The sequence below is a fragment of the Cavia porcellus genome, unplaced genomic scaffold (assembly GCF_034190915.1).
Source record: "Cavia porcellus strain 051 isolate PalLab524CR breed Dunkin Hartley unplaced genomic scaffold, mCavPor4.1 scaffold_16, whole genome shotgun sequence".
NCBI lineage: Eukaryota > Metazoa > Chordata > Mammalia > Rodentia > Caviidae > Cavia > Cavia porcellus.
This window is the reverse complement of record NW_026947499.1, coordinates 67,576,348-68,729,780: the sequence shown is the minus strand read 5'-3', so window position 1 is coordinate 68,729,780 and position 1,153,433 is coordinate 67,576,348. Positions and strand designations below refer to the sequence as shown.

At 36.3% G+C, this 1,153,433-nt stretch overlaps 3 protein-coding genes and 1 non-coding gene across 10 annotated transcripts; 1 reads left to right on the top strand and 3 right to left on the bottom strand.

Moving 5' to 3' along the window:
• Positions 1-230,836: 230,836 nt before the first annotated feature.
• Positions 230,837-239,007, bottom strand: LOC134470812 (uncharacterized). The gene is made up of 3 exons (XM_063227073.1): positions 238,460-239,007; positions 235,254-235,323; positions 230,837-233,055 (listed from the first exon to the last, which is right to left on the bottom strand). Exons 2-3 carry the CDS (start codon positions 235,254-235,256, stop codon positions 231,661-231,663), a joined length of 1,398 nt encoding a protein of 465 aa, XP_063083143.1. The 5' UTR covers positions 235,257-235,323; positions 238,460-239,007; the 3' UTR covers positions 230,837-231,660.
• A 33,184-nt stretch (positions 239,008-272,191) lies between these two features.
• Positions 272,192-992,889, top strand: Adgrb3 (adhesion G protein-coupled receptor B3). Of its 7 annotated transcripts, XM_063227044.1 has the most exons (32): positions 272,192-272,372; positions 274,979-275,750; positions 533,487-533,552; positions 548,429-548,539; positions 554,405-554,566; positions 560,434-560,598; positions 581,057-581,221; positions 582,146-582,310; positions 599,144-599,245; positions 599,729-599,835; positions 613,523-613,717; positions 630,390-630,458; positions 634,887-634,995; positions 662,885-663,034; positions 663,868-663,943; positions 675,333-675,435; positions 697,897-697,940; positions 840,245-840,371; positions 841,938-842,041; positions 845,792-845,894; positions 938,524-938,674; positions 941,029-941,098; positions 943,599-943,665; positions 945,955-946,040; positions 950,672-950,770; positions 951,073-951,244; positions 961,741-961,836; positions 963,227-963,266; positions 964,348-964,991; positions 974,492-974,527; positions 983,981-984,085; positions 989,979-992,889. In XM_063227044.1, the coding sequence occupies exons 2-32, from the start codon at positions 274,994-274,996 to the stop codon at positions 990,165-990,167; spliced, it is 4,635 nt and encodes a 1,544-aa protein (XP_063083114.1). In that variant the 5' UTR covers positions 272,192-272,372; positions 274,979-274,993; the 3' UTR covers positions 990,168-992,889. The 7 variants fall into 7 exon arrangements, with proteins under 7 accessions (XP_063083114.1, XP_063083116.1, XP_063083117.1 ...); XM_063227046.1 differs by lacking the exon at positions 533,487-533,552; XM_063227047.1 differs by lacking the exon at positions 950,672-950,770.
• On the bottom strand, positions 287,780-287,882 carry LOC111754043 (small nucleolar RNA U13). The gene has a single exon (XR_002788775.1). It is a non-coding gene; the product is annotated as a small nucleolar RNA U13 (small nucleolar RNA).
• On the bottom strand, positions 865,724-871,308 carry LOC134470769 (uncharacterized). The gene is given in 1 exon segment (XM_063227043.1): positions 865,724-871,308. A coding segment is annotated over 1 exon segment (5,148 nt). The 5' UTR covers positions 871,300-871,308; the 3' UTR covers positions 865,724-866,151.
• Positions 992,890-1,153,433: the final 160,544 nt, after the last annotated feature.

Genomic DNA, 1,153,433 nt, shown 5'->3' with positions numbered 1-1,153,433 from the left:
TTTTACATAGAGAATTCTGTTCTGAGGTCTCTGTGGAACAATTAATCTTTTAGATTTAAAAGAGAATTGTTAAGGGTGTTGTATGTTTCATGATTAGGCACTCCAACTGCGGTCATTTTATCTTGTCTTAGCAGTAATTTGTTACTTATGGATATATGAAAAAAACATTTTGATGGAAAGTTATTATCTCAAAAAGGTCAGCTGGCTTGCACTGCACGGTCACAAACCACGTAGAAAAGTGTCACCCTGATCCTCTGCTCCTCCTGTACGCTTTTTGGAAATAACATAGAATTACAATCTCCTGGGAAAGTCAGATGATTTAAAACAACTTTGAAAACGAATTAACTTCAGGTTTCTATCGTGAAAATGAAGAAAAACAAAAGTTTAATGTAAACAATGACTTGGTAGGTGTGCGGGTGTTAGCCATGGTACGGCGGGGTTAGGAACAGGGCAGTCACAGAGGCTGGCTCTGTGGAAGGAAGAGGCCAGCCAATACCAACAGAGAATCTACTTGTATTACTCTTCTGTGCTGCCTAGAAAAATCCTCTGATGTAGGATATTGAGAAGCACAAGTTCTTTACTTCATGGTTTCTGTGTGTCACAAGTTCTAGAAGCCCTTACCTGGGCTCTCTATGACGCTAAAATAAAAGTTTTAAGCAGGGATGAATTCTCATCTGGAAGTTCACATAGTGAAGAACCCACTTAAGTGCTTGCTCAGGTTGTTGGCAGGGCTTATTTTCTTATGGAAATATAACAAATTGCATCTCCCTCCTTCAAAGCCAATGCAAAGAAAATATTTTACACTGAGTGTCATAACCTGATAGTAACTATTTCTTGCAGAGTAATTAAAGGAATGATACACTGTTAGTTTGTAATATTCTATGGTTAGAAGAAAGTAACTGGTCTTGATAAAGTTCTGGGATTACTTTGGGGGGGGAGGCATGCAGAGTCTCTCTGCACCTGCGAAGTTGCAAAACAAGTGGATTTTACAAAGAAATGATTGTAGGATGGATAATACTGAGCTGAGATACAACAGCAAAATGTTTCACCTGTACACATTTTACAGGTTGCGGTGTTTTTGATAAGAGATTGTCACGGTATGATTCGCCTTTTAAAAAATAACTTTTGAGTACATAAAAGTGACCTTTGGACAACTCGTTTGACTTCCTCCACATTGTGTGCTGAGGAAACAAATTCCTCATTAAACTATAGGAACACTAACACAACGTGAAGTGTGAGGAAAAGGGACGATCCATGAGTGTGAAACACAAGACGGGTGTGAGAGGTGTGTTTTTCATTTAGACCCTACAGTACCCCACAACTAAATATTAATATTGTCCATTTAATGAAAGAGAATAGGGAACAAAACACAGTGCTTTGCATTTTATCATAAGCCTAGTAACTCCATTGTGTGTGTATCAGTCATTAGCCGACAGACACGTAGTCTACTTTCCCATTAAGGGTAAACTTGACATATTTGTAGATAAATAGATACACTTAAAGACCCACAATGTTAAGTGAAATGAATTAGACACACAAGTTTAAATATCATGTGGTTTCTCTTATATGATAAACCCAAAGTATAAACAAAAGATCATTAATAGGAAGTTGGTCAATTTTTTTCAGATGCAGAGAGAAACAAGATTTAGAGGGGAGGAAGGGAGAACTGATGTTAAAAAGAGAGTCAAAAAAAAAAAAAACTAAATTTCTCAAATGAGAAATGGATTAAGAGTCCAAGGAACTGGACATGGTCGCACAGGCCCATAACCTCATTACTTAGGAAGTTGAGGCAGGAGGATCATTGCAAGTTTGAGGCCAGCCTGGGTTACAAAGCAAATTCAAGGCTAGCCTGAACTACATAGTGAAGTTGTGTCTCAAACAGAAAGAAAAAAAAAATAGAATGGGAGGGAGCAGAGAGAGGTGAGAGGGGAAACAAATAAATGTGTTATGTACATGCATGAATTCACCATAAAAAATGTAATCTTTATGTACTACAAATATGCACTAATGAAATAAATCAATAAAAAAGTTTCAACATCTAAACAATGTTTAATAACTAGCCATGTTCCAACATGAATACAAATTTTTTTTGGGGGGGTTGTAAATATTTTCGTTTGATTTTTTGGATTTTTTTGTGGTACATACGTTCAGTACATAATGACTATATTTAGTGTAGGGACTTGTACATGTACATAATGCATCTTAATTCTTTTTATATCTACCCTTTACATCCCTCCCTGATCATTCCAACCCTTCCAATTCTTCCCATTTGCAAAATCTTGATTTCCATTTGTGGTGGATTAAAAACTGGTGATGATTTAATACCAGCTGAATTGAATCACCGTGGTGCTGGGTGTAGAAAGTCCACCAGAGGACCATTACCAGCATCAAAAGGAGACCTGGAAAGCAATCATTTAGTGTTGTGGTTTCTCCTAAGTTTTGTTGTTTGGAGCTGTCAGTTATTTCGGAGCCTCACGATCTCCTAGAGGAGCTTGTCATGATGGCTTCCCTGATATGAACTCAACTGTTAACATCAGAGGAGCTTGGGACCTTGTTGCTGAGAATGGCTGTGGTTCACCTTGGGAGAGCTCTGGTCCTTAAGTATTGCTTCCTGGCTCCAGAGAAGAAGATGGTGTGTTGTTCAGTCTGCAAGAAAATCTTGTCACGCTGGCTTCCTGATATGAATTCGACTGTTCTCATGGTCAGAAGAGCTCGGGTCCTTGTTGTCATTGAAGATGGCTGTGGTACTTTCCAGGGGACCCTTAGTTCTTATTTTGAGCATAGCTTCTTGGTTCCAGTGCAGAACTCTAAGCCTACTGGCACAAATCCTTCATCCCTAGCACAGACTTTCTATTCCACTACTGACCTTTGGACCTTCCCAACACAGGTCCATGAAACAGACTTGCATGAGTCATTGTCATGGGCGGTAGGCCTCCAGCTGGACTTGTGGAAGGGCATTGCCATGGGCTTTAGGTCTTCAGCTGGATTTTCTAGATTTTAGCGTGTGGACAGTTTTCCTGTGCTTTCTTTGTATTTAACTCTTTGGGTAACCATTATAAATAATATTCTAAATTTTGTGTCCTGTGTGTAATCATTTTTCTTTAAACCCCTGACCACATCATCTTTTCTTTATTTTTCTTTGTCCTCCCTCCATCTCTTGCCCACCTTTCCATTTGAAGAACATCTCCCTACTTCCTGTTAACTATAGACTTAAATCTTTATATTTTTCCCTTATGAACAACACTATTTCTGGTGAATCAAATTTTAAAAACAATTAACTTTCTACAGTTTTATAATGCAATGTTTCTATATCCTTCCTACTTTTTTTGTTGCTGAAACAATATACCTTATACCAAAGGTAAAAGGAGGAAAAGCTTATTTGGCTCACAGTTTGCAGGGGTTTCAGTCCACAGTCAGCTGCTCCAAGGCAGGGTAACACAGTAGAGGGGTATTAGAGAAGAGAAGCAGTCCATGGCAGGGCCAAAGGTAACAAGCTACAAGCAGCAACCCTCTTGCTGTCCCTTATATTTTATCTGGTCTACCTGTCCTTAGGGTGGAGAGCACTTACACCAGAGTGGGACACCAGTGAGGATCCCCAGAACTGTGCCAAACCAGTCAGTGGACTAATTTATTAATCACAGCCTCACACCAGTCTGCATCCAGCCACCTCTGAAAAGCCCCACCGAGGACAGCATGAGGCTTTGAGGAGACATCTAGACACAAGCCATACACTAAGAAAAAGTGGTTTTGGAGGAATCTTCAGTCTTCAGTGCGTAACTGTATAAATATTCAAACTTGTTTCAAAGTGTCCTGGAATAAAAAAATGTTAATCAGTTGTAAACATCTATGATCCTCTGTCTGTTCCAGCCACAGCATTTTGCTGAGATCTATACAGCATAATTGGATTCCAAAAGCATCTGTAATAGGATGAAGAGCTGATGATTTCCATAATCTTCCTTTGGAGTTAGACTTTTATTCTGTCAGGAGAATGTATACTTAGGAATTCTGGTTGGTCTGCGTGGAGCAAGCCAAAGAAAGACTTTCTGTCTATCACTACTCTTCTATTTCCAGGCTACCCAAACTGTTGAAGACACTGGAACTTCAGTCTCTATATTAAATCTGACTTGGCAAACACAACTGTCCATTCATGGACTACACTATAACATAGGACTGTACTGAAACATTTTCTCTCAAACTATTCATACATTTCCCCCACCATTATAGGGCATTGAAATCAGAGAAAATGATAAGACTTAAAGCAATAAATGAAATCTGTAAAGTGGTAGATCTCAGTGAAAGAGGCAGATCCTGAGTCTGCTCTGAACGTCTTTAGTTTTGTCTCATCGACATGGAAAGAATGAGATACAGGAGAGACAGGTGTTGGAAATGAATCTGATTTGTTGTCAGCTATTGTTCCAAAGCAAATGGCTTAAATATTTTTGGAAGAGAGTATAAAACAGTTCTCTAAGCAATTTAATCTGCAGGTTTTACCCAGGGGGAAAGTGATATTTGAAATGTTAAATTCATAATTGAGCTCCTAATGTATTGCATAAGGAATCATTTTTGTAAGCCTATATCTTTTTATGATTTTATGATCTATTTTGAAATACATGCTATCAGACATTTTCCAAAATAGCGACAAAGCCTACATTTTATAACTTGAGTATCTCTTTCCATTTATAGTTATAGGAACTGGATCTTATATTTTAAGATTTAAAAACTTAAACGCCAAATGATATTTTTAATTGTTTTTCATTTAACAAAGATTTGTTGAATATTTACTGAATGCAAACTTTCTGAAACTAACCAGTTTGAAATGAAAGAATAAAAGTCCTTTTAGTATGTCATACAATTCTACTTCTGATGTGAATTTAACAATTAAATGTTTTTTTCTAACTTCAAATAGGCAATGTTAGGAAGTTATAGGATTTCTCTGTAGTAAAAAGTTATACCAATTAGAAAGTAAACGGGATTTAGAGATAGAGAGGTATAGATGATATATAGATATATGGATGAAAACTGAAATTTTTTTTCTATCCAACTCAGGTGAGCCCAAATGCCAGTAAGCTTTAATGAACAGAGCAGATTAGGTTCTTTTGGATTGTAACTGTTATCTAAAAGAATCATTTGCATTTCCAATATTTTATGTAATTTTTACCTTGGAGCTCATGAAATCTTTCTAGTCAAGTATTTGCTGCAAAAGCAATGCTGTTGCTTAGTGACTTGTGCTTGGCTTGTAAAATGTGTGACTTGAAAACATGCAACCAGGTGCATGGCGTGAGCTTGCATGCTAATATAAAATGGTGAAATCGCAATGCACCAAGGTTCCTGGTGTTCAGGCGTGCATGTGTAGCTATGGGAGTGAGTGTGTCTGGGTGTGTGTCACTGGATTCTGTTTCCATTGATCTGCTGAACATTATACTAACCCTAGCATGAATGCTTTATTAAAAGCTTCCTTTTCTGCAAAATCTTGGTTTTAATAATACAGTCTTATTTGTTTTATTTCAAACAATTAATAGAGCTCGAAAATAAATTATAGAGATCATTGTAAATTGACTAGTCGTTGAACATGGCTGTAAATACAAATATATGACAATATTCCTTTTTCCCCAGGTAATAGGAATTTGTTCAGGAGAATGACCATATAGAGACTTTCATCATCTGTCTCACATTTGCATTTTATGTAAGAAATGATGCCAGGCTTAGTGGCAAATACCGGTATTCCCAGCACTTGGGAGGGTGAGACAGGAGAGCCAATCTGGCCAAAGCCAATCTGGGTCACATAGTGAGCTCAAGGCCAGCCTGAACTGTGTAGCAAAACCCTGTCTCAGAAAGAAATGATGCAACAGTGAATTTGTACCTTCAATTTAGCTACTTATAATGGCAATGATGAGCCTGTTGATCTTAAGCCTGTATTGCAGTACTAAGCATATCTGAAAACTATCTCCTGAAAGGATACTCAGTAATGAAGATAATGTCAATGATACTGATAATGACTACGGTGCTTGTGGTTATGATTAAAGGAGTAGCTACAGTGTTTCAGACCGTACTATACATTTGTCATTTTATAAACCATTCCCCAAGTGTTAGTTCACTAAATATTCATGTCGGTAAAGTGTGTAGATACTATTATCCCCACTTTAAAGTTGAAAAATATATTTGCAAGAGGTTAAAATAAGATTTTTTAAATGAAATCATGCTGACAGTAATATTTCTTTTTTTTTTTTTTTTTTTTTTTTTTTTTTTTGTCTTTTTCCTTTTTATCAGTACTGGGATAGAACTCACGACTGCCTGCTTGCAAGGCGGGTGCTTATGCTGCTGAGCTAAATCCCCAGCCCCAGTAATATTTCAATTTTAACTCGAGAAGTTTAAAATGACTCTAATTTTATTTATTTACTTTAATTAATTAAATGTATTGGTACATTTCAGGTATATATAATGATCACACTTATCACGGGGGATTTGTGGCTGTACATGATATATTTTATTGTATTTCTCTATCTCCTCTTTAACCCCTTTTCCCTTCCTTATTTACAAAAGCTTCGTTTCCATTTTTTCCTTCTTTTCTCACATTTCCCTTCCTTCGTTTCCCCTACCCCACCCTAGTCCCCCTTCCTATTTGAACTTTTTAAGTGGGATTTTTATCAAAAGCTGTGTGTCACATCTTGTGAAAGAGACAATGACTGTTATAGCAGAAGCCTCTTACCACTGAAATCTTTATGCAATGAAACTATTCACGATCCATTTGCATGTATGCAGGCCAGAGCTTGATTCCTTTATGCAGATCCCATTAAGTGAAAAAAATATGTACACGGTGTGTTTATTTCTTTAAAACTCAAGGCCTTCTCGCTGAATGATATTCCCAACCCATATTTATTTATTTATCCATTTACTGATTTGTTTTTATTTTGATGCAGTTTCCCACTAATTTGCTACAACACTCAGGCTGGGCTCCAACTGTGATGTTCCTGGCCTTTGTTTCCCATGGTCTTGGGATGACAAGCTTGTGCCACCACACCTGGCTCTATAGTTTCTAGCTGCTTTGGACTTAGGCATATTTCTTTTAACAGTATGGAGTCAGTTAAATTATCCTTTCTGATGTTCAATACCTATCAGAAAACTGAAGCTGCTCATAAAATTTGGCCTAAAGAATATTTTACTTACAGGATGTAAAATATAAAGTATAACACTGGACAAATGTAACTGCTGTTAGCTGCTATTGCTGTTTTGTTTTTAGATTTTTTTCCTATGTATAGATGTCAATTGGACTTTTATTTGCAATCACTTTGTTGACTTTCTTTTCTATGTCTTAAGACCATGCAGACATCAAGCAGTAGCTAGAGGTTAGCCTTAGAGTAATGAAATAAAGCAATATTACTTTATATCAAAAAGAAAAATAAAAGACCCAGTTGATTGTCATCAGTGGTACATACAGGAAGAGAATAGTATAAAATGGGCCTTCGACCAACACCTAGACCAGTTGGAGCTTCTACACTGTGCGTTCTTACCTATGACATTTGGTAAGTTTTAGGAAAGTGATGAAAATAGTTATTAGCTAACACCACTGTTTAGAAAACACAGGCCGTCAGCCATTCCTATTAAAAAATGCCAAACAGAGAAGCTGAATCAAAGATGAGTCATATGAATTACTTGTAATTAAAACTAATTACACTTCCCAAGAGTCATCTATTCTTTAATCAACTAAACTGCAGTTTTCAATAAAAATGAGGTATTTGCTCATAAAATAATGAACAAAACAACATCCTGCCCTGAAAATCTGAGGGACTATTTACACTCAAATTAGCAAAAACAATTTCATTTCGCAATAACAGTTCTGATCTATGTCCTAATACAACCCTCTCACACTGCTCTACAAGTCTCACTTCACCTCTCTAGACACTTTTTTTTTTCGATCTTTTTGAGACAGGCTTTTGCTATGCAGTTGAGGCTGGCCTTGAGGTCACTGTGTAACTCACGCTGGTGTCAAACTCGCAATGATCCTCTTGCCTCAGCCTCCTAAGTGCTAGGATTTAAAGGCTTGTGTCAACATCCCCGGCTGATACTCACTTTGTCTCTCTTAATTCACAGAGATTATTATCCAAATTTAGCTAAAGAATGTAAGCCAGTCCATTTGTTCTCTCAGAAAATTGTAAGAGCCTTCAGTCACTTCACTGGGAGAAAAAAATCTTTATGGTCTTCAAAACTATTTGAGATTGTTATTTCCACAAAATAATTTCAAATGACTATTGTATTCCTACTAATCAGTGCATGACTCAAAATATTCTATTTCTGTCCTTTGAAAGTTTGTCTTTTATTTTAGTACATGTTTACACTGCGTGGATAGAGTTGGTTCATGTATATAACATATTTAAAAAGAAAATAATGAATAAGGTTACTCATGTAGTGCCTACTGAGTGTCAGAACAAAACGTGTTTATCTAACACCTCACAATGAGCCCAACAGTTCTGTGTTCACGGCCCATCAGGGAGTTGATATAAAGTAATTACAATCTCAACCAACCTCAAGATAGCCAGGAAGAGAGAGACATATTTTACTCAGCATCCAGCATATCTGCTATCATATATAATGACAGACTGTGAAAAGTTTAAATTTACTTCAACAAATGTTTACTGGATATTATATGATCGAGTCACAGTGCTTTTGTTCATTCTTTTCTTTCTATTGTTGTTTGTCCTCCTTGTTTGTTTTGGTTGACTATTATACAGTGTGAGTAAGACGTCATAATCTGAGTCCTTACAGAGTTTTCAATTGGGTGGAAAGAAAACCCCAAATATTATGATCACGGTACAGTCTAATAAAGTTAGAAAATGAGAAATAAGGATATTGACAGAATATAGAGACACAACACCTGACCATGACTTGAGAGAAGGCGACAGTTGATGGTTCCTGTGAAAAAGAGTGTGGAAAAAGATTCATCTCAAATTATCCTTACCTCTTGTAGCTCCAGGGACTTTGAGCTCAGCCAGTCCTCATGATTGTTTGTTGGGGGGGGGGTCTTGTTAAATCACAGTGAAGAAGAAAATCAAAGAAGGACCTCAGTCCCTGTGGAACGAGATGCTTTGTTAAGATATGTCCAAAAGAATGGTAAGTTTAAGGCCAGAGATAGCCAAAGATGGTTCCTGGAATAGTTAAACAATTAAGTTCTAACTCATCTGTACTTTATCCCTCCTATTTCCCTCTTCTGGTCTTTGTAAGGAAAATTCTTTCATAAATTGCCAGAGAACACCATGATCCCAGCCTTAGTCCTGGAGACCGCGGTCTCCCAATTCCATAACTTAATTTCGCTCTTGCTGTGTTTTCATCTGCCACACCTTGTTTTTGGGAGCTGAAATCTCATGGAAATCAACAGAAAAGAACCGGGAATAGAAGCTGTCAGAGAGGCGAGGCAGAGTGTGGCACGGGGAGAAGACACACATCTGCTGAGGTCAACAGCTTCCACACTGGCTGGCTGTGAGGACCCAGTCGGAGTAAACACTGCTTTGCAACATAAAGAGTCAGACATCTCTGTAAGAGTTAATGTGAGGATTCAGAGATGAGAAAATGTAAGCTGAGAGGCCTTGTGTTACCTTGCTTGTGTTGATCACTTCACAGGCTTGTAAACGTATAAACATGAAAGAGCCTATCAGATTTTACATTTTTCAAGTGTACTGTTTGTTTTATGTACACTTTGCATCAAGCAAATTGTTTGAAACTGGTAGTGAGTTATCAGTGGCAGGATATATGCAGAGAATATGCTTTGGAAACGTGACCAAAAGAAACTTCAAGTAATTAGGGAATGCAACACTTTCTTGAATGCTTACCCTCCACACACACACAAATGATACTTAAGTATGAAAACTATGCAAAAATAACTCACAGGAGGAAAGCAAGGAACTGAGATTATCAAGAGGAAACACAGCAAGGAAAGCATAGAAGTGCAGGTCTGAGGCAGACAGGAGTTGGTTTCTTGCTAACGAGTTACAGAGTTTTTTTTAAAAATGTCAGAAACACTATAGGAAGCACTGAGACTGAAAAACAGCAGAATTTTGTTCCAAAATTGGGAGTTTGTTCTAAGAGCAAGTCAAAGTCTATAAGAGTAAACTCTTCCATTCAGTGAAATTGCTAGGATTTTTTTTTTCTTCAATGAAATAAAAAAAAAAAACATTCAATTTAAAGAAAAATCTGTGAATTTTCTGCATCTCAAGGTATGAGCAAATCTGTAAATGGAAAAGGTCCTAAGGCTACTTTATCCGCTCTATTATTTCCCTCTTCTTCTTGGTCACTTTTCACTCTTGTTTTGTGTTCTTTTCCAAGCTACTCTCCGTATCTTGATTTGAAATAGATGAATCCAGGATTTGACACTGAAGAACACTAAATAGAAGAAACGGAGAGGAGCCAGGAGAAAGGAGCTAGGAGTGCAAATCCAGAGGTATTATTTGCAAATGTTTTGGAAAACAACACAGGTTTCTCATTCCCAGACTCATGTTATCTGCTCATGCAATTCCGTTAGAGCAGGCCAAACAGGTGATCTTGTTTAGCTTACTTTGCCACTGTAGTAGACACCCCTTTGCTGTCCAACATTCTTTCCTTTTCATGGGAACAGTATCCCAGATTTGTTTTACAGAGCCGACACACCTGCAGTCCTAAGTATGTGATTAGGATACAGTTTAAATTTTGTCAGTACCAGAAACAATCCTGCATAGCTTGGAATCTGCAAAGAATTTTCTTCGAGATACAGAAATTAGCTGAGAGATGGGCTTACACACACTTTGACCCCAGGGATATGCCTAACACTGGTAGAGGAATTTCAGGCAATGGCTAAGAAGGATATAGGAGAGACCTTCGTGTACTTACATTGTACCCAGAGATGGAGGACATTAGGAAACACATTTAGATCAGACTTTTAGTGTAGCAGAAATGTAGTGGACAAGCAAGACTTCCTCATATGCAACTAAATTTGCAATTTATACTTATATACTTATATATACTTACTATATAGTATGAATTTTTAAATGATATCCCAGAAACCAAACTTCCTTTTCAAGTTTCCATTCTTCTAGAGATGATAGTGAAAGAAATGTTAAGTTTCAGTAAAGATCCATGACGAAAAAATTAATCTACAGTGCTTCTCCTGTGAGTTATTTTGTTTATTACCTGTTCCTATATGTGAAAGGGACTGTCTGAAGTTTCGACTTACTGTGAATCCTTATGTTTTATATATCCTCTCCACTGGCAAAATACAAATTCCTCACCTGAGTTAGGAAGCCAAGTCACCTAATGTCAAGAGTTATGATCCCATAGAAGTAAGAATTTAAAATATATAGCCAAGTACAAGATAATCAGCAGGTAGAAGAAATGGAATGCAATGTAGGTACTTTATGGCTAATAGAAACCTCCAAAATTATAAGCAATGACTACTAAAACTAAGAAAAGTATGTAAGTATGAGTGTGAGTATATGTACTTACTATTATTAAATATTTTCCAAAAACTACAAGTCTATATTTATGTGTCAGAAAAGAGCCTCCCTGGTGAGGCAGTGGCTAAGGTCAGATCAAGGCAAATAAACACAAAAACCCTAATAGATTTGTGAGTAATTGGTGTTAACTCTCACTATTTGTCCCTCAAGTCTGAGTTTGGACTATGAAGAACTGAACAACAGGAATCAGTAATGGGCATACGTCCACGGTAAAGAAGGAGTTTCCTGAGGTGTATCAAAACCTCAGGTGGTGGTTCAGTTGGAGAATGTACCCCAAACTCTCTTGCCTTCACAGGCAGGGTCACTGGAAGGTGACTGAGTCACAGAGATAAAACAGCAGACTTCTTGTTAGGAGGCGGCATCTGGTTAGAAGAGGCAGGTCACTGCTGGCACAGCTAGAAACGTGCATCTCTCTCCCCAGTGCTGCCCTTCAGTTCTGCTTCCTGACTTCCATGAGGTAAGCAGCTCTCCTGCGCTAGGCCTTCCGACCACATCTTCCTGCCTTGGAGTCGTACCACCACCTTGCAAGCACCAAGACTTCTGGACTGTGTGAGTCAAAATAAACTTCTCTCCTTTAAATTGCAGGTGTCAAATATTTTGTACCCAACAGGAAAGTGACGAAGATGGGTGGTCAGTATGAATGATGCCACACTGAAGGTTTCATCAGGAAAGTGTGTGTAAGTTTGGGTGGTACTTTATTTGTTTTACACTTTTTTGTCTCTTTTTTTTCTCTTTATTGGTACCGGGGATCGAACTCACGACCGCCTGCTTGGAAGGCAGGCGCTTATGCCGCTGAGCTAAATCCCCAGCCCCCTGGGGGTACTTTAACCAAGAGTTTGGTGATTTAATTAATTATTAATTAATTAGTTATCCAGTCAGTATCGCAGATTGAAGAGATAATTCTAGGTAGAAAGATTAGTTCATATAAAACATTTAAGTGAGAAATTATCCTAGCTTGTTGAATTGCATGAAGGTGGTCAGTATATATTGGATATAATGAACTAGGATGTTAATTAATACAATGTTATTTTGGAAATATTGATAAAACCTGATCATAAAGTGTGTTCTATGGAAACACTTTAGATTTCTCTGTAAGTGCAACTGAAAACTACTGTAAGGTGTAAGTAGAAACTGTGTGTGTGCATATACTCTTCTTATTACTTCAGACTTTTACTTGAGAAAGGGCTGAGATGAGTAGCGAGTTGTTTGGTAGGCAAATGTGAGATTACCTGGAGTTTAAATATCAGAACTAGAGACAGTTTAATGTAATGCAACTTTGTAATACACTGAATTTTTAAAAGGAGCCTCATTGTGTTCCTTATGCTGCTGCATTTTGACTCCAGCTAATGTGTTCCTCCTGTCCCGGTCTCTGGAATGCTGGAAGTTGATGCCACCACATCTGGCCTTGCATATACAGTACAGTGAGAGGAGAACCAACAGGTTATTCCAATGGATTTAGTGTGTGGAAAATGTAGGGCAACCTCCAGCATTGGAGCTGGCATCTTGACACACAGCATTGCCACTAGCTAAAATGAGAAAGATAGACAGTTAAATTCTGAACATGCTCAGATGGAGACCCTCAAAACTGAGCGTCAACTGCATTTATGAATCTGAACATCGAGGGACAGAGTAGCACTAAAGGTGAGACTCCAATATTGAGAGTTTCAAGAAAGAAATCCTGCAAGTCAGAGGTTAGTCAGAAACATAGGGACCAGTAATAAATGTAAGCCTGAAGAGCCCCTGAAGAAACATAAAAGTCACAAAAATAAAGTTCTTTAATAAAACATACATTCATAAAAGTGAAAACTGTTCAAGAAAAAGTGAACACTAAGCTAGTAAGTAATATATTAGAGTCAGACAAGACAAGACAACATGAAAGCATGCGTTGATATAAAAAGATTTTAATAGGATTTAGTGAAATTTCCATTCCCAAACTGTATAGCTGAGGAAGTCACTGGCATAAATTAACTGAAAATTATTGGAAATTTTGAGAAGAGCTTTAAATATGGAAATATTATGCAATCTTATATATGTCCTCTGAGAAGCAACTCTAAGAAATAATCAGAAATGCAGCAAATTCTCTATGAGTACCAAACTTATTGTCAATCATTACAAGATTAGTAAGCAAAGTGGTGTATCTACTTAAGTGACCATTGTGTTATTGAAGAACTTATGATGCTATGAAAATACACAAATTTGGAAGTCATATGATAGCCAATATAATTATTGAAATAATGCATGTAATTAATAGATTTGGTAAGGAGAAAAATGAGTAGATAGATGCATATTTTATTCAGGTAAAATATATCAAAATGTAAAAAGTGAGTCTCTACACAACAAGATTATGGCTATGTATTAAAGGCTGAAGAGTTGCTTAAATGAGGCTCTGTGTTCCATCACCAGTACCAAAAGATAAAGAAATAAAAATCAACCGAATAGTATAATTTCATTGAAAATCACCATTATTTCTGTTTCATAAGTAAAAAAGATTTTTTTAGGTTATGACATAAATAAAACTGCTGCATTTTCAATAGTGCAGTGACTATTGAATATCTGATTATAAATAATTTTAAGAAATGAAGATGAACTTATTCTTTTTACCTATACTTCCACTTCAAAAAAGATACCTGAAACAAGTAAGTACACATGTATATAGAGTCATGTATGCCAGGCTTCTCTTTCTCAGTATTTTATAGTAGTAAATGATCTAGAAACAAATGAATTTCCACCAAAACACAAAAAAGTTGTATTCAAATGGAATGTGATCCATCCATTAAACACAAGTAGAATCAACATAGTCAGAGAGGACAGCTACCCATACTGTACTGTTGATTTGAATAATGGTGGCTCATGTGTTGGGCTTTCTTTTTCACTGAGTATTACAAGACATGAATTTCCCAGCTAATCACAACTTTCAAAAATATATTGATATTGGGCTGGGGATTTAACTCAGCAGCATAAGCACCTGCCTTGCAAGCAGGCAGTCGTGAGTTTGATCCCCAGTACCAATAAAAAAAAAAAAAAAAAAGACAAAAAATTTTTTAAAAATAGATATTGATATCAATTAATGAAATATTTCCTAGTGTATCAATGCACTGCAGACTTTTAGCCATTCTCTAGTTGTTGGCCAGTTAGAAGAAAATGCACCCACACAAAACTTGCTATGTACATAGTCTCCACTAACCTCTGAGCAGAGTTACATGGTTGGAAAGACAAATTAGAGAATTTTTTCATTACTCTCCCACCGAAAAAGCAACCTCATTAGCCAGAGGAAAAAGGAAACACATAATGTTCATATGATTGCAACACCATACGAAAAATCTTCTTGCCTCCACAAAAGCTCCTTCTTATAGTCTGAAACAGCAAAATAGCATAGAGTAGGTAATTTAAACAAGAGAAATGTGTTCTCTCAGGTTTCCCAAGTCAGAGAGCCTCAGAACGTCATGCCAGTCTGGTGGAGTTCAGGCTGACAGGTGGCTACCATCTTGCTGTGCTCATTTGACTTCTGCTTTGTGAAAGGTCATGCAGGGAGACAGAGACAACCAGATGGTGTAAGTGCTTCTTACTTCTAATCCCAGCTTTAGGTCCCCACCTTCCTGACTATATCTAAACCTAAGTCCCTCTCCCCAAACTGCACCTTCCTGTGCTATCAATTGAACAGTGTATGGGGCAGAGTGTGATTCAGTCCATGGCAGTAATGGTAATGTCCACAATAATTTTCTCATGTCTTCAGTTATCTTCAATAACAGCCCTTCATTGAGTATTAGCAGAATGTTTTAATATTGAAAATATAAAGGAAAACAGAGTTACTATTTTCCCAGTCATTTACAATATTATTTGTTCATTATTCATAAGACAATACATCCAAAAAGTGATATTTGAAATCTGTAAATTTTCTGATGAATAGATAGTCAAATGCCAGGTATGGAATAATTAGGGAATAACCATAATTATATTTAATGATGTAATTTTGATATCCATGTAAATATATGCTTTTAACTCATGATTATGTAATATAAGGTATTTAAAAGTTTTACTTTCTTAGTATGAAATATGTTTTATTATCACAAACTTTATATCAAAAATCTAGAAACTGATAGCTTTTACTTAATCTGAATACTATAAACCAGTTTTTTCTGAATTATAAATTATACAATGTTTTAATTGTGTAATCAGTTTTTTGCATGTGAAGCATTACTCATGGTACCTGAAAATATGACTTAGCCATGAATCTTTAAGAAGAGGACAATGTAGCAATGTACCTTCTGAATACTTCTGTGAAGACAACACACTATGCATTAATTATTGTAACTCTCCTACTAACCTGTTTTGAACCTCTATTTTATTATTAATTTTTTCTTCTCTTTAAAATAATTTTTTTAATGTTGCTAGCATTTTAAGACTTCAAGTTATATTTTCTTATCACTTGCCTACCAATTTTCTAATCTAATATGAGATTTAAGTATTTGTATAAATCAAAATGCAAATGAAAAAGCTTGAATATTAAGGAGAAAAACAGTATTTTCAAATGCATGATAAAACTTACAAACATGAGATTAAAACTACTGATAGAAAAATTCTAAACTTTATTGGTTTTGTGAACACATGTAGAAAAAATGTTGTTTGATTTTCTCTCAGAGTTTGTCTTTCCTTACTCTTAAATGTTATTTTTAATTAAATAAAATTTAGGATCAGAGAGTTAATAATAAACAAAGAAGGAAAATCCTGTATACATACTTTATGCCTAAAATCAACTGGAAATATATTGACTGGATTACCTCTAAGCATGTGAAGAGGTCTATTTCCCACCAGAAATGTTGCAGATTTATAACTTTCCATAATCTCTCATTTTGGGCCATCTTTGACTTCCCAGCAGTCTTCAGAGTTTGAAGCCTTGCTCTGCATGACCTCAGTGAGCATCTGCTCTTTTTTGCAGCTCTTCAAGGTTCTTTTCAAGAAGTCCAGCTAGGACATCAGATGGCAGCCTAAAGATTCTAATGCTAAAACTGCTCCAGGTGAAGGTGATCCAGCACTTGCTGCTAAAGTGGAAAGACTCACAGGAAACTGCTTAAAACAAACTTCCTGTGAAGATTTCTTTGGGTTAGTCACTGGCAGACCCCAAGAAAACTCCATGGAGTGGCGGCAAAACAAAAGCCCATTCCTTACGCTGTTCACAGCTCCAACTTGCAGTACACATCAGTGCACCATTTCAGGCAGATGTTGTACTCCTAAAAAAACAAGGCCCCAAGATGCTATTCAAAAAGAAAAAAACGGGGCAGCAAGGCTTCTTTTAAAAAGAAGTGCTTTTATTTAAGCTGGCACCAATGGCACAGTGCAGATGGAGTTTGCAAAGCTGTGCAACTGGGCTAGAATTTTGACACATTTTTATAGCGATTAAACCGCAAAGTAAGGAATGATGTGAAGCGAGCAAGAATGCCGAAGGCCATTGTTCCCCTTTGCCTGGGATCAGAGACGTTTCGCAGTTGGTGGTTACCTCTTTCTTTCCTTAATTTACTGCCCTTGGTCTGCTAATTCTAGGAACATTTGTTTCTCATAAAGGGAACAAAGGTTGACAGAGCATCATTTATATCTCACAAAGGGAACAAAGGTTGACACAGCAAACAGGTTACTAGGGTGACCACATATACATAACAGTATGATGAGGCGTCAGTTAATCTATAACTGTGTGGTTGGTGCTCCAGTCAGTCTTTTTAACTTTGCATTTTAGTTGTTTAGCATTTTAGTACAACAGCAGACAGTGCCTGAAAAACAGCCACAATGCTGGCAGAATTAATAAAGTAAAACTCTTATGAAAAAGAAAATTGCCACATTTCAATAATGCTATTTTCAAGCCAGGCATGGTTGCTCATGCCTGTAATCCCAGCACTTGGGAGGCTTAGGCAGGAGGATCATTGCGAGTTTGAGACCAGCCTGGGCCACAAAGTGTGCTCAATGCCAGCCTGAATTGCATAGCGAGACTGTCTCGAAAAGACAAAAAAAAAAAAAAAAAAAATCCTAAATTCAGGGCTGGGGGTTTAGCTCAGAGGCAGAAGCACCTGCCTCGCAAGTGTGTGGTCATGAGTTTGGTCCCCGGTACTGATAAAAAAAAAAAAAAAAAAAAAAAAAAAATATATATATATATATATATAGTGCTGTTTTCGTGTTGAGGAAAAGCACAGAAACGCGTATCCTAACACGTGGGGACGCCAGACAGGCCGTAGGACGTGAGCAAAGTAAGTAGTACACCAGTTAGAAAGATTTTTAAAGAAATGGGCTCATGAATGAGACTTGGATGTCTTTTAAACCATGTATTTTGTCTCCAAGTACAATCTGAATGCATTAAATACTACTGACATCATAGCACACCCAGTCACTCACTATACTTCTATTAAAATGGGAGGCAGCTTTGGAATTTAAGGTGGTTAAGCTATAAAATTTTGCAAAATTTAACCTCCGCAAGCCATAGTCTCACTGTAAAAGAAAATAGCAATGACTCCTCGGTCATGAAATTAACAAGAGATTTTGCTGCTGCTACATTCGTGTTTATTGTTAGGAAGACATAAAATAGACTAAATATTCAAATTAATCCCTTTAAATTAAATATATTGATTGCTGTATTCTTGCCTTAAAATACTTTAAAAGGGTCAAATGAATAAATTAATGTAAGTTAATTAAGGATAAATTAATAAAATTCAACAGTGCAATATAAGGCGATCTTCTCTATTGGAGGGCAAACTTTAATGTTTCCTAGGGTCCTTAAAATTTGTAAATACCTTATCAAAGCTGAATGTTGGCTTTTACAAGGGATATTGTAGTGTAATAACATTTTAAAAATTATGATTGTGTTATCTTGTGTTATTTATATAATAATGCAGAATGTTTTGTTTTCAATCATCACCATCATGAAATAAGTTTTCTTAATTTTAATTGTGTGGATAACTAGAGAATAACCTAATAGCTATCAACCAAATTTGCACTATATTAGCATCTTCCTAACTTCAGCTTGATCTCAAAGGTGGAAAACCAATGTACCATCAGTAAACTAGGGGATAGTAACCAAATAGTTTGCTGTGGCTTTCTGTATTTCTCATCCCAGACCTTAAGAAACGCCATCTAATTGACATTCTTCTAAGCCCAGAAGAAACACATTCTGTCCTCCCCAAATTTAAGAAATGATTGTCTGGCAGGGCTATTACAGCTACTGAAAACCCTGCTGCATCTGACTGCCTCCTTCATCATAGCCTGATCATTCAAGTGCTCTGTGAATACTGGACAGACATGATCTCTTTCGTTATCAAATTACCCTCTTCTAGAAGCTGCCTTTCAGCATTCTCACCACCAGTAGAAGCAATAGCTTCACGCATGCCAAAGTATCAAATGAGAGATTACCTTGCACAGATTGCTAACAGAGACTTCTCCCTCCAAGCTTTGCATCACTTAATGGTAATAATCAAGAAATACCACATTACAAAAATTCCAAATCTCACTTATCCTTTATAAAGTATCTGGCAAATTTGCAGCTTTATAGACCTAATTAAGTGTAAATATCAAAGAAAGGTAAAGCAATATATTTTAAAACATGCAACTATGATATTATGACTATACTTGCCATGTCTATGAAGCACTGGGATTTACTAAATTACCCATTGAGGCATAAAAATTTACTGAAAATAAATTGTGAGTTTAAAATATCATTGGGTATAAATACTTTTTTCTGTTTTGGAAATTACTGGTCATATAATGTCAAGGGATGATAGTATATCTAAATGGTAGAGTACTTACCTAGCATGCATGAGGACCAAGATGGGTGAAGTAGATACATGATAGATAGATAGATAGATAGATAGATAGATAGATAGATAATAGATAGGTAGATAGATAGTTAACTGCCTCATAACACCATCAGATTAATTTTCTTTAGCAATTATTTAGACATTACCAGGTCATAACAACAGGAAATATTCTTGGGATGTATCTGCATTGAACAATTATTTATAATGTATTTGTAATATGTTCTTTGTAATTTGTACTATCACCTCAGGTTTAATATGTTATTTTCTTTTGCATTTCATGAGTAGAAACACGGGTATAAATATTTGATCTTACATTCAACAGAAAAATCAAATTTATAAAGCTAAGTTTTTTGTGGGTATATTTAGTTTTGCAGGATGTTCAAATGTCAACAAGCTTAAATCTTACGAAACAAAAAACTTCATCATTCTTCCACTGATTAAGATGCCAGAAAGCGTAAATTGGAGGCGGTTTCATGATTACCAGACAGGGATTACCACTTACCATCTGCAGTCTCTCTGAATATAGAGCAGGAGCATCCTGTTCTCTCTAGCATCCTGCACAATTTTGTCAAAAACTGCACACTGGTTTGCACAATATTTCACTAAAACAAACATAAGACTGACCCTGTTCTAGTGTAGATAATGTCTCAAATATAAAGCCTTAGACATCAAAAGAAAAAAAACAGCAGGAGCAGTATCAGCAGTGAATAGCAGCTTGGAAATGGGCCGTTTGGATTAGTACATTCCTAACACGGTTCTCTGCACTATTATCGTGGGATTGTTGAGAAATCAAATACTATCATACGCCATTCTGCTGATGGACAGATCACTCTCACACATCTGTGTGTGGTGAGATTCACTGTGGAGGGGACCTCATCTAACTGTTTCTTACTTTTTCTGCTATGGTTAAGAGGAACCATAAGTCATATAGTAAGGTCTATCGAGCCTGATGTATGTAGTTGCAACATTTTGGTATTTCTAGGTTATTCATAAAATGTTGTCCACTCACACTTTGGATTTATCTTTCTAGAATCTATGCTACCAATCTTGAATATCTTAATTTTAGATTTTTTGCAGTCTGATAAACTGAGAATTTCTCAAATCATCTTGTTGCGATTTATTTTATTTAACAACTTGCCCTTAACTTACCCCATTTATCTTGCCATTTAAGCAACAAAATCAAACAAAGCTATACCTTCAAATCTTTGCTTAGAAATCTCCTTTGCTAAATGTTCGTTTTTACCACTTGCACTATTCACATAACTGCAGGACACAATTGTACTTACGATTCTGTCACTTTATAACAATGGCTAGTGTTTCAATGACCTGTCCCTCATTTTCTCCTGAGCCTTCACCAGTAGCACCTTTAATACCCGCTTGCCAACAATCTATAAGTGAGGATTTAAGTTTTCTCTAATGCAGTACATGTTTTCTCTGGTGTGCTCTTCTTTTGCTTCTGAGTCTGCACTAAAATAGTCCTCAATAAGCATGGTTCTTTTGAATGTCCCTTAAGCTTTTTAAAATCATGTTCTATTGTAATCCAAATAGTGTAATCCCTTTTCTTGTCCTCCTGGAAGTCCAGAATGTTTATGTTTGTAATCCCATTGAAATCTTACTGGAATCCATGCAAGTTAATTCCAATCTACCACCTCCAGTGCAACCCATGGAGAGAAAAAAAAATCATAGTTAGGGGCAGCCAAGAGATTCTAAGTCTGATCCAGGTAAGGATTCATAGGACAAAGGCCATGCCCCAGAGCCTAACCCAGGATTTATTAACACATGAAGGAAGGAGTGACTGGAGGATGAGTGACAGTGATAATGGCAGGAATTACATGAAGAATGTGAGCTGGGCTAGGTAGGAGGCTTGAAAGCACCTCTGCAATATGCAAGGAGAAAGGTATGCAGAAAGACCAATCTGCATAACTCAATTGGGGGAGCATTTAAATATTAGGAGGATGTTGCTTTGGTCTCTGAGTAAACTTTTGTGCCCTGGGAAGTCAGATTCTCATTTTGAGACTTAAACTCAGTAGATATTCCTGCAGCTATGTGGCTCTGCCATCCTGCTGTACTTAACAATTTATACAAAGACATAAAGCCAAGAAACAGGAAACTATTGTCTGGCTTTGAAGATTACACATCAGTACCTCCACTAGCCCAGTTACATTGCTTAGAGCCAATGGAAAAGAGAAGAAAGTAGCTTATCCATCTCTTTACATATCATTACATGGAGACAGGACCTAGTTTAACTAATTCAGAGGTAATTCTGCCTGCAAGGAGAGCCATCCAAGTGGTCTTCTACAATTCTCACCTGCTATTTTCCCAGTCTCTGCCCATTGGAAAATTCCAAAGCCATCTAAATGTCTGTGGATAAGGATAAAGAGCAGCACCTCACTTCCAGGTATCAAAATCTGTAATACTGTTATATTGTTTCAAAACAAACACTAATTATATACATTAACACAAATTTATTATTCTACACTCTGAAGGTCAGAGGTCTAACAGGATCCTCACTGAGCTAAATAAAGATTTCTGTAAAATCTCATTAGGAAATCTTTTCTTAGATTTTCCTGCTTCTAAAGCCACCTGCTTTCTGTAGATGGCTCAGGGTCCCCTTTCTCCATCCTCAGAGTCAACAAAATTAAGCCAAGCAACTCTTGTGCTACCATCCCTCTGGATTCTCTTCTAATGATTCCCTCTACTTTTAAGCATTCTCATAATTATCTTAAGTCCACCCAAATCTCGCAAATAATTTTCCTCTGTTGAGTTAAAATAAACAACTTTGGTTCCTACTACCACTTTAATTCATTACCATATTTTTGTATTTCCCCTTTTGTCACCTAACTAATATGTTAGAATGCAAACATCTGTGTGTGTATACAGAAGAAATCCAGGGCATCACTCTGCTTACTCCATTTAGTGTCATTATTCCAATAGCAAGCAGACTACAGACACTGGGGATTCCATCAAAGCCTTGTTAGATATACTACAAATTATGTTCCCAGCACTAGGAAATGGGCAGGCAGCTAAGATGTTTGGGACCACAGACAAATGAGTTGTAAATTCTAGCTGCATATTTATCATGGCTCCTTAACAGCACCAAATTAGAACAGCATTTTAAGAGGTCACTCAGATCTTTCTCTTGCTGCAGAGAAAGTGTTCAACCCATCCTACTCAAGTTCTCATCATCGTAGAGTGCACCAGAACAAGATATCAATCAAATAAGTAAGCCATGTTTATAATTTCCTTTTATATAATAAGTGTTTGGGGGTCTTTAGATATTCTTTGAAACACAGAATTCTATGAAAAATAATTATTTATGGCCAAATGGCTGGTCTTAAGGGGCTACAAATGACACAGATCCTTTTATTAAGCAATTTTGTTGACGTTGTCCAACAGGGAAACAAACATTTAGATATTAATAGCCTGCATGCTTGACAAAGCTCTGCTTTGGAACATATCGACATATTATATATGTAACAACACAATTATAACACATTATGACACAATCTCACAATCATTTTAACTGATTTTTTAGTTAAGCGTGCTTATATATTTTTCCCATTTTTTGAACTTCTTGGAATATCTGAAAATCAAGACAAACATGTTTATTACTTTAACTACCAGGAAATGTAGCTCTTTCACATAACATTAGAAATGTAGAACACGGAGGCTGTCTGATAGTATACATCTCTTCACACCTCATTTATGGAAAAGCTGTGGGAATCTTGTTCCTGCCATGCAGGATTTGGCTTCTTTCACTCTTATGCAACTCCAATGATCTCAGATTTATTTCCTCTTCACAACTCTCACCGACACATACTGTCATTTCTCACATAATTCCCCAATATATAGGATTAACCATAGCATGAGGATTGGCAATAAACATCCTCCAAAAATTATTGGTAATAGTGGCCAATGTCCATGGGTATTCACTTTAAAGCACATGGGTACACGCAGTTCCTGATGCTATGAGTCATGGAATAGTTTTTTTTGTTTTTTTTTTTTTAATTTTTGTTCAGTTTTACTTATAAACCAGTAGGTTTTTTTATTCATTTGGACAAGTTAAGAAAATCCACTCTGTTTGTACTATTAATTTCCACTTCTCTTTTGTAGAACTAAACAGAGAAATATTAAGATCCCATATTTACAGTTGTTCTCCAAAGTCTCCTATATAATCCTGTGACTCCCAAATAAAAGTAATGCATCAAACTCTGTAAACAAAGACCAGGCATAGCCAAACTGTTTATATTTCTTGAATATCACTTGTAACTGTCTATTTTGACACATTTAACCAAATATCTTAAATATTTATTAAATTAATGTGATGATCTTCACTTTTTGACACCAAATCCCTTATCATAAAAAATTGTTACTCTTCTTTAGTAGTAGACACTTTTCTTTTAAATGACCAGTCAGTAAAGGCAAAGTAAAAGTGATATGTTTAGCGATACGAGGAATTCAATTATAGAAGACACGGATGTTTATTTGGTGCAAAATGAGATTTACACAGTCACTAAAGAATCTATATAGGCAGAAGCAACTTAACAGCACATTGATATGTTAACTAGAATTTAGTAACTTTTTCAGTTGCTATTTTCTATTATATTTATCATGAAAGCTTAACTAGTATTAAGTTCAGCTGGAAGAGTGATGATGTAACAGATACTTCTACAAAAATGAATAGGTTGGGATCAGAATTTTTAACTGTCTCCTTTAGTGCTTAATTTAAAAATCAAAGTTGATTTAGATCAGCTTTAAAATTGTCTGAGGATCAGTTCAAAATTTCAGGAATAAAAAGAAGAACATAAGAAGCAGATGGAACTGTATTTCTTCAGAGGAATGTTTCTCTTAATGAGAAACAGAAAAGCAAGAAAAGAAAATGAAACAGAATGAGCACACTCATTGGTACATATTGCCATGTATTTACCAGGTCACCAATTTATTCACATCAGAACACTCATTCTTATGCAATATGTTCATACTGTCCTGTTTGAGGGCTTGTTTTTCATATTGGATTGAAGCTGCATAGCTTGTATTTCAATTGATCAGCGTAGGCATTAATTTAGGTTTTGTTTGCAGTCTAACATTCATGATATTCATTATTTTTAGAGTAGAAATCTTGACTTACATGATTTCAACTATAAAATCCAAGAACTTCAGAAGTCTGAGCAGTAATACACACAAGAATTACTTGAAGGCATGCTACCCACATACTCAATGATTAGCGTAACTCTATTGTGTCCCTTATCAATATTACAAAACACTATTTTTACTAGTAATCACTCATCTCCAAAATCCAAAAAGTTCATTATTATGATAATGAGCTAACTGTCTTCAATAAATGATTCAATAATGAAATTCAGAGTAAGAGTACACAATTTTCACAAAATCCAAAATAAAAGGAATGTGAAAGTAACCAAGAATAAAATTGTATGGCTTATAAATAAATTATTTGTTCAATCGATTTTGAAGTGTTGGACTAAATATAGTCCATTAGGATGGTAAAAACAGATTTGCTTTTTATCCTCTATCACACTCACATATGTTGCAGAAATACAGCAAGTTATCATTTTCGACTTCTTAGTTCACCATTGGCATATTATTTTTCATCATTTCTTTTTTAGGTCACAGTTCTTGTTCAGGATGATGGTTTATTAATTTTCTCAATATCATTCTAGTATACTGTTCTGCTGACAAAATACATATGTTCGGGAGACATTTATAAAACACACTTATGTCCAAAATCATGCATTTTTTTATTGAAGTACATTAAAGTGAAATGTTTTTATAAGAGAAGTAATGTTATTTAAGGTAAAATGTTTGCTTGTGTTTTCACTATTTCATAGCAGGAGACTTTCATTACTACTATTAAGTGTCAGCCTTTCTCCATTTCAAAACAAAGCATCTTTCACAAAACTATAATTATCTCATTTGATATGTAAGTATTCCCTTGTAAGGATAATCTATCCTCTTTTGCAGTAAACTAGACTTTATTACCTGTTTATGAGTTACTTTTTTATTTTATTATCCATAAATATTCTTATACTGTCTGTTTAAAGGATCTCAAATCTATTGTCTTCCCTTTCTTGTATTTATTCCACTTTGCTGAGAAATTCAAAATCTCCTTTTAAGACAGACATAATAGCCTGTAAGCAGATTTTTCAGCCTCTAATCTTAATAATTTCCCAATGTACTGTGGCTACTAAAGTAGATTTTTGAAGCACACACACAAAAACATTGATTTGATGTCCTATTCAAAGTTTTCTACAGAGAGCTCTTGACAGCGCCATCTATATTGTGTTCAATATAATAACACTTGAAACCAGAATGGAATGGGGGGAGAGAAACAATATTTCTCTACAAAAATAAACACAGGAAATTGTGAATACGACTTTTTTTTATTATTGTAAGCATTGCACTTATATTTTGAAATCATAAGCATATTAATATATAAGCAGATAGAATAGTATGCAGCATTTCTCAAATGTATCTGCTCATAAATTCTGAGGCATAACCAGGGAGGACCATAAATGCCTATGTGCACAATTTGAGACATGCTGGTCTGTGGAACAATCTCAAATACTGATGTGTGTCACTGTAAGAGCAGCTCTGCTCCTGACCACTGTGAAAGCCTGCCTCACATAGACTCTGCTTCCTGCTACACTGAAATGCTTGCAATGCCTCCACTGCGATCCTGTCTTTTATTTGCTTTACCTAAGAAGCTCTCTAGGGCGGAAACTCCTGCCCCATTCCTAAGGATAATTTCCTTAATCCACTCTTTCCCGCATATGTTCATTGGAATTATTTGAGAAATCTCTAGCCTCTACTAGTGAGGTCTCACCATCTATCTCTGTTTTCATCTCTGAATGTCTGTCATTGATTTGAGCATTGATAACTGTTAATCTGATTCTTTCAGAGATCAAAGACCATGCTAATACTGGGCCTCTGTCTCACACTGCTCCTATTACAGCACTCATCACATCCCATCATGTTTTTATTTTGAGTTTTTTAATATGTTTGATATTCTATCAGAGATAAATTTACTAAAGTTTGTATTTTTGTATAGTATTACAGTTCTGATACAGCATAAGCATTCTGCGTTTGTTAAATGAGAAAAATTAGGCTGATGCTAAATTTTAAGACCCATGGACAAGGATAGTTAATTGTCTTTTTATTAATATGTTTGTTATCTTTGTGTCATAAAAATTACCATAAAATCACATTCTCTAATATTGCTATCATCATGAATACAAGACCATTTTAAAAAGCAAGATTGGAGGAAAAGCTTCATTAAAGTTTAAGAATCTTATTAGTAGAAATGTTATCCTTTTGTGTTTGAAAAAAAGATTGTCAAGAAAACAAATCTGGGAAAGCTGAATTAATAATTATAACTGTTGAAACACTAGATTATTTGAGCTTTGGAAAGATAAATTACGAAAAACATTCCCAAACTTGTGTAATAGTGTTTAGCATAATGAGAAGAAAATCATTGAATGGAAGACTATCTACAAAATAAATGATTTATTTTGCCACAAGCACAGTGTAAATTCAGGGGGAAAGCTATTAGCAGGATAAGCCAGGAAAAATAATTGTCAGAGCAATAAAGGGAAAATTGACTCCAAATGTAAACAATCAGTCTGTGGATAACCCATCAATACCTGCAGCAAAAGTCTTAAAAATCTAGTTAAATAAAGCAATAGCAGAAACCATTCAGAAACATTTAAGTAAAAATAAAATCTCCGGAATAACATTGAGATAAAATTAAGATATCAGTGCACAGATCATTAGACATCTAAAAATTAATTCCCCAAAGTGCAGATAATTCATCCCAACGGTGGTTTTAAAAAGGTTTAAGGCTTAATGCCCACCCAGAATCTATTCTTTTCTTCCTCCTCAGAGGCAAAGCCCTGTTTTTGTTGGGGTAGCATTCTGTGTACCTATAAAAATCTGTTTCAGGGTGATTTTTTTGAAGAATCAAGTTTCAGCTAATGATAGGAGTAGAAATTTGGGGTAAGGCTTCTGCAAAACTCTTTTGGGTGCTGAACTCAGCTGGCAGGACTACGTGGCCCTTCCACCTTTCATAGAGTCATCACCAGTTACTTAGGGGTCAGGAATAAAAATGGCACTTGAAAGGTTAACTGAGCAGAGGTGAGACAGCACAGGTACCAAGGGCTCATTTACCCTATGCTATCTACTTTCAGATATCTTTACTTTAGTTCTCTAAGCCTATTTTTTTGGCATCTGTGGTCATTAATAAAACACAGTACCAAACTGATGGACGACATCCTCTGCTGGAGACCTGTGCTCTGACAGGTGTGATTGCTTCCCAGGAGTGTGTGCCTACACTTCCACTCTACGCATGTGAAACTGGAGCTTAGAGAGATGGGATTCATTAGTTTCTGGTTTTTCTAAGGTCCTTTGTGCCCTTTGAATGAACATATTATTAATTTAGCCTAATAAGTACTCTTGTGTTATACCGAGTTATACATAAATTTCCTTTAATATCAAAGTAAATGTGACTCTGTGAAGAGTTAATGAGGAAGCATCAAAATGTAAAGTAAACTTGATTATCAGCACATTTGCCTAAATCATTTCACTTAAGAAGTATCCTTGGTGCATTTGTAATTTATTCTAGGTAACCTAAGAATACATATAGGAAGGTATGACTTGGTTTGACTGTAACTAAGCAAACATATATTAAAATATTACTTGGGCCTGTGATTTAGCTCAGAGGCATAAGCACCTGCCTGGTGAGCATGAGGTCATGAGTTCAATACCTGCTACCAAATAATAATAATAATAATAATAATAATAATAATAATAACAGTTAAATGTGTTCAGGCTTGAAGGAAGTGGGAGATAGATTAAGAAAACTAAGAATGAACTGAAGGATAAAGTAGACAATGTTCACAGCTTTAGTCAGAGGAGAATCACCCAATGTCAGTAAATGAATTTGCAGTTTCTGTGAATTTCTCTGTCATGAGTCCAGTCTTGACATTAGGCTGTAATGAGTTCCAGGAAACAGTACCACTGTGTTGAGATGAGTTTGATTGACCGGCTGGCAATCTTCACATGATTTCTATCAGGTTCACTAACATTCGCTTTTCCTAGTCACGCTTAAACATACCACCCCAACAGGAACGGTAGCTTGTCCAATGCACTACACAGAGCATTCAAGGTAGTATTCAAGCAATATTCAAAGACAGACGCACTTAAATGTAGCATATGTAAGAAAGAAAGAAGTGTTTTTACCATTGCCATTCTCGAGTTGCATATAAAACTCTGGTCTGGCCGCTCCTTTTCTTACATACCTTTATTTCCTCAATCTCCTATAAAATGTAGCCATTTCTCTAAGGCCCAATATGCTCCTCAGTTTTCACTTTAATGAATGATTCCCTGCATCATACAAACATCTTTCTCTTATATTGAAACATTCGTCTGTCAGCTACCACCACATTCTCCCACTCCCACTTGAAATAAAACTCCTTCAGAATTGTTTTATCTGTCACGTTCAATCTTCTCTCACTCTGCACTCAATCTACTTCGATACCATTTTCATTTCTCCCTGAAACTGCTATGCAAAAGGTCACCAGTGTCCTTATTGATATTGAATACATGTCAATGATTTGTGTTCCTCTTGCTTCACGTATCCTTAGATTTCTACACAGTTGATTGCTCCCTTCTCCTCCTCAGTATAACTATGTTACTTATTTTCCAGAACCTACAGGTTTCTCCTTCTGCTTTCTCTACTTCTCTCCAAATTTTACCCTTGGTGTACTCAGTTCTTAGTCTTCACCATCTTTTGTTCTCCATTAATACTCGCTCCTTCATAACCCCTATAGTCAAATGTTTCAAAATTTTGCATCTCAAACCTACCCAAACTGTACATCAAACTTTGATGTATTTGATGTGCCTACTTTTGTTTCTAGTCTTAACCTCAACGTTTATCTACAGTACCTGAACCAATATTTCCCCTATACCTGGGCCACTAGAGTTGTTTCTGTCTCAGCCGATGAAAAATGAATTCTCTCAAGTCCTAAAACAAATGATAAACTAAAGATAACAGATATGTAATTGATTCTTTCTATTCTCTTCGGTCAGGTAACAAAGTTTTTAGACATCCTGCATCTCCAAAAATGTTTTTGCTTTAGCCAAGGAAATGGTATATTCAGCAATGCAGAGCCAACAGCCAAAGCATTTCTCAAAAACAATCAAAGCCATGATGATTTGTAAGAATACATGATACAGGCCACCGCCAGACTGGAACAGCCAGACCCCAGCCTCTCCCTGTGAGTCGGTGCCATTCACAGACCAGGAGTAGACAGAACAAAGCTGCACCAGCAAGCAAGCCCAGACAGACCCCCAGCCCCTTCAAGCACATGGGCAGGCAAACAAAGAAGAACCAACCAACCCACCCCACACTACCCTCGCTGGCCTTAAGTGAGGGGCTTAGCCAGAAAAACGCAGGCTGTGATGATAGCTATGAGGTGAAATGCAATCAGATGTCTATGGTGCTTTGGTGCTCCAGTAACACTGCAGGTAGGGCCAGTGGTCTGACCAGAGGTTCAGAGGATAGCAGTACGTAGTGTGACATCTAGAGGGGACTCTCAGTCCAAATGTAGTAGCCATTGTTTATCTCCTATGGTCTTGTTTTTCAGGTCCTATTCTGTTTCCATTGTTTTGTTGGGTTGGGTTTTATTCTGTTTTGTTTTGTTTGGTTATGTTAAATCCAATGGCAGGAGCAGCTATTTCAAAGGTAGCAAGATATATTATGGTAGCCATTTTGGATTTATTATCGGCTTGTTTTGAAGTCCTTTATTGTATTCATTGTTTCTGTTGTTTCTATTCCATTCTGTTCTGTTTGATTTTTGCTATGTCTGAAGCTATGTGCAGCTATTTTGAAGACATCAAAGGCATTATGGTAAATATTGATCTCATAATGGTTTGATGTGCTGTATCTTTTACACTGGTTTGTTTTGCTGGGGTTTATTCTGCTTTATTCTCTTTAAAATTAAAAAAAGAATACTTGATATAAGTCTATGGGAAAGAGAACAGCAGTTAAAAACTCAAATGTATAAGCTAGACCGCTAGAAGTATCATCTCAGTTCTGCATTTCATACCTATGAACACATGCATGAGTTTATCAGCCTCTCTATAATCTCCTTTATCTGCAAAATAAAACAATATTACCACTTAATGTATCTAAAATGAACTTAGTCTGGCACAGTAGGATTACTACATATGTGCACAAGAAATAAAAGTAACTTGTTATGGATAAAGGTCAGAAAGATAATGCTCTTCAGGTGTAGACAAAGTTTTCTCATCTTCCTCCCTGAAATTTTCATTCTTCATTTTTCCTGCACAGGCCCTGAGAACCTGAGTAATTTACCAGTGCACTCAGATTTTAGTTCATTTACCACTCAGAAGAAAGGATGGATCTAAATGACTTCTCAGATTCTGCAAAGCACGAAAAATTCATCCTGTCTTGAATTCTCAGAACAAGGCCCAATGGTTTCACCACAAAATCAGTCTTTGATCAGCGAGCATGACACCTCTGGGATGCTTCTTTTCACATTGATATTAATTACCACATTCAGGAAGAAGGGTAGAACATGTAGCTCTACATTGCTTAGGAAGCAGAAAGGTAGTTGTTCTCCATCCCCTGGCACTGCATCTTCTACATTTCTGGATAGTGATAATTCTTAAAAAGAAGTCAGTAAAATACCAATGAGAATGTCACATAAATAGAGGAGCTGTCCAGTGCAATTAATGAAGCAACGGCTTGGATGCTGACAAAGAGTGCATCTGTCAGGTGCGTTGCCACAGAATAGGACTGTCTGTAAAAGGCAATCGAGAAAAAGTAGACAAAGGAAATATAAAAAGATATTAATGTGCTCAGAGAGCGATGGCAAATTTAGTGTCTTTTAGCTTGTTAGTTTTTCAAAAATAATGTTGTCTCACACAAAACAGCCCCTCTTAGATTCTGCCCCCTTGAACTACCATGAGTGTGATCCACAAACGTCCCTTCACAGAACACAGGGGAGGCAATTCAGGAGCAGGGTACTTTTTTTTCATCACTCAGTGTTAGGAAACCTTTTTGGATGTCAGTAAAAATAAATTTATTTGGCAACCTTATTACGCTCTGCACATTATTTTTCAGGTACTGTAACTGGGGAAATGCAGAGGGATCTTAGATCTCCAGTCTACTTCCGGTCCTCATTTCTGCTCCCTCGCACTGTGGAGTAGTAGCAGCTTGAATACATCTGAGTCCCACAACATCTGATGCTCCTGCACTCTGCCACTTGGCTCCTAGCAGCTCCTTTGGCACACATAGCACCTACTGTTTCCAGGCTCAGAGAAGCAGAAGCAGCGTATTCCAAAGCTGCTAAGAGCCTAGCTGCTCAGGACAGACTGCTGGGATTCAGAGCTGTACTCTGACACTTTCAAGGTATGTATGATTTTGAGAGAGACTCATCTTCCAGCTTGTTTCTTCACCTGCAAAATTAGAATAATAACAGTATCCTATTGGAACCTAAGGTTCCACTAAGTCTATGGCACAAAAGTATTCAGCAAGTACATATCGTGATTTTCAGTTAATTCTGTTGAGTTTCAGTTAATTTACCACATGTTAAACTACTTCAAAGAAATTGGAGGTTGCTTTTCAACTCTTGTTTATTCTAGAAAAAAAATTTAATACAACTTGCTAATATCTATGAACAATGATGAACCAGCATTCAAAAAAACACATATTATGGAATGTCTTATTATGTAATACACCATGCTTTAATAGGTAGCCCCAACAGTTTCAGTGATCCTTACAATTTTAAGTGATTTTGATTGTAAATACACAACTGAAATTTCACCCATGTTACCTTTTTAAGATGGTAAAACACCTTAGAACACAATGATACTGTGTTGTGTATTTTTCCATATGAAGTTTTTTTAAACCTGCTTTTCAATTATTGACATTAATAATATTCAACTGTAGATATATGCTTTTACTTAAGAAATACTTTGATATGATTTTTAAGCTTGCATTGCTATCACAGAAATATGCCAAGTAGCTCTGCTGGCTTTTGGTAATGGTAAGGCAGTTGCTGACCCTATGAGGAAACACAAAAGAAGACAGAGCACATTTGACAATTTTGGGGACATTCATTATCATTTCATTGAAGGAAGAAAGACGAGGTGATCACCTCAGAAGCTCATTAGCATCTTCTAGTCTTATGCCTATAACTCTAGTAGCTGCCAATCTTAAGCCAGGTTATTTTTTCCCCCAGTTTTAGGATACAGATGCTATTTCCTCAAATTCTATGCTTAATAAGCCACTCTTTCGAGCTGGGAAAAAAAGTAAAGTACTGAGACATTTCTATGGTCAGAAGAGTGTTATTCGTTTCTCTCCTTGAAACTGTAAGTGAAGTTTACAAGCCGCCTGTGAATATGTTTAGCCCAAAACGTGTTATGAATCTGAGCTTTCTTTATACTGGTCAGCAAAATAAAAAGCCAGGAATGTGTTCTAATCTGATAGGTACAGTTCCCTAAGCAACTTAAAGTAGTTTCAGTGAAAGTAGTTCTATCAATATTAATTAACCCTCCCCCACTCCGCGCACATTTCTCGGCAGAAGTTTAAAAAGAAAGAGAGCAGTGAAATGTAGGCTCCTCTTTGATACCATTGCCTTTGCGGGGGTGAATGATGAAAGTGGACCCTACTGTGATTAGTAATTAAAAGCCAGTCTCTGGCTTTCTTTGGCTTTTGCCAAATTAGTGGGATTCTCAAATGTGATACCACCCAGTGACACCGTGGCCACCAGAGGACACAGTCTTCCGGAGTGCAAGGAGCTAGGAGAAGGAACTCCCAAGACCCAGTGACCTAAGAAAGGAGCTAAGAAGTACACACCCGAGCCACCACCATCTTTTCCCCTTTCTGTTCATGCACTCAATAAACAAGTTCTACCCTTTAGGTGCCTGTTGTTAATATGTGCTTAACGTGTTCAGCTGGCCATGAACAGATCTGTCAGACTTGAAACTCATTATTATCAACTGAGATAGTACAAAAGTGTTCTCCAAAACAATTATCTAGACCCAGTTTATAGACCTATTCAAGATATAAACAATTGATTTAATATTGACAAAAACGTGTATCCACTTACTTTTTCCTTACATGATATGATGTTTATCAAAGTAACTTCAAGAATGTTGACTGTCAATACTGTAGCATGGGTCTAATGACTTCTCACTAGATTATTTGACTACTATTGTAATTAGTATGTTTTCTTTAGTAGTTCTGTAGTTTTAATGTGTGTTCAGAGTGCCAATCATTATGATTCTTCTGGGTTATCTCTAGAAATCTGACACAGAGGAAATATTCCACAAAACACTTATTGAAGCAATAAATGAACCTTAATTTAGAGCTCTGGAAATGCCAGTCTTCTGAAAAATTCTGAGTGGGTTCTCATGACCTACAACATGGGTTTTATTTTGAAGCAAATTAGTCACATCTTTAAACCTAGCCCTATGTTTCCTTCCATATATATCTAATGCAATACCTTAAAAAACTGTGTATTTCTCCAAGACTAAACTCTCACCCAAATTAATATAGGTTATCTTACAGTATACCTGAACTTTGAATATCTGGATACAATACTCTTGTCTCAGGCTACAATCCCTTTTCCTTTATCTCTGTCTTTTCAAATCATATTCATACTTCAAGAAACAGCTAAAGTCCCACCTAATTCACAGTTTTCCAAGTAGAAGAAATGTCTGTGAGTTTACAAGCCTCTGGTTATAATTATTTTCTTCGGTTTGTAAAATATTCATTAGGAACTCATATGAACAAGGAAGCCAGGTAAAAAGGATCAGTGAGTGAAAGGTGCCTTCTGCCCAGTAGACTCAGAAATGAGTAGGTTATCTGAACAATCAAGAGAATCACTGAGATTCAGAAACTTTATGAGATCTAAACACCGCATCCTACCTAAAATATACAAGAGATGTTTAACCCAGGCTCTATGATGTCAAGAAATACTATCTGTAAGATGGAAGGCTCAGTGGGCCTAGGATTTAATAAATGTCTCCTTAATTAATGATCTCTAAATTAGAAGTCTGATTATGCTAGCTCTCTGCTCACAAATGTGTAATATCTCTCCTATTGTCTACAGAGCAAAATGTGTGTGCCTAGGCACTTACCTGGTGCATAGGCATTAGTCAAGTGAAAGAAGGGCCACAACACAAACAACCAGAAAGGAGAGCCCGGCCCACTAAGAACAGCCACACTTTCTTAGCTCCCTGATCCCCACATTTCTCTTCAACTGCGAAACAAGCTTTCTTTAACTTTGTGTAAAAATAATGGAACATATTTTGAAATCTTTTCCACCAGATGGTAAGTCCTCCACTTGAGAAAGCCTGTCCTGTGTTCCCTAGGATGTCACACACACAGTCTAGACAGTGATCAATTAACTGTGCTGAATGCAATTCCATCTATGGTAGCAATAGTCGAAGGAGGAAAGATCAATGCTGTAAAAACAAGATGTTTTCTCTTTATACACTGTCAACTGCAATTAAGTATTAATTAATATTGAGTTTACTGTCTGCATTGATGGAAATCGGTTTAACTTCCTCTGGACTCTGATATTTGCAGTTTATCCACCAACAGCCACAATTGTTTTTCTGCTATCAGTTAGGGCTCATGGTTTCAGATGTCAAACATCCATGTGAAGGTTCATGCTTCCGTTATCAAAAATCTTTCATCTTTCTTAACTACATTGAGCTTTATCATTTCTTTTTTACTGTCAGGTCTCATTTGTTTATCTGTCAGGACTTTTTCACACTCAGAGAAAGAATGTGATTCTATACATATTCATTTTTCTTGTTGTTAAGGCAAGAGAAAAATCTAAGAAAATAACTGATCACCTAATATAGGTCACCTTTATTCACAGAATGGAAGTGATGCCACTCCCATAATTGTGTACACATCTTACTCTTTTGTATGAACTCTACCTTCATTCTTTTTAAAGAAAAACAGTAGCACAGATAACTTTTTGCCCTAGTCATTAACAAATAGTTGAAGACTTGATATTCCATGAATTCCAAATCATTGGAATTCCAAATTCATTCCTGAAAATAAGAATGTTGCCTAAGATAACTAAAATACACCATGAGAGTCACGAAATTAATACTTATAGAGTAATATTTTTTGTCATGGACTGAACTGTATTGCTCCCACATCCACCCACTGAAGCCTAGCCCTCAATACTTCAGAAAGTGAGTCTCTTGGCATATGAGGAGTTGAGAAAAGTGATTTGGGTGAGGCTGATGTAGCGCAATTGGAAAAACATCTACAGAAGAAAATGACAGTTGGACACAGCAAGATACAGCAAGACTGTAGGTTCACAGGTGGATGACTGGCCAAGGGGCAGCAGGAAGACAGCCATCTCCAGGGCACGGATGACTCAGAAGAATCCAGTACAGCCAGCAACTGGATCTTGGACATGGAGCATGTAGCATTATGTCACAATGAACTTCTGTTAAGCTACAACTCTATGTTATTTTGCTCTGCAAGTCCTAGAAGTTTTGATATTTTGTTCTGGAAGCACATTCAAGTTTCTCAGTTGCTCAGTAATAGAAAGTGTGGAATAATATTGAGAAAGAGATCACCAGCTGTTTCAGATTGTCACGCCTCTCTCTTGCCCATAGGGCTGGCTTGGTTTCTCATCTTGTATTGACTTTGGTGACCTTCAGAGCTGATTTAGAGGGAGATCTTGAGCTGGACTCCTGTTTGGAACAGACAACAAGCTTTACTTTGCATAATCTTCCAATGTTGATGATATGAATTTGACCCCTTGATTAAGGTTGGGCCTGCTGTGATTTTTTTAAATTAGTGATAATTTGTTTCGTTGCCATTATTTAAGTTTGATGTTGTTGGTTCCTTGGAAGATAATTTAAGCTCATGTAGCTATCTTGATTCCTAGCAACATCTCCTCCACTTTGTTCAGCATTCATAGATGATTTTTGCTAGAGTCAGTTATTATTATATTTACCAGAAAGTAAGTCCTTAATTTCTTCTATGCATTATATGTAGCTTTTTGCTATGAGGAAAGATTAGACTTCTCTCCATTTAATGTATTTTTAATGTACTCATGTGTTTATATAATTTTTGTATTCATGTAGTTTGATACTTAAATCATCATCGAACAATCAGAATCACTGTCAGCTTCCTTCCTTGTCCTCTCGTCATGCCCTCAGCATCCTGTAATGACTGGAACATTAAAACACAATATTCCAGGCTCATGGCTGAAATCAGTAACTTGTTGCATAAGATTTGCTTCCTTTCAGTGACAACGGTGCTTCAAAGCCAAGCCACTGAGGACATGGCTATCCCAGACTCTTCCACTGTTGCTTTGAGTGTGTATGTGTTTTTGTGAGTGTATGAATATGCACATACGTGTGTGCAAGACTGTTTCACATTTCTGACTTCAATTAAAAATCAAGCATCACAAAATTTATATTTATATTTATATTTATATTTATATTTATAACTCACTTGTCCAGCAGTGAGATGAGTTCTTCAGCATTGTTGCCAGTGTAAATATGCTAAGTCCCCAGGTATAGTTATCCACTGCTGAAATCACCCTGGTACCGAACCGTCCCCCTTGATTTGATGCTGACACCACCCATTCACACACCCATATGTCAAACATAGGGAAGCAGTGTATCCTGCAGTGCATGACAGAATTACTGCCTTCCTAGCTGAATTCTCAAAAAGGAAGCATGAAGGCAAGAAATTCATTTGTTTGTTTGTTTGTTTAATTTAAACGTTTTAAGTAACATGGGAATTAAAACCCAGGTGTTTCAACACTCACCCATAGATAAGTAAAGTGATTCTCAAATTGTAGTTGCCCTTCTGCCACTGCTGAGTTAGGCAATTTTCTTTATTCCTTTTGATGGCCAAAGAGTTGTGCCTTTGGACCAAATCCTTTATCTCTTCTATTATGTATTCTGATTCTTGAAAGCGGTCATAACCATTCTAGAGAACATTTACATGGAGCCTTGCATTTTAAACACATTTCATCTGTCTCTTATTCTTCAGTTAGGTTAGAGAAAAGAATATGATAGAATCATAATCATGGATGCATCTGCAAATTTCCCACACATTTCCACCTTAACAGCCACTGAATGAAAGTGTTTTCCTTTCTACTTAAATAAGACTTCTGACCACTAAAACAACACATGGCCTAAACTTACTGTGATGGCAAATAGTAAGTTCTCTACTCTCTGGGTTCTGGCCCTATATACTGTCCTCCACTTGAACACAGGTCTATAGAAAACCTGCAAAGATACAGTGACTTTGCAGATAAAATACATTCTAAATCAGTTAATTCTGAGTCAATCAAAAAGGTTATCTTAGGTGTGTGTTTCCTAATTGCTTGAAATTCCTTAAAAAGGGAACTGGATCTTTCTTAATGACAAAGCTGTTCTATCTCTTCAGTGATAGAGTAAGGATTTATAAGCAAATTCTATGACAGAGGCCAGAAAAGCCAGAAAGTCACAAAAGCCAGAAAGACCAAATTCTGCTAACAGCCCAAGAGAGAATGTAAAAGAAAATCTTTCTCCAGTTATTCTTCCAGATGAGAATATAGCCTGGTAAGCGTCTAAACTGCAGCTTGTGACACCCTGAACAAAGAACCATATGGATATTTAATTCACGAAATTGTGAGACAGTGACTTGTGCTGGGTTGATAAATGTGAGATAATGTTATGCTTCCCAATAACAAGTGAATACAGTTTCCACAATCTTTTTGGCTATCTGGAAATATTCTTACTCTTTGGAAATGACTGGTCATATTTGGATGGAAAGATGGAAAAAATAGACCATTGAGCATGGGATTTATGATTATTTTATTGATTTTAAATATTCAACAAAATCTGTGGAATAATGAGAAAGCTAGTTTTTCAAAGAGTATACTTTCCAGGAGCACTTTTTTATTTTTTTTTCAGTATTAAGTATTGAACTCAAGGCATGTATACTAAGGAAGTTCTTTCAAAATGGGGACATCCCCAGATCTGTGTAAATTTTATTTTGAGGTAGGGTCTTGCTAAATTGTCTATGTTGATCTCAAACTTATAATTCTCCTGCCACAGGCTTCCAAGTAGCTAGATTTACAGGCTTTCATTAACACACCCAGCTTTAGGGAACACTAATGTCACTTACTTTCTTCTTTCTGGCTGTAAGGGAAGCCCGGAGCATAGTACCCTTTTCCTAAAGAGTCTGCTCTGAATTACATATTTGTGTCTCTCCAAATTTCATGTGTTGAAACAATAACCCTAGTAAGATTCTATATGGAAGTGGAGTCCTTTAAGAATACTCAAGTCGTGAGGGACTAAGTGATCAGGACCTTTTCTTTTTTTCCTCCTTCTTCCTTCTTTCTCAATCTGAGGAAAGAGTAAGAAGACATCAATCTCTAAAATAGGAAGAAAGACCCTCATCAGGAATCAAACGGACCAGTGAGCCAACTCGTTTATCCTCAGCTTCCCAACGTCCAGAACTGTGAGAAATAGATTTCTCTTGTGTAAACCTCATAGTCTGTAGCACCTTACAATATTGCCAAAACTGAAAAAGGCAGGTGCATATCCCTCTGCCTTGGTACATTTTTCTGTAGTGTTTCAGTATTTCTAAAAGACACAGCATTGCGAGTATTGCATGGATTGAATTAAACCAGACTTTACTCACATTTATTCAAAACCTCAAAACAGGAATTTCTCTGTCAGAAAGTCATAGTAGCTCCTTTTCTTCCCTCTCAACCAGGCTATTATTTCTTTTACAGTGTCTATATAAAGTACTTACAAATGCATTCCTTAGATAAAATAATTATGTTCTCCTAGAGTAAATTGACCTGGGGGAGGAAATGGGCTAGAGGTGAGCAGGGATGGAGATGATAACAGCTTGTAAGTAGCTTTTGAACTCCCCTGAAAGGAAGGAAATGGCCTGTGAGGAGTGATGACCACCACTGGGTTCGGCAGCCTGCCCTCCCATGACATCATCTCGTGCCTGGCCTACGTAACCCCACAGCTGAGCCCAGTTTGTGCTCTCTGTCCCCAAGGCTGGGATTCTAGTAGAAATGGCCTGTGTGACTTCACTCCTGTTTCTCACTACTCCTCAGCTAAAAGATTGAACCAAAGTGCAACCTTCTTGATGAGGAAGATCAGTAATCCCCCGAATTTTCAGTCCATTTTGTAGTAAAACATCTTTTTGGCAAAGGAAGGGAGGAGAGGAATAGAGCACAACCATGGCATCATATCATAGGGTTTTATTCTCTAACTTCTCAGGTATTTTTTTAATTTTTGGTTTCTGTTTTCTGACACGAAAGATGTTATGTTGAGACACCTCCACAGGCCCATCACTATCACCCCCAAGTCATTAGGTTGCATTAGGATTTTCAGCGAATATTGCACATTCTACAATTTAGATAAATAGTAATAAGTCTCTTCACGATAACATCTGAAGTATTTTTCATAGCTCTAAAAATCTTCTGGGATCTACTCTTTCATTCTGAAAACTATTGTTGCTTTGATTTTCTCCAGTTTTGCTTTTCTGAGAAAGTCTTATTGGAATCATATAGTACATAATTTTTCAAACTGGATCCTTTCACTTATTAATATCCATTAAATTTTTTCATGTGTTTTCATTGTTTGCTATTTCAATTTTTAGTGCTGAACAATATTTCACTTTCTCGATGTGCTATGGTTTATTAATCTCTTCGCCTACCATAGGACACCTTGGTGACTTCCAAATTTTAACAATTATAGATAAAACTACTATAAACAGCTATGTTTAGACTCTGCGGGAACATAATTTTTAAGTTCTTAGGTTAAATACTGAGGAGGACTAGGCCCTCCACCCCTTCCTCTTCACTCCACACTCTCTCCTGTCATCCTTCCCAGCATCTTCATCCCCTTTGTCCTTATCTACTCCTCCCACCGTCCCACACCCATCAAATCCCTCCTAAACTGCTGTCTAGCCAGTCTCTCCTCTTCCTCTAGGAGGGGCAGGGGAAGAAAGCATTATCAATGTTTACATTTCTTTCTCTGAGCTTTCCCTTTTCTCGGTGATCAATGGTCTCTCTGGATTATCCCAGTGTCCCCAATTTCCAAGAGTATGCGAAATGTAATTTAAGTAAAACAAAATCTGTAGAAGAGCACAGTGACCATGAGGTCCCCCCCCCCAACTATTCTTCTGCATGCCCCACGGCAGGAACAGCAGAGACTAAACTCCAAACTCAATTCTCCAATTCTCTTACTTTTGTAAAGATTTGTTAGAGTCTAATCTTGAAGTGTGAGTTCAAGCTGGAATCTGAGCTCAAGACGGCATAGAGAATAGGTCAGTTTACATGGCTGAATATCAAGAAGAGTGGCCCTCAGGTTACACACAGCATATATACACTGTGCCCTGGCAAGAACAAGATAGGATAGACTCCTATCTCAGGACTGCGGAAGGGAAAACACAGCTTTCTGAATAGCCCATACAGAGGTAATGACAGCCCATTTAGAAAACTTCTTAACTGATCTGTAAAATCTGAAGTGATTGGTAAAATTTCTTTAAATTCTGTGGTTTAAGCTGTGCCTATAAAGTTACTTATAAACAGCTTTTGGATGGTTCTTAAACTACCACTGAAATGTTGTCATGCTCTTTTATTGACTTTTGAATTTACTAAGATAATTTGTCCCTCAAGGACATATAAAGTCTTAAAAGGTTGTCAGCCTTCACTAAAAGGTAACATCTTTACTCTTCGAGTTTCTGCTGGTACTAAGACAGACAGTTTACTGCTCGAGGTTACTTAAAAATTTGTTATTCTAATGAAAATGTATCAGAAAAGTTTTAAAATCCAAGTGGCTACTAAGCTTGTTACTAAAGAAAGTCAGTAAAGAAAAAAAAAGATTACATAAAGAAAGCTATAGATATAAAAATGTATTTTTGGTATCAAAAGTAGGAGATCCAGATATGTCATAAGATTTCCAAAGGATGAGGCTTATAAAAGTAAATGCATTTTTGGTGACTCTGTTCTTCCTCTTCTTGGTTTGGTTATAGCTGTGATCTGTTTCTTTTAAACTTATTTCTTGCTCAAAAGTGATTAAAATGGGCTATGGTGCTAACTCTGAATCATCAATTCCCCTGAAATGTGGGACCAGACAAGACCAATGACAGAAACATCATCCCAAGCACAAGGGATGATAATAAATGTATTCCTAATTAATAATGCCTTCAGGACAAGAGGAGATATAAAGAAAATCATGAAAGCTGTCAAAATCAAAGTGGAGTCACCAAGATAAATAGAACTTAGAGGTTACAGGAAAGGGTTCTTACCCATATGGGCCTAACTGTAATTGCCACAAAGGATACAGTATTATTTGGTCTGGCTTTCAAAGTGTTATGGGTAAAAATCGCTATTGATGATTATTCTTAAATAATTATCTTTAGTTCATGTTTGTACAACTATCTTCTCCAGTTTATTTCTTCCAGAATCCTACAGTTGTCAATAGTGAGCTACAAACTAATGCCTAATCCTATTACAAAAACTCATTTGGATCTCATCCTCCAGTCTACAACTCAGCTTGAGCTCAAAGTTCTCTATCTCTGATTGATACAGGGGAATGAAACTCCAAACCTACTATGTCCAGTAAGAGTTCATGTTCTCTAAAATCAAAGAATGAATTTTAGGAACAACAGAATTTAAGAGCAGAAATATTTATTGAAAGAAAATTTCTCTGTCTGAGAAAGAGCAGGTTGCCAGGGATTTTTATAGAACAAAACCATAAGATAAGGTGGGTCTAAAGTTGAGGAAAACTGGGAACTCACAAGTCAGATGGCCATGAGGTGGGACAGAGCTATGGTCAACAAGTAAGTTTAATTATTTGGATAAAATTGAGCAAATCAGGGACAAATGAAGAAGTGAATCAGAAGCAAAGAGCATTCTTGGATCAGTGACTTCCTATAGGGTGTTGAGATGGTGACTCCTAGCTTCTCAAGGTAATCCATATAAATTCTAAAGTTTATACTTTATGGTAGTACTTTCTTTGCCTTGTATCGTGAGATCTCACCCACAGCAAGAGAGGTGTGTCTCCTTCAAGGTCACCAGACATCTGATCCTTTGTTGTGGCTTCTTCAAGGGCCTAGCCCTGTCTTGACTACCTATAATATTTCTGACTAGCTCAGCTGCCTGTAACGTGATGAGCAGCAAACTCAAAAAAGACTTCCCCATGCAACTCAAAGCAGTGACAGGTGTGATCACTTCATTTCTTGTCAATGATATGACTTCGCTGATTCATCAGGAAAATTATGGTGAGGAAGGGTTAAAACTCTCAGCACCCAAACTTCTTTGATAACACACGTCTTACCCAGCACCCACTGGACAGTCACCAAAGACTACCTTAGAGGAGACTAAAGGCAGCACAAGGCAAACGTGAGTATAAAAGCCATTCTTTCCTCTCCTGAGAAAAGGGGACAGACGGATTATCCCTAACCTCTGGAAATGGGGCTAAGTCCAACTCCTATCCTTCCGTACTCTACTGAGCATTCCTGCTCACAACTGAGCGGGCTCTAGCTCTAAAGGTCTGGGAAACTTTACCCCAAAACAGAACCCAGAGTTTGTCTAAAGTTAGGAGGCAAGCCTATATCTTTTCTTTTGGATATGGGAACAATGCATTTAGTTTTCAGAAATCTGTGGGACTTTCTGTTCCTTCCTCTGTGTCTATTACAGAAGTTGATGGCCTCATTTCCAAGCCACTCTTTACCAAGCCTCTGCCTTGCACTTTAGAAACAATTTTCACACATTCCTTTCTAGCACTCCAAACCTGTTTCAGTCCATTAGTGGGATGAGATGTATTTTCCAAAGTACATTCTACCACTACTGTCCAGAGGTTCCAAATGGAGCTACTCTTCTCCTCGGTCCACTGCATCCCTCAACCCAGCTTCCACAAACTGTACCTCACAATTTACTCCAAAAAGACAACCCCGTTGTGTGGCTGAACACTCCTCAGTTGCTTTTCATCACACTGCTATCAAAGTTATGCACAAGACCCCACCTCCTTTCCCAGCAAGACATAAGTCCCCCTTCACCTACGGGGTCTTTTAACTACTCTCTTCAAACTCCTCTAACCCCAGACTTGTTAAACACACCAGGTCTCCTTGGACTACTCCTATCCTAGCCATTAACAAGATCGAATGCTCCTATTGCCTACTCCAGCACCCCACACTGTCAGTGAAGCCTCCCTATCATCATCCCCCTGGTTCCTAACCCATACAGCACTCTTTCCCCAAGACTGCCAGATGTCTCTCATCCCTCTGGAACTTCAAAATCCTTGTATTTCTACCTGAACACATCTTGAAAGTTATAAGCCCCAACAATTCACTTAAACAGCCCTTCCTCCAGGATTCTGCAACAACCCACACCTTTTAGACAAACTAGCAAAGACCTCCTGTCTCCTTCCCTAAAACCCTACCTGTATTATCCAATATACTGTTGACTTTTGAGTGTACCACACTTGTTCTAAATCTGCGAATAACAGACACTGTTCAGTTATCTAACCTCCTAACAATAAGATATCTGAGTGTCTCTAGATAAGGGACAGTTCTTCAAGACTGAGGTCACCTGCCTTGGACTTTATATCACCTCTACTCATAAGTGATCACATAAGACTTCAAAAGCTTCATCCCTTTATAACAATCAACAGCTAATCTTCTTTCTTTTCGGTGGCCTATGCTAATATGCTAATTTTAGTCTCATAGCTAAACTTCTGTATAAGGCCCTTCAGGAGTCCTCAGGCATCCTTTACTCTCCCTCCTCTCTATCTTCTGTTTTCAATCAACTCAAATCATTCCTCACTTCTATGCTAGTTCTTAATCTCACCAACCCCAGCAAACCTTTCAACCTGTATATAAATGGAAAAAATTTATTTTTGGGGCTCGTAGATCAACCCCGTGGCACAAAAATACACCTATTTCTCCTTTTCAAATAGTTAAATAAGATAGTTCTGGGGTGGCCAAGCTATCTCCTCATTTTGATTATGTGTAGCCCTTATTATAATAGTTCCAGTCTTGTCTTATTCCAATCTTTCTACCACTCAATCCTTACACTCATTCTAACTCACCAGACATGTGCTACACACCCAAACACATGGGTGGATCTCCAGCCCACTGCCCTCCTACACATCTAGGCTACCCCCTAGGCACCCCATCTCCTGAGTCCCTTTAAACTGATGCATGAACTTCCCTTTGTACTTGACACCACTTCCCCTAATGCATCCTCTTCAAAGACTCCCTACCATCACTTCCCCTAACACATACTCTTCTTCCTAATTTACCAACCTCTGCAAAACTTGTGAAAACTTCACTCCCAAAACCTGGTGATAACATTACTTCCCTTCCAGGAGATAGGGTCTGCTGCAAAACCCTTAACCCCAAACCCAAAACCCAAAACAGCAGGGAGGTAAACAGTTATCTTTACTACATCTATACCTACAAAACTAAAACCTTCCCTCTTCAATCTATTTCTCCAGATTAAAGCATGTCTAGAAAATATCCAGCCCAACACATTCTTTGAAGGTATAAATCCCAACTCCTGACTCCTCTCTCTTCCTCACAACCATCCTAAAAGAAAACCTGATCAACACAATCAAATTGTCAATCCATGAGCCAACTCATTACTAGTCCTCCACTATTGTAGGACCTCATTTTGCTATTCCTCAAAGACTATCAACTAGAGATTTCATGATTTTCTTTCCTCCTGATAACCTATTGGTCTAACTGGAGCCCCTCCACACCACTGTCTCTCAGTTCATCCACCTCTAAACGTACCATGATATACCCAATATTCTTAACCCTCTCTTCTCAATGACACTACTTCCCATAAAGCACTTACTTCTAGTCCAACATTTGGAACACTGCCTCAATCTCATCTTCAACTTTTAAGTAAGATAAATCCCTCTCCGGCCCAAGATTTCTGGGTGTGCCTATCTATCATCTTCAGTTTATTTGTAGTCCCCACCCCCACATCAGCCTGGGTAAACAACTTGATTCAACTCACTCTACCAAAGGACTTGGGCCTGGCCTTCAAGATCCAGTTAGTACACTCCTTAAATTATACCCAACAACCTTGGAGTGAAGGTCACCAAATTCTTTCAGACATATTTCATTAACTTCTCTAAATTCCCTACAATGACCAGACCAATTATTGGTTTCTTGACCCTTGGCAGTTCCCTGTTAGATCAAGTCTCCCTTTACATTTATTATGAGCCAATCTTTAACAATTCATTCATAGAAAATGCTTCTCAAATAAACCCCAAGTCTGTCAGTTTCATCAGGTCAATTATGACATCTCACCTGAGACAAATGCAAAGCCCGCTCAACCCATGCTTTTTCTCTGCACCAATCACAACCTCCATCTCTTCTCCAAGCCTAACTACTCATAAGACTGCTAAACTCTTCCCGTGGGATGTCATTAATATCTCACCTTCCAATAATCCTTTATGAACCCAACCCAAAAAGGAGGCTTCCTTGACAGGCTCCATCTCATTCTGAGAAAGTGAGCCAAACCCTGCAATTGCAGGTACATATACTTCTCACCATGTCTTATGACTTGTCTTTCAAATCAGGAATCCTTTTCCACTGTTGTCATCAACTCTACCTGTGCCTACCCACAGATGAGACAGGGACAATTACTGTAGCTATTTGTCTCCCAACATCAGTGTGTCCTCACAACCAGTCCTATCCCCATCACCACCACTGACCACATTGGCCAATAAAGGACAGCAACCCCAACCCACCTTCTAATAATGTTAGAGATATCCACAGAAGCAGTCATCAAGGTGGGAGAACTGACCTTCTACCAAAGCTCATCACGGGAACCAAAGCAGAATATTCATGAAATCCCACAAGGGATAATCAAGACCCAGGACTGGTGGAACTGTTCCTGCTACACATCATAATGCACTACATCCAAAGAACAGTCCTAAACTTCACTCAGCACTAAAGGACAACACCCTTATAGTGAAATCAAGTAGATAGCAACAAACACCTTATCAGAGGAAAATATATATATATATATATATATATATATATATATATATATAAAACTCTAAGCCATGTACCATCTAGTAGATACAAGCCAAAAGAATATGGCAGTCCATTTCCAGTCTTTCCTTCCTTATTCCCAAGGATATCCCAATATTTGGATTTTTTTGAAGAGAATAAAACAAAATGAAAGAAAACAAAATGGGGTCAATCAAAACAAAAGGATGGACATAGTACAAGACTTAAAACCAAAATACAAGGTGATTTACAGTGGTTACCATGATGTCTCGTTATCTTCAACAGTATTGCCATATCATCAGGCATAACAAAATTGAACATAGCAGTACTGCACAAAATCAATAAAAATAAAACACTGGTGACATTATAGGACTTCATTGTAGGACATTATACAACTTCAAAAGAGGGTAATAGTCAAACCAGAATGGGTATCGTAATGAACCTTATTGTCTTCAGAGTAGTAGCCTATATCCTCAGACTTGATACTATCAAACACAACAGATTGAAATAAAATCAGTCAAAACAAGGCAGTGAAAGCAATACAGGGCTTCAAATTCAGTTAATGGGAAAACAAAACTGTTTACCATAGTATATCCTACTATCTTTGGAATAACTGTCCATGCCATCAAATTTAGTACAAGTAGACAAACTGGAACAGAATATAACTGAACTAAACACAGCAATGAAAACAATATGGGTTTCAAATCATGATACATTGTTAGCAATATCCTCTGCCTTCCCTTTTTAGACAGCTCCTCCCCTTTCACTTTTACAGGGTGCATTGTACATTTTATATCCCACTAATTTCTTTAATTTTTAGATTAGGTGGGCCACCCACTATTCACCTAAGTGGTTCTGAACCTTTTTACATCTAAGCTTGATCTCAAGTTGTATCCACTTACCTACAAGAGCCTCAAAGTTTTCCTTCCTTATAGCTGGGTACTTTTCCATTGTATAAAAGTTTTGTGTCGTTCCAAACAATCTTCAGCTGAAGGATGAGCTACCCCCACTTTTTTCTGGTTCCCTGTCACATAGAGCATTTTTTTTCTCATTGTTGACTTTTCAGTCCATAAACCTTCTTTCAGGTTAATTATATTTCTTATGTAGAGCATCTTAATGGACCCTACTTCCTGATCCACTGTCTGCGTTTCTTTTTATGAATGTATAGAGGCTATCCATGTTAGCAATTATAATCAACCTTCTCTGCCTCATCTCTGCCATGTTATTTTTCTGCTACTGGTTGTCTACTTTTCCCCTTCATTCCAATGTCTGCCCTGTTCCTTGAGCCCCCTCTGTCACTGTTCCTGAAACCATGGTTTTTTTTCTTTCTCTCTAGAATGTCCTTTAGTATTTTTTGTAGGGTTGAATTGGTGGTCGTGAACTCCCCCAGTTTCTCTTTGTCATGGAAGCATCTTGTTTCTCCATTAATTTTGAAAGATACTTTTTCAGGGTACATCAATCTGGGTTGGAGGTTATTTTCTTTCAGGGCTTGGAATACTTCACTTTAAGCTCTTTTTTATTTGATGGTTTGTGTTGTTGAGAAGTTTGCCATGATTTTGATGGATTTTCCTTTATAGGTGATCTGTTTCTTTTCTCCGAAAGCTTTTAGTATTCTATTCTTGAATTGAATTTCTGGAATCTTGATTATTATATGTTTGGGTATAGATCTGTTTTGGTTATAACTAGCTGGAGTTCTGTATACCTCATATATCTGAATATCATTCCCTTTTCCTATGCTTGGGAAATTTTCTTTAATTATTTCTGTAAATAGCCTTTGTATTTCATTTGTGTTTACTCCTGCTTCTTCACTCACATTTTTTATTCTTAAGTTATAAACCCTTTGCCATCTTCTAGCCTTTATATTGTTATTTCCTGATTCCTTGTTATTTATAAGAGATCTTTCCTTTCACGATCACAAGTTGCAAACTTGTCTTCAAGTTTTGGTAGTCTACATTTAGTTTCTTTCAAACAGTTTTGCCAGCTTTCAATGGAGTTTTTTTAATTTCTTAATAATCTCTTTGAATCTGTTTCACATATTCTAGATTTTTTTTTTATTTTCATCAAAGGTTTCCCTCCTTTTTCTATGCTCCTCCATTCTTCCATCTGTGTCTTCTTGAGAGGTGCTTAGCATTTCTTTTATTGTTTTATCTTGCTTTACTTGTATTAGTATTTCTGTTTTAAGTTCTATTATAATTTCATGAAGATATTTCTTTATGTCAGATGCTGTTGCCCCTGAAACTTCAGGTGTGCAATACCTGATCTCTTCTGTGTTTACCTCTCCTGGGCCACTACTGCTTGGGTTAGAGGCTGGAGACTGCCTTTTGTTTCTTCCTCTTGTCATGTTTCTTGTTTTTTCCAGACAACTGGATAATGGCATCCGTGGCACTTCCTATATTTGTTATAATTACTCTGAAGCATACCAGCTAGGGATTTCTGCCCTCCCCAATCTGCTGGTGACCACTGGAGTACAAGTATGGATGGGGCAGGCTGGCCCCTCTCTTCTGAGCTGGTCAACCACTGGGGGTCTACACAACATTAATGTGTGACTTGAGGTTGGAGCTGGCTAGGGATAGCTTTAGGGAAACGTCAGCTTTGGCTATTTAATTTTGCAAATAAATGGTACCCAGTCCAAGCAATTCTCACCAATCTCTGTGCTAGGAGTGGCTGAATGAAGCCAGCTGCATTTCTGGCTCTAGGCTTATCCCGCCCAACTCCAAAATGGTGTCCAGCCAATCACCCACTCCCATGGAAGTACTGAGTCCCCCAGACTCATTGCATGCCAGTGCAGTTCTCTGGTCCACCACTCCCCTCAGTGACCATGTTCTCCTGCCAAGGCCCTTGGGCTTGCCAAACTTCAACTTCACCATGACAATGTATCTCTGAGTTCCAGGTGCTTCACACACAGTGGGACCAGCTACAGTGAGAGCGTGTCTGGCTACTGCCTTCTGTTCAAGTTTTACTTTTGATTTTTCTTTCTTTTTTATTTTCACTTTAGTGTCTTCCTGGGTCAAGAGGATCCATATCCTTCCATCTGGTCTTGTCTAGAATGCTATACTCCAGCATCTGAGCTGTTTCTCTCAGAGAGGTTTTTTACCTTGCTGCTTATTAACCTGCCATTTTCTCAGCTTTTCTGAATATCTGTTACTTAACTTATTCTTTATTACTAACCCCCTTTTTTCTACTCCTCTACAGCAAAATGCTGAAATGTTAGCTTAAAGCCTTCCCTAGGAGTCTAACTACTATTGTAGGTTTAAAGCCAGCTTAAAACCAACTTCATCATTCCTTTATGACTTGTTCATCATGGACATTTGATTATTTAACATATTGTTTGATTCTTTCATATTTTACATTTGTATGTCCCTTTTCTAATGAGATTTATTGTTTATTATTTGTGATAGTGTTAATGTTTCTTCCCTTTCTAAGTAAAGGATCCCCTTAAGTATTTCCTGTGAAGCTGATCTAAGTCTTCAGTTCCTTTAGGTTGAACTTATCTTGGAAGGTGTTTATTTTTTGCACAATTTTTAATAGGCTTGCTGCCTGCTAGAATAATTTGATTGGGGTTTGTTTTCCTCACAATTTGAAATACATAATTTCCTGCTTTCCCAGTTTTTAAAGTTTCCGTTGAAAAATCTGCCTTATTTTGATGGATTTGTGTTTAAACATGAGTTGGCACATCTTTGTTGCTGCTTTTAATATTCTTCATTAAAGGAATTTAATTATAATCCAATAGCACTGTATTTTCCTGTTTCTTTTTGTTGCTAACAGTTAAATATGTGTTGGAATTTATATCTCATCCACTATTATGTGTCTTAGCAAACAACCTGATGAAGCATCCTGGAATATTGATTTGTTCTAGTGGAATTGGTCATGATGGGAGCAAGGTCTGACTCTCTCAGCTGGGGCTGGAATAGAATCAGAACATGTGTCTACTCCACTCTCTGAGTTATCACTAAGTGCTCCAGAGAAAGTTTACACCTCTGTATTCTGCCCTAGCTCCTTCAGGCTGTGTTTCTCAGGCTGCTGAGTGCTCTGCTAGTGGTGCTCAGTAAACTCTGCCTCTTTCTCATCTGGACTTCCATACTAGGTACATTGGTGGTGTAGTGCTCTATTTCAGCCTCTAATCCAGCATTTAATGACTGGGTCCATCTCCTGCTGAACTCCAGTGTTCTGCCATGGTCCCCACTCCAATGTGCATCTACATTTCTATTGTTTTAATTTTATGTTATCATGCTGGTGACTCTAATCCTCTCCCTTTGGAAAGAACTCATCTTTATGTCCATTAGTTTTCTAGTGCCAAATGCTTTACTCTCTGCAATTTTATATTGTCTTAGTACCAATCCTGTGCCTTTGTTCTTCTCTTCCAATATTATCTTGGCTATTCTGAGGCTTTTTCTTTTACAAGTCAATTTTGTAAGTTTTCGAATGTTCAAAGTGTAATATGATGGGATTTTAATTAATATTGCATTGAATCTGTAATCAAACTAGGGAAGACTGAGCCCATGACATGATTGCATCTTCTTATTTATAAACATGGAACCCCTGTCATTTAATTAGTTCATTGATTTTGGTCATTGAAGTTCAACAATTTATCAAATTTTGTGGTCATGAAGGTGCTATCATATTCACTGTTCCTTTACTATTTGTAGGATCTGTAATGATACTCCCTGTTACACCTATAATTACTGGAATGCTTGTGTTAATATTACATTTATTAATATGCTTAATTCATTGCATTTTTTCTTATTCATGTCTTTACTTATGTCTTTTGTCTTTATTCATGTCATTCTGTCTTCCAATCTTATTTTCCTTTTTGATCAAATAACTTGAAAAGTATGAATATGAGGATAATTATACTTTTTAAAATTTAGAGCCTTAATAATACTTGTTATAAAACTTTAGGATTACAATTCAGTGGTTTTAACTTAGCATTTTATATGATTCTATTTTCTCTTCTTATTAGTTATGTTTCTTATTGTTTCTCTTTTCATCTTTTGCCCCCTAGAGTTTGCAGTACACATTTAAAAATCCAACTCCATTTTTCAAATAACATTATACTGTTCATGGTTCTTGTGACTATTTATAATGGTAAAAAAAAATCCTACATTCCCCTTTTCCATCTGATCTCATTGCTGTTATTCTTTTAATTTATATATCAACATACATAAGCATATATATATATATATATATATATACAAAAACACACATGTAACGTGTACATAAGCACACCTAATTAAATATGTTGTTTCAATTGTTATTGTGAATAGAAACTGCTTGAACAGAATCAAATTTTTTAAATGTTTTGATTTTACCTTTACTTATTCATTTTCTGATAGTCTTGTCTTTATGTGATCAGAATTTTCCGCCTTCATTATTTTCTTTCTCTTTATATAAGTTCTCTTTATTATTTCTTGTAGTATCTACTAACAATAACTTTTAACAAAATCATTACTTCTCCTTCACTTTGGAATGAGATAATTCCAGGTTAGTGTTTTTATCACTGTCTCTATCTCTATCTCTATCTCTATCTCTGTCTCTGTCTCTGTCTCTGTGTACTTGTCTGTATCTCTCTCTCTCTCAAAAATAAATTGCTGAGGATGCTCTCTGTCTCTGTCTCTGTGTACTTGTCTGTATCTCTCTCTCTCTCAAAAATAATACATATATATATTTCTCTATTTTGATTTCCTTCAAATTTTGAATTTCACTTTCTTCTTGCTTATATGACTTTTAAACAGAAGTCACATGATTGTTAGTTTTTTTATTCATTGCTAATTTTTATTCATTGCTAATTATGATGCTTTTTCTCATGGCTTCTTTCAGAACAATGTCCTTGTCTTTGACTTTCTTCTTTTGAGAATGATGCACTGAAGTTTGGTTTTTCAAAACATATCCTCCTAGGTACTCTAAGCATCTAATTCTATGATTTCTTTTTCCTTAAAGTTTGCAGACCTTTAAAGAAATTTTAATTTGCTTTTGTTTCAAATATTTATTTGGTTTCTGGCTCTTTTTCTTCTAGTATATCACTTACACATATGCTGCATCTTTTAGCATTGTCCTACTGTCCTTAAACATTCTGTTGTTGACCTTTTTTCTTTTCAGTTTTCAAAGTTTCTATTGGTATCACCTTAAATTCAGTTTCTTTCCTGTCATGGCTACGCTAATAATAGGCATATCAAAGGTATCTTGCTTTCTCTTCCAGTACTTGGCACTTTTTGGTTCTTTTTTGGAGATTCCCGCTTTTCTGGTTCCATTTTCCATCTCTACTTGCATACTGTTTACCTTATCCATTTAAGTTAATCATTTTAAATTAACCAGATGGAATTCCTGTCCAATAATTTCATTAAGCCCCAGCATATATTATCTGGTACTCGTTCATTCTCTGCAGATGGTTTTGGATTTCTGTTTGCCTTTTGATGCCTTTTTTTCTCAAATTTTGAGCATGGTACACCAGTTAAACATCCCTGCTGTCCAAGTGCCTTTAACAATGAGGTGAAGAGGGTGGGGGACTAGAACTCACATTATAGTCCTGTGGGTTGGCCTCAATCTTTTAGTGACCCTATGTGTCTGGACTATGAACTGCATATAAATATTTCTCAGGTTGTTATGCTCTTTTGTAAGAGAGAGTTGATGCAGTTGGGCACTGATAACACACCAGCAGATCATTGTGTAAGGCAAGCCACTGTGTGAAGCAGGCCTTGTTAGGGAGAGTAGTGTATTTTGGCTTATTTCAAAGCTGTCCCTCCTCCCTGTCCCTTGCCAGCAGTGTGAAGAGGCTTTTATCTAGTGTTGACTCCTGGAATCTGGTTGAGCTCCTGAAGGTAGATCTCACATCCTTACTTCTCCCTCATTCCCAGGCTGTCCAGAATTAGCTCTCAGAGCAGTCCCCACTCCTCCTTCACAATGTATAGGGACAGTCTAACTTTCCTGTTTGTGGTATTTTAGCTCATGAAATTTTGCTCTGGTAAGGGTGGCAGTGTAGCTGCCTGTTTCTCCAACCCTAGGGAGAGGTCTGTCCTCTGTCTCCTCTCTGATATGGATCTAAAGCAAAGATGCTGACTGTTTAACATCCTCAGCAGTTTATTTTTGTTAAGACAGATTGATGACTTTCAAGCCCTCACGTATGGACCCAGAAGCTGAAACTCCCTTGCTGTGAAGCTTTCATCCAAAAGTCCCAAGAGATGCATGTTCCACATTCTATTTCAAGAGGATTCAAAGAGACAGTAATTACTTACCCACGGTGAACAGTATTTTTTATTAATATTTTTGATAAGAAGAATTAAATTGTATTTAACTTTGGTGCTTCTTAAAATATTTCTTATGAATCTTCAAGATTACAAGTTAGTCTACAGTATTTCCAATTTTCAATTATCGGGCACATTTTAGCTGAGGAAGACAATTGGGAATATTAATATTCAATACCAGTAGTCCTTAAAGTGTAACAGCCAAAGTAGCCATTCCAGCATCATTATCTCCTGGGAAAACGTGAGAAATACCATGCTCAGTCTCTACACCACATCTGCTAATTTAGAAATGCTACGGATGAGGCCCTATAGCCTATGTTACCACGCACATTGGGTGACTGTGACATGTGCTAAACTCTAGGATTCACTAAATTACCAGTTAGGTCAGTATTCTGAACTCATTTTTCTTTCAAAAACAGTTGTATACTTAAGATATTTTTAAAGAATAAGAAACAATAACTTTGGGAAATGTGCAACCACTGACACTGGAAACACGATTTCTCCTAGTGGGGACTTAAACACTTTGAACTCACCGAAGAACCATCAGCAATGTATAACAGCCCTCAAAGTCTTCACTAAGGATATTGACTCTAAATTCAAAGGTATTTAAATAATAGGAAAAATATACATATTTCAGTCACCCCCAGTCTGTCAGTCTTATAATGTACAGCCTTACAGTGTTCTTTCCAAGTGAACATCAAAGATGTAAATGTGTTAAATGTTAACATCTGTTCTGAAGTAAATCGTCAGAGTTGCCATACACAAAAGAGGTGAGACTTTCTTAAGTGCCCATTTAAGGCACTTAAATTTGCATGTGTTAGTACTGAATGTTAGAGACTTGACAACTTGTGTTACTTACAGGAAGATTAAATTCTCAGTAAATATGGTAGTATATCACAGCTTTATAGTTAATAACAAAATACTCAGTCTAGCACTAAGGGTTTATGTGGGAGGCATATTTGTTTCTACAAGAAATACACAGAATCAGTGTGAAAGTTTGGGTTAAATGACTGTGGCAGATTTTGATAACCCAACGACCACATAACCTATTTGCCGACTTTACACTTTTATGTCAAAAATAGTAGTTCTATTGAAATAATCTATTCTACTTTTTAGTTACAGGTAATTTTGTTGCAGTTAAAGAAAACATGCTGGTCAGTCCAATGTTCATACCTAAGAATTTAAACCAGAGTTAAACCAAGATGAGCTCTTCATGAATAGATTACATGGTTAGTGGGGTATTTGCTAATTCATCTGTAATTAAACTGAGATATATTCTAGAGTGGAAGAAGTTCTGTGACAAGACATAGTAGTCCTCTATTCTAGTAGTCTTTTACCAAGGCTGCACAGTTCAGCCAGGTGAGGTCCATAAAAACAATGGACTTACAAAGGCAAGTACCGTGTAAGTACTGGAACTGGAAAAAAAAAAAAAAAAGACTGTCAGTTAAAACCTGGCAATTGTCTCTTAAATAAACTATTTTTGTTTTATTATGAAAAGTCAAGCTAAACTTTTACTAAACATATAAGTTTGTAGCAATAAACTGTCCACATGTATTGCTAATGAGTTTCTCAACAAAAATTACTCACTAAATTATGCTCTTCCAGCTTACTTTTCAGTTCTACTTTTGAGTTTTAGACTAGGTAAATACAAAACTTGTAGTTTTATTAGTTGTTTGTTTGCTCCCAGAATATCTAAGTCTTTCGCCAATTGCTGGATGATAAATGTGATTAAAAACTTTCCAACTCTCATAAATGACCAACCAACATTTTTCTTCTCAGTACTAGTGATATAGTGGAACCTCCCAACCTACTATCAGACCCCCAAATTTCAAAGACCCAATCTAGAAATTGGCATCTGAGATGAATACACAGTTTTCAGATGAAGAAATACAAACGGAAAATAAATACATGTAAAAATGTTCATCATCATTGGTCATTAGAGAAATGCAATTTCAAACAACACTGAGATTCCATCTTACTCCAGAAAGAATGGCTAGGATCAAGAGAACTACTAACAACAAATGCTGGAGAGGCTGTGGGGAAAAAGAGCTCTCCTGCACTGTTGGTGGGAGTGTAGACTGGTGCAATCACTGTGGAGGTCAGTCTGGTTATTTCTCAAAAAACTGGGTTGGAAGTCCCATTTGATCAACCTATTCCACTTCTAGGCATATTCACACAAGAACTAAAAACATCATATCACAGTGATATATGTGCACCCATGTTTATAGCAGCACAATTTGTAATAGCCAGATCTTGGAAACAACCTAAGTGTCCATCAACTGGGGAATGGATAAAAAAGTTGTGGTATTTTTATACAATGGAGTACTACCCAGCTATAAAGAAGGATCACATTGAGATATTTATAAATAAATGGGTGCAACTTGAGACCATACTCATTAGCAAAATAAATCAAACTCACATGTATAAATATCATATAGTCTCCCTAGTGTATGTAATGGTAAGAGTACATAATATTTTATGGTAATCATGAGTCCCCATTACATTGCTTTGAAGTCTATACTGAATGGTTTTATTCTGTTCAAACTGGAAGAGCAGAATTTAGTGAATAATTTCTGTTTTGTTTGATTTTATTATGTGTGATTATATGAACAGCTATTTTGAAGAAAACAAGACATTATAATAGCCATTACTGATTTAATGTCATCTTGCTTTGAAGCCCTACTATGTGTCTGTTCTTCTGTTTCCGTTGATTCTATCATGTTGTATCTTATTGGATTTTAATATGGGTGATAGTATAAACAAATTTTATATGGAAAATGCGATAATAGAGTAGTCATTGTTCATTTTCTGTTATTTGGTTCTGAATGCTCTGTAATATTTTCATTCTCTTGAATGGTTTTATACTATTTTGTTATGTTTGATATTATTGTATGTGATATTATTGTGTGTCAACTATTTCAAAGAAAAAGATATTATGGTAGCTACTGTTAATATCCAGTTGTCTTGTTGTGAAGTTTGGTGTTGCTTACATTGTCCTGTTCTAATCTGCTTTTTTCTTTCCTTTATTGTCTTAATCACTTTAAAATAAAATTTTAAAAAAGAGAAAGAAAATTTCTGTCTGAGAGACAGAAGGGGGCCTAAGTGGGCTGCCAAAAACTGTCTTTTCTAGGGAATTTAAAGTGAAACTACAAGGTGAGATGTGTCCAAGGTGTGGGAACTCACAAGGCAGGCATAAGGTGGGACGGAACTGTGGTCACCCAGTAAGATAAACTGCTCAGGTAAAATGGATTAAATTGGGGACAAATGTGGAAGCGAGTCACATAGCAAGTGGGCATGTGTACAAAGCAGTGACACTTCCTATAGGGCGTTGGAATGGTGACTCCTGAGTTTCTCAGTGTGATAGAAAACTATTTTAAAATATCAACCCTTATGATGTGGGTTTATTTGCTTGATCTTTTGTCATGAGGCCTGGCCCACAGCAGGAGCTGTCTGTCTCCCCCACAGTTGCAAAATATCTGGTCTTCTGGTCTGGTTCCTTCCAGGACCTAGTCATTTCTGCCTGCCTATAGTATTTCTATCTAACTCAGCTGCCTGTAACAGCAGGACTGATACATCATTTCCAGCATCAGAATATGCTGCTCCATAGAAACCTTAAGATCTGAGCGTGCTGACTACTCTAGCAAAAGTGGGACAAATTTATTCACTATGCTGTACATATGAATGAAGCATTATCTTTATCACACAAACTTTTGATAGCTAAACTGAAGTAAACCATTGAAAACTATGGCTTCAACTGCAATTCACTTCTGAAATTATAAACATTATCACTAGCATGAAAATTAAATAAGGATAAATTATTAATAAATTCACATTTTCATGGCTGATAACATAGCACACAAAAATGTATTAGGAGCTACTTAAATTTGAGTTTAAATTTTCTATCAACATTTATCCTTTGTATTAACTTGTAAACTTTTTAAACCCACACTGTACTTCCTTCCCTAAGAAAGTGAAGACAATGCTTTAAACTTGAAAAGGGTGTAGCTCAGGATATAAATCAACTGTACACAAAGTATTTAAATAAATCTCTGGCACATATCTTTGTACCGCTATTATTTAGCTGGTAGATTAAGATATAGTATCATTTATTTCAGTTGTGCAAGATTTGGGGATTATCTTGTCAGGTTATTTTCTCAACACAATGAAGAACTGAGTAATACTTGTTTTTTTATATAGGAATAAGCATTCTTTTGGCAGAGAAAAGATGGTCTAATGATGAAAGTCAAGAGGGAAGGGGGTAATATTTGTGATGGCAAACATGGAAAATGGTTTTTCCCTTGAGGACAAAGGAAACAGTTCTCAGCTTTCTCTGTGCCCTCTTACTCTGTCCATAGATTTCTTCTTTTATGCATTTTGACCAAACCCCTATACATGAGCACATCTTTAAAATTTCTACAATAGATAGCATTTTCCAATCCAGTCTTGTATATCTTGATAACTAGCATATGTATTTATGTATTACTTCATAAATGATTCACAGGAAACACACACAAGCTAGAGCTCCTCTTATTCAAGTGATAAATATTTCATACTTCACATTACCAATCAAGAAAAGGAGCAGGTTTAAAGTTGGAAATTGTCCTTCACTCCTCCATTTATGAAAACCATCGGATCCATTCATCAGAAGACACCATGCCCTTGGCTTGTTCCCTGCAACCTCACCTCCAAGTGTCACAGCTGCCAGAGCAAAGCAGCTGGTCTTCTCCTCCTCTTTCTCTTTTTTTCTGTCTCCAATCCTCTCTCCAGCTTCTTATTCCCTTGTCTGGCCAGATTCTCTTCACTTTCTTTGGAACTTAGACAATCTACATGCACTACGGATTATGATTTATTTGCTTATTGGTTTTTGCTTAAAATAGGATAGTTTTCAAAGCTGTTTCATGGAATGGTATTTTTCCTCACTTCTGAAGACAGTTTTTGGTCTGCTATCTCATGGAATTCTTTTCAGTTCTCATTTCAAAGCCATTTGTCTAGGATATGAGGTGAGGTAGATGAATCAGTGATAACTGAAGATCTCATAAGCTTTGAAAAAAACTAATGGAATGAAAGCAGAATTTACAAATTTCAGTGTCATGGGGAAAGATGAGTTGAGAAAACAAAAGAACCAATTGTGAAGGTTGCACTTCCTCTGGATGGTGGTCTCAGGACATTCTCTGGGAAAATGGGAGACAAAGTCCCAATACTAGGGTTATCCATGATAAGCAGTGAAGAATGTACACAACACTTTCCAGACTAGCAAAAAGGATAAAAGGTCCCATGCACAGACCTGTGAGGAGTGTAGAATGACTGATACCTGAGGTAGGCGTTGGTGCAGCTGGCCAAATATATCTAGTTCTCTCCCTGGGTCTGTGGTAGGTTTTTCTAATGCAGTTCTTTCATTGTGCATGTATGATTTGTTTGGCCAGTGTTTAACACAAATGGAAGTTACAAGTCAATTTCTGAAACTTAAACTTACTTCATGCCTTAGTGAGGCACACAGAATGTTTCAAAGATGTGAGTCCTGGAGTGTGCACCATGCAGAACAGAGCTCTGTAGCTGACCCAAATGGATGAGCATGTAGACTGAGCAAGGAAAAAAATCACACACACACACACACACACACACACACACACACACACGAGTTTTATATACAAATTATAGATAGATGATAGATAGATAGATAGATAGATAGATAGATAGAAGATAGACAGATATGGTTAATTTTCCAACTACATCATAATATAACTAATAACTGAAAATATCATGAGCAGCTTTTTAAGGTCATATCTTGTTGTAGTATTAAACAGCAGAAGACTCCATTGAAATAATGGTATAACTACGGATTAAGAACCTGAACCTTTCATTAGATGTTTTGTAACAAGGAACACTATAGATGCAGGAGGCTGCAACAGTATGTAAAGTTGACACACTAACCTGAGGAGAAGAGTTGGTATAGTCTAACTCTTATATATGACTTTGTTTTATTCACTAAGATTCCCATTTGATATATAGGCTTTGTGCAAATAGACTTGTGTTTCTATAGCTTTCAGTATTTACTCTGCTCCATCAACTACACCATGTATGCTGACTCTAAAGACATTATCAATTATATCATGTATGCTGATTTTTAAGACAAAAACCTGTGCTAATTATCCATATCCTGCTCCCTATGAGGGTTACTGCATTGACTTGGAAATAAGCATAATAACATTAGCATTAACAGCATCACTAATTTTTGAGTACTTAAAAATGTGCCTGTCATATATGAGGCCATTTACAGAAGTTATGACATTATCCCTTACAATATTGTCATTAAGGGTTGCTACTCACATGTGCATTTGAGGAGCTTAGTAATTTTGAAGGTTAAAAACAAGCCCCAAGTCTCACAGGTAGATAGCAGAGCTTGAGTGCCAACCCAGGCCTGCTTGGTGCCAACACCTCTGCTCCAGAGGACCCTCATCAATCAGCTCTCGCCCAGATTATTGGAACAATTGCATAACTTGTTTCCCTGTTCATTTCATTTCTAGGTAGAATGATGAATGCACAATACAAATATGACTTTGTACATTCCTTTACTTTAATGACATTTGTCCCCAGCTGCTTTTTTTTTTTAATGAAATCTAAACTCTTTGTTGTGCCACAGGAAGGCCTTCAGAATAAGGTTCAGCCTTCTTTTCAGCGTACACTTCCACTACTCTTATTGTGGACTTTACATTCTGCCTGTGCTACACTAATTTTGTTTGAGTAGTGCCACTGATTGTCACTTCCATAGGCACTGCAGGGAAGACCTTCCAGGGGAGAAACAAGTGGCAGGCCATCAAACTCCAGCTACCATTCATGAAGGTGCATAGCATAACTGCTTCATGAAGTCTTTTGCTACATTCCACGATGAATAGGACACTGCTGAATCTTATGCCATGCTTTATCCAAGACTGAACACAGTAATTTAAGCATATGGACCTTAAAATCAGAAAGTTAAGGGTCTGAGTATGAGTTCTACTCCTCTCTACTTGGACAGACTAGTTAACCTCTCAAAATCTCAGTTTCATAGTTGATTAAAAACACCAACATAGAGTTTCCTGCACATGTTATTTCATTATGTTTCTCTATAGAACTTTATTAAGTAATTTAATGTAATAACTGCTTATCATCAGAGTCTGATGAAATGTTTGCTCATATTCATATTTCACTCACATAGCACAATTATCTAAATATAAGCCTGTGAGCTGTGTAACTTGAAGTACTTATAGTTTCTTCTTTATGGACAATAATGCAATATACTCTGAGTAAATATTTGCTAGTTGAGTGAATAGATCACAATAATTAGGAGAATGACATTAAAGGTGGTTATACTCCAAGTGCTTAAATTCAAAGGAAGGACCAAGCATTCAGATTCCTTCCGGTGCCAGGAAATGAATAAGAAATGCAGTCTATTTGTCGGCAAGAGAGTAGATTTTTATTCTGAGACTATAAAAGAATGGATAGAAGAAAAATGCAAGGAATCATGAGATAATAAAAGTCCTTCTGAATTGTTCAATATGGACCATGAAGTGAGTGATCTATTCTGAGATTGAAGAAGAAAAATTGGAAGCTCGTGGTTAGGAATTTGGAGTGTTTTTGAGAGCCATAAGCCAAGGAGTCAATGAAGGAGAAACATCAGACATGCTGAACAGTGGTTAGGGCCAGGTTGCAGCTGGTCGGTATAAACTCTAGGAAGACTAGTTCTATTTGGCTGTAGGGCTTTTCCCAACATTGACACAAACATAAAAACATGGCCCTCAGAATGAATCCCATGGAGAAAATCATCAAGCACAACATAAAATGAAACCAATGATTAAATATTCAGTGTATGGATTTTGCTGTCATCTGATTCAGTGGACCAAATTCATTCCAAACAGATTAACACAGAGATTTTTATAAAAATTTGTTAAAATCTTTTAATGTGACAGCTAGTAGCTATACCATTTATAGGACACATATGTCATGGATACAGCCCATTGCTAACAGGACATTACATTCAGTACAATAACACACATGGAGAGACAGTATTTTATGAGTGTTAGAAAATTCTAAGATTCTGTTTTCCAGAATACCTCAGAAGCCAATTAATAAAAATGAGTCAATGAATACAATAGTGTCCACATGCCTTCTTATGCTTGACTATGTTTAGACAGTTTTGTATTTATAGGAAAGAAAATGATTCATAATGAAGTGAATCATTGCTTGTGTTTTTCTTTAGAATCAAAATAATCGTGACAGAGATAATGAATTCAAGTCAATTTAGACAATTAACCTATATAAAATAATCTATTTAGGTAAGAGCGTAACTGACAGGCTCTGCAATAATTCAACATAAATGTATGTTGGGTTTGGTTTTTCTCTGACGTATCTTTTACTTTCACATATCTTTAATACTGGGAGGAAGAAAGATGAAAAGCAGATGTGAAAGCAAGGAAACAAACTAAGGACGGGGGGCAGTGTAAGCCACACCAGAACCCTGAGGCACTTCTTTTTCAAGGAAGAAGGTGAAAAAGAACAGCTTCTTTGGAGCAATTTGTATTAATCCTTCTAAATTCATCACTGCCTCTTACCATTAGTGATGCTGTAGGATAATAAGACAGAAATGTATAATAAGAAGCAGCAACAAGAACAAATGGTCAGGCAGGGCCACTAGGTAGCTGCAGTTCATATACTTAACACTAGTTAATTTGTCTTCTGCTTGAACACACACACACGTGCGCATAGTAAATTTAATTCCCATATTGCTCTAGACACTGTGTGTGTGTTTTTTTTTTATCAGACACTGTATTTTTCTTTTATCAGTATACGTTTGCACTGCACAGTGATTCCTTGTTGGAAGTCGGTGAACATACGGAACGCATCTCAATTCCTTTTTTTCATCCCTTCTCCCTTCCTTCTCCCCTTTTAAAAATTAAGAAGCTTATTAGTTTCAATAACAGAGATAAAAAGACAGTATTAATGAGAACATTAATACTTTCCTGATACTCATAAAATACATACCTTGACATTTATGTCCAAAATATGTAAAATAATACATAATTCCTTTTTCATAAAAAGAAAGCTCCCCAGAGCAAAGCAATCGGCCCTTCATGACACTACTGTGTGTTCAGATTGGATAAGAAAGCTAGTGCGTGGACCCTCCTGCATACTATTTTAAATGTTCTCCTTGCTTACACCAGAAAAAGAATCTATGGGAAATATCGTTGGCTGTCACACTAGTTCTTTTAATCAGAATGCCAGCTGTCCTTCCAGAGAAGTCTAATGTAAGAAAACAGATCACCTCACCTAACCCATTCACTTAAGGAATGGAAAGTAAGAGAAAGCAGTGGACCAAGCTGCTTACTGCAGCCCCCGCCCCTCTCCCCCCATCTTCCCAGGTCTCCTTGGACAAGGCTCTCCTCTCCTCCACAGCCGCCCTCCAAGGGCACCTTCTGGCCCTGGGAGAGAAGGTGCACCTCTGATGCACCCTCTCTGCGTTCCACTGGAAATGTGCTCTCTGCCCTCAGCACGGAAGTCACCTGTTTGGCAAAACATGCTGCCCAGAAACTCGGTTTCAACGGAGATTTGGGAGCTTTTGTTTTTGTTTTTCCTCTAGGAAAAGGACTGAAGTAGACTCCAGGATAAGGAAATATATATATATATATAAAACATTTTTGACAGCTTCAGTGAAATTATACATGAGTTTTTAGCCTCAGGTACCAAGGATTATTTACTGAAACTTTAAAAATAATTTTGTGAGTTGGTCTACGAGAACAATGCTGTATCTGCAGTACAGAATGGGGGCAAAGAAATAGTGAAAAGAGAGAACATGAGCACATTACAATGTTTCTTTTATGACCCTGCTTATGCACCAGATCTCTTTCAGATATATAGGAAATATTATCACTTCCTGGACTTTAATGCCCAATGGTGGAAAAAGCGGAAATAAATTATAAGAATTCCTTTCATTATTACTATTTTTCAACAAATATTCCACATGTTACTTTATATTTTATAATAAAACTTGACTAGCAATTTGAGATCAGGAAATAGGTACTATATATATATATATATATATATATATATATATAGAGAGAGAGAGAGAGAGAGAGAGAGAGAATATTTATGATCATTGAATTATAATGTATTGCCTGTCATATTTATTACAGTAGTTCTTACATTTTTTCTGTAGTAATATTTGTACTGGAGAAGAGACAGTAGAGAAGATATTTTCTAAATTTTGGGATTGGGGAAATGTGGAGAGAAAGATAATAGAGGGATCCTTCCCTAGAAATGGGTTGGCCAACAAGTAAGTCCTTTTTTTTTACTTTTACTGTTATTTCCAGTCTGTGTATCTCCTTTAGGTTAACAGGGACTACCCTAAAGAGAAACTCAAGACTCACATAACAAGATACATTGTGAGGACAGCCATTTTCAAACCGTCTGAAAGCTGCATGCATATTGCAGAATGTCCTTATAGTACTGTCTATGCCAAGTCATTAGCAAATGATCATCTGGAGCTCTTACCACATGAAATTGACATAGCCTTGAAACATAACTAAGCAAACAAACCAGGTGGGGACAGAAGGACACTTACATAGGGCTTAGGTGCTTGTTTTATTTCAAACATTTTCTGTCTGCTTAATTCTTTTACTTGTCGGTTTTTTCAAAGCATCTGATCTCATTTTCTCCCCATGTATCTCCATTCCCACTGCCCAGAAATAGCAGAATCACCATTAGAAGTAACCATTCAAACTGTTTCTTAGCAGTTTCTAATAAAAACCAATATATAATAAGCTTCATATGGCCAATAATATTAGTAATTGTGTTTCTTTGTAAATGAAAACTTTGCAAGTGATGCACATGAGTAGAATGGAGAAATTGGGCTTTTTATGGTATTGCTACCATAATGTGTTAATATCTATAATAAAAATACTCAGCTATGGCTTTTGTGTAAGTCAATTTTTACAACTCTGGAGGAGGAGGAGTACGCTGTAGACATTCAAATAGGGAAGACAAGTATGTTAATCATTGGCAAGGGCTTGGGGTACATTATAACAAAGTAGCAAAGCTCATTGTTACTTAAGAGGATAGAAATTCTACCCAAAGGAGCACAGCATTGATATACAATAAGCAAAGTTTGAAAAACAATGATGGAGTGTTCTTTTTGTTTTCCCCTGTACCTGGTATTTGACTTGTTCCATTATAGATATCCATTAGCAGGAGTTAGATTAATGTCTGATGGGATACAAGATGAATAACTGGTCAGGTTTTCCATGCTAAACTCTCTTCCTAGGATATTGCCCAAATATATTTCCAACTGAATCCAGTTGTATAAATTGAATAGTTCACTTAGGCAATAAGCTATGACTTTTTTGATTTAAAATATTTAGTTTGCAGCTGAGTTTCTACCGTCTGGTTCGTGCATAGCATAAGATGAACATTTATTAATTCCTTTTTTATAATTGAATGCAGGGAATACATTCCGTGAAAAAAGAACATCAAATCAGAGATTCTAATAGCTGGCAAAGCCAGTGTGGATGTAGTCGGCTCATTTCAAAGAAAATGGAAGCGAATGAGTGTAAGGAGTTAGCCAGTGTTCAGATCATGAAGGCTTTTGCAAAATCATAAAAATTTTGAATTTGTTCTACAGCAATAGAAATTTTTTGTCAGGTTTTTCAGAATGATCCATCCGTGTGTGGCCTAATTTAACTGTTTTTTGTTTGTTTGTTTGGGTTTTTTTTTTTCTTTTGTCTTTTTTTTTTTTTTTTTTTTTTTTTTTTTGTCTTTTTCATTTTTATCGGTACCAGGGATCGAACTCACGACCTCACACTTGCAAGGAAGGCGCTTATGCCGCTGAGCTAAATCCCCAGCCCCCTAATTTAACTATTTTAAGTCATTCTTCCTGTTGGTCACAGATTACACCTTGAGATGTGAGAGAACAGAGGCAAGGATAGTAATTGGAGGGTTCTTTAATATCCTAGTTTAGCTGAAGAAAATAAAGGTAGAGGTCGTAAGGAGTGAGTACATTTTTTTTTTTTTTTACAGTGCTGCACCTCTTCTGCATTTGAAGGTGAGTCAAACAGGAATTTAGAGAATGAACTGGTTTGCATGCTGAAGGGAAGAAGAATCAAGAGTGACTCTTAAGTAACAAGATACGCTGTACTCCGCAGCTGACAACACACACTTATGATCTGCCAGCTTCCATGAATCAGGAGTTTGGACACAGCTGAATGGGCCTCTGCCTGAGGTCTCCAAAGGCTACAATAAAGAAATCACAGTATATGTCCGTCAGAATGCTCTTCTGAGGGAGTTTATGCTGACAGACTTGGACAGGTTAAGCTATAAGCCTTTAGGCCGCGGAAAGAACTTTCTTGCTGCCTGTCATCTGGGATTGTCTTGTTTCCCGGGACTACCCTGAGCTCTTGCCTCAGGTGCGTACAAAACAAGGCCAATTATTTCTTCACATCACACAGAGTCTACAGAACGAGTCTAATAACCAGTTGTGAAAGTGATATTGTGTCGCTTTTGCTGTATCCTACTGGTTAGAAGCACGTTGTATGTCTGACTCCCACCCAGCAAAGGGCACAAGAAGGCACAAACACAGGAAGGCAGAGGACACTAGGGCTGCTTTTTGACTCAGTCCACTACGTGTGGGAAATGGGTCAGTCTCCAGTAACACTGTTGAACAGCTGAACTGACCCTAGCTTATCTACTTCGGAACTTTTTTACTGTACCACAACATGAGGGGTGAAATTTACAGTGCATATTAAATGAAAACTATTGAAGTGAACTACATCTCCATTATTGGCAGTCGGAACATCCCTTCTTCCTTATAGTAAGTACACTCATTGTTCTTGCCACTTTCTGAAGCAAGGTCTTTCTCATCAGTGTCTTTAGTTGCTGTGTCATGGCTGTCTCAATGGGCTGAAACAAATCGAAACTCTTACTTTCACGGTCATTTTGAGTTTGAAGAAAATCCCGAAGTCACACGCTGTCAGTTAGAGTGAGTAAGGTGGAGGGGGAGACACCATCATTCTCTCGGGAGCCTGCCTTTGCTTCGGCAGTCCTTAGCAGTACTCCCCGTGTGTTATTGTACCTGGTAAGGGCTCCCAGGAAGAAGGGCACTTAGACTGCTCTGAAAGTGGCACGGACACTACATAAGTGTGTTCCAAGCAGGGGCAATATTTTGAGGAAGATTAATGCAATGTGTCTTTTAGTAGAATACATTTTAAATAAACATTCAGGGTTTTTGGGCCCAAACAGTCCTTACTCTATAAAGACATTGTTGGTAAGAAATTTTGCAATTTCCAGATGAAAGTATCCTTTCTGACATATATACAGTAAAATCTTGTAACTGTAGTACCTGTATTTTCTCTTTGATGAGAGGGAGATGACAAATGTTATGCTGTTGGTGAATGAATGTTTAGCATTTCCCAAATGCTGTAGCATCTGGGAGCGAGAGATGAGTGGGGTGATATAGAAATGGTTTCAGGTAGTGTTTCGGGAGCAGGTGAAATGATAAAGTCTTACTACTTATTCACAACAGTCTGAAGCTGTGATTTTTATTCCTATTCTCCTCAATAGACTGGAGGCAGAAGTAGAGAAGCTGGCAGTTAATTGGCCAGGTGAGAGTTGCCAGAAGAGAGATGTGAGAGGTGAGATGTCTGGCAAAGAGTGGATGGACCGATGCAGAACACGTAGTCCAGCTCGATGGAACAAGAAGAAAGCGTATTTTCATAACAAGCTGGAAAAAATAGCATGGTCAAAGACAGGTCATCTATATGTGGTCTGAAAAACAGATATAAAGAACATAATGAGAGTGTGTAGCTTAAAGAAATTGCCGGAGAGCAAAGATATGACTGCAAAAATAAAAGTATCATCAGAAGACTTAGTCAAAACGTTCCACAGTTCTGGGAGTTACTCAAGTGAAATGGTAAAATGAGTTACAGAGATGTAGAGGCTGAAGACAAGCAAATGGGAGGGTCTGACTGTCTAAGACTGACTGGTGTGTCCCAGAATAATAGCAAGGCTGGATACTTAGCTTACAGCTATTGCCTAAGGTCTGACCAAGGAGAACAGATGGGGAGCTGGAAGACTGACGAATAGTGATTACATGATAGAGATGAAAAAGACCAAGGGTGACAAAGCCAAGTGTTACACGCACTGAAGTGACACTAAAGTGTGCCCATTTCCATGAGCTTTGTAATGGTTTCTAATGGTTTAGGAAGAGCAGCAATAAAATGTCCAAGTAGCTGCCCATGTCCCACATTGCAAAAAATTTGGAAAATTAAGAAAATTCCTTTTGACACAGTAAAGGTGCAGCAATCTTCTTTGGAAAACATCAGTGTCAGTAAATTCCAACAAAGCAGGGAACATTTATTTGATAACACGGTACACATTTTTATTTCCATGAAATTGGTGACTGTGGGAGCATGGCTCTGTGCAAGAGAACACTAACACATTCTTGAGGACAACATGTTTTGAATATTGTTGGACTTCTCCAATCTGTGCTTTAAGCAGAACATGACTGGAGCAGATGTCCATCCAGGGAAGTCCCATAGGGACACTGCCAGCTGCCCATGTGACAATTCTATGGTCTCTATCAGAGGAGCATGTGAGGCTGAGTGAATGGCCATCTTTGTTCATGGCAACATTCATTATGGTTTCCTTTATTTACTCTCCCCCAAATGCTCTTCCTGGGACCCACTTTTGGATTCAGGGATTCCCACTCAGTTGCAAACCTCCTCGGTATTTTTTTTTAAAGAAATCTGTGTACATGCTTTAGTCCTAGGACACTGTTATTTAAAAGTTTGCACCTTGCATATACATGATAGTCAATGATTCATTCTATGTTATTTTTCGTATTATATATTAGCTGTTCTATTTTTCATATTAACGTCTCTAGGCTTAGTATATTTTCTGATTAGATTTTTGTATCTGATTATCCAGTATACTGGAATTTAGCAATTTGACCATTGTTTTCTCTGTTCTCTTTCTATTTCTCATCTTTTCTTTTATACATTATTTTACTTTTCCAAATTTTTAAGAATAGTCAAAACATAATATTTGTACATCATAATATTTGTACAGCAGGGTCTATGTAATAATTTGATACATGCACACAATGTGTAGTGATTAAATGATGATAATATTTTCGTATATATTAATCATGTCAATATTTTGGGAACGTCTACTCTTTTAGTTATTTCAAAAATATATCATAGATTTTTGTAGCTAATAGTTAACCTAGAGAGTGATAAAAGAGCAGAAATGTTTCCTACTTTTTCAGCATGTTTTAGCACCTTTATCTCACTTCCTCCTTTCCCTTCCATCCCATTCTTTTCATATCTGGTGCAACTATGTTCAACTTTGTTCTTCTACAAGGTCAATACTTTTGTTTCCACAAATGACAAATAGTATCTGCCTTTCTGGGTTTCACTAATGACAAGTAACATAATGACCTCCTAACCATTCATGTTTCTGCAGATGACAAGATTTCATTCTATTTTTAATGATTTTTTTTAATTTTGGTGGCACTGGGTACTTAACCCATGGGCTCAAGTACGCTAGGCAAGCACTCTGTCAGTGAACTATACCCTAGGCTCTTCATTCTGTTTTATTAATAAAGAATAATATTGTAACATAATCAAAAGCCTTTTTAAGAGTGTCAGCCACTCAGAATTTTAAAGTTATTTGTTCAGTTTAACTCCTAGCAAATTTTTCTTAGTTCTCAAAAAATCTTTCATTTTATGTTTCCAACAGCATTTAGAATTTCCTGGTGTAATGCCTGTGTCTAGACATCCCCTAAAGGTTCACGTGGTCATAGGTGGGATTCTTCAGAGGTGGTCGGATCCAGAGTATGCAATGCTAAGATTAAGGATGCTGGCATTAAGGGTGCATCTAACCAGTCCACTGATTGGTGTGGTACCCCTCTAATCCCGCTATCCCAGATCCAATATATCTTGTCTCTTGCTTGCTTGCTTTTCCTACCTCCTGCCAGCCATGAACCATTTCTCCTCTTCCCTTTGACATGTGCCACTCTGCCATGGAGTCAGCTAATTATGGACTGAAACCTGTACAAACTGTGAGCTAAATAAACTTTCCTCACTTTAACTTTGAGTGTTGAGTATTTTGTCTCAGTAATGAGGAAAGTAACCAAGATACCTGAAAAAGAATATATATATATATATATATAGTCTTCTGTCTTAAGAATCTAATGGTTACCAGATGTGTTGAATGCTAAGCACCCAAATGACCTTCCTATTGTCAGCATACCAACAAGACCTGTGACCTGACCTCTGCGCATAACTGAGGCTAAGTATTAGAGGCTCGATCCAAAGTAGGCCAATCATGATCCCCTATGCCTGAGAACTGTGATCATATTCAAAGAGATATAGACTGGGATTTCATGTATATGAAGGCAAACTGACGATGACACCTTTGTTTGTTTGTTTGTTTGTTTGTTTCTGGTGGAATTTTTTTTTTTTTTTTAGAGAAAATACTGGCAAAGAAATAGACCTAAGGCTCAATGTAACAGATTAGATGATACAAACATAACTACAAAGACATCTTATATTTGACAAAGAGGCTAAACATGTTCACCTTATTTAATAAATGGTGTTGGAAAAATTGGTTCTCCACATGCCAAAGACTGAAACTAGACTCATGTCTATCACCATGCACTACACTAAAGTCAAAATGTATCAAAGATCTTAATATTAAAACAGAAACACTAAATCTACTGGAAATCAAGGTAGGCAGAAATTCTGGAGACATAGGGGTAGGCAGAGAATTCATGAACAAAATGCAAACCGCATGGGAAATACTTCAGAGAATCAACAACTGGGATCTCATCTTATTAAAAAATGTTTGCACTTCACAAGTAATCACCTTAGTTTTGATATGTGTGGATACTTTTTCTCTGGAGTTACTCTGATACTGTCCCTGCACAGCTTTCCGCCCCGGGTATGGCTTTGCCTTGCCATTTACAAGTCTCCTCAGTACAGAAGTAGACAGGGACCCACTGATTTCCATTGTACATTTGAAAATCATCTCAAAGGAAACAGTAAACTCCCTGGGGCAACACAGAGAACTACCCCACACCCAAGAATAACATATTTGAAATAAGTTAATTTTTTAAAATAAGTAAAATTTGAATGTATATTGAAAATATAGGGAAATAGTAGAAGCGTGTTATATCTTCTTGAAAAGCAGATCATATACAAATCATTCTCAACAGAATTTTTTCAACATAGAAAGTGACTAAAAGATGGATGAAAAGTAGGAAGGGGAGAAAAGTGTGTACAAAAAGTTAGAGTGTGGAACATACATGTACCAACTTCACATAAGGAATATAAACATACTGAAAACATGGAGTACTAACAAAAAATTTAAAAGTGGAAAAAACAAAATTGAATTGTAACATAAAAGCATAACTTCAGATCTATGTATAGATAGGTAGTTGTCTTCATTTCTTAACTGCACCATAGAAGTGATTTTATTGTTATATGTTTATCATTAATGAATAAAATTTCTATGTGCTATGTTTCTGTGACAATTCTTTTTATGTGTGAGAGGTATTGAGGAAAGAAAATAAAGAAGGATAAGACTAATCCAGCTCTTATATTTGTTCCAGTTCACTGTGTAAAACAAAATGAAGGTGATTGAAGAAGGCAATTATAAGATTTAGCTTTCTCTCTAAGAAGCTCAAAGTACTTATCTGTCCTTATTCAATTGATTTTATAGGCTCCCCTTGAGAATTGTGAAAAACAGTTATTTTGTAACCAGAGAAATTAATGCAGAAACACTACACACTGTGATAACTGCAAGAGCAGGATTAAGAATCACAAACTCCGAGTTTATGAAATGTTTTCAGCCCATCAAATTATTCCGGATCTGCCCAGCACTCACACAGGGTTCTCCTCACCACTGCGTATTCAGCACTTCTGTGAATGAAATAGCTGAGCATATTATGAACCTTCCTCTCTGAGGTGACAAAAAAATCCATCAAATGTCAATATCCTTCATGAATCATCCCCTGTCTTTAGGATTTTCTGGGAAAGCATATTGATCGCTATTCAAATGTCACATGCATCATGATTGGACAGCCATTGTACAAGCCTTGGTCATGTTTTAAAAGACTTAAGTGTCTTAGCAGCTATTTATTGTCTTTCAATGTCACCTGCCTTTGATTTTCTATATTTATCACTCACATCCGACAAAGTTTTAGGCCTCATAAAATTAAAACCTGTGTGATTCCCCACTTACTTAATTTACCTCTCTCCTCCTGCTTCTCTTCCTTCAACTCTTTTTTGCCTGCTGCTCCTCCTCCTTCTCCTCTTTCTCTGCTTCCTGCTCTTCCTTGTCATGCTTCTTTGAGTCACACTTTGCCTTCTGACATGTCATCATCACTTTCATCTACCTTACTGAAATTCTGCTTATTCTACCTTCTCCATAAAGTCTTTCCTGGAAATTCAAATTAAATTATCATTTTTCACTTAAATTTAATTTGCAAATTAAATTATCATTTTTCACTTAAATTTAATTTGCAATTTCATCTTTTTTATTAGGAATACCAATGCTGTTTATTGAACTGATTTTTTTTGCCAAAAATATTTATTCACCCCTCATTCTGTTACTTCTTGTAATTATATGTCTTCTTCCCCCACAGATTAAAATCTCCCAAGGATAGCAACACTGACTTAACCTTATTGTAGTCAGATTACAACTTGTAGAGTATTTTTTTTTCACCATGTGTAGAAGTCTTGAATAATTTATTAGCAAATATAAATGAATTTGAGAGTCTTCTGATGCTTTGGAAAACAGAAAATGTTTAAATTCATGATTTGTACCTATCAATAATATAAAATGAGGAAAATTAAATAATCCTTTATTTTAAATGAAAAAGTGGTTCCATGACATTTTGTATTTTTTAAAAATGATGCCTTTAGATAGCAGTTTAGTTTTCATATATGACAGTATGTAAAGTAGAACAAATATTAAAAATCCTTATACATTAATATTGGTTACTGAAAAATCTAAAGTGAGATACTATATTCATTGACCATTTTATTCTGCTTTTTCTCCAGTCAGTGACTGGTTTAGTACTACCCATAGGCTTTGAGTCATGTTTTTCTCTGCCTGCTGTCTCTACCATGCTTATTCATAGTTGTCGTTCCTGATTGTCCCATTTATTGTGAAGCTGACATTTATGCAGTTCATGATTTTAATGGCTGATGTTCAAGTGCTTACCACAGTATGGCCTGGACCACCTCACTTCTCCAAATTTCCTCTATGTATCTCATTCATTTCTTTATTTTAAAATCTAAATTTTAAAAAAATATATACATTCCATTAAACAAATAACTCACGAATTGTTTGCAGCAAATGCTGGGCTAGATGCTTCTAAAAATCTAGTGTGTGTCAAAATATTTAAGAAGTCATGAAATGTAAATCATTTAATCAAGTTATGCTACTTGAAGATTTCATCCTAAGGAAGCAAGAAAATCAGGCAGCAACATTCATACAGATGTTCATGCAACATTATTTTAAGTGTCAAAATATCCTAATTCAAAACACAGAAATTATTTTGTATTCATAAACATGAGGCAACATATAGACATTAACAAATATTGTAAAGGATATTTCATGACAACCACAAATTAAAACTACATATTATTACATGAAATAATTTATTTGTTCTCATGCCATATGTCACACATGTGAAACACTATTTGTGTAGTTATAAACCAAGGCACAAGCCCCAGCCTTTGCAAAGTTTATATTTCCGTGGTGAAAATAATTCATAAAAAGTCAAGAAAATATAAAATCACAGTGATAATGCCCACAATCAAGGGAAGCAGGTGCTATCTCTAAAGTCAATCAAAGAAGACAGCATCTATCAAGTGAGTATGTGGGGAAGCACCTTGTGAGAAGCAAATATTAAAGCCTTGATATTGAAAACTGCTTGGCACTAATGTAATTGACAATTGAATTTAAAAATGAAAAAATGAATTATTCAGTTCTCTTGACTGTGATGTTAGGACTGCATAAACTTTATTGAGTTGTTCAAGAAAGGCACATCAAATCAGCAGTCCCAGGCTTACACACAATTGAGTGCCTCCCTGTCAAGGCCTAGCCCTACTGCCACTGATCTCCTGCTCAGAGGCAGGACAACAGAGTAAAACACAGACTAAACATACATGTTAGTTATAAGAAGCACCAGTGTGATCAAAGCCCAACGACAGGCTAAGACCACGAGACATAACGTCTTCGGCTTTTGTTAGGTGTACAGCTGAACTGGGGAGTGCTGGTGGGCTGCAGGAAGCAATAGGGGTGAACTGCTGACATGGTCGAGGTTCAAGAATTGAGGAACGATGCATTCTTGGGAAATCACACAGGAACAGATCATGGTAAACTGCTCATTTGATTGTCTGCTACCTGGAGTGCTGAGCTAGACAGACTTCACACGAGTCAAGATCCTCAGCTGCCATGTTATCATGCTTAGAGGATCCAAAGCTTCACAGCCTTTACCGGCCTTGGCTCTGCCTGTTGGATTAAAGCCTAATCTGTCCTTAAGCCACCACAAGTCATATATATGGGGGGTCTCACCACAAGTCATATATATAGGTCTAGGACAGACTCTCAATGTATTTTATGCCCATTTATTAACCATTGCCTGATTGTACTGTGTCAAGTCAGTCTTCAGCACCTACCATTTGCCACATACCTTTAAAATTATGAATCTCCATGACACAAATTCAAACTTTCAGAGCTACCCTATTTCCCCTTTGATAGGAATTGAGAGACATGAAACTAATATATTTGCCTAATATAGAGCAAATATATAGCTGTGTAATCTAGGATTCAAACTCAGTCATAGATGTTCTGTATCCAAAACTTTCTCCTACATTCTATTGATTTTTAAGACCAATGAAGGTGTGAGAATAGGCAGGTTTCCATTAATAAAACAGATGTACTAGAAGTGGAACTGTATATATGCTCACTTCACATATGAAGTCTATATAATATACATACTTAAATAACCCCTACTAAGATTAACAATTTAATATAATATCTAACTTCTTTCTAATGCAAAATCAGTAACTTATCTCCTAGAAAATTATGGCACTAACTAATACCTTCTTATATTAAAATGGATATCTTTAGAAGGAAAACTAAGCAAGTTCTAGATTTAGGAACATACCACACTTCAGATTTAAATATAGTTTAGGACAATATTTTAGAAAGTTTACTTTAATAGCTAAATTTACCCAACCTTAATTCTGATTAGTCCAGGTGAATTCTAATCCATTTTCAAATGATATTTTGGGAGGCACTAAAGTCTTTTTATTTGATAGTGTGAACCATCTTTTATTTTCTCATAATACCCCCAAATCCTTCTTTTTCACTGTTTCATGGCAAGAAACCTCAGAAGCTTGACTTGTAAATGAGAGACTCATTCTATCCAGCACAGCCGTGCCTGAAAATGGACCGTGGGTGTCATCACTCAAGTCCTTCTCCAGTGTCACTGATCAGGTTGCACACTTTGCATGGAAATAATTGATTTATTCCAAAATGTTTGACAATAGCATAACTTTGCAATTAAGAAGGGTTTTTTTTTGTCTTTTCGTTTTTATCGGTACCAGGAATTGAACTCACGACTGCCTGCTTGCAAGGCAGGCACTTATGCTGCTGAGATAAATCTCCAGCCCCAAGAAGGGGTTTTTGATTCTGGGTTAGACATTATGAGAAATGCCATCCTCTGGACCAATAAGATGGGTACTTAACTGTTTTGGGATCCTCATTTGCTAAATAGGGATAATTATAGTTTGTAACACATACAGTCAGGCAAGCATGCAACTTTTTAAAAGAAAGAAAGTCCCTAAGAAAGTTTCTGGTATGTAGTTAAGATAGTGACATTGCCATGGATACCATCAGTAGCTTCAAGGTGTCTAATTCCAGCATGATTATTTGTAAAGATCCCAGCCCTTTTTTTTCTTGAAAATTTTTAAATACATGATGGCTTACAAGCACACTTGATAGTATTTCAGTGTTTAGCCGAACACCATACAGCCTTTCTTTCAAATTGCTTTGACATCATAAATTATAACACAGATTATTGATAAAAATATGTAGACACTTTGATTATAATCAAGTGGGCCCTATCCCAAAAAAGAGAGTTTAAATTTAAAGTCAAACAGTTTTACCTCAGCTGTGTACCCTTCATAAAATGTCAAATCTTTACAAAACTGCCTCCTTCTTTTGTATAAAATTAGAGTAACACATACACATGTTTATAATTAATTAATATATCTTATTTAAACAACAAGCCATACACTTTCCTATTTCTGTCTCACATACACATTTACAAAATGGAAGACATTAGTATAAAAGAAGACACAACCAAATTATTAAAAATGGAAGAAGAGAAGGAAAGTAGAACGGAATATAGATTCATGTAAAAAGAAAATACAAAACAGGATAGAATGCTGCAGATAACATTAAATAAATTTGAAATCCATAACAGATCACTTTGCTCAACAGTTATTTATGCAACTGGTATGGAATGGATGACGACGGTGTGCAGTATTGTCCAGGCTGAGGAGAAGCGGATATGCATCCATCAGTGCTGGAAGTATGTAGCCATACAACCGGATGGAGGACAATTTGCAATCCACTACATTTATCATCACATCCACTTTGACTTAATAAATCCCACCTCAGAATCCATCCTAGCTGTGTGAAATGTTCATAAGGGCAGAGAAAAACACCTAAACCCTAATAGGTCTCACGACATTCAGACCCCACAGTAGGATACTAAGCCACTGCTAGAACAATGACGGCACCCTGTATATTCTGAAATACTATACCGTAGGTGCATTTGGTAAAAATATAAATTTACGGAGCAAGAATGCAGTGTCCTTTTACTTGGGAAATACAGTAAAATTATATATGTGTGTGTGGACAAACAAGAACACTATCACATAGACTTTCTCTGGTAACATATCAAAACAAAGGAAAATTAATTTGGCACCTGGAAAGCAGGTTAAGGAGATAGAATTGTTTTTACTTTTCTTTGTGTTTTGAAATTTATGTAAGTTTTGCATTATGAATTTTAAAGCTTTAACATTTTGAAAACTCATCTGATAATTATTTTGGTAAGGAGAGACTTGAACAGGCACCTAAGACTCATCTAAAATATTCTATTTACCATCTACTTAGTACCAAACACTATAAAGTTCCTGGATTTATACTCACTCAACACTCTCAAAAAGCATATTATTCAACAGGGAAGGAAATGTGATGCAATCAATAAATAGAGCTTTGTCTTATGAGATACTTGTAAAAATCACCTAGCTGTGTAATTACCTTAATGTGTATCAGTTTGAATACTAGAAACACACTTCAAAAATCCTTTCATGAAGGAAAGATTGATGATGATGGTGGTGGTGATGAAGAGAAGGAGCAAGAGGAAGAGGAAAAGGTTTAATGTATGCTTAAACAAAATTTTAAAAGAGAGTATTTAACTTCTGATAACATGTTCAATCTAAGACCCATTTTTTCCTTGCTACTGTACAGAATGTTGATTATTAAATTATTACTCAAAATACTACTCTAGCATTGAATAAATACTGTACTAGTAAATATGATCTCATCGTGACTAAGGAAGCCGTAAATATAGAAAAATCTGAATGATATTCAGCACTGTATTTGTATCTAAGACCATAGAGATCTCAAGAAAATGTGGTGCAGATGTGTAGAGACCAAAGAGGAAAGACGTGTACTTTAAATAGATTACATGACTAACCAAAGCATTCACGACATGTTTTTGATTTTCTCTTCCTGTCATTTAGTGAGAGGATGGCCTTGGAAGAACTTCTAAGATGCCTTCTTAAAAAGTGAGAAGTTGGGCAGGCATGCCTCCTCTTTTGCAATTCTTCATTTCATGCCCACAATGTGTAAATAAATAAAGCTCTTTTGCCACTTGTAGGGGAAAAGTCACACCCTGGAATGGTGTGACAGAAATACTGAGAAGTACCCAATCCCTGATACCATCATTGGCCTTAAACACCACTCTGTTCTCAGTGCCTGACTTTCTATTAAGTGAGAAAAATAAACCGATGCTTTAGCTGGTTTTGTGTTATTTCCAAGGAAATGCATTTCTGAAAAAGAAGAATAGACTGCTGAGACACATTGTTATCACAGTGCGTGGAGTTAGAAAAGCAAGATTAATATAAATACAAGTAAATCTTAGCATAACCATGAAATAATAATACTGAAAAATGCTATACTAAAAATATATATGGAGATGATCTGTATATAATGTTCATACCACTGCTAAGCTTGTTCATGGAATATTCAATAATCTTAATGGAATACTGAAGAACAAGATTTTCAATATTTAATCCAAAAAGAGAATCTATTTATTTAGAAGTTAGGTTAAACAAAACAAGCAACTAACTTTTGTCTCCTTTTGTCATTGTTTTTTTAATTCTTTTTTTATAATAAAAAAAAATAAAACAGAGTTTCAAAACAGGCTAGTAGAAAGGTCATGTCACAGTGATATATGTGTACCAATGTTCATAGCAACACAACTGTAATAGCTAAATCTTGGAAACAACCAAAATGCCCATCAGCTGCAGAGTGGATGAAAAAGATGTGGTATTTTTATACAATGGAGTATTATTCAGCTATAAAAAGGGTGATCTTGAGGTCTTCATAGGTAAATGGAGGCAACTTCAGACTGTCCTCATAAGTGAAATAAATAGAATCATATTTATAAATATCACATTGTGTCTCTAGTGTAAAAAGTAATAAGAACTGTAGGACTAATAAAACCCAAAATGTGTAATTGCTATCGTAAAATGAGAGGAAAAGAAAGTGCTCTAAAGGATATAACTGCATGTATGTTTAAGTGCGTAAGATAGATGATCATATTACTAAGTTTTTGTTGGATTGAGCAGAACTGTTTGCACTCTCACTGTTTGAATGTCTACTTTGTATGTTTTAACTTTGTAACCTGAACAACTATTTGTAAGATGACAATATGTGATTTATCAGCTAGTGATTTCTTGGTGGGTTTTTGCTACCCTTTTTGCTGTTTTTGCTTTTTTTTCTCTTTAAATAAAAGTTTTGAAAAACAGACCAATAAGACAGTAACAATAATTATTACATTGCATATTGTTATCAGAGTAGTCATTATTCAGAGTATAAGACATGAGTTCAATTCCCAATACCAAAAAAAAAGACACATAGGCATGAAATACTGTCTAAATAATATTAGCACAAAGTTTTCTTTTCAATGAAACAAGATAAACTAGCTCTATAACTATCTTAACTATCTTGCATATATATTTTTTTCTTTTTTCCTTCATTCTTTTTCTCTTCCCTTCTCCCAGTTTCTTTTTCATTTTGAGAAGTTTCTTCTCAATTAACAGTATCTGATGTACATTTTGGATCTTGTTCACTCTTTTAGCTTCTCACACTAGAGAGAGAGTGTGATGTTTCTACTGGTGGGTCTAGTTTATTTCCCTTATGAGTGTGCTCTTGAGTTGCATCCATTGCTGTTTTATAATTGACTCCAAGAACAGATTCCTAGGCATGCTTTTGCCCTCTAGTTGGTGAAGGAACACAAAGATATTGTTTGAAGAATATCCCTCTGCCCCGAGCCTGCAGTTCCCTGAAATAAGTGACCATGGGAACTTGTTGATTAGGAAACAAACACTTATTGAATCGTTATTTTGTACAAGTTTTATTTTACATACTAGAAAGAAATATAGGGATGACTAATTGTTACTGTATATAAAGTAGGTGTCAGTTGTATAAGAAAGCCAGACGCTTATAGAATTTCCATAGAACTGTGGCCTATGGCGGGTAAAGGTACTGAATCCTGAATCAGGCATCATTTGGGAGTGACATTTGAGGGCTGTGTAACCTCTGGCCAGGTTGGCAGGGCTCCACACAGTCAAGTTGCTGGGACCAGGAAATACGTTTATCAGATACCTGTTCACACACACCCCCTTCACACTCTCCAGGGAGAGTTCAGGAGATGAGAAACAGGAATTGATTTTAAAGTCTCGGAATTCTTTTGTCCTTTGTCAAAAAGTTCCCTAAACTGAATGGTTGCAACGATTAATTCGACCTCATTGTGGAGGTGAAAGACCATATAGGAATAAGTTAGTCTACCACTTTCTCTGCTTGAGTAACAGTCATATCTGCCATCCCTATGGCTTTTTTCCAACACAATTACTGATACATGAAAGTGTAAGAAGAATATATCAATGGAGTCCTGTGCAATATTTTATTAGCACCCATGTATAGCACATAATGTTCAACTCTTTGTGTGGACTTGGTACATATATATAACATGTCACAATTCCTTTTCTCCTCTTTTTTCACTTTCCGCTCTCCTCTCTCCATCTCTTGATTCCCCATCCCATTTGAGAAAAACCTGTCTCCCTACTTCCTATTATCTTTTTTTTTTAATTTTATTTAAAAGGAAAAAGAGAAAAACACAAAACAAAACAAAGCGGTGTAAGGGTACAAGTAATACAGAACTACAAAAAAAAAAAAAAAAAAAAAAAAAAAAAAAACCAGTAAGAAATCACCAGTTAATAGATTACACATTATTGTCTTAGAGATAGTTGCTCAAATCACAGTATCAAAGCATACAAAGTGGACATTCAAACAGAGAGACTGCAAACAGTTGTGTTCAATGATCCAACCAAAAACATTAATATGGTCAGCTATTTAACACCCCTAAACACACTTGCTGTTGTATCCTTTAGAGCTTTTTTTCCCTCTCTTTTTTACAACAAAATTTAGACATTTTGGGTTTTATTACTCCTTAGTTCTTATTACTTTTTTGGATGGGAGAGAATAAAGTCAAATATGGCAAAACAGAGCTGTCAGTCAAAACCAAGGATAGACATAGCACATGATGTAAAACAGAGTACAAGGTTATCAACAATGGTTATCAACAATGTCTCTTGTTTCCTTAAAAAGAATTGTCTATCTCATTAGATATTATAAAGTTGCACAAAACAGTAGAGAACAAGACCAATAAAACTTAAGCATTGTAAACATTACAGGACTTCCAAAGGAGACAATAGTCAAACCAGAATGGGCATCTTAGTGAATCTTATTGCCTTCAAAGTAGTTGCCTATACCCTCAAACTTGATACTATCATACAGAATGGAACAGAGTCTAATCAGTCAAAACAAGATCGTGGGAGTATTACAGGACTTCAAAACAAGTTAATAGGAAATCAAAAAAAGTTACTATTATATATCCTGCTAGTTTTTAAAATTTTTCCCCTTAATTAAAACAAACATAAGAAACAACTAAATATTTTTTTTAAAGAATAAGGGAGAGATTGAGATAAAACAGGACATAACAATATAATAATACAGGTCACAGCGTGACTGTTTTAGCAACCTAGTGCTTCACCACCAAATAACCCGACTTAATAGTAGTTACCAGAGTGTCTGTGTTTTTCCTTGAAATATTTGGATCAAACGTCATATACTATAGCTTCAAATATTTCCATATCAAGAAGCCCAGAATATAGCCTTTCCAATTAATAAGTGAAAACTTTATAAGGCTTCAAGGCCACATAATGGGGGATCATGATTACCACATATTTTTATATATTTGAATCATTACTTACATTAGGGAAACTATTCGGTATTCACTCATGTGAGATTGGTTTATTTTACTTATGAGTATGGTCTCAAGCTGCACCCATTTATTGATAAATATCTCAATGTGATCCTTCTTTATAGCTGAATAATACTCCATTGTATAGAAATACCACAGCTTTTTTATCCATTCCTCAGTTGATGGACACTTGGGTTGTTTCCAAGATCTGGCGATTACAAATTGTGCTGCTATAAACATAGGTGCGCATATATCACTGTGTTATGATGCTTTCAATTCTTCTGGGAATATGCCTAGAAGTGGAATAGCTGGAATAAATGGGACTTCCAATCCCAGGTTTTGAGAAATCTCCAGACTGACCTCCACAAAGGCTGCACCAGTCTACACTCCCACCAACAGTGTAGGAGAGTTCCTCTTTCCCCACAGCCTCTCCAGCATTTGTTGTTGTTGGTTTTCTTGATCCTGGCCATTCTTTCAGGAGTGAGATGGTATCTCAGTGTGGTTTTAATTTGCATTTCTCCAATGACCAATGATGATGAACATTTTTTCATGTATTTATTTGCCGTTTGCATTTCTTCATCTGAGAAGTGTATATTCATCTCAGATGCCCATTTTTGGATTGGATCTTTGAATTTTGGGGGTCTGAGTTTTTTTAATTTTTTATATGTTTTAGACAAGAGTCCCTTGTCTGAGAGAGAGTTCACTAAAATCTTTTCCCAGTTTGTGGGTTTTCTTTTCACTATTCTGGAGATTTCTTTTGACATGCAGAAACTTTTTAATAAGAAGTGGTCCCAGTTATTGATTCTGGGAAGTATTTCCTGTGCGGTTTGAGTCCTGTTCATGAATTCTCTACCTACTCCTATGTCTTCAAGGTTTCTACCCAATTTGTCTTCCAATAGATTTAGTGTTTCTCTTTTAATATTCAGATCTTTGACCCATTTAGATTTTAATTTAATACATGGTGATAGACATGGGTCTAGCTTTAGTTTTCGGCAAATGGAGAGCCAGTTTTTCCAGCACCATTTATTAAAGAGACTGTCATTCTTCCAGTGAACCTGCTTGGCTCCTTTATCAAAGGTAAGGTGGTTGCGTGTGTTTGTAGTTGTGGTTGTATCTTCTAATCTATTCCATTGATCTTCAGCTCTGTTTTGATTCCAATACCATGTTGATTTTACTACTGTTGCTTTGTAGTATAACTTCAAGTCAGGGATTGTGATGCCTCCTGCTTTGTCTTTGCTGCTTAGAATTGCCTTTGCGATTCTAGGTCTCTTCTGGTTCCAGATGAAATTTAGGAGTGATTTCTCTAGATCTATAAGGTGTGTTGACGGTATTTCTATTGGGATTGCATTGAATCTGTATAACAGTTTTGGGAGAATGGCCATTTTTACAATGTTTGTTCTTCCTATTATCTTTTATTTTACTCATTTCTTTTTTGGGTTTCACATACCAGTAAAATCATGTGACATTTAAGCTTATTTAATAAGTGTCTAACTTATTTCACTTAGAATTATGATCTTACGGGGCAGCCATTGTCTTAAAAATAATTTGAGTTTATCTTTCTTAAGAGTAGTATAACATTCCATTATGTATAAATAACATATTTTCTTCATTCATTTGTTGATGGACATAAAGGTCACTTCCAAGATTTACCTATTATGAATCATGCCGCAATAAGTATGAATTTGCATGGATCACTGTTAAATGAAGTCTTGAACTCTTTTAGGAAGACATCTAAAAGGAGACTAGATGGGTAAAATCAAATTTATAGTTCTAGTGTATGAGGAATTTCTATACTGATTTCCATAGTGTTTGCACTAGTTTACATCCTCAGCAACAATAGAGAAGGGTTCCTTTTACCTCATAGACTCAACAGCATTAGTTATTGCTGGCATTCTTTCTGGAATGAGATAGAATCTCAATTTTTTATAATTTGCATATTTGCATTTCTTTCTTTTTTTAAAATTTTATTTTGAAAAGAACAAAACCAAATGAGAAAGGAAACAAAATGGGGTCATTTAAAACAAAAGGATGTACATAGCAAATGATTAAAACCACAATACAAAGTGATCTACAATGGTTACTGTGATGTCTCTTGTTAACTTCAATAGAATTGTCAATATCATCAGGCATAGTAAAATTGAACATAGCAGTACAGAACAACATCAATAAAAACAAAACATTGGAGACATTATGGGACTTCAAAAACAGTCAAGTAATAGTCAAGCCAGAATGGGTATCCTAGTGAATCTTATTGTCTTCAGAGTAGTTGCCTATATTCTCAGGCTTGATATTATCAAACATAACAGATTCAAATAAAATCAGTCAAGACAAGACAGTGAGCTAACAAACCAGATTCAAATAAGATCAGTCATAATAAGACAGTGATAGCTATACAGGGCTTCAGATTAAGTTAATAGGAAATTAAGGATGGTTACCATAGTATATTTTGCTATTTTTGGATTAGCTGTCTATGGCCTCAAATCTAGTATAAGTAGACAGACTGGAACAGAATATAACCAAACTAAACAGAGTGATGAGAATGATTCAATAACAATGTCCTCTGCCTTCCTTTTTTAGAAAATTCCTTCCCTTTCACTTTCACAGTATGTATTGTGCATTTTGGATCCCACTAACTCGTTTAGTTTTTAGATGAGGGAGATAACCCGCTATGTACCTAAGTGGTTCTGAACTTTTTACTCCTGAGCTTGATCTCAAGTTGTATTACTTTACCTAAAAAGCCTCAAGATTTTGCTTCCTTATAGCTGAATAGTTCTTCACTGCACAAAAATGTCATGACTTTCCAACCTATCTGTAGGTGCTGGGCAAGCAAGCCCTCTGATTCCCTCTGATTCCCTGTCACATACAGCAGTATTTTCTCATTTTTGACTTTCAATCCATAAACCCTCTTTCAAGTTGATTATATTTCCTATACAGAGCATCTCAATAAAACCTTATCTCTTGATCTACTCTGCCTATGTTTCTTTTTATTAGTGTATCAAGGCCCTCTATGTTAGAGATTATAGCCAACGTTCTCGGCCTCATCTCTGCTATGCTATTTTCTGACATTGGTTGTCTACTTTTCTTTTTCATTCTGCTATCTGCCCCATTCACTGGGCCTCTCTGCCACTGTTCCTGAAATCCTGTTTTTTTTTTTTTTCTTTCTCTCTCTCTCTAGAATATCCCTTCAGTATTTTTTGTAGGGTTGGATTGGTGGTCACGAACTCCCTTCATTCCTCTTTGTCATAGAAGCATCTTGCTTCTCCATTAGTTTTGAGAGATAGTTTTGCAGGGTACATCAATCTGGGTTGAAGGTCATTTTCTTTGAGGTATGGAATACTGCACTCCAAGCCATCTTGACTTGATGGTTTGTGTCAAGACGTCTGACATGATTTTGATGTTTTCTTTATAGATTATCTGTTTCTTTTCTCTGACAGCTTTTAATATTCTGTTCTTGTGTTGAATTTCTGAAATCTTGATTATTATATGTCTGGGTGTAGCTGTGGTTTTGTTATAGCTGGCTGGAGTTCTGTATGCCTCCTTTTCCTATGCTTGGGAAGTATTTCTTAATTATTTCTGTGAATAGCCTTTGTACTTCATTTGTGATTATCCCTGCATCTTCACTCACATTTTTATTAAGTTATAGACCTTCTTGTTGTCTTCTAGCCTTTGTATTGTTACTTCCTGCTTTCTTGTTATTTTTAAGAGATTTTTTCCTTTCATGATCACACACTGCAAACCTGTCTTCAAGTTTTGATAGTCTACCTTTAGTTTCTTTCAAGAAGTTTTGCCAGCTTTCAATGGAGTTTTTAATTCCTGGTAATCTCTTTGAATCTGTTTCATGCATTGTAGATTTTTTTTCATCCTTCATTGAAGGTTTCCCTCCTTTTTCAGTGCTCCTTCATTCTTCCATCTGTGACTTCTTTGGAGGTTCTTAATATGTATTCTATTAATCTTCATATATATTGCTTTACTTGTATTAGTATTTCTGTTTTGAGTTCTTGTATAATGTCACAATATTTCTTTATCTCAGCTGATGCTGCTTCTGAAACTGCTGGTTTGCTGCCCTCAGTCTCTTCTGTGTTTACCTCTCCTGGACCCATATTCCCTGGGTTGGTGGATGGAGACATTTTTTGTTTCTTTCTCTTGTTGTGTTTCTGATTTCTTCCAGACAGGTGTATAGTGGAGGTCCCAGGCCCTTTCCGTATTGTTTATGGTTACTTAGAAGCATGGTGACTAGGGATTGCTGCCTTCTCCAGTTTGCTGTTGATCACTGAGGTACAAGCTGGGATGGTACAGGCTGGCCCTCCCCCTCGAGCCAGTCAACTACTGGGGGTCTTCACTACGTTAGTGTATGCTGTGTGGACAGAACTGGTTGAAGACAACTTCAGGGGAAATTTTGTCCCTTTCTATTGGGTCCTGCACAAGGGCATTACCACCACTCTACTCCATGCCAGGTGTGGCCAATTGAAGCTGCTACAGTTCCAGGGTCAGGCCCATCCTGCCCAATTCCAAGATGTTGCCCCCTCTCATGGGAGGACTCACCATGCTTGGACTCAAATTATAAGCACTCACCATGGGCTAGTGCAGATCTCTATGCTGGCTCCATTCTCCACTGCAATGTGTTCTCCTACTGAGTTCCTCAGGCCCGCCAACCTCCGACTTCACTGCAACCATGAGTCGGACTGGCTCTGGTGAGAGCGTGTCTGACTCCAGCCTTCCTTCTATATTTTTCTTTTCTTTTTCTTTTTCCTTAGTTTCTTCCTGGGTTGTGAGAATCCTTCTCCTTTCATCTGGTCTTCTCCATGGTGTTAAATTCTAATTTCTGAGCTGTTTCTCTCAGAGAGGTTCTTTACCTTGCTACTTATCTATCCACCATCTTGCTGCTGTTCTCCTGAAGTTATTCTTATATGATCTGCAGTTCTTTAATGACAAGTGATGCTGAGCACTTCTTTATGTATTTATTGCCAATATGTACTTCTGAGAGATGTCTATTCATTTCACTTGCTCATTTTTTGAGTTCTTCATGTATTCTACATACTAATCTTCTGAAGAATACCTGGCTCCTTTTTTTTTTTTTTTTTTTTGCATTCTGTAGGTTCTTGTTTCACTATGTTGTTTGTTTCTTTTGCTGTGCAGAAGATATTTAATCTGAACCCATTTGTTGATGCTCAGTGCTATTTCCTATACAACTGGTGTTCTGTTCAACAAATCTTTGCCTATACCTACTCTTTCAAGAACTCTATCTATTTTATCTACCAGTCTACTAAGTGTTTCTATTTTAGCATCTTTAAACCATTTTCAGGTAGTTTACTACATGGTGAAAGATATAGATCTACACTCAATCTTCTACACAGGCACAGCCAGTTTTCCCAACATCATTTATTAAAGAGGCTATGTTTCCTACATTGTATGTTTTAATCTCTCTGCAGTAGATCAAATAGACAGCTATTTCTGGGGTTGTTTCTGCATCTGCTGTTCTGTTCCATTGATCCTCATGCCTGTTTTTGTGCCAATATTATGCTGTCTCTTTGTCTGTAGGTTTGTAATATAACTTCAAGTCCTGGACTGTCATACCTCCCACTTTGTTATTGTTATGCAAGATTGCTTTTGCTATTCTACATATATTTGGCTCAATATGAATTTTAGTGCTCTTTATTCTAGTTCTGTGAAGAAAGCTGCTATGTTTAATTGAGACTGCACGACTCTGTAAATCAATATTGGAAGTATAGCATTTGACTCTCTTGGTTCTGCCTATCTAGGAACAGCTGATAGCTTTCAATTTCCTGATGTCCTCTTTAGTGTCTTTTTGCAGACTACTATAGTTTTCATTTTAGAGGAACTTTCATTTCCTTAGTCAAATTAATTCCTAAGAATTTAATTTTTCTTGGTGCTATTATGAATGATATTTTTCTCCTAATTTCTTTCTTGGTGAGCTAGTTATTAGTGTACAAGATTTTTGTGTGTTTATTTTGCACCCTGATCATTACTGAATTTGGTTATTAATTGTAAGAGTATTTTGGTGAATTTTTGGTGTCTTCTGTAAGAAGAATCATGTCACTAGCAAATGATGATAATTTGAATTTTTCTTTTCCTGTATGTGTCACTTTTACTTATTTTTCATGCCAAATTAGTCTTGCTAATATTTCAAGCATCACATTGAACAAGAATGGTGGTAGTGAATGTGCTTGTCCAATTTCTGGTTCTTCAGAGGAAAAGTTTTCAGTTTTCTGCATTTAATATGATATTGGCAGCTTGTTTGCCTCAAAGAGCTTTTATCTGATTGAGCTAATGTCCCTCTATTCTGTTCTGTTCACTGTTGTTTTTTAATCATGAAAGGGTGTTGAATTTTGTCAAAGTCTTTTCTGCATCTGTTGAGATAATCATATGATATGTTGCATCTTTTTATGTGAGGTATTCCATTTACTGATTTGTGTATTTTGAACCATCAGCTTTGCATCTCTAGGATGAAGACTACTGAGCTTGGTGTGTGATCTTTTTGATGATTTGATGCATTCTCTTTGCTAGTGCTTTGTTAAGGATTTTTACACCTGTATTCATTAAGGACATTAATCTATAATTTTCCTTTTTGGGTTGGGTATTTGTCTCATTTGGAATCAGGGTAGTACTAGCTTCAAAGTATGCCATTGAGCATACTACTTGCTCTTCAATTTCACTAAAGATCTTGAGAAGCACTAGTGTTAGTTCTTCCCTGAAGATTTTTTAGAATCCAGTGAGTCCATCTGGATATGGGCATTTTTGTTGATAGCTTTATTATTATTATTATTACTGCTTCAATTTCATTGTCTGTCATTGAATTATTCATGAATTTTAAATTTCAGGTCACTTTTGGTAATTCATACATATCTACCTATTTTTTTTTTTAATTCTTTATTAGCACATGTGTTTGTGAAGTAGTTGTTAATAATCTTTTTCTTAAATTTTTATATCTTTTGTGAGTTCACCATTTTCATTTGTAATTGTACTGATTTTGTCTTTTCTTTTTTGGGGGGGTTAGATTGATCACAATTTTATCTATTCTTTTGAAGAACCAAAGCTTAGATACACTGACTTTTGTGTTTCTTTTGTCTCAATTTCCTTACTTTCTGCTCTCATCTTTAAATTCCTTGCTTTTACTAGATCTGGTTTTGGATTGTTCTTACTTTTGTAGAACTTTGCGGTGCATCATTAGGTTGTTTATTTGCACTCAGTCTGGTGGGGTTTTTGTTGTTGTTGTTGTTGTTTTGTTTTGTTTTGTTTTTTGGTGTGGGGATTGACAGATTTAAACTTCCCCTTAGGACCACTTTTGTTTTATCCCACAAGTTCTGGCATACTGTACCGACATTATCACTTAGTTCTAGAAACTGTCTTATTTCTACCTTGATTTCTTCTATAACCCTCCGTTTAGTTAAGAATGTATTATTCACTTTACATGCATTTGTATAACTTCTGTGTTTACATTTACTGTCAAACTCTAGCATTCTTGCACTGTGATCTGACAGTATGCATGATATAATTTCAATTTTTCACATTTACACAAGTTTGTTTAATGGCGACTCTGTGGTCCATTTTGTAGAAAGTTCAATGTGCTGCTAAAAGAATCTGCATCTGAAGCTGTTATGTAGACCATTCTGTAGCTATATTAAGTCTATTTATTTGAAAGTTTACAGAATGCTAACATTTCTTTGCAGCTACTTTGTCTAACTAATGTACTTGTGACATTGTGGTACTGAGGTTCTCTGCTATAATTGTGTTTTCTTATCTTTTACATCCAGTTGTACTTGTGTCATGAAGCTGGGTGTTTCTTGGCTCAGTGCATATATGCTCATAATTGTTATGCCTTCTATTCTATTGTCCTTTAGCCAATATGTAGTGAACTTCTTTACCTCTGTTTATCAGTTTTGGCTTGAAGTTCACTTTGTTTGATTATAGTGTAGCTATAGCTGCTACCTTTCAGAATCCTATTGCATGAAATATTGTTTTTTCGCCTTTGATTCTTACTCTATAAGTTTGTTTTGAATTCAGTGTATTTCTTGTATACAATATATCACTAGATTTTTTTTCTGATCCATTTTTAATCTATGTGATTTGACTGGGGAGTTTAAACCGTCACATGGAGAGTTATTACTGATAGGTGTTGACTTCTTACTGCCTTACCTGCCATCTTTTCCTCTTACTGATTCCCTATCCTTCTCTTCTACTTAACTGCTTACCCTACCCTGTGATTTCTTTCTACAGACACTTTGTTATTGGTAGTTTCATTGTCTCTAGGATATCATTCAGAGGATTTTAGAGTGCCTGGCTGGTGGTCATGAATTTCAATAGGTGTTCATTATCATGAAAAAGTCTTATTGTTCAACAATTAATTTTGAAATACAGAGATTTGCAAACTATATCAGCCTTGGATGGATTTGATTTATTTTTTTATTTTATTTTATTTTTTTGCCACTGAGCTAAATCCCCAGCCCATGTTTCTAGCATTTTTGATTATCCAGTTAAAACTGACAACTCTTTCTATGTGTTCAAAAGAACAGATAAATGCAATACAATTTGATATAAAAATAGATTATGCTATTTAGGATCAATTTAAATGCATGCAATACATGATTTTAAATGTGTGATATTAACTAATAGTACATTTTAATTTAAGAAATTATTTTATTCAAAATCTGAAAAGAAGAATGGGGCAGAGTACCACAGTTCCTTTCAAAGCATCCCCTCAATGACCTATCAAACCTTTCACTAGTCCCTAATTCTTAAAGTCCCACTACCTAATAGTGCCATGCTCAAAATAAATATTTAATGCATAGACTTTTGGAGACATGTAAGATCTACCCTTTAAAATATATAGTATAACATTAAAAAGGCAATCTTCAAACATATCACAAATGTGTTCCAAGTCAGATATATTTAGCTTGTGACTTTACTATATTTTAATTAGAATGGTTGATTCATTAAATCAAGAAGTAGTTACCCAATGTATACTATTACTTAATACTCTACTAAAGAGATGTACTTCAGAAAAAATAAAACAAGGAATTTTCAATTTAGCAGATCACACAGGAAATAATAAATATTGATAGATATTGATAAGTGAATGTTATGGACCAAATGTTTATATTCCCCAAATTTCATATATTGAAACTACAACTTTCAAGATGATTGCATTGAAAATAAGGCCTTTGTGGATGTAGTTTCTGTTCAGTAAAGTCCTATGCGTGTGGCTCTGACTCAATAAAATTCATGACTGTAAGAAGAGGCAGGAGAAACGGTGCCCTAACTCTCCCCAAGGGTGCACACACATCGAGAAGACAGCTGTCTGCACACCTGCAACCAGAAGCTACCTCACCCTGCTATGGCCAACTACCAGGACTGTGAGAAACTTTCCATTGTTACATCACCTTGTTGATGTAGTTTAAACAAAAATCTAACACAGTGAGATAAAGCACATGGAATCATTTTCAACAAGAAAGTCAAGAAATTAAATGGAAAATAAACAGTGCTAGGGTATTAACTATTCACATACAGAAGAGCAAAGATCCACATGTTTTCTCATACCAGATTCACAAAATTAACTCAAAATTAAATCAAATATCTAAGTCTAGATGACACAATATAAAACTCTCAGAAGAAAACATAGACACACAGTTATTTTACTTTAATCAGTAGTTTCCTAAATATGGCACCAAAACAAAATGAATCAAAGAAAAATGCAGATAAATTAAACTACAAAAAATAGTTTTAAGCTGGATGTGGTAGCACGTGCCTATAATCCCAGCACCTGAGAGGCTGAGGCAGGAGGATCCTTGCAGGTTTGAGGCCAATTTGGGCTACAAAATAAGTTCAAGTTCAGCCTGCCCTGCACAGTGAGACCCTGTCTCAAAAAAAAAAAAAAAAAAAATTTAAAACTATTTTTTAAAATTTTACTTCAAAGACCATCATCATGAAAGTGAATCCAAATATACATCATAAGAGACAACATACACAAATGAACTACCTAATAAGGACTTAGTTCCAGAATGTAAAAAATACGTACCTTTGTACAGTATGAAAAGAAATAACCCACCTGTAAAACAGACAAAAGATTTGAACATGTCAATTCAAAGAAGATAAGTGCAAAATGTAATAGTAAAAAATGAACAATATCGTTAGAATTCTGGGAAAATGCAAGTCCTAAGAGATACCTGTTTATCACACTTTCTCCTGTGATCCAGAAATGACAAAGGAAAGAAACAAAGGGTTATAGCTTGTGTCTAGACAAGTCTCATGTTACCATTGCTGGCACTTTTCAGAATGGCTGATCTGGAGTGTGTGATGCTAGTGTCAAGGGTGTGTGATTATTAAACTAGTGCATTGGTTGGCTTGGCATAGTTGTATGTAGGATCAAGGATGCCCCACCCTGGCGGGGATGCTATCCACCTAAGGGCTGGTAGCCTAGATAAGATATAAAGGACAGAAAGAAGATCATCAGTTGCAGTTTGCCGCTTACGGCTTTCCTTCCTGCGCCTGCCGTGTGCTGTTTCTCCTCTATGATTCCCTGTACCATACCACCCAGCCTTGGAGCTGGCCAGCTGTGGACTGCAAGGGCTACAAGCTGTAAGCCAAATAAACCTTCCCTCCTTTAACTCTGGTCTTGGGTACTTTGTCTCAGCAATGAAAAAAAAAAAAAATAGCCAGGAAATAGGGGAAAAAGTTAATATAGTAATTTTCTTTATGGATATAGTTTCAGAAAATTCTGAACAAAATGCTTGAAAAGGTGAAATCAACAACACATTGAAAACAACACTGAAATGAATCACTTAAATCACTTTTGATAATATGGATATTTTAACAATAACCATTTTTCCAGTCCTTGAACATAGTTTGTCATAGTTTCCATTTCCTGTGTATTTATGTAATTCAGTTTCTTTCATCAATGTTTTATATATTTAGTTACAGAGATCTTTGCATTTTTTGGTTAAAGTTACTGCAAGTTATTAATATCTCTGAAATTATTACAAATCTATTTTTCTTAATTACTATAGACATATAGCAATGATGTTGATATAGTATATTGTGATTTTGCTGAATTCTTTCATTAGTTCTAATAGTTTTTAAATGAAGTCTTAGAGATTTTCTATATATCAGGATATGTCATCAACAAACAGCAAAAATTTGAAGTCTGTGTCTCCAATTTGGATGCTTTCTATTTCTTATTCTTGCCTTACTGTTCTGGCTACTATTGTTAGTACGCTGTTCATTGGTAAAACAAACATCCTTGTAATGTTGTAGGTCTTAAAAAGCTTTCAGCTTTTTCCAGCTCAGATTACTATTAGCTATTCTCTTCTTACATGAGGTGTGAACAAATATATGCAGAATACTTAAAATTTAAAACTTTATTATAGTAAAAGACATATTGCAATTAATCTCCTTCAAAATGTTCCCTTTCTCTCTGAACTCTATTATCCTGTCATTTTTCACTTTCTAGTCAATTGTGAAGCTTTGGTTTTTTGATTGTCTTTACAAGGTGTGATGCTGAATATAGTCAATACTACTGCTGCATATCATCCAACAGAGAGGGGGATGCATGAAAACATCTGGTACCATCTGACTCTAACCAAAGTCAAAATGATCATGAAAGGATTCAGGACAGCAAGGCAGACAGGACAATGCTCATGAAAAAGGACTGCCAGAATTGTGTCATAAAGTTGCAAAATTGATGAGATGGGGTAAACACGTTTATATTTGTATTTGTGTATATTAATAGTGATGTGTCTTTTACTGTATGTCAACTACAGTTTTCAGTCATACCCCATATATGACCTTTAAAACATCAAAGAATGTTTCTTCTATATCTACTTTATTCACCATTTTCATCATGAAATGAGGTTGAATTTTACCTAATGCGGTTTTTGCATCCATTGAGAGAACCACGTGAGCTTTTTTCTTCATTCTCTTGATGTTCTGGGTCATACTCACTTATTGGCATCAGCTGAAACATTCTAGCATCTCTAAAATGAATCTCACTTCATCATGGTGAATGATCTTTTTTAATTTATTGTTGAAATACATTTTGTTTAATATTTTCTTGAGAAATTTTTATGTCTATATTCATAAAGGATTTTAGCTTATGGATTTGTCTTTTGTTGTGTTCTTGAATGTAAGGGTCTCAGGTTAATCTTAGTTTTGGAAAATGTGTTTGAAAAAATCCCTTCCTCTTTGATTTTTGGAATAATTTAAGAAAAATTTGGAAAAAAACAATTAGATCTTCTTTAAATGTTTGGTAGAAGTTGGATGTGGTAGTTGCCATGCCTGCAATCCTAGCACTCTGTGGAGGTGAGCAGGAAGATCACTATTTTGAGCCCACCCAGTCTGGGGAATTAAGAAACTTTAAGCCTTCGTATCAAAATTTATTTTAAAAATGTAAATGGCTATAAATGCAGTTCTGTTTGAAAACCCTAGGTTCATTATGTAGTACAGAAAGACAGAGAAGAGAGAAAGGGAAGGAAGGAAAGCAAGAAAGGAGGAGGTGAGGAAGGCAGGAAGGAAGGAAAGTTGGTTGATGTGCAGAATTATGCAGTGAATGTAGTGGGCCCTGGGCTGCTTTTATTTTTTTTTTTTCTTTTAATGGCAGACATTTTATCACTGGTTGACATTTTTCCTTATTATAGTGTAGTTCTGGTTTTATGTTTCTGCATGATTCAATCTCAGTAAAATGTACATATTCAGGAATCTGTCAGTTTTTTTTAGGTTATCAAAGCTGGTTGTATTTATTTTTTTCATAATAACCTGTGATGATCCTTTGTGATTCTGTGACATCAGTATTTTTTAATTCGTTGCGTGGTTTTTTTGTTTGTTTGTTATATATATATTTTTGCCTTTTGGCTGCTATGAGGCTTTAAAAAATCTTTTGATCATCACAAGTTACTTTGAAATCATAGCAACTTAACATGAACATAAAAATAAGAACAGAACAAACAAAAATTGAAACCAAATACATTGCTAAGAAAATATCTATATTCCAATCCTCTCTACATTTTCAATTTTTAACATTTCAATTTAAATCTTTCTGTATTGTATATCATTATTGTTATTATATTAATTGTTTTGCGTTTAGTCCTCATACTGAAAATCTAAATGGTTTATATGAATTTTGCAATATTACAACACTCTGAATGAATTACTACACTCTGTGTAGTTATTCTTATCCATGAGTTTTATATACTAATTTTCATCACTTAAGCATTTATCATTTCTTTCTTCTGAAACTTTTGAACTTTTTCCTCTACTTCGTAATAAAATACATTGTAAATTATTGTAGGATCTGTCATATGCAACCATAGCTTTGTTTTATATTGCTTAAATTTTCCAGTTTATTTTCTTTCTTTGATTTTTTTTTCTATGCTTACACTGTAGCATCCATTACCTCTTTAACTTATTCATACTTTATTGCCTTTTTTAAAAGTATAATCATTTATAAAGTGAAAATCTTTAAGAAAGCAATGGAGATCACCTTCAAAGAAATAATACATTGTTATTATAACTCATTAGTACATTCTTTATATGTTTAGGTTCTTTACTTTCTCAGTCTCCTTTCCAAAAATCATTATTTTTCCATTATTTTTGTGTGATAGATTAATAGGGAGTAGTATTCAGTGCTGAGAATCATTTTTTTCAGTACACTATGAGTAGTATTATAGGAGATCTATTTTCTGTTGGAGGTGGCGATGTCAATATAATATTTCTTCCAAGGTTATCTATTTCTAAAAATCTTCAGTGTGATTTTAAATCAGTTTAGCTTTATAGTCACAGCTTTAAATATTGATTTCCTTTCTGATTTCTTTAAATATTGATTTCCTTAATTTTATTTTGCTTAATATGTGTAATTTTTAGACATGAAAATTAATGTATTTTTTAAATTATAAAAAATTTAAAATGTTGTTTCCCCATATTCTCTTTATGATCTCTTTCTGTAACTCCTGTAAGCATGTTCTAGATTTGTCACCTGTTTTCTATTTTTCTTCATACATTCTTCATATTTTTATTTCCTATTTTTTGTTTTTTCACATAGAAAACAATTTTAGAATTTATTTATCTGTTAAAATTTCAATTTTTAGACTTTATACTCGATTTAAGATCATATTTGTGTCTTTTGACTTAGATTCTGTTATTCTGACTAGATAAATAGGTAGATAGATATCTAAAAATGTTATATGGAAGCCTTAGATTCAAATGATGTTATCTTTCCTGTTTGAAATTTTAGAATCCAAAATTCATTTTAGGAACACTTTGTGAAATATTTTGTGGTTTAGATTACACTCTTTTTCCGCTACAAAGGCTTTGCACTTCTTTCTTTCATTTATCACTTACATAGCACAATCTTGCCATCATTAGTAATTTCCTGTTCTAGAAACTCTTGGACTATGAATGTGTGTTTAAATTTGTAACACAAAATCAGATGTGCTAGACTTCCATTTTAAAAACATATATTCTTAAAATCATTTCATAGCTAAGAATAAAAGACAAAAAGAATTGATTTCTTAATCTGCTGGTGAGTTTTATTTTCCTAGATGGTATAATGGAATGAGAGTCAGTATAGCTTCTAGAAGGTTCTGTATTTGGGCAGCAGAATTATCTCCAGCCCTCTCCTATGCAAAGGGTGGGCTTAATCTTGCTTCCCCATGTGGGAAAGGCTTACCCAGAAAGCCAGTGCAAAAGCTCATGTGGTCAACACTCTGGTTTTCAGCGCCATCTTTGTTTTATTTATTTTTTTTTCTTTTCTTTTTTTTGTCTTTTTCATTTTTATTGGTACCGGGGATCGAACTCACGGCCGCCTGCTTGCAAGGCAGGTACTTATGCCGCTGAGCTAAATCCCCAGCCCTCCATCTTTGTTTTAGTTTGGTGAATATTTCCTACACATTTTTGTTAAGTTCAGCTACATAAAATTTCAAAGATAAGGTTTTTTTCATAATTTCTAGTGGTCTTAAAACAGAATGTTATTTAAATTGTCTAACTTACCATCCTATAGAAAGAGGAATGTCTCATGGGCTTTGATTTTACTGCAGTTCACTGTGAACAGTAGGGCTTTCTCCTTTGCCTAGAATGAGCTTCTAGCCCGCTGCCTTCAAAGACCCTGTATTTACTTGGTCTCATTGTAAGGTTACTGTTGTTTTATGCATTGGACAACACACTAGGTTCTTTGCTTTTCTTTGTATTTTTAATGTATACTTATTTTCACTTAGAGATCAAGTAGCATAACTGGAAAATGTTACAGCTATCTTTCCTTGAGAAAACATTTTAACATGGAGATTCTATTGTGAGGAATTGTGGATTTGCATACAGACATTTCAAGCTCACTCAGTGAAATCCTCTTGGGAAGAGGCCTGTCATCCTGGGGAGATCTGTCTAAGTAACAGGCGCTGTCACTTGGTAGTCCTTGCTGCATGTGGCCTGTCTCCCGGCTCTCTTCTCTGATTTAGTGCTTTCTGCTTGTCACAATCCTCTTACAGTTAACACTGAAAGGAAAATAGTAAAAATCTGGTGCCTGAGAGGATTGCAATTTACACAAGAAATAACAACATCATCGATAATATTTAACACTGTCCATTTATTAGAAAATGATTTCATAATCCCTAGACTACTTGTACAATAATTAAAGTGTCTGTGTAATTCCAGAAGAATTAAAAGCATCCTATCACAGTGACATATGCACTCACGTTTATAGTACAGATTGTAATAGTTAAAACATAGAAAAAACCAAATGCCCATCAATGGAGGAATAGATTAAAAAAAAAAAAATGTGTTTTTGTATACTCAGCCATAAAGAGGATAAACTTGAATCTTTGCTAGGTAAATGGAGGCACATTGAGATCATACTCTTAACACATATGTATAAATACCACATTGTTTCTCTGGTATGAAAAACTGAAAGAGAAAATGGATCAAAATGTCCAGTAGATACTGTAAGATAGGAAGAAATTGTTCAAAAGGGACTGCGAAGGGGAAAGGAAGGAAGGGACAAGAAAAATGACAGAAAAAGAATAAAATGGAAACAACGCCTTGTAAATAAGGAAAGGAGATTGGGTAAAAAGGAGGAAGCAAGATATCATATGCAGGTGCAAATTCCCTTTGAGGAATACGAACATTATGGACACCTAGATTGTACAAATAAACAATTAAAAAGAATTTTTAAAGAGAAATTCTGTATGTACTTATATAGCTAATGAGCCATACACATTCTAGTTATGGTAAAATCTTTTAGGAGTTTTACCACTAGGTTTTCTGTGTTGTACATTAAATCAGAAAAGCGTAAGAGTATACATTCTTTGAAAACGTTGTAACATTCCTATTCGTTTTCCACAGTCTGCAAAGGAAATGACCCTTCCCAAGGCAAAGGAGAGAAAAATACAGTTAAGAAGTCTTTAAACTTCTCTATTAATTTAATCTATCCAATTTCAAGACTAAACAACTGAGATGCTGAAAAAGAAAAATTACTTCAACACAGTTAAATAGGTCAAACTGTACCTGTAATACATTTGGTAGTTGACATTTTAAAATCGTGATATCTATCTATGTCAAGGAATGTAATGCAGCCCTAAGTTTCAAGAGAGAAAGTAAATTAATTTCCACTGGTACTGCACTCAACCCAGGTAAACTCACCTGGGAGCACAGATCAGCTCAAGAAAATTTAGAAACTGAGGACATTAGAGATTCCAGCTATTTATGTCAGGTTTCTGTTAAGTAATTCTTCATCTCTTCAGGGTAATGCTATTAATATAGTACAGTGTTAGGCAAAATTGAGGGAAAACACAGAGTTTTATTTATTTTATTATTTAAGTTCTAAAGTGAAGAGTAATGTACATTAAAAACACTTCCAGTAAATTTTCAACCTGAATTATTATCTCATAAATACATTATACATGTAATCTTTTATGTTTGTGATGATCCTATTCTATAAATTCATTTCCTAATCTATAAATTTCTGAATCAGTCATGCTAGCTGTGTTTGCTTTCTTTAACTGAAATAACATTTATGGAAAATGTTATTATCTTTAAACAGGCATTTACGTTAGTTACTTGTGAATACCATTTTAATTGTTTGACCTTTACTTTAATGAGTCCTTTTCTGTTTGTCACTGCATGCATTATATGTATATATTCATAAGTTGCACAGATATTAAGAATCAACAAGATGACATGCGTGGTGATTAGCAGCAGAGACACAACTACAACTGTGGTTATTTGTAAACTAGTAGAAATAAATCTTTCAATGTGTTTATATGTATGCCATAATTTTAAGCTGCTTACATCCCGTCAAATGAATTCCCATGGGAATAATAATGTTGTAAGTGTTAGAGAACTTGACAATATTGATAGTGTTTGAAATGTCTTTCATAATTTTACTATTTAATTAAAAATAAATAGCCATGAAGTAAATCTATATAGCAGAAGCATAAGAGCAATGGACCTGGGGTCCTATTCTTCTGAAACCAAGCAGCACAAGTTAGACCACTCGAGTTAAATACTACCAAACTTAGACGTGCTATTTGTGACCTGGCTTAAATGTTTGAGTAGATAGATATTGAAGATCCTTAAGAGTGTTTTTAGCATCTCACTTACAGAGCAGCAGTCATGTACCTGATTTTTAAAAGCAGTATTGGAACTTTTTTTTTGTATTAAATTTGTGTCCAGAGGAGAATTTCAAGCATATTGAAATGTAGAAGATTGATAAATTTACTACTGATTTAAATACTTACATATTTGACACAATTGCTTTAATTTCATGAATAGCAGTTAGATATGCTTTGCAAGCTTGGGGATTTCATCTTTGCATAATTCAGTAATCACATAGTTTTGCCAATGAAATACTGAGCTATAACTGTGGTTGTACCTTTATACATGAAGCACTGAAATGAATTCTATATCAAGAATTGCAATTAATTGATTGAAATTCAAGTGGTTTCTATGAATGTTAATGGTTTATGTATGTATGGACCATATATGTATATATAATATATGTCCATATATATATATAATAAAGGAAATAAAATTTTACATTTTCCCTCATAAAAAAAAAGTACTTGAAGACACAGTTTTTTATATTAAATTTTAGAGGAAAAAAGATATGAAAGAAACATTCATACACATACGTGCAGAACCAAAAGGATATACAAGGGTAAAAGAGTAAACATAGTACATTCAACACTATGATTTACAATAAATTGATAATAAATAAAATTATCACTTGGTTTATAAATTAGAGAGGAAAACCAAGACAGTTTATCACTTACATGTAATCATGAGTACGTGTTAAAGAACTGAGAATTTACCGTGAACTCTAGCCATTTAAGTAAAACAGCATAGGTTGATTCTCAGTTGTTAAAAAAATTGTTAATACAGAAGGGTATAGATTTAATTGTATGAAACAATTAACTCTGCATTAAAAAAAATCAACAGCAACAGCAACAAAGCTGTTCTACCAACACAAATCACACATTAAGTGCGGTCAACCATCTCAGGAAAGCAAGCCAATGGTCCCAGTGGGATGGGTGCAACATATTTTCTCTCCTGGAAAAACAGTTTAAATACACATTTCCAGCTGTTGGTAGTTCAGCAGTGGCATCTTAATTTAGGAAGACATTTTTGAACAAAAGTAGTTAAAGAAGAGTGTACCTGTGGTAGAGTAGACACAGAAATGAAAATGCACATAACTAAAGAGTACCAAGTTCAAACAGCCCACCATACGCACACATGGGCACACACACACACACACACACACACACTCACACAACCTAAAACCATGTGTCGTTGCTTTGAGTTTCCAACCACTCCTACAGCATTGTTGCCTCTTAGCAACCTTTTAAAATTCAGTTGGCTCCGTTCAGTCCTGTGTCAAGCATGTCAGTTAAGCAACCTGACACATGCACACACTTTCATTCATAATAAGTAGGTATGCTGAGACCATCATAAAGGAACACCTTTACAGGTAATTAACTTTTGTCTAACAGTATTTTATTTTTTCATTCAAATCTATTTTCTGCTCTTGATTTATGTCTTAATGTTGACTGCTATGAACCCATTACTCAGGCTCCCTTTCCACCAATTTTCTGGCTGGGAATAACAAATGGCTAAAGTACGGGAACTGAGAACAAAAGACAAGTCAAATTCTGGAATTTCTGCACCCATTCCTGTGCTCTGAACCCCAAAGCAAATTTGAATAACAAACTTGCTGCACCTTTAAGACCCTTCCTGTTCCAGCAGAGCTAAAGGAGCAGATGGAGAAGTTGTTTAATTTGCATTCTTCCCAGTGCATGAACCTGTGCGGGTCTCACTGCCCAGATCTTGTCTCCAGCTTTGTCCGTTCATGTCCTCTTCACCCTTTCTACCCTGACACAATCACAACTGTGAAATTATTTTAGTAAAGTTTGAGTTGAAGAATGACTTGCATATGAAATATTGCATGAATTGCAAGCATCCTCAAGTCAATTCTCAAAAATTAAACACATCAAAAAGTGGAAATCAGCATCTGCAACAAGAAACTAAAACATCATGTAGCCTTCTAGATGCCTCTGTATGGCTCCATGTGGCTATCTCCAAGTGTTAAAAAGTATCCTCACTTCTACCAGTGGATACTGCTTTTGTTCCTTTTAAATTCAAGTAAAAGGGAGTCAAACAGACTATCCACAAGTTGTAACTGACTCACTGCTTTTGTTTGACCTTGTGTTTGGAAGCTATCTTTTCTCCCTTTTCCTGCTGTATTATCCTTCTCACTCTTTCACCTACTCAGCATATTTTTCACGTTTTAAAAAGAAAAAAGTAGATCATTAAAAATCTAGAACTACTTTCTTCTTTCATAGTTAGACAGACAAGCCTAGAATATTCTTGGTTATTAAAGTTTTTCCCCAAAATGTGTCTACTTCAGTCTGTCTCTTTCACACACAGATAGCGGTTCTGCTTTCATGCAAGATACTATCTGGTAACAATTTTCTTTAAACTGATCCATTTCATCATTATGATGTTTTTGCAGTGTCTTAAAACTTTTTCTCTCTGGTACAGATTTACATCCCTCATCCAAAACCATCTCAAATACAGAGTGTTTTTATACCTGGCTAAACCATCAGAGACCTCACCATCTGCTCTATTCCTTGCCCTGTCTTAGCATCCGGAATCCCACCTGGTTACCTAACTGGGTCCTCTCCCCTTCCCCGGCGTACTATACTTCTTTACTCTTTTCAGAGTCAGCATTAACTTTTATAAAATTATGGTTTCTTCAGTATGTAAAGCACTTTCCACTGGCCCCTTTTCTGATAACTACTGTGGGGAAAAAGATCAGTGGCAATCAACATTTTAAAATGATATTAAAGTATCATTCTGTGCTTATTTTTTGCTACAAAATTAAAAAGTCACTTATGACGTATTTCAAGCTCTCTTCATATCAATTTTTAGAACTTCTATTATTTTTCTAATATCCTCTCCTTTTTCTTTTTTCCCTGAAAAATCTCTGTACTTCTTCCTATCTTCCTGGAGTCTATCACAGTCCTAGATCTAAAATGGTATTACAATCAGCTCCACCCACTTCAAATTTCTTCCAGTTTCTATCCTGGGAAACAATTATCAACTTCCATTTGAATGTGGAATAAGACTCTTGGGAATCTTCAAAAGCAGATAAAACAAAATTTTCTCCTCTGCTAATTTCAGCTGCTTCTCATTTCATAGTGCTATGAATTTATTGTGCAAAGATAGATTCTGCTTCTTCTTCTTCTGAAATAACATATTTCCTGTCGAATATGTAAACATGAAGTCAAACAAATGCTTTAATTTTTAAAATTTATTTGATAATCATATTTCCTTGCAAAACAAATGTAAGAATGGAAAATTTAAGACTATTTTTCTAAATAATTTATATGTGCCGATTTTCAGGACCAGTTATAAAGTAACAGATGGTAAAATCTGCTATCCTTTAAGTGCTGATATTCAGAAGATAAGTAGGCTTGAGAAAACCATTACAATCATGAATAATGATAAAATCATGAAAAAAAGGAGTTAAAATAATATACTCTTAGTATTCTCAACCATATATTTTCTCTGTTTTCCCTGGAAGCAAAGTTACAGAATTAAGAATATTATCATCTGAATAAATAAAAATGGTAAAAATAAAATCATGTAGGAAGCATATTATGCAATTTATAAAGGCATTGTTGTTTAATCTTAAGGAGTTGTGATTTGAAGCTTATAGTCAAATAATAGAATAAAAAAGTACTAACACAAAATGAATTGAAAAGATATACAGATAGAAGCAATAAAAACTAAGAGTAAATTTTGGACGATATCCCTGTTTAGTGCTTCATTCCTAACATATAAAGTGCTATAAGCAATAATTCCTAGTAACAACATGCAAATAGATAATACATATTGTAAGACATTTGCTCAAACCATTGCATTCAATAAGAATGAATACTAGGAAATATCTGGAAGTCCTTTCTTTTCTAAAGCATTTTTATCATTTTAAAATCTGTTTTCTAAAATAAACATACATATTAGAACTTCAAAAAGTTATATAAATACCATTTGTATTGTGAAAACCCAAGGAGAAACTGCTGGTTTTTAATTTGATTTTGTGATATTTGAAGTATGCCACAGAAATAACAAAAAAATATTGTTTTCTATTTCAATAGGTAGTTGGAAGACCTTCAGACAGCAAGATAAAGGAGCATATGAAATCTAGTTCTCAAGCACAAAATTAAGCTATGATAACTAAATGCATAAAAAATTATAAATTGAGTTAAAATTTGTTAGTTTAATACTTCAGTTGGCAAGAAACCCTCATTTGGACTCCCTTATTATCTTCACGCATATTCCCATAGGCAGAAGTGATCTAAACATCTGCATCCTTCATAGTCCCATTCAGGGATAATACTTATGAGCCCACGTGTGGGAAATTTGAAAATTTGATTTAACCTATAACCCTTAGTCTTTCCACTGTTGCTAAGTTACCTGCTGATGTCTCAGAACCCAACTCCCTCCTCCCCCAATACCCTATATATTTGTTACTTTTTCCTTGAATAAACGAGACTTGATCGGACTTCTGACTTGTCTCCATTCTTGGCGTCTCTTGTCCCCTTTTATCCCCACTCTCCATCTAGGGTCTCTGTGGACTTACCCGCAGGCTGGGACACAAGAGAATTCAATGGGAAAAGAGTATCCTTTGCAAAAATGATACCAAGAAAATTATATATCCACAAGCAAAATAATAAAATAAAATAAAGCTGATCACCTTCCCTATATCATACACAAAAAATTAACTGAAAATTGATGAGAGACCTAAAGTAAAGTACTACAACTATAAAACCTTTAAAAGAAACTGCAAGAGTGCTTTCATAGGCTGTTATTTAGAAAAGCCTTTATAGAGAAAACATCAAAAGCACAAGTGACATTAAAAGAAAGATTAAATAAATAAATTCAACCTTGGACTTTGAAATTCATTTTCAATATTCTTTCAAGTAAAAAGGTAACTTGTTAAATGGAGAAAACACTTGTACTCAACTATTTTGGTTAATAATTACTACCTATAATATATAAGAACTCTTAGAACTCAATAAAAATATGTAAACAACCAAATTTCATTTTCTTAGGAGTACTTCAAAAAGTAGGACTGCAGGACACAGAGAAAGTCAGATACAGGAATTGACTTTAGAAGTATTACAGTATTACGAGGTGTCTGGTATATCTAGTAAGGCAATGGGTAAGAAGTGCAAAATAAAGTATAAGACGGTTGATGGTCAGCAAGTAAAGAGCCAAGGTCCTGAGGGATTTGCATCATTCACATATTCAGGCTGAAAAATATGGGCTGAAAAGAAAGCAGTGAGCAAGGAGACGACATATTCAATGAATAAACAAAAGGCAATGAAAGGTTGCCTTCTGAGACCTGGGGGAAGAACTTCAAAGGAACCCAGGAAAACATGATGCTGTTGAAACAGTTCATAATCTAACACACAAAAAAATACAAAATTGAATTTAAATTACTGACTTTTCACTATTTGTGAGGTTATAAGAAGTATAGATTATGGCAAGCTACCAATGGCATTCAATTTTCATTTCCTCATCTACAAAATTAATTTTTAAAAAAAGCTTCATTGAATAGAGCTAATGTGGAAATTAAATGAAACAATGAATATGGAATATAAAGTATCTCATGCATACATGCTTCAGAAGTTATGTTAGTTACTGCTGCTTATTAATATGTGACTAATGTATTGGTCTAAAACATATTTACAACTGAAATTCCCAAAACTGGGTGAGGCAGAAAAGAAAGTTAACTGAGACATCCTGAGTACTGGCACTTACCCAACCAGCCTTTGATCTGATTTTCTTTTAATATATGGGAATCAGCTGCTGTATGGTTCTTGGTGGGAGAAAAGATTTAACACTGACATCAGAAATCTCAGAAGAAACACTTGCCCATCTCAAGTTTAGTTAGCAGGGCTAAATATGTCTTTCCTGTATTGGGCAAACAGACTTTGTTGATGCTGTCTGAAATCTGGAGAAAATGACCCAAAGAAATATTAGAAAATTTATTTCAGTGCCAAAAGAAATAACATTATTTAATGAAACTTTTAAAAATGGCATCCAATGTCTAATTCTGTTTCCTTCAGATTGTTCCTGTGTTTCTTTTGATATTCACCCCACACTCAACCCTTGTTTCCTGCAATAAGAATATGAATGCTACTAAGTCTCAAGGCATCAAAATATCTGTTTAATTCCCTTGGCTTCTTTCTCCAATGCAGTTGCTTGGAACGTGGTGGGAAATGTGACAATAATCAATGTTCAGTTCACAGATCTTCATGTTTGTCCCTAGGAAGGTTTTCAAATACCTCTTTACATGCATGAAATGGGAAAAATTAGAAATGTCCTACCTGATAGCCATGTCTATTCCTTGACTACTATCTGTGACCATAGAGGTGACAACTTACAACTGATGTAGTCCTAGGAGTGAAATCTCAGACCAACAGTGCAAAACTAAAGATGCACAATCCCTCTGAAAGAATGATAGTCACCCAGCACAAGCATGTTTGAGATAAGAAAGGAACCTTTTCAACTTCTGGGAGGACTTCTGGGAGAACATGGCAGATAGATAGCAGCAGCTATGGAGGCTCTCTGAGATAGCCAACTTAGAGTCTAGGAATGGTGCAGTGCATGGAGTCCTAAGCAGGGGGAAATGTACCCTGCCGACCCAGGAATGAACTAAGCTAAGAGAAACCAACTGGACATGCAATCCCAGTCCTATGACAGGAACAGATAAGATCTCAGTGCAGGAGCTGGAGCCTGTGCCACTGGAAGACCCGATTTGATTTTCCTGCTGCCACTGCTGCATCTGAATTGGCAGAGCAGGGAGAGACACGTGCAAAAACTCTGAGAGTGGGAACCGGTGAATGGAGTTGAGAGCGGGGCTGGCAGGGAGTCCTGCATCCACCTGCAGTGAGTGAGCGGAACGGGGACCATTCCATAGAGTAAGAGGCTTCAGCCAAGGACATACTGGGACCGGGCAGACTTGCTGGACTAGGATGCTGCACTGACTTTAGTCACATATCCCCTTCTCAAGCAGGATTGGTGTGGAGTGCCTGGCCTCGGTGAAGCTGTGGACTAAGACCCAGTAAGCTAGCCCAAACCAGGTCCCAGAACCTGGAGGTGTACCCTAGCAGTGAAGACTTCAGTAGGTTGACCTGGAGGGGCGGGCCCAGCAGAGGCTGCCCAGGTCGGTGTCTCCCTAGTACACTGCAGTGGGCAGGAACACCTAGCTGGTGCAATTCAAACAAATTGTAACAGACAAAGAGAAAAAAAACTGGGCCTCCTATACTCGCTTGTATGGAAGGAACGAAAACTATGGGAAGAGGAAGCAACAAGAAAGGGTCCTCAGTCCCCAATCCTGAGAACACTGATCCAGGAAAGGTGAATGCAAAGGAGAATGAGGAAAGAAAACATGCAATATTAGACACAGCACCAATAGGACATAAAGCAATATCTCCGGAGCCTCATAGACGAGTTCAAAAGTAAAGTTTTAATGAAATAAAGCAAGATATAAGCAGAATAGCTAGAGAAATGCTAAGCACCGCCCAAGAAAAAACAGGTGGTGGAATGGAAGAATAGAAAAAAAGGGGAGAATTGTCTGATGGAGAAAATAGAGAAAACATAGAATATGTGAAGCAGGTTCAAAGAGATTACCAGGAAACTAAAAACTCTAGCGAAAGCTGGTATAACAGCTTGAAAGAAACTAAGGATAGATTATCTGAACTGGAGGGCAGATTTGTAATGTGGGAGCATGAAATGAAAAACTTCTTAAAAATAACAAGAAAACAAACAGCAATAATACAAAGGATAGAAGATGATAATAATTAACTAACAAGAATTAAGAGCATAAAAGAACAAGTAGGGACACAAACAAATGGACTACAAAAGCTATTCACAGAAATAATCCAAGAGAATTTCCCTAATTTAGCAAAAGGTAAAGATACTCAGATGTATGAGGCATATAGGACTCCAGCCACCTACAACCCAAACAGAGCTACACCCAGGCATATAATAATCAAAATTCCAGAAATCCAATAGAAGAACAGAATATTAAAAGCCATCAGAGACAAGAAACAGATCACTTACAAGGGAACACCCATCAGAATTACAGCAGATTTCTCAGGACAAGCCATCAAACATGAAGAGTGTGGGGGGAAATACTTCAAGCTTTGAAAGATAATAATCTCCAGCCAAGATTAATATATCCTGCACAACTGTCCCTAGAAATTGATGGAAAAACAACATTCTTCCAGGATAAAGAGGAACTGGGGAATTTGCAACCACCAATTCAACTCTACAGAGAAAACTGCAGGATATTCTAAAAAAGGAAAATACCAAGATCCCAGAAACAGTGGCAGAAAGGCCACAATGAATGGAACAGAAAGTGAAATGAAGAAGACAAACTGACAACTAATGACAGAAAAAGAGCTCAACAGAAATGAGGCCGAGAGGATTGGATGGTAGGAACAGCTATTTTGGAGAAAACAAGACATCATAATAGCTAGTGCTGATTTAATGTCATCTTGTTTTGAAGTCCCATCAAGCTTTTATTCTTCTGTCTCCATTGGTCTTAACAGGTTGTATCTTATTGGATTTTATTATATGTGATAATACAAGCAAGAACTTTTATAGACAAGGAGATTATACAAAAACCATTGTTCATTTTCTGATAGTTGGCTCTAAATACCCTGTAATACTGTCATTCTCTTGAATGGTTTTACATTGTCTTGATATGTTTTGTGCTACAGTATACGAAGCTATACTCAAAGATTTCAAGGAAAGAGACACTATGGTAACTACTTTTATATCAGGATATCTTGTGGTGAAACACTATTTTGCTTAAATGGTTAGGCTCTGACCTGTGCTGTTTTGTTGTTATGCCCTCTTTTATCTCAATCTCCTTTTTTTAATTATTTACTTTTTTATTTTTATCTTTTAAATAAGGGAAAAATAAAAAATAGCAGGGTACATTATAGTAACCCACTTTGATTTCCTATTAACTTGATTTGAAACCCTGTGTTGCCCTCACCATCTTGTTTGGACTGATTTTCCCCTATTCTGCTTTGCTTGATAGTACCAAGTTCAAAAGTATAGGCAACAACTGTGAAGACAGTAAGATTCATTACAATGCCCATTCTGGTTGACTATTATCCTCTTTAAAGTCCTGTATTATCTCCAATGTTTTGGTTTTATTCTTTACTGTATTGTTCAATTTTATTATAACTAATGATATAAGCAATTCTTTTTAAGATAGCAAGAGGCAGTATGGTAACCATTGTTGATCACCCGGTATTTTGTTTTTACATTATCTATTATGTCCATCCTTTTGATTTGACTGACTCTGTTCTGTTATGTCACATTTGGTTTTACTCTCTTCAAAAAAAGTAATAACAACTGTGGGAGTAATAAACCCAAAATGTGTAATTGTCATTGTACAAAAGAGAGGAAAAGAAAGTGCTCTAAAGGATATAACTGCATATATATTTAAGTGTATAAGATAGATAACCATATTACTGAGTTTTGTTGGATCATTGAACAGAACTGTTTGCAGTCGCACTGTTTGAAAGTCCACTTTATGTGCTTTAATTTTGTAACTTGAACAACTATTTCTAAGATAACAATATGTAATCTATTAACTAGTGATTCCCTACTGTTTATTCTTTCTGAAATTCTGTATAACTTGTACCCTTTTTCTGGTTTTTTTTTTTTTCTTTTTCTCCTTAAATAAAATTTTTTAAAAAAGGAACCTTTTCCTACAGGGAGACAGGAAAGGTGTATTTCCAACCTTAAGTCCCAGACATCAAATAACCTAATCAATAAATCAGCCAATAATTTTAAAAAGTCACTTCTTAAAACAAGTTCATATGGCTTACAAAGATACGAAAAAATTTTAACATCTCTAGTCATCAAGGAATTGTAAATAAAAAAATTACATTGAGATGCTTCTTGCTCCATCCAAATGGATATCATCAAAAATACAGAGAAAAACAGACAAATAAATAAATTAAATGCTAATAAAAAAGGATTTACCCTTTGAACAAGAATGTAGACTACTACAATCACTAACATTGCAGAGATTGCTCCAAAACAACACAGAGCTACCAGTTGATCGAGCTGTACCATTCATCAGTATATTTTCAAAAGAGGTAAAGTCAGCATACTCTAAGGATACCTGAATGCTCTTGTGTACTGAAACACAATTCAAAAACAGCCATACTATGGAAAAAGCCTTGGTGGCCATCAATGGATGAATGGATAAAGAAAATGTTACATATAAGTACAATGAAATGTTATTCTGCTATAGAGAAAAACATAATCATGTCATTTGCAAGAAAATGGGTATAACAGGATATCATTATGCTAAGCAAAATAAGCAGAAGTCAAATAATGAAAGTTTTTATGACATATGGAATCTAAGCATTAAAACTGGGAAAGAAGACACAAATACATAAAAGTTGTTTTTCAAAATGAAAATGAGAACAAGACAGAACAGTAAGAAACATCCACTATAATTTATAAATGAGCCTAAAAACGAGACATTAGTATATCTCAGAACATTGTAAATAGAGGAGAACCATTAAATTTTTACCAGGTATTCGTAAATTCCATATAACATCTGTGAATATAATAGAGTCACAAGCAATCAAATAAATGATAGAAAAAGCAAGTCTGAGAAACAATATGAGGGAGGAAGTTATTGGGACGGTTCACCTGTGCAGATTTGAAGTAAGATAAAGTCAGTAGGAATATGAGGGCCAGGCATGATGGCACAATGCCTGTCATCTTAGCACTCTGAAAATATGAGGCGGAGGATCACAAGTTTAAACTCAGCCTGAGCAATCTAGCAAACTATTCAGACAGTGCCTCAATCAATCAATCAATCAATCAGATAAAATACAAAAGGGCTTGGAAATCAGCCCAGGGCAGAAACCCTGGATTTGATCCCTGATACAAAAAAGTATTAAAAAATAATAAATCAAATCATTATTTTGAAAGAAAAGCCAGAGCTAGTTGATTCTAGTTGGTGAGGATGATTTAAAATCTCACATGAAATTGAGATGTAGCATTGACAAAAATCCAGCAGGAAAGAGAATTTGTATGTATTTGGGAGGCCTACTGTGGTAGGAACTTTGTTGACAAATGAAAGATATATTTAATGGATTCCTCAAGAAGTCTTATTCTAATATGAGGATTTTCCTTCATGTTCTTTTGTATTCATTTGTACTTCTACAAATACACATAAATGAGAGTACCAGTCAAGAAGTATGTCAACATATGGCAATATTTTCAGTTTACTTTGACATTTTCCCATGATATATCAAGTACTTGTAACCCATAATTTTGGAAATGCTGGTTAATGCAACAAAAGTGTATTTGACATAGTACTCATTCTTTTAGTAAGCAATTTGCTACCTGAAAGCAAATTAGGCATATTTGGCCTGGCATCAAACAGAAATTTAAGGCCCTGGTAGTACAGTGCTTCCAATATGAATATGCTCTCACTTTCTCTGTGATTAATTCAACTTTCAAAGGTGACTGAATCTTTGAAAATCATTTACTTATTGCAAAAACCAAGTTCTGGGCATATCTCTATACTTTTCACCTTTTATGCAAGACTTCATATTAGCACTATTTAAAAATCACAGATAATATTGGAAAATTTTTACATTTTCCTATCAAAACAACATAGGTATGAGTAATACCTGATTTAGTTGTTACTTTTTAATTATATCTAAAATTACTAGGGGCTCAGTGGCATAAGCTTCTGCCTGGCAAGCTCAAGGTTCTGAGTTCTATCACCAGTATAAAAACAATTTTTAAAATAAAATAAAATTACCCCATATAGAAGCTCAAATAGAAGGATTTTTGGCTTAATACATAATGATTTTAAAATTATCTACTTTCAGAATTGTTTGACAAGAAGATTTGTATTGTGTTTGTCAGTAGTGTGTCCAGGAAACTAAATTCAAAAACTAACTTCCAAAACAAGTGTAAGTAGAGAAATATAAAAACAACACACATGAAAAAAAAAAAAAAAAAACCCTGAGGAACACTACTAGAACCAAGTTAAACATAGCTAGTTATGTTAGTATTTTGTACATCATTATATAATAATTAGATATTTTGAACTCAGGACCTTGTATTTGTACTGTGCTGCTGAGCTAAATTCTCAGCTAAGCAGACACTTCCTGTCTTAGTTACTTTATGCTTGTCACTGAGACCAAATACCTGAAGCCATACCACAGCCATACCACAGCCTCAACATTTGGTTGCCATACCACAGCCTCAACATTTGGTTGCTTTTTAATTTCTTTTTCAAGATTAATCAGTCCATTGCCCTTTGTCTCAGTCTCAGGCAAAGTCTCTGGGCAGGAGCAAAATGCAGACAAACTTTCTGCTAAGCCATAACACACATCATGTGGAGTCCAACCACCAATGCAGTCCTTCCCAGCAGAAACCTCCCAAGCCTGGTCTTTACCATCAGGCATTCTATCAGCTTTTGGTCTCCTGAGCTCTGACCAGAATCTCCTCTACAGAACAGACTAAGCTGCTCCAGCTCTATGCATCCAGGCGACATGTCCAAACCTTTCCAAACTCCGCCCACAAGCCATTTCCAAAGCCTCTTGAAAAACATGGCCAGGTATAGTCACAGCAAACAACCCCATTCCTCGTTACCAAATTTCTGTCTTAGTTACTTTTTACTCATCGCTGAGACCAAATACCTGAAGCCCAAGTTGGGAAAGGAAAGGTTTATTTCTTACAGCTTTTTGGAGGTTTCAGTCCACACTCAGTTGGCTCCAAGACAGGCAGGCATGGCTGGGCTGCAGTTCTTGGCGGCCGCCAACAGCAAACTCGAAACAGCAAAGAGAAAGACACACCTTCTTCCTGCCATTGCATCACATCCTGGCTCCACCCCTATGTGGGTGGAGCACTGACACCATCAATCCAAGCACTATACAATGAACCATCACAAATGAACAATGCAAACTCATGAGGCCTGGGGGACACAAACATAAACCATGACACTTCCCCAAATGCAGAATCTTAGTCTGCTATGAGAAGACACCCAATATTTTGAGACCCACATTACGAAACACTTAGCCAGTATCCTGTAAAGTTGTCAAGGTATGAGAAGCAGGATAAATTAAGAAAAAGTCACAGTTTGGAAAAAACTAAACAGATATTATGCAAAACACAGCATAAAAGTCCAGATTGGATGCTGGAATGCAAAAACAATATTAGTAGAAAAGTTGTGAAACATGAAAAAGGTCTAAATAGTAGTTAATTCTAGTGGAACACAGTTAATTTGTTAGTTCTGACAAACATGCAAGTTTCATATGATGATACCTGTGGGGAAATCAGGGCAGCAGGCACATAGGAATTGTTTGTACTATTTTGTGTTTTTTGGTATGTGGAAATTCATTTTAAATTAAAAGTTTTTAAATATTTTGTAATTTTATCATTTCTTATTTATGTAATTGTACTGGATGAAGACATAGAGGCAAAGGTAAGATAGAGGGGAGAGAAAGGGTCTGATAATAAATTATACATGTGTATCAATGCTCTATAATGAATGCAATCAGTATCTATGGCAAGCATATACCAGTAACAATAAAAATTTTAAATGATGATTCCATAGTGTAGACAACCTCTTCTGATCCATTTCCCATTTCTCTAAATAAATAAGTACTTCCTTGTAGACAGAATTCTATAAAATTAATCCACATATGAAGATATAACTGAACGCAGTTCTCCATGGCACAATTGTGGGTAAGAGTCATGACTTTCTCAAAATTACAGCTGACATGAGAAACTTTTTAGCATTGCTAGTATTTCAAAGACAACTCACTGGAGAAAAAGAGTTTTTTAGTAAGCAATGTGGAAAAAATAGACACATGTATTGTCAAATATATGGAAATCTCAATGGAGACTATATATATATATACTTTTTAGGAATAAAAATAGTTAATGTTGATTACTATTGCAAGACAGTATGAATAACATAAGTTTCCTATACTGATTAATCAGCAAGCATAACTGAGCATAATGCTAATTTATTGTTTAACACAGATACTTCCTGAAGGTGACTAAAGATGAATGAAAGAAGTAGTTTATGAATTCTGAAGAGGCAACGTTCTGTCAACCTCTAAGACACCGTAAGAAATCCACTAAAATGCTTAATGGAAATATTTTCTCCTGTGAAATTCCCTAAGAAGGGAGATCCTTTCCTTACTTGTGGGCAAGAGCATGTGTGGAAAGACAGAAAGCAGCAAGTCAAATTTCAACCAGGTTTACTGTTATTACAGCCTAAATCTTAACTAAAATATCTAACTAAATCAGACAAAAAGTAGCTCCTCAGCATGCTCATTGGCCTGTATTATTTATTTATATCAAAATAGCCTCATTTTATATGGTATAAAGACAGACAACTAAATCAAAAATTAGGAGATTGATTAGTCTTTTATTTTTAACAAATTGAAAGAATAAAGCTTTTACTGAGTTTTTTGATGAAATTATCTGACATTGCTTATATGGGTGATTTTGATCTAAAAGAGGGTATATGAGATGTTTTCTGCTTTTGCTGAGGTTATTCTCAAGATTAAATGTCACACAGCTTGGCATAAATTATTTTTATGGTAAGTATAATTCATCTTATTCTTTTCTAGTCTTTATATACTTACGCTATCACCCATTCCATTAATTTTACTCTTTATATTAAATATTCAGAAGTTAAAATACTTCAGCCTCCCAATGGAAAATTTTTAATTACATGATCCTTGATGCTGCTGCTCTTATAAATAAAAACAATTACATTATGTATTATAATATACATTCTAATGGTTGAAGGTTTAAGGTATTAATAAATGTCACAAATGAATATATTTGAATATGGTAGGTAATATTTAGAAAATAATGATATTTTTATGCTTTACCAGAGTTATTTACATAATCACTGTAATCATTAACACAATATTGCTTAGTGAATTATTTGTCCAGTGATCCAAAAACAATGTACTCTGAATCTGATACATGGATGATCCTGAGTATAATCTGTCTTGAAAAGTATCTCTTTGGATGGTAAGCAGTTGTAAATTGGGTGGAAGATGTAAACTGAGGATACACCTCTTTCTAACTCTATCAGTATATATCTGCATGTGTGCAAACACTAGCACATATAAAGGAGCTGTAAGTTATCTGAAGTCTGCCTAATTCTTGACAATTGCATATTCTTGTTTCTCTTGGAGAGAAAACATTGCTATGATAAGTCTAGTTCTTCAGCAAAGAACCCATAGGCTTCAAAACGTCTCATATATGGGTTGAGGTCATCCACTGGGTCACATTTTTCAACAAGCAGAAACTGTCACTAACTTAAAAGTAGTAGCAAGCCTATAAGGATTCTTAGAATCCACAAGAAATTTTGAGAAAGTCTTGGACACTGGCAGAAACAAACATTATTCAAAATACTTTTGAAAAAGAGACTATGAAAATATCTATCTGCAAGGATAATTTTGCCAGAGAATCAATACAGAGGCAAATATATTCCAATCTGTCTTGGGTTCATAATTCTTTATACAGCAAGCACCAGGACATATTTGAAGCTCACTCTATGTGCTGTGAAGCACACAGAGAATTATCATAAGACACAGCTGTTGCTTCCAGAAAGTTTAAAATCTAATGAACAAGACCATTTCTGACAGAGGAAATAACTAGTCAAGGGTTTACAGTCAACATTAGTAAAACAACAGTTAGAATAATGAAAATCATAACCTATATGCAGACTAGAATATTTAATCACTTTCCCTCACTCAAAATATACGAGCATGTTGAGTTTTCTTCTTTACTTACTTCTCCTAAGGTATCTCTTTAATTTTATTTTTTCAGCTGGAATCCTTTCTCTGTTCTCCACATTATTAAAGCTCTAGAACTATCCAGTTACACAAAGATCATGCCTCACAATTTCTACTGTAGTGTCTTGGTCAGTGTCATAAGTTCCTTCTACACAGACATTTCAAAGTCTATCTCAGAGGTGAAATACAAAGAGAATGTTAACATATTCTTATGAATTTAGGTTGTTTTATCTTCTTCATCTTCAGATTATCTTTTTATGTATGTTGTAGTCAGGGGTTTCAGGGAGAACTATTTGAATCAGGAAACAGAATTTATAATATTACTTTATGATGATCACCCAGAATTAAACACAAGAAAGTGCAGGAAATCTGACCACACCACTAAAGACCCAGAATATTCAGTCAAGGACCTGAATCCCACAGCAATGTCCTTCATGAGTCCAGTTGAATAACTAGAGCCCATGACAGCACCTCCCACAAGTCCAGTTGGTGGTCTAGAGTCCAACACAAGGACTTACATCAGTCCTTATTTTACAAATCTGCTAAGAAGGTCCAAAGGTCAGCAGTGAAAGCTAGAAATCTATGCCAACAGGATGAAGGAATTGTGCCAGAAGATGCTATACTGGAACCAAGAAGTCATACTCAAAATAAGGACCAGGCATGCCCTGAAAAGTACCACAACTATCCTCAGCAGCCAGAGGTCCCGAGCTGCTCTGACCGTAAGAACAGTCGAGCACATACCAGAAAGCCAGCTTCTCCTGGAGATTAAACAGCACAAATCTTCCCCTCTGGAGCCAGGAAACGATGCTCAATGTAAGGGCCAAAGCTCCCCCAAAGTGAACCTCAGCCACTCTCACCAACAGGGTCCCAATCTCCTCTAATGCTAATGGCCAAATTCTTATTGGGTAATCCAGCAGAACAAGCTCCTCCAGGAGAACCAACAGCTCAAAACAGCAATACTTAAGAGAACCCACAAGGCCTAGCTCTTCTTCTCCTTGTCTCTATGTTACAAACTTTCCTCATCTACACTCAGCACCACGTTGATTTGATTCAGCTGGTATTGACTACCAGTTTTTAATCCATACCAATATATAAATCACAGGTTAGAATTATGATTACCAATATGTACATTTCTTACTAACTGGATATTAACTTTCTTGTGCCTTATTTTAAAAAATATCAGTGTTACATGGAATACTATGTAAGTATGTAGAAAAATTTACATACATGATACACATGATTTTAGGTAGCAACTGCCTTTAAAATTTGTGTGATGTTGTGTTAATTTATACACACCTGCAAAACAACTGAATTGAAGTCTTTAAGCCTTTAAAAATTGAAGTTAAGAAACATCTTCCAAAGTCACCTTAGATTCCAAGACATATAACTGCAATTTCTTCTCATTGGATGCATTTTACATTACATCCATGAATTCCAAAGGAACATGATGAACTTATTGAAATTATTTAATTTTAATGCTACAAGATTCTGAACTGCTCCAGAAATAAATTGTAAACAGAAAAAATTATCAAGTATGTTGCTATTCAAGATGTAATGAAAAGAAGAAAAGCATAGAAACAGCATAAAATAGAAACTAGAGACTTCCAGTCCATGATTTGAAACTATAATTGAATATGCTCCTATAGTTTAGAATATGTGCTGCTGACGCAAGCATATGCTCCTATATTTTGCAGATATTTCACAAATCACTTTTCCTATAAAAAATGTATAACTATGACCAGAAAAAACATGTAAAAATAAAGTCACTTATAACACTTGATTCCAGGGCAAGTGCCCACCTGGCAAACATGAGGCCATGAGTTTGATTACCAGCACAAAAAAAGAAAGAGAGAGAGACAGAGAGAGAGAGAGAGAGAGAGAGAGAGAGAGAGAGAGAGACAGAGAGAGACAGAGACAGAGAGAGACAGACAGAGAGAGAGAGAGAGAGAGAGAGAGAGAGAGAGAGAGAGAGAACAAAGAAACAAAGAAAGAAAACAGAAGGATCACTGTTTGAGGCCAACCCCGGGGCTACAGGTGAGTTCAAAGCCAGCCTGAGCTACACAGTGAGTCCCTGTTTCAAAATAAAAGTGATTCCAGACCCAACATGGTGACCTCTCATCCTAGCACTAGGAAGATTGAGGCAGCCGGTTTGCAGAGAGTTTGAGACTAATCTGGGCTGTGTAATGAGTTCAATTCCAGGTTAACCTAAGTTGATTTTCTAAAGAATTTTTAAGTGATCTTGTTCAATGTATATGATTTACAAATTAAATTTACTTTTTTCTATTTACCAACTATTAACTAATTATAAATAGAATAATTTGAATATACAATTATAAATATAATTTAGCTGAATAGCTTATGAAATATAAAAATACTGTTATATAAAAATGATCAGATAGAAAACGGCACAAGGCCTTTGGAATAAAATTGATAAGTGACTGTATTTAGTGATTCTTCTTGCAATCATACTGAAAAAAAGATACAAAATATGAATAATCTCACATCTCTTTCAATAATGCCTCTCAAAATTTTTTGATTATCAGACAAAATTGTAAGAAAATTTTGATAGTTATGAAGTACATGAGATCCCAATCAGGATGGATGACTTAGCAGTAAACAATTCATAACCTTATTTATCAAAGAAGAGAAAATTCAAATTGAATATTCCTTGCAAACTTATTTATTAAGCCTATGGTTACTGGAAGTAGTGGATGGCAGAAGGAAAAGATCTAAGGTAGATGGCTAGGGAATTAGAATCTTATTTAAAAGTTAAAACACAGAAATGAGGTATCTGGCAATTGTCTCCACCACAACGCAACAAATAAAGTGCTTAATCTGTAAATATGAATGTTACATCACATGGAACTGATATTCCTAGGTGGCTACATCTGTCTCTCTCTCTGCCTCTCTTTCTCTCCCTCTCCATCTACCTCTCCTTCTCTCTCTCTCTCTCTCTGTCTCTCTCTCTCTGTCTCTCTCTCTCTCTCTCTGTCTCTCTCTCTCTCTCTCTCTCTCTCTCTCTCTCTCTCCCTTAAATTAGAGGTATCACAACCAGGAGGCAACTGAATAACGGTTACAGGATATAATGTTCCTGGCCAAAATCAAACAAAGGGAAGAAAATCAGCATTCTCTTTCACAAGCAAATTATAATGGGGGTAGAGGAAACCGTGAAATATAAGATTTAAAGCCAAGGAAACTAAATTAACTATAATATAAAATTAAACTACCACCACCACCGACAATAGCATCAACTATTTGGAACTAGAAAGATTGATTTGCCTTCCTCTTTCTATTTCCGCTTAGGAGAATTAGGAAGTTGCTCTACAGGGAAATACAGTCGTTGTGGGAAAATTAGACACTTTGCTGATGTTGCTGGTCCATCGCCCAGGAATCTTTATTTATCTTGTACAGCGGTGTCCCAGCTGCTCTGAGTGTTAACAGCTCATGGCTCTTCCTACTCCTGCCCTGCTTCTCTTCTATAAATCCTACAGACACACATCTCTCACTTGAATTCTGCATTAAAGAGCCCTATCTAAGATAATTCCTCAGGCTAGTTCAGCCAAATTTTCCCTCCCATTATTTTTGGCCAATGTTTTTAGAAGTTAGAGATAATGCACCTTGCATGAACATGCTATAAAGATGTATATTTCAATGCAATACATCGTGGCTTTGTGTCCAAGGATTCCAGTATGCAATCACAGAGTTGAAGTGATCTAAAATTACATGTAATAAAAAATTCCACAAGGACTTAGATGAAGAAGGAAATTATAACTTTACCTAGATACCCAGGTCTCTCTTAATTGTCTCTAATTTCCAACATAAACAATGCTCAATATTTGTATGAGTTAAGTTTTAAAATGAAGAAAATTATAACTAAAATACTTATGACCCTTTGTGAACTTCAAAATGGTCACTACCTGACATCGTACCAATTTTCTCTAAGAAAATGTCCCATAGAAAACTCTCTTTGTATATTCAAATTTAAAATTTTATGATTTTATATAGGAATCTAATCTCTCCTATTGAATGATGAAGACAAACAAGATACTTCCCTTCTAAGCTAGTAAGAAAATAATATTTCCCTGTATTGTAGCCTATAAGACAATAGAAACATTCTAGCTACAATTTTCTCTTGAATCTACACACAAAAATATATGCTACAAAAATATATATGATGTATATTATGCATATTACACATATATTTCTGTGCTCTATATCTATAGAATATCCATTAAAAATATTTAACAAGGGATGGTGGCACACACTTGTAATCCCAGCACTCACAGTGATGAGTCAGGAATGCCATGAGTTCAGGCCATCCTGGGTTACATAGCAAGATCCTGTTTCAAAAAACATATTCACAAGTGAATTTTTAAAGTGAAAAATATATTTTAAAATTCACATGTGATATTTAGCACCTTAAAAACAGATAAATCACATGTGTGAGTTTATTTGACCAATTTTAAAATTGGATGTTACAATGATTTTAAATATATAAAGCTAATAAAAAAAAACAAAAAAGGAAGATATATATTCTGTATACACCAAGGAAGACATAAATATGTATAAACAAAAGAAACTGCCATGGATTGAAGGTAATGAAACACACAGAGATGCCTAAGTATGCTGAAGTTGAAAATAATCAGATACTGAAAATAAGAAAGAGCCTATCGACATGAGAATGTTTTTGAAAGATCGATGTAAGAGTATATTTTTTAAATTTTATTTAAAAGGAAAAAAGAGAAAAAACAAAACAAAACAAAGCGGAGCAAGAGTACAAGTAATACAGAACTACAAAAAAAAAAAAAAAAAAAAAAAAACAGTAAGAAATCACCAGTTAATAGATTACACATTATCGTCTTAGAGCTAGTTGCTCAAGTCACAGTATCAAAGCATACAAAGTGAACGTTCAAACAGAGAGACTGCAAACAGTTGTGTTCAATGATCCAACCAAAAACATTAATATGGTCAGCTATTTAACACCCCTAAACACACTTGCAGTTGTATCCTTTAGAGCACTTTTTTTTCCCTCTCTTAGCAATAGGAGTAGTGTTAATCCATGAATGGAACTAAAGTTCCTTTTTTACATTTACAGTTTGTCTTTATTGCCATTTCCTCCTTTGGAGTATAATTTGTAGTATTGTAGTACACTTATTTTCTAAAATTAGGATCAATGCTGCCTTATGAAATACTGATTTGGAGATATGTCACTTGAGTTTACATTTTAAGTTAAGTATTTTAGACAGAATAGCATTAAGTTTGGCATTCTGATTCTGCATGGACTCAAAATTATGTATGCATGCATAGACAGACTGATCAAACATTGACCCTAAGTGATGACATTAATAGTACTTTATAATGTACTTCTCCCTCCTCTGAGCAGGAGCATTCGCTTTGTGACAGCATAGCAGAATCATGTGTGCAGTCTTTAGTAACATTAGAAAACAACTTATCAACGTGACAATTAGTTATACTGTTTTTGAAATCAATTATTTTTATAAAAGACAGTGTTTTATTTAAGGAATTATTGAAGAATTTCAGACTTCAAGAACCAAAAAAACAACCATTAAAAAACAGAAGAATGACAGATGGGCAGAGCATTAGAAATGAGAGTTTAAATACATCAGATTTTTATTAACAATAGGAAATAGAAATATTGAAATAAAAAATCAAAGTAATCATGAATTTTGAAAAGAAATACTAGTTTCTTCCATCTGAAAAAAATACCTGAAGTCAATTGTCTGTGCTGTCTGATCACGACAGGACAGCATGTGTGCTAATACAGCTGTCCTCCACTCCGTCCCTTTTCGGTGACAAGCTCTGGAAAGTGACACCTTTGGAACCAAACTATGATGCCATTGCACCAGTGTTGCCTATATAAACAAAAATAAATGTGAGACCTTCATTTTGAGAAAGAACTAAAATTTGATGGGAAAACATAGTAAATAGTGTTCCAGTGAAGTAAAACTGAGGTCACGAAACTCCATCTTTCAAAAACTAGCATTAAATGATCATTAAATGATGTAAGTTAGTTTCACTACAATAGTCCTCTTAGTTTCAAATTCTGGAAGAAGAAAGGAATCATGATTTCTGATTGATATTTTCAAGAACCTCATCAAGAAGCTTTCATCGTCAAACTGAATTTTTTTGTGTGTATCATAAAATTAATCTCATTTGATGCGACTTTTTCAAAGCTCTATGTTTACATTATAAAAACATAGTGGATTTGGCATTTATGTGTTTTATCCATCATGGGTAAATTTTATCTAATGTCTTCAATTTAAAAAGTTAATAGCTCCAATGTGTAATAAAATTGAATAATAGAAATGTGCAAACACTACTTTCAAAATTTTCTCCAAGTGTATTCCATTAAGTGAACCCAAGTATTCATGTAGCTGTTTCCACCACATATAATTATGTGCTAAATGTCACCATTAAAAATGGATGAATAGAGATGAGACAGTAAATGTATCAAGATATGCACATTTTACTTCAAGTTCTCGTGCTTCTATGGGCATAGGAAAAAAGTATACTTCTGAAGAGTTGTAGTAAAGTCATGAACTTTAGATTAGAGATAATATTATGTAAAACATTCAAAAATAGTTCAGAAATATGGGTCACAAAGGACTAAAACTTTTTATTCTACAAAGAAATCTGTAAATTTGGGAATAATGTCATGGTCACATACCCATAAGAATAAGTATTAGTGGAAATTCCTGTACCATATACAAGTTCTAACAGATTTAGTCTTCTAATTTGAGGGTTCCAGGAAACAGTGGAGACAGGCAGGCATCGCACACATCCTACAGATGAAGTGGTAGCCATGGTGATTATGCATAGCTTATAAATAGCTGATCCCTAAGATTTAGGTAACACAACCCAGCTAGAGGAGACATTCTGGGATGATAATGTGACAGATGTTTTTGTACTCTTGTTCCCACCACTAAAGTCTCTCACTGCACACTTTTTGCCACCTTTCCCTTAAGTTCAGAAAAACAGTAACTAGAGAGACCCACGGTCTGTATATTAGCTTTCAATCTGACAGCCAGCCAGCTCCAAGAAAGTCAGGCTGTTAACCAGAGGGAATGTTCACCAATTTACGCATAACTTTCTTTTAATAAATTAATTCATTTAACAAAGTGTTTATCAGTTAATTTATTTTCTTCATGCTTCAATATTATAAGAGTTGGGATTACCACATAAAATAAATCAAGATACCTACTAATAGTCTATGAGGAAGAAGTGCATTTTAACAAATAACCATAGAATTTCAAAGTGATAAATAATATAAAAAGCTCCATATCAGATAAGTACATGATACTCATTAAGGGTGACATAGTCTATTTAGGCTGCTATACCAAATACATATACAAACAAGCAAACAAACCAACCAAGTGACCCAAGTAAGCCTATTTCTTAGGCTTTAGGAGAATTCAAGTCATTCTGATCAAAGTACAAACCTTCACAGCTTGTGGATGAGCACCTTCCTGACTCATACTTGGCATCATGCTTACTGAATCCTTCCTTTTGGGACAAAGTCTTCTCTGGGGCCCTCTTAGTTTTCTTTAAGGCACTAACTAATGCCATTTTGTGTGCTTCACCCTCATGAATTACTTGTTAGCTAGAGTTCCAGCTCCAAAGACCGTCTCATTATGAACTAGAACCTCAAACTAGGAATGTGGAGGGAACATGCTCAGATCATAGCACAGGGAACAGAAGTGTAACACCAACTGAGTGAAGACACTATCCAAGTAAGTAGAATGATTAAAAGTTGTCATTTTTTAAACTAGTTTTCAAGGCTATATGAGTATGTCACTCAGAATTTTTAACACCTACTTTATATAAACTCAATAAATAGCCACATTAAATAGATATCTATGCAGATAGATATATATTTCATTTAAATATAACAAGCATAGCATCTTATTTATTGATATGTTAAAATCCATCAATTCAATTTTCAACAGATGTATTTATCCATAAATTGTGTAAGATAGGAGCTTTTGATTTTTTAAAATACTCTACAATAGTGTAAACCAATTTAAATACCTAATTTAGCGCTTTTAAGTTATGGTGCAAATAAAAGCACATTAACATATAATTCTGCCATTTTTGTAAACTAAGCGCTACATTTTAAGGATAGGCACACATCTTGATGTTGTGGAATTTTCAACAGATACTTACCAAACTCCAACTGACACAGTGATTATGAAAAAAAAAAATGAAGCTGCGTTGTTTACTTGATACTTGGAAAAAAAATTTTGGTTGCTTGTAGGGGAAGTGGAACGCTTAACACTTTTCAGAAGAAAAGAACAAGAATTGTTCAAAATCTTAGGAAACCTTACCCAGTGTCTTAGCGTCCTGGGAATTCATCAGAATTACATTACTCAACTACATAAACTCTACAAAGAATGGAAAGTGTGAAGTCCAGTCCAATAACCCACTAGGAAGCAACTAAGTATGTATTGTAGAAAAATACAGTCAAAGAGCACTAAATATACATGGGTAGATTTCTCTGATATCAGAAACAACTTTCATATATGTTTTTACCTTTTTGACATGGATTATTGATGAAATGTAAGAATATATGTAAATTCAATATGAATAGACATGTTTATGAAGAATATAAATATCAGGAAACATTATATGAGCAAGTTCAAGTAAATATTATTCATGAGATAATTTGAACTTTATAATACACATAGCTTTCATTCCTGTACATTAAAATGCCAATTGGGAAGAATTCCCATATGGAGCAAAAATGTTTTAAGAAAAAATCCCAGAAACAAATTCTAGAATGTTTTATTAATGCTGCATCTAACATAATTTAGAACAAAATCCAACAGGAACTAAATTCACACAGGAAATTCAAACATATTATAGATCATTATGTTCACCTAAAATTTACAAGTATACTTAATTTTTAAAAACACATGATCACAAACACTGTGTTCTGGGAGAGGTAAACACTGTTCTCTGAGGTGACATATTTTCTGGAAGAAGTATGAATTGTATCTTTTTAATGACCTTCACAATAGTCCTGTCTTGTTTACATACAGCAACAGTCTGTTTGCAAATCAACAGGACAGCAAACTTTTCTAAGTAGATGGAGATTGAGCTCTATATTAGATAAAACTCCTTGCTTACATTTTTCTTTCTAGATAATTTCATAAAGCCATGCCATCTTCGAATGCAATGTATAATCAGACCTAATATACATAGCAAATTTTCAATAGGATTTTTCTCTTGGCATCATTAAACAATGAAAAATGGATGCTACAGTAGAAAAAGCAATCTCATTTCTTATTGTAGTTCTGGTGGTATAATACTATTATCGTAACAGGAAACTTTTGTGTATATTATTCCTTTATGCATGAGGTCTAAGAATGAAGTAACATAATAAAAACTAGTCTTTAAGCAATCATTTTACCATTATGTTCAAGTTCCAAGTGCTAAAGTTCTTTTAAGTTTAGAGTTTTTTTCAATTTTATTACAATAAAACTCATCAATAAACAGTATTCTCACATACTAATATAGGAATTTTGAAAACAAAATGCTTTTGTCAGACTTGATGTTAATTTTTGAATAAAAATTAATAATAATTAGTGTTTAATACCTATCAATTGTTTTTCATCAATTTTAATTTTATTTTTGTAGAGAGCTAGTTTGAAAAAGAAGGCACTTTAACCTTGTCTACCCATGACTTAAAAGGTGACTTTTTTAATCTCTAGAGGCCCTGAAGATATATTTTCTCCTTCCTATATATTGCTGTAATTAATAATACTTGAAATCTATACAGGACATAACTTCATGGGAATTCAAAACACATTATTATTTTTTTCACATCTACTCCCAAAGCAGAAATATTTCCATAATAACTTTAAAAATTCACCTTATACAATCTTATCCTTTATCCAAGGACACCAGAATAAACTGGTGTTAAAAGTAGGATTATATCTACCATTTTCCATTGTCTATTCTTAATGCATAGAGTACACCCACCATCAAATCCTGAAAAATCCTTACACAAACAAACGAAAAAGCTGACCTTATAGTTTTGTGATACTGAAAACATCATTTTATCTTATTGGAAATCATAATCAAGTCCTTGTCACAATAACAGAATTAGTGTGAAATATAGTATAAATGGACTACAAGCCCCACATGTATTAATTAATAATGTTCGGCTTACTTCATCGGTACTTACTTCCAGTGACAGTCTTTAAACTGGACTCAAAATCCTGCAGAAAAGACTTCCGGCAGATATAAAACACTACTTTGTCTTCCTGTGTTCTGTTTTTTAATGTTAGGAAATTCTGGCAACACCAAAGGAACCAGAATCACCAACACAGAAAAAGTATCCTTTTACGTTTAGTAGTGGAATGAGTACTAACACTGAAAATACACTCGTGAAAAGGCAAAGAAAAGGTTGGTTTTAAAATTCATCATTCCCCGCTGAAAAATCAGCAAGAGGCTGATCCTAATCTTTAGGTTGCTAAATCTAGTTTTAAAAACACAGAACAGGTAAGTAGATCATCAGCCATTATCATCAGTATAGCATAATCACAAATGACAAATTCAGATATTTTTATATCATTTTCTGCCTTTAGCAATTTTCAACTGACCCATGTAAAATATTTCATTGAAATGTTTCAATATTAAACAAACTGGATTGTTTAAAAAAATAACATATATAGACAGCTGCAGTTAATTTATTATAGTGGTAATAGGTTGAAAACAATTTAGATGCTAGAAAAAGAAAGTTGAAACTGTTTTCAATAGAGTGACTATATATTAGCTAAAAGGAAACAACATAAAAGCAGTTAAATAAAAGTCAACAACCATTATGCCTGATAAAGAGGCTCCTGTCACAAGTGTGGGTAACGACTAATATAACATTTTATATTTACCTTAATTTACAGGTATTACTACAAATACGATTTGTAACAGAAGCATGTATGAAAATTAAGCATAATGAAATGTGAAGTATATCACTCAAATCAATGAAAAAGAAAGTAAATTTGAGTGATCCTCCAGTAGTTATAAAGTTTACAAAACACCCTATTTTGAAAGTGTTTTTGTTGGATAAGTAACATCTTAGCATATTCACTGTCAGACAAATAAACCATGATCCTCTTATCACATTATTACAATTTCAAAGATCAGAATCTTGTGTTTCCCATAATGATATCAAATTGAAATGGGCTTTGCTTTTTGAGTTTTTCCTCTTGAAGTTCAAGCAGTATTTAACAAAGCACATATCATTTCTTATTATTCCACCAGAAATCCAACAACAAGCAAACAAAGTACATAAGGCAATATTGACATCTAACCAAATATTATTTTTATAGAAAAAGTATATGTGCATTTTTACAAAACATATACTTTATGTGAAAGGTGCCTTAACAGTGAAATTTGCAATTCTCCCCCAACAAAAAAGTTATATTTCAAAGTAAATTCTATTCATAGCACAGAACTAAGGAAGGATGACTTTCTTTTTAAAATATAGGTGCCAAAAAATCATTATATGTTTGAGATTGAGTTTACTATTTTATCAATATTAACAATCACTCAAAGAATGTTACCTAGTTTTTTGAAACTAATAAACAAAAATACTGCATGTAGTATGCAAGCTTGTCTTTCTATAGATTTCAAATGATTGTCTAGGACCTGGTGGCTAATAAAGGTTAATAACTTTAATTAAACTCTACAATCATTCACTATTCTTAAGGTAATCCAATTGCAAATACCACTTACATTTTTAAAAGGAAAGCATATCCACTGCCTTCATTATACATATATATATATATATATATATATATATGTATAATGAAAAAAGTGACAAAATTATATTCATTGCTGTAAAGTTTGCAAAAGACCTGACAAAATGCCTGTGATGATATGCTTGAGGAAAATAACTTGAAAGAGGAAAGGTTTATTCTAGCTGGCTTACAATTTTGGGGACTCCAGTCAATGGTGAGCCATTCCATGTTTTACGCCTGTGGAGAGACAGAAATGCCTTGCAAAGGAAGGATGCATACCATATGGAAGCCAGGAAACAGAGAGAAAGGTCAAGGGACCAGAGATAAGTCACATTGTTCCAGATATGGCCCACATAACTTACTTCCTCCTACTAGACCACACCTCCTAACAGCCCATTCAGTTGTAACCTGGATTAATCTAGTGATGAGGTTCCTGCTGTTGTGATCCAGTCTTCTTTCAAAAGTCCCACTTCTGATCATATGAGCATGCTGGGGAACATTTTTGATCCAAAATATGGCATTTTCTATGACCTTTATATTGTAGTCTCTATTTTATAACCAAACTTCTAGTTGTTAGCATGATCCCATGTACTGGTCATTTATTTATTTATGGTTAATGTAATTAGTTAACATTTACAAATTATAACATACACATATGCTCAGATTAGACCAAGTATATGGTTAAAAGAAAACATATATAGAAAAATATTATCGTGTAATCTTAATACAAACAATGATCTATAGACTAATGCATTAAATTTATATACCTCAGGAGATTACATGCAGTTAGAAGGTGTTACAGCACATGGATTATAGGAAAATTAGACAGTCTTATCCCTGAAATGAGATTAAATACAAACAAAAGTTATTATAGATTCCTAATAAAAATTGGAATGGCCTTTTATAAAGTATTAATCTCATTCTTTCAGCACATTAATTCTCTTCTCTTGCTACTTTCAAAATGTTTTCTTCACCTTCATTTTCAGTTAATGAAATTTTCACTTAACTGCTATTTTAAGTTTGGATTTTAGAATTTATAAATTAAAATTTTTCACTAAATATATCTTAACCAATATTGCTAAAATATTGTTTTTATTCTAAATTTTTTATTTTTAAATTTTAATTAATTTTATTGGTACTATATATGTATATATATATATATATAATGATCATATTCATCAGAGAGAGTTTGTGAATGTGTATGATATTTCTTGATTGTTTTTTTCCAACTTCCTCTCCTCCTTTCAATCCCTCCTTACTTACAAAAGCTCCATTTTCATTTTCTTTCTTCTATTCTTTTTTCTTTTCTATTCTTTCCCTTCCTCCTCCTCATCCTTTCTTCCCCTTCTCATTTAAATATTTTCTTCCTATTTCCCAGTATATTTTTTCTCACACCAGAGAAACAATGTGATATTTATACACATGACTGATTTATTTCATTTAAGAGTATAGACACGTTTTTACATTTTTTTCCTTTTCTTTCTTACCTCCTCCACCCTCCTTAGTTCCCCTTTCTTTTTAACAATTGTTTTTGTATTTCACATTACCTTTTATACACATTGGTCCTTATTTACACATTTGGTGTAAATAAGGACAGAAATGATGTAATATTTATATATGTTTCCAATTTATTTAACTTAAGAGTATGTTCTCAAAGTGTCTAGAAATGTCTCAAATTTATCCTTCTTTATGGCTGAACAGTACTCTATTATATTAAAAACATATCATTTTATCCACTCCTCAGTGGATGCGCATTTGAGTTGCTTCCAAGATTTAGCTATTAGAAACTGCTGCTACAAATATAGGTTCACACATGGGTATCTCTGTGGTATGATGTTTTTAATTCTTCCAGGAAGATACTCAGATGGAAATATCACAGTCAACTGAGACCTCCAGGCCTAGTTTGTAGATGAATCTCCACACTGATTACCACAGTGGTTGCACCAGTCCACACGCCCACCAACAGTGGAGAAGAGTTCCTCTCCCTCCCCCCCCCCCCCCCCCCCCCCGCAACCCTGCCCGCATTTGTTTTTCATTGATTTCTTAATGATAGCCATTGTTTCTGGGGTGAGAGGAATCTCAGAGTTGTCTTAATTTGTATCTCTCGAATGACCAGTGATGCTGAACATTGTTTGATATATTCACTTGCTGTTTGATTTTTTTTTCCTGTAAGAAATCTCAGATTTCCATTTTTTGCATTGGGTCTCTAAAATTTGAAAGTTTGATGTTTTCAGTTCTTTATCTGTTCTAGATATTAGCCCATTAAGAGACAACTGGCTAAAACTTTTCCCACTCTTTGGAAATTTTTTCACTCTACTGGTAGTTTCTTTTCCTGTGCAGAAGATTTTTAATGAGATGAGATCCTAGTTGTTGATTTTTTGTAGTATTTCCTGTGAGATCAGGGTTTTTTCATGAAATCTTTGCCTACATTTATGTCTTCAAGAGTTCTACCTATTCTCTCTTGCAGCTGATTTAGTGTCTCTGTTTTAATAAATCTTCAATCCATTTTGATTTTAGTTTAGTGAATAAAGACAAAAATATCAATAGAGTCAGAGAAAAGCATTTGGGGAAGTCCAGTACCCTTTCATGATAAAAAAATAAAACTACAAAAAATCAGAATAAATGTTCTCTACCTCAATGTGATGAAAGCCATCTATGGAAAACTAATAGCCAACATCATCAGAAATGGACAAAAATTGAAAGTTTTGACTCTAAAATCAGGAACAAGACAAGGATGTCCAGTATCAACACTCCTATTCAATATAGTTATGAAAACATTGACCAGAGCAATTAGACAAGAGAAAGAAATAAAAAGAATCATAATAGGAAAGGAAGAGGTTAAATTATCATCATTTGTAGACGACATGATACTCTACACAGACGACCACAAAAGTTCTACCAACGGACTTGTAGATCTAACAAATGAATTGAATACTGTAGCTGGATACAGAGTCAAAACACTCAAAACTCAATAGCAGTCTTGACAAATAAAACACCTTTCACAATAGCATCCCTGAAAATGAGATACTTAGTAATCAATATAACAAGGAAGTAGATGATTTATACATTGAAACTTAAAGTATTCTGAAAAAGGAGTTTGTAGAAAATACCAGAAATTGGCAAGAGATCCTTTGCTCTTCGATAGGAAGAACCAACATAGTGAAAATGGCCATAGTGCCAAAATTGTTAAACAGATTTAATGAAATCTTGATCAGAATACCATTCACATACCTCATAGAACTAGAGAAATAAATCCTAAAATTCATTCATAGCCAGAAGAGACCTAGAATAGCAAAAACAATCCTATGTAACAAAGGCAAGGCAGGTGGCATCACAATCCCTGACTTGAAATTATACTACAAAGTTACTGTGTTCAAAAGAGCCTAATACTGGCAAACAAATCTGAGGATCAATGGAACAAATTAAAAGATACAGAAACAACCCCAAACATACTCAACCATCTTATCTTTGACAAAGAGGCCAAACACATTCACTGGAAGAAAGAGAGCCTCTCTAATAAATGGCACAGGAAACACTAGCTTTTCACAATCAATCACCTAATTTTTGAATTAAATTGCATATATTGTACTACCTACCATCATGCCATTTGTGACAAAGGATTTATTTACAATTTATAATTTTTCATGCTCTTTTTTAGTTTGAATAGTGTTTGTCTGTGTTAAATTCATTGATCCTTTCTTCTGGGGTTACATTATGCCATGATTTTCTAAAATTTTCTTTTGAGCAACTTAAAGAATGTTCTTAAAGTTCTATCTTATGCTTCCTATTTCTCTATTGAATACATCATCTTTTCAATAATTATGACTGTAATTTTTGCATCCTTAAGCAAATGCATTATAGTTCTCTTTTCATTCTATCATTTGCATCATTTTATGTTGTCGTTCCCAAAACTGTTTTTTTTTTCCTTGATAAGTTGTTCTATTTTTCTTTTTCTCTTTGTGGATAATGTTTTTAATTGGATATTGGACATTTTGGATTATATTCACATCTTGGAGTTCCTGAATTCTACAGGATACTGATTCATCTTTTCTCAGACAGCTAAATTGCTCTTTATTCAATTTTAGAATTTTTAAATTATGCTGTTTTTGTGATACCCTAAGGAAAGGACAGTGTTGATTAACTCTTCTGTCTTAGCTGAATCCAAATGCTAAACTCTTAATTCCACTGTAAAGGGAAGCAGCAGAAACCTCTCTCTGAGTTCTAAGCCTCTTACTTTTTGCCCCAGTGTAATTCTAAGTCTCTTCTCTCATGTGACATTCAGTGCCCCGTAAAGTATTTGGGTCTGTGTACACATAGCATTGGGCCTGACCTCACTGTCTTTCTCCTTTTAGTTTCTCTTTTCCTATCACTGTGAGCTATTTTGGTATCCCTGAACATCATCCCCTGCTACTCTGATCTAATAAACTGTGTTAATTTCTATTTCTGTTCTGCTACACTGACTTCCACAACTGAAGAACATCCTTCCGGGAAGGCTGATTACAATTAGATTTTAGCCACTATATGTGCGTCCCTTTTTTCAAGAGTTGTGGGCACTCCATTTTCAGCTTGATTTTGTCAACAGCTCCTTCAAATAGTTGATTTTGTTAACTCAACAATGCTTTTCAAACGCTTTGTACTGTATTTCTGAGTGTCATCTGCAATAAAGTCCAGTAAAAATGGTTTTGTCATTATAACTGGAGATTTTTTTCATATCTATTTTAATTTTATTTTCTATTTGATTTGGTTCACTTTAAAATCATTTTAGGTACATTTTGAAGAAAAAATTATAGTTAATAAATTCTTAAAATCCCCACCCATCAGTTCTTTAGTATACTATAGTCAAACCTCTAAATAATTGTTTCATTTACTTTGACATAGAGTAAGCTCTGTGCTTGGAATATATGGACTCAAATATATGGACTCATACAAATCATATTTATGGAGAATTCAACACAATTTTAACTTTTTTTTTGCAGTGCAGGGAAAGCTACATGACATTTTTTACTGCTGTATTTCACAAGATCTTGACAGTACATACTAAGAAGGAAAGACAAAATTATCTAAATTTGAAATTCAAGTGATGGTCTTGATATTAGTGTAACTATAGAAACAGCCTGTCTAACAAAATCAAGTCTTCGATTTTAAAGGAAGTAGAATACAGCATTATATTAATTAAGAAAAACTGTAGGTTGCATAATTTGAGATATGTGGCAACACTTATGCCTGTGATCAAAAACTACCCTTCCAAAAGATTAGCCTGGTAGACATCTGGCAGTATTGCATTCTTTACTTTTCAGTCGCTCAAAGGAGGTTAGCAGTATATAACTAAAGTATTCATAAATGGAAAAATGTGAGTTATTGTTCACTTACACACACAACACTAAGTTAACATTCTTGCTAAAAATGAGATGATAATATCAGTGAGTCTATCCTCATTTCTTGCTAAATAGTTACAGAATGTTACTCAAATATTTTAGAATTGAACAAAAAAATGATAAAACTTAGAAAATATTTTTGTTCCTCAAGGCATTCCATCTAAAGCAGAACGGCCTTATTTCTGAGAAGCAAAACAAGCCGGGTTTCCCACCTCATGTCTGGCAGACCAAACACATGGGCTTTTGAATCAGAGAAGTGTGAAGATCCTACATTCTAAGGACAAGCTCTGTAAGGCTGAATCCAGCCACTTTCTTGTAGTCTGATATTCGCTTACTCTGTGCCTCATGTTCCTAGGTACAAAGTGATGAGCCCTACAGTCACTACATCTTAGGGTATACCTGAGGGGTAAATGTATTAAAGACATCCAACATTCACCATGCTCGTTAGCACCCTAACATTATAACTTCTGGAGAAAATTTAGAGTAACTGACTTCAGCTGATTTCATTCTATCGTCTTCTGAAGTTTCAGTTTTAGTTAGTTATGAGACAATGGAATCACGACAGCTTTTTCTTCCATCTAGAGTTTTTAATCCTTTTTTTTTTTTTTTTCTCAAGAGAAGGGCATACTTTGTAGTTCATCCTGTACTGGAACTCACTGTATAGCCCTGGCTGGCCTCAAACTTGCAGTAACTTCCCTGCCTCAGCATCCGTGTGCCAGGATTACAGGTGTGTGCCACCATGCATGGCGTTTAGTCTCTTTTAAATAGTTAATAATAGTAAATATTTTTTCAAAGCTCCAAAACTCTGTCTTTATTGAGAAAAAGGATGGTTTATATGCTATTTCACTCAACTAATATTCATTAATAACATACTCTCAGTTATTTACAAAATAAAATTTAAAATTCTAGCAAAAATTAAGGAAAAGATCAGAGTAATAAACATATTATACAGTATTATATGCTCAGTAGGAAAAAATGAGAGCAGAGATGTAACAAATGAGGGAAGCTGCAACTCTAACTAAGCAGCCAGGTGAATGAAAAACAATGCCCATTCTACTAGTGACTTCAGGTCATTTAGCACACGTTGTTCTCTTTATAGTGAATCATAAAGTGAATTAATTTTACAGTACGGGCACAATCCTTAAGTTGTTATCAGTGATTACTTCAATTATTTTCTTGTCTGTGATATCCAATAGTCAGTGCCCACTTTAAAGGAGGAAAGGTTTTTTTTGGATCACAGTTTATGGGGGGCTCAGTCCACAGTGGCTGGCTATAAGATAGCGCAGTGCAGGAGGAAGACACGGTAGAGGAAGGCTGCTCATAGCATGGGACAGGAAACAGAAAGAATGTCCTGCCTCTCTGCCTGTTCTTCCCAGGGAAAAAGGTTGTTAGACTTCTGCTATCCCTCCGTGTTAGACAGGAGCTCACAGTGCTGTCTATGCATCTAAGCATTGTAAAGAAACTTTAAAGAATATTTTTGCAGGGCAAATATCAAACTATTAAAATTAGAAATTCAGGGAAAGAGGTCTGACTACAAAAACAAAGCCTCTGTACATGGGGGAAAGGAAGACGAGTCGAAAGGAGTGGAGAGGAATGGGGCAAAAAGAATTAAATCACATTATGTGGAGTGCAAATTCCCTACAATGCATATGAGACTATGTATGAGAAATATGTACTAATAAAAAATTTAATGCTGTTCAGATGACTTTATAGTTGCATCAAAACTACGGACCAATAATTGAACAAGTCAGATCTAAACTAGATCCTATTAAAGCAATGTCTCTGACCTGTGACCAGAAAGCTAAAAGAAATACAACTAATACTAACATATAAGTTGAAACATGCTCATTAGGGAGTAAAATATTGGGTGAAACCCTTTGAAAGTCTTTCCTGATGTTGTGAAATTTCCAGCTATTGTCACTTAAATAACCTAAGGGCCATCTAATCTAGCAAGGGGAACTGGCCTCTAATTTGCTTTAACGAAGTTGTTACTGCAATATCTGGCTCCCCATATGAATGTTTAGGGAATGCTAATGGTTATCACTAGATTTACAGAAATTTTCTGCAAAATGTGTGCACTATTCACTATTAAATAATAATAATTATGCAATCTCTTTATAATTTTTTGATAGTTTATTTGCAACTAAGTCAAGGAAAATTTTAGGAAGTTACTTGCACTTATAACCTGTTCATTGTAAAATGTTCTGGTACATATGTTTGTTTGCTTATAGCATGGTTAATTTTAAAATCAAGCTGCATGGCACACACAATGAATACATAAATAACTCCTTCAACTCATTGCATTAACATTTATTGAAGATAAAATCATGCAGGGCCAGTAACTAATCCAAAAAGAAATATATAATGTTTCCCTATGGATACAATTTTACCAGGAAGCTCATTGTTATAGTAAGAGTTCAGTTGTCTCTACTAATTTTTATGGTATTTTATAAAAAGTACATAATCCAAGTCGTAAGAGTTAAAGACCATATCTGATAGTTTGTAAGATAGCACTGATACTAGATCTCTATGGCCAAAATAAAAATATATTATGCTTAACTTCACATTTCATACTATGACCTAACGTGCAAAAATATAAATTTTATGAATGTTGCCATTATAGTGACATCTTGTAAATGTGCCATTATAGTGACATTTTTAAACAGATAATTCTAATAGATAATTATAATAATAATAAATATAAAACTTTGTATACTAAAAATAAGTATGTATGTTGGCCAATGTTTATTAAAAGGAATTACCTCCAGCTATTTTGGAGATATCAAGTCCCAAAATCTGCCAGATGAGCTAGAAATCTGGAGGAGGAGGAGCCTGGCAGTCCAGCTGCAGCCTGAGGACAAGGGTGTACCATGCGGTAGCTCTCGTTCTAAGGTCAGTGAGCTTGAAAGCCAATTGTGTCAGCTCAAATTCAAAAGCCAGAAAAAAAAATCCAGTTGAACTTTAAATTCTTACCTGGGGAAGTGTCATCATTTTTGTGCTATTCAGTTTTTTAATTGATTTGATGAGACCTGAGGACCTAAGGGAGGGCAATCAATTTTACACAGCATACCAATTTAAATGCTAATTTCACCCAAAAACTTCCACATAGATACTTTCGGAAAAATATTTGAACATGTGGCACAGGCAAGCTGACACATAGCTTTCACCATGACAACATGTTTATATAATATTCTAAGACACACTGGTAATCTGAGGCTGGTTTACACTTAGAGAAAAGGATGTGGCAACAGGCTGTGGATACAGCTGTAGACTTGGATGAGTTTCTTCATTAGCACTGCTCCTGCTCCTGTTACAGTCCTCCCCATCCTGACCGCACTCTCCTTCCAACTCCCAGGGCCTCTGCTAGCCTGCATCCAGGAGATGCACAAATCCTCTGATATAATCACAGCTTGCTGACGTTCCTACAAAATGACTTTTTAAAATGATCACCAAATTAGAAAATTAAAGTCCTGCATAAAGTTTTATCGACTTCTATCAAATATTATCTCTAGGTTTATAGACTTGCTGCCCCAATTTTATGATTTTAATTGTTTTACAGCTAGGGGGATGAAATGATGACTACATTTTTGTGATGTAAATTTTCATGCTCCTCACAATATCTAAACAAAGATCTTTATCTCATCTTTTTGATCAGGGGATGTGTTCCAGTATAAAAAAATCCACATGGAAAAGAAAATGGCCTTACTATTGTGTTGTTTATGATAATCTTACATGGTGAAGTTCCTTAATGTTTGTAATTCTCAGTTTTCACTTGTAGAAAATGTTAAAAAAAACCATACTACTTTAAAGTTAACATGTAGACTTAATGTATGTAAAATGTGTAACATATTATCTAGCATAATCCACAGTATTCATTGTGTTATTATTTTTGACTAGGAGACTCTAAGACAGGCTTTTAATTTTAACTCTAGCTCTATTTATTAAAAAATATTCCATTTCAACAAATCTGAAAATATCATAAAATGAGATTAAATTATATTTCCTGCAACTCATTTCCTCAAAGTTAGAACTTTATCTTAATGTAGCAAATGCACAAAAATTTCTTTTTCGTCTGACCTTTCTTTTAGAGGCATTTAACATCAGATAATCATCCTGCTCAAGAGTAGCAACTGGTGTCAAATTCAGAAAATAATAGCTAAGATTTCAGATTATAATATCTCAGATTTAGGGAACAGGCCAGACACTGAAAGAGTTTAAAATCTCTTATCTTCCTGAGAAAATAAATACTAAATATGTCACCAGACACAAAATCAAGTAGGCAGTTCTCTGGCTTTATTCCAGTATGCAAAGGAACATATTCCAGATCTCTCTTGGAGTAATTCTTATTTGAACTCCAGAGACATGAAGCCACTGCAGTTAGATGTTAATGAGAGATCTCAATGCCGTGAAGCAAAGTACACTAGAAGCAGGTTTTGATATATTAGCCAAATGAGCCAGTTCTCTGTCCTTTGCAAAAAGCTGGGAAGAGAAAGCAGAGAACAGAATCATAAAGCATGGATAAGCCTACACTTAAAGAAAATACTGGTAGGATTTTAGGATTTTTAAGAAAACTATGGAGTTAAGTATTGTTTCAAAGGTAAAGGGGAAGTTATGTAAACACGAAGAGAAAAACTGGAATTCAAAAACTGAGTGAAAACTCGGTTATCCCAATTTAATTAATCCAAAATGTTTCTTCTGTAATGAAATTGTAACTTCCATCCCTTATTATTTCCATTAAGAGAGGAGTCTGGTCAGGTTACTTCAACATGTAATTTACAATTTAAATCTCTAAATCAAATCCTTATATTCTGTGGTTACTCAAGCCAGGTGTACCCTGCAGTGGGCACAGCATGGAAAGGATAATGGGCATCATTACTCGGACTAATTTTTTTGGTGACCACACAGTTGAGGTAATGTTTGTGGTAAACTGAGATCTACTAAATTAGCCAAACGTGATTGTTTTCTAATTTGAACCATTTTGCTCAGACTTAAAATTCAAAAGTACTTATCTATATTAATTGATCAAGAAAACTTGTGTCATATGTTAACTTTTACTAAATAAAGAAGAAATATTAGCAAGAAAATCCTAAACTTTCATGAAATTCCTTAGGGGATACTGATCCTATCATTTTCTCATAAACACTTACATAGAAATGCGGTCCAATGTTTACACAAAGTAAAACGTGAACTTTCAATAAGCATTTCCTTCCAGTGGCATTAATGGTCACAAGATTGTACCAACGCCACACTCCTCAGTGTTTCAGGGTTTTTTGGTTACAAAAGTGATACTCGCGCATTTCCAACAGTGTAAAACATTTTAGAAGTGGATCAGACCACAGGCGCTACTGAATTTAAATTAAACCTCAATATCAATGAAAGGAAACAAAACAAGGAACTGATGAAGAAAGGAGGAAAGAGGTAAATAAAGCAACTCAATGTTTAAAAAAAGATGATATTCTGTGGATGGAAAAAACAAGATAGAAATACAACTGCATTTCTACTTGAGAACCAGAACTCAACATATATTGACTAGCATAAAACACCTAGAAATAAATAAGTATATGATAAGAATAATATTGCTGGGTGTCATATTATGGAAAACATCAGAGCAAGGCAATTAAACAACTGGTCTCCACTAAAGAATAAACCCTATCAGAAATGCATATCACCAAATCTCTTGAGCTGTGCAGACTAACCCAGGAGGCAGAGAAACACTTAGTGGAGAAAAAGGTGGCAGGTTTTAGAAATGTGTTGTGGCATTTTTGTCCACTTAGTGATCATTTCTCATTTTTCAGCATGATGGTAGTGATCAGGGATGGTAACCACACTTCTGGGACAGACATTGTTCATTTGAAATGTTTTATTTTATGTTCAATGATTTTGACTTCAATTTTTAAAAAATATTTCTAAAGATGCCATTTTCCTGCACCTGACCAATGGAATCTAAATTTAAGAAAAATACAGAATCTTGGATTGAAGAATTTTCAACAAAATGGTGGATCTATAAATTTCAAAAATGCCACTATCGTGAAAGTCAAGAGAAAAATTAAGGAATTCTTCATAGGTATAGACCATAAAAAGATATGCCAAATAAACAGAGTATAATTCATAGAGTGAGATGGGGTCTTGCTCTGTTGCCCAGGCTTATTTCAAACACCTGGGCTCAAACATTTCTTCTACTTTAGATTCTCAAGTGTTGCAACAATAGAGGCACATTTCTATGAAAGGTTAGCTTTCAACCTAGCCATAAATGACATGGCTGGAAGGAGAACGTATTTTGGAAATCAGCATCTTCATTTAATGGAGGTACTATGGTTAAATAGCCATGTCCTTTTAAATGAGAATTAAATTCTTCCAAGATAATGAAACATAATATCAGCACCAGAGAGACAGAGACAGAGACACAGAGAGAGAGAGAGACAGACGACAGAGAGAGAGGGAGGGAGAGAGAGATTCAGAGAGAGGGAGACTATAAATGCTATTAATCAAATTTAAATGCAGGTGAAAAAGCATGCTATTTTTACTGCTTTGTCCCCACCACGTTAATGCATGAACTCATGCATTCCATCTATGTGAGCCTACTGAACTCTAATAAACACACTTGCTTTTGCATTTCTGCTCACTTCCATCTCCATGTACTCCTTTGATTCCAGTGACTTCCAAATCCACACACAGTATTCACCCCAGGACATGTTCCCTAACTAATCTAACTAACTCCTCAGCATCACAATGGCTTCACATCTAAGACAATCCTTTCAGTCACTGATTAAACAAATGCTCACTGACTTCCTATTGGAAGGTGTTACATCAGGCACCGGAAATACATTATTGAACAGTGTACTAGATAGTTGGTGGGCTGAACTTTACAAAGCTAACGGTTGTCTCTTCATATTGCTGATAAGCTTTCTTTTGCTGAAATCTATGCCCTACAACTTCAGCCAGAAATCTAGGCATGATTCTAGCTTTATGCTTTTTCATCCTCTACCTGTATTTGTAGCAATGTTGTACCAATCTTAGTTACTGAATATTTCTAGCACCTCTCTTGCTTCCTGGTCAGTAGTCCTCCTCCATCATATGCTGGCCCTAAGTTGCCATTCACAATGTCCCTAGACTTTCCTAGTGACTTCTGAATCGATTCTGTCATGGAGAATTTTGGCAAGTTCAAATCTGTTTCACATATTGCAACCATGCTGATTCATTTTAACAAAAAGTTGAGATATATCCATCTGCTAAAATGATTCCTTAAGTCCATGTCTTTCAAACATGTTTAGAATATTAATGTTCATGAGAATACTTTAAAATAACTATTTTAATATTTAAGTGCAGCATCACATTCCTAGTTACATCTTTCCTGGCCACCCTTTCTAAATTTCTTCATTGAAATGTACTATCTTCTTTCTCTTGTTATTGTTCACCTTAGTTCTAAGCACCTCTTTAAATATGTTATAATATATGTATTTATCTTAACTAGTGAGTCTTCCTCCTCTAGAAGATGCTTCATGAGGGCAAAGTTTATTTCTTTTTGTTTTCTGGTTTTTGTTGCTAATTCTCCAATGCTTGAAATAATGGCTGACACAGGACAGTCACTCAAACATTTATTAAGTGGGTGAATGAATTGTAACAAGAGTCTAAATTATAAAGCATATAAAATAAAATTATTTTCAATAAAGAATGAATGAGAAACAATAGCACCCTGCTTCCCCCACCCCCACCTCCTCACACATCTCTAAGTTTATGATGGCATTTTGTCTCCTATAGGGATCTATAAAGCCTGAGACTCCAGGCTCTAATTTTCATAATTTCTTTTCTTTCATAATTTCTAATAATTAATAATATCTAATAATTTCTATCAAATTTTCCCCTTACCTTACTTTCCGACATGCCCTGCCCTTGCCAACACACCCTGTGCTCTGTGCATTAGCCCATGTTCAGCACGGTCTTGTTTTTCAAACACAACTTTCCTGCTATTTCACTTTTCTGAGTTCTTCCTTTGGCATCATCTCAAGCTATCTGGCCTCCTGTACTTGTCTGTTCAATCCTCTACTATAATAGTCATTAGTGGTTTTGTCTTGCTATCTTAGCCTTTAAACTATTATATTATGTTTTCTCAGTTCAGGGCATAGAATTATATTCACAATGATGACCTAATTCTTTGCTCACTACATGACAGATGTAAGTATCTTTTTTAACAAAAGTGAAACAATTCACTTTTACTGTATATAGAATAACCATGTTGGTTATAAGTTAGACATCATATCAGATTATAACTTCTCAGGACCGCAAAAGTTTGTACTACATTATATGTAAACATTTATAAACAGCTATTTAGTAGAAGGACTTAACCATTTTGTTTGATTTTCATTTTAAATCAGAGATCACAGCTCTCTTTTCCTGCAAAGACAAAGTAAAAGCAAACGTATTAAAAGCATACTACATATAATGTTAGACAAATGTGTTATATATGTTATCTTAGGATATTAAAAAATAAAATAATTTCTAAAATATTTACTAAATTCACAGCAATAAAGTGAAATTCTAAGACATGAGACATTTGGTCAAAGATTACCTAACTAGAAAATAACAGCACTGGAATTCTCATGCACACTTGTCACATTTCAAAGCAAGAAGTATTTAGTCTCCAGGGGCACTTTTCCAAAACCAAAACATCAGAGTAGCCTTAGGATGATTGTTATTTAAAAAACATTGTCCAGGCAGCTTCCGGGGCACTGGAACAGCTCAGCAGTTCCAGGGCACCGGCATCCACCTCCCCATTCCTGGCTGTGCTTGGTGGACTGTAGGGTTCTAAGCAAGTAGGTGGGTGCCACTGGTTCCAGAGGCCCGGCGGCCTGGGGTAAGTGCCCCGCTCACTTCCCCCCCAGTCCAGCTTGTTTGGGACTCTCACAGCTTCTGGATGCACTGAACAGCTCGGCGGGTCTGGGACACCTGCATCCGCCTCCCTGTTCCTGGCTGTGCTTGGAGAATTGTGGAGTTCTAAGCAAGCACGCAAGCACCTCCGGTTCCAGAGGCCCAGCGGCCTGGCATAAGTGCCCCACGCACTCCCCCCCCCCCCCGAGTCCAGCTAGTTTGGGACCCTCTCTTGGCCCAGCTAGGGAACCTCCTGGCTTCCGGTGCACTGAAACAGCGGGGCAGGTCCTGGGAGCAGGTATCAGCCACCCCTCTCCCAGCTGTGCTTGGCAGAATGGAGTGCTAAGCAAGCAGGTGGGTGCCAGAGGCTGGGCTTGAGCCGGCCTGCTCCACCCCCAGTGACCCTCTATCAATCCTGGGAGCTGGATGCCAGAGTCCCAGGAGCTGAGGGCACAGAAGAGGATTTGCAACAGACCCTGAGGAAGCCTTAGAATAACACTCGAAACACTTGAAACATAGAAATATAGAAAAGTGACAAAACACAAGAACAAATTACTGTCTCAAACTTCCAGTCCATCCAAAGAAACCTTAGGGGTGATGTCTATAGAAGAAAATGTATGCCATACACGTGAAATATCAGACATAATAGCAACTGAAATAAACAAGCAACTCCGGGAAGCTTTAAAGGAATTCAAACTAGAAATAATCTCCCAGGTAAAAGAAGAAATGATAAAAGAAATGAAAGAGATGCTGAATATATCTAAAGAAAAACGCAGTTTAAAAATTGGAGGAACTAAACAAAAAGATAGAATCCCTAGATGACCAATATAAGAAACAAACAGAATACATAAAGCAGATGCATGGAGATATACAGGAAATCAAAAACTCCACTGAAAGCTGTAAAAACCACATCAATGAAAGTGAAGAATCAAGAAATAACAATTCAACAATTGCAAGATGATGCAAAAAAAAAAAAAGAAACATAAGATTGATAGGGACTAATCAAAAAGAAGGGAACAACATAAAGGATGTCAAGAGGATATTTAGAGAAGAAATAGCTGAAAATTTCCCAAGCATGAGATTGTAAACCAACATCAGGATCAGTGAAGCATATAGAACTCCAAATAGTCATAACCAAAATAAAACTACACCCAGACATATAATAATCACCATCCCAGAAATCCAACCTAAGAACAGAATACTAAAAGCTGTCAGAGAGAAAAGACAGATCACATATAAAGGAAAATCTATCAGAATCATAGCAGACTTCTCAGCACAAACAATAAAGTCAAGCAGAGCATGGAGTGAAGTATTCCAGATCCTAAAGGAAAATGATTTCCAACCTAGACTGATGTACCCTGAAAAACTGTCCTTCAAAATCAATGGTGAAATAAGATACTTCCATGACAAAGAACATCTGAAGAACTTATGATCACCAAGCCAAGCCTGCAAAAAATATTCAAAGACAGTTTAGATACACTTAGAAAAAAAACCACTAAGCAAAGCAGATAATTAAACAGAACAGAAAGATAAACATGTAACAGTAGAGAGATAACATGTCAACAATAAAACAACATATAAGAGTTATAACCATTAATGTAAATGGTCTCAATGCACCAATTAATAGAAACAGACTGGCAGAATGGATCAAGAAACAAAATCCAACCATATGCTGTCTACAAGAAACCCATCTAACCTAAAAAGATACTCACAGACTGAAAGTCAAAGGATGGAAAACAATACTTCATGCAACAGGAACCCAAAAAAAAGCAGGAGTAGCCATTCTGTTTGCAGACAATGTGAACTTTAAACCAATAATGATCAGAAGAAATAAAGAAGGTCACTACATACTTGTTAGGGGAAAACTACAAGAGGAAGAGATGACTACCTTAAATATATTTGCATCAAATTCCAGAGGACCCAGTTATATAAAACAAGTATTAACAGAAATGAAAAATCAAATTATCAGTAACACAATTATAATAGGAGACCTTAACACACCATTGACACCAAGGGACAGATCAACCAGACAGAAAATCAGCAAAGAAATAACAGAACTGAATTACGCCTTTGAACAAATGAACTTGACAGACATATACAAAGGGTTCCATCCAACAACATCAGAACACACATTCTTCTCAGCAGTACATGGTATATTCTCTAAAATATACCATATATTAGCTCACAGAACATATTTAAATAAATGCAAAAGAGTTGAAATTATCCCTTGCATGTTATCAGATCAAAGCTCTTTGAAATTAGAAATTAATAATGAAAGATACTGCAAAAATCCCCCAAACACATGGAAACTGAATAAAACACTCTTGGGTAATCAGTGGGTCACAGGGGAAATTGAAGAAATTAAACAATAGCTACAAGAAAATGAAAATACAAATACAACTTACCAGAATCTGTGGGATGTAATGAAAGCTGTCCTCAGAGGAAAATTTATTGCACTGAGTTCCCACATAAGGAAAACAGAATGAATACAAATAAATAACCTGATGCTACACCTCAAACATCTAGCAAAAGAAGAGCAAGTCAAGCCCAAGGCCAAAAGAAGAGAGTGAATTATAAAAATCAGAGCAGAAATCAATGCAATAGAGACTAAGAAAACAGTCCAAAGAATCAATGAATCAAAGAGTTGGTTCTTTGAAAGAATAAATAAAATTGATAAGCCTCTTGCCAACTTTATTTTTAAAAGGGAAGAAAAAAGCTCAAATTCATGCAATAAGAAATGAAAAAGGTTAAATCACTACAGACTCTATAGAAATACAGAACATCATCAACACCTATTTTGAAAACCTCTACTCTCAAAGGTTTGATAACACAAAAGAAATAGACAGATTCCTAGAAACATATGAAGTACCAAAGGTAGGTCAAGAGGATGTAAAACTGCTGAATAACCCAATTTCTATTAATGAAATTTAAAATGTAATTAGGGCCTTACCTACAAAGAAGAGTCCAGGCCCAGATGGATTCACTGCAGAATTCTACAATTAATACAAAGAAGACCTAATGCCAATACTCCTCAAACTCTTCAATGAAATTGAAAGGGAACCAATCTTTCCCAAGTCATTCCTGGAAGCAAATATTACTCTAGTACCAAAACCTGAAAAAAAAACCCAACTAAAAAAGAGAACTATAGACCAATCTCCCTAAAGAACACAGATGCAAAAATCCTCAATAAAATATTGGCAAATAGGATGCAGCAAATCATCAAGAAGATTATACACCAAGTGGGATTCATCCCAGGCATGCAGGGATGATTCAACATATATAAACCAATAAATGTAATCCACCATATAAATAAAGCCAAAAGTAAGAACCACATGATCATTTCTATAGATGCAGAAAAATCTTTTGATAAGGTCCAACATTCATTCATGATAAGAACTTTACAGAAAATCAGAATAGATGGTCTTTACCTCAATATAATAAAGGCCATCTATGACAAACCAACAGCCAGTATCATACTAAATGGTCCATAATTGAAGGCCTTTACTATAAAATCAGCACAAGACAAGGATGTCTTTTATCACCACTCCTATTTAATATAGTACTGGAAATACTAGCTAGAGCAATTAGACAAGAGAGAGAATTAAAAGGGGTAAAGATAGGAAAAGAAGAAGTTAAATTATCATTGTTTGCAGATGACATGATACTCTACATAGAAGACCCCCTAAACTCCATTGAAAGACTCTTAGACATAATAAATAAATTCAGTAATGTAGCTGGATACAAAATCAATACTCAAAAATCAGTAACATTCCTATACACTAACAACAAAATCACTGACAGAGAAATGAGAAGCCACACCCTTCACACTAGCAACCAAAAAAATGAAATATTTAGGAATTAATTCACTTCTTACAAAAGAAGTGAAAAACCTATATAGGGAAAATTATAATACATGGAGATGATCTCAGAAAATGGAATGACATCCCTTGCTCATGGATAAGAAGAATAAATATTGTGAAAATGGCCATTCTCCTGAAACACTTATACAGGTTCAATGCAATGCCAATAAAATTACCATCAACATACCTCATAGATCTACAGAAATGAATTTTAGGATTCATCTGGAACCAGAAGAGACCTAGATTAGAAAAGACAGTTCTAAGCAACAAAGGCAAGGCAGGAGGCATCACAATCCCTGACTTGAAGTTATACTACAAAGCAACAGTAGTAAAATCAACATGGTACTGGAATCAAAACAAGCCGAAGATCAATGGAATAGATTAGAAGACACAACCACAACTACAAACACACTCAATCACCTTATCTTTGATAAAGGAGCCAGTTTCACTGGAAGAACAACAGTCTCTTTAACAAATGTGTTGAAAAAACTGGATCTCCATATACCAAAAACTAAAACTAGACCCGTGCCTATCACCATGTACTAAGTTAAAATCTAAATGGATCCAAGATCTCAATATTAAAACAGAAACACTAAATCTATTGGAAGACACATTGGGTAGAAACCTTGAAGACGTAGGGGTAGGTAGAGAATTCACGAACAGGACTCAAAACGCACAGGAAATATTTCCCAGAGCCAATAACTGGGATCACCTCTTATTAAAAAGTTTCTGCATGTCAAAAGAAATCTCCAGCCCAGTGAAAAGAAAACCCACAAACTGGGAAAAATCTTAGTGAACTCTCCCTCAGACAAGGGGCTTCTGCCTAAAACATATAAATAATTAAAAAAATCAGACCCCCAAAATTCAAAGATCTGACCAAAAATGGGCATCTGAGATGAATACACACTTCTCAGATTAAGAAATACAAATGGCAAATAAATACATGAAAAAATGTTCGTCATCATTAGTCATTAGAGAAATGCAAATTAAAACCACACTGAGATTCCATTCCACTCCTGAAAAAATGGCCAGGATCAAGAAAGCCAAAAATAATGAATGTTGGAGAGGCTGTGGGGAAAAAGGAACTCTCCTGCAATGTTGTTGGGAGTTTAGACTAGTGCAACCATTGTGGAGGTCAGTTTGGAGATTTCTCAAAAAGGTGGGTTTGGAAGTTTCATTTGTTCCAGCTATCCCATTTCTGGGCATATTCCCAGAAGAACTGAAAGCATCGTACCACAGTGATATATGTACACCCATGTTTATAGCAGCACAATTTGTAATTGCCAAATCTTGGAAACAACCCAAGTGTCCATCAACTGAGGAATGGATAAAAAATTTGTGGTATTTTTATACAATGGAGTACTACTCAGATATAAAGAAGGATCACATTGAGATATTTATAAATAAGTGGATGCAGCTTGAGACCATACTCATAAGTGAAATAAATCAAACTCACATGTATGAATAACTGAATAGTTTCCCTATTGTAAGAACTGATTCAAATATATAAAAGTATGTGGTAATCATGATTCCCCATTATGTGGCTTTTAAGACTTATAAAGTTTTCACTCATTAATTGGAATAGCTTTATTCTGGGCTGTTTGATATTATTGCCTGTGATGATATGAACAGCTATTTTGAAGAAAACAAAACATCACAATAGCTAGTGCTGATTTAATATCATCTTGTTTTGAAGTCCCACCAAACTATTGTTCTTCTGTCTCCATTGGTTTTATCATGTTGTATCTTACTGGATTTTATTATATGTGATAGTACAAACAAAAATTTTTTTAGGCAAAGAGATAATATGGAAAGCATTGTTCGTTTTCCATTAGCTGGTTCTAAATACCCTGGAATACTTTCATCCTGTTCAATGGTTCACACTGCCTTGATATGTTTGAAGCCATAGTATATGAAGTTATACTCAAATATTTCAAGGAAAGAGACACTATGGTAACTACTATTAAGTCAGGTTATCTTGTGGTGAAGCACTAGGTTGCTGAAATTGTCATGCTTTGACCTGTATTGTTATGTTGCTATGTCCTCCTTTATCTCAATCTCCCCCTTTTTTTAAAAAAAAAAATTATTTATTCATTTATTTATTTTTTTAATTAGGGGAAAAATTTTAAAAGTTAGGATATATTATAGTGACTTTTTTGATTTCCTATTAACTTTATTTGAAGCCCTGTATTGCTCCCACCATCTTGTTTTGACTGATTTTACTCTGTTCTGTTCTGCTTGATAGTATCAAGTTTGAGGGTATAGGCAACTACTTTGAAGGCAATAAGATTCACTATGATGCCCATTCTGGTTTGACTACTATCTTCTTTTGAAGTCCTGTGATGTCTCCTATGTTTAGGTTTTATTGGTCTTGTTCTATACTGTTTTGTTCAATTTTATTATACCTAATGATACAGGCAATTCTTTTTAAGGTAGCAAGAGGCATTATTGTATCCATTGTTGATTACCTTGTATTCTGTTTTTATATTATGTACTATGTCCATCCTTTGTTTTTACTTTCTGCTTTGTTTTGTCATATTTGATTTTATTCTCTTCCAAAAAAAAAAGTAGTAAGAACTATGGGAGTAATAAAACTGAAAATGTGTAAATGTTGTTGTAAAAAAGAGAGGAAAAAAGTGCTTTAAAGATACAACTGCAAGTGTGTTTAGGTGTGTTAAGGTAGATGACCATATTACTAAATTTTTGTTGGATCATTGAACACAACTGTTTGCAGTCTCACTGTTTGAATGTCCACTTTGTGTGCTTTCATCCTCTAACTTGAACAACTATTTCTAAGATGACAATGTGTAATCTATTAACTAGTGACTTCTTACTGTTTTTTTTTAAATTCTGTATTACTTGTACCCTTACACTGTTTTTTTTCTCTCCTTTAATGTAAAAAAAAAAACATTGTCCAATTTCCTTCTCATAACAATCATGTGACTGCTTGCTATAGTCTCAATATTAGTATCCACCCACAGATTTCTATAAAATGTGTATTCTATGAATACACATAATAAAGATCAACTTTTGGGATAATGATATTAATTACTGGAAAGTCTACTAAGGAAAGTAACTGTTTCTTGATAGAGATAATAAGGTAGATTTCAAGCAGAGAGAATGATGAGATTCATGTGAACTACATGTGACAAAGCATAATACCTTTGAGGTTGGAAAACTTTTACTATTCAAATTAGAGATATTATAATTCATTCATCAGAAACATGCAGAATATCATTCATGTAATACCGAACTTTTGTAACATAGTAGTGGAATAACACAGAAGTTCCTTGTTGGTATCCACTGCAAAGAATAGTGTATTAATATGAGTAGGAAGGAAGTAGTTAATTTGCCTAAAATTTCAAGTTGATAGTCTACTTTGTAACAAAATAAAATCAGTTTTTAAATGAACTCAGATCTTTCATTCAGAAAAACACAATACATCTGTATAGGAATTAATTTGACTGTTCTAAAATATCAAAAGCATCAAGCATTTACACCTCCACCGTATGCAGTAGACCCTTTTGTTAAAGAAAAGATCCACACCTGTCTCTCAAGATAACTCCCTGTTAGTTTTGGAGTTGGTCTGAAGCACTTGTTTTTCAGATACAGAAGTTGAGAAGACTCATCGTCTACTATGTAATTCTTTCTAAACTAACAGAAGCAAAAGTGTATGGCCTGTCATAAGACTTTTTATGATACAGTAAACCCTCGATTTACAAACAAATTCTATTTCAGAGTTATTCGTAAATTGGATTCTTCCATAAGCAGACCAACTGAGTCTTAAATGGTAGAGGATGCCAGTGACAACTGGCAACTTGAATATTGAATGTACGGTGTGAGCCAGACTCACCATACTGTGAAAATGATTTCAAATGCAACTGAAAATATAATCAAACACATGAGACTGAATTTTTGTAACAATTTGGATATAGCTGAAAATTATCCTGTCCAATAATATGGATAAGATCTTAATTGCTGACATTTCATAATCACAAAACAAATTTATTTTCAAAAGATTCTCTGCAACACTATAGCAGGCAAAGGAAATCCACCATTTACCGACAATCAGCTAAGCATTGAGATTCAAAGGTTCTAAGGAAAAGTAATTTATGAGGGTGTGGCCGTGGGGATTACATATGTCTCCAGTCCCTCCTTCTTGACTTTTGCCTCACTCTGTGCTCCCACCATGAAGCTCAGTATTTTTAGAGGCCCTCTCAAAGTGGAACCAGGTGACCATGGACCGAGATAAACTGTGAGCCAAAGCAAATCATTTCTTTCTACGAGCTGTATAAATCACTTATTTTATCAGTGACAGAAGGTAAGCTAGATCAGCAAGGAAAAAATGATCAAATGAGACCGAAAGATGCAAGAAAAGGCTGGAGACACTAAAGTTCACAGTTTATGTGACTTTGCTTTGAGGATAAGCTATGTCCAAAGAGAAGCAAGATCTTAATTGAAAAGCTCTTATTTTAGGTTATTCATGAAACACAAAAAGAAATATTTGGTATCCACTTATCTTTTAACAGTCAAATAAACAATTTAATGCCAATTATTTTAACAACTTCATTTTATTTATAAGTCCCTTTTCAAATGATAATGACCCCATAAAATAGTTCCAATTTCAATTTAAATGACCCCCCAAGATGATTTCTGATGAAAAACAAAAAATAGTGAAATGACATAAAAGTCAAAAATAATGGATGTTACTTATTTAGATCAAAGTAATTTTTTTTTTTTTTTTTTTTTTTTTTTTTTTTTTTTTTAACCCAGGGATTGAACTCACAACTTTGTGCTTGTCTGGCAGGCACTTGTGCTGCTGAGCTATATTCCCAGCAAGATCAAAGCAACTTTAAATGTTTTTCAATTTGATTTTTTTATTAGTACATGTTTATACTTAAATATGTTGACCACTGTATCATTACAACTAACATAAATATTCTTAGCTTTATATGGATCAGATTATATTTCCTACTTCTTTTCTCTCTCTATCAAAAAAACCAGATTATAAAAGCAAATGTATTCTGATCAGTGAAAATGTGAATCATTCAAAGATGAGCAAGTCACAGAGGCATTCATAGATCAATAATGGTTAGCTGGGGTGAGGAAGCTGTGGATAGACAAGTAAGTGTGACTTAACTAGCACGGAAAGTACACTTGAGGGTCAGTGTGAATGGTTTGCTACTAAACTGCGATCCAGTCAATTTTTTTCAGCCTGTTTCTTTTTCAGCCCATGTTTGCAGCACATGATTTCATTCCTCATAGAGAGTCATCGCAGGGACAAAGCACACTGCAGTTTCCCTCTCATCCCTTTGCCTTTCCTCCCCTCCCTCCCTACTCCCTTCATGTCTGGGTTCGCTTCCCTTCACATGTGCAAAATATCTGTCTTCCTTCCACTGAAAACCTTTCATAGCAGAGACTGCAGGTAACATGACTTGGACATCATTTCTGCTCCTAAAGCAGCTTTTTTTAAAAAAAAAAACCTTAGAATTGTTATCTTCTTAAAAAAGAAGAGTCTGAGTAAAACTTTTTGTGACCTACTAACTTCAAGGGTTGTTGAAATGGAAAGTCCAACGTGGTTTTAACAATATAAATGGAGTTTTCCAAGCAGTGAGTTAAAATCAAGTTGCAAAATACAAAATATGCCTGGTAGTATTTTAATGAACTTTTAAAAATGAAAAACATTTTAACAAAGTAAGTCAAAGAAACAGGATAACTAGATAAAACTCAAACTAGATAAAACCATGGGGAAGAATGTTCAGATCTTTCTTGTCATGCTGAATTTCCAGCCCCAGGATAATAATGTCTTTTGGCTGTCCTGACATCCAAGAAAAGATCCCTCTCGTGGTCCTGGGATATCTAAAGTTCTATCAAGGCTTTTTATCTATATGGATCAATAAACTGTGACTTTCTGCATGAACCTAAAGTGACATAGAATAATACTTTTTTATTTAATACTTTTTATCTGTTTGGATCCTTCAAATTAAACCACAAAGAAACCTGGATTAAATCATGACCTCCAGGGGCATCACAAGGGAAGGAGGACGACAGAGAAGACTAAGCAGAGGAACAGGAAAAGCAGTGAAGAGAAGATCCGGGGAAAGCCACAGGGCAGGACCTTCAGGATGGAGGTGACCCCAGCCGTGGGCTAGCGTTGCCATCTAGGCCCCTGGAGACCCGGGAGGCCTAGCCCTTTTGGGGCACCATCCTGGACCACAAAAGTGTAAGCTCCATCCTAAGGGTTTGAAAAACACCTCCACTGAGTCGGCCCATGTGTCTCCCCTGTTTGCCTCTAACAGCCCTGATGCCCCCAGCTCCCACCTCGGGCAGCCTGAGGCACAGATACTCCCGAGTCCCAGGCCACTTCCCACTGCAGGAGACTTCTCAGGAGCCAGTGCTGGAAGGAAACCACCGGCCCTGCCCTGTGAGCTCCAAAGAGCAGGGAAGGAGGTAGAGGGTGAAAAGTCCCTGGCCATGCCAGCATGCTGTGCTCCTCCAAGAGCTGAGGGCCGCAGGCCTGGAGGGGGAAAGCGCGTGTGCCAATGGGGCTGCCACAGCAGGGCCACAGTGTGGGACAAAGGGGAGCTCTCCCTGCCTTCTAAACTCCCTTTTGTTATTCAAAGGAATGCACAGCAAGCCAAGAAGGGAGGAGTATGCAGAACTGAGAAGAATAAGATTATTAGAAGAAAATAAAGAAGCTGTGTGGGAGAAATCAGAGGCTGTGACAGATGACACTGCCCCTCAGCCCACTCTGCCTCACCCACGACCTTTGCAGGGCCCACAGACAGCCTGCCCCATCTCACTGGTACTTGGTTGGTTCCCAGTGTTCCTATCACGTCTTCCTGGACACGCCCTCTTCCTCTCCCTCCGCCTACACCCATTACAGACAGGCAGATGCCACCCACAGTCCTCAGTTCTGTCACACTGCATCTTTCCCTTCACTCTCTTCCTCATTTTGGGCTCAGCACCAAAACACACTCAACCTCTGCGACTATCTTTTCCATCAGCACACTCAATGTGCCTGCAACACTGCCCTGGCTGCCAACTTCAGACCTGGGGCCAATGATATGGACAGAACTCCCCCTTCCATCCTTCAGCCCACAGTAGGGGCTCTTGATGGGTAACAGCAGCCAACCGCCTTCCCAAAGCCCCTCTTCCCACGGTCCTGCCTGTTGCATTCTCTATACTCATCACCATTCTAATAGAGCATATGGTAGAGTCTATTCCGGTCTCCTCCTGCCTCCAAGATCAGTACAGCACATCTGAGATGGCACCTCCTAGTCCTGGGAACTCACCACCAAGTGATAACACTGCCTGGGTCCAAGGCATTACCACTTCCCAAGCCCATTCAGTGCAAGGACTGAACAACTTCATGCCACCATATAATGCAGCAGACATACTTTGGCCTACATGGGAGTCCCCAAATGGACATTAGTCTGCCAGCTCCTCCTCTGTGAGGAACCCAACAACCCCCTCACCAGCAATCAGCAGGAGGTGGGGTATCTGCATGGGGAAGTTGGCTCTAGGCTTCTCCTCTGCCTTCCAAACCTGGATAGCATGGGTTGGGCAGTTAGACTTCACCAGGGAGCCAGATAAAGGTATGACCATCATGGGTAATTGGATCCTGAATTTGAGAACACACACAGACACAAAACAACTGTTTTAGGCACTTTTGTGCCACTGAATCAAAAACACACATCTGCAACTTAAAGGTGGAGAGTTTTGTTTTGCTCACTTCTCCAAAGAAATATAAAAGGCTAATCATGACACGAAAACATGTTCAACACCTCTGGCCATTGGAGATGCGAATTAAAGCAACATTAAGATCCATTACTCCAGAAAAAATGACTGTCATGAAGAAAGCAAATAATAAGAAATGCTGGTGAGGCTGCACAGGGTAACAAAGGCATGCTCCTCTTCTGTCAGCAGGACTGGTACAACCACTATGGAAACCAGCATGGAAATTCCTCAAAAAACTAACATCTAAAAATTTTATTCGACCCAGCTATTTCCCTTTCTAGGTATCTTCTTCAAAGAGTAACAGGTATCATGTTACAGTGATCCATGCATACATGTGCTCATAACAGCACAATTCACAAGAGCTAAGTCTTGTAATCAAAAAGTGTGCGTGTAAGTGAAGTCGTGCAGTATTTTTGTTTCTTGTTTGGTTTACTTTTCTTAGGAAAGAGAACCTGTATACTTACTGGGAGCATACATTAATTAGGAAAGCCATATGGAAAGCAACATGCAAGTGCCTCATTAAATATCTTCAGAGAATCATTCATTCTCATCCATCATATTTCCCATCCATCACATTTTCCATCCATCACATCTTTCTTTCTTTAGTCTTACTTACTTTGATCCCAACACTTAACTCATCCTTATAAGTCATGAGTTGAGCTACTATTGTTGTCAAATCTGAATATTCACTTGTGTTTTGAATCACTTCTCAATCACTACCAGGCAGTATAAAGCACGGGAAGCCATGAACAAATCATCATTTAAGGCTTCCCTGGTAGGCAGGCTTTCTTCTTCATTCCTCCCCCCTTTCCCCCGCTTTCTCTTACCATGTCTGGTACATTATCCTTTCCATTCTAATTTTTGATATAATGATTTTGCAAAAATTAGTCTTTGATCCTACGCTCCTTTTTTTTTTTTTTTTTTAATGTTGTAATTTCTTTGAAAATTTCTTGGCTGGTTTCACATGGTGAAAGGAACCAGCAGTTTCACATGCTGGCTTTTATGACAAGTCTTAAAACATACAGATAATTACCGAAGACACAGTAACAAATTACCATTAAACAAATGTACAAATACCTGCATGTAAGATGTCTCTACATTTAACCTTAACTTTTCTTTTTCATTAAAAACAGAAGTTCCATCTGCTTGTTTGATTTCTAAAATGATACTACAAAGATGTGCCCAACGAACTAATCAACATAACTCAGCACTGTCCCCAACCCCCTCTTTCTCAATTCTAAGTTGTTGAAATCACAACAACTTGGTTGTTGGTCAAATGAAAATCAGAACTCAGAATCTGACAGATATGGTAGAACTCAGGAGAGCTATCTGATAGTCTGCTTTAAATTAGAACCAGAATCAATTTACTAATTCCTCTAGTAGCCTATCTCTAGATTTGGTGACATGCAAGAATGCAAAAGAACATAGCTGGCATGAAAAGTTCTAAGCTTATTTGGCAAGAAATAACAACCATTTACCACTCTGGCATGTACACTTCCCACAAAAAACTTACAGGAATTTATGACTCATAATTCATCCTTAATATCGTGTTATTTAGCCTCATGGTCTTGTATAATTTTCAAATTAAAAAAATCAAGACAAGCACAATCCTTTTCAATGTAAATAAATAGTACCCCTTTTAAAAATCTATATATTTTAATAAAATAAGTGAAAAGTATTTTCAGTGTAACAATTTTAAAGATTTTATTTTCCTGTTATTTTTAGAATATTTTAATACTATAGAATCTAAAGCAGACTTTATAAGATAGAAATTATATAATTAATGGTTTGTTTTATCTTTAAGATAAAAGACCTGATTACTCCTATCTCTATTTAGGTGTCAGTTAATAATATTAGTAGAGACACATAATTTCTCATTTTATACAGTGAATTATAATACAATTATAGTTATCATTATTTATCTTTCTAATCAATTTTCTTAGATTTCAAATTTATAGGTATGAATATCTTGTTATATATATCTTGATATGAATCTCTTTATATGTACATCTTCATGTAAATATCTCCATATATATCTTTGAATATATATATATCTTTGAAAAAATATATATATAATTTATCTTTGAATAAGCCATTTTTCCAAAGACTCCTGGTTCCTTTAGACAAAAATAACACTTAGAGGCCAAGATCAGTACGCAAATACTGGTTTTTGTCTTTAAGAAATGTGTGCAGAGGTGTGTATGATGTGTGTTTCTCTGTATCTGTGTACATCTATAACTTTTTATTAGACCACTGATCAAAATACCTTGGCGCATCACAGGCGTGTAAGTACACTGATGTGAATCTTCAAAGAACGGGCTCGCACTGAAGCCTCTAATTCACATGTAATTAACAAAATACGATCTATCCTTTCTCCTTTCTGTATTTATAAATCCTTTTCCCTGGCATCAAGAAATTTATTTCTGTGAACCACAGTGCACTTATTTATTTGCTCAATTCCACGTATATAAAAACATCACTTCAGAACAGCTGAAGCATCTGTAGTACCCTGCGGCACAGGGAGTGACTGAGAGCTGCAGCTCCTGCACTTCAGCACGGCATGCGTGGTCAGATCGAGTCTTGCTTCAGGATCAGTAAAGGCTGCCTGCTGTCTGTGACTAGCAGGGTGGTGGTACGTAGCAGCATTCATTCCCTGGGACAGAGGACTCCTCGGGCAGGAATCTTCAATTCGGGCTCTCCCAACACCTTTGACGAACGTGGACCACAGAGCCGTAAAAATGATTACACCTCACTAACCCCTTGTCACTCACTAGTGGTCAACAAAGATTAACACAGTGGAAATCACAGCAATATCAATTATTCCAATAAAATAGAGAGAAAAAAGTATAGTAAGTCAAAAAATACTTTTAAAAATCACTGAACTGTAGGGTAACTAATGGGGTCCAACAGAAATGAGAGGAAAGACACAGAGACAGAACAGATACACAGATAATATCCAAAAATGACAAATATGATGAAAAGGTAAATACACAAATCTTGATAAAGAGCAACCAAGAAAGTTAGAGGTTAAATTATTTATGAAAACATCATATTGGTCTAAAGACTGACAAGTTGAACAAAACAATATCAAAGAGGGTCCAGAAAGAGACCCACATATTTATAAACAACTTATTTTAATAAGAGAAAAAGCAATTCAGTGGAGGATTCTCCTTAAAATAATTTTTTGCTGGAATAATATCATATCTATATCAAAAATGCATTCAATAACTGAAATATGATACAATTCTCTCACATTATACTAAAATTAACCCAAAGGAAATCACAGACTACATGTAAATTCTATAAAATCTATACACATTGCAGAAGAAAATACAGGAGTAAAAATTTGTTAAGATGAGTTTAAGGGTTGGAGATTTAATTCAGCGGCATAGGATTACGTGGCAAGTGGAAGGTCCTGAGTTTAATTCTTGGTACAAGAAAGAAAGAAAGAAAGAAAGAAAGAAAGAAAGAAAGAAAGAAAGAAAGAAAGAAAGAAAGAAAGAAAGAAAGAGAAAGAAAGAAAAAGGAAGGAAGGAAAGGAAAGGAAAAGAACGGAAAGGGAAGGGAAGGAAAGGAAAGGGAAGGGAAGGGAAGAAAATTTAAAAGATTTTTAAGATATGGCACCAAAATACAATCCACCAAACTGTGAGTTTATAAATGTAGTATATGTCGTCAAAATTGAAATTCCTTTTCTTCTGGTAGCACCATTAAAAAAATGAAATAGCAAACTACCGACTATGGGTACATAGATTAAAATCAGATCTCTATTTATAGAGGTTTTCTTTCTACAATATGAGAATATTCAAAACAATTCCAATATCAAGTAAATCAGTTTAAAAATGGATAAGATATTTGAACATATATCTTATCAAAAATATATGAACAGTAAATAATCACATGGAAAGAAATCAACATCATTATTAAAACAATTATAAGACACTATTACCTAATTAGAGGAAAACATCTTATAACTTTGACAAGGAAGTAAAAGAACGAAGATTCATGCACCTCTCTGGGAATACATTTTCAACCAGTTAGGGAACAAGTTTAGCTGTTTCTTTCATTATGCTCTTTTCATTTTTTATGTCATACTTTTTTGCTGGGTTATAATCTTTTTATATGTTTATGAACTACAATGCGATATTTTGATTCATAAGCATATTTGATTCATAAGCATATTCATAAGTATATATAATATGATACATTAACATACTCATCACCATAAAGAAATGAGTATATTCAGAATCCTCCATTCTAAAAACTAGAAATGTGTGATATCTCCATACTACATAATGTAATATTTTTAGTTATATTTATGCTCTGTTTCAAAGATCACCTCAAAATGTCCCTTCATTTCCTGACTCGTGCCACTTCCTTAAAATATAAAGCATTCATTAATTTCCAGACCAGGATCTTGGGGGTTTCTTTCCAGGTATTTGGTGCCCTGAACAAAGAACTAGACAAGATACACAGAACAGGCAGTGAGGATGTAGATTTATGGGAAGCGGAGGAAAGTACACTCCTACAGCACTGAGCAGGGATATAACAAAGGGTCACAGTGTCCCCAAAGGTAAATGGGAAAGGGTCCCTACAGGATCTAAAACACCTGGATGGGTCCCACCTCATGTAAATATGGCACCAGAATTGTCCTATCAAAAACTTTCTTGACCTCACACTGAATGTAGATGAAGGATCATAAACAGTGCCGTTTGGTTGGTCCTGCGCCCATGTAAATGAAACTTTACAAAGAGCATCTCTGGTTGTTTCCATAGTAACAAAAAGTTGATGCTTGGAGTCGTTTGTGTTTCATTTTCTGCTAGTCTTCTCTTGATAGAAAGCATCTTGTTTGACTGGTTTGTCTTTGTGCCTTTGGTTTTGTTTTTTGTTTTGATTTTATGACTTCTCACATTCTTTCTGATCAATTTTTCTGTTACCCCAGCCCTAAGGTCTTGCCTCACTTCTATTATCTAATATAATAGTTCTAATCACAAGCATTTACCCAAAAGAAACAAAACATATATCTGTACAAAAAGCCAAATGTGAATGGTCTAATAGTTTTATGTAATGAAAACAATTTAATTGTTTCAAAGTAGATTTTTCTTTCACACACAACTACTTTTTATACTTGAGTGATTGTAAAGCCAAAGGAATTAGGATGTCGTTTTATCATTTAACATCTGTACTGTCAGGTTTCTATTGCTATGCATCAATGTTAGCAGAGTCTAAATTTTGTGCCTTTTCTTTTAATTCCTATACCTGTAAAAAATACCTTTTTTCAAAATTTAGTGCAAATATGTTTATATATAACATCTTTTCATTTTGTCATTCTACTTAGACCCCTCTTATTTTCCTGTTCCCATTTCCCATATCTCAGGGAGATATTATTAGTTCAGATTTTAAAAGGAGGATTTCTCCACTGGTTTAAGTATTTTTAATGAAAATTAGCTTTTAAGTTTCTTTCTATAATTCTTACAGATTATTTTGTTTTTCCATCATTTTCAGTGTAGCACAGTTGCATACTGTAATGTTGAAGGATAGATGCTAAAATGGAATAACTGTCTGATAATTTAACTTTGAAAGAATAGCAGAATATTATCATACGTGCAATTCCTGTGCTCACTATTCAAGTGAACTGAAAGCAAAGAGAAAAGCATGAAAGTCTGTTTTGATGGCCAAGCCTTCTTCTGATAATGTCGTTTGGTTTTGCATAATATCGTATGTGTAGCAAGTAAGGTACCCAAATTCATAGGTTCAGGAAATAATGTTAACATACCTTGTATGCTTTGTTCTGATTTCCACTGATTATGAGTCTTAGAAATGTTATGATAGGAAACAAAAGCTAAAGAGCAGGCATTAGGTAAAGAATTAAGTTCAATGTTGTGTAGTTTTCTATTGGAATATATTTCAATAATATACATGCATGTGTATATTTATTTTAAAGAAAAAGTAAAGCATATTGAAAAGAGTAGTGGAAATATAAAAAATAAAGTAGGTTATTCTGGACATCTTTGGAAAGTACAAATCAAACTAACTTTCTAATTATTCCATCCTCTTTGCTATGTTTATGTTTGTTAGGCATACACACATATGCGCACACAAACTGCTCTTGACCATGTTCAGTAGATCAAGTGTCTTTGATCACAAACTGAATATCTATATATGTTTTTCTTTCTGAATTAAAACTAAATTATGATTGATCCAAGCAATGAAGTAGTTTCATGAAAGTCTCACTTAAGGCAGTATAAATTCCTCCAAGGTACGTTGTATTTTGTGTATTACCACTGATTATTGCAAACTCACATGCAGATATATTCCTGGAGAGACTGTTCAACTGCAAGGGTGTCGATTTCAGGGGAATTTTTTTTGTATCAGATATCGAACTCAGGACTTCGTGATTGCCAGGAGGGTGCCTTGCCACTGAGCTGTATCTCCAGCCTTCATGTGAATTTTAAAGCAGATTATCAAAAATTCTCTTCACTTCACAAGTCTCATATTTTTCAGGAGTCTATTTAATGCAAAACCAAGCTTATTAATCACTGTATTTTAAGTGTTGTGTGTTTTAGGCTCATCTTCACTTTTTCATTGATAGTATGTTATAGGTTGACACACATTGGTCATTAACTGCAGAATCCTGCAATGGAGGACATATTGGAGTTAAATTAACTGAAAATAAAGATTTTAAACACCATACCTACTCCAATCATGTCATTTTAATTTTCAATGACTTTAAAGAGAATTATCTTAAGTGATTTAATATTCATTACTTTCAATCATGGAATGTACATCATTTTTCCTTCATTCTCATTCATGAATATTTATCATACACAGTCTGATCTCTTAGTAGCTACACATACCAGAGTATGTGTATAGAAAGACTTGAATGGATATTTCCACTAATTCTTCATTCTGTTGTTTTACTTCAGCAAATTTCACTTTATTATCAGCTCACAAACATTATTAATACTACAATATAGGTTCAAACATATTATTCTTAGCATATTTTTCACTATTCTGATAGCTAAAATTTATCATAGATTAGTATTCTTACAGAGACTTATGGTTTATATCTAGTTGTCCCCACACAAGTCTTATACCCTCATAGCAGGGCTTTGCAGAGTTGAGTGGAGAATGGGGACATGATAATCACTAGTGGTCAAGTAGACTGATGAGTTTCTAACCACTTGCCACTAGGCGATAAAATCTGGTCAGAAGAGGTGGGTGACTGTGGATGTGACCTGAAAGTTTGTTTCTCCTTCTTCTCCTTGTCCTTATCTCTCTTTGTTTCATGCTAGAATTCCATTAAGGGTTTTTCCTCTGCTATTCACCTTGCTGTGAGGCCTGCCTAGAAGCCAGTCAATTGTGGACTGAAACATCTACAAACTGTGAACCAAAATAAACCTTTCCTTCTTTGACGTGTATATCAAGTATTGTGCCTCAATGATAAGAAAGTGACTAATATATAGTTAGCAAAAGAAATCTAGGTAAAAGGAGTCACAAAAGAGGAAGACATTATGATGCGTCTAATCTGTCAATACAAAAGGGAAAATACTAATTGGCCTCATCTATATGTGAAATATACATATATGTATATATATGTATGTGTGTATATATATATATATATATATATATATACATATATATGCATGGTGTGGAGAAGAAGGAGTTCAGAAAACAGAAAGTTGCAATTATGTAGGCTGAATAAATCAGGAGGTCAAGTCCAAAACATAAGGACTAGTGTTAATATCATTTTATTATCTACAGGTGATTTGAAGAGACAGTGGATTCTATGAACTCTTACAACAACAATGATGAAGGGAGGAAGGGAGGAAAGAAAAGAGAAGAAAGGAAGTATATGTGTGCAAGACATGGGTAGGTTAAATTTTCCTGTTCACTATATACAGTATACATCAGTCTATCAAAATATGCTGCCATATACCTTAACTGTATTCATGAAAAATACAATTAAGAAAATACCAAGAGATATACTATGGGCATGAATGGGAAGACTTTTCAATCTGAAAAATTAATTTCTTACCGTAATTATCCTATAGATTCAATGCAATCTCAATCATAATTTCAGAAGTTTTTTGGAGATAATGCAAAGCAGAATGCAAAATTAACATGGAATGGAATGCAAAGCATTGAAAATATACAAAAATTAATCTGAAAAGATACAAATTTCTAAAGTTATATATTACTAAATTGATAAAAATGAAAAGGATTCACAACACCAATTTTGGAAAGAAACAAAGTAACCAGACGTAACAATTTTGGCAGTAAAAACATGTAGCACTATGGAAAAATGTCAGTTTGTTATAAAGCTAAACATGTATCTACCCTATAGAGATGAAATTTCACCCTCACATGGTCATTTACGAAAAAAAAGATGCCCACAGAACATACCTACATAACTTTTATCATGGGCCAAACCTGGAAACAAGCCGTGTACTATCAATGAGAGAGTGGATTGAAGCTGTGGTGCACCCATACTGTGGAATCACACTGCGTCATTAAAAGGGATGAACGAATGACATGTACCACGGACAGGCATTAAAACTCCTGTACTAGAAAAAATCCTTGCATATTTCTATCATATGAATTCAATAATTTAGATTTCTTAAACTAGTAAAAGGGATCTATAATAGATCTATAATAGAAGGATCTGTAACAGAAAGGAGAAAAGTGGCTTCTTCTGAGTGGTAGAGAGATTAAGAAGAAATATAAGAGAACTGTCTGCTTGACGGTGATGTACCCAATATTGATAGGAAGTTGGGCTGCTCTATAACTCATCAAAGCATTTTAGAAGGTGCACATAAAACTTGTGCATTTTGTAATTCATAAATAAGACATGAAATCTATCTGGGACTATCTTGGACGTAAAGTATATGCAGCAAAATTTTATGGTAATTGTTGCTGTTATCTAGGTTACTTTGAAATACATGAAACTAATGAAATGGATTAATAGACAAAACAGAGATCACAGGAATATGTTAATAGAATCTTGCCACTGGTCGTACAAAGTGAGACGCAAAACTTATTGGCTTCTTGTGTTTAGAGTTTTCATAATTGAATACTGAAAAGAATCAAATTTCAGGGTCTGGGATTTAGCTCAGTGGCATAAGCGCCTGCCTGGCAAGCGTGAGGTTGTGAGTTTAATCCCTGGTATCGCCAAAAAAAAACCAAAAAACAAAAAATCAAATTTTAAAAACAGAAAACCTAATTTGTGAGAGAAAATACATAGAAGTTATATTTTAATACTCCCAGGTCACAAACAACCCTAATAACTATTAGCATTTGACTGGCAAACAAGCTGTGGTAACTTCAGAAAGTATGATTCCATATTATTTACACATTAGCAACAAAGATGAATCTGAAATAAATGTGCAAAAGTAACTGGACATAAGAACGTCTCCCTTATGACTCTATTATGGAAGATCTTAGAACAAGAAAGTGGATCTACAATGATACAAGGTAGATCAGCATTTTTTCTAGGACATGATATGGGGAAATTCACCTAAAAATAGAGAATTCAGGGTTTTAACAGAAACATTGTATATTTTGATCATAATGTTGATGCTTTCACCTATTAAAACTCATTGAAATACATAAAGTTGGAAAATCCATAAGGTATAAATTATTTCCCAATAAAGCTGATTTAAGAAAAAAACATAAATGTAGGGAGGTTGGTAAACCTGGCAGATGATACTTTACGTTGCTGTTGTATTGCTGAGGGCTCTAATGTGTTAGCATTTTCTCAAGCTTGTCATCTGTTAAAACTCAAGCCATGCACCGAATATCCTACTTAACCAGGTATTTTGTTCCTTTATCATAGAAACCTTTTCACTTTCAATTGCTTTGATGGTGTGCTCACTGCCTTTGCAAAACTCGGCATCACTTACTCAGATGCTTATTCCCAATATAGCTGCCAAACTATAATGGGAAAGCATTTGCTCATGAGATACCATGATTTAAATAACAAAGCTTGGTGACAGACGGATGAAAGTGTTACCTGGAAATACCTAGTAGCGGCAAACCTTGTAGTTTTTCTAGGACACTCTCACCATCCCCCTGTATTTTTGGTTTGACTTTTAAGTTTTATGTAATGGAGATTTGTTTCTATATTCTGGATTCGGTCTCTTCTCTACTGCAGATTGACTTTGTCCACTTTCAAGATACGTAACATGCTCCCTATTTGCCAATTTCTGAAATCTATTGATATAGAAAAAATATATAACTTCCAACCTGCTAGATGTCAGACATGCCAAATTCGTGTCCCCTGTAAATAGAAGAATGAATTTCAAAGGACAAAAGAGGTTAAGAGTAGAAAAGGTTTATTGAGAGAGAGTACCTATAAGTGAAGAGGGTTCCTAAAAGTGGGTTACCATCAAGCATTTATCAGCGGTAATTTACATAGCAAAGTCACAAAGTGGGTACAATTTGGGTCAAACTATAATCAACCAACAGAATTACAAGTATAGCCACTTAGCTAATATGATTCAATAGGGAAGTAGGTCATGTAGCAAGGGTATAAGGAAAGAATAAAGGCATTTTGGGAGCAGGGATGAGTCCAGATGTTCTGGTCACACACTCTGTGTGTCTGATGCATATCTGGATTGAATGCATTGGGTAATACTAATGACCAGGTGGTCTCAAGTCCTTGCAGAAGTATTCAACTCTGGTCATTGTGACTTTGAGGCCTGGTCTTCTTCAGATGCACCTTCAACCATATTTCTGACATTTTTATTTTTCACTGACTTCCTTGAGGGCCCAGTTGCTTTCTAACTGTGGATTAAGTTCTGCCTATCCTAGCTGCCTGTGATAGTATAACTTCACTAACTGGTGAGAGCTGGCATGGATGTTCTCTCTGATAATAATCGTGTAAGTCTCAGGAAACAATTCTTTGGTTTTGCTTAGTTACCACATGTGGTCCCCTTGACTACAGTCAAGGAACTGAGGATACAGGTAAATACTCCTGTCCTAACTCCGAGTAGGGTTGAAAACTTTGAAAGAGCATGTTACAAAACAAGCGAAAAGAATGGGAAAAATATTGGGAATTTCGATTAAAAACCATAATCTCCTATTTGATGCTGTGACACAAACCTACATGGAAAAACAGATCAGATAAAAGTGAAATGGGGAACTAGGATGATCAATGATCACTGCTGTGCAAAAAGCCCAAACTAGCCAGATCTATGATATTTATTGTTTGTATGATCTATGAAAGGGGATGAGGAGGCCATGAGAGCTCGCTGGGGATAAAACACTGGAGCAGCAGAGCTTAAAAGGAGGGAACAAAATATTCTTGTATCAAGAAGAGACCAGGAAAATGTCATTGTTAATGACTACCTGATTTTTCAAGTAAAATAAACTACAGTTTTGGTAAAGGAATTTGGGAAGAGTCACTTGACCTTAGCTGCCATGTTATCTCATATTGGAGCCCAAAGTTTTATGGACCATATCTCTGGTCTCTCCTGTGGTCATTGGTGAGGTGAAAACACTCATTTGAGCACCATTTCTAGTGCTCTTATGAGTCACATGATAGGCTTTCATCTGATTCACTACTTAAAACAAGCTGTGTGTGTGGTTATCTCCTTACAGCCTGATCTGCTTACAGCCTGCTCTGGATGTAACCAATGGGGCAGTCTCCCATAAGAAACAATCTTAGACTCTCTGAAAGAGGCACAGTATCCTGTATCAAGTATTTATTAGAGTAGAATTTAAGTTTTAAGACACAATGGTAATTTCAGAAAAGATCATTAAATATGATTAATATGATTCATACCAGAGAAAACATCCATGCCAGCTCTCACCAGTTAGTGAAGTTACAGTATCACAGGCAGCTAGGTTAGGCAGAACTTAATCCACAGTTAGCGAGCAACTGGGCCCTCAAGGAAGTCAGTGAAAAATAAAAAATGTCAGAAATATGGTTGAAGGTGCATCTGAAGAAGACCAGGCCTCAAAGTCACAATGATCAGAGTTGAATACTTCTGCAAGGAATAAGCAGAACTTGAGACCACCTGGTCATTAGTATTACCCAATGCATTCAATCCAGATATGCATCAGACACAGAGTATGCGACCAGAATGTCTGGACTCATTCCTGCTCCCAAAATGCCTTTGTTCTTTCCATATTCCCTTGCTACATGACCTGCTTCCCTACTGAATTGTACTAGCTAAGTGGCTATACTTGCAATTCTGTTGGTTGATTATAGCTTTGTCAGGTTTTTCCGGCAAAACAGTATGCAAGATACTTTGAAATAAATTCTGAGAATTGACAAGCTTAATGATGAAGTCATATCTAAATATATTTTACATACATATTTTATATGAAACAAACTTCTAAACATTTTGAAACAAGGAAATTGTTTCAATTAGATTTTAATCATGCTAGAAAAGAATGAACAGTTTAAGATAATATAAAATTAACATTATAGATAAGGACAAAGTGAGATAATCTGTAGAAAAATTTGAAGAAATGATCCAGTAAGAACACTGGATTAGGAAACTGTGGGAGCATGAAAGGCTAGTTAACAATTAAGTACTAGTTCTTCCATGTTAACCTCAGGAAATCAGTTCTGTATTCCGCAAGTTGAGGACTCAGTGGATGACCTCTAGCCTCCAGCATCCTAGTATCAGCATGCTCTGGGTGGTCCCACCCCCTGCCTCTCATCCTTCTTTTTCACAGTGAACTTTAGAAGACAGAATGTACTTCAGTTCTACTAGTGTGAAAAAAAGGAGCAAAACTTAGATGATGATTAAATGATTAGATGACAATGGTAGTGATTAATTTCCTCTTTTCTTTTCCATTCCTTCATTCATAACTCTGAAATTAGTGTTATTGAAAAATATTTTGTGGAGTAATATTCTCCACAACAAAAGCAATCAGAAAATATCAACTCAGTAAAGTTCTCAAAGGCAGCACTATTTGCATTATCATTTAGGTTAAATGGTTGTTGTTGGATTAATTAGTTACTCTTCCTAAAAACAGTGAATACCTTTCATAAGTATAATGGTGGATGATTTGAGGCTAGCAAAGACTTTTGCTAAAAATATGATATCACCGCAACTTTAAACATCATCCTTCTTGGCATAAAAAGTCATTAAAGATATATTTATGTCTTGTGCAGCTTCTTTTTGCTCTATGAAAACATAAAAAATCTGAAGAAAGAAAAAACAGGTATATTTTTGGTGGCAATGTACGTTTTGCTATAAAAGGTATCCTTGTTATTTCTAGAATGAAGAAATGCATTAATATATTTTAATGCTATGCAAACTAAAGATTTTTGTAAGAAATTTATTTTCCAATCCTATGCACACTGTAAATATTTTCTGACTTAATTTAAAGAAGGAAAATCTCATCATTTAAAATAATTATATAGGTCATTATCTCTATCATTCTTTTCAATTTTGTTCTTAAGTCAACATACTTTTGAAATAGCATTTTACAAACACATTATAGTTTAATGTTTTTAGAACTTGAAATTTTGAATCAATTCCATGAATGAAATTTTGATTTATATAAAGTTCTTTATTACATTCAGGTCAAGTAGATAGCAAAGTATCAATTTTAATATCCATTAACCTTTTCTCCATCATTCACAATTGGTGTTCGTCCTTCAGATATGTCTTTGCCCAATTACTCTTAAAGGAATTTCTTTAACTTCACAATGAAGTAGCCTTAAAGTACCCCATGTTCAAAATACAATTATAATCACTGTCAGATTTTAAACATGCATTCTCTCAAAGTTGTCTGTCATATCATACCTTTTGAATATCAATCAGACAATATCTTTTGCTCATGAACAATTCTCCATCCCCAGTAAATCTATAATCAGGAAAAGACAGCAACTTTTAATAAATAATTGAAAACAAAGCTTTTCATCTGCTCAGGTATTATTGGGAAGACGGATGTCTCCTGATGATTGAGGTCATAGTGTTGGCCCTCAGCTAATACAACTCATTTCCTCACAGATGGAAAAAAAATCTTTTGAATTACAAGGTAAATTTCCTTAGCTGTGTCATCAGTATTTGTGTATGGTACATTTAGCATTTTTTAAAGTATTCTATCTTCTCAGAAACAATATTATCTAGAAGAGATAGAGTGCATCATAATCCGTGGGAAGAATTAGAAGCTGGTATTGCTGTTTTACAAGGCAGGGGGATTTAGTGCACACCTCCCCAGTGATTAAGCTCCCGTGTTGTAATCAGTGAAAATTCATGGCTCTTTGATCTTCTAATAAGCATTAATTTGCATGGTAATTTACCTAGTTAAGTTGTGAAACTATTCCTTTGATCTTGAAAACAAAGCCTGGACAAAGTTTTATTCTTGTTTATTACACAGAGTTTTTCCAGGAAGATAATTTCACAACACAGCAAAAAAAAAAAAGGAAGTTAAAAAGGTAATTTACTTCTCTCTAACATCAAGGAACACTAGAAGTAGGTGGTCCAAACTACGTTCCCTTGTAGCATAATTTTGGGTCAGGGATTGGTGATGCCACCTGCCTTGCCTTAGCAACCCAGGATTGCCTTTGCCATTCTAAGTCTCTTCTGGTTCCAGATACATTTTAGGAATTTGTTTCTCTAGTTCTGTGATTTATGCTAATGGCATTTTGAGTGTGATTGCATTAAGTCTCTATAAGAATTTTGAGAATGTGGCCATTTTCACTATGTTGGTTCTTCCCACTCGAGCAAAGGATCTGTTTCCATTTTCTTATATCCTCTTCAATCTTTTTTTTCAGAGTAATGTAATTTTCAATATATAGATGCAAGACCTGATCAAAAAATGGGTATCTGAGACAAATGTACACTTCTCAGATGAAGAAATAAAAATGGAAAACAAATATATGAAAAAATGTTCTGTCACTGGTCATTTGAGAAATGAAAATTAAGACAGCACTGAGATTCTTCCTCACTCTAGAAAGAGTGGCTATCATAAAAAAATCAACCAATAACAAATGCTGGAGGGGCTGTGGGGAAGCAGAACCCTTCTCCTCTGTTGGTGTTAGTGCAGACTGATACAACCATTGTGAAAATCAGTGTAGAGATTCCTCAAAAAGCTGGGACTTGGAGGTGCCATTTGACCCAGCTATTCTCCTTCTGGTTATCTTACCACAAGAATTAAAAACTTCATATTGCAGGATATATGTGCACCCATGTTTACAGCAGCACAATCTTTAATAGCTAGATCTTGGAAACAACCTAAATGTCCATTAATGATGGAATGTGTAAAAAAGATGTGGTACTTTTATGTAATGGAGTACAACTCAACTATAAAGAAGGATGAACTCGAGACATTTATAGATAAACAGATGCAACATGAGACCATACTCATAAGTGAAATAAATCAGAACCACATGTGTAAACATCATATTGTTTCCATAGTATGAAAAGCTTAAAGAAATAATAAATGAATATATATTTAATATATGCATATGATAGTTAAAATAGTTATACTACCAATTTCTCTTAGTTCATTGAAAAGAAAGTGTTGTGCTGATATTGTTTGGACAATTAAATGAAGATATACACTCTGAGTAACTAATTTAAAGATAACAATGTGCAAAGTATTAACTTATTGTTATCCTTTAATTATCTTTCTTTAAATTTGGGAGTTTTTTCTCTTTAAAAAAAGTTGTGCAGTTCTCATTAGATATAATGGATAAATCTCTTTATACAGGGATTATATGGCATTCTCTAAATCGTACCTTTTGTAACAAAAAAAAAATTCTGTATTTGAAATAAAAAATGTTATGAATTGAATTTTCAGCCTATCAGACATTTTAAAAGCTTAGAGAATGCAATAACATCAACCATGTGAAAAGAGAACAAACTACTGAACTTGAATAGAAAAGAAGAATCCCACAGAACCACACTGAACAATGTAACATACAAGTAACTGTAAGCTGAGAAATACAGAAATAGAAGATAAAGTATTTGCACAAATATTGGTGGTGATATTTCCTCATATATTAGACAAATTATAAATTCACCAATGCAAGGAATTTTCTTCAAGCAGAAGATATAAGAAGAAAAACAAACCCAGATATCTATTAACCAAATTTGCAAAATATGCTGTTAAACACAAATAAGATAAAATACCAAGGAGAAAGAACTACAGCAGAGCATGAGAACAGTAGGTTTTCCACGTGAAAGAGTCAATGGAGTGCGGTGGTGGGTGTCAAAATCTATATCATCAAAAGATATGTTTTCAAAAATTGTAATCAAAAAATTATTTCATGGTGACAGGAGCCTAGAAAACTCAGCAGCAGCACCTGTAAAGTACAGATATTTAAATACAGTCTTTTGGTAGAAGAAAAATTCTATGAACTGAAAATCAATCTGTAAAAAGGCAGTGAAGACTGCTTAAAATGATAAATATGGAGGTAAACATAAAATCTTTTTTCTTGATTCACACATTGTTAAAATACAACCAACTACTTAAACCAAAATAGCAACAAGGCATTGTAAAGTTGTAACACAGCAGAAGAGTAAGAGGGAAGAGGAGGACTGAGTACACTGATGAAAGGTTCTACGGCATAATCAAGTGTGCAGGGCTAAGTGACCCTGGAATGAGGCAATGACAAGTGGGGAAAACTTTATAATGATACTAAAGTAACCACTAAAGTAGGGAAAAAGTCTTTCTTGGAGAAAATATATAACCCTAAAAAAAGAAAAAAAAAAAAAAGAAAGAAAATGATCTGAAAGAAGAAAATAGAAAACACAGAACAGAATGGTAGGTTTAAAACTAACATCCATTATACTATTAAGTGTAAATGGTCTAAATACTCCAATGAGTAGGTATTTTCCAGCAAATTATTCATATCAAATATGAAAGCATAAAGAAGTCTAAAAAGAGTGAAAAGTTTCCAAATGAGCACTAAAGCTAAGTACACTAGAATATCGGAAGTAAATTTCAATGCAGTAAACTTTACCAGTGATACGGAGTACTACTTCATTAATGATACAATGGTTAGTTATCCAGAAGACATAGAAGAGTGAATGTGTATAATAACAGAGCTTTCAAAATACAAGTCAGTAATATAATAGTACGGAAAACGTATCTAGAAATCCAAATAGTAGTAGGAAAGTTCAACACTCCTCTCTGAGTTACAGAGAAAAGTAGATTTTTAAATTACAGTATTAAGCACAGATACTTTATTTAAAATTCTCATCAAATAACTTGGCCTCTGTGACATTTTTAGGAGAAAACTTATTCCCCTAATATACATCCACCATTCACCAAAATAAAGCTTTCTGAGATGTAAATAACCTTCAGTTTCAAAAGAGTTAAATCTATCCACAGTGAAATTAAACAAAAAATCAATAAGAAATGCATACGTTATAAACATATAACTATTTGGAACTTAAACAATATCCCTCTAAATAATTCACATATCAAAAAAGAAATTTATTGGAAACTATTTTGATCTGAAGTAACATGAAAATACAACCTACAAAAACTGTGTGTCGACAAATAAAATAGTGCTTAGGGGAAAATATATAGCAGTCAGTATGTACAGTTTCCAAGGAGCTAAAAAAATCAATTATTTCAGCAACTACCTGGAGAATCTAGTAAAAGAAAAGCAAATTACTAAAAAAAAAAAAAAAAGGAAACAGGAGGGAGGAAATAAAAAATAGGAGCAGCAATCAGTGAAATAGAGAAAATCAATATGGAAAAATCAATGAAACCAAAAGCTTTTTGTTTGAAAAGATTAGTAAAATTGATAAACTTCTAAGGTGTCTTATCAAAAGCAGAAAGTTAGCTTCCCGGTCCTGTGACCGGGAGGCTGGAAAACTGACTGGAGTTCATCCATGACATTTGATTTTACTTATGTAGACAAAATAATCTTCAGAGGCCTACTTTAAATCATTGTATATTTGTGAAAGAAATGAAAAAACAAGCTTGATTAAATACAAGATCGTGCCATTACCAAAAAATGACTGATGGAGCCGACAATTTTAAGCATCAAAAAGAATATATATTGGTAAGAAAGTGCAGCTGCCTTCAAATATATTCAAGTTGTCTGAAAGTTGTAAAGGTATTAGTCTTGCTATATGACTACTGACAGCATGAAAAATATAAATGTAAGAAAAATAAAGCAAGAAAAATGAGTCCTCCCCACAAAGAGAATGTTTTCTGAATTCCCTGTAGCATAAGACAATATTTGACAGTCTTCCATGACATTATCATATCTTATAGTTACATACCATCTCCTGAAGGGAAGAACAGATGTATATTGATTTCTTTTCTCTCAGTATCTTAACATGCCACAAATCTTTACAACGCACATTCCTTACAGATTTTGAATAAAAATGTGTTGCATGATGCATCATTATTACAGGGTAAAACAGAAATAGAGGGAGGGAAAAAAAGAAAGAAACAGAGAAAATTGGCAATTACTCAGTTGTCCTCAACAGAAATGTTTAATCAAGGCCAGCGGACACTTCCTTTGCCTTGTAATTGAGGCTGAGGAAGGAGAAATGTTAAGTGGCACTGTAAGATAAGGGTTGCCCAAAATGTGTACTTGGAAGCATTGCTCTTTGCTGTCTGACCCCACACAGCTACAAGGTGCTCTAGGAACTTGAAGAAATGATGCCAGAAGGTGACCAGAAGCATATAGAAATGTTAATAGTGACTGCAGAGTCTAATTTAGTATCTAATTATAAAATTTAGTTTACCTTTTATATGGTTTTATTTAACTGTAATATTCCATTTTTATTCCACAAAATTATAAATCTACCACAAAGAAGTTTTTTAAAAAGGTCTTCACTCTATATACTTTAAAAGCATTACTATAGAATGAAACTTAATCATTCATCCCAGAAAGATCTTATCCTGTAATCATTCCAGGAGAAAATAAGCTTGCGTACCAGAGTTCTCTTACAACTGATGACTACACCTTAAACTGTAAAAGCTATTCATATCAAAGCTTCCTCTTCTTCATTTGTTTCCATATCCCATTATTTTTTCAGTTTTTCTGAACACCAAATTATTTCCAAATAATATTATTAAGATCCTGGGAATTAATGTTCCAAGGAATTCATTTAGATATGACATCAACGTTCTGAGAGTTATCTTAATTTGTGACATTTTAATGATTATATCAAAACACTAACTCATTTTGTAGAAAAATATATTTCAGCTCTGTTTTTTAAATAATGGTAACAAAATGAACATGAGAGCTGCCCGCGTCACACTCTTCAAGTGTAAAATATAGTGCTGGTAACTATAGGCACCATCTTGTACAGCAATCTCTGGAATTTATTTTGTAAGCCTCATTTCCTTGAATCAGGAACTGTTTATCCTTCAGTAGCCGGCCTATTTCACTTAGGAATGTCCTTTTGGGTCATGCCTTCATTTCCTATGGCAGGTTTTCTTTCCTGTTAAGCCTAACAATCCACTGCCTGCAACTGCTGTAACACCCAGACATTTAGTGTGTTCCTTAATCTTGGCTTCTGTGAATAACGCTTCAATGACTATGAGTATGCAGACACTGCCTCAGTATCCAGATTTTAATTATGGTAGATGTGTTCCCAGAAGCAGGATTTTCCTTGATGTGGTTGTTTTAGTTTTAATTTTTTATGACTCTGTGTTCTGTTTTCCACAGTAACTGTACCACTTCATATTCCTATCTCTTAAAAGGGCCCCAGTTTCTTCACATCCTTATCAACATTTCTTATCTTTTTTAACATGATAGCCACCTTAACAGGTGTGAGGTTTTTAAACCTAAACTATAAAAATTCTAAATGAAATCACAAGATGAAAGTTTTAAGGGTCTAAGCAGTGATTTGTTTCTTAGATATGACACCAAAAGCACAAGGAATAACAGAAAAGCAGGACCATATCAAACTAAAACAGTTTCTTGCAAAGCAAAGAAAGCAACAGAGTGAAAATGCAAGTTACAAAATGGGAGAAAATATTTGAGAACCATATTAGATATGAGGTAAATACCAATGACATGTAAAGAATTTCTACGATGCAACAGTAAAATAACACTTGTTTTTAAAATAAGCAAAAGACTTGAGGAGACATTTCTCCAAATCAAACAGAAAAATGGCCAAGAAGTATATTAAAATATGCTCAAAATCATTAATCAAAAGGAAATTGCATTTCTTTCAATTCCATATTGAAAAGATTTGCAGTCATGAGAACTTAGTGGTTGTTCAATAAACTAGTTTTATTATAATTTTTCTATTACCAAACATATATTGAGTCTCCTTTTAAAAATAGTTACATATCATATATTTTAATTATATAAAATACAAGGATGAAGTTAAAATTTATTTTACATAGAAAATTTGAAGTGAGATATCATGTTTAATGTTACTATAAAAAGTAGATATAGAAAATTATTTCTTGCTTCTTAAATGCACATTTGTTTGAGTAATAAATTTAATGCGCAAGACTTATATTAGGGAACCATAAAATGTATTTCTGTCATGTACATCTAAAATACTTTAACATTCAATTTTCAGATGACCTTTTAATGTTTTTAGGGCTCTGGAGCATATTTGGCAGGGGGGCTACCACTGAGTGATATAATCAGCCAGAAAGCATTTGTTTTATAACTCCCCTTAAATAAAATTCAATATCTTTGCTATCAAAAACTTCAGGACTTCTTTAAGAAGATGTCATATACTAAGCTTTTTTTAATCTGATAAATGTATTTTATTCTTCATATTTTGGGATTTATATCACTAAGAAATTATTTCAAAATGTTTATTTCAAACTTAGATATAAAGTTATGGAACAAGAAAAATACTCGTTGATATAGCAAAGCCTTCCATAATTTGAGAAATGTGAAAGATGTAAAGCTGTCAGAAACATTTTTCTCTCTTTAATTGTATCTTTGTTTTCCAAATTATATATTAATTACAAATTATATGTAAAAATTATATATAATATATAAATTATATTATATAAAAATTAATGAATTATATATAAATTGTATATAAATTTTATATGTATAAAATTATATATAAAAATTATTTAGCAATTGTGGGAATCAGATAATTAAAAACAATACTGATTCGCAAAATAAACCAAGTAAAACTTATTTCTCACTTCTCTTCTTTTAGTATTAAATCTCAGAATGCTATTAACTATAGAGAGAGTTTATCTCACTTTCATATTTACTTCAGTTGAAAAATGTTGCAAGAATACGAATGGGTCTCTCACACTGAGCATGAAATACAGTCTTTCCCAAAATATTCGATGAATTTTAAGGTTCACTACAATCAGTTCACTGATTGTGCGTACTATTCCAATTTCAGAAGTTCTGACCTATGTCTGCATGAATCAAACAACCCTCTAAAATTTTATTTTTCTCAGACATGTGAAATTTAACATCAACATTGATTAACTTGGTTAATGGCATTTTGTCATTTATTTTGGAGGCAAAATCTTTTTAATTCTTTTTTTTAAACTTAATATTATTGGGGCTGGGGGTTTAGCTCAGCGGCATAAGTGCCTGCCTTGCAAGCAGGCAGTCGTGAGTTCGATCCCTGGTACCGACAAAAACGAAAAAGACAAAATAATAATAATAATAATAATATTGATATATTTTGGATATACATAATAATACTCATCATATGGAATTTGTGCCTGTTAAGTGATATATTTTGATTCTTCATTTTTCCCCTTCCCCCTCCCTTTAATCCTCTTTCTCCTCCTTATCAACAAAAGATTTGTTTCCCCTTTTCCCTCCTATTCTGTTTTTCTCTTCTTTTCTTTCCTTCATTCCACTTCTCTTGTTCTCCTTCCCATTTGAACATTTTCTTCCTGTTTCACAGTATTTACTATACATTTTGGTCCTTACTTATGCTTTTGGTTTCTCACATCAGAAAATCAGTACGAAATTTGAACATGCAGGGCTGATTCATTTCACTTGAGTATAGTCTATAGGTGCATCCATTTATCGAGAAATGTCTCAAGTTTACCCTTCTTTATGGCAGACTAATACTCTACCGTATTATCCATTCATCGTCTTTATCCACTGATCCATTCATCAGTTGCTGGACATTTGGGCCATGTCCAGGAGTTAGCCATTACAAACTGTGTCACTATAAACACATATGTGCACATATCACTGTGGTGTGATGCTTTTAATTCTTCTGAGAAGACACTAAGAAGGGAAATAGCTTATTCAAATGGAACTTCTAGGTTTTGTTTTTTGAGAAATTGAGGTAAAGTCTTCAATATTCAAGTTCTTCATGGAAGCCAAAACTGAAAGACAGGGATATATAACTTGGGTATCTTTGAAAAAGTTAGTGTCACTTTATGGCTATGTATATAAGAAGCAAGTTTCTCAGAAGAAGCAAGACCAAAATATCACAGGTGTGATTTTCAATTATATGTAAGCGTAGGATACATGCTATATTGGTGATGAGTGCTCACTGATATATGAGACAGCCTGAATTTAGGAGGTAAGAATAGAAGGCAATGGAGGCTCTGTTCTGTGTTCCTTAAGCATCCATCCTCCTGTACTCATTTGTTTCCTTCCTTCACCTCCTGTGAATCCTCTCCACTCCATCTGCAGGTGAAGAAGGGCCAGGACCAGGGCTAGGGTCCCCTCTTAAGTCTGCCAATGAAATATCCTCATTTTCATATGAAGATCTAATTAGATAATGAATACAGAACATTGTACAAATCATACTGTATTATACATTATTTGTATTGCACAATTCTCTGTACTATTGTTGTCAGTATGCATCATTGCTGTGTTTAAAGGTTTAGATATGCTCATAATTTAAGCATTATCAGGGACCTGGGCAATATCCCCAGTCTCCCAAATGACTGGAAGGCAAAGCTTAAACAAATGAGACAAGTGTATGATTTTAGGGATCCAGGAGGATCAAAAGCCTCTAGCACAGTTCAAAATTCTGGGGGGTGAGGCAAAGAGCTTCTCTGGACATCTAATATTTTTAGATTTTCAAACAAAGAGGGGATACTGAGGAAAATGCTGGAACTGAGCATGACCCTGGGAGTCACTTCAAAAAATTCTCTAAGTGTAAATTATGCCAATTTAGGAGAACTGTCTTATCCACATGATCATATTTATGGTGGGAATGAGACAGCAGGAGTGACATTCTTGCACCTGCAGTCTGTATCTATTTAATTAGGATTGGATCCAGGTGTCCTCACCTGTGGCCTTACAATGCCCTTTGAGGAGGCCACTACAGGTCTCAGCCAGGATCAGTGATTCACAGAGGTTCACTTACTATGAATCAGCTCCCATCGACAGAGAAGGGGCCTATGCCTAAGACAGACTCACAGATAAACCTAGAAAGCCAATTAGTTAATTTTAAATCCTGCTCAGAGCCACTTTATAGTGGTTTCCATCAAAACATCCTACATTACAAAGTAAAAAATAGGATGTGAGTGCAGTCTGGTTGCAACATCTGTGAGTCCGCTGATTGCCAGTATTGATTCTAGTGATCTGGCTGGCTAGGAGAGTGTCCCCTTCATCCCTCGCCACTCCATATGTGTCTCCCCTAAAGTTGCACTGTCAGTCAAGAGGATGACCACCTCAAGAGAGGAAGACCAATTCCTTGGTCAGGGTTACACAAGAAGTGGTACTCCCCTGCTAGAACCTTCAAACAAGCTTTGAAGAATATTATATTATATTATATTATATTATATTATATTATATTATATTATATTATATAAATTATATTATATGTCATGTATATATTTACAAGTGTGTAGAATGTGTTTGCAGGCTGAGGGTCTTCAGTTTAATAAGCATTTTGTTTCATTTGTAATTTTCAGATTCATATACTGCTAGGCTTTGAACTTGATTTAACTCACTAGTAACTAATGTTGCAATATAAAACACTTTTAATTTATTTCTTCTATATGTCAATTATTGCTATTTTAAATAAAGCATAATAAAACCAAACATGAGGTTCAGATGTTTGCTTTGAGCCGAACATCTGAGTGAAAAAGACTGAGGGTACTGGTTGAAATATTTTCACAAGGACATCAAATGCACTAAAGCAACTATTTCTAGGACACACTGTTTTTGGACTATCAGAACATTCAACTTTCTGGGAAGAAAATCTTACAAAGTTATCCTGTGTCAGGATTCTGGGAGGTTTTCCAGTGTTCAATTTCCCATCAAAGAAGTTCTCCTGAGAATTGCTGCTCCTGAGCTTGGAATTATGACAGATAAAAGATAAAAGATAGCTGAATGGAGGATAATGATTAGCATTATGACCAAAAAGCAATATTGTATTGTATTAACAAATAAACTAGAGCCCCAAAGAATCATATTACAAGTAATATGCCCAACCCTGGGACTGAATCAAGTTTAAATTTAGAGCAGGAAATAAACATAAAGACAGTGATTTGAGTTTTACATTTATTTTCCTTTTTGTTTTCTTCAATTTAATAGCAGTATTTACCAAACTTTTAATATTTTTCATGAGGCTTAAAATATCGTTACAAGGAGAAATGTTTAAAATAGAAAAAGTGTAACATAAATTGCATAATTTATATCATCAAAATTTGGGAGGTTTTGAGTAAATGGAATCTTTGTGGAAAAAGATAGATCTTTTCCATCTGAATAAAATAATTTTTATAACAAAATTATTTTTCTTTTTCATTTAGCCTCTCATTTTACTCTTTTTGGTCTCATTAAAAAACTAGATTGCTTGTTATGAGCAGTTACATTTGCATAACTTTTAGCCCTAAAACTAAATTTGACAAGAGGAAAGTAGACAGTTTAACTTTGTGACTTTCACATCTTCATATTATGAGCAGGAAAATTGAGTTGCTTGGACGTGAACACATTAAAGTGAGTGTGTGCTTCCCTCAACAGCCCTGCCTGGGAAGTCTGGTTCTGCTGCTAAAACGGGAATGCCATTTAGATCAGGTGGGTTCTGCCATTGCTTCTACTCTTCCTTCCTCAGCACCTTGCATAAATAAGAAGTTAGGTGAGACCAATATGTGTTCCTTAGGTAGGTCCATCAATTCTTATTTGAAGACCGTTGACCAGGTTCAACAAAAAATCTCAGGATGGGATGATTTCTTAGACAAAAGCTTCCTTATTTATATCCATTTGTAAAGAAATGAAAAAACATCAAAATAATGAACCACTGCTGAAAGATATAAATGAGAAAGAAAGTCTTCAGAGTTACATCGTATCTTTCAGTGCCATGTTTACTTTTAGAGAAAACTTGCTTATTCTCCCTTAAGAAAACTATAGTGATTTAAGATAACTCGATAAATAAGGTATAGGCTCTGTGTAGTGTCTCAGAGTGGGCCCTTTAATTACATTATGGATCATCTAGTCACATGACCACACACCATCCTAATAACTGCAGGTGTTTTATGTCACAGGGATGCTCAACTCCACATAGAGCCTGGCATAGATCTTAAGTCTTTATTCATCCACCTTTTAAGACTGTCATTCCATTTTCATTCATTCCTGAAAGTCTTTCTATTGCTTTCCAATATAAGCCTTACACTTACAATTTTCCATAACTATCAGAAATTTTAAAAAAAAATCTTAACCAAGTCATAATCAATAAATGTATGATTCCAATCTCTTTCATAATATATTGATTGGCTAATTACAGAGTATAAATAAAATAAGATTGAAGTCTATTTCTTTCTAATTAATGCATAACAGAAACAATATTATGTTCCATCTAAGGAAACACTACTTAGTACAAAACTCTCAGTATGCAGAAACCTAAGCCAATTTATCATCTGAAGTTGAGCTTTTGTTTTAATTGCCTCTCTATATCTCCAAACAACATATTTAGAATTTTTTAAAATGCTAAAATACAGATGATATAATATTGTCTAAATGATAAACACCGAAGAGGTTTGTATTTTCATAGACAAATTATTTCCCTATAAAGGATAAGGAATTTATATTCTGTTAAGACAGATTTCACACCATGTGGGCTAGAAAGAGGACATTAGGGTGGCTCAGAGACTGACCAGGACAAGCAAATCCATGACTTGGTTTTAAAAGAATAGATGCTAAGAAAGTGAAATGCAGGATGTCATATGTTTCCAGAATATTCTAGAAGTCATTAGTAAAGTTTTGTACAACTGAAAAAGCTTTGTACAGGACCATTAGAACTATATGAAATAAAAAAAACATAATGTCCCTACCTTTGGATAATCTCAGTGTCAAGCAGAAACTTACACTAAAGCGAATATAGCTGAAGAAAAAGCTGGGTAGCTTGTATGGAATATAAGGGACAGAAGGCTGCTGCCATCCCTCACTAATTCTCTGCTTCACTGCCTTCACATAGAATAAAATATTTGAGTGGAATGGTAGCTAGTATTTGCATGTCTTCCCAAAGCCTCATGTTTATAGATGGGACTTTACAGAGGTGGCCAGATCTAAAGAGCGTGATGCTGGGATTATGGATGGGACTGATTATGCTGGGACTGATTCACATTTCAGTGGGAGGATTCAGACTTTCCCATCCTGGGTGGTGTGAGTGTTAACTGCTCTAATGGTGGGTAATCAGAATAGAAAGTAAGAGACCAAAAAGGCTGATGTTGATACTTGCTGCTTCTTCACTCCCATGATGCTTTGCTGCCTTCTGTCCACCATGAACTGTTTCTGCTTTGTCACGCCCCTCTACCATGTCACCTTACCTCAAAGCCAGCCATTTAGGAATTGAAATGTCCAAAGACTGTGAACTATAATAAACCTTTCCCCCTTTAATGATGGATGTTGGTACTTGGTCTCAGCAATGATAAAAGTAACTAAGGTAAGCAGAGTAATCATGGAAATGAAACACATAGCACTTTAATATGCAGGCAGTGGCAATCACAGACAAGCAGAGGGATAATTGGAAGGACAGTAAAATACTGAAAGAAATAGTTTCCAAAACTTTTTCAAAATATATAAAAACTGTGAGCCACAAATTCAAGGAGCTCAACTACATCCAAGTTTAAAAATCATGAAGAAAATTAGAGTAAGGCACATCAAATAAGGCACAGGTAGTAAGAAATTGACAAACTAAAAACCTCCATGGAAAAGTCATATGCAGCAGCACATAGGTAAAAAAGATAAACCAATTTCTCACTATAAAATATCCAACTTAGAACAATTTAGAACACAATGGAACAAAAGCTTTCTTTGACAAACCATATTCCTGGATTCCCTAAGCCTCTGGGGTCTCCAATCCACCTTAACTTCACACTAACAGATTCTCAACCTGCCATTTCAGAGACATGTTGTCTGGCCTTCTAGACCTTCTGCTGAAATATGAGTGGAAGCCTTCCCAACCACACAGCTCTTGCATTCTGCATGTACCTATAACCAGAATCTTGCAGTTGACAGTGGGGTCTACTGCCACTTGTAGTAACAGCCATGGTTCCTTGTCATTTTTGGCTGTAGAGTTTGAGTGTCTGGATTGGTAACCACTGTGAACCCAGTCCTGAGGAACAAATTCACTAGACTGTCAACACTGTGAAATATAATGGTCTGAGATTCTCTTCATGAAGCAGTCTTTCACCTTTGCAATTTTGAGACTGCAAAGCCTGAGATCCTACTGGTTGTTGTAATGTCCTCAAGCCATCTCTACTAGTGTCCTCTTCTGAAATATTTCTTTCTTCATAGTCATTTCAGCAACCAGTTTGTCTTTTGTTTCAAGTTTGTAAGCTGAAAATTTATTGGACTGGTCTTTCTGGCCAAAGTCAAAACATTTTAAAGCATTCTGTTGGGTTCTTTGTTCTTGATTATCAATGTAAGTTTGGCTAAAACCCCCAACAGTACCTTTGCCACTGCCTTGAAATTTCTCCTGTCAGATTAATTAGTTCACCACCTCAGGAAAGATATTTGGACATGAGCAAAATGCAGACAGATTTGCTGTCAAAGCAGAGCTCACAATATCTGGAGTACAATAGCTAAAGTAGTTTTTGTTCCTAACTGAAACTTCTTAAACTTGGTCTTTATTTACTGTGTTTCTATCAACATTCTGCTCTTCTAAGCTTTGACAAACATCTCCCATTGAGGGGCTAGGGGTTTAGCTCAGTGGCATAAGCACCTGCCTTGCAAGCAGGCAGTCATGAGTTCGATCCCCGGTACTGATAAAAATGAAAAAGACAAAAAAAAAAAAAATAAAAAAAATAAAAATCTCCCATTGAGCATAGCTTAAAGCATTCCAGGGCTGCTTCTTCAGCTGACATCACTAAAATTTTCCAAATTCTGCATAAACCAGTTCCAAAGGCTCCTGAACCACACAGTCCAGTCACTATAATGACCCTATCACTGGTACCAAAATTTGTCTTAGTTACTTTTCTCATTACTGAGCCAAATATCCAGCACCCAAAGATAAAAGAGGAAAGGTTCATTTGGCTCACAGTTTGTAAGAGGTTTCACTTTATAGTTAGCTTGCTCCAAGGGAAGCCAGCGTGGCAGAGGGGCATCAGAGAGAAGAAATGGTTTATGGCAGGAAGAAGGCAGTAAGGTACTAAAGACACAACAAGTGAAAACATCAGCCGTCCTTTTGTCTCCTATATTTTGTCTCCTATATCCCTGCCCATTCTCACACCACCAAGGGTGAGAAACGCTGAATCCTAGCACTGAAATGTGAATCAGTCCCAGCATCGTATCCATTGTCCCAGAATCACATACTTCAGATCCAGCTACTTCTGAAAAGCCCCATTAATGAACATGAGGTTTTGAGAAGACATCTAGATACAAGGTGTAACACTACACATATACTTTTCTAACTGTGTTTTACCTTTTAAGATTTTTTTGTGATGCTTTTACATTTCTTAATCTCTGTCTCTTTCTCTGTCTCCCTGACTCTCTGTCTGTGTCTGTCTGTCTGTCTGTCTGTCTCTCTCTCTCTCCCCTTCGTCCCTCTTTCCCTCTTGCTGAATTAGGTACTTTTTCCATTGCTGGGACACAAGACACAGCACCCACAATTTAAGAAGGAGAGATTAAAATTGGTTTCAAGGAATTCAGTCAATGGTTGGCTAGGAACATCCAAGGCAGGAACATCATAACAGGTCATGGCAGTAAAGCTGCTAGTTCATGCCAGCCAGGAAGCAGAAAAGGGACCGGCACCAGAGAGAAAGGGGCTAGGTATTGTTCCCAAAGTCATACTCATGTACCCCCCACACACAGCCAGAAGTGTGCTCCCCTAATCCCCTAGTACCTCCCAAGTCACCTATATTGACAAAAATCAAGTTTAATTACGATGATTGCCAATACCTTTTCCAGTATATTTTCCCTAAAAATACAATGTATTGGTCATGTTCAAAGTATGATTTTGGTCTTTGTTTCTTATTTCATATGTATTTATCGCACTCAATATTTCTCCATCTTCTTGAAAAAGGGCCATACTACTGATAAACAGTTAACATCCATGTTTAGTGTTTCTATTTTTTTGATATTTCTAGGTCTATGTACTATTTATTTTCTCTGCATTTTGTGTTATATGTTGTTCCTTCCTGGAATGGCTGGATTTTACTGAATGTCAGGCATTGTAAATTTGACACTTTCGTTTAATGAAATTTCTGCAATTCCTTTAAACATTTTGAGTTTGTTCTGTGGTGGGGTTATGCTACTTGAGAATGATTTGACTAATTTAATGCTTGATTTTTTTTTTTTTTTTTGAGGTACCAGGGATTGAACTCATGACTTCACGCTTGTCAGGCAGGTATTTATACCACTGAGCCAAATCCCTAGCCCTTAATGCTTGATTTTAAAAATTTGCTGGGTGAGTTCAGGAATTTGTTGAATTCAGAGTAAGTTTCAGCTAAGGAAATTTAGCATCCCTACGCTAGGAAATGTTTAAACTACTCACATGGAATAGAAACAGCTCCTAACTCTGTGAGAACTGAGGAAGATTTTCCAGCTCTCCTTTCTGATGATTATTCCCCTTTTCCAGGTCCACTAAGTTATCTGAAATACAACAGCATTGTAATCATAAAATGAGCAGAAGAAGACAATGATTAAGTAGAGAAGTCACTGAAAAATTAAACTGAAAAGCAACTGTGAAAACAAATAATAATTCATTCCTTGAGATTAAGACTAATAAAATTCTATTCAGACTTACAAGGAAAAAAGATACAGATTACCAATGTTAGAAATAAAAGGCGAACTTTGAACATGATTAGGAAACACTAAAAACTAACATAACAATAAATTTAAATTAAGCAAATTTTTAAAACACACACATTCCCAACATTATTTCAAGGAAAACAATGTGCATAAATCTACATTAAGTGAAAAAACAAGATTTATAGTTCTAAGTCCTTCTCACAAAGGAAACTCCAAGGCAAGACAGGATCATTATTGCATTCTATCACTATCGAAGTAAAATATAATAGCCATTAAAAACTTCTTTTCAATAATAAAAAGAAGAAACTTTTCCATTAAATTATATGAATGCTCTAATAACAGCCATAAAAAGATATTAGAAGAAAATTATAAATATCCTTCATAAATATGAATACAAAATCCTTATAAAATATCTGAAATTGAGTCTAACAGTACACAAAAGGAACAAGAATCAAGACTAGTTGAAGTAATCTCAAGAAGGCAAGGTTTTGATTTAATATTTGCAGGAAAATCAATATAATTTGTAATAGTAGCAAAAAGAAAAGTGTATGCTTCATTTAACATACAAAAACAGTATTTTATCAACCATTCATTCACTATGATAACAATCATAAAAGACAATAAACTGTCAATGTAATAAAGGCTATTAATAGCCTAGTAACCTATAATCAATATTGTATGTAATGAGACAAAGCTGGCTTCTTTACTACAGGATTAGAAACAAGAAATAATAGCCATTATTTCAAATATTCAAAGCTTTCATTTAAAATTTGTTTAGAGGTTTTATCCAGTATAATAAAGCACGAAAGAAGAAAATACATAATGCACACAGATAATTGGTCTTTTTGCCCTGAGGACAAGCTTTCCTTGGTACAAACACTCTAATGAATTTGCAACAATATTGCTATAAGTAACAAGTGACTTTTAGTAAGTATGAGGTCAGTATACATAAAATAAATTATATTAATTGTGAAAAATAAGATAGGATATTTGTAAAACCTGACTTAAGGACTGTGCTAGATTACTTAATGATCAGCTTGGGTGGGAACACTCAGCTGAAGTGAGTTAATATAGTTCTGGGTGTTACATTGACTTGTGGATCATTGCAAGAACGGTGTAAAGAATGGTGTAAAGAGAGAATGGAGGTGGGGCTGGGGATTTAGCTCAGCGGCATAAGCACCTGCCTTGCAAGCAGGCGGTCGTGAGTTCGATCCTTGGTACCGATAAAAATGAAAAAGACAAAAAAAAAAAAAAAAAAAAAAGATAATGGAGGGAAAGATCACATGCTGTTTATTTTCCTGGAAAAGCTTGCTGAGAGTGGTTTTCCTGATACAAACTCAGCCATTTTCTTCATCATCAGATCTCTGGCCCTTGCCATCACTAGAGATGGCTTCAGGGGAGCTCTGGTCTTTGCTTTGAGCATGGATTCTAGTGCAGATCCCTCAAACTCCTGCCAAAGAACCTGCTAGAGCAGACTTTTAGCTTACACCACTGGCCTTTGGGCCTTCCCACTATAAATCCTTGATATGGGCTTGTATAAGATATTGCCATGAGATTTCGGTTCCTGGCTGAGTTGTTTGGGTCTTTAGCACCAGGACAGATATTTTGCACTCCTTCACATCTGACTTTTTGGATGAATATTGTACAATCCTATAAACTATGTGTCTTGTATTAAATCTATTCACTTGCAAACACTGACTGTAACAAGGATTAAATATAAAAGTATTATAATAATAAAATTTAATTTAAAAATAATATAATATTATAACTTTGTATAAAAGCTGAAGATTGAGTTATGTTTGTATAAACATCAGCACATTAAGATAATGAAATGAATCAAGCATGGTGGCACATGTCTGTAATACCAGTACTGGTAAGGCTGAGGCAAAAACATCACCAGGGATTTAAGGCAAGTTTGGGCAACAAACATACAAGTGAGTTCAAGGCCAGCCTATATTATTAGCATGACTCTTTAAAAAAATAGAATCAAACCGATGTCCAAAGATATCCAACATTTCTGGTCAAATGATTTTTCCATAATGTTGATAAGACAATATTATAAGGAAGAGAGGAAATCTGCAAACATAATGTTCACATAAAATAAAACAAAACTTGCCTTTAACTCATATATTATTTATCACAGATTATTGAACTTCTAAAAGAAAACAGAAAAAATATCTTACTGACATTTACTTTCTAAGATATAAAAAGAGAAACACCCCAAAGAAAGATATTTGCAAATTTGCCTTATCAAAATTAATGATATTTTCTCTTAAGTGACAAATTTAAGAAACAATAACATGATATTTACAAATGTGAGTCTGACTTATTTCACTTATGAGTATCTTATTGTGTCCCTAGTGTAAAACAAAACCTGAAAGAGAAATAAGATACAAAATGTATTGTGATAATACAAGGGAAAGAAAATGCTCAAAAGGAAAGAATAACTGGGATAGGGGAAAGGAGAGAAGGAAAAAGGGAAAAGATTATATGTATATAGGTATACAGGTATATGTACGTATTTGATAGATAGCTATACTATACTACCAATCTCAGTTAGTTCATCCAGGAGAACAGGTGGTGCTTTCATTGTTTGATCATTTTTTTTTTTTGGCCTAAATCTTGTAACCTAAACAACTACTTCTAAAATAACAATATACATTATATTAATTCATGCTAATTTACTACTATTTTTGAAATTCTGTAAAATTTCTATCTCTTTTTGTATTTTGCTTCTTTAAAATAAAAAGAATTAAATAAAAGAAAAAAATCTAAGACACAGAAATGGAGAGCATAATAACAAAATGTATATTTGACAATGGATTCAGACCCAAAATATATGAAAGCTTACAATAAAACTATGAGACAAACAACCAAATTTTATAAAGAACAAAGATAAATTAAAAAATAATCCTCCAAAGAAGGCATTAAGATGGCAAATAGGTACACAGGTTGAGGATAAAGCCCATTCATCATTATAAAAGCACACACACAAAAAAAAACCCACAAGTGAAAAATTTAATGAGAAATCCTACATACCCTAGAATGGCAAATATGTAAAGTGGAATGTGTCAAATGTTGACAGCAATGTGAAGGAATTCCCAGTCAGGGAGTATAGTTATTTTAGAAAACAGTTTAGGGATTATTTCAAATTCTACATATGGGAAAAAATAGTAACTTAGTAATGAAGAATTCTGACAATCACTACTTAGCCAAACTAGCAAGTTAAACACCACTAGTGGTTGCATAATGAGACTACATAATATCAATATGATTGCGATATTGTTTTATTTATGTGGCATTGCTTTCAAGAATATATAGCCCAAAGGCAAACAGAAAGAAACAAACAAAATCTTACTGAAGGAAGTTTGTCTTAGTTGCATTCTTGTTGCTAAGACACAATAACACACACTCACAAGTTAAAAGAGAGGTTTACTTTAGCTCACAGTTGATAGTGGTTCCAATCTCTAATGGGCTGACTCCAAGGCATGAAAAAGGAGGTATGAAAAAGGAGGTCACAGAGAAATAGTTCATAGCAAGACATGCAGGATGCAGTAGTGAGCAGCAGCAAAAGCTTGTCTTTCCCTTCTTAACCCATCCAGGTTATATGCCTCTTGGTTGATACCCCCCACATCCAGGGTGAAGCATCTCATTAAGCATACCTAGAATTATGTTAAAGCAATAAGTGGACTAATTTAACTGTCACACACCCTACATTCAGCCACTCTGAAAAGCCCTACCTGTGTGTGGTCACATGGGGCTTGGGGAGAACAGCTAGATGAAGCCCATAACAACTGGTTAACTAATAAAGAACAGTAATTTGCTTCTGAGGGTTCTAGAAAGTGGAAAGTCCAAGATCAGAGTTCTAGCATCAGCTATTTGAGAAAAAACACAACTCACCTATCAAGGAAAGCCCATTAGAATCATAGCAGACTGTTCAGCACAAACCCTCAAGTTAAGATGAGCTTGGAGTGAAATATTTCAAGCTCTGAAAGAAAACAACTTTCAACCCATATTGATGTGCCCTGCAAAACTTTATTTGAAATCTAATGGAGAAATCAGATACTTCCATGATTAAAAACCTACCAACAACGAAAAGCCCAGGTCCTGATGCATTAATGGCTGAATAATACAAGAAATTTAGAGATTTAACACCAATATTTCTCAAACTCTTCATGATATTAAAAGGGAGGGAATCCTCCCTAACTCATTCCTGGAGGCAAATATGATTCTGACACCAAAACCAAAGAAAGACTCAACCAAAAAAGAGAACAATAGGCCAATCCCCCTAATGAACATTGATGCCAAGATTCTCAATAAAACGCTGGCAAATAGAATGCAGCAAATCATCAAGAAGATTATACGTCACAACCAAGTGGAATTTATTCCAGGAATGCAGGGATGGTTTAATATATGCAAATCAATAGATGTAATACACCACATCAACAGAGTCAAAAACAAAAATCACATGATCATCTCAATAGGTGCAGAAATAGCTTTTGATAAATTCCAACATTTGTCTGTGATAAAAATGCTGTAGAAACACTGCACAGATGGTATCTACCTCAATCTGATAAAGGCCATCTATAACAAACCAACAGCCAACATTATTCTAAACAGACAAAAACTAAAAGCCTTCACTCTAAAATCAGGAGCAAAACAAGGAGGTCCACTATCACCACTCCTATTCAATATAGTTCTGGAAATATTAGCCAGAACAATCAGACAAAAGAGAGAAATAAAGGAATAAAGATAGGAAAGGAAAAAGTTAAATTATTACTATTTGCAGATGACGTGATACTCCATTTAGAAAACCCCAAAAAGTCCATTAGAAGACTATTAAAGTTAATAAACAAATTCAGCAGTGTAGCTGGATACAAAGTCAACACTCAGAAATCTGTGGTATTCCTGTACACAAACAAAAACTCTCTGAGAAAGAAATTATGGAAATATCACCTTTCACAATAGCATCTTAAAAAATGAGATACTTAGAAATCAACTTACCAAAGAATGTAAAAGACCTATATGCTTAAAATTATACTACTCTAAAAAAGGAAATTGAAGAGGATGATAGAAAATTGAAGTATATTCCTTGTTCTTGGTTAGGAAGAACCAATATTGTGAAAATGGCCATCCTCCTAAAACTGTTATACAGATTTAATACAATACCAATCAAAATACCAGTAAAATTCCTTACAGGTCTAGAGAAAACATTCCTAAAATTCATTTGGAAACAGAAGAGACCTAGAATAGCAAAAGCAATTCTGGACAACAAAGACAAGATAGGAGACATCACAATTACTGCCTTGAAATTATACTACAAAGCTACAGTGATAAAATCAGAATGGTACTGGCAAAGACATAGCGCTGAGGATCAACGGAACAATTTAGAAGATACAAACACAACTACAAAGACACTCAGTCACATTATATTTGACAAAAGGGCTAAAACATGTTCAATAGTAGGATGGCTTCTTTAATAAATGGCACTGGAAAAACTGGCTTTCCACATGCAGAACACTGAAACTAGACCCATGTCTATCACCACGCACTAAAGTCAAAATAGATCAAAGATCCAAATATTAAAATAGAAACACTAAATCTACTAGAGGACAAGGTACATAAAAATCTAGGAGACATAGGCGTAGGCAAAGAATTCATGAACAAAATGCAAGCTGCACGGGAAATACTTAAAATAACCAATAACTGGAATCTAATCTTATTAAAAAGCTTTTGCTCTTCAAATTCACATTAACAAATTCACATTAACAAATTTCACATTAACAAAGTGAAATGAAAACCCACAAAATGAGAAAGAATTCTAGCCCGAAATTCCTCAGACAAAGAACTTATATCCAGAATATATAAAGAACTGAAAAACATCAAGCCCCCCAAATTCAAAGACCCTCTCCAAAAATGGGTATCTGAGATGAACACAGAGTTTTCAGATGAAGGTATACAAATGGCAATAAATACACAAAGAAATGCTCACCATCACTCGTCATTCAAGAAATGCAAATTAAAACAGCATTGAGATTTCATCTCACTCCAAAAGAATGGCTGTCATCAAGAAATCAACCAATAACAAGTGTTCGTGAGGCTGTGGGGAAAAAGAAATACTTCCTCACTGTTGGTAGGATTGTAGACTGGTGCAATGACTGGAAATCAGTGTGAAGATTCCTCAACAAACTAGGATTGGAAATTCCATTTAATCCAGCTATTCCCCTCCTGAATATTTTCCCAGAAAAATTGAAAAGGTCATGTCACAGTGATACATGTGCACCCATGTTCACAGCAGCACAATTTGTGATAGCTAAAACTTGGAAACAACCAACATGCCCATTAACCACAGAATGGATGAAAAAAGGTGATTTTTTTATACAATGGGATATTACTCACCTATAAAACGGATGATCTTGAATTGTTTTAGGTAAGTGGAGGCAACTTGAGACTATCCTCATAAGTGAAATAAATCAGACTCACATTTGTAAATATCCTATTGTCTCTATAGTATAAAAAATATTAAAAACTGAAACTAATAAGATCCAAAATATATAATAATATTGTAATAATGAAAGAGAAAGAAAGTGCTCTAAGATAGCCATACTACTAAGTTTTTGTTAGTTCATCAAACAGAATAGTTTGTACTATTATTGTTTGTCCACTTTTTATGTTTTGATTTTGTAACTTGAACAACTACTTCTAAGATGACAATATGTAATCTATCAACTAGTGATTTCTTGCTGGCTTTTTTCTGAAATTCTGTATTTTTTCTACCCTTTTTTTGTTTTGCTTTTTTCTCTAAAAAGAGAAAAGTTCTAGCATCTTGTGGGTGACTTCTTTCTGTTTATTCATTTGGTACAAGGGTGAAGGGCAAGTACACCAAATCTTACATGAAGCCTCGTTTATAAAGGCCTCTCTTCCTTTCCTTCATTTGGAATCCTAGGTAATAATTACCTCTTCATGATTCCAGCTCTTAGCACCATCATATGGACAATGCCTGAGTTTTAAAGGAGACACTCAAATTTTAACAAGCCTTAGTAATTTAGTACATATTGTAGGATTCCATTATTCAAAATTATTAAAATTCAAGGTATTATTTAGTTATGTAAAGCAAGACACTATTTAGGTTGGATGTGTTTTGAGAGATGGATTACACAAGGGTACGATGAAAACTTGTTAAGATGATGTTAATCATTTACCTTAATGGCAGAGGCTGTTTTATAAGTGTATACATATGTTAGCATTCATCCAACTATGTTCTTAATATGCAAGATTTCAATATACTCAAACCTCCATCAGATAAGCAATAAGCAGCAGAGGCATCCATAATCATTAATTGCTTGGTGATGGTAAGCTAAATAATGACCCCCAACGAGCGTAAAGTGGTGATTATTGGAACCTCAGAATGTTAATTTGTTTGATAATAAGCATTTTTAGATGTTATTAAATAGCTTGAAATCTTAGATTATCCTGTTTAAATGCAGTCCCTTGTATCCATGTGTCAAAGAGGCAAAGGCGGAGTGATACAGCAGAGAAAGAAGCAATCTGAACATGGGGTGGAGACTGCAGTATGCAGTCAAGGCTGGGAAGAACAGCAGCACCCTGCCTGCATAGCCTCTGGAGGGAGCGGGCCCTCGTGGCTTCTTGATTTGGGTTGAGAGAAACAAGTTTCACAATTCCAGTCCTCCAAAATGTGACACAATATTTTTATTTTCAAATTTATCAACTTTGTGGTAATTTGTGGCAGCCGCCATAAGAAACTTGTATAGCTATCTTGTCCTTTCCCTGGAACCTAAAAATACCTTGGATAAGGAAAGTGTGACTATTAATTGTGATATATCAGTTTGAATGGAGCAAGAGACACCTAGAAGATTCATAAAAACCAGTTCTGGGCGTGTCTGTGGATGACTGACGCGCAGGCCAGCAAGCTTCAGGGGGAAGAGCCGTCTCAGCTGTGGGTGTCACCAAGCAGACTTGTAGCCTGAATGGAGTAAAAATAGAAAGAAGAACGTGATGTCCCCGTTTTGAAGAGCTTCAGTTTCCCTCCTTAGCTCTGCCCTCTGCTCTTTCACACTGGGACGATGATTTGGAAGTCTCCACTTTCTTCAGCCATCTAATATACATTCTTTCCCATAGTCTCCAGTGAGTTTCTAGGTCTTTGATCTTGGTCTGGCGCTACATCTTTGATTCTTTTTGTTCTGCAGCTTCTGTCTTCGTGGGCCGAACTCTACCAAAGCTTCTCATGCTCCAGCATGCAAAGAGCCACTGTGGGTTCTCAAATCTCTGACCAGATAAGCTTGATTATACATACATTTATCACTGACTACATTAACTAGAGCAATCTAACTATACACGAATGAAGTTCCTTTTGTTTACTTCTACTGTATTGTTTTGTTCTGTTTGTCAGTCATTCATGTAGGACTATCTTCTGAATTTACATTATCAAAAATTTAGTGGATAACTTGATATCTTCTTTTGGAAAGATAACCATATTTTCAAAATTAAACAGATCCTCAAAACTGTTCCCCACACAGCTTTCCCATCTGAGTTAATATCATTGCTTCAATGGTTTAAACTAATATTCTAATTGGCATTTGAAACTCTTCACCTTACTGATACTCAGTGTGTAAGAGATTCCTAAAATCAGCCACCAAAGCACATACAGAATCTAATCATTTACCATCCATTGTCTCTCCCATGACTATAAATCTGTTTCACGTCACTATTTCTCCCCGCTATCACTGAAATGTCTAATAGCTTTCGGTGTTTGTGCCTGTTCTCTTAACTCAAGTAGCATAAAAGTTATCTTTTTAAAATATGAATAACATCAAGTCATTCACCTTCTCAATATCATGTAGGAGCTCAATATTTCATTCAAGAGTAAAGATTTGTGGTGGGGAGCTAGCAGACCCGCTTCGTCTGGATCTTCTATTACTTCTCTGACTCCTCTCTCACTATTCTCTCCATCACTCAGCTTTTTCGCTGACTTCAGACATCCTTCCTGTGGGTCTTTACTTTGACTGTTGTACATAGAATGCTTCTCTCCTGGATAGATTCCCCAAGTTTTTGCTCAAATCTCATGTTTCACATGTGATGCATCTAGACTGTTCTATTCAATAAAATGAACAGCTCACCTCTGTCACTCATAGTATTTTACCCTACTTCACTTTTTATCCGCCTACAACACTTAACAACATTTTAAAACAACTTTATTGCGTTACTTACCACATTTATTGTTTATTATGTTTCTAGGGTTGAAATGTAAGCTACTTATAGAAATTCTTTTTCCTTTTTACACTGATGTTTTCCAAGTATAGAATGATTGCCTCAAAATAGTCACTTGATAAATGCTGAATGAATGAGAAACTTGATCAATGTACTAGTCTTCCAAATATTTTCTGCTTAAGAAAATACTGTGTGCTTTATTCTTACCTCAATTAAATATCATGACAAATGCAGGATGAAGCATATTCTTAAGTTCGTATAAAATCAATGTTATCCCTGATTTAATACATTGTATTATTGTTCAATACAATGCCATTTGTACGGGACACATTATCAAATTGTTTAGAAAAGGGAAAATCACCATGTTGGTCAGTTCTTTGAGATCTAATTTTCTTCAAAACTTTTCAAAAGATAACAAATTGGGAAAATTCTTTCAAATCAATGAGCTGAAGTATGAAATTTGCTCAGCCTTAGTTCAAACTTCTAAATTAACCAAAATATTTCATTAACTAAAGCAAGCATCTTACAGTATAAGAAAAATCTGATGATATCTTAAATCATTATACATCACCTCAAATTCAGTAGTACTATCTATATTCATTCATTGAAAAATATCAGAAGCATTTCATGACAGCAATTATTCAGAATAATCTATTACATTCAGAAAAAACGACTCTAATTCAAAATATTATCATAATCTATAAGTATTACTCTCCATTTGAAATAACAGACACAAAAATTAATGATCGAATGATATACTACTTTCTACTCTTTCTTCTTTTATATTTTAATGCAATTCTTTGAAGTATTTTTTATTCATAAAAAAAAACTATGAAAGTTTCCTATTCTTTTCAAACTCAGTTTATCGCTGGAGATTCTAGTATACAAATATTCCCTGAACAATTTGTATCATAAATGTAACCTATAGTTGCTATTTCTTCTGTCCCACATAGTTTCTATATGTAGCTACACACATAGTTGTAGTCGATAAATATTCATACAGTAATGAGCAATGATAATTTCCTTAATGTATAACAAAATTTCTTAACATCCCTGTTACCACACATATATTTTTAAAGAAATGAGATTTTCAAGTAGTTGCCTCTAACTATTTTTTTCATTTAAGGTTTTTCTACCCATACTACATTATCCATCATCATACTAATTAAACCCACTAATATAATAGCCATACTTTTCCAAGGTGTATTTATTTTATAAAGCTTATAAAGGTAATTACACTAAATGGTTCCATCCATTTATATCAATGATCTTTACACACTATTTAACCTACAGAAAATAAAGTAACATCTCAATATCTAAGATTTAATAAACTTTTGGACACATAGGCTCACTGCAACTTAAAAGTATAAGCAAAGTCTCATGGCATTTAATCATATGACTATCAATTCAATTCTTTTTTCAATGACTAAGTTGTAAAACATGATAAACATTGATTAATAAACTGGCTGAATAAGAGTTATCGACACTTTATGTCTTTCCTGGAGTTCTACTGTGTGACTTGATATGGAAATAAGATGATTTCAGATGTAATTAATTCAATTAACTTGAGGTCATACAGGAGTAAAGTGGGCCCCTAGTTAAAAGCTATTAGTCTGTCACAAAAAAAAAAAGAAAAAAAAAAAAAAAGGAAAGGAGACACATAGAAGACAGGAGTGATTCAGCTATAAACCAAAGAAAGGAAAAGATTTTGTGCAACCACCAGAAAGTAGCATCTGTCTTAATTCTTCAGAGACATCATGGTTTTTCAACACCTGCATTTTCGCCTTTCAGTTTCCATTAACAAAGAAGGTTAAATTTCTGTTATTTTGCACCACTCAGTTTGAGATACTGCTAGCTCTTTAGTTTGTTGATGTGTTGTTGCTGTTGTCATTTTTCAGAATTCCAGAGGTCATAATTATTCATTAATAGACAAATTCACCTATGTTATGCTGTTAAGTTAATGGAAAACTAGTCTATTAAAATATAATATACTTTCTTGAGTTCTTTATCTGATTAACTCTCTTTATAAAGCTAGCTGGAAAATCTAAAATAATTTCTTCTACAGAAAAGTTTTTGCTTTTATTTTTAAACTATTCATTCTTGTGCAATAGAACTTGAGTCTGTAGGTATTAAGAAAAAAATTGCCATGGAAAATATTAGATACAGTATTTGTGTATTCAGATTATTTTGTTATCATTTGTGTTTGCTTTAAGTATTGCTTCCTTTCTGCTGGTATCTAAAAATAAATATCATAGGTTGTAGTCATATCGAGTAACAAATCACACATGATAGTTATTTTACACTGTGTATTTATACTTTAGTCTAAAAGTGTTTTTTGAAAAGCCACTTACTCAATGGCAGTACAAGAAAAAAATTTTTAAAAATATTTAGTCAATGGCAATACAAGGAAAGAATATACCTATTTTCAGCATCCTATAACTTTAAGATATAAAAGCATATAAAACTTTTGAAGAAATAGCCGATCATTTTATATTTAGGTGCTCCAAACACATTTTATGCTGTGTTTTAATACATGTGGCACACGTGCTTCAACCAGAGGCAGCCAGTATTTGAGTAGCCATAAAGAGTCTGCACCATTTTAATTAGTGTATGACTTAGGACGGTGGTAATGAACCAATGGCACACGTGTAACAGGGCCTGTTTGTATCACTGAAAGTTCTAAAAGATTCATCATCACTGATTAAGGAGATTAAATTCATCTGCTAAAATTTTAGCCATAAAAGGAGATGTGACTGTTGTTCCTAAAGGGGAACACGTACAGAGCTTTGTGTATAAAACAAAATAAATTTTATTTTCAACAAAATCACTCCCCTTTTGCCTCAAATAGCCTCTGGGTTAATTTTTCTAGAACAATTCTCATCCTTATTTAGCTAGGATGAGAATAGGTTTCATTTTTGGCAATAATAAAATATAGTAAGAACTTACTATAAACTAAAATTTTTAGATAAAGTTTTATAGTCTTGAAAGAAATATGCCCATGTAAATTTGCTTTCTAAAATTATTTTCTAATTACATTATGTTGTAGTCAGGGGTTGTACACAGAGAACAATTCAGGTCAGGACATGGAGTTTATAATATTTTTATAATGGTCACTGAAAGTTAACACAGGAGAATGCAGGAAATCTATCCGCAACACCAACGACATAGATTATTTAAGTCAAGAGCCTAAACCCCACGGCAATGTCCCACATGAGTCCAGATAAAAACCCAGAGCTCAGGACAATGCCTCCACAAGTCCAACTGGAAGTCCAGGGCCCACAAGGACTCACGCCAGTCTCTTTTACGGATTCATGCCAGGAAGACCCAAGGGTCAGCGGTGGAAGCCAGAAAGTCTATGCCAGCAGGATGAAGGAGCTGTGCTAGTGGAATGAGGGTTCTACACTGGAGCTGAGAAGTCACACTCACAACAAAGAGCGGGGCTGTCCTGAAGGCACCACAGCCGTCCTCAGCGACATGGAGGCCCCGAGCTCCTCCGGCGACAAGCACAGTCGGGAACGTGCCAGGAAGCAGTGTGACGAATTCACCCTGGAGACCAGGCAGCACATGTCTTCCCCTCCGGAGCCAGGAAGCAATGCTCGATGTGAAGACCAAAGCTTCTCCAGGAGAACCAACAGCTCAGACAGCAACTTGTAGGAGAACTAACAATGCCTCCATAACGCCTCAATCCCTCTTCCCACCTCTCTTCTTCTCCACCTATTTATCCTGGCAACCCTCCTCAGGTGGAGCATCTTCTCTCAATACATGCTGATGTAATCCAGCTGGCATTAAGTTGACCACTAGTTATCAAACCATAACACATTAGATATGTTTATTTCAATTCCATAGTATGGAAGACTTAGTACATCTTTGGATTGCCTTTGCTCTACGGCTGACATGATGATATCTCAGTGTTACAGACTTTTTATATTTCACAAACTAAAAGAGAATTGACTGTTTTTTAAGGAGCTGAGACTTCTCCAAGGGAAAAGTAGTGTCTAGAACAAGCACATTTTATACATGAGACTGTAGCCATTAGTCTCCTACAAAGCCAACTTTAGCAGTTCTCATTAGATTTCCTCCCTACCCCATGGACATAATGATTTGCAAAGGTTAAATTGAATCACAAGCTCTAGCCCACAGAGTTTCATCAGATTCTGCTCCTTCACTGTCATAACTGTATCTTTCCAACTAATTAGATCTCTGCTGTGCATCTTATTTTTAATTCATGGATAATATCCCGCTTTGCCTTGTCAAGTTATAGCTCTTTTCCATGATCAATGCCTTCCTTCTCTCTACAGCAGAATTATCATCTCTACTCACTCGGCCTCCTGGGTTCTCTGACCTCCACCTATCAACTCTGCATCTGAAACAGACCCTGATTTCTCTATATATGTTAAGTTTCAGAACGTGCCTATCGATTTGAACTTGCCAATGCCACTCTTCCCTAATACTTGTTTACCAGGTGACATCCCATGCAGATCTTCGATGAGAAGCTTTTCCTAGGATGACTACAATGTGCAATATATTTAAATTAACTAGTTAAATTGTTGCTAACATACCAACTATACGTATTGTATCAAAATTTGATCAGGGAAACAACATTGATAATATGATACTTTCAGAAAATATACAAATCCCTGCTGTAGGGATTACAAATCCCACATCAACAAAGCATAGAAAGAACTCCTGTGTATTAGCTGCCCAGCAGAGGTATCTTGGGGAGGGGAGACCTTTGAGTGGTGACTTGATCAAAATTGTAATATTCTTAACTTAATAAGCAATAGAGAATTACATAGTATGTAAGCAGATGAATAAAGTAGCAGAACTTACAATTTAGAGCTTTTATAGAGATACAGTGAAAATGTGGGTAGACTAGAAAGTTTTGGAAGGGAGACTTGAAAAATGTAAACTGCAGGTAAAAATGTGTGCCCCTTTCTATGATCGTGATCACAAAGATGGTTGAGGAGAAGCACAGTGAAATGACTTAGAATAATTAGAATAAATAAATTTTCAGTATATTGTGATTATATTGTAAAGTAAGATGTTTCACTAAGGAAATAAGTATAGAAAGATAAATGCTAAACAGTCTTTTTTATGTATGTACTCTGAGAACATTTCCATAGAAATAAGAAAATGTGGTTACCCAGGGCAGTGGGGGTAGTAAATACTGTGAGGAGTTGGTAAAAGGGTATAATTATTCTCAAAGGCAGAGTAAGTCAGTTCCTGTGACCTCAGCACGAACAGTAAATAGAATCAATATAACATATATTGCAAAATTACTAAGAGAATACATTTCGTGCATATACATCCACCATAAAAATAAGCATCTGTGGTAAAAGGTATGTTAATTAACTTGATTTAATCATTGCACAATTTTGTGTGTATATACATGCATACATATGCATATCATGCATACATATATATAGCAAAATATCACATTATACTAAACAAATGCATGCAATTATAATTTGTCAAGTAAAAATAAACATGTCTTTTGAAAAGCAGGATGCAAGTATTGCCAGAAGTTATAGCCACTATTTTATAAAATTGAAATTTTTAGGGCAATAATAGCTATACATATAATTTTAAAATGCAAAATGTTTGAAAAGTGATGTATTCAAGTTATTACACTTGATAAACCAATGAGTAGTAGCTGATTTTGATGTGAACACCATTTTGGATCCAGCAGACTTAGAGTATGCAGGGTTATAAAAGTACACATTAGGAAAACAGAAAAGAAGCTGTTAAGCAAGTATCAGAGGTTTATGACTCCAGGATTCTAACAGGAAAAAGTATAACCCCTCAAAATATTCAAAATTTAAGAGGATTTAATTGAATGGGTCTGTGTGAGATGAAGTTATTACCTAGAACTCAGAGCTGCTTCCTTTTAATAACAGAAGATCATTCAGCTAATAATGATTGCCATTGATCTACCCCCAAAATATTTTTATATCTCTTTTTTAAATATTAGGCATTGGGTTGAAATGGCTGCCATGCTCTCGGTGATTATACGATTTCGGGACATCATCTTTTCTACTTCTTTCTATATCTCTTTGACGTCCTATTGACGGCTATTTTCCAACAGATATTTCCATTATTACAGACATAGAGGACCTCTCTCTTTTTATTTTGTATACCACCCTTAAGTCAGTAACTTAAAGAGATTTTTTAAATGGCCTACAGTAAAAAAAAAATACATCCTATATTGCAGTCTGAATTTATGCATATATTTATAAATAATTGGAAATAGATTTGTGAGATAGCTTATCTTAACTATACACTTATGTTGTTATTTGGTTTCTTTTTTCAAAAATGAATTCTTAGTCTTCTAAATTTATTTACGACCTACAAAGAGGTCGAATGTGAAATCACAGTTGAAGTTGTCTTTGCCTGCTGCACTAACTTCAGTTTTATAAAAAAAAAAAAAAAAAAACAGAAAGTTGAATCTCCCCTCAAATCAGAACTCATAAGTTTTCCCATTCAATAACTCTTGTAGAAGAAATAACATGCTCTTGAAATTTGAAGTCATTGAAACTGAGCCTATGATGTTCCCCTCCAACTCCGTTCAGTTCCAGGGAGTGAAGCAAATCAGTGGTTCTGCATAACCCACACCCCAAAAAATGGGCGATGGAGACTGAATCTCATAACATCTTTCTTTTTCTTCTCCACAGCCAGGTTTTATCCACTGTATTATATCCAATGGTCACTGTTTCTTAAAGGTATATTTAGTTCTTAATTCCAATTAATAATATCTTTGAGCCCCATAACAATTTCACTACAAATGCTCTGTTGTCATCTAAATTTGGTGCATTTTTAACACACTGCATCTAGATGTATTTTGGGTTAAAAAAATGTATGGCGTCTTCAAAGTTTTGGATGTGTCTGTGATGTTAGTAGTGTAGAAATATTTAGAATGGTGGTGCCTTTCGCGTTCAATTCAGATTTGCTTTTCAACCAAAATAATTTGTTCCTCTGTCCTTGGATTCTTCTTCTACATAAGCAGATTTATAAGCATCAAGACTCTTGCTTGACCTGCAGTTCTTTCAAATTCTCCAGTGCTCTTTATTGAAATTAGGGTAAAATTAACTCCTTCAAAAAAAAAAAAAAATTCATACTCTCAGATGAGGAAACTTAACAGAAATAATTGCACTGTTTTAATTGCCTATGTACTTAATATGTCCTCATTTGTCCTTTTACTTCATACAGAACACTTTTCTTGTTCAGCACTGAAACTTCATTACATGGCAGAAGTCGACTGTTACAAAGAAGTGAAGAGTAAACAACGCGAGATCTGGCCATGATGGAACTTAGGCAGCTTATTCGTCTGCCCTCTTGGTAAGTGCCCCTGTCATGGGCCAGGAGGAGAATCAGTGGCTCCTGTGAGCCTACTGGTGTGGACTGAGAACGAAACACACATCTCCCTGTAGCAACTGGGGATAGATGTCTCAGCATCTCTTGGGAGGATGACCATATGCAATGTATCAAATATGGGATTTCCTTCTGTCTTCTGTTTGAAGGCAAAGATTGTTTTCACTGTTTTGTTTTGTTATGTTTGTTTTGCTCTATTCAATACTCTCAACTGGTTTTATAATGTACTGTTTTTGGTTTGATTTTGCTATATCTAATTGACTGGACAACTATTGTGAAGATAACGAGATATACTAAAGTACCTATTACTACTATCCCAGTATCCTGCTGTGAAGTTCTGTACCAGTGTCACTGCATTATCTTAATTGGCTTTGTTCTGTCTTGTTCTGTTGTATTTTTACTACCTTCAAAATAAAATTTAAAAAATAGTAAACAACATATAAAATGAGTTATCAGAAATATTTAAGTGGTGATAATCAAATTTAAGGTCAGAGGAAATCAACACCCACTTTTTCACCTTTTTATTAAAATATCTATGAAAATATAGCTGCAATTTAAAGTGCTTAGTGACAAAATCAAAGGATGGGAAACAGAAACATATGTATGATACATTTGGAAGCATATCAAAAATGATAAATGTGAAAAACATGCAAGGTGCAAATTATATCACTACAATTTTTAAAGTCTGAGTAAAAACCTGGTGTTGATGCATAAAATGTTACATGCATGAAAACAAAAACAGAATTCACTGTCATTCTAGAATATTTTCTAGTCAGAAAGGAAATCTGTTAAAAACAGGGTCAAGGATCTGCATTAAAGACATCTTGTCCTACTTATCAAATTAAATTACTATATATCTTCATTTTAGAATTTTAATGTGATGATTATACTTTCTAGTTGTCTGCTAAAATGTCATTTTGCTCATACTTCACTGTCCATACCAAGCCTGGTTAGTTTAATGTCTTTTTCTGCCAACCCCATTATCTAGATACTTTCTGCTTTTATTTCAAGCTTCTATTGCTTGTTAACTTTTAGAATCACATTTTATTGTATATTCATGTGTCAGGTTAGTTTTGACTGAGTGATGGCCATTCTACATTAACACTGAAGAAATAATGTCAAGCCCAGGAAAATGTCACTTTTATTACCATAAAAAATATGTTTTATATCTGCCAGTTTCCTGGGTAAGGAGAGGAATCATCCTGGAAGAACCACAACCCAACTGAGGTCACTGAGATAATCAAAAGCTGAGTGAAAAGTCATATTGTGTATCTCTCGGTCTCCGTGCATAGAAAGCACATTCTCAAATGTATCCCACTTGGTAGCACTTGATTTCACTATCTCATCATTAACAATGTAGAATTGTCATAATTTTTCAGCTTCTTAAACTATCAGCCTCCTTCCGATGAACAGGCACCTGCAGGATAAACACAGCCCCATGACACTCTTTTCCTGTCCCTTGATTCAGAACTTCTGCCCTATCTAGGTTCAAGCCTAGATTTACGTTTAGGTCATTTTCTTGTTTGTTCTGAGTCAGGGATTAAGTGGGTTGACACAACTCACCATTACTGGAGGCAGAATTTCTTAGGTAATGTTAAATACAATGATCTCTGAAAATTCTGCAAGAATTCTGCAATTAACTGACTTTATTTTTCATTAAACTACTTGTACAATCCACATTTTTCAGGTGCCTCCTGAATTGGGAGGTAACTTCATTTTATCTCCTCAGCTTGTTGCTTTCTGACTCACTTAGAAGGTATAAATTTGAAATTTAAATACATTTAGGGTTCAAGGGCTTTGCTACAAATTATCAGGTAAGGTTTCCTTTTTGTTCCCCATGAATTAGAATTTAGATAGTCATATAGTAAAACTTTGCTCAGCTGTCAGGGGAGCTGTGCTTAAGATTTTTGTTCCTCCATTACCTTCTATAGATTCGATCAAGTGCGGTCTCCCGGGAGTATGTTAGAAACCGAGGCCATTACTTATCAAACTGGAAACCATACAGAATGGGCTTCCCAGGAGGACAGGCATTCTGTCACTTAGGATCATCTTCTGATCCTAATCTCTTTTTACTCTAGTCTGAGAATTTCCTTTAGTTCCTTGAATGTTCAGATAGTCACTTCAAAAGACATTTAATAAGTTTTTTCCACAGTGTGTTCATTCTTTGTGACAGGAGCATTTACAAAATAATTTGTATAATACATTGTTGAAATTAGATAGTTAAGTGAAAATTTTATGAACACCATTGCTTCCAGTATAAAACAGCAGCTACCTATTCATATGAACAGCTATGAAAACACAAAAATTCACAGAAATCAGCAGAAATAAAATGGGAGGATATGAATTAACATACTTTCAAAAAGGAATCATGTTGGAACCTTGTCCATAATCAATAAATGCTTTGAGCTAGACTATATTAACAGTGTAAGCCATGAAGCACGTCAGAACTAGGTGAAACTCGACACAATATCCACAACTACAGAAACAGAGAGTTTTAAGAATTCAGAAGCATCACAGCCACACCCCAGCCTGTGGGAACACTTGACTGAGAGCTATTCCCTCTTCTACCCCAACTCTGACCAATCCTGCCACTGCTGGCAGAATTCAAGCATCACAGTCACCTTTATCCTCCATCTGTTTAGAGATACAGTGTTGAGAGTTATACTACATCGTCAGCTAACTGAGCCTAGGCAACGAGCAGAGTAATCTTTTTCTTCAGTATCTCAAAATTCAAAGTTTTTATTAGAGAAAAAGTCTGAGAAGATCCTGGATACAATTTATTTGTCAATTGTGTGTTTTTATGAGTTATTTTAGTCAAAGAAGAATTGTAAATTGCATCTTGTTGTATGGTAATAGATGTTTTTCCACAGAGATAAACAGTCAATAAAGGCAGAAAAATGTCCCTACCTGCCCAGTAAAGCCATTTTAGACAAATGCTGCAAGGTCATGAGAATTTGTTGAGGGTGTATACACATCTAAACTGTATCATTTAAATCTGAAAAGAATCCTGTCCATCTCCAATTTAACATTAGTGTGCATGAATGAGAATTTCCATTCGGTCTATAGACAAACATCAACCCTACCCAGAACTATCTTGCTTTAAAATGAATAAATCATTAACATCAGCAGAGAAAAAGATAGAAAATTCTTCATGTAACAGAAATGGAGAATTTCCCAAAAGGTTGGCTGAGAAATTATACCAAAAAAGTCTCTTTTTCTAGGAAACAATAAATATGTGCAAAACATCTAATTTATATAGGTATATGACAAATTCAAGATAAGTTTGTTTACTATAAAACATGAAGTTTAGTGGATAACTGTAATCCCAGAACCCTGGGATACTAAAGCCTTAGGATTATAATTTCAAGTCCTCCAGCAAAAAAACATAATATTAATAATAATAATAATAATAATAATAATAAAGTAAAGGACTAGGGATACTGGATCAATGCAAAGAACCTGATATCAAAATCCAGTTCCACCAAAAGTAAATAAATACAAATTTAAACAAGATTAATATGTCATGATATAAAAATAAAAAGATTCCAATAAATACAGAAAAAGAATGATGCAACTCAAATTGAATATCAGAATTAAGTACCCCAGTAGTTAGCCTGTCCAAAGGGAAACTAAGCAAGTGAACAAGAGATAAAAATGCTTCCCAAGGATCCAGTGAAAATAAAATATAAATACAAATGCAATCCATGACAAATAAGGAAGCCGAGAATGGACATGCAACCCATGAAGTATGGGTACCAATGAAGAAGAAATGAAAAAAAATTATGATTAGCATAAGTTGATCATTAGTATACCAAAAATGATAAGTATTCATGTTGTAATAAATTGTTTCTTTAGAAGAAAATTTATTTGCAGATGCCTCTGACCATGATGCTATGGGGAAATAGAATTACCCCATCCTAGGCTTTTATGATGATAGATTTGTGTTTCTAAGAACACAAATTCAAATGACAAGTGCATTGATTAAAATGTATAGAGAAATGGAAGGGTGTCCATTTCACAGAAGAGATGGAAAATTAAATAAAAGAAATTAAAAGGAAACAAAACCATCCTTAACCACTATGCATAGTTACTATGATGTACCTCACCATTTTCTAAGCACTTTACAGATCTTATCATTTAGCCATCATGAGAATTCTACAAAGTTGGTATTATCATTCCCTTTGTACTGACTGTCTACCTTCACATCACCAAGGAAGGATGAATTTTAAACTGAGCGTGATGTTTTCTGAAACTCTATATCACTACGGTATATTATCTGAATGTATTTCAAAATATCAGAAACAAAGATGTGATTAAAAGATATTTTGAAAGTTTGACTAAAAGAAAAATTAAAGCTAATTTTAATTTCCTAATAAACACAGTAGATTCTTGGGTTGAGATTAAAATTGATAACTGCATGTTACAATTTTGGTCATGAGTCATCTCATAACAGAAACCTAACTCAACATGTAAAACCTGCTAGGACATAGTACTAGCAAAGTAAAACTGATATGATGAATGTACAATGTGGTAATACTCAGTGATTCAAAAACGTTACCTGGGAATGTGATTCTCCATCTCTTATCTTTGTTGTCTACTGTCAACTTTATAAACTCAAAAGCTGTTTCCATGTGTGACCAAGATGTACACTAGTGACCTCTGTGGATTTAAATTTTCTTATAATAAATGATACAAAAAGAAAAGGATATGATTGCCTTGACTAGGGCCACAAATTCTTTTAGGAACAAATCACTGCAGTCAGGTGTGCGGAATCACAGGTGCATTCCTGTGGCAGGAGAGGGAGGGAGAGAAAGGGAAGGGGGAGAGAGAGGGGATACAATTAATGCGTGCCCTGGTAGGGACATAGGAGGGACAAAAGGAAGGGTTTCAGGACACAGAAGCAATAACGCGTGTCCACTGCCACTGTTCATAAGAGCATCAAAGCAATAGAGTTTTTAAACTGAAAAAGATGAGCAATATATGTATATAAAAGAGGCAAAAGCAAAGCAGTTAAAATATTAATATTAAATCATTTTAAAGCACTAATTTAGCACAAAAACTTTACAGTGATGAAAGTTGAATGTCAACACAATGTATATAGGTTTTTATGAATTGAATAACAGCAGGCAAATACAAATACAAAAACTGTTAAGAAAAATGAGAAATGGAGAAAGGCAGTGACAATATAAGAACTGATAGAGCACCAATCATTCTATAACAGATACTGTAAAAATATGGAGACAAGCTAGACTACAACACAATCACAGGAAAACCATGTTATGTTTTAAATAATGTCACATAACCAACCTAGCATAAATGAAATTCATTTTAATCTTCATAATATATTTCCTGAAATTGCTAATAATCTAGACAGACCAATAAAATAATTTCTAAATTTTCAGAACATAAATTGAATTGGTGGGAACTAGGTATTAAACGAAGTATTTACATTTTAAAAATCGAAACACAAAAAATTTTAAAGCCTTTTGAACAAGAGTTTTCTAGCAAAATACTAATAACTGTTCCTAGGGTTCTGTGAGAAGAAAAAATACTGAAATGATCAGGTTAATGACTCACTTTATCTTCAAAGTAAGTGAAAGCATTCTTTATTCCTGTTTAAAATTAATGACCAATTCAATAAATGAAAATGTCAAGTGTTTACTTTGAACTTAGTAAAATTTGCTTCGATCAAGCTAATTGTATGTTTTTATAGCCTGCACTCAAATTTTATTCTTTATCAGGTCTTCAACACAAAAAACTACATCAACTCTCTCAAAAATAGCAATGTTGATTACAAGGTAACACACTTACCAAACAGTATCAACCATAAAGTTTTCCTACAAGGCTGCATCCAGCATGACTATATTCTAACTGAATTTTATAGTAATAATTAGTATATAAAGTTGATAGAAAATTTCTTATCTAGCTTTTTCTTCAACTTTAACATATTTCAATTAATTTTACTTAGATCTGGATGCTATTTTTCTCACGTATTTCTAGGTTTTTAAACACAATTAATTTCCCAAATGAACTTGGCAAACTGTCACTACTAGAGGGCAGTAAAGTCTTGCTGTTTATTCAGAGAATCACCAGGAAAAGTAGCCCCTTGACAACCCACGAAGTGTACTGTATGATGCACCTTTCAGCTTTATTTTCTGTCAAGTGTAAAGCCAGTCTAAGAAATCAATTAGGTTCTAATATTTGCACTTTACACAAAACCATATCTTTTGATCTAGCTCAATGGATAAACACTAATTAACAAGTCAACCAGTGAAATTAGATTGTGAGTTTAAGTGGTATGTTTCTTTTTAAGGAACAGATATGAACATTTTTTAAAAATGTTTAAGAGGATTTTCCTTTAAATAGCTATTAGAAATTGCTTCATATGAGATATGACAAATGTTTACTATAAAAAATGCACCTATCTACCAAACTTTTCAATATTCAATTACTCATGGGGAAAAAAATAAAAAAATTAGAATTTTGCCGTTCCAAGGAATATATGTAAAAAGGATTTAGTTGCCTGGCAACCCTAGAAAAATAGATGAGAAACTTTGTATACTGACCAGCCATTTTTTTAAAACGTAATTCCTGGCCTGCAGCATACTACACCGGCATTCCTTGTGAACAGGATTTTAACAGTCAGGAGATGTGACTGTGTTTAAGATTCCTTTTTCCAGTCACTAGTTCATTGTCAGCAGCAGCTACAGAGCAGCTTTATGTGCATTCAGAGACCGCCAGGAAATTAGTTCTGCATGACTAAGTCAGCACTGTAGGCCAGGGAAGGAGGATCACCCACTTCCTTAAGCAATTGTTTATTTCTTGTTATGATAACAATATTAAATATGATAATCTCGGTGTAAAATAAAACACACACTATTTTATTTCATGTAAAACCTAACTTGTCCACAAAAGAGTAACCCATACAACGGAACTGACACTAAGTCTCAGTGTAATTTGCAGGGCATTTCTTCCCTTTTGTATCTCTGTCTAAAGTGCTTGACTGCCATTGATAGCTTAGTGTCTTCAAATCTTCTAAACTGCATGAAGCAGTAAAATCAATGTCAGAGAAAGTGAGCATTTGGCAGTAGTAACAGCTAAAACTAAACTGAAGGCAAATGTTTTGGTTTCTATGGTTCTCAAAGAAAGAAAACTAGCAAGGCATTAAGATTTTTCCATGTGGCTGAGTCAGTCACTATACCCCAAAGTCAATTAGCCCCAGTCTGCGGACTTCTCTGCTCCCCCAACTGTCCACACTCAGTTCTCACACTCCTTTGCTCAAATAATACTGTAATTTTATTATTTCTTTTTTAAAAATAGATGTGTTCTTCAGGTTCTTCAGAAGTGTGCATCTTCAGGTTCATATACTAGATATTGTTTCCTAATTAAATTCTAAATTTTGTATTTAAATAATGCTCTTCCATATTCTCTAAGATTGGCAGGAAAAATTGTTCAGGGCCACACACTATACAAAAGCAAGTATAAGCCCTCAAGGAGTCTCAGAGTTTTTAATATACTTCTTAATGACAAATCAAAATATGATGTCTGTTCCGTCCCAAATTATTTACATATCCATGAGCACACACACACACACACACACACACACATACATTTTACCTGAATGAAAAATTAAAGCCTAAGAGTTTGTGAGGTGAGAGGTTTTTAGATATTTGAAGAGCAAATTATCATTTTAAATTTTTTCAGTGTACACTATGTGTGTATATATGCGTGTATGTGTATATTTCTTTGTAGAATTCCAAAAAATCACTGTCACATTTTAGATCTCCAGAAACGATATGAAAGTACACATTATAAAATGACTAAACATTCAATTCATCAGAAATTTATGAAACATTTATCTACAGTTAGGATTTTATTTGCCATTGTGAATACAAAAGTAGATGCCAGTTCTAACCCCAAATGTTACAATGTTTTTAGTTGAAAAATATGAGAACATGACAGGAAAAAATACTGTAAGTTGGATATCATGAGGAATGGAAAAGAAATTGTGTAACACTATACTTTAAAAACTGATTAAATTTCAATTTGTGATGAAATAAAAAGCTTCAAATGCAAGACAAGAGATGTGATCTACTGACTTATGAAAAATCAAAAAATGAAACCAAATATGGAGAATTCTTGTTTGCTATGAACTGTTGCCTCTAGTGTCAGAAATGGAGCTGATAGAGAAGCAAATGGTACTGAATATATTGGCCACAGAAGAAGCAAATTATTCCAATTAAGAGCAATTGTTTAATTTGAGCTTGATAAAGTGATAGGCTGCACCAAGCTCTTCTTCAGCAGTTACAAACTAAGGACCTGGGAAAGATTAGTATGCAACAATTAAAACTGGGCAAGAAAATCAGGGTTCAAAAAAGAGGAAATTCAAAGCCAGAAAGGCTTTGCAACTTTTGAAGGAGCACAGCCCCAAGTCCTGATTCATGCTTGAGAGTATCTCAAAAGTACAAGCCCAGAAATCAGTCAAAAACAAGTGAAGCTAAATTTCAAAAATGTCAAGGATGTCACAATTCACTTGGGAAAATTTTTCAAAAATTTTGAGAGTACAAAGTTCTAACAGATATACAGTAATACCTTGGATGAGGAATTGAATTTGCTTTACGATTTGGGGGAACATGACTGCATTTGTGTCTGTGTGGGAAGGAGGCCTTGGTAATATTTGTCACCTGAGGTGGTGTTTGGGAACAGAAGCACAATTCCACTGAAGGCTTTTGCTTGTGAACTGAATTGTTCACAAGCAGAAACCAAGGCAATGTGGTAGAGAACCAAGGCAATACGGTAATTTGGAAAAAAGCCTGATGAAGATAAGGAAGTAATTCTGATTTTTGTAACTCTTAGCATGCACACAGTGACAATTACACATCATCAAGGGTGAGGAGAAAGTTGTGTCTTGCACAACAGCAGTGATCTAAACGCGTGATTTTGATATAAAATGCATCTGCCGTTCTCTTGAGTATGTGGCTGTGGGTTGGCAATGAAGGAATGGATACCTCTTATTTAGGTAAATTCATTTAAAATTCTGAAGTCACTGGAGAGCCCAGATTTAACCTGCTTATGAACTTTTTCTCTGTTCATTTGTGTTTTCTTTTGAACATTATATAATAGAGATATTACTATGATGTATCTTTACATGTATAGTTACCATTTAGAATGAGAGAAGGCATTGATACTTAATGTTTGTCTTTTCTTAATTTGTTCAAATATTTCATTATTCTCATTGAAATTTTTTTAAAGCTAAGGAATTTGTTTAACAAATCTACTTCTAACACAATCATTGATATTTTAATGAGAGACAATTTTCTCCTTCTAACAATAGTTGTTCTGTTGCAAATGCTTAAAAAACACAAAACATAAGTAATTTGGTCTTTGTTATTTTTTGAAGTTAAGAATTTCTACCTTACATAAAAAGTCAAATTGCAAAATCAGAGATTTCGGCATGAAACTTAAAACATGTTTTAAGAAAAGAAAGAAACAAAAGAAAAAAAAAGAAAGAAAAGAAAAAAAGATCAAGACAAGAGGATTTTCCAAAGAATACAGATGTTTATATTATGAATAGTAGAGTATTACAGAGGGAATAGCAAAGCACTTTAGTGGAAACACATGCCACAGTAAACTATGGGTGTATCCAAAAAGGCTGAGGTGAAGGGAAGATTGTAAAGACAAAAAGGAAGTGAAAAGTAGCAAATATTTTGAAACAATTATCTGTGGCCACGATGACTAATGACCAGAGCGGTCCCCTTGCCAGGGTTAGCAGACAGTTACTATTGATGAAGTTACAGTGGTCTGTGTTCAAGCTTGTGGCTCAAGCAACTTTTTGTGGCAGTTACTGTCAGCCAATTCTGTGCAAGACCCCTTCCTACATCATCTAGCTACATTTACATTGCTTTCATAGCATCTATATTTCCAAGTTATAAAGGAACCATAGGCTTTTGAAAGAAAAAAGCATCTTCCTAGGTCACTTGATTTGTGATTCTAGAAACAAGCAGCAGTCCAGCCAAAAACCGTCCAGTCTTCTGTCCCTCTACATATGCAGGTTATATTTGTAGATACAGAAAAGGAAAAGACATTCAGAAACAGGAGAGAAATAAAGAATGGAAAGAAAGGGAGAGACGGAAGAAGAGGGAGTAAAAGAGAAAGAAAGAATGGGAAGGGGGAGGAAGGAAGGAAAGAAGGAAGGAAGGAAAAAAGAAAGAAAGGTTAAAAGGAAAGGGGGAGGAAGGAAAGGCATTTCCCCAAATTGTTAAACAAAGTCCACTTTGCTACTTACCTTTCACCTCCGCTCACTTCCCGCAGCAGGGGAGGGCTTACAGTTCTGTCCTGATCCTGAGCTTTCTTTAGTTTGAGGCTCTCACACAAACACAGCCTACACTCAAGAACCCATTCATGTACCTCTTGTCTCTCTGGGAGCCAGAATGGTTACTAGGCAACTCCCTGCTAGGTATTACTTCTTGATTCTTGAGCTTTCCAAGCCCTTTTCTTACAGAATGAGACAAAGGAGTCTATGAAAACAATGAGAATTCGCAGAGACCAAATTTGTATGCACTAAGGTCTCAGGTTTAATTTGTGTTTGTCAGAGCCTCTTGTTTTGGCCAAGAATCATTTCTGTGGCCATTTGAGTTTCTTGTACAACCCAGGAGCCACTGCATACTAACATGATGTGTTCACTGCAGCGTGGTTTCTTCTTCTTCTTCTTCTTCTTTTTTTTTTTTTTTTTTTTTTTTTGACAATAGATGATTCATTGAGAGAACACACACAAACACAGCAGGTAGAAAATGAGTATATTTTTAAGAGTTCTGAATAAAGGAAGGTTCCTTTATCACCACAAACTTCAAGAAACGTAAGCAGAGTCGTATATCAGCGTTAACCATTCTTGTTCATAAAAAGAGTTTGCCAGACAGACAACCGTCATTTTAAACATGTTGAACGTATGTGGAAGCATTACTTGAGTAATAATAATTAGTGGGTTCGATTACAGAATTGAGATATCTATAGGATTTTCTCAGGTCTGTTATGGAATGAAGGGTTTTATAGATAGATATTTACTTGCATGATTTGCATTCATTTAAAACCTGTTATTTAGAATTACAAATTTGATTTTATAGACCTATGAAACAATGGAGACCAACATAATAACATTTAAGAATCAGATGAGACTTGCATTATATTGTCAAGTACATAAAATGTCAGAAAATTTTGTTACTGTCATTTTGACAGCCTAGGGCTCAGTTCTTTATTTCTATTCTGTAGAATTAGAGACTGTAACTGTATCATAAGCTACTCAATTATTTTTTCTTCCTTTAGTTTCTAAATGTTCAAAATTAAAACTTTTTTCTTCTCTCAGCAGAGTCTTGATACTCTACCTAGAAGCTGAGTTTTCATCCACTGTGGAAATAATGCCTTGTTTTGTCTTCAATAAGGGCACTAATGGACATGTGATTGATGCATCACCATTGCAGGGAAAAGTGTTACACTGTCTCAAAACTGGCTGGAAAAATAGAGATCCCAAATCACCTCTGGACGCTTACTGGTAGAAAAATCATATATACATATATATATATTTTTTTCTATTACAGAGTAAAACATTCCCCCAAAAGCTTTTCCTTAGCATTCATGCTAAAGAAGACAGCAATTTTGGAATGTTGTATTAAAAAATAACTCTCCAGCCAAATAAAACTTTGTATAAAAATTGTTTAAATCTAAATACTGGGTATTGTTTAGACCAAAACACGACCAAATCAAAGAAGCATTTATAACACTTACAGGTAATAATTATAACAGCCAAAGCTGCCCACAAGAAATCCCATTACAACAGCAAAAGCTGCCCACAAGAAATCCCATTTACTAAGCACTATATGAAGCGATTCTAACATACTTCAACCTCTTCAAATCAGAAAGCTTAGTGTCTCCTTGTCTCTTCATTTTAAATAATTATGTATCAGAAATACTAATGATGATTTTTTTTTATTTTTGAATTTTATAATGACTTCAATCACATTTCCAGTTTTTATCCCACTTGAAGCAAGTCTATCATTAGCATAGACTGAGACTTTATATAACAAAAATTTGGTATTTATTAACTCCTTGTTTATGTACATCTGAGTAATTTTCCATTTGTGAGAGACTAGCAGGAAAGTTCTTTCACTGTATACTTGGCAGTAATGTTTTCTATGTACTCTGAGACAAATATGATTTCTCTATCATTCTAGAAATTACAACTTATGAAATATGAGTTCTCTATCATCCTAGAATTATAATTTAATTATTCATTCTCAAATTTATGCATCAAATAATAGCCATATTTCTTCTTTCTTTCAAACATCCATATTTTTTAAAATAATTTTTTCTTAAGGGTCATTCAGGAAGCTATAATATCTATGAACTAGCTATTCTTTCCCTCTCCTCAGAAGGGTTGAAGAAACATGTAGCCATTTAAATATTGGAAACTAGCAGAAAAACATCTTCTACTGAGCCATAAAGACTGAAAATGAGTGGAAATATTAAGGTGCAGCCATTTTCATTTATCCTCGTAACACTAGGCTTCACAAAATTAGAAATATAAAGGTAATTAGAATAGAGGATAAAAAAGATCGTTGATTTAAAAAAGATACCCTTCAATAAAACTAATCTTACACTATGTGATAAGAAATAGGAGACAGAATAAATTGAAAGATTATAGGGATGGGAAAGAGTAGTAAACAAAACTACCAAATAATGAATGAAAGAAAAAAATTTAAACAGTGGGGAAGTTCATAAATTAGTAAGATTTTTATCAACTTGTTGGGCTGCCTAAGAAGCGTTTTGTAGGAAGGCTACGCTTATTATCTGTTAAATCCTACTATATCAGGAGAGTAGTAATTCCAATATTAGTAACAATATTTTGGTAATCAAAATGTAATAAAAATGTGTTACATATAATTGTTAAAAGGTATACTTGGGGTGAGGCTAATAAATGTTTAGATTTCTAGTTTAAGGTAAGATTTCTTATCTTAAAATGTAGATGATAATGCTCAAATTATAAATACTTTTTCACATTAAATGATTGAATACAAAATGCCTAGAATATTTCAGCACAGAGCACTAAGGAAGCAAAGCTAGTATGCCACGACACTTTGTTTCTTCAGGTTTGCCGGTTTGTCTCCTTGTCTATATTTTTTCCCTTAAAAAGCTTCTCTGGTAGACCAGCAAGAGTGACTCAATCCTTTTCCGAAGAATCCATGGGTGAGCACTACTGATAGAGATGACATAAAGAGGAAGACAGCGTCCAGTGTTCCCACGAGTAGACTCGACCTTGTGTCATTCGTAACCATTAAGAATCCACGGTGATGGGCAGATAGGACTAAACCCAGGCAAGAAAGGATGACCTGGCAGAGGCCAACAGTGATGTAAGCAAGCAGTAGATCAGACAAGATGGTCATGAGGCCCATGAGATTTTGGAAACAGAGTCACAGATGAATACTTTATTCTGTATTTTTACTTTTAAGGACATTATTTTTTTTAGAACAGTTTTAGGCTCACACCATAATTGGAGGAAAACTGTAGAGGCCCTCCCTAGCTTGCCGCATGTGCAGTTCCCACGTTATTGTTGTTTTCCACCACCACCATACATCTGTTACACTGACAAATCAGTCACCCAAAGTTCAGAGATTACAGCAGAATTTGCTCTCAGTGTTTTACAGCCTATGAGTTTTGACAAATGTGTAATGAATATGTATATCATTAAAGTGTCAACCAGAACTTTAACTGCCCTAAAAGTGTCATGTGTTCTGCGGATAATTCATCCCTCTTCTCTGAGTCCTGACAGATGCAGATCTAGTTTTTGCAATTATGTGTTTCTGCGCTTTCTCATTTTTTTTCATTTTTCAGAATACTGAAAACTTAGAACAATACAATATGCAGAATTTTATATTAGCTTCATTCACATAATTATATACTTTTAAAATTCCTCCAACTTTATAAATTGTACTTGATACACAAAAAAGCAAAAGGTATTACATATTAATAGGTTCCATATAATGTTCAGTACATACACACATTGCACAGTGATTAATTCAAGTTCAAAATTTTTCTCCCTGGATATGTAGCATTTCCTCCTGGTAAAAATGTCTTTCAAACTCATTTTTCTCAATGTTAGAAATGAACAGTACTTAATTGCTATCTATAGTCACTGTGCTGTGCAGTAGTAGACCAGAGTACTTCTTTGTAAGTACTCTTCGTCACTTCTAACAGAAACTTAGCACCTGTGGATCAGACTCAGCCCAATTCTTCCATGCCTGACACACTCCTGGCCTCTGGTAACCACCACTCTCTACTCAACTTCTATGACATCAATTCATTTAAATCCCACATGTAAGTAAGATCATGCTGCACTAATCTATGACCTAGATTTTGTTGAAGTACCTTCTTGCATGCCTACTTGTTTAGAATTTTTATTATGGAAGGGCACTGAATGTTTTGCATCCATTCTGATGACTATTTAGTTTTTAGTCCGTCAGTCTGTTCATATGGCATCTCACCTTTATTGATTTGCTTATATTGAACTATCCTTATGAATCTCATTTGCACATAGTAAATGTCTTTAAATATCTTAACTATCTTTAATTCTTTAAATATCTCATCAGATTTGGTTTGATAGTACTATGTTTATGTTTATTGATTACACTGGATTTGACTTTTCTTTTTGTGTTGTGTCTAAATCTTGCTTTATCGTCAAGGTCATGCTTGCCTCATAGCACACATTAGGAAGAATTATTTCCTCTACTATTTTTGGAATAATTTATGGAGATGCAGCTATTTGGTAGAATTCAGTAGTCAAGCCAATTAATTCAGGGCTTTTCTTTGATGGGAGGTCTTTTATTATTCATTGAATCTTATTGGTTATTATTCACCTGTTTGGCTTGTTTATTTCTTCATGATTCAGTCTTGGAAGTTGCATGCATCTGGGAATTTATCTTTTCTTCTAGATTATCAAATTGATTGGCATATAGCTGACCACAAAAATTGTTAATAAAATTTTGCATTTCTAGATTGTCTGTTGTAAGTTTTAGTTTTCATCTCTGATTTTAGTATTTTGAGTCTTCTCTCCTGTTTTATTAGCCTAGTTAGGACTTAATATACTTTGTTTACTTTTTAAACAAACCAGTTCATTTGTTTTTAACCTTTTGTATTTCTTTTAGTCTCCATTTTACTTATTTATGCTCTGATTTTTATTATTATTTTCCTTAATTAAATTTTTCTTTAGGTTTTTTGTTATTATCTAGTTTCTTGAGACACTGTGATAGGTCATTTTCTGCTTTTTTGATGTGATCATTAATCGCTATAACCTCACTTCTTAGTCTTGCTTCTGTATCTCATAGGCTTTAGTATGTTGTGTCTCCATTTTTATTTGTTTCAAGACATTTGTATATTTCTTTCTTGATTTTTCCCTTGATGAACCATTAATTGTTCAAAAATGCTTAATTTTTGTGGTTCTGCAAAATTTTTTTCTTGTTACTAATCTCTAACATTATTGTTTTGTGGTCAGAAAGATATTCAATATGATTTAAACTTTTTAATTAGTTGAGACTTGCTTTGTGGCCTATTAAATGATCTGCACTGAATAGTGTTCTCTGTGCTGATAAACAAACTGTGCAGTTAGATGGAATGCTCTGTAGATGTCTATTAAATATAGTTGTGCAAGGGAAAAATTTAACTGCCTTGTTATTTGTTAATTTTCTGCTTGGATGTCCATTTTTGAAAGTAATGTTTAAAAAGCCAATTGGGGGCACTGTCACCAGAAGGTCCTTTCCTCTGCACGCCCAGTGTGGGCCAAGAGAACCAGAAGACCTGCCTTTGTCTGCCAGAAGCCACCACCAGAAGGCCCTTTCCTCTGCATGCCCAGCATGGGCAGAGAGATCCACTGGAAGTCTCCTTCCTACCCGCAGCCATCAGGAGCAGGGACACACAGCCAAGTAAGAATCCATAGGCCACCATTTGAGGCTTTTGGTTCCCTCAGACACCCATGATCCACTAGCAGAATCAGACAAACACACCCCTGTGTGTCTGTGACCATCGTGGGAGCCCCAGTGTAGACACACAGGCTGAGAGAAACAGCCCCACACACATGCACCCCTTATTGTCAGCAAAGCCCCAGTATAGCTGCATAGTTCTGGAGATGTGCACTCCACACCCTGCTATCTCCCTGTAAATCTGGAATTAGAGGAACCCAGGTGCCTATCCTATCCCCCTACACTGCCTAGGGGCAGCCAATGTGGGAAGTGCCTGGGACCCCAAAACCAGCTTGTTGGGAAGAACTCAGGAGAATGTCAAGATGAAGGAGCAAAAGACAAACTCAGACCTCTAAGTCCACACAGAATAAGTCTGGGAGATACAGTCATGGGAGAAAACGGAAGTCACACATCTGAAATCTCTGAGAGGATAGCAACTGAAATAAGGAAACAACTCCATGACATTATAAAAGCAGTCAAATCAGAAATAATGTCTCAGGTAAAATAAGAAATCACAAACATACTGAAGGAATTGTTCAGCAGGTCTAAAGGAGACATAGATAATAAAGAGGAGCATAGGAAAATGAAGGAAACCTTGAATGAATGTAGAAAGGAATTACAGTGCATGAAACAGATTCAAAGAGAGATGCAGGCAATTAAAAATTCATTCAAAAGCTGGAAAAACCACTTGAAAGCGACTGAAGATAGACTTTCAAATCTTGAAGACAGGATTGCAATTAGTGATCATGAAAGGAAAGATCTCTAAAAAATAAAATGAAATCAGAAAATAACTCAATGGCTGCAAGATGAAGCAAAGAAGCATAATTTAAGAGTGATAGGCATCAATGAAAAAGCAGGGCTCAACACAAATGAAATTAAAAGGATACTCACAGAAGTAATAGAAGAAAACTTCCCAAACATGGGAAACAGATCTGGCCTGCAGATAAGTGAGACATATGGGACTCCAATTAGCCATAACCAAAGTAAATCTACACCCAGACATATAATAATCAAGATTCCAGAAATTCAGCACAAGAACAGAATATTGAAAGCTGTTAGAAAAAAGATACAGATCACCTATAAAGGAAAACCAATCAGAATCACAACAGACTTGTCAACACAAACCATCAACTCAAGGAAACTTTGGAGTAAAGTGTTTCAAACTCTGAAAGAAAACAACTTCCAACCCAGAGTAATCTACCCAGAAAAACTATCTTTCAAAAGTGATGGAAAAATAAGATACTTCCATGATAAAGAACAACTGAAGGAATTCATGACTGCAAAACCAACCCTACAGAGAGTGCTAAAGAATATTCTAGAGAGAGATAAAGATGACCGTGGTTTCAGGAACAGCAGCAGAGGAGGATCACTAAACAAGACAAGTAATTGAATGAAAGGGAAAAGTGGAGGACCAACATGAGGAGGCTAGCAGGACAAAGACAAGCCAATGTATGCTGGTTGTAACTATTAATGTAGATGGCCTCAGGTCACCAATTAAAAGAAACACAGGGAGAGTGGATCAAGAAAAAAGATCCGTCAATACATTGTATACTAGAAACATATCTAACTGCAAAGGAAATTCAAACACTGAAAATCAAAGGAGAGAAAACAATTGTTCCATGTGACAGGAGATTTTAAAAAAGCAAGAGTAACTTGCCCATCAACTGCAGAATGGATAAGAGATATGGTATTTTCATGCAGTAGAAAGCTACCCAGCTATAAAGTAGAATAATCTGAAGGCTCCTGTAGGTAAATGGACACAACTGGAGATCATGTTCATGGCTGAAACAATTTGAAGTCATTTGGGTGAATCCTGGCATAAGAAACAGAAGAAGTTATTTGGATCCAAAATCAAAATAGTTAATGTAAGAGCAAAGGGAAGGAAACACCTGGGAGGGAAAGGTGGAACCTACTGTCATTTTCCTATTATCTTATCTTGAACTCTTGCATTGTTTCCAAAATTTGGTTAGGTTGGCTTTGTTCTGTCTTGTTTTGTTAAATTTTATGCTGTCAGATGGTAGGGGCACGTATTTTGAATATAATTGGATATTTTATGGCTATCATGGTTTCCTGTTATGTTGCTTTGAAGCCTTATAATGCTTTCATTCATTGGTTTGATTGGTTTTATTCTGTTTTGTTTGGTTTTATTGTGTGCGATGGTATGAACAGCTATTTTGAAGAAAACAAGACATCATGGCAGCCATTGCTGATTTATCATCTTGTTTTGAAGTCCTACCATGCTTTTGTTCTTCTGTTTTGATTGGTTCTATTCTGTTGAATTTTATTGGATTTTATTACGTGTGATGGTACAGACAATTTTTTTTGGAAAATGAAATATTATAGCTACCATTGCTCACTTCCTGTTATTTAGTTTTGAAATCCTATGCTTTCATTCTTCTGAATAGTTTTATACTATTTTGTTATGTTTGATATTATTGTGTGTGAAGGTATGCTCAACTATTTCAAAGAAAAGAGACATTATGGTAGCTACTGTTAATATCCGGTTGTCTTGTTATGAAGTGCTGTGTTGCTTGCATTGTTCTGTTCTCTTTTGTTTTATTCTCTTTAAAATAATTTTTTTAGAAAAATAAGATAATAATTACTCATATTAGAGCTTATCACTGTACTTTTATTAATCTTTTATAAAGCTTTATACATTAGGGTTCTATATATACATATATGATGCTTTTAGTTAATTGTAATGCTCGTAGAAATATATATTTAATTCTTTACAAATTTGGATGTTCCCATATTATACACTTCTGCATTATAATTAAAATTATTCCTTCTTGCTGAATTAACATCTTTATCATTTTGTAATAACAATCCCTTTCTTGTTTTACTGTTTTTAATTTAATGTTTATTTTATTAGAAGTGATTATGACTCCTCTCACCTTCTTTTGGTTTCAATTTGTACAGAATATCTTATGATACCCCTTCATTTTTATTCCATCTGTGTCCTCGGCAGTGTGAGCTTTTGTAAGCCTCATGTAATTGAATTTTGGGTAGATTTGAGTCAGTTATGGATGACTAATAATCTTTATATTTTGTGTACCTGAAAATTGGTATTTTTCTCTAGGTTTGGGGAATTTTCTGTTTATATATTTTAATAATCTTAATACACATTTGGAATTCTTCAGTCCTTCTTGAATGCCAATATCCTAAATATTTGCTCTTTTCATCCATCCCAAATTTCCCATAAGTATTTGTCTTAGTTAATTTTACTCATTGTTTAGACAAAATACCTGATGCCCAAAGTTAGGGAAGGAAAGGTGTATTTTTTACAGGCTTTGGAGATTTTAGTCTATACTCAGTTGGCTCCAAAGCAGTATGGAATGACAGAGCAGCCTTTCATGGCTGCTGCAAACAGTAAGGCAGAAACCAGCAAGAGAGGGATGAGAGATACACTTCCTGCCACCCTTACATTATATTATAACAAGGATTTGCACAATCTCAGAGGCAGGCAGAGATGCATACTATAGTCAGAGTTGATGCAGGCTGAAACACAGGTCTGTCCCACTGGGACACAGATAGTGCTAGAGGCCTATATGCATTTTTTGGCTTGCCAAGTGTGATCATGCCTAAAGTTGAGTTCTAAGTGGTGGAAATAATCCCATGCCCACCAAAGCTGGTGCTAAGGTGAAACTCATCTGAATCTCACAGCCACAGAAAACTTCATTGTCTATGGAAGAGGGCAAGTGTGTCCTGGACCCACTCTTAGGCTGCAGTTGTGGCAATGATGTAACTGGTGTGGTGAGACTCCTGACTGTCTCACAGGGGCACAGTACCCTGATGCCAGAGGTGTTGTAGGTAGCGGGTCTACTCTGGGCTCTATATTATGTACATTGCCTTTAACTTGGTTCTACTTAGTTTCACTATGGTGAGTCTGGCACTGGAGTCTGTAATAAAACCTTATCCTGGCTTTAGAACTCTGCTCCCTGTAAATGATGCATTGCTTTCTGTTCTGCTATCTGAGTTTGGAAGAAGAGATGGAGGCAGTCTGTTTGTCATCTGGTCTCACGTAGTTTCCAGGGCTCTGTTCACAGCTGCTAGCCTGGTGGTAGAGACTGTGGGACTTTCCCCAACAAAATCTGTTTTAATTCTAAGTCTGAGCCTTAATTCTCTCTCAGTACCACATTTGTCTGCTTAGATTTGGGGGGATGATAATGCTAGCTACTCTTTCCTTCTTCCCTTTGTAATGCTTCCCTTTATTGTGCTATACTAAAAGCAGGCACTATGGTCTTTTATCTTATTTCCTTAGCTCTTTGCTGGCAGTTTGGTGATGTGAATAGCTCCTCAACTTAACATGCTTCAGGGAAGTTGCCAGAGTATCTTTCTCAGGTGTCCATATAACAGCCAGCATTTGGTGATGTAAGTGTTCTGAATTTGCATCATTTGATTTTCCTAGCGCTGAGATATATTTATCCCATGGCTCATGCCTCTGGTGTTGTATCTTAAAAGTCATTGCTATACCCAAGCTCATCCAGGGTTTCTCACATACTTTCCTCTATGAGGTTTATACTTTTTCATTTTACATCTAGGTATATTACATATGTCACCCAAGTGGTATTTGTTCTGGTGGAGAATGTCACATCTTTATCCAGAAAACAAATTTTTTGCATGTAAAAGTCCAATTTGGATTTTTATCTTGTTTTAGAATTAGGATAGCCATTGCTTCCCATAATGATTTTGGGAGTGCCCTTTCCCTTTTAATTTCATTAAAGAGAGTTACAGTTTGTGTTTGGTTGTCCCCCAGAGCCTCATGTGGTCATGGAGGGCAGGACTTTCAAAGGCAGCTGAATTAGCATTTGTGATTGGTTCAGCAGTGTGAGTACTGCACCCACACAGAGGCCAGTGGATACACAGTATAAGGAAGGGAAAAAGGCTTGCTCCTCACCTTTTCCTCTTTTCCTTTAGCCCCTTCTGGTATCTGCTGCAGAAACCATGAATCATTGATCCTTAGTCACACTACCCTGTCCTGGAGCCAGTTGAGTATGGACTGAAAGCTTCAAAAACTATAAGCAAAATAAACCTTTCCTCTCTTCATTCTATGTGTCAGGTGTTTTGTCTCAGCAATGAGAGAAAAGTCACCAAGGCAAAGAGTTTTTGGAGGGTGGAGTTAGATCTTCACTAAAGTTCTTGTAGAATTGATAGGTATTTTATTGCTTCTTTAGTTTAATTGCCTTGTATTGGAATATTCGGGGTTTTTGAGTCTTCTTGTTTTATTTTTGGTTGTTCATATACATCCAGGAATCTATATAGGTGTATAGTCTTGCGAAGTAGTTGCTAACAATCTTCTGGATTTCAGTGGTATCCAATGTGATACCGTTTTTATTTCTAATTGCATTTATGTGGGTCTTTTCTTTAATTTTTTGATATAATTGGCTAAATATTTGTCTATTTTTTTATTCTTTCCAAAAACCAGCTTTTCAATTTGTTGATTTTTTTATTGTTTTCATGAATTTCTGCTCTGATCTGATCCTTTTTTATGTTAGAATTGGATTTGTATCATTCTTGTTTTCTACAACCTTGAGGTACATCATTAGACTATTTGAGCTCATTCTGTTCTTCCAATGCAAGCATGCGTAGCTACAAATTTCTCTTAGAACTGCTTTCCTTTTGTCTCATAAATTCTGGTGTGTTGTACCAGCATCGGTTTGTTTGTTGTTTTAATTCATTGAGGTGTATTATCTCTTTCTTGATTTCTTCTGTGACTCATTGGTTACTGAGATGTATATTATTTAATTTCCATGCATTTGCATAATTTTTTTAATTTATTGTCACTGAATTCTAGTTTCATTGTACTAAGATGATAGTATGCATGGTGTAATTTTGTTTCCTTTGCATTTACATAAGCATGTTTTATTGTCTGACATGTAGATATTTTAGGAAAGTTCCATGTGCTACTAAGATTGTATATTCTGTTATTGAGTGTAACAATCTATAGATATCTATTAAGTTCATTCGTTCCAAAATTTGGTTCAACATATTGATTTTTTTCAATTTAATTTGTCTACTTGTCACAGTCAAGTATTGCAGTCTTCTACTATAATCCTGTTGTTTTTATGATATAATATGTCAAGTAGTGTTTGTTTTATGAAGTTGGGTGTGCCAGTGTTTGGTGAACATATGTTTATATTTCTTACCTCTTCCTATTGAATTGTTCTGTTAATCAATGTGTATTCACTTTCTTTGCCTCTTATAATCAGTTTTGGGCTCAAAGCAAATGGTCTGCAAACAGGATATCTAACACTGCTTTTGTGTGAATAGAGTACCATTTTCATGGAATATTGTTTTATAACCAATTATTTTTAATCTGCACATTTACTTTTCATTTAAATATGTTTCTTGTTTACAGTATATTATTTGGTTTGGTTTTGTAATTCATTCTGTCAATTTGTGTCTTAATTGAAGAAATGAAATCAGTCACATTGAGAGTTATTTCTGAGAGTGACTGACTTATTCTGCCATTGCATTCTTTTTCTTTTTCTTTTTTCTCATTTAAAAACTGCTCACCCTTCCTTATGTATTCATCCTATTTTACTTTTTGGCTTTTGGCTTTATTGTCTTTATTGTCTTAGAAAAGATATCCCTGAGAATTTTTTTTTTTTTTGCAATATTGGTTTTCTGGCCATAAATTTCTTTAGGTGTTAGTGGTGCTATTTATCATGAAAATACTTTATTTCTCCACCAATGTTTAAAGTTATCATTACAGGAAACGTGTCTTGGTTGGAAACTGTTTAACAGATTGAAGCACTTTACTCCATGCTCTATTGACCTTCTGGTTTTGTGCTGAGAAGTTGCTGTATTGCTATTGGGTTTACCTTTCTAAATGATTCATTACTTTTCTCTACCAGCTTTGAAGATTCCATCCCTGTATTGGACTTCTGAGATTATGCATATAATTTTTGTTTTGTGTCATTTTGTCTGATACATATGCCTCACTTATCAGTATATTTAAATTTTTTGTATATTTAGAAAGTTTTTCTGTTAATATTTCTATTATCAAGTTTGTATGCCATTTGTGCTATATTCTGATTTTTCAATAATGTTAATTTATCTTAGATTAGTCTTCTTTGTGTTTTCTGTTAGCTACTGAACTCAAGTTTTCAAGTATTTCTGAGTAAATGTTCTCCAACATCAGGCCTCTTTTATAGTTCTGACACTCTGTTCTTGTATTGGTCACTTCTGCTACCGATGCTTTCAGAAGAATTTTTAATCTCAGCTATATGGCTTACTACTTTATCGTACTCAATGCCTAATAGATCATCTTTGGGGGAACTGGGCATTTTTAGAGGCATTTTTCTCATAGTTTCGGTTTTGTTTATTCATTTTCTGTGCTGAGGATTGATAGCTGTTTATAGTTGAAGATTTCATTTAATACAGTACGTCTTCAGTGTCTGCTTTTCAGTGATGCACTCTGGGTGTGCATAACTATAGTCTTTTGCTTCTGTCCCAGAATCTCTTAGCCACGTTTATTCAGGAAGAGAGGTTTAGTGCATTTGGGTCAGTACCCATTTATCTGGAAATGGACCACAGTATTGTTAATGATACCAAAGCAATCCAAATACTGGCATACAGAGAAAACCAATTAATAGAATAGCTGGGTCACCTTGGGTATAGTAATAAAATTGACAACAATAATACTGTCAAAAATAAACTGAATACTGATATTCCATAAGAAGCAATAATGTACCACAGATAACCATAGAAAAATTGTAATTATAGTATAAACACTTAAATAAATCAAATATTGACCTACAGTAACTATGTTACTAAATGGAACAACTTTATCTGCACTAAAATTGTTAGTATTCAACAGTGATAACACAGAGATAACTATATATGCATAAAACTTCATGGTTATATTAATAAAGACAGAGGTTGTGGAGCATAAAAAAAGTAAAATTTGGAAAAACTGAGAAATGAAAGCTGAGAACAAGGTTAGAAAATTAAATAAATGATCCTATTAAGAAATAAAAAATTAATAGCATTAATTAAGTAACATAAAAGAACAAACAAGAAAGAGGAAAAAAAGAAAAGCAACAGAGAACAAACTAAGTTAAAAAAAGAAAAACATAATAATGGGAAAATTGGGGCTGGGGATTTAGCTCAGAGGCATAAGCGCCTGTCTTGCAAGCAGGCAGTCATGAGTTCGATCCCTGGTACTGATAAAAAGGAAAAAGACAAAAAAAAAAAAAAAAAAAAGGGAAAATTAAGAAACAATAGCAAAAAGAAACAATAAAAAGAAAAGAAAGCTCAAAATATCTCAATAAACCCCCTCAAAAACAGAAAAAAAAAAATAGTTTCAGAAGAAAAAAAAAAAGTCCTCTCTGTTTCCAAGGGAATAGTTTCCTTCCAGGACTTTTAGTCTTGGTACTCAGGAAGTTTAATCTTCTCTGTCCAGCTTTATGCTTCCCAAAATCACTCCAGAGAAGCTTTGGTCTGTAAACCTAGACTGTGGCAAATGTCCAAACCAAGCTGCATCCTTGCTCAAGTTGGTAAACAGAAAAACAATCAAACCCTGGTCACCACTGAATGTAGGAAGCAGGCTAAGACTCAAGCAGTCTGCTGACTTGATGCCATCACCTTCATATCCAGCCACCACTAAAACCACACAACCAGACATAGATGACATTATGAAATAGAGGCTTCTATAGTACTTCCTGGCCTGAGCTTGAACTCACAAGATCTATCTCTAGCCCTAATCCTATCCATGCCTGTCTCCAATGGCTCTCACTCAGTCACGGGGTAAACACTGAAAATCCTGGTGTGATTCTGTAATGTAGTTCAGTCCCACCCAATTAAGTCTTCTCCAAATGGTGCCTGTTTAATCTCTCTATGGCAATAAGGCACCACTGCTCTGGATTTGTTCTCCAACTTTATCCTGCAACAAAGAGGTAAAACCTTAGAGTTTTCAGTTTACAGCAGCCATAGGAATTTTGGGGGTCTAGCATTTTTGACTTACCTATTATTTCTCCTCCCTAAAGCCACAGATTCTTCAGGGTTTACCTTCTCTCCCAGGTTACTGAACTAGTCCACAATCAGGACCATCAGTTGATCATCATCTCTGCAGCACTTTGACAAAGAAAACCAAAATTCAGAGCCAGCTAGGAAGTTTGATAGGCCCCGTGCTGTGAGTTAACAAGCCACATTGGGCCCACTCTCCTGTCATGCTACTGCGGCACAGGTGCATTGCCATCACACAGCCATGTGTAAGTTCTTCTTTAATTTTTAATACTGTTTAATTTCTTCTTTATCTGTGATCCATTGGTTGCTCAGGAGGGTGTTTTTTAATTTCCAGATGTGCATGTAGTTGTTTAACATTTCTTTTGCCATTAATTTCCAATTTCTTTGTACTATCATCTGATAGTATGTGTGAAATGAATTCAATTCCTTTGAATTTACTTCAGCATGTTACATGGGTTACTCTATAGTCAATTTTGGAGAGTGTCCCATGTGCAGTTGAGAAGAATCTGCATTCTGATGTCGTAGAGTAGAATACTCTTAGATAGCTAATAAATCCATTTGTTCATAAGTTTGGTTTAGTTCTGATATTTCTTTGTTGATTTTTTTTTTTCCTGTTTGAGACAGTACAGTACTAAGGTCCTCCATTATAACTGCATTGGTGCTTATTTGGTTTTCCATGTCTGTTAATAGTTGGATGCAGTGATATTTAGCGCATGTATGTTTATGACTCTTATCTCTTCTTCTTAGATTTTCCCCTTAACAGGTATATAGTTACGTCCTTTTCTCTTTTGATCAGTCGTGTCTTGAAGTTCATATAGTCCACAATTAGAGTAGGTACTCATGCTTTTTTTCAAGGTTCCTTTCACTTTCAGCCTATGAGTTTCTTTTTAAGTTAAATGTGTTTCTTGTATGCAGCATATTGTTGGATCATGTTCTTTTATCCATTTTCCCAGTCTGTTTCTTTTGATTTACATTGATGGTCTGATATGTATTGGCTTATCCTTCTGTTATTATTTGCCCATTGTTGGTTCCCTGTTTTTACCCTCTGTTTAACTGATTGCCTGGCCTGGTGTCTTCTTTCTATTAGTATTCTTGAAATTGTGGTCTTCCTTAACTCTATTGTACCCTTCAGAGATTTTGAAGAGCTGGTTATGCAGTTATAAATTCTTCAGTTGTTCTTTATGATGGCTGTATCTTATTTCTCCATTGATTTTGAAAGATACTTTTGCAGAGTACAACAGTCTGGTTTAGGGCTGTTTTCTTTTAAGGCTTAAAATGTTTCATTCCAAGATCTCTCTCTCTCTCTCTCTCTCTCTCTCTCTTTTTTTTTTTTTTTTTTTTTTTTTTTGGTCTTTTTCCTTTTTATCAGTACCGGAGATCAAACTCACAACTGCCTGCTTGCAAGGCAGGTGCTTATGCCGCTGAGCTAAACCCTCAGCCCCTCCGAGCTCTGTTTTACTTGATGATTTGTGGTGAGAAGTCTGCTGTGATTATGATTGGTTTTCCTTCATAGGTGATTTGTTTCTTTCCTTTAATCACTTTTAATATTCTGTTATGGTGCTGAATTTCTGGAATCTTGATGTCTTGGTGTATATTTATTTCAATTCTATTTGGAGTTCTACATGTCTCACTTGGATGTTAAACTCTTTATCTATGTTTGGGAAATTTTCTGAATTACTTCTGTAAAGAGCTTTTTTATGTCATTTGGGCTGTCTCTGACTTTCTAATATACTTCAATCACTTTTATCTTGTTCTTCTTTGCTTCATTTACAGTTGCTAAATTAATATTTAATATTTGCTTGCTATTTTTAAGATGTCTTTTGTTTTTTTTATAGTCATTAACTGCAATCTTGTTTTCTAGATCTGATAGTCTGTCTTTGCCTTTATTCAATCTGCTGAGTATACCTTCAATGGAATTGTTAAACCCCTGGATATCTGTTTGGATCTGTTTTATAGCTTTTGTTTCTTTTCTATATTGTGTATTTATGTTTTCCATCATTTTCCTAAGCATTTGTGGTTTTCTTTTTTTTCTGCATCTATTCTAGGTTTGTTGGTCATGTCTTTCATCTTGATCATTATTTTTTTTTTACCTGAGGGTTTTTTTTTTGTAGCTACCTTCATTTTTTTTTTATCACTTCTGCTATCATTTCAGAAAGTTCCAGTATGTGACTTCCAATTCTATCTATCTCTTTGTGTTCTGGAGTTATCTTGGCTGGGGTGGTGGTCTGAGGCTGGATTTTGCTTCTGCATCACATAATTTTGTATATTCTATTTTTATTTTGTTTTATTTTCTGTGTTAGTAATTTTAGATTTCTCATGATAGACGTCACTAACATTGGGACTTCTCTAGGAAATGTCTATTCTTTAGAGATATCTTCTATATATAGGATTCTTGGCTTTGGGTCTATCCCAGTGTCCTGCCTTCCCAATTTATTAAAAATTCCAAGTTGCTATTTATTTGGCTCAGGACCCCATTCTCTGATACTGGATTATGGTGATGGTTATTATCCCAGACAATTACAGTGCTGTTATAGGGGGGAGAAAAACTGATTATAATATGCATGATATTCTGTATAAAGTAGTAAAGTTAACAATAACAAAAGCAAAACATAGTCTGATAACTATTAATTTGGTACCTTAAAATATAGGAGGAAGCTCTGAAGTTACATAGCAAAATCCAACATATACAAGGAACCTGTACTCAAGGAATTTCCCATTGTTAGATTAATATTATCTAGATTGGGGGATATTTAAGCAGGGTAGAGGGACAAACTCAGCAATGAATAAATAGAGCTATAATAGAAGCAAGGCTCTAAGGGAAATGATGATCACCTAAGTTTTGAGAAACTTGAATGGAGCACAGAAGAAAAAGAATGAAAGGGAAAGCAAAAGAATATTGAAGCAAACCAGAAAGATAGGAGACTATGTTCACTCACATGATACTATCATAAACTCAAGAGCAGTGAGGGAAGAGAGAAAGACGATGAGCAGAACAAAAAAAATTAAGGTAAGAAACCTAAATAGTAAATAATAATAATAAAGAAAACCAAACCAAACCAAAAAATACATACACACATACATACGTACACCCCAACCAGATTGAAAAAGAAAAACCACTTAAACAAGCAGAGAACTATAGACTCTCTGCATAATCCTTTCTATGTGGAATATTTTATTCAGGACCCTGCCTACAGATGTAGATATGATGTCTATAATAATATATCCATCCTGCATCTCCAAATAGTTCTGAAATGTAAATGCATCAAGTATTTACTATCTTAAATAAGCAAATCAACACTTAGAACACACATACATAAGACAACACTATTCACAGAATTCTAAACTAGTGCTTTCATAATCTGAACTCAATTTTTGTCTCCTAATTCAATGTTTTTTGATCGTTGCTACCTCCTCCATTAAAAGAATGTTTGAATTTCTCAAACCATGTTCTTTTAAAATATTCTGTTGTCTAAACATATCAAAAATGCATTCTTCTAGAAGCAACTTGATAATATAACTCTAGTGAAATAAAGAGAGAAAGCACTTAAAACTATGTGAGCAATATTTAAGATCTGCACTTATCGTTCATTATCTCTGTGGCCAGAGCTAACTCATGCTGAGCTTCAGTTTTCTCCACTGAAAAATGACAAGTAGAAATAACACCTTTGCACAATGTTGTCTTCTCTTTACTTGCAAGAGATAAAACTTTTGAACACTATAGAATAATAAAATGTTATAAGGTATTATCATCATTTGGAAAAGATGAAATGATAGTGTCAGACTACTACACCAAACTTAAATTTCAGTCATTCAGAAAGTTTGAAGATTACAAAATAACAAGAGGCAAGATCTGAATTTATAATTACACAATGTCTAATCTTAAGGGCAGCAAACATGCCTCTCCTTACACTGCTTAGAGCTTAGTTTCACTTTGATGCTAATCACTTTTGCATGTGCATACCTTCTAGATAAATTTTTCTCTTTTTCTGACATAAGTGTATCATTAGTTGCCTAAGAAACACAGTTTGGTAGTACTAACTAATATGGTTTTGGAGGGCAAACCTTTATATTCTACATACTCTGTGTCAATTTTCCTGTAACCTCAATAAAAATTTCAAATAGAATCCATAGCCATATATTATGCTTATAAACTATGGATGTTCTTTCAAAAGTAAAAAGTAAATTTTGAGGCTGTAAAATGAGAGCAATTATCATTTTTCATAATTCACACCTCATATACTTTTATTTCTTACCCTGAACAATGAGTTAAGATTAAAAAATGAGTAAAACTAGTCTAGAAAATAGAACACCTTCACTTTCGATCAGAAATTCTAGAGATGAGAAAATAATTATTCCAGCATTCTGAGCTCTACTAGTTGTTACCATAAGTCATCACTGGCTCTAAAGTTTCTTGGACAGTTTTATTACATTTAAAATACATTTTTTAAAGGTGACATAATGTAAGAGATTTGAATTCAAACAATATTCTATTTAAAATAATGTAATTTGGTCACAATTTAAATTACTTTATTAAAATAAGGGGTACATTTTAATTTAAAAGAAATAACTAAAATAAGTTAAATATCAGAGTATAACTTAGTTGGTAATAGAAAATATTTCTCCATACATTCAACAATCATATAAAAATATACATAGTCTTCCTTCTGTTGTTTCGTGTGGTTGAACTGAACTCAGCAGTGGGTGGTTGTGTGATAATGTAAAAGACTAAATATAACCTAAGTGCCTGGCATCTTACATTTTTGTGCTTGATGATTCAAACTCGAAATGAGAAAGAGAGAGGAAAAAGGAGGAGAAGGATAAGAAATAGGCAGGAGAAGGAAAGAGGAAGAGTTGGAGGAAGATAAAGAAAGAAGGGACAAAGGAGCAAAGGAATGAGAGAAGCAAGTAAAGGACTTCCAGTCATTTTAGCTGTTTCAAGCACTGTGATGGTGAATTACTATAGCAAAGATATTAATTTTGCAGAAAACAGTAATTCTAAAATTACTTGAAATATAATGAAGCTTTTGCTCTACTATGTTTTTCAAAGAAAAGGTTTTACATGTAATGTTTTATTTTGACAATGTGGTCCTAAAAAATACTCATAAGATGGAAGTCCTAGTTTTACTAATTCTACCTCTCAGAAATAAGCATTTTTCTGCTTTCAAATCCATGCTTGAGAAGCAGTTTTAAGAATTCACCTCTTATCAGTTTATTGTTACAACCCAAGGACAACAAGAAGATGCTCTGGGGATATCAGAGATTCACAGCCTGGCCCTGGTTTTTCAGGTCTCTGGTGCTTAACAGAGATTCAGGAAGAATCAATCATACATTCAACCTGACCCAAGTCATTTGGTTTAGCTTGAAACCAGTGAGCACAAAGTTGGAACTCTATGTGACAATAGACTTATATTTGAGTATTAGCATATTTCTGAAAGTGTCATATCAAACTATAAGACAAGAAAATCAATATATGAGGTTAACCGAAGGATTTCTCACCTCTATCCATTGACTGTATTTTTAGTATAGGCTTTATCTACAAAAATAAAATTAATTAATTAATTTTTGTTTTAACAACATATCATTGCCATGCAATTGAATGTATACTGGTCTTGATAAAGTACAAATAGGCTCTTAATCATGCCAGTATCTCCAATAATTACTTAATGTTGCCACTCATTCCTTCACCAAGACAAACTTTAAACCTATAAAATGCCTAATAGATACTTTTAATTGGCTTGCAGTTCTAAAATGAATATCATTATATGTTTTGATTACTTCAATGAATTATGGGTTAAAATCCTAAATGAGGTGACAACTATTAACTCCTTTAGATACCACAAATAAATATATACTATTGTTGTGTATACTTGCATTCTTAATTTCCACAAAGGCTGGTTTATTATGTAATCGATTCTATTTCTTGGCTTTCTCCCTAAGCACTAGATTTTAAGATCTGCCCAAGTGGCACGTGAATCTTGAAATCAGTTGTTTTTAATTGCAGTACTAGATGGCACATGCCAAGCATATTTTATTTCTTCCTTCCTTGCAAAGGCATCAGAATTGCTTTCAATTTCTCACCTCCACAAATAACTCACTTCAAGGAACACACATAATTTCCTATTGGCCTGTATAAAGATTACTATGAGAGTTATAGGAAGAAAGTAATTGATGACTAAGTAGTAACATATTTTTCTTCAAAAGAACTGTACCATGCAACCAAGAGACCTTTAGCATTCTTGAATTCCAAAAAGTCAACAATAATTTACAGTAGGAACCAGGGTAAGATGATGTCTGAAATCCCGTGAATGTTTGTTTTTATTTGCATTCCTATTACTATCATATGTTTGAAATCTCTACATAAAAAAAAAAATCTGTGCTCTCTTTTACTGAACAAAATTCTAAAATTTTTAATCCAATCCCAATAGTTGAATTGTTGCCCAATGATGGGGGCTTTTGAAAATTGTTTAGTATTTTCCTATACCTTTGTCACAAACAAATTCATTTTTCTTCAAGTTATAGCTTATAGTACCTGTAGATCTGTAAAGCATTTAGAGTTCTTTTTTATATGAACAGTTTTGCCTTCAATATAGATAACATTCAATTATCTCAAAACAGTAGATATATGTCAAAAACTGGAGTATGACAATGACAAAGAATAAGAGAAATTATAATAACTGAAAAAATACATTCATCAAAGGAAAAATGAATGAGAATTATTTTTAAGAATTTCAACTTCTAAATCTATTTTCAGATTTTTGCAGATGTATTCTAAAACAAACACAGTAAAAACATTTTATGAAGCACTATACATGAATTCAAACAGATTTCAACAAATATTGTGCTGGCAATAGTATATTGAAAATGGGCTCATTAGAAGAAATATATCTCTTTGTGACCCAGCCCATGGATCAATCCATGGGGTATATACCTGGAGGGGGAATGGGGATGAATAAAACAGGGCAGGAGACAAAGAGAGATGGAGACAAGTTGAGGAGTCCAATCAAGTCTCGTTTATTCAGGAAGTGGTCACATCCTTTATGGGCCGAGGGCAGGCTGGTGGGACAGGAAGAGGGTACGGGGTGGTTTCTGATGGGTCATCATGACCTCCGAGTATGTGACATAAACAGGAGAGGATTATGGTTAATATAGGCAGGCGCACTGGGGCTGTTGCGCTGCTCCCTACATCTCCTCCCTTTTTATATTATTTAATCAGGAGTATGGTAGGCCCTGTGAGGACAGCGCCTGTCTTAGGTCAAGGACTTCATTACATGAGTCCAACCAGGTCTTACCCATCATGGGCTTGCAGGACAGCAGTTGGTCCTGTGCCTGTCTTAGGCGGCTGGTGGTGTAACATGTATGTCCTAGTTACCCGTCTCTGGCTGCCTGTCCATTGCCCCAGGGCAGTTGTGCCATATCGTCTTATGGGCCACTTGTGGGAATTCTTTCCCAGCAGGTTTGTTGATCTGCCATCTCCAGCTGGTGATAGTGTACCTGAATGGGCTTTGCCATAAACGCGTCTATCCGGTTATTAATGAGTGTCATAATCCTCTGAAAAATACAAGCACCCACAGAGAGGAGAAGCAGCAGGGCAGCTAGGGGACTCAAAAGGGATGCTAAGTAAGGGAAAAGTCCCCCCCTCACATTGAGGAGAAGGAGTTAGCAGCCATTTGTTGTCACCGCTGTTGAAGTCATTCTTCTTCTATTTCTTGGAGCTTGCCTTACACAACACCAGACTGACTGACATAGAAGCAACATTTTTCCTGTAAGGCAAGACAGATTCCCCCCTGCTCTGTTGTGAGCAGTTCTAGCCCTCACCTGTTTTGTAAGACGACCTCTGCCAGTGAGTCTAATTGGTTTTGGAGACTTTTTAACGTAAAGGATAAAGCTTGAACATCTTCAGACAACTGGTTGGACAGGTCAGCATATTTATCTAAGGCAAAGGCGAGGCCAGCAGTACCCATGGCTACAGTGCCAGTGATGTCCATTCCCACTAAAAGTGGGATCAGTGTTACCACTCGTTTTTGGCGGCCAGCAATGTAATCAAGTGTTGGCACTGGGACAGGTTGGTCACCTGAGACAATATCTATGTCAGGCAGGAGGGAAGCAGTTATGCATGCACCTGTCCAGTTGGCTGGAATATAGGTATAGGCCCTATTATTACTGCAGACAAAAATGTGTTCTGTTGGGGGGAACAGGGGGCCTATATGATTGACAAATTGAACACAGGCAGTGGACAGGAGATGGCCCATATCTATAAGGGTAGAATCATTTTGGAGAGAGCCCTGTAGGGAGGTCATGGATATGTTGGGTGTTATTAATGGCTGGACTAGAAATGATTGGGAAGGTCTACAGGTAAAATTATGTGGATCACGAGAGGGGTCAATTGTTGAGTTGGAGGGGATGGCTAAGGGCATAGGAGTGCCTAAGGCCATGCACAACCAGCAGTCTTGCGCTAAAGCAGGGTTAATGAGGTTAAGTACATGGTGAGGGGCTAAAAGGATATGATAAGTTTGTGGGTCTAAGTCCATACCCCATGATTTGGGGAAAGCTAACGAGTGGTAATTGATCTTTGGGAATAGACTGTCTTCTATTTCTTTTAGTTTTTCCTCAACATAAAGTTCTCTCATTTTGTCTTGAGGACCTCCCCCATCTGAGACATGGATTGGAGCCCTCTTATACCAACAGACTGGCTTGTTGATTTCACCTTTGCAGGAGGCTTGGGTGTATATGGGGCTTCCTGATACAGAGGGGTTGAAGCCCCAATCACCTCTGGCTGCTGCCATTTTTATTTTTGTAAGTATGGCTTTAAAATGAGTGGCATTATCTAAGCCAGTACAATCTTGTACAGCATCATAACAGGAGCTATGCATCTCTATCTGACATGACTTATACTCCTGTGGGCAAGGCCCTGTTCGGTTATTTTGTTTGGGTATAACTTGGGGTTTAGTTTTGCATTCCCAATTTTGAGTATATCCCCCTGTAGGAGAGGGCCAGGCCCTGAGAACCGCTAGCTTATTACTGCAGTCTATTTGGCTGGTTTGTGTTCCTCCAGACTGAGAAGAGCCTCCTCTGCAGTCACAGGGGGTTCCGTACATGGCTGTCAGCAGTTGTAGTCTGTTTGGCAGGGGTCCAAATCCACCATGGGTGTGGTACAGTCTGAGGAGAAGGCTGAGTAGGCAGCACAGGGCTCTGGGGAATTGTGTCATCTATAAAAGAACACAGGGGGTTGTGCCTCAGGAAATGACATTATTCCTGGGCGTTGCATGGGGTCTTTGAAGAACTGTCTACTTGTTTTACAAGGCACTCGGGTAGCCATCTAGCCTCTCTGTCTTGTTAAGAGTAAACACATACTGAGCCTTATCCCCAGATAAGGACTGGGTTGGGGCCATTCCACGTATTGGTTTGTGGGTCCCTCCAGAAAACAGACGCAAATCGTGTTTGAGCTTGAGTATGCCAAAACTGAGATGCCGCGGAGCAGCCTAAAGCATCCAGGGTCAGAAAATTTAAAATGAAGAGAGCATGTGAAAGGATATTTCTAGGGGACCCCTGGATTGGGTACCATATCCCGCCTTTAATTTTGTCTATGGTGAGTTTAAGGGAACGGTGTGCATGTTCAACAATGCCTTGTCCCTGAGGATTATAAGGTATACCTGTGGTGTGGAGGATATTAAGGCACTTGCAAAATTGGGCAAAGGAGGTAGTGGTATAGCCAGGGCCATTATCAGTCTTGAGCTGTTGAGGACATCCCAGAACTGAGAAGGCTGACAGTATATGGGCTATAATGTGTCTGGCAGCTTCTCCAGTCTGAAGAGTGGCGAAAATGAAGCCACTGTATGTATCAATAATTACACGTATATATTTTAGGTTGCCGAACTCATGGATATGAGTAACATCCATTTGCCACAAGGCGTTAGGGATTAAAACTTTTGGGTTGACTTCCAGGTGTTGAGCAGGTAAGTGGATAGCACATGAAGGGCAATTTTTTACAATTTGTCTGTCTTGCTCACAGGTAATTTTGTGGAGGAGTCAGAGGGTTTGAGCATTGAGGTGGTGTAGCTAATGGGCCTGTTGGGCCTCAGACACCTTAAAGTCATCTGTAGGCTCAAAATGAGTCATAAAGACCTGTGCTCATGTGGCAACATCAGCCAAATGATTTCCTCGGGCAAGGGGCCCAGGGAGGTTGGAATGGGCCCACAGATGACCAATGAAGAACTTATGACAGCGAAGCCATATGAAGTCTTGTAGTTGTTTGAGCAAATTTGCAGCTGGGGAAGCATGACAGATGGTAGAAACAGTCTCTAATAATGGAACAGACTGAGTGAGGTAAGCACTGTCATTATACAGATTGAAGGGTTGGTCGGGGTACTGCAAGAATAGCCTGGAATTCTGCTTACTGGGCAGAAGAGGTGCCTGTCTGGAGGGTAAAAACATTGTCCTGGGATACATAAGCAGCCCTGCCGGAGGAGAGCCATCAGTGAATAACTCCGGAGCGCCAGGAAGAGGTTGTGGAGCTGTGATCTTAGGGAATATAAATGCGTGACAGTTGGCAAAGTCAACCAGCTTATTTGAAGGGTAATGATTGTTGATAGTCCCTGAAAAGGAAGCTAAGGCCATAGGCCACACTTCCGTAGTATCTGAAGTAGCCAGTCCAATTGGTCCTTTCTAAAAGGTTGAATAATAATGTCTGGTTCTTTGCCAAAATAACATTTTGCTTGCTTTCTACCCTGAATTATTTGGTCTGAGACAGCTTGGAAATAAGGCAGGAGTATTCTTTTTGGGGAGACCAATAAATGGACCCACATGAGAGGAGCTTGTTGCCAGAACACCACTGTGGGACAAAGCTTTGTACTGAAAATGAGAAATTGTAAAGGCTGACTGTAGTCCATAAAGGAAACAGTTTGTTGAGCAATAGCCTCTTCTACCTTACTGAGTGCTCTCCTGGCATCAGATGTAAGCTCTCGGGGGGAGGTTGGGTCTATGTCTCCCTGAAGCAGCTCATAAAGGGGCTGTAAGTCATGTTTAGTTAGTTTTAAAAACAGTATCAGTCAATTAATGTCTCCCAGTAGTTTTTGGAAGTCATTAAGCATCTTGAGGCCATCAAGCCTCAGTTGGGGTTTTGGAGAAAGTATTTGAGTGCCTCGTAATTGAAAACCCAAGTATGTATATGGATCAGTAAGCTGTACTTTTATCAGGGGCTATTTTAAGTCTAGCCTCTTGTAAGGCAACCTGTAGTTCCTGGTAGCATGTTAGGGTTTGTTTTTGGTCATCTCCTGCTAAGAGGATGTCATCCATATAATGGACAATATATATATTTGGCCAATGATCTCTGACCAGCTGTATCATGATGGTGACAAAAGACTGACATAGCATAGGGGAATTAGCCATCCCTTGTGGGAGGACTTACCATTGAAATCTGTGCATAGGTGCTCTGAAATTAATCGATGGAAGGCTAAAGGCAAAACGTTTTTGGCCATCTGGATGCAAGGGAATAGAAAAAAAGCAATCTTTAAGATATAACAATTTTAAAATAACCTAAAGGGATAGCACTGGGTGAAGGGAGGCCTGGCTGTAAGGGTCCCATTATGACCACAGTCTTGCTTATCACCCTGAGGTCTTGTAGTAGTCTCCATTTACCTGATTTCTTTTTAATGACAAAAATGGGAGTATTCCATGATGAATCACTAGTTATTTAACTGGTCTTGCACCAGCTGTTGAGCAGCCATAAGTTTTTCAGAGGTAAGGGGCCATTGATTGACCCATACAGGCTCTTCTGATAGCCAGGTAATTTGTTTTGCATGGATTGCAGGAGTGTCAATGGCCCCTATGGAAAATGGCCTAACCCAGCTTTGGCATTTTTAGGGGTGGGAATGATAGGATCTTTAATGCCCATGTTATTTTTTCCTAAGCCCTGTTTTGGCAGGTAGCCCTGGTTTAGCATTTGCGCTGTGACAACATTATTAAGGCTTCCCATAATTAGTCCCATTTGGGAGAGTAGGTCTCTCCCCCATAAATTAAGAGGCAGACTCTCTATGACATAAGGTTGTAAGTATCCCTGATTATCTTTTTGATCTCTCCAAACCAGTTGTTTGGAACTGCCTTGTGGATTTTTTGATTGTCCAATCCCTTGGAGGTGTGTTAAAGTTGTCTCTAAAGGCCAGACAGCAGGCCACTCCTCCTTTTTGATAATGGTAACATCTGTGCCCATATCAATGAGGCCTGAAAAACTTTTTCCATCTAAATGTAGGGTCATGAGGGGCTTTTCTTTGGAGATATGTTGGACCCAATATACATCTGAAGTCCCAGGAAGGGAGTCCCCCCTGTAGGGAGTTATGGACTTGTTAGACATTCAAGCCAATGGCAACAGCAGCAATTGAGCAAGGCGTTGCCCTGCCCTGACTGGTATGACACCAACAAGGGGAGAAGCCATGACTTTTATTTCCCCTATGTAATCACTGTCTACTATCCCAGGCAGAACTTGTAATCCTTTAAGCATAGTACTACTACATCCAACAATAAGTTCAAAAGTCTCTTGGGGAGGGGGTCCATAGAACCCGAGGGGATGACCTGGACACCCATGTCAGGGGTTAATACTGTGTTGAAGGTGGAACAGAGGTCCAATACTGCACTCCCTGGGTTTGCCCTGAAGAGGTCTGAAATGGATTGTTTTGTGCTGGGACAAATCTTGGAGCCCCAGGGGTTTGTGTGGAATTGGGGGCCTGAAGCTGGCCCCATGTCCCGTTTCCCTGTGGGAGAAGAGGGTTGCTGTGAACATCCCTTTTGGATTTGCATTCATTAGTCCAGTGGTCTCCTCATTTGCATCTGGGACATAGCCTTGGTTTTTTTGTAGAGGACTGGTTTTGACTTTTACTTTTGCAATCACGAGCCATGTGGCTACTTTAGCCACATTTGAAACAAGCGGCATCTTTTTTAGGATGAAAGAGGAGCTGTTTAACTGTGCAACCTTGTTGTGCCACAGCCATGGCTAGGCCTTGATGATAAGTAGGCCCAATATCTGCGCATAGGCAAATATAACCCAATAGGTCCTCCTTTTTGTTATGGGGTCGAATTGCAGCTTGACAAGCTGAGGTTGCATTTTCATAAGCCAATTGTTTGACCAGGGCAGAGTTTGTTTCTGTGGAGCTGAAAAGACACTCTGCTGCCTGTAGGAGGTAATCAACAAAGTCTGAAAAGGGCTCCTCAGGCTTTTATTTTATTTGGGTGAGAGACAAGGTAGGCTCACCTCCTGAAGGGAGCCGTTTCCACACTCTAGTGGCTGCCACGTTAATCTGCACAAAGAGGCCCAAATCAAACCACATTTGGGTCTCTTTTGTGGCAAAATCTCCTGTTCCTGTAAGCATAGCGAGGGTCCAGGGGTTTTGCTGTGCAGCGTTATTTCTGGCTATGCCCTCACATTGATAAAAAAAATTCAGATTTCCACAATAGATAATTGCCTCCGGAGAGGGTGGCTTTTGCTAGTCTTTCCACTCATTAGGAATAATACAGCCCTGAGTCAAAGAATCTAGAACCACAATGGTATAGGTGGTAGTTGGGCTGTATTGAGAGAATGCAGCCTTTAACTCTTTTAGGGCTGTCACGGTAAGAGGTATGTGTATCCTAACTGCTTGTGGTTCAATGCCTTCTTCAACATCCCACAGGGGAACAATGGCCTCCATGACTGGGAACACCATTTTGGGCTGGCTGCTGGATGCAGGCGCCATTTTAATAGCACCATGAGGCTTGCCGGAGGCAGGTGCCATCTTAGGGGCACTATAAGGCTGTGTAGCTCAGAGGGCCTGCAATTGAGTTGAAAGATTTTGGCATTCTTTTTCTAGCTGTATCTGTTTTAAAAGATCCCTTTTTCTTTGTTCTAATTCTGCTAGTGTGCTAGAAGGTTGAGGGCCAGCTCTACATACATCATCATAGTCAGGGGGCAGCTTAATGGCGGCCAGTGCCGCAACAGGGTCAGGGTGGTATGTAGAGGCTTGTTGTGCTAGTTGTTCCCAGTTGACCTCTTGAAAATCAGAGAGGTCAGGGTATAAAGACTTATATGAATCCCCATTTGGCCATGGAGGTATGGGGGGGGTGGCGGGCTGCCATCTTGGAACCTGTCAATCATGTCAACAGGAGGAAGTGGTGGCAGATTGCCATCTTGGAGGATCTCTAACAGGTCATCAGCCTCTGCATCTGAGGTCAGAGGCTTCAGATTTTTCTGAGGACAGTTTTGGGGTAGGATTAGCGGTGTCACGAGGGCAGCCTCACCTTGTACAACCATCTGTTCAATCTGAGGATCTGCATGCCTCTGGGTCAGCAGCTCAGAGATTAAATTCCAGTATGCAAAGGTGGTCACCAGAACCTTTTCAGGACCGAAGACCCTATAATAATCTTTTAGAGCATCTCCTACTCTTTTCCACCTCTTGGTATCTATAGAGACCTCTAGGGGGAACCAAGGGCAAACTTTATGGATAAACTGAAAATACTGTAATAATTCTTTTGTTCTAACCTTTACCCCTCTTGTCCTTAATGCCTTGCTAAGGCCTCCCACGAACAATTCATGTTCGCTCAATGCTTGACCCATGTCGGGGAAAGGGGATGGGGTTGTCTTTCACTCACCATGGCTTGGGCGGCAAGTCGGGCGGTCGTCCACACAGGCCTCGGTCCTTGATTCAATTTGCTTTCACTTTCAGCTGGGGTTCTCAAACAGCTCCCTTGTTGACTCCCCTGTGCCAGGAGCCCTCATGCTGGGCACCACTTGATCCGGCCCATGAATCAATCCATGGGGTATATACCTGGAGGGGGAACGGGGATGAATAAAACAGGGTGGGAGACAAAGAGAGATGGAGACAAGTTGAGGAGTTCAATCAAGTCTTGTTTATTCAGGAAGTGGTCGCATCCTTTGGGGCCAAGGGCGTGCTCCGAGTATGTGACATAAGCAGGAGAGGATTATGGTTAATGTAGACAGGCACATTATGTGCCCATAGGAGAGAGCCCCGGGGAGGCAGCACTGGGGATGTCACGCCACTCCCTACATCTTTGTAGGATCAAGAAATGAAATATGTTCCCTCTCTCCCAATGTATTTCCCATACCTATTTTTTCTATTTTGCTAATAAATGAGAAATTAATGATACTATATAATTTTTCTATGAAAATTTGCATTTTAAAAATTTCTTCTCAAACAAAAAATATTTTAAAGTAATGTTAAGCATCTCATCTAAGCCATTTTCTAAGTTTTTGAAATATCATGTGAATATATTTGGTTTTTAAGATAGAAGATTATATATTCTGTAAGGTCAAACATTCCAGAAGAATACTTATTTGATAAGGACAATTACAATTTTATAGAAATGATATGACAATGATATAAATACCTAGATTGATTGTGCATACAAAATGTTAATTGGAGGAATACTGTAAGATATAAGAAATGTGATGCTTATTATTTAGTGTATCTCCTACCTTAACAGATATTTATTAAGAATATTTCATTAAAAGCTACATTGTTCATGTTCTATCATGAAAATAAAATTTTCAGATTTTATTTCCTTTTAAACATAACAGTGATAAAAACTATGAATGTTGAAAACTACAAAATAAGTTAAATAATTTTAGAAGAACCTATTTAAAGATAAAAACAAAAATTAAACTTTAGGACAGCCACAGAATCATTGGCTGCCTCTCCTCTTCACCCAATGAGGTTATAGAAGAAATCAGATTAGAAATATGTCTCACACAAAGAAACAAATGACACCATAATAAAGGAGTTGCTCAGCATATTTAGAGAAGATATAGATTTTAAAAAATAGTACATTAACATAGGAAAGTGATGGAAACCTCAAATGAATAATATAAAAAAGATGTAGAATACATGAAGCAAATTCAAAGAGATGCCCAAGAAAAATTCTATTGAAAGCTGGCAAACCATTTGAATGAGGTGAAGATAGAATTTCAGACCCTGAGAACAGGATCGCAGCTAATAATCATGAAAGGAAAGAAGTTTTAAAAATAACAAGGCAGCATGAAATGACAATTCAACAGCTTCAAGATGATGCTGGGACAGCCACAGTATCATAGGTCACTCTTTGACCCACCCAAAGACAACAGCAGCCCACTGTCAATCAGCAACCCCTTCTATCACCTGCAGAGATGGTGGGTTGATGGGAGACTCAGCAAACTCTCACCCTCACAGAGGACCTCAGTAGGCTTGCAACAGTGTGGTGAATTTTCTCCTCAAATAGAGGATGTCAGTGGGTAAACAGGAGCAGTGGCAAACTGCCCCCAGCTGTAGTACCTTGGCAAGCCCAGCAAGAGTGTGGATGAGTCCTTCTTCCATACAGAGAACACCAGTGGGTTGAGGAGAGTGCAAATAAGGCCTCCCCCTCCCGGAGGAAATCAAAAAGGCTTACAAGACATTCTGTGATATATTAAGAGTCCCAGCTGAGGCAAACACTATAGCCAGGTAGATCTGGTAGCCTGGTACAGCCTGAAGCTGTAGTAACACTAAGAACTAAAGGTTGACTTAAATCAATACTTCTTGGCTAGTCAGCCTAGGAAGATTATAGGACTTATGTAACAGGCCCTTCATGAGGAATTCAGGTGACTGGCCCACTCCTTCATTGTGGGACCCAGCAATTGGGCAAACATCACCACACAGTAAGACCCTAAGACATACACTATAGGCAGTTGAGACTAGTGGGGTTGAAACACTAAATATTAGCTCAAGAGGTTAAAATGACAAAATGAAAGAGCAAAACCTTAGACATTCAGTCCATCAGGAACAAGTAAGTACAGGTGACATCAAAACAGAGGACATTAAAAGTCATACATTTGAAAGTTTTGGAAAGATAGCAGGTGAAATAAACAAATCTATGAGGTTATAGAGGAAATCAGATTAGAAATGTGTCTCACGCAAAGAAACAAATGACACTATAATAAAGCAGTTGCTCAGCATACTTAGAGAAGATATAGATTTTTTAAAAAATAGTACATGAACATAGGAAAGTGATAGAAACCTCAAATGAATAAAATAAAAAAGAAGTAGAATGCATGAAGCAAATTCAAAGAGATGCCCAAGAAAAATTCTATTGAAAGCTGGCAAACCATTTGAATGAGGTGAAGATAGAATTTTAGACCCTGAGAACAGGATCGCAGCTAATAATCATGAAAGGAAAGAAGTTTTAAAAATAACAAGGCAGCATGAAATGACAATTGAACAGCTTCAAGATGATGCAAACAGAAACAATATAAATTGATAAGCATCAATGAACATGCTGAGGTGAATGCAAATAACATAGGAAAGCTATTCACAGAAGTGATAGCAGAAAATTTCCCAAACATGCAAAAAGAAACTGATATATAGATGAGTGAGGCATATTGTATACTATGAGTCATAACCAAAATAAATCTACACCCAGACATAAAATAATTAAGATTACACACAAACAGCATAAAAACAGAACACTAAAAGGTGTTAGAGAAAAGACACAACTCACCTATCAAGGAAAGCCCATTAGAATCGTGGAAGACTTTTCAGCACAAACCATTAGGTTAAGATGAGCTTGGAGTGAAATCTTTCAAGCCCTAAAAGAAAATGACTTTCAACCCAGACTGATGGATCCTGCAGTTTTTGTTGAAATTTAATGAAGAGGGTCTGGGGATTTAGCTCAGCAGCATAAGCGCCTGCCTTGCAAGCAGGCAGTCCTGAGTTCAATCCCTGGTACCAATAAAAAGGAAAAAGACCAAAAAAAAAAAAAAAAAAGAAATTTAATGAAGAAACAAGATACTTCCATGACAAAGATTATAGGACTTATCCAACAGGCCCTTCACGAGGAATTCAGGTGACTGGCCCACTCCTTCACTGTGGGACCCAGCAATTGGACAAACATCACCACACATTAAGACCCTAAGACATACACTATAGGCAGTTGAGACTAGTGGGGCTGAAAAGAAAACTGGAAGAAATTCATGTCCACCAAACCAACCCTAGGAAGAGTACTGAAAGCTATCCTAGAGAGAAATAAAAGTGACTACAATTTCCAGAACAACAACAGAAAGAAACTACCAGGCAGGGAAGCAATTAAATAAAGGGGCAAAGCAGAAAACCAACAGGAAAGTAACATAACAAAATTGAGCAAGTACATATCAGTCATATCCATCAATGTAAATGTCTTCAAATCACTATTGAAAGAAATTGATTGACAGAATGGTTCAAGAAACAGGATCCAACAATATGCTGTATACAAGAAACACATCTGGCTCAAAAGGAAACTCACAGACTAAAAGTCAAAGGATGTAAAACAACATTCCATATGACAGGAACCCAGAAAAAAAGCAGGGGTAGCTATCCTGTTTGCAGACAGGATATGTGAGCTTCAAACTAAAAATGATCAAAAGAGATAAAGAAGGTCACTACATACTTGTCTGGGGAATAATTCAAGAGGAAGAGCTAACAATCATAAACATATGTGTACCAAATATAAGAGCACCAACTATATAAGACAAATACTAATAAATATTAAAACCAAATAATCAACAACACAGTTGTAACAGGGGACCTTAATATTCCATTGTCACAAGAGATAGATCAACTAGACAAAAAGTTGGAAAAGAAAAAATGGAATCAAACCTGTGACTTAAGTAGATGTTTACAGAGTGTTACACTCAACTATATCAAAATACGTATTCTTATCAGCTGCACATGGGACATTCTCCAAAATAGGCAGTGTATTAGCCCATAGGACATTCTTAAATGCAAAGGGATTGAAATTATCCCATGTACATTATCTGATTTTAGTGCACTGAAATTGGAAATTAGTGTCAAAACAAATTGCAAAACATGCATAAATACATGGAAATTAAATAACAACCTCTTGAACAATCAATGAGTTACAGGTGAAATTAAAGAAGAAATTAAGCAACACCTACAATTCAATGAAAATGCAGATACAACATACCGAAACATATGGCACACAATAAAAGCAGTCCTGAAAGGGAAATATATATCAATAAATTGTTACATCAAGGAAACAGAATGAGCACAAATAAACAACCTAATACTACACCTCAAGCTTCTAGAAAAAGAAGAGCCAATAAAACTCAAAGCTTATAGAATAGAGGAAATTATAAAGATCAGAGCAGAAATTAATGCAATTGAGACTAAGAAAACAATGCAAAGAATTAATGATTCTTTGAGAGAATAAACAAAATTGATAGATTTTTAGCCAGTCTTATCAAGAAAAAGAAAGGAAAAAACTGAAATTCATGCAATAAGGATTGAAAGACGAGAAATTTTACAGATCCCATGGAAATGCAGAAGATCATGAATATCTACTTTGAAAATCCTTACTCACGTAGGGTGGAAAACACAGGGGAAATGGACAGATTTCTAGACGTGTGAGTTACCAAATCTGAACCTAGAAGATATTACAATTTTGAATAACCCAGTATCAGGTACTGAAATTGAAAACATGAATAAAACCTTACCAACAAAGAAAAGCCCAGGTCCTAACACATTCATGGATGAATTTTTAAAAAATTTAGAGAAGATTTAATGTCAGTACTCCTCAAACCCTTTAATGAAATTCAAAGAGAAGCAATTCTCCCTCGTTCTTGGAGTATTATACTCTGGTAATACTCTGATAACAAGACCAGAGAAAGACCCAAGTAAAAAGAAGAACTATAGGCCAATATCCCTAATGAACTTTGATACAAAAATTCTCAATAAAATACTGGCAAATAGAATGCAGAAAATCATCAAGAAGTTTATAATCATGACCAAGTGGGATTTATCACAGGAATACAGGGATGGTTTAACATACACAAATCAACAAATGAAATATATCACAGCAACAGAGCCAAGACCAAAAATCATATGATCATCTCTACATATGCTTTTGACAAAGTCTAACAGTTGTTTATGATAAAAACCCAACAGAAATTTGAAACAGATGGTATCTACCTCAAACTGATAAAGGCCATCTATGACAAACCAAGAGCCAACATTATACTAAATGGACAAAAACAAAAATCTTTCACTCTAAAATCAGGAACAAGACAAGATGCCCACTATCACTCCTCCTATTCAATATAGCTCTGGAAACATAAGCCAGAGAAATTAGACAAGAGAGAGAAATAAAAGGAATAAGGATATAAAATGAAGAAATTAAATTATCACTATTTGCAGGTAACATGATACTCTAGATAGAAGATTTCAAAAATTTCATCAAAAGACTATTAGAGTTAATAAAAAAAATTCAGCAGTGTAGCTGAATACAAAGTTAACACTCAAAAATCAACAGCATTCCTATATACAAACAACTCAGAGAAATTATGGAAATGACACCTTTCATAATAGCATCATGGCTGGGGGTTTAGCTCAGCAGGGTAAGTACCTGCCTGGTAAGTGTGAGGCCACAAGTTCCATCCCTGGTACCAAAAAAAAAAAGCACGCAAAGTAATGAAATACTAAGTATCAACCTAACAGAGGATGTAAAAACCCTACTACATTGAAAACTATAGTATTCTAAAAAAAGAGAGAGATTAAAGAGGATGTCAGAAAATGAAAAGATATCCCTTGCTCTTTGTTAGGAAGAACTACCATTGTGAAAATGGCCATACTCCCTAAGGTGTTATACAGATTTAACACAATCCTTAGCAAAATACTATTTTATGCCTTACAGATCTAGAGAAAACAATCCTAAAATTTATTTGGAAACAAAAGAAACCTAGAATAGGAAAGGCAGTCCTGAACAACAAAAGCAGATGCAGGAGGCTTCATACTCCCTGATTTGAAATTACACTATAAAGCAACAGTGATAAAATCAGCATGCTACTGGCAAAAAAAAAAAAAAAAAAAAAAAAAAAAAAATGGTCTGAGGATCAATGGAACAGATTAGAAGATGCAGACACAACTACAAAGACTTTTAGCCACCTTATCTTTGACAAAGGGGCTAAACATGTCTGCTTGAAGAAAGCCTTTTTAATAAATGGTGCTGGAAAAAATGGGTTTTCACATGCCAAAGATTCAAACAAGATGCATGTTTATCATCCTATACTAAACTAAAGTCAAAATTGATCAAAGACCTAAAAAGTAACATAGAAACACTAAATCTACTGGGAGACAAGGTAGGTTGAAATCTTGAATTCACAGGGGTAGGCAAAGAGTTCATGAACAAAATGCAAACTACCTGGGAATTACTTCAAAGAATCAACAATTGGAATCCCATTGTATTAAAAAGTTTTTGTACTTCAGAAGAAATCACCAACAGAAGGAAGAGAAAAACCACAGAATGGGAAAGAATTTTAGACAGCAGCCCCTCATAGAAAGGACTTATATCCAGAACATATAAAGAACTGAATAATATCAGGCTGCCTATATTCAAAGACCCAGTCCAAAAATGGAATCAGAAATTGTTCAAAGCATACCAAATTCCTTTTAGACAAGAGTAACAACTTCTGGAGATTTATTAGCTAGGATGGTAATTATAATTAATTGTGGTGTCTATTTTATAGAAGGTAAAATAACAAACAGCATTATCAACCTGACTTCAGAGCTTGCTAGTCTGGATTACTGAAAAAGTAATCACACCTCATTAGAAATGCACATACGCCCTGTTCACACTTTGATTAGTGAGTACTGGCACCAAAAAGCAGGGTCTTACTGGATAAATGATGGGTTCCAAACGAGACATTTAAGGTCATCCTGGATTAGCGTGTTGCTTGTTGTTAAGCGACAGTAAGGAAGCACTGAGATCTTGCAGATGCTATGTCACACAACAAGACGGCTTGAAGAAGTTCACCTGTGGCCTAATTTGGGACACTTTATGGATAAAAATATAGTAATGGTAATGGAGCATTCCGTACTAACCATGTGCAAATGTGCATGCATGGGTGTGCACAAGCACGTCTGCATGTGTTGGACATGGTAGGAAAAGGTTGTTTTTTATAGAAGAGTCATGAATGATAAAGATAGGGATAATAAATTAGAGATCACTTTTAAAAAATCCTTTGAAATATCTGGAATAAAAAGAAAGCCTTTGTTGATGCAAAAGCCACTAACTAAATGATTGTTAGGGAATAGGATACTTGCAAAGTCTCAAATATGTATTATTAATATATTATTTATTAAGTAAAAATGTAAAAAAGGATACCTGAAAAATGGAAAACGTCAAAAAACCTCAACTAAGGTTTCAAATTTAAGCATTTAATAATGGAACACAATGATACTTTGTACCTCCTATCATAATACATTGAGAGGGACATCTCACCTATTTAATGACATTTCCAAAAATTAATCTGATATGATAATAAAATACCATAAGGATATGGTAATTGAAAAATTCAAAATGAAGGGCATTCTGTGTAATAACTGGTTTGAATTTTTGTAAAAATACAACATTAACATCATAAGAGGCAAACTTGGAAGAGTGCTTATTTGATAAAAATTTTTACAACTAAACTCGATGTTTTAAATTGTCCTGGTCTCTGGATGTCTTCTAAAAACTGTGCTATTAGAAAACTTGTAATTTTTCAATACAATGGCATGTCACTGTACACATCTTAAACATTTTCTTATGGTTATTGTGGTGGAGTTATATATCATTTCCCATTGTGAATAAATATTATGTATTAAATGTATGTATATGAATTATAAATTATCACTAATACAAAAAGTCAACATGTTCAATACTCCAAAACCAAACTTTTTGAGCACTGACAAGATGTTAAACATATGGAAATTTCTACACTGAAATGTTTTGTGCACAAAATCATTTAAAATATTGTGTAAAACTGCCATCAAGGTAACTGTATATAAAACACTAGTGCATTTTGTTTTTGTAATTGGGTCCCATCCTCAGGATAGCTCATCATTTATATTTCATTTTCCAAAATTTAAAATATCCCAAATTTGAAGCACTTCTTGTCTGAACCATTTTGAATAAAGGATCTCTAACCTGTATTAGAGTTCTGGAAGTGTCTGAAAGTGATTTATGAAAAGAATAAATGTAGAGTGATGGGGACTTTCAGAGGCCTGATAAATTCTGTGCTTGACAGGAGATTAATTTGTGGAGAAAATATAATACAGGAAAATATTATCTCTAAAATTTTTAATTCATATAATACCATATGGGTTAATGTACAAATAACTGCCAAATGGCACGCACCAGTGCTATGACTCCTGGAGACCCTACTGAAGGGCAGCCTCTGAAATGGAAGTGTGACAGGGGCCTCAGAACACACGTCACTGAGTAACAAAGTGTAGAAGTTACTAAGAAATAGAGTAGTAAAGGAAGGTTTCATCCAAAAAAAAAGTCTCTTACATTATCACTTTTTCAAAAAGTGATAGCAAAGGTATTTATGCTTTCATTCCAATGTGCATCTCAGGAGATAACATGGAAAACACATTGTATGCTGCAGTGAATGCTATGTGTGGTCCAGAGTCTGAGGTACAGGAGGAGATCAGTGAATATATGGACTAGGAAATTACCTGCGATTGGCAGGATAAATGATCAGAATACAACTGTGGGTTAGTAAATAAGTTTGACTCCAGAGAAGCAGAACTCTGCCAGGCAGGATGAGGAAAGAGAATAAGACATCTTGTAAAAAGATCATAAAAATACATGCTTTACGTCATTAAAATTGTCTTATTTGGACAACGGCATTCTAAAATAGTGTATGGAACAATTATTCTGGCTACAAAAAGGAGTCTTGATTGGAGAGGCCTAAAGTGAGGATAGTTCAAAGTTGTTGTGTAATCCAGAGAATGTAGCCCTCATAGGTTAGCAGTTTTGGTCCTTAACCATTCCCTTTACCATCCTTCCCTTTGTTTTTATCAGAGTTTGAGATTACATTTAGCCTAATTTCGGGACATTACTCATGGGTAAAGATGAGAAATTAGTCATCTTCTTCCTTTCCCATATCAAAGCTCTTTGTTACGTTAGCATTTGGGTTTTTAACATTTCACAAAGATTTCTTCTTAAGTTGACTCTATGGAACTTGCTATCAAAGCGAAGGCAACACGTTAATCTTTTTAATCAAGTTCTTCCTTTAAAACACTAATGAAGTTCAATTAGTTGGGCAATTATTGATGTTAGCTTGTTAGATGTAAACATTTAAAAGTATCTATTTGCTATCCTTCAAGCAATTAGCAAAGTACACATGCTTATTGTGAACACTTCATTTCTTCCTGTCCACCCCTGTTTTCCTTTTCTAAAAATTGTTGTTTTCATTCATATTTGCAGTACACAATAATTACATTCATTTCAGGGACTTGGTACACGTATAAAACACATCTCAGTTCTTCCTCCCCCTTCATGTCTACCCTCAGTTTTTTACTGACACTGGATTTATTTGTTTTATAAATCCTTATAAATTATCATATATTCAGATTAGCAACAAATTAATAGGCTGAAAACATATCATACACATAAGATAATTGTACTAAATAAAATTAAAGTTTTGGATACATTGTCTATGCTGGATTACAATAACCTGTTTTCTCTCTTTCATTGTTATCTGTCTTGTATTTTACTTTATTTATATATTGAGTTTGTCATGTAAGAGAAACTATGTGATAACATTATGGTCTCAAAGTGCAATTATTGTCCCACCAATGACTCAAATTTATTCTTTTATATGACATGCTATTGCTCCATTGTATATAAATACATTTTCTTTCTTCATCTGTTGATGGATATATATCAATTCTTCCAAGACTTAACTACTACGAATTATGCATCATGAGTATGCATACATCACTATCTTTAACTCTTTGTGAAAGATACATAAGAGGGAACTATCTAGGTCAAATGAAATTTCCAGCTTTGGTTTCATTTTAGGAATCTCCACACTGATTTTTGTAGTGGTCACACTAGTTTACATTCCCACCAACAACGTAGAAGTGTTCCTTTTTCCCTGAAGCATAGTCAGCATGTGATTTATTCCTTTTCTAATTGTTGCCATTTGAGAAACCAAATTTATTAATGTTTTACAAGTACTTTATGTGTTTTGAATCTATAGCAAATATGCTTAAATTGTCTAGAAACTTTTATAAACAAAGAAATGATATAATATTTGAATTGCTGTATTATGTCATAAGATTAAACAATTTAAGCACCTTAGTTCTTCAAGAATATATACGTATTTAAAAATGAAAGCGTAGCATGCCAGAAATTTGTTAGTAATCTGTGTATGGTACTAGAAATGAATGAGGACATTTTAATTATTTGAAAATAAGTATGATGGTTAAGGTGGATTGACATGAGAATTGCCCAGAAATTTAGTAAAACACACTCTTGGGTGTATCTGGATTGGTCATGGAGTCATGACCTTGGCCTCAATGTCTAGGCCCTCACCCCTTCCTCTCTGAAACTGTTCCCTTGTCTGATTCTGGTCACCATTAAATTTTTACTCCACAATGGCCTTTCTCAGGAAGTTCCTGCCTTAAAACCAGGCAACCATAGATTGTATCCCCTGAAACCATAAGCCAATTAAACCTCTCCTCCTTTAAATTATAGGCATTAAGTAGTATATCTCAGCAGTGAGAAAACTAACTAATGCATTATACAACAAATTCTCACAAACTAATGGTATAAAAAATGTAAATGCATTATTTCAGAATCAGAATTCTGGATACATACTATTTATTTCTTCTGTTCAAGGCCTCAGACCAAACTATAAGTGTAATCCTGGCTACCTTTTTATGTCATGTGCGTGATCCTCTTCTAAACTTGCTAATTGTTAAGGCAGAATTCAACGCTTTCCAGCTACAGGAATACAGGCCTTCCATAGAGTGTAGAGGACATATGCACCCTGCTCTTTGGCCATGTTCCTAATATGGCAGGTTGCTTCAAGGACAACAGCAGAAAATTTGCTTTTTTCAATCCTAATTTCTCTCATGTTTGACTTCTAGAACTATCTCAAAGGGTAAGGTTTGACTAGACCAGGATCACTGAGAATAATTTTTATTATCCTAAACTCAATTGATTAGCAATGCAAATCACATATGTAAAATTCTTTAATGTTGACTTATAACATTATAGATATAATCTTTGGTGAGATACTTCATCATAACTGTAGATATCAACTATAATCCAAGCTGACAACAGTATAGGACATATGCCTTAGAGATTATTAATTCAACCATTAAAATGATAGAAAGAATAAATAATGAACACATAGCTCATACTGTGAGGAACAATATTTCCTGCATGTAAAAAATTAGAGTGAGAATGATCATTAAAAGAGGGTAATAAATTAATTTAGGAAATATATATCAATATAAATTAAAATTGAGTGAAATAATATAAGAAACTTAGAGGGGCTGGGGATTTAGCTCAGTGGCATAAGCACCTGCCTTGCAAGCAGGCGGTCATGAGTTCAATCCCTGGTACCGATAAAAATGAAAAAGACAAAAAAAAAAAAGAAACTTAGAAAATACTTTTGCCTTTATACGTAAAACTGTTCATATGCAAATACCTCCTACACAATAAGAAAAATAACTTCAATTGAAAAATGAAACAATCATATGAACAAGAAGCTCAAAAGATCACACTAATGGCCTATATTAGTATTTTGCTGCATAATGTCGCATAGTTAAAGCTTCATAATGAAATCTGTGATGTGCTGTGGTTATTGTAGCCGTTGTAATTTGAATTTTGTTCCTTCCAAAATGTGTGTTGAAATCCTAACCCCCAATATCTCTGAAAGTGGTCTTATTTGGAAATGAGATCTTTATAAATGTAAAAACAACTTGCACAGAGGTCAGTGGAATGGCTACTGATATGAAATGTCATCTTTTAAAGATATGATTTGAAATGCGGTCTTTTAAGCACCAGGATGCAGATGTATAAACGAAGAAGTTAAGGTACACAAGCGATATCATCCCCAAACAAAGCAGAGTTCTGGCACAATCATTCCCTCTCAGTTCTCAGAATGAAAAATAAACCATCTAAGGATACCTGTGGACTCCAAGTGAAATCATAAGATATTGTGACTAAACGGAAGCCAAAAAAAAAAAAGGAAGAATAGATATGTCAATATCAGATAAAATCTCCTTCAATTCAATGCCAACATAGACAAGGGTGATCATAATATAATGATAAAAGAATCAGTGTAGCAAGAATAAAAAGGAATTATAAATTTATATGCAACAAAAAATAGAGTAACTAGATATATATAATTACTATTATTAAATATAAGTCATGACAAAGACTCTAATACCAAAAGATTGCGATTTAACACACTTTAGATCAACCAGAAAAAAGCAGAGCTAGATTATACGCTGGACCAAACAGATTTAACAAGTATCTATAGAACATGCCACATGAAGGCTGCAAATACTTGTTTTTCTCATCAACATATGGTACATTCTTCATCATGGGTCATAAAAGAGTGTACAAAATATGTCTTGAACAAATTTTTAAAATTGAATATGAAACATCTTTTTTAATCAGTGCATACAAACTAGAAATAATGAGATAAACTTCAGAAACTATAGAAATACTGGAAAGTAAACATTTGCTTTCAACAAACAGTGGGTAATGGAAGAAATCAAGAAGAAATTTAAGAGATTCTGGAAGTGAATGAAAATGGAGACACAACTCACCAAAACCCAAGGGTCCTGCAAAAAACATTTATAGGACTCAGTGCCTTCCTCAAAAAGTAGAAAGAGCTAAATAAACAATCATCCACTATGTCTCAATGAACTAGAAAGGTAAGAACAAACTAAATTCAACATCAATAATTGGAAAAGAAATAATAAGGACCAGTACAGAAATGAATGAAATGGAAATTTTTAAAAATACAAAAGATCAAAGAAATAGAAAACTGATTCTTTGAAAAGATGAAGAAAATAGACAAAACCCAATAGAGATTCCTCAAAAAATTAAGCATGAATCTAACATATAACCCAGCAATTCCATTCCTGGGTGTACATTTCATGAATAAAATCAGTACACTTAAGAGACATCCGAACTCCTTTGTCCCATGCAGCTACTATTCACAATAGCCAAGAGATAGAATAAGTTAAATGTTCATCAGCTAATGAATGAATAAAGAAAATGTGGCATTTATCCACGATGGAGTACCATTCATTCATTAACAATGAAATCCTGTTTATTTTGACAACGTGGAGCTGATCATTATGTTAAATGAAATAAGTCAGGCATAGAAAGAGTTGCATCATGTAGAATCTAAAACAGTGGATTTCCTAGAATTTGAGAGTACAGTGATGATTAGCAGAGGCTGAGGACACTAATGGTTTGGACAATCAGGACTAAATTATGGTTAGTAGTAAAATATCAGGGGCACTGTTACACACAAGGAGACTCTAGGTAACAATTATATACTGTGATTTAGTAAGAGTTAACAAATGTTACACATTACAACATGTTCCAGTTAGAATCTTTAAAATATTTTCAGCACTCTCTATTTTTACTTTCTCCCCTTTGCAAGGATAATCTCTGATAGTATGACATTTACTTCCTGGCAGTGTTGTACTCTGAGTACAGCATATACAGAACATGATTTTAAATTTCAAGTTTACAAAAATGTTCATTACATAGTACTATTTTTGTATGTAATTGCTTTTAAATTTGGAAAGAAGGTTTATCACTGACTTTACTATGGTCCTTAAAATTAAAATACATACATATGTATTATATGTATGTATATATGTATTGTAAATTAAAATATAAAATATCTTAATATTTATAAAATGTTTATAAAATATAAAATTATAATTTTAATATAATTAAAATACATATATATATCACAACATATACACAACAGGATTGTATTATATATTTATTTGCTTCTGTACATAGACAACAAAATTCATCTTAGCTTTGAATATGTCCATCTTCAAACTGTAAATAGGTTATCTTTTTAAAGAACACATATTCTTTGTGAAATCACATATATTCTTTCTGTAAACAACTGTTAAGGATCTGATCCGTAAATCAAAGAATGAATGCATGTAAATTGAAGGAATATCGACTAATTGGCATTCTGTAGGAAAGAGTACAGTCTAAAAAGTTTTGTCTCCAACAATAAGTATAAGAGATTTAAATATCCCTGAAATCTGTCTTTATGTATATTGTCATAATTCATTGGGGCCCAAATAATAGACTAGTAGCATATTAAATAATACAAAGAAAAAATTGAATAAATATAAAAAAGATATGGGCGAACTCAAAGTGTGATTTATGTTTAAGAAAAAAGATGACATTTTAAAACCTGACCTTTATTAATATGATAGTAAAATACTTTGGAAGTGCCAAGCCATGCACACACATATATTGGATTATGAAAGCAAAATGTATTTAACTATCAAGGTATTTGTCGAAATGAGATTACGAGTTCTGTGATTAAAAGCCCAGAGAGACCTATGATTACTGTGGTAAGTTCACTACAATGACTAGAGGGGAGTCTTCAAGGGTTCCAGGTGTCCAGACATCTGCTGTTAGAACAGCAAGCCCAGCAGTGTGTTTCCTTTGGAACCTCAGGGCTGAGCTTTAGTGTTCTCTCTGATTGCATCAGCTGTTGACTTCTATCAAGCTTTCTCATCCCAAGAACACAGTAAGTACATGTCTGCCTCATAGCTTGGCACTTGGTTTTCATACCATGAGAAACATCTCTGGCTTCAGACTAACTTACCTTGCTGCCTGTGAAGCAGGCTTACTGTACCAGGTACGAATTCCTGGTGAGAGCTGTAATTACCTCCCTAATGCCATGAATAGGAATCAATCAACTTGCATAAATAAAGGCCAACACCAATATTGTGAAGCCACATTTTTATGCACAGATATGTATTAAAGGAAAATAGATGCCTAAGATTCATGGCAAGGTGGTCCCCGAAGGTTCAGGACAGCTGACCAGGCTGAGGGCAGTTTCCTCTGCCTGTACTTCATACTGCATAGCAGCTGAAGGGTCCCACAACAATTACACTCTGGGTTTAACACCCCATGGAAAATCCTAATATATGGGCTCACATGTTGTAGGACAGTCTGTCCTTGAAGGGACAAAACTGTTTTATCCTTGGAGGGACTAGACTCTGAGCTACTTCTCCTTATCTCAGCTTGCTGCATTCCCAGCACATTCCAGGATGATTTTTGTGAATTAGAGCAGGAAATGAGGGAAGGTTTAAAAAAAAAAAAAAGAAAGAAACAGAAAAGTGGGTCCAGCAAAGGCAGCCCTGGAGGAGAGGCCACTTTGTTTAAGAGAGATCTTCTTAGACTACCTATATGAAACATCTGACTCCTCTAGCTTTGTCTCTCTTGACTCCTCTGTGCATGTTTATTCACGATGAAAGTACTTAAAACTCCTAGCATAAATGCCTAAGGATCAGGAAATTCTCTAGTCTTTTTATTATGGCATCCTCAGGATCTAGAGTCATGCTTGAAATACAACCAGAGTTCAGTAAGTACTGCTGGAGGAGTGAGTGAATGGAAAGAACATGGAGTTTTAAATTAGATTTCAGGTTATAATAATCTTAATTCCCATACTAATATTGTTTTTCAAAAAAAACACTTAGAATGTACTTTCTTCAGAAATATCACTTACTAGTACAAATTATAGTATATGTGAAAAGCCACTTACAGCATTCCTTAATTTTGTACCTACTTTCCAACTACCTAACACAAGAAAAATTAAAGTTTGTATTTTATATTTTGAAGATGTGTAAGTCAGACAAATCCCTCTAATGCTAAATTACAAATTTATGATGATAAATTAAGAATATAGTCAATGCAAAGGAATTAGAACCTGAACAAAGATAAGTGAAAATGAATAGTATCAACAAAATAAGATTAACAATCTGGTTTTTTTCAGCAAATGCGAATACTACTTCAAATTATATTATACCAGATGTTATCATCATGTGTATTTGGCAAACTACACCAAAAGCATTTGTTTGGACGGTGCAACGATGACAAATTTTCTTTGGGCCATGCTAAAATTAGCTTGAATGCCATTTTCTGTCTGTATCATATACACACAGGTTTTTAGAAGAGAAGTAGTAGAAAACAGAATCTCTGTGCAATGACTACCGCACTGTCCATGTCAGTAGTTGCCTACAAACCTGAATAGCTCAGGCATATCTCAAATGTACTGGGTGATAGAATAGGACTTCAGCTTCCCAACAGTGTGGGATGCAGTTTTCCAGCCTATGCTGCTCCTCCCCAAAACCCTTTCTCCACCACCTTTCCCCTTATTATCTTGTCCTTGAATCTTGGCTTCGAAAAGTTACACAGCTCTGTGGCCATACTGGCATAAATTTGTACTGCTGTGTCCTCAGGGGCTACTGCACAAATGGAACTTGATCCTTTCCGCCCCTCCCTTTTATATTCTTTCTTTTTCTTGTAGTTTTCAGATAATTATGTGGGCATACCCTCAAATGGCTTCTACACACTCATGTGAAATAAAAATATAAAACATGGCTTCCCATTATTGATACAGTTGTTGTCTGTTAATACTTATGTGGTACTAAACAGAACATAACCTTGGATTTGGGTTTAGACGACTGAGTTATCAAGTAAGTGATTTGACATGCACATCAGATTAGATTTGTAATTATGGAGTATTATTCACACTTTCAGAATTTAACTTCCATAATTCATAATCAGGATTCACACACTTTTGGCAAAGGGTCAAACAGTAAATATTTTAGGCTTTCTGGTGCACAGTGTCTGTCAGAATTAGTTCAATCTTCTTCCCCTGTAGCTCAGAGTAATCGTGAACCATATGTAAATGGTTATGGCTGCGACCCAATAAAATTTTACTTATACAAACAAATGCCTGGCTGTATTTGTCTTTTGGACTGTGGTTTGAAATTTCTGGCTTATAAAAGGGAAATTACAATATTCATATCATGGCTTTTTTATGGAGTTGACAGAATTGATCAAATACATGAAAAGGAACTCATCAACTGTAAATCATGATACTCTTACATGTTGTTATTAATAATATAGCTATGCTATATTATTATTTATTATATTATTTATTTATATTTATTTATTTATATTATTATTTATTATATTATTTAATAATAAATCCATGCTGAAAAATACTTTTAGGTTGAAATATAATAATGTGAACCTTCAATACCACAGAAAATGACTTTCTTCACTTCCTTAATCAGGCTGATGGCAGAATCTGCTCTCTAGTCTTGAAATACAGATTGATTTCTGGAAAATTATACCTATTTTAAGTATCAAGTATTTGGTATTTTTTCTATGAAGAGATACAATGCAAACACACCACTACATTTGATTTGGCTAATGAAAATCAATAAAAGTATAAGATTAAATTACAGAGATAAATAAAATTGATGGTATAAAATTAAGAATGTCAAGCATGACACACATTTTTATTGGGCTATCTTAAGGAGAAAGAATGTTCTAAAATGCATTTCTATCAAGAGTACTCAGAGATGATGCTATCCATTTAAATAGATTTTAATTCATTCTAAATTATAATTGAAATACAAAGCACATGAGATGACCACATTAAAGAGTCATTGTGGAGTGACATGAATTGTGATGGCAGATTTGCTGTCTGCTTGGGAATGCTGAGCAGGGACAATAGCACTTCTGCTAGGAAATCTGGGAGAGCACATTTTATACACATCTCTAAGGAGCAATTAAACTAACTGAATTCAATTAAAAACTGGCTTAAAGCCAAGAGGATATGAACTTAGCCTGGAGAATAGAGGCATGTATTTAAAAAAATTAAAAATCTGAGAGTTGGAAGCAAGAGGTAGGAGATTGCACCGATTCTTTTAGATGCTATCTTGAATGAGGTTGTGTTAGTGCTATAATAGCAAATCATTTTAATAAGCAAGGGCCTTCAGGAATTATTTCCAGGTCACTGCTTCAAAAGCTGAACTAAGAACTGAGTAGGATCTTAACCAAAGATTTAGTGAGAAGATGTTTTTACACCACTTATTCTATTATTTCTGATTAGGATGTGCTCATTGAACACTAAATATGCATTCATCTTCTTACATGATACATCAAAACCTATCTATGTACTTATAAGTTAAATATTTTATTTAGATTAAAATCATGTTTTTCTTTCTTGTGCTGATATTGGTGCTAGGGTTTGGGTACCTAGAGCCTTGCAAGCATTAGGCAAGCACCCTTCCACTGAAATACACAGTTGATACATTGTTGGTGTTTTTATCGTGGTATTGATCCTTGTATTAGCTTTTTTGAAATACACATCAAAGTTTATATAAGAAACAGTAATATATGAAGGTTTTCCCACAAACACTACATACTTGGATGAGTGGATAAAAGATCACAGATTATTTGCTTTACTTTATGATAAACTTTTTACTAAAGAGTAGTGTAAACATCCAGAACTGTGAAATGCAGTTCTCCTACACATGTTCATATTTACCTATTAAATAAAGACAATACTAATGGTTGGGCTTAAAACGTGAACTTAGCAGAAGAAAAGCTGGTTTGTAGAATAGTTAATAATGAACTATGTACTTTAAAATTATTTATAAAATAATTGAGGTAATATCATAAGCAATGACTGTTATAGTTAATTGCTACATTTATTAAATAAATATTCTAAACATAAAAGTTATCTGTAACTGTGGTAACCAACTATTTTGCTCACTACTGTATCCCATGAATTGTGATAATAATCATTTCAATTGCATTTTTTCACTTATGCCTCATAATAACTTTATAAGACAAAAACAAAGGAGTGATTGTGGTCTGGAGACAGTAATCAGAATGTAAAGTTCCACCATGAATCCCACAACTGTACAAGCTCAGCATTATTCTCCCAATTTTACTGGTGAATAAACAGAGGATAAGAAGTTAAGAAACTTACATAAGTGATAGTACTACAAATTAAACCTAATATTCTAATTCCAAATTCACTCCTCTCTACTGCAACAGACGAAATATAGTCAGCAGTATCTATACCCTTGTTCACACCAATTTCACAATGGAATAAATATTTACAGTAATCATCTTCATAAGTGGCTAACAGAATATTTCTCAGGGAAGACAGGTATTTGGAAAAGAAAGTAAGCAGAAGATAAATAATTTTTTGGTCATGTCTTGCAGAGAAGAAGAAACTGGAGAGGAGGTAAAAGAGGGATCTGGGTGTATTACTAAAGAAATTATTTTCAGAATGTCAGTGTCAAATATGTTGGATAGCCTGTGACATAGTTACTCCATACTGGAGTTTTGAAACATTTTATTAAGAATTTAGCAGATATTAGTAAGGTAGCATCTATTATCATCCACTTGCCTAGTAGAAAAAATGAAAACAAAATTCCAATTCATTCACTTACCAGATGAATTTAATTCAGTGGCTCAGTCTCATTACTAGGATTTTATTCCAATAGTTCATATATTCCTTCAGTTTTATCTGCTAACTACCTCTCATGTAAGGTTATAAGTAAACACATTGAGAAAAGATTGAAATGCAGTATAAGTATTTTTTAAAAAAAAAACATGTAAATTAAAATGTGGAAAGTTTAAAAAAATGGTATGGAATTTTAATAAAAAATTAGATTTATTTAACCTTAGATCTGGTTCCATTCCTCATGCCAACAGAGAGGAAAGAAATGTGCCAAGTCGGCTTAAGCTCCTTTGGACACATTGTACTAGATCTCAAGCACCATTCAGGGCTCTGCAGGGATCTAACTCTAAATCCCTATGGAATTTCAATGCAATCCCACAGTTTTATGAGCTTCATGAGCATTGATATGCAAATGTGATAACTTGGCTACACAGTAATTATGTATAAAGACTCTGAAGTATAAGAGTTTGCCAGGCAGAGTATATAATAGTCTCTTCAAAAGTTTCTATGAGTTCTTGCTCTCATTTTTGCACATATTCAACAATTTTCAGAAAATGAAAATGTTGGTTGCGATATCAGATTAACTCTTAGACTTAATTGTTTGGAAAGAACACAGCAATTTAGAAACACATAATAATGATCCTAAAACACCATTTAACACTTTTTTAAAGACTTCAATACCTGATTATAGATAGAGCTTAACCTTAAATTCTAATTCATATAATTAAGCTTTCAATTATTAATACAATCTGTTTTTTAAAGTCAGCACATGATATAAAAAATTTGCCAATTACTTGATTCTTCTTATGGAAGCACTCGATTATACTGCTAAAGTCATATTCTCTAGGTGTTTTTCAAAAGGATGCATGCGGTTGAACATTACCTGGAAATGCTCATCTCACAATAAAATTTTGCATTCACTGCTTTTTTTCAACAAACTTTTTAACCAGGCAAATAAAAACTAACCACAAAATTGTTATGGTTCACATATGTTCTGAAACCAGTCATATGCAACCCTTGTGAATTAAGAGATCACCATTAAAGTAATCTAGAATTAAAAGTACATTTAAATAAAAGTTTAAATATTCCAGTACTATTTCCTCACATGCAGAATTTAATATTTTCATAGATAATTTGATAAATGTTATTTCTGACATTCTTAAAGAAAAAAAAACCCTAAATTTAAATTAAAATGCTAGCATTCTTCCTAAATCAAGGTCTAATTATCTATTATTCAAGCCTTGTTAAATTATCCTACATAAAGAAGCTATCTCTCAGTGCAGGTTTTATGTCACTAATAACTACATTCACACGTAAGGACAGATTTATTTTGTAGAAATTTATAACTTAAAAAAAATCCATTACTGTCTCAGAAACAATATTTTTGAAACTAGTTTAACCATGGTCAGAATTTATTGATAACCAGATGCCAAAATCTATGACATATATGTTGCCACCACTAGAAAACTATTTAATTCAAGCATTTTTCTGTATTCAGACTTTATTTTGCGTGTCATAGAAACATACAGGGCCAAATAACCTTAGATAATTACTGTCTTAGCTACTTTTCACTCTCGTTGTTGAGACAACATTGAAGAAGGAAAGGTTTATTTCTTACAATTTGGAGGTTTCAGTCCTTACTCAGTTGGCTCCTAGGCAGGGTAACACGGTCGGTTGCAGTTTATAGCAGCTGCAAACAGTAAGGCAGAAACCTTCGAGAGAGACACCTTCTTCCCGCCATCATAGCATATTGTGGCTCCTTCCCTGGGCGGTTGAAGCGCTCACACCACCATCTGGGTGCTAGCAAGGAACCAATCACAAATGCTAAATTTGGTCACGTCTAGGAATGCATGAGGATTGGGGCGGGGCCACAGGAATACAAACCACAACAATTACATTTGAATGAGAGTAAACAATACCACAGAATGGATATATAGCTTTTTGTATAACATTACAGAGTGCTTATAATATTTGATAGCAAGTGGTCTTTAAGTAAAACTTAAGTGGGCCACACTTGCAGCGTTAGTTGTGGAATCAGTCTTCCTAGACGCTGCTCATTGTTAGTGCCAACATTTCAGATGAAATTTTTCCTTTGCCTTGAAAACAGGAATCTTTTATGTCCCTGGTGCCTCAAGACTTACCACCAAATCTTACAATATGCATCTAAAGAGAAGAGCTGCCATTTATTTAGGTTCTTCTCATTTCCTTCACTATTTTGGCATTTCCCGTATCATCCTTAATCTTTACAGTAACAATATGAAGCAAGTAATATTATCCCAATAATTGGTTTTTTAAATACTGAGAAGTGGCGTAAAGTGATTTTTGCAAATTGACATAGTAATTGAGAAGCTGATTCAGAATTCAAACTGTCTCACACTGCTTCACTAATGTGTTTCGGTTGTGTTTGCACACAACGCCATGATAATCTCTTTTGAATTATTTCAAATAGAATATATGTGTTGCTGGCATAAAGACACAACAGACACTTTTAAAAGGATACAGTAATGGTGTTTTATTAGTTCTATCAATACCTGTCTTATTTATATGACATCGATCCATCATTTTAATTAATCAATTACTTTCAAAGTAATTATTTTGCCTCTCGGTTTCCCCAACTCAACTGATAAAAGCTCTGAGAAGTTTCATGGCATTTGACCAACTTTTTGACTAAGTCTAGATAAGACAGGATCACCAAGATGCCATTCTCTGTAAGAGAAGGGCATCTATTCTGAGCTGCTCTGATGCGGACCTACAGAGGAAGACAAATCATGTATATATTTTATCATGTGACTAAGGATAATACAATGGGTTTTTATTGAAATAATCAAATGCAATTATTTTTAAAACCACTTCCTAGAAAGAATTCATTGTTTTAGAAATCAAACAACAATATCAAAATAGAAGTGGTCTGGGGAATAAGAAACAGCAATAGACCATCAAAGCTTGGCTTCTCACTTTAGCTCTGCCACCAGCTGGATGGGTAAAATAGGACAGTTAATAGCTGACCCCAGACTGAGTTTCCTGGTTTCTTAAATGGAGGACTCTGAAGTGAGGTGTACACACCTCAATTATTAGTTCCCAAATTTGTCACTCTTATGAGTCACTTAGAGATTTGACCTAGAAATCCTAGAGAATCAGAAGAATAAGACCAGGTGTGTATTTCATTTTGTACTAATGATGGAGTGATTTAAGGAAACACAGGAGTAATTTTTTCCAGTGTTGCTTATGCTTAAGAAAATTCATAATTATGTTTCATAATTCTGTGAGAAAGTATAAGATGGAAAGTGGATAATGGTATGACTATCATTGTCAATATTTGTGCTTCATCTATATTGTCTTACAGTCTAAATTGCTTTTTCTTAAAAACAAAATTCAGCCTTAGGGTATATATTCTGTTCTTACATGAGACCCTACATTAAGAACAGCATGAAAGATGAAACTTTGATTCCAGTGATGATAAAATTGCAAGTGTGAACACAAACTTCTTTCTGTTCTATGGCTTTTAGTTCCTCAGGAAGTAGCATTTGCCCAATGAAGACACTTTACTTTTAGTCTATAGGAAAACTGAATAAATTGATCCAAATCTGCATTTCCATAGCTTAATGGCAGGCTAAAGTGACATTTTTACTATTTCTAGTTCCGTTCAAGAAATGTGCAGAAGGAAACAGGATTAACAAAAATTTATGTTAAATCCCTTCCTCTTTCCTATAAAGAAAACCTGAAGATGCATTCAGATAACTGATATGAGACTTCCAGCTCGTTCATCCTAGTGGTCATTGAATAATACCTTTATACCTCATGTTCTAAATGTCACCTGGGTGCTGTGCCTGCAGCCCATGCAGTACCATCTTCACAGTAATGCTGAGCAGGCTCAGGGATGGAAAAAAAAACAATTTCAGATGTTGACATTGAAAGATTCAGGAAAGAAGAAAGTTATGTGACTTTTAAAAAGAGGATTTTTATAAGAAGTTACTTGCCAATTGCTCCTTTGGAAGAAGCAAGAAATGTTATAGAGATAGGAAATTGGGCTAAGATTCAATCCAATAAAGAAATCAACCTATGTAAGGAAATTACTTCTCTTTAAACCGGAAATGTGAAATTCTCTGTAATATTCAAATTCAGGATACACATAGGAATTTTGGTTGTTCAACTGCTCTCTAAATTCTTGAAATTCAGTAAAATATTTTATTTGCAAGGAATTATCTTGTTCATGTGGTTTGTCATTGGTGAGAAAGAGGGTTTTATGATCCTGCTGTTTCTGACTCCTGAGCAGTGGGATTGTAGCCAGCCATTCACCACCTCACACAGCTTCAGAAATACTTTCAGGTATTAATAAGTACAAAGGAAATGGCTAAAAGTAAATCATATATATATATATATATATATATATATATATAGAGAGAGAGAGAGAGAGAGAGAGAGAGCCAAAATATGTATACACACTTCAGAAAAAGAAAAATGATTGATAGTTTTTCAACTGTCATCTTCACATGAGGAACTCTAGAGAATGTTGTGTATCACAGAAAACCCACTGCACTGTGGACCTTTAGAGGAGAAATTGAAAACCCATGTGCAGCAATCTCCATCACCAAGGTTATTCAAGCAGCAGTTTGCTGTACTAATAAATGTCTGGAAGCTCATGGTTACCCGCTTTGATCATCTCTTGTAGTGGGCAAAGATATTCTGTATGAATTTCATGATGTCTCAATAAATTTAATATTAACATATTTATGCAAGTTTGTCTTTTCTTGAAGTATGTGTACAATTTTTGGTGGGCTCTCCTTATATAGCGTGCAATATACATAAATATGTATAAAATATATATGCATACACATATGTATAACTATATTATATATACTTTGTATGTAATAGATACATATATATTGCATATTGTATACTATACTATATATACTACATATACATGCACAATTCATTAAGATAAGTCAAGACAGCTTTATATCATTGGGAAATCTAATAATATTGACATAAGATTTTAAGAATATTAGAAACAATGAAAGAGAGCTATATGAGTTGGATAAAATTAATGAAGTTTTTCAAAGGAGTAATCATAATGAGAAGTCTGAAAATGACCCTCTTTTCATGGCACATAATGTTAAAAGATAACAGAAAACAGAAAGAAAGCAGTATTACTCAATTCCTACTTTGATTCTACCTTCCACCAAATTCTGAATGATTTTCCCCTTGAAAAGATGGACTGATGATGTGTAAGAGTGAAATGATATAGAAGAAATCACAAAAATAACAAGAGAATCCTTAGGTAATTTCTTAGATGGACTGTTTGGGTCTAGAAAACCTGCATCACAGTATACTTAAGGAAATATAAGTCTTCTTATGAATGTATTTCCAATAACATTTGAAAAACCTTCTGAAAGAAGCAAGCACAGACAAAAGACAGTAGGAAATTACACAGATAATAGCACTCTTTTAAAGGAGGGGAAAAAACTGATCCCTACAAGAAATAGCTTAATGAATTCATTATTGATCTCTACAAAATTTGGAGTAAGTTATTCAATAAGTGGCTTGTGAATTTGTAGAAAACAAATGGTTATAAACAACAATCAGCTTGGATATACTAAGGAACAATATTGTTAGTGTAACAGCTACAGCTGTTCCAAGAGGAGAATGTTACAGACCTAATGCATGTGCTGCTTTATTGCAAGGTATTTGGCACAATATATTACATTCCTGGAGAGAAGAAAGTAAAGGGTGGTGATTGGCTAAACAATATTCAGAACCTCAATTAGTAATCTAGGGAGAAAATGCTTATCAGTTGCTGTCCAAAGAAGGATACTGTGGCATAAAACAATAGCCCCACCTTCTAATACTTACATCTTAATGGAGAAAGGGTCCTTGTGTGTTACTGACCTGATATTAGAGTCCCATCTAAAACTGACCTCTGACAGGAAAAGCACTTCAGATAAGCAGATGCTATTGATTTTAGAATAATATCTATTTTTTAAGTAGACTCCACTAAGATGTCAATAAACAAAAGGTGGACCATACTCCACACATTCTTTAACATTGCTTTCATTGAGAAAAGTGGTTTTATAAAGATTGGGAGACATGGTTTCTCTTCTCTGCAGGTCTGCCGGGGTCTACCATCACCTTGGATTTGGGGCCTGCTTGACGAACAAGACAGCTTCAGGTGGGATGCTCTGCAAATTTCCACACCTAAGCCTATGACACTGACACACCAAATGTAGTCATAAGATGAGCCATCTTGGGGCTGGGGATTTAGCTCAGCGGCATAAGCAGGCAGTCGTGAGTTTGATCCCCGGTACCGATGAGAAGGAAAAAGACAAAAAAAAAAAAAAAAAAAAAAAAGATGAGCCATGTCAGACACGGAGCCTTCTGATGCCACCTCGTTGCCCCAGCTGACACTGCCAAGGAGCTGGCCAGGGACCAGCCATTCCATCTCATAATCTCATAGCCTTCCCAGGAATCTGCGCATGAGACAAAAACAAATGATTGCTGCTGTTTTAAACCCCATGATCTATCCAGGTTCTCTGTCTCTCTCTCTCTCTTGTCTCTCTCTCTCCTCTAAAATTCAATTGTGTAAATGCATAAATAAACTAAAGTATTTTAAATGACTGCTGTTTCAATATGAATCAACATTAGGCATGATTAAAGATTTAGATTTTATTTTATGTATTAAAGGATTAAATGAGATTAAATATGTTTTCTGTCTTTTTGGAAAAGGATACATATTTCTCCTGAGGATGACTGAGTAGAGTTAGATTAAGGAGAAACAACAAACAACAGGTCCAAAGAACACAGCCAAAATTATGCATGTTGGAAATAAAGATGGCAGTAAGGAGAGAAAGAATTTGATTTGGGACCTCTATAGATTGGAGTTGTTAGGGCTTAATTGTGCTCTCCCAGCTCCCACCGGCCACCTGCAAGCCAGATGTGTCTCAATAGACCCATCCCTCTGGGCCCAGTGATCTTTGAGTTCCAGCTCCGGGACTATGAAAAATTGTTTTCTCCTCATCTGTGAAATTTTATTTTGGCTGCTCTAGAAAACCAGTTCAAGGTAGATTAGGAAACACATATCAAGGAATTAGTTGTGAAATGATACATGCATTCTCTCACAAATAACTAGGTGGATGGGCATCTTTTCCTTTAAAACTAGTGAAGCACAATTTAGGGAGGAGGTAACCGGGAATTTCATTTTAGTTACCGTAAATCTGAGGTGTCTGGGAGACATCATTAGCAGAGATATTAGACAACTAAGCATCTAGAACACAGGGGTAAGTCTTGGATAAATAAATAGATGCTTTGATGCTTGTTTATAGGAATGTATGTATATAAAAACTCTAGCAGTGATATTTAATATTACAGAATGAATTAGGATTGCCAAGGAAATGGCATTAATGTAATGGGAGAAGATACCACTACTAAAGAAGTCAGGGATCCAAGATCATATGTAAGAAGGGTGAGGAAAAGAGACTGAGATGTGGGCAGTGAGGCAGAAGGAGAGGATGACGAAACCAAATGAGCAGAAGCAGGTCTGAGCCCATGGCATTCAAGCGGATGCTGAAACTCTGGGTGAGATCAGAAACTTGTTCAGCTTATTAGCAACATGAATTCTTTAGTGAGCTTGTTGCATATTTTTATAGTGGACTGAGGGAACCTGAATAGAGTTGAGAAACGAGAGAGGATGAAAGTAAAGTGAATGCCATAGACAGCTTTGTTTTCCTCCTACTGGCCATGGGGGTTAAACTTAGGACTCCATCAAGAACTATATCCCATAACCTATTTTGTCAACGAGGGCAGTAAGTTTAACAGTTATCATTGAAGTGCTGAGGGAAACCTTTAAGTTTTAATGATCAGGTAAAAGTTATAGAATAGCCATTAAGTACATGGGGAGGGTGAGCCAGTGAGTGTGCATGTGGAAGATAGTGTGGCGAGGCTGTGGAAACCCAGGGATTGTGAATGTATGTGGATAGCACATTGCTTGGGCTGTGAATTCCTTCAACAGTGTTTTGCAGCACTGGTTCAGATCGGGTAGTTGAACAGTGCACTCTGCATGGTGGTGCAGCCAGTGAAGTGTAGTAGATAACCCAAGGCTATTTGCAGTCAATTGTTAAAATGATGGGTGTACAATCCATCAGGTATGTTCTTATTATCTATTATTGTGGGACAAATTCTCCCTAAAGTTAGCAGTTAGAAACAATAAGCAGAATCCAGGAGGAGTTTAGCTGAGTGGTTCTGACTCACAAGCTCTCTCAAAGCTGCACCTAAGATGTTTGTCGACTAGAGTCATCTCTCAAGACTTGACCAAGCACTACTTCTGAGCTTTTTAGGTGGCTAGTGAGTCTTGGAGGATGTTCCTTCAAGCAAATTCAGGCATGCTGTCTACAGGACTCCTAACAGCACAGCGGCTACCTTATCTGACAGCAAATGATGAAGAGCATACATGATTAGACACAGCCCTTTTACACTTCAAACTTGATTTTGGGTATGAGGGATCTAGTCCAAGGCCTTACAAACACTAGACAATGGTATCTCATTGAGCTGCACCACTAACATTGTGTTTCACAAATGACATTTCATCACTCCTCTCATATTGAACAAAAGCAAGTGTCCGTATCTAGTCTGCTTATGGGGGAAAGACTACACAAGTAGGAGTTATTTAGATTCATGCTAAAGTCTTATGTCATAGAGCATAAGGCAAAAATTGAAGATAAGTGGAGAACATTGTGGCATCAATGGATTAATGATTTAAATGTCATGGAAAACTTGTTTCCAGGTGGATAGTTGTAATTCAAGTATTAAAGTTCTTCATATTGGAGGTAATACAGACAAGTTATGACTTCTTCAATCAAAAACCATAGGAAAATATGGTTCAGTTGGCATGAAGGAAAACAGAAATGGAACTGAGAAAGTTGTATGTTACATAAGCGATCTGTGTAGATGTTGAAGTCAGAAAGAAGACTAGAACCTGGGTACTGGCATTGCCAATGACCCTAACTAAACACGAGGCGGAAAAAGTTGGTGCAAAGAGGCTTTGCTTTGACATTGGTTGGAAGGGATGCCATGTCTCAGACAAAGAACAGGTTTTAGTCAATGGAGGGTTTAGAACACTCTGTGAAAAGGTCCTGTAGAAAGATTGAGATGGCCAAAAGAAGAGAATCTGGCCAAAAGAATAAGAAAACATTAGGAATGGTAAGGAAAACAACTGAACAGTTAGAAAAATTCACAAATCACGGGTGATCAATAGACTTTGGCCTCAGAGTCAAGCAGTTCCAAAGCTCGTCCTGGTAGCTTTAGCTCGTCGTTAATGGCAAGGTGGGAACGTCATCTAAGAAAATAATTTGTCAGAATAGAAGGAAGAGAGTAAGAATGAAAAAGACAGTCTTAAACTCAGCAAATGAAAATATGGAGGGAAAGAAGGGCTTTTTGAAACTGGAAGTTTGCATAATTACCAAAGAAAGTAATTTCCAGGATTTAAGTGAAACAATTATGATCCAGGCTAGGATTGTGTTGCACTTTCCTCACATTGCTTCTAATTCTCATGAGACACCTTTCTTTAGATGTTAGGAATATTAGCAATATTATAATTGAAAACCAGAGAGCCCACAGCTTTTTGTTTCCATTAGAACTAAGTTCACGGCTAAAAATAAAAACCTCTGATGTCTAGCACACTGAACTTGGAGGGATTAATAATAGCTTAAATAAAATAATGTATATGAAACAGATAAGCATGGGAAGAATTATGAGGTGAGTTTATATTTCATTGAAAATGTATATTTTAGGGCTGGAGGTTTAGCTCAGCGGCATAAGCGCCTGCCTTGCAAGCAGGCAGTCGTGAGTTCGATTCCCGGTACCGATAAAAAGGAAAAAGACAAAAAAAAGAAAATGTATATTTTAGTTTTTGAGCCCATATTTTCCAATATGCCTCTACAGTACATAAAAGTTTGTCTTATTCATGGCACTTGATCAGGGTCACAGACTGAAGGCAGAGGAATTGATAGTCAAATACCGATTTAAACGTTTTGTGTCTGTCACTGGATAGGAAATAATGATGAAAACCAAACACAGATGCAAGTGGGCTTTTCCAACTATATGATACTTGGGTTGCATCCAGCACTGGATCAGGTTTCACTTGCCCTCACCCAGGGGATCCATCCTGCTGCACGTCCTTCCACCCTACTTTAGCCTTCTTGTTTTTAGTATATGTAGTCATATAATTTTTATTCTGGGGTGTCCAAGTAGAAAACGAACAATTTTTAAAATACAGAGAATAGTTTCTGAGCAACTTCATTATCGATGATTTATGACAGTGGTAAAGGAGGAGAAGTGGATTTGTTTGGTTTATAGTAAATATGCTGTGGTTTAACCATAAGGTAAGTACTCAGATGATGTAGTTTGATAACATTTTGGTCATTTAATTAACAATGTATAACACACATGGTGATTATGTAAATAAATAGGGTAATTTCCATGTATCTGAAAATGTTACAGTAACTCTCTGAGTTAGTATTTTCTAGAAGCCCTTTCATAGTGCATAGTAAATATTGAAAAATTGAACAAAGAATACAGATCTGTCTGTGCTTCTTAAAGCTTCACTGAAATTTAGAATGTTACAAACTTTAGAATGTAGTAATTGTGGTAATAATTCCAAAAACCTGCGAAAGAAATCCCTGGAAAGAGAAAACACTTTTTAAAGTTTACTAAATATGCTCCAGAAAAATACTATTATTTGAGTAAAAGAGGTTTGCAAATTATAAATTTGAAGCAATAAATCTAAAGGATGAGGTTATTCTCAATTATAGAAGTAAGCTTAGTAATCACAAGTAATAGGTGAAATAAATTATGTTTAGAAACTTCATTTTCTTTAATCATAGTTAAAATGGATAAATAAGAATGGTACATTTGGTAATTTTATAGATCCAGACCAATTTAAAGCGAAATAACAGCAGATACTTTAATGTATTAACAAGTCTCTCAACCCTTTTGAAAGTCAACAAGGAAACACAAAAACTAGTTTATCCAATTAATTTAGCAGTTTGGGGCTAAAACACATTACTTTATCAGACAGCTATAAAAGCAATGTAGTGAAGTGTCCCCAATATGTATACCAACCAAAATACATACATGCATGTGATGCATGTACATTATCTGTGTAAGCATACTAGGAAATGAGGTATGCAGATATGCATGTGTATACAATGTGTTTGCACATACACAGACATGTATGTAGGTATGTTTAGGGATCAACCCAGCCTGACAATTCTACTCTGAAGTAGTTAGTAGTTTATAGATATAACAAGCATAAAATGGACCAACATCAATAAGGAGGAGAGGCCAGAGTCTACAGCAGGCACACTACTGTCCTCCCTTTGCTGTTGAGTTACAATGTTAGTGATGTTTCTTGCGCAGTGCTGCGTGGATATGGGATCCTCCTTGGTTCACCTCAGGATTCTGCTGCTGTGTGGATCCAGAGATCAGATCATCCGTATCTGACTCTTTTTGTGATTCTTGATTATGACTCCCAGAGGAAGTCAGAAGATCTTGGGGTTACTGTAGACCATGTCTCGCTTGGACTATTTATCACCTACAAATCATCTTCTATAAATACAGGTCAGCAGGCTTTTCATCAGTCGCCGACAAGTTATGAAGGTTATGGGAAACAGTGTGAAGGAGATGTGCTCTATGAGGGTGGCTCTCTATTCTGACCCACACTTGCTTTCATTCTTCCTGAATATCAATGATCCAGGGAAGGTGCTCCTTTCCATTTAGCATTCAATCTTTTTAATTGTCCCCTTCGGCTGCTATTCCTACGCCACTGCATCATGACTTTTAAGAATTTCTAAGAAATGTAAAGATCACACTTGAAGGATACGGTGAAAAAAATCACTAAAAGCAGAATAGAAACCTGTCTAAACCTTAATGACTTGTTTTCTTTCCCTTTTATGAGCAAATCATGCAAAACAATCTTTTTCTCTGTTTTTAAAATTTGCACATCTATTAATCCTCCTTTTTTGCTTTGGATAAAATACAGACTCCACCAAAATGTTTTACAAATACCATGACGACAGTCTCTGGAAGTTGAAATAAATCAAACGCTTTTCTCCTTTGCATTGCTGAAATTTGTTTGTTTTGAAAAGAAAATGTGTTTGTTCTATACACGGTTTTGGATTTTGCCCTGGACATATAAACCTTACACGTATTCCCCGAAATGCAAACAAAACAAAACAATATTGTAACAACCCTCCCCCCAAATTGACACAAAACAAAAAACACCACTTAGGCTGCTCTGACGGACGATTTGTTCCTGGGAACACAGTTGGAGGCCGCTGGAGGAATGATTAACCATTTCCCTTACAGTGTTCCTTTGAAAAGGCGTCCTGGAAGCCAGCTTCTCAAAGAGAAGAGAGTCATTCCATTAATATGCATTAAAAAGCAAAGACCCAATATATCCAACCACTCTGGTGAATCAGAGATCATCAGCACCTTTCTGTGTTCACTATAACCCTCTTTTTAAAAAATCGTGTTCTTGGCTACTTGATCGCCCCAGGAGCATGGAACAAGAAGAGAAATTTTTTAAAAATGCAGAAGAGTAAATGACGGAAAACTGCTTTATTCAAGTTCACACCTGCCACCCAAGCCACTCACCCTTTGGAAGACACCAACACTTTCAATAAATAACCCGTCTCCTCCCACTATACCACTGCACTATTTTAGCACTTGTTTTGCAAACCACCAACAGCGTGTGCAAGTACAGACACAATCAGGTGGCCAGCGACCTTTCGTGGAGTCGTGTATTTGCAGCCGATTCATCAAATACTAGAAATACTTCATCAGCCAACGGTCCAGGAGGCTAAACAAATAAATCATAAATAAATTGCTGGAAGGCCTGAGGGAATGTGTCCCCTCACCCCCTCGCTCTCGCCAGGTGCAGAGTCCGGTATCCTCTTCTCCCGCTTTCCCATCTTCCCCCAAACTTGTCTCAGACGACAAAAGTTCCGCCCCCCGCACCTCAATCCGCGGACCCGCCGACCTCCGCCGCAGCCGCCCCACCGCGCCGGACCCCGCGCCGTAGCCCGGCCCGGCCTCGCGCAGCCTGAACACACAGGCGAGACGCTAACTGCACCGCGGCGGCAAAGGACTGCGCCTGCCGCAGCCCGAGCGGGGCGCCCCTCCGCCGCGACGGACCGGTCTGAGCGCGCCGGCGGCCCCAGGCCCTGCGGCAGGTGGGCGCCGCGAGACGCGGAGAGCACCCGGAAGACCCGCTCGCCCGCCCGGCCGGCCTCGGGCGGCTGTTCCAGCGGCGGACGGCGAGCTTCCCGGACGCCGCACGCGGACGTGGCTGGCCGCTGCCAACGCTGCCACCGTCGCCTCCTCACACACCGCGCTCGCTCCCGCGCGCGCCCCAGCCGGGCGCAGGGCCGCCTCGGCACCTAGCTGGCAGCCAGGCGCGCGCGGCGGGCACGCGCGGCACGGACACGCGCCCCGGCTCGCCCCCTCCTCCTCCTTCCCGCGCGCGCCCGGCCTCGTTTTACAACCGCGCTCCCCGCCCGCTGCCGCCTCCAGCCTGTCCCGCGCCCTCTCCTCAGGCGCCGCGCGCCGGCTCCTACGGGACACCGGAGGCGAGGAGGAGCCGGAGCCCGAGGAGGAGGAGGAGCAGGAGGCCCACGAGCGGCGGCGAGAGGAGGCGGCGCGGAGAGCGGGCGCGCGCGAGCGAGTCCCCAGCGACGCCGGCGCCCCGACAGGAGCCCCGCGCCCCGCAGACCCGCGCAGCCGCCGCCGCCGCCGCCGCCGCGGCCACTTTCCTCCTCGGCGTATTCTTTGCTTCTTGGCTGGTCGCTGTGTCGGGGAAGCTTTAGTGGCACGAACCTCCGCTCCGTGCCTCTCGCGTTTTGGGGGCTGTCTCTTCAGAGTCCCCTTCGGGGGCTCCCCCGCCTGGAGGTGGACCCGCTGGGGAAGGCGCGAGGCTCTGTTCCCGGCTCCCCGCCTCGGGTGCGCGTCGCTGACCCCTCCCCCCTTTTAAATTATTTTTTATTTTTTATTTTGTGGACTGTGTGCATTTCCAAATAATAACTCCTGGTTTTCGAAGCTGAGGCGAGGAAAATGGGCACCGGCTATCGGGAGCGAAGGGGTGTCTCTCCGTCAGTGTCTCTGGATCGCGAGCCTGTGCTGGTGTAGACGAGATCCCCCCAGCTCTCGGAGTGCAAGGTAAGGGGCTCGGGTCACCTTCGCGCCGCCGGGGGTCGCCGCTGCCCGCTCGGGCCGGGATCCTTGGGGGGCCGGCGGCCGAGGCAGCGAGCAGACCCCGCCGCCTCCCTCTACTTCCCCGCCGCGGCTGAAAAGTTGAAGAAGTCTCCTTTTCCAGAGATGCGCTGGGTCGGAAGGAATACGGGGGAAGACTCGGAAAATCTGACAGCGGTGGGTGTACTGGGGTGATTTTAAGGGAAGGGGGCGAATTTTAGGCTAAAAGGAAGTTAGGATAAGAGTAGGCATTGGGGCTTTCACTGAGGGAAAAAGCAAAATCAGTGGAGTGATGGCGCCGTCTATGTTCGGCTAAAGTGTCACCCAGAAAATCAGTTTTGAAAATAGCTAAACTCAATACTGGTTTGCTTCTCAGCAAGAGACAGATGAAGGAATAAATACAACATCCTTGAGACCTCGGTGACCAGCCCTAAAATTCATCCCCCTACCCTTTCTGCAAGAGGCAAATACAGTTTAAACAGGCCCTGCAGTCCTAGTTGTGTGTGTGTGTGTGTGTGTGTCTTTTTTCTATTATTATTTAGAATGAACTAGACTGTACTCGAAGACTCTTTAAAAATAAGGAGCATTATACTGAGGGTGCTTTCTTGAGCAGGCGTGCTGGGGAAATCAGCTATTTCCTCACTCTAATCTGATGAACACAGCACTGCAGACATGGACTGTCAAATAAATGAAAGCAAAAGTACGGATTTCGTCAGGAAAAGCAATACGACCTCCTTTGAGTTTCTGATTATGAAATGAAGCCCCCTTGCATGGATAGAATTCCTAATTTAGACACTTATTGTCACATTGGCTCTCAACGCCTACACTTTACCCCAAAGAATGCTGCGCAGACCTGCATTGCCTACAAAGTGCTACAGCAGGAAGAAAAAGGGGGGGGGGGAGAAAAGAAAAACAGAAAAAAAATAAAATTACTTCCAGCATTTCCTATGACTTTCCCCCATTTTTTTAATGTGCCCACTGACTGTGTTTTCTCCATAACCAAAAGCATTACTCATTAAGTTATGTGCTTGTAACAGAGAATACTGTTTTGATAGACCCAGCAGTTCTAGTGTTATTTTAGACTGCTGCTCTGTAGAGATGTAGGATTGGAGAGTTTTTGTCTATGCCATTACAGAGAATTTGAGTTATAATCTGTAAAATGCAGATTTATGTTCAGGGACTTCAGTCAGTGGGTTGAGATTGCATGCGTGGATGTGTTATGCAATGGGAAGGAAGAGGGTTTTATCTTTCACTTCAGAGAGGACCCAGGGAGAGGAGGCATGAGAAGTCTTCACTGCCTGCATGTCTGTCTGTCTCTGCACACAACAGTGGAAGAGACCGAAGCCTAAAGTTTAATTTTAAAATTAACTTGGCATCACTTTTATCAGGCTCAAAGGCTAAACAAAAAAGCAGTGTCATTTTTCTAACAAAATACTCCATAAAGGTTAAAGCTGAAAACTATTCAAGTTATTTTTGGATAACAGCTTACAGAGGTAAGGGGCTACTTTATTATGCAAGGCCAGAGTACAAATAAATTTAACAGAAGAGCTTTGGAACTGTTTTTGGAAGGGAAAAATTCAATAATTGAAATCCACTAGGGAAGAAAATACTATGGCCCTGTGTAAATCTTAAATTATAGTAGAGAACTTTAGATAAAATAACCCTGATTTCAAAAATAAAAAAAGACCACAGGCAGGTCAGTTACTGCAGTTCTGGGATTTCCCCCTAACATTGCTTTTGGATATATAGATACTGATACAGCGATCTACTTTATGATCCCCAAGAGGGCATTACGCATTGAAATGACTACCTTCAAGCCTGGTTCTCAACAGGGATGCTGACCCCCATGAGGAGTCATCCCATCTCTCTGCCCACCTGTGTCCTTTCCAGGGCATGGTGTTAAAATTCTATCAGTCCACACAAACACCCATGGTTTTGCAAAGGAATTTCTCTTCAGTTCCTATGGTGGCCCCTGCAAAGGCAAGTAGGGGCATTTGGGAGACCATGTCCTCACCCCCACAAAAAATTAGCATTTGTGCTTTTAAAATTGTGGCTATGATTTATCATAATTACTTTTCCCATTTAAGAGACAGCAAATAATGTGATGACAGCTGCTCCCAGATTATCAGATTAGATTTTGTCCGGTGCTGTTTATTACAGGAAAAGGACTGAGGGAGGGAAATGACTATTTGGATTGATTAAACATGTTTCAACAGTTAACCTTTGGGTTATGATATTTCAAATCCCCATGTTTTCCCTCTTCATTTGATAAATTGATAATGGAAGTGAAAGATTCTGGTGAGTAATTTAGGGTATTCCTAGTAATCTATTAAACGTTATTTTTTGAGTTGAATGTTGAGAATTTGACCATTGTGAATGACCACTTGAGGGCGCTGTTCACATAGCAACAGATAATTTTCCTGCATTATAAAATAAAAATTACCTGTCCTTCTTTTAAAAGAGGGTTTTCTACTGAAATCTTGAAAACAGCTGACTGTAGTATGGGAAGCAGTTTAGGTTTTCAACGCGTGTAGCCTCTGGCTTGCATTTTATTTTTATTGCCATTTTTACAGGCCAAATGACATAGGATGAAGGCTGTTCGTAACCTGCTGATTTATATATTTTCCACCTATCTCCTGGTTATGTTTGGATTTAATGCTGCCCAAGACTTCTGGTGTTCAACTTTGGTGAAGGGAGTCATTTATGGATCATATTCTGTAAGTGAAATGTTTCCCAAAAACTTTACAAACTGCACTTGGACGCTGGAAAATCCAGATCCAACCAAATATAGCATTTACCTGAAATTTTCCAAAAAGGACCTTAGCTGCTCTAACTTTTCCCTGCTGGCTTATCAGTTTGACCATTTTTCCCATGAAAAAATAAAGGATCTTTTACGAAAGAACCATTCTATAATGCAACTCTGCGATTCCAAGAATGCTTTTGTTTTTCTACAGTATGATAAAAATTTTATTCAGATACGTCGGGTATTTCCAACTGATTTCCCGGGATTACAGAAAAAAGGGGAAGAAGATCAGAAATCTTTTTTTGAGTTTTTGGTATTGAACAAGGTGAGCCCGAGCCAGTTTGGTTGCCATGTATTATGCACTTGGTTGGAGAGCTGCTTAAAATCAGAAAACGGGAGAACAGAATCATGTGGGATCATGTATACAAAATGCACTTGCCCTCAGCATCTGGGAGAGTGGGGCATTGATGACCAGTCACTGGTTTTGTTAAGTAACGTCGTGTTACCCCTGAATGAGCAGACCGAGGGCTGCCTGACCCAGGAGCTGCAAACCACGCAAGTCTGCAACCTAACCAGGGAGGCCCGACGACCGCCCAAAGAAGGTAAGCACTGGTAGGAGAGGGGAGGAGGGAGCTGACTGCGGGGTGGTGGCTGCCTTGGGATGTGGTGGTGTTTCACTTCCCAGGCCTCTTGGTGGCTTCTGTAGTTTGGCATTTTTGGATTCATTGGATTTGTGATCTGCTAGCTTGGGGTTTGAGGGTCTTCAGGCTAGGGAGGAGAGCACAGGCTAGCTTTGCAGGGTGCCATGGAAGTGCCTGTAGAATACTCAGCAGAGGATAGCTGCAGAGATGAGACACCGGTTTGGTCTGGAGCTTGGGGAGAAGAGGGAGGGGCCCTTTATTCAGGCTGCAGCCCCTAGGAGCCCTGTGCATGTCATCTGTGGGGGGATTTGTAGACTTCGCGCTTCTTTTCCCACCAGAACAGCACAGGGACCCTTAGCTCCTTTCTCCTCAGGCCCCTAGCCTCTCATCCCCCTCTTAGACTGGAAGGGTGTTAGGCCAGAGGTAGCCATCAGTGTCAAGCCTGTTTGGACCAAGTGACTTCTTGACCCTTGAAGATGCTTCCCTTTTATGGGCTCCATTTCACTCTTCGGTGGGTCAGGAGAAGCACACTAGATGGCAAACTGGGGGTTTCAGGCCGTTAGGTCACCTTGACAGGGAGCCCCGAGGACAGGGAGTGGAATGAAAACACAGACTGACCCTGGGAGGCTGCACTGGCCCGGTCCCTGGTGTCCCGGGCACAGGGAGAGAGGGAACATCTCAGAAGTGAGCTAGCTGGAAGAAAGCACTGTGCCACGGAAATGCAGAGGAAACATAAAGTACTGGGGTGATTGTAGATTTCACCCAATCCCTGGTGGGAGAGAATCAGGAGATTTGAAATTGTGGATTGTTTTTAATAATGCAAGGAGGGGGTGACATATTTTAAAAAACGACTTTCCTGTTCAGAAGGTTAATGGCTGTGTTCCATTCATTTGTGGAAAGAGCTGATACATATTCGTTCTTGCTCCCCAGCCCTGCAACCAGCCAGTGTGTTGATTTCTTATGCAGGAAATGTTTTCTGATCGCCACAAAGATCCCAGTCTGTGGAAAGGGACAGCCAAGCTCCAGTCCCGCTTTCCTGCCCTTCCCCCAACAGAAGTTGTCTTTGTGGCCAATATAAAATTGACACGTTGTTGGAGGATTTTCTTTAAGGGGAGCCAAGGCTTTATAAGAGGAACGTGGGAGGGGGAAGAGGAGTCTTAACTGGTTTCATGCAGTTTCTCCCGCTGGGTGATTTGGGGGATGGGAATGATGGACTTGCAATGGCAGAGGGGAAAAGACTTGTTAGAAAAGAAATGCAGGCTGGTGGCAGAGAGAGAAACGTGAAAACCTTTTCAGATTTCTACAGTTCAGTGTTTCCCTAACAGCTGTGACTGAGGGAAAACAAAGTAGTTTTAAATTACAGGAGTTCTTTTCTGTAGTAAAAGTCCCAGAGAAGCACTTGCAACTGCAGGGATGGTATTTAACGCCATTTAAAACTAATTAGTGTCCCCTAGAATAGGAATCTACAGTACGCACAGAAAATGTGATGTTACAAGCAGGCTAATACAGTTGACATCAGAAACTAGAGTGGACTTTGTGGTTGTTGTTTGTTTAATTGATTCAATAAAGTTTAGACATATATTTTTCTAAGTTACAATTCTGTATATCAGATGGACTGCAGATGACTGCCCTTCCTTATGAAAGATAGCAGTGGACCAAAAAGATTTTCAGAGAATTTGCTGGCCATGATCATGAGTGGAGGTCTAGGATTTAGAGCAACTGTGGTGGATGGCCATGGTACTTGAATAAGAGTGGTATTTTCAGACATTAGATGTGTAAACTTTGGGAGAATGTATGTTTTTTGTGACTAATCAGCTGTCGAAATGTGAAGGAATATCTTCATGGACAAAAAAATATGATCACATTAAAATTATTATAATGGTGGTAGAGCTGAACTAGGGAGTTTATATAATAGGGAAATTGTGCTGTACCAATGAAATTGCATGGCCTATATTGTCTGAATTCTGATTTTGTGCTGCTTAATTATTTAGTTAATGTGAGTTACACAGGTAAGAATAAGTAATGCCTGGTGACATGATAGTATCTAATGCACTTATAGATAATATAATTATTGAATTAATTCTTTAACTTCTTCAAAGAATATTTCTTTGGCTATAATACATTGTAGGAAAGGAATGTGAGAAATCAAAACTTATTTAGTCAAATTTATGCCAAGTATATTAAATCTTAAATATTTGACATAAATGATGTATAAAATACTATGAAAGAATTACTTGATACCATTTCAAATAAACTACCGCATAAATGACTTCCCTAGGGCTTGAGGTTAATAATTGTATATAATTGTGCATCTCATGTATAATTTGATTCATAGTCTCATCTTTTTTATGATAACATGAAAATTTGGCTCCTAACATGAGGTTCAGAATTTTTCACCTATATTTATATTATGTGAGGATTGATGTTTTCTGGGAAAAAGTGTTCAGACTCTCCGGTACATATCAAGAGAATAAATGCAGCTTTTGATTTCCATTTTTTGCTTTTGATAAGTATTAACTAGGAAGTTCTTGAGTAGAAGCATTTTCCTCTAGTATTACATCATACAAGTGGCCCACATTTAGCAGGAGAGTTTTCATACTTCAGCTCCACATTATTTTGTGTGATCCCGAGGGGTGTAAATGTTGAATATTGTGAATATATCCAGTGGAATCACACAGTCAAATTCAGTGAAACCTCAGGAGATAGTGAACTCTCAAGAATAGAATGTCTACTTTGACAGAGGATTTCTACTACTGTGTTCCTTTAACAATACATAACAAGCCACCTAGTAGCAAGAAGAAAAGTGTTTTTTAATGAAACCGACAATTAAAAAATACAATATGTAGTGCTTCATAAAATTTTCAACATTACATTTAAGGATTTTCTAAAGATCATATTTAACATAATTGGGAGCTTATAGAATTTCAGTTATTAATCTTCCATTTTTTATGTGAAATTGTGAAAGCCACGTAAATTTGGAAAAAATGAAGAGTTTTTAAAAATAATGAGGCCAGGGTTCAGTTTTTGGAACACTGTGAATGTAAAATGGATGTAATAACTTTCTAAAGGAAATTTAAATAACATTTGTATTTACCTGGTTTTCAAATACGGGTGTGAGCACAGACTGGCATTTATTCATCAAATCATCTTCAGCTTGCCTAAAGGCTTTTATTAGTCTTCCGTGGCCTTTTCTGTGAAAGATGGTTTTGGACCATGGAACTACAATATGGTCTAGGAGCTTATTCCTTATCATTTCATTTAAAGTAAAAGAATTATAATTGCTTGAACAGAAAAATTCCACACCAGGATATCTAAATCACGTAAGAAGTCTTAATGGAATCTTTGTTTTCTACTAACATCAATGGCTCCACTTAGGTGCCAGGAAATTGGGATCCCTGTATAGATTCGGGAACACTGAGCATGCTCCTTTGTCTTACCATGCTGCCTCAGGTAATCCTTGATATTCTGCCGCCCAAGGGCAGTCTCATGATGTGGCTGTGAAAACTATAGTTCATATTTGTATATGTGTTTGCATTTTTAGGAACATATTTATAATCCTGAGGAATTTTCATCCCTCTAATGTTGTTCTGTTGTCTTTCTGCTTTTGGCCTCTGTACCTCTTCATTAATTTTGGTCTGCCTTTCTCTGGCCTCTCGCTCTTCTTTCTTTCTAGATGACTGGCATGGTCCTAATATTCCTCTTTAGAAAGTGAGAATACACTCAGTCTGTTTTTCCTTGAAGAAGCAGGGCCTGAGAGTTTGCCCTGGCTTTTTTCTGGCTTCACAGCGCTTGGCACACATCGCACTTCTGTCCTGGAATGTGTCACACTGCAGTGTGATTTTTCCTCTCTATTCTTATCTCTCTACTCTAGACTTTAATTTCCTAGAGTAAAACTATTGGGATTTTGGAAGCCAGTAGCATTCTAAACTAGAGCTTTGGTTGGAATGAAAGTTGAGTGAACAAAAACAGATCTCAGCAGGAAAGGTAGCAAATTGATTACAGTCAAATTAAAATACATAACTGAGAAAGTATGTACCTTTCACTTCCCTTTTATTTCATTTCCTACCACCATTAATGTATTATCAATGCCACTTCCTGATCTTAGAGTTTTCTTTAGTAATATTTTAAAAGAACAAAAAATAAAATCATTGAGAAATGGTCTTAATGTATGTTTAGTGAACTATTAATGAGAAATACAGTTTGCTGTAGAAGGCCATTTAAAAAAACTGACAGAAAATTTGCTAAACTCTGTCTTCATTTCTCTTTCTCTGCTGAACCTTACATTACTTGTGTAGTAATAACATTTCCCAAATCTTCTCTTCCATAGTTTGATAAACATAGTGTTTTTCTAAGAAAGGGAAAAAAGAGTGTTTGCATGTCAACTTGAGTGTTTCTGTTTTTAGTTCTTGAATTTGAATTATAAATATAGCATGTAGTAATGATTCCATGTCACTAAAATTGTAGACCTGGTCAAGTAATATGGCATTTTTTTTTTCCTTTTACCATCTTGGAATTTTGCCAGACAGTGTAGGAAAAGCTCATATATACAGTATTGGAAAAAAAGAAAAGTACATCAAGGGGCAACATATTTTCATTGGCAGTAGGTAAATAATATTCAGTAATGCATGAAAATTTCAGGGAAGTGTGTTTGCATGTGTGTGACACGTGGATACATACGCGAGTCACTATCTCCTGGATTTTAATCACAGCTAAGGATAAACAGACTGCCCATTCATTTTCTCCCAACATGGAGGTAGGCATTTTATTTCATTTGGAATGTAGCTTCATGGATACTTTTTATTTGCTTCATTTCCTAATAGAAGTAAATCATTTATTAAATTGATTTTTTTCTGATAGGTGTTTTTATCAAATTGAGCTTTCTTTAGAATCATTCTAGAATATATTACCTATGAAACTCATCCAACACTTGGGTTAGTAATTAGCATTCATTAAAAAATAAGATTTTCTTCCCATTTAGAAATGAATATGGGCTGGATTTTCAGAAAGAACTGTGTTTTACCTACCCTTTTACATACTGTGTTACTTTTTATAACTGATTTATTCTCAGATTTGTAATGCTTAACAGTGCTTCTTGTCAGGATATAGGTAAAAAAGGAAATGACAGCAAGTAAGAAAAGAAAGCAACTCATCAAAGTAATAGCTTGGGATATTTTAATTCCCTGCAGTGACTGGAAATTTCTTCTCCATTCAATTAAATAATAAGAAATCAGAGAAGTATTAAAATTTTCTAGGGGTGTCACATCACTGACCCATCTAGAAAAGTATAAAATGAAAGGAATAATTCGATCTGTGTTACACTCCAATGCCTAGAACAACTTAGCCAACTAATAGGACCTTTGACAGGCGACGCAGCCTGGCTGAGTGAAGCTGGCTGGAGTATTCTGTGGCATGATCTTGGGCACTATGCTGCTTGGCACATGACTCAGATAGTATCAAGGTCTTTGTCAGCGTCAGTTTTCTCTCAACCCTCTTCCTCCATCCTTTGATAGATCAAAATAACTTCTGGATAAAAACTCACATTATGTTTCAAATACTTTATCTTCTTACAGTTTCCTTATGATAGGTTTACCTTTATAAGTTGTACATCATAAAACAATCTAGGCATGATGACATATGTCTAAGGTGAAAAAATTAACGTGAAAAAATACTGAGCTGGTTCCCACCGAGTTTCATGTGTTTTTGTCATTACCGTTTTAGCCATTTAAGATCATTCTCCACATGCTTTTTTGCTTTTGGATGAGGAAGAGTATCAAAGGGAATAAGTGACTTTAGTCATTGTGTGATGCTACCTGATAGGCCTGCAAAGTTTTGACAAACCTTTTGCAGTCTTGCTTTGAATGTGCAAGAGTGTGTGTTTGTGTGTGTGTGTGTGTGTGTGTGTAGAAAAATTAATAATTTTTGTTTAAACGCTTTTCTTTCTTTGGTGTATTCATTGTTACACAGTCATTTCTTTACAGATTAAAGAGTATTTTGAGTACTGAGTCTGCTGAGTACTTCGTCTTGATGTGTTGCATATGAAATTCTTTCTTAATGAATGTAAAGCTGAGAACCAGAAAAGGGAATTTGTGTTGGAAATTTTGAGAGAATTTTCATGTATCATTGAGAATCTGAATAATAAAACAAAATTTAAAGAATGCTGTTCATAGTTAAGTAGTTTGGTATAGAAGGTATAGTAGTTTTCCAATATGATAAATGTAGGTTCACAATTCAGGGGGAAATTCTCATCTAGCATATGCATTGTCAGTGAACTAAGTATTCACTGAGACATTTCCATTGATTTTGAAACTGCTGATAATATTTCCTTGTGAAGTATTTATTTAAATGTACTTTTTACACTTGCAACAGTTGTATTTAGCATATCTGGTTGATTTTATCCAATCTTCTAGGTTTTATTATTCTATATAATGAAGAGGATTCTCTTCAAATCAATGTAGTTTTTGAAACATTGGTTTAGTTCTTACTCATTGCCTACAAACTATTGCCTTGATAATCATTGATGTAGATTGTCAGTTAATTATTTGAAATGGCCTATGAAGTGGGATAGTTAACAAAGAGCCTCGTGATTGTATATTTTGCAATTGATCTTAAGAGGGCAGCATTTCTAGATCTTCCTGTTGATAGAAGCATGTCTAATACATCAACTAGTGTGGTGGGAGAGTCATTCCATGCCTGGGAAGCTAAACTTTGCATATCATTACTGATAGGCAGTGATGCTATTTAAGCTGCACTGTTTTCAAGTATTTTAATCTTTGCTACATTACACAAAATGGAGATTATGTTTTGAGATTATTTTGAAAAAGAATTATCTTGAAATGTTAGTCCACAGTACTCCATTTTGTGAAAAAAAAAAAAAGACTTTGCTGTGATTTCTTTTACTGCATTGTGATCAATTATGACAGATCAACATGAACCAAGACCTACTCAAGGCTTATATATTCAAATATTCCTAGAAAACAAAATTGTTTATCAGTACTCATTTGAAGATTCTGATATTTTTCTTAAGCACAATTACAAATGCCATTTGCAAGACTCTATAAAATACTACTTGCACTGTGTTTATTTTCCTTTTCAGCCATGATCCAGAAATTGTACTGCCTTGCAGAGTCTGACCTGGTTACCTATCTCTTACAGTTGTGAATGTATTCATAGTTTGCACAGAAAGCACAGCAGGTAGCAAAGGCACAATAAATGCATTGATATGCAGCAGTTTCTTTCAAAATTGAGTGAATCGGTTCTTTCACCTCAGATCACAAATGTTTGTTGATGGGCATTTCCCCCAAAACCAACTCCCTATGGCAGATTCGTTGTGCTTGGAACATACTGTAGAATATGAACATAAAGTGTCTATTATTTTGTGCTCTACCATATTAAATGACAAAATTTACTTGCTAACCTAATCCTGCATTAATGTTTTAAAATTATTTCTTCAACACAGAAAGTTTCTTTGGGGACTGAGGGTTGTTTGGGGAAGTAGAACAAATACGTGCATGGGAATGGTATTAAAACACTGCTAGAACTAGGTTACAATGTTTAATATGCAACTTACATGCATACTGTAAAAGACATGAAGGAGATCATGACATTAGCCAGAGAATGCTGCCTCTGTGAAATTATTTTTCAATATGAGGTGTTTTAGGTGAGAGCTGTGTCAACAAAAGTATACTTTTTTGTGTAATGTAAACTCAGTGAATTTCTTATAGTGTTGTGCCCTTTTAAAGTGATTTTCAAAATATTGATGAACTTTAAAAATAATAATTTTACTCTGACATATCTAAAAAGTATGTGTTCCCAATGAAACACACTTTAAAAAGGTAATCTTCGTCTTCATATCCTTCAGAAAATAAAAAAAGTAAAGCATTTCAAAAATTAAAACTCTATAATAAAACCTAACACTGGGAAAATGTCTTCCAGTTTGCAAAGCTCTATTGCACGTATTGTTTTGTGCAGGCTGTAACTATATATGAGGAACATTTTATTTATCCCACTAACTCATGTTGATCAAGCAAGATGCCCTGAAGTCCATGCTGTTCATTTTTCTAAAAAAATAGTGTAATTATTTTCAAATGTAAACTGGAGATGTTGATAAGCATTGGTTTTCTCTTTCTATTTTTAGAGCACTTGAATCAGAATCATAATTTCTTAGATTTACAAGGATCTTTCAACATTATCTAACCCCTATTTTTAAATGATTCATAGAACATCAGTCTTCAAATATATATTTGGACATTATTCATCTGAATACAACTGTTTTTGGAAATTACATTCAAAGCTATTCATTAATGCAAAAGAGATGTAGACATTTGATAGACTTACTTGATAGTTTTAATTTTTTTAATTACCAGTCAGGATAATATGCAGAGTAAACTTTGTTATACTGTTCAATGTAGACTGTAGACTAGTCTACAAATCAGAGCTTTCATTCATTAGATTGTTGTTTTGTTGTATATTATTTAAATGAATGAGATGTAGGCCTCAAACAAATGTTGATTTTTTTGGTCTAAACTTACTTTATTTAAAGAATACCGTGCTCAGTTTCAGTCTGTGTAAATTGATTCTACATCTTGAATTTCTGTTATTACTGAGGGGAAATCTATTTTGAAAAAATGATGTCTTTCATGTCACACTTTCCTTGGTACCCCAGCGGTGGTTGTGGAGGGTGGAGGAACAGGCAGGTCAGGCTGGTTGTCCCTCTGGGCTTCTTGCTGTGGGTTGGTGCCTGCTGTGAATTTGCATAGTGCTCATTCCCAAGCCTCTGTCTAAGAAACTTCGCAGGCCCAGGGTGCCCTGTCCTTCAGAAGCCCTTGGAGTGCTGGCTGCCCACGGTTTCTAGCCTTGGTGCTGAAATAACTTGGCCTGTGCATACTTTCTGCTCACTACCACCATGGAGGACTCCACTTCTTTCTTCCTGCAACCTTGCCGGAAATAGAGATGTATGGGGATCGTAGTGAGATGATTTCTGACTATTGTGAGATTGACCTGAAACCAGTGTTCCAAAATTTTGTCCTATCACTGAACTTGCTAAATATCTTAGAGGATAATTAACTCTTTTAGAGATTGGCACATGGACCAGTCCAGTCAAATAGAGAAATGAATAATTATAGAAATAATAATTTAAAGAATTAGTGAAAAGTCATCAATTGATCACTTTTTTAGTTCAGTTGAAATGTGCTTTTACTTAATCTCAGCTTAGTATTTAAACTCTTGAGATTTAGCTCTCCAAATGACTTTTCTATATTTATCTGTTGTTTTATGTCTAGCATATACATCATATATAATTTTTAAAATGTTAATGTGCATTTCAAACATTGTACTTTCCGGAACACTTCAAGAAATATTTGTGTGATTGGCATGAAAAAGCAGATATATTCTGTGCTCCCAAATAAAACATAAAAATATCTGACAGATGATAATTTAGTTCTAATTTTGTATCATTATCAAAACAAAAATGTAAAATGAAAATAGAATTTCATTTTCTGTTTTAAATTTTGTTTTGCCTGTTGTTACTATCTCTTGGAAAGTAAAACACAAACACACATACACACAGAACTTTCATTCTTTGTATCATTCTGAAGAAGGATCAAGGTAGCTAAATTTCACTTATAGTTTCATAGGAAAATTACATTTTAAAAAAACCTTTTCATGTTTATCCATTTGTGCCCTTTCATAACCCCAAAAATGAGCTTGCGAGGAAAAGAGCCACCAGAAAAATTTTTAAAAGACTGACCTTTTTCTGAAATTAATTCTATGATGGTTTGGAATTGGCACTATATAACAAATGTTTAGAATATGCTAGGTGTTTTGAAACTATTTCTTTTTATATTTCCTATCCACTATAAATGTTCTTTAGAAAAGAGGGCACCTTAGGAAGGGACAAGTATCTGTTTACTTTATATAATATTTCCAACTCAAATCTGGCACCCTTTCAAAGATACGCTTCTTTACAGTAGACACAAAAATTCCAGTTTATTTTGGTTTCCCAGATGTTAGCTTGCTTTACAGATATGTCAGCCTATGGTCAGTTCTATTCAGCTGGCCTACGTTTTTATAACTTAAAAGACAAACAGTGTGTATTTTCAGTGATGACTAAGAAATTAAGGGATTATCTGGCGCTTTTCATTTTTCAGTAAGCTTTACGTTTGACTTTGATGACTTAAACAACCATAGAGTACTGTCTTGTGATTCGCTCAGAATAAGCACCTTTTAAGCTTTTAGTATCTTAAAAATCTACTCTTTTGAAATGTTGGCTTCTTTCCCTTTAGTGGCTTCCTCAGCATTTTCTGATGATCATATTTTGGTGTTAGTGGTTACAAAGAGTATAAATGGGTTCCAGGCATAATAAATATTAAATGTGCCTGTCTTTGGGCTCTGCAGTCTGAGACCACAGAAACCACAAAAATGGAGCGATGGGAATTCTGGAGCAGAGGTGAAGTTGATCTGTTACACAGTAAGAACAGATTTAGGCAAACAGAATAAATGAACAGAAAGATATGAAATAATGCAGTTGTTTGCCCTTGAACTGTGGAAACTTTATTTCCGTCTCTGCCAAAAAAGCCAGTATGTAAATTTTCACAACTTAAAATAAATTTTCAAAGACCTGTTCTGCTTGAAGTGGTCAGGATGCCTAGAGCCTAGCCCCATCAGTGTTTCCCGTGTTGGTTCGAGAAGAAACTGCTTCAAAAACCTACTGTAGAAATAGTCGCTATACGATGCCACATAAAAACTGCTGTTGTGCTCTTTGAGAAATTGCTTGCAGTGCTATGATCACCAAGTACATAGAAGAACTGTTGTTTTTACTATGTTTTACTCTGAGTAAATTTCATGGTTTGCCTAAGATGCCGGAGGCTCACCTGGATATGCTTACTTTTCCTCCATTCCCTGCTCCTCCTCACCTAACAGGATTGCAGGTTTATCTGTGGCTCTCAGCCTCCATGTGAAAATGTTCTCTTCCTGCTGGTGCTTCCAAATGTCTTTGCCTCTTCCTGAGCAGCGAGCAGTGTTACTCAGTCCTCTGGCCTTTCGGCAAGTTGCATCCTGCTGGTCGCCATTGTCATCTCCTTTCAGGCACCAGTGCATGTGTATTTGCTTGTAAAGATCTTCCTGGAATAAAGCCATGCAGGTTCTAAGCCAGACATGAACTTCTCTGCTCTGTCACATTTGTCAAAAAAAAAAAAAAAAAAAAAAAAAAAAAAAAAAGCCACGTTGTGATTCTCTTTCTGTGCCTGTCACGCAGACACTTTCTTCCCGGCTTGGCTTGCCATTGTGGGTGGGATGTGAGGGAATCCCCCCCACAGCTCTCTCTGTTTTCCTGGCTTTCTAACTCCACACCTCTTCCAACTTGTGCTCCTAGACAGCAACCCTCCTGCAAGCTAGCCTCCTCTAAGCAAATCTTTTCCAGCATAGGAATTTTCCTAAATCAACATGAATACTCATTTAGAATCATTTAACTCTTCAGTTGCTAGTCAAAGGCTTTATTTTTAAATCTTTATAATTGTATTCCATATGAGTTATATTCATTCCATCTGTTTCATTTATTGTTTTGTTAATCCTGAGTAGCTCATTTGCAAACACCAAGCTTCTTGCAATTAAAAAAAAAAATTAAGACAATGAAAGTTATTTTTAATTCTCCTAGAATTAAAATACCTACTGTGAATACTGACAAATGAATATCTGTTCCTAAAACAACAGAAAGCTTATTCCAGTTGGCATTCTATAGACATACATAGGTAATTGGTGTGTCATTCATGCTCTTTTCCAAATAGTCTTAAGGCTTGTATCATCCTGGGTACAGTATGTAGGAACTGTGTTCATGTGACCCAAAAAGAAGCCAACTCATGCTTCTTTTGGGTCATGTGAGTAACCCTCTCCAATAACTTGTGAATAAAAGGGACATTGCTTCCTTCTGAGCTATCTTATTTCTTTGCTAGAGTGGGACCGTGGAGCTTTCTTTATTCTTTTTTTTTTTTTTTTCATGTCAGACGGGTAATGTGCAGAGGTCGTAACAAGGTAGAAAGGAGGCACATGTCATGCATAGAGCATGAACACCCAAATCATCACGCTTATGAACCTGAAGATCACCTGTACCCAAGAGAAGGGGCTCCTCTGTCAACCTGAGTTGTTGAAAGGTTAAACTGCTAATGACCCTCTGGCTAAACCCTTTGTCAATCTGTGGCAGCTGTTGAGTTGTGAGGAAGAATAATTTTCCTGTTTTGAATTATCGGGATTATATCATACTTTAACTTATCCTGTTACATCCAGTCCCGTCAAAGAGAACTGAAGAGTAATGGTGACTGTACTAAGAGATTGTTAGATGTAGCTTTGGTGCATTCTGTAATCCCACTGTCCAGTGCACTGGCTGTGTTGTTATCATATTTGCTGGAAGAAAGGCTTATCCATATATATTCAGCATTGTACTTTGGGGATAGCTGTATTCAGACTTCTCCAAAACAACACTGTGCAATTCATTTTAGATGCTTATCAAATGTTCTCGTGTTAGTCTGGTGAAAGTTCATAATAAAATAGCCACAATATCTTGGGTTTGTAATAGAGCATTCTTTCAACATTTAAGAAGTTACTTCAAGCTTTCTGTATTTTAAACCCAAAATTAGTGAGTAGGTATTGTGGTCTTTCATTAAGTCGTGATTGCTACAAAAGTGAAAGATGCTCATCTTAGCAAGGTAATGCTTGCCTAAAGGTAAACTTTTCTGTTGTCTTCTTTCTGCCTGCCTTTTTCATTTCTACCTTTTTTCTTCTTCCTTCCCTTTTTGGTCCATTCCTTCATTGCTTTCCTTTTTTATATACATAGACTATGATTTACAAATATCTATAAATGAAACATTGAAATAATGTCCACAGAATCTGTTATCAATATACAGATATTCTTTTGTAAACAAATCTTTTTCTAGTAGTTCCTGGGGAGCTTGTAATCACTTAGTAAGCACTGCTTCACTAATCTTAACAATTTTCTTGTGAGGCTAATTATGCAGCAATAATTAACCTCCTCTTCCAGTAGGTGGGCTTATGTCAGAGAAGTATTCTTATCTCCCCTGAGAAGTAGGAGGGAAAAAACAGGCTGCTCTGCACTTCAAAAAGCCTCTGCCCTATTGACTGGGAAGGAAATTGCTCTTCTCAAAGCTAGTGATGTGCTGGCAGGCTTTGATCTTGAGAGGCGTGTCTTCTATTTATTTTCTTGCTTTTCCTCTTCTCAAGAAGTTTAGGTTATCATAAGCTCATTAATTATAAACGACACACTCCAGGAGTCAAGGAATGGTACAGAGCCATTGAGCAAATGAGAAATTAAAATAGAAAACAAATACTTTCTGTTTTTTCGTTTTTTTATGTGCTCTGAAGATTCAAGAGCAGAGTGAACTGTCTGTTAAGTTCCCACAGGTGTGTATGATAAGTAACATATGCACAGGCAAAGGCACACATGCACACATACACACGTTTGCAGCGACAAATTTTCATGGCTACGTTACATTGAATATGATACATATGTAGAGAATGTACAAAGGTAAACATTTTTCAATACTTTGAGAATATTATGTATTAAACTGCAATACTACCTAGTGAATGTATGTTAAGCAGGGAAGACTTTAAGAGAAGACTATAGGAATGCAAAAGTAAAAATAGTTTTTGCTATATAACACTTAAACTTTAAGTTGATTTCTTTGAAAAGTCATTTGAAGTCTTTTTAATAAATGTATCCAGAGTAGTCTTGTGTGTGTCTCCTTGGAAATAAGAAATAAAAGTTTTATGTAGGATTTAAGAGTAAATTATTTGCCAAATAGATTTCTAAAAGTAGAAACAAGTATCAGGTGTTTTGTAAAGGTCAGTTTGCTTTTACATTTTGAAAGAAATCGCATATATAATGGATAACAAATCAGTCCCAGATTTTCTTTGATCATGGACTGTTACTTAGAAACTTTTATCATATACTGGATTTAGCACACTCCACAGATAGAAATTCAGTTTTAGGTTTTAAGTATTTCCTTACAGGAGTTAATTTAATGTAAAACAGAAATTGTAGGATGCATGTCTTCAAGGTTATGTTAGAAATTCTAGGTTCAAATCCCAGTTTGTCCATGTTTGGTTCCATGGCCTTTAGAATATCACAGATCTCCCTGGACATCACTGGCTTTTTTAACTGTAAAGGGTGATGATTTTAGTGAGGAAACATGGAGATCTAGTGAGATAATTCACATAAGACACGTGGCCACATGGGACGTCAGTGCCTTTGCTGTGGAGATCAGGCTCAGTAAATGTTAACTAGCTCATCTTGGAATATTTTACTGCATTAGATCTTTTTAGTATAACGAATGAAGTTTTCACAGTAAAAAGTAAAAGTAATTATTTGATAGACCTCAGAGAAATTAAGGTATCTTCTGGCTTGTTTGGTGTACAGAAATGCTTTATTTTTCCCCCCTTTACCTGCCTCCAGGTAATTTTGTTCTTGAGAATAACAGTATCAGTTAAATTGCCACATCTGTAATCCTTACTTCTCCTTTAAGATATGAACCATTTTCATGTCACCTCTTTTTCCTTCCAAAATGAACTTGTCGGTGATATTTCATTGTATTTGGCCACCTGAGCAACTTTATTTTCCGGGTATGTGTGCCCTTTAGGTCTACACCATTGGTGGTGAACCTGTAGTGCACTTTTTTTGTTTTTGTTTTGTTTTGTTTTTTAAGACAAAAAGATTTTAATATATGAGTCGTGTTTTCTAAACTAAAACCTCAGTATTCAGATTTACTTTGTGGTTAATAGGTGGGTGTGGGGTTACCGTTCTGGGCATTCCTCTCTAAACAGTTCACCATCATTGGCTCTAGACCTTTCTTGATAATGTTAGTGTTTACATGGATTTACATTGTATTGCTAACGGTGTGACAAATCTGTATTTTGATGGTTTTTTCCCTAAGGATTGGTATACCTGTTAACCTGAAGCAAACTCATTTATGTCTCCATAGGTCAGGAGTTTCTTTTTCCCTTTTAAGCAGACTCACCTTCCTTTGAAAATATTTTGCCTACTGTCTCCTTTTTAACATTTGTTTTTAGGCTTAATGTAGGAAAATGGCAATACAATTTAAATCCGTTTTCCATTTTCTGAAAATGTGTTCTCTTTAATTTCAATGTTGTAAAACTTTGACTTTTGGGTATTACAAAAAAAGACAGTATATGTAACGTTTGAAAGTTCTATCTGTTTAGAAGAGTTCTTCAGTTAGAAGACTAATCAACTATCTTCGGGGTGAGATTTTGCCTTTGCTGCCTGAGCGACTTTGTCTCAAAAATAGATTTTACTTGTGCTTCTAAGATAAAAGTAATTGTCTACAACTCACAGGAAGAAAAATGAATAACACTCATGAAAAACTTGTAGAAAATATAAAGTGGTATCAAAGCTGTTGTTAGTATTATTATTGCCAACAAACATTGCACGGTTAAGGACAGTTGGTAGTGTGGTGCATTGGCATGTACATACATGGACGTTCTGCCCTATGATGATAAATCTCATGAATATTGAATGGTTTCCTGGGCTTGACATCGTTAATATTCTTATGTTTTATGGTTGGAAAAATGTTCACTTCTTTTACCTTTGTTTTCTGTGTTAATGGAAATAACAAGAATTTGGGCTTAGTAATGAGAAATTTCAGAATTTCATTTTCATCCCTTCCTTCCACTAGCATTGTGACGTATGCTAATGTTGAACCATGTTTTCTTAACCTATAGTGACCACATACATACAGTTTCTTCTTTAAAAATTTAGTTTAGATACAAAAATACCTCAAATTAATGCATGGATAATACAAATTGAATAGTTCTCTTAATTCTCTGAGGTTTTTTTTTTTTTGTCTTTTTCCTTTTTATCAGTACCAGGGATCCAGCTCATGACTTCCTGCTTGCAAGGCAGGTGCTTATGCTGCTGAGCTAAATCCCCAGCCCCGAGTTTTTTTTTTTTTTTTTTTTAAGGTAATCTAAACCTGTAAGTTTTGGGCTGCCCACAGGAAATGAGGTATAATGGCTGCCATTTTATTCACTTTCGGGGTCATCATCTATAAGATGAAGATTAGAAATTTAGTGAATCATTCATAGTAAGCTTGTTTTCTTACATCAGTCAGAAAAGCACCTTAAAAATAAACAGATCCTTTTTTTCTTTTGTTCCTTGAATCAGTCGTTAGTATTAGAGGACAATGAGTATAGATGGACTAACAGAAATTTATCTAAAGCATTCAGAGAAGACTGGGAGAAACCATTAATTTCACATAACCATTTATTTTCTTCAGAAGGAAAAGACTACATATAAGCAAGAATGAATCTCTTTGTTGTATTAATAAGTTAAAAATTATTAAAAATGTTAATCATTAAGGAATATAATTTGGGCAAACTACAAACAGGCTAAAATATGGAAAGATGTAGTCGGAGCTTCCTGATTTCATGGAATGTTTTGTATCTTTCCCAAGAAGACTACACATAGGAATCTGTATGCCTGTTCAGCTCATAAGTTAGTATTTTAGAGCTAGCTGTGCTGTTGTTCAAGTAGGATTACTCAGCAAATTTAGTACAGAAGGCAAAGAACACAATGGCCTGTAACTTATATTTAGAATACTCAACTTTTGAAATGTTGATAAGCATAGTCATTTGGAAGCATTTTCCAAAAAGTCACTCAATTTTGAGCCTTTGAAATATGAAAGATTATTAATAGACATATATTCAGAGTTTTGAAACAGATCTTTCCTAATTCAGGCACAGCAGACCCATATTAATATTAATTAAATATAGCTTACATATAGCTTACTATTACTGGTTTTGCACAATTTAAACCTTATGTTAAAAAAAAAATTCTGTTAAACTGACATCCATGAGGAATGTCTACTTTAACAATTTACCCACAGGAATTTTCTTTGTATGTTAGATCTTTTAAAGAGACGCCAAATGGAGACCAAAAAAAAAATAATGAAACCTATCATTTTTATTTGTATATTTTTGTTTTGTAGATTCACAATATCAGTGAATCTTTCCTGTGTGTCCGGTACAATTTTAGTTACCTGTTTTAGTCTGCCGGAAGAGCCCATCAGATAGCTATTATACCGTCCTTATTCCAGATGAAATACTGGGACACAGAGAGATTAAGTGCCTTTCCCAGTGTCATGTTAAGAAAGCTAAGTTGAATTCGAGAGCATGTTCTTAATGCCTACCCTGCGCCACCACTCTGTAAAGATAGATGAAATCTAATATTTTTTAATAATTCAGAAAATACTCAACCAGTGCAGTCTTTTACGTTTTAAAACATGGTAAAGCTGCCTCAATAACAGTGGTGTATCTTCTTTACCCAAGTCAGTTGTCTTCAGTTTCAGCTCTCCAAGGAAATCTTCAAGTGATTGAAATTAGGATATTGATTTGTACTCTGCTGTAAAACATACAAGCTTATGAAATACCTTATACTTACTAATATAAATTTTTAAAATTATTACATTTTCCATTAATGTAAATATTCATTTAGCTGTAAATGTAGTCTATTTTTAATATATTGTTATGGAAAATTATGAATGCCTTGGGTTACAAGGACATAGATGTTAAATGCTTTGCAGTCTAATTGCTTTGAACTTCACTTAGCACTACATTAATGCAACTAGGTGCTTAATCTTTTCTGTAATTATGATTATAGAAGATCAAAATAAAGCTAGAATTATAATTATCTTTGCTTGTGTAAGTTAATGATTTTAAGTTGATAAGGCATCATTTATAAGAGACAAAAATAGTACACAGTGAGATTAAGCATCTCTAATACCAGAAGATACAAGGTAAGTATAAAAAGAAAGAGAGGTGAAAAGTTCATTCCTTAGTTCAAGGGGTATTTTATTTAATTTTTGTCTTTAAAATAATTTGTCAAGTTTTATTTTAAATGCTCAACCTCTATTGGTTTGTCCATTGAAAATAGTTTTCTGTTTGAAAAAAAGCAAAATCCTCATCTCTTTTTAGTAAAATAATTATTTGTGGATTTCCTTTTTTGTAGTAACAATTATTGAGAGATAAGCTGATGCAAACATAATTTTTTAATAATAGTGATTCAGTATTTTATGATGTGTTTCCTGACAGGAAGTAATAGAAGTCTTTATTTTTCCTATTAAAAAGAACGTCTTCATTCATTCCGAGAAGAATTCAGAGACTTTATGTAGATCAGTATTAGTCAAACCCCCAAAAGAAAATAATATAATGTTAAAACTATATTTGACATTTACTAGGAAATTTATGATTTTGTGTCATTTTGCATTTATTGTATACTTTGTGAATGTTTTCTCTACTAATTCTTGCTAGCATGTGTATGTGCTGTTCTGTAATTTTTTATTGATTTTAATATAATGTACCTTATAAACTTGACATTTATACAACACACATATATATAACACATATTTATTATGTTCATATATATACTGTCAATATTAATGATTTTTATAGTTTATCATTGCAAAATTTATTGTATATGAATTACTAAAAATTTTTATATCCATGCTAATTATGTAGAAGAACTTAGATACCTGATTAAAAATATTATAAAATTTTCATAATTTAACAGATTAAGAAAAATACTTTAAAAAACCATTCCATGGCAGTTTACTTGTTTTGAATATCTGGTTAACATCTGGAGTAGTGCAAGTTAACACAGCAGTAACAGTCTTACACACTGATCCCCCTGTACGCACAAACACTAGGAAGGATTAACTACTATTAATTCTTGCTTTCTTTTGCCATAGAGATTTGCTTGTATAAAAAAAAGAAGATTTGAGAATACTTAACTGTAGAATATCCACTGAAATTTATATGCAAAATATGAATAACCTTAATACCAGATTTCAACTTAATTAATATAAATTCCAAAAGAAAGCTAGATCTAGACAGTTGTCACAGATGATTATGATAAAATCTCATTAGCAATAAACAGTTACAGTAAGAGGGATTAGCATATTAGACAGAATCTTAATGTTAAAAAGCTCATATTTTAAACATCTTTAATATATCTGATGGATTATAAACTTCATAACATGCAATGTATAAAAATATAGTATGCAGTATTAGAAGTTATATTTTATACATCAATTCTATCATTTTCATTTGTTATGTTCATAAATTTGGAATGGTTTCAATTTAAAATGGTAAATGAACTCATGCTTTGTACCCTATAAAAAATAATTTCCCAATTTAATTTAAAAATAAACATAATAAGCTCAATTAGTCTGTATAGGAAACACCACAGGTTGATGATGTGAATTGTCCTTTCAAGTTACAAATTATTTAGTCAGTTAAATTAATATTCTAATCTTTTAAAATTTTGTTCTAATCTAAATTTCTATGCATTTTGTAAGGCATATTTAGTAGAATAATATTTAAAGATAAGCTGGAAACTTTTATGAAGTAAACTATGATGAACTTCCTTTAACATGTCGAATAGCTAGCCAAGTGCTTGAGTAACATAGAAGAGAGATTGTCTTATAATTACTCTTTTATGCTAATTCTGATTTTTGAAGGACTTGTCAGAGAAAGCATTGCACTCTGCCATGAATATCTTCTCTTCAGCAGAAAGTTAATTTAGCTCATACTGTGTTACAATAGTTGTAGATAACATATGTATAAATAATTTATATAGGATAAAATGGATAAATGGCTGAAAAGAAATCAAAGGTCTTGGTGTTTTCTTTCTTTTAGTCTAAGATTATTTTATAAAAAATGTAGATGCTACCTATACATAGTAGTTCAAAAATAAATAATAGCTAAAATAGATACGGTCCAAAAACTCACGTCAGCATAACTGTAACCATCTTGAATCACAGTTGTTATGATTGCTCCTGAGTAACCCTGCTCAGATTTTCCTGTTTATAAGCAGTGATCGAAAACTTTGATGAATGTTTGAATTTTTAAAAAATATTTCAGTAAAATACAGATTGCTATTAATTCATTTCAGAGTACTCCCCCACTTGCACACACTTAACCCTTCGTCATTCTTGCCACTTTCTAATGCAGTTCTGGATGTCCTCTTTGTGCATATCTTCAGTTTTGCCAGCCTGGCTGTCTTGGTGCCCTCTATTAATTCAAAACACCTACCTTACATGGTTATTTTGACTTTGAGGCAGGATTCGAAGTTGCACGGTGCCAGATTTAGTGAATGAGATGGATGAGAACACCCATAACTTTTTTGCGATCTTGTCTCTGTTTTATGGCACTGGCGGCAGCATTTGCTATATTTTTGACCATGCCCTGAAAAAACACTGAGGAAAGACTTCCAGAACTACTTCTGAAAGTGACAAGAATGACAGAATAAGTGTATTCAATGATAAAGTGTCTTTTATGGTAATAAAATTAAATTGTAATTTTCACCATGTGTTTTGATCACCCCTTCTATTTTCTCAGCATAGTATAAATAGGTAGAAAAAAATCAGAGTAGGATGTAAAGCTTTGCCCCCAGGCTGTACATCTGTTTGAGTTTGGAATATGCTGACTTGTTTTGGTAGCTTGAGGTAAAGCAGTTATATTTTGGTTTGGAAGAGGTCATACTTTTGTCTTAATCCTTTTGTAAACCATCTATCTACCTGTACTCCAAATTGCTAACCAGTGCTATGCATCATCATTAAGACTATAGCAAATCCTGGATCTGGCTGTCTCTTTCTTGGTCCTGCAGCACGCTCTGGTTGTTTCTTACATACTAGGACTGAGTAGATTTAGAATGCAGGACTTTCAGGCTAATGTTATCACATGTTATGAGTTCAGCGATTTCATATACAAAAGGTTTTTTTTTTTTGTTACCTCATTTTCCAAGAAGTACCAGTAGATGCAGTATTACATGAGCTAGTTATGGAAAACAGGTGTTTATTCATATATTATCTTCTCAGCCTTGAAGCCAGAGCAGTGTACTATAAATAGTGAATACATTTTAATATGGACCTCAAATAAGAGTGTTTTAAGATTTTTTTTGTACATTTGTGGAAAGGAAAGAACACTATAGGTGATTTGAAAACCAAGAGCATTATGGCCATGGTCATTCAGATTTAGACTGGGATTTCAGAATTCCAAAGTACAATGTAAGCAAATGAAACACCTTTAATAGAGGTTGCAAAGGAGAATGGCTCTGGACTATTCTTGAGCGGTGTATACATTGGGTTAAAAGATGAATGGGCTTATGTAGACCCTGGTGGAAAAGATCCAAGAGATCTTCAACTAGATTAAATGCTTTGAATTTTAATCTAATGGTAGAGTTGAGTTTTAGGAGGAATTTCTTATGACATCATGAAAAGTCCAAATGAAGCTTAAATGAATCAAATTAAACTATTTGGAAAGGACAGCAGGAAACCAGTGAATGGATTTCTGTAGAAATCCACGATTAGGGGCCAGGGATTTAGCTCAGTGGCACAAGCACCTGCCTGGAAAGCATGAGGTCGTAAATTTGATCCTGGTACAAAAATCAATCAATAAATAAATCCAAAATTAATGAGACTGAAACAGCAGTATTGAAAAGCAATGATGGAAAAAAATCACTATGATCAGTTTGAGACACTTAAAATGGCAAGGTTAATACATTTTCAAATGAAATAGTGGAGAAAAGAAAATGCTTGACTTTTGATGACTCTGGCTTTGGCACAAATTAGGAACTTGAAAAAAGGAATTGGTTCAAGTTGAGTCAAGGACGATGGAGGCATGATGAGTCTGAGGTTTTGGCAGATAATTAAATTGGCAATGTCTTGTGTAAAAGCAAACTTACTTTCCCATTATGTCTCTATTACCTATTAGATATAGATTTACCACATAATTAAATAAATCTAAGGAGCTTTAAGACTTTCCTTTTATGTAATGAGTGCTTAATATTTTTGGAGGACATATGAAGCAATAAGATAAAGTGCCGTAATATAAATTAATATTCAGAGGAGTCATTTATTTTGAGTCATCCAAAATGATAACAGTCTGAGGTGAAGACTGATCAGATCTGAAGTGCATAGAGTAGACAGATCTTGGATGTACTCAATAGGAATCTTGAAGTGAGGGAAGAAGGATTGTCAGGCTTTGGGAAAGACTGTGATGAGGAATTTGAGGCACTGGTCACAGGGCATGCCTTTTAGTAGTTGTGTATTATTTCCCCAGAGCATTGTAAAATCTCATGTTCAAAATATAATTTAGTACTACATAAGATAAAAGGGAGCCAGGAATGGTTATAATACAAAGATGTTTGTTCTTTTAGTATTTTTGGACATTCATTTTTTAAGGCACTGACTTAAAGGTTTTTTTCTAGTGTTTGTACACATTGCAAATTACATATAAAACCCACCAATCATAGAAAACTTAGACTGGAATTTGTGATGTATAATATATCATTCCTTTATGCATATACATTAACATTGTTATAAGGGAATTAAGAAAATGTTTTGTCTTTAGTGACCCAGCTGTACAATTCTGTGACAGAATTACCACTCGGAAACTATTCAGTTATAACAGAAAATAGAAAGCTTAAAAACTTTAACTCAAGGTTTCTAGAAGTAATGATTTTTATATGCTGCAAAATATTGTAAGTTCTTTTTTAGATGTGCTATGAACCTACTGTCAAATGAACAATAACTTTCTAGTAAATCAGTCCATTTCATCAGCTTCAGTAATGCTATGGAAAATTATAAAAACTAAAATCAATAACTAAAATGTAAGCAGTTTCTATTGTCTTTTTATCTTACGTGCATTATTCCTACGGTTCTTCTGAAGTTTCATAGTTATGGAGACTAGACTTTGGTTTATTATTTTCACAAACAACTGCATAGTGCCAATTATAGTACTTTACAGTTTTTAAACATTTCAATAGGGGCTGGGGATTTAGCTCAGTGGCATAAGAACCTGCCTTGCAAGCAGGTAAGTTCGATCCCCAGTACCGATTAAAAAAATTTTTTTTGTTAAAAACATTTCAATAACAGGAGAAGTAAATTTGTTAACTGGTTGTGGCAGTTTTGAGTGTACAAAAAGACAGTATCTAACTTGTTAATTAGCATAGGGAAAGAGTTTTGATTGCATTTTGTAAACAAACTATACTTGGGGTGAATTACATAACTATTACTTCTGTAAGACCAATTGGTTCTCTTTTTCACACCTGCTGGAAAGTGTTCCTGATTTTTGAATCAAGTTTTTTTCTCTTTTTAGTTTTTGTAAAAACTGTTTACAAAACAGTTGTACAATAAGTTATGCATAATATGAGGAGATGCCTTATTACTTGAAAAAACCCTATTTTAGAAATTATTTTAGGAATTTTCAGTTTGAAATTGATAAAAATTATTGTATCCACTCAAGACTGGAATGTATACATGGGTAATGGACTTGATTTTAAACTACAGCAAATCAAAACCAAGAACAGTCTACTGAAGCCCATACAATCAGTTTAATGCCTTTTAAAATTGCCAGTGTTTGTTAATAAGATCTGTCTTTGGCATCCCTGTGTGTTCTGCCCATTGATTATAGTAGTACTGTTTCATCGAAATTCAGTGGTTTATCTATCAGACATTCTTTCTTTAAAGAAAATAGTGTTCAGAACTGTCTGCAAGAAGTTTTGCTTTGATTCTTTAGGAGCTATTAATAGCTTCAATAGCAATACTTTTAAAGGAACAGAAATTCTACAGCTATCACTGGATAAGTTGCCTCAATTTCAACACGAGTAAAATTCATAGACCTAGAGTACTTGGTATTCCCCTGTTTTTTCTTTGTCTAGAAACTTCATTGTTAAAAATAAGAGAACCGAAACAAGTTCAGGGTGGCTAAAGACAGATTGCTTACAGTTTATAAAGATCTGCCTAAAACATCTGCAGTGTTTTCTGTGCAATTTAATTTTAGCTAAAAGTATAAGAGTCAATAGCGAAACTACTGTGTCAGGAAAATTGAACTACGAAAATTCCATTCATTGAATAAAATGATTAATTTAAAATGGAACAAAAATGAATGCTGTTGTTCATTTTTTGAGGATAAGTGTTCTCGTTTGTCCTACTTTCATTTCTTCCAGTAAATGTAGAACATAGCAAGTATTTTTAAGTGTAATGTTTACAGTACCATCACTTTTTCAAAAACAGTATTTTTTGAATAATATGAAAATGGTAGAGATGTGTTTGGTATTTAGAATTTGGCAATGCTATTGTGGTATAAATGTTTGTGTCATTCCCAAAATTCATATATTGAAGTGCTGTTTGCAATGTTGTAATTGGTGATGGACCTTTGGGAAGTAATTTGGCCATAAGAATGGAGCTCTTGTGAATAGGTTCATTGCTCTTATCACAGGCCAGTGAACCAGTTAGCAAGGTCTTTCCATTATGGGGGTATATTCAACAATAAGCCAGTAATCTATCTACAGTCTGAAAGCTGGTGTTCCTCAGAACCTGAATCTTACTTAATCATAGTTCTGAAAGCTGGAAGTGTGTTTCTTTTGTTTAGAAGCCACCCAGTCTGAAGGACTTGATTTCTGCAGCCTGATCTGACCTAGACAAGTATTTCTGTCATGCTAGTGTTTTCCTGCTTTTCTGGCCAAAATAGCAAGTTTAAAGGAGAGCCAAGTGTGCCCAAGGATGCACAAAAGCAGGATGTTGATGTGAGCCTAGACAGTCTGTCCCATGAGTATATACCCTTGACCCAGCTCTCATTACTGCCTCAAAATAGTTGCTGAGAAACTACAAGAAGTAGGGAAGATGAGAAAGTATTGTTGGAGGGTGGAGGAATGTGAGAATAATGTGCTCACAAATGAGTAAGTTGCAGTAGCTGCTATTGGAGGATATGGTGTTCTTACATTCTTACTTGTTTTCCCTTCTGGTGATGGATGAAAAGCACATCTCTCAGTGTTATGTGTTCACATATATTCCAGTGTGCACACCAGACAGAACCTTGAAATCATTGGATATCTCTCCTCCCACCTTTAGCAGGTCCCACCTATATATCTGCAGATCTCTGGCCAGAGCCCCTAGTGGGACATTCAGAGAAGTCTCACCCTCTATTTTGTTTGAAGTCCAGGAATGAAATTATACTCTGTATGACCACTTGTGCATCGTGACATCTGGAGGTGCTTGGGGAGTTTGCATATTGTGGATTATGTGGTGATTTCCTTCCTTTGCTGTACAATGAGAAACTGTATCCTTTTACATTTCCTTTGTTGCTGCCTCTAGTTTCATGGGTGGGAAGGAAGGGTTTGAAGATTTTGGTTCCCTGAAGTCTTGAGGTGGAGTTCAAAATATTTTCCTCAAAAGCATTTTATATAAATTAGAGTTGTTGGACTTGAAAAACATTAGTGTAACTTCAGATCTCTAGAGGAGAAAAATTTCACAACAGTACTTACCAAATAGAAGCTGACCAATACTATATGAATACTATGGCACACAGGGTAGTTGGCCAACCATCTTGCATGTATTTGTCATCTATCAATATGGTCATCACAGTTACTTGGTACTTAATTTTGCTAATATTGAGTTCATTTATATTTCTCTTGGGAGAAAAGATTGCTTGTATTTTATTGTCACACAAGTTGAGCGTGAGTCTCAGAAAATAATATGGTGTTTATAAACAACCTTTATGTTATATCCAATAAAGATAATTCAAAGGAAGAAAATCGAGTATTCTTAATTCACTATGAGTGCAAAAACAAACTGAAATTCTAGTTTATGTTCTTGATTTTATCATTGGCTGACTTCATATTTTGGTTAGAATAATTTCTGAAGAATTAGGACTGTAAAAACTAGAATTTTTTTTGAACATTACAGATGTAGTTTAGATGTGTGAGTTCAATTTATAATAATAACCAAATAACTAAGAATTCTTTCATTACTTCCAGAGGGAGGCTTTGATAAGGTTTAAAAGTGATGCTAATATGACTAGAAAGTTAATATTACAAATTTAAGGAAAACACATCCAAACCACTTTCACTTTCATTAAACTGAACATTCATGAGAATGTGCTAATTCTCTGACAAAACCAAGAAACCACACATGAAACAAACTTAAGAAACTCTGCCAACATTGAAATTTACATCTGGAAATCTGAATGACAACCAGAATTAATGTATTCTGGATGAACATTTCAAAGAATACAATATTGTAGAAAGCCTAATGACAAGTAGTAGTCTTTCACAGCTAACTTGCTTCATAGCATAATTGTCTCAAGATGCCAGAGAGTAATTGTAGAAACTGTGAGGAAGTGTTATGCTTAGGAGCCCCAAATGCTCCTTATTTTGCCATGGCCTGTGTAAAAAACAAGGGCATTACAGTGTGTGAGAGAGAGAAAGAGGGCAGGGTGATGATCTTCATGGTGCCGTGGTCCATTGTCTTGGCTCTTGAATCCTCCTGAGATTTAAGAGGTTCATAATAAGGATTCATAGTCAGGAAATAGTAGGTTTATTGTAGTAAAATGAAGGTATACTTTATAAAGAGAGAATAGGCAGTGCCCAGAGATGGCAACAGAGAGGGCTGTGGTTGGGTTCTCTTGTTTTCATAGAATTTGGGTAGTGATTAGGCGCAGTGGCTATTGAGGCTTCTTCCAGTCAGCTGTGAAACTCCATGTTCATGTTTGGAGGGGAATTTTTTTGGAATTATTGAGTCTTTGTTAGAACAAGCTTGGTGGCCAGAGCTCATGGTGGTGGTAGGGTCAGAACCGTACCATAAAGTGCATTAGGGAGGCCCAAGAAGGTCAGTGTCAGAGTCATCTCGGTGTGCATGGCACATGCCAGAATCAGACCATGTGTGTGAGGTACCTGACAGGGATACAGAGGACTAACTTTAGGAAGCTTTGAGAGCAGAAGCTTAGGAAACTCATACCACTGTCTCGTTCATCTGACACTTAGCTGCCTTAATCAGTGTTTGTCTGTTAAGTGCAGCTCTTCCTGTTTAGCTCACCCACCAATCTTCAGGCTCCTCCTCACACTGAGCTAGCTACCTGCTCTGACAAGACTTGAAAAATATTATCATCATGTTTTCAATCATTTATGTTATGGAACTTGCTTCAGCCAATAGGACACTGAAAAAAGCTTGCAATTAGAGCTAGCCTTTGGAAAATAAATGGTCTCAAAAGATATACCCTGAAGATTCAGCTCCACCTAGTTATCTCAGTCCTACTAGCTGTGGATCCAGAGATGGGACCATGTAGCCTAGCAGAACTGTCTGAAGATCTGAAGAACTATAGATCTAGTCCATGTAATCTTGAGAAATGACAAAGGTTTATAGTTTTAAAGCACTAAATTCTGAAAAACTCCTTTCCTGAAACTCATAGCACAGAAATTTCCATGCTGAGTAGTAGCTCAAAACTACATAGCAAGTGCTAGAGTTGGAAACTGAAGCTCTGTGTTTAGTCTTTTGACCAAGTTTAAAAAAAAATAGAGCGATGCTTTGAAAGACAAAATGCTTTCATGGGCATCTTATTGTAGATAAAGCATTTCTCTTCCAAGACTTGCATAGTGTCTAGTTATACAAATAAGTCACATTAAGACTTTTACTTGCAGGGTCATATGAGAGATGGGGATTTCATTGCTCCAAAATCAACAGCACAGAATCTTCTCTTGGGAAGAGAATATGACAGTGACCTCCAATCCAGCATATATAATACAGCTGGGGTAGGTCCTTTTGATGTAACTGGGGTTGAGTCCAGACCCTTCACAATGAGTGATACCTATGCTAGGCTCCTTCTAATTATAATTTTCAGTTTGAAATAGAATCTTGCCGAGTTGCCCAGGCTGAGCTCAAACTTTCAATCTTGCTGTCTCAAGAGTGCTGGAATTATAAACAGATTACCACAGGTGGCTAGTGTAGATCCTTTTTTTCTTTTGGGAATTATTTACAACTTTATGAATTTTAAGAAAACAGTGTCTTCAATAGGCTAATATACAATGTGTCAATGCTTGTATTAGTAATATTAGTTATCCACCATATTAGATGCAGGAATGATAGATTCAGCCTTCAAATTGACAAGTAATTACCTTGTATGCCAAGAAACATAGTGGTCATTCTCTAAAATCAAAATTTCCTATAATTTTCTTATTTTTGGAATGCTGGGAGAGTCTTCTCAGCTGATACTGTATTCCGATCCGCTGCTAGCTCACTGTTTTGTTAATGTCCCTGGTGTCATAGTAAGCTGTTTCTTCTACTAGGACCTCTAGTTTCTCTTCTCCTCACCTCCAAAATATAAATAACCTATATTCACAGGCTACTTCCCCCTAAATACTGCTTTCTGAGGGAGATTTTCCCCTGACTTCCCAAACTTGATCAGATCATTCCTGTTATAAGCCCCCTGTATCAATGTTTATTTCCTCTTATGTTCTGGCCATGGATAAATTAATTTTAGGAGGGGAATATCTATCAACAGAGGTAACACTGAGAAAACATTTCATAAAATTTAGTTAAGTTAATGGATAAGCTTCATTAATTACCTGTGACTTTGAATTTTCCTTCCTAGTTTTGGGCAAAGGTACATACTTTCTGGCATATAGGGTATGGGATATCTGAACCATGGGATATCTAGCGATGAAATATGGTCACATCCTTCTGTGTTGGACTGTGATACTTAATACATTTCAAGCTTGGATTGGCCACGATACCTAACTTTTGATCAGACATCATTCAAGAGAATACTGTGAAGATATTTTTTAGATGTGACTAATATTTAAATATACTTTCAATAAAGAAATTACTCTCTGTAATGTGATTCAATCAGCTTGAAAACTTTATGAGAAAATATTGAGCTCTTCCAAGAAAGAAAGGCAGCTGAAGCTACAGTATCAGTCATCAGCTCTTCCCTGGGTCTCTAGTCTACAGGACAACCCAAAGACCTTAAAATAAATAACACCTCTCTCTGTCTCTGTCCCTCTTTCTCTCTCTTTGCTTTCCATCCCCCTTTTGATCTATTAATTCTGCTTTTCTGATGAACCCTGAATAATACTGAAAGCCAAGTGAGGGGAGTGAGGGAACCATTCCCAAGATAACCCTGGAGAGTGACTTTAATTATTAGTGTCATTTAATAGGCGAAAAGCTCAGTCCCAGAGAAGATGAAATGCACAGCAGTGTACAGCATGAAGCCTTGTTGAGAACCCAGTCTTACCATTCTTCATAGTTCAGCTTTTCTTTGATTGCCCTCTTAACTGGTATCCCTGAGGGTTGTTGTCTAGGGACCCTTGTTTCCCTCAGAGATTGCAGTGGGACTTTTTGGATTTTATTGCTAAAGTTAAACAGGTTAGAAAAGGCCAAAAGAAAAATCGCAGTGTTACTAGGGACTTAAGATGATTTTTGTTGGGGTTTTACTAACAGTATTTCGAGGTCACTGTCCTGGATTTCAGAGATGATGGTACAGTTCTTTTAGACATTTAGTAATTGTGGTTCATTAGTGTACTTAGAAAGGTTTTTAGTTTTTCTGTTTCTTTCAAACCTATTACCTGATTCTTTCGAATACTTCGCTGAGACTTTGTCCTCCAAATGAAGAGTGTGTAGGGATTTTTTACTTCGCAGTTGGTGCCCACTGGAGAAGGAACAATTACTGGAAGACTTGCCAAACTTTTAGTAGCCTTGTGGAAAAAAAAAAAATTAGAATAACTGGTGTAGTAGGTATTTTCCCATGGCTGAGACAAAATACTCAACACCTGCAACTTAAAGGAGGAGTGCTTTATTTGGCTTACAGTGGGTTCAGTCCATGATAAGATGCCTCCAAAGCAGAAATGGCAGAAAGAAGCTGTTCCTCATCGGGCAGGCAGGAAGCTGAGAGAGAGGAGAGGAACCTGAGACTAGAAAGCACCACTGTTACGCCACCACTGGCATGCCCCTTTCAACCAGGCCCCACCTCACAACGTGGTACTGTTGGGACACATTTTAATTAATTAATTAATTTATTTGTTTGCTACCAGGAATCAAACTCAGGACCTTGTGCTTGCCAATCAGACGCTATGCCACTGAGCTATATTTCCAGTAGACACTTTATAGACTTTAAATCACAAAAATTGGACTCTTCTTGCATTAAAATCAAGGGCAAACAATGACACTCAAAGCCAAAATTATTTCTAAAGTATTCTAATATTATATTAAATATCTCTGGAGAGCGCATCTCGTACCTAGTTGTAGAACTCTTGAATACAGTAATCATGTAGCACCTTTCTAACAATGCTTTCCTTTACGTGATGTGAGTGGTTGGCATCTTATTTAGATAGGACAAGGTTTTCCGATTTGAATAATGTGCTATCTTTAATTTTTGTTTGGAATTTTGTCAGAATATTTTAGATGGAAATACAATTTAGTTGCATCATAACATGATTATTTAAAAAGTTTAAAGAATTTTTTAAAAATATCTACCCAGACATCGCAAAATTTGGCAGAAGGGATTTCCTTCTACCTATACGACATATAAATAAAATCACATATGTTGGTCAATTTTAAATACAACTACTTTTTTAATAAAAATGTATAAATAATTATACTCTGTGCCTTATGGAAAATTCAAATCCTATCTTTGTATTTTTGAGACATTAACCACGTAGTAGGAGTGATAAAGCAAATGCAAAGAAAATGTTCAAAGAGTTAGAAGTTAAATGTGACTTGAAGTAGCTGTGAACATGTATCATCTTGGTTTACACTCAAAGGCAAAACCAGCTTTCCAGTCCAGGTGCTCTGGAAGTTGGACCTGGGGGTACATGTGGGATTTCAATGTGTTTAGGAGTGAGAGCACTGCGGCTGGGAATTTAGCTCAGCGGCATAAGCGCCTGCTTTCCAAGCAGGCAGTCGTGAGTTCGATCCCTGGTACCGATAAAAACAAAAAAGACCAAAAAAAAAAAAAAAAAAAAAAAAAAAAAAGAAGTGAGAGCACTCTTCTTCGCTGTGGTGTGGGCTGAGTTGGGGACAGATGAGTGAGTGAGCAGGAAGGAGCAGAAAACTGCCTTTATTTTACCTGACATGAGAATACAGTAGTAGCTTAGATGATTGGTTTGTTCAGAATGCCATATGCACTAAAATCAAATAGGCAAAATTAAAAGCCCAGTGTTTCTATTTCCAAATTATCCGTGTCTCCAAAAATTTGTGGGGAGAACAGAGTCATATTCTTGAAGTTTATCACTTGGGTAGCTTCTGCCAGGGTTTGGATTAGAATAAGAGATAAGGTGAGAAAGTCAGTTTAAAGTTTTGGGTTTGGCTTCAGGGATGTACTTACTGTGGCTAACTGATTCAGGTTAGGCTCTTTGTTTTTAAATTTGCTTGAAAATACTGAAACTTATGCAGCGGTCCTGAGTTTGGTGGAGTTTAGTTGCATGTATTTGATATTTTCGGGGAAATTAATATTTTCTTCTGAACTCAAGTTTAGGAAGGACAGGTGTAGCAGGAAGTAAGATAACCTCCATCCTTTTTAGTGTGATATACTAGCACCCCCTTTTCCTGCTAGCAATCATTACAAAGGAGAGAAGATAAATGAAATAAATAATAGACTGTCTAATTATTTGTACAAAATTTGAATTCATTATTAATGATCAGTTTCCAAATTAAGATACCATGGGGGAAAAACAGGTAAAAGATTTTAAGCAGGTGATACAGAAAATCAAAATAAAAAGGAGGAAAATCATAACTGGGCTTCAATCCAAAGCTAGTATTTAGAGATAAGAAATAAATTTGAGTGAAATAAATATTAAAATAATATTATAATCACAAGGAAGAGCCTAACACATGCATATGAACGGAGAGAGTAAAAACAGATGGGAAAAGCTACAAATTTGGCAGAAATGAGATTAGGGATAGAAAGAAGGAGCAGAGTGGATTGAAATAAAGAGAATGTCTGCAGAGACTCCCTTTGGGGAGTCCTCTTGTGCAGAGCAGAGCTTTCTCCAGTGTGCCTTTTCTTGCAGGTAGAGCTACACAGGCCCTTTGTGCTACAGAGCTGTAGTTAACTGGCTGGTATGCTGGAGTTTGCCCAAGTTGGGAAGCTTTTCACAAAGTCTTCATTTATTCTGTTGTTTCAGTCCTCTCCCAATCATCAGTACCCAAGTGTTGGAAAGTCAAGTGTTGTTTTGAGAGCAAATATTGCTGCTTGATGATTTTATTTCCACTTTTTAATCAGTTGTTTCATGATCTATTGCATTTGTTTTCCCCTTAGCATGTAGGGAAAAAAAATCCTTTGAATATGTTTATTCGAACTGTTTTGACCTAAGTAGCTCTCTTCTTTAGAAAGAGAATAATGTTACCGTCCAGTGTTTTGTTGCTTGTTTCCTAAATGAAGGTATGCCGTTTTAATGGATGATATTATCTTTCTAGAATGCTAATACAATAACGAAACTGTAATAAAGCTAATTCATAGCCACAGAACTGGTGCTTAAGTTCCTACACATGTTATGGATCTCTCTAAAACTACATTTTTATGCACTTGCTTTTGTTTTCTAATATTTCTAGGGTCTTGCATTCTGAGCTCAACTATAGAAATCCCCCAGGTGTAGGGACATTATTGTATTGCTTTGATGACCTGTATAGCTCTTTGTACAGTGCTGAATAAAATGTGGTTTTTAATGAATCTGTGTTCAATCTAGTTCTTGCGTGTGTATAAGTTGAGTCTTGTGGCATCTTTGAAATAATCAGGGTTTTCGAATTAAGCTGTATTTAAGTGATCAGCATTTGCTAAATGTTGATGATTCCAAATTCAGTTTTGAAAAAAAAATACAGTTGATCAAAAGCCAACCATTTCAGAATATTGCTTACACAGTTATACTTTTGCTATTTGATTATGGAAGTCTTAAATATATTTTATTTAGTGCACATCTTTTTTGTTGGCAGGGTATATAGATCATGAATAAGTACTACTTACATTAGTTGAGAGAAACATACTATATTGGTTATTTATTTTATTAAGATAATTGTTTTTCCTAAAAGCTTCACAACAAAACAAAACAATATGTGAATATATAAAATCATAGTCTGTCCTTTATGCCACATAAAGATTTCTTGCATAGTAAAAGATTTACTGCACTCAGTACATTTCTGCTAGCTGTGGTACAGTGCAAACCTTTTATAACTCCGTTTTCTTGAGCGTGATTTTGAAAGCTGTTTTCTTTTGTCACTACAAACTGTAGCTCAGAATCTTCTCTTGAAATGTCATTACTTTTCCTTTTTATGTATTTTCCTGAAGTGAATGTTTGAAGGGAACATTCAGAATTTATTGATAAAATGGGATCATAAGAATTTTTGGAAAAATATTCTAGTAATAACATAGAGGAACTAGATAAAAAAGATCAAGATTTCCTTTGTTTCCTTAATCATTTTTATACTGCAATGAGATATAGCCCTGAAAAATAAAGCCATACTGGTTACCTATTAATATATACAAGAAATGTTTTATTATTTCTCTAGGTCATGCCAAATTAAAAGATATGCCAAACTGTATGCATTTTCAAGTGATTTTTTATATTTGTTTTCTTCATCAATTTAAGATACCTTTTCAGTTGTTGATATATAGGTAGGATCTTTAGACCACAGCTATGTTCATTATGCACTTTTGTTTCCTCCCAGTGTTTCCTCTGGGATCCCCTGAAGTAGATTCCATCTGCCACTCTCTATCCTCTTCCACTTTTGAGTTTGTGTTTCTTACTTTAGAGCATGTAAGAGATATAGGAAATAGAAAATGAGAAAAATAGTTCAATTCGTTTGGAGTGCGATGTAATCAAAGGAAGTTTGAGTGAATTAAAAGATAAGAAATTGAGGGCAGTATCCACATTCAGATAATCATTTTCAGCCTTCCTTTCATTGGTGCCTAAGAGCCAGTTTTGAAGCTATTTTTTCTTGAATTGCTCAGCTTCATTAATTTATGATTTTTTGATGTAGAAGGTTGTTCGCATTGTTATTTTAAAAACTATAAATTCTCCTTTAATTCCAGGAGTCAGTTAAAATCTAGGTTTTGCAAATTAAAATAGTAACACTAATTTTAATATAACATCAGAGGAATATTATAATAGTAAAACATTTCAAAAGTATATTATTTCCTGTGGTCTAATGACTTAGATGTTTTGATGTTACATACAGGAATGCAAATGATGCTTTTCTTAACCCCACTTATTTAATCCTCTTCAATGACTTGCTTTAACTTTTGCAGTCTCTGTTATTTCTCTTTAAAATATTTATCCTGGAAGGAATGACTGAATTGCATAAAACCACATACTTGTTAATTAAGATGAAAGTAAGTCAGTTTGAATTTAAAAAAATAATTGAGATCCATAATACATAGGTTTGGGTGATGTTTGCTGGTATAACAGACTCCATAGTTTGGCTAAACGTAGTGAAACTTTATTTGTTGCTCATGTAATGGGTTCGGTGAAAGTGATCCGGTTTTGTGAGTGGCTTTCCTTCATGGACATATGGTGTCCCAGTGTCTTACCTTGTGGATCTGTACTTCTTAGGGATATGAATTATTATGTATCCAAGCAGACAAAGTGGAAAGTTCATTAAGATGGCATATTTGCCACTTCTGCCTATATTTTCATTGGAAAAACTTAGTCATCAATCTAAAACTAGCCACAAGACCTGTTGGAACATACAGTCTCTGGCTAGACAGCTATTTTACAAGGACAACCTAATTACATTGAAAGAAAGAGCATAAATGTTGGCGGACAACGTGCCGTCTCTCACTGGCAGCCATGTCTGCCACCATTAATGAATACTTCCACTTGGCACCTTAGTACTATATTCTAGCCACGGTGGTTGTGCCTGGCATACAGGTCAACACTGTTTTCAGTGGAGAAATAGGTAAACACAAATTGGTGAGTGTCACATCCAACAGAGAATCATCATTGAAAGTCATTTATTGTTATTTTTCCTATAGAGAAAAAAATTGAGAAGAGTAAATACAAACACTTTGAAAATAGTGAAAGATATTTTAAAGTATGTATTTCATGTTGTTATGGCTTGGATAATTATGTCCCCCTTAAATTCTTATTGAAATCCTAACCCTCCAAGTGGTGGTTATTGGAGGTTGATTAGGTTATGAAGGTGAGGTTCTCATGAATGAATTTAGTATCTCTACAGAAGAGGTCTGAGAGAAATCATGTGTCCTTTCCAGTATGTGAGGACACAGAGAAAAGGTGCTGCCTGTGGACCAGCAACCGCATCCTTGCCAAACAGGAAATTGTCTTGGACTTCGACTTCCTAGCTTCCAGAACAGCAATAAGCTAATTTCTCTTGTATATAAAGAATACAGTTTACCTTTCAGCATCTAGAAAAGGACTATGACATTGCTAACTTATCAAATAAGTGTAGAAGGAAAAAAGAATACAAGATGGGAAACCCAGAAAATTGAGGAGCAGAAAAGAATAAAACAAGGAAGTAGGAAGGTAGAGGCAGAAAAAACACCTATACAAACTAAGTGGGCAGTCAGAGGAGTGAGAGCATGCCACAGTGGATTGGGTGAGGGAAGGCAGGCTTTGAAGTGTGTGTGTGTTGGGTGTGATGGGTGGTAGAAGGTTGGTCCAGCTATGTTCTTTGCTCCTGAGGTCCAGAGCATTCTGAACTTTTGGTCTGTTTGAACTGTGGTAGAGCTGGTGAACCTTGCTAAGAGCGCATCGATTCCTTTAATCCTAAATGCTCTGAGACACTCTTCTGAGTGGCATGAGTAATACAGTCCAACGGGTGTAAATTAATTTCTAATCCTAGGAATCAGAAGAACGACGTGAAACTAGCTGTACTTGGACTCGTAGTTCACCCTTCCTCTGAGGCAGTTTCAGACAACTGTTAGTGCATACATATATGCAGATATGTGCATGCACCTGTGTGTGTGTGATGTCTATTTGATTTGGAAATTAAAGCAAATGTTGATAACTTTATTTCCTACCTCACAATTGAGGAGTTACATAGGGTCACTGTCTGTGGACTGACCTCCTGGCTTACACTTCACATGAAGCACTCTAGTTCAGTTGATGAGTAATAGGAGTTCACCGCACAGAGGACAGCAGTTGTTTCAGTGGAATATTTTGCAATAAATTCAAGGAAAAAGCTGTTCCAGGTTATGAGATATGTGTTCCTTTTCCTTTTTTTCAGTGAATCTTTGTAGTTTTTGCTCATCTCTAACAGTTAACATGAGATACCTATTCTCTGAAATCTCTAAATTGACTTAGCACTGTTTCAGAACTACTGCATAGTTTTTGTATTACCTGATAAAGCAGAAGATCTATTCAAGTTCTGTGATACTAGTATTTTACCTGACATCAAAGAAAAATGTCTTGGAAATGAAGTCAGAAACATATTGGCCAGGTTTAAAGCTATAGTTGTCTTCTTTCTTTTACTTTCAAAGACAAAAATCTTAGTGAACTTTGTCATTATTCTAAAACAGTAAAGATTCCCAAAATCTAGTAAATTGAATCCTTCTTTTTGAATAAATGAGTTTATAGTCATTTCAATCCTTTAAACCTCTGAATATTTGAATGAAGGAGGAAAGTTTCTGAATTGGTGTGATATTCATCATGTACTAAAGATTCTTCCATTTACCAGAGGTATTTTTGAATGGTTTTGAGCATTGATCAGTGTAAGTTATAAAAATATTAACAAACTATAAAGACTAAAATACTAAATAAAATAAAAAATAATCCTACAAATGTAAAAATACTAATAATCTTGTGACAAAATTTTAGTGAAGTGATAAAAATGTTCCTATATAACAATCCCATATGATATGTCATATATTATTTGTGTACTATCTGGAGTCTTCAGACTACCCTGTATTACACCTTTTATTTTTACTATTACTAAATACCTGTGGTGTGGTACTCTGTGGTGAAAAGAGATTTGTTTAGTTCACAATTTTGGAGGCTGCGAGTCTGAACAACATTGTACCAGCTCTGGGGAGGGCCGCTTGTCTCATGCGGCCAGAAAGGTTGAAGCATATGTGAAAGAGGTCACCTGTCTGGACAGGAAGCCAGAGAGAAGGGAGGGACCAGAGTCACCTTCTTTTAGCAACTCACAGAGACTTATAGGAATCCTGCAAGAGCTATGTTCTTGAGGTCAGTGCTGCCAGTGACTTAAACAACTCCCACTGTAGCCTACAGCTTCTCACATTGCCAAAGCTAGGACCAAACATCCAACATACAAAGCTTTGGAAACAAACTACATTTAAGCCTTAGCATACTGATATAATGCTATTTCTATATTGCTGAAAGGAGAAATCTTTACAGAAGTTAAGTGACTCCCCACATTACAGAGTAGATAATGGACTTAGTTCCAGGCTGTCTGTACCCAGAACCTCAACATTTCCCACAGCACCAGTCCCATAGGTAGTCTTAGCAGAATGCATCCGTGACTGTTAAGTTCATTGTTAAATGATGAAAATAGAGGTATTCCATAGAAAATGTCTTACATGTATGTATAATTTAAGTTGATAAATATCATACTGTTAAACTTGCTATAGGAAAATACGCACTTACCTTGTTCAATTGTCAGGTAGATTGAAGTGTTACTTTTCAGTGAGCCTGAAGTAGACATTTATCCCATTAAGAAAGGGCAAGGGAGGTAGGCAGGTCACACACAGGAAGTTACTGAGAAATTGAGTCATCCAAGACAAGGAAGTTCTATTGTCAAAGCCAACCATGAATTGAAGAATCCAAGAAAGAAATCACTGGGCAGTATGTTTGGGAGGTAGACACAGATGAGTGTCTGCTAACATAATAATGACATATGAGTACATTGTGGCTTGCATATGGCCTTGCTAGCTTTTATCCACTATGAGAATCAGTCAAGCCTGTTATTTCAAATGCCTTGATGAAAAGATTCATGCCAAGTGTGTAATTGGCACAGAATGTTTTACTTGTGATCGTTTTGTTTTATTTCATCATAAAGAAACTATATCCTGTTTGAAAACAAAAGATATTATGTGGAACAAGATAATAATCAGGGTGCCAAAAAGGTTGAAATCAATAGAAAATAAATTTAGAATACATGACTTTAATATTTATGTTTGATTTGATAATTTTTTTTCTTTCAATTATGTAATACATGGCACAAGTTAATTGATAGGAAAACAATGTTATTGTACAAATTCATGTTCCAGTTCGTAGCACATTAATTATCAGAAATATAAGTGAATTTTTAAAAAAAGTAACAACACTAGTTACAGAAATTTGTGAATTTTTTAGTTTTAATACCAGTGGATTTTTTAACCATAAAAGCAAATGAAGAAAAAATAATGAAATAGATCATATTTGAGCCAAGAAAGTTAAGCATTTTATACATCAAATATTGTAAATGGAGTAAATGACAAGAGACGTAACTAGTTCAATTACTTTTAAAAATTTAATGTTTTAAATTAAAATAGCTAATAATGTTTAGGTTAAGATATATACCATTAGAAACAAGTAAGTTAATTTACCAGTATATTTTTTAAAAAAATACTGTTGGTTCATAATTCTGTTTTGCATTGTGTCTTAGAAAATAAACTGAGCTGTTAATACAGGTTGATATGATGCTGGTGTTTATTATTCACTATTCTTGAATCCAAATATCCAAACATGTAATAATAAGTTACCATGTATTATAAAGTAATATAATATAGTCTTAAGACAGATGTATATAGCATTTTTATCAATGTGGGAGATTTGTATTATTACTGTCACTGTTTTAAAAAATAAATTTACAAAAAGACATGTATTGCAAAGAAAGTGCATAGCAATTGTCTTAAACTATAGATTTATGTACGGGTAATTTTCCCCTTGCATGTTTTATAATTTTCAAATTTCTGTAGTAAGCATAGATTGCTTTGTCTTAAAGACATGCTTATATTAATATTCACAGGTACATAGAGATCAAAGTGAGGTTGATGGCCTTACAGCTGGAATTTTGTCAGCAGTGCAAGGTCTTTGGTTTCCTTTGCTGAGGAAGTGAGGATATGGGACAAATGGAAGACTGTGAGCAGAGAAGTGACCTTACCTGAATTATGTTTATAAAAACCTGCAGCAATTGCTTGGATTACTCCTCTGTCAGAGTGTAGTACTCCCCTGTCAGAGCAAATGCCCCACACATGTATAGCAAATATAGTGGCATTGGTACCAGGAAAGTATGTAAACAGAAAGAAAATGCCAGGAGTAACTGCATAGAATATCTATACGGTGTGAGTCGGGACACCAGTGTTCTGCTTGAAGGGGACATCTGCTTCCCCACTGCTGTTATTTGGACATGGAGACAGGTGTTATCTGATTTGACATATTAAGAAAGTTTGTACAAATTTTAAAATTTGAGATGTGACAATAGACATGGAGTTGATTTACCTTTGTAAATGTTTGTGATTTTTGTTTTGTTATCATGTGTAGGGTCTTGGAATAATTTGTAATGTTTCTGTGTGACCATGATATCTCAGGTCTGCTCTTTGGTTTTCTCTGTCGCTGTGGACAAACGGAAGGCTGTGAGCAGAGAAGTGACCTTACCTGAATTACTTTTATAAAAACCAGCAGCAATTGCTTGGATTAAACCTTTAAGGCAGTACTCCCCTGTCACAGACAAATCCAAGATTTGTCTACCTTGTCTGTCTTATTTATTGATCTGTTTTGTTCCATGGCCTACATAATACTTTCCTGGTCATGTGCTTAATTTTCATTCCACTATATTGTTATAGTTTAGGATACTGTCAGTTAAAACAAATTCCCCAAAATCTCAACTGGAGCCTTGGATAATAATCTTAGCTCAGAGGCAAAAAAGATTCAAAAGATGTAATTTTTAGAGCCTTGACACTTAAGAAAACCATGACCATTTCTTGAAATTTAATCATATATTTTATAATAGGGTCATGGACATTTGAATTGAGATGTCTGGCCTACTTTTAATTAGGCCCTCTCTTTTAATATATTCTTTATAAAGAAGGACTTGATTTCCACTGGGAGAGAAATGAGAGCAAAGTGATATAAACTGCAATAATGAGAGTTTCTAATGTTAAGATAGGGAAAATTGTCTAGAGAAATATTGCGAATGTGTTTATGATGTACTAGTTACATACTCGTTATTTTTTTGCACTAAAACTAGAACCATATATGACAATCAACCATAATTTATTTTTGCAATTCTTACTAGTCGTTAAAACCACCAGAAATGTGGAATCAAGCAGTATTTAAACTTGGGGCCCCAGAGTAACAAGAAGGTGGAGAAACAGTCTACACAAAACTCAAAGGATGAGAATATTTGAAGAGAAAGGAGACCATCCTTTATTCTCTTATTCTACAGCTCCAAGTATTGGTACTGCTTACATTCAGGGATGACTGACCAGAAACTGAAGCAACCCAGACAAAATATCTAGAGGTATTTGAATGCTGAATATATCCAAACAAAAGCTACACTTGTGCTTTTGTGAAACCTACTGATTAGACACACCGTACATGCGCAGAGTTTCCAATAAACTTACTCAGTGCTTTATTCCTAAATAAGTTAAGAGAAATCGTTAATAGAGTCTAAATAAAAGAGATAAAAAGGAAGCCAGAGGAAATGAAGACTTTTGAGCAGCAAAAGGAAATTTCTGATTTAAAATAAATGATTAATTAGCATGCCAAAAGTTAGAAACAAGAATAAACAATCCTTTTTGCCTCTTTTTTTTTAGAAATGAAAAGTGAAGGATGCGAATCTCTAGATTTGAGTTCAATTACCTAGTAGGGAAAGAGTATTTGTAACAGGCATATAATCATTAAATTAAAAAATTAAAAAATTTGAGAATAAAGACAAATAGAAAGTTTTCAGCAAAAAGAAATGAACGGCAAAAACAAAAAAAGCAGTAGGAACCATGATGTTAGAATGCTACTCCATGGCAACACAACAAACTAGATTAAAATGCATTATTTCAAATTTCTTTTTAGAAAAAAGGATTTGTCACCCAGCATTCTAAATCCCAACTAAATAATTACTCGAGAAAAAAGGTTAACTACAGGCAATTTAACACACACACACACACACACACACACCCAAAACCACTTGTCTCCCAGTATTTCCTTTCTCAGAAAATTTCTCGGTAACATATATCGAAATGAAGTATAAACACACACAAAAAAGGAATGTTTAAAATCTAGAAATAAAGAGATCAGGGTCAGGTGAAGGGATTTTCTAGACCAGGGTGAGGGTTATGAGCAGGGTAATCTGTGCCACAGATGTAGCATGCAGTCTAAAACAAACAACCCTAGAAGGTGTGACTGAACAACCAGAGTGCCTCTGATACTGTCAGGTTTAGAGGCTCCATTTAAAATTTTAAAATCCAGCTCAAGTGTGATTTATTTCTGACTCTCTAATGTAAAAGTGAATTAATAAGTCCCTTGTATCTCTTGCCATGTATTTAATTTATGATTCATTATGCATTTCCATCAAAGAGCTTCATGGTCCTTTTCTGTGTATCTATTGCCTACTGAATTGTGAGACACTAGAGATTAGTGTCTATTTTATTAATCCATACATCCATAGTGCCTATTCCATGTGTCACATCATGATATGTCCTAAATTTGGCACATTTTATAGAGTGTGTGCTTTGGAAAGTCTGATCATCTTCAGAAAATAGTTCTGGAATGGTTAAATAGAGCTTATTTTTATATTCTTTACAGTATTATTAATCTTATTAACATGAGGTAAATTCTAAGTTATTGTTCAAAATTGAGAATGCTAGTAGCTTTCAGGTAGCATATATATGGGTATTTGTATGTGTATATATATGTCCATATATATAAACAAAAGAAAAATATGTGATGTGAAATTTAAATATGTTTATCCATGTCACTAATAATAATAGAATCTCATTTTTGTTTGAACTCAAAACTGATAATTTTAGGAATTTTTTATATTTTAGATATCATTAGAAATTTTGTCACATGCATATTGGTGTATTTCTTACAGAAAACAATGTTAGAAAAGAGATGAATAGATAAATAAATAGCATCTGTAGCAAGATGTATGCCTACACTACTAAAGACACCTAATGTTTCAGAAAACATGTTTTGAAGTCACTTCTCAGTTGATACAGCTTTTAAATTACTAGATAACACTTTGAGAAGTAGAACCTTTTTAAGGAGAATGATATAGTATTTGTAGTTCTGTAACTTACAGATGATTTTTGAAAGTTGGAATTGAATAAATAAACTTAGGATGTACATGCTTATTGGATACATAGAAAGTAGAGAATCCTGATGTAATTAGAGATTATGTTAGGGATTTATGAGGATAAGCCTTCAGCTGTTATTCAGATTGTGTATCATAATGTAAAAGATGGAAATATTTGAGTCCCAAATTACAAAGAGAACACAATTTTTCAAAGTTTTGTGGCAAAATTGATTATTATAGAATATGGTATACCTTTCTTTCTGGATGCCTTTGAATATAAAATGAATTTTGTGTCATTTATGTTTGCTAAAAAGTTTTGCCTAAAGACTGGATGAGAGTTGAGTGACTTCTTGTCAAAAAAGAAAATCATAGGGCCAGAGGTTAAGCTCAGTGGCATAAGTGCCTGCTTGGCAAATGCGAGGACTTAAGTTTTTTGTTTCTTCTTCTTTTTTGTATTTGGCATCTACATAAACAGCTCTCATTCATTCATTTACAAATAATCAACCAACACTTACTGTATTTATTCTATGCCATGCACCATAAACCTTACCTCTCAGAGAAGAGCTAAAATGCACAACTCGCAGAAATAAGCATACGACTAACGAGGGTGCTGTCAGAGTAAATATGTACTTTACTATACTTAAGTTTTTAAGTGTAAAACACCAGAAAATTCCCAACCTTAATTTCCTTGCAGTTCTAACAGTTACAAGTGGACTTTCCTGAGGTACATTAGTCACTAAAGTAAAATACTAAAGTGTAAGAGCAATGTAATTTTTCACCATTCCTGTCAAATGCATTCAAAAAGAGAAATACAGTATTATTTCTTTTTGGCCCTTGAGACAGTTGAGTCAGGGAGAGACTGAATAACTTGTCAAAAAAATGAAATCATGAATAGTGGATCCTGTTACATTTAGGCACTGTTCATAAGACCAAGTTGTCACAGTTGGCTTAGATGAAGTTTAGATGTACAGTAACAACCCTATCATTTGTGGATGATAGAGTTTCAGTCAAGGGATATTCTTACTGCCATGAAAATGCTGGAGCTGAGCTTGCCTGTGGGTGACTGGATTCTTAGCCTCTGTTACATCCACTTTATGACATAGACCATAATCATTCAGTAAAATAATTTTGCTTCAGAGTGAGGCTAATTTTTGAAGCTTTTCTCTATGAAATTGAATATTCTGCATTGTAGAGGAGTATGTCTTCTTTTCACCTACCTATGCTTAATTGGATCGAATACTTATCTGGTTTTTCACTCAGACATTTACACAGGATAAAATTCCTCCAATGTTTTGATTGATTAGAGATTTTATCCTTTTATTATTGTTGGAATTTCCAATTATGGCTTATCAGTAAAGATGGTGGATAGATAAGAGCAGGTTACAGAGGCACCCTGAGGCAGACAACTCAGATGCAGAAATAACACAGCATGGGGAGTCCCAGACACAGGGAGATGGATCCTCTCGACCCAGGAAGAAACTACAGCAAAAAGAACCAGTCAAACGTGCAATCCCGGGGCTACTATTGAGGCAGCTAAGATTCTGGGCTCTCCCATGCCCGAATTCCTACTGCTTTGACTTGCTGGAACTGCAGTCACACTGAAGTGCAGTTGCACTGAAGTCAGAGGTTGGCAAGCCTTATGGAGAACGGAGCCTGCAAGGGACCTGCATCAACTTGACCTGCGGTTGACTGACCTGGAGGGGAGGGGCCAGCATACGCTGCCCTGTTTGCACTTCAATAACACACTGGAATGGGCAGGATCACCTAGCCAGCACTCTTCAGAAGAACCATAACCAACAAGGAAAGGAACTGGGACCTCCTCTATACACCCGTATTGAAGAAACAAAAAATATGAGAAGAAGAAGCAACAAGGAAAAGTTCCCAGTCCCCAACCCTGAGAACATTGATCCAGGAGAGGTAAATACAAAAGAGATTGAGGACAGCAAACATGCAATATCAGCCATGGCATCAGTGGACATAAAGAGATCTCTTCGGTACCTCATAGATGAGTTCAAAGTGAAATATTTAATCAAGTAAAGCAAGATATAAGTAGATTAATAAAAGAAATGCTAAGCACCTCTCAAGAGACACAGACGGAAGAACGGAGGAGCACAAAAAATGGAGAGAAACATTTGATGAAGGATATAAAGAAAACATAGAACACATGAAGCAGGTTCAAAGAGATTCTCAGGAAATTAAAAACTCCATTGAAAGCTGGCAAAACTGCTTGAAAGAAACTAAGGATAGATAATCCAAACTGGAAGACAGGTTTGCAATGTGGGATCATGAAAGGAAAAATTTCTTAAAAATAACAAGAAAACAGGCAGTAACAATACAAAGGCTAGAAGATGACAAGAGGATCTATTACTTAAGAATAAAGAATGTGAATGAAGAAGCAGGGGTACAAACAAAGGAACTACAAAGGCTATTCACAGAAATAATGAAGGAAAACTTCCCAAGCATAGAAAAAGAAAATGATACTCAGATATATGAGGAATACAGAACTCCAGCCACCTAAAACCAAAAGAGAGCTACACCCAGGCATATAATAATCAAGATCGCAGAAATTCAGTATAAGAACAGAATATTAAAAGCCATCAGAGAAAAGAAATAGATTATCTATAAAGGAAAATCCCAAAATCATGGCAGACTTCTCAACACAGACCTTCAAATAAGAAAAAAGCTTGGAGTGAAGTATTCCAAGCCCTGAAAGAAAATAACTTCCAGCCCAGATTGATGTACCATACAAAACTGTCTTTAGAAATTAATGGAGAAACAAGATGCTTTCAACACGAAGAGGAACTGGGGGAATTTGCGACCACCAATCCAACTCTACAGAGAATACTAAAGGACATTCTAGAGAGAGAGAAAAGTACCAGGAATTCCAGGAACAGTAACAGAGAGGCCTCAATGAATGGAGTAGAAAATGGAATGAAGAAGAAAAGCAGAAAACTAATGGCAGAAAAAGAGCACAACAGAAATGTGGCTATAATCTCTTAATATAGATGGCCTTGATACACTAAAAGAAAAAAAAAAGAGAAACACAGGCAGAGTAGATCAGGAGGTAGGGTCCACTGAGATGCTCTTTATAGGAAATATAATTAACCTGAAAAAGGGTTTATGGACCAAAAGTCAAATATGAGAAAGCAATGCTGTATGTGACAGGGAACCAGAGAGTAATGGGGACAACTAGATGAGTATTTGTGGATAGGATGGAAGGACAGGCTTTAACAGATAAAGGAGCACAACTACAGATCAAGTCCAGGAGGGAGAAGGTTCAGAACCACTTAGGTAAATAGCAAGTTGCCCCCCTCGAATCTAAAAACTGAGGGTGTTGGTGAGACCCAAAAATGCACAGTGCACAACTTTAAAAAAATGGCAGAAGATATTGTTAATAGTGTATCAGGAATTAAAACCCATATTACTCGCACCGCTCTGCTTAGATAGATTTTATTCTGTCCCAGTTTGTCTACTTGCACTAGATCTGAGAGCACAGACAGCTATCCCAAAAATGACAGGATATAATACAGTAATCATCTTTAATTTCCTATTAACTTAATCTGGAGCCCTGTATAAGTTATACTATTTTATCATGACTGATCTTAGTTAAATCTGGTTTGTTTGATATCAACTGATTTTATTCAAAACTGTTATGATTGATAGTATCAAGTCTGAGAGTATAGGCAACTACACTGAAGATGACAAGATTTACTATAATACCCATTTTGGTTTGATTACTACCTGTTTTTGAAGTTTTACAATGTATACAAAGTTGTGTTTTTATTAATATTGTTATGTACTGCTATATTCAATTATACTATGTCTGATGATACAGACAATTCTATTGATGATAACAAGAGACAATGCAGTAACCATGGTAGAACTCCTTGTACAGTGGTTTTATTCTTTTTTGTTTCATGTGTTTATAAAAATGTTTTGTTTTGTTTTGTCTTGCTTTGTTTTGTTTCTCCCTCTAATATAGAAAGGATAGAAATACATGTTAAGACTCATGCATGTGTAGAACCTATAAACAGTTTATGAGAACTATTCTTATAACACATGATGAAATGAACAAATACTTTGAAGGAAAAGAGACAGTACCTAGTGCTGATCCTATAATGTCATAATGTGAAACCAGTAATACTATTATACTTTGTTCGGAATGATTTTAGCCTGCTTTGGTATGTTTAATCTCAACTTAAATGAAGATATGGATAACCGCATGTATGTTTAAGTGTATAGGCTTGATAACCATATTACTAAATTTTTGTCGGATAGTTGAACAGAACTGTTTGCAGTCTCGCTGTTTGAATCCCCATTTTGTATGTTGAACAACTATTTGTAAGAGGACAGTATATGATCATCAACTAGTGATTTCTTACTGTTTATTTTTTCTTTCAAAGTATGTATTATTTCTACCTGTTTTCTGTTTTGTTTAGTCTTTCTTTAAATAATATTTTTTTTTAAAAAGAGAAAAATAAAGAATTTTCTGTTAAGAAGGAGCTTAAAAGTCAGAGCAGCATCTGGTCCAGTTTATTGTTCCCAACAGAACAGCTTAATACTCTGATAATTTCAGTTGTTAAGTGACTAAGGTCTTAAAGCAATGTATAATTTTCATTGCTTCTTTTGAAATTGCCTTTTCATAAGACATTAATTTTATACATTGAAATAAAATAAAATTCAGTTTTCTTTTTAGAATGTATTTTATGATTGATTGCTAAGATGAATAAAGCATGTAATATTTTATAATTTTTTTTTATTATACATATTTGTAGTATGTAATGTTTACATTCCTTGGGGGGAATTGATGCAAGTACGTAATATATCCTAATTCTTTTTGCATCCTCTTTTTCTTCCCTCCCTCACCCCTCAACCCTCTTTTGATTCCTTTCTCCTTTTTGTTCATTTTTTCAGTGTGTAATTCTTACATTCCTAGGATAGAATTGGTACATGTACATAACATATCTTAATTCCTTTTTAAAATTCACTTCCTTCTTTTCCTTACATCACTGATCCCTTTCTATTTGAGAAAGATTTATTTCTCTACTTTCTACTATTTATCTTTTATTTTGTCCATTATTTATACTTAGGGTTTCTTATAATGGAAACCATGTGATATTTAAGTATCTGGTTTATTTTGCTTAACATTGTGGTCTAGGTACATGTAACTTTGCATTTAACTTTGGTATTTTTAGGACCTCTATACTTTTATCCCCTATGAGACCACAATTTGGTTGAATTGTGTTTCTTACAATTCCTATTCACAAGAATGAGTGGAAAATGCAAAATGTGTATTAGGGATAGTGCTGATATCAGTAAATGTTGACTATGAATACTTGTTGTTGAGAACTAAACTCTTAAACTTTTAGAGGCCTAAGGACTGTAACAATTTACCACAGAATTTACTTAGAGCAGTTTGTGTATTTCTAAATCTTTCTTTTCTTCCGCTGCCTGTCCACAACAGTTGTTGAGTATGGCAAGAGATGGTATTGTTGTAATAAAATCTCATGTCACTATGCCTGAAAAACAGCCGATGGAGAATGCTAGGATCCTATTCTGACCAAAGAAAACATTTATGACTGAGATTTCTGTACATATGGGGTGTTATGTGGACTAAGGGGCTTTATGAGACCCAGCTTCATGATACCTGGTTCTCAAATTACTCATGGCCATTGGTTTATCCCCCTTTACAGTACAGATGAGAAAGATTGGTTTGTAGTTAAAATATCTTACGTATACACATTTTACAAAAATAAGTTACCTAATAACATACCAGTAGGTCCCTTTCTAGGACCTTTGGAAGTTCCTGTGAGGGAAAGGCCCTGAAGCCTAAGCTTAATTGATTTACTGGAGAATCACATCTCTGGTCTGTGAGAACTTCAAGTCCAATTTGGAATCCAACTTTATACAGATCAAAGGACCTGATCGGAAGATATTTATGAAGTGTTCCTGTGATAGTTGATTGATAGTGTCAGTTTGAGTAGGTAACTCCTCACTAAATTGGCTCAGCATAATTCTGGGTGCAGAACACTTCCCTAGGGAGGATTATCTCCAGAATTCTTTAAAGGGGAAATGAAGAAGGAAGGCTCTTTTCTGTTTCTTTTAGAAGAGCTCCTATCTTCACCTTCACCTTGGACAGTGTCATGTGGCTTCCAGCATGGACTCTTCACCCTCCTCGTACAAACTGGCACAGGATGCCACAGGGAGCCCCAGACCTTCAACTGAATCCTTCAGACTCCAGTGCACAGACAGTCCTTTTGCATCCTTAAGTATCCAACTCTGTAGGTGGCTATCATAAGCCCATGTTGTATATTCTCATTACCTGTATAACTTTTTTTTCTTTCCCTCTCTTTATTACAACAAAATTTACACATTTTGGGCTTTATTGCTCCCTTAGATCTTACTACTTTTTTTTGTAAGAGAATAAAATTAAGCATGATAAAACAAAGCTGTCAGTCAAAACCAAGGATAGACATAGCACATGATGTAAAAACAGAGTACAAGATTACCAACAATGGTTACCATAATGCCTTTTGTATCCTTAAGACGAATTGTCTATCTCTTTGGGCATTATAGAGTTAAACATAACAGTAGAGAACAAGACCAACAAAACCTAAACTTTGTAAGTCTTACAGCACCTCAAAAGAGGATAATAGTCAAACCAGAATGGGCATCATAGTGAATCTTATTGCCTTTATAGTAGTTGCCTATACTCTGATACTTGATACTTTCATACAGAGTCTAATCAGTCAAAACAAGATAACAAGTGTATTACAGGACTTCAAGTTGATAGGAAATCAAAAAAGTTACTATAATATATCCTGCTAGATTTTTGATTTTTCCCCTTAGTTTAAAAAAGGGATTTAAAAGTGTAAATAATTTTTTAATGAATAAGGGAGAGGATGAGATAAAAGGGGGCATAACAACATAACAATACAGGTTAAAGCATGACACTTTCAGCAACCTAGTGCTTCACCATCAAATAACCTGTTTGATGCTATAGCATATGAAGTTATATTCAAATATTTCAAAGAAAAAGACCCTATGTATATCTTATATCTGTATCTCCGGCAAGCACTGATTGAAGCGGTAACCTTCAGAATGAAATGGTTTTAATTCTTACCAGTGATATCTTATTGTCTAAATTATTCTGTTACTGTGCATATATAAGTTTTTCTTTCTCCAAAATACAAAACAAAACAAAACCTTGAACAGAGGCCACCAAGATATAAAGGAAACTCTGAAGGGATTTACCCAAGGGAAGTTTAGGAAGGGCCTGTTTAGAGAGATGTGGTCAGAGTTGTGAAGCTATGGAATATCCAGGCTCAAGGATCAGTGGGAATCGTCACCTCTCCCATGATGAAGGAGCAGGGAGAGGACACACAGGTATTAGAGCTTGACATGAGTGTGCAGAGTCCTCAGGGAAGAGAGGGGAGCAGAGTTGCTGTAACTGCAATCAAAGCATTAGGGCAGGAAGACCCGAGCAGGCCCAGGGAGCTGTACACAGTATCCTCAGCCCTCAGTCTCTCAGGTCTCCTGGAATGTTTCCTAGCTGGCTGCTGCAGAGACAAACTGGAAGCCAAAAGGTGCTGAGGTTTGCAGGGTGCGAGGTAGAGCAGAGCATGGCAGGCTGAGGATATGGTGTGAAGTGGCAGGATTAACGAGTGCAGGGCCTGAGTCCCTTTTAAATAAGACTCAGCATAATGTAAATCAAAATGAAAAGCTGGGTGCATGTCTGAATTTCTAAGATATAAGAAATCTCATAAGTACTAATACTCCATTAAAAAGATAGCCAAAATTCTCTTGAGTTTTATTGGTTGGTTTGTTTTTTTGTTCCGTTTGATGTTCTGAAGGGTAGGGCTAAAAGAAAGAAAAACAGATTTTAAAAGTCTGTAAGGTGCTGTGAATGTTAGTGTCATAATACTTACGAATCTATTACAGTTTATATATTGTCAAGGGAGTGTGGACTGTAGTTTAAGCACCAAATATTTTGAAATACAGATTCAGAGTAGGTTCCTTTCCCTTAACATTCCCAAGCCCATCAGCCCAGGGCACCTGTCTCTCCCCTTGCTTTTTGCCATTCTTGATCATTAATAAACATTCCTACTTCCAGAACATCCTGGAAATGACTGTCTTTAGACTCGTGTAGTCCCTAGCCACTGCGTGAGTGAGGCTGGGCTCCAGCAGGAGGAGTGAAAGTGCCAGCATCTCCAGGGGTGAGTGGGAGGTGGCCTGTTCTTTCTTCCCTGCCTGTGCCTGTGTCTTGACCTGTATGTGGTGCTGGGGCAGGTTCTGGGACCAACTACCACTCTGCAGGGTGTGTGGGAGGTCCTTCCCTAGGACAGTTGGAAATATTTTAAGGTGCTTTGTTGGTTTGTGTGCTTTTGAGAATACAGCTGAAAATATACTGAAGGACTGAAAGTTTCCCCCTTTCAAAATGAAAGAAGTACTCCTTTGTGTATGACATAATAATGGGGTTGTTGTCGTAGTGACTGTTTCTGCCATTCTGCCGTGCTCCTCTAAAGAGGATTAAGTTCCTGTGTACTTTAAGCTTGCAGAAAAATGAAGAACTTTACATTTACGGCCCCAGGTAATTTTAACATATCAGTTCTCTTGAGATTTTGGAAGGAACATGGATTTTTAACTTAAACTTGGGTTTGGCTTTCTTTACAAATTTTATGTAACTGAGCATAACCTAAAAATCAAGCTGTCTTCATTCATACTATGAGCTTGGAAAACAGGTACCTATTATATAGATAAAGTTCAGTTATACACCATAAGCCTGTAGTTTGAGATGTAGCACACATATTTGGCATCATTATCATCATAGTTTTTTATAATGCTTTATAATTTTTATTTTCCTGTATAATTCATGGAAAAGCAACTGTGGACTGAAGTTTACTTAGAGAAGGGAAAAAACTATGTAACAAAAGCTTTTACTGACAGTCATTAAATTGTGAGCTTATTTTTTCCAGAAAACTAGATACTTGTCCTTAAAGCTGCACATTATTTTACGTGTTAACTATTTGATAAGTGTTTGCCAAAAGTCCCTGTTACTGATTCTGTTATTAATGTAGACTTCAGGAAGAAGTAAATTAAAGCACCTACAGGACTAAATATAATCATTTATCCATTTTAGACCTAGAGGCATCAGTTGAATATTTAAATTGATTGCACCAAATCTGAATGTGCTTTTACAGAGTACGTGGCTTGTTTTCTTAATTATTTGCCTGAATCCTGGTAGGCATTATAGTAGGTTTTGCATCATGTTTTTTTTTTTTTTTTTTAATTCTTTCCTCAAGTAGCTGCTAACTGTAAGAGTTTTAAATCACAGCTGCATGAGCATTCAGGACCAGCATTTGGTCAGTTGATAGACGAATGTGAAGTGTCTGAGTTTCATCCCTTTCAGGGAAATTTTGAAATTGATGTGGCTGTGGCCAGCAGCAGTTTACACCTGGGGTTTAAATCTTGTTTATTTTCAAGCATCTCAGTGGGTTGACTCCTCAGTTTTAGCTGCATTTAAATGCCTAATTCATTATGTAATTACCTATATGCATTGATTGTCTAGTTACTATTAGTTACCCTTTTATCTGACAGCTTTGGATATGAAAGAAGCCATAAGAAAGATGATAATATCTAATTCAGGTTTTATATCACTGAACAAATTTAATTATGGATGGCAGGTCACAGCTTAGTTCAGTATACAAGGCTAGGTACTCTAGTATTAACATCAACAATTAAGTGTTAATAGTAAACATTTTTAAAATGTCAATTTTTTCTACCTGAAACTGAATACCATTCTTTGTCTTAATTAGAAAAATCTATCATTCTATCTTCTGTCCACATATATGTATGTTAATTCAGTCTTCATTTCAAAAGTCAGTATTTGGATTGCTTATAAATTTCAAATGTATTATCTTTTTCTAAAGAAGTACTAGTGAATCCAAAAAAAGAAACGAATCATTTTTAAAAAGCCAAAGTTTTGTTGTGCTGCCCAGCATAGCCTTGAAGCCCTGAGTCTGAGTAATCCTCTTGCCTCAGCCTTCTTAGTAGCAGAGCCTATAAGTCCTGGCCACCTTGCTTTGCTGGATGCTGCATTAACAAAGAACATGTTAGAGTATGGAGGACTGACAAAAGAATGACCATATGTATGCAACTTTCACTGCTGTGTACACTCAAATTTACATATGTATGTGTATATACATATTCAGAAACTGAAAATTAATTGCAGTATTTATAGTATATTATAATTATGAAGGACTTTAATATTTAGTCCTACAAAATATTAAATATGGTTCCTAGAAAACTTAAAATGGTATAAACACTTTCTAACACTTGAAGTACCACATAGCTGTGCAAAATCTCTTGAAATCAGTTTTTAGATTCCATTAACTTTGATGTCATTTAAAATGTTGTTTACATATGGAACAACTACTTTATCTCCTAGGAAGTTAATTTTATGTTTGAAGCAATGAAATCTACTTTCTTCCACATTTAAAATTAAACTGAGAGAAAAGTATAGAACAGCAGTTTGATAAGCTACTGTACTAAACAGATATAAGCAGTTCTAACTAAAAATATGTTTACAGTTTGATCTTTAACTCTTGCAATTTTAATTGTTTCCATTCAATGTTAAGAATAGAGACGATACACTTAAATATTCCATATGTTACACTATTTCCACACCTTGGTTTTTTAAAAAATAAAATATACCAGGTGTTACTAAAACAGACTGTGAGTACCCAAAATGGCCATGTAATACATATTCACCAGCAATAGTCCTTAACTAATGGCTAAATCCAAGGGGCAAGGGAAGCTGTTTTGAAGTTAGGCTAATATATATTGAAGATGATAACATTTCTTTGTTGTGCTCTGTTACTGTAATTTAGAAATTGATAGAATTCTGAAACTCAGTATCATTGTTTGAAAACTTTGCTTTTGACCACCACTCTTACTTAGGTGGGAAAATGATTTTTTCCATAGCACAGAGGGTTGTAAAGAAAAATGAAAGTAATAGCTACTAGTGTAGAAAGAGTTGCCTCTTTTTAAAATGTCAGCAATGAAATAGTGTCTTCAGAAGGGCTCTTAAAATCACATACTTTAAAACAGAATTGTTATTGGGATTTCTATGACTTTACTTAGCTTTATAGAATCAATTTAAGGAAACTTAAAAGCTGCAGACAGTACGTTCAGTTTTAATGGTGACTGTGAGTTTAAGAAAGGAAGTAATAGTGGAAAAATGGTAAAAGTCAATTTTTTTTCTAATAAAAATGTCCACTTTTTGTGCATTTGATGGATGATATTTTCCCCCTGTGTCAATAACATTTCAACTGTGGATTTTTTTAAGTTTATGAAAATTAATTGTACAACAAAGTAGATGAAATGACCTGGAGTATTATCATACATTGAAACATAACTGTGCATAATGAAAAACTAGAGAAGTGAACATCACATTAATGTATTCAGAGATGGTCTTCCACATTTGCAAGACTTCAAATTTTTGAATAAATATTTGTATAAGTTTCCATGTGGTATAACAGTCACTTAAATGGAATAGGACATATAACTTTTCATATCATTAATCCCTTTCAGAGAGTTCTGGAGTTACTTAAATCTAAGTCATGCAACATATCTTACATTCTTTTATTTTTTCTGTGATGTATATTGGTCATTGATTTTCATACATATTTATGCCTGTGAGTTACCAAAACAGTTTTTTTTCATCCAAACTTATAATATCAGCAGAACTGGATGTTCTATACTAATTGACAAATTAGATGCACATTAATCACCAGGAACACATGGCATCTAGCCCCAAATTTGGAAAGCACTCAAAATCATCATTTGCAAATTTGGAACTGTTGACAAAATGGGCAGTTTTTCCCAGGATGCATAATGCCAGGGGCCTAGTGAATTGACATGTTGAGCCCTATTTACAAGAAACTGTAAAGAATATCATTCTTTATGTACATCATTCTGTATGTAGACATACAGATCTATCAAGAATCATCATTCCTTAGAAAGGCAGAACCCTAGTTTGGTGAACCCCTTACACTCCCCTCCCCCACTGACTTCCCTGAGATTTATCTGACTTCCAACCGGTAGCTGGGATCAAGGTATTGGCATGGAAGTGGGGCAGGGAGAGATGTGTGTGCGAGAGCTAATCCATCCTGTTTTTAAGTCCATTGCCTACACACGCAGATGTCTGCTGAGATTTCCATCATCCCATATGGCCTTCAATTATTTTTCCCATAGGTTACCTCAGAAACATGCTGTGTTCTCTCGGGCTGGCCCGGTAAAGCCTAATGCTGTCTCCTTTTGCTAGGTTGGTAGCCATTTTGTTGCCTTCAGGCTGGTAAGGAATAGGAGGTGGGTAATTTGAGCTTTACAAAATCCTTCCCCATTTCTGAATTCTATCTCTTAAACTTGTCTCCTTGTCCCCCAGGCCATGAGTTCTTGCCCTTGAAGAAAGCTTCAGTTTCCATAAATACTCATCACCTAAATAGTGAGATTATACCTATATTTCTTTCTGTGGTACTGTGAGTTTAGGTTTTTATTAATCAACATCAGGAATACTCATTATTTTCTGTATTAGGCTATTTTATATCTCCTGTTATGTGACAGTAGTTATTCTGTAATCTGTTGACAGTGCTGTCCAATAACACTTGTTGTAGTGGTGGAAATACTTAATATTTGAGATGTCCAATATACGGTGGATACTAATCACATTTGGTTATTGTATATTTGAAATGTAGCTATCATGACTAAGAAATAAGTCTTATTGATTTTTAGTTAAAATTAAGTTCCCACATATGGCAAGATTCTGCAATACTGCTGTCAAACAACAGAACAAAGAGCTGCTTGAATGTTGAGAAATGAGAAAGTGGAGAAACATGAGGATTTTTTTTTTTTTTTCTAAATGGCTATAATTGCAAAACATTCCTAGGAACTTTTATACATAATGTCAGGATTGACTTTGTTTCTGTTGCTCAGATTGCCTTGAAAATAAGGACCTTCCTGCAAAATGGAATTTCTTCTTTTGCTCTTGTGTCACTAGTGAGCAAAGGTGGGTAGCAGAAAGAGACATGGCAGGAACAAGTTGAACCTTTCAGTGGGAGGATCCTTCTGTCTGTACAAATTCTCAGTATCTCGTGAGAGACTTTCATTCTGGCCCATGAGGGTATCAGGAGGAAAAATGAATGTGACTTCTGAAATGTGGAAGGGCTTTTCCTGTCTCTTTTGGTGTTCTCTAGGTCTAGGATGACACCGCTCTAGTTCCTGGTTCTTCTCTGCTATTGAGTCCTCGGCAAAGCACACTCCCGGTCTGTTGTTATGACTCCTGCTGGTGTCTGCTTGCCAAGCCTGCTGTTCTTCTGATGTGATCAAGCTACTGGCTTCACCATACAGCATGTATTTGGCTATCTAAACACTCCCATACACATCTCGCGATGACTGGTCACCCTTTTATTGTATTTGAGTGTGGCCTGAAAGTATTGTCTCTTTTCACGTTCTGTTCATCTGAGTTTTCTCTTTCTGTCCTCCAAAGGTTATCTATTCTTCTTTTGGATTAGGATTTCTCTTGGTTTCCACTAACCTTTAACCTTTCATGACTTGAAAAATCAGAACTTAAAGTGATTTTTGGAAATTTTTCATTTTCTTTTGACGCAAAGCCCAGCTTTCAAAATTGTGTTCATTTTTGGAATCAAGTGCTGTGTTGGAAATTAAAAGTTGAATATATATTTTTATCTTTGCTTTCTTGCATTAAAAATATAAAAGCCATATATAATAATGTTAATGCCATATATGAGGTTTATATTTTAGTTTATTTTAGTTCCCCAAATTTTTAAAAATCGACATTTGTTGCTTAATTTTGAGATTTCATTTAAAAATAAAACAAAGCTGAAGTAACCCCTAAACTTAAAATGTTTTTATTCTGAAAAAAAGAAAAAAAATAAAAAAGCGCTTCTTACAAAAAAAATTTAAGATGACAAAAATATAAATTTCTCATTGAAAACATTATGAATCATAAACATTTTTTCTTGATGATTAGAAATAATTAAATGATAGTCCTTTAATGAAGAAAATCAGCTGTTTTTTGTATATTATAAAGCCAATATGAAATAAATCTAGGGAAATTGTATGTAGTTAACTTCATGGATGCACAGTTACTTTTCCAAAAAGAAGAATAGTTTTAGCTTTGATTAATAGACTGTCCATTCTCCTGCAAATTGATTGTTCTGTGAAATACCTTGCAATGTGATACTTCTTCTTCTTGGAGAATTTTTATCTGTGCTGTTGAGTCAGATGACTCAGTGGGGGAAACAAGACCTGGGGGAATTACAAAGAATCCTAAGAAGATTTTCTGAGGAGTCTGGTGTGGGATCCATCAAAAGTCGATCAAAATTTTCAGTCCTGATTCTATGTTTAGAGAAAGTTTTCCATAATTCTGTTTAGAAATATATTTCATATCATTCTCTTTTGATAAGATTTCATTGTTAGATTATTGTGACCAAGGCAAATTACATGAATTACTGTTTTGTTTCAATTCATCTATTTCTTTATAGTTCTTCTTAGTGTGAACCCCTTCTTAAAAGTTTTTTGATATTTTTGAAGTAGTAGAATTTCATGTATGGTCTTTAGACTACTGTTACTGCTACTCTTGTTTATATTTGACAGGGTTAGGGATAAGATCAAGTTCAGGATATTAATCTTTCTTTTGAAATATAAACTTGTTTGTATCATTTGTACACAGACACACACACACACACACACACACACACACACACACATATATGAAATGCATTTTTTGTGCTGGGTTTCTGTTTTCTCGCAATTTATCACAGGAGGTTTAACACTTCTATGATAACTTTCTTTAGTGTTGGCCCATACTGGCTAACTTATTTCCTGCAATCAGTGCAATTAGTCATCTACTTAATTGGTTCTGCACAATGACAATTTTTGTCCAAACAGCTTCCTCATCTTTTGTTCACAAAAACGAAGTGGACAGCAGTGCTATTTGTGCTGCTAGTGAGTAAAGTCTGCTGGCCACCTGTCATGTAATCTTTAGTGTTTGGTAAAACAGCTTTCAGCTATTGCCCTGATTATCAGATACATGACTAGTTCTTTGTGGTGGGAGGCTAAATGATGTGTAATCATCTGACATTAAGATTGAATTATCTGACTCTAACAGTATTCAAATAACTGGTTCTTTGTAATATGAAGTTGAGTTTCTCCATCTGTAAAATTGGATAATACTACTGTACTATTTGGATTTATTGTGAGGGTCAAATGGATTCATAGATTTACAGATGAGAGTCTGTCTCTATATATACTTAATTGATGACATATAAGAAAAATAATAGATACAAAGTTACGTGTTAAATATATATACAGACAAGAGTGCAAACTATTAACACTTAAATATTGCCATTTATGTTTAAGTTGTAGCTAAGGAACAGAATACTGTATTTTATTGTTACTGGATGGTCTTCAAAGTTGAAGTTTTTAATTGAATACTTTATGTAATTGGTGAGTGAGACTAGAAAAATTAGAAAAAACCAAAATTTAGAAAATTTTTGAAATGAAAAATTTAGGAAAGTCGAAACAGAATGTAAACTAGAAAAAATAGAGATAAGTGAGGAAATATCAGAAAATAAAGTGTTTAAGCCGCCTCATGAAGAAGTGGAGTTGCTTTTGCAATAAATAGAAACCCTTGATTTATAGGTAGTATTACCTATTAATTGCCCTGTATGCATTACAAGTCATTTATTTACTTCAACGTTTTTATTTATTTCAAGTGATATTGACTATCTATCACTGAATGGACATAGACGCTGTGGCTTACCTTTTTGAGAGTTAGCGATGGGCACAGAAGCATTTAAAAAAAGAATTTTGAAATTTTGAGAGAGTATCATAGTGAGATAAAAATATGAGAGAGGGTTACAAGAAAGGAAGTAGACGTGAGACTTAATCCACACTCTTGGTTTGAGGATGGTACTAAATCAATAGTGATGAGGTCTGCCTAAAACCTAGCAGAAAGACAAAGCTAGTAGTCACAGGTAGTGAGAGAATCAGTGATGCTATTCAGACCTGTTCAGTAAATCTGAAAGCTAAATATGGTGTATGTATTCATGCAGAGCTTCAGATCTGATTTTGATTTATAGTTAGAGCTTGCTCTTTTTGCCTCAACACAGAAGTCTGTAAATTTTCTGTGATTTTCCCCAGAGAAATATTAATAAAAGAACATTAAAATATTGTTTTAAAAACCATTTGTTTGGATGGAACACCTTTCCTTATGTTTTCCATATTTTGAATCTCAAATCCTAAAACATTGTGTCTTACACTATGAATGAACATAATCTCATCGTTTGCACCAACAATTTGGAAAACTTGTTCTTTGATAAATTTTACATTTTGCGGATAACCTCAGACCAATCAATCTATCTGGACTGGCACATCTATTTGTGTAAAGGGCTGCTATTGATAAAAGAAGAAGCCATACAGTTGATCCAATTACTTTGTAGAATTTTTCACAGATCAGTATTTCAATGAAACTTTATAAAACTAAGCATACAATTCTAGTAATTTATTTTGACTACTGGGAAAAGGAAAGGACTATAGTTCAGCTGACAGAGGTTTATACAGTTATATATCTGGGTATATATTTATGAGATTCTAACAATATTGTCTGCAGTAGCTGTTTAAAGAGAGCGCTTCCTGGTCCTAGTTGCAGTCTGGGATGTTTATATTTGTAATCCCATGGTGTTATGGGTTGAGAACTAGTGGTCAACTTAACGCCTGCTGGATTACATCAGCAAGGCATTGAGTGAAGATGCTCCACCTGAGGAAAGTTGCCAGAATAAATAGGTAGAGAAGAAGGGAGATGTTGAAGGGTTGAGGCATTAAGGAAGCATTGTGGGTTCTCCTATGTGTTGCTGTCTGAGCTCCTGGAAAAGCTTTGGTCCTCACATCGAGCATTGCTTCCTGGCTCCGGAGGGGAAGACACGTGCTGCTTGGTCACTAGGATGAGCTCGTCACGCTGCTTCCTGCACGTACCCGACTGTGCTTGTCGTTGGAAGAGCTCCGGCCTCTGTGTTGCAGAGGACGGCTGTGGTGCCTTTCAGGATAGTCCTGGTCTTTGTTGTGAGTGTGACTTCTGGCTCCAGTGTAGAACCCTCATAGCACAGCTCCTTCATCCTGCTGGCATAGACTTTCTGGCTTTCACCACTGACCCTTGGGTCTTCCCAGCACGAATCTATAAAAGAGACTGGTGTGAGTCTTTCTTGTGGGCTCTGGACCTCCAGTTGGTCTCGTGGGAGGCAATTGTCCTGAGCTCTGGGTTTTTATCTGGACTCATGTGGGACATTGCCCATGGAGTTTGGGCTCTTGACTAAATAATCTATGTCTTTGGTGTTGTGGATAGATTTCCTGCATTTTCCTGTGTTAACTTCCAGTGACGGTTATAAAAATATAAACTCCATGTCCTAATCCTAGTTGTTCGCTGTGTACAACCCCTGACTACAACTAGCATTCCAATAAATTAATTCCAGTCTACCACTTCCCGTTTATCATGTTTAGCATGGAGAGAATAAAGACACTACGGTGTATTTGTAGTTGTGGGGAGCCAAGAGGTCAAGTCCAGCTAAGATGATGGCTAACCAGAAAAAGGCCATGACCCAGGGCTAAACCCAAGTTTTATTAGTTTGTTGAGAGGGGAGTGGATAGATGTGTGACTAGTTTGGTGGGAAGTACATTAGTGCTGGGCTACACAAGAGGCCTGAAATCACCTCTGCAATATGCAGACAGAAGGATATGCAGAAAAAGTAATTTGCATAATACAATTCTAGGCAATAGCCAATGTTTTAAAGTCAGTGCTTCAGCTCTGATGTATAATCTTTTATGCCCTGGGAAGTCATAGCTTCTTAGCTAATGGAGCGTAGCTCCCCTCTTTCCCCAATACGTGCTTTTTCAGAGCTAAGGGGTGGACCACACTGACCTGTCCTTGCTTTAAAGACTATATACATCAGCACTTCTTGCATTGCTTAAAGCCAATTGCGGGGATAAGAAAAAGTCCTAGCCAGCTCTGTACACATCAGTACATGGAAATAGGGCCAGGCTTAGCCAAAATGGGGATAATTGCTCTTTTTTCAAGGAGAATCTCAGGTGGTCCTCCACAGCTACTGGTGCTAGATTGGTCACATTGGTTTTTATGCAGACCTCTTCCTTTAGCATTTCTTAAGTTCTTCCTTTACTGTTCCATGAAGTCATTTGCATTACAAGGAATTTCTCATTTTGAAATGCAAATGAAATCTGGAGACATGAGCACAATCATAAGGAGAATGCAAACTCCAAAGCTGTGAATCAAGATGAAAAAATAAGGGGAGAGGAAAGGATGATGGTCATTGTCACTCAGAGCAGGCCACTTTGCTGGGAATGCCATCATAAACAGTATCTCCGGGTCTTTCTGCCCTGTCCTGCTCTAAGCATCATCCCAAGCCTGGACACAACAGGAAGTCATGAAGTCGCTGGCTGCAGACAATGGGGTAGTGTTTCCAGCAGGGGGCAGTCTGCGATAGTGGCTTGTGTGGGCACCCTCCTGTTGCCAAGCACATTTCCATTCTTAAATATGGCTCAAATTGTGCCTTAAGTGTTGAGCAGTGAGGGTGTCTGCTAACCATTAGGGAATCCAGAAAATTTAGAATAAAGAAAGCAAAGGAAGGGCTCAGGTAGACAAGGAGGTCAAAGAAAAAGTAAATGAATAAGGTATGTTCTCCCCCTCATTGTAGAGTTAAGGTATTTATACTATAATGCAAAAACACATCAGGGTGTGCGGGTCAGGGAGAAAGGAAAGAGGAGAGTCCTGATTCAGGACTTAAATGACAAAGCAGAAGTGTCACTCTAATAAAATAGTGGTGACCACAGCCTAAAGCCACAGTAACAAAAGGAGCCAAGCATTGGCTTATCAGTACTCCTAGGCTAGTCAGCCCAGGGAGAACATAATTACTCACTCAACAGGCCCTGCAGGAGGAATTCAGGTTACTAGCCCTCCCCTTCATTGTGGGACCCAGCAGTTTGACAAATATCACCCAGGATACTTGTCAAAGTACCCTAAAATATTGGTGCCCAAAGGAATTTTCAGGTAAATATTTCTTATATGCACTATTTAATATTTATGCTTCTTAAAAACATAATGGTTTTTCCTGAAATAGATCTCATTAATTAATTAATTTTTACTTAGTTCAAATAAGAAGACCAGGTCCTGTAGTCCCAGCACTTTGAGAGGCTGAAGCAGTAGGGTCCCAAGTGTAAGCCCAACCCAGGTAATTTAGCAACTTTGGAAGACCCTTCCAAAAGTAAAAAGATCTGGGATTATAGCTTAGTGCAAAGGCCCAGAGTACAGCAAGACAAGAAAAAGAAGGGAAAGGAAAAGGAGGAAAGGAAAGAGGAAGAGAAGGGGAAGGGGAGGAGCTAAAATCAGCCAAGTGAGTTGGAATGGATTTAGGATTTCCTCATCACAGTAAAGGGATTTGAAAATTGTGCTAGGTTTTGCATCAGTTTTCAACTCTTAACTCCTATCAGTAAAAGAAATAAAAATTTTTATTCACTGTTACTCCAATGTTTAATATGTTTTTTCCTAGCATCATCTAAACAATTTCAGCATAAACAAAACAAGTAGAAATGCTTTTTTGAATTATTATGTACCATGCAAATAAGGCAAGTTTGCTTATTTTTCTAATTTATAAGTAAGTTAAGTAGTTTGTTATACTTTTAAGATTTAGTCCAGGAATTCTGAGGAGCACGTGGAAAGCCTAAATATCCTAATGGATATCTTTGATGCTAAGTTGAAGTGAGAATAAATATAAGTCCAAATTGTGGAGAGCATTTCAAAATGATTTGAATAACCAATGAAACTTGTCATTATGAAGCTGCAGTTTTGTTTTTCTTTGTGTCAGCAAGAAAATGGATTCTGACTTAATCTTACACTGCTGGAAAGGGTACAATATTAAGACCCAGAAATCAATTCTTTAGCTGTGTATTTCACAGCCAGTGACTAAAACATGAGTTCAGATTAATGCTTGCACCAGGCTGACAAGTAAGTAGGATTGCCTCCTAGGTTCCTTCATCCTTCCCAGCAGCAGGCATCAATCTTAGGCATTCTCTTTCCCTAGCTCAAGGGGGGACTCTAGTCACAGTTGCAGAGTTGGCACATGAGATGCAACATAGGCAGTCTTTCCTATTAATGTTTAAATATAATTTAATATATAATTTGATGAGAGGACTTAAATATAATTTAAACGCAGGGCTATTTTTACAAGTTGTTTATGACTAAGGTTGCGTTACCTCCTCAGTCCAATTAATAGCATCTTCTTGAAAACTTGACTGTTTAATAGCAGAAAATTTTTTTAATAGCATCTTGGTTCATGGCGTTTTTAATTGATTGCCTTTAGACAACAGTAGAACCAAAGTGGTTTATTTTTCTTCTGTGCTTTGAAAGCCATGTAAATTGGTTTCACATTGTTGTCTGTCTCTAAATAACTAACTAAATAAAGGAAATCAGAAATTTTTCCAAATTAAATGCGACAACCATTGGACACCACCTTCATCTTTATGCATCACCCACTCCTTAAAGACAGAGAAGGTATTTATAAATGCCTAAATAATTTGTATTTTTTTAATTAGGGAAACAAAAAAGGTAAGAGAGGTATAGCCACAATCTAGGTTGGCAAGGATTATCAGTTGTGTCTCAATCTATAAAATCTAAATTTAAATAGAGATTTTGACTACATTTTTTAAAGTTCAGAAATTATTTTTGGATTTGCTGTGGACTCTAATATCTGGAGCAACCTGCAGGTGTCAGTTCTTCCTCACTGCAAACTGGAGCCGCAAAAGGCTTATTGGAAAAGTTAGAGCCCTTTAATATTTCAAGCTCGTCAGTGAGAATGTACTAAAAGAGAATCTCCAGTCAACCAAAACAAAAGACTCAGTTGATATCTTAGAGTAACATTTGATCTCTTCTAACCACTCTGTGTCTTTTCAGTTTTCCTGAACAGACTCTGGATGATGCCCATGTCTGAGATACACAACACAGCATTTGCTTTTGTTTTCTGGATACATTTCCATATGATTAAATTTTATTTAGTATTTGCTTCCTCTTTGGTCATAATTTCAGAGTATTTCTCATAGATATGTTAATTTTGAAATTTTATAAATTTAGCATCATTAGTTTACATCTAAGTACCTTTAAATAAGATGGATTAATGGTCAGAAAGATTAATAATGTGGATTTTAATACGTATGGTAAAATGTTAATAGTAAAATCAAGGTAATGGATAAGTAATTATTTACTGTAAAATTATTTCAACTTTGTTCTACGTTGAAAAATGGCCATAATAAATTGTTGGGAAAAAATTAAAAATTTTGGATTCTAAAACAGTTTATCTTAAATCAGTATCAATAACTTAGAGTGCTACATGAATATTTAGTTCCTTTTAATTTGATAAAATTAAGAAAAATTTTTAAAAATTGAAAATTGTTCCATAAACTATCACTATTACGTGGATTAAAGGACTATAACTTTGAAATTTTCGATGGCTGACTGTATAGTCATAAAAAAACATAGCTTGATATGAAATTTTAAAAAGTATTATTCTACCTCAAAAATAATTATTATTAGCAATTAATTTTTCTAAAATAAATAAGGAGGAGCTTTCTTTTTTCAGGTATTTGACATTCTGGTAAAAGTCCTGTTAGATAAAGGGAACCTCACTCACCTAAACTAGTATGTAGTCATTGCTCCACTAGGGTTAAAAGAAACATTAACATGAAAATGAGAAGTAGAATACTGTCAGAAGATAAATTCTTAACACATATTGATAGCCTATTTGACTATTCATATTTTACCACTTCACCATTTTAAACGTCAGTCACTAATAATTACTCTCTACATTTATTTGAAGATTTTTCAAGTTTATCATAAAATACAAAAAAGAGGCCCCCTTGAAATACAGAGTAAATTGGTACTGAAGTCTGGAGGCTTGCTCACCCCACATACTATATCTTTGTTGCTTTAAAAGTTTTGCTCTGTTTTTAGATTTGATGCACTGGGAGAATAATGCCAACCTGATTATAATTCTCAAGTGAGCTCTCAAGAGTTCATTAAAAGTTGAGAAGAGAACAGCGTGCTCTAGGAAGCAGCTATTTTTAACAGCACCAAATTTGAATTCACCTACTTTAAAGCTGGTCGCTGTGTTTAGAAAATATTTCTATCAATAACTTTTAGATTATATATCTACTGAGGTTACAGTTCATAGTCTCATATTGCAATAATTTGACATTTTGACTTCTGATTGAATTCATGAGAACCAAATTATGTTACTTCAAGAGCAGTTGTAAAAGAGAAATAGGGTATGCAGGTCTGCTCCAAAAAGAAAGCAAACAGAAATTCCGAATTGTTCAGTTGAGTCAGAGTCCATGAGTATCTATAACTATGCTGCTTTGATTTATTAAATTAGTGCTAAATAGTCTTGTAAAGGAAAAATTTAGAAGACTCCTTTTAAAAGGCTATTTTAAATTTCATTAAAAATACAATCATAATTAGGTATATTTTTGTCTCAAATATAATTTAAAAATAACATTTGAAAACTAAAACTCCTGTCTGATTAAACCGTATCACAAAGTTAAATAACTTTTTGAGACAGTGATATTAGTGAATTCATTGTATTTTAATATTGAAAAATACACTGGAAAAATATTTCTAATATGACAAAGTGTGTTTAAGAATAGTTGGGGCTGGGGATTTAGCTCAGCGGCCTAAGCGCCTACCTTGCAAGCAGGCAGTCATGGGTTCGATACCGGGTACTGATAAAAAGGAAAAAGACAAAAAACAAAACAAAACAAAACAAAACAAAACAAAACAAAAAAACAGTATAGTTACCAAGTGATGCACTCCTACAGTCCCAGCTACTCATGAGACTCAAGTGGGATAAACTTTAGCCCATGTGTTCCAGGCCAGCCTGGGCACAATGGTAAGACTTTATTTCACATACGCACACAGAAAGTACAAGAAGATGGAGAAGAAAGAGGAAGGGAAACAAGGAAGAGGAGGTGTAGTAGGGGGCAGTAAAAGGAGGAGAATAACAAGAGGAAGAGAAGGAGGGGGGAGTGAGGAGGAGGAGGAGGGAGGGAGTTTTCAGATTACTGCCAAACAGAAGAGTGCTAGGGGTTTTGAATTATCAGGTCTGAAACAGATCACAAATATTTTAATGTTTAATTTTTTTTAATATTCTTTCTTCTCTATGCATACTTACTCAGTTTCTTTCACTCTTAGATACCAGTTCAGTGCTCATTTCCTCCCAGTCCGTGCTCCTGAAATTGAATACTGATCACCTTCTCAGATATAGCTCCTTATAGCACTTCTTGCCATGTTCACTTAGATGTTTTCTTCACTAGCATTTGAGCTCAGAGTACACAGGGATTGTGATTTAGCCATTGGTTTTTATTGCTTTTTAAAAAAAATTCCCCATACACAGAAAAAGTGCTCAATAAATTTGAATACTTAGAGTCTGAAACTTCCCTTCTCTAAGGTTTATTCTAATGCAAGTTCATGTTTCAAGGGGCCTTGAAAAAGAGAAAATTGATTTCAGCATCTCTTCTTTTACTTTTTCATATAATTGTGTTTCCGATTAAAAACTCATGATAGAGTTAAAAGGTCATGGTTTTAAATTCTAGGTCTTTGTATTAGTCAGTGACCCTCTTGAGAGTGGAAAGATGTGTGGAGGATTTGAAAAAATGAATAAAGTTACTGTTAAGACAGGAAACATTCAGGGATTAGTTCAAGAAACAACAATGTGCAATGCAGGTAAAGTAGCCAACACAGGTTTTATTCACGCATTACTTCAAGAGAACCAAGGAGACTCCTATCATAGAATGGAGCTCAATACTGAATACAGCATGGACAGGTGGTGACATTTTTTGCAAGAAACAGGGTGCAACTCAGTGAATGAAAGATTTTTGAGGTAAAATGCTGTTAGAATGGAAGCCATATGGTTGAAACAACTTGATAGGATTGTGTCAGAGGCATTACCTTAGGATCAACACCAATAGAAATGCTGTTGTGGGGGGTAAGAAAATTCATTAAATATCAGGATGGTCAGATGTCCATGGAAAGAGATTCTCTCTAAAACTGGACTGTTGTAGTTTTGGTCTACAGTATACCCTAAAAGTCTCATGTGTTTTGAGGTGGGGGTTTTAGAATTTTATTGAACCATCAGAGTACTTTACTCATCCGTTCATTAATGCATTGACGGTTCATAGCTGAACATGCTATTGAGAGTTGGAGGTCTGCCAGGAAGAGGGTTAATGTGAGTGCAATCTGAAAGTTATGTTTTTGCCCCTGACTCCTCCCTGTGTTCTTTGCTTTTTGGTTGCCATGATGTGAGCAGCTTTCTTCTGCCATGCTCTTTGCTCTTCCATCATGTCCTTTCTGCTCTGCAGCCAGTCTACCATGGACTGACCCCTCTGAAACTGTGAGTTGAAGTGAACCTCTTCTTTCAAGTTTCAGGTGTTATTTTGTTTTAGAAACAGGAAAGTGACTAATATACTGACTTACTAGGAAGTTTGCTAAAATTGGGCAGTACAAGTTGGACATGGAAGTCCAAATGTTAAAGCATAAGATTGTTTTGTTGTTATTTTTATTTAGTTAGTTTTTGGTAGTGCTGAAAATGGAACCTATTGCCTCATGTATGCTAGGGAAGTGTTGTACCACTTGGATACATCCCCCACGCCGGGGCTTAGTTTTGAAGTATACAGAGGAGTACGGCTAGATTTAATGCAGTGATGAATCTTTTCACCACCAGAAACTAGAATTTCTTATCTCTCCTAAACCTAAAGAAGTAAAGAGAAGGAACATTATAGAATCTGGGGCTTGAAGTAGTACTGCTGCTAAAATTGTGCTCTGAGAATGCGACTGGGCACATAGGACTTGAGATGTCAATGGAGAAGAACCACATAAACTGTTACTGAAAAGTCCTTTTAGACAATTTTTCAGTCCCTCTAGATTTATCCTCTTAGTAATAACGTGTGAGAAGTAAAACCTGTCCCAGGTACAGAATTAAAAGAAAGAGAAGATATGAATCACTTTGCATGCTCTTCTTTGTAACTTCTTTGTTACTGGTAATCTGAGTATGGTGATAGAAATGGAAATCTTTCCTGATTCAAAACTTTGCACATGTATTTGATTTCAGAGCCAGTCACTATGTTGATCATATCAAGAATTGGGCTAAAGAAATAAAAGATATAGAGTTTTGATTAAAGCAGAAAAAAATTTGGTGAATGTAAAATTTTACTGTCCATACCTTATATGAAAGAAAAACTTCGTATGAATAAGGGACGTAAACGTGTATGTAACATACCTTGTCCACGTGTTCTGTGGCAGCAGTGTTTGTATTCTAATTTAGTGACTTATTTGCTTTATCATCTTGGATGCATTTCCTAATTGCATTAATTGTATATTTATGCAAAAGTGACAAGAGTGTTGCTTATTTTGTAGTACTATGAGATTGTAACAGCTTAAATTCTGAGAATGTGTGAGACACAATAAGTACTAATTATTTGTTAACCTGATTACAGAAAAATGTAATATTTTTCTAGGGTTTTAGTATAATACTTACTATACTACTGTATTGTACTTTTTACATTAAGCAGCCTTATACAGGTCCCTATAATTGATTATTAGGATTATTTGAATAAAGTGATTTGTTGAGAATGACTATAGCAGTGCCAAAGTACATTAAAAGTCATCATTTTGTTTTTAGATAGTCTCTTTGAACTCTTTGCTTTAAACAATACTGTAATTGAGGTTAAATCACAACTTATTGTATTACTGTGCTTTGTAGGTATGTTTCTTTCTAGCAATGTGTCTACATTTCTCTAAATGCCTGGAGTAAGTGTTGAAGGTAAAATATCTCCTACCACAGTGAGGTAAAAGTCATCTGTGTGTATATGGTGTGTGTGTGTGTGTGTGTGTGTGTGTGTGTGTGTGTGTTTAGAAAATACTTATATAAGTATCAAACTCAGGGAAAAATGAGTTTATTTTTACACACTATTGTTTCCATATAAAGTGCTTAATTAACATGACTAAATGACTAAATCAGTGAATATTAAAATATAGTTTCATCTATATTTAGATTAATGGAGTAATTATAGTTATAAATTACTGAGAAATGACCTTTATTCATATTTTTTCATCAGTTATAACCATAGTAATTTGTGACAAATACAAGAATGAATTTGGGTGTCTTACTTTTAGGCAGAACCCCAGTAGGGTACAGACTGTGAGGATAACAGCTGTGCTATTGTCCACCACTTCCCTGATTAGTAAAGTCTCCTCCTCAGCCTTCAAAGGGATTAGCCAGAGGCCTGGGCCAGTGCAAAGAGGGACAAGTAGAGAAAATCCATTGCTTACTTCACCTTTCCCCTCTTGGACCAGAGAGCCTGAAGGCCAGTGATCTTATGCAAGAGGTTAGTTGAGAAGAGATAAAAGAAGTCAAGTTCCAGAGATACTAGACAAGCACCCAGGCAGCACTGGAGATTAAGCAAAGGCTGAAAATACAATGAATACCTGCGAAATTCTATTTATTCTGTGCTGCCATGGCAATTTCTGCACCTAAGTTCTTTGAGAATTTTGATATAAACTTTCTGTACTTGAATCAGGTTAGAATTATACCTTTCCTGAACAATTTTGGCATTGTGTTTCTCTCTCTCCACTTGAAAAGTTAAGATACTTTGAAATAACTAAATTGTGATAAAGAGAAATGTAACCCAGGCCAGCCAGATCAAATTGATTTTTATATTTCTAGTTTTATGAGAAATTAAAATTGCAGTTACATTTAAAATTATCAGAATCTCATACTTCCGTGTATGTTGTGCCCAAGATTAAGTCTGCCTTCTGTGAGAGCATTTCTGTTCCCTGTTGGCTGATTGTCCTGACCTAAGGCAAAGTCAGGGAGGCTCCTAAAGGGCTCAGTTTGTGCATACATAAAATATGCAAGTTTAGCAGAAGAATGGCACATCTCACAGTGTTAAAATTTTAGAAGACAAAATTGGAGGCATACCTAGCCAGAGGTCTAGCATTGAAGAGCTCCTTTGCTAAATATTTTAAAAAATAAGAGTATTTCAAAATTTTCTATTGAGAACGGGATAATGTCTTAATCTTGGTACACATCAGGTTTCTACCAAGCTTCATTTAACTTTATTTTAAAAAATAGATTTATCTTACAGAAAATTGAGTATTTTACACTAATAAATGGCATTTTATGAAATCCTAAATGTGAGCCTTTATTCAATGCCTGTTATCACTCTGTACCTAATGTCATTTTTTAAAAAAAATTAATAGCACTGAAATAAAAAAAAATCATTATAGCATTCATTGACACATACACTGAGGTTTTTGATGAAACACATTTTGCACGTATTCTTTTAGTAGGGATTTGTTTCAAATGTAGCTTGTTCTACTTTAAAGCTCAATGCTGTGGACATTTTGAACCTTTTGCTTCATTAACTACATTCATTCTAAAATACCTTTCAATTTAAAACAGGAGATAATTGTAATACCTTGAAGCAAATGAGATGTTATTGCAATAATTAAATCCAAAATGTGATGCAGATACTTTAGACCTGCAGCTGCTTCAGCTAGTTAATAGCAAATAACATTTCCATTGGTCACACTGATTTCTTTCTTTTCCAGTTGAGATGGAGTACTGCATACTAATCGTATTCTAATGTGTTTTACAAGAGGTAAAATGTGTATTAAGCTCTATCATGCTATTTTAAATTAACTTTGCAAAAATTATAATTATATGACATGTTGCTTTCAGCCCTTACAAAAATGCATCCAATTGAAGAAAATAATTTTTACGTAACAATAAGATTACTTTGAATAGCAAGTACATGTTTGTCCACTAATGAATTTGCTGGTAGAATTGGGGCTTTTTTAGTTTTCTCAAGCTTTGGAAAGTTTCAGTGTTTAAATGTGTCTGTATGTCAACTGGAGATGCGTGCCGTTGATATAGTCAGCTGTGTACATGGCTATGCTGAGAGAAAAAGTCACTACTTTCTCTAAAGAGTGTGTTTTTTAAAAAAATATTGTTTAATTGTGCTATTGTGTCATTTTTAATTAAGGGCACAACCCCTTACATATTAAATATTAAATTGGGGTGTTATTTGTATCAAACTAAATATGCAAAAGCAAGTTTCTTTTTATAGGAATGACCTAAATATAGTAGGTCATTTCTCTTGAAAAGCTACTTCTAGTGAATGTATTTCTCTTTTGGCAAAGATCACTGTGCGTTTAAGGTTTTGAGAGGCTGAAAGCTACCTTGATTTAGGTGCCTTTCATTTTAGTCTTTTTCCATGTTGTTCCTCATTAGTCTTCTTCTCTTTAAGTCTTATTTTTATTTATTTATTTTTTGTCTTTTTCGTTTTTATTGGTACCAGGGATCGAACTCACGACCTCACACTTGCAAGGAAGGCGCTTATGCCGCTGAGCTAAATCCCCAGCCCCTTTATTTTTATTTTTTAAGATGAAGCCTTGCTATATTGCCCAAGCTGGCCTCAGATTTACTCTCATCTTGCCTCAGCTTCCTGAGTACCTGGGATTACAGGTGTGCACTACTGCATCTGGTTCAGTCTTGCTCTAATAATAATACTACTAGCTAATAATGGTGAAAGCTCTGACACGTATCAGTCATATTGAGTGCTTATGCATGCTTGGTTCCGTGCTTAATGTTTTGAAAATCATTGCTGTTATTTACCACTCTTAATTCTCACAAGAAATGTAAAACAGATGCTCTTAATATCTAAATTTTTACAGAAAAAGAAAAAAGAAAGAAAAGCAAAGAAAGCAGGAAAAGAAACAAAGATCAACAACACAAAGACGATGGTGAAGTAACCTAGCTGAAGTCCTTGAGCTAAGTGACCAGTAGACATGTCACTTGAACTAGGAAGTCTAGTTCCATAGCTCCTGGTTTTAATGAACTCATCTCCAGTCAGGGCTGGAGGTGATGGCACTGGAACCTGAGGGGGAGGTAAATAAAAACTGTATGTTTAAAAGGGAAGAAAGGAAAAGATTATATGTATGTTGATAACCATACATAATTGTATGTATGTATGTATATGTATGCTAGATAGATAACTATACTGCTAATCTCTGTTAGTTCATTGAAAAGAAAACCATGCTGTCTATTGTTTGATCACTTTTGTGCCTCAATTTTGTAACCTGAACAACTTTTTCTAAGATAACAATAGGTAATATATTAACTAGTGTTAATGTCCTACTTTTTAAAAAATCTCTGTCATTTCTATCCTTTTTTTCTGTTTTACTTTTAAAATAAAAAAGTTTTGAATATAACCTTTAACCTGAGATCTTGTGAAAGTCAGGGCAAACAAACAAACAAACAAAAAGTCAGGGAACCTCATTTCCTTCTCTTCTGCTGATTCCCTCTGAAAGATCTCCCGCACCTTGCAGTGCCAGCACTCGGAGTTTCTACGTGCTTTCCCTTCCACTCACTGGGCTCCCCTTACGTTTTGCTGCAGGTTCTACTCTGGATGATTCTCAGGCTCCTCTCCCTCTCCCTGCCCTTGTTACTAACTTTGTATGTTGACTTCGGTATTATTTAAAGACTTGTGTTATCTGTTTAGGTTAACTTGGCCTCTCTTTCAGCTCTGGAAGACAAACCCCCACCTTCCTTCTGCTTATAGGGACTTTGGAAGGATGGGCTAGAAATATATGACTTTAATGTGACTATATCTTAGTGTCAGTATGTCACCTTGCCCTGTAGAGTGCATCTTAGTGCCAGCCATCAAGGGGATTCCTTTGCAGAAAAAATTTAGGATTGGAGAATGTCCTAATCTTGACTATACTGTATTTTCAGAGCCTCATACTTGGGAATAAATAGTAGCCCAGTACCTCCTCTCAGTTTTTACTTTCAGGCCTAGCTGGATGGTCTTCATGGAAATTAAACTTTTGAAAACATGCATTCAGCTTTACATCTGCCTGAGGCTTGACCCTTAGAACCCCATTTCAGACCCCTTGTCTTTTTTAGGACCTTGTTTCTTGAAATAAGCAACAGGCTTTGGTGACTTATTTGGTGGGAAGTTAACTATTTTAGTTCCCTTTACTCCATTTTACTTCTCAAACACTAGTGTGAAATAAGGTCTCTGTTATGGGATTTATATTTCTTTCTCTACTAGGACCAGATCGTTCTCTGCTAAGTGTCTGCATCCTCATAGAATGAGGGCAACTGATGCTATCTTTATCCCTCCAGATCGCAGCTTTGTGACAAAAGACCTTATTTCTTTTCTCCTATCAAGGGTGTGACCTGCTTATGTTCCTCTCTTCTCTGTTTTAAGGTCATTATATTTTATGTTACTTAATTCCTTTTCAGAATGCCAGCAAACCGTAATTTACAATCCCTCTCTTATAAGGCGGTTTGCAAAAATAAATAATTTCTACTTCATGTGATTGTTATGGTTAATTCAGAAGAAAGTAAATCCAATTTACAGAGTCAACAAATAGTGATTATTATGGAAATGCTAAAGAATATACCATGTCTTAAATTGAATTGAAATGGAAGGCTGAGAATTTAGCTCAGTGGTTTAAGCATCTGCCTGGCAAATGGGGGTTGTGTGTTCAATCTTTGTTACCAGAAAGAAACAAACAAAAATTACAAATGAAATGGGAGCGAGATGTACTTTTCAGTGTTCTACAAAACAGCCCCAGTCTTGCTTTTCTGCATGGATGTCCCCTGCTGGCATTTGGTTTGCATCTGGGGTCTCAGCCACTACAACCAGGCTAGCCTAATGAGTATTTTTAACAGCGTAGGACTGGGAGGAGTTGCTTTTAGGGGAGCATGTTGTGTTGGGAAGGCATAATTTTAATATGACTATATCTTAATGATTCTGTTATTGGCTTGAATTATTACATTGTGGAAACAAAAGATAACTCTGGGATAAATATTCTTCAAAAATAAGATAGTTCCAAAAAGAATGACTTAGGGCAAAAATTTTTAATAAATTTTTTGACTTCCAAAGTGCACTGCAATTTTTATGAAGCATGAGGGAAGCATTTAAGAAGCATAAGGCTTAATTTATGTGTGGAATATCATTTTGCAACTTATCTGAGTTCAGCAGAGATAAAAGTCCTTTCATAAATAAAGAGGCAGCAGGTTTTGGTGACTGTGAATGAGGAGGCAAAGGGCATAGCTACATTAGCAATTTTGGTCTTGATCTACACCATAGACATTTCAATAGCTACTATTTCAAATTCATTTTAAATTCATGGGATTGCATTTTAATCGCTTTGCTTCTAGTGCTAGAATGCAAATGTGAATTCGTTCCTCTAGCATGTTTTATTCCTACCTTGTCAAAGTCAGTACAGATCTATAGTCTTCCAGACTGCCCTGTACTTTTCAGCATTCAAGAGGAAACAGAATGTGAAAGTGAATTAAGAAGATATAAGACAGAATCTAAGGACAGGGAGGGACCAGATGTAAAGACAGAGGCAGAAATACAGGAAGAAGCAGTGGACCCTGGGAGGCCCTGAAGAAAGATAAGGAGAAACTTGAGAGAGAAATTTAGTAAGTTATGGATGGATATATAGGCCAGCTGAATGGATTTTGATTTTCCCTATTGACATGAGTCAGAAACGTTCCCAGCTTCTAACATTATTTGGAATACTAACAGTTATAAATACTTAAAAGCATTTCTTCCTTACTTGGGAGTAATTTTCCAGTTTTAATTCTCGGGATTCAATATTGTAATGCTTTTGTAGTAAATCTTACAGACTATTGATAGTTTTGCTAATGAAGGAAGTTTTTTTTTTTTTTTTTTTTTTTTTTGGTCTTTTTCTTTTTTAACCATACTAGGGATCCAACTCATGACCACACACTTGCAAGGCAGGTGCTTATGTCACTGAGCGAAATTTCCAGCCCCTAAGGAAGTATTTTTTAAATACAATTATTTTGTAACCTTACAGATTTGGTCAATTTATTTTATGTGTTTAAATGCCTCTTTGACATTTAAATACTGGCAAGAATGCTTTGTTTATTTTTATTTTGTTAGACTGTTAAGGATGCCTTGTACCAAAATAGCTGAAGGTTATACTTTGCATCAGCAGATATTTCTCAGCCTTTTCTTTCAAATCAAACTCAGGTTTACGGTTTAATTAGGAATAGCATATGGCATGAACAATAATAACAAAATGACACTTTGAAGGAAACAAAAATGCTGAGAGATGAGTGGATTAGGCACTTTCCCACAGTTTTCACCTTCTGTGAACAAATCATTCAGAAATGTTCCCGAACAGATAAACAGAGCCAGTGTATTTGTCTTACTTGTTCTTGCTGTTACTGGTCTTTTTACTTTGCAGCTGGAAGATTCAGACTTCCCTTTCTTCTGGACTCCTGGAATCCAAGCTTTCTAATTCTTAGAATAGCAGAGGGCAAGAGATGAGGCTGAACTATAGTCTCATAAGAAAATAACTGGAATGTGCCTCAGTATTAATAACAATTTTAGTGCTTCTGAGACTTCGAGGGAACACAGGGCAGTGTCATAGTTTCTGAAATCTTCCAGTTTATGGCTCTCTGGATTCTGTAGCAGATTCCACATTCTTTCTCTTTTATATGATAGCAAAATCATTCCTGGATTCACCCATGGAGCCCTATTGTCCACTAGGTCTCTGTGTGTTTCTGCCTCTGTCATTTCTTTCAGACTGTTGATTGGTTTCTGAGTCAAATGGAAACTTCCTGATTTAGCTTTACATTTTCCTTTGCTTTGCTAACTTTACTTATACTACTGTTTACTAAACCTTTCTTCTTAGAAATTTACCTTTTCCTTGGCTCCTATATTGTAATTTCTCATCACCTACTTTTTAGACTAATTTCTTTTTTTATGGAAAAAAGGTAAAACAATTTGATAACAAAATAATAGAATAGTAGTAGTTAACATGTTACATGTTGTTATCTTTAAAGTAGTTGCTCAGGGTACAAGATACGGGCATAAAAATTTCTCCAATTGATATTAAGCACAGACCTTTTTTAATGAACTGAGAAACACTAATAGCATGAGTGAGTTACATTTTTTCCCTGTCCTTTCTCCCTTTGCCCATCTTAATTCCTTTTTCCTTTTTACTCTCTAATACTGTTTACTCTCTAATACTTTTACTCTCTGATACTGTTTTTCAATTGCAAGAAATTCACTAGTCAAGCCTGACTTTCAGAATCTACTATGCATTCATCAGGGCAATCTGTTGACAACCTGGGCAACATTTTAATTCCACAAAATAATATCATAGGAGTCAGAACATATCCAAAACAATAAGATTTTCAATTTTGCCAAACAATCTCTTTCAAAAGATTATTGTGCAAGTGGTGTTTTTATTCTGCTCAAGCCAGGCAATGTGGTCAGTATGTACAAAAGTTTCAGGACCATATGGTACTAGGAGGATGACTGATAAGTAGGTGTGCTCCAGCCACTCCCAGGCTCATCTGTTTATTTTACCTAATCACCAGTCTGGAAAATAATTAAAAATATGTGAACAAGTAGAAAACACAACTTGATTGAGTGTTCTGTCTACCACAACACAATCAACATGTTACAAGTTATTTTGAAGATGTTTTCAATCTAAAATGTACATGCAATGAGGAGAAAACGAGAAAAGCCAGAGTTCATACAATATCAGAATTATGAGAGGATAAACTTCTTAATTTGATGTATGTTTTAGGATGAGCAGTTATTTTTGACATGGCAATATAAAATCCCTTTTTGATTTAAAATATCTTAAAATTAATAAATGCTTAAAATTTTATAGACTTTGGAATTAGATCTGAGATCTAATTCTTTTTACTTAAAGCTTCAGGTTTTTGGTCCTTAGAAAGTAAGTTCCTAGAGCCACGAGTTTAGCTCACTGGCCTAAGCATCTGCCTGGCAAGTGTGAGGTCATGATTTGGATCCCTGGTACCACCAAAAAAAAAAATAAGTTCCCAAAGCATACACAAGGTTAATAAAACCTATGTCACATTGGAGAAGTGAGGAAAATTAAGTAAGTTAATGCATATCGCAGGTTTTAACAAGGAACATTACAATGCATTGTCAATATCTTTATCCCCTATATGTGATTAACTAGCTTATATGAGAAAGCATAAAAGATTTTGAAGCCATTTATTTCACGACCAAGATCACATAAGAGGGTTAATGTATAGTCTGATAAGAAAACGGTTGGAAAGCACTTCAGTATTAATAACCAATACTGTTGTGTGTATTGAAATTGTGTTAACATATTTCAGTGGATCACTGGGGAGTGCAGTAGTTTCTATAAGCCTGCAGTCTGTAGCTTTGCAGATTCTTCAGCAGATAAATGCTGTTCATATTTACCTTGTTTCCATGCTCCTCCCATTATCACAGCTTGTGAAGAAATAAGTTTACTGTTGTTTATCAAACATCAATTGTCTGTGAGACATTTTCATTTTCAGTTTGCTCCTCACAATAATATATTTCAGTTGATGGCATTAGATTCTTTTAAGAAATGAACTGAGGATTGTAGGAAGTAATGGCTTTCTCATAGATATGAGACCAGTAAGTGGTGTATATCCTACTCTGGGTCCAACATTTTTCTCAGTACATAATCTGTTTTCCTATTAAGCTCCATACTGTTTCAAAGAATACTGTTTGTCCATCTTTCTCAACATTTTAAAAGAAGGAAAGAAACATTTTGGTAGATACATGAATAATCATTGTCCTCTGTTTTAAGTAGTTCACCTTGTGCTTTACATACATCCGTTCTTAAAATGACTCTATCATTTTACTTTCCTTGGTACCCTTTAGACACTTACTGGCTGAAAATAAATGGCCTTAAAAAGGTGTAACTTTAAAAAAGCCATTTTTATAAGGATGTGCCTTGAAATAAGAAGATTAAATGACTACTGGTAGACAACAGGCAGGATCAACTCTTCTTTTTTACTGGATGGGTGTATTAGTATGTGTGTGCTGGAGGTGGGAGTGTGGGCATAATTCTGAAAGTCTTGGAATTTCAGTCTGTATGAGCAACAATTAAGTTCCAAATACTTTATTTTTCTTATCTTAGTGGGATGAATAGTTGCAAAGTAAAATGTAAATTGAGATCAATGTTAAATGAATTTTTTAAGCTTATAAATCATAATTAGTGTACTGTGCATTTACATCTAAGTTTTCCTGATGTAAAATTGATAGTTTCTCAAGTAACCACACCTTTCTTTTTCCATGGAAATGCTTTGGTAAAACCCGGAGTTAATCCATTAATGTGATTGTTTTACACAGCACAGTAGAGTTTTCACATTCTTGTTTTGTGATACCTCCACACACAGGTGGATTATATGCATTAGTGCAGCTTAGCTGAAGTATATAGTGCAGTGTTATCTCACTTGATTCATTGCAGCTTCTGAGCAGACCCATACATGAAAGATCCTCTAAAGTTATAGACCAATGTTTAAACTGTTCCTATGAGACAATATATCTTCCGTATTTATTATACATATTGCATTTTACATCAGAGCTAAGCTTTAGTTTCTTTCCTGGAGAGGTCAGGGAGCCAATTGATGCTAGGGCACAGAACTAACATTTCTTCACAACTCTTCCTGCAGTGACTTCACCCGTATAATAGTTCTCATTACTGAACACATTAGGAGTCAGTCCATAATAAGCCAGCTCCAAGACAGGAGCATCGTGGTGGAAGAGTGTGGTAGAAGGGCTTGGTGAAAAGAAGCTGCTTAGATGACATGATACTCTACATAGAAGACCCCCAAAACTCCATTAAAAGACTCCTACATATAATAAATAAATTCAGCAATGTAGCTGGATACAAAATTAATACTCAAAAATCAATAGCATTCCTATACACTAACAACAAAATCACTGACAGAGAAATAAGAGAAGCCACACCCTTCATACTAGCATCCAAAAAATAAAATACTTAGGCATTAATCTCATGAAAAAAGTAAAAGATCTAAACAGGGAAAATTATAATACACTGAAAAAGAACTCTAAAAGTGTCTCAGAAAATGGAAAGACATCCTTTGTTCATGGATAGGAAGAATAAATATTGTGAAAATTGCCTTTCTCCCAAAACTGTTATATTTAATGCAATCCCAATGAAAATACCATTAAATTACCTCATAGATCTAGAGAGATCACTCGTAAAATTCATCTGGAACTGGAAAAGACCTAAAATAGCAAAGGCAGTTCTAAGCAGCAAAGGCAAGGCAGGAGACATCACAATCCCTGAGCTACTATAATAAAATCAACATGGTACTGGAATAAAAACAGATCTGAAGATCAATGGAATAGATTAGAAGATATAACCACGATTACAAACACACTCAGCCACTTTATCTTTGATAAAGGGGCCAGACATATTCACTGGAAGAACGACAGTCTCATTAATAAATGGTGCTGGGAACACTGGCTTTCCATATGCTAAAAACTAAAACTAGACCCATGCCTATCACCATGTACTAAACTAAAGTCTAAATGGATCAAAGAACTGAATATTAAAACAGAAACACTAAATCTGTTGGAAGACAAATTAGGTAAAAATTTTGAAGACATAGGGGTAGATAGAGAGTTCATGAACAGGAATCAAACCGCACAGGAAATACTTCCCAGAATCAATAACTGGGATCACGTGTTAATAAAAAGTTTCTGCATATCAAAAGAAATCTCCAGCATGGTAAAAATAAAACCCACAAACTGGGAAAAAATCTTCGTGAATTGTGCCTCAGACAAAGGACTTCTGTCTAGAACATAAAAAGAATTTTTTTTAAAAATCAGACCCCCCAAATTCAGAGACCCAATCCAAAAATGGTCATCTGAGATGAATACACAGTTCTCAGATGAAATACAAATAGCAAATAAATACATTAAAAAATGTTCATCATCATTAGTCATTAGAGAAATGCAAAGTAAAACAACCCTGACGTTCCATCTCACTCCAAAAGAATGGCCAGGATCAAAGAAAACTACCAACAACAAATTTTGGAGAGGCTGTGTGGGAAGAAAAGAACTCTCCTGCACTGTTGGTGGGAGTATAGACTGGTGCAACGACTGTGGAGGTTAGTCTGGAGATTCCTCCAAAAGCTAGGATTGGAAGTCCCATTTGACCCATCTATTCCACTTCTAGGCATATATCCAGAAGAACTGAAAACATCATACCATAGTGATATATGTGCACCTATGTTTATAGCAGCACAATTTGTAATAGCCAGATTTTGGAAACAACCTAAATGTCCATCAACTGAGGAATCGATAAAAACGTTGTGGTTTTTTTATACAATGGAGTGCTACTCAGCTATAAAAATCAATCACAGACATTTATACATAAATGGATGCAACTTGAGACCATACTCTTAAGCAAAATAAATCAAACCACATGTATAAATACAGTATAATCTCCCTAGTGTAAGAAATGGTAAGAGTACATGAGAGTTTATGGTAATCATGATTCTGCATTGCTTTGAAGCCTTATAATGTTTGCATTCAGTAGTTAGAATGGTTTTATCCTGGTTTGTTTGATTTTATTATCTGTGATGGTATGAACAGCTATTTTGAAGAAAACAAGACATTATGATAGCCATTGCTGATTTAATATCATTTTGCTTTGAAGTCCTACCATGCTTTTGTTCTGTTTCCATTGATTCTATCATACTGTGTCTTACTGGATTTTATTATGTGTGATAGTATAAACAAAATTTTTATGGAAAATGAGATAATATAGTACCTGTTTGGTTATTTGGTTCTGAATTCCCTGTAATACTTTCGTTCTCTTAAATGGATTTATACTATTCTGGTATGTTTGACACTATTGTATGTGAAGGTACGCTCAACTATTTCAAAGAAAGAGACATTATGGTAGCTACTGTTAACATCGGGTTGTCTTGTGGTGAAGTACTTAGTTGCTTACATTGTTCTGTTCTGATCTGCTTTGTTCTGTCCTCTTTTGTCTTAATATCTTAAAAAAAAAAAAAAAAAAAAAAACAGAAGCTGCTTAGCTCCTGGTGTGCTGTCCTGGGAACAGAGTGGGAAACAGCACCAGAGAGAAATGAGAGTGGGATCATATACTGTACCCAAAACCACACTTCTAAAACCCACCCAGACTCCTCCAAGAGCTTTGCTGCTTATCTACTACATGTTTCTTACTTTAGTAACGTTGACCCATCAGGATTAACATTTTAGTAATTTATAATCATCTGTGGCAGGAGAGTTTACACCACAGACTTTTAACAAATGCTGCAAATGAGAATTTCTCACTTCCTCATCTGCTCATTTTCCACTTTCCCTAGCTTCAGGAGAGCTACTTGTTATATTTTTCAAGTTCATCACTACTCTCAATTCCTACTACTAGAAAAGTTTACTGACACATTTGTGAGATTTATGAAGAGCCTGCATCTAAGCAAAATAATTTACCCTCCTGTTCCCTACAGATAAGCTCCGACTTTGGAAATGATTCAGTTCCTCTGAGCCTGTAAACTTAAGATTTAAATATTTTCCTTTATTAGAAGATTTATTAATTTTCTCATGTCTTTATTTTCATGAAGAGATCTTGTGATAAGACTGACTTCTTGCTGAGGTGCTTATCTTTCTACATGAGGTATATTCAGCAGTTTTTAAGTTCTACAGAGGACTGCTTTGTTTAAAATGTCCCTTTTTACTTAAAAAGTGCTATTACATTTTTAACATATTTATAAATAAATTGCTTTAACTTGCTTTGAACACCTTTTCAATGCAGGACAGTTTGAAGGGAAATTTTTATTTTTGCTATATCAACAGTTCTAAATATTCAGCATTCCCAGCTTTTATGAAGGTCCTCATAGCAATAGATATTTACTTAATTCACAGCATTTTATAATTCCAAATGTAAAGCCTCACTTACAGATGCAGTCATCTACAGCTCAAATTATAGTCAATAAAAACCAATGTCTTCAAAAATGTTAATTTTAGGATGCTGTATCAGAACAGATTTTGGTCTACAAATGTCTTAGTTATCCAAAATGATAATCAAAATTGCTTTATAAAGAGTTCCTGAATAAGCAAAATGAAAGTGAACTTCAGTTAGGACAGGTACATTAAGGAAAAAATGGTTCAACTTGGAAGGCAGTTGGCTCAACAAAGCCTTTTATACTGAAAAAATACTAGAAATACTTTTTAAAAAAGAACATGGTGTGTTTTTACTGATTCAAGAGGTCGTGTGTATATTTAGTGGCTGAAATTAACACACATTTTAAATAAGTTCACAGATTTATAAAGCATTAGGGTCTATCTGCCCTGTTATATGAACTTTTGTCAATGTGTTGCAAGAAAGAATTATACAGAAATTCTATGGGAAATATGATTTGAGAAAATAGGAGAGGGATGTAAATGAGAATAATTAAAATGAGACCTAGAAAAGGAAATATCTGAAATACAAATTCTTGTCATTGAAATGTTATGGCCAACATGTTCATTCATTAAATTTAAGTAGCTTAGATTGGGAGGAACCTCTTGAAACCATTTTGAAGTGATTATAACACCTTCAGAACCTTTTTCTTGAAGAAGAAATAAAGTTTGAAAATGACTGAAAAACAATTGATGGTGTTTGGTCTCTGTTAAATGTTCAGCTTGTTTTATAAGTTCAAATTACTCAGCTTGTCTTAAATTATTAAAGAAATGTATTTAGAGGTGTTTTAATTAACCATGTATGTCATTGGTCCTCAGATGTTAGTATAATCACAACAGTATTTGTTAAAGTAGACATTTCTAATCTCTACACAAAGCTACTTAATTGAACTTTGTGCTGATTGGTTTTGTTGGAATCTAAATTTCAGCAAATACCAATATGATGCAGCTGTAGCATGGATTACTCAGGGAAATTCTGCTATTTTTGGTGCTAAGAAGAAACATCTTCATCTACTTTTAGAAAACATGACTGCTTCCTACTAACATATATTTGGTTCATTTGTCAACTCCATTTAGAATGATTTACCACTGACTCATTGAGTAAATCCTATGCTGTTAACCTTTTATCTTTTTTTCAAGTTGTTTCTTCTTTCTGAAATTTCCTTCTCTCCATGCTTACCTACTGAGGTCATTTTCATTTTTTAAGACCCATTTCGTATTTCATCTTTTCTGGGAAAGCTCACTTCACTTAGTCAAAATCTGTCTCCCAATACTGTTTCCCTAGACTTGGAAGCTATTATAGCCTTTATCACAGTGTACTCATATAGAATTCTTCACCTTTTCTGTGAGTGGGTATCTGTCAACTACAGCAGAGGCTGCCAAATTACAGTCTGCAGGCCAAGTTCAGCCTTCTGCCTGTTTGGTAAATAATGTCTTATTGAAACACTGTCATCTCTATTCAATTACATATCCTTTAAGGCTGCCTTTGTGCTACAGTAGCAGAGTTGAGTAGTTGTGACCAGACTGAATGGTCCTCAGAACCTAAAATATGTGCCATCTGGTTGTTTAGTTTGCCAGGCTCTAAACTAGAATGCATGATGTGCTATGTATGTATTAAAATGAAACCAAGTATTTGTAGATATTTGATGCTTGTAAGTTGTCTAAAACAGTGAAAGAATGAATTGTTCAGAATATACATTTATCAATGTAACAAAGGAGATAAAATCCCTTTTCATTTTCATTTGAGTTGGTTTTTAAGTTGTTCTTACTGTTATTCAGTAATCTAGTGCAGAATTCTCTATGATTGTGAAAAGTGATACAAATAAATAATGTTTGGTGTCTAGGCCCATGTTGCCATGGAGCACTTGAAATGTCACTAATTTGATGGAGAAACTTAATTTACATTTTATTTTAATTAATGTAGCTAATTGAAATACTGTAACTAATAGCTACCTAAACATGGGCCAAAAAGATTCACACTGTAAGCTCTATAGCTGTCTGTGTGCATGCTGAGAAGCCCAGCAGTGACGTGATGATGCAGAGAAATACAGGGGAGGAGAGACAGATTAAGAACTTTGGACACACTATCACTAGTAATGATAATAGAGGATGTTCACGTTTCTACAATTTATTTGTATAGTTACTGCTCCACTTGAGTTTATTGAACTTTAAACTTCATTGTATGTATTAGCATATTTTAAGAATCTTACAGCTGTGGCAAAGTGTAACTTTTTTTTATTTTAGAGAGAATAAAACCAAACAAAATAAAGCTAATAAAAAATAACAATGAATTCAATACAGGACCTCAAGATAATAGCAGATCAATAATGGCTATCATACTATATCTTGTTATCTTCAAAATAACTGCCCATATCATCAGACATAATAAAAGCGAACAAAACAAAACATAGTAAAACCAAATCAAACAGAACAATGAAATGGTACAAGACTTCAAAACAAGATAATAAGAAATTAACAATGTGTAACTTTGAACAATCCATTGTGAATTTATGTATTTAAGACAGTCAGAGGTCTTTCTAACCTTTTAGTGTTCTTCAGTTATTTTGTGTATTACTTTGAAAGTGTTATTGTAAATGTCTTCCTTGCTAATTTAAGTTAATTTTTTTCCTAGTTTTTAAAATTTATTTTGTGTACAGAAAAGCTATTGATTTTTTAAAAATTTTAAAGTATATTACAATCTTATGGTAACATAAACAGCATGGTATTGATATAAAAATAGACATGTAGACCAGTGACATAAAGAAGAGAATCCAGAAATAAAACCATACATCTACAGCCAAATGATTCTCAAAAAAGTTGCCAGAAACATGGATTGGAGAAAGAACATCCTCTTTAACAAGTGGTAATGTGAAAACTTCATCTCCATTTTCAAAAGATTGAAACTTGATAACTGTATTTTTTCCTTGAATAAAAATGATCTCAAAATGGTGAAGACCTTAATTTAAAACCTGAAACTCTAAAAGCACTAGAGAAAACTATAAACATTTTATGATATAAGAAATGATTTTTCTGGATAGTGAAGTAGGAAATTAGAGTGGCAAAGTGGTTGGGCAAGCAGGTATGAACTGCACAGAAATGTAGAACCTTCACAGAAAAACAGTTCCTAAAGCCTTTTACCCAATCACGTTTATTTTCATAAATTAAGGATATTAAATATGATCCTGAATTATATATATACATATTCCATGAAACTTCACATTAAAAGATAAAGTTATACTGCTTTGGATATTTTATGTTGAAAAATTTTCCACTTTTTAAATCCAAGCTATCAGCATACTTTTACATCCCAAAACATAGCTTCAAGGCATTTAAATTACTGTGCATTATCCATAAAGCATATCATTTTCAAAGCAAAATTATTAGAGATTGTTGTATATTACATGAATTTTCAAATAGAAATTAAATCCTTTTTCTTAAAACATATTTTAGAGGTTGACCTCATTTTGTTTATATTTAATTATTACAAATAGACCAAGAAAATAAGCAAGCAAACCATGAGTCAGAAAAAAAAAAGATCAAGAGAAGAGCAGCAGGAAATTGACAGCATCAGGCGCTGTCCTGTTCTTCTAAAATACGATGGCATTGGCTCGGTAAATTTTTGTTTGAATATGGCTGTCCTCAGAAATATTTGACAATATTAAATATTGTCATAAACTGACTTTTATTCTGATTTTCTCCTCAGCTGGCAACTACTGATAATTTGATCTCCCAGACAGTTTGCTTATGAAAAGATGAGGATATGACTTGTAAAAAGATAACCATTCTACATAGTCTCTGTTTTTGGATCTACCAAATCCTACATTTGTCTTGATAACTTTCCTCGTTTTTTTTTTTTTTTTCCCCTCCAAAATCACACAGCATACTTTTCAGTCATATTTTCTGACTTCAGAGTTTAATACATCCAGTGAAATTACAGCCAGTGTTGGCCAATCTGGAACACGTGTAACCTTCGGGAAGATGACTTTTTGTGACTTCTGTCTTAGCTGTCAAGTGAGGATTTGACAACTGACTTAACAGTGAGCAATCTTATTTTCTACTTGTGTGATTCTGTAGTCCCTGAGGAGAATGGCCATACAAACATAAGGAATCCTAAAAATTCATATTACATATGGACAAGGAAGTCAAATACTGTTAAGTTTTGTAGGGTGTTCCAGGAATGGGGAACAATTGTCTCTTGTCAGTATTTATAAATCAAATATACCTTGAGACTGATACATATTTTTAGGAATAGTAGGGTAGAGTACAACAGATAGTCTAAATAAAACTAGTCTTTCTAGTTTTTTGTTCTTGTTTGGTTTTGGTTATTTTAAGGAAACTTTTATTCAGTACTTACATATGAGATTCTGTGCTATGTGGTAACTGTGAAGAAATACTACCCACATTTCTAATTGACCAAAGCAGTGATTCTCAACTGCAGATTATTTTGCCCCACTGCAGGAACATTTGGCAATGTTTGGGGAAATTTCTGAATGTTACAATTTGGGAAAGTTGATTGATACCTAAAGTTGATTGCAACATCCAGTGAGATTAAGGGATGTTACTAAATATTAAATAAGGCATAGGGAGTCCTTTACATCAAAGAAATACCCAGCTCAGTAGTGCCATAATTGAGGAACGTCAACCTGGATATCAGGGCAAATAAAAATACATTTTAGAATGGCATGGTAGGACCTCTAACAGAAATACACACGGAGTACTGCGAAACAGTCTCTGTGGGAAAATAATTTTTATAAATAGTTTATATTGATTTATATGATGTTTATGATGTAGTGTTCCAGTGAATGTAGTAGTCTGAGTAACTCCTTTCCAGACTTACGTACATGTCATATTATGACATTATGTGATCTGGGATTTATACAATGTGTCCTTTCAGTTATTGCTGTACAGATTGCAAATTCATAATGAGAAACAGTTTAACTGCAACATGGAGAACATGAAATTAGATTAGAAGTTCAATGGGCTTTTATTGACTTTTGGGAATGATCAAAACAGGTCAAGCACAGGTCATTTTTATGTATCTGAATAGTCTATTGTCCTAGGACGTATTTAATTTAATGAAGTCTTATTGGTGATGGAAACAAACTTTTCTATTTCTTGGATACTACTTATTTTAAGAAGGAAAAAGCAGACCAGTGACAAAAAAACCATGAAATATTGTGTTGAAGTAAGGATAAAAATTAAAGCATAAATGTTTAATCTAAACTTTTGCATGGTGAAGTGTATCCCTTAATGACAGTGTGTCCCTTTGTTTTTTAGTGTTATTATTCTGGCTTTTGGGCTGGTATACAAGCATGAATAAAGTGAACTGTGTATAAAACACTTCCTTTGGATGAGTTTTTATGTTTATGAAGGGCTTCCCTTCTTCCCTTTTTATCTTTTGTCACTGAGGGAAAAAACCCAAGGACCCTTTACTTAGTTCGATAAGTAAATCCTCACTTTGCTAGATGCTCAGAATATAAATTAGAGCAAGGCCCAGCCTGTGACAGAAGGCTAGTTCTTAAGGTTTTTAAGAAGGGTATTCACTCAACCATTATGTATTCCAGAATTTCTAGGACTGTCTTAATGTCCAATAAGCCAACCTGTGGTTCCATAAAAGTACTTGGCCCTTTGTGGGAGACAGAAAACTGTACCATCAGTCACCTTGGGGGATATAAAGTAACTTCAGAGATTAGGAAGAGGTTGGCATCACAAAGGCATTTTTATAGCAGGAATGCACAGCACATGTTTAATAAAGAGTAACTTGTTGTCCTCTTTTGGTTCATTGGAGCATCCTTCGGAGGTAAATTCGTAAGTTCGATCTAGAAGGGCTTTAGAGGATATGTTGAGAATGTGTGATTTTATTTCACATAAAATTTGGGTCCCTAAAATGTAATGCAGTGAGAATGACATCAGATTCTTGATTCATAACAATTTCTGACAGTTACTTCTGAGATAGATTAAGTAGAAAGAAAACTAGTTTCATAGAAACAAATTAAGAGGATATTGCAGTAGTTCATGTGCAGATATTTTGAAGTAGGCCAGAAGGTGCTATTACCCAGATGAGATGTATTCAGTCGGCAGCCCAAATTGGAGGGATTGCTAGTCATGTGGATGTCGCAAGTGAGTGGAAAAAACAGGTGGGATGATGCCATTGTTTTGCCTTGAGTTACATAGAGAATACAGAGTTGACTAAAGAGTTGTTTTGGGAGTTAAGATGACTTTTAGTTTTCTGCAGAGTGTTTAGGAAGGCATTGAAATACCGACTTGATCTCGGAAGGGAGGCTAGCATGGAACATCAGGATTTGAGAATGGCTCACAACAATGGGTGGTAGTTCTGATTAGAAGAAGAGATGCATTCGTGAAAATGGGATGGCTAATATAAGTTTAACGAGAGGGTCTAAGAAAAGAAGCTAGGAGCCTGAAATTAAATTTAATTAAAGAAATACCAAGTGCCTCAAAGAGAGTGCTGTCTCAGGCATCAGGATTGAAGTAGAAGTCTGGAGACTGAAATACAGATCAATATTTGCAGAACATCTAAGAAAGGTAAAGGCTGCTAGAGCCTTCTTTGGCTGTGGCCGCTAGGAAGTTAGTAATATTGCTGACTATACATGTTTTTTTTTTTTTGAAATGTAGATCTGAAAACCAGTTTGAGGGGCTAGAATAAGTGTAGGTGGGTTGCTATTTTAAAGTACCTCTGGGGAAACTTATCAATCAAATGTTTTATGCTTTAAATTTTTACTTCTATCTCCCTTTTGTTGCTTTCATCTGAGTGATTTCTGTTTTCATACAAAGGTAGGTACACATACCTAAAAGTAGAAGAGGGATGTATAAGTGAACTTTAGAGATGATCTTATCTTGCTACTTGATTTAGAGAGGAAGAGATTAGAATGGAAAATGTTCCATTTTACCTAGTATGTGCACACAGTTGCAAAACCAAATCTGGGATTGCACTCTAGATTTCTGATTGGGTAAGTTATCCACTACTCTGTGAACAGAAAGATAGAGGTCATTTCTATGCAGTGAAAAACAAATGAACTGTGTCATTGCAAAAATGTTCTGCATGGTTTGTTGCCATCTGTCTTCAAGTTCAGTCTGTACTCCCAGGAATTGAGACTGCTGAGTTGCATTTAGATAGACCATGTGGACAGAGCTTGTAAAATCTTTTATTTGAAGGATCAGGTCATCTCCATATGTGGAAAATATAAGACAGAAAATACTTTAGACAAAATTAAGACTCTAGAGCTATGGAATTTAGAGATTCTGACTTTGACATCCTAATTTGGAAGATTCTGGAGTTGTGGGTTTTTGTTGTTGCTACACATGCTATGATCTATGCATTAGCATGGAGTTGGAGTTTAGCATGCTAAACATTTTTAGAGGGAGAAAGTATAAAACAGTCAGGACTCTTGGACAGAAGTCAGGTAACCTGAATTCTTACTGAAATACAATATACTTCACACTCTCAGGGCCACAATTTCCTTTTTGAACTAAGTCAAGGTGTGAAATGCAAAATCTGTTGAAGATTATTTTATACCACACACGTTTTGGTATTTTAATACATTTAATTAGAAAGGCTTTTCTTAGATTGTGTTAAGTCTACTTGTCATATATTCATGTTCTGGCCTTTAGAACCATATGGGTTTGTGGTTCCTCATGTATTCATTTCCTTTTCACTTTGCCATTCAATGGTTCTCTAATAGAAAAGTTCATAATTAGTGGTTCTTTAGGTTCATGTTTTCTAAATAATGAGTTAACTATGTTGAAAGTATAGAAGTATTTGCCCTAAAACTCTACCTAATAACAGTAAAAAGAGATGCAGAAATATATTGAAGTATTTCTAGACCTGTTATTTGTTACTCATAATGCTGCAGTTGAAACTTCTGGCAAATGAATTTAAGAGTATAGATTAAGAATTCTTCAAGTTAGGAAATACATGCCATTGAATGGAGTTAAGATTATACAATGATTATCACAAGAATTTCCATCAAGCTATGACCAAGAGACTGTTCTTTCTTAAGTGCTTGTTTTTAAACACCGTATTCAAACTAGTTTTTGCAGTTTATTTAAAAAGCACAACATGTATTCAGAGAATTGTGCTAGCACATTCAATCCCTTTATTCCTTGAAAAGTCAGCTGTTAAAGGACCAGGGAATCACTACCACTCTGCAGGTTATTTACAGGAATTTTCTTCATTTAACTGTAAGTAGCTCATAAAATTTTTATTAATATAGAACATTGAGCCTTTGCATCTAATAGACATTCTTTGGAAATCCAAATGCCACATAAAAAAATAGAAAATGAATTCTGAGAATTATTTGTGTGAATTCACTGAAGTGTGTGAGCTGACAGCAAGTTTTTCTGGGTGATAAAATGGTTGTCATCTCAATTAGATGACATAAAACAATTCTTTAGAGTCCAACTGAATTTTCTAACCAAAAATTACTGTCAAACTTTTAATAGTTTCTGAAAATGACATAATCAAGTACTTATTTGTCAGAAGCCTAATATAAATTTCTTCTCTTTTATTTTATCTGGGCATTTTTATTGAATTTTACTTGATTCGATTTTGCTGGTTCTTCTATGAGACTAGCATTTTACTTGTAAGTTTCACTCAAATTGACATTTTGATGGTTTAACACATTAATAAAATTCCTGGGAAATGCGTCATGTTCTTTGAAAAATAAAATATTGGCAGACACTAGGGGGACATTTTAAACTGCACCTGATTTCATTTGCAGCTTGATAACATATTTACTGATGTTCGGTAGCCCCCAAAGCTATCCTTTCCATTCCAGGTCCAGATGAGATTTGACAGTGTTGCAGTACATCTTCCTGTGTTTAGATTAATGTACGCAAGTTGAGTTCTTAGCAGGCTCTGAATACCATGAAATGCTTATCTCCCAGGCTAACTGTATGGGGCAAAGAAAGTGCTCTCTGAAATGCTGATGTGATAGATGAATGTTCTTCATAGACACTGAAACCTTCAGACCACACAGTCTAAATTTGCTATGCAAAATATTTTACTTTACAGAAAATCACATGTGTATATATAAGCATTTTCATAGCATTGTAGTCCAGGCATTCTTCTAAATTACACACACACACACACACACACACACACACACACGCACACACACTATGTACTTATATACATATGTACATATATATAGATACAAACATAAACATAGGTGCATACAGTATAAATATATATATATATTTGCGTCATGTTTCCTGATAGTATCCTTATTACATAGTCTATTATTAGCCTTGTTTTACAGATGAAAAATGGAGTAACACAGAGGTTAAGTGATTACCTTATGTAACACAGTTGGCAAAGAAAGAGCCAACGTTGAGCCAGAAAGTTCAGGTCCAGGGCTCTGGCACTGCCTCAGTAAACTACTGTGCATCCTCTCTACATCCATGAGCAAAAGGTTATGTGTAGTGTAGTCCCTGGGTAGAAGGTATGTTGCAGTTTCTTATGTAAACAATAATTCTCCATATACTATTTTTGTTCACAAAGAAACATGCATATATCTCCCCTTTCCCATTACTGAAAAGCATAGGTAAAATACTCTGGTATAAGTAGAGAATTCAGAAGATATAAAAAGACAAGAGTAAAAAAAATCTGAAAAACAAGCAAATTGAAAATATTGTGTGATTATCAGGTGAAATGAAAATCTTTGTTACAAAGGTGACATCAGTCATCCCACGAGAGTTCTGTACCCCTGCTGTGTTGCCCTGCTCTGAACACCCCTTAGAAGATGAAACTCCTGCAATAGCTCCTCTGTGTAGTTACTTATGATAAATTAAGTGGTCAATATAGAAGCATCCTGGGTAAATGATTCGTAAAGTCTGAGCTCCCATTAAAAAGTATGATTAATACTTCCTAAGTGTACCTTGATGACAGTGAGAAAATATCATATGACTGACATGCAGATGAGCAGAAACATGTAGCCCTGCATCTCTGCAGGAGTGCGACAGGCACTGTGGAAATCAAGCCAGAGTGCAAAGAGGCAGTCCACAGCAGATCTCGGGGATTTCTCTTACTTGTGCTGATACCTATCCTGAATTTTCTCTCCAGCAAGCAGTTAAAGACAGTGAGCCAAGCTAGGTCATATATGAATCCCTGAGAATCTGTTTCTCTTACTATTTACAGAGTCAGGGCCAAAATTTTAGTTGTTATGGGGTTGTTGCAATTACAGTTGCTATTATGGTGGCACTTTCAGAATAGCTAGTATCAGTGCTGTGCTGCGGAAAGCAGAGTTGGATAATGGCTTTCTCCTGGCTTTATTGATTCTCCATTTACAAATACACAGTTTTTTTCTATATTCCTACACTATGGATCCCACTTAAGGATGCCGGAAATCTATCGTGCCAAGTTATAAACTGGTGAAGTGCTCTGCCAGCTCTGAGGATATAAAGATGAGTAAGAGATTGCCTTTGCCATAGAGAGGTTTATAATCTACTTACAAAGGATGCTTGAAAAAATGGTGAATGCCACTTGGAAATAAGGCTGTATTTCATTTCATCTGTCTCCATAGTTAAATATTGAAATGTTGGAAAATAGGACCAATGTCTCACTCATCTTTCTGTTTCTGGTGCATGTACATAGCAATCCCCTCCCCACCAACCAAATCAAATGAATGCATAAATTCTTATGTCTGATTAAATCTACACTAAATTAATATTAAAAATTCAAGTAGACTTTTACTCATAAAGAGTCGTGTTGGTTCATATAAGCCATTTCAACCTTTAAGCTTGTAGAAGCACAATTAGGATTTGATAAAGTGTCATAAGAAGAAGTGAATTTAATTCATTAGGAAGGGTATCATTTTATGGATGTGTAATATTTATTAATATTTGTATTTCTGTATAGAATCTAAATGCCTCGATGCCTCTCTGGTTTAGAATTAGCATCTTTGGTGGAATTATGACTCATAGGCAATACAAATCCAATACAGATGATTACTCAGGCAATGTGGAGCCAGAAAAATGAATTAGGAAATGTGGGCATGTCAGTACTGAAATGATCCCCAGGGAGGTAATGCGCATGCAATGGACTCTTCTTTGTTAAAAACTCAGAAGTATATTTCTTTCATTCTCTCCATATTCTTATTTTTCCATATTCTTATTCACATGTTTTACGGTTTGGGTAGGATTAAAGGAATCTAAACGTAAAACTCAAATGAGTCAATTTTGTAATTTTACCAACTCAGTTGTAAAGAGAATTAGTGAAAGTTACTAAAACTAATGGTTCAAGTGAGACTTTAAAATTATGTGGCTTTCATTCATTCATGCATGAGTATACCAGTTTTCAATTCCTTTTAAGACTTTAATTAGCTTTTATTTGAGAGGTTAATCTCCAGATTGTAAAGAATGTTATTCCTCCAGCATTGTTACCAGTTTTATGAAAAACACAGGTGCTCAGGGTTACATTCATAAAGATAGGAAAAGTGCATGGTTATTTAGAAAGGAAAGGAAAGCTTCTTTAGGGAGGAAACAGAAAAATTAATGATGTTTTCTGAACAACATCCCAACAATAAGTAAATCGAATGTGTTTGAGCAGCTTTAAGAAATTTTTTAAGATGGGCTGGGGATATAGTTCAGTGGCACAGTGCTTGCTTGGCAAATGTAAGGTACTGAGTTCAATTCATGGTGCCAAGAAAAAAAGTCTTTTAATAAACAAATTCAATGTAGAGTTTTTTTTTATTACAACTATGCTAAAAGTAAAAAAAGACTTCACAAAACAATAGAGAGATTAATCTATTAATATTTAGCCAATTACATCTAATTGTTTTCTCTTGGAAGAATATTTTCCTACACACACATACACACACAACACACACACACATATATATATCTTGGTTCTTATTATCATTCTCCAACTGCAAATCTGTCACATACTGTTTCAATGTTTTGTCAGTCAAGGTTTGATTTAGATTATTTTTATTTGATTCATTAACAAGAATTATGCATTATAAATTAATGAAGTAACATAAACTATAATGTATTTTCATTTATTGCATGATATGACTCTCCTCATGTCAAAGCAAGCACAGCTTCAGGCAAGGTGGTGAGAGCTTATAGTCCTAGGCTCCTAGAGCAAGGATCACTTATGCTCAGGAGTTCAGGACCAGCCTAAACATCTCTAAATCAATAAATAAGTCAATAAAATAAATGGAAACGAAAACAAGTTTAGGCATGTCACATACAAAGAAAGTTATAGAAAATTCAAAGGCATAACATTTCAAGACAATGTACCTAGTACTAAAAAAACTTTAAATTTAGAATACAGTAGATCATATACATAAAATTTATATTTTTAAGTATTTTCTAAGTATTGTTAATGATTAAGCTCCTGTTTTATAATGCTTAATTTTTTAGGTTTTAATCACAGCTTAATTTTATACAACATAAGCATATGCCTACATTGAATTGTTTTCATTTATAATAAAACTGTGGGTCATGTAATTTTAATCACTTGTGCAATGAAGAATTACATTTAATTTCAAGGAAAAGAATTAGGATATAGTTGTATATTAATGATTTATAGACATTGGATCACATTGTCATGCATAAAGTTGCAAATTTTTAAAAGCAATTAGCTTGAGTATATTATGTAACAACCTACTGTATGTCTGATATGAGTTTGTGTTCTGTAAAATTGGAGAATGAATTTTAGGAACAACGGAGGTTAAGAGCAGAATATATTTATTGAGAGAAAGAAAACGTCTGTCAAGAGACAGAAGGGGTCCCTAGTGAGTTGCCAAAGACTGTGTCTTTTCTAGAGATTTTTAAGAGTAAAACCACAAGGTGAGATAGATCCAAAGTGGGGAAACATGTAAACTCACAAGGTTGGCATGAGGTGGGACAGAACTATGGTTAACCAGTAAGGTTAACTGTTCAGGTAAAATTGACCAAATCAGGGAAAATGTAGAAAGTGAGTCCCTTAGCAAGCAGGCATGCTTGAAGAGCCACAACTCTTCAAATGTAGGGGTTGGGATGGTGACTGCTGGCTTTCTCATGGGGATAGAAACCTAATTAGACTATCAGTCCTCTTAGGATGTAGGTGCATTTCTTTGATCTTTTGTCTTGAGGTCTGCCCCACTGTAGCAGGTTTCTGTCTGCCCCACAGTTGTAAGGTATTTGAGCTTCTGCCCTGGCTCATTTGAGCATCTAGCCCTGTCTGACCTCCTGTAATATTTCTATCTGACTCAGTTGCCTGTAACAATCTCCCCTCTGAAGAAGAAACCCAAACTGTCATGAGGGAGTAATGAGCCTTTACTGATCTGGCTTCTTCAGGCTGAAGGGGGTCTTAGTTGTTGATCAGCAGTTAGGGTTACTCTGCAGAGTTTCTGTCTAATGGCCCTCAGTCAGTACCAGGCTTCTTTATCTTGTGTAGGTGTACAGTTTTAAGTCTGGAGGAAACAAAGGCAAAGAAACAAGTATGCATGAGGCAAATAATAGTATCAGCAGGATAATTATAAGTATAGTAAACAAAGATTTTTATCAAGAGGAGCTGAAGTTAATTCCTATAAAGATAAAGTCCAGGGAATTTTAGAGTCTGACATGTCATTGATTTGTCATTTAGTATCTTGAACACCTATTGAGATATTAGCAGAAGGATCAGGAATGTACACATTTAGTATTTATCATGCCTAAGTACCACCTATGCTGTTAGAATGTTTAATATCCAATTTTGGAGGATTATCTGAATTATTAATTGTATTTTTTTTTATTTAGGAGAAACACCAGCTGCAGTTTCATTTAAAGCCCATTGAATGTACTTAATTAAGGTCTCAATATATGTCATATAACTTTTTCTCTAGAGAAGATCTGATGCATCCCAATAAAAGGAATCTAGTGTATTTATCATTGGTTTCATCTGTAATGAGGCCTTCTAAGCAAGAATAAACTCTAATGAAGGAAGCATGAATAATCAAAATATGTACACAAAGGCATGTATAATCAAAGCATGAGCATTTGAGCTGACAGATAAGTGTAGATACTGTTTTAAGGAATAGCAATTGTAACTCATTGACACTTAGGTTCCTTTATTGATGAAGTCTGACAGTTTGTCATAAATCCCTCTAGCTTTAGTTATAATTAGCTCTAAATTTTTGATAACATAGGAGACCAGATTAATACATTATTTTGACAAATGAAAAACTCCTTTAAGTTTTTATATATGAACAACAATATGTATTGTATTTATAAAAACCAGTCTCAGCATCATTTTGATTAATTGGTGACTTGGATATATATCATAGCATTTAGACAGGATAAAATCCCTCCAGAATTGGAGTCAGGCTTCTAGGCATAGCTAAAAGGAATGAATGAAGAGAAGGTTATCCAGTTACAATTTAAGCAACATATATTTTGGTGACTGTATTGAGGTACAATTCCTGGAAGGAAGACCAGTGTTGAGAAGGACAAAGAGACTTGTAGTGTCCAGCTCTCAGCTGTTTTTACCTCTTCGAGATTACTGAATCCTTTTTTTTTTTTTTTTTTGTCTTTTTTTCTTTTTTATCGGTTCTGGGGATCAAACTCACGACCGACTCCTCGCAAGGCAGGCTCTTAGGCCGCTGAGCTAAATCCCCAGGCCCACTCTTCGAGATTACTAAGGGCTCCTCTGTGAGGATGACAGGCAGAGATGACAGTCTGGCCAGAGGGAGAGGAGTGCCCCAAGGCCCTTTAGTCCTACGGGACCAGCTGATAGCATGGGTCTGAACTCTGGGACCTTGGCCTCAGATGGCAGTCTGATTTCCAGTGGTCACCTTTCCAGTTAGGGCATGGCTTGGGGGGCCTCTTAAGGCAGTCCCTATTAAGGGCCTGGCTTGTGACAGTGATAGTAGGTTAGTGTAGCCTTCCAGTTCTTCTTGGAGAGAATCACACTTAAGGTTTGTTTTTTTAAGGCCACAAAAAAGGCAGCCACTTTCTGGTCTCTATTTTGTCTCTTTGGCTTTCCACTCAGTCCTGATTGTAGAATATTAAGGAAGCAGTTTTTACTTAAGAATCAAGTGAACTATCTAGAGCAAATGCTAACTTTTGTAACTTTTTTCTATATCTGGGGTTGTCTGGATAATAAACTTTAAGAGTAATTTATCCCTATATTGAATCAGAATCTATGGAAGTATATTTTATTAGTGCCTCTAATAAATGATCTAAGAAGTCAGAGGGATTTTCACCTTTCTCCTGAAAAATAGCTGACAATTTAAAATAACTAGAAGGCTTGGTTTTTGTCCTTCTTATACCTTCAAGAATACACACTCGAAAATGTCTCCTGTGCCAATCTCCTATTTTGCTGTTTGCCCATTTGGGGTCTTGGGTGGGAACTGCTTGTGCACCAGTGGGAACTGGTGGTTCCCCTGGCTACCTTCTGGCCTTCTAAAAGTAACAGTATGATATTCATCTCCAAAGGCAATAACAGCTTGTAATGTTGTATGTCTCTTACTAGAAGTCAATGTTTAAGAGTAACATTACATCTTTCCAGTCTAGTTTATATGTCTGAGTAAGTTCTCTAAAGACATCTATGTTCTTACCAGGGTCACCTTGAAAATCTTCATAGTTCTAGCTTATTTGCTTTAAGTCACTGAGAGAAAGAGACCTATGAATAGGGATAGTCTTGTAAGGATTATAATTATACCTGGAACATAAATAAGAATTATCTCTTAATGTAAAGAAAGTTTCAACATAAAGTAATTTTAACCATTTTTCCCCTTTCTTACAGTATGATGTTAGTTGTAAAAGAACGTCATAATTTATACTATACTCTGTATTCTATTTCAGCTCCAGGAAGTAGATAGGTCACACACACATGCAAAGCAATACCAAATAGCTCTTTCTCAGCATGGAAGGGTTGACTGTCTTCCAGTGCTTAAGAATACATTCCAAAGGAATAGGAGGCCTTGGCATTGAGTCACCCATGTCTGTAATGTGAAAAGCAAGGTATAACAGTATGAAACTGTTTTTCAGCACTAGGAATTGAACTCAGGACCTTTTGCTGAGCTATGTCTTTATCCCTGTAGTGCATGAAACTTTGATACTGAGCTACTTGACTATGGGAGAAACGAAATAATTGACATCAGTTTCTTATTCCTATTTAATAAATGCTGTCAAGTCATCCGTTGGGTTGATTCCACTCCAGGGCAGGTGGATGCCATCTGGAGAAAGTAGAAGATAAATTCGTTCACCCTATCCACCCTCAAACTGGTGCACAATCTTATCTTCCCAAAGAGCTAATGAACTTTGTTTCCATAAGGCTAGTTGTGACAGGAATGCTTAAAGAAGAAATCACAACTTTATGATAAACTATTGCTTTTTGTTTATTGTAGAAAAGTGAGTTAGGAGCATTTCTCTGTTCTGTTCAAGAGATTCCCTCAGAAATACATAAAGATAACAAATAAACTTGAGAAACTCTGCCCTGGGCCCTTGAGCAAAGTCTCCAAGGCATTTATGTCCTCTTAATTACCCAGGCAGACTTTGCAAGCTGTATCTCTGTGTTCCGTCTCCCAAGACAGACTGTCGCCCAGAACACTAAGCCAGGACATGGCTTTCATGTGTGCTCTCCTGGACGAGAAAAATTCTGATGTCTCATTTGACTCAGAGATGGGGTATGTGTACTCATTTAAGATGACTTTGCTGTCTTTAGCGTTAGCAAATGCTCATTTTCTATGGATTTAATTTAGTAGGATAAAAAGGTTGAAACAGTCTAAAAATCTTTTCTTTCTAATTTTACATGCCTCTAAAAGAAACGTGCAAAGTGGGGGAAAAGATTAGAAGTAAAGCTAAAGGAAGGAAATTGAAGCGGAATGGGCTTGCCATTTCTGCTAGAGTATAGGGGAGGATAAGTGCCAGTCTGTCCCAGTGAAACTTGTCCTCCCAAGTGTTGAGGCTGGCCACCAGCCTAGTGCTGCTTAAACGGTGGAAGGAGTTCTGGTTTTGTTGTAGGCATGTTACTGCTTGAAGAGCAAAGTGAAGATCTCACACAGGACCAGGGACACTTGCATAATGCCGATGTGAAGGTTCAAGAACATTTAAAAAGGTCATGATCCATTGGCCTTTAATTTAGTATATTTAGTTTAGCATGTTTAGTTTAATTTAGTATACTTAGTTTCTTAATTTAGTATATTTTATTTCTCATTGCAAGACATTTTTAAAAATAATCAACTATCTCCATTATCATCTTGTTAAACTCTACCTCATTTGATACTTTATACTCAAGCTCTTTCATTTTAGTCAATGAAAATTTACCTTGGTCTTTGATGCCTGGTGATCTTTGCTATTTTCTCTGTGCCTGCACGATTATCTACTTCACTTGTCCCCGAACCCACTTTCTCCAGGTTATGTCACTGGTTGTAAGCTCATAACCATCCTTATAACCCTTACCATACCTGTGGGTATTGGCTTTTTTCCATAAGAAGTAGGTGAATCTTTTTTGCCACTGTTTGTGGCATGCCTACCATATAGCATAACCCATTATCAAAATATTAGTTGAATAGATACATAATCAAATTAAATTCTAAAATAAATGTTAAGTAAAATGTAAAACATAGAAAACTGAATCTCAGTCAGAGCTGATCTAAAAATTTGCTTATCTCATTTGTATGGACTACACTATCAATATTAATTTTTCTATACTTGTTTCATTTTAAAAATCTGTGTGTAAGAGTTTCCAGGTAATCTTTTCATGACATTGTGTATGAGCAAAACAGCATTTATTTATCCATGTTGTTTGCAAAACAGTCTTCAGTGTATCTATAGGAAGATATGATTAATATTTTATAGAATTTAAATTGGGCCAAAAACTTTTTTTTTCTTTTTTCTTTTCTTTGGCTATTCCCTCAGCAAAGGTTAATTGCATTTGTCGGAAATGAAATATAAGGATGTCACGTGTGTGTGTCCTCAGTCCTTCCTGTGATACTCTCACCCTGTTCCCTTTTTCTGTGAAAGACAGTGGATGACCTGCAACTTAGCTGGAGGAATGGAGCAGCTCATTTTTATTTTTATACTTCACAACAATGAAATATTTTTTTAAGAAGAGAAAGAGAACAGAAACTTAGCAATTGAGTTTAGAAGTTTTAAACACAACCATTGTTTTTGAAAGATTCCAATGTCTGCAAAATTGAGGAAAAAAAACATGTTTGATTGACAGGAAAAACACAAGAAATGTGCGCGCGCGCGAACACACACACACACACACACACACACACACACACACACACACACATTCACAAGCAAAATCATGGTATCCAGCATCTACATAGAGCTTACTATGTGTGAGTTTTTATTTTTAGTGTTTGCACTTATTAACACATTTCATCCTCAAGGAAATGTTGCAGTATATTCTTTTTATCTGCATCCTATAGATTCTAAGACTGAGATCAAGGAGATAAAGTAGCCTTGTAAAGGTTGCCTGCCTGTCAGGTGGCACAGCTGGTATTTTAGCCCAAGAAGTTTGGTTCCTTTCACCACCATGCAGGTTATCTTTTCTACTATATCCATAGACTGGAGTCTTATATCCACCTGGTTTATTGAAATGACATTTTAAATTTTGGGAGCTAGTCCCTTAGCACCTACAATTTGCTTCTAGTGATGACTGTTTTCTTTTTCTTGTTTTGAAAATGATCTCACTATGTATTTCAGGCTGGCCTTGAATTCATGCAATCCTTCTGCCTCAGCTTCCCAAGCAGGAAATGGCACATGTGCCACCAAATCAAGACGATGAAATAGTCCTTAAATAAACATGTCTATCTTCCTATTGTCATGCTGATTAAGTCATTTAGCCAACTGGCAATTCCCACAGCATTATTTGCAGGGACTACATTTTTTTTTAAAGGAGAACATGAGAAAAATCACAGTAATTTTGAATCCAGATTCCTTTGTCAAAACTTCAAAGGACTGAATATGCAAATGTCTGCTGTGTGAAGAATTTAGTCTAAAAAATAAAGTACATAGCAACACTTTCTCTGAAGAGCTTGTGTAATTATGATGCTGTTCACCACTGTTGCTTTGCAAGTAACTTTTGAAGAAATCCTAGAAGATAAATTGCTGTTCTTTCTTCACAGTCTTATCACAAATTGGTGCTCATGAGTAGCATCTTTTTGAGATAAAATAGTTTCAGATTTAGTAAACATTGTGAATTCTTGAAGTTCTGATTAAGCGTATTCTTTATTTTATCTCAGCATAAATGTCTGAATGAAGATTCAGGTCTGTCCAATGGCAGATAATACACATTTTAAAGAAAATTTGATAGAATTTCTACTTTCTCTGGGATTTGACTCTGGTGGGATAAAAGAGAGAAGTAATAATACTACATAAACACGTAATTCTCAGAAAAAAGTTCCATTCTTTATGAATGGAGTTGGCATAGTTGATAGGGAGGATTAATTTACATTTGGGAAATTAGAAATCAGTACTTCATTCTACAGTGTCTTGCTGCTGTACCAAACTAAAAAGTCACTCTAGATAAAAACAATGTAAAAAATGCATCTCACCTAGATATTCTGGGAAGTTTAATTTGAAGTATCTGGGATAGCTTTGTACAGTGGTGGTATCATGGCCAATGATTTATCTGAGGTGTGTTAGTTGCTATTTGAAATAACAGAGATGTCAACATTTGACCACAATGTTTCATACTCAGCAAGTACTGAATTACTCTAAAATATTAAATGAAGTCTTAAGTCACATTTGGTGAGGAAACACCCAATGGAAGCTACTAATTACCCCTTGTTTTTTTGTCATATGAGAATAAACTAAACTTACTTGTGTGGGAATTCCAAGACATATTTCACATGACTACAGAGAATTGATTTATTCTTAAAGACTTTCATTATTTCCCCAAATTTTATAAAATAAAGATGTATTGTTATCTTTTTTTTAGGCAACTGTTTTGCTTCCATTTTCCATATAGGTCTTTTAATGTTTATTTTTACAGCTCAGTTAACCGGATATGACTATGCGTATTTTTTTTCTGATATAAATAAACTGAGCCCTTTTTATCTATTCAAGTGTGTACTTCTTTAGCTCCAAAAACAAAAACAAACCTTGCTACTGCTGTGAAATATTTAATTTTGGCTTGGTCTCTTCCACTTACCTATTTTCCTATAGTTGCTGTCGGTTGATTGCCAGGTTACATGTATCTGTCTGCCAGCTTTTTTTTTTTTTTTTTCATTCTCCTGGTCATCTTTCAGGAAATGCTAATGCTCACTTTTAGGTTTTATCTTTGATTGTCCTTAGTTGTGAAATCTGAGTCTTCTGTTTATTTTTTTGCACGTGTACAGATGTACTGTAGTGGTGCATTTCAAATTCTGTAATTGCTTTATTTTTTCTTTCTGCTCATAGTGTTTCCTTTTCCAGTAGTGCTGTATCATCAGATATGCATTCAATCTCTTTTCCTCTATCAATTGAGATATGTGAATGTGAATCTTTCTTTCTTCAAAGTTAGCTCCGGTAAGAATGTTGAGTTTCATTAATCAAGTAGAAAAGTAAATTTCCAAAAAAGGGAAAAAGAGAAATGCTTGAAAAAGTAGCAAAAACATACATACAGTTTTATATTATAACTACTTTAAAATGTTAATTTTAAGAAAGAATGTGATTCTCAGAACTTGCCAGAAAAATATAAGTTATAATGAACATTTACTTTTCACCAGAAAGCTGTAATAGGAAAAGCAGGTTTGCTGGAAAGCTGCTGATGGAAATGTAATTACGATAACCTTAATTTTTCTTGAAAGTAATCTGTAATATATTAAAATTTAAATTTCTCAGTGTGAATACAGGAGGGTATATTCGTGTAGTGTTATTTAAACATGAAAAGTACAGTAAATTGTTACTGTGCATAAATGGTGTGTGTTCGGGTGTGATTTGCAAGTGGAGTCGAGGATATGAGCAAGGCTGAACTAAAAGAAAAAGACAAGAAGAAAACAGGTTTAAGAATTTCTTCTGTGAGGCTCCTTTTTTATTCATTGTTTTCTAAATACAAAGAAATAGGACATTTTCATTTTGTTAAAAGTACAGAAATAGATCCATATGGCTGCTCTTTCCTATAGCTGAGAGTAAGTGATTACACCAGTGTGTAAACCAGTGTGACCCAGCAATTCCACTTGAGGATGAACATCCAAAAGAGCAAAATAAGATCCAGAAGGTGTATTTGCACATGTTCTTCCCTAGCAGCATTCTTCCACCAAGAATGGAATAACCCAAATGTGCATTTGACAACAGGGTAGATACACAAAATGTGTTGCATACATACAAGTAGATAGCATTCAGCGTTTTAAAGGGAGGAAAGGATCACAGTAATGTATATTCTACGGTAGTGATAGGCCTTGAGTGTGCTTGTTAGGCAGAATGAGCTGGTCACAAGACAAAACTATAGGATTCCACTTTCATGTGTTACATAAACTAATCAAGTTCACAGCAAGGAAAATTAGAATAAGGGTTGCTAGTATCTAACAAGTGGATTCTTCTAATGGACATAGAATGGCAAGGTGAAAAAATTATGGAGATCTGCCTTGCAGCAAAATAGACTTAGCACTGTGAAATGATTCACTTAAAAAGTATAATCAATTTTGTGTCACTTGTTTTTATAAGAAAAAAATATGTACCCTTTCATCTCTCCACAAGACTTTTGTGCATAATTATGCATATATTTAGTATATATATGCATATATATATTTATATTTAAATATGCATTAAGCTGCTATAGCTTCTATGCAAATATATGTACATTTAGAATATGCTCATAAATATACCTAACTATACACACCTGAATAAACTCATTAATCTGTAGAAGACATATGCACATACATCTAGTTGCTCTTTTCTCCATGATGCTTATTTTGTGCTGCTTTTGTCCTTCCTTGTGCACTTCACATTACAATGCAGATGACTTTCCATGCCTGCTTAGTATAGTTGTAACAAGTGTGACGTTAATGTATATAACTGTACGCTTTGGGGCAGCTTACTCTTTTAGTTGACCTTGTTTGGAGCCATCTGTTAATAGTTGAATTTTACTTTAAACCACTGTACAGATTTTCTTATAACTGCATTTGTATGAGTAGAATTCTGGATCACAGAGACAAGCATTTAAATTTTTGTGTCTTCTAAAAAAAATTACTACTGCCAAATTAACCGCCACAGAGCTTGAGAATGTCCTTTCTGCTATAGCCTTGCCAGTTGTGGATGGAATCAATTTAAATAATTTGTTCACAAAACTTTAAAAGTCGTTACTACTGTAATTTCAAATGTATCATATCATTGTTTTAATTAAACTTTCTTTGATGTTTGGCGAGATGAAAATCTTGGCCCATTCACAAGCTATTTGTATTTTTTCCTCAGGTCATACTCTTAACTCACTTCTTTTTTAGTTAGCTTTATGTTCTCTTCATACTGATTTTCAAGAGCCTTGTCTATAACTTTGTTTAGAAATCATCTCAGTATTTAAGGGCTTACAATTTGTAATCAAACTGGAGTTTCTTGAGGTACCCGTGACAGCACAATGTAATCAGAATTCTGTTTCCTCTGTCTTCAAGAGCTCCTCTTACTGTGCTAGGTGACTGACCCATTCTCCCGGTCATTTTAGCTCTCTCTCTGTTATAATAAAATTGTTCTCCTTTACCCCTTCTGTTTCTGGTGAGGCATTTTATTATTTATGGCTTTTATTTATTTATTTGTTTATTTATGTATTGAGACAGTGTCTCACAAGGAAATACAGGCTGGCCTCGAACTCACTGTGTAGATCAGGTTGGCCTCCAATCATGGCGAACCTCCCACCTCAGCCTCCGGAGTGCTGGGATGACAGGCATGCACTACTATATGACTTCTGTATATATCTTCTGTAAGTTTTTTTTTTTTTTTCCCCAGATTCTCAAAAGCATGAACTTTTTTCTTGTACTTATTTAACTCTCCTTCTTTTAAAGGAGCGTATATATTTTGCAGAATACTCTTTGAAGATGATTTGATCTCCACACTCTCTAATATTTCATTTTCTGTCCTTAGTCCCATTGTCCATTTCCTTTCCCCCAGGCCCGAGGCTTGTGCTCAGTTACTGGGTTATCACATTAGAGATAAAGTGCAGCTCAGGATAGTCTCCTGAGCTCAGGAAGCTCCATCCCTGTTCCCTCCTGAGGCAGTGTGGCCCTGTCATGGTTTCCACAGGTGTCTGTGAAGATGGTGATACAGCATGCACCTTGGAAATTAAAAGGATAATCAACTTTGGTGAATTGAATGCAGTGTATGCAGTTCTCTCTGAGTGAGCATGGCTGCATGCATGTGCACACACACACACATACACACACTATGCTTTAGGTATAAAAATATTTCTCTGTAATAAAAAAAATGTACCTTGAGAACCTTTTTCTTTATGCCCACCTGCATGACCATTCTAGCCTGTGTGTACGAAGGCCTATCCTTGTATGTGCTTGGCCTCTGTGATGCTTTTCAGAAACCCATAAATCATCTAGAAATGTATCCTAAGAAGCAGAAGTAGTGAAGTCACCCATCAGCACACACTTATATTATTCATATGTATGTAGTATTCGTATCTGTGGCAGAGTTTTGCTAATGAGTAGATTGATTAATAGCTCTTTGTTGCAGTCTTCAATCAGCTTCCTTTTTAACTGTCCCTTTTTATCCCTTTGAACCTAGAGAGTACAATTTCCAAGTTCAGAAGGAACCTGCTGGAGCCCATTCAGAATCTGAACGCCCCATTTTCAGATATGTTAGCATAATTCATTTAAGTACTTTAAGTGGAATCATTTTAGCCAATTGCTTTTGCAAATTTGGCTCTAAACATAAAGTAGGAAAGAAGATTGATATAAAGTGTGAAATGGAAGAATTGTTGAATAGTTTATGGGAGATTATGAAATCTTGAAATGTCAGAATTATCTAGTTGAGAGTTTTCTTGGCAACAAAACACTCACAGCCTTCGAGTTACCACTTGGCAAAAAATACCATTAGCAGTATGGGTATTTCACTAGGGATGTGACATATAAAAGCCTTGTACTGTAAAGCTGAATAAAAGTGACTTGTAATAATCATACCTTGATTAAGTTTTATGCCAGTTTGAATTTATCTAAAATAGTGATGGTTATCAAGTATGTGTTATTAAATTTTATGTCACTTGGGCTTAGTCACGGTAATTACCTATTTGAACATGTTTGCAGCAAAAAGCATTGCACCCTTGAAGGATAAATAAAAAAGGACTCTGTGGGAGCTGGGTGTGGTACCTGTAATCCCAGAGCTCTGGGAGACTGGTTATGTAAATTTCTACCATTTTTCATTGGTCAGTCATCTCTTTAAATAAAAATCTCCTTAATGAGGTCCTTCCTCCAAAAAGGTTATGCTTGCTTCCCTCAGCATATGCTGAGGCCTCACAAAAGGAAACAAATCAGTGAAAATACAACAAAATTTATAAATCTAATGTCTAAAAACCTATAATTCATTAAAAAATGTGCATGGAAATTAAAAGTGATTATAAGTAACATATAAAAAAGCATGAACCTAATGCATTATAAGTGTTACAACTCACAATTTGAGTATGTGATTAGTTATATTAAGATATTTCAGAAATTGGAATGATTGAAAGGTAATGGATTTCAGTTGTGGTAGAATAGTCTTCAAATAAAGTCTTAACAATGCACAGATTGAACAAAGAGATGTTCAAAAAGAGAAAATAGATCCTATTGGAGGTTACTCTGTAGTGACTAAGTGAGCTATTGTCAAGAGCCAGCGTTGCCCATACGTGCTATACAAAGCACAGGCACATGCCTGGCATGCTTGGTTCATTGTTTGAAAGATGAAATAGGCGATTTTTCAGTAAGTCCGTAATACACTTGTGAAACATGTCAGGGATGGGAGAAAGTGTAAGCAGATTAGTTCAAAGAAACAGACTTCGTGTCAAAAAGAAATAGACTTAGCCTGGAAAATCATTAAGAAGCTTCTGGGGTAAAATGAAGGAGCTGAGTTTTGTTTAAACAAAGGTGGCATGAGAGTAGGACATGTAAAGTGATATCTTTGGAAAAGTGTGATCTAACATGCTGTATAGGACTCCAGCAAGAGTAGAATTTATAGCAAAAGAAATTGATGACAGAGTAAGACTTCATCTTGGTCAAACTTGGGTACTTGTTCATTGTAGGAGATTTATTAGGGAGTCTTTTGGACAAAATTGGATTTGAGATAGATGTTTCGGGAAAGTAGGAGAGGAAAAAAAACTGGCCTCTGTGAAACATGATTATACTTTTAGCATTTGGAGACTGAGAGGCTGAAGCAAGAGGATCACAATTTTCAGCGAAATAACAACTTAGCAAGACCCTGTTTCAAAATATAAGAATTTATCAAGGGCTGAGGATGTATTTTATTGTGAAAGGTTAGGGTTCAATTGCTAATAACCACAAAAAGAAAAAATGAAGTACAACTTAGACTAGAGAATTATGCAAGAGAATAAGGAGACAACAAATTGGCCAGGCAGGCAAAGTAATCCGGAGCTCATCTTGTTAGCAAGGGATGCTTATGGAAGGCTTTTAACTATAAGGCTGATGTGAAAATAATTATTCTGAGGAGTCATGAGTAGGTTTACATTATTTGACAGGAAGTAGAAACTAAAGGCAAGATGAGTATTCGCTGCATAATTATAATAGTCTCGAGTTCTTCAGATGAGGCACTCTCCAGACGAGAGTTAGGCAGACGAGAAGAATATGAATATAAAACATGACAGTCTCAGAGATAGTGTAAAAATTAATGTCAGTTACTGGAAGTGAGAGAAGTGCAAGTAAAGGAAAATCATTTTCCCTAAACTGTGTGTTTGTGAGATGATATTTCATTGACAAAAATAAAGTAGTTTGATGCTGTGCATCCCTGACCAGGTTGGTGTGAGGTTTTAGAATGGTACACAGCTAGAAATATTTACTAGACATTTATCTGGAGATGCAGTTTTTGAAAACAGAAGGTCATTTTAAAGTGGGATTTTAGAAATTAAATTACTATTTATTTATTTATTTAGTCTTTTTCCTTTTTATCAGTACCAGGGATTGAACTCATGATTGCCTGCTTGCAAGGCAGGCGCTCATGCCGCTGATCTAAATCCCCAGCCCCAAATTAAATCACTTTAGATACAGAGATTTGGGGATCAAGAAGAGCTATATTGTTTATTTGAGATAATGGCAGGAAATATGAAGAAAATATAAATCCAGTGGGGCTTGGTGTTGTAAAAAGACTGGTTGCCTGTGGTATGTTGTGATCCCTCATTCAATTAGCAAGGAAGATTTATTTTTCTCTGAAGTCAAAGATTAAAACTAAGGATAAAATGTTACAGAGTGCTTTCAAGTGCAGTATGTATTAGATCTTCACATTTGTCATGGGTTGAGTGGGACAGCCTTATCCCCATGTTGGTTGGAAATACTCGCTTCTGTTAGTGTCTGAACACTTCCAGCTGAGGAATCTTGGATCTGAGGAGCAGGAAGTTTGGATAAAGCTGATCTTCAGGTGCACCTGCAAACCAAGAAAGAAGCAGAGGGACCTGCCCCCTCCTGCCTTCCACCACAGCATGTTGTGTTGATGTCTCCCCATCCTTCCCATCGTTTTCTCTGTGCTAGTGGACTTTGAAAGTTTCTTTGTTTTTTCAGCATCTAACAGATGATCAGTAAGTTTTTATCAAATGCTCACTGTATACAGTATTGTTCCTGGGTCGCTACTTTTAGAAATGGCTATCATTTAAACATATTCCAGGTCTTTCTCACCTTAAAGAATTGAACAAGACAAGTCCAAAAAAGGTGACAAGGTTTATTTGAAAAGTGGGGGATGTGAGGGAGACACCTGGTTTTGCAGGATAAATGGGCTGAATAGGCAAGGAAAGAGGAAAAATGAAAACAAAAGTACACCTTGTATCTGGAAGACTGAGGGTGGTTTGCCATAAAAGAGACATAATGGCGGGTTTTTGGAAGCATCTGTGTCCTTGTATGCTGCCCATATCTCTTGGGAACCCTGGAGAAGTTCTACATATGGGCTCCTGTAGATCCTAGAATTCTGCCATGCCTCTCTTCCCAGCCAGCCTATGCCATGTCCTGTCTCCAATGTCTGGAGCATAAGAAGCATGTCAAATAGGAAATGTGGTCCATGGCCTCAGATAACTCGTAAACTACATTTTGGTGAGATGCCCTCCATTCATGTAGAAGCCGTGGGCATAAGAGAAGAGCCAGTGTGGAAGGCGAGAAGCTGTGGACATGGTAGGCAGAGAGTGACTGAGAACATGGAGTGTGTGCATGTCTGGCTCCACGGGGTGAGTGTGTGTGTGAGACTGCATTTACTTGTGCTATAAACTTAAGTGTATCTAGACAAAAAAAAAAGAAATGGGCGGAGAAACTATTTTCAAGGCATTCATTGCTGTGCCATAACAGGAGAGCTGAGAGTCCAGGAATGGCTACAAGAAGGGATGAATAGGACCAGATACATTCTGGGAGTAAAGGATTATTTTTCCAAATTTATATTTATTATTAGTTTTTAAAGAAATGAAGAAGCCATACAAATGAGACAGCAAACATGTTCCCACTGCATAGGATAGGAACAGAAAGGGAAGACCCGCAGAGGTGTGGCTCTGGGCCCCAGGTACTTTCTGTCTGATGGAGCAGAACTGACTGCCTCTGTTTCTCCATGTTGAGGAGAAGGAGAAATGTTCGAAGAGCTACAGACTGACCTGGAGGCAGTGTGTTGAAAACACTCCTGATAGATTAGAGTTTTCCCTGCATTTCCTTTGGAGAATTAGGAGGTAAGGCCACTTGCTGAGAATGAGGTTGATGTGAGCCCCAAACAAAGGTCAGCTGAGAACAGTCACTCTGGGGGAGGTGATCAATAAAGCAGTGAGTGAGAGGATAGGAATGTGCAGGAATCCAGGGGTCTGCCAAGGAAACTGGCACATTAGGATTTGAAGGAAGAAGGAAAGAAAATACAAGATGGGGAGCTGGGGGCTTGAGGCCAGCAGGGATGCAGTGTATTTATGATAGTGTTAGAGAAGAGCAAGTACTGAATGCTTTGGTTGTCAGGAAGTGGAGAGTCTCAGACACAGAGGAAATATTTTCTTAAGTACTGGGGTATTTTGCTTTGTTGTCTTGTGCCTAAGAGTTCATGTGCTCTGATAAATGGTGTTTTGTTTTCTGTCAGCCTTCTGATATAGACATGGCCCATTTGTCTAACTTTACACTAAAATACATTTCTTTTCAAAAATAATCATCTATAAAGAACATAATTCTCAGCTAAACTGAAAATTCCTCTACCATTTTTCCCGGACCTGTTAGAGCTTTTAGAAACACTGATACGTGTTTCTGTAAGCTCAGGGTCCTGATTAATGGGAGTGTTGGCAGGTTTACTAGCTAACTCAGCTCTGGGAAATCTCTTTGGGTCAAATTAAGGGTAGAGGACAAAGCATAATGCCCCAGGAGATGGCTGTATATAACTCTCATTTAAGTGCCCCTGTGAAAAAAATTTCCTGTGTTCAATTTAAAGCATTTGGTTAAGTAGAGAGTTACTTTATAATTGAATAGCACTACTTCCTTCCTATCTACCTCATGAGTTTGAGAATTAAGGGCTAAAACTGTTTAATAAGATAATATTTCAAGTGCACACAGTGCTGTCATTTCCATATGCAGAGCACTTTAAAACCAAGGAGATTTGGGAATGCTCGGGCAAGAGCGAAGACTGGGTGTGTGGAAGAAAACTGGTCGCAGAAATACAAACCAAGCTGCAAATAAAAGCACAGGCTCCTTGTTTGCAAATCCGTTTAATAGAATGTGATGGATTTTTTTTTTCCAGAGTGCAGGTGCTACTGTTACTGCAGGCCGTATTCCATCCCCCAAATAAATCAATAAATAAATCTGTCACACAAGAGACGCAAGGCTTTCTGTGCCACACAGAGACCAGATGGGTGCTTGGGGCTGTTTTGTTTCTCATATGGCCTTTAATGTTGGAGGAAGTTGCCTCAAGAAAGAGAGACTGTTAAATTCCAAAACCTTTGATATCCTCATACTCGGAGACACACTGTTTCTGCATGGAACACATTTTCATATTCATGGAGTGATTAAGATCATTTGGGTGTAGTGTTCCTCCCGGTGCGATAATGGACATTTAATCACATCGCATGTGCCATCCATTTGTGAAATTTCATGTAGCATTCAGCGGAGTTGGCAGCAGTGTTATCAGTGGTGTTTTTCGTGACTCCAGCAATCCTTCATCCCCCCAAATGCTGCTACTCATCTGTATGCTCTTCTCTCACTTTCACACTCCTTCCTCTGCTGCTGATTCCTGTTGCTTGGAGAAGTTAGAAATTATTTGTCAAGGATGACTTTTCCATCCTTCCAATCTAGTGATATGCTTCTGTTCTACATCTTGCTTGTTCTACTCTCTTCCAGAAGTGCTCAGTTCCTTTCTTCTGCTCATGGCCTTGTTTGACTAGGACCATGTCCTGAACTTAAAAGTGCTACATCTCCAGCTATCTACATGCATCATCACTGTCTCTCCTGAATTTCTCAAAACTGTTGCTTTTCACCTACTGACACACCATCAATATTACAGTGACTCTCTCCTGTCATTTTGGAAAACAGATTGAATTTTTGTACACATTTCTTTTGCTAAGCAGAACTCCAAAATCAGTGCAAGTCTTGGAGGTTACCTTTTCTCCACTCCACTGAGTCAACAAATTTTTTTGCTTAACTCATTTTCTACCAGGCCTTTGGTATGTAAAAAAAATGCCTGTAGTTTCTATCTGTTGCTTTGGCTCACTTATCTACCACTCCTTTTAACCATAGAGGGTTTTGTTTTGCTTTGTTGCATTTTGTTTTTGTCATTTCCTCATACTGTCCTGAAATGACTTTGTCACTCCTTTTCAACTTTTTCTGCAAATCCTGAAGATGGTTGAGTCTTCCTTATCATGATAAGCAAAACACAAGAAAAAAAGCATTGTCTAAACACCTTCTTTTAATCATGCTTTTCTTCCACAAAAACAAAAACAAAATACTGCCTCTCTGATCATCTCCCTAGAAAACTACTGGAAGCCTACCTGCCAACGTTTCTATCTTTTGCAGTTTGGCTTCTATAGTGAACTTTTCTGTGTGAACAGTTTCAATGTAACTGTTTCTGCCATTATTTACCTGTAAGATGGCTGGGACCAGTACTTGTTTATAATATTTATACTTGTTTCTGTTGGAATCATGCTCAAAAGCTCCTCACCCCTTCTGTGGGCCTGTGAAAATGAGTGAGTGTACCTTTCCTATCACTAAGGGAAGCTGCACCGTGAGTCTAGTGTCTGAACACCGCATGTCAGTGTGTGATGCAGCCTTCGGGTCCACCGTTCTACTCTGGTGTCTGCTAGTATGGGACCTTTGGAAACCTCATTTCCTTCATCCGTTGGAGATAAATTGCCATTAAAATTAGCAGTAATGGATATTAATGCTCCACAAGTTCTTGATGCACATGAAAAGCTTAAAAAACATGTGCTGCTGTCCCCATTTTCATGATCCCCATCCTTATCACCATCCTGTTCCACCGTCTTCCCCCATCATTGCCCCTGCCTTCACCATCACCACAGTAACATCGGTTTCGCCAGTGCCTTAGTTCCTGGACCCTCAGTGTCCTCTCCAGTCTCATTTTTTTACTGTTGCTTCTTGCTACAACTCATCTTCTTCCTTTAATAGTAACAAAACAGCTTCTACAGAGCTGGAAAAAAATAACATCTCTGTGTACCTTTCTTTGTAGAAATCTAGGCGTAACCCATTTCTTCCCTATCGTTATTTACATCATCAAAGATCCTTGGCTTCTAACACATTTCTGCCATGTTTAGGGCACAGGATATTACATATTTTGAAATTTCTTCATCTTAACTGTTGACCTATGCAGAAAAATGCCATGTACATATATAACTGACATAAATTATTAACCCCTTGTTGTGACTTTTACTGCTCCCAGTTAGAAGAATAATTTCGAGTCCTTCTGTTGTGTTTGTTTAGGTTTTTTTTTTTTTTTTTTTTTTTTCCTTCAGTACAAGGAATGGGACTTAGAACCTCACATAGGCTAAGCGCTCTACCACTGAGCTCCACCCCAGTCCCTTTCAGCACTTTTATAACATGATGGCATTTATGTTGTTTTGTTTGGTAGTAAAACAGGTTGCTTATGTCTGTTTGACCACCCATTTCTCAATTCTTAAAGCTGCTCTACAGTAACTACATTATTTCATTCATTTTTTAATTGCACTGTCTTTGTACTGCACAGATGATTTCTAAAGCTGACACTTTACAATATATATGTATATAAACACAATTCCAAGAGCATTTTAGTATAGGAGTGCTCAGAATAGTAAGTGTTGGGTAATGAACTCTTGGGGCTTAAAAAGCTTTGAATGACTATCCCATTAGAATATTTCACTCATGATGAAACATTTAAAACAAGCACTCTGCCTTGACAGTTTTCTTACGTGCTGAGAAAATATTTAAAAATGAATTATAGAAGATCTGGGTTATTTACAGGGTCTTCGCTTTTTCACTATACATTCTGCATATACAGTTTTTTGAAGCCAATAAAATAATTTAATTTTCCTATGTTCGAAGTAAATGAAAATATAACCAGTAAATCCTAAAATGTTCAAATGAATTTACTATAAAACATTTACTACTCTTGTAAAGTGTTTTCTTAAATATTTTATTCATTTTTAATTAATTAAGTTTATTGGTACATCTTAGATGTACATAGGGGTCACATTCATCGTAGGGAATTTGTACCTGTACATGATATATCTTGATTCTTCTTTTTATAATTCACATATCATTCCCAAAAAATATGTGCTCCTCATTGACTATTTACTTTTATATGCTTTAGTTGACTATTAATTTCAATCATAACCTCTTTTTTATTTTTGATACAGATATTTAATTTACAAATATAAGCCATTGTTTTCTTTATCCTAGAACTGCACTTACATTCTGAGTTGGCCTGTTTGTATACAGTGGTGCTCATGGAAATTTTATATCTAGTTGATCTTTTCATGTCTAAGATATTTCTGAAAACTTATTTGTTATTGTGGATACTTTCTAGGTACATCTTAAATACAGACATGTCTTCTGTTAGTAAAAATGTTCTGAATATATAAAAAGATACTAGCCTGACAGGAAATAAACTAGGTTGAGAGGTGAAAATGAAGGTGTTAGTTGAAAAAATTGGGTATCAGTAGCATAAATTATTTCATTAACATTATCATATATTATAAATTTTGACTGAAGAAAATCTAGAATAGTTTTCTTCATTAACTAAAGTAAAATGCTTACTTTAGTTATTTAAAGTAACTTATTTGGAATTCAGTTTCAGTACCACATATACCTTTGATTTTATTTTATAATGACTATAACTTAGAAAACAATGATCAGTTACATAATTTGCTAAGTATGCCCAGTGTTTTCTATAACTAAAAGCATAAAGTAGTAGAATCAAGCAATTTAATGTTTGAGTATTGTAAATCTTATGTAATACTGCACTTATCATTGTATAGTAAAAGTCACTGATTTATTTCAAACAGTGTGAGATCCTGTGCCATTGAAGATAGTGGAAAAAATTTGGTACTGAGCTTATGTCCAAGAATGATTGTTGTGTACGTGTGTGCACACACACACGCACACACACATGCACACATACACAGGGACATCTCTCCCTTAGGAGTGCTTGTCATATGCTTCAATAATAGAGATTAAATTCCTACTAGTTAGTTGAATAGATCTTTTCCTAACAGAGAAACAAAAATTCATTAAAAACTAATTAAAAATGTATAGAAGGATAATTTTCCATATTGAACCATATTAGAGTGAGATAAATAATTCATAACCTATCAGACAATTGCTCCTGAAAGAACCAAACAAAACGACACTACCAAATATTGTGTCCTAATAAATTACAATAACTATGAAAGCAAGTGAAGGCAAAAACTCAGGTCCAGCTCATCTTGATTTTTGTTACAGGAAAACAGCATATCGTCCACACAACTCTATTAAATAGTCGCTCCTGGCAAAGAATCTGGAAAGTAGCAGCTGTCCATGCAGGTGGACCGCCTCCCTTTTAGTATTTGAGCTAGACAAAATCATGCCATTTGCCAGGATAAATTTACCCTCAGCAAAATGTAACTGAATATGAATTCTAGCTAGATTCAATGTCCAATTAAGGAGGCTGCCACATAACACTATAATAACAGTATGTCCAGTTCTCTGAATAAATTTGTCAGCTACTCTCAACTTGCAGTTTAAATATATGGCATATAGTGGGAACCAAAGAAAAATATTTAAATACTATAATTTTTCTTTTTGCTAAACTTATAATTTCTAGGATATAATAGCATCATTTTAAATCTTGCCTCCTAACTAAATAGCATAGGTTATTTCCATGCTGGAAAACTCCATTGCATTCTGTTGAGTATTTGTGTGTGTGTGTGTGTGTGTGTGTGTGTGTGTGTGTGTGTGTGTGTTACCTCTTACAGTGAGTATTCTTACTTCTTGGTGGCCCTAATACACAGGAGACTGCTGAGAGTGGTGAACAGCAGAGTCAATTCCTGCAGTCCTAGTAAAGCCCCTGGGCTTTGTGCAAGCAGTGAGCTCTTGGTGAGGGGCAACAAAGGGAGGGAGAGAGAGAGAGACAGAGGCAGGCAGTGCCCTAAGTACTCAGTCTCAAGCAAAGATGCTTTGTTGATGCGTATCTGTGGGTATGCTGAGCCTCTTGGTTTGGATCCTTGTTTTGATTACCTGGGTTTTTAGTTAGTAATTTTGGAAGTAATTTGTTATCTCCCTAAGTTATCCATGGTGCTACTTTGGACGTACTTTGGGTTTTAACCCACTGGTGCTCTTATTAAATGTCCCAGTGTTGTACCCATTGTTCCCTGATGTCTTCAGCAGTCTTGCTTAGTACCTGCATGACACTTACATGCCTTTCTGTACCTGGCACACTGCATACTGGTACGTTCCAAATTTTGCAGGGGCCACATATGTATATTCTATGGTTGGTGTTAAGGTGGTGTCTTTTCTCATAAATTTTCTTAATGTACACTTATTTAGCCTTAGATTCAGTCTAAAGTTTTAAAACATGAAAATGCTCATATTTTATAACTTTTCTAATGATACCAAGTTTTAAAAATAATTGGAAAATTGAAAATATTATTATGAGTCTCATTGCATAATATATCAAGTTTTAATTTGACTGAGAGGTATATACAAACATTACAGTGCCTAATATTTAAAATGAGAATGACAAATTTTAATCACATAGTATATTAATTTTAAAAGATAACATATTTAAAATATAACTTAATGTTAAAGAGCTCATCTAATAAATGCTTTTAAAATGTTTAAAAAACTAGGAGATTTACCACATATCTGAATGATAAAACAGAGTAATATACAAATGTCACATTTTCCTAAGTATTTTATACATTGAATTTCGATATTTTTAAGGTCACATTTTGGAACAATTTTCTCTTCCTTGTCTTCTGTTCCTTCTGTGTGGAATTTCTTCTCCTCTTCTCCCACCTTCCACTCTTTAGCTTGCTCTTCTCTCATTCCCCCTGACTCTACACCTTTTCTTATCTTCTCTTAAGAGCTTGAAAATTTATATACAAGTACACGTGGGAGAAAAACAATTCACATGTTTTACTTTTTAAAATTTGATAATGATGAACAAATTGGTAGTGAGGACTGTACCTTATTATATGAAGTATGACTAAAATTAGTTCTGTGATAGATGAGACCAAGAACTTGATGAATCAAAGAACTGTTAAAAACCGGTCAATTAATTATTTGAAAAAATAAATGAAGGTAAAAAAGATTGCATCCTTTTACAGAAAAGCAATGAAATATAAATATATTTGTGTTTGTTATTAACCCTATGTGATAAAGTTAAATAATACTATCTTCAGATAAGGTTGATTAGTAGAACCAAATGCATTGCTAAAGAATTAGACTTGAAGTTATAAATCATAATGTAAGAGATATAATACTTATAACACAACTATCCTACACTGAAACCTTAAGAATTGTCTTAAGAATCCTGTGAAATTATTTAATTATGCTAACACAGTCTCCTCCGAATCACATATCATAACCTCTGTGAAATTCAAATGAGAGGCTTAGGAATTTAAAGTTCTTAACTCAGGGTCAGAATTTAAACTTCATCCTCATTCCATGTTTATATTTATAACATTCCATGTTTATATTTATAATATATTTATATTTATAACACTTTATATTTATAACACATTGGAGTCATTTGTTTCCAATAATATTCTGACACTTTGGATACACAAGCATACGTACCTGCTTATTTAAGAAAAATGCCCTTTTTAGTGTTGTGTTTTAATTGAGGTGAAAAGTAAAAGAAAACACAGGTGATCAGCATCAGAGAAATAAAGCAATGACCAGAATAAGTCAAAAACCTGTCAGTAATAATTTTCAGTGTGAATGGCTTCAATTTAACAATCAAAAGACACAGACCAGCAGAATGGATCAAGAAATAAAATCTGGTGGTATGTTGTACACAGAAATACAAGAAATATATATATATATATATATATATATATATATATATATATCCCACAATGAAACTCACAGACTAAAAATCAAAATCAAAGAGTGAAATACAATGTTCTATACATTTGTCATGAAAAAAATAAAACACTGAAGAAAATAGGTATTGACTACATCTCAATCTGATAAAATCTGTTTATGACAAACCTATTGGCAATCTCATATTACATGGGGAAAAGCTAAAAGCTTTCTCTCTAAAATCAGAACTAATACAAGGATGCCCAGTTTCACCACTCTTGTGTATTTAATATAGTACTCGAAACTTGCAATCAAGCCAAAACAAAAATCAAAACAAAACAAAAACAACAGCAAAAAGTCCAAAAAGCCAGGTACACATAAAATAGGAATAAGTCAAATTATCACTATTTGCCGATGACATGACATATGAGACCCAAAAAAATCCCTCAAAAGACACTCAGAATTAATAACCAATTTCAGGAATGCAGGAAGATACAAAATCGGCACAGTAAATCAACGACTTTCTTCTACATGAACCAGTAGCCCACTGAAAAAGAAATTAGGGGGAAAATATCATTTATAGCAGTACCAAGAAAATGTAAAATCAAAAATTAAAATTCCTATGTAGAATTAACCCAACAAAGTGAAAAACCTCTATAGTAAAAACTATTTTACTCTGAGAGAAAGTTGAAGAGAATATCAGAAAGTGGAAGGATGTTCTTCATTTGTGTATAGACAACCAATATTGTCAGTGCAGTCATAACTTTCAAAATTGACTTACAGATTTAATGCAATTCAATAAAAATACCAAGATCATGGCTCACAGAACTCGAGAACACTGTTTGGAAATTCACGCGGAACCAGAAGAGACCCCAGAGTAGCAAAAGCAATCCTAGATAATAAGAGCAATATGGGAGACATTACAGTCCTGTACTTGGTATTTTTTACAAAGCTACAGTGATAAAAACAGCATGGTACTGACACAAAAACAGACAGGAGGATCAATGGAACAGAATAGACAATGCAGAAACAATTCCAAGCACATTCAACTATTTGATAATTTGACAGATGTACTAAAAATACACACTGGGGCAAAGACATTCTCTTTGATAAATGGTACTGTGAAAATTGGCTATCGACATGCAGAAGATTGAATTTAGATCCTTGTCTCTCACTATATACTAAACAATAATCAAAGTGAATCAAAAACTAAGTGTTAAAACAGAAGAACTTAACCTGCTGGAGAATAAATAGTAAAACTTTAGAATAATAGATGCAGTTAAGGACATTCTGAACAAAACCCTTGTTGCACATGAAATAGTACCAGGAATCAAGAAGTGTGATCTTACCAGATTAAAAAGCTTCTACACAGCAAAAGAAACAGCCACGATAGTGCAAAGACAACGTACGAATGTGAAACAAATTTTTCCAAGTGTTCTTCAAATAGAAGATTAATATCTAGGATATAAAAAGAACCCAAACTTATACCCTCCAAAATAAAAAATAAAATACAACATAAAATAAAATAAAAAATAAAATAAAAAATGATTAAGTCAAATAAATAGATGTATCTCAGCAAAAGATGTGCAAATGGGCAATAGATACATAGAAAAAGTTTGATATCACTGGCCAATAGAGAATTGAAAGAAAACACTGAGATTCCACTTTATCACAGAAAAAATAGCCCTGAAGAAAATTAAAGAAATATACCCTAGCAAGAATGCAGGGGAGAAAGAAGACTTTTAAATTCGTGGTGGGTATGTAAAGTAATATAGCCACTACGAAATTAAAAAAATAAATAAATAAAGCAAGAAGTTCCATTTGACTCACTATTTCCCTTCTAGGTGTCTACTTTAAAGAATTAAAGACATAGTACAGTGATACATGCATACCCATGTTTATAGCAGCACAATTTATAATAACTAAATCTTGGAAGTAGCCAACAAATGAATGAGTAAAGAAAATTTGGTATTTTCACACAGTGGAATACTACTCTGCCATAAAAAGGAAAGTCATTTGTAGCGAAATGGAGGCACCTTGAGATCATAATTTTAAGTGAAATAAATCAGACACACAAGTTTAAACATTTCATGGTTTCTTTTGTATAAGAAAATCAAATTATAAATAAAGAGCAAAGTAAAAGATCATTGGAAGTTGGGAGATACTTCTTTTTTATTTTAAAGAGAAAAAAAATGAATCATTTTTAAAATAGGTTAGTAGGAGAGTTATAATAATACATTGTGCATTGTTGCCTTCGAAGTATTATTCAGAGTACAAGATATAGGCAAGATATCTTGCCTAAACAATATTATCACAAATCTGTCTTTTCAGTGAACTAAGAGAAACTATCTGTATAACTGTCTTACCTGGTGTATGAATGTATTTTTCTTTTTCCTTTCCCCTTTCTCCCATCACAGTTCGTCTTTTCTTTTGAGCAGTCTCTGCCCAATTCAGAGTGTGTGTTACACGTGAGATCTTCCTTAAAAGGAAACAGGATCAAGAGGGGGAGTGAAGGGGGAGGAAGATGAAGAAAGAGAATGATAAAAAAGAATTAGGATACGTACTGCGGGCCTGTACTGATAAAAATGGATTTCAATCATTCAAAACAGTTGTGTTCATTTAATGTTATATTTGTAAGCATATTTATTTATTATTTTCCTCATACAAACAAGTTAGTATGAACATTTACAAATGCCCATATTTTTGTTTTGAAGTATTTCATCCTTCCAGTACAATTACTGTATGATAGGGGTTATACATTTTAAATCTTTTCTGGATGTTTTCCAGAGCAACAGCAGTGATTTATGTCTTGTTTCTTGCTCCAAAGGAAATGTATCTTAAGACTGGCAAATAAGGATAATCGCACTTTAGATTCATTGGGGTAGTTGCTAATATTTTTTAGCTGAGGGCATTTTTTTTTTTTTTTTAGTTCTTTTCATAAATACTATTTTAGACAGGAGTCGCCACTAGGCTTTATCAGGTTTTTCTACACAGCTATTTTCACACAATTATGATGATATTTACTGTTCTTGTAAAAATCTTCTGGTTCTATTACATGAGAATCTAGAGTACATCCAAATAGAGTATGTCAGAATTGACCATGCCTGTTATTCAACATATGATTTCTCTGAAAATTATGAAAGCAGCGTGCAGCTAAAAGATCAAAATCTGTGAAGATGACAGATTTGACAGTGGGAACCGGAGGCATCATACTGCTGAGGTTGACCAAATACCCATGACACTGCAGGACCAAAATCAGAAATGAAGATGTGTTTACCAGGAGAAGCCAAGTGAGCAGCTGAAAAACAAAAACAAAACAACATACAAACCCCTGCAGTTTCTCAGTGAAATGAAAATGAAGAGGCAGAGTGATGGAGATGATGATCATTATGTTCCATTCACTGCCTTCCTGAAGTTATCCTTACAGCATCAGCAGGAACAGTGTAACATAACCGTTGTCCAAATCATTTCCAGTAGGAATTCGATGAGAAGTGATTTCATTGATTAACTTAATTAGCATCCTTGAGCTACTTATGGTGGTTTATTGCTTCTGTCACTTCAGTAAGCTTTAGTAAAAATGACAGAAATGTGTAATTTTATATGCAAAATGTTCAATTTCTTTTTACTGCTCATTATATTATATTTCATAAAATCCCCAACATTTTTTGCTATCAGGATATCTACTTGATTACTACTGCTGTGATGGAACTTTACTAAGTAGCATGCTGGCTTTATTTCCAGCTGCTTTCTTATGAGTTCTCAGGGCTTTACATTCTTTGGAGTCACGTGAAGATTCCAAATGGCTGTTTACTAAAAAAAAAAAAAAAAAAAAAAAGTTTAATTCTGACTGCTTTTCTATCTTTTTAATTTTTATTAAATGTTTGCCTTGTCTGCCTGTAGTAGAATTAATGTCACTGTTGAACGACAGAGATAATAGCAGATATTTACACATTGGCTCTTATGGAATGCTTGGAATTGTTCACCAAATAAGGATGATGTTTGCTTTAGGTTTTTCTTTTTTGAAAAAGACAAACTTTTAATAGATTAAAGAACTTACTTTCTACCTCTGGTTTTTATAATTTTCAGTCATAAATAAGCATTGAATTTCAGCAAGTATCTATTGTTATTGATTATATTGTTTGTCCTTTCTGTGATGAAATTATAGTGGTAGATTTTCTAAATTTGTACGTGTACTGAAAAATCTTTTCTTGTGCATGATTATTGAAACAACTGGAGCAGAAAGTTGTATTACTTATGCTTCATGGTTCATAGTGGGTTATCATTATTGATCTCTGCAAGTTTCTTGTCCTCATATTTTTGGAGAGGGGGTTGATAGGCTAATGATTGTATTTTCCCTGGAATGCCAAAAATAAAAGTTATACTAATGTCATCAAATTTGGGTTGTCTCTTATTCTACAGTAGGAAACAGTATGTATAAAAGAAGGAACATTTATTTATCCCACGAAACTATGAAAAAATATTTTGTAAAATCTGTAGACAGGATAGCTTTCTGTTTTGACTTTTTTTTTAATACCAGGGATTGATCTCACGACCTTACACTTGCCAGGCAAGCACTTGTGCTGCTGAGCTAAATCCCTGGCCAAATCTGCTGTGACATTTTGAGTAATTTATCTATTTCTAAGTATTTTCATACATCTGTGTTTCATTTAGGTTTTTAAATTTCTTGGTATATTTTAATAATAACTCATGTACTTTAAGATAATAAATTTGTAAGTGCTTTCATTCATTTTATTTTTATATTGTGTATGGTTGTATTTAGTTTTTCTCAGCCTTGCCAAAGTTATTATCTAAAGTGATTTTTCATTTTATTAGTTTGATTATTGTATTTGACAATTTAACTGTGTTCTTACCATGTGCATGATATTTTGGAACATATATCCATTGTGGAAATGACAAAATTTTGTGAAATAACATATGCATTACATCACCTTCTTATCATTTTAGTTTTCAGACAACACACAGTCTAGTATAATTTTTCCAGATACGGTATATGGTCATTAAGTATAATTCCAACATTGGAACTAGGTCTTTTGAGCATTTTCTTTTTTTCTAACTGAAATGTTGTTTTCCATGATCATCCAACACCCCCACCCACAATCACCTTATCCTCTAGAGGCCACTGTGTAATGCTACAGTTTTGTGAAAGATTTTTTTTTTAAATTCATGTATTAGTGGAGTCACATTATGGGTCTTTTTGTTTCTGCTTGCTATTTATCATGTTCATGCAACTTATTGTAATTGTCATTATTTCTCTTTTAATGGCTAAATAGTATTCCATGTATATATGTACCACATATATACTGTATTCTATTTTCACACATCCATAATGGGCACTTCCATTGATTTTATATCTCACATACTATAAACAGTGCATCAATGAACACGAGAGTGCCAATTTTATTTCCTTTTGGAAATAATCAGTAATTGCATTGCTGTAGTATACGGTTTCTTTCTTTCTTTTTTTATCATGTTGAGAATTGATCTTGGGGCCTTTACACTAAATTATGTCCTCAGGTTTCCCTTTCCTTTATTTTTTTTTAAATTTTATTTTATTTTGTTTTATTTTATTTTAAGACAAGGACTTGCTAAGTTGCCCAGGCTGGAACCAAACTTACAGCCTTCTTCTTTAGTCTCCCAGAGTGGGAGGATTATAAGAGTGTACCACCACCCCTAACTAGATAGCTTTATTTTTAATTTTTAGAGGAAGGTCCATTCTGTCATACTGTTTTGCATAATGGCTTTGCTAATTTCTGTTCCTTCCAACAGGGCTTAAGGACTCCCTTTTCTGAGTATTCTCCCCAACACTTGTTTTGTTGTCCTTTTGGGAATAGCTATCCTCACAGGTGAAAGTGATTAGTCATTACACTTTTAATTTGCATTTCCTTGATGATTATTGATGTTGGAAATTTTTGAAACACATTCTCTTTTGTATATCCTCTCTAAAAAAAAGTCTGTGTATGTCCTTAGCTCATTTTTTAATTGGTTTGTTTTCTTGCTATTCAGTTGTTGAAGTTTCTTTGTATATTAGATACTAACTCCTTATCAGATGTACGGAGTAAATATTTTCTCTCATTTTAGGTTTTTTTTTCTTTGCTTAGCTGATTTTATGTTTACTCTGAAGAAGCTTTTTAATTTTCTGCAATTCCTTTTTGCCTAGTTTTGCTTTTGTAGCTTGTACTTTTGATGTCGTAGGAAATTATTTTTGTTGAAAATCTCAATTGAGTTTTTATTATTAGTTTGTCTTATTTATTGTCTCTCTTAACTGTTTCTCCTACATTCCTTGTGTTTTTCATGGTTAGCTTACTCTATTGGAAGTTCAGATTAGTAATTTTTAAATTTTTCATGTACTCTACTAACATTTTGGCTAAACATTCCTCTGGCAATCCTATACTAATTATTTCATGCACAGTTTTTTTTTTTTTTTTAATGTTTTAAAAGAAGCATACCCACATTGACTGCTGTCTTACGCAGGTAATGATGGTTTTTATAAAATAGATGAATGTCAGAAAGTAAATGGTTTGAGGCCACATTATTTCTAGAACTTTTAAGCAATTTGTAGTTTAATAGGCAAAAATGACATATTCTGTATAGTCTAAAGTAATTGCTTATTACACAGGGCTGCATTAAATATAGTTTTATATTTACTTGATTTATGTTTTCTTGGTTGCTTTAGCACAGTTTCACTTAAAGATTACTGTTGAAAAGCTTGTTAGTGCCACTTGGTTGACATTTTACAAATCATATTTGCTCTGGTTTCACCTCTTTTAAGATCAGTTGTATTTAGAAAATTAAGTTCTGAGAAAGCATTTTGTTTTTTTACCTGAAAAGAAATATAGATATCCACCAGGAAAGACTGTATTTCTAAATTATTTCTCCTTGTACTATATAGGCAGAGGTTGTTGAGAATTTATTGTGGAGAGACTGTCCAAAATTTTTAATGAGTGCCTTTTGAAATTGCCTTAGGCTAAAATTAAAAGCTTGGATATCAGTTCCATACAGTATTTCATTATTTTGAATTACTTTGTTTTCGTCTGCTAACCATTGTCTTATTATCTTAATAGCATGAGAAAAAGAAATCCTCATACTTTGTTTTCTGGTGTTTTATGCGCAAATCTCAGTAATTGGATTCTGATGATCCATTCTCATTTTTCTCCAGGGCCTTTATTGATTATTTGGCCAGGGAGATAGGCGCTTTGGAAGAAACCCATTAAGAGGACCACAGTGCCATCTGATAAGTGGTTGCCAAAATCCCTGATGTTGTAACTTTGGCAGCGCACCATCTCTGTCTTTACTTAAAAGGCTGGCAGGATGCAGATTCTATCCTCAGCACTTTGTGCAATATCTGTTGCTTTTTTGCCTCTCAGTATGCACCAAAGACACAAAAGGAATTAACACTTCTGATAGAATAGTTGGGAGACTTCGGTTTTTTGCACAGGAGTACATTTACTAATCCATATCCAATCTAGAAGAAATTATGAATTTTTCTTCATCTAGAGAATTTACTACTCAATGGGCCAATAATTATTTTCTTTTTCTTTTTTTTTTTTTTTTGTCTTTTTCCTTTTTATCGGTACCAGGGATCGAACTTGGGACTGCCTGCTTGCAAGGCAGGCGCTTACGCCGCTGAGCTAGATCCCCAGCCCCTCCAATAATTATTTTCAAGCCAGAATTATGCTGTGTTGTTTTAGCCTCTCAGACATACTTTCATTGTGTTCTAAGTGCAAGAGTAATAGTTTATCCTTACTTTTAAGGATGTAATTTGTTATTATTGCTTAGATCTCATTTTATTAAACTAGGAGTTACTAAATGTCATATGCAACATCATCAGCTGATTCATTATAAATAAGAGGGAATTTAAAATTTAAAACTAAGAGGGAATTAAGGTCAAGGAAATTAAGGCCTTAGCTGGGCTAATGCAGGAACCCATGTTTTGTGATTCCTAAGTTGCATGGGATAGCAACTTCATGAGGAGAACTAAATTTCTCTAGGAGTCGGAAACACCTGACTTCACATCCTTGGTCTTTTTTAATAACGTTGGAGAGTCATTCATTCATTATACAATCATGTGTATGAGTTATTTGTTAGGCACTAAAAACTTATTCACTCTCATCTGCCACCTAACATTGCTGTCAGTTTAGAAATGTGCTATAGGATCAGCACATAGCTGGACCAACAGCTTAGGCAATGTTTTTGTTCTTGCAGGAATAAGTAAGGATGCTTTCATCTGGATAGCGGAAAGTGTGTAGACATTAGTGGGTCATAATGAATCATTTTGTTCTGTAGTGGAAGCTTTTGCTCCATAAACTCTTACTTAGAATATGGCATATTTCAATTTCTATATGTTACATTTTGGTTAGCACAAAAGCAAAATGATTGAATGCAGAAAAGACTTTGCATTAGGGTTGTTCAGAAAAACAGATTCAATATAAAAATGCATTTGATTATGCTAGGAGTTTATTAGATATAAAGAACTCATTGGCTGAGAAGCTGGAGTCACAAAGACCATCTTCCAGAGCAGAAATGCAAGAATCCAAAATGAATCCACAAGAGAGCCTGAGGATGCAGGAGTCATTGAAGGTCAGAAGCCTGGACACTCTGTCTGTCATGGTGGCAGGCCAAAGAATCTGCTTCAGGGAGGCTGAAGGAACTAGAGTCCAAGATCCAGAGGTGATAGTAATGACTTCGGGTTTTCCAAAGTAAAGGGAAGCATTTCCTCCTTCTTTTATTTTGTCTTTTGTCAAAGCTACAAACCTGTGGGTCAGTTCCCCCTACATCCTAGGAGTCTTTCCTGTCAGTTTGCTGGTCTACGTGTCAGTCATCCATAGATCCAGCCAAAATCGTTAGGCATTTCTTTGTCAAGTTGCCATATTATAATTAACAATCACAGTTTCTGTTATATTTTTTGCCTTAACTGATTGATAAGTGAGCAATTATAAAATAAAATACCCCAAATAGGCACAGAATTCAACTTGATTTCCCGTTCACTGCACATAAATAATATGTTGGAGAATCTGGAAAATGTATAAGATATGCTGTTATGCTCATATAAGGTTAAATTTGTTTGAAGAGATTTAAATGTACACAACTGTTTATATTTTAAGGACTAACGTGATAATAGCCATATTTACCCCTCCATTCACTAGTTTTTTTTTTTTTTTTTTTTAAGATCTGAGTCACAAATGAATTTGTGTACCGAGATTAAAACAGTTGGAGAAACTAAGTCTTTGTGCTCAGTGAGTTTGCATTCTAACAAAAGACATCAACTAAAACAAGAATGTAAGCAAATTGATATGTAATTCTAAGTGCTACAAATAAAAATACAGATGCAGAGGGTGATACTCACTGGCATGTGTTGGGAATTCTAGGTTAGACAGGGTTGTGGGAGAGCAGTTTTATGACCCTTTTGCACCTTTCTGGCAAGGAGCAGGGAGGTTGTACCATCCAAAAAAAAAAGCTTCCACTACAGAACAAAATGATTCATTATGACCCACTAATGTCTACACACTTTTTGTTATCCAGATGAAAGCATCCTTACTTATTCCTGCAAGAACAAAAAACATTGCCTAAGCTGTTGGTCCAGCTATGTGCTGATCCCATAGCACATATAAAGCTGGGAGATGGGGTTACAGCTTAGTGGCATGGTGCCTGCCTGGAAAGTGCAAGGTCATGAGTTAGATCCCTGCACCAAATAAAAAACCCAAACAAACAAACAAACAAAAAACAACCTCCCCCCCCAACAAACAAACAAAAAGTATGGAATTTGAAGGAACGAAATTGTTTTGGAGGCACCGTTGCAATCAGATCGCATGGAATTTTAAGTGCTTTATGAGAAGTGTAGTCTCTGGGGAAAGGAGGAGATGTTAAGATCTCTGTTTATTACTTGCATCTATTTTTAGGCAGAGAGCTACTGGGAGGAGCTTTGTATTTTAAGAATGGAATTGCTCCACCAGCACTTTGTAGGAGGATCTGGAGTAAAAAAGAACCTCACCAGCTAAATCAGTTAGGAGGCAAGAACAATACCCTATTTAAGAGAGTGATGAAATTGTATGGGGTAGCAGATGGGAAGCACTGCGGAAGCCAAGCTAAAAAACTTAGTGAGAGCCTAAGGGAGGTAAATGGTAGATCTAAGGGATGGGAGGGCCAGAGGGCCTGACAGCTGAGCTGGGAAAATGATGGGATGGCAGAGCCATGCAGGAAATACAGAAGTGGATGAGTGTCTTTCTGGAATTGGTACAGGTGATCTCAGATTGGATTTTTGATATATTTATAAGGCTCTTTGTTTGAGATATTCAGGAGTATCACATAGTTGCTGGTTGGAAATTCAGTATACAAATTTGGGAGGGAGAATATTCAATTTAAAAAAGGTATATCTGGGACACGAATTAATAACAATATTATTAAAATTTGAGCAGCCAGGATGGCTGGTTATTAATATTAATAAATATTATATTTATTATATAAGTTATTATTAAATTATATAAATTATTATTATATATAAATAATAAAATAATTTAAAATCCTGTAAATAATGAATTACATTTCCAGAATCCATTCTGAGGTATTTATTATTCTTTCAGTCATTTTAAAGGAAAAAGTCAAGATTTTTGATGCAGAACAAAAGTGAAGCATTTTAGCAGTATCAGCAAAGCTATTCCTATCCAAGTTACTAGCAGAAACAGGTATCTGTGTACATAGGTTTTTATGTTATTAAAACAAATCAACAAAAATATGTTTTGCAACTGTTGTCTGTCTTGGTTTTTACTCACCAGCATTGTGGATTTAATATTACTGTTTCTCATTTAACAAAGAAGGAAGTTAAGAGGAATTTTAAGCAACTTTGCAAATTTGTTCGATTTGTAGATCGTGGAGCTCAGTCTGAGGTTCAGCTCCTCTCACTAGTATCATCAGAATGAAGAGTCCTTTATCAACCCTGTGCAGAGAATTGATCTTTTCCTGTATAGCCCTAACCATAAATAATGTTGGAGACACAGGTGAAACTGATCCCAACTTACAGTATGCCTCAGTTCATAATGCTTGTGAGTGTAGAGTACTTTATGATCATTAGGGTATTCTTTCCATCAGTGGACATTTATTACACATCTCCTGTGGTGGGCGCTGTACTTAGCCTAGAGATTGGTAAATGAATAAGACTTTAATCCTTTCCCCATTGGCCTGGAATTCAATAAAAGAGATAGCAGTAGGAACAGTTGTAAATAATATTGAAGAAGTCACGTCACTGGAAGTTTATGGTGTTCTAATAACATAAAGTTATGGAGTACAACTGGGATGCTTCCCATGAGAAGTGATGCCTAAGTTAAGACCAGAAGTAGGAGCTGAGAGCAAGGTGGGTTTCTGAAGGAGACAGCAAAGCCTGAGGACCTCCATGAGAGCTCGAAGGGAGAGTTAAGCTTAAAGGAGGGTGCAGGGCTGGGGAAACAGGGGCAAGGTAGGTGGCATGGACATATAAACTCAAAGTAAAATGGGAGAGATAGTGAAGGGCTTTGATACCTAAATGACACATGAAATGAAAACTGTGTGTAAGTTATTATTTTTGAAGAAGACAGGATGTGGTTTAGATTTCTATGAAAATATCTTTTAAAAGACTTTTAAAAGATTATGTAAAATTGTATTTTTCTAGAAAACTACTGTATGTCAACTTAAGTATATAAATAAAGGAGGGTTTCCTGTGATTCCTTGTATTATTATCTGTTAAATCCTTGATCCCAAGAAAGGTACAAAATTAGTGCAAAGATAGGAAAAGATCATATTACATAATCGTAATAATCATTGTTGTGCAGTATAGTAGCTTTTTAGGTGGATGGTGCTGAATCTTCTACTTGACCTCTTTGTCTTTTTTAGAGAATATGAAATTCCTCCAGTTTTCCCTGGACTTTCTTAATAGTGGTCTGCTTAGAATTGCTCCAAGTATGTATGAATTTAACTAGAACAACTCCAAAGTGAAACTAGTATAATTTCTCCTCCAATTTTTGTCTGTACAATTACATATATTTTCAGATCATTTTAATCAAAGGAGAAAGCTTTTAAGCATTGGGCCGGTGGTAACATATGACCTTTGAAAACTTTTTACTATTTTCTTTTTCAGAAAAAAAAATTAGCACTCTGTTCAGAAGTTTAATGCTTCAGTGAATTCCTTTATAAGAATTGGTTTTTAAAAAATGTAAAATACAATAGGAAATCTAGGAATTCATCCTGGTTGATCTCCATATTATGTTGTCATGAAGCATTAATTTTCATGTAAATGAAATTTAAATATAACATTTTATGTTTTATCACAAAAATAAACATCTCTGGAGGGGGGAGTATTTAGATTCAACAAATGTATGTCGGCCACCAAGCAGAATCCTACTCTTCATCCTGTAGGAGTGGGGAGGAAGAATTCTGGAAGAGAGTTTTTTCTTCAGGCAGGGGATGTTTAAGGAAATAATTTGGAAAGAATGGGGGGAGGTCTAGGGACTAGAGGTGGGCACCTGTGAAGTGGGGCTAAAAGTCTCTCTTGTGAGGATTAATGGAGATAAGCTCCATAAAACACTTACTTCCTGTTTCTCACGAGCTACTTGTTGTTGTTTGAAAGAACAGTGTTGGTTTTCTTGCTTCTGCCTGCTTTCCCTCCAGTCTACACCTCCTGGATGTGAGCAGATGGTCATAGGGGCCCTAAACTTCAGACAGCGTCCACTGTAGGCTAGGGGGCAGTAAGGCACTGTCTGCAAGCATCTGTGGTGCTGTAGGCTTCAGGTGACCACAGGTCCCCGAGAAGGCCACGGGGAGCAACAGATGGATAGCACCATATTTCCGGGAGGAAAAACATATGATAAATACAGTTAATTTCTTAAGAAGACCATCTTTCCTGTTTTTCATGTCTAAGATCATATGAGTTAATATTTACAAAGCACTCAGCAATTGACACAGAGTAGAAACTGTAACTCTCTCAAGTCATCTTTCATCTGTCAGATCCAAAAGCAGCAGGTAAGAATAGCAAGAACCCACTTTGTGTCCTATGTCTCTTTTTATGTGCTCTTTTCACAAGCTTCTCTGCCGTCATCCCACCTACCCGCCAGAACCTATCATGAAAAGCTGCCTTTCTCCTCTGCCTTGATTCATTTTGAATCTAGCCATCCTCGTCACCCAATGAACTTGTCTTTCTTTTTTCTTTTTGTAGGATAAATATCCATCTGATTTGTGGTAAGCCATTTTATTCATAGAGTATTAGTTAATAATGCATTGCATTTTGTTGCCATTAGATGCACTACAAACAAGGCTTGGCCGGGTCAGTGTAGAATGGTGTCTTGTCTGTTCAGCCTCTGCTGGTTTGGCTGAGGAGTTCCGGGTGTGACCCTAGAGAGCTGGGTGTTGATGATGAGCTGGACGCAGATCCTCCGTCCCTGTGTCTTGTGCTACTTCTCCTAGTTTCCTGGCCATTTTCCTGCTTCCTAACACCTGAATTTTAAGTAAGTGTAAAAAATGAACTCACCGCTTTTCAAAAGCTCTAATAAAAGCTTTTAGTACAAAAAGCAATAATAAATAAAAATTGCTTGAAAATTCAAGGCAGCGATCTGTTTTTTAACCCCTGCCATAGCCTGCTGAGAAGGGATGACACAGGCTGATCTGTAAAAGCACGATGTACTTGCTCCTGCCCAGAGTGGCTGAAGAACAGTGCCAACCCCGAAGTCCAGGCCATGGGTACAGAATGACCTCCACAGCTTCCTTTCAGTTTTTGATTCCATAATTTGAGTGCATAATTTTGTATGCATTTATTCAGAAGTATGTGTACCCAGACTTCTTTCTGCTCACTGCAGACTCCCACTCTTAAACCGCTGTGTGAGAAGCCTGTCAACTGACATTTGCAGTTTTAGAGTGGTACTGTGTGGGGGAGAGAACTGCCAATCATTTCTCCAACACCACTCTCAGGGGAGCGGAGAGGAGCTAGGTCCAATTAAACGAAGCCATTATGAATAATGGAGAATAAATAAATCTAAGAAAATTGGCATTGCAGATCATAGAGGGTACTTATAATGTCTATATGGTCTATGAGTCACCTTTATATCCAACACAATTGCCTTTTTCTTGCGTTTTAAATGAAACAGAAATACTGAAACCTTTTCATAACTGTTCAGCATCCACTTTAATGGAAAAATTAAAGAGCTCTCTACAGATCTTTAATTAGGTCAAATTTCTACATGGACTTTGGGTTAGGAAAAATACATAATAATATATCATACTGTGACCCATTTAACTGCTTGACTACAGAATATGTGGCAAAACAGTCTAGCCCATTTTTTCTTTTCTTTTAAAGGTTGAATGTATGATATGTGAAATGTGCATTTGGGCTGGATTATGATCCAATTGATATAAAATGTCACCTTTAACAAGCTGCATCTTTATGCCTTCCCTATACATAGGAATTTCAAACACACATGCTATAGCATGTGTGTGTTTATCTCTGAAAGCTGAGTGGTAGAGCACTGTTACCAATGCCAGTGAAGATTGTATTAAATGAATTAACGATGCAAGTTGCAGGTATCTTCAGCATCAGTGTGCTGATTGTATAGAAAAATGCACCTTATTCAGAGTTCTGGAGGGAATAGAGAAAAAAATTTTACTCTATTCTTGCTCTAAATGACTGTAGAGTTTGGTCATGTGAGGTAAACTTACATCAGAGAGGAAAAAATACAAATTCATATTACCTACTAGTGATAACCAGAATTATTAAGGAGAAAAGGCACAGACACAAGAGTAACATGGTTTTGGATGCAGGGAGATTGACGATGAATAACTAAAAAAGAATACTCTCTTCTTTCATACTGGAAAATTATTAATGGAACCAAAAGGAATAGGGGGCAATCCACTGAACTCTTTGGGAGCTCAGGAATCTATGGAAAGTAAACTCCTCTGTTGTGGTACATCTGTGGAATGTATTTCTAGCCAGCACTCAGAGGTGTTTAAAGTTGACTTCCAGCTGCCAAGAGATGAAGGTCCAGCATGGACATGAACACAGAATCCACTTCAAAAACAGGGAGTTGAAAGCTAATGCCAGACTCGGTGTCAGAGAAGTCTGAACCATAGCGAAAAACACTATTCCTCAGCAAGGGAAGCAAACCATCCTAATCTGTAAAGCTAGTCTATCATTCAAAACACAAGCCACAGCCTGTTGATGCCAGTGTTAAGTTTCATGGGAGGAAAGATTGCTTGTGGTGAGTATGCCCACCCTGCTCTGCCTCTGAGGAATTGTCCTTTTAGCCGATCAGGGACATCACCCCAGGCATCTTGAAGTAGTTGCTATTTCATTAGCATCACTTACTGCCAGCAAATGACATGGTCTTGAAACAGAGCCAAGATCCTGGCATGAGAGATGTGTTAAGAGATTCTGGAGTGGATTTCTTCATGGAGTGGATGAGAGTGATCTAGTCAGCAGCTTGGCCAAGGCTACGGAGAAGGACAGGGGGAATAAGGCCCCTGTTGTTGGGCAAAACTAGAGTTTTAAAAATCTTACTAGCACAGTGTCTCCAGGTTTGTTCATGTACTTGTGCTGTCTTCCTCTAACTCTGCCAGCCATGCATTGTTATGCCCATTTCCAAATGAAAAAGTTGAGGCAATTTTTAACTACAGAGCAGAAATATATTTAGAATACCAACCATGTATTTAATGACTGACTACAAGCTTGAACACATTCAAATGGTAATTTGAATATTTATTTTCAACTCTTCCAGTGTGATACGGTAAATGCTTAGATTACTCACTGAAATATTTTTAAGTGGATCTGATTGTTGGCATTTTTTTCCCTATGCACTACACTTGTGATGAGTTTGTACAAAGAACCCAGGTTTTACTTTCTTGAAGGAACTTACGTCCCACTCCCACCCCATTTTTCCCCTTCCAGGATATACCAGAGTTCTGCACTGCTCTAGCCAAACACCGCCCTCCCTTCCCCCACCCGCCCCATCCTGATGTGGGACTGCCATCTGGTGGAACACAGCAGGCACTTCTGGTTTGGCCCTCACCAAAATTGCTCCAAGTGATTTTTTTAGTGTGTTTTCTAAAGGATGGGGATAGCGAATAGGAGCCCTGTTTCTGGTCCCCAGTAATAATGAACAGGCCAGGAAGGATGGAGACGCGGGTATGGAATAGAGCAGCTAGTAGCCCTGGAAGCTGCTGTGATTACTATGGACGGGGAATCGCCAGAACAGATCACACATTTTGCTAGCTGTGATTTTATCTGCATACACTATGTGCTGTGTAGGGGGGTGGGGGGTAAGTAACGGGATGTCAAGGGGTCCCTGGAGAGCTTTAGGATGCAACTTTAACTATGTCCCAACACTCTCACCTACAGAAATTCTGTCACCATTGCTGTTTACTTACAGTGACAAACCATGAATTCCGTTGGAGAGATGTAGTATTTGGTGTAACCGCTGTTGAACAAGAGTTGTTGCTAATCATTGATGGGAAGAAAGCAGGTGTTTCTGAGTAGTGTGTCTGCTTCTGGCATCCTAGCTTTTAGGAAGAAGGGAGCTTTTCATGTGCCACAAACTGTGTCACATTCAGCCAAGTTGATCACAGACATAAAACACGAGGTGCTATTAATTCGAATATAAGGCATGGAGATTATGAGCTTTGTCTGGGTCACACAACATTCATGTAAGAGGGAGAGATAGACAGAGACAAGAGACAGAGATATGAACAAGAGAGAGAAACTGAGACTACTAAATTCTTATGCCCTCTTATTTACTTGATCTATGCTTACATAATGGCAGTAACCACTTGGGAAGCAGTTCAAGCCCCAGGAAAGAATGCTAAAGAACAGTTTTCCTAAAAGTGTGCTTTGATTTGGACATTTTGCCTTTTCAGTTGAAACTTTCCATTTTGTCCCAGAAAAAGACGTGTTTCTTTTTCATCTGGAGAGAAATGAAAATGGTCACTTAAATTACTGTAAGCCTGTATTTACTGTTACAGCTGAGGTTGAGTCATCAATCTGAGTAACTGTAGGAATATCCTGAGTCAGAATAAACTGCATTCCTAGGCGATCTGGAAATTCATGTCCAAAATGCTACGTAATTAAGAAGAGAATTGTGCTATCTGCATGTTTTCCTCTTCATCTTGTACTGGGGCATGAACAGATCCTCACATCTCTCTCACAAGACCACATTTGTTATTTTGAAAACAGCTGTGGAGGACTTGGTGACAGGAGTCTTCGGGTGTTCATGGGTGATGACTAAACCTTAAGAGAAAAGAGGGTTCAGTTACTTGAAAGTCATACCAACATGGTAAAAGATGAGAAGGGAAGAAAATAGAAGAGTGAGTGAAAAAATAGAAGAGTCAAGTGCTTGACTAGCATGTAGAAGGTCGTGGGTTCTGTCACAGCAGAGGCAGAGATAAAAGGGGACAGAGTAAAGACAAGTGGTCCATGCAGTCGGGAGGAACATATTACAGTGTGACAACATACCCAGTGCATCATGCTTGACTATGATTGTAGCCTGATTTAAAAAAGAATGCATGAGTATCTGACATATGTAACAGGGTAAGAGCTCTCTTTTCAATTTCACTTTGGTTAGTCTGTTCAAGGCTGAAATTTTGCATTTCAATTTTTAGTAGGTTCTTTCTGATGTACTGAACACAGATCTTTTCAGATTTTTATTTTAAAATAGTTTTAGATTCCCCAGGAGATACAAAAATAGCCTAGAGTTCCTGTGTATTCTTCCATTCGCTTTCCCCATTGGTAACATTTTACATAACTAGAATTCATTATCAAAACAAAGAAATTCACATGAGTACCCTTCTGCTAACTACACACCTTGTTTAGATTTCAGAGTTAGGCAGCTTTTGAAAATGTTAATCTGTCTTGATAATCATTTTAATTATTTTACTGTGTTTCACCTAGCTGTTTTACTTGAAATTTTCTTTGAAATTTGAATTAAACAAATCTTTGCTCTCGACTTTTTATGTTTTCCTTTGTTTCTGCTTGTGTTATTCTCAAATAAGTGTATAGTATAACCAGCAGTTGCATAAATGCTTGTGGAGTTTAAACATGACTGCCCTTCTACTAAATTTAAATTTGTAACAAGTTCTAAGGTGAATGTCTAACAAAGGGCTCCTGGTCTTGAGTGAAGTCGCAATTTTAACTCCTTTTGTTTCTGTTTTCTGACTAATATTTCTTCCAGCATCTCTTGCTAAACAAGCTCAGCTTCCATGGTTTGCGCTCTCCTTTTGAATCTAACATGCACATTATTCGTCTGGTGTTGAAGACATCAGTTAAGTTTCAGCATATCCTTAGGATGTATCTGTGAACCATGACTGCTCACAGTTGTATTTGGGTAATAATTTATAGTATCAAATGCTTTTGCATGCAGAATTTTCCATCGCCTTACTCAACAACCCTGTGCCATAGACAACATAGTATATATACCCAAGCTCTTGGGTACCCAGTAGCAAAAGCCACATTCATGCATTTATTGAAATAATCGTTTTGAGTCAGGAAGACAGAATTGTGTTAGATAAATAAGCACAGAAAATGCAATAACATTTTATTTGCTGACTGGAATTAAAGAGCTATCAGAATAAGGAGGGGGGAATGAGGCAAACAGGAGCTTTGCCACTCCAGAACTGAGGGAGGTAAAGAGAACACAGGCAGGAGTAACTGAATCTCAGCTGTCACAGGCTCTTCATCTGCTAGCGCCACCCATTGGCCAAGCCTCACTGCAATTCTAAAGGCAAAGGAGCCCCAGAGGGTTTCTATGTACTGCGTTCCTCTGAAAGGTGCAAGCCAAAAGAGAGAAGCCTGAGGAATGGACTTGAGAGGAAATGTGCCAGTAACATCAGGCCAGGCTTTCTCATTTTTTATAGACACATCATCATGCTGGGGACAAAAGATAGACATTATCTCTCTTGTGAAGACATTCATTGTTAAAAGGAGCACTGTCACATAAACAACAGCCGCTGACATTGTTATATTTTTATTGTTAGCTAACATCTACAGAATATTACTTATACCCTGGGAACTGAAAGAAATGATTTAGATCTAGTTTCTCATTTAATCTTTTGCGTTGTTCACTCTCCCTGTTTTACACATGATCAAATCAAGGCTTTAGCAAGTCTTGTGTATTTCACAGGATTACAAGGCTAGATCACTAAGATCCTAATGTAGACCATCGGTCTCTGCAATCCATGCTCCTCATGCTGCCGGGTCTTATATAATAAAGTGTTCAAAGGTTACTTCTCTATCCTGGTTACAACACATCTCTACTCATTGTCCTAGTGGCAGGGAGACTAGAGAGGAGACATATGTTCAAGTTGCAATTGAAAGAAGAATGATTTTCTTCCAGTGACCAAAAAAAGACAAGAGTGGGCAGAGGAGGACAGCAGTATCAGCGCTGTGAATCCTGTTTGGCAAGTCGGTATGCTTGGCTACCAGGTCATTGGGAGGATAGTGTGGGAGGTGCTGTTGGAAAGGGGAAAGACCACAAGACAGTGGAGGTGATGGGAAGCACAGGGTGCTTAGGAGACAACTTATGCTGTAGGAAATGGGAAGCTGGAAATGTCCGGGTGCCATGGAGAGTTTGGACTAGTGCTGCTTTAGAAATACCACTGTCATGGCTGTGATGACTTGTTTGCCAAGCACAGATCATGATTTGGAAAACAGGGTAGATGTCAGAAAGACACCCTGAAATATACCGTCTTGGGATTAGATGTGATAGTGTAGCTAAAGTGCCCCCAGCTCTGTCTGACCTCTTGCCATTCTTTCTTCACTTCCCAGTGATATTCTCGACACAGTGCTGGAGATATTTGAGAGTAGATAATCTCTATAATATTTGCTTGACATCCTTCATTACAACAGTGCTATCTGGATAAAGGTATATAATTGTATGTTCTATTGGGTTTTATCATAAAATTTTCAGATTTGATCTCTAAATAGACCTAAGTTTAATAACATAATTTTTTAAACTACATTTTGCAAATGAGCAAAATGAGCACCAGAAAGGGAAAACTGTTTCCAGTCACCTTTAAATAACACTTCTAACACTGTACTGGAGGGTTACCTGTGCATATCCTCATAGATCATGTTTTTCACATTTTATATTTTTTATTTTAGGAAAAAATAAAACAATTTCTTAAAATGATGAGAGTAACAATAGTTAATACACTGTATTATTTTGATCTGAGTACCATTTTGATCAAATATCTGTCATTTACATATAATTTTGTCAGGTACCTATTTAATGAAATTAAACTTAAGAGTAATTCCTTTTCAAATTTTTCTATATAATGTATTTCCCTTTATATTTACATTTTTTATTTCTCAGGGGTAGATTTCCTTATGGATTTTTAACTGGCAATTAGCTAGATCAGAATGCTATCTGTGAAGTATATGATTTCTTTAGTAAATAAAATGTTTTAAAAATATTTTTATGAGTTTAAACTTAGTTTTACCTAGGTGCTTTAGAGGAAGAAATACATTTTTATCTGCTCGCTAACAAGTAAAAAATCATTTTCTTGGCTGCTGTGATTTTACTTTCTTGTACGTGCTTGAGTTTTACTTCATTTATGTTACAATCGAGATACCTTTATATCAGTAAATTGGAAAGAAATCTTGATGTTGAAGTAATACATGTCTTTTCTTTAGTCACAATTTAATAGTTCTTTTTATTTATTTAATTATAAAATTCTCTAGATCACAGGCACATAGTGTGATTAAAACAGTTTAGATGAAGAAGAACAAAAAATTTTATTACAGGTAATAACTACATTAGAAAGAGATGAAAACAACTCTGATAGAACTTCATAACCATTCCCTGTAGCAAAATCAATAGGATTAATCTATTATGTGCCCATTAAGAGCACATGATTATTTGGTATTAATCAGCTTATATAATATTTTATGTTATTAAAAAACTTGTATCCTTAAGTGACAACCTGTATTTTATCTCTCAAATTTCTCTAGCAATATCTTCCTATTGCTTTTCTGTAGGGTTTTGTCCAGAAGAAGAAGTAAAAATTGTTATTACTATGATTTTAAATGGATTATTTATTCATGTCCTTCCATACCTGCACTCAGACACACATACATGTGCAGAATGAATTGTGATTTTGTAGATAAAGATTAGAAAATGATGCTTCCAAGACAAATTATAGGTTTGCATACACTATAAATATGACATATAAGCATGATAAATATATATAGAATAGAAACATGAAGAAAATTAATTGAATGTATGATTGGCTTTATAATTTCATTGGGAAGTGGCTAGGAAAATTTACTTTCCTGTGGAAAAATTTAATGTAAAGTGATATATAAACACTGTGGATTATCTGTTTTAGAATAACTGAGCTTTATGTCTGACTCTGCAATTTCCAATAACTAGGTAACTTTAAGTGAAGAAATTCTGCCTCATTTTGCATTTATATAAGAATGTAATTACATCTTTATAGTCTAAAATAGTTTTCTTGAAGACAAAATATTACTAAGGAGACACTTTGATGAGCATGTTGAGGTATTGTTCAAATTACATATTTGAAATTATATTTAAAATCAGTAATTTAGAAGTTGGTTAATTTTGCAAATTTAGACCCTTTTGGCCAAGTGGTTTACCCCTTAAATGTCCCCCCAGTCTCATTTATTTAGAGGTGTGGCTTTTGGAAGGTGATTGGATCATGTGGACATTGTAGTCATCAGTAGGATTAATCTATTGATGTGCCCATTAAGAGCACCTTATTGGAAAACTGAGTAACTAGGGGGATGGACAGAAAAGTTGTATTCTCAACTTTTGCTCCTGCTCTTTCTTCTTGTTTATCATAGATTAACCATTGTCCTCTGCCATGTTCTTTCACTGTGCTGTTTTTATCTTGGAGGCAGCCAACCATGAATGTGAAAACAAGGACCAAAATATACCTTTTCTTCTTAAACTGCAGTTGTTGGATATTTTGTTTCAGATAGAAAAGGATAGGCTCATGAAGTTTCAGATGGGAACAAGAACTTTACTGGAAACTGGAGCTATAGATGTGCACTCTGGCAAATAACATATCTTCATTTTTTACACTCCTAAGATTTATGTGAGACTGAACTTAAAGGTGGTGAGCTGCTGGGTATGGTGACACACAACTGTAATGCCATCAGTTTGGGAGAATGAGGTAAGAGGGTAACAAATTCAAGCCCAGATTTATTCTCTAGTACTGCACAAAAATATGGTAGACTGATTCAGACTGTGACATGGGCACTGTTGGATTCTTTCAGCCAAATTTACAATGAGAATCAGGACTAAAAAAAAAGCGAAGTCAAAAGATCTAAAAAAAAAAAAAAAAAAAAAAAAAAATGAAGTTTATCCAGAAAGGAAGTACCTCTAAAGTTGAGGACAAGGAGAACAGAATTGCCAAAAATTTGATGCCGTTGAAGAAAATCCAAGTACTGTATTTGCATCAGAACAATTTTAAAGTTATGATTTGAGAGCATCTCAGGAATTGGCCAGATCCTATCCATCACAGGCTAAAGGGTATAAACCAGTAACTGGTTAATTGTCTTTAAAAGAGTTTGCTTTGAGAAGAAAGCCCAAGAGCACCGTGCTCACTCTGGGCTGCCTGGGAAAGTGTACCCCTCCACCCCAGTTCAGCCATCCAGGCACTCAGTGGCCCCTGCAGCCACGGCTCAAGGGAGGCTCACCTACTGCTCTTACTGGCATGATGCTGGCTTATAAACATACAGAATTTAGGAGTTGTGGGGTTATGTGTTAGTAGACTTTGAATGAGGAAAGTCTGCCTCATTTTATGTATATGCAGAAATGTGACCACATCCTTATAATTGAAAATAGTTGTCTTAAAGATAAATTACTGTGTGAGACACTTTGATGATCAAGTTGGAGATAATACTCAAATTACGTACTTGAATTTTTTTGAAATTGGGTAAATTAGAAATTAGTAACTTGTAGCAATAAAGAGCCTTTAATCTAATTTGAGGATTTTATAATATTGTGGAAGAAATATGCTATGATTTGGAAAACCTGGAAAAATAAATTTTAAGAATGAAATGAAAGCCTAGGATCTAAAGAGATCAATACAAGGTGGAAAAAGTAGTCAACCAAGACACTATTAGTATGACCTATAAATTATCCAGAGAAATAACCTTTGTTAAGAAATAATTTGGTAAAAAGGTGAGCATTACTTTCCTTTTCTTACTTGGAATTACAGATAGGCTATTATACAGTAGTGTTACAGCACACATCCCAACAGACGATTTAAAGGGATTTGTAGGAGTGGCTGACTAGCTCTTCAAAATGATGACTGGGTGCAGGACATTTCTGTGAGGACATCTGTGTCCTTGCTGAGAAGCTGGTGTGATGGGAGCTCGGAGGAGTAAGAGAGATCCATTCTGGTGCATCCCAGACCCACATGCTCTTGCCCTGCGTCATTACCTGGAATTGTTTCCAGCTTCCTGCGCTGCTCTAAAGTAGGCATGTATCCCCTTGCTTATGTCATCCTGAGTTCCTGGCAAAGGCTTGCTTTTCTTCCTCTATGTTCTAAAGAGACTCTGGTGCCCTTGTGATTATGAAGCTCTCTCCTCCCTTACGTGAATTCCTTCCTATTGGTGTCTGTGCTTTTCTGAAAGCTCCATTTACTCTATACCATCAACATTTCCTTTTTCTGTCAAGAGCCCTAGAATTTTAAACTCCTTTTGGAAAAGACAATTGTTTTAAAATTTATAGCCTGAACTGTAGCTATGTTCCATTTGAGAAACAGTGGGAATACCCACTCCGGTGTTCGCTTGTCAACATTGAACAACTCTGCATCCCCCACCCTCACATTTTCAGTAGCTCAGGTGCATCAGAGTTGGAGCAGTCCTTGCCCTCTGATCTATGTTATGCCTCCATGGCCTTTGAGAGGACTAAGTTATAATACTTTCTTTACAAAGAAAACCAGCAGTGGAGGAAACTGTGAAGCAAAACTGAAAAAAAAAAAAAAAAAAAAAAAGCCCTTCCATATAGTCCAACATAAAGCACCTTGTTTGTTCTCATGTTGGGCTGTACCTGCCATCCTACACCATCAGTAGGCCTTTATCCCAGCATCTCCCTTGATCCAGGGACTTCCAACTTCTGATTCCATGTCTTAAATATTTAATTCGTACGTAAGTGCTACAAGGAATATTTTTTTATATTCTTCAGTGCAGCATGAAGTGTCCAGGGTGTTTGTATTCAGACACCGGAGCAGCAGTCTAGGCTTGCTCGTGGGCAGGGTGAAACGCTCACATGGTAGAGAGATACCACAGAGGGGCCAGCACCAACTGGATTTATTTACCTTCTCCTAGGAAGCACTTGCTGAGCTGGTTATTTTTATTTTTTCCTCATTTCTCATCCTTAGGCATTCAGAATTATTTCTGGTAATTCTTTTCCGTTTTTTTTTTTTTTTTTTTTTTTTTTTTTTAATGTCAGAAGGCTAAAATAATTGGTTTGCTAATTCTCTTAGGGCCTGAATAAACCTAGAGTAAGACCTTTTGGACCATGATTGTATTCAGCTGAGGGAGGCAGCTCACGGGCGTGGCAAATAGTTCCTCTGGGTTCTCGTTGGTCTTGGGGTAATGCTGCTGCCTTCCTTCCACTCTTGTGAGCTTGTTTTTGGCTTTTGATTTTCAAAATTCGTTTTTGGGCATTATGACTTACCAACCAATAGGCCACATATTTTGACTGTATACTCAAAGTTTCATCAAGTAACGTAAGTGTCATAGATGCTTATTCCTATGTTGGACAAAATACGTAAGACCCACAACTTAAATGAGGAGCCGCTTGTAATGGCTCTTGGCTTCATTTCAGTGCCAGCTGCCTCCAGGACAGGAGCAGGGTGGCAGAAGGTTGTGGCAGCATAAAGCTCTTTAACCTGTGGCAGTTAGAACACAGAGAATTAAAGGGAGGACTCTGGAAAGAGATAGTACCAGTCCAGGTCATGTTATCCTTGACCTATGTCTACAGCCTCAGTGGCTTCTGTTCTTTGTGTGTGTGTGTGTGTGTGCGCGCGCGCGCGCGCGCGTGACATATAGTTTTGCCATCTATACACTATTCCTTTAATTACCAAGTCTAGTATGAATTACTTATTTTTATCTTTGTGTATGCATTTATTTCATGCCATTTGTGATTTTCTTTGAGGATATAGTCCATATTTAAAATTTTTGATTGGCTATAATTACCATCTCATTTACAGGTTAGTTTATAGTAGTTACGATATAAGTTGAGGAAATCTATCATATTTTTTTTATTTAAAAGGAAAAAGAGAAAAAAACAAAAAAAACCCCAACTGTTTAAGGGTACAAGTAATAAAAGAACTATAAAAAAAACAGTAAGATATCACCAGTTAATAGATTACACACTATCATTTTTGAAACGGTTATTCAGGTCACAGGATCAAAGCATACAAAGTGAACATTCAAACAGTGAGACTGCAAATAGTTGTGTTCAATGATCCAAACAAAATATTAATATTGTCATCTATTTAACACACCTAAACATGCTTGCTGTTGTATCCTTTAGAGCACTTTTTTCCCTCTCTTTATTACAACAAAATTTACACATTTTGGGTTTTATTGCTCCCATAGATCTTATTACATTTTTTGTAAGAGAATAAAATCAAACATGATAAAACAAAGCTGTCAGTCAAAACCAAGGATAGACATAGCACATGATGTAAAAACATAGTACAAGATTATCAACAATGGTTACCTTGTTTCCTTAAGAAGAATTGTCTATCTCATTAGGTATTATAAAGTTGAACTAAACAGTAGAGAATAAGGCCTATAAAATCTAAACATTGTAAAGCTTACAAAACTTCAAAAGAGGATAATAGTCAAACCAGAATGGGCATCAATGTGAATCTTATTGCCTTCAAAGTAGCTGCCTATACTCTGATACTTAGTACTATCATACAGAGCGGAACAGAGTCTAATCAGTCAAAACAAGATAGTGGGAGTATTACAGGACTTCAAATCAAGTTAATAGGAAATCAAAAAAGTTACTATAATATATCCTGCTAGTTTTTTTGATTTTTTCTCCTTAGTTTAAAAAAGAAAAATTAAAAAAAAATTAAATAATTTTTTAATGAATAAGGGAGAGGTTGAGATAAAGGAGGGCATAACAACATAACAATACAGGTCAAAGCATGACAGTTTCAGCAACCTAGTGCTTTACCACCAAGTAACCCGACTTAATAGTAGTTACCATAGTGTCTTTTTCCTTGAAATATTTGAATATAACTTCATATGCTATAGCATCAAACATATCAAGACAGTGTAACACCATTCAAGTGGATGAAAGCATTGTAGAGTATTTAGAACCAGCTAACAGAAAAATAAACAATGGTTTCTATATTGTCTCTTTGTCTATAACAATTTTTGTTTATACAACCACATATGATAAAATCCAGCAAGATGCAACATGATAAAACCAAGGGAGACAGAAGAGCCATAGTTTGATCGGGCTTTAAAACAAGATGGTATTAAATGAGCACTAGCTATTATGATGTCTTGTTTTCTTCAAAATAGCTGTTCATTGCATCACAGGCCATAATATCGAACAGCCCAGAATAAAACCATTCCAATTAATGAGTGAAAACTTTATAAGGCTTCAAGGCCACATAATGGGGAATCATGGTTACCACATACTTTTATATATTTGAATCATTTCCTACACTAGGGAAACTATTCGGTGTTCACAGATGTGAGTTTGATTTATTTCACTTATGATTATGGTTTCAAGCTGTGCCCATTTATTGATAAATATCTCAACGTGATCATTCTTTATAGCTGAGTAGTACTCCATTGTATAGAAATACCATAACTTTTTTATCCATTCCTCAGTTGATGGACACTTGGGTTGTTTCCAAGATCTGGCAATTACAAATTGTGCTGCTATAACCATAGATGCGCATATATCACTGTGGTATGATGCTTCAGTTCTTCTGGGAAGATGCCTAGAATTGGAATAGCTGGAACAAATGGGACTTCTAGTCCCAGGTTTTTGACTCTCCAGACTGATCTCCACAAAGGTTGTACCAGTCTACACTCCCACCAACAGTGTAGGAGATTTCCTTTTTCCCCACAGCCTCTCCAGCACTTGTTGTTGTTGGTTTTCTTGATCCTACCCATTCTTTCAGGAGTGAGATGGAATCTCAGTGTGGTTTTAATTTGCAAGAAATCTATCATATTTTAATTCTAGCATCCATATACATTTACATTTTGTGTGTTATTTACTGGTCTTAGATCTATAACTAAATAAGCTTTTCCATTGCTGCTGTCTCAAGATGCACATAAAGCTGCCTTATAGGATTCATAAGTGTTTAAAAAAATCTTCTGTGTAGTTTGGGGCTTGTACATGAGAATCAATAACCCAGCTCAAATGTTTTGTTTATATTATCTTGTTGTAGATGCCCGAGTTTTATCTCATTTATGTTACAATAGAGATACCTTTATATCAGTAAATTGGAAAGAACTCTTGATGTCAAATTAGTAAATTTCTACAATGGGACTTGTATATAGATAAATTACTTATGCATTTGAGCAAATTTTATGTATCCCTTAAAATTTGACTGTGATTCAAAGCTAGAGCTGTACAATCCCTTAGGGGATAGGGAACAGTTAGGGGACAGTTGCATAGCATTAACCTCTGGTAGTATTTTGAGTATATATATATATATATATATATATATATATATGTATGTATATATTTCATACTAAAAATATTCTAACAAACTAGTATAACTCATACTAACCACTAAACACAGCTCAATAAAAACGTAAGAATTATTAGAGCTGTGGAATCTTTGAAGCGCAAGTCAGTTCATTTTTCTCTTCTGCAAAGTGAGATGCAATATGAGGAAGAAAGTTAAGCTGTGGAAATAGCTACAGCATATTGAGTTCATACCATAGACCACTTTCTAACTGTATCTCTTTAATATTCCCAACAATTTCATAAAGTATATATTATTATTCCAACTTTGCATATACATGAGACTTGAAGAAATCAAGCAATTTGCCACATCTGCAATCTCATAGTACATATTAGTATCTTTGTTCTTTTCTGGTTGAGAAAGAAATTAGAGCTACAGATAAACTATATGCCTATCAGTATACATTTGGTAAGAGACTGAATCAAGGACTGGTCATTAATCCTAAGAGGCTGATATGCTGAAAGGACCACAAGGTACTGGAGTTACATCACTGAAGTCTAGGTTGTATGTAATTGGAGCCAAGTAATGAGACTTCTGAGTACAGCTGCCATGATAATGAAAGAAATCCATATTCCCTGAGCTATGAAGTGTGTTGAGTGATCCGCGCTGTAGCTGATTTTTCATGTATGTAGCCCTGGAAACTAATCACTAACAGCCACAGATCTGCTGATCTGGTAGCAGCCAATGACACTTGACAATGAGGAAGATTAAAAGATAAAATTGAGGTTATATTTGGTAAAGTATAAGTGAAATGATTCCAAAGGAAAACTACCCCTAGGAATAAAAGAAAACAAAAACAAATGAAATATATTCCTTCTGAATAAATGTTAGCTAGTTATTTAAGAAACTAAAAGTTGTTGTGAAAAAACCAGCAATTATAAATTACTTCTGGAAGTAATCAAATTCAAGGATACAGTGATGAAAATGCAAATATTAAGTGCTGCTAGCTAGCTAGAGGTCAGATCAATGTTTTCCTCAAATCAAAACATGAGAATTTTTCTTTAGTTTTAATTTGTAAAAGCTGAATATTTATGGTGAATCAGAAAGCTAAAATTGTTAGAAGTCCTTGAAAAAAGGTTAAGCTAGGTAAGAAGTAAACATAAGATGTTCTTAAATGAACTTGAAGGTGCCCATGAACATTCTGAATTAAATGCAAAGTTTTTGAGGATAAAGTTTGTACCTGTCATTAGATTTTCAAGGAATGCAAACACTAGGTAATTATCTCCCTATACTGATATATTTTTCTTTTCTATTCCTTCTTCCTTGAAAACTCTGTTAGTATGCTGAACTGCCTTACAGCATCATACCTCCTCTCCTTTACAAAAAGCCACTTTAAGTTTCTAGCATCACGGACATCTTCAGGTTTTTTTTTTTTTTTGTTTGTTTGTTTGTTTGTTTTTTTCCTGGCAAGAAAAATGATAGTCCTATGCCTAAGAACTACTCCTGTGAAAAGGAGGAAAAAACTTTGAAACCAGGGAGATTTTACTTCCGATTTTTCTCTGCAGGTTGTTCGTGTTTGCTAAGCTTTGGGAGTCTTATAATTCTTTACCTGTAATGGCACTCATGTGTCAAAGGCTTATAGGAGTTATGGACAGGATACTTTGTTTGTATATCTAGATGAAGTTACATCTTTTTCCAGACACATTCTGTGTTTTACCAATTTATTACAGCAATCTTCCATAGACTATGCTGCCTGGATCAGCTTAGATGTCATTTTCCTCTAACAGTTGTATTTTGAAGTCTTATGTTCATGTATTATGGGTCTAAACTACTGTTTGTTAATATTTTGGGGTTACAAGTGATAACCTCATTATCTTTGTCATTCCTTTGAGAGAGTCATATTCTTGTACAGTGTGCTTGTAGTCTTTCTATTGTCAGTCTTTCTAAATGGTTTCTGAGAATTTTCTGTTCTGGCCGAAAGCTTCAGTTAAGCACCTTTTGGATATCAATCTTCTAGAAATAAGTTTGTCCCATCTTTGAGGTTCACTGGAGAGGTCTCTGTTATCTTGCTGACAGTGATACTATTAGGACTCAAATTTAGAAAACTTTCAAATGAAATATTTGCTTTTATAACTGCTGTTTCAGTCACCTCACAGAAAACCTTTACTATTCGTAACAACTTAGGCACAATTATTTTTGTAAGTGAAATAAAATAGAATGTGCACAAGAAACCATGTACAAAGCCTGTTTATAGGTAGCCTTTGTGGATGGTGGGTCAATAGAAGGGATAAAGTAAGATTTAGGTATATGAATATCAGTGCTATGTATCCTCCTTTGTAAAACCAAGTGAAAAAGAGTCTCAGAGGGCATAGTAAAAGTATTGAAAAGTGTATCAAGACATGAAGAATAGCGATTTCCGTAATTTCCTAGATATTTTAGGGAAAAACATTCCAGGCCTTTCCTTAGAAAACACATATATATTTAATAGTCAAGCCAAACCATGACTCATCAGTGCAAAAGCCCCTAATGAAAATCCATTGCATTGGTCATTTATGCAAGCATACCTTGTACATACATGCATCTCAGATGGAAACAACTGTTGAAGTTTCTGGTGGTCAAAGGAGAGAATAACATGGTCCCTTCTCTTTACCAGCTCTCGGTCTGGTGAGAAGAGATGAACATGAGAACATATGCTCTGTAGGACACAGCTGTGTGCAGAAATGTGCAGTCCTGCCTGGAGTTGGAAGGGGAAGCTTTCTGGAAATAGTTTCCATTTGGGTCTCAGCAGATGAAGAGCAGGCAACAAAAGCACTGTGGGCAGGAGCGGCCCTTGCAGAATTGCAGTTAGTAGAGATGTCTGGACACGTGAGATACTGAGCCCTCTAACTATCTAGAGAGTAGGCCTGTGGTCCTCCTTGCATTTGATATAATGAGGTCAGGCATCAGTGTGCTGTCTCACAGAGGTGAGAATGGAAGTTCAGAGTACAGGAGGGTATTTCCCAGATGTTTCTATTTGCAGTTAAATTACTGACACTGAACTGAGGATTTGCAGCTCCTGGTCTAGGGGTTCAAGCACCTCACCAAGCTTTTCTGCTTGCTTTGGCTATGCAAGAACCAACTCAGTCCACTCTTCTTGAAGTCCTAGTCCTCAGGTGATTCTCTGGACATTTGTTGAGTCATGGATATTTTCACCTTTGTTGGACTGGAAACACACATACCTTGATTTTCTTTGCTTCATTAGCAAAGAATTTCAGAGATTTTCAGCTTGACAGATTTTAACCAGTTAGTAGTACCTATACCAGTGTGCCCTTTCTATTCTGGTCAAGCTTCCTGTCCTCCTGCTTACACCTTCTTGTTGTGATGTTTCCATTTTTCTAGTTCCCAGTTTGAAGTGGTTCTCTAACAGGTCCATTTTAATATTAAAGAACATTGTTCTGGTACCCACTCCTCAGAATACACTTGTCTCTCAAGTTGAGGACTCAGGGGTACAAGTAAAATTTAAAATAAATTCATTAAAACCGGTCACTTACTGAAAAACAAGTAATCTCCATATATTTTTAGGAGTATATTTTAATTATGTTTGGTAAATACTTGTGTATTCATCTGCTTTCACTGCTCCAAGTCAGTAGATGAGGATTAGGGATGAATGAACACTGCCACTGCTGCAGCTTTAGGAGTTTCTAGTGTCAGTGCAGGAGGCAGACACTGCAGCTGAAGAACTAGTGTACTGAACGGAGGGAGCCAAAGAAGCACATCGGAAATACTGTACGGAGATAAAACACACACACAGGGATTTTGGCTGGAGAGCAAGGAAAAGTTTTTGGAGTAAAGAAACCTCAAAGTTGTGTTGAAAAACTACAAAGCATGGGTGCCCTGGGCCAGATCCTCAGCATTGCAGGATATGGAAGGGAAGGAGGGAGGGATGAAGGAGGGAAGGAGAACAGAAGGAAGGCAGGAAGGAAACAGAGCTTTCTAGGAGTCTGAAGGTTTACACTGTGACCTTCCACTTCTGAAGGGACAGCAGGATGAAGGCGAGAGTGGAGGCTCTGCCAGGCAGCGGTGGAAAGGCTCAGACTCCAGGCTGACTCTAAGACCTTCAGCTTCTAGGTCATGAAATGCAAAGGAAGGTTTGAGGGGAGAGAGATGTGTGCAGATTTATATGATAGAAAATATAGGTATTTTTTAGTTTAAAGAATAGTAAATTGGATAGAGGCAGGGGCAAGGAGTATCATGTTCCAAAAGAAGTCAATTAAGGGGCTAACTTTCAAAGTTAACAATATGCAATTGAAATACAGAAACACATACGTTCACAACGGTAGATGCTCATAGATCACAACTGTGCATTGGGAAGGCAGGCAATTGTGGCTCAGAGGGACAGTCACTGGACAATCAATAGGTTTACATTAGGAGGAGTGTGGGATCCAGATTACTCCCAGATTTCATTTCTTGGAGAAAAATTCAAAACTGATACCACCTACTAAGACAGGGAATGAAGAAGAAAGAGTTTCATTTTGGGGAGAACAGGGTGAGTTGTCACTGATTCACTTAAGATATTATTAAGTATTTACTGTATTCCAACATTTCTTAAGATCAAGACATAAGCAACACTTAAGAATCAAGTCACATTTCCTGCCTGTAGATAGCTTACATTCTAGAGAAAAAACTGCTAACATAGCAGGATGTGCACTTGCAGAGGTAGTAAGTGCTGTGGAGAAAGCTCAAGCATGTGATGCCGTCAAGAAAGGCAGGAGGGCTTCTGTAGGGTAGGTGGTTAAACAAGGTCCCCTCCCAGGACACAGAATTTAACTGGAGAAGGAAAAGAAGCAGAGTGAGATGATCTGGAGGAGAAAGGCTCTACACCAAGAGACTTCTGGGAACCAACACTGTGAGAAACATTGGCGTGGAGTATAAAGAGCAAAATGGGAAATGTGTGGGGAAGGGACATGACAAGTCCTTTACAAAGATGAGAAGTGGTCTCACAACGACCAGGAGTAGGGGTTTTATAATCGAAGCCCTGAAGAGTCCACTTTTCACACTGGCAGGATCTGACTTGTGTCTCCCAGGCATCTTGCTGGCTTTTGAATAGAAAGTTGACTGTGGAGCTCTGTTGCAGTCAGAGTTTGAAAGGAGAACAAGACAATACAGGACACATAATTTACAGAATTGTTTTGTAATAGTCACCCAAAGAGTCAAACATGAACAGTGCAGGAAATGTCACCCAAAGAGTCAAACATGAACAGTGCAGGAAATCTGTCCATACACCAAAGACCCCCCAGAAATCCAGATGAGGGCCTGGATTACATGGCAACCTACTGTTGGAGTACAGCTGAAGACTTAGAGCCCATGACAATGACTCATGCAAGTGTGTTTCTGCACCGGGAAGGCGCAAAGGTCAGCAGTTGAAGCCAGAAAGTCTGTGCCAGTGGGGCAAGGATCTGGGCTAGTAGGCTGAGGGATCTGCACTGGAATCAGGAAGTGATGCTCAAAGCAAGAACCAGGGCTCTCCTCAAAGGTACCACAGCCATCTTCAGCAACAACAAGGTCCCGAGCCCCTCTGACAGTGAGAATAGTGGAGCTCCCCCAGTGGGAACTACAGCCATTCTCAGTGACAACAAGGTCCTGAGTTCCTCTGATGATGAGACCAGCCAAATTCATATCAGGAAAGAAGCTTTACAGTCAACTCCAGGAACACCAACCACAACAGGAGAACCAACAGCACCATGGAGAGCCAACAGCACTGCTTTTCCTCTAGATGTCCTTTTTATGGTGGCAGCAATCCTCAGGTAAGCCATCCACATTCAGCACCATGCTGATTCAGTTTAGCTGGTGTTACAAGTTGTTGTGGTTTGTGTTCCTGTGGCCCCTGCCCCAAGTCTCATGCAATCATCGATAGTGTTTGTGATTGATTCATTGTCTAGCACTCAGATTGGTGGTGTGAATGTTTTGCCTGCCCAGGGGTGGAGCCAGGATATGATGTAAGGGCAGGAAAGAAGGTGTCTGTCCCACTCTTGCTTGATTGGTGCTTGCTGTATGTGGCCACCAGGAGCAGCAGCCCCTGCCACTTGGAGCCAATTGAGTATGGTCTGAAACCTCCAAAATTGTAAAAATAAACCTTTCTTTCCTTCCTTTTGAGAGAGAAAAGTAACTAAGACACAAGTTGACACCAGTTATCAGTCTAGGAGAAAGGTCACAGTGTCTTTGTTCAGGGAGATGAGAAGAAATTGAGTTCATGTTTCAATATCTGGATGTTTGGATGTATTAGTTTGGTGTAAGGAGAATTATATGGAGGAAAACTGTGTTCTTGTTCTGAGCAGAAAGGTGTGGGAAGAGTGAAGTTTTTTTTTTTTTTTTTTTCCCTGTTTTCCTTTTTATCGGTACCTGGGATCGAACTCACGACTGCCTGCTTTACAGGGCAGATGCTTATGCCGCTGAGCTAAATCCCCAGCCCCTAAGAGTGAAGTTTTGTAATATGAAGAGGGAAAATTAAAAGTTAATACATGGGCTATATTAGACTTATAATTCCTTTTAGACATTCTAATAGAGATGTCAGGGACGTGGCTGGACAGCTTCTTCCACAGTTAGGAGGGAACCCAGATTTGACATGTGAACAGGGGAATGGTCACCATGGGAGCATATGAGAGCAGAGGCTAGATGCAGAAAGGGCAGAGTAGCGTCAAGGTAAGAGGATGAGGAGGCACCAGCCATGGAGATCGAGAGAGCGTGGGAGCTCAGCAGGACTCACCCTTATGAATTTTAGCAACACAAATAGTAGTAGAAAGATGATATACTGCAAGGAAATGTATTTCAGAGGTTTATTAACATCCTTTTGCCTCTGAATAAAGTAGCTCACAAATCAAGAGTGGAGTTACATATGTGTATATAAAATGGTGCAGTTTTGCAAACAACCGTAGCGTACACATGGAGATCTGGGTATCTAAAAGGGGAAAGGGAGATGAAAAAGAAGAGGAACCAGCCAGCTCCAGAGCCAACTTCAGATCTCTTAAATATAAGCTTTTTGTGAGAAATAAACAAATGGAAAAAAGAACTAAATGTGCCCTGTACAAGTACGTAGTTCACACAATGAAAGTGATCATAATGGATCATGTTTTAATTAACAAAATGAAAACAAAAACGAGATTCTCTGTTATTGATAAATGATGTCCTGATTGGCTTTCATTTTCCCCCAGCTCGTTTTGCTGTAATTATGATGCATGAGATTTACTTTAATATCTTGCCTGCCTGTTGCCCGTGTGTCTGATGGAAAAAGCAGTCCTTCTTCTCTTCTCCATGCTTTTTTAGGAGTTCATATAACAGGGCCACAGATGTCCTGTTCTTAGCAGAAATGTTTCTCTTGCAGAGCTGGCTTCAGGCTTTTTTCTTGGCCGCTACAGCACACCGTTCTCCTTCAGCTGAGATGAAACCCTTTCCCACAAATTTCAAACTCAGAGGGAGGAGTGTCTCTCTGCTGCCCTGTAGATTTTTTTTTTTTTAATCTCTGCAATACTTTTAACTCCCACATCTGAACACCAAGAGCACAGTGGTCATCCCTTTGTATAAAAAAAGAAAGAAATTCTCATGAAATTCATCAACGCGCTCTTCTCCAGTCTGTGCCACAGACTTGACAAACATTTTCAGACCTAGCTGGGCCACTGCAGTGGCGACTGTTTCAGATTAAGCTAAACTCCTTCTTATATAGATGAAAGGATTTACGAGATTTAGAAGAGATGGCAAGCCCACAATAATGAAGCATAGCAAAAATTGACATCTTAGAGCCCTAGGCAAGGAAAGAAGAGAGTCTAATTCTTGTATTCTTCACTCAAGGAAAAAAAAATCATGTAATTTTAAATGATGTCTAAAATGCTCAACAGTTATAAAACTTGGAAAGGAACTCGGTTCCCTTAAATCCCAGGCCTTTTCCTCTTTCAAGTAGAGTAAAACACAGACACACATGTGTACACACACACATGTGCAGATGCACACACATTCCCCCCAAATGCTGCAGTAGAATTTTTAATACAGTTTAATCTCTGTCTGTAAAGAGGTACATTAAATTTGCATACACTTGGAAACAAGAATAAGCTTTGAGAATATATGTGTATGTACCATATAATGCACGTGGAAAGAAAAACATAATTCTTAGCTAAGTACTCTTGGTTTCAGACTTCAAGTTTATTTCCTTGTGATATAGAAGCAACAGTTTTGGCTGCAGCCGATGGGGATGGGGAGCTCAAATGTTGACAAGAAATGAAAAATCACAATATTTGATTTCTGAATGCTTGTGAACCTTGAGAATAGCATAGTATAATAAAACATTCAAAGTGATATGTGTTTATTGGGACACCTGGTTAGTTGAAATGCAGATCTAACTGAATAAATCATTTTGCTTAATGAATTAGCTTCATTAGTTGAGGACATGGTTTTTTTTTAAATAAATTGTTAGTTGTTTTAAAACTTACTCATCTACACATGGATAAGATTTCAAAGGAATCTATGAAAATTAGATTTCTTAAGTGTGTGGTTAGATAAATATAGGCACTACCAATCTGATCTGAGTTTTATATTGCAGCCAGAATAATCCTTATAAAACTTTCATTAAACATCTTTAACAATACCCCTTTTCTCACAGAAAGAATTTCAAACTTACTGTGGCAATTAGAGTCCTTGTCATCTACTTCAACTTATCCTTCCAGAGTTGGCATGGGCCCTTGTTTCTCATTGTCTTGTCTCTTTAGTATTCAACTATATACTTTTTATTGAATAGCTAATCCAGATTTCTGTCACCTGGATGCATTGCATACTCAGAATAGGGAGGTTCTCTCTCTGTCCTGTTCATTTTTTTATCTCCTAATACTTTTAATCTCTCTCTCTCTGTCTCTGTCTCTCTCTCTCTTTCTCTCTCGGTACTGTGGACTGAATTCAGGGCTCACGCTTGCTAAGCAGGCATTTGTGCCACTGAGCTAAATCCTCAGCCCCTTTTAACCTCTCATACCCAAGCATCAAGAGCACAGTGCTCACCGTGTGTGTGTGTGTGTGTGTGTGTGTGTGTGTGTGTGTGTGAGTGTGCATGTGTGTGTATAAATTTCCATGTGTTTATTGGAATGCTCTTACAGTCCTCTCAGTGATTCTACACCTCCTTCCCAGACTCAGAGCACATGGCAACCAGAGTAAGGCTCCAGTAACTGCTTGTGGGCTCTCTGGCAGTCACAATCTCTGTACTCATCGTACCCTGAAGACTACTCAGTTGTCCTTTTTTCTATCCACAGATGCTTATTGTTTCCATTCTCCAAAGCTTTCACTTTTTTCACCCCTCTGTCTTGTTACCTTTTATTTTATAAGCTAATTGAAAAATGAGCTAAGCAAGAACTCTATCCAATTGTTTCTTGCATATCTAAATGTATCTGTCTCCTTCCTCCAGTTTTCCTCTCTCCCATAAAGTGAAAGCATCGCACTGCACATTTCCATTTTTACTCATTTGACACATTTTACAGTTCTTCCCTAATCTTCCATATTGATAGATGTCTGTTGTAGCTGTGATGTCATTTTTTTGCATGTTCTCATTCCTGCTAACCTATACTTGGTTTATAATTTTCATTCAAAGTGACAGTGTTTTACAATATGTCTGTTTCTTCTGACAGTGTTTTACAATATTTACTGCCATGTTGTTCTGTGCTTGCTTTCTCATATGTGGAGCAATGAGTAGAAATACTGATTGATATGCAATACCTTGCATTGTTTCTATTCATTCTTCAGTTGTGTGCACTTACGATATGAGACCAGATAATATGGTGAATATTTAAATGGTTAAAATGTGCCATAGAACAGACACATTGTTATTAATCTCTTTCAAAAGACTCCTTTCACTGTAAACACACTTATTCCTTCATTCTTGCCATTTTCTGAAACACTTCTGGAATTCCTCTTATATGAGTGTCATTAGTTGTGCTGTCCTGGCTCCCTTCATATCCTGAATCAAGTTAAAATGTTTACATTTCGTCACAGTTTTCAGTTAGGGGAGGAACCAAAAGTAACAGGGTACTGGGTCCAATGAATGAGGTGGATGAGGGTGCCGTAGTCTTTTTACGAGGTTGCTTCTCTGTTGGATGGCACTTGGCAATAGAAGTCTTTTTTTTTTTAAGCATGTCTTGTAAAGACACTCATGAAAGAAGATATCCAGAATTGCTTCAGAAAGTGTCAAGAATGGGATAAGTATGTTTGAAAAGAGGAGTATTTCAAGGAGAGTTAATAGCAATGTGTCTTTTGCTGTAATAATTTCTTAAAATTTAAACATTGACCATACTTTTTAATCCTCATTGGTGTGAACTTTACTGCACTAGAGAAACGGTGCTGACATGCAAATCATTGTTTTTTGCTTTGTCTCCATCAGTTATATTTTCGTCTTTATTCTCATTTTCTTTCTATGTAGTATCATTGGATACCTGTTCATCCCTGAAATACTGCTCATTATGTTTTTAAGGATATCATTTTCCAACATCTTCCACTTTTCTGTCTTTTTTCCTGTTAGGAGCTCCAGGTGTACCTGGAGGATAGATGTGATCTTTCATCACTCCATGAAATATCATCAGTGCTCACCATTACCCACAGTCAATTCATGGCTCTTTACAGTTTTAACACATCTAACATTTGTACAGCGTTTGCAGTAGCTGTATCAGAAGGCCTTCAAAATGTCATGCACACTGAGCCCATGGCTGATGCAGTTGTCCTGTGTCTGCAGTGCTGTCTCACACTTTGCGACTTGAGAAAATCATGCTGATGCCAAATGTCGCTCCATTCTGCTTTTCCTCTCCTTGGTTGGCACACAGAAACTTAGCATCTGATTTTGTGTGGACTTCACGTGTTTTACTTGTGTTAGAATTTTTAGTAATAGTATGTGTCATATGTGGAAAGATTTTTAGAGATCTCTTTTACCATTTTACAATTTTCTCCATTAGGTTAGGATTTATACTAACTAGTCTTTGCATGTGTGTTGTTTAGTACAGTATAAGTGAAATGTAAGTATTGGTCCCTTTCATAACAGTCCTCTAGCAAGCTCTTTAGTGAGGAAAAATATGTAGTGTTTATCCTTATTTGCTATCTCTATAAAAGAAATAATGGAAGAAATTTAGTAAAAAAAATGCATTTTCTATGGTTTAAATGGTGACTTTGCAGTGAATAGGGTAAAAATGCTGACTTCTTGTAGTTACAAAAACAAAACTAAATGTTGAAATAAAAATTTTACAATATCTCAATACCTCATTATTTATTTTATTTGTCAGATCATTCAAAGTCAGTTAATACTTATGATAGCTCTTTTTCATATCTCACAATGTGTCATCTCTTAATTTCATCTGGTTTCTCATGTTGCAATACAAAAGATGGACCACAATTCTAAAAATACAGTGTTTTAAAATGAGTCAACAAAATACAGTGTGAACATATTTGAAGTTCTCAGCCTGCCCTAAAACACCAATTACTCATTTGATATTTCTCTTCTTGCTGTAATTTTCTTTCATTTACTTTATTGAACTCCATCCTGCTAAGAAATATAATTGAGCCCATTATGAGGCAGACTGCACCCTGTTGAACCTTAACCCATGAAATAACCTTGTATCTGTCAAGATACATTTCTGGAATTCTTCTTACCTGCCAAAGACCTTGAGACTAGAGAGTGAAGAGCAAATTACCTACGCTTTTGAACTGTGGGAAAGGTTTGGAGCCAGCCTTTACCACCCACCACGTATGTCAATGACAGGGAGCATTATATGACTAAGCAAGACACTTATGTAAGTGCAGGAGCTAAGCACAGTAGCTGTATATTATAGTTGCATACAAATGGACAAATGAGGGTATATATATATATATGCCACACTTTAACTCACTATATTATGTGTCTTATGTAGTCTAGTATTATAAGGGTATTTGCAAAGCAGTATTTATGATTTGACACAGTACTGTGTTATTTAATTTTATTTTATTCTAACTTATTAATACGTATATGTAGTACATAATGTTAACATTTCTTGTGGGAAGCTGGTACATGTATACAACATATCCTAAGTCCCTTTTTCATTCCTTTTTACTCTCTCCCATCCCACTCATGCATCTCTTGAAACCCTTACTTTTTTATACATATTTGTAATACATAATGCTTGCATTCCTGTGTGGAGTTGGTGCATGTCCATAGCTTATCCCAAATCCTTTTTTTTTATTCCCGACCTTCCCTTCTTTACCCCCTCACTCCGTCTCTTGATCCCTTTCCCCTGTAACAAAGATCTTTTTTCCCTAATTTTTATTACCTAGCTTTTATTTTGCTCTTTATTGTTACTCTAAATTTTTCATTTAAGAGAAGCCAAGTGATATTTCAGTTTTTGTGTCTATGATAATTTGCTGATTGTATCAGCTTGAGTCACTTGATAGATAGCCTGGAATAAAACACTTATGTGAGGAATGTGTTGTCTCCAAAATCCAGATAGGCCCACTAGGCACTGTGATTCTTCCCAGTTTTAGGGGACCTATATGAAACAGCCTATTTTTCACTTTAAAAGGGGTATCTCTATCTGGCCTACACTATTGGACTCCTAGTTCTCCTACTAAGGTAGGAGGACCTTGAAATTGAATTGGATTTATTTCTTGTCCTCTGGCTTGCAAATGGGTTACTAACAAATCTAGAGTTGTTGCTACCGCATGCTCACTTGGTCCAGTCAGCATAGTATCATCATTGTAACGGAAAAGTATGATACCTTGTGGGAGAGAAAGGTGATCAAGATCCTTGCAAGTTAAATTGTGACACAAAGCTGGAGAGTTAATAAAACCCTGAGGTGTGACAGTGAAGGTGTATTGTTGGCCATGCCAGCTGAAAGCAGATTTTTTGAGATGGGCTTCATGGTTAGGTATGGAGAAGAAGGCATTTTGCCAAGCTGCATACCAAGTACCAGGAAATGTGTTAATCTGCTCAAGCACGGAAACCACATCTAATATAGTGCTGTAACTGGAGATACCACTTGATTCAGTTTATGATAATCTCCTGCCATTCTCTATGACCCATCTGTCCTCTGCAAGGTTAAGTGGAAGTATTAAAAGGAGTTGTGGCAGGGACAATCATCCCTGCATCTTTGAGAGTCCTTAATAGTGGCACTGACCTCTGCAATCCACCCAGGGACAAGATATTGTTTTTTATTTACTGTTTTCCCAGGTAAAGCCCACTATAATGGATTCCATTTTGCCTTTCCAATCATAACAACATTTACACTACAGATTAAGGAACCAATATGAGGATTCTGCCAAGTATTAAGTGTATCTATTCCAGTAATGCATTCTGGAACAGGAGAAATGACAATAAGATGGATTGGAGGATGTGCTGGACCCACTGTGGGCCAAACCTATGATAAAACTCCATTGATCACTTGACCTCCCTAGGCTACTACTCTTGCTGGAGGGTCACAGTGATGTTTTGGAGTCTCTGGAATCAGAGTTAGCTCAGAACCAGTGTCCAGTTGTTCCTAAAATGTCTAATTGTTTCCCTTCCCCCAGTTTAAAAATATCCTGCTGAAAGGCCTTCGGTTCCTTTGGAGAACGATGGAGGAAAGATTGACCATGTAAATTTTTGGTGGTGTAACAGCATTCTACCTCACTGGGACCTGGAGAGCCCTTAATTCAAGGGATTATGGCTCTGTAAATTTTCTCAAATATAGGAACAGGTTGAGGGGCTGTGCGTGATTCCTTGTTACTACAGTGTAAAGTAGGTTTCTGTTCATTTGCCCTTAATTTTTCCCAGTTACATACAAATCTAGTAAAACCTTCATAGGCTTCCTGTTTCATTTTTGAGAACACCTTGGCTGATCAGCTCTTCATGGTCAGACCATCACGATCTTGCTTCTGCTTCTACTGTCCCTACAATAGGTACATGCACCCTGCTTTGGCAATTAAATGCTATCAGCTGACCTCTGGTACTCCAGGATGCCATCAAACCCATTGCTCTTAAATTTCTCAATTGAGTAACTGCAATCCCCACTGTAAGGTCTGGCGTACAGAGAAGAACAATAACAGGGTTCCTCTGGGATGCAAGTGCGCTCCCCTCAGAAATCTGTTTCGCACAGTGTTAGGGATGGGTACATTTTGTGAATCATCCCAGTGTGTCAGATTTGACTTAACAAGACAACGATATCTGGGGAAAACATATGTGGCTAAATCTTCCCATATAGGCAAGGGCTGTAAAATCTTATGTAAATGCTCACCAAAAAAGTGACCTCAGCAGAAGAGAACTTTAATAATCAAATGGATAGGATCACCTATTCTGTAGCTAGCAATAAATCTCTTCCTTCAGCTAGCCTGGCCATTCCTGGTAGGCTTGTGAGCAGAGTGGCCATGTGGCAGAGATGGAGATTATACATGGACTCAGTAACATGTACTTCAAATCACCAAGGCTGATATGACTAACAAAGACCAATACTGAATTCCTGATACGGCATCATTCCCCAGGGTGATCACTGTGACCTGGTGGGAGGTTGAGTCTCTCAGACTGCTTCCATCATGAGATGGAAAGTGCTTTGTCCTTACTGGTAAAATACTTATTCGGGATATGGATTTGCCTTCCCTACATGTAATGCTCCTGCCAAAGCTGCCATCTGTGGACTCACAAAATGTTTTATCCACCATAATGAAATTTTACACAGCATAGCCTCTGACCAGGGAACACATTTTGTAGTCAAAGAAGTGAGCTAATGGGCTTATGCTCATAGAATTAACTGGTCTTGCCATGTTCCTCACCATCCAGAAGCAGCTGGACTTATAGAAAGGTGGGATGGTCTTTTGAAGACACAGTTATATTTACAGACACAGTTACTGTGTGGAAATAGCTCACATGCCTGTGGGAAATTTTTCAAAAGGCAATCTGTGCTTTTAATTAGTTTCTACTGTATGGTACTGTGTCTCATAACCAGTAGTCACAGGTCCAGGTACCAAGAGACGGAAGTGGAAATAGTAACACTCGCCATTATCTGTAATAATCCACTAGCAAACACTTTGCTTCCTGTTCCTACAACCTGGTGCTCTGCTGATTTAGAAGTCCTAGTTCTAAATGGTAGAAGGCTTGTACCAAGAAGTGCAATAAAACTGTTCTGCTGCAAGCTAAGACTTCTCCCTGGTCATTTTGATCTCCCCATACTTCTGAGTAAACAAGCTAAAAGGACAGTTACTGTGTTGGCAGGATGATTGATCCAGACTATAAGGAGAAATTGGACTATTTTTCTTCAATGGAGAAAAGGAAAACTACACCTGGAATGCAGGCAGTCCCCAGGATGCCCCCTAGCATTCCCATGCCCTGTTGCTGAAGTTAGTAGGCAACTACAGCAGCCCTATGCAGGCAGGCAGGGTGAGAAATGGGCCAGATCCTTCAGGAATGAAGGTATGGATCATCCCAGCAGGAAAAAAAAAAAAACAAAAAACAAAACTTGCTGAGATTCATGCTGAAGGTCGAGAGAATTCGGAATGGAGAGTAGAAGTAGGTTGTTCTACATCCCAGTCATGACCCCATGATCCATTACAGAAACAAGGATTGTAATTGTAATAATTCTCTCCCAAATTGCTTCTTATATGATATAATGTTGATAGACTTGATTGTGGTTCTTAAGTACTGTTAAGCCCATTTGACAATATTCAGGTTATGAAATGCTAGCATTAAGCATCATCCAAAGGAAAGTTGCCTTCTACTCTGGGAAGAGAAATAGTGCATTTCCTTTCGTGTGCTTAATAGTTGTAGAATTTTAGGCACAATTATGAAATTGTATTCAGAAACTACTGTGGTTTCAGGAAATGTGTCTGGGTGTCATGCTGACAAGGGATGGATTGTGAAAATTAACTGATTGTGTTCAAATGAGTAAGAAACGCCAAACTAAAGTGGATTAGCCTAGTTTTGGGATTTACTGAAGTCAGAAGAGCACAATAAAGGCTTGTGGCCAGGATGGATGGAAAGGGAAACAAAGAAGGAAGGCATGGTTCTGTTTCTTCAGAGGAGCTCCAGTCCTCACCTTGGACATCTTCTGGTTTCCAAAGAAGACTCATCAGCCTCCTGATATGGACTCTCATGGTAAGCTCTAGGCTATTGACTAGATCTTTCCAGTGTCTAGTACACAAGCAGCCTTTTTGCACTTCTTTACACCTGACACTGTGGACAGCCAGTGTAAGTCAATCTCATAATTTCTTTTGTATTTGTATATCTTGCATTAAATATGTTTCTGTAGCAAATATTGACAAAATGTCTGATTTATTTCAGTTAATGTAATGGTCTAAAAGTACATCAATTTTTCTACTAATAATTCATTTATCTTTCTTTATGGCAGAGTTGTATCCCATGATATATAAATACATTTTCTTTATCCATTCATCCATTGATGGACATAGAAGCCACTCTTAAGATTTAGTTATTATTAATTATTGCACAGAGTTCCTATCATAAAGTTAAATTGAACTTTTTAAAATTATTGGGTATTTTTCTTTGTTTTTTTTTCAAAATATGAAGACATAATACTATTGCCTAAAATCATCATATAAATAAGATACCTATATGATTGCATTTGTTACATTTTAATATACCAAGTTTATGTCGTCATTAAAAGCATTCTTTCATAGTCACCCATTTTTCAGATTGTCAGAAATAAACAAATACTGTCTGTGACCCACAGGCAACCCCTTTGATACTCCTAGGTTATAATTCTGGATATATACTGATAAATTGAAAGTTTTTACATAATTTTATATAACAGTATTAACATTTTACATATAAAAGGATAAACATACAAAAACCATGTACACTGTAAACAGTTTAACAAAAAGAATAAAAATAAAAGTTTTAGTGAATTGTTCATATTTGTTTTCTATGTTCTATTTCAGATAACTTACATCATTAAACTGAAACCCCAGCTTATTTGTAATTTGTATTCTCTGTATTCACATATGGCCACAAAGAATAGATCAGTTGATTTTAATTATTTTTCATACTTGTATAATAATCTAGAGTTGATATTCTAAAATTTACGTGATACTCTTTATTATTTACATTTTTCTTGTGAAAGCCTAACTAGAGTTTACTGTAAAGATTTAAATCAGCTCACACTCTAAATTTAGAAATATTAATAACTTGACTAGCCAAACAGTGACTATTAAAAACTGGAATGGAACTTGAATATTTTAATACTCTAGTTTTACTCCTTTAGATACTTTGTACCATGAATGCATAACTGATGTGAACATTTTTAAAAATTTGGGATGAGAATGGGAGGAACCCACCAAGAAGCCAACTAGTCAGCCTTTCTAGTAAACTGCACAAGCCGCATGGGGCCCAGGAAAAGAGAAGTCAGATAGCATTTCCTGTGATGAGCCTCACAGTGCGCAGGCTGAGAATCAAGAACTCCCCTCCGGCCCTGGAAGCAGCGAGCTAGTTTGGAGAACAGGCTGAGATGATAGCAACGGAGGTACAAAAAGCTACTGAATGCTTGTAATTGTTTAGTTAACTTTGCAGGCCTGGGGCAGACAGTCTGAACATCTATTGGGAGAATAACAGTATGCAATACAGCAAATATAGAGGATTTCCTTTTGTCTTTGAAATCCAATATTGTTCTCACTGTTTTGTTTTGTTCCAGTGATTTTTTTGCTTTATTCAGTGTTCTGTTTTGATAGGTTTTATTCTGTTTTTTTTTTTATTTGATTTTGCTATAGCTGATGGGATGGACAACTATTGGGAAGGTAACAAAATACACTTTGGTAGCTATTGTTGCTTTCTTACTGTCTTGCTTTGAAGTTCTAAACCAATTTGACTGCTTTGCTTTGAGTGGCTTTATTCTATTTTGTTTTGTTGGGTTTTATTATCTTTTAAAAAATGAAAAAGTATTTGACATTTTATATAGATAAGAATATATATTTTGTAATCAGAAACTTTATGAAAATGTATTATGGCTACTTTTCATATTTATATGTCAGACTTAGGCACACAGCATTTTCATTTTGGAATATAGCATAGTTCCATTTTAATAATGTATGTATATATATACATTCATATATCTAAACATATGTATATATTCATGGCTATAAATATTTATTTATATATTTGCTGTTTAAAACGTCATTACAATAAGCATCTATATTGTTATAGAATTGTTTTTTCTAGTTATCTAGGATAAATTTTTCAATTTTGTTAAAGATGTGCATATTTTTAAGACTTTAATTCTGATGAACTGGGTAACTTCCAAAAATGTTATGTAAAGTTATATTCACAGCAGGAATGATGTAAGACAGCTGAATCTATTTGACCACTTAAAAATATTCCTTATCATAAATTACAATATTTAATGATGGTACAAAATATCTAAAGTCCAACTTTAGTTATAGACAATGACAGATACAGTGTAACAATTGTGTTTTATTGTGGCTGTTGCTACTGTTTTCACTATGTTATAATGGTTATATTGAATATAATCCTTCTGTATGACATAAAATTAATAGTAATTCTTTAATGTGAAAGCAACTAGTACCTTTTCTTTGTCAGTTAATCACAGATTCTAAAATGCAAATAAAGATACTGTATTTCTGATGCCCAAGCAGCTGCAGCCCAGTCCTTAGTAATTTGTGGGAACAGATCATTCACCTTATTTTAAAAATGTGTGTATGTATTCCACTCAAGCGAGAACTCAGGAATCTGTAAAATGTTTTATTAAGAACTAGATTTTCCTGCAAGAGATACTATGCCACTTTATCAGTGGAGCAACACAGAACAGCTCATTTGGTTAAATTGATCATTAGCTGAGAGTTGCAAGAATTTTGTGAACTGGTTGTTATGAAAACATTTATTCAGCAAACAAATTTCCATGTAGTTTTCCTAAATTTAATACCTATTCACAAAAATTCACCTTTAAAGCACAATCTTTATTATGCCTTTAAGATGTCCCTAAAATGTTTGTTAACTTCATTTAGTAAGACTGTTTCAAGGTCAGGTGGATATAATTTTCTTTTACCCCTGGAAAACTAAAGTTAAATCAAATGAACTCTCTGGATTCCTATGGATTATTTCAGATCTGGCATTCAAAAGTGTAGTCTTGTGTTTGTTTTGGTAACACCATCCACTGCCTTGTCAGCTAGATTCACAGCAGCCACAGCTAGTGTCCATTCATTGGAATAATTTTCAGACTCACCTTGCTGTTGTCTGTGTATTCCAGTAAGAAACAAAAACCCAACGAAAAACAAAAATAAAAATGCCTTCTTTTTTCAAAATCTTTTGCTACTCCTAATTATATATTTTCTACACTTAAGATTATTTTAGGTCTAGTCCATTTTCAAAACTATGCTGATTGAGCATGAAAGCAACTGTACACACACCCACAACATGAATGGACAGAATGGAAATAGCAACCTAAGTCACATACAGCAGTCGTACCTGTCTCTCAGAATGTGTTACCACTCAGGAGATTCTATACAGGGAAACTCATAGAGTTCACTTTGTATATGTTCAATGATATCTTCAAGAAGGAAGATAAGGGACAGGACAAAAGAGGAGAAAGAACTGAGAGGTACTAGGAGAGTGACTAGTGAATAAATGAAGGCCTTTGCATAGGCAGCTGCTACCAGAGAATAAGCCGCCGCAGTGTTTTTCCAAGTGTGAGCAGAGGACCATCTGCGAAAAATTAACATTATGTGCTTGTTTTAAGTGGGGATATCTACTTGCTACCTCATGTCTATAAAGTCCTTTTGGGAGACAGCATGCTCTGGGTTTTGTATTAGATTTTGCTTGGAACCAGCAACCCAGGGCTTCAGACTTGCCAAATATTGTTTGTACCACGGAGTCACAGCCATAGCTTTGTATTTCTGTATTTTTCATGAGTGCCAGATACATGTCTTGTACACATTGAAGTTTGAGTTACTAAAACTGAGCTATTAAACTGAAATATAAAGTTAATTGAAAATTCTACCTTTGGCCCAGTGTTTAAAAAAAATATCATATTGGCTAGGAAAATCTGTTCATATATTATGATTTAAAGTATTAAAAAAAGTGTAAATTCCAAGAACACTATGAAAATAAAATTTCATACAGAGCACACAAGAAAGCAAAAACTGAAAGGATGTTTTCATTCCATTCTGTTCCTGCCTTTTGGAGGACAAATCCTTGAAACAGGAGTAAGGGAATTTTAAAACATCTTTTACTTAGAACTTTTCTTTAATAAAACCTAAATAATGAATATGATTAATGTTAAGGTAACAAATTATTTAAGAGTGGTAGCTATAGTATCTATCTGAATTATAAGAATTATGCTAAGAATTTTATACAAAATGTGTTTGTCTGGAAATATGTAAATCAATTGATGATGGAAAATATTTTACCCAGGAAAACATTCTTAATGAGATCTAAATAATAATGGTAGATGTTAGGGCTTATCTGTCATGTGGCTGTAGTGGGGCTTTTCAGAGGTAACTGGATCTAGGCTGTGTGATTAGGATGTGCAATTACTAAATTTAGTCCACTGGTGGATTTGGCAGAGTTCCGAGTGTGGAGGATGGGAAGGCCACCCTGCCTGTGAGCACTCCCACCCTGGTGTGAGCACGCCCCACCTTGAGGCCCTGCCCCTTGTGTCAGAGAGAAGGGGCAAGCTGAGGACTGCTGTGCTTGGTCGTTGCGTACTGCTTTGGCCCTGCACTGCTCTGCTGTCTTCTGCCTCTGGAGAACTGTTCCTACTCAGTGATGTCCCTCCGCCATATCCCCTCGGGGCCAGCCGCTGTGAACTGAAACTTCTGTAGCTGTGAGCTGGATAGGCTTTCCTCCTTTAACTTTGGGAATTGGCTGTTTTGTCACAGAAATGAGAAAAGTCACCAACGCAGAATTAAAAGTAAAGATAGTGGGTGATTATTGTTAATGGTGATTTTTTAAATAAACTATATATATAATACAGTATATTTTTTTATAAATTATAAGATGACAATGTTTTATATGTAGCTTTTAATAAAGTATATTTACATAAAATATAACAAACTATATAAAATATATTTTATAAACTATATATTTAAGACTAAATGTTTTATATATAATTTTTTGTAAACTATATACTTAAAATATAATAAATTTTATATATATATATTTAAGACTAAATGCTTTGTGACTTCTGAGATTATAAACTTGTTTCTGTATATAGTCTAGTTTTTGTCTTCTAATAAAGATGTTAGCAAAAAAGAAAAGCTAAATGCACTGTACTAGAAGTCAAATGCTCATTTTGTATTTCTTTCATTTTAAAAGATACTGCCAACATTGGTGCCAAAATTATTGATTATTAATGAAAAATTTCATTTCTTATGGAGCTCTTTTTGACATACGCATTTTAAGCTGTGTTAACTTATTAGTCTATTCCTTTTTTTCCTATGATGTTTGATTCTGAACTGCAACCCAAGCATAATATGCAAATCAAGAGACTTCTTTCCAAAGAACTGAAAACTTTAATGTCAGAAAATGCATATTTTAGCATAATTATTTGGTGAAAAGTTCATTTTTATTGCTGTAGGCTTTGGAGAAAGAGAATTTAGGGAGTCCCTGGTTATACCGTATGTTTTAGAGCTTTTAACTCATGGTTGTTGAAGGATGTTAACATTTGACTGTCCCTGGCTCTGCATCACTTGCGCTTTCTTCCTGTTGCTGCTGTTTCTTACTCTTGTTGGTACTGGTGCTGTTTTCATTTGGATAAACATGAATGGAAAATTATACAGTCAATCAGTGATAACAGCTACCTTCCGCCTGGTCAGGCTTTGTTGGGAAACTTTGATTCTGGAGGGAAATGTATATGTCACAATACTTGAGTGTAGTGGAAAAGATTATCGATAATTAAAAATATACGCACGCATGCATTCACACATTTCTGAAATTAACTACCACCACTGCCTCCATCTGCAGCCAGGTTGAGAATCAGCACCCTGGTCACTCTTAACAATGGCGTGACCTTTAGCTACTCCTCACAGACAGGTGCTATTACAAAGGAGGTTCTTATTAACAGTTACACAGTTGTTGAGGCAGAGTGGGCCCAGAATGTAGTAGAAAAGCTTTGAAAGTCACATTAGGAGACTGACTTTAGTCAGCACTGTTGGGAACTATTTTGATATTTCCAGGCCTTAATTTCTTCATTCAGAGGTACAGTGAGGTTGATTTTGAGCAGCAGGAGACTGAGAGCAAATAAAATGAAGAACTAACAATCTACATATATTATTTAAAATCAAAATATAAGACATACATTTGACATAAAATGGATTAAGTAGACTAATAGGCAAAGAATATGACCAGAGCAACTTGAAAGTGTGACATAGTGGATGATGTATGGCACACTGACAAAGAGAACTAATAGCAGTGTGTTTTTCTAAACTAGCATGAATGAAATTCGAAAGTAAATTAATCATGGTATTATAAAATGTGCTTTTAAATAATATTTTCTACTTTATAGGTTTTAAAGGTACTTTTCTATTATTTCATGCAGATAACAATATGGAATATTTTTTAGTTCTTCACTCTATAATTTTATAAGGATCATTTAGATATAAAGAATATTGTCAGGTGGCTGTAGTGGGGCTTTTCAGAGGTAACTGGATCTAGGCTGTGTGATGCTAGAAGGGAGGGTGTGCAATTATAAATTAGTCCACTGGTGGATTTGGCAGAGTTCCGAGTGTGGAGGATGGGAAGGCCACCCTGCCTGTGAGCACTCCCACCCTGGTCTGAACATGCCCCACCTTGAGGCCGTGCCCCTTGTGTTAGCCTATAGTCTTTTTTGTTTTTATTGGTACCAGGGATCGAACTCATGACTGCCTGCTTGCAACGCAGGCGCTTATGCCGCTGAGCTAAATCCCCAGCCCCCACATTATACTTTCTATACTCAATCATAATGGCTGAATGTACTACTGTTTACTACCTCAATGTCAACTTATAATCTAGTTCTAATTTAATTACACAATGCTATTTTATTTGTATAGAATACTTTGACATACATTTTAATTCTTAGGTACTTACATTTTCTGTAAAAGCTCTTGCATTTTTCATGTTTGTATATAATCAAACAAAAGCATATAAGTGACATAAATCATATGGTCATAAGGATGGGTTTATATTTCATGATGTGATTTGTTTTGTTTTGAGGCTGGCGAGTAAACCAGGGCCTTCCCTCTGAGTGACCACCTCAGTTCTTTTTTACCTTGAAACAGTGTTTCGCTAAGTCAGGCTAGGCAGGATGGGCTTAAACTCATGATCCTCCTGCCTAGCTTCCCAGAGTGCATGGATTACAAAGATTATTTTTATTATTGTTGATGGTCATATTATGTCAAGTAAATTAGTTTTGACAGATACAGTACATCAGAATGTACAGGCACTTTTAGGGCCTAGAGGAAATGTAATAAGGTACAGATAGACATATATTCATACACTCAGCTGATACATGTTTACATAATATGGATAGATGATGAACCAATGAAGTCTTTAGGAAGTCTTTGTGAGCAAGAGGTCATTTTTACTTGCGGTAAATAAAAGTTTTAATGGCACAATTTGAATTACTTGTACTGTACTCTTATGGAAGATCAGATTTGAACAAATGCAGGGAGAAAGACGTGATTAAAACACATGGTTGAGTGTGTAATGTATTTTCCAGAAATGTCAAGGACATAGGTATTATTAGCTTAGTGTTTCACAGGCCTCCTATGACTGTTAAATGTGGGTGGCACCTCATGATAAAGAAGTTTAGAAACAAGAGACTGAAATTTCTCCTGTGGGCAGTAATAGATAAAAGAAATATTTGCATTATTACATGTCCTTAAAGACAGCCTATGTATCTTTATTCTAATTTCTGAGTTAATTCATTCAAAAGAAGGTCTGTTTTGTGAATAAGTGTACTTCAGAGAGCTTTAAGATTTTTTATGTGAGTATTATATTGTCAGTAGTAATGGAAGAATTATAAGTGTTTTAATAATATTTGGCAAATAATTGTAACAGGCGCTTAGTTATCTAGCTAAAATACCTTGCTAATTTAACCAATTCCCGTAGCAATGACTCTACAAGTGCATGTCCTGAATGACACATGAAGTCTGTTGTTATTGCAAAGAGTCTTTAATTGGTTGCTTAATTGTGTATTTTGCTTCCACCAAGCAATGTTTGAAGATTGCAACTAGAGATTCTTCAAAAACTGAGCCTGAGGAATCTACATACTCTTAGAATTTAGCACACCACCTTTTTTTTTTTTTTTTTTTTTTTTGTCTTTTTCCTTTTTATCAGTACCAGGAATCGAACTCACCACTGCCTGCTTGCAAGGCAAGCGCTTATGCCACTGAGCTAAATCCCCAGCCCCTGACCACCTTTTATCACTGGGCTAAATTGGGGTTAATGTCAGCTAAATATGCTTTTAGTTATAGTAACAAATGACTTTCAAAACAAGATACTGGGCCAGATATTACCTGCAATAAGCGTGGAAGCTTACACTAACTTAGAACTCATGGGTATTAGACTGTAAAAAAAAAAAAAAGTTATGGTAATAGAGTGCTTATTTCATTTTGGTTATCTAGTAATTTAGGACCCTCCACTCAGCTGCCTGTGAGTATGGAATGTAGAGGGTAAGTCAGAATTTAAACTATAGTTCTTAGCCTTATCTTTTCGTAATAACACTCATAAACCAAACCTGAAAACTCTAGAGAACGATTTCATTTATTTTTCAGTCTTAATTCTAGCACCTATCTCATTGCACAGTAGGCTAAATTTGTTAAAGTGAAAGTATCTTTTATTTATGAACTAAACTCAACATTGGCACACAGTGTAATTTTGTTGAGTTGAATTTGCCAGGAGACCCTTACTGTCTAATTTTAATGAAAAATAAATTTTTCTGAAAACTAAATAAATTTAATTTTTATTAGAGATATTTTTGCTAGTGACCACTCAGTGTTCAAAAGACCCACACAGGACTGATTTGATTATCAGAAATAATGGTGTGTGTGTGTGTGTGTGTGTGTGTGTGTGTGTACATACATGAGTGTAGATGCTGTTTTATATGAGCTACATAAAAACTTTTCTTGAATTATGAAACTCACCTGAAGAAACAGTTTTTGGCTATAAACCTATTTATATGTCTAACTGTACAAAACTAGCTTATATTAGCAATATATGGGTCCGCAGTCTTCAACATGTTAATATGTGCCTTGCTTTGTATATTCTTAAAATTAATAATTTGCTTGATATATGTTGTACCATATTTTGACACATCTTAAAATGTAATCATGATGAATATATTTATCATCCTCAGACTGACTTGTTTATTCACCAGACTCTGAAAATTATTTTATATATTGAGCAATATTAAGCTCTTTAGTTTCAAAGTATTATCCTTCTCAGAATGAAGAATTTCCAAACCTTGTGGTTTCTCTAAAAAACTTGACCCAGTATGTCATAATTTTAGACATCCCAATTCACCTAACAAGGATAAAAGGTATTTAAAATAGTGTCTTCAGTATATGTCTTTTTAGATTGATTTTCATAAAACTTTCTCTTGAATGAAAAACATCAGTAGTTTATGCAGATATGTGGAAGGTGTCTTACAACATACTTTCACCTCTTTTTAGCTTTCATAGGTCCTAAAGAAATCTGAACAAGTGTCCTTCTTTGGAAGCAGAATGGCATCTATTAAAGATAAAATAAACTAGATACACTGGACATAACCTTCTATTTGAAAAGGCAACAATTAGCCTATCATATATGAAAGGAATGTAATTTTACTTCACTGATTTTACATTAGAAATTAGTAAATTAGTAAATTTTATTTTGAACAATTGAACATTCTTTAATATACTAATATATATTGAATCTGAAATAAACCTAAAACTATTTAGTTTGGAACAAGTAACTAATGAATATAGAAATAAAAGTGAAGATTATTTATTTTCATGAAGTGATTAAGTATCTGTACTCAGTTATGAAAACATAACCAAGAATATTAATACCTAATTATATAAAATTGATTTGTAATTAGCTCTACAGGAGTGCAGAAGTAATTCCTGCGGTATTAATGACAGCTGAATTAAAGAGGAATGCTTTTTTGTCTTGCTCGAATTAGTTTGGTTTATGATTGTTATTTATAAAACAAATATACTATTTATCTCTTCTGTGAATGAGTATGGCTTCCAGCTACCTATCCTGTCACATGAAGCATCAGTCGTCTTACTTGTCTTAAAGGCAATGATAGAATCCTGCAGAGGTTACAGATAGTGAGAAGAAAAAAACAAGCAAAGGTAGACTCAGTCGGAAGCAGTGTGGTGGTTTTAGTCCCCTGCCTGCCCCTGTGGGCTCTGCACCTTCCATCTTGGAGCTCCCTGTGCTGCAGCTGTTTTACTGTCACTCCGTTAATTTCTATGGATCTGCTCCATGCAGTTCTCTCAGCTCTTATTTGAGAAATATGTAGAGAAATTTCTTAAGCTTGGTGCACTCAGGAAGCTAACCCTGAGTTTTAATGTGTAGTGGGCTGTATCTCTTATTATGTCTATTCATGCTTATCTTTTATACCCTTCTTCCCTTCTAACCTCACGAAGGTAAGAACACCAGTTGCTCACCTCTGTGTTCTTAGAGGACAGAAATACCAGCATCATATGTTTGATTGTCATTGGTATTTTATAAGTAAACACCAATAATCCAGGGCTTACTCAGTTCTGAAGGAATTAATAGTGAAAGATTTGTCCTTTTGCATCTAAGGTTCATGACTTTGTACTTCACATTGTCTTTAAAGACACCTTTTTTCTTGCCACCTTTTTTCGTGTCTGAGTGCTCTTCCTGCTGATATCTCTGCACAATACAAAAGCCTGTTTAATTTAGCATGCCACTGAAATACCAGAAGAGCACTTGTAAGTTCAAGCATGGCAAGCACTCATAGACAGAGTGTATTTAGTCAGACTTAATGCCCTAAACATGTCTGGAAAATGGGTTTTCTAATAACTCCTATGGATGGTCTTAAGGCTGAGTAAAACTGTTAACATATTTGGCTTAATGCTGAGTACCTTTACTAAGTTTTCAATAAAGTGTAACTATGGTTGTATTTCTTGTTCTTTTTCATGGGAAATGTATTTGTAAGTAGCCCTGGCTGTTAGGAGAGAAAAAGTGTCCAATGACATCGTGTTATGTCCTCAGACATCTCCACCTGCATGCTCTCCATGCAGGAAGTGGAAATGGGCATTGCAGCTCAAACTGAAGCAGAATTCTCATCATCTGTTTCCGTTAAGGCAGCTAGAGGAAGCCGGAACCGCAAGCATCCAGCACTGTGTGTGGCCTAAAGCACATCCTAGAGACTGCTTTTGTTCCCTCTTTGGTGCCTTACTCTGACTGCCCTCTGAAGTTCAGGAACTTGGCTTGAGGAAAAGAGGGACGTGGGGAATTTTAATTAAGAGTCAGTGGTTTGTCATCCATGAAATCTTTATGAGAAAGGAGAAAAGGCTTCATCCTGGTGTTGTATAATCTCGGGCCCTCACCACTTTTCTGTATCTCATTTTTCTCCCATAAAACATGGGTTTAATTATTTATATCTCTTGTAGCTTGATGACTTGAAAATGACCCAAAGACCTAAAGAGATGTTTTGTTACATTTTGCCAAGGCAAAATTTTGAAATACAGAAAATTCAAGGACAAAAACATCTCTTGATTCTTTATTTAGTCTTTCAGACTTCTGTCTTCCAAGCACTTAAAGAAGAGTAATTCTCAGGAAACATGCTTCAAAGAAACCTATAGCTTCTCTACAAAAGATTGTTAAGTTTGCATTTCACTATGTAGAACACTTGAAGAAAGGAGAACAATGCCCGTGGCAGGAGCTTTTGTCTCTTCAGAATTCACAGCTGTCATCTGTTGTAGCAGTGTGGTCCAGTGTAAGGCGCGTCCTTTCATCCCACTGAGAAAGCCGTGCATTCTTCAGTATGTAGATGTGCCCTTCATTTTTCTCAGCGTGGCACCTGATAGCCAAGGCAGACACCTATGTTTGTTTTTCCCATGCTGCCTGTTCTTCTTCACACCCTCACACCCAGAAGCTGTCATCTCCACTCCCACTCAGGGCAGTTTCTCTCTCCTGTCTCAGTAGCCATCTAGCCGCCCGCCCATTTCTCAGCTGTCTCTTCGTCTCTCACACCATTTCACCCTTTCTATCCAAATCCGCTTTCTTGAACTCCTCTGTGCTGTGCTACATTCTCCCTCCATTCCTCTCCTCCTCTATTACCCTGCCTTTTTTCCATTTGAGAATATTTTCCAAAGCTGGCCACATGTGAGACTGTTCCTCAGTGTAGTCCTTAACCTTTGAAATGTGAGTTTAATGAGTACCAGTGGAGACAGATGGGGCTGGGGATTTAGCTCAGCGGCATAAGCCGCCTGCCTTGCAAGTTGTGGTCGTGAGTTCGATCCCTGATACCGATAAAAAAAGAAAAAGACAAAAAAAAAATTTTTTTTTTTCACCAGTGGAGACAGAACTCGGGAAGCTCTGTATGTAGTGTTGACTTCTTCCCGAGATACCCAGCTGCCAAAGTCCAAAGTTCCAAGGTGAAATGCATGCTTTCCCCATGGGGACTCCGATTTGCTTAGAAATTCTCATATACTTACTCTGCTTTTTTCTATTTGTTCTGCTCATGTATTTAAGCTTTGAAAGTATAAGGAAACCCTCACTTTCTTGTTCTGCTTTTCTTTGTGCTAAGAAATTTTCCTCCATGATTTTTATTTTCAGTTTCCACTTCTGTTTTCCTCTCACTGTTACCAGCTTGACTTTATTCGCTTTAGCCTTACAGTTGGCCCCACATTAGTTCTTTTTCCTTTCTGAATTCAACTTACATTTCTGCCAGGCAGACATATTAAATACTGGCCTTGGATATGTAATTTTCCTTCAAAGTGTTTTCCATTGCCTTCTGCAGTAATGTGAGTTGAGGTTTCGAGGATGCTTCACTGGAAGTTGCCAATCTACCCGATTCAGTACCCAGCTTCGCATTACACCGCCGTTTCTACTGCAGATATCCACATCTCTATACCACTGTCCTGTACATTACCCGAATTCATTCCTCCTTGATTTCTGTTCATCCTCCTTCCTGCCTGCCTTTCTTTCTACTCCTTTTTTTCCCAGTTTATCCATCTATCTTTCTTACATACTATTTATCCATTTACTTGACGCATATATTTTGAGTTTCTTTTATGTAGCCAGTACAGTTATGGACATTGAAAGTACAACACAGTGTTGATGCCAGGTGACCTCTTACATTCTAGATGAAGGGACCAAAGATGCTTATGTCATCACATCCTGGTAATCATTGCTGGGAGGTCCAGAAAGAGCACAGAGATGGCTGCTTATGATTCTGAGCTCTGTCCCAGCATTACCTTCTGCACGGGCCTCCTTTCATTTCCTCAGCCAGGCTTTAAATGTTAGGCCCTAATAACAATGGGAACCTCATGAAGACAAGTGTTTTTTATTTTTGCCAGTTTTTAAAAATCATTTTATTACAAGATCCTAAGAGCAGATTGCAGTGAGTGCTGTATAATCCTAGTAACATGAATGATTGACACTCCTAGTTCTTTTTCTTTTTGGTATGTATGTTATCCTGCTATAATATATTCTGTGTTTGTGTATTTATTTTTTAACCTCCTTTCAGGCTCCAGTTACCAAAAAGTCTACATTTTACTTAATGTTTTCTACCCTCACAGTACTTAGCATAGTGTGTAGTACTCTCAAATATTTTTTTTTTTACTTTAATAAACAGTGTTCATTCAAATCTACCATGGATAGTAAGCTTTGACTTAAATACTAGTGTTAGCTTCTTTTTTTCATGGATTGATAGTGGTATCACTCTGCCACTTAATAATGTAATTTGTGATGACACCTATTATTGGTTTATATAACCAAATTTGACTCTTAAGTGAAATAATGGTCTTCCTCTTTAATTTTTGAATCTTTAAAACATAGCATGGAATTATAAACTAAAGGGCTTAGGAAAGGGTTGCTAATCTTAATACACTCAACTGATAGCAAAGCTACTAAATTAGTCAGTTTTCTACCATTATGACCAAGTATTTTTGAAGGATGGAAGATTTATTTTTTGCTCACGGTTTCACTTGCTTCTAGGCTTGTAATGAGGCAGAAGAAACCAACTTACTTTACAGTAGCCAGGAGGCAGAGAGGGGAAGAGCCATACACCTTCCTCTCGAAAGGTTCACCCCAGTGAGCTGCCATCTCCCACCAGGCCCAGCCTTGTTCTAGCACCTTCTCTCTGAGCTCAGTAGTGGGTTTATCCACAGAGGAAGCCAGGGCTCTTACAGGCCAGTCACCTTCAGAAAACCCCAGTTCTGAGCACAGGAGAATTTTGGTGGACATCTTCGGCCTAAACTACAGGAGTTACATCATTTTATATAAACTTTTGCTGCATAAACAAAACTACATAAATTTCTTATGTGGTTTGATTATGAAATGATGTGATTTAACTTCCTGATTGAACTGAATATTTAAAGAGCTGCATATAACATTAATTTAAAATGTTTAGTGAACTAATATCTGTACTTAAGACAAATATTAAATGCTTTAATATTTTATAAACAACCAAGGAAGTAGGTGTCATTGTTATTTTATTTGTAGATGAAAAGCCTGAGGCACTAGGACTTGTATGAATTGTCCTGTCACACTGCTAGGAGGTAGAAACAGCCAGGATTGAGTCTGGTACATGTGAACCCAGATTCCATGTTGCTCTTTGGCCTCTGCTGTGTTGACACATTATGTTTCACCACACACACAAAGTTGTCAAGTGGCATTTAGGAAATCAAGAGACTACAGACTAATCTCAAGGATGTTCCTCAAAATATTAGACAGTGTAAAAAGCAACATTTTGTATAGCCAGTTCTATTACACCAGAAGTGATGACAAATAATGATGAATAATAATAATTAAGGAGGTCTGGGCATGATGGTGCATGCCTCTTATCCTAGCACTGGGTAGGCTGAGGCAGGAAGATCGCTCTTAGTACAAGGACAACCTGTGCTGCAAAGAAAATTTAAGACCAGTCTGAACTGCATAGTGAAATCCTGTCTCAAAAAGACAAAAACGAAAAGAAAATAAAGATATTGGCTATAGTAGTGAAATAGCTATAATACTAATAGCTGTAGTCACATGATATAATAGATAAATAACGTTAATATGATGCATACAATTCTAGATTTCATCCAAATACAGGCCTAAAAGCAGTCTCATGATCCCTCACGGAGAACAGAGAATCATTCTTTTTTGCTTAATTCTACCTTTTCTTATATTTATGCCACTTGAAATACCTATTTAATATATTTGTGATTTCTTTCATAGCAGTATAAAAGTTTTCTTCAAGTAGAGTGATTGTGCCCTTGAAATGGCAATATTCCTATTGCTTAGTAGTTTTTCTTATTGAAATTCAAAAGCTACCTCTGCAGGTTCATCCAATGTGTATTTGAAACCTTTGGTCTCATACGAAAGGAACAACTGATCAGGCAGATTTTTTTTTTTGGTTTTGAGAAGTTTTAGTTTTAGATCTTTGGATATAGCTTTAGAAACTTGATAATGTCCTTGAGACATAAAAATTGTTATCTAAGCATTTTATAAGTCACTTTATTTTAGACTGCAGTCTAAATGACTCTGGTCATTACAGTGAGTGACAATTTGCAAAGCCTGTGCTGCCACTAATCTTTGGAAACATCTTTTCCTTTGACATCCTACAAGAAAACTCTTTTAGCTACAAGCAGAGAATATATCATTGCACTTCCGGAAGTCTGAAGCTAAAATAAACATAAAGTACAAAGCTTTAGGCATGAAGTTGATTGCTACTGTCACATAACTCAAGTAACAGAAGAGATCCATGCCTAGAAGCGAGGAAGGTGTATGTTACATCACTGTCGAATGACCAAATGACGCTTGTGAAAGGTACAAATAAGGGTAATTTGAAAGATTTGGGGTGGAGGATTATAGAACAAAGATGGTATAATTCTAAAATTTGGGCATAGAAAAAAGTGGAATCCAACAAGTATGGATAGTTTTCATACTTTTTATACTTACTTTGAATAATAAAATGATTTATTTAAATACTGAACCCCAGGCCCTCAATGAGCTACATCCTCAGCTTTTTTTTTTTTGAGACAGGGTCTGGTTAAGATGCCCAGCGAGGCTCAGATTTATAATCCTCCTGCCTCAGCCTCATGGAGTGCTGGATTTACAGTGCCCACCTGAAAATCATATAGCACATTCTCACATTTTATTTTGGGGAGCTGACTATCGTCTATTTACTCTCTGTGTAGGTAGGTCGATGGCTAGACAGGAACATAATTTTTTTAAACTATGCATTTGGTTAGGTTATTAAGGTATTGTAAAAGAAAAAACATACTCTATTATTTATTGATGTTTTCAGACCTATAAATATGCATGTTGTTTTCTGTCATGGATGTTGTTTCTGGTTGTTCATGGGAATCTTTTCTTTAGAACTGTTTTTATGTGGTGAATAATCAAATTAGTGACTAATAACTGTAATGATGCCATACAATTTCTGTTCACTATTCTTCCTTTCAAATGTCCTATACTTAAATAAGTTTGAAAAATATGTTTGTAGTATGAGTAGGAGTCATGTTACCAAATAGAACATGGAAGTCAGTTACTTTAGCAAAGTAAGTACTCGCTGGACTTGGTGACACACTTTTGTCTTCCTAGCACTCAGGGAGGATGAGGCAGGATGATCAAAGTTCAGGTCCATCCTGGGCAAGTGAAACCCTGTCTCAGAGTTTAAAAAGTGAAATAAAAATGGTTGATACTGCAGCTCACTGTGAGGCCCCTGGGTTCAGTCCTTAGTACTGTAAAATAAATAGATGGCTGGATGAATTCTTGAATGAAGTAAATAATCATTGCATCTTGCAAAAACAAAACAAAACAAAACAAAAAAAAACCTCTTCGTTAAAGTGAGCAGTTTTTTCATTGGGTTTTCGGTAGCGGTATGTTTTTTCTTTTGTATGAAAATCTCATAGTAATTTCTCCCATCTTACATAGTTTAGTTAGGGAATCCATTCTATATTGTTTTCTCTGAAAAATTAAGGATTTCACTCACTTAGCTGCTGATTGCTTTCTTCACTGCTTGTTAACAGTTATTCTTCTGTAGTACTTTTTTCTTTGACAACTGCCTAGTAGTATTTTTTCTCATTGCTCTGCTGTGTTGAAATTCTTGCTACTTGTGTTAAGTGTGGAATTCTTTACTGTCTTATTCTTGTGCTCCTCATGTCTTCACTGTGCTTCCTGAATCTAAGTTTCATGTACTTTACTGATTGTGGGACATTTTTACACTTTTTCATGTAATGTATCGCACCTTGAGTTGTATCAGTTTTCTCCTTCTGACTCTTATCAGACTGAGATAGGACTTGTGCTGCTCCTCATGCCTGCTAACCTGTTTTCACTTTTCCTGTGTATCTCTGGGAAAAACTCTTAGTAATTTTAACTGCTTGTTCTTCAAGGCACTGCACTTCATGCCAGAAATAACTTCTTGTTCTGCCATCCAAAGCATTTTCAATTTCGATCACTGTAGTTTTCTTTCTGTAAATTCTTTATAAATAATGCTTAGCAAATTATAATTTGCATTAATAGTATGCTGAAATTTATTTACCTAACATAAGTTTAAGTGATTTGATGTGTACCATTCATTGGATATATATGCATACATTTAAAATCATTCAACCATCTCCACAGTCATCATGGAAAATATTTATATCTTTCTCCTTTTTTCCTATCTCATCTTTTCAGATGGTAAGTTTTGCACATTTTCATTTGCTCTCATATATAATCAGTCCTTTACATATATTTATTTTATAATGTGCACCAATAAATCTATTATCTAAACATGCTGCAGTCTAATTGTATTTCAGATATTTTTCTTTCCATGAGGTATGTTCCTGGTCACTTACCTCCTCTTAGGTATTATAAAGTCGAACTGAGTGCGTATTGTCATAAGCTTTATCTGTATAATTCTGTGTGATCTTTATGATGGTATTTTAAAGGGGGGGTGGGCACTTGCTTTTGCTAGATGTCTCACAGGTGCCCAAGGCCACTCTGAGGATGTTTATTTGTTTCACACCGAAGCGCAATGTCAGAATACACATATACATGCATGGATTTGTCTTATGTTAGTATAACATAGTAAGAAAATTACTTTTCACTTCCCACAAATTAAGACATAATCTTGCATGGTGACTTTTGTAATCACTTTTCAAACCATGACTATGCATTCTTATATTTTCTCCACATTTTTGAGCCAGTAAATCCCTCCTGAGGAAATCATTCACTTATTTATACATGCAAAAGATATTTGCTGAATGCTTAGTGCCAGGCAGATACTGAGTACTCACAGGAGGTTGTAAAAACCTCCTGTTCATAGAGATTTTACTTTCTAATGGGACACTGTATAATAATTGCACCCTGCTTACGTTACATTGAAATAAATACTATGGAAGGAAAAAGTGTGAAAAGCACATAAAGTAGGCTCGTAGGACAGAAATTATACTTTGAAAGAGAGTGAAGAAAGGCTTCATCAAAAAAAAAAAAAAGACCTTCAGAAGGTGAGGGGATGAACAGTGAAACGGTGTGGAGGAAGAATCTGGGTAAAGGGAACCACAGAAGCAGGCGACCTTAAAGTGAGGCAGGGTCTACAGTTCAGGGGCAGAGCACCTGCCTAACATGCACGAGGTCGTAATTCATCCTCGGCACTACAAAATCGCAAAACAAGAGGCAAAACCAAATGTACTGAAGTGATAGGGTCCAGACAGGACAAGGAGAGGAAGTCAGCTGGCTTGAAGCAGAGTGCCGTGGAAGGGTGAGGCTGTGCAGGTGTTGAGAGACACTGGGCTCCTGCTCCACGAGGACCTGGGAGCCTCAGCAGGGCTTGGGAAGAGAAATCATCCCACCTGTGTTTTAGAGCTATCTACCTGAGTGCTGGGTCGCGACAGACTGGAGGTCAGAGATAAAATAGGAATATCCAGTAGTATGCTGTTATAGTAAGTAACACAGAGGATGAGCGACAGCTGCTGTCATCAAAGCAGGAGCAGGTTAGTGAGCAGTAGGCAGGCTCTGGCGGGATTGGTAAGGTGCAGAATTTGTCTGATGGATTTGATGTGCGGTATGAAAAATAAGACTCAAGAATGGCTATATTGCCTTTATTCTGAACAAGTACAAAGATGACAATATTGCTTTTGTTCTGAACAAGTGCAAGGATGGATTCCATGCTAAGTGAGTGAGAAAGAGAACAGGGTCACCAGAATTTGCAGAGGTTACTGCTGGATATAGTAGGTTGGAGATGCTGGTTCCTCAGTCCTAGTGGAGATATAAAAAGAAAAGCTGTTCAAATAGAAAGCATGACACTAGAAATATGAATGTATCTATCATCTACGCATAGATTTTATTTAAAGCCCTGGACTCCAGATGGCTTCCCTGAGCACTAGACATGAACAGACAAGTGATGAAGTCCAAAGATGGAGTCCTGAGAAACTCTGTGATGTGAGTGTTGGCACTTGCAGGATGACCACAAAAGCACATTGAGCTGAGAAGTCTCGTTGATTGGAAGGAACAGAAGGCAAGTGCAGTGTCCCAGAAGCTGGCCAAGTCAGCCAAGTTGTAAGCATCAGATAAGGTGAGGACTGTGATTTGAACATAAAACAAATTGTAATTTAGGAGAAGATAAATGCCTGAGTGAAGTAGATTCTAGATAGAATGAAGAAAAAAGGGATTTCTCTTTTTTAAGTGAGAAAGGGAAGCCACAACTAGAGACAGAAATCTGGACGAAAGAGGGCATTTTTTTCAGGTGGTAACAATAAGAGCATATTTGTAGAAGAAAAAATAAAGAGAACAATTGAGATACAGGAAGGACGAGATGGAATTGTTGGAATTTTGTTCTGGAATAAATGAGAAAGCATGATATCTAATGTAGTACAACAGATCTGGTCTTTGATAATCCCTCAGGAACCTTTGAATTTAAAAGGGTGCTTGTTTTAAATAGGGGTTTTGGTTATATAGTCATGGTTGGGATTTTTGGTGATCTAGTGTACAGGGTTGTCAGAAAGGGCTTTTTTTTTTTTTTTTTTTCAAATGGAACACATCATCTTTGCTGATGTGGCCCAGAAGGCTCTGTATAGTCTGTTCTCTGTGTCTGTGGTTTTGCTTCAAGGGTCTTTAGTGTCGGAAAGCCTCATGAACCTGCTTATCAGACGCTTCGCACATACTGTTTTACCCACTGTATAGTTATGTTCAGGTCTTTATAATGTTTCTCATCAATACAAGCTTCTCTTTGTTAATGTGTTCATTTGGTTAATAGCATGGTTTAAATTTTGTGAGTTGGAAATAAGTCTCTGAAAATGTGTCATGCACACATAGTACAATGTATATTGAACAGCAATGATACTAAGTTTTAAGAATTGATATGCAATTATAAGCTAAATGCATGTATATAATTTATATAAATACAAATATAGTCATTCTATAATTTCCTAGTAAAATGTGTAACTCAGGTGCTTCTTGTTAGCTTGCATGCGCTGGTGGTGGGTAGGTTAAGATTATTGTCATGGCTGTACTGTGTTGTGTAAGTAGCATATGAGTCAGCACACTGTCATCTCAATAAGCCATTAGTAGTTTTGCATTAGAAGATCACCTAGTACTTTGTTAGAAGAACAAAATGTATTCGAAGGGAAAATGTTATTGAAAATAGGCTTGTATTTAAAAACCTTTACTATTAATGCTTTTATTAGCTTTGCGTAGCACTGCCTCAGATATTTATAATTTCTTACCAAAAAAGAAATGTTCACTGGTCCCTAAAAACATGTGTTCACTAGAACATGTTAATTGAGGCTGAAGGTTGGTCAGTGTTGTGGCACAGGTGGCTAGAAGTCAAGATTTAAACAAATTTAAACAAAGTTGAATCAGTGAGTCTGAATAGATTCACGTGTATATATAAAGAGACACAAGAATTAAACTGTGAGGTTGACTAATATTTTATGGATGTTAAAATTCAGGGGAATTTCAAATCTAATAAAACCTAGAAACATAGGCTATTGCATCAAAAGGAATCAAATAATCTGGATATTTTGATCCTCATTGATACTGCTGTATGACTGACAGTAGTGTTGCAGAGAATACAGTCTAGCTCCAAGGGCCAAGAGGCTCTAGCATTTTTCTATGTGTGCCCACATTACCACTGGTGTTTATGAGATAAAAATATATATTTAAAATATTCAGATGCAAAGAAAGAGATTTTTTCTCCATAATTAGAAAAAACAATCATGAGCAATCATGTAGCATTGAGACCATCCTTTTGGTTGATGTCCTGGAAACACCCAAGTTTTATTAATGTCCTTTCATTGTAACTATTATTAGGTCATGGCTGTAGTACCAATGCAAAGTGAAATTCTAACAGCTTTGAATTTACAGATATTAATTGTACAAATTAGTGGTATTGGGTATGGTATTTCCCTGAACATTTGCAGCATGCACAAATCATATACATTCATACCTTTCCATCTTGCAAACACCTCTAGTACCCTTTCCTGTCCCTAGTAATCACTGTTCTACTCTCAAGTTGATTGTTTTTCCTTTTTTTAGTTCTACATATAAAAAAGAACATGTGATACTTGTCTGTGTCTGGCTCACATAGCCAGATATCCTGTAGCGCTATCCATTTTTTGCTACGAAGGACAAGAATTTATCCCTCAGTTAAAAAGAAAAAATGGACAAATGACGTTAGTTGCACTTCTTGAAATCTATAGAAAATTTTCTGATACATAGTCAAAGGAATAAAAGTGAGGCAATAGGTCACTTAGGTCTTCTATGGAGCATTAAGGAAAGATGGAAGGAGATACTCTTTTATTTAGCTCAATTAACTTAGTATTTCAGAAAGAATTTATCAGTTTTCAAAGTTATATCGAATTTGGAAAACTGCATGTTACAATGGGTCATATGCTGTGCTTGAGGTTTTTTTTTTTTTTTTTTTTTTTTTTTTTTTTTTTTTTAAAGCAAAACATAAAAAAGGATAGAAGAGATATGGAATTTCCAAACAATAGTAGGAAATTAACACTACTTAACATATTGCATATTATTATTTTAAACATAGTTGTTCAAGTTACAAAAAAGTTAGGCACAAAAAATTATTAAACAAATAATGAAAGCACAAACTGTTCTTTTGGATTAACTAACAGATTAGTAGTATAGCTATCTTATCTTGTTTGTATATACATACATATGTATCTGCATACCTATATACATATAATCTTGTCCCTTCTTTCTCTCCTTTCCCCAACCCAGTTATTTTTTCTTTTTGTGCACGTTCTTTCCCTTTCATTATCATAATATCTGTTGTACATTTTGTATTTTATTACTTTCAGGTTTTTTTTTTTTTTCACACTAGGGAGACCATATGATACATAGGGGTTGACAAAGAGTTCATGAACAAAAAGTAAACTGCATGGGCAGTACTTCAAAGAATCAACAACTGCGATTTCATTTTATTAAAAAGTTTTTACTCTTCAAAAGAAATCAACATAGTGAAAAGAAAACCCACAGAATGGGAAAGAATTTTAGTTACTGTCCTTCAGACAAAAGACTTACATCTAGAACATACAAAGAATTGAAAAACGTCAGGCCGCTCACATTCAAAGATCTAATCCAAAAATGGGCATCAGAGATGAATATGCACTTCTCAAATGAAAAAATACAAATGGCAAATAAGTACGTGAAAAAATTGATGTTTTAACTTGTGTTTCACCAAAGTGAAGAAGATCAAAATTTCAAAATCGTCATGACTAGTGACTTCTTTTTGGAAAAGAAATCAGTGAGTTATAAAGAAGACAAAATAGGTGTTTAATGTGCTCTACTGCAGTGATTCATATCTAAGTTCTTATTTTTGGTGCATATAAAATAGGAAGACATTGATAAATGCATTTAGCAATTTTAAGTTTGTACTCCTTTTGTGGGATCTGCTTTTAATTGAAATGTAATTAAGAGTTCACTGAGAAGCCAAATTATTCAGGTTAGTTGGGATTAATTTTTCAACATTCATATTTAAATGACTACCATTTACTAAAAGCTCCACTTTTCATTGTGATTAAAATAGAAACTAATGTTCTGAATGGGATTTACTATTGTTAGGAGATGAAATAAAATGATCTCATATGAGATCGAATATAATAATGAGTATCTCAAATAAATAGCTATATTTATTGTTTGGACATGCAGAGTTTTCCAAAATTATCAGTGAATAGAATCTTAATTTGTTTAAGGAAGCAATAAATAGTTAAGCTAGTACTATCAAGGCACAGGCAATAAGTTCTATTTAAAACTCTATTTTCAAAAAGACAGATGATGTTTATTTTAAGAAAAGTCCAGATTTCTTGTGAACCATAAGTTTTTCCATAATCAGAGTCAGTTAATAATCTCTATTATTTTTGACATTTTCAGATACATGATTATATCAGAACTGGAAATACATTACACTTTAATATCACAATATTAGTAAGATGCTAAGTAAAGAGGAACAAAGAAGAAAAATTCAAAATAATTAGGGGTCCATATTTGGACTTGAAATATATCTCGTAAACCATTTTTTTCTAAATTCCAGATCTCTCAGTTCATCTGAAAGTAATATATAAGATTGAGAGCTTCTTTTCTAGCTTTCTTCCCATGTTATTTGCTTTAGGATGGTTAGCAGTAATGCTTTTCAGAGAAAATTAAAAATAAATTCTGTAGAAATTTAGGAAAACCATTAGTGAGGACATCATAAGTTAGGTAGGAAGATAAACAGGACAGTAGAGAGACTTAGAGATCAAGGAGAAAATAGCTGTAAGAGGAAAGTAGTCCAAAGGATCAGATTTTTCAGGAAGTCAGATGAAAGGAAAAATAAGTTATATACCAAAGAATAGGTAATATACTGTTATCCTAATTTTAGCCTGATTTCTATCTCTGCTTCAAATGGCATTTATATCCATCTGTGGTTAGTGTGCTGAATTCTTTTTCAGATCAAAATGAGGTTTTCTCTTCCATCATGTGTAGCTTTTCATTCAAACTGTAGTGATCTTGGAGTAGGCATGTAGATTCACCAATAGCACTGTTACAAAGGTCATAGCACATGAATTAATGTAAACCTAATAACCTCCTTTTGTTAAAACTTCAATATTATGGAATATAAATCTGACTCTTTCGTTACACACACACACACCTCTTAAAACATATTTTCAACTGGATTTTATCTCCAAAGTATACAGAGTTTAGTAAGATTGAGGGAAATTAATAGAAAGCCTCCTAAGTTAGTGACATATACATACTTGTTTTTAAAAGACACAGAGAAGTTATTTTTAAATAATGTGACGGACATTTAAATTTAGCTCTATTATTAAGATAACTCCTTTAACATGAATAAAATACATTATTCATACTTCTATGTATGTAAGAAGACTACCAATAGAGTCTCACTCAAGGTACTGCCAATTTTCAACCTTTTTTATAATTATGTGTCTAGTCATTTTACTTCTTCAACTGCACTCTAATTTTCCTGGCAAGAAAATTTATAACTGATACATCCCTGAATTTCCCCTTTATTTATTTATTTACTTTTAGACCTGAAGTCCTAATTAGAGATACAGCGAAATATTTTCTCAAAAATCACGAATCAGCCTCTCTCTCTCTCTTTATATATATATATATATATATATATATATATATATATACACACACACATATATATACATATACATATATATACACACACACATACACACACACATATGTAGACAGAGAGAGAGAGAATGAGAATATAAATTACATCCCATATAGTAACATCAATTTTGCTTCTGCTTCTATATTTGCTCACATTTTAATGCTTTCAAGCCTTCAAATTATCTTGTTCAATGCAGTTTTTCTCATAAGATCATTAAACTGGCTTAGAGTACAGTGCTAATAAGATCAGCTAAGGGGTATGGCTTTTACCTAGGACATTTTGCTATCTTTCTCATGGCCACAAATTCACTCTTATGCTTGGCTGTATTTGAATCTTTGCAATATTTATTAAAAACAAAGCAGATGAATGGATAGATGTGGAAAAGTCATTAAGAGTCAGTTCATTTATATCCCTGAAAAGTATATTCAAAGAGCACTACTCTATCTGGGTCAGTAGCTTGTTTGTTCTCAAAGAACAATACAGTGTTCTCCAGGACCTTCGACCTGTACCTCCTTCTGGATGGTTAGCAGATGCCTTCAGCATGGCCCTGTGTGCTCAGAAATATGACTGCTTGATAACTAAAAAAATAATTTTTCAGGATGACTTTTTAAATAAACATTTTATCTCAGTGGTTTATGCTTTTCAACCAAACAACCATCTCTGTCTTTATAGGAAATATCATATGCAGTTAGAAACCCCAAGATAGCTAATGTGTCAATTCAGTGTCATGCATATAACTTTTTCTTATGAGTCATTTTTAGATTATTTCATAAATGTAAGATATTAATAAGATACAAGGTAATATTTTTCATGAAGAGGATATTTTAATATAGTATATATAGACTAAACATTTTAATTAGTATAGTAGAATACAATTTTAAAATATTGTAGTTATTTATAATATCCTTGCTACTATAAAATCCTTCTAATGTGCAAGGAATACAATATATCATGCCATTTAGTTTGTAGCTTTGGTAAATTCTAAAAGTTAAAAATACAATTGCTAAACTAAAATGTCATTACACCATTAATAGAAAACTAATTTTCTGGGGCTAGGGATTTAGCTTAGCAGCATAAGCACCTGCCTTGCAAGCAGGCGGTCATGAGTTCGATCCCCGGTACCCGTAAAAAGTTTAAAAAAAAACAAAACTAATTTTCTCATTATTTTCAGTAGGTAAATGTTCTTAATTTAAAGAATGAAGACATTTAAAGTCATGATCTTCATTATCCTGAGCCAGAAGTCCCACAGTGCCAGGTCTGTACTTATATTCTGTTTTACTGAGATAGTATATTGATTAGCTAAATATAACTCAGCTTACTAGGACTATAAAAATTAATGTTCTGTGATTTATCTAAACCAGGAAAAAGACCACTTTCTAGTAACTGCTAAGATTCATAACTTACAAATACTTTAACCCTAGTATTACTGGAAAAACATTCACAGTCATTACATAAAAAAAAAAAAAAATAAGAAAGGAAATATTTTTTTTCTGCGAACAGTGAAGATAAATAAATGAATATATATATATATATATATAGATAGATAGATAGATAGATAAATAGATAAATAACATATTTCTTTTCATATATAGATATTTGATATAAAAAGTACAGAAAAGATTACAAAAATCTTTTCATTTTTAGGAGTGTGAGCTCTGTGCATGAGGTGTGATTTTTCTGCTTTTTTCTCAGCATTCTCCTGACCAATAACAGTACTTATGTAGGCAATTACTGAGAATTGCTAAATGAGCAGGAAATAAATGATGTGATGATCAGAAAAGCAACCCCTGATTGTAAGTCAAGATAGTAGCACCATGAGATGAAAAATAACATGTAAGTGTGCTGTAAATTATAAACTCTTTGTCATGATTCTTTGCACCTCTGGCCAATTTTCTCATTTATATAATACCCAAAGCCATATGGCGTTATAGTAGTGTTAAGAAATTGCCCATGTTTTACTTCACTTAATTCTTTTAATTCTGAATATATAGAGGTCAAACCTGGACCAAGTATAGGTGTTTGTGTATCAATACAAAGCTAATAAATAAACATGTGAGAATAATTGTTCTGCTGAATGTGGACGAATAGTGTTTTAACGTGGGGAAGGTGGGATATGATAAAAATAATGGCCCTGTTCGTAGGAGACAGGGCACATGTACTTATATTTATAATTTACTTTTAAAATCTAGAATAAAGCATCTTAATGTAGTTCGACAGTTCTCTATTGTGACTGAGCTGTATTTGTAAAATAAAACAACTCAAAAAGAATAACTACTTTATGTGGAAGGGCGGAAACCTAGAAGATTGCTGCCAAGTTGAACCCCTTCAGGAGAGTACTTCGACAGTGTGTCCTCACCTTCTAGAATTCTGCGTTATAGGCTTGCTGAGTGTATTCAGAGATATCCCATCTGTTCAGTGCAGGCAGCCTGCAAAAATGTATTCATGGGTGGCCACGAACTTCAATCCAACAGTCACTAAAGTGAAAAAGTGCTGTGATCATGCTACAGTTCAGCAGAGTATGTGAATAATTCATATAAAATATCAGGTCAGCCCTCAAGCCTTTAAGTTTTAGCATGGTAGAAATATGTTTCTCAGCCTAAAAGTTGCTATTTAATCAAAGTGAATATATATCACTTGAAAAAATCTAAATCATTTAAGAATTATGTAACATGTATTTATATAATCTCAGCTCTCAATACATTTGACATATCTTACCTCAGGAGTTTAGCAGGAAGTTCAAAATGGTTTGGCAACCTCAGAATACATTAAATACCAATGTTACACCAACTGTGATTAGAAAATAGCTTGAATGTTTACACTTTTTAAATCGATTGTAGTAAACGACACATTGCCATCAGTGCCCTTGATATCACTCTCTATCACTTCCAACTCACTTATCCCATTGTGGTTGCCCCTTTCTGAAGCTGAAAGTGCATTTCTGTTTTGTGAATATCTTTAGTTGCTCTGTTGTGACTACTTTTGTGTACTGAATTGATGTAAAATGCTTGCCTTGTGTAGTCATTTTGAATTTGGAGAGGAGCCATAAGTCCCACAGTGCCAGGTCTGATGAATAGTTGGATGAGGGCACTCTGTGATGTTTGTGATCTTGCCTTTGTGCTGCATGTCTCTTGGCAGCAGCATTGACTGTGAACATGTTACAACCCATGTAAAGACAGGAAAGACAACTTCCAGAACTGCTTCAGGAAGCATCAAGAACCATGGGATAAGTGCACTCGAAGCGAGAGTCTGTTTTTTGAGGAGGGTTAATGATAGTATATCTTTAGTGCAATATTTTTAAAATTTAAACATTCCGATATATTTCGAACATGTCTTGTACAGAGGGATTTCAACACAGGGTGGTTGGTGTCAGATCTACTAAAACAAGGAGGTGTTATTTTGCACACTTTCCTTGTGTGCATGTGCTGCTCTCTGGCAGGAAGTATTGCTCAGCCTCCCAGAACAGCTGGGGATCTAAATCACCATTGTGGACCAATATTATTTTCCTACCTCAGGTTGGATTTGTATTACTGAAATATTTGATGTCATTGATCCTGATCTATCTCTGGTGTTCATAGATAGACAAAATATGTGCAAATGATGCGTGTTACTTCCATGTTTTCTTTTTATAAGGTTACTGCATTTTTCAATGTTGTTTCTTCAATCCTCATATTAAAATTAACTATCCTAATGCAAATGCAGATGGCTTCAAAGAGTTATTAAGGAAACAAATGATACCCTGAACTCGCATGAAATTGAGATACGATTCCATTGTCTTTTTTTTTTTTTTTCATTTTTACCCTAACTCTTCCATTGCCTGTGTTTATACTTTGAAACTCTTGCATATCATTTTATGTATCATGTTGGAAAAGTCATAACTTCTGACATTTCATAAATTTCAAGTAGTCTTTTTTTACAGTTTTTGTCTGCTTTGTATGAAAATATTTCAGTGATAGATTATTCATCTGCTTTTATGTTTTTACATTCTTTATAGTTTTTAAAGGAATTTCATTTTGATGTGATTTTGGCTAACAGTAGTTTTCTTCTTGAATATTTTCATTTTTTAGGAGAGATTATTTGTTTCGCATATCCCAGGAATTCCTTAGAACACTGTGGGAGTGTGAGCTGATGGGGTGTTAGCTGTTTGGTGTTATTTGGTGTCATATCTAGTCCTCTATTTTGCATGCAGACCACCTCTGTTTTTGGGTAGCTCTGTAGGGCTATCAGTGACGCTTTCCATATCATGATTCCTGTTCCTTGCACTTTACTTTTCTCTGGTACATCAACAAAAGCTACAGAGTAATGTTTTCTCTTCCGTGTACTACCTGACAAGCCTGGTTTGTGTGTGTGTGTGTGTGTGTGTGTGTGTGTGTGTGTGTGTGTGTGTGTTTAAGCTGTTAATCTACTTTCTAACATGGTACCATCTTCCCTGCTATCCTTTAATAAGGAGATCAGGGATCTCATGTACAGCTGTCCACTCAATTTGATCTTGTCTTTTTGATGAGGGCTGCAAGTTCACCCCTGAAGTGTGTGTGCTGCCTATGAGCTACTTTGCAGTGCAGTTGTTCTTAGGCTAATTTCTGTCTTTGCTATTTGCACAGTCTGTCTTCTGTATTATGGTTCACACTTGTAGCTATTTTCTTGTTTCGCCCAAAGTGAGGTTTTCTTTCCTGTACTCCTGTTTTTCGAGAGGCTTTGGAAATGGCAGAGGTGGGCAGAGTTTGGAAAGGTTTGGACATGTCGCCTGGATGTATAGAGCTGGAGCAGATTAGGCTGTTCTGTAGAGGAGGTTCTAGTCAGAGCTCAGGGGACCGGATAGAAACCCTGATGGTAAAGACCAAGCTTGGGAGGCTTCTGCTGGGAAGAAGGACTGCATTGGTTGTTGGACTTCCCACTATGTGTGTTATGGGTTGGCACAAAGTTTGTCTGCATTTTGATCATGCCCAGAGACTTTGCTTGAGACTGAGATTAAGGGCATTGATTAATCTGGCAAAGGAAATTTCAAGGCAGTCAAATGTTGAGGCTGTGGTATGGCTATTCTTGGGGGCTTTTAGTCCTTCATATGTTGCAAATCAAAAGCAAAGAGTCCAGCAGGATAATTTAAAATGCTGTGAGTTTGGCTAGAAGGAAAACTCCAGTAAAGCTGTGGATTGTAAAGATAGAGTTAGGACTTCAATTGCTGAGAAGGAACAGAGAAATAAGAAAAATGACCAGGGGGGCATCTATCATGGTTTATGTCTGTGTCCCCCAGGCCTCATGAGTTTGAATTGTGCATTTGTTATTCGTTCATTGTCTAGTGCTTGGATTGATGGTGTCAGTGCTCCACCCACAAAGGGGTGGAGCCAGGATGTGATGTAATGGCAGGAAGAAGGTGTGTTTTGCTCTTTGCTGGTTCAGAGTTTGCTGTTTGCAGCTGCCATGCAAGGCAGCCCAGCCATACCCACCTACCTGGGAGCCAACTGAGTGTGGACTGAAACCTCCAAAAAACTGTAAGAAATAAACCTTTCCTTTCCCAACTAGGGCATCAGGTATTTTGTCTCAGCAACAAGCATAAAGTAACTAAAACAGTATCCTAGGAAGCAGTGGGTCTCCATCCTTGGCAGCCTCAAAACTGCAAAAGTGTGATAATTTGCTAAGAGGAGAAAGCTTCAGAGGACCATGCTCCAAGATGGTGACAGAGGCCACATGAAGTTCCAGAATGGTGGCAGCCACATGAGATACCAGAATGGTAGCAACATAGAGAAACTTTGCCTCACAATCGAGTAAATAGAGCCTAGTGATCCAGGTACTGGACCCCTATAGCCAAGGGAGAGAAAAGCCAGCCTGGCTACTACTCCAGCTGGCAGCAAACCTTGGTGGCATCCACATGATGCTGATTTTAGGTGGAAGGAAAATGCACAAATTCTGAGGGTAAGATGGTTTCCACTTCAATTGCAAAGGGCCTGGGAGGCCAAACAGTGTGCCTCTCTGAGAAGGCAATTTGTAAAGATTTAAGGGTGAAGCCAGAGGTACAGTCGAGATCCCAGAAGTTTGGAAAAGCCAGGAACGTGGATCATCCATGAAAAGCTGCAAAAGCGAACAGAGAGGGTTTAAGAGAGAAGCTGTGGGAGCTGAAACTCCTGAAAATGCTGTGAGGGTAGAATCACCCAAGCCTCTTGTAGCTTGCAACCAGATTGCTTCAGATGCAGAGTGTGGAATGCTAAGACTTACTGTTCGCCCTGCTGGGTGTTGGACTTGCTTTGCTTCCGATGTTTTTCCCGTTTGTATCTTTTGGAACGGTAATGTTTATCTTGTGCCTTTGCATTTCAGAAATGTTTAACCTTATTTCGTTTATGCAGGGGGGTACAGTTAAGAGTTTGCCATAGATATCAGAGGAGACGTGGGACTTGGACTTTTCAGCATTGGGACTTTGGCAACTCTTGGAGATGGACTAAATGTCTTTTGTATAAAGGATGTGCATGAGTCTTTGGAGACCAGGGGTGGAATGTTGTGGTTTATGTGGGTGACCCCCAGGCCTCATGTGTTTGCATTGTGCATTTGTGATTGGTTCATTGTTGAGAGCTTGGATTGATGGTGTCAGTGCTACACTCGACTAGGAGTGGAGCCAGCATACAGTGTAATGGCAGGAAGAAGGCGTGTCTCTCTCTCTCTCTTGCTGGTTTCCGCCTTACTATTTACAGCCGCCAGGAACTGTGGCCCCACCATGCCACCTGCCTTGAAGCCAACTGAGTATGGGCTGAAACCTCCAAAAACTATAAGAAATAAACCTCTCCTTTCCTAACTTTGGGTATCAGGTATTTTGTGGCAGCAACAAGTAGAAAGTAACAAAAATAGTATATGTAACCTCAAAATTACTTTTTGTTGCTTATGAATTTGAGCTATTAAAAACCTATGTGCCATCAAAACTTCATTTGCATTTTGGGGATCCTAAGTTTAAAAAAATGGAAAAACTTTTTAGCTGTTTCCCTGTACCATTTCTACTCACCAATCTGTCTCCAGATAATGTCCAAGGCTGTTCCCCAAAGAGAAGATAAGAGACCTCAGCTTGCTCTGATCTAGGTTTTTCACTCATCATCACAGCAAAGAATTTCAAGGTACATCAAGGTATGTCCAAGGCATAGACAAATTTGTTAGGCAGAACCAAAAAATATATGCTTGAGATAAAGGAGTGCAGGTGCTTAACAGGTGAGGTGCCCTTTAGGGTAGAATTAGGGTTGTTTATATTTTCCTGTGGTATTCTCAAGACAGAAGATCTGGGGTGTTTATGAGATATTCATCATTCATCTAGTGTCCATTTCAATAAAGTTGGCTGTTCATTATGGGTTAGAACAAAAACTGGCTTTATCATCTAGGTTAAAATTTAAACTGTATAAAGTTGGATTTTTTTTGAGAGTGAAAGACTTTGAAATTTTTGAATCTATAGAATCAGAATGAAACCAGAAACTAGCTTTGTAGACTTATTATAGATACTGATGTTTAAAATGATTAGGCATTTAGAAGTGAGGAACCTGTAAGAAAAACAGACCAAGTGTTAGAAAAGGAATTGTAACCTGGGTGTGAGAATTAAGTTGGATTCTCAACTTCATTGGCTTGAGAACCACCACACTTCTGAGTGTGGCTGAGTGGATCTTGTGACCAAGGGTACTGTATCTGGTCCTTACCCTTTTGTCTTTCGCCTGTTCTGTTTCTGGGTCCTCAGAGTTCCCTGATTTCTCTGCTTGTTTCCTGGCTGCCATGAATCTTAATGTTCCTTCCTTGGAGCCGGGAGGCAACCATGGACTGAAACCTCTGAGACTGTAAACCTTTCCTCCTTTAATTTTTCATGTTGATCATTCCCAGAAAGAGGAAAGCTGATCAGTATACTTGGATAAATTTGATTTTCTCTTGAGCTGAAGATTTTTTTAATTATAGTTTTTGAATTATAATTTGTCTCCTTTATTTTTTCTATCTTACTTGATAAACAGTAACCTTTTTCATCATGAAGTCTGCTTTCTCAAATCCTTTTATAAGAAAAAATAGAGTTGCAAAATATAGTTGCAAAAACCAGCAACTATATACAGAAAGGGACAACTAAATAGCTTTGCTGTGTAACTAACTTGCTGGCTATTTGCCTTTCCTGGTATGCAGATTAACCAATTGCTTTAAAGGGCTGCACCTTTTGAGGCTAATAAATAACACTGTGTAGCAATACTGTAAGATGTGTTAATGATTCCAAATACGAAGATTAGTACAAGACTGAAAAGCTAATGGTAGTGTGTTATTACATTCCAGTGAACTCTTATGCTATTAAATTCATTTTGTATCTATTACAGCTAAAATATGATTTTTGCTTGTGAAACTTTAAGTATTCTTAAAAATCAGACTGTAAAATTAAAATGTGTATAACGTACAGAAATATAAAAATTTCTGTAAAGTGCATGTCCTTTAAAAAAGAATTTCAGAAAAGAGTTGTCCATTAAAAAGATTCCATGTGCTCGTTCTAAGGACTGGAAATAGGATAGGAGCTGAGTTGATCATTGAGGTTTATGGTCTTGGCTAAGAAATAGACATGGGCTTAAACATGGCCTTTCCAAGGAGGATGAGGGGCTTTCTCATTTGAAAGATTGGTTTGGTGACCTGGGGCTATTGCAAGGCTGCTGAAAGCAAGCCTGCCTTAGAGTGGATTTATCATTTAGAATCATCCAGGAGCTTGGCCTCCCACTCACTCACTTCAGAGCTGTCCCAGGATTTAACCAGGTTTTAAATCTATTTGTTGTATCAACGATCAAACCTTATCTCAAGCTAGCTGTGAGCAAACCCATCAAAGTGAACTTCCAAAGCTATTTTGATAAACGTTGCTTTGATTCTTGGTCTTCAGTTTTCAGCACCTAAATTCACTTTTACGTGGAAAAAAAAATCACAGAGAGGCAAAAGCAGTATTTAGGGGAAAATGTATATGAAAAACTGCTAACCTGGAAAATGGAAGCTAACAGAGCCCCTCAAAATGCTGCAGACTTTCTGGATTCCAGAATTTGGCTTCAGAATCCAGTGGGTAGATGCTTGCCACAAAAAGATCTTAGCAGAGCTTCGTGCATTACTAAGGCTTGTTTTCCATTAGCTTTTCCAAAATGAGCAATAACACTAAGAGATAAGAAGCATACCCCAGGCTGACTTACTGCTTACTACAAAGATTGGAATTAACAGAGCTTTTAGGTATATATGCAGGAATGTACTTCAGCTGGGAATTTAGCTCAGTGGCATAAGTGCCTGCTTGGCAGTCATGAGTTCAATCCCTGGTACTGATAAAAAGGAAAAAGACAAAAAAGAAAAAAAGGAATGTACTTCATTTTGGCTTTTAATCTTTTTTTTTTTTTTTTTTTTTTTGTACCGGGGGTGGAATTCTTAACCTCACATTTGCCAGATAGGCCCTTATGCCACTAAGCTAAATCCCTGGCCCTTTTTAAAAAAAAAATTCTTAACACAGCAGTAAACAAAGTAAGCAATAATTTTGATTCTTGAACTTAACTGAATTCCATTTCCCACTTTCTCACTCTAATCATATCCTTTTCCAAATGCTAGGAATTCAGGTAGTATGTAAGGATCAGCAACCACATAATCCTTTTATTTGGAAACTTTCGTAGTTAAAAATTGCGTTGACATAGATGAGCCAAAGGGGATAACAGAAACAATATTGGTTGAAGTAGGAGTCAAGATAAATCCTGAACATTCCAGATCTGTTATTCATGTTCCGATTTGTTTTATAGAAATTATATCACCTAGATACGTTTGGTAGGCAAAATGGATACACTGTGTCAATAACTTAAAACATTGGTTTAATATTATTTCATGTTTCTGCTTGTATTTATTACCCCTTTCATTGAAAAATGCTTTAAAATTGTCAAAAATGTATGAATAAAAACCTAGTTGAAATTAAAGCAAAGCAAAAGTCAAACTAAAAGTGAAACCAAATTGGTTCTCAGTTCCCAGCCATTAATATGAAAAGGTGAAACTCAGCTAAAACTAAACTGCTACATCATGGGCAAGACACACACATTGTCTTACTCTGCCACACATGCATGCATGCAAACATGTACATACACGTACGCACACACACAGGAAACCTGCCCTTGACTATCATCAAAGGAAAGGTCCAAATTAGAGACACATCTTCATCTGTGCAGTTCTAGCAGGGACTTGGTTCTTATGTTCTCTTAGAATTTTCAGCACCATCTGTTTCTGACCAGCCAGAAAACCTGTAGTGTTTTATCTTGTGCTTCTGCAGTGTATGGTAGCCCAAGTTTACCTCAAAACCAGTAACAGCGATGTGCATGACTTCTCAGATGACTGCTGAATTTTTTTAGAATGTGAAAAAAATGGCAGCATCCTTCCAGGGATCAGGTTTACTATTTCTCCTGGGCAGCTTTGATTTCTCACCTTTGCAAGTGTCTATCAAGAAGAGGGGTTTTGGGTTGGTGGATTTTGTTTTTGTTTGTTTTGTTAGATTTACTGTATTTTTATTTTATTCTTTAAAATTTGGTACATGTTCGTGAAATGGGATATTTACATTCATTTTAGGAAATTGTACATATGTAACATCTCATGATCATGTGCAGTCTCTTCCCATTTTCCACTTATCCATTCCCCTTCTCCAAAAGAGTCTGCCTTTATTTTATTCTTCAATTCAGTTATGTTTTAGGTTTGTCATAAAAGAAACCATATGATACATAATTTTGTTTCTTTTTCCACTTAACTTCGTGGATGAAGGTCCATCTATTTTTCCATCAGATGGTATGATTCGTGAATCTTTATGGCTGAATAAAATTCCATTTGTGTGTGATATATATAAATAAATTTTCTTTATCTACTTGTCTATTGAGTACTTGGCTATTTTCAGAGCTTACTGCTTGTAAACTGAACTTGTATAATTGTAGGTAAGGATGTATCACTGTATTATGATCTCGTCCCTTTTTTGGAGAATATGCCTAGGAGAGGTACAGGTGGGATAGTTTTTTGAGGAATTTCTTTATTAGTTTCCATAGTGGTTGCACTAGTTCACATTCCACCAACATTGTAGAAGGATTCCCTTTCCCTCAGCCTCGCCAGTACTTTTTTTTTTTCTGTTGTTAATGATAGTCATTCTGACTGGGATAGGTGGAATCTCATAATTGTTTGATTTTTATTTTTCTAAAAGCTAAAAATGAAGCATTTTTCTAAAAGCTAAATACATTTTTATGTATTTATTGTTATTGGTCTTTTGGTCTGTCTGTCCTCTCTCTGCCTGCCTGCCTTCCTTCCTTCCTTCCCTCCCTCCTTCCTTCCTTCCTTCCTTCCTTCCTTCCTTCCTTCCTTCCTTCCTTCTTTCCGTCCTCCCTTTCTTTTTTCCTTTCCCACAAAGTATCTTCTGTTCATATGCCCATTTTTATCAGACTGTTGATTTTGAAGGGGAGCTAATTTTTTTTTTACTTATTTGAATATTCTTTATATTAGGCCTATACTAGAAGAATAGCTAGTAAAACCTTTATCTCATTTTTTATGTTGTTTCACATTACTGATTGTTTCCTTTGGGCTGCAGAAGCTGTTTAATTTGATGTAGTTACATTTGGTGTTTCTTGGTATTTTGTGTGTGTGTGCGTGTGTGCGTGTGTGTGTGTGCGCGTGTGTGCGTGCGTGTGTGTGTGTGTGTGTGTGTGTGTGTGTGTGTGTTAGAATCCTGTTCAGGCAGTAGTTCTTGCCTGTGCCCGTGGTTTTAGTGGTTCCTCTTTGTTACCTACCAGCAGTTTTAACATCTTTGTTTTAATATAGTCTTTGATTCATTTTGATTTGATTTTAGTAAAGGATGAGAGAGACTAGTCTATTTTCACTCTTCTGCATGTGCAAAACAGTTTTCCCAGCATCGTTTGTTAAAAGACTATCTTTCTTCCAATATATATTTTAAACCCTACTGTCAAAAATCAGGCAGCTGAAGGTGAGTGGAATTGTTTCTACATCTTTTTTTCTAAGAATGAGTTTTTGGTGAATGACTTTTATCTGAATGCCACCTTCCCAGAGCAGAGTAGTTCTAGCTCCTATTGGTAGTGTGGACTCGTATCAATTCCCGCCGTCTAGCCCTGTAACCTCTTTGGCCATTATAAAAGCAAATGAATATAAATGAAAAAATGTAAGTTTCAGGAGAAATGATTAAATATTCCATTTGCCAAGAAAGAATGAGAGAAGAAAACAGAAAATAAAATTTTAAAAAGCAATATTAATGAAGTGAAAATTTAGAATCTATAACATACAACTGATGAGAAATTAAGTCCAAACAAGAAATCACTTAAAATAATTTCTAAAAATCTAACGGATTTAAATGAAGAGGAGCTAATATTTGTTAACTATGTTCTAAAATTAAATATCCAATAATTTAAAAAATTTAAATAGCCAACAATTAAATAAAAATGAATACAACTTATAACTTTTAAACATGAAAAATAGAAAATGGGCAACTATTAAAGACTAACATTTAAGAAAGCAAAAAGCAATACAAGAAGTAAGAGTATAATCATAAATCTTACCTAGGTGATAAATTAGTGAAAAGCTGAATTCAACTTATCTTGTATTTTGGTAAATAATATATAAATCAATACAGCATTACAATATTATTTTATTAACATCAAAAACAGCACTTCATCTGAAAACACAGCAAGATGCTAACCTGTATTCACAAATGCTAAACTACCAATCAGGTATTAAATGTTTTTCTTTAAATACAGGTTTTCATGAAAATATTTTGACTACTGGGAGTAAAAATCCATATAAACAACACTGTGAATATTGACTTGCATTTTTCTGAGAAACTTGATATTAAATATCTCATTCAATTCTTAAAATAGTTTTTCTTCCTCAGACTCAATATATTTTTCCGAACATATGCTCTATATATCCTACTAAAAGATGTTAGTATTTTTCCGCATAGTTTATTAACTCACAATTGTTTGCACAGCAGTGCAAAGAAATGTTCTTGCTGAGGACCAAAATAATACAAACAGTGTTTTTGCTGTTTCTTTTGTGAAAATTTGTTTCATCTTAAAAGTTGTTATTTTTTCAATGATCAATCGTGGTAAAGCTTAAAAAATCATTTCATACATGCTAAGAAATTTTCTAAAGTTGATATTAGCACTCTGTGAGTTTTTCTATTGATTTTTGAATAGCAACAGTTCAAAGACAAACTGGATTTTTGATGTCTCTTCCTAGTAAAAAAAAGGCCATACCTGAAATTTGTTAGAAGGTAAAAAGGAAAGCCCAAACCACTTCTCTGCAAGCTTGATTAACTTTGTTAGAAAACAAGTTAAATGCTCACTCAGAAGATGACTGAAATGTTTGTTTATCACGAAGTTTCTTTAAAAGAATAATTATTGCTTTGATCTCTAGGTGAGAAATGGTTTTTGGATCATGAAAAAATAGCTGAAAGAAAACATTGGTGTCATTAAATTAAACTGATCTACATGGAAGTGCTTCATAATCTCTATCTTTTTAGAGATTTTGCAGGAATAGCCTACGGAGAGTCTGCCATCTAACTCACACATTTAAGTTAAACTCAAAATTCTATTTTAAAAAAATCCCTGAAAATTTAAAGGGGTTAGTCTTCTACAAAAAAGAAAATATCAAGGGATGAATAAATACACTGCATACACATAAGTGTTAAACACCCAAATTATCTGGATCAAATTTGTGAATAATTTTTAACTAAGATTCAGTTATTAAATATTAGAAAATGATAAATATTTTGTTCCAGTTTTTTCAAGAAAATATAATTCACTGTATATAAATTTCAGTACAATAAAAATTATACTGAAAATTAAGTATGAAATTTAAAAATCTACCATCCAAAAGCTGCCATATTTAAGATTAGCTAAAGTCCATGCAATGTATTTTTAATATGGCAGTTCTGCTCTTTTTTCCTTTGTAAAAAATATAGGTACAAATTTGGATGCACAGGGATAGATGGACTTAGAGATGGAAATGCCTCATTGTTCAGGAATCATGTGAGATATGTTTAGTTTTACTTGAATTTCAGGAGAGAAAAGGAAACCATGAAAGTTAAAGACGGTGACGGAGAGGAAATGGGAAGAAGTTAGAGTGGTAGGAGGACAGACAGGTGGGCGAGGGGACAGGAGACTGGGAAGAAGGGAAGAGACTGTGTTTAAAAACTTACATGGTAGTCATTTTTAAAAGCTGTTTATTTTGATTTTCACTGTTTACACCTTGTTTTTATCATATGCTTGTGTGACCTCATACACCCCTTCATGTGAACAATGCATATTAGTGTTTTTGCATTGGTCATATTGATGGCAGTTTATCCTGTAGCCGCAGGTCCCATGCTGACACTTCTGCGTCTAGCCAAATTCACCGTGCTTCACTTTGTACCATGCACTCTGGGTTCCTCAACATGTATTTCTGTTTTAAACGTAGGTATTTCATAGTCAAGATTTTAGTTTAACCTTATCAAACAGGTCTCCTTGGCATGGCATTATATTATTTTCATCTGTTCTAGTTTAAAAATATCTAGCTGTTGGCTTTACAAATAAATAATATCAATGCAGAAGTCTTAGGTTACACTTACCTGGAATATGTATGCATTCTTTGTCACCTCTTGTGTGGAATGCTAGAAATGACTACAGCTAACCTAATGTTTTCCTCGTAGAAGGTGACCCAGAAAGAGGTTGCCCAGATGTTCAATAGGTTGATAAGCCACATCTAAATGTGGACTATTCTAATTTGCTTCTAACCCAGCATGCTTTCTTAATGTTTAAATTTAGTTCTTCAGTTTAGGAAATTATATTACGGATTTAAATTTATCTTTTGCGTTTGTTGAGTCTCTGCTTCAAGGATACTAATTGTCTTCATACAGGATTCTCTGTATTTCATTTCTATATCTACTTGTTTTTCTCCAATTGTTTTAACTACTTTCATTTTTTAAAAAAATCAGTGTTTTCCTCTGTCATTTGATTCTTTTTTCATTTTAAAAAGCAAAACAAAAAAGAATAGAAATAATATAGAATTTAAAAAACAGTAAGAAATAGACACTAGTTAATATATTGTATATTATCTTAGAAGTAGTTATTCAGGTTACAAGATCTAGGCATAAAAAATGATCAAACAAACAATGAAAACATAAACCATTCTTTTTGATGAATTAATAGAGATTAGCATTACAGTATACTGAAATACATTTAATCTTTTCCATTCTATTAGTTTTGTTTATACTGTTTCTAAATTACATACTAATGTAATGGTGAAATTTTGGCCCTTGATTTGTGTTTTTTAGTCTTTAATAGTTATTTTAATTTCTTGTAGTTGTTTCATGTTGTCTTTGAACTCATATTTACACAATCCACATTCTTCATATTTTATTTTATAACAGAAATTTTGTAACAGTCCATCTTGTTACATGAGTGCTTTTTCTTCCGAATAGTGGATCCTTCTCTCTTTAGTTGTAGAGAAGTTCTAGCTGCTCTGAAAAAATAGGGGTGATATGTTTACTTCCCTCCCCCTGCCTCTGAGACCAGTTTGGTTTTCTTTTAACACTGCAGTTTGAGGAAGGCATTTTGGCACACACAGTGGTACAGGAAGTCCAAGGAAGGAAAGTTGCTAGTTGAAAGTCAGCTAGGACACCTAAGTGAAACCTAAAATAAAATAAAATTTTAAAATGAATGGGGCTGTACCTTTCTGGCAGAGTGCTTGCCTGGCATGAGTAAGGGCCCTCACCAGGCAGATGTGTGCGCGCGCGCACACACACACGCGCGCGCACACACACACACACACACACACACACACAGAGGAGGGGGCGGGGGAGAGAGAGAGAGAGAAAGAGAGAGAGAGACAGACAGACAGACAGACAGACAGAGACAGAGAGAGAGACAGAGAGACAGAGAGAGAGACAGAGAGAACCAAAAAGCTTCAGGTGTATGAACTGTCTCTGTGTGACTTTCTCCCTTTTACAGTGTCTTTAGCCCTTCTTGCTAGATTTTGAAGGTTACTGTATTATATTTGCATGTTTCCTTGTCTAGATGTTGTTCCTTATGTTTTTCTTTTAGATGACAATTTGTGGTTCATTTTATTAGGTATCTGTCAATACAAGAATTCCTATTACTGTGTTTACTATATTTTTAGCATTTTAACTCAGAAGTTCCTAGTTAACCTTGAAATAGTCAAATGTACATTGTGAAATGATTGTCCAGATACTACATATAATTTTAATGACCATTATATTTCTCAGACTCTTATGCTTCCTGAATTGTGACATTTAAAAAGTTTCATTTTTAAAACATCTTTTGTTAATGATTGAAAGTTTATCATTGTGTGTTAAAATGGTCCTTAAATTAAATATCTTTGGTGCTTTATTCTCATTATATCAGGGAAGTAAAATGACTTTTGGAAAGTTTCAGTTAGTAAATAGAAGTATCATTAAACATGGATTTCACAGAGAATGTGATCCTTCTGATCTTGTGGATATAATACATAAGCAATATATTCATTATCCAGTGTGCCAAGTTTTTCTTCCTATGTTGATGAAACACAAGCCCATTTAAAATCTTCAATAATTATTTACTTTAGCATTGATTATTAAAATTTTCTGTTGGAGTTTTCTGGTTCTTCCCCTTTAATACAGTGGTTGCTGTGCCATTTCTTTAACAACTTAACAATTTATATTTATATTATTAAGCTATATATATTTATGTATAAGAATTTATATTTCTGCTTTTAAAAATAATATATCAAATACTATGCCCTTATAAATATGTCCTACTATTCATAGTCAGGTTTGTCTATTTATTTTACTGCACCTTTGAACACTGTAAAAAACTCATATTTGTTCATTGTATCTTTTATTCTTAATTAGGAAGAGTTGAACATAAAAGCAGTTTTGAACAGGGGCTAGAGAGTCTGTAAATAATTACATTAACATATATTGGATGCACTAAGTTAATATATTATAGAAAAATAAATGAAAGATGGTATTTGATCTTTTATTAAAATGCTTAAGTTATTCTGTATGATTTATAAAAAACTTTCGGTAATATACTACTTGAAAACTTGTGATTTTTAATGACTACAGTCGTATACTTTAGCTATTAGCAGAAGGATCATAAAGGCCAAAATTGTTTCCTTTCAGAGGTAAATAAAAGCATTTTTCCTTCAGCAAACATTTTGATGTAAATTTTAAAAAGTTAATTTCTTAGCATTTAAGCAACATCTTCATGCCACCTTAGTAATACTTGAGGGAAACTATATAAGCATATTCTGTTGTCTTTTAAGTTATCAACAACTTTTTCTTAAAAAAAAAAAAACCTTTCACTGCTTCAGAGTGTAACAATAAAGGGTGTCAAAAGCTAGGTACTTAACTGAAGTGGAAATAAATTAATGCTGTTTTAGTCACATTAATAGAAATTTGTTACTAGTAGAAAATGTTGGCTATGTGTGTGGCACAGCAGATTATTTCTGTAGACCCAATAGGCCAAAATGCTAGGAATGGAAACCACGGAACCTTTGTGACTGGAATATTAAATGATGAGCTCTCTGTACTGCTGAGAAGCAAAAATGTCTGCACTGTAGATTTGATCAATTGGACTACATCTGGCATTTAATCTCATATCTGAAATAATATGTAGAAAGCATTGTATCTTTTCTAGAGCTCCTGTTTTCCCCATGGAACCCATATTCATTAATGGCTATGATTTGTCTTTACCCATATGTAAACATTTTATCTTGTATGCAATCCATGATAGGCACAGCAGAATTAAGTGTAATATATATTTGTGTAATATTACTGACAGAAATTCCCTAGAATAAATGTAAAGAAAATGCATTCCAGAAAAGAGCAATTAAATTATAATTGAGTATGGATTTCATAAACTACATTATTCTCAAAAGGTTTTAAAACCCGATAGTTAATAACTGCACATCTAAAATAAATTAATGTCTTCATTCATTTTCTGGTAAAGGATTTAATAGTGTTTTCCATTCTACAGTAATTCTTATCTTGCTGAGTATAAAGAAAATAAAAACTTTCATTAGTGAAAAAACATGAAATCTAAAATGTCATTCCATAGAAAACCCCTGTCAGTAATAAGTAAATCAAATATAATCACAAATACCTTGTGTCGATGTCCGCTCCCGGCCGGCAGGAAGGACACACGACAAAGTCTGGTAGTGGACAACCTTTTCTTTTTATTTTCCTTCTCCGTACAGCCTGCCCTGGGTTCTCCCAGCTGAAGCCTCCTCTGGTCCGCTCCCCGCGGCTCCTTTTGTGCTTCAGTCTGCCCCAGAGCCTCTACCGGTCCGCTCTCCGCGGCTCCTTTTGGGCTTTTACTTCTGGGCTTCTACCTGGCTTCTTCTTCCGCCCAGGGGTGGCACCGGTATATATACGGGTACAGTGTCCAATCATGTTAAAGTAAGCAAGGCAAGCTGATTGGCTAACATCATCAGTTGCCAGGCAGACTATATTGTTGAGCGGGTTGCTTACGCGGTAAGCAGGAAACTAACGTGCTCGATGGGAGGGGTAATCTACCTCAGGCTTTGCTCTTTACTACAGGCCTCACGTCCGCCAAGTGAGGCGACCGGGCTCGGGGCTGCGGCTCCCAACATCTCCCCCTATTTTATTTTTTATGAATGTGCGCATCGTAGCCCTTTCTGGACTGGGTGCAGAGGCTTATGCCCTATGTGTAGGCCCACCGTAGGTCCTTGGCTTAGACCCTGGTCGGCCGTCCCATGGTCTGCCAAGGCCCTGAGGCCCTCGTCCTTTTTCTAGGGCCAGGCACAAACTGGACGGAACCTGGATGCACACAAGCTTGCACTCATTTCCTCTCCGTAAAGAAATCCCCTCGGAGAGAAATTTAGACCTGGGCAGCATCTAACAGTCCAGCGGCTTACGTGCAGGATGGGGTAGGGCCTGGCTTAGGTCGAGTCGTGCTGGGGAGGCACGCTCTTACCCGTCATTGACTCACCTACCCTGCTGTGTATTGTCACCTTATGGAGGAGAATGAGGGATGCCCGCCATATCTAGACTCGGTCGTGGGCCAATTGAGCAAGCCATGCATATGCCTGAGGATCTTCTTGTCCATTTCGGGCTACCGCTATTTCTATTCATCTTATTGGTTGGTCTGTGATGGATCTCCAGTAGGGCAGGTCTGATCTTCAGTCGAGGGCTTTGTTGCCCGTGTCAGTCTCTCCGGTATCCACAGTGGTTCTCGTCCCGGTTCCTGTGGGAAAACACAAACCGCGCCTCGGTTCCAGCTGACCACTGGATCCGGGCCCATCCATTGTCCTGTCATAGATAACCGCGCCTTTGGAGGCAGGCCTTGGCTTACTCCCCCTTTTTGTTTTTTATTTTTTATTTTTTATTTTTATCTTTTTCGTTTTTTTTTTTTTTGTTTTTTTTTTTTTTTTATTGGTACCAGGGATCGAACTGGCGATTGCCTGCTTACAAGGCAGGCGCTTATGCCGCTGAGCTAAATCCCCAGCCCCCTTTTTCCTCGACCGGCGTTTTTCTCAGCCTGCTCGGCAGAGAACTCTGTGTACCAGGCTCGCCAATCCAGGTAACTGCCCGAGGGCAGACACGCCTTTGCCAGCTGAATCCAGTCCGCGGGGTGAGGGGCCCAGAAGACAGATTCTCCAGCATGGCATTGGTGTAAGGCGCAGTCGGCCCAAAGGTTGTAACTGCATTTTTAAGTTCTCTAATCTGCTTTATCTCAAAAGGCTCCCATACATTGCGTCCCTGGCCCATAGCTACTTGTACAGGAAATATCCCGTAGGGGCCACTATCTATCCCAGGTGGATGTACCTCATGAGACAAGCGTCCCCCCTGCCAAAGCCGCCTGTAAAAATACCGACCCGCCGGCGGCGGAGCATAAGACAGCGGCCGTGATTGGGCGGAAAATGGGGGCCCGTGCATCACTTCCTGTTCTGGCGAAAGGGGAGAGAGCTCCCAGGCGGCCGCCTCGTGGCGAGGGATCGCCTCCCTCTCGCGCCGGGGAGCGCTCAGGAGCTCTCTACTCCTCCGCAGACCAGGTTGAGCAGAGCGCAATTCGCGGGGCAACGCTGGAAAAGAACCCTGCGACTCCTTATTGAGCGATTTAGGCTCCTGACAGCTGGTCTCTTTGGCCTCCTTGCCATTCAACTTTCCCTCGTCCTCGGAGTCAGACGACTCCGAGGCTAGAGCCCCGTCCTCCTCCTTAGCATCCTTGTTCCCCTTGACGGACCCCTCTCGGGAGCTCCCTGACTGGGCCTGCTCAGATACCCTGCGTACTTTTGTAAGCTCTTGAGAGCTTTCTCCACAACCACCCTCGCTCTTAGTGTTGCTACCTAACATGTTTCCCATCTTTTAATATGTTACTCACCGCGTGAGGCCCAAGGAATCCGCCACTTACGCGTGAGCCTGAGGGGAGTCTAAAAGCCCTGTAGGTGCGCGCCACCCAGAGCCCAGGCTTATCCCCAACTCACCTGTCTCGCAGCTCTGTACTGGAGCGTTGTCCACTTCCACGTCTCGGGGGTGATCAGTCCCCGGGCGGGCCTCCAAATGTCGATGTCCGCTCCCGGCCGGCAGGAAGGACACACGACAAAGTCTGGTAGTGGACAACCTTTTCTTTTTATTTTCCTTCTCCGTACAGCCTGCCCTGGGTTCTCCCAGCTGAAGCCTCCTCTGGTCCGCTCCCCGCGGCTCCTTTTGTGCTTCAGTCTGCCCCAAAGCCTCTACCGGTCCGCTCTCCGCGGCTCCTTTTGGGCTTTTACTTCTGGGCTTCTACCTGGCTTCTTCTTCCGCCCAGGGGTGGCACCGGTATATATACGGGTACAGTGTCCAATCATGTTAAAGTAAGCAAGGCAAGCTGATTGGCTAACATCATCAGTTGCCAGGCAGACTATATTGTTGAGCGGGTTGCTTACGCGGTAAGCAGGAAACTAACGTGCTCGATGGGAGGGGTAATCTACCTCAGGCTTTGCTCTTTACTACAGGCCTCACGTCCGCCAAGTGAGGCGACCGGGCTCGGGGCTGCGGCTCCCAACAACCTTGTACTGTTTTGGTTAAATGTAATTATGAAGGATATTCTATGTCATTGATAGCTCTGTTAATGGGGCAGCACTCATTTGGTCAGTTTGTTAATATTCTCAGTATTTTCCAGTTAGAGAAATTGTGTATTTCAAATACCTCAGTGTTTTAAACTGCAACCTGAGCAAAAATGATGTGAGAATGACTAAAATCACAAATCAGATATCCTATTTGCAAATTATTAGACAGTTCACTTAAACATGAACATAGAAAATCTATAATATAGTTACAATAGTTGTGATATTTACTTGCAATATCTATGTACTAAGGAAACATTGAAATCCTTAACTATGTGTGCAAAGGGAATTTTCTTTGACCCACTCCGCATGCATCTTTTATTAATTATCTTATTAATTTTGTACCCTACTAAGCATTCTTTCTGTGCTTGTTTTGTGTGATCTATGTAAGCATGGTAGTTTCTCCCATCTAGGTGCATTTGAAAATTGATCTTACACTGTGTGTGTGGGTTCTGTTCACTACCTGCCTATAGCACTCATTTCCTCCTGTTGGCATTCTCTGCTCATCTTTGCCAGGATGGCAAGTTTTCTGCAGTTATTTTCACTCTACATTGCATCTTTGTAGGTTCCAGAGCTTAGAGACAGGAATAGGTGACTAGCCTCTCAATAAATGCCCTTATCTTAGCAAAAATCCTGACTATTGAGAAAAATGTCTTCCCAGCGCTAATGTCTTGTTGGTTCAGTAAGGACTCCCAGATCTTAGCCCTTGCTTATCCTACTCTAACGAGCGTTCCCTCCAGCTCAGAAGCTGTGGTAGAAACTTCTTCCTGTAGCATTGCTGCCTTGACTTTCTGAATTGTCACCTTGTTCTCTTCTATCTCCCCAAGCTGCAGGGCATAGGGTCCCTCCGCCTTGCTGTGCATCTGTCCTGGGCAGAGGTGCTCAGGCAGGGTGACGCTCAGCCCTATCTTGTCCAGTTGCACAACTCCACTTCCAGTACCCTGCTCCTGCAGTTTCTCACTTCTACTTGTCTTTGCCTCAAGAACAGTACCCAGGTAGGGCAGATTTTACAATGAAGCAATCTAATTGCAATCTTATTTTGAGCAATCTAATGGTCTGCTTAGTTTTAGTTTTTGAATGCCTGCCTAATGGTAGACTTAAGCTCTAAATATCTCTGAATACATACAGTTGGGATAATTTTGGATGAGGCTTTTTAAAATGACAAGGACACTAATTTGAAACACTTATAAATAGCAAATATTGCTCCCTAAATTTAGTTTTCAAATAGTGCCATATTCAATGTCCATATGAGAGCCCACTTAACATGGACTTCAAATCCATAAAATTAATTACAATACTTTAGAGTAAAAATAATAGCACTTGTAATTTATATGGACAAATGTTTATTTTATTATATAATAATTATAATCTTTATATTATTAGTGATTTATAAAAAATGAAATTCTGAAACCATATCTTTTAAGATATGCTTCAATTCATACTAACATTAACTAAATTTACATTTTAAAAGCATTTTAGATCCTAACAAACTTAGCAATTAACAATAGCAAAATGATGATATAACTTGCAAGCATAATTATATTGAAAAATATTAAAAATATATTGAAACACTAACAATTTTACTGTGCTTATACTCTGAAATATATCAAGGAGCACAGCCATTCAGAACCATTTCCTTTAGTATTGTCCAACAATCAGTGTTGATTCTTTCCTTTAAAAATTCTATACTTTTAAATTGCAATCAGAAATAAAATTTTAAAAAATGGGAGATGGTTCAGTGGCTCAGTATGGTCAGGAAAGGAGAGAGAGAAAGAAGAGAGAAGAGAAGAGAAAAGAGAGAAGAAGAAGGAGAAAAGGAAGAAGAGACAGAGAGAGGAACTACTACAATTACCTTATCCCAATGCTATTCATTTTATGTCTTTTGTGTGTGATAAGACTGCATAAAATCTATTTTCTTGACAAGTCACCAATATGCAATACACTGTTGTTAACTATAGACCTCATAGTCTGAATTTTCTGTCTTCAACTTACTCATTCGGTATTCAGCTTTCTATTTTTGAAGTCATATATTTCCATTTCCCCTCTGCCTCTTCTGCCCACTGACCATGGTCATTACCATATTCACTATTTGTGAGCATTTGATTTTTCTTGTTTAGATTTCACATGTAAGGAAGATTGTATTCCTTACTATGTCTAACTTATTTCACTTAGCATAATAGTTTATCCATACTGTTGCAAATAGCTGAGTCTTTTGTTTTTATTTATTTATTTTTGCCTCAGCATAAATTTTAGAGACAAAGATTCCTGGAGCCATTTTTTCTCATTTTAGACCTAGATTGAATATTTTTCTGTTTCTGTAGCCACAGCATATCACTTATCTCTGTGTTTCAGGGTCCTCATGTACTTTATGAAGTTGTGAGAGTTAAATAGAGTATTATGTGGTAAATGCTTAGAAGAGGGTCTGGGATATTTGAAAAGCTCAAGCAGTGCACACTCTTCACTATTATCTTATTGTCATCTGCCCTGCTGCCGTTAGCCACTCTTGCTTTCTATCCTGCTCTGGCGTCCAAGCAGTAGGTCACATACTTCCTAGGATTCTCTGTCTCATCATATGGAACCCCTATGCTTGGATCAAGGAGGAGAAGGAGAAGAGATTCCCATTACAGCAACACTGACCGCCCCAGGGTGAGGAAGCACACCATTACCTTAGGAAATCTTTGACATATCCAAAAGTTAAAGTACTGGTTTTCAACCATTGCTTCATAAAACCTCTTTGAGCATAAGTCTTGCACATTGCCTGTAACCGGGGTGTTAGCTCTCTGTCTTACAGTGTCGTGGTATTGTATTTTAGATCTAAAATGTCCCCTGAAGTCTCATAAGTTCAGTGGTGGGGCTTTGGGGATGATGGGATCAAGGATGTGCTATACTCACGTGTGGATTACTTCCATTCCTGATATCATAGCCAAGCAAGCTGTTAAGTAGTCGAGTGTGGTTGGAAGAAGTAGGTTATGGCATGGAAAGGTGTGCTCTTGTCCAGAGTGTCTGACTTTTCTCTCTGCTTCCTGGCTGCCATGTGTTAAGTAACATTTCTCCTCTCTGTCCTTATACCATGTCGTTTTTGCCTTGGAGCCAACTGACTGGAACTATACCCTCTGAAACTGTGGGGCAAATAAACCTCTCCTTTAAATTTCAGGTGTTGGTATTTTTTTCCTAAAGACTAAAAAGTGGCTAATAATGAGTGAATAAGGAATAAGAAGTGTCCCTTCCTAATATTATTCTGATACACAAACGATATTTCAAAAGAAAATAAGGGAAAACAAGAAATCATGTGTTTATTGTCCAACAATCAGTGTTGATTCTTTCCAGATAAAATTTCCTTTAATCTTTATAGTGATTCCATAAGAGAGAAATTACTCTAATTATTCTGTTTTTTAGAGCTGGAGTGAAGGCTCAGAGAGATACAGTACTTTGCTTTAAAACATAGAAAGTATCCTTTACTCCTTTTCTCCTTTATAATCAAGATAGGTAAAATAATTGTACTACTAATTGTATTAGTTCATCTAAAGAAGCAATGCTTATATTTTATGACCAGTTTTGCATTCTTATATCTGGTAATTTGAGCAACTATTTGGAAGATAACAATATGTAGTAAAATGACCATTGTTAATTTCCTATCATCCTGTTTTGAAATTTTGTATCATTTTTATTGTTTTTTAAAATTTTCTTTAAATAAAAAAATTAAGTATCAAAACATAATTCAATTTATGCAGAACATCTTAGCCATGTTTGGCCAATGAACTTTCCATTTGTTCCTTCCCTTCTTTTTGGCTTTTCAGATTAAAAGGACAAATAGATTCAAAAGATTGTGCACAGAACCCCAGTCCCTAGCCCCTCCCATTTCCACTGAAACTGCTTCTTCTCTAGGTTGATTATAAATGATTTAACTTCCTGCCATGGAAGACCTGGATTTACATTCTTTTTTCTTCCCATCTCTGCCATAAACATGTACCTTCAAATCATTTTCCGTAGAACTGGGTCATTATTTTAGTGTACATATGTATCAAGTATGAATGTTATTTACATGATATCAGGGTTATTCACAGCTATAACTATTTTTCCTTTTAAGTACTACTATTTTTCTCTGAAGCTAGTTAAATTTTAATTTCCTCAATTTTTCACATCCTTATTGCCATTTGAATCCAATTTTTGACCATTTATATGACCTTTCCATAAGACAGTCTGTATGGCAAATAAAGGCATATGATTCTTATTTTTCCAGTATGTACTAGGTATTGAACCCAGAGCCTTCGCACAGAACTTTTTTAAAATTTTGAGATAGGATCTTGCTAAGCTGTCCATCACAGATTTATATGCATTGTGCTCCCAGAGCACTGGGATTGCAGGCAGGCACTGCCACCCCGTTTCCTCTTTTCATTTATTGTACCATTCTATTTGTCTCTGATTTGCATTTTCAGGGGCTTTTATGTAGTCACAAATCCAATTTTTATGACTACAGATACAAGAAATGGTCAGAGAAAATACAGTGCTAGAAATTCTCATTCTAATGTTTTATTCATTTAAGAAAAACATTAATAGAATTTTTCATTTTAAGTATGAAAAGTTAATTTTATTAAAGTTGCCTTATCTTTGTAAAATAGTGTTTCTTATTGCATAGTGATTGCAATTAAGTTTAGGCAATTTAGAATATTTTTGAGCTAGAATAAAATACAAAATCATTTAAAATAGACTTTATTAACATGATTATTACTCAGTGATATTCAATAAAATTTACAAATTTAAATCCGTTTTTCAGTGAAATGCAGTTTTCACATGCATATATTTTAAAAAGATGTATATCCAAGTGCATAAATTTGTTTATTGATAAGTACAGTAAAGAAGATAGATACATACATGTATATGCACATACATACATACATACATTAAAATTAACGTCTTATCTCTGACTTGTTTAGGAATTGGTATTTATGGATAACTGAGTTCCTCCAATATCTGATTGCTATTTCCTATACACACAGAAATCTTTTCACTTAGTTGCTCTCACTATGCATGGTCGAAAGTAAACTAGCCACGCATAAAGAGAGCCACATATAGGATTTAACTGAAAATACGTTCTGAACAGTCCACAAATATTAAAAATCCATGCCCTGGTGTACTATATTCATACAGAAGCCCCTTATACCTGCACTATTAATTTCTACTGTGATCAAATAATTTTGATTATATAGTGAAAAGTGTATGAATGAAGAGGAGCAACAAATTCTTAGACACAAGGGATAATCGAGGGACATAGAGATTAAAATTAGCTTGGATAGCCTGAAGCTAAATCTAGTGAGGAGGAAGCCACCATTCTAACACCTCAGAAATGTACATAAATACAAAGATTTCATGTAAGATTTCATACCATTCCATTACTTTTCCTCCAAATAATCCAGGAATATCAGCTGATATTCATTAAGTGTCCTAGAGGTGGGTGTCTTTCTAGTTAGCTTCACCACATAAGTTATATGTTAACAACTGTGTGTTGCTTATTGCCTATGTATGTATTCTCTCCTGCAACAGTAGAGCTTTCATTTCCACCTAAGGCTAAGGTGGACATAAAGAAGCTAACATGGAACTGAGTTCTAGGTTATGACGTCACAGTAAAATGTGCCCTACTCAGGACACAGCCTTCAAGTAAGATGTGTGGCTTTTCTACTCTTGTTTTAATCCACTGCTTGAGACTCAGAAATCCCTCTTGGACAGGGAAAGCATGAGAGTCGCATCTGGAGACAACAGAACCACTGAACTGAGAACACAACCAATGACTTCTCTTTTGTTTATCCCTGTTTCTGATGTTTATCTTATGTTCCTGCTATTAATCATAATTGTTGTAAGAAAATAGATAACTGCATTAAGACAGCATGCACAATGCACCTGCCAGTTTATTTGTTTTGGGTGCACTTGTGTTCACAAAAAATCCTTGGTAGATATTTTTTTTTTTTCTTTGTAGCTGTTCAGCACCTGAAGTGTGAGGTGGTAGTGTTTTCTGAAGATAGTAGCCATTACTAGGTTATTAATTTGTAAAATGTTATAAATAAAACAAGCAGTACTGTTGTTAGCATGACCGTTTGTTTTTCTCACACTTGTTATACTTGGTTTCCAAATGAAAAATAAGTTTGGACTGTTGGGGGACTTGAAGGAACGATGGACATTCTTACCATTTGTACTGAAGCCTAAATCTTGGCCTACAGTATTATTTATAGTGATGGTTTCAGTTTTTCCAAATGTGTACACAAAAAAATAGAATAAAAAATTAAAAGTCCAACAACTTGAGTAAAAAAAAAAAAAAAAAAAAAACAGTTTGAGTCACAGCCTAACCACCTTTTGTTAATGAGTTTCAACTCAGTGAGAGCTTTAAATATAAAATACTCTTGCACCTTTTAATCTTTTGATCACTCACAGATGCACTTCCATCCCTTAACATTTTGGTTCTATTACACAGTTTTTCTTTGACCTGGGTTACTAAAAGTCCACAGTAGGTAAAATTTTAAATGGAGTCAAAATTTTCTTTTCTTTTTTTTCTTTTCTTGAGCATAAACTTCACCATGATGGAAGAATCAGAATTCTTAAGGAAAGCATCTGCTGTTGTCCTGGCCACATCTCCTTTGTCACTGTCCATCTTTTCCCCAAGGAGGAGAAATGCTGGCTCTCTCGTGGGATAGCTGTGTGTGTGCTCTGGAGGAGCCTGTGGGATCTTTCTTCTGCTCTATTCCTTGTGGAGGTAGAAGATCCTTGGGGAACATGTGCCTTCCCGGTCTTGAGCGCTCACTGCAGGTGAACTCTCTCCTCCTCTACTTCCAGGGGTTCTTCATCTACTGGCAGCTCTCTTGAGTAGAGTACTAGCAAATGGCTCAAGTTTTCCATCCTTCTCAATGCCTGCATGGCCCTGGAGACTGACACATTTTTCCTGACCCAGTTCTGGGCAAGGAGTAGACCAGCCCTGCCATTTCTATCTACCCTCCTTGATGCTTCTTTCCAATTCTTTTTTCACTAATGTAGGACTGAGTCAGAAAATAACTACCTGCCAGCCAACCACAGACCTTATCAAACAACAGAGTAGTAGTCTTCTTACTGCTTTCCATTATGTCTAGGAGAAAGAATTGTTTATCATAAAATTTTTGCAAGATTTACAACTCTCACTCTATCTCTGTCTTCTCCCACATATTTATTACATGAGAGTAAAAGAGACTGTCATTTTTTGACTCAGAGAGCCAATGACTGAGAGCTCTGACTCCAACTAAAAATTATTTATGTCAGAATTTGGCACTAGTTCCACTCTACATGTTGTTACCTTTACAAAGATATTCATAGCGAGCATCATAATCTATTTTAGAGGCCGTGATATAATCCTTAAACCAAAAACATAAAATCGGCATAAGCAGTTAGATGTACACATTTCCAGCATACATATTTATTATCCCTTATTTCCAAAATGCCTGTTTTTAGCTGAATACAAAATGATACTATTTATAGGTTTTGTTTTAGAAAATCTAGTTTTGGAGATTGTCATAACCTTGATAACTATTATTATGTTTCTCTGAGATGTTTTGAGTAAATATTATGATACACATTGGTGCAGTATTTCTGTGTAGACATATGCCAGATGTGTGATGACATGCTGCCTTGTAATACGAAAACAGAAACTCCTGAAAGGGTTGTAACTAAGAATAATTTTACATGCTGAATGTATCTCTGGTACACCACTTACAGACAGTGCTGTGTAGGTATGCATACAGTAGTAGTGTGTGTACACATTCACGTACATGTGTATGTGTGATTTAACTTCATATTACCATCCTGTTCTAAAATTCTGTGCTTTGTTTTTGTTGAAAACTCAAAGCAAAATAAATCCTTTGCAGTAGATATCAATGAAATTAATGAGTTCAACCTCAAAGATTCTTTTTCAACAGTCAAAGATTCTTTTTCAAGCTAAAGCACATCAGAGAGAAATTAATTAGAAGCTGTTTGAATTTCAGTTATTTTGCATTTATCACTGCAATTTCTACTTCCATCTTTCACTTGCTAAATATAGAAAATGAGAAAGACTCCCAATTGATAATCCCTCAGAAGTGCAAATAGTTTGTATTTGATATGCACTTCTTGAATGTTTATAATTGTAACTGATTAAAAATCATGGTTAAAATTATTTACAAAACTTTTTGAAATAGAACATTTGAGGAATATCTTTATCTGTTTCAAGATGCCAAATGGATCAAATAAAATTTAGAATGATAATTATATCTACAGGCACTGCAATTTTAAAGCTGCTATGGGAAACAGGCAATGACGTTGACAATCACTTCGTGCATTTATGGTGCAAAATCTAGAAGCTTATCGTGCAACTTAGTGCACTATATTTAGCTGAATCAATTAGATGATTCAACTCAAAAATCTAACATAAAAGTCAAAGTAATATTACACAGATGAAATAAACAGAATATCTACGTTTCTCATTTGTTTTCCATTTATTTTTCTATATATTTCTTATATACAAGAAGTTATAAACTGTTATTTTAAATTCTAGTATTATGTAAGAGATGCATACACACAGCTGCAAATAAAAGGAAAATTCTTACATCACGCAAGTTAAATTCATCTTACTATTGTCAGCTACACATAGTTCACTGAATGCTCCATGTTAGAAACCAGGGGTATCATTTCCTTAATTATCTTCTGGGGAATAACTATTACATGTACTGCCAAATGGGGATTATAAGTGAATATTAGGGAATGAGCTCTCGAACAAACTGTTAGAACATGCCTGGTGAAGGGGTCATCAACTGAGAGTTAATGGTCACTGTTCAACCACAGCTGTGCTTGATTTGCTCAGTATTTTAAGCATGTAGAAATTCTGTGTAGGACTCTTGTTTTGTTTTTGGATTTTTGAGACATAGTCTCACTGTGTGTTTTGGACTGGCTTTGCAGTCCAGGCTGACCTCAAACTCACAGAGATCTGTCTGCCTTGGCCTCCCAGGTGCTGGGAGGACAGATGTGCACCACCATGCCTGACCAATTGTGTAGTACTCTGGATCCTTAGCTTGTCTTGAAAACAATCAAGATGAGTCTGAACATACAGTAGACTTGTCTGACCATTAATTGAAGCTGTAAACAATTACCTCCTTCGGAAGAGACGCTTTCCTCCTGGATTCCACAGCTCCGGTCATCCTTACTCTCCTGTAAACGGTATGCTCCTCTTACTTACTACCCCTGTACACTCCCAAGATACTGAGTTTTGAAGCCTTCCTTTCACTCTTTTTTTACAAGTGTAAACATTAAGGCTTCATTGTTCCCTTGAGTTTCCTATACAGTGAAATGCAATACTTAAGAGCAACATTTCTTTGTCTGTCTTTGTTGGTTCAAACCCCAGCTCAGCATTTTAGTATCTCTCTGATACCAAGCAAGTAATTAAATGTTTCTAATCCCAATATGCTCATCTTTCAAGTGAGGAAAATTAATAGTGTCTCATTCAGGCTTCCTAAAGCTAAATCAGTAAATGTATGTAATATGCTTTGAACATTGGAAAATTGCACCTTCTTTCTGAGTGTTTGTCCATATTAGTAAATCATTCTACTGAAATAGAGGCCCAAAGATGCTAAAAAGGTGAATCTTTATTATATGTCCATCCACTAAATCTAGGCACTGTACTGCGCTTATAGCCTTATTTCTTTCATTCTCTTCCTCAGTCAGTCCTGGCTTCCTAATTAAAGTTGATGCATCCTTGGGACTTGTGAACTTCCCCTGATCTGGGACAATGTGTAGATGAGAAAAGAGCTAAGAGTGCTGAAAAGCTGGTGCCAACACACAAAAGAGCAGAGGAAAAGTGATCAGAAAGGATTCTTATTTTTATGAACGTCACTTGTTTAAATAAGGCATTGTGGGTAAAGGAAAGCTATTTGTGATTTTTTTTTCTACCTTCAGCTATTAATTTCAAAGAGGAGGAAGGATTTCTTTTTTCATTTCTACTTGAGAAATGTGTAATTAGCATTAACTTTTGAAAACCTAGAAACAAATCACTCACTGACAGGAAATGCATGAGGAATAAAGGCTCAGATTCAGTCCTTTTCAAAATATTTCTTAGTTGCATGAATCTCATAGCTTCTTTTCAAATTTCACGGATCTAGTTTGGGGGAAAGTATAGTTTTTCTTAATTATTCAAATAATAAAGTTCAAGTCAGGAAATATCTCTGTGGTTTTGAGTACACATTTATTGAATAATATGTGCATTTTTCTTCTCAAAGTTGGTGTGATTATGTAGTTTAACATATATGTTATCAAGTGTCTTTTTCCCATATTTTATTTACTTGAAGTTGACTTGACTCCCTAAACACCAAACAGAAAACCTTCTTCCTCAAAAGAAACCTTCTTCTTTTAAAATAAATGGTATAATGTTAACAGAGTTCTTCACATATGTTAGTCTAATCTGTTAACAAAAAGAACTCTAAAAGGTTTCTGTGTAGCAAAACTGTTCAGATCTATTCCATTACCCTAAAATCAAATTAAATTTTGTTTCTCATCCTAAAATCTACCTACAGGCAAAAGAAAGCTTTTTAATAGAATGAATAATATTTTGATAAAATTAACTATTTCTCCTTTGACTAAGTCTCTTAAGATCATCTGCAATGCATAAATTTGCTAAGATTTTTTTGTAAGCAAATTAAATGATTTGTCTCTGCTTACAAGTGACCCTGTAATGGCTTGTGATCTTTGTGATTAAATTGTCCGGATTTCCTCTTGCTATACCTATCCCATGAACAAGACATTTAAATAAGTCTATATGATACGCTTTACCACTTAAGTAGAGCTTAGAAAGTGTACCATCATGCACTTAAAGTAGTAGTTTCAGTATTTTTAACAGTCTGGGAGTCCTGTACATTTGCAGGAAATGAAATCCTATTGGAAGATAAAGCCCATACCAGCCTCAGATAGTGTCTGCTGTGGGAATAGGTAATGAGTTTGTCACCCATTATTTATTTTCTATAATGGAACAACAAAAGTTGTTCTTGAGAGAAAAAGTGGTGGAAATATAGAAAAAGTGAAGATAAAAGTTATCGGGGAGATAATACTATCTGGACAGAACAAATGACTTAGATAATGATTTTTTAAAAGAAGTGTGTGAGAAGAGAAAGCAAGAAAAAGAAGAACTAGCAGTTTATGACCCTGAAATTCTGATAGTCATTATTTTCTTAGGGTATCTTTCTTTAATTCCCACCGGTAATATTGTTTTACAGTCTCCAGATAAGCTGTTACTTTTTTTTTTTTTTAGCTTTTGGCATATAGTATATAACAAAAAGGTTGGCCTTTACAATTAAGTTCTTTATTGATCTTATGATTTAATTTACCTTATCATCTGAATCAAATATGTATTTCTTGAAATAATGCACTTCCCAAAACTGTAATATCAGCTCATATTATGGTATGTATAGCTATATTTTCCTTCAATTGTGACCCAAAATAAGGTGTTCAGTGGATTTCTAGTGGTTAGCTGTTATGAATAGGAAAGAAAGAATGGTACTATATTGCTAACCCATTTGATAAATTCCAGGATATTAATTAGAATTTAGTAAATTTTATTGTTTCTTAATCAGGTTCAATCACTGTATATCATTAAAGAAAGAATTCCAAAAAAGGGGAGTGAGATACAGATATTGAAAACCTCGTTTTTTAAAGTTGAGCACTCTTACTCACGGTCTTTAGACCGCTTTCCTCTGATTCCATAACCCTGAAACCATGTATTCTTCTTTGTACTTGCCTACTGAAAGTAGGGCTGACTGTTGGAAAACAGCATTACTGAAAACTGAAGGAAATCAACTAGCTATTCATGAATTAAGAATTTGCAATTACTAACATTGTGACAGATGCACATGTCCTGTGTAACTCTGCACCAGTCTTGGCTGAGAAACGGTGAAAGTCATTTCCAAACAGCAGGTGAACATATTCTGGTTTTAGGTTGGACTACTTTTTGGTAGATGGTAATTTGGATTACAGCCACATTTCATGTATTTTGTCTCTGAAAGCTAATGAAAATCCTCTGGCCATAATGCCATTAATCCCCAGAGAAGAAAGAACTGGGTCAGCATGTAGCACAAGCAGATGTGATTTCTATAAGTGCCAGTGATAAAATAAGAGACAGTGCATTAGGAACAAGGATTAAAATAAAAGAAATGGAGAAATGCCAAGTAAAGAATCTGCTTATTCTGAAGGAAATTCTGTGATTAATCAGTGACTTCAATTGTTGTTTTTAGTAATCTTGAACTAGTACTAAGACTTATCTTAAATTATTGACTGTGTAGTACAACAGGAAAAACTAAAGGATATTAGTTACTTTTCCTCTTCAACTGAATGTGGTGGTGTACATCTGTAATTCCTGCATTGGGGAGGCTGAGGCAGGAGGATCACTGGGAGTTCAAGGCCAAGCTGGGTTACAAAATAAGTCTAAGTCAAAATAAGTCAGCCTGAACTGCTTAGTGAAACTCTGTCTCAAAAAGACTCAGAGAGAGAGAGAGAGAGAGAGAGAGAGAGAGAGAAAAAGAGACAGAGAGAGAGAGAGAGAGAGAGAGAGAGAGAGAGAAAGGGATAGAGAAAGAGAAAGAGAAAGAGAAAGAAATAAAAAAAATTTCCTCTTCAAAGAAGCAATATTAATAAAATATTTACTTTTGGGAAGGAAGGGTGAAAAGTAAAATTATGACAACATCCTTATACTGAGAATTTGTATTAAATATTCAAAATTTTATATACTGCTTCCCTAAAGTTAATTCAGCAGTTTAAATGGGCATTTTATCTTACAAAAATTTAGCATGTATTCTCTCTTTATTCTAAATTACCTAACATAATTCAGAAAATTCTAAATATTGAATGAAAACTCTAAAATTATATTGGTTGTTAAATTGTATAATTACACTGAGTCTGTTCCGAAGATCTCTGGATGGATGCTAGTTATATACATCACAGTATGTATGGTACCATGAAATTTGATATTTAGGAACACTGGCAATGTATATTTCTCATGTGACAATGTTAACACTGTTAGGATTTTCCAATATCCATGGGAAAATATTCCTCAGGCTAAATGCTACCGTCTGTGAATGTGTTCTTGGTGAACAAAAAAGTGTATGATTTCACATGCTTGTTACTCCTGTAACTGTGTTCTTAAAGAATGACTTGCTGGGAAATGACATCTTTGGCCCCCTTAACACAGTATTACATTTCTAGGCATCGTTTTGAGTTTTTTGCTTCACTCTCATGCCTATCAGTTCTTCATAATTGTGAATTATGTATTATGAATTACGAACTATAAACCATAAACCTGTAAGTACATATTGAAGAGTTTCTTTCTCAAAGAGCATTTGGTCTGGATAGTACCCTTGCCTCTTAGGTAACGATAAATAAAAATGTTACTGTATACTACATTAACGTTTGCTTGTTTGTGTGTTTGTTCTGCAGTACAGAGGAGTGCGCGTGGGCCTTCACCTTAAGGGCATTTCCAGTCTTTTAAAAAATTTTCTTTTCAGATAGGGTTTTGTTTAGGCCCAGAAAGGTCTCGAACTTGTAACCCACCTCAGCTTCCCCCAAAAGACTGGGATTACAAGTGTAAGCCATCACACTCAGCTTTGAAATTAGTATTTCTTGTTTGTTTGTTTTTACCCTTCAATTTTGATTCTTAGCTCTTAGTCATATGATTGCTGGTATTACTGGTGAATACCACTGCACCTTGTTCTAAATTAGTTTTCAAAGCATCAGTATGTTAAGCTTCATATTTTTGACAAAGTTGACACAATTTTAGGCAGACTAAGAAGATCAACATTAATATTTTATAGGTCAAATTTATGGAATCATATCTTATTAGAATCCCATGCATGAAATTTCAAATATAGTTCCAGTTAATTAATCACTAATATTGATGATTGGACATTGAAAATAGTTACTGTCACGGAATTTGCAACTAGGTTCGGTAAAGCAGGTATGAACTCTGTATGTCCTAAGATCTTTTCAATCGCGATTCACACAGAACAGTGTTTGGTGTTAGCTCTTCAGAAGTCTAAATAGTAAGACTTCTCTCAGTAAAGTATGATAATGACCACACATTATTCTATAAGAAACAGCAGAATAATGTATACATTTGCTTGGGTTCCGTATTGCTGTTGTCACAGATGGCAGGTCCTTCCTGTCGTCTCAGAGCCACTGTGGCAGCCAGTAGTATGGCCGGGAATAATACCCTCTTCCTTCAAAGAATGTTAGGTTTTAGTCCACCTTATTTCCCATACATGCCCAAATCAGCTGATATGTTTGATAGGGTTTAACAGAAATCACAAAGCTGACACATTACATGTGGAAACAAGTGTTTCTCTTAGCTAATGCTATACCCTTAGGATCCCATCTAGCAATTATGCATGCCTAAGTAGGACGACCAAAGTAGTTTTTCTGTTATTTGTTTCCTCTTTTCTTTTTCTTTCCTCCTTCCTTTTTTCTTTGGGACACCTAGGAATCAAACATAAGGCCTCACCCATATTGGGCAAATTCCCAGCTACTGAGCTATACCTCAAGAACCCCCAATACCTTAATTTGTATTATCACATGCTCTTCTTTTTCCTAATGTGTGACTCTCAGGTACTGAGCTTTCATTTTGTTTCGTTTGCTCACAGGATGTCACTCTGACAACAGTATTATTACTGCCACTTAAAAATAAAGAAATAAATACCTTAGTGTATCAGAAAAGATTATTTTAGGCCATGCCTTCCACTTTCCAAGATATCCCAGTATTTTAAATATCGCTATATATATATATCGATACTATTTGAATCGTCTTAAAAATTAAAGCCAGTTTTATTTTAAGTAAATGATTTTAGTGGTAAAAAGTGAAAGCTTCCCTGAGAACATTTTCTTAGATAGAATGTTTTATTAGGCAATGGTTTTAGTTGTTTGAAGAATTTAAATCTGTAATATGAGATGTGTGAGAATTCTATTCATGTTTACCATAGTTGAAAAATAAAATCACAAATGTCATTGATGTCTGTACATTGGATTTTGAAGATTAATCTTTCAGTGTTTTCTATTCAGTGTTAAAGCATAAACTAGAATGAAACTTAATGGAAGGTATTTAAGATAAAAATATTAATCTTCATATTTGATAATTATATTCATATGTAATCTAGTAAATTACTGCATGATCTGAGCTTCAAATATAGTTTGTTAATTCATTCAGTTATTATGTATATGGGGAACTCTAGATATTGAGTTTTGATTCTTATTTTCTTTAAAAACCAGACTCTGCCCTCAAAGGGCTTGCCATCTGGCAACGATGGCACAAGACAGTTCGGACAAATAAAAAGTTGTGAAGCAGAAAGGTGAACCGTACTTTGAAGGACTGCCTACACTGCGGTGTGCTGGTGGGGTATACGAAGTCCTCTTTCTGAGTACCAAACCTGAACTCTGTCAGTTTACCAAGAGATGACTATACTTCAGTTACCAGACTCATTTTAACTAAAGTCATAAGAGCAGGAAAAAGAAATCAAAGCATTAATTTTTCTGACTTCCGAAAGGTGATACTTTGTAATAGAAAGTGCCCTGGACTTACTACTACAAAGTTTTGGTGAATATGTTATCAAAGTAAAAACATTGGTAAATGATATCATCAGATGCATATTTTAATATTCCATTCCTAGAATCCCTTATTGTTGATCAAAATACTTTTGTTTTAGATCTTGTTTGTTGATATAGGCAATTATGAATAAATATCACATGATAATAATTATGCATTGTTTTGTGGGTTAGCAAAAGCACCATAAAAAAGCATTAAGTAGATTACAAATTACATTTTGTACTGTTTTTCTGCCTTAAGTATCTTAATTAGCTTTGGGCATTTGAGTTCTGCAATATATATATATATATATATATATATATATATATATATATATAGACTGTTATATGCTGTTTATTTTAATTAGTTTAATATTTGGCCTCTGCTGATCTTCTCTCAAAATTAGAAATATCATTTTATATATAACACATAATGCATTGACAGAACTAGGGTTCATGTAGTCATAATTAGAAAAGAATGTAAATGTTTATCAAATAACTATATTAAACCTTTTATTTTGGAAAATACAAAACATTTTTAATTTTATTATTAATGGCATTTTTGTGCACATTTAAGCCAGTTAATATTTTTTCTAAAGTCATTAATAAAATTTATGCAGATTAATATTGATTTGTCATGAGATAATGTTTTTAAACATAAATCTTCAGGTATTCCTTTTTTTTCTTTCTTGACATTGGTAGGTTGTACCTCATTGTAACCTTTAGGTGGCAGCATTTGAGAACAGTTACAGATAGAAAGCTGTCACTATTTAGAAAATTGTACTTGTGTTCAAAAGTAAGGAGTTAAATTCATTTTTCTTTTTAATAAAAGTCAAGAAAATCGGTTATCAAGCCTTAGCACAGTCTCATAATTTGAAAAGTTGGAAAGTGCTTTCACATTTAGCCTATTGTTCCTATAAAAACTCTTCTTTTGTGCGAGCATTGGTTCCCTGAAAGTAGATGTTTTCCAAATGGGTATTCCTAAAGGACCTTTATTCCCAGCATTTCCTAGTATCCCTAGTTTTAATGGATCTAAATTAATTAAACACCTGAAAATTCCTTCCAAAGTATTGAGGATAAAAGAACCTTATCTTCCTTCTTGTAATTCATTATCTTCAAGTACTTTACATTTAAGTCTAGTGATGGAGAGGATAGGAAAGGAAGAAAACCAGCTTGAAACTAATTTATATCAAGGCCTTAGGTTAATAATACATCTTATTTGCTAACTAGAATAATCACCACAAAAGATACACATTTTATTAAATGACAGATTACTGACACTTTGGTTTGGTCTATCACTCCACTGTTGTTTTCCTTTACAAAAATTGAGATCAATTTTATTTCATAGCTGAGCACCTAATCAGGATCAGGTTACATATGAGTAATTTTATTAAGAGATATAGTCATGAGTACAATCTATTCTATTTCATGGAATTTCACTTTTTTTTTTTTGTACCAGGGATCAAACTCGTGATCTTGCCTAGGCTCGCTCTTTCATTTTTAAAGACAATTATGTCAGCTTTCCCATATCTATAAGTCTTGTCATAGATGCTTATTTATTTTCCACCATTTTTATTTTTATATATTCTAGGAAGTCTTTTAGGATCATTTTACAATAATCATTCCTTTTGCTTTGATCCTAATGCCTGATTAGAAAATGTTACAGAAATTGTATCCTGATTTAAATTCAGAGGATTTTTAAGTGTTTTTTCATTATTGTAAGACAGACACAAATTTTCAAGTATAAAATAACTTAATTAAAGTCATGTTCACATGTAAGTGGTCTAGAAGACTTCTAGGGATCTTTTTATTTTACCTGTTTCAAAAATTAAAAAGTTTTTGTTGAAAGTAAATTGTTTGGAATGATTAATAGCAGTTGTTAAAAAAAATTCTCATTACTTATTAATTATCTTAAAATTTGTGAGTTTTAGAGACCCTTCAAATATGTAAACCCTTTCTATTTAGATGTTTGCATTTGTGCAATTTGTACTAATGAAGATTTTTGAGATGACAAATGTGAATGTGTGGTCTGTGAACGTGTGATGTCATGCAGTGCAGTCCACATAGAGGCACGCTAAAAAAGTGTGTTTGCTCTCTGATTGTTTCCATTTTTGTCAGAATTTATCATGTACCCCAGTCACTAAAGGTGGCTTAAGCAGATAGGATTCCTTGATTATCAACGGAAAATTTCAGGGACTAGAATGACTCAAATAAGGTAGAAAACAATCAGCCTTTTCTGTCTCTGCTCTTAGCCTATTGCCTGCTGCCTTCATGCTCAGATCTCGCCCCCTGGATGTCAAATAAAGAAGGCTTTCACCATTACTGACTGGCCTCCTTGGCAGAAAAAGCACAAACATACACATTTCTTGGTCTCAGTGAAATGCGCAGGGTGATCTTCGGTTACTCTCCCTTGAGTCTCAGCCTCCTCTCTGAGATTAGCAAGAGGAAGTGGACTGCGCTAGACCTGAGTGCACGGAACAAACTGGTTCCATCAGAGTCCCAAGCAAGGAGAAAAGCATCTGCAACAGCCCAAGGCAAACACAAGCGAAGCGCGAGTAAAGGGGGTTTCTTAAAGGAAGCATGATAAATTTTATGAAGAACAAGGCTACATCAGTGCCGGAGAACCTCAGTAGAAGACATTCACCAAGTACGTGTGAAAATCTATAGTCACCTTATATGTATGTCCATACGCACAATATATGTGTGAGAGACACAGAGACAGAGAGAGAGACAGGAAAAGAAAGAGAAAAATGAGTGATCCAGAAATAATAATAAGATGGGTGAAACTACAATTCTTCAATTTCACTCAGATCACAAGGATCTGTATAATTCAAATCCAATATTGATAATAAATATAGTGCTGGTGCCACTGTACTAACTGTAACCCTGCAGAGCTGCAATATTTGTTATAATACACTATGGTACTGAACTCAGTTTCCTATTCAGTAAGATAGCGATATAGTACATTCACTTTTGTAAAAATTAAAGGAGATGTGAATTCAGCTTAGAACTTCACACACTTGGGATTTCAACCATTGTCCTAATACAAATAAAGATTTTATGATAAAGCTGATTAAAGTCAGAGTTGTATATATTTGAGAGCCAAACTAAGATTCATTAGATTCATTAAAGCATAAACCCATCAAGAATTTTAATGACACGTCTAAGCCATACTCTATAGTTTTCTTCTTGAAATTGATTTCAGTAAAAAGGCAAAATGAAATTTCAGAGGGTAAAATAGAAAGTGGAGAGAGAGAGAGAGAGAGAGAAAGAGAGAGAGAGAGAGAGAGAGAGAGAGAGAGAAACAAGTCCTATTGCATGTGTGTTCCTTTTCTTGGTGATTCATGAAGTGTTTTTTGTGTGCAGGAAAATATTGGAGAATAAATCAGAAAATTAATAATTGTTTCCATGTGCATCTTTTCTGTGTCTAAGCCTGGACACACATCCTAGCTCCTGTTTTGTCCAAGTCATTTAGTGATGTTGATTGATCTTTATGTACTCTAAGTGATGTCAGTTGATCCTTATGTTCAATAAAATTATGTACAAATGAGTCAATGTAATGGAATTTTATGTGCTGTAACCTCTTGGTAATCGTGGCTAGACGTGGCCTTATTGCCTGAGCACTCCTTCAAGCATGGAGATTTCTCAATCAGGAGAGAGTGGCATGTTACTCGAAGGCCTGGTATGCCAACCACTCAGACTTGTGAGCATGACTATTGCATGGGCACACTGGAGCGCACCGTGAAGACCCTTGTGGCTGTTCCCATCTGCTGATAATTTTGTGGCTACAGGCAGGGGTACAAGAAGTTGTAGTATTGAAGATGGCCTCTGTCCACTGTTCCATGTGGACAGCTTCCTGTCCCCTATACAATTAGATGATAATACCACTTGATCAAAGAGATGATGTGCCACCCCAAGTTTTTCCATAATTAGAAAAGTTCTTAGACTGCCAAAATTTCTGTGGTACTGAGTTTAAAAGATCATGGTTTCCAGTGCCCCTTCATCTAGAGAATCCTTCCTCCCTCCATCTAGCAGCAGTTTTATTTCACTTTTCACTAGGCATCCTCTAAATCCCAAGGGAACCACAAAGCTGTCCTGATTCATACTACAGTGTGAATAAGTGCTGGATCACTGCCCCCATGGAAGTTCCTGTACTATAACCCAATGGGGAACCTGTTAGAGATTTCAGTGATACAAACAGCCAGCTGTGGCATGCATGCCATAGTTTCACCACTGCTTTATAGGAAGACATTTACAGAAGGTAAATTGAGGCCAGGCCCTTTTCCCAGAGGGTGAAAGGGTTTTGTGCCAATGAAATATCTGTGCATCTCTAATGGCCCTAGGGCACTATCCTAAGCTTAGGCTACTTATATACGCCCCACGCCACGGGTCCACAGGAGAGATCACCGGACTCCAGCGGCTGGGGGTGTCAGTTATCGCTCTCCGTCTTCTCAGAATAAAGGCCTCTTTTGTTTTATACTTCATATCTTTTGGAAATAATCCTATCAGAGGGTATCTTCAGGGAGAAGAAAAAAAAATCAAGAGAAACATCACACACAAATTAAAATAGGCCATTCATTAATTAATTTCACTTGCTTCTCCTATTCCAGGTAATGTTGATAAAAGTATGTTTCTGACCTTCAAAAGAAAAACTAAAAAATATGAAGCTAGTTAGGAGAATTATTTGTATTGGTTTATGAGACATTAAAAATAAACAAGAGAAAAGACAGTCTTTTCTGTCTTCCGGTCTTTTATCGGTTGGAAACCATGATCAGTGAGATCTTGCTTCACCAGGGATGTGCTGTGTGCTGGGCACCTAGCCAGATGGTGCTCCCCTGAGTCCTCCAGGGTCAGGGACAGTTGGCCCAGCAATGTGATGGTTTTTACATTACTAGTGCTTATGAGTCTTTTAGAAAGAATACTCAAGATGTATGTTGAGTATTTTTGCACATTTGGTGTCAGATTTATACTGATTATTGAAAACCCCTTCTCATGTTTCTTCTCTGCTGCAGGGTTATTTTTCTCTCAAAAGCCAAACTATGTATGCTGCCCCTTCTTCACCTTGCACTCTTCAGTAATTTTCCCTTTTGCTTGTGACAGACTTACTAGTGGGCACTACTAGCCAGCTCTCATGCTTTCATCTCTGCTGCCTCCCCAGAGACCTTTCTCTCCCAGCCCCTGTGTCCTGTTACTTAAAACTTCCTATTGTTCCTCTAATGTCACTTGTTGCCATCTTCGAGCACCACCTTTACTTGCCTGCATCTGTAATCAAGGTTCTCCTTCCCTCAAAAAAGCCTTCTCTGGTTGCCCAACAATGTACCCAGCCCCTGGCATCTCCCAGCATCCCCTTTCCATAGACCAGAGCACATGGCATGTAAAATTATAATAGATTTTCATACTCGAGTCCATTGTTTAGCACTACATAGTCGAAATCTGTATCTGCTGTTGTCAGTGCTGAGCACAGTGCAGGCACATAGTAGGTATACATTGATTAGGTAAACTTGTGTTTAATTCACAGTCAGTTTCTTGAGGGACTTGGGGTGTGCAGATCACTGCACAGGGCAACCCAAGGATGATGAAGACACATTGTTTTTCTTCTTGTAGATTTCATTTAGTGTGCGTGAACATTGGAAATGTCATGACACAATTCTATTGGAAGGGAAATTTGATTAGTCAAAGAGAATCAAATATGAACAAGTGAAGATTTATTCTCAAGAGTCAGAAATCATGTAATTGCTGAGAGATTTGATTTCATTACAACTGGGGATGTAGCTCAGCAGCACAATCGCCTGTCTGGCAAGGACAAGGTCCTGACTTTGATTCCTGGTACAAAAAAAAAAAAAAAAAAAAAAAAAAAAAAGATTTCATTGCAGTACATCTTGATTAATGTTTTAGAATATGGTTTTAATAGCTAACTTTTATTTAGGTTTTTGATAAAGTAAACATTGTTTCCTTTGTGCTTTTGATTTAAAATAGTAAAGATTCTTATCATAGTCATCTATTTCATCAGTCAGTAAAATATTTGATAAAAGGATTGTCATAATTATAGTTTTTATTTTTTCACAAGTTCCATCCAGAAAACACAGGTCTGTGATTATAGCAGTCTTTTCCTAATTGATCATGTAAACTATGAATCCTTTTTGTATAGTCTTGGGCCCTCCTAGGTATTGATAATCTAGATCCATTAGCAACCTTTAATGTTCTTTAATAGATAATCTGACTTTGACTTAGAAATAGTACCTCCTCATTCAATTCATAAATGTTTTCTTATGCTTTTTTCCAACCTGGGACATAATATGGTTCTTATTTCTACAGAAAATTATGGATATTATCAGTAATTGCTCTATTACCATGAAGAAATCCATTTATATTGTAGTCTCCCAAGATAGTTCAAAAACAGTCTTTTGAAGTAGTGATTCGATATTGGTAATGTATGTCGTTTGCATACAAGTGATAGTTATTATACTTTTATGTATAATGTTTAAGCCACAGGGTACTAAATTTCTCATTTCCTGTTTGTGGTTTTCCATCTAAATATGGTACAGGTCTTCTATCTGAAGAATTTCATATTTCTCTTTTATCGCCAGTGGAATCATAAGGTTTTCATGTGATCTTTTGTTATTATTTGAGACAGAGTCTCACTATGTAGTTTGACTGGTCTTGAGCTCACTGTGTAACCCAGGCTGGTCTCAAACATCTCGCAGTGCTGGGTGCTGGGTTTACAAGTGTACACCATTGTAACCAGCTTTCATGTGATTTTTAAAATTAATATCTCACTTATCTTTAAATATCCTATACTTGCTTGTTGTATTCTGTGATAATATCCTGCCTGACTGCTTCAGTTGAAGTTTAGCCTGTGAACAGACCATCCTTTTTCTTTCATGGGTAGACTCTTCTTTTACCTTATGTCATGCAAAACCTCAATTAGTTGATGCTAATTTACTTCAGCACTTATCTCAGGGTCATCTCTGTGGTAGTATAAATTACCTCCCTTTCCCCACTTTCATTTGTTCTCTTATTTTTATTTATTTCTGATTTTTTGAGATGGATCTCACAGTGTTGCTCATTCTAGTCTCAACCTCCTTGTGAGCTCAAGCTCTCTTCCCACCTAAGTGTCTGATGGTGCTGAACTACTGCTGTGACCCACTGCCCTGGCTCCTTAATATAACTCCTGGAAGAAGCCTTATTTAAAATAACGTTATATTAGGCATGAATAGATAGCCACACTGTCCCATTAGTTGCCATATCTATTAGAGATTTAGGACAAGAAAGAACTCATGGAGGCCAGTATGTCCTTCTGAAATCCTCTATGAAACTGCTCTGTAGAAAGACACTGCTGAGAAATTAATTTTCTCAAGTGTTTCATTATCCTTGGCTCTCAATTTACCATGTTGTAATTTTTTATCTTTTCTGCCCTTCTTTCAAGAAAGTGATTTTTAAAAAGACCACATCTTCTAGAGTATTAAAGTTTAGAAAGAAATAGGCGTTTTATAGCTTGTTCTGATCTGTGCTGTGCTTGTGGAGAACGCTGTATTATGTGCATGGAAATCCTGAGGCAAAATAACTGTAAAGTTCTGTCAGTTTCATTATTTAATCAAAATTAATGAGTCTTGAACACAAAAATACATGTAATCGCACTGTCTACATTAGAACTATAATTATACTGTCTATATTACGGTATTGTCAATGAATGCTTATTTAGTGCCATGTAGTAAACAAGCATGACAAGATTAACAGAAATTTTGTCCGGAATGTGAAGGTTTTGGCTCTAGTCTCTGCCTTCTTCTTCACTACAGGTAGGGCTCCAACTCCATCTCCATCTCAAAAATAGGATCACAGCTTGGGTTTGCATAATTTCAGAATCATCTATTTTTAAAACAAGCTTTAGTTTTTGAATCACTACAGTCACTCTTTCATTTAAATGGTTTAGGAATGTCTCCTTTGTGTCATGCACAGCGCAAGACATGTTTCTTCACTGGTGGACTCAGGGTTTGGGGCCAGGACAAAAACATTCAGGAACCACACAAATACATACACACGGTGATCAGTGCCTTAAAGACAGCACAGAGAGCAGCAGGGAGAAACCAATGGGAAGAACTGGGACTGAGGGTTAGGAAATGGCCCTCATGGAGAGTAATAACTTTAGGGTTAAACTGCAGTGGCAGCCAGGTTAAGACTCAAGCAGAATTTAGTGGTTTAGACAGAGGAGAGTTTACAAAGAAGCCCTAAAGCGTGAAGTCACCCAGGGGTCCAAGGTGTTATGTGAGATTTGGTTGGATAGAGTGGGTAGGAAATTCATTAGGAGAAGCCTGAGGCTGGAGTGGAGTGAGGGCTTTACCAGAAATACGGTGCAAGTGTGACAGCAGGATGAAGAGAGACCCAGAGAGGGAGAGACAGAGGGGAGGTGGGAGGGAGAGAGGGAGAGGGAAGAAAAGAGAGAGGGAGAGGGAGGAGGGAGAGATTTTGTGCAGTGCACAGAAGACAATATGTATTGTGGAGGGGTAAGAGGTTTTGACTTCTTAGGTTTGTTTCTTTGTATTGGAAATGTGCCTTTTTTTGGGAAAGTTTGGATCCTCAGGGAAACGGTTTCAGGAGAGTGCATGTAGAATTGCAGTGTGCTTTAAAAGGCTTCTATGCCTCCTAGGAATATTCCTACTCAGAATTGAAGAATCTAATGTGTAATCTCAGAGCTTTTGTCATCTAAGTGGAACTAAAAGGTACAAACATATGAAAAGTTAATTTATCATAAAAGATTTAAGTAATAAATACTTCAGGGCAATTATGGATGGCCAATAATAAGCAAGCTGTGTGTAGGTGCTGTGTATAATTGCTTAATCATTTGGGCGGGCTCTGATTATTACTAGGCCTGTAGTGGTTAAGGATTTCTTTGGGGATTTTGAAAATTAGAAAATTTGAATATTTTGAACAGAGGAGGAGTTATGACATTCCAGGACTAACATTATTGCAGAGGTATAGAAGGGGAGGACTGGAAGACATTTTGAGGGAACTGTAATTTGGCAAAAAGACGCCTGTAAGGAGCACTTCAGAATTTGCTGCTTTAAACTGTTTTTTATTTTTAGTTGACAGATACTAATTGTGTATATTATATATTTATGTGGTACAAAAAGGTGTTTCAGTATATGTTTACATTGTTCCTGTAAAATCAAACTAAGGCAGCTATCAACTATCCTTACCTTTTTTGTGTGTGGTAAAACTTTAAAACTCTACTTTTCAGTTATTTTTAAATATACTATGCATTGTTATTTATTATATTCTCAGCAGATTCACCCAGGCACAAGAAGACAAGCATTACATGATCTGACAAACATGTGAAATCTTAAAATATCAAACCGCCAGAAACAGGAATAGAAGTATGGCTACCAGAAGCCATGAGAGAAAGGCTAATGGGCAAAGGTTTGGGGAGACAGCCTCAATGTGTACCTCCTTGCGCAGGTGTGCCCCCTGTGATGGGAGAAGCGCGAGGGTGGAGCTGACATAACCAAAGTATGCAGTGAAAACCTGCCAGAAAGATTAGAAGACAAAAATGATCAAATCTAGAGTAGGAATTCTGGTCAGAGGCAATCAAAAGCTGCAGTGATGGTTGAATGCAAAGGAAAGACAATTTTTGAGAGATCAAATGAAAATGCTACAAACCACATTTTAAAAAATTTTAAAAATAGGACTGGGTAGTTGATTGTAGTTCATTTTTAAAAAAGTGAACTTCATATCATAAATTCAAGAAATTTTTGTGATTATGTAATAAACCAGGTGTTTGATGGACTGTAAATCAGAAAGTTCATAGAAATAATAATTTCCAATAAAATGTGCAAGTTCCAAATGTGCTAGAGACGCTGTCTTTAGGCTAGGCCTTACTTGCTTACTGTAATAATAATAATATTCCCAGGTCAAAATTCACATCCTGCAGCAGAGAGCCCTACATTTCCACTGATTTTAGTATTTGATGTTAGTGTCTGATTTTAGTATTTAATCTCTTCAGTATTAACTGAAGGTTGATATTCACTTTATTTGACATTATTTAGTTACCTCTCATTAGTCAATGTTTTCTATAATTTAGTGTAATACTGCTTAGTGGCCAAAGTTCTCTAATGAAACTCTGTGTCACTCCTCCAAGGTGCAGGTTGGCAAAAATGATGCAAATTAATGCTATTCCTTTGCTCTACTCATCCAGTATATCATAGGCTTAGCCACATTCATTTTGAAGCAGTGTTTTATGGTTTAGTAAAACCTCCTACAACCAAATCTTGTTTGTATCTTGTATCTTGTTTATTTGGGGTCAATTTTTGAAATGTGTTCTAAATAAATATTTTAACAAGAGTAATCCAGAGAAGAAAAGCTAAACGACAAAAAAATGACATCTAAAATCACCTGAGTCACAAAAGAGGTAACCATTAATTATAGTTTAACATACATCCTCTTGTTTACTACTGAAGTATTATCTTATAAATTGAAAATTTGATCTTTCTGTATACACTGTTCTTTGACCTGCTTTTCTCAATTCATTGTTTTGAATCTTTTGAATGAACAATAGTAGACCAATGTCATCCTTACAGTCTTCATGAAATTTTAGGTATCCTGCTAATTTTGTATGTTTGATTGGTTCATAATTTTTCATATAATAAACACTGTTTTCAAAAATATTTGCATACTCACACATAGAGCTATAGAAACATTTTTGTCCAACACTATCATGTATATATGTAATATATATATACACATATACATATATCCATGTGGATATTCATAGATGTTTCTTTTCTATCCCATGCTTTTTTAATTTGCATAAACATGAGTGCAGTATTTAATGATTACATTCCTTGTGGGAATTTAGTACATGCACAGAGCATATCTTAATTCTTTTCTCACCTACTTTTCCTTCCTCCTTTTTCCCCCTCCATCCCACTCTTGGTCCCCTTTCCTTTTGTAGAGGATCCACACCAAATTTCCAAACACAACAATCTTAGGTCAAAATTGTGTAGTTTTAAGAATTGCCATATAAACTTCCAAATGGCTTACAGGAAAAAACCTTTCTTGTTCAGCCTGCTGTGTAGATGGCGCCCCATCAGCAGATTCCACCTCCGCCCCAGACTTGTACTGAAGCCCCCTCCTAGGGTTTCAGGTTGTGGCTGGGAGTTATTAGTGAATATTATTTTGTGTTTTGTGCTCATTTGTGTTTTTATTTTTTAAACTGAATGCTCACATTGTTAAAAAATTTCCACCAAATATTCTTTAGGTTTTCGTGTTGACAGCCAACACAACCAGTTTTAAAAACTTACTTGAAATGATTAATTCTGTTTTATGCGTTTGACTTTACAAAATACTCTGCCATGGTAAAAACCAATCATGCTAAATGTCTAGTAATGTTTAACATTAAAAGCATCAATTTTTTCATATGCCTATTTACCTAATCTGTTCATTCAACACATTTTGATTAATAGGAGTAAAAATAGTGTTTTTTACCAGCATAATCTCATATAATGTATTTTAGTATTTTTAAGGAAATTCTTTTTTAGGCGAGGTGGCTCCTAGGAATCAAACTCAGGGCCTTGTACTTGCCAGGCAGACACTATGCTGCTGAGCTATATCTCTGGCCCACCTGGAAATTATTTTCTTAAGAACATGTAAATTATAGCAAAAGAGATGTGCATAAAAATAAAAATTTTTTGGTAAAATCGAAAAAGTTAAGGGTTGGCTTCCACAGCCACTAAAGGTAAACTTTCCTCCCAAAAATTTATATAGACAGCACAATAGATAAGTGTTCAAAATTAATCAGCATGAATGATCATAAAAACTGAAAATCCCTTTCAGTCTCTTGTTGGCTACCAGGTAGTGATTTTCCTCCTTTTCATATTGGCACTCCTTCCTGAAAGGCGTGTTTGTCTCCTGCCAAAACAATACCTTTTAGTTGCTGACCCAAATCTTAGTTATTGAAAAGGAAGAAATTCTGATGGAGCTTCCATAGAAATTCAGATGGAAATTTAGGGGTAGACAATCCAAGATTAAGAATGAGACTGAATTATGATAGAGTTTATCCAACACCCAAGTGAAACCAAGGGTCCTGCAAAGCACTGATAACCATGGTTCTCAAACAGCGGTAGAGGATCAGTGACAAAGAAATTTATTGATGCACTTCAGTAAATGTTTCATTATTAATAAGAAATGTGGTAACACTACTACTATGAAATAATTTTCCCCATAATGAACTGCTTCATTTATTCACGAATGTACATATTCTGTGTGGTGATGGAAGACATCGATATCATGAATTGTATGCATTTGATCAAAAAGATGTATTCTGGGTAATAAAATTAATATTCTGATGTCATTTTTCTCAGGTACTTTTTGGACACTTACATGTATAATGAAAAACAGAGCAAATAAATAGTTACTGAATATAGTGATAGATGATTAGTTTGTGAAGTAAATTAAAGCCCAAGGGGAAAGTGAAATGGGACTGCTTGTATAGGAAGATCAGTGAAAAGCATTTTGAGAAGATAGTATTAGAGCCCTATCTCAGGAAACCTATTCAAATGTGTAGAATCAACAGCAATGAAGGCAGATGACAAAGGAAACGGGGGTTCCTGAGACAGGAGTGTACTAAATTCTTGCATGTTCAAGGGTTACTTGGAAACTTACGACATTTACTCGGGTTAGTGATTTTTTTCACAAGTTAACATTCAAATTCATAAAGTGGCCGATTTGGCTAGAAACATGAAAGTTGTGTTTATTAGTATGTTTATTTTCAGACATACTCTTGGTCATGTTGTTGTGGTTAGTTTTTACTGTTTTCAGATTAGAAAAGATTAAAAAACATGTTAGCAGGGGTGGATGTCAAAGGAAAGATAGGGTAGATTTGAGTAGGGGAGAGGAACAAAAGTATAGTTTATTAGTTTGTAAATTTTAGCAAAAATGTTTTACTGAGTCCTTGATGTGCTGTAGAAATGACTACATAGATTCACATGATTCAACTATCCAAATATTGAAATTCAGATTTTTTGAGCTCAGCAATGTGCTTTCCGCCACTCAGGCTGTAACATATGAAAGAGTTTTGTCTATCTTTTTTCTAGGCTATCTTGAGGACTACTCAAGTTGATACTTACGAACTGCTACTTAGGACCCAATGGAATCAGTGGTTTTATATCAGTATTTTAGACTATTTTCCATTTGGTAATTCAGTATGATATCAAATAAATATTCCTGTCAACTAAATAATTGGAAGGGAACATAAGATTTGTTTGGTGATATTTGCAAGATCAACCTTTGTAGAAGACTATTTCCATATTCCTTTGTAACTATTTTAGATACATACTGTCGGCCCTTTCTATCAGTGGGTTTCATGTCCATGGATCCAAACTAGCATGAGAGGAAAATATTTGGAAAAAGATGTAGTGAGCCTGTTTGGCTGTTTTCTTGTCATTGTTCTTTAACAATACGATGCAACAGATATTTACATAACACTTACCTGTGTTTGATGTCATACATAACTTAGAGATACTTAAGATATTTTGAAAGATGTGCACAGGTTATAGTTGCCTTTTAATAAGATACTTGAGGGGCTTGGGATTTAGCTCAGTGGTATAAGCACCTGGCAAGCATGAGGTCATGAGTTTGATCCCAGATACCAAAATAAATAAATACATAAGAAGAAGATGATACTTGAGATGAGAGGATTTTGATAGTTAGTGTGGAGTCTAAAATTAACTCCCCACAGTTTGAGGGATGACTATAATATTTGGAAATTTTAAATATTAATAAATACTGATGTAAAACTTTGACTATCAGCTTATTAGGAATTTCAGAATATCTCAGTGATTTCTCTGAAAGTATATGCACAATATAGTAAATGTAGTAAAATGATTGTACCGTTTTTATGTCTTAAGTAGTAGAAGACATTTTCTTTCTGAAATATCCTCTCTCAGTAAAGTCCTAAAGAAATAATAAATCACTTAGCTCATTCAGGTGCTGGCCCTGTGTTCCTCACTCTCTGAACCACCTATCAAAAGAACTGTGGTTGGGATCCAAGAACAGATCGTGACTTTTACATTCTCAGGCATCAGTCTTGTACTAAAGAATTTGAGAATGAAATCTTGGTAAAGTTTTACTTCTAGGTAAGTACAGTCACTTGAGGATTTCACACATGATATTCCATTTATCCTTAGCAAATACTTTGGGAAGAAAAAAACAGAACATTTTATGTTTCTCTCCATAAGTAAGAGCAATCCATCAGAGTGACTTTACAATGACGGAAGACTTTGATTTTTATTCTCAAACTTTTAAATAAAAGAACACTCTTATAACCGTCCTTGAGCAGTCCTCACAGAGACACTGGAAATGTTTTCATACTGAACAAGTTAAGTCAGGATATATCTTCACAGTTGAAATTAAATCTTTTGTAATTTGTGTGTATTTCTATACAGTAAATCCTCAACTTATGAACTAGTTCCATTCTGAGTCAGATGCATTCCTAAGTTTGACAGTATGAGTCTCAGGTGAAAGATGTGCACCCTGCTTTTTCTTCAAGTCTTCAAATGGCTTTAGCTTTTCCTTCCATAAGCATTAAGCTGAACAGGGGTTGACCATGATGCAGACCCTGCATCCACATGCTGAGAAGTTTCTGTCTCCTCTCTCACTGCCCCATGATATTGGGATATATGTTGACTTCATTGGCACAGCTGACTTTACATATTCCATGACTTTATTCTTTAGGATCATGCCAAAGGTTGAATGATTCAGGTTATAAGATGAACAGTGTCTGCCATCTTTCTGCCTCATTCTAGTGTCTCAGTTATTTTTGCTTTTGCTTCCTAGAAGTCCCTTCCACATCACCCTGGCTTTTCTTGCTTCTGGACATGCTTGGCTCAAACTGCACACTATCACACTGTACAGTGTGCACCCAGCATGCCTGTCACAGTGTCCAGCAGACATGTGAACTACTTCCGCAATTTGCTCACCTCTCTGAATGTTCCTAGGTCTGTTTGGGTTTGTGAAAGTTTGCAACTTGAGCGTTCAGAAGCCAGGGACTTACTGCATTGTGTTGAATTTAAGAAAATAAACCTGTTAGATGCTCCAGATGACCAAAATTTATGTAAACTATTTTTGACCTTAGATATTCCTAGTTCTAATATTAACTCATAAACTCTGTTAATATAGGATGGAAAATTGCAAGCTCAAAAAATAAATAATTAAAAGATGGATTTAAAAGTATGCTAGGGCTTAATGAAAGAATATACCAAAGTTTTAATGTAAAATATGACTGCAGGTAGTATATACAATGAGTCTTAAATGAGTTTGACAGCCATAAATGGAGGTAAAAAGTTTAACTGATTTGAGAAGCCAAATTTTAGTGGAAAATAATAGAAGAGTTTCCCAGAATAGCAAATGCATTATGAAAAAGAATAACATTTAAATTTTGACACTATCTGGATACAATAATAGAAAAGAAATGTCTATCTTTGAGTGATTCCTTTTCTGGTTAGGTTAAGAATAGTAACCTCGGGGGCTGGGTATTTAGCTCAGTAGCACAAGTGCCTGCCTGGTAAGTGTGCCGTTATGAGTTCGATCCCAGGTACCAAAAAAAGAAAACAAAAAGTAATCTACCAGTGCTGATTTGGGATGGATTTCATCAGGGGAATTACAACAGCCTTAGAAAGAATTAATGAGGCAATCTTGGAAATCAAAAGTACATGGAATGTTATGATGTGGTTCCTGTGTAATCAACTTGGTGAATGCCTACTTTAATAAGACAGGAACAGAATAACTGCAAGCTGGTAACTAGGAGAATGGCAGTTCCGTTAACAACCAAGGAAAATGAAGGATCCAGCAGGAGTTAATGGCTATGAAGAAAGCAGATATCTTAAACTCAGGCCGCCCAAGAGTAGTCCATGGAGTGCTGCAGCAGGCTGGTGTGTCTTGTGGAGGAGCAGAAAGAGCTGTTAAAGGGAAAAGGGAAGAGAAATGGTCCCAGAAAAGAGTCAGGAATTAGAATGGAGGTAGTAATGATCGTACAGGAGGCAGATGCTGCTACAAAGTGGAGAAGCTAAAGAACGGAGACCAGGCCAGGTGTAGTAGAGCTTGCCTGTTATCCCAGCACGTAGAGGCTGAGGCAGGAGGATCCCAAGTTTGAGTTCAGCTTGAGCAATTTAGTGAGATCCCGTGTCAGTATAAAATGATGTAGTTCAGTGTGAAGGCTTCCCTGGGTTCAGTCCCCGGGAATGATTGAATAAATGAATGAATGAACCAGGAAGACAGAGTTGATGATCCAGAGCGGCATTGCACGGAGCAGTATCCTTGGGCTGGTGCCGCTGTGATGACAGATTTTCTCTGTCTGTGCTGCCCAGTACAGTAGCCAGTAACCACATGTTAGTATGGAAGAACTGAGTTCAAAAGTATTCATTTTAATTACCTTAAATATACACAACCTTGTGTGACCAGTGTCTGTGAGTTGGTAAGTGCAACAATAGAGACTTTAAAAGTCCCTTGCCTTGTATCAGTTTCCCTCTCAGCCACCAAGTGATAACCCTAAAACATAAAGTGGAATATATTCTCTCCTGCATAAACTTCTCCAGTGGCTTTACTTGGAGTAACTTCCATATTTAGAAACAATAGTCTCACTGCAGAACCATGGCTATGAGGTGGCATCTCACACCCGCTGTCCCCAGCTGTGGCCTGGTCTCGTGAGCTTCTGATTCCTCCTCTGGAGCTTGGCCTTCCTAGGCAGCGCTGCTGTCCATTCTCTGATTCTGTTGCCTACTTCTTTCTGCTTTTTACAGTTTATTTCCTGTGTATAACGGTCACAGGCTGTATACATTTATTTCCTTTAACCTCTATTGCTGGATGGTACAAGGTGTGATCAAGAAATACAATGAGTGTTTAAATTTTTAAAAAATTGTTACAGTCTAAAATACAGTCTAAAATACAGTTAATCCTCCTTGAAATCTTCCCCTTCACTTCAGACACACTCATCTTCCTTTCCTGCTACTTTTGGAAGCCGTTCTGTGAGAGTCTTCAGCAGTTTCCTGAGGGTCTTCAAGGTGGGCAGTTGTGGCTCCTTTGGTGTTTAGAATCGATTTACACCATTTACCTTTCATGGTCATGTTAACTTTGGGGGAGAGTGACAAGTTATACGGTGTTAGATTTAGTGAATAAGAAGATGTCATAATGTTTCACGATCCTTCCTTTCTGTTGAATGATACCCAGTGGCAGTACTTACCATATTTTTGATTACACTTTTTAAAGAAAAGGAAGAGGATTTCCAGAACTACTTCAGAAAATTACAGTAACGATGGGATAAGTGTGTTTAAAGCAAGGGGACGTCCTTTGGGGGCATTATTGGCAATGTGTCTTTTGCTGTAATGATTTTTTTTAAAAAAAAGTAAATATTCACTGTATATTTTGATCATACTGCATAAGTTTCCTAAGAATAGCATTTATACATGTCTTGTATTTTTCTGACTTATCAAAGCTTCTTGTTAAGGTATGCAGGCAATAAGTATTGGCTGAATACTGATCAGATACCGTACCAGTTACCTGGTCAAAGAATTAGTGGCTACAAAAGAGAGGTTTCCAAAGATAATTTTTGCTGTTGAATTGGTACACTGTAGCAAAAAATACTCGTGGAAATTTATACAGACAGATTTTCTAAACATGCCTAGAAAAGTCTATTAAAACAAACAAACAAAAACTAAAAGAATATCAGCTGAAAAGACAAGCTTGATAGTACCTGATGGGAAGACAGTCACATAATCTTACACTTTATGACATTTCAAATCTAAAACACATGGCCTCCCTGGTTTCCTTGGGCTTCTTCCTATCCTACAGGCAGATTCTATTTTGTGCCATCTCCTCTGATGCTTGTGTCACATTTTTCTTTGGACTTCTATGACCCTTGAAAGTATTGGAAATTTTTCACTAAATATTTTCTGGAATTTCATAATAATGGAATGTAAACATCACTCTCATTATCATGTAGCAAGCAAAATAAAACAAAACCTGGGGTTTCACACTGGCAGCTTATCATAGGAGTGGAAAAGATCTATTATTGCGTGGGAATACATGAGAAATAAGGATACTTTTATTACCCAGAAAAATAGTTGTTTATTCTTATTGTATGGGTAAAATAGAGCACCTGGGCCACTGAACTGCTTCCATTAGCTAAGCAACTAGAGAGTGGTATTTTAATAAAATTTTTATTTCACTGGAAGTGGTATTTATGGTGCAACCTTTACAGGCTGTTAAAAAGAGACATTATATAAATTTAAATGTAAGAAAAATTACATACATGAAAGCTAGCTTTTTGTTTAGCGTTTAAAATGACAGTGCATATCTCTTGATAAAGCAGAAAGGAAATTTGTCTCCACGACAACCAGCTCCTTTTATTTTTCAGTGCAGCTTTCTGTTCTAATGGTATGAATGTTTTAAAAAGAAAAGGAAAGAAGGGAGGAAAGAAAAGGAGGAGGAGAAAAAGAAAAAAAAAACAGCTTAATGTGCAAGCATAAAGTGGGGCAGATTTAGTTCTTAACATATGTTTAAAAATGTTAATTTATTTTAAAACCTAAGCTAAAAATTAAGTGCCATGGTTTAATGTTTATACAAATACATAGCCTATCAATATCAAGAACCAGGCCGGGGTTATAACTCAATGGCTCAGCACCTCTCTGGCAAGCACACTTATTTATTAGAATTAACATTTTTTTTTTAATTTCCAGTACAAAGAAAAATTATCAAGGACCCAAGAAATAAAGTTAAATTTTAAAAGCAGATTCTAATCCTACTTCTGTATATCTTTGTCCACAAGTTTGCCTGGTATTCAGATGGATGACTCCTGAAGTCAGTTTGAAAAGAGTGAAGTTTCTTAAACAGACAATGCGTTCGTAGACTACATGTAATTTGTCGTTGTTTGGGTTTTGTTTTGTTTTGGTATTACTGAGGATTGAACTCACAACCTCAGGCTTAGCAGGCAGGTGCTGTGCCACTGAGCTATATTCCCAACCCCCTGCTTTTTGTTTTGTTTTTTTGATGCTGTAACTGTGTAAAGTTGTACTTCCATCCTAAAAGGTAATCCTGAAAAAAATTCTTCCAAAATATAGGTAATCTTTTGTGTAATACTATGAAATACCTTTGAAATCCTTTTCTAAATCCTACAACTCACTTCCAAGATAAACATATTCTATGACCCACTGTTTCACAGATGGTGTTATTAAACTGGATGATAATAAAACTTACTTTGTATCAGTGATTTCTAACTAATGTTTCTCATTAAGAGAAAGCAAAATGGGCTTCTGTTTTAAGGTTCTGAAGGATAGCTTGAGACATAAAAGACAAGGCACTGTGTGAATGATGTTCAGGTTTTGCTGGCATAATTGTTGAATTTCCAGGATATGTGTGCTGGAGAAAGATTCCTGTGCTATCTGAGTTATCAAAGTTTATGTCATAAATTTGTTGTAGGCTAGCTATCCTTAGATAGAGGAGTTTGGAAAATAAAAGAGAGCTTGTCTCTCAAGTAGGGAAAATAGTAGCTTGAGCCTTTGAAAGACTAGAAGTGATTGCTTTATTTGCCTCCCTTGCCCAAAGGGGCATATTAAAGAGCAGATAATTTCCTTTTGAACTCATGTTGTATACACAGATGGATTGGTTAGTATGCAAAAAAATTGCATTAATGGGCTGTGAAATGCAGATGAAGTAATTATTTAGATAGCTCCATCAAAACACAAACTCATTCTGATCTCAAAAATGTAAATGAATCTAAGGAACTTGTATACCCCAGTTATTACAGTCTGTTTCACTTCAAGTCATGAGTTAAGATACAAACTTAATTTGTTAATTCACAGAACTATTAATCCACTTATTATGAGAATTAACATTTTTATTTCAATATTCAGTGTGCATAATTAAACAGGATCTCATTAATGTTTGGTAACTCCTAACTAACTTCATGCTTTAGGTTATCAAAGAGTTAAGACTGGGGGGCAGACCTGCCTAAAATCCAGATATCATAGGTAAAGGGATTTGGTTAAAAAAAAATTATCAAAGTGATGTTAAAAATACCTTCTCCCTTCTGTCATATTGGGGCACATGGAGTTACATTCCCAGTTTTTAATTTTTTTTAAAGTTTGATACAGGACCTCTAAATTGCCCAAAGTAGGATCAAAATTGTGATCTTCATGCCTCAGCTCAGGAAACAAAATTTCTAGAAGGCATCTTTTTCTAAAGTAGTTTATATTCAGTGTGTGTGTGTGTGTGTGTGTGTGTGTGTGTGTGTGTGTATAATCAATCATCTTTTCCCAGAAATAAGTCTCCTTCAGAATCACTTTCCTAGTAATTCAGTATTACATTGGCTTCACAACCAGCTGAATCTACCAAGATTAATTTTTTTTTCTAAAATTCAGTGTTATGACATTTCCTGTTTGTGTTGTAGAAACAAGTTGTCCTATGCAGTACAGTGTTTGCACTTGGAGTTTTTTTCATTTTATATTTGCATATCATGATGAAATAATATTTATTTAGTATCTGTGACTTTACCAGTTTGTGTGGTGCTTAGGAGGACATCTTTTTTGTCTAGGGAAGCCAAAGAGAGTGAACTGAACAAATCCCACTATCTGCTACTCCATAGATCTGCCACGTTTAGGGAAGAGTGTCAGGCACATGTTCTGATGCAAGGGGGTTGAGCCTATCCCTCTGACAAATAGGTTTCAAATCTGAAAACATCAGTATATAAATGTTAAGTCACACAGTCTCAACACTTGATATCATTAATGCATTGCTATACTAAAGAGCCTGTTCATTATTCAGATCAATGTTTATCAAGGAATAAAATCATTAAGTAACTCGTTAAAAATACAAAACGTCAAGAACTGACAAATGTCGTGTGATCTGAATGCTTAGGGTTCTGGGGATTTATATGCTGCATTTTTCTCAGGAATAGTAATTACTGTGTTTATTCTTGAAGAAACAAACAAAATGGCTCTGTTCACAGACTTAGAATCAAAGTAATAATTTTTAAATTTTTGATTATTTATTAATAAAAATGCAAAGCAGAGGCCAAGAGGTAAAACTAGTACCAGTGGGATCACTTTGTATGTATACAGCTTCACTCCAGGAAAGCTTAAAATTCTGATGTAAGGGCAAGAGCTAGAAACAAGGTGATCATGTCCTTTCCTGTGGGGTTTAAAAATATAATGAAATTGGTAACTTCAGTAAGAGCAACAAATACACATAACAATGAGAAGAAAGAATACACAAATTCACACACAAGTAATATTTGAAAGCTGTACTTCTCTTAAAACTGGTTGACTAGCGGGGCATAGTAGTGCACATCCATAATCCCAGCATTTAGGAGGCTAAAACCGCAAGATTGTTACAAATTTGAGACCAGCCCAGGCTACAAAGTGAGCTCAGAGCCAGCCTGAACTGCATAGTGAGACCCTGTCTCAGAAAGACAAAATAAACAAATAAATTAAATAAATTTTTAAAAAACTGGTTGGCTTGACATCTAAAACACACAGAGTTTTGAAAATACATGTAAATTAACTGGAGAATTTTAAATAGCTTCTAAATATTCTTTGTGACGTAATACATCCTATGGAGAACAAAGATCATGTGAAGAATCCTTTGTTACCATGGTCAGATATTATCAGGAAGAAGTACAAAAGTTTCTCTTCTCAGCTATTTCTTTTAAAAGAAAAATTAAGAGAAAAAAATTAAAGACAAAGCAATTTTAAAGTTAGACAGCAAGCATAAAATGCTAAGAATTTTAGTTTAGTCAAGACCTAGTTCTTTGATTTTTAATTGCTGTTAATTTCTCCAAGCTTTAACCTTTCTGCCATAATCAAGTACACTGGGAAAGGCAAAATCTCAGTGACAAGTTTCACTAATGTAAGCCTGTTTCTTGCTTAAGAAATGAGAAGAGAGGGGGCTGGGGATTTAGCTCAGCAGCATAAGCACCTGCCTTGCAAGCAGGCGGTCATGAGTTCGATCCCCAGTACCAATAAAAAAGAGAGGGAAAAAAAAAAGGAAAAAAGAAATGAGAAGAGAAAACCAATAAGGGGAATGAAATGGAGATGTGATTTAAATACCTGATGTTTCACCAAGAATTTTGGAAAAAGTAACATTCAAAATTATTACCTCATCCAATCTAATCATCAGAGGTATGAACATACCCTTTTACTTGGGTAGGTGCTTTGCTTGCTGGGGAATTGATCTCTAATATGTGAGTTGTGGAGTACAAGTTTGGATCTTTAAATAAATTTTAAAAACCTAATGCCTATGTCTAAAAACCAGTAAATTCTTTGGTGCTTTGGTCATACCTTACAACCACTTGAAGTGGCTCCTCTAGGGATTTCAAAAACCATGTTGGTCTTTAATCTCAGTCTTTCTTTAATCATGCTAACCAGCTGATCTACATTGCTGTGTATGTAGCTGTTCCAAGTGAACTTAGACACCAGGAAAAGATTGCAGAAACAATTTTAACAGGGAGCTACACTTTAGATTTACTTTGACTAAGAAATTAGACAAGAAATGCAGAGAAATACATTCATATTAGTATTTTTTTTTTATTTTGAAGGTTGTAAAATACAACAGAGCAAGACCATGTTAGTATTTTTGAATGAAATAATGAGGTAAGAGAGAAGGGGAGAGGGGAGGGAAGGCAGAGGAGAGGAGGGGAGAGGCCAAAGAAGAGGGAAGACTTCATTAAGGAAATTGATTCCCATGATATGGAAGCTGAAAACTGTCCTTAAACTAAAGAACCAGGAAGGCCAGTGAGGACCAACATCTGAGAACTGGAGAAGTTGTTGGGTGAATTCCTGGGTTATTTAAAAGCTAATATACCTGAAACTCTGATGGATTTCCCAGCTGCAAAAGACAGCAATTTCCCCTTTCCTTTGAGTTTCTGTTCCAGCGGAACTTTGAATGGATTGGATGTTGTGTACCCACATTTTCAAGAACATATCCTTTTCACTCTGTCTACTTATTTAAATGATGAGTCCTTTGGGGAAATCCTCCAAAGAAATATTCAGAATAATTTTAACATCTCTCTGAGTATCTCTTACTGTAATCAAACTAACACACAAAATCAAGAGTATTAGCTTTGAGGAAAAGAAGGTAAACCTAGCATTAATTTAAAAATACTGTGGAGTTATAAGCTGGTGCAATGTTACAATTAGGCAGGGGGAGTAAGTTCAACTGTTGGTGTATATAATCAATATTGATGCCCTATGTGTCTTAAGATTTTTCAGGGAAGTAAATGAAAACTGCAAATTGGTCACAGGAAGATCTGGGGATAAGATATGTGGATAGACTTCTCCAAATAGCCAGCTTAGTTTGGAGAAATTTGAATTGTATGTGAATGCTAACCAAACACTGACTTTAGTAGAAAAGAATTTCACTACAATGTGTGATGACTCATTCTGGGGTGTTCAGTCAAGAGTCCATGAGCTCGTGAACACATTGACCGTAACGATGAGGAGGGAGGTTATGAAAGGGCGCAGCAGTGTGGACTTTCCCTCACTTTCCTGGCCACATCCATTGCAAAGGACCCACTCTACCAGTCATAGAAACTAACAGTGATCCCATGATGGACTACTATTCTGCCAAAGCAACAACCACTTGAACTATTCGTGTTTTAGAAGGAGTGGTGTTTTTCACTAAAACAGATACAGATGCTTCTTATGTTGTGAATTAGTCCTCAGGAATCCACATTGAATTGAAAATACTGCAAGTCTAAAATGAACTTAATGTATCTAACCTACCAAACATCATAGCTTAGCAAGGTTGTACTGGCTAAGACCTGCATCTTGAGAGTATCTTATCCACATGTGGTAGATTAGCTTAACACAAACTCAAACCTCAACACTCGAAGCTTGGTTTCTATACAAAAGTGAAAAGCTTTTCACTTTTGATCCATCAAAATATAAAAAAAAAATCAATGTCAAATGACCCTAAAATTGGAAAATCTGTATTTATTCTGGTTATAGACTTGTCTTCCCTCCCCGCATTGCTTCTGAGGAAAACATCATCTATGGATTTCTATCTGCTGTAAGAGTTTTCCAAATAGCATCACTGTTAAAAAAAGGTGTCCATTTCTTTTTTGTTGTTGTTTTATTTTCATTTTTTTATTTTAAAAAGAATAAAACTAAGCAAAATAGAATAACGCCAATCAAAACAAACCAGTGTAATTGACACAGGACTTCAAAACATTACAAAATCAATAATGGTACTGTAATACTTTTTGTCTTCAAAATAGCTGCCCATACCTTTAGGCATAGTAAAAATCAAACAAAACAGAACAGAACAGAACCAATAAAAACAAAACATTGAATGCAATAAAGGACTTCAAAACAAGATAATCGTAAATCCAAAATGGCTACCATAGTATATCTTGTTATCTTTAAAATAGCTGCCCATGCCATCAGATATAATAAAATCAAACAAAACAAAACAGAATAAAACTCAAACCAACAAAAAAAATGGGACTGATATAGGACTTCAAAACAAAATAATAGGGCTGGGGATTTAGCTCAATGACATAAGTGTCTGCCTTGCAAGCACGCAGTTGTGAGTTTGATCCCTAGTACCAAAAACAAAACAAAACAAAATTCAAGCTAATAGGAAATTAACAATTACTGTCATCTTCAGAAAGAGAGCCCCCATAGATTTATATTGTGTATTGTTATCCTCTGAACAGATGATCAGACTACTAGCTTTAGACCTGTAAAATCAGTGAAAAACTAAACACTGCAAACATGAAATTATATTTTACCTCAGTGGCTATCATTACAACCCTTCTTTTTTCTCTGGATCAGCTGGTCTCTTTGGGCAGAAGGTTGTGGGGGGGATGGGCTCTTCTTGTTTCCCAGCCCATGCACCAGAAGGGGCTGGCATCTGGCTCTCCTTGCAGTGCCCTGTGCATGGTGCCAACTCACAGGGAGGGCTTGCTTCTTGTTCTCTTCCACCAGTGTCCACAAATGGTGCTGACTCATGGGAAAAGACTGGCATCTGGCTCTGCCCCTAGCAGCCTGTTCGTGACCAATTTGCAGGAAGGTCTTGCTTCTTGTTGACTGCATGTTTTCTTCCCCCACAGTCTGAAAATGGCACTGACTCATAGAAAAAGGCTGGTCCCTGGCTGTCCCCTCAGCGGCCTCTGCATGGTGCCGGTTCACAGGGAGGGCTTGCTTCTTGTTGACTTCTTGGTCTCTTCCCAAGGTGTCCGTTTCTTAATAAAGATGATGAGAATCTCATGCTTATAAAATTATTGTTCTTTCCACGCTACCTTTTTATGTTCTTGAGTTTATAGTAGTTATCTATTTGTACATATGAATGAGCTCAAATTTAGTGGTTTATAAGAATAGGGATTTATTATCTCCCAGGTTCTGTAGGTCTAGATTATGGCTCCCCACTTAGCTGGGTGCTGGGCTGTCTCACATAAGGTTGCAGTTGACTGGAAGCAGGTCTCAGCTAAAGACCCAGCTTGGGGTAGTGGAGGTGGGGTCTACCCCTAGGCTTAGTGATGTGATTATTTTCAGGCATTGTTTCCTGGTCACAGGGGTCTCTTCCAAAGGCCATACTTTGTGCTAACTTCCTGCAGTACAAGCAGTATAACAAAGAATGAAAGCATCCCATCCAGAAGAATATACAGGTTTTTGATGATCCAATTTTGAATGTGACATACCATCACTTCTGCCTTTTGGTACAAGTAAATCACTACACTCAGATACTGAATGTAGGAGGTAGAAGTCATTGGGAACCATTTTAACAACTGCTTACCAGTGAATAAAATTAAATAGAAAAAACAAACAAAAGAAAGTATTCTTTTAGTTGTTCACTATAATATCACTGTGTCACTTTAACAACATGCTGAACAGTAGGGAAGGTGGTTCATACATTAAAGTGCAGGATAAAAACTCTTTAAGCTAGTTCTGTGTACTACCTATTAAAGTGGAAAATTCTTATACAGTAATCTCAAAACAAGTAAATATATTGTGAATACTGAACTTACAGTTCTTAGCTGTAAAAATAATCTTGTTTCTAATGTACAAATTTGTGTGTAAAGGTATAGTGAAATGGACATTACTGAAAGTGTGAATTTTTACTGCACAAATGTGATCACCAGTAACATTAAGCTCTTAATAGTATTGAAAGAGTTTTAAAAAAAAAGAAAGAAACTGTTTTCAGTATTATACTGGCACAATAGAGAAGTACAAAACGAACAGGTTCATTGAGGTGAGGACATGGAAAGGAGCACACAACCCATGACAGCTGGGCTGTCTACTTTGATTGGGATATGGGTATGAGACATATGTAACCTTTAATCTCGGGTGGTGCTTAAGTCAGGCATTGAGCTGTGCAAGGAGCTGATTGCAATTTTCTTTGCATGCACTGGGAAAGGAAAAAGGAAGTTGTAAACATCCCATTTTAGCCTCCTACCGCCATAGTGTCCTGTAGTTTATTCTAGGGAAAAACACTTTCAAGTAACATCTGTGTCTATTCATAATTTTGTACAGTAGTTTTCATTATTTAATTCCAAAATTTGTATACAATTAATCAGGTATCATTCGTGCTGCTACCTCTGATTCAAATGGCATGTGTAGTCATAAATATTCAACTATTTTTTTCACTGATGATTGTCTTTAGTATTATTCCAAAAAATATACTAACAGTTGAGAATTTCTTCCCTGAAACCTTTGGAGGACAATAAATCAAACAATTTGTAGTAATTTTGTTTTCCTACTTAAGATATCATTGTTAACATGGTAATATCAAATGATTCTAATATATCTTTCATTAAGCATGAAACAACATGTCATCTTATCAATAGACGAGATTTTTTTTATTATGAATCACTAATCAAATAATATTACCTAATGTTATTCATGGATAATTCCAGTTACTCCTAAATATATGTAAAACTGAAAGATTTCAAGAATGAAAACAGATACATAGAATATTATTAGTTCAGATTTCAATACCATAATTGTCATTAATATAGATGATTGTATAATCTTAAAACAATCTGTGAAGAAGTTAGAAATCTTGCTCAGATAAGGCCTTAGGGGGATTAACTATTTTACTTGTGGTAAAAGTGAATGAAAATTGTATTTAAGGAAACATCAATCTTCTTCCACTTAGATGATAAATAGAGAAAAAGCCTCGCTTAATGATCTTGGCACTGTCATTCTGAACTCTGTATGATTGAATAGTATGAGTGGGTTAGATATTGTAATTGAATGTTTCTCTGAGGTCACATTTAATGCTTTTTACATATTTTTAAATTGATTAATATAGATTTTGCCCTACTTCAGCTTCTCTGATTTCTGTGAAAAGTCTAAATATAAATGACAAAAACAAATATCATTCCACATATTCAGATAAGTATAAATGTATGTATGTGTGTAAAATATTTAAATTAATACTCTTCTAGAAATTTATGACATGTAATTTAACTTACGAAATTTTAAAATTAGCTGTCCCATAATTCCCACTCTCATTTGAGCTCAGTAACAAGCAAATACAATGATCCAACTATACAGTGGAAATCTTTTGTGAAAACAGTGAATTATTTAGATAGGCACGCAGCAATTTTGTAAGTAACATTTTGATAAGTGGCAGCAGTACATAAGAGATTTGACAGGCTAAAATTAAACAGTTTTGATTTATAAAAATACTAAGCTTACATAGTATTGTATTTCAAAATCTATTATTACTTAAATTCAAAAAATAGCCAAAATGATCTACCTTGTGATGAAAACCTACCATGAACACTTTGGCCATATATTTCCTAATGAATGGAACAGAACTATAAATTGATGATATTTCAGAATTATGATAGTTTGTCCTACACATATTTACTTGCATTGGAGTGTATTTCTTTTTCTGGAGAACAAACTTAAATATAAAAGAAACAAAGCCAATGTCCTATTAGGGGATTTTAAACAGAAAATCCTGCTTAGTCTTGCAGTCAAATCACTGCCAATTAGAACTTAATAAAGTAGTACTGCTGTGTATAATGCTTTCATCTGCAATACTATGATATATTAAGGGTGCTAAGTTCCCTTTGCTTGCTCTCTTTTTTTTTTAATTGTAAAGATAGTAAAATCCAACAAAACAAAACAGCAAAATTGGATAGAACTTCAAGGCAGGATCCTAGAAAACAATAATAGCTACCATAGTATATCTTGTTACCTTCTTAATAGTTGTCCATTCAACTAGCAAAATCAAACCAGAAACAAAACAGAATACAACCAATCAAAACAGAATATTGAATAATGCAAAACAATCAGAACAAACCAAAACAGTGACAATATTGGATTTCAGAGACAAGATAGAAGGAAATCCCCAGGCCTGCAAAGTCAACCAGATAATACAAGCGTTTAGTTGTTGTAGGTACTTCAGTTACTATCAACTCAGCCTGTCCTCTGAATCAGAGGGTTGCTCATGAGGGAGGGGAGCTTTGATTCTCAGCCTTCCTGCTTGTAGGCTCACAGATACACTCTCTGACTTTTCTCTTCCTGTAATACACACAGCTTGTGCAACTCACCAGAAAGGCTGCCTAGTTGGCTTCTTGGTGGGTCCTCCAAGTCTCATCATGACTGATTCTTGAGAAGTGCTCCTCCTTAATTATTTTTTCTGAAGAAATCTTGGTAAATTCTCAAGGACCTCCTGCTGATACTTTAAGAGTATTTGACAGGGTAGCATATGTAAGGAGTGCTCTATCCAAATTCAGTATAAAATTTAAGCATTAGATTTGAACCATGAAATGGAATAGTTAGATATATGTAGAAATAAGAAGTTCCAAAACCTAACAGCAGGTGAAATCAATGTAATTGGTAAGAAAAGGTTTTTAGGGATTGCCAGGGATTTTGTGAATTGGAGTGCTTATTACATGTTTATTTTTACCACACAAGATTGTTTGTCTGAACTTTCTGCTTTGCTAGATTTTCAAGTATTTAAATATCAGCCAGAAATATAGATTTTGTATCCAATGTCCTGACTTACGATGTGGTGAAAGCCACACCAAATATTTCATAAACACAACATACAGATGATTATTAGGCATTTGAAATCTGCTGCAGAATTGCCTGGTGCTTTTTTTTTTTTAAACCAGAGATCGAATTCAGCAGATCTGAATTACACCGTAATGTACATTTTTGAAAGATTCATCAATGTTTCTTCTGTAAAAAGTTTTGGGAACATTGGAATATGTGATATTTTCTAAATATAGATCATGAAAGAAGATGAAAAAGGACATCATAAATTGTAAGGATCTTCTGGGCAGGCATTAGTAGAGCATGCAATTCTTCTGGGAAAACCTAAGATTTCTAATTTAGTGATTTCAGCATAGACATGGTCTTTAAGAAAACACATCTTTAACCCTGACCTGGGCTTGCCCGTATTCCTTCCTGCTCTCCTCTTGACACAACCATGTAGCATATTTCCAAATTACTGCCTGGTGTCTATTGAGGGCTTTTAGATAGGACCTCCACAGAGTATTCCTGACTGATGATTAACAACCATGACCCGCTTCGTCCAGAAGAAGCCAGATAGGTCATTGCGCATTGTTTCTTCACAGATTACTTCTTCAGAGGGAGGAATGTTACAGGCAGCTGAGTTAGTTAGAAATATAGGCAGTCAGACAGGACTAGGCCCTCAAAGGTGCCAGTGCAGAAGACCAGTTACCTTGCAACATTGGAGAGACAGGCACCTCTGCTGAGGGCTAGATCTCAAGAAAAAAGGCAAAACAAATGCAAAGCATCCAGGATTGATATTCTAAATAGGTATGGGTCACTTTGAGAAAGCCAGGAGTCACCATCCCAACAACCTACAGAAAGAGTCGCTGCTCTTTAAACATGCCTGCTTGCTATGTGACTCTGTTCCATTTGTCCCTGATTTGGTCAATTTTGCATGAAAAATTAATCTTATCAGTTGACCATACCTCTATCTCACCTTATACCCACCTTGTGAGTTCCCATTTTTACCCCCACCTTACACCTGCCTCACCTCATGGTTTTGCTCTATAAAATCCCTCGAAAAGACAGGGTCCTTGCCAACCCACTTGGGATCCCTTTTGTCTCTCTCCCAGACAGAAGCTTTCTTTCTCTCAACAAATATATTCTGCTCTAAAAAAATGTGTTATTTGGGCATAAAAAATAGCCAGTTTAAAAGTAATAATTGAAGGTAATTAATTGTAAGGTAATATGTCTCAGTAAATACAAATACAGCTTTAGAAAGTGATGAACTCAAACCATGAAATTTATGAAAGTGATGTGGGATTTGGTGGGGCCAGCGTTTTATTAAATTTTGATTGCAGAACTGTGTTAATCATGAAGCAGACACATCATTTGCAAACCCAGAGGATACTGGAGATAAACAGTGGATCTGTAATGTAGCCTCTAGCTGGAAGTTCATCTCCTGAGGCATAGTTCCCCACCACTCATCTTTTAAGCAGTTAGTTGTTATGTACAAGCAAGTTCAGCCTGATTTAAAATAGCTTAAGTGTACAATCATCATTGCATTTATTTAGAGCATGAAGATATTTGTGTCTTGAATGAACTTATTGTATTATTAAGTTTATTGGTACAGTTAGATATGCATGTTGACCACAATTATCACTGGGAATTTGTACCTGTGCATCATATATCTTGGTACTTTTTTTACCCATTCCTCAACCCACCTCCCATATTTACAAAGCTTTGTTTCCATTTTATCCATAGTTAGCATGATTTTTCTGTTATGTTTCCACATGCACATATATACACATGCTTTAGCGAAGCTCTGATGAATGGAATCGGTACAAATTATTTGACACTTCATTGCTTGACCTGGCTTCAGTGCACATACACTTGCTTCATATTTTAAAGTAATACATTTTTGGCGCTAACTTACACAGTTACTGATTATTGATAGACGTTTAAGTTTTTTTCATGGACATCAAGGCACCCAGTAGTTTGACTTTTGGCTTTCAGACATCTTGTTTTATCTATTGAAACTATTCCTCAAAACATTCCCTAAAAACCTAGCCTAATGAAGTTCTATTGTGATTTGCATCATTTCAGTGGAGGAAAGACATTATTAATCTTTCTTTTCTCCATTTCTAGTGGAACTTGTTCATAAAGCAGGTGATATTAAGTGGAAATTGAATTTACTTCATATATAAAGATGGACATGACCAATATATGTACACATGGAACTTTGAATTTTACTGGTTGAAGTTCTAATGAAGGAAGTATGTGATTAGATAGTTGGGGTTGTCTCCTATCTTATATTTTCTGACCCATAGATAGCTTCGTTTTCTGAGTTTTATGGCTGTACCAGAAGTCTCACATAGTAGGTACAAAAGCATGTTATGGAGTATTAGAGTCCTGTTTCCAAAGATAAAAGCTAATCCTGTAGAGTTGACACTGAAGGTCTCCTAATTAGTCTTCAGGTTTGCTTTTTGTAGTGATTCTCTCATTCTTTCTCTAGTTAACATGATCTCCACAGAATCCTTCCTGAGCTTCATTGTTTAATATAATTAATAAATTACTTCTCCTTTTTATGAGATATCACTTTATTTCCTGTCTATGGGAACTGAGCAAAAATATGTCCTTTCCTGTGGACCAGAAGAAACGTAAGGTTTCATGCTGATAGATGTATTTCATAGCAATGCTGTGATCCCTTGTAATCACAGTAGCAACAGCAACAACTCTTGCAGGCTTCTCTTTATGCTTGGTTGGTCAAGCAGACACCTGACTCTGTCCCACTTAGGAACTTGTCTGCTTCAGGCTGTGCCCTGACCTGCATCTCTAGTCTTCCTACTCCACAGGATAGAGTAGAATGCAGATCATCCCCAGGTTCCCTGGCTTCTGCAGACTGGAAATGAGTTTTGCAAATTAGGTTAAAAAGTTTCTCAAAATATGCAACCCTGGTCTTCCCTCTAGCTATTGTTCTAATTTTCTCCTTTCTTTTCACAAAATTAGAGAAAGAACACGTGACCACATCTCCATTTTCTCACCACCTACTCACTCTCTCCTTGAATAAAAAAATCTAGTTTTCCTCCCTATATGCTAGAGAAGCTACGCTGATTTCCATCTGTTTAAGCTGCTCTCTTCTGAATTTTTAAAAGTGATGTACATAAAGTGTGTGAGCAAAAGTGTGATGGATATTTAAATTAAACATGTTTTACAGTGAAGGATACATTGTCACTCATCCCTCTCAGAGAACCTCCATGCAGGTTAAGGGTGCTTATCAACTCTTGCCTCCTTCATGGACTTTTTGTGGCTGCCTCAGTGTCCTGAACTGATTTAAAATGGTTATGGAAATTTCTGTCAAACAAAAACATTGCAGAGTGTCTTCAATCACCTTATCCACTAAATCTGGGGCCGCGTGACCTCTGCCTCTTCTCCCAAGTCAAAAGGACTATGAAAAGTAAAAGTTTTGAACTGAGTCAGTACATCAAGGTAAATATAGCAACACAAATAACTGCTTTCACAAAGACTTTGACATTTGCTTCAGAAAGTACCAAGAATGATGGAGAAGTGTGTGGAAAAGGAGGGAGAATATTTTGAGTGTGAAATAATGGCCGTGAAATTTTTATTGCATCTCATCATCTCATCATTACTGTGGAAAACCTGAGGACATGGAATTCTAAAAACACATGCCATTATTTATATTCTCAAAGAAAATGTTACTGTAGATTTATTTTGTCCTTGCAAGAACATTTTCCTTCATTATTAAGTTCTCATAGTAAAACTTTTTCAAATGCTGCCCTAATTTCATTATTACTCATGCTTTCTACCAGTTTTTGTTTTGTTTTGTTTTGTTTTGTTTTTGGTGCCAGGGGTCAAACTCATGACCTCACGTTTACCAAGCAGGCACTTTGCTGCTGAGCTAAACTTCCAACCCCTACCCGTTTATTATAGAAAACTCTGTAGTTTAGCCATATCTGTGATACTTTTAATTAGATAGTCGATTCCAGTAGTATTCTATGAATGTTCATGTTATGTTTCCCTTGAAAGTATTACCTATGTTTTTAACTTTTACTGGTCTAATAAAAATTTTATGGTAATTTATTTTGTTTGAATTTTCTATTAGAATATGTTATTAGATATTGTTGACTGCCTATTATTTCTTTGTAACCACCAATATTTTTATTGAAATTTAAATTTTATTAATAATGTTATAATAAGCATTTTTCATTTGACTTATACTTTTCACTTCAGAAATTATCTCTAGAATTTATCTTTGAATTTTACAGAATAATTTAAGACTTTTTCTAATCATATTAATGATTGCTATTTGTAAAATCTTAATTAAAAAGAGTTGGTATAGTTCAGACTTTACTAATTTTATAGAAATTTTATTCAAAGTTTTCCCCAGTCTTTATACATCTTTTAATTCCTTAAATGGACCTAATTAGATGTTAAATGTTTTTCTTCTGATGCACTGTTAATTTTGTTGTATTTTATTTTGAAATCTTACATAAATTATATTGCTGTGTAGTTTTTTTTAGTTATCGTTGCCAGATTTTGCTATTTGTGTTCTCTTAGTTTCATTAAAAATAAGATACTCTTAGTTTTTTTTTAACTTCTGTATACAATTTTAGTATATATCAGGAAAGAACTTTATATAAAAACTGAAAATTATTCCTCCATAGCATGTATCAGTGTGGCCTCTTAATACATGTAATTTATAACAACATTTTAAATTTCTTCTTTGTTTATTGGACAATAAAATATTTTTCTTGCTTGAATTACTATTTTTTTCTGAAAAATTGATGATTTCAATGAGATCAGTATCATTACACATGTAACAATGTGCATTGGAATATTAAAATCAATAAACTGTGTTTATCTTTTGTCTTTTCAATTTTTACATGGATTTAATTAGTTCATTGGACTTATTTTTCCCTGTCATTCTCAAAAGGAAAATAATGGATATGAAGTTTATCTATCAAAGATCATTTCTAAAGTTTTTCTGTTTCTCATCAACTTACTCTTTTATGTTTTTGGAGTTCATTTTATATTTAAGGTTCACTACTGATTACCTGAGTAACCATCCAAACCCAGTAATCTTATGAATCTCCAAGTCTTTTTATTTGTTGAAGGTCTCTGGTGAAAGGTATCTCCTAGTTTCCTGACTCCTTTCGCCCTTCCTCTTCCTTCAGTTGTCTTTCTTCTCCTGCCCAAATGGGAGCCTTTTCCAGAAACAGCCTGTGGCCCTTAAATTCTTACTTGCTTTGTAAATCTTGTCCAGATTTACCCAACAAATATCAGTAAACATATATCTCTCAAGATCCTTTTTAATTCATTCATGTATTTTGGCAGTACTAGGGAATGAATTTAGAGCCTTCACACTGAACTACATTACCAGCCCATTTTGGTAGTTTTATATTGTTACTGTTTTGGGGCAGGGTCCATTAAGTTGCTGCTGTTCTCAAATTTGTGATATTCCTGCCTTGGCCTCACATATAAATACTGCTAAGCCATGTTTCTAATCATCTGCTTAATATTTCCATTAAAAAGTTAAACACCTGGAGTACAATAGCTTAGGCCTTTAATCTCAGCACTGTAGGAAGTTGATGGATAAGACTGCCCAGCAAGCTAGCAGTTTACCCAGACCTGTCTCAGAATAAAAGTAAAAAAAGAGGCAGGGATTAGCTCAGTGAAAAAAGTCCTGGGTTTAGCCTCCAGCTCCACAGAAATGCATTCATACTTAAATAAACTCAAAATGAATTCATAATCCTATCAGAAGTGATTCCTTGTTGTTCTTTCCTAGTTACCATAGCGTATCATTTCCACCAGGTCCGAGTCCCTCTGCCTTGCAGGTGTCCAAATCCGCATCCGCTGGTGCAGCAACAGAAATACATTCCCTCTTATGTTTGTGCTTCACAGGCTCTCCCCTCCACATCACCATGGCACTGTTTCTGGCAAGCAAGCCCGGTGCTTAAGTGGACTTCTGCTCAGGACAGGGTTCATTCTCTCTCAAGCTGATATTGCCATTCTCCTGAGCCTCTCTTTTCAGTCATTTGAATGAAAATGTGCCAGTAACCTTCCTTGAAGATGTCAAGGATAGAAACTGATCTTACTAACCAGAAAGACAGTGAAGATTTTAACTCAAAAAATTTTAACTTACTGCAACCTTTGCACTATTAGATGATCTCCAGTGCAAATTTTCAACAAAACCTTATAACAACTTCTTATATATGCCCTTCCCCAATAGAAATAGTTCAAACTGAGACATTAGTATGAAAGTTTTGATAACACAGTTGGTAGATATGTATTTTTCTAGTGTCTTACATTTTCTGTGAGGTATGTACTTTGCTTTCATATGGGAAGAACACCCTCTGTTTATGTACTTAATTTCAGTTCAAGGTCTGTTTAAGCATATGTGCTTTGAACACAGATATGCCTCATTTTGATTATCAACTCTTAATTATAGTGCAAGTGGATATGTATATTATACTTCAATTCCTTATTTCATTAGTTGAGTGAATAAGAATTTCTATTTCATGTAATTGTAAGTGAAATAACCAATTTTATCCTTCTACCAAATATAATGATATGATAAGAACTAAAGAAAGCCTAATATCCTCATTTAAAAGCAGGGAGAAGAAAACATTGACACATATTTCTATGAGTTCTGAGTTCAATTTAAAAACAATTATTTTATGTTAAGTTTCTCATGTATTTATTGATACTTCTGGTCTCAAGGTAGGATTTAAATGGCTCTGATTACCTTTTTCACACAGTCCTCTACTTGGAGCCTTCAGGTAGCAGTTTTTGGTACTGTGGAACATTCCAAGGCTAAAAATGGAGGTCTAGACAGTAATCCACAAATCTAAGCTAAATGCTTACATTACTAAATTCAGTGAGACCACTTACATATCAGCATCCTCATGGTCTTTCCAGCAGAATGTGAAGGAAAGAGGTTTAGTAACTGAAAGAAAATATACGTTTAGTGGAGTTATCCAACTCAACTCAGCACTGTTGCAGAAACCGTGCGAAAGTTGATGGAGCATTTTAATCTGTGCCTTTAACTTAACTAATTTCAGTGATACTTGCAAAAAAAAAAATTAGGCTAGTAATTTTTTTTAAGCTCGTGATGTCTTTTCATTTGCAGATTTGTTTCTGGGAAAGTTTGAATGTTGGCTGTTTTTTGGAAAATGGCATTTTTTGCAACACAAAGGTCAGTTTTAAATGTTAGACATCACATGATGGTTGTTCCTATGGGGGTTTTTGTTTTTTGTGTTTTTGTTAATATCTTAATTTTATTCTAGGTCTGTTTTTGAGGTCAGTTCTATGTTTTGGGGGTAATGGGAAATTGTGGTTCTGTGAAACCATGGATTTGAACAAAACATAGAACACTGTTAACATAGAAAAGCTAAGTTCTTGCATGATTCCATTGTGACCTTTTTGAGTGATACCAGATTGTCTGGGAAAAGAGTTCATTTCTTCTCAGCCGTTTGCTAAGGAAACTTGAGTACAGTTGTGAGAATTCTATTATTCTATTAAAATTATGGTCAGAAAACCTTTTAGGTTTATAAAAAGTAATGCCTTTTAGATCTCAGTAATTTAGGGAATAAATGTATAAATTTCTCTATATTTTTTTTTCTGTGCAACTTACAGAATGAATTGCATGTGACAGTATACTCACACTTTCAAATGTTTCCTTTAAAATGTAAGTTGATCTTATCCATGTTCAATACAGAAAATTTTGCCATAAGCAAGTAAAAAGGCATCCGGTTTCCAAGGATGAAACATTAAGGAGAAGTGATAAGGATTCATTAGCCATCATTAAGGTATTTCCATTTTAGCCAATCTCACGTTAATGACACTATAAAATTATTCTTTCAGGCTGGGCATGGTGGCACATGTCTGTAATTTCAAGCCCTTGGAAGGTTGAAACAGCAGAATTGCTGTGAGTTCAAATCCAGCCTGGCTACAAATGTAGTGAGTGAGTTCAAGACTGATCTGCACTACATAGTGAAACCCTGTCTCAAAAAGAGAAAAAAAATTACTTTTTAAAGGGCATCTTGATATCAGTTCACATCATGAGACTTAATTTAGTACATGGTGCTTCCCCTGCAGTATCAAACGAAACTTAGAAATCGTGAGAAAGAGACCTACAGGTGAGATTTTAAAAACCTGAGAACACATTTGCCTGATTCTATCTTAATTATATTTAGTTCTATCTACTATAACTACACTGTAAAAGTATGTTTTACAATCTAAAGAGTAATCTCTGCAGTGTAGGTACAAAACATTAACAGTAAGTTGAAAGTAGTCAGAGAGGTCCTGTCATGTATGTCCCTTGTACTTTAATGTGTGGCTTGGACATTCATAGAAGGGAACTTTTTTGAGTCCCAGACCCAACACACATTAGCTGTGTGATGATGGACAAATAATAAGATCGCTTGAAGCCTCCTGGTCTCCATTTCTAAAGTAGCTGACAGGACTTAACTCATGCTGAACACAGCACTTAACTACAGTGTTTACCTTGCTGGAAAGAATTCCAGCCGCATAGCAGAAGCAGCTGATGGAGATGGATCCGGACCTGTTAAAAATTCATATGAGTGCTGCATAAAATGTAATGGAAGGACAAAATGAGCCAAGCTCGGAACAAAGGGAAATTTATAGGTATCCATAAAATAGAACCACAAAAAAGAGAAAATGATAAACCAGAATGAGATGGGAGCTTTTCACTGTCTTAAAAGCAGTTAGAAGCTCTCCATGGCTCAGACTTGGGACCTCAGGACTGTGACTTGTGCAGCTGTGCTCTCAACCTGTGCAAGGGCAGAAAACTAAAATTGGCCCCACCACAGAGCCTGAGGCTGCAGAGCACCATCCCTTCTGTCAAAGGAGGGAGGTGGCTCTGAAGTGCTGAAAAGGAAGTTGCCTTCTGTAGAGGAGAATGGGTGAATGAAGGATACCCTTTACCTTAATAACAAAAGAAAAACAACAACAAAAACAAGTATAGCACTCCTAATATTCCACGAGATGTATGGGTGGATTTGTATTTTTATAAAGGGCCATAAATCCAAGAAATACACTGCAGGTGAAGATTACTTGTGCATGGAGCCTGATAAGAGGAACACAGGGGGAAAAATGCTGAGAAAAATACACCTTCAGAGAAGCAAAATTAAATAAAACAAACAGAATAACTAAGCTTAAAGAGAAATAAAAAATATGCAGAAGTAGCAGCAGATGCAATACAAGAAACACATTAAGAACTAGAAAAAAAAAGTTCATTTAGGAGGATTTTTTTTAAAGTAGAAATAACATAGCAAAGAATAATAAAAAATAATGAAGTAATGGAAGAATATAAAGGAAATATGCACATTTGGAACTAAAAACAAGCATGTAACTACTGAAATTAGTAAATTTAATTGATTAAACATTAAGTTGGGGGCCCGGGATTTAGCTCAGCAGCATAAGTGCCTGCCTGCCAAACACAAGATCATCAGTTCAATCCCAGGTACCAAAACAAACACATAAACAAACAAACAAAACTATTAAGTTGGACGTTATCAAAGGAAATATTTGTGGATTGGAAGATCTGAGAAGTCAAATACAATACAGTGGCTTGATGAAACATTATTAATTAATGCTCTATTCTCTTCGTCTCATTCTATTTCTTCTTTGTTTTTTCCAAAGTATTTTTCTGCAACTTGTAGGACACAAGATATAGTCACCACTATATCACTACAGCTCTAAGATTTCTCTCCTGAAAAGCACAAAGTTTTGTGGATTGTACTAATAAATAAAAACTGGAAAAGAAAGACACTTAAAGGACAAAAAATAAAGCTATAATAATGCTTCCATAAAAAAATAAAGAAATAAAGTAAAAACAATCAAATCACAGGTGTGTATAAGTTATTTGCAAAAAATTATAATTGGACTTTTAGATAATAACAGCATAGTTCCCTTGTGTCTGGTGATCCAGGGCTGAAAGCTGGACCTGATGGCACACTTCTTGAATCCCAGCACTCAGAAGGCTGAGGCAAGAGAGTTGGAGAGTTGGAAGCTAACCTGGGTTACATTGTGAGACTCTCTCAAAAAGCTAAATTAAATTAAATTAAAAAATAAAATTTAGGTGAGAGAAGAAAAAATCAGAAACAAAAGATTACAAATGTTCCCGTTAAATAGTGCATGAGAAATTTTGGTTTTGTATATGTGTGTGTTGATATTGGGGATTGAGCCCAGAATCTTTGCACTGAACTATATTCCCAACTTGCCTCAATTTAAACAGTGATGTACAGCAGGATTTAGACCAAAATGATAATGGTGGACATGATAAAACAGTGACAGACTTGGAAAATCCTTTGGAAGGGGACATGATAAGAGTTTAAAGTTGATAGAAAATATAGTTAGGAGAAAGGTAAGAATTACAGTCAGTTCAAAAGATAAATACATGTAGGAATTCTGTCTGTGATATTCGTTAGTCACACACATTCGTTGTCTAGACTCTTCCAAGGATCAAAGTCTGGGTACTTCCTCTGGGCATTCATTCCTTTTTATACATCTCAAATCAGTATACACTTCAAATCAATAGAAAGCACTTTCTATGGGTTTGACCCATTTTTTTTTCCAAACTTTCTCCTAATAAACAACATAAGTGATTTATTTTTATTGCTTGTGTTTCATGAAAAGTTTGCAAATACCTGAAGACAATTACTATCTTTTCTTTTTCTCAAACTAAGCATTCTCTGCTCTTAACTCTAGCAAAAATCTACTTGTGTGGCAGTTGTACCTAGACTACTGAAGTCTAATTATTTGAGTTTGCCTTGAATTTCCCAATAGATTCTGTTCTCTAGAGTTCCTTATCTACTGGGCAATTTAAATATTATTTTCAAGGTAAACCTGGTGTAAAGTATAATTTAAATCATTCCTCACTTCTCACCATTTTACTGTTCTGAGTATGTTTTTATAGACATGCATTTTATTATTTCAGTATATCTCTAAAATAAACAAGATCATAACTAAAAACTAAACAGTTCAAAAGTTCCCAATTTCATATTTCAAGAAATACAATCAGTGTTTAAATTAAGGTTTGGCGTACCTATTTTATGTTGACTTATTAAGCTTTATTTATCAAACAAAAAATAAAACCAAAGAAAAGAGTATAATTTATTAAAGAAGAAGAAAACAAAATAAATCAAAAAGCACATAGTTAAGCCAAATGTATTCCAACTCAGAGCACATGCTTTAACATAATCTTCTGATAAAGAAATAATAAAATGCAAAAATATGAGGGGAGGTAATCAAAGTATTAACTCTTGTAAAGATTGGCCTCCTTGAGAGACAAAAAAATTATAAACCAGTGCTAGGATTTGACATGTAAAAGATACCGTCCTTAACCCCTTTGCTTGTACATGGTCACTTGTCACCAGCTTTGTCAAAGGCCAGAGTTCACAAATGACTCAGAAAACCACAAGATCAGCTAATGAACCATGTTTAATGGATATTACCAATCTGAGCCATTGAAAGGCTAGTATAAGACTGTCAACCTACAATCATGTTGAAACCATCCTAGAGTCTTCCTTCAGATGATCTTTGTGTTATTGTAAATGCTAAGGAAACACTTGCCTTCAGTTACTGTATCATTTAGGATTAGAAATTCACTATCTCCCTAATATTCCTGAAGTTTTTGAAGAAAGGATTGACTCAAGCCTGCCTGACCACTCATTATAGATATTTCAGCTACATTACCAATCTTTTATTTGCATTTTGCTTCTGTGCTGCTCTATTCTCTCAAGTGCACCTCAGCCTGAAAACAGGCTTTCTTTCTTTAATCCACTCCCTTTAAGGAGCTATAGCAGATACTAATTTTTAATAAAAATTGCATGTAGTATAGAGGAATTATATTTCACCCAGCATATCATATACCCTTATACTTAAATATCATTATTATTAATGCTGCCTTTGAAATTCCTTTCAGATGACCTCTACCATTTTCTCAAGTCTTATCCTCTTCGATTTTTCCAGACTCCCCCTTCCTTTCTCCCCAAACTTTCTTAATCTCAATCTGTATCACCCTTGTCAATTGTCTCGTGAGCCTCAGTAAACTTAAAAATTTTTACTTTGCTTTTATGCAAAATAGCCTCTCTATTTTGTAGCCGGTCTTCAACTTTTCAGATTGAGCCCCAGGGTCTATTTCTATATAAGGTCCATGAAGCTGTTCATATGAACCTAAGACAATTTGCTGAACTATTTCTATCCAGTGTATTTTTTACTTTGCTACTTTTTTATTCACCAAATATTTGTTTGGGGCACTGAATGTTTGCTAAGAAGAAATCTGAAGCATTCAGCTAGAAGCGGATGTGCCCAGGGAAATGATTAACTTGTTTCCATAAATGCTAAATTTTCTAGCAGAGTATGTGCTTGCCACTTAGGAGGGGGCTTGTGGAAGATGTAGCCCATGAGGAAGAGAGACTGACAGTTGTTTGCCTAGGAGCCATAACCCTAATCTATGGGTAGGAGATGACTTCTTAGGGAGAGAATGTTGAGATTATACCCAAGGGAAAACTCTGAAAATGAAGCTGCTAGGCAATGAAGGAGAAGGAAGAAAATTAAAAGTCTGTCAGCTTTGAAAGCCACTGCATTGTTTAGACCTTGATGACTTAGGTATTGTGTTCACAGTTGTATGTGGTTCTCATTGCTAAGAATATTTACTACTATGGAAGAGATAAATACTTATATTAGTTTTATGCAAAACAAGCTACGAGTGAAAGAGTAAGCTAGAAGTTATTAATGAGACACACAAACACGTATGCACTTATATATGTGTGTAATGGCTTATAAATAACCTTTCTGAAGGGCTGTCTAGTAAATTTAATGACCACATGTTTCATAAGCTTTAAATATCAGACTGGGGATAACCAAGAAATATTTTGCCACAGGAAAAGATTTTCTGCTCTGTTCTCTACAATATCTTCATTGCCTAGAATCTCATGTGAAATATAATATTTTGTGTTTGTTTGAATGAGTAAAATTTATTCTTTCTCAAATATGTTTGTAAAAGCTCCTTGTTTTTTTTAAATTTAATTTTTTTTTTATTTTTTAAAAGCTCTTTGTTTTAAAATGTTCCTTGGATGCTTGAAACCATAGAAATGCAATTTTTGAATAAATATTATGCAAATTACTTTGCATTTAGATTTGAGTTAGATTTTTGGATACTACTTTAATTTAGATTTTTGGATATGTATCAAGATAAATTTAAAACACTGATCAAAAAATGATTCAAAACAACAAACAATGCATCAAGTGGCTGAGAGGCATGTGTGTGTACACAGGTGTGTAAACCTGTGTACAGAGTTGTTAATTAAGCTTGACTATATCTATTTTTCCTCTTGGTTGACAAACATAGTCTATGTTTCGATCTGCGCTGTTTTGTTGTTATGCACTCTTTTATCTCAATTTCCATTTTATTATTTATTTTTTTATCCTTTTAATTAAGGAAAAAATAAATAAAAAATAGCAGGATATATTATAGTAACCCACTCTGATTTTCTGTTAACTTGATTTGAAGCCCTATATTTCTCTCACCATCTTGTTTTGACTGATGTCCCTCTATTCTGTTTTGCTTGATAGTACCAGGTTCAAAAGTTGAAGCAACAGCTGTGAAGATAGTGGGATTCATTATGATGCCCATTCTGGTTGACTATTATCTTCTTTTGAAGACCTGTAATGTCTCCAATGTTTTGGTTTTGTTGGTTTTCGTTCTTCACTGTTTTGTTCAATTTTATTATAACTGATGATATAGGCAATTCTTTTTAAGATAGCAGGAGGCATTATGGTAACCATTCTTGTTCACCTTATATGATGTTTTTACATTATCTATTATGCCCACCCTTTTGATTTGACTGACCCTGTTCTGTTATGTCACATTTGGTTTTACTCTCTTCCAAAAAAAGTAATAGGAACTGTGGCAGTAATAAAACCCAAAATGTGTAATAGTCATCATACAAAAGAGAGGAAAAGAAAGTGCTCTAAATGATATAACTGCATGTATATTTAAGTGTATAAGATAGACAATGATATTACTGAGTTGTGTTGGATCATTGAACAGAACTGTTTGCAGTCTCACTGTTTGAATGTCCACTTTATATGCTTTAATTTTGTAACTTGAACTAATATTTCTAAGATGACAATATGTAATCCATTAACTAGTGATTTCCTACTGTTCATTTTTTTTCTGAAATTCTGTGTAACTTGTACCCTTTTCTGCTTTTTTTTTCTTTTTCTACTTAAATAAAATTTTAAAAAGAAATTATAAACAGTATAGAGTGTCTTAGAAAAATCATTTCCATTAAGAAACTTTTGTCGAGGATATGGCTCAGCAGTGCAGTGCTTGCCTGACAAGTGCAAGGTCCTAAGTTTGATTCCCATAATAAGTAGTTACTCTACTGTCTATTTTTTATTTAAGTTAAAATATTTCATAATAAAGTATAAAAACATAATAGATAAGTCATAAAACATGACCACAATTACTTTAGTATTTTTAGATTGTCTAAAAAGTACATTTCCATATATAATGGTAAAAAGTATAACAGAAGAAACTTTTCTGTCTTATTTTCAAGTACCAAAAGTAAACCCTGAAATTTTGAACTTGTTTAGTGTAATTTAAGTGCAACAAATTATGTGTTAGAATTACCAAGTATCTTTGTTTATATCAAATAACATGAAAGAAGGTATTTCTTGTTTTACCCAAAGTTTATAAAACTTGGAGGGGGGCAACCAACTGTTATTAATCTTCAATTGGAGTATAATTTTTATTTTGCCTTACTTATATACTAATAGTACTATAAAATAATAATTTTATTACATTATTTCTTAATATATATGTGTATATTCAGTAACACTGCTTTCAGTTCAATTATTTGATGTTCAGTTATAGTAAATGATAAAAAGCACTAAGACATTTGAGACCCGTAAACATTGGCCTTGATTGAAAAGCACAAAAGAATCATTTTATTCAAGGCTCTCAAAAATGTGTATCACTTTAAATATCTGTAAGATCTGACAAAAATATGCAACTAAAGAATGCAACTTTTTTAAAGCATATATTTCCTTATAAAAATATTTTCCCTCAAAGCTTTGGGGCATCACACATTGCTTTAATTGCTGATAGTCTTGACTGAGTAATTTGGAGACAGACTCATCTTGTAGTAAGTTGAGGATAGCTGCTAAATATATTTGTGTCTAGTCCTTTACCTCACAGCAGTACCCTGTACCTGCTTACCCAGGCCTCAGACCTACCAGTGAAAGGTCCACGAAACTCATTCCCATCCAATCCATTCTAGTTGAACAACTCTAGTAGCCTCTTGCTAACTTGTGCTGCCTCTAGTTTTTCTTTCCAATCTACTCCCATCTATTCTCTATTATTGTTTAGTTTGCATCTTACATTCTTGCATCTCTATATATTTTGTGTTCATAGCGTAATTACCAATTTGTGGTACATCCCGGTTCTGAACATCCTGCTGCTTCAAAAATGCATATCCTCTAATTTGCTTCGTCACCACTGAAACCAGTCATTTTCCCTTCTAAAAACATGGCCTTCCGTGACTAATTGACTCACTCCTTTTTGTTTGTTTTTGTTTTGTTTTACTTTGCTTCCAGGGAAACTTGAATGACAAGTCTCTACCACGCCCTCCCTTTGGAAGCCCCTGTAAAGACTTCTGTGCACACAGAATGCCCCTGTGAATTTCAGAGAAGCTGGCAGGAAGGAAAAAGGTGTTTGTTAACTGAGACATCACTGTTCTTTTATCTAGGAACAATTCAGTTTACTTTCTTATATTGCAAAGTCTTTGAGATCTTGTCTGGGCAGGTTAGCAATAAATTACTAAAATCATAGTGTGTGTGGGTTTTAATCTGCTGCAAAATGCGCTAGTGCTAACAGGGAAACATCTTATTTTGTTACTGGTGCACCCACCATACTGGGGAGCCAGGAAAGACGTCCCAAGATGAGTTTACTACTGAGGTAGAATTGTACTTACAATTTATGTGCTGCTACATTTATTTTGCTTCTTACTAATAACTGAAAATATGTTTCCAGCAAATAATTATTACTAATTTATAAGGATCTATTAATTCTCTCACAAAAAAATGAGGTAATAAAACTCAATCGAAGAATGTATGAGTAATATTTATAGATAAGTCTTACATGATTATGCATATTGATTATTTCTTACATGGAAGAATGTGTCCAATTTGGTGACATTTCCCAGAAGGCATTGAGAATAAGAGTCATAATGTAACTTATATAACTCAGATTTTTGGAATATTGTAAATAAGACATATTATTATGTAATTTTCAAATATATAGTTCAAGGGATTTCATTAAAAAATCTGTCATTGTATGTAACTATTTCAATCTTCCTACTTGGAATAAAGATAAATTATAGTATAGCATCATAATCTAAAAGCATATATACAGGTTAAATATTTCAACAACTTACTGAACTTATGACATTTTTATCTTCTGACCATACTATCAGTATATCCCTTGACTGTTTCATGCTTTATCCACTTTTAGAGATGCCATAAAATTAATCATCTTCTTACCAGTCATAGTGAGTTAACTAACAAAATCATTTCTGAGGGGTGTCTTGAAAAGCAAGATTATTTTGTAAGAAATAGCATTCTTTTCCTTATTGTAAGGTGTCTGATTCTGGCATATAGAATTGAATGGTAGTTAATCTCTTAAATTGTAATGATGGAATTTTAGTCTTAGCATTTCTTAAAATGTATTTATTAATTTTATTTACATATTTCTTAATATTTGCTAATGTAAATATTGATGTATAACTTTCTTCAATTTTTGAATATTTTCTTCTGTTGTACTTCTTACTGTTCTTTGAAAAAATTAAATTAGTGTATTTATCATTAGCAGTAAAATTATTTAAAATTTTTTCATAATTTTAATAAATGTTGTTGAATTATAAAATTGCAGTTTCACGTGGCCCCTGTTGGTCTTTGAAATATCTTTGTGGAGACTCCAATCATTGCCTTCTCATCTCTTAACTTTGCATGAAACATTTGCCTACATAGGTGCTCCACAAATGCTGAGTAAGAAAATCCAATTGTCATGTGTGTTCACATTTCAAAAAAATTATAAAAAATCAGAATAGGATCTGAAATAAAAATAGCAAACTGCTGATGATCCAGTTTACTATCTGTGTATGTTCCACCTACACTATTGTGAAAAAATAGCATGCACAATCCCTGTGCCAACTTTCCACATGTAAAAATAAATGAACGAATTCAGTAACTTCATTCGCTAGCCTAAAGGTGAACCTTGATGCATGAATCATCTTATTCCCAAGATAATAGAGTTTACTTGCTTAAACCACTTGAAGCCAGATGATAGAATCTTTTTTTCTGCCAAAAGTCACGTTTTATAGTTTCTTCTGTGAGATTTCAGTCAGTGAGAGATCACATTTTACTTGTACAGTTGCATGAGTCAAAAGTTACATTTTCTCTTTTGAAACATAATAGCAAGTCGGTATTAAGGGTATTCTAAAATTTAGGAAATTGTTATAAATATCTGACTGGTAAGTTAATATTTTAATAAAGATAAATAATTTCAGGAGATTAGGTCATCTTTCGCAAATTTCCTTGGACTATAAGCTTCAGAATAGCAGAAACCATTTCTTACTTTCTTTGTAACTTTAGTACCTAACACATGTTAAATAATTAATCAGTCTTTATGTAAAATAAAGTTTTATTTTAAAGTGAGGTTTAATTTCTAAATAAGGTAATATCTAATAATAATATATTTTATGACTAATGAAATTTCTGGACAACAGGAATATTGACTATCGTAACCATATGTAACCAATTTTCAAGTATCTGAGAATTTTCATTTTCCCCACTAAACTCTTCACCAGGCAAGCTAAAGCAGTCCCCCTAGAAATACAGAAATATAACTTCAGGAAAAACAATTCTTAACCTAAAATTTATTTATTTAAGTAAATATTCAACCCCAGTTATGCATAAAGCAAGACATGATTTTAAGATTCATAAGCCATGCTTTTTTTGACTTAGAAGATTATTGTCTAGGAGGAGGAATAAAACAGTTAATGTGATAGTTAAACATGGAAGTCTGTTATTGATTCAAAGCAAAACAGAAGCTAGGGAAGGCATAGGCTGCTTTTCTGCCTGATGAGGAACTAGTCCCTGCAGTAGTCTTTGGAATCAGGATGGTGTGTGTGGGGAGAAGGGGAGTATTGCAGGTATGATTGAAAGAACAGGTCTTTACAGGGGACAAAAATATAAGCCAGAGTACAGCAGTGTGACCGTTTTTATGGTACCTGGGAGAGCAGTTTGGCCACATTGTATAAACAAGATATAAATCTGAAAGTTCTTGGGAAGCAGTGATAGTGAAGGCTAGTCTGGTTTCTGTGGAGATCAGGTTGGCTAAGATCATGAAACTAGTAGTAGGTACATTGTAAGACAGATTGTGGCAATGACTACTATATAGTAATCTGATGGTCTGTTTGTCCATATCTTTAAAAATAAACACATGATAAAATAACAAGGGTATGTATGTGTTTTAGCTTTTAGATAAATCCCATCACACATTATAACACTCGATTTCGAAATAAAAACTTCATAATCGAAAATCCATTATCAAGGCAAGTTTAAAGTGTATGTTTTCCTTAATTACATTGTGCTTATATAATCTCGGGTAAGGGAAGAAAAGACACAAAACTACACTTAAAGCAAAGGACTTTCAAAACTTTTCTCTCATGTAACTGATTTTATCTATAACTTTCAGAGACTACTGCTTTTTAGCAAGAAGCACAGTGAAAGATTACCTGAGAAAATGTGCCAAAACCTGGAAATCATCATCAATCATTTGGGTTTTCTACATGAATATATATTTACTTACCACTTCATTGACACCATCAACATGAAGACAGATAAAATAACATTTTCATTAGCCACATATACAATATTATATGCTCTACCTATTTCATTTGATGTCATAACTTGCTTTTCATTGCTTTCACAAAAGCAGATCATCTTTTTATTTGGTTATGTTATTTTTCTCATGTAACTAATGTAGTATATTATCTTTGCCAATGCAGAATTGTTTGAATATAATCAAACATTCATGATGAACTTATATTGTCCAGAAGACATAGCATGCGAAAGCTCTGTCATGACTCACATTTACCACATAAGAGAATGATAGTGAAAAACAAGTTTGAACTTGTTCCCAAGTTTTTTGATCTCTTTGGACTTTATTTTTATTAGAAATCAAGAAAACAGTGTTATCATGAATGATAAGGGAAATATTTTGAAAAAAGCTACTGTAAGATATTAATAGTACAATAGTATTGGTTAACAGCTGTAAGACAAACCAAAAGATTTTTATTTTAAGACACTTGGAATATAAACATTGGCAAAAGAAACTCACACTTTGCATACTTTAGTTACAAATTTGAATTTTTCAAGATCTGGGATAGTAGGTCTGGAATATTAAAAAAGTACCACCATAGTGTTGTTTTTCCATCTAAGAAAATCAAATTATTAGATATATTATATCTTTTAGAAAACTCAGTTATGTCTTAGTTACCATTTTTAAAACATGATTTTGGAGATAAACTACACTGAAAACCAAAAATTTCCTTGTAAACTTTTGTTTATGTATGAGATGAATATTCAAGTCAATAAATTATTGAAGAACTTCTTTTTTAAATTTTTTTTTATATCGGTACCAGGGATCAAATACACGACCACCTGCTTGCTAGGCAGGTGCTTATGCTGCTGAACTAAATCCCCAGCCCCGAAGAACTTCTTAACTTACTGTGATCTGTGATAAAGAATCAGCACTATGATAATAGAACATTATTGTTGATAAGTAGTAACTAGAGAATATTGAAATTAATTTGTGTTATAAAATTTTGGGGATATTTAAATCACATTCCAGCTAATCATATGAGAAATTTGCTTAAATTCTATTTTTAAAAAATAAATATTCATCTTGTGTTTTTAATAAATCATTAAAAATTTAGCAGCCATTTCAGAATTATCTGCTGTGCATGGTGGCACATGCCTGTAATCCCAATATTCAGGAGGCTGAGGCTGAAGGATATCCCTGAGTTCATGGCCAGACTGGGTTACATAGTAAGTAAGTTCAAGGCCAGCCTGAACTACATGGTGAAACCCTGTCTCTGAAAGACAAAAGACAAAAAAAAAAAAAAGAAAGAAAGAAACTATAGACGTGGAGCAGTGTTGTGGCTTGCTTTGCCTTACCAGAGCCAAAGCTACCTTAGCGTGAACATGAGAGCTCCAAACTGATTTCAGTAAACGTACACTCTTGACTTAAAAGCAAAAAATGATACAAACCCACAGAGTAAACAAATTATAAATTCAGTGGGAAAGAAAGTAAAGCACAGTGAAAAACTACTGTATTTTTGCTGTTTATACACAGAAACATTTCAATTGTATATAATATTTTTAAATTTTGGACAGCAAAAATGTTGAGATATAGTGTTCTCAATAGCAAGGTTCCAAACTCATTATACAGTATGTGATTGGATTATTGCTAATTAGTCTGATGAAAAATGGCTTAAGGCAGCACCTGCTGTATACATAAAAAGAAAGGAGTTTTTTTTGGCAGTAATTGAAAATAGTGATGGATTTGATAAGATTAAACCAACTGACATTTTATGGAATTTTCCATTTTTCTATTTTTGATATTATCTAACCTGCCACAAATAAACACGCATTTAGATATCTCAAGAGATGTACTTTTGAGTAGGCTATCTCCACAAAAATTTGGAGAAATGAATCTGTCAGATGTCATGGTTTATGTGATAATTTACCAGAACAAACAACAGGTATGCTAGATTTTTTTCTTACCAAGATTGGTAGAATTACTGCTTACAAAGCACACTGTAAAGTAAATTGTGACATTTTAGCATGAAAATGTCTTTAAAAATTCATGAGAAAAGCTGAATGATAAGCTTGCCAATTTTTCATTCTCCAAGTTTTACATTATTAGTTCTGGTAATATAGCTGCACTATTATAAGAATGCTTTCTGCCTGATTATCTTTGTCCTGTGTTAAAGATACAGTATTCTTTGAGTATTCTAAGAGTATTCTTTGTCATGATGTAGGCGAATGCATCACAATAACTTTCCCTTAGGAATTCTGTTCCCCTACCTATACTCTTATGAGGCAGAACCAATACCTGTTACACACACTAGGCTTGGTTTTATTAAAATCACTTCTCAGCAACAGTTCAGTAAGGCCAAAGACTTGCATAACTGTGAGGATATGATTTTCAAGCTTTTGAATTTTTGAAAAGATTATTTATATAGAAATTATTCTGTTCAATTTATATTTTCTCTCCCTCATTTGCCTCACTTAGGTATGGGTTTTTTTGTTTTTTTTTTTTTTTTTTGCCTTTATTGGAAATTTTTCTTTCAAAAGACTAAACAACAGAAACCTAGCACCATCTCCTTTTTGAATGCCACTTTACAAGAGATTGTTTATATGTGACTAGAAAAAGGACGAACAATTGTTTGATGGGAGTAGGAGACAATAAGAATTCCAAGAGATCCCAAGGGTAACCTAGTATCTGAATGAAAAATAGTCCATTAAGTGAATGTTTACTTTAGGAAGGTTAGTTATAGAATTATTCCTATAGAAAAGTCCTAAAAGACTTGTTGGGGTGATTGCTGTTAGCAAACAGTTGCTAACCAATCAGGATTCTCTCTGGAAAACAACAGTTGACACTGTGGTTGTATTTTTTCTAATGTATTGCTTCAGAACATTATCAGAAAAGAATACAGTATTATTGTTATTCAAGTTGAAATAAAAACTGATGTATCATTTGACTGTTACTGCTTCTTGAAATCTTGTTCATGTTTATAGGTTTTCAGGCTTAAGTTGAGAGATACTCCAAGCAAATGAGCCTAGAACATTTAACACTGTAAATTTAATTAGTTACTTTTAGGTTATGTACAGGAACATATTGCATGAGACAGTAATGTAATTTTTGAGAAATGTCTACACACAAGCTTTCATATACCTTTATTCTGTCTTTAGAATTTGGAATGATGGGAGATCATACAATTAAAAGTCAGCGACCTCGATCTGTTCATGAAAAAAGGGTCCCTCAGGAACAAGCTGATGCTGCTAAATTTATGGCACAAACTGGTAATACGTTAGTTACATTTTTCTATTTATTGTTGTTAATTTAATGAAACCACTGCATGTTTTCATAATCTTTTGCTGCACATTTGTCAGTTTTTGGAGCTGATTTTTTTTTACTCATTTTTTTTTTTTTGTCACCAGTTAAAGTCCATAAATAAAGTAGCTGTGAACTGAAAAGTACACAAAAAATGTGTAAGAATTATTTTGCTTTTAATATGGGACATTTAGGACTTATATGTATTATTTTCTTATGTTAATTAATTACTTAAAATGTGTCACTAAACTTTTAAAGAAAAAGTTGTTTCTTCAGAGTTAATTGATATTATTCAACAATTAGAATTTTAAATAGGACTTTAATGATGAAATGTAATTTAACAAAAGTTAATGTCTTGGCTATATTTTCAATTGTTATACAATCTATAAATTTTAGTTGGTTGTTAAAATTTATAGAAGCTAGCCGGACACTATTTAAAATTTAACATTTCAGTTGAAAAGAATTTTGTTTTATAAGCTAAATAATAAAATGTTAATAGGCTTTTTAAGTAAACTGTAATACGCAAAGATATTTAAATATGAACAGAAATTCTTGGTTTATAAAATTTTTAATTCTAAATTTAGAATTAAAAATTTAAATAATTTTAATCTAAAATAATTAGTTTTTTTAAAAAAAAAACCCTCCAAATAAATTCGTATAACTAAAACTGTTATTTTGATTAGATTTTAAATTAATAAATGAATGTATATTTATATTCTGAATATATAGCATTAATGTCCATATGTTTAGCTGTAGAGTTTGAACAAATGTATGTATTTGTATTTTGGCTCATTATAAGTAATTCCATGTGGGTACATTGCATGTGGCATTTCTGTGGTTGAAAAAGTGTTTACAACTGTAGTGAACATTTTTAGCTGTTGCCTTTATTTTGGGAAACTGACAACTAAAGTTTTAAGTGTATCTTGATAAAGTTGGATATATTCCAGTCTTAACCACTGTAACATTAATAGAAAATTTCCAAGTATACGATGAGTTCTCTGATAAGATATTGAGAATAATTTTGATGGAATTTCCCCACAAATGAATATTTTCAGTTCATATGTTCTTAGATTAATATGTTTTCAAAACACTAGATCTGACTCTGCAACTAAAAATGTAAATGCTATAAAATCTGCGAATTAATCATGGTCTTGGTAATAGGTGAGTTTTCTGTTTAATACATTAGTTGCAAGCCAGGTTAAATTCTCAGAACAAGAGGTTTAGAACAAAATATCTAAGATCATGTTTTTAGGTTTTTTTCATTAAATACACATTTTCTAGAATGCTTTCAGTTCACCTTCTCATTTGGGAAGGGTGATTTTTATTTTTATTATATTCTTCATTATGTCCTGAAGGTTCAGACAAATTTTCAAAATCTAAATGTACTTTTGTCCTTTTCAGGGACTGAAACGTCTCAAACTCTGAGCAGAGATTAGGGGATGTTTGACTCTAAATCAGGAGCAGGACCTGGGCTGACTACTCAGCCTCCTAGGAATCACCCTGTGGGCATCTCTGCAAGACTGGGAAGGGTGTCCTTCTTTATGCAAACAGGTGGCAAGCAAACCAGTCTGCTGCAGTCTCTCAAAGCTGAGGCTGGACTGGTGAATATTGTTTTAAATTTCCAGTAGCATAGTAAAATCAGTTTATGGCTCAAATATTATAGACATTAGCCAGGAGTTATTGTTCAAATGCATTTTTAATGTCTTTTTTATATGCAAATTCACAATTTTTAACTAAAATTCTTTAGCAAATTCCATTTTCAAGGAATACTGATATTGTTAAGGAAGAATTAATTAATTTCAATTTTTGTTTTTATCTATTCTAGATACTAGTTTCTATCTAATACATGGCTTAGAAGTGAAAAAATTAAAGAAGCTTTAAAACCATTATTTTTTATTATATACATTAACTTAGAAAAGACAATACATTTCAAAATTTAAATTCTAAAAGCATTGCTTGGATACTTGAATTCATGGATAATATTTATTATTTCATTTTAAACCAAATATTTACATGTGTAATATAAAATGTAATGTAAAATGTAAGGTAAGCTTACATTTAAGCATATCAATGCATTACTAAGTTAAAACTTCAAAATCGTAGTGTATTTATCTTAGTTTACACTGAACTATTTACAGTTTCAGTATAAAGCTTTTTTTCTAAATATTTTATGTAGATGTCAATGTAGTATAAATATATATGACAACACTGAATTTTAAAGTATAACTGGTTTTATTTATGAACTTCTCTATTTTTCTTTCAAACCAATACACTGGCATTATATATAAACAATTATAAATTTTTTCTGACAGTAATTTGAGAATAAGGAGTGACATAATAGTGATAAAATTAAATAGTAATAGAAGACATTTTATGCTACTCAAGGAAAAAGACATCAAATGCTATCACAATTTGTACTTTGAGAATTATACTTCAAAATGGCCTCTGCAATCAATATCATCAGTAAACTGTGTAAATGTAATGTAAAAGAGTTTTATAGCCCTTTGTAGCATGATAAAAGTAGCAGATTTTGTTTTAAAATAACATGTTCAAAAAGTAGCATTACTTTATCAAAATTTCTTGGTTCATTTTGTAAGTCCCAATAATTGAACTAAGCTAATTTAAACATAAATGATGATGCTCTAATAGCCTAAGTTACAATCTGTATTTATTGTTAAGGAAAATGAAATCATAATATATATATATATATATATATATATATAATTTTTAACATAAACATTTAAATTAAATACCAATAAGATTGTCTAGGCTTTCTTAATTACATTTACTGATGCTTTTTAACATCATAGTCATCAAGTAATTTTATAAACATTTAGAAAAAATAATCTTTTATTATATTTATATTTTTGTTTATATAATATAAAATAGCATCGTATTATATTATATATTAACTTTAGTATGTTGTCTACATTAGAAAGAAAATTAAAATATATTTCTAATTTCATGATTTTAATAGACTAGCAAAATTTTATATTAATATTTTTTCATAATTTAAAATGTACTTATCTATTACCTTGCCAATTGTCTCAAATAGATTTTGAGTTAGATACATTATTCATCTTATTTGAAGATATTCAAAGAAATAAAATGACTTATTCAAGGTCACAGAGCTAATATAGCTTACCATCAAACACAATATTAGGAACTATTTGTAAGTTTTTCAGTTTCTTTTTCATGTTGTGTTCCAAACTGAAAACCCTTAACAATTAATTAGATACTGAATATTTCTACCCAATCTCCAATCTGCCTTCCTAGCTACAAACTCAGAAAACAGATCGGTTTGTGCTTTCTGCAAAGATATCTCCATATTGATAGCATTGTATGTTGCGTTTTATTTTACTATGTAATCCCACTGCATATTTTAAAAATGCCTTTCTGATAAATTGACCTTTTTTTGTTTATGACCCAATGTAGAGTGAGAATAACCTTCACCTGCTTATGAATAAGGAAGTTGTGTGACACAAGTAAGAAGTATTTAATGAAAGCATTATTAGAAAGATAGCGTGGTGGGACAGCATAATCGTTTTGATGAGCAGTCCACTACTTTAGTAACAGTATTTCATTCAAAATATGAAAGCAGTATATGATTGACTGATGAGTAGCAGAATTTTTTTGATCCACAAAATAAACCATCATTTTAAGGGAGAGAAAAATTTGGTATTATCAATCTCCCATGATCCAGGCCAATTCTTAGCTTATTCTGTATCACTACAATATTGCATAGTGAGTAGCAATTCAAATTTTTAATTATTTGTGCAAAAATATATTTAAAAATAGGCCTTGGTCCTAATTCATTGTTAGTTTAATTGAATTATGTTTCTTTGTCATTATAACAATGTAAGGTGGGAGAGAAAAACTGCTTTTCTGGCAAAGTAGAACTAATTTTATTCATTTTTTTTTTTCATTTCATTTATAGAGCTCACATTGTTCATAATTTTTGGCTTTTAATAACATATGACCATGATATTTGCACATCATTTAATCTCACTACAGACTGTTTGGAATATCATTTACAAATATATTATATTTTCTCTTAGATTTGAACTTAAATTTTTCATTACTAAATATACATATGCATATATGCACGTGTGGATTTTTTTTAAACTATTGTTATATAATTTAGCTTATAAAATGATGATTTTCAGTTTTGCTAGAAGATTCTTTAGTATGAAAGAATTGTGAAGCATGGCTTTATAATTATTCAAAAAGTTATCCAAGAACATTTTGGTATTATATAAATTTGTGAAGATAAAAAATACTGAAACAATCATGTGTAATCTATACCATACCTCCAAGATAAAAATTGACTATAATATTAAAAATAGTACTGTTTGGCATAATATATCATCCCACTTACCAGTCACTGCCTACAATCTTGTTTTAACACACGATTTTCTATGCAGACCTATAGGAACAAATACTTCGTAATCCTGCTGCCCAAAGTGTAGTGACCCACACTTAACACAGACTGCTTGTTCTGAGCCCTTGAGAACCTAAGCAGTGCACACCAGAATGTAAAGTCAGCTATTTCAAGTGCAAATTTTGTTTTAGAATTTTTTTTTTTTTGGAACAGATTTCTCACTAAAGAAATCGTTATATTGAGTTACATTATGATCCAGTATCCTCCTGTCTTTGAGCACTGGTTTGTGGACTGGCTGTCTTGAGTAATTTTAAAAATTATTTTTAAGTCACTTGCTAACCCTTTGACAGTAACAACAAAAGTGGACAAATAGATTGTTATTTCTATGCTTTGAATCCCACTCTAATAGCAAATTCTAAACCGAATCTATAAAATATAGTTAAATTTGCCCTTGGTTATATAATGAGGGGTGTTCATATGTACAGTTTTTCAATAACTAAATAAATGGTTAATTTAATAGTTATTGCTATCAGGCATGTCACTCAGAATTTAGGGAACACTAATGGAAAGCTTTAAAATCAGTTTCAAAAATCTTTGCTGAACATAATGCCAGAACAAAATTAGAAGCAAACTGCACTGGTCTGAAATTCTTATCTTTAAATCTCCTTAGACATGACATTAAATAATATGAGGATGTAAACATAGTTTCTGTGTGATGCCAAATCCATGAAAATTGATAAATGCACAAATTAATTGGCTTCTCAGGGCCTTATTTTAAATTAACTTTTAGATTCATGTCAGTTTAGTAGATTACGAAAGAATTTTTCTTCATTCTTCCTGAAAAAACACTTCTCTAAATCGTGGAAGAAATCAGAAACAAAGGACTTTAGTAAACTGCCACAAAATAAATAACTATCATAGGGTGAAAAAGTAGGCATTTTGATTGAAATAAACCATAAATAAGTGTCAGCATTTTGAACAGTAAGAATTAGATGCATTTAGAGTTCCATGGCTTCATACCAGCTGGCTTTTGAAGAGTGCTATGCAATAAAAGACATGGGAAGAACACGCCAGTGCATGTCTGCTCCCTGAAGCCCAAGCTTAGATTTAAGTCTTGCTTTGCTTCCCATCAAAGTTCAGAGACTTAGTAGAATTTCAAAGAAAGGTTTCAGCCATTACTCTTGCTGAAAACTACTGAGGTCATAGGGTCGATAGCACAGTGGGATATGTAAAATGTAAGGTTGTTAACAAGGTCACCACCAGCTTGACCGGTGTATCAGCATTCCGTGCATCCCTCTTTGAATTTATGTTTTCTGTGAAATGTTTTCTTGTAATGTACTGTCATTTTTTACATTGAAATTATTCATGCATGTTGTGACATCAATTTGATATGCTGCTGACTCGAAGACTGTTCAAGACAGTATTTCACATGTGTTTGTTGTCTTGCACGCAGGTGAATCTGGTGTGGAAGAGTGGTCCCAGTGGAGCACGTGCTCAGTTACTTGTGGTCAAGGGTCGCAGGTGCGAACCAGAACTTGTGTATCACCTTACGGGACACACTGCAGCGGCCCATTAAGAGAATCAAGGGTTTGCAATAACACTGCCCTCTGTCCAGGTAGTGTTAGCAGTAACTACAACTGTGGATGTTATTGAATTGTGTCATGCTACGCATTTGGAACAATTTGTTATTTTCATGCAAACAGGGTAGAGCCATTTTAATTAGAGTGGATAAGTGTAATTCTTATTGCACTGTGATATTTTATTATGTCTGTAATTATTTCTGATTTCAGAGCAGTCAAGAAGACAAGTTACTATCAGCCCACTGCAATTACCAGGTTCAGGTGTCTGTATCTGCTGCTAATAGTAGAAGGTTAAGATATCATTCCTGTATTTTAGGTGATGAAAATATCCAATTCTGTATTTGAGAAAAAGGCAGTTTCTAAGTATAGCAGAAATGTATACTTAGCCATTATTTAAATCAGTGATTGACCGTCTTTCAAACAGTCAGCAATTTCCCTATCATTTACCTGACCCTGTGAGACAAAATAGTGTCGTTGGCAAAAGACTTGTTATTTAATTTGATTAACTTCCCTGAAATTACTGCCCTCATGAGAGCCATCTACCAACATCATTATGAAGAGAGAGAAGACTGAGAGACAGAGACAGAAACTGATGAGACAGACAGACCCTTACTTTCTTAATGTTAACTAGAGCATAATAGCTTGCCAAATTCAGATCAGGTTTTCAATGTTACATAAAAACTTGGGCCTTTATTTGATGTACATAAGCATACTGTAGTTATGCTTCCCTCTCAGACTGCTGACTTTGATGTAAAAATGAAAACTATAAGGAATCTTACTCTTCAAGACGTCCACAGCCTAGGAAGTTACGCATCCATGGGATGATACTTCCATCCTTTCATTTGATGAATGGGTGACTGCTAACTAAATTTATCGATTGCTATAGTTGACGTGAAATTTTCATGCAGAATCTTTCAAGAGGCCTCCAAAAAGGGAGTGGCTATGAAGAAAGGGACTTTTGCCCTACTTAGCCCTGTGTCTACTAATTCATTCCTGAAAGTTTTTTGGTGAGTTCCATTTGTGGAAAAGACTGATTCTGCATTTACTAAAAGCAATTGTAGAAAGCTGGAGAACAGACAGTATCCTCCACTAAGAGACACTCTATGGGAGTTCCTTAACAGGTACAGAGTTTGTGATTTATGAGAAGAAAAAGCCCTGAAGATCTGTGCCATAGCCACATGAATATACCTAACACTACTGAATCGTACACTAAAAAGGCTTCAGTGGTAAATTTTATGTTATATGGCTTTTAATAATAAAAAGTAATTTAAAAACCTATAAAAGAGAAAAATTAAAGGAAATGTGGGTAGAAATGTAGAAGGATAGAAGTGGGAGGTCACTTTGAGAGGGAACAAAACAGGACATGGAAGAAGAGTAAAAGTAAAATAGTAGAAAGTTGAATGTTCTGAGGAAAGACAGAATCAGCAAGAAAAACATCAATAGTTGCTTATGAAAACAAGAATAATTTATGAGATTCGATGGGAATTCAACTAGATGCAAGACAGCCAGAAAATAAAGATACTGAGAAAAAATTGCTTAAGGAGATCATGGAAAGGAGAGGGCATTGAAAGAAAATGATTGTAAAGAAGGGACATATAGGACATACACATTTATCCTGGCAGTGTATTATAGTAGTCAAGATGCTTTCAGCGTAAAAGAGGGAGAGTCTCCTGGCAGACAACACCAGATGGGAGTGTGAGTGGGTTTCCAAGCACTCTCTGCAGCTCTTGGTTCAGAGCGTGTCGTCCCCATCACCAGCTGTGCACATGCTGAGGGCTGACCCGGGGAAATCTCTCTCCTCTGCCACAGGCCACCAAGGACATCCTTAGCAGGACTAGAGTGCGTCTCCCATGCAGAACTGCCAAGCACTCTTTCTTTTTGCATTTGATGTGCAGAAAACAGTAACAGTCTGCGGTTGTAAAGTTTTTATTGATTTTTGAGCTTTTTACCTTGTCACCTTCAGAAGAAGGATCTCCACTTATTGGTTTCTTGTGCAGAATGTATTTGTCTTTTCAAGTTTGGTTAATACTGATAAGAAAAGTGTCATTTAATTGTTATTATACTTGTTTATCAAATTAAAGAAAGTGAAAGTTTCATTGATTTAATGTTCCAAATATGAAGAATAATTTAGCGACTGCACTATTTTAAAAATGTTGAATAAGTATTTTGGTATAAGAAACTGAGGTTTCTTTTATGTGGCTATTGTTTGTTATGATATATTTTGTGTTTAATATTTTGCTTATTTGCCAAGCTGATAAATTGTATTTTATTTTCAGTCTGTTATAGTAGGGGAGAAGGGAATTTTAAAATAGTTTAAAAGTTAAGCAATATTTTAAACAATGTAAATATATTACTAATATAATAAATCCCAATGAAAATTAGTTCAGGAATCAGTAACTGACTTGGTAAACTGTGGAGACTCAACTGTATTTGGTATTTAATGAATGAACCTGGTACAAGACAAGGATATATTGAAAATAAAATTCATCGTCCACAAAATAAATGGATTGATACAATCAGAACTAATATTTGTTTTTACTATAAATGTGAATCAAGTGTTATAAATTAGTTCACTCTTGCTCATTTTATTCAAAGTTCAAAAGAAAAGTTTTGAAAAATTAATTTGCATAATACTGTGTTACTTCTAACAAGGATCCTAAGATACTCAGCCTTTTGCAGAATTTTATTGGTATTATTCTCTTTTCAACAACTCTTTATTTAGAATAGAAAATTCTATGATAAATAGCAAGTGAAGAGAGAAAAGTGCAGTGCTGCATTCAATTATGTATTTACTGGTCTGGTTAAATTACAGGTTAGAGTCCAGTCCAAGGATTTCAAACTCTGAAATGCACTGCTGCATTTTTGACCCTGATAAATCTTTGTTGCAAGGGTCCATTGTGTGCGGTTTGAATGCTTAGCATCAATCTTGGCCTCTGCCCATAAGAGGAAGTAGCACCCCATCTCCCTCTGAATTATAATGGCCAAAAATTACCAAATATATGTATTCTAGTCCTTTAGAAGTTCATATAGGTTAAGAAGAATGGTTATTGAAATTTTTTGGTAAATATAAAAGTTATCATATCCATTTTTTTTAAAAGAAAAAAACTCTTTTATTTAAAAGAATTGTTTTGCTGGGCATGGTGGTACACACCTGTAATCCCAGCACTCAGAAGGCGGAGACAGGAGAACCTCCATAAGTTCAAGACCAGCCTGAGTTATATAGTGAGTTCAAGGCCAACCTGAACTATACGGTGAGACCCTGTCTCTAAAAGACCCTTCCCAAAAAATCTGATGATAATATATTTGATTTAGAGTATATTTTTATTTTATTTCTGGTCAGCATAAAAGAAATATGAAAATATAGTTGATGCCAAAAATAAGCAAAACTATAAAAATGGATGAATTTGGTTTAAATTGCATGATTTCGTTAGGATAGTTTTTGATAGGATCATTTTAAAAATTAACTAATTTATAAACTGTTTAATATTTTTCTCACAAAATAAAAAATTATGTGAAAATTTTCTGTCAAAATGCAAACATCTGATCTTTAGCATAAATCTTATGAATCACATTTATAAATATTAAAGTGTGTGTTATAATTTCTTACCTTAAATTATGAATTGTAAATACATTGTTATCTTTGTAAAATGAAAAAAATAACCTTTTTAAAAGGATACAAATGAGTCAAGAAACTTCACCATGTAATGAAAAAGACTGTTAAAAAGTACTAATATTCATTTTCTGAGGATTCTAATTCTATGATTTAACTAAGACATCAAAATTAATCAGCATGTTTTGACACTGATGAATAAAAATTGTCAATTTTCTAGCTTTATTTCTGGGATTGTGCAGTGTATATAGAGCAATATAATTTGATAGGTGAGAAATAAACAGAATAAGTAATATAAAATCATAATGTTAATACTTGATATAGAAAATAAAGATTTATTTTAAATGGAGAAACCTTGGTAAGTAATGTACAAATTGATAAAATGTGAAACTTATATAACAAAATAATGTAAATTACTTTAAAACATCTTTTCATAAATATACATGCTCATATATAAACAGACGTATAAATATACATATTTATATGCATGTAAATGTACATATTTACATACATATTTACATACATATATACACACAGACTTACTGCTTATTCTAATTTCATTGACTTTCTAATCAATTTTGATTTCTCCAACTCTTTGTGGGAAAGATTTTACAAAATCAGTTTCTCTCAATCTCTTATTCTTTGCTTTTACATTATTTTACGAATATTTTCCATTCAGTTTCACAAAATTTTTGAGTTTTTCATTGATTATTCAAATGTGGCTCATTTCTGATTATTTGAATATATTTTCACAATCATTGGAAGTTAACTCGGTGAATAGGGTACCTCACTATGAAGGCATCAGGTATTTGAGCTTCTTTCCAAATTTATTTACTTATCATTGAAATTGACATGTGCAATTCTATGAACTTATCATATGCTGAATAATATATGCAGTATATGTCTATGTCAAGTGGTTAAGCCCAGGTACAGTTAATGATAGTGTATTGTATATGTGAAAATGTTGAAAGAGTGGATGCTGGCTCACCACAAAAAAAGATTAACCATGGGTGGTAAAGCATTTGCTAATTGGTTACATTTACATATATGTGTGTTTTAAAATGACAAATTGATCAGCATATACATGAAGAAAATTCTGGATATATTTGGTTTTCACTTGCACAAGTGCTCTGCCTCGTTTCTGAGGACTGGTGCTCCCCTATAAATGTTGAGAACATGAGCATCTTATTTTTTTTTCTCTGAAGGAACACTGAAGGTACACCCGCTTCCTCTACCTTGTGAGTTTTATATCAAACATCCATACGCCTGAGTTTCTCAGAGGATACTACGACCAATTCAGGTCCAAGACAAGAGCTTCACCCCTACAGAGCCCATTTTTTCTTGACCATGAGGTGCTATTTTTTCTAGACCAAATACTAAGAATTAGTGTGAGAGCAGTGATTTGAATATTCAGGGAAGGAATCTAATTTTAAGTTATCAAAAAATAATCACAATGGCTCTTACATAGGAATACATGTTGTTATTTTTGACCAAACTGGAATTCGTTGTGGTGGGATATGAAAAATATTGGTACATTCATAATTATGTTAGTCATAATCATAGTTATGTAATTTGGTGATTTTTAAAAAATTTATATTAAAAGGAGGGATTCCACTTCCATAAAGTTGAGGAATAGTGTCTTCTTGTTGCACAGCTATTGGAAGGAGACCTTCATTTTTGTCACTCATTTTGAAATAAAGGGGACTATCTTATGCAATAGGCACAGAATAGATAGTTTCAAATGTCCCTCTTATTCAAAAGATGGTAAACTTAAACCTCAAAATTGTAAACAGCAGAAGTAATTTATTTTCTAAAATATGAGGTTAAAAAGTGTTTAAAATGCATCAATTTTTAGATTTCGGACACAGTAAAAGTCCTTTAATACTAAAACTTAAGCTGGCCTCTAGACCTCTAAAAGCAAATTTAATCCCAGAAGATCATTTCTGGTTTTTGTTTGGTTGTTAAGATTCTGTCTTAGCTACTCTTATTTTGACTTAAAAATAGCTATAAGTGTTTTACCTTCTGGGAGAGAAGGGCATTCCCATTAACAAAAGAAAAAATTTGACATTTATAATATGTTTAAGTATTCAAATGCAGAAGACAGGCACATAGTGTTTTCTATAGTATTTTAATGAATATTTACATTTATTGTTAAATTTTATGGGAAAACGTTACTATTGAGTTTTAAAAGTACATTTATACTTTGAAGGTTTTTTTCTTAATTTTACATAAAAGTAATCTTTACCTTTACCCCTTTGCTTGTGTTGTTGAAGCTTTTTTGCTCTATTACAGTACATGGAGTTTGGGAGGAATGGTCCCCATGGAGTTTGTGTTCATTTACATGTGGTCGAGGCCAAAGAACAAGGACGAGGTCATGTACCCCTCCGCAGTATGGAGGGCGGCCCTGTGAAGGACCTGAAACACACCATAAGCCCTGTAATATTGCTCTCTGTCCAGGTGAGCATAACCTGTATTTGCTGAACTTTGTATTTATGTACTGCATGTTTTTTGTAATGAGCATACAATTGGTCAAGAATACAACTTGCATTTAATTATATTGGGAAATGTATCCTCTGCTAATGCTGGGTCCTTTCTTTGACCCCATCAAATGCAATCATGTATCATATATCCTGGAGTGAATGCGATCAGTGTTCCTCTTTGTTGAATTTCTAGAAAGGCGTATAGTAATGTTTTCCAATAAATTTTTATCAACATTTTGTTTTCTCTTCTGGGAAAATGTCAACAGTTTTTAATGTCTTGATATTGATTGCCTCTATATTGTTACTAAAGAAGTCTGATGCTGAGGTGGTCTTCCCATTCCCTCTTGTTCCTTCATGGAGGAATGAATAATTGTCATGGCAGTGAGTGAAAGCAACAGATACTTTCTGGATATCAGACTTTCCAGATCTGTTACTGCCATATAAGTTGATTAGATCATATGTAATATTTAGAGATTAAAAAATGATAGTCTGTGCTTGGGTGTTTTACTTCACTTTTTGTTTATGCTAAGTACATTAATTTTATTTTATCTATCTTTGACTTGAGAGAAAATTCTTTACAATGATGTTACTTAAATTACTCCAACATAAAAATAATATCTCCAAATGAATAAGACTGACCTTCAGCCTTAAGAGGCTCTCCATCGCAGGGAAAGTCACACACATGTAAATGACAGGCTCTACAGGACAGACGTGGATGGTGGATCACCATAGCAACCAGGCTTGGCCTAACAACCAATATGAAAATTTATTCATAGACTCCTTGAGAGACTTTTTTTTCCTTCTTTCTGTTTTCACGTATGCTGCATGCAAACAGCATACCTGGAATCCAGTAATGTACTCTAAACACATTTTCTACTCAAATCCAGTCCCATTTGCACCATAATTTATATGGTGCAATTTAATATGTTATGAGCCAGTGTTTCAAGTTCTGAAAAATTTTCTATCTAACAATCTGAAGAATGTGGAAAACTACTCAATATATAGATATAGAAATAGAATGATAATCTACTAGCTAGATTGTTCCCTTTACTTTGCAAAAAGACTTAGATGTTTAGTGGCATACAGTTAAAGATGAAAGATTCTTACTGAAGAGAGCTTGATAAATTCTATGAATTATGAAGGCAATTCATAGAAGTTACTATGAATGTAATTATGCAAGTAGAGAGTCAAAATTATGATTACTTAATTATAAATAATTCCCAGAAAACGTGTTTTGTAAGATCAGTTCTATTCTAGGTTTTTTTTTTTTTTCCTCTCTCAGATAAGCAGGCATGCCACACTTACACCTCACATTTCATCCAAGGATTTGGGGAAAATGTGGTTTTGAACCTTAATTTTTTCAGCCCTGATACCTATCATTTATGGATAATCCAATATAGCTTGCTCTTAGTTGTTTATAGATGTGTTTATAGAGTGTTAAAATAAAGTAAATAAAGCAATATTTACATATAGACTATGTTAACACTTTGAGGTATACTCTTTTACCTCAATTGATACTCTTAAGTACTAAGATATATGATGCTGATCAGCAGATGTATTGTGAAGAGTGTTTCTTAGAATCTACTTTCCATGAACTTTTCTAGGGATAAAATACTTAGATATCAGGAAATCAGGAGGCTATTTTTTCATCATTCAGCTGTGAATATTCTTTCTTTTTAAATTGATTTTATTGATGCACTTTGTATATACCTCATGGTAACATTTATCATAGAGAATTTGTACCTATACATGATACATCTTGATTATTTTTCCCCATTTCCCTCCTCTCCCCTAAATCTCTGTGCCTCTCCCTTATGTACAACAGATGTTTCCATTTTTTTCTTTTCTCATGTTTTCTGTTGTCTTCCTTCTCTTCCTATCCCCCCTTCCTTCATTCCTCTTCCCATTTGAACATTTTCTTCCCATTTCCCAATACCTGTTATGCATTTTGGTTCTCATTTACATTTTTGGTTTTTAATGTCACAGAAACAATGTGATATTTAAACAAGTATGTCCAATTTATTTCACTTAAACATAAACATATGACCTCATGATATATCCATTTACTTAAAAATGTCTCAAGTTTATCCTTTTTTGGCAGAATAATATTCCATTGTATTAAAAAAAAACAAACGTTTTTATCCATTCATCCATTGATGGGCATTTGGACTGTTTCCAAGATTTAGCTCTTACAAATTATGTTGCTGTAAACATGAGTGTGCATATGTAACTGTGGTATAACACTTTTAATTCTTTCAAGAAGATACTAAGAAGCTGGGTCCAATGGAACTTCTAGTACTAGTTTTTTGAGGTATTTCCACATTAATTTCCAGAGTGATTGTTCCAGTCTATACTCCCAGAAACAGCATAGAAGGATTCCTTTTTGCCCGTAGCCCAGCTAGCATTTGTTAAAAATCTATTGAAAGATACCTCCCCTCCCTGGTAAGCGGTGGCAGTGTGGCAGACTGCGGCCCTTCCAGGGGGAGAACCAGCAGTGTCTCCTGAGATCCACACCATGTTGGAACTTAGGACCCTGGGAAGCCAAGCAAGCACCTCCCCTCCCTAGTAAGCAGTGGCAGTGTGGCAGACTGCGGCCCTTCCAGGGGGAGAACCAGCAGCAGCTCCTGAGATCCACGCCATGTTGCAACTTAGGACACTATGAAACCAAACAACCAGCCTGCCTCCCTGCTATGCAATAGTGAACCTACTGATGCACGGCCTAGGGTCAAATATCTCACTTCCCCTATCCACCCCCCACCCCGGCCGCCCATTAGCAAATGTGAACCAGAAATCTGAGCACCTCCTGGGAGGTTGACCATAGCAAATAAGGGGACTTCCTTCTGCTAACCTCTTTGAAGGCAAATATTTTTATTACTGTTTTGCTCTTTTCTGATTAATGGTACTGCTCTATTCAAAATTCTGTTTTGATAATTTCTATAGTGTTCTATATTTCATCTCATTTTGATATACATGATTGAAAGAACAACTATTATAAAAATAACAAAATATACTGTGATACCTATTACTGTTATCCCGGTAACCTGCTGTGAAGTTCTGTACCAATTTCACTGTACGATCTTAGTTGGCTTTATTCTGTCTTGTTCTGTTGTATACTTTCAAAATAAAATTTAAAAAAAAAAACAAAACAAAACAGAGGTATGGGCAAAGACTTTTTGAACAAAACCCAGCCACACAGGAATAACACAAAGAATATAAAGATGATATCTCATTGTATAAAAGAGCTTTTGAACAGCAAAATAAATCAATAATGAAGTGTAAACAAAACCCACAGAGCATAAAAAGACTTTTGCCAGCTATTACGCAAAGGGCTAATATCTAGAATATATAAAGAGCTCAAAAAACCAGACCCCCCCCCCAATTAAAAAACCCAATCCAAAAATTGGCATCTAAAATGAATAGACACTTTTCAGATGAAAAAGTACAAATGGCAAATAAGTATATAAAAACTGTTCAGCATTGCTGGTCATTCAAGAGATGCAAATTAAAACAACATTGAAATTCCATCTTATGCAGAAATCATGGCTATCATCAGTATCCTTTTTTTCTGTGAGTTGAAATATTTGTGACTTTATTATGCATTCTTAGCCATTCATCTTTTCAAGTCGGTGAGTTTCTAATTGGGTGTCACTGGAAGTACACAATCACAACTTAAATTAGATGCCTTTCTTTCTTGTAAGTTCTTCATTTTAAGAAATTTTGTTTATACTATTTTCAATCTTGCCCCACTTGTATTCTCTCATAAATGAGCATTACAAGTTTGTCTTTGTATTAAATTCATCATGTGTCATTTCAGATTCCTGTTACTTTCATTGTAGTTGTTGTTGTTTTTTGTTGTTGTTTTTTTTTTTTTTAATCAGTACTGGGGATCGAACTCACAACCGTCTGCTTGCAAGGCAGGTGCTTATGCTGCTGAGCTAAATCCCCAGCCCCTATTTTCATTCTTGAATTTAGTTGCATAGTGAAGATATAAATTATGATGTTGTTTTCCAATGTACTTATCCAAAAGGAAATATATGTGATTTTTTAAAATGTCTAGTATATGTGATTTTTTAAAAATGTTTTTATACCTTATTTACAAATTTTATATTATGATTTGAAACTATGTAAAATATATTGACCACAATGATCAGGAGTTCCCCTTAAAATACTTGTGTGACAACTAAACTCAGGTATCTTCACTGAGTATAAAACCATCATCTAGGTCACCTAGATGTAAGACACTCTCATGAAGAATATGTAGTCACTGATCTCAAGTAAAATTTAGACACAATCGTGTGAGTTTGAATCAAGTTCTTAAAAATACATGTAAGTTCTCTAGCCTCACTGAAAAGTAGCAAGTTGAGGATTCAGTGGTTTCACCTTACAGTGTTTGTGGTCATTCTGAGAAACACTTCAGCAGCATCTTACAGGACAGAGTAATGACTGGAAGTGCATCAGTAGTGAAGAGGCTGGGGCAAGGCCTCCTAGATTTCCTCGGTTTGATGGAGTCTAAATTACAGAGAAAAAGAGAGGAGAAGCATGCAGAACCACACCTTGTATCTCCACTCCCATCTTCTGCAGAATTCTACATCATGAGTGGTAGCGATGGGCTGCAGCGTGAGTGTGGGATCAACACTAGAAGAGCCTTCCAGCATCCGGCTTTTAAGAATTATGCGTAACCTCTGTGATGAAAGTAGGCACTGTGTTGGAATGGCGTGGATTGTTCACATCCAACAGTGAGATAATATTTAGACAGAGCTTGATATCTACCTGTTAGTCAATGTCTAGCTTTTCTTCCACCCTTTTTTCAGATGAGGGAAACCATCTACCTGGGACCCATATAAGGAGAGAAAAGAGCAAGACGGGTAGATTTGAAATTTCCTAATCTGAGTTACTGTTCACTAGTTCGTATAAACCTTGTCTGAGGATGCAGGCTGCTATTGATCAGAGAGCAAAAAGCAACAATAAGAGTTTGCTGATTTTTATGCTTGCTGGTGAACATAATCCCTTCTTCCTCCTTTTGCAGTCGGCACTAATCATTAGTGGAGATTCTTGGAAGGGAACGTGTATGTCTGTGTTCAAGAATCTTAGTAATCTGTGTCTCTTATTCCAATTTGTGGTTTTTTGTCTTCTCTGAATTTTCATTGTCACCTTTTAAACACTGAGTTCATGATCATACTGACTTCTCACAATCCAAAGTACTTATCTTCATAGTCCTGTGCATCTCTCTGTGCAATTTTGTACCTGCATATATGCAGTGAACTAATTACCTTGACATGAAAATATTAAAGCTTCTAACACTCATCCCAATTTTTAAAGGACAGTTTCTACATATATTTAATATTAATATATTAATATTAGTTTGGGTACAGTGGAGATATCTTAAACATTCACAAAATGACACATTTAAGTTTAGATTTTTACTTTGCAGTATCATTGTGTCTCTCTTTTGACTTTGACTTCTTCATCTGTAAAATGGCTTATTAGTGATGATACTACTTTCATATTGAAAGGACTATATGAGGTACTATAAGGGACACAATTTGGTTATTGAAACATTGTCAGACAATTGTGTCATGTCGGTATCCTCCAGCAAAAGTCCACCAGAATTAAAAGCTGAGTTTGTTACTTTTACCAGTGAGGCAAAACCAATACAGGGAAGTTTTAGGTATTCTTGGGAGTATTAGAAAAGATTTATTTAATGATTGGGGCTCCCAAAGTTAGGTGATTTGGGAGAAGATTTAAAAAGGAGGAACCTGTTTCTGAACTGGCTGCTGCTGTGGTCTATATTGAGTATTTTAATGAGTTATCCAGAAGAAAAGGAAGACTGGTAAAGAAATCCTCGCGACTCATACTAGCTGGATACATTGGTACACTGTGGATGCCTTATTTTAGTCTTTGAAATGAACAGGTCTGATCTTAACAGTCCATAGATGTTTAGGTCCAACAAGATATAACACATTGTAGATGTACCCCAGCACCAGGCTAGCTAAGCAATGCCCAGCTGTGTCAGATCCCTTCAAAGGCTGTCCTTTCATAGTGGCTCTTACTAATAATCCAGCCTGTTCTTTCTTTCCCTTTCTTTCTTTCTTTCTTTCTTTCTTTCTTTCTTTCTTTCTTTCTTTCTTTCTTTCTTTCTTTCTTTCTTTCTTTTCTTTCTTTCTTTCTTTTCTTTCTTTCTTTCTTTCTTTCTTTCTTTCTTTCTTTCTTTCCTTTCTCTGTCTCTCCTCTCTCTCTCTCTGTCTCTCTCTGTCTCTGTCTCTCTGTCTCTGTCTCTCTCTCTGTCTCTCTCTCTGTCTCTGTCTCTCTATGTCTCTCTCCCCCTCCTTCTTTCCCTCTGTCCCTCCCTCCTTCTCTTCCTTTCTTTCTTTTGGTGGTGCCAGCAGTGATTGAACTTGTGCATACTTGGTAAGCACTCTACTACTCATCTGTGTCCTCAATCCTTATCTAGTCACTTTAGATGCCTTTGTCTTTCTCTTTAACAGTTTCGGCATTTATTAATATTTAACTGGAAAAAAAGGACCACATAGAATGGACTGCTTGCATTCTTGTACTACACATAAATTTTAGGATATAAAATTTATACATGTTCTTCCAAAATATAGCAATTCAGAGAACATAAAAGTTGAACTTCTTAGCCCAGAACCTCAAGATTTAGCTTAAAGTAATTTACTTTATAAATAATACTTTGCTTGTCCATAGTTGAGGATCAGAGAAGGCAGTGAATCGAGTTCGGTATAGCTGCTTGTTGTAGCCTGCCATTTCTCAATCTAATGTGTATTTATTGGGTGGAATGAATATCACTGGAAACAGCAATAAAATGAAAGATTTATTGGAAATAGGTAATCTACATTTATATTCTGGAAATATAAAAATCAATTATATTTAGTGGCAGAGTGGCCTGGAATTCAGAGCACATGGATTAAGTTTCAGTCCCAATTCTTAATTAGAAAAACTCAGGCAACTTATTTATCACCTCAATTACTCAATTTTCTCATTTATAAAATGTACCAAAAATTTATTACCTTTCCATCTCATAACATTACTATTAAAATTAGATGGAAGTGCATTGAGAGGTACAAACCTTGTTGTGAAGCGAAGGATATTTATCAAGATATTACTTTAATACTAAAGGACTTTTAGAGAAAATAGATCAAACAAACTCAGGAGGTGACTTTTTAGCTCCATGGCCTCCATCATAGACTCCAGAGATCCCCCTTGGTGCCTAGCTGTAGGGAGAAGGATTTACCTGCCTGCATATGACACTCAGAAGACTGAGCTGTGTGTCCCATGGCCAGGCTGTGTCTGTGAACTCAGGCCCTTGGGGGATGCAGCCTTGTGCCTTGTTCGGTCTTATACTATTATAAGCCTGAGAGAGGTTCACCTAAGGTCAAGTCCTCAGGAATGCACTGTGACCCAAGGGCCTTTAGTATTAGAGCAAAGCTAAAAGTCTCAACAACTATTTCTAAGATGAGAATATGTAATCTATTAACTAGTGATTTCTTACTGTTTATTTTTTAAATTTTGTATTACTTGTACCCTTTTTCTGTTTTTTTTTTTTCTTTTTCTCCTTAAATAAATTTTTTAAAAAAATTCAGTCCTCAGCATTTACAAGAGGGGAGGACCTGCCAGACTTCCCTCAGCAAGGAGCCCATGGGGGGCCAAGTGCCTGGGAAGAGGCTAAATATCCTTCTGACCCTGCCTCTAAGTGAAGTTTCCAGCTGTCTCTCCATGACATTATCATTTAAAGCACAAATGCTACCTTTTTAACCTGTTCTTGATTTAATTTGGATTTTATCTTCTTAAACTTTCCAGACCATTGAATGACAGTTGGATTTGTTTCATGTGATTTTAGACCCTTGGCATTATTCCAGCCATCTTTATTTCTTAATTTATAAGAATTTTTAAGCTGGGGCTAGGGATTTAGCTCAGCGGCATAAGTGCCTGCCTTGCAAGCAGGCAGTCGTGAGTTCGATCCCTGGTACCGATAAAAAAAAAAAAATGAATTTTTAAGCTAATTGTGGCTTTATTATCTTTCATGTGCTTTATGTTAGTATATAACTTTCCTCTTTTAAATTTAACAACTTTACCATTTTTTTAGGCTTACTGTAGTCACGTGCTTGCATATGCAATTCAAAGCTTTAAAAATGATCACTGCATTTTTAAATTTTCTGCCTTTATTTTAGCACAGCACATGGAAAGCATCTTCGGCATGTGACCAAAGGAAGAGGTTCTTTTATACTTTCACCTTGCATTCCAGAGGGTCTTCCCAAATCCCTGACTAACTCCTAATGCAATATAAATTTGAATTCTGCAACACAGAGCCAGGGCCTGGGTCCTTTCTCTTTATAGCTCTCTCTGTCTGACAGTTAATGGACACTATTCAATGTAGAATAATTACTGAGCAATTCTTTTATTACCCATAATTTGCGTGACTTAATGGATGGATATATAACTTATCGTGTGATTATTATTATTATTATTATGTTATCTAATGCACTTTCTTACCAGTTACTGATCGAGACTTGAAATTTGGCTGAACAAATAGCATTTACTTGGAGAAATGACTATTTACATCTGTTCCCCATTTCTAGTTGCGTGTTTTACTCTTCAGGTTTTTAAGTTCCTTATACATTCTAGCTATTAACCCTTAGTATAGTGCATCATTATTCTTTCCATTCTCCACACTTTGATAGCTTTTTCCTGTCCTGTACAGAAAGTTTTTAGTTTGATATATTCTATCTTTTTTATTTTTTCATCTGTTTCCTGTGATTTTGGGTTCATATCAAAAAAATCCTTGTCTATTCGCATGTCCTAAAACACTTCCTCATATTTTCTTCAATAATTTCATTATTTTTTCACGTCTTATATTTTTGTTTTTAATACTATTTTGAGTTGATTTTTGAAACTAGTAATATACGAGGGTCTCAGCTTCATCCTTACCTTACCCATGTGGATGTCCAATTTTCCAACCACTATTCATTTATAATTTTTTAATTAAGTTTATTGGTACAGTTTAGGTATATACAATGATCACGTTCAGCCTAGGAAATTTATACTTGTATATCATATGTCTTGATTTATCTTTTTTCTGTTCCCTTCCCCCTCTTGTCTTTAATCCTTCTTGCCCCTCCTTACTTACAAAATTTTGTTTCCATTTTATCCTTCTTTTCTCATTTTTTTCCCTTCCGTCCTTAGTTCCCCTCCCTAGTTTACCTTTCCTTTTGAACAATTTCTTCTCATTTCACCATATCTCTTGTACAATTTGTTGCTTATTTACATTTTCAGTTTCTCATACGAGTTGAGACATTGAGATATTTACATGTGTGTCCAATTTATTTCATTTAAAAAGTATATTCTCAAGGTTCATCCATGTAGCAATAAATGTCTCAAGTTTTTACTTCTTTAGTGCAAAGTAGAACTTTATTATATATTGAAAACACATTTTTTAATACATCCATCAGTTGATGGGCATTTATGTTGTTTCCAATATTTAGCTATTACAAACTGTGCCGCTCTAAACATGGGTGTGCATGTATTGCTGTGGTATGATGCTATTAATTGTTTTAGGAAAACAAAAAGGGAAGTAAATGGAACCTTTCATCCCTAGTTTTTTGAGGAATCTCCACACTGATTTCTACAATGCAGCCACTATTTACTGAGAAGCTTGTCCTTTCTCCAACAGATAACTCTTAAAGCCTTTGTTGAAAATCAGTTTTCTGCCAGGGATTTAGCTCAGCAGCAAAAGTGCCTGCCTAGCAAGCGTGAGGTTATGAGTTCAATCCTCGGTACCACAAAAAAAAAAAAAAAAAAAAAAAAAAAAAAAAAAAAAAAAAAAAAAAAAAAAAAAAAAAAAAAAATTAAAACGAAAGTCAATTTTCTGAGTAAGTTTGAGTTTACTTTTAGTCTCTTTCTTCTGTTCCATTGGGCTGTGTGTTTACACTTACACCAGTATCATATTGTTTAGATTACTACCACTTTACATGTATTTTGAACTAAGGTGACATAATGCTTTCTTTTTCTTTTGTGTCAAGTTTCCTTTGGCTATGGGATTTTTGATAGTTGCATACAAATGTTAGGATTCTTTTTCCTAGTCCTATAATGCATAGCATTGATAATTTGATAGACTGTCTTGAATTTGTAGGTTGTTTTGGGTAGCATGAACATTTTTTGTTTTGTTTTGGTTTTTTTTGTATTTTTCCTTTTTATCAGTACCGGGGATCGAACTCACGACTGCCTGCTTGTAAGGCAGGCGCTTATGCCACTGAGCTAAATCCCCAGCCCCAACATGAACATTTTTACAACAAAGATTCTTCCAATCAGGAATATTGGTTGTCTTTTTTCATTGTTTTTATCTGTCCTGTTCAACTTTCTTACCAATGTTTTGTAGTTTTCAGTGTACAGATCTTCTACCTCTTCGGTTAAATGTATTCCTACTTTTCTTAGCTTTTTGTTTATTTTTTTTGTTGTTGTTGTTTGTTTGTTTGGTTGGTTGGTTTTTTTTTTTTTTTTTTTTTTTTTTGTCTTTTTCCTTTTTATTGGTACCGGGGATCAAACTCACGACTGCCTGCTTGCAAGGCAGGAGCTTATGCCGCTGAGCTAAATCCCCAGGCCCTTTTTCTTAGCTTTTATAAATAGAAATTATTTCTTTCTTTGCTTTTCACATTAACCCACTATTAGTCCTTAGCTATGCTTTTTATATCTCAAAACCTTGCTAATGTCAACAACTTGTTCTAATAGGGGTTTTTTTTGGTTTTTTTTTTTTTTTTTTGGTAGAGGCTGTGAGGTTTTAACATATAACATAATTCCATCTGCAAAGAATTATGATTTAATTTCTTTGTCTGGCCTAACATTTCTGGCTTGGACTTCTAGCACTATGTCAAATAAAAATATTAGAAGTGTGTTCCTCACTGTTACTCCAAATCTGAGAAAGCTCTCAGCTTTCTCCTACTTAGTGTAAAGTTAACAGTTGCCTACCAATGTATAGCCCTCATCATGTTGAGCTATGTTTCTTCTATACCTATCATTCAGAATATTTATTAGATTTTATCAAATACCTTCTTACATGTAGTGAGATGACAGATGGTGGTTTCTGTCCTTTTATTTTGGATATGATTTACCATGCTCATTGATTTGCTTCTAATCTGCCATTCTGGCATCCCAGGGGTGAATTCCACTTGAGCCTGCTGAGTTGTATTGTCAGTGTTGAGAAGTTTTGCATCTGTATTCATCAAAAATGTTGACCTGTAGTTGTACGTGGGTGTGTGTCCTTACCAGGTTTTAATTTCAGAGTAGTGTTGGTGTCTTCCAGTGTTTTTAATAGAATTTCCTTCTCTTTAACTATTTGGAATTCTTCAGGAATTTGTACTGCATCTCTAAATGCTTTGTAGAATCCAGCAGTGAAATCATTGGAAGCTAGGCTTTTCTTTATGGGAAAATATTTAAAGTACTTCTTTTTACTTAAATCTAATTTCTGAGATAAAATACTTTTTTTTCCTTTCAACTTCCATAACAAAATACAGAGGTCTCTGATACTCCTGGAGAAAATATATATATTGTACATACATTTCTATGACATTATGTAATATATACAGAATTTTGAAGACTTTTAGAAAGCAGAACACCTGAATGGAACTGCACAAAGGAGTTAAGATTACTTGCACTTTATGTGCTTGTGCACAGTATTCTGTTTAGATGGAGAACTAGCAAAACCATCTTTTCCATTCCTGTCTCCCTCACGAATTCTTGTATTACAGTCCTGTAACTCAAAGAATGCATAAATGTTTAAATGGAAATTGACTGCTAACTCTTCACCCAGCCCCAGAAAAGAAGCTGAGAGTGGTAACAGTTCTTAGACTGGATTTTCTACTAAGCTGCAGCCTCCACCTGCTGGGTGCACTTCAATGCAATGCGCTTACCAGGCTCCTGCCCTGTGGGGAGTTTTCTTCTAAATGCATAAAACTCTACCACCTCAGCAAAGCATCCTTGAGAGCCTCAGGTCCTCAGCCCAAGCGAAAGAGGAGTTCTCTCAGGAGGAGGCACCATGCAGTGCAGGACCATGGAATAGGGGAGGGGCACCTCATTGTCTGGCTGGCCCTCTGTACCTTAAGTACCCCAAGTGAAGAACCCCTCCAGGTGACTGAAGAGGAACAAACCTTACAGAGAGCCCAGTGCTCTTGAGAAGAAAGAAGACGCTCAGATTACCCCCAAGCTCGAGGTGAAATGGCACTGGACCATGACCTTGAAGCCCGGGTGCCCCCTGAGCAGGAACAGCAAGATCCCCTAGAATGGATTGTGGAGCCTGGGGTCTGGCAGCAGCAGCCCCTGGCGGAGAACTGCAGGAGCGATGGGAGCTGTTTGTGCTCTGATCACACAGAGTCATTCTTGCCAAGATTTTGAAATATTTCTTTCTAGTTCCTGTAGTTATTTCAAGGGAGAATAAGATTGTCTGCCTCCTACGGGAGCAGGGAGCTGTTCAGATGTTGGTCCTTTTATGTGTTCCTCTTTCTTTCTTTGGTTGGCCTTTTTCTTTTCTTTAAAAACAGTGTGCCCCGGGGCTGGGGATTTAGCTCAGCGGCATAAGCGCCTGCCTGACCAAAGGTGAGGTCGTTCAATCCCTAGTACCTCAAAAACAAACAAACAAACAAACAAAAAAAAAAAAAACCAAAACAGTGTGCCCAGACACAGGAGCATCTGGCTACTTAAGAGTGAGGTGGGCAGACATGAGGCTGAGGTAGGAAGCCTGCTGGGCCGGTTGGGCTTTTCACCCACCTCACCTCATGTGCTAGGAAGCCACAAGGAGTTGTAAACTCTGAAACATCAGGTACTGGACAAACAAGTGACCAGTTGTGGAATCCACAAGAAGAGATGGGAATAAGACCCAAAGGCACCAAATGCCAAATGCCAAGGGCCATGTGAGTGAAGGGGGTTGTGCTCTGATCGTTCCAGCGTCTCAAGCATCTAGCAAGAGATTCCGCCTTAGGAACATGAGGAATTATTCTTTCTTGGGAAAATCCTTTCAAGCCACTTCAGAGGATTGGGGAAGTATCAATCTTATGTGACATAATAAAACACAAGGACAAGGTACACAGAGCAGCAGCCTCAGCGTCGCTTCTGTGCGTGTTCAGCTTTGAGCACGCAGAGCATGGAGACGCTGTGTCTCCGATCACAGGGCAGCGGCCTGACTGCTGAGACAAGCCAAAGGATGAGAGTGATGTCTAGGATTGGGAAAATTCTGGCTCCACCTTGGACTAAGGTGATTCTGTGTAAGTATATATAAGGTTCTCTCCTAATGATAGCAGTAATTTCTGGTTTTAATTTTCCCTGGAGCTCATGCGTAGAGAAGTGATCGGGAAAGTGAGAGAGATGTTGGATGGCCTGGGATGACTTGAGTCCATCATGTGCTTTCTTGGCAGGTGTTCTCCCCTTTGTTTGATCCAGATTCCATAAGTGACTCATCTTTCCCCCAGGAAAGGAGCTGATACAGTGATCTTTAAGGTCTCAGGCTTGGGTCAGGCTGCAGGAGCACTCCCCTTGACTAGTGACTGTGGTTCTGTAGGATGCGGTTTTTGCACCCGCCTCAGCCTTACCTCTGAATGAGAAAGCCGGCCTGACAGGTGGAGGAGAGATGTCTGCTTGGCATTGCCTGACCTAACTGGGGAGGCCAGCTGGTTACCCACTGCACACTGCAGGGAAGACCAGCCAGTGTCAGCTTGAACTCAGGAATAGAAACACAGACCTTAAAAGCAGGAGAGGAGAGAGATCATGATGCATACCTGTAACTCTGGAACCCATGTTCCAGCATAAATTTCCAGATGCTGCTTCACCTTGAACAAAAATTCACTGCTATTACACTTGAAAAAACACACTTGAAAAGTGTTCAATTCCATGAAAAATGCTTTTGTTTGTTTACTTTAAGAGATGGTGGGTGTTTAAGTGTTTGCTTTGCATACAGTCCACTAGTCATTGCTGGTTGATTTGCACTGACTGCGCACTGGAGTTCGGATCCTCGCACAGAGCTGCAGTGGCTTACTCAGGAAAGGGGACCAGAGCACATTGGAGTCCTGGATATTTCCTGGGGCAAAGAAGAGCTTTCTTCTCCCAGTCCATTCTTGGAAGTGCCTGTCACCTGGCACAAAACTAGACCTTTCGGTACCAGTACCATGAATATTTCATCACCATCCAGCAACAGCTGGAAAAAGGAGCAAAAAGTCGACCTATTTTTGTCTCTCTTTTTTTTAAAATCTGCTGTGCCAAATGTTTAATCTATTAAAATTTGATTAATCAAGAACTCATTTGTTGCTGTAAACAGTTTGCCTTTTTAGCTATAGAATACAAAATAGCAGTGATCTCTTAAAGGCTTTCAGCCTTGTTGAACTCACCTTTTTTCCTGAGGGGATGGATGGAGGTGAAATGCAGTTTACCCAGCTCCGTCACCTCAGTTGTCAGATGGTACTGCATTAACTCCAGCTCTTCCTAGAGGGAAAGACTGCACCCTCAGGACCCAGGAGCCAAGAAACCTCCAGAAGCATTAAAAACACCACTTTCCCAGTCAACTCATCATCCTTTTTCTGCTTTTTCCTTGATTACATTCATGGTTTGTGTTTCATAAATCCTAACGGAACACAGTTTTTTGCATTTAGAAGAAAACTCAAATTTTTAAATTACTGCTTCTGTTTCATGACTTACTATTTATCTGCTCAAGTTTTCTGTTTGTTTATGATTTGATTTTGGTAAGCCATAGGTATCCAGTAAACTGTCTTGTTTTTCTGTTTTATCTAACTTGTTAGTGTATATTTGCCTTTAATAATCACTAGTGATCCCTTGTATTTCTGTATAGTGCACTGTAATATCCACCTTTTTATCTTTAATTTACTCATTTAACTTTCCTTTTTCTTAGTTGAGCTTAGGATTTGTCTGTTTTATCTTTGTGAAGAACTGGATCTTTTTTTCACTTGTAATTTATATTTTTTAAGTCTCAAATTCAAATACTTATTGTTTTTTTTCTTCTACTAATTTTTAATGTATTTTATTCTGGCTTTTGTACATCCTTGAGAAGCAGAAAGAGATTGTTGACCTAAGATTTTCCTGCTTTTTTGATACAAGAATTTATTAATGCAAACTTTCATTTTAGTGTTGCTTTTGACGTATCACATAGGTTTGGGCTTGTTGTATCTCATTTTTATTTGTTCCAAGAAATTTTCATGTTTTCTTTTTGATTTATCCTTTGATTTGTTGCTGTTTAAAAGTAAGGCACTTGATTTACACGCATTTGTGTAGTTTTCAAAGGTTTTGTTATTGATTTCTCCTCACTCTGTTAGGATCTACAAAGATATTGAATGTATTTCATTTTCTGAGGATTGCTCCATGGCCTAACATAGTCTACCTGGAAGAATGCTCTGTGTGCTGATGGGAAGAGTGCACGTTCTGCAGCCACTGGATGAATAATATGGATGTCTGCGGGGCCCTTTTGCTTTAGTGAAGTCTGCTGTTTCTTCATTGGTTTTCTGTAGAATACAACATTGTTGAAAGTGAGGTTTTATAGTTCCAAGTTCTTACTATATTAGACTCCATCATTCCCGTTAAGTTTAGTAATATTTGCTTTACAAAAGTAAGTACTCTGATATTGGATGCATTTATATTTCAGCTCATTATTTCCTTTTTCTGAAAACTGTAGACTTTTTTTTTTTTTGACCAAGAACTCAGGACCTTGCACTTGTCAGGCAGATGCTGTGCTGCAGAGCCATATCCCCAGCCACTGGGCCCTCTCATTATGTAATACTGTAGATCGTTGTTATGTAATGCTCTCCCTTGTCTTTCTTGCTGCCTTTGATTTGAAGCCCATTTTATCTTATGTAAATATAGCTACTCCTGCTTCCTGTTGGATTCCATTTACGTGAAATATCTTATCCTGTCTCTCACTTTCAGTCTGTGCAAGTCCCGAGAGATGAAGTATTATTTTAAGCAACATATTGTTTTATCTTTAAAAAACAATACATTTGAAAAACTAGGGAGGCAGTTTTAAACAAGATTTATTTAAAGCAGTAGTTCCTGACTTTGTCTAAAACCACATTCCACATTCAACCTTGTGAAAGTAGAACACTAGTCTAACCCAGTTCAAAAAAAGGATCTTATCCTTACCTATTTGATTTGCAAAATGTCAACCTGATTCTTTATTTTTGTGTACCCTACCACCAGCCTGTCAGATCTAAATTCAGAAAATATCATGAATTCTTCCACTTCTTTCTATACCCATGAATGACCTTTAAATCCAATCTGCCATCAGCTTTATCCAGAAGAGTTTAAACCCGAGGTTTTTGCTGATACTCTTGTGTCTGTACAATCCAACAAAATTAAGTTTTAAAATACAAATTATGCCACTCTCCTCCATTGGAATCCTCTCATTTCTATACCTCTTCCTAGGTCATGTGACTGATAGGGCCTTGTAAATCATGGCTTCTGCATAGCCAGACAAGCTCATCTTCTCTTGGGTTCCCCTTTTTGTGACTTCCAGAGGCCCAGCTTCCTCTCTTCCAGAACATGAAAAGCTTTCTTAACCTCAGAGTTCTGCTCTTGCATGGAGGTTTCCCCAGTCTTTGGTCTTTAACATGCCAACTCCTAGTGATTCAGGCTCAGCTGTAGTAGTCTGTCTTCTGCTAGTGGAGCCTTTACCTAATACACTGCTCTCTTTATTAAATTGGCTTCACAACACCTCTTTCTGAAACTCTGCTTTATCCATTTGTTTACTTGCTTATCATCTGCCTACCAATAGCCACCCAGACTCGTAAGTGTAGATCCCAGTCACATCATTGTTATAGTTCCTCAGTGTCTAGAAGACAAAGACGAGTCCCATGCTCCATGCTCTGTGAATCTGATTAGCATTTTATGAGATTCTTGGTGGATTAGAGTGTTTATACTCTTATCATATCTGGTTCCTGTTTCTTAGATATAACACCAAGAACAAGGAACAATAGCATTGAAGTCTTTTTTTTTTTTTTTTTTTTTTAATTGATGGGTTTGCAGTGCTCATGGAGATCTCTCCTAGAAATGTGGGGAGTCAGCTGACCTCATAGGGCTCACACTGGGTGAGGAGGGACTCTGACTGTCTCTGTTGCCCAGCTTAGTGACACCAACTGACATGCCCAACTTGTACTCAGGGCTTATGGAGAAATGGCTCCCTCAATGCTTGGCCCCTCAGTTAGACAGTAAATAAAAAATGAAAAGTCATTCCTTCACTTCCTGGACAACCTAGATGAGTGATTATTAAAAAAAGAAAATAGATAAAGAACATGAAAAATGGTTTTTATTCTTAAATATCTCAGTATTCCTGAATGATAATGCCTATATACTACTTGTAAATGCTTGTATCGTTAAGTTAGAATTTCATTTTCACTCCTCAAAATTTTCCTGTTATGCATTTTTCCCATTCAGTAAGATGACATCTCCTGAAATAAGTGGGGGCTGATGTCCTTAAAAAGAATACAATAAATAATGATTCTTTCAAGTTGTAATGCAAAAATGCAAAAAAAAAAAAAAAAAAAAACAACTTACATTGACACTAAAGAAATCTTGTTGTGTATGTAGAATTTCCCTCCTTTTTCTGACTTCTTAAGTTTCTGGTTTTATGTTAACTTGTTTTTAGCACATCTGGGACTATGTATTGAATTTTTATATTACATTTTATCCTGAGGTTTTTTTGTCTTCTCTTGTTATACCGAATTAGTTACTTTGTCAGGGCAATTCTTGCATAACAGTGTTGAATGTTTAATAAAAACACTTTCCAGTTCTTGGTATAAAATTCAACGGCCAAAACATTCATTTGATGCATCTCAGTGTCACTTACTTCTTTTTTGTGAATGGCTTTGTAAACAAAAGCATTCACTTCTCATATCATGTTTTGATTTTTGATTATGTTTAACCTCGAATTATCTCTCAGATTTCGAACAGCAACTCAATTTTGAATTTCAGATAAAGCATAGGATATGTATATTGTCAAAAGGACTGAGAGGCTATTTTTATGAATGTGTGAATTTAAAGTCTTGAAATCATTTTGTTATTGTCACATGGTTTTGTTTTGTTTTTAACTAATGTGGAAGCAAAGCCATCTTTCAGAAAAATCTAAAGAAACAAACAAATCTCTTTTACAGAAAGATATTCTCATGTGGCCTAATCTAATTTTTTTAGCAAGATCTTTCTTGTTCTTTATAGAAATGAGGTGCCCTGCTAACATATCATCTCCAAAATGTTCACATTTGACTTGCTATTTCTAGGTGCCATCTTTGCTGCAGACTTAACCTCCTTTGTTTGCATATATAACTGCTGCAATCAAAATGAAATCCAAAAGTTACTTCAACTCAGAATATTTAAGGGCATCGCATGTTTCTTTTAGTAACTTACATTAATTAGGCTGGCATCCCTGAACTCCTCTGCTTTTTCTATTTTGTAACTACGTTAGTAATGTGTAAACCTGTACATTCTTTTGCCAAGTAGATTGCAAAATGTAAGTCATAAATCATATTTCTTATAAACTCTTTTCTAATTGCTTAGAATGCTGATGGTTCATAATGAAGGCTCAATAAGTATTATCTTTGAAAAGCAAAATTCTGAAATGAAAAATGCACTCACATTTAAAGTCAAAATAGAGTGTGAATGGGTAATTTAAAGTGTTCTATTGATTCACTAGAATTTTGACTTTTGGCTGGAATTATTTTACAGCTAATAATATACTTTTAATAAAGTGAGAAATTAACATTACATGAACAGATTAGTTACACTGGCATTTTGTGGTCTCTTTAACCATACAAAGTATTTATTAAGTGTAGCTAGATACCTATTAAACACTTCTTTTTAATAGCTACATGTAAGGCTGAAATTAGGTTGAAAGTACTTACTTATATTCTGCCAGGCTTTTTCATGTGTTGTGATGGGTTTTCACAGTGACAACAGCTTGTATCAAATTTTGGATTTATACTGAATTCTCTTTTACCTGTGATCAAAGTGACCAAGAAACATGGAATGATATTGGAAAATGTAAACAGCCATAGAAGAGTCAATTTCTATGCTACTTTGTGCATTTTAACATAGTAAATATTTTTGGTTGACTCTTTTGCTTAATTCTGTCTTGTGGCATTTGCCTTTGTCCTCTATTGGTGATTTTCCTTTGTCTTAAATTACCCAAATCTCACCATTCTAATGTAATTACTTCCTACACAGTTGTGGTTTGTCCTGTGAAAGCGAGAATACTTTATGTGTCATGTTAAGATGCTTTTGACATTGGCCTTTATTTACTTATTTGTATGTGTACTGGACTAAATTTTATGCTTTTGAAGTTGAGATTTACATACTTTATTTCTCTATCTCTCATTAACACCTATGAGTGTCTCATACCAACTCCTAGCAAACATTTCAATAAGTAAACAGATAAATGGATCTCAAACTCAGAGAGACAAGTCAAGTTCCAGAGTCCATATTAATAAATTCTAGTCATCAGATGGTTGATTTCTGGGAAACGCTTGGACCTCCTCTCTGACTCTTCCCTAAATTGTTCCTTCAGACGTTCCTCCCACTGTGCCTTCCTGTTGGCTTTCTAATCTCCCCCAAGACACTTCATTACTGCCTTTTTATGCAAGCTTCTCCCCCAATTCTTCCATACTACTTTTTCTAATTTGAGCTAGATCCTATCATAGCATCTCCTGTTTAAACCCTCCTAGTGACATGAGAATAACTGCCCAAATTCTCAACCCTGCTAACACAGTGCTACACAATGTGGCCTCTGCCTTTTTACCAACCTCTTCTGCCACCCCTCTACCCAGTTCTCCACACTCCATCCACATGGCCTTTGTCTAGATCCTACAAGTGCTCCTGTGTCCTCTTGCCAAGGCTCTTTGTGTACCCTTGTGCAGAGCAGAGTTCAGAAGGACTTCCTCATTATCTGCAAGGCTTGCCTGAAGGGTCAGTTTATCAAGGAAGACTCACAGTCCCTCTGAGCTCTTAACTCATGGTGTCCTGAAATTGTCCTTTGCAGCACACTATATAAACAATTCATTTTGCCTGTAATGCTTGTTTGTAGGTGTTCCTGCTCTGGAAAATGAGCTCTGTGATGCGTCGCTCAGTGTTTATTCTGTTTACTCTTCTGTGTCCTAATGCTCAGCTCAAAGCCTCCCATATATGTGTTTGAAAAAATAGGGGAATCAAGGTACATAGGAGAGAGATAGAGAAAAGGAAGAGAGAAGGGAGGGATGAAGGAAAGAAGGAGTGAGAAATAAGACAGCGGTAGTTTCAGAGCAGTAATGTCTTGTGCCAAAGCGTTCTTCCATGCCAACATGGAGAATTCTTTGACTGGCACGTGTCTTCAGGGCCCTCTACACTGCCTGCACGGTCTTCTCACTGGAACATCTGTTCACACCAGCTTGCTCTCTGTCTTTTTGCTTTGCTAGTTGATGGACAGTGGCAGGAGTGGAGTTCCTGGAGCCAGTGCTCAGTGACGTGCTCTAATGGGACCCAGCAGAGGAGCCGGCAGTGCACTGCAGCGGCCCACGGAGGCTCGGAGTGCCGCGGGCCCTGGGCAGAAAGCAGAGAGTGCTACAACCCGGAGTGCACAGGTACGGAGCTGCTGTAGTAGTGGAGGGGCCCGACGCACCAGACACACACAGTGACCAGAGGGTTGCATGTCAGATGTGATCAAAAACACGGCAAAGTTTTAAATTTTTAAAAATTTCTACGGTAAAAGACATATTGTCATTAACCCCCTTGTTACTTCCTCCTTTTGAAGACACTTATCCTATCCTTCTTGCCACTTTCTGAAGCCATTCTGAAAGTCTTGCTTCATGAGTATGTTTAGTTTTGCTATTGTGGCTACCTTGATATCCCAAATCCATGAAAAAATCACCTTTTGTGGACAATTGTGACATTGAGGAAAAGTCAGAAGATGAAGGGTACTGGGTCAGGTATACAGAGTGGATGAGGCCTCATCCTAAACCTTTTAGGATCCTCCTCCGGGTTGCCTGACACTCAGCCACAGAATTCCATATATATATATATAAAATAATACCTCAAAAACACACAAAAGAAGATTTCCAAAACTGCTTCAGAACGAGGAAAAGAATGGCGGGATAGGTATGTGGAAGCAGGAGAGAGGATTCTGAGAAGGGCTGGTGGTGATGTCTTACTGGAGACTTTGATCACACCATGTATTTTGTATGAACATAGTTGATTATTCTGCTCTATATCATAGTAATAAAGAGAATTCAGAAGACAGAAAGAATGCACAGTTAAATTCATGACATTTAGCACAGAACTTGCACTTTTTACAGGTAAGATTCAGTGATGTGTATTTGAAGACTCAGGCACAGGTATATAAGCACCTACTCATCACTCTGCCCTGCATCTGACCAGTAAGTCCAATGTTTGAGTAGTGTTTATTTCTAAAGGTTAACTGAGGAACAGTAAAGAAAGGTAGAGCTCTCAGACTGCAGTAGAAAGTGTGCCGTGGACAGGTACCACTGATGAGGACACGTTTCTTTCAGCCAATGGGCAGTGGAATCCATGGGGCCACTGGAGCGGATGTTCCAAGTCCTGTGACGGCGGCTGGGAAAGGCGGATGAGGACCTGTCAGGGGGCGGCGATCACCGGGCAGCAGTGCGAAGGGACAGGCGAGGAAGTCAGAAGGTGCAGTGAGCAGCGGTGCCCTGGTACGTGTGAGCGGAAATTATCCCCATGTAAATGCTTGTGACCCGAATAAATAGGATTCAAGATATCATTAGTAAGGGAAGGAGTCCTCAGTGAAAGGACTGCTGGTGATAACTGGACATCATTTAGCTTTCTAGAATTCATGGGATTTCCTCTCATGATTTGTGGTGAAATAGTTGCATAAGACTTAAGTTACTTGTTGCAAAAGGACAGCTCAGAAGAGTCTGAGCTCAGAAGCTCAGCTAAGACTGGGCTTGCTTTAAATTAGGTTATTTTTTCCTATTATTTTACAAAACATTTGCTTATTGAGAATACAACACTAATTGCCTTACACGGTATATATGAAAAATATAAAAATGTGTTAGATAGCTAAAAAAACAAAGGTATGATGTTGAAATTCAGACTCTTTTAAGTACTATTGTAAATTAATGTCTTCCTGATGACCTTGGATATCTTCATTAACTTGTCCTTGCTACAGTTTCCACTATACAGGGAAATTGCTATGAGGGACACATTTTACAATGAAAACATAATCTTTGTTACTAGTGAAAGAGTTAAAGTGCTGCTATATTAAAATTTTTATATGTAAGTATAGGAAAGAATATGGGGTCAGAATTGTGCAGACTATGGAGCAGATTATAGTACTTCTGAAGATCATTTAGAAGAACTTTTTCAAATAATATGTACATCCCATTAAATATTGACACACTGAGATCATAGGCAGTAAAAACCACAATTTTAAGATGACATGAGGGGAAACTGTTGCAGACTTACTGAAAAGGTGATGATAGTCAGACAGCAAGGGAGGGCTGATGTCAGAGAACCCAGCTGTCCAGGTACTCACCTGTCTGTGTGAGCTGCCTGCCTGCTCTGGCTAGGGAGGTGGTGGAGAGAGTAGATGATGCTAGCTGTAGCTTATTGGGATGCTCTTCAGCTCTGAAAGCAATGCATTTCTGTCTCTAACATGACAGCATCAATTTAGAATCCAGTGTATTGTAAGAGAGAGGCAAAGTCAAAACTTGGTATTTCCATGTAATTAAAATTCTAATCATTTTCCACAGCTCCAAATTAATCACACTAGCAGAAATAAGACTTTAAGAGTACCAATAACTAGCTTGAATTTAAGATCTAGAATTGTCTTGCTACCTCTTCAGGCCACATGAATTCAGAGTGATAAGAGGTGAACAGCAAGCAATATTGGATAAGGATACCTACGCAGATTAGCTCTGTGGAATTCTTCCTGTGCTGCCTAAGTAAGAAGAAGCATAAACAGAAATGCTCATTTTGCCCGGGGAGAAATTTCACTGGAACAAGGCAGCATGATTAAACAAGACCCTTTTAGGATGTGAAGTTATCTAAACTAGTCTTAGCATTAGCATACTGAGTCTCTTAACTTGTCTTTTAAGAACTGTCTTTCATTCACTAATATGGAGTTGGGATAGCTCTGCTGCAGTCAGATTTACAAAGATTGCCACCTGCTGTTTGGAAAACATTTTACAAAGCTGTTTATAAAAAAAGCTACTATACCTTATTTGCTAAGTTTATTTGCCGATTTTCATGATTTAAGGCAGGTTTAAAAATTGTCAATTAAATCTCAAGACACTTTTTATATAACACCATGTATTTTTCAATATTATCAACCTTTTCATTTTATGTTTGTCAATAATATGGTTTGAAAAGAAACAAATTGTTTACAAGTATGTAATTTCATAGTTAAAATTAAATCTTGAGTGAGTTTAATATTTTGTGAGCTATTGCTTATATAAAGGCAACTACTATATATATATATATATATATATATATACACACACATAAAAATATACATATATGCATATATCTCCAGTTTATCATATCTTAGTGTAATTCTAATGTAATATAAATTGCATCATCCACCAAAGTCTCTAATGACTTAATTTTTTTCAAAATGCTTCTACTTCAATAGAGTGTAAATTTTTTATCAAAATAAATAGCTTGTTTGTATTTATTTATTATATTTTTATATGCAGTCATATTATTTTATAAAGCAGCAGCATTTATAAATAACTGAGTTTTACACAGTGGAATTGATGGGTACACTGAGTCTCACCCTACATCATTTCTTCTTGAATTACTTGTGTACTGTTTCTAATTATAACCACTTTAAATTGTAACAACTTTCAATATTCCTTAACATTTACTGAGGTATTTTTCTCTTTGTCAATAACAAAGCCCCAACAAATGTTTCTTTTAGAAAATGAATTTTTCACATTATTTTTAGCCCTGTTCATTTTTAATGTTTTGTCAGATTTCTTCATACAGCAATTATTTATCTTTCTGCTTCACTTGATTTGAATACAAACAAATGAATCAAATTTGTCAAGAGACCTCCTGTTGTCAAAAAGAACAAATACATATACTTTGCACAAGTAATGAAAAATAATTAGTAATCATCAAGACTTAATAAAGGCTCTTCTTATGTCTACTCAAAGTGGAAAATAACAAGATTTGCCCATCAAAATTAGGATTGTCCTTTATGGGAAAATGGATAATATAAAAATATTAAAACAGTATTCTTTGTTTTTATAAAAGAATTGCACAGATGAAGGATTTATTCAGGAAAAATTCTGTTGGGAAATAAAATACCTACAGGGAAAATAATTATGTGTTCCAATTTTTAAACTGATCAAACTCACCAAGTAATGACTTCATTTATCTCGATGTCATTTCAAACTTTGAAGGTTAGAGGGTTAAAATGGCAGAATGGTGCTCTTCCTGGTTTTATGACTCAGCTATATTTTAAGCTTCTTTTTACCAATATTTGCCAAATTAATATTATTCAGAGAGCAAATGTTATTGCTGTGCTCATCTAAGTTGACTTTTGGCTTCTTGGGGACCTCCTTGATATTTCTAGAGGGAGGGCTGTCTTACTTTGTTTTTGGTTCAGTTTGTTTTAGTTTGGTTCAGATTGGTTTGCAGTCCTGGGGATTGAAGGTTCATTATTTTAGTCATTAATTATTTAGTTAGGATTTAAAGTTTGCAGCTCAATATGGTACTTAATTTGTAAATAAAAGTCGTTTTTTGGAATCAGATTTTTTAATATCTAAAAAGACTGCAGGTTGAGTGTTTCCAAGAAACTTTTATATCAAATATGTAGTAATTACTGGGATGTTTTTGTGTAAATATTTATACCAAAGGAAGGTAGCAGTTGTGCTGGTAATGTAACACATATCTTAAACATTGTAATATGCTTGTATTGAATTTGGCAGAGTGTAGTTGTCATGGTTACCTTTCTCTCATGGTTAGAACAAAATACCTGGCACCCAAAATGAAGAAAGGAAAAGTTTATTTATCTCAGAGTTTGTGGAGGTTTCAGTCCATAATCATCTGCCTCCACGCAGGGCTGCATAGCACCAGGGCAACGCTTCAAGGCAGCAGCCAGAGAAAAAGAAGGGAAAACCAGTCTCTTCTTTGCCTTTACATTATAAGCAGGCTACCTCCAATCCAGGGCCTGTGTAGCAATCACACCACCTTTGTGCCTTCCTCTTGCACAGGCTGAGGATATTTACATAGTAAAGATCCTGGCTCTCTGCTGAGTTTCTTAAATTCCTAAACTTCTCCAGTTGACACAGTGTATTAACCATAAGAATAGTACAGTGACATATTAAGGGTGAGTACCCATACCACACCCCTCAGTCTTCCAGTCTGTAAGTGGTTGTTCCCTTGTCTCTGTAAGGTTGTTTACTAATACAGTTTCTTCTTCTCTGGATACCTAAAGTTCATTTGTGAGTAACTTATATATATATATATATATATATATATATATATATATATATTTTTAGCTTAGCTTCACTCAGAAGAATCACTAACATTGCTTAATTTGTGTATCTTTTTAGAATATCTCCTCTCATTGTTACAAGCAGTGTGTACCTAGGTATCATTCTCAGAGCTTCTTGAAATAAATGCCTGAGCCAGGACCCGGTGATTCGGACTCAGTGGATATAGCTCCGGGCTAAGAACTTGTCTTCCTCTTAGCCTCCACATCATGGTAGCACCCCATTCACAAACCATTTCTTGGCTTATAGTTGTCTCTTATAGCAAAATAATGGCAGTAATAGCAATAATAATGCAGTAACATTAACAAAAAACAGAGTACAGCCCTCTACCTCTGCTCCAGTGGAGAGACTTGAGATATTTCCTCCACAAGTTAGCAAACTTTATTTTATTTATACTTTTCACAAACCACAAGGAATTGTTTCTGCAATCTGTTGATAGTGAAAACATGGTCCCTCCTATAAACTTAGGCAAGCAGGGGACATTTGGGGGACAGTGGTGTCAGAGAAGAGAGTGAGGTTTTAACCCATATTGGCTCATGTGCACCTCAGGTCTGCATTATTGGAGTGGTGAATTAATCACTCCAGTAGAGCTATTTTGTCTTTGGTAGAGACAAATGTAATAAATTTGATAAATTAGACACATTTACACTGTGTGCATCCCTGCATTTAAAGTTGAAAGGCAATCATTGTTAGAACTCCAATATAGTCGGTATAAAATGTGCATTTTTCTTATGTAAGGAGATAACTGCTGCTCTCCTTCAAAGTATTTGAGCACAAGCAGGCACCGATTTACCTTCTTTATCACTGAGCAGTTCACTCACATAGAATGATTAAAGTTCTTTTTCCAGTGGAATTGCTATTATTTTCCTCAACTAGATGATATGAATCTCAAAGAATCATGTTACTGTCAGGTGAGTGCTTTAAAGTTAAGCATTTGCACTGCGTAGTTTTGGACATTGCAAATTACATCACACTGTTCACACCAGTTGTTCATCTAAAATCAGAGTTCAGTGTTGACAGTAGGTGGCACTACGCATTGACTTCTTACTTCCTATATGTTCTGTTTGTTCTTACCAAGTAACCATAGTTGTATTTCAAAATGCAGAGAAATAAATCAGAACTCGAACGTATTTTGTAGGTGAGAGAGGCCACATGTGGCTTACTAAATATTTTAAATAATGACCAATCCCCACCCTTGCATGAGTTTTATTATCTAACCCAATTCTGCAGCAAAATTCCTGACTTTTATGGGCAGAATTTAGGAGCAAACACTGACATCTAAAAGCAGCAGCGTATATACCAAATAGCACAGCATGTTCTTTATTCAAACGTGTTGCTATGGAGATAATTATTGTCATAATTTGTCTTATCAGATTGCTCATCAAATGAGAATTTGAGAAAACTGTCTCAGCTTTTTCCATGGTAGGGACTTAAAAAAATAACACAGTGTAACCTCGTTTTACCCTATCTTGTCCAATTTAGACGTGTTTGGTAATGTGTCCATCATTTTCAAGTTGAAAGGAAGGTAAAGAAGCACTTAATACTGTTTCTTTTATTTCTTCCAATTCCAGTTGGTTTCATAATAAGAAACATATTTTGGGAACCACTTAATTATGTTAATATTAAGGACATTTAAGTTATTTTTTAAAAATTTTTGAAGTTAATTCATATAACTCCTTTTGGGGTCCAGTGCCCTTCTAAGACCAAAATATACACTCTTGACATTTCTCACTCCCATTTATTTGCCATCCCTTTATGTCCTGAAATGGGCATGACATTAGGATTCTGCCCAGGACTGTGCTCCTAAGTGCCCTGTCTCTTTCCATCACCTCTTTGAGAAACTCGCACAAATCCGTACCTGTATGCCTACTCTCACTAATGACTCGTAAACCTTTCCTACATGGTTATCAACTCAGAGTGGGATTTTTCTGGTCACCAAATGCCCTCCTTCATTTAGGAGGTTTTTGGTTCTCAGGGTCTTTTTCTGCTGGTAGATTACAATTCACCAAGTTTCCTTCCTCAGTGGCCCCACTGTTTCTTCTCCCTGCAACCACTAGGAGAGCAATGCAGCATGAACAGCTTAGAGTAATGAGTCCAAAAGAGTTCAAGTTTGAGCTCAAGGTCCTCATCTATAAAACAGAAGTAACGCATAGTACAAGGAATTTCAAGAATGTAATGATAAAATACTGTAGCTAAGTAGGATCATTAAATGACAGTTCATGAACATTTTATCTCTTAATTATATGATTATCTTCTAGTCACATCTTCTAATCTCTTTTGAACAGGTTTGTCTGTTTATTGTCTTCTGTTCATGCTTTGGTCATGTGACTCACTTATACCACAAAATGACATGGTTTCTTATTACTCACCAATTTGATACCAGGACTGTTGAGATTTTAGTATCCCATCTAAGCTCTGTTAGCTTTATAATATTATTTCTCTTCAATGTTTCTAAATATGTATTACTGATAATATATATATAATAAAAGCAAGCAAGATTTGGTCTCTATTTCCTGACCACAGGGTGCACATTGTCTATTAATGCTACTGCTTGTGCTGTTATCCATTTGGACTTCCTCAGGGTCCCTGCCCTATCCCATCTCTGTCTTTTGACCTAATAGCATCTTAAGAGCCCATCCATTAAAGATTCTTCTCCTCAGAGTCTTATAAGTTCCTTCATGTGGGAACTCTGATATTCTTGACTTGTGCTCTCATTGTTACCTATTACTAGTACATATGATTATATATCAGTTAGCTAGAATTCTAACTCATTGCAAATGAGCAATGTATTTTCAAACTTTCATATTTTCTACTCTGTGATAAGCCTAGCTGACAATAATAGTAAGTACCTGATCTTTTAAATATTTTTATTTCTTATCATAAATACTTTGAAGGAAATAATAAAGACATTTGTGTAAAAGCATGTAAATACAAATGTTTCAAGGCTATGATGTTAATGCCTTATATTATATGATTTTCTTTTATCCTTTGAAAATTCTGTTAATTAGATGAAATTATTTATTAGATCAACATTTTTATCACATATACAGTTTTTATTTTGTACTTACAATTTGTAGTATGATATTTCTTCCTTTAGAAATGAACAACTGAGATACTGGAGGAAGACAAATATGGAAGCTTCTGTAACAGTTGGTCAGTTTTGTCAACCTGAGTCCACCTTATTCTTTTAGGCCAGAGCTCCTCATAGCTTTTCCCAGTTGCCTGTCATGCTGAGACTGGTCCACGTGTCCCTGAGGCTTTAATGCAGCTGAAATGACAGAGCTTTTGTGGCTTGTGACCTCCAGTCTCAAGCCTCAAAGTTACCATTTTCTATTGTTCTATAACTAGCAAGGCTAAGGAAGAGTGATCCTTATCTGTTCCTAAAATAATATGAAAAGACAGGTAAAAAATTTCCACAAAATATCGAGTGCATTTTATTGTCAAACTTAGTGTAACTAAAATTCGTACATAGTAACTGAGAATTTGTCTTTCTCGTTGCTAGGACACAGTTCTCAACACCCAAAAGTTAAAGGATGAAAGATTTCTTTGAGCTCACTGTTTGTGGATGTTTAAATCCATAGTGAGCTGGCTCGAAAGCAGGGCAGCATGGCAGAAGCAAAACAGTCCGTGTCAGGGCAGACAGGACACAGCAGCAGTCATGAGCCTTCTTTTCTCCTTTATTCAATTTAAAATACTGTAATGTAAACTTCCCTGAAGCTGGCTTAGTTGTTGACAGTAGACCTACCACCTCCTCACTGAGGGACCTTAGGCTGCACTACCTGCATCTCTCTACTTTGATTTTCTGCTGCTTAATATGAAGATAATAACTGTGTTCATTCCATAGGGCTGTTACAAGAATTGATGAACTAAAGATGTGCACTTAGAAAATGTATATCACTGAAATAACTGCACTTTAGTACAACTTAAGGCAGAAAACAACATTTTATATATAAGGACTACTAGGATGAAATATACTTTTGTACATTCATTTTCCCCAGACCTTTGCAGGACGGGCAAGTTCTACCTCTTAAGTATTTGAGAGCTATAAGTCCTGTGAGCACAGGTAGTAGGTTTATCTCAAATATCTCTGTGTCCCCAGCATAGGGAATTCAAAAGGCATAACAATTTCCAATTTGCCAGCAAATAAAATTTCAAATGCAGGGTCATGAGTAGTACTTTTTTTTAAGTACTTTTTAAAAATCCAGTTCTCCACTTTAGAATCAGTTTCTCTTTAATGCTGAAATTGTAGCATATGAGGTAAAAACTAATTTTTCACATTGCATTGATTTCAGTCCTGTATAATTTCAGCTATTTTTAAGAGATGGAAAATCAGTTTGAATAGATTAACAGCTCTTCACTAGATAATTGTTACCTTGTTTTAAGGGAGCACACTAACTACATGCTTGTGACTTCAGGGACAGTTACATGTCACAAATGAGTTTTTATGTCTTTGCACTAGTAATAGCAAACAATAAGATCTTTCAGCTGATGAACAGAGCTAGTATTCTATTTTGCTACAGCATAAAAATACAAGTCGCCTTCATATTCGTGCATAATATACTTTTATTTTGAGCACATGACCAGAGTTAATTACGTATTTTCTAATTTCCAGTATATACATAGGGAGCATGAAAAATAACTTCATACAGATCTCTGTAGTTTCTATTTCTCTCCTGAGCTGTGAGGTTTTGGAGCATTTTTTGTTGTTGTTTTCCTTGTTTCCCACAGAACCTAGATGTGCTCAGATCTCAAAGGCAAAACCATTGTCAGCATGTCTTCTGGCAAGCCTTGTCTTCTCACATCTAGTAGCTCAGCTTGGGACCAGCACGCTGGCCATTCTTCCTGGAAACCTGAGTCCTGTGTGTTGTTTCTCAGTCTTCCTCACCTCTGACGTCCCCACCTCTGTCATATGGGGGAGCGAGCCCATCTTACTTCTTAAACAGATGTCAAATCTCCCCGCCACGTCCTGTCGCTCATTTCCTGGGCTTTCTCCTGCACTTGTCATGTCATTTAGATTATGCTAGCTTTGCCTTCGCTCGCACTTTCTCCAAATGGCAAACACAGCGTTTAAAACGTAGCATCGTTCCCTTGTTTTTAAAATAAATTCAGCCTCCTGGGTTACCACATGTGTCACCCCTCCTGCCCCTGCAGATACTCGCCTTTGTGCAGCCCCAGCTTTCCCTTCTGTCCCATCTGAAACATCCCCACTTCTTGGATGGAACTTCTTTTCTTGGCCCCTTGTCCTTCCCAAAGTGATTCTCGAGGAACACTTTTCCCTCCTTCCTTAGTAAACCACCATTTATCATTTCACCTCAGTTCAGATGTCCCTTCTAGAAACCCTTTGCTGACAAGCTCTCCAAGATGTCCTCATAGAGCATCCAGAGCTCTGCAGATCACGGTTGGCATTCTACTGAAATGAAGTTTTCCTCACGACTGTCCCCTGACCATCCTGCAACTGGAGAGACCTTCAATGTGCTGATATATACTGTTTAGCCAGTGGGATATACTGGGACCTCAGGAAATATTTGTTGAGCAAACAAATTACATAAGTGACACTAAGAGGAACACACAAAGGTTCTTAGTATTAGGGACATCTGAAATTTAAGATGAAAAAAACTTGCAATTTTAATATGCAGGCTGTTTCGTGATATGAGCATTAATTGGCCCATTTTCTTAAATATTTTTAAGTGAGAATCTTCAAAGGATGTTAAGTCACTTTTGATGAAATATTTAAAAACAGCTGTGGGACTTGACTTTAATACTAAAAAGAATCTTGGGTCAATTTGCAACTTTTCATCTTTGAGTTCCCTGTCACCTTTCTTTTCTATCACTTGTATGTTGGGTTTCTGTCTCCAAGAAGTATGCAGAAGCCAGGCAACCCAGTTGCAATTCTAGCACTCTGGAAAGGCTGAGGCAGAAAAAAGCACAAGTTCAAGACCAGCCAAAGCAACCAAGAGAGATTCAGTCTCAAAATAAAGCATAGAGAACAACTGGGAAGTATAACTCAGTGTGAAAATGCTACTTTCAATCGTGGTACTGCCAATAAGTAAATAAGTAAATAAACAACTAATCTAAAAAATAAAAACACACTAAATCAAAGTCTTCATGCATTTACAATAGGGCAGAATATAATCTATTGACTTTCCTGGGTTTTAAAATGTGTTGATTTTTCTTTGCTTCGCTTTTTCTGATTGTAGGGAGATGATATAGCTATTAAGTGAGTTGATTATTGAATACTGCTGAGTATCATGGTTGACTGAGGAGAGCTACTATTCACCCAAACTGTGCCTCACACAGAATTAGGGTGCATGTAGGGCACATGACACAGTCCTAAACAGGGCCCCAGAGCATCTTACTAAGTCTTACAGAGCCCTCCATCACCTATTCTGATCCAACCTGATATCCTACCTCTTTTGACTGATTTTTAGTGTAACTGTAGAAGCTATTCTGTCTTTGTTCCTCTAAGTGGAGTGACTGCCAGACCATTTTTGTACAACACATACAGACACACACAAATACATGCATACACACATACACACGCACACACATGCAACTGTCCTCTGCATTGTGTGGGATCATCTTCATTTTCTCTGTTAGCTTCAGAACTGACATAATTGAAGACTAGATCTTCTAGCCAGAGGAGGCAAACAAATGAGCAAACTAGAAAAAAGTATACGTAGACACAAGGTGACAGCCAGATGCTCTGAGACAGAAAAATCAGGGAAGGAAGTGTTTGAAGAGCAGTTCAGGGACTCACTGAGAATATGAGATTGAACTTTAAAGGAGGTGCAAATATGCGCTGTGCAGATTTCTGAGAAGGTACCTGGGCACAAAGATGAGAGTGTGAACTCTGAGGTGAACGCCTGCCTAGAAGACAGCGTGGGACATAAAGAGAGCCTGGTTGAAGGACTTCTTAAAGCCCATTTAATATCATTCTTACATGAAAAGAAGATATTTATTTTACCTCCAATAAGATGCCTTTAAGAAAAATTATGCATGGACCCATATTTCCAGCAGATAGTTACTACTATTGCGGACCTTGCTCTCAGACCTCCTCAGTTTCAGCTGTTGGCCTAGTGAAGGTTTCACCCTGCTGGCCCAGTGGTACCATGAAGTGGTCAGCGTGTACCAGGAGCAGTCACTCTGCTGGCCCAGTAGTGCCATCTAGTGATCAGCGTGTACCAGGCAAGTCACCTTGCTGGCCCAGTGTGCTGTCTAGTAGTCAGCACATACCAGGAGCAGCCATTTTGACGGGCTGGGGGGAGCAGGGAGGCGGGGCGAGGAGCAGGACAGCCCCATGCAGAACAGCCCTTGAGGTGAAGAGCTGTTCAAGACCCCACTCCAAGGGGGAAATGAAGGCACGCACTGTGCTAGCTAGTATTTCATTGGTCTCTCCCGATAGAATCAGGAAAGACTAGAAGCTACAGAGACAAGTTCTGTGGAGTACAACTCAAGCGTCACCAATGGAGCAGGAAGATGAGAATCTTGAAAGCATTGAAAACAGAAAAGACAGTTCAGACAAGAGATTGCATCTACGTGAAAAGATTACGAGAGAGAGTGAAAGCTATTGGGATGTCGAGATGGAACAGAAAGAAGAGTAACTAGATGTAATAGTGTTATAAGCTACTGCTATGTTGCTACTAAGAAGAACTTAGTAATTTTGTATAGAATTCAATTATGTGATAAACTATTCATGGTGTATTTTGTAGCACCCATTCTAATCTCTTTAAAATAAACATTCTGTGACAATTTTGACACAATTATTTGTTATAGTACTGTCCAAAATGGTGGTGATTTATATTTAAATACACATTAATTGTAATCCAATGAAATTTTAAATTCAATCCTCAGCCGCACTAACCCATTTCTGGAATGCAATAGCCATATTTGCCCAGTGTGTGCCATATTAGACCATCGAAGCAGGGGGTATTTCCATCACTGCAACCATGTCTAACAGACAGCGCTGGTCTCTTACTTTGTTTGCTTAGTAAAAGTGATTTATTTAATGTTTGGTTTATGTCAGCAGCCCCCAGACCTCAGCATCTGCATTATGCATTTGTGATTGTTTTATTGTCTAGAGCTTGGATTGGGGATGTGATTGCTACACTGGCCTAGGGGTGGAGCCAGGATGTAATGTAACAGCAGGAAGAAGGTGTGTCTTGCTCTGTCTTGCCCGTTTCTGCCTTTACTGTTTGCATTAGCCATGAACTGTGGCCCCGCCATGCCACCCTGTCTTGGAGCCAACTGAATATGGACTGAAACCTCCAAAAACTGTAAGAAATAAACCATTCCTTTCCCAACTTTGGACATCAGGTGTTTTGTCTCAGCAATGAGTAAAAAGACATTTTGAGTACCTAAATGCTGAAAACCGTGGTAGTTCATTACATTACAGCAGACTAAAAATAAGTAAAACATGTTTAGTTCCTTAGAAAGCTACATTTGAGAATTGTGAAAGTTTATACATACAACTAAGTATTTTGGATCCATTTTAAGCAGCTCTGTATTTTTGTATATTCAGTAACTTGGGCATTAAGTCCTCATTTAAGTTTTGTTTCAAGATAAATAGGAGTTGGAGAGAGTTTTTTTTTGGGGGGGGGGTTGTTTGTTTGCTTGCTTGTTTGTTTTTGTTTTTTCTTTTTGGTACCAGAAATCAAACTCAGGACCTTGCACTTGCTAGGCAGGGACTGTGCCACTGAGCTATATCCCCAACCTAAAGATAGCCTCTTAAGTAGAAGGCAAGGCATTAATGGAGGGAGAGCAGCACACCTTAGTGTAGAATGTTCAGGAATGACTGCTCTGTGTTGGCTGGTGCATAGTGAGTTACGTGGGCCGTTGGAGGACAAAATTCACCGGAAAACTCTTTTCATCCAACTGTGTTTTCTTTATCTTGCCCAGGACAGGAAACCATGGAAGGGATTTAAACAGCAAGTGATAGGATTAAACTTCATTTTGGAGCTCACTCTATTTTCAAGCATAAACATAGGTTTAAAGAGAAATAGCATCACTGGATACCCAGCTCTTCAGCTTAGAGAACAGACATTGGCCTTGGCCTCTTTGTCTCCTTCATCCCTCATGACATGTGGGCCACCTCCTAAAAGTACCCAGTGCCTACCTGTCTCCCTTAGCCTTCACCTAGTCCTGCTGCCAAGCATCACCATCGCCACTCTGCATGAGCCTCCTTGGTGGGCTTGCCCATCTGTTCTGCCCATAGAAGGCAGAGCAATCTTCTTAAAATTAAAGCTCAGATCAGATCCATCTTTCCATTAGATGCCTCCAGTGGCTGCCTGTGCTAGATGGATCTGCTGTTTTTATTTATGGGCACCCATTTCGGACATCACCGGCAGAGTTAAGAAATCAACATTAGCCTGGGGGCAAATGGTGAGAGCTGACATGTCCATGGCACGACTGAGTTATTCAGAACAGTCAAGGCAAAAATACCACCAAGCACTTGGCATTGCCAGTCTAAAACCCAAGAAAGACACATGACCCAAAGACACACGCACAGATTTGTAATGCACAGGTGGAGGTTGGAGTCAGATGTCTGCGCACTGCATTCTTGTTGCAGCTCTAACATTTTTAGCCTTTGCCCATTTTTGCTACTTCCCTTTCCTTGGCATTTATGTGAACTGAGCCTCAGATATGATAGAAAAACCCTCTACAGTTGTGTGACATCCCCAGCCCAGCTTAGTATTATTAGGGCCTCATTTATCAAAGTATTCATATAATCATATGCTCATTCGTTTATTCTTTCATTTAGTTTTGAGCAGCTTTTGTCTGGAAGATAACCACAAGAAGTCTGTAGTGAGAGGTGATGCAGTGATAAGATTCAGACACCTCACTGGTAAAGCTGTGGGGAAAGCGTACTAGTTGATGCATCTAGAGAAGACAGTGACCTTCCTTCATCTGGGAGAAATGGCAGTTTCAATGCAATGTGGATATGAGTCTTATCATTTCATGGTTCTTGGGCTTTTCACTGTAAGATTCCTGTAATATGTTTATTGCTCTTAAAATTCCTTTTCACGTAAATTGATGCTTCAAAGAATAAGATGGAGATCATCAGTCCATTTTTATATATCATTGCTGTTGATTGAAGAAACAAAAACATTTTTGATCTTTGTTTATTCTTAACACTCACTAATAATTTTAATATGATATTTACATTTTTGGAAATCACTTCATTGTGTAACAATCTAAAATATTAGAAATTTTGAAAATATTTTTGTTGATATTTCTTTGACTAAAAACTGCTTTGTTTTTTTTTTTTTAAATTAATTTTAGGGCTGGGGATTCAGCTCGGCGGCATAAGCGCCTGCCTTGCAAGCAGGCAGTCATGAGTTCGATCCCTGGTACCAATAAAAAGGAAAAAGACAAAAAAGTTAATTTTATTGGTACACTTTCGATACGCATAATAGTGACATTCACTATTAGAAATTTGTACCTGTACATAGTACCTTAATTCCTTTTCCCCACTCCCCTTTGCTCCTTCAACCCATCTCACACATCTTATTCACAAAAGCTTTGTTTCCATTTTTTCTTCTATTGTCTCCTTTTTTTTCCTTTTCCCTTAATCCTTTCCCTCTCTCCCTTCACTATTCCCCTTCCCGTTTAAACACTTTTTCCTACTTTCCAGTAGCTATTACAAATTTTGGTCCTTATTTCAGTTTCTCACAGCAGAGAAACAATGCTGTATTTAAAATGTGTCTGATTTATTTCACTCAAAAGTATGATCTCATGTATGTCCATTTGCCTAAACATTTCCATGAAGTTTACCCTTGTTTGTGACAAAGTAGTACTCTATTATATTTTTAAAAAAACTTTATCTGTTTATCAGTTGATAGGCATTTGAACTATTTCCAAGATTTAGCTATTACAAATTATGCTAATATAAATGTAGCTCTGCATATCTTACTCTGGCATGATTCTTTTAATTCTTTCAAGGAGATACTAAAAAGGGAAACAGCTGGGTTGAATGAAATTTCTAGTCATAGGTTTTTGAGAAGTCTCCATACTGATTTCAACAATGTTTGCACACAACAATGTTTGCACCAACAGTTGAAAAGGATTCCTTTTTCCCCACAGTCTCTCCAGCATTTGTTATTGGTTGATTTCTTGATAATAGCCATTCTTTGTAGCATATGATGCAATCTCAGTGTTGTTTCTATTTACTTCTCTCAAATGACCAGTGATGCTGAACATGTTTTCATTTATTTATTTGCTATTCATACTTCTTTGTTTGAGAAATGTCTATCCATTTCTGAAGCCCATATTTGGATTGACTCTTGGAATTTGGGCATCTGAGTTCTTTGTATAGTCTAGATATTAGTCCTTTGTCTGAGATTTACTGACAAATTTTCCCCACTCTGTGTGTGTGTCTTCATTCGGTTGGTGCTTTATTTGGCTGTGCAAAAGCATTGATAAGATGAAATCTCAGATATTATTTGTAATATTTCCTGTGCCATTAGGGTTTTGTCTATAAAGTCTGCCTACACGTATGTCTCCAAGAATTGTATGTATTCTGTCATCAGCAGATTAACTGTTTGTGCCTTAACATATAGATCACTGATCCATTACAATTTTAGTTTAGAGCATGGTGAGGGATACAGGTCTAAGTTTAATCTTCCACATGTGGAAAGCTAATTTTTCCAGCACCATTTATTAAAGAGGCTATCTTTCTTCTAGTGAAAGTGTTTGGCCCCTTTGTGAAAGATAAGGTTGCTGAGTGTGTTTGGAGTTGTTCCTGTATCTTCTAATATCTTCCATTTATAGTTAATCTGGTTGATTTGCTTATTCATTTGTTTTTGCCAGTACCATGCTGTTTTTATCACAGTAGCTTTGTAGTATAATGTCAAGTTGGGGATTGTGATGCCTTCTGCCTTGCCTTTGCCCAGGATTGCCTTGGCTAGTCTAGGTCTCTTCTGGTTCCAAATTCATTTTAGGACTATTTTCTGTATTTGAGGAGTAATGATAGTTTAGCTTCCCTAAAGGTCTTGAAGAATTCAGCAGTGAATCCATCAAGTCTTGGGCTTTTCTTAGTTGGTAGCTTTTAATCTTTTTAAAATCACTGCAATTTCACTGCTTGTTATTAAGCAGTTCAGAAGCTTTATGTCTTCCTAGTTCAGTATGGGTAATTTGTATGTGTCTAGGAATCTGTCCATTTCTTCAAGATTTTCTTATATACTGTAGTACAGCTTTTTATCATAGTTACTGTTTTCTGCATTGTGGTAGTGTTCATTATAATTTCATATTTTTTCCAGTTACATTACTGTCAGTCTTTTATTTCTTTTGATAAGTTTGGCTTATCTATTTTGTTCTTTCAAAAAATTAGCTCTTTGATTCAAATTCTTTTCATTTTTTTTTTAGTCTTAATTTTATTAATCCCTACTCTGTTTTTTATAATTTCCCTTCTTCAACTAAATTTGGGTTTGGATTGTCGTGGTTTTTTTTTCAGTATCTTGAGTTTTATCATTAAGTTATTTGAGCTTTGTCTGTTTTTCTAATGTGTCATTGACTGCAGGAATTTTCCCTCTTCGGACTGCTTGCATTATTTCCTATAGACTCTGTTGCGTTGTACTGGCATTTTGGAGAAAGCTGCTTGTGCTACAGAGAAGAATGTGTAGTCCATTGAAGTAGGGTAGAACACTCTGTAGATATTTTATTTAGTTTATCTGTTTTTTTCTTCTTGTGGGGTACCAAGGTGACCCATTGTGACTCTGTTGGTATTTATTTGATATTTTCTGTCCAGCAGTATTTTTTTATGTGCCCCAGTATTCAGTACATATACCAATGGCTTTTTTTAAAAAAGCCTACATAATTTTAAAAAACTGATGATTTTGTAGATAGAGCAGTGAAACTTTGTGGGTTTTAATTTATGAGTACATCTCTCACATTTCAGTGAACACTGTACTTTGAAGAAAATGAAAGAGCTCTGTGTTTAGAGAGATGCATTTGAGGATTGTGATTGCCAGTACTTTTTTTTTTAAATAAACTTTGCTGACATTCAAGTCGCTCTGTTTTAAATTGCAGCACCTTATGAAATATGCCCCGAGGATTATCTGATGTCTATGGTGTGGAAAAGAACCCCTGCGGGCGACCTTGCATTCAATCAGTGCCCCCTGAATGCCACAGGTACAGTGCAGTTTTTCCCCAGTCTACCTGATGATCACAACCCAGGAACAGCAAGCTGTATTTGCTTATGAAATCATGCTTTCTTCCTATATCCTTCAATATCTCTGTCTAATAAGCAGTTAGTGAAATAATTTTAATAAAATGCTTCATAAATGGAGCCAATGAGCAGAACCAGAAAATATTAATGCAGAGATTTCTCAGGATGATTCATAGGTGTTGTGAAAATAATTGAAACAACTTTATGTGCATATTCTAAAACAAAGACAAATGCATACACCCATTTTTTTATTTTAAAGAGAAAAAAGACAAAATCCAATGATACGGAATTTCTAAGCAAGATAATGGGAAATTAACAATGGTTAGTATGTTGTGTATTATTAACTTCAAAGCCATTGTTCAAATGACATGTCTAGCCTGCTTTCAAGGAAGCCATACCATCAGTATCTTGCTACAGTGTTTCTCTCTGTTCTTTGTGACCTGCAGGCGCCACCAGCCGACGCTGCTCTCTCAGTCTTCACGGAGTGGCCTTCTGGGAACAGCCAAGCTTTGCCAGATGCATATCCAATGAGTACAGACACTTACAGCATTCAGTAGGTGCAAAGCCAGCTTTCATACTCGCTCCGTTTAGTTTTTGCTAATGATTCCTGGGTGGGAATTGAACTTTCTGCAGTGCTATAACATCAGTGAATTTGCTGAAAAAGAAAAATGCCTAAGGAAAAAGAGATGTGGAAGAAAAGTTAATTTTTAAAACCAGAGCTGAATTGTTTTGCCCCTCAGTCTTTAGTTTTTCCAGATCCTGCTATTTAGATGAAGCAATTTCTTGTCCATTGGGGGAAAGGCCTGAGCAACATCTGTTGGCTTTATCGGTAAGAAGTAGACTACTTACCATCATTGGTTCAAGTCAGTATTAAACACTATATAAAATATATTACACAGTACTATACATCTAAAAATTTTCTTCAGTGACTGGTAGTTGGAAAATGATAAAGCTGCATGACTTCATTATCAAGCTTCATAGTGTAATTTGAGATGAAGATGTGAAAAAGAGACTGTTGCACCAGAGAAACTTAATTACAAAAGACTACTTGGCTGTACTTTCCAAAAATTGTTCCTTTTTGCCTTCACATAATTGAATTATTCATAGAGTGTAATATGTGAATATTCTGAGCAAAATTTCATTTTGTGTGGTATTTTACAAGTCATTGTCATTATTGGAAAAGATGTTAGATTAACGATCATCAGGACCTCAACTGGAGAGGGCATAAACAATGTGAGGTGTAAAACAAAATATAATACGAGTCCCCAAAGGTGGACACTAGCAACAATGAAGTTTATTCAAGACCTTTTATGTTGTATATGTGCTTTTTTCTAACATTGCTATTTGCAAAAATATATATATTTTTTAAAATCCTGAAGAATATTCTTGGTTGTGCGTTAAAAGTACCAGTATAAAGCCTTGTCAGTTAAGGAAATTACTACAGGAAAACTAAGGCACGTGTTATAAAATTAAAAACCAAATCCAGTTCTGTATGTTTATATGCCAAACCAAAATTGAATTGAGTAAACTACACAGTCTAATTTCTGTCATTCTGTTCACATACAAACACATATATATAGTATCAGTAATTGAACATACATAGCTTTAGTTGTGTGAAGTATTTATATATATATATATATATATATATATATATATATATGGAAATCATGTTGATACAAATGTAAATATTATATTTAAATATGTAAATATATATCATGGCAAAATAATCATAGGCTCCCTTACTGAATTGGTATATAAAGGCGTTAGCATTTGATTTTCAGATATTTTAAAGGTACTCATTTGGCAATAAGATATATATATGTATACACATACATATCTAGGTTATAGATATAAATATTTATATACATAGGGAAAAGATACATAATTTAATTTTATAATATACAGCATAAGAATATGCAATGTAAGTCTTTATCAATGTCTGTCAATAACTCCAAACTTTATATTTCAAAATTGCATATATGCAAGGCTTGCTTATGAGTCTGATTTTAATGGATTTTATTTTCCCCTGATTTTAGACATTATATTTGTCTAACCTAAGTATTCTATATTCAATTCTTAGTCATGGAGATAAATTAAATAAACAATGAGTTAATCTTTAAAAATTTGAAAAAAAGCCTTACAAATTTGTTAAGAATGAATGACGTCAGTTTTTGCAGAACACATTCATTTTCTAAATTCCAAGTTTTGTCCAGAACTATTAAATGAATTCACATTCTTTGAGCACAGAATAGTGGGGACAGATACAGTCTGTGAAGTATAAGAATGAAATCTCAGAATGTGAATCCTGTAGAAATTATTAGTCGATTAACGGCCAATGTATATTTGCCTTTGTTGACTTGGTTACGGAACTCAGGTTTGTGATCATACAAAATACAAAGCATATACAGAGTGATTGAAAGATAAGGTGAAGATAGGGAGAGTATATTTGAAGCAAGGGGGAGTATTTGAAGCGAGAGGGCTGACGGCAGTGTGACTTTTAGTGTGATAATTTTTTGATCCAAACATTCGTAATTTGCTTTGATTGCCTCTGCTGGATAAAACATTTACAGCAGTTTTTGGTAAATACGAAACATGGCAGAGTGTCCTCATTCTGCAAATCTGGTACCCTGGGACTTCTAGGGCTTCCTCAAAGTGAAAATAACCATGAAAGATGATGCTTTAAACTGACCAGACATACAAGTGCCCACAGCAGCACAGCTGAAGACACGAAAGAGCACACGCAGAGCTGCTTCTGAAAGGGACTGGAAAGAAGAGAGAAGCATGTTTGAAGTGAGGGGAGGATTCTGAGGGAGGATCGTGGCAATGTTTCTCTTGTAATAAGTTTTATTAAATGAAACGTTTGCGGTATTTTGTACCTAATTCAACTCAAAGTATGAGGCACGTGTGGGCACTTTTATGATCTGACTTTAAAAACTCCCAAGGAGGGCATTTTTGCCTCGATTTGCATGCAGGGAAACTGAGGTCTGCAGGGAGACATCTACATAAGTGACGTCAAATGGAGAGCTGTGCTCCAGGCACTGCTGTTCCAAAGTATTTCTGGGGCTATGCAGCCTCCCAAGTGTTGAATTTGAGATCATCAACCTTAGACTCTTGTGTGGCTGCAGCATTTGTGGCTTTTTGTCCTCAGGAAAAACTGTTCTCTCACTCATAGATGAGTTTGCTACTTAGAGAATTGAAGTGCAGTCTTCACTCACCTTTTGCAAACAACAAAGGCCTGTGTAACTAGGAATGATAAATATCTGTGTGTACCAAAAACCTGAGGTTAAAAGAATCATCTCAGAGCCGGGTTCCTAATCCCAGCATTCGAGAGGCTGAGGCAGGAGGATCATTGCTAGTTTGAGACTAGCCTGGGCTACAAAATGAACTCAAAGTCAGCCTAAACTGCACAGTGAAACCCTGCCTCAATCGACCAAACAAACAAACAAATAAAAATTATTAAAAATAAAATGTTAGAACCTCACATATTGTAACCTGGCTGTGCATTTGGAGAAATGAAGGTAAATTAGGTCCATAGATACAGAAGAAAGAAGTGAGAAGGACATGCGGAGGGGGCAGGAGAGGTACAGATGCTGTCAGCGTTGGACGCGTGAAGTGAGTTTACATTCACCTACATTCACATGCACGTGCGTGTCTATGTTCACACATGCTTATCTAGTGCTGGCCTAAGAACTGTGATCTTTCTTTTCCATGTTGAGGGAAATAGAGGGTCAAGCTGTGCACTCAGAGGCGTTGACCTCAAGCACCTGCCTCATCATCTGCGCTCTCCAGAGTTGCCTGGAGGTGCCGAGGATCCAGTCCCTGCTGGGTCCTGCTCCTGGTGCTTCCCTTTCCTAAGCTGCCTGGGCTTGTCTGACTAGCAAGGCGAGGCAGAGGCGAGGCAGTGCTTGCGGCACGGAGCATTCGAGACTCACAAATCCTGCCTCACTTTGGAGACTGCATTTTCTCCTCCAGTAGAATTTATCATTTCAATACTTGACACTTGAGGGAATTTGTTTTCTTACTCCTCTGTAGTCATAAAACTCATTAAATTATAATTAATAATTTATAGTGTCCTGTAGGGACTCATTTAATATAAATAGATCTATGTTTGCCATCTCTTTCACATATAGGTTATAATATACATACACATACACACGTAGATGCAATACATTTTAGTAAATATATAGAAATAGAGAAAGTTTGAAATGGAATTCCATCAACAAACAGTCATTGACTCTGTTCTACATTATGATCCAAATATTTTTAAAAAGATGAGAAACACATGCACACGGTTAAATATTATTGAGAATATAAGAATGAAGAGGGAAATTCTATATTTTTCTATAAATGTTTCATCTAATACTCTGAGATGTTTTCTTTTGAACTGTAGACCCAATAAGGTAAAAACCATTTTAGACCCCGTTGAGAAAAAGGCAAAGGATAAAAAAAAATAAGAAGAAGAATGGAAATTTTTACTGCTTATCCAGTTACTTTGAGAAAGTGACAGAACATTGTGGCTAATAAGGTTATTTTCTCTCAAACTAAATAGAAGCTTTTAATCACTGGTCACTTAGACAAGGGCAGCCTCCCTTACAACACACAGACAGTCAGACAGACAGATACACACACACACACACACACACACACACACACACACACACACACACACACCCACCCACCCTGAAAAATAGGCTGTTTAGAACTGGCAAAGAGTTTTCTCTTCAAGGAACAGGTCTTAAATCAAAAGGGATGGAACCAGGGGCACCAGTGGTTTCTCTCAAATTCATGGGTAGATCAAATCTCTTTTCTTTCCAGGGAGAAGAGTGAGAAGGGACTCAGAAAGACTAAAAATACCACATCATACAGATTAGTTAGAAGAGAGAGCACATGTTCTCTGTTAAGAGGTTGTTCCCTAAAGATTCTGTTTTTATTTTGCAAGCCTTCATTCAACAAACAAATGCACACTCTGAAGTGATAATTCATCTTCGCATTAAAAGATTTCTAGTAAGAGATGTCAAGCAGTTCAATTCTTGGCTTAAGAGACAAAGAGATCGGAGACAGATAGAAATGGAGTAAAAAAGAACAGGAGAATGTTTGCTTTAGTTTTCCTCATAATCCATCTGTATCATCGCACGACTCCTCACATGTCACATTTTTTGTGTCCAATGCCACATGGCACAATGTTCAGTGCATTGCCTAAAAAGGATAATATACTTTTATCATCCAAGATTATTTAAAAGAAAGAGAAGAATAATTGTGAATAGTTTTTCTTTATAGCAAACAGTTACCAGCATGCAAGTCATCCTGTTTCTTTGGTGGACACAGAAACTAGTGCTAAGGTCTCAGGTAGAGAACAAATATATGGTTTAAATTTTCACACACCCACCACTTAAGTGTGAATGAATAAGCCTGTGAGACAGGAGATACCTGTTCCGCAAATTGTATTTAAAATCATACATTTAGAACTGTAGCATGGTGGGACATGTCTATATTCTCAGCCCTTGGGAGGCTGAGGCAGGAGAATTACAGAGTTCAAAGCCAGCGTGGGTTGCATAGTGAGTTCAAGGCCAGCTTGCACTTTGCAGCAAGAGAGACTGTGTCTCAAAAATAAAAAAAAGAATATGCCAGAGAAAACATAGAGAGACTAGATAAGGAGTTTTAAATTCTACATAATCATGAAAGAGTTCTTATTAATGTCTCAATATGGGCTGGGAATTTAGCTCAGCAGCACAAGTGCTTGCCTGGCAAGTGCTGGTTGTGAGTTTGATCCCTGGTACACACACACACACACACACACACACACACACACACACACACAAAATAAATAAATACAATAAAATCATTGTCTCAATAGGGAGGTTACTAGTAATACTAATTGCACTGTGGAATACTAATTCCACTTTGAATATAGTTTTAATCCCACAGCCCTTTGGAGCTAGATCTTTGCCTGTCCTTCATGGTGCCAGGCTCAAAACATTTGTCAGAGTCTTGTCCCTAGAACTCAGATGATTGTTACAGAGCTGAACCATGCCAGCTTAAACACGTGAATTCCCTTAAGATAAGCAGAAGCCTCTTAATTTTATTTGGAACCACATGCTAAAGTTTTGGGATCTAAGTTTAAGTGTTTAAATCTTTGATGTGTCAGTGAAAATTCTGCGGTAGCATTCAGATACAGTTCAGTGGTCCAGATTTCTGCCAAAAAAAAAAAAAATCTATCAGATATCTTAAGGGGAAGACCAGCTGGTACTTAAAATTGGACTCTTCTTCCCATGGGCATCTGTTTCCACAAGACTAGTGAAGATGGGAAAAATTATACTTCTGTATTTTAGAAGTCTTTAGCCTAATTCCTCCACTTCCTACATAGGTATAATAATCAGCAAGATTTTTAAAAGCCTTGCAAATTCCCTGTATGTTTCTCTGGATCCCTTAGCAATCAACAGTAGCTTCTCTGTCAGTCCCAGAAAACTTCTAAATGAGAAACAGCCTCAATTTTTGGCAAACTTTAATCTTCCAAGGAGGGAGGATATAGCAAAGAATTAAACCTGGTTGAAAGTTTTGGCTTTCTTCAGAAAAGATCTCTACTTTCTAGAAATTTGGTTTATCTCCCCTCACTGCTTTAGTATCTCCTGGATGCTCTTAAAAGTGTGGTTTGTGCAATTTCTGTTGTTTTTCTATTATGAAGGCAAGGCATGGGTTTTTGTATGAATTAGATCTTCTACCACATCAGAAAATACCAATTATATTATGAAAAAGAAAACTCTTTAGGCACTTGTTGGTTGTGCTTCTTGGAGAATTTTAAAGAATTCTTTTCTATATACACATAAATGAAACGACTCTAGTAGCTGTACTTCTTTCCCTTTTTTTAACTTCATGATACATTGCTCAATGCATCAATAAAAGCCTGTGAGTTCTGAAGTTTATCCCAGAGTATGAAATTATAGTGACTTGTACAAAAAGTGTTACTGTCTGTCGGTTTTAGGCATTTGAAATTTGCTGAATTGAAACTTACTCATCGAATGATTTAATGTACTGTAGTATAATTGGACAGAGAATTATATATAGGCTAATACCAAAGAAAAAATCTTATGTCAGAAATATACTGTATTGCTAAGGATTTAGCTCAGTGGCACTTGTCATGAGTTCAGTCCCTGGTAACACCCCTCCTCGCCAAAACAAAACAAAACAACCAGAAATAGTAAATACTGTGTTATTCAATCCTTCACCGTCTGTCTGCTCTCTGGCCATTTATTCATTCTACAGATGTTCACTAAAAAGTAAGTGTAAAAGAAGTACAGCACACTCCTGGAATGCAACATAAATATAACACTCAACTAATTACAAAGAAAATAGGACAAGAGATAAAGTAATTGTGAACTGTAATATGCTGAGGGAAATTCACAAGGTGCTAAAAATAGGAAATAATGTTTGGAGAGATTTTTAGATTTTAAAAAAGTACCTGTGAGGTCTCTATGAGGAAATGACATTTAAAAGTGTGACCTGAAACATGACAAATCTAGACATGCAGAGTGGAGGGGGTAAGTTGGTCAGAGAATGAGACTGTGGATAATGTTTGGAAGGAAATTGAGGCTGGGAAAAATAGATCCACTGGGCAGAGGTGGTTAGCAAGAAGAGAATGCAAGAGATGAATCTGGAGGGCCAATGAGGGAAAAGTTGTGCTGTGCCTGAAAGCTGTTGTAAGGAATTAGTTTCATTCTGAGTGCAATCGGAAGCGTGTGATTCAGTCTACCTGAAGTGAGTTCCACAGCCTTTCTTGTGGTGGCACGGCCGAAAGCTGTGAAGCCTGCTGCTATAATCCAGAGAAAAACAGTGGTACCTCAATTATGGATTAAAGATCACATTGGGAGGGTCGTGATGGGTTTTTCTGATGTGAGAATAATTTGAATAATTTGAGACAAGGTAGGATTAGAGACTGGCAAATGTTTTTATTAAATATGGAAAGAATAATTGGATATAGGATTCAAGAGTTCAGATTTCATTGTCTGGCATGAAATAACTTTATAAGTCATCAACAAGAAGAAAAGTAGAGGAGGAGGTGATAAGAGCTTGTGTACATATCACTTGCTGAATATGATAACTGGGAGCAGAAGAATGAGGTAGTGATTAAGGCAGATGTCAGTTCCCAGGAGGTTTCTGTCTTGCTGTGTTTCATTTTAAGTGGGAAATATTACAGCAGTCATACATACTAAAACAAATGATACAATAGAACTAGAAACAGTACAAATAGAAAAGAAATAATAAAATTAGGCAGAATTTGAAGAGGCCAAAGGAGCTGAGATCTTTAACAAAGTAAAAAAAAGAAGAAGAAGAAGAAGAAGAAGAAGAAGAAGAAGAATTTGGTAAGAGAAAAGGTGTTTTCTCTATTGTTATCAGGAAGGAAAAGATATGGAAGATAAATGCAATAAATAGGACACAAGGCGTGAAGTTACAGCTCTTTCATCTGATGGTTCCCTTTTCATCATTAAATATGACGAGGTAACAGTGAGAATTTAGAAAGAGACAGGGGTCTTTCCAGGAGAGATGAAAATATGTGGGATATTAATTTCCAGGAAGTTGAGCATTACTGTAGGACAAATGTAATAGTACTATCAGGTCACTTTGACTGCAACACAGGTGTGAAATAACACAGTTAGAGGACCTTTAGTTTTCTTAGTTGAGATCTTTCTCCAGCAATGTTGAACACTTAAGTGAAGCGCAAACTCTGCTTAATTAGAATCTTTATTTTGAAACACCCTATTCTTGATTCATAGGTAACTGCAACCTTGAGTTGCACTATGGTACATCCTAGCTAAGGCTAAAATTTTGGTGGATGGATGTGCTGGAGTCAAAGCAGCACAGAAGCAAATGGTCATTGCTCCAGGGAGGTGTATACCACGGTTAGGTGCCATGTGACATTCCTCTCTTGGCACATGCTGTGATTATATCATGCCTTTGATCTCAGGTGTACACATGTGGCTCGATCTGGCCAGGTGATCATGCCTGGTGGTCTTCTGCTCCTGGACTGAGGAGATCATCACAAGGGTCTTCTCCAGCCCCTGAGTGCAGGACAAACCTGGGCTAAGTCCGCCTGGTCACATTGGCTGTGGTGAAGAACAATACCTTCCATGTGTAATGTGAAAAATAAGCCTTTTTTTTGGTCCAGATGTTGAAATTCTTAGAGTTGTCTGTTGCCACAGCTAATCTATCCTATTCTGAGTGGTTGCTGTCATTACCACGGGAACCAGGGAACTCAAGTGAAGAAAATAGAATTAAGAAAGACTGCAGAAACTCTCAGGAGTCATACTCCACTTCCTATTGAGGAGATTTGTGAAAGTTTGGGCTCCAGTCTGTGACTGTGACACTTCTTTAAGACCATGGAACCCTTAATTTCTACCCACTGGCTCAAAATATTTGTGAGAACATCTAGGTTTGCGTGGTGTTCAGGAAAGCAATTTTACATATATCCTGTGGCCTAGAATTGTACTTTTTGCCAGATTCTATACAAAAACTACTACATTAAAGCTATTCCAAGTTTCTACTATGTTGATAAATATAATTTCATTCTTGTTTTGGACATTTCTTGGTTTTATATGGATGTATACAATTTGTTTTTTTACTCAAGGTTTTTCGTGACAGTTTATTATCATGACAATAATATGCAATTAAATTCAGGCCATAATTTTTTCCTCACTTTAATAGCTCCTGGAATAAAAGAATGGGATATCCAAAGCTGTTTGGCCACATAGTCTTCAAACTCAGCCCAGGTTGTATCTGACACAAGAATGAGTTATATAGGATAATTCTGGACTATCCGATCATATGCCCACAGGCAAGAACTGCCTTTTCAAATTTATCTCCTAGACCTAGGAAAACTCTAAGATGAACGCAAGCTTCCTATGTAATATAAGAAAAACTAAGAAATAGTCACATATTGGAACTAAGAGTATGTTGTATTTTCCATACAGGACAGTCTCCATCTTTCCTAGTTACCCCATGTAGATTATTTAAGTTATTTAATACAACTATCAGGTGAATGATGCTGTCAGAATTATGAACTGAATTAAAAATATGTATTTAGATCATTGCTTTAAGACAAGTTTCACGTATAATTATCTGTTAATTGAAGCCACTCAGAACAGTGAGAACCTTTAATATACCTTACAGATGGACTGGAGGAGTTGGTGCTGAAAATGATATATAAATATATGATGTTTAAAGTGTGTCATTTGCTCAGAGCAACCATGATAAACCTTTTTTTAGTATTCACACAATAGAAGCAGCTGTGGCTGGCAGTGGGTGGCATAAAATGAAAAGAATAGGGTTATTTCAGAAACACACCTACTCTTTAAACCATGACCCTTACCACTTCTTTCTATAAAAAGAGCAAGGAGGCTTAATCCAGAACTATAAAAAACAACTATTTTTAGATTTCCTTTTCTTCCTCTCCACTGTTGATCTTATCAATAGTATTAAATTTGAACGACACAGAAACTTAAGACTTGTCTTTCGGAGTAAAAGTCCTTACAGTGTTGCGCCGTGCGTAGGACTGATCACTAATATTGTCATTTTTAAAGGACATATTAAAATTATTTTTAAAAGCCTGTCCACCATTATTCAGCGAGTAAATGAAGAAAAACTTTAAAAGTTGCTCCCAAGAGAATTCAAATTCTTGTGGCATCATTTGGGAAGTTTCCCCTATGCTTGAATAAAACTACATTCATTTCCTTTACAGATAACAATAAGTGGTTTTTAGCATCTTTACACTGTATGCTCTAAAGCAGCAACAGTATCTCAACAACCTTCGTGTCTTGTTTCTTAAATTCTTCATGTGAAAAAGAGTTATGTCTCCTTAAAACAAATGTGATTGAAAATGACTTCAAATATTTAAGTATGTTGATAATTTCTAATGAAAATACTCCATGAAATCTAAATTAAACATGTAGTAATTAAGCAGATGGGCTACATCTGGAATCACACTGCCTTAGTTCAAATCTTGATTCAGCCAATGCTGTAAAGTTACTCAGTTCTGGTAATGCTCTTAACCTAACCAAGCCTCTCTCCCTTCATCTAGAAATGCAGAGCATTATGACACCTGTAAGGATTATTTATATAACTCCAGTCAGATGCTTCATGCTAAGTACAGTGTCTCCTGCTTTATATATAGTAGGTAATGAGTAATTAATGTAGTATTTAGTTATGATTTTCTAAAGGTAGAAATTATATGACTGTAATTGTAGATGATTACAATTTCCAAAATCATTTTCCTATTCATATTAATTGTATGTCCTCTAAAAGCCAATTTGCTATGGAAACATGCTCTAATTAGATGCTTCTTTGTTTGGAAAGGTAACGAATTGCTTTTACCCTTGTCCATAGTTGAGTGTGATAGTTGCAGAAAGCAAAAGGAAAATTTTGTTTAGTTTCAGTTCAATTTAGCAGGCACTTTAAACATATATCTTTGTGTAGAAGATAATGGATTAAGATCGCAGAGGAACCAAAGAAAAATATGTAATGAGGAGCCCTTTAGGAATTTATGGCCCTGGTAGAATGGATAAGATAAGAATGTAAGCACTGTAATAAAATAATATAAGACATAGCAAGATTATTTCTATGAGGTTTAGCAATAGAGATCATGTCATGATTGCAGTTATCTGAGCATAATTCATGGTGGAGCAAGGAAAAATAATTTAACAGGAGGAACTGTGCACAGCATTTAAAATTGTCAGAGAGAATGAGACAGCAAAACTAAGGCCCGTGGAGTTTCTCTGGGGTGTGTACGTAGGTTGCACTGGTTGGTATTAGGATCTCTGTAGCAAGAGTGAGATAATGGAGTGGACCGAGCTGACTTTCATAGATCACACTGCATTGGGTATGACTACAGCAAGCGCGTTTCCAAACACCAAGTTATAGCTGAACTCAAAAAGAAAGATAAATCCTTGGGTACCACACACAAAGAGGGAGCAAAACTAAAGCCAGAGCTTCCAGAAAAAGCTGGCAGAGTTTCAGATCACTCTTTCTCCGTAGGTGCCAGAGAGTGAGATTCAAAAGTCCTCATGAGCACTGACAGGTCCCCTCCCACATGCACAGGGAGCCACCAGCAAGCCCTCTGCAAGACCTTGCTCTGTCTTGCTGCTGGCTTCAGCTGCACTCTCAGGCCTAGAATGTGTGTGATAAGGTTATGATTTTTACATGGATATCGCTGAGAAAAACAAAGACAATCACTTTTCAGAAGCTGGAAGTTCTCATCTGAACCATGACTACTGGGATTAACATGAAAATCAGTATAAATGGAAACAGGACCATTGAACTTCTGAGGGCTCTACAACCAGAGAACTGCATCTCAAACTCCTCAAACAACTGTTGCACAAGCCAAAAATCCAGGGCTCCCCCACATTACACTGTGTGTGTTTGTGACCAATACCACTAAACAAAATACCGTGGAGAAGCAGTGAATGCAGGAATTTGAAGAACTAGCAATACTAAAGATAAAAATAATAGAAAATGTGAAAAATGTATTTTTCAAAAATAATTATTAAAGGAAAAAATAGAAAATGCAGTTACATAATGGGAGAATATGAAAAAGATTAGAACTTCTATAAGTGAAAACTACTACCACTGACATTAATGAGTCACAATTTAAATAGAAGTTTTATAACTCTAGCTGCTCCTTAAACTTAACATAGAGGAACAGTTCTAGAAGGAATGCTTAAATAGCTACTTGGAAAGTTTAGTTTGAAATTTTAAAAGATGTGTTTCAAACTAGATTTAATAATTATGATTTTGATTTTAAAGAGAACCAACGAGGACAGAAGACGAAAGGAAGTAGAAATAGCAAATTGGTGTTCAAATAGTTTATATAATATCAGGCATATTTTATTTTTATCTATCTTTTACTTTATTTTATTTTTTGTCTTTTTGAGATGGTCTCGCTATGCAGTTCAGGCTGGCCTGGAGCTCACTTTGTAGCACAGGCTGGTCTCGAACATGCAATGATCCTCCTGCCTCAGCCTCCTGATCAGGCACATTTTAAAGATAAATGAATAGAAAAGGGATTGAATGGGATTAAAAACAATCATATGAATAACCACAGAGTGAAAATATGGAGACAAAGACAAAAGAGAGGTCAGAGCACAAGTAGTGGACAGGTTAAAATCGAGAAAACTCATTTGTACTCAACTTTTCCATAATCTAGAAAAGAAAAAGGATAATGTAGCAAATATACTTGAATTTACCTCTTTAGGAAAAGGTAGTATAAGAGGTAAAGAGACTGCATGTACACTAGAAAAAAGATCTAAACATATTCTAGACAGAAGTAAATCTTATTGCAACATCCTTTGTACCCTGAATAAATTCCACACATCTGTACAGGTGTGTAAAAATATTACGAGGTATTTTCCCTGGGTGCTTCTCACTAACCGTGCCAGATTAGCACCGAGTGTGATAGCTGGTGCTGGCATCTACGCACCTGTTTGCTGGTAGCTGTCCTGAAAACAGCTCCTTCCATGTAAGTCTGCTAAGCAGCTGTCATATGGTGGTGACGTGAAGTTATTACTGACTCGGGCCAGACCTAATGATGACCCAGATGAGAAAGCCTGATGATCCTCTCTTTCTTTGATTGAGTTATTTGAGTGATTTGTGTTATCCAGTGCCTTCTGTAACTGTTTTTATTGCAAACAGAAAACATGTTCAAATGTTTTCTACCTCAAAATTCAAGTCAGTGTTGTTATGCTTTTGTTTGAGAAGAAGCGTACAGAAGGTCTGTTCAGGTTGGACCCCTCGCAGGCTATCCTACTTTAACCTTTATATTTCAATATTTTTCTAATGTGTTGGTTTTTGACTATTTTGTGTTAATTAAATTAGTTTCATTATGAATCTCCAGTCTCTGGCTCTACCTTTTCAAACAGTTTCCTCCATTCATCAGACACAAAAGTATCTTTTTAATTGTTAATCCAATTAAAAACCAAATTTATATACACTTTTCCTCAGTGCAGTGAATTGTGTGTTCCAACTACAAATGGCAGATCCTAAAGTCTGAAAAAGTTATGCATTTATTCGTTTTAGCATGTTGGGTGTTCATCTGTCAGAATGTGGGTGCATTCAATTTATGATTTTAGAACTCTTCCAATTATTGCATGCTGCTTTAAAACTGACTAAGAAATTTTAAATCCAGTCATTTCATGAAGATACCCAGAGCAATAGTAATGAAGATTCTGATGTTCATTCTGTTCTTTTGACCATTACAGATTAAAGAGCATCTTGCTAAGGGACAACGCATGCTGGCAGGTGATGGAATGTCCCAGGTAACCAAGACACTGCTGGATTTAACTCAGAGGAAAAATTTCTATGCAGGCGATCTTCTGATGTCTGTGGAAATCCTCAGGAATGTGACAGACACGTTTAAAAGGGCAAGCTACATCCCTGCATCTGACGGCGTCCAGGTGAGGGAGACAATCCCATGAGGAAAAAGAATGAGGGAGATGTAGTGAGTTTTTGTTCCTAGAAGCCAGTACAGTCATCTTGGAGGCAGGGGTGTGTGTATAGGAGGTAGGGTTACCTGGTGTCAGTAGGGAGCTAAGCAGGCTGTGCTACTGTAACGTCTGGAAGTGACACGATTCCCTCTGTCATTTTGCATCTCAGTGTTCTCAACCCTGACTTGCACATATTGCACCTCAAGGAGACACTGCAAGAGCGTGTGTGTGTGAAGTGCTTTGCACCCTCAGATAAAAGGCATCATAGAAAATTCAAGGTGGTATTGGATTTTTTATTCCCACACTTAATAGCCCCATCTTGCCAGAGAGACTATTGAAAGTACATTAAGTATAATAAAACATTCTAACTATAAGATGCGAAACAGACATAGTTTAAGATTTGTTTGTGGCTTGCTATTAGATGGGAGAAAACTGTACTTAATTTTGTGGAACCATTGCCTGAAAACATTTTTTTTTCCTTTTTATGGAGGACTTTCAGAGCACCATCATTTATTTTAATAAATATAATCTAAGTATTCATTCAGTTTTAGTGTTATCTTTATCATTAAGACAAGCCTTATTGAATAGCAAACAAAGGATATATATATTTTTTGTTTGGTTGTGTTTTTGATACTGGGGATCCAACTCACGATGTCACACTTGCCAGGCAGGCGCTTGTGCCACTGAACAATACCTCTGGCCCCCCTTATTTTTTTCTTTTTTTCGTTAGTTAGTTTGTTTGTTTTGTTTTAAACAAAGCATATTTAATGCAATCCCAGTTGGCTTTTCTTTTCTTATTAGTTGTTTTTGTTCTTTAGTCTAAAATGTATTCCTCTAAAGGATGCTAGATTGATTTCTCCATTTCTAGCATATTATTTTTCTTGTATCCCTATATGAAGTTCATTAAAATACAGGTTTTTGCAAAACTTCTAGTTCAGATACTGTTTTCTTTTGGTTTACTCTTTTGTTTTGGAGTTTCATTTCCATTTCACTTGGAAATCCTGCGGTGTATTGGTTTGAGTTTTATTTTTGTTTGGTTTTAATTTGAATTAACTAAGGAGAGAGAAAAAGAAGACTTTTGGGAATCATGAAGTTATTCATAAATAATATGGATCCCCAACTTGTAAATAGGTACACGTATTACTAAATTAATGTGTATACCACTGACATTTCCTGTGATGAGAATTACTGAAGCTGCATTCCCTGCCATCTCGCCAGGGTCCAGTGTTTACACTGCAATGATGAAAAATTCATTGGAAGGGCATAGGATAGGAAAAAAGGAAACTAAGTTGTATTTTGTATATATACCAATTTCTCACAAGGAATGTAACCATTGTATACTCCAAGCATGTACTACTAAATAATTGTTTTTAATTTTATTTAAAATGCACTGAAGAGGTACTGAGTGAAAAGTTAAATCATTTGATCATTTTAAAGATAGTGTATTTCTTACAAAGAATGAAATGTTTTTATGATTTTAAAAAGTGGGTAAAGTAAGCCATGTATAGGTTTTTACTTGCAACTCTGAGATATTTCTATTAGCATTGACATTAAAAAATAACATTTGAAGATTTTGATACAAATACAAGTTGAAATAAGAAGACACTGTTAACAGCTGAAATATCAGCCAAAATTCTACTTTTAAATGCTTCCAATTCTCAAAAGTATAAGTCTTTAATATTTTACACACTAAATTTTAGGAAATTGAGATTACCAGTTTGCATGGGCAGTATATATTTAGATGATTGAGTTACTTGTTAAAGTATGCTGATTCGGTGAACAATAAATTCAAACAATTACTTAGTCATAGACATAACTGGTCCGACTGAGTGCAGTATGGTTATCAATTTGTTGTGATTGCATAGTCAGCAATAGGTTCCTCCATATCCAATTTGTTTTCTCCTCAGTCCTCTACATATACACATCCTCAGCTCATTGTTCTGTTAGACTGACTTCTCGATTATCATTGCACCCACCTTGAATACTCTCCTCTTTTGAATTTGTTCTTATTTCACCTGGGCCCATCAGAATCCTGCTCAGCTCTAGGGAGATTCTGAAATTCAGACCACCACAGCCACAATTGTGTTACACATGTACTTCCTTTTCTCAGAAATCCCTAAGAACCTCATGCCCTTTTTGTTCTAATTGCTACTATTTTATGTAAAGAATTGGCTTTATTTGTCTTTTTTTTTTTTTTGCCTGATTATGAACTCTTGGATTATAACCAGATAAAGCATTGCCTGACTTTACACGGACTTCAACTTCCTGTTTATGAGGGCTCTGGACATTTCTCACTGGGCATTGTAGGCTTAAAATGATATAAATTGAACTCATCTTGACTTCCAAGATTTATAGCATTTCTTACTTTGCTTTGTAGAATTAGTTCTTCTTCACCTCTTCTCTTAATGTCATCTTTCCTGTGATCTTTCCACTTTGATCCTTCCTCACCTGTTAACCTACATTCCTCTCCATGCTATGTACTACAGTCCTGGATGTTGTCACTCCTGATTGTCACTCCTGTTAAGTGATCTTCAGTGGAACTTCAAGAACACTTAAATGACAAGCTGTCATCTTTATTTTGCTTGCTAGTGTACTGCACAGTATGTAGAGTACCTAACACTTCACAGACTGTACACTCGGGTCAATTTAACTGCTTGCTACTTGCCAGACACTGCACAGTTGTAGAGTCACTATTCCTCCCGTATTTTCAATCTGGTTTGGTCTCTCTCAGCCTTCCATTGTGATCTTCTAGGACTTTGGGTCTCTGCATTGCAGCAATGCTTTCTTCCCAGCATCTCAATATATCTTTATTGTTAGCGTTCTTTGGAAAATCTTTGAAAAAAGCTAAGATTTTCTGGTCCATAAGGAGACTTAACTGAGCTCCAATCCAACATCCCAAATAAGATTTTGCACACAGAATCTTGTCTAGAGAAGATATTCAACAAATATTTGTTGAATTAATGACAAAACTAATAATAAAACAGTTACCATTAAGTTGTTTTCATCCAATTTTCTCTCATTGGGAAATAATAAACAAAAAATTAAAGGTTGAATAAAACTATAAAAATAATACATTATTTTAGAAAGGTGGTTGTATGGCAGGGCATGTTATGTAAAATGGATTCAATAAATGCTTGGTTTAATTGTAGATGAATGGGAATAAAAAGTCATACTATTTGCAAAAAGGGAAAAAATAGACTTGAAGATCAGTGGAATAGCATAGGAAATGCAGAAGGAGCTCCAAAATATTCAGCCACTTTACCTATGACACAGGTGCCAAACACCCTCACTGGAGGAAAGAGTGCCTTTTTAATAAATGGTGCTGGGAAAACTGACTGTACACAAAGACTGAAGGTAGACCCAAATCTCATATCAGGCTAAAATTAAAAGAGATCAAAGATCTAAATAATAAATCAAAAACTCAATCTTCTAGAAGACAGAATGGGTGAAATGCTTGAAGATATAGGTACAGACAAAGACTAATGAACAAAATTCTAAATGCACAGGAAATACTACAAAGAATCAACAAATGTAATCAGATCAAGTTAAAAAGATTATTCACAGCAATGGAAACCATCAACAGTGTAAAAACACAACCCACAGAGTGGGAAAAAAATTTTGCCAGTTACTCCTTAGACAGAGGACTAATGTCTAGAACACATAAAGAACTCAAACTATTAGACTTCCCCAATGTAAAGATCAATTCAAATGTGGCCATATGAAATGAATAGACATTTCTTAAAGAAGTACAAACAGCAAATAAATACATAAAATTATTCACTGTCATTTGAGAAATTCAAATTAAGAGAACAATGAGATTTCATCTGACTCTAGGAAGGCTACCATCAAGAAATGAACCAATAACAAATGCAGGAATTAATGTAAGGAAAAGTGAGTCCTTCTCCATTGTTGGTGGGAGTATAGACTGGTACAATCACTGTAGAAATCAGTAAGGATATTTCTCAAAAAACTAAAGCTATAGGTTCAATTTGAACCTTCTTGGTATCTTTAATGCAAGAGTTAAAGGCATCGCATTTCCATAATACATGCATACTTGTGTTTATAGCAGCACAATTTATAATTGTTAAATCTTGTAAACAACAATATGCCCATCAAGATATGAATGAAGAAAATATGGTATCTATATTCAATGGAGTACCTCTTTTGCCATAAATAAGGATAAATTTCAGACATTTTTAGGTACAGGATCCTTTTTGAAGCCATAATCTTAAATGAAATAAATTATGCACAGGAGTTCAAATATTGCACTTTTTCTCTTATGTGCAAAACTAAAATGTAAATAAGGGGCAAAATAGAGGATAGTTATTGGAAAGTAGGAAAAACTTGAGAAGAGGTAGAATGAAAAGAGGACCAAGGTGGGAGAAAAGGAAGAGAAGGAAGGCAAAAGGGATTTTCACAAAAAATAGAATTGAAGGAAAAATGGAAACAGAGCTTTTGTAAATGGAGGGGAAGGTGCATGGGAAAAATAATTAAGATATATGTAGATACAAATTCTACGTGATGAATGTGGTTATTATATATAGCAAATACATACAAAGGAAGGAAGGAAGGAAAGAAGGAAGGAAAGAAGGAAGGAAAGGAAGGAAGGAAGGAAGGAAGAAAAAGAAAGAAAGAAAGAAACCATATAGCTATAACATGCATCATATAGATATATACACACAACTACATGAAAACGCGTATATTTCTATCTGAAATTAAACAAAGTGAACTGTGAAAATTTTGAAAAGATATGATACGTTTAGGATATTGTGATAATCTTTGAGCATGGGAAGTGGCATGGATCTTTCCAACACATGAAATCTTTTTTTCTTTGTTCACACAATCCTTATGGGGATTATCATCACTATTCCCAAAGGCCAGTTCTGGATATTTGATCTTTGGAGAAAAGCACTCCATGGAAAATTTTATTCAAAGGAGTTTCTAAATACCACCAAGGCATTTTATTCTCACATTGTTATGTCATCTGTACTTATTCAAGGAGATGAACTTTTCAGTACTTGTTCAGAGTCCAAGAGATTAAAAAAATTAATATTTTCAATGAGAAAAGTCACACAGTTTACTCTTAAATTTTTAAATTATTAATGTTGTTTCCTTTGTATTAAGTAATAAAGAAATCTATTTTGAGTAAAATTTTCTCTTTTTACTTTTTTTTAAAAGTTTGCGTCAAAAGATGTGTCTTGATAACTCCGTAAAAAAAAGTAGCACTTGCACCTTAAGGAATCATTAAAAATGAAAGAGTCCCAAGACTCTTCATCTGACTGAGAAACAACATTATAATAATGTAAGAAATCCTCTTATAACAAATAATTTGCTGCTATTGACAGCTAAGAGATGAGAAAATGAAATACATAACTCTTACTTATTATGATCCAGAAAAAATATGTCGTGTTCTTATCAAATGAAGATGAGAAGAACTTTAGAAACATCAAAGTATAAATCATCATGACTGAAATTTATAATTATTATTAATTTCTTAGAAAAATGCATGACTGAATCCCTTTATCACTTTGCTATATCAGTATCAAATTTTTTTAAGCTAGGCACAGTTATTTCAACAAGCTTCGTGAGTCGACCATAACACAAGACAGCTTTCCTTTATTTATTTCTCTTCCTGACTGTACCTATTTAGTTCTTAGGCAGCTGTTGCATATTGAGATTTTGTACACTATCAGTGCATATGAGTGATAGCTATTGTTTATTTTTAAAGTTTTATTTTTAATGTTACACAATTCTAACCTACCTTTCATTTTAAAGTTCTAATGTGTAAGATGTTAAAATTGAAGACTAAATTATGCTTGTGTAACTTGGAAAGATAAGGCTCTCATGTACTTCTGTTTTTACTACTGGTAGGCCAAAAAGCTTATTTCTCTCAAGAATATTCTTTTCCAAGCCTTTAAATGTTGTCATAGCTTCCAGAACACATTTGAGTTCTCTTTGTAGTATATCTTTTCCTTTTTCCAAACTGACATACGTTCTTTTAAGATTTGGCTAAAAGATAATGTCATCTCAAAGATCTCACCTAATCTTAGACAGAACTAGATTTTTCCCTACTCTAGTGCTTTTTAAAACCTTGAATGCATCCTTACTCTGGTATTCACACATAACATTTTAAATGTTATTTCTAGGTCTACCTTAAGCAGTACACTGTAAGCTTATTGAGACAGGCCATATCTATAGTGTTTATATTAACGTGTGAAGCATAGTAGACAAAGATTTGTTGAAATAATTATTTAGTAAATAAAGATAATAAAATGATGTTTGAAGAATACATATGGTCTCACAAACACATTGCCATGGACATATAATTCAGCAGCAGGAGAAAGTAAGAGAAAAGTACCCATTTACATCTGTTTAAATTCACTGAAAAGTTCATATGAAGTCTCATTCTGGGATGAGTTTACAGCACCTACATCAAGAATGATGGTACTTAACAAAGTTGAAATTTCATTTTGTCCAGTAGCTGTCTTCATATTTTCAGACACATTACTTAATTTTCTCTGTTTGTTCATCTCCATAAAAGAATTAAAGTGATGATAGCACAGTTGTATTATGGTGACTGTATTCAGTAAAACTATAATAAATACGAACGAATAATGATTTGCTCCTCCAAGGGGAAAAGCAGGAGTAGGTTTCTCTGTGATTCTAGTCCCAGTGTTTTCACTGACTGGTAAAAATGAAAGACACATAGTTCAGTTCATGTTATTAATACACTACGATTTAATCAACAACCAACACCAGTGCGCTTTACCTCATACTGAGCAAAGTGTACATAACCTCGAAAGCGGCACTTCTGATGGTAGAAACAAGAAGATGACAGTGTCACAAGGGTCACCACCTGAGATCTCAGGGGCTGCGCATTCACTGAACACCTCAGATTTTCCACCACTCTGCCCTGCCCACCAAGGGCCACTGTGAGTTGTGAGCTTTGCTTTGAAGATTTCAAATAAATTTTAGCAACTGGTGAATGAAAAAATACAGAATCTGTGATTAATGAAGAGTGATTACTTTTCAGGGCTGTTCTGAAAATCATAAATATCCATGCTGAATAACATATGTCAGCTACCCTCTACGTGATATGTGCCCTGTAATACTTTTATTGCCAGGATTGTAATATTTGACATAAAACATTGGCTTTTTTCTATATCTACTTAGAATATCTCTAAGAAAATATAGTTTATGAATGAAGTTAGATTACAGGAATGAGGAAGAAAAAAATTCTTTTTCTAGGAATTCTGGCAGTATAACGTTCTGAATCGCTGCAGTGAGAGAAGAATGCATGGGAGTGTCAGGACTTGGGATAGAATTTCAAGAAGCAAGATAGATACTAAAATGGTCGATAATCCAACTGGACAATCAAAAGCATAGGGAGTCATTTAAGCATGGCACATTGCCAAACCCAGAGAGTGCAAGAGGTGGCTAGCCCTGGAAATTCAGGGAGCGAAGATGGAAGGGTGAAAATCAAGGAGAAGGGTTCAGACTCGATTCTCTGCACACAAAGTTACTAATTTTGAATGTTATTTTTGGAAAGACGGTCTATAGAGGTAAGGAATGTGGATCAGTCAGAGAAAGACTACCTTGTGGAATGAGAGGGTCAGCCTATGGGGTCAGCCACAGTAGTGATGAGATGAAAGAAAGACACCCACAGATACTAGGGACAGAGAGTCTGAACAGAAGGAAGGGTCTCTCAATGAAAAGAAAAGTGGGTCCCTGAGGCAGTTTGTGCTTGGGGAATGAACAAAAAATACAGAGAATACCAGTACAGAGAAACTATTCACTATCCTCTTTCAAATTCTTTTGAATGCAAGAACCAGGCTCTTCTCTGGTATGCTTCTCTTCCTCCATAGCTTTTTGTTTTGTTTTGTTTTGTTTTGCTTTGTTTTTGCAGAGTGATGTTCATTATTTTTCACTATAACCTACTCTAAGTCACATAAATTGCATCAACATACAATTGAAAACCATGGTTTTACAAAAAGACATTTACCTTACTATTTACTTTACCATACATTTTAGGATTTTCTATTTCATTTTTTTAAAAAAGCCTGATCATAACCTTCAAATAAATCAGTACTCAAAGTCAGAAAACCACTTACTTATTTGACTCAGCCCTCAAGTTTGAGAAATTCTATCCCTGGGGTTGGAATGAAACAGTCTGCTCACAGGTCAGTTTTCCCACTATTTTCTTAAATGAAGACTGTATTCTAGAAAAATGTTATGGTTAAGTGACTGAGGGAAGAAGGGGAGGCAGAGGTAGTGACTTCAGTGAAGTCAGGCATCTTCTCTCTTGAGATACTTGGTGAGCAAAGCGTATGAGTTACACTGTGGATCATTCTCCTGCCCTCTGAGACCCTGCAGTTTTATTTTTCTTCTGGTTTTGGTGCCAGACACTTTTACCTTTTGTTGAGTGGACCAAATATGTGGATGCAACTATTAACATAATAATATTATACATCATATAATGGATGATTGGCTTCAACTCCAGAGGCTGTCTCATTTTTCTCAACTTAATAAGGTCTGGTAAGGGTTCTTCTGGTTTGGAATTTTAGTACAGTGATTACCTTTCAAAGACAACCTGATACTGTGAGATCTGGTGCTCACAGAGCAATGTGCAACCATCATGGTCCATAATTTTCTCCAGCATTTATAGGTGACATAGCAGAGGCAGGAAAAAATGGCGATTAAGAGTGCTTACTCTGTGGACAAAGTCTTGAACTTCAGGACAAAGGGCTGTTGCTCTAGATAAGTTAGCTCTGTGTCCTTCAGTCTTCTCTTCTGCATTTTGAGGGAACAGGATCTGTCTAGTAGAGCTGATCCAGGGGTTCAGATAGCTTGCAGCCATTTGCACAGCACCTCATTCAGAGGAGTGACAGGAAGCACAGCTCCTGTTATTTTTCAACAAGAGGGGCTCCTGGTAGAGCGTAAACCCAAAGTCTCTGGACCACAGCTGGCAGAGGCCAGCAGAGGGTTGCATTTGGATCTTACCTGCCAAGAAATGAAGGTTGGGATGTTTTTCATGGCACCACCTGAGGAAGTCTAAGTACTTTTTTTTTTTCATTTGTTAATGGAAACAAAAGAGTAGGGAATATGTAGAGCAAAGGAGGGACAGAGCAGAGAAGAGTTTCATCTCACAGGAGACAGTCTCTACGAGTCATCCCTGATGTCTGTTCCAGGGCTCCATGATTTGTGAAGATTCCGTGTTCTCTCTCCGTGGTAGGCAGTCTTCCATAACCAGCTTCTTTTTCTAAGTAGCGTTTAAACTTTGCCCTCATTAGAGTATGAAAACAAGGAATTCAACAGTAAAGAACTTCCTCAAATGGTTGAAGTATGAGACTGCATTTTATGTCACAAGATAACTGAATCTTGCCATAAACAAAATTTCCAAAATGGTTGCTGGCTACTAGCAACTCCAGAGAAAGTTCCAGGTGCCTACAGGAGGCAGAAAAAGAAGTTTTAGAAGTATTTACAGTGCAGTCAGTCAGTGAGTAGTCATAAAAGTCATATAAGTAAATAAGTAGGGTTGAGTTAAAAAATACAATAAAACTTATGATAGGTAATTTTATCTTTTTGGAATCTCTCATTATTTCCCTCTGTTATGTTTAAAAGTACATTATAAAAATACACAAGGGGTTTTCTATTGTGATTTTATTTGTCAAAAATTTTATTTTTTAAAAATTATTATTGAAGGAAAGAGAAGGACAAAAGGGAGTTGTGGAAGGATGAACATGATTAAAGTATGTTATATTATGCACATATTGATATGGCAAAGTTAAATTCATCATTCTGTGTAACTAATGTGCCCATATAAAAAGTTACTGGAGAGTATATTAGTTTGCTCCGGCTAACTAGCAAATACCACTGAATAGGTGACTTAAGTGACAGAATTGATCTCTCAGTTTGGGAGGCTAGAAATTGAAGATGAAGTTATCAGAAGATCTGCTTTTCCGTGCTTCTTCGGTTTGCAGTTGGCATCTTTCTCTGAGTGTCTTTATGTGTAGGGGCATCCATGTGTCTCTGTGTGTTCTAATCCCTTCTTCTTATAAGGACATCATTCAGACTGGCTAGTGGTCCACCCTGATAACCTTCTTTTTAACTTCATTTCCTATTTAATGGTCCTATCTCCAAATAAGGGACTGGGTGTTAGAAGCTCAAGATGCATATCGGAAAAGGAGGAACAGGGCCCTTAGCAGGAAATTCTGGAGACCAGTAGGGTTTTCTGTTTCCTGAAGAGATGTGTGTTGGGCATTCTCTTGCAAGATGGCCCTCCTGTGGCTGCTGCCATTGGGATGTAGGGGTAGCCCATGATGTGTACCCACATCTCTCCTGTGGGCCCCTGGGTGTACCAGCCAGGTTGCCATAATTGGAGAAACTGATCTTCACCTCATTCTGTGACTAAGAAACATGCTGTCTGGATTTGACAAAAGTTTTGGCATGCCAATTTATGGCCTTTTTATAATGCTGACTCCTCTGCCAGGCTGACTGTGGGAAAATAATCCTAAAGTATGTTTAGCCATAGTTGCATGTCTCCTTTCTTACCATTAACTTTTAAATGAGTACTAAGGAACAAGACGAAGCTCATGCCCTGAAGCACTGAATATTGAATGGTTTCTTCTGTCATTTAGCCATTGCCTGTTGAGTACATCTTAAAGCCTAACTAATCCTGCTACCTCTACCAGAACCTAAACTTAGTGTAAGGAGACTCGTAGCATTTTCTTAGAAAAAGGCCTTTCTGAGCTACTCTGATCCTCTGCAGGCCAAACTGGTTTACAGAGCAAGGAGATGGGTATTGAAAGTTGGCCTGTGATCCCTAAAGCAGTGTTCCTACAGAGTTTTCAAAATGATGCAGAGCTTCAGTAAGGTTGTGTGGAACAGGAGAAGAAAGGTACCATTATAAACAGTTATTCCCTCCTCAGCTAGTGCACATTAAAAGATACTCAAACAGTGTGCTTGCACTGTCTTGTAGGTCTGTAGACCAGGGTGGTCAAGCTGGGCAAGTTCAGCCTTGTTGGCAGGAACCCTCTGACCACTAGTCAGTACTGACCTTGATGCCCCAGGCCTTGTGCTGAACACTGCCCAGCATCCCCTGGTTTTCCAATGGCTTGGTTTTCTGTTTCTTAGTTATATCTTTTCTATAACTTTATCTGAAGCCTCTTGAGGAATCCTGGATGATAACCTCCTGCCTTTCTGGATTTTGATAGCTTCAAATTGCCAGTAGCCCATAGATGTGCTGCTTGGTTAGATATTCTGTCTAATAGCTTTTAACTCATAGTATTGTGACACTCTGTCCTGCTGGTCAACTGTAGGTTATTTTTCTAGTCTATCTATCTATTACAAAAAGAATTTAATTCCTTTGAGGGATTGCTTAGGTTTTTTTTTTTTTTTTTTAACGAAATTCTTAGACAAAGTAATTAGTACAATAATGTTGTTTATACTCAATTTTATTTCTGCATATGTTCTGGGATAAGAGACTAAGATATGGTCACAGAAAATATGTACTCCACACTCTAGTGAATCATGTAGGTGTGTTCATATTTTCATGTACTGATGTCAGCCAAGAGCAGCAAATCTGAATGAGATTGAGGTGCCCATCCTGAGCAGTCTTTGGATGTTTGCCGTGCTGAAAGGAAGGTCTCCCTGCCTCTAAATCCACCTTGCTGGTGGAGCAACTCTTTCCACATTCACTCAACTCTGTCACCTGTCACTCCTGCTTTTCTCCTTCCCTCTTCACTCTTCCTGTTGTCTCTGTCTTTAGTGTATTAACTGACTTTGTTTCATTTAGCTCAAGTTTGTGGTTATCTTAATGTTTCTATCACAAAAGCTCCAGTTTTTAATGAGGATTAATAATTCACAAGTTTCTGTCTTTTGGCATTTACACTTGTAGTTAAATCCATCTGCTGGGACGCTTGCCTCAGCTTTGTGGTAAATCCTCACACTCAGCTGGAATGAAACGTCATTCACTTGCTTTCTTCTCTTTTGCTGGCCTCCGTGTGCCTTTCTGCTTTGCTGCCCTGTGGAGCTTGAACTGGGAATTTGAGATGTGCCTTTGATTTTGCCCCTTCCAGGAGTCAGTTCTCTCCATGTACTCTTCCCTGTGCCGAGCATCATCCTCTGACCTCCCTGTTTTCACTTAGCCTATCCGGGTCTGTTTTTCCCACTCAGTAACCAGAGTTAGATTTGCATTTATAACTCAGCGTGTCATCTAACCATTGTGGGATCGAGGGCTTGCTTTACTTGATGTCCCACCCTCCGTCCTGTGTAAACCAGCATTCCAACTATATGTTTTTCTTTCTGTTTCTCAGATTTGTCTAGACTTATTGTTAGGCAGGAAATTTGGACTTTGTATTCTTACTTTTTTTCCCCCCAGAATTCTCTTCCTCAGGTCTTCCTGCTCTACCCCATACCCCATAATGTGAGAGCCCAGGCTGTTACAACAAAATACAGAAATAGGTCATTTGCAAAGAAAAGAAATGTATTCTCTGATACTTCTGGGGGCTCAGTCCGAAATCCAAGACCTGAAGGCTCAGCTGTCCGGCTGGCTGATGAGGACTGCTCTTTACTTCTCAGGGTACCTTGTGACAGTGTCACCTGGAGTAAGAAATGCCTTGCTCTTCCAGGCAGAAGGCAGAAAGTTGGGCTGACCCTGTCCTCCCTGCAGCACCTGTGAGGAGGACTTCAGTCTCCCTATAAAGCTCAGCCATCTCTTGAAGACATCATTATTTTGGCAACATGACCAGGCAGGGTGAAGAAGGCTTTGAGATGCATGAAGTTTAACAAGTCAGAAGTGTGGCGAATGTGGGGAAGGGCCACAGAAACTAGACCGAGAGGCAGAAGGGGCTGGATCACACACAGCTTTGCAGCCATCCACCCATGTCTAGATTGAGGCTCACCATTCTGTCTAGGCTCTCCTGCCTCATCCCACTGTCCTGGGCCTGCTTCCTTGTTCAGCCCTTTTGCCATTCCAAGGGTTATACCTATATGTCTAGCCTAAACCAATATACTTACCTCAAAACTTTAGCCCAACTTGCTGCTGGGTAAGATGGTGGAGAATGAATTTCCTGTAAGTCAGATATCTCAAATTATCAGCCTAATCTAAACTATAATTTTATTTTCATGAGGAGTTCTTCAAGGGCTAAGTACTAAGAGCATTGCTTCAGAAAGTGCTACATAATTCCAAAGAAATCCACCAAGTCAAAGCCAATAAGAAGTAAGGCAAAGAGTTATTTACTAGTAGCTATAAAATAAAACATGTTTTTGGCTCCATAGCCAAATCTAGGACCTGCACTTTGAAAGTTATAGAAGCACTTATGCTTTTCTTTTTATCATACACTTATTTCACTAATTCTCATACTTCTTGCAAACAAAAATACAAAAAGTCACACTTCTTTGTCTTTTGTGTCCCAAAACTATTTGGCACAGTGTGTCTTAATACTTGTTTAATAATCACTACACTTAAAACCTCTCCTACTATAACACATTCGTAGAAAAGAGAGATTTTTTTATTGAATAAATTACAGACCCAGAAGATAGTGATAAAGTAATTCTGCACTGTACTTTCTGCCAAGAGAGAACGTGACATTAAAAGCAGGTAGGAGATAGTGCCACTTTCACATATCAACATTGCAAAAACAATAATGTGGCTGTAGATATAAATCATTTCACCAGTTATAAAAAAGATGAGGAAATAAAATTGTAAAGCTTCCATGCGTCAGGTACTAACTCTGTGTTAGAAATTATGTTAAGGATCACATACAAGCTTCACAATAACTCTTCTAAGTTGCTTTAGTTATTCTTCTTACAGATTAGACAAACAATGCGATGGCTGAACACCATTTACATAGGACCACACAGCTAATGATTAATGGAGAGTATATTTTAATCCAGGTCTGCTAAATTCAATCTCCAAGTAACTCAGACTCTGCCAGTAATACTCAGTTTTTCAAATGATCTGAGTCATAAGAATCAGAGCAGATTTAAAAAGAAAAGAAAAATAGAATCTATCTGATCCATTTCAGAGCCTGATATACGTGAAATGACCTGTAAATCATCAAAGGAATAATATTCTCACCTTAAAGGACACTAGCGCATAGTGAATCTCTTCCTGTTTAGCTTTATACTAATGAGATATGAAGTATAGTGAGTATCCTCTTCAAAATGCTGTTCAGTCTCTTGTATTCCAAAAGTCTGATCTTTGAGCAAAAATCAAACACAATGAGTATATCTCACAATTAACATTAATATGAATGTTTTGCAGTGTGTGTGAGACAAAGTAGAGCAGAGTCATCTCAGAGGAATGGCGCTGAGTGATTTGAGAAAACTTGTGGTTCACTGACATCCTTTAATTTAGGGCTTCATAAAATCTCTGCCATAGGTAAGACATTATGCAGGCAGAGGATGACACAATCAATAAGATGACACAGCTTCTGCATAAACATCCATCTCACCACCCTCGACATGGAACCTTAACTCACTGTACCCCTGCATGGGAGTCAGAGAGGCAGCCCGGATTATTCTGAAATGCAGTCTGCCTTAAGGTCACATGTATTCTGTAGCACCTGTTCACTCTGATTTAGGAAAGTCCTACTCATTGGTCTTGGAAAATAGCTTCTTACACTCTATGTCTGTTACTTTAATGTTTCTTTTAATAATTCATGATTTCTCTTTGCTGATTTAAAAACCTGAGCTCTGAATATGTTATTCCCATTAATAAACTGTATGTGTACACTGGCCTCGGTGTACAGCAAGAAGTTACTGACCTGCTATCAGCAAAACATGCTCTGAGAAATGGTGTTTTTTTTTTTTCCCTTCCCCAGAAAAGGAGACATATTTACACAAATTACTTCACATTCTTTTGGTGTCTCTCATTAGTAGCAGCTTGCATTTTGTATGGGAGCTAGCAGGGGTTGAGATGCAGACTGAGGTCATGGACTCAGCACAGCTAACTGGCAAGCACAGGAATAAAACCTGCAACTTTTACCTCATTAGCACCATGTTCCCTACTGAGTTAACCAGCCATGGGCAGCTGCAAAACTATGAAGGTTAATTCTTCCTGCCCATAGGTAGAGTTACAGCTCAATGGACTTAAGCCCTTAAAATGTTAATTCTTCGAGCAAGGACTTTTAAGTGGAAAAAATGTCCAGTAGTACAAAAAGGTTAAAAGAGTTTAAAATGAGTGTAAAACAGACTTACAGTGTTTTTTTTTTTTTTTTGAAAGTTGCGTAAAATATTCCAGAACTTTATAGAGGTTGTGACTCCAACCATTTTGCAGCCATGTGATTGCTAGGAACTATTAAAATAAATAGCACAAATAGGGCAATTAAATATAGATACTAACAGCTTCAAACCACAAGAGTAGAGGAAATGAAGCAGCTTTGTTTTTCATCTAAAAACACCCAGACAAATTTATTTGGAATGAGAGCAAATGCTTGTTTTGTAAAGCTACACAGAGAGGAAGACAGATGAGACTAACAAATCATTATTATTTCTGCCCCGGAGCAAGTCTTGTCCTACACTAATGTGTTAGTATCAGGGCATTCTCCTATTAGAAAAGATAGACTGTGAGTGAACAACCAAACAGCCACTCTTCATGAGGTTTCAAAGGAACATCAAGCCTTCCCTTGACACTGGTTCAGTCTCTTGTGATCCCATGCTTGTCCTCAGCAAACTACCCTGGTTTTCCACTCCTGGTCTGAGTCTGGACGGCACAGGGTAACGTGAGATGACAAAAAGTTTCTCTGGTAGGAACATCTCCCATGTGAAAAGGGTGCTAAGTTGAACTGAATGCTCTCTGGCAGTATGTCCATTATGAATAGAAAAAAGGAGCATGAAAATGTGCTTGTCTGCATGGAGAGGGAAACAACAAGCACACGTGGTTAGTTCTAGGTGAAGATAAAACCAGTAGGTCTTCAGCAGTTAGTTACAGGCAAGGGAGCGCACAGATCTGGAGCTGTGAGAGTAACGTGTCACACATCTGCTCACTCCTCCATGTCGGCTTGCAGGCAAAAGTCAGGAGTGAAGAGGAATATTTCAAAAATAGCTAAGATTTGTAAGACGTCTATCAGGTACTGTTTGCCAGAAACGTAGATGATTTTATTTAACCTTTTCAGTAGGTAGCTGTAAAACTAATAGTGGGATAGCCTAGTAGAGCTAGGATTCTGAGGGATCCTGTCTTACTATGGCTTCTCTCATAGACCATGGTCTCACCATCCATCGTGTTCTTTGGAACAATGATATAAGTAATAATCATGGCTTTCAATTAGTAGAATAACTTGGAGTCAGGCAACCCAGACAACTTTCATTAAAGAAAGAATAAAAGTGTTTGTAAGGAATAATTGCACAATGGTATTACATAATAATAGAACATAGGAAATATAATGGAGAAAACAATCATGAGTGAACGTATTTTAACTATTCTAATTGCTTCTGGGAATGCGGAGATGAAGTTTTATAGAAATCCCAGAATTACGGTGTTGTAAATGGTCCTTTGAGATTTTTTAGAATATGTTGGGATCATAAAGCAATACTGCAAAATGTTTATATTTTTGCCACATAATTATTCTGAATAGGTGGTTGTTAGAAAAATACATTGTCTCATATAATATTAAAGCTTTTTATCTAATTTGATTTACAGAACTTCTTTCAAATAGTTAGCAACCTCCTAGATGAAGAAAACAAGGAAAAATGGGAAGATGCCCAGCAGGTAAGGTTGGGGTTATTTTAGAATTTGAAATGCATTCGACTAAATAAAATGTGAAAAATACATGAGGCGAACGACTTTCTCTTCCAAAATCATAATGGTAACTTTTGAGAAATTCACTGTTTTCATATAACATCAGTGGAGCAAATTACCTTACTGGTTTTGTTATTGTCTTTAAATGCTTTATATTATCCTTCTTCTATGCTAATTGCCATGATTAATAAGATGTTTTTCTATATTACAGAAAATGTGTCATTTCTGATAAAAAAAGGGAGCATAATCATTTAAAAAAATACTATGAAAAGTTAGTTCAACTAAATGCTATACTTCTTTGAGAATTCTACAGGACTCTTGTTAAAAACACAAGAGAACGCAATCTGGAAAAGAGTAAATATTTACTCAGGATTAGACGAATCATCTAGTTCATTTTCTTTTTTGTAGTAATAATCATATTCTAGACCTTCAAGAGGAAAGCATGCCATTGCTTTCATTCTAATAAGAGCTCTAAAACTCCTCCCATGTGACACACCCCAGTATCAGGTACAGATTCTATGCTTCTGGCCAGAGCAAAGAAAAAGTCACCCTGTAGCTCAGACCCTGACCTACTTTTCCTGCCAACTCAAGTTATACTCCTGTCCTTGGGCTTCACCCAGGTACAGCCTCAGTCACTCACAGTGAGAGAGCGGTGTCTTTCCCTAGAAAGCAGCTGCAGAGGCAGAGCACATCCTTCCAAAAGCTGGAGACCATGAATTATGGATATATTTAGAACTAACACGTGACGATCTATTTAAAGCAAGGCTGCTGTTCATCACAGTGGTGGTTTTCACTGTGAGGTCACAACTTGAGCAAATAATGAATGGTGGTAGAACTCATCAATGGGAAACCATGAATCATCATCTCTCAATTTGTGGTTTGAAATTAGCTCTAGTCTTTTTTTTCTTAAATTTTCTTTTCTTTTCTTTTTTTTTTTTTTTTTTTTTTTTTTTTTTTTTTTTGTCTTTTTCTTTTTTATCGGTACCGGGGATTGAACTCAAGACTGCCTGCTTACAAGGCAGGCGCTTATGCCGCTGAGCTAAATCCCCAGCTCCATTAGCTCTAGTCTTATAGAGTATTTTTTAAACGTTCTTTCAGTGCTAGTGATGCTTAATGCTATTTTAAGATGACTATTTCAAATGTAAAACAGACAAACAGAAAAAAACCCTTCTTTGTAACTCCCACTAAACATTTGTGTGTAATTATATCCATTATGGTAAGTGAATATGTAAGTTTGCAGCATAAAAGAAGGACTTCTAAATAAGGGTGGTTTAAAACTTACCCAAAATATTCCTCATGGTCCCCTTTATCTTATTTTAGAGGAATAACTTTAACAAAAGTAAAACATAAAACAGAGCTCTGGGTGCATCTGTAAAACTAGCTGATTGAAATGGAACTGCCAATGTTAGAAGATTTTACAAACAACGTTTACCCTTTTGAACAATAAACAACCACTGCACAACTCCTTAGTTACTTATCTGTGCGAGTTGTGGAGGATCAAAATACATTTGACTGAGCATCCTACTAAAAATGTAGCACACCAAAGGAGAAAAGAGACTGCATTTTAGATAGCACTATTTTACACACAGCACTAAGAGTCAACAAATCCACCGTAGGTGGCTTGTTCCCGTGGCTTGTTCTTTATTTTATGATTATATTGAAAATCCTCCTCTCTAGTGCAGGGGCAGCAGGCAGCAGCCAGTGAGGTACAACCCGAAGCCTCTTTTGTAAATAATGTTTTGGAAACTGCCCAGCCTGTTCTTGTTTGGAGGCCAGAAAGACAGCGATGACTTGTCCTAAGAGATCTAAAGCGCCTAAGATGTTTATTGTAAGGCCCTTTACACAAAGATTGCCAAGCCCTGCCTTGCAACATTTGGCTACCATTGGGAAAATATAATTAAAAGGAATACCTACTGCTAACCTCCAACACCTTTCTACAAAGACAAAAAGAAAAGGGTTATCACAGTGGTGGTTTTGAACTAGATGTTCAATGGTAAGCATTGAACTAGAATATGATATACAGGATGAACAGTCCAGGAAGACAGAGAGCAACCCTACAGATTACACCCTTGTTTTATCAAGCCTACTAGGTACGACCCATTGCATGTGTGTCCTCAAGATAAACAATAACTAGGCTTAGAATAAAGGGGTTTAACAGTACATGTCACCTGTACATCAAAATAAATTATTTTGGTAGTGGAGTTGGGGGAGAGTCTGGTCAGTCAGTTGAGTTTATACAAAGGGAAATAAGGGTCTCCAGCCCCTGACTGAAGACAGTTTTGCGATCTCATGTCATTATGCACTGAAGGTAGACAGACACCTGCCCTCTACAGAAACTGAGGGACTGTGTTATCCTTTTTAATGTTTACATTTCAAATTCTACCTTACTGAATCTTTAAGCCAATAAGAAGCTTTTTAGTTTTAAAAAGATTTATATGGCTGGTCATGTAATCCCAGCACTCTGAATGGCTGAGGCATGAGGATTCCAAGTGCAAACCCAATCTGGGCGATTTAGCCTTTGAAGGAAACCCGTCTCACGATACCAAGTAAATAAAAAAGTCCAGGAGATATAGTGCAATATGAAGGCTCTGATTTTAATCCTCTCTGTGAAAAAAAAAAATGTACACACCTTTCTAAGAAACAGGGAAAGACCTTAACAATTGTTTTCTAAAATACATGTTCTAAGAGAAGGCACAGTGAAGGGGGAGTAGCCGGTTGCCAACAGGGAAAATTAAGATGCTTCTTTTTAATTTGCATTTTTACACTACACATACTCGATCGTACACATCTACACAGGAACATGGGAAATCAGTAGTAAAGGAACTTGTGGAATCAACAGAAGTTTTGCACACATTTTTAGAATGAGGAGGGTGAGCACTGGGAATTCCTGTTTAAAGAAATAGGATCAATCCTCCCAAGTCTTTAGGAAGTTTAAAACTTGCAACTGTGCCTATGTTTCAAAGTGTCATATCTATTGTTCATGACTTCAAGTACATGTGAGTGAATAGACTGTATTGCAGATACTTGGTATTTAATATTTTGCACATGGCTACAAGTCCTTGAAGAGTACACACAATGCTTGTCACCTGTCCTGATTTCCTCTTCTACTCCCTTCCAGCTGTTGGGCAGGCTTTCTTGCTAATCACATTGCCTCTTGCTCCTCCTCTACAGTAGCCTTGCAAATGCAAAGCAGCTAGAGCACTGTCATCCGTTGAATTTTTCATGACTAAATCTGCAGCAGGGCTGAATGTCCATGGAATTGAACCTGACTTCAAAGGACTTTCTGCTCTAGTGTAGCTGTACAGTGTAGGCTGGTTTTATGGCCTGTATGGATTACATGTGTTAAAATCCATGTGACCTTTGAAATGGCCTTCAGATTCCACATACTGTGAGCTATTGCCAATGTGAAGTTGTCTTTAAGAAAATCCACATGCATCTGTACAGTGCCATGGTGGTGGTAAGTATAGGAGTGATGGGAAGGCAGTTAGTTCTCACTGCCAGTCCTTAAGTAGATAGCAACCAGACAGATAGGATGGATACAGGTGTAGACACCCGCGTGCCGCATCAGGCTGTTTGCTTTATTGAAAGCTCCAAAAAGTTCTCCATCGCTGCGTTAGATGATAGAGTAAATGACTACCACCTCATCCACTGGCAATGATACAGTGAGACTTTTGACACATTGTCTAGCTTCCTTGTTCTTCTGCTGCTTCTTGGGTAAAATAAAAATAATGATCTTCTTGGTTTGTTTGGTAAATTATCCAGACTAAAGCTTCTATGATCCTATAATTATCGCTAATTTGTCCATTGACTAAGAAATAAATGTTTATTAGAAATAAATGTTTCTCTCAAGATATTTATTAAGCAATGCATGTATTAATGTCTGGTAAATGTCTTCATGATTGCAATAATAATTACTTTTTTGTTCCTGAATTCCCTTCCATATGGAAACTAAGCTAAAAGTGTTAATTGTCCAATTTCAATGTTTGTTATATTTAAGTAAGGGAAAGTGACCATCAAAAACAAAGCCATAGGCTGGGGATATAGCTCAGCAGCAGCAGAGCCTGGCAAGATCAAAGCCCTAAGTTTGATTCTCAGTACCAAAAAATAAAAAATAAAAATAAAAAGTAATAAAATAAAGCCATGCTATTTCTGAGTAGACAATCTGTTAGTTATTTTGACTTTCTCTAGACTTATCGAGGATTAATTAGTGCATCACGTCACTTCCAAAGTTCTTGCTGTCTGACACCTGGTTCCTTTCTCAATTATAAAGTCAAGAATTGCAACTGTTGCTAGCTGCAGACATTTCTTCAAATAAAACAGCTCATCACATTTTTTCATTCTGGTTCTATGTTTCATTATATACTTCTTATTCTTTCTAACTTTTGCTTGTTTTTCTAGATTTACCCAGGATCAATAGAGTTAATGCAGGTGATTGAAGATTTTATACACATTGTTGGTATGGGAATGATGGACTTTCAGAATTCATATTTAATGACTGGAAATGTAGGTAAGAAGTAGAATTATTTTTCCCAAAGTCTTTTTGAAATTTAAAAAAGTTGCAAATATCTGTGTCATACATGTTCAAGTGTAATATTCTTATTTTTATATTTAAATATATATGTGAATATATATATTATGGATACTAATATCCACAATGGCCCAGGTCCATGTATATGAACATAATAATTGTACATGAACATATATACACATAGACATGTGCATATCTACATTCATGCATGCACACACATATACATACACATACATATATGTACATACATACACACATACAAACATTTGCTACAAGCTGCATGTGTTTGTATGATGCCTGTAGACCTCCTTTTGTGTATCTGCATATATACATGTATACAGGATGTGCATTTCCTTTTCGACTTGCTAAAGTTTCCGTGTGTGTATGTAAGAAATAGAGACAGAGACAGACAGACAGACAGACAGACAGACAGAGAGAAAGAGATTTGGGGACAGATTAGCCTTCCTTTTCTTCTGTTCACTGTTTATAAGGACACTGAGTTACTTTCTCACTCAGTGCCCCAAGTATGCATGACGTACTTCAGTTTTTTGGGGTTCACAAGGAGAACTGTTGCCACTTCTGTGTTCCTAAAAACCTCCCTTGAGAGTGGGTCCCTCGGGTCCCTCTAGTGAATTCTGCAATGCTGAACACATGAAGTAAAAACACATTCTTTCCTTTATCTGCCTGTCACATTTCTCATGATGGGGTGGAGTTACACAGAGAAGCAGCTCCTATACATACTTCTACACTATCACAGTCATATTGAGCCATTAACAATAATATTAATCAAATGGAATGTTTATCTTGGTAGTTAAAAGTTGTCAGCAGTAAAGAAATAATATTTTAATTTTATGATATAACATTAATTTATATGTTCATAATTTTCTTGGTTGTGTAAAGCTTCCTTTCAGAATGTTACTGTGATTCAGAGAGGTTGTTTTGTTTTGTTTTGTTTGTACCAGGAATCAAAGTCATAACTTCACATTTGTCAGGCAGGTGCTTGTGCCACTGAGCTCTATCCCCAGCCCTCAGAGAGATTTCCTTTTATTTGTTGTAATGGTCTTTATGTAAGGCCCCTAAACTCTACATAATAATGCATTTGTATGAATATATTTACGCTGCATTCTTATTCACCAAAATTTAAGCTTTAGTTACTGAATCTGGAAGCCCTATACCTTGGTTAATCCCCTTTGATGGGTCAACTAGTACAGAAACTATTTTTTTTTGTTTGTTTGTTTTTTGCAATTAAGATTTGGCTGATTCATTTTACCTTTGATTTTTCGTAAGTCTCTAAGTCCTACAGGAACTCATTTGATAAGAGGATATTTTTCATCAGAAAAGCCTTGGTTTGCTAATAGGTTATAACTAAAGCTAACTACTGGTCATATTCTTCAATTGAGAAAAGTGTGCATGAGACATAAGTGGGAAAACAACAAATAGAAAACTACATATCTTAAAAGTCTGGAGATATTTCAGTATCCACATACCCTCTTTATTTAAGTCAAAGCCTTATCAATAAGACTGGTCCCTTAATATACCCACCAAACCAGTCTCAGAACCTAAACTGCCCTCCAAATGAGAACTCACCATCTTGAGCTGGTTTGTTGAAGAAAGAATTAGGAAATCCAAACAGCATGACCATTGCAGAAGTGACTGGGCAAACAAAAGGAACAAAGTCTGACAGAAAAGGTTATTAAGTTAGCTGTGAATTTTAAGACACAGGAAAAGAAAGCCAAGTCAGAGTTCAGGAATGCAGGTTAGTCAGCCACACCCATCCTCCTAAGGGCCCTGTGACATCTTCTGTGAATGGAAAAGGAATTAAGTGAGGAACTACACCAACTGGAAAGTTGGTAAAGTGAATTACAGTTAAAGCCAAGGGATAAAAAAACAAAATCTGTTGTTTTCTTTCTGTAGTTAATGTTTAATTATAAAAGGCATTGCTAATTTAAAATACTGTCAAATAAATACCTGACATTTGTTCAGCATGTGTTGGAAAATACTGTAAAAGAACTAAAGGCCATCTAAGAATGGTAAACTTAAATTTAGACTTACAGTATGGTGCTTCAGAGTAACAGCGTATCACATTATAGTACTAGCATTATTTGCAATAAAAATTCTATTATTACCCATAAATTAAACCTCCATAATTAAATGTTTAATCATTTTTACCTTTCTTTGGACTGGCAATTATATTTTAAATTTTTGCTGTAAGATTATGTGCTCAGGTTTCCCTGCTTCCTATAATATCAGTAACTTTAAGTAGTATATTAAACATACAACAATTTAATGCTGCAAGTAAGCCAATATTTTATATTGCCTTCACATCTTGAGTAAGGGCAATGTGATTGGGCACTGTTTGGAATGTAGAAACAATGTTATGTTCTGTGAATAGAAGTCTGAAGCATTAATATGCTCATTATCCAAAAGCAATCTTATTATTCCTTGTACCAAATTCTGGCCCATAGACTGACTTAGTACCATTTGTTGACCAGAAGTGAAGGTTATTGCGTTAATGTTTAGGAGTTTTCCAAAGTACAATTACTATTAATTAATTGAATAATGTGAGTAATCAATACTTAAAATTAATGCACTTTGTGCTAGCCAACTTGATTTGGGTATGTGAAAACGTGAGTATACTGCTTTATCAGATATTTCCAATGTTTTCAAGTAAAGACAAACAGAATTTTATAATGGCAAATTGTGAAACGTAAGTTGGCAGGGACTTTTCTTACATTCGATTTCCAAATACTAATTAACCAACATTAAGCTGATGATATTGAACACACACCCATGCAAGCATGCCCCAAGAACACATAATGGAATACAGTCTAGGAAACCAAGAAAAGCTGTTTTATTCTTGTGGGCATTCTCAGTAAAGCATGTTGGATTAAGACTCATTAACAGCTTCAAAAGATTCTTATGACTTTTAGAAAAATGTAGATTGGCTATATCTTCTGTTGTTGGAAGAAAAAACCTGACTTCCACAGATTAAAGGACAGGTTTGTATGGTTTACGGTTTCAGTGCACCGTTGCCAAGTTCCTAGGCAGAGACACCATGGCAGAGGATAGCCACTCACCTCTCCCGGCAGCCAGAAAGCAGAGCAGAGTGAATAAGAGCTGAGAGGAAGGGATCAGGGACTGGCTATCTTTCCTAGGATTATATTTCTATGACTCACTTCAACTAAGCCCCACTTCCACAGCTCATTTAGGAATGAACTCATTGATGGATAAACCATTGATGAAGTTAGTACTCTCCAAATCTACTTACCCGTCCAGAAGTGTGTTCTTGTCAAGTTAACAATCAAGATTAACCAGCATAAAGTGCAGATTATTTTTTCATAAAACTTTTGTGCAAGAGAGAGAGAGAGAGTTGGACAAGCAAAATATAATGCCAAAATGGCCATATCATCTAATGAATCTCAACAAGTCACTGAAAACCCATTTTAGATAAACTTTAAATACAATTTAAACTTTAAATAGAATTTTCTCATTTCTGTTTTCTGATTCATTGTTTTGAAAGAATGAGATAAAAGCAGAGACAGTCTTCTTAGTGGGACATATATAGAATAGATTTAGGGACATATATAGAATAGGTGAAATGCTAGAATGATAAGGAAAAAGAAATACCAAGTGATTCAGCTGAGTGGAGTCATTGTGCAAATCAATGACTTTGCATACTTTACCTTTGAAAACGTCAGTCATAAGACTTATGATAATACTTTATGTTTAAAACCATAGCCTTAGTTCACTAAGCTAAAACTTCCTATCGTCTGATCAAAATGGAGGGAAAATGAGTAGTGTATCTAGATTTTTTTTTCAAAAATAGCTAAAATGAAAACTTCTGAAGCTTCTTTTATCTGGAAAATGTTTCCATTTGTATCAGCTTTTGATAGTGGACTTCTCTTTCTATGCTATCATATCTATGCATATTTGATCTATACGCATGATGTGTACATTTTTGTAGGGAGAACATTCATAATTTTCATTGTTCAAATGATTTATGATTTCAAAACATTTAACACAGGTTTGGAAACAATACCAATGCATTTATAAACTACTTGAACTTCAACAGAATGTTTATTTTTAATATTTACCTGTGACATTCAAAAATACAAATGTTATTGTACATGAGTTAAGGAACACATACTAAAGTCTGCACATTACACAGTTTGTATAGCTAGTGAAGAAATGAATGCAAATGAAAAATTCATAGGCTACAGAAAGATTTCAATTTTCTGTATATTTTATTGTATTGTAAAATTGAACTCAAGTTTTAAATATGGATCTAAAAAAGTGTCATAAATATGCATAAGTGGTTTGTTTTAGGAAAAGTATAAATTTTTTAATTTTTCAATGTCTAAATTTTAAGAATTGTTATGATAAATTAGGTCAGGGAAATAGGTTTCTGTTACTCCATATGAATTATTTTAAAAGTTATTTTTTCTTTAATCGCAAGGAAGGTTATTTTTCCTCAACAAATTTCTTTGAAGAGTGACTTGCTTTTTGCAGTTTATCTCAAAGATATCTTCCTCTTCAGCCCCTGGGGAGCCAACATTCCTCCCATCAGTTTCCCTGAAGTTCCTACTGGAAAAACCTTCAAAAAATACCCAGAACCAAATCAAATCTCCCTAAACACTTTTGATTCTTCATGTCCTCTCTGTATTGCTAATTGTAATTTTTCTTGAAACAACCCACATCTTTAATTTTTTAAAAATTTATTTCACTCTAAAATGCAATTAAACAACAAGCATTAGTTTTATGACTTGAAAATATTTGGATTTTTGGGGGCAATAACATAAAGAAAACAAAGCAATCAGTAAGGAAAAAAAGTACATTATTTGAGACTCTGCTTTCTGCAGTTCCAAAGACAGAATAGAACATATAAGTTCTTATATTATTAGGGTGATGGGGCACCAGCATGGATCTGTGTGTTCTAAGGATTTGTCTAAAGTTTCAGTGCAGGGCATTGTACTGTGCATTATGTTTTATGTCAGTCATACATTTTCAACAATAGCTTCCTGTAGCATATTATATTTGCTCAATTTGTTAGCAGGAATAGCCTACTCTTTCAAGATTAATTGCTTCAGTTTGGGGCTTGGAATGAGAATTAAACACACTGAACTGAATTAAAGGAGGTCAGTGATGTATTAACTTTTTTGTTAGCCTCCTGATTGCTCAGTTAAAATCAAAATAAAGTTGATCCTTCACACTGAATAATGCTTTTGCTAAGCGATTCAGATCATTACAATAAGTGAACAATTGCTTAGTCTGCAAGTAGGTTGCAGTCTAGTCACAGATATAAAAGAATAAACAAACAAATAAATAAACATTAAGTACCCTTTGGCTTGTGTAATATAAATCACCTGTTAGAGATTCATTATAGAAGATTCATTATAGAAGCTGTACTATGTAAAAATCAAGAAAAATTTCTTAGAGGAAAAATCATTTCATGTAGACTTTGAAAACTGGATTGTAGGCAACCCAATATGAAGGTTAGTGAGTAGTAGATAGATAGTTACATTCTACAACCTTCTTCAGCAAAGATGGTAAAAAGATGTCAAGCTTGAGGTTGTGTTTGGGGATAAGTGACCTCTTTTGATAACACATGTGTACTGAAGCAAAAGAAGAGAGATAACACTTGAAAGTCATGTTTCTGGTTCTGAAAATATAAGGGAATCTCTGAGGTTTGACATCATAAGATTTATGCATTGACTGAACTTTTATTAAAGCATAAAATAGAATTTAAAGATATTGGGAAACATGGTAAGTATAATTAGTCTACATATGAGTCAAAGGCCTGTTACTGAAATTCATGCAGGAGACAATGAAAATGTATCAGTCAGCTTTCTCCTCATAGGAACACAGTACTCAATATTCACTACTTAAGGGAAAAGCTTAATTTGGCTTTTATCTCAGAGGATTTGCTCCAATGACATGAAAATGACAGTGAGAGCAGAGTACCTTCGCTGATGTTGAGTAGAAAGCAGCTCAGATGAACAGCTCCAGCAAGGAGGGAGCCAGGAAGAAACCAGACATAATTCCAAGACCATGTCTTCATGAGCCACCCAGAAATCAGCTGACTTAAGACAAGGTCTCACTATGTAGTTTAGGCTGGCCTTGAACTCGCTGTATAACCTAGGCTGGCCTTGGACTTGCAGCAATCCTGCCTCAGTCTCTTGAGTTCTGAGGTAACAGGCATGTACCAGCACACCCAGCGGATACTAGGCATTTATTGCTCTAGTCTAGTTGATATGTCATGATAAACGCTCCCCAATGTATTAGTAGTAGTATGAGTAAAAAGCAAAATGTAGGTATGAAATTGAGCCCCTATCTGAGGTCTAATTGCTAGGGTTTCTATAACTGACTGTGGTGTAGGAAAGAAGAAAAGAATTAAGATTATATTAATCAAACAGATATTTAAGAGTAGTTCTTACATATTGAGTCCAAATGAAAACCTAAAATGAGACCTTGGGTTTAAGTAGAAAAGTCAAATCTATAAATGCATATTTAACGATCAATTATTAATAAAATTTTGAGTTTTACAGTTAAGAAAAATCATGATTATTGACTGTATAACATGAAAATTCTCCAGGAAAAATGCAGACACAGTAAATAGGATTGAAATTCCCTAGCTTTTAGATCATTTCAGTGGATCACACCCTTAACATTTTGATGCCATAATCTTCAAAGATTTGCCCTACATAGACAAATGTTGATATATCCACTTACGTCTCTCTCACAACTGTTTCTTAGAAATTATTCAAACTTGATAATATCAAATTTTAAAAAATGGTTTTAGGCTTATCATAGATTCAAATATAGAATGATATAATTATTTGCTATATGGAATTTGAAACATTAGTCTGCTGTAAACCCTGAGAGTTTTAAGATTCTGAAAAGGATAGTATCATAATAAAGCCAGTACCATGAGAACGTTGTTATGTTTTTTTCTTTACGAAGCTAATGCCACTGTCCTTTCTTTAGAAATAGGAAATATTGGGACCCTCAGAATGAACATTTATGTTTGTTAGTTTCTGAAGTTAAATCCACATTCAGCCTAAATGATGCCATAACACAATTTGAACATCTTTTTCTCCTACATTGCTTCATCAACAACAAATCTATGTTTTCTTAAGTTTTCTGGTTAAATTAATCATTTATTGCATATACTGTCTTGTTCTTCACTGGTGAACCCATTTCGTTCTAACAGTGTCATTTAAAATGGAATGGCTTCTCTTTCTAGGGTTAATTTTCTTATTATTGCTGCTTAGTTCTGTGGTTCACACATCTCTATCACTTGCTCAACTTTCTTTCTTTAAAAATAAGACACTTGTCAGTTGACAACAGGGCCCCAAAATACAAAAGTTAGCAACTTTTCTTCACAGCACCTGACATCCGTTCAGCTAGCTAGACTTGAGTGTGAAGTGGAAGGTCCTGAATGTGAAGTGACTCCTTCTGTGCCACTCTTGCTAGACACCTGAAAGAAAGCCATGTTTTACTTTAGGTCAGCAAAAGCAAATCTAAAAGTATGAATTTCTTTAAGGTACTAACAAACTGGTTTTCTTAGGCAAGTAATTAGTTAAAGTATAGTTTTGAACTAGGCCATGGGATGACATGTAGCACTGAGATTTTTAAAATTTCTCATTTAGTGGAAATCATTGCACCGTGTTTATCTTATCCACCTATTCCAAATAATTGATGGTAGAAGTGTTGGAAAAGTTCATCCAAAGGCCATTGTCAGATGCTTCTGGGGACAAGGAATGCAAACTACTCAGGAATGTAGAAGGGCTTCTTTCCACCCTCACGCAGAGCCCCAGGTTAAGGTGGTCCCTAGTGTCAGAAATGGACCAGAAATGCTGTAATTCCTGAGTTTAATTCACTTTAAGAGATCTTAGTCCTTCATTCAGTAATGGTGTACCATGCTCTTCTTTTTGGCTTTGAGGATTTCTTAATAAATTAGACAGAGCTCCTACTTCTATGGCACTTACGTTTCATAGTAGGGTGAGAGATGTCAAAGGGATACCATCTCTGACCAGCTGTAATTGCTGGGCACAGAAGCCAGGACTGGAGAGAGGAGAGTTACTGTCATGTTGGGGGAGCTGGTCCTTAGAAAAGGGAGGTGTAAGTGCAGAGCTGACTGTCCCCAGAGCATGAGGTACAGTGACATACGGGGACCGGAGACTTCAGGCAGAAGCACAACGAGGGTAAAGACCATGGTGCAAGTGCGTCTACTTCATGGTTTTGAAGAACAGGCTGCAGCCATTAGTGTCTGGGTTGCTGAGAGAAGAACTGTGGGAGGGAATGATCTGAAAGAAAGAGCAGGAAGTGAGACTGGAAGGCATTGTTTGCCTGACAGGATAGGAGGCAGGACAGCCAGAGGGTCTGAGCAGGAGAAAGGTGAAAGCTGAGTTATGTTCTAAAGGGCTCATTCCGCCATGTAGTGGAGAGAATAGACAGAGACCACACTGGATAAAGTTAAAAAACAATGAGGTGCTATTGGCACAGCGGAGTGAAAGGACACAGGGTTAGACCAGGGCACAGCGGGAGTAGTGAGAGGATACTGCCATAGTTGTCCTGACCCAGTCACTAATGGTTATAAATGGGCTATGAAGGAAGATGAGGTTAAGGACATGTCAACTTTAGCATCTCTAAACACCCATTACAGAGGTCAGGCAAGTGTGTCACAAAGCTGCTTCCATAACCTCTTTAATGCCAGTTAGGTCTGGAGTCCAAAGCAAGTTTGTCTGATTTTACTTTCTAGCTCTTCTTTTTCTTGTATCCAACATGTGCCCCTGCGCTCACAGCTTAAATTTATTTTATTCTTACTGTTCCCAGGGAGATTGAACAATTTTATCCCTAGAAGCCATCAGCATACTGTCATCATGCAAGCATCTGAATCTTTTATCAACAGCCAGCATGAAGTTATTCAGTAAAATTATTTGTGAAGCTATAACTCAGATTCAGCTGCCAATTAGCAAATGAAACACACCGTGTTTTCCCTACTACTCTGGTATTTCTTCTTCTACTTGTAATGTCTTGGTACCTCAAGAATCGAAGAACATCACCATGTCCATTAGTATACTAGTCAGCTCCATTCTGCTTTTTAAAATCATGTTCCGTAAACTTAATAAAAATAACAAAATATTAACTGAGTTCTAAAGGCCTTTGAAAAACATCTCAGTCTTTGCACTAGTTAGAAAATGCTGCCCATGTTATAGTGTCTCCAGTTACAGTGCGACCATGCTACGGTGTTTCCAGTTATCAGCGGGATTGTATTGTTCTGGAGCTTAACGGAGGTGAAAGCCATTATGCAGAACTTCAGTGTTGATTGAATCTGTTTTATGCAGGCATACTCAAGGACAGATTATTCATCAAGTCATTAGATAATACTTCCTTTTCCCTGGAAAACTCTAAAACACATTTAGTATTCATTGTTTCTTATTTTGAATAAGCTAAGTCCACTAAAGTTTACCTGTCTTATTTCTGAATTCTGTTAACTGCTAGTTTTTATTTTCATTGTCACCCTACTATGACTATCTCCTTAAGTCTCCAGGTCTATATTTGATAATTTTTGCTCCCTGCTCCTAGCTTGGTTTATTGTCATTAAAGAAGAGAATTGGGAATGTGTGTGGTGTTATAAACCATGCCCTTGGGAAGCAGAAGAATGCATGTGTTGTGTATTATCCAGCTTTCTTGTCACCAAAGCACAAAAACACACCTTAAAAGAGGAAGGTTCGGTTTGCTCAGCCTCAGTTCACCTTCAGCTGGCTCTAATGCAAGGCATCATGACCAGAGGGTGTGACGCTGCGTGGCTTAGTTCACGGCTGCTGGGAAGCAAGAGGAGAACAGTGCCAGAGAAAAACACTGAGGGATGAGGCTTAGGTCCTAGGTGCATGCCCCTGTGACCTGGTGCCACAGGATCCCCAGTGTCCAGTCAAACTGGGTCCCCCCTAACTGCCACATGAATACCAAATAGTGACCGTTTTTACAATCAACTCTTTTTGGAATTGGCACTTGAATATAATAGATAGGAAAATGTTTTATTTATGTCCTTATTCCTCAGGCTTTCCAAGAAAAATTTGGATAAAGCATCCCTTCTATCTTTATTTCCCCAATGAATGCTTTTATAGATATTCAGGGTACTACTGCATCCTAACAACCTTGCTGCATGAATGATAAGGCTCCTATGTAATTTGTCCTACATCAGTGCTTCCCATTCAGAGGAAATGCATTTTGTTTTTCTCTTTGTGTCTCAGTAATTGAAAGTTAAAGATTAGTTTCATTATGTTACTCAGCCAACCACTCTATAACCTACTTTGTTATACAGCAAAATTCAGTGACTTTTTTTGTTTTGTTTTGTTTTGGTTTTTTTGTATCTTTGTTTGTTTTGTTTTATTTCCTATGGTACTCTAGGGAAATCTTACTCCCAGGTTTTGTATTTCTATATATACAAATTACTCCACACGATTTGTTTTCCTTGCATAGAAAAAAATCTTCATTTACAATTACTTTATTACACATTTAACATTGCTTTCATGGCTAATTACATATGTTACAATATATCTTAGCCAATGAAAATACCATAAACTTCTTTATTATTCATTAATTCACTCTCCATCCTTTGAGTCTAGTGGAGAGTGCATAGATACAGTAACAAATGTGGGCTTCTAAATCCCTTAATGTTTTGATTTTTATATTTACTTGGGAAAAGCTCACGTTCTAAACAAACCTAAAGAAGTCACACAAAACTCACTTGGAACAGTGACATATAAGAAGCACAAAGATGCACAACAGATTTTGGAATGCTAACGAGAAAAGCAGCGGAAAGTTGATGTGTACTTGTTGCTACATGTGCCAGTGAGAAAGAGTGGATGACTTACAGTGAGCAGAGTGTGTACCAGAGGTGGGGTTGCTGAAGCTGCCTGTGGTAGCAGTGCACCCTGGTATGTTGGACATGGATTGGGAAAGCAGTCACTTGATAGGAAGCCATGATTTCTGGGAAGGATACAGGCTGGAAATTACTACCATTGTAATATGCTGACATGTAGACCTAGCCATAATATTTTGGACTTGAGTTTTCTATGTTCTTCGTAAAAACGTTGAATTTCTATATTGAAATTATTGATGACATCAATGCTGGAACTTTGCAAGTTGGTGCTTTACCTCAGTTTAGCGGATTTGGCAGAGACTTTAGGGAAAGGCTTTAGGAGACAGAACTGAGCAAAGTACTCTCTGGGAAGCTAAGTGGCATTTTGTTTCCCTGGAGAGTTTGTATCTGAAAGGTACTGAAATTACAGCCCTTCCCAGGGTGACTTTATTCATTGTTTATGATAAATTCCTTCCAAATCTGATAGATGCTTCCTTAAAAGGATAAACAGATAAAATCTAAAGCCTACTGAAACCAAAATTTTAATTTTACAGAATGACACTTCTGGTCTCTACTAGTTTATGCAATACAGTAAACATACAGAATTAGTAAAATTGGCATACTGTATATGTTGTTTCTAATTCTGCTCTTCTACTGAATTAGAAGCGTGTCACTGTGAGTTTGTGTGAATAGGAAAAATAATCCTGTTTCAACTGTTTCTATGGCGATAATTGCTTATCTCTATGGCAATAGTGGTCTGCTTCTCTTAACAATAACCCAGGGAAACAGGCACTGGCTCGCTTTTAATATGTTTTTTTTTTTTTCTATTTTCATGGTCTCCCTTTTACAAAATCTTATTTTATTTGGTTACACAGAGATTTCTGTGCTCATTCATTCCTCTTCTCCATTGCTTCTTTCACTGAATTCTAAAAGAAATAGGTCCTAATTTAAAAACTGGAAAATCTGACTCAGATTAAAACCTGGTGCTTTTACATTGTTCATGTAATCAGGGACTCTGCTATATTTTTTCTTTCTAAAGGTATTTTTTTCTGTGGAGTTATTTTCAAGATTAAAGACTATATACATTTAGTACTTGAACGCTCAGGCCCTCTGTGACAATAGACAATCCTAGGACCAGATGGGAGCCCTGCTTCTGACTGCTTGTGTGACTTTGGTGAAGTCACTCAGTCACTTCTGTCCATTGTCTACCTCTATACGGAACTTCTGAAAATTACCAAAATTTATACAGTACCCTACATTAAAAGAAAACCTGAACGTGGTGCTTATTGTGTATTTCACAGAAAAGATCAGGATTCTGGGCTTCTGGGCAGATAATATGCTAATCTAGAAAGCCAACCTTGTGCTCTATTGTAAAGGGAGAGTGTGACACAGTTAGCTTGCACAATGACAATAAAAGCCCACAAAAGTTCAATGGTACTTGCTATCTTAATAAGCTCCTCCTGTCCTGTGTATTTATTTGTCATTCATCACCTCCCAGCTTTCTTGGGTGATGGCATAAGAAGAAAACTTTCAGATTTAATTTGATTATAGCTCAGCTGTAGTCTGTAGAATTTTACTAATTATCTTTCTAGTTGCAGTAAAGATTTCTGTAGCATTACTGTATTCTAGTCCTTAGTTAATGTTTCTTAAACAGTCAAAACTATTTTTTATATTTTGTAACCTACTTAAAATTTCCATATGAAGATTTTACATGTGAATCATTTCTAATAATGCTAAGTTAATGTGTTTCCTTTCATTTCCTCTTGTCTTTTGGTCAATGATATAAATGAAAGATGTCAATGTATGTTTGCATGTGCAATGTGTAAAATGTTTAGTCATATTTGAACCAGAAATGCAGTTATTTTAAATAACACTAAAATTTGCACTTGGAGCCAGGGGAGAATTAAATTTTTTTCAAAGTCACATTAAAGAAGAATGATACTTTCTAACAGAAGTTAAACTGAACTGAGAATTCAGTAGGAACAAGCTTGAAAAGCTGTATAATTTATGGAAATCAGAATGGAGATTCCTCAGAAAATTAAAGGTAGATGTTTCATTTAATCTAGCTATCCATCTCTTAAGTATCCTCTGGAAAGAGTTAAAAGCATCATACTACAGCCATATATGCACACTCATGTTTATAGTAGCACATTTTGTAGTAACTGTATCTTGGAAACAGCTCAAATGCCCATCAATGGATGAATGGGTAAAGAAAATTGTGTGTGTGTGTGTGTGTGTGTGTGTGTGTGTGTGTGTGTGTGTGTTTATATGCAGTGGAGCACTACTCTGCCATAGTGAAGTGTGAACTTGCAACATTTTTAGTTAAATGGGTGCATTTTGAGACCATAATTTTAAGTGAACTAAATCAGAAACATACATTTAAATATCACATTGTTTCTCTTGTGTGACAATTGCAAAGGGTAAATAAGGACCAAAATAGATACTGGGAAGTAGAAAGAAAATATTTGAAGCGGAAGGGAAATAAGGAAGGGGGTAGGGACAGTAAAGAAGGGAATGGGAATAAAAACTAAAAGAATAGAAGGAAACAATAGAAATACAGTTTTGTGTATGGAGAGGGAAACAAAGACTGATGGGGAGGGAAATGGAAAAAACGAATGAAGATATAGTATGTCCAAATCAGATTCCCTGTGATGAATATGATCTTCAGAAATATACCAACAAAATTAATTTTAAAAATATTTAAAAAGGGTTGAAGATATGACTTTGTGGGAAGGCTCTGGGGTCAATTCCTATTACTACAAAGAAAGAGAGCAAGCCAGACAACTCAAGGGAAAAAAAACTGTATAATTTTATACGGTGAACAATATTATGTTTAAGACATACCTGAGGAATATAAATTAAATATTATAATTGAGGAAACTGAACAATCATAAGAAAATGATATCTACTGGATCACAGTTTATATTTTCAAATGCAAGTATTAAAAATATTTGTATAGTCTGAATTTAAACAAAACTTGATGCACTAAAAATATTTATAGGATTCCAGCCTTGGAAAAAGTTGCACAAATGAGGCCAATATATACTGAAACATTTTCTTTTCACTATAAAATGTTTTTATAACAATTTTCAAAATTTATTTGAACTCAGAATTGCTCTCTGAAGTATAAATATTCTTTTGAAAAATATGTATCCATTAATTAGAGGATAAATATCTCTCATTTTTCCTGTGTATTTTCTTCTTGCTTTCCCCAAACTTGTTGCTTAGTTATTTGTATTTTGATTTTCCCAAACTCTCAAATATTTTTCTTATTATTGCTAAGCTGGAGTGAAGTTCTGACTAACCAGAACAATCTCTAAGGTCCTCAAAATATGGCCTGAAAATGCTGATTATTTTAAAAATATCATAAGCATTTAAAAATTGAAAATATATTCATAAGTAACGACTTAAGAAAACAGTAAATGTATTGTTTTATGATTTAGACTACATAAATATGATGAAATTATAATAGATATTTTTAACTACATATGATCTACTCTAATGAAATAGAACCCTCAGTTTGATCTTAGAGCATGTGTATGTCTGAGAAATACACGACTCACTAAATTGTGATCTCTTTATATGTAATGACTTCCTCTGTAAACTTTGAGTTTTCCCCTGTACTTTACAAGAGTAGAAAGTTAATATGAAAAGATAAAATGAAATTGTCAGATATTGTGTCTTACTGTGTGTAACACATGAGTTAATTGTTTCTGGCTTAATCCTCAGGAAAAGGTATCAACTTTTAGAAATGATCAAATTGAAGAGCAGTTAAATATTAAAGTTCACAAAGTACACTGAAAAGTAGACTCACTTGATTTCAGGATCCACCCTGTGTATCAGCCACCCCTCTGCATCCTACTAAGCCCTGTGCAAACTTATTTAAAGAGAACAGTTATTGTATCAAACCCCCTCTGTGCTAGGATCCTAGCAAATAAAGCAGGGAACATGCTACTCTTTTTGGAGTTTAAAATTTACTGTGGGAGGCACACAATGAGCAAGTCCGTGTTAAACTGCAGATGCCTGTGTAAGATGGTGTAAAGAGAAGTGGGGGCTTGGATGTCTTTAGGGGTGGGCTGGGCAGATCCCTCAAGGAAAAAATTACTCCTTATGAAACTGTCTTCACTTTAGGTCTTTTGTTTTTGAATCTTTTCTCCCTCTCCCTTTCCCTCTTTCTCCCTCCCTGCCATATATATATTTGGGGGTATCTTTCCCTGTTCATTTATCTTTTCTCTGAAAGTGAACATTTCCTAATATTTCTCAGCTGTTTTCTGCCACCCCGTAATATCTGATGGCTCCCCATCTCAGTTTTTTCCTGTATCTGCTGGTTTACCCAAAGAGGCTTTTCCTGTCCAGAATAGTTTCCCAGCTTAAACTCATCACTGTCTCTCATATCATTTGTCATGACCAACATGCTGCCTAGTTTTGTTTGACTGTTGCTTGGCTCTTTTGCTCTCCAAATTCGATGGCAGTCTTGTAGTGAGCAGTGACTTTAACTGTTGGGCTCCCAGATGTATTTCTAGTGCCTCAACTGTCCTGAGTATGTAGTAGTGCTCAACTGATATTTGTTGAATAAACCCATTAGGACATTGTATCCTCTCTCTGGGAAAACTTATCTATGTCTCCATTATCCACCATAATGTCTAATAAAAAGAGATCTAACTTACATTTCCATGTTCTGAACTTGATCCATCTCCACATTCAGATCTCTCACCATATAAGGGCATTTTGATCTTTACTATATCTAAATTCTACGCCGTACCTGTACATTATTATTTCTTTAAGACATTGGAGCCTTGCCTGTACCAGTTCATTTCCCTACTCAGGATATTCTTTCTGTTCCCATCACTATGTGTGTAGTCCCGCAACATTTTTGGGGTTCCTAGTTTCTGGGTCTCTGCAAGTGTGTCCCTCTTCTTTACTCCCATACTTCTGCCACACGCCAAGTCACAGACATAAAGACCTTTCTTGGACTCTCCCATGCATATCAGCCATTTCCTTCACAAAGGTTCCTTCTGTAACTGGAAATTTTTTGAAATGTTTTGCCAGCTGAGCAATGGTATGAGTTCCCCACTAGCCTGGGACTCTTTTTTGTTGTTGTTGTTGTTGGTTTTTTTCGTTTTTTATCGATACCAGCGATCAAACTCTCGACTGCCTGCTTGCAAGGCAGGCACTTATGCCACTGAGCTAAATCCCCAGCCCCTAGCCTGGGACTCTTGAAGGGCAAACACTTTGAGTCTCTTGTCACTTACTAAATTCTCAGTGGTCAGACAGTTCTTGGAACAATCTGAGGTACAACGCAGGTACACTGGTGAGTTAGTTTCCAAGTGAACACTTCCGTCCTCTGATGTTGTCTGTCACAGCTGCTCCCCTGGGAGTGGGTCATTCACTGTCCTGGGATGACTTTGTACTTCTGCCTTTAATTCTTATTTCCTGTCTGCACTGGTACCTAACCTTTGTAAATTCCTGATGCTTTAATGCCAACATGGTATCACCCACACACACACCTTCCTCACAGACATGGAAAAGAAGAATTAAAGATGAAAAAACCAAAGCCCTTCTTGTTTGATATTTGATTAATTTTTAATTTGAGTGGCTAAGGAAAGGGGAATTTATTTCTAACATATCTTCTATGTTAATTCATTTTTATTATTGAGATACATACCCCAAAATAACTTCACATCTTACATTTTATATTATGTTCATGATGAGACTGAAATTTTGTGCCACTTGTATGAAGAAATTTGATTTATATGTTTCTGTTCCTAGAGGAACACCAAATATACCATGTTTGGAAACCAAAAGAAAATTGGTGCAACTGGTTTAAATTTTCCCAGATTATGTGTAATGTGGAAAGAATAAGGCAGTCAGAAAGAATATTCAATAGATAAACACAATAGGTGGGAACAATACAATACTTTAGGTTAGAGTAGGTTGCTCTTTAAAAAAAAATGGTCACATTCAACAATGGTTTCTTTAACAAAAGGATGGGCATTTTTTGAGTAAAGGCCAAAGGTTTGTGATCCTTACAGTCCTCTGTGGCTATAGAACTCTGCTATTGCATCAGAAAAGCAACCAGGGATAGTATATAAATCAGTGAGTGGCTGTATGCTAGTAAAACTGTTTGTTGCCACCGAATCTTAGCTGTGTCTTTTTCATGTACTAATGAATGTTATTTTTTCTTTTGATCGTTCTCCAGGATTTCCAAGTATAAGAAATCATTTTTAACTGGAAAGCCATACCAAAACAGGTGGTGAGACAGCTTGGACCTCAGGTTGCAGTGCACTGTACTTTGGTCAGTGCAGCTGAGCATATGCAGAAGTCACGTGTGTGGCTTTGCATGTACGCTGGGTTTCCACATTATTAAACCCTGGGAGAGACAGTCCCTGGCAGAAGCAGGAATTCTTCCCGAGAAAAGCCAATCTTGGCAGGAAGACCTTGAGCAGAAATGTGTTCTGCTTCCTAGAGACACCCCAGCTTTGAAATGGCTGGAGTGAAAAACAGAATAGGAAGCTGACAACTCACAAATATTTTACAGATTTTTCTTCTTGGAAATAAATATGCCAAATAGATAATCACTTAACTTTTAAGACATGACATTAACAAGTTTAAAAATGAAAAATTTTTAAACTGCCTACCTAAATGATCTATTTATAAAGATCAGAGAATCCTGCTTTTTCTCTAAAGACAAAGATTGTGGAGGCACAGGGGAAGAACATTTTTCATGCAGATCTCTCGTGCAGGGCTGCTGGCGCTTGGAACCTTAACTCTGCGATGGTGATGGTAGAGAGGGGGCTGCTGGAGCTCCCTCAGAGCACCCGGTCTTGGCAGATGTCCTGCCTGTTGCTTTGTGACCAGGGAAAGGATGACCACGTGTCACACTGCAGCAAAACTTTTATCTCTGCTGCCCTCTATAATCCAACCCATCGTTTACAAACGAAGACAGAAAAGGAGATGGAAGCAGAGAGCAGAGGGCAAACTAAAACTCTGTTTGTAGAGATATCTGAATCGGTCCTATAGACCACAGCTGCGGCATCCTAAAACATGATTTTTCAGGGAGCTATTACTACACAAAGATTATATTGGGAAAATTAAGGTTCATGCATGTCTGTTTCTCCTTAGATAGCCACCATTCTTTGGTGGAATCTAGGTTGGAGCTCCTGATGGGATGTGAGAGTTGTATTTCCTCTAACAGAATTATTATGTCTGTCTCTTCTGCTTGGTAGACAGTATCACAGTGACACAACGACAATTTGCTGTTAATTTGTTAGGTAAAATCACACTGCATCACACAGTGCACAAGTCACAGACCTTTGAAGAAACAAACTAGACTTTGAGTCACTTATCACCTTGGAGAAGTAATTTAAACTGACTGCAATTCGTCCTTTGTAAAATAGGGTCCTAATAACAGCATGAGGATATTGGTAATATCTACACCTCCTCTGGTAGTTCTGAATATTACATTAGATATCATGTGGAAGACACCTGCCCACATGTTGTGCTGAGAACAGTGCTCAGCTCAAAAAAGGCATTGGATAAATAATTTAAGAAAATGAATGAGAAGTGTCAGGCTCCCAGGAGCTGCTCAGTAAATGTCCACTATTCACCTCTGCTTTCTCAAAAGCCCCACAACTTTTCCAGCTCACTGTCTGGCCGGTATTTAGCATTGCTAATTGAATATTAAAATCATTGTTTTTAAACTTCTAAATTCCAAGGGGTCACACACACTTTGTGTGATCAGTCCCTGTGTGTTTACATAAATACACTAAATAATACTGTAGCTACTTTCTAACACCTTAAACCAACCCTTCTTTCTAATTACCTTATATTTTTTCTTAGAAGATTTCAAAATCATGCAGTGAATATTTAGCAATCTTGAGTGTTGCTTTCCACAAATAATTCCATTTTGAGACCTGGTCAGTTTTCTAGTTTGTTAGTTGTTCCTTCTAAATCAACTGAAAAAATGATGCAAGCTATAAATCCTTTATCTGAGGGACTGTTGGCTAAATTTTTTTTCCCATTCTGTGGATTTTCTTTTCAGTCAGTTGATGATTTCTTTTCAAGCGCAAAAACTTTAATAAGATGAGATCCCAGTTGTTGATTCTTTGAAGTACTTCCTATGTGGTTTGCATTTTGTTCATGAACTCTCTACCTAGTCCTATGTCTTCAAGATTTCCACTTGTCTTCCAGTAGATTGAGTGTTTCTATTTTATCCCATAACCTGAACAACTACTTCTAAGATAACAATGTGCAATATATTAGCTAGTATTAATTTCTTATCATTTTTTAAAATTCTGCATCATTTCTTTTGTTCATTTTGTTTTTAAAATAAAAAACTGATGCAAGCTTCAAATATATTCAAAGCTTACATATGAGAAAACAATGGAAATATCAGCTTTAAAGTAGCCTTAAAACAACTTGCGCGTTCCTTACAGTTTCTTTAGGATCCTGAGATGCCCTCACCTTCCTGTTCCCTCTGAAATGTTTATACCAAGTACTTCAAAATGCCAGTCATTGCATTAAGCACTTAGGGCAATGCTTAAAAGTAGCATTTCTGAAATGCTCTTTGCAGGTCTTGGCTGCAATGGAAAGAGAGGATTTATCATTCACATAGCAGTGAATCTCCTAACTCTATGGAAGCAATGTATTTTTAACCTGGATGACCTTGGGAACTCAGATAAGCAGAGAAGGCAAACCCTTCCCCCAACCTATGTGGTAAAAAAATTGTTAAAGAGGAAGACAAGATAAAGGCAAAAGAAACAAGACTCAGTGAAAATAAACCTTACTCCTGAGATGGTATATTTAAGTACTAAAGGATGAAATCTATTTATTTATTCATGTGCAGTTTATTTAAATTTATTATATTAAAAGACATGTTACCATTATTCTCCCTCAGAATATTTTCCCTCCCAAAACACATGTATCCCCTTTCTTTTGCCAGTTTCAGAAGCAGTTCTGAACATCCTCTTTTACAAATGTCTTTGTAACCCAAAGAAAGATGGGGGAGTAAAAATATGATGGCGTCTACTCACCCACCTCATCTGGCACGCTGTGATTTCTATCTCTTACCCACAGTCAAAATGACCATGAAAGGTGAATATTTTGAATCAGTTCAGGCATACAGCAGCCATGACAGTGCAACTAAAGACATTCATCAAAAGGGACACCCAGAACTGCTGTAGAAAATGGCAAAATAACAGATTCGGTGTGTTTGATGCAAGAGAGAGAGTTTTGAAGTTAATTGACGGCTGTGTGTCTCTAACTGTAATGATTTTTTAAAAATGTAGATATTCACCATGAGCTTGATATCACATATAGTCGGCAAAAAGTTTGTCTTTTTCCATAAAAAGTTTTGAATGCATAATTTTATGTCTAAGATAGGTAAATGACTACCAAAAAGTACAGTTTGCTGAAAAAGTGTCATTTTTATATTACAGAACTCAACAGAGCTAGTTCATTTTGCCTCAGTTATGGGAAAATCTGTTCCATTAGTAATTGCCACTATTGGGGCCAAACATGTCTCCAGCACAGCTCTAGGTGTTCTGTTTCTAGCTTTGACAAACAGTCTCTCATTTAGTTCTCCAACAGCCCAATAAGGCAGTTCTTCACATTATTCCCCTATTATAGAAGAAGACATTGAGGCACAGACTTGAGATAATTTGTTCAGTGTGAAAGTAAGACTTTTAACATCTATTAATGATTACATAAAATGGCGGCAGTAATCTAGGATTGTGCAGTGAAACCAGGATTTTGGTTATCATAGAAACAGAAGAGAGTGTGCATGCAAGGCTGAGACCCAGCGTCCACAGGGGTACATCTGGCGGACTGTCACCAGCTGCCTTTGTCCGTGTTGTTTGCTCTTTGCCCTCAAATCTTCCTTCCACGTGGCTTCTATTGCTCACCGTATGTCAGTTGACTTATCACATAATTCACTTCACTGTACGTACTGAGCACTCACAGGATGGTGGTGAATAACACAGAGTTATCTTGTAGGACCTTGATAAGTACAAAAGTGGAGAAGTGATTTCTCTAAAGAAGTTTCAAAGCACTGTCATGCTGTGATGACCCAAGAGCAAGATCTGTAGTTAATAAGAAAAAAGTCTCATGGACTTTTAGACCCATCGGCAAAATTTCTCTTGTGCTTTCTTAATGAAAAAAATCTATAATAAACAGGAACTCTTTGAGAATATGGCTAATAAAGGATACGATGTTGAGCAGGAGTGGTGGTGCACACTATAATCCCAGCTACTCACAAGGGTGAAGCAGGAAGAGTAAAAGCTTGTGGCCAATCTAGACACAAACTCTATTGCAAAATGAAATAATAAATGAAAAATGTAAAAAGAGAAAAATAAAAATACATGACACTTTCAAAGAAACTGTATACAGTAAATCCAAATTTAAAATGAAAATATTAAGATTTCGAAATGGAAGTTCAGCTGGTTCTGCTCTTGTGTTTATAGGGATATGTCACCTATTTTCGTGGCATGAGAAATCAAATCTAGTGTTCTAATGAAAACATGATACAATTTAGGATAATGTTTGGCACATTCAAGATGTGTCACTTTGTCCAGAGACAATGTATCCTTTCAGGTTTCTTCTAAGCACTGTAATCTTCTACAAGAAAGACATTTTCCCCCAATTTTTGAGGAAAGTTGCTCCATCATCTAAACACACACAGTGATTGGATTCTGTTCAGCAGTTGAGATAGCTGTGTACTGGTGCTTTGCATTGGTGTCTGGTGCCAGCACTGTGCATGTTTTCACCTGGATGTAATTTGAGGTGTTATTTTTAATTGTACTTCCTTGACATTCACTTAACATGTTGGCTTCCCATTTCTCTAAAGACTGTAGTGGAGTTTAAATAGACCTAGGGTTTTGAACTTTTAAACTTGGAGAAGAAATGAAAGGATCTGAAATTGGGTTGGTGCAAGCATGTGGTAAAGTGGCACCTGGAGAAAAGGAGGAAATGAAAGTGGGCGGCTAAAATCTGTAAATTACTTTGCTATATAAACTTAGGTTTTCTCACTAATCTTTTTGGGGTCATAAAAAACCAAAATATTATCTTAGCCGTTTGCCTGGGTAGGTTTAAGATGAATATATACAGTTTTAAATTATTCATATTTTTCAAAAATCTATTTACTAATAAGTTGAAGATTATTATTTGAATTCTGAGTCTTTAAGTCTTTTCACATTTTATGATACTTTTATTGAAAATACAATCTTTATGAGCTACCTGCAGAGTGTAGATGTTTAAGTATTTGCACTGCAAAATGATGTGATTGAGATAATGCATATACTAATTAGCTCATTAACCTAGTCATAATTTGTACATACTGAGAATAACATATTGTATATGAGAAATATGTAAAATTTTTTTTTGTCTTTTTCGTTTTTATGGGTACCAGGGATTGAACTCACGACTGCCTGCTTGCAAGGCAGGCGCTTATGCTGCTGAGCTAAATCCCCAGCGAGAAATATGTAAAATTTTGATTGTTCCATTAAAGTAGAATTAAAATAAAATGACATTTCTCAAGAGACAAGTGTTCACATTTTCATTAGCATTGAAATAAAAATTTCAAACCACATGAAGTTGATATATATAAACATATATGTTTAAAAGAACATTCCTTATATAATCAATAAATAATGTGTTTCATTTTATGCAGTTCTTATTCTGAAAATGTGCAGTTTAAATTATTTATTATGGAAATTAGAGAACCTAAACAATTTTCATAATTTTTTCATCTCTGTTATTTCAAAAAATACAGTGTAATCCATATAGCCATAATTCTGTCATCCAGAAAGCACTCAGCATCCATAAGTAATTGATGTGTTATCCATTACTTTCTTCCCTTCAATGTTTAGTTAGAAAATCCTTTTTTAAACAATATGTCATTTTACTGAAATTCCCTCCTGTACTGATAATAGCTGCATATAATTGCCTGAAAGGGCTTTACTAAAGTATAATTTCACTAGTATGATGCAATAATTCATTACCAGTTTAATTTGAAACTAAGCCAGTGGTGCAGTAATATATTTATACAACTAAAATTATTAAAATTTTGATTTTATTCATCTCTTGCTTTTAATGACAAGTTCCTTAAGAATGAAATCCACTTATGAAGCACTTAATAGTTTTTTACTCTAGCTTTCCTATTGTAATATCTTCTATGATTTTCCCCATCATCTTTCCACTGAAATCCTCTAGGGGACACTGGAAATGTTGATGTACAATAAGAATAGACCAGTGTAAAATTTCAGTTACACTTCTTCACCGACAATGTGTTATACACTGTAAATGTCTAAATATTTAGTATCTTAAATCTTTAACTCTTTGTGCCTATACGTATATATAACACAAGTGTATATGTAAATATTACATATAACAAAATTATAGTCAAACATATAATCTACGATTTCAGTGTACATTAAAACAATAATGACTCTTAAAGACACAATGTTCCATTAACTTATGTATATTTTTATTTTCAATTTTAGGAAACAGTTTAAGTTGATATGATTATTAACCTATGTGATAAATTGTACTATATTTTGTCTTTATGATTGTGGAATGATTGGTGCTGTGTTATTTGGATTCTGACAGTTCTACCTTCCAGAGTAATGTACCTTTGTTATCTGTGTCTTTGTGGGACCTCACCTATCACAAACCAGTTCTGATCTTAATACTCAGATACAAAAACTTGTTTTAAGACAGAAAGTTCAGATTGAAATGCAATTTTCAACCTAATAATCATGTATATTCTTCTAAAAGCAACCAAAAAACAAACTGTATGAGGGCAGCAGGTGGTTGTCTGTGAATCTTCACAGCTGAGTACCATCGCGTGACTCCTGCTGAAAGCAAAAACAACAACAAAAATCTATACTAAAAAGTAAACATGATGGAAAATACTGTCTAATAATAAAGAATGTTTATTTTGTTAAACAAGTAAATAAAAGTTTACATTTACATTTTATTTTAATGTAATACACACATGAGTTCTCTAGAGAAAAATTAAAATATCAATAAAACAGTTCAAAACAGTCTAGAAGGAGAGTAACAATAATTAATGTATTGAATATTGTTATCTTCATACTAGTTTTTAGAAGTACACGCTATAGACAGGAAATATTGTCCCAACAATATTAGAACAAACCTTTCTTTTCAATGAATTAAGAGAAACTAACTGTATAACTATCTTATCTTTGGTATATAGATATTTTTTCTTTTTCCTTTCTTCTTGTCACAATTTCTCTTTTCTTTTGAATTTTCTTTCCTATTCCCAATATCTATTGTACATTTTACATCTTACTTACTCATAAAGCTTCTTACAGTAATTAGGCAATAGGATATTTGCACACCTGGGTCCGATTTCAGTTATGAGTGTTGTCTTATCTTGTATCTACTTACCTATAAAAGTCTCAAGTTTGTCCTTCTTTGTGGCTGAGTAGTATTCCACTGTTAAAAGACACATCTTTTTCTTTTTTTTTTTTTTTTTTTTTTTTTTTTGGTGTAGAACAGAGTACAAGTTTATCAACAATGGTTATCAACGTTGTCCCTTGTTTCCTTAAAAAGAATTGTCTATCTTATTAGATATTATAAAGTTGGACAAAACAGTAGAGAACAAGACCAATAAAACTTAGGCGTTGTAAACATTACAGGACTTCCAAAGAAGACAATAGTCAAACCAGAATGGGTATCTTAGTGAATCTTATTGTCTTCAAAGTAGTTGCCTATGTCTTCAAACTTGATACTATCATATAGAATGGAACAGAGTCTAATCAGTCAAAACAAGATCGTGGGAGTACTACAGGACTTCAAAACAAGTTAATAGGAAATCGAAAAGAGTTACTATTTATATATCCTAATTTTTTTGAATTTTTTCTTTAATTAAGACAAACATAAGAAATGACTAAATAATTTTTTTGAAACAATAAGGGGGAGATTGAGATAAAACAGGACATAACAATATAACAATAGAGGTCACAGCATGACTGTTTCAATAACCTAGTACTTCACCACCTTATAACCTGACTTAATAGTAGTTACCATAGTGTCTTTTTCCTTGAAATATTTGGGTAAAACTTCATATACTCTAGCTTCAAATATTTTCATATCAAGAAGCCCAGAATAAAGCCTTTCTAATTAATGAGTGAAAACTTTATAAGGCTTCAAGGCCACCTAATGGGGAATCATGATTACCACATATTTTTATATATTTGAATCATTACTTACATTAGGGAAACTATTCTGTATTCACACATGCGAGATTGATTTATTTCACTTATGAGTATGGTCTCAAGCTGTGCCCATTTATTGATAAATATCTCAATGTGATCCTTCTTTATAACTGAATAATACTCCATTGTATAGAAATACCACAACTTTTTTATCCATTCCTCAGTTGATGGGCACTTGGGTTGTTTCCAAGATCTGGCGATTACAAATTGTGCTGCTATAAACATAGGTGCACATATATCACTGTGGTATGATGCTTTCAGTTCTTCTGGGAATATGCCTAGAAGTGGAATAGCTGGAATAAATGGGATTTCCAGTCCCAACTTTTTGAGAAATCTCCAGACAGATCTCCACAAAGGCTGTACCAGTCTACACTCCCACCAGCAGTGCAGGAGAGTTCCTTTTTCCCCACAGCCTCTCCAGCATTTGTTGTCGGTTTTCTTGATCCTGGCCATTCTTTCAGGAGTGAGATGGTATCTCAGTGTGGTTTTAATTTGCATTTCTCTAATGACCAATGATGATGAGCATTTTTTCATGTATTTATTTGCCATTTGCATTTCTTCATCTGAGAATTGCATATTCATCTCAGATGCCCATTTTTGGATTGGATCTTTGAATTTCGGAGGTCTGAGTTTCTTTAATTCTTTATATGTTTTAGACAAGAGGCCCTTGTCTGAGAGAGAGTTCACTAAAATCTTTTCCCAGTTTGTGGGTTTTCTTTTCACTATGCTGGAGATTTCTTTTGACATGCAGAAACTTTTTAATAAGAAGTGGTCCCAGTTATTGATTCTGGGAAGTATTTCCCGTGCGGTTTGAGTCCTGTTCATGAATTCTTTACCTACTCCTATGTCTCCAAGGTTTCTACCTATTTTGTCTTCCAATAGATTTAGTGTTTCTGTTTTAATATTCAGATCTTTGACCCATTTACATTTTAATTTAGTACATGGTGATAGACATGGGTCTAGCTTTAGTTTTCGGCAAATGGAGAGTCAGTTTTTCCAGCACCATTTATTAAAGAGACTGTCGTTCTTCCAGTGAACCTGCTTGGCTCCTTTATCAAAAATAAGGTGGTTGAGTGTGTTCGTAGTTGTGGTTGTATCTTCTAATCTATTCCACTGATCTTCAGCTCTGTTTTGATTCCAATACCATGTTGATTTTACTACTGTTGCTTTGTAGTATAACTTCAAGTCAGGGATTGTGATGCCTCCTGCTTTGTCTTTGCTGCTTAGAATTGCCTTTGCGATTCTAGGTCTCTTCTGGTTCCAGATGAAATTTAGGAGTGATTTCTCTAGATCTATAAGGTAGACACATCTTTTTCTTTACCCATTCCTCAGCTTAAGGGCATTTAGATAGTTTCCAAGATTTAGCTATTGCAAATTGTGCTGCTGTAAACATGGGTGCACATATATTGTTGTGGCATGATGTTTTTAATTCTTCTGGGAAGAAACTTAGAAGGTGAATGGCTTGGTCAAATGGGACTACTAATCCTAATTTTTTAAGGATTCTCCACACTGATTTCCACAGTGGTTGCACCAGTCTACATTCCCACTAGCAGTGGAGAAGTGTTCCTTTTTCCCCACAGCTCCTCCAGCATTTGTTATTGGTTGATTTCCTGATGACAGCCTTTGTTTTGGAGTGAGATGGAATCTCATAGTTTTAATTTTCATCTCTTGAATGACAAGTCTTGTTGAACATTGTTTAATGTATATATTTACCATTTCTGTTTCTTCATCTGAGAAGTGTGTGTTCATCTGATTTGCCCTGATTTTTGAATTGGGTGTTTGTCTTGGTTATTTTTCTCTCTGGAACAAAATATCTGATACCCAAAACTAAGGAAGGAAAGGTTTATTTAGCTCAATGTTTGTGGCGGTTTTAGTCCATAATCAGCTGGCTCCAAGGCAGGGTTGTACAGCATATGGCAACACTTGAAGGCAGCAGCCAGCAAAAGCAGCAAGAACAAAAAGTGCGCAAGGAAGCCACTCTTTTTCCTCTTTTATATTACAAACAGGCCACTCCCGCTGCAGGGCAGATGTAGCACTCACACCATCTCTATGCCCTCCTCTTGCATAGGCTCAGGATAGTTACAAAGTAAGGACTCGGGCTCCCTGATGAGTCTCTTAATTAAATTTCTAGACTTCTCAAGTTGGCACAATGTATCCACTATAACAGTCTTTGAATTTGGGAGGGTCATGATTTTTTTCGTTCTTTATATGATCTAGATATAAGTAAGTCCTTTGTCTGAAGGTCAACTGTCTATAATTTCTTCCTACTGTGAGCATTGTCTTTTTACTTTGTTGGTGACATTTTCACCAATAGAAAGAAGCCAGTAAAAAAGATAGGCAGTTAAACAAAGGACAAAGATAAAGAAACAACAACAAGAAAAGATAAGCCAACACGTGTGAGTTATATAACCATCTTGTAAATGGTCTTAACTCATCAATCAAAAGAAGCAGACTAGCAAAATGGATCAAGAAACAAACCAACAATATTCTGCATTCAAGAAATGCATTTAACCCAAAAAAGAATTCGTAAACTTAAAGTCAAAGGATGGAAAACAATCCTCCATGTCACAGGAACTCAGGAAAAAAAGCAGGAGTAGCTATTCTATTTGCAGACAATGTAAATTTTTAGCCAAAACTGATCAAAAGCAACAAGGAAGGTCTCTACGTACTTGTTAAGGGAAAACTTCAAGAAGAAGTGATCAGTATTGATGACACTAGAAAACGAAGCAAGTCTGGTTGACACTGTGATTTCTGTTTTTATCAGTGGCAAGCATTCAGAAGCTTCCTGCAGCCTCTGTTCTCACTGACATCAACTTCCCGATGAAAGGACGGAAAGGAATGGTGGACTGGGCACGGAATTCAGAAGATAGGGTAGTTATTCCAAAAAGTATCTTCACTCCTGTGTCATCAAAAGGTAAGTATGTGAAATAGTGTGAACTTTGTTATTTGAAAGAGCAGAAACATCTCTGATGAGGTGAGTTGATGACACATTAGGCCTACATCTTCATACATTATACAATATTGAAGCAATTTGCAATCATGAGTCTAAATCGATTTTGTAAATACAGAAAATTTACATATGCCTACCACAACTCTGGATTTACTGAAAGACAGGATCTATTAAAGTGGGAAGGAAAAATGACAATTTCAAGTTCAACAGCATGAACTTGATATGGTCAAGTTTCAATACTGATATTTTCACCTCAGAGTACAATGTGGGCTAATAGTTTAACTGCAAAGGTTGAATAGATTTCAAGGCAAAGGTAACTTTAATTTAAAATTTAAAGATACTATTTTACTGTTTAGAAACACATTTTAAAATTTCAATTTTAAGATCATCTTAAGTAGCTTTTAATATTAATGGCTATTTTCAAAAGCAACACCATGGTTTTAGTTTTCAGGGTGAGAATTTTGGTCTTAACACTTAATGTTGTGTAAGAAAATTGGGTCTTCTATATTTGGGAATTTAAACTCTTTAAAAGCATCTGGAGCAGACTGTTGTACATGCTGATAGAAAGGTTAATGCTTGATATAAAATCACAAAACAGTATATATGTTCTGTAGCTGACATTCATGTGCAGGCTGCCAATTAAATGGCCCATGCATGGGTGAGAGTGCTTTTTAACTGCCTAGCTTTATCTTGGCCTCAACAGGCAGAGGAATCCTCTTGTGGTTAGCAGATTAAAGTTTTGTATGATACTATTTTTCTTGCAGTTTTGCTAATATTTTCAATTGTATTCTTTCCAGAATTAGATGAATCATCTGTATTTGTTCTTGGAGCAGTCCTATACAAAAATTTAGATCTCATTTTGCCCACATTGAGGTAAGCTACAAAGTAATAAGCTACTGTAATCTTTGCACATTATTCTAAAATGTGATTATAGTTCATTCCATGAAATAGGCAAACAAGCTTTCGTAGTACAGAGGGCATTTTCTCAAATGAAATAGAAAATACCAATTTAATGAACAGGTTATTAGCATATTATGTATTGCAAAACAGCTGCAGAGTAGAATTTTGGTGTCTGATTATAGCCCTACAATTCTTTCGAAATTAATCATGAATTGTGTAAAGATTTAAAAAGAAAAGAAAGGAAAAAAACCCTCAAATCTGTGTAATAGACTAGATCGTCGCAAAATTAATCTCTTTCCTTTTTATTTCTACTTAATGATATTGTTCATCAACACTACATGAAATTAAAGTGTCATGATGCCTTGCGAAACATGGTTTTGTTCTTCATTTTCACAAAATCTCCATTTACTTTAAAATAAGTTTTCAATTACCACTAAATTAAGAGAAAATGCTTTTCAATTAAAGGATTAATTTTGGAAGAAATTCATTGGTTTCCTTCCTGTTAGGCATCTTAAAAAAGAATTCCCATCAGCAGTGCTACCATTATTCAGTTTTTTGTTTTGTGTGACCTACTTTGCAGTCTCTCACATTCACGTGTGTTTGAATATTGATCTCCCTACATGTGATGAACAGGTTATTAGCATATTATTTATATTATTATTATATATTAGCATATTAAAGCATAATAATTCCAGAGTAGACCTAAATCAAGTGACCTGTGTTTTGATTTGAGTTCAACATGACAGGAGTTTTGGGCTAGAGACGTAGCTCAGGGGCACAACGCCTGCCTGCAGGTGTGAGGCCCGGACTGAGTTTGATTCCCAGGTGTTAATTCCACACCACCTCAATTGGGAAAATTCAGACAAAATTGTATTTCAATTAAGCACACACAAAATTGCTCTGAGAAATTTCCTCAATCCCTCATAAATACATCTTTAAAAGTTTTTAGGGAAGATGGGCTGTGAAGCATCTCAATGATGTGTACAAAGGCACAAGAAATAGTCTAATAAATAAAAACAGTTAAAGTTCATTCCAGCACAAAAGGAGGTAACAGTGACTATCAGAATTCTTGGAGAGAATTTCTTCACTGTGCACTGGATTACAAATGTAAGTGGTAAATCATCCACATTGCTCTCCATGCACCCCAAAATCTCCTTTGACCATAGATGTTACCAGAGCACGTTTTCCTTAACTCCTTGCTCCCCTGAATTGCATTTGGACTTCGTGAGAGATTTCAGTGCGGTTGTTTTCAGTAACAATATTTTCAAAACTAGAACGTTAATTCTCAGCTTTTCCACTAGTTCACTAAAACACATTGGTATGTGTAGTCCTTCCCAACAAAATGTATTTGGGCTTTCACTACCACTTTGCCTCTAAAATTTCAAAGTGAGAGACCTGTTAAAGTTAAAAGTGCCCAGAGAAGCAAATTCAGACGCTTATTTCCAGAGGGAGTTCATTTGCGTAAAGATTATCTTTTAATAATTCCAGAGTAGACCTAAATCAAGTGACCTGTGTTTTGATTTGAGTTCAACGTGACAGGAGTTTTGGGCTAGAGATGTAGCTCAGGGGCACAACGCCTGCCTGCAGGTGTGAGGCCCTGACTGAGGTTGATTCCCAGGACAGAAAACTAAGTTTTATAAACTTGTCCAGTTATTGTTCAGTTCAGTTCAGCTGCCTCAGTTTAACTATTAAATAAAAGCACATTTATGTGTAAGATGCACACTGTTTGGTCCTGAGGGCTACAGTAAATGCAACTGAAATACTCAGGGGAAAGTGCTTTAAATTATTTGTCTCCCTCCTGGACGCTCGTCAAAGTGACTGATTTTTTCCTGTGCATCACGTTATCCCAAGATTCCATTAAGAAGATTGGGAATTTGCCTAGTGACATCAGCGTTTTTCTAAAAAGAAAATATGAGCATCTGGTTAGTGGTTCAGCTTCTTTTTTAATCATGGTAAAGGTCATCGTCACATACAGTGTATGAGTAGATTGATGGATCCATTATGGGTGATTTAATGAGTATAGCAGAAAATCATCTGGAAGAGTGACTCTCCTGTTCCTACTTTTGACACACATGGATTCAGATAGGCTCTTGGGTGAGTCACGTAACTTTTTATACATGAAATTTAGTAATTAAAGTTCCTTTCCAATTTCAAAAATTGTGTCTTGGATTGGGGAAGGTAGATCCAAGTAAACTGCCTGCCTAACAGGTGCAAGTCTGTGGTTTGATCCCTAGCACCACCACCAAAAAATAAAGCAAAGAACTTTTTGTACCTCGAGAGGTTCTGCATATTCTTTAGAGTGAAGTTGTCGCTAATCTCTACATAAGCATTAGAAACAAGGCGATGAGTCCATAGTTGCGAATAGGTAAGGAAGAATAAATTTTAGTATTCTCTTACACTGTTGGTTGACTAGACTTGAAAATATAGATAACAATAAAGTGTTTTGTATTTCACAAAAACATTTTTAATGTTCTTACCATAAAAAAATGATGTATATGGAGTTATGTTAATTACCATGATTTCAATGTTATAAAATTTCTATGTTATCAAAACTTCACATTGTATCCCAAAGTATGTTTACTTTGTATAAAGTAAAAATGCAAAATAATTATAAATATGCCTGTTCATATCTAAATGTATACCTAAAAGACTGTTGGAAAAATTATATTCTATTTAAATCATTGACCAGAAATAATGACAGTTGACAATTTAGGATGAAATATTTAAGTACTCTTTAAAAAGATGAAACCCTAGTATTTACTTCTGTTACTGTTTTTTCATACAGTAAAATAATATAACTGCTAATCATTCTCAGGTCTGTTCTTTTACTTTTCAAAAGAAGTCCCAGTAGGTAACTGTACCTGATCTGCTAAATAAGGTTAAGTCTTTTAATAGACAAGGGCAATTCTTCCAGAGGCACTCAGTAAACATCTGCTATGTAGCAAACTTGCCCAATATCAATTCTTTTAAATCCCTCCCACTGTTCTAGAAAACCTCTTAATAAATAATAAAGGTTCAAAGAGTCTTACTGGAATGATTGTCCTATATGCCATTTTTTTAAAATACCAAGCTATATAGAACATTACTGTTTTTACTATGAAAATACTTCAGAAACAGAGAAATAAAACACATACATCTTATTGTTTTACCATACAGTTATTTGAATTGAACCCAACAAGAAAGGAAAAATCTTACTTAACATGAAAAAATTCACAAATTTTTTAGTAATTATTCTTTATAAATTTCTATGAAATTTTTTCCTCAGTGAACATTTTACTAATTATCTGTTGAAATACTTGGAGCCTAGTTTCTCCATACACAGAATAATGTTAGATTTTCTATTAGGTTCTCAGAAATTTCATATTTTGGCATAAGCATTCTCAAAATGAATCAGTGATACTCTGTACAATATCTCTTGTATGGACTGTAGCATAGGAGTTAATGTAGTGTTTTAAATAAATACAATTCAGAAAATTTCCGTAACACAAAGGTGTAAATACTTTGACATGTTCATGCTTGTATTTAGGTATTCCTCTTCTCTTATTCTAAGGTACATTCAGGTATTCAAGCTGTAATTTTTATTTTACTGGTCGGCTATCTTCCCTTTTAAAGTGAAGTCAATTCAAATTGTTCTTCCCACTGAAGAAATGTGCTGACGTCTAAACAAAATATGTCATTCCAAATACCCATCTTTTATTCTTCTTCAGAATGATTTCTTACAGTTAAAAATATAGAATCATAGACTACTGAATGCAAATCCCTTTAAAATAGAAATGCCATTTAGAATCTTGCTTTGTAATGAGACATCTGAGGTTATTCATACTGCTGAAGTGTCTTGCCCAGCATTCTGTCTCTAGCAGGTAACTGGCTTCTATTCCAACTCAAGTCTTCTGCATGCCGTAACAGGACTCCTCATTTGATCTCACTTCATCTATGATGCTAACAGTGATTCATTTAAGAGATACTAACCGTGACCATCTGTGATAACATGTGAATGTAAATGTATCTCCTGCACAAAACCTTGTAAGGTCCCAAAAGAGGTATCAACACGTGGGAAGTCTTGGGGAGCCCTTGACTTGGCCTGATGGCCTCCTCAGTCTGGGATGTCAGTGCCCTGGGCTGAGTAGGTCACTCCTGCCACCCTCTGATACTTCTGAGAGATGGGGCTGGGCTTTCAGGCGGAAGGTCCTGAACAAAGGCAGAATGCCAAAACACAAACACCGTCCCATCTAGGACTTTATGGGACAGCTCAGGAACTGCTCTGTGCATTTCAACTTGGTTTTATATCATTTTAGAAACCAACTTGGCCATCTCCAGAAACATAAAAATAGATTGTCATTGATCTAACCATCCTGCCTCTAAGAATTTATCTTAAGAAAATTATTATCTAAGAAAAAGATGAGTACCTCCAGGCATACACTAAAGGCAGGAATTCAAGAGATATGTTGTAAACAGCCTGTTCTCTGATTCATTTAGCAAATTCAGGTTCCAGTTTTATAAGAAAACTACAATACTTATGAGCTTCTGAGCAGTGTGTAATTTTCATGTTAGACATGTGGAAAATGCTGTCTTGTTTCATAAAAAAAACACAATGCATTTTAATGTGGCTATTAACATTTGAAATAATATAAAGAATGTAAAAAAAAAAAATATATATATATATATATATATATATATATATATATATAGAGAGAGAGAGAGAGAGAGAGAGAGAGATAGTCAGATAGGTTAAACATCTCTATAGATTAAAATGCCAGGAAAAATGTCAGTGACTGAAGAACTACAGTGGTCTTGTAAGCCAATGGTAATTTAGAAAATTACCTTTAAAAATAAACAAATTTCAATACAAAAATCGCATGAATTCCCATCAAATACATTAGCATAGTTAATAAAGATAAATGATACTGAAATGCTTAGACACTTAGGAACCTGATAGATAAATTAAACATAAATGAGAAAAGAAAATGAACTAAGTACTGTTCAGAATCATAGAAAACCAAAGACTAAATCACATTTTCATGGGTGCTCTCTGAAAACTGTATCAGCCCAAGCAGCCAATTTCCTCGAGAATTTATAGAACCAAAACTTTGAGCTAAATTTGTGCCTTCTTAGCATGTGGTGAAATTTTTAACCTCATCATCTATCATGTCGTTTTAAATGCCCTATCATCAAGATATTGGAAATTTAAAAAAAAGATATTGGAAATTAAGTTTGTCCATATTGATTGCACAAACAGACATGTGCAACAGTATAAAATATAAATTCAGCACATCATTTGCAAAAGTCTATCTTACTTTGACCACATCTCTTAAAAATGAACTTCAGTCTCAGATCACTTAGCATTTTTTGTGATTCTAATTCTACCTGTTAAAAAACCAAACTTGAAGTTCTAACTAGTTTCCAAACGTAAAGTCAAACCCTACATTTTAGCTATCATCAACTGCTGTTAATTTTAAAAGCAAATATATTTATCTTAAAGACTTTGATGAAGTGTACCAGTTCCCAAAATATATAAAATCATTTATTTTCTTTTTTCATTTAAGCTGGTAAAGAGTAGAGGCTTCTTTAAAGCAGTTATGGAAATTCTTTTTTTGAAGCCATATGAACAATAAATCTAAAAATGAGAAAAGACTATAGAAACTTTAATAACTTTTATTTAACCATTTGTTATATTTTCCACATGACTCGTGGCTAGCTTTAACATGTGTCTCCAATTTTACTTCCCCTTTAAAGCCACCTTGCCTTCTGTGGTAAAGCAGATTTGTCATTTTAAATAAACATTTTAAACAAACATGCTAAAATTGACTCCACATTTGTTGTACAACAAATCTCTAGAAGTTTTTATCTTGCAAAACCAAAGTGGTATATCCTATACTTTTCCTCCCCCAGTCACTGATAACCATTGTTTGAGTTTCTGTTTCTAAGGTCCTGACAATGTTCGATAGCTCATATCAGTGGAATCATGTAGTGTTTGTCTTTGTGTGTGTGTGTGTGTGTGTGTGTGTGTGTGTGTGTGTGTATGTGTGTGTGTGTGTGTGTGTGTGTGTGTGTGATCTCTTAGAGTTTTTACATAGAAAATTCATCTGTGAATGGAAATAATTTTACTTTGTCCTTTCAAACTTGGATGCCTTTCATTCTTTCTCAGGCCTAATTGCTGCTCTGGGACCTCTTGTGCTATGCTGAAAGCGACTGACTGGGGAGGCCTTTCTTCTTGTGTTCCTCACTTTAGAGGAGAGGCTTTGGGATTTTCACCATAAATTATGTTAGCTATGGGCTGTGAATATATAGTCTTATTATGCAGAGGTAATTTCCTTCTGTTCTCAGTGTCTTGGGTGCTTTATTTTTATCAAATTTATTTTTATCAAATACCTTTTCTTCTTCAGTTGAGATGATTGTGTAGTTTTTGTCTTTTATTCTGTTAATGGGTTGCATTAGGAGGATGGATTGTCATACACTGAATTACCTTTCAGTTCCAGTAGTAAATCCCACTTGATTGTGGTGTATAATCTTTTTTAATGTGTTGCTAAACCCAGTGTTCATAGTAGATTCTAAATATATTCTACTGTTTCTATTCAGAGTTAATGGATTGTAGTCTTGTAGTATCATTATCTTCTTTTGGTATCAGGGTAAGATACCAAAGAAGTGTTCATAAGTGCTTTCTCCACCTCACTGTTTTTGGAAAGCTTAAGAAGGATTGTTGTTGATTTTTCTTTATTTTATAGAACCCTTCAGTGGAGAATGCTTGTCTAGGCTTTTCTTATGTTAGTTTTTTTTTTTTAATTATTACTCATTTACTCTTTTTACTAGTTACAGGTTTATTCGAAAATTTTATTTCTTAATGATTTAGTCTTGTTATACTGTGTTTCTAGGAATGTAATATTTCCTACTTAATTTCCGATTTTCGTTATTGGAGTCTTTCTTCTTTCTTAGTCAAGTGAAGACATTGTCTGTTTTGTTGGTTAGTTTTCAGAAACGAACTGATAGTTTTCAATTTTTCCTGTTGTTTATTATGGTTTTTTTCTGCCATAATCTTTATTACTTTCTTCCTTCTTATAACTTTGGGTTTAGTTTATTCTTCTTACAGTTCTCTGAGGTGTAAGATTACGTTTTTCATTTAATATATTTCCTCTTTTATGATAGAGGTGTTTAACACTCTAGTCTTTTCTCCTAAGACTGTTTTTGCTGTACCGCTGAAGTTTTCATGTTTTGTGTTTCATTTGATTTGTCTCAAGATACTGTCCAATATCTCTTATGATCTCTTACTTGATGCATTTTTTGATGCGTGTTAACTCTTCTATATTTGTGAATGTCCCCCCTTTTGGTTTCTAATACAGTCTGTTATAGTTGAGAAAGGTTTGAATCTTCTTTAATTTATTAAACTTATTTTTGTGGACTAAAAGGTGATTTTTTTTCCCTAGAAAATGTGAGGAGTGCACTTGAGAATAATATGTAACTACTGTTGCGTGGAGTGCCCTCTACATATATGTTAGGCCTAAGTATTATGCAGTTCTCCTCATGCCCTCCACTTCTCTTTCACTCTCCTGTTTAGTTAATCCATCTGTTATGCAAATGGGGTATTGGAATCTCCTACAGTTACTGTGTACAGTCTCTTTCTTCCTTCAGTTCACCCACATTTCGGCATCCTGCTATTAAGAGCATATAATTGTTACCTTCTTGGGGAATTGACACTTTATCCTTACATAGTGTTATTTGTCTAATGATAGTTTTTGACTTAAGGTCTGTTTTTTTTCTGATATAAGTAGCTGACCCTACTCTTTTGATTACAACATGCATAACATGTTTCTAATCCTTTCAGTTTTAACCTAGGCATGTCCTTATATCTAAAATGAGTCTCTTACATACAACTACTTTGCATTTTTTACTCTCTTTAAGATATGATTCATCTGCCCTAAATATCTTAATCAACTGAAGAACTGTGAACAATAAGTTGAGTTTCCTTTGAAGGGATAACTTCACATTTTAAAATATTTCAGAAATCAACTAGCATGAATCTCAAAGACAAGAAAGAACTTTATTACTTTAGTCATGAAATCCATTTGGCCATAAGACCTGCTTTCCTAGCAGTGAATGCAAATGTTCACCCAGCCTGGACGTGTTAGTACATCACTAAGCCTGCCATGGCTTATCAAGAGCCAGCTATTCACTTATGCAAATTGCATTAAATTGATGGAATATATTAAGATAATGCTGAACAGTACATAATTTTAAAAAATGGAGCCCTAGCATAAGATAAATTTGCTTATTTTTCCTTCACTGAGCATTTTATACCGTGATATTGGCATTGCATTTTAAATAAACTTGGCAAAAGTTTGATATTTTGTTTAAAATGTGTTTATTCAACAAGCTAGTCATGCATATTTTGAGCACTCAAATATACCAAGCATACCATAAATGACGATGGGTAAGTGAGGCAGTGTCACAGGCTTCACTGAGGTTTACTGTCATTGGAAGGAGGCATGTAGGAACTGGAACCGGGAGAGAATTAACGTCATGTTACTGTGTCATGACACAAGAAGGGCACATGTAAATGAGACAGTAACACGTATACGCCCTAAGTTGATACGCATACTTCCCCAATTCAGTTCTCAATAGGCTGTAACACACTCACACGTAGCAAAGGCTGGGACACAGATGACATCCTCTGGGAAGCCTCTCAGGCCAGTTGCAAGACTGTTGAGCCTGACAAAGAGTAAAGTACTCTATCTACAGAGGCATCTGCAACCTACCTGCTTGTCTGTTCTGTCCCCTGTCACTTGATGCCCAAACCTCCATGTGCCTGAACACACAGAGAAGTTTGTAAGTGACTCAGCAAATTGCAAACTGCTATGTGAACATGCATGCACATCTATGTTTTCCAGAAAATTATCTAGTTATGTAACTTGAAAACTTTCATATATATATATATGTATATATATATATATATATATATATATACTTTGTTAAAATTACCTAACATTAATTAACATTTACTGTTTTTTATTTATAGCAGGGAAGAGGGATTATTAACAAAACTAAATTAAAGTGGTAGGTGGAATGAGTGAAGCATCAATGTTTTACTTTCTAGTATCCAGACCAGAATTGAGACATATTCAGGCTAACGTGAAAAGGCCACTTGTATCTGTGTGTTCAGGACCAGTTTTTTCCTGGGAGAAACTGATGTAATTTTCCTGGTGAAAGTACACAGACACTCCTTTGAATTCCAAGCTCTGGACACCTTACCCTTTTCCTGAGGCCTGACGACTGTGCTAATAATATGATCCATTACCAGGGTTGTCTTCCAGCTTCGTCAATTCTGCTTATTCTCATCTGATCTCCTGATCACTGTTCCTTACTGGGATAGATAATTTGAAAAAGTAAAGTTAACATTAAGAGCTTAGTTTTATATCCTTAATGCAGCTTACCTTCAGCTGACTCCCTTAGTATTAAATGAAACAAATGATAGTTAACCAGCTGTCTCTGTTTACAGTCACTTTCTATATAAGAAAAGCAAAATAAATACATACCTCAGTGTTTCTCAGTATTTACTACAAGGCTGGATACCTTCCTCAGTGTGTACCAATTTATTTGACATTACTATACACATGAGAAATGGGTTAGAAAATGATATACCACTTAAAGTGTGCTTCTATTTCCTCTGCTACTAAATATAGTGACAAGAGTGCATTAGATCAGTGTTGCTGTCTAGTAAAATCTTATGCTACATACAGTCCCCTCATAGAAAACATTATTATGAAGAATGAGAGACTGCCCAAAAAATGCGAGGCCCTGAGCTTGATTTCCAGGACAAAAAAAGAAAAAAGAATGAGAGGTTCCACTTGGTTCTACCATATAAGAACGTAGGACTTCAGTGGCATAGTTACTTTAACAGCAATTTAACTTGTAAATCTAAATACACTTTAACCACATTACCCAGAAATGCTACTCCCAGATGTTTTCCCAAAACATGAAAGTATATGGTCATGCAGAAAGCATATATGACAAAGTGTTCATAATGGTCACAAGGTGAATACTCATAAAAATTAAAAACCAGAAGTAACCCATCCACTGTTTGCTTACTTAATTGGTGAATTGGTAAAGAAATCGCATTATATCCATAAAATTCAATGTTACTCAGCTATACAAAATGATCAAATTGTATGAAAATCAAAAATATTATGCTAAGTGAATTAAGTAGGACATTAAAAACACATACACTGAATGATTTGTTTAAATGAAATCCTAGACAAGGCAAATCTAGGTTAGTTGGGCATGTCATGATTCTTTGGACTACAGGAAAAGAGAAGATCAAATGTTAAGGAGCTCAAGGAAGATATTTAAGGGAGGTTCTCATTGTCTATTTTGATGTGCATGTGTGCTAGTGTAGAATTACCAAAGCTCTTACCTGAAGGTTTATACTTAACATTGGTGATTTTGATCATCTGCAAACAATATCTTAGAGAATAATAAAGATAAAATATAAATGGCATTGTCTTTGGTATCTAATAAGAATTCCACTATCACTATCTGCTTTATGCACAAGCAGGTGATTTATTTCAAGTCAATAAAGATGGATGAATATACTTACTTTTCCAAATGTGTAAAAGTATAATCAGATTCTTAAATACCTAAATAACAGTTAATCTGCAGCATTTTCTTTATTTTGGTTGAAAATTTCTTTGCACTATTAAAAATTCAGTTCATTTATGTTTATAGATAATTCTTATAGACTATAAGAATGATTACACATAAAAACATTTAAAGTTTCCATATAAAATACACTTAGTAACATATTTCAAAGGATAGATTTGTTTCTTAGTTGAGAATATTGAACTAAAGCAATGTCCTGTAAATCTCTAGTTCTGAAATGAATGATGAGTGAAAATTAATAACAATAGTTAATAATGGTTAAGCACATTATTCTACATTTCAGTTTTTCACCTTAATACATTTTAGGGTAGTCTAAAAATGCTTTAAAAAGCACCTTGAAAGAAAAGTATCCAAAACTGTTGGATTCTTCTTGAGATGAAAGAGTTGTATTCAAAGACTGCCTGAAAGTTCAGATTCACAGTTTATCACTCTTACATCAAATTTAAGTAATCAGAATTTTGTCAGTGCTATTGTTTTTTTTTTTCTTTCCCACATCTGAAATGATAAAATACTTTTGTATCTCATAGTTTTCCAGTTTCAGATAGAATTTGTTTATCACAGGAATCTGATAACTTTTCATGAATGAAATTATGATATCTATGTTTTCACTTGAAGTATATTTATTCAATTTCATTTCAACAGTGTTGAGCAGTATGAATCATAGTTTTTCATGACTCTTTCCTCCTTTTAATTGTAATTATTTTTTGTATTCCAGAAATTATACTGTTGTTAATTCTAAAATCATCGTGGTCACAATCAGGCCTGAACCCAAGACAACTGACTCGTTTCTGGAGATAGAGCTAGCTCATTTGGCTAATGTAAGTACCGTTGCATTGAGTTGCTTATAATATTACCCTTTAGGAAGGTTAACAGTCATCCTTTTCACCAATAAGACTAGCACATGTTTTGTAGATTTTCTTCATTGCAAATGAATTAATTTGTTATAGCAGACTTTTTAAAGAAACAGTGCCATCTTATTCGATGGTTTTCTTCATGATAAATCTCTCTTTGATGTGTCCAAGATAATAAACTGTTTATTTATCCATTTAAATATCCTTTCCAAGATCTATATTGTGCTCTGGGAATAATAATATGGATCATAGCCTATCTTATTATGTGGTGTGAAAGTGTGGCATATAAATACATAAAATAGAGATATGTGCCTCAGTAAAATTAATAAACATAGTTCACTGGGAAGTGCTTTACCCAGAAGTAGGCAGGAATGGAGAAGTGTCTTGGTTACTTTCTTGTTGCTGAGACAAAATACCCAGCACCCGAAGTTAGAGGAAAAGCTCATGTTAGCTCACAGTTTGTTGAGGTTTCATTCCACAGCCAGCTGTCTCCAAGGCAAGTCAGCGTGGCAGAAGGGCATCACAGAGGAGAAAGTTATGGCTGTTCAAGCATAAAAGCAGCAAGCATTGCTTTTGTTTTTTCCATCTAGGCTACAAGCCTAGTGAATGGTAGGCCACACTCAGGAGTGGGCCTTTGAATTACACATACCCAGCACACTGTTAAACCAAATCAGTGGAGTAAATTAGTTATCACACATCCTTAATCCCAATGTCACACACCTACAACCCAGCTGCCTCCTAAAAGCCCCATTATGAGTGCATGAAGCTTTGGGAGGACATCTAATACAAGCCATAGCAAGCAGTATACAAAAATACTAAGGCCAAGATGAGTCTGTATAACTACCTGGGTTCTCTAGTTATCTGGGACCTGGCTTCGATCCCCAATCTCCCAAATGAGTATACAATGAAGGCTTAAATAAATGAAATAAGTGGTATGATTTTAGGGGTCCAGGAGAATCAAAACCCTGTAGCAGAGTTAGACACTCTGGGGGCTGAGACAAAGACTGGCTCTGGGCTGCCTATATTTATTTAGTATTCAAAGAAGGGGTTAGAGCGGAAAATGCAGAAAACTAAACAGACCTTGGGAGTGGTTCAAGGATTTTGCCAAGTCACAAATTATGTTTAATTTAGAAGAACTATCTGATACTAACTTCAGAGAAGTATCTTAGGAAAAGATCTCCATGTTGATTTCACTGTAGGAGTGAAATGCTTGTAGCTACAGTCTTTATTTAGTTAGTTTTAGTTGGGGCCAGGTGTCCTCAGCTGTGACTTTATCTTGCCCTGGCCATGCACCAGCACTGCACGTGTGTTCAAGTTCCAGTTTCAATGGCTCCCAACATTTAGTGATCTCAATTTCATTCTTCCATCCTAGGATGACCAAGACCACATCCTTAAACCCATCCCATTGCAACTGAGATGCTTTGGATGTTATTTAAAATGTCTTCTTCATATATATATATATATATATATATATATGAAGAAGACATTTTAAATAACAAATGGATATATATATATCCACACATATAATCAGTTCCAATACTTACATAATGGATGGGTAGTATTAAGGAAGGTAATTATTGTCAGGTCCTTTCTTTATTATGGTTTCATGATTTATACTTCCTGTAAATTATTCCTTGCAAAGTTTCTATGAAGTTGACCTTTATATTTGGAAAAAAAAAGGAATAAAGATATTTAACTCATTTTCCCAAATTCATCTGGTTAGAGAAAGACATAACAGAATTTGTACTCACATCCTTTGGGCTACACACCCTTTTTATTTTCTGATACTGTAGTTTCTGTTTCCTAAAGAAATTAGCCTTCATTTTCTAGAAAGTGATAATCATCTTCTCTATGAACCACTTTTTACTAAGATGCCTCAGGATTCCTAGGGATTATTTAATGAAAACTGCAAATCTTTCTGTAATAACTTTCAGACATCATTATTAATATTTAAAATATTAGGTATTTTACTACTTTTTCCAAAGGAAATATACTTTTGCTGCTATGATCTAACCTAGAGATTTATTTCTTTAATACCCAACTTCTCATACCTTAATATATTCTAATCTCACCACTATACTTAAAATTAAAACATACATTTAATATTTGAACATTGAACATTCATTCATTTGGGTGCTCAAAATTGTCTTTGAAAATATTTAGGTTTTTGTTTGATATTAAGTTTTCTCACAGGAAACAAGCATTGCTGTAAGGTAGTAAGGCTTGTTAGTTCCCTACATCATTACTGAAAAAGTAATGGAAAACCGGGATGTGTACCCTGTTTCTTACACAAAACACACATCTGTAAATGAATATGCACAGAACTTTCCTAAGTAAAGATCAAAACATTATTTGGAATTTAAAGAATGTTAATTTGAGGGAAAATATCTGATTTATTGAAAAACAGTTACCTCAAAAAACCATATTGATGATTCAGTCTTACAATTTCGATTGATTAAAACAATTTGAAATGAACGTATTTAATCTTTGGGTCGTCTTTTCTCTTTTGGGAATGTATTTTTTCATCCAGTGTACAAAATAAATGATGCAGGTAAAGTATGATTTTGTTCCTATGGGAACCGGGATATAGTCAATTGATTTTATTAACTAGATTCTGGATTTAAATGATAAGAATGAAGGACTGATGACTACAACCCATTAAGAATAAATTTGGTGCCTCTTAGTATTTTGAGTAAGTGAATTGCACAGATCACCAACAGACTACTCTCTCCACTTTGGGAGGCCAAAATTTAAGAAAATTTAGAAAAATATATTACAAAGATGTCATGAAGAAGGAGAAGAAAAGCTTATACTAAAGAGGAAGAAAGCAGCAAAGGACTCTTCCTTCCACTCACCCTCACATAAAGTACCAACCTGCCTGTTCCCTGGGTGACTCCTTGGGAATATCTCCTTCTCTCTGCTTTGTGTCTGTGGCACTCTTGGTACGGTATAGGCAGCCTTACCTACTTGAGTATTTTTAATTTCTAATGCTTATTACATTTATATTCTCACCCAAGTTAGAGTATATAAAATACTGCATTGCTCAATGAAGAAAAGAATGTTTGACTTAATGTTTATTATGTTTATAAAATGTTTTCTGTATACTGGTAGTCTTCTTCAAAGATATAACCAGAAATGCCTATAAGGAAATATAGCAGTGTTAGCTAAACCGTGAAGAAAAGATATGTTACATATGAAAGATGAAATTGATTAAAACAGACTAAAACTTCCCTGTATCTATTGTTAATGCCTTTGAAATTAAACTATTTTACATATGACTTTTCTCTAATAACAAGTATGTCTGTTTTACCTATTTTCTTACATTAAAAGTATCTTTTGTACTTTTCTGAGCTCAAGAAAGAATAACAACTTGCAAACATCTGTCCCATATGTCATGTGAAGAAACATACAATAATAAAAGTTGGAGTGCTTGCTAACGTTTTACAAATGAAATGTGATTTTTAAAAAAAACACCTTTTTAACAGACAGCACTTACAATATGTTAAATATAATAAGCCCCTTGGGAACTAATAGAAATAGAAAATAAAATATGGAATCTTTCAGTTTCAAATTGTCTTTAGCAGAACCAATTGCAGTTTTAACCAGCTCTAAAGTCATGAATGAGTTAGATACTACATTTAATTCAGTTTCTCAGTCTCTTGGCTCCAGTATCATAACTTGGTGTTCAGGCATAGCAGTAGTTTGCTTTTAAGATAGATGAATTTATTTTTCTCAAGCAAAGAATTTTGCCTTTCACATCGATGCACATCTTCGTTAATTTTCTTTTTTTAAATTTTTTAATCTTTGTTAATTTTCACTGTTACATTTATAATTATCAAGTTGGTAGATTCTATAATACACAAGTAAAGCTCATAATTTCACTAAAAGTAATTATCAAGTCTTAAATAAGTGCAAAGGGGAACATATATATACTCACACGCATGCATGTATATATATCTACCATGAGATGCCCTGGGTCTGGCAGGTGTGGATTCCTGTGCCTTTCCAACATGAATAATAACATCATCAAATTTGAAGATGAGCTAGAAGAATATGAAATAAATGCAACTTAGTCATCTCATTATCAACATTGCACACTTGAAAATGTATTGTTTTTCCAAACAGAAAGTCTTTATATAGCTTCTTGTTGAATAGTAAAATGGCCTGGGCCATACTAGCCTGTGGTATAATCTTACCCTTTCAAATGTTTCCCCACTTTGGGCAGCAAGTCTAATGGTCTATGTAGGGTGTTACTCTTTTCTTTCATAGTTGAGAAAAACCATCAGATACAATTGTATTTCTGAAATTTGTCATATGCCAAAAAAAAAAAAAAAGAAAGAAAGAAACTTGAGAATTTGGGCTTTTGAGTTTTGTTTTCTTTGTCATAGTTGCTTACATACTAACAGGATCAAGCTAACAAGTGAAGAAATTTGATATAACCATATAAATTAAAATTAACCATGATTCAAGACTTTTGTAAATCATAGTAGATAAGGCAGTTAAAGAGTGAGATGTTTGTTATTTTTAGATAAACATTTAAAACAACACAAGGAAGCTCAAACACTCATGGGTGGCTGTTTTCCATGAATATTAAAGGCTAGTGACCTAACTAATAAGAAATTGAGCCAGTCAGAGAGAAATAGGGACAAGTGGTCCAGCAGCCACAGAAAGTTATGACACTTTTGTGCAGTGGAGAACTACACAGCTAGAAGGAAGGAAAACCTTGTGGCTTTAGTAAGTAAAGGAGTACAGCTCAAGATCAAGCTCAGGGATAAAAAGGTTCAGCACCACTCAGGTTGACCCCCTAATCTAAAAACTAAAGGATGCTAGTGGGACCCAAAATATGCAAAGCATCCTGAGAAAAGGAAAGGGGAGGAATTGCCTAAAAAAGGAAGGCAGAGGACGTTGTTAATAGTGTATCAGGATTTAAAAGCCACAGTAGTCTTATCATTCTGTTTAGTTTGATTTTATTTTGTTCCGATCTGTCTACTCATACTAGATTTGAGGGCACAGACCGCTATCCCCAAAATAGCAGGCTATACCACGGTAACTATCCTTAATTTCCTATTAACTTAAACTGAAGCCCTGTATTACTTAAATTGTCTTACTATGATTGATCTTATTTGAAGCTGGTGTGTTAGACTGCTGTTTTACCTTGACTGATTTTATTCAAATTTGGTATACATGTAGAGATTCACACAGGGGGACAATTTCTAAACAGTTTACAGGAACAGATTATATAATGCTCGATGTAATGAACAGATACTCTGAAGAAGAGACACGAAGAAACCCAGTGCTAATTCTATAGCATTATGATATAAAATCTAGCAGTACTATTTATTCACTGTTCAGAGCGATTTTAGTCTAGTCTACTATGTTAAATTGCAGCATACGTAAATATAAGGACAGCTACTTTGAAGAGAATGAGAGACATTATGGCAGTCATTGTTGACTTCCCCAGTGTCAGGTCTTGAAGACCTAAAAGGCCTTCATCATCCTGTTATGATTAGATTAGTTCTATAATGTCCAGTAGATATTCAATGTATGTGAAGATGGGGACAACTATTTGGAAGAAAACTAGAGACAACAAGATAGACAGTGAAGATCTCCAGTGGACTTGCTTTGAAATCCGTGTTTCTTAAAATTGTTTCCTTATGATCTGTTTTGTTCTGTTTTATTATGTTTAATCTTACCATCTTTATTATAAAGAATAAAAATAAAAAAATTGAGCCTGTAATTTTAGCTCACTGAACCTGAATTCAATCTCTAGTATGAAAGAAAAGAAAGAATGAATGAAAGAAAGAGAAGAAAAGAAAAGAGAAAAAAAGATTTGAAAATCATTTCGCAAAGTTTTAAAACATCCAATATATGCATCCAACCATAAATTTTACAAAAGGATATTTATATCCTTTTACTATTTCAAGTTACTTTTTTTCATGTTTTGCTTGCATGAAGCTTGTTGGTGATTTTTGTAAAAGAGTCTTCAAATGCTAACTAGACAAGGAGACTGATAGTTCTGCCAGCAGCTGAAATAACCATAGAAACTATTCTCTAGCTACATTGTTTCACATCCTAAAATTTTAAACTTGAGTAAACATCCTTCTAGATTTCAAATTTGATTTATAATATCTAATCAATAGTCTCCAAAGAGATTTTAGAATAATTGTGCTAATTATGGGAGCAAAGTATGGTATTTTTTTTCAGTAAAGAGTCAGATAATAAATATTTTAGGTATCGTGGCATAATGATTCCTGTTTTGCTGTTACAGTATGAAAGCAGACATAGATAGTTTAAACAGGCATCGATCCAACTCAGTAAAATAGGTGGCAGACCAGATTGCTTCGGTGGGTTTGTCAATTGCTATAAGATAGTAAGAGTAATAGCCTCTTACAGATGTCTGAGTCCTAACCTCCAAAACCTGTGGATACGTTGTTACATATAAAAAAGGGACTTCTGTGTAATTTCATATCAAAGCATACATATATTACATGAGTTCTACATGTGCTTTACATATCAAGAGGCATGCCTGTGTCATGCAACTAATAGTTTGGATTCTGTAATGGGAAATTATTCTGGACTTTATGAGTAGATTGAATTTATTTCCGTGAACCATTAAAAGGCGCTTTCTGAGCTGTGACCAGAGTGAAGCAGTGTAAGGTGGACTCAGCCTGCTTTTGCTGTCTTAAGAGATAAAAGGCAAACCTAAGGGATGCAGCCAGTTTGAAAAACAGACAGCAGCCCGGAAACGGGGACATCAATGCTGCAACTACAAAACACTAGATTGGATTCATCCCTAGATATTCCAGAAAGCTCTCGGTCCTCTCAACGTTTTAATGTCACCCTTATAAAAATCCAGAGACTATACTGTACTCTCTAAACACCTGACCTATGGAATCTGTGAGAGAATAAATTTGTAGTGTTCTGTATAATGATGTATAATTATAATATATATTAATAATATCATTTGGAAGCAGATATACTATAACAATGATAAGATATGGTGATTAAGTAACAGTTAGCCACTGGAGAGTACTTTTGTTTTCTACTTTCACTGTAAGAGCACTTTTGGAACTAGATTGAAGGATCACCAGACAGTAAGAACAGTCCTTGTAAAGAGGTGATGCACGATTAGGGGACTGGAGGAAACTGTGAGGCAAAACAACCTAGACAAACCAAAGGGGAGCCTTGGGGAGTGCAGTGCTAGATGTCAGGTCCAGGTCTCCTATCTGCAGGCGTGTTGTTCTCGTGAAATAACTGGGGCTAGCTGACTGCAGGAAGGCAGCTCACCCTTCCTGCCCTTGTCTCTCTTCCAGCCTCGTGTAATTAGTATGAGGACACATTATTGTATTCTCTTAAATATAAAAGAAGAGCTCAACTCTGTGTTCTGTGGAATCTAGTGACTTAAGTGTTTGCTGCTTCAACTGATAGGGATTACTTGACCAGGTTTCAGATGCTAAAAAGCCAATTTGTTTGCTGAGCAGCTAGACTCTATGTGACCACTAGAAAGTGTGCAGTTTTATAGTCATATATGGTAAAGCAATCGAGACATTTATATGGAAACAATGATTTTTGAAGATACACACACGTATATAAAGCATTTCTGATTATCGTTCTATGTTTTCCTGCTTCCCCCATCACAGAAAGCATTCATCAGGAGACAACATTCAGAGTAGTGATACATTTCAGAAAGTAGAGAAGCACGTTATTATCACATCCATAAAAGTGGTGTCTCCTCGTTAATGTGGGCCACTATGTAACTGATAGCAGAAGTTGAATTAAATATATGCTCTCTCCTTGTGTTCCAATTAAATAGCTGCCACTGCTTGGTGAAGAATGAAATGAAATATGGATATGAATAGTCCTGGTTTTTGTCTTCAATGGCTTTTCTACCATTCTGCTTTAAAACCATCTTCTTGGTTTAGCTCCTTCTCAATGCAGTATGGTGCTTGCTATAGAATCCTCATAAGTCCATTAAAATATTTTGTCCCCTTATTCCTAATAAGCAGGAATATAGCAGTGGAACCTGCATGAGATTCTTTAAATTTTAAGAGACTTGACAGTTACAGAAAGAGGGAGAGAAAGAAGGGAAAGAGTGAGGAAAGAGAAAGGGAGGAGAGGGAAGAGAAGGAGGGAATGAGAGAGACAGACAGACAGACAGACAGAGCCAGGCCCACACCCAGACCCAGACCCAGACCCTGGCCTAGACCCAGACAAACACCAACACCACACCAAGACCCAGACCTGGATTTCTCTCTTTCTGAGTACCCTTTAAAATCCTAAAATATGAAATATTGTTTACCAAAAGTTTGAAATAGTTTTGGAAAAGAATATTCAACTAACTATATCTTATTGTTGAATCTCATAATATGTATCGTACTCCTGGGTGGTACAAGTAAACTTTCAAGGACTTTCGAGTTGTGTGGAAAAGACACAATCTTAAAAGAATTCTGTGTCACCAATAAGGTTTTAATAACCTCGTTTGACTGTGGAAGAATAGATGTCTCCCAATGTCTTTCCCCCAGCCTATGTGTGTTTGCTTAAGAGACGTGGGAAGGGTTTATTAGACAGAAATTTTAGTACACATGCAAGAGCACAGGCTCTCTCTGGAGAGAGAAGCTCACTTGTTTTGGAGCTTAGAATATTTGCCATTTTGGCAGTGGAAATCTGTGAAATTTGCCAGTCTCTCTTGGTTTGCTGTGTAGGGGAAAGAATGGTGTATTGACAAGTGAAATCAGTGATCAACCAATTTGCATGTGAAAAGAAATTGCCCAAGCTTATTGCATTTTGGGAGGAGAGGAAAAAAAGAATTACATGAGGCTGGTGTTGTGAAGCAGCAGTTTTCAATTTTAAGACTATCGTGATTTGCCTTTTCTCTTTTTTACATATCTTTCTTTCTTGTATCTGTTGTCATGATGCCCCAGATATTTTCTTGTTGTTGTTGTTGTTGTTGTTGTTGTTATTCTTTCTATTCTTTATTTTTTTTCTTTTGGTACCAGGAATTGAACTCATGACCTTGTACTTGCCAAACAGGTACTGTGCCTCTGAGATATATTCTGTAGAGGTGAAGAAGGGCCAAAGTTCTGCCTTCTTATCACTACTTTGGGCTGAGGCTTTGTTCCTAGCAGCCAGTGATTAAAAGTGCCCCTGACTAAAGGAGACAAGGAAGATGAGTTTTGTTATTTGATGAACCTCCTTATGTGGTAGTATAAAAAAAGAGTACAAGAACATTAGCATGTTAGTAATGCTTAAACATCTTTCTGTAGCCAGAGATTAAAAACAAAACATTCACGAATAATGACTCTAAAAAATGGTAGAAGTCATCAACATTTGGTGTAAGTCTTTCAATATTAACTTCAATTTGATTTGAGTTATTTGTCCAAATACAACAGGTTGAGGTGAAGAGCACAAAAAAAACCTGTTTTTTCAATAAAAAAATCTTAACGTCCCTTATTGTAAATGTAATAATGATGAGTGGATAAACTAAATAAAGATGTTTATTTACTTTTACTATTAGGCCGCAAGAATTTTGCTGTGCGTCTCTGTTTTGAAAACCTTTTGTAATGACTGTTTCCAGATAATATAAACATATTATCTGAAGTCAATACAACTTTTACCACGAAAGTAGTTGTGATTAGTATCTAGAATATTTATATTGTCATTTTGGTATTATAGGCTCATCCATACAAGAAGCTGATTCTTTGAGAATTATTTGAAAGTACACGCAAATAACATAATGCAAATATAAGAGAGGCTCACGGGCACATTTTGGAAGGGCTGATGCAACTAGGAATCCAAACTTCTTGTTACTTATGAAGTTTCAGTTGCAGCACCGTGGCCTGGTGCAGTGTTTGGAGCCTCTCTTTATAATTAGCCCTGTTTTTCATTTAATTTTCCTATTGTTATCTATGTATCTAATTTTTGTTGCTTATACATTCCTTCTTTGTGTTTAAGACCAAGTCAAATTAAGACCTGTGCTAATGAAAATTATTTTCTCTCTCCCTTGATAGGTAGATGATAGATAATAGATAGATAGATAGATAGATAGATAGATAGATAGATACATAGATACATAGATACATAGATATCATGATCAATTATGCTCCTCAGGGGTTACTTTTGGGACTGTGTGAGGATCCTTTTATCTCCTTTGAAGTTTTTTTCAAGTGTCCTTTGTCAAGTAGCATTAAAATTATAGGCTGCATATAAAGTAATCTTTTGCAAGTCAGGGCAGTCATGTTGGAAATATAACTGAGAAATCTGCAAAATATCTTTTATTTTGTTATATACAGCAACAGCATCTATACTTCAGTAGGGAAATCTCTCATTCCCTCCTCCTCCTTGTTCCTGTCTCTGTCTCTGCTCCCCCAGCCCACGTGTGTGTGTGTGTGTGTGTGTGTGTGTGTGTGTGTGTGTGTGTACTCATGTTCTGGAAGTCGAACCCAGGTCCTCAAACCTCTCAGCATGCACTCCGCCAGATCTTTTTATACCTTGTCTTGTTGTCTAAGTTTGAGAAAATTAAACAGAGGCAAGATAGTGTCAGTGAAGAGTTTTTCTCTCATCCGTCCATAATAGAAAAGCCAGTGTCCATTTACTGGATGACGTGATGGAAAGAATGGCCCTGGCACATCTGTTCTGAATTTGGAAATATTAAATAGCTAAGACGAAGTCATTGCCCTTCTTGTGTCCTTAGCTACTTCGTACTTGTTTGGCTCCACAGTCAAGAGGTTATTTTTGTTGTAAGAGAGCTATGAAAAGTACAGGAAAGTTGTGAAGTTCTTACATTAGTAATTTAGCATATGAGTATGAAGCAAGTTTGAATAAAAGTGTTGAGAAATAACATTCAAGTTGATTTTTAATTGACAAGCAATAATTGCACATATTTATTGGGTACAAAGTGATGTATTGATATATGCTCACGAGGAAAGATTAAATCAAGCTAATTAGCACATTCATCACCTCACAAAGTTACAGTTAGACAAGAGGAATAAGCTTTAGTGATCTATTGCACAGAATGGTGACTACACATAAATAATATTGCATTATATATTTCAAAATTCCTATATGAGTAGAGTTTAAAACTTTTAACCATATTATTTAGTTGTATATGCCTCAGGTGGTGATTTTTCCATATTTGATGCCAGTAAAAATTACAAAGATTAGAAAGAGGAATTATTAAAATGTTCACTCCTATATTTCTCCCAAATCTCAGAATTTCTGGTACCAAAGGCTCTATTTAATAAATGTGCCTGTTGATTTGACAGAATATCGAGAGAAAATGTGTGAACATTATGCAGATAGTAAGATAACATATAAATGAATTTATTTAGCACTTAAAAACATCTAGAAAAAGCTAAGAATCTTGACCAGTATTTACATTTATTATAAAATTTGGATTTTATTCTGTAACCAACTTCATTCAAATGTGTGCTCAAATTAGTAAGGTTTATTAAACAATTTTAACATGAAATAATGAATAAATGATGAGCCTATTTGGGGTATCTGCCTACTTCTCCTGACCTCTGTACTTTATGGGAGTATTTTACCTTAGTTAAATGTGTTTAAACTTGTCTGGGGTAGATTTGGAAGATAATTTTGAAAGAATAAAATTTTTCCTATTATGAATGTCATTCCATAACCACTGAGAACAGAGGCTAAAAAGGATGCCTAATTTCTCTATTTTATGTCAGACAACAGAAAACTAACACAGACCAAAAGGATAGAGAGACTTGCTCATAGATATGCACTTAAAAAGTTGGCCACGTATTCTAATATTAAATAAATACATTGATTTGGTCAATGTTGGCTTGAGCAGTAATTTTCCAAACTGGATGTCAATGAAAATTGTGACGGTTAGAAGTAATTATTAAAACGCCCCTTCCTAGGTGTCTCCCAAATCTCAGAATATCTGATACCAAATATTCTATACTTTTTAATAATAACTGTGCCAGTTGATTTTAGGGTATGTCCAAAAAAAGTGTTTGAGTATTTTGAGGATAGCAAGCTTGTGAAACAGAGGAGAGAAGTAAAAGAAAATAGCAAATATCCTTGAAATGGTGTGGAGAACATCTGTGGTAATTAGGATATTTCAGTTGTGGTGCATTCTTAAAATGCTTAGAAGTGGCTGATTAAAACTGTTGAACTCAAATTGAACTCTGCTGTTTTGAGTGGCACCAAGAGAGGCAGATCGTTTGTTTGGTTGTTTGTTTTGCCAAAAACTTGTTTGTTAGAATGAATATATCTTTCCAAAAAGTTTTCAAATACATGCAGTTTTAATGTTTTGAAGCATTAAGTATATTGACAGCTTGGTACATGAATCTTCTTCCACCATCTGTCTCATTTACCTGACAACTTCTGCTCATTCTGCTCCTGTAGAGAGCTCCCTGCCTGCTCCTTTTCCTCTTGTTCCATCGTTGTGTCTCATACCACTTGCCTTCTGGCTCCCTCTGTCTCCTGGCATTGATTTCCTGTGTATTCTTCATAAAAGGTGAGTGGCACAGTCCCTTTGAGAAAGCGTCTGAAAATAATAAGATATGCAAGCAATCCATTAGTAGAATGATTTAGCCAGTTTTTTAGAGTTCATTAGTAATTTTTGTTTTATGATTTTCATCTTGTTATTTTCTAAATAACTGGGGATTGTGTTATTTTATAAATAACTGAGGCTGTCTAGGAACTAATATTTGTTTTGTTTTATTTTTCTAAAGTTTTAACATTTTGATGATTGACCTCAACCTGCCTTCCTATCCATTCATGGCTGTAGTAGAGTAAATATCCATAGAAGCATGTCTGACCACTGTGTGCATCCCAGAATAGAGAAACTCATGATGTGATGGTGTGTATAAAACGTGTAACAACTTTCAGATTGACAGTGTTAAGGACAGGAAGAGAGAGGAGGCAATTAAGTGATGAATATAGAGGATAAAAATATATGTTGACAAAAGACATAGAATAAGGAGAAAAGAAGCATTTCTCATCTTCCTACTTTCATCTAAAAGTTCTTTAAAAGAGACAGTATCCAAAAATTAAGTTTATATTGTATTTTCTAATGATTTTCTTTTGTTGTAAAATGTCGTGAAGAATAATTATAGAGTTGATTTATATGGAGATATTCTGTAAACCACAGGTTACTAAACTCAGGGAGTAGATTTAGAAAACACATTACCTCTGTTTCCTCACCTTCTCTTGGTCTCTCTATCCATGAACCTTAGATTCCAATACCCTCCTCTAGGTATCTCAAGGGTACTACTGTGTATATGGTGCTCTGGAGCCCTTTGAATTAAAACCTATGTAAATATAGCTAACTGTATGCTTTATAGCATGTCAGCTAGCTGAGTATGTATTCAAAAGTTAGAAGGTTTATGAAAAATCTGGAGAAAACAAAGTAAGATTCGGTAAGGCAGAGAAAGAAATCAGTTGGCCCCACCATTTCTCTTGTCATCCCATGAACATCTAGACCTGTGTCTTCTATAAGACTCAATTAGGGATCCAGTTCTATGAAACTTGCACCAACCTCCACAGACCAGTTATCATCTATTCAGAATATTCAGTGTCTGACATTTCAGGTTCTCTTTTGTTGGTGAACAACCCCTATGTATATACTTCATCTCCTTCCATAGCACTGTTTCAGGGAAGGGGATGTGATTATGTCTTAGGAATCCAGCATGGATTTGATGAGACGGAAAATACCTTGCATATAGCCTTTGAGAGGGTTGGAGAATACTTATGGTGCTACAGTATTAAACAAACAATAAATGCAGTTGTATAGGTTTCCTAAACTTTAGGTGAGTTTCATTTTTACATTTAACAAAATTCTACAGCACACCTAGCAAATAGCAGAGGCACACCTCAGAAAGACCCTGCTTAGACTTTTGAGGAGGTCTGTCTGCCAGACACAGTGATTATCTGCTTATAGGCAAGACTGAGCCTTAAGGGCTGTTACCAAGGAAACAAGTCACCCACAGAAGGGAGACAGTTGCTTAATTGGGGAGTGAATTTTTTAAATGCTGTTGACCTGTTCATGAATTTTATCAAAATGACATGGTTAGGTGAGCACGTAGATAATCATGTTTGTTTCTTAACAATTCAATGAAAAAAAAAAAAAAAAGCTAGAAGCAGTAGTGAATATGTGGGATGCCAAAGTCAGAATTTTAAAACTCCTAAAGGACTACTATGTATGAGTAATACCTGTCAGGCTCAGGAAGAGAGTATCAAATCCCTGACACAACCTTCACTCAGTGTTAGGAATGTGGCATCTAAATTGGAGACAGTAGTATTGCTTTGCTAGGATGGGCTGACCACATGGAAGTGGTTTCCCTAAGTGAACTTTAAAGTGTATTCTCCAGGAAGTGAGTGAAAGATAAGGGAACTCGAAACCTACAGACTAAGTTTTAAGGGGTGACAGAAGACTTTTTTTTTTTTTTTTAAATTTAAGAGGAAAAAGAGAAAAACACAAAACAAACCAAAGCGGCGTAAGGGTACACGCAATACAGAACTACAAAACAAAACAAAACAAAACAAAACAAAAAAACATAACAGTAAGAAATTACCTGCTAGTAGATTACACACTATTTTCTTGAAAATAGTTCCTCAAATCACAGTATCAAAGAACACAAGGTGGACATTCAAACAGGGAGACTGCAAACAGCTGTGTTCAATGTTCCAAAAACATTGATAAAGTCAGTTATTTAACACCCCCAAACACACTTGCTGTTATATCCGTTAGAGCTCTTTTTCTTTTTTTTTTTCCCTCTCTTTTTTACAACAAAATTTACACATCTTGGATTTTATTACTCCTTAGTGCTTATTACTTTCTTTGGGGGTGGGGGGAAGAATACAGTCAAATATAGCAAAACAAAGCTGTCAGTCAATACCAAGGATAGACATAGCACATGGTGTAGATCAGAGTACAAGTTTGTCAACAATGGTTATCAACGTTGTCCCTTGTTTCCTTAAAAAGAATTGTCTATCTTATTAGATATTATAAAGTTGGACAAAACAGTAGAGAACAAGACCAATAAAACTTAGGCGTTGTAAACATTACAGGACTTCCAAAGAAGACAATAGTCAAACCAGAATGGGTATCTTAGTGAATCTTATTGTCTTCAAAGTAGTTGCCTATGTCTTCAAACTTGATACTATCATATAGAATGGAACAGAGTCTAATCAGTCAAAACAAGATCGTGGGAGTACTACAGGACTTCAAAACAAGTTAATAGGAAATCGAAAAGAGTTACTATTTATATATCCTAATTTTTTTGAATTTTTTCTTTAATTAAGACAAACATAAGAAATGACTAAATAATTTTTTTTGAAACAATAAGGGGGAGATTGAGATAAAACAGGACATAACAATATAACAATAGAGGTCACAGCATGACTGTTTCAATAACCTAGTACTTCACCACCTTATAACCTGACTTAATAGTAGTTACCATAGTGTCTTTTTCCTTGAAATATTTGGGTAAAACTTCATATACTCTAGCTTCAAATATTTTCATATCAAGAAGCCCAGAATAAAGCCTTTCTAATTAATGAGTGAAAACTTTATAAGGCTTCAAGGCCACCTAATGGGGAATCATGATTACCACATATTTTTATATATTTGAATCATTACTTACATTAGGGAAACTATTCGGTATTCACACATGTGAGATTGATTTATTTCACTTATGAGTATGGTCTCAAGCTGCGCCCATTCACTGATAAATATCTCAATGTGATCCTTCTTTATAGCTGAATAATACTCCATTGTATAGAAATACCACAACTTTTTTATCCATTCCTCAGTTGATGGGCACTTGGGTTGTTTCCAAGATCTGGCGATTACAAATTGTGCTGCTATAAACATAGGTGCACATATATCACTGTGGTATGATGCTTTCAGTTCTTCTGGGAATATGCCTAGAAGTGGAATAGCTGGAATAAATGGGATTTCCAGTCCCAACTTTTTGAGAAATCTCCAGACAGATCTCCACAAAGGCTGTACCAGTCTACACTCCCACCAGCAGTGCAGGAGAGTTCCTTTTTCCCCACAGCCTCTCCAGCATTTGTTGTCGGTTTTCTTGATCCTGGCCATTCTTTCAGGAGTGAGATGGTATCTCAGTGTGGTTTTAATTTGCATTTCTCTAATGACCAATGATGATGAGCATTTTTTCATGTATTTATTTGCCATTTGCATTTCTTCATCTGAGAATTGCATATTCATCTCAGATGCCCATTTTTGGATTGGATCTTTGAATTTCGGAGGTCTGAGTTTCTTTAATTCTTTGTATGTTTTAGACAAGAGGCCCTTGTCTGAGAGAGAGTTCACTAAAATCTTTTCCCAGTTTGTGGGTTTTCTTTTCACTATGCTGGAGATTTCTTTTGACATGCAGAAACTTTTTAATAAGAAGTGGTCCCAGTTATTGATTCTGGGAAGTATTTCCCGTGCGGTTTGAGTCCTGTTCATGAATTCTCTACCTACTCCTATGTCTCCAAGGTTTCTACCTATTTTGTCTTCCAATAGATTTAGTGTTTCTGTTTTAATATTCAGATCTTTGACCCATTTAGATTTTAATTTAGTACATGGTGATAGACATGGGTCTAGCTTTAGTTTTCGGCAAATGGAGAGCCAGTTTTTCCAGCACCATTTATTAAAGAGACTGTTGTTCTTCCAGTGAACCTGCTTGGCTCCTTTATCAAAAATAAGGTGGTTGAGTGTGTTCATAGTTGTGGTTGTATCTTCTAATCTATTCCACTGATCTTCAGCTCTGTTTTGATTCCAATACCATGTTGATTTTACTACTGTTGCTTTGTAGTATAACTTCAAGTCAGGGATTGTGATGCCTCCTGCTTTGTCTTTGCTGCTTAGAATTGCCTTTGCGATTCTAGGTCTCTTCTGGTTCCAGATGAAATTTAGGAGTGATTTCTCTAGATCTATAAGGTATGTTGATGGTATTTCTATTGGGATTGCATTGAATCTGTATAACAGTTTTGGGAGAATGGCCATTTTCACAATGTTTGTTCTTCCTATCCATGAGCAAGGGATGTCTTTCCATTTTCTGAGATCATCTTCAATTTCCTTTTTCAGTGTATTATAATTTTCACTGTATAAGTCTTTCACTTCTTTCGTAAGAGTAATTCCTAAATATTTCATTTTTTTGCTTGCTAATGTGAATAGTCCAGTTTCTCTTATTTCCCTCTCTGTAATTTTGTTGTTCGTGTATAGGAATGCTATTGATTTCTGAGTATTGATTTTGTATCCAGCCACATTACTGAATTTATTTATTGTATCTAAGAGTATTTCAATGGAGTTTAGGGGGTCTTCTATGTAGAGTATCATGTCATCTGCAAACAATGATAATTTAACTTCTTCTTTTCCTATCTTTACCCCTTTTATTTCTCTTTCTTGCCTAATTGCTCTGGCTAGTACTTCCAGTACTATATTAAATAGGAGTGGTGATAAAGGACATCCTTGTCTTGTACCCGATTTTAAAGTAAAGGCTTTCAATTTTTGGCCATTTAGTATGATGCTGGCTGTTGGTTTGTCATAAATGGCCTTTATTATATTGAGGTAAAGACCATTTATTCCAATTTTCTGTAAAGTTCTTATCATGAATAAGTGTTGGACCTTATCGAAGGCTTTTTCTGCATCTATAGAGATGATCATGTGATTCTTATTTTTGGCTTTATTGATATGGTGGATTACATTTATTGATTTGCGTATGTTGAACCATCCTTGCATTCCTGGGATGAATCCCACCTGGTCATGGTGTATAATCTTCTTGATGATTTGCTGGATCCTATTTGCCAATATTTTATTGAGGATTTTTGCATCTGTGTTCATTAGGGAGATCGGTCTATAGTTCTCTTTTATAGTTGGGTCTTTCTCAGGTTTTGGTACTAGAGTAATATTTGCTTCCAGGAATGACTTAGGAAGGATTGCTTCCCTTTCAATTTCATTGAATAGTTTGAGGAGTGTCGGCATTAGGTCTTCTTTATATTTCTTGTAGAATTCTGCAGTGAATCCATCTGGGCCTGGGCTCTTCTTGGTGGGCAAGGACCCAATTACATTCTCAATTTCATTAGCAGAGATTGGGTTATTCAACAGTTTTATATCCTCTTGATCTAGCTTTGGTGCTTCATATGCTTCTAAGAATCTGTCTATTTCTTCTGTGTTATCAAACTTTTGAGAGTAGAGGTTTTCGAAATAGGTGTTGATGATCCTCTGTATTTCTATTGGGTCTGTAGTGATTTCTCCTTTTTCATTTCTTATTGCATGAATTTGAGCTTTTTCTTTCCTTTTTTTAATAAGGTTGGCTAGGGGCTTATCGATTTTATTTATTCTTTCAAAGAACCAACTCTTTGATTCGTTGATTCTTTGGATTGTTTTCTTAGTCTCTATTGCATTGATTTCTGCTCTGATTTTTATAATTTCCTCTCTTCTTTTGGCTTTGGGCTTGACTTGCTCTTCTTTTTCTAGCTGTTTGAGGTGTAGCATCAAGTTATTTATTTGTATTCGTTCTGTTTTCCTGATGTGGGAACTCAGTGCAATAAATTTTCCTCTCAGAACGGCTTTCATTGCATCCCACAGATTCCGGTAAGTTGTATCTGCATTTTCATTTTCTTTTAGGTATTGTTTAATTTCTTCTTTAATTTCTTCTGTGACCCACTGATTACTCAAGAGTGTGTTATTTAGTTTCCATGTGTTTGCGGAATTTTTGCAGTATCCTTTGTCATTAATTTCTAATTTCAGAGCGCTATGATCCGATAATATGCAAGGGATGATTTCAACTCTTTTGCATTTGCTTAAATATGTTCTGTGAGCTAATATATGGTCTATTTTAGAAAATGATCCATGTACTGCTGAGAAGAATGTGTATTCTGATGTTGTTGGGTGGAACATTCTGTATATGTCTATCAAACCCATTTGTTCACAGGTGTGATTCAGTTCTGTTATTTCTTTGCTCATTTTCTGTCTGGTTGATCTGTCCCTTGGTGTCAGTGGTGTATTAAGGTCTCCTGTTACAATTGTGTTACTGATAATTTGAGTTTTCATTTCTGTTAATAATTGTTTTATATAACTGGGTGCTCTGGAGTTTGGTGCGTATATATTTAAGATAGTTATCTCTTCCTCTTGGAGTTTTCCCCTTACGAGTATGTAGTGACCTTCTTTGTCCTTTATGGTCATTGTTGGTTTAAAGTTCACGTTGTCTGCAAACAGAATGGCTACTCCTGCCTTTTTTTGGATTCCTGCTGCATGAAGAATTGTTTTCCATCCTTTGACTTTCAGTCTGTGAGTATCTTTCTGGGTTAGATGGGTTTCCTGTAAACAGCATATGGTTGGATTTTGTTTCTTGATCCATTCTGCTAGTCTGTTTCTTTTGATTGGTGCATTGAGACCATTTACATTAATGGTTATTACTGTTAAATGCTGGTTAATTGTAGGAATGTTATCTCTCTGCTGTTGCATCTTTATCTTTCTGTTCTGTTTAATTATTTGCTTTGCTTAGTGGTTTTTTCCTTTGTGTATCTAAACTGTCTTTCAATATTTTTTGCAGGGTCGGTTTGGTGTTCATGAAGTTCTTCAGCTGTTCTTTGTCATGGAAGTATCGTATTGCACCATCTATTTTGAATGATAGTTTTGCAGGATATATCAGTCTTGGTTGGAAATCATTTTGCTTTAGGATCTGGAATACTTCACTCCATGCTCTTCTTGACTTTATCGTTTGTGCTGAGAAGTCTGCTGTGATTCTGATAGGTTTTCCTTTATAAGTGATCTGTCTTTTCTCTCTGACAGCTTTTAATAATCTATTCTTGTGTTGGATTTCTGGGATGGTGACTATTATATGTCTGGGTGTAGTTTTATTTTGGTTATGACTGTTTGGAGTTCTATATGCTTCACTGATCCTGATGTCAGTTTCTGATCTCATGCTTGGGAAATTTTCAGCTATTACTTCTCTAAATATCCTCCGGACATCCTTCATGTTGTCTCCCTCTCTTTCATTAATCCCTATCATTCTTATGTTATTCTTCTTTACATTGTCTTGCAGTTGTTGAATTGTTGTTTCCTGGTTCCTTGTTATTTTCAAAAGATCTTTCCTTTCCTGTTCACTAGCTGCAATCCTGTCTTCAAGGTCTGAAATTCTATCTTCACTTTCATTAAGGCGGTATTTACAACTTTCAGTGGAGTTTTTTATTTCCTGTATATCTCTGTGCATCTGCATTATGTATTCTGTTTGTTTCTTATATTGCTCGTCTAGGGATTCTATCTTTTTGTTTAGTTCCTCCAATTTTTTATCTGTGTTTTCTTTAGATATATTTAGAATCTCTTTCATTTCTTTTATCATTTCTTCTTTTATCTGGGAGATTATTTCGAGTTTGAATTTCTTTAAAGCTTCCTGGAGTTGCTTGTCAATTTCAGTGGCTATTGTGTCCGATATATGAGGTGGATGGGATATATTTTCTTCTATATACATCGCTCCTAGGGTTTCTTGAGATGGGCTGGAGGTTTGAGGTTGTAATTTGGTCTTTCGTTTTGTCATTTTCCTATATTTCTGTGTTTCAAGTGTTATTTGAAAGCTTCCTCAGGATCTGTTGAAAATCCCCTTCTATGTTTGGAGCTACTGGGACTCTGGCGCCGCACTACTCCAAGCCATTAGGCCTACAGAACCAGTGGCCCTCCTCTGCCTGCTCAGAACTCCGCAGTTCCAGACAAGCTGGGCCTCAGGGACACTGTGCGCCCACCTGCCCCTTGGAAGCTCCACAGTTCTTCAATCGCAGCCGGGTTAGGGTACTCACCACAGGCCGCAGTGCTTCAGGAACCTGTGGACCCTCCCTGGTTGCAGAGATATCCACAGTCCTCCAGACACGCAGAGAGGCCAGTGAGGGCACCCCAGATCTGCCCAGCTCCTCCTCTGCAGACCTATGGCCAGGCGCGGCAGCTAAACAGGCTGGGCTAGGCTGGTACTGTGGGCCAGCCCACCTATCGGGCGCTCAGCAGGTCTCCAAATGAAGCCTGGAATGGGGAGGCTGATGTGGAAGCCTCAAACCCACCTCTCTCCTTCACTGCACCTGGAAGCCTGAGGGAACTCCAGCAGTCTGGGCGCAGAAATCCAGAGTTCTCCAGACACGCAGAGAGGCCAGTGAGGGCACCCCAGATCTGCCCAGCTCCTCCTCTGCAGACCTATGGCCAGGCGCAGCAGCTAAACAGGCTGGGCTAGGCTGGTAGTGTGGGCCAGCCCACCTATCGGGAGCTCAGCAGGTCTCCAAATGAAGCCGGGAATGGGGAGGCTGATGTGGAAGCCTCAAACCCACCTCTCTCCTTCACTGCACCTGGAAGCCTGAGGGAACTCCAGCAGTCTGGGCGCAGAAATCCAGAGTCCTCCAGACACGCAGAGAGGCCAGTGAGGGCACCCCAGATCTGCCCAGCTCCTCCTCTGCAGACCTGTGGCCAGGCGCAGCAGCTAAACAGGCTGGGCTAGGCTGGTAGTGTGGGCCAGCCCACCTATCGGGAGCTCAGCAGGTCTCCAAATGAAGCCGGGAATGGGGAGGCTGATGTGGAAGCCTCAAACCCACCTCTCTCCTTCACTGCACCTGGAAGCCTGAGGGAACTCCAGCAGTCTGGGCGCAGAAATCCAGAGTCCTCCAGACACGCAGAGAGGCCAGTGAGGGCACCCCAGATCTCGACAGAAGACTCTTTGGAAGTAGACATCTAAACATTTTGATTAAAGAAAAACTTAAGTTAGTTTCAAAAAATAAAATGAAGCCCCATAAATGCGAACAGACAGAAAGTAAAAATGACTAGCACTCTTCCAAAAGTAAAAGAAGGTAGGAAAACTCACCATGTCATCTGTTGTGCCATGCTCGATACATCCACTGTGTGTGCTCCATACATAATTATGGAGCTGAGTGAAAGTCAAGCAGTTCTTTCTAAAACTTTTGTTAAATCCAATTCTATCCAAATAGAAGCTATTGATTAGGATGATATAAGTCAAGCAGCTCTCTGGCAACAGATAGTTAATATACAAACCCTCCTCTAGCAAGAACCAACAGAGGCTGGAGAGGCAGGAGAAATGGCGACTGTCCAAGGGCATCACATTGGGTGTTTGTGATGTAAACATTGTAAATATCTTGGATTTCCCTAAATTAATCCCACAATTGATATTTTAGAGAAATAAATATGAATTTGAAATCTCAATATACAGATAAGTGAACTTCTAAAATACAGACTTGCAGTATATGAGATTTTTAATTTTCAACAAAATTTAATGTGCATTATGATATTTCGAACAAGTATATTGCTTTCATAGAATTTCTGTGAGAAAAAACCAACAAAGAACATTTAAAATACCTTCTTTGAGATAAAAAATTTTTCTCTGTGCATTTAGTGAATCCTTTATTATATTATGTATGCACTCAAGAGTTATTTATTTTCTGTCTGCTTATTTTTAGGGAACTTTGAATCCCTACTGTGTGTTGTGGGATGACTCCAAAATGTAAGTATGTTTTCTTACATTTCTTTGGACTGAATAGCCAACATACATTAAATTATTTCATTTGCTAGCTTGTTAGCAGGAAGATGATCAGTCAGTGGGATGTTGAGTTATACGCAGAAAGAAGCCATTCATATTTCCCCTCTGAGTCTGTAGGAAAGCACGATGGGTGTGTTTGCATGTCATAATGCCATTGGGTTGCTGCCTGAGATAGGGTCAAACTACCTAATGTGTGATCTACATTGCAATGTGAATTCCATGAGGATTTTTTTCAAAGCTTGATACTTTAGAATTATGGAAGCTTAAAGGCATTTCCATATCTTTCTCTAGTAATACTCCTGAACACTGTAGAATAAAATACCAATTTCTATCATCATGTATTTGAAACATTACTTGTGTGACCTTGAATCTGTTATCAAAATAATGTAATATTTATATGTTCATTCCAAATTGTATTGCTATGAAAAATTTGAATCTTGTTTAACTTTTTATTCATATTTCATAAATTCATGCACACAAGAAAGTAATTGCTCTAAGGATAAGAATTGTTGTTGGTGCAAGTAATTGCAAGATATCTGGCCAAATTCATCATTATCACTTTGATAAATCTGCAAGATTTTTATGTCTCAAAAGCAGAAAAATCAAGTATTAAACACCAATACTTTTAAGTACCTAGGTAGATTACAAACTCTTTGTATTTCCTAGTTGTTTTATGTTTTTGACAGAGGGGAAATAAATATTTGTCAGTCTTGAAAGATTATACTACTATTTGCATGTTGTTGAACAGAACACAAGATTTTTTTGGTTCTTTTTCTTCTAAGAGTTTTCTGATGTTCCTGATCCCAAATATGATCTATATGTGGGATTTTATGATGTTATCTCTGACCAAAGAGTCAAGAAAAAGAAAAGTTTCACTATTTTCAGGAAAAAGAGAAAATTCCCTAATAAGTTTCTTAGTCTTACAGTATTGATATAATTTAAATGATCTTTAATTGTTAAACAATTAATAACATTGAACATACGTAATTACTATAAATTCTGATATTTTTAGGATTTTGAACCTTAGTACCATAAAGCAATTCCGTTCCCTAGAGGTAATATGAGATGACTGTTTTTACTGACATCATTATTTATTCTTTTTGTGATTTCATTGTGAAATTTAGGTAGTAAAATTTCCCAGACTTACTGTCTCCCAATAGCTGGGCAAGCTCTGGTGGATGCTGAGGTGTTGCTTATTATGTGTATAACCAAGGGAAGAATTCAATGCTATAAAAACCTATCCAAATATTTTCTATATAAGAAGAATATTCTTCCTTAAACTCACATTAGCTATTTGATTATCACTTTGCATAAGAACCAGCTTTGATTTAATTTTATCTTTTGATGTGTAGAGTATGCTTGTATGTTAATTTAAACAGAGGAAAAGTAATTCCACAAGTCTTTTAGAACTATTAAGGGAGCACTACAAGAGGAAACATTCCTCTATGTGGTCCTTCTGTTAGCATCTTTTCACACATGGTACTAGGTGTTAAATTTAATTTATGACCTCTGGGTCTCTGAGTGCCGTGTTAACCTTAGGAATCTGTCACACTCTACCTCCCCTAACATCTGCTGATAACATGACTCTTCCCCATCACAAAAAAACATGTGTTGCTTTACAAAACTTAACTTTGAAGTTGTCCTTAAAAAAAAAAATCCTCTGAGGATTGTGTTTACTCGTGTTTCAAAGCAAATAATCTCAAGAGATCAATGTAGTTCACATTTCTTTGTTGTATCTCAAAAATTATCAAAAAGCTCCCCATGGTGATAGAATTTCTGTCCCATTACACTTTTCACCAGATTGTTTCATCACTAAAATTGTTTTTTCTGAGTGAGTTTTTAAACAATGAAGATTAAAACAGTTATATAGTTTATATCTGTTCTATTTTGATCATATTTTATGTTAATATGTATAATAGTTATTGATGTGGTATCTTTACATTTTAGTATAGATTCTTCTAATATAATGAACAGTGAAGATATAATGCTGCTTCTTTTAATACAGAAAAGGGCTGGCTTAAATGATGCTTTTGAGATTGCAATCAGAAAGCTGAAATTAGAAATTGTGTTCTGATTTGGATTTGTCAAGTGTCTATCCTTTTTAATTTCTGTTAAAATCGATTTTTAATTTTGTCTATATACTAATTACAGAAACAGTGAGTGAACATATTTTACTTAGGAAACATTAAAACAGGTTGTCATTGCGAAGGGCTCCACAGCTCATGACCTCCTTGGGTTTCCATCCATTTCTACAAGATCACTCCTTTGTGTATTTTGCTGTGAAGACCTGCTGATGTCCATTTATGTGTTGACATTTACACAGCCACACATAACAGCCTTATTTTTTGCTTAAACTTTATATTGTATGTCATATCTGACAGCATTGGTTTTAAGTTCAAAATACGACTTGAAAGTCTAATACTGTCCTGCCCATATTCCCGCCTGGTTCCTTCAGCATGCCGTAGGCACATGATCAGTGACCACAGAGACTGCAGGTGTTTTACGTTTGTTTACTCCGTAAACGATGCTTCGGTGCTCCTCTCTGTACATCCCCGCGACGATGTCTCTGAACACCTGTTGCATAGTGTTACTCGCATCCTGTGTTTACACCGCCCTATTGTATATTCTTCATGTCTCACTTCTCTACTTGTTTGCTTTTTGTCTGACTCCTGCAGTAGAAAATAGACACCACAAAAGAGATGCTTCAGACTTCTCATTCCTTGTTGCACATTTGTTGTGCACTCTGTTTGCATATAGTATATCCAACAAGTGTTAGAGAATTTTATGCAAAATGGAAGATTTTCAGGTATCTTTTTTAGGAATTCTCTCCCTGTTTTCCTTTATCACTTAATAAATATTTCTAGCAATTAATTAATTGACCTCGTATTGGGAATCGAAGGGAGGATGCTTAACCTTGATATAGTACTAAGGTCCATTATGAATAATTAATTTTGTTTCTAGGAGTAATCTATTATCTTGAGAATACCAAGCAAAGGCATCTTATTTTATCGTTACCAGCCACAACGTTTTTAGGCATGTTACGATCTTGCTTTGACTCACTGATTAGCAGGATGTCAAAAATGTTTCATCACATCCATTAAAATAAGCCAATAATAGTTTATTTTACTGCAGAAATAGGCTTATTTTAGGAAGGACACACATTTCTTTTGAGTATTTTCTGTAAAATGATATATATGTTTATTGTTTGAATGATTAATCATTTAAAGATTTTTGGAGTACTTCTCAAGTTTGCATTTTGAATATTTCATCCGTCTGATGACTCTGTCCCCTAGGCAACCAAGTCTCTGCTTTTAATTATCTCATAGTTTTTCTCTATAGAATTTGTAGGATCATTTATGTAGTACTATCATATTTATGAAAGATTGTATTTGCTTTTTAATCAAATTTCAGGGACTCTTTGTTTTGTTTTTTCCCCTACAGAACTGGGAATTGAACCCAAGGCATTTATATGGAGCTATATCCCCAGCCTTTTTAATCATTGTTGTTGTTATTGTTAATTTTGAGATGGAGTCTCACTAACTTACCAAGTTGTCTAGACTGAACTTGAATTTGAGATTGTCCTGCTTTAGCATACCAGAGCACTGGGATTACAAGCATGAGCCACCACGCCCAGGGTTTTAATGTCACTGTAACTTCTTAAACATTGCTTAACCATTACTAAACATTTTTATTAGTCCATTTGTAATTTATTTGCCTATCTCGTAGTTGAAAACAAAAGCTTTTAGGGACTGAACTTTCCCATTTTTCTGTATTTCAAATTGATTTATCAGAGTTAGAAATAGCCATAGTCATATTTTGACTGAAATTGATATTTTTCTCAAAGTAAAAATAATTGAAGTGACTCCTTTCCCATGCTTCTGTTACCCTTATGTTTTTATATTGAGAACATTTCCCCTTTCTTTTATTATTTCTACTGGAAATCATCATTTTATTTGCCTTACAACGTAACCCCTTAGCAAGTGTAAAGCCACTACCTCTAGGATTTTAGGCTTTGAGCACTTGGTGTGCCTGTGTCTTAGGGACACAGGTTACATGTGCACAGTAAGAAGGCTCTGTTAACATGGTGGGCATTTAAAGCCATTATACAAACAGCACTACTGTTGGATAGTCAGCCTCTCTCTCCAGGGACTGGCCCAGTGATAAAGTTGTTTTATGAGATTCAACCTGGGCTAAACTGGGAGAGGCCTAATATGAAGAGAAATTAACTTTCTTATTGTTATAAGAAAGGAGCAGCAAGAATTAAGACAAGATCTTGTAGGAGACTTACACAGGTAAGAAAGGAAATAGACCAAAAGTAACTAACCGTGTAAACCAGCCATACAATAATCTTATTGTATGGGCAGGAAAGCTAGAAGAACCCTTTACAGATCTGCAGTAACTGAAGCATTTCTGTGAGCAGCAAGAAAGAAAGTGAGCGTTCAAATCGCTCTGCATGTTTATAGTCATCGCTCAAAGAGGCCACTGTTTCTAGAACACCTTGGTGATTCAGCTAAGGAACAGAATTTTAAAACTGTTTAAACGTCAAGAAATTGTGTTAGTTTTATTGTACAGATTAGACCTACTTAAACTATGTAAAAATGTAATTGAGGACATTATGACTGGCAGTCCTTTAAAAAGCAAGTATACAACTATGTGACAAACATATATGTTCAATTGTCCTACTTAATATTGTCGTGTGTGATTTCTAGTATGGATAATATATGTCCAACGTGTCAACATAATTGATTTGATTGGTTAGTTACTAAGATCGTGGAAGTATAAAAGTAAATCTTTATTTCCTTTTGGGTTTTCTGCGTTATACTGTAGTTAGAGTGCTAAAGAGTAACTACGTTATTCTTGAGGTAGTCCTTCCTCAGTCAGTGCCTTCAGTGAGTACCTCCAGAACTGTTCAGATGTGACTGCAGAAATAAAGTTCGTTTTTGTGATTTTGTACCTAGGCATAGGGCCTCCCCTGGTCTCTTCAGGTCAAAGACCAGCCCACTAATAAAAGAAAATTATGCTCTGCTTCTTGCCCTATGATTATGTTCCCACAATTATGAAAATCATGAAGTATTGGACTTTCACTTTATCAAAACACTAGTCCCTACAAATTAAAGTCAAATTTACCCCAAAAGTCAAACATACCAGGTTTAAAATAGGAAGGCCCAACTTTGGGCTAACTATTGTTTTTCAGATTTCTGTTGATAATTTTTTTTTTCCATTTGCAAAAGATCATGCTGTTTTAAAAGTAGTATAAAAAGCAATATAAAAATCTTAATTTTATTTAACACAACTGTAAAATTCAAAATTCATTGATAGGGAAATAGACAAATCTTTATTTTCTTTTGGGTTTTCTGCCTTATGCTGTAGTTTACTTTTTGCAATTTTGTGATATCTGCAAATGTACACTTTCTCATAAAGGTATTACAATTTCTCATAAAGGACCTTGTTTCAGCGTTCCTTTGGGAAAATTTTCTTTTGTATCCAATAAATATTTCAAAATATTTTGTAATGTTTTAAATTGCACAGTAGATTTTATGATATTGAATCTTAAGTGCCTGGTTTCTTGAGAGAGTATTCTTAAATTTGTTAGTGTATGGAGAACCAGTTTTTAATGGGTAAAGTTTGCATAACTGCCTCCAGTATTATTAACAACCCATTGTGTCCATTAGCTTAAACTATAAAGTTTAAAAAACACTGCCTGATTCCATCAGTATTAACTTCGAGAGCTAACATTGGGGATTAATGGATAACATGTATTTTTCATTATAATCTTTGCCCTGATCCTGTAACTTGAATTGGCAAACTACAGCCTATGGCACAAATCCAGGCTGCCTAGTTTTGTGTGGAGTTTTATAAGGTCTAGTCATACCTGTTTGGGTGTTGTCCCAAGCTGCAAATTGAGTCACAATGGAAGCCATAATGCCTGCAATCCTAAAATATTTACTTTACAGTCTTTTATAGGAAAAAATGCAAACTGCTGCAAGAAATAATACTTTTCAGCATATTTTTCTCTTTTGGCACAGCAGAAATATTAATTATGTATCATATTGTGGTAAGTGAGTAAAAATATTTGCAAACATGGTCAAGATAGAATACAGAGAATATCTCTAATAGGTATAAAAAAATTCTCAGTCATTACTTCTTCAAGTATAGCTTCCCCCATAATCTATCTTACTTTCATGTAGAAGTCAGAATACTGTTTTTCCTATCTTCTTTATCTTATAATCTATGTTCCGTTTTCCACTTTTTAAAGTCACTCTGCTGTGTTTTGGCCATAGTTTGAATGTGTTTCCCTAAGAAAACAGAAACAGTCTGACTGTGGTATTAGAATGAAATAAGGTTATAGAGGTGAAGCCATAACTGAATATTTGCAGCTTTGTAAGACAATACAGGGCAACCAAAGGAGATGTTTCTGCATGTGTGGTGCTCGAACAATTGTGCTGTCTCTAGCCTTACATCTGAGCCAGCCAGATTTAAGCCTTGATCTTCTATCTCCAGAAATGAGTCAAAATAAAGTTGTTCATAAAGCCTCACATATTTTGTTATAGTAATGCAAAAGGACAAATAGGCTCTTGTGGTTATCCTTTTCAATGTGTCATTCAATTCACAGTATCTCTTCAGTTTTGACTAACTTGTTATTTAATTATATGTATATATATATATATATTATATATAGTTTAAAATTTAAGTTGTTCCCTTTTTATTTCTAGTGTTCCTTTTTGATATATTTTTCTTCTGATCCATTACTTTTCACTTTCCTGTCTTATTTCATGGGTTTTTTCATTAATCTGCTAAACCTAATTGTTTTGTAATTTGTGACTGATAATTCTTAAATACATTTGTTGCTTCATTTCTGCTCTATTTAATTTTCTTCTAATTGTCACTCACAGTACTTTATTTTCCATTTTACTAGTTTGTATGATGTTAACTGAACTTAAAATTATTGCTGTGGATTCTTTGATGCCGAGGATGTTCATGCATTTCCTCAAATAGGACCTTGTATTCCACTGCTTAATGATATTGCTTTCATCTAGTATCTCTTAAATCAAGGGTAAAGGTTAGTCATGCTGTGAACACAGACTGCAAATATGCATGGGAGCTGGATCATTGTCATGTATTTCTAAAAGTATTCTAATAGAAACAGTCATCAGAGAATATATTAATGGAAATAGGAAATCTGAATCAGTATCTCCATACCTACGATCCCTAAGGAGCACCCCAGCCTCCTGTAAAACACCTCTCAGGAAACACTAAAGAGCCTCAGATACATCTCTTTCATAACGCTTGCATTTTCTACCTAGTGGTACAGCAATTTCATATTCATTTAGAGACTTAATTATTAGAAGAATGGAAGTGTGTCACATTCATTTTTGCAAATTCCATACTTACTAAAGAGATCTCAAAATATTGAACTATAAATTCATTAATTTACTAGACAAGTATTTCATGAGAACCTATCATATGCTCTGTTGTTCAATATCGAAGCATATATCAGTGAGCAAAAAAATCTTGTGATAGAATGCGTAGGTCAACATAGTATATTTGGAGGGTGATAAAAAAAGTGAGAACTAAATTACACTGTGTATTTAAAAAGTGAATGTTTCGTGAGTTGATAGATCAAAATAAGGAGAACTGGGACTGTCACTTAATTCAGTTAATTTATGTCCCTTTGATGGACTCATCCTATGATGCCGTCACCCACTTATATAACCAATGTCCATTTAGCAAGGGCTCCAGCAGGGCCAGACATCATTTCAGGACCCCTCACGGGCTCTCCTGACCACCTAACTAGCGGTGACAGTTGTGCAGTTCTCTTCCATTCCAGATGCTTTTCCACAAGTGTTTGTCACGTCTCCTTATTACTGTCTAAATGACTGTCATGTTGGCCCCAAACTAGCACTCAATTAAATTGTGTAATGCTGAGAAGTAGTAGATGTAAATTATGCAATGAAAACTAAGTCATTTCTGAATTTAAAACAGCTAAGAGTTATGGTCAAAATATACTCCTACTTGAGGAATTTTTTATATCAAGAAGTCCTAAGTGTTAAAGCAAAATATTAAAAGGATAGAGTGAACTCTCTAATGTTAATTTTGTATCATGGAATTAAAATTTATAAGTGAAAACTCCTTTTTCTTATTTGTAGGTTTTACTGAGTCCAAAAGTTTATCTAATCATATTTAGATAATAGTTTTCTATAATCAGTTGTTTACAATACCAAAACAGTCCAGGTCACAATGATTTTTCACTGTTTACTGAGAATCTTACATAAGGCAGAGGTTCTCAGGGTGCCAGTTAAATTTGCCCATTTGAAATGTAACTGAAAGCTAACTCTTAGTATTCTGGGGAGGGCGGAGGGAAGTATGATCATAAAAATAGCTGCCTCATATCTACTTTTTAAAGCTTCAGATTACTTTTAAAAAATAAGCAAAACATTCATAAGTGCCAATTGCATGAAAAGTGCTGTGACTGTTGCCCCGACTGCTAAACCCTGTCAGGTCTTAGAGAAGGCTCAGAGAAGGCAGGAAGTGCCTGCTCCACTGTGTCACTGGAGGGGAGACAGTCACTTCTGTTATTTGAGGAGTAGCTTGCATGTGACTGGAAAGTGTTTTAAAGATGCCTCTAACTTTGGGAAGGCCTGTAAGAATGAGAAGGGTTGGGAATAACGTTGGGGAAGTAAAGAGAAACGATGCTAGCCACAGACGCTGAGGTGCCACGATGCTTGCAGTGAGATGTGCACTTGGGAGAGGAATCCTTGCCACATGACCTAATACAGGCTCTACCTTACCTTCTCTGATGTGCAGAAAGTTACTGAAGTCAGTTTTAAAAGTATTTCATGAAGTGTTTTAAAAATCAATAGTAACACAAGTGAGAATTCATCCAGTATTTCTCACCAGTTTAGTGTCTGTGGATAATTTCAATAGACCCTTCTGACAAGAGGATAAAAGTTGTTTAGGCCAAATGTTAAGGGGTACAGTACTGATAGGATCAACCTAGAGAGGGCTGCTGGGAGAGGCTTTTGGGAAATCTCCCTTCATTTGCTAATGTGTGTGGCTCTATTTTGCAAAATATGCATGCTTTAGATTGCTAACAATTTATAGTAAATAATTTTAGAAGTCTGTTTTTAGTCATTTGAATGACTCAGGCTAAAAGCTCCCACCTTTATATATCTTGTAAACAACAGGCTGGACAACCTTCTGAATATTTTTTCTTTTTTATAATTTTTATTAAGCACACATTTAACTGAATCCCTGAAGTACATTTTTACTGTCTACTTTTTCTTGTATCTTAAACAGAAAAAAAAAAGAAAGAAAGAAAGAAAGAAAATGACAGTAAGCAAGTTTCAAAACAGGCTAGTAGAGAGTAACAATAATCAACACATTGTGTATTGTTATATTCACAATAATTGCTCAGAATACAAAATATAGGCATGACACATTGTCCAGAAAACTGCTACCACAAAACTTTCCTCTCAATGAACCATGAGAAAACTATCTTAACTGTCCTGCGTGTATATATATATATATATTTTTTTTTTCCCTTCCTTCCTTTCCCCTTTCTCCCATCATGTTTTTTCTTTCATTTTCAACAGTTTCGTCCTTATTCAAATAGTCATTGTACCTTTTGGATCTTATATCTAGAACATATGAACAATTGAAAAAAATCAGGTCCCCAAAATTCAAAGAATCAATCCAAAAATGGGCTTTTGAGATGAATACCAACTTCTGTGATGAAGAAACACAAATGACAAATAAATGTATGACAAAATGTTTGATATCACTGGTCATTCGGAAGATGCAAATTAAAACAAAGATTCACTCCAGAAAGAATGGCTTTCATAAAGAAATCAACCAATAACAAATGCTCGAGAGACTGAAGGGGAAAAAAAAAGAATGCTTCTCCAGTGTGATGGTAGTGTAAACTGGTGCAATCACTATGGAAATCTGTAGAGATTTCTTAAAAAGCTATGATTAGGGGCCCATTTGACCCAGCTATTCCCTTTCTGGGTATCTTCACAGAAAAATTAAAAACATCCCACCATAGCAGTGTGTGTGTAGCTATGTTTATAGCAGCACAATTTTCAATGTTAAATCTTGGAAATAACCCAAATGCCCATTAGCTGAGGAATGGATAAAAAAATTTGCTTTTTTATATAATGGAATACTACTCAGCCATAAAAAGATAAATTTGATATTTTTATAGGTAAATGGATGCAACTCAAGACAATATTTGTAAATGAAATTAACCAGACATGTATAAATGTCATATTGTCCCACTAGTGTGAGAATCTGAAAGAATTTTCTTAATATTTAATTGCTACTTCTCACACTCTAAGCCTCAAATGGTCCTTTTCTCTTTCTCTTTTCCTTCTTTTCTTCCTTCCTTGCTTGCTTGCTTCCTTTCTGTTTTTCTGCATACATAGTGACTGCATTATGGTATTTGTACATGCACATGACACATCTTTAGTTTTTATGTCCCTTCCCAGTCCCCTTCCCTTCCTCCCATCTCTCAATCGCCTGACCATTAGCAAAAGATCTATCACTTTTTTATCTTTTAGCCATCTCTTACTTTGCTCTTTATTTATACTTTGGGTTTCTTATATAATATAAATGATAGGATATTAAAGCTTCTGTATTGGCTTTATTTCATTTGAGGTCTCATTGTGCATTCATTTTTATGCATTTTATTTTGTGAATATTTTTATTCACAAATTTGGCCTTCATGTGGTACAACTGCATTCTGTCTAAATATATTTTGTTTATCTTTTCATCTGTTGACAGACAAGTAGGCCAAACGAAAGTTTTGTTATTAGAGTTGTGCTGCTCAGTAGGGAATATCTGGATCAAATGGAACTTCTACTTTCATTTTTTTAGGAATTCCCCTGCAGATACCATCGGTGTTTACATTCCCACTAAAGTGTCACAGGGTTCCTTTTCCCCACAGCCTCACAAGCATTTACTTTTATTTGACTTCTTAGTGACTATCATTAGTTTTCAAGTAGAATGAAACCTCAGTGTTTTTTAAATTTGAATTTCTCTAATGACCAGTGATGTTAATTGTCTTACCTTTTTTTGTGTGTGGGGGGCGGTCATTTGTATTTCTTTTCTTTTCTTTTCTTTTCTTTTTTTTTTTTTTTTGCAAAATATCAATATCAGTAGCTCCTTTTTGATTTTTTTCTTGGGGGTGTCTATTATGTTGTTGTTGTTGTTCATATCTATTGTAGATATTAGTCTTCTGTCCAGAATGTAGCTTGCAAAATTCTTTTTTCCATTCTGTAGGTTAGCTGTTGACTCTGGATTGTTTGCTTTGCTAGGCAGAAGCTTTTTGATTTTATGTAACCCCATGTGCTGATTCTTAGTATTACTTCTCATGCAAATGAGCTGTGTTCACAAAGTTTTGGCTTAAAACTAAATCTTCAAGATTTTTGCCCATTTTGTCTTCCAGAAGGTTTGGAGTTTCTGTTTTCATATTTAGGTCTTTGACTCATTTTTATTTTAATTTAGTACATGTGTGAGATCTGGGTTTAAATTCAGTCTTCTGAATATGTATAACCAATTTTCCCAACACCGTTATTAAAGAGAGTATCTTTCCTCCAGCATATGCTTTTGGCTCCTTTGTTAGATTCAATTGACTGGAAATATCTTGGGTTGCTTCTGAATCTTTTATCCTATACCATTGATACATAAGTCTATTTTTGTATCAATACTGTGCAGTTTTTATCTCTGTAGCTTTGTAATATAATTGAAATTCTAGATTGTGATGACTCTAGATTGCTGTGGTTCACCAAGATTACTTTTTTCGTTATGTATCTCTTCTGGTACCATATAAATTTGAGGACTGTTCTTTTAGTTCTGTAAGGAATGTTATTGGTATTTTGATTGTATTAAACCTATATACTAGTTTTAGAAGTATAACCATTTTGACCATGTTTGTTCTGCCTATCCAGGAGAAGATGTTTTTCCATTTTCTGAAGTCCTCACCTATCTCCTTTTTCAGAGCACTGCAATGTAGTTGTCATTGTAGAGATCTTTTATTTTCTTGGCTAGAATAATTCATGAATATTGTAATCATATTGTGAATAGTATTTTTCCAAATTTCCTTCTTAGTGAATTCATTATTTGTTCTGAAGAATACTAGGGATACTATTGATTTTTGTGCGTTGATTTTGTATGATGAATTTGGTTAATTCTTCTATGAGTCCTTTGGAGAAATTTTTGGAACTTTTATATCAAGGATCATGTCACCTGCAAAACATGATAATTTGGTTTCTTCTTTTCATGCACATATCCTTTTTATTACTTTTTCTTGCTTGATTGTTCTCTCTATAGCTTTGAGCATACTATATTGAAGAGGAATGATAAAAAATGGACATCATTGTCTTGTTACTGATTTTAGAGGAAAATTTTTCAGTTTTTTTTCCTCTTTTAATGTGATGTTGGCTTTTGGCTTGTTTTTGATGGCTTTTATCAAATTAAGATCTTCTATCCCTATTTTCTTCAGGTTATTTTTTTTAATCATGAATAGCTGTCACGTTCGTCAAAAGCTGTTTCTGCAGCTGTTGATAGGAGTGTGTGGTTGTTGCCCTTGTTTCTGTGTCTGTAGGGTACTACATGTACCGTTTGTCCATGTTGACTCATCTGTGCAACCCTGGGATGATGAAACCTACTTGGTCATGATGTGTGATACTTTTGAGGGTTTACTGCATTCTTTTTGCCAGTTTGTTATAGAGGCTGTTGGTTTCTATATTCATTTGGAGTGCTGACCTTTTAACTTTCTTTTCCTGAAGAGTTCAAGGAATATGAGCACTATAAACTCCCTAAAGGTCTTGTAATCTGTTGGGTCCTGTCCACGTCTCATTGGGTAGGTTTTTCATTACTGCCTCAGTCATTGTCTGTTATTGGATTATTTAGAGTTTTTTTGTGTTATGGCTTCACTTTTGGTAATTCATAGGTGTCTAGGAATCTGAAGTTCTTTAGAATAAAATTTTTCATACTAGATACACATAGTCTTGTGGATTTCGGCAGTGTTCATTATGATGTTGCCTTTTTCATTTCTAATCGTCTTTTTCCCTTGGTAAATTTGGTTAATATTTTGTTTATTCTTTCAAAGAAATACCTCATCTGTTCATTTTATTTCTTAGTGTCAATTTCATTAGTTTCTGCTCTGATCTGTATGCTTTCCCTCCTTAAACTACCTTTGGGTTTGAACTGTTTGTGTATTCCTAGTATCTTAAAGAGTAACATTATTTCACTTTATTTGAACTCCCTTTCTTTTTCTAATGTGAGCACTGCAGCTATGAACATTCTTCTTTGAGCTGCTTTTATTGTGTTGCATAGGTTATTGCATGTTGAACTGGCATTATTGTTTGATACAAGGCATTGTTTAATTTACCTAGGTATTGAGTTCTTTCTCATATTTGATTTGTTGTATTACTAATTGAGTGTTCTGAGATGTATTACTTAATGTCCAGGTGTTTGTAGAGTGTCTGCGATTCATTTTGTGATTGATTTCTAATTTCAATGAAGAATGAACTGACAGTATGCATGGGATGATTTCAGTTCCTTTATATTTATTTAAGCAGGTTTTATATAGTAGTATGTGGCCTATTTTGGAGAAAGTCCAGTGTGTTGCTGAGAAAAATTTGTACTGTTATAGTAGGATAGGATACTCTGTAGATTTCAAATAAGTTCATTACTTCAAGTATATGATTCGGCTATAATATTTCTCTGTTAATTTTCTATTTTGTTTATCTCTTTGTGAAAGTTGGGTATTGGTGCTGCCCACTGTGGTTGTTTGGTGTTGATTTGATCTTTTTTGCCCAGGCGTGTTTGTTTTATGAAGAAATGTGCACCAACATTCTGTGCATAATATATTTACAATCATCTCTTCCTGTTGAATTGTTCTCTTTACTAATATATAAGAACCACCTTTGCCTCTTCAAATCAGTTTTAGCTTGAAGTTTACTTTGTCTGAGAAAAGAATTCTCAGACTTATTTTCAGAGTTCTGTTGCATAGAATACTGTTTTCTCTCCTTTTTTTAGTCTAATGAGTTTCTTTCTGGATTAATCTCTTAAATGTAGCAAATTTTAGGATTTTGATTTTTTTTATCCAGTTTGCCAATCTTTGTCTTTTCATTGAGGAATTGAGGCCATTTACATTGAGAATTATTACTGAAAGGTTTTACTTATTCATGCTATTGCAGGTTTTAGCTGTTCTTGTCGTTATTGCCTCCTTAATTCTTTTTTTTTTTTTTTTTCTTTTTGCTTGCCCTGCTTGTTGTATTAATTCCATCTGAATTTTTGGATTTGTTGGCTTTGTTGTCTCTAAGATACGCTCAACTCTCTTATGGAGTGCTACCATGTTGTTCATGAATATCTTAAAGTGTTATGATGGAAAGACCTTATTTCTTCATTAGTTTTAAAAGATAATTTTTGCAGGAGATAACCTGGGTTGAAAGTTATTTTTCTTTTATTGCTTGAAACACTTTGCTCCAAGCTCTCGTGGCCTTTAAATTTTGTGTTGTGTTGAAAATCTGCTAAATCCTGATTGGTTTACCTTTATAATTGATTTTTGGCTTTTCTGTGACAACTTTTAAAAATTTGTGTTAGGCATCTGGAATTTTGAATCTGATGTGTCATGGGGACTCTTTTTATTGTAATTATTTAGCATTTAATAAGCCTTTTTAATTTTTTTTATTTAAAGAGAACAAAACAAAACAGTAAAAGGGTACAAGTAATACAGAAATTCAAAAAAAAATAAACAGTTAAGAAATCACTAGTTAACAGATTACATATTGTCATCTTAGAAATAGTTGTCCAAGTTACAAAATTAAAGCATACAAAGTGGACATTCAAACAGCGAGACTGCAAACAGCTGTGTTCAGTGATCCAACAAAAACTTAGTAATATGGTTTTCTATCTTACACACTTAAATATACATGCAGTTATATCCTTAGAGCACTTTCTTTTCCTCTCTTAATAAGCCTTGCTTACATGTATGTTGAGTTGATTCTCATGTTTTAAAATTTTCTACTTGTAATTTCTATAAACACATATTTTACTTCATGTGTGCTATTATTTAACTGCTCTCTGACTCCTCTTAATCTTAGGTTTATGTTTCTGAGTATCATCTAGTAAATGTTGGATAGCTTTTTCTTGCTTTCTTATCGTTTTAAGGCTTCTCTGAGTAAATCATTATTATATGTTACCATTTTGTCCTAAGTTTCTGAAAGTCTGTCTTCTCATTGTTCCTTTCTACATTTTAAAAAATTCTATAGAATTCTTTATCTCAGGGACTTCTCCTGGAGCTCCTTTTCACAGAGTCTGTATCTGTGGTACATTTGTGACTTTGGGTTTAAAACATTTTGTTCAGCACTTGTAGCTTTTTGCTTGTTGGATCCATAACCACATCAATCATTTTTTTATGATAGCTCAGCTATCTTTTCTGTTATGTCAAATAAACTTTCTGAGTTTATTTACTTTAATCACTTTGAACTGCTTGGCTATTTGATTTTCCTTTTCATTTGTCACTGCATGGGGAGAGTTGGGAGTCTATGTGACATTTTGGTGCCTCATTTTTTCATGTACCGTCTGTGTGTGTGCGTGTGTGTGTGTGCGTGTGTGCGCATGCGCACGCATGCACACACACACACACACACACGCACACACACACACATGGGCTGAGGTCTGAGGTCAAATAGAATGTAGAGTTTGTTTTTGATACAAATAACTATAGTTAGGTACTGTTTTCCAGTGTTATGTTGTTGGCTTATTCTAAAAGTATTGTTAACCTATTAAAATTAATTGACTATTCCTCTGTCCCTGCATTGTCATATGAGAATTTCTGCTGGTTACAACAGCATCAGTAGATCAGATCAGACATCAGTCATGTGTATTAAAATTTGTCTTGTGCTGTCCCTCTTCATCTGTGCCCCTTGCAGAATATGCTGCAGTGTGACTGACAGTCTGTGATATGGAAGGAGAAGGGTTAGGGTAGGATGGGGAAAGACGGGGTCAGTCAGAAGGAAGGGAGGGAGACGGGAGAAATATTAATAGGTTAAAAATTGGTGAGGACAAGATAGGAATGCAAAGAGAGAAAGGTATAATTATGTCTTGGGGGAAGCTGTGAGAGTGTCAGAACCTTTTGATGTATCTGTGGTTAATTTTGTTTGAACTGTCCACGCAGAATTCTGTTAATCATTATCCTCCAGGACCATGGGTGGTACCACTTAAATTAAAGGAGTGTTCTGCTCATATTCTCTTTTTTATATATGCAAGCAACAGATAGATAGACTGATAGACAGGATGGAGAAGATGTGAGAGAAAGCAAGGGATAGGTAAAATAGAATGAATGAAGGGAACAGAATAAGGAGGAAAGACAAAAAGAGAAATGAAAAGATTGACAGGGAGCATAATAAAGGGGAAAAAATTAAAAACATAGTATTGGAACAGAAGCAAGAATTGAAGAAAATAAATGAGAAAAAGCAAAATACAAAACAAAACAAAAACTCAGAGAAAAAAATGGGGAAAAGTCCAGATCAGACACACCCTCAAAAGAAAACACAGAGAGTTCTCATATCAGTGCCGTACCCCAGACCCTATGCTCTGTAAGCCAGAACATCCACACAGTTGCCTTCCACTTTAGCCACCATCTGCTTGCAGGTAGCAAGACAATCCCTCCCCATGCCTGCAGGCTACCTAGCTGCCTGCGAGGGGAGATGGCCGCTGGCTCCTCTGATCCCCCCTCCTTGCCGCAGGCCCTTCATCCCTGATCCTAGAACCAACCACCCCCATGAATGTGGGATGCAGAGGATGTGAAATGATTCTCCTGGCACTGAGTCCCGCATCTCCTTCAGCCACTGTCCTGTTACCCAGTCCGCCTTGCTGCCAGGCAAGTCCCATATTCACGTCGTGCTCTCCTTCTGGAGCTTTCTGCCTTGCATAGCCCCCGAAGTTCTGTGCCCAGCCTGTGCCCTCTGTGCCTTCACTCTCACATCCCCAACAGTCCTTCGCCCAAGAATTCCCCTTGCCAGCTTGTGGGCTTGGCTCTCATGGTCTCACAGCCTTGCATAGGACAGAGGTTGGTGGTCGGGGTTTCCTGCTGTCACAGATCTTTCTGGTCTTTGGGGAAACAAAGGAGAGTACCTGCCCTAGTCTGAATGTTCAGTCTCTGCCTCGCCCACATGTCTTAAGGGACGTGATCCAGTTCCCTGCTGAAGGGCTGAGTGCCTCCTCCAGTTCCCAGTTTTAGCCTCTCTTTACCCAGTGTGGGGACTTCCCTGCTGGCAATAGGCGTTGGGTAGGATGCTGTAGGGACATAGCATTCCAGTGTTTGCAAAAGTAACGGTTCCCTTTCTTTAGTAATGCTGCTTGTGGCTTCCCAGGGGCTCTCCCACAGTTTACTCCCATGCTGGTTTTCCTCTTCCAGAGGAGAGGGAGAATATGCAAGGAGCCTACCAAGGAGTCTGGCCACTGCATCACTGGCTCTTTGCTTCAAGCTGTTTAATGTCATGCCTTCCAGTGAAGTGTGCATGCACACTGATTCCTCCAGCTTGCTTGCTTTCTTTCCTTCTTATGTCTTGACAGAGTCTCAATGCAGTTCAGACTGGTCTCAAACTCACTGTGTAGCCTCGGCCTGACCTGAAACTTGTGGCGATCCTCCTGCCTCATAACTTCCCCTTTTCAGTGACCCAGCTCTTTGGTTGAATATAAATGGGTTGTGTTTCTGATTGATTTTCTGTTTCTGGTGTGAGTGCCTCCCCCGTTTAAGAGTACCTGTATTTTTTAGTGATTCTTCTCTGAGTATCTCCAGCACTCCTCCTTCTCTAATCAGTCACCACCTATGTATGCTATATTTAATAACTGTTAAAGGTAGATGTTACATTCAGTAACTGAAAGGAGCTGATGTTTGTCTTTTGACATTATTTATCAAGTATATTAGTTCATTTTCTTTTACTGAAATAAAATAATGGAGTCTAGGTAACTTATAAAGAAGGGAGGATTATTTAGCTGACAGTTTTGATATCTGAAGTTCCGAATAACGTGGAATTAGATTTGGCAAGGACACCAAGGAAGATGGTGTTGCAGTAAGTTGAGACTTGGGAGAGAGGAGATCATCTTGTGAGAATGGGGTCCCACAAGAAGAACTATATGAAGGTCTTCCCAGGGACTGACCTCTGGGACCTAATGACCCCCACCGCACTACGCCCCAGCTCTGGAGGTCTCCCTCACTTCTTAACAATCATAGCATAAAGCTTTCAGGGCAAGAACTCTCAGAGAATACACACAAACCAATTTCAAACCATAATGGCAAGCAATTCATTATCTATTTGTTAATATCTCTTAAAGTATTTACTAATATTATTATCTAAATTACTTAAAATATAGATTCGAATGAACAATAATATATAAGAAATGTATGTAAGGAAAATTATTCTTTTAAAAAGCAAAACAGAAAAAAGAGTAGAAATAATACAGAATTTCAAAATATAACAGCACAAAATCAACACTAATTAATATATTACATATTGGTATCTTAGAAGTAGTTGTTCAGCTTACAAAATCTAAGCATAAAAATGAACAGACAATCGAACAATGACGGCACAAACTATTGTTTTTGATGAACTAACAGAATTAACAGAATGGTTGTCTATGTTGCACACTTATACATACTGTTGTATGTATATACATACAAGTTGTTCTTTGCTTTTGAGCACTTTCTTTCCCTTTCATTATTACAATTTCTCTTGTATATTTTGGATCTTATTATGCTTTCAGTTTATTATTATTATTATTATTATTATTTATTTTTCACACTAAGGAGACAATACAATATTTACAAATGTGAGTTTGATTTACTCCACTTATGAGGGTAGTCTCAAGTTGCCTCCATTTACCTATAAAAAGCCTCAAGATCACCCTTTTTATAGTTAAGTAATATTCCACTGTATAAATGCTACATCTTTTTCATATATCCTGCAGTTGATGGGCATTTGGGTTGTTTCCAAGATTTAGCTATCACAAATTGTGCTGCTATGAACGTGGATACACATATATCGCTGTGATGTGACATTTTCAATTTTTCTGGTAAAATACTTAGGAGGGGAATAGCTGTATTGAATGGAACTTCCAACACTAGTTTTTTGAGGAATCTCCACACTGATTTCTACACTGGCCACATCAGTCTACACACCCAACAACAATGAAATGTGTCCCTTTTTCCCCACAACTCGGCCAACATTTGGTATCAGTTGATTTCTTGATGACAGCCATTTTTTCTGGAGGAAGATAGAATCTCACTGTTGTTTTATTTTGCATTTCTCGAATAACCAGTGATGGTGAACATTTCTTCATGTTTTTATTTGTGATTTATATGTCTCCATCTGAAAAATGCATATTCATCTCAGATGCCCAATTTTGGAGTGGGTCTTTGAATTTAGGGGTGGTGCTTGATGTTTTTCAATTCTTTATATGTTCTGGTATAAGTCCTTGGTCTGAGGGATTACTAGCTAACATTCTTTCCCATCCTGTGAGTTCTCTTTTCACTTTATTGGTGATTTCATTTGAAGTGTAAAACTTTTTAATAAGATGAGATCAAAGTTGTTGATTCTTTGAAGTATTTTCCATGTAATTTGCCTTTTGCTCAGGAACTCTTTGCCCACCCCTATGTCTTCAAGATTTCTACCTACCTTGTATTCCAGTAGATTTAGTGTTTCTATTTTAATACTTAGAACTTTGATCCATTTTGACTTTAGCTAGGTGCGTGGTGATAGACATGGGTCTAATTTTAGTTTTCAGCACATGGAAAGCCAGTGTTTCCAGCACCATTTATTAAAGAGGCTGTCTTTCTTCCAGTGAACATGTTTAACCTCTTTGTCAAATATAAGGTGGTTGTATGTCTTTGTAGTTGTATTTGCATCTTCTAATCTGTTCCATTGATCCTCAGGTCTAATTTTTTGCCAGTGCTTGCTGATTTTATCACTATAGCTTTGCAGTATAATTTCAAATCAGGGATTGTGAGGCCTCTTACCTTGTCTTTGTTGTTTTGGATTGTCTTTGCTATTCTAGGTTTCTTCTGTTTCCAAATGAATTTTAGGAATGTTTTCTCTAGCTCTGTAAGGTATGTTAGTGATATTTTGATTGGGATTGCATTAAATCTGGATAACAGTTTTTGGGAGTATGGCCATTTTCACAGTGTTGATTCTTTCTAGTCAAGAGCAAGAGATATCTTTCCATTTTCAAAACATCCTCTGCAATCTCTGTTTTAGAGTAGTATAATTTTCAGCATGTAGGTCTTTTACATTCTTTATTAGGTTGATTTCCTAAGTATTTCCTAAGGGGCCAGGGATTTAGCTCTGCAGCATAAGCATCTGCCTAGCAAGCATGAGGTCATGGGTTCAATCCCTACCCCTGCAAAAAACAAAACAAAACAAAACAAAATAAAAAAAAAAACATTTATCTAAGTATTTCTGTTTTTTTTTTTTTGGACTATAATGAAGGATGTGGTTTCCTTTATTTCTCTCTCAATGAGTCTGTTGTTTGTGTACAAGAATGCTATTGATTTTTGAGTACTGATTTTGTCTCTAGCTACATGCTGAATTTGTTTATTAACTCTAGTAGTTTTTTTAAGGGAATTTTTAGTGTCTTCTATGTAGAGTATCATGTCACCTGCAAATAGTGATAATTTAATTTCCTCCTTTCCTATCTTTATTCCTTTTATTTCTCTCTTTCATCTGACTGCTCTGGTTAATGTTTCCAGAACTATATTGAATACGAGTGGTGATAGTGGACATCCTTGTCTTGTTCCTGACTTTAGAGTAAAAGCTTTCCGTTTTTGTCCATTTAGGATAATGTTGGCTGTTGGTTTATCATAGATAGCCTTTATCAGATTGAGGTAGAAATCATCTATTCTGCGTTTCTGTAAGGTTTTTATCATAAACGAGTGTTGGACTTTATCAAAAGCTTTTTCTGCACCTGTTGAGATGATCATGTGATTTTTGTCTTTGGCTCTGTTGAAGTAGTGTGTTACACTTATTGATTTGTTAAACCTTCCCTGCATTCCGGGGATAAATCCCACTTGGTCATGATATATAATCTTCTTGATGATTTGTTGCATTCTAATTGCCAATATTTTATTGAGAATATCTGCATTAAAGTTCATTAGTGAGTTTGGCCTATAGTTTTCCTTTGTGGTTGGATCTTTCTCTTGTTTTGATACTAGAGTGATACTTGCCACCAAGAATGAGTTAGGGAGTATTGCTTCCCTTTCATTGAAGAGTTTGAGAAGTATTGGCATTCAATCTCTAAATATTTTATGGAATTCGGCCATGAATCCATCAGGACCTGGGCTTTTCTTTATTGAGTACGTTTTTAATCACGTTGTCAATTTCAGTAGCTGATGATGGGTTATTCAAAATTATTATATCTTCTTGAATCAGCTTAAGTAATTGATATGTTTCTAGAAATCTGTTCATTTCCTCTGTGTTTTCCACCTTATGTGAGTAAAGATTTTCAAAGTAGGTACTCATGATCTTCTGAATTTCCATGGGATCTATAGTAATTTCTCTCTTTTTAGTCCTTATTGCATGAATTTGAGTTTTTTCTTTCTTTTTCTTGATAAGATTGGCTACATTTTCTTCAATTTTGTTTATTCTCTCAAAAAACAGCTCTTTGATTATTTAATTCTTTGTATTGTTTTCTTAGTCTCAATTGCATTAATTTCTGCTCTGATCTTTATAATTTCCTCTCTTCTATGAGCTTTGAGTGTTACTTGCTCTTCTTTTTCTAGAAGCTTGAGGTATAGTGTTAGATTATTTATGTTCATTCTGTTTTCTTGTTATATATTTGTTATACAATTTGTTACTATATATTTCCCTCTTAGGACCACTTTCATTGTGTCCCACAGGTTTTGGTATGTTGTATCTGCATTTTCATTGAATTTTAAATATTGCTTAATCTTTAATTTCACCTGTAACCCATTGATTGATCAAGAGGTTGTCATTTCATTTCCATGTATTTATGCAGGTTTGCAATTGTTTTTGCCATTAATCTCCAATTTAAGTGCACTATGATCTGATAATATGCATTGGATAATTACAATGCCTTTACATTTAATTAAAAATGTTCTATGGGTTAATCTATAGTCTATTTTGGAGAATGTCCTATGCACAGCTGAGAAGAATATGTATTCTGATGTGACTGAGTGAAACAGTCTCTACTAAGTCCATTTGTTCACAGGTTTGATTCAGTTCTGTTATTTCTTAGCCAACTTTTTGTCTAGTTGATCTATCTCTTTGTGACAATGGGGTATTAAGATCCCCTATTACAGCTGTTTCTGATTATTTGGTTTTTTATGTCTATTGTATTTGTCTCATATAGTTGGGTGCTCCGGTATTTAGTGCATATATGTTTATTGTTAGTTCTTCCTCTTGAATTATTCTCCTGACAAATATATAAGGACCTTTATCTCTTTTGATCATTTTTGGTTTGAAGTTCCCATTGTCTATAAACAGAATAGCTACCCCTGCTTTTTACTGGGTTCCTGTTGCATGGAATATTGTTTTCCATCCTTTGACTTTTAATCTATGAGTTTCCTTTTAAGTCAGATGTGTTTCTTCTATACAGCAGATTGTCAGATCCAGTTTCTTGATCCATTCTGTCAACCAATTTCTTTTTATAGGTGAGTTGAGGCCATTTACATTGATGGATATAATTGATATGTACTGGCTCAACTTTGTCATCTTATTTTCCTACTGTTGATTTTCTGCTTTTCCTCCTTGTTTAATAGCTTGCCCTGCCTGTTGGTTTCTTCTGTTGGGAATTGTGGTCATTTTTATTGCTCTCTAGTATGTCTTTCAGTACTCATTCTAGGGTTGGTTTGGTGGACATTCATTTTTTCAGTTGTTCTCTGTCATGGAAGTATCTAATTTCTCCCTTAGGTTTCAAAAAAAGTTTTGCAGTGCACATCAATCCGGGTTGAAAGCTGTTTTCTTTCTAGGCTTGAAATATTTCACTCAAAGCTCATCTTCACTTGAGGGTTTGTGCTGAAAAGTCTAATTTGTGATTCTAATGGGCTTTCCTTGGTAGGTGAGTTGTGTCTTTTCTCTAACAGCTTTTAATATTCTGTTTTTACGCTGTATGTGTGGGATCTTATTTATTATGTGTCTGGGTGTAGATTTATTTTGGTTATGATTGCTTGGCATTCTATGTAGCTCACTTATCTGTATATCAGATTCTTTTCCCCTGTTTGGGAAATTATCTGCGAATAGTTTTCTATGTCATTTTTGTTGACTCCTGCATCTTCATTGATGCCTATCAATGTCCTCAATATCCAAAATTCTATCTTTAGCTTCATTCAGTTTTTCCAGCTTCAAATAGAATATTTTATTTCATGAATATCTCTTTGAAGTTGTTTCATGCATTCTGCTTGTTTTCTATATTGTTCATTCAAGGTTTCATCATTTTCTCAAGCTCCTATACATTTTAATCTATAACTTCTCTAGCTATGCTAGGCAACTCCTTTATAAAGGTTGTCATTTCTTTCTTTATGTGAGAATCTATTTCCAATCTCATTTCCTCTATAGCCTAATGGATATGTTTCTTTATTTAATTTGCTATTTTTTCAGAAATTTCATGTGTATGACTTCTAATGTCCTCTATTTCAATGTCTCTTGTACTTGTTCCTAAGGGACTAGATGTTTCAGATTGCATTTTGCTTTTTCATTCTGTCATTTTCACCTTTTGGGCTAATATTTGGTCTTTTAAACCCACTAATCTCAACTATCCGTATTGTATGTCTTAGGGTCCTACTGTGTGTTTGACATTTGTTCCATTGCTGGGTCCTGCAATGAAGGTGAGGGCCAGTCACCTGAATTCCTCTTGCAGGGCCCGTGGGTGAATCCTGTATTCTTCCTAGGCTGACTCGCCTAGGGATATTGATGGAAGTCAACCGTTAGTTACTGTGTTACTACAGCTTCAGTTTGTTCCAGGCCATGAGATCTACCTGGCTACAGTGTGCACCTCAGCTGGGATCTTTCTGTGTCACTGGGCATCTTGTAAGTGCTTCTGATTTCTTTTGAGTAGGGAGAGGCTTTATCGGCACTCTCTTCAACCCCCCTGGTGTTCTCTGTATGGAGGAAGGACTCACCTACACTGTTGCCAGGCTCACCAAGGTCCTACAGCTGGGGGCGGCGGGGACTTCACTACTGCGGTCCTCTGTTAGAGAGGGGAACTCACCACACTGTTTCAAGCCCATTGAGGTCCTCTGTGTTGATGAAGAGTTGCTTAGTCTCTTAGCCCAGCAAGGTTCTGCAGTTAGTGGAAGGGACTGCTGATTGTCAGTGGGCTGCTGTGGTTTTTTTGGATTGAAGGGAAGGGTGACCTGCAATCCACGGTTGTCCCAGGTCCAAGGGGCGAGGAAGAGGGTCATCCAACAATCCTGCAGCAGTCCTAAACGGGGGTGCGGTGAGGAGGGGGGGCAGCTGATAATCCATAAATGTCCCAGGTCAGAGGGGTGAGAAGGAGAGGCAATCGATGATCTGCAGTTGTCCCAGTTGTGCAGAAAATTATTTTATGATATTTGGTAATAAATACTTAGGTTACAGATCCAGTTTTGGTAGCCACTGAATAGCAATAGGAGAAGAATGTGCATAGTGGTAATAGCTGGTTGAAAGTTCAAACCTTCTATTAAATCATTTTAATTTATTTTATATAACATGCATACATAAGTAATGTTACTTGAGCATTGTAAATCAAGTAGTATTATTTTGCACATTTTATTTGCATTCTCACTGCAGATGACATTTCTCAAACACTGAAAACATAAAGAGGTCTTTAAAAATAAGTAAAAACATTCTTTATAAAAGGAAGACAAGTTGTATGTCTACTCCTAAAATTATCTATGTCTTCAATGTAATAGTAAGACAATATTGTCAATGCATAACACATAAACAGCTGTATGTTTACAATCTGCTTTGTGCAGTCAGTTCTTGTAGTGTGGCTACATGACCATTTTTTGATAGTTACACTCCTTTCCTTAGGCAAAAATTGTGTATGTTTCATTGCTTTACATTAACACCAGCATAATCAGCGAGCACTGTTTTCAAATGCAGTCCTCAGTAAGCTAGCTCAAAGTGAATGTCACTATTTCTTCTCACTTACAGATTAGTTAAAGTGGAGTTGTACTTACTAGCTTTTAGGAGACTGTGTTTGAGAACACAGGCAACTATCTGAAACATGGTACCAGGGTTTGATTTTTGTATATTCTTTTGTTTTGTTTTGCTGTTGTTGTTTGGTTAGATTTTTGGAGAAGGGCAAGAAAGAAACACAGTATTAAAGAAAATCTTATGTAAAAGTACATTTTTAACTACTTCAAATATCATGGTGGCTACTGCCCAAGAATTGCTACATGTGGATATCTATGTGCTTGAAATATTCATTACATTCTATGGAATATTAAATTTTATTAATTCAACATAATCCAAAACATAAACAGTGGACCCTAATCTGCAAGACATGCTTTGTATCTGTATTATGCTATTTTATTAGACACATAATGATGTACCATGCAGTCTTAGAACTCAGCACCAAAATATACTGTTTAGCAAAGCCTGCTACCTGTCAGCTTCCATTAGGTATGAAATATGGATAGCATGAGTTTATCACTTTGGTGGAGACTATGATTGAAAGTTAGAAAAAGTTCTAGGCCCCATCCTATCTGTTAACTACAAATGGAATCTCATTTATTTTCTTTCACTTTTGTCAACTTCAAGTCACAGGACAAGATAACTGAGACTTAGAAAGTAGAGAATTGAACATTACTATTCTAACTGCACAACTGTTCACCTCACCTAATGCAGAAACATGGGGAAGGAAGAAGAATATCCAAATATCTGTGCCATACTGAGCTGATACTGGTGCTGTCCTCTGAATGTTTGTGTCCATCCGTATGTTGAAACAGTGTCTAGGGTAATAATGTTGGGGCCTCTAGGAGGTGATTCAGCTTGCTTGCCCCTTCTACCAAGCTTGGATAAGTACAAGGCCCTGTGTATGAGGAAATAAGCACTAACGAGACATTGAATGTGCTATCATCTTGATGTTGAATTTCTCAGCCTCCAAAACTGTGAGCAGTAACTTTTCTTTTTATGTAGGTTTGTAGTCTAATGCATTTTATAGTAGCAGCCCCAGTGAAGTAAGACAACAAGAATTCTTTTTGCAAAAATTGTATATAAAAAAGTAAAAAAAAATAACCTACAGACAGCAAGCCTATGTTCCAGCTAAAATAATACAATATCTTTGCTTAGAAGGATCTCAGTCTGTTCATGAGCCTATGTTAGAGTTGTAACTATCCTTTTAACAAGCACCATAATTAAAAGACAATTTGTGCCTCCGCATATGTAATTTCTTTACTAATAGACCTTTCAGCCTGACCTGAGTGCAGATCACCAGTTCTTAAAATGTGTAGTATCTTTCAAATACTAGGGACGAGGAAATGTGTTTCTTACCGATTTAGGCACTCAAGTAAAAAGATTGTCTTAAATACTATCAGCTTTATCAGGGAGGCCTGTCATCCTCATGGATCTCTTTGGATTACTTTTTCTTCAATATCATTTCAGATTTCCCTAATACATAGTACCTGGAACAGAGTAGGTATGTAATAAATATTTACTGAGTTATAAATGAATATATGGCTTAATTTTATGATAAATTTTCAGTTAATTCATCTCTACTGAGGTATACATTATAGAAAATTGATAATTTTCTGGACAGAAATAAAGAACACAATACTTTTTCAAGTTTGATAGGTCAACTTTGAAATAGATACAATAGCAGTCTTATGTGTTCCTTAAAGTTAAAATGTTCTTGTTCTTCTTTTTCTGTCAAGAAAAAAATAAGTTCTTTTTTACCACAGAAAATACAAAGTGATTCAGTGTTCATGGGAGGAATTTATAATTTAGGCTCTTATTTTCACACTGCCTTTCAACAACACCTACGCCACCCAGAATGATAATGTGCCAGGCTGTAGTGCTATAAAGTATTTCAATAAAAGAAGGAAATTATTTTCATAATTACTGATAAGTTCTTAATTTGTTCTGCTAAATGGTAACTCAACCACAGTTGGTGAAAGAAATGATTCTTATGCATTGGTATTGCAGGTTTATAAAAAGAGGCTTGCATTTGTCTTAAAATAATAGGGAGGCTAATTTAATTTCAAGGAGACAAAGGGTTAATTAGTGAAACTTCACTGAAGTGCTAAAGAAAAGTATCATATTTCTTTCTGATACTTTAAATGCTCAGGAAAGTCATTTAAAGATTTCTAGTAAGTGTTATTGAAAGTAGACACTAGTATTTCTTAATGAATACTGTTGCAAGATGTCAGCAGGACAGAAATCAGTTAAAACTATAATTAATTCTGTCAAAAATACTAATATGAAATATTTATTGAGACAGACTCAAAACTAGGTATAGTCAATAACGTTATAATGTACATTTCAGATGTTACATATGTAAATTAGGTCCTCAATAAGTGTGCATTAAATGGAATATTTGTTGGGTTAATAAATGAATAAATGAATGTTTAAATAACATTTTTTTCTGAGCAACTCTTTCCTTTAAAGAATACCTTGAACTATCATAAATTATTCAGGTATGTTAAGTAATAATTCAATTGATAGGTACCTCATTCTCCAGTATCTCCAAAGGATAGTACTGCTAATCTGTTTTGGAGCCATTTTTACAATCATACTGATTACTCTGAATCTTTGTGGGGTTACTCATACCTGATCTCTCTTCTCTGCTCTGAGCATGGTGCATGCAGGGTGATGTATTGTTGCTGTTCACAGGTTCTCTCTGTCTCTGACCAGTAACAGTGTGTGTCCACCTCATCATCTCAGGGAACTTACCAGCATCCCTTTTTTCTATCCACTGGATGCCAGTAACACTCCCCATCCACTTAGCTGTGATAGCCCAAAATATCTCCAGATATTGCCAAATGTCCCTGGGAGTGAAAAAAGGGCAAAATCATCCCCAGATGAGAACTACTAACAGATCAACTTGTAGAAAAATACAGATTTCTGCCCCCAACACAGATCTGCTGATTAAAAACCTCTGAGCATATATAAAAAATGTGTGCCCTTCTTTAACAGGTGTTTTTTCAAGTCAGTGGAGCATGTGCTGTATTTGAGAATTATTGTTCAAGTAGTCCTTGCTGCTTTTTTTTATTTTCTATACACCTATTACCAAGGTGCAAAAGCAAATAGGCAAACAATGTTAAACCTAATATGTGTGTTTCTAGGCCCTTGAGAGTCCTATAGGATATGCAGTAGCTTTTCTTAAAGTCAGTGCATGAACCTGCTCAGTACCTCTGGGCTCTTAGCTGCTGCTGGGCCTGCTAGGAACCTGGACACACTGAGATCTGCCTGTAATGACATCTGGTGAATAGCATTGTGAGGAATGCTGTCACTAGACAGACCATTTCTGGCTGGAATTGTTCTGTGGCCTTGCCTTCCTGTGCAAGTACTGAGTATTTCCACATTAATCCAATACATCGCAACTCGAGTAGACAGGGTCGTAATAACTGTCCTCTCACTCACCCTTGTACCAGTTCCTGTTTACTGCACTTACTTTTTTCAAGAACTGTTTATTGTGAACCTGTACTCGGTTAGGCACTCTAGTGCTGGGGAAGCAAATAGAGAACAAGATACAGAATTTATCATCTTAATGTGAATTTATAATATAATGTTACAGAATTTATAATAATGTTAATGTCACCACATGGTTAAAAAGAGACCCTTCTCTTGATTAGCAAGGAACTATAACTGAGCTAACCAGGTATGGAAGATTAGTTAGCAGCTTACCTATCCAGGGAAAAAAATAGTGCCCTGATTATCTAGAAAAGACAGTCTAGTGCCTAATATTTGTCCTGATCACAGTTAATACCAAAGGGATATTAGTCTAATAGTGCTAAAAATGTATCTCCTGTGATTTTACTATTAGTATGACAAACTTTTCCTGAAGTGTATTTAATACAAAATAGAAGATATAGAAAGCTACATTGTAACACCTTTTTTATATCTAGAATTAATTTTAAATAAAATCATTGTTAAAAGTTGAGAATTTTTTGGATAAGATTAGAAAATATTAAAAAAAAAAAAAAAAGAACTGGGTGTTGTCACATATGCCTGGAATCCCAGTATTTGGTAGTTGCAGGAGGGTTGCCATGAGGTCAAAGCCAGCCTGCACTATATAGTACGCTCAAAGCCAGCCTGAATTACATAGCAAGACTCCAAAACACAAACAAGGCCGGGGATTTAGCTCAGTGGCGTAAGCACCTGCCTGGCAAGTGTGCAGTTGTGAGTTCGATCCCTGATACCAAAAAAAAAAAAAAACCAGACAGACAAAAAGTAATTATGGAGCTGAAAAGTAATCATTGAGCCATATAAATGCCTATCTCAGCCTGCTTCCCAGTATACAGTCTGTGGTTATGGCTCTGTTTCCAGGCCCCCAGCTGCAGATTCTTCAGCTTCATCCATGATTCGGCAATTAAACTCATCTCTTGTTTGCTCAGTCTTTTCTTTCTTCTAGACATTTTCTCACTCACTAACAAAAATCTTAAAATATCTCTAAAAAATAAGTTCCACTCCATTCAACCAACTTACGTTGTAGCCATTCCACAGGTTTTGGTCACTTCCTATTCTAAGTACCAGAAACAAGTTTCATGTGTCTCTTTCATTTTCTGTGCTGGGAAGGGGAGGTGGAAGGGAGGGAGGGAGAAACAGTGGGCTGCTAGCCATGTCCTTGAAGCTTATCCATTGGTATATTTGAAGTAATGTTTCTAACTAAGTTTTCATGAGTTTACTACTTTTACCAAGTAGCTTCTAAATGCCTTGGAGGATACATGTTTAACTCTCAAAGTAATCAGGAAGCAGCTTTTGGACCTAGGCAAAAAGAGATGCCCATTGAAATTTGTTATGTGTGTATCATAGGATAGTACAACCCACACACAACTCACATATGCCTTGCTTGCTCATACCGCTACATTGCATTTTGTTTCTCTTTCTTCCTATATGACCTAGGATTATAAAGCTAGTTTTGACTTTTTTTTTTTTCATTGCTGGTGATCCAATTCAAGGCATTACACATGCTAGGTAGACAGTCTACTGCTGAGCTACATACCCAGCCCTTGACTGTTAACATTTTAGTTATATACCAGATATAAATAATGAAAAAATAGTCTAACTGTAAGACCAGATACCTAGCATTAAAAATCAGTACTTGTATTTCTTGGTCTATCTCAAAATGTTTTATGGCTTGCATAGAACTGCTCTGTTGCTCATTTTTCTGTAGGTTTTTTGGCATAAATTTCTATTCCTTCCTGGACTTTTTAAAATACACTAGTCAGAATATTTCCAATATGTCAAAGTCTAGAAGTCCCTTTTGCTAACAAAGGAATGTTTTTATTTTTCTAAATTTTCACTATACAGTAAAGTAGTCCAAAGCTTAAAATTTAATTTACAGCTTTTATATGGTAACGCCCAGCCACAATAAAACCAACCTAAGTCTCAAAGGCATGTGTGATTGCTTTAGTGGAAGACAATTGTGTTCTCTCCATGAAAGATTTCTTCCTTTTCCTTGCTTATTATCATTAAATGCATTATCTGATATATGCATCTATTAGTCACACCCACATTTTCCCCAGGAGTAACAAGAGCACTAACAATTGCATTAACTATTCGATGCCACTAACACACTTATAAATAAAACACTTCTCTGAATATTAGCTCTCCCATGGCCCTATTTTTAAAAAGTAGCAAAGCTTCTAGCTTGTTAACTAAAAAAGCTAATAATTTCCTGAGCCCAAGTAATTTTGCTGATGGTTTGTGTTTAACATTTTTCTTTATCAAAAACATTTGCCACTGTTTTTTTCTACTCACATAATCCTCTTTTCACAGCTGTCGGTCAATTTCTAAAATCATTGGTACACCCTGTCCAACCAAATAATTAAGCCTCAGCTTCACCATAGAAGACAACAGTACCTTTCTGACCTCGATAAGTGGCTGATTTAGTCTCAGGGAGCAGTTCTGGCACCCAGAGCTTTTCTTCTGCTGTGCCTTAAGCACATTACACACTGCATTTCAAGCAAAATGCGAAGTGAATCTCAAGGTCTCCCCGGAATCCAAATGGAATTTGCATAGAGTCTTTGAAAGAAAGTGAAATCACATTTTCTCTGAGGTGGCCATTTGAATTGCTGCTTTATATAAATACTGGAAGTTGACCCTGATATCCTCTAACATTAATAGCAAAGAAAGACACCAAGAAAGTGAACTCACCATAAAAGCTATAGTGAGTAATGATGGTTAAATATTACATTGTGTTTCATTTTATCTTTGGGACTGCTCAATATTGTAAGGATAGGTCATATTGATCACAGTTACCACAGCATGAGATTAGAATAGCTGTGATTTGGATTAAGCTATACACACTGACCAACTTAATAAGAATAATATAAATTTATCTCTAGATTTAAACATTCCATGTGAATGGCAGTATGAACATATTTAAACCATATTCTTTCACTGGAATAAATTGTTGTTTAAGTAACTGCCAGTCATAGGTGAATTAATTAATCTTTTACTGAAGCAGTTACACTTTTGGTGGTCTTTGAGGCTTACAACACTTATGGTTTTGTTAAATGAGGGTTTCCTTCATATAAATGCAACACATGCAACTGATATTGTCTGTATGTTTGAGATGACTTGTCTCTATAGATTCTACTTTTCTATGTAGTGACAAAAATAATTCTACATTCAAAAATCAACTCCAACATTTCTTAAGGTTACATTCTGGAGCTATTATGAAAAACAAAATATATATATATATATATATATATATATATATATATATAAAACTGTTACAGATGTTGGAAAAATCTGGACATATCAAGCACTCAGAAGTGTTGCCTCAAATTATTTTAATATACACAGATATACTTATCATAGCTGAAAATATTATCTATCAAAAAACAAAAATCTCAAGGAAACAGATTCTGATATTTAAGCATTTATGAGTTATTTTAAATTGAACAGTTGTAGTAATTCAATGAAAATGAAAAGTAAAAACATAATTATATTAGCACAAAAACCAGGTATTTTGTGGTTTCATTTACACAGTTGGCTTTAGATAATTTAAGTAAACATTGGTTATTTCCTTTAATTACACAGTGAATGACTTCTGACTTAAATACACTTCCTCAGTTTTATTAGTTATTTTTAGATCCTCTGCTTCATTCTATATTTCTATCCCCCCCCCCACACACACACTTATGTAAAGTAGGAACACAGATTATTGAAATTTTATGGCTTTATCAAACCTATGACTAAAACAAACAAACCAAGGATCAAGTATTAATTTAGAGTTCTAGCAAGACAACAAAAGAAATTTCTGAGAATAAATGAAGCCACTTTGATATATAAATTGGTATTCACTTTATATTAACTTGAAATGTCATGGGTTTCACACAAATGACTGTCAACTTCTTATTTTAATAAATCCAAAATAACACCCCATTGTCACCATTACGTCATTAAAGATAGGACATGCTCCCTACAAAATTACTTCTAAAAAATTCATAGTTATAACATACTATGCATTGTATTTAGCTATAATCGAAGTTATAATATTGTCTTTGTCTTTATCCCATTTTAATGAAAATTTCATCAGCACCAAGTAGACTTCTGAGAAATGTTATTTATCCCTTAAATATCTACCTCTAGAAATGTGCTGCATGAGTTTCAATATCCACATAAAATTTTTCCAGTAGTTCACAGATGAGGGCATTTTGACTCCCAGGGGGGATATCTGTCTGTGTCCACAGATGTTTTGGGGCTGTCATAACCAAGTGTATGTACCTCCAACATCTAGGGGACAGAGGCCCCTGATTCAGCTACAGAATCTATATGAAAAGTACAATCCCTCACATAAAGAATGATCTCATCCAAAATGTTAACAGGAAAATATTAACCCAAGGAGTTGATAAAACTTTCTAGGCAAGTTAAACTAGACAGTAACAGCTTCAGTCTGATTCAGCTTAAATTGGTCTGCTGTCTCTGAGTTCAGATTCTACTAAAACTTTCCTGCATTTATGCATCTCCATATATAGTTGTATTTTCAAAACCCATGCTATGTCATTGTTAACAAAGTCTTTCTCTGTTTTTAAAATAATCTCTGTATGCACTGTGTCTAAGAAGGTTTCACTGCTTTCCCAAATCTACACAGTTTGAGCGGTACTTGCTACTGAGTGTTCACGGATCAAAGTCTTCCTAAATCATGAGCACTCTGAATGCATCGGTGTTTAACAAATGTGGACATGATAGAAGACTGCTTTCACTCCCACAAGGCAAAATACAGTCACCATCACCGTCATGTTATCCCACACAGTAGGATGGGACATTAAGGACTGATTCTGCTCGACCATTCCTTACCCAGTGTCATATACACCAGGCACGATGCCATCACATATTCGATGTAAATACACATGGAAATGTGACTTTCTCAACCCTGCTCCTTTATTTAAATATTTGGGTTTTTAAGGAAGAAGATAAGAAATAGTGTGATGATATTGAATGTTAAAAATAGTTTTGTATTATTACACTAAATGTTGAAAATAATTTATTTTATTAGATGAAGATGCATCAGTCATTTACATTAAACAGATTAGATGCTAGTCTTTCTCTGTGGGACAGGGGGAACCTCCTAGCATCTCTCTAGAATTACCCTTAATTATTTAAGCATGCCCATTTGCAAAGGATCCTGTGAGCATGCATCCCTCTCTTGTAATGCAACATTCCCAATAAATAGCTATTTGCGTTTGTATTTTTAAATGCATGCCTTAGAACTTCCTCTATTACTATTTCTTCCTGACTTTTTTGTTTTGTTTTTCCTTTTACATTCCATGAAAGATGGATATTATTCATTATTCACCTGGAGGGCTGCAACTGGATACAGAAGAACTAAAAAGTGAAAACAAAACAAACAAAAACAATTGTTCTATCCATAAAGTATTCACCAGGAAAATTCTGTCTTGAAAATGAATTATACTCTGAGGCAAAAGTAACCTTCAAACATACCATATACTTTATGCTTCTGTGTTTTTCTGTTGTACAGTTTAGTATCCAGTTTAGTATCGTCTATACAGGATTTTCCATTCTCAGAATGATAACCAAAACGATGACAGAATTCACAGCTACAAATTTCAACATTCAGAATATAAAGTACAAGCTTCTGTAGACTATTCTTTTCTTTGACTTTTTTCCCTAAAAAGTGTTGTTTTGTTTTAGGAAATTAAAAGGAGCAAGGAACGAAAGAAGGAAGGAAAGAAGGCAGAGGGGAGGGAGGGAAGGAAGGAGGGAGGAACGGAAGAAAGGAAGGTGAGTAGGAAGGAAGGACCCTAAATTGGGTCGAACAATCATCTGCAGGTACTTGGAGGTCATTGATGCCTTGTTTTTATCCTAGAAGCCAGAGATAAAGCTTTTTTTAAAAAAATGTTTAAATGAGATATGATTTCCACCCATTTCCCAGATTAAAGGCACATACTCTGGCCACTTTTTAGTAGTTTGTATGAATTCTAAAAACTTCTCCCAAATAATCTAAAATGCTTCCAGAATAAAAACTAGTTTAAATATATAGAATATTATGATCGAGCAGTTGGTAAGATATAAAAGCAAGAATTGATTACTAGTGTTTAAAACTATGTAAACTCTAAAGTTCTATAATAAAAAGTTTTATCTAAAATCTTTAAAATATAATTTTATTTCTTTGTTTTCACTATGAACGTTATTCTGAGAATTGAAATACTTGGAGGGCCAAAACTGCAAAGACTAGACTTGGTAGCTTGCATTTATATTCTAGAGCAGTGGAAGACAGAGAAAGTACAGGAGTCTGAATTGAGTTGGCACAGATGAGCCCTGAAAATTACTTTGTGTTTGTTTGAGTTTTTATGTACCATTTATATTTCTCATAAATTTTAATTTCCATTTTCTTATTATCATACTGTACAAAAAACATTTCTGTGATACATTTAATGCATTGAGCATCATTCTAAATGTTTTTATGTAGAAGGAAATGAGACAGAGTTACACATTCTGCCCAAATATCACTAAGCTAGTGCAGGCAGGCTGGAATTTGAACCCAGACAGTCTACTCTGGCGTGAACAGTGTGTTGCTTTTCAATGTACCAAGAATCTCTATTGAAAAAACATCCAGCACATTTACATAATTGGTCAGTTTGAAGTCTTCGCCTTGGAACCATTTTCATTTGCTATAGTGAATTTAGGAAAGTGATCCCAAGGAACAGATAGATACTTTTCCTGAAATTCCTATAAATAGGGCTAAGTCAGAATGGTGAATTCTCTAGAATAAGCTTGCAAAAATATTGCAAATATACGTAATTTTACATATTTGTGCCTGGGACCTGTTTCAGCTTTTAAGAACCATCTGTTCAAATCCAGGACTTTGGAGATCAGAGGTCACTGGCACTGTGATTGAAGCCAGGAGCCCCCGACTTACTGGAGGGGAGTGGTACTTGGGTGTAAGGGGACATTAGGTCACGGTTCAGTGAGCAGCAGGCTGTGACGGAAGGGCTGGTGGAGCCCAAATGGGAAGCAGAGATTCAGTAATTTTATACTGATGACTTGGTAACGAACAGTGTACCTGGTGCCACATCTGATTTATGGAACAGATTGGACTTGTAATGAGAATCCAGATATAACTGACCTCTTTCGAACGAAGTCACAACCTTTTTTTTTTTCATATACTTCATGTGTGGACTCATGAATAAATTATCGCTATGCAGCTTTTCATTTTATTCTAGAGCTCATTTTATGTTTCTATTTATTCAAATTTCTCCGTAAGAACAGACAACCAGAGAATTGAAGATACCACTCATTTCATTCTTTCGTTGCTCATTTCCTACTGCTTTTACTTTGATTAGAAGCAGTCCTTGTTTTTTGTGTTATATATATATTTGTTCTCATGACAACAGTTTCAAGACGAAAAGTGTATGCTAGGAATAAACTTATTTCCATGGTAGTCTCTAAATTAAAATTTAAATGTTCAGATGGTGTCCTCAAAAATATAAAAAATAAAAGGAAAAGCTACCAGAAACTTTGCTGACCTGTGTAAGGAAATGCATAACCTTATTGCAGGACATGAGTATGGAATTCCAGCTATGTTTTGAACTAAGAGAAAGTCCAAATGTTTCTGATATATTGAAATTCTGGGAATTTTCCCCCCACAGGTAAAAAGTGATTTAAAACTATGCAGTTATTTCTGTTTTTGTTCTTGTTTTTGGTACCAGGGATCAAACTCATGAAGCACTTGCCAGACACGCACTTATGCCATTGAGCTAAATCCCAGCCCTAAAACTGTGCAATTGTTACAGTATTTTTGCGAAACAAAATTCAGACCATGCCACTATATAAAGCAAAACCCATTTTTATCAAGCAATGTAGGTATTAACAACTATTTTATGTAGTTCTACTTCGATGACTACATTAAGTTATTTTTATAGGTTTAATTCTGCATATAAGAAGAATGTTCCATCCTTCTGTCCTAACAGTGACAGAATCTTAATATGTCAGTTAAAAAAGCTTCATTTAGCAATGAACCTCCAGATATTTATTAATTATGATAAATTCATCACTTTTATCCAAATTTTAAATTGTTTTATCCTATGTAGAAATGGTTTGGAAATTTTAAACAGTCTTTTCTGTGGCTTCCCTTCTTTGTTCCACCCTGTAATGACATGTGAAACTAATGAACAATGGTACTGGATGACTCCTTTCTCATCTGCACTCAGAAAAGCTCTCCTAGTCAACTATATATCCAAGTGAATTTGTGAAAACATATATGTATAATTATAAAGTAACACATAGTAAGACAAAAGCATTTGTATTTAAGAATTTTCAGGGAGTGACAGCAAGAGAACTTGTGTACAAACCAATTTACCCTTAGGTCCTACCTGTCAAGACTTCTAGGGGTGCTGTCATTAATATTTAAATTACACATTAATATGCCAGGCACTGAATAATAACAGCAGGAAACTGAAGTTTTTCTATTTTACATGTCTTAAAACTTCATGTTTTGTTAATAGTCTGAGACAGAGTTTAAATTCTGCTTGCTGTTAAATGTTAGTTTGGATTTTGGTTTGTTTCATTAGATTTTTGTACTGTTCTCATAGAAATATATGAACATCATGAAGTTATTGTGTGGAGAATATTCTTTTTCTATACAATAAAGAAATCATGAAGCCTTCTAACCAATTACTTTGTGGGAAGGAACCGGAAAATAACATTGAAAACAGGATTTGTTTCAATGAAAACATCTCTAGTTCCCTAATAATTCAGTATCCCTTTATTTTATCCTTGTATTTCCTGGTAATTATTTTCTAGAAGTTTTTAGTAATAATTCATCTTTGAACAGTTATTTGTAATCTGCCTCAAATAGATTTAGGCAAATGTGTACTTTATATTTTACTGTTTCAATTTCTGTCCACTTTCATTCAAAAATTATGTTTTTCTTATTGGACAACATCAAATATCACAAACAACTAGTTATTATGATGGCTTGAAAACATCTGGAGGCTGAACATACGTTAACATTGCTATTTGGATCATATGACCTAAGAATTGACCCTCAAACAAGTGAGGTAGAGGTGAGACAATATTAATAATCATAGCAAGTGATGTGGAATAGATATACAATGAGTATAACTTGTGGTCCAGAAACTCTGAGTCATAAGAAATGTCTCATCGTTTATTTATCTCTAGAAAATTTTAGTAATAATTTATATGTAAGCAACTTTTTGTAATCTGATTTCACCCCTATCCCACTGATTTCCCTGGAAATTCAACGTACTATTATTATTCTCTTCTCTTTCTCCTAACCCTTCCTCCTGTTCATGCAAATAGTAGTTCATTTTCCAATCCACTGATGATACTTCATATTTATCAAATCTGTTGGTGTCTCAGCAAGCTAACGGGACATGTGAGGGGTTCCCCTGGCACTGACTTCACTTGATGTTCATGAATGAGCAGTGTAGCATGTGTCTCCTGCTTCCTTTACCCCCAGGACTTGAAAAAGCTTCTTGTGCTGCTCCGCACTCTGATCCACCATCGAGCATTCTCCAACTTCCTGCTGCCTCCTCCTGCATGGAGTCAGCATTTCTAGGGCCCACCAGGCCCCTTAGCCTCCTTATGTGGAAGGCCTCTCCTTAGCTCTCTCGTGCAAGCTTATTTCTTTATTCTTTTTTAATTAAATTTATTTTCATTCATACATATTTGCTGTGCAAAATGATTCCATTTCTCATGGGGAGTTGGTACAGGGATACAACATATCTTAGTTCTTTTTTCATCTCTTCTTCTTTACATGCTGGTGTAAGCTTATCTATCCTTTTCTTCTTACCCTGTCCCCCCACCTCACCAGTCCCTTCCCCCTTTGCCTCCCTAGTGTTGCTCTGTCACAACTGGATCTGGGCCAGGGAACCAAAGATTGATGCACCTAGGAGATAGCACTGCTGTCCTGTTGTCTGAGCAGCCACCAGGATTGTAAACTCAGTGCCAATAAAATCTTAGACAGTTTAATGAAAGGAAGATACTTTATTTATAAAGAAGAAAGGAAGGGAGAGGAAAGAAGACATAGTGACCCTTATAAGAAAGAATCAGGGTAAGAAGTTATAAAGATGGTGGACCTGTGGGACTGGCTGCTTGCATAAGGGGATGAGTGACTCCCCACACCCACCCAGAATTTGCCATAACTGGATTGACTTCCAGGTACCTCTGTCCATCATAATTTCTTCCAGCTTAGGAAGAAAGGCCTTGAATTCACTATGTAGACCCAGTCTGGCCTCCAACTTATAGCACTCTCCCTGCCTCAGCCTCTCAGGTGCTGGGATGACAGGCATGTACCACCATACCTGGCCATCTAGCTTCTTTTTGTTTATTTACTTGTCTTATCTTTGAAGTGGGTGGCTATTTGGCAAGGGAGTACGTTATTGATGGTTAGCTTAGGGTTAATTAAAGAGCATGTGGATGTCTACTGTACTCTATAAAGACCCTTGAGTGAATAATTTAGTGACTCTAGAGTAAATGCATGTATGTCTATGTCTACATCTATGACTTTGATGTCTATGTCTAGGTCTGTGTCTAGATCAGTGCACAGGTATGAGTACATACTGCCTTAAAAGTTAGTCCGCATCATCACCCCCTTTTGTGTCCTGTATATTCCACTGGAGATTTGGGTGGCTTATCATTTTTGCACTTATCTTGCTCTGTTTCTTGCCTCTCCGCTATTTTTCTACTCTCTTGGTAAGAGTCTCAAGGACTTTTGGTGCCTTTTCTCTTTCTCTACCTTGTCCTTGACTGATTTCCCAGGGAAATTTCTCTAGTAAAGTTTGTTTTTAATTCTTAGTGAGGATTAGCTAGCATACTTAGTGAGTCTCCTTTTCTCCCCACCCATCTAACACCTGTGACCCTGCAGTTCTTTAATGAATTTAAGCTTTTATGGAAAAAAAATCACTTAATTCTCGAAGTAACCCTATGATGAGGTGACTACTTCTGTCCTCATTTTATTGTTAAGAAGCCTGAAGTCAGGTCAGGTTGAGTAGTGTCCTAAGGTCCTACAGCTGGTAAGCAGTATAACTCATATTTAGACAAAGACTCAATTTAGACAAAGACTGAGGGCAGAGAGTTATGGTTACCTTGTTGAATGGGAGGAAGAAGGACACATACTAAGAGAAGAAAGAACCTAGAAGAAATTAGCATGTATTTCTAGTATTGACCAAGATATGCTCTGGGAAGCCCACTCACTCCCAGGCAGACACTGTACCTTCAAAGAAGTACAACTGATTGAACTGAAAGGTGACAGGAGCAGCCTGGCATGGTTGTGTTCCTACCACCTATCACTTTCACTGGACCCCATGTTTACCGTTTCTTCTAGCACTAAATGCATGAGGAAATATGTTTTTGCTTCCCTCTCGTTACCTAAAGCGAATAAATCATTTTTAAAGGGTGTAAGTAAAAGCTTTTCCCCTCAAGCAACTCATTTCAATTAGGGTCACTGGTCAGGGGCATGTGTTGGCCAGGAGAATTCAATGCACTCAACACTTTTCTAGCAGCTTTTGTAGAAAAGTCATTTCGTCCAGGAGCTTCTGTTGTGAAGGATTGTACTGGTCAGAAAACATTCTGCATGAAGTAGTCTTTTGCTTTTGCAGTGTTTGGTAATAGATAAAAAGAACATCAAAATATCTGAAGGCAAATGGCTTCAGGATTTAAATATGCTCAGAGGACTGCACTAGAGAACTGTGGCCCTGCATCTGTGCGCCCTATACGTATGCAGCCTGAAAACTTCCCTATCAGAAAAAATCAAAATGAGAGGGACTGTAGTCTAATGACTTAGCCAACCTGAACATAAATCAGACCAAATTCTCTAGTCTTTCAAAACTTGTATTACTTAATCCAGGATCATCATGCCACTGTTACACATAACTCTATGCAGTAATTATCTTCCCTGAAAAATGTCTGAATAAATGTGTGATATGCTAACTACAGAAATAAGGGACTAAGGAGAGTATGTTTTCTTACTAGTCTTTAATTGGAAAACACTTAAATATATTTCTGCTAAGTATGCGAACGAGGAATTTTAAAACACAGGTTTTCTAACATTAAGGTTTATTTTTTCAAATTACCAAATATTTACAGAAACCACTTTCAACACGTCATTTTAATATACCACATTAATATACTTTGCACTCCATAGCGATTAACTTAACAATTACATACTTCTGTCTCTTCTTTGATTATAACTTATTGTAAAAAATCAACGCAGAGTGTATAGATTACTAATTGTCACAGAATACATGACTAGTTATTTCTATATATTTTTAAAATATTAGTAAGTTAAAATATGGCTGCCAAGGAATAAACTATTTCAGTTGTCTAGATCATGGAAAAAATAGTAATAAGAACTGGAAATCTCTAAGTCACAAAGATTAAATCAACTTTTAAGGAGGAATTAGGAATGAAAACCTTGGCCAAGAGACATTTTCTAAATGCCACAGCTTTTCTGTCCCTTGAGAATGAGTACATCGAACTGATCAAGGTTTACCTAAGCTGTCAGATCAACATGGTACAGGCAAAATTTTATATGAAATTCGTCATCACATGAAATTGGGTTTTATTATGGTTCATTTGTAACTGGAAAGCTTCTTATTTTTCCTGAATTTCATTTCTGAGATGAGGATAAGAGTGAAATGCCTACAGAGCGGATTTAGGGAAGACGTAAATCAAATACATGCAAAAACCAGAATCCTGCCAGCTAATAGTGGAAATGAAGAGAAATGTACAGTTTTGTGGACATGTACCTAGGTAATGGCAGATGGTGGTAAGTATCAGAGAAAGAAGATTCAGTTGGAGGTCAAAATTAGTTTGGGAAATCCAAGGTGTTATTGAGGAAGTAATTCCAGGCTGAGGTCTGCATGGCAGATAAGAATCATGTGAGGGAAAGGAAGGAAGAACATGGTCCTTCTGGAATCTGAAAAGCAGTAGTGTGATGGGGATGAGCAAGGGATGTGAAATACATTGGCCTCATTCAAAAGGTGATTACTTCAATCATATTCCAAGCTAGGAAACTTTAGGAAGGCATTGGGGAAAGGACAACAAATAATTATGTACCAACAGCAGGCATAAATTAGAACTGCCTTGGACATAGGGATCTGCACCAACACTGTACTAATTGTTTGTCTCAGAGAATTTGGGTTTTTTCTGAGTAGAATAAGAATGCTACAGGGTGACATTATCTGACTTATGTCTTAATAAAAATACTGGGATTATATTTTTCTTAGTATAAACAAAAAAGCCAGTTTGATAATATATTTTAGCCAAAGTTGAAATTATAGCTCTTGAAAGGAATAAATGCAAGAAAAGGAGGGAACATGTCTTTTGTGCTTTGAAGAATGAAATACAAGTTCTTTCACTGTTGCTTTCTATTTGGACCTGCTTCCAAAATCAGTTACTGGGAGACAGTGAAGAGTGTAGAATCAATATCCTCAGCTATCCTTATCTCTTCCTGCTCTCAATTTTCTTTGCCCATATGCACCTAAATATTGTCTTACTAATCTTCCCTGTTAATGAAAGCAAATTAAAATGGCTGTAAGTACAGTTGATATTGAGTAGCAGAAAATACACTGTGCACTCCACATCCATTATCTTACTCAACACGCAAATTGCAAGGTAAGTTTTGTTGACCCTATGTTCCGTATGAGAAGACTGGTGTTCACCTTTGTTCAGTGTCTTGTCTAACTTTACATAGCTAAGTGAAATGTTGAACTTCATACTAGGACATCTGATGGCAGAGCCCATATCTCAACTCTGTATCAGGATAGCAAGTCAGTTACTATGCAAGACTCTGTTTTTGTGATGTAAAAAAAAAAAAGATATTAGACAAAAGGACATAAGTATTATTTGATGAGCTTAGTGTAACAAGTCTGATTTCCTCCTTTTCTTTTGTTTTTTTTTTTTGGGAGGGGTAAAAACATAATTAACATCATTCAGATTGTTATATTTCTAACTAAGAGTAGGCAAGTCATTATTGCAATTAAAACATAAGAAATTTGAAACTTTTCATGTTAAACGTCTTGTTTTATTAAAATCAAGATGTGAATCTGAAGTGGTCTCAAATATGTTTAAGAGAGAGCAATGATTTGGCAAGTTTAGTTCTTGAGAAAGTGGAAGCAATGTTAGGAGAGATTTCTGAGGTTTTTGAGGTTTCGCTTCATTCCTGTTTATAACTACTGGTCATAACATTAAAATGCAAATTATACAGTGATATTGTGATTACAGTCTTGTTTTTTAATAAGATGAAATTGAGATTTTTTTTGAAACCATGGTTATTAACTCTGTAATGGTTTTCATGCTTAAAACAATGAGAATTAAAATAGTCCATTGCTGAGTTAAAGACTGAATAAGGCTGTCTTCTGAATGTAACAGTATAAGCAATTTATAGTTGCCTAGTCACTCTCTTTGTTGAAAAATGAAAACAAAAGATAAAAGAGATCATCATAAGTAAGTTCAGCGATTGCTATAGGAAAAAAGAAACAAAGTATAAGGAAGTTTAATATTCTCTTGTGTAGAGGTAAAACCTCACGGATTGTTATAGAATTTATTTTGATACTGAGTATGTAAGTCCTTAGCATTTCCCCTGAAACCTATTTCTTTCTTTTCTTTTGTGCTGATTAATGTGATATAAGCAGTTATTTTTAAAAATCAACCATCCTTTAAATCCTACTGGCTTAATCCATTTTGTGCTGGTATAAGAGAATGTCGCAGATGGAATATTTTATCATGAATATATATGTATTTAACGCATGGTTCTAGAAGCTGAGAAGTCCCAAGATAAAGGGAGTCCGTCTGGTAGGGTCTTTTGCTTTTTTCTCTCATGATGGAAGGCAGAAAGCAAGGTTTGTGAGACAGATTTGCTTTTGCCACAAACTTACTACCGTGATAACAAGTTCAACCCATTCATGAGGGCAGAATTCTCTTAAAAGTCTCCTTCCCAACACTGCCCACTGGAGATGAAGCTTCCAATATATAAACTTTGAGGAATAGATTCAAATCATAGCACCAGTCTCTTGATGTAACAATATAAAACCTACCAATGTGATGAAGTATAAACATTTATATAGGTAATATTCCAGCTGTTGACAGAACCAAAGGTTTGTAAAGAAAACAGGAAAAATTTAACAGCTTTCTTAATGTTGATATTCATTATCTTTAATTTACATACAGTGTACACTTGGAAATTTTCTTTTTCAGCTTCTCGGGAGAATATGTACAGTTATACTTCCCACTTGTAGAAACATTGAACCTTGCAAAAAAAAAAAAAAGAATGAATTTAGGAAACTTTTTGAAATTAAATTATTTGTATTATTATTCAGAATATTAAATAGATTTCTGTTTTCATTCCAATTATTTATTTTATGTAAAATAATACTGTGGTAAAAGGGTTGCTGTTGGATCAACAAAAAGAATGTCCTTCAAACAGAAGTGTTTGAATCTTACATTAAAATTACTCGAGGACCTTCCAAATTAACAGGAATTGAAATATACTAGGTAGTGTTTTGCTCCACAGCCTATATTCCGTTGCTCCTAGGAATAGTACAACTCTCCTTATTCCTCTGCATAAAGCCATTTTTATGGATTTGAACTCTAAAATAAAGATATTGTTAGTAGCTAAAGTCCACTGCATAAATTGAGATTATTTTTATAAGTAGAAAAAGAAATTTTCCACTTTAATATATTATAAATACTTACTCAAAATTACTAAATATAAATACCAATTTTCTGATTTCAGACATTTATATTACTTGTTACACAGTTCTGGCATGAAAAGTGAGAAAGATAAACTTTCAAGATTCAGTATCTTGTATTTTGCTTCTGGGAATTTATTGAAAAACTTTTTGTGAGCAGCAGTGGACATAGTTTTTATGTTTATGACTTTTCCTAACAAGCTTTTTTTTTTTTTTTTTTTTTTTTTTTTAATATCAGGGATCGAACTCACGACTATGTGCTTGCAAAGCAGGCTCTTACACTGCTGAGCTAAATCCCCAGCTCTTAACAAGCTTTTGTAGCATCAAATAATTTAATGACCATTATTTTAGGCCTGATTCAGACCGATATTAATCACCTCACATGAGTCAGAATGAAAGGTTTCAGAGAGCGCAGGAGCTCTTCATTAGGTGTATATTAAAAGAGATTTACATTGCCCAATTTCTACTGTTCTTAAGGCATTACTGAATGTAAGTTCTGCACAGATTTTAACACCCACATCAGTTAAAAAAAAAAATCCCAAGTAGCAAGATTCTGAGGGGGAAATGAAATATTTCAATAATACCTTGATAGTTTTAGGAAACTTTTTAATATCCCAGGTTGACCCGGCTTGTCTCTATTGCATTTATTTATTTATTTGACAGTCCTCAGGTAAGTATGGTATCAGACAGGAGACCTAGGGCTCAGAAAAAGGATAGAAGTGTTCAAGACAAAGATGTAAATTTTTCCGTCTTTTCTCTGATGTCAAATCTTTGAAAATTACACAAATTGTGAAGCACAACAGAGAAAGAAGGATTTGTTTGATTACCAGGACTAGAAGGCCGAAATGTGTGGTGGAGCCCAACAGGCTGGGAATTGGACCAACAGTAGATGCCACCTTTTGAGTCGGAATCAGTACAGCAATCCCGTATATGGTTGTGCTGGCAAAATTCCTCCTCCATCGGAAAACCTCAGTTTCTGTTTGAATACCTTTAATAGTTAGAAGAGACCAGCTATGTTATGGAAAGCATTTTGCTTTAATTGATTATTAAGTGTTAATCACATCTTCACAGTAACATCCACACCTGTTTAACATGTCCTGTAAGCTTGAATCCCTGGCAGTACAGGTGTGACAATCCCATTTGGTGACTTATACCACTGGTAGTATTAAACAGATCTAACCACTTTTATTAGCCTTTTCAGTAATAAAGTTAAGTGGGACAGCCATTCATGCGGCACTGGTGGTTCAAGCCACCAGACGGCAAGACATGAATTATGGCCCTGTCACTTCAGTGTTACCCTAATGACTAAGTGTCCCACCTTGGCCAACCATCATAACAGGTTTCCAGATATCACCCTTTACACACCTGCTTTCACCCCAAAACCTTCTTTTCACACAGAGAAATTTAAGAAATCATATTTAGGTTTTTCAAACCTAAATGTGGGACTATTGGGGAGTAAAAGTTATTTTTCAAGACATGCACAGAATTTAATGTTGTGCAAAATAAAATTTTCTCAGTGATGCTTGTGTAAGCTGTAGGAGGAATTCAGAAGCATAAAAATTTGTGAGTACCTATGTCCACTGATTATAATAAAAACTGAAGGCAATTTCTTTCCCTGGGTGGTGTTAAAAAAGATGAATTTGGTGAAATATGCATTATTAAATGACATCTATATCTTTAAGATTAGCACTGCTAGTGTGAGGTCAAAGTATATGGTTTTCAGTCAGAAAATTTCCTTAACGGATTGGTTGTCCTTGGGCAGGTGGCTCATTGCCCAGGGCAAAACCTTGTGTAAGCACAGGCTTGCTGGACTAATGTGAGGGTGCTGTGCACACTTCATTAGCAACCGCGGATGGAACCCAGCCCTGCATCTAGCCCTCTGGGCAGCCTGCTGTTTCATAGACCCTGCCCTCCAGTTCAACCATGCTGACTTTAGAAGAAACAGACTTGAGAGTTATTCTACTTCTGTTATTTTTTTTTTCTTATTGAAAATGTAACATATAGTTACTGAGGAGAGTTAGAAAACAAAGCAAAAACAAAACAAGCCGTGGACTGACCAAATTGTATCTGCAATGCTACCTACAGATATGACTAGGTTGGTGTCTTTGTATTTCATGCCGTAATGGAGACTGAGCCCAAGGCCTTCACTCTAAACTACCACATCCCCAGCCCTTTTTTATTTTGAGACAGTCGTACTAAGTCACTAAATTGTATGGGCTGGATTTGGACTTGCAGTCTTCCTACCTCAGCCTCCAAGAATGCTATGATTCTTGACATATACCAGCATATCTAACCATTGCATATTTGTGTAACTTTGAATTTAGTGTAGTTGTTAATGTGAATTTGGTTTTAAGTATAGATACAAAAATGGGTTATAGCTTTATATAGTCCTTTATTCTCTATCTTTTCACTTTTTGGATCAATAATATAGTTCCCTGTTGATAGAAGTTCTACAAGTATTGTTAGGTGTATATAAAATTCCATTATATTGACATTCTCAGAGGTAGTTTTTGGAGTGCATTATTCTCTGATAAAATGCAAAATATGCGTTTCATCAGAACTCACATTCTTCACATTTTTATGACTCTTAAGCTTCCAAGCATGCATTAAGTTTTTCAGCCTTTAAGCAGGAAAAACAGAAAAAGACACACTAATGTACCTTATGTCACCACATCAAAGCTTGTTAGAGCAAGCCACCTTCTTGGAGCAATAGGTAATAATACAGTACTTAGAAGTAAAATAAAGTTTAAAATTTAATTGTCTCAACAAGTTCAGAAATCAAATTGTTGCATCAAGAAAGCTCATTTTTTTAAATTGTTCATTATCTTGAGCTTTAAGGCCTCAGGCACCAAATCCAAGACAAATTTTCAGTGCCCTCTAACGATTGTGTTCTTGTGTCTGACTATGCTCTGTTTTATTGAATTGGATTAGAATTAAGTTTGGAAACTTACTATGCAGTAGTCTCTAAGGAGCACACTTTTTTCCCCACTGCTGCCTGTTTCATGAATCGCTAATATCCACAGTGTAAAGTTGCATCATTCATTTCTAGAGTGTCTGACTTGCAATGGGAAGATAACAATATTATCTAATCATAACAATGAATTTTTTTCCCTGTTTCTTTCACTGGTCTACCAATACTGCATGTGCATTTTTCCAGAGTTAAACAGATAACAGCATAATTAACACTTCTAGGCCCTAGTTTGCAACATATGGCAGTAATTACTCTGCACGTATAATCAGGGGCTCCTAAAATCTAAGTATGACCTATATATTCATAGCATAGAAACTAGAAACTTCTTTTTCTAACTCATGCATTAGTGATTAAGTAATAGTCCTAGGATTCCGCAATGGTACAAGTCAAAATGGCAAGAAATAATCAACTCCAGCAAATTTAATATATCGTATTAAAGGGCTTGTTGAATTAACTGCACTTCAGCCTCAATACAGACCTTATGAGCTGACCTGTCCACTGGCTCTGCTGTTACAATCTAAAGCCTGCCTGTAACCATGGAAGCCTCAGAGTCCCCCAGGAAAACCCCAGGTCCTGCAGCAAGAAGGCACATGCCTAGAAAGCACCCTGCCTCTCTTCTCCTTCCCCGCAGCTTTAGGTTCCAGCATCACAGGATTGCATAGGAGCATAGGTGGCAAAATTGTTAGTTGTGAAGGGCTCTGGCCATCTCATGTTTTAAGTTCTCATCCTGGAAGGCAGCACAAGACAGATGGTTGGATTAGATGTCAGTTGAGGCATATCACAGCCTCAGATGCTTTCAGTATCACGTTAGGGCTAGAAATCCCTAAAGAGTCCACTCTATTATACAAACATCCCTCCGTTCTTAGTGAGTGCATACTTATTTTAAATAGAGAGATTATATTGTGTAAAGTTTTGACAGTTACTGTTTATTCATTGGTAACTAAATTGATATATGATCAATCTATAATAAAATTGTTTGTTGGTAATAATGTTCTGAATATTTTTCCCTTGAATTGAAGAGCACATGATAAATATGCCCTGTAAGAATAATATGAGTTAAGCTATAATTTTGTTCACATTTTATTCCACTTGAAAAGAATTAGTGCTGATACTGTAATAGACAAATATGGGTGCTTTACATTAGAGATCCCTCAAAGCTGACATTTATTACCATTAGTATTTTGAGGCTACATGTCACTATGTAAATAACCCCTCTGTCAGTGAATAAATGCCTTAGAAAATTTCTGATTTACATAAAAGTCAGGAATTATTGATACTTACATTTTAGTGTGCTAAAAATTGTTTCCAAGAGAGCCTTGATGACTGGCTGGTTGTTAAACTGATCATTAGCATGGAATGTACCAGCATATGATGAAATCTTAAATGACTAAAAAAAAAAAAAAAAACATTCATTCAGCAAATATTTATTCCTACTATGTGTGAAGCACAGGGTAGAGATCTCAGATATTTAATACAGCCAAACAGACAGAGGTGTCTGTCTTCTTGAAACTTAATACTGACCTGGATAGACAAGAAACAATAGATAAGTTAATTGTATTATGGAGGGCAATAAATGCTTTAAAATAAGTTAAAAACAGAGCAGAGGTATTGTGGTGGGGTATGATCCCATAAACCTCATTGAGAAAGATGTAAACGAAGATGGAAGGAGATGACAGACCTTACTTCCAGGTCACCTAGAAGAAGACTATTATAAGAAGAAGGAGCAGCTGAGTAAAATAACGGGTGTTAGTGCCAACTGGTCTGCTTGGAATACAGTGAGCAACAAGAGCCTATGAGCTTGAAGAGCTGAGAAGAAAACATCAGATAGGACCTTTGAGGCTGTGCCAAGACTTGGCAACCTGGTCTCAGGAGGTAAGGGTCACCTGAGGGTTTTAGACGGAAGAATATATAAAAAATCACATTTAAGTGAATCCCCCCCAGCCACTGTGCTGGCTATAATGAATGGGTAAGGGCAGCAGAGAAGCCAGGTAGGAGTCTAGTAAGGACCTGCGTGGGGAACAATAAGTCTCCATGCGAATGATAGTGATAGCAAGGGGGAAAAGTGGTCATATTTTGGGTCTAATTTGAAAGATTAGATTTAAGGTGTGTGGAAAATAAGGGATTTAAGATCAACTTGAAAGGACAGGGGATTTAGTTCAGCAGCATAAGCGCCTGCCTTGCAAGTGCGCAGTCATGAGTTCAATCCCCAGTACCAAAAAAAAGAGCAACTGAAAAGACTTTGGCCTGAGCTAATGGAAGAATGAAGTAGACATTGAGTGAGGTAGGAAATAATTACAGACAGAAAGTAGGAATGAGGATTTCGTACATTTCATTAAAGTCTAGAAGATACGCATACATACTGAAGTGCTTTTCAAGACATGGTCTACACCAGCTAGAGAAGCATCACTTAGAACTTGTTATAAATTCAGGCCTCTAAGCCCCACCCTACTATTCAGATTCAATCAGAAACTCTGCCAGTGGGTCCAGAAATCTTTAACCAGTATGCTAGATGATTCTGTTGTGTAGTCAAGTTGAGAAATACCATACACTATCTTGTGTTAATATTGTTTGCACAACTTTTCATGTCTGCATTTTATACTGAGTAACTACTTTGAAGATAAAAATATGCAATGTGTTAACTATTGTTATTTTCCTCTTACTTAGTTTTGAAATTTGGAGAGATTTTTTTGCATTAAGAAATGATCAGGGCCAAGGGGCACTTGTTTCTGAATGAGTTTTGAATTAAAAGATATGGATTCAGATCTTGACTGGTCTGGAGCAAGATAATCCCCTACCTGTGCCTTCATGTCTATACTTTTAAAAGGTAAGCAGGTGACATAAGATCAAGACTGACAAAGGACTAGATCCACACAGTGTCACCGCTTTCCCGAATCAGGTATCTTACATGCATATCATTGAGCCATTCTTTGATTGCTTAGAAAGTTAAGGTGTATAATTAATTCCAGATTCTGGTGGTGTTCTTTCACATAAAAGAAAAGTATATATTTTTATTAAAAAGGAGAAAAAACAATTTCAGTATGAATTTGCCTTTCCAAATGTATGCACTTACCTTTTTAAATATATTTATATGTGGTCTGCATTCTCTAGATTGTTTTGACTTCACTGAGCAGGATATGGTATCACATGTGGTACAGAAGTCTGTAGATGAGTTAAAAATAATGGAAGGTGTAGTCTTAGAGCTATGTGTCCAGAAAAATTTATTGTTTTTAATTTTTGCTTTTTATTCAATCTCCTTTCTTTTCTTTTCTTTTCTTTTCTTTTCTTTTCTTTTCTTTTCTTTTCTTTTCTTTCTTGTGCCAGGGATAGAACTTATGACCTTGTGCTAACCAGGAAGACATTTATTTACACCACTGAGCTAGATCCCTAGCCCCCAGAAAAATTAATTATTCTTTCATTTTGTTGCAAGCAGATACTCAAACAACTTAAAACCAAGTCCATGTAGTGGAAAAGCAATGTTTTAAGGTAAAAGACATATTCACGAGCTTTTACTTGAGGCCACTAATAAAGCCTCTGGTCAATATTTCATCAAAAATAATAATAAAATAAATTATCTTGAAGACAGTTCAATTCTGCCAGACTGATTTCTAGATGAAAGTGTCAGCTAATTGTCATGCTTTTTTGTGTTACTCTGGGTTTCTGATTGAGAAACTATTATGGTCTACATAGATCGTAATAAATTCGGAGAACATAGGCTAACTTCAGTGGGCTGGAAAATTACAAATTACTATTGTGTATTCCTGTGCTTTTCATAGAAAATGAAAGTTTGTGTATCCATATATATAATCATACTGAACTATATATGATTAAATGATAGAGTTGTATAACCCAAGTCAATCTTTATCTCCATGTTTTAGAAACTTTTGTTAAGCTGGTATTAGGAATTGAACACAGGGCATTTTTTTCATTAAGTTTGAGACAGTGTCTTCCTAGGTCAGGCTGGACTTGGATCTCATGTGTAGCCCATCAAACTTGCAGTGATTCTTCTGCTTTAGCCTCCTGAATACTAGGATTACAGGCATGCACCACCATACCCGGACCTGTTTTAAAAACTTTTGCATCCTACGTCTTAATTTTCCTAGAAATACTCTTGCATGTTGCTCAACAGTCATTCAGCAAATCTATACTGATTACTTACTACATGACTGGTGCCATTCTAGATGCTGGGATTATAGCTTTGAACTAAATGGTCTCGTATCCTCACTCTCTTATGAGTCATATTCCACTATAAGGAGGCAGACATTAAACATTATGAGTGCATTATGCAATACCATACATCTATAATTGCAATGTACAGAGGTAAAACAGGTAAGTGGATATAAGAGACAAGAAAAAGGCAGGATTGTGACCCTTCTCTGACCAGGGAGTACGTTTGATCTTTTCTAGGAGAAGCAAGGAAGCCATTGTCCCCAGAGAGTGATACTACAGAGAGACTTAAGAAATCAGGACACTCAGATCCAAAATATACAGAGCCTTGCAGGTCTTTGCAGTTATGTAGGCAAAATAGGAGCCAGTAGAAGACTTTAGATTTTACACGAACTGGCTCCATTCCATAGGTCTCTTCCTTTTACGTTTTCACTTGATTGAGAGCTTACCTGGAAATGACTCCTGGGGTTACACTACCTTCCCTGTAGACTTTGGAGGTATTGCCGTACAGCACTATGCATGACCCTGACTTTCGTTCTTCTGAATGTGGCATTCTCAACTTTCTGTAAAATCTGAAATTTTCCTTATCTTTACATCTCCTACTGAATGGCTGTTCAGATTACTGTCTTCTTTTGTTGTAGTTCAAAAGTGATTCACATACAGCTTAAATTTCTACTTTCTTCATTCTAATGAATGCTATTATTTGTTGTCTTTTAAATTTTTTTCTTATTTATTAAATTATACATTCTAATATCCCTATAAAATAAATCAATGGACTTCCTGTATCTTTCCATGTCTCTCAATTTGTCTCTATATAATTTCCAGGCATTTATTTTTTCTACACATTAGGCTATCAGAGTTAGAACTCTGTTTCTGCCAACTCCATCTGTGACCTTGAGTTAGTTATTTTAATTTCTCTGTATCTGTGTTTCTTCATCTAGAAAATAAGGATAAAAATAACTACATTATAGGAGTATTGTAAGGTTTAAATAATTCTATATGAGTGACAAGTGTTTGCTGTCTTCTGGATCACTAGTTCAATATGCAATCATCACTCTATTATTGGGCCATTCTTTTGATTGCTTAGCAAGTTAAGGTGTATAATTAATTTCAGACTCTGCGAAGCTGCCACAGAAAAAGCAGAAGTCAAAAACCAACCTGGTAATGTAGCAATTTACCAAGATGCTGTCTCAAAACAAACAATAAAAAAGTTGGAAGGTGTTGCTCGTATGAAGATCCTGGGCTTAATTGCCACAAAAAAAAAAAAAAAAAGTAAAGGCTATAATTTCAAGTTTTCAAGAATGTATTCTCACTTTTTATGTATTCTTTCTACATAGCCCACTGTTCTTTTTTCAAGTCTGCAATACGCTATCAAATCTCCTGGAAACAAAAAAGTAGAGTTTCTCTTCTTCTCCAAATGAATTATTTCTACTTCCTTTAGGGTCTGCCATTCTGTTTCTTGATATTTATTTTTATGATTGGTTTCACTCAAATGCCATGAGATACTTAATTTTTGGACTAGCGCAAAGGATGTGGTTTTTAGCCTATAGCTAGGTGGTTCTGGAGAACCCTATCTATCATGCAAGCCTTCTTTTCTGCCACACCCTACTGCTGAGTTGTAGAGCTCATTGCAGGGTCTTCATCACCAGTCTGGATACATTAGCGAGATACATACAGACAGACCAAGAAATTGCCAGTCTAACGTCCCTCTGGAGCAGTGTCACCTTTCCCTGTTTTGTTTCTTTGTTCTCTATCACTTGTTGAGTCCAGAGTACCCTTAATCTTCACTTGATTTTTTTCTTACTAACCAAACAAATGCATAGAGTTGTTTCCAGACAGATCAAATGTTTTCTCTGGGCACTCCTCAAGGCCTAACTATATTACTTTGCATGTATTTGCTGTGATCTGAAAGTGGAGATCATCCCAAAATTAATAGCTGAAGTCCTAACCTCCTGGGTGATACTGTGAAGAGGTGGGACCTTTGGAAAGGATTAGTACCCTCAGAAAAGGGCATCAGACAGACCCCTCCCCCTTCTGTCACGTGAAAGCACAGTAAGAGGATAGCATCTATGAACCAGGAACCGAGTCTGTCACAACACTGCCCTTGGACTTCTCAGGCTCCAGAACTAGAACAAATAAATTTCTGCCATCTGTTAGCCATGTAGACTATTGTGTTCTAATGGCTTCAAAAGTCTAAGTAATTTCTAAGAGTCAGAAGAAACTAGCTAGCCCAGCAATCCTTTATTTAATTTCTTTAATGACTAGTTGTTCTCTCATGCTTCTTTTAAAACAAGAATGCTCACCTCCAGCTTTGAAGGCAGTTTGTTCTGCTCTGGTTCCCATCAGACTGTTTGCATCTGAATCCATGTTCTTGCAGTTCCTACTTAGCCCTTGGCACCTGTTCCTAAGAATACATTGTATACTATTTTAGTAAATTGGGGAAATAGCAAAAGGAAAAAGAAACTTGAGTTCTGCCAACCATTTGGTCTAGAGTCATGTCTCTTAATTTGTACTGTGATTTTTGCCTCAGTTATGGTTTATGAATATGAACAAGATACATAAGGCTTTAGGGTTCTTTAGAGAGACATGAGAAAGTAGCGCGCGCGTGTGTGTGTGTGTGTGTGTGTGTGTGTGTGTGTGTGTGTGTGTATGTGTGTGAGAGAGACAGAGACAGAGAAAGAAAGACAGAGACAGCGACAGAGAAACAGACAGAGACATAGAAAGAGACCAGAAGCCAGTAGTAACTCAGCTCAATTTGAAGGTTTCCGAAGTAGCAGAGCTGATGACATCTCTCTCAGTCTGAGACCACAGGCCTGAAAACCCGGGGGGTCACTTACAAGTTATAGATTCCAAAGAGTGAATCTGAATTGCTGACGTTCAGCATGGGAGAAGACAGCTGCAATTGCTATGGAAGCCACAAAGAAAGGAAGAAAGGAGATGGAGAGAATTCTCCCTGCCTCTCCCTTCATGTATGTTGGCCCTTTGCTAACTGGAGAGGTCCACTCAGTTGGGTGAGGGTTGATATTTTCTTTCCTTACTCAAGTCTCTTGATTCAAATGCCAGTATTCCTAGAAAAATTCTCATAGATGTGCTCAGAAATGATATTACCAGCTGCCAGGTAACCTAGTCAGGTTGGATTATGAAAATGGCCACCATACTTCTCTTCCTTTAGAATTTTGCTAACTGTAAATGGAGTGTGTAGGTTACAGAAGAGTGATCTACAATCTGAAAACTATAGATGTAACTCTCAGACATGAAAAAAAAGTTCAAAACTTTTTCTGCTTAGTCTAGACTATTTTTTCCTCAGTTGAATCTGAGACACAAGATATTATAACCCAGACTGATAGAAACTTAGATAAAACTCAACTCAAAAAGCCTTCATTTTTTTTCACCAATTTGTTTATGTAGCAAGCTCCCTTGATGTGAACAATTCTTAGACTGTTTTGAGAGAGGTTTTAATAAGTAGGCAGACAAGAGAGTAGAAAAAAAGGAAGTTTGAAAGGAGTATTTAATGAAGACAAACAATGAAAATGTTTGAGTGTGACCATATTTACTTTAGGGACACTAAGTAATAATCTGGAAATGACTGGGAAAATGATAGGACTGGCTCACCTTTATGAAGTTAAACTGCATTTAGTTTCCCCACTGAAAATCACCACCAATTAGAATGGTGATCATATCTCAGAGAAGCATGAGAACATTTCTAGAGTAAATGCATGAAAGAGTTGCACATTCAACAATAGCTAAATGTTGACTGTATAATTCTGAGCTCTTAACAGCTGAATTAATGTGCGCTATTGTAGGATGTTTTATTAATGCCATCTAATAAAAATACTTCATTTACAATTTTTGAACAGTAATTGTATTTTAGCATTAAGAGTCTCCCTCCTGATTTGAATTTAAGGAATATCTTGGAAGTTTTTTTTAAATGTTCTGATAACTTCTAAGACCTGAGTACAGTTCCTACACAGACCAGTCAAAAGGCCCTTTCAATGTGCCCCAAATCTACTTCCTATCTTTAAAACCTGAAAGAAAAAGGATCTGGGGATATAGCACAATGATAAAGCACTTGCTTATCATATATGCAAGGAATTGTGTTCAATATCCAGCACCAAACAAAACAAAACCTAAATTTAAAAAAAGAGTAGAAATTGAACCTCTTCTCCTTCTTCCTCTTCATCTTCCTTTCCTTCTCCTTCTTCTCATTCTTGATCTTAAAACTGAAGTCCCAAAGTCACATCCAAACATTCCTTATAAGCCAATCAAAACACTTACTATTATTACTCTTAGACTTCCAAACCAGATTTAATGCATTTTAATCAATCAATAAGTATTGATTCAGTAACAGAAAAAGAAATAAAGGATGACACACTACTTATGGTATCATGTCAGGTTTGAGATTCTTGTCTTGTTTAGTATTTGAACATGGGTTTACTGTGTAAATTTGCAACAAGTGGAACTTTATATTCCTTGCTTTGACGGTATTTGTCAATGAAGATGGTAATTCTACATGGAATTCCCACTCTGAATTTCTCATCATCTGTTGTATGTAAAAAGACTTGTATAGCACTCTATGTAGATCTCTTATAGATTGAGAGTTATGTGTTTCCTCTGTCATAACAGTTTCTAAGCTGTATCCTGTTTCTTTGGAAGTCTATTTTTTGATCTCTGACTTCTGTGAAATTTGAGTCTGTGCAGGTCAGTCTGACCCACAAACTGCACAAAATTGTTTTTGAGATATGAATCCTTAATATCAGACAATGTCTAAATCTGCCATAAAAATTTGTCTGTGCTTTCGGTTCCAGAGATAGTAATTACCTCCTTATGATCATATTCAAGTCTTGATGCCACTGTTGCTTTACAAATACTAAGAAAAAATAGTCTTAACTACATGATGTCTTTCTTTTTGGGAAATAAATACTTATACTGACTCCTAAATGAAGATTTTCACCCATAATTTTTTTCTTCTTTAGCCTACAGAAAATGATTGCCATTGTAGGTTCAGGCCACTTATTTGTGGGTCTTTGGATTGACATTGTTGATCATGAGTAGAGTCTTCCATATTGGGAAATTCTTGCTAGTAATATATGCCATCAGTAAAACTGACCTTTTCTTTTACAACCAAATGAGAATATAATGGTCTGATTATTGCCTAACTTTGAACCTACACATTTATCTCCTAATCCAGATCTTGCCCAGTAACTGACTTAAGAGATGTCATTGAACATCTGTGTCTTATTTTTCTCTGTTATAAAAATGAGACCATATAATATCAACCACTGAGCATATATATTCAATTCAGGGTATGAAATAAGAAAAACAAATGGAGTGGTACTTTAAAAATTTCACCTTCTTTCCTTTCTTTGTTTTTACTATGGAAATGCAGTGTTATTGTGGAGTAGATCAATCTCTCATTTAGGTATAATGTCTTTTTTCAGTAGTCATTCATACCAAGAATAATGCAATAGCAAGACAGGAATCAGTTTTTTTTTTTTTACAACTGTGTCAAAACTTTGCTACGTGAGTGCTTCACTGACCTAGAAATTTATATGAGGCAGGACTTGCAGTGCCAGGTCACAACCAAGATAATCAGTGGTCCTGTAGTGTGGTATTTGGACATGGTATCTTTAAAGGTCTCACTCATTCTCACCCCATCACAAACGGGGACTGAAGAAGAGAGAAGGGAAACTGAATGCTAAGAATCAGAATAGCAGGTTCACATACTGAATGATTCTCCATCTTTGCAATATCTAGTTGCTGCCTTTGCAATGAGAATTCATTAGTAAGGTACACTGGATCTAAAAAGCTGACTTGGACTGTCTGTACTTATTATTAGGGTTTGGTACAGGTGCTTGATTTTGTGTTCAGCATCATCTGTCTAGTCCTAAGAAAGAGTGTCTAGGAAGTCTCCCTGTAGTTGAAAGTCAAATGTATTTGCAACATCAGTTTTACCTAAAGACTTGATCCCTCCAAGCCAAAATGACAAAATCCATAGCTTAAAGTCATTTAATAAATTTTAAATCCTCGGTTTAAGTGAAGAGGGCTGATGGAGATCCTGTGGTCCATGATTAGAAGACAGTGCTTTAATATTGATTATTAAAAGTGTTCCTTCTGTACTTTCAGTAGGTAGTAGCTGTAATCGTAGAATTTCTTCTGAAGTCTTTGTTCTCTGTTTCACCAATCACATAGTATTTCATGAATCACATAGTGGACACAAACCCACCCCATTTCCAAAGAAAAAGGGAAGAACTGCAAGACTCATTGAAACAGACTTGATGCCAAGCAAACTATTTGTAGTGCTTTCTCAACAAACCACACAATAAAACATAAATGGAATGCTACTACTTTCTCCTCCGACCTTTTGTTCAGGATTATAAGTTTGGCACTGTATAGATTTATCTTTAGACAGTCTTCAAAGAATGTGATTATGTCAGATTAAGGGTCTTCATATCCCAATTTCACCCTCCCTGAAATTTCCACGTTTCTTAAAGCTTTACAGTACTTGGCCTTGTTAAATATTTAAGGATTGTGTTGGTACATCTTTTTCCCCGTGACAGAATTAGCATTGGGTTTCACCTAAGTTTTCTTGTAATCAGTTATCCAGTTCTTTTCAAGTTATGAGTCTTTTCTCCATATGATGCTCATTTCATCTTGTATTTTCTTAGGCTAAGTGACTGGCCTTTCTGAAGGAGCATACCTAGACTATAAATTTCTTATGATTAAGGTGCCATATTTTAACTCCCTGTGGCAATCTTCAACTTTACAAATTAGGCATTGCTATTATCTTCATTTTACAGATGACTTAATTTGAAATGTAGCAGAAAAGTAGTTGGGCCAAAGCCACAGCAGTAGTATGTGAATCAGCAAAAGTTTGAGTCCAGGCAAACTCTTAAACTCTGCCCTTTTCTGTCTGTCTTAGTCCCTTTCCTCATCACTGAGATGCAGTATCTGACTCCCACAACTTAAAGAAGGAGAAGTGTATTCTGGCTGACAGTTTATAGAGATTTCAGTCCATAGTCTGGTAGCTCCAACGTAGGGCAGCATGGCAGAGGGACACAGCAGAGACACACTCAGGGCATGGTGAAAAGGAAGCAGAGAGAAAAGGGAGGATCTCAGAAGGGAGATAAACCTCCTAGGCCGCACCTCTGTGAGTCACCACCTAAGCCCTCCTCACTAACATCAAGTCACTTTTAAACTCCCATAATGCAGTGCTTTCCAAAACCCCACCTGCCAGCACATGAGGCTCTTGGGGACATCTAGACGTACTCCATAACACTGTCTACTTACCAGTGAAAGCTAAGAATTCAACAAGTGTCTGTAGAATTAAATAAGCTTCTCTGGAACCTAATAGAGCTTTTTAAAAATTATAGATGAGGCCCATGTGATGCAAACAGAAAAAGAGAAAGAATAAGGAAATAGGAGAGTACAATAAAATAAAAATAAGGATTGAGAAATGATGAAGAAGGACATTAGCCCAAGTGAAAGAGTTAGCAGTGAATTAGGAGAAAAGAGATTTTTTAAAGATTTGAAATAAAAACATAGGGCTGGTTTTAATTGGAAAAATTACTGAAGGGCTGGATATAGTATCACAAATTGTAAATAAAAAGTTAAAAAGTTTTATTCTTAAAATAGCTACACACTTGTCATCACTTACTGCTTTCCAAGTTACACTCACAGTACTAGTGAGCCTCCAAGTCTTAGTTCTAGGTAAACTGACATCAAATACCATTTCAGCTAACATGCTAGAGGTGTGGTTTCCCTGGATGTAGGTGTTGGTGAATCTCTATACTGTTTACAGAGTCTTTACATTGTACAAAAGAGACAAAAATGTGCTCTAAGCATTCCATCTGATGCAGAAATACACTCAGCCTTCTCCCAAAATACCTTTAACACTGTATTATTACCTCTTTTCTTATTCAATAAATATTCCACTCTTGTTATTTAAAACCAAGTTTTGTAGCAAGATGGTGAGGAAACTCTTGCATTGATCATTTAAGACTAGGAAGCTTCAAGCAACAAAATTTCTTCTCACTATTCTGGAGGCCGGCAGTCTAACATCAAGGCGGCTTTCCTGTTTGCTGAGAAGCCTGTATCCTGATTCTGTGGATGGTGATGCCTCACTGTGACCTGAATGGTGCAATGGGTGAGTGACTTCACTAGGGTGTCTTTTATAAGACCCTAATCTCAATCATGAGTTTCCACCTAATCATCTCCCAGTGTCCACCTTCTGAAAACAATCACATTTAATAACATTTTAACTTGTGAATCTTGAGTAGATATAATATTCAAACCACAGTGTCTCTATTTTATTCTTACAATGTGTAGTCTCAGATACCTTAATTTCCCAAATTCAGAACTCATGTTTATCCAAATTGTATTTCTCTACCCCATATTCTCTCTCTCTCTGTCTTTCCCATCCCTATTTTCTCTCCCTGCTATCCCTCTTTCTCTCTCTCCCTCCCTACACTGTGTTGCTGGGAATCAGACAAAGAGCCTCATTAATGCTAAGCAAGTACTTTACCAATGAGCTTCACCTGAAACCTATTTAAGGAATCTTCATTGTTGTTTTGTACTTCTCTGATTTTTGTTATTTAGTGATTTGCCATTAGTTTTTAAGTTTTGAACTTGACTTAAATCTCTACTATGGATCAATAATACCTCAGCCCTCTTCCTAAACAGAACAAAAATTTGGAACTCTTCATATCCAGTCATAATGCTCCCTGATGCATCCATTATTGTTTGCCAGACTTTTATAGCTATCTGGTATAGGGCTATCCAAACGTAAGCTCTGTTATTTATTTATTTTCTTTACATTCCTGTGCCCTATTAGCACATTCTTTGTTTATTCTTTGATTCTGCATTTCACTGCTTCCTATTGAATCTATTTTCTTTTTCTTTAGTAGTTGTTTAACCTAGAAAATCCTACGGGAAACCCTTTCTAATCCATCTGAATGTATTTTTATTTAATGTTCATTATTGAATGATGTACAACAGAAGCTTTATGCTAATTTTCTCTAAGTTTTAATTACATTTTTATGAAAATAAAATCTGCAGATGAAAGTTAAATATCACTGAAACAGAATAATGCTTTAAAAAGAAGCCATGAATTTTAAGTGTGGGAAGATAGCTATTAATTATTTCAAAATTAAAGTTTAATATAAATTTGCTTGAAATTAAAAAAAAATAATTCAATATATTTTTAGTATAAAATTTTTAAGTAGAAATCATAGCATTATCATAAAGGTCAGTTAGTAGAATACTGAAGTTAATATTAGAAATTATCTCTGAATACAATGAAATAAAGTGATAATACTGAAATTTTTCATGTCTCATACCAAATACCATTGAAGAAAGGAGATCTGAATTCAAACATGAGTGTGTCTTGGTCTGTTTTCTGTTTCTGTAGTGAAACAGCTGAGGCCGGGTCCTTGTAACAGTGATATGTATGCAGGCCACAGATTTGGAGGAAGAAGGTCCAAGAATGCACAGCCCCCTCTTGCTTAGCCTTAAAGTGGATGTGACATGAAAGTGGGAGTGTATATTGCAGAGAGTGCGTGGTGAGACAGGAAGCCAGTGGTATTCAGGAGCCAGGCACACTTTGTTTATAACAACCCCTTCTCAAAAGACCACATTCATTCCTTCTGAGGGTGACACCCTCAATGCACTAACCGCCTTCCACCAGGCCCACCTGGTAATGGTTCTCCCACCTAACACCACCCCACTGAGGACCAGGCTTCCAGCGCTTCAAAGTTTAGTGGACACACTCCAGCCATGCGCAACCCATAGCAAAGTGCATGCTATGTATGATAATCTATGTGAACCTTCATGGCTGAAGTATAAAAGGATTTAAATAGGACTGTTTGAAAATTGTCACTCATGAGCATACATTGAATAAACACTCACTGGAAGACATCCACTCCATTCTTCCTCCAAATCCTATCCCCATTTACACTCTCTGCTCTCTTCTGCCAGTTCAACTCTCACCTTGAAGATTGTCTCATTTTCTCCTGAAAGCTTTTCCTCACCATTAAAATTTCCTGTTTGTTTTAGAATATTAATGGTTAATATTGACCATACACAGTCACTGTGGCATCAGCTAACTTTCCATGTACAGTAGTGCCATTTGAACTGTGAGAATATATGTGTGTTTAGGTTCCACATCTTTTATCTCCCTGTAACTCCCATGGCACTACACGTGTCACAAGGAATAAATGATTATTCAGTTTCTGACTTCACTGGTAAATCTAAGCCATTGGAAAGGACACAGAAGGATGCAGGATATAAAAAAGACAGTTTTTGCCCTTAAGGACTCAGTAAAGTTAGTTCTATAATCACGGGATCATGCATATATACAAATGTATCTCGAATAATTGAATGTTCATTTTAAGGTCATGTGCGAGTCTTTGGACAGAAGGAAGGATAACTAGACAATTGTGTCTCAAAATAATGTGAAGAGCAGTGTCCTGAGAGAATACATTAAGTCAAAGAAAGCTGCCTACAAAGTTTTAATGTGCAATTTTTTTCTCACTGTAAATGCTGTCTTCGGCATATACATTGTCATTGGTTATAGTGTTGTTTTCTGGAACAATTCATGTATATTCACATCATTTTGGGGTGGGAGGATATAAATTTCCAAGCACTGAGAATTTTCTTTAAGAGAGTCTCTGACATACTCCAAAGAGACCCAGATGATCACCTACCCATCTGGATGTTAAAATAATAAGAGGAAGCTTTTAAAACTCCAGATAAGTAATGGAGCTGATTATGTTAAATAGTGACCTTTGTTATCCATTACAGACTTTCTATCTCTGCTTTGTTCTGGGTAGACTAACAGATGCAAATATGATTCAGAAAAAATTTCAATTGCATTATATTTATAAATAATTTAGAGCAATACACCAAGACTCTTCAAGTATTATAATATTTTAATTTAGTGACATTGATGTCAGTAGGGACCATGAAAATGACCTTTATAAACTAATTTATTACCAAGAAATATGTAGTTATCTTCCTTTCTAAAGTGTTCTCCTAGTTCAACAGAACAAATGTACTGTCTGTCGTATTAACCAAAGGAAAAGGCTATACATGAATTAATGTCTGTATATAAATTGTGTACGTATATAGAATATATCATACTCTTTACATTATTATTTAAAAATTCTTATCATAACTCAAAAATCTAGCAAGATAAAGCATACTAATTATGTAGAGCTTGCAGTCTCTTGTATCTAAGTGCACCAAAGGACCAATTTCAACTCTGACTTGGAAAATTCTGCAATTTGAATTCTTGACTTATGGTTATCAGAAGCCTGCCTGAGAATAAAAAGTCCATAATATTGAGGAAAAGGGACTGTAGGGACAATTAAGAGAGAAAGAAAAAGTGCCAAGTGTTGAATTTGGAAAAGTCATAACAGGTTAGTCTGTGACAATAAACAGAAAATGTTACCTCTACAAGATTCCCTGTGTAATTGAGATGAAATATAAGGAAATGTACTGAGACATAATTTTGATTTAAGTTTTACTATGGAAAGCAGGAAATCACAGACTGAAATCAAGTTATAGCATCTACCGTATTCCTTAAGTTTAAAAAATTTCAAAACTGCATTTTAGAATAAATATGCATATCTTTATGCATATACAGATGTAAATGTATGGGTTTTCATACATAGATGTGTGCATGAATATATGTGTACATGGGATATAATTTCATTGAGAAAAGAAAATTTCAGTCCCTTACTATTTATCTCCTTTTTCTTTAAAGAATATCTTTTCCAATACAAAATATTTCTCTTCTCTCTATCCCACCAATATAGTAGTGTTTCTTTTTTATAAGATCTTTCTGAGCCTTGAATGTGAAATTAAAATAAGTGACTAATACAGTGCTTTATAACTTCTGCATTCTGTGTCTTGGGTGGCATGTTATTTCATTCCCCTGAAAATAAACTTTTTGTGTCTATTTTCCCAGTCTGTAGTATTTGAATATATTTATAGTGATTTTTCTCCACAAATAGTTAAGTGTTGCATTAACTCACCAAATGATGAAACATATGAAAATACATTTCTTATGGTTAGTTAGATGGTCTAGATGGATCCGTTTGTGTGGTAGTAAATTATAGACAAATACATAAACAAATCTTGGCTCACAATGTCTCTTTCTGAGGCTGCAATTTGCTGTATTAGCTCCAGGATACCAGTTGCTGTAAGAAATAGGCCTTTACTATAGGATACCTCAAACAGAGAGTCTTTCTCTTCCACCTGTCAGCAGAACGCACAAGATAAAAGGCTGGTGGAGTGATGGTCCTCCAAATGGTAATCCAGTGCCCATCTGTAGACACACTGATACTTTAATCCATCTTCAGAGTTTGCTTTGGGATCAGACCCCTTCCAGACAACAGTAAGGAGAGAAGAATGGGGATGGGAAGAGCTGGCAGCCTTTGCCTGGTACTGACAACCATCAATCCAGTGCACATTCTTAGGACCCCAGCAGCATCACATGACTATATTGACTTCATGGAAAAATCCTGGAATAGTTGATTTAAAGAAAAAAGTTTTGGAGAATGGCTAGCAGTTTCTGCCCATCTATATTACTTACCATGCTTGTGTCCAGATCAAGAAGAGCAGAGGACGTGAACCATACTCTAGACAAGTTGTGGTTAAGGTTAACTATGTCAAGAAATTCAGTGTGCCTGAAGGAGCTATTTGGGCTCAAAGCCAGCTGCATAATAGTTCTGATGTGGTAGCATCACATAGTTTTCTAAGAATACTGGTAAACTTATTCAGTGTCAGCCAGTATTCCAGTATTCAAAAGGTGCCAGAAGAAGAGTGAGACAGAAGAGTGAAACTTAAAAAAACTTAGTGAGCTCTACCATTGACAAGTTATTTGGTTCTCTCATAAAGGAACCTGGCTTTCAGGTTTTTCAGTGATGAAAATGAATTACCAAATACAGCGAGTGCTTCTTTATTGGAGGTGTTATTTTTTTCTTCCCTGAATTCCAAGTTAATGAGATTTATAAAATTAAGTTTATAAAATGCTAAGTTAACTAAGTATAATGAGAAATAAAAATGTCTCATTGTATAGCTGCCATTAATATGAAGAGAGAGAAATATATGAAGGAATTCACATCATAATTCAAATGGCTAAGGAAAGCAAAGGTTATAAGAGGAAAAATGTTAATGTGAGAAAAATTGCTTTATGATCTTCCAAAGACTTTAGGGAAAAATATTATTTGACTTTAAAATTAACTGGTGCATGGTTCTATTCAAAGTGAGCAGGTATTGGTTTCCAAGTGTACTCCAAGCCCTATAAATTTTTATTTGACTGACCAGCCCTGGAACATTACTCAGCATGTAATAGTGGGTGCGCATGTCTCCATGTGGTTAGGCGAGCAGGTGCCTTACTAAGCACCTACACCTGATGTTTGTGGAGTTTCTCAACTCTCTTCTCAGGCCTCCTTGTCTTACCCTCTCCTCATACTACATGCATGGTCATACCTAGGGTTCCAGAATTTTCCCCAGGGAGAACTTGCCCAAGACTTGTCCTGTTCACTTCTACTCACTCCCTCACCTCCCAGAAACGTGTTCTCCAGCAAACACCGTCTATGCCTGTGTGGTTTGCTGCCATTAGGAGCAGCTCTTCAGTGGCCTGTTAGCACCAAGGTAACTGCTGATGCAGGCATTCCAGGCATCCTGCACTCAGGAGCATCTACTGTGGGTGGATTTTCATTTTCTCTCAATTTAGGACTATCTATTGGATAAGGCTGCATTTTATGTGAAGAACTGCTTTGGTTTTTACATTATTAGTGAAAAGGAGTTGGTCCTGGTTACTTGGACACAGTACCTGACAATTTAAAGCAGGAATGTTTTATTCTGGTTCGGTTTGTAGAGATTTGAGTCCATAGTTGGTTGCCTCCAGGGCAGGGAAGCATAGCAAGGGGACATGGCAGCAGGAAGCAGAGAGTGATTCAAGAGGAAGAAGAGAGCACCCCCAGGTGATCCAGCTCCTCCCCAACACACATTCATCCAAAACCCATCCAGGGACCAGGCCACTGGTGAGTATCACACCCCATGATCCAGTCACCTCCCCAGGACCCTACCTTTGAGTGCATGGGACTTTGAGGAAACATCTAGATATGAACCATAACATATAAACTATGCATAGAAATGCATAGAAAAAGACATAATAACAGCTACCATCATTTTTACTGGTCTCTACCATTCTCTTCTCTACATATTTTAAATGTTAGTAATCTTCTCAAGAATTGTGTACTAATTTTCACTTTTGTCTTATAAATGCAGATAGATTTTTATTTATGCAAAATACATGAGCTTACCCACATAATAAGCTGAAAACAAGTTTTGAAGACAGATCTATCAGGGACCATTGTCTAACCACAGTTTTTTATTCTGACTTGAAATTTGTCTTTTCACTTTCACTCTCAATATGAAGTTAACAGGTTAAAAATTTTTTTTTTACTTTTAAGAAAATTTGAGTTCTACTTGTATAAAGCAATTATTAGTTGTCTTGGTAAAGAGCAATGAAATGCTCCTGTGTCATGGTAATCTACTTCTTTCAGCATACCACTGAGTAGGAGTTCATATTCTTGCCCAGCATGATTTTTCCTATAATGTAGCCTAGATGATTCATTGACTGTGTCATTTTAGACAGTGATCTCTTTCAAAACGTGAAAACATTTTGGCATTTTAGCATCTTAGAAGGAGGCATAGCATCTTGAAAGATATGGAAAGACTTTAATAACAACATAATAATCATCAGTATTATGTCCTAAATTTGAAAAGCCTCTAATGCCTGGTCTCTGCAAATGGAATAAATAAAATAAAGCATGAGAATTGTGGCTGGACTCAGCCTTTCAAGAAGCTCACAGAAACAAACAAACAAAATATGCAAATGTCTTTGCCACATCCTCTGTTAGAATAGATATATACCCCCACACACAGAGCCCCTGAGAGGAACTCTCAACAGAGATACCCACCGCCTGGCCCAGAAATGAGGAGATTGACAACAAGAAACAGTATTGTTGTTTATCTGCCTGTGTTGTCAGAAGCCAGTGCAGTAACCAGTTCGACTGCAACTAAGGATTAATCAGTGTGCTGCTTGTGAGCATGAAGGAGATGCCATACTGATGTGTGCTGTGTGCCACCTTGCTCTGTTAGCACTGTTGCTCTGTGTGGCTCTGTCCTTCTTATGACCATGGCATGCATTTTCAAGACAGCTGGTCTGGGCTTGGTATTACATTCTGCAACTGCACTGAGGGTAAAGTACAAAGCCACAAAGGGAAGCTCTCGTGCCCCTAACTGAATTAGCTTCCAGGCCTCACCACCTCAGCCAGCTGACCATCCGGCCTTCCCACAGAGACCGCCTGTGGACACGCACGTATATGCCACTGTAGAAAAAGACAGAAGCGCTAGGTCACAGCAGTCACAAAGAACCCTCCCAAGCCTCCAAACCAGTGTGTGCGACCATTCTAATTTAACCCTGAAGAAAACATGTAGGGACAGATCAGTTTTGCCACTAGCAGTCCTCCTTGCAGAACATGCTCTCATTAATGACATTCAATAAATGGAATACTTGCCAAAATCAAGAAAGAGTAATGTTAGAAATCTCCATTTCCCTCTAGCATTTTGTTGATGCCTTTTCATCTTAGGGTCACTGATTCTGAACCCATCAATATGGGCTTGGGTCTCCTTGGTGCCAAACACACTGCTACCGAGGTGTGTCAGAACCTTTAAGATGGCATAAGACTGAGTCAGAACTCAGCTTCGGTCCTCAGCCTGCTTCTCACTGGCTACACAGGGCCGGATCCTAAAGCTCTGTGTCTTGGTTTCCTCCTCTTAAAACAGTCCTGAGACTTGGTCATAACTAAGACAGCCTAACTTCTAACTTTCTCGCCTTCTAAAACGTTGTAACTTTCTCCTTTTCCTGTGCCACCGTCAACAGAGACCCCGCCCCTCCACCCCAGACTGCGTTCCCTGGGTAAAGCCTCTGTCCCTACTGGGGCCTCTAGGTCCACTGAGCTGCTGCTCCCAGGGGTCCTGCTGCCTCCCGGCTCCCTGCTGCGTGCCTGCTTCATGTCACTTGCACTTCCTTACTTCTCTTCACATAAACCCAGACGGAGACTCTAGTCCCCTGGACACTTTCTGTCTAAATTCCATGGCTGCTCAGTTCTTTTAGCTGGTGCCTGTCTCTCAAGCATTCCTGACCACCTTTTCCCTGTCTCCACGCAGGCTTCTCCTGTCATCCTTCTCACGCTTCATCCTCTTAACATTTGCTGTTCAGATGCTCTGTATTTTACTCCTTTATCCTGCTCATTTCTCATCCTTACAACTGTGCAGGCTCCACTGGGGAGAGATTTGTGTCTGTGCAGTGCCTGGGACAGAGTAGGTCCTCATTAAATTATCTGAGTGAATAAGTGAGGTGAATCTGTTTCATAACAATATTATCCAGGGAGTCTTTTCCATACATATATTTTTTTTAATGGTGACAACATTTCACATTTATTAAAAGGAGGAGAAAAACAGAAGGGTGAGGGAGGTATGGGCCTTGCAGAGCAAGTCTGGGCCAAGTCGAAAGGGAAGAAACAATAAAAATACACCCTACTCCGTGGGGGTGGGGGCCACCCTGAAGAGACACAATAGTCCTATTCAGATATTTGGGTACCATAAATGATATGGCTATTTGGTTATATTATGCAAAAACTCAATAGTGCAGTTTATTCTTTTCCTTTAAAAATAGGGAGTAAGGAAAGAATTATCTCTTTTTCAAGCTTTAAATCTGATTTTCATGTTTTAAAAATTCATGCATTATTCCATAATTATTCCCTCAAAATAGACTGCTCTGGCAGACCCATCACTTCTTGCAGTTCCTGCAGCATCCAGAGAGAAACCTTGAAAAGATAGTGTTTAAATTCAGGTCCCAAATGTGACTCTTCTTAATGCAAATCGAGTATGAATTTATTAGAAACCATTAGTGGGATAAATGTTCTCCTATTATGTAAATCTGTGTCTTTAATCTGAAATCTGGGAAGTGAATTGCTTTCCAGAATATCTAATCTGCGATTCTGTAATTGGGAGAGCAGGTGGTTAATTACAGGTGCTGTTAGTGACTCGCCCCTCATCAGGAGAACACAAATAGCTAATTCTGTGCATCCCAAGTGAGTCATAGGGGCAGTTGTGTTGGCAACACAGTTTTTAATTCTACAAGTGTACTAAGTGCCCAAAAGCATAAGCAGAGCCAGGCATGTGTTTTTGTTTTCTAAAGATCAGAGTTGAGGCTTCACAACTGATATGCATTTCAGAATTTCTGGGTGATGCATTTATGTGATCTTCATATGCTATTTTCAGTAGTATTAAGTTGAAAGTCTAACAAAGTCATGTAGCAGGTTAGAGAATGTGTTTATCAACATTGTTCTATACTATACTGTGATAATATCAACATAAATATAACAATATCGATAAGCCCCTTAATAACAATAATTATGATCTAATAGTCAATTGTAAATAGTATTACATGCAACTATAAACATTTTTTTTATTTAAAAGTGGGCCATTGGGCTGGGGATTTAGCTCAGCGGCGTAAGCGCCTGCCTTGGGAGTACGGGGTCGTGAATTCAATCTTTGGTACCAAATAAATAAATAAATAAATAAAAGCGGGCCACTTGTATCTCTTTGGTTAAATTGATTGTCCTGTGACTGCATTTTGGTATTCAACTTATGATCTCACTTATTTTCTGATAGCTATTTAAGTCATAGTGTTAAGGGAAAGATTATAAAATAAATTCAAAAGCTGAGTTTATAGTCAGCAAATTATATGTAACTATGCAAGGTCATGTGAAGTCCTCATGGGTATTAAAACTACTCTATTTAAAATGTGGAAAACCCAAGAAATTTCAAATTAAAAATGGACTTCCAATTCCTAACCCTGCTAACAGGAAGAAAAATGTGTATAAAAGACAAGGAGAGAACACAGTGTACAGGCAGGGAATGTCCCAAGGCAGAAGAGAGGAAATTAAATAATCATCCTTAGGGACAAAAAGCTCCAATTTTTCCTTCTTCTAAACACACGTCTTTGATATCCCAGGAGTTGTATTACCGCCTTTTTTTCAAAATTCATAACTGGAACTTTAGAGACACACAAGCAGATGAAATGATGTTAAGAAAGGTAAACTGGAAAACAGTTGAAGTGTAGTAGGCTAATAAGCTGAAAGTAACTGGAGAATGAAAGGATATGACATTCCGACTTCCAACATGTTGTCATTTTCAGTGGGAGACTTTGGTGGTGGTTTGCTTTTGTTTTGTTTTTGTTTTTATGACCTTGTCATAAAAAATTAGTCAAGTTTTATGTCATGGTCATATAAAAATGTGATAAAATTCAAATGGGATCCATCAGATAAAGATCATGAGGCTTATGCCTCTGAAATCCCTTCTTCTCAAAAATATTCAAGATTGGAATTTGGTTAAAACTAGTCTATTTACTATAGAGCATAATAGTAAAAGTAGGCCTTTGATAATTTTAGTAAAATAAAACTAGCTGTGCTAATATAATAACCCGATTCCCGAAGCCACCCATCAACACTGGTCCCACACAGCTTGAGGGTGCATTTTTTATATGTACTCCATTTCTGCCACAGCTTTTTGCTTATGTATTTTCTCTACAATAGATCAATGCCAGGGTTTAAGGATGGCTCCTAATTTTCATGTCATGACCAGACACCTGCATCGATCATCAATAATTACAACGAGACAAGATTTGATCTCTTGTCTGGGTTTCTCAAATCTACCTTCCATTTACCTCAAAGGACATTTTATATTTTGATGCTTGCCCACCACCTCATTAGATTAAGTTTAGCCTCTGATCACAGTGTAGGAGGCTGTCTGTGATCCAGTCCTCTCTCCCTCATTTTCTCTTTCCCATCCGTGCCAGAGCCTTGTCTTTCTAGCAGCTGCCCATTTTATAGTTTCCCCGGTGCACCAAACTGGGTCACACCTTTTTCATGCTGTTCTACTTGCCTGGAATAGCTTTCTCCACGCACTGTCGCTCTGTCTGGCAAATTCAGGTCACAACACCAGTTCCCGGCTTCTGTGGTAGATAAACACTCTTTACCACACAGAGCACGTGGTTATGAGCTTCCGCGTTGCTGGCAGTATTCCCCTAGAGCGCCAGACGGGAAGGCTGAGACAGGGCTCTTCCCCGTGATTTCCAGGCATCCAGCACAGGACCAGCTCTCAGCAGGCACCAGTGGTCTGCTCAGCTGACTGCAAAGTGTGCATCAGTCTTCGCATTCCAGTGTATCCATCATCCCTCAAACAGGTATTGGGTTTCACAGTTTACTGTGCCCCTTACTATTTGGTAAAATAGCAGAGTCTTCTCAGTAAAGAATGATTAGCGTAAAAGTTTTAAAACCACAGTAACTTCGACAGTACAAAAGTGATAGCCAGGAATATTGAAAAAGTATTTTGCCCACTTCTGGTTATTGAAGCAGCAGTGAAATGCTTAATAGGCTTTACAAGTATTTTGAAGTCCAAAACCTGATTTATTAAGTTGAATTTGAGAGCTAATTCTCCTATAGCTAATAACCTAATGTGACAAATTGCCTCATATGAAAAGAGATGCCCAGTATATCTAATAGGAAGCGGGAAAAGAAGAAACTGAACACATCCTGCCTTACTGATGCTGGTCTCGCTCAGTCATATCTCACAAGATTCCATCTCCATTAATTCTGAGGCAAGATACACATCGGCAGTGTACACATAAGCAGATTTTCTGTTTGTTTTCCTCTTCCAAAATACAAATAATATTTGCTTCCAGGACAACCAAAGAAAAGAAATTCCAAGGAAACACAGTATTTAAGATTATATCATCATATACTATAATGACTACCTTTGTGTCTTTTATCAAGCTACATTGTGAATTCTAGATTACTACAAACTTAAACCTGTTGCATCTTTAAAGAATTATTCAATACAGGAACACCTTGAATCATCACAGAATGCAAATCAAAAGCCACCAGCTACTACCATCAATTCCAATCAATGAATCTACTGTTATCATCTAACATTGGAACTATTTTAAAGCAAAAGCTGACTCGGAATAAACTCTGTTATTTGGAACACATTCATAGGATAAATTGACCCTACTGAATACATAATTTTAACTGCCTTCTAAAAGAGAAAGATAGTAGCTCTGTAAAATAAAGAAATACTTATTTTTTTCAGTTAAGCACTTCAAATGAAAGAGATCATGTGATTATATGAGAACTACTATTTCAACAAAACTCCAAGGAAATTTAGTCATTTTTCACTGTTATCGCAATAGGACCGTGTCTTTAGATGTTCTTTGGTTTCTTGTAGGTTTTTAATCAAAAGCAGAAAAAAGAAGAGACTAGAATATATTTATTTTGTTTTGTCTATGCTTAGTCATTTAATGTAAAAATATTGAATTGGTAGGCTAGTGATGTAGTTCAGCGGTATAGCATTTGCCCAGCAAATGGGGCCCTGAGTTCAAACTTCAGCACTGAAAAAAAAAAAAAATTGAGAATCTATTCTCATTTAACTAAGTTCTAAAATATTGTACTTGATTTTCACAGAAATAGGAAGCTCCTTTTCAAGAAGGTTTCAGTATTTTAAGTGTAGGCTCCATTACAGTCACAGAATGGGCATGCTCCCCAACCCTGTGGCTGATGCAGAATAGAATTTGGAAAATGGAAACATAATGTAAAGGAAAGAAGACAGGATAGTGGGGTTAAAGAGTGGTTTCATCAGCAGAAATGCCTTGAGGATACCAGGGACAGGGAACGAAGCCATCTAAAGGAGGTGATGTCTGTGAAGAGACTTGGAGGAGAAGGAGCCTATCCGTGATGAGAGGGGAGGCAAAAGGGGGAGGACCAACCCCTGAGATTAAGCAAGAAGCGGCTTGAGGGCAAAGCATGGGAGTAGGGCTGGAGGTTAAGAAAAGAAAGTGAGGCTGGGTCAGTTCTGGTGAGCTCTTCAGGAGACCTAAGAAGTTGGAGTGGTTTCAAAAGACAATGAACAAGGGGCTGGGGATTTAGCTCAGTGGCATAAGTGCCTGCCTTGCAAGCAGGCAGTCATGAGTTCGATCCCCGGTACCGGTAAAAAGGAAAAAGACAAAAAAAAAAAAAAAAAAAAAAAAAAAAAAAAAAAAAGACAATGAACGAGAAGCCCCGTGGGGAATCTAGCTAAGGGAGATTGGTGATTGATTGCCTTAAATTAAAAATATATGTATCCCACAAATCGCAATGTGAACAGTGGATTGTGAAGCCTTAGGAAGAAAGTAAGACCCGTGTTGCTAACAATATCAGAGGCTGGCTTTCGGCTTCCATCAGGTCTGTTAATTGTTAATTGTCAGTTCTGTCATAGAGCATTTCATAAGAAAGTGACCTCAGCAGTTGTATTTCTGCTCACTGTGAAGATGTGGAAATCAAAGGCCGGGAAAGTTAGGCTGTGAAGCTTGCGCGCTGATTGAGAAGTGTTGCTGCAGGATCTGTTCCCACTTCCAGGTTGACCAGCCATCCAGGAGCCCTGCCCTTAGGGCATCAGGGCAGATGCAGGTGACCCAGCACAGAAGGCAAGTACCCACTCCGGACCCCGCTGACCTGCTCTGTGCCCTTCATCCGTTCACTGCCCACAACTATGGGAGAGTTACTAAATCTTCTCTAGCCTCAGTTTCCTTGTATATAGGTAGAGTTGCTAACACATTAATATCTGTCTTGTGGGGTGGTATGAGACTTGGGAGATTCATAAACACTAGATACAGTACCTGTTAGGTTATGTAAAATGGCTACTGAAATATAAAAGAGTGCCAGGTATGATGGCCAATACTTGTAGTCCCTGCACTCGGAAGGCAGAGGCCTGAAGTTCAAAGGCAGGCCAGTTTGGGCTACATAGTGAGTGCCAGAGCAGCATGAACTCTCTAGCAAGACCCTAATCTCAAAACACAAATGCGAGCAAACCAACAAGATGTAGAAGAGTGAAACACTGACGAGTGAGGAAGGTAGTGAGTACTCAAGCATCCTGTTCCAAGCACCTGGAGAGTGCAGGTTACCCAGCAGGGCTAGTGCAGGTGTACCAAGCATTTGTACCTAGTCGGGCTCTGAGGCAGGTATCTACAGTAGTTGGAAGATGAAATATGTACGTCTCAGAGAAATTCATTGATGGTGTTCCTGGAAGCATTCAGTGTTGGCTTCCTACCCAATAGCCATCTTCCTTCCCTTTATTTTTTCTTGTAGAGCTCATGCATCACAACAAAAACTCCATTGTCACACATATTATCTCCCACACCATGTCTGCCATGACAGTTTGATTCTGGTAAAGTACTCTTGGGGCACCTGCATGTGTGCCAGACAGAGAAGGAGAGAAAAGCTTCCCACAAATTCCTTCTCCGATTAATAAAAAGTGGGGAGAGGAAGACTCCAGATGTTTGCTTCACACCTTGTGATTTTGGATATTTCCCTATGAGGAACAGAGTGCTAGAATCGGGGCAGACAATTTGTGTCCATGAAGGAAAAGCCAAGACTGTATAAGATAAGAGCCAGGGACATAGCTCAGGGGCACAGAGCCTGCCTGACAAGTGTGAGGTCCTGAGTTCAATTCCTGGTATTAAAAAAAAAAAAAGACTACCTGAGATGGTGAGACTCTTGCAGTCATTGAGGTGTGGTATTACCCAAGTTCCGTATAGAATCTCCATCTTAGGAATTCTTTCTAGATGTGCTTTGGTGTTGTTGTTGTTGTTGTTGTTGTTGTTTTTATTTAAAGACTAAACAAAACAGTAAACAGGTAGATATAATACATACTTTCAAAGAAAAAGTAAAAAAAAACAGTAATAAATCACTAGTTGATGTTTACATATTGTCCTCACAAATAATTGTTCAAGATACAAAAGTGGAACATATAAGTGGGAATTCAAACAGTGAGATTACAAATATTTCTATTCAACTATCTAACAAAAACTTAGTGGTATGGTTATCAATCCTATACACTTAAACATATATACAGTTATCCATATCTTCATTTATGTTGATATTAAACAAACCAAAGCAGACTAAAATCACTGGACAAAGAATAATAGTATTGCTGGATTTCACATTATGACACTCCAGTACCAGCACTGGGTACTGCAGTGTTTTTTTTTTTTTCTTCAAAATATTTGTTCATTTTATCATGTGTCATAAGGTCAGTTATCGTAAACTGTTTATAGGTTCTACACATGCATGAGTCTTAACATGTATTTTTATCCTTTCTATATTAGAGGAAGAAACAAAACAAAGTAGGACAGAACAAAACATATTCCTATAGATACATAAAACAAGAGACATATAAAACCACTATACAAGGAGTTCTACCGTGGTTAGTGGTTATCTCTTATTATCTTCAATAGAATTGGCTATATATAATATATATAGTATATACATATATATATATATGTATATACTATAATTGTATAATTGAATATATCAGTACATAAACAGTATTGATAGAAGCACAACTTTGTAGATAGTGTAAAACTTCACAAACAGGTAGTAATCAATCCAGAGTGTATATCGTAGTGAATCATCATTTTCAGTATAATTGTCTATACTCTCGGACTTGATACTATCAATTATAACAGTTTTGAATAAAATCTGTCACTAAACAACAATCAAACAAACCGGATTTAACTAAGATCCATCATAATATAACAGTATACGTTATACAGGGCTCCAGATTAAAGATGATCACTGTGCTATATCCAGATATTTTGGGGATGGTTTTCTGTGCCCTCAGATCTAGGGCTTGTAGGCAATCTGAGACCGAATAAGTTCTATCTAAGCAGAGCGGTGCGAGTAATAAGGGTTTTGATTCCTGATACACGATTAATAATGTTTTCTGCTGTCTTTTTTTTAAGTATATTCCTTCCCTTTCACTCCCCCAGGGAATACTGTGCATTTTTAGGTTTCACCAACACTCTCGGTTTTAAATTGTGGGGACAACCTGCTATTTACCTAAGTGGTTCCGAACGTTCTCCCTCCTGGGCTTGATCTCTAGTTGTATTCCTTTACCTATTAAAGCCTGTCTTTCCCACCTATTCTCAAATACTAGTCTAGTTGCCCCTATTACTCTCTGATTCCCTGTCACATAGAGCATTGTTTTCTCATATTTGAGTTTCGGTCCATATACCCTTTTTCAGGTTAATTATATTTCCTATAAAGAGCATCTTGGTGGACCCTACCTCCTGATCTACTCTGCCTGTGATTCTCTCTCTCTCTTTTTTTTAATTTAGTGTATCAAGGCCATCTGTATTAAAAATCATAGCCAGTCTTCTCTGCCTTGTTTCTGTTGTGCTCTGTTTCTGTCATTAGTTGTCTGTTTGTCTTCTTCATTTCATTTTCTGCTCCATTCATTGAGGCCTCTCTGCTGCTGTTCGTGGAATCCTGGTACTTTTCTTTCTCTTTAGAATGTCCTGCAGTATTCTCGTAGAGTTGGATTGGTGGTCACAAATTACCCAGTTCCTCTTTGTGTTGGAAGCATCTTGTTTCTCCATTAATTTCTAGAGATAGTTTTTCAGGGTACATCAATCTGGGCTGGAAGTTATTTTCTTTGAGGGCTTGGAATAGTTCACTCCAGGCACGTCTTAATTTGATGGTTTGTGTCGAAAAGTCTGCCGTAATTCTGATGGGTTTTCCCTTGTAAGTAATCTGTTTCTTGTGTCTGGAAGCTTTTAATATTCTGTTTTATATCTAGGTGTGGTTTTAAAAAATAAATTCTTCTGGTTTAAGCATCTTTGGATTAGTGTTTTGCTACGTGAAGGAGAATAACTCTGCCTGATATACTCATCCCCAATCATTTATTTTTTCCAATTAACAGTAGTTAGATCTTTCTAGTGCACTAGTTCTTTCTAGTGCTAGATCCTTCTAGTTAGATCTCCTGCTTAATCTTACTCTATAAGTAGAAGGTATATAAACCCTAGAAAAATTCATGATGGTTTTCTTATTGTTTTCTTCTATTATTCTTCCCTATATTTTTGTAAATAATTTGAAGTCAGAATGGGGTTTTATTTGTTTCCCTATTCACACTACACAACACCTACCAAAGTTCTTCAAGAACCAAATGAACTTTATTAATGTTTACTGGATTGTATGCTGAATTGCTTTGAATCATTGTATCTTCCTTTTGCCAGTCCTTATAGCTGTAACTCATATAACCTAAAATGATTAAACTTAGGTTGAAACATGTTACATTAAATGTTAATTTTCTTATCCTCCATTAAAGTTCAGTCAAAGCAATGCAAAATGAGATTTGAGCAGTCTCAGAATCGATGCAAAAAGATATTTTGCTCTAATTGAAAGACAAGCTGGCTAAGAATTATGCTTGAATCAACTTAAATATAGTTTCATAAAAATAATAAAAGGAAAATAAAATTTATTTTGAATTTACATTATTGAAAAGTTTTCTTATTAATACTACTCATTAGACAGTTTGGGGGGAGGGGTTCCCTAGCCCACCACTCTTTCAGCATTGCTAGTTTGACAGCTTTCTTTGAAAATTGCTAAAAGATACATTTTTCATTTGCTTGCACTGAGGTTTTTCCTCGTATACTTCAAAGTAAGCATAAAAAGCATTTTCTAGAATGAGCTGGTCTTCTCTCAACTCCGAAATGAAAAATACAGTAATAGACTCTAATGTCACTTGATTATAACAATTTTTCAATCTTTTTGAAGATCAGAATAAGGCAGAATTGAGTTCCTAATTCTATAGTCTTCTTATGGCATTGTTCATCGCCTGTTTCTCCCAAATTTCAAACCCCTCTTCTAAGCCTTGTTTTATGCAATTTTTCTGAGTTCTCATCAAATGCAAAATACTAAGAAAGAATGCCTTTCGTCTTGGGTCTGAAGTTTCAAGGTGTCTTTTGTATCCCCACATAGAACCTGAAATGGAAAACTCATTAGTAACTATGCCTCAGCTCCTTAATGCACTTCTCATGGTCCCTGAAATTCTTTCCTTATGTGTCCTAACTTATGTTCAGTTTTCAGTCTCCAAAGAAGTCTTCCATGAGGAAGTAGAATTTAAAGATTTCAAGCTAAGATGAATGGCCTTTCTTTATTGTTTCATAAGCATTTTAACTGTGCTTGTCCTATCATGCATGAACAGTAGTTGATTTTTAAATATTATGTACTTTCCTCAAATTTTAGTTGAGCTAATTATAGTTAATAGATTATTATAAAAATATACATTAAAGCCTATTATATGTTGGGTACCTGGACTAGAAAAATATACATAAATAAGTCTTGCTTCAGTGGTTCTTCCATGTGGAAACAAAAATGTCCAAGCAGAAAAACCAGAACCTGTTGGTTGCCAGAGATAATATATATAAACAGTGTCTCAGACTGGCCTTGATTTCACTATGTAGCCTGACCTACATAGTAGGTTGTAGGGCTGACCTCAATCTTGAAGTTATCCTCCTACCTCAGCCTCCCAAGTGCTAGGATTACCAGCATGTACTACCACACACAGCTCTGACATACAATATTTAACAAACATTTAAGGAGAAAAATTTAAAAATGAGAAAGGGCTATACTTGAATTTGTTGTTCATAGAGTTCCAGGGACTATAATCTATATTTATGCCCTTAATGATCTCATCTGGTCTCATAGTTTTAAATATTATTTATAAACTGATGACTCATAGAGCCTAGCATCAATGGTGCCTCTCAGTTTCTTTCAATATCCAATTTCCATGTGGCTATCTCCACTTAGATATCTAATATGCCTTACAAACTTAGCAGTCAAACCCAAATTCTTGAAAATTTTCCCCAAATGTATGATTTGGACTTTATTGCCTGTGCCAGTAAAATACATTTCCTTTTTTCCAGTTGATCCACCCAATAATGTTGGCTTCTGTTTTTTGTTTTTATTTTTCATATTCCATGTCACATCCTTCATTAAACGCTGCCAGTCCTGCCTTCATGCTGCATACAGATTTCAATCCCCTGCTCTCACTTCGCTGATGACCCAAGCCTCCACGGTCAGTGGTCTAGTGAGGTTGGCTTGTGAGCTCTGACCTTCTCCCTGCTTCCATGCTGCCTCACTGACTGTTCTCAAGATATGAACAGAGTTACCCTTGGAGACAGAGGTTAAACAATGCCATTTCCTCTCTTCAGCAATCACCTGTGGCTTCTCAACTGCGACAAACCCACAGTACTGTATTGGGCCAGAAACCCCTCTTGATATCTCCCCTCATCACTTCCTCTTTGATCCCATCTGCAACTCACTGCACTAAGCCGCATAGATCACTCACGGATGTGCTTTTAACATGGCATTCAAGATCTCTGCATTTGCTTAGAGTATCTAATCATGCAGTTTTCCTATGCAAACCACAAATTGCCTTTTGAACCCATATCAAAAATTTTCCCTGATGCTACCTTTCTGCATGGGGATCTCCCTAACCTTCTTATTTAACGTTAGAACTCCCTCTCTACCACCATTAGATTCTAGCCCTTCTTGGTTCTATTTCTATTATTTTCTCATTATCATCTAGAAGAACAAATTATGTTTTCAAGCATTTCTTTTTAATCCGTGTCTCAGGATTCCTGAGACTGAATAATTTGTAAGGATGAGGCATTTATTTCTTACTATCTGGAATCTGAGAAAGGCAAAGTCTAATGGAAAGGAGAAAGCTGGTCAGGACTGTCTTGTGGTCACTGCACAGTACGAGGTAGAAGAGGAAGGGCACATGTGAGTGAAAGAGAGGACCAAACTCACTTCTCTAACAAGCCAGTTCTCAAAGTAACAAAGCCACTTTGACAGTGACACCATTAATCTACTTATGAATTGGAGAGCTTATGACTGTCAACACCTCTTAAAGATATTAAACACTTCAGTCCCGGTTATTAAATTTCCAACACAAGAACTTTAGGCAAGATATTCTAACCATCACCCAAATCATTGCAGGCTGTTTCTCCCCACTATTAGAATAGAAAGTCCAAAGAAATAATTTTTAGTTTGTTCTTTCTTTTATAGCTCGATCTACACTATCTTAGGTAAATAATATCTTTCAATGAAAATTTGTTGCACAAATGAAGGATTGTGTGCATATCACTCCCAGAGACAGTCTGGCATAGTTTTGGAAAGGTCATCCCTTTGAAACTTAGTTGGGCAGAAGAGACCTTAAGAATTGAGGGACCCAAAGGAGGGGAGGGAACTGTGTGTTCTGGGGCCAGCATTTCCCACTAGCTCAATCTGCCAGTTCCACAGTGAGACTGTCAAATCTTGGCTTCCCGACTTACTAGCCATGTGGTTACAGGCATGCTTCTCATTTCCCTGTGTCTTATCCTCCTCAGTTGTAAAATAGGGATAACAATAGTGTCAGTCTTGCAGGATTTAGTTAGGGAGTTCTCATAGGATGTCAGATAGAGAGTGGGTATAACAAAGCTGCAGTGTAGACCACATTCAGCAATTTTGCTGTCTCATTACTTTCATAATAACAATTATTAATAAATGAAATAATATGTGTAATTAACCTAGCACAGTTTTGGCAGATAGAAAGACAGTGGCTGAAAGCATCTTCAGATGCAGATGCAGCTATTAAATTATTGGTTGGGATAGGAAAATCTTAGGGTGAGTAACACAAGATTGAGGAACAAGGGCTGTTTTCTGTTTATTTGCTTCTGTTTTTGTCTTTTTCTTAAGTATATAAAGAGACCTTGGAGGTTTAGCTGAGTTCATCCATAAAGTTAATGGTTCTCAATCTCGTGAGGCATCCGAATCATTGAAAGAGATCCTAAACACTCATTACTGGTCCCCACTCCTGGAATATCCAACTCAGCAAGTGAGAAATAGATGCTCAAGTTTGTATGCCTAACAAGTTCCTGGTGTATTCACTACCTGCGACTGCACAATACATCATCCCCAAGCTTACTGACTTAAAATGAAAAAGTTCATTACTTCACTGTTTCGTTGGGTCCAGAAGCCGGGGGTCTGCAGACCTGTGGTCTCCTCTCAAGATGTCACTGGAGGAAGAGCTGCTCCCACCATCCCTCAAGAGATTGCTGGCAGTAATCAGTTAAGCTCTTGTTGAACTGGGGACCTCAGGTCACTTCCTTCTTATTCTGGTTGTTCGATGAATACCTCCCTCTGGCCATAGCCAAATTGCATCTCCAGAGGGGACTGCACAAAGTGGAGAGAAGCTGCTTCTCTCAGAGGGAAAAAGCAGGAAAGCCCCCAGGTTAAAAGTCACAGATCTTTTTATAACCTAACCATAGAAGTGACAGCTCATTATATCTGCCACTTTCTATTTGGCATGCATAAGGCACTAAATCTAACCTCACACTCAATGGGGTAGAATAGATAAGGATGTGAATAACAGGAGGCACAGAACACTGATGACCAAAGTGTTGGTTTTGTTTCTGGTTAGGGAACTATAACCTGAAAAGAATTGCAATAAAAAAGTTCTTAAGTAACTGTGTACCATCAGTGGATCTAGCATGGAAAGATTTTGAAAATGGAGCTAAGACTAAGTACAAAGCTATTACAGTAATCTGTGTGCTTAACTTCTGTGTTTAGGGAATCAGTGTTACTTAAATTTTAGAAAATGAAGTGGATATGGTGGTACACTCCTGTAATGCCAGCACTTGGGAGGCTGAAGCAGGAGAATCACCATGAGCTTGAGTCCAGCCTGAGCTATACAGTGAGGTCCTATCTCAAAATATCCAAAAAAAGTAAAATTTAGAAAATTAATACTTTTAGTAGACATTTTAAACAATTAAATCTCTATTTCAGCATGTATTTTATCTGAAAGCAAGTGCTTTAAAAAATTACTTTTAAATTACATTTTTTAAAAAAATTGTGTAGAGCTAAATTTCCAATAGGAGTTTCAGTAAATCTCATCTCTTTATTTATCATTAAATACACATTTAAATTAAAAGAGTCTGCAGCCAGGAGTATCAGAGGAGATATTTTGGACTTGGCACTAAGTACATTCGGAGCTGTAGACAACTGATGGCTATAAATACCTAAGAGCAGACATTGGAGAGCACCTCTCTGTCTGAAAGCATAGATCACCCAGCACGTTAATAATATAATCAAGGATACAATGACTATTAATGTTGCTAGGAGAATCAACATTAAGAAATGGAGCAGCATTTCATAAAACATAGGAGATGATTTTAATTTAAGGATAACAAATGATTCTGTATTTTAAAAAAAAAGTGATTTTTTTTAAGCGTAGAAAATTATGCAAACTTGACTTGGACATATTCTAAGCAATTATTTTTGCATGAAGATACTTGGAACTCTGTTTTTTGAGTTTGTCAATGCAGTTGAAATTGTGCTTTGAAGGAGTCCACCTCTTAGCCAGTAGCGCAGGCACTCAGCTTGACCCCATCACTTTTCCCACCCGGACTATGGGGTTGGTGACATTGAGTTCAACAGCAGGTTTCATAATTCTTTGCCACAGCACCAGAGGGGTTTAAGTCTTCCAGCTGAGGATTCTGTTTCCTGAGCCTGCTTATTTGTCCAAAGCCAATTCACTTCCCTCAGCTTGTTCTTAGCTCCCAGTTATTGATTTTGGCTGACATTTAGTTCAACATGTTATCAATTCTCGTAATCATTTCAAGGAGGGAGAAGGGAGCAGAGATGCCCTGCCTATTACCCGTCACATCAGCCCAAGACAGCTTCAGGTCATCTATTCACCAGACAGCTGCTCAAGTTGAAATCAGTGTTTTCCTTTCTACTACTTCATTCGCAGCAACAGCAGAGAGAAGAAACTCAGCTCATGCATTAGAAGGTATAGCAAACTCCTGACTCCCTGCTTTAATCACACAGTTGTTCTCTACTTCTGTTGCAGCCAGCATCCTGCCCTCCCCACATTACCATGGTCTGAGTGATTAATGCTCTGAAAAGTACAAATGGATATGATTTTGAAAAGGCTAAATATCATTTCTAAGACCTTCACATGAAACCATACTTACCCTCTGAAAAAGAAAATTTAGGCAGAGAGAAACAACATTTTCAGTTTGACCTTACAAATGCTAATCCATTCAGCTAGTGAATCAGTGGTACAACAAAGTGCTGTGACAAAGGACCCAAAGGCCAGGTGAGACAAGTTGGTGCCAATCACCAACGTAGCCTGCGCATGAATTGTAAATGCCATGCACTAGTTTTAGGGAAGATATCCCAGTTTCGGTAGCACTAAATTAAAAATGATTAACCAATATTTCGTTCAGAATTATCTTGCATTGATTCTATGAGAAAAGCAAACTGATCACTTGAAAAATCAATTGCCTTTTTAAAATATGCACATTGGGCTGGGGATATAGCACAGTGGCACAGCACCTGCTTAGCAAGCATGAGGTCATGAGTTTGGTCCCTGACACCAAAAAAGAAAAAAGGAAAGAGAGAAAGAAAGAATATATGCACATTGTATTTTTAAAAATCCCTTTTCACATAGTGCTGCATTTGAACCATTTCTAGTTCAGCCATGACTTTCTCTAAAGTCGGGATGACTGCTGCTCAGTACCAGGTAAGATGTCCCGCAGGTATGAGCTTGCTGCTGCTTCAGTGTCCCTGCCTTCTTTAACAGCCGTGTTGTGCAGGGCCCGTTAGCGTGATCGTTGAAGGTGATTTTGTCTAATGCAGCTCTGTTCCACAGCATTTTTTCCAAGAGAGACATGACTTTCCCATCTCTTCCTCTGCTCTTACCGGTCTTTGGATCCTAATTATTGGTTTATGTGTGTATTTGTCATCACCAATTAAGCTAAGAACAGCCTGTGAGAAGGACCTGGGTCTCATATATCTTCTTGTCCCCTGGAGCTTGCACGGTGCCTGACATACTGGAGCCACTGAGGTTATTAGCTGAATGAAAGGAGAGAACCAGACTGAGGGGAAGATAGGACAGATCAAACAAGCATTGCCATTGTTTTTCTTGTCAAGGAAAATAAAAACCTCTTAACAGGGAATGGTTTGATGAGTAAAAACACTTAAAATCAAAGACAAGCAAATGCAGTCATATACTGACACTTCCACATCAAAGTGACTCCAAAAAGAACCTAGAGAAATGAGGGTATTACTTCATGACTTGTAAGTTGTAGAGTTTCATAAGATTCCTCTCTGAGCAGGACTGTGGCAATCAAGTTCTTAACAAGCTTAACACCCGTCTAGATGTGTTTAGAAGTATGTTTGACTGTCAAGAAATATAAGCACTTAGGAGCCAGAAAGGCAAGGGACGACTGTGCTGTGTATTTCATCAAATAACATGAATTTTGCACTTCTGTGAATAAGTTAGAGATACCTGTATAAATAAGGCAAGGTTGCTAAACTCTGGAAATTTTAAATTAAAGGGGAGAAATAACACTTAGATAACTGCAACTAATTTAATAATTTTCCATTGTTTCCTCTGTTTCAAAGCTTGAGGAGGGCTAAGATTTTTCTGTGTTAGTAGCTAGCACATGCTAAGCATCCCACAGGTCTGTGAAGAATGAATGAATGAACCAACACACTGTCTGATGCAGAAGCGTCCTCCTGTCCTCCACTTGTATCCTGTCCCTCCTCACTCAGGACTTTATTCTGTCTGGACCCTTTGCCAAAGCTCTGTGCTCTTCCCTCCAAATCTCTGTCAGCTTTCTTTCACACCGCCACTAGAGGGACTTCCTAAACCAAACCTCATCTTGTTTGAAATCCTTAATGCCACGCCCACCAAGGAAGCATCATCTTTAATTTAGAGACCCAACTCCTTTTGAAAATCTAATGAAAGCCTTGAAGCATAATCTCACATAAAATGCATCTGCAGTACAGGATTTTACCCAGTATCTGCATGTTTATGATCTTTCCAAAGCCCATTTGCAGAGCCCAGTGAAAGTTCAGGAGCCCTAAATTAAGAAGAAGGGGCTCATGGAAAGTCTTAGGAAGGCTTCTTAGATGGGAAGAGTTTGTTCACACAGAAGAATGTGAACAAAGCGAACAAGCTGTGTTACCTAGCAAAGATCATCTGGCCTCTCACAAAGATTCCCTATGATGTGTGTAAACATGACATTGTCACACAGTCAGTCTCAGCCAAGCTTTGTAGATTTACAGACTTGAATAATAATGCTTCTTCGGCTTTAGGAAGATTGATGTACTTTGAATAAATACACAGGAAATTGATATAAAAGCTGCAGTGATACTTATTAAATTATTTCACCACTAGGTGCATTCACTCTTTGTTGACAAATCTCTATGTAAAGTTACATCATAATTGAAAAATTACCTCAAACATACTGAATTAGAGCTATGGGAGTTAAGACTTAATTTTCTAGCAAATACTGAGTGCATCTACTCCTCTCACTATTCCAGGCACTAAGATAGATAGCAGTGAATAAGAAAAGACGAAAGTATTACTGCTCATTGATATTAAATACCAGGATTACATCATCATGTCCAGGAACCCTGTTCTTCTGTCTCAATTATTTAAACAATTCACTTCTTCTGCAGTGACTGTCGGGCACTGTCTACTAAGCCATACTCTGAACCTGCTCAGTGAATATTTGCTCTGTGCCTTTTCCCTCTGTATTAATGTTCTACATTCATTTTAAAACTTGCTTTATATTTAAGAAAGTTGTTCTTAATGGTTATATTCTGACAGTACCAGTGGGTTCAAATCTTCATCTTATGTTTCTTTTTTATCTGTCTGTGCTTGGTTTATTTCAGTTAGTCAAATTATTCCCAGTTCATCTACGTTGCTGAAAGTGACCAGGCCCAATTTTGTTTTATGGGGATTTAGTATTCCATTAAGTTTGTGCATCATATTTTCCTTATCCACTGATTGGTTGATAACACTTAGGTTGTTTCCATTTCTTGGGCATTGTGGGTATACCACAGTGCAGATGGGAATTGCAGGTGTGTCTTTGACATATTGATTTCAGTTCCTTTGGATGTATATCTTCTAGTGGAATGCTAGGATCATATACTGGATCTACTTTAATTTTTTTGAAGATTCTTCATATTGTTTTCTGTAATGGCATACCAAATCACATTCCCAAGAAAAGTGTGTAAGGGTCTCCTATTTTTCGTATCCTTCTCAGCACTTGTTTTCTTAGTCTTTTTGAAAACATTCATTCCTAGTCAGGTAAAATGATTTCATTGTGGTTTTGATTTACCTTTCCCTCATTCTTCATGATATTGTACTTTTTTCTATCCCTATTAGCCATTATATGTCTTCTCTTGAGACATGACTATTGCGACCTATTTGCTTTTTTTTTTTTCCATTTTTGCGATTGAAGTTTTTTAGTCTCTAATATGTTCTGGACCCTTGTCATTTATATTGAATTGGGTTCAAATAGTAATCTGATGACATTTTGTCCCTTTCAGATTTCTGCGTATCTTTTCTGTTCTGTCACATATTTATTTAGATTTTAACTCTGAGGGAAGGAAACCTTACTCATCGCTTTCCAGTTCTTGGGCACTGCAGTGCCGGTCCCCAGCACCAGCGGGGAAAGATCAGCTTGAGCAGAACATGTTCCTGTACAGGATCACTATGTTCAGAACTTGTAGTAAAGAGAGAGAATGAGCTAAAAATGTAGCTTAGAACCAACTCAAAAGGATTTTCAGGACACAGTGGAGTATGAAATTTACTCAGCATTTGGTAGCCCTTGAAGGTTTTACATGAAGAAACAAAGTGATTTGTATTTTTATAAGATACAAAACTTGCTTTATAAAATACTTTTTTCCAAATCTGATGCTAATCTCAACTTCATACCTCCATTCTCCTGATTAGTACAATATAATCCTATTTAGTTTAAGATCCTGAGTTTCTTCACCAAACACCTAAACTTGGAAATTTGAAAGTTTGTGAAAATGAGAGAGAGAGAGAGAGAGAGAGAGAGAGAGAGAGAGAGAGAGAGAGAGTGTTTGCAGTTTTCGTCTCCTTACATCAATTCTAAATAATATTTTACAGAGAATGATCAGACCCAATTCTGTTTTAGGATGATTTAGAAAAATAGATAATAACTTTCCCCCAAAATATGTTTGGAAATAAGAGAACATAGGAGACCTGTGACATATTCCTGAAGAAATCCCAAAAAAGATATCGGATCCTAAAGTTCTGCTCTCCAACAAGGTGCCAGCCTTTGCAGCAGTAATCAGTGTGTGTTACATTGGTGGAGGGCCTAAATCTCTCTCGCGGGTTTCTTAATTCTGAGTGCAAGGGGCTGAAAGACTAGTTTTGAACTGGTTACTGTTCTACACAATCCTCAGTGAGTTTTCCATAGCCATGGGATATTTGCTGTGCATCTGAGAACAGAGCAACAGCTCATAAGGAGTAGACACCTTTGCAGTCCGCAGAGAGCAACGGTGCACAGTGTGCTCATCCAGGATAGTGCATGAGCCCCTGGAACTGGGCTGCAGAATCAAGTCACGCGTGGGGCTGGGGATTTAGCTCAGCGGCATAAGCACTTGCCTTACAAGCAGGCAGTTGTGAGTTCTATCCCTGGTACCGATAAAAAGGAAAAAATACAAAAAAAAAAAAAAAAAAAAAAAAAAAGAAAGAAAGTCACGCGTTAGGAAATGAAAGAAGCTTGTACATTGTCTATCTCTAACTACCAGGTTTAAACGTCTGACCTGATGCCTAGTTTAGAAACAAATGACTCATGAGCCAGTTCCCATCAAAGTTATTTATCTGTAGAAATGGTAGCATGTCAAGGCAATTAGAACCAGTAAATGCCAGTTTCATTGTTATCAGTTAAAATGCACTTTTGGGCTAATACAATTGTAGTTTAGTAATTAAATGTGGAATTAAAAGCCAAAATTTCTCACTAGAAAAAAAATCTATAATGAAGCAAACAACAAGGCCAACAGATTATTTGGCAATGACACATAGTAACCCCAGAGTTCTCCATACAGGTATCCAAGCCATGATGTCCGTGAAGGAGCAAAGATTGCTTTAAAAGAAAAGTATTCTCTGGGGAATTAATGTTTTATAAAACACATTTTCTTTCAAACATCCTCCACAAGAGTCACAGCAGCATTTATTCTTATCAGTCTAATAAAAAGTTTATTAGTCTGTCTCCCTCCCTGATGTGACTCATATTCAATGGCCAATTTAAAATTCAGTTTTAATGGCAATCATTTGTAAATTGAAATTTCAAATGTTTCCAACTATGATTCCATGAAGTTTCTGTAAGAGTGATCATGGAATTATTTATGTAAATTGTTGACAGAATATCATTTGGTCCTAATTTTTATTAGAAAACTTGGCATTCATTTCTATTTGCAATTCTATTAAGAATTACATTAAGAATGAGTCTTGTAATCTGAATGACTACTTTCCAAATAACAATATGCAATATAAAAAAAAAGAACAGGTGCATGTTAAATAATAAAATCTGTTAAACACAAACTATCATAAATTTACTAGTTTTTATTTTTAAGATACCTTCTTAGTTCATCTTCTTTTTGTTGTTGTTTTATAATCTATGCCTAGATACCTTGATATGTTTTAAGGGTATTCACTCTCATTTTCATCACTTCTTCCCAATAATATAACAACTATCTATCTGCGATGTTAAATAAAGTAAGCTGAAGTTTATGCAGGAAAAATTTTCGTTCTAGTCATCTTACCTCAGGGACAAACACACCTTTAAAAGGAGTGAATTATGATGGGGCAAGCTGGATCAGATTGGTGGATGGATTACAAAGGATATGCCTGTTGATTAAACAATTTTGCCACTGACTACTGGAAATCAGCCTATTTGGATGTATTTGGCTCACATCTAGCAAGTACACAAATTTTCACTGTATGCATGCTGTACTTAATGCAGCTTCATACTGGTATGTACTTATCTATTTTTTCATTTTCTGTTTCTCTTTTATTTTCTTTTTGTGAAGCACTGGAGATCAAACCCAGGGCCTTAGGTATGCTAGGCAAATACTCTATTACTGAGCTAGACCCCAGCCCTTTTACATTTCAGTGTGGTAAGCCATCTGGAAATACTTCAGTTACAAAGTGTAGTCTCAATGAGATAAATCAAAAATAATAGGTATTATAAGATAATAGGTCTTGCTTAGAGTGCAGTCGACTCTGCTGAAGACAGTAGCTTTGATCTTAAAAGTAAACAAGGCCTTTTGAGGAATCACTTAAGAAGGATAGGATTCTATCACCAGCAGTTTCCAGTGTAATACTTGTGCTTTACAAACACAGCAGCTCATGAGGTTCTTCTTGCTAACCATGGCCTGGTGGATGACGGCTTACTGCTTGACCTTGAGTTAGATTCCCATGCAGAGTCTGTATTCAGTCCAACAGCCTTAAGGTACTTGGCCAGCTAAGTGCAGAAAAGTTTAGAATTGGCTAGAAATCTCTCTGGTGCACTCTTGAAAGCTAATCATTCTACCAGGAAGTCTATGCAAGGAGACCACCAGGGCCTTCGGAAGCACTACTAGTTCTAAGTATTATTAATAAGAGAAAATTGACCCTACAGAAGAGCTTTGAAAGGATTTTTCTTTACTCCTGTTCTCAAAAGACCCCAGAATGTGAAATGTCATAAACGTTTTACTAGTATTTTAAACAGAATTGCTTTGAGACACTCAGAAGCAATTTTCTAAATTTTTATAACAAGGCTAGGTATGAGACATTTTTCCCTTGAACTCTTTCCATATATGTTGAAAATAAAGTATCGCTCAAAAGTACCTACATCTACACTCTGTGGATGATGCAGATTCTCAACAACATACCTTTAGCATTTGTGGAAGTGTTCTTTTTCTCTATGCTATATGGTTGGTATTTCCTCACTTTCAAAAGTCCACTGAGCCCTGGCTCCCTCTCCTCCCCATGCTCATTTCTATTTTCATTCTGTCAGAATGTGTCAGTGTCTTTGTTTCTCACAGCAGCCCTCTACGGTTTATTATCCAGACGCCTTGTTAAAACTTCTAACATAGACAAGGGGTTAAAGGCAGATAAAAAGATTCGAAGCATAACTCTTCCAAAAGGGGAGACCAGAGAACATGGCGGACAGACAACAGCAACTACCAGAGGCTCTCTGAAAGGTTCGGCTCAGAGGCCAGAAATAATGCGGACTAGGGAGACACGAATCAGTAGAGATATGCTCTGCTGACTCAGGAACGAACTGGGCTGAGAGAATCCAACTTGGAATACAGTCCTGGCGCTAAAATAGGAACAGAAAAATCTCGGTGTGGAGGCTCGACTCCGCGCCATCGGAAACCGGTTTGGATTTCCCGCCGTGCGGCGGCCGGCTATCTCCACAGCGGCTCAGCAAGGAGAGACGCGCCGAGCTCTGGGAGCGCCGAGCTCTGGGAACGGGAGAACGGAGTCGAAAAAAAAAAAAGGACGGACAGAGGTGTACACGAAAACTGACTGGTGGCGAGGTGAGTGAGAATCTGACCCCCCACCACAGTTTGACTCTAGCGGAGATCTCTCTGGGCGCCATTCCCCTCTCGGACGGGATTGGAGAAAAGTGCCTGGCCTGAGTGACGCTGCTGGCGGACTCTCTAGGCTAGACTAGCCTAACCCAGATCCCAGAGCCGGACGATGGCCCGGAGGAGCGACTGACTTCCGCGTAGGCTGCCTCCTCCGACTCCCTGGTGCGCAGCGGTGGGCGGGAACAACTAGCCAGCGCAATTTGATCAGGCTGTGGCTGACAGGCAGGGAAGCCGGGCCTCCTTTGTAAGATTGCATTTTATAAGGAACAAAAAATATGGGGAAGGGAAGCAACAAAAAAAGCTCCTCGGCCCCCAATCCTGAGAAACAGGCAATAATGGACGCCGCACCAGTATACATTAAGCACCATATTGAGAGCCTCATAGACCAATTCAGGAATGAAGTTATCAATGATCTGAAGCTAGAAGTATGCAGAATAGTTAGAGAAATGCTAAACACCACCCAGGAAAAAACAGATGGTGGAATGGAAGAACAGAAAAAGAGGGGAGAATTGCTTGATGGAGAAAACAGAGAAAGCATTGAGTATGTGAAGCAGGTTCAAAGGGACTATCAAGAAATTAATAAGTCTATACAAGACTGGCATAACAGCTTGAAAGAAACTAAGGACAGACTATCTGAACTGGAGGGCAGACTTGAAATATGGGAGAATGAAATGAAAAACTTCTTAAAAATAACAAAGAAACAAACAGCAATAATACAAAGACAAGAAGATGATAAGAGGAGCCACCACTTAAGGATTAAGAACATAGAAGAAGAAGTAGGGACACAAACAAATGAATTACAAAAGCTACTCACAGAAATAATCCAGGAGAATTTTCCTAATTTAGCAAAAGGTAAAGATACTCAGCTGTATGAGGCATACAGGACCCCAGCTACCTACAACCCTAACAGAGAAACACCCAGGCATATAATAATAAAAATCCCAGAAATTCAATACAAGAACAGAATATTAAAAGCTGTAAGAGACAAGAAACAGATCACTTACAAAGGAACACCCATCAGAATTACAGCAGATTTCTCTTCACAAACCATCAAATCACGAAGAGCATGGGGGGAAATAATTCAAGCTTTGAAAGATAATAATCTCCAGCCAAGATTGAGATATCCTGCACAACTGTCCCTGGAAATTGATGGAAAAACGAGGTGCTTCCAGGATAAAGAGGAACTGGGGGAATTTGCAACCACCAATTCAACTCTACAGAAAGTATTGCAGGATATTCTAAAAAAAGAAAAATACAAAGAACCCAGAAATAGTGGCAGGGAGGCCACAACGAATGGAGCAGAGAACAAAATGAAGAAGACAAACTGACAGCTACTGACAGAAAAAGAGCTCAACAGAAATGAGACAGAGAAGATTGGATGATAGGAACAGCTATTTTTGAGAAAATGACATCTTAATAGGTAATGCTGATTCAGTACCATCTTGTTTTGAAGTCTCATCTAGCTTTTGTTCTTCTGTCTCCAATGGTCTAACCAGGTTGTATCTTATTGGATTTTGTTATGTACGTTAGTATAAGCAAAAACCTTTTAAAGACAAGGAGATTATACAGAGACCATTGTTCATTTTCTGTTAGTCAATTCCAAATACTCTATAATGCTGTCATTCTCTTAAATGGTTTTACATTGTTTTGATATACTTAATGCTACAGTATATGAAGTTGTACTCAAGGACTTCAGGGAGGGAGTCAATATGGTAACTATTTTTAAGTCGGAAATATCTGGTGGTGAAACACTATTCTGCTTAAAAGGTTATGTTTTGATCTGCCCTGTTTCGCTGCTATGCCCTCTTTTTCTTTTTCTCAATCTCCACTCCATTATATACTTTTTTATTGTTATCCATTTAATTAAAGGGAAAAATATAGCAGGATATAATATAGTAACCCACTTTGACTTTCTATTTTCTCGATTTGAAGCCCTGTATTACTCTCACCATCTTGTTTTTGACTGAGGTTCCTCTATTCTGTTTTGCTGAATAGTATCAGGTTCGAAAGTTTAGGCATCAGCTGAGAAGATAATGAGATTCATTATAACGCCCATTCTCGTTGACTTCTATCTACTTTTGAAGACCTACAATATCTCCAATGTTTTGGTTTTGTCGGTTTTATCCTTTACGGTTTTGTTCAATAGTATTACAACTAACGATATAGGCAATTCTATTAGAAATAGCGGGAGGCATTAGGGTAACCATTGTTGATCACCTTGTATTATGTTTTTATATTATCTATTATATCCACCCTTTTGACTTGACCGATTCTGTTCTGTCATGTCACATTTGGTTTTACTCTCTTCCAAAAAAGCAATAAGAACAGTGGGAGCAATGAAACCCAAAATGTGTAATAGTCACTGTACAAAAGAGAGGAAAAGAAAATGCTCTAAACTATATAACTGCATGTATATTTAAATGTATAAGACAGAAAATGATATCACAGAGTTCTAATGGATCATTGAACAGAACTGTTTGCAGTATCATTGCTGGAATGTCCACTCTACAAACTTTAATTCTGTGACTTGAACAATTATTTCTAAGATGGCAATATGTAATCTATTAACTAGTGATTTCCTACTGCGCATTTTTTTTCTTCTGTAAATCTGTATAACTTGTACCCTTCACTGTTTTTTTTTCTTTTCTTTTCTCCTTAAATAAAAATTAAAAAAAAAAAAAAAAAATAACTCTTCCAAAAAATGAAAGCAAGTTTATAGAAATTTTCAAAAATGTAAACAATTTTCTGGGTGTGGTGGCAAATGCCTGTGGCCCCAGCACTCAGTAGGCGGAGGCAGGAGAATTTCCAAGAGTTCATTGCCAGCCTGGCCTACACAAGTGAGTTCAAGGCCATCCTGAACTACATAGCAAGACCTTTTCTCGAATAAAAAAAAAAAAAAAAATAGAAAAATTTAAAAACATTAAAAAGATAATTCTCAGTGATATAAGGCAAAGTAATATAAGTATAAGGTAATATTATATACTATGGGAAATTGGCAAAACATGCCTTTGGGTTGGTAGTGAACCATGGTAAAGATTTACCCAAAAAGATGACCTAGAGCAAAAACTTGTAAAACAAGATCAGATAGAGATTTAGATAGAGAATTAGAGCACATTGCCAGCAATTCAATTTTACTTTAAAGGTAGAGGAAGTCAGAGTGAAGAGCTCATATAAAGTATTAGCAGGCAGCCGAAAAACTGTTAATCAGTGCAGTCCAACCAAAATATAATGCAAGCAAATTAAATATGCAATTTGTAATCTAACAGTGGTATGAAAAATGGAAAAGAAAAAGTAAATTTAATTCTAATAATATTTTTTCACTTAACCCAATATATTATCATTACAACATGTAATCAGTGGGAAGTTCATGAAGCGATATTTGCATCTTTTTTCATGCTAATTTTTATGATTACACATGTTACACTGACAGTTCATCTCAAGTCTGACTAGATGCCTCTCAAATGGTCAACAGCCAAAGGCCATTGGCTTCCATATTGGACAGTGTAATTCTTTGGCCTTGTGTTCATTTTGGTAAGTGAATACAAGGAAGAAAGAGTTAAAAAGAAAGGAAAGCATAAAAAGAAGAAAAGAAAATTAGTAGATAGCATTGCTTTAATCGATTCGTATGTATTGTATGGTCCTGAAATTTGTGTGGTTGCCCAGCTTTTATTCCCCTGCTCCTGGGAGTTATTCTGACTGCCTGTTAAGTGTTCACATCTGCATCCATGATCCTTTTTCTTTAGACTTAAGTAAACAACTTCTGGTCCTATACAGAGCAGGTGATTTAACCTCAGGCAGTCTACTTCATTCCTCAGTCTGAAATTGGGTCAATTATGACCTCAGAGATGGGAGGAAACATGTTGACAGTTTTTTAGGGTGTACAAGGAAAATGCCTTCTCTCTCCGTGGAAAAAGTAACCTGAGATGACTCCTTCTCCTCCTGGATTTGAGCAAAGAAGTTTTAGGTAGCTGTCTTACATACACTTTGGGAACAAGCCTGAAGAATAAGAAAGAGAACACTTAACTCTACCAATGAGCTGCATGATCTGTGAATTACTATACCCCATGGAAGAAGCTGTGACCCGATACACAGTTTCTCCTTCCTTAATGATGTGCCTTGGTGTTTGATTTAAGTATATTTTCACACAAAGTAAATACATTTCTCAGCCCTATTTATAGTGAGCTATGACCATGTGATTAATTCTGACCAAGACCGTGGGGCTCTATGTCATTTTTGAACACCTAATCCCACATTTCTTTTACAAGATAAAAGAATTTGTTTTCTGTGCAACCACTGTTCTCGTTTGTTGGTTCTGGGGATCAAACCCAACAGTACTCTACAACTGAGTTCCACCTCCAGCCCTTTTTATTTTGAGAAACAGTCTTGCTAAGTTGTCCACTCTGACCTTATACTTGCAGTCCTCCTGCCTCAGCCTACTACCTGGAACCACTGATATTTTGAGTTGTTTATGTTATAAACAAAGTTAAGCATGCAGCATCTCCAGTGTACAGCAGCAACTGCTGCAGTAGAGACTCTGGTCTCAGAAGATTCGTGTCCTAAGGGAAGGGAAATAAGATAGTGAAAAAGAACAAGAAGAGAGCCTTCAGGTAGAGGGAGAAATAAGTGAAGGAGCTGCTCCATGGAGCCAAGGACGACATTCTGGTGGAGTGAATGTTGGGCCTTAGGCCTGTAGGACCAGCAGCCCACCCCATAAACAGCTGCTCCTGTTAGTCCAGGCTGAGAGAACAAACCAAGAGAAAGGCCTGGGATGGAAAGAGACAGAGGTCAGTGCTTCCAAGAGATGTCAGAGAGCAGCAAATGCACAGTCAGAAGTTACAGTTGAAGCCTGGGTCTGACACGGTCCTCAGTGCTGGGAGACTTATTTGAATTATTTCTAGGAAATATCAAAGTGATGGTAAACAGAAGTCTGATTTGCTTATAAAAGGGTGTGATTTGCTTATAAAATTTTTATTTGCTTCTGGATCATTCTGTAGAAAAGTCAAGTGAAAGAAAATTATTTTCAGTGCTCAAAAGCAAGAAAAAATGGGAGCTTTGCATTGAGATGGAGGCAATGAAGATGGACACATTTATCTTCAGACAATTAAAAAGCATAGGGTAAATGGAAGGGACGTTACAGCAGCTAATTAACCTTGGGCATTGATTTTTTTTTTTTTATCTGATTGTAACTCATTGCTGTTCTTTGCACTTACCCAGCGGAGAGTAGGACCTAAAGGGAGTAGGGAACTGAATGATTAGTAATGGCAGGTGGACAATAAAAATTCCAAAATAGCTCGTTATTTCAAATTAAATGATTCTCAGTTTTATTGACATTTCTGCATGATACCTATTCCTTCCATTTACTTTTCCTTACAACGTTCCAAGTCTTCAGAAAATGATACTGCATTCTTTTACTCACACATGTTACACTCATAACTGACTTTCTGTTTTAATAAGTTTTAAAAAAAAAAAAAACTTAGGTATTTGCCTTGCACAGTTATCTAAGATAGTAAGATATGCAGAGCTGAAAATTTCTCCCATTACCTAGTAGCTAAATTGTCTTTGAATATTTTGAAAGTTTTTACATGGGTGAGGTCCTGCCATTATTTAATGTTAGGTATTTGCTTCATTTAACAGATATTATCAAATAAACAAAGCTCTAAAGTTTTAAAATGTTTTCATTAAAATAATAAGATAATTGCATTAACCATGCATTTTAATACCTAAGAAATGCTCAGGTTACATAAGTATGGCATTGTCTCCTTATCACTTTCTTTTTTTTTTTTTTTTTTTTTTTTTAAATTTTTATCGGTACCAGGGATCAAACTCAGGACCACATGCTTACTAGGCAGGCACTTACGCCACTTAGCTAAGTCCCCCGCCCTTCCTTATCACTTCCTAAGCCTTGACTCTTGAGGTCCTTTTATGTTTTTCACTGTACTACAGGATTCTGAGGTGGCCCTCTTGGTGTACAAATCTCTATCTTCATTTCAAGATTATTCCTGTTGATTTGATTTCCAAAATCAGAAGTACTGAGTTAAAAATGTAGGCTGTGCCAAGACCCTTTTGGAATCATCTTTAAATCTCTTTTTCCTCATGTTTTAAGTTTGTCTAGTAGCTAAGCCCTTAAAATTTCATTTCTGCTCTGAGTCTCCGTCGTGTTCGTCAAGTTCTCCCCACTGAGTGCTCTATTCAAGTCCTTAATTCTGGATGCACTGGCCTCCTCTCTAAACTTCTCAATTCCTCCTTTTCCTCCTCAAGTCAGCCTTGTGTAGACATAATCTTTCCAAGCATGTCTTTACTACTACTGCTTGTCTGCTAAAAAGCCTCCTCAATAACTCTGCTCTGAAAGGTCAAGAAAAATACAAACATCTCATAATGACCGTCAAGGACTGAGTGGTTCCTGGTGGGTGTCCAGTATTTCTTCCGATCCCGCCATGTCCTAGCCTGTGCATGGAACATGGTCTGTTACATCTCACCTAGGTCAAGCTTTTTAAAGAGTGTGTGATTTCCTCCTACTTCTTTACCATCGTCTTCCACTGTTTAATGAATGCTGTAACTGTATTGAAAGAGACTGGATTAGAGGCAGAGATCAGGTTCTAACTTCCTGCAAGAATAGGAGCTGGAGAAGTGGTCTGCTTCACTCTCCTTGATAGAACACAGACCACACAGTGTCTGTGTACTCAAGGGCATTGTGTTGCAGAAGAGGAATTCTGAGCTTAGCAAATCTGCGTCCATTAGAACAGACTGGAAGGATTCTTTCCTTTGTCTCAGGAGAGACATTGTCTCTGCCTTTGGAAGTATATCCAGAAAATAGGACAGTCATGGCTTGCTCCCAAGATATGTAAACATAGACACACTCATAGAGAAGTGTATTCCAACAAATTTCCAGATTCTTTTTTAGTTTTTAAATTTTATTATAAAGACAAAAAATGAAGACAAAATTTCAAAACAAAATAATAGGAAAGGAACAATAGTTAATACAATTTTTATTATTATCTTTAAATTAGTTCCCCAGAATAGAAGATATAGGCATTGAATTTTCCAAACAACATTAGCAACAGAATTTTCTTTTCCATACATTAAGAGAAATTAATGATATAACTATCTTGCATATATTAATCTCAGATGTGAAATTTTGGAGGGGGTTTTTAAATTTGTGAGGTGTGATTCTTTTCAATTCTTTATATATTCTAGATATCTGTGTTTTGTCTGAGAAAAAGTTGGCAAAATTTTTTTCTCAGTCGATCTTGTCTCTTTACTCTGTTGATTATTTCTTTTACTGTGCAGAACCTTTTTAATAAGATGAGATCTTAGTTATTGATGATTTGAAAAATTTCCTGTGCATTTGAAGTTTTATTCAGAGAATTTTTGCCTACATTTATGTCTTCAGCAGTTCTTTTTATTGTCTCTTCCTGCAGATTTAGTGTTTCTGTTTTAACATTTAGAACATTAATCTCTTTTTATTTTAGTTTAGTGCATGATGAGAGATGTGGTCCAGTTTTAATCTTTGGCATGTGGAAACGAGTTTTGCACCTTTATAAAGTGGTTATGTTTACTCCCTTGTCAAAGAGAACTTGGCAGGCAAAGTGTATTTAGAGTTGTTTCTGCATCTTCTCCTCTGTTTCATCGATCCTCTGCTGTCTTTTGTATTTGTTTTTAATGCGTATCATGCTGTTTTATCAGCGTATCTCTGTAGTGTAATTTCAAGTCAAGGATTATGATGCCTCCAGACTTGCCTTTGTGGCCTAGAATTGTTTCTCCTATTCTAGATCTCTTCTGGTTCCAAATGAATTTTAGGAATGTTTTCTTTAGTGCTGTAAAGTATGTTATTGACATTTTCATTGGGATTATATTAAATCTGTGTAACAATTTTGAGTGTGGCCATCTTTACTTTGTTGGTTCTTCCTACATAAAAGCAAGGAATGTCTTTCCATTTTCTGATATCTTTTTCAATTTCCTTCTTCAGAGTAGTGTAGTTTTCAATGTAAAGATCTTTAACTTCCTTTTTTAGATAGATTCCTAAGTATTTCACTTTTTTCAGTACTGTTATGAAAGATGTGCTTTCTCTAATTTGTCTTTCAGTGACTTTGTTTTTTGAGTACAAGAAACATGTTGACTATGTACCCAGCTACATGATTGAATCTGATTATTAAATCTAGAGATTTAAAAATCTAGCGATTTTGGTGAAGTTTTTGGTTCTTCTATGTAGAGTATCATATTATCTGCAAATAATGATAATTTAACTTGTCCCTTTCCTGTCTTTATTGTTTTTATTTCTTTCTTTTATCTAATTCCTCAAGCTAATTCAATATATATGTATGTATATAATGTATATATATATATATTCAATATATATATTCAATATAATGTATGTATATTCAATATAATGTAGAATTATATGGAATAGGAGTGGTGATAATTGATATCCTTGTCTTATTCCTGACTTTAGAGTGAAAGCTTTCTGTTTTTGACCACTCAGAACGGTGATGGCTGTTGGTTTTTCCTAGAAAGCCTTTTTCAGATTGAGATAAGACCATCTATTCAAATTTTCAATGAATGAGTATTAGATACTGCCAAATGCTTTTTCTGCATCTATTGAGATGATCATATGGGTTTGTCCTTATCTTTGTTAATATGGTATATTACATTTATTGATTTATTGAGCCATCTCTACATCCCTGGGATCAATCCCACTTGATCATGGTATATAATGTTCTTGATGAAATTTGCTGCATTTTGTTTGCCAGTATCTTATGGAGGATTTTTGTGTCAATATCATTAGGAAGATTGTCCTGCAGTTCTCTTGTTTTTTGATTGGATCTTTCTTTGGTATCAGGGTAATACTTGCTTTCAGGAATGACTTTGGGAGTACTGCTTCCTTTTCAATCTCATTAAAGAGTTTGATGAGTAATGGCATTAGATCTTCACTAAATTTCCTGTAGAATTAAGCAGTGAATACATCAAGACCTGGGATTTTCATGTTGGTATGTTAATTACATCTTCAGTATCATTGACTGATACTGGATTATTTAGAATTTTTAAATCTTCTTAATTTAATTTTGATAATTCATATGAATCTAAGAATCTGTCCATTTCTTCTGTTTTCCATCATATTAGAGTTAAGATTCTCAAAGAAGGTCTTGGTGATAATTGGGAATTCTGACGAATCTGTTGTGATTTCACACTTTTCATTCTGAATTGCATGCAATTTAAGTCTTTTCTTTCTGTTTTTTGATAAAGTTCACTAAGAATTTGTCAGTTTTATGTACTCTTTCAAAGGACCAACTCTGCAATTCATTTATTTTTTTATATTGTTTTCTTAGTCTCCATTGCATTAATTTCTTCTGTGATCTTTATAATTTTTTCCCTTGTACTAGCATTGGGTATGACTTGCTCATCTTTTTCCAGAAGTTTGAGGTTACATATTAGGTTGTTTATCTGAGCTCATTCCATTTTCCTGATGTGAGAGTTTATGGCTATTAATTTCCCTCTGAGGAGTGTTTTAATTGTGTCCCTTCAGTTCTAGTATGTGGTATCAGCATCATCATGTGTAGGTACTGTGTAATTGTAAGTACTGTTTAATTTCTTCTTTAATTTTATCTGTGACCCATTGGCTATTCTGGAGAGTGTTATTTAATTTTCATATGTTTATGCATTTTAATGGTTTCTTTTGCTGATGATTTCCAATATCATTGTACTATAATGTCAGATAATATACGAGGGATAATTTTAATTCTTTTGCACTGACTAAAACATGTTCTGTAGTCTAGTATGTAGTCTATTTTGGAGAAGAACCCATGCATCACAAAGATGGATGTGTATTCTGATGTTGTGCAATGTAACACTGTTGTAGACATCTACTAGGTTCATTTCTTCACAAGTTTGGTTTAGTTCTGATATGTCTTTGTTGATTTTTTGTCCAGGTGATGTATCTGTTTGTAACAGTAGAGCATTAAGGTGTGTCATTACAATTTTGTTAGTGTATATTTGATTTTTCATGCCATTAATATTTTTTATAGCTGAGTGCAACTGTATTTGGAATATATATATATATATATTCCAAATCATATATATATGATTTATATACCATATATATATATATATATATATATATGATTGTGTTATATATATATATATATAATTGATATTTCTTCTTGTTGGAGTTTTCCCTTACTAAGTATGTAATGACCTTCTTTATCTCTTTTGATGAGTCTTGGCTTGAAGTTCACATTGTCTACAAATAGAATAGCTACCCCTGTGTTTTTTCAGATTCCTGTTTCATGGAGTATTATTTTTGATCCTTTGACTTTCAGTCTATGAATTTGTTTTTTGGTTAAATATGTTTCTTAAATATAGCATATTGTTAGATCTTTTTTAATCCATTCTGCCAGTGTGTTTCCTTTGATTGGCAAATTGTGAATCTTTGTCATATGATTTTCTTGTTGATAGCTGCCTCTCTTTCCCTTCTGTTTTATTGCTTGCCTTGATCTCTGGCAGTTTTCTATTGGTGTTCTTGGAATTATAGTCTTCATTACCCCTTTCTAAAATAATCCTCAAAACAGTGGTTCAGTGGGCATGAATTTCTTCAGTTGTCCTTGTCATGAAAGTACCTTATTTTTCCATTAACTCTGGAAGATAGTTTTTCAGGGTACATGAGTCTGGGCTGTAATTGTGGTTTTTTTTTTTTTTTTTTTTTTTTTCAGGAATTGAGATACTGGAAGCTCTCCTTGACTTGAGGGTTTGTTTTGAGAAGTCTGTTGTAGTTTTGATGGCCTTTCATTTATAAGTAAATTGTTTCTTTTCTCTAACAGCTGTTAATAGTCTGTTCTTGTACTGGACTTCTAGAATCTTGATTATTATATGTCTTGGTGTATATTTATTTTGGTCCAGGCTAATTGGAGTACTATATGTCTCACTTATCTGTATGTCAGATTCTTTATTGGTGTTCGGGAAGTATTCTGCTATTACTTCTGTGAACAAGTTTTTTTATATCATTTTCATTGACATATTTTTATTTTTATTCTTTTCATCACCTTGCAGTGCTGTATTTATTTTTCATGGCCTCTTTCTGTTTTTAAGAGATCTTTCTTTTCACGATTGCTAATTGCACTCCTGTCTCTAGGTCAGTATTCTGTGTTCGCTTTTGTTCGTTCAGTTTTGTAAATTTTCAATGAAATTTTTAAATTTCTTGATATCTGTTTGGAAATGATTTATGAATTTCATTATTTTCCTATCTTGTGCATCCATGGCTTCCATCATTTTCTTTTGGGTTTTTTGTTTGTTTGCTTGCTTTCTTGCTTTGTTTTTGTTTCTAACTCTGCTCTACATGCACTGGGCCAATTTTTCATTATGGTTGTCATCTCTTTTTGTGTGTGTGAGAGATTAATTCTGATTTTGTCTATTCATCTGGTTTTGTTGCTGTTGTTGTTGTTGCTGCTGTTTTGTTGTTTTGTTTCATTTTTATTTCTGCTAGTATCATTTCATAAACTGCAGGTGAATGGTTTTTAATCTCCTCTATCTTATTTTCCTCTCTCCTGGGTGGGCTACAGGCCTGGGGTTGCATTTTGTGTCTGTATCCTGTCATTTTTTATTTTTTATTTCAATTTATTTTCTGTTCTGTTGCTTATAAGATTTTTATTTTAGGTAACTTTATCACTAGCATGGAGGTTTCCTTAGGAAATGCTTTTTCCTCAGAGATGTCTTCTGAGTATAACTGGCTCTGAGATTTTTGTCTGTCCCAGGATCCTATCTTCTTAATTTATTAGGAATGAGAATGTGCTATCTGTTTGGCCCAGCAACCCGGTCCCCTGGTGGTGATTATGACCTCAGACTATCTGAATGCTGTCATATAAGGGGGAACAACTGATTACATCAGATATGGCATCCTCACTAAAGTAGTACAATTAGCAACAGCAGCAGCATCAAGCACCGCCTAGAAACAAACAAACTGTAGGAACTGTTAACTTGGTACCTTTAATTTTATTAGCAAGATCTACAGTTATATAACAAAAGTCCAGTATAAACCAGAAACCTGTTTGTGGGGAGTTTCCCCTTGGTAGAATGACTTTTACTCTTTAGAGAAGAACTTTAAGCCTAATAGGGAGCAAAACAGTATAATAACTAAAGGGAAATATAGCAGAAGCAAAGCTGAAAAACAAAGGATAAGCACCCAAGCATTGGAAAACGAGAGAAGAGGACAGGAGAGAAAGGAAGAAACAAAACAAAAGAACATTGAAGTGAACCAGAAAAACTAGAGATAATGTTCATCACATGTAAATATCAAAACTCTAGAGAGGTTAGGAAACAGAGAAACAGAAGGACAGAACAAAACAAACAATGAATGTCAAAACCTAAACATCCACCCCAAAAAACCAATGTGCAAAGAAAAACAAAACTAATAAACAGAGAAAAAAGAAAAAAGCTCCTTGTATTCCCACAGTTCTGTGATAGTGTTGAACGCTAAGCCAGATCTGTGCTGGGTAACCCCACCAAGGTTGCAGGTAGGATGCTGCTGAGTGCGGACCTGATTTTGGATTCTGGATGTGAGGCCTAGGGTAGAGTCTTTAGCCAGAAGTTTTCTGGATGCCCTCACCCACCCACAGCTCCTTACCCTCAGCATCGACCTCCCAGATGCTGTGGTGGCCCCAGACAGAGATGTCCAAGCTTGTTCCCAGTCCCATGTACAGCTGGCCCCTCCCACACCTCGCACAGCCTCCTCTCTGTTCCACGCCACTAGATGCTTTCAGCACTGGTTGCAGAGCAGTGAGAATGAGCAGCTGCTGCTGGCTTCCCCATCCTTGTCCTCCTCATCCAATGCTGCTTGTGCCACTAGTCACAGGGCAGGGTGGGGGCTGCTGACTCCCCAGCCCAGGGCTGCTTGAATTCCACATCTGAAATTCACAACACTCTCTTGCGCCTGGTCAATCACAGGGCAGGAGGAGTTGTGCTGTTCCACTCACTACCCACTGCTGCTACCATGGTCCCTAACCTTGTTGTCCACTAGAGGCTCCAGCTGGCCACTCTAGCACATACAACAAACAAACAAAAAAACTGGTGGCCCTTAGAGAGGGAGCAACTCCATGGTCATCCTCCTTCACTCTCTCCCCATGATGTGTGCTGTTGAAATTTGCTGCCAGGCTGCTGCAGCATCCTGTTTGGAGGAATGAAAAAGAGGTGAGGGACCTCCTATTCCAAATCTATCCTTGTGTGGCTTGAGTTAGTTCCACCATGTCAGCCTATATGTTTTCTGGAAGCTTCCCCAAGTCGCGGTCTTGCTCGTGTGCAGGCAGGAGACACACAGGCACCCTGTAGGCTGAACAGTTGCTTGATAAAGCTCTATGCCTATGTTTTGTTTGATCTGCAGGTGTCCATTTCAGATTGGTTTTGGCATCAGGATGTATATCCCTCCCTTTCTTCCAGTTGCCTGTGTTTTTAGTTGTCTTTGAGTAGTTGCAACATGGCTCCTCCTCTATTCAGCCATATTGAAATTTCACCCCACACTTATAGAGTCTTATTTATGCCTAGAGTGCCATGATCTTAAGTTTTATCAGTAATTATTAACCTACAAATGTCATTTAAAAGCATTTGATTGGAAACTGCCTTCATGTAGCTGGAAATAATTCTTCATTCATTGAGCATCCATGGCATTATCTTTATATCACTTCTGTTTTACTTATTTCATGTTTTTATTATAATCATTTAGCTAGCTTTACAGTCAAGTAGAATGATAATGTCTTGTGTTAAGGGTAATCTTACTTAATACTGCATCCTGTAATTCCTAGAGAAGGTACCCAATACAAGGTACTGTATATTATATCCAATTTAATATTTCCAGGAAGAGTATTTTCATGACATGTTCATCATAAAAAAGGCTTATCGTATTTCTCAACCTCAGTAATTTTCTCTTAAAAGTATAAAGTATTTAGCATCAGAGACTGAGATTGTACATATACAAAGGGGGAAAAAGAGGATCTTGAGATGCGTAAAAGAGAATTGTGACTAATTCGAAATCATGAGGAAGCCTAAACTCTTGACTAGAGAACAAGAGAAAATTGGAAAGATACAAGTCAATGCTGGAAGATTGCATTCCACTGCACAGAGAGCTAGAGATCTAGCTAAGGCAGCTAGCTCTAGGGCTTTACTTCTCAACAACCTAGAATGACCTTGGGTTCTGACTTGTTCATATTTTTCTGTCTTAGTGAGGCTCTTGGTTCTTTGCCATTGGTTCTGTTCTTCCTTCTTAACCTGAGACACTTCTGTAATCTGGAAATGATTTTTTCCCATTCCTCTCTTCACTATGATGATCCTTCCCCGACTTTTTTTACAAGAAGCAATCTTAGTGAGTCACAGTCCAAACTACTGAGAGAACTTTACTTGGAGCTCAGCTGGTTAAGGCCAGTAGCACCATGCCGGCACTGAACAAATGCTTATTTATCTAAAGGATAGAGTACTGATTCTTTACATTGCTCAGTTTCCATGGGACAAATACTCCTACCTTGACTGACTTCAGACTACCAACTTCACATTACAGAACAATACAGAATTTGAGATGTGCTGGATTCTTGGGAGATTATGCCCCTTTGCTTCAGTATGTTACTGGATGAAAAGATAAACCTCGGCACATAGATCTTGTTTTTTTAAAATCTATCATTATAAAATCCCCAATACTTTCCAAACTATTCCATGAAATTTTTTGTTATTAGTATGTGTGTTACCCACACACATACATACAGACATACACATCCTATTTTATACTAGATATAGGACGGGTTAGCTTCTGTTTATATTGTACAAGTTACATTTTATTTTGTGATTATGTATGTTCCTCCAATGATATTCTGCTTCATTTTTGCCATATTTTTGGTTAAATTTGAAGTTTCTTAATGTGTTTTGAATTACTGTATTATAAAATCTGCTTGACTTACTTTCAATTTGAAAGATTTCAAATGAAACAGGAAAACCTACAGTACTTTAGTGCCTTAAAATTGCTCTATGCTACACAGTAATCTAAAATTATCTTGGTACTTTTCTTTTTGTTGTAAATGCCTCTCTTTATAAGTAGTAAGGACTCTGAACGTACAATGTAGAAAATAATTTAAAATTATTAGAGTGTTTCGATTTTTAGTAGATCTTCATTCTTTTGAATTGGAATTCCAACTGGTAAAGTGCACCAGCAACTTTAAATTGCTGAATGCTATACACCCAAGATTCTGGTAACAGAGCTCTTTACAAAATTATTTATAAAACGTAAAAATCATTGACTAACTCTTAAAGGACATGGTCAGATGTTGATGTCATTTTTTCTGAATCTGTAATTAAGAATGAACATAAATGATATATGTGAAGAATAAAAGTAGTTCCATATTGTAATCTCCAATATTAAATGATCTCTTTCAAATTTAATTAATCAAATATAGGTTTATATCAAGAAACATTATAGATTTGAACTGATATGAGTAAAAATTAATTTCCTAAGTATGCAACAAATTCATTTTGATAGAAAATACCTGGTGCCTCAGTGACATGATAAAATAAATAAGCCATGCTCTTAATCTTCCTTGTAGTATGAAAATAGCTACTATGATGCAAAATTAAGTAAAAGAAATAGTTTTTGATAAGTTGAAATAAAAATGAGTTCACAAAAGCTCAAGTGAAATAACTAGGTGTATTTGTCCATTCCATAAAGAAACAGATTCATCAGTTGGCATTGCCATCTTCTTAGAGCTCTGGCGAGTCATGCTTATAATCACTGACTCTTAGACGGCCCATCAGTTACAACAAAATCAGCTCCCACTTCCTGGCCTCAAATCATGCAATACACATGTACATTAGGACTGGAAAAATGAGGGCTGGAGATTTAGTTCAGTGGTGTGAGTGCCTGCCTGGCAAGCACAAGGTTGTGAGTTCAATCCCCAGTACACACACACACACACACACACACACACACAAAGAATTGGACAAATGAGTGTGACAGATAAGATCTGGGGAAAAGATAGGTATAGTTTTCCTTTCTTCCAAGCCATATAAACAACAAACCATCACCCTCATATCTGCTACCACCAACAGTAAAATAAGTCACAAGAATTAAAGACAAAAATGTAGAGAATACATCAAAATATGTTCATGCAGATTAGTTTTACAAGGTGTTTTGTGATTTTCTGGCACAAGAGAACAACATCTTGAAACAAGTGTAACTTGCAAAAGCAAAGCTTTTTTAAAATTAAAAACAGACTTGTGTTATTAATGCTTTACTAAAACAATTTGACTTTTTAATAGTGTCTTATTACACTGATTTCAGAATTGTGGAGGGACACATGACCTATAGAAAACATAAAAAAATTACTTTCATATGAACTAGAAAAATACTTCTAGTAAGAGAGAAAATAATGTCAGTGAAAGTACTCTGATAAATCTCCATTTTATCCTAAATTTATAGTTTACTTCAGGCATGTTTGCTGGAATAAAAATAATATGCCGGGGCTGGGGATTTAGCTCAGCGACATAAGCGCCTGCCTTGCAAGCAGGCAGTCGTGAGTTCGATCCCTGGTACCGATAAAAACGAAAAAGACAAAAAAAAAAATAATAATAATAATATGCCATAAAACTCACAGTTTATTTCAGGATATTTTAAATATTTGGCTTTGAAGTATTGAATTATTATCTTCAAATGCAAACGAAGGAAATTCTCTATATGGCAGTCATTTTTAAAACATAAATACACGAGGCCATTTATTCCTACGTATGCGTTGAGTTAGACATCTCAAAACATTAACACCTTTGGTTTGTTTTTTTTTTAATTTTTTAAAATATTTCCTAAACTGGCATTAGCCTTCAAATCGCTTCCTTACAAGAAAAGAACTTACATATGAAAAAAAGAAAGGAAAATAAATATACCTTCATTTGTAGAGCCATTTGGATAACAAGTTTAATGAAAATTCAGAAACTGAGACTTTTACTGTGTGTGTTAGCCTACCTAATCTAACTCTAACATTGATAAAACACAGGTATCCTAGCCAGCACAGAGCAATAGAGCACAAAACGCTCTTTGCAGACTTACAGGTACTGATTCGCTAATACCTTGTTAAGAAGGTTAACTACAGCTTCCCTGGCCCTTGAGATTGTATCCCTCCCACATCTTTCCTACTAGGAAAACTGCTGTCACTAAAGTATCAGATTAGACTGGATGTGGGACCATTTTCATACAGAACAGAACATGGCATATTAGCATAAGTACCCAGGTACTGATGTACTTTTCCTCAGAACTGTTCTTTTCATTTTTTCTGCCGCTATTCACATTGTATGCCCTTGGAATAGGGAAATGCTGTTTGAACTCTTAAAGGACCACTTTCATTCTTATCACTTCTTTTACAAGGAGCATACCTTGATCTTACTTCAGGATGTTCTATTTAGGTTTTGATTCATGCAATTGAAGGAAATAAAATATGTGTATGCACCTTATCTTTCAAAGGCAGGACCTACTTATTATTGATGTTTAAGTTGCGAAGAATACAAGCAGACTTCTGAATGCTCTGAGAAGCAATTAGCATATTGTGAATTCCCAAGTGTTAAAGGCAGCCTCATACAAAAGTCTATTATTGCATCTTGAATTTATATTTTCAATAAAATATCTGTGCAGTAAGTCTCTGCTTTGGTTACAGACACATCAGGTCAGGATAGAGCTAAAGAACCAAAGTGATCCAACTGAGGAAAAGGGAATTAGGGCTCTAGATTTAAGACGACAATGGGGTATGTGTGTATGCATGCATGAGCGCACGCGTGTGTGTGTGTGTGTGCGTGTGTGTGTGTGTGTGTATGCGTGTGTGTGTTGACAAGGATAGAAGGTGGGAAGGCAGGGACTAGCGATCAGATAGCACTGTTGAACATTTATGCTCTCTTAGAAAACTGAGGAAAGTTTGCTCAGAATGGTAAAAGAGGCTGGGTGTTCCATTGGGCAGAGGAACGTGCAACCACATGAAGGAACAAAAACAATTGTCAGTTGGCCTGAAGTCCTTCACTGACGCAATGAAGCCTTTAAAGTTTATCTTAGAATAAAAGGACAAAGGGCACCATAATTCTTATTTTAAGTGTAACAGATTTAAACATCCTCTATTCATCTTTTTGATAGAAGCAACACTGGAAGGCAGCATTGATTTTGCTGCCACTCAGAAATTTGCAGTCTGAAGACAGGACGTGAGTTTAGCTCAATCCTGACTACCTTTCCCCTTCTTCACCAATCCAACTTGTTCCCTGCCAAGTGCAAAACAAGAGTTTAAATGCCAAGGAAGAAGAAAACCTGGCACATATGATTAAATGCTGTCAGTATTTTTTAAGTACAGATATAAATATATGTTTCAAACAGAGCTAACTAGAATCTTCGAATTCATGTAGCACTCTTGAACCAAAACTATCGTTCAGGTCTGAATTTCAGTCTGTAAAAGTAAGAAAACCACAATCAGCTCGGATAAATGTGTGATAAGTTAGAACTGTGCTCAATATATAAGTGTGTATACAGGCTGTGTCAATGGTTTGAGTCTGTAATCTTATGTATGCGCACAGTGAGATTTTTTTTTCATGTCAGTAACTAAGGATTGATTCTCTAATATCTGCAAAAAGCTATGAGGCAACAATATGGTGAATGAGTGAGACTGGGAGAGATGTAATAACTTCCACTTTAATAAATCTTCTAAGGAATTAAATAAGAATTTTTAAATGTGAGTATTTACCCATAATATTAGATCTGATACATTAAGGGCCACAGATAAAAGTTTTATCACATATGAGATTTAGGGCAATAATAACAGCTTTTATTTGTACGAGACTTCATGGTGGTCTGTTAAAATTCAGTAAAACATCTGTATAATGATAGTATTTGACAAGACTATTAGACAATAGATGACATTAAATTAGGTCTTTATTGAATGATTTTTTCATGTTTAAAATGAAATCATGTGACTCATGCAATATTCAAATTCAGGCCATTATATGCCATCATTAATAATTTCATGCACCTCTCTTCATATTGTGGTCTATTCATCCCCTTTGAAGTTGTTACCTGGTGAGTTCTGTTTCCCGGAGCTTAGCCAACTTAAAAGCAGAATAAAAATCAGTTTATTAGGATTCATCACAAATCAGAGAAGGATATTCTTCAGGTAGATAGCCTACATATATGAACTTTTATGAGCCAACCTATTTTTAAAGTTTCTCCAGCTTCTGACAGGATGGGCTCTTACCAATAGACTGGAGGCGTAGGAGATATGAGAAGGAAAAGCAGATATTGATAGCATCCAAATCAGATGTATTAGCTTTCTCATCGCTGAGACACAATATTCAACATCTACAATTTAAAGAAGTTTATAATGTGGCTCAATGTGTCAGAGAATTCAGTCCATGTTTTGCTGGCTGCAAGGCAGAAACAGCATTGCAGAGGGTGCAGCAGAGCAGAGATGCTTAGTTCTTGATGGCCTGGAGTCAGAGTAGGAAAGCAGTACCAGAGAAGAAGGAGCGAGGGGCCATTTTGAGTGTGCAAAGTCACTCTTCCCTGGTCTTCCCAGACATGCTCAGAAATGTGCTTTACTCATCCCGTATACAACTCCTGGGCCAATCAACTTGCCAGTTAAGTTTAACTGCCATATTAACAATGGAATGGTCCCCAACTCCTGGTTAACTGAAATCAGCCAGCATGAAGAAGGAATTGGAAGTTTTTAAGTTTCTTTAATTTGAGATGATTCAGAAATTATTCTATGGCTTGTCTAAATTATGATTAGATTGATGGTATATTAAAGATAATCACTTTTTGCAAAAATCATGTTGATATATTTCTTTTGTGTCTTTTTTCTTGAATTTCTATTCTCAGATACCTATTTATGTGATTAATATTACATGTGATTAATATTGCCTGGTTTTAAATATGATTAGAGAATAGAGTAAAATCCAGGTTCAAGAAATAAACATTTTAATAAAAACTAAAAAGTTATTTAGTATATTTTGGCCTTTTACTTTTACGTCATGTTATGAAAATAATGGAATCCTCACCCCAGCACTTACTTTGAGATAGGTTCTTGCTAAGTTGTCCGTAGCAGCCTCAAACTTATAATCTTTCTGCTTCAGCTTCCCGAGTAGCTAGGATGGCAGATGTGCACAGCTGTGCCCAGCTGTGCCCAGCTTTGCCCAGCCTGATGTTTGCATGTACACGGGCATGGCACTTCTCATGCTGAGAATTCCACTGCTGCTTGTCCTCGGTGGCGCTCTTAAGGATTTTGCAACAGTAATGAAATATTGCATGATTCACTATTGACACAGTCTAATAAGTTGAACCGCCTTTTGTCATTGCTTTGTTAGAATGATATGGCATTATTAATGCAAATATAATCAAAAGCCATCCATATTAATATTCACATTCATTTCTATGGAAAAGGATTCTGTCTGGTAAAAAATGCCATCTAGTTCAATATGACACCCCTTGGGGAATCTTTCAGAATTATAAATAGGCACATCTATTACAATTTAGGCCAGCTTCTTCTAAAAGGTGTCAGCAGTTGATCTTAGATTGCTCAGCAACAAAATTCTAATCTCTTTACTTTGTAAGACACATACAGTGTATTGTGTTTTATTTACTTGTGTCATCTATTTTGAAATAAAAAGGTCTTTTGTAGAATATAACCATAGCATAGTATTGCCTGATGTTTGTACAGTGCTATTGAATTTGCTAAATACTTTCATAAACTTAATTCTGTCTGATCTCTTAACAAGTATGGAAGTGAAATAGTGTCTTTCTGGTTTATGAATATTATGTGAGATTACAAAGCTAGCAGTGATAAACCAAAACGAACTTTACAATTCTTTTTTTTTTTTTAACATCATGTTGCTCCTTTCACTTGTAATCTATCTCAGCAACTCAAAATACAAATAATTTGAGCTTTTTCAAATCCAGGAGATTTATTTTTACATGAATGTTTTAAGAACTTGTACTCTTTAAGTCCAAGAAAATAATGCAGATTATAAATTGATGTATCTTTTTTTTTTTTGCCAAGCATGAATACAATCATCGAATTGATTATCTAAAATTTAAAAAATGAAAATTATTCATTTCTGGTATAGTGAAGTAAAGGAAATGGTTCATGCATATTACTCTTATCCACCTTTAATCATATAGCAAGAATGACTTGTGGTTTCAGCCACAAGTTTCAGTCCATAGTCTGCTGGCTCCATTACAGGAACTTAGCTGCAGTAGCAGGTTTGGTGGAGGAAATGTGCTCATGTCATGGCAACCAGGAAGCTGAGCAAAGTCAGGGAGGGGAGGCAAGATGCAAGAGAGAATGAGACCAGGGCTCAGATATAGTCCCCAAGTTCACACCTCTATGACTTGCCCAGACACACCCAGAACTGTGCTTTACTAATCCTGGGTGGCTCTCAACCCCATAAAGTTGACAGTCAAGATAGAGCATCACAGCTCCCCACAGAGGATGCCCTCATATCAGATAACAGTGGTGGTGACCATGTCACGTCGTTGTTAGGGAGACCTTCATCTTGGGAGCTCCATGCTCTGGCTATAGGGTCTCCAGGTTTTCCAGAAGATCAGCAAAATTTCTTCATGTTTCTCTGGTTCTGCCTTGATAAGGGTGTCATTTTCCAGTTTGGGGAAAAGATGTTAATTAGTTCAAGTTGCATTTTCTGTTCCCAGGAAGATACTGGCTTGTCAGAATGATTGGAAGTATGTTATATTGGCTTTGAAACTTGATCCCATGATTTACACCACAAATGTGATGGTAACTTCTAGCAAACTTAACCCCTTGACCTTCTTAAAGAAATGTCCATGCCCTATATAAATAAATAAGCAAATTTAAAAAGTAGCTTCATTATGATTAGAGCCCATATAATTCAGTGTTTAAGAGTGGCTTTTGGGGCTACATTGCCTGGGTTTGAGACTATTGCTCACTGACCATGTGACTTTCACCATTCATGGCTCTCACCTGGACATAGCAAATGTAATAATACAAGATCGTGAGGTTTTAATGTGCTGCTACTCATAAAATGCTAGGAACAGTGGCTGACACATAGCATATAATCATATAAAAGTTAACTGCTGAGATGTTAAAATTTAGTTTGTGGAAAATGGCTAGAAATGAGTAAGTGCTTGTAGAGAAGTTGGAGTAAGCAGACACGTTGGTCCCACTCTCTTTGAGCAGTAAGGGAAATGGGAGAGAAAGACACCCAAATGTCCTAGGAATTGAGAGACAGCCTCTTTACTTTTCACTTGGTCTTCTTTGGAAGTGTCAAATATAGGCCATTTCAGCATTCTGAGTTTCATTAACTGAATATCTCAAGGCTATACAAGTGGCAGACAGTATTCTCCAAGACTGAAAGCCCTTCATAAAGTATGAAGAAATTGAAAGCCCCAGTTTCACCATTGTTCTCTCACACTTGTTTCCACACCCCCTTACATCCTCGGAGTGTGATCAGGTTTTCATTTATTGCTTTTGTGTTCACAAAAACCCGTACACACAGAAGTTGCCATATCTCAGCTCAAGCTGGAGTTGTGACACCACTCACAGTCCCAGAGTCTTTCTCTGATTGAAATCATCTTTCTAATCATGAATTCCAATTCACTCCTGTTTTCTTTATTCCTCTAAAAAGCATAAATATATTGTAGCAAGGCCTTGTTTACCTTTTGAAGTTTGGAGTTTAGGAATTAATTATTGATTTCAAAGAAAAAAAATGAATGCATGGCTGATAAAAGTTTTACATTGTCTAGAAAATCTCAAATTATTTCTGAATAGAAATTTCTATTTATGTTTGTGATACAGTGCACAGGTACATAAAATCGTACACTTTGACATAATAAAAGCTTTTCCCTTCCCATTTGCAAATGGATTAGTGTCCTAATGAGAGCTTCATATACTAGTAGATTCATCGTGTCAGTCTTATAAGCGCCAACCAGACCAGCCTCACTGTTTTACTTGGTGTGAGCTACTATACCTGAGCACTAAATGCTAAAATTTGAGCATTTTGGTAGCTCCAGTGACAGATATTTGTTTCCTTGCACCTCCGGAGGTGAGAAGTCCAAGTTCAAGGTGTCAGCAAGCTTGGTTTCTCCTGAGTCCCCTTTTGTGTGCAAGTGGCAATCTGCTCACTGTGTCCCCACATGGCCTTTCCTCTGCAAGTGCATCTCAGGAGTCTGACCTTCTCCTTAGGAAGACATCAATTCATAGTGGATTAGAGTCTTGCCTTCAGAGCCTCACTTGTCACACCCAGCTACAAATTAATCGGTGGATTAATATAATAATGAGTGTCTCACACCCATGACCCAGTCACACCCCACCTAGGAGTGCATGAAGCTTTGAGGGACATTTAGATACAAGCCAAAACTTATTTTCACTCGCCTGTTCTAAATGTGGAGTGACTGTGTCTCTTCTGCATCTGTGTTCCACACCTGAGATACAGGAGAGTAAAAAAAAAAAAAAGAGTTCTGAGTCACATGTAATTAAAACTTTCCTACTACAAAGCCTATAAAATGTGGATATTTTTACTAATAGTTCAGTGTCAATCAAAAGTAAAAGGTTAAACAATGTAAAGGCTAATAAGAAATAAGATAGCCTGAAATTTAAAAAAATTATGAATTACTTTTAAAAGATTGTATTTTTGTGCATGGCACTTTTTCTCCCTTTGGGTCCAACCAGCCATTCCATCTTTCCTTAATCAAAACTTTCCTCCTCTTGTTTTCTAACACATTTATTCTTACTTGACCATTTTTATTTTTTGTCTTTTCATACCATTTGGTGCTCTACATTTATAAGAAAAATTGTAAGTTCATCAAGGTAGAAGTAATATTTTTTATTTCTTATTTTTATGAGCCCCACCGTGGCAAGTACTGTAGGTGTTCAGTTTATGAATTTATTACCATCTGATGTAATAAGTAATTGTTTATGTTATTCATCTTCATTACACTATACATTCCATGAGAGCAGGCATTTGTCAGTGTTATTCATAATTATGTCTCAGAATCTACATTAGCTCCTGGAAAAAGCTAGACACCCAAGTTAAGCAGGTACAAAAAGCCAGGTACTACTCAGGGTAATAATAATGAAAAGATTACTGAGACTATAAACATCTTAGCCCTATGAGTTGATACTCTTGTGTAGACAAAAAAATAGGAATACACACACATGGGCCATCAATTAGGGTAAGTGGTATTAAGAAAAATTAGGGAGAAGGAAGGACAATAGGATGTTGGGGTATATCGAGTCATTATTGATGAAGGAGCAGCCCAGTACAGAGTACTAAGGTAACAATAAATTCAGCATGTTTAATGGGAAGAAAGCAGCCAGGGGAGGTCAAGGGACAGGACTGGAGTAATTAACGGGGCTAAATAATTCGGGATCTTCCAGTCACTTGGAAGGAGTTTGGATTTTAATATTAAGAGTATTCAGAATTGTTTGAATGAATAAATAAATAAATGAATAATGGAGATGATGATGCCTAAGAAAGACATGATTTAAGTATATTGATTTAGGAGCAATTAACTAATTTATTGCATTAGTGTCACTTTTTCTGTATCCTCCTCACCCGATCTTATCAAAGCTCAAAGGAGTCTGATTACTTAATATAACTTAAGCTCGAGGGCTAGGTTCTTTGGGGAAATGATGACATCCACAGGGCAGCTGAGCATGGGACCCAAAGCAGGTCCACCTCCTGGTCCTAGCCAAGCAAGAGAGGTGGCGGAGGTGAAATTGCAAGAGACCGCGCTTCAGACGGGCACCTACCTCTGAGTGCCGACACTGCTCTGAAAACTTCGTTTTGCTCAGTTTTTCTGTTTTGTTGTGTAGCATATGTCTGCTAACTCTTCCTTGGGTGCTACATTTTATTCTGGAGGAAGAACTCTCAGTAGAGCAACTGTATTACAAGTGTCTCGCCAGAGCAGGAGTAGGTACCATTAACCATGCAGGCTCTAGAGTAGACTGCTTTCAAAGCCAGCCGGTGACTTCAGACAGGCAAATTATGGTTGCCACAGTTCCCGTGTTAGTAAAATGGGGATATTAATAGACTTCATGATATTGTTATGACAATTAAATAATATAATTTCCTTGAAAGCACTTTCATAGAGTTCCTAATATGCACTTGTTGCTCAAGAAACATAAATTTTTTTTTTCTCATTATAACCAGGAAACAGTAAAATCTTCCTGATGTTGAAGCTTACCATGATTACTTCTATGAGCTTGTAAAGTTAAGTTTGTACTAGGCTCTTTCAGAGAGAAGGAAGACTCTTGTTATTCTCATGTTAATACCTCAGAACAGCATTCCTGTAATAGAGGATGTAAAGGTTCTCAGAAACCTCTCAGGGAGAACTTGAGGCTTGAATCCAGGTGTGGACTGACCTTTGCTCAGCTCTCTGCTTTGCAGATGAATTTGGGAGCTTATCTGAGCTCTTTGGTATAATTCCTCCTGAAACAGTTTGCTGTGAATTAAAGTTGATCAGTGCCTGAATGTCCCGTGAGGCCTATGGAGCCCATCCCTAGGCTGGTTATTGTTACTAAGGTTTATGAACCCTTCAGTGCTGATCAATAGAGAGCTTCTTGGAGTATGTATGGTGGTATATGCCTATAATTCTAGCACTGGAGGCATCTGAGGCAGGAGGATCAAACCAAGGTTTGGCAATTTACTAAGACACTGTCTCAAAATAAAAAAAATAAAAAAATAAAAAAATAAAGTAGTGATGTAGCTCAGTGCAAAGATCCTGAATTCAATTCTCAGTACTGAAAGAAGTGAAATTGAACACAATAGGAGAAAGGAGAGGGGAGCAGAAGAGGGGGAAGGAACACAGTTTTGTGTTTGCTTTTTGAAATAGAAATAAAATGTTGGTTTTTCTGTTCAAATTGCCAGAACTTGATATGTTGTGGCTTTCTGGTTTATGTAGCTTCTCTTCTTCCCTCCACTATTTCCCTCCCTCCCTTCCTTCTTTCCTTTCTTCCCTCTTTCCTTTTTTTCTCCCTTTTTGCCTTCTTTCCTTCTCTTTCCTTTGTTCCTTTGTCCTTTTCTTTCCCAGAAATGAATTTTAATTTAAAAAATAGAGAAAACTCTCTTGGGCGTGGTATTCTCCTATGCTAGATGTTGGTTTACAATATGAAGTTTAAAGAAACTGAGGAGAAACCATCTGATTAAAGTATTGCCAGCATTTCATAAAAACAGCTATTTTGGTAGTGGTAACTTGAAGAAAATCTCTAGATACCCTATCCTTGACATTCGTTTGGCAAGCGTGTAGCACAGATGTGGCAGTGAGAACATTAAGGCTAATTTTATAACATCAATCTGTTGTCATCAGTACACAAATGAAATTAAGCCCACATTGACAGATGAAATTACTAAAGGGGAATGTGTGGATTGGAAAGGAGCAGAGACCTGGGAACATAAACCTGATGACATTGATGACAAAAATGCGTGGTGACTTGGTCTAAACCACAGCACATCCTTCTCTGTATGTAATCTTTTATTCAGCTAAAGTCTCTCACCACAGATGTGATGCTTCTGTGAAAACTGAGGGCTGAAGCATCTGAGGAGAAGCAGAAGGTCCCCAGAGCCTGATCCAAGGAGCTCAAGGTGTCCGACAGCCTCTGTCAGAGCCCGTGCTGCGTGGCTTACCTTGTGACACACACTGACTCTGCCACAGACTAAGAAGGCAGACTAGAAACCTGAAGCAGGCAGTCTTGGAAAACTGGAAGCATTAACTCCTACATCCTCACTGTGAAGTTTTAAAATCAGGCAGAGAAAAAAGAAGAAACGGCAGAGAAAAGATATAACCAATTGATCCATGCAGTTTCACGTGGCCTGAGATCAGCTTATTTTGCTATGTTGAGTGATAGAAAAAAAAATACATATACTTCATAAGTCATGCAACATGACCAAAAAGCTTCGCAAATCATAGGACTTCACAGCTTGGACAGACAGAGCTATAGCCATTCTGCCTTTCCTCTGGCAACCATGCCCCCTACTCACACTTCATATATTTTCTCTAGCTCTTCAGAGATCTCCATTCAGGTCTGATATCTAGAACTAACACTCCAAGTTATATTTGAAGGGTGAGTATCAAGGTAGTTTAATTCTTATAAGCATCATTTCTTACATCATTTCTACTGAATGAAGAAAAGCTGGATATGAAAACAGAGGGCATTTGAAAAATCAGATACTTTACTGGATTCTACCATCAATAAGTACCCACTGGTTTTACTGGTTAAAAAAGCAATAAATTCCACAGAAGCCTGAGAAGTTGCCAGAAAATATTCTTTCTCTAGCAGAGCATGTAGGATGTGATCATATACTTTAACAAGACTTCACAGTTACATGACCTTCAGCAGTAAAGCTAAGCAATAAATTAGTCTTCCCAGCTGTTAGAATATAATCATAACAGCAAATATTATCTGAAAATCAACACCATGACTGATTGTATCATGGTCATGTAACAGTGATCCCGGTCTCTAAAGAATGCAAGACTCAGGTCTGAGAAGAGTTTCATTAAGGATAGATATCTGATAAAAGTCATGAAATTAGCACCAGGATGATGCAGAGATTTTACAAACAGCATTAAATTGCACCTCTCTCTTGAAAAGTACAAGGATACTCTAGTATGTCAAGTCATCATTGCCATAATTTTATATTATTATTTTTAAAGAAGGGTTTTTGTTTTTAGCAATTATACTTTATTGTAAACTGTTCATCAGTATCAAAGGTTTTGTCAAGACTTAAGTGGGAATTTCAGTTTTAAGAACAAAATACAGTATTCCATATATCTAGTTATACAAAGATTTCAGACGTCAGGCATCGTGATGCTCAGTAATCCAGCACTCTGAAAGGCTAAGGCAGGAATATCATGAATTAAAGCCAATGTGGACAATTTAGTGAGACACTATCTCAAAATTATAAATAAATAAATAGCAGGCAGGGTTGCTGAGGATGTATCACAAAGAAAAGGTCTTAGGTTCAAACCTAGTATAAATAAATAAGTAAATAAGATTGCAGAAAAGTTAGGAATTACTGACATCGGCAAAAGTCATGTCTTAGCCTCTCAGTATCTCACCACGTTGTGTCTTCACTTGCAAGATAAACATAGACCGTGGTTGCATGACCCTCTAAAACCACTGAGTCAATACCCCCAGCCACAACACTTCGTATTTCTTGTGCCCCACATTACAAACCAGGTGTCATATGCCATTGCAAAACCTGGAAATTTCTTTTCATGGAATGTACTGATGGCATATTTTGGTGTTTTATTTCACTGCAAATGTGTCATGAGAGAATGTTCTCAGTCAACCTTAAGTTAACTTTTAAATGTTTAAATCAACTTTTCTCTAAGAGAAACAGAGCTACCATTTGTTATCCCCTGAGATCCGCACTGAATACAGTCAGTTTTTAATAAATGGTATTTATCAACTGTCTAACTGACACTAACCTTTATTCTGGACACATTAACTTACACTTTCAAAGTCTCTCTGAGACTTGGCATGGCTTTGAAGCCTAAATATGCTATGTAAAATGCAAACGCCCAGAGCCTTCAAGTTAATTTTCCCTTTTCCACTGAAGCAAAAGTGTTCCCATTGGACATTGTATTTTTCAGTTGATACCTAAATCCTATTTATTCTTATAACAATAATGCATATAATTATTTTCTTAATTACAAAAAGTCTAAACATATTTAAACACTTGAACAAATACTCAACACAAAACCGAGCCATATGTAAATACTAACATAACTGAATATCATGTTCTCTTTGCTTTTGAATTTTCATTTTACGTATGGTGATAAAAGTCAGTATGGTGATAATATCTACTAAGTTTTTTTCTGTTTCATACTTTTTTTTGCAAAGCAATGCATCTAGAACTCTAAAGACCAATCTACTTGCTACTGTTAGTCATTTTCCATTGAGTAACTCCTTTTACCTCCCATTACTCCAGGTTATAGAACTGCTCTAAATAACCACCAGTGTTTCTTACAGCTCCAGTTCTAAAGGATTAAGGTAAGTGGTAACTAAAAAATAGATGGTAGCCTATGTATATTTTATAGAATTTTCAACTTCTAAAAACCTTGAAGTATGTGTTAACATATTCATATGTAATATTCAGGAAAACGTTGGATAATAAGGCCAGATTCATTTTAACATTTTTGTCATAAAATACGCTCATATATTTTCTTCATTAAAACTTCACTCAAGTAATTGTTCAGTAATTGCTGAATTCGTTTACCTAACCAGAAAAAAAAAAATCTCAACAACAGCTGTACACTTGCAAATGTGTACAGACCTACCATCAGAGTATTGACTTTAGTAGGTAGTCTGCAGTCAAGATAAGAATGTGTCATTTAACTCAGGTCACCTGAGGTCCTCATTGCTGCAACTTTTTTCCATTCTGGACAAAGATGTTAGAAGACTTCCAAAGCCACTGTCAGGAAAAGACACATCATGCTTAGACTTCTCAAGTACAATTATCCTCCTCTTTGCAGACTCATGATCAGAGGCTGACATTGCCAACAGTATACTCACTTGGTTTTTTTCTATCATAGCAGACCTCCTTTTATTTCTCTTTGAAGGTATAATAAAGATAAACTTGAGTCATTTGTAGGAAAGTGGATGTACTTTGAGACCATAATGTTAAGTGAAATAAAGACACACAAACTTAACTATGTTCTGGTTTCTCTTATGGGAGAAAATGCATGAAAATAAAGTGCAAAATAAAACTTATACAATAAGAATGAGGGAGAGGGCTCTTTCTCAAATGGGAAGAGGACCAAGAGAGGGAGCAAGGAGGGTAGAGGAGAGAGAAGGGATGAGAAAAGGAATTGTGATGTGTTTCGTACATGCACCAGCTCCACACAAGAAAAGTGAACATTATGTGATGCAAACGAGTACTAGTAAAAATAAACAATAATTAAAAAGAGAATATACCCTATGGCTAAAAGCTAAATACAAAAAATTCAAAAAATACATTATCCAGGCTCCCTTTCATCCAAGTTTGTGTAGTTAATGAGTTATAAACACTAATGTTATATGTCATTTTCTGGAAGTAGCCTGAAGAAAGAGAGAAAATTTCTTGTCATGTGTGTTTCCACACTTACTAGAGTAGTATTAGTCTGCCTGGAATTGGAAGTGTCATCTTGGGGTTTGAAGTGGAGGTCTCATACTGCGGAACAATAAAAGCACAGTAGCCTGGGCCCTGGACACAGCAGACCCTAATGCCAGCCTACGCCACTTTCTTCAGTGTGTAAAATAGAATGTACTTTGGGGGTTTATGCTGACCTTAATGCTGGAATCCCTTAAGAGTTTTTTGGTTCACCTGAGTGACTAACCCCACCTAACCATTTTACTTGTATTGCATTAAACTATCACAACTAGACGAGGTAGGCAGTATTGTAAAAGGCATAAAACCTGAGCTTAAAAGTGGTCACCTTGGTACAGTAGGAGCCCTGACACTTCTCTGTCTGACTGTTCCCTTATCCTGCCCTGGTGTATATTGAAATAGGTGATGACTGGTGTATGTTATCACTTGCTTTGCTCATAAATGTATGGGCATAACATTCATTGTCATGTCCCTAGAGCCTAAAACTGCATTAAAGAAGCTTAACATTTCCTGGCCTCTATAAATTCTGATTATGGAAGAGTACAGTTGACTTCGAAAATCAAAGATTTGAAAAAGATCCAAACTCACTCTTGTGGCTGATTTTTCCATGAAATGTGTTTTATGATGGACTTTTAACATATTACCCTCTAGTTAGCCCTCCTGAACTGAGAAAACATGAAACTACATTTTAAAAATTCAGGTAGAAGTTCACTCACCCTACAGTGGAAGAAACACAAAACTTCTCTTAAAACGTAAATTGGACTACACCATTTTGAGTTTCCAGTTCATATGGACAGTGTATTTTTCACAAGATGACATAACAAAGGATCTGATTTACAGCACTTTCAAACTCATTTGCAGATTCAAAGTGATGATGTTGTCATTTTTCCATAAAAGTTTTAAAAATGGGAGATTTCCAGTTGAAACTGCAATGTCCTTTTCTTGTATTTCTCCAGAGTAAGGAACATTCATAAAACTGCACTACATGATTGTTCTACTCCCTCCTTGACTTGGTAGGCAAAGAATTTGAAGTATTTAATTGCCAGTTATGCCTATTTCAAATCCTATAACAGGCAAAACCACTGGTTTGGTAAGAAAACTTAATATGCTAGAAAAGAAGAATAGGTTTTGTTTGAGTCAGGGTCTTTGAATGTTACCTTTATGAGGAAGTCAGAAGCAACTTTTTGTTTTGCTTATTTTAGAGCTTTCTCCTTGATCTATAAGCCCGAGATACTTCTTTGCCAAAATAGAGAAGTTGTGGGAAGTACCAGACATTACTTTGGTTTGGTTTGGTTTGGTTTGGTTTGGTTTAAAATTTATTAAAAAAAAAAATACTAGAGAAGAAATTAGATCGTATTGCATAACAAAGCTGATGTATCACTTGACAGACATATTCCAGAAAAGTGATCCTACAGTGATTGAGGTTAATCACTAATCTAATGAGACCTATGAGTAAGTTCAAGCTTTAGATGGAGTATTGGTTCATAGAGGGATCACTTTGTTTCGTGATGACTGAATTTTAACACAAAATTAAAGTTCATGCCCATTGGCAAATTCAGCTGTTTACACATATCTGAATTTCCCCATTGCACCTCAAAAAAGCTTCTGAATGAACATGATTTACCCATATGTACACATGTATAAATGTATATATACATATAAATATACATAGATACAAATATATGTCTTATGTGTGGGAAAATGTAACAGAAAATTAATTTATATTTGATTTTCATACTGTTTTTATATTGTGGATATCACACTATTGCTCTGGTCCCCAGGCAACTTTGTCCCAACATCATTCATACAAACAGAAAATAGGTGTGTACATTAATTTAGCCAACTTTGATTAACAATCTTAAGATATTTTTCCCTGACCCAAAGACTGATGCTGTGTTTTCAGCCCTGGAAATTAATATTTACCCTGTATTTACTTCACAATAGAGAAATTATCACAGAGCACATTCAGTGGTTCCATAGTATGGGGCTGTATGTTTCATAACATTTGGGAAGTTCTTTTATTCACTTTTATCACACTTAATTTAGAGACTACCTCTAACAAAAAAACAGGGCAATATACCAAATATTTTTCTTCAGCACTCCTAGCTCCATCCTCTCATTCTTACTCTTTATGTCTGTTTTGACTTATATTATTTTAATCTTTCATTGTATATTCTTAAATGTCACATTAAATCTTTCCATAACCAGGAGGATAAAGCTAGATTAGAGAAATGGATTGATGAATAGGTCAATAGAGAAAATCTGCATATATTTATTGTTTTTGAAATTAGTAGCCCATTAGCTCTAGGAACATTCATTTACTGCTCAAAATGTTCAAAGCTATGAATGTTGTGGATCTGAATCAATACAGACTGTGATGTAAAGGACCTGAAGATTGGGCAGAGGAAAGAAAAGGACCTCCATGACTCACCACTACCATATTCAGTGTGTTATTTGTTATAAGTGGTATATAAAGAATGCTGTCAGAACAGGAACAGCCCAGGAAAGCCCTGGGTGTGCAATATTAAGGGAAATTTCACAGAGTGAAAGGTATTTAACCTGGGCCATTTAACCTGGGCTGGGGAAGAACAGCCCATGAATGGGTGGAGGATGAGTAGGAACACAATTAACAAAGTCACGTAGACATGAATGTGTAGGGCTGACTCAGAAACTCTTTATTTCCCTTTGTGCTCCAGTTGTTGTTTGGGAGTATGTTGCACTGAGAACCAGCCTAGTTAGAAAGGACTACCTGAGGCACCTGATAAGAGTTCTTTACAGCTATTGAATTTTGCAGTCAGTGCTGCTTAACCAATGCAGAGGTAAAGCATCCTGCGTTCCTGCTGATTCAGATTCACTTTATTTTTCTGCCAAGTAAAAGAGACTGCCTTTTAATGAAGCAGACAGTACACTCAAGACCTATGCTATATTAATGGGAGGAAACTCTGACAGAAATCAACCAACGAACTGACTAAAACAACAGCCAGACTGACCACATCAGTTATGCAATAGTCTTGACTTCTAACCTATGCTTAGGTTTAAAACGTAAGTGCTCTTAAATCGGTGGTAGATGACTTTGAGCCCAGCTGCCTATTGGAAAGGAATAAGAGGCTTTCTATTACAACATGAGGTCTCCTGAAATCTCTATTTCAGAAAGATCTCATGTTTTCCAAAGGAAACACATTTCCCCAAATGATCCTTACATAAATAGGAAAAGTAGGGGCACCTGGCTGTTCCACCCTTAACCAAGTGATCAAAACCAACATCACCAGGAATAAGAATGAAAATCCCATATACCTGCTGATGTATTCTACCAAGAAATGTAAAAACATCACTTCTTTGACATTTCTTTCACAAATTCCAATCTGTGCTTGAAAAAAAAACATATACTAAGGAACATCTACAGAATAAATAGTCAATAGTCTGAAAAAACTGTCAAGGTCATGAAGACAGAAACTGAAGACTGTCCCAGATCAAAGAGAAAGGAGCCAAGACAGCTAATGTAGTATGGGATCCTTGGTTGGATGCTGCTCACAAGAAAGGACACAAAAGGCACAACTGGATTTTGAATAAAGGTTAGCAGTCAGGTAGTAGTATGTGCTAATGGTAATTTAATGACTTTGATTAATTATGGGATGGTCCTATTAACAGGCCAGAAAAGCCATGTGGAAAAGGATGCACAGAAACCTGGGTACTATTTTTGCTACTTTCTTATGTCTAAATTATTTCAAAACAAAACATTAAAAAGGAAAAAATACATAATTTGTATCTCTTCCCATTTCCTTTTTTTTTTATTTCTAGCTTTTAAAAAAGATGAAAAGAGTCACACAATGAATAGAAAAATATAGATATATGTATTGTGTGCTGGGTAAGGCACTCACTACATGTGAGAGGCCACAGCCATAGCTGGTACAAAGAATTTGTTGATATTCAAAAAATACAGAAATGGTTTATTGATGTGCTGCAAGAGAGCAGCCAGCAAGTCCAAGAGAGGAACCCAGTGTCAGGGAAAAAGACTGAGATTTGTATCTTTGATTTTAAGGTCAGGAAAGGTCTGGACACATCTTTCTAGGAATGCATTTGCCAGGTCATGATGGGTCTGTTCTTAGCCTTCTCAATTCCGAGGCTATCCAAGGTGTTGTCTGAAGACTGAGTGATGAAGAATGAGTGATACCTTTGGTCTTGCTAGAACGGTTATACTGGGTAGAATTAATTAATAAATATGTAAAGATTGACTGATGTTAGTGGTTAAGGATATCAGGATAAAATGCATGTATTTGTACTTGAGAGGGACTTTTGACGTGATAGTGGGATAAAGGAGAAACATTACTCTTTGTAACAGGACACGCAGTTTGCTCATCTAGTGAAGTATGTGTAGCTGTTGTGCATAGCTTACAAGGTGGAGAGTCAATGTTCTGCTACAGACTGATTACTCAGTGGCATGTAGCCTTGAAAGAAACAGTGATAAAATAGCCATGATTCCCCACGTGGTATATGCATATGTCAATGTTTTTATCTTGTGAAATTCCCTTTGTTTTCAGAAGTTAGATGATTTCTTATCAGGTAAATCTCAACTAAACTTTTTTTTTTTTTGTACTGGAGATCAAACTCATGACCTCATGTTTGCCAGGCCAGGCAGGTACTTGTGCCACTGAACTATATCCCTGGCCCTCAACTAAACTCATTTTTATATTTTTTTTCTTTAATAAGTTGAGTTTATGACCTGGAAGATAGTCTATCCCCACACTTTTTGTTAGAGACGTCAAAGGCTTTTAAGGAAAGAAAAAAAAAAAAAAAAATCCAGAGTTGTGACTTGTCCGTTCTCTCATGGTATATTCTTAAGCTGATTTAAAAGTCTTGTCCCATTGGTAAAATTTCTATGGTTTCTTCTTACAAAGGAGAAGTGTACATAGCTATTTTCACACAATGAAATATTTTTTTAGGGCTTGATAATCCTCAAACTAAATATTGCTAACTCCTTTAATTCCTTTCCACAGCTGATTTAGATTGTTAAAATGAATTCAGTTTCCTCATCTGATTTATCTGTTCTGACTACTCTCCAAAATACAAAGATTATTGTTAAAATCTTCTACTGAGCTAGGAGATTATAACCTTATAATGTGCATATATAATTATAAATGTGCATTTCATCTCATATTTTTATGCAACTACAAAATACTTATTTTAAAATTATAAGAATCTCAGTGACAGAAAATATTTTCATCTTCACAAAGACCTAGTAAATATCAGACAACAATAGGCACTTTTTTATTATGAATAAATGGAAGCCCCTGGGCTAAAGACTTTACTTGATTAAGACCCTAATGGGTCTAAACAGAACTACTTTCCATCTCACAAGACTATTACCTGAGATCATTTCCATTTGACTACCCAGAATTAGTGAGAAAATTTACTTAGGCTTCATTTGGGACTGAGGTTCCTATAGAGAAGCTAAGTAGTTAGAAGGGTTTAATGCCTTATGAAAGGGAGAGTCTCCCACAGAGCTTTGTTGAGCCTGTGGAAGAAAGGTAGGTGGTCCTGAAGCTATCTGCACAGCATTGCCAAGCACAAATGTAAGTAAGTCTGAGCTAGACATTCTGAACAATGCCTGTAAGGTAAAATTAGTACTGCCCTGTGCAGAGCCATGCAGACCACACACAGTGTGTGTGGAGGGGTTAGGGGAGGAATTGGAATATGAAATCCCTAGAGCAAACTCATTCCAAAAACACCAAAATGAAACCATACAGTTCTGCGGAAATGGAAAACAGCTCAAAAAGTCCTGAGGAAGTCTTCTGTACTCTAAGAAAAAAGAATCTGCTGGGATAGACAGAGAAAGAGCATGGCTGTTAGTCCTTCAGCAGAGGTAATCAGCTTTCACAGGCATGGTGTCTTGGTGGCATTGATGTACATTTTAAATGCTGGTCTCCCTCAAGACGATGAAGTCAGCTCTAAATCTGGGTGACTGACTAGAGGAACTCCAGGTTTGGAGATGAAGGTCACAGAGCCACCCACTCATTTCCCATTTCTGAGTTCAGTTCTTCCTGCACCCTCTCTTAGCCGGAACCACAAAAAGGAATATTGAGGAAGAAAGTGAAAGACATGTAAGGCATGATTCTTACTCCTAAAACAACCAGAATATGTAAATCACCACAATTCCTCTTGGCCACTTTAGACCCTGTCCGGCTGAATGGCTGTGACAAGAGGGGATCCCGAGTAGGAGGAGCAGATGCCTGATCCAGAAGAAGCCTGGATAAGGCTGGCCTGCAGAGACAGGAAAGCAGCGTGGTCCTCTTTAGCAGTCCTGTCCCCAGAGGTCCAGCTGGGAAGGAGGGGAAAAGAGAAAGAGAGAGAGAGAGAGCCTGCTGAATAAAACTGGCAAAACTCTTTTGAGCATCTGCTTTTCTGTCCTTTATTCCTGAGTGTTGCAGTCATAAATTATCTGTAGTCCAGAAGCGTGGCTGGTGATACAGCAGGAACGCAGAGCCTCATGGCCTGACTGCAAGAGAGAACTCGGGGTATTGCCAGTGTCCCCTGGGCTGTGGCACAGCTCACCTCTGGTCCAACACGGACTTGACTGGCCTGAAAGGTGCTGAGGGAGGTGGCAGATTTGATATTAAGGTGCTCTGTCTGTTGTACTGCTAGAGGATTAAAAGCCCCCATAATTTCTCTTTGCCAACACCTTGGCTGGCAGGCAGAAGAGCTCTGTATCCTTGAGTCCTTCCTAAAGTGTATTTGAGAGTGAGGTTTAATGAGGCTGGATTAAACCTCAAGTACCTATGGCCTGCTCCCATTTTACCCTTTCAGATTGACATGACCCAGACATGATATGGGAGATGTGGGGTTGGGATGTAGGGCCTTGCCCCCTTTAATGTTTTTATTTTGAGGAAGTCTCCCTAAATTGTCCAGACTGGCTTTGAACTCTTTTTTCCTGTTCCTTCAGACTTCTGAGGTAAGGGATAAGTGACTCAGTCTTCATAGGGATGCAAGACTGTAACAACCAAGGTTTTGAGTGGATACTTCTTTTTGGATATGTAATTAATGTCTTTGGTTGAACATTTAGAAATCCTACCCTCCTCCGATAAAAGATCTATTCCTTTCACACCTTATATTAAAAAAAAAGAAGCATTCACTGTTTTAGTGTGAGGCCTTTCATCAAAAGGGCCCATAGATACCTATAGTTGAATGTGTAGGTCCCATTAATGTCATGACTGATTCCAGTACTAAAAGAACTACTCATATTTTAAATCTCAGTCCAATCTTTGAGTCCATTAGTAAACTGTTTCCCTTTAGAACGTTCCATTCACATCAGAATCTTATATAAGTTGCAGCCCCTGGCAGATTATGTCCAAGTGTAGCTAGAAAAACAGAAATCACCGTAGTTTGTACTTTGTCTCTCTGGAAAAAGGGAGAAGAAAAGAACAGATGTGAGTAACTGTGCATAAGTCTTTTCTATCTTATCATGTAAGATATGAAGGAAAATATAATTTTCAGAGTCATGAATAAATAAACTACCTTAAGGATGTCCATACTCACAAACTAAAAGTAATCCTAGTGAATCATTAGGATATTTGGCAGGGTGCTCAAAAGCAAGTTTTTTCTCTTGTTCTTATTTTGTGCTTGAGTTTCCATAGAAAGCTTGTCTGTTTTTAGAGGAGACTTTGTTCTGGGAGTCTAGGCAAAAGTTGCCTAATGGTGTAAAGACTGTTCTGGAGGGGAGGGGAAGGAAGGGGAGCTCACAATACTTAGAAATTGGAGCCAATGAGAATTGGAGGGGACACACTATGGAGATTTTCTACACATCTTTGGAGTTCTCATGTGTTTTTCCAAAGCTGTACTTAGTTCATAGGATAGAATCACTGTCATTTGGAGGCCCCAGGGATTTCTATCAGCACTTTTGTCCTGTGTTAAAGGGTAAGATGCAAACTTACTGCCCCAGCATGTAGTAAAGGTACTTCCCACTTGAATCTATCCCAATGAATGGCCAAAGTTAAACTCCACCACTGCAAATCTAGCTAAGGGCCTAATTTAGATTGTGGACGTAGATTCTCTGTTACCTTGTCTTGCAACTGTAAAGTTGGAAGTTTACCATTAGCAAAGTAAATTTTATGTGCCACTCTAAGCATAAAAAGGCATTATACTGGTCTTCTTGAATTTTCAGTAGGAAAACTTCTGATTTATGGATTTTTCTGTGAATCATAAAAATTTAGTACAAAATATGGTCCTTTATGTCATAGAATAACGTAATATAGTATATTATGCCATTTATGTTGTCTGATTACCTTTGGGAAGTTTGAAACTCTTCTTCACATGAACGGTACATCAGTAATAGATACTAGGTGACAACTATTCCTTACAAAATCATCAACTAAACATCATTATTTCTATGCATTCACTCTAAAAGCATCTTTAGGTATGAGAAAAGCAAACCTGAAGGACACTGCCCACAACTAGAGTTTGTAGCTTTGTACAAGATTATGTAACTGATAGGTAAATGTTGCCTGGTGTCCTTGGTTTTATGACTGAATCACTAAGCAAAATTGAACGTAGTGGTTGAGCTACTTCGTATCTGAGTGCTGTTAATATTCACATCTTCTTTAGAACAAACTTGAGCTCTACTTTCTTATTTCCAAGAATAATATCAAAATTTCCCAAGATTCCACACTGTGTACCTAATGGCCACTTAAAATATATTTTACTATATGTGCGGTGTACATTATTGCAGCAATCCAAAATGCGATATGAAGACAGAAGCAGCCCAGATTTATATTAGTGGTGCTATATTAATTATGACAGAGAAGGCTTTTTCATTATAAGCCTCAATTTTAAGATGCTTGAAACTTTCCCACAGGAATTTTTCTCATGACAATTTTCTTTTTTCTTCTTTGCCTGATAATGAAAATAGGGAGATTGGTTTTTAATGTTTTCAAGAAATTTTTATCAGAGACTAAATGTGGTTTTCTACCCATTAGATGTTTTTAGGTACTTTACTTTCTGAAACTTCATAACAAAGAGCTTTTTAATGACCTTCAAACTTACCTTTGGAGTATTAGACAGAGTCTGATTTGCAAATAATTAAATTATCAGTATTTTCCAATGCTTCCTCTGCAAACTGTTGTGTCCCCAAATAGCGGTTAGCCCACTGCACCTCACAGATGAGGACAACTTTCAATTACTTGGTCATTTACAGAAAATTAGCCCTTCATGGATTGTGAGTGTTACAGGTACAGTTTTTGTGCAAGCTGGAAAACAAATCAGAGCTAAGTGCTAGTTATTGGACCCTGGCATGGCACCTCCAAGTGTAACTCAGTTAGCAAAGGAGAGAGCAGGAAGACACTGAAACTATGGCCTGTTTGATCTCCTGTTGTTAAAAATCTCTCAGAGAAGGAATCACTTCATTTTCTGAGCTCACCAGATTGAGATCTACTCTGGAGACCCACAGTTAAGAGCCAAAACAAGAAAGGCCTTGACTGCTCATTAAAATGTTAATTATGCCATTGAGGGTTCAGAGCTGTCCTTCAACCAAGAATTTTCACTGCTTGCCTTATTAACCTATTAGGAAGCAACAGTAAGAGGAGCAGCAGCATGATGGGAACATAAAATGATTTTCCTTTAATATGCATATTTCTTCAAACTTTTTGAGAGATACACTTATGTACTTCTCTTCCTTAGCACCAGAACATTCCTTATCCTCCTATATTTCCAATTGGATTATAGACTTTAAATGGCCTTAAAGGAATTGGAAATGGACAAGCCAAATATTGTATTTGTATTCATGCAGCATTTGTGTGCAAAGATTATAATTATTTTTTAATCTCTGAAATTTCAACCCCTAGTACTATGCCTAACATAAAAGAGGCAATTAAATGTTTTCGGTAAATTTCCAAATTTATGAGTCTAAAACAAAATTCTATATTTTTAAAATTATAATGGTCAGAATTTTAAGGGATCTAAATTGATTTATAAAATGTTTACCTTCATCTTTCCATAGCATCATAAAACAACACTGGTCTTTTGAATCTTTTAATGAGAATTTACAAATCAACTTACATTGAACTTACGCTGTATGATTTATTTGAAGTCACTGCCTTTTTGTAATCCTCTCTGCATGTACCATAGTAAGAAAGTAAGTAAGGATGTCAGTGCTTTGCTGCTCCTACTTTGTGGTCAAGTTGCTGTGCAGTCAGTATTTTATTCTGTGGCAGCCAGATGGCAGGTGGAGGGTGTTCTGGCGTCTGAAAACAGTGGATTCTGAGTTGCAGAAGGTGTTCTACCAGCACTTACCTAGCATCTAATTATTTGACAAGGAGCAGATAACTCCTCACAAAAGAGACCTATCTTCATGTCTGAAGTTTATAGAAGTCACTGCTTTTATAAAGTGTCATTTCATATTTTTAAAACTCATGATATCCAATGTTTGAATGAAATATTTACATCGATAATTTATTTCTAATGATAGATAAAGAAGAATCATATACTTCACATTGGGTCCCAGGATGTAACCTGGATTCCATTCCCTAACTTCTCTTTTGACACTGTGCTAGCCATTCATGACTTTAAAAAAAAAAATATCTTTTAACGGTTCACTGTATATCTTTGTGATCCCAAAGAGATTTACAAGAATTACAAGATCTTTACTGTGAGTCTGCTTTCACTTCCTAAATTCTTTATAGTGATATATTTTTAAAATTCATAGTTGAAATAAATCCATGCCATCTTTTTTCTCCATCATGGAAGACAGTGACTATTTTTGTTGAATTTGGGTTTTTCAAATCCAGACTCTCATGTGCTCCCAAACCTGGAAATGCTATGGTAGGCCATAAGAAAGAGGATTTTGACAGCTAATTTGTTTATGTCACTTGACTCCTTTAACATGGCCATCTTGTTAATAAAATAGTAAAGTGGTAAAATTATATTATGATAATATATTGCATTAAGTAGAAATTCTAATTTGTAGAAAAATGTGTTGTCATTCTCATTAAAAATGTCTGCCTCATAGAGCCTATAACTAAATACTTGGCAGCAATATCCACTATCTTGAGATGTGTGACTCTATATTAGGTAGGATGTACAAGCATCTGATTTGCTAAGTGGGGATCTCCAGGTTGGCCTGAGTTGCCAGATAACAGCGCTGGCAGTGGAGACAGAGGCAAAATCCAGACTTGCTGTGGTCACAGCTAAAGTTTTAAAAACAAAACAAAAAGCTCTATGCAGGACAAAGATACTTATTTTCCTAAAGACTCCATCTGATACAGAAGGGACACAAACTACAAGATCTTTGGAGGTGATCACAAGCAAATCTAAATTTCATTGAGAAGGGGGTAAAACAGATGAAAATTTTATGTAACATTTACCGAAAGCATTATTATAAATCTTGAGCTGGTGCTTCAACTTGTCTCTGTCATTGAGTAGGTACAAAGCCATGGAGCCTGACTTTTGTAGCGTGTGCTTTTTCACTTTAAACACTGCAATGCTGAGTTATTGATTCCTTTTGAATGCTGAGTTTATTGATTCCTTTTGAAAGACCTCAATAGTTGCAAATGAGATATATAGGACTGGTTCAAAAATAATCTGTTAGTTTAATAAATATATGATTACGAACTCCTCGAATAGGGGTAACAGATTAGTTTCTTAGTTTATATTTTATCTGAATCTAGTTTTTTATACTATTTCTGCAAGCCCCTACATAGTAACATTGTGTTCAACTGCTCCAAACAGCTCCATTTCCTTTGTACTAATATACAGGTTCCCAAGTGAACATAATACACTTAGAACACAGAAATGTTTCTTTAACACTCAAAATGACTCCCTTTTTCAGAATTCTAAATGTATCATTTCACCCAAACAGTAATTTTCAACTGAATAAATGTCCAGTGAACCTTCAGTTTTGCATTTGCTATGTAGGGAGTGATGAATCATATTTTTGAAGCATTTTGTCAAGATTTAAATGCTCTATCTTGAAATTCATTCTGATATTATATCACATATTTAAAGCTTCATCAGAACTAATGTATCTTAATTTTCAGAGAGAGTTGAGCTGAAATCTTTATTTAATGTTTCAGTTTATTTTTTCAATACTGAATCATTGAAAACTTTTTTTTAGTTTGGGATAACATTATAGTTTGGGATATGTGCTGAAAAGTTTAACTTGAGGAACAGGCAACGTATGATCCCTGATGAAAGCATGACTAGATCAGTTTAGAGTCAAGCTGTGCCATAACTACAATGTCAAAGGGAATGGGGGAAATGGACAAACAGCTGCCTGGGAGGCTTACTCAGTAACTTTGCTCATGATATTTTTGTTCCAAGGTTTTAGCCTTCGGAAGAATAGGCTGTACCTTTTATATTGTAAGTGTATATTTTCCAATGTTATTGAAATCTTTTGAAACATTTTGCTAAATAATGCTTAATAGCATAGTGATTTGACTTCGAGTTATTAGGAATTATGGAGAAACCCTTGACTCCCCTGAGATACTTAGTGTAAATATTCAGGAGAAATAGGCATCCTTTGTTTGCATGCCTAGTGGTATATACTATTTTATGAGTTGTCTTTTCACTAGGTCTTTTACAAGATAATAGTTATAGCTTAAAAACACGTCTGTTGTAAGTCAGTGTTTAAATTTTGCCTTACCACCATAAATTGGGAGAGATTATTTCTGTAACATTAGCAAAAGGTTACATAAGATTGTAACTGGTAGAAGGTGATAAAATGATATCAATCTATAAATTAAACCATTGTTAATTTGACTCAGTGTATCATGATGCTGTATAGCATGAGAAATAATGGCCTTATGGTACACAATGACTAAAACTCTCAAGAATAAAAGACTTTGAGAACCTATTTAAAGTTGGAACTCTTATACTCCTAAATAATTATGTAAGGACAATTACACTGTGAAAGATTTACATATACCTTCCTTTAAGGTTTATCTTTAATTAGTATTCTAGTACACTAGTTTGATATTATTTATTTCTGTTTACAGAGAACATAGAGTTATCAGGCATAAATTGGAAAGTACAAAAACTATAAAGGTCAAAAATATAGTGCCCATAATTCAATAATTTGAGACAGTTGTTAATTATCTTTTAATATATTTCCAGTATTTTTCCTATAGATATTTCTCTATGTGTGTCACATTTGGGATTATCTCCTGCAAATGGTTTGGTAAGCGGAAGCCTTTAGAATCAGGAAGTGAGTTGATATTAAATTAGTGAAATCTTGGGCATGCTTTATTATAAGTTTTACAATGGTCTCCTCATATCCCAGCACTGCCTTTGTGTCCAGACCATTGAAAAAGTAACATGGAAAGTATGCATGGAAACATATGTTTAAATTTTCTCTATTTTACTTAAATCATTCTGCTTTTTCAGGGTCGTGCATCTCAGCTGTTGCAAATTATTTTAGTCCAAAAATTGGTTACTATCCCAGATAATCACTTTTTTTCTGAGAGGAAAAATATTCACATTGAATGAATTATTTTGTGGTTTTGAGATTAACTGGTGCTCAATGTCCAAGGCATTTTTAGTCTTTTAAAAATAAATGATAGAAAAAATATTAATAATGTAGGACCTACTCTATCCAAGAACAATTTTGAAAGTCTTTCTTGATCTAGTTATATAAGAATGAAAATATATTTTGTTGTATTATTATAGTGAATTATAAATAATTCACTAGTTAACTAAAGTATATAGTACCTAATGTTTTCAATTTCATTCTATTCTATTTCCATGTGTCCCAATTTTCTCACTACTCCCCACTCCCCATCTTTTCTGTCCATACCAGACTCTGCTTTTAATCATGGCCTAAACAAATTTTTTTTAATTTTCTGAAGAAAAAGTCATAGTTATATAAATGAATAAAACTTTACTCTCAGATTTTCTTTCATTATATTAAAACCAATAATGGTGTTTCCCCTTGCAGTGTTTTTTTTTTTTTCAGAAATACCAACTTTTTTATTAACATTTTTACAGAAATATTTTTTTAAAAATGACAAAATTAGCAGTAAGCAAAACTTTAATTATGGAAGAAAATTATATCCCAAAACACTGTTGAAAGCATATTTTGAAATAAAAATAGTCCTTTTAAGTGTCAAAATGTAACAACAATTTCCCCTTCATCAAGACACTTCTTTACAGTTTAACCAATGGTAAAAAGCAAATACTAAATATATTTCTCTCATTTTATAAATGCCTACTCTTTATTTCTCAGAAAATTTAATTCTGTCTAGACTCACTGTAATGTAGAAGATAATTTCCCTTTCTCTTTTTAATATTAACATTCTCATCATTACTCTGCACCATTTGTTGGGACCTCTTTCTCATCCTTGCTACACCCTGTCATCATCTTGGCTGTCTAGGTCGGTATCATAGTAAAGAGATTAATTCCTACCTCCAAGTAAAAGCATACTTGACCAAAATTTAATCTTCAGCTGCTGACTTCCACATAGCCTGTGTGCTTTTGTTGCTGAACACTTTGATACCATGGGGTTCCTTCTCTAACTTCCAGCAATCTAATTTCTCTCTGACCCTTCAGCAAAAATTGTTTTCTGGCTCTCAGTGGCCTTGTCCATGCCCACAATGACAATTCTCCAGCTCTATCTTTTATTCTAGTAAGTGTTTGACTTTTGACCACTTGTTCATGAAACTCTCCTTGGGTATTTTGTGTGAAGTTGTATTTCTCGCTACCGCTTTGCCCTCTCTGTGTACCTCACTTTGGCTGTATCTCCTCTAATGTCTGCCCCACACTGAGAGGGAAGAGGAGAGGAATCTGCTTTCGGGTGTACAACCTGGCTTCACTTCCTGGTACAGCAAGTCACAGTGTCTTGGCTCTGTTATGTCTTTTCAGCACAAAATAACAATAGCAAAGGGAGGAAGTGCGAGGAATTGTAGGGGCGTATTCCTTCAACTGAGTTACCCAGGTCACTTTCAATCTATGGCTTTTTTATTCTGTGGCTTTTTTATATCTAGAGTCCTTATAATCCTAGGTGAAGGTGGGAGTTCCATTTGTCTCAGTTTGTTATAGAGAGAATAACAGCAATACCTCTTTTATTTACTTTCAGTGTATAAATTTTTTATTTAATAGAAGGTCTTGCTGGATAGCTCAGACAGGTCTTGAACTTAGGGGCTCAAATGACCCTCCTACCTCAACCTCCCAGTTCTTTGGAATTACAGGAGCGTAATTCCATGCTTGACTTGGTTTAATGATTTCTTGAAGTTATGTGTAAGTAGTCTACTATAGCACCTATCACTGAAGAGACACTCAATAAATATTAGCAGATATTTTCATTAATGTAATTATTATTATTTCCCTATTGAGTAATTAATGATGGCAGCATATTTTAACCTTTAATTATTAATAAATCATGATGAAGATATTAATCCATATTTATAACCTAGTAGAGTGACTTCCTTAATGTTATTCCTTCCCATACTCCTTTATATTTCATTATTCTTAATTAAAAACAACAAAAATGATGTTATTAGCAATAGAACTGTTGTTACCATTCTTGTAAGTGATGTTCAGTGACCTCAAGAGTGACATATTCTTGGTTTTAATGTCTAATTTTATGACAAAGAGGCAGTGACACTACATCTGAGAGATAATTGTCATTGAAGCTCCTAATCTCTGAAAGGCACAATGAGTGTCAGGATGTCCTGAGAATAGCCTAACACAGTGCATGTGTCATGTGGATGCATGTATGTTGGATCAGTGGAGTAGGAATGTCAAGCTACATCAGGTCAAAATCCAGACCAGGTACTCACTTAAAAAGTTGCTTGAAGCACCAACTACATGTGCCAAACACTGTTTCAGAACCAGGGAATGCCAATGTAAACATAACAGTATCTCTGCCCTCATGATACTTTCTGGTAAACAAAGCCAGGCCAAAAAAAAAAAAAGCAGGAGGATTTCAAAATATATACAAAAGTACCTTCGAGATATTGAGCTTTTCCTTGCAGACCACTGTAAAAAAGCATTCATTGCAATAAAGTGAGTCACAAAAAGTTTTTGGATTCCCAGTATATATAAAAAGTTATATTTGTATCACACTGTAGTTTGTTAAATGTCCAATAACATTCTGTCTAAAAAATAGTAAACTTTATTGCCACAAAAACTTCTGATGATAATATGAGCTGAGCTCCTGGAAAAATCATGCCAAAAGACATGTGGCAGTTCACCTTGGAGCAAGACTCCTGGCTTCACTCATGTGGCCAGTAGGTAGAGCTGTTCCCTCCTTGTCAGTAAGGCTAGCCTGTAATTCCTCACCTAACAGCAGCATTTCCAGATAGAGTGAAAACACTGGACCTCCTGAGGCCACGACTCATGAGTCACATATGGCTTCCACTGCATTCTTTTACGTGATGTGGGGAAACAAGCAAGGTGAAGAGCACATTTCAGTTCAAGGGAACTGCAGCACAAAATGCCACACCCTGCCAACAGAGTGTTCAGGGTGGCCAGAAGTGGTAGGCAAAAGCAAGTGAGGTGAGAGCTGAATAGAGGGAAAATCTGAGGGAGCATTGTAAAGGCTTCCTGGTTTACCCGGAAGTTATACCAGAAGAACAATTGACAGAAAATTTAACATAGGACTGGGGATTTAGCTCAGTGGCATAAGCACCTTCTGGGCAAGCACAAAGTCATGAGTTCAGTCCCAGTGCCCCACCCCCCAAAAAAAGTTTAACAGAGTTACATGATTTACCATGTTTGTTGATAGCAACTCTCTGGGGTTTTTTTTTTTTTTTTTTTTTTTTTTAATTCCCATTGGACTTCAAACAAAAGATGGCGGTGGTTTAGAATAACAGTATATAACTGACTGCATCTTTTGGAATAATTTGTAGAATTAATAAGGCAATGAACATATTCTTGTATACTCATCTCAACCAGATTTTCTTTTTTTTCTAAAATACAAATTACATTTTTAAAATATGTGTTCTATCTCATCTGACAGTTGACAACACTCATAAACATGTTTTGAGTGGTTAGTAGAGATTGAACCTCACTGCTGGATTGAACATAATTACGAAAAGATGCCGAATCTCTCAGGGTTTATCATCAGGTGATGTTTGAAGATGAAAAGCAAATAAATGTACCTATTAGATTCATTGATATTTTCTGATTATACGTCTGTTGTGTGCAGAAGCACAGTAAATTTATTAGAAGTAGTAGAGTCTATCTAGATTAAAACTCATCCCTTGAAAGGAAAATAAAAACCAGTTAAACTAAGTTAACATTCATCAAGTCCTTACTTAGTGATAAATGAGAAACGAAAAGCAGTATGTCAGTGATTCAAATTCAACAAGATACAGTTCCCTATAGCACTAACATAGCAATGAGAAGGCAAAAGTGTTAATTTTATAAATTAAGGTAAGATGAATGTATTAACTAATTCTGTGACTTTTGATGAAAAACATTAACAGGCACTGAAGAGTATGAGGAAGATCTAAGTGTAGAGCATTGCTGGAACCAGATACTTTCCAGACAACAAATTAGAAATCTGATGTTTTGTTATAAAGGGACCACTTTTATTCCAGGACCTGGGATAATGACGATTCTTCCTGATACTGAAAAAGTACCTGTGCTTCCAAATCTCATCCCAATAAATGAAGCATATTCATTCATTCTCTCTCTCTCTCTTTCTCTCTCTCTCTCTCTCTCTCTCTCTCTCTCTCTCTCTCTCCCTCCCTCCCTCTCTCCCTCCTTCCCTCCCTCCCTCCCTCCATATCTCTCCCCCTCTCTCCTTCTATCCCTCTCTCCCTCTCTTTTTTCCTCTCTCTTTCTCATGCATGCACTCTGTCTCTCTCGATATATATGATATATATCAGATTTTTAAATTATAATTTCTTATAACTTCATTATATTCTGTTTTAAAACACATTACGATGAAAACTTAGACTTAAAAATCACTACTGTAGAAATAAGAAACCCCAGCTTTGCTTCTAACTCTGAATTAAAACAAGTTTTTTGCATTCACTGCCCCTCACTTCCCTTGTCTATGTGTTTGGGGTAGCTTGGTGGTACTGGTTGTACACTTGAATCACTGGCAGAGTATGTTTTTAAAGCAATAAAATTCAAAAACCACCTCAGGGTTTAATTTTCAAAGCTCTCCAGGTGTTATTTAATGTAACCAAGGGTTGAAAACCAATGCTCTCAGTGATCACTAAGGTTACTTCTGGCAAAACTTTCTAATTTATGATTTGGCATGTTCTAACAGTAAGTTGCTAGAGGTACTGTTCTCAGTGTTTGTAATGTACTAAAATCAAAATAGATTTCTCTCAAAGACTGTTTCTATTAAAAATGGAGCACATTTTCTTGTTTGTACTTAGAAAATTTGCCAAATAGTACAAGAATAATTTACACAAAATATCAAGTATATATCATTATTATGATGCAATTCATGCTTTAAAAATAATAGATTCACTTGATTCTTAGAAAACATCACTGTGATTCTTTTGATACATGTGCAATGGATACTTATGCATTGTGTATAAAATTCCTTTAAAATTGCTTCTGTAGTTACTTTGTTTTGAATAAATGTACTCTAAATATTACTAAGAGTTAATAAACTTCCTACAGTGTATAAAAATATTTACATACTCATTTAAATATGAACTAGAATGGACAGCTTCCTTAAAGAATGGTTAAAGTGGACTGAGTAGTTGTATTGATGTTTCAAAAGATTTCTTGAAACATCTTTGGAATATCTCACTGGAAATTTTTGTCATGAATTATGCATTATACAACGTTTCATTGGAGTAAGCAGACAGCATTCTCTTTTAATTGTATTTTCATTTTAATTTTAAATACTACTAGAGAATAGAGGTGAGCATTGTTTTTAAAGCTACATGAGATAAGAAACTTAACCAAATGCTCAAATCCAAAAAGAGACAATGTTGATGCTCAGAAAATTGATAAGAGATCTCCAGTAGATACTAAGTCGAAAAGTAATAGGTTTCATATCCTGTGTTTTCACAGAATGCTGTGATGGTGATATACTATTTGAATACTTGCAGCAGGAAGAGTCTTTCTTTCTTTTAGCCAGCCTATTAATAGGAGGGAGAAGGTGTTCAGATGACAGCTTCCAGCTAACGCTGGTGAACGTAGGTTTAGCCAACAAAGAATATGCTGGTTGTATGGAATTTCTTCAGGCAAAACTGTGTTCATATCTGTTTGGGAAAAAATTACATAATACACAGAAAAGACACTACAAAAAGGAAACATGATTTGATTTTCAGTATAATGTCTATATCTGTATCACCAATCTGTGTCTGCTTTTGAAGTCATCACTCTATTATCATATTGTTAACTTTATATGTATTTCACATCTGTTTGTCTAAGGGATGACAGCCTAGACTTAAGAGTAATTCAGAGATAAAGCATCTACTGTAGCATGCAATAACTATGACTTTGGAAGAATAATGTGAGTGCCTCAGTAGTCTGCACCTGTAAACCTTGCTTCCTGCACAATAGGGTATCTGTTTTGCTACATATTAGCTCTATGACAGATCAGTTTTCCTTACAAGATTGCCCTGAAATCAATCAACACATGTGCTATGCTTTCAAAGAATTTTGTAGAGTGAGGATAAACTATGAAAAGCTTGAAAATGCAAGGAACACATACTACCGAAGTTGTAGTAATAGCCATGTGTATAATTATGATTGAAAAACTCATTTATAAAAGTTGTATATAATATTAAAATCTCAAGAGCTTTTAAGAAACAACGTATGTTTATCATCAGAATGGTGTCACACATTGTATTACTCAGCTGTTGAGAGTGACCTGGGTAGTTATCCCCTTCACTTCTCAAGATGTTTCCTCTTACTTGCCTGTTATAAATTCTGATCTTCTCCTATCAGATTCATTATCTTGTGCTATAGATCTTCTTTTAAAGTAGGATGTGAATGTTAAATTATCAGAGATAGGGTAGCCCCAGGAAGGTACATAGGAAAAGAAGCATTGCATGTTTTGTGGTAGGAGCAGGGGGTTGGGAAGAGTGAAGATCAGAATTTCTGACTTCCCAGTTTTTCCTGAGACTAGGCCAGCTCAAAGATGCAATTACTGTACAGATTAAAGCAAATTGGCTTACTTTCTAACTGTGTTATAATCTAAAATTTACATGATTTTCAGAGTCTAGCAACATTGTTTGGACATAGACTATATTTGACAGCCAGAGCTTAGTGATGCTAATATCATCTTGAGCAATCAACTCTCATTATAGGGTTGCAAATGTATAATTTTGTTTTATATAGAGTCCTTTTTTTCATACTGGAAATTGAACTCAGGACCTTAACACTGAGCTTTGTTTCACTAAAGCCATTAAGTTGCATAGACTGAGCTCAAACTTTTGATCCTCCTGCCTCAGCCTCCCAGAGTGCTAGGATTACAGGCATATGTCACAATGCCTGGCCATAAATTCATATTTACAGTAAATTATTTTGTTGCTAAGATATTGGGCATAACTCCATAATGTGAAAATCATAAGTATTGGACTTCATCTCAAAAGGAAAGATACTGCATTGAACTAAAAGTGCCATTCTGGATGAATAATATAGATAAGTTTTAAAAACCTGTCAGTTTCTCTTAGGTGTATCTACCTTTTCAAAATTTTGATCAGCTGGTGAAATAACTGATATGCTGCTATAGTTGTGGGAAATTAGATTTTAATATTGTGGTTAAAGGTATACTGATAGTGTTTTTTCTTAAATTTGGCATTAATGCATGATGTGAGAGAAACTTAGGACTGAAAATTTTGAAATGACCAATACTGAATCATATTTGGGTAAAGTTGGGTGTAATTTTCAGCTTACTCTTCCCAAATGTAGTATATGCCTTCTGAAAAGAAATCACAATTGAGTGTATTGAGTCATGAATTTTAATGAATATTTTTACAAGATATTGCTTATGGAAACCAGCAAGAGATAGTGTGAATTATATTCTGTAACTCAAGTTGGAAGTCCAACTGTCACAGAGAAACCTCTCATTGAATCTCTTGGAAATAGAATGCATGCATATTTATCTCGATAGCTGTAGGCATTCAGAGATGCAGAAGGCAAAATCAGAAGTACTTTATCGAAATTAACACCAAGCCATGTGGTTTTTTGTTTGAATTATAGAGGCATGTTGAACACAAATAGTAACTTGGCTTATAATTTAAGTGTGCGCATACACACAGGTTTGCTGGCTGAAGATGTTCCATGCCTGGGGGAGGGGACAGTTGGTGCATTCAACACAGAACACGTGTAATGATGATCAAATTGATTGGTTGAGTGCTATAGCCTTTTTTCTTCTTTTTTGCTCTTTCTATAGTTTAATTCAGCTGGGGGTGGAAAGGTTCTCCCCATCCCCCCAGTAGGAAGACATGGGCTGATACCATTTTTATTGTTCTGCTGGGGTGGGAAATAAATCATATGCTTTAGCATTTTGAATGGCAACACCAAAGAGAAAATTAAATCAGGCTGTCTTTCCCCCTCTTCCTGGACTTTGGGGTGGATTTATTCTTCTAAATGTTTTAGTGGACTTGGCTTTATCTTAATGCTTCGGCCCCAGGGCAAAGAAGCAGCCGAGGGGAAAAAATGTCAAGGGCTTCTAGGAGCGTTGGACTGAGTGAACTGTGGAGTGGGAAGCCGCTATCTGAATCCCTCCCTCCCCTGGAAACCAGGGGAAGGCAGTGAGAGTCGGAACCAGCTGATGCCGCTGCTTCTGCTTCCCGTTTCCAGGGTGAAATTTTCACAGCAGCTAATTCTGAAGGGAGGAAAAAATCCCTAACCAGCAGCGGAGGAGAGCCTACCTCCCAATCCAAGCTATGTAACCTTATAGGCAGGTTTTTTTTTTTTTTTTCTTTTCAAGAGAAATCCGCATTTTTAAAACCAGCATTCATGGTCCAAAAGACGGGCCGGGAATCAAAGCTGGTATGAAATCTGGAAAGCTTCTCTGCACGCCGAGTGTTTGAAGCGATCCGATGAGCATAGCGAGCGGCTGCCAGGGCTCTAGCGGTGCGGAGCCGCGAGGTTCCTCGCGGAGGGCTGCGCAGAGCAGGTCCAGGTTTCAGCACCGGCGGCCCTGGACAGCGCTCTGCACGCTGCACGGCCGCCGGCTTGCTGTTCTCTACACTCGCTTGGCGTTACTGGAGATGAATCTAAATTACGCCCTGTTCAAATACAAGTAGAATTTTTTTTTCCTGTATGGGAATTACAGTAGACGATCCTCTCAATTAAACTGCATTTTCTTCTTTACGGATTTGGCTGTCACGCGTATTTATCCCGATCTCCCGCCCCCCACCTCCTTTGCAGGAACGAGTCTTTGGGAGCGTGGTCCACCCAGGGATGTAAAACTGTGCTTACCGATGCATCCCATACGAAGTGCTTATGTGATCGTCTCTCTACCTTCGCCATTTTGGCTCAGCAACCTAGAGAAATAGTAAGTAACAAAGGGAAACACGGCTGGAACGCACAGGCAGGGACACTGTGGAGAGTGTTTCTCCAGGGAAGTGCATTTTAAATGGGGAAATGGAAAAGGTTGCAGGGTGGCAAAATTGGGTTCATCGCCTCCTGAGCTACAGTAGCTGAGAAAGATGAATTCTAGTTGGCGTGCTGTAACTAAATTCTACTCAATTTTGTGTCTTGTAACTTGAATTTTCTGCAGTATAGTTTGGAGAATGTGCTCCTATCATATTATTAATATGCTGCAAACTTTCAAGTAAAAATAATTGCCAGTGTAACCTTTATTTTAAAACTGGGAAGCTCTTTAGGGGGAATTTGTGAACAGACTGTTAGTAGTAGAATGGAGACCCCAGACACTGTAGCCAAACACATTGGATATCTGCATTGGGTGTTTTCAGTACAGGTTTTCTGAGGGTGTCCTTGGAGATATATATATTTTTTTCAAATAATGGAGTTTTCATGGAAGCATGGGTGTTGAAATTATTCCTTAAAAGTATATTGGTTTTGTAAAACTAGTTCCTGAAAAAGACAGCTGTCTAAGAGAAAAATAATATTTTCATGAAATGTATTGTGATAAAATGTGATAAAAATAGAAATATTGCAAAGTGATTATTCAGATAAATATGACTTTCTGCCCACATTTGGCCTAAGTAAGCATCACTTGTCTTATGATTACAAACATCTAATACAATTTAAGATACATATTTAAGATTTTGAAACACATTGAATACTAACATGTATTCCTTAAAACTTCAAATATTAATTTATGAAAAAACAACAGATTTCATTAGTTAATTTCATATTCATCTCTAAGGAAAGAATCCTCTAAGATCAAGGAATGCTGATAATCTTTATGTTTTAAAAGATATAGAGCTTATCTTTCAAGGTCATGTTTTTAGAAACTGATACAATCGTTGGAGATTGGTATCACTGCATATTTTGTTTATAAAAACCACAAATATACTTTTTAAAGTCTTCAATTTGACATTTTATTTTATTCTTTATTTCCAGAGGCCAACCAATTGAAATTTGATGTGAGAATACTTGACTTAGAACAAAGTTCTCAAAAAGTCAGAAAGTTTGAAAAATTTTTTTCTATTTGTGTACCAGATGTGGTAACATAATGACTTGTAAATGGGAATAGTGTGGTAAAATTTACCAAGAATCATCTTGTGAAGTGACTGAACTGTAGTTAATTGAAGCAAAGTGAATTCTGCTTCAGATTTAAACTAAAGAAAATTTAACACGTGAATGTTAACCAAGTTGTAGTTTCAAGTGTGTATTTTAGAAAGCTCTAAGTAGGTAGTGTGCCACAGTCGAGCATTTAAAACCCCAAGGACTTCGTGAGAGAAGAGGGAACTAGAATTAGTCATTTTAGAAGTTAGGAATATATAAGTTGAGTGGATCCATAGATAATTATCTGGTAACTGTAACAACGATTTAGACTACTTTTGAATGATAGGTGAGTTCTGATGAGTCTTAAAGCCGTTGTAGTTCCTGTAACATTTTTTTCTCTTTCTCATCTATTTTGTTTGATTTACAGATCATGGAATCCTCTGGCACACCTTCAGTTACCCTAATAGTTGGCAGTGGTCTTTCTTGCCTGGCCTTGATCACCCTAGCAGTTGTCTATGCAGCACTGTGGAGGTATGTGATCAGTTGATAGGCTTGGAACACTCAGTTGTTCAGAGTTGAAGCAAGGAATATGAGAACCATTGTGCATCTCCTGTCTCCTTAATTTGCTGAAAATAGTACTTTTACAACTGTTTTAATTGCTGTGATTCAGCTGTAATCAATGATGTATATTTACTTGATTTTGCTTTCTGCGTTTGTTTGTGGCACACACAGACATGTGTACACACACAGATGCATACACTTCTTTCCAGTTCAAATAGTGATAGCCTGTAACAACTTGCTTGCCTGTACACATGGTGCTCTAACTGCAACTTCAGTGGATATGTGGTTTCTATTTATCTCAGTTGCTCTTGAACCTGAGAGTATAACTGGTATGGTCAAATTAATTTTCCCTTCATAGAAATATGATTTTACTTTCTTGAGTTTTACAGCATGTCCTGGACAGTGAATAGAGCTTTCTCTAATAATCACTCACTAACAGGCAACCACAGAGCTCTAGAAAAGGTCTCTTGGTGTGGTATAATAAGTCAGATTTTGAAAAAATGGTTAGAAGTCATAAAATTATATAAACAGATGGAAATGTTAGAAAAATGTTATTCTATAATATTTGAAATTGCATGTTTCTTATTGTATAAAATATAATATCTCTCTAATTAATTTCTCCCGTATTTTGTATTATACTAATAGGACCTGAGAGGTTTTTTATATTCATTCACATATTGACCATGAATATATATATATATATATATATATATATATATATATATATATATATATCTGGCCCAACTCTGTGTTGGATTTTATACTTTTAATTGTTACATCATTTTATATTCATTTTGACTTTTAGAAATGGTCTAAAATGCAGATAGATAAGTATTTATTTCTCTTGACTATTAAACAACAAAAGTAGATGTTCTTACATAAAAGAACTTCCAGCCTCCATTTTTTAATTAAGGTATTTAAAATCAGTTGAAAAATAAAAATTAATTATAATTTAATGAGTGAAGGCCATTTAATTTAACATCTTTCAGAACAAAATATTGTTCTCCATGAGTCTTACTCTTTTGAGGACAAGAATTAACTTTCAAGAATTTTTGGTGCTTCACACAAAAATAAAATATACTCCCATTTGGCCCATTATCATAGCAGAAGCCTAATATCCATATGAAGGAATTATCTAGTGGTGAAAAATACAAAACTGGGACAATCTTGACAAAATGTGGCCAATTCTGGGAAATGAAATGAGCTCAATTTCACTGTAGCATCTCAGAGAACAGAATCCTGGGCCCATGGCTGTCAAATAGGCATTGTCTTATAAGGACAAGAAGAAAGAACAAGTGAGGAAGAAGACAACTGTCTGTCCCCAAATTGCCTGAGTGTCACTTCTTTCAGTAGTTAAGGGACAAGATGCTAGATAATCACAGTAACATCATAATTCATACCTACCAACTATCTAGAATTAAATTCTATTTCTTAGCACTTAATGAGTTAAGTACTAATTCCACTTTCTCTTTATCCCTTAATGCATAAGAATAACACTAGGATAAACACTGTCAGTAAAAATATATTTAAAATGAATTATAAAATATTGGATTATTTATACCGCAATAAAACTTCCCTTAACTCAGAAAATATAGCAAAAGCAATAATCAGTGATTTCTTAAGAATTAATAAAACATCTCAAAGTGTCTATGAAAACTTTGAGAATTATAAAATAGGGTATGCAACAATAACACAAAGTTGAATTCCTAAGAATTAAGAGTTCATCAACAGAACTGAATAGTTACAGTTTGAAAGAAGTGTGAAGACTCACGAATTACGAAGTAGACCTTGTAGCATGATGAATTAAAAACTTCATAAACACCAAATTTACCCTGTAACATTACTGTATGGTAATAAGGATGTTAGGGTTCTTCTGCCTTTTTTCTTAATTAAAATGCTTCGACATTTTGACTGTCTAATGATTTCTTTATACCTCATATGATATTTTGAAATTTTTGAATGTCCCATCAGAAATGTTCCCTCCAAATTTAATAGGAGTCTAACAGTGTAGCTCAGTAGTAGAGCATTTGCCTTGATGGACAAAGGCCCTGAGTTCAATCCCCAAAACTATGAAGAAAAAGATGAACAAAAATTAATATGCTGAGTTATGTTCTTTCCATCTATAGGTATATTCTTCGAAGTTACACTGTTGCATCAACAAGCAATTGAGCAAATCCTTTTAATTAGTGATTGATATGAAGCATCCAAAAATGTAGTTTAACACATTAAATGTTATGTAAAATACTGAGTGTTGATATGTTTCATAGCAATTTTAGGTCAACAGCGTGACTCATAATGGAAACATCTAGACTCATGTGTTTAGTTCTGGTTTCTTACTACCCTAATTTTTTATTTTTTAGAAATAAAAAATATCATTTGAAATCATATTCATAATGTGTGCCTATACTGTCATGAAAATCATTAATATCATATAATGGGTTAAAATTATAGCTCTCTTAAGCTTTTTGTTATATCCTCGTATACAAAAGAAGGAACAGCTTCATATTTGATGTCTTTAGCATCTCGGCATGTGCTTTGTTGTACTTTTAGCCACTTGTGGTACAGAGACAAGATTTAGCAACAATTAAAGCCACTTTGTGCTGAGAATTGACCTAGGTTAGTCTCATGTGGTTTTGTTCTGTGAAGACAAGAGCATTATTTTATAAAATCTTTTTGTGGTATTTTGGTGTGACTTTGGTGTTTTGCTTTCATTTCTCAAATGTGTAATGGAATGTGGGGTTTCTACATAAACATTTTTGAAAGACAGGGTGTGAGAGACAGAGAGCTCTAATAGATTTTATCTCTCAAAGAGCACCTCCACATCTTGGGCACCCTTGTCCAGCACTGCAGAGGAAAACCCATACCTGCTGTGGAATGGAATTCCCTGTTATAATACAAATTGAACAGGTTGAAACACACAGCAAGTATAAAGTTGCCTTTTAGTTACTGTTAGTGATTTACCACAGGGTACAATAAAACAAAATAGCTGTTACCTTTTCAGGGTAATCAGCTGGTGAAACATTTGATTCTGAAAAGTTTTTGCTATGGGATACATTCTTGATACACTTAACAATCACATGCCCCAGGTAATGTTCTAGGCTAACGGTAAATTACCATTTGTGAAATAGATTCATTTGCAGAGATAAAGAATTATTTTCTTTCTTTTTCTCATCTTTTCTTTCTTGAACAAAGGGATAGTTATTTGGGCAAATAAATAACATACTGTGTGAAAATGCTAGAGTGGTTGAAAGGCTTCATAGTTTCATCAGAGTAAGCATCTTGTTAGAAAAGTGATACTTCAGAATATTTGGATTCTTTTGATTCTCAGTTCTTATTGGTTGGTATATATGGTAATGCTTAAGATAATGCTCATTAACAAATGTATGTATGAAGGTAATTTAATTTATGTATGAATTTTATATTTCTATACAATAACTGCATCGGGGCCATAGATGTGCAATTTAGACCATGTCAGAAATTCCATATTCTTCACACTAATGTCTAAGAAAAAAATAAATGTAAAAATCTCCTGCATATTTCATACACTAAAAATAAAAATTTCTCTAAGAAAAATATTTATGAAAACAATTTTTATGTGTTTACTTCTTTAAAGGTTGCTTTTAGTGCTTTTGCTGGATTAATTTTCTCAAGGGCACAATGTAGAATGTTTCGACATTTTGTTGAATTTTGAAGCTGGACATTCTTTCTTTCTCTGGCTAGGTACATACGCTCAGAGAGATCCATAATTCTAATTAACTTCTGCCTGTCTATCATCTCATCCAACATCCTCATACTGGTTGGACAGACCCAGACACATAATAAGGTATGACTGTTAATTTCCTTCTGATTCTCTCTACACGTTTATATTTTGACATACTCGGCTATTGATAGTCTAACGATTATTTTAGATAACTTCTTATAAAATTTTACGCTGTTTTATTGGTTTCCTAATAAAAGTATTGCCTTTGAGAAGCAATCTTTCCTTGGCTTAATTTTCTACATATTAGAGATTTTATACTGGGAAACATATATGTTATTTAACATTACACCAAAGCTTTATAAGTCAAAAGCCTTGAGACTTCAAAAGCACAGATTTTGACAATACCAGTTTTGACAATATCCAACTGCAATCAAATAGAGGACCTGTGTTTTGGTCCATTTTAAAATATTGGGTCCTAAAAGGCAACTATAAATGACTTACAAGTAGTATAGCGCTTTGAAAATATACTCTCCCAAAATATTTATAGCAATAATCAGAGAGAGTATTAGGTAGAATTAGTTTTCCTAGACTTTATCTTTCATACTTCTTACTTGACCAAAAAGCATTTTGATCAGCTAACATTAGAGTTAACTTCATAGACACTTTTTAACAGAATATAATGGCAATATGTACTATTTACTTCAGTGTATAGTACTGACTGCTTTATATGAGTTCAATGGCTATTTTTTTCTGAATATATCTGACTTTACTGAGCAATTCTGAAATACATTTGAAGAAACTCATAATAACAATGTCAGTTAACCTACTTCAGCTTCAAAGGGTATATGTCAAACACAACTCTGAAAACTTATTTTATAGCTGTTCTTTTTTCAAATTTTAATTTCCAGCTAAAGCCAGTATTTGGACATTTTTCCCATAACCTAAAACAACAACAACAACAACAAAAAATGCACCTTTCAGTAGGTTCTTGTAGTTTTCATAGGACGTGTATCAAGATGGACAGTGGATAGTCTGTTTATTTTGAAACCTATATTCCTAAGACTGGTGATTCTCACCCAAAAAGATCTGATTCTGAATCTGATGTGCTTAGGATACCACCTAGGTGAATCTGATTAAGGTTTCTTTTTGGAACACAGTGCTCTAGGCTGCAAGAGAGCTGAAGAGCAAAGGTATTAATGTTTAAGGACAAAATAAAATCAATACAAGAAAGGTAAAAGTAAAAAGTATTTCATGTGTTTGAATGCCTTTTTTTCTCCATTTCTTCCTGGGTCTTCTTAGAGAAAGAGATGAAAGAAATATTCTGTTAAGATGTAGTGTGTAGTTCACGTACACGGCATGGCCATTTAACACAAATTTTAAAAAGCAAGAGATGGTAAAAGAGAAAAGAGAGGGAGAAAGAATGGTGAGGGGTGTCCATTGTAACGGGGGGAGGACACAGAACGTATACAAAATTCAGATAAAGAAATGAGCACAAGCATGAGAAGAAAAAGAAAAAGAAAGAAGTGAGGGGGAAGGGCATAGAGATAAAGAAGAGAAGCCTGTAAGTCCTAAAGAATTACAGTTACTCATGCTTCGACTTCCGGGTTTCCACTTTGGGTTTTCATTGGAGCAGGCTCCAGATTCTTCAGAAATGCTCCTTTTACTTGGTTATTTTGGAGTTCTTCAGCTCATTGCCCTTGAATGACTATTCAGAGAAGGAGATCTTCCTTCTGAAGCTGGATTATATACTGAGTCTGTGGGTCAGAGAAAAAAAAAATCAAACTACTGGCACCTTAGCCCATACTTCAGGTTTTCCCTATGAAGTCTCCCCTGTCTGTCACTGTTTCCACTTCCAGCACTTTCAAGTTACATCTCTCACTAGACTATAGAAAACTGCATGCTCTTCAGTAGGAAATAAGCTCGAAAACTGTCGCCCTCTTAACAAGTTTTGAGCCAAGTAGTAGAGTAGAATTTCTCGCACAGTCTACTAAAATGATTATGATTATCGTCTAACTACAGCAATGAGTGAAAAATAGAAATGCAAACCAGATATGTAGTTTAATTTTTAAAGTAGCTACCTTTGCAAATCAAAAGAAATGGATGACTTTAAATATATTGTATTTCACTCAGTATGGCTATAATATTACAGCTTAAACATAGCATTAATATAAAATTATGAATGTAATATCTTGCAGTTGTGTTTAAGTCTTCAGTGCATATTTTATTCTCACAGCACTTTCATTTGCACCACCTGCATTTCAGGTGCTCAGGGGCTACCTGGCGGTAGTAATCACCACATCACTTAACTCTAAATGGAATCAATATTCGGAAATCAAATAGTCTCAATTACATTTGGCCTGCCCATTTGGGCCTTTACTGGCTTTGATATCCTCAGTTTTTCATAAAAATGTCCTTTTGATAGTATCTTCAAATATTATGACTATCACAAGCAAGCTAAGACAAGCCTAGCTTTACTTTTCATTTCGGATTGTGAGGGACGACTGCTTTGTGGTTTTTTTCAAAGGAGAAATTAGTGTGGTTTGCTTTCTCCCCAGGTCTCTAACTACACGATAGATTCCATGTGGCTTTAGAATGATAGTGGTTCTGTTCCAGATGACTGATAAATGTTGATGTGAATGATTGATGCTTCTGGGGAGGAATTAGTGATCAGTAATGATGATTAGGTGATTTTCTTTTATCCAATATTAACTTTGCTTTAATACTCTGCATAGATATCACAGATTAGAACAGTTTGTATTAGAATGACTTCAGAGGTAAAATAGAAAAGGCCGAATTTTATTCTGAGTCATTGTCAAGAATACCAAGATTTTCACTGGAATAATTGTATATATTTTTGTATAATATGCTTTAAATTGAATTAAACTGGTCCTATTTGGTTATATATGATAGTTAAGTTTGTAAAAAGTCATATATGTTTTACTTTAGCTGAGATTTTTAAAATTCCAAAATGAAAATGCCTATCATTTACACGGATGTATAATGCTTTATAAATACTAAGAAAGTATTTTTAAAAAGATAAAAATATTGATTGATGGGTGCAGTATTTTATTTGGGTTGCAGGTAGCAATTCTTCAGTGCCATGGGTATTTTGAAATTGATCTGATTCTTATCTTTGACTTACCCAGTAAGTGTTGATTGATGCTTTAGTATTCCCAATTTCCAAGTGGAAATTGTAAGTCTTTGAGAGAAATTCTTAAACAAATTGTTTAGTACTGTCTCTGAGGGTTGGCATGACTAGTTTGTAGAAAAATAGGTATTTGATGGTGATGTCTAGAATAGTTTTGAAGTGTCACACTAGTCGTTTTCTGAATTACTTGTTGCAGTATAATTGACCTGATCATTTTACTAGTGAGATGATATCAGTTATCAGTAATATCTCTGCTTCCTTTAGAATTGAGGTAGAAACAAACCTCCATAATCTATTGTTTAAAATATCTGTGTATTGAAATCCTTAATCAGTAGATTCAATTGCTGTCAGCAAAGAATCAAAGGTAATTTTAAAGCTTTTTAAAATGCTGCTATAAAATTAGTTACAACTCACATCATTATAGTTTGAACTTTCCCATAAAGCAAATTTGCCCTTTGCTGTCTTTATGTATTTTTAAGTTTAACCAGGATGTTCATATACCAGTGAAATTTATTTGGAAAAGTATTTTCTCCATACCTTAGTGTATTGGATATTTTTTTCAAGTGTTGTATATAATATTTGTAGAAAGCAAAAATTATTTCAGATATAGGTAGTTAAATTCTGAAAGTAGTTTTTTCTGTCAAAAAATGCATTTTTGCTTCTTTTCAAAAGACTTTAAGGTGACTTATTATACCAAAGATCTCAAAGCACTCATTTTAACTCATGGAGGTTGAATTTGGTAAAGTTCTTTTTGTTGCTGTTTGGTTAGATAACGATGGAAACCCCAGAGCTTCAAAGTGCTGAACTATCTGCTCTCTAACTTCATTATTGTATCATAATGAATGCAAATCTAAGTGAAAATTTTATTACATCCACATACTTATTAGATAAATAGTCATTAGCAAATCAGAAATAAAACCTGTTGTATAAGTTCAGTGAAAGCCTCAGTCCCTGTCCTCGTGGGTACTTTGATATACCCTACACATGACACTCCCTGGCGTGGACATGGCAACACTCTAGAAGCAGGTCCTGTGTCCTTGAGTCAGCAACTGTCAGTCAGATTTCCTCTTATTCCAGTGCCCCACCACAGAGGATGGAGGGTCAATCTGTGGATCCTGTCTCTTTTTCAATGGCATGAGCTAGTCTCTATATACGACATACTCTTATTTTCACCAAAGGAAACATATGAATATGTCAATCAGAATGCCTAATCAGACATGATGCATCAATAAAAACCAATTTCTTACACTCAGTTTGAGAGGTGTTGATTGTATATAGATGCACCTAGATCTAAAGAACTTGTTTTTGGTGCCTCTGATGTAGGGGCCTTAGGGAAATAGTGCCCAGGGAACCATCACGGTCTGTGCATACCTGGATCACTCTTTCAGTTAAAGTTTAAACTACTTGCTAATAATATAGAGTACTGTATTAAAACACCAAAGCGTTTTAAACTGAACTAGACATCTAACAAGCACAAGAAATTAAAATTTTGAGAAATAGTTGAAGGCAAGAGGACAAAATTAAATATCAGTTTCAGTTTTAGAAGATCTAAAGGTCAAGCAAAAGCCCTCATTGACAGACACAGGGAAGCTTCTAAATTATTTCAAATTGGCAAGCATTCCCTTTATAATATTTAGAAAAAATTATCCTCTGATTCTTCATGTATGTAGTGTCAAATGATATGAGATATGAATCTTATTTCAATCTTGCACAAGATACAGAACTTCTCATCTTTTTAAAAGTCACATACTCTATAAAATTATCTTATTTCATCCTTTGCTTATTTACTCTTTATTAAGATTTCATTACATTTTCATTCTATGGTTTATAAAGAGACAGTTGGAGAAGACGGGGCAAATTAGAGGTCTATACTCATTCTCAGGAAAGAAGTTTTCATTTTGTTAGAACTACTGGTTTTTACAAAATCTCAAATCCATACACCTTTAACTGGATCAAGAACTCACTGGTCACCTAATTCTCCTATGACTTTCTTTTACATAGATCTGACTTCTGCACACATTCACTTACAGTGAGCCCGGCTCTTGACTACCTGTGTTTTCAGCTTCTGAGAAGGAATAGTGAACAAGGTCTTTTTAGCTGAGTGCCCTGTCCCCTGTTGTGTCCTCCAAAGCTGATGTTCCTGGCCCCTTACAGGAAGCGTTGTCTGTGTTTCCCTGGGGTGTGTCAGTGTCTAGGAGAATGGTTAAGACCATCGTAAGCTGTGTAGACCTAACCATGCTAAATATGCTAGTGTTCTTAACTATGTGAGCTAGAGCATGATATACAATGACTCCAGACCTTAGCTTCTTGCCAAGGTTATGAAACAGCACCTATGGAGTACTGAGCCCAGACCCTAGTACTTCATAAGTAATCCTTAAATGTTAGCTGTGATCATGCCAATGATTAGAATAACTCTCAGATATGCATATCTGTTTCTGCCCTTTTCTGAGCTTTGTATTTTTTCTTGTCCAGTTTTGTACTCACACTCTATTCATTTGTGTCCCCATCCTGCCCCAACACATTTTGTAAACATTGAAAGCCTTTTTTGTAGTCGTCCATCCAGCTACATACCCTAGAACTTTGAGTGTTAGCTGTGATTTCTCCTTCTAGTAAGTCTAATAAATCATTTACCTGTGCTAGTTCAAACCCTCAAGTATTTTCAAATCTAGCTTCCTGCCTCTGTCTTGGACTGATAAGCTTTTCAACTTTCACTCTAGTATCATCAAACCCATCCTCTATCCTGTAGCTTAAGCAATGGAACTGAAATTCAAACCTTACCACTTCATTTCCCTGAGTATACATTCACTGTTGTGTCATCTCCTACAGAAACAATTTCCAAAATATGCTCAGACATAAATGGAGGGACTTGTTTTAATGTGTGGAGATTTATATTCACTTCTTTTTTTGCAGTAACATATTGAAACTCAGGAAAAAATTTTACCTGGGAGAAAATTCTAATCGCTTATAAAACTTGAGAAAACACTGATGTTAAACACAACCATTCTGACCTCTCAATTTATTTTACTGACTTCTTATTTTATTTCACCTGCAACACTAAAGTGCTAACAGTTCATCAGAAGCAATTGAAGGCCCTTGTTCCGTGTTATACTTTATCTTGGGGCATCTCCATGACCACACTGTCTCACTCTTCCCAAGTCTTCATTTTGTTTTTGTGTGTTCTCTGACCCTTGTTCCAGGACCCAGAAATCTCAGTGTATACTAACTAATATTATACTACCTACTCTCAACAAGCCTTTCCCCTTCTTAGATCAGGGCTGGGATATGCTCATTGTCAAGGTCATTGCCAGGTACAGTGAGCATATAATAAATATGCATTGAATAAACAAGTAAGTGAATGTATTTCAGTCCGGTGTGTGGACCTATGAAGCCAAAAAGCCATAATTAGTTTTACAAGGAAGTAAAGTCTCCCTTTGTAGACAAGATCTCAGATAATATGGTGATAAAGACAATTCCCTGGGGTCTGTTTGAAGCTGGAAGAGATTGATGACATGCTATCATAGGGATCTGGCTCCTGAATTTTAGTTAAAAAGCTCCTCACACGAAACAACTATGAATCCTTTTACTTGATAAGTCATGTAAAATAATGTTTATAACCTTTGAAGGAAATGTGCTCATTGATAACAAGGCATATCCTGCCAAGGATGTCCAACACGTGTGTTTATTATTTCTCCAGTACATGTGCAATCCTAATGGCGGAAGATAAAGCCTCTTATTTAGATTTATTAAAATGTAATTTGTTGACTGGCTGTGATGTTTGTAAAAGGATTTGAATGTAATAAGCTTATGTGTGATTAATTTGAGTCCATTTTGAAGTCTCTTACTAATTCTGCTGGGATGATTCTAGGTTTCCCAATATTTTTTTCAAACCAAGGAATAAAAAATGTTTGGTGACTTTAGCTTCTCAGTGTCCCAGGCTCCCAGAACAGAAGGATTATTTTGTCCTGTTGGTGTGGCATTAGTGAAGTGGAAGCCAGTGGGATGGCAGAGACTATCTAGTTCCATTGTAACCTCCTAATCTTTCGTTTAAACACTTGCAGTTTTGTGCAGCAAGAGCCAGCTGCCACATTATAGGAGTCAGCGTTAAAATAGTACAAAAGATCCATTGGAAAGATGGGGTCAAGGCAAGCAAAGGAGATGGAAGGAGAATTACCGGACAGTAAAGAGCTCCTGATACAGATAGGTGTCAGAAGCCTCATCACCGTGAGGGTCAAGGAAGCCTGCGAGGGCATTCAGTGAGTGTCCTCAATTCCTACTTCAAAGCTAGGCAGTACTCCCAAAGTGCATATTCACTCAGCAGGGCAAGAGGGCAGCACAAGTCTCAGCCCAGGGTGCAGGCACCGGCTTTGGAGAGTACTGGGCCTCCTCCCATTGCCTTCTGTTCATTTATTCCTTTGGAATTGTAAAAGTGTCCTTTGATGATGTAAAGTACTCCATAGCTAAACCTCTATCCCTTTTTCTCTGGCTTCACATCTGACCTTTAGGACTTCCAAAGTGGTTTACCATAATGTCCCTAACACTTTGGCTTGTTTGTGTGAGCCCATCCTCTATATTGCTGAGAGAAAAGTCTTAACTTCAAAGAAAAAAACAAACACTAATGTTTATCTTTCTCTTCTTAAAAATGTACAACAGATCTATAAGGCCCACCAGCTGAACTCCACATTCTCAGCATCTTCACATTCAGGGATGCCTCTGGGATAGAAATTGACTTTGTGGGGAATAAAAAAGGCACTCCTTCTAGGGAGATGAGTTATATAAATAAGCTCTCTCCAGGCTGGCACAGCCTCTGGCGGGATTTCTGATTTAGCAGTAAGAGCTGGGCTGCAGCTCCCCTCTCCTCTCCCTGCACAGGGCCATTTCTCTGCTCTCCAGGGCATCCTGTGTCCACAGGGCTGCCTGTGCCTCTGTGAGTCTGCACTTGCTTTTAACTTTACTTGAAAAATGTCTCCCACACGTTAGGAGGTGGTTTATGCAAGTCATCTTACTGAAGCTCTGTAAACACTCCTTTTTGCTTCCATAGCACAGTGTACAGTGTAACTCTACTTTTAGCAACCGTCACATGCTTTTATAAGTGTTCAGTTACTCATCAACCTTGACCACCATGATTCTCAAGAGTGCTCTTTTTTCTGTTTCTGTAATATAAAATGCTTGTATTGGTTGTATGTACGTTTTGTGCATATTTGCATGAATGAATGAAGTTATACTCTATTAAATGAGGGATAAAATACCAGCAGTATAGCCTTATCTACACTGAGGCCCTTGCTAAGAAGAACTATGACCCATATTTTTTTGGCTGTTACTATTAAAATTCTCATATGATGAGACATGAGAGCTGTGGAAAACACTGAAGATTTGCTGTATATTTGTAAGACCCAACTTTGATGAGAGGTGGTAGATTAAATCAGATTTTATCTTGTGTGGGATACCTGAAAGAGAATTTGAGGAGCTGAATGGCTCTCTAGGAATCTTACAGAAAGGTTGATGATTACATTTTTCTCTCCTGGAATCAAACCAGTAGTGAAATTATAAGCTTCACTCTATGTACAATTTTTCTCCTTTTGCTTCTAAATACCTAATATGAACTGTTCAGAAATTTAGCTAATGTCAACAAGTTAATCTTGTTATAGTACAGTTGGTAATGTTTATGACAATTACTACATTGCAAAATATTGAAGATTAAATAAAGCATAGAAAATTAATTTTAATACAAAAATATTCTCACAAAAAAGGAAAAACCCTTGAGATAAGATTATAACAGAGTTTTCAGTGACCCATTGTTATAATTTTGAGACAAAACTTCCCAGAGTCAACTCATAGGGAAAAGGGTAGAGTTTAGTTTACTGTGAAAGACCTTTTGGCTAAGGCAAAATCTGTCCCAATAGGTGACTGAGATGGTGTGGAGAGTAAAGGAGCAAACCCCTTTTATAGTTACTCCTGAATTTATTTGAGACAGTGACAAGCTTTTAGGGTAAAGGGCAATATTATAACTAGCCTACATTTTGCATGCCATACAATCTCTGTTGAATCTACTCAGCTCTGCTCTTGTAGATCTGAAACAGACCCATACATAAAAGAATGGATGGCTAGATTTGGACTGGGACATTTACCAGCCTTAGGCAATTTTGAGTTTTTGAGAAGTATTAATATATATACAAACCAAAGAACTACAGTGTAAATTGAAACCAGCCTATTTTTAGATTGATGTTTTTATGTAAGCCTGACCTCCAGTTTTAAAATGTCTACTCAACATGTAGCCTGCAGAAGTAGAACAGAGGACCATTGGCAATGTGAGAAAAGGCTTCTGCAGGGATGAAAAAAGGTACAAAGCACTGTGAATTCCTTCTTTGGAGCAAGAACTAAACACAGAGTTTCTTTACGGATGGGGTCTGTTGATGGCCAGTACATGAAAATATGAAATAAAACATGAATGAAATCACAACCAAGGTGGGCATTTTATAAATTGAAGAGGTAGAAAGTATCTAAAAAAAAATGGCCAATCCATGAGACAACCAATCCAGCTAACTTTATAGAAGAAAACTTTCTCAAGTACACCAGTAAGTGTTAAGGTCTTCCCTAGAGAAAGTCTGTCATCTGACAATTCCGGGCAAGAAAGTAACATCTGAAACAGAAAATACAAAGGGAAAGTCTAGCTAATTCCCCATTAACTTCTCTCATACACAGTCCTCTTTTTATTCCTTGTCTTTCCTATAACCTACATGTTGTGTGTTATTATGTGTATTATATCATAAGCCCTGCTGCAGCAAACCTTAGAACTGAAGACCAAACACTAATGCCTGTAATCATAAAAAATAAGCACAAGTGAAGATTAAAGTCTGTTTTTGCCTTCTTTTGTAATAGCTAGTCAGTGTATTTTAAATCACATGCCTTGAAGAAAGACGTAAGTACATGATTGAGTTGTCTAGGTCTTAGCTATAAAGTTTAAGATGTATGAGATTCAAAGTAATGAATTACAATATTTACAGTTATTCTAGTCTGCTAGTGAACTGAATCACAGGTTAGGGTTTCAGCTATAATAGAAAGAAAAAATGATTAGCTTGAACAGTAGAAACCCAAACAGAATTTTGATTCATTAATTTTCATGATGAGTATCTGTGTAAAGTATTGTAATACTGACTATAATGCACATAGTTTTTATGTATCTCCATAGATGTACCTCTGGTAGACAACACCACAGCAATATATACACAATTAAGACTGCAGAGGGCTTTGAATGAATTTGATTGGTATCTATTTAACCATCCTATTGCCAACTAAATTGTTTGTATTTTCCTAATGGATAATAATGTTTATTGTTATTATGAAATACAAATTAGTTCTACTTTTCTGCTTTTCTTTTTCATACACTTTGCTTGTTTTCTTTTAACTTGAAATAAGAACAATTCATCTGCTTGGAAACTTAACCTTGAAAATAAAACTGAAAAGAGAATTCCTATGTACCTAAGAAAATTGCTATTTATAGCAATGAACATGATCATCGGTATTTATTACCTATTGCTGCCTTAAGGCTGTCTGGCTTTACAAAGACACCTCTGTACCCTGCACTTTCAGCGTTCTGCACTTGAGGAGTGTGAGCTCCCAGGTAGTTCCGGGCTGCCTTGAGCTGTCAGAGCCACAGCAGTTGAAGGCATAGCCGGGAAGTCCCAGGTGCAGAGGACCTTTCACTTCTGCTGACTGAGGGGCTTTACACGCTGCAACTTTCTAGTCTCATGTCGTTTGTCAAGTTACTCAGCCTAGCTGCACCATCTAGTGATCTTTTAAAGCTGTAAGTCAGGTCATGACCCAGGTCTACTCGAAGCCCTTCAGTGAAAATAAGTGAAGCCTGCGGTATCCACATTGAAATGCAAAACCCCTAAAACAGCTCCCAGGCTCCACGGGGACCTGGCTCCGAATCTCCCCCTCGGCACCTCACAGTCATTAGTTTTCCTTTCTTTCACCACATTCCTGTCATTGCTGGCAGTCTCCCCGGGGTGGCTCACAAGCAAGCCTTAGCCAGGTGACCATGTCCCGGGCTTGTGCATAATCATGAACAAAGCCCCTTCCACAGGCTTCCTGTCTGCTTTGTGCTTTGCCTGCTGTCCACTCCTGGGGCTGTCCCATGCACTCGCCCATCTCCACAGCTAACTGCCTTTCCACTTGGTAATTTACGTGTGTCCAGCAGACAATGTAATCTTATCAGGAAAGTTTTCTCTGAAGTCTCAGTTCCCCAAACCAAAACACAATAATGTTTTCCTCCTTACCTTTTCTAAGAACTCGGGATTTCCCCCTTCATTGTTGTTACTTTTTATTTCTATTTAAGTTCAGAAGGGAAAGGTTACTATCTGCTTGATTTGTGCTATTATACTTCCTAGCACTGCATCTGCTACCTGCTACATAACAGGAGCTCATTAAATATTTTTACATGAATGAAGTATCTGTTTTTTCTAATTTAGTGCTGAGGAGATAATATAAGAATCAAGTAAGATTGTACCTAAGGCTGTGACACAATAAGCTTTTCTTTTTGAGGTATAATTAATAAAGTAAAAATTGTATATATTTCAGGTGGTGGTTTTGGGGGTTGTTTTATTTTGTTTTTGTGATACTGGGGATCAGACTCACAACCCTGCACTTGCCAGCCAGGTGCTTACACCACTGCTGACCTAAATCCCCAGCCCTCAGATGGTGTTTTGATGTAAGTATAGCTTGTACAATGGTTGCTACAATTAACAAATCACCACCTGACATCATTGCCACTTTTTTTGTTTGTTTAGGAACATTAAGATTTACTATTTTAGCAAATTTCCAGTATACTATATATTATTGCTATCTATAATTACCATATTATACATTAGCTTTTGAGAACTATTCATCTTATAATTAAATATTGGTGCCCTTTTAATTGAGGTAAAATTTACATGCAGTGAAATGCACAGTGACTAATGTGATGAGTTCTAGTCAACATCTGTCCATAGTATCAAGACCCCAGCAAGGCATGGAACAACATTATTATCACCCCTGAAAGTTCTCACTAGTCTCCTTTGAAGGAGTCCTTACCCTCCATAGGTAATCATCATTCTGATTTCTATCATTTTACCCATTTTATGGATATCATATGAATGGAATATTTCGGTGAAAACATTTTTTTGGGGTTTTACTCAACATTGTTTCTGAGATGCAAGCATATTGTATGTATTAGTAGTCTGTTATTTTTTATTACTGAGTGTTGTTCCAATGTGTGACTGTATCACATTTATTTATCTATCCTCCAAAAGATAAACAATTTTTTGGTTCATTTGTTATTATGAATCCAAGTGTTCAAAATCTCTTACAAAGGTCTAAAGACTTTTCGTTTCTCCTGGGTCAAGACATAGATGTGGACTAAAAGATAGGTTAGAATATTTTAAATTTAAAACAAGTAAACAAAGAGACACACTGCTCACCACATTTTCCCCAATGGTCATATCAGCTTATTACCAGCAGTCTAATAACAGTTCCAGTGTTCCATGTCCTTGCCAAAGTTTTAATTTAAAGTTTCTTAATAGCTAATAAGATTAAGCACTTTTCATATGCTTACAGACCATTTTACATCCACTGCTAAAAAGAGTCCCAAATTTTTACTTATTTTTTTTTACTTGAATTATTTGAATTTGTGTGTGTGTGAGTGTGTGTGTATGAGAGAGAGAGAGAGACAGAATGAGAGAGAATATTTCCTAGGTTTTCTTTTGTTGTATTTCGTGAATGACACCTTTGCTGAGCAGAAGTTTTAAATATTATAAGGTCTCATATGTCATATTTTTATTTTATAGTTTGTGTTTTGTGATTTTTCTATGAAGGATATTTGCTGTTCATCTAGGTTATGTAAATGTTCCTATTTATTATTTCCTATAATAATAATTCCTTTTTGTCTACTCTTTTTATTTTAAATTAAGTTTATGGGTACATTTTAGATATTTGTACCCATGCATAATATATTTTGATTCCTCTTTCTTTCCCAATCCCCCTTTCTTCATTCAAACCGCATTTCCATCTCTATTTACAAAGCTTTGTCTCTATTACCTTGTTTTTGTTTACTTTCCTTCTACTCTTAACATTTATGTAGATTTATGATACATATAAGATTAAATTTTGAATGTAATATAAGATAGAGGTTGGGGTTCATTTTAGTTTTTCTGGGTATACAATTGCTTTGATTGTATATGCTGAAAATTTTTCCTTTCCCACTGAGTTGCTTTGATGCATTTGTAAAATCAAATGACTATGTGTGGGTCTGTATCTGGAATTTCCATCTTCTGTTGTTAATCTGCATGTCCATACATATGTTAATACCACAGTCTCTATTATTTACTGTATTTTTCTAGTATGTCTAGAAACTGGGAGTTCCTAACTTCATTCATATTTTTCAAGATTATTTTGTGTAATGTAGTGCTTTTGTCTAGATGTCTATAATTTAGGTGGGTTGATATATCCCAATAAAGTTAGGATAAGTTTGTCAATTTCAGCAACAAAAAAGCCTATTGCAATTGTGTAGGGATCACATTGAATCTTTAGCTTGATTTAGAAAACTGATATCAATTTTCAACATTCTTATTCATCAAGTGACAATTAGTATGAGTTGACTTCCTGAAATAGAATAATTAATATGTTGTAACCAATTGGATACAGATGGTGAGAAAGAAGGCATGCCACAAATTCCAGTGCTTGAGGGTTCTGTGCGAATGTTCACTGTTAAACTTGAAGAACACTTTAAGAGAAATTCAGAGTCTCTCCAAGAAACAATGAAACTAGGGAAAATACTCTGCTCTAAGCAGTAGAATCTTGATATTGTCCTTCAATCCTTTGATTTCTTTTTTATACTTTGATAGAACTGTGGGGGACCAGCGGCGGCTGAAAAGATAAGTATGAAATATAAATGACCTATATTTTGAGAATGCGGGGAGAGACCCCCCCCCCCGACCCCCTGGGGCGTGGCATCTCCACCCCGGTCAGCGATCTCTCTGTGGAACACGTGGAATGAGGCACATAAGTAGCTTCGGCTTGGGGTGGAACCTAAGGGGGCATTAGGGATGCACAGGTAGCCCATTGGTCTTTGTTTGGTGTCAGAGGTAGATTCCTAAGGGTGAGGGAGACAGGAGCTCCTTGGCTTTATCGGCTACGGTTGTCTGGCCTGGGCCAAAACCCTTTCATACTTCTCACATGATTATTTGTTAAACATCTTTTCTTCTAAAAGCAAAACAATTTTTCCTCCCCAAGTTACTATATAGTTTCAATACATTAAAACATGTACAACTACAGACTGATTTTTATTTTCTTAAAATTTCTGGAGCTTGCTTCTAAGGCCAAATATTCCCAGCCCACTTGTCTCTTGATGCACGTGAGAAGGCTTGTCCTTTATGGCTAGCATAAAAAGTATTTGTGGAGAGTTAAGAAGTGAGCTGCTAAGTTCCCCTTTACATGATCAGAGATTAGTGACAATCTTTTGATGTGGGAGTAACATAGTTCTCTAGTCAAGAGCAATGCTTGTAAGAGTACAAAGACTAGACCTTCTGCTAAGCAGCCATCAATGTTGACTCATTTTCAATGAGCAAGAACATTTTTTAATGAACATTAGTGAATATTCCATCTAGAAACCATTGATGTTTAACTTTCTCCGGTTAGATTTTTTTTTTTTAAATCTATATTGGGAGGGGCTGGGGATTTAGCTCAGTGGCATAAGCACCTGCCTTGCAAGCAGGCAGTCATGAGTTCGATCCCCGTTACCAAAAAAAAAAGACAAAAAAAATCTATATTGGGCCACTTTTAAACTACCCGGCATCTTACTATACGAAAATAGGTGCTCTTGCCTATTAGTACAAACATAACGGATATTGTTACTCCAAGTAAAAGAATATTACATTTACCTGGGTGTTAATACAGCCTAATCTTTCTTATTGACAAGATAACAACATGAGTGTACCAGTATTTTTTTTCAAATACTGGAAAAAATCCTGTCACATATAAATTGCTTTTTACTCTCAGAGAGTTTTTGTTTTTCTCTGTGAAGCTGTTTCACTGATATGGAAACATAAGTATGTAGAGTAACTATTTCTATATTATTGTTTTTCACTTTATTTTCTAAACTGTCAAGAACTGTTATATTTTCTTTGATCATCAAATCCAGGTTCTGTAAATGTTATAATTAAGGCCCCCATTTACCTCAAAAAATGTCATTCCTTATTCAATTAGAAGCAATTTGTCTTCTGAAATGTCTTTGTATTGCATCATGCACCACTGCAGCCTTCTCATTTGCTTCATCAGATGTAATTTTTTTTTAAATGCTGTCTGAAGTTAACAAAATACTATTTACCTCTTTCCACTGCTAGAGAGTGGAGATGAAGTCAACTGAAAACAAATGGCAAAACTGCATTAATCGGATGTGGAAAAAGTTAATTACTTTCTATTTTGTTTGCTGATCATGTTCAAGCTTTAGCAAACTGGTCTGCACTAGTGTCTCAAAAAGAAATAGTGTAAATTTTGTGAGAAGTTTATTTTCAGTGTGCATTCTCTCCTAAGAACCCACTTGTAATTTCTTTTTGTGATAATAGAGCTTAGCAATACACATCAGTGGAAAAGTAGATTTTTCAGAGTATCATGCAGAGTTCTCAATGCATGCTACAGACCTATTTATTTGTAGAAACATGGCTGTTACTCTATTCCCGAGTTTGCTGAAGTTTATTATCCAATTTTCCCACTTGTGTCCAGCTTTGAAGAGGATTCTTGCTAAGCTTCTGAGCCCATTTGTTGCAAAAGAGGGGAATTTGAATAAAATTTCCACAGCTAACAACACAGAAAAAAAAACTTCTAGTTTTGGAAATGGAATTACATTTACAGGAAAGGATTTTAAAAAGACAACTATATCATTAGGAGGGAGAAGAAAAGCAGAGATTCTTGGGGATTAAAGGAAAGCTAGCAAATTGTAGACTTGAAAGTAATGTTGATGGAAAACAGAATAATTTTTTACACTTTAAAAGTATTATCTGCCATGGTTATTTTTTCTTGGAACTTGGGAAGGACATGGATAATGTTTAATATTAGACCCATTTTTCATAGAATATTAACAAAGATTTGTCAATTTAACTGCACAGTACACATATAGGTCTATAGAAGTGAAAAGCTGGAGATTGTATTGGTAATAAAACCATTACTTAAAGTTAATGCAGTCAGTAAACTAAAAAGTAACAAAGTCACAATGTGTCATATACATGTACCAAATACAACAAAAGCAGTGATTATATGCTGCAAACATGTACTAAGAAAAATTGAAAAAAAATGTGAGGGCTCACAGTCATTTTTCTAAAGACTAGTAGGCCCCTTAAGTAAGAATTCTTTGGCTGTTACAGTGGAATGACCATTTTAACAAGATTTTTAAAAAGAAATATATTTAAATTCAAAATGCAGACATTATAAAACTATCCTTGGACAACTATAGTTCCCATCTATAGTAAACAGGACAGGACATTTGGAATCACTTGGAGAGTTTTCAATCCATCTTTCTTGCATTTTCTCCAAATTTTACTATTCCTTCAGGGATTGTATGAATATATTGAAAATTCTGTATAGAGATTAAAACCACTGCTACTGAAGCTTGCAACAAAAATGGAAAGTTGTAGGTAAAAAATAGAAGGCTGAAGTTTTCCCATCAATGCTTCTCTGGGGTCACTGGAGCCCATATGATCTACCTGCCTCGGCTTCAGTCCATGTCAAATAAGGATAAGAACACACCATAGCAGTGTTGTGAAGATTAATACTGAATTTTTTGACCTGCCTGAGTGGGAGAGTACAAGCTCTGAAGAGACAGGAATCCAATAAAGCCAAAAATATCATTTCAAATTTGCTAGAAAATTAGTCAGCACAGTGTAAATTTATGCAAGTTCACAGGTCAACGCAAATGAGATTCAACAAAAGATGGCTTACGAGGGGCAGGTCCTGTAGTCTACAAATCAGTGTGCAGTTTCTCTGCAACCAATTTGTCAGCCCTCCAACTACATTTCTTTTTTGTGCCTGTGTGCCAGAAAATTAGGTTATATCTTTAAATTTTGAACAAGCATCTATTTGTAATTTTCATCTCTTTTCTCTATTTAAAATAACAAAGTGTAATCCAGTGAGCATTATATTTGTGCCATACTAATGGGCTCAGAAAAAGCAGTGGACACCTCGCAGAGTAAAAGCAACAGAATAATAACAAAGAGACTCATTAAGCTGGGGAGATTTTCTTTGGAGAGGGTAATGAGCCATCTTTTTCTGACTACGCATTGAACAACAGAAAGAGTCAATGAGAGGTTGAAAACCACTCATACCTGAACTCAAATTCACGTGTTCAAAAACTACACGGTTGTATAAAGTCTTATTTATTATAGAAGATTGTATGTGCATATCTCATGAATATCTCAGTTCTAGATTTTTTGTCTCCATAATTCTCCTTTTTATGGTGGATGAGGATGAGAAGGAACATATTAAAAGTCATTTAGAAACATTTTAAAAGGGTCTGGTTCCTTTAATGCTTAGTAGACCAGACTGGCTGGATACAGCATCTGGGTAAAATATTTTCTGCCTATGTTTCTATATAATAAAGCTATCTACTTTCATACACTGTAGCAGCCTCCAGGGGCCTCTAATGCAGAAGTCAGTAAATCAAGGACACACAAGAAATGTGCTCTCTGTGTTAGGGCCAACGCCGCAGGGAAAGAGACCCCAAGGACTCAGCTCTTGGTGAGGAAAAGAAAGTTTATTTCCATGCGCATGGGGTCCCTCAGGCAAACGTGTGCGGAGGGGGGCTCCGAGGGGAATTTGTGCAGGGTTTTTAAAGGTACACGCAGGAGGCAAGCAAGTTTACAGAAGCAAATCGCATTGGTTAATTCTGAGCGGCGCAGGACCTGGCTAATGCTGATTTGAGGGTCTGGGGCTGAGTAACCATGGAGACCGAGGGTCTTGGGTTGACCTTAGAGTGCCAGGTGCCCCCGGTCCTGTTTATACAGTACATTCTTTTGCTTATCTCTATCTTTACAGAGAACAGAACATCTAGTGGTTAATGACTAGCAGAGACGTTCCCTTTGGCCCTGCTCTGATTATCTCCTGGGAAAGGTTTAGGGAGTGAAGCATTCTTTACTGCTCTGTTCTGATAGCTCTGGGGAGTTAGAGAGTTAGCCCTTTCATTCCCCCCGCTCTGGGGAGTTAGGGAGTTAGCCCTTTCATTCCCCCGCTCTGGGGAGTTAGGGAGTTAACCCTTTCATTCCCCCGCTCTGGGGAGTTAGGGAGTTAACCCTTTCATTCCCCCGCTCTGGGGAGTTAGGGAGTTAACCCTTTCATTCCCCCGCTCTGGGGAGGGGGTTGTAGCAGGGGGGTCGACTCTCACATTCCCCCCTTTTATTTTTTTCCAATGACTTTTAATCCTAAAGGTCCTGTATAGGTAAGGGGTCATATTGTTGACGTAGCACCATAACTTTTACCTGAGAGATCTGAGCCCTCACAAATTGGGTTACTCGGTTAATGAGGCAAGGGGCTATAGCCATGACTATAATGAATCCGGCCAGGGGTCCCAGTAAAGGGAGAACATAGGGCAGGATTGATTCCCAGAAGGAAAACATTTTGGCTTCACTTGAAGGGGGCTCTCGAGATTTGATCCTCTCTCTCAGCTTTTCCATTGCGTCTTTTACAATCCCAGTATGATCAGTGTAGAAACAACATTCTTCTCTAAGTGCAGCGCAGAGACCGCCTTCTTTTAAAAATAGAAGATCTAAGCCTCTTCTGTTCTGTAACACTACTTCAGATAGAGACGAGAGAGATTGTTGTAACGCAGTTATAGAAGTTTCTAAGGCCTGTAAATCTTGGTTTACTACTGCAAGAAGCTCTTGGCGAGACTGATGCCCAGTAATGAGGGCTGCTGCGCCAGTTCCTATCCCCCCCGCCACACCTATCCCCAATAGGACTGCTAGGGTCAGGGAGACAGGTTCTCGTTTATATCGACCTCCCATGAGGGGGAGCGTGTTAGGGGGGAGATATTTAATGCGTGGCATAAGGTCTATAAGGATGCAGGAGCTGCTGTCTGCAAGGAGGACGTTAGTGGAGACACAAGGAGTGAGCCCATTGGTACAAAGCCAAAAGGCTCCAGTAGGAGGGACGAGGTACTGATCTTTGGGAAAGGAATTAGTGTGTGAGAGGCAAAGATGTCGCAAGCTTGTTGGCCAGTTATCAACTGCTCCTATACAAGTTCCTTGACCAGCGAGGCCAGGAAGGGGGAGAGTGTGGTATACTTGATTCCAATCGCATTGGCCGGGATTGGGGGTTAGTGTATAAGAGTCATTTAGAGCGGTTCCCTCATAATACGGGGGATTAGGACTTAGACATAGCCAACAGGATTGGGGGAGATCAGGTCGGGTATGATTTAAAGCCATGTATGCTCCTTTAATCAAACTGAGTAGGTTAGAATGTGAATATTGAGGGACAGGTACGTGATCTGTCTGGAGTAGCGGAGCTTGAGAAACTGTTATGGCTGAGGGACTTACTATGGTAGTTTGAACAGTAGTAACAGGATCTATAGTAGGCTGATTATATTTTGGCTTTAGAGTAAAGTTTGGGCCTATGGGCACAAATGGGGCCTGCAGGGGGACCTTTTTTATGAGAATAAGGCTTCCCCTGTCTTTACCTGGCTCATAGACTCGAAGTCCCCAGGTGCGTCCTGTCAGCCAACCTGGGTCCTCAGGAGTGGTGACAGTGATATTTAGAACCTGACAGGATCTCTGACCGGCTGGTGGGTAGTTATCTAGGCTGCATCCCGGCGGCCCCCATGTCATTTTAAGGTGTTTATCGGGGAAGGCGGGTTGCCACCCTGTTGCAGCGGTTTCACAGCCCCAATAAGCACAAAAATATTCTCCTGGGGAATTACAATATGATCTACTCCCGGTTGGTGCGGGACAAAGATAAAAATGACTTTGCTTGGGACATTGGAGCCCTGGAAAGAACCAACAGGGTGTGGGCGCAAACCATGGACTTCCTGATCCTTCCCAGGTGCTACCCACACGTGAGTCCCCCCATCGTATTAACGACCATTTCCAGGGGCGATGGGGGCTAGCTACAGTGGGGATTATTAATATAAGTAATCCCATTAGAGCCCGGAGGGTTAAAGTCTGGGGTCCCATACGGGTCATCTTAGAGGGACACATAAGGGTAGTACTCTGAATAATCTCAGGGGGTCCTTCGGCGCAACTTTAGCTTCAGGGGGTTATCAGACCGTTTGAGTTCCCAGGAGCCGTCCACTGGTGCCGAGGCAGGCTTTAGGTGTGACGCGTGGATCCAAGAGGCGACTCCGTCAACCTTTACCGCTGTAGGAGTAGTCAATAGGACCTGGTACGGTCCTTTCCAGCGAGGCTGTAGAGTCTCTTGTTGGTGGCGCCGGACGAACACAAAGTCTCCCACCTGGTACGGATGTGGCGCGGGGAACTCACTGGGAGCATAGGCCGAGGCTAGCTGCGTCCACACGTCCCTCTGCAGGTTGTCAAGGGCGATGAGCCTGTCAGACAGGGAGGTTGGCAACAAGGCAGCATGCTCAGTTAAGGGAGTGAGATCTCGAATGGGGGGTGGAGTGCCAAAAAGGATTTCGAAGGGAGTAAGGTTAGGGGGTTTGGTAGACGGGGTGTTTCGCGCGCGAAAAAGGGCATACGGCAGGAGCATCGTCCAATCTTTTAAGCCAGTCTCATGAGCCAATTTAGTGAGGGTCTCCTTAATAGTTCTATTCATTCTCTCTACCTGTCCTGAACTTTGGGGTCTATAAGCACAATGTAATTTCCAATCAATCCCCAATATGTTGGCCAGTCCCTGACTTACCTTAGCCACAAACGCCGGTCCATTATCAGACCCTATTACCTTTGGCAATCCGAACCGGGGAAATATTTCTTCCATCAATTTTTTAGTTACCACGGCAGCGGTTTCCTTTTTGGTAGGAAAAGCCTCAGTCCATCCAGAAAAGGTGTCTACAAAAACTAGCAGATATTTTAGTCCGCATCGGGCAGGCTTAACTTCTGTAAAGTCCACTTCCCAGTATTGTCCAGGTCTGGTGCCGCGTAGCCTTTTGCCGGGGGCCAGCTTGGCAGGGTAGGCATTGGTCAATTGACATGCCTCACAATTAGCCACCACCCGATTGGCGACCTGACGTATGGCAGTGGGGGATGCCCCTGGGAAGTCTTGGCGTTGGGCCAGTAGGCTTAGCTTTTTAGCTCCCAAGTGAGTGAGCCGGTGGGCCTGTTGTATGTAAGCAGTCAAATCAGGTGTTTCAGGGGTTTGGTTAATCTGAGCTTTCTCCTTTTGAGGAGAATCTTTGACATCAGTCACCAACATCTGTGAGTCTCCCATGGCTGCAGATTTTGCTGCCTGATCGGCCAGGTTGTTTCCCCTTGTGACGGGATCAGTCCCTTTCTGGTGGCTGTTACAGTGTATTATCGCCACCTTCTGGGGCAACATAACTGCAGCGAGCAACTGGAGGATTTCCTGTTTGTGTTTTATTTCTTTTCCTGCGGAGGTCAGAAGCCCCCGCTGGCGGTATATGGCCCCGTGGATGTGGGCCGTTGCAAAAGCATATCGGCTATCCGTGTAAATGTTCGCTCGCTTTCCTTTAGCGAGCTCCAGAGCCTTAGTCAAAGCAATCAGTTCGGCCTTTTGGGCCGAGGACCCGTCCTCTAGTCTGGCTGTCCATATAACATTGGAATAATCGGTCACAGCCGCCCCCGCATACCGCTTACCTTGAATCAAAAAGCTACTCCCGTCAGTGAAGTAGGTCACCTCTGCATTGGGTAGGGGGCAATCCAATAAGTCCGGTCGTACTCCGGCCTCTTCTGCCAAGACGTCCTGGCAGGTATGGAGGACGGGTTCCGAAGCTTCTTCCGGCAGCAGAGTCGCCGGGTTGAGAGTCACCGGGGGTCCAAAAGTTATCTTGTCCTTGTTGAGCAAGAGGCTCTGATAATGAGTAACTCTGGCATTTGAGAGCCACCTGTCTGGAGGCTGGCGGATGATGCTTTCTAGCGTGTGCGGGGCAATGATTGTTATTTTCTGTCCCAAAGTCAATTTGTCAGCGTCTTTAATGAGCAAGGCAGCTGCTGCGATGGCCTTTAGGCAGGGTGGCCACCCGCTTGCCACAGTGTCCAGTCTTTTTGAGAGGTAAGCCACCGGACGCCTCCATGGCCCAAAGGCCTGGGTCAGCACTCCTCTCGCCATTCCTTTTTTTTCTTCCATGAAGAGAGTAAAGGGCTTATCCACATTAGGAAGAGCCAGGGCCGGAGCGGACAGGAGAGCCCGCTTGATGGCATCAAAGGCCTGCTGGTGATCTTTTTTCCAGATAAAGGGAGATCCCCCCTTCAGTAACGGATATAGGGGAGCTGCCAAAGTTGCGAATCCGGGGATCCATAACCGGCAGAACCCCGCAGTGCCCAGGAACTCTCGTAATTGTTTTTGACTCTTTGGAGGGGGAATCTGGACCACAGTCTGTTTTCTGGCCTCAGTGAGCCACCTTTGTCCCCCTTTTAAGGAGTAGCCCAGAAAAATTACCTCTCGCTTACAAATTTGAGCCTTTTTTGCTGATGCCCTATACCCCAGGATAGCCAACTCACGTAAAAGGTCCTGAGTTCCGCTTGTGCAGTCACCCTCAGAGTCCGCAGCCAGCAGCAAGTCATCTACATATTGAAGAAGGGTGAGGTTTGGGTGTTGAGCCCGAAAGGGGGCTAAATCCTTATGTAGGGCTTCATCAAAGATGGTTGGGCTGTTTTTGAAGCCCTGTGGGAGGCGCGTCCAGGTTAGTTGTCCGGCGGACCCAGTCTCAGGGTCCGTCCATTCAAATGCAAATAAGGGCTGGCTATCTTTGTGTAAAGGCAAACAGAAAAAGGCATCCTTTAAATCCAGAACAGTATACCAAGTCCTTGACGGATTTAACCCGCTGAGGAGATTATAGGGATTGGGTACGGTGGGGTGAATGTCTTCTACCCTGCTATTGACCTCCCTTAGGTCCTGTACCGGTCTGTAGTCATTCGTCCCGGGCTTTTTGACCGGGAGTAACGGAGTATTCCATGCAGACCGACAAGGAGTTAATACCCCTTGGTCTAAAAGTCTCTGTATGTGCACCTTAATCCCTAGGTGAGCTTCTCTATTAATGGGATATTGCTTGACCCGAATAGGGGAGGCAGTGGTTTTTAAAGTAACCACTACAGGCGGTTGCTGGCTTGCCAGCCCGAGTCCAGCCGTCTCGGCCCAGGATTCTTTAAAATCAGTTAACCAGGCTGGGGCGATAGGCTGGGGATCCTGGTGGTCGTAGAGCCTATATTCATCTTCCAGTTTTAGGGATAACACCGTAACCATAGGTTGCCCAACCTTTGGGTTACGGAATGTCACTTGAGGTCCTTGGGGCTCAAAGGAAATCTTTGCCCCCAGTTTGGTTAATAAGTCCCGTCCCAGGAGGGGAGCAGGACATTCGGGAATAACCAAAAAGGAGTGTTTTACTTTTCCCTTGCCTAAGTCAACTGTGCGCTCAGTGGTCCACGAGCGATATTTGCTCCCGTTAGCCCCTTGAACTAATGATTTCTTAGTTGAAAGGGCCCCTAAGGGGGCTTGTAAGGCCGAATAAACAGCTCCCGTATCGACCTCGAATTCCACGGGAGTCCCCTCCACTTTAAACATTACCCTGAGCTCGGGGAGGGGATCCGAGCCCCGAAGTCCCTAGTCTTCTTCATCTAGGGCGAGCATGGGGGCTCGGGATCGCTGTGAGGACTGTCTTTCTCGTTCTTCTTTGGCCCGTTTCTTTTTTAACTTTTCACAGTCTTTGATCAGGTGTCCTTTTTCCTTACAATATGCACATTGATCAGGGTCTAATGGAGGGCGAGTGGGCTTTCCCTTTCCTGGCTCAGGTTTTCCCTGAATAACTGTGGCCAACATCTTAGTTAATTCCTTGTTTCGTCTTTTGTCCCTAGCTAACTCTTTCTCTTCCTCTGTCTCTCGCTTATAGTAGACCTTTTCAGCTTCCTTAACAAGATCCCTCAGAGTCAGGTCTTGGAGACCATCTAGCCTTTGGAGCTTACGTCTTATATCAGGGGCCGATTGTCCTATAAAGGCCATAGCTATCGAGCCTTTTTGGCCTTCCTCCTCAGGGTTAAAAGGCGTATATCGCCGGTAAGCTTCCATCAGGCGTTCTAGAAAAACTGAGGGAGTCTCAGTAGGTCCTTGGGTAACTTCTCTTACCTTGGCCAGATTAGTGGGGCGCCTTGCGGCCGCCCGGAGACCTGCCATTAGAGTCTGGCGATAGATAGAAAGATGCTGCCTACCAGCAGGTGAGTTGGGGTCCCAGTTGGGGCGCTTTAAGGGGAAGAAGTCATCGATCCGGTCTGGTCTCTGGGTGGGTCTGCCATCCTCTCCGGGAACAGCTTTCCGGGCTTCCAGGAGGATGCGGTCTCTTTCCTCGGTGGTGAACAGGACCCCTAGGAGCTGTTGACAGTCGTCCCATGTGGGTTGGTGGGAGAACATAACAGAATCCATTAGACCTGTTAGCTTAGAAGGATCATCAGAAAAAGGAGGGTTATTGTTTTTCCAGTTATAGAGATCTGAGGTAGAAAAAGGCCAGTACTGTAAAGCGGGCATCTGCCCTCCATCTGTCCCATCGTCTATCATGGGCCCATAGGGACGGAGAGGGAGGGCAACGACTGGATCCTCAGGCCGTAGCTTGCTCCGAGTGTTCTGGGCTGGGCCCGTGGGCCCCGGAGGTGTGGGCTCGGGGCAAGCCATCGCAGGGAGTGGGGGATATAGAGGGGACGTGGGTACCGGAGGAGAAGAGGAATTTAGCTCAGGTGAAGAGGGGGCTGACGGAGAAGCAGCACTCGATTCGGACGAGGAGGCTGGAGGAGAGAGTGGGTACGGGGGAGGTTGAGTCGGCTGGGAAGGAGGAGGCTGGTCATAGTCGAGTAAGGGTAGATCAGGCTGAGACTCGGGCAGGACCGGAGCCGAAGTGGGAGGTCCTTTCAGAGCTAAAAGCTTTGGTACAGATGAGTCAGAAGGGGGAAGAAAGGATTTTACCCATAATGGGGGTTCCTCCCTGAGGTCCTGCCATACCAGGATGTAAGCGACTTGATCAGGGTGCCCCCTTTGTCCGGGGCGGAAGATGACGTCCTTAACTGCTAGAATGAGGGGCAGATGAAAAGTCCCCTCTGGTGGCCACCCCACAGAGAAAGCAGGCCACTCAGTCGAGCAGAAATCCTGCCACTTACTCTTCTTGACCTGCAAGGAGAGATCGTGAGCCCTCTTCCGCACCTCCGACCAATGGTCGAGGGTGAGGGACAATGGGGATGAGGTCGACTGTCCCATGACGTTCTATTGTCACAGGGCAGTTAACGCAAGCGCGGTACAACAAATAACCTAACACAGCACCCACGACACACAAAACAATCAGGCCGGCCACTTCATTCACATGCATACGCATCAGTTTCACTCCAAATGAGACACCTTACAGGGTGTCTCCAGATTGGCCCGGGTGGACCACAGACTGGGAATCGAAATCCCCCAGATGAGTCACCTCAAAGGGTGTCTCCAGATTGGCCCAGACGGACCACAGATTGGGAATCGAAATCCCCCAGATCGATAGGGAGACCCTATCGCAGACGGTGAACCACGGAAACCGTGTGGGGCGTCCCCCAGTCACCAGGGAACAGAGTACGAAACAGATAACAAAAATTGCCCCTAGATCGGAGCCGTATGGCTCGGGGCGTAAACACCGGTGGTATGAAAAGCGACCAGTCGTACTCACCCGTAGAGCCGTTGGGGTCACCTCCCGTGAGACGTGCTAATCTCGCTGGGGCCTCCACGATGTTAGGGCCAACGCCGCAGGGAAAGAGACCCCAAGGACTCAGCTCTTGGTGAGGAAAAGAAAGTTTATTTCCATGCGCATGGGGTCCCTCAGGCAAACGTGTGCGGAGGGGGGCTCCGAGGGGAATTTGTGCAGGGTTTTTAAAGGTACACGCAGGAGGCAAGCAAGTTTACAGAAGCAAATCGCATTGGTTAATTCTGAGCGGCGCAGGACCTGGCTAATGCTGATTTGAGGGTCTGGGGCTGAGTAACCATGGAGACCGAGGGTCTTGGGTTGACCTTAGAGTGCCAGGTGCCCCCGGTCCTGTTTATACAGTACATTCTTTTGCTTATCTCTATCTTTACAGAGAACAGAACATCTAGTGGTTAATGACTAGCAGAGACGTTCCCTTTGGCCCTGCTCTGATTATCTCCTGGGAAAGGTTTAGGGAGTGAAGCATTCTTTACTGCTCTGTTCTGATAGCTCTGGGGAGTTAGAGAGTTAGCCCTTTCATTCCCCCGCTCTGGGGAGGGGGTTGTAGCAGGGGGGTCGACTCTCACATCTGTTACAGGTGTGTTTACTTCTCTTTGAGAAGTAAGAGATATGGGGTGGCATCCCTCTTTGGGAGTAGAAGGTAATATATTTATTTTCTCTTTGTATTAGGATTTCTTTTTAGACATGATTTCAAAGTCAGTTTGTCATGGCAAACAAAATGGTCTTATCCTACATCCTGACTCTGTAACTAATTAGGCTCTCAACCTCTCTCAACACCAGTTAAACGGAAGTACAAGTGTATGTACTTGCTCCAGAGAGAGTATGAGAAGAGTTATACTCTGTCAGGAGAGGTTACAGAAAATCATCTTAAATTTCATTACAACTCTCAACATTCTAGGATTCTCACTGGGGGAAAAATAGAATTTATCCACCCCTTTCCTTCAGTATTTTTATTGCAATTTCCATAAATGTCCTAGACTACATTCTGTTTCATTCATATATTTTCAGTTTCATCTGTCCTTATATTAAGGAAATGGACAATCATAGTTGAATATTTTTGCAACAGTTTAGTGATGATACATTGATAGGCTGAAAATGGAAATTCTTTTATTATATATCTGCAGCGGTGTAATACATGTTTAGGAACATTATCTCCCTGCAAATGGACTGAATCTGCCCTCAGTCTCTTGCACAAAGATCTTGCCTAATGGTAATTGCCAATAAATACAGTGAAAAATAAAATCGTCTAATGTCTAATGTCATAGCAGTCCATTTGCTTTTGGGTGTTTTTTTCATCATCTCCACGTTCTTTTACAATAGGGCTTTGTATTTGAATAATTACTTTCAGTCATACTACTGAATAGAAAATTGGAATACACACACACACACACACACACACACACACACACACACACACACGAAAACTACTTTACAAGGAAAGTGGTAGCAGCAAGGCTAATCTATCATGGTGGCCTTTCTTAACGAGTGGTGCTGGGAAACTTTTCTGAACCCTGCAAGGAAATGCATGTTTTTTGTAAGAAAAAGATCTCCAGCTGTTAGAACTGATGGAATTTCAAAAATGCCTTAAGTTCAGCTTGTCGTATATTTGGAGGCTTTACAAAGAGAATTAAAAAACGTTAATATATTTCTTTGGAATCAATATTTATCTAGAATGAAGAGCTCTTGGTTGTAGGGAACTAAAAACAGGTTTGACTCACAAACACACATTCATTCAGGGATATTGAATGCAATAGAAATTCTTATATGAATATGCTTATTTCTGTACATTTAATGTCTGTTATTTGATAATTATAGAATCTCAGTAAAATCAGTCTACTGTTTGATTTAAGGAGTCTCTCTTGATACTTTTTAAAGAAGTATGTAAATTAAGAAAGCCCTAAATGAATAAACATTTTCATTTCTATGACTCTTTGCCTCTGGATGGAACTATTCCTAAATTTGTCTATACAATAATCTCTAAACTTTGGACATTCATAGTAAATCTTGATTTTTCTGATGAAAGAATTTATTTTAACCATCCAAATTGAAACTGAAGGCCAAAATGTTTTGTATCGGATGAACTGAAAAGTATGTTGAATGTTTAAATTTTAAAATACTTTGAAATAGAAGCCACATTGTCTTTAATCCCTCTCAAAACACTGCCCCTGCCTTCACACACACTTACCCCTAATTCTTGTCACTTTAGCAGCAGTTCTGGAAGTCTTTTTTCATCAAGTGTCTTTATGAGATGTAATCAAAAGTATGGTTGAAGCTGCTAAAGGCCATGCAATATAAAGGCAGGCCAGTAAAACATTATTCATTCATCTTATTCGCCAGTTCTGGTACCATGTTCCGTCTATGTCTTTCCTAAAGTCAAAACTTCCCTAAAGTCAAGGGAAACGGAAACATTGTTAATAGATTCAGGATGTTGAGGTAGCCACAATCGCACAAGTAAAGACGTTCAGGAAAGAGCATCTCTAGAACTGTTTCAGAAAGTAGCAAGGATGATGGGATGTGTTGGAAGCCACATGGAATATTTTGAGGAGGATTAGTGGCAACATCTCTTTCATTGTAATACATTTTTAAAATTTTAAACATATACCATGTTTTTCAATTAACTTCATGCTTTTGCAAAAGAAACATTCTATGGCATATGTCCAAATAGGACCAAAATTAGAAGTAAACGTTAGTTGCAATTTCCTTATAAGCTGATATGTATTTTAATAGCAGAACAAATATAAAATAATACAGTGTTTTATAGAATGATTTAAGTCTAATTTATAATTAGAGAGCCTGTGTTTATTAACAGGTGATAAGCACTTGCAATCCATATTAGCATCCTTGCCTTTATTGAATTCTCTTCTCTCCTGAGAATACATAAGTATATTTTGGGAAAAAGCAAAGAAAAAATGGCCATCCCTCTCTTATCTTTAACTCAGCCTAACTTGGCTGGAGTCCCTTACATACTCACCTTACATCAGATTCTAGACTATGCTACAGCAAACAGTATTTGAAGCATCCCTGTGGTTCACTGAGATTGCATCTTCACCAAAAATAGAGTCAAATAAGCTGTAAGTTTATTTACTTGCTTATTCTTAATTCTTCATTTTGTTTCATTTTGTTCTAGATATATTTAAGTTTTTGTCATTTTAGACTGGAAGCCACTCCATAGAAAAGATAAACAGATTTGAAAGCAAGTGAAAGCAATTTACCCGTTAAGTATTTTCACTTGCTCTTCATTCTCATTCCCTCTGACCTTATTAACATCAGTTCTTTACGTGCATAAATGATTTCTTCATGGGTCACTAGGAACACTGGCATGACGTATTATTTTAAATTTCTCTGTTTTTCAAAAAAAATATACCATTTATTGACAATTCTCAACTTTTCATATCAACCCTATGTGAAAATGACAATTGAATTTTAAATGTAATAGCATACCTGAGCCTGCACACACAGCTTTTTTCTACATGTAGGTGTTAGATTGCCACCAAAAGGAAATAGTCTTGAATTTAGTAAACTGGAAAGGTTTTGAAACATACCATGATTCTGACACTATGGAGAACGAAGTCTGAATTTGAAGTGAATTTTATGTAATTTATCTTTATTAAGTAGCTACACACTGTGAACACCAAAGTGGTGATACTCCACGCATGCTGTCACACATCCCTGCTGTGACAGTGGTGAGGAATTCGGAGCCCTCCTGGACTCCACCTCAAGTGATTGACTTTAATCTGTGTCCTCTCCCTTTAATAAACTGTAACTATGAGTACACACACACATACACACACACACACATACACACACACACACACACACACACACACACACAGAGCTATCAGGAAATAGTCAAGGAAACCTCAGTCCTATTTCTTTTTACATATCTGCATCCATCTGCTTTTATTGTTGTCTCATTCATACTGATTTTCTTTAAATTTTTTTTTTTTTTTTGTCTTTTTCCTTTCTATCGGTACCAGAGATTGAACTCACGACTACCTGCTTACAAGGCAGGCTCTTATGCCGCTGAGCTAAACCCCCAGCCCCCATACTGATTTTCATAGGGATGAGCTTGTAAATTATAAATTCAATTTATGGGTGCAATTAAGATATACATATGATCACATTCATCATAGGGAATTTGTACCTGTACTTGATAGATCTTGATTCTTCTATTTTCTCGTTCCTCTCCCCTCCCTTCAGCTCTTATTTCCCTCATTATTAACAAAAGTTTTGTATCCATTTTATCCTTTTCTCATTTTTTTCTTTCTTCTTCCTTTTTCTCCCTCACCAGTTCCCCTTCCCATTTGAACAAATTTTTCCTGTTTCACAATATCTATTATACACTTTGATCCTTATTTACACTTTGACTTTATCACACCAGAGAGACAATGGGGTGTTTCATAGGAGAATATGATCTCAAGGTACATCCATTAGCCTAAAAATGTCTCAAATTTATCCTTCTATATGATAGAGTAGTACTTCATTATATTAAAAAAAAACCACAACTTGTTTATCTAGTCATCAGCTGTTGTGCATTTGGGCTGTTTCAAAGATTTAGCTGTTACAAACTATGCTGCTGTAAACACAAGTGTTCATACATCACTGTGGTCTGATGCTTTAAATTCTTTCATGAAGATACCAACAAGAAGAATGGGTCAAGTGGAACCTCTAGCCCTAGTTTTTTGGGGAAATTTTCACACTGATTTCCACAGTGATTGCACCAGTCTACACTCACGCCAGCAGGGAGAAGTATTCCTTTTTCCCCACAGCCCCACCAGCGTTTGGTATTGGTTGATTTCTTGATGATATTCATTGTTTCTGGAATGAGATGGAATCTCAGTGTTGTTTTAATTTGCACCTCTCAAATGACCAGTGATGTTGAACATTGTTTTATATATTTATTTGCCATTTGTATTTCTTCATCTGAGAAGTACATATGCATCTTCAATCCCATTTTTGGATTGGGTCTTGAAGTTTGGAGGGTCTGATCTTTTTCACTTCTTTATATGCTCTAGATACAAGTCCTTTGTCTGAGGAACAACTTGCAAAAGTCCTTTTTCCAACTCAGTGGGTTGTTGTGTCTTCACTCTGTTGGTGATTTCTTTTGTTGTGCAAAAAAACTTTTTAATAAAATGAGATCCCAGTTGTTGATGCTTTGTAATCATGCGATTTGGGTTTTTTTCGTGAAGTCTTTGCCTACATCTGTGTCTTCAAGAATTCTACCTATTTTCTCTTCTGGAAGGTTCAATGTTTCGGTTTTAATATTAGATCTTTGATCCATTTTGATTTTAGCATAGTGGGAAATATTGGGTCTAGTTTTAGTCTTCAGCAGGTAGGTAGAAAGCCAGTCTTTCCAACACCATTTATTAAACAGGCTATCTTTCTTCTAGTGAGTATGTTTGGCTCCTTTGTTAAAGATAAGATGGCTGAGTGTGTTTGGAGTCATTTCTACAGCACTGTTTAACTATGATTTTCCTGTTCACAGTCTCTAAGGCAAGGAATAGAGGTACACTGCTTAATAAATTGTTAAGCATTAACCAATCCTCATTCTCATTTATAGGCTGTATGTCAGATATATAATTGCTTATGATACAAAAAAGTTTTCTCAACTTTTCCTGTCAACATTCATAACAGTGAAAAGGGAGATTTTTCATGGTGGTTCTGAATGATTTTTGCATCTTCATAGCGGGAAGCTGATGACTTACTAAGACATAACTCTTTCATGTAAGCACCAGTCAGATTTCCTAAGAGCACCAGGTTGGGCAATATTCTCCAGAAGCTTGAGGCATCTAGCAGAAGCACAGACCATATTTGCCTCATGTGTACATCTCATACATGTTAACTGTGTTTAGAAATCTGAGATTTCAAAAACTGTAGCCTTTGAATTTCCAAGTCTATCTTAAATGTAAGTGGGTTTGTTTTCTACTTTTGATCAATTTAAAGAGCCATTGTGGAGAATGAAATTTCAGACAGATTAAATGCTAAGGGAAATCGAGGTGCTGTCTCACCAGAATTCATATCATGTTGAAAGAAGTCTTGATTAACTTCTCTTAAACTCCTCATTTGGCAAGTGAAGAAACTGAGACACAGACAGTAGATGAAAGCAAATAATTAATGGTAGCACTGGGACAGAACCTCAACGTGACCCAGTTATATAATGCTCAGGTGAACCTCATTTAGTTCATCTTTATAAATTGAAATTCTTCCTTTTATTCCACCTGTATCTCTTCATCTTAGCAGACAGTTTAAATCCCAAGTTAACCATTATAAAGAGATGTGAGGACAGATGCACTTAACCATAGATGATGGGTCAAACACTGCATTCTTATTCACTGCTTATATTGTTTTTAACTTAATAAAGGATAGGCTCCAAGAGAAGATTATATACAATTAAAATTTCCTGGAAAATTCAATTTACAAAGTAAGAAGAATCTCTCTGGTGAAATTTATTTCACTTGAAAGTTAAGTACAACTAGGGTATCTGTTATACCTAGAAACACTATTGCTATTTCCAGCCAAACCAGGTTTTACTTTCTTGTACTAAAAAACTATTAATGGAATTGCTCTTACCTTGAAGGTCTTTTTTTTTTTTTTTTTTTTTTTTTTTTTTTTTTTTTTTTTGTCTTTTTCCTTTTTATTGGTACCAGGGATTGAACTCACGACTGCCTGCTTGCAAGGCAGGCACTTATGCCGCTGAGCTAAATCTCCAGCCCCCTGAACTGTCAGTCTTAAAAATCTGTTCTTTCTCACCATCTTCTGGTTTCAATACTATTATCTTCTTAAATACATATTGCATGTTTTTTCTCCAAGAAAAGTAAGATCATCCTTCTCACCAGACAAGTATATGTTTTCAACCCCTTTCCTTTGGGATTTGTGCAATCACTTGAGTGTTATGCTCTGAGCCACCTTGGAGCCACACAGACTATCTCATTATCCTTGGGTTCACTTTCAGCCTTACTCTGTCTTCTCACAAGGCACCTGTTAATGTCACTCATTTGAGCTCCCTCCGCCACACCCACCAAGCTGTCCTGCAGAATACAGCACAGAACAACAGCACTGAATTGTGATAAGCATTCTCTTCCATATTAAAAATAATGCCTTTACCTAATGGCCAGGAAAAAAATTTTTGCTTCTTTTCGACCTGCCATTTAATATTCTCAAGATCTCTTTCAGTGTTTTGTATTTTATTGGTGCATTAAGTTTCTGGAAAGTCTGAATCATTGCTAAGAAACATGGTGCCATTAGTTTTTGACCAATAAGATCACTACCCAAAGTATCCTTATTCCCTCTCTACCTCTCTCCCCCTCTCTTTCTACCTCTTACGGGAGTTCAGATAATAGCCTTTCACCAGAAACAAATAAACCAGAACATTGGCTGATACAGTGGTTCTCAGCTCTGGCTGCTTATCAGAAACATCTATAGAGCTTTTTAAAGCTGGGAGTCCTGGGACTCCACCGTGAAACTGACTGAATTAGAATCTTAGAGGCTGAGCTAGAGGAACTTGACTTGTAAAAATCATCACAAATGACACCAATAGGCAGCTAGAATTGAACCATATAGCACAACAGACCTTGTAAGTGAACAGGTAAAACAACTCAAATGAATCAGCCGTCCTTTGAGTAAAATGCAATTATCTTTGCATAGTATGCATTTACAAAGCAAATATCCTTTACACCTTCTCCTAACTATTCCCAATCCCCAAGGCTCTGGCCCCACCTATAAAACAATTCTGCTGAGCCTGACTAAAACTTACCTCGAAGTTGATTCTTAAACAGCCTTGTGGTTTCTGTTCTTATCCTTTGTATTTCAGATGGAAATAATGCCTGATCTTGTATATTTTTCTTAAAATATCAGATGTCTACATCTGATTGAAATTTTTAACTTCATTACAAAAGCACCCCTAATATAATCTGACTTGTATGAAAAGTTGCCAAATTATGTGTTACAAATCAAAGACATTTTTGGTACAATTTTTTAAAAAACCCAAGATACAATTTCTCTATACTAGTGCCTTAAAATCCTGAAACTACTTGTTAATTTTAAAAGTGAAAATTGCGCTTGGTTACTTGGTTCCTATGTTTCTGTTTTGCCAAATGCTATCTCTCTAAGTGTGTTCTGACCACATTTCAATTAGCATAACCTACATCTGTGAAGATCTGGGGTGGGATGCATACCCTCCCTTTTGCTAATAACTTGCATCTACAGAAGGAAAGTGGCTTTTGGCAAAGTATTCAGGTTTCTTCAATCTCTGATTCCTTCCATCCCCATCCCGTACATGATTAACTCTGGAAAAATCACAGAGATACTTTCAATGACTTAAACTCTTTCATAAAGCATATCAAGATAAAAGATAAGAGCAGCTTTCTTATGGTTTCGTGAAATCACATTTGATTTTGAAAGAGCAACTTTATGTCAATAAGTTTCATAGTTATGCTTCATTTCTTTCTTTTCTTTACTCTTCTTTTTTTGTGTCATTGCAAAACAGAAGGAAAAAGAAAAGTATGGTTCAGAGCTACTACCATGAAGTATTTCCTGAATAACTGAAAAATAATATTAGCTGATTGTATGTGTTATTTTCGGAGTGCTGGGAAGGCTGTTATCTGTCCCTTGTGGGGAAAATAATATATATACATATATATATATATATATATATATATATATATATGATTGTGTTTTCATGTTTGTTTGTTTTTTGGTTCAGAAAGATCCTGATATCCCAGTGTTAATGCGTATTTTGCAACATTGACAGGGAGTAGCCTGAAGTCTAGAGGTTTTATCGTTAGATATAGATAGGCAATTTCCCTCGAGGCCCAGGGCACACTATCCCAACATAGTGGCACTAAAGGCTCATCTCAGCCTATGAAAGATATATTGTGATGAAACATGATGTTCAAACTTGTTAGGATCTTTATCTGTTCACAAGTTTTAATGTTACATTTTAGGGCTATACACAATAGTATTTTCCTTTAGAGGAATTTTAAAAGTCACATTAGAGTGTGTGTGTGTGTGTGTGTGTGTGTGTATGCACACATAAACCCATAGAAATATAAACAATGTAATTTGAAACTTGAAACAATACATTTATTTTATGTAGAAGCCACTTGAAGCTCAAAAATAAACAGCTATATTTTATTTAAAGACAAATTTAAAATTGATTTAAGCTCCATTTAATATGTAATTAAGCAGTTTTTAACTAGGTTTGAAATTCATGTCATCCTGGCACAAGGACCTGAGGCTTTCTGTCAGCCACTGGGCAGTAAATCCATTGACACTGTTGCCATCAACCAGGTCAACAGCTGTAACATCATGAATGCTGCTCTGAAAGTCATGGCGTGAATGGAATCATGTTTGATTTTTATGGTGGATTCATCCATAAGCAAATTGTTCTTTATTGCATTTGTGTGTTCCTGACACATATCAAAATGTTTATGAAAGTAGAATATATTTAATTATAAAACAAAAAAACACTCAAAATTACTGTTACTATTCAATTTGTAAAATGCAGAAGTTTAAAGATTCCCTCCCCCACTTCTTTTTTTATTTCTTTTATTTTAAACTGGCCAATCTTGGAAAGCATTTAGAGTATATTTTAGAAGTACATGTGATTGTATTATTCTATAAACACTATGGATCTAATGAGTTTTCATAATGTGCAATTAAAATTTTAAAATCTGAGTTTATAATAGGATTACTTGAAGTGGAGGAATTATTTGAAACCAGAGATCATTTGGTTGAGCGTTTTTACTGAACTAAGTGCTAAGAACTTTCTTCCTTCTGGATGAGTTAGAGGTCAGGCTGTATCACATTAAGTAGTCCTGACATCATTATGTCCAGTTAAATTTATTGGTATTCCTATTAGACTTCTTTCTAAGCAGTTGCTGCTTTGACAAGATGACCCAGCTAATATTTTCAGGCAGCTCCAGGGATGATTTGCTTCCAGGTTCCCAGTTATTTCTGTGTCCACACACGAATATTGACGCACTCTGGCCTGGGGGTCTGGATCCTTTCTACATCTGACTTTCAAGCCCCATCTTCTCAGCTTGGAAGAAGTTCTTTAGATAGAAACTTCATATTGATTTTCTGAGCAATCAATAAAGTGATTTAACTTTGCTCTTCTGTCTGCATGATTACTCTCTGTTCATTAGATAAAACCCTTCTTTTGACTTGACTTTTTCATACTTTCTCTATGTTACCCTCACACAAAACAGGTTTGCAGGGGCTGGAAATAGAGCTGGTTAATAAAGAGAGCACTTTACTTCTGGGGCATGGCACTGAATTCTCTTGGCCTTGATGTTCTCCTCCATAAAATTAGGTGAGCAGATCGCAGAGATTCCTTTACATTCAGATACTTCACATGGCAGGGTGCTTTACTAGCCCTGCCACACATGCTGTTTGGATTAATCATTATCATATATATTCCTGTACCCAGTACTCACTGAACACTTTGCTTTCTGCACAACACTAAAGGAAGCATTTTGGGCAAATCAACCCATCACTCCTCAAAAAGAAACCATTAAGATGGGTTCTTTTATTTCCTCTCAGTTCACCAATGAGGAAGCTGAAACTTACAATGTTAAATCCCTTGCCCTAAATCCTGCAGGGATTACAAGGCAGAACCAGGTATTGATTCAAGAAATAATACTCTTAGCTACAACAGTTGATAAGAGCTGTTTATTCAGAATGAAATACGAACATAGATTTCACTGAATGCAGTTCTTTGAGATTTCATTTGAAGAGAATAAAAATATTAAAAGTCTTGACCATTTGAGAATGTGTTCATTGTGGGAAAAAATTCATCGTAAAATCAAAGTTTCTCCTGTAGTTTGAACTAAGCTGATGTGTGTGTTTTGATAAAGTAGTTTACACTTACAGTTCTGCATATAAGATTAGTTATATTTCAAGTGGTTTTTCTTGATCAGAACTTGAGTTGTATAAGTGTATAATCTGTCAAATAATTTTTGCATTTCATTAGTTAGCATTCAGCCTTGGTATTTCTAAAGGTTGATGCTAGCACTAAATCATTTATAGTTCAAATGAAGAGGTATCATGACTGACATATCCACAAAAATAAGCATTTGCTAGTATCATATGATTTTATAGGTAGAGACTAAGAAGTGTGCCAAGAAGTAAAATTCATGTTACTACAAAGGTTTCATATAGTTTGTATATAATATTCTTGACACTTCAGGTTTATCAATAGAATCTCTTCTTTCATTGTACAGATTATAAATTTAAAGATTTGAGCACAATGTTTGGTGATTAAAGACAGTCTTCTGCAACCCAAAGATATAAAGCATAGTGTTTGTGTCTTTGTACTTGGCTCATGAGAGTGGCATGAATGGCTATGCCAGGTTTGGAGATTCGATGGACTCATTATGTTTAATAAGGGTGTTCCTCCACCATGGCTGACATTTTGATGTTAGACTTCCAGCAGTGAATTCTTGTCAAAGAAGGCTTTTAGATCACCAGGCTTCCTATTATGATCAGAGCTTTTGATACAGAATGTCAAGTACATTCACCAGTTAAATGGATTAATTGTAAATGAGTGTACTGTCAGTAACACAGCAACAAGAAGAAAGTGTCACCGAAGAAAGCCTTGGGATTTGGAACACTTCCTCCACTCTTTTTAAACGTCAGCCTTTATTTGGCTAGCGTCTCTCATGTGGATTTTAGAGGGCTGTTTCAGTAGATTTGTCAGCTTGATTTAAATGAATTAAATGTTAGCATTTTACCAGTAAGTGCTATCCATCTATAAAGATTCAATTTTGAGAAAAGAAAATATGGTTGCATACTATTTTAAGAGAAATGATCAGAATAATCAAATTGTTCTTTTAAGAAAAATAAAACTGATTATATATACTTTACTGAGGAAAAAATCGCAACATGTAAAGACTAAGAAAAACCCTAAATGCTTTAATTGAGTAAAAATCTAGGACCTTTTTAGTAACAATGTGAACTTAAAACGGGAAGGAGCTGTAATCTAAAAGTCTACTCATTACTCCACTATTTGGGTAAAAATAACCACACACACACACACACACACACACACACTCTCTCTCTCTCTCTCTCTCTCTCTCTCTCTCTCTCTCTCTCACTTGATAAAATATACAGATCAAGTCAATGCTGTGCGTATTTAAGTTTGTCTTATACATTTTTATTTCTATAGCCTTTTTATAGTTTATGCAGGTCACAAAATTTTAAAGGGAAAACTTTACATGAATTGCCACTCTGATATTTCACTTAACATTGTCTCATTTCATCTATATTCCTACAAATGACTCAGTTTATCTTTATTATAGCAGACTAATATTCTACTGTGTATAAACACATTTTCTTTAGCCATTCATCTATTGATGAACATGCAGGCTGCTTGCAAGATTTAGCTACTATGAATTGTGCTGCTATAAACATGAGGATGTATGTATGTATCCAGCAGTATGATGCATGTGGCTCTTTCAGTTAGATATCTAGAAAGGAAATAGCTGAGTCAAATACAATTTCTAGTTTTAATTTTTTAAGGAACGTTCATAGTGATTTTCAGATAGTTATACTAGGTTACATTTCCACCATCAATGTACAAGAGTTCCTTTTTCCTCACGATCTCACCAACATCTCTTTTTATTTTCATTTCGTGGTGATGGCCATTCTTCCTGGGGTATGATGGAGTCTCAGTGTTGCTTTGATTTGCATTTCTCTAATGGAACTGAATGTTGAGCATTTTGTGTGTGTATTTATTGGTTCTTTGTGCTTCTTTTTCTATGAAGTGTCGGTTCATTTCACCTGCCTCCTTTTTAACTGGGTCTTATTTTGAGGCATCAATTTTTGAGTTCTTTATGTATTTTAGATGTTAGTCCTCCATTTGATGAACAGCTGGAAGAATTGTTTTCCCATTGTGTGGAATGTCTTTTTCACTGTCAGCTGGATAATTTTAATCTGATATGATCCTGTTCGTTGATTCCCAGAACTATTACCCACACAATGGAAAATCTGTTCAGAAAGTCCTTGCCTGTACCTACTACTGCCAGAGCTTTGCCTATCTTATTTCCCAGCAGATTAAATGTTTCTATTTTAACATTTAGTTCTTTGATCCATTTTGATTTTAGTTTAGTACCTAATGAGACCTATGGGTCTAGCCTCAATCTTTAGCATATGAATAGTCAATTTTCCCAACATGATTTACTAAGAGGCTATCTTTCCTCTAGTGTATATATATATATATATATATATATATATATATATATATATTTGCCTCTTTCTGAAAAGTAAATAGTTGAATGTGGTTAGGGTTATTTCTGCATCCTCTATTCTCTTCCAATAATGTGGTTGTCAGTTTTTGTGACAGTACTATGCTTTTTTAAAAGTACTGTAAATTTGCAATATAAATTCAAGACTCGGACTGTGATGCCTTCCACTTGGCTTTTGTTACCCAGCATCATTTTAGCTATTCTGGGTCTTCTCTTGTTCCATATGAATTTGTAAAGAATGCTGTTGATATTTTGATTGAGCTTGTGTTAAATCTATATATCAGTTTCAGAGTATGGCCATTTTGACTACATTGTTTTTACCTATCCAGGGATATCTTCTCATTTTCTGACATCCCCTGCAATGTCATTTTTCAAAGTGCTGAAGTTTTCACTGTAGAGTTCTTTAACTTCCTTAGTTAGATTAACTCCTAAGTATTTAAAAAAATTTTGGTGTTAATGATATTATAATGTTATTTTCTCCTAATTTCTTTCTCAGTGGGTTCATTATTAGTGTACAAAAACTCTATTGATTTTTTCTGTGTGTTGATTTTACATCCCGCTATATTACAGAATTTTGTTGTTAATTCTAACTCTTTTGATGAAATTTTTGGATTTCCTATCTCAAGGATCATGTCATGATAATTTGACTTTTTTTCCTATGTGTATCCCTTTTACTTCTCTTTCTGTTCTAATTGCTCTTGCTTTGTTTTGAGTACTATGTGGAACAGAGGTGGTGATAGTAGACAGCTTTCAATTTTTCCCCCTTTATTATGATGTAGCAGTAGACTTGTCCAAATGGCTTGTTTCAGATTGAAATAAGGTCCTTCTATATGGATTCACTTCAGGATTTTTTGTACCATAAATGAATGTCAGATTTTGTCAGAGACTTTTTTGCATCTATTGAAATGATCATTTTTTCTTACTTACGCTTATGTGATTATTATATTTACTGATTTGCATTTGTTGAGCCATTCTTGCATTCTTGGGATGAAGCCTACTTGCTCATGATATTTGATCTTTTTGATGACATATTGCATTCTGTTTACCAGCATCTTGTTGGGGATTTTTGCCTGTATATTCATTAAGAAGATTGGTTTATAGTTCTCTTTTTTGTTTGGCTCCTTGTTTGTTTTTGGAGTCAGGGTATGACTGACTTTAGGAGTAGGAATGACTTTAGGAGTCCTTCCCCATCAACTTTATTGAAGATCTTGAGGGGTATTGGTGTTAGATCTTCCCTGAAGTTTTCGTAGAACAAAGCAGTGAGTCCATCTAGATTTGGTAGATTATTTATTACTGCTTCAGTTTCATTGCCTGCTATTAGAAGATTCAGTGTTTTAAAATCTTTTTGTTCAGTTTGGTAACTCATATGTATCTAGCAGTCTTTCAGTATGTTCTGGCATATAGGTTTGCAAAGTACTTGTTGATAATCTTTATTTTGGCAATGTCCATTGTGTCCATTGTGATTTCACCTTTTTCATTTCTAGCTGCACTTGCTTGGGTCTTTTCTCTCCTGTTTGGGTTAGATGTAGCAAAGATTTGTCTATTTTGTTTGTTCTTTCAAAGAACCAATTTTTTTGAAAATGAATTTCTTATTCAAAGCCAAAATATCATGTCCAGCCTGTTAACTAACTCGTTCCAAATTAGAAATATAAACCTTCTGGGACTGGAGTATAACTCCATGGCAGCGCATTTGCTCGTGTGTGAGGCCTTAGATTCCAGCCCTGGAACAACAAAGAAAGTAACATAAAATCTCTGTCTGTGTATGTGTCTCTGTCTCTTCCCCACCTCTCTCTCTCTCTCTCTCTCTCTCTCTCTCTCTCTCTCTCTCGTCACTCTCAATCTCTCACTGTGTATCACATTTTCACTTAAAAGTACACAGAAACACAAACACACATTCCTCCAAAAATAGCACAAAGTATTACAACTAAGATTTCTGACTAATCATTTCTTTGTTTAGATTTGCATTCTGAACTATGAGAACTCGTCCCTACTTTATTAAATACAGCAAATTGCAAACAACTGAGTCCTTTTTTCCTATTAATAAACTAGAGTACACAAAAGCATTATTTCATATTTTGCTGTTAACACATCCCTACTCAGCTGAAAAACAAAAAGTAGTTCAAAATATTCTAGACATATTTTAAAAAACAAATTAAGAATATTACATTTTTTTTAAATTCTAAAATATAAAAATAAATATTCACATACACTCCTGGCCAGTATATAGACAAATATAGGAAAATTTTGTTCAAATACTTGTAAGAATTTCCATCTGAGTTTGACATGTATTCATTTATTTATTTCTGCAGTGTTGGGGACTGAACCCAGGTCCTCACGTATGCTAGACAAGCACTCTCCCACTGAGCTATTTCTCTAGAATTATTTGTAAAGCCGCTTTTTCTTTCATAGCCCACATATATTAGGGGTCTAGAAACAAATGAGTTTCATTCTCTGCCCTGAAGAACATAGCCTTGTAGGTAGCTAATTAAAAGCCAGTGTGGTTATTGTGTTGCTTGAGACAAAGAAGGGAAGGGTTAGCTCAATGGTACAGAACTTTGCAAGATCCCTGATTGACTCCTTAGTGCTATGCAAGTCACAAGATTGAGAGAGAAATAAAAATAATTCTGCACAATAAAGCTAAGAATAAAGAAGAATGGAAAAAGAAGTCAAGATCCAGAGAGCTCCATGGATGTGCAATTGGAAAAGGAATTGACTCATGAATAGGAATTTTCCCAAGCAAGAAAGTCTCAGTGGGAACACAGGAACACAGTATCTCAGTGCAGTTTCAACAGGGGATGGAGGAACTGAAAAGGAAAATGTGGGGCTGGATTGAGAGGGGCCTCCAGTGTCGTGATTCCCATGAAGATTTCAAATGGGAACTGCACTTGAGAGGGATAAGTCAGAAAGAGGAGGAAGTCCAGCTAGGGAAACAACTGCACATCTGTTTCTACAGGTGGGCAAGGGATGATGGGCTTCAAACAGAACAGCTCTAAAGGCACTGGTGACTTTGGAGGGCAGGGGAAAAGAAATTATTTGACATTAAGCTAGTATTTTTGCTTATTCTCCAGCACCTAGTATGAGCAAGCCTTGCAATAAGTAAGAATTGAATAACTCCATAACGCTGAGGTCTCTCCTGTTTTACACTCTTGATGACCATTTGCTTTACTGCCATTTTTAAACTACATTCTCTTCCATAAATATCCACTTCTGTGTCGAGTTTGTTTAGATTCCACTAATCACAGTTTATTGTTAATTTATAGAAAGGCATGTAAATTCTGTTTATCACATTCAGTTCTCCCCTCAACAAGAAAATGAGACCGCATAGAACAGCAATTTTATTGACCACATACAAAATTCACGCAGTGTAGACAACTGGAAAATTCACCTCTCCATTTGACTGTACTATAGACCTGGAAATCCTTTGGGTGGTCTCTTCGTAGTTCAGGAGTTTTAAAACCCACATAGGCACTTTGCACTGGAGTATATGAAAATAAATAGGTGGGTTCCTATGCTGTAAGAATTAAAAGCACTTTCATCCCTTGATTTTGGTCCTTTTCTTTGTGAACCCATTTGTAGGAAATGTTTATTTGCCAATCACTTAAAAAGAATGCAACAGCCTTCCTGTTTCTTTGTTTGACTCCAAAAATCACTATGTAAGAGAAAAGGAGGCAACTCCAGTCCTGGTGGAAGTTTACAGACCCTTCCAGTGCGATGTGCTTCCCTGGGAGGATCTGTATTTCCACCTTACAGACGCTGGTTATGGAAAATTCTCCCCTGTCAGCAACCACCGGAAATACAGATGATATACTGAATTGTAACAAAAAATAAGGTGGAGCTGTCCACATGGAAGTAAACTTGGGGGTGTGGTGGGTGTAGAATCTTCCAGGAAGTGGAATTAAAAAATGGGAATAGAGACATCAGGGCAACAGATCTCTACTTAAACCTAAAAGGACCCAAAATAGGCATTTCGAGCAAAACAAGGTCAGGGGATGAAAAGGTTAGCCATACACTGAAGTGTTCCCAGTTCTGAGTTACCCTTTAAAATGTCTGAGAAGGAAAAAAAAACAAAAATCGATGTTAGTTATGCTGACACACAAACCTTTCACCTCCGAGAAAACTCTTTGGATTCAAAGCCAAACTAATTTTGTGAGTTTTACCCTTCAATCCCCAGGCCACAAACAGCTAAACATTTTTACCTGACTTGCAGGGTTCATGCCAAGAAACAAAGAACTTTAGACTTCATTACAAAAGCAGTGGCAGTGGAGTGCAAGTAACAAATACAGAGAAAAAGTTTCTCTCTCTCTCTCTCTCTCTCTCTCTCTCTCTCTCTCTCTCTCTCTCTCTCTCTCCTTCCTTCCTTTCATTCTTCATCCCCTTTTTCCTGCCTTCTTCTGCCTCATGTCTAAATAAAAAAATTAAATTTAGCTGGAAAGAAAAGATGCGGCTCCCTTCTAAAAGATCCTTTTGGGCATTTGTGGTGCTTAAAAGCCTACGTCTTCCTTCCCATCTTCTTTGGCGGCTGCAGGAGGGTCTGGGCAGAGCAGCCCAAGAACATCAGTGGGTGCTTACAAAGAAACACAGTCCAGTCCCTGGGCTAGAGGGTAGAGTCACTGGGTAGAGGATAGAGTGCACTACTGTTTGTGCGCTCTATCCTCCACCCCCAGCTAGCTGCATGTATTTGGCTGGCTCTGTCTTTAACCAGTGCAGTTCCTGTCCCCCTGGCCTTCAGGGAGTTTTTACTCCAGAGAAAGATGGAAGAAAAAAGGAGCACTTTGGGATGTCATGGATTTACTGAGTGAACAATCCCATCCCTCTGGCATGATTTCCAGGTCTGTGATGTAGGGCTGGAGGCCAAGAGTCTTGCAGTCTGACGAATGTTGGTTCTTTCCAGACTCTCTGAGACTAATTTCATCAAATAAGTTGAATTCCTTATGCAAAATCTCAAAAATGCTTCAGAGCTTGGATTATGATTACTTTATAGTTTCTTCATATACATTTACTTCCAAGGAGATTCTTCAGAAAAAATGATTTGCAAGTTTAAGATTTATGTTTAAAAAAAATAGGAAAAGAAGAAGTATTCTTGTATTAGTAATTTCAGTTTCCCCTTGAGTTATGTATCCCAGCTATGGTCTCTATATAACGTGTTCTTTAACCTTACTTTTTTAAGAAAATAGTGAATACAATTAAGTGTCTATAGAGTATGTTTTTATTCTTCCTTTCATCAAGGCATAAACAATATGAAATAAAATGTATGATCTAGATCCCAGTGTAAACATACACAGAAAATGTGTTCTTATAAGATATATATGAGTGTGTGTGTGTGTGTGTGTGTATATATATATATATATATATATATATATAATGATCTGTTCCTGATTTCTTAAAGTAAAATTCCAAATTATTTATTAAATAATGACAAAGACTTAGATATCATAAAGCTTTAGCAGACCTATAGATATTTCTTCAGTACATGCAATTAAATGAAAGTATTTATTTATGATGGCTTCTGAGTATTTTGTTTTGTTTTCTTTTTTGTTTGTTTGTTTGTTTTTTCTTGGTACTGGGGATTGAACTCACGACCTTGCGTTTGCCAAGCCCAAGCAGACACATCACTGAGCTAAAGCCTCGGTCTCTCTTCTGAGTATTTGGAAGTTAATAGAATGTTTTTGTTTAGTTTCAAGGGCCAGTTCTTTCTAGAGGAAAGTAGAGTATTAAAATTGGAAAAACATACCATTCAGTATCATTTCACTAGAGCAAACAAAGCCTCCTTTCTTTTCAGTGTTGCTTCCCCATAGTAACTAAGTACGTATTATAATTTTTGCCTGGTATTAAATAAAATGTTCACCTCATTCAAATGTATCATAAAATCAGGCTTTTTATAAAGTTAAAAAATTATCAAAAATATGAACAAAAATAATATTTGATTACTTTGCGTTAGAGAGAAGGTTGTCCTGGAGTTCTCTGGCATTTGGTGTTTAGCCCATTTCTGTGAAACATCTTCATGTTTTCCCTGAAAGGGATATAGAATGCCATCAGGAAAAGTTGGAGTCATTTTTATCACATTCACAACTAATGCTAAGAATATAGACACCAGCAATAGGCCAAATAGAAAAGAAGACATTAAAATAAGCCCATCTTGTGAATTCAGGCTGCAGTCAGGGGACTTCCCAGCGAGTTTTGAAAATGAAGCGAGTAAACAACCTCTCAAGTTCAAGTCAGCCCACATCTGCATCAATCTAAAACAAAAAATGGCCCAGGGCAGGGAACTGAGGGAGTCTGTGGAAGAGACAAACGCTCATATTCCTTTCAAGGTTTTTGGTATTTTTAAATGAACACATATAAAAGTATGTGAAGTTTCTGGCTTTAACCCTTCTTTTTCGATAGCCCTGGAAAACACTTCTCACCCTCTTTTCCCCAGCCACTGTGGGAGATGTGAGGGTTTTTCCAAGAGTAAATGGAGAGGTTGCAGATGGCATGAAATTAGTTCGCCCCACTGCTTTCTCTCTGTAGTTCATCAGCCTGAGGACCCTGTGGTCTTAGGACGCCTACTCACTTACAGGAAAGGGTGCTTAAGCATACACAATCATTGCTACAAGCTTCAACCCCCATTCCTTCGTGTACTTAAAAACTGAGTTTTCAAACGCTTTGTTCTACAGCGGTGACCGTCCTTCCGCCCTTACGCATCCAGGACTTGCTGTTCTGTGCTTCCTATGTTGCCTGCATGAATACAAATGTGATATACTGGTTAGCACAGGATACCAGATTGCAGAAAATCTTCACAGAGTTGGCACAGCTCAAAGATGCACCGCAGATCTGTAGAGTAAGCATTTCCAAAGGAATTCATAGGGTTTTACAGCTGTCATCTCATAATCTGCCACAATGCCAGCCTTCAGTGCCATCCTTAGCCACATTATAGACCTGCAGTCTACTACTAAGGATTTTTATAGATTAGATAGTCTTCCAGTAATAATAATAATAGTAATAGTATTATACTAGTAGTTTTTATTTTTTCAAAAAAATAGTGGCAAAGACTATAAGCCCAGGAGCTTCACTACTTGCTCTGATACTACAGGAGAGATAGTCAGCTATCTTTGTCATTTCAGAATTTGTAAAATGCAGATGATGATAGTTTCTGCCTTATAGTCATATTATAGGTATACAAGGGTGTGAGTAAATTGCTAGAAAATTATCTGGCATTACTAAGGAATTAATGGATATTAACCATTATCATGATTGCATTGCACACCAAGAGCAGTGGTCTATGTTGGAGATGCCTGTGTGGTTCATGCCAATCCTGTTTTGTACATGAGATCTCTTTTTCCTTACTGTTGCTTTATGAACAGTAAGGGAAGAATAGTGAGGGAGAATATTCTTGTTTTCTTCAAGAAATGGGATTCTTGAGATGCAAGATTGGTAACTACACTTACAGAATTCCAATGTATCTGCACTATGTAGGCACTCTGCGTGTTGTTAGCCTTTTCTATGTAACAGAACCTCCCAGAAAACCAGCTTTAATCTACTTACACAATGAAAAATTCATACATTCTGATCAGTTGTTTTTATGAAAATACTTTGTTGTAACTTCCTCCTTTCATAAAAACATAAAAGATTAATCATCAGAGATTTTAATTTAGTGAGCACCGATAAATTTCTGTGATGCATAGCAGTACCATATTAGTGATGAATTAATTCAGTGCAACAATTGAGATATTAGAATTCCCCTGTAACCTCATAAATTATTTTCTCCCCATTGTTTATGATACTTTGGCCCTCTCTTTGCCTCATCAAATCTGTTGTTTGATGAATAGCACTGATAGTTTATCATAAGCATAATTTCAGCCAATTTTGTATTAACCCTTATGCATCTGTCACTGTTGGACTGGAGGCATGGCAACCAGCTTTGCTCAAAAAAATCATCATATGCTATAAGAAACAAACCATGTCTCATAAAAAGCATGGGTTTTGGGATTTACTTCTATATATCTGCTTTCTCATGCCATCTGACTCATCCTTAGTTTCATTTTCTGTAAAAGGGGAGAGATGTTTTTTTTTTTTTAAATATAGGAAGATTATTCTAAGGATTAAAAATAATTTAAAAAGAGCCAGCAATCTAGCTCAGTGGCATAAGCACCTGCCTGGCAAGCACGAGGTTGTGAGTTTGATCACCAGTACAAAAAAAAAAAAAAAAAAAAAAAAAGGCAATGTCCCAAAAAGACTTAAGAAGTAACTAGAAGTCCCTGGATAGACAAATCTACTCGCTATTTTTAACCCTGTCATTAATATTAGTTAGATATAATCCAGAAATAAGGAAATTCATAGAATACTTGAAAAGAAAGTGAAAGTTTTTATTAAAAGTGTTTTGATATTTGTATTTCTGTAACAATAACAAGAACTTTATTCCATATATTCACCCATTACCCCAAAATATATTCACTGTCCACTTCCTTTCTCTGTTCCTCACATAATATTTGAGCATACAAATGGATGGATGGGAGGGTGGTAGGTGGGTAGATTATATAACATAAATAGCCTCACAAAGTGATGTTCCTGCCAACTCTGGACCACATGCACAGGTCACCTAGCGACAACATAGCCTTCTAAGTACTATTATACTTGCACATGGTTGAAGCTAACACTGCATTTTTCTAAACTACTGTAGTTAACAGATATAGGATGCTGTGTGTATGTGGTGTGTGATTTTTTCAGAAAATCTAAATGGGTGTTAACTATCACTTGCTGTTTTGTCCCATGCCAAGAACTGTTCTTGGTAACATATGTGCTAGTTCATGCTAAGTTTTCTTTGCATTTACATCTTTTTTTTTTTTTCATTTTGGCACTTGATATAAAGGTATTTTATAAATTAAGATTGTTTCCTGACTACATTGAAGATTGGTAATAGCTGATCCATTTCTGTCAGATATTAGCTATGTATTTTTGTGCATCCCAGAATGACTGCTTTTGAAATTTTAGGAAAATTTGCTTCATTCCAGTATTACCAATTTCAAGGTTAGCACTTGCTATCCTAACCAGTTCTATCAAAGTGCAAATGCTTTTGGCTTGCCCGGCTCGATCTTCTATGTCTGTGGACCCCAACCCTGCTAAGAAAACATGAGAAGTTTGTCCTCATCCTGGAAATCAAGGAGCGAGCTGCTGGAGGACAGAGGACAACCCTCTCCCCTTGAATTACACTGAAACTACTCTTACTTTTCATCTTTTTACACTTGGCAGCTCCTACTGCCTCCTTTTACCTTGTCTCTCCAACTAAAATCTCCAAAGAAGAAAAAAAAAGTGTCTAAGTGAAAACCTCCTGGTGCTTTCAGCTGTTATAGCAGTGGGCCTCCCACTGTGGTGAGGTGTCTGTGCTTCTAGTCCTGGCCAGACTCCCTAGGGACCAGCTAGAAAGGGTTCCTCCAAAAAGCATGGCTAGCAGAACAAGGAGGGAGGGCAGGATAAGGAGATCTGTAAGAGATGCACTCCTGGTTTTCCCCTTTGCTCCCCAACCATGCTCTATGCTGGACAATATTCCTCACTGTGATAGTCTAAGGCCCCATGGCCTGTGGATCTCAATAAACAAAGCCACAACATCTGTGGCTGTTGACACTCAATGTCTCTCTGATCTCACCCGCTGGAACCAGGTTACCCCCATCCTTGTTGCTGAATCTGTTCTCAACTTTACCTACATTTGTTTCTTGTCTGTATTTCTGAAAGACAGTATTATATTACAGTTAAGATCAAGGTATCTGGCCTATGATTGCCCAGCTGTGAATTCTGGCTCTATTAATTCTCAGCTGTCTCCCTTTGAGCAAGCTTCTAAATGTTACTGTGCCTCCATTAGCTTATCTATACAATGGGACACCTCCTTCTCATAAGTCTCCTTTGCATTAATGTTGTAAGGATTAAAGGATTAAATGTGTCGATATGGGTAAAGCCCTTAGAAGAATGCCTCAAGGATTTGCTTTTCTTTCTTAGGAGTAAGAGAATGTGCCTTAATCAATCTGCATACACACAATATGAATATCTAACTTAGTTCTCAAAAACAAAACACTCCAGTGGCTTTAAACAGCAAATACCCTAGGCAGCCTTCATTGGCAAAACAAAATCATATGCTTCTGTAACCACCCACAAAAAAACATAATGAAAAGAAAAAAAGGAAAAAGTATTTCTCTCTAGCAGGAGACAGAACCTCACTGGGACTTCCTTTATGTCAAACTAAATGTCCTAGTAACCAGTCTTTCAGGAGTCCCTCCTGAAATACAGCAGCAGGCCAATTAATTAGTATGAAGCTTAGTCAAAAGGACAATGGTACCTGGAGAACCAAGCAATTCCATGAGCCCCCCGGCATTTAATTAAGCCACAGACTATGCAACATTTTTGGTGGTATAAGTAGAGTAGACATTTCCACCAGAGCATGTTTTCTGATTCAGCCCTTCAACCTAGATGCTTTGCTGCTCATCAAAATCTATTCTGAAATAGAGGAAAACCAGGGTATTCTGATTGCATGGTGGCTAAACAGTCCCTGGTCTATATTTATTAGGGATTTTGAGGCTGTACCTTCAGATGCCAATGCTGATTCATAGAACATGAGCACTTTCCAGGAAACTTTCAATAGAACAAGTGAGAAATTAGAGGAGGGAAGCCTGTGGTGGTGGGAGGGAGCTTTTAAAGCTCTGCACCCTCTGCACATTTTGTTAGCCTTGAAAACCAGTATAGAAGAGACCCACCTTGGTGCAGAGCAGGTGCCTTTCTCTTTGCAAATGCAGGGCACACAGCTCTAGTGGGTTGGAAGGGTTCAAGTTTTCAGCCCATTGGCAGCTGCTGCACCTCAGCCCACATTGCAAGGTTTTCCCGAATACAAGTCTCCTACACTCCTGGCAAACTACTCTGCACTCAAGCACAGCGCATCCTGCCAAGATCCAGGATTAGATAAGTGGGGCCAGGGAGGATGACTCACTTGGGGAGAATCTACTCTTTTAGCAAAAGCAAAAGCCTTGCTCTGTGTTGGCTGTCAATTGAAACTACATCATGGATAGCTATGACAAAAGATGAAATAAAATGCATTAAGCTTTGTGTGATACATCACATCCCCGGAGGAAAAAATAAATTCCCTGGTAGCCAGACTATGCTGGCCTCCTTAAGAATTTATTGTCATCCTTATTTGGACACGCTAATGGAAGGCCAAACACCAAGCAGCAGGCAGGATGTCGCCCAGAGTCCACAGATTAGCCTGCAAGACTCAGAGACAGAAAGTCTGCCTCATAGTGCCCTCACCACTGGCCTCTGTGATGTCCTGGGAAATTTGCATAAGAATCTTTATCCCTCCTAGTCCTTCAAGGGTACTTGCATCTACCTCCCACCAAGTTTTCTCAAAAGAAACAGCTCCCAGTGAGACTGCCTCAGGCAAGGGGATGAATACCAAGATTTGATCCTCTAATTTTTAAGCTACTTACATGGAAACCTCCCTACTGTTCTGAAGAGGCAGAAAAGGCTTGAGATCTCTTCCCAGACCTAATGGGTGATGCAAGTTTTCTGTGGGCGGCAGGATAGTAGACACCCAAAGGAAAAAGCAATAAAGAAAGCTCCAACCTATACATAGTCAAAAGTTTATAAAAAAAATAAATAAATTTTCAAAGAGAGGGACACATTTAATAAAGGTACCAAAGAATCTGAACTATTTTTGTAAAAAGCAAGTTGAATGCACTCATGTAAGTAATATGATGCTTCGGAATTTTATTTTTTTAAATCTCGATTTTAAAATGTACTTAAAGAATTTATATATCAAAGTTGTTATATTTAGGTTGGATGAGGATTGCTAGAAAATAAGTAAAAGAATTAATAATTGGGCTTGAAAAGACCAATATTTATTGGATGATCCTAAGCTACAAAAGAACTAAATATGCCTCTACATTGTAAAATACAAGAAATCAGGTTACTACATCAATATGTATCCATCACCAGTGAAGTACTACTTGAGAAATATAAAACCAAGCACAGTTGTGCTGCCCTTAAGTGGTTTAAAATAAAGACAAGAAGCCATCTATAATTCGAAACATTGCAAGACCTCTGAAAATGATAAAGTCCCAATAAAATTCTATGAGACTGGAAGGGAGAAGATGAGAGTAAATTGAGGACATTTATGTGAGTGAGTAGAAAATGATAGCGATCAACCAGTGAGGACATGGATGAATGAGGGGCAAGAGTTCAAACAGAAGAAGCAAAGGTGAAAATAGAGCAGTTGTGAAAAGCATAGTGGCTGCTCCAGGCTCAGGATGCTGGGAGTATGAGAAAATAATTGGAAATTTATTCACTAGGAAATGGCCAGAGGGCCTGGGAAACATATTAAAAGATATTTGTTTTTGCTTTTGTTTTGTAATGGGCTTGTGACACAATTAGAAAATGCTTTGAGATAAAAGATTAGAATGTAATGAATATCACCGAAAACTGATACACCAAGGATATCCCACAGCTGAGCTGAGGGGTCTAGAGACAGTTTTCTCCTTTGCCTTTTTCTCCGGGGCTGCATAGGGCACACCCAGCCACCCAGCTGGTTGGATAAGGGCTGCCATGCCTGGGGAAGGGATTCTCCCACTCTGGGATACAGAAAGACTCAGATTCTTTGCTCTATTAGGCAAGACCTCCCAGAGAAGTTAGACTGGCTGTGGTGGCACCTATCTTCAAACTGAGGCTGTGAGAACTCAGGCAAATTCCCTGACATATTGGATGGTATTTGGTAAAAAATGGTAGTAACTAGTAGCTATGACCCTGAATAGATTTATAAACAGTAGGTTCTCCCTGGGTGTTGTGATAACTCGGACCCCGGTATAAAATCCAAGAAAGCAAGAAATTAAAATTTGAGAAGCAAAGACTTTATTAGGTAAAATCCAGGCCTGGTGACGAGTCTCCGGGAGCCAATTTGGAGACTGCGCACCTCACAGCTAAAAGTCAGGACTTTTTATCTTGTAAATCCACAAACAGCTGCTGGTCACACAATGTAAGGAGGGGGATGGGGGTGTGGCACACTACAAAGCAGAAATGGCAATTGCAAGTCTCCCTGCATACTAGCAAGTTTAGATAAGAGGAAATCTTGTTTTTCTTAGCAGAGAATAGAAAAGTCTAACAGCAATTAACAACCTTAGTTACCTTACTTTAGCACCACAACTGTTCTATTTGTAGAGGGCAACAATGGTTAACATATCAATTAGGTAAGATTTTACAATTCTTTACAGCGGAGAGCATTGATTAACATATCAATCCTTTGCCCAGAGGGAAAGGAAAACACACATTTACAGTAAGGCCAAGTTACAGGTATTACTGTGATACAAACGAAGCTATTTTTGTGAAGAATGTACAATCTAATACAATCTAATGCAATTAACACAATTTGTGACGGGATACCGGGTAGGGAAGAGGAGCTATTACCTCAGGCCTTTGTTTTATGGCCTTTAGGAAGTTAAAACTTAACCTAGTTAGATTTGAAGGGAGAAGGGGAGGGGAAGCAGCAGGTGGGCTTATACCTTAGAACAGACCTTAGGATAGTTAGGGGGCCTTAGGTTATAACAGGTGTGTGCGTATCCTTTTCTGTGAGCTGATGTGTACTCTGCTTCATTTGAAATATGATGGAATACATCCAAGCATCATTAAGAGACATCCCAGCCTAAGTGAATAAGGCATTTAGCATTTTCAAATGTGACAGTGCTACACCAACAAAGCACAGGAGGCCACATGATGTCAAGCAAAAACCTTTGTACTCAGTCCCTGCTCCACCCCTGTAAAAATGCAGCCGCTTGAGTGAGTTACTGTGCTCAGCAGCCTCTTTGAAAAGGGAAAAACCAACTACGACTCATAAGCTACTAGTTTATTCCACAAAAAGGGCTGTGGAACAATGTCAACTAGCGTTACTGTGCTACTGTCCCATGCAGGGGTGAAGAACCCCTCTCTGCCGTCTTAATGGAGTCGAGCATGTGTCACCTTTCACCGTGCCTGGCCTTGCTGGAATGAAGCAGCCCCTAAGACTGACTTTTGCTGCTCCTTCCTGCCCTGTCATCTTTCACCTCTCTTCTCTGTGTGTACTTCGCACACAGTCATCATATTTTTCCACTACACTTGTAACCCACCTTTCCTCTGGGTTCCACAAAGCAATGAAAATAATTGATCCCTGTTGTGCTCCTGGTAAAGGTCGGAAAAGCGAATCATAGCAGCTGACTTCACGTGCTTGACTACCAGCATCATGATTCCTACACTGGCAGCGAGAAACAGCTGTGAAGTGTCAGAATTAAGGCTGGAAGCTAGGCCAGGCACTCGGCAAAGACCCTCTGGGCATCAGAGAACACTGGGCAAGCAGCCCCCATACTGCTTAGCAACAACTGGCCCTTTCTCTGAATTTTCCTAAAAACAATGGAAATGCAAATTGAAGCAGGGCTTGCTTCCTCTTCGTATTGTATAGCTTGCTCTCAAAAATAACCTGAATTAGGTTGATTAATCTGAAGTTGTCCATTTACCCTGACTAAAAATACTTCACAAAATGTATTCATTAGTGGATAGCCAGGATTTTGTTTTCTTATTTTTCTCTTTTTTGAAAGCATAGAGCAAAGGGGGAAACAACCCAGATCATTATAATGAGTTTTATGGCAAATACAGAAAAGCAGCAGGAAGGATTGAGAAGTATAAGATAAACACTTAGGAAATAAAATTAAGTTTGAATTAAACACACAAAATTGGCAAGAAATTGCAGAGCAAAAGCATTAGGAATGCAGTTATTCATCAAAAATCAAAAAATGATTAAAGTTGACAATAAAAAAAAAAGGACACCTTTAGGGAATAGTAAGATGCTGAGAGACAGCATTAGAATTTATAGGTTTGAGTTTGTTTGCCCAAGAGGGACACATGCTTAAATAATACATAAGGATTGACATTGCAGTATGAGCTGCCTCTGTCAAGAGGTCCGAAGAGAGTCTATAAAAGCAGCAGATGCCATGGATGAGTAGTTAGGGAGGAGAGCATAAACTTGCCTCTCAGTAAGTTCATGGGAGGAAACCCAGGCCCCCTCCCTCTTCCTCCATAAACCCTGGCTCACTACAATGGCCTCACAGTGCCCTCTGCCCGCATGCCCCCTGCTCTACCATGAGGTTCCTGCATCTTGCAGCTGCTTCCCATAGCAATCTTCTTAAAATAACACGTTTCAAGAAACTGCCTGCAGCTCTCCATTCATATTTGAAGATTTTGCATAATCATCCCATTCCATACCCCCCACCCCCATCCCAGTCCAGCCTTAACTTGATCTAGTTCCAAACCAGGCCCTCTGGTTGAGTCTGACCTTGCATCCTGACTGTTACCTCTAGGCAGGCATCAGCCTGGTTCTCCTGCCAGTGTATTCTATCAAGATTAAGTGAAATAAGATCATTACTGTAATTAGTTGCTTCTCAGGTTACAGGAGGCAAAGGTCTCCCTCTGCTCCTCTGGGCGGCACCTTCTCACATCTGGTTTCTTACTTTGAAACTTAGGTCTCCCAGTTACCTGGGCCACTCTTACTTATTCCACTGCTACTTCTAAAAACTGCTCGCTGAATACATGGAAATATTTAAATAACATACAATTTATCTGGGTAGACCAGCCTTGGTTAACTTTTCCTGATAGTCCACATTTTTTATCTTTTTTATTTGCCTGGTTCAAGACACCTATCAGAAAAAGCCTTTATTTCTACACTGTTTTCCAATCTCTTCTAAACATTGGCTTCATCACTGGCTCACACCTGATTTGTCCCTCTTTTTCCTTTTCTTACCCCTTGCTTTTGTATATTCTCCCTGCCAACTTTTCCAGCCTACTTTCTTCCCACATGAATTATGGAGCCTCTGGCTTCCTACATTCATCTGCTGATTCCTGGGAGCAGTGTAGGAGACCTGGGGTACTGAGAAGATGCTGTTAACTGTCCTTTCTTCATTGCCACTTCACCAAAGGCTGCATGTGCCAGAACCCCAGGTGCACCGAACTAGGCTGGCAGGCGAGGCTGGAATGAGCAGTGTGCCACCTGCCAAATAGCGACTCTGGATGTCAGTAGGATTAGGCCAGGCAGGGAGGAACTGTGCTGCAGAATTTCAAACACGAAGTTTTTAAATTCACCATATTAAAATCTATTTAGCTCCTGGTTTGGTTTCCATTGTAAGAAAGATGAGTTAAATCAAGGTCCTGTAAAGATCATCACATACTATTGACAATTAAATTTCTATGTCATATCAGTGCTATTCAATGTCAATGTGAGGAACCAAGTATGTCACCCACTTCAGTGAACTTAATGTTAGTAGTAGAATAGATTGTTGGTCTTCTTTAACATTTATCAGATCTCTGTAAAACATGACATCCCATGGAGTCTATTGAACCATTTCGTATGAGCAGCCATTCCAAAACCTGAGCTGTAGTAGGCACCATATTTGAATTGCATATTAGTGTGCAGTGCATGAACATTGCTAAAGTGTAAACAGCTTGAAGGTTGACCTTGGCCAAGCCCATGTATATGGCCGCATTTACCTCTCCTCTTCTAGGTCATGCTATTTTTTCCATCTTGGAGGCTGGCCAGGGCATTGTTAGCACTTACCCACAGGGAGAGAGTGACTGCTGAGTGAGGAAGGGTGCAACACTCCTTCCATCCCCAAAGGAGACACACACTGGGCTGAGCAGTGGGAAAATTCTGCACATGGGAATTTTACTTTTAAGAAAGAAACATCGGGGCTGGGGATTTAGCTCAGCGGCATAAGCACCTGCCTTGAAAGCAGGCAGTCGTGAGTTCGATCCCTGGTACCGGTAAAAATGAAAAAGCCAAAAAAAAAAAAAAAAAGAAAGAAAGAAACATCACTTTATAGTTTAGACCTATAGTTCATGCACCTGGAAGGTGAGTGGATTGTGGATGGGATTTAGAGATGTGCTCATCAGTGGACTCATCCGCTGATGAATTTCCTAACTGAGGGTGCTGTCAGGAGGCAGGGTGAGCTCTTCCCTTCTCTCGCTGCTTCCTGGCTGCCATGCTTTGAGCTGCTTTTCTCCTCCAGGTCTCGGTAGCATGATGTTCCTGCATTGGAGCCAGCTGACTGTGGACTGGACCTAAGCAACTCAGAACCAAAATAAATCTCTCTTCCTTCAGATTATAGGTGTTGAGTACTTTGTCCCAGCAGCAGAAAAGTGACTTAGACATTTCCTCCCCACTTTATCATGGAAAAAAATTATGGCAGGAAAAGCAAAACTAAGCCTATTATGTAGCAGGCATCAAGCCAAGTACCTCCAGAAATGCTGGTTTATTGAAATTTTACAACAACCCACAGATAGTGTCATTGTTCCGTTTTTTCACACTTAAGGAAACTGAAGCCCATGAAGGTCAGTCACAGAAAGCAGATAAGTGAACCTGGATTCCTAACACTATACTCTTTATCATTATATGCACATTTTGCATATAAATTTACCTTAATATGTCTTTTAATAATGTCAGACCAATTGGCCTTGTAGCTTAAAGCAGCCCATATGAATACCTGAATTTCAATTTCAGTCTTCTATAACTGTGAAATTCCAGTCAATATATGATATCTCTAGGAGTTTTAATAGCAGTTATTTTCATTCTATATTGTTCAGGGAAGGTTACTTAAAAATAGATAAGGACCTTTAGAAACCTGCCTTTCGAAAGATAGAGATTTGAATTCCATTGTGTTCTGTTATTTTGGGTGCATGAAAATTGCTATAGCAATAAATGTTTGGTTTCTGATGTAGCCTTTTATTTAGCAACTGAATCCACTTTCTTTCCTTTAAGTTCTATCTTTACCATTCTCTAGCAACTGAACTGAAATTTTACTCCAATCTTGTTACATGGTGCTATCTTGATAGACTGGTTTAAGTTTCAACAATTCAACAGCACTTCTAACAGATGCTTCTCCCCAAGGGAGTCCTTAGCTTAAATACTGATGTACTTTCACTTGTGTAACTGTTTATTTATTTTTAATGAAAGGCTTTATATTTAGGTTTGCTGCAACATCTCTGCCCCAGCTTACTATCCACAGGCTGCATCCTGGACGATTTCAGACAGAATCTAGTTTCCTACTCAAGAGAGTAGCACTGATGGTGTGGATTTTGAACCAGCCACAAAGGTGGCCAGCAATACAGCACAGGATCAAAAGGTCATTTTTGTTATTAGGATTCATTCTACCTCTCATTAGCCTCTGAGACAGTCACCTAAATGATATAGGCATCGTGGGGCATTCCTGTAATCCCAGCACTTGGAACACTGAGGCAGGAGGATGGTTAAGAGTTCGAGACCAACTTGGGCTATAAAGTGAGCCTGAACCAGCCTGAACCACATAGTAAGACTTTGTCTCAAAAAGACAAAAAATAAAATAAAGTAAAGTAAAATAGACCATAAATGATACTTCACTCTAGAAGATTCTAACAAAACTTTCACTGGAAAAGAAAGTATGCATTTTAATAAATGCTTGACTTCTCAGAGAAACCCCAATTTCCACTCTACCAGAAAAAGAGGAAAAAGAATTACTTTGAATTATCCTTACCTCTTCAATATTCAACAAGAATAGAGAGATTTTATTCCAGGCCTTAAGGTCCAGCCCAGCCCTTGTTTCATAGTCACACATCTTTCTCCTCCAGTCTCCTAACTACCCAGGCCTGTTTGCTGTCTAATCCATACCTATGTGTCCCTGGCACCAGAGTTTCACCTGGGTTTCTGTGGAATGACAGAGCAGGACTCTTGGCTTAAAACTCTGGCAAATAAACCTGTGCTTTTTTCTCCCCTGCCCTACAGTTTCACCTCTGCTCCGGGTAGGCATCCAAACAGCAGATCTGGGAGAGCAGATTCTCCTGCTCTCCCTTGGATTTTCAGCAGTGTCCCCTCTGTGTTCTGCTGCTCCTCCTTTGCTAAGTGCCTGTCACAGGACAGTGTAAACAGTGCAGTGAGTTGGCACATGGCACGGTTGTTCCAGTCCCCTCTTCTCCAGGTCACACGTCAGGACCAAGCTTGTTTTTTTTTTTTTTTTTTTTTTTTTTTTTTTTTAAGGAGAAAAAGAGAAAAAAAGCAGAAAAGGGGTACAAGTTATACAGAATTTCAGAAAAATAAACAGTAGGAAATCACTAGGTAATGGATTACATATTGTCATCTTAGAAATATTTGTTCAAGTTACAAAATTAAAACATATAAAGCGGACAAACAGTGAGACTGCAAACAGTTCTGTTCAATGATCCAACAAAACTCAGTAATATCATTATCTATCTTATACACTTAAATATACATGCAGTTATATCGTTTAGAGTATACATGCAGTTATATCATTTAGAGCACTTTCTTTTCCTCTCTTTTTTACAGTGACTATTACACATTTTGGGTTTTATTGCTCCCACAGTTCTTATTACTTTTTTTTTGGAAGAGAGTAAAACCAAATGTGACATAACAGAACAGAGTCGGTTAAATCAAAAGGGTGGACATAATAGATAATGTAAAAACATAATACAAGGTGATCAACAATGGTTACCATAATGCCTCCCGCTATCTCAAATAGAATTGCCTATATCATCAGTTATAATAAAATTGAACAAAACAGTAAGGAACGAAACCAACAAAACCAAAACATTGGAGACATTATAGGTCTTCAAAAGTAGATAATAGTCAACCAGAATGGGCGTCATAATGAATCCCACTATCTTCACAGCTGTTACCTAAACTTTCAAACCTGGTACTATCAAGCAAAATGGAATAGAGGAACATCAGTCAAAACAAGATGGTGAGAGCAATACAGGGCTTCAAATCAAGTTAATAGAAAATCAGAGTGGGTTACTATAATATATCCTGCTATTTTTTATTTATTTTTTCCTTAATTAAAAGGATAAAAATAAAAAAGTAAATAATAAAATGGAAATTGAGATAAAAAAGTACATAACAACAAAACAGCGCAGATCAAAACATAACCATTTAAGCAAAATAGTGTTTCACCACAAGATAATCCCGACATAAAAGTAGTTACCATATTGTCTCTTTCCTTGAGATCTTTGAGTATAACTTCATATACTGTAGCATCAAATATATCAAAACAATGTAAAACCATTCAAGAGAATGACAGTATTACAAGGTATTTATAATCAACTAACAGAAAATGAACAATGGTTTCTGTATAATCTCCTTGTCTATAAAAGTTTTTGTTTATACTATCACATATAATAAAATCCAGTAAGATACAACATGTTAAGACCTATGGAGACAGAAGAACAAAAGCTTGATGGGACTTCAGAATAAGATGATACTAAATCAGCATTACCTATTATGACGTCGTTTTCTCCAAAATAGCTGTTCCTATCATCCAATCTTCTCTGCGTCATTTCTGTTGAGCTCTTTTTCTGTCATTAGTTGTCAGTTTGTCTTCTTGATTTTGTTTTTTGCTTCATTCATTCTGGCCTCTCTGCCACTATTTCTGGATTCTTCGTATTTTTCTTTTTTAGAGTATCCTGCAGTATTCTCTGTAGAGTTGAATTGGTGGTTGCATATTCCTCTAATTCCTCTTTATCCTGAAAGCACCTTGTTTTCCCATCAATTTCCAGGGATAGTTGTGCAAGATATATCAATCTTGGCTGGAGGTTATTATCTTTCAAAGCTTGAATTATTTCCCGCCACGTTCTTTGTGATTTGATGGTTTGTGCCAAGAAGTCTGCTGTAATTCTGATGGGTGTTTCCTTGTAAGTGATCTGTTTCTTGTCTCTGATGGCTTTTAATATTCTGTTCTTATATTGGATTTCTGGAATTTTGATTATTATATGCCTGGATGTAGCTCTGTTTGGGTTGTAGGTGGCTTGGGTCCTGTATGCTTCATACATCTGAGTATCTTTACCTTTTGCTAAATTAGGAAAATTCTCCTGGATTATTTCTGCTAGTAGCTTTTGTAGTTCATTTGTTTGTGTCCCTACCTCTTCTTTTATGTTCTTAATTCTTAAGTTATAGATCCTTTTATCATCTTCTAGTCTTTGTATTATTGCTGTTTGTTTCTTTGTTATTTTTAAGAAGTTTCTCATTTCATGCTCCCATATTACAAATCTGCCCTCCAGTTCAGATAATCTATCCTTAGTTTCTTTCAAGCTGTAATGCCAGTTTTCAATAGAGTTTTTAGTTTCCTGGTAATCTCTTTGAACCTGCTTCACGTATTCTATGTTTTCTCTATTTTCTCCATCAAACAATTCTCCCCTCTTTTTCTGTTCTTCCATTCTACCATCTGCTATTTCTTGGATGGTGCTTAGCATTTCTCTAACTATTCAGCTTATCTCTTGCTTCAGGTCATTAATAACTTCATTCCTGAACTCATGTATGAGGCTCTGGAGATAGCGTTTTATGTCTATTGGTGCTGTGTCTGCTATTGCCTGTTTCTCAGGATTGGGGACCGAGGAGCCTTTCTTGGTGCTGACTCTTCCCATATTCTTTGTTCCTTATATATGCAAGCGTATATAGGAGGCCCAGCTTCCATCCCTGTCGGCGACAGTCTGATTTAATTGCGCCGGCTATGTGTTCCTGCCCACCGCAGCACACCAGGGAGTTATGGACCGGGCAGCCTATGTGGGGCCCGCCCCTCCAGGTCAACCTACCAAAAGGCTTCACCACTAGGGTACACCTCTAGGTGCTGGGACCAAAGCTTGTTTTTAATAACCCATGGACAGTGGATTTTTGGAGAGAAATCTTGAGTTTTCACTGGTTACTGAGGCATGTAGTTCAAAACCAGAATTATCCCAGTTCAAGTTACAAATAAACAATTGCAGTTGGAGTTGCTGAGCTCAGAGGTTTTGTTCTGCTGCGTATTACCAGGTGAAAGGGGAGTGGTGAAGGATGGAATCACCCTTCATTTAACACAATCTAGTGACCCTAGACCCTTTCCCAGGAGAAAGCCAGATGGGAACTGGCCCCCGCTGTGTAAACCAGGATCCTCAAGGTGCCTGCACCAAAGAGCTATGCTTTGCAGCTAAGGAGCAAAGGTTAGTTACAAAAGAGGGTGACAGAAACGAAACTGGAAGGCAGCCACGTGGTTGCAGGATGGTCCAGAAGCACTCAGTCCTACTCTGATCACATGGTTGGCAAAACAGGAACTTGAAGGATGAAAACTGGAAAAGATGGGAGACGGGAGGGAGAGAGAAAGAAAGAACCACCCCAAGTCACATTCTCAGTCTTTAGCTGTATTTATTCATGAGTGACTAGACTTCCTTCTATTCAGAATGTGTGATAGTCAGGTACTCAGTAATTCTACATCCCTGCTGTTCTCTGACAAAAGCAGAGTGGTTCTTCAAATCAATAAATAAATTTCAGAGTAAATACCTAAATTAACCAGGTAAAACGTTTTCTAACCATCTAATTCTAGGCAGAATCTTGTGAAATACTTAAGAACATAATAACATACTGAAACATACTGAAGTTTGTTATCACTGATGGCCTGAAACACAAGCCCCATAAAGAACTTTACTCAAAATAAGCTTCTAAGCGGTTAGAAGGAAGGGGGAGAGAAGAGGGTGAAAAAAGAATAAAACATGTCATATACATGTACAGACAGGTCACATAAAAATTACACTAAAATACATGTGTATACTCTACCTTTAAAAATGCTAGATTTTGTTACAGGCTCCTAAGCCATGAGCTTAAATGAAGATGTTTTTCTTCCCTGCACAAACACTTCTAGAAATAGTGATATGAGTAATAAATGTTAAATATAGTGGAGAGTTGGAAGTGATCTCCCAGAGCACCTGACTCTCCTTTTGTTTAGAAAACACTTGCTATATTAGGCAAAGAAAGGCTCACTGTATGTTTTTCCTTCTCAGTTTCTTTTTCATGTTTCATTGACAAAAATGAGAGGTGTATATTTATGATGTAAAACAGTGTTTTCAAGTATGTATATGTTTGGATAATTAATATGAACTACCTCATGTGGTATCATTACCTTTTGTAGTGAAGAGTGTTTAAAATTCACCCCTTGGCAATTGTCAAAACACAGGGTGTCATCAACAGTAGTCACCATGTTGTACAATAGATTTGTGTTTGTTTAGTGCTGAGGATTGAACCCAGGGCCATTGCACTGTATCTTTTTACTTTCTTCTTTTTTGAGTCTGGCTTAATTCCCAGGTTGGGTTTAACTTGCAGTCCTCCTGCCTTAGCCTCCCAGAGTTCTAGGATTTCAGACATGTGCCATTGCTATTTATAGTAGATTTCTGGAAGCTTTTTTTCCCCTATTTAATGGAAATTGCACCTTTTGACCAATATTTCTCCAAACTTCTAGTCATCAACATTCTGCTATGAGTTCAACTTTCTTAGACTCGACATCTAAGTGAGATCAGATTATTTTGCTGAATGTAACTTTTCCAGGTCCATCCATGTGGTGGCAAATGACAGATTTCCTTCTTTTTTTAAAACTCCCAAGTGGCATTGTGAGATGCATAGATACCACACCCTCTTTGCCAGGGAACCCACTGACAGCCACTATTTTTTCTGGTTTGTAACATTGCAAAAGATCCCGAGGCTGGGCCCTTTATCATGAACAGAATTTGCTGGCCCATGGCACTGTGGGTGGGAAGCTCAGGATGAAGAGAATGCTCTCTGGTCCTTCTTCAGTGTCACCCAGTGGTGGTTGGTAATGACCAATGAGGCGAACACAGGCTGAATTGTGCCCTTGTGAAAACACTGCTGCTCCCATAAGAAAGGCTTCCAATCCACTCAGTGCTCTCAGGGCCTCATCCTGCCAGCCCAGCTCCCGACACCTTACCTGCCATAGGGATTCGATTCCCAGCAAATGGTTTGTATGGCCACAGCTTCTGACCTTTGGCCACCATGCACCTGCATTTGCAAGTCCCAGGGTAAGGGTCCAAAAGGAAGCTCACATATCTATGTCCATGATTTGTAAGTTATAAATCAAGTGCAAATGGTGAAAATATGTTGCATTTTTTTTCAGTTTTCACAAATATATCTTCCTAATTATATTTTAAAAATCCACCACTTGCTTGAAATCCACAGGCTAAATGCCCACTTTCTCTTACTCATCAGGTAAAGTGGGGAGGTGGAGGATCCTGCGTTCCATATGCAAGATGTGGCCACTCACCCAAACCTCCATCCTTCTAGACTTGCACTGTCTAGGAACCAGAATGCCTGTACACATGTGGGTGCTGAGCTCGCTCTTTTTACTTGTGCTAGGTTAACTGAAGAACTGTCTGGCTCTGGGTGCCCTAGATGTCTCAACCTGGTTGCGGGTGATGCTTTGAGTCCCTCAAAGGAAACTGAAGCTGAAAGTTGAGGCTGAAATTTGGAAATTTCAGACATGTCTTAGGCTCAGGATTAGGGCTCAATCTCTTTCTTGCTGGTTTATATTCCAAACTGTAAGAGCCTTGTGTGTATAGCTGAGCTATCCAGCCTCTCCCAGCCCTCACCTGTACAAAGTTTCTTCCTCGTGGCTTCCCCATGGCCTTGGCTTCTGTGCTAACAAAGGAGAAAATACCTAGAAGAAAAAAGGGCCATTCCAAGCCCAGCACCAGACTTCATTTATGAGGGTAAAACTTTCTCTCCCAGGAGCATGGTCTGGAAGAGAATGGGTGAGTGGGTCTGGGTGTTTCTATCCTTCTCACCCATGGTTTCTTCTGGAAGTAAGAACATAGTTGGAAAGAACAGAGTGCTTCAGCCCAGAGTGGGACTCGTCTTTGCTCGGGTTTGAGAGAACTCATCCCTTCAAGGGTGGTGGTAGAAGCTGCTTCCTTCTGTCATTCATCTCCTGTCCCCTATTTGTCCCCTCGGTTCTTCTCTCACCTCAATAACCAATTCCCTATGTTAAATTCTCTCTCCTTGAAACATCTATAGACATTTCTTTTTCTTGACTATACCCTGATCAATGCAGCTTGTTTAGAGCATCTTAAAAAGCACTAGGTAATATTGATATTTTCTTGCAGTAGTGGTTGACTTCATTTCCAAACTAAAGATAATGGGGCCCATTACAAAGATTGATTCAGAGGAATAAAATGTTTTCTTACAATCTAAATCTCTATCTTACACATGAACATTTCCTAAGTCATTTTCAAAACACATTATATATTTAGCTACACCTAGATTTGCATGTCAAGTTACAAGGTAAATGGGACAGATGGAGAAAAATAGAAGAGGAATATTTCAACATGCCAGGCAGAAGGGCAGGAAAGTGATAGTGATTCAACTGAATGCTATCTCTTCCCTAATATAGAGTCTGGGATGGCAAGCTGCAAGCCTTTGGATTCCCTACAATTACTCCAACACTCCCCACACTGGGGCCTCAGCACGTGATGTCCTATGAGGGCATGGTCCACTAGCTCCTGAAATAAGTCTTACCCATATGGTACTTACATAATGAAGACAAAATCTTGCAGGGGCAGGACTAGGAATACTCATGTTTGACAGCACTGGAGGAGAGATACTGCCTGGATTATGTAATCACCCAATTCCTAGCATAGATGATTGTTTGTTTTTTTGTTTGAATATTTTTCTTAGAGGCACAAGAATTTAACATATATCAGATTTATGATCTTGGCTCTTTTCTGCTTAGAAGTAAGATGTTGTGTTTATAGGAATATCCGGACGTTAGTGATAAAACTTACAGTCTGGGTTTGTTTGTTTGTTTTTGTATTCTATATCACTTTGTCTCATTCGTCACTGATAACATTGTTGCTGAGAAAAATTCCAAAATCTCTTCATTGACATTCAGTCTCTTCTGTTTCATGCCTTTGCTTGTAACTCTCACTGCAGCAAGCTGCTGTGATGACCCAGGAGGCACTGCCAGCATCTGGCAACCGATTGTAGAGAGTAATCAACTCTCCTGCCTGATGCTACTAAAAGCTGCAGCCAGTTTCCAAATATCCATATCAATAGCCACAAGGACCTCTGAAATTTAGATCTCATCTACAGAGAAGAACGCAATAAGAGAAACAATCAATGGATTGTATTTTTAGTTGGAATTTGTAAGACAGTGACTATATTGCCTTCCACTTTAAGAGTCAGGACTGTGACTTGTAGAGCTGGGTTAAAGAACCCGAACTTCATTTGAGCCATTATTTTTAGGTAAATGGATATCCTGCTGCTCCCACAATTTCTATATCAAATTTTCTTCTCTGAAGATTGCAAAAGGAACAGGTAAAGAATTTGCATCATCCCAGCACAGAGTGGGGCTGCTTAGTGGATTCAAGGGACAGAAGACAGCCTGTCCCAAAGACTGATAAAAGCTCATACTAAAGGACAACACCTGCAACCTTATCACAAGTAGGAAAAGTGAGGGTGACCACAGGTGACACTTAGAATCCCTGAATCCTAGGAATGACACAGGTCCCTGCAAACACCTGAACTAACACACATGTGTAGTAATCTGCCTTTACTTGGGAGAGTAGGTGGACCAAGCTTCATGGAGTCAGAGAAGGAAAGTCAGTAGCTGCTGAGTACAATCAGTCACTATGCAGCGAAAAGTTAATTGTTTACCTCTCTTGTCTCTGATTGTTTATTCTCCTCTAGATGTTGATATAACCTCATTATTTACACATGGGAGCCAGACTAACACGTATCTATGAATATGTTAGGAATCAGGAAATCATATTGACATTTCGAGGTGTGTGTGTGCTGAGAATATGTATCCTGTTTGATGCTAGTAATAGCATGTTTGCACATGCAGAATGGTTTATACTGCCTTCCAGCTTGCTTTGTGATTTATGCTATCTTGCTTGTCTCAGTTGGCATTTAAGGCAAATAATAAATTTGCTGTGTCAGCAACTCTCATCACACATGCCACCTTTGTAATAACATCCATATTAACTAAATTGATACAAACCCAAAGTGAGATGGGGTTATTATTGTTAATAGCTGTAATAAGCATAGTAGATAGATTGCACTATAAATTTCCAGGAATTAAATAGACCCGTGAAGGTTGATCATGGTGAATAACTACTATGGATGGTTATTTCCTAGCCATGCTATATTACACACGAGATTCGGCAGTGTTTTCAACATCACTTTCTACTCACTTACTTTATCTTTGCTTATTTATCCAATGTTTCCACCTTTTCTAAATCTGTATTTTGGGACATGGCAACATTGTTCAAGTATTGATATGAAGTTTTGTTCTTCCTTAAAAATAATTAGAACCCCACACAAGTCTGAAAATTATGAGACAGAGAATCTTTCTGCTCAAGGTTCCAGCACAGGAGGCGAGGAAAGCACACATCTATCTGAAAATTGCTCTGTGTAAAGTGAATCATCATGTTCTCACTTGAGATCTCTGGAAACAGATGGCTGCACTCTTAGTAATAAAAATGGTTCTTCTTGCTTAGCAAGCTTTTATTTTAAAATCTATCCACTTGAATCATGTCATGTTAGCAACACGCCAGTCCTGTAAGGGAGGCAAAGACCAAAGCATGGTGCTTTATGGAGACCTCAGCACACAATGCAAGGCCAGGTCTAAACTGGTTGTCACTTTCAGGGCATCTTGCCTCCTTAGAGTTCACACCAGAATTAAGATTGATCCCTTTAAAGACATTGTTCTTTGACCTACAACTTGCTGCTACTTTGATAAAGATCTTAAGGTGGATGCTAGTGGGCTCAACCAAAATGTACTACTAGCAGGATTAACAACGTCTATCCAGGGCTCCCATTCAGTGTAACTGCAGGCATCTGGAAACTGCAGGGCTTGCTGAGCAGCAGCCACGGCTGGGAGGTATTGTGCTGCTATGGTGACAGTAGAGATCATGCCTGTTTCCAATGGAGGTTGCTTATTAAATGGATAAATTCACTAGAGCAAATATCAGTCAGCTCAGTGCATGCCAAGGAAATTCCATTCTGCAAATGACTTCCTACTTTCCATTCACTCCATAGCACAAACCACTTAGAAATGCTTAACGAAAGGTCTACCTCAACAAAATATGTTGAGGAGGCTTTCAGATATTAGGTTACAGAAAGTGTCTTCTTTTCCTAACAGTAAGAGATAATGGAGGCATAGTGATAGCCCTGAACTTCCCTTGCCCTGTAATCAGATTACTAAAGCTGGAAGGCCAGAGTACTGTGGGCAAGGGGCTGTTTTCAGAGGATTTAAAGGGGAAGAAAACAAAACACTTCCAAGTGATACACAAATCGTACCAGATGAACTCAGAAAGGAGAGCATAACTGGTTAACTGGGAATCTTTGAAGTGGGAGTGGCCACCAAGCTAATTTATTTGAAAGCAGCACCTAGAGTTAAATAAGAAGGTAGAAATTCAAAGTAGTTTGTGATGAATACTTTTAAGTGCATTCAAATCGATTTCTTCTGCATTAAGGTTTTGTCATTTTAATTTTCCCTCTACTAAAGCAACAGGAGAAAGAACTTGGCGTTGCGAAATGGGAAGCCATGGTTGGAATTCCCGCCCTACCACTTACTAAATATGCTTCCTTCTGTTGTTTGGTATTTTGAGCATCTGCATCCTAATCACAGCCTTTGGTGGTCAAGGTGAGAGTCACATGCGACCCCATGTGGAGGCCAGCCATAGTCCTCAGTGTCTTCCTCTCTCAAAAAAAAAAAAAATCACCCTGGGCTCTTGATAACAGTGGCAGAAAAGACTACATTTCAGCAGGGGGAAGAGACCATCACAACAGGAGAAAGAGGCTGGAGACCCGCGAAGGGAGGCTGGTCTGTGTTTGGTTCCTTGTCTGTGTTTGTAAATGCTCAGAATTCAGCTCACCCTCCATCACAAAGACTGACAGCCCTCAGGTCCCGAAGGGGACATTGTTGATCTGCAAAAGATTGACACCTCAAAGAGACAGAAATAACGGAGTTTACAGTTGCAATTTTTCTGAAATAAATGCTCTTTAACAAACAAGGTAATTTGCAGGCAACACAGCAGCACAGGCCTGTAACTTCAGCAGTATAACAACTTTGTGATCAGCTCTAGTTGCAGAGTCTCAGAAGAACGATAGATAGTGTATTAGGGTTTTACTAGAGAAACAGATATAACACAAGATACATAAATGTATAACAAATTACAAGATTGGTTTATAATGGTCAGCCAAAGAGTCAGATGAGGAAGCGAAAAGAGGGTTGTCTGCACAAGGGAGGCTTCAATCCAAGGTCTGGAGTTCATTGTAGTGTACCAATGCAAGTCTACGCCAGCAGGCCAATGGGTCTGCAACACAAGGCTGAAGAGTCTATGCCATAAGTCTGAAGAATCCAAGGCAGAAGCTGAAGAGTCTGCACAGGAAGCCGGGAGACAGCGTCCAAGCCGAAAGCGAAGACTGGAGCTCCTCTGAAGAACAGGACCTCATCTGTCTTTCCTCCTTTTTTAAACCATCCAGGTGATGAGCCACCCTAGGGGAGTCTAAATTAGCTAAGCCAATTTAGTTAAATTTCTGAGTGTCTCAAGTTGACAGTCAGTCAACCGCTGCAGATAGATAGATAGATAGATAGATAGATAGATAGATAGATAGATAGATGAACGATAGGTGGATAGATGATGGAAGGAAGGAAAGAAGGAAATCATGATTCATAAGCTTTCTCAAGCTGATGGGACAATTCAAGCACCGCCGTTACACTTCTTCTTACTATGTCCTGCAGAAACTTAAGCCAGAATTTTCCACTGTATTGCTAAATTTTTCCATGTATTCAGTTTATCTCATGTCATCCAATCCCTTTGGCATCTGTCTCTCATTGCAAAGTTTTCTTTCCTCTTTTGCTTCTTTTGTTTTGTTTTCTATCCAATAATATATATTGTTTAACAATTGCATTCAAAACAGAGCTATCTGTAAAGGATCTTCTTTTCAATAAAAGGCCTAACAAAAATGGCTTTAGTTATTTAAAAGACTGAGATTTGGTTTAGTCATAAAATACGAGCCCAACACTACCTTGAGAGCATTTACTTTCTGTGAATTGCAGTCTGCTCTGAGAAGTATGTGCTTGGAGTGCTTCCTAGGATGCAAAGCCTCTGTTGTGCTTGGAGATCTAACGTTAGTGTTCACTGTTTTCTCTGCCTTCAATTTTGCTTTCTGTTTTTCTTCCTTTGATAATTTCATTTTAAGAAAATTCTGCAAAATCATGCACATAAAGAAAACGAAGCTATATGATTATTTACTATTTTCCAGCTTCAACCAAATTTTTACTACTCTTGATTCATAACTGAAAAGTAAAGCAGGTTTAGCTTCCTAAAACTTTTTAGGCTGTTAATATTGTAGGTTTCCTCCTAAAATTATTTTGAGTCAGTAATAACATCATTATAGAAAGTCCCATTTATTTTCTGTAACCTTTGAGTCAAAACAAAAATATAACAACTACATGAGAAAAATAAATAATAATGTTCTCTCTCTGGTTAAAACACTTTGCATATTCTTGTCTTACCAACAGTGAAAGCAGAGTTACAGTAGGACTACTGGACCTTAATAATGTGATTACACATCCTAAACACTGCATCTTCCTCTCTTTATGTTTTGGTGATACTGATTTTGAATCTTAGCTATATTATATCTAAGTACCTATTATCTTTCTGCTTCTTAATACTATATTTTTTCAATTTTTTAATACCAGAAGTTTGTATCCAATTCCTTCTTCCACTGCTTAGTTTTTGTCATATCAAATGTAATAATAGTGCAGAACTTGATAGTAAAATTATATTCTTTTCTCTTCACCTAACTCAAAATATCTTTGGATATCAAACATTTCTTTATTTTTCTTGGTTCATCTGCCTCAGAGTAAGTGCAGTTATTTATATCAGTATTCTCTCTTTGGAAGGCATTTACTAGTGTTAGGGCCAACGCCGCAGGGAAAGAGACCCCAAGGACTCAACTCTTGGTGAGGGAAAAAAGTTTATTTCCATGCGCATGGGGTCCTCCAGGCAAACGAGTGCGGAGGGCCCCGAGGGGAATCTGTGCAGGGTTTTTAAGGGCACAAGCGGTAAGCAAGCAGGTTTACAGAAGCAAATCGCATTGGTTAATTTTGAACGGCACAGGACTTGGCAGATGCTGATTTGAGGGTCTGGGGCTGAGTAACCATGGAGACCGAGGGTCTTGGGTTGACCTTAGAGTGCCAGGTGCCCCCTGGTCCTGTTTATGCAGTACATTCTTTTGCTTATCTCTATCTTTACAGAGAACAGAACATCTAGTGGTTAATGACTAGCAGAGACATTCCTTTCTGCCCTGCTCTGATTATCTCCTGGGAAAGGTTTAGGGAGTGAAACATTCCTTACAGCTCTGTTCTATAGCTCGGGGGGGTTACATTACAAACGGGGAGTCGATTCTCTCATTCCCCCTTTTTTTTTCTTGTGGATGACTTTTAATCTTAAAGGTCCTGTATGGGTAAGGGATCATATTGTTGACGTAGCACCATAACTTTTACTTGAGAAATCTGGGCCCTCACAAACTGGGTTACTCGGTTAATGAGGCAAGGGGCTATATCTATGACTATAATGAATCCGGCCAGGGGTCCCAATAAAGGGAGAATATAGGGCAGGATTGATTCCCAGAAAGAGAACACTTTGGCTTTACTTGAAGGGGGCTCTTGAGATCTGATTCTCTCTCTTAACTTTTTTATTGCATCCTTTACAATCTCAGTATGATCAGTGTAAAAACAACATTTTTTCTCTAAGTGCGGCGCAGAGACCCCCTTCTTTTAAAAACAATTGGTTTTTTTTTTTTTGTTTACAGGGGGACCAAAGCCACCGTGCAAGGTCGGCATTAATGTTATTAAAATCAAAACAAGCAAGCTAAAACAGTTTATAACCAGCATAATCTAACTATGTTTTAGTCAATTTTTAACTTTAAGGGTTATCAGTCTGTTGTGTAGTCCACTGAGTATATCCCTCGTTGTCTGTTGTTTTCCGTGGCTTTACATGAGTGTAGTGAATCCGCGCAGTTTTTTTCTGTTACCTTGATGGCAGTGGGGGTACTGAGCACCACAGTGAAAGGTCCTTCTCAGCGGGGTTTAAGGGAGTCACGGTGGTGACATCGAACCAAGACTGGAGTCCTTGGGGCCTTGAGAGGCGTCTCTGAAGGCAGGTCCAGGTGTTTTTGTCTAAACAGCTGGTGGATCCAGGCCAACACAGGTTGGAGTGTCTGCAGGGACTTAAGATCTCGATTAGTAATTTTAGCTAATCTGTCTTCTGACAATCTTGGAACCAATGGCGGGGGCCTCCCAAACATGGCTTTAAAGGGGGAAATTTTGGAAACATATGGGGTATATCTAGCTCTTAACAGTGCAAAGGGAAGAAGGCTCATCCAATTATCGCCAGTTTTTGAAAACAGCTTAGCTAAAATGTCCTTGAGACTTTGGTTTATACGTTTTACTTGCCCTGAGCTTTGTGGCTGATAGGCACAGTGGAGTTTTAATTAATCTTTAATGCCTGGGCTAACTTTTGGGTGACTCGGGCTATGAAAGCCAGGCCATTATCAGACCCCATTGATAGTGGGAGGCCAAATCAAGGTATGATCTCATGTAATAGCCTTTTAACTACCACTAAGGCTGACTCAGATTTAGTAGGGAAAGCCTCTACCCAGCCAGTAAAAGTGTTTATTAATACCAAGAGATAGCGGTGTCCCTGTAAATTAAGTTTTACCATGTCTATGAAGTCTATTTCCCAATGTTCTCCTGGAACAATTTCTTGATGTCGGGTGGTCTCTAACGCAGAGCTCTTGGCTGAGTTGACTAACAAGCACTGTGGGCATCTGGAGCTCGAAGAGGTGGTCAGTTTGTAGAGTTTTGGAATAAAATACTGAGTTCTGAACAATTCTGCAAGGTGAAACAGCTCCCACCCTAGTGTCTTCAGTAACAGTACTTGTTTATCAGGTAACTGGTATTAGCCCCTTGGGGTGGGAGACTTTATTTTAAGTTGAGATGCCAACTGTAGGTCTTTCTTTGTGTAGACTAGTTCTGACAAGGTCAGAGGACTAGTATCAGAGCAGTTACTTTTTTGGTTGACCCCTCTGATGTGGTTGCTATTTTTTATCTCTGGTTGGGTGAGCCTTGTAAGGAATACCAACCCATTGAGGCAGCCAGACAGCTGCCAGCAAATTTAGAATCTGTGGAGCATTTTTAGATGGCTTCCCCGTATATGTACAGTAGTAAAGGGATGTCTTCAGTAAAAAAAATGTTTACCCTCTTTTTCGTGGCTAGTTTTAGCCTCTCAGTCAAAGCAACAAACTCTGCCTTTTGGGCAGAAGTGCCAGGCTCTACCCGCTTAACCCAGAGTACCTCCTTTTCGGCGGTCACTGCTGCCCCGGCCACTTGTTTGCCGTTTTGGATGAAGCTGCTTCCATCGAACAGTTGTCGGCATTTCCCAAAAGCTGGTCAGTAAGATCAGCCTGTAGGTTCTGCTGCAGTTCGAGGATGTCAGCACACTCATGGAGAGGTGTCCTTTGTTCCTCCGGATCATCATCAGGCATAAGGGTGGCTGGGTTTAAAGCTGAAGAAGTCTTGAATATCATTGACTCTGGGTCTAGAAGCAGGGCTTGACAGTAGAATTCTGGCATTTGAGAGCCTTTTTTAGGAGGGGTTTTGATAAGAGTCTCTAAACTGTGAGAGGTTACCACAGAAATCACTTGCCCAAAGCGAGTTTTTTTTGTCTTCTTAAGTAGCATTGTCACAGTAGCTAGTATTCTTAGGCAGGGGGGCCATACTCCTGTTACTGAATCAAGTCTTTTGGAGAGGTAGGCCTCTTTTAAGGGCCAATGTCCTGAGTTAGGACTCTTTTGGCAATGTCCCTGAGTTTATCTATGAACAAGATGAAAGGCTTGGTAACGTCAGGGAGTCTTAGGGCTGGGTCCTCTGTCAAGGCCCGCTTGAGCTGTTGGAAGGCCTGTTTACATTTATCAGTCTAGTTCAGCGAATTTTGAGTTTCTCCCTTATGGGAGTCATATAGAGGCAAGCTTTCCAGTAAAATTTAGCCTACAGTATCCAACTGTCTCCAGAAAGTCTCATCTGTAACACTTTGGCTATCTTTTTGTAAAATTTTTTTAGTTCTCAAAGACCTTTTTGTGCTATCTCTATTAACTGGCTGAGGGGCATTTTTTTAAACCTCTCAAACCTTTGTAATTTTTGTCTAACATGTGGGGCCGACTGAGTTACAAAGAGAACAACTGGCAATATTGGGAAACCTCCTTACCTCTGGATGTCCAGTCAGGGTGGCACAAAAGGAGAACATGGTTTTGGCATTCCGGATCAGAGAGCCGGCTTCATCTGGATGGCACACTGCTTTTTGTCTAAGGGTGTCACGTGACAGGCCATTATTTTATTAAAATTATATTTTTAACAAAAAGGGCTTTTTCATAGGTAACAAAATTGTGCTGTATAATCTCCCAGATGTTCACAGCACATGTAAGAACTTGTATCTTATTTTTAATATCACCTATAATCTCATTTTAATGAAAACATTTTGCAGCAAAGTACAATCTTATGTATACTTTTACCAAAACTGATCTAATACTGTCAAATTTTGAACACATTTACTTTTTGTCAAACCTGTTATTTGTAGTACTATAAACCAAGACAAATAAAATTTACATCCTCTTGAGCCTTTTACAACTTACAATAATACCTCTCAAACTAAGCTTTAATCTTTTTTTACATTCTGGCATAGCCAGACACCTTTACTTGAAGACCACTCTCTTTGTCCCTCTTTTTACTATTACCAGTCAATTACCCTTTTTTTTCACTTCTCAGACAACATTAAAACTCTCAACAAAACCCTTGAAGTCACCTTCTAGTAGTCCAAAACATACTTATTTTATGTCTTTTTACCACATAAAAATGCTGTATTTTAAAAACAAAACTGTAACCTTTTAACTGGCTCAAATATAGTACCGCCTGGTTTTTACTTGGCAAAGTTGACATGACTCTTAATAACCATAGATATACATATATATGTGCACATGTTTACACTTTTACCAGAGAGAAAAAAATACTCCTTTTAAAAGGCATGTCGAGGTTGCAAGCAATCAATTGAAGTCTTACATATTAAACAAGGCGCCACAACATTAAAGACACAAACAAAGGGAGCTTCTTGCATAGTTTGGTCAGCTAAAGGAAATAATTTTTTTTATCATGAACCTTGAATCTAATAAGCCATATGGATCCTGTAACAGAAATGGGCAACAAGCCCCTAAGTTAGTAACAAGTTTAAACAGGCAACCAAGGAGAGGGCGGAGGAAGGAAGGGTTTTACCCACGGTGGGGGCTCCTCCCTGAGGTCCTGCCATACCAAGATGTAGGTGACCCAGTCGGGGTGGCTCTCTCGTCCAGGGCGGAAGATGATGTTCTTAACTGCTAAGATGAGGGGAAGGTGGAAAGTCCCCTCCGGTGGCCAATCCACGGAGAATGTGGGCCACTCAGACGAGCAGAAAGTCTGCCATTTACTTTTTTTAACCTGTAAGGAGAGATTGTGAGCCCTCTTTCGAACCTCCAACCAATGGTCGAGGGTGAGGGACAATGGGGACGATGTCATTTGTCCCATGGTGTTCTGAAGACAAAGAGTGGTTAGCGTACGCGCGACACAACAAATAACCGTTCACAACAGTCACAACACACAGGAGAAACAGGCCGGCCACCTCACTCTCACGCATTAGTTTCACACCAAACGAGTCACCTTAGGGGGTGCCTCCAGATTGGCCCGGACGGACCACAGATTGGGAATGAAATTCCCCAGATTGGCCCAGACGGACCACAGATTGGGAATGAAATTCCCCAGATTGGCCCAGACAGACCACAGATTGGGAATGAAATTCCCCAGATTGGCCCAGACGGACCACAGATTGGGAATGAAATTCCCCAAACAGATAGGAAAATCCTATCGCAGACGGTGAGTCGCGGAAAACCGTGTGGGGCGTCCCCCGGTCACCAGAGAACAAAAACAGGTACCGGTAGATTGATCCTCAGAGTAAAAATAAGAAGCGACTGGTCGTACTCACCCACCGCAGAGCCGTTGAGGTCACCTCCCGTGAGACGTGCTATCTCTCTGGGGCCTCCAAGATGTTAGGGCCAACGCCGCAGGGAAAGAGACCCCAAGGACTCAACTCTTGGTGAGGGAAAAAAGTTTATTTCCATTCCTGGGGTCCTCCAGGCAAACGAGTGCGGAGGGCCCCGAGGGGAATCTGTGCAGGGTTTTTAAGGGCACAAGCGGTAAGCAAGCAGGTTTACAGAAGCAAATCGCATTGGTTAATTTTGAACGGCACAGGACTTGGCAGATGCTGATTTGAGGGTCTGGGGCTGAGTAACCATGGAGACCGAGGGTCTTGGGTTGACCTTAGAGTGCCAGGTGCCCCCTGGTCCTGTTTATGCAGTACATTCTTTTGCTTATCTCTATCTTTACAGAGAACAGAACATCTAGTGGTTAATGACTAGCAGAGACATTCCTTTCTGCCCTGCTCTGATTATCTCCTGGGAAAGGTTTAGGGAGTGAAACATTCCTTACAGCTCTGTTCTATAGCTCGGGGGGGTTACATTACAAACGGGGAGTCGATTCTCTCACTAGTGAGTCTGTTTTTTAAAATGGCTTGCAAATGGAATACCATATCTATTAGCATGTCAGATCACCAAATCTGTTGTGGACCAGGAGTAAAGCTATAATTTTCAAGTATTTAAAATGAAGTATACAGTAATATAAGAACATAGGCCAAGGAGTTGAATGAGTTTAAGATTGAATTCCAGCATAGCTCATGTTTATGAGAATTTGAATATATTCCTGAATCCATTTGAGCCTCATTTCTGTCTTCTACATGTGGCAGTAATAACAAATAACAGTATTTTGTGGAAGGAATTTTGCAAAAACTGAAAATAATGCAGGTAAAACCGCAGTGCCTAGCATGTAGCAATCACTCAGAATAAAAAAATTTTAAATTTAGGAGCTTTTATGGAAAATATAATTTTCTAGAACTGTACCCATCCCAAATATAATTAACTAACACAAAGGAGTATTATTTAACCTTTTACCTGTTATTATTCATAAAATCTTCACCTGGTGACAGTGCCACAAAGCCATGTTCCTGACAGTGATTATTATGATTGTCACAGGGTTTACCATGAAATACTATTAAATAGAAGTTGCTAATTGTTGTCAGAATTACTTATTTGTTATTTGTTGTTACTTATTTGTAGAGGTTGTCTTTTATTTATAGGAAGTTGCGGTGCTCTTGCTATGAAGGAGATGGTCTTGATTTACTTAAATGCTTTTTCTAAAACTAAAATGAGGTTCAGGCCTCACTACATACCAGTTCCTTCAAAGTCATCCTAAGGCAAACTGTGATTAGAGTTTGGAAGGGACAGGAAGAAAATGAAGCCAGCTAGCCCTCCGAGCGACCAGACCCATAGCACTGGCCACACCTGTGGAGCTCTAGACTTGAGCTCATATGAAGAGCCCACATTGCACTGTTCATTGAACCTCGGAGCATTCTCTTCCTCTGCAAGCCCCTGAGTATTTTACTTCAATAGCTTCTAAAGATAAATTGTATTGGAGTGGGGGAGAAGGGAATTAGTATACTACTATGGATGTTTTTTTAAACTATTCAGATTCAGAATATGTTAAGGATTCTCTACAGCCATCCAAATATTACCTATAAGCTCAACAATGTCTGGATTCATTGCCGTGCATGTAATTTCCTTTTAAAATCAAGCCCAGTGACATGATCTTTTTTTGGCCTCTTACATGAAGTCTCCAGTCTCTGTTATATAAAATAATATTGCTTCTTCTTATTCATGGATTCTTTAGATTGAGAATCTGTATGCAAGGCACAATTAACATGCAAAGAAATGATGGGGAAGTAGTATATCTTCAAGAAGATTGCCTAAGCCAGGAATATCAAGAAATACTCACTGAGTCCGTAATTTACTGGTTAATTCATTCAGCACCAAGGCATTTTGAGTGCTAACAATAGGTTGGACTCAGGGATCAGTTCTGGGTTATATAGTAAGCAGCTATACTAACACTGAGTGAAGTGTCTGTGTTCCTTACAGCCTGAGGTGTATTTAGCATAGGGGTAGAGGGTGTGAGCAGACAAGTAACACACTGTGGTAATATAGTGTGAAATGTGCTAACAGTGCTCCTGGGGGGAGGAGAGGGCCCAGCAGAATTTGGAGACCAAGGAAGATTTCCCAGAGTACCCATCCAACGTGTTTCTACTTACCTGAAGAATGTATTTTCTTATAATAGCATCTGTAGCCTCTGACTGTAGGTTCTGCAGTTTGTGGTTTACATGCCCACTACTCCTGTCTCCCTCCTATTCTGTGTTGAGGCACTGTAGTAGCTACATTTGCAAAAATTACTTTTTTTTCTGCCTCCAACAACACTCATGCTTTTACAATTATGCTTATGTTATAGGACTCAACAAGAGTATTAAGTACAGGTGCATCATAGTGTCAGGAACTGCTCTCTTTTTTTCTCGATACTGTACTGTGATTCTAAAAATCTATCTTCATGTCATTATCCTCTGTAAAGCAGTAATTTTTAAAACCAGTCCCATTGTGACCAACTAAAAGGTGTATTGTAGCTGTTTCAAGTGGATCTCAGAGTTTTTTTATGCTGGATTTTAAATAAATGTAGGAGATGTTTCCATTTTGAGCAGTCCAAATTAAATGTCACATTAAAAAAGAAATATCACAATCCCTGTTGTCTTAGTCACTTTACTTATTTCTGGGACACTATAATCAATACCACAACATAATGGAGGAAGGATGTATTTTGCTCACAGTTTTTAGATAATTCAGTGCTTAATCATCTGCAAGCCCCTGAGTATTTTACTTAATCACCTGACTCCAAGGCAGAAACATGATGGTGGACAGGCATGGCAGAAGCACATGGCAAAAGGGTCTGGGGTAGAGGACAGCTGCTCTGTCAGGGTGGTCAGCAAGCAGAGAGTGAAAGAGGAGACGGGAAGGAAAAACTTCCAGTGACCCACCTCCAACGAGGCCCCATCTCCTAGCAACATATTCAGCTCTGAATCTATGATCCAATTACCTCCCCAAAGCCCCACCTCTTAGCACATGAATCTTTTAGGACACACTCTTGACTTAAACTATAAGACCTGGTTTTTCACTAATTTGACTACTTGTTGTTATAGCTTGTATCTAGATGGCCCTTCAGAGCCTCATGCAATCATAGGCATTGCTTTCAGAGGTGGCTGGATCCAGGGTGGGTGATACTGAATTAGTCCACTGATTGGTTTAACATAGTTCTAAGTGTGGCAGAATGGATTTACTGAAAATGGAAGCTAGTCTCATCCTGGGTGTGGGTGACAACAACCAATAGGCTTATAGCCTGGATGAAACATAAAGGAAAAGGGAGGTTTGCTGCTGCTTTCTGTTGCCTGCCTGCCATGCCATGGACTGTTTCTCCACTGTGATCGCTCCTCTGCTCTGAGGTCCTGCCTTGGAGCCAGTTGACTATGGACTGAAACCTTTAACAACTGTGAGCTGAAATGAACCTTTCCTTCTTTAACTTGTGTGTTTTGTGTATTTTGTCCCAGCAAAGAGAAGGTAACTAAGACACTGCTAAACTTAGGCTCAGACATCCTGTTTGAAATGTCAGGAAAGTGGAATTATATTATAAGCATATCTCCTGCTTTCCTCTTCTTTACCTTTCTCTAATACTTAAAAATTCTCTGCTTGACCAATTTCTGTTGATTTACCTGTTCTTTGTATTTTTCCTTAGATATGTTCTCTTTTTGGCATTCTTTTCTGAGTTGTTATTGTTGTTATGAAGAGTAGGAATTGTTCTTTCTCATGAGCCCTCCTTAGTCCTGGGTGTGAAACCTGGAGTAAAGGCACCAAAGGGATCACCATGAAGTTGGCTAATGTACTTCATGAGTCCCATCGAGAGGGTAACCTGTCGTATGACGGGCACAGGTGTCACTTATTTACCACCAAGTCCCCAGTCTCAAATAATTAGATAAGATGGTTTGATTCAAATGATGACTTAAATATTAGACAGAAAGGTAAATCCTGGTGACACTATTATACCTCAGACAAAATGAGACAAAGAATCGTGGCATGAATATTCTAGAAAGGCAGGGATCCGCAAAGAGAGAATGTAACTCATCAAGACTTTCTAGATGTCTGAGATCTGCTCTGGTCCAACAATTTTAGATAATTTAGGCCATTTCTAATTCAAACACATATACATGACCATATGGGATAAAGAATGTAAGTCACAAGTAAATCAAAAGGCATTCAGATTTAGTCTTGGGTCAGCTCCTATGGGAGGACTTTGGAAAAGTTACACAGTTTCATCAAGAATGTTTTAATTATCAACAAAATCAAAATTATATGCACAGTCTGCCAAAAATATATATCACACTTCAGGAAAATGTGTATAAACATTTTAGTATTAAATTTATTGAAACATCATGAGATTCATTCACGTTACCTTTGGCCTCTACAATTACAAGAGGTGCTCTAAGTGATAGCCATTAGCTTCCGGACATTCTATATATACATATATATGTATGTATAATTAATGTACATACTAAAATATATAAATATTTATACATTTGGTGCATATGTCTGTTTTCTTATTAAGCAAGAATCAAATTAGATATTAAAGTACTGTATAAAACCCATAACACAAGTATCATTAATTGCTCAGTGAGGGACTTTTTGGGACTGAGGAAGATATGGTGTAGAGTTTATTAAATTAAATGTGATTATTTGTATTAATTCAGAACTTGTAAATGAATGTAATTTATTTCAGTTGGTTCATCAGTTACATGTACTCAGGCATTATATATATATATATATATATATATATATATATATATAATAGTTAATCAAGAAAGAACAAGATAATATATGTTTTGTATGTATTGACACCAAATATACGATTTGGGTTAACTTTGAATTATAGAAGAATCCCAAACAGGGATGACATAAGAAAGGTGTTTCTTTCTTTCTCTCATAAATCTAGATAGCTCCATGAACAATGGAGATACATTACCTTGTAAATATTATTTTTTTCCTGCTATGCTCCATTTTCAGTTCACACCTTAAGGTCCAAGACAGAAGCTCAAGTTCCAGCTATCATATAATTATTCTAGCTGTTAAGAAAGAGGAAAATAGAGACACCTAATCCCAAATTTTACATGCTATTCTTTTTTTAAAATTTCATTTAAAGAGAAAAAAAACACAAAACAGAAAAAGGGTATAAGTAATACACAATTTCAAAAATAAACAGTAAGAAATCACTAGTCAATAGATTACATATTGTTGTCTTAGAAATAGTTGTTCAAGTTACAAAATGAAAGCATACAAAGTAGACAGTGAGGGGCTGGGATTTAGCTCAGTGCGTAAGTGCCTGCTTTGCAAGCAGGCAGTCGTGAGTTTGATCCCTGGTACCGATAAAAAAGAAAAAGACAAAAAAAAAAAATCGAAGTAGACAGTGAGACTGCAAACAGTTCTGTTCAATGATCCAACAAAAACTTAGTAATGTGGTTATCTATCTTATACACTTAAATATACATGCAGTTATATCCTTTAGAACACTTTCTTTTCCTCTCTTTTTCACAATAACAATTACATATTACTTTTTTTTTAAGAGAATAAAACCAAATGTGACAAAATAGAGTCAGTCAAATCAAAAGGTTGGCATACTATTCTTATCTTGCATTATGAAGGATCCAATCATATAACCTCAACTGAAAGAAAGAATGAGAAACTCAGCTCTCATATAGGGTCTCCATTTTAAGACTCTGTTATGAAAAAAGGGAAGAACAGATGTTGGGGAAGCCACAGCAACAGTGAGGAGGGAACTCCTCATATCATCATAAGCAATAGTTTGTATGTTCAGACCACAATCCTCTTTGAAATTATCCATGAGTGATTTTCTTTTTATATACCAAATGTTTACTCCATCAATTCATATGCCATTATTCCACTGGACATAAAGAAGGGAAATAAATTCTTTCCTCTTGGAAGCTACAACTTATGAAGTGGACCTAAAAATACAGTTTTGCAGCAGATAATGTGATGATATGAGAGAAAGGAATTTTGAATTCATGGGAAGAAGAAAAGGTGTTGTACTCTTCTGAGATGTTGTCATTATTTGCTGTAGTTATGCATTAAGTGACATCCTAGAATCCAGGAAGAATGTTTTTTTTTTTTTTTTCTCAAAGTCCTTCTTTTTCTACAAGCAAGTATTTCATGCAATGAGAAGCTGTAATTGACAACTGAATATGGATTACTATCTGATTTCTCCTAGAAACATACACTGAATATATTCAGACTGAAATGAATAGGGCAGATGAGTAGGTACTTAGACTTGATTCACACACCGTTAGCTTGATTTGAAAAGGTTTAGTTACTTATAGTGTCTGCTTCATTAGAGGTAAGAAGCTTCTGCAGCCAGACACACGTTCGTATGGAATTTTGGCATCGAGGTGTCATGGTCACAGTAGGAGGACAGATTGCTGGATGTCATTGGAGTCTCTTTCTTCTCTCTTCCCTGGTCCAAGACTTTGACTACCACCACACCTCTCCTCAGAAGGCAGAGATGCGTAGAAAAAAATAGAAACAGGCAAAACGGGAGGTGGGGTAAGAACAGGCTTCACCCACTGAAAATGAGGAGAATGAAATTATAGCCCTCCAGCTAGACCAGGAACAGGGTCCTCCTCCTTCTCCACCCCTCTCCACCTTCTGCCCTTCAGCCTGGGACCAGATCCCTCTCTCTCCTCTTACTCTACTTTTATACCTGCACATAAAAATGGAGAGAGTTTCTCAGCTCATCCACATTACTTTCATCTATATAATTTAAAGTCATGATATAAGAACAGAAGACTGTACTTAAATATTTGTAAGAGCTATTTTTGACTTCATGGTCCCTTGGGATTTTACTCTTGTCTTGTTGCTACCTTCTCCTCTTCTGGTTTCAAATAAGAGCAAAATATGATTGGAAGAAATGATACAATGTGTAACATGTCATATTGAAGCCAAAGTAGCTTAATAACAAACTCACCTATCAGCATTATAAATAAATTTAGAGGTTATTATATGATACGCTGCTAATTTTTCCTTTCCTGAACATAAAATAGAATGATGTTTAATTCCTTTGCTCTTCTCAGTCAACTTTCTGATTTCTTCTTAGAGTCTAGAACTGAGATATTGTAATAAAATTTTGCTGTATTTTATATTGATCAAAGAAATTAAGCAATGTTAAGAACAACCTTAATTAAAAAAACTCAGCAAAGTCAATTCATAATAGATAGTGTTCTTATCTTCTTGACCCTAGGCATTCTAGTAATCTATTCTAAATCTATGAAAGTCATAATTGCTTACAGATGATTTACTACTTCCATAAATGTTTGTGGTTTTTGCTCTTGTGAAATACATTCATGACTTCCCTAAGTCAGAATTTTCTTACTCAATAACTATTTTGATCTAAAATGCCTCAAGGACAAAAATCTATTAGGACATGGTGAAGAAAAAGACCACCTAGAGTCTTTCTGAGCCAAGCTATTCTTTCCCAATACATGAATATCTTTCAAAAATGTTTATAGTCATTACTTATAAAAGTAATGCTACTAGAAATAGTTTATTTTGCCATGTGTTATTTTTGTCCAACCTAAACTACAGTATCCTGATCATAGTAATTTCTCCCTCACGCTAGGAAACTGAGAAACTAGCCTAGTAGGTTTCCAAACTGTCTAAGGTAATTGTGTATTAACAAGGTAACAGACAGCTTGAGAAACATCTTTAGTATTGCTTCAAAACAAGGGATTTGCTGCAATGTAACTTCAACTTTTACCAGACAGTGAGCTGGGATTTTTATTTATCTCTGGCAATTGCTTGAATTGCCCCAATTGAGCTGGTTTATCTCTTCCTATGTGCCATAGCAAGGAGAATGTCACAGGTCAAAGGGAAGAGAGGAGGGTGGGGAAGAGGATGTACCCTTAAAAGAGGAACCAATAGAAAAGTCCAAAGAGAAACAAAGCAAAATGAAGATAGTATTTCTCTACCTTCACAGAGAACTGGAATCCATTGGCTCAGAGTAGGAAGCCAGTCTGTACTCCAGGTCTTTCATTTTTCCAGTGATAAGGAGTGAATAAAAATGCATGATCAGTCCTTTCCACAGAGGATTCAGTGCTTCCTAGTACTTCTAGATTATTTGGTCTTCCAGTTCTCAGCAAAGAGAATATCCAGGCTGTCCAGACCTCTGATGCCTCTCCTACAGGGTTAGCTTTAACATTTGACCCAAACTCATAGTCCAAAAAAATTTTTTTGGTCATATTCCCACTACAAAGTATACTAATATATACTAATATATATATATATATATATATATATATATATATATAACTATACTAATATATCTATAGATATATTATATCGATACCTAAGCTTTATTCCTTTTTTTCACATTTCAAAGCAAGGAAGCTCTGACCTTTTACCAAAGATCAGTCCTCATATTTTCAGATTTTGTTTCCATCAGACTTCCACACAACTTGATGCAATCAGTTTTTTTCCTGACTTATGAGCTTCTCACTCCATTAGATTCTTTATATTTAAACACACTTTAGTATTTCTCAGAGAATCCCTGCTCATACCCCCTCTAATAATTATAAAAGTATTGATAACTACATCTCATACTTGTTAAGCACTTAATATGTGCCAGACAGATTTTAAGACCAATCTTTCAGTACCTTGTGGAGGAAACATTTGTCAGCTTTTTTGTTGCTGGAACAAGACACCTGCCACCCACCACTCAAAGCAGAAGTTCCTCTGGCTCATGGTTTCAGAGCTTCAGTCCATGGCTAAATAGCTCAAAGGCAAAAGCATGACAAAAAGATGTGACAGAGCAAAGCTTTTGTGTTCACAGTGACCTGGAGGCAGAAGCGGGACACAGGGGAAGAGTTCCTTCAAGAGATCCACTATCAGAAAGCACACTCCCAGTGTTCCTACTCCTTCAGCTGGACCCCACCTCCTAATAGCACATCAACTTTAAAGATTAGCAGATTGGGCAGAGTGCCTCCATGGTCTGGTCACATCTCCAAGAGGCTCTTAATCCAGTCAAGTGGGCACTTAAGATTAATTGGCACAAGGAGGGAGAAGACATTTCACGAAGGCATGCACAGCTCTTGACCTCCTGCCACTTCTGACAATGAAGACTAAGCCATGGTTTAGATGGTCTCCTAGTACAAAACCATACCATATAAAGAGCAAAATAGAAGGTAGGTAAGAGGAACAGTGAGGCAGATCTTTTGCAAATGCAAGGGGGCCTTGTGAAGGAAGAAAGGAGAATGGAGGAAAGGGAAGGAATAGTAAAAAAAAAAAAAAAAAAAAAAAGATGTGCTATGCCCGTGTACCAGCATTCCAGGATAAACTAATCATTATGTACTAAAAACATGTGTTAATTCAAAACAAAATAGGTGATCTCATTGCACCACTGTACTCCTTTGCTGAGTGGTGGCGGCACTGTGTGATACCCTAACCTAGGGCCAAGGAAATGAAGAAAACAGTAGAGTGCATACAGCATGATTAGATATCGTTCAGTAGGGATTGGTGCCTTGCTGTACGGAGCAGGGTGTCCTCTAGTTGGCAATAATACCATCCTTTCATTGTTGAGAAGGAAGAGCCAGCTTGAGAGAAGGGTAAAATAGGGTATGTGGGCTTGCTGTATCTGAGATTGATGGCTCTGAGATACGAAAAATTGTATAAGGTAGGCACAAGTGAATCTATACAACCTCAAGTTGAAAATGTTTCTTGGTGGTTGAATTCCTTTCACCTGTCAGTAAATTCTTACACACAAAGGTCGGTAGAAAGCCCAAGGATGGCATTTAGTAGAAGTGCGTGGCTACTGAGCAGCAATAGGTACTTTCTTGCCATCTCTGTAGAAAGCAAGAAAACAGGAGGGGAAGCATTGCCTTTTTTCCTGCTCATCAACTAGAACAAAATATTGTGTCATGGCTTTTCTCCCCCACCTTTCACCGTTCCAAAGTTGTTTCTAATAATAATCACTTAGTTGAGTTTCTACAGCATGTCCTGTAAGGCAAACTATCAGCTCTAATGGGTTTCTAAATGAAAATATAGAGTCATAGCAGAATGTGCCACATTTGTTTCTCTTCCTAGAACTTTAAGAATTGGCAAAGTTTAGATAATCACCATAACAAGTTGAAAACAAGCATGAATATTCATTATTGTTAATACTTTTGAGACTTCACCAAAAGCTAGGAAATTTATTATTTGCTGCAAGTTTTACAATAACCATGCATAATACATATGTTCACTCTCATCTTACAGGCTTCAAATCCAGGCTATGAAATGTTAAAATCAAGGCTGTGAGAAGTTGGGACTTTGTGCAAGGTGGACCACTCAATGGTTCAGTTGCCAGCTGTCAGCCTATGACTGTGAAAGTTGCTGATTCTCAACCTTGGGTGTGTGTTACAGTCATCCAGGGAGCTTTCGAAATTCTAACCCTTGGGCTCCACCCAATAGCAATTACCTGAGAATCTGGAAATTAGGGAATAACATTAACAGATCCACATTTTTTTACAGCTGCCCAGTGTACAGCCAAGTTGAGAATAACCATCTTACTACTGGAACCTATGATCTTTTCATACCATGCTGTTCTCATATCAAGAATTGTTTTCATCACAATATATATTCCAACATTGCATTGAAATAGTCTCATAACACCAGCAGGGCAATTGATCAAAGATGACAAACAAAGTAAATGAATGTCATCTTGATAGGAAAGCATCTTCTTCTGCTTCCCAAGTCATCAGACATACATTTTGTAAGCCCAGAAATCCCAGGAACAAGCATGCAGGATGCTGTCTGATCCATTCCTTAGGAGCTGAATGCAGTTTATATTTGGATCACTGTTATGGCTGGTTTCAGTGAACACTGCTAGTGAGCTAGGAAGGAATATCTGAATACACCTCCACACCTGACGGTACAAACCCACCATTGCATTATTTCTCTACCAATAGAGAATGCAATGAAAAATATCATGAGAATACAATCAGTTCTTAACAGTATCTTGGAGTTTATAAAACATTGTAAATTTCCAAAATTATTAGTGAAACTTTAGTTGAAGTCTTTTATTTCATTTTTACCAAAACAGTTGTTTTCCTAAGCCTGGAGATAGCAGTATCTAGGAAAGCATCTGCTGTGTATGGTGCACAAATGTTTGGATTCCTAAAGGACTTGTTTCAAAAAATCAGACTTTTCCTGTTATGTGTGACAGACTTTCTAAGGTCTTCAAATTATGAGCACGTTTTCTGCAAGATGCATATTTTTTACATCTGCGAAGCAGATTTTTATCTCTGTTGACATCTACCTATCTAGCATTTACTTTCTTTTTAATGGTGCTCCTTCATTTTAATATAGTTCATAAAATTGTACCAAATAAGAGTTGTTACTGTCTGAGATCCTCACATCTATTAACTACTGTTAATGTTTCTATCACTTGATTACTTGGTGTCAAGCATGGCTTTATATTTGCAATTACTTTTATTTAGAGCCAGTCTTATAACGAAGCTGTTGATTCAAAACAATGTGGTTGCAAAGCGAAATGTTTCCTTACCATAGCTTCATGCTGTAACTCTGATGCAACCACTGCAACCTGCGTGGTAAACGAAGAATTCTCAAGGAAGGACTCACCTTCTCCAAAATATTTATTATTGATATTTCCCATTCAATCCAAGAGGAATAGTACACAGGCTATGTTTCTGTATCTGGGAGAGATATTTGTCAACTTGCCACAAATATTACTGCTGTTACACTGTAGCATGTCACCAAAGCTATTAAATAAGGGAAGCTGGATAAAGTGACATTAGCAAAAAGCTTCTGATTATGTTCTTCATGTCATAAGCATTTTCATTTAACCTTTTCCTTCTGTATTGGGGATTTAACCAAGTGCTCTACCACTAGTCAATATCCTAAACATTTTTTATTTTTATTTTGAGACAGGCTGTGTCTAAGTGGATAAATTGTGCGGGCTGGGCTCGAGCTTATGATCTTCCTGCCACACCCTCCCAGAATGCTGGGAGTGCAGACATGTGCCACTATCCTAGCAGTTTTAATTTTATGAAATTATGAGCCTTGAGTTCACAATATCCACTGGTTTTAATGATTTTATCGAAGTGCTCTATCCAAATACCTTGAAATACCACTACAAAGCTTGACAACACCTGTAGACCAATTATACTTGAAAATGGTGCATTTCTTTCTTTTATTTGATAATTTAGGTAGTAAAGAGTCCCATTTAATACAACTTTTGTCACAACACTATTTACCATTTATATGCAAAATTGTTTCAAAAACAATAGAAAGCAACTTTAAAAGGTATGGCATGACTATTAAAAATCAACATTAGCAAAACCAGAATTCTTTTGGCCAAAAGTAACCTGTTATAGTAGAAAGAGCACATGCTTCTTGTTTTGCTACCTGTGTAACTTTAGGTTAGTTGTTTAACTTTTCTGACTTTCATTTTTTTCCTTTGTAAATAATTGCCATTGCAATATTCTTGGAAAATAGGTGTTTAGTAAGTTGTTCTCATTGTCCTTTAAGGGAAGTTGGTTTTCTCATTGTCATTTAAGAGGAAGTCAGATATATTCAAATATTCTTGTTTTACCGATCAAAAACTCACATTATATATTTGGCTAAGGTCCTAATATGATTTTATTATTAAAACTATCATTTATGAATTATGTACTGTGTCTAAAATTATAGATAGATAGCTAAACTTTATTCAGATCCCTTTTAAAAGTCTGTTCCTTAATTTCATCATCATAATAGTTCATGCTTAATCTGTAAACACTACCATCATCTTAATAGTGTAAGCATGCATGCTACTTGTGAACTCATTATGGAGATAAGTCAAAAATTTTTTCTCATTACATCATTCATAAGAATCTACTAGTGTGTCCCAAATTATATATATATTTTATGTATGTTTCATTCCTTGTGACAAGCAAGGTGGCCTTCATTCTAATTTATTTGTTATAGACAAACCAATGTGCGAAGTGATGAAATTATTGTAATAATTCAAATAAGAATTGCTTTTTACTGAGGAACTACCTTGATTTGTCTAGAATTATTGAGATGCTGATGTAACTGCAAATATTATTTGATTTTTCTATATATACTGCAATTAAGGTATAGAGATACTGATGTTCCTGAGAGTTTGAAAATATTGTTCAGTATAGTTTCTCATTTTTTAAGTAAAAGCAATTTCTCTACCTTCTAGATTCCATAGAAAAATATTTTTTATATCATGTATTGCCTACAAAAAAAACTTTGCTTTTTGAAATCCTATTATTTTTTTCTTCCATTTTCTATGGCTGAGAGCCATATCCTAATATAATTTTAATCTTAGTTTGATAGTATGTTTTCTGGTTTTCTCAATTTTTGTTTCATATACTATGAAAAAATGTCATTAGTTTCATACAGAAATGTTACTTCTGCATCTTCTTCATGGACTGCCCGTTTCTTCAATTTAAAATGTTCCTGTTCATCTCTGTTAGTGGTTTTTCCAATATGAACATTGGGATGTCTGAATTGTGCACATCAGCATTTGCTTAAAATAGCTATTTTAATTTCTTCATTCTCAATAGTTCTGTGTCCTTGGATTTCAAATGTATTACTAATATCAGATTTTCTTTGTCTACCATAAAATCACATTTAGTGAGTGAATATAAAGAATTTTTACTTGCTGTGATTCTTGATATGTTTACAATTATTTCTGTTCCCTTATTTTTCTGTTTCATTTTGCTAATTTTTGTCCTTTTAATTTGTTATCATCTTTATACTTAAGTTTGATTTCACTTAACTCTTTTCTTTCTGTTATTTTACATATATATTTTTTTCTATTTTTTGTAGCTTACCTCGAGCTACCAATGTTATTATAACTTCAAACATATTTCTTTCATCTCTAGGGAATCAGTGTCTCTAATGTACCTGAGACCATACTTTCACTTTCTGTGCCCTCTTGCAACTATCCTTTCATCTTTTCACCCTCACTGACATCATTCTGAATTTTATATCCTTGAGTTTATATGTAAAAAGTACAAATATGTGTATGCCCAGGAAAAGTTTTATTTAGATGCAGTGTACTTTATTACTTTACTCTTTGTCACTTTGTTTATCTTATTCCCCCTCCTGGAGTTATTTTTCTTATTAATGATTTATATTTGTCTAACAGTTCTAGCTGAGAGTGTCTTAAAATCATAAGCTTCAAAGTTCCTTTCTAAAAAATATCTTTATTTCTTCCTCTCACTTGAATAATCATTTTCCTGGGTGTAGAATTCTAACTTCAGAGTTGTTTTCCTTTAGAATGTTGAGGATATTTCATGTTGCCTCTTGTATCCTGGGTTGCTCACAGGAATCTGACGTCACTTGGATTCTAATTTCTGTCTCCATAATATTGCTTCTCATTTTGAAGGCTTCAGTGGTTTTTCTCTTTATTCTTGGTGTTCACAGATTTCATCACAGTATATGTAGGAATACATGTGTGTGTCTGTGGTGTGTTTTTTGTGTGTTTTTCATCCTTAATCTATCCTACAGCCAAGAAAATCTTAACATTCTGAGACATTTTCCCTAATATTTCTGTAACTGTTATCTTTCCCTGCATTTCTCCATTTCTTCCTTCTGTAAGTTATGCTAATGTATTTTAGAGCTTCGTGTCACCCATATATTGTCACTTTTTTTTCTATTTTCTGTGTCCTCCTCCTGCTCCTAACACTTCCCATCCAGTGACCCAGTGGTCTTCGATATCTACTCAACTACTTTTGGGGTTTTATAATATTTATCAGGCTTATCGTTCCTCACAGTATGCACTGCTTTTTTGTCATTTATTTTAAGATTGTCCATAAGGACTTGAGGCAAAAGATGTTCATGAAAATGATAGTTATAAGCCAGGTGACTGAAATCCATTTTCAAGTTGGGTAATATTTGCCAGTAATGCTCATCAGCTGTGACATCAGAGATCTGATGCCATCAGAGATCAGAGACAACACTGGGCACTGGCAAGGCAAGTAAAGGAACAGAATTAGATGATGGATTTGAAATGCTGCCGAGTCTCATGAATAGAATCGTGGATTGTGGAGATCCAGGTCAGGGACTATTGAGAACAGACGCACAGTGTCCAGGAGAAAAAGCTGTGCCACCCACAATCATGATGGTGAGTCCAGTGGTAGTGATAACTAAGGACCGTCAAGATGTGAGCCTGTTCAAGAAGAGGACAATCAGGGTTTGTGGTTTGTAAGTGGAAAGGGTTCCATTTTGAGAAGGGTTAGAAATGCTCTTTTGTAGTTACTGATATGGGATTTACGTGACATGGGAGAAGTAATCAAAGAATTCTAAACCCAGAAGATTACAGTGGCTACTCTTGTGAAGCTGCTGTGACAATTGTGGAAAATAATACAGGTCACTGGAAAGTAACTGCGTTTTAAAAACATTCTTTGTGTTACTACAAATTAGCATACATAACACATCAGAAGACATGTGTTTTCTTGTGCTAAGGGACCATACCGTTTCCTTGTACAATGATGAAAGGTACTGCAGCTATCTTTGTTTCTGAGGGCCTGAGGTCTTATTACATTCTTCATAAAAATTCAGTTTTATGAGTTTAAACCCTCTAGTCCACATTCACTCTTCCTCTAGTTTGATGGGACTTACTCCCAACTCAGAGCACATTTCAAACACGTGAGTCTTGGTCTCACTAGTAGAAACCATTGGCTGTAGAAACAGACCCTGCTTCCTTAGTTACAGTAGATTCTTCCCCCCAGGCTGAGGCCATATTATTGTGCAGAGAGATATAAATTATTGAAATAAATGTTAATAGCCCCAAATTATATCTACTTCAATTTTATTAGTATTAAAGTAAGGGTCAGGGAGTCTCAAAGTCACAGACACAAAAGAGAGGGAGAAAATTTTTTAAATATTATAAAATTTCAGAGCACCCAGCATTTAGGGCCTAATTTTTCAAAATTTGTACAGTTTTCAGTAAAACCCTTACTAATTTTTAAAAAATAGACATGGAATAACTTTGTCAGTACCTACAATTGAGATGAGGCAAATTGGTAGAAGTAATTGAAACCTGAATTAGAAAGTGTGACTGTTCTTCAAATAGAAGACTGGAAAAGTTATCTTTGGAATTCAAATTGGTACTATAGACCAACCATGAGCAAAGCAGTCATGTTATAGGTCTTTAAACCTTAACATGGAAAAAAGCCTCAAACTCCCAAGGCAAAAGGAATCAGGATCGGTTAAAAGCTACTACATTATTCCTGAGGCAAGGTAGAGGTAAAGAAGAACGATAAAGAAATCTATGGCATTGTCCTACCAGAAGTTATCACCTGAGTGAATGTAAACTTACGTGCTAAGTACATGCAAGGAATTACGTGCCAAAAACCAGCAACATCTATCCAAGCACTATTTATAATAATGAAGGTAATAGTTAGAACTGGCCGAGCACTTGCTGTATACCTAGCACACTCGTACACAATTTCTCTAATTTTCCCTTATCTCTGGAACAACCAAATGAGATAAACATGATACAGTGAAGTTCTTTGCATAAAGTATGAGAAGTAGGAAGCTAAATTAATCTCTGGTGAATTTCAACAGAATAACTAACTACTATGAATAATTTGGGCCAAAAAATAAAAATCCTATTACAATTCTGCTCTGGTAGTTTATTGAATTTGAACCAGGAAGATGAGAGTTAATATTTTTATATGTGTGGTTTGGGGTATTTATATATTATTTTTATTTGTACTGTTTTGACTGTTTTGAAATTTTGTAAGTGGAAAGACTAAGGCTGACAAAAAGTGTTAGTGGTTAGAAAGGCTTTCACTTAAATAAAATTTACACAAAGAAATTATACCCAGTAGTGAAATAAGTAGCAGTCTTTGCCAAAATGAAACTGCCAATCTTTGGCAGATGAGTAAGAATTGAAGATCACTGCATTTGGAATGATTAAGTTGCATGGGAAGAAAAAATCTATGAAATCGTGGCTGTGTACTGCCAGTGACTTTTCAAAATTACTTGATTGAGACACACATTGCAGTATAATAACACGGAAGCATAATATTAAGTTCTTTAAGATATTTTATTTTAGTTCTAGGCTATTAGCCAAACTTCATTTTGTACTTTGCTGTTGTACCTTGAACATCACACCCAGAAAAGCAAAGTTATTTTCCTTTTTGAAAGACTTTTGCATTCATAAATGTAATCTTGATATCTACTCTGATAAAACAACAAAAAAGAGTTCTTGGATACAAAAGAAAGCTAAAGAATGTAGTCCAAATAATTATTCAAGGTACCTGTTAACAAATTAAACCAAAGAAAGAACCATTCCCATAATTATATTTGAGGGGGAAAATTCAGGCAGTAATTTTAATCTCTCTTAAGAAGAATCTGGACACACATGAAATTAGAAGACACTTTTTTTCTATTATAGACAGCGTATGCAGTGTAATGACTGCGGAGTTCTGTAAGTGAAGACCCTGGTGAAATGATAGGTCCACGCCCACTGTCCCGCGAGGACCCAAGTCCTGCCCGTGCTGAGCTCGAGTCTTGCTTTGTCTCCACAGAGTATCTGCACTACCACCACTGCATGTCTGCACTTCTTCTTCCTGGCTTCATTCTGTTGGGTTTTGACTGAGGCATGGCAGTCATATATGGCCGTGACTGGAAAAATCAGGACACGTCTTATAAGGAAACGCTTTCTGTGCCTTGGATGGGGTAAGTCCACATGCTCTTTTACAATGGCTCTCAGCATCTATATTATGATGTTTGGGGAATGATCATCCCTGGAATACTTTTGTTTAATTTGATGTGTGAAGTGAAAATATATGACAGTGGTTATTTTTAAATGTTCATCCATCATTTGGAACTTCAAAAGGGTTTGAGATTGAATGTTCACATAGCTCGTGAATTAACACTCTCTACGTGGTAGGAAATAAGACCTGAGAGGTTTACAGGCAGAAAAAAAAGTGCTCTCACGTAATCTTTCCTGAAGGTATAAAATGCCTTAAACATTCGAGACCCAAGCATGATGGCTCATTGGGCATGTATTCACCTTCCCCCAAATACTTGGAGGATTCTAGTCTAAGAAATCACAAAACGATAAAAGAATGAAGTCATTCATACCACAGGGAGAAAACTACTTAGAGTACACGTGAAACTTCATGCTTAGTCAGTGGGGTCCTCGAAAAGAGAAACAGAATTGCTGCCATGCTGAGAAGTAATTAATTCTGCCAATATTAGGGAAAGTTTCTCTCAAATTGCTTCATGATGCAGATTTCTCAAAAATCAATACTGTTCACAGGGCCAATTCTAATGGTAGCCTACTCAATTTAAAAATCTAGTTTTCAGGAAAAAAAGCCCAATTACTTTTATGCCTTGTCCTTGAGCTTTAAAAGACCCTCACAAAAAAACAACTGAGAAATTTCAGCTAAATTCATGACAGTTACTTACTGTATCAGAAGACAAGAACAGAAATGTAAGAGGGAACCTGGGAAATTACACATAAGTGGACTTGTTATAATTCCAAAATAATTTATGTGAAAAAAATGGATCAAGAACACTAAAGATTATCCCTCAAAATTCAACAGAAGTCTCTTCATATTTAATGTATAGGACTGTCTACACAAGCAAATAGGAAAGCATTTAAGCAATTGAAAAAGTATGCTCAGATTTTCATAAAATTTTCATCCAGATTTCATGACAGAGACCTTCTAAAGTTGAACAAGTGTCAAATCAAGGAACTTAAATTAGTACCTTAGGCCCAAGAAATACAGAATGCAGGTTTTTTTTTTTAAACCATAATTTTTAACAAAAAGAAAAGGTTGGCTATTTTCAAGATTAATGACTACCTTTTTTAACTTTGTTACTATAGTTCTTCAAGAGAGGGTTTGTAGCTGCCCTACAAAATTACTGCTAAATTAAAGAACTCTGAGTAGCAGAGTAAAATGGGCGGACAAAATGGCGGCATATGAGTTGTAGTAGGCAAAATGCAGTGTAATCAAATTGGGGAAAATATCCAAGTTGTGTGCAGTGAAGACTGTTACTCTTTCAGGTATTACGCAGGAGAACAGTGTTTTCTAATGGATTTGGTTCAGTCAATCCAAAATGTCAGCAAATGACATGTGGGATGAAGGATGGAAAATGGGATAAGACTCTCTATATATTTATATATAATATATATATAATATAGTCTCCAGCAGTTGATTAAAACAATGGTAGATCCCTCTGAGATACTGCCCCATGCTTCTTGTCACTAAACCTCATGAATATGTGCAGTATCGGTAGAGAAGGCTCACGGAAGAAAGAATAGCAGGAAGGATGAGAAATGAGAAGAAAGATTGACAGAGGGGATGAAAGAGGAGGATTAAATGATTGAATTTTTAATCTGAAGAGGCAAATATGCTCTTCCTGAAAAAAAATCATGACCAAAAAAAAGTGCCTTAAGCAGCATAGATGAGACTACCTCTATCCGCCAAGTCGTAGAGTGGTTCCGTTTAACTTGAATGAAGTGAGATTCACCTAAAGTAAAAGAAGTTGTAATGTAAAATAGAGGGACACATGCACAGGTAAGTGAAATTCCTATTTGTGTATCCTTGTGATTATGGGTAAATTTGAAAGGAGGAGTTAATTGGTAAGACTCAGTTTTCTATTAGAAGCACAACTTGATATGGGTCCCCAAGTTGCCAACTTCATGTTCTATTTCTGTGACACTGCATCACACCAGAACTTCCAGTTTCTGCCTTTCTTACTTTACAACTATAAATTTCCTAAACCTCTAGAGAAAAAATAGTCTAAAAGACATATTAAATCTCTGTTATTAGTTCCTTTTAAACTCATATCAAATGTGGCCGTAACCTAGCAACATCAAGGAACTGCACCTTGTTTAAAACCCAGCTGTGGCTTTCATATGTTAGCACTTGAAAGAAAGTTTGTAATGGACACAGTTTTGTAAAGTGATTTGTCCAAAGGAAGTTGCTCTCACTGAAGAATCTAGACTTTGTCCTGGCTCATGTTGGGCCAGGATTCCTGGAGTTCTTGATGAATACAGTGTGACCTTGTTTTTCTTGCAGGTTTACCGGCATTAGTGGTGGCCACTTCAGTGGGCTTCACCAGGACAAAAGGTTACGGCACTGATCACTAGTAAGTCCATCCACAGTGATACACTGTGTTTATAATTCAATGGATCATCAAGGAGACTTCATTCGTCTTAGGGGACACTGTTGGTGGCTGGTATTTTGTTATGAAGTCACTAACAGCGATACAAACTGCATTATTAAGGAACCGTGTAAGATGGCTTTAATATATAAAGGTTAATGGAGAAATGATGAAAATGACATAGCAGTGTTCAGGATCCCTGTTTCAATTTCTTAGTTAAGAACAATGTATTTGGCTTTTAAAATGTTTCACTATTGCACTTTCAATCTCAAATACTTTTTTTAAATAACTGGACAAATCTTGATATATTTACCTTTTAGACTATGAGTCTGCCTTGAGTTTCTAATATGATTGATGATAACATAGATGATTATTAACTGCATACTATTATGTTAGATCAAGTTTTGATGATAGTTCTGATATTATTGTTACATCAAATTTGAAGAAAGTAGATTTGATAGCCCATCTGACCACTATCATGCTGATGAACTCAATCAGAATGTACAGTGAAGTTTATATTTAATATTTCAGATTTAAAGCAATGCACTTTCGTATATTGTTTCATCTGCTGTCATATTGAGAAGGCAATTGAGAAATGGAGAGAGAGTATACATCTCATTGCAGGCATAAATTTTAGTGTGATGTTCTGTTTGTCTCCAAGCTGGAGATGGAAATTACTGGTAATTAAGCTATTTCTGGGTTCATCTAAAAATGACAATGATGCCACCTGCCCACCCAAAATGAAGCTTCCTAAAAGTTTAAAGGGCTCATGCTATAAAAGTTTTTGCTTTTCTTATGCAGTCTATACTATTGAAAAAAATTTGATTGTGGATATTGTAAAATACTGCATACTATAGCATGGTTACCTTTAAGTCACAACTTTTTAAATTAATAGACCTATTTTGATATGAATGCAGTACTTGAAAGTCATTGAACTGAAAACATAAAAAAAGTAGGATTAAAGGTGTTAGGTTCTTATTTTCAAGGAGTTTATCATTAAAGCCAAATATACAGTATGATGAGTCCTGTATTGATTTTATGACTATAAATTTCCATTATAATGGTATCAACCCCTAGCAGAAAAATAACTTCACAGAGATACTCAGTCTGTCCCTGTTCCTTATGAGATAATCTGAATGTGAATTTGAAGAAGAGCTTACCCAAAAATACAATAGAAATTTAGTAGCCATCTGAAATAACAGTTTAAAGTGTTCTACCAAAGTAGGGTCTTTTTTCTCCAGGTGTTTTATATAAAATAAAAATGCAAGTGTCACCCCAGAGTAGAAGAGCAAAGTTTAATCTGTCTACTGACAGATAAGTATATGCAGACTTTCAGTAAATACATACGTATTTATGAATACATAAATTAATATGTATACTTGTGTGTCCATATTGCTAGTAGATTAAAATTTTAGTCAATGTGTGGTATAATTTATAGAGTACCACTCACTCTGTTAATTTATATTCTGTGAGTTCTGATGAATACATAAGTCATATAGCCACAATCAATATAGAGAGAACAAATATAGATCACGTGCTGGGTAAAGTTGTTACTTTTGAAGACAACCTGCTGATTTCATGGACTAAGAAACTGTGAAACTGTCAAAAGAGGAAAAACAGGTTCAGGAGTGATAGGCATGGCTTCACATTAGAAGGGGAAAAAACTCAGTCTTTGCCTCTTCCTTCACATTCACCTTTCCCAGAGTACGCATGTGCCAGGTGCCATCTTGCAAAGCTGCCACATTGAGACCCAGCCTCTTCCTGTCTCTCTCTGCTGCAAAAGAATGAATACTTTTACCCAAATGGGCTGTCATGCCTTTATCTGTGCAAAGGCACCCCTTGAATCATTTAGTCCTTGAAATGAGCACAGCTGCACTTATGTTTTGAAAAGCTTATCTTAAATGAATTTTCTCAGTAGTCCAGGAAACAGTGAAATTAAAAGAGGAAAAGCATACAAGTGGAGATTATCCACTTCCTGCTATGTTGTTTGCTAAACTACTTTTTCCTAGTGTCTCAAAGGCCTCCAAGAAAAGCAAGTAAATAGCAGACATGAGACCCTTGAAACTCACTGTTCTTGCTTTAAAGTATATTTGAAAATTTTCATAATGGTGATAAAACAGCATTTTGTAAAATTTTAGTAATAACCAACTTTGTAATGAAAGAAAATACAGAAATATCACTGCAAGAATAATTTGTCTAAAATGATTTAACGGCCTGAAAGGCTTTAAATGAAAGTTTTCCATTGGTGAGGGGTACATAGTATTTCTCCTTCTTCAAAAGCTCTAATTCGACTAAATCTAGCTTTTTCTATACTGTGTGTGTGTGTGTGTGTGTGTGTGTGTGTGTGTGTGTGTGTATTACAAATCTTTGAAATATACCTGTATTCCAAGACAAGGTGTATAAAATAGATTATATTACTTGTGTCACACAGTGGTTGGGTACTTATCACTAATTTTTGTTAGCTTTTGTGTAATATTATTTTCAGCTGCTGGCTCTCTCTTGAAGGAGGACTACTGTACGCTTTTGTTGGACCTGCGGCTGCTGTTGTCCTGGTAAACACTGGAATCAATTTATTTGATTTCTTGGCAAAACAAAAACAAAAAACCCCAAAACTACTTTGGTTCACTCTTTATTAAAGTATTTGGTGTTCAGATTTTAAGGTTTAGTTAGCTAGTGTTTTTATTTAAATTTCAAGTGCTTTCAGTTTTCTGTTGCTCAGAAATATTCATATTTTAACTACTGAAAAATATTGACCATGGGAGTATGATGTCTCTCTTACAGTAACTTCAGATTTGTGAAGATGTTTGAGTAAGTCTCAATAAAATCTTCCTTTTCACTGTCTAGAATCTCATAATTTACTAATATATAGTTATTAATACAAAGATTTCTTCAAAGATGCCACTAATAAATAACTTTATATATGTTTATATGTGTATTTATAGCTTTCTATATGTATTTAGCAGGGTTTCTCAGCCTCAGTTGCACTAATATTTTGACGGGGCATTTCACTGTTGTGAGCTGTTCTGTCTGTTTCAAATGATCGGCAGTGTCTTCTCTCCAAGTCCCACAGCCCGATAGCAGTTTCTAGTTATGACAGTCATAACATTGCCAGATGATGTCCCTTGGGATCTGAATCAGCCCCAGTCCAGAACTGTACAAGTATTGTGCATAAAGACTTTAAGGTTTTTTATTTTTGGTATTACAAAATAATTTTTTAGGTTTTCAAGTTATGGTAACATGCAAAATTTCCCACCATTTTGCCTTTCTCTTTGTTTTCTTGAAATTTATTGATCACATTTTTTGCTTGGCTTATCAGTGTTTGAAGAAAATAAAGGAGGAAAGAAGTGACCTGAATTCATTATAAAGATTCCTATCTCTGTACAGTTAGATTTCTAGTTGGAAAAATTACCTTTTGCTTTCTTCAATGTCATTATAAAACTGGGAGCTAGTGGCATCTTTCTTATTAACTTGGATATTTGAGTTTCTTTTTCATTAAAGTTTGTTCTCCCTCCTCTGAGCTGTAACAGAGAGCAGAAATTGTTCCTAATTCACAAAGAAAAAAATGAAGCCTCCAGGCATGATCGTTAGAGCATGGAGAAATCAAGGCTATTAGACATATTTCTGTCTACTGCTCTGAATTTTTATTTAATCAACTGACTTATTTCCCTGAGCTTCTAAGTTAATATACATAACCCTAAAATGAAGAAATAAAGTGTGTGTGTATAATGGGAACACCACAGCAAGGTCTTTGGAGGGATGATAAATTTCCTCATGATTATGTTGTGCACGAATAGAATACACTTTTTCTCTTAGTTTAGATAATTAGAAGTAGAACAATGAGTAAGCGCTCTAGATTTAACAGTATCTGATCAGGCAGCTCTGAAGAACGGCACCACGAAGGCCCTGTTTGGCACAACCCCTTTAGATCTTCCTTACGTCTGCAGTTAAATAGATTTCAGCTTCAGAGTCACATTTGCATTGGCAGATGGGAAAAAGAATTGAGCCTAGATTGTGTCACCCGAGCATCATGGTCAAGGGGCAAAGAAAGTAAAAAAAAAAAAAGCAAATATTTTCCTTGTCTTGCTTTCCCATTGGACTAGCTTCCTTCGTCAGGAGCTATTTTGTAGGTTAGGCAACGAATGCTCATCATACTCAGCTGCTACAAAGGGATGTCTATGTTTGGAGCTTTTTACAAGTTTACTTGAGAAAAAAAGTTTTTCTTAACTGATTTCAACAGTGTTATGCGAAAGACCTCTTAACTGAATAAAAGAGTCTCAGCCCAGGAAAGTCTGTTTTAGGAATTAGTGCTGGGGTCCACTCTTGAATAGGCTTTTGCCCAAAACAGTGAAATATATCAAATGCTTCCTAGCCCCAGGAGAGAATAGCCACATAAGCGAGGAATTCAACCATCCTGTCCTCCCTGGAGGCAGTGACCAGGGCTCACCTTAGCCCCATGAGCCCTGGTCACAAAATCCTTTGGCTCTTAAGCATAGGATGAAAGTCATTTAGCCAATTGATTTTATTCAAGGTCGACTAGAGAGAAGATTACTGGAATGCCCCAGAATGCCATAGTGCAGCACCATTTAGAAATTAGGGAATTGAAGGTTAATTACTCTGGTGTTAACTATAAACCGTGACAATGGAAATTGCTTCAAGTACTTTAAAATTTAAAGAAACACAGCAGTGTTAAATTGATTGGCATACCTTTGTGTACCTATTTTTGAAAAGTGCTTCGTATCATTACTTTTGAGAGTATATTTTCAGGTGATTTTAAATTTATGAAATAGGGACATGATTTCCTTCAATATCACCGAAAGGGTAATTTTGTTTCTGTTTGACAGGTCAATATGGTGATTGGCATTTTGGTATTTAATAAACTTGTTTCCAGAGATGGGATCCTAGATAAAAAGCTCAAACACAGAGCCGGGTAAGCTGCAATTGGTGGATTTTGAAGGTTATTTACCGGTGAATCTATAGCTGCGCCTTGAATGTTGTTCCTGCTCTGTTAGTGTGTCTGATAGATCTTGTCATTCAAACATTTTGAATACACTGTTCTTAAGTAATGTGACCAAAAATTTAAATGCAATATAACAGATCATTAAAAAAATGTAAATGTATTTGTGCATATTTCCTGCTTGTCAGTTGAGATGATTAAATGTTATGACTAGAAATAAAATAGTGGTCCACAGGTAAGGGTTCAAAGGCCTCCTACTTTTGTTCAGCAAGGATGGTGGGATGGCTGAGCACAATGTTGGCACCTGACCGGAATGAACTGGGGCAAGCCCCGTGAGATACGGTGAAAGTACTGCATTTTCTTTGGCTAATTTTACATATTAGGAAAAATCTTCACTTTGATCACTGGTCAACACTGTCTTTGCTGGGTTTTTTCATTGTTTATGGTATTTTGACTATAATTTGCCAGAGTTACAGTTTTTACTTGCACATAACCACAAGAACAAGTTCAAAAAGCATTTCTCTTAATTTTAGTTTTTATAATAGCACCATAGCTAATGCCTTCAAATATTTCATAAGCAATTGATAACTTGAAGTTATGTGTATGATCACTTTATGAAAATTTGTACAAATTTGAATATTAATGCCCTTGATTTTTCACGTGTCTTTTCTTATAAAAGTTCATAGCTTCTATTTTGTTAAACTGCACCTTCATTTGAAACTTATGCTTATAATGGTCCTTTTTAAGTCATTTATGATATTATTTAATAACCATAGTATTTAATCACTTACTGGTGAGAAATTTAAGTGCTTTTGTGTCTTTATAATCTGTGTAGTGATTTACAAGTAAGATAACTCAGGTATTTCTTTTTTATAGTAGAAAACTAAATTTAATGGATTTGGAATAGCAATGGTATAATAAAATCATCACTAGAAGATCTTTCTGAGGGAAGATCATTTCCCATTTAAAGGCTATTTCCAGTACCAATTATTTCTATGGTTTCTGTAGTAGGTAAACTTAAACTTAGTGTAGACCCTGGGCTTCCTTTTGGACAGGAAGTTGTCAGGTAGTGAATCTTGTGAATTTAATTCATATGATTGGGGTTGGGGTAATAGCTTCTTCAGTTATTTCTGTCCAGATGAATCATGCAAGAACAGATCGATCGTACTGCATACAGGTTATAGAATCAGTGCTACTATTACATATTTAAACAAATAATTTAATCAAAAAAGGGTGAGTTGTAATGATTAAATTTTTAATGTCAGGCAGAGGCTTACTTTTTCACTTTACTAGCTGTGTGTGCCTTTGGATGTATTATTTCAGGCTTTACAGCTCGGTCCCTCTCATCTGTTAAAAGGAGAAATAAATATTTGCCCCTACTTATCTGTTAAAAGGGGAAATAAATATTTGCCCCACAAAGTCTCTGAAATGGAATGTGTTTGAAGCATGCATAGGACATCTAGCTAATCACAAGAAATCACTTAACAAAGTGGCTATTTTGTAAAGAATGAAAAGAGGAATCCAAGATTCACAGATTTGTTTTCAAGTCCCTGACTGAATCAAGAGCCCATTGATTCCACTATCTATGACATCAGATCAAGAAAAGAAATGGCAGCATCAAAATGAATACATATGGGGCTGAAGATTTATTAGTATACTTTATCTTCTTATTTAATCAAACCATGTAATGCTCAGTTTGATTAATGTAGCTCTTTGTAAGAGATGATACAGACTAAAAGAAATGACATTATTACAAACTTAGAATTATCCATTTCACCCTACATTTTAACAAAGACAATTATAATTTTAAAACTTGTAATTCTAAAAAGTATTATTAGCTATCATATGTGTTTCACTGGTGAAACTGAGTCAGAGTTCTTCTGGTTCAAAGATTGGTTTTAGAAGAACAAGAACAGTACTTATATATTCTATAAAATCAGAATGCTGATTGTTCTCTGAAATAGGAGAGCTATTAATGTCTTGATTTTAAGCACTATTCATATTATAAAATGCTATGTTAACCTAAGTAGATATAGATTAAAATTTGTTCTCTATTCCAAAGTATGATTAAAGGAAATTTTAAAAGGAGCTATGGATGTTTGAAACTAATTTTAGTTCACAGAGAAGCAATGAAGATCACAGTTAAGAACTGTGGGCCTCAGCTTTCCCACAGGTGCTTACAAGAAACACCCACAACTTAGTGGAAGACAAGTTTCATGTCTTCTTGGTTTCAGAAGAAAGAGGTCAGATCATGGCCTGCTGGCTGCAAGGCAGGAGCATCATGGTGGAAAAATAGGGTGGGGCAAAGCTGTTCAGTTTCTGGGGCTGGAAAGAAGAGCAGGGAACAATGCCAGTGAGGAAGGGGACAGGAACAGACACAGACACTCACTGCACTGAGCTCATGCTGCCATAACCCACCCACGTGCAGAGCATAGGGTACCAACCCCTCAGCCAGTGCAGAGCATGGGGTACCAACACTAGAGCCAATCAAGTGGACACTCCTTCATAAACACCACAGTAACAAATAATCAAAATTAATTCCAGAAACATGAGCAGGGTCCTACCTGAATGACTTAATTATTGATTTCCCTAATTGTATAAGTGACCATTTCAGATTGACTAATTATGGAAATATATATATATATATATATATATATATATACACTATATCTATGTTATTATTTAGAATCAAAGATCTTTTTAAGACATTACTTCTCTCATTTTTTCTATTTATTTGTGCTGTTTCATACTTTTTGTATCATTTATTAAAAATAACCAAATGTATAGTTCATGCTCTGTAAATATGTATAAAAGATTGAATGAATAAAATTTAACAAATAATAGCTTGACAAGTTATATGATATATGAAGCATATTAAATTTTCAAATATATAAAATATATTTACCAATGGGAGATATATGCTAGATAACCACATAGCTTATATAAAATGATAATTGGAAAGAATGAAAACAAAACAAAGTCTTAAGAAAAAATTTTAATTTTTTCTATTTTTCTGCAGTGAAGATCTCTTATGTACTATTTTAAATTCTGCAGCTTCTCTACTTGAAATTTATGGAAGTCAAAGTAACAGGGTCCTTGATAAATTTTTGAGACTTTTTCAAAAAGATGAGACTTTCTTTCCAGGGAATCTGTTAGAATATTAACAATAAACCTATCAAATAATTGATTATTTCCTAAAGATTTAAAAAGTTTGGAAGGGAGGTAAAACTGATAGATTTGAGACATAGTACTAACCATAGCAACAGAACAGCTTGGAGAAAGAGTAGTGAAAGAACCATGTTCCTAGGATGTACCATGTAGATATTCCTTGCATTGGATAGTATGACTAATACAACTTTTTATAACTATTTGGACATTTTGTCTAGTAGATATATAGTTTCCTCTGTAACAAAGAAATAAGATTTCATTTTTCATTGTAGTGGCTCAATTTAGTACCTCAACTCTGTATCTTTTGTATACATTGATTGTGTAAAGGTTACACCGCCCAACCAGTTAGCATTAAGCATAGTTGCAATAGTTAGTTCCACACTTCAAATACTTACAAATAAGTACACTAACTACTCATTTAAATTTATTATCAGAAAAGTAGACCTTTTTTCAGGGATAAAATAAGTATCGAGTACTTAAAGTTATTTTTTAGTATTCCTTGGCTTTTTAGATTTTTTTCAGAACCTAGAAGCAAAGTACCCTCAAACAAAAGTTGCATCCATGGAAACCACAAAAACTACATAAACATATGGAAATTAACACTCTTCTGAACAACCAGTGGGTCACAGATAAAGTCAGGTTTTTCTATGTGACATAGTTTTTCTTCTCTGGTGTAATAAGTGGAATCTGAATTATTCAAATCTGAATTTACCTATAGAACATCCCAGACCAGAATAAACCATTTAAAGATTATGAAGCTAGAGGCTATGACAAATGTTCGAGATGAGTATCTTAAAATTAATGATTATGTTAAATATGTTGTATTAAGGTGGAACTTCACCACTGTTCTCATTAAAACTAATATCTCATCCAATTTTATTGGCCTCTGTATTTAGATCATCCTAAAATATGGGCATCTTAAATAAAAACCTGTTGAGCTAAAATCAATATTTTAACCAATTATATGTGTGTGTGTGTAATGTGTACCTTCCTGTTTTGCACTTCTGAGATTAATGTTTGCATTCCAGGTTATGACTGATATATGCACCTTCATGAAAGACATTGAAAATCCTTGACCCTAGAAGTCATCACCAATTTGATTACTAGGGATCTGAATAATGGGCTTTCACTCTGTTTACACAAACACATGCTTATGTTGAACTCAGTGTATTGGGCAATGCTTATCTATAGACTAAGGGCCATTTACGGTGTAAATGTGAAAATACACTTTGCATGCATTGAAGGCTCAGATTATAAAAAGCTAAGCATTAAAAGGATATATGTAGGATAAATGCTTTTTTTAAAATGATAGACCATCGTTGATAATATCAATACTTTCTGCATGAAATCATAGTTAAAAGCTAACTTACAGCAGCAGTTTTTTTGGTGACAATTCAATATTTTGTTCTTTTTGTGGGTGTTCTGTTTGTTTGCAGTCAGATGAGTGAGCCTCATAGCGGTTTGACGCTCAAATGTGCCAAGTGTGGAGTAGTTTCAACAACAGCTTTGTCAGCCACCACCGCCAGTAACGCCATGTTAGTCCCAATCATTTACATCTTCTTATTGCAAATTGTTACAGTGCATGTGAGAAAATGCTATGATGAAAAAAATTTGTGGTTGCTAATACTTAAATATTTACAATTGGCACCAGCCTTTATAACTACTGTATGGTAATTTCTAACGTAATAAATAAAATTCTCAAATATTATTAGTCTTGTGGTTTCCAGATTAATACTCTTGGTGCCGCAGACTAGAATGCTTTGCTCAGTGGGGTTTTGGTGCTGGCCTGGGGCCTGGCACACAGCTACGTAATGTGGCTTTCTCTTTCTCCCAACAGGGCCTCTCTTTGGAGCTCCTGCGTGGTTTTGCCCCTTCTGGCTCTGACGTGGATGTCAGCAGTTCTAGCCATGACGGATAAACGTTCCATATTGTTTCAGATTCTTTTTGCTGTGTTTGATTCATTGCAAGGCTTTGTTATAGTCATGGTCCACTGCATTCTTCGGAGAGAGGTAACAACTGTAATTCTTATGAAAAAGATGAGGGAGAGTGGGAGGGAATACTGTTGCCAGTGAGTAAGGTCTTTTAATATCTTGAACTCTTCCATTGCCACCTGCTTAATATTCCATGCTGAGAGAAGCATGTAAGGGATAGCTCAGGAAGACCCTTGGCACTCTGTAAGTGACAAATTAAAATATATGGGTCCATGCAAAAGAAAACACAGCCACAGGTGCCACAAACCATGATGCATGGATTCCAGAGAGGCTAGGTGGTGTGAGACAGGTCACTTAGAGAAACTGGCAGGTGGACAGACAAAGTGACATTATTTTTAAAAGACACTATTCATAAACATAGCAAAATGATGCTTCTTATCTATTTTTCTAATGCAAATTTCCACTGTAGGACGTGCATATTTGTCATATCAACTAATTTTATTTTAGATAGGAAATATCGAAGATTAATGAGTATTTCTTTTGCCTTCTACACTATAGCAAAGGTTACTAATGATTAATGATTTCAATACAGATGCTTATGTTCAGAAAATATAAAAAAGTATACACCGGTGGGCACAAGAGGCAGTATTTGTCCGTATGAACTAGAGACCAATAATCACAGTATTTTCCCAGGTCATGACTGAAATTAATTGGCAGAAATATGGGAAGAAAGAAATTATCTTTCATGAATATGGATACTAACTGGTACAGAATCCATTGAGGACAAAAATGCAGACATGAGTTAAAATGTTTTCCAACCTGTGTGAAAATTACTCTCAATGCTTGCAAGCACTGACATAGTATTTACAAGGTTTGTGAGCCATATTAGCGTTTACTCTGGGGCTAAGGAGTGACTAACATAAATACTGACACAGTACCATGCTAATGCTAGTGATTTTGAGAAAATGATCTATTCTGTCTTTTCATGTAATCTAGCATGTTTGAGAACTTTGTTATGATGCACACATTGGAAACAGATATGAGTACATGGTCTATACGCCATATAGTTTGTACAATGGTATGTGAAGGTAACCAAAGTCTTCGATCCCCTTTACCAGGTAGGGAAAGAATAGTATTTCTGCACTTTTTCAGTGAAACACAGATATCAGCAATAGCCTTCAGGTGTATCCTAAGAACAGTCTATGAAAAACAATGAAAACAGATGAAGAGTGACCTCATCTTCCAAAGTGAGGGAACAGATCATCATTTCAAAAATCTGACATAGTTTATAGTCACCAAACGTTACTTCTCCCTCCACACAGTTTTCTATCTGAGGTGTCAGCATTAAAATCTTCCAAATGCCAAATTCCTTATGTAACAAAGGAGTCAAGTTAGAAAGAGATTGAATAATTTGGGATATATTCTTTTCTAACTGCAACTATCTTGTGGGCCTTCTGTATTAACACTGTCTCTAATACCTTTAAGTAAGAAAATTGTTCAAAATGAATAGATATAAAATATGATTTTGATTGACAACTAAAGATGAATCATTGCAGGCTTTCAATGAGGAATATAATCTACCTACCTATGATTTTCAGATATTAATACCCTGAGAGTTATGGAATAAAGAAATATCCCATTTTTAAATAAGCTTCTCTTTTTTCTTCAGAAATAAGATTTCTAGATAGTCTTAGGGTACAATAAAAATCTACAGGTTTTTAAGTGGTAGATATGATGGCTTATTATCACATTTTTGCTGCTAATATGTAGAAAAATATTTGGCACAAAAATTCTTAATTTCCATTTGAACTTTCTCATACTTGTTAATTAGACTAGGAAACATCAAAATATGATTTAATGGCAGTTAAATAAAATTACAGAATTAAATGCTCCTGGTAAAATAGATATCTGTAAAAATGTCTTTTCTACATTAATGAGAAATAAAATACAGCCATTATATCTATTATTGTTGCATTTTCAATAATTAGCTCAAATTGAGGAATTTTATAACTAATAAATTAAAACCAGTTTCAGTACTGCTCTTTAATTCTAACACTCCAATGAGAAATCACATATCTCCTTTTATTTTTACATTGAAGGTTAAATATACCCTGTAAAAATACTCTGTAACATTGAAGGTTAAAAATACCCTGTAATACAATGATTTCGGCTGTAAAAAAAGTCTCTTTACGAGTATCTAACAGGAAATTTGTTGCCACAAACCAAAAGACCTTTGTTTAAAAGTTTTGCACACCCCAAGGAATACATCACAGATGACCTCCTGGGGCGCACAGAATTCAATTTGACATTTAAGTATGCATTGCTTGACAATAGCGAAGGGTGTCACATTACTGATAACCATTGATTTGCTCATGTATTCTTTCTTTGGAGGAAGCTGGAAGCTACCTCTGCAGTTGAAAAATAAGAAAATAAATTTATAATTGTGACGTTTTGAATGTGATTTGCGTGGAACCTACGCAGTTGAAAAATAAGAAAATAAATTTATAATTGTGACGTTTTGAATGTGATTTGCATGGAACCTAACTAACTTTAAATGTGCATCTGTTTTTGATGGGTCTGAGTCTGCAATTAAAATACTTTCTAATCAGGAAAGAAGGTAGAAAGGAGCACTCTAGTACTGACAGCTCAATGATAACCACTTCTTTTTTGGAAAAAAAGAAGAATGTTTGCATAACTTGTTCTGATCTCCAGACCGGACATCTCAATAATTAAATTTGCTAAATATTTTATTCTTAAAAACTATAGCTCCTTCTCTTCTTGTACATCTTTTTGTTTTGAAATGCATTAGTGCTTCTGTGGTGGTAAAAAGGAAAAAAAGATGAGGGGAAAGTCATTTTTAAAAATTGAGCTATATGATTTATCACAACACATAGCTTTAAACAACAGAACCTACATTGCAGAAGCTAATATGTTGAACAGCTAATAAGATGGTGTCTGCTGGGATGCATATAGATGTTTCTTGCCATTTATCCATCATTAGTTGATTAGAATTTGTTCACTTTAGGCAGATAATAACATATACTCTGCACTATTTTCCACATTGCTATGGAAATTGAAACAACAGAAGAGTTATGAAACCTTTGAAATAGTTCCTGTTGCTAGGAAACCACATTCTTGGTGCCTGCACATTCTTCTAGTCTCTCTGTCTCTGGCTATGCCGGCTGTAAGAGGATCTTGCAGCTTGATGTCAGAGGGGGAAAATAACAAGATTGTGATATGAAATAGGCTACAATAAAAGGCCTTGCTACATGGAAGGAAAAAGGAAAGTGCTTAAATGGATAATTTTGTGGTGTCAGTATGTGAAGATTCCAGGGCTCTTCTGTCACATCAGTATCAGGGCCAAGCTCCTCTTTCCCGTTCCCAAGCCTGGCAGGAGGTCTAGACTGCACCAGACGGGGTCCCAAAGTCTTCATCCAAATCTGGGAAGCAATTTTGTAGCAAAATGCTTAAAATAAAGATGAATCCTCTCTCTCATTCCTTCACTCTCTATCCCTTCCCCCCTCCCTGCCTGCCTCTTTTCCTTTTCTGGTCTCCCTGTGTCCCTGCCACCTCTTTTACCTTTATGTTTTTGCCAGTTTCCCATGCAGTTTTATTATTTCTATAGAGAGTACAGATTTTAAAAAATCATTTCTAAGCACATAAAATTGAATGTGTATGCATATCTAATCTAAAACTGGTATCCTCCCAAAGCAAACCACTTTTTAAAAGTGGGGGAGCCAGGTAGGTAGTGATGAAGTGAGTAGACGGGATTTGGGAAGAGTATGTACTGCATAAAATACAATTCAGAGGGAGAGTTGCATGGACCGGCAAGCTTGACAGGGAAATTGGCTCTGACTTTATAGTATGCAAAGAAGGAGCTGTGTCTTTGTGTCCTCCCTTAGTTTGGACCAGGACCAGGGTTTCAGTTGGTCTTTGAGGATGAAGGAGTGGGTGATAGGAAACCTCCAAATTAAATGGGGCCCTGAGGGAAAAAGTTAGGTTAAAGAAACAAGAAGTAAGGTTTCAGGCAAAGGAGAATGGAGAGAGGTTATTAGGTTTATGGTTTTCATGGCCTACATGCCTATGGCTATGGCAGTGAAGAGTAGAGTGATTTGTTTGAGAAGCATTAAGGAAGTGATGTAACCCTGAACACTAAGCTCAGTAAGTAAAAAAAAAAAAAAAAAAAAAAAAAATAGTACCAAGAGAATGACTAGATTGATGACATTTGAAGGCAGAATTGATTAAGTGATATTTTAGAAGTCCCTAGTTAGAGTGTTTAGTGGCTTTGATCAAAGGTTCTCTGAGTCATATCGTGGAGAAAGTGAAATACATTTTAGAGAGTGAGAGCTTTAGAACTGGAAGCATCAGGATACTGACCTGAATATTTTTAACTTCTTCAGAAGGTACTTGCATATGCACAAGAATTTTAAAAAGAGTGGAGTGGATGCCTAAGAGCTTTTTCTTTGTCAGTGGGAACTGAAAGCCCAAAGAGAAATACATTTACTGCATTACTTTTTTTTTAATAAATAGGATGTATATCTTGAAGTGGGAAAATGACTAGAAGTACCAAAATAAACCTGTACCTTATCAAATAGAGTAGGGAGGCACAAAGACTGGCTTTACATAGTAATGTAGATATTATAGAAACAAGTACAATATCCTCTGATTTCTGTAATTCTTTCCCAGAAATCACCAACCCCGCTTCCCCCACTAGTCATCCCATTATGAATGCAGAGGAATGTGAATCCTACTCTCCCGCCTGAGCTTTTCAGGATTTGTGAGCACTACAGTGATGTCAGGAATAGTTGCATGACTCTTGGTCTTCAGTACTGCTTCTTGAAGCCCATGCTGAGGGGCAAGTGGTTCAGAAACCATGACGTCAGAATCCTGGGCTGGCATCAATGATCGTTCATGAACTCAGAGATGGAGAGTCACACCAGAGAATGACAAGTGCTGGGTGCCTGTTAGCAGCCATTAAGTCGTGGCCAAAGCCTCACATTGCCCTTCCAGTGTCCCCCACACTGGACAGCAGCCTGGAGTTTCCGTCTGCAGTAGGAGTGCTACCAGGACAAGGGTGTGTGGCTGGGCAAGTCCTGCATCCCTGTCCTTCCAGATGCCTCCTCATCCTGAAAGTTACTACAGGGAGAACAGGCATTCAGAGCAGCAGGGTTTAGTATTCGTTGAGTAAAGGGATAGAAGAAGACTTACCTGACTGCCTCTTATTTTTTATGTGCAATCTAATTCATTGAGATGGAAAGTTGCAGTGTATAAACTTAATTTCTAAACAGCGGGAGATAATTGCTTTCAACCATCCTTCCACGTAAACTCCCATCCCTTACTTTGCTCAGTGTAAGCGTAAGATTAGTGGCAAAGGTTGAGTTGGAATAAGGACCAGCTTTCATGTCCAGTGACCTTGCTGTGTTTTCAGCTCGGTCACATACTGTTACTTTCTGGAACAAGGATTTAAGCTCACTAATCCAAAGGATCCTCATCTCTCCCTTGGGCTAATGCCTGCCCCAGAAGAGCTGGCATGAGATCGAGACAGAAGAGCACCTCTGAAGACCTAAAGCCGTGACGCCTGGGGTCTCATTTCTCTTTTCTTCTTGTCACATTTGTATGCTAAAGACATGCACTGCCTTTAGTCAGATCACGTATTGTGAGATAGCACCTAAAGAAGCTTATCACCCAACGCACTGGTACAAAAAAGTCATTTGAAGATAAAAATGTACAGTTTTAGATGTCAACGTGATACATGTACCTTAGATGTTAGAGGGTTCCAATGACCTTTCATTTAAAATTTGAGACTTCAGTCCACATTGATGTTTCTTTGTGTTGCAAATAGCAAGTCTTCATTTGTTTTTGGTTTATTTCTGTGGCCATGAGAGAAGGCAAATAATATATTAATGTTGTAAAGTTATTCATGTAGCTTAGGGCGATTGGTCTAATATAGATGAAACTGAGAATGTGTCATTTAATAATTAAATTGTATAAAGTACAGTTGGATTAAAAGCGATGAGTTATTTATCGAAGTAGGAAACAATAGTAGTCATGGGATTCAGAGAAACACATGGCACAAGAAACTCTCCTCTCTCCCCAAGGAAATAATTTCAAATAATTACAAGAATAAAACTTTATTTTCTTGGCTTCCAATAATCTCCTGGAATAAGAAGTCAACAAGAGTAGCTCTAGGAAAACTGTCGTTTTAAAAAGCAAAGATTTGGGTCTCAGCTGTTCGGCAGTTTAAATAAAAGCCCATTTCAAACTGTGCAGTTCTTTCTTGTGCTGTTTCTCTGAATTGCAGCGCTGCCAAGCAGTGCTTGGTGCGCTTCCCCAGAAGTCTCTCAATCTGGCGCCAACTTCCACGGAGCTGCCACTGCCAGCTGCCTCCTGAGAGCAAGGACCCAGGGAGAAGCTCTTGGCTGGCTTCTGCTGAGGAAAAGTCTTTCCCCGCAGGGGGCAGCTGGGAGCCAGACACAGCCTGCAAAGGTCTCTGGACTCCAGGCTCAGCCAGGAGTCCACCCACATCCATGAGTTGGTCCTGGAGCTTTCTCGGGTTCCCACAGGACACCACCAGCCGGAGCAACATTGGTGGTGTACCTTCAGCAGAAAACCTTGATGATCTCTTTCCTCCTCGCTTTATTTCTGAAGATGTCTCTCACCATTCTTTTCATTTCCCAACATACCGCCAGATTTCCTTAAAGTCCCCTAAAAATTCCCAGAGTAGCTGCATGTCTGTCCCATTCTACTGCCTCAGCTGTGTAACCCTCTGCCTGATCATGAATTGAAGTAAAAGACCTATGGCAGGATATTATAAAAAGAAGAAAGTTTGCTGTAATTTGTTTCCAACAGGCTACCTGAAAATCATATTTATAATCTCAGAAATTTTTAAAAAATATTTTCACAAGAACTCTTCATTTTTGGCAAACTTGATCTAGATTCTGTCTGTCTGTGTCTCTATCATCTATTTATCTATCTAATCTATCATCTATTTATGCTTTATTTTATCTGCAGAGTTCTTTACATTTGCTTTCTTAAAACGTCTTTGTTCTCTATCAGCACAAAATCACTGATTCACAAAAAATAATATTCTCTTTGTATAACTGGTGGAAAATTCAATTAATTACCCAACTGCTTTCAAATAACTGGATGCATTTTCTAGGTATTGTTTTGTCTGAAACAGCTACTTCTGTGATAAGGTAATATGCAGTGTGAAATCTACTATAATCATTTTCCCTGACAGTATTGGACAAATATTTGAGGCCAATTCATTTAGATTGACCGAATGTATTTTAAAGATTTCAAAAGGCTCGTGTAGTATTTGGAATTAAATGAAATCAAATCTTTGTGAATTGGCAGTATCAACAACGTTAAGTGTATCATAGAATCCAAAACTTACATTGTAACATTTGTAAGATCCTTAAAATGACCTTGAATTTACTGGAGATTTTTGTGCTTTTCACATTTATGGTTCTTCTGAACAGCATTGACTAATTCATAAAGCTGACATCATTCTCCAGTATAGAAATGCCCTTAATCCGTTGTCATCTTTGGGAGTTTGGTAGTTGAAAAATATTGATTCTGTGTGTATATTCTGAAAAATATTTCTTTTATAGCTTCCAAGCCACTAGATTGTGAGTTGAAGTGAAATTTTTCCGTATTTCACTGTCAGCCAGAAATATCATGACAACCGTCCTCTAAAGGTCAGAAAATGGAGAACAGTTAGCAAGGACGAGCCAAATTAATGTCTGGGATTAGTGTAATGTTTCACATTTTGTATGTGTTCAGATTTAGCAATAGATTTGAAAGAAACCTTCATGTGACAAGTTCCCAGGAGCCGCCATTTCTAGCATATTATTTATCTCCTTTATAAATTGTACTTTTATAACAATTGTCTTGAAACACAAATAACATTAAAATGTACTTATTTTTCTGACACTGGTTTCTTGAACATTTTTTCCCAAAGCAGGCTTTCATAGTGGTTTCCCCAGTTCACTTTCCCTATAACAGAAAAAAGTGATGATCTAGCAAATACAAGATGTAATAGTAACTTTCTATTATTAGGTGTAAATTTATAGCTTATGGCAATGACTTCTTAATATAGAAAGGAGGAGCCTGAAATTTCAACATTCTCATCAGAAGTATCTAATTTTCTTGGTCATATCTCCTTCACAGGGAGAAACTAGAGGATTCGGGCCTACATATTTCTCTACTTCTTCAGCAAAAAATGATCAAACTAAATTTCACTGATCTTTCTATTGTGTTTGAAAAAAGAAATAAGAAATTACCTTGCAGGATTATATCAGGCAGCTCCTAATCCCTTTGGAGGAAATCTCAGATTTGGATTTCCAATGGGGAATCTTGGAATGGAAGAGTGATCAGAGGACACTAAGTTCCTCCTCCAGTGCCTGATTTCACATATTATCACTGGGTCCTGGAGTGCTGGGTTTTCCTTCTCCAGATTCTTTCTGAACAAAGAATTGGTCAAGACAAGTACAAAACACAGCAAGGCTCTACATTTATTAAAGGTAGGAAAAGAAACTTGTTCTGCAGAGCAAATTAAAAGTGGGGGAAGAAGTACACTCAGCCAGATGAGAGCAGATCACTGCAAAAGGGGGAACACAGTGGCCACAAGGGAAATGGGAACCATCATCCTAGGCTGACATCAGGTCTGGACTGTCCTGTCAGAAACCTGCTGAGCTCTGGCAAGAACTGATGATGGCACTATCTGATTGGTTCTAGGTGCAGGACTTTGAAAATTGTTTGGAGTATGTGTCCTGGGTCTCGTGATTGCCGTGTCGTGCTCACTTGTCCAGCCAGTTTGCCACATGCTAATCTCTTGCCTCATTGTGGCTACATCACCACAATTAGAACTAAAGAGTTAAAACATTCAGGAAACCCCTCTTGCCTTGTGACTGGGTCAGAACAGCCAGATGTTCTGACCTGATAGGGAAGTTGTGATCCGACGTCCCCAAAAATAAGAGCACTGTGAACTATCAACCCTGCCAGACAAGATATGAGTTTTCAAAAACATCAAGCCACCTGCAGCAGACAGCTCACCCACCAGTAAGCAAACAACAGGACCCCTATTAACCAATGCCATCTGCTTCTGTAACCAACGCTTGCTTTGGGGCTTTCGGCTTTATATACTCTGCACTTCCCTACTCGGCACTCTCTCGCTCCCCTCTCTCACCGGAGTGCGGTAGGAGGGTCCCTCGCATGCGTGGACAATAAAAACCCCTTGATTTTTCATGAGAGCTGGATCCTTAGGGCCTTCTTCACGATGGTGATCTTACAGAACCTGAGGTGGAGAAAAAGAAGTGGAGAAAAATCTCACTTTTGAACTGGTTAGATAGTGTGTGGGATTAATTAAACTCAATATCGCTTTAAAAACCAAATAGCAGTTTGGGGGAGAGGCTACTGGTAGCCACAAAATGGGTTAGAAGACAAGAAGAAAGCTGAAAACTTAACAGATCTAATTTTTTTTCTTGTTACCAATCTGTACTACACACATCATATATCAAAACAGAATATTATAATAAAGATCCCTGTGTGTTCCAAAGTCTGTATAAGGATGCCTTCAATGTAAGGAAACTATAACACCATCCATTCTTCTTTTAAATCCGACCAAGAGATGACAGTAAATGACAAAAAAGAATACCAAAAATATGAAGTAGAAAAGCAAAGAACTAGTAAAATGATCGAGGTCTTGAGGTAGGATAACGGCTGCTTGTGAAGATGTCTGTGAACAGCTTCTGAGGAGCCCCCTGATGCTCAGGAAGTGGGAGGGACGGGGTGGGACCAACGCTTCTTCCTATGACCACAATTCCTCACTGTTGCATTTCTGTTACAACTGCCAGTTGCATTCTTCAGTGTTCCCTGTTCATATTTACTGACTTGTTGTTTTAATAAAGAAATTAATGTAATGTTAATCAAACTCACTTTTGATGACTTTGTTTTTTATTCAGAACTTGTTTATTAACGAATATTAAAGAAGTTCAGCTGGGCTACATAATTCCTGCTACCCACTTCAGAGCTATCACAGATACAAAGGATACGATCAGAGTTATCACATTTTCTTTCTGTCTCTGTGTCCTCCTGTTTTTACATCTGGATGTACAGCACTGGAAGGAGACAAGAAATGGTTTCCCTTATGTGAAACATAAAAGGAGTAATCCAAAATCGGTTCTAGTCCACAAATCACTGAGTAATCTCATTTTTCACACTTTTTAAAGCAGTTATGAAGATTATGCCATGCCAAATAGTAAATTCAACTTAAAAGACACATGTACTGTTTGTAACAATGGGAGTAAATTCACACCCTGAAATGAATTATTAGGATTGAGTCAGATAGTTCAGGAGTTCCCAGCACCTCCATCTATAGATGAGGGCAAGTGATGAGTTTCCTGCAGAGAGAGCAAAGTCAAGAAACTCCAGCGTTTGTACTAAGAATCAAACAAAATGGTTATTACGTCATAAAAGCAGATCTAGTCTCTTCCTCATAGTTGATTGCCAAAACAGACACTATTTCTTAATTATCAATGGACAGGAAAATTGATGTCTTGCTTCCCTTGCAGGTTCAGGATGCATTTAGATGCCGGTTGAGAAACTGCCAGGACCCAATCAATGCTGATTCATCAAGTTCTTTTCCTAACGGGCATGCTCAAATCATGGTGAGCTTTTATTTTCCCTGATTGTTTCATAAGTTGTGATTCCTCAACTGAATTTTTTTTAAAAATCCTTATTTGTAAAATAGTATAGAAACAAGCCATTTTGAGTGGCTTTGGCTTTAGTTCATTGATGATAGACCTAGAATTTGACTCCAGATAAGAATCTTGTCTGGATTGCTTGGAAGTCCAGAATCTTGAGTGTCAACTGAGGATAATTCTGTGGACCACTGTAGAGTCTCTACTCCTTGCCCAGAATTGGGGGTCGTAATCTGTACACAATCAGAAAATAGGGAGTTACATATCTAGTCTTAAAGCAGTGGTTCCCAGACATGTTGCATGTTAGAATCATCAGAGAAGCCTGCACCCCAGACTTCTTAAGTAAGACCTGAATCCAGTGTGCGGCTTAAAATGAGAATCATAATCCTAAACAATCAGGAATACCCACCCTGCCCATAGAAGATCCAAATTGTGCCTGAGCCCTGACTGTTGTTGAAATTAAGGATACTGAGGGCATAAATGCTTCAGTGTGTCTTAGAAATGAAATCAGATTTAAATTGTGTCATCAAAAGTAGACATTGATTAAAAAGGAAGCTATTTTAATAGTATATTTGATTTATTATTGACATTTTTGGGCTAGGCAACATAAAAATAGATTAAATATTAGTGACTGTGATTTGAGAAAAAATGTTTCATTTCTTACCCAAAACAAGTAGATACTATGAAAATCATTCACTTACAATATTTATTGGGAAAGGCCTTTGATTAGAAGAACTTGCTTATGATAGGCTAATTTACTTTTACTATTTTTAAAAAACAGGCTGATTTATTTTTAAAAACTTTGGGGAAATATGTGGGTGGCATCAGAAGAATATTGTTATTGTTAAATTTTAATTCCTAAACCCGAGAGTCTTTGGTTACATTTGAATGAAAATCATGAGAAGGAACAACCTCAGTTGACTAAAAATGGTTTTTCAAAGCTGTGTTATAAAATATAAATAACCCCCAAAGACAAATAAAAAAATAGTTATTTAATATACACATAATAGTGCACGTTTGGATTGAAAGATCAGGATTGTTAAGGTTAGAGAATTGCACTTCTTTAAACTTTTACCCTCTCATATATACTAGTAAGTCTGCAGACTGAAGATGATAGCAGTTACTATATCACCTTATTCAAACTGTATGTCACATTCCCTCTGATTTTACTCACCATTTGGTTTCTAGGAAGTATTCCTGAAAACAATCTGATTTTTCTTTGAGAAACTTTCTTTGTACAAAACAATGAACTAGCCTTGCTTAATCAGATACCTTTTAACTTCAGCTAATATGATTATCAAAAGTTATTTGTGGTCTTCATAAATGATCATCTGTGCCTTTTTATTTCTTGTTACAGACAGATTTTGAAAAGGATGTTGACATTGCTTGTCGATCAGGTAAGAATAGTTTCATCTTGAAAATATAATCATTAGGGATGTAAGTCATTTATGTGGATTTTGATTTTTAAAAACAAAGCTGTGGTTTCTGCATCACAGTTTCAAAGACTCATATACTTCTTTGTATACTTAAGTGTTTGTATACTATGTATGCATATACTTAAACATATACTTTTCTGTTTAAACTCAGAAATTTCAATACCTTCATGAGGGTATCCTAGACCATGAATGTTTTCATACACAAAAAAAGTATTCCTTTTTGGCCAATTTGTAATTGAAATTGATAAATACTTTTGAATGTTGTATTTATCTTGACTATACCAATGGACAAATGTGCAGTAATTTTCAACATGCTTAAGTGTTCAAAGGATTTCTACCCAGTGGTATGAATTTTCCACTGACTACCTGAAGAAGTAAGTTGATGAACAGAAATTCTGAAACACTCCAAGGGGAAAGCCTTTAAGAAAAAAAAGTAGGCCGAGTGTGAAAGTCAGCCAAGTGTGATGGCACACGCCCTACTACCAGCACACGGGGGAGCCACGGCAGAAGGGTAGCAAGTTTGAGCCCATTCTGAGAAATGAAGCGAATTTGTGAAACATTGTCTCACAGTAAAAAATTTTTAAAAGGGCCTAATATCGTAACTCAGTGCAAAGACTCTGGATTCAATCCCCAGTACTATGCAGATAAGTTAAGTAAATGAATGAATATCAAGTTTGTTTGAATACATGCATTTAATTTAAAAAATCTTCCAAAATAGATTCATTAAAAAACAACTTCTCTAGCCATCTACTTTTTGCCTGAAGAGTTGTGCAAAGTGTTTTGAGGACCATGCAGTGAGATTTGGGGGGAGGCTGAGTAGTCTGCTTTCAGATACACTTTAACTGTGGTTGACCTGTGATCTGCAGAGTCAGTGAAGAGTGATATAATCTGGGCCATGAGCAAACAAGTTCATGCATAATTATTTAAGAGATTAATTTTTTCATTTACTTAGGTAATTGTTTAATAAGGCAAGAGACAACTTTATATAGTAATAGAAATACAAATTAACTGTTTTTCATGACCATCATGTGCTAATTCACAGTTCTTCACAAGGATATTGGCCCTTGCCGGGCAGCAACAATAACAGGAACACTCTCTAGGATTTCTTTAAATGACGATGAAGAAGAGAAAGGGACAAGCCCTGAAGGGCTGAGTTATTCAACCTTGCCTGGAAATGTCATTTCTAAGGTCATCATCCAGCAACCCACAGGTCTGCACATGCCCATGAGTATGAATGAGCTGAGCAGTCAGTGTTTGAAAAAAGAGAACAGTGAATTGCGGAGAACTGTGTACTTGTGTACAGAAGACAATTTAAGAGGGGCTGATATAGATATAGTCCATCCTCAAGAAAGAATGATGGAAAGTGACTATATTGTGATGCCCAGAAGTTCTGTAAATACCCAGCCATCACTGAAAGAGGAAAGCAAAATGAATATTGGCATGGAAACCCTGCCTCACGAAAGGCTATTGCACTACAAAGTGAACCCCGAATTCAATATGAATCCCCCTGTAATGGACCAGTTCAATATGAACTTAGATCAACATCTTGCACCCCAGGAACACATGCAAAATCTGCCCTTTGAGCCCCGCACAGCTGTGAAGAATTTCATGGCCACTGAGTTGGATGATAATGCAGGACTCTCAAGGAGTGAAACTGGATCAACAATATCAATGAGTTCTTTAGAGGTGAGTGATGAAAAGTTATATTTTTCCTTGCTGTATGAAATGTCAGTTGAGTCTGTGTCACTGTTTTTGGAGAAAAGAGTTCGCATTAGCTTTTGCAGTTATATAAGAATTTGTGGCATGTTGGGATTTAGGTCCTGGAAATAGGGTTTTTCTAGTAGTGCATTAGAATCACCTGATTCATGATGACATTAAACGTCAATGTTCCCCACTATATTTAAAATGATACTATTAGTCGTCTTTCATAATAGGAATCAAATGGAACACTCACTTAAAAATATCAGAAGATCTTCCTGATGTTTCTCAGTACCAGATATCTTTGTAAGGGTACATTAGTATCTGGGTGGCATCAAAAACTTAAACCAAGATATAGATTTTTTTTCTGACGGCACTTATTAAAAATAACAAACTGAAATACTTCTCTGAGTTCCATCATTACACAAATTATAACCTAATTATCATCACATTAGTTCAGTCTTTTCAAAGTAAATGTTTTGCTCTTAATTATGACAGAATGATGACCACTGAAACTATTGGTTATATATTGTCAACTATTAGGCAGGATTTAATCTCAACGTTGTGAAAGTCAGGACTCCAAGGTCTATCCATGTAACATTTGGGCTGCATAAGCTAGCAAAAGTGGTAAACTCCTCTCAGCATTTTTATTCAGCCTATATGTGGAATATAGCAAAAGCTATTGCCATTGATATTATATTAGAATTAGTTAAGTGAGAGTCAAGGACTATAAAGCCTTATTTTCTATTGACATACATCCTATTACAGATTTGTATGTGGCTTTTCTATCCTTTACTTTGAAGTTTGCTGTAACTTTGCTACCGATTTATATATTCAGTATACAATGTAATACATGCATTTTGCACATATTGCTAATTATTTTAATACAGTAAATTATTATATAAGGTACTGTTTAGAGAACGACATCGTTATTGGTTGCCTGCCCTTCCTATCAGTTATACTTGTGTTCAAAAGTACCCTGAGGCAACTATTGCTTCCCTTTGAAAAGCATGAATTCCATTTGGCCAAAATGAAAGGAGATCCTGAGAGGAAAAGGAAATGTGGTGAATGGTATCTTTTTAGGATTTTTCCCAATTAGGCTAAGGAAATTCTAGACAAAAATAGGACTATAAATAGGATCTAGAAGAAAGTTCTAGGTTTTGAATCATCTTCAAATAAAATAAGTATTTTGAGGATAACCAAGTGAAACCATTCCCAGAACTAAAGACATGGATAGTAGCAGTGAGGTCAAATTCAACTCCAAAATGGCTGGAACTTCCTTTTGGACAAAAGCACTCCAACCTTATAGCAGCAAAGCTACTTGCTTAATCATAACTTTCTCATTCCAGAGACTGTCTTGTCTGCTATAAAAAAGACCATATAAACATAAACTACAAACTGTTCATCCAAAAAGACAAATATTTAAGATTTCCAGTGTTTGTGTATGTCACATTATAATATCAACAGTACTTATAACGACCGTATGGGAATGTTCCTTGTAGAATAGCACTTGTAAAGGTGCCAAGGGGATTTGTATGAAATTCATTAAAATATTTTGGTTGTTGAAAAGTATTAATATTTAAATGCCTAAAAACCTAGCTGGGTTTGATTTGTTCAAGTAGACTGTATTTTCTAGCTACCATTTTGTTCAGCTTGTAATTTTTGTAAATCTCTGTATCCTTATTATTAAGTATAAGCATCATGTATAACAATGATTCAGCCAAAAGATCTGCATTTAAATTACTTTGAGATCACAAGACTCACATCTTGAAAAGGAATGAAATTTGGGATTCCAAATGAAAACTCAGCTCCTCATTCTCATTTTTTAAAAGTTTAATAGTTAGTAATTGCTTAGGGTGACCATTTTAGGAGACAACTGAAAGAGAATATATAGATGTGGGAATGAATAATAAAAATTAGCATTTATATAGCATCTTTCATTAGCAAATCCTCAAATCACTTTAAACTATGAATTAATTAATCTTCATAACACCTCTGTGCAATGGATAAATTGTTATAATCTCCTCCAGAATGCAGTCATTTGTTCAAGGTTACAGAGCAAGTGCACGGCAAGTCCAGAAACAGAATCTTTCTGTCCTGATCAATTCTGTACTATGTAGAAAAGGCAAAAATGAGCCTGGACACTAGCAAGTAGATAGGTAACTTTAAAGTTCTTTTAAATCCATGACAGACACCCGGTCTTATGATAAACAAAGACCTGAAATGATAAAGCCCTTGAACTGGATGTACATACAGCTGACAGATCCCAGAGACAGGACTGTTGTCCAGCATATAAAATCAGTGGCATAGTTTCTTTCTGAGCAGAGTGGTTTACTGGCAATCAGAGTTGTCAACTTTTCTACGTTGTCTCTGTCAATCTGGTGAGGATGATGCATTCTGATAATAACAGAGGAAAGGCAGACGGATGACTAGAGCCTGTACCTGGGGACCAGGGGTCAGCAGAAGTCAGGAGATGTCTTAAGCATTAAAGGAGAATTGAAGATAAAAGCAGGTAAATGTAAGAATTACAAAGGCCTTTGGCCCACCCTGAATGAGAAGGGAGATGAAATATCCATGGAGGGAAGCTGATGCTGCCCAGGAGAACCAGAATCAATTATCAGGATGTCTGCGTTGATTCAAGGAGGAAGGGGTTTTTACACATTGCTAATATGTAAAGAGATGAAAGGGAGAAATAAATGAAAGCAAATGTATAAGTTATAGCTCAGAATTTGGTATTTATGAGGAAAAGCAAAAATTGAGGCAGGAAAAAAAAGAAAGCCAAAGAGATTCCAGTGGGTGAGTGGGCAGAAGTAGGAATTTGGTAAACAGGGGGCAGCTGCGGGGTAAGGGAGGCTCCCGACCCAAAGCGAGGCCAGTGGAAGAGCCTTCTGCGTGCAGCAGAGCTCATTCAGCAGCCCAAGTTACTGGGTGTAAAATGTCGGATAAATTCAGGAAGGTTTTTTTTTTTAATTTTTATTTTTTACATAAAAATACGACTAGAGTTTCTCCATGAATGCTACTATCTTGCTTCCTTGTTTCTGGTAATGTCTTCCTATCCTATGTGTCGTCATTCCCAGAATACCCTTGTAAGTAATTCTGGAAATTTTAGATTTCAAGTTCCCACAATGACAGAATAATTGCAATATAATATGGCAGAGGTTTTCACAGAGGCTGCAGACCTAGATATCCTCTAAGTGCTTGGTTTAAAGTGAAGAAGAATGCAACTGTCATCAGCATATCGCTCTCACCTTTCGTTGATTAATGAAGCCTGTTGAGTACATGGTGTATAATAAGAGAAAAAAAGTACCAAGCCATTACTATAGAGGGGAGGAGAATGGGAAAAGAAGTAGGAAGATGTGTCATATACAGGTTCAAATTCTCTGTGATGAGTGTTATCATTATGTATATCTAAAACGTACCACTAAAATTTTTTAAAACGGCAAAAACAAGGAGAGATACCATGGTTCACAAACACTTGAGGATTTGAAATCTCCTTTAAATCTCAAGATTGTACTGTAGTCCTATTGGAATATTTTCCTAAAAATGTTAGGTGTAAGAGAGAAGTCAGTAGTTGTTTTGAATCCCTGAAACACTGGTATTCATTACGTTATAAATGTGCATGTCCTAGGCCTGTCTGGCAAACAGTCTATTCCTCACTCCTTTTCTCTGCATGGCTCTTGGTTGAAACAAGCCCAGTGTCTCCGACTTCCGGCTGGATGTGGCAGTGGGAGCGCTGCCAGCTCTGGAGGGTGAGGAGAAGGTAGAGCGTGGCAGTTTTATTTGCTCTTTCTGCTTTGGGAGGCACCCTGTGTCTGTCCAGCTGGGGCCCCTCACAGCGCTTCCTGACACGGCCTTCACCTTTTAGCCAATCCCGCTGGGGAGGCACATTGCAAGCCCCTGATCACCAGCTGTCCCCTGTGCCACCTTCCTGCTCCTCTATCACTTGGTTTCTTATGGGACATTTTTGGCTCAAATGTTAATATATTAAGTGATTTCTACTGTTTACCTGGCAAATCTTGCCTTAATTTTTCTTAGCAACAAAAACAGTGTAGAAACTGATACTCAATAGTACATCACAAAATTGTTTTATCAGAAACACAGAATGTTGCTACTTTGGTTTTTCTATTTGTGTATAAACTTATCTGTGTCATCTGGAAATACTCTCAGAGAAGCCTAACTCAGTTGTAAATAGTGGACTAAGATGCCATTATAGGCCAAATTTTTACAAAACGTTTCTCTACTGGAACATGAGCTGTATAACTCTCAACATAATGGTTTTGAATGGTAAATATTTTAGCAACAATGTCACCTCAGTGGTGCCTCCCTTATGGTTTTGTAAGGATCAAATTATATAATGTACATGAAAACCCTTTGGAAATTGTACAGAGTACTTTGGATGTAAGGTTATGTTATTATTATATCATTACTGCTATGCCTTGAATTTCTGTGAAGAAGCTTGAATGCTATATTAAATCGATATTCAGGGTGTTAGACAAAATACTACATCCTCACTTGGGAACTGGAAGACTGTCACTAACGGAGACCATTATAAAATTGACCATGTGTAGCAACAACTTTTTCAACTTTTTTTTTTTTCTCATTAGGTTTGGTGAAACGAAAGATTTCTTTATGCTTTTGTTTTTGCTCCTAGGTTAGGAGATTTTGGCTTTTTTATATGCATCCCAAGAAAACTAGCTTGAACAAAAGTCATTTTAGACAATTAGTTATTCCCAGACTTCATTGGCACAGCTATTTTTAATGGATTTGCTATCAAAGCTTTCTCCTTGTGAGTGAGTTCATTGCTCACCCTGTAATAGAAACTTTTAATGCCAGTCATATGGCCCTTCATTTGTCAGTGGAATTTATTACCTGCCTTGAATCTCCTAGTGTCTTGTCCAGCTTAATTTGCAGTGACACAAACAGTGAAGTCTCCCCTCTGAGACATTAGGCATCATTTTATAACAGTTGGATATGGAAAGTAGCTTCTCCGCTTGCTCTCACTCCTCAGGGCAGCCTGATCCAGCACTGCATGTGTTCACTTTTAAAACATCCTGGAGAATTTCTCCCTATCAGTGATAAGCCTGCTTTCCTGTAAATCATCTTCTCTTGGTTCACTCAACCTATTTATAGTGCTTTCCTTAGTGTACTTAGTTCATTTGCTTATCCAAATTCTCCCAGAGTATTCTGAAGAAATGCAACAATGACACAGCAGAAGCAAAAGGTTTCCTTCTTTTGAAATGTCTTTGTCTGCCATTAGCTCCTTGCAACCTCCATCAGTAATTGTGTGGATGTCTACTATTGTGCCATACCGTCTGCCACAGACTGGGCATATAAAAGTGATTAAGACAGATGAGGATCCTACCCTGAGGATAATAAACTCTGTGGGGAGACAGACAACTGACCATCAAGCAAAACAAAAGAGTAATTTAAATGCAGTGTGCTGTGCTTGCAGGTAACAATGGGAAGTGAAAGAAAGACTTCATTGGATATAGTGGTCTGGTAAGCATTTGGGAGTGCAGTATACTCTAAGAAATACAAGATTCTTGACAAGAAATGTAAGTGTCTTTTATAGTAGCAAAAGTGTAGATGGAAATGAGTGGGCAGATGGAGATATACTTCAGACCTTCAACACGGAGCACGTGTTTGTAGATTTAATGTGGAGGATAAGGGCCTGGAAGAAATGTAAGATGACTCCTAAGTCTTTTGCTTGACTAACTAGATAGCCACAAACATAAGAGAGAAAACAATTTGGGGGCCTTCAAGGATAATATTTAAAATCATGAGAATGAATTGTGTTATCCAGGATAGCATATGGGAAAGAAGAAATTCAGCAACTCAACATTTAAAAGCAGGGATATGAGAAAGAACTAACAGAAGAGACTTAAAAATGAGCTGCAGTAAATGAAAGGCAGGAAAAAAAGAAAGGGACTGAGGAGTGATGAGTATTTTAATGAGGAAGTGATGAGCTTTCAAAAACTTCTAAGAGTCCAGTAAGATGAGGATGGAAATTGACCTTGGTATTCAACCAAGTGATGTTCATTAGAGATCTTTGAAGAGAGAAATTTTAATGTAGTGTTAAGAAAATACAAGTTGAGGTGAGTATGAAATGAGAAATTAGGAGACGAAATAGAATATAGAAACACCATCGACAATGATAAAAGGTTTTTTCAAGTTATTTGAGAAATTAGGGATATACAGAAAGAAGAATTCCTGCCATCATAAAATATTTTAAATGTTCCACTGACTTGTTTTCAATTTATGTGTGGCATGTTTCTTACTATCTGATCAGAAAAATTGTTAGGACTGAGTCACTTTTTTTAGTTGGTTTTCATTTTTTAAACATACAACCCTTATTTCTAGCCACTTTCACAGCATTACATGAGCATTCCACAGAGCTCAAAGGACATTTAAAGCAATATGGTAGTTAGTCATGACTTTCAACAGTCCCATGACTTTCCTTTATACTACATATATAGTAAAAGATGAATCAGACCATAATGACCAGAAGTAGACATTCTGATTCTTCCTTTACAATACAGATTTCCCAATGTGGGATACTTCTTTAAAACCAGCTAGATTTTGCTTTGCAAGAGTCACATCTGGAAAGAGAAAAGTCTGCTATTAATAGTTTATTACTATTACATTGTGGGTAAGCCATCTCCAATAATAATTTTTAAACTATTTTACACAGATTCTCTGTGCAAAGTATATCTTCTTCAAATTATAAATGACATGTAAAGGTTAAACTACTTGACCTTACTTTATGGTTGGAAAGCATCTCAGTCTCTCTACTGCCCATCTTGGACTGCCTGGGTCATTCAGTGTTATTCCTGGTAAGTTCAAGGAACAATGCTGAACAGGTTTCAGGCATTTTGGCTGCCAAATGCTATCCTGTGTCAGTGAACAGACAGAGATAGTGGAGACAATGCTGGATTTAGAGTCAAATGATCTGAATTTGAATCTTAACTCTTTTGCTTCCTATGTGTGTGAAGTGGGCAAGTTATTTTACCTCTGTTGGTTCTCTGTTTGACTCATTCATAAAATGAAAAGAATAAATACTTTCCTTGAACATCCCAGAGTGTCTAGCATTTTCAATTGTGAAACTACTTTCTAATCTATAAAAGGTTGAGACCGTCTCGCAGTATTATGAAGACATGAATAAAGTTACTTAAATTTCATCTCCTTTAAACTCTTAATGTCTGGCATATTTTCCCTGTGCTCTAGTTTTTAAGTCCTTTTGGTTTTACTTCTGTCCTCTCTCTAGTTCCTCTACCATCTTTAAGCTCTTGCAATTAAAATCTGTTTGCTTCGGTGCTCATCCCTTAATCTGATCCTCCAAGACTGCCAGGTCTGCTGTACCCTTATGTTAAATTTTAGTTTTAATAAAAACGAGTGTGTGTGTGTGTGTGTGTGTGTGTGTGTGTGTGACAGAGACAGAGACAAGGGCTATTTGTGGGACTGTATCTATTTTCTTTTCCATATGGCAATATGGCATTCTTCTAGGTTTCCATCTCTTGCTCTTATTACAGACCCTTAAGCGATGTGTATCCATCACCCATATTCACAAACATAGCGTTGAAATGAGCAGGGTGACCTGGGGCTCTTAGCACCTTTGGCGTGGGGAGCCCCTTGGTGGCTATAGCAGAAGCCCCCCCCCCCATTCTTCTAACTGAGCCTTTTAAATAAGATTTCACTATTTAATTTTCAAATGAAATGCAAACCTCATGACTAATTTCTTAATAATAATTGCCTAAAGCTAAGAGTTTTCATGCTTGAAAAAGAACTTTGCTTAAGGCGTGTGTACAAAAGTTCCCTGCTGAGTCACAGTGCCAAGAAGCAAAAAAAAAAAAACCCAAGAGCAGTAGGGAGACACTGACATTTAAACAAGCACAGTGCAGGAAGGAGTGTGCAATGTACTGGAGCCTGATTTTACACAACACAGTTAGATAACAATAGTAGCAGGGAGATGGCAAAGGAGGGCTGGCTTATGTCAGCAGGGTGCTGGAGAAGAGGAACAAATGAGATTAACATGCTGAGCTGCCTTTGCGTGAATCAATCTCTTCTCAGCTCTCTCCTCCAGTCTACTTGAAGGCTGGATTCTACTTTTTTTTTTTTTCTTTACCGGGATCAAACTCACAACCTCACACTTGCCAGCCAGGCACTTATGCCACTGAGCTAAATCCCCAGCCCTTGATTCTAATCTTAAGCAGCTTCACCAATAAATAAATAAATAATTTCAGAAATTGACTTTTTTTTTTAACAAAATGTTCCATTTATTGAAACACACTTGAAGGAGTAGTTCCAGTTATACAGTGACAATTTTAACTTGACCTGCTTTAGGACTTCAGTCGTAGTTTTCATTAAGTGCATGAATACTTTTCTGTCTGTCATGTTCAGCAGTTGCGATGGAGAGTAGCACCTCCCACCTCTTCCTCGCGGCTCCCACGCAAGTCAGTGAGCCGCAGACTGTAGATGCTGAGATAGGAGAGGAGAAAGAGAAAGAACTTTGCCAAAAGGCCAACTGCCTAAATATTACTGTTACTCATTTTAAATATTTTTTAATTTGTCTTGTGTTTCATCTCCACTGTGAGAAAAAATCAAAATTAAACAAAAGCTATGTTAGAAATTTGCTTTGTTCTCTCAAAGTTTGGAAGGTTTTCACACATTGAACAGACATCTCCATCTCCATTTCATCCACTCCAGGAACCACTGGATTCCTCAAACAGATGCTGAGAATCTCTTCCTCACAGTAATATCATCAAATCATATCATCACATGAGATGACATTAATTTCATTTTAATCATGTTTCCTGAGTCTAACAGGCCTCCTGCCTAATTACTTTATTTCATTAATGTGTGTTTATCTATAACTAGATTTGGAAAGCCTTCAGCAGACTTAGAGCCATAGAAGAACTCTGAAACATTTTGCTGGAGTGTGAAATATCTGTTATTTGCGTTACAGAATTAGAATAAATACTTTAGGTTTTAGGGCTTGCAATTAGAAGGAATTTTGTATCATGGAGAGGAAATGTGTGAGGTAGATACACACAAAGCTGGGACTTGGACAGAGAGGTTAGGTAGAATTGGTATTAATGAATTCTGGGGAGACTTCATTGTTGATTTACCTGGATTATCTTTCTGATAAAACTCTTAAATCTTCTGTGTCTGTAAAGTAAGAGTGCCATATTTGTGTAAATTTTCACATGAAACTTTTCTCCTTACTGAAAACTAGGGTTAAGACATGAAGGTGAAAAATAGTCTATACTATTAACATACTTCAATTTTAAAGGAAGTTCAAATTGAAAATGGAATAATGTAGTTGGAATATTTTAAAATCATAAAAATTAGAAAATGTTTCTTATATGAAAGAAGGATTCATAACACAAGTAAGCAGGATTATCTTTAATAAAAATAATGATTTTCATTTTGTTTGAATCACTAAACATAACTTTATTGATTTTCTCCTTCTTTTTAAAAAATTCTAACAGAGAAGAAAATCACGATACTCAGACCTTGACTTTGAGGTAAGTGTATATGAATTATTTTATAATGTTTTTGATCCAAAATCGGAAATAACAATGTATGACTTTATGCAGCTTACAGGTCTACTACTAAGACCTGTAAGTCTTAGTAGTCAGACTTTTAAATCAGAATTTTAAATTTGAATCCATGCTGTTTAGATAGCTTTAGACAAAAGCTTTAAAGTCCTAATTTCTTTTAGTGTATGCTAACTCGAATGCCTCTGGAGAGGTAAAGGGTCTGTTTTATAAATGCTGAATAAGTGGGCAGTTTTAGGAGTAGAACTTGGTCCGAGGTGTCTGTTGGGAGGGTCAGAATGCCAGTTTCTTGATTTTTGTATGTAAGAGGGTTTTCATTAGTGTCTACCTGGAGTAATCCTGTAAGGATGCCTAGGCTCATCAGGGAGTCTTTGCTTTGTGTTGAGATTCTGGCAGTTTAGTTTCTCTATGGTACATTCAGCTTCATTTTTGCAGTAGGAAGTGTTCGTTCAATGTTCTCCTGTGTTTAGTAAATGTCTTTTCACAGAAATAAACAAGATGAAGAGTTCCATTTTCCAGTTTATACTGAATTTGTATTGATGCTGTAATATTGATGTTCGAAGTTACTAAAATCATACCATTTAAGCAGCTTATTTAAGCACAAACTTAATGATGTTTAAGCATCACATAAAATACACTTATGCTTCTTGATAATTGAATATGATTCATATCCTGCTGACATAATTGGATATAATGTAAATTTCTCCAGCATATTTGTACCCTTGTGATGCATACATATAACTCAGTACTCTTGTCTGATATTTTCAAAATTTCAGAACTCTCCTGGAGCATGGAATTTCCTAATTCAATCATTTCATTTATTTAGGTGACTATTGTAGCTCTATAATGTATACTGTGTATCAAATGTGGGACTTTCTTGTTTTGTTTTGTTTACCAAAATCATAAATAATGACTTTATCCTGAAAAGAATCCAAGAAAAAATATTTTCAGTAGTAATTCAAACTACAAGATACAAAGTAATAATTATAGAATCTGACATCACTAAGTAGCTTATGACATGGTTCTACTGTGGTAAGCTGGCATGGATTATATATTTCATTGTGTCTTACATTTTTAGCATAAAGTCTCAATATTATTGATTCCGATAAAATTATTCTGTAATCTTCACTTTTAGAAACTTCAGTGCCTTTTCAGGAACAGATTCATTGGTTTTTTTTTTTTTTTTCTATTAATGTTTTAGATAGTCAAAAGTAGAGGACTGTACATTGTATGTATGTATGTAATGTGTGTCAAAAATCAACAAATTGTTATGTTAGTGTGCATTGCAGGTAAAGAGGTACAGATCAACCCACTAGGGATCAGTGAGAAAGTACACTAAAACCTTAGATTTAAAATTAAGCTTTAGCACAACCATCCAATTACATAATCATGGGCACTAAAATACTGTGTCACTGTGAGCACTAGAAAAACTGTCCTTTCTTTTTTTTTTTTTTTTTTTTTTTTTGAGGAGGGGTAGTCTCTTTTCTATAGCAACTGCTGGCAGATGCCTTAGGCTGATACTTCTTACATAGTATTCCACACATTAAACCACAGTATTAACAAAATATTTGCTAACAATGGAGAAATGTTGAAATGCTGCAACACAAGAATCCAGGCATTTATTCTTCAATTACTGTAGTGTTTGCACACTGCCCTCGGCATCTGGGATGTGTGCTTTCAGACATTACCATTTGTTTATCAACTAATGCTATTCCTTTTAGTCTCCTGTGTTATTATAAGAATGTGGCAGATAGCTCATAAATTCTGTCCAGAAAAATTATTACCAGATTTAAACACAGATGCAATTTATATGTTGTGGATGGTCCTTGAAGAGGAGTCCAGTCCTCACTTGCTTAAATTCAGGCTGAATTAACTGAATTTATGTCAAGGTCCCTGACATTATTCCACTCCCAACTGACTTGACCAGAAGATGACTAACTTAGACATCTTGCCAGATGCCTTATGCACTCCGGTAAGCAGCTTCCCTCCAGCCCTAAAACCTAACACATTCCCCAGAGGTTATATGCAATAATAATATTCTGTCAGCTCACATATTCATAAAGCTTTTGTGGCTAATTAGTGTGATGCCTGGAGAAAAGGCCTTTTACATAGCCGTTCTTCAGGGTACCTCTGCACTCGTGGAATAAATAGTCTTACAATGGTGAAATACTAACTCTTGCATGCTGGAAATTGCACAGAAAAATACCATAGTGATCTTTTATGCTCTGTGACTAAATGCTATATTGAAGTGTGTTCCCAACTTCAAGCAGAGCTCCTGATTTATAGTGAATATTCCATAGATTTTTGTTAAATGATTTTAAAAAAAAAAAAAAAAACTAAATTAGTTTTCAATCCAGTTTGCTCTGACAAAGAGTTGCTAACCACTGTACCCACGTAAGAGCTCAGAGCAGTGTAGGAAATGAACAGCTGTGGAGGCGGCACTTTAAAGATAGCCACGTTTGACTTGAAAAGGCAACCACCTCAGCTAGAATTCACAGAGGTTATAAACGGCAGGTGGAAATTTCAGGAGAAGCAAAATACATGGGAGTTGGCTAATAATGTGTAGCGTGCTCCAAAAAAAAAAAAAAAAATTCAAGTCAAAATTCACTTGAACAGCATTCAGTGGGATGAGAGAATAGATAGGGAGGTTAATTTTGAATACGTGCCTTGCACCCCAAGAGGAGAAGCTTGCTCTGAAAAATCATTATACTCTAAGATTTAGGAAGATTAATGAGTTAGTAATGGGGAGGATAGATTGCAGTAGGGAAAAGAAGCAGTTGAAATGCAAATTGGCAGTGGGTAATGCAGTAAAGAATTGGGGAAGGACCATCTTACAAGGTGGCCGAGTAGGAAACGTGGTAGAGCGACCCTACAGAGATGGATCTGAGACATTTAGTCCTTAACTGAGCACAGGCTGGAACAACTGGATTCTGCTTTTTGCAGTTGAGTTTCTGTGAGCACCAGTAAGAAAACCAGGGAATCAAGGGATATGTCATCTTGTTAAGATGAGTCCACCATAATATATTGGTATTAAGGTGTCTAATGTGATGTTAAATAAGAATTATTGGGCAGGTTGCTTAACTTATTGGGTGCAGGTTTTTAAAAAAGCTCAAGGAATTCCTATAAATACAACTGTAGATGCCTATTTAGAAACTGTAACAGATAACAGTGTCTAGTTTACCTTACAAACGGAGACATCAAGAGATACTGAAATTTTAAAAATTTTCTCTTCCCAACATACAGAACTTTGTCACTTCTTCCATTGGAATCATGTGGCATTTGAAATATTTTAGGAAATTTTTGTGAAATTTCTGGTGAGTCCCCAGAACTGACTAAATTCACACTTTCCCAATGTGGGAGCAGTGGTGGAGCAGAGGATGAAAGACGAGAAAAATGGAAAGTTATTGTGGTTCCTCTCCATAGAGGTTTCAGTTTCCAATGGAAGAATTAGGGGAACTTAGTCAAGTCAAGACAAATTGTTATATTAATTCTTAAGTCCAGATGAATTGTTGTATTAGTTCTTTTTCCCTTCAAGTACAGCTAACCTATGACACACAAGATAAAATCTGCATTAATTCCTAAGTGTAAAGAAGTGTCTTGTTCATAATAGGCACCTTCCTCCTTTGTCCTTGACTCCTAGCAATATGTGTACCCTTTTATCCCACTCAGACACCTTTAGAAGGCACTTTGGAGGGCAAAAACTTGGAACCCCTCAGTCGTAGGTCATATCCATTTTTTATATCACTAACTTGAAACTGTTGCAAAATCATACATTTATAGCCAAGTTTACTGTACATTGACAATGACAATATAAAAAATATACTACTCATTTGGTTTTTTTCAAACCCCTTTGTGTAGTTTAAGGCTTACATACATACGTATTCATATTGAAACATAGACGCTGTAGTGTCAGGAATCAGTCATGTTGGTTTTATTCACACTTTGGAAGTCTGGCCAAAGAAAGTCATTCTCCTGTTGCAGTGTAGCTGTAAGAGCTAGTCTTCATTCCTTCAGTGTGCATTTCTTCCTTAAGAGAAGTTCTGACATTCACTTAGGACCAGTATTCAAAAGCCCACTCAGGAGAGAGGATTCACATGGAAAGCTGAAGAAAAACAAGCACAGATTTATCCCATTGCCCATATCCCAGTGGTCTGACAATGGCGTGTAGGTGTATAAAATTCTGGGGTTGGGAAAGGTGATTCAGGCAAACTTGTTTCTAAAGTCCTTTAATCACATGATTTTTAAGCCCTCTAATCTAAAGTTCATATTAGCCTTCTCTAACAGTTTGCCTTAGCCTCTGAGAGTGCATCTTTGATAATATGCATTTTATCTGTAATTCAGGCATAAGCCCAACTCTAGGATTCACATCCTTGAATTTAAAAGTGAAAATTTCTAAGCAAGTTGTCCCAAATCCACCTACAGATCCTTTAAAAACTGCTTTCATGGAAGATAAGGGCACTCAATTCAGTCAGCATGAGGAGGCAGGTCCTCTATCTGGGGCCATTGAACTGAGCCCTTCTTGCAAAGGGGAGACCTTTTTTAGAGAAGAAGAGAAGAAAATGCATAGTAGCCTTCCGTGTTTCAGGCGCCTTATTTGCCTATGTACCTATAGTGGCTTATTCATTTGATTTATTCAGCATGTTTATTAAGCACCTGTTGAATACCAGACACCATGTCAAGTGTCAAGAATACAAAGATGAACAAGTCATTGCCCATGAGATAGAGGTCTCTACAGTGTGAACAGTCTTACAGAGGTAGTATTCTGAGATAATTTCATGGCAATCAATATCCATAGAGTTCCATAGGCTTAGTATAAAGAGTACCTAAGACCTCCACGACTGTCTTGTCTCATTTTCCATCTGAACAGGGCATAATTACAAACCTCAATAGTCAAAGGAGAATGGTTTATGAATCTCTTAGACACAGCTTAGAGAGCAGCCTGCAAAGAGAGCTGACTTGGGATTCAGAAAGAATTTAGCTCTCTCAGTACCTGTATGAGGTTGTGAAACTTGGTCTCTGAGCTGCAGTTCCTAAGTCAGTAAAACGAAGGTGATGGCTCCCACCTCACAGGGTTATTGTAAGGATTAGGAAAGACATTAATGACTGTCATCTCTTAAGGGCCTCTTATTAGTGTAGCTCTGTAATAAATGTGCTATATCCTTTTTAAAATCTTCAAAAACAATCCTGTAAATTAAGTCTGATTGTTCAAACTGAGCCCAAAGGAAGACTGGATTTCATGCTCAGGACTACACTACTCCTAAGTAATGGGACTGAGATCTCAGTATAAAATGTCCAAATCTAACTGACTTGGACATTTTGAGTATTTCAAGAGCCTAGGAGAGTTCCTGGGGTACAATATAAACTCAAGACATTCAGGTTTTTCCCTAATATTTGAAATATATTTCATGTGTATGAAATATTATTTTTCCTAATAATATTTGCCTAATATCTGCTTCACAACTTACCCCTTTTTCTCTACTATGACAATACAAAGGTTGAAAAGGCTACCTGTCTTGAATTACAAAATGTAAACTGAAAAAAAAAGAGTCCACTGAAATAAACTGCTAAGCTGGTTTTGTGATTACCTTGGTAGTCTTATTTGGACAGGATTTCACACAATGTGAAGCATTATGCTGAGTAATGTTAATCTCAATAGAAAGAAACATTATCATGTACTTTCCTTTATTGCAAAAGATATCTACAATATTTTATGGACATGGTAATGAAAGGATCTTCAGTCCTATAGATACTGCCAGCCAGAATATACCTTCATTTATGTAAATAGAGAATACACGTGTGTATCATTATATCATTACAAGATTTTAGAAAACACAGTTCTAAATTGAGTTTTCCACAGAATTCAGTTTCTTTGGGAAACACAATGTTTAAATCACACACAAAGAAGAAAAAAGAGGATATAAATGTTAAGATAAAGTAAAGATCCAAAAATAATCATTGGTGTGGATGAATGAGATTTACGAGGATGAAAATGTGTAAGTGGTTAAGGCCATCAAAGGCAAGGGAATCGCAAATAAAAACTCATAGCAGTAAATAAATGCAGGGAAACCTTCCATACTTGTGAAAACTTAAGCCAGAGTAAAGTTTTTATCTCAGCGTACTGAAGGGTTGGAAACTACCCAATTTTCACTGGAAAGGTGCTGTTCTTATTGATGGAACCTGCCTTATTATAAAGACTGGAGGACATGCTCGAGTCTATGAACAAAGGGAATCGTACATGAAAAACCAAGCTGAGCCCATGGCAGAGATTTGAGCTGTGAAGGACCACTCTAATGTGCGAACTCTGCCAGATTTCCAGGCTATCATTACTGCAGTGGTTTCTGACAGTGCATAATTGACAGTTTTAAATTAGAATGATTATCTGACATGAGAATATATTTGTCATCATTTTTTTCAGTAGGAAAGGCTCCATATTTTACCATCCAAATTTTCACTTGCCTCCCTATTCATTTTATGATCCTTGAGCCTTATTATTTGGAATAGCTTTCATGAACTTAAATGAGTGAGATATTTCAAAATTTTAGTTCTGTAACATGGTTAACAATTAAAACCTTGTATTTTTCATGTATCTATATTTTAGTAGGTCTAGTGATCCAACTCCTTAAAATAAAATCCATTCAATTCAAAATCAGTACTGCTTGTTCAATCAGAATAAATCTAAAACCTCTAATCAGTTAATGCATCTTCTTTTCCAATGGGACACAGTTGACCCTTGCTTTGTATCTTAAACATACTTTTTATAATAGATGTTATTGGCCGCAAAAAGTCTATGAAGTGACTTTGTTAACAAACAAAAGAACTTTGTTGGAAGGATATGGAATAATTGAGCTTTTGGCCAGGGACAGTAGGGATGTTGACTGACATTCCCAGAAAAAGTCAGGCCCCTCTTGCAAGATGTAGATGAAATGAAGGTTGTGCAGCAAGCAAACATCAGATGCTGACCTCAAACTATGGGTATTTGCCTCTGATACAGGTAGCTTGGAAAACCTTATTGAGGAGGGGGAATTCAAGCATAGGCTTGAAAATTGAACTAGCACTCCTCTGAATTCTAGAAAATGGAAGGGAGAACATACAAACAAAATCATGGAATAACTAATTTCAAAATTTTCAACTCAAATTCATATATGTAAAAATTTGTGGATTGCCTTATTTGCATTGATTGTAACAATTTATCAGTTTCATAGCAGAATCAGATTTTCTTTATCACAGTTATAGACTTTTTATTTGAATTATCATGCAACTAATGCCTATGTCCTGTTGGCCTACTGTAAGTCAGTAATTTAATCATATTTTTCATTATTGTTACCCTGATATATAGCAAGATATTGGGTGTTGATAAATGTATACTAAATGACACAACAAAGGATCCCTAGAGAAATGTCAGCAGTGTAGCATCATTCCTGGTGCACCACAGGAAAAACTAACTCTATGTAGTAAGATCCATTACTATGAAAACAGAATGTATTTGTTAGAGGCAAAGCCAGGATCTAACAATAGACTTTTTTATTGGTGTTTCTTGTGACAGAAATCTACATTTTACTAAGTATCACGGGGTCTGGAACCTAGAACAGAACATGTTGAATTACATTTGCCAGCTACAAAGTAACCAAATCTCTCCATTGAATCACTTATGCAAATCTTCCCTCTCATAAATCTCCATCAGCCTTCACCAGTCAAATTATGTTTGCCTGGTATTTCTCTGTAAATCCTGCAAATCTGTTTCATGTACTCTACTTGAAACTGATGGGAAGTTAATCACTCTGTAATTGTTCTCTGTGTTTCATGTCTCCATCATGAGTGCCACATTCATATCCTCACCTGCCCTACTCTTCAGCAGCTAACTCTTAGAGACAAAGGGTGCAAAGACAGAAACTGGTTAATGCAAGACTTAAAATGGCAGAACTGCCTTGCAGAATGTAGGCTAAGGAAAATAGAAGAAATTAACCTTACAGTGACTCGCCTAGATGCATAGTCATTAAATACAGAAAATTAAAGATTGCATAGGAGAGAATAGGCTTTTGTAATATGTTAAAGATGCAATTCGTCTTTCTCTTTTGCTCTTTTTTCCTTCAAGAAAGTAAACTGTATGCTAATTTTTATAAGAAAATTAAACATTATGATTTTCCTCTAAAGATCTATTTTCCAAAACAAATTACTTTCAAAAATATTTGTTGCTTAAAACAATGGACCAAATGTTCAAATCATAGCTTAGGCATAACTGTCATATACCTGTGTAAGCCACATGAGCAAATGGTGAGTTCTGAAGCATATGTTGAAAATGCATATAAAATCTTATACAAACAAACAAGGAGGTATACAGTCTTGCATAATCATCTGATTACTGATATATAACTTTAAAACGTCAAAATTGACATTTTCCCCTTTAAAATAGAACTTTAGATACAATAAATGTAGTATATAACTCCTCTTTGTTACTGCTATTTTTGTTTTGGTTTTTTCCTGGTACAAGGACTCGAAATCAGGACCTTGCACTTGCCAGGCAGGCACTGTGCTGCTGAGCTTTATGCCCGGCCCCTGTTAGTGTTATTTTAAATGATCAGCCCGCGGTGCTTACCCCAAGATCATTTTTTATTTATGACTCCATTTGCTGAGTTATGATGAAGTTGGGAGAACAGGCTGCAGCTGGAGTGGAAGCACATGAACGCATTTGAATCTGTGATTTTAGAGGCGCATGACCACACAGTTTACGCTGCGCCTCTTAATTGTTAAGATCCTCTATCACCTCATAAGCAAATATACAAAACCTGTGGGCCAGATTTTACTTCTGCAAAGCTCAATCATCATTCACTTGGAAAGTGCAACTTTTAGATCCAACGTATATTTCAGAAGCTTTAGTGCTTCGAGTCAGCCTTAATGGCAGAGGCTGGGATTTTGCGCCCCCTTTAGTACAGCCAGCTAGGATTTTAGTGTTTATAGAGGTAAAACATAAAAAAAATAATATTTCCCACAATGAGCATCAGGGAAATCAGATACTTTACAAGTCCAAAATCTTAAAACATGTTTAACTTATTATAACAATTTTTGTGAAACAGATTTAACTTTCAAGAGATGAAAATTTTACCCAAGAATGAGTGTGATATATATATATTTTTTTAATATACACTATATTTTAATGCACTATATTTTTAATGTACCCACAAGAAATAAAATCCTAATTTTTGGTAATCTTGTAAGTGGAAGAAAATGCCTATTCTTCCTTTTCAAGAAATACTGATTAGGAAAGAAGGATTTGGCGCATGTTGTTCACATTTGTGTTATCTTTGGGACTCCTGGTTCCTGCCAAACTTGATTTGCTTTATTATCAAGCAAAACTCTAAGCCCCTTTCTTAAAAAAAATGCAAGTTAAATTAAGCATGAGAACCATCCTGTCCTCTTTTGCAGAAGGTCATGCATACAAGGAAGAGGCACATGGAGCTGTTTCAGGAGCTAAATCAGAAATTTCAGACTTTGGACAGATTTCGGGACATACCAAATACAAGCAGCATGGTGAGTTCACGCTACCGCATCAGTGCCTGGCCCCCATGAGACCCCTGTGAAGTCTGGACCTCCTAATCCTCTTGAGCATACAGCCCAGTATAGACAGATAAAGTTATCAGCCCCCAAAATGTACTCTAGACAGGTTTATTAAGAGACAAATTGGGAATGGAAGAATCTCTCAGAATGTATTCATATTTCAAATTCTCTACTTTAAAATTTTTTATTAAAATTAGTTATTAAAATGTGTTAGCTTCATGTGGCTATTTTATCATCAGAGTTAAAATCAAGTTCATTAAAATATCTGAATATTTGGCTAAATTTTTCCAGTTTCATTTGATAACCTGCCATTTTAAGGCCATAAAACATAACTCATAAATATGAATTTGTTGCCTCAAATCAAAGCGATGGGTTTTTATCTCCAGGAGAATCACATGTTTTGTGCTAAGAGTTTTAGTGCATACATCAGTATCAGGGGTTTGGGTTGTTGATTCCATTGTAACCAGTCTCTTCTCATTCATTACAATGCCAAATGCATCAGTCCTCACAGCAACTCCAAAAGCAAACAGCAGGCTGCGAAGCCAACGTTCAGTCATAAGAGGGCACAGGGCACCTCCATGTCACACCTGCTGGGCTGCATTCCGTATGCAGTGGCCTTTGCCCACTCTTTGCAGCCTTGGGTGCTTGCCCTCTTCCAAAAAAGCAAGCAAGGAAGGACAGATGGAAAGGAGGGAGGGAGGAAATGAGGAGAGGGGAAAGGAAGTCAGGGGAGGGGAAGAAAGAGGGAGACAGAGAAGAAGGAAAGAGAGAGGAGATAGATATATTTTGTACTGGGAATTGAACTCACAACTTCGCATTTGCCAAGCAGGGACTTAGCCACTGAGCTAAATCCCTGGCCCTAAATATATATATATATATATATAGTTCTAAAGTCCATAATGTTTGATCCAGCTGTAAAAACCCATCCATTGAATTTTATGAGTCTTAACCCCAGCTCCCTGATTAAGGAAGTTCACTTATGAGAAGCTGATGACCAAAAATATACTTGTCTCTGTTTTCCTTTCATTGCTGTCAGTGCTAGCACATTGCTATAATCATGGTAGGTTATCAGTAAATGGCTTCAGTGAATTTATTGCATGGCTGATACCTCAATCTGTGTTTGTTAAATGAAAGTTATACAAATACTCTACACTTTAACTCTTAATTGGTCTCTAAATAGTTCATGAATATATCAATCTATTTTTCTCCTGAAAGCAGGACTCATGCATTATTTGCTTTCCCACACCATGCCTAAGCATGTACCAGACACATCATGCATAATAAGTGCTTCTTTCTCATCTACTTCACCTAACATTAAGCCATCAATTTTAGCTAGCAGGCAAATGAGAATTATACCACTGAGATTAGGCCTAAACACATTAGCTACTCAGTTTAGAATACTGAATGCTAGCTTTGAAATAAATTGAAAAAACTACATTTTTTAAACGGAGAGGCTTTGTTTACAAATCTAAAAGGCTATGCAAGAGCTACAGCTGACTGACTGCTATAATATGATTGTAATTTCCTCTTTTTGTAAGTCTGGGTATTAAATCATTAATGGCACAAATATCTGTCTCAGTTTCCTGACAACCAAACTAGTCTACTAATTACACTATGTCTCTGTGGTAGCATGCCTTTTCTAGAAGAGATTTAATAAATATTTACCATCTTGGAAGGTTAAGAGTAGAGAGGATAGAGTTGCCATTGCTATTTGACTGTTGTCCTGAATATCTCAGAACAGGAAAAAAGTCAGAATTATCTTCTTCCATTTTGATTAATAATGATATGTGAGTTCATTATCATTAATTCAGCCACATAATTTGTAGCGCCACATTGTTAATGAAAAATTGCCTAATTGAATGGAGAAAGACATTTAAAATAACTCATAGTATTTTCCTTTTTAGTGCAGGGGTCTGCTAATTCATAATATTTGATGATGGTAATTATATAAAATAAAAGAATGTGGATAATCAAAGGAAAACCAAAATACCATTTAGTGCATTTTCCTTCTTCTAAGCAGGAAAACACTTACATCACACTAGAAGATAATTAGCACTGTTAAATGATATGCAAGAAGAAACTGTTTCACCTCTGAATTCTAGCTTTCTAAAATGCACACACTTTCTTTTGGTTTATTGCTAATATTGGTAAGTTAGAAGAAGAAAGGAAAAGAAGGAAAGGAGGAAGGGATGCAGAAGAAATGCAAGTAGTAAGACAGAAAAGGATGAAGAAGAAAGAGAAACACTGCAACAGAAAGAGTGGTAAGCTGAGGGGCACAGCTGGCGCCTCCCGGACCCAGGAACTTGGGAAAGGCCGAGGCAGGCTGCCATTTTATGGGCGCCTCAGAACTTACCACTGATACATTCTCAGACCAGATGAGCGCTTTTGAAAGTGCACATTGTCTTAGAGTGAATTGATAATTTCTAGGCTTTTTACACAGTCTTCAGTTTAACTACAACTCCTCTGCTCTGTATTTGGGCTTGAACAGCAATCCAGAAAACCTTATGCTGTCACTGAATTTTCTGGCATTAGATTCCGCTGTCCACTGGAGTCTTTCCTGGCCTCTGCAGCTCTGTGTGCCAAATCAGTGGTTCCTTATAAACTAGTTTCTCTCTCACGGAAAAAACCTTTCCAAAAGTCATGGGTTGACAATAATGCTCGTTGGAATTAGACTCTACATATTTAGACAAGGCTTAGAACTAATCACTTCATTTATGTATCTGTGATGTTCTGTCTTCAAAATATAAAATAAAGGGAAATCATATCTGCTCCAGGCCCCAAAATTTTCAAAGATCCCGTATTTTTCAAGCAGATGAACTAGTACTCCACATACCATGGATCCTTTCAGGGTTGAGCTAATTTCTCTTTCTGTCCACCTACACCTGGAAGCTCTCGTCTAAGACAGGCCAAGTCTGCGCCGTGACTTGTCCTAGCAGAATTGGAACCAATGAGCCTTTCAGCTGACGATTGATGAGTCAAGTCACTCTTATGCTCCAAACCTTCAACAAGTCCCGCTTCCTTACAAAATAAATTCCAAATTCTATTCAGAACCCTTTATAATCAGCCTGTCAGTTCACCTTCTCTTTGTTTTCTGTTTGTTTGTTGGTATTCTTTTTCATACCAACTAAAGTAGACAAGTCACTATTCTCAGTGCGTCCCCATCTCCACTCTTGGGGTTTTTCAATGGACTAGTGTGACTATTCAGCCACGAGACCTCCTGCCACACATGCTGCTTTGTGGCTAAATCTGTCCTTCTATGCCAAGCCAAATGTCACCTTTCCAAGAAAGGATTATGCACTTGCCATAAAAGAGACCGTCTCTCTCTCCTCCTCTGAGCTCCCGTAATGACCCATTTTTCTGGAACTTAGTTATAAGTGTGTCTCTTACGTTTGCATTTCACAATAAATACCTTCTATTCTAAGTATGATTACTAGATAGTGAACCTTTACAGGATTCTCCAGATATTATTCTGTGACCCTTTACTCTTTGATAATCTTTGCAGCTTTGCAAAACAGGTCTTAATCCATGCATTTTGCCAGTTCCTTTGCCACACAATACAAAGCATACTACTGTTTGCAGATATTCAAGTTGAAGTTCAGAGAAATTGAGTAAATTATTTACAGTCACATTCCTATGACGTGGAGGAGCTAGAGTTTGCATCTACAGGTATCAGGCTTTAAATCTTGACTTTCCTAGTAAGGTCAGTTGCCTTTCTACAAGTGACTTACTGCTTTATCCCTTCTAGTTCCTAATACGATGCCCAGCACAGAACAGCAATAATAGTTGAAGGGAGTCACGGTGGGGGGAGAAAGAGTGGGGACGGGGTGATGACAAGACTGTAGTTCATGAGATTTTAGGATCTTACACTAAGGCAGCATTAATTCCATGAGCGTATCCTAAAAAACAACTTTTATTGTATCTTTACTGCGGGCTATTTCTTCTTTGACCTCATGGTAGGAATAAAAAACCTGAAAACAACTAATGTGCTGAAGATTTTAGTGATTTGCATGCTAGTTGTGGCTAAATATTTCTATTAACCATTTCTATAACCAAGAGCCTGAGATCGTGTTTAATATACTGAGTGGACTCTAGATGCTAATTTAAGTAGCTATCTTATTTTACTTGATAATATATTATAATCAGTTGAAAGATAGATTTGGAGAGAGAGAAGAGACATTCAATAGCTATTGTATCCTTGTTAAATATAACTTTCTATTGTGAAAAATGAGAATACTGTTGGAATGTTAGATTTTTGAACCATTTTAAGATTCTTGAGTAGAAATCAAAGGCTAGTAGAAGTTGAAAGGTAGTGTTTTCAAAGAGTAAAACTTCTTTAAGGCTTCATCAGTTTGTTGGGATAAAATTAAAAGTATAAAATTTTTAATGAAGCAAAGTTAAACTGTCATTTTGTGACAGATTATTAATTCCAGTGAATCTCTGTACTGAATTAAAACTGAGCTAGTGTAAAAAGTGACAGCTTTTACTTGGCATTTTCTCTTGCAATAATACATAAATTCAGTTTTTAATCAGCACACAGTTTAATATTCATCAGATTACTCACTTTTGTATTCACATTTTAGTTTAACATTTTTTCCTAAGGAACTTTCAGACATGCCTTACTTCTTATTCTTTAATGGTACCCAGTTTATTTTAACCCATTCAAATTCTTCTGCTGTGTAGAAGTCAAAAAACAAGAAAAGTTGCTATGACACATTCGTGGAATCCCAGCACTCTGGGGGACTGGGAGGATCACAAATTCTTCCCTAACCTGGGCAACTTAGTGAGACTTAGCGAGACTGACTCAAAATTAAACAAATAAATAAATAAGAACCAGAATGCAGCTCAGTATGAAGGTCAGTTCCCAAAATCTCATACACACACACACACACACACACACACACACACACACGATGTATGTATATATGTCCATTGCTAAATCTTACAAAATATCAGATGCAAAAGCCTCAACAGGATATTACTCACACATTTTTTGAGCATTTAGAAGATTCCGGCTCTTAGTGAAATCATAACCAGGCAAATCTTGAATCTTGGATAATGAGGGGATATGTATTATTGGTGTCATCAGGGGAGTGGTAACTAGGCATTTTGGAAGGCACCTTTGCATTGCTTATGTTTCCAGAAAGCTGTGGTGTTTAATGGGAAGAATGTATTTTGCTAAGTTAGAATGCCATATTCCTATGCAGAAAATTGTAGAGAATGTACAGGAAAAGAAAAGAAGCAAAAAAAAAAAAAAAAAAAAAGAAAAAAAGAAAGAAAAGAAAAGAAAGAGAAAGGGAAAGAAAAAGAAAGAGAAGAACAGAAAAAGAAAAATAACAAAACAATAGAATGTCAAGTGTTCCTAAAAGGATAAGCCTTGAGAAAACCCAGGCGAAGGCAGTGAGTTAAAAATTTTTTATGATACTTCTAGGTCGAGCAGTTTTCTGATCATCAGACTATATGTCTCACTAAATAGCCTCACATTTGTTTATCACCAAGGATCCTGCCACAACACATAGTTTACTACTTTTAATCTTATCAGCGACTTAACCCTTCTTGTTGCCTGAACACACAGGCACAGTGACATTTCACTTGATACCCAAGGTAAAATGACATCCACTTTGCCTTTCATGGTGCCACTCTCTTCCTTGCTCCTGCAAAATTGCGGCATGACTCAGAGAAGATATTCATCAGTCAGCTGATGGAAGAAAACTTAAAACGATCTCCTGCAGCTGGACACAATTTCACATCATCTCTGAAGCATATAAACTTGAGTTAGGGATACAAACACCCTCCTTCCAGAAGGCTTAACAAGTAGCAGCACTCACTTATCATCGAGTGTGTAACTGTCTTTCTCTCCTTCCTCCAGGAAAACCCAACACCAAACAAGAATCCATGGGACACTTTCAAAGCCCCCAGTGAGTACCAACATTACACTACAATCAATGTCTTAGACACAGAGGCAAAGGATGCCTTGGAACTGAGGCCGGCCGAATGGGAAAAGTGTCTGAATTTGCCTTTGGATGTGCAAGAGGGTGACTTTCAAACAGAAGTTTAAGAAGATAAAAATGAGCTGAGGTGAAGACACGACATTTTAACGCATAGATGTGTGAGACTCAGGCTGCCTGCCATGACTATCTGGACAGTGTGACTGGCCTGAGTCAGGACCTCCACGTGCCAAACATCAATGGTGTTTCTGTCTGGTGACGTCTCGCTAGTCTTGCTAGCACAGAGACGGCAGGTGTACAGTTCTGACCATCCTGTGTTGTAAGTACCCGTGGAATGGATTTGTAAGGTAATCTTTATAGATAAACCTCAAGCAACGATTCATGTTGTAACCGCTTCATATGGTTTAGTTTTCAGAAAACTTCACCATGAAGCACAATGTATATATTTATGCAGTTTTTAAAGTTTATAACAGTCTGTTTGGCCATTACTACACTTTTTACTTTATAATATAAAAGCAAAGTTTTTGTCATTAAATGAATGTTTGTTGAGCTACATTCTTCATTGCTTTAAATGCAATAAAGTAATAATCTCACTTTTATATGAATAATATATTTCACATCTTTATTATTGGCAGTTTTCTCTAGAAAGCTCTGAGTAGCTTTCTCTGCTGCAGCTGTGTATAAAATATTTAAAATGTTGTATGGTGTAAATAAACTTTTGTCTACATATCAGTTTTTTAGTGCATTTTATTTTGGATTTGTTGAGCAGAAATTTACATATTTATAAAGTTTTTTTCAATTCAGATACTGAAAATGTATTCACAGTTTTAATAGCATACTGTTATTACTCTTTGAGGCTAATGATTTCTCAAATGTAATAATAGGTTTGTATAGGGCTTCTGTATTTTCTACTTAACGCTCTGGAACAACATGCCATGCAAATGGGGCTTGTCAGAAATCTACGGCCACAGTACTCTTACATAAACATTATGTTTTTTCTTCTATCTTGAGGCAAAGATAACTAGCAGCAAACAGCAAGCTGTCACGCAGGAAATAATACAGGAAAAATGTGTTAAGGCATTAAGTTTGCTGCATGTTCCAGAGAAGAGAAGAAACTATTCAAACTACAGTGCTTCATGACATAAAAAATGAACTTATTCAGGATTTAAATAAACCATGTGTGATATCGTGTAGCTGAAGGGGGAGAGTGACTGTGCTTGATAGAATAAAAGTGTCCTCATTCAAAAGTGGGGAACCTGAGGTGACCCCACCACACACACTCCCTAGTGTCCTCTCTCACATCGAAGCCACTCTGGCATGCTGTCACCCTACCTCAGGTACACAGTAAAGAAAAATGCAGTGGGGAGGGTTCCAGCAACTTCCTGGTCCTTTCAAGGGCTGGAGATCGCGTGTTGCACTGAGACAAGTACGGGAAGGGAGTGCAGATGGACAGCCCTCAAAGGTCCTAGACTCTCCGTGGAGCCAGCTGACTCAACCTTGAGCTGTATGGTCTCCTGGGGGCTGTCTGACCCTGTGAGGCTCTCGGGGGCCAGGCACAGAGGCTGAGGACATTGGTGCTTCCACACTGCAGGGCATCCCTTAGCCGAGCCTTAAACAGCACAGAGCTCAGGCTAAACTCCTGTTGGATACCTATAATGTGCTCAGCGTCAAAATGTTCAAAGTATATTTTCAATCAGATTTTAAAAATGAAAATGATGCCATTATGCAAAGACTATAACATGAGTAAAGAATGATTTTTCAATAAAATGAACTTCATGTTAATTACAATGTAATTGTACAGCTTATTGAATTTATAATATGAATTTCTGGCGATAGGAATAATATGTGATAAATTTATAGATACATGAATTAAAAATGCACACATATGTATCTTTGTATATACATGTGTGTGTGTGTGTCTATGTATATAAATATTTAACTCCATACTGTTCAGCTCTATCTATAGCTGTGAATACAGACCATGTGGTCACCTATTCCAGGTTATAAAATCTTGTGAAAAAACACACTAAACATACATTTGAAAACATAAATTAAGTACATTTTTATAACATACATTTGTAAGTACATTTTTTATAATTCATTATCTCTAGTATCTCTTAAATATTCACTGCCATAAAATTACATTTTTCACTTTGATTTTTCTTTAGTTCTGGTAACTGAATATTACATTAATATGTGAAAGCTAATGAGAAACTGAATACATAAAAATGTCAGGGCAGGAGTCTGAGTTACTACAAAAGAGATGCCCAGTTGTGACTGTGGTGGGCTTCCAGGTTTCATGTGTTAGTCCAGAAGAAAAACATGCATATGGGTAAGTACCCGGGAATCATGATTTTAAGGAATCCCACTTTTAGTCTGCTCCTTTTAAACGTTCACAGCACACTGCCTCATGTGCCCTCTCCTAAATGGGGGTTGCAGCCGCCTCCTTTGATGGGGGGCTGTCTGGCAGCCCTGCATTCCTGCACGGTTCCTTTCTTAGCCTGCTGAACTACCAATCTGTCAAGTTATTTTTGCCCTGGGACTAGAAGTTCTTTCACTGCCTTTATGTCTAAGTTCCATGCTGTAAAGTTCAACTCAAAATTTCCTCTTCAAGAAAATTTCCATAATTCTCAAGCTAAAGTGAATCTTCCTGTGAACTTTTCCACCCTGCTCTGTACCACCCTGAGGGCATTTCAAATCTATCTTGGAACTTATACACATTTCTCTTATCCTCTGGTGGACTGTAAGAGCCTGGAGGGCAGAATTCATGTCTTTTGTATTCTTAAGGGACTTAGCACGATTATGTTCGCACAATAAATGTTTGTTGAATTATTTGTGGATTTTTTTGTTTACAGTCATTCATGTCTAGTGAAACACTGAAAAGCATTCACTGAACAATTACCACGTGTTTACTCGTATGTTAGGGAGTTAGGGCACTATCCAACCTCTAAGTACTCATAATCTGTTAGAGATAGAACATATATGTGAACAAGTAACATTATTTGAATATTACTAAATGCTTATTACCATATATTATCTCTTTTGGCCCTTAAGATTTACAGTAAGGTAGGAATTAATTATCTTAAAAAACTGGAGACTCAGAAGAACCTAAATGAGCTACTGAAGATAAGTAAATGACAGACCTAATGTTAGAATGTAGGCCTCCTGACTCCTGTCTGGGGCCCTTCCCATGACACCACGGGGAGGAGGGGTTTCACTCATCCCCTCTATATTATTGAGTCCCCAGGTCAAATTTCAAATGTTCCATAGAGATGTTTTCAGGCATAAAACCAAAAACACTGTCAGGGAGTGGTGAGTGCAATAATTAACTGTGGTGGGCAAGGGTGACGGGTCACAAATACTAGGTGACTCCAAGAAGACTTGGTTCAATAGTCCAGTATATGATCTGTTTTTGCTTTAGATGCAAAGAATATGTCACTTGTTTTGTTATTAATAGTACACAGGCAACAAGAGCTCAAAAAACCAGCCAACTTCAATTTTCAAATTTTGCTTAGCCTTTCCGTAACATGTAGTCATGACAAGAAAAGTCACAGTTAATAAAGCCTTGCGTCAGAAAGTTGAGTTAGTTGGATCTGAATTATCCCAGTTTCTTAAGAGAATTTTTATCCAACTTTAGTTTTCTAGAATTATCCATATCAACATCAGTTAATTAAATTCTTCAGATTTCTCACACTTCGCTGAAAAACACAAAGCTACAATGTCCTTAGCTTGTCAGTCTACATGAAGTTTTCTGTGGTGACAGAAAATCATCTTGTCCTTGAGATGCCTCCATATTCAGACTGCTAACTATGGAGGTTAACCAGAAAAGAAATTCAGGTCCAGGATCTCTAGACCACAGGAATGGGAGAAACCTTGGCAATCAATGAAGATGGCAGTCATCTCCAGATGTCAAGCAAATAGCAAATCCATACTTAGAGAAGGAGCATCTTCATGTGGAAAGACTATTATAATAAGCGGGGAGCTACTTTCAAAGGGAGAACGCTTCAGCTGTGAGATAGAAAAGTGTCTCAGACGTTGGGTAGAAAGTGCTTTTCTTTGATGTAGAAGATTAAGAAGACTAGAAGAGCCAGGTGTGTGAGGCAGGGTGTGGTGGTGTGATCAGGGAGCCTTTCTTTGTGATTAGCTATTTCTGAGAAGGATGTCAGGGTAGCTGATTTTACCTTCCAGTACTTGATTCAAGCCCAGGTACTTGTTTAAACTGAAGAATGATTCAAAGTTCAGAAACCTGGGAAGAAAACAAAAAACTTGACTCAGGTATGCTCAAGTTATCGAATGTCAGATTTATCAGAGAGGACAGAGTGCAGCTGGTAATTTCTGGGATAAAGAATAGCAAGTCAGAGGATCTGTACCTGTTCTTGCCACAGAGTTTGTAAACAAGGCTTTCCAGCAGGCTTCTTTTAAGTAATGTAGGAAAGGATGGATCTTTGTAGTTTCTAAGATGCAAAAAGGTAAGGATGTTTCTTGTTCTTGGCTGTTTTCCAAGAATACAGTGTTCCCGAAGAGTTGGGCCCCGGTGGATGAGAACTGGTGACAAGCTGCTATGAAACTGAAGACAGACAGACTCAGGATTACCCTGCAGGCAATTGATAGGAGCACTTACTGACTGAAGCGTGTCCTGGGTGGCACCACAACCAAATGAATCCCCATGATCTGGGTGAGAAGGAAAGCCATCAATAATGGTCAAAAGTGACTCCATCCTAGCTGGAATGTTCTTGAATTATCTTAAGCTAATATCAGAGTCCGCATATTTCTGGTTCCTGGACACTAATGTAAAGCTCTATATACAATTTTAATGATTTTTGTCTATTTGTATCTTTTTGGGAAACTATGCAGTAAAAGTAGACTAGGGTTACTCCGATGTGCTCATGGTGGTTACATTTCAAGATGGCTCCACTCATGTCAAAGTGAATTCATACATATAGCATCAAATAAATCTCAAACATCACTATTGAAGAAACTAAGTCCACTAAAATGAGAGGAATTTTTCAAAACTTGTTAATGATCATCCAACTGTGAGAAAGGATTTTCTCAGATAAACAGCCATAGCTCTTTAGTAGAAGTGAAGGAGCAAAATATTACAAGCTAAGTGAGACAATCTAACATTAAATCTGAATTTACCAGTCATCTCTTGTCCTGGACTACTCCTTATACTTTACCACACAATCTGCTGGTATTGTGATGCTGGTTCAGAAACAATTTGTCTTTCTAAAAGATAAAACTCTGTATTGTAAATCAATGCTTAAAATGTTATTAACATTATTCTAGCCTTACATAAAAGGAGCAAAGCAAAAATCACAGTGGACAAAGTTAGTCATACAAAAAGAGACTTTATTCAAGTATACTGCCAGAGGAGAAAGGGCAGAAGCTCATGTGAGCTGAAAAAGGACTGGAGAGTTTTTAAGAGCTACAAGGGAGTGCTGGGTCATAGATCATCTGTTTGCTGATTAGCCAAGAAACACAAGCTCACTTCTACCTTTATGCAGGAAAGAGAATAAGGTTACCACAGGGCACCCACAAGTATTAGACTACTAACTTCTGAAGAACTGAAAGATAAGACACACTGTCTTCCTTGAAGATTACCTTTCACACAGATAGTTACAAGATTCTGGAGAAAGGACTCCCTGTTGAAAAAATTAGCAAGACCTTTAAATTTTTTTTTACATGTCAAAGAAGCAATTATCTGAAACAGGCAAAAGAAGCACTTAAAAGTTTTCTAAAGTAAATGCTCCAAGTAAGGGAAAGTAGAAGCCTAGAGCCACAAAGAGGCGTGTTTAAAGTTAGTGAATTTGAGGAGAATTGTAAAACATTACTGACCACAAGTAAACAAGTAGATTGTCAGTGGAAAACCAACTAAACTGACAAGTTCTATCAATGAGCTTGGACCCCTTGCAGTGGCAAGTAGAAACAACACCCAAGATTTGGAGGCAGATTTAATTATGATGACAGATACTGATTGGGATCATTGTCAAAACATCAAGCCCTCATCTCTGGTGGTCTAGGGCTTAAAAGAGAATAAGTGAGCAGGAAGTACAGAGGCAGAATGGCTTGTCAGTTGGGGATTGGTTTATACAGCATGTATCTCAGTGACTAGCCTTTTCTAAGAGACCAGAAGCAACTGGAACTGGAACAGTTACCTGGGCACCTCAGAAGCTGAAGTACACTGGGGGGACACTGGGTGGGGGATTTCTGTTACATTTCCTACCTTAGTTTCCCCCTCAAATCTTTACTGGGTATATTCCATGTGTTCTTTGGAAACAAGGCCGGAATAGAAGCAGTAATGTTAGGGCTGGTAGCAATCTTAGGATGGGTCCTAGTCAAGTTCCCCAAGACTGAAATTTTTTTCACCAGCACCTTCTGGTTGGTTTCCTTCATTGTAGGGTTTCCCCTAAGGTAACTCTGACAGAGCAGTGAAGGAGTTAATCTGATGTAGGAGAATATCCTACGTGTCTTGAATGCTCATCAAATCTTGGTCAAGTATTTGATTGATAGTTTTATTTTGGGAGAACAATAGTCTATAAACTATGTCTAACAGGGGTGAGGAAGCAAGGATTGGGTAATCAGCCTAAAAAGACTCAAAGATCAAAGGGAATAGGTACAGAGCAATCCTGTGAACAGTGTCCTCAGGTTTCAGCCATACATAGACTTGTCAGCATCCAGAGTGACCAGAGCAGGGCTTTTAGTGCAAATCTCTTCAGAGTGAGCTGCGTGGTCCAGGTAAATTTTCCAGTGGCTAAGGCTTGATTTCTGAAACTTGTAAAGATAGTTAATATATACCTGGGTTATATTTGTGTGCAGAAGTGCCTACAGGTATATCTAATCTAGCTAAATTTTTGTGGAACAGGTTACAAGCACTTTCTGTAGGTTTATGTTTTATTTCTGTGTAATCCATTATATTGCATGAGGTCAAGGTCAGTGATACAGATGCTGAAGCTTGAGCTGGCTGCAGGGGTCTGAGTGCCAGCCCTGCAGCTTGAGTTTGTAGAACATATGATGAGGGAAGGTCTGGTTCCATATCTGTTGGTTTCCAAACAGCAGCAAGAAGCAGTAGCAGGAGACTTCGACCAAAATAACTTTGTCCAAGGTGACCACAACATGTCTAGCCTGTCCTAACAGAGCTATTTCCACTCATCAACAGGGTGTACTCAGCATCTTTCAGGAGGTCTACTTTTGGGTAATCACTTTCTATCAGATATTGCAAAGCATTTGTGCCTTTTTAACAAATACCATGGGTATCATCAATCACAAGTGCAGTGATTTTCTCCAAAGAGGGTAAATAAATTTTTGAACCTTATAGGAGACTGAGACCAGGTCAGTTAACCTTTAAGTCCAAAACTGAGGTCTTTGTGAAGTGAGACTGGCTGACAAGAGCCAACCAAAGGCAGAAGAAAGTATTCTTTAGGACCAGCAAGTATACGAGCAGCTATGGGTGACAGAAGACTGAAGCACTGTAGAGGGAAATTGTGCTGGCCTGGGCACCTTGGAGAGCTTGAACTGGCTTTACAGGCAGAAGAGGTGTATTTCAGCAGTTTTCCAGTCTATAACATTTTATGGTTTTGAAACCTCTGTGTGTGCGGTTGAATGTCTAGCCAAGTCTCTCATGGCATGAGATACTGTTTGATGAAGGTGGAGGTTGCTTGGGGATGGAGTTTCACAATCAGAGGCAGGTGGTCGATGGCTCAATCTCAGAGCCGAGATACGGAGATAGAATTGTGGGGCTAAAAGGGACAGAGAAGCAGGCTGTCTCAGAACCACCAAATCCACTGTCAGAGACTACTTAAAGATAGTGGGAGAGTCCCAAACAGTTTTGGCTACTGAGTCCAAATGAGTTGTGTCTTGCCTCAGGATTTTTCCAGTTGAAGGGGCTGATGGATCAACTCACAAGCAGAGGAACAAGGCATCTTTTAAATCATGTAAACCAGGTGACATCTGGAAAGGTGATGGCTGCACTGTTGATTGTATGGAGATCTTGTCTAAGGTAATAATAGTCTATCAGGCTGATGTTAATGCTTCCTGTGACATCTGACAGCAGTGGGGGTCTTGCTGAGGTGGCATGGTTGATGGCCAGGGCCACAGCCAAGTCTTTAGTCTACACATCTGGGAGGAGACTTGTCAGAATTTCATTATTGTGGTTATCTGTCTTGGGTTAAAGCAGGCATCATTTCCTCGTGGGCAACAAAGTTCAAAGTGCAGGGTTAAACTAGAGAGAGGCTGACAGGCTTGGTGTGAAGGAGACATCCTTCCAGGCTGCAAGAGTATGCCTGACAGAAGTGGTGAGAGGCAAGAGTCCCGGTTGCCCCACGATGGCAACTTTCTGACAGAGAGTTCTGTTGCATTGTCTACCATGAAAATCACAGGTTTTCCCCCAACGTACATAATGACTGCCAGCTCTCAGGACCAATTTGATAGTGCTGGAACTATCCTATCCAGTCCTGACAGGATATAACTCATTTATCAGGGGTGACAATTCAATTATTTTTATTTTATTTTGAAGAGAATAAAAACAAAACAAAGCAGATGAGAACAAAATAAGCAACATAGGACTTCAAGACAAGACAATAAATAATTAACAGTGGTTACCATAATGTCTCTTGTTTTCTTTGAAATAGTTGTCCATATCTTCACACACAATAAATTTAAACAAAACAAAGTAGTATAAAACCAATCAAAACAAAACAATGAAAGCATTATGGACCTTCAGAACCAAACAACAGAAAATCAACAATGGCTACCATAATGTCTCTTGTGTTCTTCAAAATAGCTGTCCAAACTTTCATATATATTGAAATCAAATAATAGAAAATAGAGTAAAACAAATCAAAATAAAAAATAGAAGCATTATAGGACTCCAATACAAGATGATAGGAAATCAGCAATGGCTACCATAATGTCTCATTTTCTTCAAAATAGCTGTTCATACCATCACATATAATAAAATCAATTCTTGTAAACTCTTTAGGACAAATTCTAGGCATGTATAATTCCTATATATGTACATCTATCCTTTCTGTATTAGAGGAAAAAACAAAACAAAATTGCAATAAAATAAGAAACAAAAGAGACAAATAACAAACCAAGACAGTAACAATATAGGCTTTCAAAACAAGGTGGTAGGAACATAACAAAGGTTGTTATTTTACATAGTTGTCTTCAAAAGAGTTACTTAGATCACCAGCTATAGACATGAAAAAATTGATCTAATCCTATGATTGTTAGCTATTTTGTTCCAAGAATTTCTAGAATTAGTGCCATCATCTTAGCTATCTTAAGTGTATATATACAAATTTATATCTTTTTCTTTCCCTTTCTTCTTTTCTCCTTTCCCCTGAGTTATTTTTCCCCTCTGTGCAGTTTCTTACCCTTTCACAATATTTATTGAAGATTTTGTGTCTTATTTACTCTTCCAGTTTCTTACACTATGGAGACAATATGGTATTTATCCATGTGAGTTTGATTTCACTTATGAGTATGGTCTTAAGTTGCATCTACTTATCTATAAAGCTAAGCTTCAGTGTGATTGGTTTTTATAGCTGAAAAGAAAACCCATGAATCAAGAAAAAATCTTAGTCAACAGTCCCTCAGACAAAGTACTTCTATCTAGAACATATAAACAAAAAAGTCAGGTCCCTAAACGTCAAAGACCCAATCCAGAAATGGTCATCTGAGGTGAATATATACTTCCCAGGTGAAGAAATACAAATAGCAAATAAACACATGAAAAAATGTTCAGCATCAATAGTCCTTAGAGAATGCAAATTAAAACAACACTGAGATTTTATGTTAGTCCAGAAAGAATGTCTGTTACCAAGAACAAATGCTGGACAGGCTGTGAGGAAAAAGGAACTCTTGTACACTGTTAGTGGGAGTGTAGACTGTTGCAATCACTGTGAAAATCAATGTAGAGGCTCCTCAAAAAGCTGTGATTAGAGGTCCCATTTGACAGTTATTCTGCTTGTGGGCATATTCCCAGAAAAACTGAAAAATTTAAAAAAAATCATGCCACAGTGATACATGTGCACCCATGTTTATAGCAGCACAATTTGTAATAACCAAATCTTGGAAAAAACCCAAATACCAATCAACTGATGAATGGATAAAAAAGTATTTTTATACAATGGGACACTACTCAGCTCTAAAGACAGTTCAATTTTTCCTCAGTCAAAATGTAGAACTCAGAATGAATTGACAGTCATCTTGGGTCAGCATTAGATGATGCCGTCTAGAAATGGCAAGCAGAAACACCAGAATGACACCTAGGATTTAGAGGCAGATTTATTCTACACAGATGGGCACTTATTGGGATCATTCCCAAAATATCAGGCACTGATCTCTGGTGGTCTAGGGCTTATATGAGATAAGCAACAGGAAGTACAGAGGCAGAATGACTTGTCAGTTGGAGGTTGATTTACATGATCTGCATCATAATGACCGTCTATGTATCACGGTGACCAGACATTCCTGAGACTGGAACAAGAACAGTTACCTGGGTGTCTTAGTTACTTTTTACTCGTCGCTGAGACAAAATACCTGATGCCCAAAGTTGGGAAAGGAAAGGTTTATTTCTTACAGTTTTGGGGGTTTCAGTTCATACTCAGTTGGCTCCAAGGCAGGTTGGCATGGTAAGGCTGCAGTTCATGGCAGCTGGAAACAGCAAGGCAGAAATTGGCCAGCAAGGGAGACATGCCTTCTTCCTGCCATTAAATCACATCCTGGCTCCACACCTAGGCCGCTGTAGCACTCATTCCCCCAGTCCAAGCACTAGACAATAACCAATCACAAATGCATAATGCAAAGGCATGAGGCTTGGGGACCACCAACGTAAGCCATGACACTGGACAACTAAGAAACTCAAGTACACGTCTGGGGGCGAGGGGACCATTTTCTGTTACAGCCTAACAATAGTGACTTCAAAACCTCCAGCCACAATCTTTACCCTTCCAGAAAGATAAGCAATTCATTGTTAAAGTGATTTTCATATTAAAATCCCCTACTAGGGAAGCTAAGCATCTCTTTCTCTTGCATTCTCCCAACTCTGAGATTACACTTATAGGGCTCATAAAGCATTTGCAAAAATAAAAATAACTTTTTTATTTCTTTCTTACAAATTCAAAAGGCATATTTATTGTACCATCTATTTACAAGGAAACAATAAAAAATGTAGTAAAGACCGAAGGAAATAGAAATGAAAGCCATTCATATTTATATAGCAAGCATGGGGAAAAGCACAGACCAGTAAAAAGCTAAGAAGCTATCACAGGAAGAAATTTTAGAATACTCAATCACCTACGATTAAAACAATGACTATCTTAATGAGAAATTACAATCTTATCCAATTTGAAAATCTCCAAATTGATAGAGGACAAGTAAATCAGATCTCTTCTAATTTTTTAATAAAGGATTTCTTAAATCAGGGAATTATAGTTGGTTAAGAACATCATCAAAATACCTATTCAGCTTTCAAAAATACTAATGTATATGGGAGAAAATTCATATATCTAATTCTTCAGTAGTCAGTTGAATGCTGAATCTTCCCAAACCAGAAACAGGTCTTTTCATGATACAGTTCACAAGGTTACTTCAACCTCATTTAAAGAGATGGTGATCTTTGAGAATCAGTCAAACACAGGCCAGCATATTTTTGTGTCATTACTGTCGTTGTCACGGTAACCTTGGAAAACAGCTTTTGTGCTTATCTGTCTTCCTTTCAATCCCTGTCCATCTGCCTGTGAAATGTGATGTACAAACCTTCAAGTTTCAGGATTAGAGAACAGAGAAGCCTCCCAAGATCTATTTTCTTTGTTTGAGGAATCATCTCATTGAAATACAAAGTTCTGCTCAAAAGCATGTAGTGTTAAAGATACTAGGTTCCAACATGAACTTTGTGTTTTTCTCTTAGCAATGGGTCAACCATCTGGTGACCAGTAACCCAAAACTGAAGCTTGTTCAGATTCTTCAGAATATCTAACATTTTGGGAATATCTTTTTCTGGCTTTCTAAATGGCCTCTATAATTCACTTTACTAGCATCTGACTGCTGTTTTTTAATTTTAGTAGCTGAATTAATTTTAGTGGCTGAATTACCTGAGTCCCAAATAGTACATCCTGGTTGTAGGGGGAGGAACATGTGGAAGGTTGAAAGGAGAAAACTGAAGACGTGGTGATGGAGAAGAGGAGGTTGAAGGGGAGGTTCTAAACCTGGAGAGGCTTTGCATATGTTTGAGCAGCCCAACATGATGGGATTTGTTCCACACTGCGAGACACATTAGTCAAGCCAGAGTGCCAGAACCTGTCCTACCTTTCAGTTGTATTTCCACTATTGCAGCAATGTGAGTGTGAATGAAAGTTGACTCATTTTCCAAGGGCAGCTCATTTTTAAATTGCAGTTATATTCACAAATAGCTCATTTTTCATTGGTTTATTCCATCTTTGAGCAGGTAAGTGATGCCAAACTATCTGCAAAAGATGCAAAATTTTACTTCTGCTTCTTCCATTGTTCCAGGTACTATTTCAAAACCTAAGACCAGTGGCTCTTTCCCATATGCCAGAAACAACATTTACCAGTTATACTTTTAGAAAAGATGGAGCCATAGATCTAAATTATCTATAGAGTTCAAGCTTGGGATCAAGTCAAAATTAAGTCTTTGACGAGGTTTTAAAGGAAGCATTTTCTCAGTGATATGAACAATAATCTGAGATGATCTTTATTTTCCCCAAATCAGCAATATCTGGTCTATGAGACTATCCAAATGTGCCACTGTTTCTCTTAAAATATTCAATAGGAGAGACATAGAAAACTATCAATTTCTTAGTATCTTCCTCCAAAGCTCTGACCCAATCATGAAGCAGAAGGCATTATGGAATAGATCTCAGAATCCCCAGTAAAGAATTAGAGGGTTCGATTTCTGGGACTGCATGCTACAGGCATGAAGGATGCCTGCAAAGGTCCCGAGCCCCGGACTTTTAGCTCAGCCAGGCAACTGGGTAACTCTGCAGGAGGTGCGGTGCGGCTGATTCTCCTGCTGTCCCCACTCAGCAGGGCCTTAGAACTTTAAAATGTTATCAATTCATTGATCCTCTGCCAGTTAAATGTTTAGCAGAGATTGCCAGCAATCAGAAGCAGGATGGAATCCAGAGGAATAAAGGGAGCACGTACCAGAAAGCAGAAGGTGATGCGGTTAGAAGAGCCGTAATTTATATTTCTAGCTTAAAAAAAATTTTTTTTCTTAAGTCTAAACTACTCTAAACTGGTAGTTAGGACATTAATCACATTTTGAAGTGGAGCTTACTTGCTTGGGTTCTATATGGCAAGTCACCACTCCTGCCCTGCACACTGTATGCCGTCATCTTGGTATGAGAAGTATTAATTAATGTTGGCTGAGTACTGGCCCCATAGATTGCACTGCCGATTGATGAGAGGGAGAGAGAGAAAGCCACTGCTTCCTTTCCTCTATTATATGTATATTTCTATAGGCCTGTAGAGTTCAAATTACAACTCTCCTGGCTAAAGATGGTGCCCAGTTGAACACAATGAATTACATCGAGAAATTGTTATTGCTCAATAAATATGACAGTTAGTAATGCCCGGCAGATTAGGATATCTCAGCTTAAACAAAACTGTCACCATTATATGGACAGGGCCTCAAACTGTTGTCCTGTTTCTCACCAGCTCTCAAGTGTTGAGTCAACTCGTCATGTGACACTTCTGCAGCTTCCTGCTCACCACAGTTCAGCCAAGGTGGCCTCACAGCTGTGTGACAGCTCTGACTACTTCTCTGTGGATTTTACGTAATTTGCCATCTGTAGCACTGAACCAGGAAGGTGGCTGATAGAAAATAAGGAGTATGTTAGAAAACTACATTAGAGTTAACAATTTCTACATGTTTTCTCCTTATTCTTTAAAGAACTCAAGCAGTTACTATGAACAGAAAAGTAACATGAGACACTGTACAGAGCTACAGGGAAGGCAGCATCCTCATCTCAGAGAGCTTGCAGTTTAGGTGCACAGACAGAAGTTGAATTTCTACTATTGTCAGGCTCTAAAAGAGTACCATCTCTGGAGTTGGAGAATCTGGGTTTGAACCAACTTTGTACTGTGTGATTATAGTTTATACACGGATTGAATGAGAGTTTACCAAAAAATTGTTATGCTTTTTTTTCTGAAGTAAAGTGATTTATAAAGATACTTACTTTATTTACTCGGCAAGCATTTATTTAGAGCTGATTACTCTAAATAAATGTGTTAGGAACTGGTAATTCAGTAGCAAGCAAGCCATGGTCCCTATTTCATGGGACTTACCATGTTTGAGGAAACACACATCAGCAAACCAAATGTAGCAACTTAGAGCACTGATATGATAAAAACCAGAACGGTATAACATGAATACTTGGAAAATATCTCAATACATGTTGTACATGTGAAATACAAACAAGAACAGTTGAGGTGACCCAAAGGTTAGCTTAGACCTAGAATCTATGCCTTGGGGTCCTAGGTTCTTCACTGCACCTGTGCCAAGTAATAGACTTGAGCTTCTTCTGAGCAACGTCTACAAACGTAGAAACTGCAGTTAGTCATGTAGCCACAAGTGTTTCCAAGATGAAAGCCAACATTTTCTCTATAGAAACAGAAAACCAAGAAGTGCTTATGAACATTTATTCTTATATGGTAAATTTTCTATCAACAGAATCCTTTAAATATCTTTTCCCTTTTTGTTCTAATGTCACTTTTTGCAGATGATACAATGTTTAACTTACATCCCAGGGGCAATAGGCCACATCACCAGATGCTCAGTCAAATGACACTCTAGATATCACTGTGGAGTATTTTTAACTGAGATTAATCTTTAACTCAGGCGAGTTAGACTACATTAAGTAAGGCTCTATAATGTGGATTGGCCTCAGCTTATCAGTTGATGATGGGCTTAAAAGAAAAGCACTGAGGTATTGGAGAAGAGGGAACCCTTCCTCCTACAGTTTCTTTCTCACGGCCTACAAACTTTGACCTTGCCTACTCCACAGTATGTAAGTCTATTCCTGAAAGCAAATCTATCTCTATCTCTATCTCTATCTCTATCTCTATCTCTATCTCTATATCTCTATCTCATCTATGGCATCTATATCTATATATTGTATTTCTCTGGAGAATTCTAATATAAGTGAATACTTAACACTTAAATTTGATCACTAGAAATAGTTTCAGAGTCAAACAAATATGCTATAAATGATAAGCTCTTCTATAATCTGGCTGGCTAAATTTTTAAAAAATAAAACAGCTACTTTAAGAACTCATCTATCGGGGTTGGGGATTTAGCTCAGTGGCATAAGTGCCTGCCTTGCAAGCAGGCAGTCGTGAGTTCGATTCCTGGTACCAATAAAAAACAACGACAAAAACTCACCTACCAACATGTTCTCTGAAAATGGAACTTGTGGCAATAATTAAGCTCTTTCTGAAAGATTATGAAGATTTTCTGTATAAATGACCATTTGATCACAGAAATCAGCTGAAAGACATATTCTGTCACTCTTATTTTACAAACAGCATCTGAGGTTTACAACTTCTCCAAAGTCCCACAAGTAGTAAATTGTAGAGCCAAGAGTCACCTTCCAAAGTTAGCCTCAGAGTCTAAGATCCCAGCTTTTCTGCTGAAGGTTCAACAGTTTTAGGTCGCTGGACAGTGCTTGGAAGAACTGAGAGCAGATCTGTAAGGCCATGCTCTAGGAGGCTCTGCACAGAGGAGCACCGGGAGGAACTGCCCAGAACACCCGCACAGCACAAGCCTGGGCTTTGTTCAACACCAATATGGGAAGGACTGAGAGCCCAGGGTTCCACTTCATAAACACCAAAATGAGCATTTGCTTATCTTGTAATGAAAGCCTGTTGTGTTGTAGAAGTGTTCTTTTTAAGTTCTTTATTTCTGGACCGTGTAACTTTTAAGTAACGTCATGTTTTGGAGAATCATACAGGCTGCAGAATACAACCAGGGGTAATGATTAATTAGCGTTCATTTGTCAATTAGATATTTACCCATAATTATAACTATGGCTTTGAAATTGTGAATTTGCAGTCATTCTTCCACTTAATGGTTATAACAGAGGATGAAATATCTCTCATGACATTGCTTCATGATGGTAACATCATGTTATTAAGGAACTAGAGAAGTTACAGAGTATCTACCTCCCTGATCCTTAAGTCCTGGGGAAGAAAGTAACATAATACAGCCTACCAAGTTGCGGTTGCAAGTTATTAATGTAAGAGGATCTAGGACAGTTTGATTTTGTTCCACTGTGAATTCTTTGAAATTGGTCTTTGGACTAATCACCACAAACTTTACCTCTCAGAGTAAAATTAATATATGGTTTATATATAAACATTATCAGTCAGGTACTCCTAAAACAGCTCTATCTATTATTAGTATTTTGTTTATTTTTTCCTCATAGAACTTCTTTAAAAGTTAAAAACAGGATAATAACAAAGATGAATTAGTTTTGCATCCAGACCTTACTAGCTTTCCTGCCAAATACTGGCTCAAGTATTCAAAACTTGCCACTTTTTGTCCTTGTTGAAAACTACCATTTGTGTTGAATGTAATGTCTGGAAACTAATTTTAATTCTTAGAGAAAAATTGTTGTTCTTAAAAATAACACTTAATTCAATGTTTTGCTCAGAAAAAGATTAACAATAATCCTGAGGATACCAATGTCCAATTTCTCAGGTAAATTTACAAATAGAATTTTGTATCTTGTACAGATTTATACTACATTGTTGTCATGTAGTTATATAACCAGATGAATGTGAATGATTTGGGATGTGTTTTATACACGCTCTGATTATCTGGTGTCTTTAATAAGAGCAGGCGGGCCTATGCCCAATGACTTCTGTGCTCCAATTGATTTTTTCCCCTTTGTGAGAACAGAGGGAAAGTAAGCATGAGAAGCAAGTGACGAATCCTTCGCTAGCTGTTCACATTTTCCAGTGACCCAAGAATCAGAAAAGCAAAATAAAAAATGAAACTAATCCATAGCAAGGCCTCTTCTGCAATCATTCATCACCTTAGCAGGCAGAAGTGGCTGCCACACGTTCCTAAGAGGAGGAATGTTCCCACAGATCATCAGAAAACAGCCCTCAGTTCCAGGTCATCCTGCAAGGGCCTTTGCTACTCTCTGTTTTAGGAGCTCAGGGCATGCTCAGCTTTTTGGCAACTATCATTTCCTTTTGAGCTCTCTGGTTCTATCTTCCAGGTGGAATCATCACATTAGATGACCTGTCTCAGAGGACACGTTGGTGAAGGCAGAATATTTGCAGTCTTTGCCCTGGATCGTTCATCACCCAGATTAGAACTCACTTTTCTCTCTGGAGAGGTGAGGTGTGAAGCACTCCTTGCTCTCTGAAGGGAGGCTTTCCAAACTGTCTTGTCATGAACCTGTGTGTTCATTTGCAGGAAGCACTTTTGCCAGGCTGTGCTAGAGAAGTGGACAGTGGTGGTAGACGGGCTGCCAGGCTGGCTAGAATCACAAGGACCAGTGCTCATGACGGAGCTCCAACCTCAGCGTGAGCCTTTCCCCTGCTGCAGAAGTGCAGGGTGAAGGGAGCCGAAGCAAACCTCCCTCTCTGCCAAGCGAGGCAGGGAATCAGAGAGCACTTCATCAAAGCCCAGTCTGAGGCCGGCATTCTATGTCAGGGTGATATCTAGTGGCTAGTGGTTTATTTACTTACTTACTTACTTACTTATTTCTTTTTGGTACCGACAATCAAACACATGACATCATGCTTGCCAGGCAAAGCGCTATGCAGCTGAGTTTTATCCCTGGCCCACTAGTACATTTATTTGACTTTTTAAAAATTTGGCTTTTGAAAATATTTGAATTGCTATTAGGGTATAGCTTTTTATTCTTTTATTTTTGGTGAAGACATTCAAATACATCAGATTCTAGAGACCATTTTATATATACATATATATTGCAATCCAATGGGATGTGTAGTACTGTCATATAGTCCAGAAGCTATTAATAACCACGTTACACACGAAATTTTCAAGAGCTCAAGGAGAGACCCTCAGTCTGAGCATCTTTCCAACATGTTTTCTGGAACTTCGTAGAGCTGAGGTTGCACATCTTTCTGTTGACATCGACATTATGACAATCGTGTGTTTGTAGGCAGGATGTGAGTGCTCATCCACAATTTCAAATGCTTCACTGCATCACAGCTGTGCGGGGATTTTCCTGACCCTACTTTAATTAGTATAATTAACTTCTCATTTTATAACTCCAGCATGGTAGATGTTTTAGAATTTATCATTTAATACTCAAAGAGAAAAATCGCTGAATAAGATTTCATCATTTGGAGACATCATTTTGTTTCTCTAATGATATAACCAAGGAAAGCTAATATGCATTCTCAGGCACCTGCCTAGCTGTATATAATATATCTGCAAAAATCTTGTGTTTGTATGCTCAAGGGATCCCTATACCCAATGGTGAGGGTGACAGAGATTAAGCAATCTACTCTATTTTTCGCTCATAGTGTGTAGCAAGATCAGGAAGGTCATTTAGAAATGGCTTACCTTTCTCCTAAATTTAGAGTACACTTACAGAAACCTGAGATTTCAAATGTGTACAGAAAATAAATTTTGCACCTAAAAACATTGGAAGAGAAAGTAACAAAATACCATCAGAAAAACGGAAATCAGTTTGACTCTTCTTGGTGATCATTGTTGTTCTCTCCGGAACGTATGGAATAAAATGGGATTGTCATATTTAGAGGTTGGTGGACGAGGAAAGAGAGAGGAAAATGCAGAGAGCAGTAAGAAAGACAGGAGGAAGAGGAGCGCTGAGAAAGAATGTACAGGTGGCTTGAGAAAAATACAAATGGCAAAAGCAGACAAAAGCTCGGGGACAAGAACACTAATGTGTACTTCTCCGCTAGCCAGAGCTCGCGAGTCTTGCAAAGGTGGCACAGTACTAGCCTCTGGGGAAACACTGTGCGACAGGAAACACATGCGGCATGGCAGCTGTGTGCAGTGGACAGCAAAGCATCAGTGCTGACCAGGAAGAAAAGCTGATGGGTGTCGCGGAGCAGGACCCCGACCTGGAAGTTCAACTAAAGGGTGCTTGAGAGACTGTTTCCTCTGGTTTCTTCAGCCGTGTGCCAGTTGAATGAAACTTCTTCCTTTCTTTCCCAGTACAGATGTTTTAGTCATGTGTCCAGGGGACACTGGTTGTCTAGCAGAGAGTAGAAGTCACTGGGGAAACAGTCCCACAGAAATATTGTCTGTACAAAAGGAAAATCATGCTATTGTTCAGTTTGACTTGACATCAATTTTTGTATCTTGCTGAAGTACCAATCAAGATTAAGAATAAGATCATTCAGGCTCAATTCTAGAGTCATTACAAATACAAGCAATCTATTCCCAGTGGCCCACAGGAACTTATGTTTAAGGAGTGAAAAGAATCTGTTAGAGAAGGAAAAAAAATGTGACAAAGGAGAAGGAAAGGAGACGGAATGAGGAGAAAACAGCAGGCAGCATTTATTCAGGAACTTCTCTGTGTGTTAGTTATTTAGGAAGAGTAAGACAGCAACATAGAAGAAATAACTGCTATACAAGAACACTGTATGGAATCTGGTAATCTCCTGAGTTCATGATCCTGATGAAGAATCTGACCATTTGAATGTATATGTACTACAATCAGTCATATTAGCTAAATATATGAAGATACTATTGGGAAAATATATGCCAGTAGAAAAGAAACGGGGTGATTCTTTACCTCCATGCCAGAAGTTTCTGGATCTTAAACTTTCTCTGTGGACTGTTGTGTCATACATAACCAGCTGTGCTTAGTAAGTGTTGCAGAAATGGCCATATTTCAGGCCCCAGGGCTGAAGTTCATGATGCATACCTCATTTTACTTCTGGCAAAATGTCTGAAAATTTATAGCATTGTTATATTTTTCTTTTTGTAAATTTTTCTTGTTTGTAAAAGTGAAATCATGCGTGTTTCTGAGCTCTATTGAAAGAAAAAAGAAAGAAGGTACCTTCTGGTAGTGGTTTTAAGCTATCACTTTACAAGAAAAAGCATGGAGTCTATTACTGTTTTGTAAACATAACTTGCTTACATAATCTGATGAAGAGATGTTATAGAAAATGCTTCCTTTCACCAAGGAGAATAAGAAGATATTGAAACATGTGATAAGGTAGACTGGGCCAGGAGAAATTACCAAACATTTACTCCATTTTCTGAAAACAAAACAAAAAAAATCTTTTTCTTTTCTAACAATGACAACAAACAACGTTTGGAACTAAGTTATTAAAAACTGCATTATCAGCCAGCAGAAGCACTTCCTGATGCAATCAGAAAAAGTAAAAAGGCATTTTGCGGTGTCAATGAGGAATAATATTTAGAGAAAGAAAGCCACGTATTATTAATGCTGGTTAACAGCAGATACAAAAATCCTTATGAAGTGTGGTCATTTAGTGAGCCTTGTTCACAAGAGGGTCTATCTTGACTGTCAACTTGATTGGATTAATAAAGGTCTAGGAAATTAGTAACAAACTCTTCTGAGCATATTTAGGAACAAGACCTTGAGGACTTTTATCTGATCATTGGCCCTTTGTCTGCGGACTCTTCATCTGAGCTCTGCTTCCCTGCACACTATGCAATGAGCATCTTTGCTCATTCACACCCTTCTGCCATGATGTTTTCTCTTGAAGCCTGCTGAGTATGGACTGAATCATGCAGAACCATAAGCCTACATATGCTTCCTCTCCTACAAGTTCTGGTGGTTGATATTTTGTTCAGTAATGAGAATTGTGATTAATGGACTCACTTTGCTTGCAAGCCAAATACATTTTCTAATATAAAGCAATAGTTTTCCACATAAATTGTTATGGATTTATTAATTTTTGTCTAAAGTCAGCTCCTGGTTATTTGAGCCCTGCTCACCATGACATTATCTACCTCTGCAGAGCTGACGGGTTCAGCAGTGACACAGCAGCTGTTTTTAAATCTTAGTTGACCTTCAGCCATGCCTGTCTATCATATGAGAACATTCTAGAAAGGTTTCTTAATGCAGTGACTTACTCTAGGTTCTACACAGACAAAACATATTTGCAGCAATCATCTCCATTTTGCTGACCTTAGAGTTTGTTTTATTATTTCTAAGAGAAACACAAAGTTCTTTTGGAAAACTAACATTACACAAAAAAGGTAAATTTGTCAAGGTTTACTTAAAAATATACCTTTAGGTAGGCTTATTGGATCTTGAACCACTAAAGTGATACAAAGAATTCCCTCCAGCTACTTATCATTCCATGATGAAAGCTGATTATGACATTTAAAATACTATCTAGCAACATAATGATAAAAACTATTTAGAATAGCTTCACATCTTTCCTTCTGTGAAAAATACACCACATTGCCTTTTAATCATGAACTTTATGGAATTCTTTGAAAGATTTTCAGATAATAGAATTTTAATCTTAAATTATGCTTATGCCACTGACAGGGATTTGAATTTTTAAATCATTAAAACAGAGCAGGGCACTCTACCCATAATGTCACTGTCAATAGTGCTGAGTATATGAGTGGATAGCCACTGTCATGAAGCAATTTTATTCTCCAGCAAAATATAATGAAGAATACATTTATCTCAAAACCTAGTGTTCATTTGTCAAGTTGCTTTTCATCAAATGGCTGAAATTAGAACTTCATAGAGAGAGTTTCATCACGGTTTTATGATCAGCATAGCCTCACATCGAATTCTCCAATTTTCCAAAGAAAATAAATTTTCATTAAAAGTTCAAAATGATAACTTCACGGTTTACTCAAGGAAAACACCCTTCCACGGCACCTACGTATCACACCTCATTGTCACTTGTCTTCAAAAAATTCAAATAAAACATGCTGACAAGAAAATTGCTTCTGAGTTGTCATGTACTAGGAAAGATATTTAAGAAAACAATTACAGGCTAATTAAAGGTAAAATATTCTGGCAAGCTGATTCAAATTTCTGGTCTACTTAAGCCATGAGCCAACACCTGCCAGTATTCTAGGTGCTTAATTCACAGAAGCACAGCCAGTCAGAATACCTGGCACTGTGCTGGCCAGCACCAAGGGGACTTGTGTCACAGTGTCCCCCAATACCTCTGCTATTTAAAGGCTTTTTAGTATTCAGAAAATCCTCATCCTTCAGGAAGTGTGAGAACCCCAAGACCACCAGTAGACTGGAGAAGTATTTTTATGTGTTTTATATGGCATCAAAGAGAGCATTGAAAGGACACGCACATAAAGGCTGAACTTTGATACCACTGATCATTTTCACTGATTCACTAATGCTTCGTGCTGTGGTTTTTCTCTTTTGCTTTGTGTGTGTGTGCATGCATCTGTGTGTGTCTCTGTGTGTGTTTGTATGTGTGCTTCTTTTCTACTGAAAATGGCTTGAGATGAAGCACAGCACAATAACTTTCAGCAATGCTCAGTGCCACTGCTTTTATCGCACTAAAAAAGCATCAGAAACTTTATCACTGTTACTTTTATACTGTTAATATGCAAATACCAGTACTATAAAAAGGTAATAATTGTCTTGGCATTATTATAAAGCTATATAGCTTTAAGCACCCCCCTGCAAAGATTTTTAAGATCCCTCAGAGTCCGGATACCTCACATTGAGAACAAATGGAGTGGCAAAACCTCTCTGAGAATCAAATGATAAAGAAAATATATACTACACAGATCAGCTGTGATTACCATTTGCCAACAGTTCTAACAGTGGAATAAATGACATTGAATAAAGGTTCATACTATGGAACTTTGTCTTTAGCTGAAAGGAAAATACAGAAGTTTTGAGATATTTACAACAAGGGAGTAATGTGTTCTGAAATGTTTTTGACAAAATTGCATCTTAGACATGACATAATGAATAGACACAGTGAACATAGAGCACCAAGACAAGTTGGAAAGTGGGAAGTGAGAGTTGATAGGTTACTATAAAGTTGGAGAGACAAAGGAGTAGATGCAAGTATAATTTGTGACCAGATCCTCAGAATTTATGATGGGTTGGGTAACTGAAGGGAAGGAAAGAAGGCATCCATGATGATGACTTGATGTCTAGATACTGGCACCAGATGGCTGGTGAATAAGTCTGTAACTCAGCAGGAAGATTTTCCTTGGAGAAATACACATTGATCTAATTGCACATGGGTGGTAACTGGATCTGCATAATAGATGTAATCTCCTAGAATTAAGAGACAGGAAAACTTAGATTTGTGACTTCTAACATACATCAAGAGAGAGAGAGAGAGGAAAAAGAACAGTAACTGGTTTGGAGTTAAATCAGACAAAGAGGAAAGGAGAAAATGTGGAAGACTGGGCAGCATGATTCTACACAGAGTTATATGTGGAAAGGGAAGAAAAATAATCAGTATATTTTTCCATGCAAGAAAAAATCTTTGTAGGAGATACAATAGAATCTGCGTATGGCTTTAAAAATCGCTCTTCTCTAATTGCTTACTCTGCAGATGTGCCAAATCCAAATAGGTACCAAACTCAAATGTACCAAATCTCAAAGACAGCAAATCAAGAACAAGTTAAATATCAAATGTCTCTCAGTCACCTCCCATCTCTCTGACTCTGACAAAAGACTGATAAACTGTGCTGAGGAAAGTTGGGACTGGCCTAACTAAAAACATTCTGTGATGAACTACGGAGCACTTAGCAAGCTGGCACATTATATAAAGTATCAAATTATAAAAGCATTGCACTCAAGTTCAGGGACCCAAGGCAATGATTTCAGATCAATTCTAAATAAATGCCATCTCAGAGAAGTACAACATAAATTGCAGAATGACAATATGGTTGTTTGCCAGAAACACATTTCCCTTTTTTTTCCTGAAAGCCTAGACTTTTAAGTTGTTGACAATGTTCTCTAGCCAAAGACTACATATCCTAGTCTGTCCTGCAGCTACACAAGGCCATGCAATGCGAGCAGAAGTACTGCCATTGCATGGCAGAGATGGGTTAGTCTGCCCAAAGGTAAATGTGGGCCATCTTTGCCCCAGTCTCCTTCCTGTTGACTGTACTGAAATGTAATGGCTGTCTCTGAAACAGCCATCACCAATGGTGAAACTAATCACTAAGCATAAAGAAACTGCAAGAAAAGGTTTCATAGTGCCTAGATGCTCTTGAGATAACCACAAGTGTCCTTGCCTACCAATGGACTTCTATCAACTATGGGAATATGAATTGCAGCTAGTTTAAACCATTTTTGATGGGTTATTGTATATGCAACTGGTCATAATCTTAAACAGCTTAAGGTTATCATCTGAGAAGAGACAATAAAAATAAAATCCAAATGAGAGTTTAAGAGTGATGACGGATTATGGAAATCACTTGTTTTAAACAATAATGTTCTAGAACATTAAATAAAATAGATCCCACGATGACTCTATTTCCTATAAAATTGATGAATTTTGGAGTGCTAAAGTTAATATAGATAAATCAAAGAATTTTGTTTTACGTGCTTTTTTGTTTTTTATAGTTTAAGACAATCTCATTTTTCCTTAAGGTTTCCTGTGTTGCATTATACAATTAGTTATGTTCTGAAGTTAGTAAGAAAATTCAAATTGAGATTTCAGAAGAAGAGGAGTCAGTTACAGAACACCCAGCCTTTTCCATGAAAACAAGCCCTGGGGGCCAGCTGAAGGTTCCCAGAAATACCAGGAACTAGCAGCAGTGGCCTCTGAGCCTCCCAGGGTTGCTCACTGAAGGACTGTGGCAGGGAGGGGTGCCAGAGGCGAGATGGTAACATGTCCCAGGAATTCATAGCAGCTGTTGATGAGTGTGTTTCACACCCAACTCCAGGAGAGTTCTCAAATGCATTACTAAATGGGCAGTTTATGAGTGTTTTGGTATTGGTGATCCAGAAGAGTAATTCCTTCTTATCCTTACATGCCACTGTGTACTGTTATTTGCTGGGGTTCTATTAAAGCTTGTCTCTGCTGGTTGTCCATTGTACTCCTTAGGATAACTCATATATACTCATAGCTTTAACCACTATTATGCTGGAATAGTATATAAAGTATCAAAAAGCCAAAAGACATTTTGGTGAAATCCCAGAAATGTAAGAGATCAGGAAATACTTTAACATATGTAGGCAAGGTACATGATAATGTGCAGGTCACTGGCCATTGGAGGTGATCATTTTCAATTTGATCACAACTGGGATCTGCACAAAGGGAAAAAAATATTTTTTTCAATTCTCTGCTCAATATTCCTTTGCTTTTCTGTTTTTCTCTCTGTTGTTTGAACTGAGCACCACACATAGGGCAAAACACAGAGCAAGCAGCTAAGTTCAGGAGAAGGAAAGACAGGCCACTCATGTGGGAAAAGAAACAATTCTTGGATTAAGTAATAACCAAGAGTTTTTAGTGTAAAGCATTTGGAAGAAAGATTCTCTGCATGCCATACGGGTGGCTCTGTTTTAAAACTGAAATTTGAACAGTTATAGGAATTTCTGGAGAGTACTTTCCCACAGGGAAGCAAACCAGCATGGTAAGACAGCAAACCAGCACCAGTAAGAGAGAACAAGTACAAGTTAGATGAAAGAAATTATCGTTGTCATACCTAAAAATCTTTACTAATTTCACAAAAACTTCTACATGTGGATTTGGATGCACACCACTGATCATTTTACAGAGATGTCCTGGAGTAGGTTGAATTTAGCTGTATTTAGTAGTCTTTATTCCTAGTGTGGGTCATTATTTTTAATGCCTTATCTTCTGTTGGTCATTATCTTCTATTTCAATCAAAATGCTAAGAAAGACCCATGTAGCTGTGGTGATAAGTGAAGACATCTGAGTGAAGCAGAGCCCTCCATAACTGCAGTTAAGATGGTACAGCCAGGAGTGAGCAGACCAGTAAGCAGAGTAACTTCAGATTGCTGCTTTCCAAGGCTCATTCCATCCACCCGGTAACTACAAAATCCATCGACAGAGATGCTTGTCACCATTCTGAATCCTGACTGCATTTCTATCTGCTCACTGCTAGCACAGATTCACAGGGAGCTTTGTGGACGACATTGTCTCCTGCGGCAGTGTGTTCGGCCTCACTCAGCGTCTCAGAATGTTCCTCCATCCTGTCTCATCAACCCAGGAGCCGTGGAGTTATCAGCAGGCCCCACTCTGTCTGCTTTCTCCCTAACCAGTCCCCTCTGCCTCCTAGTACTATTGATACTACTTGTAAAATTCATGTCAGTCAATTCCATTATGTTCCTTCCCACTGCTACTGCCCTAGTTCCGTCTCCTCTCTGTTCTTATCTGCAGTTATCTCTTAAAATAAGAATCTAATTATTTCACAGCCATACTTTAGAAAACCTTCCATGGTTTCACTCTGACAGTTGGACAAAGACCAGCTCTTTTAATAGTGCTTTCAAAGCCCTTAAGAATTGAGTACCGCTTATCAGGTTGTTTCTCTGTCTCTCTGTACGTCTCTTTGTCTCTCCTCTCATCTTTCCTTTAACAGAAAGACACATATTCACTCATTCACACACTCCCTGTGCTCTACCAAAGCTAAATTTTCTAAATATGAACTATAAACATTTATTCCCTTGGAAGCGGAGCACATGGCTTTCCCTCTGGGTCTGGAATTATTGTGTTCCTATCTTTATAACCACCACCAACACCAGTAATAATGGTACTCTCAGTCTCAAATAGCATCAACACTGAGAATCCACTGCTGATTCCAAAAAGCAAAATCAATAATTGTTGATTTTGCATTTGCATAATAACTTGACTGCAGTTCTGCTTTAGCTCTTTTTTGAGGGCCTGCAATGCACCAGGTTTCTTAGACTCCAAAGGATTAGGAACTGGAAGGAATAATGTAGGTCCAAGACAGGGTTATTTGTTGAGGATAATGCTGGTTGTATAGAACAATCCAAGAGTGTCGCTGACAGAGTGAGGAGAGTATAAAGAGTAGAGGAAGAAAGGGTATCTAGTGGCTTGGTACTTTGGTCTGTGTTTGATCATAATTTAATAAGTAACTTTGATAAAGATGGACAAGGCACCTCAAGGAACTTAGCAGGTGACACAAAACAGGGAAAATAATTAAGACAGTAAAATTCAAAACAAGAAATATGTATGATAAATAAGAAATATATATTTTCAAGATAACACAATGGTATATAGAAAAATAATTTGAAGATGTGCACACCATGTTCAAAAGACTGCACATATCAGGTATTATGAGAAGGGAGCAGGGCTGATTTGCTAAATGGCAGTACACTGGATTTAACTGCATAAAATTATAGCTACTATTGACTATCAGGGATGCTAAATGCTTTGTATGCAATATCATTTTATGCTCACAAGAATTCTATTATCATTATTTTACAGATTTAAAATACTCAGTCACAGTGTGTTTAGTATACGGTTACATGTTTATAAACGAGGGCTCTAAATGTGAATACAAGCCATTAGACTCAGAGGCCACACGATTACTAGGCAAAGCTGTCCAGTATGAGATGTGCTGAGCCAGTTGTAGGGTATGACTGATTTAACAGCAAATGGAACATTGGGCTGAATTAATAGAAATATGCAATCTGTCAAAGGAAGCATCTTCAGCTGTAATTGTTCAATAAACAACCCACATGTGAGCTATTGAGATCAGTTCAATTTTTAAAGACCATGAACAAACCAGCAATGACCAAAAATAGGCAGATAAAGCTTATAGGTCTTGAAATTCAACTATTTGATGGAAAGTTGGAAGTTTTGAAGCTGGTTAGTGTAGAGAGGAGAAAATTCACAGAAAATATATTAGTTTTCTTCAACTCTTTAAAGAAAACTAATCACAGAGAAGGGGATCAGATTTATCCTACATTGCTATAATAGGCAAAATTAGGACCAAAGCATAAGATAAAGAAGCATATTTCAACTCAATATAACGAATAACCCATAACATCTGGAATTATGAATAAATCTAGCTCTCTTCACAAGATAGTAAGCACCTGTGGCAGGGAGAATTTGGGTGAACACAGAGTAATACAGGCAGGATCTCTGTATTAGGGAGATAATGGCATGGTGATAAAGCCATGTCATCCGGGAAGAAAACGGATAGGCGCAAAAGCATAGAAGAGGAGGAGGTAGCCTGTGACGTGAGGAGTGGAGCTGGGAGACTTGCCTGAATGGAGAAGGCAAGAAACGACCAGTGGCAGGAACAGAATTGGTGACTTGAGAACTAGTGATAGGGAACCAACCTCACTGCCAAATCACAAACATCACCACTGTCCCACCAGCAGCACAAATACATTTCTTAGCTTGCTTTTGTTTCTTTAAAAAAAAGAATCATTTTTTTCTCAAGGAAATAAGGGAAAGACGTCATCACCTAATGTTTACCACTCTGGAAGACATATTAACAAGTATGATCACATTTACTTCAAAATAAGTCCAGGATATTGTTATTATTACCCCCATATTAAGGTATGGAATCCGAGGGAACTCAGTCTAACCAATAAATGAAAAAAAAAAGTCAGGGTTTAAGACCAAATCTGTCAAGCTCCAAAATCTGTATCTTTGGGAATAATTAAGTGAAGCTAAGAAGAGAGGAGACAACCTACCTGAGCTGGGCAAATTGAGGCCACAGTGCCTTCAACTGCTACCACTTTGAATTTTAATACCTTAATATAAAATCAAAAATAAAACATCAGCTTCCTTAACATTGGTGCTGCTATAATAAAATAGTGGTGTCTAGGTATTAATGAATGGTATACATTTAATGTTTACTGTGCTGGAAGCTGGGAAGGCCAAGATCATGGTACCAGCAGATTTGGTGTCTGGTGGAGAATGTTCTCTGTTTCCATGATGATGTTTCTTGTTCTGCCCTCAAATGATGAAAGGGCCAAAGAGAGAAAGATTGTGGCCTCATGGGGAAGAAGGGATGGGAAGGAAAGCCCCTTGGAAGCATCTTTCATGGTGACAATAATCTGACTCATGCAAGTGGATCCTTCATGTCTTCATCACTTCCCCAAGTGATTAAGTCAATGCCATTACCTTGGAGTTTCAGTTCTAACCATGAATTTTGGAAGTGCGTAGCCATTCAAGTTTTGGTAACTATGCTTAAATATTGTCATCTTTTTCCATCTCCTAAGAATGTTGTTGAGGTTAGTTTTCTTGCTCAGTCACATGATGAGGGAAGAGAGGAAAGGATCAAGTCCAAGATGAGTAAGAATTCTGAGTTAAGCCCTTTACTTATAAGCTTCATGTCATTAAGCAGCATTACTTTGAGTAGGCAATGTGGCAAGAAATTTGTCTCAGAGTGGGGACATGTAAGACAAAAAACACAAATCAAATGGCAACAAGAACAACAAAGCCCAGGCAAAATATACAAATTAGGAAACACAAAGCTGAGTGGACTCTGTTTCTTAAAGGCCATGCATTTGCACAGAATTGCTAAGTAATGCATGAGTTCTTAAACACGCTTCTCTTCTCCAGCTTCTGCATAATCTCTACCATGTCTGCTTTAGGACCTCTGTATCTTCACCTCACTTGGTTTTCTTCAGAAAACCACTGATAACTAGAAATCAGCCCTTCTTCATGTCATTAAAACCTCTGTATTTGACCCATCTTATTTGAAGCCATGATCAATTACTTGTGTGATGATCTAGTCTCTTAAATGGTTAATATCCGAGCAATTGTCATCACTTTTCTTAATATACCTGGAAGTTCTGGTCATAGGGCAAAGGGAGGGGAGAGATGAAAGATATAAACTGCAGCATATACATCACAGTGCAATAAATATAGACTATTCATTGTAAATATCCTTGCATAAATATTCTTTGCATAAGAAATGATATAAGGTCAATAGCTCTATTTTATTAATACTTTCTTCATTATTTTACTGATGGAGAAAATAGACTTAACAGAAGATAATTGTATTATTGGCTTTGGAACTTCAAAAAGAGGAAGTAAAAACATCAGTATTACACTTGCTTATGCTTAATCCCCCATTCTTGGTGGGACTTTTCAAAAGATAATTGCCTGTAATTCAGAAAGTTCATGAGCTAATTTGCTTAAGACCCTCAAAGCATACATAAGGCCTAATAAAGATCTGGGGACACCCCTTGTAGCCTTTCTCCTGACAGGATTAATAAGGACACAGTGATTATGAAGGTGCTTTGCTAAAATGTCAGGAGAAAAGGTTTTTCAGTTCACATACACTCAAATATAACATAAATGAAATGATATATTTTGCAGTATTGATACTAAGAGATACATATTTTAGCAGCTTTTATTAGAAAAGTAACACATACTTGGGATGTTTTAAAAGGTGAAAGGACTTATGGAAAACAGCAAACTTCCCCATCCTGTCTCAATTACCTATGTATTCGAAACATTTTCTCCAAAGATAACTGATATGTCTACATCCACATATGAACATATATGTACACTGTATTTTCATACAAATAGGACATTTTATACATTATAGTGTTCAAATTTTGTCTACTTAATGTGTCTTGGATGTATTTCTTGCAAAAACATGCATACATATCATCATTTATAATGGCTACTGGGTATTCCATTTTATGGTGATAGAGTAATTTAAAATATTAGTAATTATTAGTGGACACCAAAGTGTTCAAGTTTCTGCTTTCAAGATAAACATTGTGTGGAGTATGTTTGAGCCTCTATGCTTTCATTTAGGGGGAGCCTGTTCTGAAATGAATTCTTATGGCTGGAAATGCTGACTCAAAATATACATGTATTTTATAAGTATGCCAGCGGGGTCATATGTTTTATATCCATGACAATTAGAAACTGTGAATTTAATTTTAGTTGAAATGAGACTGGGTCTATGTTTAATGATATACCTTCCATACAGAAGGGAATCATAAAATTAATTTTTCATTGTTCCCAAAACAAAAGAAGTTATAATTCTTTGCTTGAATATTCTACAAAAAAGACTGCCATCTATGTAGGACACTGAATATATTTTAAACAAATATATTTTGACTGGTGCTTCATGTTTACATATTTTAGAATCTCCAGGAAAAAATTACTGTCTGTGAAATGGTGCATAAAAAGAATTTTCATGAGTTAATTTTATCTGGACCATAAAAAAATCTTATTCCTGGTGTATAAAAACTAAATCAGACTGCCAGCAATGCTCAACAATTTGAGCATAACACATAGCCATAAGTGCATGTAAAACCGTGCAGAAAAACATGTAGCTCCACCTGTTCATATATTCAAAAGTTATTTTATGGTTGCTACATTCTAAGATAAATTTTCTTGGACATGCCTAGTCATTCATGTATTAGATATGATTCTCAGGCAAAATAAACTGCAATTCAGTATAAAGTGGAAAGGGAAAGCCCACCGAATGTCTATTTCTATTTTGTTCTTTTCAAATAATTTTTCTACTCTCATTTTCTAGTTCATTCTTTCTCTGTACTAATATAGGAATCTCTAAGAAAGTTTCTATGTTTCTAGCTATATATTGAAAGATAAATGATAGGTTGATATAGAGATAAACCTACACTCATTAAATCTTGTACTTAGTCACACTTTCCTCCTTTTGTGGGCTTTGGTCTCACTCTCAGAATTCTAAACAGGAAGGTACAGGCAGCCAGTGATGGCTCCTTTGTCAATCTCAGTGGGCCAGAGCAGTCGCTGGAGCTTGCAGCATCAGTTGCTAGGCAACCTGTTCATCTGCTGAGCCTGATATTTCAGTGTGGCAGCAGTAAACGTCTGTTATGGTACAGCCTTTCGGAACTACCTTCATCGCATAATGTCTACCATTCTAATAAAGGAGCTCCAAATGTTTAGGGATGTGAGAGGACCAGGAAAATCAGTGCAGCTGTGGCACTGAGATAATGTCAAATTAGACTTTCTGCATATAAAAAATAAATTGTATGATGACATATTTAACACTCAGTCTTTCCTGACAGAGCACTGAGAAAGCATACTGCCAGGCTATTTATTTGATGATATCGAATGAAATCTTGTTACCCATTCTAGAAAAGTTTCCAACTGCCTCTGTAATGAAGTCATAACTGCAATGGCTCTGGAAAAAAGGAAGAATATTAATGTTCCAGATATAAAGAATGAGGCGAGTATGCCCAGCCAAGTATTCCTCCAAAGGACAATTGTAGAGAAAAGACACTAGGACCACACGGAAGTCTAAAAAGCAGTAGCTATGTAAACATTCCAGGTTGCCAATCTTGCTAAAACATTTTCCTAACCAAATGCCTGAGATTCTTTAACATTTATTTGAAATGATTTTAAGTAGTCCATTCATCCTGGAGTTTATTTTAGAAGCAGAAAATAACCACAATAATAATATTGCTCAAAAAAAACCCATTTAGAGTCTTTGTTCTCCCTATCAGTAAAATAGAAATTGTCTTAGTCCTTCCTGACTGCTGTAACAAAAATGCAGGCGAGTGTGGTGGTGCAGACCTGTCGCCCCAGAATTCAGGAGCTAAGGAAGGAGGATTGCCAGGAGTGCAAGGCCAGCCTGGGCTACATGGTGAACTAAGGCCAGCCAGAACTATGCAGAGAGATCCTGTCTTACAATTTTTTTTAAAGCAAAACAAAATAAATGCAGTGAATTGGGTGACCTATGTACAGCAGAAATTATTTCTTACAGCAGTCCAAGAATTCCAAGAACAAGGCACCTGCAGATTTGCTGTCTGGGGAAAACCCGCTCTGTTTTATAGCTGGAGCCTTCTTTGCATACTTAATTGGTGAAGGGAGTGAACAAGCCCTCTGCATCTTCTTTTACAAGATTATTAATCCTACTCACGAGGGTTACAGTACTTCTCAAAAGGCCTCCCCTCTTAATTGGAAACTAGGTTTACATATATGCATCCTGAGAGGATACAAATAACTCAGGCCATATAAATAGTATACTAATTAGAATAGATTTTTTTTAATTCAGTAACCAAAAACCCAGAAATAACAGTATTTTGAACAATATAAGTAAATCTCATAGTTAAGAAGACCAAGTTAATATAGTCCTCTCTGATTATTACTACCCTCAACTTGCAATTTCCCCCTTAAAGATCCTAACTTCTCTACAGGTGGCCAGAAGCTAAAGGAAATCGCATCTGCAAGCCTCTGCTTCCCTTCTAGACAGTGACAGGTTCCTGCCCTTACTACTCCTGCTCCTATCTCATTAGACAGAGCCAGATCACACCGAACTGTAATGGAAGGTGGAAAATGGCACTGTTGGTTTGGAGAACATATTTCTGTCTAGCAAAACCTCAGCGTAGCTATGACCAAAGGAAAAGTGGTAGAGGGCGTATCGGTGGCAACTACGCTCTCTGCCAGAAAATGAAACCAAAGTAATTCTCAGCAGATTGGTATAGAAGACAATAATGTCATCTTTAATTGTAAAAATAAAATTCATTTTGGGAGTTATTATACCACTTTAGGAATGAAATGGGACAGAGAGCATAACTGAAAACATTGAACTCTCCTTCAGGATCCTGAAGAAAATGAGCCTTCAGATCAAAAAGTAATTTGGAAGTGATGAATATGTTCATTTTCTTAACTATCAGGGTGGTCATACCTTTGTATACATAAGTCAAAACTTAATAAATTGTCCATTTCAAATGTGTGCAGTTTATAGTGCACCAATTGTCTCACAGTGAACTTAAGGGGGGCATGGAATGAAAGCAAAAATAAATTTAAATAAATGCTGTGACTATCTCTAGAAAGCAGTTGCTAGGAGGCTTAAACTGCATGAATTTAAGGTGATATTTTTTTCAATAAAATTATTTGGGTATTGTGGTTAAGGCAGTTTCAACTTGATTGACTTTTAGATCTGTCTCAGGCAAAGCATGTTTCCAGCATGTCTGGGGGAGTGTGGAAACATAACCATGAGGTCTGTATCTGGGTCCTCACCCCTTCCTTCCTATACCTTTTCCTTGCTCTGCTTCCTAGACACTGTAAACTAATCAGCTTCGCTCACCCAGGCCCTTCTGCCATGATGCTCCTGCCGTGGAGCCAGCCAGCCCTGGACTGAAAATCTGTGAAATTTTGAGCAAATTCTACCTCTCCTTTTTAAAGCTGTACATATTGAGTATTATGTCTCAGTGACAAGAAAACTGACTAATGTAGAACATTGGTGCCAGAGAAATGGGATCAGTGCTGTGACTACAACTGACCATGTGGTTTAGGAGACTTTGGAACTGGTCTACAGGAGGAGTTTGGAAATGTTTGGAGAAGTAGGCTAGTGAAGCCCTAGAAAGCTGTATGCAGAGCTTCATGGGTTCTGGTTAGAGCTCAGAGGACCAGGATGCTGATTCAAACATGCACAAGCTCAGGTGGTTTCAGTTGTGAATAAGGACTCTATTGGCACTTGGCCAGTATGGTTCTGCCAGTACTCTGGCAGAAAATTTGTCCACATTTTGCCAGTTTCCTGAGAACTTGTGGAAGTTTGAGGTTAAGGATGATGGACTAGTTAGTTTAAGATAGGGGAAAAAAATCTCAAAATAGTTTAACTTGCAGTCTGTGGGATGGGTAATCTGGCCACTTTTAGCCAGATTTGTAATGACAACTAGAGACAAAACACAGTGCAAAAAATTTTGGAAAATTTAAAGGTTTTCCCACAAGTAAACATGTGTAAAGTTCAGGCCTGAAGGGGTGCTGCAAAAAAAATGAAGTGTTGCTTTTAAAAATATACTCGCCATTAAAAAAAAGACTAAATTTTAGAGAGACCGGAAAACATGCCTTGAGGATATCTATGGAATTTTCAAGACGTCATCCAGGGTAGGCTTTAGGGTGCAAAAGTACCAAACTTTCATGTGAACAAAAAGTCCCTAGAAGCATCATTCAAAAGAAACTGCCCAGACAGCTGGTTTTCTGGGGTTAATTTCACCATGTTCAGTCATCCAGACCTTAACAGCTTGTTTCAGCCATAGTCACGGGGGATCCGAATATTGCTCCTGCTGACAGCAGACCTTGGTTGGTTTTACCATGATGTTGGTTTTACTGGCATGTATAATGCAAGAATTGTGTGGTCAGAGAGTCTTCTGCCCATATTTCAAATGATGTCTTTTGGAACCAGGCCAGGAAAAGAAGCCTTGAAAGGGTAGTTTACGCAGCTGTGGGAATGAGGCTGAAGCTGCAGGGGCAACCCCAGGAAGCTAGAAATGCCAGGAGCATGGCACGCCCGGCAAGGAAAGCTTCATACCATGAGTGGAGCTAACCTGAGAGAGACTGTGTGCAAGGCTACAGGCCAGGCTGTGGAGGTGGGGCTGCGCAAGCCTTTTGGAGCCCGCATATTACTACTGTGTGTCCTAGTGTTGGACATGGAACTTTAGGACTTAATGTTTGCCCTGGTGGATTTCAATTTCACTTTGGCCATATTCCTTCTATGTCCCTATTTTTCTCTTTTGGACTGGAAAACTTTATCCTGTACCATTGTACCTAAGAGTTTATTTGTAAGACTTTGTCTTGAGTCTCAGAAGAGATGTGAATTTGGACTTCTGAAAAATTTTTGAAATCTTATGATTTGGGGAATTGCATTCTGGTTGTAAGCATGAACTATATCGTGTTCTTCCTTGATAATATTCCTTCTTTAGAGCCAGCTGACTATGGATTGAATCTCCACACTACCCTCCCCCCAAAAACTGTGAGCTAAATTAACTCTTTCTTCCTTTAAATTGTGAGTGGTAGGTACTTTTTCCCAGCTATGGGAAAGCTAACTATTACGTCTGAGAAGCAGAAAAGCCAGAAATGTGGTCCTTCTCTAGGACTGAAGTGCAAAGAATTTGAAAAAAGTCAAGAGGAAGGCTTTAGCTAGAAATGAATCACTGAAAATATTTGAGAAAACATTAGACTGAATAAAATTTATCAAACTTTAAATTACTTTTATTGGTAAGCAATCTTATGTGTGTAAAAATAGAACTTTTTGTTATTAAAAATTAGTAGAATCTTAATATCTGTATGCAGAGCATAATTAACTAGCAATGAGTTTTCATATAGAAGAAAAAGAACAAAACACATCACATAGGCTATTTCTTTGTTAGTGTACACATATTCTTAAAAAATACTTTATTATTTTTGCATAATCTGTTTTTATTACCCACAAGATATTCACTGATTTTCACAATTTACTTACATTTATGCTGGTAGAAACTGTGTTCCTAGCAATTTTGCTGAAATTTACTTTACTCAATTTTCAGACCTAGCTACTATTTTATTAGCTTTTCTAAGAATACATTACTTAACTTTGTGTTTAAATATCTATTTCTTTTTAATTATATTAAAGATTTTCCACTTACTGAAAACATAGATAACAGAATATGATTATTCTTAACACAAAGAATTCCATTTTTATGTAATCTTCTTAAGAATTTATCGCCTTAATTTTCCCTACTATCTACATACAATGTAATACTTTAAAATATTTTAATAACTATTGTGTGATGTGTCTTTACCTGTCTGCTATGAAGTCAATTTTTTAAAAAAGATAATGCTGATGTATAGATTTATCAATTTATTCATATTATTTGTGCATTCAAATACATACACCAATGGGTGGACACATCACTTATGGACTCACATAATTTTATTGTACTTATATTTAAAATGGATTAGTAAAGTTTTATTCAGAATCTCTTCTTAGTCACCACCATAAGTTACCACCTGCCACACTCAGATCAGAATCAAGGCAACTCTGACAAAATATAAAATAATGATTGGTCTGGGGGAAAACAGAGAAAAATAAAGAAAAAGCTTTCTTTCGGAATGGGATTCAGATCATCCAAGCACAAACCTGCATGGTTTTTCTAGCAAGGTAAATAATGAAAGTAAAAGATCCCCAAGCAAAGTGAGAAGAGAGAAACGGTGGACTCCTTTTCCTGTCATTTACACTTTCCCTAATCTCAGTCATCTATTAAACGTCATTGTTACAGATTCTGTATTCATTCATTAACTCAAACATTTTTGGCATCTACTTTTCTTATGCCACTTTGCTGAATGCTGGGGATAAAAAATAAATTCAACTTAAAAATAAAATTAAAAACCTCACAATATAGAACAAAAGAGATAGGTGGAAATCGAAGCTTTCCAACCCAGTTTACACATTTATTTCTGAAATTTTACTATTGCATTGCACAAACATATTTTCTACATATTTTAATCAAGCCCAGATAAGACAAGTGGTAGAAAAGTAGCAGACAAAAGTCCTGTGTTCTAGAATGCAGACTTTTCTTTTTCACATCATTGAGAATTATTTTTGTATTTGTGTTTTAGAATACCTAATTAGTGGGCTTGGCCTCTGTGCATTCTTGGAACCCCTCTCTCCATGATATGGTAATATAAATAGAATAAGATAGATTGAAAAGTAGTGAAGGCCACATACACTTCAAAAATAAAATGAAATAAAATCTGAAACCTTTATCTTAGTGCCAGGACAGTAAGATTTTGTATTCATAAGTGGTCATAAATTAAGACAGATTAAAAAGTACTTCACTTTACATTTTGCATTGTTGTTTTTTATGTCACCTTATCTTTCATTATGAATCAGTAAACTCATCTGAAATATGATTTACTGTATTAAGTGACTTTCCCATAACAATACTACATTTTTTCACATATGAAGCTATCTTTTTTTCCAGAGCTCCTAAGAAAATTGTCCTCAGAGAAGGAGATAAGCTTAGGGTTGACATTATTTGATTCTTACGCAGGTATCAAATGGTAGATCCACTGTTTTTGGATGCAAGGTGAACTTGTGAACTATGGTGAACAGTAGAAAAAAACTGAATACAAAAACAGATTGTATTTGGGGGATGTCAGTGAAGACATCCTTAGATCAGTTCAGTCAATCAGTAATTTCATCATGCTAATGAAATTAATTTATAATTTTAGTTTCTGACCTTCTTATCTTTGGTACACGTTGCACATCCAAAAATATTTTTCTGAACTCTTTAAAAACCATCTTCTAAGGAGGCAGGGAACCCCACCCCAGCCTGGCAGAACTCTCTTTTTCACCTGGTGGCCAGGCCTGGGCTTCCTGTCTGGCCCAGTAAGTCCAGTGAAGCAGGGAACCCCGCCCCAGCCCGAAGGCGCTCTCTTCCTTGCCTAGAGGCCAGGCCCTGGCTTCCTGTCAGGATCAGTGAGTCAGGAGGGGGCAGGGAATTCCGTCCCAGCCTGGCTGACCTCTCTCCCTCATTTGGAACAACACTTGAAGCTCAAAAATAAAGGAAAATGACAAAACAAAAGTCCAAAATGCAATCTCAAACATTGAGCCCATCCCAAGAAAGCCTAGGAGCCATGTGCATAGAAGAAAATCATTGCCACATACCTGAAATAATAGTAACTGAAATAAAGAAGCAACTCTGGGAAGCCTTAAAGGAATTCAAACTAGAAATAATCTCTCAGGTAAAAGAAGAAATGATAAAAGAAATGAAGGAGATGCTGAACATATCTAAAGAAGACACAGTTAAAAAATTGGAGGAACTAAACAAAAAGATAGAGTCCCTGGATGAACAATATAAGAAACAAACAGAATATATAAAGCAGATGCAAAGAAATATAGAGGAAATCAAAAACTCCATCGAAAGTTGTAAAAACCACCTCAATGAATGTAAAGAATTTCAGACCTAGAAGACAAGATTGCAGCCAGTAAACAGGAAAGGAAAAATCTTTTAAAAATAACCAGAAATCAGGAAATAACCATTCAACACTCGCAAGATGATGCAAAGAGGAACAACATAAGGTTGATAGGGATAAATGAAAAAGAAGGAGACAACATAAAGGATGTTAAGAGGAGATTTAGAGAAGTAATAGCTGAAAATTTCCCAAACATGAGATTGGAAACTGATATCAAGATCAATGAAGTATACAGAACTCCAAGTAGCCATAACCAAAATAAAACTACATCCAGACACATAATAATGGCCATTTCAGAAATCGAAAAAAAGAATACAATATTAAAAGCTGTCAGAGAGAAAAGATAGATCACTGATAAAGGAAAACCTATCAGAACCACAGCAGACTTCTCAGCACAAACAATAAAGTCAAGAAGAGCATGGAGTGAAGTATTTCAGACCCTAAAGGAAAATGATTTCCAACCTAGACTGATGTACCCTGAAAAACTGTCCCTCAAAATGGATGGAGAAATAAGATACTTCCATGACAAAGAACAGCTGAAAAACTACATGATCACCAAGCCAACCCTGCAAAGAATACTAAAAGACAGCCTAGATACATTTAGGAAAAAACCACTATCAACAAAGCAGACAATTAAACAGAACAGAAAGATAAAGATGCAACAGCAGAAAGATAACATGTCAACAATAAACCAATACATAACAGTTATAACCATTAATGTAAATGGTCTCAATGCACCAATTAAAAGAAACAGACTGGCAGAATGGATCAAGAAACAAAATCCAACCATATGTTGTCTATAAGAAACCCACTTAACCCAAAAGGATACCCACAGACTGAAAGTCAAAGGATGGAAAACAATACTTCATGCAACAGGAACCCCCCAAAAAGTGGGGTGGCTATTCTGTTTGAAGACAATGTAAACATCAAGCCAATAATGATCAATCAGAAGGGATGAAAAAGGTCACTATATACTGGTTAGGGGAAAACTCCAAGAGGAAGAGAAAACTGTCTTAAATATATATGCACGAAATTCCAGAGCACCCAGTTATATAAAACAAGTACTAACAGAAATGAAAAACCAAGTTAACAGTAACACAATTCTAATAGGAGATCTTAACACACCATTGACACCAATGGACAGATCAACCAGACAGAAAATCAGCAAAGAAATAAAAGAACTGAGTCACACCTGTGAACAAATGGACTTAATAGATATATACAGAGTATTTCACCCAACAACAGAATACACATTCTTCTCAGCAATATATGGGTCATTCTCTAAAATAGACCATATATTAATTCACAAAACATATATAAATAAATGCAAAAGGGTTGAAATTACCCCTTGCTTGCTATCGGACCATAGTGGTATGAAATTAGAGATTAATGATAAAAGATTTTGCAAAATTCCCACAAACACATGGAAACTGAATAACACACTCATGAGTAATCAGTGGGTCACAGAGGGAATTAAAGAAGAAATTAAACACTACCTATAGGAAAATGAAAACACAAATACAACTTACTGGAATCTGTGGGATGCAATGAAAGCTGTCCTCAGAGGAAAATTTATAGCACTGAGTTCACACATCAGGAAAAAAGAACCAATACAAATAAATAACCTGATGTTACACCTCAAACATCTAGAAAAAGAAGAGCAAGTCAAGCCCAAAGCAAAAGAAAAGAAGAAATTATAAAATTCAGAGGAAAAAATCAATGCAGTAGAGACTAAAAAAACCATCCAAAAAATCAATGAATCAAAGAGTTGGTTCTTTGAAAGCCCTTAGCCAACCTTATTTTAAAAAAAGGGAAGAAAAAGCTCAAATTCATGCACTAAGGAATGAAAAAGGTGAAATCACTACAGACTCTATAGAAATACAGAAGATCATCAACACCTATTTCGAAAACCTCTACTCTCAAAGGTTTGATAACACAGAGGAAATGGACAGATTCCTAGAAGCATACAAAGTACCAAAGCTAGGTCATGAAGATCTAAAGCTACTGAATAACCCAATTTCTATTAATGAAATAAAAAATGTAATTAAATCCTTACCTACAAAGAAGAGCCCAGGCCCAGACAGATTCACTGCAGAATTCTACAAGAAATACAAAGACCTAATGCTAACACTCCTCAAACTCTTCAGTGAAATTGAAAGGGAAGCAATCCTTCATAAATCATTCCTAGAAGCAAATATTACTGTAGTACCAAAACCTGAAAAGGACCCAACTTAAAATGAGAACTACAGGCCAATCTCCATAATGAACACAGATGCAAAAATCCTCATTAAATATTAGCAAGTAGAATGCAGCAAATCATCAAGAAGATCATATATCATGACCAAGTGGGATTCATCCCAGGCATGCAGGGATGGTTCAATATATGTAAATCAATAAATGTTATACACCATATCAATAGAGCCAAAAGTAAGAACCACATGATCATTTGTATAGATGCAGAAAAAGCTTTTGATAAGGCCCAACATTCATTAATGATAAGAACCTTGCAGAAAATTGGAATAGATGGTCTTTACCTCAATATAATAAAGACCGTCCATGACAAACCAAAAGCCAATATCATACTAACTGGCCAAAAATTGAAGGCCTTCACTTTAAAATCAGGCACAAGACAAGGATGCCCCTTATCACCACTCCTATTTAATATAGTACTGGAAATACTAGTCAGAGCAATTAGACAAGAGAAAGAAATAAAAGGTGTAAAGATAGGAAAAGAAGAAGTTAAATTATCATTATTTGCAGATAACATGATACTCTATATAGAAGATCCCCAAAACTCCATTGAAAGACTGCTAGATATAATAAATAAATTCAGTAATGTAGCTGGATATAAAATCAATACTCAAAAATCAATAGCATTCCTATACACTAACAACAAAGTCACAGAGAGGGAAATAAGAGAAGCCACACCCTTCACACTAGCAACCAAAAAAATGAAATATCTAGGAATTACTCTCACGAAAGAAGTGAAAGACCTGTACAGGTCTGTATAATACACTGTATGATACACTGTACAGGACCTGTATAATACACTGAAAAATGAAATTGAAGATGATCTCAGAAAATGGAAAAACATCCCTTGCTCATGGATAAGAAGAATAAATATTGTAAAAATGGCCATTCTCCCAAAACTTTTATACAGATTCAATGCAATCCTGACAAAAATACCATCAACATACCTCATAGAACTCGAGAAATCACTCCTAAAATTCATCTGGAGCGAAAAGAAACCTAGAATAGAAAAGACAGTTCTAAGCAGCAAAGGCAAGGCAGGAGGTATCACAATCCCTGACTTGAAGTTGTACTACACAGCAACCGTAGTAAAATCAACATGGTACTGGAACCAAAACAGAGCTGAAGATCAGTGGAATAGATTAGAAGATACAACCACAACTACAAACACACTCAACCACCTTATCTTTGATAAAGGGGCCAAACATGTTCACTGGGAGAACGACAGTCTCTTTAATAAATGGTGTTGGAAAAACTGGCTCTCCATATGCCGAAAACTAAAACTAGACTCATGCCTATCACCATGTACTAAAATAAAATCTAAATGGATCAAAGATCTAAATATTAAAACAGCAACACTAAATCTATTGGAAGACAAATTGGGTAAAAACCTTGAAGACATAGGAGTAGGTAGAGAATTCATGAATAGGACTCCAACCTCATGGGAAATACTTCCCAGAGTCAATTACTGTGATTGCCTCTTATTAAAAAGTTTCTGCACGTCAAAAGAAATCTCCAGCATAGGGAAAAGAAAACCCACAAACTGGGAAAAAAATCTTAGTGAACTGTCCCTCAGACAAAGGACTTCTGTCTAAAACATATAAAGAATTTTAAAAAATCAGACCCCCAAAATTCAAAGACCCAATACAAAAGTGGGCATCTGAGACGAATAAACCATTCTCAGATGAAGAAATACAAATGGAAAATAAATATATGAAAAAATGTTCATCATCATTAGTCATTAGAGAAATGCAAATTAAAACCACACTGAAATTTCATCTCACTCCTGAAAGTATGGCCAAGATCAAGAAAACCAACAACAACAAATGCTGGAGAGGCAGTTGGGAAAAAGGAACTCTCCTGCACTGTTGGTGGGAGTGTAGACTAGTGCAACCACTGTGGAGGTCAGTCTGGAGATTTCTCAGAAATCTGGGACTGGAATCCCCATTTGACCCAGCTATACCACTTCTAGGCATATTCCCAGAAGAACTGAAAGCATCATATCACAGTGATATATGGGCACCCATGTTTATAGCAGCACAATTTGTAATAGCCAGATCTTGGAAACAACCTAAGTGTCCATCAACTAAGGAATGGATAAAAAAGTTGTGGTATTTTTATACAACGGAGTACTACTCAGCTATAAAGAATGATCACATTGAGACATTTATAAATAAATGGATGCAGCTTGAGACCATACTCATAAGTGAAATAAATCAAACTCACACGTATAAATACCGAATAGTTTCCCTAGTGTAAGAAATGATAATAATACATTAAAGTATGTGGTAAACATGATTCCCAATCATGTTGGTTTGAAGCCATATAATGTTTTCACTCATTAATTGCAATGGTTTTAGCCTGGGTTGTTCGATTTTAGTATCTATGATAGTACGAATAGCTATTTTGAAGAAAACAACACAATATAAAAGCTAGTGCTGATTTAATATCATCTTGTTTTGAAGTCCCATCAAGCTGTGGTACATCTGTTTCCACTGGTTTAAACATGTTGTATCTTACTATATTTCACTATATGCTATAGTATAAACAAAATTCTTTACAGGCAAAGAGATAATATAGAAACCGTTGTTTGTTTTTTATTAGCTGGTTCTAAATACCTTGTAATTCTTGCATTCTCTTGGATGGCTTCACTCTGTTTTGAAATGCTTGATGTTATAGTATACGAAGTTACACTCAAATAATTCAAGGAAAGAGGCACTATGGCGACTACTATTATGTTAGATTATCTGGTGGTGAAACAGAATGATGCTTGAATTGTTCAGTTCTGACCTGTGTTGTTCTGTTACAAGTCCTCTCTTATCTCAATCTCCCCCCCCTTTTTAAAATTAATCTATTTTCTCTCAGTTTTTTAATTAAGGAAAAACTAAATTAAAAATAGCAGGACATATTATAGTAACTTTTTGGTTTTCCTATTAACCTGATTTGAGCCCCAGTATTGCTCTCCCCATCTTGTTCTGTCTGATCATTCTATATTCTGTTTTGCTTGATAGTATCAAGTTTGAGGGTATAGGCAACCACTTTGAAGGCAATAAAATATACTATGATGCCCATTATGGTTTGACTATTACCCTTTTTTTGAAGTTCTGTAAGGTCTCCAGTGTAGGTTTTATTGGTCTTGTTCTGTACTGTTTTGATCAATTCTGTTATACCTGATGATATAGGCAACTCCATTTAAGAATAGCAAGAGGCACAATGGTAACCACTTCTGATCACCTGGTATTCTGTTTTTGCATCATGTGCTATGCCCACCATTCTATTCTAACTTACTCTGTTTTGCTTAGTCATGTTTGGTTTTATTCTGTGCAAAAAAAGTAATAAGAACTGTGGGAGCAATAAAACCCAAAAAGTCTAATTGTTATTGTAAAAAAGAGAGGAAAAGGAAGGTGGACTAAGGGATATAACCGTAGGTATATTCGAGTATGTAGGATGGAAAACCATACTACTGAGCTTTTGTTGGATTATTGAACGGAACTGTCTCCAATTTCACTGTATGAATGTCTACTTTATATGCTTTAATTTTGTAATTTGGACAACTGTTTCTGGGAAGATAATATGTAACCTATTAACTGTGATTTCTTACTGTATATTTTTTTTCTTGAAATTCTGTATTACTTGTACCCTTTTACTGCTTTGTTTTTTATGTCCTTTCTTATTTTTCTCTTTAAATAAAAAAATCTTCTACTGGATACTTTTCAATACCTCTGTAGGCTCTTGACTATTTCATTGTCATTTTAACAGTTCTGTACAATCAACAATATACCTTAAATAGCACTTTCCGACTAGACAGGGAAGACTTGTACTTGACGGAAGTTGACTAAGCAGCACAACTAAGTTATACTACAGTGATTCTGGCTCTGTGAGAAAAAAGGATAGGCTGATATTCATAAAGTGTTACCTTCTGTTCCCCAGTTTTCTCCAAGTTATCAATGCTGATTTGAAAAACTTGAATGTCCAAGAAACAAACCATTTTTCAACTGCAAAAACAACTATTCATCCCATTTATCAAGATCTTATCTTTGCTATCTAAATAAAACTTTGAAAAATGTTCACTGTAGAAAGAAACTAATAACACAAAACTCCAAAGCAGCACTGATACTGTCATTTATAGTTTACAATTTTTTCTAAACCTGATGATGATTATTTTAACTTAAAAATAAATGTGAAAGCCTCCACTTCCCCCAATCCATGGTTGTTATCCCCTCAAACAGCTGTGGATTCATAAATGAAAAAATAAGCCTATGGTGCTAGTTTGCAAATTCTGTAATCTTGAATGTGTATTATATTGATTGATGTGGAAACTTTCTCCACGAATCTACAGGTTTACACCTGTTTTGGAACCTGAGGGACAAACTTTAAGCAAATGTTGAAAGTGAACAGGTTCAGTGTCCTATCTCAACCCCTTTGGGAGCTAATTTCCACCCCACTGGGAATTTTTAACAGGCATGGTGCCTGGACTAGGATCGATGTTTTGAGCATACTTACTAGATTTACCCCAGTGAAATCAGGGCAATTTTCTCAGTCTTCACTGCACAGAGGAAAATGTGTAAGCCAAAATTATGTATGTTTATAGGCAGACAATACGTCCAAACATTTCCCAAGATTATAGCAAACACTTTGCCAACTTCTTTGTTTCACTGTTGCTAGTATCCTATATGCATCAACCCACTTAAATTGCTAAACATTTTATTTATTCAACAAGCAGTTCCTGTATGGTGAGCTGTGGAAAGTTCTGGGGCTTTGACAGACAGCAAAACAAATACAGCTTTTCAAACCATTCTTGGAACTGTTTGAAACTGCGGAAAAGTGGGTGGAAAGGAGAAGCAAAAGGAAATGTTGATTAAATCATCAAATGAAATAAATTTGTTAAGTACAGAATAGTTACCCCAGATATTTTACATATGAATGTATCAGTTTTAAATCACATAACAGATGTTTCTTAAAGTACACTGAATATGCCTCATTCAATAGCAATGCTACTGAATCTCAAGTAAAGGTAAATAATGGTAAATAATAACACACTCAGCACTATTGATCTATTGCATGAACATTTTTCAAGTAAAATGGTTATATATTTTATTATACAGGTTAGTAAAAGTGTCACTTATGAAACATTGCATAGTATATCATAAAGATTAGAAACGGAAAGACCTGTATAATTCATATCATCTTGCTCCATTCATCTCCGGCAGCCAAGGGAGTTTTGCAATGTAGCCCAATTGTCCAGCAGGGGTGCTATAGGGAGCTCCCATACAATTCACTCTTACACACAGGCCTCCCTCCAAGGACAGGGAATTCAAATGTGTCCTTTAATATTTTTTGAAGTCTGCTGACTGGTCATTTTTTAAAAGAGAGAATATCTTTTTCCTTGTAAAACTGGGGATATAGATACTGCCAAAATACCAAAGGGTCCCCACTGACAGTTTTTGTCCAGCAATATGAACTGAGAAAGTTAAAACTAGAGTCTCTTTTGTATCCTCAGAGTCAACTATCTTTCTCTGAAGCTCAAGGTTCTTGCTAGGTCATGTAGGATGACTATTTAAAGACTCAGATTCCAGCACAATCCCTTCCCCCCACCCCTACCACCCCGTAGGTGCTGAAGAGCAGAGCGATAAAAGACAGGAAAGAAAGGTTCCCATGGTTCTCATGCAAGGGGTGGCTGTTACGCTTGTTGTCCTAGCATTAGTCTTCCTTGAAATAGAGAAAAGAAAGCTACTAACTTCACCTCAGTGAAGGCTGTTGGTTGACTTCAACGCATCTGAAAACCAGGTATTCAGGTGTCAGAGCATAGTCAGAAGCTCTTGCTTCAGGCGACCCTGTAATCGGTGAATATATTATCACAAGAAACCAGGTTCATTTGCATGGTGTTGACTGCATTATAACATCCAATTAATGATGCTGCCATTTTAACTTCAGAGAACCAAGCAAGAGTCCTTTCTTCTGATCTTCACTTTTTTTTTTGGTTTTCTCTCTGGAAACCCTTTTTTGGAAACGATGGGATTTCTGAATATCTAATTTACTGCAACAATAGCATCGCTTTTCAACAGAAAAAGAAGTTGCATAGAACTAAATATAAAGCCCCTGTCTTAATCCTTCGCTGGGTTCAATCACTTATTCTAACCAACACCAAGGCTTATTTTCCATATGGGAGAGAAATTTGGTAACAAAACAAAGTTTCTTAGTGAAGGTCATTCATTTTCACTAAAGCCTTGAGTTTATTATCTCAGCAAATTGCAAAGATGAGACCTTAAATACTAAATGTAAATGTGTTTCTTTAGAAAAAAGTGGAAATTCAAATCTGAACATAATTTATTTAGCTAGATATCAGTGTCTTCTTTACTTTTTCTTTTTTCTTTTATTTTAAAAATAATAAAACCAAGCAAAATAAAACAAAACAAAGCCAATCAAAACAAGTATAAGTGACACCAAGGACTTCAAAACAATACAAAATCAATAATAGCTACCATAATGCCTCTTGTTGTCTTCAAAATAGCTGTAGATGCATTCAGATATAGTAAAAATCAAACAAAACAGCATAGAATAGAATCAATAAAAACAAAACAATGAATGCAATAAAAGACTTCAAAACAAGACAATAGTAAATCCAAAATGGTTACCATAACATTTCTTACTATCTTTGAAATAGCTGCCCATGCATGGGATATAACAAAATCAAACAAAACAAAACAGAATAAAACCCAACCTAACAAAATAATGAAAATGATACAGGACTTCAAAACAAGATAATAGGGAATTAACAATGGGTAGCACCTTCAGAAGGAGATTTCTCCATAGATGCCACACTGATACCCTGATCCTCTGAATAGATGATCAAACTGCTGGTCCTAGACCTGCAAAGTCAGTGAAACATCAAACACCACAAGTGTCAAAATGCATTTCACCCCAATAGCTATCATCACAGCCTGTGCTTCTCCAGATCAGGCAGTTGCTTATTAGGGAGTGGTGGCTTTTCTTATTTCCCAGCCCAAAAGGGGAAGGGGATGGGGTCTGCTTGTCCCAACTGGTGGCAGCATCCCTTGGAAGGCGTTGGTTCACAGGGAGGGCTTGCTTCTTATTGACTTCTTGTTCTCTTCCCCCACAATTCATGAATGGTCCTGACTCACAGGAAAAGGGTAGGGGCTGCCTGTCCCCCTGGAAGGGGCAGCCCGCACGTGGCACTGGTTTGCAGGAAGGCTTGCTTCTTGTTCATGTTTTGTTCTTTTCCCCCAAAGTCCGTGAATCTTCTTTTCCTTTTCTGCTGGTTTCAATCCAATAGTTTGGGATCAAATAACCAAAAAACTAAAAATTAAATTAAATACAGTGTTCTTAGATAGAGTATTGTAAAGAAAAGGAAAGATATTGACAGACTCTTCTGACCTGGACTATGAGCTGTATTCTGGTAGTACCCATTCTTCATGGCATTAAAAGGTATACCAGATCTTCTGTATATCTTTCTGCCATATATTTTTAAACTTTGGAAATAGCTGTGAAGATGAAAATTCCTGTGGTTAAGAAGTACCATCCTCAGAGGTGTCATGATGCCTGGATGTGAAGAAAAGGCAAATAGCATATAAATCTCACTGCATATTCTTTCCTTTGAAACGAATATTTAGTTTCTGTGTGGTAGAAACCCAGATTCAGCTAAAATATAAGATAAAGAAATGCCTTCTGGGAACCTAAGGAATTCCTGAGCAGCCAGACTCCAGCAAAGACATAAATACATGAAGGGCAGAAACACCTGAGATTAGGATACGCCAGTGGAGACCTCAGCACACCATCTCCTTTCCTAACAGTTTTTATTTCATTTTCTTCCCTACTTTTGTCTCATTCATCTTCCTTACAAACCAAGGGGGTTTGGTAGCTGACAAGGAACACGAAAGCTGTAGAAACCATAATAGACAGGGAGAAGATCTTTCTATTTGCAGCCCAGATATGAATTCCAAGCAGTGATTTAAGGTCACTGAGTCACACCACCTTGGGTAAGTCACTGTTGTCACAGAAATATCTCTAGTGAGCTGGTCACATGTGGATTTTCTCCAAACTGTTTTAATGACATACTTGAGCCCTTCTTGAGATGTCAGACCAGTTTCTATAACACAGAGGCCTGGCTGTGTCAGCTTGTGAGGAGAGAGACTAACACTGACCATTAGGTTTTAGAAGTCAGGGGCTTCCTTCCTTCTCTGTCTCTCTGTCTCTTTATCTCTGTCTCTGTCTCTCTCCATCACTCTGTCTCTTTCTCCTTCCTTTCTTTCTTTTTTACTTCCTTCCTTCCTCTCAAAGCTTTGATAACCAGCCAATCTACAGAAACTTCAAGTCACTAGTAATTGACAAATAGCCAGAGTTTATGGTACTGGTGACGAAACAGACATATGTGAAAGAAAATTTGAGAAAAAACCGATTGACCTTGAAAGAAAAAAATGAGGAAACAGGAGTCTTAAAAATAGCACAAGCAGATGGTTAGGAACCAGCAGAGTAAGATGAATTAATGAACGTTTTGTCTGAGGAAGTAAGAGATTATGATATAAGAAACTTGTATATTTATCTTCAAATGCAGTAGTCTACATTAAGTAAATACATCTTTTTCTATGTCACTATATGTGTTTTTTTAAAAACAAGTTGCTTCTTATTCTGCAGAAAATTTGGGATAGAAATGAGAATGACTTATTTAGTGGATCCCAGTTTCAATTGGAACTTATCTGACAAGAATGGCACTGGACTTGGAAGAGAATACATAGGTACTATGAGGTCGTGAGTGGTATGACTATGATCCTTTATGGTGGCTAAAGGATTGCTGGATGCATTGTGAGTCCACATGTATCAGTGACAGAACCTGCTGTGCCCTGACTCGACAGAATAAGGATGTAGACATTATCGTGACACTATGCTCAAAAATGGAAATTTATTCATAGGTTTGAGATTCACAAATAACATTGATTTCCTAATGCCCATTGAAATATTTACCCAAAGCTGATTCTTTTCATTGCTTCTTATAAAATTATAAGTGAGGTATTAAATTTTAAGAACAGATTCTGCTACTCATTTATCATTTTAGTGTGGCAAAAACCTTATGAGATTACTATTTCATCTACCTTTTTAATCCATGAGATTTAACGTTTTTTAAACCCACAAGAAAAGTTCAAATATGTAAGTATCCAAATTCCACATAATTCACTATTTACTCCTTCATATCAGCTTATGTGATTACGTGCTGTTTAATTCATCAAAGATGGGCACTTGGCTAGGACAAAAGAAATAAGGATGGTTAAAAAAACCAGTCTTGACACGGTTCCATTTACAAGTTAGAATCCCTACACAAAGTGTTTTTATCAAATTTCCAGTGAGCATATGTTAATATGCCATAGATGATGCATTATGTCAAATAGATCTTCTGTTTTGCTATTGGCTGCGGAAACATGGGTCTTGAATCAAGCACACATTAACTTGATTAACTTTTTACTTTTCTATCTGTAAACCAGAATATAGATGTCTTACAGTAATTGATACTATTAAAATCTAAAATCTAATGTTTGGTACAGAGGATTCAGCCCAGCAGAGATTTTAAAACTTGCTTGAATCCATAAATGTCTAAGCCTGAGTCCTATTTTGCTTTTTAACTCTGTAAACCTTGTAAGTAGACTTTTCTGGATGACAAAGATGTTTTTAAAATCCAAACAGAGAGGCTGGGGATTTAGCTCAGTGGCATAAGCACTTGCCTTACAAGGAGGCGGTCATGAGTGAGTTTGATCCCTGGTACAGATAAAAAAAAGTCTGAACAGCATGTTTACATACTGAAAGACAATGCATAAATTTACTCAATAACTTATAGAATTTTATTAGTTAAAGTTTTGAAAACGTCAACCTATCTAACATCAAAGAGAAAATCCTCCAATAATTTTAACTTTGGCATCTTCAATTTATGCATTTCATTAGAGTGATCATTACATAATATTACAATAGCCAAGTCACAGACTATTACTAGGGAAGAAAGACAAAATGCTTCGGTTTATGAAAAAAAATATTTTAAAAATATAGGTATAATTCCAAGTCTGTCACAATGAGAAATCTAAAAAAAGTCCAAATGAAGACACAGTGTGACCAACATTTGCTTTCTTAGTTACTTTTCTTATTGCTGAGATAAAATTTCCAACACCCAAAGTGGAAGATTGGATGGTTTATTTAAGCTCATGGTTTGTAGAGGGTTCAGTCCATAGTCAGTTGGCCCGAAGGCAGAACCATGTGGCAGAGGGGCATCAAGGTAGAAAGTCAGAGGATGCAAAGCAGGGCAGGGAGAAGACAGCAAACAGCAAGCAGTGACAGCAGCAGCAGAAGCAGGCCTTCTTTCTGTACCTTATGTGCTATCCAGACTCTTGCCCTTTGGGCTGGAAGCACTCACTTCCAGGGTGGGGTACCCTTAATCCAGCATCACCTATTCTAGATGGCGCCACCTCTGAAAACCTCATCTGTAACCACATGAGACTGTGGGGGCACAATGACATACAAGTCATAACATCTGCTTAAGAGGACTATATAGAGCCTCACTGAACGATGATAGACTTGTTGGCTTTGCTTTATTTAATCTGAACCCCAGAGCATAAGCAAAACAAAGGATTAAGAAGTTTTTCATCTTGACCTAGTCTCTAAATAAGCACAGTTTTTACTCCACTGTCAAAATGTATGTCCACTGGTAAATTTAAAACTGCTATGATCTTTCCTTTCAATTCTCTTCCTTAAAATTCTAACTCATTTTTGGTAGAGTGCACATGTGCTTAGTACGTGTGAGGCCAGGGGCTCAATCCTCAGCACCAAAAATGAAACATCAACCCCTCACTCCGAAAAATCCATTTGGCTCTAATTTTAGTGCAGTGTTAATTTCAGATAACCAGATTAAAACACCAGAGTCTGGGGGAGTAAGTTGAATTAGCTGTTCCAAGGAAAGGAGCTGTGACCAAGCAGAGATTTCTGTATGACTCACTTGAATCATTGTCTCTACACACCAGCAAGAGAGGGATGTGGGAACAATCGCTCTGCTCTCAGGACAATGGCTTAAACAATGGAAAATGCCTTAAACAGTGCAGGTATGTCAACGGAAAAACAAACCGGGACTTAGGTAAGGAGAGGCTTTACTGGAAAGGATTATTGCAGATGGAGGGGAAGGCCCTTTAGAATGATGTGCCTTCCAGGTAGGCAAAAAGGGATTTTCTTTTGCATACATAACAAAATCCAATAAGCTACAACCTGTTTAGACCATTGGAGACAGAAGAACAAAAGCTAGATGAGACTTCAAAACAAGATGGTACTAAATCAGCATTACCTATTAAGATGTCATTTTCTCCAAAAAAAGCTGTTCCTATCATCCAATCTTCTCTGTCTCATTTCTGTTGAGCTCTTTTTCTGTCAGTAGCTGTCAGTTTGTCTTCTTCGTTTTGTTCTCTGCTCTATTCGTTGTGGCCTCCCCGCCCCTATTTCTGGGTTCTTTGTATTTTTCTTTTTTTAGAATATCCTGCAATACTTTCTGTAGGGTTGAATTGGTGGCTGCAAATTCCCCCAGTTCCTCTTTATCTTGGAAGCACCTCGTTTTTCCATCAATTTCCAGGGACAGTTGTGCAGGATATCTCAATCTTGGCTGTAGATTATTATCTTTCAAAGCTTGAATTATTTCTCCCCATGCTCTTCGTGATTTGATGGTTTGTGAAGAGAAATCTGCTGTAATTTTGATGGGTCTTCCCTTGTAAGTGATCTGTTTCTTGTCTCTTACAGCTTTTAATATTCTGTTCTTGTATTGAATTTCTGGAATTTTTATTATTATATGTCTGGGTGTTTCTCTGTTAGGGTTGTAGGTAGCTGGGGTCCTGTATGCCTCATACATTTGAGTATCTTTACCTTTTGCTAAATTAGGAAAATTCTCCTGGATTATTTCTGTGAGTAGCTTTTGTAGTTCACTTGTTTGTGTCCCTACTTCTTCTTTTATGTTCTTAATCCTTAAGTTATGGCTCCTCTTATCATCTTCTTGTCTTTGTATTATTGCTGTGTGTTTCTTTGTTATTTTTAAGAAGTTTTTCATTTCATTCTCCCATGTTTCAAGTCTGCCCTCCAATTCAGATAGTCTGTCCTTAGTTTCTTTCAAGCTGTTATGCCAGTCTTGGGTAGACTTCTTGATTTCTTGATAGTCCCTTTGCACCTGCTTCACATACTCAATGCTTTCTCTGTTTTCTCCATCAAGCAATTCTCCCCTCTTTTTCTGTTCTTCCATTCCACCATCTGCTTTTTCCTGGGTGGTGCTTAGCATTTCTCTAACTATTCTGCATACTTCTAGTTTCAGGTCATTGATAACTTCATTCCTGAATTGGTACTAAATTGAAAAGGCAGTGAATCAATTTTCTAAAATGGTAGAATGGCGCTTAATGTATATTGGTACAGTGTCCACTATTGCCTGATTCTCAGGATTGGGGGTCGAGGAGCCTTTTTTGTTGCTTCCCTTCCCCATATTTTCTGTTCCTTATGAAATGTAATCTTACACAGGAGGCCCGGCTTCCCTGCCTGTCAGCTACAGCTTGATCGAATTGCGCTGGCTAGTTGTTCCAGCTCACTGCTGCGCCCCAGGGAGTTGCGGAGGAGGCAGCCTACGCGGGAGTCGGTCGCTCCTCCGGGCCACCGTCAGGCTCTGGGATCTGGGCTAGGCCAGCCTAGGGGGTCCGCGAGCAGCGTCCCTCCGGCCAGGCACCTTTCACCAATCCCGTCCGAGAGGGAACCGTGCGGCTGCAGTTGCCGCCGCGCCCTGCTCTTACAGGACTGCCCGCGCCCAGAAAATCCTCCGCTGGAGTCAGACTGCGGTAGGGAGTCAGTTCCTCGCTCACCTCGCCTCCAGTCAGCCTTCCTTCCTGTCCGTCGCGTTTCCGACTCCGTTCCCGAGCTCGGCGGTCGCGTCTCTCCTTGCTGAGCCTCTGTGGAGGTAGCCAGCCGCCACGTGGCGGGAAATCCAAACCGCGGTTTCCAATGGCGCGGAGTCGAGCCTCCACACCGAGATTTTTCTGTTCCTATTTTAGCGCCAGGACTGTATTCCAAGTTGGATTCTCTCAGCCCAGTTTGTTCCTGAGTCAGCAGAGCATATCTCTACTGGTTCGTATCTCCTTAGTCTGCATCATTCCTGGCCTCTGAGCCGAGCCTTTAGAGAGCGTTCAGTAGTTGCTGTTGTCTGTCCGCCATGTTCTCCAGAGTCTCTATTATAAAATGTTAGAGAAGCTGCTTCAGTAATCAGCAGAAGCCTAAGGTGGTCCCCAAGATTCTCACCTTCTGGTGTACACACTCTGCGTAATTCCTTCTCCTGAGTGTTAGTGGGATGGTGAATATGGTAGAACTTTATACCCATAAGCATGCTAATTTACACAGGAAAAACGATTCTGTGGATGTGATTAAAGCTCATAATCAGCTGACTTCTCTCCAGCACAAAGAATGCAGGAGACCATTCTATTAGCGATACTTTAATGCAAATCTGCAAACTAGGTGGACTTCTATCCATGTGACTGTTCTGCAGGGCTGGCGTGTTACAAGTTGAGCACTCATCTAGCACTGCTAGGGACACAGTGGCAATTAGAAAGTTAGGAACCTGAGGGCTGCTTCACACAGCTGTGGACGGCTCCACACTGAAATATCAGTGCACCTTCAGTCCTATTCCACCTCACTTCTTTCAATACCAAACAAAATTGATTCACTGCCTTTTCAGCTTTGAAAAAGTGAATGAGATAAGCCTTTAGTTACTGAGCATGGACTTTCCAAAAATGAGAAATAAAGGGAATTAGTTGAATGAGACACAGCTAGTTGAATAAGACACAGTGAGTATAGGTTCTTCAAAATTATCTTCTATATCTTGAAGAAAATTCTGAATCTCTCTCTTCCTGTTCTATCTCTAGGAACAGCATTCTCTAATGAGGTTATAAGGAATAAATGTAATAGCCTATTTATACCTGTAGTATCTGTAGTGTTTATCATCAATAGTGTTTACCATCAATAACTGCTAGTAGTTATTAACCGAACTTGTTGCATTCTCATACGAGAAAGTACGTACATATGAATAAATACATATATACACATATATATCCCAATAAAATTCAAAATAGAAGAGACATAAAGAGGAAGCAGGGAAAGGTTAAAAAACTTTCCCAAATTACATATTGCATTGTTTCAGAAATATTTCAAGGCCGGGGATTTAATTCAGTGGCTCAAGTGCTTGCCTGGTAAGTGCAAGGTCGAGAGTTTGATCATTGGTACAAAAAAATTTGTCAATATGTATGCTAATCTGTCCCATTTATCCTGCTACTTTACCTTAGTTCATTGAAAACAAAGTTTTGTGTTATTTTTCTTCTTCTAAGGATCTTAATGGTTTATGTCTTGTGATCTGAGTACCTCAAAGATAACAATAGACAATCTATTAACTTCTTATTCTGTTATTTTGTTATGAAATTTTAATTTTTCATGAAATAAAAAGAAGTATCATGAATACATGATAAAGGGTTTTCGTTTCAGTATTGTAGTTTGTTTTAATTTTTTTCCTTGGTTTGAATGTGTTTCCACTATAAGAGGTTTTGATGGTTTCTTATTGTTATTATTGCTGTTGTTTTACTGGTTATTTTGGTAGATTGATTTTCAACTCTGTTTTATTTGACATGTTTTACATTTCAAATTCCAATAGAGATTTGTTGTTTTCAACTTCAGTAAAACTATAAAAAACAATATCAGATTTAGAGATCATTTTTTATTCTAATAGAAGGATAAAGAAAAAGCTATGTCACTAATAAAAATTTTATTCAAGTAGAAAGAGGGTGCTCTTTGTGTTGTAGCAATAACACAGTAACAAAAGAATTTGTCAGGTTGCTGAACAGAGATACGTTCCAAGGTGAAAAATAGAACAGTTTGAGATCATACTCATAAGTGAAGTAAATCAAACCCACCTGTATAAATACAAATAGTTTCCCTAGTATAAGAAATGATAACAATACATAGAAGTATGTGGTAATCATGATTCCCCACTATATTGCTTTGAAGCCTTATAATGTTTTCATTCATTAATTGTAATGGTTTTATTCTGATCTGTTTGATTTTATTGTCTGTAATGGTATGAACAGCTATTTTGGAGAAAACAAGACATCATAATAGCTAGTGCTGATTCAATATCATCTTGTTTTGAAGTCCCATGAAGCCTTTGTTCTTCTGTCTCCATTGGTCTTATTGGATTTTATTATATGTGATAGTATAAACAAAAACTTTTATAGACAAGGAGATAATATAGAAACCATTGTGTGTTTTCTGTTAGTTGGTTCTAAATACATTGTAATACTGTCACTCTCTTGAATGGTTTTACATTGTCTTGATATGTTTGACACTACAGTATATGAAGTTATACTCAAATATTTCAAAGAAAGAGACACTAAGGTAACTACTGTTATGTTGATTTTCATAGCTTGTGGTGAAACACTTTGTTGCTTAAATTGTTATGTTCTGACCTGTGTTGTTGTGTTGTTATGTCCTCTTTTATCTCAATTTCCTTTTTTTAGTATTTATTTTTTATTTTTATCTTTTTAATTAAGGGAAAAATAAATAAAAAATAGCAGGGTATATTATAGTAACCCACTCTGATTTCCTATTAACTTGATTTGAAACCCTGTATTGCTCTCACCATCTTGTTTTGAATGATTTTACTCTATTCTGTTTTGCTTGATAGTATCAAGTTTGAAGATATAGGCAACTACTTTGAAGACAGTAAGATTCACTATGATGCCAATTCTGATTTGACTATTATCTACTTTTGAAGTCCTGTAATGTCTCTAATGTTTCGGTTTTATTGGTTTTGTTCTGTACTGCTTTGTTCAATTTTATTATAACTGATAATATAGGCAATTCTTTTTAAGATAGCAAGAGACATTATGGTAACCAAAATTTTTAATCACCTTGTATTCTGTTTTTACATCATCTACTGTGGCCATCTTTTTGATTTGACTGACTCTGTTTTGTTATGTCACATTTGGTTTTATTCTCTTCAAAAAAAAAAAAAAAAGTAATAAGAACTGTGGGAGTAATAAAACCCAAAATGTGTAATTGTCATTGTACAAAAGAGGAAAAGAAAGTGCTCTAAAGGATATAACTGCATGTATATTTAAGTGTATAAGATAGATAACCATATTACTGAGTTTTTGTTGGATCATTGAACATAACTGTTTGCAGTCTCACTGTTTGAATGTCCACTTTGTATGCTTTAATTTTGTAACTTGAACAACTATTTCTAAGATGACAATATGTAATCTATTAACTAGTGATTTCCTATTTTTTTTGAAATTCTGTATTACTTTGTACCCTTTTTCTGTTTTTTTTTTCCTTTTCTCCTTAAATAAAATTTTTTTAAAAAGAAGAAAAATAGAACAAGTTTTATGTGAGACCAGAATAGGTTTAAATAGATTTGATGCCTTGACCATTCGGGCAAAATAAACATAATTGCCCTGATAACTGTAATTTTGAATGACTTAATAGTACAAAAGATAAAATAATAATATTTAAAGGAGATATTTTTCCCAGGAAGACTAAGAAAGAAAAATATTCAGCCTTATATATTCCTTAGTTTGATCATAGTGCTGCTTCCTTACCCCTCCCCGCCGTAGGAATCAGTACCCCGGGAAAGCCTTCTCAACCAAATTTGTGGTTCCAATTTATTTTCACGGGCTGTGTTACCTTTGTTTTTAATTAAGAATTATCTGTACACTCAGTCTTTCAAGTGAACACAGAAATTACTGTATTAAGGTTCAATTCTAAAACATTCTTTGAATTTTGCACTTCACTGTTAAATAGCATCTGTTACCAGCTAGTTCTTGCTGGTCAAGAGAGCCTAGGAAATCTCTTTGAGGAAAATCATTATCACTAAAGTTTCCTTGATAATTAATTAGAGAATTAAAAAGTACAAAAGAGAGTTCTAGCTGCAAAGTGGTCACACTGTATCAGTAATTTAGACACCATAAGTAGTGTGTAAAACCATCAGAAGAACATAAAAGCAAGAAGGAAAAAAGCAAGAGCTATTTTTTTCTTGTTTTCACTCTACAGCCTCTTACTCCTAATGGTGACATCTTTTCCAGGGCTAAACCTGAGACTGAACTCACGTTGTCATATTCTTCACTGCACTCATGATGAATGTATTACATTTTACCATAATAGAAGGAAAATATAATGGCCTTGTTGTCACGTACTTGTATCTGTATGTGACAATGTGTATGATACTCAGGACACACAGGCTCCGATCCAGGCATTCCATTCCAGTAATTTCCAGCTACAATCAAGATATGGGTGTAGGCAGGCCAAATAATTTATTGAGGATGAAAAAACCCTGGCGACAATTTACAGTGCCCAAGTTTATTGTCTATGGAGGTACCTTTATTATTATGCAATTTCAGAGACCTGTATAATTAAATTTCAGATTAAAATCCTCATGAAAATGATTCATCATCTTTTTGAACCATTTTTTCCTTTTCTTTGACTTTTGTTTAAAAACAATTCTTCAGTTTCTGCCTCCTTGTGTTTTATTACATTCCCCACTGTTATAAACTGATACTCGAAGTTTGTTTTTCAGCTGTTCCATTACTTGGATATTTACTTCTTTTTCCAGCTCCTTAATAAAAATGCTAATTACGATCGTATCTAATAGGCACTGCAAAGGCACCCTACCCGTGCCTTCCTGTGTCCACCTGGACCCACTCCCATTTATCATCAGGGCTTGGTTTGTCAGCCAGATTGCAATGTTGCCAACTGCTTGTCCTCGAGCCTGCTAAATGCACTTTGGGAAATAAACCAATTCATGAGACACTCTGTTGATTATCCTAACAAACCCTAAATCGAGAGCTATAGCTATATCCTGTTTACTTGTGAATGTAATACTATTGGGGAAGAATACTGTGAAGATAAAAATCCAATTTATTTTTACCTATTCTCAAAATATAACCACCTTATTCATTGCTTCTATATACATACATTTTTCCAGTGTCACCTCTCCTAGTAAGTTCACATATGGACCAGTCTTTTTTTCAGATCTGTAAATAACATTTCTATGCTGCACAGTCTACTTGCCTTTTGTAATTGCTGAAACTGATTCATAAATTGTGCTAAAATGTAGAGCTGATCTCTCTGCTCTATTTTAGTATTTTTTTTTTTCCGTATTTTTCTTTTTTATCGGTACCGGGGATCAGTATTCTTTTTTTTAATTTAAAAAGAAAAAGAGAAAAAAAAAGAACAAAAGACAGTGTAAGGGTACAAGTAATACAGAACTACAAAAAAAAAAACAGTAAGATATCACCAGTTAATAGATTACACAGTATCATCTTTGAAACGGTGATTCAGGTCACAGAATCAAAGCATACAAAGTGAACATTCAAACAGTGAGACTGCAAATAGTTGTGTTCAATGATCCAATCAAAAATATTAATATGGTCATCTATTTAACATACAAGCATTTACATTATTTTCCTAAAAGTTATTTTGACACATTCTCTCATATTTTACAGTTTTAAACAAAATTGTTTCTGCTAATTGGTTTAATGAGCACAACCCATTTACTTTAAAGAATTTCGATGCTCAGTAGACAATTTTCACCTTATTTACTACAAATTCTTCTCCATTTACATTTTATTCTAGTCATCAAGATATTCTGATATTCACTTAATTTCTGAAGCTATATTTTATCTTTGGCACTATGTTAGCCAGTTTTCTATTACTATTACAAAATAGTGGAGATATTTAGCTTCAGAAAGGAAGGATTTACTCTGGCTCATGGTTTAGCATTTTCAGTCTGTGTCAGTTGCCTCTGTTACTTTGGGGCTGTGCTAGGACTGCATGGTGAAGGACCTGCTGGCTTCTTGTATCTGTGAAATGGAAGACAGAGGAATAGACTGCATTTGACGGTCCTTTTTGAGAGCCTGACCTAGTGACCTAGGTCAAGCCTGATGGACTATTGGGGGACACTTATCCAAACCACAGCAGGTGCCAGTTAGTAGACTCCTGTGCACGTTGGTAAAGAATTCCTGTGTTAGGAAAGAAACACAAGCTGTGGGAGAAAACTGTAATGCAATTAGTCTTTAAATAAAACTCTTGGCTTGATGAAATCAGAATATCTTTACTTATGATGAAACCACTCCACTGTTATTTGTAAGTATTCCCTTTCTTCTGTTCTGATTACAGAGACAGACAGATCAGCCAACAAACCCACTCTGAGTGCCAGTTTGGGTCCATATTGGCTGAGTCTACACATGTATCAATTCTCTAAATGCAGCTTGGTTTTTTCAATGGTGCTGCTGTCAAAAAGATTTGCTGTTTAGCTGATGACTATAGATAAAATAAGTCAGAAATGTTGTGCCACCCGAGTTTAAAAGAAGTCCTGGCTTTTCCCACAGAATTTTGTGTCTTCTTATCTAAATTTTGTGACCATAACTCTGTCTAGGACCTGTTGTCCTCACTTTGCAAGAATTGCAGTTACTACAGATTAAACAACATCAGGCTGTCAATACCATTCAAATAGCAGTTATCACAGTACATTAAATGTGAGTACTTACATAGAGTACTAACTTCACTGCTGATTGTAGAGTCCACAGATCATTGGGTAAATGGCAAGTGTATATCAGAATAAGTAGCCAGCCATCAAGCTGTTAAAGGCTGGCAGTGATTGGCCACTGCATAAATGTCATTCCGTCCATACTTAGCAAAACATGTGCTCATGTTGCCTCTCTGTCTCCTTCCTGGTTTTATATCATATAATGCACATATTACAAAAATGGATGATTAAAAGAGGAAGTGGTCAACAAAAGTAACAGCTGAACAAAGAAGCCAAGAGTACTAGCACTAGGAGGGAACCTAGGTCTGGATTTCTGCCGAGCTGTCTGGGGCTATTTGCACTGCACCCTGGGAGGTGCTCGATGTACAGGTGGAGGACAGGCTGAAGGGAACGCTGGGAACACCCACCAGAAAATGGCTGTGCAGAAAATAAGGATGATGTCCCAGAGGAGGGGACACTGTCAAACACTTCTAATGCAAGGAATTTTTGGTGACATTTCACAGCATTGGAAGGGCCAAGCATGAATGAGTCTCTAAGGCAATGGATACGCCCACTGGCCAAGCCAGTGAAAGATGCTTGCTCCTAGCATAAGTCACACACGACACAAAACAATGGGTGGAATGCAAGAATCTCAAGAGCCTGAAGTTATCTCATTTCCTGCTTATTTTTAAGAATCTTGTAATTGCTGCTCCACTAGCTGCTTCTCTTGGGCTTAATCTAACAAACACGAGTTTCTGAGTACCTTAAAACAGAGGGTTTTGACTGTAAACCCCTGTCCAGTTAAAACACACAATGCAAGAAAGGGCAACAGACCCCCTAGACAGTGGTACCACATGGCCATCCCACCTTAGCTGTAATTCTAAATCCCCACCATGGGCAGAACATGGATCACACGGTCTAGAAAACACATTAACATACAATAATCTCACTCTCAGCTTTCCCTTACTGCTCCTCAAAGAAGCTCCCTACTCTGCTGAGCACCTCCTGTTCCACCTGCGGTGGATGAACTACCAGGCACTTGGAACACTCAGCGGAATGGGTGAGCATGGCGGTGGGTGAGCCGGCCCATCTGAGGATTGCTGCCAGCAGTGTGACAGGAGTACTGGAGGGGAAGACGGTGCACTATTGATTCACCTGGAGAAGCTCGTCACACTGGCTTTCCTGGTATGAGGTCAGTTGTTTTCTTCAGAGGACCTTCAGTCCTGGCCCTTCACTGAGGTTCTCTTTGGGGGAGCTCTGGTCCTTATCTTAAGCATTGGGGCCTCTGGTGCAGATCTGTCAGTCTGCTGGCACAGATCCTTCACCTCACTGGAGGGACTTTCTAGCTTCCACTACTGACCCTTCGGCCTTCTCAGTGCAGATCCTTCATACAGACTTGCATGAGACACTGTCGTGGGCTTTAGGCCTCCAGCTGGACTTGCGGAGGACCTTGCTGTGGGATTCAGCTGGACTCATGCAGGACACTGTGGTGAGATCCAGGCTCTCAGTTGGATTCTTTGAGTCTCTAGTGTGTAGACAGATCTCCCGCACTCCTTTGCATTTGACTCTGGGTGAATATTATAAAATAATCCTATAAATTATGTGCCGTATTAAATCTTTTTCCTTGTGAGCCATGACTATAAGAGACCCCCATAAATCAACAGTATCTTTAGGGAACTTTTGGTTGTGAGACCACCCACACCCCTGACTTTGGCAGCAGAATAAAGTTTCTTTGTGCTGAACTTATCTGTTGCCTGTGTTTCTATTACAGTCCATCTGGGACAATGACCCAACACCAATAATGTTGAAATGACTCTTAATAATTTAAAGACACTGAAGGTTGAGCCAAGTCCTTCATATTAAGCTACATCCTCGGTCCTTTTTATATTAAAACAGGGTCTCTCTAAGTCACTGGATTGCCTAAGATGGGCTGAAACCTGAGATTTTCCTGTCTCAGTCTCCTAAAGTCCGGGGGTTACAAAGAAATATGGCTACATAATTGTTAAAGTTTCTAATATTTTAAATAACAGCATAGTGAATAAATGTTTTACTACTTTAAAATTTTTTCTGCATCTACTTAAAAGCAGCAATACTAAAGATTTTAATGTTTTGACAATTTTTAGTGGTCTAGTGATCCCAGATCTTCCCAAGTATTATTAGACTGCTTCACATGACTTCAGCATGCACAGCGAGTTAAAGTCTCTGCACTACTATGCAAAGTAAGAACTACCTATCACAACAACTAAAAGAGTGTAAACACCAGTGGTAGGGATGACCTGTGGTTATCCACTGAAGGTTTGTTTCCAAACTGAAGAGAGAGGAAAGAGTTTGGGCTTTGATGATGCTGTCTCTGTGAAGTTTAAATTTAATATTTTGGCAAAAAAATAACATATTCCCAATTTAATTCTTCTCATCCTCCCAGCCCCAGAATCCTAATCAATATGCTGTGCACGTCTGGAGTTCCTTCCTTCCTGTACAGGACTCAAGTAGCTTACACTTGTGGTAACAGAGTTGTGCATTGTTCTCACATGAGTGCAGATGGCTACATCACCCAGGAAACCAGAGACGGATTCTAAAAGGAGCTCTCCAGGGCTGACAATGGGCGAATTCCACAGGAGGCTGCTGCTGAACCGTGCCAACACTGCCCTGTGCAGGAGCTCGTGAGCCCTTCCACCGCTGCGCGAGGGCTGCAAGAGATTGGGCTAATTTGAGGGGAAAAAAGAGAGCTCAGAGGGAGTTCATGGAATCTTTTTCTCAGACTTACAGATTGCCTAAAATTAAACTTGCCACTCAAAGTATGAACACAGATTGTGTCTTGTTTATTCAGAGATCTGCAGTGGCTCAAAGAGCAAGTGATTGCCAAAGGGACTGAGTGACTGGAACAGAACGACAAGTTCCATCCCACAGTACTTTTCATTCCAAGGAATGTTATTCGGATCCCCGAATACACTTTCTTCTATTCAGTGTTTCTGCTTATCACAAGGGCAGGAGCACAGCTCAACTGTCGTGATAATCACCACAGGGCAGAACCTCCATTGTTCTGAAGGTTATTCATGGAAAGAACTCAGCAGGGTAAAGTAGACAGCCAGAAACTGGAAGGGGTAAAAAAATGTCTACAGAACTGCCTTTAATGTTTTTATTTGGATGAGTAAATCCCGCAAAACAATAAAAATATCACTTGTAATTCTGCCACCCATACGAGGTGTGATGAAACAATAACGTAGATGTTAAATACAATATTATTGAGGAAAAAGCATATTGTTGTTCATCTCCATAAAAACACTCCCGTCACTCGAACACACCCCTTCACTCCTGCCACTGTCTCAAGTAGTACTGGAAGTCCTCTTAAGTGTGCTTAGTCGTGTTGTTGTGACTGCCTTGATGTTCTGACTGAACACGGAGGTGGGTTCGTGAATATAGACTCTAAGCAGCCAAACTGATAAATCTGAAACTTAATTAGCTGAGCTCAGGACCACTCGTATACTGACCTCTGCTTCAGAGTCCAAATAAGTGGCCCCGAACTGGAAAGTTACAGAGCTTTTAAAATAGAGACCCACAAAAAGTCATCCTGTTGGAAACAGTTCAGCTAGAATCTTACATTAATTTTCAGTTGACACCTGTATCCTGCTTCTTTTGTTGAGCAGGTTAATTTTTCTCCTGTGGGTACAGCTCATTCTGCTTTTCTCATGGGACTTATACCCTGAGTAATTTTCCATTTTCCTGGGTCAAATACAGTGCACTAGTTAAATGTGGGGCTCAAGATGGCATCAGTATGTCAAGCTACAACAAAAACATGTGCTTTTCACGGTCATTTTGCCTTTGAGAAAGCCCTGGAAGTCACTTGATTCTGATCCAGTGGATCAGGTAAATGAGGACACACTACAACACTCTGACAACTGTTTCCTGACCATTTCCATTGCTTCATTTATAATTACTTTTCACTCTTCTGTTCATTCACTTTTCTACAAGAAGTATGATTTTTAAAACATTAATTGATAGTTTTATGAAAAAAATAACACATATGTCCGACAAATACTTTTTTGGTCTTATGATATGCATTAAAATTTAGGGAAGTATTATTTTTACAATAAATATTATTTTTTATTTCATGAAATTTCTCATTCTTTAAAAAAATATTTCTACATTTGCCATTGGACTATGGCCTTACATTTGAGATAACATAAAAGTTACCTACAATTTACAGTTTTACTTTAAATATTTTTTAATAGTGTGTCATGTTGCTACATAAGAATTGCATGTTTTTATACTCAAGTTTTATTTCCTCATACAAAATGTCTGGTAAAAGTCTAACATTTTCTCTCAAACATTATTAGAAATACTTTTCCCATACTATTAACACTATACAAGTAAATTTTACTTTAAATATACTTTTTTAGTTGTGACTTGTCATTTATTTATTTGTTTTAGATTTCCGTGTCACTGCTCATTTTCTCATTTTCTCCCCATTATGTCCACCTTTTTCAGTGGAATCATTAACATGTTAATCACAGTTGTTTGAAAGTCCCTGTCTTTAATGTCATTTTGGCGATCTGTGCCCATTAACCAAGTTTTTCTCTTGCACACTTTCTGTTGTCCAGGATTTTCTAACGCAGACTAAACGTTAGAGATGCGAACTGCAGAGCTTCCTGCACTGCTGTTACTTCAATGCCTTCTTTTGCCTTCGTTTTAAAAGCAATTAAACTTGGCATTATCTAATAAAATATTTTTATTTGGATTTGTTTCTGAACTATCTTCCCACTTACCTTTCAAGGAAAAGCAAAACCAAACCAAACAAAAAAGAAGCTCTGATTTCTCAGAACATCAGAGTTTTGTTCCAGTTGTAATTCCATCAGAAGAGAGGATCCCGTGGACCTCATTGGAGTATGGTTTCAAACAGTTAGAACCTGCGCACTTCTGTTTCTATATGACTCAGAGAATCTGGTTCTTTCAACTGCTAAGCCACAGACTGAGTTTCTTGGAAGCCCAAGGTGCTTTCTGAATATAATTACCTCAGTAGGGATCAAATTCCTAACTGTACCTTCTGTACCTTTAGCAATTGCTAAAATACCTGCACGGCTCTTTATGGGCCTTTCAGTTGCTTTTGCACACAGGGTAGTAGGAACCTTGTTCCACACAAGTGCAAGGTGGTCACTGGGGTTAGCCCAGGTGTCCCGAGAGCATGTACTTAGAATTCAGAGCTTCTCACTGTGTCTCCCTCCTTTCTGGGACTCTCCCATCCTATTTCAAACCATATGGCCACACTTAGCTATAAGGAAGCATCCAAAATGTAGTCTTTATTCTAAGAGTCTTGCATTTAGTCAATTGGCACTGATACATTTTAATTATATTTTAGCATACATTTCCTCTACTGTGTTGAAAAATAAACAGTTCATTGATGGTCACATATGAAGTAGAGACCAATGTATTTTTCCCATTTCCAAACTTTTGTTTAAAAAATATCATTATTTTAATTTGACCTTTTAAATATTCTGTATCTTCTAATTCAATCAATGGTACTTTTGAAATTCAAATTAAACTCTGTTGACAACATTAAGTCACATTTCTATGTCTACTTTCAGTTAATGTTCTATTTGGGTAATAACTTCAGAAAGAGGTAAGCAGATGAAACACTGAGTTGTCCTTGTATATAAATGTCTCTCCGCTGCTCCAGCAATAAAGGAGGACCTGTGAGGGAATAGAGTTTCTTTTCTGTCATAATAGTTGACATTTTCTTTTTGTTAGTACTTAATTTCTTAGAAGATTAGCAACAAGTCATTTTTTGTCTTCTATAAGTTTTTCTTTTTTTATTTTAAAGAGGGTAAAATTAAACAGGACAAAACAGATCATAAGAAAACAATTTGAGAATCACACATTTCAAAGCAAGACCACCGGAGATCTTCACTGTCTACCATATTGTCTCTTGTTTTCTTCCAAATAGTTGTCCGTATCTTCACACTCAGTGAATTCATACATAACAAAATTGTATTAAACTGATCAGAACAGGATGATGAAGGCATTTTAGGTCTTCAAGACCAGAAAATAGAGAAGTCAACGATGGCTGCCATAATGTCTCTCATTCTCTTCAAAATAGCTGCAAAAGACATATAAAACCACAATACTAGGTGATCTACGGTAGTATTATGTCTCTTGTTATTTTCAATAGAATTGTCTATATCATCAGGCATAGTATAATTGAACATAGCAGTACATAGCTGTCGATGTCCGCTCCCGGCCGGCAGGAAAGACACACGACAAGGTCTGGCGGTGGTCAGGCTTTTCTTTATTCTCTCCTTATACAGTCTGCCCCGAAGCCTCTACCGGTCCGCTCTCCGCGGCTCCTTCCGTGCTTCAGTCTCTCTCTCTCTCGGGGGTGGAGGCACTGGCTATATATAGGATTAATAGCTAGGCAGACTACCCTGTGAGGCGGGAACTTAGTGGGGTGATAAGAAACAGGTGCCACACAGGCGGGCTCGATGAGAGGGGTAATCTAGCCCAGGCTTTTGTACTTTCCCACAGGCCTCGCAATCACCGCGTCTGATGACTTGACAGTGCCACGGCTCCCAACATCTCCCCCTATTTTATTTTAAATGATGGCTACGCGCATCGCAGCCCGTCCTGGATAGAGTGCAGAGGCCTATGCCCTGAACTGAGGCCCACCGTAGGCCCTTAGCGTAGACCCTGGTCGGCCGTCCCAGGGTCCACCAAGGCCCTGAGGCCCTCGTCCTTTTTTCTAGGGCCAGGAATGAACCGGACGGAACCTGGTTGCACATAGGCATGCACTCATTTCTCTCCACGAATCCCCTCAGAGAGAAATTTATCTAACAATCCAGCGGCTTTCGAGCGGAACGGGGTAGGGCCTGGCTTAGGTTGAGTCGTGCTGGGGAGGCACGCTCTTACCCGTCATTGACTCACCCACCCTGCTACATGTTGTTGTCTAGGGAGGAGAATGTGGGAAGCCTGTCACTTTTAAACGCGGTCGTAGGCCATGCGAGCGAGCCATGCGTATACAAGGGTAGCACATAGGGGAGCAAGCCGTTCCAGGCCCCCAAAAAGGGATTGTCCTGCAGTTCTTTTAGGGCTCATCTTGTTGTTGGGTCTGCGGTTGGCCTCTGGTGGAACAGGCCTGATCTTCAGTCGAGGGACTTGTCGCGTCAACCTCTCTGGGACCCACATTGGTTCTCGTCCCGATTCCTGCGGAAAGACACAAACCGCGCCTCGGCTTCCTCTTTTGTATCTCTGCCCTCCTTGACGGACCCTTCTCGGGAGCTTCCTCACTGTGCCTGTTCAAACACCTCGCGTACTTCTACAAGTTCTTGAGAGCTCCCCCCGTAACTACCCTCACTCTTTAGGCACGTGTGTATCATTTCCCACAATGGACGAGCAGAGACTGAAGCTCTACCCTCCCGCTCTGCTAGGGAAAGGTCTCTGCCCAACTTTTCCCAGGAGGGCAGGTTTACATGCCCTGTAGGCAGAAACCAGGGAGCAAAGCTGTCAATCTCTGCAAGGAAATTTTCTAAAGTCTTATGCCCCACCTTGAGGTCCTTGGACTTTAGGAGTCTCCGAAGGACCAACACCAAGGCTGTGTATCTTTACTTGGCATGTTTCCCATTTTTAATATATCTTCTGTTATTTTTACTTCTATGTTTATGTTTTACACTCTTTTATTACCTTAAGTTCTGGTGTTATGTTTCATACTCACCGCGTGAGGCCCAAGAAACCCGCCACTTACGCGTGAGGTTGAGAGGAGTCTACAAACCCTGTAGGTGCGCGCCACCCAGGGCCCAGGCTTATCCTCTACTCACCTGTCCTGCAGCTGCAGCACTGTGTAGGAGAATGCAGTCCACCGCCGCGTCTCGGGGTTGATCAATCCCCGTGCGGGCCTCCAAATGTCGATGTCCGCTCCCGGCCGGCAGGAAAGACACACGACAAGGTCTGGCGGTGGTCAGGCTTTTCTTTATTCTCTCCTTATACAGTCTGCCCCGAAGCCTCTACCGGTCCGCTCTCCGCGGCTCCTTCCGTGCTTCAGTCTGCCCCGAAGCCTCTACCGGTCCGCTCTCCGCGGCTCCTTCCGTGCTTCAGTCTCTCTCTCTCTCGGGGGTGGAGGCACTGGCTATATATAGGATTAATAGCTAGGCAGACTACCCTGTGAGGCGGGAACTTAGTGGGGTGATAAGAAACAGGTGCCACACAGGCGGGCTCGATGAGAGGGGTAATCTAGCCCAGGCTTTTGTACTTTCCCACAGGCCTCGCAATCACCGCGTCTGATGACTTGACAGTGCCACGGCTCCCAACACATAGCAATATTAATAAAAACAAAACATTGGAGACATTATAGGACTTCAAAAGCAGTTAATAATCAAACTGGAATGGGTAGCCTATTGAATCTTGTCATCTTCAGAGTTGTTGCCTCTACTGTCTCAGATGATACTATCAAGCATATCAGATTTGAATAAAATCAATCAAAACAGAACAGTGATCTAACAAACCAGATTCAAATAAAATCAGTCATAGTAAGACAGTGTAAGTAATACAGGGCTTCAGATTAAGTTAAGGATATACTATATCCTTCTATTTTTGAAATAACTGTCTGTGCCCTCAAATCTAGTACAAGTAGAAGACTGGAACACAATAAAATCAGAGTAATAAGAATAATGTGATATACATTATTCTTTAATTATTATACAATTATTATATTCTTTAATTATTATACATTATTCTGTATCATATTTAAATCCTGATACACTTTTAACACTGTCCTTTGTCTTCCTTTTCTTTTTTAGACAGTTCCTTTCCTTTCATTTTTACAGGGTGCTTTGTACATTTTGGGTCCTACTAACTCCTTTTTGTTTTCTACCTAAGTGGTTCTGAACCTTTTTACCCCTGAGCTTGATCTTGAGTTGTATTTCTTTACCTACTAAAGCCTCAGGGTTTTCCTTTCTTATAGCTGAGTAATTCTTCACTGCACAAAAGTGTCATGACTCCAACCTGTCTGTTGGATGAGCTGTCCCTATTTCTCTCTGGCTCCCTGTCACATAGAGCATTGTTTTCTCATCTTTGACTTTTGGTTCATAAACCCTCTTTCAGGTTGATTATATTTCCTATACAGAGCATCTTGATGGACCCTATCTCCTGATCTACTCTGTTTGTGTTTCTTTTGGTAAGTGTATCAGGGATGTCTGTGTTAGAGATTATAGCCAGTTCTCTCTGCCTCGTCTCTGCTATGCTATTTTTCTGCCATTGGTTGTCTACTTATCTCCTTCATTCCACTGTCTGCCTCATTCACTGAGGACTCTCTGACACTGTTCTTGGAATCTGGTGATTTCTCTCTCTCTCTCTCTCTCTCTCTCTCTCTCTCTCTCTCTCTAGTATTTTTTGTAGGGTTGGATTGGTGGTCATGAACTCTCCCAGTTTCTCTTTGTCATGAAGGCATCTTTTTTCTCCATTAATTTTGAGAGACAGTTTTTCAGGGTACATCAATCTGGGTTGGAGGTTATTTTTCTTTCAGGGTTTAGAATACTTCTTTCCAATCTCTTCTTGATTTGATGGTTTGTGTCAAGGATGGTCTGTGGTGATTTTGATGGGTTTTCCTTTAAAGATGATCTGTTTCTTTTTTCTGGACATTTTTAATATTCTGTTCTTGTGATGAATTTCTGGGATCTTGATTATCATATGTCTGGATGTAGATCTGTTTAGTTGTAGCTGGCTGGAGTTCTGTATGCCTCATACATCTGACTATCAATTCTTTTTCCTAGGCTTAGAAAGTTTTCCTTAATTATTTCTGTGAATAGCCTTTGTATTTCATTTGTGTTTACCCCTGCTTCTTCACTCACATTTTTTATTCTTAAGTTATAGATCCTCTTGTATTCTTCCAGCCTTTGTATTGTTACTTCCTGTTCTTTGTTGTTTTTAGGAGATCTTATCTTTTGCAATCACACATTGCAAACTTATCTTCAAGTTTTGAAAGTCAGTTTTAGTTTCTGTCAAGCAATTTTGCCAGCTTTCAGTGGAGTAATTAATCTCTTTGGATCTGTTTCATGTATTCCAGATTTATTTTATATTCTTCAAAAAAGATTTCTCTCTTTTTTCTGGGTTCCTCCATTCTTCCATCTGTGTCTTCCTGATAAGTGCTTAGCATTTCTTTTATTAATCTTCATACATCTTGCTTTAGTTGAATTAGTATTTCAGTTTTGAGTTTGTCTATGATGTCATGAAGATATTTCTTTATGTCCACTGATGCCATGTCTGATATTGCATGTTTGCTGCCCTTGATCTCTTCTGTATTTTCCTCTCCTGGACTTATAATTCCTAGGTTGGCTGCTGGAGGCTTTTTCTTGTTTCTTTCTCTTGTCATGTTGCTGGTTTCTTTCAGACAGGTGTATGGTGGAGGTCTCAGCACCTTTCCGTATTGCTTATGGTTTTTCTGAAGCATGCTGGCTAGGGGATTGCTGCCCTTTCCAGTTTGCTGTTGATCACTGAGGTGCACACAGGGGTCATGTGGGCTGGCCCCTCGCATCCATGCCAGTCAACTAGCAAGTGCCTTCACCACTTTAGTCTGTGCCATACAGATGTCACTGGTTCAGGACAATTTGGTCTCTGGCTTTTGGGTCTTGACCAGGGGCGTGACCCAGCCCAAGCAGATCCCACCAGCCCATTTTGGACCAGGAGCAGCCGACTGACACCACTGCAGTTTCGGGTTCAGACCCGTCCTCCCAAAATCCAGTATGTCATGCAGCCAGTCACCCTCTCCACGGGACCAAATTCTGAGCACTCACCATAGGTTAGTGCAGCTCTCCACGCTGGTTCCATTCTCCATTGTGGTGTATCTTCCCACCAAGAGCCTTGGGCTCACCAACCCCAATTTCAGTGTGACTAGGACTTCAGGACAACAGTGAGTCATCCGACTCTAAGGTGCCCAGTATAGTGTGAGACCAGCTCTGATGAAAGTGAGTCTGGCTTTAGCCTTCCATCCATGTTTTTCCTTTCTTCCTTTCTTCTTTTCTTCTTTTCTTTTTTTCTGTTTCTTTTTCCTTCATTTCTTTCTGAATCATGAGAATCCCTCTCATTTCGTCTGGTCTTTTCCATGGTTTTAAATTGTAGCATCTGAGTTGTTTCTCTGAGATAGGCTCTCTACCCTGCTACCTATCAATCTGCCATTTTCCCAGGAATCTTGCTTCTTCTATGAGTTTTTCTAACTGGAAATTTGAAGTATATGCTCTTTTTGTGAATTTTGTTTACCAAAATATAGTATGTCTCTTTTTGCTAATTTTACTTAGATTTTTGTGGATCTTTTTGTTATGAAAATCAAATGTTTTTTAATATCTGGAAATAACACTTTATATATTTTTCCTTTTTGATTTTCTATTGATATCTTTTTCTTTTTCTCCAATGTGTGGTAGTTTCTCAAAGCTTTCTTCTCTTTAACATCTCTAATGAATTTATTTTGAGGAAGAGGTGTAATGTACTTACACCCCGCTCCCGACATGTTGAACCAGTGTCTGTTGGGAGAGAGCACAGGAAGCCCAAATTGGGTGGCTATTACAATGCATATTTGAAAATAGCTTCATGTATTTCTCACTATGCCTATTTCATTTTCTAGTTCTGTCTTCCATGTTGTTTATACTATTCCTTGTAATATTCTCATAGCCTGTAAAACCCTCTGTTTTCTTCCTCTGCATCCTGTAGTAGTTTCTTCAACTGCTCTTTCTGGTCACTGATTCAGTCTGCTGTGATATTAAGCCTAATGTTCAATGCCTTTATTGTGTTTATCAAATTCAGTAACCAGAAGTCATTTGAAACAAGCTTTCCTAATTTACAATCTTCTATTTATATAAATTGAAGTCACTTTGAATCTTAAGTTAGAGACATTACTTTTGCTTTGTTTTTAACTTTGTCATTTTCTTTGAAGAAGTGGATTTCATAGGGCTATTTTATCTGGCTTGTCTCCTCTCTCTAATCTGTAAATCATTTCACATAAACCATAATTTAAAATACTTAGAGGTTCAAGTCCTTAGAGAAATGGCTATCTCTATGGTTAGAGATATATCCATGTCTTTACAGAATGAAGGAAGGAAGGTAAACATCAATGTTATCTATGATTTTTGTCTTTGTAGTGTAAATGGAATTTCCATTAAAGAGCAAGAGAAACTGTTAAAAAAAATTTGTTTGTTTGTTTTCTTGATAATACTTGTTTGTATCTCTATACTATCTGGGCTACAACCTTTCTTTTCAAGGACGAATCCATTCTCATGAAAACAAGTGGTAAGCATGCCCTTGCTAGTTGTTTCTGAAAAATAATTTATTTATTTTTATCAATATTTGCTTACTTGAACCATGTAAAGAATTGGTCACATTCTGTGTAATAAGATACTAAAGATACGGTAACAAAAGAAAATAAATTCATTTCTAACCTCATGAAATTTATAACTGGAGAGGAAAATAGAAATAAAACTAATCACCTAATTGCAGTTATGATGATTGAAATCTGGGAAAAAATAAAGTATACACTGAAAGTGATTTAAATTATGCCTTCCTCAGTTTGCAAGGCCAGGAAATTTTCTCTAGAGATGGGATACTTAAATTGAGATAGGAAAGATGAAGACAGTCTAGCAGGGAAGGAGCCATGTAAATGGAATATAATAAGCAAAGAGGAGAGTGACACTTCTGGCCCTCTCCTAGTCGGGTCATTCCTATTCTGAGCTGGGAGAATGTGCAGGTTGCTATGGGGGACTATAAGCTGTGCTCAGGCAGCCTGCTCTTCAAATGTATTTTGTCGTGGTCCATTTATTTTTCTCAGTTTGGGCCACTCTGAACTACTGCAACAGCAAGCAGAAACACTAAAACATGCCCAGAATTTGGAGGCAGATTTATTTACACAAACAGGAACTAATCAGGATCATTCTCAGAACATCAAGTCATGATCTCTGGTGGTCTAGGGCTTATATGGAATAAGCAAGTAGGAAGTACAGAGGCAGAATGGCTTGTCAGCTGGGGATTGGTTCTTACAATATGCATGATAGTAACTGAGGTATGCAACACAATGACCAGCCATTTCTAAGTGACAGAAACAAGCAGAACTAGAACAGGAACTGTTATCTAGGCAGCTAAGAAACTGAAGTATACTGACTGTGGGGGGACACTTTCTGTTACACTATATCTGCAAGATACTGGGCTTATTTAAAGGACACTTTTCTGTTTTCTAGTTTCTGTTCAGACTTTTAAATATGAATTTATACAGAAAATGTTAAAAAGTCATTGAACATGTAAATTCATTATTTCAATGACAACTAGTGGGAGGAGGTCAGAAGAGCACTTAAATGTGGTACTTATATTATTATTTTGAGCTAAAGTAATTTGTCTACAACAGTGTGCTATTTTTATAGAATAATCTAATTATCTGGGTCTCTATTTTCCTGTAGGCTGATTGAAAATGGTAAGTTTGAAAGGGATGACCCTTCTGAATTTACTTTACAGACATAATGTCACAATGCAGAATAGCATAACAAAAATATTTCATTGCAGAACAAATGAATTTTTGATGACAAATATAGGAAACAACCTAAATGTTTATTAACAGGAAAGCTCATATTATTCCTATAAAATGGAACACTACATACAATAGGTATAAAAATGAAACTTTGTATGTATCAATACACAAGGGCCCCTAGGGTCAAATTTCCAAGATCAGACTCCATGACAAACTCAAGAATCATAAAAGTGCTAAGAAGTAAATAAATGACATACATATTAGTGCTTGATTTTATTTTCATAAAGAAACTCTGGAAGGATAACATACTAAAAAAAGAATAAAATGGTTATTTACAGAATAGAAATAAAAATAGGAACAAAAACCAAGGTACACATTTGTATATTATTTTTCTATTCAATTTGTTAGTACGTGTTTGCAGTATAGTGATTATATTTATCCTGGGACACTGGTACATGTAGATAATACATCTTAATTCATTTTATGTCTCTTTTCCAAACTCCCCCTTCCTTCCATCTCTTGATCCTCTTCTTAGCAGCCAAAGATCTAACTCTTTTCTTCCTGTTATCTGTCTTTCATTTCGTTCTTTGTATTTTGAATTCCTCTTTTTTTAAATTTACTTTTAAAGAGGGTAAACAAAACAAAACAAAGCGGAACAAAGCAGATCAGAAGAAAACAATGTAAGTGACACAGATTTCAAAGCAAGACAACAGGAGACCTACAGTGCCTACCATAATGTCTCTTGTTTTCTTCTAACTAGTTGTTCATATCTTCACACACAATGAATTCATATAAAACAAAATAGTATAAAACTGATCAGAACAGAGCAATGAAGGCATTGTAGGCCTTCAAAACCAGAAAATGAGAAAATCAACAATGGCTGCCATAATGTTTCTTGTTCTCTTCAAAATAGCTGTCCATACCTTCCTATATGTTGAAATTAAACTATGTGAAACAGACAAAAACCACTCTGAAAAAAGAATAAAAGCATGACTGGATTTCACAGCATCACAATATGGAATCAGCAATGGATATCATAATGCTTCTTTTTCTTCAAAGTAACTGTTCATTTTATCACACATAATTTGTAGTCAATTCTTATAAATTGTTTAGGAGAAGTTCTAGGCATGTGTAAGTCTTTACATGTATACTTATGCTTTCTGTATTAATGGGAAAAACAAAACAAAACAAAACAAAAAAAAAAACCCCAGATTACTAGAAAAAACAAGAAACAAAAAAGGCAAATAAATAACAGTAACAAAGAGCCCAAAACAATGATGATATAGGCCTTCAAAACAAGGTGGTGGGAACAGAACTAAGGTTGTTATTTTACATAGTGATCTTCAAGAGTTCCTCAGATCACCAGACACAAAGATGCAAAATTGTTTCAATCCTATGAATTTAACTGTTTTGTTCCCTGAACTTACAGCATTTGTAGCATAATCATCTTAGCTGTCCTAAATGTGTTTATACAAATTTAGATATTTTTACCTTTCCTTTCCTTTTTCTTTTTCATCCTTTCTCCTGAGATGATATTTTTTTCTCCTTTGATCAGATTCTTACCCTTTCACTGTATTTATTGGGGATTTTGTACCCTGTGTACTGTTAGCATTTCTTACACTAGGAAGACAATATGGTATTTGCACACGTGAGCTTGATTTATTTCACTTGTGAGTATAGTCTCAATTTGCATCCATTTACTTATAAATATCTCAATGGATTCATCCTTTATAGCTGAGGAGTACTCCATTGTATAAAAATATCACTTTTTTATCCATTCCTCAGCTGATGGGCATTTAGGTTGTTTCTAAGATCTGGCTACTACAAATTGTGCTATTATAAACATTTTTGGGTTGGGTCTTTGAATTTCTGGGGTTTGAATGTTTTTTTAATTCTTTATATGTTTTAGACAGAAGTCCTTGTCTGAGGGACAGTTGATTAAGACTTTTTCAAAATTCAAGTGTTTCCTTTTTAATCTGTTGGAAATTTCTTTCAACATGCAAAAAAGTTTTTAATAAAATGAGAACCCAGTTACTGATTCTGGGAACTATTTCCTGGCAGTTTTATTTTTATTCATGAATTCTCTGCCTATCACTATATCTTCAGGATTTCTACCTACATTATGTTCTAGAAGATTTAGTATTTCTGTTTTAATATTTAGATCTTTTCTCCATTTAGACTTTAGTTTAGTACATGGTGATAGGCATGGGTCTAGTTTTAGTTTTTGGCATATGAAGATCCAGTTTTTCCAGCACCATTTATTGAAGAGACTTTGTTCCAGTGAATGTATTTGGCCCCCTTATCAAAGATAAGTTGTCTGAGTATTTGTAATTGTAATTGCATCTTTTAATCTATTCCAATGATCTTCAGGTCTATTTTTATTCCAGTAACATGCTGATTTTATTATAGTAGCTTTGTAGTATAACTTCAAGTCAAGGATGGTGATGCCTCCTGCCTTGCCTTTGTTGTTTAGAATTGCCTTGCTATTCTAGGTCTTTTCTGGTTCCAGATGAAATTTAGAAATGATTTCTCTAGATCTGTGAGGTATGCTAGTGGTATTTGGATTGAGATTGCGTTAAATCTGTATAACAATTTTGGGAGAATGGCCATTTTCACGATATTTGTTCTTCCTATCCATGAACAAGGAATGTCTTTCCATTTTCTGAGATTCTCTTCAATTTCTTTTTCAGGGTATTATAATTTTCCTTGAATAGATCTTTTACTTCTTTTGTTAGATTGATTCTTAAGTATTTCATTTTTTGGATGCTATTGTGAAGGGTGTGGCTTGTCTTATTTCTCTATCAGTATATAGGAATGCTATCGATTTTTGAGTGTTGTCTTTGTATCTAGCCACATTACTGAATTTAGTTATTATACCTAGGAGTCATTCAATGGAGTTTTGGGGGTCTTCTATGTAGAGGATCATGTCATCAGCAAATAATGATAATTTAACTTCTTCTTTTCCTATCCTTGCTCCTTTTTATTTCTCTCTTGTCTGATTGCTCTGGCTAGTATTTCCAGCTATATTGAATAAGAGTGGTGATAATGGACATCCTTATCTTGTGCCTGATTTTAGGGTAAAGGCTTTCAGTTTTTGGTCATTTAATATGATGCTGGCTGTTGGTTTGTCATAGATAGCTTTTGTCATCTTGAGGAAAAGTCCATGTATTCTGATTTTCTGTAAGTTTCTTACCATGCGTAAGTGTTGGACCTTATCAAAAGCTTTATCTACATCTATAGAAATTATCATGTGATTCTTATTTTTGGCTGTATTGAGATGGTGGATTACATTTATTGATTTGCATATGTTGAACCACCCCTGCATTCCTAGGATGAATCCCACTTTGTCGTGGTGCATAATCTTCTTGATGATTTGCTGCATTCTGTTTGCCAATATTTTATTGAGAATTTTTGCATTTATATTTATTAGGAAAATTGGCCTGTAGTTCCCTTTTTTGGTTGGGACTTTCTCTGGTTTTGAAACTAGAGTAATACTTGCTTCTAGGAACAAGTTATGGAGGATTTCTTTTTTTTTTCAATTTTAGTGAAGAGTTTGAGGAGTGTTGGCATTAAATCTTCTTTGAATTTCTTGTAGAATTCTGCAATGAACCCATCTGGACCTCGGCTTTTCTTTGTTGGTAATGTTTTAATTACATTTTCAATTTCATTAATTGAAATTGGGCTACTCAGCAGTTTTGCATCTTCTTGATTCAGTTTAGCAATTCATATGTTTCTAGGAATCTGTCCATTTCTTCTGTGTTACCAAGCTTATGAGAGTAGAGGTTTTTTGAAATAGGTAATTATGATCTTCTGTATTTCCAGAGGGTCTGTAGTGATTTCACCCTTTTCATTCTTTACTGCATGAATTTAAGTTTTTCTTTCCTTTTTAAAATAAAGTTGGCTAAGGGCTTATCCATTTTTTTTATTCTTTCAAAGAAGCAACTCTTTGATTCATAGATTCTTTAGATTGTTTTCTTAGTCTCTATTGCATTGATTTCTGCTCTGATTTTTATAACTTCTTCTCTTCTTTTGGCTTTGGACTTGACTTGGTCTTCTTTTTCTAGATGTTTGAGGTGCAGCATCAGGTTGTTTATTTGTGTTTGTTCTGTTTTCCTGATGTGGGAATTTACTGCAATAAATTTTCCTCTGAGAACTGCTTTCATTGCATCTCACATGTTCCAGTGAGGTGTTTTGTATTTTTATTTGCTTGTAGATATTTTTTAATTTCATCTTTAGTTTCCTCTGTGACCCACTGATTGCTCAGGAATGTATTATTCAATTACCATGTGTTTGTGGGGGCTTTGCAGTTTCTCTTGTCATTAATTTCTAGTTTCATGACACTATGATTTAATAACATGTGTGGGATAATTTCAATTCTTTTGCATTTACTTAAGCATGTTCTGTGGCCTAGTATATGGTATATTTTAGAGAATGCCCCATGTGCTGCTGAGAAGAATGTGTATTCTGATGTTGTTTGGTGGAACACTCTGTATACGTCCACCAAGTCCATTTGTTCACAGGTGTGATTCAATTCTGTTACTTCTTTGCTGATTTTCTCTAGTTGATTTATCTTTTTGTGTCAATGAGGTGTTAAGGTCTCCCATTATAATTGTGTTATTGCTTATTTGATTTTTCATTTTTGTTAATATTTGTTTTGTATAGCTGGGTGCTCTCAAATTTGGTGCATATATATATTTAAGATTGTTATCTTTTTGTCTTGAAGTTTTCCTCTAATTGATATGAAGTGACCTTCTTTATCTCTTTTGATCATTCTTGGTTTGAAGTTCACATTGTCTGAAAACAGAATAGCTACCCCTACTTTTCTGAGTGGGGTTCCTGTTGCATGGAGTATTGTTTTCCATCCTTTGACTTTCAGTCTATGAGTTTTCTTTTAGGTTAGATGGGTTCCTTGTATACAGCATATAGTTGGATGTTGTTTCTTGATCCATTCTCTTTCTTTTAATTGGTGAATTGAGACATTTACATGAATGGTTATAACTGATATATATTGGTTTATTTTTGACAAGTTATCTTTCTGCTATTGAGTCTTTGCCTTTCCACTCTGTTTGTTTGCCTTGCTTAGTGATTTTTTCCTATATCTATCTAGAATGTCTTTCAGTATTCTTTGCAGGATTGGTTGATGGTCATGAAGTTTTTCAGCTGTTCTTTGTCATGAAAGTATCTCATTTGTCCATCAGTTTTAAAGGACAGTATAGCAGGGTACATCTATCTGTGTTAGAAATCATTTTCTTCTAGCATCTGAAATATTTCCATGTTCTTCTTGACTTCATTATTTGTGTTGAGAAATCTGCTGTGATTCTGATAGGCTTTCCTTTATAGGTAATCTGTCTCTTTTCTCTGACAGCTTTTAATATTCTGTTTTTATGTTGGATTTCTGGGATGTTAATTATTATATGTCTGGATGTAGTTTTATTTTGGTTATGGCTATTTGGAGTTCTATATGCTTCACTGATCTGTATGTCAGTTTCCATTCTCATGTTTGGGAAGCTTTCAGCTATTATTTCTATAAATAACCTTTTAATATCATTTGTGTTGTCATCTTTTTCATTTATACCTATCAATCTTATGTTATTTTTTGCATCATTTTGCAGCTGTTGAATTGCTATTTCCTGATTCCTTGTTATTTTTAAAAGATCTTTCCTTTCCTGTTCACTAGGTGCAATTTTGTCTTCAAGGTCTGAAAGTCTATCTTCATTTTCACTAAGACAGTTTTGCCAAGTTTTGGTGGAATTTTCGATTTCCTGTATATCTCTTTGAATCTGCTTCATGCATTCTGTTGTTTCTTATATTCATTCAAGGTTTCCATCTTTTTGCATTGTTCCTCTATTTTTTTAAACTGTATCTTCTTTAGATGTATTCAGCATTTCTTTTGTTACACTTATTTTCTTTTCTTTTACCTGGGAGATTATTTCTGATCTGAATTCTTTTATACCTTCCCAGAGTTGTTTCTTTACTTCAGTTGCTATTGTTTCTGGAGTTTCAGGTGTATGGCTGAAATTTTCTTCTACATCCATGTCTTTGAGTCTTTCTTGGGATGGACTGGAGGTTTGAGATTGCATTTTGCTCTTTCATTTTGTCATTTTCCTATATTCCCTTAAGGAAGCCAAAGGCTAGGTCTCAATTGTTTCTTGGGTTGACACTATCTATCCCTATTACAGGGAATTTCCCCAAGTTAGTGGAAGTCCTTAGAAAGTCCTTCACAGGTGGCTTCTAGCCACTTGGGGTCACTGGGCAGGGCCCTACCAGTCTTTGAGCAATGCACCAAGGCTACCTTGTGGAAAGGAATGGAAATCGTTCTGTGCCCTTTCAGCTTAGAGGTGGACTGAAGGCAGCCACGGCGACTGGAGGGCTACTGGGCGGGGCCCAAATAGGCCTGAAAGGACCCTTTGGTGCATCCTCCCGTGATGTGCAATACTGGGTGGGGACTTACCTATCTGGGAGCGACGCATTAAGGCTACCCTGTGGGATGGAAATCACTGCACACCCTTTCAGCTTGTGAGATGGGATGCAGACGGCCATGGGCAACTCAGGGGTCACTGAGCAGGATTCAAATAGGCCCAGAAGGACTCTCTGGTGCCCCCTCTGGTGATGTGGGATGATAGGCAGGGCCTGACGAGTCTCAGAGAGATGTACCAGAGCTTCCCTGTGGGCTGGGAATCGCTGCATGCCGTTTGGGCTCACAAGGCAGAACACAGGCAGCTGAGGGCAAGTCCTTGAGTTTTTCTTATAAAAGAAAATAAGCCATGATTAAACTTGTATGTCTGATTCATTTCACATTACATTATGGTCTCAAGGTGCATCCATTTTCTTATAAATGACTCACTTATCTTTCTTAACGGTGGAGTAGTACTCTGCTATGTGTAAATACATTTTCTTTATCCATCCATCTGTTGATATATGTAGAGACTCCTTGAAGATTTAACCACTATGAATTGTGCTGCTATAACGTAGGTGTACTTGTATCGTACTTATCGTATATTACTATGGTGTCTTTAACCCTTTCGGGAAGATATCTAGAAGAATACCAAGAAGGAGAAGGAAATTTCTAGGTTAGGTTTTGTTTGCTTGTTTTGTCTTTTGGTACCAGGGATTGAACTCATGACCTCATGCTTGCCAGGGAGGCACTTAGGCTACTGAGCTGAATCCTGGCCCTAGTTTACGTTTTTTTGAGAAACTGCCATATTTACTATAATGGTTGTACTAGTTTACATATCCAGAAATGATGTATAAGGATTCTTTTTCCCCACAGCCTCACCAGAAGTTACGTCTTATTTCTTCATAATATCCATTTTTTTCTGGAGTAAAGGTGAATTTCAGTGTCATTTTAATGTTGATTTCTTTAGTGGCCAGAGATATTGAGCATTTTTTTTCACACATTTAGTGGTCACTTGTATTTCTTCTGAGAAGTTTCTGTTCATTTCAGTTGCCCACTTTTTTTAAAATTTGGGCTTTTATTTGGAAAGTCTAATTTAAAAATTTTTATTAGTACACATTTACAGTACATGCATTTTGCAGTCATCTCGGGGAATGGATAGGTGTACATAATACAATTTGTTTCTTCTTTAAATCCCCTCTCTTCAGTCTCCCCTCCTCTAATTGTAGTGTCTCAGTTTTCATTCTTGTTTATATTGTTAATCTTAGCTCATGTTTATGACATATAAAATTTGCATTCACTGAGATTATTGGCTTCCTAAACATGGCACATCATTATTCTACAAATTTCCCCTTCTCCTCCCCTCCCCTCCCCTTACTCTTGTTCATGGCTCCCTTCCCTGTTGTCTCCTCACTCTGTTACTTCCGTTGCTATGCAGAAGGTTTTTAATTTGACCTTGGTATTATTTCTTGATTTCTTGATTCTTGGTATTATTTCTTGTGTAATGGTGTCTGTTCAGGAAGCCCTGCTGATGCCCCCGACCTCAAGAACTTTACTTATTATATCATCCAGCATATTACGTATTTGTTTCATCATTTAGATCTTTGATCTATATTTAATTTACTAAATGATGAGAGATATGAGTTAAAGAGGTTCTTTCCTCCAGCATAAATGTTTTGCCCCTTTGTCAAAGAACAGGTAGCTGAACGTGCCAGGAATTGTTTCTGCGTCCTCTTTCCTGTTTCACTGATCCACGTGTCTGCTTTTCTGTTCATACTGCATCACTGTCATTTCACACTGTAATAGACGCTGACTTGAAGTCCAAGATTGTAATGCCTCCTGACTTACTCTTGGTGTCCAGGATAGCTCTTGCAAATTTTGTCTCTTGGCATTCAATATGAATTGTAGAATTATTCTGTCTAGTTCTGTGAGAAATGTGTTGGTATTTTGATGAGGATTGTGTTAATTCTGTATACTGGTTTTGGAAATATGGCCATTTTGACTATATTGGTTGTATCTGTGAACAAGGGATATCTTTCCATTTTCTGATGACCTCTTCAATTTTCTTTTTCAGAGTATTATAGTTTTTACCATAGAAGTTATTCACTTCCTTAGGTTTATTCCTAGACATTTAACTTTTCTTCATGCAATGTTGAATAGTATTTTTTTCATAATTTATTTTTCAGTGGGTCCATTGTTAGCATATAGGGTCAGCATTGATTTTTTGTGTGAGTGTTTTGTACATTGCTGAATTTGGTTGCAAGGTTTAAGAATCACTTATTGGAATTTTTGGATTTTCTATCTAGTGGACCTAGTTATCTTCAAATAATGGTAATTTGACTTATTCCGTTCCCAAACAAAATTTTATTTCTCTTTATTGCCTAATTGCTCTTGTTAATGTTTTGAGTACTATGTTCAACAGGAATGATCATAGTGAACACCTTTATCTTGTTTCTGATTATTAACTGAAAATTTTGTTTTTCCCTACTTAGTAAGACATTGGCCTATTAAATAGGACCTACTTATTTTTGTTTGCCATAATTGGCTTTTCCTGGATTGAGATAAGGTCCTTCCATATCTTATCTATTTTCTTCAGTGTCTTAATCATGAAAGGATGTTGCATTTTTCGGAAGGATTTTCCTATATCTATTGACATGATCATGTGATTTTTGTGCTTCCTTTTGTTTATGTTCTACATTACATTTACTGATTTGTTGAACATCCTTGCTTCCCTGTGATGAAGGTCACTTGGTCATGGTATCTGACATTTCTGATAATTCATTGCATCCTGACTGACAGGGTCTTGTTTTGGATTTTTGCATCCATATTCATTAAAGAGATTGGTCTATAGTTAGCTTTTTTGGTTGGATTCTTGTTTGGTTTTGGAATCAGAGTGATGATAGCCTCCAAGAATGACATTTGGAATATCCTTTCCATTCCAATTTCATTAGAAATCTTGAGGAGTATTGATGTTAGATCTTCTTAGAAGTTTTTATTGACTTCAACAGTGAATCCACCCATGCTTGTGCTTTTCTTAGTGGGTCAGTTACTATTATTGCTTCAGTTTCATTGCCTGTTATTAGATAATTCATAGTTCTTGATTCAATTTTGGTTATTTATATGGATCTAAGAATGTATTTCTTTTGAATTCTCCAGTTTAGTGGCATACAGATATGTGAAGATTTGTGAAGATTAATGGTTTTTCTTTTGCCAGTGTCTATTGTGATTTTAACTTTTTCATTTTTAGTGCATTGATTTCGGTCTTTGCTTTCCTTTTTTGGTTAGATTGGCTAAAGATTTCTCTATTTTTATTACTTTTTAGAACTGTAAATTTCATTAATCCTTTGTATTGATTGTTTTGTTCTTCAATTTGTTGATTTCTGCTCAAGTCTTTATAATCTCCTTCCTTGTTATAACTTTGGGTTTATACTGTCCTTGTTTTTCCAGAATCTTGAGGTGCATGATTATGTCATTAATTTGGACTCATTCTGTTTTTGTAATGTGGACATTCACAGCTACAAACTTCCCTCATAGGAGTGCTTTCATTTTGTTCCATAAATTCTGTTATTTTGTATTGGCATTATCACTTGGTTCAAGGAACTGTCTCATTTTTTATTTGATTTCTTCTGTGATACATCAATCATTCAAGAGTGTATTATTTAATTTCCATGTGTTTGCATAATTTCTGTGGTTTCTTTTGCCATTGATTTCTAATTACATTGCTCTATGAACTAGTAATATCCATGAGATAATTCCAATTTGTTTACATTAAATTAAGCATGCTTTATGGGCTAGGAGGTGCTTTATTTTGGAGAAAGTTCCATGTGCTTCAGAAAAGAATGTGTATTCTGTTTTTGTTGGGTGCAATTCTCTGTCAATATCTCTTAAGTCCACTTAAGAGATAAAGTGTAATTTAACTCAGACTTTTTAAAAATTGTTTTGTCTAATTGATCAGCATTTGTGATAGTGTGGTACTAAGGTCCCTCATTAAAATAGTGGTTGTTTATTTGATTTCTTATTTTATTTAATATATTTGTTTTATGAAGTTGTTTGTGCTAGTATTTGATGCACATATATTTACATTTGTTATCTCTGCCTGTTGAATTGTTCCCTTGACCAATACATAATGACCTTCTTGTTCTCCGACCAGTTTTGGTTTCAATTCTAGTTTGTTTGAAAATAGCATAGCTACTTGTTTTCATTGTCCTGTTGCAAGGAATAATATTTTCCCTCCCTTAATTTTTAGTCTGTGAATTTCTTGTTGGGTTTAATGTACTTCTTGTATACAGAAAATCATTAGATTTTTTTTCAATCCAGTCTGTCAATCTGTGTCATTTTGACTGGAGAACTGAGACCATTCACATTAATTATTACCAAAAAGTATTGACTTATTCTTGCCATTACATTATTTTCCTATTATCGACTGCTCTTCCTCCCTTGCTTTACTGCTTGTCCTGATATATTTATTCCATTAGAATTTTTGACATTGTTATCTTCATTGTCTTTTTCTAGGGTATTCTTAAGAAGTTTCTCATGTGCTAGTTTGATGGTCATGATTTCTTAAGGTACCCTTTGTCATGGAAATATCTTATTACTCCAACAATTTGGAAAGATGGCTTTGCAAGATATATCAATCTGGGTTGGAAATTATTTTCTGTTAGAGCTTGAAACACTTCACTCCGAAATCTCCAAAAATTTAAGATCTGCTATAATTCTATACATGACTTGTTGCTCTTCTCTAACAGCTTTTAAGATTCTATTCTTGTGATTTAGTCCTAGGATTTTAACTATGTTGTGCTATGGAAAAATTATTTTCTAGTTGTGCTATTGAGGGTTTCATGCATCTCACTTATCTGTAAGTTATACCTTCCCCATATTTCAAAAGTTTTCTGCTATTTAGCTGTTGCATCAGTTTTCCATGTTTCTTGTTGTTTTTAAGTTATCTGAGGATATTGTCACCTGGGTCAACCCTGTCTTCTAGTTCTGACACTCTGACTTCACATTGGTCTCTTCTGCTGCCTGTAGTACAAAGGGATTGATAAATAAGACAAGTTCAAAAATAAAGAAAAAGAAGATGAGGAGGAGAGAAATTGTCTCCTTATTGGGAAAAAGAATCTATATTGGTTACTTTTCTCTCATTGTTGAGACGAAATATCTGACACCCAAAATGAAGGAAGGAAATGTTTATTTAGCTCACAGTTTGTGGAGCTTTCCATCCATAGTAGGCTTGCTTAAGGCAGAGTGGCACATAGCTGAAGGCAACAGTTCATGGCAATAGAAAACAGCAGAAGCAACAAGAGCAAAGCGGGAGGAACACACGGAGAGAAGACTCTTTCTGTCTCTTGTATTGTATTTAGGCCAAACCCACTCGGGTGCAGCACTCACACGCATAATCCCAGCATTGGACCATGAGTTATTCACAAACTCTGGAATCCCATCTCCACGACTACATGAAGTTTTGCCAGGGGCACCCAGAAACAAACCATAACAGGATCTTATTAAGGAGTAAAAAATATTAATAGAATCAGATAAAAGTAATAGAAAAGAACAATTAAGGAAAAAAGCAAATAAAAAGAGATAAAATAGAAAAAATAAGAATAAAAAGAAAAAATACCCTCATGAAACAATGAAATAAGTTTTAAAAAATATTCTTCTTTATTTTTGAATGAGTAGTTTGATGTGTTGGGATCTATCCGATATGGGGGAGGTATCATGATGCTAAGACTTACTTTTTTTTCTACTTTCACTTTTTTATGTGTGAATGCTGCATCATGACACATTTTTTTGGCTGGCATGTTCAGTCAATAGTGCCCAACATGTGGCTGTATTCGCTGTACAGCTCTCAGTGTCCATGTTGCTCTCTGTATCTTAAATCACAGCTTTCTGTGCTTAGCGTGATAGCCTGTAGATTGCTGAGGTGTCCCTCGGCTTCAGCAGCCTCTCTTTCATACACCCCAAGCTGTGGCAACTCTCCAAACCAAGATATATTTCTGTTTATATTAGTAGATGGGAAACCCTCTGAAAGCCATGCGCAACCAGCTTTACTTCCCAAGTTAGAGGGCAAGGCCCCTGTCCTTCGTGTTGGAAACCTGTACTTTTCAGGGGTGTCCATGTCTAGCCTGCACCCTATTGCTAACTCTCTCTTATAGCCATGTCCCATCCAGTTGCCGTGTTAGTTGGACACAAGAAACCCCAAAGTATAGTTGTCCTGCAGCTGTTCTGTGCCTCAGTCCTAAATAATTAACCCTTTCTCAAAATGGCTCCTTAATAAACTCTTCATGGATACTACCTTGAATTTCTTCTCCAGCTTCCTGCTTGACACACAGAAGGAGCCACCTTAGAGTAAAACTGTTTTTGCAGTCTACAACAGCTGCGGGCTTGTCTTGGAGCCAGTGCTGCCATTGTTTCTTCCTGGAGCTGCCAGCCATCTCTAGGCTCACTTTGTTGATTAGAGAGAAGTCCCTCTCCCTGGGAGAAGGGCCACTCTTTCCCGTGGCTGTGTCCTTAGCACTGCCCTGTACTGTGTTTCTCCCAACTTAACTGCGGTTTCTAGTTTCCGGTGGTTACCTCCCAATTCCTGGATAGCTACTTCTTTTTTATTTTCTTTTTCTCTTCACCAGGTTGTTATTTTCCTCTAGATCCTACAGTGGCAGTATTTTGCTGGTGGTCTCTAATCTGTCCTTTCAACCTCCATTTTATTTTAAGTATAGGAAAGTATTGTTCATTTAAAAATGAATCAAGTTATTTCCAAGACAGTGTAAAACTTAAAGGAATGAGATAAGAATGTGAAAACCAGTATTCCAGAGAAGCACTTGATTTTTGTTAATAACAAAAATTATCTTCTCTAGCCATAGAAGTTCTAGTTTGCCTGGGAATGAAAAAATTGCCTTTCAAACAAGTTTCGTAAAATTCTTATGAGGTTTTCTCTGGTTAGCTCTTAAAGTGACTATGCTTGTTGGTATTTGCATAGCTATATTAAGAAGCCACTTGAGCTTCAGAAAAAAATACACAGTAAGGGAAAGGAAAATCACATAACTTGATCAACAAAACATAGCAAGTGTTCCAATTTCTGACCCTATTTCCTGAACCAAGACCAGTAATAGACATGTCTTATTATAATACACATTTTAAGTCTCACATATTGTGATGGAATTTCCAAATGGCCACTCACATTCTTTACAAACAACCTTCTCCAACTAGCAAACTGAAACACAGATATATACAAAGTCCTATCTTGGTCCCAAACTGCATACATTAAAGGAATATTGATCTTAAAATACAAATACAGTAAATAATTGAAGCTTTGCCTACACTACCACTGGCATCGTCAGAAGTTCTGCCTTTGTAATGATCTCCCAAGCAAGCACTTTAACAGCCAAAGCCATTAGCTCTTCATAGTGATCAACTTTGTCAACTTATTGACAGATTTCTTTAAGCACAGATCTCTTTTGGAAGTAGGACTACTCGCTTTGGCATGGTGATGAAAAGGTACACCGTATTACTCTCACATTCGTATAAAGCAACTATAAATGCCTGCCTATAAGATGAATGAATGCATAAAGGCGGAGCAATTTTCTTTGTGCCTCTTCTTTTTCTACTATGCATGTTAGTCTGCCATCAGAGCACCTGTGCATCGGGCGGTGAATTCATTGGTATACATTCCCTTACTAACAACACTGCCAACAGTTTTTTCATGGACAATCAAGTTGAAAAGTGTTTGCATTGTATCAGAGACTCAGAAAATGGTATTTTAAAAACAATAAATTGAAACATAGCATTAAAATCCTGAAGGAAAAATGTTACAGCATATCTTTGCAAAAATATTTGGAAATTTAAGTTCTGAATTACATATTAGCAAAACTAGTGGGATTATATCAATGGATACAAAATGTAGGCACTATTTTGCAGTATTTAGAGAAAGAAAAAAAGAGCTGTTTTGCTGATGGAAATTTTCTCAGGATGTTCTTTGCAATGGATTGAATGTTTGTGGCTCACTTCCTTCCTGATTAGAAAGTGGGGCCGTGGAGAGGAATGTCTATCATGAGGAAGGAGTCCTCACTGTCTTTATGAAGGAGACCCCAGGGAGTTCTCTGAAGTTATATACCAAGTCTGGAGTGAGCTCACTTGAACTAAGCCTGCTAGCCTCAGGATCTCAACATGATCTCAGACTTCCAAACTCCAGAACTGGGAGAAATGTACGTCCGCTTTTCAAGATTCTATCTACTAAATTTCAGTCCAAACTGACTTATCCTTTTTTTCGCAAAACACTCCTAAGAATGGAAAAAGAAGGCCAAAATAAAATACATCTTCCTCTTGGGTGTCTGATACCCATCAATTTAATAAGTTCGTGGATTCAGAGTCAGAATTGGATTCTGCATCTGCTATTTTCCACTTTTGGTGATCTAAAATATTTTGCATCTCTGTCGCACAGTTTCTTCATTTAATATGATGCTACCAATCTCATAGCATAACATAATGCATATAACATTTGAATTGTTTAAACAGAATACATTAGCATAACATTTTCCTATCTACTTCACTGAGAAATTATGGTCTTATTTTGAGATGTCAGAGACTTTGTCGAAACAAACTCAATATTCAGCTCTTTGCTTAAATTTGCTTGCTTTAAGGACAAAATATTAACATAATTCACAAGATTCTACTACCAATTGGCATTTTATAAATAGAACTAAAACAAGCCGAATTGTATCATTTTTCTGTTTATCCCAACAATGTCAAAGTTTAAGGAATAAAGGGCTCCTATGTATCAGTTCCTACCACTGAGATTACCAGAAGTAGGGGGACAGCTTCCCTTTCAGCTAAGATCTAGTTACACTTAGATTCCCTGCATCCCACATGAACTAAGTCAACCTTCTCTCTTTGTTCATTTCATTGTCATGGATTTATCTTAATTTCATGTGTAGTTTCCATGTTTTATTTGCTAGAGTCAGTGCTTACCTGAACCCCAATTTTCTTAACTGGGCATTGAGGCCATGTGTAGTTTTTACTACTGTCGTCCTAGCAAAATGTAGACTGAATTTTCTCTACCCTAAGTACCCTCATTTTCCATCCTTTCCCAGCCCTAACTTAGTTTGGGTCAACTTTGAAGATCTGAAACAATAACTGCCTCGTTATTGATTAACTAATCCATTCAATCCTTCCAAAGTCACTTTCTGTTGGTTTTAAGCTCTATTTTATTGATAAAATTAACTAAAGAAGACCTCTACCTAAACTACCTGAATCATATGTTCAGTCTTCTTGCTTGCTAGTAGAGATGCAGTAGGCCTACACCTGTCTAAACAAAACAAGCCACGTGACTGCTGGCTTCCAATCATTTCACTATTCTTTCTTAGTAATTCCTTCTATCTCCTATATCATCAGTTTCTCTACTAGTCTTTTGGCATAAAAATGCATAGTTATTTCTTATATATTTAAAAAACATTTTCTTTCTATCTTGGATTGCTTTCTGTAGTAAAAAGATAATGAAATCAGACTACTTCCCTCCTCAACACTCTATTATTATGATATCAGTTGTGTGACTTTTTTTTCTTATATCAGTGTAGTTCTTTTTTTTATCTTTTTCCTTTTTATCGGTACCAGGGATTGAACTCATGACTGCTTGCTTTCAAGGCAGGCGCTTATGCCACTGAGCTAAATCCCCAGCCCCCAGTGTAGATCTCTTACCTAAACCATTTGGGTGGCCTTAGTTTAACCCAATTCTGACACTATCTACCTAGAGATAGTTTTAGGTCTCACAGGTTATTCAGTTGCAGAAGTCCGCCCTTTGCTTCTGACACCCATAGTAAGGAGTAGATTCCTACTGCTTAAGTTTTCTTAATAGGTTACTAGTCCATGACAAAGGATATGGAGCACCTGATAAGACTCAGCTGGCAATACACGTAAAAAAAGGAGAAGGAGAACAAAACCTCCCGTCCTTTGCAAGTTTCTTTAGTGAGTGCAGCAATTTGGAAGTTCTCTGAACCCCATAGTTCAGGAATTTTTGTGGAAGTCACATGATGTGGGCATGATCTATTGCTACCCCAATCTCTACTTTCTCCTCTGTTCTTGGAAGATAATGTGGGGTGGGTAGGGTGGTAAAGTTTCAAGCTTCTAATCATGGTTTGGGCTTTCTAGTAAAGAGTTCTAATTCAAGAGCCCATCAAAAGTCACTGAATTAGAACAAAAGAAGTTTTCTTAGGAGATTGCAAGGATTTAGGAGCTCTATGCCAAGAACCAGGATGTATCTCTTATGATAAATCACAATATCACATTTTTCTTACAGCAAATGCCTTGAATACATTGTCTGCACTTGCCCTCCCATCATCTTCCCTTAAGCTCACTCCATGTCTTTTATGCTGAACTTTACAGAAACTGATAGAACTGTGGGGGGACCGGCGGCAGCTAAAAAGATAAAAAGTATGAAATATAAATGACCTTTATTTTGAGAATGCGGGGAGAGACATCCCCGATCCCCTGGGGCACAGCATCTCCCCCTAGGGTCAGTGATCTCTCCGTGGAACACATGGAGTGGGGCATACATGTAACTTAGGTTAGGGGTAGTGCCTGAGGGGCATTAGGGATGCACAAGTAGCCCATTGGTATTCTTTTGGCCTCATACGTAAATTCCTAGGGATGGGGGAAGATAGGGCCATAGGTAAATCCCTAGGGGTGGGGGAGATAGGAGCTCCTTGGTTCCGGCTACAGTGTCCTCCCTGGGCCAAAACTCTTTCATATTCCCTCTTATGATTATTATTATGAAAAGGGGTGAAGATTTCTCTCTTTAATTGCTTCCTGCTGGAAGAGGGCACTGTACTGGAGTCCAGGGGGAGTCGATGGGATGACGGTTGATGCCCAGGTAGAAAGAAGCTGGTGCCAGGTGTTTTAGCCAGGACAGCTTCACTGGTGAATGCATGTATGTTACACTGGAAAAACAAAGAGACAAGATGTTATGAGGAGGCATGGCACTGTCATATTTAAGGACCCAGGTGAGGTAAAAGAAAAGGTGCCTTTTGATTTAGGCATGTCACTATATCAGGACCATGTTGAGGTAGAAACATTTCCATGGTAAGGCAGAATTCTGAAAATTAAACGTGGGGTTAGGAGGAGTGAAGTTATGAGAGGTGATTACTCCCCCATCTGAAAGCATAAAAGTTAAGAGGGTAGGTGGATAAAACTTGTCTCTGGTCTAGGAGTTGAACTGGAAAAAATAGGGAGAGCAGGGAAAGCAGTGTCTGTACCAGTATAGGGCCTAGGAAATTAAGGGCCTAGACTTTCAGGGATGTCATGTTTAATCAAGCAGCTGAGTGTAGAAAGAGCTAAGACAGTTGTCACATAGAACGTTATGAAGATGATCTTCTGCATGATGTGGGAGTCTTTAGGAAAGACTGTCAAGAGTCCTGCTGTAAAAACGATCATTAATAGAACTTAAGAAATTAGGAACCAAAGTGGATAACAAAACATGACAGCCTGAGAGTTGTGGCTTTGGGGCCTTTGTAAGGCAGAGATGAGTAGGCAACAGGATGGTTCTAAGGCTGGAAGGGCACCACTTAGCCTAAGTGATGTGAAAATAGGATGGCAGTCTAGCAACTTTGATCATTGTTGAGGTTGCCAAGAATACCAGGTATGGGTTGCTGTAACCTGGTTGTAGTCCTTGGAATGATTTGCTGTAACAGAACTTTAGCAAGTATATCAGCAGTCTCCTGGTTGTGTGAAAGGCTTTTATGTATCCTGAAAAACTATAAACAAAGTGAGAAGACAAAATTTATCAGTCAGTCTTGATGAGGGTTGTCTGAGAAATTGGTGAATAAGAAAGGAAGGGGGTGGTCTAATATCATTGAGGAGAGGTTTGCTAGCAATAACAGATGTAAGCTGCTGAGGCCTCAGTGTCTGGGTCAGCCTGTATAGACACAAGGGAATAAAAAGCATTTTTAAGATTTAGGACTGCAGAGTGAGTGGTGGAGGCAAAATTTGGCACCACTGGGTAGATTGGGAAAAAGCAGCCTGGAACCTGCATGTAATAGGCCCTGTTTATAAATGGCATAGGTCGACCTTTAATACCATCTAGAGATTGAGGACTTACTATAGTGGCCTGAAAACTCAGGAAGAACTCTTTACATATGGCCTCTATGTCCACAAGTATAGAGAATGTCTTACCTGAGACTTTTAGTGAGACTTGGACTCTGAGACAGACACCTTAAAGTGGGCTGCTGTTGGTCCTGAGCCCCATCAGTCTTTAGCAGCAAGTTTAAGCAGATCTGTCAGTGATGAATCTGGCAGTGTTGACATTTCCTGTGAGGGTTAGAAGTTAGGATGGCTTACCCACTCTCTAGTGGCTAGGATAGTCCAGTAGCCCTGGGGTAAGGTCTCAAAGAAGGCCAGGATGGGGCACTCTCTTGCCCAATGTCTTCTGCTGCATTTGAGGCATGGTTGGGGTAGGGGGAGGCAGCTCCACCTTGTGTTGGTTTACCTGTCTCAGAACTCCAAGTGTCACAAGTGTTATTGTTATCTCTGTTGTTGAAAACATGAAAAACCATATTAAGGTCTCTATGAGGTTTGAAGGTCAAGTTTTGCCTTTTTGTTTGGGATCCGGTGTACAGTAGAAGATACCTGTAGAATTAAGTAAGTATGCAGGAGTCAAATATAATCAAAAGGGTATTTATAATTTTAGTAATGGCTTCTCATAAGGAGGACAGGTCCAGAGAATTTTAGGAACTGACATGTTATTTATGTCATATATATAAGTATCTCTTTATGTTATTAAAATGTCTAATGCCATCTGATTTTTGGAGGATGGCCTGTTTAATTAATTTTTTATCTTTTTATTTAGGAGAGAAATCAGCTATGGTGTTATTTAATATCAGTTGAATATAGTTAATTATGGCTCGGTGGAGGGCTGAGCCAGGGCAGACAGGCTGGGAAAGGTTTAAGTTGGCTTTTGCTGGTGTTGGTTTTGTTGTTTTGTATATATCATATAATCCTTGTCTTGGAAAAGAGCTAGTGGTTCCCAGCAAAAGGAATTTATAATTATTTTATTTTTTACGATCAGTGACAATTCAGTATAATATAGGCAGTAAGCTTAACATAGAACATTTCTGGTGGTTGATAGCAAAAGGAATTCATAAATACCTCTTAATTTTAGTTGTTAAACAGGAGATTACTGAAGGCTTTAATTGATAAACAAGGCTGGTAAAATTACCAAGTGGCCACTTTCCCGTTTATCAGCCAAAGTCTCGTCTATTGCTGGCTTATTTAACCTTGATTAAATGGTTTGAGAATGTAAAAAATAGCATCTCTGAGCTGAGCCACTGAGCTTCTTTTTATCTGTGTTTGCCTCCGGCACGTGGGCAGAATATGCCCAGTGCGGGGGTGGGGCGAGTGCCGGGACATAGCACACGGGCTGGGCTGGGACTGTCCCCGGAAATGCACACAAGGCAGCAGCCGCTGCGGGTTTGTGGCGGTGGCAGCGGGCATGCGGCACATGGGGGCGGAGATGGGAGGTGGAGTTGGGACGCCACATGAAGCTGGGGCTGCTTTCGGAGGCACGGCTGGTAGCCAACCTGCATGGAGCTGAGCCGCCATGTACAGATGGAACTGCTCGCGGGTGTGCAAATTAGGGCATGGCATTAAAGCTGAACCCGTGTGGACCTGGAGCTATATCACGGGGAGTTGGCGAGCAGCGTGAAAGCTTAAAGCAGCTGTATCTCCCAACACTGTTTGGGCTGGAGCATGCTTGAAAGGTTAAAGTAGCCACACATATCTCTCAACACTGTTTGGGCGTGTTTTTCCCATCTCAGCAGGGAATGGGTCGGCACACAGTCGGGGGGAGGGGAAGCAGCGAGGAGACAAAGGGATACTGAGAAAGCTCCAAAAGGCTGCAAAGAAAGATGCTATTATCTCCTTAAGTGTGGGGAGGGAGAGGGATCCTGGAAGAGCGGGAAAGGTCGCACATTCCCAAAACAAAGGCTTAAAGATAGAGAATTTTGTAAACTTGTCGTCAGTGTGATAAGCCATAGATAGATATGGTTTTTTTTTTGGGGGGGGGACAGGAAGTGGTCCCCAAGATAAAACCTGGTGTGGGGTCTAGCCCATGGAGTTATAGCCAGATGAGGCAATGGACCGTGGTCTGCTAAGTCTAAGTCGTCACTTTTTACTTATAGACTGATAGGTATGTTATATGGTTCCAAAACTTCGTAAGAATTGGCCGTCACCAATATATACGAGTGGATTTCATGCTGGTTTAGTAACAAGTCTGCCCATGAGAACTTAAACAGCTTTGAAGGACGTGAGAGTCTCTCAGTGTGGGCTGGCCCAGGAAAACTCTGCCTTGGGCTATCCAAACCCAAAGGACGTGAGAGTCTCCGAGTGTGGACACAGATTGGCCCAGAAAGACCCTGCCTTGGGCTATCTAAAGACGTGAGAGCATCACAGGAACCCACCAAAAGGGGGAAAAACCCGCCTGGTACCTGGCCCAGTGGCAATGTCCAGGGGTTGCTCACCTGTGGTAAATTGGGTCGGTGTTGTTTGTGAACCAGCAGGGACAAGTTTACAGCTCCCGAGTGTAGAAGTGAGGAACTAATGCAGGATGCAGTCCAGTCCTGGTCCTGAATGGCAGGGGACTCAAACTGGGAGAGGGCCCAGGAGTCCCTCATCTGCCATTCCCGGTCAGGGAACCACATGATAGAACTGTGGGGGACCAGCAGTGGGTAAAAAGATAAGAAGTATGAAATATAAATGACCTGTATTTTGAGAATGTGGGGAGAGACACTCCGATCCCCTGGGGTATGGCATCTCCCCTGGGGTTGGCGATCACTCTGTGGAACACGTGGAGTGGGGGCATACATGTAGCTTAGGTTAGGGGTGGTGCTGGAGGGGCATTAGGGATGCACAAGTAGCCCATTGGTATTCTTTTGGCACCATAGGTAAATCCCTAGGGGTGGGGGAAGATAGGGCCATAGGTAAATCCCTAGGGGTGGGGGAGGTAAGAGCTCCTTGGTTCCAGGTACAGTGTCCTGCCTGGGCCAAAACTCTTTCAAAAACTACTCCTGACTAGGTTACCTGTGTAACATGAAACTCATGTTGCACTCTCTCAGTCCTAATCCTCAAGTTGTGGGCAGCATTTAGCATGGTCGAACACTTCTCCTTGATACACTTGGCAATTCTATCATTTGAAAAGGTACATCCCTAATCGGCAACACTGAATCCCAGTAACACCTTGGCCTTGCCTTCAAACTACATCTGAATTTGACTACCATTATTTTAATACTTTTATCTCATTGTTGAGACAAAATACCCAATACCCAAAGCTAAAACAGGAAAGGTTTATTTGGCTCACAGTTTGTGGAGGTTATAAGCCCATAATACGCTGGTTCCAAGGCAGGGTGGCACATGGCAGAGGGACCACAGTTCTCGGGGCAAGACACAGTAAAAGCAACAATGGAGAGTAAGAAAATGACAAGTCTGTTTCTGTTTCTTATTTAGTATCCAGGCTACTGGGATTAGGGTGGCTCCAATCCAATTAGTGGGCTGATTCAGCAATCACCCACCCTTAATCCCAGCATTGCATTACAGATCAACCACATGCTCTAGATTCAGCCACCTCTGAAGAAACTCTAGGACCACATGAGACTTTGAGGGGACATTTACACATGAGCCTCATCATGTGGTATGCTTTGAATAAAAAATGTCCTCCCATAAACACATGTTCAGAAGCAAGATTTTGTAAGATGACTAGATCATGGAGCACCAACTTCCTCAGTAACTAATTCATTGGTGAGTTCACAGCTAAATGTACTGCTAGGAGATGGGACCTGGCTGGAGGAAACTGTTTCCCGGAGTCAGTATCTTTGAAATCTGTCTCTCTGTCTCTATCTCTCTCTCTTTCTGTCTCTGTTTCTGTCTCTCTCTGTCTCTCCCTCCCCTACTGTTCTCTGCTTCGGCAGGCCATGTGGTGAGTAGGTTTCCTCTACTTTGTCCTTTTACCATTTTTCTCCTTTGGACCAAACTGATCAGGGGCTGAAACCATAACCCAAATAAAACTCTCATCCTCTAAGTTACAGGTGTCTTCTATCCTGTCCCAGAAATGGAAAACTGACTAATACAATGCTTCCACTACTAATACTTAGCTAAAGTCACCATGACTTGAATGCAGCCATTTGGGGCCCAGGAGGATGAACAAGAAGCCAATTCACCCTTTCCATGAGCCAGTTAGTGAGCAGGCTGGGAGACAAGAAACTACAACCCCACTTCCCCAGTAAGCAATTGGCTGATTTGGAAGTACACAGCTGAGTTGATAGCACCTGAGGTACAAAAACAACTTAATACTTGTATTGTCTGACTGACTTTGCAGGCCTAAAGCTGGTAGTTGAAGCATCTATTTAGAGGATAACAATATGTAATATAGCATCTGTCTTGTTTTGAAATTCAACATTGTTCTCACTGTTTTGTTCTGTTCCATTTTATTGTTTTATTTTATTAAATTTTATATTTTGACTGACTTTATTCTGTCTGGTTTTGTTTGATTTTATTATGTCTGATGATATGGGCAGAAATTTTGAAGATAACAAGAGGCATTATGGTAACCATTATTGATTTCCTATTATCTTGTTTTGAAGTTCTCTATCATTGTCACTGTTTTGCTCTGATTGGCTTTATTCTGTTTTACTTTGTTTGGCTTTATTCTTTTTAAAATAAAATTTTAAAACATTTTTTAAAAAGTCATCATCACTTTTATTTGGATTACTGTAATGACATCCTAACTAGTCCATTTCCATACTTACTACATTATAATTTCTTTTTTACTTATATACCAAGGCAGTTCTTTAAAATTTAAGTCACGTGATGTCTCCGTGTTCAAAATCCAGTGTCTTCCTATTCAAGGATCTGCAGGATGCGGCTGCAAATTCTTTTACTTCAGATCCTTCAGTTGTTCTACTTTAGCACGTGTGTTTTGCTGCTTTTCTCAAACTTCTGCCTGGAGATTCCTTCTTCCCTCATAAGGCCAAGCCGCTCCCAGTGTTCACTTCTGCCTCCAACTTCTGTGACTATTCCTGCTGGAACAAACCTACGCACATGTAGAACTCCAGGCGCAAAAGTGTCAGTGTGTACTTTATAGCTGGTCAGTTTCCATATTGTAGAAATGTGTGCGTGTGTGTGTGTGTGTGTGTGTGTGTGTGTCTGTGTGTGTGTTTGTATGTACATGCATGTGCATGCTTGCCCAGTGTAGAATGGTGCTGTGTGACCCAATCTGGGGATATACACAGGAATGAGAAAGGTTTGTTGAAATTAAGCATAATTTACTCTGAACAAATGCAAGAAAAGAGAGAAGCTGCTTTTGAATATGAAAAATAAGTAAAATAGCATCCATGTATTAAGCAATAAATCATGTAGTTTACTGTGTTTCTAAATTTTATGTTATTACTGTATGTGTTTAGTACACAATGGTGACATTCTTTGTGAGAAATTGGTACATGTACATAACACATCTTAATTATTTTTTTATCCGCTCCCTTTCCTGTCTCTCCTGTCCACTCGTCTCTTGAACCCTTTGCTTTGGTGTTGCTATTGCTGTTATTGTCTTCAGCCTGCTTGCAGAACATAGTATTTACATTTCTTGTGTGGAGCTGGTACATGTACTTTATTGTTTTTAATGTATACTGTTAAAACAAAGAGGTTAGATTCCAGGCAACTACAAGAAAAAAATTTCAATATCAGAAGATTTCTACATTGTTTCAGGTAACAAAATAAATCATCTTATGCACATTAGCTGTTTATTAACTATGTATGATTTTGAGTAGTAAAGCAGATATAGATAAGCTATCAAGCAGAATGCTAGGCTTAACCAGTCCTTTACAAAAATAGCTATGAGTGTAACTGACAGCATTCCCAAATGTGACATAAAATTTCCACTTAAAAAACTCACAAAATTTAAGAACTTGCTTTAGTGAAAAAAAAGTTCTTTTGTGCTGACATCAGGTTGTATAAAAAACAAATTCATCATGACTCATTGGCATATTTTCCAGAGCACAGTCATTTTTCTTAAGATTACTTGGATTCTCCTTTGAATTGAGAATTTGTGGGTGTTCTCAATCCCACAAGTTAAAAGAAAAGCACTTCAAATGGAGTTGGGCAATGCACCTTGTATTTATTCACATCTGCATGACAAGTGTAATTGTGCAATAATTTCACAGTTCAGTACCTTCAAAATATTGCCTCAGTGCTATGGCTTCAGTTCTCCCACATAACCAGGCCAGTCCTCTCAATCCCCACTCAGTCACTGATGGAACCTCCAACACAGCTCAAAAATGTTTTGCAACTGTATTATTTCCGAGGTTTTTGTGGTACTTTCCTTGGAAACAGGTTTGCTGCCCTATTCCAATATTCCCCCCCTTCCAGACCATCGTCATCACTAAACTCTAACCTCAGATTGCTTCACGTGTGCTTTTCACTGGGAGAAGCAAAAAGAATACCAGCAATTTCTCCATCATTTGTTATGTACTAGGGTGGCAGCTCTATGCTGTTCTTTCTTTCTAAGTCTTATTTTACTTAGTAACTTTTCTAACTTCGTAATTGAATTAACAGAATGAATATATTATTATTTACAATAGAATATGCTCATCAGCTTTCTGTTGATATGATTTTTAAAAACCTGAGAAAAATCAACTTAAAGGGGAAAGATTTATTTTGGCTCCCAGTTTCTGACATTTCAGTCCATGATTTTGCCTCACTCCATTGTTTTTAGGCATGTGGAGAAACAGAACATCATGGGGGGAGGGGAGAGAATGTGGGAGCAAAGTTGCTCATTCCACAGCAGCCAAGAGAATAAAATAGAGAAAGGGAAGAGCCAGGGTCCCAGTGTGCCCTTAAGGATGTGCCCTCAGTGCCATAACTCACTTTCACCAGCCCTTTATCCTGAGGCTCCTACCATCTTTCCATAGAGTAGAGATCCAGCCTTTAAACACATAATACTTTGGGGGACCCACTAGATCCAAACTATAATTGAAGAAGATTGTTTTGATGGCTGCATCAAAGAAGCGATCCCTCAAATAAATACAATTTTTTAAGTCAAGGTTGGCTTCAATGTAGCAAGTAGTGCTTCCGGGAGTTGGTTTCTGCCTTTTCACCTTGTGACCACAGCTGCTTACTGTTAAGTGAACAATTGACAAGTATTCAGTATGCATGCATGAGCAAAATACTTTGAAGTGCAAAAGATGCAGCTAACTTTACTCCACAGTGAAGCCTTGGTTTATGAGTCTATTTAATTATGGAAATGTGCTTAAATCCAAAGCACTTGAATTTCAAAGCAAATTTTCCCAAAAGACATAATGGAAATTCAGGGAATTTGTCCCATAACCCAAAAATATTTGTATGAAAATGATTATATCACTGTAATGTAATACAAAATAATAAAGAAAATAAAAATAAAGATAAACAAATTAACTTGAACTTACTTTTGAAAACCTCCAAGATTGGTGTGAAGCAGACGAGAGAGAGGAGGGCTGTTGTGCAGGATGACTTTCAGTGTCGCTAACAGAATCACTGCTACCAATTGGCTCAATAGAATCTTTCTGTTTTCATGCACTTTTAACAAGGAACCTACCCAATGACACTTGCTTGTGCTCCCTTTTGATGATTTCATGGAAATATGACATTGCATTGTTAAACAGATTCTTTGCTTGGACTGCTAAAACCTTACGCAGATGGGGCTTTTCTGTATGATATTTGTTCTGTTTGCCATATTTTACACATCTCCCTATCTCATTTGAAGTGAAAAATTCCTCTGCCTTTTCCTCCTCTTCTGCGGATGAGATCTTCTCCATACCCTCTTGCTGTTGGGAGACAATCACCCACAATCTGGTGGGGTGGAGGAAGAGCAATTGGCTCAGTTGTGATCGTGTGTCAGGGTCATGTACTACTCTTTATAGCTTGTTTACTAAGTTAAAAATTTCTTAGAAATGTTTACTTGCCTTGCAGATCACTCACAAGATACCTGCAACCCAAGGTTTTTCTGTAATTTATTGTAAATTATGAATGTATAAAACAGAACATTATGCCTTCAATATCTTAGTGCTAATTAGGATTACAGCTGGGGACTGGATACAGCAATTAGGGACTTGAGAACAATCCTAGCCATGGCAGTGATTTGGGACACAGGAAACATTTCTGGCTTTTTGGGGTTCTGAAAAGTACAGGTCTAGAAAAAGAGGTTTCTAGGCAATAAGAAAGTGGTGACCAAAGACTTTCGATGCCTGCAAACATCTTACAGTGAAAGTAAGTGGTCCTGAGATCAGTAAGCAGAATGTTCATTTTTTTAATTAAAAATACGGAACACATAGTAGTTGTACAGATTAGAAGTAGAAATTCAAGTACATAAGAGTCTAAGAGAGGCCTGAATACAACACTAAAGAGTTTAGACATCATAGTTGTATAAATTGGCTCACAACTACTTGTCTGTGGGATTTGACAGCAGCAAATATTGTCTGCTTTTATCTTCCCCGAAGGCATTTAGGTTTGTAAATACTGCTTTCAATAGCATGATGATATTTAAAACAATTCATTAGAAGAATAACGTGGAACATGGTAGTTTCAGAGGAAGAGTTTGGTAGTACAATTCAATAACGAGGTAAGCAGACGAACTGGAGTGAAGGAACACTGTTGGGAGATTACAACAATTTAAAGGTAAAAGGGTAAAGCCTGCCTGAGCCACTGTGGTAACGGTGACAGAGAGGAAAGGGAAGTCCTGTGCTAATTCAGTATGTATTTACAAAGTACTGATGGAGCATATATTACGGTATTCACATGAAGGCACAGGCTTTGCCTCATTTGGCTCTTAAAGGAAGAAGCTGGTTGCAATCAAATTAAAATGAAAGTGAGCACAATATTGCAGAAGTATAAGTGCTTGAGGAGGTAGAATATATTTATAATCAGAGCTTTGATTTAGATAAGTAAGAGAGAGAAGTACTGGAACCTTGATCTCAAGATTAAGGAATATCGGAACCTATATTTGAAAGATGAGTTGAATTAATCAGATGCAAAGTGAAAGGAAGAGGAACTAGGAAACAGATTAAGCAAAAGAAAAATAGTGCCCACTGGGGGCTGATGCATGGTAACTAGGACACACTGAAAGAAAATCTAAGTGGGCAAGAGCAGAGGAAGGGAAAAGGGCACGGGGTGCTGCCAGAGAACTGTGAGTGGGTCAGACTCTGCAAGCCATTACTGAGGAGGATGATTTTTATTGTGAGCAAACCAAAAAGATTGCTTGAAGTTTGTATGCAGTTGAGTAATAGGATATGGTTTGCATTTTAAAAGCATATACTGGCCATAGCAGTGGGAAGCAAAGTACAGAAGTTACAGTGAAAGGTTCATACCTAAACAGCACTGGAAAAACAACAGAGAGACAGGGGAGAAATAATATATTTAATACTTTCTAATATGTTTTCCATGATGCACCAGGGCAAAATGCTCTGAGGACCCAAGGCTCCATGAATCTGTAACTCTGGTAAATGTTTCATATTCTATGCCCATCTTAAGGGTTGTTAGTGCACAGATCACATAAAAAGATAATACTAGAAGTATACAACTAAAAAAAAACTAAGGGTGTTAACTTTGTTAAACCAAAACCTCACAACTATTGTTGACATTGAAACTCATGCATGCAGAATATTTCCTGAGAAATATGGCCAAAGGCTATCTTTTTAGAGAAACAGAACTAGATTCAGTCAATGACTCTAACCAGTTTCTTATACTGCCATTACAGAGAAGAATTTTTCTACTTATAATTTTAAGAATAACATTGAAGAAATATAAGAATAAAATATAACTCACTATGCTCTATGAAGATGAAATAATATTTGAACCATAAGAAAACAATGAATTATAGAAGTGGGCTTTCTTCTAAGGAATTATTGTGAAGGAAATTAAAATTTAAACATTATACATCTCTAAAAATAAGAAATGGATGTTAAGCAATAGGTAGCTTCTAAGGTGACCCTAACTATCTCTGCTAATGATCTTCTATCCATAGTCCTGCTTAGAAGTCTCCCCTGTTGAATCAGGTCTAGTATTACTGGCTACTAGAAGGCATTGGGAGTGACAATGTGAATTTCAAGGTATTATGATTTGTTTTTCTGGAAGGAGATTGGATCAAGGGGTTCTACATTCATGAGTAGATTCATCCATTAATGAAATCAGTAGCTAAATTTGCTGTTATAAGGTGGGGCCTGGTTGGAAGCAGTTCTCAAAAGACATCACCTGGAAGGGTATACTCTTGTCTCTGGTTTATTCTCCCTCTCTGTCTCTGTCTCTCTTTGTCTCTTTGTCTCTGTCTCTCTCTCTGTCTCTCTCTCTCTCTCTCTCCCTCTCTCTCTCCCTCCCTCTGTCATTCCTGGATTATGGTGAAATGAGCAGCTATTCTCCTTCGGATATTTCTACCATCCTATTTCTGTGTTGGATTGAGCCAGTTAACTTTGGACTGAATCTGCTGGAAACTGTGAGCAAAATAAACTTCTCCTTTAAGTTGTGTAAGTCTGGCATTTTGACCTGGTGATGGTAAAGTGACTAATGCAAAAGGCTAAGTTGTAAAGGACACTGCAGTTTCCATCAGGGCTCTTGGAGGTTTATGAGTGGCTTGCTTTAGGGAAGCCAACGACCATGTATTGAGAACTTTGAGTATCCAGTGGAGAGATCTAGGTGAAAGGAGCTGTCAGCATCAAATTGCCAACATTAGGACTGAGCTGCCTGATAAATTGACCCTGCAGCCCCAGGCCTTCTTCGAGAAGACTGAATCTTCTGCTGATGTAGGATTGCAATTGCACCAGGAAGCTCAAAAAAGAGCTGCCTGGCTGAATCCCTAAATCCTTGAGCTGCAGAAAACATGCAAAATAGCAAAAGATTACTGTCATTTTAGTTCACTAAATTTAGGTGTGTTTTAAAGCAGGAGCAATAAATAACATAAAGAGATTTTAAAAAGAAAGTAATTGTTCTGAATACTTTTCTATAAGGGCAAATCACAGAGCTATGCTTTTCCAATTAAGCATTAATGTTTGTGGAAGCATTTTATTTGCATTCCAATTTATACTTCTCAGAAAGAGAGTAAGTTCTCAGGATATCACCTGGTAATTTGTAGAATTTTTAAAAAAAGAACATGATGACACACTCATAGCATCCAACAGTTAACATTCAAGATATGAATATATAGCTCTTCTTCTTTAGTGGAAGCAAATTGTCACAGAAGTGGATCTTTAGAGACTGTCAAGTCTTGAATAGTATAAGCCTTTTCTGATGATGGATATGGCATAAAAGCTTTGAAAACCCTGCAAGCCACTCTGAATGAAGAGAGTCTTTCACAGGGTAGAAAGAATGAATCTCACATTTTGCAGAATCCTTTTCTTAACACCCACCGGCGCCTTTCCACTCTTATTTTCTACATAGCCCACTCAATTAGGTACAATGATGGAGGCCTGTGAGGGCAGAGATAACTCATTCCCATGATCCTAACACTGCATTTTATCCATTAGCTTCACTCTTGTCCATCTCATAACGGTGCTTCTAATAGGAAAAAAGTCTTTTTCCTCGTTTTTCCCCCTCACGCTCACTTTAGGAAGTCTTCTTTGGATGAGGCCAATTGCTTCAACTCACAGCTATCCGGAAGCAAATGGGAAAAGGTGTAATAACTACAGAAGATATATGGTAAAATTAGTCTCTGGAGAATTAAGATTTGGTGACTTCAGGTATATTGAGTTATATGTGTTTTAAAATACCATTGACTGAGAAAATGTGAAACACTTTTTTTGTCAAAATATGGAAAAAATTTAGTTTCAGATTATTTTAGTTGTAAGACAAGACATTCAACTTCCAGTTTTGGTTCCCACATAAAGAAAGTAACAGGAAATAGTGACCAGTCCTCAAAACAAGAAAAAAAGCAGAAGGGACTGAAAGTCAGTGAATTTCTTGAACTCAGCAGCATGTTGAGATGATGAGAAAACACCATCCTGAAACCCAAGGCCGGAAGCAGGTTCTAGGATGAGGTCTCACAGCAGAGGCAGCTCGAGCTGCAGGCTGGCATGCACACCCCAGTGGGTTATGGACAGATGTTGGAGTCCAAGTGATGCCCAACCTGGGGCTGAGAACTCTGAGGGGAGTAAGACTCAAGAGGGCCCCTGAGTTACCAGTTTATGTTTAGGAACCTCATCAGATTCTCATAGAGAAGATCTAATGAAAAGCTCATTGTGCTTCTGGCAGAAGGAGGAAAAAACACATCTTGTACCATCTTGCAATATGCTCAGAACTTCTCCATAAAAAAGAGCTACTCTAAAAGGAAGAACACTTTTCTTAAAAAAAATATCCCTATCTGCCTTTCCTCCATGCACCCAGCATGGGCAGAGAGAGCCAGGGGATCTGCCTCTGCTTGCCAAGTGCTGCCACCAGAAGGCTCTTTCTTCTTTGTGTCCAGCACGGACCGAGAGAGACAGACAGAACTACCTCTGTCTGCCTTGCCCCACCACCAAAAGGCCATGTCCTGCAGGCAGCCAGTGTGGGCAGAAAGAACCAGCAGATGTACCTTCATCTTCAGGGAGCTGCCACCTGAAGGCTTCTTCCTGCAGGCAGTCAGCAGGAGCAGGGACACATAGCCAGGAATCCCTGTGCATCTGAGGGCCACCATTGGAGGCCCTTGGTTCTCTCAGGCAGCCATCATCCACTAGCAGAATCAGACAAACACACCCTTGTGTGTCTGCCACCATTTCAGGATTCTCAGTATAGATACACAGGCTGAGAGAAGCAGCCCCACCTACACGTACCCCTGATCATCAGGAAAGCCCCAGTGTAGTTGCACAGGTCTAGAGAAGCCTGCTCCATGCCCTGCTACATCTCTGTAAATCTGGGGTTAGAGGAACTCAGGTGCCTGTACCATCCCCCTAGACTGCATAGGGGCAGCCAATGTGGAAAATGCCTGGGACCCCACAACCAGTGTGTTGGGAGAAACCTGTAGAATGTCAAGATGAAGGAGCAAAAGGCAAACAGACCTCTAGCCCACATAAAATAAGTCTGGGAAATACAGTTATGGAAGAAAATGGAAATCGAACACCTGAAATCTCTGAGAGGATAGAAGCTGAAGTATGGAAATAACTTCATGAGATTGTAAAAGCAGTCAAAGCAGAAAAAATGTCTCAGGTAAAAGAAGAAAGCACAACATACTGAAAGAATTGATCAGCGGGTCTAAAGACATAGATGGAAACCTTGGATAGATGGAAAAATGATGGAAACCTTGAATGAATGTGGAAAGGAATTACAATGCATTATACAGATTCAAAGAGACATCCAGGAAATTAAAAATTCAATCTAAAGCTGGCAAAACCACTCGAAAGAGACTGAAGATAGAGTTTCAAACCTTGAAGATAGGATTGCAGCTAGTGATCATGAAAGGCAAGATCTCTTAAAAATAACATGGAATCAGAAAATAACTCAGCAGCTGCAAGATTATGCAAAGAAGCATAATTTAATGGTAATAGGTGTCAATGAAGAAGCACAAATGAAATTAAAAGGATATTCACAGAAGTAGTAGAAGAAAACTTCCCAAATGTGGGAAATGGATCTGGCATGCAGATAAGTGAGGCATATAGAACTCTAGCCATAACTGAACTAAATCTACACCCAGATATATAATAATCAAGCTCCCAGAAATTCAGCACAAGAATAGAATATTAAAAGCTGTTAGACAAAAGTGACAGGTCACTATAAAGGAAAACCAATCAGAATCACAGCATTCTTATCAACACAACCATCAAGTCAAGAAGAGTTTGGAGTGAAGTGTTTCAAATGCTGAAAGAAAACAACTTCCAACCCAGATTGATGTACCCAGAAAAACTATCTTTCAAAATTGATGGAAAAGTAAGATACTTCCATGGTAAAGAACAACTGAAGGAATTCATGACTACCAAACCGACCTCACAGAGAGTGCTAAAGGATATTCTAGACAGAGATAAAGATGACCGTGGCTCCAGGAACAGCAGCAGAAGAGCAGCACCAAACAAGACAGGCAACTGAATGAAAGAGAAAAGTGGAGGGCAAACAACAGGATAGCAGGGCAGAGACAAACCAACGTGTGCTGGCTGTCACCATTAATGTAGATGGCCTCAGTTCAGTAATAGAAACACAGGGAGAGTGGAACAAGAAACAAGATCCATTGATATACTGTATACAAGAAACACATTTAACTGGAAAGGAAATTCAGAGACTGAAAATCAGAGAGAAAACAATTGCTCCATGTGACAGGAGACCAAAAAAAAAAAAAAAAGCAGGAGTAACTTGCCCATATACCACAGAATGAATAAGAAAGATACAGTATTTCCATGCAGTGGAAAGCTACCCAACGCTGAAGTAGAATAATCTCAAGGCTCCTGTAGGTAAATGGGCACAACTGGAGATCATGTTCATGGCCGAAACAGTTCAGACTCATACATGTGAACTCTAGCATGAGAAAAAGAAGGAGTTAATGGGATCCAACAGCAAAATAGTTAATGTAACAGTGAAGGTGAGGGAAAGTAGAAACTACTGTTAATTTCTTACTGTCTTGTCTTGAACTCTTACATTGTTTACACAGTTTTCTTCGATTTGGCTTTGTTCTGTCTTGTTTTGTTAGATTTTATGCTGTCAGATGGTAGGGGCAGCTATTTTGAATATAATGGGATTATATCATGGTAATATGACTTCCTATTATATTGCTTTGAGGTCTTAGAATGCTTTCATTCATTGGTTTGATTGGTTTTATTCTGTTTTCTTTGATTTTACTATGTGTGATGATATGAACAGCTATTTTGAAGAAAAAAAAGACATTACGGTAGCTATTGCTGATTTGCTATCATCTTATGTTGAAGTCCTACCATGCTTTTGTTCTTCTGTTTTGATTGGTTCTATCCTGTTGTGTTTTATTTGATTTTATTATGTGTGATAGCATAGACAAATTTTTTGAGGAAAATGAGATATTATAGTAGCCATTGTTCATTTCCTGTTATTTCGTTTTGAAGTCCTGTAATGCTTTCATTCTTTTGAATGATTTTATATTATTTTGTTATGTTTGATATTATTGTGTGTGAAGGTATGCTCAACTATTTCGAAGAAAATAGACTACTGATGTCCAGTTGTCTTGTTGTGAAGTGTTGTGTTGCTTGCATTGTTCTGTTCTGATTTGTTTTGTTCTGTTCTCTTTTGTTTTATTCTCCTTAAAATAAAAAAATTTAAAAAAATAAAACAAATCCTATCTTATCTAGGGAAAAGGCAGGCACCCATCTTCAGCTGCCTCTGGGCTCCTGTCTTAGCAAGGGGGAGAAAGGGTCTAACAATCCCTTCGGAAGATCACAGTGCAGACACAAAGGTTGTTGAAAACTGAGAGTCCATCACAGAACCCAAAAATTCTCCTCACTGCATTTTATCACCGCAGCAACAGGATGCCCACATGCCATGTGGACTCACTGAAGGAGCTGCAGGTAGCAGTGTACTTCAGGAGAATTCTCAGGAAAACAAAAACAAGGGGAGACAAACAAAGAACCCGATGGATCAGAGGCCTGTGGTAGCACCCCTTAGGGAGAGGGGCAGTCTATTCCGGTACCAGATGAGCACCAATGTAAGTAAACGGGGAGCATGCAAGCTCATGGGGACAACCTGCACGCTTCAGTGTGTAGTTCCGGATACGCTGTGTTTGGTTTTCAACAGTAATTGTAAGACATGCTAATGGGATGTGGCAGTGAAACTGCAGATCCGGAAAGTCCAGAGAGAACCAGGCAGAATGAAACAGACGGATTAAGCCCTGAGTATATCACCTAACAACTGCATACAACAAAGACAAAATCTTTTGTTTTCTAAGTTGTTTTACTGATACATTTTAGATATACATAATGATCATAGTCATCAATAGGAAATTTGTACCTTACGTGATATATCTTTTTTTTTTTTTTTTTTAACTTTTTATCGGTATTGGAGATCGAACTCATGACCGCCTGCTTGCAAGACAGGTGCTTATGCCGCTGAGCTAAATCCCCAGCCCCCATGATATATCTTGATTCCTCTTTTTTTCCTGATTCCTCTGCTCCCTGCAATCCCTCTTCTCTTCATTTATAAAACTTTCTTTCCATATTATCCTTCTTTTAAATATTTTTTTCTTTTCCTTTCCTTTTTCCCCCCTTCCCCAACTCTAGTCCCTCTTTTTTTTTTTTTTAAACAATTGCTTCCTATTTCACAATATTGTTGTCATGGTTTATGTCAGTGGCCCCCAAGCCTCATGAATTATGGACTGGACTAAATCTAGCATTTGTAACTGGCCCATTGTCTAGTGCTCCAGGGTCTATGTGCTGTGCTACATCCGCCTAGGGGTGGAGCCAGGATATAATGTAATGGCAGGAAGAAGGTGTGTGTCTGTCTCTTGCCAGCTCAGGCCTTGCTGTTTGCAGCCACCATGAACTGCAGCCCACCATGCCACGCTGCCTTGGAGCCAACTGAGTATGGACTGAAACCTCCAACAGTAGTAAGAAATAAACCTTTCCTTCTTTCATTTTGGGTAGCAGGTATTTTGTCCCAGAAATGAGTGAAAAGTAACTAAGACAATTGTACACTTTGGCTTTTATTTACTCTTTCAGTTTCTCACACCAGGGTAATCAATACAATATTTATACATATGAGTCCAATGTATTTCACTTAAGAGTTGCATACATTTACTTATAAATGTCTCAAAATTATCCTTATTTATGGCATAGTAGTACCCATTATATTTAAAAATCCCATATTTCTTATTCATTCTTCAGTTGATGGATATTTAAGTTGTTTTAAAAAATTAACTATTACAAACTGTGCTGCTATTAACATGGGTGCATACATATCAGTATGATATGACATTTTTTCATTCTTCCTGGGAGACACCCAGAAACCAAGGAATAGTTAGGTTAAATGGAGCCTTCTAATCATAGTTTTTTGAGAAATCTTTATACTGACTTACGCAGTGGTCGCATCAGTCAACACTCCCATCAGCAATAGAGAAATGTCCCCTTTTCCCCATAGCCCCTCCAATATTTGTTATTGGTTGATTTCTTGATGATAGTCATTTTTTCTAGGGTAAGGTGGAATCTCAGCATTGTTTTAATTTGTGTCTCTCTACCAACTAATGATATTAAACTTTTTTTCAAAAAAATTATTTTTCTTTTATATTGCTTCATCTGAGAAGCAATTCATTTTAGATGCCCATTTTTTGACTGGATCTTTAAATTTGGGAGGGTTGATATTGTTCAATTCTTTATATATAAATAAAATATATAAATCTTTGTCTGAGGGATAACTGTCTAAAATTTTTTCTTACTCTGTGGATTTTCTTGTTACTTTATTGGTGATTTCTTTTGTTGTGCAAAAGCATTTTAATAGGATAAGATCCCACAAGGAAACCCACTGGAAACCAGGGCTGCTGCTGTAGTGGGGACAGCCACATCCAAGCCTCTCCCTGTGAGTCAGCACCATTAGCACACTGCAGCAAGAGAGAACCCGGCCTCACCGGAAAATGATCCCCGCCTGGAAATCACATCATTTTCATTGTTTTCTTGGGTTGGGTTTTATTCTCTTTTCTTCTTTTTTTGATTATGTTAAATCTGATAGCATAAGCAGTTACTTAAAAGATAGCAAGACATATTATAGTAGCTATTTTGGATTTACTCTTAGCTTATTCATTGTTTTGTTTTTATTGTTTCTACTCTATCCTGTTCTGTTCAATTTTTACTATGTCTGAATGTATATACAGCTATTTTGAGGACAACAAAAGGCAATATGGTAACTATTGCTGATTTCATAAGATTTTGAAACCCTGTATCACTTATACTAGTTTACTTTGATTGGTTGTATTCTATTGTATTTGATTTTATCCTCTTTTATGATGAGATCCCAATTATTAATTCTTTGTATTATTTTCTGTGTGATTGGGGTTTTGTTCATGAAACTTTTTCTTACATCTATGTCAAGAGTTCTGCCTATTCTTTCTTCCAGTAGTTTAGTGTTTCTGTTTTAACATTTAGATCTTTGATGCATTTTTATTTTAATTTAGTGCATGGTAATAGTCAGGTCTAGTTTTAATCTTTGGCACATGGAATGCCAGTTTTTCCAGTACCATTTATTAAAGAATCTGTCTTCTTTCCAGTGAATGCGTTTGGCTCTTTTGTCAAAGATAAAATGGCTGAGTGTTTGGAGTTGTTTCTGCATCTTCTAGTTAAAACTACTGAGATTAAAAACAGCACAGTCTGGAAGACCTGAGGATCAAAGGAACAAAGAGAAAATCTTGACAGAATATGAGAAGTAGGAAAGCTGAAAGGAAAGGAAAACTATAATTAGAAGATATAAAGAAAGGATTTGACCAAATAGACACACATATGACACAGATTCGGGGGTTTAAGGATTATCAGATAAGGATGCAAAGATTACAGTGATTAGTGCTAAGTGCTTTACTAGAAACAATGGATGTGCAAGGATAGCTGGATGGCAGGAAGCTGCTAACTCTAAGAAAGAATCAAAAGGAGATGATAGAAACAAAGCTAAGAAAAATGAAGTACGATGAAATATGTCATTAATGGGCTCACCCATAGATTAAACACAACAGGGAAAACAAGCAGTGACTGAAAAACACTTCAGTAGAAATGGTTCCAATGGAAATGTAAAGATTAAAAAAGGAGAAAACAAAAGAAATCCAAAGAACTCTGAGATAATTACAAAACACACTTAATTAGAATACAAGAAAGAAAAGAGAGAAAGAAGTATGAGAAATATTTCAGGTATTAATGGTTGAGAATTTCCAAATATTAATGACGAACACTAAACCACAGATGTAAGGAACTCAGAAAATGCTGGAAAAAATGAAATGAATATTTTCCTGTGTATAACCTGGTCAAAACTGAAGAAAGACAAAGAAAAAGTCTGGACAGAACTTGGGAGTTGGGTGGTGTGCAGAGACATGGAATGCTGTACGTATGGAGAAACAAATACAAATGACACTTGATTTCCAATCAGACTACATGCAAACAAATGGCATGATATGAAATATTTAAAGTGTTTAAAAACCTGTCAGATTTAAATTCTATATCCAATAAGCTTCACTCTCAAAAGTTAAAGAGAAATAAATCCTTCTTCAAACAAAGAAAAGTGCTTGTAAGAAATGGTAAAAGTAGTGTAGTTCCACAGATACAAGAAAAATGATGTAGGCCAGAAACTTAGATTTACATAAAGGAAGAAAGAACTGCAAAGAAAGTAAAATTCTTTTAGGTTTAATAATAAGTATCTATTATTAATTGGTCTAAGAGATAACTGCTCAAAGTCATACTAGTAAAATTGTTTTGGCAATAATAGTATATGAATAAATTAAGTGAAAAACAGTGACATTGTAAAAGGTGGAACTGAAAAATTAGAAGTTCTCTGTTGGCTCTGTACTGTGAACTTGCATGCTTCTAGTTGAAATTTAATTTACATTAGTTTTACACTTTCCACAAACTGTTCGGCAATCACTACTTTTTTTTAGAGAGATGTAATTTATGTGATAAAGAAAGGAGATAAAATGGAATCATAAAAGTACTCAAACCAGAGAAGACAGGAGACGATGAAAAGAGTTTTAAAAAGAAAGAAGAACAAGTTAAAAACAATAAAAAGTACAGATAATAATCTAACTGTATCAAGTATCATTTAAAATGTGAGTAGTCTAAATACACTGAAGATGCTGGGTGCAGGGGTGCACAGTTGTTACCCCAGTACACTGGGAGTCTGAGAAAGGAGGATTGCAAGTCCATCTCCAGCTTTAACAGTTCAGTGACTTAGTTTGACCTTACTTCAAAATTACCAAGGTCTAGATACATAGCTCAGTGTGAAGACCCTAGGCTCAATCTCTGCAACTACAAAACAGAACATGTGTGTGTTCAGCTGAGACTTGGGACTGCTATACTCAGAGCCACACTACACTTCCTGGCCCCTAATTGCAAGGAACACCAAATGACAATGAAGAAGAACGGCCAAATCATGGTATATTTGGACCCACAAGCACATGCACACGCACGCGCGCATGCACAATGCAATTGGAGAACTAATAGCTCTAACTACATGTTTTAGCACAAAACATTACAAATATAACATTGATCAAACTAAGCTAAACCCATAATGTACTGGATTTTTTTGTTTCTACAAATATCTATTATTTCTATTACAATCTACTTGTTAATAGTTCTAACTGTTTGTATTTGGTTTTAACAAGATATTCTTGCACAGAGTTTTGGTAAAATAAATCAATAGTGTTATATACCAGTGGATGTTTTGTTACTAAAAAAATGAAGAAAAGAACCAGACTAGCAAGACAATACAATATTGTCTCCCCGGTGTAAAAAACTTGAAAGAGTAAACAAGATCCAAACTGTACGTAAGATATTGTGAAAATGAAAGGGAAAGTGCTCAAAAGGAAAGAACAACTGGGATGGGGGAAAGGAGAAAAGAAAGGAAAAAGATTACATATGTATGTACATACATATATATGCATGTATGCAGATATATACAAGGTGGCTAACTGTACTACTAATCTCTGTTAGTTTATAAAAACCAACAGTTTGAGCTTTCATTGTTTGATTGTTTGTCATTTTTTATACCTAAATCTTTAACCTGAACAACTATTTTGAAGATAACAGTATTCAATAAATAGTATCATTTTCCTTTTATTTTGTTTTGAAATTCTATATCATTGTTTTTATTCTTTATTGTTGCTGCTTTGTTTAAAAAAAAAAAAAACAACCCACTAACATTCCTTTACAGCCACCTGATGACAGTGACTAGAATTGCAAGCACAGTGGGCAACAGACCCTTTACAAGCACACTATTTACTAGTCAGCCACACTCATAACCTATGGGTATGGGAGCCACCAAACATTAAAGTAATATACTTTGTGCCTTAAGAATTATTCGTAAAATACTGCAAGCCAGCACTAGTTTACAGTCATTGGTTTTAACTGATGTTTTCAGAGATAATGCTTGTGTACTGCTAACATGAAGGAATAGCTTAGGAAAACATACTTCATTCTATATTGCCAGTGAATCTTTCACTGCTTACATTTTTAGTATGTCTGAGAAACTTTAAAAATTGTTGTTAAAATAATAATTTCAAATACATATTCCTTAGTTGTGAAATAATGACAAGGGTGATGGTGTTGCTAATCATTTTAGTAATTAACAAAGATGCCTTAAGTGTCTGTTCTCTAAAATATTGTGCTGAACCTTCTAACATACAGGTTCTTAATTTAGAGCTCAGTAAAAGTCAGAGATCAAAAATTTGAGTTGAAAATTTTGTATCTTTACTATGACAGCGTGTAATAATGTTTATCCCCCCATCCCTCTTTCTTTATTACAACTTGGTATTGGACACAGGTCCTCTATTCATGTTAGACAAGTGGCCTATCACTGAGGTACAACTAAACCTAAAAATTCCTCTCATTAGAAGTTTAACATTTCCTTCCATAGAACTTGAAAATCCTTTCTGTGAATATTACCCTGACTGTACTTCTCTTGAAAAGTTTATGTTCATCACTACTTTGAAATTATGAGTTAGAGTTATCATCAGATATTTTAATTCAGTGTGAAAAGAATCACATGTATTACGATGTCATATAACATTTAATATTTTGATAGCTACATGTCAATGGGATAGGTTATTTTTATACTCTTATGTATGTTATTTTTCAATTTCATCGAAGAGTTTCACATTATAAGAAAGAGTAGGGATCCCTGAAATCTCATTTAATTCATATAAAATGACACTGCTATATGGAACTAAGGAAAATGAAACGTGCAGTTCAATGACTTGCCCAAGTCCATGCGACCAGCAAATCCCAGGCTAGGATTAAAGCCTAAGTCCATTTGGCTTCAGAGCACATTCTCTCCATGCCTGGTCTAAACAGCTCTTTGGGAATTTGAATCCTTGGACAGTGGCTTTCAGACTGCTGACCATAGGGTTCTGGAGTTCTTTGTGCACCCCAGAACACATCACAGGGAGAGGGGGGATATGCTACAGTCCAAGTAGTCCCTTGTTGATACTTTGGAGTTTCATTCAATGTTTTTTGCTTTTTAAATTTTTGTCTTCTAATGTGAAAAAAAGTTTTTTATAACTGATACATTAAAATAACATGATAATATATATTTACTAATCCTTGTACCCTTTTAAAAACCAAGTATTAGTCAGATGCTTTCATTTATAACTAGATCAGTCAGGCAGTGCCCCAAATAAACCATTTCACTAGGTCATTTCCTTCAAGTTCTTGCCAGGCTTTTACAGACAGGATGTGATATTCCTAGTCCCTGCTCATCAGAGTCACCTGTGGAGTAGAAAAGACTCAGAACTGTGCAAGATTGCACCTATCCCAAACACACCAAATCCCAGACTCTAAATTCAATCATTCTTCACAAAACTTTAAATAGATTGTTGGATGCACTGGAAATATCTGGCAAATGGTAAGATGTTAGACTTGGCTGTTGTGTAAGTTTAATATATAGTCATGAAATCTCAATTCTATCTTATTTTATTTTTCAGTTGTGATGCTTGGCTTGGTTACTTCCCATGGCATTTCTATGAGTTCTGTAGAACAATTTTGACACTGTAGATTAGGCAAACTTTTAACTGTCTGAGGATATGTTGTAGGTTTGGAAATGTTTCCATCTTCATTTAGGAAGGATTAAGAAGAAGTAAATCAAATTGCTTTTTAAGCATTGGCTTTCTCCTTTAAGGAATGTAGAGGAGTAGAGATGGGTTAGGAAAGAGAGAAAAGTTTTTTAAAATGGATCAGAGATTGACTGGTTCAGATTAAAAATAGCAGCTGACATTGTCTCTTTGCTTCAGACATTAAAACATATCATGGCGACCAATAGGGATGTTGCTCAGTTCCATCAACTTTCCCAGAAAGAATTAAAGCATTTCTGTGAATTGCTTATCCCCATGCCCTGTGATACAAAGAAATAAGTTGAGAAACAAGTGTGGCTTGATGAGGGAAAGAAAATGATAAAATCAAGATAAGAGAACCACAGTTGTGGAGCATATCTGTGTCCAAAAATCTTACAAGTAAAATATAGCATTCTGGGCAGCTTTTCACTGATCCTGGGTCTTTATAGCTGGAGCCACCAGAAAAATCTTCTTACAGGCTTTAAGCAGCTTAGGTATTTGCTCTCAGATGAAGATCTTGTCATATGTCCTCTCCATTCCATTTCTATGAAATAACACTCAGAGAAAAGAAAGAGAAATAAGAATAGAAAGGAAAAATGAAAATAACGCTTTTGTAAATAAGGAATAAAAGAAAGGGTGAAGGGAAGAGGAATTGGAAAAAAGAGAAATCAAAATATGTCATGTACAGGTACAAATTCCCTGTTATGAATGTGACCATTATGTGTGTCTAAAATGTACCAGTGAAATTTAAACCAACAAATAAACACAAAATAGCACCCAGAGAATAGTGATGACCAGCATGTAGTATTGCAAATCTTACGTGGCACTTTAAGCGTAGATTAGCCTTTGTAAATTGTATGAATTATTATTAACATAAAGCAAAAACAGCGTAGGTCATAGATCTGATTATCTTAGCCTCTAGATCACCTTTGATCGATAGCTATCAATCTTAAGAATAATCAAATTCCCTCCCTGTGTTTGTTTGTCTCTCTCCCTTTTCCACATGAAAATGTCAGATGAATAGCACCAGAGAGACACAATTGAAGCCAGCATCTGAGTCAAGATGAGAGGCCGGTAGGTGTCAGCAGCTTGAACAATGTGTCTAGGAGACAGGTAGGGCTGGGGCAGAATTGCAATAATGACACAGGGAAGAGAAAACCTGGGCTGTTCATTATATGAGGGAACAGTAACTCAGGTCTTGCTGTAACATAATTAACATCTCAACCTCTACTGAGATCTGTCTCACCAGCTCAACACTCCACATTTTCCATTTCCTCTTTTTCCACTCTCCATTTCCCCAGCGTGTTCCCATCCCTGAGATGCCAGGGGATGAAATGCACAAAGTCTCCTCCTTGCAAATGAAACCTTTGAGTCAGTTGTGATAGCTATGGAGCTTAATCTGTGCCTTACACATAGTGGGTTCTCAGTTAGTGTGTTCCATGAACACGTCTTACCAGTCATTCAACATAGCTTTTAGCTCCATGAGCAGTTACAAGGAGATGGTATCTGAACCCAACATACAATCAGACATTAAATGGAGGTATGTGAGGGAAGGGTCTGTGAATGGCACTGCTAACATAAGCACTCTTAGCCCAGAGGAGGAAACCCATGTGCATAACAGTTTAACCATGCAGTCTGCACATATACCGCACATATACTCTTTGCCGAAATTACCTAAGAAAGTCTTCCTGAAGTGGTGGACCTGGGAAAGAAAGTCTGACGATAAGAACTACAGTGATAGTGAGTCGTTTGGAAGCCAATTTTTAAGTTTGGGTGCTTTATGCATAGTTTGTGACTCAAAACCTTTTTTATCATCCTGTGATATAATGCACTCTGATTAGGTGGCCTGTAGAGATGAGGAAGCAAAGGGTCAGGCAGATAGAGGAGCTTTGTTCAGGCCACAAGCCCAGATAAGTGGACCTGGCTTTGGGGCCCTGACTCTCAACAACTATGCCAAACATAATGGAGGGTAACCACTTACTTATTACTACTGCGGTAATGATAATTCTCAGATTTATTGAGTGCTTCCAATGTGCTAGCTACTATGCAAATGCTTTACATAGGTTATTTTATTTAATTCCCACAATACATTCAACGCCTTACAGAGAAACACACCAAAAGGTAGGCAGAGTGTCTCCCTGAGCCTCACAGGAAGTGTGGAGCATGGGGTAAGCCAGACACACTGGAGGGCTCGCATATCCCCAAGACAGCACAGAGCCAAGTTATGTGCAGCGGGCCTCTGTAGACCTTAAACCACGCAGTGGCAAAGAGGACAGTACTGGAAGCCCAACTCTATTCTTTTCCCCTTTAAAGCAACATGAACTCTGTGAAACCACTGCTTGAATGGAGATTGTCCTCTGCAATGGAAAGGAAATGGTTCTGGACTGTTAAACAGATCTACTTGATAGAGGATTCACTATTGTAAAGAAGTTGTTGCTAGAGATTTCTGAAATTTGGACAGGATATGGTCCCAGAAATCCTTTTGCATATCAAAGTGAGTGACCCTGTGGCTCTTGAAGCAGGTGTATCAGCTAAAGAAGTGAATGTTCCTCTCTTGACAGCTGTCAGTGTGGCCTTATTTAATGTATAATATTATATTAGGGTGACAAAATAACTGTCTGCTCAGCATAAAAAGCAGGGGCTATGGGACTTTACTCTTGTCATTATTGTACAGTGTATCTTTTACTGATCAAACAACTGACTCTTACTAAACTCTGTGCCTCTATTGCCTCATCTAAGTGGAGGTAATAATTCCCAACCTTCACAATTGGTAGAAAAAGTAAGGTAACATATGTTATGCAGTTTGTAAAGAATTTGACATAGAACAAACACCCCCAAAATATGGAAATTTGGATTGTCGCAGGACAAAGAGCTAAGTCATGATGATTCGCAAGTCTCTGTTGAGGGATAATTATGTAGTGCACCATTTTCCTTGGCTGCTGTTTTAGGGGAAGTGCTAGGCTGGCTACCAAGCAGGGATGCCAGGAGAAAAGTAACAACCCAAGAAAAGTGGTGATGAAAGGAGGTGTGCTTAGAGTGGATCACATTTGGGTGAGTGAAGAAACAGAATATGTAACTCATTAAATAGGAAGTATATGGAATAGGGAGTAGGTGCTTCCTTCTCACATAGGGCTAAAGTAAAACTGAAAGATAAAACTGATCAATATGTCCAACAGTTGAAATGAACTGCTCCAAGAAATAATTTGCTCCAATTGTTTTGAGCAGAAGCTTTAAGTATTATAGATGTTATTATTGTTTCTGCCTTTTTACTTCCTTCCTAAAGTAGAATTATTTACTCTGGCCCATTACCATGTGACCTGAAATATCTCCCTATTTGAGAAGACTTTCCTGACTCACTTGGTCACGTCAATTGCTTTTAGTCAATGAGTACAAGAGTGTGGTATACATTTGTGTCTCTCAAACTTCAATGTTCTTACAGATCACTCAAGGATCCTGTTAAAATGAAGATTTGTATTCAATCTGTTTGGGACGGAGGATTAACTGATATATTTCTAATGTTTCCTACTTATTCAAAACTACTAGAAATCAGCTCAAACTTTGAGAAGCAAGGATTTATGCTCCAACTTAGCGGTGTCATGACTTTCCGATAACTTCTGTTCTTTACCCTTTGCTACAAAACCAACCTCCAGTTCCAAATCTGGGTTAACCAATCTGAATCCTAAGAAGACCTGGAGGCAGAACCATAGTTACAAATATTGAAAAATTCATGAAATATGTTTTGGGATTATTTGTTACTTCATCAAGACTGGAAGAGTCATCTATGAATGATCTCACAGAGAATATTCCCAGCATGAGAATTAGTCTGTGCTTAATCAATTCCATGTATCTTTAGACTTCTACAACCTATATTTGTGAGTTACTGCTCATAGTATTGACAGAAATGGTCATATTTGTGTCCACTATCCATAAACTAGAGATTGAACAATTTCACATGATAAAATGCTAAGGTTAGCACTCCTGTTTTCAATTCCACATGTAGTTGGAGAATTTGTACATTTAACGGGCCTTTTACCAGTTCAAGCAGAAAATTTGCTTGAGTGAACAGTAATCATACATTCTAATTTGCGAACAACACTGTGGAAAGTGTTTTAGAAAAGCAAGTCAATGTCTGATTACAGAACAGTTTTCTTTTCGCTGTGGAATGACCTTTTCTAATTACTGCACATTTAGGATGAGAGTCACTAAGGAAGGAACTCAAGAGAGAGGGATAAAAACAAAGATTTCATCTGCGATCAGGTGTATTTTAGCTGCTCTTTTAATTTTTTTGTTTTGTGAAAAAATAAAACAAAATTCTATAATCTAATAATAATGAGAACAGTGATAGATTTTACACTATGTAGTATTATTGTCAAAGTAGTTACTCAGAATGCAAGACATGAAAAGATTCTTACAAAAAGAAACAAACATATAATAACACAAATATTTCATTTCAGCAAACTAAGATTACCTAGTAATATATATGAGCACATGTATTGAAATACTTTAAAATCATGGATTTATAATTTGGGGAAGGAGTTACCTTTTCCCTGTTTCCAGTTCATCTCTCTTCTACTTCATTTTTTGTTGGTGTTTCTTATGTAAGAGAATCACTTACACACCCAAATGGGTAACTGTGAGATGGCTACTTTATTTGACTGTAGTAACAATTTCACTTTGTGTGTGTGTGTGTAATCAAAACACCATTAGACCTTAAATATGTACAACAAAAATATGAAAACTCCTGGTCAGAAGTGAGAAATCCCCCAATTCCAAAAAAAAAAAAAAAAAAAAAAAAAGAAAGCAAAATGGTCATTGCCACATGAGTCTAGGTTTTAGTTACGTGGTTGAGATGGTGACTACAGGACCAAGAGATTTAGAAATAATCTTCTTGAATAAACAGGGACAGTGCATGACCAAAAGGAAAACATACCTTTATCTAGAGATTCTAAGAGACAAACTCCCCAATCTAGCTTTTCTAAACTAATAGACAGACATATCCATGAGATCATGATTTTGGCTGCATGGACAAAGAGATGGTGCCAACTTCACGGGCAAACCATTAATGTTGTTTTATCTTAATTAAATTTACTACTATAGCCCTTCACTGAATGTAGCTGTTTCTGCAGTCTTCTCAGGAGGACCAGAAGAAGCAAAAATGCCAGTCTAGAAATATTCCATGGAATTGATTTCCTAGGGAAGTGCATTAAAGTATGCTCCAACAGGGATGCTTTGCTTGGAATTATTTTTTTGGACTTTAGGGTCAGCTTTTAAATTAGTTAGAGTAGTGGCAACATTTTTAGAAAAGCAACTCCTTGCATAAAGTCCTTAAATAAAATCTACTAATTCAATATTTAACATATTAATAATCAACTCATCTGCCCATGAAATTCAGCAGGCAATCATCATTTGTCAGAGCCGTGTGAAATCTCTCATTGCCAGCCAAAGATGTCTCATTAACATTTCCTTTGAGCTGCAAAGTACAATTTTTTAATAGATTAATTGCAGATCTTGGTGGGTTGTAATATTGTGGAATGATTATTGACTCGATACCACTGATAGCGAAATTTTCAGAGACTGAGTGCCCAAACTGCAACCCAGTCTCCACTTATTTATCATAGAGTGTCAACACTGTAATTACTGTGGTTTTAGTTTAGAAAAAACAACCAGTACGATTGGCTCGTGTGCCGACAGAGAGGGCTCTGCATGCCTGCTGTACGCATGAGATAGGTTCACCACCACTGCCTAGAACCCCCAAAATTACACTTTCATCTTGAAATATAATAGTCTAAATAACCATATTTAGACAGTTTTAAAATGACCTAAAAGACCACATTGTCCAAGTGAGTATGTAAATTGCAGAGCTTTCCTAGGGGATGGCTTTCCCTTTACTGTGAACATAACCAGACAAATGGGCAAGCACAATGGGCCATTCATTTGCATTTACAAACACATTACACACTTTATCATCTAAAGTGAATTTCTTATTTCTAGAAAGTTTTTCCCAAAGATGTTTCACATGTGTCGTGTCATAAATTGAGACTATTAGGTGCTCAGCAGCAATCACCATCATCTAACCACACTCAGGGAAATCAGAATCGGGTGAAACAGGACAAGGGTTATCAACCTAAACAAACACCCCAAAGATTGAGTAGATTAATTTTTGATTTCAAAAATTAATGTCATAGTTTTAGAATCCATTCATTGTTTAGTTTCCTTGCTTGTTTTCTGTTTAATGTTCTGGTTTTTTTTTTTTTTTTTTTTTTTTTTTTTATTTAAGAGGAAAAAGAGAAAAACACAAAACAAACCAAAGCGGCGTAAGGGTACACGCAATACAGAACTACAAAACAAAACAAAACAAAACAAAACAAAACAAAAAAACATAACAGTAAGAAATTACCTGCTAGTAGATTACACACTATTTTCTTGAAAATAGTTCCTCAAATCACAGTATCAAAGAACACAAGGTGGACATTCAAACAGGGAGACTGCAAACAGCTGTGTTCAATGTTCCAAAAACATTGATAAAGTCAGCTATTTAACACCCCCAAACACACTTGCTGTTATATCCGTTAGAGCTCTTTTTCTTTTTTTTTTTCCCTCTCTTTTTTACAACAAAATTTACACATCTTGGATTTTATTACTCCTTAGTGCTTATTACTTTCTTTGGGGGTGGGGGGAAGAATACAGTCAAATATGGCAAAACAAAGCTGTCAGTCAATACCAAGGATAGACATAGCACATGGTGTAGAACAGAGTACAAGTTTATCAACAATGGTTATCAACGTTGTCCCTTGTTTCCTTAAAAAGAATTGTCTATCTTATTAGATATTATAAAGTTGGACAAAACAGTAGAGAACAAGACCAATAAAACTTAGGCATTGTAAACATTACAGGACTTCCAAAGAAGACAATAGTCAAACCAGAATGGGTATCTTAGTGAATCTTATTGTCTTCAAAGTAGTTGCCTATGTCTTCAAACTTGATACTATCATATAGAATGGAACAGAGTCTAATCAGTCAAAACAAGATCGTGGGAGTACTACAGGACTTCAAAACAAGTTAATAGGAAATCGAAAAGAGTTACTATTTATATATCCTAATTTTTTTGAATTTTTTCTTTAATTAAGACAAACATAAGAAATGACTAAATAATTTCTTTTTGAAACAATAAGGGGGAGATTGAGATAAAACAGGACATAACAATATAACAATAGAGGTCACAGCATGACTGTTTCAACAACCTAGTACTTCACCACCTTATAACCTGACTTAATAGTAGTTACCATAGTGTCTTTTTCCTTGAAATATTTGGGTAAAACTTCATATACTCTAGCTTCAAATATTTTCATATCAAAAAGCCCAGAATAAAGCCTTTCTAATTAATGAGTGAAAACTTTATAAGGCTTCAAGGCCACCTAATGGGGAATCATGATTACCACATATTTTTATATATTTGAATCATTATTTACATTAGGGAAACTATTTGGTATTCACACATGCGAGATTGATTTATTTCACTAATGAGTATGGTCTCAAGCTGCGCCCATTTATTGATAAATATCTCAATGTGATCCTTCTTTATAGCTGAATAATACTCCATTGTATAGAAATACCACAACTTTTTTATCCATTCCTCAGTTGATGGGCACTTGGGTTGTTTCCAAGATCTGGCGATTACAAATTGTGCTGCTATAAACATAGGTGCACATATATCACTGTGGTATGATGCTTTCAGTTCTTCTGGGAATATGCCTAGAAGTGGAATAGCTGGAATAAATGGGATTTCCAGTCCCAACTTTTTGAGAAATCTCCAGACAGATCTCCACAAAGGCTGTACCAGTCTACACTCCCACCAGCAGTGCAGGAGAGTTCCTTTTTCCCCACAGCCTCTCCAGCATTTGTTGTCGGTTTTCTTGATCCTGGCCATTCTTTCAGGAGTGAGATGGTATCTCAGTGTGGTTTTAATTTGCATTTCTCTAATGACCAATGATGATGAGCATTTTTTCATGTATTTATTTGCCATTTGCATTTCTTCATCTGAGAATTGCATATTCATCTCAGATGCCCATTTTTGGATTGGATCTTTGAATTTCGGAGGTCTGAGTTTCTTTAATTCTTTATATGTTTTAGACAAGAGGCCCTTGTCTGAGAGAGAGTTCACTAAAATCTTTTCCCAGTTTGTGGGTTTTCTTTTCACTATGCTGGAGATTTCTTTTGACATGCAGAAACTTTTTAATAAGAAGTGGTCCCAGTTATTGATTCTGGGAAGTATTTCCCGTGCGGTTTGAGTCCTGTTCATGAATTCTTTACCTACTCCTATGTCTCCAAGGTTTCTACCTATTTTGTCTTCCAATAGATTTAGTGTTTCTGTTTTAATATTCAGATCTTTGACCCATTTAGATTTTAATTTAGTACATGGTGATAGACATGGGTCTAGCTTTAGTTTTCGGCAAATGGAGAGCCAGTTTTTCCAGCACCATTTATTAAAGAGACTGTCGTTCTTCCAGTGAACCTGCTTGGCTCCTTTATCAAAAATAAGGTGGTTGAGTGTGTTCGTAGTTGTGGTTGTATCTTCTAATCTATTCCACTGATCTTCAGCTCTGTTTTGATTCCAATACCATGTTGATTTTACTACTGTTGCTTTGTAGTATAACTTCAAGTCAGGGATTGTGATGCCTCCTGCTTTGTCTTTGCTGCTTAGAATTGCCTTTGCGATTCTAGGTCTCTTCTGGTTCCAGATGAAATTTAGGAGTGATTTCTCTAGATCTATAAGGTATGTTGATGGTATTTCTATTGGGATTGCATTGAATCTGTATAACAGTTTTGGGAGAATGGCCATTTTCACAATGTTTGTTCTTCCTATCCATGAGCAAGGGATGTCTTTCCATTTTCTGAGATCATCATCAATTTCCTTTTTCAGTGTATTATAATTTTCACTGTATAAGTCTTTCACTTCTTTCGTAAGAGTAATTCCTAAATATTTCATTTTTTTGCTTGCTAATGTGAATAGTCCAGTTTCTCTTATTTCCCTCTCTGTAATTTTGTTGTTCGTGTATAGGAATGCTATTGATTTCTGAGTATTGATTTTGTATCCAGCCACATTACTGAATTTATTTATTGTATCTAAGAGTATTTCAATGGAGTTTAGGGGGTCTTCTATGTAGAGTATCATGTCATCTGCAAACAATGATAATTTAACTTCTTCTTTTCCTATCTTTACCCCTTTTATTTCTCTTTCTTGCCTAATTGCTCTGGCTAGTACTTCCAGTACTATATTAAATAGGAGTGGTGATAAAGGACATCCTTGTCTTGTACCCGATTTTAAAGTAAAGGCTTTCAATTTTTGGCCATTTAGTATGATGCTGGCTGTTGGTTTGTCATAAATGGCCTTTATTATATTGAGGTAAAGACCATTTATTCCAATTTTCTGTAAAGTTCTTATCATGAATAAGTGTTGGACCTTATCGAAGGCTTTTTCTGCATCTATAGAGATGATCATGTGATTCTTATTTTTGGCTTTATTGATACGGTGGATTACATTTATTGATTTGCGTATGTTGAACCATCCTTGCATTCCTGGGATGAATCCCACTTGGTCATGGTGTATAATCTTCTTGATGATTTGCTGGATCCTATTTGCCAATATTTTATTGAGGATTTTTGCATCTGTGTTCATTAGGGAGATCGGTCTATAGTTCTCTTTTATAGTTGGGTCTTTCTCAGGTTTTGGTACTAGAGTAATATTTGCTTCCAGGAATGACTTAGGAAGGATTGCTTCCCTTTCAATTTCATTGAATAGTTTGAGGAGTGTCGGCATTAGGTCTTCTTTATATTTCTTGTAGAATTCTGCAGTGAATCCATCTGGGCCTGGGCTCTTCTTGGTGGGCAAGGACCCAATTACATTCTCAATTTCATTAGCAGAGATTGGGTTATTCTACAGTTTTATATCCTCTTGATCTAGCTTTGGTATGCTTCTAAGATTCTGTCTATTTCTTCTGTGTTATCAAACTTTTGAGAGTAGAGGTTGTCGAAATAGGTGTTGATGATCCTCTGTATTTCTATTGGGTCTGTAGTGATTTCTCCTTTTTCATTTCTTATTGCATGAATTTGAGCTTTTTCTTTCCTTTTTTTAATAAGGTTGGCTAGGGGCTTATCGATTTTATTTATTCTTTCAAAGAACCAACTCTTTGATTCGTTGATTCTTTGGATTGTTTTCTTAGTCTCTATTGCATTGATTTCTGCTCTGATTTTTATAATTTCCTCTCTTCTTTTGGCTTTGGGCTTGACTTGCTCTTCTTTTTCTAGCTGTTTGAGGTGTAGCATCAAGTTATTTATTTGTATTCGTTCTGTTTTCCTGATGTGGGAACTCAGTGCAATAAATTTTCCTCTCAGAACGGCTTTCATTGCATCCCACAGATTCTGGTAAGTTGTATCTGCATTTTCATTTTCTTTTAGGTATTGTTTAATTTCTTCTTTAATTTCTTCTGTGACCCATTGATTACTCAAGAGTGTGTTATTTAGTTTCCATGTGTTTGCGGAATTTTTGCAGTATCCTTTGTCATTAATTTCTAATTTCAGAGCGCTATGATCCGATAATATGCAAGGGATGATTTCAACTCTTTTGCATTTGCTTAAATATGTTCTGTGAGCTAATATATGGTCTATTTTAGAAAATGATCCATGTACTGCTGAGAAGAATGTGTATTCTGATGTTGTTGGGTGGAACATTCTGTATATGTCTATCAAACCCATTTGTTCACAGGTGTGATTCAGTTCTGTTATTTCTTTGCTCATTTTCTGTCTGGTTGATCTGTCCCTTGGTGTCAGTGGTGTATTAAGGTCTCCTGTTACAATTGTGTTACTGATAATTTGAGTTTTCATTTCTGTTAATAATTGTTTTATATAACTGGGTGCTCTGGAGTTTGGTGCGTATATACTTAAGATAGTTATCTCTTCCTCTTGGAGTTTTCCCCTTACGAGTATGTAGTGACCTTCTTTGTCCTTTATGGTCATTGTTGGTTTAAAGTTCACGTTGTCTGCAAACAGAATGGCTACTCCTGCCTTTTTTTGGATTCCTGCTGCATGAAAAATTGTTTTCCATCCTTTGACTTTCAGTCTGTGAGTATCTTTCTGGGTTAGATGGGTTTCCTGTAAACAGCATATGGTTGGATTTTGTTTCTTGATCCATTCTGCTAGTCTGTTTCTTTTGATTGGTGCATTGAGACCATTTACATTAATGGTTATTACTGTTAAATGCTGGTTAATTGTAGGAATGTTATCTCTCTGCTGTTGCATCTTTATCTTTCGGTTCTGTTTAATTATTTGCTTTGCTTAGTGGTTTTTTCCTTTGTGTATCTAAACTGTCTTTCAATAATTTTTGCAGGGTTGGTTTGGTGTTCATGAAGTTCTTCAGCTGTTCTTTGTCATGGAAGTATCGTATTGCACCATCTATTTTGAATGATAGTTTTGCAGGATATATCAGTCTTGGTTGGAAATCATTTTGCTTTAGGATCTGGAATACTTCACTCCATGCTCTTCTTGACTTTATCGTTTGTGCTGAGAAGTCTGCTGTGATTCTGATAGGTTTTCCTTTATAAGTGATTTGTGTTTTTCTCTCTGACAGCTTTTAATAATCTATTCTTGTGTTGGATTTCTGGGATGGTGATTATTATATGTCTGGGTGTAGTTTTATTTTGGTTATGACTGTTTGGAGTTCTATATGCTTCACTGATCCTGATGTCAGTTTCTGATCTCATGCTTGGGAAATTTTCAGCTATTACTTCTCTAAATATCCTCCTGACATCCTTCATGTTGTCTCCCTCTCTTTCATTAATCCCTATCATTCTTATGTTATTCTTCTTTGCATCGTCTTGCAGTTGTTGAATTGTTGTTTCCTGGTTCCTTGTTATTTTCAAAAGATCTTTCCTTTCCTGTTCACTAGCTGCAATCCTGTCTTCAAGGTCTGAAATTCTATCTTCACTTTCATTAAGGCGGTTTTTACAACTTTCAGTGGAGTTTTTTATTTCCTGTATATCTCTGTGCATCTGCATTATGTATTCTGTTTGTTTCTTATATTGCTCGTCTAGGGATTCTATCTTTTTGTTTAGTTCCTCCAATTTTTTATCTGTGTTTTCTTTAGATATATTTAGAATCTCTTTCATTTCTTTTATCATTTCTTCTTTTATCTGGGAGATTATTTCGAGTTTGAATTTCTTTAAAGCTTCCTGGAGTTGCTTGTCAATTTCAGTGGTTATTGTGTCCGATATATGAGGTGGATGGGATATATTTTCTTCTATATACATCGCTCCTAGGGTTTCTTGAGATGGGCTGGAGGTTTGAGGTTGTAATTTGGTCTTTTGTTTTGTCATTTTCCTATATTTCTGTGTTTCAAGTGTTATTTGAAAGCTTCCTCAGGATCTGTTGAAAATCCCCTTCTATGTTTGGAGCTACTGAGACTCTGGCGCCGCGCTACTCCAAGCCATTAGGCCTACAGAACCAGTGGCCCTCCTCTGCCTGCTCAGAACTCCGCCGTTCCAGACAAGCTGGGCCTCAGGGACACTGTGCGCCCACCTGCCCCTTGGAAGCTCCACAGTTCTTCAATCGCAGCCGGGTTAGGGTACTCACCACAGGCCGCAGTGCTTCAGGAACCTGTGGACCCTCCCTGGTTGCAGAGATATCCACAGTCCTCCAGACACATGGAGAGGCTGATGCAGGCACCCCAAATCTGCCCAGCTCCTCCTCTGCAGACCAATGGCCAGGCGCGGCAGCTAAACAGGCTGGGCTAGGCTGGTAGTGTGGGCCAGCCCACCTATCGGGAGCTCAGCAGGTCTCCAAGTGAAGCCGGGAATGGGGAGGCTGATGTGGAAGCCTCAAACCCACCTCTCCCCTTCACTGCACCTGGAAGCCTGAGGGAACTCCAGCAGTCTGGGCGCAGATATCCAGAGTCCTCCAGACACGCAGAGAGGCCAGTGAGGGCACCCCAGATCTGCCCAGCTCCTCCTCTGCAGACCTATGGCCAGGCGCGGCAGCTAAACAGGCTGGGCTAAGCTGGTAGTGTGGGCCAGCCCACCTATCGGGAGCTCAGCAGGTCTCCAAGTGAAGCCGGGAATGGGGAGGCTGATGTGGAAGCCTCAAACCCACCTCTCTCCTTCACTGCACCTGGAAGCCTGAGGGAACTCCAGCAGTCTGGGCACAGATATCCAGAGTCCTCCAGAGACGCAGAGAGGCCGGTGAGGGCACCCCAGATCTGCCCAGCTCCTCCTCTGCAGACCTATGGCCAGGCGCGGCAGCTAAACAGGCTGGGCTAGGCTGGTAGTGTGGGCCAGCCCACCTATTGGGAGCTCAGCAGGTCTCCAAATGAAGCCTGGAATGGGGAGGCTGATGTGGAAGCCTCAAACCCACCTCTCTCCTTCACTGCACCTGGAAGCCTGAGGGAACTCCAGCAGTCTGGGCGCAGATATCCAGAGTCCTCCAGACACGCAGAGAGGCCAGTGAGGGCACCCCAGATCTTTTTTTTTTTTCTTATCAACACAGAGGTGTAGGTGTCAAGAGGTGTGTAGGAGATCCCGAGTTTTCTGTGCAGTTGAGCTAATGAGTTGCCATTTGACTCTGAGCTAAGGTTCATACCAGTGCAATTTTTTACATGGTCAAGATTACTGCTCCACAAGAAAATATTGTTTGTTTACTTCTCTGGAGATATATAATTTTAATTAATTCTCTTTAAGAGCTTTTGACCTCCTTGAATGTGTGCTGACCTTTATATAATGATCTCTATTTTTGGTTTGGTCACAGTCTTAAAAATCACCTTTAAAATAACTTCAGTAGCAAATAATGCGATAAAATGTTAGGTAAGTTGAAAATTAAAGTGAGGCCACTCATTTTTATTGTTCAATTATATTACACTGCCCATAAGGAAAGGGCTCTCTGTGACCTTCAACAAAGCGATAATGAAATCCTAAGAATTCCCTCCAATCAAATAGAGACTATGACATCACCTTGGAATTTCTGCACTCTCTTGTGACCTAAATTTTATCATCAGCAAACCAATAACAGAAACAATTGTGTCCCAAGGTATTTTTAAATGCAGACAACTAGCACCGATTAGGTAATATCCATCATGAATTTTACTCAGTAATTCAAATATTGTTGCTTCTCTGTAAGAGTTTAAAAATCAGAACAAATTTCTTATCCCACAAGTTTATGATATGGGCACTGCTTTTGGAGCTCTTAAAAAATTAAAGTCATTATTTTAAAAGATTGCTTTCTCTAATATTATGCCTCCTTGTCTTCTTTTCATCACAAAAGCAATATCTGCCTCAAAAAATTTTCTATTTTATCTGTAGACCTTGCACAGTTACCTACTTCACATTTTGTTTCCTTAAATTGCTTTACCCTTGTCTCTTCCCAAATATTATGAAACAGATCATCAGCAAACTAACATGACAAAACACTCACAGGCTTAATTCTTAATATAGGTATTTTTATAAATAATCCCAAAAACATTAACAGGAGAAATGTCTGTTTCTTATTACAACTAAATCAAACCCTCAGTTGACTAGCCCAAACCTGCAAATTGTATGTGCCTATAGTTTTTGAAATGTTATCAAATTATGTTAATAAATATATGAAGTATACAGAAAAATAAAATGGATGGTATATTCTCACTTTCCAAAGCCAAAAATATTAAGCTTCTCCCAAAACAGTCAGTCTGATTTTATTTCTCCCTTCGGAGTAGCAGCCTCTATGAATCTGTCAAGTAAACACTACACCCAAGCTTCCATGTGTCTTTGTGTCCATACGCAATCAGGAAAGGAGGCCGGCAAATTGAAACCTGTGTACCACATCCAGCCATGGCCTGGATAGCTCATGAATTAGAATACGTCTTATGTTTTTAAAGGGGTAAAGCAAAGAAGGAGAATATATGCAACAAAGATTACTCATGACCGCCACAGACTAAATATTTATCATTTGTCCATTTATAGGACAGTTCGCTAATCCTTGAAATTGAGTATTTTGCCTTTTCTTTCAGTTTATCTAAGTGGTATGGTAATAAAGAGGCCTTCTCCAACTTTTGGTTCTTTTCATTCAACATTGCTTTTCATTATTATCAATATTGATACCCATAGGTCTAAGTCAAACTTTTACACTGTCGCAGAGTTAAAATACCACTGAAAAATGTCACAACTGATTGTATCATAAACCTACTGGTAGTCCTTTAGATTGTGCTCAGTTAAAATGAAGCTGTGACAGGTGCCCGCGTGTGCAATTCCTCGTGGTCATGCACCACATCACTTCCATTGGGCCTGAAAGGAGCAGCTACATGAGATGGTTATGTTAGATCTTTCAAGATTGCTGAATTGTTATTTAGGAGAGTGCCTTGTTGATTACCTTCTTACCAGCAATGTATGGCTGTTCTTGTGTTCTCACATCCTTGATAACACTTGGCTTAATCTTTCTCATTAGTATCCCCTTGGTGTATTATTTACAACTGCCTGGTTTGCACATGTGCCATTTTTTGGCTTACTGACCCTCAGCTCCAAAGCTACCCTCTTTGTCCTACTCTGTGATACTGGAGAAAGGCCATCTAACTATTTGTCCTATTACCTGAGGCTTTATCACTGAGGCAGGTGCGAGGCCACCGTGAAAGGAGCTTCCTTTCCTCACTTGCCCGTGGATTTGTCTGGTTCAGCACAGTATCTAACAGAATTGATGTGCGCAAGATCTGATTGGTGATGTACACAGTATGCCTGCAATCCACTCAGCTAACTAGCTGCTCCTGTGGGCCAGCTCCTGCTTTCTGTACTTCTCTCTGGTAGATTTTGGGGAGGGAAGAGGCAGAACATCCTAAGTATTTCATTTCCTTCTTGCTCATCCTCCATCATCCTCCATCATCCTAAAGGTACTAGCTGCTTTCCCACTTACTACTTATATTCCTTAGGAGTCCTTTTAACCTTCCTTTCATGTTTATATTTGGTGATAAAAGCTACTTCTTTATATTAAATTGTCCTTATTCAAATTGCTTGTAAGATTAATGTCTCCTGAGTAATCCTAGCTGGTACAACTGGTGAGGTTGAACATAATTTTTGAGTATTGGCCATTCAGGTTTCTTTTCTGAATCACAGGAAAATAGGATTGGTGGATGGGTAGATAGATATGTTACATTTCAGGGGGTAATATTGTTTATGTGTTTTGGAAATTTTATTAAATATATGCTATGCATACACATTTTCCAAATCTGCAACATTTCACACTCAGTGGTGTATTCTGTCCTACAGAAGCTGATCTATACGTCTGTTTCTGCTTGGCATATTTCATATTTTACCTAAGAAACTCTTCATGAATTTGATGTCACAAATACCATTTCATTTCTTTCATAAGTATTTTAGAATCTTTTGATAATTACACCTGGAATTTTGTACAAATCAGGTGTGAGTTGGAAATATTACTTTATATTTCCATTTATATAGTGAATTGTGTCAGTACCATATTTTGAATATCCAACCTTTCTCCACTACTTTATAGTATGAATTTATTCCTTGGCAAGATTTTATAAACTCAGGCCTACTTCTGTGCTTAAAAATGCTGTTCAGTTTGGTCAATCCATCTATTCTAGTGCCAATATCAACTGATTCCAAGAAAAGTTATTTTGGATTTATTAAGATGGTATTGACTTTATTGATAAATGTGCATAAAACAGAAACATTTATTGCATTAAATATTTCCACTCACAACATGGTATATCTCTCCATTTATTTGGGTCTATCCTCAGCAGAGCTTTAAGATTATCTCCTTAAAAGACTAGCATAATTTTTGTTGCATTTTTCCTAGATATCATAAAGTCTTTATTTTACTACATTGACTTTTTAAAATAATATGTTCTAAGTGGATTCACTGGATATAGAAATGCTGTTAATTTTTGTGTTATGTCTTTTTTTATTCAGTCAAGTCACTGATTTCATTTCTAAGTTCTAGTAGTTTATAGAGTATCTTGAGTTTTCTATGTAGTTCACCACATCACCTGTGACATTTTGCTTTACATTCTATTTGACGTGAACTAGTGGGACATTCTTAAAGACCATGTCAGTGGAATTCAGGAAACACTCATGCTTACAATTACACTAAAAGGAAGTTTTAGATATAAAGTTTAGCAGCTTTGAGAGCCCTCATGTGGAAGAAAATTAAGAAAAGCTTCCATTTAACTTTTTGTACTTTAAATGTGATTAGCTCAGACATTGAGTGATTTAATCACTTTTGTCAACATTTAGTTAGACTGAAAACTTCGGAAATTTAGTTTATCTGTGTTTTAACAGAGTATCAGATTGCTGTGAAACTCCCTATATATCTTAAAGATATAACATAAATATTTTTGTTTTCTTTATCAATCTATATCCAAAGTAAACTAAATAAAAATTTCAAAATGAGACTAAACAAGAATGGAAACAATCAATAAGCACATAAAAATTATCTTCATTAGTAATGAATATGGAAACTAAAATATATTAGCCATAGAAAATTATGATTTTTCATTTTGATGGGGTTTTTTTTTTTGTTGTTTGTTTTTTGAAGAGTGAAAAGGATTAGAGGAATTTGGGGTATTCTTTAGGTTCAAGTAAAAAGTACCCTCACAAATTTCCTATGGTAGGTAAGGGTTGTGAGGGATTTTGTAACATTTAAAAAACTTTTAATGTAAGTGCAATTTGATTCGGAATTGGATCAAATAATAGGTGTCTTTATGTTAAGGAGCCAAAACTATAGTAAAGATGAATTTAAATAAAAATTGATTATAACAATATTTGTTATGAGAAAAACTACAAAGCCATTGAAAGGAAATTTGTTAAATAAATTGTGATGCAGTTATATAACAAAAGAACTTCTAATCATTTAAAATTGAGGCTGGAGGCAGCTGGGAAAAGGAAGAGAGGATCTGCCAGCCTTAGATTTTGTTTTCTGGGTTAGAGCTGAGACATAGGTAACCAAGGAAACGGCTGCAAAAGAACGGAGGACCGACCTTGAAACCTGACTTCGGGGACTGAATCCCCCTTATGTGTTAAACATTAGCCCAGGATCCCAATTCCCAGCTCTAAACGCAGTGGGGTAAGGTAACCTGATAATTTAGTACATGCACAGCAATTCCCTGGACAGGTATGAGCTTCTGCAACCCCTGGCCACTACCACCCTAATTTCCATGTCATCGGCTATGTAGACATCCTTCTCCTCCTGGATTCTGGATACCAGGACAGTTGCTCCTATGGCCATTACAGGCAGAAACTCCATAGCCCCCAAGAAGGGTGAGTCAAGCCCTCATTGACAAGAGTCATAACTGAGGCAAAACCCTCAATCCTGTGCCAAAGTGTGAAGTTTGTTTCAAACTTCAGCATCAAGCACCCTGGGAGCCCAGAGCTCTTCTCACTGGTGCACTCTCACCGTGAGGAGTGAATCTTGTCTCTTCTCTTCCAAGTAAATCATTGATCCTGCTGCTGCTCTTTGGTGTCCTACTCCATTCTGTGGTTAGGACATCAAGAACCTGGCAAGATTCCCAACCTGGTAGTAAAATGATATGATAGAATGCAATTCTATAAACTTGAAATAGTTTTCCAAGATACTGCTGAAGTTTGAATATATATATGCAGTTTGCATCAAATAATATGTAGATAATGTGAAGTGTGATAGGTTTTATTTACCATGCGTCAGGCTTATATGTGAATGATTTTTTAAATTTTCAGAAAGAGTGGCATACAAATGTTATTATTTTCACCATTTTACAGGTCAAGAAACCAAGGCACAGGGGCTGGGATTTAGCTCAGCGGCATAAGCACCTGCCTTGCAAGTGTGCAATTGTGAGTTCGATCCCTGGTACCAGAAGAAGAAGAAGGAGGAGGAGGAGGAGGAGAAAAAAGAAACCAAGGCACAGGGACATTCAGTAATTTGCCTAAAAGGAGACAGTAAGTCGCAAAGAACATACATGCACACACTGATTTAGAAGAAAATAACATAATAGTTAACTCTAAACAGTGTGATTATGAGTAATTTTTGTTTTCATATCTTTGCTTGTTTTATGCTCTTCAAATGTCCCAATCTGAGCATTTATTAACAAACCCAATACATTACATAACTATAACAATGAATAATAATGATTATTGTGAGAACTGAAGGAAATAATCTACTTAATTATAGGTAATTCAAAGGCATATTAATCTTTTCTACAAGTATATTTCTGTACCAAATTCTCAACTGTTAGTTTAAGCCCCATATTGATTTATACTTTGCTGTGCATATTAGTTTGTGAAAGTAAAAGCAAAAACAATAAAGTATTCCAGTGGAGTAGCTTTATTTCCATTGTCAGTTGCATTCAAGATTGGGCAGAAATTTCCCACCCTTCCCATCCGGAAAATAACTGGTGACAGGCTACATCTCTGCCTGTGTATAGTCATTAGCCTTAGCCAGAAAGCAATGGGCACTGTAAAGAAAAATATTGCCACATTAAGCAGAGTGTCATCATCAAAGTGCAATCATTCTTTTTTATATTTCCTGTGAGGTTAGAGTAATAACTCACCCATAGCAGTTATCTCCTAGGAAACATCCAGTTCATAGAGTACCACTATAAACAATATGAATTTGGTACAAATAGCAGGAGATGAATGTTTCCAACCATGAAGGTCTGTATTTATTACAAATCTATATAAGGCAGAAACCACTACAAGCTAGTGCTTCTAATGGAAAATTAAGCTATTCGTGCTTATTCTGGGATTTTTTTACTTCATATGTAACTGGTCACAAGCCATAAGGCTTATACCTGGGTATCACCCCCAAAGTCTCAGTACTCAAAGTATCAGACCCAAAGTCTCACTAATAAGTACTTATAGAATAAGTGAGGCTTTCAGGCAGTGGATAGATCATAGACATGTGATTAGATTAGTCCACTGGTGGATTTATGGCTGGGTGTAAAGCTGGGGGTTTAAGGCTTACAGGAAAAAAAGAGTCACTGTGGCTGTGGGCTGGAAAGAGATACATCTATCTGTCTGTATTCCTGTCTGTCTGTCTGTCTTTCTGTCTGTCTGTCTGTCTTTCCTTCTCCCTTGACCACTGCTACTTCCTACCAGCCATGCCATGAATGTATCTCCTCTGTCATGCTGTCTGCCTTGGGACCATGCCACTATTGACTGAAACCTGTGCAAATTATGAATCAAAATAAACTGCTCTTCTTTTAACTTACAAATGTCAGGTATTTCATCCCAGCAGTGAAGAAGTAACTAAGACATCACAATAGTAGGCATCTATTAAAGCCAAGTTTTATTTATGAGATGTGAAGTTTGTAATAAAGTAGTAAGTAATTAGCATTTTAGACAGTCATAACTTCCATATCAGTGGACAAGTCTATACTGGCAGTGGAGCGTGTATTTTAATACTTTTTGTCCAACGTGAGATTAGAGGGAAATTTTCTAAAGCCAGTTAAAATGAAATATTCAGAAAATAAGTATTCTTATTTGTACCAGAATCACACACACACACACATCTTCCACTCTAGTGACTTAGGTACAAAACCATGTACATTTTATTCTCACATTTATTGATTTTTTCTCAATTATCATTTACACATAATGTAGACTTACTTATAGAATATAATAACTATTATAGAGAAATATAAATTTGTATCAGTCGATGCAGAACAAGAAGAGAGCAATGGGAACATTTACCAAAATTAGTACCTTGCAGTATCTAATCAAGGAGATAATCTACAGAGGTTCAAATAATTCATACTGGGAACCAGGACTTAGAAATTCACTATATTTTTGTTTTCAATACTGATGAACTTATCTCAAGAAAGGAGTGAAATTTCATTCAAAGAAAAACAAATATCTATATTACTTGTTAGGCATCTGATTTGGAATAGTCATTACATTTTCCAAAGTAGGGTTGAATTTCATTTTTGGTAGATAATAGGATAAAGATTTGCTTTATTATAGTGTGTTAATATGATTATAATATGATTTCTCATGTTATAATGTGCTATATATCTATGAAGTGTGCTAAAATATTTATATCTTAAAACACTGATTATAATAAAAGACATATTGCCATTAATTTCTCTCCAGATGACCATCGTGCTTCAGATGCACTTGTCCAATCTTTCATGGCATTTTCTGAAGCACTTCCAGAAGTTTCTTTCTTTGAGACTAGTAAATGCTGCTGTTCCCCTCCCTGCCTGGTGCCATGCAGCTCAGAAGAACATCCCAGGGTGTCTTCATCTACCTTACTCACCAGAGCGGACGCAGTGCAATTTCTAGCCCTTCCTCAATATCAAAATGACCGTCAAATGTAAATGTTTTTAATCAGGTCAGAGCATGGAAGTAAAGTACCATGACAACACAACTAAAGATAATTCCTATCACTGTGTCGCAAATCAATATCAAAAATTTAGTGGCTTAAAATAAAGTCTATTCTGCTATAGAGTCTGTTGGTTAGAGAACCAGCTGAGCTTGGCTGTATTCCCTGTTTCGAGGTCTCTCACAAGCTGTAAGTGAGGTGTGAGCTGCCTACAGTCATCTCAATTTCTTCTGGGGAAGAATCCACTTTTGAGCCAAAGTACATGGTTGACAGCAGATTTTAATCTTTGTGGATTGTTGCACTGAGGGTCACTGGCTAGATACTGTCCCCTCTTTCTTGCCACATATCCCATCAAAGTAAGAAAACCAACAAGTCATAAAAAAGAATCTCCTAGCAAGATAGAGCATCTTACAAAGGCAGTAGGTAGTCTTTGCCTTTGGATGTATTGAGCAACAAACACTTTGAAAAAAAAGGTAGTAAGTCCATCCCACACTCAAGAGAAGGAGGTGGTGCATAAACTACATCTTAAAAGGCTGCCTACCACATATGGTAACAGATTGTGGATTAGGATCATGTTCAGATTGAGAATTATTACAAATCAAATCTTCTTTACCCTATTTTCACTACTAAAGCAACCTTCTCCAAATGTACACATTGATTACATCCACACTATGTGCATGGAGAGAGACAGAGACAGAGACAGACAGACAGACAGACTGACTTTAGGATTTGTAGTTCTCAGGTAAGGGTGGAGAAAAGCATGCTATTCCTTCAAAATACTCTTTTAAAATGACACTTATGACAGAGATAGAGGCTGCCTGAAACTGAACTTCCTCTTTCTGCCCTAGCTGGGTGTAGTCATTAATAGGTTCAGCAGTTATTCTGTAAGTGACCCCACTATTGTGGTCGCTTTTGGATTCTCAGTGCTTGCATTTCCTGAGGATCAGACAAGTTCATGCTGAAAGGGAGGCAATACAGTGAGGTGTTGGCTTCCAGGTCGCCCTGAGGAGTTATGTTTTCTTCATGTGACAGGAACAGCTCCCTGTCTATTCTTTACCTAGGCTATTGCATGTAGTTCAATCTCCTAGTCTTTCTTTCATAACTATGGTTTTCAATACACCCCTTAAAAAAGAGCTGCAGAGTTGTCTATTCATCGATTTGATTTGGTTTCAGAATTCAAGAACTCAATCGAAAGATTTGATTTTCAGATTTTGATAATCTGCTTTAAATTCAAAAGATCAGCTCATGCTTCAAATGACTTCTCTGTTCTGGGATCCAAATGTCCTTCCTGGAAGTAACATCCACTCAATAACTGAGAAAATAAGAAAAAATGGGGTCAGAAAGTTATACTATGAGGCACATATGATTTGATTTGAAAAGTGACAGCTGTTTTTAGTCTCCCCAGTTGACTCTAACTCCCAGCACCTCTGGGAACCCCAATTTGTAGTGTTCGTTTCCCTTAAGGTAATGAGTAGCCATCAGGGCTCAGGTAAGTGACACCAGATGCATAAGACTAAGTGAGTTATTGCTTTAGATTTCAGTTTTCTCATTTGTAAAGTGAAATTATTTCATGAATTTATACATCTGTTGTTAAAAATAAATGGGATAATGCATATAAGGCTCTTACTATTGCACTTGGAGTATTGTTTACACATAGCAAAAGTGAGCTGTGACAATAATTATAACCATGTAGTTGTACATAATAGACACTAAATTATTTATTGCCTGTGATTCTATTCAAAATATAAAATATATCCTGTCAGCATCTCCCAGTGTTATTTTTTGATCGTGTTCTTAGTGTTATGGTATTTTTAGAAATTATTTCAGTACAGTACATTTAAGGGCCTTTTACATTTTATTCTTGCAATCATTTAAGAACTGTCTAGTCACTGGGAACAGAGCAGTGAGAAAGATACCCAGGCCTCTGCACTCAGGCAGTGTGCATGCTAACTGGGTTGCTAGTAAGTAGAGGCATTTATAACATGATGTCAGTTTGCGATCATTTTTATGGGAAAAATTTACCCTGGATAAGAGAACACATGTGTAGCATTAAGTGCATCCTACTTTAAATAGGATGTCCAGGACAGTCTCAGGGTTGATAACAATTGACAGAGATTGGAAAAAATTTAGGAAATGAGTGATAGATTCTAGGGAAGGGAGCAGCACATTTCCAGAAAGGAGTGCAGCAGAGCAAAAATCCTGGAAGCACACATGAACCTGTGTGGGAAAGTGGGCTAGGGGCCTGCTGGGCACAGACAGAACGGTCAGCGCAGAAGCACGTCATACATAGCCCCGAGCGAGGGTAATGGGAAAGCACTCAGGTGTTTCCCAAGATCACAGGAAGACCATAAAGGGTTTTTATCAAGCCATTTGTCTGAATATACTTTAACTCATACTTAACATAACATGCAATTTACCAACTGGTTGTTTATCAACAACAAATCCCTGAATGCTCTCATTAGAACAAATTTCACATTTACTTGTATCTGGCTGTGATTTCTTGCACAGGAGAGAAGGGAATATAGCTCTATTCGAAAATGAACATAACTCACAATGTCTTTAAGAGGCCAAATACCAATGCAAGTAATTGTTGCCAGTGTGAAAATATATTCAATACATATTTCAATACATTTAACATAATTTTATAAATATTATACAAAGAAACAGATTTAAAGCTTCAGAAATGTCTCTGTATTTGCCAAAATCCGAGCATGACTGATGGGATGATTTTTAATAATGGGAAAAATTAATGAGACTTTGGATAGTCAGAGAAGACATTTTAACAGGCCAGGGGTTTAGCTCAGTAGCGTAAGTGCCTGCTTGGCAAATGTGAGGTCATGAGCTCGATCCCTGGCACAAAAAAACAAACAAAAAAAGCAGCCAATTTAAGCAACAGGTTGAAGGAAATAGACATTGGACAGAGAAGTTTCATGGGGAACAAGGAAGAGAGACATGAGCACTATAGACCATACAGAGGAATGAGATCTTAAAGAATAAATGAAAAGGTGATGCCAGAATGCTGACAAAGCTAAAATAAAAAGCTTTTGCTATGAGTCTTAAACATACACGGCACTTTCTAGAAACTTCTATCAATGTGTTTATTATGCTTATATTTCCTAAATAGAAATCCCAATATATCTCTTTTTCGTGAGCTTCATTTCTCTACTTCTGAGTCATGCAACAGCATACATTTTATTGAAAGGAAGTTTGCTGTATCTTTCTCAAATAACAACTCAGAAGTTAAAAAATATATTTCTAGTGGGAAGATTTTAAAGGTATGAATTCAGTTTTTAATTGTCTTAAGTATTGTATTAATCCTGGTAATTTGAATAAATCTGAATTCATCAGCTAATAGCAGGGCTCAACTTTGGTGCAATCAGCCTCCCTCTGTCTCCCAGCTCATGTCAGAATACTGTTTCTAATATCAGATTAGACCTATTATTTGGTTTTAGTCATTCATTCACTCATTCATTAATCCCCACACTAATACATCCCAGGCACTCTTCCATTCACTAACAACTGTGGCCAAATCTCTGAAACAATGATTTGTTAATTCTGGAAACTGGTATCAATTCTCAAGGACTTCGGGGTAAGTTAATAAATAATTATCCTTTTACTGTCCAAATTCTGAACCAAATATGATAACTGTTTTACATGCCAAAATAGTCAGATAAACTTAGGTTGGAAGATGTAGCTAGTATCTATGGACCAGTGAATTTTTTCCCTGAATCTCAAAAACCAATAGACATACTATGTATTGGACCAAGAAGCCTTGCTATGTCTGACAATCAAATTGGCAGAACCCATCTGTCATGGTTTATGTCAGTGGCCCCCAAGCTTCATGCAATTATGTATTTGTCATTGGTCCATTGCCTAGTGCTCAGATTGGTGGTGTGAGTGCTACACCCACCTAGGGGTGGAGCCAGGATATGATGTAATGGCAAGAAGAAGGTGCGTCTCTCTCACTTGTTGCTTTCTGCCTTGCTGTTTGCAGCTGCCATGAACTGAGGCCCTGCCAAGCTACCCTGCCTTAGAGCCAACTGAGTATGGACTGAAACCTCCAAGAACTGTAAGAAATAAACCTTTCCTTTCTCAATTTTGGGCATCAGATATTTTGTCTCAGTGATGAGTAAAAAGTAACCAAGACACCATCTATAGCACAAAAGTATACTGTGCTCTAGTTCCTAAAAGAAAAGATGTAGAAAGGTTATACCTACACATTCCTGGGTTCTCCCTCCAATTTACCAAGTGGGTGTAGTGGTTTAGATCTAAAATGTCTCCCAAAAGTCTCAAATGTCCTGGATTCAAGGGGCTCTGTACTCATCCTCACATTTATTCACTGATGAGTTCATGGCTGAATGTGCTGTTAGTAGTTGAGGGCTGATTGGCAGGGAATTACTGAGATGAATTGTAAAAGTGCATCATCATTCCTGGCTCCTCCTATCTTCATTTCTCTGCTTCCTGACTGCCATGGATTAGGCAACTTTCCTCTAATATGTCCACTATTCTATATCTGTCTTGGAGCCATCTGACCATGCATGGATTGAATTTCCTGAAACATGAGCCAGAATAAGTCTCTCTGGTCAAGGAGTTTGTTACAGTGACAGAAAACTGATGAATAAAAACGTTAGCATACAAGAAGGAGAAATGTTACTGTAACTGCACCTCACCAGATGGTTCACAAGCCTTTAGAAATGCTATGAAAGATCTGGAAAATTAGGCTGAAGAAAACCCAGAAATTTATAAGCAAAGCCCGCTTGGTGATTCTGGTTGGCATTCAGAAGACTAGAATGATGATAGGAATGCAGACAGTAAAGGCCAGGGCCATGGGGTTTCAGATGGGAAGAAGAAGTTTACTGTAAGTCATGAGTGTTCCATTGAAGCAAAGAATTTGTCTGCATTTTCCCATGTCCTAAGACTTTCTGTGAGGCTCCGATTTGAAGGTGGTACTTATCTGGTACCATATTTTTGCACAACGTACAAATTAAAAATAATTTTTACACCCAGTGGTGAAAACAATCAAAAAAGATTATGTTGTAACATATCAACCCTATGTGAAATCGAAATTCCAGCCTCTATAAATAATGTCTGATTGGAACCCAGCCACGTTCATTTCTTTCCATGTTATCTATAGTTATTTTCACATTATGACAGCAGACTTGAATAGCTGTGACAGAGTCTAGATGACTCACATAACCTAAATATTAACTATTTGATCTTTTACAGAAAATTTTGCCCTTCTTTCATGTAGAGGAAAATCTGGATTGAAGAGGTGCTCTCTCTGAAATCTAATCCCCTTATAAATCTATGTCTTTGATGAAGAACCATCTTTCTCTCGGCCTTCCACTTCCCTTCCCATCCACTATGACCAGTCAACACTGGTAGGGCTTCGTGATTTTCCTTCACCTTATCTAGCTAATGATTTTTTTTTTTTTGCCTATTTTCCCTTTACACTGTGGCACCTCAGTTCATTAACTTAATTCATTCCATGATTCTGGTCACAAAACTAATTGGATCAACTTTCTCCATAAAATTCAATGTAAATAAGGTGGATCCATTCTGAACCATTTGTATTTTTCTAACCACAAAAATAGGAAACAAAGTACAGTATAGTATGAAAAGAAAGAATATTAATCATCTGGTGTGGAGGACAGGCTGGTGGGAGGGAAGGACGTTATTGTTTCAGGGGAGAATCCCCATCCATAAGGAAATCAGGAAGATCTTCTTTAGGGGTTTCCTCTCTTCCTTGTCTCGTAGCTGCAGGCTCAGTTTTGATGGAAAATCTGTCTAATGTCGCATGGTGTTTCCTGTGCTGCATAACCCTTTGGAAATGAGAGGACACATTATCATTCATGAGAGTCAATATTCTCTTTAATACAGCTATGTTGAGGTAGTGCTTCTCACAGAAATTCTGGTACTTGTTCCATTTTCCATAATAAATTTTATCACATCACTGCTAACCTCCGCAGTGGTCTTCCTCTTCCTCAGTGGATACTCTTCATCAGTGCCTTCTGGTGCGTACTCTATAGTTCAGCTCTTCTTTATAATCCTCACCAAGATCCTCTATATCTGAGCTGGAAGCCTGAAGAATCTGTATTGGAAGCCTGGAGACAAATATCCAAAGGCAGTGGCAAAGTCTGGAGCTCCAAACCAAACCTTCTTTCCCTTTTTATTCCATTCAGACTACAAGCCTATTGGCTGGTGCCATTCATTCTCAAGGTGGGTCTTCTGGCTTCAGCCAATACATCCAGCCACACCCAGTGCAATGCTAATCCAATAGGTAGGCATTTTTACTCAAGGGACCCAACAGTTAACTGTCACATTTCTCAATAGGAAATTTTTCTTCTAGATAAGCTGATGTCTTTATAGGTAGAACTGGCTGTGCTCACTGACTACTCCATCTCTATTCTTTTGGACATTTCACTAGTCTATTCTGGACTGCCCACTCTTTTCTATTTAGTCACATTTTTCTAATTCTCCAAAGTATTTTACTTTCCTTATCTTATCTAGATTTAAATATAACATATCTGGACATTACTGCACTGATGTTACTGTATACTGCTATATTCTTGAGTCATATATTCTGACCATTTACACCCAGTGAAAATGTAGACTTTTAAAAGATTGGTGTAATGCTGTCATTGGTGTTGTTTTAATTTTATTGGTAGTGTACCCATTTTAAAGGTAACCACAAAATACTTGACAACTTCATTTAAATACATTTGGGTATAATCAGCCATAGAGTCTCAGGAGCTCCCACACTCACATCCTTTACAGTATTACGTGACTCCTACTTTAAACTGAGACCTGTGTCCAGCACCTGAACTACAAGAAATGGTCCCAAATGAAGTAATTTGAAAAGTTCTATATGATGGGCATCTAGGCAAGAATTGTGCACTTCCAGGTGACGTGTTGGTGAGACTGTTGTACTTCCCCAAAAAGGCCCCCGAGATGAAAAATGGGGCAAGACCCCCGAGATGAAAAAAGAATGGGGCAAACAACATCATTTTAAGAAGAAGCACTTTTATTTTAGCTGGCCCAGTGACCCAGTGCAGATGGAATTTGCAAAGCTGTGCAACTGTGTTAGAATTTTGACTGATTTTTATAGTTCATTTATGATTAGCTCATTGATCATTAAGTACATAGTGATGAGAAACAGAAACAAGGTGGGCCTTTGTTCCCCTTTGCTTGAGGTCAGAGGCCACAGGGGGTGGTTAGCCAATTCATAGCCCTTGGTCTGCCAATTCCAGGAACATTTGTCTCTCATAAAGGGAACAGTGGTTGACACAACATCATTTGTCTCTTACAAGGGGGAACAAAGGTTGACATAGCACACAGGCTACTTGGGGGGACGGGGAGGGGGGGCTACACATACAGAGAGCATAACCACACAGTCAGTTAATCTATAACTATGTGGTTGGTGCTTGGTTACTAGGGTAACGAGCTCAGTACAGAATGACAATACTGATAATAACTATCCTTTTAACTATTTTTGCTAATTATCTTTTAATCAATTATTTTAATTTTTCAGCATCTTAGTATAACAGAGACAATGCCCATTTATTACCATTATGTGCTAAACTGGGTAACTATGTCGTGCCCTCTGTTTCAGCCACTGCCTGCTGTTAAAACACGATACTACAGACTGGGTGAACAGTGTGAATTGCTCTTCATGGTTCTGGAGACTGAAAAGTCCAAAGTCAGCTGACTTGGTTTCTGTTTCAAGATAACACATGCTGCCATAGTTTCCAGAGGAAACAGCTGTATGCTCAAATGGCAGAAAGGATGGAGGTACCTGAACCCTGGGGTACTCCTTTCCATTTTCTACACAAAAGTACTGGTCTATTTATAAGGGCAGATCCACCTGACTTAATCATTCCTCCATGGCCCTACTTCTTACTATTATCCCTTGGATGTCAAGTTCCAAAGTAGGAATTGTGGAGGTACATGCGTATTCGAACTGTAGCACTGTAATTGCAGTAAGTGAACCTAATTCCACATTCAAGTTCTTCCTTTTTATTTATGTTTCTTGTGGCCCTGCAAACTACAAAACCATCATTTCTGCCTAACTACTAACATATTAGAGATCTATTTAAACTAAAAAGCAAGAAAAGCTTTTTATACTTGAACAAGAAGTTTTTTTTTAATACTTGTCCCAGTTCGTGGAACAAATAGAACTGTACTGGCTTGTCAAGAACTAGAATGTCAGAGCTCAAACACTTCCTGAGCCAACATTCAGATAGTTTTCCCCCCGTGGAACTGTACATGTTATTTATATACCATAAGGTATAAGACCATTTTGTAAGCTCAAGCTGCAGTTCTTAAATGGTGACGTATTTTCTGTCGGCTCACATTACTTTAGGGCAGACCTCTTACATCAGCCTGATAAATGAGTTGATTTCACTGTCAGCCAGAAACCTACCCAAAGACAAGTGCCAAGCACCATGGAGGGGAAAACTAAGCTGGAGCCAATAGGCACTGATTATCTTTGAGTGTGTGAAAGTTGCTTTGCTCCCAGCTCTTTGTACTTACCCTGCACAGTAGCTCTCTGGACAATCTCCTCTGGAGAGGCAGACAGTTCCCTTTCTATCCAGGGAAGTGAGATCATAAAGAAGCAGAAACTCATCAGATGGCCCAGGAACAGAGTGCACCTCAAATGTTTTGTTTGTTTTAGTCAAATGGTTCCTGTCCACATCCCCAGAAACATATTCTTCCAGTTTTAATGCACATCTTGTTCAAGTCTTAATTTTTTTTATTAGTTGCTGTTACTTTTTTGAAGTACTTATAAAAAATTCTCTTTCTTGCAGAAAGAATATGTCATTATATCATAAACTCCATTCCCGTCATTCATGGAGTACAGGGGTAGAGAACCAGGCCTCACCAGGGTATGATCCCCTCCTGGAAACCAGCGACATGTGCGGGTCACTGCCGGAGTGGGACAGCCAGACCCAAGCCTCTCTCCTTGAGTCAGTGCTACTCATGAACTGCAGAGGGAGAAAACAAGGCCTTACCAGGAAGCGATCCCCACCTGGGAACCACATCATTTTCATTGTTTTGTTAGATTGAGTTTTATTCATTTTTGTTGTATATTAAATCTGATGGCATGAATAGCTATTTAAAAGATAGCAGACACATTATGGTAGCCATTTTGGATTTACTACTGACTTCTTTTGAAGTCCTTTATTGCAGTCATTGTTTTGTTTTTGTTGTTTCTATTCTTTTCTGTCCAATTGTTACTATGTCCAAAAGTATCTGCAGCTATTTTGAAGAAATAAAAGGCACCGGAGAATTTCTGTCCCGGCTAGACTGCTTACTGAGACTTCTACGGCCTACAGGCCTCATGGAAGGACTCTTACAGACCGGAAAGACACACAGTGATCTTTTAATATATTATGGAGGATGTCAAAGATGTAAGATCTAGCCAATTGCTCAGTACACACAATTAAGTTGCCATTTGACTCTTCCGGGAGAACATGGCGGACAGATAACAGCAACTACCGGCGGCTCTCTGAAAGACTCGGCTCAGAAGCCAGGAATGGTGCGGACTAAGGAGACATAAGCAGGTGGAGATATGCTCTGCTGACTCAGGAACGAACTGGGCTGAGAGAAGCCAACTTGGAATGCAGTCCTGGTGCTAAAACAGGAACAGAAAAGACTCGGTGTGGAGGCTGGAACCGTGCCATTGTAAGCCGCGATTTGGGTTTCCCGCCGCGCAGCGGCTGGCTGCCTCTACAGCGGCTCGGCAAGGGGAGAGACGTGCAGAAGCTCTGAGAACGGCAATCTGCGAACGGCAGGGAGGCGTGCACTGACTTATGGTGAGGTGAGTGAGAGAAACTGACACTCTACCACAGTTTGACTCCAGCAGAGGACTTTCTGGGCCCGAGCAGTCCTGCGGGAGCAGGGCGCGGTGGCGACTCCAGCCACACATCCCCCTCTCGGGCGGGATTGGTGAAAAGTGCCTGGCCTGTGTGACGCTGCCGGCGGACCTGGTAGACTGTCCCAACCCAGATCCCAGAGCCTGACGGTGGCCGGGAGGGGAGACGCGTAGGCTGCCTGGTCCGTAACTCCCTGGTGCGCAGCGGTGAGCGGGAACACCTAACCGGCGCAATTCGATCAGGCTGTGGCTGACTGGGAGAGAAGCTGGGCCTCTTATATAAGCTTGCATATATAAGGAACAGAGAAGAAGAGGCAGCATGGGAAGAGGCAGCAACAAGAAAGTCTCCTCGGCCCCCAATTCTGAGAAACAGGCAATAGCAGACACCGCACCAATACACATAAGGCACCATATAGAGAGCCTCATAGACCAATTCAGGAATGAAGTTATCAACGACCTGAAGCTAGAAGTATGCAGAATAGTTAGAGAAATGCTAAGCACCACCCAAGAAAAAACAGGTGATGGAATGGAAGAACAGAAAAAAAGGGGAGAATTGTTTGATGGAGAAAACAGAGAAAGCATAGAATACGTGAAGCAGGTTCAAAGGGACTACCAAGATACTAAGAAGTCTATCGAAGACTGGCATAACAGCTTGAAAGAAACTAAGGACAGACTATCTGAACTGGAGGGCAGACTTGTAATATGGGAGAATGAAATGAAAAACTTCTTAAAAATAACAAAGAAACAAACAGCAATAATACAAAGACAAGAAGATGATAAGAGGATCCATAACTTAAGGATTAAGAACATAAAAGAAGAAGTAGGGATGCAAACAAGTGAACTACAAAAGCTACTCACAGAAATAATCCAGGAGAATTTTCCTAATTTAGCAAAAGGTAAAGATACTCAGATGTATGAGGCATACAGGACCCCAGCTACCTACAACCCAAACAGAGCAACACCCAGGCATATAATAATAAAAATTCCAGAAATTCAATACAAGAACAGAATATTAAAAGCTGTAAGAGACAAGAAACAGACCACTTACAAGGGAACACCCATCAGAATTACAGCAGATTTCTCTGCACAAACCATCAAATCACGAAGAGCGTGGGGGGAAATAATTCAAGCTTTGAAAGATAATAATCTCCAGCCAAGATTGAGATATCCTGCACAACTGTCCCTGGAAATTGATGGAAAAACAAGGTGCTTCCAGGATAAAGAGGAACTGGGGGAATTTGCAACCACCAATTCAACTCTACAGAAAGTATTGCAGGATATTCTAAAAAAAGAAAAATACAAAGAACCCAGAAATAGTGGCGGGGAGGCCACAACAAATGGAGCAGAGAACAAAATGAAGAAGACAAACTGACAGCTACTGACAGAAAAAGAGCTTAACAGAAATGAGGCAGAGAAGATTGGATGATAGGAACAGCTATTTTGGAGAAAATGACATCTTAATAGGTAATACTGATTTAGTATCATCTTGTTTTGAAGTCTCATCTAGCTTTTGTCCTTCTGTCTCCAATGGTCTAAATAGGCTGTATCTTATTGGATTTTATTATGTACGATAGTATAAGCAAAAACCTTTTAAAGACAAGGAGATTATACAGAAACCATTGTTCATTTTCTGTTAGTCGATTCTAAATACTCTGTAATGCTGTCATTCTCTTGAATGGTTTTACATTGTTTTGATATACTTAATGCTACAGTATACGAAGTTGTACTCAAGGATTTCAAAGAAAGAAACAATATGGTAACTACTTTTAGGTTAGGATTATCTGGTGGTGAAACACTATTCTGCTTAAATGGTTATGTTTTGATCTGCGCTGTTTCGTTGTTATGCCCTCTTTTATCTCCATCTCCACTCCATTATTTACTTTTTTATCTTTATCCTTTTAATTAAAGGAAAAAAATAGCAGGATATATTATAGTAACCCATTTTGACTTTTCATTACCTTGATTTAAAGCCCTGTATTACTCTCACCATCTGGTTTTTAACTGATGTTCCCCTATTCTGTTTTGCTGGATAGTATCAGGTTCGAAAGTTTAGGCATCAGCTGTGAAGATAATGAGATTCATTATGACGCCCATTCTTGTTGACTTTTAGCTACTTTTGAAGACCTACAATGTCTCCAATGTTTTGGTTTTGTCAGTTTTATTCTTTACTGTTTTGTTCAATTGTATTATAACTAATGATATAGGCAATTCTATTAGAGATAGCGGGAGACATTATGGTAACCATTGTTGATCACCTGTATTATGTTTTTACATTATCTATTATGTCCACCCTTTTGACTTGACCGATTCTGTTCTGTTATGTCACATTTGGTTTTACTCTCTTCCAAAAAAGTAATAAGAACCGTGGGAGCAATGAAACCCAAAATGTGTAATAGTCATGGTACAAAAGAGAGGAAAAGAAAGTACTCTAAACTATATAACTGCATGTATATTTAAGTGTATAAGATAGAAAATGATATCACAGAGTTTTATTGGATCAATGAACAGAACTGTTTGCAGTATCATTGATGGAATGTCCACTTTACAAGTTTAATTTTGTGACTTGAACAATTATTTCTAAGATGACAATATGTAATCCATTAACTAGTGATTTCCTACTGTTCATTTTTTTTCTGTAAATCTGTATAACTTGTACCCTTTCCCTGCTTTTTTTTTTCTTTTCTCCTTAAATAAAATTAAAAAAAAAAAAAAGAAAAAAAAAGAAATAAAAGGCACCATGGTAACTATTGTTGACTTCATAAGGTTTGAAGTCCTGTGTCACTTATACTGGTTTATTTTGATTGGTTTTATTTTCCTTGGTTTTATCCTCTTTAAAATTAAAAAAAAAATAATAAAAAGAAGCTCCATCCCCTTGTCTAAGCCCTTAACCTGCTCTGTATGGAATTAGGAAAGCCCCAGACTACAGAAATTCCCTTCAGGAGGGGCTGGGGTTTTAGCTCAGTGGCATAAGCGCCTGCCTTGCAAGCAGGCAGTCCTGAGTTCAATCCCTGGTACCAGAAAAAAAAAAAAAAAAAAGAAAAGAAAAGAAATTCTATTCCCTTTTTCCTTCAACTCCAAATGAACTATGAAAATAGTAGCAAAATGCATGTCTTTTACTGTAAAACCACTCTTCTGAGAGGTCTTAAGCTACCTGTAAATTTCTGTCCTGTCTCCCCTGGATATCCAAGCACACTCGGCTCTACTGCTTTTTCCTCCCTCTCTTCCCCAAAATCTCCTATTCACTGACTAGAAATCCACAATAAACTCTGTCTTCTCTTTCATCAACCTTCCCTAAACCCATTAGGTGAACTATAATTCAAAACAACATCTTTTCCCAACACAGAAATCCTCCCCACAAAGTAGTAGGGAAAGAATATAATATTATTGAACAAGCATTAAGCCAGAATATGATGCATGTCATAGATAATCGGCTAAGAGGCTGCAAAAGCAGTGTCTTAGACACTTTCTCATTGCTGGACACCATAGCCTACATCATTAAGGAGAGTTTTATTTTAGCTCACAGTTACAATGCATGCTCAGCATGGCACAGGGGCCTAGCAGCAAAAGCTGTTCATGTCAAGGAGACGAGGAAATAGAGATCAGAGGTGAGAAGGAGCTGAGGAGGGAAATAGTCCCTTTCAGGTCACAGACCCAGTGACCAGCCTCTTTTGCTTTTTCTGACTAGACCCCACCTTCTAAGAGCAACTGTAGTCTCTTCAGTGAATTAATACATTGATGCATCTAGCACCCCCATAGTTCAATAACATTCCAAAGCCCAGCTTCTGAAATATGTTCTAGACCTAAAGCCTAACAGACAGAAAGGACTTTCTCCCTTTTAAATATAGTCAAGTAACTGGAGCACATTGCATACATATTTACAATAAGAACAAAAATGTGTCTTCAAGAATAAGACTTAGCAGTGCTATTTATTCCACATAGTTCATCTTGTTGTTTTAGGTTGTTTGCAGTGTTGGCAATTGAACACTGGGCTTCATGCATGCTAATTCATCCTTTTGAACTGGTAATTAGGATGACCAATTGTGTTAGATAGCTGAGTTTATTCCAAGGAAATGCAAACTCACATGGTTATGTCAAGAGGCAGTTTTGCAGTCTGGAGCCAGAAATCCACAAAACCAGGCAATTGCCTTCCCACCAAAACTGGGAGGTGAGGGCTCTCTCCCAAATGACTCAGGTCCTCAAGAAAGACACTGTTGAGTCATCAAGCTGGCAAAAGCTCGTCTGTTTTCAAAAGAATTGAAATACATTTTAAAGAAGGAAAGAAAAACACCTCCAAACTGTCTAAAATAAATGTTTTAAGCAAAGGAATAGAAGATTGGACTCTTCCCTTTTTACTTTTTTATGGAGAGGATTAAATTTCTTTTCATATGTACTTGCTTTTAACAACTATACCTTACCCTTGGTATCTCTGTTCTATCCTGTGAAATGATGTGTAACAAACAGGACAAAAATTGTGGAAGGGAATTGTGGAAAGGCTCCACAAGGGGAGAATGAGGACGAATTGGGGAGAAAAGATGCATTACACATCTCTGCAGTAGGAGAAAAATTTGTTCTTGAATGCAATTCAGAAAACTTTACTGCCTATAACTAACCACTAAAATGTTAGATGAAGGTTTGGGGGTCTTGCATTATACATTTTAATTCAGAAAGTTCTCAAAACTAGAAAAAAAAAAGTAATTTTTAAAACTTTTCCCAAATTAGTTTACAGCACAGCCAGATTTAGGGACCATACTTTTCCTTTGAGTTAGTCCTAAAATCTTAGTGAAAAACAGATAGAAATAGATACGATATATATAATAGTAGTTTATAAAGAAATAAATCACTATTGCTTATACCTAAATGATGTCCCTCTCCTGGCAAGAGTCTCAAATGCCTGAAGGTGATGTTTTTTGGAGATGACTGGCTTTCCCAAAGTGTATGGTGTATGAATGTGGATTAAGGACATGTGATAATGAAATTAGTTTGCTGATGGTTCAGCATCGTTCTGGATGTGAATAACAGGAAGGTCCACTCTGGGAGGGGATGACATCATACAACAGGCTTGTAGACTCCTGGAGAGGCCTGTAGCATGCTGTTTTCTGCCTGCCCTTCCATGGACTGTTTCTCCTCTGCAGTGTGTCGCTGCTGTGCTACCCTGCCTTGAAGTCAGCAGACTATGGACTGAAACATCTACAAAGTATGAGCCAAAACAAACTTGTCCTCCTTTAGCTTGTTGATGTCAGGTATTTTGTCCCAGCAAAAATGAAAAAACCAACACATAAATTCACAAAAGCAAAGGTCATCCCATTTGAACTATTTTTAAGTGGAATTAAAGTGTTCTCCCACAATAGAAATATCCCTTATTATGGCAGATTCCTCATTCCATCCTGCATCGGGGTTGAGAAATGGGCTTCAGAGAAGACTCTAGAAGAACAAAGACTGCAGAAGAACAAAGGGAGGAGCTGCAAGTGTGCTTAAGGGTTTCAAGAAGCAGACACTTCCAGGAGATGGGTGAGGCCTGTGCAAAGGGTGCGTTTCGGGATTTCCAGATACTTAGGTGGAACTGCCATTATTTTTGCTTTCATGCTCTTAATTTTTTTACTCAGACCTGTAAGCATATATATGAAAAGCTAAAGATGAATGTGCCACTTTTTCTGATGGAAATAATTAGCCACAAAGTTTGGTTGAAGGCTGTGTTTTCTGAATAGCATTCAGACCCTTGGGGCTGAGGAAATATGAATTTCTTAGCACCTGCAGGTAAACTTAAAAGCTGACAAAAGATGTTTTCAGGATTTCCTTGTAGGAGGGCAACACTGCTAAACAGCAGGGTTCTTTCCAAAGAACAGATGGTCTAAAAGTAGTGCCTTTAGCACAATGCAGATGGGTGGAGAGAGAAGAGGTCAAGATAAAAGCACATGGGAATATTTTTATAAAGCAATATAACTTAATAAATACTAAGGGAGAGTAAAAGTGATGTGATATCTAATAAAAGGATTAAAGATGCAAGATGAGATCAGAGATAAAATTGAACATAAACAATTGGGAACATTCCATAGAAAATATGAATCTTTTATAACCCTTTCTATAGAACAGAAAGATATCTATTCCAAACCACAAAATTGAAATAAATAGCAGTTCACATCACTCAGAAAGAAAAAGAAAAGGAAGCGATTCCAGTACTCAAATTAAATTCAACTACATATGACAATCGTTAAGAAATTTAGTTTCTCAAACAATAACATCACATAAAGTAAACACTGTAATAAAAAAATAGCCATTTGGTTAACATCAGCCATGTGCCAGGTAGAAGGCTTAAATATCCCATACATACAATCTCAGAAATGATGAAGGGTAATCCTAAGAATTAGGTATTACTTACAATTTATGCACACAGAGCCTTAGTTTAATGAGAAATAAGTTGCCTCGACCATCGAACCAGGGAGTTGTGGTGGCAGAATTGAGGTTGAGGACTGCTAGACGGAATCAGTCTTGTTGTACATGTTATAATTATTCCTATGGAATAAATTAACAGAAGTTACATTGTTAATATAGTTTCACATGCCACAAATTACTCAATTCTTGATCTATTTTCTGAAATTCCTGAATGTGGTCCTGCTTTGCATTTTCATACTGGACTTTACTGTAAATGTAATAGGTTATGCTTCCCTTAGGCTTGTACTCTGTAAGTGGATTCCAAGTAGTCACGAGACAGAGGAGCGCTCTCAGCTGTCCTTTTTCATTTAGGATGCCGTCCAGGACGTCTTTATCCTCCTAGTTACTGGCAACAGGTAATATGCTAACTTCCAATTTGCTCCTTGATCAAAAGTCTCTAAGTGTTTCATGGGATGTCTCCCTCTGTACAGTAGTTCTGGTCTTACCTTACAAATATTTATACATTTACTGATTTATAGTTTTGTATGACTACATTCATATATTGCATAGGTTGCAACATTTATACAAAGATAGAACGATTTAAAAATGAAATGAAATAAAAGTATTCCATTACAATATCTTTAGTACTTTGATGCTTCTCATTATTAACATTGCCAAAATGTATTTGACCTAGTTTTTAAATCTTGATTGAATAGTTTCATAATAATTAGGTCCTAGGGCAGACTTTTGAGTTTAGTTTATTTGGATATCTATGTGAAATATCTTTTATTTGGCCATGAAAGTCATTAAAAGTGAATATTTAGTAACGTTCATTTTTCCTAATTTCAGTCAACTGATCCCGCAAAATCCCATTAGATTATTTTTAACAAATGAGTTCACATAACTGTAATGCATTGAATATTTTAAAACAATTTAGAAAATTCCATTTTTAAGTTTATTAAATGTGTAAATATACCACTGTTTATTAAGGGCATATTTATTGCTGCAGCAATGAAATAATTTCCAAATGTTCATCTTCAACCTAGCCTTTTTGTGGTACATAAGCAGTTATTTTTTATTTTACTATCAACAAAAAATTTACACATGAATTATTGTGAATGTAGTTATTAGGCCCTGCCAGATCTGAGTAGATGCTCCTGGTTTACATCACATAATGTGGCTGCCAAAGAGCTGCTAACAGAAGTGTCTACTCTAACACTCTCTGACCGTGCATGCATGCTCAGGTTGTTCTTATTTTGAGCTACAATCTCCATACTAGTACTTCTAGAGCTCTTGCCCATTTTCGTAGTAATATACAGTTAAAACTCAATGGTAAATTCTCTGAATCCTCTGTCCAAGAATGTCACCATGTGGCAGGGCCCTGCAGAAACACAGAGCACACTACTGCCTGTCACACTGTGTCAAGCTGAATGCATGGCTCAGGCAACCTCATGCGTGATTCATCTCAGGACAAGACCTGGAGGTCACCAGCCAGCAGCCATTCATGGGTGACACTTAGGAAAGCTTAGTTACACCTTTAAAAATACAAAAACTGTAAAAAGAAATTTCTGTCTTTTCCTCTCACACTATGATGAGGAGAGTGTCCACATTCAGGAATTTCAGAAAATAGATCAAGAATTTAGAGTAATTTGTGGCATGTGAAACTATATTACCAGTGTAACTTCTATTAATTTATTCCATAGGAATAATTATAACATGTATAACAAGACTGATTCAACTGTAGTTTAGTAAAAAGATTTTTAAAAATTAAATATACAATGGAGAATCGTGTGAATTAATCCCATGGGACTCAAAAGAAGGACAACTGTCTAGTTATTAAATCAATTTCTAGAAGAATATTTAATAATATAGAAATGTTCATAATATAATTTTAAGCTAAAAAGGCAGAATATAATAGTATATAAAATATGATCTTAACTTAAAAATACAAGTAAAGCTTTAAAAAGGGAAGGAATACACATTTTAAATAATATATATCTTTAGGTAATAGGATTAAAATCTGTTTGTACTTAATTGCTTATACTCTCATGTTTTAAACTATTTTCAGTAAATATGTATCCATATTTGGTGCACTATAAAAATTTTTTTCAATCTAGAATGTTATTTGGGCTTTGTAATAACTGTATGAGATTAGATTTGGCTGTATATTGTAAACAACTCAGGTATATAACCTAAACAACACGAAGTTTATTTCTTTCATTTAAAAAGAAGCAGAACGGGGTGGCACTTCCTAAATCTGGCTGCCCAGCAAAATGTGACTTTCTTTCTCGGGGCCATCTTTTATTCCACTCTGTCTGTGTTGTAGAAAGCACAGGCTGCCTCTGAGTTCAGTCGGACGCCTTCCTAAGGGGCTTGCTAGACACTCTGCCCGGGAACTTCTCATGGCAGCCTCTCTGCAGGCTGAGGACTGAAACTCTTACCTAGACACTGTTGCTGCTGGGTAAATGCCAGGGTTTTTCCCCCAAGGGAGTAGAAAAGGATGGGAGTAGACTGCAAGGCTGTGCTACACTTCTAACAGTAAGACTACCTTTAACTCTTAAACATATCATAGTGACAGAACAAGAACAGCGGCATACATGAAAGAAAAAGAATAGGGGAGAAAATAAGAGATGCCCATTAAAAAAATTAAGCACCACAGAAATAAAAGACTACTCTGATTCCGGTAAGAGGAGCAGCATAGCTCAAACCACAAGGCAAGGCTTCAAATGGACTCACTGCACTTCCCCAATGAAAATTCAAAGCACAACGAACTGAAAAAGAGGGAAGCATAATGAAGAACTAGAAATCCTGCCATGCCGTGTACTCTTGCTTGCCTGGGAAATTAAAGAGAATCACGGAAACAAAGGTCCTGCCGTGGAGCCCTGGAGCCTGGCAGTCCAGTCTCCGCCTGTGTGGAGCACAAGAGGTCAGAATTCCGTTAAGGTTGGCATGGCGTGTATCCAGAAGTCCCCAAAGCCTCATGCGGGCATAGACCTGGGCATTTGGAAAGCTGAGTTAGGCTGGGATTCAGGGTGCCCCATCCCAGCTGTGGTGGTAGCCCAGATGGATAAGGGAGCAGAAGAACCTGCCCTTCCCTCGCTGCTGTGCGCCTCCTGCCTGCCCTGCCCTGCCATGACAGTGTCTCCTCTGCGATGCCCCTCCCTGTGCCACCCCGCTTGGAGACAGCTGACTGTGGACTGAACCCTACCAACTGAGCCAGAACAAACTTTCCCCCTTTGAATTTGGGTGTTAGGCATTTTGTCTCAGCAAAGAGAAAAGTAGTTAAAACCAAGGTGTAATACGTATTTAGAATACATAAGGGCTGTGTATTCTCCTCTCCATAATGTTTCTATAAATACTTGCTGCTAAGTGCTTTTTGTAATACCTGTATGGATTTGTTACAGCACTATGGGTAATATTTAAGTATGTAAACAATTTTTAATGATTATAGATATAGCTACTACGTCATCCAGCCAGAGTGGGCCGGGCTTCCAATAACTTTGAGGTTATTTTGAAATTACAAAAATACTATGATTTTACTTTTATTTTGAATGTAAAAGTTAAATTTTATATTAGTAACAGAATTTTAGAAAAGCTGGAGTACAGAGGGTAACAGAAAGCATTAAAACAGTAAAATTGAAGGATTATTCCATGTTACCCCATTGTGTAGCTGAAGAAGTAAAATGAAAATCTCTTACATAATTTATAGATTAATTAATTGCAAGATTCTAGGCTTCACCTAGAACAGAGTGGTTAAAACAACAAACAGAATTTGATGGCTAGTTTTAAAGTGGAATTACTACATTTATCTTGCAGAGAACAATTAGATTTTCAAAATTAGAACATAGAGGTCTTTTGTTTCTGTAGAGCCAAAGCTGAATATATTATCATGACATCCCTGCCATGTTATTTCTATGATTTGGATTTCTTTTCCAACTTTTTAATTAGAGAAACACAAGATTATATACATTTGCAGAAAGCAAACTTTGCAAAAGAAACGCAGGAAATCAAAGTTATTAGAATAGCTGCTGGTAACATTCCATGTTCAATAGTCTTCGTGCTGCCCCCATGAAGATTAAAACACTTGCTAAATACTCCATTACCCCAAATCGCCTCCTTCCAAACTCAGAGCCATGCCTTTTATGCTAAGCAACAGGATGTTGATAATCACAAGAGTTTAATTCTTCCACCTAACACTTGCAGTAAATTTAGTTACAGGAAGGCAACACCATGGTCAAAGAACAGCAGATCATCAAAATGGTACCAAATTTTGCAGTGTAGTCTTCAGATGGATTGCTGCTTCACCTTCTCTTGACTCCTTTGTCTATGGCACTAAAAACCTATTTTCTGAATTCTTCTTACTTTATCATTCACAATCATGCAGTCAATCATCTTTATCATCAACTTTCAGTCACATTGTGCAATACTGGAAATTTTATGAAGATACTCATCTATAAATACAGTCCCTGGCCTCTGCAAATTTTCTTTGTGAAAATAAAACCTTGTGCAAGTGTTAGAAAAAAAAATTGTACTAACTGTGTGACAGTGAATAAATGCAGGAGGTACACTTTTAATCTTCATTCTACAAATGAAGAAACTAATTCAGAAAGGTAAAGTGATGGGCCAAATATCACAAAACTAACAATTAATGACACCAATATAAGACATAAGTTAACATTGCCCTGGGCTTGCGTTCGAACATTAAAGGACCAAATTACTTAATTTGCACATCAGTGTGCCACAGTCATTGTGCATTTGCTTTAAAAATGAGACACCATTTGGGAGGCTGAAGCAGGAGGATTGCCATGAGTTCAAGGGCAGCCTGGCCTATGTAGGGAGTTCAAGGCCAGCCTAGACTAAATAGTAAAACCTTGTCTCAAAAAAAAAAAAAAACAAACAAAAAAAAAAAAAACAAAAAAGAAAAAAAGAAAGAAAGAAAGAAAGAAACAAGAAAGTAAATTATTATGAACTATCAACAATAATTACCACATTGTACAAATAAATAGCATTATGAAAAAGTGATCCTCTTCCCAGATTTGCAGTAAGAAAGAAAAGCTAAAACTCTCCAAGTCCCCTAAATCCAGCTCATCTTTCTTTGCCATCTAATAAAATGTTTTTTCATTTCCTTCCATCAGCTGAAAAAGAATGAAATGTACATGGATGTGTAACATAAATATGGACATATTTACAACTATATGCAAAAGTAAAACAAAAGCCCTTACACTGAAATACATTCATGTTGGTTAATTTCATCTGATGAACTAGATTAACACAAGGTTTTCCTAGTGAGTGTTCATTAAACAGTAGATACTATGATTGTTTCAAAGCAGTGCCTGCACTGTGAAGGATAACTGAATATCATAGGGAGTCAGGTAAAGGGCTTTTGGACCACTCTCTTGGTTTGAGACTCACAATTTAGATAGAAAATGCATGATCTTTTCCTCCGGATAGAGGAAACTAAGTATCTAGAACTTATCCACTATTGATTTCCCTTCTCAAAATGTGTAAAAATAAAGTTAGTCTTCAGTCTACACTGTGAGACAGAAGGATGCCACTGTAGCATTTAACACAGGAAGTCCTTGCTTCCTTCCAAACTTTTCATTGTGTACTGATTTCCCCTATTTTACGAGTACGGTTCTGTAGGAGTGCATCCTCGATATAAATTTGTGTATATATATATATATATATATATATATATATGATAGCTAAGATGATTATACTACTAATTCTATTACTTCATGGGAAAGAACAATTAATATTCATACAGTCTGATCAATTTTGCATGTCTGCATCTGATAATCTAAGCAACTCTTGAAAATAACAATATGCAATACAGCAATCATTGCTAAATTTCTATCATCTTGCTTTGAAAGGCTATATTAATATTGTTTTGGTTTTTTTGTTGTTGTAGTAGTTGTTTGTTTGTGTCTTTTGTTTTTAGTTTTTCTTTTCTTTTCTTTTTTCTCTTTAAAATAAAATTTTAAAAAATAGAGTATATCCCCGTGCAGATCACTCTTTCTTGGTGGGTCTCCATGGGAGAATGTCAGCTGTCTCTTCTGTAATGTCTGCCTTGCGGCACAGCTACCACCAACAGACAAAATGTGGGCCATACTTGGAGACATAGTCATCTGCTCTGTGGGATTTACCTTAGTCCTCTGGATCCAGGAGTGCATTTACCAAAAATCTTCAAGATGTGAAATTAAATAACTGAACTCTACTTAACATTTTCAAATCATCACATTTATCATTAATGTAAAAATTTCATCTAGCCTAAATATTTGCTCCATAAAATCCTCAGTGACAATTTCCAAAGCAAAAGGTGTAACAGATTCTATTCTCAATTTGTGATTTGATAGTGGCATAAAACAGAAATTTGCCTTGAGAAATTCTTTGAATATTTTAGTTTATTATGCTGCTGAACCTTTTGAGTGATTTATCTTCTAGGAGTAAGGTCAATATTTGCATCTTGATTCATTGTTATAGTTACAATACAGGATTCTTCTGACCTTGAATCCAGCATATTAGTAAAAGGATGATAAAGTCTTTTGTTCTCTTGTAAATATTTCATTTTGGTTCCTTCCACACAGCTAATAGATACTAACTCTGCAACCCCACTTTTTGCAGTTCAGGCCACACATTTTGTACTGAATACCAAATGAATGGAGCATTTTGGAGTATAGGTATCAGAAACAGCAAAATACCATATTAAACATGTTTATATATTTTAGTCACTGTATTACTAACATCCTTTCCGGAGAAAAGATTAATATTGGTCTCTAAACAGAAATGAAAAATAAACTTGTAATTGCCAATTATAACAAAAAGATTATGACTTAAGACATTAAGCTGATTTTAGGATTTTCAGATTTAACTACTTTTCAAAAATATTTAATAGCTACTGTCTCATTAATTTGTATCTCAGCCAATGCATAGATTTCTTTAGAAACAATGTGTGCAAATATATTTGCATTTTACAGTTACTTTTGATTTTATAAGATACAGAAAAGACAATAAATAGGAATATAAGCTAAATTCACTTTTCCTGGATTTAATAAGAGTAAATTTTCTACTTCCTAATCTCTATTTACTTATTCTCTTTCATTAAAATCTAATTTTAAGTGCATAAATATAAGTGATATGAAATTGAAATAGCTTCTTTAATCTGCTTCATGGTTTGTAAAGGCAGTTAAGTCGGGTAAAGTGGCAGGCTGTGGATTTCAGATTGAAATAGACCTTGCCTTAGTTACTTTTTATTCCTTGGGACAAAATACCTGACACCCAAAATGAAGTAAGGAAAGGTTTATTTCTTACAGTTCTTGGAGGTTTCAGTCTATACTTAGTTGGCTCCAAAGCAGGGTGGCATATCAGGGCCGCAGTTCATGGCAGCCACACAATGCAAGGCTTGAACTGCCAAAAGGGTAAGACACACCTTCATCTCGCCCTTACATCATATCCTGACTCCGCCCCACACAGGTGTAGCTCTCACACCACCAATCCGAGCACTAGACAATGAACCAATCACAATCACATAATTGCATGAGGCTTGGGGCCACTGACAAAGACCATGACAGACCTAGACAGAGGGAATGAGCAAAGGAAGGACAAATGGAACTGAAAGAGAAAGAGAAAGAGAAAGAACAATTTCTTTTTAGTTCATGAGTTCTATTCCTTCAGGTTTCTTTCCTAAGTCTTCAGTTTATCCTTTTCCTGTTGCTCTATAATTCCATCCTTTGGAAGTGACAGAGCTAGATGCTTTTATGCTGGTCTGTTTCATTTTATGCTTTGTAATTTTAACCATGAGCTCGTCATAAACTGAATGTACACTTCAGAGCACAAGGCTTCCTATGGTTAGTTTTATCTTACCTTTTAAATTAAGGTGCAACTTATATTCAGTAAAATACACAGATCTGACATGTTCAGGTTGATTAGTTTTCACACATGTATACATCCAGGTAATGCCCATTCAGATAACAATATAAAATGTTTTTATCCATTTGTTCTCATCCAGTTATTGTTTCCTCAAGATGACTATGGTCAGTCTTATTATTTAGCAAGATGTTTTCCAGTTTTTGTTTTCATGAGAAGATTGTACTCCTATTCCAGATTTTGTGGATTTCCACTGAAATTGTTTCAGAATCAGCTTGTCCATTTCCACAGAAAAGTGTTAGGATTTTTATTGTAATTAAATAGCAGGTCAGGTTGAGAAAAATTGGTATCTTATCAATATTAAAATTTCAGTCTGTGAACATGGTACATCATTTAATTTATATTGACCTTCTTAATTTCTCAGTAATATTTGGTAGGGTCTGGTACACTCTTACTAGATTTATTTCTAGCATTATCACCTTTTGTGATAATGTGAATGCTATTATTTGTAATTTAATTGTTTGTTGCTTACACATAGAAACAATTGTTTTTATATATTGATCTTGTATTTAGCAACCTTGCTGACCTCATTTTATTAAGTCTAATAACTTTTGTAGGAAGCTATTTTAGATTTTCTATAAATGTAATCATGTCACTGTTTTTCTTCTTCCTTTAATTGCATTTTTCTTTAATTGACTTCATTGAACTTGTAATACAAATGTTAAATACAAATGGTAAGAATTCACATCTTTTTCCTGTTTCCAACCTCATCAGAAAGAATTCAATATTTTACAACTAAGCAGTTTTTTCTGTGTTTAAAAATAGATACTAGTTATAAAATTTAGAAAGTGGTATCCTTTTCCTACTTTTCTGAGAATTTTTATCATAGATACATGTTGAATTTTAACAAGTACTTATCTACCTACTGAGATAACTGAACTATTTTTTCTTAATCTGTTAATGCTGTGAATTCTTCTTATTCATTTTTAAATGTATTAATTTTGCCTTTTTCATAAGCTCATGGAAAATTTTTAATGAATTATATATATGTCTTTATGGTGTCCACTATTTCTAACTATTTCAATTCAGGGTTATCTACCATGATACTTCAAGTATCATGATATGATTATGTAGGATCATTCTGTAGGTGATTAATATGATGGGTTTACATTATTTTGATCACAATTGAATTCTTTAAGCAAAGGTACAGAACTTAATATAAAAATGATAATCACAAGTATGAATAAAACAGATTACTATACCCTTAAAATTTGTGGGGGCTTCCCCAATAAAAGATACTTAGACATTGACTTAGTGTAAGAAGCTCAGTAAAAAATAAGCAAATGAAAAATTAGGAAAACAGCTGTAGGCAAGAACAGAGGAATCAAGGAGTATTAAAAATGAACAAAAATTAACTTGTAGAAGGATTTCATATGGTCACATGGTATAACAATGAATGTTTGGAATATTGATCTTAAGTCATGTAGAAAAGAGTAAATTTTTCTCTGATGAAACTTTTTCTGTCAAAAATTTTCTCAAAAAAAGTATGTAAAATAGTTCATTTTCTAATCCTAATATAAGAGGAAACTTGTATTTCAAATAAATATAGCTATATAGAGTTATGCATATGATTATATATTCATATAGTTGCATAGTTTTACAGTTATATGAATTGCAGTCCAGCTCTCTAGGATTCGGTCTCTATGCCATTAAGATAGCTGGTTTAACTTATCTGTGACCATGAACCATTTTTGCCACTCTGTTCTATAAAAAAGCAAATGCAGTACTTCATCAGCCAAGAAATTTCACCTAGCAAACAAATTTTGTAATGGTTTGAGTAAACAATAGCTGTCACACTGGTATTAGTTTACCTGTTCTTCTGTTCTTGCCTCCATAAAACCATTTCTTTTTACACAAGAGTGCACCAAGAAATATTTCATTACCGATTTTAAAACCAATTTTGAAGATATAAAAGATTACTCCAAAGTGCTATTTGTGATGATTATTATAATAGCCAAGCAAGAAGAATAACACAATAATCTTTACTGGTGACTTACTAATACAGGAGATACCCGGTAGCCATCTGTGAATGCATCAAGAAGAAAGGGAAGGCCATGTACAGGCTGAATTGGCGGGGGCCAGACCTCAGCCCTCTCCTGTGAGTCAGTGCCATTTGTAGACTGTGAGGAAGGAGACAAGAAGTCAACAAGAAGCAAAGACCTCCTGTGAATTGGCACCATGCATAGGCTGGAAGTCAGACACCAGCCTGTTCCAGCATGTGGGCAGGGAGACAAGATGAGCCTACGTTCCTCCCCTCCTACCTGATAGGCGACCGGCTAACCCAGAGAAACACAGGCTGTGATGATAGCTAATGTGTTAAAATGCAGATGCCGCTTAATGCTTGTAGCAGTTAGTGTTTCACTGACTTTGCAGGCCTAATGCTGGTAGCCTGATCATCTATTCAGAGGATAACAATGTGAAATGTAGCATATATGGGGATCTCCTTCTGAAGATGCTGGCCTTTGTTAATTCCCCATTATCTTGTTTTGAAGTCCTGTATCATTCTCATTGTTTTGTTTGGTTGAGTTTTATTCTGTTTTATCTTGTTTCATTTTGTTTATCTGAAGACATGGGCAGCTGTTTCGAAAGTAACAAGATATATTATGGTAGCCATTTTGAATTTACTGCTCTCTTGTTTGAAGTCCTGTATTGCACTGTATTGGTTTTTATTTTTGTTGGTTGTATCCTATTTCTGTTTCATTTGATTTTACTATGTCTGAAAGCATAGGCAGCTATTTTGAAGACCAAAAGAGGCATTATGGTAACCATTGTTGATTTCCTATTTTGAAACTCAGTGTCACACTGTCTTGTTTTGATTGGTTTTATTCTGTTTTATTTTGCTTGTTTTGTCTGCATTTATTTTCTCTAAAAAAA

Coding starts and splice junctions, on each gene's coding strand:
- Adgrb3 (XM_063227044.1), top strand. CDS start 274,994: ATGAAGGCTGTTCGTAACCTGCTGATTTATATATTTTCCACCTATCTC. Junction 950,771..951,072: donor ACCACCGCCAGTAACGCCAT/GTTAGTCCCAAT, acceptor TTCTCCCAACAG/GGCCTCTCTTTGGAGCTCCT. Junction 951,245..961,740: donor ACTGCATTCTTCGGAGAGAG/GTAACAACTGTA, acceptor CTTCCCTTGCAG/GTTCAGGATGCATTTAGATG.